The 1,142,254-nt window shown below is 33.2% G+C and overlaps 4 protein-coding genes and 3 pseudogenes across 6 annotated transcripts; 3 read left to right on the forward strand and 4 right to left on the reverse strand.

The window, feature by feature from the left end:
• Positions 1–20,917: 20,917 nt before the first annotated feature.
• Positions 20,918–558,382, reverse strand: KCNT2 (potassium sodium-activated channel subfamily T member 2). Of its 2 annotated transcripts, XM_074222274.1 has the most exons (28): positions 557,893–558,382; positions 415,898–415,977; positions 410,335–410,434; positions 380,000–380,048; positions 379,282–379,341; positions 349,212–349,286; positions 347,836–347,919; positions 344,954–345,048; positions 239,572–239,752; positions 237,366–237,530; positions 234,653–234,789; positions 231,692–231,755; positions 220,346–220,454; positions 195,057–195,165; positions 169,055–169,204; positions 167,457–167,686; positions 165,780–165,993; positions 163,874–163,979; positions 152,754–152,926; positions 133,980–134,114; positions 102,738–102,849; positions 88,671–88,772; positions 86,490–86,573; positions 85,162–85,290; positions 77,404–77,424; positions 58,768–59,065; positions 28,365–28,449; positions 20,918–21,936 (listed from the first exon to the last, which is right to left on the reverse strand). In XM_074222274.1, the coding sequence occupies exons 1-28, from the start codon at positions 557,985–557,987 to the stop codon at positions 21,825–21,827; spliced, it is 3,354 nt and encodes a 1,117-aa protein (XP_074078375.1). In that variant the 5' UTR covers positions 557,988–558,382; the 3' UTR covers positions 20,918–21,824. The 2 variants fall into 2 exon arrangements, with proteins under 2 accessions (XP_074078375.1, XP_074078376.1); XM_074222275.1 differs by lacking the exon at positions 77,404–77,424.
• Positions 498,523–499,654, reverse strand: LOC141510838 (COMM domain-containing protein 7 pseudogene; annotated as a pseudogene).
• Positions 558,383–648,929: 90,547 nt separating the features above from the next.
• On the forward strand, positions 648,930–739,340 carry CFH (complement factor H). Its single transcript, XM_074222276.1, has 17 exons — positions 648,930–649,227; positions 680,993–681,178; positions 681,525–681,630; positions 686,306–686,382; positions 687,438–687,629; positions 688,449–688,619; positions 689,968–690,141; positions 698,201–698,419; positions 709,342–709,518; positions 716,258–716,437; positions 718,932–719,108; positions 721,690–721,866; positions 723,332–723,514; positions 723,641–723,820; positions 733,912–734,082; positions 738,188–738,364; positions 739,096–739,340. The coding sequence occupies exons 1-17, from the start codon at positions 649,170–649,172 to the stop codon at positions 739,320–739,322; spliced, it is 2,832 nt and encodes a 943-aa protein (XP_074078377.1). The 5' UTR covers positions 648,930–649,169; the 3' UTR covers positions 739,323–739,340.
• A 29,081-nt stretch (positions 739,341–768,421) lies between these two features.
• Positions 768,422–769,624, reverse strand: LOC141512917 (UBX domain-containing protein 2B-like; annotated as a pseudogene).
• A 51,187-nt stretch (positions 769,625–820,811) lies between these two features.
• LOC141511916 (complement factor H-related protein 2-like) lies at positions 820,812–909,691 on the forward strand. The gene is made up of 9 exons (XM_074220892.1): positions 820,812–820,882; positions 831,424–831,475; positions 836,291–836,480; positions 839,275–839,490; positions 876,410–876,590; positions 883,662–883,870; positions 894,483–894,665; positions 909,095–909,310; positions 909,539–909,691. Exons 3-8 carry the CDS (start codon positions 836,444–836,446, stop codon positions 909,289–909,291), a joined length of 1,023 nt encoding a protein of 340 aa, XP_074076993.1. The 5' UTR covers positions 820,812–820,882; positions 831,424–831,475; positions 836,291–836,443; the 3' UTR covers positions 909,292–909,310; positions 909,539–909,691.
• Positions 860,498–861,228, reverse strand: LOC141512918 (pseudouridine-5'-phosphatase pseudogene; annotated as a pseudogene).
• Positions 909,692–980,454: 70,763 nt separating the features above from the next.
• Positions 980,455–1,114,061, forward strand: LOC141512916 (complement factor H-related protein 3-like). 2 transcript variants are annotated; one of them, XM_074222278.1, is made up of 10 exons: positions 980,455–980,569; positions 980,835–981,011; positions 985,966–986,154; positions 988,889–989,107; positions 1,004,194–1,004,370; positions 1,017,542–1,017,721; positions 1,022,647–1,022,829; positions 1,108,154–1,108,348; positions 1,109,812–1,109,991; positions 1,112,327–1,114,061. In XM_074222278.1, exons 1-10 carry the CDS (start codon positions 980,509–980,511, stop codon positions 1,112,563–1,112,565), a joined length of 1,800 nt encoding a protein of 599 aa, XP_074078379.1. In that variant the 5' UTR covers positions 980,455–980,508; the 3' UTR covers positions 1,112,566–1,114,061. The 2 variants fall into 2 exon arrangements, with proteins under 2 accessions (XP_074078379.1, XP_074078378.1); XM_074222277.1 differs by lacking the exons at positions 1,108,154–1,108,348; positions 1,109,812–1,109,991; positions 1,112,327–1,114,061 and adding exons at positions 1,030,630–1,030,803; positions 1,044,424–1,048,850 and having other exon boundaries at positions 980,461–980,569.
• The last annotated feature ends 28,193 nt before the right edge of the window (positions 1,114,062–1,142,254 follow it).

Here is a 1,142,254-nt window from a genome sequence, read left to right on the forward strand (position 1 = left end):
AAAAAGAATAGGCAATTTTATAACAAATTTAACTTTTGTGTAGTGAGATTTACTTTACTGTGGGATGCATCTATCAGTATTTCAAAGGGAAAAGGAAAACAGCATTTTCAAAACAAGTACTCAGGATTTAATTTCTAATGAATTTTCAAATAAAGGGACACAAGTTTATTGGTTTTCATGTATTCCTAGCAATTATCAGAATTAGTTTCATTTTTATCATAACAATGGATCTATAATCTTATCAATATAGATATTTTTCTTTCAATATTTAGATATTCTACATTTTACATAAGAAATGCATATATAATATGATGCATTGTAATGTATAGGTCAATCATTATTTATTAACCTTTCTTTGAATATGGCATTTTTTTCTATTTCCACATTTATTTGATTGCATTCTTTATACCATATATCTGAATAATTTATTCTTAGATTAGAATAAATGGTTCTAAAATTACATCATGCTTAGTCTAATCCATAAAAAGTAAGTGTTTTATTTATTCTTAATGTTTCAAAGATCATTGATTTGACACACTGCTGGAAGAACTATGTCATACATATGCACAAACATAAACATACATGTATATACACATATAAATAACAAGTTATATAAATATATGGTTTAAATCTTTATATGTAGAGTAATTATATAAATATAGTTAAGAGTAATAATACATTCATGTATATTCATACTATTCATGACATTCATGTGTTTTACATAAGAAATATTCCATATATGGGGCACCTCAGTGGTATACTGTATAGAGCACCACCTCTGGACACAGGAACACTATCCTGAGTTCAAACCCAGCCTCAGGCATTTACTAATTGTGTGAACCTGAGTAAATCACTCTTACCATTTGCCTCAATGAACTGGAGAAGGAAATAACAAAGCACTCCAGTAATTTTTCCAAGAAAATTCCAAGTACAGTCACAAATAGGCAAATATTACTGAAATGAGTAAAAAAAAAATAATAATTTCATATATACTTCTTACTCCAGTTCCTGAAATCTATCTAGGTAGTAGGAAATTTTAAATGCTTTAACAAAATAATAATATAAGAAAATTATAACATTTTAAACTTTTCAAAGCATTTTATATGTGTAAACTTATTTGATCATTTGATTCAAAAAACCTACTTAACATTATGACAATTGTTCATTTCTGAATATATTGTATAGCACATTCAGTGAGTTCCTTATATTTCTCTAATATAAGGAACTATATTTTAACCTGTTATTCTGCCTCAAGCTTGGTCATAATTATACAAAATTCTATCTCATTTTATTGGGCTTACATTTGTATTCTTGCAGTCTTTGTATTTATTGTTCTCTTATTTCTAGTTACTAACTCACATTTGTCCCATGTTTCATGTATTTTTGAATTCCATATTTGTTGTTTTTCATCATAGAATAATACTGCATTATATTCTTTTTATTTGACCATTCCGTAATATATAGTGAAACACTTTTGTTTCTAATTCTTTATTCCCACAAAAATCATAGGTATAAATATTTCAGAATATATATTTTTGCTTCTACTTTTGCCTCCATTTAGCATATAACTAACAGTAGCATCTGTAAGCAAATAGTATGAACAATTTAATCATTCTTTTTCTACAAACAATAAAATTTATTGGTCTATACTTTAGGACCAATTCAGAAATTTATCAGTGGTGTACTCATATGCATATCTTCACTTACCCTTTCCAACACTGAACATTTTGAACTTTAGTCATTTTTTTGTACATTTGATTTATGTGAGAAAAAAATTTAGAGATATAATTTATATTTCTCTTTTGGTGTTAGTGATATGGAGCAATCACACTTGTGGTTGTTAATAGCTTGTAATTTAAAAACATTGCCTGTATATTTGAATACTTATCCATTGGATAATGGCGTTTGATTTTATTTATGTGTGTTACTTCTTTAAACATCTTAGATATCAGAAAAGTATAAGATGGCTTTAAAACAAAAGTTGTTTTTCCTCTCGGATGACAGTTTCCCTACTTGTATTAATTTCATTGATTTTGTTCACACAAAACATTTTCAATTTATTAAAGAAAATTTATCTTTTTTGATCACTTCTATTCTAGATTGATTAAGAATTTTCCTGTTAGCCATAGTTGTGAAATTTTTTTATTTTCCTCAGTTCTTTAAAAGATATTATCTTTCATATGAAAGACACATTCATTTGAAGAAAGTTAGATTAGTATTGTGGATAGATATCCTGGCTTAGACCAGAATGGCTGTGTTCAGATTCACTTTTTGATACATACTGTGTAGGATTCTGCACTTAGCAACCTTGGAAAACTATCTATAGGTAAAGTTGAAGCTCATGTGCCATCCTGGTTTTGTAGAGGGAGATTCCTCACTAAGATCTAACAATGTGAATGCACAATAATTTCTTGCAATAAATATTGTTGTTCTTAAACTAAGTCTCATTAAACCAGATTTCAGTAATTTCACTAATAGAAACTCCCATTGAAGCAAGTGAATGTGTCAGAGTTTTTCTAGTAGCATGGCAACTCAGTGTTATTTGAAACATTGCTAAAAATAAGCAATGAATCTTACTTTTTATGAATAATCTAAGATATATGTGATACTTAGTACTTTGTTCTTTTTTTCAATCCAACATCATAAATATTGAAGGGTAAAGATCTGAAATTTCACAGAAGATATATGGTGAAAAGAATGATCCAGCAGTTTTCAAAGGAAGAACTATAAGCTATAACAAATGTAAAATCAATGCTCCAAATCACTAATAATTAAACATAAATTAAAACAACTATGATATTTTATCCCACAACCATTAAATCAGCAAAGATGACAAATGAATAAAATGAAAATTGTTGGTGGACAGACAGACTAAAACAAACAAACTAAATGGTTGATCATGCTATGAATTCGTCTGGAAAGCAATTTGGAATTATACCACAAAACTCTCTAAGTTTTACAAACCTATATCCCCTGAAAATGAAAGAAAGAGGAAAGAATACATGCATACCAACCTTTATATCAGTTTTTGGAGTGATGAAGTACTGAAAATTAAAGGAAGTGACAATGACTTTTGGATTGACTCACAAAATTATGCTCTTTATATAATGAAATATTATTACATAATAAGAAACTAGGAAGTCTTGTAGGAATTGAAATATCTAAAGCAAGCAATACTAAGAGAACAATTTATACAATACTATCATAAAGAAAATCAAAGAAAACCAACTTTGAAAATGGAACTAATGGAATTTAATGGAATTTTCACAATTCCAATGAACTGATGATGAAACCACCTAAAAATTGATGGATGTGTGCATTTGCTTTGCTTAGATAGGGATATTTGTTACAAGTTTTGCTTTCCTTCTTTTATAAATTTTAAAGGGAAGAAGTGTGAAAAAAAGAGGGCTCCTCTACAAATTTGTCAAAAAGAAATGCACATACAAGAATAGAAGGGAGAGAGAGATGAAAAGTGAATTTGAATGAAAAAAGTGAATTTGAAAGTGCCATGATGAATTAATCATATATTTAAATGGTTTTCATTACCCCTCTCTTTCAGTACCCCTCTCTTTTCTTAAAGATCTTTGAGTTTAACCAAGAGAACAACACATATATTAACAACAACATTGTGAGACAATCAACTCTAATGGAGGCAGCTCCTCTCAGCAGTTCAGAGAGCTAGGACAACCCTATTACACTGACCGTGGACAATGCTATCCCCATCCAGAGGAAGAAAAACAAAACAAGCAAACCAAAAAAAAAAAAAAAAATCCCAAACCCTTCAGAATCTGATGAACACTACATTCACTTTTAAAAAAATTCTCTTATGCATTTCTTTCCCTTAATCCAAATTACTCATACTGAAAATGACTAATCTGTATCCATGTTTAATACAAATATGTATGTACAATATTAACTTGACTATTCACAGCTGAGGGGAAGAAGGTAGGAAGGGAGGGTGGAAGGAAATTTTGTAACTTAAAAATATACATATGCCTATGGATGAATGTTGAAAAGCTTACATAACATGTATTTGGGAAAGTAAAATATTAATTTAAAAATTAAAAAAAATGAAAAGACCTTTGGTCTTTTTAAAAAGAAAAATCTACCTCTTTGTAACCAAAAACAATTGAATATTCGCTTATCATTTCCTTTGTATATTATTTATATGAAACTGTTCATTTTATTTGTCCTTTAAGTTCATAACCAAAAATAAATATTTTGTAAAAGCAAAACATTATACTGCCCTCCATTTGTGTGGGCTTACCTACTTGCAAATTCTTGACTCTGAACCATCCTTGCCATCTTCTTCTCATCTTTATCTGTTATATAACAGGTCATTGTTGGACAAAGATGACTATTCTCACTATGTCCCCTAAAAATTAACATTAGAGAAATGTGTTAGTTTATTATAAAGAAAAATTCCTCAATTAAAGCAAATCACAAGTAGAACAGACTAGTTCTACAGGTTTTAGAATATTTCTCACTAAAGATCAAGAGAAGATCATTTTATCATATTTTGGTACAATTGTAGCAGAATTCTTATTCAATAAACTTTGATATGTAATTCTATTACTCTCTATCAAGTCTTCTTTTCATGCTCCTCTATCATCATCCCATGAACCTTATGTAGTACTCTTATTTCTTTCGTACTCATATTTTCTACAATATAGACTAAAATATGATATATATTTAAAATATAGATATAAATAATAAGGAACTACTTTATAATGAACCTCAGCTATAACATCTCCTATAAGATCATCATTTAATTTGCCCTTGATTGATACATAATAACATGCCTCTCAGAAGTTCCAAATCTTTTTCTTTGCCTTCAAATCTACTGCATCAGCTTTCCTTCTTCTTACTTTCCTCAGTAGATATTTATGGTTTCTCTATTAATCAGTAATGAGATACTACAACTTTTGTACTCTACCTCTCAAAACTCCCCTTCTGCACTTATTCTATTCTTCTTAGCTTAAGAGAAAATGACTACTCTTCTTTGCCAAGACCAACTCAGCACTTCTAACCCCAATCTCAACCTATCCCAGGTCATACAGTTTCTCAGATATTAACTTATTTCCATTTTCTCTCTCTTATTAATCATTTCTCCCTAAATATTGATTTCCTGAATGCTGACAATTAATGTTTAAAATTTTTTCCATTCTTTATGAAAAGCAAACCAAAAAAAAACGTTCTGTTAACCTTGGCATTCCCCCATGGTATTATCATTTACCTCACCTCTGTTTTCTGCAAGAACTACAATTAAAATTGTCTTATGAATCATAGTTGAAGTTTTCTTTGTAGGTCACTTATTTGCATCCCTCCTTTGTCATAAAGATCTCCAGTGAGATAACATTAAAGAATTTGTGAATATTCAAGTTCTAGAGGATGCTTTGTCCTGAATCTACACTTCATGCTAGCTGAAAGGATGAGGAAGTTGTTCCTGAGAAGATGAGTACAATTATGTCTGAGACATCTTTGACTTATTAAAGCAGTAATATTTTATTACATTTATAAACCCCTATTTCTTTAATTATTTCTCAATAATTGGACATTTACTATGTAATCTAATCCTTTCCCACTAATAAAAAAGTACTGAATTTGAAACCTTTTTGACTTCCTTGTAATAAGAATTTTTTTTTTCTGCATAGTAAGATTTCTGGGTAAAAGGACATGGACATATAACATTTTTTTAAAGCACAATTACAAATTAATTTTTACAATGACTGCTGTGCTGCACAACTCTAATCACAGAATATTGCTCTGCTTGTATTTGCAAAACCTCTTAAATGTTTAATATTCCTATTTTTGGTGAACTTTGTCCATCTACTGGTTAAGAGGTGAAGTTTGAAAAACATTTTTAAATATTTATTTTTCTTACATGTACTTTAAAGCAATTTTGATTAATTTATGGTTGTAAATAGCTTGCAATATTTTTCAGAACTATATATTCATGTGATTTGAACTCTCCATTAGGTGGTCACTATGAGACTCACACATTTGTTTAAGTTACATATCTATCTTGTGTATCATCCTTATTAGACATATGTGATTCACTTTGTCTCTGAAAATAGCTTTCTTTTTATACCGTTAAAAAATTAATACTAAATGTTTGAAATTTCATAAATTGAAATTATTTTAGTTTTTGATCATATATTTCTCTTGCCTGATAAATAGCCACCACCACAACCTATTGCTTCGAAGTTATCTGATCTTCTTTTTTGCCCTTATAGTGTGACCTTGTATGTCAATTTTAAGATTGTTTTGTTATATAGTAATATGTTGTAAACTCAATTCCTATCAATCTTCTTTTCAGTTTTCCCTGGAAATTTTTTAGATAGAGTGTTCTTTCCACAGAAATATTATGCCTTTTTTTCAGCCAAGAGAATATTGAGTATAATCTCCCTTCTCTAATCTGTTCCAGTAATCTACTATTGTAGATTCAATAGGCACCTAATATTTTGGTGATTATGCCTTTTTATTAGAATATGAGTTATAGAAATGCTCTTCTTCCTTAATTCTTACATTGTTTAATATATTATTTGAATTTCTAGACCTTTAATTCTTCCCAGCAAATTCTTCACTCTGTAATCTCTTAAAAGTTTTATTAGTTCATACTTAAATATGCAAATAAACTTAGGTTGTTTTATTGTTTTTATTGTAGACCCAGTCATAAGAACTGACTTCTCCAGTTGCATTTCATTGTTTCTTTAAGGAATATTTTGCAGTTATATCTCTAGATATCTTAAGCATGTCTTGACAGTTTAATTTGCAGATTTTTTTTGCCTTTGGTAGCTATTTTGTAGTAGATTGCTATTTGTGTTATTTTCTCCTGATTTCATTGTTATTATATAGAAATGCTTTTCAAGTATTTGGTGGGTTTGTTTCATATACTGATAGACTAAGTTATATCAATTAGTTCCTTTCCCAATTGTCAGGAATTTTCTAAATATTCCATAATTCCACCAGCAAATGGGAATATTATTGTTTCTTCTTTGCAAATTTTTTTCTCTTAATATCTTTATTTTAGTCTGATTTTATAATTCTCATTCTCAGTTTTCAATTTCTCCATATTTACTGGTTGCTTAGCAGGTGCCTACAAATAGGTTCATTACTCATCCTTAAAAAATGCCTCAACTGTCATTTGTCCATCTACTATTGTCTTAAATATTTCCACTATTTTTGTGACTAAACTCTTGAGAAGGAAGGCTAGCTAAAATTGATTCCTCTATTTCTTTTTCTCTCACTCTCTTCTTAGCTCCAAATTTTGGTTTCCAAACTCATTATGTAACTAAAACAATCTTGGGTAGTTACCAGGGATTTCTTAAGTAACAATTGTGATGGCTTTTTTTTTCAGTCCTCACCCCTTTGTTCTTTCTGCAACCTTTGACATTATTTTTCTCTCTCTTCTCTTTGATCCTCTTTTTGATGTAGACTTTGTTGGTATTGTTCTCATTCATTTTGTCCTGCCTGATTGATCACTCCTTTTTTATATCTTTTGCTGGATTTTCATCCAAGTTTTTTCCTGCTAAGCTTGTTATGTCCTTCAAGAAAGGTAAACCCTCTTTACTTCTTTATTCTCTTTTCTTCATTTTGTTCTTTTACTTGATTATTACACCAGTTCCATTGGATTCAGTCATTTCAATCTATGCTGACACTTCTCAAATTTATTTTTCTAGCCTTAACTCTATTCTAACCTCGTCTCATGTCTCCTATTAACTATAGATGTCTCAAATTTGATATTCCAAAAACATGTCCAAGCTTGAAATTATTATGATTGCCTTTTCTCACAAGTTCTGCCAGGTCTTAACCTCCCAAATAATATTACCACCACTTTGCATCAAGACTTGTCTCACCTCAGCTTCATCTTCCACTTAATTTTATAACTGAAATTCTTAGAAAATTGGCCTGACCGCATCACTTCCTGATTTCCTTCAAATCCCAGCTAAAATTCCTTTATCTGCAAGGAACCTCTCCTGACCCCTGATACTAGTGCCTTCCATCTATTTATTATCTTTGAATATTTCTGTAAATATTTTTATTTATACATAACTGTTTTAATTTTGTCTTGGCCATTAAACTTGAGAGCAGAAACTATGTCTGACTTTCTTCTTATATTCTGGATTTTGTCAATGACTAGGCACATAATTGTTATTAATAAAATTTTATTGAATGCTTGATCAGTGGGTGCCTATAATTCCAGGATAAAATAAACATCATGTACTTTTTTAGCCCCATCCAACCTTTTGTAATATTTTTATTTGTCCATTATATTCCAGTCTCTATTTGTCATACAGAATGCTCCATCTCCCATCTCTGTGTACTTTCATTGGTTGTTCCCCATGCCTAAAATTCCATTGTCTTTCTTCTATGCCTCCTGGCTTCTAGTACTTCAAGTCAATTAAATCCCACTTTCTCTCTTTCTCTTAGTTTCTTTGGAAGGCAATGGGGTTAAGTGGCTTGCCCAAGGCCACACAGCTAGGTAATTATTAAGTATCTGAGGCTGGATTTGAACTCAGGTACTCCTGACTCCAGGGCCAGTGCTCTATCCACTGCACCACCTAACTGCCCCTACTTCTCATTTTTTAATTTTAGTGCATTTTCTCTATTGACCATCTTCAATTTTATTGTATCTCATTTATTTGTACATCATTGATTGGAAATATTTGCCCCTCCTTGGGATTATGGGCTCCCTGAGGGCATGGATTATTTTTCACTTGCTTTGTATTTTTAGCATTTTCCTTACTTTGCACATAATAGTGAATTAATAAAGATATGTAGACTTGATTTGACTTGTTTTCTCTCCTTTAATTGCTATTCATACTATTTCAAGGCCAATGTCATATGTTATCCAAGAAAGGGGGAACCATTTAACAGGGAAAAAAAAGTTTCTCTTATTTTCCAATTTAATATAATGCAATTTTTATGATTTTAGATATTAACTTTTCATGATATTTTAATTTTCCTTCTATGATATTCTCTGTATAAAAGCTTTATCCTGCATTATGTGAGTTCTATTTTGTATAAAGATTTTCCATTACCTATAGATATAGTTATAATGTTTTATTATTATATGATTATTTTTGTATGTAATTATTGTATGAATCCTCCTGGTATCTCTAATATACTTCTGCTTGTACTGAATATACTAGATGATAGGGGAATTGCTTTAATTATTTTACTGATATTTTTCTGAAAAATATTTGATTAAATGTTTCTGTTCAAACAGTTCAGTCATGTCTGACTCTTCATTACCCCATTAGAATTTTTTGGTCAAAGATACTGGATTGGCTTGTCATTTTTTTCTCCAGCTTATTTTATAGATGAGGAAATGAGTCAGAATTAAGTGACTTGTCCAGTAGTTAGTAAGTTCAAATATTACTGAGGAGGGATTACCTACTATTCACCCCTTTTTTGTTTCTATGTATTTCTCTATTTTTGTTCTTTTTATATATTTATTTTATTTTATTAATGTATTATTTACTTATGTATTTACATATATGTATGTATGGGGGGGTGGGGTTGCAAGGCAAAGGAGTTAAGTAACTTGCCCAAAGTCATACAGCTAGGCAATTATTAAATGTCAGAGAATAGATTTGAACTCAGGTTCTCCTGTCTCCAGGACAATGCTCTATCCAGTGTGCCACCCCCATATTTATTAATTTTAAACCTAAATGCCAAATACAGAGAAAATATTGTCATATTTGTAAGAAAACATAAGGGAATATTCATAATATAAAGCAAAAGCTTTACAATTCAAGAAAGCTGATATATTAAATGCTATACATTGTTTTCAAAAGTATTCTTCTTTACTTCCTTGCAAGTTTTCTTCTTTTCTCTGCTGTGCACTGCTTACTAGGTTTTTCCCTCCACTGCTTCCCCCCAGGACAGTAACCACTAAGCATGGAGATATATTTATTTAGATATATAGAGATACACACACACACACACACACACACACACACACACACACACACACACACATACATATATACTTATCCATATGGAAATACTCACAGACCCATAGAGATTTATTTATGTGTGTGTGTGTGTATTCATTATTGTTGATTCTCTTTGTCTCTCTCTCTCTCTCTCTCTCTCTCAATTCCAGTCACTGTTTCTTTTTGTTTTATCTTCTCTTATAATTATCTGGTCTATAATCTCAGAAAAGAAACTTTTAAAACAATTATACAGAAATACATATGTTGTACTCTCTAAGCAGATCATTGTAACATTTCTCACAATCTACTCTTAGTTGTTGAGAGCTGTTGCTTTATAGGGATGTGACCTTGTCCAAGTCACTTTATCTCTCCAAAATTCAGTTTTATCACCTGTAACATAACAAATTTAGGCTGGATTGACTATAACTACCCTCACATTCAAAATACTATGATATAAAAGAATCTCAGGACTTCCAGCCAAGATGGCTGAGAGAAGCCAGACACTGTGCTAAGGTCTCCTGACTTTCCCTCAGAACTAATATGAATCAAGCCTCTTCACAGAATTCTGATTGACAAAATCCAGGAAAAAGAAGAAACTCTTCCAACAAGGACTGTCTCAAGGGAACCTGGGTGAGCTTGGGGCTCCAAGAGCAGAGAGATAGTGGAGGGACAGCAGGGAGGGACAGCAGAGAGAGGCCCAGGTACTAAACTAAAATTAGCCATGGAGGCTTTGTCTGTGTGAGCAGCAGACCAGGGAACTCCAGTAGAGCTGGAGGGAGAGTTCCTGCAAAGAGAGTTGCAGAGTGAGACTGTATATCAATCTGCTCAGTTTGGCTGATCTGGAAGACCAGGGCTGTGGGCCCAATACTTTCATCAGAGTCCTCAGAGTCCTCATCCCAAAACAAGCACAGCAACAGTCTCCTCACCCCCAGGCTTAAGTGTGGACAACAGATCTCTCTCAGTAGAATAAGAAGATTAACTATCTAGCTTGAGGGCACAGCCCACACTGTTCAAAGATAACCAATATCCAGGTGCATCTCCATCACTCCGCCCCCAAGGCCTAAGGAGTGGGCCACAAAACAGTCCAGAAAAAGCCTCTAGCACCCTCTACTGGCTGGTCCACTTGGAGTTACTAAACCCAGTGAGCAGAGTCCCTAGGTAGTTCAACACCAAAAGGCTGTGTACCAGCCCCTCCTCTAACATTAGAGTCTAGTAAAATGAAAAAAGCCAGAAGAAAGAGGGGTCCATAGAAAAAATACCTTGAAGAGAAAGGTCCTAACTCAGAGAGAACTAGAAATTCTGAGGAGAATATGAATTGGTCTCCAGAACAGAATGAATTCTTAGATGAAATCAGGAAGAAACGAACCACACTAAGGATTACACAGGACCTAGTTACATCAACATTAAGGGATTGAAGGGCCTGGAATGTGACATTCCAAAGACCAAGGGAGGTTGGAATGCAATCAAGAATTCACTATCAAGAAAAACTGAGCCTTCTCTTCCAGGGGAAAAGATGAGGCTTTAACAAAATAGGAGATTTCTAACTTTTCCTGATAAAAAGATGAGAGCTAAATAGAAAAGTCTGATTTCAAACAGGAGACTCAAGAGACACATAAAAAGGGGAAAAAGGGGGCAAAGAAAAAAACTGTTATCCAACAAGATGAAACTGACTTTATTCACACCTGGGAGCAAGATTCTCATAGCTCTCAAGAATTGTACATCTATTAGAGAGTTACTTAGCCAGAAGTGATGGACACTCAGGACTAGTCTGTGACTGATAGAATAATTTCCAAAAAAATGTCTTTTTAAAAAGGGGAAATGGTAAAGGCAAGGGAGGATGGAGGAGATTGAATGGGGTAAATCACATTACATAAAGAGGTGCAAAGGATCTGTGGCAATAGAGGGGAAGAAGGGAGGAGGGGAGAACTGGCTGAATCTTATTCTAATCAGATTTGGCTCAAAGTTAACATACACACCCTCAGTTGAGTTAAAAAACTTATTTTACCTTTCAAGAATAAAAAGGGGAAAGGGGGAGGGGGAAGGGGAGTAAAAGAGGAAATAAAAAAAGGAAGGGAAGGAAGAAGGGGTAAAGGGAAAAAGGGCAAATAAAGGGGAGGGTGGTTGGATCTAAGGGACAAGCACACTGAAGGAGATGGTATTCAAAAGCAAATTACTGGGGAATATAAAGTGAAAAAAGGGAGGAAAAAAGGAACAGAAGGAAGATAGCATGAAGGGCAATAAAGAGTTAGTAATTATAACTTTGAATCTGAATGGAAACTCTCCCATAAAATGTAAGTGAATAGTAGAGTGAATTAAAAACTAGAATCCTCCAATATGCTGCTTACAAGAAACTTATTTGAAGCTGAGAGATACATATAGATTGAAGGTAAAAGATTGCAGCAGAATATACTATGCTTTAGCTGAAGTGAAAAAAGGAGGGGTAGCAATCCTTATCTCAGACAAAGCAGCTGTAAAAATAGATTAAAAGAGATAAATAAGGAAACGACATCCTCCTAAAAGGTACCATAGATGATAAAGCAATTTCAATACTAAATATTTATGCACAAAATGATATAGCATCCAAACTCTTAGAGGAAAAGCTAAAGGAGTTACAGGAAGACATAGACTGCAAAATTCTACTGGAGGGAGACCTCAACCTCCCATTCTCAGATTTAGATAAAATGAACAAGAAGGAAAATAAAGAGGTAAATAGAATATTAGGCATGATAGAACTTTGGAGAAAATTGAATGGAGAAAGAAAGGAATACACTTTTTTTTTTTCCTGCAGTACATGGAATTTACACAAAAATTGACCATGTACTAAGCCATAAAAACCTTAGAAGCAAATGCAGAAAGGTGGAAATAGTGAATACTTCCTTCTCAGATCATAATATAATAAAAATCACATGCAATAATAGGCCATGGAAAGATAGATCTAAAACCAATTGGAAACTAAATAACCTCTTTTTAAAGAATGAGTGGATCAACAAATTATAGAAAGAATTAATGATTTTGTCATAGATAATGGCAATAACAAGGCAAATTAACACTTATGGGATACAGCCAAGGCAGTTGTCAGGAGCCATATTATATCTTTAAATGCTTATGTGAATAAATTAGAGAAAGAGGAAATCAATGAACTATACATGCAACTAAATAAATTAGTGAAAGAACAAATTAAAAGCCTCCAATTAAAGACCAAATTAGAAATTCTAAAAATAAAAGGAGGAAATTAATAAACTTGAAAGCAAGAAAACTATTGAACTAATGAATAAAACCAAGAGTTGGTTTTCTGAAAAAAATTTGATAAACTTGTGGTTAATTTGATTAAAAAAGAGAAAGAAGAAAATCAAATTGCTAGTATCATAAATAAAACGGTGAACTCACCACCAACAAGAAAGAATTAAAGTAATAATTCAAAATTATTTTGCCCAACTGTATGCCAATAAACTTGATAATCTAAGTGAAATGGATGAATATTTACAACAATATAAGTTGCTAAGGTTAAATGAAGAGAAATTAAATAACCCTTTCTGAGAAAAAGAAATTCAACAAGCCATTATTGAATTACCTAAGAAAAAATCTCCAGGGCTAGATGGATTCACAAGTGAATTCTATCAAACATTTAAGGAACAGTTGGTTCCAATTCTATTTAAACTCTTTGGAAAAATAGGTGAAGATGGAACTCTGTCTAACTCTTTCTATGACACCCAATACAGTACTGATACCTAAACAAGGAAGAGTCAAACAGAGAAAGAAAATTATAGACCTATCACCTTAATGAATATAGTTGCAAAAATCTTAAATAAATTCTTAGCAAAGCAATTAGCAAGTTATCAGTAGGATAATGCACTATGGCCAAGCAGGATTTATCCCAGGAATGCATGGTTGATTCAATATTAGGAAAATTGTTAATATAATTAACTAATTTGCTATATCAATAACAAACCTAAAAGAAATTATATGATTATCTCAATAGATGCTGAAATAGTATTTGACAAAATACAGTACCCATTCCTACTAAAAACACTAGAGAATGTAGGAATAAATGGATTGTTCCTTGGAATGATTAGCAGTGTCTATCTGAAACAGTCAGGGAGAATTATATGCATTGAGAATAAGCTAGAGGCATGGAAGATCAAAGGTGAAAGAAGGATGCCCATTATCACCAGTACTATTCAATATTGTGTTAGAAATGTTAGCTTCAGTAATAAGAGAATTGAAGGAATTACAATTAGGAAAGAAGAAACAAAACTCTCACTCTGCAGATGACATATGGTATACTTAAAGAATCCTAAAAATTTATCTAAAAACTAGTAGAAATAATTAGCAACTTTAGCAAGGTCGCAGGATATAAACGCTCATAAATCTTCAGCATTTCTATATATTGCTAGCAAGATACAGCAGCAAGAGCTAGAAAGAAAAATCACATTTAAAGTAACCAGACAATATAAAACACTTGGGAGTCTACATGCTAAGGCAGATTCAGAAACTTTATGAAACAACTATAAAAACTTCTCATATGATAAAATCATGTTTAAAATAACTGGGCAAATATCAACTGCTAATCAATGAGCTGAACTAATATAATAAAAATAATAATTCTACCTAAATTACACTACTTATTTACTGCCTTACCAAACTTCCAAAAATTATTTTAATGAGCAAGAAAAAAATTATAAGTAAATTCATGTAGAGAAACAAAAAGTCAAGAATATTCAGAGATTAGGGGCAGCTAGGTGGTGCAGTTGATAAAGCACTGTCCCTGGAGTCAGGAGTACCTGGGTTCAAGTCTGGCCTCAGACACTTAATAATAACCTAGCTGTGTGGCCTTGGGCAAGCTACTTAACCCCATTTGTATTGCAAAAATTAAAAAAGAATATCCAGGGATTTAATGAAAAAAGTACAAAAGAAGGTGTGTTAGCCTTACCAGATCTAAAATTATATTATAAAGCATCAGGCATCAAAACTGTCTGTTTTTGTTTTGGGGGGGGATAAGAAATAGTATGGTATATCAGTGGAATAGACTAGGTGCAAACGATATAGGAGGAAATGATTTTAATAATCTTGTTTGATAAACACAAAGAGTTCAACTTCTGGGATAAAAACTTTCTCTTTGACAAAAACTGTTAGGAAAATTGGAAGTTAGTATGGCAGAAATTTGGATTACACCACCATCTCACACCCTATACCATGATAAGATCAAAATAAGTATAAGATTTAGACATAAAAGACAATATTATAAGCAAAAGGAGATCAAAGAATAGTTTACCTGTCAGATCTATAAGGAAGATAATGAGAACATCATTAAAAACAATCTAGATAGTTTTAATTACATCAAATAAAAAAACTTTAGCACAAACAAAACCACTTTAACCAAGATCAAAAGAAATGTAGTAAATTGGGAAACTATTTTTACGACTAGTATTTTTTACAAAGAACTCATTTCTAAAATATACAGAAAAATGAGTCAAATTTACAAAACAAAAATAAAAACAAGCTTTTCCCCAAATGACAAATGATCAAAGGATATGCAGAGGCAATTTACAGATGAGGAAATCAAAGTGATCCATAGTCATATGAAAAAACACTCTAAATCATTATTGATTAGAGAAATGAAAATAAAACATATCTGAGGTATCACCTCACACCTCTCAGATTGGTCAATATGATCAAAAAAAACAATGGTCAATGTTGGAAGGGATGTGAGAAATCTGGGACACCAATGCATTGTAGGTGGAACTGTGAACTGATCAGTTATGAATTATACCCAAAGGGCACTAAAATGTGCATACTCTTTGATCCAGCAATACCACTACTGGGTTTATATCCTGAAGGGATCATGAAAAAGGACAAAAACATCACTTGTACAAAAATATTCATAGCGGTTCTATTTGTGGTAGCAAAGAATTGGAAATTAAGTGAATAGCTATCAATCAGGGAATGGCTGAACAAATTGTGTTACATTATGTATATTATGGAACACTATTGTTCTATTAGACACCAGAGGGATAGGATTTCAGAGAAGCTTGTAAAGATTTGCATGAATTGATGCTGAATGAAATGAACCAGAACACTGTACAGCAACATGGGGTTGATGATCAACCTTAATGGACTTGCTCATTTTATCAGTGCTATAATCAGGGACAATTTTAGCATATCTGCATTGGAGAATACCATCTGTATCCAAAGAAAGAGTTGTAGAGTTTAATAAAAGACCAAATGCTATTACCTTTAATTTTTTTAAAAGGTATCTTATGTATTGTGTAATTTTGCTATCTCTTATATTTTATTTTTTCCTTAAAGATATAATTTTTCTCTCAACACATTCAATTTTGATCAATGTATAGCATGGAAACAATGTAAAGACTATCACTGCCTTCTGTGGGGGATGGGGGAGGGAAGCAATTTTGGGGGAAACTGTAAAACTCAAATTCATAAAAAAGTAAAAAACATAAATGAAAAATTTGTCAGATGGTATATATCACTGATAAGTGTGAACATGTTAATACTTCTTTAGCTTTGAGGCTTCCAAAGATCCCATTTCAAAAATGTATGTGAACACAATTATTGAAGCTTTGAACAAACTATTATTTAACTAGAAATTTTGGCACAATCATGTTACTGAAAAAACATATGGTCGTAAAATCTTGCAGTAAATGAAAGACAGATTAAAAGAGTATTCCTATCCATGGTGCTGATTTATATACATAATGTGATTCTTTGTAGTAGTAACTCTGATCCTTATTAGTTCCATTTCATTCTCTATGAGCTAAAGTATTCCTCTAACAGTTTCAAAACTATGGATCTCTAAAAAAGCAAAAAACTTTGTGCATATGAAATATGAACTTAATTTATTTTTGACTTTCTGTCACAGTCACATTCTGCCTGTGGGTATCAGAGTTTAAAGTTTCTGTGGTGCTGAAATGAAATCAATATGGCTCAGCACCTCCAGCAACTGTCCAAGCATTCCATGGATCAGTGTTCTAGCATTAACATCTGGTCCTAACTACAAAAGCCAAAAGTACCTGAAGATACATTAGTCTAATTTATTTCAAATTTGGTGATGTGGGTGAGAGCTTCCTTCTCCAAACCTGAAGCTATTAATTTTAATTATAAACAATTTACAATGTTTTTCTCTAAAAATGTGCTTCTGATTTGAAAAAAAAATGAATAATGAAACTTTTAAAATGACCTATGGTCATTCATACTCATCTTTCAGACACTATCTTTATTAGCTTGAAATTTCTTTGAATCTTGCTTTTCTTTGCATTTTCCCCCAAAAAACATATTACCCATTTTTCAAGCTACCAGGAAATTGAATTCTTAAATAAAAGACTGCTAAACTATTTACAACTCTAATAAATGTTCAACATTCCATTCAAAAAGAGCTTAAAGGCTATGTTGTATGTTTCCTGAAGTGATACAATATTCATGATAAGCACGTTTGGTTTGCCCATTTTCTTTTCTTACTCTTATCATTCTCTCTATATTCTCAATTATTTAACCAATTAACTACCAATTAATTTAATCCTTGTCACTTACAAAATGATTTCAGACTGATTCTTTTAAGTGGGGAAATGAATGAAAGAAATTTTAAATCTTTATGTTTTTGTTGTACTTCTGTAAGATAATAAAAATGATGGAGAAAGGGGGGTATAGCATTCCTCTGAAGACTACTCCTTTCTACCATAGAAATCTATTCCTTTAGGAAATTCCCTCTAAATCTGTTCTTCTCACAGAGAAAATACTTCAGTCTCTTTATCTTGTTCTTTGATTGATTGGTCTCTCTCTCTCTCTCTCTCTCTCTCTCTCTCTCTCTCTCTCCAAGGCAATGGGGTTAAGGGGCTTGCTCAAGGCCACACAGCTAGGTAATTATTAAGTGTCTGAGGCTAAATTTGAACTCAGGTCCTCCTGGCTCCAGGGCTGGTGCTCTATCCACTGCACCACCTATTCGCTCATTCTTTCTCTCTTTAATCTTCATTTTAAGGAGAAAACAATCACAATGCCTTCATTCTTATCCAGGTTGGCTCTTGGCTACCTGAATCTTCTCTACCATGATCCTTCTGAAGAAATTCCATTCCTCCTTGTTCTCTCTGTTCTCTTCCTGTTTCCTTTAAGGCATAGTCTTCTCATATTAGAATGTAAACTCCCTCTAGAAAGAAAGACTTTCTTTTGGCTTATATTTAAATAACATAGATACCTTATTAGATGCTTATACATATTTGATCTTTTGACTCCAATTTCACTAATATTAACAAAATTTTTCATTAGATGGATTATCAGAAGAAATCAGATACTTTATGCTAAGAACCTTAACCACAAGAATTTTTACCAGGCATTGAACAATGTATCTTAACGTTTCATAACTCAAGGCTCTAAAATTCAGAGCTTTGTATCTATACATTATTAAAAAATATAATTAAGCTTAAATTTTGTGATGAACTAAATGTTCTTTTTTAGCATTCTCAATAAATGGACGAGTTTACCTGAATGAGAAATAAAATGTATTAGCTCGTGATCAGTCCTTAACTAGAAAAATGTGTTTTTTGCAATGTCTAGACAAGAGGAAAAAATGAAGACTGTGCAAGGCAATGGAGTTGGGGTGGCTTGCCCAGGGTCACACAGCTGGGTGATTGTTGAGTGTCTGGGTCCAGGTGCTCCTGGCTCCAGGGTCAGTGCTCCATCCACTGTGCTACATGGCTGTCCCTATTATTATTATTAATTTTAATTTTTTCTCTTTGCTTTACTTTATTGCTCACATGGGTCTATATTTTTGGGGGTTGGGGTATTATGTTTACTCTTAAACAAGAATATTATAGTAATTTATAAAAAACACCATTTGTACAAAAATAAGAATAAATAAATAAAAATCCAAAGGCAAAAAAAAAAATGAAGACTGTATATCCTATTCATTACCTGGGAAGATATAAGGCAGTGGAGGATTTAAAAATAAAAATAATCAAATGATAGGAACACAGCAAAAGTGGGTACATGATGCAAACACTGAAAATATTTTGTTTTAAAATTCAAAAATAATTAATGTATTGATTTTGTAAATGCTTCTGCCTGACACCACAAGAACCCTACAAAAGTGGGTGATGTTTTATCACCATTTTATTCTCTCTCTCTCTCTCTCTCTCTCTCTCTCTCTCTCTCTCTATATATATATATATATATATATATATATATATATGCATAAATTCAGAGATCAAAATATACAATGAAACCTTAAAAATTATATCACAAACTACATTATGATGAAGGTGTGTTGTAACCTGATGCATTTCTTATTCAATACATAGTATTTTTATTTAATAGTATCAGTTCCCCTCATCATCATAATTCATATGCCCTCTTCAGAAAAGTAATTGTTACTTATTTGGGAATATTGCTTGAAAAAACTTGGAACATTTAGCCTAGAGAAGAGTGTACTTAATAAGGATATTCCAGATATTTGTAAAGTGACTGTTTATGACTAAAAGGCTAAAATTTTTTTTTACTATACCTGGAGTGTACAATAAGAAATATTGTTTAAGAGTTGCAAAAATATAGATTTAATATGAAAAAAGAAAAAAGAATTCTCTAATAATTCAAGCTATTGAACCAAGATTTAGAAGTTTCTTCTTTGTTAAATATCTTTAGGTAAAAACATAGGCTGTTATTACAGTACATCTATGGCAATTAACTTATTTCACAAATTGACAAACTAAAGCCCAAAGTTGTTAAGCAACTTATCTCAAGGTTACAAAAATAGTTAGTATCAGAGAGCTATTGAAATTCAATTCTTCTAACTCTAGAGCCAGTACTCCTTTCATTATACAACCCTGTCCTTTGCTGTGGAGAGGTTTCTGTGAAAGTAAAGCAGCAGAAAACATCGAACATTCTTTTCAATGATTCTAGTCATTGATGAGAGTCAGTGGCTACCCTTCAATTACCCATCCTCACCTTCGTGTGGTAACCAATACTGTCACACACTTGAGGGAAAGTCAAGCTCATCTTGCTCCCTGAGGCCAGGAGGAATCTATCTCTAAGTTGTGAGATCTCTGTTTGTGACAATATTTATCTTCCTAGTCTACAGGTAAATGATCTGTGTGGATTTATACAATTAATGTCTTGACTCATCTTCTACTTACTTGGCATCACTGCCTTTTTTTCTTCTATGCTGTATTTTATTAGACACAAATAATATTTGGTATGTCAAAAGAAATCAGCCATAGAAACATGACTTACCTGTATATATGGTTTCACTCCTTACTTTTAAAGGTAAAAGAATAAAAGTAAATATATAAATATAATCTCAGGAAATACACTTCTATATGTTCTCCCAGATTCAGATACCCTTTTACAAGATTAAAGTGATACTCAGAGCCAGGATTTTCTGAGAAGACAATAAAGACAATTAATACTCTCTTCCTTCCATTTTTTTCTCTTCAGGCTTCTTGACCTCCCTAAAAGATACCTTTTTTACCTTAAACATACTTCTGACCTGCAGCTCTCTCTTCTGATTAGTGAGTTCTTGGTTAAAACCACACTTTTATGAAGTACCAAGACTATGTTCACTCCCACTCCATTCTTCCCTCTTCAGACTTTTAGAAATTGTCATTAGTACTTTTCCCCAAATGTACATCTCCCTCCCTTTTCCCTGTCCAATTACAGTTCCTTCCTCTTTAGGTATAATCCCTTCCTCCTGTTAGAATGCAAACTCCATGAGGGTAGGTACTTTCTTCTTTGCTTGTCTTTTTATCCTCCCATAATTAACACAGTGCTTGACGAATTGTAAATACTTAATAGATGCTCTGTCCATCTATCTCTCATTTAAATTAAATAAACCAAAGTTCTCCACACATATTTTTATTATTATAATTATTATTATTATTATGTATATTCCAATACCAAAGACATAAAGGAGTTTTTTCAGTAATTTGAAACATACTCCAAATTTCATTTTTTTAAAAAAATGCACAGTGAAATAATTCTGCATTTGCTCTTTAAATTGCAATCTATTTCTTTCTAATGAATTATGATATGTAGATAGATAAAGAATTCTGAAGCACAAAAGCCAAATGAAGATAAGTTTTGTCTACTAGACTAACATTTCCATTCTAAAGTTCTGTATATGGCCATTCAGCATTGTATTTTTTTCTGTTCAATCTTTTTTTTCTTGACATATATAGATATGTATTAACACAATTATAAAAACAAAAGTCATGTACTTTATGTTTGCTTTCCTTTTCTTTGTCCCCTGGCTTCTTTATGTGAGCAATAAGGCATGCTGCAAAGTTTTAGTGCAATTCCAAAATAAATATATTGTCATGGGAAAATACAGACAAAAAAGCTATGAAGATAAGTATTCTAACTGAAGCTATGATTCTGATAACAGTCACACACAATTATAGTTTGCTTCTGGATTTGTAGGCAATAGACATTGCTGGGGAATTTTCCTTTTTGTGAGACAGCAGATTTAAAGTACATATCTTGGTACATTTAATGCCTTTGAAGCAGCAATAATTTTCTATGTATAATAAGTTAGATGTTTTGACTTTTTGCTTGCTTCCATTAAACATTGATTTTTTTTAATTGCTTGTATTAGTTAGGATCAATATTGAAGCCTTGATTAATTTCTTGTATCTTAATTTTGCTCTTCAGAGTCACTCCAGTAATTCCTCTCAAATTGCTATTGGAAAAAAAATAGAATTGGTAACTGGAACATAGCTTTCAAAATAATCGAAGATTCAAGGTGGATTTTGTTAATAGAATAGAATAAATTATATTCTATCATATTTATTTTATGCCAGCAGCATTTTTTCTGTAGAAGTAGTATTGATGGAATCAAGGTACTCTGTAGAAAAATAGTTTTTTTTAAATTATTAAGTTGTATCAAAGCTGTGTTTCTTCTCGAGTGTCAGGTCCAGTGGTATTACAGATGCTACTTTTTCGGCTGGGTGCACTATTCGGAAGGTATGCCAAGGGATCTGGTCGAATTAAATACCTAGGAAAAGAAAAGAATACATATCACTATCTTCAGTAGCATCAAAATTGATTTACATAGTCTCTGGCTCAGTTAAATGTGTTAATATCAAAATTGATCTACACAAATTTGGTCTATAACTCTCCTGAGTTACATTGCAGACATGATATTACTTTAAGTTCTAAGTTGTACAAAGGATCTATATCTATTATGTAGAAGTAATTGTAAATGAAAGATGGTTCAGTGAATGATTGGGATAATGGTATCATTTCTCTACAACTGACAAGATTTTTCCCATAAGATGTGAGAAATCAAGCAAGGGCATCTTTCATTCACGTCAGATTTTATCACTTTTATCTTGACTATTGACATAAATTCAAGAACTTGAGATATTTACAGCTTTTAACAAAAGTGCCTGGGATCTAGGTCTTACATAACCACTAATTAACTCTGGGACCCTGGTGAATCATTTTTTGTAATTTCATTTTCTTAAGCTATAAAATAAGTGCCTCAGAATAGGGTGGTCACAAACCTCAAAATTTGATAGTTCTATGAAGCAATGTACACAATTGCAACATTCAGTCTAATTAATACTTCACCTGATCATATTCAGGTCATTGTCACTGTCCAGAAATCCAACAGAATTGTGTCTTTTGAAGGTAAAAATTGATAAAAAGCTCACATTTATACAGGGTATATTAATATGTCACAAAGTGATTATGAAACATTTTATCATTTCACCTTCACATTATGTCTGTTCTCTAACTGTTGTTTTATCCAAATCATTTATAAATGGGGAAATTCACATTCAGAGGTGGCCAGTAACTTGTTCATTAAGTATCTGAAATAGGATTAGGAACCCTGGACTTACTTCAAAAATAATGAGCTCTCCATTATACTGCAGTGTCTCTCACAAAATTCATTCTAACAAGATAAGTAGGGAAATTTATATCTTCCAATACTTATTCACAAATGCCAAAATTGGCATTAAATAAATATTCATTTTATACTCTTTCTTACCTATCAGTAATCATTAACAGACTTTTAATTTTGTAAATTCCCACAGGGGATATCCACAGGGGATAGAGATAAGTACCAACTATAAAAAAGGAGCAAATAAAAAACAGAAACAAACAAGTTCATTTCTGATGGAGTTACAAACTTCAAGAACATTTTTGAAGAATAATCTGCTAATATATAATAAAATTCATTTTTATTAAAAAAAATTGCACATTGGTCTCAATCTTTGAATACTGAAAATAAAACCTAAAAAGGATTGGTTATCAATTATTTTAAGAGCTGGCTAATATTTTTTTTTGAGCAACAACATACATATTTTTAATTAAAAACAATTTTAATATACAGTAACAGAGTGATAAAAGGAAATTATAATATACTCCAGTAATGGAATACCATAAAAACATTTTTAAAAATTTGAGGAAGCCTGGAAATAGCTCTGTGAAAGAACACAAAATAACAAAAGCAGAATTAAAAGAATGGTGTATGCATAATCCTGTCAGTGACTGATATAGGATAAAAGCTGAATGAAAAGAAATGAACAACTCCCATCTTTTTTAGAATAAGTGACTGAAATAAATTATTACTAAACAAACTTAGTTGGTTTTATAGATGTCCAAGGATTAGCTTGAAAGGAAACACAAAGTGTTTGGTTATTTCTATTTTGTTGTTGTTGTTTTAAATGACAGAAAACAGTCTCTCTGTTCCAGGAGAAAGGAGCAAAAAGATGCAGAATGAACCAAATTGTAGTTAGTGACAGTACTCACAAACAAAATGCTACATTTATTTTTAATGTAAACAAAGTCAATAAACATCCCTTCATAGATAAGTTCAAACTTAAACTCAATAAAAAATTTTAATGTAAACAAACTCAATAAAAATACCTTCATAGATAAGTTCAGATTTTATCACAAGATGAGTTCAAAGTCCAAGGGTTGGAGTGATCCCTGGTCAATAAACAATATGGAACTGTAGAAAAACCTCTGAATTAGGGTTAGAGTCAAGAACCTCAGTCTATCAGGTGGTTCAATAGATAAAGTGTTGGATATGGAGTCAGAAAGACACATTTTCATGAGTGTCCTCTGACTTTTATTAGTTTTATGACCCTGAGAGCATTACTTAATTCTGTTAAATGAACTGGAGAAGGAAATCCCATACCATTCCAGTGTCTTTGTTAAGAAAATCCCAAATGTGGTAACAAAGACTGAAACACAACTGAAAGGGATTCAATAATACCTCAATCTGCAAGTATCTATGATCTCATGAAATGTTTCCTCATCAATTAAAAGACAAGAATATCTTAAAGGATGTTATCTCTAGGATTCCTTCTAGCTTTATATTTTAAAGATACAAGAGATGTAGATAATCATTCACATAGCTCCTAATGATGTTCTGGGCAGTAAAATATGTGATATTTTTGACAAATATCTCATTTGATTTTCAAAATAAGAAACTTGGGTGGCTAGGTGGCGCAGTGGATAGAGCACCAGCCATGGAGTCAGGAATACCTGAGTTTAAATCCTCTGACCTCAGACACTTAATAATTACCTAGCTGTGTGGCCTTGGGCAAGCCACTTAACCCCATTTGCCTTGTAAAAAAACAAAAACAAAAACAAAAGAAAGTTAAGAAACTGAGACTGAGAAAGAATAAGGAACTTTCTCATGTTTACACAGTATCAGGCTATTTTTTACTTCAGACCCAGCACTCTTTCCACTATTCCATTAACTAGGATATCAATCAGTTAGTCAACAAGTATCTATTAAGCTCTCACTATGTACCAGGCAATTACAATGGGTAGTTTAAGGAAAACCTCAGTGACAAAAATCAGAAACAAATGTTTGAAGAAAATGAAAAAAAAATGAGCTTGAGTAGAAGTATCATGTAGAGTTGAGGAAGAAAATTATAAATTTTCTTGAAAAGACCAGACAAGAGTAGGGAGCATGGAGTGAATACAAACCAATATTTTAGGGGAATTATAGTAGAGATATAAATCTTTTGCTCTACTCTTGATCTTAAATAAATTTGGCATTCTATTGTTTCATTTTAATTTTAGTAGTTTTGAAAATGACCAGAGAAATCATTTAAAAACATGAAACCTTTATGTTTTTATAAAGATAGTGAACTTAGAAAAACGAAATTTATTTATAGTATTTTCCTTTATATGAAAAATCAAAAGAAATTATTCTAACCACCATAGTGTTATAGGATTTTATTAATTTTATAAGTTTATATTTCAGATCTCATTATTGAATTTTATAAACTATGTATGATGCTTTATGATTTTAATAATTTTGTCAATGAGAAAAATGAAGCTTAAAATGTATTCCCAATTTATTTTGAAACCTAGAGCTTTATTGAAAATATGCTATGAAAATGAATTTCAGAAAAAAAACAAAAAGCTTGATCAATTATCCACAAAAATATACAAGTTAAAGTTTTTAGTAGCTAGATTGTTTAGTGGATTGAGTACAATTTTCCCTTCCACATTGTGGGGATTGAGGGAACAGCTCTCATGATCTAGAAAATCCACACAAAGTTTTTTTGGCCTCCTGTAGTACCACAAAAGAAGTCTGAATTATTTTTTTCTATTATGGGGTATTTAAAGTACCTTATTGTAAAATTGGGGATCAGATTATTCAATAATATGAATATGCTTTATGTATTTCTGAGTTTCTAAATTTTTTCTATGTCATCTGCTAGTCTTTGTACGTCATCTGTAGCTTTTGTAAAACTCCTCCAGGGGGCAGTTAGATGGTGCAGTGGATAGAGCACCCACCCTGGAGTCAGGAGGAACTGAGTTCAAATAGGGACTCAGACACTTAATAATTACCTAGCTGTGTCACTTTGGGCAAGTCACTTAACCCCATTGCCTTGCAAAACAAACAAACAAAAAAGCAAAACTTCAAAGTTTCAATTTCATTGCTTAAGCTGAACCCCACTAAAGCCACAATTGAGAATTCATATTACAGAAGAGATAACTAACTGTACCAGAAATATTAGTTTAGTCATAAAAATTTCCTTTTACCAATAAAAGCAAGGTGATTCTTCTAGAAAGAAGATGAGATAACAAGGATAAATAGAGCAAAACATTAAGCAACTGGGAAACCTTGAAAGAAATAGGCTAACCCTTAAAGGGATGAGAGAGAAGGAAAGAAATGATGAAGTTTATCATGAATAGTTGAGTTCTAAATAACATTTAAATAGAAATTTGGGCCCTGTACAAAAATCTAGAAAGGACAAGTTTGGAGAGATATTTGTGTACATAAGAAGGCTTTCAATATTTGAATATTTCATATATACAGAGTCTGTGCATTTCTGGGCTATTAAATTGGCATACTTGTGCCTTCAGTGACAAACTTTGATTAAAAACAAAATGGAATGTTAAGAACAATTTTACTTAAATAAATAGCAATCAATAGCAATAATAGATATTACTTAATAACAATAATATTTTTTATTTATCTCTTTGATCCTCATTTCAAAATCTCTAAACAATTCTAATCATCCTTTTGTCTTTGTTCTAGGTCAAAAGGATAAGAAATACTTTTTCTGATTTGCATAAACCAATGCTGAGTGACAGAAGTACAACCAGAATATTATACTCATTAATAGAAACATCGTGAGATGTTCCACTATGATGATCACCTCGTCTTATAAGTTCAGTGATCAAAGACAATCTGGAGAGAACTGTTATAGAAAATGCTATACACATCCAGGAAAAAAAAAATGATGGAGTATGAATGCAGGGTAAAGGATACTATGTTCACGTTTTAAAATTTCTTTTATGTTTTTTTCTTTCTTTCTCATGAATTTTTCCCCCTAGAGTTACTTCCTCTTTCACAACATGACTAATATGAAATATGGTAAACATGATTGTATATGTACAATTATATCAGATTGCTTCCTCATGTAGGGAAGGGGAAGAGAAGGAAGGGTCATAAAAAATGTGGAACTCATAAAACTCGCAGAAGGATGAATGTTGAAGACTACCTTTGCATTTGTTTGGGAAAAAATTTAAAAAGAAAGAAAACCATGGAGAAATAAGTATTAGACAAAAAAGAGAATAATAGAAATGGAAAGACCCAGACAATAAATAGAATTTTATTCTTTAAGAAGAGGACTGGAAGGATATTAAATCAAAATTCCTGGGTACATGAAAAGCATTTAAAGAAAACATTTAAATCATTTCTCCATTTTCTTTTTTGCCAAGGTCACCTCTCCACTGGAATCTCATCCTCACCCCTCCTCTCTCTACCAGGTGCCTGGCCAAAATCATCTTTCCACTTCTTCTTTAACCTTTCATAATGTTTTTTTTAGATTTTTTTTTTTTACAAGGCAAATGGGGTTAAGTGGCTTGCCCAAGGCCACACAGCTAGGTAATTATTAAGTGTCTGAGACCGGATTTGAACTCAGGTACTCCTGACTCCAAGGCCAGTGCTTTATCCACTACGCCACCTAGCCACCCTACCTTTCATAATGTTTAATGGCTACTTTACCACCACCTATAGACTTGTTAATTTCTCTCTTAATCTTAAAAATAAAACTTCTCTTCAACTAATTTGCTACATGTTCCTTGTTTTAGGTTCTAAACACCTAGCAAGAGTAACCTAAATCAACTACTTAAATTTCCCCACTAACAATTCATCTTTCATTACATTATTGGATTTCACTCATTAAACCTTGTCATTTCTCTATCAATAAAATTCAATATTTTCATTTTAATTTTAAGGTCAAATATTAATTCCTATATTTAAAATCTCCACATCTTTATAATCTGCTTCTAAACAACCTTTAAACTCTATACATTATTTCCCTTCACACATTTCTTCTTCTGCTAAATTGTCCTTATTGCTTTTCACATCTGACAATTCTCTTTTTGTATTAATACAAGTGATTAAACATGGATGGAATGTACTCTAGGTTCCCATCTACATCTTAGAATCTCCATTTTGTTCTTTTAAATCATAGCTCAAACACCATCTCATTGACCCAACAGCAGCTGTTCCAAAGGTTTTAGTTTGCTGGGGCTAAATCTGTTAGAAAGACTTGAATTCAAATTTGTGCTTAAGACATTTCCTAGCTTTGTTACCCTGGTCAAGTCACTTAACTGCCATGTGCTTTAGTTTTTTTTAACCTCAAAAACAGGATATTGATAGCATCTCTCTTAGCTTTTTTGTGAGGATTAGATTAGACAATATTTTAAGTGCTTAACACAGACACAGGTCTTCTGAGTCCACAATAAATTTAATCTCAAATACATTCTGGATCCAGAGCAGACACACAGCAATCTTTTCTGAAATGAAAATTAAAAAAAAAACCCACTTTTCAAAACATTAAGAAAAAGCTGTAAGATCCTTTAGAAGAGAAAGAAGTAAATACTTTTATTAAAGTCTGAAACTCTACCTCTCACAGATATATGCAAGCAACTTACACAACATCATTAACTTCCAGTCTTGTATCAGGAGAAGGATTGATCAGGATATATGAAAGGGTTCCTTGACGATCATTCATTTCATCTGTAGGATAGATAAATAAATACCACATTATTATATTACTTACAGGTTGTGGGAATTATTTTTGATAAGTCAACCATAGAAATTTTTACCTCGTCCTTATAACTGTCAAAGGAATTGACAGCAACTTAACAACAATTTCAGGAGGAAATTTATTTCCAAATTATCTTCATTAAAAGTGTTTTTCATGAATAAATAAAGATAATTGCCAGCTCCTTTAGGAAAAAAAAAAGAACACCATTCCCATACTCATACCCAATGTAAAATGCTGTTAATATGTACAATTATATGTTGTACTATTATCTAGTTGTAAAAGTATTTGTTTGCCATCAGAATTTAGAAAGTGCATAAGGAAAATGATGTAAGAACTGGCAGTTTCTGTTTGTCTTTTATTTTTCTGATGTATGATATATGAGAAACATAATTTTTTTGCTTTCACAAAGGCTCTTGATTAAATGTATTTGATAAGAAAATTTCAAGGACAAGAAATGCTGACTCATTTGGAATTTTTTTTTATCTGTGATATCACATTTTAATTTTAATGTCAAGACCTTACTCTGGAAAGTCCATGTCCCAAATTACCAATAGTTCCACCTTGTATGTGATGGCATCTTTGAAGGAAAAAAATTTCTAAACTGTAGGACTTTTATGAAGTCTAATTTTGATTTATAATATTATTTGGTATAATGAATCAGATAATCATTTCAGCACTATAGGTTTTCGGAAGATAAAACAATATTGATCATGAACCTTAGAAAAAAAGAGTTATCTCTCAGACTGGCCAGTATGACCAGAAAGGACAATGATCAATGTTGGAAGGGATGCAGGAAATCTGGGACACTAATATATTATTGGTATTGCTCTGGAGAGCAAATTGGAATTATACCGAAAGGAAACAAAAATGTGCATACCCTTTGACCCAGCAATACCACTACTGGGTCTATACCCTGAAGAGATGATAAAAAGGGTAAAAACATCACTTGTACAAAAATGTTTATAGCAGTCCTGTTTGTGGTGGCAAAAAATTGGAAATTAAGTGAATGTCCTTCAGTTGGGAAATAGCTTAACAAACTGTGGTATATGTATGCCATGGAACACTATTGTTCTATTAGAAACCAGGAGGGATGGGAATTCAGGGAAGCCTGATGCTGAGCAAGATGAGCAGAACCAGAAAAACATTGTATAGCCTAACAACAACATGGGAGTGATGATCAACCTGATGGACTTGCTCATCCCTTCAGTGCAACAACCAGGAGCAATTTTGAGCTATCTGCAATGGAGAATACCACCTATAGCCAGAGAAAGAATTGTGGACTTTGAACAAAGACCAAAGACTATTATCATCAAATTAGGAAAAAAAACCATTATATTATTATGTAATTTTACTATCTCATATTTTATTTTTCTTCCTGAAGGATATGATTTCTCTGTCATCACATCCAACTGAGATCAATGTATAACATGGAACAAATGTAAACACTAACAGAATTCCTTCTATGGGAGGTGGTGAGGGAAGCAAGAATGGGGGAAAATTGTAAAACTCAAAATAAACTCTTTTTTTAAAAAAAAAGAAAATGGAGTTATGATATCATATTCATTAGAGACACTATCAAGACACAATTTAAATATTTTAAAGGGAAATAATAAATATATTGATGTAACCAAACCTGACTTATATTTTGTCTCATTTAATTTTTCTTTAGTGAGTAAAGAAATGACAATTTTATTTTATAAATAGATTGGAGAATTCAAGTTTTCATTTTAGTAGTGTTTTTTTTTATATTTTATTTTCCAAATACATGGTATGAAAGTTTTTCAACATTCATCCATATATATATATATATATATATATATACATATATATGTATATATATACGTATATATGTATATATATATATATATATATATATATATATATATATATATATATATATATATATATGTTATTTCCTTCCACCCTCCCTTCCTACCTGCCTTCCTTCAGTGGAGAATTTGAGTTAAACATAGTGTGAAGAATTAGAATAAAGAAAAAGAAATACATAAGCAATACTTTTTTTAAAGTAAATGTAGTGTTCATCAGATTCTGAAGGGTTTTTTTTTTGTTTTATTCTTTTTTGTTTTGTTTTGTTTTATTTTTCTTCCTCTGGATGGGGATAGCATTGTCCATAGCTGGTCTAATAGGAGTGTCCTAGCTCTCTGAACTGCTAAGAGGAGCTACATTCATTAAGGTTGATGATCTCACAATGTTGTAGTTAATGTATATATTAACTTGGTTCTACTCCCAGCATTATATCCTGTAATTCATTCCATGCTTCTTGAGAGTACAATCATTTATGTTTTCTTATAGAACAATAGTATTCCACAATATCCATATACCATAACTTGAGTTTTTTTTAGGTTTTTGCAAAGCAAATGGGGTTAAATGGCTTGCCCAAGGCCACACAGCTAGATAATTATTAAGTGTCTGAGACTGGATTTGAACCCAGGTACTCCTGACTCCAGGGCCAGTGCTTTATCCACTGCACTACCTAGCCGCCCCTACCATAACTTGTTTAGCCATCCTCCATTGATGGACATCCCCTCAGTGTCCAATTCTTTGCCACTACAAAAAAGAGTGCTATGGATATTTTGAAACATATGGGGCCTTTTAAATAATTTCTTCTAGGTACAGGTCTAGTTTTGGAATTGTTGGGCAAAGGGTATGATCAGTTGTATTGCTCTTAGGTCATAGTTCCATATTACTCTCTAGAAAGGTTGACTCAGTTCTCAACTCCACCAGCAAGATATTAATGCCCCAATCCTCCCACAACCTCTCCAACATTGATCATTTTCCCTTTTTGTTATCTCAATCAATTTCATAGATATGAGGCGATAGCTCAAAGTTATTTTCATTTTCATTTCTCTAATCAATAATGATTTGAAGCATTTTTCCAAGTGATTACATATAATTTTAACTGTCTGTTCATATCCTTTGACCATTTATCAGTTTGGGAATGATTGTGAGAACTCCTTGTTGTGAAGATTATATCCCTGCTTTCTTTTTTCCCGTCTAATTTTGGCAGCATTGATTTTATTAATGCAAGAGCTTTTTAATGTGTGGCCAAAATCATTCATTTTGCAGTTTATAATGTATTCTATTTCTTGTTTGGTCATATATTTGGCCTGTTTCCTTGGATCTCATAGAGAATTTCTTGGTCTAATAATTAATCTATGATGTCACCCTTTATATCTAAATCCCCTACCCATTTCAACCTTATTTTGGTATAGGGTGTGAAATGTGACTATATGCCTAGTTTTTGCCATACTATTTTTCAGTTTTCCCAACAATTTTTTTCAAATAGTAACTTCTTATTACAGAAACTAATGTTTTTTGAGTTTAACTGTAGAATACTGTTACTTTTGAACCTATCCTAATCCACTGATCCCTTAATCTGTTTCTTAACCAGTACCAGGCAGTTTTGATGATTGCCACTTTATAGTATAGTTTTACATTTAGTAGAGCTAAGCCACCTTCCTTTTCATTTTTTTTCATGAATTTCCTTCCTATTCTTGACCTTTTGTTGCTCCAGATGAATTTTGTTACTATTTTTCTAGCTCAGAAAATTGTCTCATTTAATTTTTAAGAATAAACCATATAATAAAATCCTATTAATATTTATTTAACAGAGGATAATGTTTGAACCCCCCAAAATTTCTTTTATTAAGCAACTCAAAATCATGGAAGAAACTGAACAGAAAAAACTTAAAGTTCTTGACTTATATTTTAAAAGGGGAATAAAATAGACTCCTGAGAGGAATGTTTCTCTCTCTGAATTCTGAACTCCATGATTCCAGTCAATTCTCAAACCTTTATTACCCTCAAAAAGAAACATGGGACTATGTCCTATTTTAAACACTTAATACATTAAAATACTTATGAAACAAATACAAATCAATCGAAAGAACACACCAGAGTTTCCTATAAAACTTTGAATTTATCAGCAAGGTAATATTTGATTTATGCAAAACTGTATAGCTAAAACTCCTATTGAGTAAAGCAAGAATCACAAAGTATTGTTGGCTGCTCTAGCTTGGTTAAGGTATTAAAAAGAATCTGAAATCACAGTTTCAAGTTATGTCATGACTTGAGAGTCATATTCATTTTAAGGGAGAAGGGAGGTGCAATCCAAATTCCACAAATAGCCATCTTTGATCCCATGAAGGGAGACGCTGACCTTGTGAAGAATGTCAGAACAGACTGTCACTATTAAGTTCCAGATCATGAATTTAAGGTAAGACTGTGAAGGGAACCAATACTTATGGATGTCATTCTACGGTAGAGAGAAATTTTGGGTTCTGGGTTACCTACTGAGATAGGAACAAATTTAGAAGTAAATAATAACTCTATTGCTTTAACCTCAGGGAGGCAGTGGGACTTCAATTATAGCCTTCAGCCTAGTCTGAAACCAGCATAGGAAAAATACAGGTAGGAATCTCAGACCAAACAAAAACCTGAAATTGTTGTTCTCAACCTGAAGTGCTTTTCAACTGGCTTCCAGAACCTAAGTCTAGCAATTATTGACTACAACTTGGCAAAAGAGGAAAGCTCATGGAATTGTACAGATCCAAGCCCAGATCAAAACTTGAAAAGTTCAGACTTGGAATTGCAGTGATCATATTTTATGCTTGGACCAGAAAATTATGAAAACCTTCACAATTTAGCTGCCAAAAACTGGAATTGTATTGAGATACTAAAATTATATAACATTAAATACATCAAGAAAAACTCAAGAGGACAAATACCAATTCAAACATTTCCCCAGATGTTCAGAGAATTTGACTCTAACATCAAGTGAAAAGTAAGGAGGAAAGTTGGGAGAAAAAGATAATCTAAGATGAATTCCATCATAGAAAGGTATTGTGATAACAGTAATGCTCAAGAAACAAATATATAAGAGAATGATTTCAAAACATCAAGGATTGATGACAAAAAAAAAAAAACATTTTAGGCATACCACCAAAGGATTACTTTAAAGAGTTAAGAATAAAAACAAAAACAAAAACAAAATTAATTTGGAAAGGAAAAAAGGATCAAGAATCTCAAAAGAATTCATGAAAGAGTGACTAGGTGGTGCAGAGTATCAGTCCTGGAGTTAGGAGTACCTTAGTTCAAATTCAGCCTCAGACACTCAATAATTGCCTAGCTGTATGACCTTGGAAAAGTCAATTAACCCCATTGCCTTAAATTTAAAAAAAAAGGTTGCCTAAAAAAATAATTCATGAAAAAAGGAGGGAAAATTGAACTTAGTACTAGATTTCATACAGCACACCCAAAAACAGAAATCATTAAAATAATTTGGCTAGTTAATAAATAGAGAGAGTGATCACTGGACTATATTAGGTATACAACCTACAGAAACAAATGGGCATTGAAGATTTTGATACACTCAAGGATCCTAAATATTAGGACAAGGACTCAATATTGGTCATTTTCATTTGGGAAAACTAAAAGCAGAATTATAAAAAATAGTTTTGATTGGTATCACACATCATTTACCAAGATAAACACTAAATGATTTCATGGTTTTCACAATAAATGGTAGCATTATAGATTAGAGAAGGAAGAAAGTAATGTCAGATATATGAATAGAAAAAGAATTCATGACCACTCAAAAAGACAGAGAGGAATAGTGAATATAAAATAGACCACGTTATCATATAAATTTTTAAATTAAAAAAATTATGCAAAGAAAAATTAAAATCAATTTTAAATAATTACACAAATAGAAATTCAGCTAAAATTTAAAAATAAGCATATTGTGGCAGCATCTTTGCAACAGGTTTTTCCTGAAATGTCATTTCTGATTTATACAGTGAACAACCTCAAAGTTATAAGAATAGGACCCATTTCTCACTTGATAAATAGTCAAAAGATAAGAATAAACAGTTTTCAGAGGAGAAAAATCCAAGATTTGAATAGTAATATTTTAAATATTATATAAATTATAAATAAATAAATGCAAATGAAGACAACCCTAAAGTTCCATATTACACCCATCTAATTTTCACAACCAATAAAAAAGTTAAAGAGTGAATGTTGGGAAATCATGAGTGGTCAGACTTGGAGAAGCATGGACAAAATTAAATATACTGATGCTTAATGAAATAAGCAGAAACAAAAGAGCCTTGTTCACATTAACAACAATACCATGAGATGATCAATTATGATGAATGCAGCTCTTCTCAGTAATTCAGAGATCAAGGACAACCCTGAGAGCCCTGCTGTGGATGATGCCATCCTTATTCAGAGAAAAAAATGCCATATGAATGTATACATTTTTTAGGTCTTTTTTTTTTTTGCAAGGCAATGGGGTTAAGTAGCTTGCCCAAGGTCACACAGCTAGGTAATTATTAAGTGTCTGAGGCCAGATTTGAACTCAGGTACTCCTGACTCCAGGGCCGGTTCTCTATCCACTGCACCACCTAGCCACCCCTTATGAATGTATACTTGTAAAAAACTCCATTTATGTTCTTTCTCATATTTTTTCTTTCCCTTTGATTTTAATTCCTCTTTTATAATATGTCTAACATGTAATTATGTTAAAAATGAATGTTCATGTACAACTTTTACCCAACTGTTTGCTGCCATGGGGAGGAAAGAGGAAAAAGAGGGTGGTAGAAAAATATGGAACTCATAAATTTGCAAATGGATGAATGTTGAAAAACTACCATTGCATGTAATTGGAAAACTAAAATAAAAAACAAATTTGAAAAAACAGAATGAATTCTGGAAGAGTTGTGAGGAAACAAGATTAACGTACTTTTTTTTTTAGGTTTTTGCAAGGCAAATGGGGTTAAGTAGCTTCCCCAAGGCCACACAGCTAGGTAATTAAGTGTCTGAGACTAGATTTGAACCCAGGTACTCCTGACTCCAGGGCCGGTGCTTTATCCACTGTACCACCAAACCACCCCCAAGATTAACATACTCTTGATCAATCTTTAAACCAGTTCAACTGCTGTGGAAAATAATTTGGAACTATGGTCATAAAGTTATTAAACTATGCATACTCAGTAACTCAGAAATATTATAATTAGGGTTACACAACAAAGATATCAAAGAAAGAACAAAAATATTCCTACGTACACAATATTTATAGCAGTTTTTTTATGGTGACAAAGGACTGGAAACTAAGTGGTTCCATATCAGTTTGGGAATGAATGAATAATTTATTGTAAATGAATGTGATAGAAAACTATTGTGATATAAGAAATGAAGGAGATGATTTCAATAACATTATTTTAAACACAAATTTGAAAGACTTGGGATAACTGATCAACACAGTGTTCAGCAACAATATCAAAGGTCTCATGATGAGACGTGCTATCTAATACCTGAGAAGGAGGTGATAGAATGAGAGTATAGACTGGGACCATTTTTTTAAAGTTTAGCCAATGGTAGAGTTTGTTCTACTTGACTATACATATTAGTAACAAGTGTTTTGAATGTCTTTATTTCTAAATTTGTGAAAGAGTGGCATAAGAATTTTTATCCTCATCAAAAATATATCATTTTTTCAGAGGAATCAAATCAATTAGAAATAACTAATATAATGGGTGGCAGCATCAGAATTTAAAAAGTTTTCAACATACTTGAATGGTAGGCCAATACAATAAGGATAAAGTTCATAGTTATATATGTAAAATATTACTCCTTGGTTCAAAAATCAAATTTAAAGAAAATAAGTAAGGGAGATATAACTAGACACCAGTTCTTTTGAAAATAATCTGGGGGTTTTTAGTGGAGTGAAAACTTAAAATGAATCAGTAATATAATATGGTATTGGGAGGGTGAGGAAACTAATATGACTTTAGATTATGTTGTGAGAGCTATAATCTATTTAGAAAGGTGACAACACCTCTGCACTTTGCTCATCCAAATAAAATTAAAGAGAATTGTGTTGGACCTTGAAATAATACCAAAATGTGAGTCAAGTAAGGAATCAGAAATCTTTAGAAAAAGATTTGTGAGGGAAAGTAGTTTATGTTGGCTTGACTATATGATAATGAATATGCAGAAACGGAATTATATTTGAACTGCTTGGTTTCAGATGACAGTCAAGGGGATTTGATTAACTGTTCAAAGAACAGAATTAGGTTGGATATAAGCAAAATCCCAAGTACTATCATACAGTGGGATGGATTATCAGAAATAGTTGATTTCCCCTTACAAAATGATTTTCAAACAAATACTAAATGAATATTTTTTAAGATGTGCTATAGAGTTGGGGCAGTTCAGCATTTAGCATACTGTCTAGTATATATTTAGTGTCTGTAAAAGAATTAAAAATGTTATGGTGAATTGGGGCAATTTTTGTTTAAGCATAGTTTTCATTAGCTGGTTTTTGAGATTGCATAAAATATGAGAAATCTGTGATTTTGATACATGATTTCCTAATTGAAGTAAAATTGATTTTCAAAAGACAACTACAAAAGTCAAAATTTCATTTCTTGTTGAAGGATCGGATTTTTGTTTTTTTCAGTGGGGCAGGAGGCAAGTAGGATGTTGTTAAGATATAAGTATGGAAAACTTTATCAAAGACTTTTCTTATGCATTTAGCATTATCTCAATCGACCTATTTTTTTAAATAAATTAATTTATAAAGTGGAGTTCATTCTGGAAGAGAAATAATTTCCAACTATATTCTTATTAGTAACATAATCATTTTTGTCTTCTTCAAATTTCCTCAAATAAAAACTATATTGATATATCGATTTCTTTTTTTTAATTAAAGGATATTTCATTTAAGTATATGAAAGGAATGTGAAAGTGAAGGAATGTGAAGGGAGATAAGTATACAGCGTTATCTATATTCTTAATAATTGTGCAAAGTGATTTTCACAAATATCAAGAATTTACAAATGATGTTTTAAAATATTTACAAATTATCTTATTTGATCCTTACAACTATCCTCAGAGGTAGATGTTATTATTATCACCATTTTAGAGATAAGGAAACAGAGGTAAAGGGGTAAATGACAAAGGACAGTTAGGTGCTACAGTGTATAGAGTATAAGACCTGGAGTCAGTAAGCCTTAGTTCAAATCTGGCCTCAGACCCTTTTGACCCTGAGCAATTCACTTAACATTGTTTACCTCAGTTTCCTTATCTGTAAAATGAAGAAGAAAATAACAAAAAATTCCAGTATCTCAATGAAAGGTCATGAAGAGTTGGACATGGCTGAAAAACAACAGGAATAGGTTGTAAAACTGGTAAATGTTTGAGGCCAGGTTGGAATTCAGAACTTCCAGACTTTAGGCACAGTGCTCTACCCTACTGCCTCCCCCTCAAATGGTTTAATATAAAGTTAACTCTTCAAATATCAGATTGTTTCCTTAATTAAAGTCATTCCATATAAATATGGAAGGCTGAAAGCAAGGTGAAATGCATATAATTTATTACAATAATTTGACTCCATTAATGAGCTTAATACAAATGAGTCTGGGGAATATGAGATTAAGGAAAATTAAATCAATTAAAAGATAATTTGAACTCTTGGGAGTATATATTCTTATCATTATTAAAGCTACTTATCAGGTATTAATTATGTACCTCAAAAAGCTTACTGCATTTATATGAACATCTCAGAAAGATACAGCATGACATTGGGGATAAAATGCTAAATATTGAATTTAAAAAGTGAGATAAAACTCTACCTGTGACATACACTATGTACCATGGATGAACCTTGATCTTTACTTTTTTCCATTTTTTCTTCTTCCCTGTCCTTTATTTTCCTTTCCTTCTTGTGTTTTTCTGTGCTTTTTCTTTCCTAATATTTTCATTTTCTCCATTCTCTCCCCTCTTTTTTCACCTCCTCTACTCCTTCCTTCCTTCCCACCCTCCTTTATTATCCTTCTCTTTTCCTTTCTTTTACTTTTCCCCAACTTGTTAAATTTGTCAAAGGCTGAGGAAGTTAGGTGGTGTAGTGGATAGAGCACCAGTCCTGGAGTCAGGAGGACCTGAGCTCAAATCCAAACTCAGACACTTAATTATGGCCTAACTGTGTGACCTTGGGCAAGCCACTTAACCCCACTGCCTTAAATAAGACAAACAAACAAATAAATAAATAAATAAATAAATTTGTAAAAGTCAATAATAATTTTTGATTATCTGGGAATTTGATTATCCAATTACTAATGGAGCCAGTTTGTTCTTCTTTGAACAATTGCATGTCCCCACTCTTCACACCATAATATTGATGAATTCAGATAACCAATGAGCATAGCCCAGTCTTGAAGAACTTTCTAAGTTTTGTCTATTAAATTGTTCAAAAATTGAAATTTTGTGTCCTGGATAGGGTCATAATCCTTGAAATATTACAGGTATTTCATATAATTCATGGGCAAGTTTCTACAATGCAAATTTTATTTTAAAAGGAATACTAAAATTTGTATAATAAATATTAATATGCCTTAAAATCAAGCTGATACTGAGTGAAATGAGCAAAATCAGGAGAACAACATAATTATTTTCATTGTGAAATGATTCAACTATGGTGGATGCAGCTCCTTTGAACAGTTCAGTGATCAAATACAATCTTGAGAGACCTGTTATGGAAAATGACATCCACATCCAGAAAGAAATAAGTAAACACCAAAAAATTTATGAAGTCTGAATGCAGAGCTAAGTTTATTATGTTTACTTTTTAAAATTTCTTATATGCTTTTTCCTCCCTTCCTTTCTCATGTTTTTACCCCCTCAATTCCAATCACTCTTTTAAAACATGGGAGATATGGAAAGGTTAAACACAATTGAAAATATTTGTTTAGAGCCAGATTGTTCACTGCCATGGATGGGCAGGGGAAGGGGAGTGGAGAAACATTTGGAAATCAAAAACTAGCAAATGGATGCATTCTGGAAACCACTTTTACATATAATTGAAAAAAATAGAATAAAATAAAGGGTAAAAAAACAAAAAAGGAAACTACTAGATAAATACTAGATCTGAAAACAACCTTAGAGATTTGTGTGTGGTCACTGAGTGGGTAAATTATTTTCCATGATTCATATGAACCTATGGTTTCCTGACTCTATCACTTTCTGATAACCGCCTCTCTAGTATAACAAATTGTTCTTCTACATTCTGGAAATGCACGTTTAGTATATAGAATTCCCTTCATTGACTTTTGTATTACTGGTGTAATTCCTTCATGTCATTTCGATATTCCCATGTTTTGTCTATTCACATAGGTATTTTGTGAATTTTAATCTTTAAGCATGCTAGGCTTGAAGATTTTGTTAATTTCTTCAAACCACTAATAATCCTATTTAACAAATCCTTACTTAAGACTAAATTTATTTAATAGTCTTCACTTGTAATACTGTGTATCCCAAATAACTCTAATTTCACCAGGACTGGTACTTTCAATAACAATATAGATTACTATCAGTACTCTCTCATTTGGAACAACTTTTGTCCATGTTTTCTACAATGCTCAAGAATTCTGACATGACCATTATTTTACTAATCTTACCAGAAAACTTAACAGACTAGATCTTTTTTACATTCGTGAAAATATCGTACCTTTCATGATTAGTTAATGATTAATAGATGCATTAAAATTAAACTGCTCATTAGTATTACAGATTTTCCTTAATTTTTTTCCTCCCTTATTAGCAAGGCAAAATAGTTCACTAAGAGATCAACTGATGATTAGTATATTGAGATGCAGGCTGGGATGTATCAGGATGTTAAATTCTGTCACCACAAATCAAATGCTTGCGCTTGGTGTACCAAGGTGCCATGTAGATAGATATAAGAGAAAGCAAAATCAATTCAAGTTCAAGAGACTCCAAAATCAGTTAGATTATCACCAATAGTTTCCAATAAATCAGGCCATGGGGTGGAATGATTTTACTAAAGGCAAGTAAGACGGATGCTTTGGACAGAATCCTTCTTACTATAATAAGCATAATTATGCAACTCAGACAACCAATCAGTTGGTTGATTGGTATGATCCTCTTCAATACCAAAATACTATTACTAGTATTAGAATTATGGAACAGAAGATTTTTTTTATATTTACATTGCTTAAGTCATGTTTGTATTGTCTAGACAATACATTTAGTTAATCTGATTTTTTTAAAAGAAAGAATAATAAATTATCAGTAACAAAAATGAAAATGATTAACACCATTAATGAGAAGGAAATTAAAGTGATAATTTGGAGCCATTTTGCCCAACTGTATGCCAATAAATTTGACAATCTTCATGGAATGGATGAATATTTACAAAAATAAAAACATCTTAGATTAACAGAAGGGGAAATAAAATACTTAACCCCATTTCAGAAATAGAAATTGAAGAAACCATCAATAAATTCCCTAAGAAAACATCTCCAGGTCCTGTTGAAATTACAAGTGAATTCTACCAGACATTTAATAAACAATTTCAATCCTCTACAAATTAAAATAATAGGAGGAGTTCTGCCAAATACTTTTTATGTCAACAGTAAGGCATCAATACTTAAACCAGGAAGAATAAAACAAGACAAAGAAAATTATAGACCAATATCCCTAATGATCATTTTTTTCAAGTCAACAAATATTTATTAGGCATCTATAATGTGTGCCAAATACCATAAAACAATTATTATCTTTCTTTATCTGTACAACAACCCCAGGATGTAAGCACTATTATTATCCTCATTTTATAATCCCCAATGATCATTGACGCAAAAACTTAAATAAAGTTTTATTTTTAGAGATTATAGTAAGTTACCACTAAGATAATACACCACTATCAGGTAGGATTTATGCCAGGTGGGCAGGGATGGTTCAATATTGGGAAAACAATAAACATAATTGAACTTATCAATAACAAAACCAACAGAAATCATATGATTATCTCAACGGCACTGAAAAGTCTTTGACAAAATACAATATCCATTTCTATTGAACACATCAGAGGGTACTGAAATAAATGAAGTTTTCCTAAAAATAATAGCAGTATCTATCTAAAACTATGAACAAATATTATATGTAATGAATATAAACTAAGAACATTTCCAATAAAATTGGGGTGAAATAAGGATAGTCATTATCACTATTACTATTCAATAAAATATTAGTGTTCTCTTTAGCAATAGTAGAAAAGAAGATGAAGGAAGAAGACAAAGAAGAAGAAGAGGGAAGAAGGAGGAGGAGGAAGAAGAAGAAGAAGAAGAAGAAGAAGAAGAAAGAAGAAGAAGAAAGAAGGAGGAGGAGGAGGAGGAGGAGGAGGAGGAGGAGGAGGTGTAGAAGAAGAAAATTGTAGGAATTAGAACTGGCAATGAGGAAGCAAAACTTTCACTCTTTCCCGATGATATGATGGTATACTTAGAGAACCCTGGAATGTTATCTTAAAAAAAACTATTTGAAACAATTAATAACTTCAGCAAAGTAGCAGGATATAAAATAAACCCACATAAATCACTAGAATTTCCATATATATGAACAACAAAATCCCGGGGCAAGACAGAAAGGGAAATTCCATTTAAAGTAATTATAGACAATATAAAATATTTGAGAATCTATCCCTAAGACAAACCCAGAAACTGTATGAACACAAATACTTTTTACACAAAGTCTGATCTAAACAATTGGGAAAAAGTTAATTGTTTATGGTCAAGTGGATCTATAATATAATAAAAATGACAATTCTATGTAAAACTGAATTTCTTATTCAGTGCCATACCTATCAAGCTACCAACAACCCATTTTTTCAGAGTGAGGGAAAAAACAGTAATAAAATTCATCTGAGCACCAAAACATCAAGAATATCAAGGGAATTGATTTTAAAAAAGGAATGGAAAGTGACCTAGCTATACCAGATCTAAAACTGAACTATAGAGTGAGTATCAAAACTACCTGCTACTGGTTAAGATATAGAATATTGGAGGTAGGGGGATGAGGTGGAGGGGGAAAAAATGAGGCAGGAGGTGCTGTGCCCAAGCAGGAGCTTGCAGTGGGAGAGTAGATGACCAAGTAGGGTGAGGGTGACTTACACTGGATTGTGGAGGAGCTGGAAGACACTACTACCATCAACACGGCATTGGACTGAGAGAGATGCCTCAAAACGGTCCATAGACAAGCTAAAATCTTTTTTTTCTCCTGGCAAAGCAAGTGAAGAGGGCAATTGTGAAGTGACAGAAGTAAACAAGCTTGATGGAAAGAGATAAATTATCAACAAAAAAAGGCAAACTCATCTCGTTCTATGATTGGAATTGAATCTAATTTATAAAGTTACAATTAATTCCCCAATTTAAAAATGTTGAAAGATTTGAACAGGCAGTTTTCAAATGAAGAGATAAAAACTATATATAATCACATAAAAATGCTCCAAATCATTATTGATTAGAGAAATACAAATTACAACTATGTGATACCACCTCATATCTATCAGATGACTAAAAGGGAAAATGATCAATACTGGAGAAGGTATAGAAAGATTGGGGCATTAATACATTGTTGGTGGAATTGGGAACTGATCAAATCATTCTGAAGAGCAATATGGAATTATGTACAAAGAGCAATAAAGTTGATACCCTTTTTGTTACTAGGCCTATATCCAAATTCAAAAATATTTATAAATTTTTTTCATAGTGGCAAAGAATTGGAAATTGAGGGGATGCCCATCAATTGAGGAATGACTGAAATTGTTATGATATATCAGTGCTATGGAATACTATTGTTCTACAAGAAACCATGAATGGTTGGACTTTAGAGAAGCATGGAATGATTTACAAGAACTGATGCTGAGTGAAGGGAGCAGTGTGTTGACTGACTATGATGAATGCAGCTCCTCTCAGCAGCTCAGACAAACACACAAACAAAAATACACCAAATCTGAATGGATACTATGTTTAATTAAAAAAACTGATATTTTTTCCTTTCTATCCTATGATATTCTTATTTCCATTAACCCTAATTCCTCATCCTGAAAAAGGACTAAGATGTAAACATGTTAAACACAAATGTATACATACCTTTTTACTAGACTGTTTTTTACTAGACTGTATTACTAGATTTCTGATGAAGGGAAGGGGATGGAAATGAAGGGAGGCATAAAATGTGTATTTTAAAAATGTGTAAGTGGATGAATGCTGAAAAACTCATAATGTAATTGAAAAAATAAAAATAATTAAATTTTTAAAAATACTGAAGGACTAATTATTATTGTATTATTTTTATTTTATTATTATTATTATTATTATTATTATTATTATGATCATTAATGGTAGTAGTAGTAATAGTAGTAGTAGTAGTAGCAGCAGAATCCTGGAATTGAAGATATTTTATATTTACATTGCTTAAGCCATCTTTATAATGTAGACATTATTTGTTGGTTGGCCAGCTGCTACCACCTGGTTGTTATCACATGTCATCATAACATTTGTGGCCTTGTACCTAAATAATAAAAAAAATTTGCAAAATATAGTATTCACTCTATTTTTAAAAGCAATTGAAAAGAATTTTCATCCATTTTTCTCTTTGGCTATACCTAAATAGATGTAATTTTTCTCCGTTATTTCTCCAGAAAAAGGTGAAGAAGGGGGTATAATTCTTTAATATATGTATATATATGTATAAATATATATATATATATATATCTTTGAGTATTCATATATGAGAAACATAAATGCATGAAAGAAAATGTCTAAATCTTTTTTAGGATTGATGTCAATGGTTCTCTTCAAAAAAAAAGGATAGCAACAACAACAGCAATTTTTTTAAATTACATACTTCTTTTAGTTTCCATTCAATAATTTTCAGTGATCTATATGATATAATTTTTCCAAAATTCTATTCAAATCCTGAACTTTTTTTACACATTACTAAAATATATTTACTATAAGAGTAAGCATAATAACATAATCCCTCCTCCCCTAACAAAAATAAAAAAATAAACCTCATGAGAAATAAAAGAAAAAGACAAAAAAAAATGTGCTTTAGTCTGTGTTCTGATACCATCAGCTCTATCTCTGGTGTAGATTGCATTTTTATCATAAGTCCATCAGAGAAGCTACTTCCATATTTTTCCACAGTCACTGTTTGTAATTACCTGCATCCATTTGCCCCACTACTATCTATTATATTTTCTCTCTCCTTTTACTCTGTCCCTCTTCAAAAATGTTCTATGGAGTAGTTAAGTGATGTAGCAGATTAGAGCACTGGCCCTGGGGCCAAGAGACCCCAGGCCTACATTGCACCCCAGAGACCCAGCAACCACCTGGCCCCATGATCCCAGACAGGCCACTCATTCTTACCACCTTACAAAAAAGTAAAAAAAAGGAAATATGTTATATATCTGACTTTTGTCTCCCATGATCTAAAGTCTCCTCTGTCACCTACTCTCTCTTGCCCCATCCCCTTTCTCTCCTTATTCTTCTACATTTCTATACCCTCTTAAGTATACATGTTGCTTCCTCTCTGAGTCATTTCCAATGAGAATGAAAATTCCCTCATTCCCCCTCACCTTCCCCCCTTACTGATTGCAAAAGCTATTTCTTGACTATTTTACATGAAATATCTTAATCTATTCCTACCTCTTCTTTACTTTCTCCCAGTACATAGCCTGAGACCAACTCCTATTTTTCTTGGAGACTTTGGATACAGAAACTTGGACTTTCTTATCTTCTGACTGTGTGTTTTGATCCTTCATGGGGACCAAAGTAATTGTCTATGGTCCAGTTCTTTTTTTCTGTTTATTCATTTCTTCAGCCTGTGCCCTGGTTTGGTGGTGCTTTCTGAGCTTTTGAGTATTATTGGGACACCCCAGCAAGGGTGCCTTATGAGAGGCTCTGATTGATCTCTTGTCTGTACTCTAGTATGTGGATGACCACAAGCAAACCCCTCTGCCCTGGGGTTCTGAGGAGGGTCCCAGTTCTATGACAGTATGGGGGCTCAGACTGTGACTATGGTCTGAATATGATCAAAACTCCAGAGTCCTGTCCCAGGGACAGAGGACAGACCTCAACAGTCTCCCCGTCCCCACCCTTAACTTCCACTGCTTGAGTGCTCTAGGAGTAGCTGTCAGCAGCTCCTTACTAGGTGGTTCTATGCACCTGCTTCATTACCTGGGATCTGGGGTGCACTGAGGGCTGTAGCTGTGCTGAGGGTGACAGTGGCCTGGACTTCATGTTCACTCTGGAAGAGGTTTCCCCACTAATCTTCCAAGTTTTGCTTAGTGTTCCCTGAGGTGGCAGGTCAGGAAACTGCTTCTGCTGCCAGGAGCTGGGGCTCCCACAGACCCAGGCACCCTGCTAGCTGTTCCCAGAAGGCTAGAGCACCTTTGCTCCAGCACATTGCCTCCCCCGCCAACTCCATGGAACAGAGCCTTCCCATGATCTTCGAGGTTACCTTGGGCTAGAGAATTGCCTCACTGTATCTTTCTGTGGGTTCTGTCTCTTGAAAATTTAGAGTCATAATTTTAAGAATTTTGAACTATTTTGGAGAGATCTCCTAGGAAAGGCTGTCCTCCTGCTGCCATCTTGGCTCTGTGCCCCCCTCTTCCACCCCTGAAAATTTCTAAATCTTGATTGAATTAAATGTTGGTAAATTGAGTGCCCAAATATTTTCATTGACTCTAAATCATTGTCATCTCTTCATTATCCTTTTTATTATTTTTTTTGCTGTCCTTTTTTTTTGTAAAAAAAACCCCTTCATTTTATGTGACATGCTACTTATATTTTTTTTCCTGTAAATGTACAGAATAAATTTAAAATAACCTGCAGTTATGGGATCTGATGCTGAGTGAAGGGAGTAGAACCAAGAAAACATAAGTAATTCCATGCTTCTCTAGAGTTTGACCATTCATTGTTTTTTATAGAACAATAATATTGCATAGTATTCATGTACCATAATTTGTTTAGCCATTCTCCAATAGTTGGGAATCCCCTCATTTTCCAAAATTTCTACATTTTATTTGAATTTTTTATGAATAATCAGTTTCTTCTTCATAGGTGACAGTAAACATAGAAGAAGAATAAACTCAAACATTGCCTTCTTTTTGAAGTGTGACTTGATTCCCAGCATTTAGAAATACTTTTGCATTCCTTTAACATTTCATTTCTCTTATGGTCTTCTGAGCAGCTAGATAGTACAGATGACAGAACACTGAGCCTAAAATCAGGAGGAGTCATCTTCATGAGTTCAAATCTGGCCTCAGACATGCAATAGTTGTGTGACTTTGAATAAGTCACTAAAACCTGTTTGACTTAATTTCCTTTTGTGTAAAATGAACTGCAGAAGAAAATGGCAAATTTCTCTAGTATTTTTGCCAAGAAAACATCAAATGTGATCACAATGGGCTAGGCATAACTAAACAATGAATTGCCTATAGTCTTTTCTATTCTAAAGTTACCGTCCATTTTTATAGCATTTTACTTATGCCATGTACACTGAATAAGTTATTGCAAGCTCCATGGAGACAGTAATTGGAAATGTTATTTAAACATGGTAAGGGATTGATAATTTCTTAGAAAATAAATGAGTGAGTGAGTGTTTGATTCAGTGCATGTGCATCAGTTCTAGATATTTTCTGCTCCTATAGGTGATTTGCTTATTTTGCATAAAAGAAAGTAAAACATGATCTGAGGATATTCCTTGATATTTGGGTAAGTATTTTTGGTTGATAATGTAGGAAGTCTTCTTCTCAGAGTTGTGATGGAAACAAATGTAAAATTTTGTTATAGCATTATTTCTACATTAGTAATATACCATATTAGAATCACCTAATTAACATGTTCCTTATAAAACAATATTTTCTAAAGATAAATTCTTCAGTTATTCAAAATTTGATTATTTGAATCAGGAAATAAAAAACTTCTTTAAGATAGTATGACAAAAATTTTTTTCTCCTCTGTTTTTTTTCTTTATTTCTTTCATTTGGATTTGATTCTTTGCTCACAATTTATCAATATGGGTTAAGCATGGTTTTAAATGTAGAGCCTTTATCAGATTGCTTTCAGTCGGGGGGAGAAAAGGGAGAGAGGGAGAAAATGTAAAACTCAAAACTTTGCAAAAAAGATGGTTGTTAAAAACTACCATAGGTAGGCAAAGCCAAGATGGCAGGACGAAGGCAGAAATTACCAGGTCTCTTCTAAAACACTCCAAAAACCTTTATTTTTATGATTCAAACCAAATTATAGAGTGGCAGAACCCACAGAAAGATCCCAGTGAATCAATTCCCCACTCCAAAGTAATTTGGAATTCTATGAGAAGGCTTTGTTTCACTGGGGTTGGAATGGATGGCAGCACAGCTAAGGTCACACTGCCAGAGAGAAAATGAACTCCAGTCTTCCAAGAACAACCCACAGTGCTCTGGGGTTCCTGGGGGCCCCTGGTCTTAGTACAGTGGCAGTTTCCAGAGCTCCCAACTCAGGCATCACCAAGCACTATTTGGAAAATCAGTGGGAAACCTCTGCCTGAGTGATCAGTGAGCCCAGGCCAGAATGGCCCTCAGTGCAGCCTCTGTCCTGAAATGGAAGCAGCCCAGTGGACCCACCCAGCAGAGAGCCAACAGGGGAGCAAAGTGCTCAGAACATAGAAGGTAAGGGGATAGGGGAGACTGTCAAGGTCTCTCCTTTGTCCTCTGGACAGGACTCTTGTGCTCTATCCAGACCCTGGTTGCAGTCTAGACCCCCATACTACCATAGGGGAGCAGGGACCCCCCTCCCAGCTCCAGGGCAGAGGGAGTGTGCTTGTGGTCATCCACAGACCAGAGCACAGGCAGGAGAGCAGTCAGAACCTCTCATAAGACATTGAAGAAATTGGGGTCCCATGGGGGGTGTCCCAAAAACAATCAAAAGTTTGGGAAGCACCTCAAAGTCAGTCAGAAACTGGGAAAATGAGAAAACAGAAAAAAAGGACCTGACCAGAGAAAATTACTTTGGTCCCACAGAGGAACAAAATAAAAATTCAGAAGATGAGAAAGTCCAAGCTTCTGTGTCCAAAGCCTCCAAGAAAAATAGGAATGGGTCTCTGGCTATGAATGAACTCAAAAAAAGATTTTGAAAATCAAGTAAGAAAGATAGAGGAAAAATTGTGAAGATAAATGAGAGCAATGCAGGAAAATCATGAAATCCAAACCAGCACCTTGGTCGAGGAGATCCAAAAAAATACCCAAGAAAATAACATGTTAAAAACCAATTTGTGTCAATTGGAAAAAGCAGTCCAAAAGGTAAATGAGGCGAAGAATACCTCAAAAAGCCCAATGCAAAAAGAGATAAGGAAAGCTCTTTGAAGAAAATAAGTCCTTCAAATCTAGAATGAACTTAAAGGAACCTGATGACTTTGCAAGGAATCAAGAAACAATAAAATAAAATCAAAAGAATAAAAAACTAGAAGAAAATATGAAATATCTCTTTGGAACAATAATTGACCTAGAAAACAGATCTAGAAAAGACAATTTAAAAATTATTGGGGTACCTGAAAGTCATGACCAGGAATAGAATCTAGATTTATTTTTAAAGAATATCTACAGGACAATTGCCCTGATATCCTAGAAGGAGAGGGCAAATTAGAAATTGAAAGAATCCATCAATCATTTCCTGAAAGAGATCCCCAACAACTAACTCTCAGAAATATTGTAGCCAAATTCCAGAACTCCCATGTCAAAGAGAAAATATTACAAGCATCCACAAGAAAACAATTCAACTATTATGGCTCTGGAGTCATAATTATTCAGGACTCAGTAGTGTCTTCCTTAAGGCCTTGTAGGACTTGGAGCAAAAGGACATAGACCAAAAGAGTGGAGTATAACCAAGAATCAACTACACAGCAAAACTGAACATCCTCTTCCAGGGGGAAAAGATGGACATTCAATGAAATAGGGCAATTTTAAAATTTCCAAACAGCCAGAGCTGAACAGAAAGCTTGATTTCCAAGTACAGGATTCAGGAGAAGTAGAAAGAGGGTGGTTGGGAAGGGCAAATTATGAAGTATTTTATGATGCTGAATTGCTTATTTTCCTGTATGGGAAGATTTAATAGAGCAGTAAGAAGGAGCATATTTACACAAGACACAGGAGGGAGCTGAATATGAAGGTATGATATATTAAAAAGATGGAGTCAATGAATGAAAAAGGAATGCACTGGGAGAAAGGGAAAGGAGAGGTAGATTGGGCTAAGATATTTTTAAGTAAGAGTCAAGAAAAAAATTTTTCCAATGGAGTAGAAGGTATAAGGTGAGAGGGAATGAGTGAGCCTTCATTCTCACCAGAACTGGCTCAGAGAGGAAATAACATACACACTTAATAGGGTACTGAAATCTATCTATCTTGCCCCAGAGGGAAAGGAGAGGAAGGGGATGGGAGAAAGGGGTAAGGGGACGGGAAGGGAGGGTGTAGGTGAGAGAGAAGAGGGAAGATAATGGGAGAGGGTAGTGAGATACAACACACTTTTTTAATAGGGTGGTGGAGTTGAATGGTCTCTCTGGGTGGATGGTTGTTGGGTGTCTGGGGTGAGATTTGGGCTTGGGTACTCCTGGCTCCAGAATGGGTTCTTTACCACTTGGCTCCCCCAGAATGCACTTTTTTTTGTAAGGCAAATGAGGTTAAGTGGCTTGCCCAAGGCCACACAGCTAGGTAATTATTAAGTGTCTGAGACCAGATTTGAACCCAGGTACTCCTGACTCCAAAGCTGGTACTTTATCCACTATGCCACCTAGCTGCCCCCACAACACACTTTTAAGGAAGGATGAAGTGAAAAGAGATTGAAAATAGAATAAATGGTAGATGGTAAAAATAGATGGAGGGTAATACAATTAGCAATAGCAACTGTGGGGAAAAATATTGAAGTAACTTCTCTGATACACTTATGATAAAGAATGTGATCCATCCTAGAGACAGAGCTGACAGTATCTGAACACAGACTGAAGTATACTTTTCTTTTTCTTTTTCTCTCACTTTATTTTTCATGAGTTTTTTTTCTGTTCTGGGAGGGTGAGGAGATAGATTATGTTTACTCTTACAAGACTATTTTAGTAATTGTAAATAAATAAATAAAGATTTTAAAGACTACCATTGAATGTAGTTGAAAAAACAAATAAATAAAAAATATTTTTTAAAAAGTTAGTATTACTAACACCTATGCTAGATGTAGCCAATTTCACTTATTCTCTAATCACTGAAAAGATTGTTTTTGATTCTGTGCTTTGACATTTCATCTCAAGCCAACAGTTTTTCCTAAACGGTGTTTGATATCTCGTGAAGCAGAAATTGACATTCTGATGACAAAATTGAATATCTATATTGTTAAAAATGCTAATCATTTTATCATCAAAGCATTTGGCTTTCTGTCATTAGGATAAGTAAGTTTGAGATTCATTCTGAATATATCCTTAGTAAAAATTATCAACCAAAAGAGTCAATAATTGCCAAATACCATGACCAAAATACTTTTTATTTCCATAGGCCAATGTTAAGTAGACTTTCTCTACATGTTTATAATATGCTATCATTTCACCAAGAAAAATACTTTGAACAATGATCCTGGACCATGTAAAATATGTGTGAGAAACAGAGGAGGGGCATGAAGGTTGAGAGAGATGGTGGGAAATGAACATTGTAAAGCAAAACTGGGAGAAATTATGAAATAAATAAGGGCTTTTAGATTTTTCTAATTTGTCTGTCAAGCTATATGAGAGACAACACAGTAGAATGAAAAACCAGCAAAATTGAATTGAAAGATGTTCATTTGAGTCCTAAATATGTTTGTACTATATAGGCCTTCTGCAACAATTTAATTTGATTACTTTAATTTAAAAAATAAAATGCTGCTCAACTCCCAAGGTATGAATATATGTAATTATTTTTTGTCATAAAATCTTACACAAATGCTAAGAACTATTCACCAACATTTTAACTATTATTTTAGTTAAGAATCATGAATTTTCCTTTACCTTTAAAAGGAATGAGAGTTTATATATTTCTTCTCTAATTAAAACAATATACAGAGGCATATGATGTTAGGCCCAAAAGTATTTGCAAAAAGGAAAATGTTTTATCATAATTTTTTGTACCTCCATATAAGTACAAGAATAAAGTTGACAAATTGATATAATTGGTGAAAACACTACCAAGATAATGATATTCTTTCATTCCTTTCTGTTTTCCTTAATCTAGATATTTGCATAACTATATACAACTTGATACATTTTTCAACAATTTAAGTTCTGTTTACATAAATATTAATTTACAATGCAACAATTTCCTAGTGCCTCATACTATTTGGAATGTTTTCCATTTCATTTGGAACTAAAGGAATAAATTGTTATTAAAATGAACTATAAATGGAATATTGCCCTCACTAGATATAATCAAAGGCTTCATATTACTTCTATACAACTCCAAACAATGTTTTCATTATCCAGTACAGGATAATCATAAAACATAACTATATTCCCAATCCTAGATTTGATCAAATTAGAAATGAATTGAGGAATTATATAAATTTTCAAAGGAATAATTCAAAATTCTTCAGAATAGATAAAATTTTAATGCTGATTCTAAAATTACAACATAAACTAATTCAAAAAATAATAGGATGATCAGCATAGATGAACAGATGGTTATATATAATCATTTTAATTGAATTCAAATTACAAATAATTCTAGAATAAGATACTATATATTTAATATTCCATTTGTTTTTTTTCCTACTGAAAAGATGATAATTCTTTTGGTTGAATAAAAAAATGACCAAAAACTAGACTCATTCCCTGTTTGCTCACAAAAAGAATCCTTAGTAAACCACTAGTGGATTGCACAATAGGAATGATGTTCCTCCATGTTTTTCCATGATTTTGATATCCTTTTTGTAGGTCTCTCCATGTTGAAAGCCATTTTTCCCCTTGCATTTTGGATATAAAGTTTATTTGTAATGTGAGTATCTATTTTTAAAATTTTGTAGATTTTATTAATCCAAGATATTAAAAGATTTATAATACGGGATCTTTCATTTGTCCAATAATATACATCTTCACATGTGATCAGTAAATAATATATTTTTACAGCATGAAACAAAGACTTGCTTAAATTTCTCACATAATCTACACTAATTCTGAAAAGCTAACTAAATTCCTAAGTGATAGCACTCCTATAATTTCTAGTATGAGACCTAGTCCTTAATGGCCACCATAAACATCTCCATTTCCAGACAAATATGTACTATGTGACCATTTGTTCAATACTTCTGGAGCACATGTGGACATTGTTCATTGAGAATTTTTAATTCTATTATTTAATCTTATGGAGTTCATAAGATTACATTCACTAAACCCAAATGGGACTAGATATTATTAGCCTTTACTATTGTTTTATGAATTGAATTTTGTATACTCTAAAAATACTTATATTTTCTTTATTATATGGTCTAAAAATGTCTCTACTTTTCTTCCAAGTTCTTAATGATGAATTGAAGATCTTTCTGAATCTATGTTTGAAGTAATTAAAGGAGCTGTAGGTTTATGGATCTGAAAGAGAATATTAAGATACATATGACATAAGTAAATTGCTTTAAATATGCTTTCATTTAGTTTTTAATTTTCAAATGCCAGTAAGTCTCAATATATGGAGAGTTCTTGATATTTTTATGCTTGATGTGCTTAGCACAGGGAGTACCAATAAAATATATTTATAATTATCATCTCTATCAACTAGTTCAATGGGAACTCTAGATTCAAACTTGAAGCATGCAATCTCTGGTTTTGCTTGACATATATTAAGAATTTTATATTCCAAATTATATCTATGATATCATTAGAGAAATCTTCTGTGAAATGAAGATGATTAATGAACATTCATGGAGTCAAATATCTTGCTACCATCCATGAACACCAATGAATTATTAATATGATTTGGTGATAATAAACATATTAGCACTTTGAATTGTTTGTTCAACAATTTCTAAATTAATAATAAATTATCATGCATCTAGGGATTTTTGGCATATCATTTTAGTCCTCAGGTGACTTTATTTTCTTCTAAACATATGCAAGCATATATACTTATATACATATATATATACACACACACATATATATAAACACACACATATATATATATATATATATATATATATATATATATATACAGTGAATGTTTTTCATAAAGTTCACAATTATATAATTGGCCTGTATTTGAAGGGGATCACTGTTATTTTCATCTTTTAGTATGGCTTGTTTTGCCTTTTTGAATGAAAAATGAAATCAGACTCAAATATGAGGAGAAAATGTAATTTTTTCTCATAAAATAGTATCAAGAAATTAAAATAATCATGCATCTTTTTTGCCTGTCACTTTCTATCATGGGAGAGAAGGTAGATATTCAGTCATCTCTTTAAGCATACCTATTATAGTTTCACTTCTTATATAAGCTATGTGCAAGCTTTCTTTTTTATATTTGAACAAAATTATTTTTATTGTGGTAGATGGCATATAAAATATAGGTGATTATAAATTTTACAAACTCTCCTCCTAGTTTCCGCCCCCCCATCTCATTGTATTTATTTTTCTCCAAGTTTATAATTGGTGGTGAATAATTATTTGTTCATTGGGTTGCTTTGACTCCTTAAATTTTTATTTTCAATTACTAAAACAATTGAGTTTCTGAAATCTTTGTGTAAGTTTGTATTTCTTTCCTTTTATTGTATAAAACATTTGTTTGTGTACCATCTAGATATTGATTTATTTTCCCTATGTCTTTTCACACTTTCAATAACTCTCTTAAATCACTTCTGCCATAGTAGTTTTTGACATCTGTTCTTAAAGACATTTTTTAGGTGTTAAGACATATTCTTGATAGCACCTATTTTTTTATTTGTTATTTTTACTGTGAAAATGGCTACTGCATCTATTATTAAGAGTTGGTCCTAGGGCGGCTAGGTAGCACAGTTGATAGAGCACTGGCCCTGGAGTCAGGAGTACCTGAATTCAAATCTGACCTCAGACACTTAATAATTATTTAGCTGTGTGGCTTTGAGCAAGCCACTTAACCCCATTGCCTTGCAAAAACTTAAAAAAAAAAAGGAGTTGGTCCAGAAATCGTTTTATGCTCTTTGTCAAATACTGTTAAAATGTATTTATTCTTGATGCTTCATATGTGTGTGTCCTTTTTAGATTAGTGTTTTTGCTATAATTTATCTGCTAATTAGTTTTATTTTAGCAAACTCAAAAAGGGCTTTATAGAATTCCATTTCAAGTAGATTCACGATTTTTAAAATCATTTAAGATATTTTCTCATCTATTTTGCTATTAAATGTATTTTAGAATTTGCATTAAAATTTTATCTAATCTGTATAATTTTGATTTATTCCTCTGAAAATTTATGTAATTCCTAAATTTCATTTCTATTTGGATCAATTTAGAATTGCGGATGCAGTTATTTTCTATGATTGCGCTGCTCTGATCAGTATTTCCAAAATATTATTGTTTTGGAGTTGAGCAAAGACAGTATGAAGCCCTGGACTATATCTAATGAGATAGGGTTCTAATATGCTCCTTCTAGCTGCTCTATTAATTAAGATGGTTCATATGAACTATCAGTATCATCTTCCCATGCAGGAACACAAGCAGTTCAAACATCATTAATTCCCTCATAATTTGACCTTCCCATTTACCCTCTCTATGCTTCTCCTGAGTCCTGTATTAGAGACCAAACTTTCTGTTCAGCTCTGGCTCTTTGAGCTTTAATTATATTTAATTTTTAAATCTGGATATGAAATATCATCATGTGTGTACTTCAGTCTTTGTTCAGATACCATCAGTTCTGTTTCTAGGATGAATCACATTCTTTATCATAAGGGCATCAGAGAAGATGCTTTAATATTTTTTCCCCACAGTTGCTATTGTTAATTGTATGTCCCTCCATCCATTCCCTCCTTAAAAGTGTGTTGTGGGGCAACCAAGTAGTGAAGCACCTGTCCTGGAGTCAGGAGTACCCAAGTCCAAACCTTTTCCCAGACACCCAACAACCACCCACCTGGGTAGACCACCCAACCCCACCACCCAGTAAAAAAAAAAGTGTGTAGTATCTACCTTCTCTCATGATCTTCCCTCTTCTCTATCACCTTCACCCTGCCTTCCCTTACCCTTACCCCTTTCTTCCATCCCTTTCTTCTCCTTTTCCCTCTGGGGTAAGATAGATTTCTGTACCCTATTAAGTGTGTACGTTGTTTCCTCTCTGACCAATTCTGGTGAGAATGAAGGCTCACTCATATCCTTTCACCTTCTCCCCTTCCATTCCATTGAAAAAACTTTTTCTTGACTCTTACTTAAAAATATCTTAACCCAATCTACCTCTCCTTTCCCTTTCACCTAGTGCATTCCTTGTTAATCCATTGACTCCATCTTTATAATATTATTATGATATAGAACTGGTAGGGCTAGGAAAGGTCTCTTTCAGAATATTTGACTTGGATTAGTCATGAAAGAAAAAAAAATAATGCTAAGTAGTGAAGACAAGGAGGAAAAATATTCAAAGCAGTGATATTTGTTATTTTTCATGGGGTCACATAGGCTAGCATCAAGAATAGAATTTGAACATCTGAACTCCAAGATAGGCAAATATTCTATTTTTCCCTCTGTATTATGGAAGCAAGAAAATGATGAAAGGTTTAGGTGAAAAGCAAGAAAATGAGAAGGTAACTAAAAAACTCAATCTTATATTTTTACCTAGGTCCATTCCTATCTCTAATGCCTCTATTAAGTGTTTTTAAACTAGCACCATTTCTTTCTACTTTCCATTGTAACTGGAAAAAGTTCATAAGTATTGGTTGTTCCTCCATGTAGGAAGGTAAAATTGACTTGTTACACTACAAATTAGTCATAATAATTACATATAACATCCTACCAACTTTTCTGTAGAAGCAAGAAACATAACAAGAGAATAGAATTTCAGAATATATTATTAATATATTTATTTGTATTTTTCTATTTAAGGATTTTGGGGATAGGTCAAAGTTTATTGTTATTCTTTCAAAAACTTTGCTGAACCTGAGTTATATACAAAGACCACAGATCCATTGATTTCAATTATGGTGTCTCTTGCTTACAAGTAACAGTCTGTCAAGTTCCAGATAATAGCAGAGCAATTTTGTCTCTATTTTAACAGGAAGAAGAAAAGTGAGTCACTGATTTAGGATCATTTCAGCATTAATTGCCTATAGGAATTGAGAGCATCAATTAGAATCAGGATCAAAAACTGATGCTAAATTAGGAGGAAAAAACAGGAAGTATTATGTACATTAAGAACAGCTAAAATTAATCCATTGAATTGTTAGTATAATTGTGTGATGATCACCAATGATAGACTTAATTTCTCTCAGTAGTTCAATAAACAAAAACAATTCTAAAAAATCTTTGATGGAAAAGTCCATCTGCATTTAGAGAAAAATCTATAGAGTTTGAATGTAGAAAGCATCCTATTTTCATTTTTTAAAATTTGTTTCACATTTTTTCCACTGACATGTTTTTCCCTTTTATTCTGATTCTTTTTTTCACAACATGACTAATATGGAAATATGCTCAACATGATTGTGCATTTATAATATATGTCAGATAATTCACTGTCATGGGAAGGGTAGAGGAAAGGGAGGAAAGCAGGAAAATGTGGAACTCAAGATCTTCCAGAAATGAATTTGGAAACTATCTTTGCAAGCAAGTAAAAAATAAATAAATAAACTTTTAAAAAGAAATTTCTAGGGTCCGCTAAGTGGCACAGTACCAGTCCTGGCATCAGTAGGACCTGAGTTCATCTAGCTCAGACACCTGACTGTGTAACCATGGGCAAGTCACTTTAGCCCCACTACCTTGTAAAAATTAAAAAAGAAAAAGAAATTGCTAGTTTAGTTTTAAAATAGCTGTTTCAAATCATCAACTCTTAAAAATGGGAAGATTGACTAGGCTTGAACAAAAGACATTCAGAATATCAGAATAAATGTATACTAAAAGGCAATATAATGTTGTGCTCTTTAATCCTAAACCAAAATTTCAAAAAAACATCAAGTTTTGTTAGTAGTTTTATATTAAATGACTATTAATAATACCTAGCATTTTATAAAACCTTAATAGTTGTAGTATTTTACATTTTTTATTTCATTTCTTCCTTCCAATAATCATTGAAGATTCCCATTTTACAGATAAATAATTTAGATTAAGAGAGGTGACTTGTCCATAGACATACAACTAGTAAGATTTCTAACTCCATTCAATGCACTACCTATCTGTTTACCATTAAACAGGATAATTACAGAAGGATTAATGTTTCAAGAGACTCAAAAGTCCATTGAGAGACACAGGCTGGAGAACATGATCAATGTTTAAAAAGAAATATCTTCTAAGATATCATCATGAAGATATAGGGTTAGAGGAAAGGTAGGAAGATAAATAAATTGGAAAGAATGAGAGATATTAGAAAGTTTGCCTAATTTCAGGGGTAAGCATGAAATTAAAGGAGAGAGTGAGAAACAGTGCTCCAGCATGTTGGTTTCTTCTATGAAGAATTTATGGAAAGATATGAAGAACTGGCTAACATGAAAAGATAGGGATAAGTTAAAATTTATATTGATGGAAGGCTTACCCCACTTATGACATCATAAATTCATCAGTTTCTGAATGATGCATTCATACACATACATGTCCATATAAAGAAAATGTTTCATTGTCATGATTTCTTTAATATGTCCTTTACTGATCTTCAAGTGTGAAATAATTATATGTCAATTAAATAGTTTTCATTTGAATTATTCTCAATTGCCACCTTAATATTTTTTTTCTTGGGAGAGGGGGAGGCCATAGTAACGTCATCTTTGAATTATCTCAGGAAAATTGTTACAAGGGTGAGCTAAAATTGAGAGCACAATATTTGGTCATCCAGATTTGTCATTTTCATTATATCACTCCAGGTCCAAAACTCTTGCTGTTAGGTCTCAAATACACAGAAGCACATTTAGAAGAATTCTGACAAATTAGCCTAAGCAAATTTCAAATTGCCATCCTAATTAATTTAGAGTTTACAGAAACATTTTGTTGCCCAATACTTCAGATACAATGGTTTTGATTATTATAGTGAATGTTTATACACATGAAGGAAAAGAACTATATTTAAGAGGATAAAACCTTTCCAAAATCCATGCCTCTTGAACTATAAGACAAAAATAAAACCAAATTTAAAAAGATAATTAAATTTTTCTATTTGAAACCCTCTTAAATTACTTGATTTATTTACAGCTCTCTGAAAAGATTCAAAAAAGGGCAAAAAAAATTAAGTCCACAAAATATATATGTATTTTTAAAGATCATACCATATCCTACTGTAGTGAGACCCAGGTGTTTCATTCTGTTTTTCACCAGTTCAGCAAGTTCCTGCCTTTCCGATCTCCTATACAGGTTCAGTCGCTGTTGACTTATTTTTTCAGCAGTTTTACCAGAGTGTTTTGGAACTTTTCTACTGAGTCGACGCGCCCACTGCATGCTCTTTCTCCTCAGGAGCGGGTGGTCTGATTGGTCACTAGATGTGGAATTGCGATGGTTGTTCCGGTGACTTTGTTCTTTGGTATCTTTGGTGTCTTCCCAGTCTTCCACACTGATTGATATTTGTGACTGTAAAATGAAATTAATGTTAACACTTAGTTCTTTTGAAATAAAGATTTTTATAAAATATTATCATGGGACAGCTAGGTGGTGCAGTGGTTAAAGCACCAGCTCGTTCTCTCCCTCTCTCTCTCTCTCTCTCTCTCTCTCTCTCTCTCTCTCTCTCTCTCTCCCCACATATATATATATATATATATATAATCATAGTCTTTATTTAAGAGAATATTGAGCACTTGCATGTTGGCAAAATTGCACAGCTAATAATGAGAATATCTACTCAAAGAGGAAAAAAACAATTAACACTTCTTACACTTCTGCTACTAAAAATGTTTTTGGAAACAGAGCTTTTGAATTTTGGACAAGTAAAATATCTTTACTCATTGAAAGAGAAGACTTGGTCTTCTTTACAGGTTCAAATGGCTAAATTATAGTGTTGTCTCATAATGAGAAAATCACTTGGCAACATTGCTGAATGGACATTTGAAACAAAGAAACCTGAGATATTTCATTTCTGAATTAAAAATTTTCTACTATCATATTTAATTAAGCATACTATTATCATTAATTTTTTTAAATGACTAAAGCAAATGAAATATTAGTGGCAGGCAAATTTTAGTTAGGACAGATATTCATTTTTGTATATTTAAAACACAGAATACATATTTTAATATCTAGAATATATATTTTCACAAATTGCTTTCCCAATTGTTAGCTTTTAGCACACATATTCATTATTTATCATGCACTCTGGTTTTTGTGTATTTGTTGTTATAATGGCTTCCCTCATATATATATATATATATATATATATATGAGGGAATAGACTTTAAAAAACAATTTCCAATGTTTTATGGCAATATATGATGATATTTCATATTCAGCCTTTAAAATTAAATATAATTAAAGTTCAAAGGGAAAATAATTGGAAAATCTATTAATTTGGCTGGTATAAATTTTTATTACTAAATTTCATTATTTCTTTAAGAGCCTATCACTGATTTATAAGTTATTAGATAAAATCTGCTTTCTTTCACAAATCCTACATTTCTTATCAGGAAAATAAAATCAATAAAAGTTTTAATGAATTAATTTTCTGACTAAAGAAAGCATTGTGAGTAGATCATGGTTGAGGGGATGTCCAGAAGGAACATAAACAATGAAAATAGTTTTGGACAGATTATATCCATAAGCATGCAAATATATGATTCTCTAGTCCCACAAGAATAGAAGGTCTTGGATGGATGATGGGATGAGCACCCTGAAATGAGCACACTGATCAAGAACCCAGATGCAATAGCCATCTACCCTTATATCTGATTATCTTTTTGTAAGGAGTAAGTGGAAGAAGAATATTAGGTGCAGTTAATCTACTATTGGTCTGGACTAGGATTTTTTTCCCACCGTCTACAATTGAAGAAGAAAGGGTACTAACCTTGCACATATAGATTAATTAAATTTTGGTAAATTGAGAGTTGTTACATTGATTCCTAACATTTAATCAAACTGACTGAGTTCATTATGATGTACATAATACCCTATGCTAACTGCTCAGTACCTAGGTAGGTCATTTAGAAATCAAACATGAAATCACATCTGTCAACTCTGATTGAGCAAGAGGTGAGCGTATGTGCGTGCACACACACACACACAAAATTAACTTTCAGATAGATTAAAGCTTCAAATTACAGTTAATTACAGCTTGCACTTTCATAGATATTAATCGGACACAATTGTGTAGTATTTACATATGACATATATATATATGTATACACACACACACATTATTTTCTACCTATTTAACTGTGACTAGGAAATTTGTTTGTTGTGGTCTAAAGCTGTGATTCCATCAATGGTAGCTATCACCAAAACTAATCTATAATTCCTTTCCTATTTTTCAAAAAACACTTTGACATAATCCTTTATTTTTTCTTCTTTACTAGTTTCTTGGGAAAAGGTGTCTATTCTTCCCCAAGTTCAAAACCTCAGTTCCTTCCTTCATAGCATCTCCAGTATATTGTCTCCATAAGTGATCCCCATCCACTTCTTAATGTTTAGTCTTTTCCTATCTACTGTTTCCTCCTCCTTACCTAGAAGTATGCCAATCTGATCCCTTTTCTGAAATACAAAACAAAGTACAAGTGAACCCAAACTAAACACTAACATCCTAACAATCTTTTATTCTGTGTCAGTTCCCTTTCATAGTCATTTGCCTCCATGTCCTCTGCTCTCACTTACTTCTCAAAATGCTGTTATTGTGGCACTGACTTTAATACTCAACTAGAATTATTCTCCAAAGTTACCAAGGATCTCTTACCAAATCATTTCTCAGTCATTATACTTCTTAACTCTAACCTCTCTGCAACATCTGTTACTGTTAACATTTGTCTTCTCACTCCATAAGTTTATGCCACACCTGTAGTCCCTACCTCTGATTGCCTGATTTCTCTAAATACCTTCATCTTAAGGAAAGAACCCAGGTCAGTGTCTTCATGATTCCTCTCCAGTCTCTATTCTAGACTTCCTCCAAACTCCCACAGGGGTGTTCCCACCTCAACTTTTCCTTTAACTCTTTCCTCTCTGGGTTTTCATGACATTGCTCTCACTTGTTTCTCATCCTATATGTCTGTCTGCTATTCCCCTTTAAGTCTCTTTTGCTGATTTATTTTCAATATTATGACCACTTACTGTAGATATATTTCATGACTCTAATGTCCTATTCTATTTTCTCTACAATTTCTCTCTCAATGACTTGATAAATTCCCACTGAGGGTAGAGTTCTTGCAAGGAAAAAAAGCAGGATGAATATGAGATAAATTGTTAGGATAAAGGAAAAAGACAAGATTTTTGATATATCTTTCTATATTTATCTTTATATATAGAACAATCCATAGGTTTATCTACAAAAACTGCTTATATCAAAACCATGTACATCTTTAGACCTTTTATAGTATATGAAACTATTTATATTTTTAACCTGGATCTTTTGAATCTTGTCTGCTTCAGCCATGCTCTGAACAAAAGCTATCTAGATACTGACGTGATAGTTCATAGAGAAATTACCAGTTTATCTGTGGTTCAGTTTGTGAATTAATAAATAAAGTCAACTCAATAGTAAAAAAAAAAACTATTCCTGATCACCTTAATGATAGTAATACATGTAATTGATATTCCTGATATTCCTGCTTAGTTTTCTATTTTCCATTGTATTTTCTACAAAGCTACCAAAGTGAATTTCCTAAAGTACAGTATTAGCTATGTTTACTACCTTAAGAGATACACTCCATGCCTCCCTATTGCTTCTAGGCTGAAATTGTAAATTCACTCTCTGTTTATCTTTTAAAGACTTCTTCAACCTAGCCCCAACCTATCTTTAAACTTCATTAAATACTACTTCCCTCCAGGACTTCTTAGTTTTAAGACTAGTTGGGGATGAGGGAGAACAGAGTCAAGGTGGCCAAATGAATCTCACATGCTGCTGGAGTCTTCTATACACAAAGCTAAATGAAATCTCTGCACAGACATTAAAGCTACATATCCCACCAAAAAAAAAAAAAGATAAGATCCAAAGTTTTCAATGGTAGACATGGTGGAGTATCTTCAGAGAAAGTCTCTTTGTCTCTTTGAGAGGAAACAGGAAGTAAAGCCCATAAAGGCAGAAGTGCAGGGAAAGCCAGTGGAAAGATTTTAGCCATACTACAATCCATGTCTTGACAGCTTGACAACAGCAGAGGTCCCAGCAGCTATATAGCAAGTTATCAGGGAGGATCCCAAACCCAAACAAAGTCTGAATCCTGGGAACCCTGGGCAAAAGATAGGACTGGATTGGTAACAAACCACTTCATAGGCAGAATCTGGACAATAAGGGAGAAAACAAACCTCTGCAAATACATGTCTGGACTACATAGGCAACATCTTGGCTAACAGCAAGCCAGGAATCAAAGCCCAGCCATAGCAGAAAAATTTTGAGTATATGTACTTCCAACACCCCAGCATTAGAGCTCAGAAATTTCAAGGTGAGCAGAAAAGTTAAATGGGCACTCACTATGGAAAGCTACTATTCAGATAAAGATGACAACGATGTTACCTCAAAAAAAGAAAATAGTGAAAAATTACCTATATTATGAAGTCTTAAAAAAGTCTATAAATTGGACTCAAATTCAAAAGCTCATAGAAGAACTTTAAAAAGAATCTAAAAACCAAAGAAGAGAAGAATAAGAAGAATGGAAAAAAGAAATGAGAGTTATACAACAAAATTATTAATCAAGTCCTTTAAAAGTAAACATAATTACCTGTAAAAAGAATGTAACTCTTCAAAAATGAAAATTGACCAACTGGAAAAGGAATGGAATTCAGCAAAAAAGTAAAATCAACCAAATGGAGAAGGAAATACAAACATTAACTAAAGAAAATTAAATATTAAAAATTAAAATTGAATAAATAGAAACCCAATGTATCTACAAGACTGCAAGATTTCATCAAACATACTAAAAAGGCTGAAAAATTGAAGAAAACACTAAGTACCTTTTAGGAAAAACAAATGACATGGAAAATAGATCCAGTACAGATAATTTATGAATTATTGGACTACCAGAAAGCCTAGATTAAAAAAAAAGAACCTGGAAAACTTCTTGCAAGCAATTATCAGAGAAAATTGTCCAAATCTGCTAGAGTAATATGACAGAACATCCAATGAAAAAAATACACAGAACTCCTCCAGAAAAAGACCCCAGGATAAAAATTTCAATGGTTATCGGCAAATTCCAGAATTATCAAATAAAGGAGAAAATACTTCAAGCTGCAAAAAAGAAGCAATTTAAATACAAAGGAAACACAATTACATATACATAGGACTTATCAGCTTCAACAATGAAGGATTGGAGAACCTGGAATTACATCTATTGAGGGGAAAAGGGCCTTGGATTAACAATCAAGAATTTACTACCCCACAAAATTCAGCATATTCTGTCAGGGGAAAAGATGAATGTTCAGTGAAATAGAGGACTTCCAAAATTTCTGGATAAAAAAGGTAAGAATTTGACAGAGAATTTAATTTCCAAATAAAAGAATCAAGAGATGCATGAAAATGAAAAGTAAAAGGGAAGAAAACAAAACAAAACAAATCTCAGTCAAGAAAATCACATTTTATACAACTCTATAAGGGAAGATAAAGCACTTTAATTCTTGAGAATTACATATTCCTTAGAATAGTTAAAGGATTAAATATAATTGAAGAGATTGAATTTAGAGGTTATGGGTATGGTTGGTTCTTATGTTTCAACTGAAGAGGTCCAACATGACATCACTATATTTGAGACAAAAAGCCCAGATGAAAAGCAGGGGTGTTTGCTCTGAACTTATGTTTCTCAGTTTCCATTGGCCTATTTTAATTCTGCTTTGCTTTTAAGGCTTAACACTTTCTCTGATGAGGGCATCCAATGCTAAGTGGAATGGAGCCGGTGTCTCCCATAACTTACAATCAATTGTAAAGTTCTTAAGAGAGAGATCTTCAGAAGTGGAGCCAAGATGGTGGCATTAAAGCAGGAATTTCCAGAATATCTCTTTCAAAATATTACAAAAACCTTAAAATTATATCTGAAACAAAATTTTAGAAAAAACAGGTCCTACAGAAAGATACAATAAAACAATTCTCCAGTCCAAGATAATCTGGAAGATCTGTGGGAAGGCTCTGTTCCAACAGGGTCAGAAGGAGCAGTGGTAGCATAGCCAAGGTCATCCAGCTTGGGAACAAAAGAGGTCCAGCCTTCCAACAACAGCCTATGGGGCACCTGGGTCCCTGGGGATGCCTTGAGTTCATGTTGGAGGAAGCAATTTCCAGACAACCAAACACAGGGATCACCAAGCACAACTTGGAAGATCAGTGGGAAAATTCTGCCCGAGTGAGCATGGAGCCAAGTAAGTGCAGCCCCAATTCTGTAAATGGAAGCAGTCCTGAGGAATCACCCAGCAGGGAGCTACCAGGCAGCTGCTCCCAGAATGCTCAACCTATGGAAGGTAAGGGGGGTGGGGAGAGACTGTTGTGATTTCCCCACTATCTCTGGAACAGGTCTCTGATGCTTTGTCCAGATCCAGATCATAGTCTAGGATCCCTATTGCCACAGCAGAACAGGGACCCTTCTCATGGTTACAGGGAAGAAGAGAGAAACACCAGAGCACAGGCAAGAGAGCAGTCAGAGTCTCTCATAAGACACTGAAGGAATTGAGGCCCCTGGGGGGTGGGAGTTATGTCCCAATAACACTCAAAAGCTTGGGGAACACCTCAAAACCAGGGCTAGGGCACAGGCTGGGGAACTGAGTAAACAGAAAAAAAGAACCTAACCATAGTTAATTATTTTGGTCCCATGAAGGATCAAAACTCTCACTCAGAAGATAACAAAGTCAAAGTTTCTGTATCTAAAGTGTCCAAGAAAAATAGGAAATGGTCTCAGGTTCTGCAAGAGATCAAAAAAGAGTTTTGAAAAACAAGTAAAGAAGGTAGAGGAAAAATTGGGAAAAGAAATAAGATCAATGCAGGAAAATCATGAAAATCAAATCAGCAACTTGGTGAAGAATATACCAAGAAATGCAGGAGAAAATGACATGTTACACATCAGTTTTGGTCAAAAGTAAAAAGCAGTGCAAAAGGTTAATGAGGAGAACTCTTTTAAATATAAAATTAGACAGGTGGAAAAGAAGATAAGAAAACTCTCAGAAGAAAACAACTCCTCCAAATGTAGAATGGAGCTAAGGGGAAAGTGATGACTTTGTGAGGAATCAAGAAACAATAAAACAAAACCCAAAGAATGAAAACCTAGAAGAAAACGTGAACTATCTCATTGGGAAAAACAATTGAACTAGAAAACAGATCTAGAAGAGACAATTTAAAAATTATTGAAAATCTGACCAGGAAAAGAGCCTTGACTTCATTTTTAAAGTATTTCTACAGTTAAATTGCCCTAATATCCTAGAAACACCTTCACCTTCTGAAAGAGATCCACCCTCAAAATAAATAACTCCCAGAAATGTTATGACCAAATTCCAGACCTCCCAAGTCATAGAAAAATATTACAAACAACTAGAAAGAAACAATTCAAATATGACATACAGTCAGGATTACACAGGATTTAGCAGTGTCTACATTAAGGGCTCATAGGGATTGGAATTTGATATTCTAGAGAACAAAAGAGCTTGGTTTACAACCAAGAATCAACTACTCAGCAAAACTAAACATGCTCTTCCAGGGGATAAAATAGACATCCAATAGGGCAATTTTAAATTTTCCTGTTGAAATGACCAGAGCTGAATAGAAAATTTGATCTGCAAATTGAGGACTCAGGTGAAGCATAGAGACAGTGAACAGAATAGGCAATTTATGAGTGATTTAATAATGTTGAACTGCTTGTATTTCTGTATGGGAATATGACACTGATAATTTAACTGAACAATGTCAATTGTCAGAGCAGTTAGAAGGAATATATGAAAGACAAAGCACAGGAGATAGCTGAATATTAAGGTATGATATATTAGAAAGATGGAGTCAATGGATGAAAAAGGAAAGTTCTGGGAGAAAGGGAAATGAGAGGCAGAATGGGCTAAGATTTTTTACATGAAAGAGTCAAGAAAAAGCTTTTGCAGTGGAGTGGAAAGGGGGAAGGTTAGGGGAATGAGTAAGCCTTCATTCTTATTGAAAAAAGTTCAAAGAGAAAACAACATTCACACTCAATAGGATATAGAAATTTATCTTACCACAGAGAAATAGCAAGAGGAAGGGGATATGAGAAAGGGGGTGATGGGGGTAGGGAGTGGGGGATAGGTGATAGAGAAGAGGGAAGATCTTGGGAGAGGGTAATCATATACAACACACTTTTTTTTGAAAGGCAGTGGGGCTGGGTGCCTCACCCAAAGTCACACAGATTTGAGCTCGGATTCTCCGGCTTCAGGACCAGTGCTCTTTCTGCTGTGGCACTTGTCTGGCCCACAATACACTTTTGAGGAGGGACAAGGTGAAAGGAGAGAGAGAGAATAGAATAAATGGAAGTAGGAAGGAAAGGGGGGGAACTACAGTTAGCAATAGTAGCTATGGAGGGGGGATATTGAAATAATTTCTCTACTTAACTTATGATAAAGATTGCAATTCATCCCAAATACAGAATGAGGTTATCTGAAAACAGACTAAAGTACAATTTTTTTTCTTTTTCTCTCACTTTTTTTTTGGGGGGTGAGGTTTCTCTATCATTCTGCAGGGAGAGTGGATTATATTTACTTTTAAAATAAGACTATTTTAGCAATGTAAGTAAATGAATGAATAAATAAAGTACAGGCAACATTAAAAACTCCTAAAGCAAATCCAGAAACTGCATGAACACAATTACAATGAATAATATGGAATAATATTTTTCTATAAGAAACCATGAATGGAATGAGTTACAGGAACTGATGCTGAACAAAGGGAGCAGAACCAAGAGAACATTGTACACATTAACAACAACATTGTGAGTTGAACAGCTTTAATGATAAAGTTCAGAAAGCTAGGACTGCCCTGGGAGACTGGCTATGGCCAATGGTATCCTCACCCAAAGGAAGAAAAACCAAACAAAACAAAAAATGAAAAATCCTTCAGAATCTGAATGTACATCACATTTTTTCAAAATCTCTCATGCATTTCTTTACTATTTCATGGCTTTATTTCTTTTCCCTTAATCCTAATTTCTCATAATGAAAATGACTAATCTATAAACATTAAACACAAATGTGTTTGTATAATATTCATCTGATTGTTTGCTGCTGAGGGGAGGTGGGTGGGAAGGGACGATGGAAGGAAAATATGTAACCTAAAAATATACATATGCTTGTGGATGAATGTTGAAAAATTTTCATAACATGTAATTGGAAAATAAAATAAAATATCAATTAAAATAGTAATTCCTTTCTTATATTATGTTGCTTAATTATACTGTCCTATTTGATTCTTACACATGATTTATAATATATTCAATATCTGTATCATTGTACTGATTGTCCAGCCTGTTCAGAATCCATTTCTAACTCATCTTTTCCTCTTAGAATCCTTCATTTTCTAAATAATTGTTTTTAAGTGATGCTTCTTAAATGAAGTCTTTAATGGTACCCACAATTCACAGATTCTTTCTCAAAAATTTTGCCTTGCATTTAGTATGTGACACATATTTGCATTATGTCTACTTTATATGGTTGCATTTATTTGTCTATGTACACATTGCCTTCTCCAATGTTTTTCAGTAAAAGAACTCTTCAATTTTATAGTTTTATCTTGTACTGTGACTTACACAGAATATATACTTAATAAATTGTTGTTGATTAATTGATGAACAAATGAATTCCCCACTCTCATACCAGGGAAATAGATTTACCATATCACTCTTACTCTCTAATTAGTATCATTTTGAATAAGTCCTGCTAAGAGGGAAATAGAATAAAGTACTCTAAAACCAGAATTTATTACCTAGGTTATATTAATCATTAAGCAACTCCCTAAATCAATATATAGTACAAGTCAAGATTTAAATAACCATGTAAAATTGACATGTTTCAAAATGTTTTATTATTTTATATAACATAATTTTATTTTCAAATTGATTTCCTCAATAGAAAGTATTGGCTAAAACAACTTGCCTTCAAAACAATCTTTAACCCCATTATGAGAACTTTTGAAAGGAAAATATTAGGTACAAAATAAGAAGTAATACTAATTCTCATCCTTACTTGTTATGCAAGTCATAAGCAAAATGGTTGACCTGGACCAACAGGGTAATTTAATTCTATTTTTTGCAGAATATATATATAGAAATAATATGTGTGGATGTATCTCTGAGCTCCTGCACAACAGGATCAGCTTTGTATCCTTGGAGCATATTGAGTTCACAAAAAAATATTTAGTACTACATCAATATTTCCAGAATCTAAGATTTCATCAACATGGTTATTCTCTCCACTAATGCCATTACTATGCATTCAACTTGGCAATAAACTTTTCCAAATTTAGTAAGTCTCATCCTTTAAATAGCAAAATGTAAGGCAGTGAATAGAACTGGGCTAGAGACAGAGATTCATCTTCTTGAGTTCAAATCTGGTCTTAGACACTTATTTGCTGTGTGATCCTAGCCAAGTCACTTTGCTTGCCTCACTTTCTTAATTGTTAAAATTAGGATAATAATAGGACCCGTCTACCCAGATTCTTATGAGAATAAAATAGAAAAATATTGTAAATTGCTTTGAAAATGCTACATTATTTTTCAGGCCTCAAAGATACAAATGAACTGAGACAATCATTTGCCCTACACTCTACTATATGGGGAGAGGGGAAATAAAATTCATAGTTGAAAGTCATAGGAGCTTTGGTTTAGAAATCACAGGGATTGAGAATGGAAACACAGGGAGATGGATTATCATACTCTTTGTAATAACAATGATGAGACTAATTTGATTCTTATTTCCTGAAACAATAGTCAAGTAGGAAATTGGGGGGGGGAGTCTACTATGTGCAGTTGATATGACAGGAGGGAAAATCCCTATGTGGGTTAGGCTCTGATCTTTTGGTGGATATCTCTAAGGCATGAAGCAAGATTTAACATTCTGGGACTCAGTAAGGTCAATGTGGATGAATTCCAATGCTAAGCATATTTTCTCTACAAAGTTGGGGAAAGGCAAAATTTAGGAAGTCTAGGTCTTTAGGATCATTAATCCTAATATGAAAAGCATGGGATGATAAGGAAAATGGCAAGATGCTCACACTGATTAGACTCTGCTATCTTGCTCAAAATTCTTTAGACATGCACTGCATTTCATATAATTCTGGTATTTTTGTATTTCTTTTTCACTAATAAAGATTATTTTAATAGAAATTATGGGGTTTTTTTCACTATTGGTGGTTCCCAGTGAGTTCCCTTCTTTCAATGCAGATAGGCACTTGCTCTGCAATTTATAGTCTTAGTGAATTGCCTAGGAATCTAAGAGGTAAAGTTACATGCTAAAGCACACACAGAAAGTGTACATCAAAGGGTTTGTACCTATATTTGTATCCTGTTGACATCAAGGTCAAGTTTCTATTCACTATGCAAAAATCTACTTCATAGTAAAGGAGGATCAAATTGTACTATAATTCCACTCTTCCCACAGTGCTTTTCCTCTGTCTCCATTACCTTAATTCCTTATTACTTTACCATAAAGTCTAGTAAATCTACAAACCATTACAAAGTCACTTTGAGAAGTCAAATCAATTTAAATTCATATATCACCATCTCTGAACCAGTCTATACATATAATAATAGCTATTTGCTTTTCAAAGATGGACATAAAGACTGTCCCATAACTCTCTTCAAAAGATTTCAGGACAGCCTCAGAAATGAGAGCAACCATTTTTATTCCTAAAGAAGCTCTAAAAATTTATTTATTTCATGTATTGCTTCCTTGATGATCTATGGTCATGAATGTCAGTTTGTAAAATATGTCAGATGACATATTCCATAACTTGAATAAATTTGGTCATTTTCCTAGAAAAAAAGACAAGAGAATGACTCGCCTCAATTTTAATCTCAATTTTTTATCAAGGAATTATTCATGTTGTATTTTTGAGGCAAATTGGGAAACATTGCAGAATTTTTCAAAAAGTCATTTAAATCAGTCATTTAGTAGTCTGCTTTTGTAAAATGGATTTATGAGTCTCTTAAGAATGGGTTTATGAACTCTTTTACAAATTTAGAAGGGGCTATCTTATTTCTTATTTAATATATTCAGAAATGTCACTGACAAGGGAATAAAAGAGATAGATGAATTTCAAGATGAGATAGTTTCAAAGAGTGAAGAAAGAAGAGCTTACTAGTTATCCTCTAATCATACGTTAAAGTGTCCTCAAATGTTTTGGAAAATGTAGTCTATGATTGAATAAACTATTGCCAAGTTACTTTGAGAAGTCAAATAAGTTTAAATTCATATATCCATCTCTAAACTGCTTCACTCAGATTAAAAAAAAAACTATTTGCTTTTCAAAGATAGACATAAAGAACATCCCACAACTTTACGCCATCATTTATTTAAGTATAAAGTATGGATGTTTGATGAGCATTGCTTAGAAATACTATTCACGTACTTTTTAGAATCATAAAGATAGTAGGAGATTTGTAGATCATCAGGCCTAATTTTATGATGTATCATTGAATTACCCAGAAAAGGTTTCTTCCTTAAAGATTTCCAAGGATGACAATAACTCTCTCTCTCTCTCTCTCTCTCTCTCTCTCTCTCTCTCTCTCTCTCTCTCTCACACACACACACACACACACACACACACACACACACAAACAGCTCATTCTAATATTTGAATCTTTTTATACCATTAGATTGAAGCTTTTAGATTAGGAAGATTTAATTTTTAAGTCTGAATTTTACTCATTTGCTTTGATAAAGTAATTTCATTTACTAGGTGTCAGAGATAGGGCAAAAAGACCATTACTGAAGGGTAGCCAGGTGGTGCAGTGGATAGAGCACCAATCCTGGAATTAAGAGGTTCTAAATTCAAATCTGGCCTCAGACATTTAACTATTCATTAGCTGTGTGACCATGGGCAAGTCTTTTAATTCCATTGCCTTGCAAAAACAAACAAAAAAGATGAATATTAAGAGGAGAGAGGAGTGCTATGGATAGACTTGAACTGACTCAGAGTTTAAATCCTGCTTCTGACATATCCATTTCCCTAAGAATTCATTTTAGATTCATATGGTCTTAATTCACCACTTTATTTAAGACAGTAGATTGTAGAGGAAGTGAAAATCTATATTGTCCATAGAATATTCTCATTTGGATTTTCTCAACCAAAAAAAATATCACAAATCTTTTGGGGATAAAATATGCTGCTACTTACCTTTCTTTAAATATATGGGGCAAATTTGATCCCCTTCTATTTTTTAATATTCTCTGAGTTTTTATGATACTGCTCTCTCCTGGATCTCCTCTTATCTCTCCAATCACTTCTTAGCCTCTTTCACTGGTTCTTCATCTATGTCACAAAAATGAACCATGGATTTTTCATAAACCTTTCTCTTGGGCCCTATCTTTCTACTCATTATAACCTCAGCAATTCCCTTGGGTTTCATTATTATGTTGATGAAGAATATTCCCATATCTATATATCTACAAATCTAATATGAATATTTCTCTTGGCTACAATTATATATCCACAATTCCTTTTTTCATATCTTAAATAGGTGTCTCCAAAAGTTTCAAAACTCAATATATCCTAAACATAACAATATTGATTTTTTAACCAATTTATCTTTATGAAATACCCTTTTATCATTAAAAGTATTGTCATCCTCATCATTACTCCATACTTACAAGTTTAGCATTATCCTTGATATACTTTCACTCATCCCACATAACCAATACCTCAGTGAAATCTTGGGATTTCTACCTTTAAAATATCTATGATATATTCCCTTCTCTTCAGTTCTTAATCACTAAACTTGTTGAGATTTTTTTTATCAACTTTTATATAGAATATTGAAAGTTTCTAGATCCTTCTGGGCTAAGTCTATTCTACACTTTAATATCCACCATGTATCTTCTCTGTTTGGCATTCAAACTCCTTCACTATCTGGCACCATCTTAATTCCTGTTTAAAGATAGGAAATTATACTATTATTATACAAATTATACTATTTTCTTCATATCTCTCAATTGTCAATTCTCAATCTTTTTCCTTCTTGCCCTATCTGCAGAATTTGTGATACAGTTGATGACCCTCTCCTGTTAGAGATCTTGACCCTGATCTTCCTTGATTCTTCTCTTTTCTGACCACTTCTTACTATCCTATTCATTGACTGTATTTTTAGACCAAGACTCTACGCTAGGTCTTTTTATAGCTCTAAACTCTCTTATTTGGCACCCATATCAACCACCATAAGTTCAGTTATTGTCTATATATAAAAAGATTCTAAAATAATAACTTATTTTCTGAGCTCCAGAACTAAATCTCCTATTGAATATTTCAAACTGAATTATTATTGACATCTCAAATTTATATATACATGTATATATACATACATTATATATATATATATTTATAAACTTACTGTCTTTCCTACAAAACACACCTCTCTTCTCAACTTCACTATTATTGTGGAGAGTAAGCCTTATTTGAAACCATATTTATTTGAAACAAATTGTTATCGATATTAAGGAAGCCATAAAAAAGATTTACTCAGAAAAGTAATTAATTTGACTATTTTAATCTGAATTATGAAATATATAATTTTTCAAATACTGACATTTTCTTATTGAATAACCAAGAAAGAGTATCTATTACATGATAAAATAATTCTAATTCAAGTATTTATAAAACACCTATAAGCTAAACTACTGTGCTATATGGTAGTTTTAAAAAGAGAAAATACATAAAAACATTTGCCTTCAAGAAGATTATAATTGACATGAAGAATCAAATGTAAACAAATAAATATTTAAACAACAATTTGAGGGGGAAAGAGGAAGTACTAACAATTAAGGGATTTGGAAAAGTCCTCTGGTAAAGGATAACCCATGAGTCAAGCCTTAAATGAAATCAAAGTTTCTAAGAGAGTTAAAGAAGGAATATATTCTAAGGGTGGAGGATCAACTGGACAAAAAGGAAAGAATCATAGAATGATGAGAATTGGCCAACAACACATGGATCAATTTCAGTGAAATATAGAAGAAAGCTGTGTGAAATAAACATAGCAAGTATACTAAATTCAGACAGTGAAGTTGAAAAGTTTTCATTGCATCCTAGAGGAAAATAGGAGCCATTAAATTATCTTGAGCAGTGGAGCAACATGATCAGGCCTATAGTTTAGAATAATTACTTGGAAACTATTTGATTAGTGTATGAGAGAGGAGAATGAAAGTCCAGTTTAGAGTATATTTGAATAAGGTTCAAGTGATGAAGACCTGACCTATAACAGTGATCATCTGTTTCAAAATAGAAGGTTGATGTAAAAATATGTTTTGAAGTTAGAATTAAGAAAACAAAATATAGGAACCTAAGGGAAAGGAAAGAATTGAAGTTGACTCCAAAGTTATAGAATATTATGGCTAAAAGGATGGTATAACCTTAACAATGAATAGAAAACTTTGGAAGTTACATATATTTAGCTGTTTTCTTATTTGTTTGATTGGGTTTGTTATTTTTTTGGACATGTTGAGTCCAAGGTGTATATCTCACTGGAGTAATCTGATAGTTATTGAGGAGGGACTGAATGGAACTTAGGGAAGAGACAAGGACTGAAAATATATATACAGATAGATAGATAGATAGATAGATAGATAGATAGATAGATAGATAGAGAGATAGATAGATAGATAGATAATAGATACAGATACAGATATAGATACAATAGATATATAGATATATAAATCCTGGAGTCATCAAATTCAAGATAACTGAACCACTAAGAACTGATGAAATCCCAGAGAGAGAAATAAATAGTAAGAAAAATGCTGTAAAAATGCCTCCAAGTATAATCATGCACAGGGACATGAATGCAGCAAATGGAAATGGATGCAGAAAATTAGACTGAGATGATGCAGAGAGATGGGAGAGTTACAAAAGAGTGTATAGGAGGAAGAGATGATCAACAGATTCAAATGCTATTGAGAAGTCAGGAAGAGTGAGAACTCAGAAAAAAATTATTTAAATTTAGCAATTAAGACATCGAATTGCATGTCAGAAGCCAGGGTTCAAGGATTTGAGAAGTGGGAGAAGAGGAAATAAAGGCAATAAATGTATCATGCTAATAAGATAAAGACACCATGATATACACCAAAACAAAACAGTGTTTTCCCAAGTCTTTTAAATTCAATAAAAGAAAAAAATAAATCTCATTGATTTTAAAGGTAATGGTCTGAATTCAATTATTCTAATTCTGTATTTTAAGTAGTGAGATATATGTGTGTATGTGCATATACTTATACATGCATATGTTTCTATTTCATCAATTATATTAAATTCCCAGAACTTATGTTCATTTTAGAAATAAGAAATATAATTAATATGATTACCTAAAAGAGGACATTTTTAATCTTTTTTTTAATTTTATTTAAGGCAATGGAGTTAAGTGACTTGCCCAAGGCCACACATCTAGGTAATTACTAAGTGTCTGAGATCAAATCTGAACTCAGGTATTCTTGACTCCAGGGCTGGTTCTCTGTCCACTGTGCCACCTAGCTGCCCTAAAAGAGGACATTTTAAAGAAGAAAATCAATAAAAATGATCATTAAAAAAGAATATATGTTGTACTTAGAAAATAAAAGTACCATGAAAGTAAATATTTAATAATTAAAATAGCAATAAGAATATTTTATGCTTATTTTTCAATTCTCATTCTAAATAAATAAATTTGCAATAATTCTTCTATTTTACATCTGAAGCTGAACAGGCTGAAACATTACTCAATGAATGATATGCAATATAATCAAACAGAATAAAATAAACTTATCATAAAGACACATCTACATATGAGAACAAACACACACACACACACACACACACACACACACATACACACAAACCTTAGGTATAGATATTCCATGGCAATTGTATAAAACAAAACTACCTTCTTGCTATTCTTATTTCTCTTTTTTTTACAATAAACGAATCTACTTTTATTCAAAATATATGAACTTGTGCTTCCTGTGGTAAATCAACTAGCTAAATTGATCAGAAAATTAATGATTTTCTATGTCAGGCATTTCAATTAGTTTTGTTTTGTTTTTTCAGGAAACTTGATATAATCATATATCATATGTCCATCTATTTATATGTATGTAATTCATGCATTTGTATTTTGGTGTTGATGTTAAATAAGAATATTCATAAATTAATAATATCATTAAAGTGCAATTGGAATGTTGATACAAATATTATACAAATGATTTGATATAGTTTTAAATTAACCTTAGAAATACTAAGATGATATTTGTATAAACAGCTATTTGTCTTGGATATTTCCCAGCTTGCATAATTTGATACATAATAAACTAAATTTTAGTGTCTGATTCAATTATTTATACTATTGAGTTTGTCAAATGTCCTAAAGCACCCTGATATAGATGACAATTAGAAATAAATTATAAAAATTCCTACTCAAAAAATCATTATATTCCAGAATCTTTAGATTAAAACTTCTTCTGAATGCTTATAAATAATCGTTCACTTATCAAGCTCCATGTCAAATATAGGGCAGATAATTTCCATTAAAGTACATAGCATCTCAATTTAAAAGGAATTATGCTACTGTTAGATAATAAAGGTTATTCCCTAGATCCACAGTAACTATTTAACATGGCAGTTCTTGATGTTTAAAATTAGAGTGCACAAGTGCTGTTTTTATGGCCCTTTTATGCTGCCTACAACAGCTGCAGAATTTACTTAGTCTTAATGATCTGCTGTGATTAAAAAAAAAAGGAAGAAAGGAAAAACCTATTTTTCTACTCACTTCAAAAATCATAATGAGACTTTGGAGGATCCTTCAGTATTTAGGACAAATTAGACAATTCCACTATTAAATAACTAGAAAATGAAACCAAACCCAGGATTAATAGATTCAGGTTTGCAAGGCAAACTGTAATAGGAATATGACATTATTCATTTCCTTTTTGGACACATCTTCCAGAAACTATGATAGCAATCTACTTTTTAAATGATATTAAGTTTAACACAGGGAAAAAGTCACATATGGCCTTGAAATCTTGACAAATTTAAAATTAACATGCCATTGTGACATTAGAAATATTTTAGTTCACACAAATGAAGGTCCCATGAAAATTATTTTTGTTGTTTTTGCCAAATAGTTTTGGTTGTGTCCAACTGTTCAAAACTCTATTTGAGGTTTTCTTGACAAAGATACTAAAATGGTTCTTGATTTCCTTCTCTAGAAAATTTTGCATATGATAAACTAAGATAAACAGGGTTAAGTGACTTGCCAAGGGTCATAGGGCTGGTAAGTTCTGTGTGTGTGTGTGTGTGTGTGTGTGTGTGTGTGTGTGTGTGTGTGTGTGAGCATACACACATACCCATATACATAGATGGACATACAGATAGATAGATAGATTACCATTTTAATTAATTTTCAGTTTTTCTATTTTTTTTGTAAAATTCCTAGAGGAAATTGTAACCCTTTAGGTAATTTTAACCCTCAATTGAGAAATCAAGCTGTAAGTATCTCACTTTGACTCAATAATCCTACTCTACAAATGCAGAGATATTTATTTTAATCTTTGATATCCTATTTCTTTCCTTATACAAGGGGTGTAAAAAAAAAAAGAGACAATTAACATATACTTACTTGTGATGCAGTTTCTCGAGACTGACCCAAAGGGGGAAAAAAGAAAGAAAACAAAATACATTTTAAAGAATGACTGAACAGATATACACATGGACCAGTCAGAGACAAACAGAAATGATTTTACCTATTTATCAAATAACAATTTACCAAAGTAAGATACCTTATCATATGAAAAGATTATAAAACAGGTTTTTATATTAAATTGACCCCCCCCCAATTGTCAATGACAGATTTGGAAAAGGGGGAATGAGAAAAGTAATTGAAAGAAATGACCCTATCTGTTGAGGATCAAATTATTGAACAGTATTTTAGGATTATTTGTAAGTCCATGTCATAAATTCATGACTTTTATTTCCTTTTAAATGCAAATTAAGAGAAACTTTAAAGCTCTGTATATGGATGTGTGGATATTTATACATATATGTATATCATATACATGCAAACTATATAGTGTGAAATTGAAAATTAATATCTACTCTATTTTGTATTATTTAATAAGTATTTTATATGTGATCACTGTTTATCAAAACTTATTGGAGGGTGGCTAGGTGGCGCAGTGTATAGAGCACCAGCCCTTGAGTCAGGAGTACCTGAGTTCAAATCCAGCCTCAGACACTTAATAATTACCTAGCTGTGTGGCCTTGGGCAAGCTGCTTAACCCCATTTGCCTTGCAAAACCCTAAAAAAAAAACCCCACAATTTATTGGACTTGATTATATAAGCTTCACTGGCACAATCCATGAGCTGTAAACTTTAATTGATCATGGAACGATGTCAGTTAACCTGGTCATAAGATATGTAAGATCTTCCAGAGGATACTGATTCTGTATTTTCCCTATTGTCAGGGAAATAGGCATAAATAAGCAAAGTTTAAGGTCCCACTTCACCTTTCTTATAAATCATTCACAATCTTAGAATAGTTTGTGTCATATAAAGATTAACAGACTGCCTTCTGTGGGGGGTAGGGGGAGGGAAGCAAGATTAGGGGAAAAAATAGTAGAATTCAAAAATTAATTAATTAATAATTTAAAAATAGTTTGTATCACAAACCATTTTAGTATCTTTGTGAAGAAAAAATGGGATTCATTGATGACTTTTTATTGGCAATAGCTAGTCTTGTTAATAAATTGATCATGTTCAGATGTTTGTGTCTTAGTTTATCACAGATGTTTATTTTGTATATACAAAATGATATACAAATTCTGCATTTGGACTGAATTTAATGGGTAAAGAGTAACTATGAACATGTTTCTTATGCTTATAATGGAATTAATTTGATCATCTTACTTCTGTGCTACTTAAAATGCTCATACTTTAAAATGAATCTCCAGCATAATTTTTTATGGGAGAAGTTTCCTAAAAATATATTTTAAAATTTTTAATAGAGAATAAAAATCTAATATTTTAATGTATATTCAATAGACTTCAGTCTTTCCTGAGACTTAAGTTCCCAAGTCAGCACAAAAGGAAAAATATCTTAGAGAAAAATTAAAAGCCTCTGGCTTGATGGAACAATGCAAATAAATATATACTTCAATATTTATCATTGTTGTTGCTTGTCCATTGTCAAAGATGACATGACATGCAAGTGAATTGGATTTACAGGAGGGTGTGCTTTACAAAGTTATCATCTTTACTTTCTTCTCTAGAATCATCTGGGTCCAGTGGTCAAATATGGATCAGGACAACTGGAGATGGTCCTAGATGCATTTGGAAAACATGGCTTTTTAAAACTAGGTCTTTCCAGGACACAGTGTGACTGAGGCAATGCTCATTCAGTCATTAAGGTTAGGTGAGAGAGATGAGACAGAGACCAAAAATAAGCATTAAAAAAAAAAAGAAGTAAAACAATTGTAAGATTCTCAGGGTATCTCAGTGATTACAGCAGGTAAGAAGAAAAAAGAAAAAAGTTTCCTTTAAATTATGCCATAAATATGAATACAGTTGAGGACTACAGATCCTTTGGTATACAAATGCCCTAAGTTTAAATCTAAAATTAACAATGACAAGTGTTTGACCACTTGCAATTGTTAAAAACTATTGAGTTTGAGGGACTAAAATTTTCAAGGTTGGAAAAGTACCCTTTTCTCATGAAATAGCAATTCCTTATAATATTGATTTATTCTAAATTTTTAAAAAACGTTGCTTCATTGAGCAACCCCCGAATGTGTTTGTATATAATAAAAATAATTTATGCATTTATCCACAATCACACAACACACCTAAGCATAAATAATGCATACTTAAATGTTTATCTATGTATATACACACATATGTGTATAGATATGTACATGTCTGTATGTGTATAGATACATTCATGTGAGTATCCATGCAAGCAGAAACACTGGAATGCTGATAAAAATGGACAGTGAATTGGTCTGAGAATAGGAAGCAGAAAGAAGGGTGGGTTGCATTTAGAAAACTGCAAGGTCTCCAACGATTCTCTTTTTACTTCCTGGCACAAACCATACACTTTTTTTTTAGCATCAATATTATTTTAATTATGTAAAATGGCTAGACCGTGATCCAGCAAACATAAAAAAATCTCCAAAGTCCAATTTGTAGGTAACCCAAAGACCAATGAAAAATGTGTATGTTCATGAGGAGAATTACAAAATATATAATTTGGAAAACATCTAAACAGAAATTGTTCATGAAGATAGAGTAAAGAATAACAGATAACAGTCTCATATTGATCCTATCCACAGAATGTATAAAATGGTCTTGTACTGATGTTCTAAATCTAACATATGAGGGAATAGCCTAGTTAAACTCTTATATTCTATATATTTGTTTTATAAATGTTTTATGAAAGGACATGAGTGACAGTCACATAGAATGAGAAACTATAGATAAATTGCAATCTGTCTTGTTGCTACACATTGATAAGATCATAAATCCTTTGAAGTGTTCAAATAGATGGATGTCTTCTCTGAAATGCAATAATGTCATAGTACATTCTCATTGGCCCTTAGGGTTCTGGGCAAGATTTTTATATGTGACAAATGAAGACATAGAAGTCATGAGTATCAAATTACAAGTGTTATATTTTCCTTGAGAGAGTCAGAGTCTTAAAATATATTAACAATCTAGAAGGATGGGGTGAGTTTAAAAAGGTAAAACACTGAATATATATCCCTTAGGACAGATATAAGAGTTTTAAAAATTCAAAACAAAACTAAAAATAAATGATGAAAAAAATTTTAATTGCATAAGTATAGTATGGGGTAGGGAAGTTCATTATGAATCACATAAAAAGAGGGTAAATGACAGGTATACTGATTATATATCATCTAGGTAATAATAGTGATCAAAAAACCAAACAAACAAACAATTTCTTTGTAAATCAAAATCTCTTGACTTCACCTACACAGGAAACTCCTGTTGAGGAAAGTACTACCAAAGTAGGATTCTTCTAAAATTTAATCTTTTTATATTTTTGAAAGACAATGGGGTTAAGTGGCTTGCCCAAGGCCACACAGCTAGGTAATTTAATTATTAAGTGTCCCAGGTCAAATTTGAACTCAGATGCTCCAGACTCCAGAGCAGTGCTCTATCCACTGCATCACCTAGCCACCCCTACAATTTAATCTTAAAAGATTATCTGAATTACATTAAAATTCCGGAACAAGTTGTCAATGTTGTCTTACTTCTAACACTTATGTTTAGGAATTTTAAAATTTAACTTCTAAATGACCATCTTTTTGAAAAGAATATACTTTCATAATCACTAAAGTTTCCAGATGATGTAAAACAGTTACAAAAGTGAAAGTTTGGCAACAAATATGTCAAAATGAACCATTAATTTCTATAGAACACCTAGTTTTGTTCATTATACTTAAAAGTACAAAATTTACTTTTAAAAATCATTTTTTCAATATTATATATTCCTGAATCTTTAAAAAAGTCCATAGTCAACTCATGTTTTTTAATAACTCTTTTCAGAAATTCATTATTCAAATACAAAGCAAATAGTAAGGTAAAAAATATATACATATATACATACATACATACATACACACACATATATATGTACTTCTAGGCTATACTAACCTAATCATTATCACTTTCCCTTCTGGTTAGAAATGTGGGCATCTAAATCAACAACTTTTGTTTAGATAGAAATGAAACAAGAGATCAGATTTAAGGTTGCCTTCACAAATTCCTGAGAAGCTATTTTAGTGTATTTGGAGGGCAAGTGACAAGAAGTATAGCCTTATGTGCCTCTCAAGAGGTGATATCTGAAAGTGATGCAAAATCCAGTACCTGAAGAGTAATTGTTAATTTACGGTGTGTTTGTATGTGTGTTTGTGTGTGTTTGTGTGTGTGTGTGTGTGTGTGTGTGTGTGTGTGTGTGTATGTGTATTCACATAGGGGTATATGTTGCCTTTTATCACAATATTAACTCCTATTCCATTGCTGCCTCTTACATGCAGAGTTTGTAGAATTTATGTTTTTGACTTTTAAAATATTTGTTACTAAAACTCTGAATTTTGTGAAAATAAAATAATTTTATCATTAAAATTGTTGGCTTAAATCTTCTATGTAACAGAAATGTTTTCGCCCTCACTGACATTTGTACCAAAGTCCTACTTTTATTTTTCTGCTAGGATAGGTTAATATGCATTTATTAAAATACTTAATAATTACATTTGAAATATTTTTCTACAAAATGTATGACAATATTCATTTTTGTTAATAGCATATGTATAATACAGATAAAATTTCATATGTGTAATACAGATGAAATACATAATATAATAATTTACATACAGATTTTCCAAAATTAATATTTATAATTTGCAAGACCTAAAACTGAAACAAAGTAAATAAATATCTCAGTAAAAACTTATAGAAGAAAAATACTTTGAATCTAGTATAGATGAATTGGATGCTCAATTACTGTGATAGAATTCAATGTTTTTTGACTCTCATTCCTTTCCTCTTTTCAGGCTATACAATATTCTATACATTATTCATGTATTCTGTTATTTTTAAGTTTGGTCGCCTTTCTTTGTGGCATGAGGAGTTGATGTTAGTTGAAGCATAATTGTTTATACCTCTAATGCTAACAGCATATAATATTGTTCTTTCATTATAAGGAATTACTATTACATTTATAAACTTATCTAAATAGTATCATTCATTGGTTAGAACTCACTATGACCTGATTGACTAAGCAGAAATTCTATGAGCCATCTGTTAGGACATAGAAATGGCTTTGTTATAGGAAACACTTCTGTATAATGGGGCTTTAATCTATATTATAAAGTATGTATTTGACAGATCATAATTAACAGTACTGAAGTAAAATGCTTCCTCACATATGAAAATTATTTTCTCCTTTAAATTTTAATGCTAGATAATGTACAGATTGTTTTGCAATTATGAGTTTTACATTTTAATAGGCATGAGAAATAAACTTGTTTTATTGATATTGGGAATTCTGAGATGAGAAAACTTTCTCTAATGAACTTGTCATCTTAAGTGTTTTCTAGAGGACTGGGGTTAACTGATTTCCCAGAGTCACATTATTATTTGTTCTTTGTTCTCAAAAAAGATCAATGACATCACAAGGGTGATGTCTTAATGAATCTGAATAAGTCAGACCTGAATCAAGTTGTTAGCCTCACTCTTTCCTCCAAAACTAACAAAGGCCATTGGTAAGACAAAAATCAACATATCTGAATGGCACAGGATACACTGGATGACCTTGGCCTTACTAAATTAAGGACTCTCTCAGGTCTCAGTTTGTCTGAAGTAATGCCTATTCAATGACTAAGGACCAGGCAAGAATTTGGCAAGAGATGGCTTATTTACACTCATCCAAAGTCAAAACTTAAACAATGAATGACAGAGTATTGGTCTGGGACTGTTATTAGTCAATCAATGACCAATCAGTTTATTTAAAGGCATCAAGTACACATGAGCTTTTAAAAAAATCTGTTGTTTTCAGAGCTATATATCAAGAAGACATAAATGAAAACTGCAAAGGACAAAAATGAAACTGTACATATAAATAATAAAGCTATACACACAAATACACACTCACATATAGTTTCAAACCCTAAAATACACACACACACAGAGAGAGAGAGAGAGAGAAAGAGAGAGAGAGAGAGAGAGAGAGAGAGAGAGAGAGAGAGAGAGAGAAGAGAGAATGAACAACATTTTCTAACTTCTGCTTAAAATGGCAGTTGGGTCCCCAGAGAGCAGTTACTTTTTCCCTCAGTTGCATGAAAAAGACAGTTAAAACAAATATGTTCTTCTAAAAAACCTAATTCACTCTTTCACACAAATACACACAACATCCATGGGAAGAATAAGCTTAAACTTAGACCATAAAAGTAATGAAAAGCATGTCTAAGAAATATGTATGAAAAAAGATTAGTTGCCAAACCTGCTCTTAAAGCCTTCTTTGTATAGAGATCATATGCAGAATCATTTGTTGTTGTTTTTTCATTCATTTTTCATTCTTGAAAAGGATCAATGACATCCCAAGAGTAATATCATCCCCAAAGTCATATAGTCAATATGTGTTAGAGACAGGAATTGAATCTTCATCATCTTGGTTTCAAAATCATTTATGTCTCTATTTATTTTATCTCACTACTTCACATTAATAATTAATTAGTCCTTTTTAAATGGTGTACCTATAATTTACCCTTCATTTTTCAAATGAAGCTAAAAATGTTATATGCGAATAGATAATCAGAAAAGCAAAAATAAATAATTTGAAATGTTCTGATAGGTAGAGTTAATTACTCTAGCATATTAAATACAACCTTTGTTCAAACAGAAGAGATGCCAATGATAAAGGCTATAACTAACAAAAACATCAGTGTTTTCTGATTTTTTATCAGTAATTGATGCTTCTTAAAGAGAGCCAAAAAGCTATTTAGCTTCTCCCAGGGGACATTTAAATAATGTGGCAAATAGAATCATTTGATGAAGCCATAACCAAAATGTTCAAAACATTAAAACAGTCCAATGAATAGCAAGTATCCTATACCACATGGACAAACTTTAGGGATTTAGAATTTTTGTAATGATTTTTAGATGGCCCAGATCCATTGAACCTACCAAAGTAAAGAACTGTATTGGAGATTTTCTTTGGACTCCATTCCAGAATAAGCCCCAGAAAAGTGGACTTAGTTCTAAAGATGAAGTCCCTATTAGGGTTAATTATAAGAATACTCATCTAGGAGCCAAGGAACTTTATTTTTCTATATGATTCCAGTTCTGCTACTATATTGGTGTCTTTCCTTAGTCAAAACACTGAACCTTTCTGAGACACCATTCTTCTCATCTATAAAAAAGAGGGATGAAATGAATAATGTCTGAGTTCTATTTCTTCACTAACTTTCTGTAGTCTTTCTGCTTCCTGACTTAAATCTTCTTCAATTCATGGAGGCAAGGTGGTCTCTTAATGTCCCTTCTAATATTCACATTTTATAGAATCCATATCTAGGAGTTTGTGAGCACCTAGAATTCAGATATTTCCTATTCTAGAGCTGCAGGAAACTTTTAAAGTTAGAATATAACTAGGTAGTTAAATGAGTTTTGAAATGATTATCTCCAAAATATTCAATGCTACAGACTCCTGAGAAAGCCTGTAGATTACAACTTTCCATTCGTTTTTGAGTTTTCCCAATTATTACAATAGCTTTTTTGAATACTACAAAAACACAGATTTTCAAATGTTTGTTAATAGCTTAAATCACAAAAAAATTAAGAAATATATCAAATTCTTCAAACCTCAGAAGTTCTAAGTTTTTGGGATTCAGTCCTGTAGATTCCAATGGGGATATCACCTGTAGAAGAACATAGCTTCTGGTAAAGTCTGGCATAAGTTCTGATCCATAGATCATCCTCTGTGATTTTCATCTAAAATATAGACAGTCATTTATTCATAATTATTAAGATAATAAAGAAAGAATAGCATAGCTTTATCACATCTACTAAAATCAGATCTCACTTAATTGTACAGAAAGTAGATTTTTCTAAGCTTAACTTAACTTTTAACCTGTCAGGTTGCTAACCCCAAATACATCTAAAATCAAGTATACAAATCTGATCTTGAGAAACAGTATTTTTGGAGACAATTAAAGAAAGCAAAAATAGTATAATACAGGGGGATAGTGAAGCGTGGTCATTGTAGATGATTAGCTGAGTAAGCTTATGGAACTCAGTACATTTTTCATGGCTTAAATGTTCTTCTTTGTAAAATCTGTAGAGTAGCTCACTCTCTACATGAGTAGAAAATATGAATCATGGGATGATCACAAAATCATCTGTGTTTAGATTCATAATGAACTGCTGTAATTACATTCAATAATGGATATTGTTATGGGAACTAACATTTCAAATAATACAATGAAACCCATCTATGAAGACTCAAAAAAGAAGAATTTGAAAAATACTGTTTACTATCCCATTCTTCTCTGTTCCACTTATATTAACTCAGGTCCTTGGGATTACTGGGCCAGTGTTCTATCCATTGTGCAACCTACCTCCTCCCATTTTTGTTTTTGTTTTTTGTTCATATCTAATCTGAACAATTCTTTTTGGTTTAAGAAAGAATTGAGAAGAAATTAAAATACATTGAAAGGAATTAAGAAAAAAAGATAAAATTCCTTAGCTTCTATTATAATCCCCTTATTGAAAACTAAAAAACAAAAAAAATAAAAAACAAATGATATTTTAAAAATAAGAAAAAAGTAAAATGTGAGTCCATGAGAATTAACTTTGTTGTGTTGGAAAATTGTTTTACTTTACTCATTAAAACTTTTAACTTCCATTTGACAAGTAGAAAGACAAATTAGAGAAAAATATACTTTATCTAGAGCATTTTCTGTAGGCAGTATCATAAATGAGACCTATTACCAAATGCAAGACATTGTGTTATCCACTAAGATATTATTGTTTCTGTAACAATTTTTTTTTCCGACAATGCTCAAAAGAATATAAAATCAGATAGTAACTAGAAAAGACAAAAAACATACAACAGATATCCAAGCTCTTTGCAGTTACTAGAATGAATGTTTTATCTCTGGAATTTACTAATCATGATATTCTTAACTTACAGAACAAAGAAATCCTGATCCAGGTGTGGTATCCAATCCCAAAAGAAGTCTGGTGATAGAAATCATATAATCCTTCACAAATGACTAAAAGAAATAGATGTTAAAAAAAAGATTTACTGCACAAGTCTATTTTTTGTTAGCATAAAAATATGACAATGTAAATTATTTTTCATTTACTTTTAAAACTTTTATTTGCTCATAATATGATACAAACTTGCTAATAAAGAAAATCCCTTGGTAGTATCTCTTCAAATACATGCTAAATTTGTGTTTGGTGATTTTTTTCTATTTTTTAATTAGAAAAGTAATCCCCTACAAAATCTCAATATTCTTGAATATTATGAATGAAAATCAGGTAGGATGGTATTATTCATTGTAAACAATATAACAGAGACACATAATTCTTTTGATTTACTCTCACTAAATCTTCAAGGATATAATTGAAGAGAATTTGTAATGTAGTACAAGTGGATTGTGTATTACAATATGGTATCAAGAGAAAAGACTATCACATATAAAGGACAACTTCATCAGCTTCATTTCCCAAAGAAATGACAAAATTCATAGAGATGGTTATAAATTCAGATTTGGGAGACTGTGAGATACACTGGGAAAAGTACTGAATTTCAAGTCAGATGAACTGGGTTCAAATCCCAAATATGTTCTTTACTACCTTGGGGAAATCACTTGTACTTTCTACTCTTTGGGTTACTAATAAAAAAAAAAGAGAGAATTTTGGATTAGATAAACTCTAATGTTCAATTCAGTTTTATGCCTGTAATTCTATCATTTTGACTGTAATAATATTTTATCAGAGAAGCTAACTGCTAAAAGAACCAGACTATCCAGTTCAAGCCTCCTGCTCAATATAGATCCTCACCACAGAAAACTTAACTTTTCTCAGCTTTAACCATTTCAATTGTATGATGGAAATAAACACCTACCTCATAGGGTTATTGTGATCAAATGAAATAATGAATGATAATTCAAGTTAATTTCTCTTAGATAAATTTAAAGAATTAACATCAGAGGAATTCGTTCCTAATCATTCTAATTGGACATGGGAAAGGATAGGTCATTTTTCCCCCATCTCTATTCTAATCTTCTCCTATATGTTATTGTAATGCCAATAGACATGTCTATAGCAAAAAACCTAATATGAAATTATTTATCTTTGATCACTGTTCTCAATCTTATGTATAATAATGACATTAATAATAGAATTTATAGTGCTTTAAGGTTTACAAAGCACTATAAATATTATCTCATTTGATTCTTATAATCATCCTGAGGGGTAAGTAATATTTTTTATCCACATTTTACAGATTAAGTAAGTTGAGTGTGAGTGAAGTCAGTGACTTGCACAGGATCATACAGATAGTGAGTATTTGAGGCCAGCTCTAAATTAAGATCTGAACTCAGATCCTGATTCTAAAGTCCTATGCACCATTCACTAGGTCAAATCACTAATTCCTATAGTAGATATATTAACATAAAATCAAACAGTTTCAATAAAAATGAAAGTTTATGGCTGGTAACCTCAAAAAAGACATCAGCAGAAATTCCTATAGATGCTGTTGTGTATCTTATTGTTTTAAAAATTATTCTTGATACTTCTATCAAAATATATTTAATATTAAAGTCTAAGTGATTACCTAAAGAAATTAATAGGAAATATTATGGATTAAAATATGTGACTGTTTTATAAAAATCTTAATTTAATAATGCTATTATTGATAAATGAATAATATGTTGCTGCTTAATTAACTTCTAAACAAAAATTCACTATTTTTCTTAAATTGCTTTAGCAATTAAAGAGTGATTAAAACACTGTTGATTTATTCTATTATTTTCTTAATTTTGAAGTTAAAATAATTTCATTGGAAAGAAAATAATGTATTTGTCTTATCACATAAATGAACAGCTCTAATGAAATTCATAAAATTTGTTTTAAAAATCACAATAAAGGGAAAATATTCAGAACATCCATTAGCCACAAAAGTTCAATAAATATCTTCCCCAAAATGCTGTTTTTCAAGCACTAAATTATACCATTAATGTCCTGATTTCTAGACCTCCACAGCTGATACTAATTTATGTTAAAGGAGCAAATGATACAAATTTCTCCTTCCAAAAATATACCAGTATCAGAGAATATGCATGTGTGTAAATAAAACCTACCTGATACAAAAGTGTGTCCAACATACTGATGCTAAAAACTCTCCCAGCAGCAAAAGGCAGTCGAAACATAAATGCCAAATTAGACCCTCTCTCCCGTTCTTTCTGTGTACAAATTTGAAATGAAAAGCATTTGTTGGTTCCATTTATTTCTAATACTTGTAAGTATTTAAGTTGCACACAAGGCAGATAAGACACAGTTGTAAAACAAGCACTAAATCGGACTTCCCATCAAAAGAGATGTACATCACTTATACTTGAAGAATTACCTAATAAAAGCTTCTAAATATAAATACACTATTAAGAATAAAGAAGTCTTTCAAAATTGTGCTAAATTTACAGGAAGATTTCAGTACAGAAATGAGTTAGTGCAGAGTAGCAATTTAGGAGCTCTCAATTAGAAATCTCATTTTTCTTGTTTGGTAGTTGAATCTTGACTGAACATGCATAGAAATGTAGGCAAGATGCCCTTATTGTTGAAAGGAATTCTGAGAATAGTAGTCTATGTGTTATGTCTATTTGAACATGGTCAATAACTAAAAATATTTTATTAGAGAAAATATTTCATAAAATAGCTATATGCAATTTGGAATTATATTTATATATCCCAACTCTTTGCTGTTGGCTACTAATCATCTTAAAGCAAAATCATCTGTGCAATATTCACAAGATAAATCGAAGTTTTTCTGTTAAACTCTTGCTGTTACCAATGTGAGATTATAGTCAACAATTATTATCTAGAATATTTGGACCTTCTGAACTGAACTCACCTGAAATTCTGAAACTTGCTATTTAAGATTTTATGGCACTGTTAACTGATATTATTATGAATCTCTCTATAGGTATGATCGTCAAGGAATGCTGTGTAGTCAGTGACTCATGATGCAACAACTGTTTGGGGTTTTTATAAGCATACATGGAGGGTCCTCATGGGAAGTGTTGGGTAAATGATAATCTGCATGAATTGAGCTAGGATTCTCCCAATTCATTTTCCTGAGCAAAGCATTTATGATATCCCACCTGCTGACTTTAAGATGGTTATATAAAATTGACCATCTATATCGTTGCCTGGAACTGACATCAAAATAAAGGAACACTTTACCTTATGTCCCTATTCTTCGATGGCAAATTCTTATAATCATGAGAATCATGATCAGTATGAAATCAATTTTAAATCCTTATATAGTTTGAATTACACCTGAACCATTGCAGTTAGATACAAGTATAGTATTTGAACCATTTGACCTAGAATTTGCTATATTCTAAACAACTAGTTAATAAGTGTTTAGCTTTGACATTTGCTAAGTAGTTACATATTTTCATGTTAGTTAAGATACTATAATCTCACAATACCTTGGGAATAATCAGGCAAATGGTATAGAGATTTGTGAAGCCAGAATATGATTCTGTTCTTTAGCCAATATCATAACTGTCTGAGTTCCATTTAAGGAAAGGAATAAAAGAAAAATTAGTTATCTCAGAAGAAAAATAGTTTATATTCTATTCTAAAAATACCTTAAAGAAAGATTCCCTGGGGGGCGGCTAGGTGGCTAGTGGATAAAGCACCAGCCCTGGAGTCAGGAGTACCTGGGTTCAAATCTGGTCTCAAACACTTAATAATTACCTAGCTGTGTGGCCTTAGGCAAGCCACTTAACCCCATTTGCCTTGCCAAAAAAAACCAAAAAACCCTAAAAAAAAAAAAGAAAGAAAGATTCCCTTTTACTAGGAGTTATTAATTTGAACAGGGTTAGAAGTTGAGAATGTTTTATTATAAGCAACTTATTTAGATAAGTTCTCTTGAAATTGATTGTGCAGTGTGTTTATATAAACAATCCCTTAATCTTTTGTATATCTAAAGTTAATCTGCCAATTTTTAAATGGATTTATTTGGTATTAGAGGTCATATTCTTATAAATGTCTTTTATTACTAATTTCTTAGTAGAATTTCATTCTCCTAATGGGGAGAATGAATAATGCTAAGTATAAAAAAATTAAATTCTAATTTTCTGTTGTATCTGAGTTTTCTATGTAGATCAGTAAGACAATTGAGTAAGCTAAAAATTTAAAATCTCTGATCTAAAAAGTTCCAAATTTCATTTTGTAATGAGACAAAAGGTTGTATCTGCTTTTTATCCAAGTAAATTTATGTTAAGACCAATTCTGTGAGTTTTTTTCTTAAGCAGAGAAGAAAATCTCTACAAGTGACATGAGAAAGAGAATACCTGCTCTGAATCCACACCCAAATGATAAGATCTTATTGGATGTTTCCAGAGGAAAGGGCTTGAATTTTGCTTTACTATTTCCCATTTTGTGCCTTTTATTTATACAGTCTACTTATCAAAGTGAACTGCCTCCTCTGATTATGTCAAAGCACCATCCATCTTTCTCTTTCTCTTCTCACATTGTCTTTCCCTTCTAAACCCTATGCTGCCTGCCCATATCTCTTGGCAGCCTTAGTTTTGGTTATATTTTGCTTCCAACTATGCTACTCTTTTCCATTATGCCCCTCACATCCCCATATTGGTCTGTAGATGATGTCATGGTCTTACTTTGACCAAAAAGAAGGAAATGTTGATGTCAACAAAAACTTGATGTTTTTGTTGTTAATTTGTTCTAGAATGCTTGATGAGTGATAAAACTGAGTACAGAATGAATTTTTCAGAGCAGCTAGGTGGTGTGGTAGATTAGAGCACTATCCCTGGAGTCAGGAGGACCTGAGTTCAAATTTGACCTCAGACACTTAATGATTACCTAGTTGTGTGACCTTGGGCAAGTCACTTAACCTCATTGATTTATAATCCCCCCAAAAAAGAATGAATTTTCCCATAAGAAATAATGTAATTAGAAATAACTTGTGAAAGATTCCAAGAGCTTTCACATTTTATCAGGCTAGTATTAATAAATGAGGTTCTTTTATAATATAGAACTGGTTAAGACTAAATAAACAATGGATAAAAAAGCAATTAATAATACAGAAATAAAATAAAATAAAATTTAACTTCATTTTACCTGTACTGAGAAGAGTTCCTGGCAAAATGGTTATTGTTTGTCTTTCACTCTCAAAGAGGGAGATGATTCCATAAAATGCAATTGAATCAGATTTAAATGAGGAGGTGCTGTGCAAAGTCACCAGACTCACTTTCTCCTCTGGAGGCATCTGGGTCCAGTGTTCAGATACAGATCAAGACAACTAGAGATGGCTTAGGATGCACTGGGAGACCTTGGATTTTTAAAGTCAAGGTCTTTTTCGGGTCACAGTTTGACTGAGGCAAAGTCCATTTAGTGATTAATGCTACATAAGAGAGAAAGACAAGGCAAAAAGGCCCAGAGTGGCCTCTTTTGCTTAAACTGGGAGGACAAGACCCTCAGATCTTCTTAGTTATTAATGCAAATAAGTAAGAAATGAAGGGGGAAAGTCTGTTTTTTTATAGTTAAAAAAACTCAATCTGAAAATTGAGGCCCTTAGGGTTTTGGATAAAATAGAAACAATTATTATTTTTGTTCACTCTGTATCAATCAAGATGTAAATAATGAACAAGCAAGCTTAATTTAGGGTTAAATATTGTTCAATGAGACATCAGTTGGTCGACTTTTGTTTCACTGAAATTAGGACACAGAGTGGCAGGCAAGTGACAAGTGACAAAGATCTCTTCTGGGAGGGGGTGTTATGACTCAAGTTCTAGTAAGTGTGACAAGTCTCAACTATCAAAATGTGATGAGTAAGAGAATCAAAGAGTTTTGAAGCCAATAAGTATCAAGGTATCATTGTACAAATTTTGTCTTCTTTTCTCTCTTTTATAACAAATATGAATCTAGCCATTCTATCAGTGGTTACTGAGTGGTGCTGACATCCTAGAGGGGGAAGATTCCCATATTTTGTGAAAGTCTATAGTATAGCTGATAAGATACAAAGGTCCTAAGTAGGAAGGAAGGGCATTATGTCTGATGGAATTTCTGATAGCAACATTACCACCACTCCCTGGATGGACAAGCAGAAGCAGCTTTTCAGATCCTGCCTTCTGATAGAGGAATAGTAAAATAATTCCTTTCTAAAACTCCATTTTGGGGTCTAGTTTTTTTTTAGCTGTCCCCTTCCTTGTTCATGTGCATAATCAGCAAGGATAAAAAATTTTTATAAAAATATACATTAAATTAATTCTGGTTGCTCTTTCCTGAGAACAAATTTTGGAGACTAACAATTGTCCCTTAGGAAAAACTCTGGAGGTTGACATGATGTTTATTGCTTTATGAGGACCAAACTCAAGGAGGTTGGCAGTAAATATATACGCTCACATTTATATACACATTCAATTATAATTACAACTTGGCATTGCTAAAAATGCCCCATTAATCAATTTACATTGAATTCCACCAATAAAAATAATCTACCAATAAGTGATTACATTTGGAAATGTAAGAGTATTGACATGACTTTAAACCATAATGACTAGCATTTATATAGTACTCTAAGTGCAAATTTCTTTACAAATATTAGCTTATTGTATCCTCAGAACAAATTCAGAGATAGGTGATATTTTTATCTTGATCATACAGATGAAGAAACTGAGGCAACCAAAAAGTAACTGCCATGCCTAGGGTGACACAATGAGTAACTGTGGTTGCTTTTGCAATTGGGTTTTCTCTTGACTCCAGATCAATGGACTCTCTAGTTGCCTCTATTCATCTTTAGAGTAGAAAAAAAATAATAATACTTTCTTCCTATATGTAACACTTGACAGAGGACATTGAACATAAAGGGCTTCACTGAGTCTGTTCAGTTTAACTGAACTTTCAAAATTTATGCTAATTATCACTTTGCTAGAATTAAAACTTCAAAATTGACTCTGATGTTTCTGACTATGCCCTTGTTTTTGTATCTGAAGTTTCACTGGTTATTTGTAAATAATGCCCCTTCACATTCATCTTGGTTTTGATGACTTTTTAAATCATACTGTCAATTAGAGAAAAATCCTCTCTAAATTTATATTATAAAAGAAAGGTAATATAAATTAACCAAATCAAATGTGTCCCTTTCACTTTCCAACTTCTTTATTCTCTAACTTAAAAAATACTTATTCTGTTTGATCCTTGATTTATACAATCATTGAAGCCTTTACTAGGGGCAACTGGAAGACTCAATGGATTTCTATCTGTGGTAGATATCAAATTAGGAAGCCTCAGATTTTCATTGAACAAGTCAGATAACCTCTGCCTTAATCAACTGGTAAAGGAAACAGCAAACCAGTTCAGTATCATTGCCAAGAAATTCCAATGGACAGTATAGTCCTTAGGATTGCAAAGAGCTGAGGCATAACAATACTTTCTATGCACGTTTGTGTGTGTGTGTGTGTGTGTGTGTGTGTGTATGTGGGTCAAGCTCAGCTTACTGAATCTAACTTTTCTCCCATTCACAGACTCAAGAATTGCCAGAAAATGACCAGACACATGAGCCACTCTTAGCCTTTGATCATTCTATAATAAAAATAAATTGTCCTTTGATCTCAAAGATGATTAAGAGAAATTAATGATGTCATGACATGCACATGATTGGGATTAAAGTGAAGGGCTGTTGTGCAAAGACACTTCTTTTCTTATTGTCTCCTCCAGAACCATCTGAACCCGGTAGCATGCTATAGTAGAAAAAGGTTGACTGGTGTTGGCTTGGATACAATCAGAAACTTTGGTCTTTTAAGTGAAGATCTTTCTAAGATCACCAAGGCACCTCAGAATTGGAGCATCATCAGGCTTTGGGGATTTTGACAGTGACATTCAAGTCAAGTTCCTTAACTAGTAAGCTTCATTCCTTTGTTTGCTCCTCCAGGGAGATACATCTAATGTGTGGAACCATGGTTCCACTCATACCAGGTAGCAATTCTTCAACAGTAGGATACATCAAATATGAAATATCCTACCTCCCCTCTTCACAGATACCCAAGCTTTCTCTATGGATAACTGCTTTTTATTCAAAACAACCTACCTGTGAAACTGAGAATTCCTTAACCCTCCCATTTGTAGATTGGCCATTCCTTCCACTTAACTTCTCCCACCATTAGCTTGGTCATTCCTTCAGACCTAGTATCCTAAATAAACCCTGTTCCCAGCCCCCTTCTAGGAGTTTGACACTTGCTGTGTCACCCTGAGCACAACTCCTTGACCCTATTAAGCACATCAATTTTGCTATATTAGTTGTTTTTCTTGAATACACACACACACACACACTCACACAGGGATGTAGAATTATAGATCTACACAAGAAATCCTTTATTCAGAGACTCCTCTTTGATTTTAGGAGACATTCTCTAATCTTGTTTTTTGTGCTCAAGTCTTGAATTGTGAACTGCTTATAAAAGGGTCATGACTCTGATGCCTAGAATTCTTCATTCCTCTTGTTTCCTGCATCCCCCATCCTCTTGGAAATGGGACTTCCTGATTAGGATCTGCCCAAATTTCAAACTTTTTTCCTTCTTTTGTTTAAAAAATTTAAAAGCCTCACTCTTTCCAACTCCTCTTTGAACAAGTCAGAACAGTGATGCTCTAGCTTTCAAATTTCTTCTCAAGTAATAAAGGCATTGATAATGTGTAAACTGTGATAGGACTCAGGTTCATTCCTGGTCCCACTTTTTGGACCTAAAGCTTCTTCCATATTAATAGTTCACAAGATTTTTTTCTGATAGTTCTTTTTCATACACATGTTGTATCCTTTAAGAGAATATTAACTCTTTAAAGGTATAGACTATTTCATTTCTTTTCTTGCATCCCTAATGCTTAGATCAATGTTTATGAATTCAAGATATATAATGCTACAGGACTCACAATTACTCAGAATAATTCAATCTAAAATTTTATATAGAATAAAATGGATGAAGAAGGTATTGAGAAGATTAAAGTGATTCCATATTTTATTGATTCTGTATACAGCTAAATGATATTATTCTATAACTGCTCAAATCATGGTTCTTTGTGAACTTAGTTCAGAAATTCAGCTGAAGTATGATGAATTAAATTTAGAAATTCATTTGTTGTTGCTTTTCTAATCATTGTTCTATTCTTGACTCAGGGAAATATAATACCCTTGAAAGATGCTCTGATCATGCATCTTTATGCCACTAAGCTATCTTTAAAGGATGTCTGACTTGCTATCCAATGTAGGCTAGTACACTATCTTTTAAGCTTACAGGTAGACTTAAGCAATGAACTCTTCTTAATCACATTTCATGTGATTTTGTCAATTACAATCACAACACACACACACACAAGAAAACAAAACAAAGCTTTGTAAGTTCTTTTGTAAAGAAAACATTTGCTTTTCTTGACATGTAAAGTTTTGAGATACTGTAGCTAGGAGCAAAACCAATTGATAATAAAAATAAGCACTCAAACAAATTATCAGAGGGTGGGAGAAGATTGTGAGAAATATTTACTACTAAACCAGTGAGAAATTGGAGCAGAAAAGTAAATTTAAAAATATTAAAGAAAAGCAAGTAATAGAGCCAGATTTTCAAGAGAACATGTAAGGATAAAACTGAAAAGATAACAGACTAAAAGACTGAAAGAATCATGAAGATTTCTGCAACAAACTTTTTCTATCTTGATAAGTATAGTGTCACTAAATTTGCAATACATCTAATCACAATTCCTATTAATATTAAATACTAGAAAAAACAGTAAAGAAAATAAAAGGAAAAGAAATTAAGCTAGTTTATTATAAAGTGAAGTCTGTTCTGAAGACAATACAATTTTAGGGATCTTAAGAGTCTACTTTATAATGATGTAGTGAATTATGAATATAGAAATTTGTAATTATAAACAAATTTTGTAATTCTTTATAAGACTTTTTTAAAAAATGTAAAATGTTATCTGCTCCTGAGATATAAATTAACTTATATTGTTCCATTATTAAATGTAAAAATTTTACCATCTCCTCATTCCTAACCACCAGCTTCCAACCTTTTACTTGATTTCAGTAACATAAGGGGGAAGGATTTCCTCTTTGCCCCCAGTACCCAGAGAATGGGAAAGAATATAAAAACTTGGCCTAAACTGACTGTCCCCATGGCTGTCACTCTCCCTGACCCAGCTACTCTCTCTCTCTCTCTCTCTCTCTCTCTCTCTCTCTCTCTCTCTCATCTATCTTTCTATCTATCTATCTATCTATCTATCTATCTATCTATCTATCTATCTGCCTATCTCCCAAAACAAACCTTGCCTAGTCTTTTGTTATTCAATTATGTCCTCAAAATGCCAGCTACAGTTCTAAGAGGAGAAAAGTTCTTAATCTATACACTTTATAGCCTTCTACAATAAATCTTGAGCCGTTATAAAATCTCAGGGACATATATATGAATTCATTCACTTTTCAAGGCCTCTCACTCTTCATTGGCAACCCCCATTCCCTCCTACATTAATAAGTCATCTCAAAGAGGGGGGGAAACTAAATATTTAAAATAATCACTTTAAAAAAATAAGTGAAAGAGATGGTATCTTCAACTATTGGACCATATGCCTAATTTTTAATCTCTATAAAAACTTAATGACATGAATGGGCACATATATTAAAGATATCTTTTCAGGAAGAAAACTCTGTATTCTCTCTGATATTGCTATTTTTTTCTTTGTGTATTATTAAGTATCCACTCTATCGAATTATCTTCTCATATACAGACTCTGCATCTTTTTGACTAAAGTTATGCATTTGCTTTTTTATTATTATACTATCATTCATTTTCTGGCTTCCCTTTTTCTATTGGTAAGCAGACTCTCCCTCCCTCCCCCCAAAAAAAAGAGTTAAAAAAAATTTGGGCCGAAAAAAGTGTTTTGGTAGGATTCACCAATATGGCTGTAAATTGTGAGTAAACTCTGGAGGAAAAATCCTGCAAGCCGCTAAATTTTAGTCCCTTTAGTCCCTATTCAAAATAGCTCCCACCATTGACCATTGACATACCCCCCGATTCCCTCCTTTGAGGAAATAGCCAATATTTTGCTTCTTATAAGGTGGAAAAGAACTCAAGGATAGAATTCTTTTATGAATATTTTCTAATACCTAATAAGTGCTGGGCACTATCGTACTAAATGCTTAGCAAATATTGTCTCTTATTTCTCACAACAACTCTATGAGGTAAGTGCTCTTAATATTCTCCCTTTTCACAACTAAGGCAAGATGAGGGGAAAGCTTGGCCCAGAGTCATGTAGGTAGGAATTTTCTGAGATCATATTTGAACTTCAATATTCCTGACTCTAGCTCCAGTTCTCTATTCAATGACTCAACTAACCACCTCAAGCTCCCAAATTGTAATATTGAGTAATGCATGTTGGAAGAAGAGAACTTAACTAAAGAAGCTCATTAACATAATCATGAAAATCAAAAAAGTATATTAGAAGTTTTTTCAAAGTTTCTTAAATCAACCAGAGGAAAGGTGTGCACACACAGACACACAGACACAAACACAAAACACACAAACACACACACACATGCACATGCCATCTAAAGTTACTGCTAATAAGAAATCATCATTTTTAAAAATAATTTCATGATGTTTAACATTTTTTCTTTTATACTGCAACTTATTTGATTTGATTTGATTTGATTTTTCTTTTAGTGTGATCATCGAAATCACAAAGGGTCTGAGGAAAGAGTTCCAGGAAAAAGAAGATAATAAATTCATAAAGTCTTGTCCTTTTGTATAAGGAAAAGCATTTTTATTATCTAGGTTCCTCTTAAGCTAAGGTTTTTCCTTTTATAATGTCAATTTCCATCTTGTAATACAGAAGAAATGAGAAAATTCAACTTTAATACCAGATGGGGTTCTCTAGTAATTCATGAATTTCTTTTTTCTGGAATTCCCTGAACACTAAAACAAGTTTGGTAATTGTTACACACATGTTCACAATGTGCCTCTTTTTTTAGATTTTTTTTTCAAGGCAATGGGGTTAAGTGGCTTGCCCAAGGCCACATGGCTAGGTAATTATTAAGTGTCTGAGGCTGGATTTGAACTCAGGTACTCCTGACTCTAAGGCCAGTGCTCTATCCACTGTGCCACCTAGCCACCCCTACACTGTGCCTTTTATCTAATAGCATGTATATAATTTTGAGATTCTCAAAGAGTGATTAGAGATAATTCACAGTGCAATGGTTGTCTTTTTGGCTAAATTCAAAATAAAATTATTAATTCCAGTTAATCTGATAAATCTGTTCTCATTGAATAGAATTAGAAGAATTTTACGATCTATTATCTTATATACAATGATTTGTTAGTCAACTAATTGGCACAAAGGGTCATATTACTGTGTTTTCTTAATGTGCATAACTTTACATGTTCAAAGTACCCATCATCAGTGATCCAAATTAGATCAAAGCGGAAAAGTAACTATATACAGAAATATTTAGGCTAATTCTTTTCATTGTAGCTAAAACTTGGAAATTAAAGGGTTGTGCTCCTCTTGAGGAGTGAATGAAAATTCTGTTATTTGAATATGATGGAATATTCTTGTCCTTAAGAAATGACAAAATAAATATTTTCAAAGGAAATTGATAAGAACTCCATGAATTAGGGGTGGTTAGGGGGGCACAGTGGATAGAGCACTGGCCCTGGAGTCAGGAGCACCTGAGTTCAAATCTGCCCTCAGACACTTAATAATTACCTAGCCGTGTGACCTTGAGCAAGCCACTTAACTGCTTTTGCCTTGCAAAAACCTTAAAAAAAAAAAGAACTCCATGAATTAGTATAGTGTGAAATGGGAAAAGTTCACAGGGCAATTTATACAAAGACAAGACAACAACATTGTAGAGAAAAATATTTCAAAATACTTTAGAACTCTGATCAATGTAATGTAATGATCAATGTAATGATAAACTATGAATCCAGAGGACCAAAGACAAACACATCTAATTCCTGCCAGAGAGGTAATAGATTTAGAATGTAGAAGGAGACATATTTTTGAACATGGACAACATGGGATTGCTTTTCCTGGCTATGAATATTTTTTACAAGCGTTTGCTTTTTCTTTTTTAAATTAATTGTTCATTATAGGTAGGTCGCATAATAACAGAGAAAAATAAATGCTTACTAAAGACGATGAAATAAAATTAAGAAGAGGAAATATGTCTGTTGATTGCAATTATTTGCCTAGTCTGTTAATTAAATCAATAAAATTTCATAAGTGCCCAGGATTACACAGGGAATTCAGTGTTTGAAGTGGATTTCAAAACCAAATTCTGTCACTTCAGTTCAATAGCAGATTTAGATTTGATTCTCATTCTGTTGATCAAATTATTGTACTATGTGTTTAAAATTTTTAAATATGACTGGCAAGATTCAAATGAATTAACAAAGCATCACTGGAAAGTATCTCCACGGTCAAAAAAATTATTGAAACTGAAACTGAAAAAATAAGCAAAACTAAAATAGTAATACATGTAACAACAACATTTCAAAAAACAAACATTTGAGAATCATAAAAATTATGATCAATGCAATGACCAAATATTATGCTAGAGAATCAATTATAAAATTTACCCAACTAATAAATCTCCATTCAAAGGTAAATATTTTTGTTATTCCACTAGTGTTTGAAATAAAGAAAATATTACACAAGAAAATGTTTTATAATTAGTCTATTTCCTCTGTTCTGATAAAGTAGCTTGCATTAAAGTCTCCCCACATCCCATTGTCCAATGTGATGGGGTCAAAGAAAGTACCTTATCCCTCCCAGGTAAGGATTTTCATAAATTCTCCCCAAGCATAAAACAAGTTTCCAGCAACAAAAAGAATTCCTGCCTTAGCAGGAAAGGATAGCCTTTGACCTATCACTTCATCTACATATTCCTAATTACCTCATCTCTCTAAGTTACTGCCCCCTTCAACATTTACCTAAATTACCTCATCTTCCTGACCCTTTAAAAGCTCACTCCCTCCTCAATAGTGTTGTTCTGCTTCCTTTGGAAGGCAGCTCACTCTGGCCCAGTATGATTCCCCCAAAGAACTCTTCCACCACTTATCCCAGATTGCTTATCTTCTTTTGGGAAGCTAGTTCATTCTTGGGGAGCATCATCCCCCCCCCAAATAACCTCACACTCCTGTGCCCTTAAATTCTCATGTCCCTATGCCTTTCCTTACCACTTATCCCCTGACTACTTTTCTTCCTTTAGAAAGAAACCTGCTTTGGCAGGATATTATCCCCCAGGGTAACCTTTCTTTACAATTCATTCTCATCTTTGCTTGGGTTGCTTAGGGTCAGTGGTTTTCTGTATTTAGTCTTTCTTTCCCTTAGCTTCTGTTATGCTACATATAATATAGCAATACTTAAACTTTTTTATCCCTAAAATTTCTTCTAGGTAAGAATTAGTCTTTTATATGAATTTTTCATATTGTGCCCCAAAATTTAGCCGCCTATATTTTCTCCCAGAGTATGACTGCAATGTGAGGTAAAGTTAATCTTCTAGTAAATCCCATTACTCTGCCCATGACCACTAAACCATTGTGCTATGTATCTAGAAGACATAATTATGGAATTGTAAAATGTTTAAAACATTTTAAAGAAGGAAACCTTGAAACAATACAGACTTTAATATTAGGGAAACTGAGAAAAAAATCACATCTTATTGACATGAAAGGGAGAAACAAAAAATTTCTTGTTGTCTCCTAGCTCCTCTCCATTCTTCCTGCCCCCTTTTCCTCTTCATTCCCTTTTCTCTCTTCAACCTGCTCAAAAAATATGGAATATACAAAAATCTTCAGGATACAAATGAGCAAGAAGGCTCAAATCACTGACAAAGGCTGAGAATTTAGAAGCAGTTAAACCAGTAGCAGCTATTTGTGGTTCTCAGGCTTGAATATGTTTTGTAAAACTGAAAATTGATTTTAATTCTATTTTAAAACTTAATCAAGATAGCATGGATTTTCTAAATCGTCATCAAGTTCTATAAATCCAAACCCCTTACCTTTATAACTGCAACTTTCATCTACAATCCAAAAAAATTTGCCTGAAGACCCATCTTTTGTTTGGTAATTACCTCCACTCAGGACTCAATTCTATGGTGAATTGAATATTCACAGTTGACTAACTTTGCAACTTCCAAGACCACCCATTTGATTCAAATTCAAGTATATTTAATTAAAGCCCCTACCAGATTACACCTGCCTCTGAAGACTAATCCTGTCACTTGACTATCACTACCATTTCCCAATGAAGAAGTAATGGTGAGGGGCTGAGGTGATTTTTAACCCATTTCCTTATTAAAATGCTATAAATAAGAATTGTAATGATGTAATGTCTAACCTATCAGAAGAAGACACACTAATATTGCTCCAGATTTTGCTTTGTCTTTTAATAATACTTAATTTTCTTTCTTTCTTTTGGTCCTTTGGCTTAATTAAGGCAGTGTTTTGATTTATTTTGTTAATACATTAGCTTGCTCTGTTAAAAAAAATGAAGTTTGGAAATCTGAAACAGTCTACTACCTTAATTAATTCACTTCCTGTCATTTTATAAATGACAGATTCCTACTCACTGCTTTGTCACTTGCAGCTCACCACAGGATTCTTAGATAAGTAAAAATGGTAAAATGGTATGATTGATGTATTTTGATTTGTGTATAAATTGCATTTATATGATGCAGAGTAGCATAAAGTTGTCCTCTCTCTTCCAGAATCATCATAGTACAGTGGCAATGATGTAGGTAACCAAGGTGATAGGGAGTGTTGAGATCACTTGAAGATAAATTTTGTAAATATTTTGCTTGTATTGTTAAAGGAATCTTCCTTCTTCCTTTATCTTACCAGAAAATGTGTTGTGTTTTATGAACAAAACAGAATTCAGGTAATCATATACCAAACCTTACATTGGTGTAAAAATAAAGACAATACTATTAATTAGAAGCTATATCAAAAAAATTCAAACAATGTTTATGTTCAAGAGAAATACAAATTCTTTATAACTATGTACCATTCCATTTTAATAGTATATTACTTAGTTTCGAAAAGAAGGAGGAAAGTGAAAAATGTGTAGTCCTTCAATTTTACTGCAAAGCAAATTGGCTAACCAAAACTTTCAAATAATATACATAATCTTACCTTTTCCAGTTTGGAAAGAGCAAGAGAATAACAGTCTTTGGCACGGAATTGCATAAATCTCATGTTGGCTGGGTGAGTGAGTTCTGTAATAATACTTAGACTTGAGAACAACCTAAATTATAAAGAAACACCATAGTTATACTTAGACGATCATAATCTAGTATTAGCATATTTTGAATATGCATTAAAAAAACAACCTCCACAGTTATAATCACAAGCAATTCTCTAAGAAATTTTTCATAGATATTGTGAGAACTAATTCTTCATTTATCTAAAGAAGAGATAATCCAATATTTTAGTACAATAAGGAAACTATGTTTAGTAATTGGACTTTTATTAAACTTCTTTCTTTAAATCTATAGTTTAGTAAAGTAAGAGAAATTTGGGAGGCTGATTTAAGAAGTTTTAAGGTGATTAGATAATATTTCTTATGTTGAAAAGTATTAAAAGGAAATTTAAAGGATGAATATATACTGATTGACATAATTTTCATAAAATGGGCTTCATAGCTAAGATTTTTGATGTCCTATAACTCTCCCAGGTAGCTTGTAATTTTATATGTAATATCTTGTCATAATACACTCAAGTAGCAACAGAGATTTCTAAACCTTTTCTATCTCTAAATCTATAATCTTTTATATCTCAATCTCCAAGTCTTTTCTTCATATGCACTGTTGCTTCAATCAACCATCTTATATAAAATAGTTGCCATTTATTAATGTTTTGTATTACTAATTGCAATACCATTTAAAAAATAGCACATTTCTTGAAAAAAATCAATGTAATATTTATCTAAGTTCAGAAATGTTTGTTACCTAGAAATATACTCCATATTTTAAAAAAAAGTTCCTAGAAGGGGGGGGATGTTTAAATTCTATTCATTTGCATTAATCTATCATGCTTCCTATTCCAGTTTTTTTCACTCAATGGAAGAATGAGATTAAAAGACATTTAGAATATTGTGTTCCCTACTAAAGCTCTGAGCAAAAGAAGGTCTCTAATTTATTTGTTTAACTCATATATAAACTTGTGAGTTGGCAAGGACCAGACCTGAAAAATTATCCATTTCTAATTCAGCAATCACCAAGAAAAGTGTCATGCAGAAGAAGGACATCAAATTTAATTGGAAGGTGCATAATAGAGATTCTCAACTATTGTTATTTAAGTCTATTATAGTTGAAAATGGAGTGACAGTATCAAACAGAATCCTCTTCCAAAGCTTTGTGCCAGTATCTATAGAACATGTGATTTTGTCCACTAAAAATGTCTTTCAGACGTGTAGAAGAAACCTCATAGATACTGTCTTAGCAATTCGGCTCCTATAGTTGCCATATATGAAAGTTGTTGGTTTTTTTCCCTGTCTCAGTGAATTTTCTTAACTTGAGAATATCTTTGATACTTAGACACCAGTACTAACTTTATGGAATACATATAATCTGGACTGGGTGAACTTTAAGTCTAGTCACACAGAATAATCTTTTGTCTAGAAATTGCATTTAACTGACAACCCTAACAAAGGGAAAGTCACTTCACTTTACCAGGAATCTTGATTTGTGAATCCTGTGAACTTCAGACTCCCCCACCTCCCAACAAAAGACCTCACATCCTTATGATTCAAGACTATTGGTATCAATAGAAGAACAACAGAGTACCCCATGCTTCATAAAGCCATTATAAACTTGCAAACTTCTTTCAGGATATCCATCAATAACAAATACACAAAGAAAAGAATTGTGAACCTATGTGATTGAATTCTTTGGATTCAGTAGATTATGCAACTATGATGTGCAACTCATAATGAAAGCATGTTTTAAGTAAAAAACACTTTATTCATAATAGTTTATAACTGAGGTATATAATGTAAGTCATTAGTATACCTATTTAAGAGATGAGAGAAGCATAGTTCAGATAGTTAGTTCAGTGTAGTACTCTTTCTATCATACCATGCTACTGTTTCTATACTATATCATAATTACCTAAAGCTAGTTTATATTTCCATTCCATTGTTACAGTAGGGAAGGTTTTATGCTTTTTTGTTGTTTTTCATGATCTTTGATTTCATTTATTAACATGAAAGGGGATGATGAAGATAGAAAAAAATAGTTTGAAAGGATTGTATTAATAAAAGTAATTACCTCTGCTATGAAAGGAATGATTTATTGAGTTCCTTTTTTATTACAGTCAACATTAATTAGTTTATTGTGAATGTCATTATTAGTGATATACTTATCTGTTAATACATTTAGTCAATCTTGTTAACTAATTAGTGAAGGTGATGTTTTTCCTTCATTCTCAAAGACCAGGACATCAGGGAGGTTATGTCAGTTCAAGTACATGAACTGGATTTGAGTGACAGGGTGATGTGCTAACTCATCAGTCTCATTTTCTTCACCAAAGCCATCTAGGTCCAGTGGCCAGATATGAATCAGGATGACTGGAGATGGTCCCGGATGCCAGGCAAGTGACTTGCCCAAGGTCACACAGCTAGTAAATGTCTGAGGCCAAATTCAAATTCTAGTCCTCCTGACTTCAGGGCTGGCACTCTACCCACTGTGCTATCTAGCTGCCCTAAACAATTAGTATAGGAATTACAAATAATAATGCATATTTTATATATATTACATTTAGGGATAATTACATGAGATTATTTCTTATAATAAGTCACAAACTTTAAGTTATAAGAAATACATCCACTAGTTTTTTTAAGCTATAAATTCACAGTTCACCATCCTATTAAAGTTCACTTGCCTAACCACATGAATGCTGGCTAGATGATCTCCAAATTTTTGAATGATGACTATGTAACCAAATTCAGTGTGGGTGAAATATCTTGACATTATATATGAAATGAAAAGCTTCTCAACTTATTTATGTGACTCCAGACCACTGTCTTTCCTCATCATGAGGAAGGGCCTATTTTAATGCTGAATTAGAGAAGATGATACCTCTCTTGCAAATCCTGTGACCAGCTATGCGAATGAATCATTTCTGGCCCTCCTGGAGAGTCAAAATCAATGTCTGTCATGCTATAAGACTACATTATACTTTGCCCCTTCATGTGTCTGGGTAACAAGTATTACAAAACTAAGACCCTAGAGAAGGAGAGCATCTCAGATCATAAGGAAGCTATGAAGTCCACTTAATTAGAGGGGATCATAGGCATTTTAATGAAATACTATAGACTTGGAGCTCTGCCTCAGTTTCTTCTATTGTAGAATTGGACAGTTTTAGTCTCCACAACTATCAGAACCTGATAGTTTTATTTGGGGAAACAACGAGTCAAATAGATAAAACTTTCTTTAACAAAAGAGAATAAGATAAATATCAGTATATATATATATATTCATAAATTATAAATATAGACATACATAAAATTATAGATATGCTATAGAGAGATGAAGAGTCAGATGATAGACAGAATGATAGAAAGGTGGGTAGATAGTTGTTTTGGTAAATTACATGACAGAATAAGTCAATGCAGTCTGAACTGATCATAGAGAAATATGAGAGTGCACACAGGACAGTAATTTTACCAGAAGTAGAATAGAAGAGAAGTATAAAAAATATGGTCTGAGTAGTATTATCAGAATACTTGTAGACTTGCTACTCAGAAGATATATAATGTAACTCTGAGCTTAGAAAAGTCATTTAAAGTTTAGAGAATAGGAAAATGAGGGACTTTTTATTATTTTTGCACAATCTGATTAACAAATCTTTGTATAAAAAAGTATACATTACTTGTAATGTAAATTTGCATGCAATTTTAACAATCATGAAGTCAGTGCCATAAGATGTCAGGAACCCAAATAAACCAGAATTTACAAAGCATTACTGAAAAAACAAATTGCTCTTTTACCATTAACTACAATAGACTCTAAATGAATATATAATCTGAACATTAATAATCATACCTGTAAAAACATTCAAAGAAAGGTGGATTACATATCTTCCAAAATTATAATAATTACAGGGTAAATTCTCAGGCAAACAAGGGATAGAGAAAATTACAAAATATAGAATAGATAATTTCAATTATAAGACTATGAAAGCCTTTCCATGATCAAAAAGTAATGTAGTTATATTAAGGAAGGAAACATCAGTCTGAGATGAATATCTGTATTAAATATTTCTGGCATTAATACAATGTACAAGATATAAATGTACATATATCAAACTATAAATATATGAGACAAAAAAGAATTCTGAGAGATAAATATGAACAACTAATTACACCAAAACTGATTGCTAATTAATAACAAGCATAGGAAGGAACACTCCAAAACATTAACAAGGAAAAAAAAATTAAAATAAAATTTAGGTCTTACCTCATACCAAACAATTATGAAAAATATCTAAAGATGAGTACAGTTAATGTAGAAGGGATTGTGCAAAGACAAGCATCTTAAATTTCTATTAGCAAAGTCAGAAATTGCTCTAACCATCCTACAAAGAAACTTGAAATTATTTAAAGACATTGGCTAAAATGTCTTTACCCTTTGACCAGAGATTCCACTGCTAGGTAACATGCCCAAGAAATGACTTGTACACACCTAAATAAGTATAGTAGTGCAGAAAATGAACTGAAAAAAGGAGATGCACATTGATTAGGAAATTGCTAAATAAATTCTTGTTTATGAAGAAATAAAACATTAATATGTTGTAAGAAACAATGAATATAATTAATGAAGAGGAATGGACCCATAACAATAATATAGCAAAGGAAATAGAAATAGTAACCACAGATCAACTTATTTTGAACCATCTCGGCCCCAAAAGAATACATATGTCTCTGGCTCATTGAATAGGTTATATTCCATTGAAGTAGACTATTGAATAATGTCAGACATTTGAATAGTTTGGTTGGCTTTGTTAACTTCCACAACCCATCCACCCACCTCATTTTCTTTTCTTTTGCTATTTCTGGTAGACTCTAGTAAAGGAAGAAAAAGGAGGCATGTTTGGAGAGAGGCTAGAATTTGAAGGTAAATAAATCACCAGAATTGTAATTTTTCCTTTCACTGAATGAAATAATCAAAACATATTTAAGCTAATTCTTTGTGTCAGTCATAAACATTATTTGTCTGAATAATTGTCAGGAATGAAGAAGGTAGTGGATAGAATATCTGACCTGAGGTCAGGAAGAATCTTCTTGAGTTCAAATCTGGCTTCAGAAACTTACTGAATTAAGTGACCAAGGACAAGTCAATTAGCCTCATTTTGTTCAGTTACTTTACCTTTAAAATGAGTTACAGAGGGAAATGTCAAGCCATTCCATTATCGTCCCCAAGAAATCCCTGAAAAGGATCATGTAGAGCCAGATATAAATGAAAATGACCTAACAACATTATCAGTAATGGATTTCCAGAGGTAGTTTTTTGTTCCATTTTCTACTTCCTCCTTCAGCTATCAAGTATGCTGGTTTTGTTTTTTGAAAAAGCATTTGCTGGTGCATCCAGTCAAGATGATGAAGAAGACCCAAGCACTCTTTTAAGCTTTCCTGGCTTTCCCTCAGAACTAACATGAACCAAACCCCTTAAGAGATTTTGGAACCACCGAATCCAGAGAAGAACCTCTACTAATAGTCCGTTTCAGTAGAACATGGCTGAGCTAGGGACAGAGAGCAGAGAGCCAGAATAGGGCAGAGAGGTAAGGCTGGGGGACTGATCTGAAAACAACAACAGAAGGATTTTGCTGTGTGAGTGGTGGGCGAGAGAACAACACTTTCTGCTGAACAAACAGTCTCCCCCCTGGTGTTTACATCATGGTGAGGCTCAGGGATGGGCAGATTTCCTCCAGTGCTGATTGCTGATTAAGTAGATTAACTATCTTGCCCAAGGGCTCAGCCCACAATGTTCAAGGACAGCTGAGATCCTGCCACCATCAACCCCACTCTCTTAGGCCTAGGGAGTGGGCCCCTAATAAACATCAAAGACAATCCAAAGAAAGCATCTGGCCAACCCATTGAGTAACACCTGAAGTGGGCAAAACCCCTAAGGATCGTTGCACAGAAGGTCTGTAAACCACCACCAGAACAAGTCCAAAGGGAAAGAACCCAAAATGAAGAAAGGCTAGTGTAATGGGGAATCCATTGAATGTTACCTTAAAGGAAAGGATCCTAACTCAAAGAGGACTAAAGCATCAGAGGAGAATATCAATTATTCTCCAGCCCAGAAAGACTTCTTAGAAGAGATCATAACATTTAATCAAATAGAAAAATTGGGAAAAGCAATGCAAGAGAAAATTAACATCTTGCAACAAGAAAACAATTTCCTTGAAAATACTATTGGATTAATGCAAAAAAAAATAATTCTCCTCAAAACACAATTGGCCAACTAGAAAATTCCTTCAAAAATAGAACTGATCAATTGGAAAAGAAGATACAAAAAGTAAATGAAGAAAACTTCTCTAAAAAAAGTTTGGAATCTGTAGAAACCAATCACTTTATGAGACACCAAGAATCTGTTCAACAAAATCATAAAAATAAGAAAAGAAAATGTAAAATACCATGTCTGTAAAACAACAGAGATGGAAAATAGATCCAGGAGAGATAATTTAAAAATCATGGGAAGAGAAAAAAAGCCTGGGCACCATACTTCAGGACGAAGGAGAACTGCCCTAATATCCTGGAACCAGAAGGTAAAAATGGTCATTGAAAGAATATATATATATATCCCCTCCTGAAAGGGATCCCAAAAATGAAAACACCAAGAAATATTGTGACCAAACTCCAGAATTATCAGATAAAGGAGAAAATCCTGCAAGCTGCCAGAAAGAAACAATTCTAATACCAAGGAGCCACAGTCAGGATTACAAAGAACTAAACATTAAGTAAACAAAGGGCCTGGGATATGATATTCTGGAGAAGAAGGGAGCTTGGAATAAAGCCAAGAATTCACTATACAGCAAAAGTGAACCTTTTCTTCCAGGGGAAAATGAACATTTAGCAAAATAAGAAACTTTCAACTTTTCCTGATGGAAAGACCAGAGGTAAACAGAAAATTTGGTCTTCAAACAGGAGACTCAAGAGATGCAGAAAAAGGTAAAAAGGGGAAAAGAAAAAAAACTCTTGTTCAATAAGTTGAAGCTGGCTATATCCCCACCTGGGAGAAAGATTCTCATGACTCTCAAGAATTGTAACTCAATTAGAGGAAATATACTTAGCCAGAAGTAATGGACACTCATGACTTGTCAGTGACTCTAATGGAATGAGTTAAAAATAATATCTCCTTAAAAAGGGTGTGGAGGTGGCTCGGTGGTGCAGTGGATAGAGCACTGACCTTGGAGTCAGGAGTACCTGAGTTCAAAGCCAGCTTCAGAGACTTAATAATTACCTAACTGTGTGGCCTTGGGCAGGCCACGTAACCCCATTGCCTTGAAAAATTTTAAAAAAAGGGGGGGAAAGTAAAGAGATAGGAAGGAGGAAGGAAGAGATTGAATGGGGAAAATTAAATCTCATGAAGAGGTGCGAAAGAGCTATTGCTATAGAAGGGAAAAAGGAAGAGGTGGGAACCGACTGCATCTCACTTTCATCAGATTTGATTCAAAGAGGGGAAAGGGGGAGGAGGAGGAGGGAAGGGGGTACTGAGAGAAGGAAGGCAAAGAAGCTGCAAGGGGAAAGAGGAAAGTAAAGGGAGGGAGTTGAATAGAAGGGGGCAAACACATTGAAGGAGTTGATTCAGAAGCAAAATCCTGGGGAATAGGGATAAGGTGGAAAAAAGGGGGAAAATACAAAATGGAAGAAAGATAGCATGGCAATAAAGAGTAATTTTAACTTTGAATGCTAATGGACTGAACTCTTCCATAAAACAAAAGCAGATAGCAGAGTGGATTATAAAACAGAATCCTACAATAAGCTGCTTACAAGAAATGCATTTAAAGCAGATACACACAGGGTAAAGGTAAAAGTATAGAGCAGAATATATTATGTTTCAGCAGAAGTAAAAAAGGCAATGGTAGCAATCCTTATCTCTGACAAAGTAGCTGCAAAAATAGATCATATTTATATATCCTCCTAAAAGATACCATAAACGAAGCAATTTCAATACTAAATATGTATACACCAAGTGTTATAATATCCAAATTCTTAGAGGAGAAATTAAAATGAGTTACAAGAAGACATAGCAAAATTCTCCTGGTGGGCAACCTCAACAACCTCAATCTCTCTCTCTCTCTCTCTCTCTCTCTCTCTCTCTCTCAGAATTAGATAAATTTAACCACAAAATAAACAAGAAGGAAGTTAAGGGAGTAAATAGAATGTTAGAAAAAAAGATAGTTCATTGCAGAAAATTCAATGGGGATAGAAAGGAATATGCCATTATTTTTTTTTCTGCAGTACAAGGCACCTACATAAAACTTGACCATGCACTAGGTCATAAAAACAGCATAATCAAATGCAGAAAGGCAGAAATATTGAACGCAACCATTTCTTATCATGATGCAATAAAAATCACTGGCAATGATGGGCCATGGAGAGATAAACCTAAAGCCAATTGGCAACTAAACAATCTACTTTTAAAGAATGAATGGATTAAGCAACAAATTATGGAAAGAATTAAGGGTTTCATCCAAGACAATGGCATTAATAAGACAACATATCAAAATTTCTGAGATACAGCCAAAGCAGTCATCAGGGGACATATTATATCTCTAAATGAATGCTATTCTCTAAATGCTTTTGAAGACAATAGAGAAAAAGGAAATCAATGAACTGAGCATGCAACTAAAAATTTTAGAGAAAAAACAAACTGAAACTCTCGATTAAATACCAAATTAGAAATTCTTAAAAAACAGAGAAATTGATAAAATTGAAAGCAAGAAAACTATTGAACTAATAAACAAAATGAATAGTTTATAAAGTGGAAAATTCAAAATCTTGCAAAAAATGATTGGTAGAAACTACTATTGTATTTATATTATATGATATCATATTATATCATATATTATATTATATCATGTTATATTATATAATATATATATATATTTATATTAAAGCAAGAGAATTTGTTGAAAAAATCTAGGAGTAATTGTGGTAACAACCTCAAGAGGAAAGTATTTCCATTGACTTGGAAGCTCCCTATTTTCCAAAGGACTTAGGATTCCAGGCCACCAAACAACAACATGGAGAGGATGTCAGAAAGTTTATTAAAAAAAGATTACAAAAATTCTGTGTGTGTGTGTGTGTGTGTGTGTGTGTGTGTGTGTGTGTGTGTGTGTGTATGTGACAGAGAGAGAGAGAGAGAGAGAGAGAGAGAGAGAATAAGAACATGTACATAACTTATATATAGAGTAGCTTGTAGGAAATCTTAGTGAGAAAGTCAACCAGTAATTAAGACATGAGGGGACTGGGAAAAGCTTCCTGTATAAGGTGGGATTTTAGAAAAGACTTGAAGATAATCAAGGGAACTAAGAGATGGAGGGAAATAGGGAGAGCATTCCAGGTACAGGGAAGAACCAGTATGAAGACAAAAAGGGAAGAGACTGCTTGTCATGTGACAGGGACCCTAAGGATAATAAAGCCGGCTCATAAAGTTTGTTTAAGGGGATAATGTACAAAATACAGAAAGAAAAGGAGGGACAGGTAATGAAGAACTTTATTTTTTGAATTTTATTTCTAACATTCATTTAAGAAATGTGTTCCAAATTTTCCCCCCCTTCCCATCACTCCCATAGTCACTGAGAAAGCAAACAGTTTGATATAAATCATATAAATGAAGTAATCAAAAACTTTCATAGTAGCCAATTTGCATAAGACAAACAGGAAAAAATGATTCAATCACCAATTCTCTCTCTTTGAAGCTGGATAATATTTTTCATCATGGGTCATTTGGCATTGTCATAGATTACTGTATTATAGCTAAGTCTTTCACAATTGATATGCAAAATATTAAATATAATTGAGGTGGAAAAGTATATAGAGCACTGGATCTGATATCAAGAAGACCTTAATTCCAATGACCTCAAAAACTTATCAGCTGTGTTACCTTGAGCAAGTGATACATCAAGAAGGACAGTGTGAAATGAGACTATAGCTTAGTAGAAAGACTATGGATGGAAATATAGATCTTGACTTCATCAGCATTGAAATGATAATTTTATCTACTTCAGTCTAAAAGCCTACCTAATAAGATAATAGAGACTCAAATACTATCAGTGTGAGTGTAGGTATTTCAATTTTACCTCTCAGTACTTAAGGTCAATAATATCAAACACAAATTGAAACTTTTTTACAGGTTTCATATATTGACTTCAGAAAACACAAATCAACATTAGCTATGTAATATAATATTTTATTATTTTGTCCAATTATTTTTTAGTATGGTTCTAGTTGCTTAACTTAAACTTAAAAACATAAGAAGTTTTACCAACCACTTATAATCAGTGGGATAGGAATTCAACACTTCTACTTTTGGAAACTCTTAAGACTGTACGTTATAGAGCAGGTTCCAAACTATGGTGAAAGAGTTCCTCACTGAAAATGCCAATAGAATTACAAGACTGGTCCAAAAAATGCATAAAACATTTTGCTAAGATCTATGGCAACCATGGAGGCAATTTGGATGGCAAGTTTGCCTAGAGTCAGGAAGGGAGTTCAATCCAGCCCCCAAGGAAAATCATTTAATCACTTTTGTGTCATTCCACTGAAGAAGGAAATGGCAAACCACTCTAAATTAATTTTTGCTAAAAAAATCTATGGGCAACATTGTGGCACTGTGTGTTCCTGGGTCATGAAGAATTGGATGCAACTGAACAACAACCACAACAAAATGGTAAACACAGACCCAGTAATGCCTCCAAAAATAATAATCAAGTTCTTCCTTGCTATAAATCTGCTAATAGCACCAATATTAAATTTTAGTCTTTGTTTTAGGAATGGTCTGATATTTCTCCATATCTTCCCCATATCCTTGATTTCATTCCCTTCTTAGACATGCGTCAACTAGTCAATATTCATCTGAAATTACACTAGACATGGAATCTGGGAATCTCTGCTTCAATTTCAACTCTTCTATTCATTAGTTCTATAGCCTCAGACTATTAATCTATAAAGTGAGAGAGTTGAACTAAATTGTTTCTAAAAGCCATTCTAGTTCTATTAGTCTGTGGATTATAAATAGGCAATAGCTTATACTTTTGTGGAAAAGTGACATAAGAGGGAATGCTTTCCTGCTGAAAGTATTGCAGGATTGGATGCTAATTTTGTTTTTAACTAAAATAATCAGTGGTATCATTAGGAGATGCTTATGGTATCCCCCCAAGACACCATATTGTTTAGGGTTGATAAAGCAACACAATGTGATTTTTTTTCTGCTAGTCTTATTATATCACTCACTCAAGAATTCTACAAAAAAAATGGTGATGGGTACTGAAGTAGTATACCAGGCAAAAAATATAGCCACATGGAATTAATTTGCTGAAGAGTTCCATCACAGCAGGAGAGGAAAAGACCTAAGGGGGAAAAAAAAATTATCAGTTGAAGCTTGGCCCAGAATGTCTCCATCTAGCAAATCTATGTACCAAATGCCAGACCTCAAGCCATCTGGCAGTTTCCAAAGCATTTATCTGGAAATTCTCTTGAGAAATTACAGAGTAAATACATTTACTCTATTGCAAATTGTCACAGTCAATTCTCAATTATCCATAAAAACCCCAAATGAAAAGATTCACTCAGTTCACTTCAATTCAATAGACATTTATTATGTTTTTAGTATATAAAAGGCACTAAACAAAGTGCTACAAATATCACAAACCTCTCCTTCAGAAACTAAGACTATAACTGGGAAAATAGGATTTACAGCAATAAATATAACAAGTGAAAAGGAGAAGAGATGGAAGAAATAGGTCTTAAATGGGAAAGTCAGGGAGGAGTTATTGTAGGAAGTGGCCCTAGAAATGACCTTTGAAAGAAGATTCCAACCAATGAGAGGTGAAGGAAACAAAACTTTCAAGCATGACAGGAAATCTGGGGAAATATAATAGTCAGTCAATGTTAGGATGAGATTGCATGAGAGCTATAATAGAAAGGAGTTTATAATGGAATGTCAATAGAGTATATGAAGGAGAATATCACAAAATAAAACTATAGACAGGAGGCTCAAGAGACACATGAAAAGGTAAAAAACAAGGGTAAAAGAAAAAAAAACTGCTATCCAATAAGATGAAACTGGCTATATACCCACCTGGGAGAAAGATTCTCATAACTCTTGAGAATTGTAACTCTATTAAGAGAGAATATATGTAGCCAGAAGTGATGGACACTTGTGACTTTTCTGTGACTCAGATAAAATGATTTAAAAACAATACCTCCTTACAAAAAAGGAACAGTAAGGAGACTGGAGGATGGAGGAGATTGAATGAGGAAATTTTATCACATTAAGAGGCACAAAAGATCTATTGTAATAGAGGGGAAGAAGGGAAGAGGTGAGAAGTACTTGAATCTTCCTCTCATCAGACTTGGCTTAAAATTAACTTACACACATGCTCAGTTAAGAAACTTATCATACCTTTCAAGTATTAAAAGGGGAAAAGGCAGGGATGGGAAGGGGTAAAAAAGGGGAACTAACAGAAGGAAGGGACGAAAGAAGGAGAAGAGGGAAAGGGGGTAAGAAAGGGGAGGGGGTTGATATAGGTGGGCAAACACACTGAAGGGAGAGGTATTCAGAAATAAAATACTGGAGAATATGGATAAAGTGAAAAAAGGGGAAAATATGAACAGAAGGAAGTGTGCATGGAGGGTAATAAAGTGTTAGTAATTATAACTTTGAATGTGAATGGGATGAACTCTCCCTTAAAACATGAGAAGCAGAGTCGTCTAAAAACCAGAATCCTACAATATCCTGCTTACAAGAAACTCATTTGAAGCAGAGAGATACATTTAAAATAAAGGTAAAAGGTCAGAACAAAATATATTTTGCTTCAGCGGAAGTGAAAAGAAGCAGGAGTAGCAATCCTTATCTCAGAAAAAGTAGATGCAAAAATAGATAGTGTAAAAAGAGATAAGGAAGGAAACTATATCCTCCTTAAAGATACCCTAGACAATAAAGTAATTTCAATACTAAATATGTGTGCACCAGATGGCATAGCATCAAAATTCTTAGAGGAGAAGTTGAAAGAGCCACAGGAAGAAATAGACAGCAAAACTCTACTAGTGGGAGAGCTCAACCTCCCACTCTCAGGTTTAAATAAATCTAATCATAAAATAAACAAGAAGGAAATTAAGGAGGTGAACAGATTGTTAGAAAACCTAGATATGATAGACTTACAGAGGAAATTGAATGGGTATAGAAAGGAATATACTTTTTTTTTTCCTGCAGTACATGGCACTTACACAAAAATTGACCATGTACTAGGGCACAAAAACCTAATGATCAATTGCCGAAAGGCAGAAATAGTGAAAACATCTTTCTCAGTTCATAATGCGATAAAAATCATTGCAATATTCGACCAGGGAGATATAGATCCAAAACTATTGGCAACTAAATTACCTCATTTTAAAAAATTATAGAAATAATTAATTATTTCATCCTAGAGAATGACTAGAGTATGACAATAATGAAAAAACATACCAAAACCTATGGGATTCACTCAAGGCAGCTATCAGAGAATATATTATATCTTTAAATGCTTACATGAATAAATTAGAGAAAGAAGAAATCAGTGAACTAAATATGCATCTAAGAAAATAGAGAAAAAACAAATTAGCCCCCCAATTATATATCAAAATAGAAATTCTAAAAATTAAAGGACAAATTAATAAAATCAAAAGCAAGAAAACTATTGAACTAATAAACAAAAGCTAGAGGTTGTCTTATAAAAAACAATAAAATTAATAAACCTCTGGTCAATTTGATTAAAAAAAGAAGAAAACAAAATTGCTAGTATCATAAATGAAAAAGGTGAACTCACCATTAATGAGGAGGAATTAAAGTAATAATTGGAATTGTTTTGCCCAACTCTGTGCCAATAAATTTGACAATCTAAATGAAATGGATGAATATTTACAAAAATATAAGTTGTCCAGGTTAAATGAAGAGGAAATTAAATACCTAAGCTACTCTAGCTCAGAAAAAGAAATTCCACAAGCCATTATTGAACTCCCTAAGAAAAAAAAATTCCAGGGCCAGATGGATTCACAAGTGAATTCTATCAAAAATTTAAGGGATAATTTATTCCAATTCTATATAAACTCTTTGGAAAAATATGTGAATATGGAACTCTTCCTAACACTTTCTATGACACCAATATGGAGCTGATACCTAAACCAGGAAGAGTTAAAACAGAAAAAGAAAATTATAGGCCTATCTCCCTTATGAATATAGATGCAAAAATCTTAAATAGAATCTTAGCAAAACGATTACCACAAGTTATCACTAGGATAATACACTATGACCAAGCAGGATTTATTCCCAGGAATGCAGGGTTGCTTCAATATTAGGAAAACTGTCAGTATAATTAATTCCATCAATAACAAACCTATTAGAAATCATAAGATTATATTAATATATGTACTCATTCCTAACTAAAAACACCAGAGATTGAAGGAATAAATGGGCTTTTCCTTAGAATAATAAGCAGTATCTATCTGAAACCATCAACAAGCATTATATGCAAGGGAGATAGGCTAGAGGCATTCCCAATAAGATCAGGGCTGAAACAAGGATGCCCATTATCACCACTACTATTCAATATTGTATTAGAAATGTTAGCTTCAGCAATAAGAGAAGAAAAAGAAAACTGAAAGATTTAGAATTGGGAAGGAAGAGACAAAACTCTCACTCTTTGCAGATGACATGATGGTATAGATGGTATACTTAGAGAATCCCCATAAATCATCTAAAAAAACTGCTTGAAATAATTAACAACTTTAGTAATGTCACAGGATATAAAATTAATGCTCATAAATCCTTAACATTTCTATATAAGACTAGCAAGATACAGCAGAAAGAGCTAGAAAGAGAAATCCCATTCAAAATAAACTCAGACAATACAGAATGCCTGGTAGTCTACCTGCCAAGGCGGACTCAAAAATTTTTTTAAAACAGTTACAAACCACTTCTCAAATAAAATCATATTTAAATAACTGGGAAAACATCAACTGTTCATGGATAGGTGGAGCTAATATAATAAAAATGACAATTCTATCCAAACTAAACTACCTGCATAATGCCCTACCAATCAAAATTCCAAAAGATTACTTTAATGAGTTAGAAAAAGTTGTAAATTCATATGGAGAAATAAGAAGTTAAGAATTTCCAGTGATTCAATGAAAAAAAGTTCAAAAGAAGGTGACTTAGCCTTACCAGATCTAAAATTAGATTATAAAGCATCAGTCATCAAAGTTGTCTGGTATTGGTGAATCAGTGAAATAGACTAAGTGAAATAACAGGAAATGATTAAACTGCTGTTTGATAAACCCAAAGAGTCCAGCTATTGGGATACAAACTCTCTCTTTGATAAAAACTGTTGGGAAAATTGGAAGTTAGTATGGAAGAAACTTAGATTAGACCAACACCTCATACCCCGTACCAAGATAAGATCCAAATGGATACAGGATCTAGACATTAAAAAACAATATTATAAGCAAACTAGAAGGTCAAGGAGTAGTTTACCTGTCAGATCTATGGAAAGGGAAGCAGTTTATGACCAAGGAAGAGATAGAGAACATCACTAAAAACAAACTAGATTGATTTGGTTTGATTACATTAAATTAAAAAGCTTTTGCACAGGGAAAAAAAAACCACTGTAACCAAGATCAAAAGAAATATCATAAATTGGGAAACAATTTTTACAACTAGTTTTTCTGTCAAAGGAATAATTTCTAAAATATACAGAGAACTGAGTCAAATTTTAAAAAAAGTCATTCCTCAACTGACAAATGATTAAAGGGTATGCAGAAGCAATTTACAGATGAGGAAATCAAAGCTATCCATAGTCATATGGAAAATTGGTCTAAATCATTACTTATTAGAGAAATGTAAATTAAAGAATCTCTGAGGTACCACCTCATACCTCTCAGAATGGTCAACATAACCAGAAAGGACAATAGTCAATACTGGAAGGGATGTGGGAAATCTGGGACACTAATACATTGCTGGTGGAGCTGTGAACTCTTACAACCTTTCTGGAGAGCAGTTTGTAATTGTGCACAAAAAGCAAAAAAATGAACATAACCTTTGAACCAGCAATACCACTACTGGGTCTATACCCCGAAGAGATTATGAAAAAGTGTAAAAACATCGCCTGTACAAAAGTATTCATAACAGTCCTGTTTGTGGTGGCAAAGAATTGGAAATTAATAAGTAAATGTCCTTCAATTGTGGAATGGCTTAAACTGTGGTATATCTATGTCATGAAACACTTTTGCTCTGTTAGAAAGCAGGAGGGATGGGAATTCAGGGAAGCCTGGGAGGATTTACATGAATTGATGCTGAGTGAGATGAATAAAACCAGAAAAAACATTGTACATTCTAACAGCGACATGAGGGTGATGATCAACATTGATGAATTTGCCTATTCCATCAGTGCAACAATCCGGGACAATTTTGGGCTATTCACGATGAAGAATACCATCTGTATCCAGAGAAAGAATAGTGTAGTTTAAACAAAGAACAAAAACTATTACCTTTAACTTAGGGGAAAAAAACCATCTTTTTATATAATTTTGCTATCTCATACTTTATTTTTTCTTCCTTAAGGATATGATTTCTATATTATCACATTAAACTTAGATCAATGTATCCCATGGAAACAATGTAAAGACTAACAAACTGCCTTTTGTGGGGGTGGGGGGAGGAAGCAAGATTAGGGGGAAATTGAAAAACTCAAAATAAAATCTTTCTTGAGTGACAAAAAAAGGATTTAATAAACTGAGGTAGAATGACTTAGCAAAGAAAATTACAGACTAATATACTGAATTTGCAAAAAATTATCTATTTAAAGAATTCACAGTGGCTTAACTGAAAGTGGGAGATTTATATGTTGCAAAGATAATTAAAGGCTTGGAATCCTTGCCAAAGTAAAACAAATTAAATCTTTGAGTTTAATTAAAAATTAGTATATTATATAAACACACATATACCCATCTTCCTCTGTTATGATTGCTATGTTAGAATTGTAAAAAAAAAACAAACCTTTAATCTTATTCCATGAGCTAGTTTTTAACAAGGTAAGGTTAATAATAAAAGGAGAAAGACTACAGTCAGGCTAATAATATATAAAGCCTATTCCTGAGTCTCACACAATAAAAAACAATAACAATAATAAAAGAAAAGAAAATTATTTCATAATAGTAAAAAATTTCCCATGTTAGCATAATGTCCAAGTGTGTGTTGATACTCTGGTTCCAGGATTTGCTATTTATTTGTTTGTTTGTTGGTTGGTTGGTTTATTAATTATTCATTCATTCATTCATTTATTCATTTATATATTCATTTATTCATTCACTCATTTATTTATTTTAATTTTGTTTTGTTTAGTTAATTTATTTATTTATTTTTATTCCCAAAGATGTTTTACAATTTTATTTGTAGTATAGGTGTAAGCAAGCTTTTAACCAGATCTAACACTTGTAAGAACCTGGCAGGCAGGAATTATCATTTGCCTCTTTTTGTAAACTCAGAGTTTTACATTAAGCTTGGAGCTTAATATGTCAAATAATTGGTTGATTTTTAAATGTTGTGGTATATGAGATGGGAGAAGAGAATTCTAAATAATTATTACATAGTGAAGAGAATATTGACACTTCATTGGCAACATTCAGAGAGGCAGAATTTGTGTTAGATTTGCTTCTGTGGAAAATTTAAATGGTTCCAGACCCTCTTCAGGGAAAAAGTTAAGAGAACTAAGATTTGGGAAACCAAAAATGTATTAAATGTGGTTTCTCCACAGTGTCGAAAGCTTCTGAAATCTTTTCTCTTTAAGGGTTTACCCCAAAGAATGTCTATATCAATATATGTCTCTACCAGAATTGACCCTATCAATAAATCTAATCCTCATTTCATTCCATATGAAGTGTAAGCATTCTTTCCACCAAGTAAGCATTACTTTGTTTTATTGTTATGCTTCCAATGCATGTTTAAGCATTAAAAGTTAAATTACATTCTTTTTTAAAAAATCTTCTTTCTTTATTTTTCCAATTACATGTCAAAATAATTTTCAACATTCATTTTTATCAAATTTTGAGTTCCATAATTTTCTCCCTCCCTACCCTCTCCCTCTGACAGTGAGTAATCTGATATGGGTTATACATATACAGCTATGTTAAACATATTTCCATTTTAGTCATATGGGTAAAAGAAGAATCAGAAGAAAAGGGGAAAAAACTTGTGAGAGAGGAAAAAATAAAACATAAAGCAAATTTTCTGAAATAAAATTTTATGTTTTGAACAGCATTCAGATTCCATAGTTCTTTCTCTGATTGTAGATGGTATTTTCCCGCACAAGTCTTCTAGAACTCTTATCACTGTACATTTGAGAAGAGTTAAGCCTATCATAGTTGATTATCACACAGTGCTAAGTGCAATGTTCTGTTCTGATCACTTCATTCAGCATCAGATTATTCAAGTCTTTCCAAGATTTCCCATTTGTTCATTTATTTTTGAATTCTATAATTTCCCCCCCTAATCTAACTTCCCTCTCTCTCACCCCTACAGAAGGCAGTCTGTTAGTCTTTACATTGTTTCCATGCTATACATTGATCTAAGTTGAATTGTTGAGAGAGAAATCACATCCTTAAGGAAAAAAAATAAAGTATGAGATCACTTTTACAGAACATCACACTCATATACCATAAACTGTTTAGTCATTCCCCAATTGGTGCACATCCCATCAATTTCCAGTTTTTGTCACTACAAAAAGAGCTGTTTAAAATATTTTTGTAGATGTGGGGTTTTTTAACCCTTTGTGTGATCTTTATGGGATATAAACTTCTTAGTGATATTTCTGGATCCAAAAGTCTGCATAGTTTTATTGCCCTTTGAATGCAGTTTCAAATTGTCTTTCAGAATGGTTGAATCAGTTCCTAATACCACCATCAGTGTATTAGTGTCCCAGTTTTCCCATAGCCCCTCCAACATTGATCGTTTTCTTTTTTTTGTTATTTTGGTCGAGCTGTTAGGTGTCAAGTAGTGCCTCCGTGTTGTTTTAATTTAAATTTCCCTAATCAATAATGATTAGAGCATTTTTGTATGATGATAGAAAGTTTTAATTTCTTTACCTGAAAATTGCCTGTTCCTATCTTTTGGCTATTTAACAATTGAATTCTTTATAAAAAAATAAAATTCATAATTTGACTCAGTTCTCTTTATACTTTAGAAATATAACAGAAATGCTAGTTGTAAAAGTTATTTCCCAGTTTTTTGCTTTTCTTCTAATCTTGTTTCAATTATAATATCTTGACAATTTATTTTGAAGAGGTATATAGATAGTGAAGTATAATTGTGGCCATATGATTCTGCTCTTCAAAGTATTGGCAAATGTTAAATGTTTACAAATTTCAATGATAAATTGCAGTTTTAATTGTATCTTTGCAAAATTTCCACCAATAAAACCATTTGGACACTTTGAGGATCAACTCTACATTTTGTGGTCACAGAAACCTGTTCTTGCATCATCATACAGTAAATTGCTGTTTGCCTTTTTAGTTTCCTTAATGACTTGCACATGATGAGTAATATTTTATTGATTGATTCTATAATGAAATCGATAAGATTTCTTTGACATGTATCTGCCAATGTATTGTCATTTGAGCTTATTTGTATGTTATTCATTGGAATACTGTATAAGCAAGGGCATAATCAATAAGCAAGGGGGTAATCAATGGATAACCTATGTGCTCTACTGGTTTTCACAAAATGTCAAGCTGTCTAGAGGAAAATTCCCATTATGCTGGCTATACAGGGCTAAAAGGATTCAGGAAAGAAAAAAAATTATACCTTTAAGTGGAAGATTGACTGATGAAATTCACAGAATGAAAAGGCAAGGATAGGTTGTACTCTGAACCATTCAAAGCAAGGTCTATGTGGATAAAACCACTGATACTCAGAGTAAATGGCTTATCATAGGTATTGATACAATGTATAAGATAGTTTAAAAAGTTGACATTTGATTGTTTAAACCACTCAAATATTTTCACTGAGTCATGGAAAGGGTTTAATTGTGATAGTTTCCACATAAATGAAAAGATTTTTCTGCTATATTGTAATGAACTGTTTTAAAAAGATGATCAGTCTCAAGAAATTTAAATTTTAGCTAAGGCTGCCATCTAGTGAAAAATATAGATGCAAAAAAATGTCAAACATTATTTAGCCATGAAGGCCAATTATTATATCATTTTTCATTATATCACTTTATTATTTAATATTTACTGGCTTGGATGACTATAATTATATGCTTTAAAAATGCTTTAAATTAAATTGATTTAATTCAAAGTTTTAAAAACTTATAAATCTTAAAACAGCAAATACCTAAATACTTTGTTATTAAACTATTTACCAAAGCTATAGTGGCTATTTTACTTTGAACTAGCTAATTATTCTCTCAAAACTAAGGTTTCCCTACCAATGGAAGAAATTTACTGTTTCATAGATTTAGTCTTCAAATGACCATGCCTATTATTTAGAGTCAATGTATTAAACCACCAACAAGCATTCCTTAAGAAAGTTCCTTGTTCATAAAACTTTATGAGTTTCAGAATATAAATGAAATAAATTAAACAATCCCTATTCATGAGTTGATCTCTGAATAGGAAAAACCACAAGTTTTTATATTTTATATTTATATTTATATTTATATATTTATATATTTATATTTATATATTATATTTATATATTTTTTATATTTATATTTATACAAATACAGAGAATAAAATTTTAAGAGATAAATACAAATAAGCACAATACAAGGAAGTTTGAAAGCAGAATGAAGAACAGAAAAGAGCTTACTTGGGATGGAGCAACTAGTTTAGTAGGGTAAATGACATTTAAAATAAAGTCATATTGTAAAGGTCTTTAAAAAGCCACACAGAAGAGTTCATCTCAGAGGCACTACAGAGCCTAACTAGTTTGAGTAGGGAAGTTAGATGAACAAGTATAGGTTATAAGAAATCACTTTACTGTGTGGGATGAACTATAGTGGTGAGAGGCTTGAATCAATGACACAAATCAGAGGTTTTCAGTAATCTAGATGACTGACTGGTGATTGGGCCTGAGTTAAATTAGTTCACTGTTCTCATTTTACAGATGAATAAACTGAGACATTTTTAATTAATAAAATCTATTTTTCCTCTTCTCCCACTCTAATCAATAAAAACAGAAAAAGAAAACAAAATTTAATGTCATACTCTCGCCTTTCAAATTCAGGATTTTCTCGCTCATGACAAACTGTCATTGGAAAAGAAAACATAAAGGAATAATGCAGTGTTAGATACAATAAGGTGAATATTGACTCACTCTAGGAAGTAAGGAAAGGGAAGAGTCAAAGATGAGAATATTAATAAATATTTTAAAACTTGAATTTGTGCTAACCATTTAAAATATTTCCACAGGTTCTCATCGTACCTTACTTCTTTGAAGATTTTGACATTGTTAAATGAATTTAAGAGATAGGAATTGTACTCAGGTTTTCCAGACTCAGAGACCAGTTATCTCTACACCGTGCACACTTGCTGTATGTATATGTATGTAGGACATGTACTATTGTAGCCATGATTGACAAAATCACTACTAATAGAAAGATGAAGCAATTTAGCTTAGTTAACTGTAACAAAAATTCTAAATATAGAAATTTATATGTTGAAACATTAATGAAGAATTGGTTCATACAAGGTTAAAATTCAATCTACCAAGATATTCTTATTTCTATTTGAAAAATGTAAATTCCTTCAAATGACTTTGTAGATGAGAGAATTCAACTATAACCAAATCAAGCAGAATATAGAAATCTGGAAGAAACTCAGGATAATAAAAAGAAAAAAAAAAATAAATGAATTGTTCATTCTATCCCATATCATTTCCTATGCTTTACCTGAATTCATGCGGAGTAACTTGAAAATATTTATTTTTCCATTTTTATAAAAAAGGACCATTTAATTGCTGCCTGAGAACTCCCCAACTATTAAAATTATCCTGTTTTTAATTGTGCCTCAAAATCCATTAATTTTTGGCAATTATTATAAATAAGTATTTTGCATTCAATTTTTGAGTCTAGTACTTTGGTTCCCTGATGATATATCCTTGTGCCAGCCACTATAACTGCCAAATGATTTTGCAAAAACACATACTGCATTTAAATATTTGAAACAATCTATTTCAGGGCACTGGATACATTTCTTCTAAAACACAATAAATGACTTCAGAAATTCTGGGCTTGGGATCAAATGCAACCTACCAAAAATAGCTATTCTTTTTTCAGACACTGAAACTGGCTCTTTAATAGAATCTTTGAAAGGGACTATTAGGAAACATTTTAGTCCAATTCAGAAAATATTAGCTCTCATTTCATGTGACAGATTCTTTTTTTTTGTAAGTACAGTATAAGAAAACACTAAACAACATGAAAAATAGTGTGATGCCACTATCTCCTCTTAAAAATGCATAAGTGAACAAAATAAAGGCTGAAGGTTGTTTTATTATTATTAAAATTTCAGTCTTTCTGAGGGGCAGCATGGTCTATTGCACAAAGTACTGGTTGCCATTTGAGGTCCTAGTTCTGAATTCTCACTTTGTTATTAATTATCTAAGTGATCTTTGGCAAATCATTTATATTCATAGGATTTAATTTTCTCACATAAGACTGAAAATTATATTCCAATTCACATACAGATATATATTCACACACACACACACACACACACACACACACACACACACACATATATATATATATATACACATGTGTGATTTCATATGCATATGTATCCACACAGATATATATATATATATACACATATATATGTATGTGCATATAGAGGTGTTTGCATAATTTTACCATTAAACAAGTTTATCTACTGTAAGAGAAGAATCAAGAAGACTTAAGGGGTGTACATAAAGAGTTAATGACTGCCAAGGGATAGAGAATAAAGAAAAGAACAATGTGACTGCCACAGGAGAGAGAAAAGAGAAAAGAGGGTCAAAGCTAGACTTCTGAGGAATGGTAATATTTTGAGGAGGAACAAAGAAGGATACAGGTTGAAAAGAATAAAAAAATAAGAATGTAATATCAGGGAAATGAGGAAATACTAGAATGACAAGAAAGGAAATGATCAATACATTCAAATGTTAAATAGATTTCAAAGAAAATAATAACAAAAAATTTTTGTTAAAAGGATAAGAGGATAAATGATGGAAAGTCTTATGCTATTGAATAAGATGATGAAACTCTTGAGTCATGACTAATTTTTCAATAAGGTAAAATGTGATTATCAACTTAGTGAAAGGGGGATTGTTTGGCAATGAACAAGCACAGTTCAGTAGAAATGTTCTAGTAATATGATAAGAGTGTTAATTGGGGAAGGGGGGGGAGAGAGAGAGAGAGAGAGACAGAGAGAGAGAGAGACAGAGAGAGAGAGAGACAGAGACAGAGAGACAGAGAGACAGAGAGACAGAGACAGAGACAGAGAAGGGAAGCTATTAAGAGTGACATATAATTAGGCTGGGGCAAAGGATTCACATATGAGAAAAATCTACTGTTGAATTGTATTAGAATGGAGTTACAAAAGGAGGAAATTCAAAATGGAAATGGAATAGTGGGATAAAAGAACAGGAAGGGACAGAGGAAGTAAAGGTATTGATGAGAATGAATAGTGTTTGGAGGATTGAAGATGTTAAGAAAAAAGGCTTGGAAATAATCAGGTGTAGGTGATGATGGTAGCAGTGTTTTGGAGTTATAATACTAAGATCTACTTTATCATTTGCCATTGTGTCTACTTGAAGAGAAAAAATATAAATCATGGGAGGTATATAACATATATTCCAAAGTTTTTGAATATTAGTGTAAGGAATGGGGCACAGAGGAAAATTGTATCTGTTACTCCTCAAAAAAAACAGAAGGGAAAGTGAACTGATCAAGTGAAAAAGAAAAATTGAGATGAGATGGTATAATTAAAAGTATTATGGACTTGTATTTAGTGGAGATATGAATTTAAATTATTTTACCTTTGACTTATAAGCTATGTGATGATAAACAACTTATTTATCTTCTCTGAATTATGGTGAAAATTACACACAAAAACTAATGAATATGAAGAACCTTGTCTTGATTTATAAACTTCTGCTATTATGTATTATTATTACTATTATTTTAACTGTATAGAACTTAAATGAGAGGTTAAATATTTCTAATATAAAGGTTCAGTCTTGAGTTTACTTCAGAGAGTAAGAAACATGCATGCCCCTCCAAATTACTAGTTTGGAGAAGTGAAAGAGGTAATAAATAGAAATGAAGATGATAAAGAAAAATAAAATTTCTTCTATAAAAAGGTAAATTTCAGAAAAAATCAACAATATGGAAAGAGTATAAGAAAAAGATATCTATGAAAGATATGTGTTTTTAAATTTAAATTTTCAATTGAAATATTTTTTAAAATAGTTTTCATAGGATACAGAGGAGAAAGGAGGTTAAAGGAAAAATGTTGTTCCTTAAACTCAATATTCTACCTCCTACCTCTATGATTACACATATATATTTTATATATGTGTGTATGAATAAATATGAATAAAATATATATTCTGTTTTCAATACTTCCTGTCAGGATGTATAGCTTCCTTCATAATTAATGTTCCACTCCTCCAGAAATCTTCTACAAATTCCTTCCATTTGTTGACATTCTTTCTCTCACTCTCAAATTATGTAGTTTTATTTTCTGTGAATTGAAATTGACTACTATATTTCTTTTAGAAGTTGTCTATATATTATCTTCACTACCTTACTAACCATCTCTCTTTAAACACTTATCATTCCGTTATTTAATGACCCAACTGGAATTGCTCTCTTAAAAGTCAACAATGACCAACTGCTTGTCAAGAGCAATGAATATTTTTTTCATCATTATTGATCTCTTGTAGAAGGACAATGCTGATTGTCTCACTTTCTTGATGCTTTTTTCTTTGCTTTTTAAAACAGCAAATGGAGAACTATTGCCCTACTGATTACTTTCTTTTTTTGCTACTCATCATTTTCACCATCTCTTTAAAGAGGTGCCTTGCAAAAAATAGGTCTTCAGTAATGTTTAATCTTCTTTCAATATACTCTTTCTCTTGACAATTGCATTCATTTAGACAGCTTCAACTATCACTTTGGGAAGATTACTTCTAAATCAATAACTTTATTATTGAACTCCTTCCTGAATTACTGAATGAAATGCATTCCTGCATTGTAATTTACAGAGCATCTCTAACTGGAAGGTCTTCCACTACCTCAAATACAACATATTTAAATCAAACTTCTTATTTCCTATTCCCCCATTCCTCTTTCCATGTTCTTTTTAATAGTCATTCTATATCCAACTATTAATCTTCCATTCTTCCTTTTTTGTTCCCCTTCAGGCAGCCATGTTCATTTTGTATCTGAAATATTGTTGTACCCATTCCCTCTTCTCTCAAATCACATTGAAATTATCTTGGTTAAAATGCACATTGCCACTTATAAGGATTGTTGCAATGTGCTAACAAAAATTTCATAATGCATCTATGTTCAAATTTTCATACTGCTGGTTTTTGAAAAGGGCTACTACTGAATAATATGGCATTAACCCCTCCTCCCTCAAAAAAAGTCTTATCTATACTTTATACCTCAACAAACAGGTAACACTGCTCTGTCCATATGAGGTAAGCAAAACTTTGATGAATTGAATCTGTAAAAGGAACAGATGAAATTAGATGATTTCTAAGATCCTTTCTAATTCCAACTTTTAAAAATCTTTAATAAGAATTATTTGACTTATTTTGACAGAAAAAAATTCTAGATATTTAGAGAGGTTGAATTTCAACTGAATTATCAAGTTTCCCATTTACATTAACAATACTGAGTAACAATGCCAATATATTAGAATTCTGTCAGTGTAGACAATAATCTGAAAAATGTGGGTAGTTACTCAATTTCCTTAGTTACTGAAGTAATTAACACACACACACACACACACAAACACACATACAACATCACTTTCGTGAATACTGCTAAGTTGTTACCACTTTCCCTAGTTTCCTAAAATTGAATATGGAACTATGTAAAAGGAACCAAGCAAAGTGTTGGGAATACAAATGCTGTTCTTCTGCTATAAGAGTTCACATTTTCCTATAAAGTCCCTAAGAATTTCTCAGAAAAAAATGGATAATCAAAAGAAAAGCCTAACGATTGACATTTCATTTACAATCATATCCAACTTCTCATTATAACCTTCACTGTGTTAAAAAAATAAAAATTCCAAATTAATCAGCAATAACTGTACCTTTGATGTTGAAACTATAATTTATTTATATGGAACACTGAACCAAAAAGTCAATTTTACTTCCTACATTGGACAGAAATCATATTACTCCAAATTAATTCCACTTATTTTTATTTTTCTAGAAAAAAGTTTCTATATATCTGATTTAGTTTTAATTGTTCTTTATCTTTGAATATAATCAAAAGCTAGTGTGATAGAGTAGAAAGAGCATCTCATTAGAGATCAAGAGATGTTTTAATCCCATTTTTGCCATTCACTAAACTCTGTGATGCTGTCATTTCACTGGTGTGTATCTTGGAATTGCTCTCTTTATCATCTACAAAATGACAAAGTTGATCAACATAATTTCTAAAATCTAATTTAGTGAAAAAGTGTCTGTAATTTAATGACAGGTTAATTGTATTCCAAATGACCTTCTTCCAATAGAATTAAATACTGTAAAGAATCCCAAAATCAAGTAAAAATAAAGGATTTTCTCCACAATCATATTTCACCCTCAATTCATATTAGATATGAATAAAATTACAGTTAAGTAAAAATACCTAGGAAAAGTATAAAAGACTCTGATTTTTCATATAAGGGAGATATATTTTCTGTTTCAAGAGGTTTATGTGTGGTTACATGGAAAAAAGGAACAAAATTCTATATTGAAAGAGAGAGAATAAAAAAATGCCCTTATAGTATAAGATAAATGTAAATTCCCTTAGACAATAAAGATTTCATTTAAGAAATAGTTATTATTCAATTTCCATGAGGATTAGTTCATACAAAGAGAGATTTTTCTACAGTCATTGTCCACTTTAACTCAGAAAGCTATATTGCTTGAAGGATGGACAAGATGATGTGAAAATTTCCTTTTAATTCAAGTATCATTTTATATAATTGTTAGAAAGATACCTCGAAGCATATTTCTTACTGATGGTAGGTCACTAGAATCATTTTCATATACCCAAATTCTCCTTGTAGAAACTGGAATTCTATTGATCTGAAATAACATAACCCTCTGCACTACTAATTTGCTAGTTGAATTTGCTACAAATTAATGGTTTGTAGTTGACTAAGGGGAAAATCCTCATATTTAATAATGATAGAAAGGTTGCTTGGTAAGGCAGTAAGTTTCCTGACAAGAATAATTAGACAGATACTAGATATCGATATGTTAAATATATTATGGAGAAGATTTTCCCATCCATTAGGAGGTTCAATTAGATGATTTTTCAATGCAATTTTCAACTATGAGATTCTCTAAAGAGAGTGAGGTCAATAAAGTTCTTAAGAACTGTTTTGCCACTGTGAAACCCACATGGGAAAGAGATAATATATTTTTTCAAACAATTAAAAAGCAATACTCAGAAAAGTTAATATAATGTTAAAATTTAGCTATATGTAATTGGATGCCCACACATATATAAATGAGATGCTACAATTTTAAGAAAAGGAATTTAAGTTAACTTAAAATTATGTTCTATATCTGTTCATGATTACTTAGTCCATCTTTCTAAGAGAAAAATAAATGAAAGCCTATGTTTAATTGAACTCTTATTATATGGAGCACAGCAATTAGCAAAGAGACGTTTGCACCAACATTCTCTGTCTGGGTCAGATAACTTTATAAAGTCAAACTGCATTCACTGATCATAAATCGTATCAAAAATAACACTTTTACTGAAGGCAAACTTGTAAAAGTGGTTCAACTAAACCCATCATCACCAATGTATTTGTTTTCACAATCCTTGAGCCTTTTAAATTTAATTATATTTACTATTTAAGCAATTTTACTTTCAATTATTACTTAATCGTTAATTTAATTACACCAGAAATGAGTTTAGGTCAGAGGATTTTTATGTACTTCTTGTTCTTCAACCCGAAGCCCAAAACTTTGTGATCTTTGTGACTGATTGATAGAGTTTTTCAATATAATGGAATCTGATAATATATTCAAGATAAAATGGGAAAAAATAAAGTGATGTAATAATTATCTTTCAAACTAGCAAAGAAAATGTGCATCATTACCCATCAATGAAAGACAAAGTTCAGTGGAAGAAAATTCAAATTTCTAAAATTATTAATATGAAACTTCCCTAACTTCAATTCTGTCCTGAAAGCATTTGGTACTGTATTTAATACATAACTACAAATCCATATAGTAGCATATGTAGACACATAATATATGTATATATTCATGTGCATATTTAAACATGTATATATGCTGATGTGCATTTGTATATGTCATATTAAGACTTTTCAGATGCTCTGCATTTGTTTTTTTAAATCAATTAATTTTTATTTTTGTACAAATGATTTTTTATACATTACTAAAATAATGTTGTTTAAGAGTGAACATAATACACCTTCCTCCCCAAAAATATAAACCCTCATGAGAAATAAAGTAAAGGAAAAAGGAAAAAAATGTTCTTCAATCTGTGTTCCAACACCACCAGCTTTGTCCCAGGTAAGTCCATGATAAGTCCATCACAAGAGCTACTTCCATATTTTTCCAACTTTTCTGTTGCTGATCTCAACTTTCTCCATTCATTGCCTCCCCACTACCAAATACTATATTTTCTCTCTTCTTTCACTCTGTCCCTTTTCTAAAATGTGTTGTAGGGTACCTGAGTGGCTTAGTGGACTGATCACTGGTCTGTTCAGCTCTTTTTGTTTCAACAGGAACAATTGAAATTACCCTGGTTTATTGAAAGTCCATCTTTTCTCCTGGGAGAGGATGTTCAATTTTGCTGGGTAGTTGATTCTCAGTTGCATTCCAAGCTCTTTTGCTTTCTGGAATATTATATTCCAAGCCCCATGAGCCCTTAATGTAGCTGCTGCTAAGTCCTGTCTGATCCTGACTGCAGTTCCACAATATTTGAATTGTGCTTCTGGCTGCTTGTAATATTTTCTCTTTGACTTGGGAGATCTGGGACTTGGCTATAATATTCTTGGGGGTTGTTTTCTTTTGGATCGTTTTCCGAGAGCTATTGGTAGATTCTCTCAATTTCTATGTTGCCCTCTACTTCTAGGATATCATGGCAATTTTCCTGTAGGAATTCTTTAAAAATGAGGTCAAAGCTCTTTTCCTGATCAAGACTTTCAGGTATCCCAATAATTTTTAAATTATCTTTCCTGAATTTTTTGTCCAGATCAGTTGTTTTTTCAGTGAGATGTTTCACATTTTCTTCTAATTTTTCATTCTTTTGGTATTGAAGAATTGACTTCTCATAAAGTCATCAGTGTCCTTTAGCTCCATTCTATATCTGAAGGATTTGTTTTCCTCAGAGAGCTTTCTTATCTCCTTTTCCATCTGGCCAATTCTGCTTTTTAAAGCATTCTTCTCAATAACTTTGTGAACTGTTTTATCCATTTGACCTATGCTATTTTTTTTTATTTTTAGTTTTAGTTTTTGCAAGTCAATGGGGTTAAGTGACTTGCCAAAGGCCATACAACTAGGTAATTGTTAAGTGTCTGAGGTCGAATTTGAACTCAGGTAGCTGCCCCTACCTATGCTGTTTTTTAACGTGTTATTGTCTTCACAATTTTTTGGATCTCCTTGATTAAGCTGCTGACTTCTTTTTCGTGTTTTTCCTGCATCTCTCTCATTTCTTTTCCCAATTTTTCTTCTATCTCCCTTACTTGATTTTCAAAAAATTTTTTGAGCTCTTTCATAGCTTGAGCCCAATTTCCGTTTTTCTTGGAGTCTTTAGATCAGGAGCTTGTACTTTCTAATCTTCAGATTGAGTATTTTGATCCTTCTTAGGAGGATAGCCAATGTATTTCTTTTTACTCTGTTTACTCAGTTCTCTAGCCTGTGCCTGGTTTTGGGGGTGCTTCCTGAGCTTTTGAGTATCATTGGGACACCCCCCCAAGGATTTCAGTGTGTGAAGCTCTGACTTCCCTCCTGCTCTGTGAATGATACAACCACTCCCCTCTGCCACAGGGCTGAGGTGAAGGGGGGCCCTGTTCTATGGGGGGGGGGACCTAGACTGTGATCAGGATCTGAATGTGGTCAGAGCCCCAGAGTCCTGTTCCAGGTACAGAAGACAGACCTCTCCACTTCCCTACCTTGGGTAGGCTGAGCACTCAAGGCTCAGTTGTCTGGGGGCTCCTGCTTACAGGGCTCCACTCCTGCATATTGGCTCCAAGCCTGCTTCCATTTCTTGGATTTGGGCTGCGATGTGACTGCCTCTACCGAGCTGACCATGCTGACTGAGGCAATTGCCATGAGGACCTGAGCTTCCTGAGTTCGCTCTGGCAGAGGTTCCCTCTGCTGATCCTCTGATGCTCCCAGGGTGTAGGTCAGGAAACTGCCCCTGTTGTCGTGAACCATGGCTCCCAGACACCCTGGGGCTGCCTCTGGGAGGCTGAAGTTTCTTCACTCTGGTGGGCCACCCCTCTAACCCAATGGAACAGAGCCTTTCCACTATTTTCCAGGTTACCTTGGTCTGGAGAATTGTCTCACTAGATCTTTCTGTGAGTTCTGTCTCTCAAAAATTTAGTTAGAGTCTTAATTTTAAGATTTTTGAAATATTATGGTGAGCACACCTAGGAGAGGCTCTTCTTATGTCATCATCTTGGCTCCCTGCATTTGTTTTTAATGGCAAAAGAATCATAATATTGATGAAAATTAAACACAACAATTTAGCAAGGACTAGATGAAAATTTCATTTTCTGTGTAGTCCCCTTAGCTAGATATAAGCAAAGCAAAATAGAAAGTTAACTTCTCATCTCCACTATTCATATACACACTTATCCATAAAAACTGATATTTTCTACTTCCCAGGAAGTAAAAGGAAAAGATAGTGTCTTCTTACCTGAAGAGAGTTTGTACATTTACAATAGTTTTGGCATCTGCCATATAGTCTTCCTCAGCACTCATAGTACTCTCTTTATCCACAACCACCATGTTGGCAGCAAAGGTCACTCCACACCTAAGCAAGTCATCTAAGCTTTTATAAAAAATGAACAGATAGAAATGGGCTTTTAAAACCAATATAATTAGAATCAATTTGTATTTTTTTTTAAAAAAGCAAACAAAAAGCAAAAAACCCCAAACTTGTTTATACTGACAGCTTTAATTGCTTCTTTTGACTCCTATAATAGTTGTCCTTATAAGTATAGGAGTGAATGGTTTCAAAGAAGGTATACTAACAGAAATAAATGAGAATCCTGCTATTATGTAGGGTGTCCCAAAAGAATCAGTGCAGTTCTAAAATAGGATTAAAATTGATTAATTTAATTAAATTAAGAAAAAAACCTTTTCGTACACCCTATAATTGTTACCAATGTCATAGGAATTAAAATGCTGATGAAAGTAACATTAAATCTGAATTTCATTTTGCTAGTTTTCAGTTGTTCAAAAATATGTGTTTTTGGAAAAAATGAAATAAAAATATCAAGCATTTCACAACAAAATAGCAATAAAATTGGAAATTTTCAGAGCTGGACTAGGCAAAAATATAATTTTAAAGATGCAACATTAAAACATTTTATTTTTGAAGATTTTTGAAAACTAAAAACAAATTATTGATACAAGACAGTGTGATCAAGTGAAAAATATAAAATTTTCATTTTGTAAAACATTATTTCCTTCTTGCATGTCAATTTGCACAGGTGATATATACATATATACATATATGTATATACATATATATATATATACACATAATAGATTTATAGTAGGCTTACTATAAAATGTGTGGTAATATGTCTCATGAATATATTCTGATTATCAGTAGAGTCAATTTGAAGATTATGAGCAAAAACCCCAAAATATTTTATCTAAACAATCTGAACCTTGATGTATGGAGACTGTAGGACAAACCTTTATTTGCTATGGACTACATACTGAAATGAATATTTCTCTCACTTTCAAATTTGTCCTTTACCTTAGTATTTTGTTAATATCAAATTCTTTTGTGATTATGAAAACCCCAAAGGGGTAAGTAATTCTTCCATTGCCTCTGTACCACATAAATCAGGCAGAGGGAGCAAAATATAGGAGTAAATGACCAGTTTGGAAAACAACAACATTGTTTTGTAAGAGTCTTGCTGAAGGTATAAGAAGAGAGATTGGTTTGAGGGTTGTCTCTTATAATTCAAAACAATATATAAAAGTGAAAACAATTTTTGAGTTATCAGTTGATATGGCAGCTCCTTAAGGAACTTTTACAAGTATATGATTAGTTGGGTTAATCATGTGCTATTATTGAGCATCATTTTTATATCATGAAGATGCAGGGAGACAGAATTTCTTAGGGTATCAACAAAGATTTGGGTCCAAGGCTCCCAGGAGTGTTACAGAAAAAAAATATATCTTGAATCAGGTTCAAGGGTTTTGTAGCAGGAATTTTTTTTGGTTAAACTGTTGAAATAGAATCTTATTCCAAATTAATATTTAATGTAGAGAGGGGTCAGGACGACAATATAAAGAACTGAACTTCCTAGGTATATTCATTTTTTCCATAACCTAGGAAATTTAGACTTTTCCATTAATCTATCAAAATAAACAAATAGAAAAAATAGATGGAAAATGATAATGATAATTATTTGTTCATGATGAAAAAGATATCTAAGCTGCTTATAGGAGTTTAATCCTTGTTGAATTGCCAAGTTATTTCACCATCCTTCAACGTTGTTCTCGAACAGAGTATTCATAGATACTTTCAAAAAGGAAGAAAAAATTAAATATGAAACAAGATCATAATCTGACTGAGGACTAACACATTAACAAGAATCAATATAACAAAAAAAGACTATTTTCAAAAAAGAACAAATTTATCCATGAATGGAAAAATTAATGAATGAATAGTACATTCATTCTTTTAAACATACATTGATAAATATGATATGTAGTGATAATGTTTGCTATTTGAATATCTATTAACATATTACTCCATAATGACAAGAGATCAAAATTTTCATCAAATTTATAAACATCACTATTTTAGTGAAAATTTTTGTAGGCCTGAAAGTTAAGAAATGAATAAAAATTCCCAAATGTATGAGGTAATTCTCAATTTGAATGATACATATGAGTTTGTCAGAATTAGGAAGGGGGATTTTAATAATTTTTATTAGATAACATTTGAAATGTTGAATCAATAGAAGCAAATAATCATCACCTAGCACAATGAGTTTTATATGATACTCAATACACATATGTTTAAGGAATTATTAAATGTTTAGCTATCAAGCAGGGTATTTCTGTTTGTTGCTCTGTTCAAACCTCTAAATAACTAGTTTCTAAATTTTTTTATGACTTTTTTTCTTATTTTCTACTCTTTGACTATATATATATATATATATATATATATATATATATATATTTGCCTATATATAGATATATTGGCTCAGCCTAATTTTGTCAGAAACTGAATATAGAAAAGAATCCTTTTAAAAGGCAGTAGTAATAAAAACTAGTACTTTATCTCAGAAATTTTGCAATAGGGAAAAATGCTGCTGTTCTCCATATGCTTTTCCTGGGTACTTTGGATAGCTTTCACTACATAACCAGTAAGATCCTTTCTAAGTAAAGAATTTTGGACATTAAATGCCACAATTCTTAGTTGTTTGAAAGAGAAAAAAAAAGTCTCAATCACAGACACTAAGGTTAGCCTTTTTTTATAACCCGATGCTATGTTTTCCCTAACATCTTTCTTTGATGTAACCCAGTTCCCTTTGCAAGGAAGAGGGAGATAGTATAATCTTGTGTGCATATGTATAAATATAGGCAAAGAAAGATTTTATCTCTTATCAGATTTTTTTTAGTTTTTTTTTGGTAAGGCAAATGGGGTCAAGTGGCTTGCCCAAGGCCACACAGCTAGGTAATTATTAAGTATCTAAGACCAGATTTGAACCCAGGTACTCCTGACTCCAAGGCCAGTGCTTTATTTGCTATACCACCTAGCCACCCCTCTTATCAGATTTTTTTCAAAAAAATAAAAACCTTCTGATCTGCATCCCTGATCCTATGGAATGAAAAAAATGCTACTGTACTACTCCATTAATATAACAATAAATACAAAAGATTTATCAGTGATTCAATCTCCTCTTTAGTTTCTATGCTTATTGTAAAATTACAAAGGAAATAACCAAAGCACTTTTTGAAACATTAGATTTTTCTTTTTAGGATGAGATTTGGAGTAGATATTCTAATATAAATAATGTATATGTTTAAGTTTTAATACTATTGTAATTTTTGAAAAAATTCTTAATATGGTAATATATTACAATGTAAATGGTATGAACAAATGAGAAAAAATGTACTTTTGGTGTATGCATGACGTAAATTCATCCAGGAGCCAATGCACACCTTCAAATTTCCAGAAAAAGGTCAATAGTAATTGATAAAATATTGAATTAATAAATTCAAGATTTTTAAAACTGAAAGACGAATTTTCACCAAATTTAAAAGACTTAAGAATTAAAGCCACGAAAACATCAAAAGTAAAATGCAAAAAAGTTTTGTTTTGTTTTATGATTTCATATTTAATGACAACCTGATCTTTTAAATTTTTAAAAGTCAATCCATAAATAATTGCATTTTAACCCTGGTTTATCACAAGACTTATAATCTTTGGAAATTTCAGTCTCTGTGATGTAGGAATTAAAAGAGTACAATAAACTGTTTTCTTATTATTCCAACTAGAAAAAAAAGCATATTTCTAAAATTTAAAAAAAATTTCTTTTAGTAGGTTGTTAGAGAAAAGTATTTGGGGAATCTGAAATTTAGAAACATTCTATCAAATGCATTGCTGAAATCCCAAGAATTTTCAATTTTCCCATCCCTTTATAAGATACAATATTGACTTATTATCAGTACTATAAAAATTCCCAGGATTTAGTTCAGCCATAGATACAACACTGAAGCAAGCTTTTGAAATTGAGCAAAATTGGACATGCAACCAATTATCTTATTTTTATCATTGATGGCAGGATTCTAGGCAGGAATTTTAAATCCCCAAACTAAAATACAAGAACATTAGCCTTCCATGCAATGTGTACCACCTTTGAAATACTGGCATTGCACCATACACTAATCATGCAGATACAAAACACAGCATACAACAAAACCACAGAACACTACAATGTTTAGTGTGCCAAGGATTACGTCACCTACTTGTCAATAGAGCCCACCATGTAGTAAACCATTGGAAACCAACAGATGGCATCCAGAAAATGCATATCTGGCCTACGTAACAGATGGGTTACAAAATGAAACACAACATCACAACAGTTGCAGCATTTTGATGGAAACCTAATTAAACTGGCTTATTTTACATTAACAAAAGTGATCACTGATGACCAAAATTATTTTAAAGAGAATAAAGAAGTTTTTGTTTTTATCTTAAAAGAGAAACTGTATCTGGTACTTGTCATAAAGAATGAGCAAAATTAAAATGCACTTGAAAATATAAAAAAGTTTTTGAACCTTCTAAAACAGAAGCAAGATGGCACAATACTATTAAAATATTTTGAAGATAAAATCTTTCTGATTATTAATAAAGAGACATGAGTGGGAAATAATTATTATTGAATAGGGACCTGAAAAAATATATTGAACTCATGATTTTCCTCTCATAAAATCATTAAAATTTAGGTTATATTTGCATAGTAAGTGTATAATATATATATATATATATATATATATATATATATATATATATATATATATATATATATATATAATTGTATTTAATCTAAAGATAAATTTCCCAAAATGAAAGCATGGCTATTTTGTATCAATGTAAATCTTTTGAAATATGTTTTTTGTTTGTATGTATGTATGTAGGTTTATGTCTATATGTGAATGAAAGTTCATAGTTTCCTATGATGAATCCTTATATTCTCAAGTAAATTTAATATATGTTATAACTTCAATAACAACATTATGAATCAAAGTAGTTAATCACACTAAATTCAATTATACCTTTATACAGGTTGTACAGCTGAACTTGGTGAAATGGTAACAATAATCTCATAAAAGTGATTTGCTACCTGTTAATATTAATATCAATATTGTTTGTTGAGGAAGTAATATATTAACCTTTAAAATTAATCATTAGATGGAAAGCAATTACATTAAAAATATAAACATTATATTTATCATATTAAAATAGTGATATACAAAGATATATGTATCTATATATGAATATATATATTAATGTGAATAGAAAATCATGTGTATAGAGAGTATATATTAAAACATGTCAATGCATGTGTGTGAAAATACATACACATACTACTCGGATTAAAACAGCAGAGGGCACTCTTGTTTATGTTATTAAATTCCACATTTAGATTCATGATTCTAAAATACTAAACTTTTAAAACCCAAGAGAAACAAAGAAAGATGCGTTCTCATAGATTTCTTTTTAAATGATTATTCAGTCTAATAAAAAGGATTACCACAATAATTCTAACTGACTCACATAATACCAAAAGTATTTATTTGCATTTGATAATACACTGAAGTCTTTGATTGCTGATTAAGATAATGTTAGAATTAAGTTGCATCTGAATCACAGTATCCCAATCAGCATACAATGAAATACAGATAATGGAAATGAGAAAAATAAATTCTTATACATTCACTTGTTTAAATAGATAGATATATACACGTACATACATGCATACATATATTCAAATCTTGGCTATGCTACTTTCTATCTGTGATTCTTTGAGCAGTCTCCTAAACCCTTATGGGAATCAGTTTCCTCAACTGTAAAATAAAAGGATTGAAACAGAAGACATCTAAGATTCTTTTCAACTCCAACTCTATGAATCTTTTCCATAAGTTTAACAATAATTGGGGAAGCAAATGCAATCAAATAAACTGTTTATTCTATATATGTATAGCAATATATAGATTCATGTTTAAATTATATGTATAACCTAATGCAAACATATAGATATTATATACATATCTTAATAAATTAGAATTGTACATAAGCAGTTATCCTTCAGTATTCTATTTCCAGTGAAATTTGATGTGAACTAACACAAACCTGTCTTTATTTTCTTGATACACAAATATTAAATGTCCATAAATCAACAACACCATGCATCAAAAGACATAGAATCACTGAAATATAAAATTATTTCCTCGAGATTGATCTTAATAAACTTATAATTTTTTTATCTGAGCTGACACTTATTTTTACAATATCTGTGAAGAAGTAATTTTATTTAAACAATGGAAATTTAATGTTTATAGTTATTATTTTACCCTATTCAAGAGTAATTGGGTTTTTTTTAAAGAAATGGCATACTGAAAACAAAATAAAGATCATACAGTATAGGTTTCCTATTTTCTATTTGTAGTTCTGATACAATTTTGTTTTATAACCATGCTTAGTCTCCTCTCTGTCATGAAAATAAATAAAATTTACCATTCTTCAATTATTTTGCATTATTATTTTTAATCTATGAAGTAATCTTATACTTAAAAGTATTTCTAGGCATTGTACCTTGGCCAAGAATTGGTCATTTCAAAAGTAATTTGTATATAAAGTCAATAAATGATGACAATATTTTTGAGGAAAGTACTATATTATGATGTGATGTGATAGAAGACATAACAAAATATAACAAAATGTTATAGTACAAGAAAGATAGGAATTTTGTCAGAGTGCAGAATCCCTCATTTTTGGAGTCAGCCCACCAAGGACTTTGAAATAACATTAAGACAGATGCTAATTCATTAGGTTTAAATCAAAGCAGTATCTTTTATATTGTCATTTTATTATTAAAATCTAGAAATAGCTACTATTTGATGTGCAAAATATTAAACAGTGAAAATGTCAGCCTAAACAAGATGATCAATGTTGCTTGACATTTAAGGTGCTAAACTCTGCCGGGAGATTTTGCTGGAAAAATAACAGTGATAGTTGGACAAGCCCAGGTTGTGGGTTTCAACATCAGTGGCAAACATGTATGTAATGTCATTGATGACATAAATCTTGGTGATGTGTAATACCAAATAGTAGAGAGCCACAGAAGAAAGTTAGCAGACTATTTTTAATAAATGCATATTTGGCCAAAAAAAGGAAAGAAAGGGGCAGCTATCTGGCACAGTGGATAAAGCATTGGCCCTGAAGTCAGGAGTACCTGGGTTCAAATCTGGTCTCAGACAATTAATAATTACCTAGCTGTGTGGCCTTGGGCAAGCCACTTAACCCCATTTGCCTTGCCAAAAAAAAAAACCTAAAAAAAGGAAAGAAAAAAGAAAAGTAGAAATTAAGTGAGTTGTTTGTGAGAATATAATAATAGTAGAATTGAGATTTGAATTGGTTTCTTCCTAATTTCAGTTTCTGAGTTTTATCTATGAGAACACATAACCTTTACCAGGCAGAGTAATTTATTTGAATTATATCCAAGATTATATATTTAGAAATTGAAGGTAATTTATAAGTTATCTCTTCACTACTCCAAACAATGACAGTTTTAAAATCACCTGTTCTCTCCTGCCAGGGGAAACAAAATCTTTAAACCATCAACCCTTCAATATTAAAATTTTGCTAAAAGGCAGCAGAAAAATGCTTAATGGACATAATTACAATGCCAAGATAATGATAACTTGTTTGAGAGGATGTTGGAAAAATCCAGTATTGAAGACTTTGTCTGGAAAATGAATCAGTCTCTAATTTAGTGAAAATGATTAGAATGATAAGCAAAAGAAAATGTGAAATGCAAGTGTCTAATTAGGATTTAGAGATTAAAAGAAAAAACTACAAGTATTGTATTATTTATCTGTAGAAGATTTATTAAAAGACATGATTAAGTATTATTCAGGATAGTAAGAAATAAGAGTTTGCAATTTGTACCAAGAAAGACAACATCAATATCAAAATTGCAAAATCTAAAAGAATTTTTCTAATAAATCTAAAAGGTCATGGATTAAAATTCTTTTAAACGCTGCTATGTGGAAATATGGCAATAAAATGTAGTAGAAAGACTTCTGTAATCTCGGATTTAGAATATTTTATCTATTCCAATGATATGACATTTTAGCTTATTTTTTCTTTGAAGAAAAAAAATTATTTTCTCTCCTTCCCACATCTCTCCATTGGAGTAGAAGGTTGAAAAAGTACTACCTATATTAGTCAAAAAATCTGTGTACATATTGTATATGTTTATGCATGTATATATATAAATGTATATACATTTATGTATGTATGTGTTTGTGTGTGCGTATTTCAAAATGAATCCTGAGTTCATTCCTCTGTCATGGGATAGGTAGCATGTTTCATCTTAAGAATAGTGTTACATGATTGTTCATTATAGTAATTAAACTTCTTAAGTCCTTACAGGCTTTTTATCTTTATAAATTGTTGATCTTGATAAATAAATTTCTGTGATTTTGATGTATTTACTCTGGATCATTTCATGCAAATAATGCTAGGCTCCTCAGAAACCATTCCCTTCAACATTTCTTATAACAGCATTATTTATGAACACTGATATATCATATTTTGTCACCCCCCCCGCAAATGTTGAGGACTGTGCTATAAATACTTGAACATATAAGTGTTTTTCTTCCTTCTTTGGTATATAGATAAAGACCTCCTGTCATATGACTGAGTTCAAAGTTAAACATACTTTAGTTTTTCAAAATTCTTTTTTTGTCTCTAATGCAGTGGGAGGGGAACTGGCAAATGCTATAATTCAAAATATAAAAACAAAATAAATTTTCAAAACAACTAACAGAAAAACAATGAGGTATGAAACCAGAGACAATTGAAATAGACCACTTTCTTAAAATTTTTTGAGAGCTAAAATTAAGGATAATTAATGAAAATTTCTTTGCCTTGAGGGAGGAAGACCTTGACTGGAGAAGAGATGACAAGGTTTAGAACCAAGATGTGGAGAGTGTGATTAAGTTGTTAATCAAAGTTAATTAAAAATGATCATTAGTTTGAAGCAATGAAGACCAAGCAAAATGAGAAAATGAAAAATTGTAGTAGATTGAGTCAATACAATTATATACTCTCCTCCAGAATTCAGCAATCATCAAAATAGGAGTCAGAGCAGAAAAAGAACATGGGAGAAATAATCCAAAATTGGAATTTAGAAAGGTGAGCATACTACTAGGACAAAGAAATAAGAGATTTAAGATTAGAGAAAGACACAAAGATAAAATAATTATTGGATAAGAATTTTGAAGGAAGTGAAGTTGAGTCTAGGGCAGAGAGGATGGACTACTAAAGAAGGAAAAAGAGAAAACACTCTCTTGTGAGGTTGGAGACATGATGTATAGGAATATTTTGGAAGGGTAGGTGTTGATGGCTTATATAAAGAATTTCAGAGCTATGGTTTGAAAAGGCAGAATAATCAGAGGTGTTGATTAGATCAAGATGTGTTCATTGCAATATACAACTGAGGTAAAGTGAAATAAAAGAACATTGGCAATGAAAAAAGTGATATAAGAGGGAAACAAACATTTGAGGGAATGTCTGACTGTAAAGTGAAATCTGTAAGTATAAAGGTCAGTATTACAGTAGATAAAATATGTTCAGGCTGGGCATTGTTTTGAGTTTTGGAGTTCTAAATTTCAGTTGAACTAAAGATGATTGAATATCTGATTTAAGTATGGTCCTAAAATGAGTCCATAAGAGTAGAATTACCTTGATGCTTAAGAAGAGACAAAACAACCTATATTAAAGATTCTATGACAATTATTGTTAGGATCAGAATTGTGAGTGTCCATTGAATTTTTGACCCTTCTATCTTTTCGTATCCTCTCCTTTTCAGGTACTCTGTGATGTAACAAGACTTTACTTTTCTCTTCTATTTTCCCTTTATTGAGAATGGGGATTGATTTTATTTATATCATTTTTTGGTAATGACTGGTCAGAGTGGAAGAGGCCAAAAGTGAACAACAGTCAGGGATTCCCAGGTGTTCCCTGTACCACTCCAAATACCATTAAATAATGATTCTAATCAAATTCTAGAGTTTTGGACCCCCCCCCAAAAAAAAACTGAGTGAAACAATATTCCAGCCCAAGACGAATTGGAAAATCTGCAGGAAGGGTCCATTCCACTAGGTTTGGAAAAAGCCACAGCACAGCCCAGGTAGCTTGAACAAACCAAGCTCCAGTCATCCAGGAACAGCCTGAAGGGCACCTGAATCCCTTGCAATGGTGGCAGTTTCTAGACTGCTCAGTTCAGGAATTTCCCAGTTCAATTGGGAAGCTCAGCAGGAAAAAAAAAAAAACCTCTTCCACCCCAGAGTAAGAGTGGAGCCCAGTCCATTATAGATTTCAGTGAAACCCCAGGAATGAGGAGCAGGCCTGGGGAACCACCAGTAGCTGCTTCCAGAACACTCAGCTCATGGATGGTAAGGGAGATTGCAGTGGTCTTGTTGCTATCTCTGAGGTAGGCCTCTGTGACTTTGCCCATACTCAGATCCAGGTTGTAGTTTTGGACCCCAGTCTCAGGATAAAGAGGTTTATTGCCATAGTAAAACAGAGACTCTTCATGGTCCCAGTCAGAGAGTAGTGCTTGTGTTCATCCACAGGGCAGGAGAGCAGACAGAGCCTCTCAAGAACTTGAAGGACTTGAGATCCCTGGGTAGTGTCCCAGAAAACAACTGCAATAACCCTCAAAAGCTTGGGATAGTGGGGTCATTTGTTTTGGAAACAGAGCTCCACTTTAAGGAGTTAAAATCAAGTCATAGTCTTGGAAAGTGAGAAAACAACAGAAGAAAAAAAATCTGCTCATAGACAATTACTTTAGCCCTATGGACAATTAAATTATACCTCATAAGAAAACAAAACAAACCTCAAAGGTTCTGTATTCAAAGTCTCTAAGAAAAGTATGAATTGGGCTATGGAATTTTATGGAATTAAAATTTCTTTCTCACTGCCTTTTTTTTAAGGCAATGGTGTCTGAGGCCGAATTTGAACTCAGGTACTCCTGACTCCAGGGCCGGTGCTCTATCCACAGCACCACCTAGCCACCCCCTTCACTACCTTTTTCACTGACTCCCATGCTTTTGATAAACTCCTTCTTCATTTTCACCTCTTGGAATCTTAGATTTGCTTCAAGTGCTACTATAGAAGAGCCCCAAAAATTTTGAAAATCAAGCAAGGAAGGTAGAGGAAAAATTGGGAAGAGAAATGAGAGCAATGCAGGAAAATCATGAAAACCAAGTCAGCAACTTGATGGAGATACAAAAATTACTGAAGAAAATATCAACTTAAAAATGTATGGGACAAATGGAAAAAGTAGTTCAAAAGATCAATGAAGAGAAGAATGCCTTAAAAACAGAAATGGTCAGTTGGAAAAGGAAATGCAAAAGTTCTCTGAAGAAAATAATTCCTTAAAATGTAGAATGAAGCTAAAGGAAGTGGACAACTTTGTAAGAAATAAAGAAACAATAAAACAAGACTAAAAGAATAAAAAACTAGAAAAAAATGTGAAATATCTCATTGGAAAATCAAGTGACCTAGAAAACAGATTCAGGAGAGTTAATTTAAAAATTGTAAAAACATGACAAAAAAAAAATCCTAGAATTCATTTTTCAAGAAATTCTCCATGAAAATAGTAGAAGGTAAAATAGACATTGAAGGAATCCACCAATCACCTCCTGAAAGAGATGCTAAATGAAAATTGCCAGGAATATCATAGCCAAATTTCAAAATCTCAAGTTGAGGAGAAAATGTTACAAGCAGTCAGAAAGAAACAATTCAAATATCATGGAGCTACAGTCAGGATAAAGTAGCTTTTACATTAAAGACTCATAGGGCTTGAAATAGGATATTCTGGAAGGCAAAAAAAGATCTTGGATTACAAGTATCAATTACCCAACAAAACTGATTCTTTTTTAGGGGACATGATGGACATTCAATGAAATAGGGGACTTTCAAACTTTCCTGATGAAGTGACTGGAGCTGAACAGGAAGTTTGATCTTGAATTACAGGACTCAAGTAAAACATAGAGAGGAAAGGCACATTATGTCAGTTTCAATGATGTTGAACTTCATGTATTCCTGCATGGGAAGATGATAATGATAACTCACATGAACTTTTTCATTTATTAGGGCAATTAGAAGGAGCATATATAGATAAGACACAGGAGGCAACTGAATATGAAGGTATAATATATTGTAAAAAATGGAGTTAATGAGTCAGAAAAGAATATCCTGGGAGATAGGGAAAGGAAAGGTAGAATGGAATAAGCTCTTTCACATAAAAGTGACAAGGAAAACCTTTTGCAATGGAGTGGAATGAGGGGAAGAAGGTGAGGGGGAATAAGTGAGCCTTCACTCTCATCAGAAGTAGCTCAGAGAGGAAATAACATACGTACTTAATAGGGTATAGAAATCTCTCTTATCCTAGAGGAAAATAGGAAAGGAAGGGGATGGGAGAAAGGGGACAGGGGATGGAAAGTGTTGTTGAAGAGAGGGAAGATCATGGGAGGGGGTAGTCAGATACAACACATGTTTTTTTGTTTTTTGCAAGGCAAATGGGGTTAAGTGGCTTGCCCATGGCCACACAGCTAGGTAATTATTAAATGTTTGAGACCGGATTTGAACCCAGGTACTCCTGACCCCAAGGCCAGTGCTTTATCCACTATGCCACCTAGCCGCCCCTACAACACACTTTTGAAGAAGGACAAGGTGAAAGAAGAGAGAGAAGGGGAGATAGGAGGGAATAGTATGGTGGGTAATACAGCTAACCATAGCTGTGGGGAAAATATTGAAGCAATATCTCTGATGGACTTATGATAAAGAATGCAATCCATTCCAAAAAGAGCTGATGATGCCTGAAAGAAGAATGAACAAATGTTGCTTGGATAGAAAGTATCAGGAAGTGATTAATTGGTGCCTAGACAACTAATTTTAAGTCATGCCCTATTACAGTGCAGGGAGACCGGCAAAAAAAGCAATTCAACTACAAATCATTCAATCAACATACATTTATTAAGGGACTACTATATGCTAGGTACTATACGGAGTACCAGAAATAAAATAGCAAAAGTTAAAAAGTCCCCAGTTTCAGGGAGCAGAGTGCATTCTCAAAAAAAAAAAACTATTTAGAATACATGTAAGGTAATCAGACCTGAGAGTATCAGGTAGATCTATGAAGAAGGAAGCACTTGAAGTAAACCTAAGATTCCAAGAGGTGAAAATGAGGAAGGTTTATGAAAAACATGGGAAAGAGTCAGTGAAAAGGCAATGAGAAAGAAAATTTAATGTCGTGTAATAGCAAGGAGACTGAGTATTATAGTAATATATATTTTAAAAAAGCCAGAAGAAAGAGAATAGAATGCAAAGAACCTTAAATTTCAAACAGAATAGCTTATATTTGATTCTATAGATAATAAGGTAGCAATAGAATTTATTAAGGGATGGGGAAGTAAATGGGGTAAAAGGGTCAGACCAGACTTTAAGAAGACCATTTTGCTAAATCAGTGGAAGATGGGTCTTCAATGGCTATAATTTGCTAGGATACTTTCCAAAGACCAAAAAGAGATGGAAGAATAAGTCAAGATCATTAAAGGAAGCATAATTCCAGAAGACAGAGTATCAAGATGAAGCAAATGGGACGGCAAGAAAGGATAGTGTCTCAGGCACTCTCTCACAAAACTCATAAGCTAAGGACTCTAACTAAATTTTTGAGAGACAGAACCCACAGAGGGACCTGGTGAGGCAGTTCTCCTACTCAAGGTAACCTAGAAAAGAGCAGAAAGGCTCTGCTCTCTGGGGTTGGAGGGGAGGCCCGCCAGAGTGGTGGCCCTCCAGAGTGAAATAACTTCAGCCTTCTGGAGGCAGTCCCAGGGCGATGGGAGCCACGGTTCACAGTAGGGGGGAGTCTCCTGAGCTATGCCCCAGGGAGTAACAGGCACAAATTGGGGGAACAGCAGGGTACCTCTGCCAGAGCAAGCATATGAAGCCCAGCCCTCAGAGCACACAGCGAGCAGCACGGCCACCACAGTCCAGATCCAGGAACAGAAGCCAGTGGAGCTGGTAAGAAGGAGCCCCCAGGGAATGAGCCCATTGAGGTGAGGGAGGGGAGTGAAGAAAGAGACTGCAGGGTTCTATCCTCTGTCCCTGGAACAGGACTCTGGGGTTCCGACCACACTGAGATCCTGTTCCCAGTCTAGGCTCCCCCCCCATGGAACAGCAGGGGCCCCCTCCACCTCAGCTCCATAGCAGGAGGTGGGGCACATATGGTCATTCACAGACCAGGAGAGAGGACGGAGCCTCACATACTGAGACCCTTGTGGGAGTGTCCCAAAAGCTCAGGAAGTACCCCCAAAACAGGCTTAGGCTGGGAAAATGAGCAAGCAGAGAAAAAAGAGCAACACCATTGAGAAATATTTTGCATATGACCCCAAGAAGGATCAAAATACTCAGTCTGAAGATGAGGAAACACAAGCTCCTGCATTTAAAGACTCCAAGAAAAACAGAAATTGGGCTCAGGCTATGACAGAGCTCAAAAAAGACTTTGAAAATCAAATGAGGGAGTTAGAAGAAAAACTGGGAAAAGAAATGAGAGAGATGCAGGAAAAACATGAAGTCAGCAGCCTAGTCAAGGAAATCCAAAAAAATGCTGAGGAAAATAGCATGCTAAAAACCAGCTTAGGTCAGATGGATAAAACAATTCAAAAAGTTATCGAGGAGAAGAATGCTTTAAAAAGCAAAATTGGCCAGATGGAAAAAGAAATAAGAAAACTCTCTGAGGAGAACAAATCCTTCAGACAAAGAATAGAATTCAGGGAGATTGATGAATTTACCAGAAATCAGGAATCAATACTTTAAAACGAAAAAAAGCTGAAAAATTAGAAGAAAATGTGAAATATCTCATTGAAAAAACAACTGATATGGAAAACAGACTTAGGAAAGATAATTTAAAAATTATTGGAATACCTGAAAGTCACGATCAGGAAAAGAGCCTTGACATCATTTTCAAAGAATTACTACAGGAAAATTGCCCTGATATTCTAGAAGCAGAGGGCAAAATACAAATGGAGAGAATCCACCGATCCCCCCAAGGAAGAGATCCCAAAAATCCAACCCCTAGGACTATTATAGCCAAGTTCTAGAACTCCCAAGTCAAAGAGAAAATATTACAAGCAGCCAGAAGGCACAGTTCAAATATCATGGAGCTGCAGTCAGGATCACACAGGACTTAGCAGCAACTACATTGGAAGCTCGTAGGGCTTGGAATACAATATACCAGAAGGCAAAAGAGCTTAGAATGCAGCCAAGAATGAACTACCCAGCAAGGCTGAATGTCCTCTTCCAGGGAAAAAGATGGACTTTCAATGAACCCGGTGAATTTCAAATGTTCCTGTTGGAATGGCCAGATCTGAACAGAAGGTTTGATCTTTAGATACAGGATTCGGGTGAAGCATAGAGATAGGAGGAGAAGGGGAAAATATGAGGGACTTGATGATGATGAATTGCATGTATTCTTGCATAGAAAAATGACACTGATGATACTCATATGAACCTTCTCAGTTAATGGGGCAGGTAGAGGGAGCTTTTATAGTTGAAGCACAGGAGAAAGCTGAATTTGAAGATAAAATATGGTGTAAAAATGGAGTCAATAGACAAAAGGGAAATGTAATGGGAGAAAGAAAAGGGAGAGGGGGAATAGGACAAGATATTTCATATATAATAAGATTTTTCTTTATTACAATGAGCTATTGAAATGATATGGAAGGGGGAAGGCAAGGGGCAATGAGTAACTTTTGTGATGGACTTATCATAAAGAATGTGATCTACCTGTGACAGAGTTGTTGATGTTGGGACAAAGACTCAAGCACATTTTTTATTATTATTATTTTTGGGGGGGTGCAGGACAAATGGGGCCGGGTGGCCTACCTGGGGCCACATAGCAGGGTGATCCTGGGGTGTCTGAGGCCAGATTTGGACCCAGGTGCTACTGGCTCAAGGGCCAGTGTTCTGTCCGCCACCCAGCCACCCCTACTATAATTACTATTTTATTTTATTTGGGGTCTTTTTTTTCTTTTTTTTTTTTTGGTTTTTGCAGGGCAGTGGGGTTCCGGTGGCTGGGTGATTGTTGGGTGTACGTGGCCAGATGTGGGCTCGCGGGTGCTCATGGCTCCAGGACTGGTGTTCCGTCCATTGCGCCACCTGGACATACCTACAATTATTACTATTATTTTTTTATTTTAATTTTTTTCTTTCCCCTTTACTTTATCGCTCAAGCAAGTCTATATTTATGGGGGAGGGGTATTTTGTTTACTCTTAAACAAGAATATTTTATTAATGTAAAAAAATTATTTGTACAAAATGAGAATATTAAATAAAAAAAAGATGAAACAAATGGAGACAAAAGGCTTGAAGTCCAAGGGGAAACTGATTGTTGGAGGGCCAGATTAGAAAAGAAACTGACAGAAAATCTAGCTGTCCATACATGGATTTGAGAATTTAGAAAAAACAAATCCAGAAAGATAAACCCCTAAACTACTTTGTTAAGGAACTCTACCAGCAGAAATCTAGACCTGGGCTCCACAGTGCTTTGGGACATCATGTCTTCAGTCTTCACTTCAATTAAGTGAACAAGCATTTATACATTTTCTCCTATGTGTAGGAATTATGCTCAACACATCTTTATTGCACAAACCTTAATTCAGACTTCAACAGCTGATTATAACCCTTGGTCTATCCCTTTGAAACCTCATCCCAAAATCCAGGTCGCCTGTTTTTTGTTGTTGTTGTTGTTGTTGTTGTTTGTTTTGTTTATATTTTTGGTGAGGCAATAGTTAAGTGACTTACCCAAGATCAAGAGTCTGAAACCAGATTTGAATTCGGTTCCTCCAGACTCCAGTTTTGTGCCCTATCCACTGTACCACCTAGCTGCCCCTCCAGGTCACCTTAAGTTCGAATAGAATTCTTTTTAGGGAGAGTGTACACACTCAGGAGGGATCTGACAGGTGACTAAGGGGTAAAGATGTTTTTCTTTGTTGCACAGAATAAAGTAGCTTTTAATTCTAGAGAATCAGCTATATCAACATGTAAAAGGCTTGTGTCCTACAGTTAGATAAATAGGCACAAAACATCCTGTCAACCTTGAGAAGACAGAAGGGCAGAAGGACCTGTGGGAGGATTCCTGATCCTCTTCTCTTCCTATAAACTTCCTGTCAGGATACTTTGATCATAGGACCAATAGGTTGAGAGACTGAAAATTAGTCCTATCTTGCCCCCAATTTTACAAATGAGGACTACTAAGGTTAAGTGAATGCACGTGCTTTGATCTTTGCTAGCAAAGTCACAGTATTTTCAGAACTCAAGGGAGGTAGAAAAGTCATGACATGCTGACAGACAAAAGTATTGTAGTTCACACATAAGATCTTGTCAGCTGATAGACCTAGTCCTTCAAAACTCATTACTCTAGTAATCTACAGCAAATATGAACATTTTAAAGAACAAAAAGCAAGGAGGAGGTTTTTATGAGAAATTGATCTTGTTATATAGTTTTTGGAAAAGAAATAGGTTATATTCAATAAGATAATACTATGATTGAATAATTTGTGTTCTCTACTTATTTTTGATTCTTCTCTTCCATTTCAAAAATATTTTAATGATGTTATTTTGTTTCTTTCTTTGTCTTGACTCAATCTATTTCTTATTTGGAGCTTGCCTTAAAGATCAAATCCAAACATATTCCTTTTGATTTATTATCATCTCCTGCTTCCAGATACTTCCATGTTGTGTTGTACCTCAAACAACTTTAAGTTAAAAATAAAACAACTCACTAATTTGAGAATTGTGGAAATGTGATGCCTTCTGCTGGCCACAAAAAAGTCATACAAGCTACTCAGACTCCAAACCTCTCATCAGGATACTTTCTATGAAAGAGAGCAACTCTTCCTATACTTAAGGCAACTCTGGCCTCATGTATCAGTGATTCTCTTCACCTGGTTGGTGTATACCATTAAAAAGGAGTAGCTTTCAAAATTCCTTGGTCAAAGGTATCACTACTGCAGAGGCAAAAACACTCAGCCATAAAATTCTCCAAATAATTGAATAGATTGGAATTTGGACATGAATCTAAATTGGAACATCATGTAATTTCAAGTAACTATCTAACATTTCTCAACAAATAAATATAATATAATTAAGGAACTCACATTATGCAATTTCCATTTCTTGTTTTGTTAACAGTGGCTTAGTAGAAACTATTTACTTAAGATGATGCTTCAGAGTCTATGGTCTAAAAGAAGAATGAAATGTTATTATGTGTCTTCTCTAATAAATAATTCTCTAGAAAGAGGACAAAATTTCCAGTTTCTGTGCTGATTTTTTGGACTAGTTGATTAATTTAATGAAAATTACTGTAATCATTTTTTCAACCATGTGTTTCCTGTTGTTTGTGTGTGATGGAGGTCATTTGCAAATCTGCCCATTAATAAATGTTCTAAGTAATTCATTGATGTTCTATGCAATGTTCTTTCATGTGTAAAGTAGCACAGTATGTGCTGTCCAATTATGTGCCATAATGTTTCTGATTTAAAATAGTTCATGCAAATGATAATAAAATACTAGTAATACACATAACACAATTTAATAAAATATTTCTGCTGTTAACATATTTTGAAGCATACTTACGGATTATCCAATAGCAAGACTATGGGATTAAGTTCTTTCTTTGGTCTATAATATGCCCTGAGAGGAACAATAAAATTATACAATCCATTTCCAGCAGTTTCTGCTGCAACAATAATTAGTTTATTTTTGAATCCATAAGCTTTTGCATCCTCATAATAGTTATGTTGGCAACTCTGGAGGAAAAAAAACAGATAAAATATAATTTTGAAGTAATACAGGAATTTGGTACAAAAATATTATGTGAAATAAAACAGAGGCTTTGTGTACACAATCATGTGAAAACATTTTTAAACTCCCATATTCATGTAAAATAGCATATTATTTACTAACAATTAAGATGTGCTTTAGTATATTCATGTACAAATAATCATGTTATTGAAACGATTCAAACAAAATTCAGTCTCTGATAAAAATTTTATTTCTCAAGTATATAGTGAGTTAAGCCAAATTTATAAAAAAATGAGTGTCATTCTTCAATTGATAAATGATTTCAATATATGAATTTTGAGTTTACAAAGGAAAATTATCAATATTCATATTCAAAATATCTTAATGATAGAGAAATACAAATTAAAGTAACTCTAAGGTACTGTTTCATACCTATCACATTGCCAAACATGACATAAAAGGAAAAAATAAATATTTGAAGGAGTGAGGGAAAAGAGAAGCATTAATATGGTATTAGTGGAGTTGTGAACTGATTCGACCATTCTGGAAAACATTTTAAGCTATAATAAAAGCACTTTAAAGCCAGGAAATGCCTTTTGATCCAGATAAACCACTACCAGGTCTGGATCCTAAAGAGATCCAAGAAAAGAAAAAAAAGAAGTCTTTTCATGGGAGAAAGGGAAAGAAAAGCCTAAGAGGCAGGAGAGTGGGAAAGACACTTTTTTTTTAGCCACAGTGCAGTCCAGATCCTGACAGCTTGACAACAGCAAGGTCCCTGTAACTAGATTGCAGATAATTGGGAGGTTCCCAGGCCCCTAAAACTCAGAATCCTGGGAACACTAGGGCAAAAGACAAGACTGGGTTGGGAACAAACCACTGCATAGATAGAAATTGGACATAAATGAGTAAATAAACCTCTTCAAAGGTAAGCCTGGACTGCTAATCCACCTCTTGACCAATGACAAGCCAGGAATCAGATCCCAGTTTCAGCATAAAATGGTTGTATCTATATTCCCTATACCCCAAGAGTAGACCAATAACCCAAAGATAAGCAAAATTACTAAAAGAACTCTCACTATAGAAAACTACTTTGCATATTAAGATGAAACTAATGTCATGTCAGGAGAAGAAATCAGTGAAAAATCACTCTCAAAAGAATCTATGAGTTGAACTCAAATCCAAAAATCAAAAAAGGAGTTTATAAAATAATTTAAAAACTAAAGAAAAGATGAAAAATAAAAATGGAAAAAATGAGTCATGTAGGAAAATTATGAAAAATTGACCAGAGAATTCAACACTTTAAAAAGGAAGCAAAAAAAGGTAATTGAAGAAAATAAAAACCTTAAAATTTAGAACTGAATAAATGGAAACCAATAAATCTATGAAATTTCAATATTTCATCAAACAAAATTAAAAGATTGAAAAAACAGAAGAAAATATGAAGTATCTTTTAGGAAAAACAAATGACCTGTCCAAAAAAAAAATCTAGAAAAAAAGAATTCAGTAGAGAGATAATCTATGAATCATCAGACTACTAGAAAGCCTATATCAGAAAAATAATATAGAAAAAAATCATGCAGGAAATTATCAAAGAAAACTTTTCAAATCTGCTAGAAAAAGAAGAAAATATAACCACTAAAAGAATACACAGAAACCCCCAGAAAGAGAAACCAGGATAAAAAACTCAAAGAACTCTCATGGTCAAGTTCTGGAACTTGGAAAAAAGCAAGCAACCGAAAGGAAACAATTTAAATACAAAGGAAACATAATCAAACTCATACAGGACCTATCAGCTTTAATAGTGAAGGAACAGAAGACCGGGAACAACATATAGCTCAGGGCAAAGGACCTGGGATTACAACCAAGAATTTACTACATTGCAAAATTCAGCATATACTGTCAAGGGAAAAGATAGATTTTTCAACAAATAGAAGACTTCCACAATTTCCTGAAATAAAGACTAGAACTGAACAGAGAATTAAATTGTCAAATTTATGACTCAAGATATGTATAAAAATGAGAAAAGAGAAAGAAAAAAGCAAAGCAAAACAAGTGTTTGTCAAGACCCTAAATGGGTCTCTTGAGAATTTTGCTTCTCATAGGATAATTAAAAGGTCAAATATCATTGAAGAGATTAGATTTAAGAAAATATGGGTATAGCTGGGTTTTGTCTCTCCATTGAAGAGGACAAGATGACATCACTATGTTTGAGACAAAAAGCCACAATGAAAAGCATGGTAGTTAACCCTAAACTTAAGTGTTTCAGTATCATTTGATCCATTTTAATTCTGCTGTGCTGACAAAGTGTAGCACACCCTCTTAGGAGGGCATCATAAACTGGGAGATGCTAAGTTGGTGTCTCCCATAACTTCCAATCTTTTGTAAAGATCTCAAGTGAGACCTTCAGAGCATCTCACTACTTAGAGCTCTTTGAGATTCTTATAGTGAATTAAATCAGGATTGGCCTTAATCTGTATTTTATTTAACAATGTTGGGGGAGGGTAAAGTGTGGGAGAAAATAGGCTTGGATGGAAGGGTTGAAGTAAAGCATTAAATGACTTGGATTTGGATGATATTCTGGCTCATGAGGATTGTGTGTTCTTGGTGGGTACTTTAAAGATAAGAAATTATTTGAATTTGATGTAATTCAAGACTCATGAAAAGTGTACTTCTAATGTGACAGAAGAGGGGATGTCAAACAGTCAAGTAATCAATCTGTGATGGTACTTTGAAAGCACCTTGAGTTTATCAAGCAATCAATTAATCAAGCTGTGATTGACAGTAACTGATAAATAGTATTTGAGTGATAAATAACACCAGGTGAAGAAGCACAAAGATTATAATTTTAGAGGGAAGGAAGGGAGGGTGTGAACACTGATCTATTCAATAGACTTGACTCAGAGAGTTGATAAGATACATTCCCACTTGGGTTTAAAAATCTATCCTACTCTCTTGGGATGGGGTGGATGAGGGGAGGAAAAAATAAGGGAGGAAGGGACTGATAAAAGGGAAGGTGAAGTTATAAATGAAAATAAACTGAAAGTTAAATTTTAAAAGAAAAGTTAAAGGGTAAAGGGAGAAAACTTTGGTAAGCAGGAATAAGAAGAAATAAAAGAGAAAAATATAAATGGAGAAAGATAGCATGGAGGAAAATACAGAAATAGTAATCTTAAATGTAAATATGAATGGGATGAACTGTCCCATAAAATGGAAGCAGAAAATCAAAAATCCTACAATATATTATTTACATGAAATATGTTTAAAGCAGAGAGATACTCATAGGGTAAAGGTAAAAGGATAGTGCAAACTATATTATGCTTCAACTATAGTTAAAAAAATTAGGGGTAGTAATCCTGATCTCAGATAAAGTAAAAGCAAAAATTGGTCTCATTAAAAGTGATAATAAGGAAAATTACATCTTTTTAAAAGGAACCCATTGGCAATGAAGTTATATCTTTACTAAACATGTATGCACTTAATGGAATAGCATCCAAGTTCCTAGAGGAAAAGCTGAGTGCATTACAAGGAGACATACACAGTGAAACTTTAAAAATGGGGGACCTCAAACTGCCTCTCTCAGAACTAGATAAATCTAACCACAAAACAAACAAGAAGGTGGTTAAGAAGGTGAATGAAATCTTAGAAAACTTAGAATGATAGAACTCTGAAGAAAACTTAATGGGCAATAAAAGAACATACCCTTTTCTCAGCATATATGACATCTATACCAAAATTGACCATTTACTCGGGCATTAAAAACCTTACACTCAAATGCAGAAAGGCAGAAACAATAAATGCACACTTCTCAGAGCATGGCACAATAAAAATTACATGTAATAAAGGGTCATGGAAAGATAATCCAAAAACTAATTAGAAACTAAATGATTAATGATTAATTTTTAAATAATGGGTGGATAAAATAATAAATAATAGAAATAATCAATACTTATATCCAAGACAATGATACTAATGAGACATCATACTAAAAATTTATGGGATGGACTCAAGGCAGTTTTGAGGATAAATTTTATATCTCTAAATGCTTGAGTGAATAAAATAGAGAAAGATCAATGAATTGACTATGCAAATAAAAAAGCTAGAAAAAGAATAAATTAAAGATCCCAATTTAAAAAAAATTTAGAAATTCTGAAATTCAAGGGAGAGATTTATAAAACTGAAAGCAAGAAACTATTGATCTAATAAATAAAACTAAGAGTTGGTTTTATGAAAAAGCCAATAAAATAGACAAACCTTTGGCTGAGCAGATTTTTAAAAAGAAGATAATTAAATAACTAGTAGCAAAAACAAAATAGGTGAGCTAGTCCCCAATGAGGAGGAAATTAAGAGACTGGGATGATTCAATATTAGTAAAACACTCAATATAATTGAACATATCAATAGTAATCCAACAGAAATCATATGATTTCTCAAATATGCTGAAAAAGCCTTTGATATAATACAATATTCATTCCTATCAAAAACCAACTGAAATGTTAGGAATAGAGTTTTCCTTAAAATAATAAGTAATTTCTAACTAAAACCATCAACAACTATTATATGTAATGAAGATAAATTTGGAGCATTTCCAATAAAATCAGGGGTGGAAAAAAGAATGCTCATTAACACCATTACCATTCAATATAGTATTATAAATGCCAACTTTAGCAATGAGAAGAAAAAGAAATTGAAGGAATCACAATTGGCAAAGAGGAAGAAAAGCCTTCATTCTTTGTAGATGGAAAACCCAAGAAAATTATCTAAAATAATTCCTTGAAACAAGTAACAAATTCGGCAAAGTAGTAGGATATAAAAGAAACACACAAAAATCATCAGCATTTCTGTATATATATATATATATATATATATATATATATATATATATATATATAAACAAAGCCCAAGAACAAGAGATAGAAATAGAAATTCCATTTAAATAACTATAGACTGTATTAAATACTTGGGAATCTACCTACCAAGACAAATCCAGAAACTGTATGAATACAATTCTAAAGCACTTCTCACCCAAATAAAGTCAGATCTAAATAATTGGAAAAATATCAATTGCTCATCATTAGGTTGAGCTATTATAATAAAAATTGGTTATTCAACCAAAATTAAATTAGGTATTCAGTGCCATAACAGTCAAAGTACCCAATAACTATTTTATCAAGATAGGGGAAAAAAGTAACAAAATTTATTTTTTACAACAAAAGGTTAAGAATAGCAAGGGAACTGAAGAAAAAAATATTGTAAAGGGAGGTTGCCTACTTCTACAAGATCTGAAACTATACCATAAAGTAGCAATCATCAAAACTGAGCGATACTGGTTAAGAAATAGAGTAATGGATCAGTGGATTAGGATAGTTCAAAAGAAACAATAGTAAATGAGTACAGTAATTTATTGTTTGACAAAGCCAAAGACATTAACTTCTGTGATAAGCACTCATTATTTGACAAAAATTGTTGGGAAAATTGGAAAATAGCATGACAAAAACTAGGCATACACCCACATCTAACACCCTATGCCAAAATAAGATCAAAATGGGAACAGGATTTAAACATGAAGAGTGACACCAGAGATAAATTAATAGAACAAGACATACCTCTATCAGATCTATTAAAAGGGGACAACTTTATGACATAACTTATAAACAAGAAATAGAGTACATTATAAACTGCAAAATAAATGATTTTGACTATATTAAATTAAAAAGGGTTTGCACTAAAAATCAATGGTGCCAAAATCAGGAGGAAAGCAGAAATCTGGGAAACAGTCTTCACTACTAGGAGTTCTGATAAAGGTCTTATTTCTAAAATGTATAGAGAATTGAATCAAATTTATAAAGTTACAAGTCATTCCCCAATTGCTAAATGGTCAAAGGATATGAATAGACAGTTTTCGAATGAAGGAACTCAAGTTATAAACAATCATATGAATAAATGCTCCAAATCATTATTAGGGAAATTCAGATTAAATCAACTATGAGGTATGACTTCACAACTATCAGATTGACTAAGATGAGAAAAAAGGGAAAATGATTAATGTTGGAGAGGTTGTGGGAAGATTTGAACATTAAGGCATTGCTGGTGGAATTGTGAAATGATCCAACCATTCTGGATTCCATTCTATGGAAGTATGCACAAAGAGTCATAAAAATATTCATTCCCTTTAAAGCAGCAATTATAATTCTAGGCCTATATCCAGAAGAAATCATAAAAAAAATGGGAAAAGTCCCATTTGTTCCAAAATATTCATAGCAGCACTTTCTGTAGTGGCAAAGAATTGGAAACTGAGGGGATGCCCATCATTTGGGGAAGGGGCTAAACAAGTTATGGTACATGTATACCATGTATTATTACTGTTCTATAAGAAACCATAAATGGTTGGACTCTAGAGAAGCATGAAATGTGTTACAGAATCTGATGTTGAATGAAATGAGCCAAAGCAAGAGAATAATACACATTAACAGCAACATTGTGCAATGATCAACCTTGATGGAAACAGCTCCCCTCAGCAGTTCACAGAACCTGGACAATGGTATTAGACCAGATCTGGGCAATGCTATCCCCATCCAGAGAAAGAAAAACCAAACCAAACAATAACAAATAAAAAAAAAACATTGAAATAAACAAGTCTTCAGAATATGATGAACACTTAATAAAAATATCTTATGTATTTCTTTCCCTTGATCTTAATTCCTTATACCAAAAATAACTAATCTGTAAACATATTTATCACAAACATACATGTACAATGTTAACCTGACTGTTTGCCGCTGAGGGCAGAGTGGTGGGAAGGGAGGGTGGAAGGAAATTTTGTAACTTATAAATATACATATGTATATGCATGAATGCTAAAAACTCATAATATTTGAAAAAATAAAATGTCAGTTAAAAAAGAAAAACTGAGACAGAAAAATTAAATCATCAACTAAGTTTGTATTGTCACTCTTTATCATCCCATTTTAATTATATGGAGGAAGAATTTCCAGGGGTTTATGCAAAGGAGAAATGGAAATTTCTTGTTTATAGTGACAAGTTCTTAAAGAGCTGTGATTATATGAAGTACTTCAAACATAATACTGTGGATATTATTATGAATAATATTCATAAAAATAACAATATTCACAATAATAGTGAATAGTGGAGAAAGTTGAGACATTTTTAGTAATTTAATAGTTTTCAGGTTTGTATTTCAGTTCCATTAATGGAGGAGAGATAAAAACAATCTCATCTTCTTTGCATGAATCAGTGAAAGTGAATTTTACTGTCTCTTTAAAAATGGATGGTTTACAATACAAACTAATACAACCAATGTAAAAGCATCCAAATCAATGAAATCATAGACCTAGGAATTACTAAAAAGCATTATTAATATGCAATGATTTATACTATTTCCATTAAGCCCAAATGAAAAAAAATTTAGTGATACTAGCTTATTTGACCAAATGTTTAAAGCCCCCCCCCCCATTCAGGGAAGAAAATTCAATAAAATTATATTTAAAAAATATTATAAACTTTTTTATACCATGGGAAAATATATTATTATCCTTCAATTATATAAACCAACAACCTCAAACTAATGAAACATATGTTTTTTTAGTTTTATTTTTAACAATTATTCTATTAAAACCTTGTATCCTATTTTATTCAGTATACTCAAATGGATGTATTACTTCATCATTGTTGGCATTCCTCTTCAACCATACAGATCATAACCCATCCATCCTATTACTATCATTCTATACAATTCTCATCCATGTCCTCCAAAATTGGAGAGGGCCCTATTCCCCTCACTTATCTTGTAATGGGTAGGATACTACTAAACACTCAAGCTGTTTATTGTTCTTTCTTATTCTTCTCAAATATTGAGGTTCTTTGCTCATTTGTATTTTTTTTTCTTTGCTTCCTCTGTATGTCTTTGCCTTCTCTTGTATGGCATGAGTTCTTTCTTATTCATAGTCTCTGTATATTTCTCCCTTGCCATTGTCAATTTTCCCAAGAATACCAAGTTCTTAAACTTGGTCATAGAACATATTCTAGAATAAATAGTGAATATGGAACTTTGTTAATTGTGTTAATATAATTATGCCCAATTTATATATCTATAGTGCAATTACACTAACAGTCAGTTTCTACTACATGCTCATCACTGTTAGGCACTGCATCTGTGTTTTGACATAAATCAATCTCAACTAGCACTTAAATACATTTACAAAGGCATATTAGTATAGTTTACTAAGATTTAAAATATTCAAAACTTGTGAAAAGCAAGATAATGAAAGAGATTGCTTTTGACAGGGTGGAATTCTTTAAGAAAATAGTTCCAATATAATCTTTACAACACTGACTTCTTTAAAATTAATATTTTAATGAAAGATATTCCTTAGGTAAAATTTGTATGCAGTAATAATTGCCTATTCTCCATTAGTCATTATTTAACCATGGTTCCACATTTTCATTGCATTGAGCAATAAATTTTTGTTTAAAGCTATATATCTTTATTTGATTCCTGAACTATTTGATCAAATAACATTTTAGTCTTGAAATAAGCAGAATTTCACATTTTAAGAATGACTTTGAGGCAGTAATCTACCTACTGTGGACACACTCAGCACAAAGACAATACATTTAAATGTAATTTTTATTTTTCAATAGCTTCTTTCTTCTTATTTCCCTAATATCCAACAGTTATTTCCTAAACTGCTTTATATCCAGATGAGGAAGGAAACTGAGAAAATTAATCCAGACAAATTAGAAAAGTCTGGTTCTACTATTTTCCTCTACTCTCTTCTATACCCATGTCTTGGCTACTCACACCATTTCCTATAATGAAAAAGTATTTCTTCTTCCTTCTGTCATTAATTTAGTCCCATATTGTCATGTCAATCTGCATCTCTTTCTTCAGGGCCTAACTCAAATATAGTATCTCTATAACTTATATTAGGTGATACTGCTAAATTTACCAGCAAGAATTAGTAATAAAGAGTAAATTCTCAAATAAAACTAAATCTGTGGGAATGTGAATTGAGGGGTAGGGACTTTGAACTAATTTCCTTGGGTTGAAAGGAACACGATTTCCATTTCTATAGAAAGATAACTTGTCTGTGAAAAGACAGGGGGCTGGAAGGCTTTTGATAGGAAAATTCCCCCACTTGGTGTTTAAAAAAGGAGTTCTAAGAATTTGGAAGTTTTGTAGCAAATTTGAGAATTTATATTTGTTATTAAGAAGAAAAATATATCATTGGGATTAATTGTTTATGAAGCATCTTGGGAAACTATCTATGATATTGAATAATATATTACTGATTTCTTTTGGGGAATTTGTACTAAATTCTGTAATTTCATTTGTTTTAATGTTAATTAACATTGCTAATACATTGTCAGCAATCTCAGATTATGAAAAAAATGTATCAATTTGAAATCTTGTTTGATGTAAATGTAACAGTGTCTAATATCATGGCATAAATAAGAATTAATTGGGGTTTTAAAATTATCATATGTATAAGATTGAATCCTTGGGAAATTCTCATTTTCTTTTTTTAAAAAATCCTGTAATCTTTATTACAGTTAAATCTTGTTAAAGGGTGGAAGGCTCTTTACTTGAGATATAAATTGACTCCTATTGCTTCATTGTCTAATGTAAAATTTGTATCCTGTCTCCTAATTCCCAACCCACACCTTTCAACCTTTCACCTGGTTTCGATCACTTAAGGGAGGAGGGATTTCCCCCTTAGCCCTCAGTACCCAGGTAATCAGCAAGGCTATAAAATCTGAACTAGACCTTCATTCAGGGCTAGTCTGCTCTCTGTCTTTATCTGTCTCTCTCTATCTCCCTATATTTCTGTCTGTCTCCCAAGCAACCTTGCCTAGCTTTTTTTTTTTTTTTTGTTAGCTCTTTCCTAAAGTACTTGTTGACTCTCTGGGAGGATGAAATGTCTTAAACTGTTTACTTTGCAATATTTTATAATAAAACCTGAACAGTTTTAAAATACCAGGAAGCATGCAAATTCCTTCCTCTTTCAGTAACCCTCAATTTCTATCTTTAATTGGCTACCTCAAATCCCATTGACAACACAAGGAGCAAAGGAAGGCAGTTGTTGGATATATTTATCTATTAGAGGAAACCTAAATCTAGCTGCAGCCAAGCACAAATTTTATTCATTTGAGAAAATAGTAGGAATTCAGAAAGACTTTGGTTTCAGTTCTAGCTCTGATATTTATTATATGATGATCTTGGACAAATATCTCTAAGCACCAGACTTCTTATTTGCAAAATGAAGATGATGATAATATTTGAAATCTCTATCCCAAAATATTTTTTGATTAAAACATTTTAGCAACTCCAGAGTTTATAAAACAAATTCATATATACATGTGAGTTAGAGCTGAGAAACTGGTGACTGGTATCAGCAAAAGAAAAAAAAATTAATTGAAAGCTTTCTATTTGGTGGAGTTGCAACAGCCTTCCATATAGCATCAAGAAGAAATATAAAATCATTGGACAGAAAATTAACCTAGAAAAATAAAATGAAATCAGGAGTTTAGATTCTCTTTGAATGAAACCCAAATTTTTTTTTCAATGCCATGCTATTTCTATTGCAAATAAAATGAACTGATTTTTAAAATTCAATTTTACTTTATATTCATGAAATTGATTCTTTTTTTTTGTTTTGTTTTTGCAAGGCAAATGGGGTTAAGTGGCTTACCCAAGACCACACAGCTAGGTAATTACTAAATGTCTGAGGCCAGATTTGAACTCAGGTACTCCTGACTTCAGGGCCAGTGCTCTAATCCACTGTGCCACCTAGCCGCCCCAAGATTGATTCTTTTTATATGTCATTCTAATAAAGACGTTTTTCAAAGTGGGTACATACCTAAAATATTCGGAATATAATTCTGCATATTATGAGATTGAATTAATCAGGTATCCATAATGAAAAAACATTTACCTTGTCTAATCTTAGACAGCAAACTGGAATTTTTTCATGAAGAAGATGGCAGAAAGTGGGAGAACTTCCTATATATGGAGAATAAGGGGGGTAACCTTTAGCATACCTGAAAAATAATATGAAATATTCTCATGAATAAATCATGCCATATTATGACAGTGAATTAAACCATTACGATTTTTTTATCTTGTTATAGTCTTTAAAGAAATATCCATTTTTATTTCTCAATAATGTATTGCTATGAAAAATATTTTCAGTTACTGGAGTATTTTAATAATAATATATATATCATTATTGGTATTAGGAGCTTTGCTAAACATTTTAAAATTATCTTTAGTTTTAATCCTGATATGATTTCATTAATGCCAGAAACCCAAAGTGTAGAAACAACCTCCACTAAAGCACTTTGGTCTCTAGTCTGTGTCTTAGGGAGATGCCTGGGTCACTAAGAGGTCAATAGAATAGACTACAGACATATAGTTAGCATTTACAAGAGAGAGAACTTCTACCCATTTCTCCCTGACTCTAAGACTAGCCAACTTGATTCTGAAATAATCATTTCTCATTCACATTCTACAATAGATAAGATTCGTCAACTATTCATATCAGAATTCCAATATGTTATATTCATAATGAAAATAAGATGAGATTAGAATTAAATTTCCTAGATAAATGTACAGACTTCTGGTTAAAACAGGCTTAAAAATTACCTAAAACTGATGGTCTTAAATTGGTCCATGAGCTTTTAAAATATTTTTGATAAGCTGTTTTATTCTCATTTGCAATGATATTGGAATCCAATAAATTTTGTTTTATATATCTGATGTTACTCTGATATTCAAATTTTTAAGGGATCATGACACAAAATTGATATACGGCAAGCTGTATGATTTCTCTCTAGAACTAGCTTCCCTGATGCTTAACAAGATGGTCATAAAATTCACAATAAGAAAATCCTAAATGATAACATTGAGAAGATTATTTATAAGGCTGTACTGGAAATGGCTAGAGAAGTGATCTCATGAAAGTATCAATAGCGTACTTAAACTACAGTAATGAAAGTAATAAAACTTCCACTTTTTCACAAATTGAGTCCACATTAACCATAAACAGATATGACTGAAAATTCATTTGCCAAGATAAATCTCACAGTTTTACAAGTCTACAACAAAATTTCTCAGGACTAAAATGGTAGTTTAAGTTTTGTATGTGTGTGTGTGTTTCTTGTCATTGTGTACAGTAGTTAATTTAATCTGCATAGACGTTTTTTAGTTTTTTATCTACTATATCATAAAATGATACTATATTTTTTATGAGTATGGTGATTCAATTGAGAATAGTAGGTAAGATTTCAAACAGAGATATTCTAATCTTAGTTCAATTAAGTAAAGCACATTGTTAAGAATTGGGTAGGTAAGGATACTGCTTCCTGTGTTTTGGTCAGAATATATTTGGAGTACTGCATGTCTCAGAGTTCCATTTTAGAAACAAAGAATCATCCAGCTAAAGAGCAGCCAAAAGTGAATGAACAGATGGAAAAGGACTTTGAGATCATGTTTTAAGAAGATAAGTTTAAAGGATTATCTTTTGTATTTATCAAAATATGTTCAGAAGCAAATATCAGACTATAGTCCCTATAAAGTCACTATCTCTGCCCCTTCCTGGAAAGATTCACACTATGTAAATTCATTTTTTTCTCCATCATGAAATTCTGAAGCAGAATGAATGACTGAAGTTTATTTGACAAATCAACAAAGGAAAAAAAGGCACTTTTGTAAGCAATGGAGGCATTACATATACCTATAATGAATGAAAAAAAATTCAAGTAAAGAATGAGTAATCTCCAAAGGGATATTTTCTCATACAAAACCATTAAACCTATAATCCTTTGAAGAATTATACTTACTCTAAATTGGTAGAAATATCTTCATCTGGTGTGGTTTCATCTTCTGACTGATCACTTAGAAGATCACATGTTTGAATTGATGAAGTATCTGCAACTTCCAAAACAGGAGCTATACTAGGTCTCCTAGTTTCTTTGCTACCCTCAGGAGGAAGAGCCAAATTAGGGCCACTTGCTGATCTACAGCTTGTATCTTGTAAATCAATAGCTACAGTGCCTGAATCATGAAACATCAAAATCCACAACTCAATGGACAATCAAATATCGAAGTTAAAGTTAATATTCAATTTTGGGTAAAAAATAACTACGAGTACTATGCAAATCATTACTTTAATAAATAGTCTTAAAAACTTGCTTAGTTTAAATTTTTTTCTTTTTTGCCAATGTATACAGTACTTAAGTAATTTAATCTGCAAATACTTAAATTTTTTTGCTTACTATATTTTGAAATAATATTTATTCTATTTTTGAGTGAGATGATTCAGTTGTGAAAAGTAGGTACAATATAAATTCAAACTAATAGCAAATAGACTGACTATGCAATTAAAAAAACATGATCTTTTTTTGAAAATATCAATTTTTTAATTTTTTTTTGCAAGGCAAATGGGCTTAAGTGGCTTGCCCAAGGCCACACAGTTAGGTAATTATTAAGTGTCAGAGACTGGAGAAAATATCAAATTTTTAAAAAAAGTGAATTTGGGATTTTTCTAAGCAAATTTTGAAAAAAGACAATTAAAAATTCATGGATTCAAAAATGAAAAGAAAGTTCATCCTCCTCAATTTATAAATAATAAAACTGGTTTCAAAAAAAATCTAAGTAAAGGGAGTCAGCAATGCTACAGGTTTTAGAGAAACTGATACATTCTACAATATATATTCTAAACTCTGCAAGATATATTCCATGGGGGTAGCTAGGTGGCACAGCAGATAGAGCACTGGCCCTGGAGTCAGGAGTACCTGAGTTCAAATCTAGCCTCAGACAATTAATAATTAATAACCTAACAGTGTGACCTTGGGCAAGCCACTTCACTCCATTTGCCTTTGAACCCTTAGTCTTTCAAACCAAATTGAGGAAGGAAAGGGAATACCCATTCACATAGAATCTACCACATGATAGGCAGTGTGCTATGCACTTTTTATAATTATCTCATTTATGCTCATAACAGCACAGTGAGATAGAGGTAAATTATTATTATTATTGTTATTCCCATTTTATAGTCAAGAAAACCAAGGCAAACAGAAGGTAAGTAATTTGCTTGGGGTCATATAGCTATTAAGTATCTGAGGTCAAATTTGAACTCAGTTCTCCTTGACTTCACATCCAGTATCATTTCCACTAAATCACAAGCAATCCCTTTTTGATTATCAAGTCAAAGTAAATTGAATTATGATGTTCAACATATGATACACTCTGTACCAAACTGTTAATTTTTTTAAAAAGTCATAAATTTTGTGATTTATATTTTTAAAGTTTTGCAATTTTGGTTTGACAAAAAACACTGTCATATTTCAAAAATACATTTTCTGTGTAATCAATAAAAATTTTCAGAAAAAAATTTCAGATTAATCCTGTTTGACTATATACCAAATATTTAAGTCATTTACTACTAAACATTTTCTTTTGTAAATAGTAAAGACTCATTGAATGTATATTTTATAAAATATTTCTTAAATTCTTACCCATACTGGCAATTATACTATGTACTGGTAATCTAGAAGGTCCATGATAAAATGACCTTGATGCATTGTTTCGTCTTAGCTGATCTTGATTCTTAAATGCTGAATTTTCTTCTTTGGTAATATTAATGTAAAAGCATGTGTCTGTAGCATTCAAAATGTAACGTGGACCTGGATTTAGCAAAATGTTTTTATTATCTTCCCTCCTGACACCAATCAAACAGACGCCAAACCTTAAAAAAAATAAGGAATATATAATAAAATAACAATTATAATTTAACAGGAGACAAAAGTAGAAGAAATCCACATTTAAATCTAAAAGCAAAGAATGGGGTGGATCATTTTACAAATAAACAAAGTGATACTTAAGGAATAGGAACATACCAGGTCACACTGGGAGTAGTCAATGGCAGAAATGGGGCTAAAATCCAGTTCTTCTAATTGTTTGACCAAAGGACTTTTTGCTTTACAGTACTCATGATTATTATTAAATAATAATTCCCTAAAGCATTCTTCTATAATAGTTTTATTTAGGAAATAATGAATAATAAGCTTTAACCATAAAGAAGTACATGAGTTTTGCATTATTTATTCATGTATATACATATATAATCATGTATATCATGTGTGTACTCTAATTTGTTGCACAAATACAGTTTTGAGCCCTTTACAAATGAAAATGAAGTTAATTTTTTCCAAATGAAATAATTGCTAAAAAAATAACTTGTTAAAAAATCCTGAGAAAAATACTTATACTTTAAGACCTTTGAAAAATTCAATAATGAATGAATTCTTGTAGAGTCCTATAGAGTCCCATGTATGTCTATATTCAATACTAAGGTTATATTAGAATAAATAGAAGCCCTACATTATTAAATATATTAAGAAATAGATTCATAACTACCTTTACTTTTAGTCAGTTGTGATGATTTTAAAACAACTAAAAAGAATTTCCCTCCATAGGAGGTAATTCCCTGATTTTCTGACTAAAAGGAAGGAAAAAATCCTTATTTGGGAGAGGAGGGAAAAATATTCAAATTATAAATGTAATCTTTCAACACTCAAAATGATTTATTATTCTTATTTGCATAATTCTTTGATATATTAGATGCAAAAGGATCATTTTCTCTTGATTTATCAGTTTTTAATTGCTGAAATAGGAAAGTACATTTGGTAGTTTTTATTTATTTTTTTCAAGGAGAAAGAAAATTTTTCCTGAAAATCTTATTCTTAACAACCATGCAAAAAACCCAAATAATTTACAGGAAATGCATGATAATTTTTCTTTTTTTTCTATTTTTAAAAAATTATTGAAATTTTTAAATTTAGTTTTTCAAATTGCATGAAAAGATGATTTTTCAATATTCATCCATTTGAAAGTTATTGAATTTCACATTTTTCTACCATTCTGCCTCCCTGTCCCCCTCCCCATGGTGGCAAACAACCTGGTAAAATGAGTATATGTGCAGTTGTGTATTAGTTTAATTTTTTTAAGGAAACCCAGAGAACACAATCATGAATTGCAATGTGCCTTGATTCACCTCTATATAAAAAGTGAGATTAATTTATAGTTTTAAACAACTTTGGCAACAGCAACATACTTTTTGTGTGCATGGAAAGATGCATATGTGAAACTCTTTCCCTCATATTCAGCAAAAAATGTACTTTCTTCCATGATGATGTGGTACACTTCATTACCAGAACATCTTCCATACATCTTCTGCCACTGTTCAGGTGACTGTTGGCCCTCTCTGAAATATAGAAAAAATGTGTTTAGTTTAATCCAGTGCTCAAATTCCTTATGGAAATTAAATATATGTTGATCTTATAAGAACTTTTAATTACTAAATCCAAGATACAGGAAAGAAATGAATGTTTGACTAGATGATCTCAAAGGAACATTTACAATTCTAAATCTATGTTCCTATTATCCTAAATATCTAGCCTAAAACCTCTAAATAGATCAAATTGAAGAAAATACTTCACTTTTTAAGAAATAAATTAAGCCAATTAGTTAATGTTATAACTAAAAAGAATAAGGCCTGTATACTGATATTTGAATAATATAAATAAAGTGGTATTTACCTTTCTAGTCAATTCTCTTTATAATTGACACATCTAATGCTCTAATCAAAGTAGGATATTTGATCTTCAACATGGCCTGAAGCTTTTCACTCTCACTGCCTTTCCTCAATTATTTCCTCTGCCTAAAAACTTCAGCTTGCCAATATTACCGATACTCAAGTTTTATCCAATTTCAATAGCCCTATCTAGTCTTCTTTATATCTTCCTTCACTTACTGAACTTCAGGAATCATTAATTCTTAGATTTAGAAAGGTACTCAGATGCTACTTACTCCAACTTATAAAGGAAACTCAACCATTAAAATTCTTAGTTATCTACTCCATGTTTGAAGAACTCTAAAGACAAGAAATGTACTGCTTTTTGAGGCACACAATTCCTCTTTATGATGCTTATAATTTTATCTTGCTGTAATTTCAGACACCATCCAGTATTAGAGTTCTTTGTGTAACTGTCTCATGAACCCTATCATATTATAAACTCAGAGAATGAAGAGACTTTGTGTACTGTATTCTTTAAACCCTCCACTACTCAAGATACTGTCTTGAACACAGTAGGAACACATTACATTATTCCATAACTAGATAATTGCTAAGCACATTCACTTTGACAATGAAATTAAACATGAATTATTTGCAATACAATTCTTGTAACAATTTTTAAATAGTAGGACATTTGTATAAAATAAATATATTCAAGGACAGTCAATAAACCTGCTTAGCTTTTATTTTTCTAGGTTTAGTTTCCTTGTTTCATTTACACAAATACACTTAGAAAAATGAACCAGCCAGGGTTTCTTTTTATAAGAGAAAACACTATAAAATTTTCCAATACATCAAAGATCTGTAATTTTGTCTATGTAGGAATAGGAAACCAACATATAAAAAAAATACAAATAACTTAGCCTTTGGGAACACTACTCTCTCCCCATTCTCCTCTTATCAATCAGAGAATTTTTTTAAAAAATCTCCTGAATTGTATTCTCATTCATAACCATAGGTATTCCACAGACTTTGTTCATAGGTCCTTTTCTTTTCTTCTTTTATGCTCATGTATTAAATTACCACCTCTATATTAATGATTTCAAATTTTCCAATCCTGACCTAAACACACAAAATGTCCTTCAGGCTCACATCCCCACTTCTAGACATTTCAAAATGGATGTCCAGTAGATATCTTAAACTCAACATATCCAAAACCAAACTCATCTTTTCCCCCTAACAAATCTCCCCAGAGAAAAACTATCTTCCCATCTCAGTTTCACAAATCATTTTCTTCCTCACTACTTCTCACCACTCTGTGAACTAAATCCATTTTATTGACAAGGCCTGTCAGTGTTACTTTTGCAACCTCTTCCAAACATGAACTCTTCTTCTCTGATTCTGACACCATTCTGGCATAGGTCTTAATAACATTATTCTTGGACTATTGAAATAGTTTTTTGAGGACCTGTTTTACATCAATTCTCCCACATTCATCTCTTTTCCACTTTCCATTCTGCAACCAGAGTAATTTTCCTAAAGCATCATGTCTCACCTGTAATCAATAAATAGCAGTGACTCACTATCATGTTCTAAATCAGTTTTTCTTTGGCATTCAAAGCCCTTTATTACACACACACACACACACACACACACACACACACACACACACATACACACTTTTCCAGTCTTTTTTCACTTTATTCCCCACCAAATGCACTTCAATCCAAGGAAGCTGACCTCTACTTTTTCCTTGAATAAGACACTCCTTTCTTGACTCCAGAAATTTATCTGTCTTGCAGGACTAAAATTCTTTCCTTCCTCTACTTCTGTTTTGCATTCCTTCAAGTTCCAATTAAAGTCCCGTCTTCCACAGAAAGTCTTTCTCAGTTCCTCTTAATTATAATAACCATCCCTCTTTTAATTATGCCTGATTAATACTTTATATAGCTTGCTTGTACATATTTGTTTACTTGTTTTCTCTCCTTGAGGACTACCATTTGCATCTTTTTGTATCTTCAGCCCAGTTTCTGTTAAACAGAAGATGCTTAATAAATGTTTATTGACTGATTGACTAGTTGGAAATCTCAGAATGATGCATGATGCTTAGAGAAGTCATCCATCAATGAAGCAGGGTTGAAATCTTACTCCAAGTCAAACTATCTATTATAATATACTTTCACTTCTAGATTTTGTGTCTTAAATTAGAATCTTTTACCATGAAAAAAATGCTTATATAACAAATTTGGACAGTTAGGTTGCTCGCAGAATAGAGTACCAGTCCTGGAGTTAGGAAGACCTGAGTTCAAATTCATTCTCAGATATTTAGTAGTTGTAATCCTAGATAAATCACTTAACCCTGTTTGCCTCAGTTTCATCAACTGCAACATAAACTGAGGAAGAAAATGTCAAATCATTCTAGTATTTTTGTCAAGAAAACCCCAAATGGAGACTTCTGACCAAGATGGCGGAGAGAAGACAGGCAGAGTTCTAAAGTCTTTCCTCATTTATGATATGAAACAAACCTCTTAATAGAAATCCAATCCATAAAACCTAGAAAGAAAAGTCAGGAGGAAGAACATCTGCCTCAGGATTTGTTTTCTGTGGTCCTGGGCTAAGGGAGAAGGCTTCAATCAAGGTCACAGATACTCCAGAGAAAGCAACCAGGACCTCCTACTGGCCAGCTGGAAAAATTGCACTTAGTGAGTAAAGCCTTCAGGGATCCCAAAATCAAACCTCTGTGAATCAGCCCCTCCCCAACTCAAGGTCATAGCAAAATGAAGAAGGGACAACAGAAAGGTGGATCTATAGAAAAATTCTTGGAAGGAAAAGATCCTAACTCAGAGAGACCTAGGAGAATATCATCTGGACTCCATCACAGAAAGACTTTCTTGAAGAAATAAGGAAAGAGTTTAAAAATCAAATGGAAAATTTGAGAGTCACTTAACACCTTGCAAAAAGAAAACAAATCATTGGAAAATACAATTGGACAAATACAAAATGAGAATAATTCTCTCAAATCCTCAATCGGGCAAAAGGCAAAAAGAAAATAATTCTCTTAAAACCTCAATTGGTCAAATGGAAAGCTCTTTCAAAAGTAGAATTGACCAATTGGAAAAGGAGATGCTAAAGGTAAATGAAGAAAACTCCTCTCTAAAAAAAAAGAATGGAGTCTGTGGAAACTAATGACTTCATGAGACAGCAAGAGCTTGTTAAACAAAATCAAAAAATAGAAGAAAATGTAAAATTCCTCTCAGCAAAACCACTGACCTTGAGAATATATCAAGGAGGGGCAACCTGAGAATTATTGGACTTCCTGGAAAAAAAAATTGAAGAGAATAAGAGCCTGGACTTAATATTACAGGACCTAGTGATGGAAAATTGCCTTGATATCATGGAACCAGAGGGCAAAGTAGTTATTGAAAGAATACAGCAAGGGGCGGCTAGGTGGTGTAGTGGATAAAGTGTAAAAAGAGATAAAGAAGGAAATTATATCCTCCTAAAAGATTCCTTAGACAATAAAGTAATTTCAATGCTAAATATGTATGCACCCAATGGTATAGCATCCATATTCTTAGAGGAGAAGTTCAAAGAGCTACAGAAAGACATAGACAGCAAAAACTCTACTAGTGGGAGATCAACCTCCCATTCTCAGATTCAGATAAATTTAACTATTAAAAAACAAGAAAGAAGTTAAGAAAGTAAATAAATTGCTAAAAAACCAAGAAATGATAGACTTATAGAGGAAATTGTATGGAGAAAGAAAGGAATATACTTTTTTTTTGAGTAGTACATGTCACTTGCATAAAAACTGACCATGCACTAGGGCATAAAAACCTGATGACCAATTGCAGAAAGGCAGAAATAGTGAATACATCTTTCTCAGATCTTAATGCAATAAAAATCATATGCAAAATTGGACCAGGGAGATATAGACCCAGAACTAATTGGAAACTGAATAACCTCATTATAAGGAATGAGTGGATCAAAAAACAAATTATAGAAAGAATTAAATATTTTATCCTAGATAATGACAATAAAGAAACAACATACCAAAACCTATGGGATACACTCAAGGCGACTGTCAGGTGATATATTATATCTTCAAATACTTATATGAATAAATTAGATAAACAGGAAATAAATGAACTAAATATGCAGCTAAAAAAATAGAGAAAGAAGAAATTAAAACCACAATTAAATACCAAATTAGAAATTCTAAAGATTAAAGGAGAAATTAATAACATTTAAAGCAAGAAAACTATTGAACTAATAAACAAAACCAATAAAATTGATAAACCTCTGGTCAAGTTGATTAAAAAAAGAAAGAAGAAAGCCAAATTGCTAGTATCATAAATGAAAAAGGTGAACTCACCACCAGGAGTAGGAAATTAACGTAATAATTTAGAATTATTTTGCCCAACTCTATGCCAATAAATTTGACAATTTAAGGGAAATGGACAAATATTTACAAAAATAAAAGTTGCCTTGATTAAATGAAAAGGAAATTAAAAACCTAAGTAACTCTATCTCAGAAAAAGAAATTCAATAAGCCATTATTGAACTCTCTACGAAAAAATCTCCAGGGTCAGATGAATTCTATCAAACATTTAAGAAACAATTGGTTGCAATTCTATATGAGCTCTTTGGAAAAATAGGTGACTTAGCTTTACCAGATTTAAAATTATATTACAAAGTATCAGTCATCAAAACGTTCTGGTATTGGCTAAGAAATAGAGTGGTGGATCAGTGGTATAAACTAGGTGCAATAGCAGGAAATGATTATAGCAATCTGCTGTTTGATAAACCCAAAGAGTCCAGCTATTGGGATAAAAGTTCTCTTTGATACAAACTGTTGGGGAAATTGGAAGTTAGTATGGAAGAAACTTAAATGAGACCAACACCTCACACCTTATACCAAGATAAGATCTAAATGGATACAGGATTTGAACAGGGAAAAAAACCAATATTATGAGTAAACTAGAAGACCAAGGAGTAGTTTACCTGTCAGATCTATAGAAAGGAAAGTAGTTTATGATCAAGGAAGAGATGGAGAACATCTTTAAAAACAATCTAGATAATTTGGATTACATCAAATTAAAAATCTTTTGCACAGGCAAAACCACTGTAACCAAGATCAAAATAAATGTAATGAACTGGGAAACAATTTTTACAACTAGTATTTCTGACAAAGGACTCATTTCTAAAATATAGAGAACTGAGTCAAATTTTCAAAAAGAAACAAATCATTCTCCAATTGACAAATTGTCAAAGAGCATGCAAAGGCAATTTACAGATGAGGAAATCAAAACAATCCATGGTCATATGGAAAATTGCGCTAAATCATTACTTATTAGAGAAATGCAAATTAAAGCATCTCTGAGGTACCAACTCACACCTCTCAGACTGGCCAAAATCACCAGAAAGGATCAATGTTTGAAGGGATGGGGAAATCTGGGACACTGATACATTGTTGGTGGAGCTGTGAACTCATCCAACCTTTGTGGAGAGCAATTTGGAATTATACCTAAAGGACAACAAAAGTGTACATATCCTTTGATTCAGCTACTTGATCTATACCTGAAGAGATTATGAACAAGGGTAAAAAAAAATTTACTTGTAAAAAATATTCATAGCTGATCTGTTTGTGGTGGCAAAGAATTGAAAATTAAGTGAATGTCCTTTAATTGGGATTGGTTTAAAAAACTGTGGTAAATGTATGGCTTTGAACTCTATTGTTTTATTAGAAACCAGGAGGGATGGGAATTCAGGGAAGCCTTAAAGAATTTGCATGAACTGATGCTGAATGGGATAAGCAGAACCAAAAAAACCATTGTACACCCTAACAGTAACATGGGGGTGATGATCAACCTTGATGAATTTGCTCATACCATCAGTACAACAATCAGGAACAATTTTGGGCTATCTGTGATGGAGAATATCATCTGTATCCAGAGAAAGAATTGTGATGTTTGAACAAAGACTAAAGACTATTATCCTCAATTTAGAAAAAAAAATATCTTATTACGTAATGTTTCTATCTCTTATACTTGATTTTCTTATTTAAGGATATGATTTCTCACTCATCACATTCAACTTAGATCAATGTATACCACAGAAACAATGTAAAGATTAACAAACTGTCTTATGTGTGGGGGGTGGGGGGAGGGAAGCAAGATTAGGGGAAACATTGTAAAACTCAAAATAATTAAAAAATTAAAAGAAAAAGAGTAGGAGCCACTAGGTGGTGCAGTGAATTCAAATCTGAACTCAGAAACTTAATAATTACCTAGTTATGTGGTCATGGGCAAGCCATTTAACCCCATTGCCTTGCAAAAACCTAAAAAAAAGAGTTTAAATGGAAAATAATCTCAGAGAAAAAGGTAATGGCAGTTATAGGGAATGGGGGAATGGGGAAATGGGAATGACTGGGAAAGGCCTCTGGAAAAAATGTGAGCTTTGAACATAATTCTTGAAAGCATTCAGGAAAGTCATGTGGCAGAGGTGATAAGGACGTGCATTCCATACATTGACAATAGCCAGCAAAAATGAGAAGAAGTCTAGAAATGGAGAGAGAGAGAGAAAATAGGGAACTTTAGCTAGACTGTAGAGTATCTTGAAGGAAATAAAGTGTAAGAAAAAAACTGGAAATATCAGAAGGGATCAGGTTGTGAAGAACTTTAAATGTCAAACAGCATATTAATATTTTCTTTTTGAGACAATACAGAGACATCAAAGTTTAATGAGTGGGAAGGTGACAGCATCAGATCTATATTTTGAGAAAATCACTTTGACAGTTAAGTAGATTAGACAGACTTATGTCAGGAAAACCAGACAGAATGCCATGTCAATATGGTAGAAATGAGATAATAGTAGCATGGATCAGAGTGATGGATACATGATTAGAGACAAATAGCTAGAACTTCCCTGGGCTTCAGTTTCCTTATCTATAAAGGTAAACACTTAGATAAGATGATTTCTAAAGTTTCTTCCAGCTGTTGAATCTATGATTCCATGAGTACTAAGTGATCCCATGATAATATGTTCATGATCTCTTGCTATATTGTAAATATTTGGAGATAAGAGATTATCAGTATCCCTTTCAGTTTCTAAAACAATATGCTACAAATAGGTGGACACATAGTTAATGTTTCATTTTTTAAACAAATATTAATGACACAATGTTTTAGAATGCAAGCTTTTTTATCATAAGGACTGGTATATTTTTGTCTTGGTTTATTCACTCACAATCACAGTGAATTACATGTAGTAGATTGTACAGTACATTGAGTGATGGACTTGAGATCAGGATCCCTCAGTTCAAATGCAGCAAGTCATTTAACTTCTATTTGCATCAGTTTTCTTACCTGTAAAATGGCAATAATAATGATACCTACCTCCAAGAGTTGTAAGGATGGCATTTGCTTAATATTCATAAAATACTTCAAAGCTTCAAAAGAAGATAAAGCTTTACTCTGACCCTTCAGTTTAATAAATATAAAGTACTTTGCAAATCTTTCACACTATATAGATATTTTTACTTTTACTGAGATTAAAGCATTAGAAAAATTAAAATTTTGAGTACTAAAGATTATTCAAGATGGAATAAATTGAAGATCAAGCAAATTTTGGAGAAAAAAATAGAAGAAACTGACATAACTATACCCTTAATTTTCCATAAGTAAGAAGTATATTTGATTCATATTAACTCAGTACAAAAGGGGAAGTCATGGTTTGAGAACTAGAAGGGACCTCAGACCAATCAGCTCAGCCCCCATTATAGATGAAGATCTTGAGGGACAGAATTGTTGATTGGCTTTCCGGGTCTCACAAATGTGAGAAGCACCAGAGAGACAGGATTTTAACTTAAAACTTGATGAAATTAATATTCACAAATTAAAAATAGAGGATTCACAAGTATCTCACAGTGATACACAGAGCTGGACTCAAAGTCAAGAAGAATTGAGGTCAAGTTCATTCTTGAACAAATATTTTTGTGTGTGACTATGAGCCAGAATCTCAGGCAAAATCTCTAAGATTATGATTTGAAGGACAATTACTTATCTGTATCAGTAGATTAAGTTTTTATATCAGGGATTTCCTTTACCTATGAAATAATAGTCCTTAAAAATAAATATTAAATTATTTTGATCATTTGATTTTTTATATTGTCTTAACTATAATATTAGAAAGAATGTCATCAAAGAGCACATGAATGAACAACTGACAAATATCATAGAGAAGATTTGTGTATCAATTAAGAGGTTGGACTAGATGTCTTTTGAAGTCTCTTCAAAATCTAAGATTCTATGATTTTATATTTTTAAAACTACATCAGGAACTTACTATACTATGGGGGATAAAAGCCCAAGAGTATTCAAGTCCAACTTCTAATTATAAGCTATTATCTCTCCCACCACTTCCCTAACATATGTATAACTCCTCTTCATTCTCTTACACACACACACACACACACACACACACACACACACACACACACACACACATTTGTTTTTTTCCCACTTGCTGTGTTCTTCAATGATAAACTTTAAATAATTGAATGTAGTTTTTGTCCAGATACAAACTAATAAAATAACCAGTAACCAGTCTGGGTTATAGATTCTTATCTCTTAAATATAAATTTATTTACTATATTATTTCAATTCAATATTACCAAATTAGTTTACTTTAATATCAGTATTTCAGAGGCAACGAACTGCTTGTTCAATTACTTGTTTATCATCTAATCCATCAGTCACCACCTCCACAAGTGTCGTTATCAGGTTCTGAACATGGCACTGCTTTCATGAGGACTGTGCCAGAGGGAAACAAGATCCAGCAATTCCTAAAAATGTTTGGGTATTGACTCATTGGTGACCACAATCTTGAGAATCATCCTAGTGAAATTCAGAAATTCTTTACCAGGTCAGTCAAACGATGCTGAGACTGTTACTTTAATATTTCTTCAAGATACCTAAAAGGTATTAGAGAGGTTGTAACCTGTGTCGGTAGCAGGAGTATACAAAAAAACAGAATTCAGTGATCCTTGTACTATTTCAAATATCACTCCTTAAATCAATTGTTTTGAAGGTTAGAACTCGTAAACATAATCATATGTCAATAATAACCTTAGGAAAAATTAATTTGCATTGGCAATTCTGTAAACAGGTAAAAGGTATAAAATGATAATAGAGATCAAAGAAAGTTTTTAATTCCCACATTTATGTATATTAATTATTCTAATAGACCCCATATGCCACTAGCACCTTGCCAATTTCTAATCTTCCCCCAAAGCCTAGGTCAAATGTTCTTTTATATGCAGTTGTTTATTCTTTTTCCTACTTCATAAAACAGCATCCCCTAATTTCACTCTGATAAAACATTTCAGAAATATGACCAAACCTCATGTGAATGAAGCACTTTCTGAATCAAAGAGTTTTCATGTTATTCTCTATTAATGGTTATTTTTTTCAGTTTTCAAATCTCTTCTACTAAACCATTAAATCTTGCGAAAAGAATCTGTTTTTTTTTCTTTTTATTCCCCACAATATCTAGAACATTATCTTATATACAGTTGCTCTGAATATATATTGGATGAATGGATGGATGAATGTATTGATTTTATATGGGCATTGGGTGAAAAGAAAAAAGCAGTGTTAACTAAGTGATTACAAGGATATGGATGCAATCAAATGTAAAAGCTGGCCGATTTTAATCTTTGCCCTGTGTTAAAGCATTTCACCTGTTTAAAGTCTGCTTGGTTCCAATTAGTTGTTTAAAAGGTTCCCAGGGTGTTGTTCTGCAAAGATCATATGAAGCAAATCAATTCAAAGACACAAAGAAACTCTCATTTTATCATAGCATAAACATGCACATATCAGTATAATATTGTATTCAACATCACTTTAAGTATTATGAATTTACAAGGCATAATATATAGAGAACTGGATGAAGTATCAGGAAGATGAGTTGAAATGCAGTTTTTAACCTCTGTCTGCCTCAGTTTCTTCTTTTATTAAATGGGAATAACAGTAGTACCTATCTCCTAAGGCTATTTTGAAGATCAAAGAAGATATTTGTAAAGTGCTTTGCAAACCTAAAAATTCTATTTAATAGTAATATTCAAGAGGCTATTATTATTATTATTATTATTATTAAGGAAGAATTTTGTAAAATTGAAAATTGATCAGTGAAAATACATAACTGAGGGGTGGTTAGGTAGCACAGTGGATAGAGCACCGGCCCTGGAGTCAGAAGTACCTGAGTTCAAATCCAGCCTCAGACACTTAATAATTACATAGCTGTGTGGCCTTGGGCAAGCCACTTAACCCCATTGCCTTGCAAAAAAAAAAAAAAAAAGAAACTAAAAAAATGCATGACTGAAAATTTACCTGCAATAATTTCTTTCAGGGTATGAAATACAACAGAAGGCTCATATTTATAGAAACTTTAAAAACTTTATCTCATGTGAGCCTCACAATAACCCTAAAGAGAAAATACTTAATATTATACCTACTTTGCAAATGAGTAAAATAAAGGTTAAATGCCATATCTACAAGCTATAAAACCATTAAAGAAATGATAAAATATTCAAACTTGTCTCTCCTGATTACATTTTTCCCACTTTCTCCATACTTCTTAATAAAGCAGCAATTTAATTTCCTATAGACATGAATGGACTTTTACTCTCCCTTTGCAAGCTTTCTTCCTGGACATAAGGGGAGGAAAGTAAGAAAAATAAGTCATAGAAATGATGATGTACTACCTAATTAGGCACAGTTTCCCGAAACTTCATAGAATGGGCATTTTCTATGAAAGAATACTTTCCAAGTTCTTATTTTCAAAAACCTTAAATACCTTTTTTGTTTCTCATAAATCACTAAGACAGCAATTCTGAACTACAAAGACATCTTCAATATTCTGCCACTAGATGGAGGTATGAAACTGCTTTCTAAGTCCTCTAAGACCAAAAATTCATCAATGAAGATGAGTAAATGGAAGTTTATTTTTTTCCCCAATCAGGATTTTAAACAGGAAACATTTCCTGAGAAATTCAATGCCAATGTAAGCAGGAAAATTTAGAAATAAAAGTGAACACTTTTGTGCACACTTTAGGAAAAAAATACTGCAATCATGTTTTTTTTTCTTCTGTAATCTACATGTCTCTCTCTTGAAGGTCCACCAAGTTTAACCAATAGAACATAAGGCATGTAGCTAAAGGGCAAGAAATATTTCATATCCTTAAATCATATATTATTTCAAAAATCCACATGCCTATAGTCCAACATACAACCATCCACAATGAAATGTCTCTCCTGCATTATTTATGGAAACACAAGTATTAGTTTGTTACCCCTTTTTTCTTCTTTGCATTTGTGTATATGTACACTCAATTTTTGAATTTTGAGCAAATTGTACTAAATAAATAAGGTAAGTTAAAACTAAAAGATTTAACAAAAAAGTCTATAGGTTGGTCAATGGGAAGGACATGCCCTACTTAGCTGACTATTGTTATTAATGTTCTATAATCAAAGACTCAAATAGTGAAAAGAATTAGTTAGAAGATCTGAGGCTCAAATCTAGTATTAATCATGTAAACTTTGACAAAGTAACATGCTTCCCAAAATCTCATTTTCTTTATCCAATTTTATTAATATGTATCTAAATAAAATTTCAAAATCACTATATTAAATTTCTTGAAATTGCTTAACCTGTCTAATTAAGGTTTACCTTTTCTGTGCAAAAGATGTTCTTATTTTCCTTAGCCTTATTTATAAGGCTTTTTTTTTTTGGTAAGGCAACAGGGTTAAATGACTTGACCAAGGTCACAAAGGTAGGTAATTAAATGTCTGAGGCCAAATTTGAGCTCAAGTGCTACTGACTCCAGGGTCAGTGCTCTGTATACGGTACCACCTACTGCCCATCTATTTAAAGATTTTTGCAACATTGTCATAATTTTCTATATTCCAAGTAGCAAAAAATTTGAGCTAAAATGTAATTAAGTTTATTATCTCTCACTCATTCCATGCATGTCTTTGCCCTGTCAGTCACATAAAATTTCACAAATCTTAACTTGCAACCCTTTTGCCACTTCAGATAATCATTGATTTCTAAATTTAAGGAAAATTAATTTCTAGTTCTAAGCTCAAGACCATTATAGCCATCTTCTTGCCTTGCCTTATAGTCTCAATTTCAGAAAAATAATTATCTTCTACATCTCCTAGTTTCTGTCCTGGTATTCCTCTCCCAGAAGACAACTACTCTAAAAATAATAATACTTAGAGAAATTAGATGTGACAAATTTGTATCATAGCTAAGTAATTCAAATTCTCCTTATGTCTGTTTAAATTATACATTTTGTACATTTTCAAAAAAAAATTTTCAGAAATTAACTTGTCAAGTGGGAAACTTCTGGGCATCTTTCCTATGTTTTGAGTTTGTCTATTTTCAGGTCATGTAAATTAATATTATGTTGAATTAAGTGAACTTTATCTAACTCAAAGGGGTAGGGTGAAAGTGTTGTAATATAGTATAAACCCTTAAATATGGGAGTTTTAATTATAATTATTTGCCTTTTTCATTACTATACATTATTGAAAGTTAATTTTGTATGCTTTCTACTTTTTTGTTCAGGGGTAATTGTTTATTCATCCTTACATTTTCCTGAGAACACAACACAGTGCTGCCTACTCAGGAACATTTGTAATAATATAAATATATGTAATATATAATAACATGAAAACAAATGCTTTGTTATTATATGTACACATTATGTATTATTTCTACATATAATGTTTTATGGCATAATACAGTATAACTGACATGTATAACAAATTATTATTACAAATAAAGGCAAAATACAAATACTGAATTCCTGGAGCAATCAATCAATCAATATTTTTGAACTTCCTACTATATGTCAGTCACTGTGCTAAATGCTCTATGTGTATCATACGTAAACTTTTCTTATATGCCACCATCAAAACATCTTGATATCCAATACAGCAATTTTATAATACTTGCCCACAATCAAGATCCACCCATTTTCTACTTTAATTCATGGTATTTTTGTGTGTACAATCTTTTAGACTAAATATCCTGAAACGTGATGCACATAGAGTATTTTTAACAAGTCTCTATATTTTTGGCAAAGAATCATATTTTCAAAATGTTTTACCTATCAATGAGATTCTTTAAATCCATAGAGATGAAATACATGAGGCAGAGTGCATTAAAGACGCCTGTGATTTCAGATTGCTGGACAGCCCCTTATATTATTCTGTAAGAGTTGCCAAAACACTAGGAATTTAAGTTATATAACACCACGATCCCAAAGATGTCCAAGGTAACATTTGACTTTGTCTTTCTGATTCCATGGCTATTTCCCTATCTCATAACTCTCACACAATAGAAAAATTTTGTACAGAACACAGTAAAATATAAAAGTAGTTATATTTAATATTCATGAAGTCTTCAGAATTTTAAAAGTGCCAAATTAAGGAACGTTCTTATCTCATTTAATTGTGTGTACTACCTTTGAAGCATGCCATACATATGAAACTAAAATTAAATCTTCATATAATTGATACTAACTAAAAGACAGTCTGGTAGAGGCAATCATTTAAATGATCTACACTATTTTTCTGAAATTGCTAGAATTTTGTTATGTCACATCTTGTCAAAATCTAGAAAGTTGTCTATTATATATCTATTCCTTAAAAGATAATTGGCATTGCTAATTATTATTCCTGGAAGTCTTTTCTACATTCTTTATAGTGTTTGATGATTTTAAAAAAAAATTTTTTTTGGCAAGGCAATGGGTTAAGTTACTTGCCCAAGGTCACACAGCTAGGTAATTATTAAGTGTCTGAGACCAGATTTGAATTCAGGTCCTCCTAATTCCAGAGCCTGTGCTTTATCTACTGCACCACCTTGCTGCCCCTAAAAATTAGTTTTAATAAATTAAGGTTGCTCACATGTGATTAAAATATTAATTAGCAATCAACATCCATGTGTATATTTTTTTAATTTTTTTCATGTGTATCTTTTCATCAAAAGTTATACAACTTTCCTTTACCTTCATAACAGTGCTTCTTAATTTTAATCTCATTATGTTTGCATATTTTCTAAATGACATTAAAAAACCATGAAACCAAGTATACCATATCAAACCATTAATATCATTGCAAGTTCTGTAGCCTAAGGATATTAAAAAAATTTTAAAGTACCAATATATACAAAAATATTTTTAGCAGTTCTTTTTGTGATGGCAAAGAATGGGAAATTGAGGGGATCTCCATCCATTGGGAAAAGTCTGAACATGTGTTATATGTTTGTGATGGAAGACTATTCTACTAAAAGAAATAATGAGACAGTATAGTCTCAGAACCACCTCAAAAGATTTATATGATCTGATGCAAAGTGAAATGAGCAGAAGAACCACATGAATACTGTACACAGCAATATTGTACAATAATCAAGTGTGATGACTAAATCATTCTCAGGATACAATGATCCAAAAAAAAATACTAAGCTACTTTAAAGAAAGAACTGATTAAGTTTGAATGAAGATTGAAGCATACTTTTTTTGCTTTCTTTTTTCTTTTCTTAATTTGTTTTGGAGGGGAAGGAGGTTTGTGTGTATAGAAATATACATTGCATGACTGCACATGTATAACCTATATCATAATACTTGCCTTCTCAATAGGAGAAGAGGAAGTGGGGGAGGGAATTTAGAACTCAAAAGTTTAAAAATGAATGTCAAATCTATTTTTAAATATAATTGAGGGGGAAAAAATTAAATAAAATAAATAAATAAAATACCATGAACCCAGGACTACAGAACATTAGGTTAACTTATTCTGATCATTGCCAATCAAATGACAATTTAAAAGGAAAGACATCTGAATTTAGAATGATAGGATCTGTGTTCTGATTCCCAGTTCAATTTTTACTTACCATCCTGTTGAGTAAGTCTTGGAATCATCACATCTAACAAGAGAAATATTGATAAAATATCTTCCATTGCTAAAATTGCATCCTCTTGCTCACCCTCTCCTAAATATAGCCAATACTAAGATCCTAAGTGGATGTTTACAAAAAGCATAGTCTTATCTTGGCCCTCTTTTCTCTATGAATATAACTTGGTTCTCTTGCTTCTACTCACACTTGTCTCCTTCCTCATTTTCCTCCTGTTTTATTCTTCTTATTTCTTCTTTTTCTTCCCTTCTGTTTTCCTCGTCTCCTCCTATTCTCATTTTTCTTCAACCTTCTATGTTTAATTGTTGACTATGTTTTATACTCCTTTTCTAAAATAACTATTAATGAAAGGTCTAAGACTAGAAATTATATACAGGTTGTGATCTGCATTGGTAAACGTTGTTTCTACACTTAAGAAATCAAATGTTTTTAATTTCTCTCTCACTCTCTCTCTCTCTCTCTCTTTCTCTCTCTCTCTCTCTCTCTCTATATATATATATATACCATAGTTCTTATTGATATCTATTCTAAACTATAACTTTATTGAAACTAAGCATTTTAAATCTGCTCAAAATATTTGCCAAGTTTTTAGTCTTTGTGAACTATCTTTTCTTTGAAACTTTCCCCTTGTAACACTTTTTGATAACTATAAATTCAGCTATGTAATTTTATATTCTTATTTTAAAATATGAATTGCATTCTGACCTTTCACCTAATACTCAATTAAATTGACAAAGATTTTATTTTATCAAATGAAAATGATGAATGTTAGAGAAGTTATAGAAGGAAGAACACACTAATATACTGGTGACATATCTCTAACTATCCTGGAAAGCAATTTGTACATGCCTGCAGTCATTCAAGCACCTATTAAGCGCTGTGGTAAGTGCTGGTATGCAAGGAAAAGCAAAAACCAATTCCATCTAATGAGAAGCTCATGAGCCACTATGAGCAACTAAGATAAGATATTTTATATACATATGTGTGTGCATAAATATGTACATATATATGTATATACATATATAGTAAATTGAAGATAATAAAGTGAAGGAAAGTAATAGTATATAGATAGATAGATAGATAGATAGATAGATAGATAGATAGATAGATAGATAGATAGATAGTAAATTGGAGATAATGAAGTGAGGAAAAGCACTAGCAATTATTAAAGCTCTTTAAGGGGCTGGATGAGGGAGAAAGTTTCAGTGGGGGACAAGGAAAAACTTTAAGAATTTGAGTTTGAGAAGAATTAGTTCGAGCAGCAGCAAGAAAGCCAATATTACTGGATCACAGAGTCTGTGGCAGGGGAGATGAGTGTGTGTGATGGGGGAGCAGTGGGGGAGAATATAACTAACAGGTTTTGGAGAGTTTACAAAATTAAATATAGGATTTTATATTTGATCCTGGAGGCAATATATATATATATGTATATATATATATATATATATATATATGAATATTATTGAACATTCATTTAAAAAACTACTAGAAATTTTTTTAAATGAGAATTTAATTTTTAAGAATTACTTATAGGCATATTATCAAGACTTTCTCTGGGAAAAGTTAATTTCATTGTAAAAATATTATATCTTCTCCTCCCTACCCCATTTTATTGAATTTTTGTAAGTGAAATATTGTTAAGTAAATGAACATGAAATGGCAGATCCTGCACATTCCCTTCCCTATATTTTATTTGGACATAAATTATATTGAACGTTACAACCTCATCTTAATATTTTTTATAATCTCATTTTACTTTCAAATGGCCCTAGAGATATACCAGGATCTTCCCTTTCCAGATCACATTGATTAAAATAACAAAGTGGTCCAGTAAGTTAATAAACTGTTCTTCATCAAATAACCACTCCTAAAGAACAACAGTTTACAACAGACTTTAAAGATGTATTTAACAGAATTGAAAGTCAGCTTTAATTTGATTCTGCTAAAATTGCACAGCACCCTTTGGAAATGTTCTGCATCTCCCTTACATTGTGAATTTATTTATAGACTGCAGCATAGAGATTTCTCACTTCTCTCCCTTTTCATCTATTCAGAATACTTTAAAAAATCATCTCCTGCTGCATTCCTAATTTCAAAACTATCTCCAGTCATTTTATCATCTGGATAAATCTCAGGTTCTTTTTCCTTGTTACCATTATGTCTCTGTATGAAAAATTTAAACCATAGCTCTCCTTTAATCATTAATTCTGCATATTTTGTTCCATTTATTTATTTATTTATTCATTCATTTATTCATTTATTTATTTATTTGTTTGTTTGTTTATTTATTTTGCTCACCAAACTATCCTTTTCTCTGAAGCCTCTGTCTTTCATCTCCCTGTCTTCTGTCATATTCTTAGAGAATCTTCTCATTCTATGATTGACCTTTAACTATCCTCTCATCATTAAAATTCTCAAGTCTTTCACAAACACTTCTAGTTATAGTTTATTAATGCTAAATTTATTTAAGCATCAAAATAACTGTATAACTCCTATAAACCCAGTCTAGTGTTTATATGTCTCTGTTCTATATTTAAATAATATTCCTCATTATTTTGGATTGTCAAAGCTTGGCATTCTATTTTCTGGAAATATAACTTTACATTGTTCTTTAATCCCATTATACAGGATACTTACGGTATAGTAATCGATCGGAGAACAAACTGAGTTTGTCAGTATGGATAATGCTTTTATATGCTTTTACTAAAAAAATTGTGATTCTCTCTCATGAAGCAATCGTAAAACTTTAAGACATCTCTGATGTGAAAAATCTGAGACATCTGCATGAGGGGGAAATTTGTTAATGGAGAACCTGTCTTTGAAATTTATGCCACATCTGGTTTCAGATTTGTTTGCTTATAGAAAATTGGAGGCCGGGGTGGTTAGGTGGTGTAGTGGATAAAGCACTGGCCCTAGAGTCAGGAGTACCTGGGTTCAAATCCAGTCTCAGACATTTAATAATTACCTAGCTGTGTGGCCTTGGGCAAGCCATTTAACCCCATTTGCCTTGCAAAAACCTTAAAAAAAATTGGAAGCCAGTCTTTCCTCAGACTACTTCCATTATTGAGGGACTGGCATTATGTGATGGAGTCAAAGGAACTGATTGGTTATTGAGACATACACTGTAGGAATATAGAAGGGGTACCCTTAACCCTTAAGACTATTTGTTTTCCTCTGTACCTAAGAGAATGCATATAATTTGAGTGGCTTCCTTAGAGGAGAGTTAAGGGAGGGGCATTCCTGTATGTTATCTTAGTCACTGGCAACTTGAAATCATGAATACCTCCCTCTCCTTAGTGTTTACTGTCCTCATTAAGGAATTAGCAACCTAGAGAATGACTATATACAGGTAGTGACCAGTAAATATTCCAAGATCTAAAGAGAACTACACAACCCACAGATGATAACTGATATCTTCCTTCCTCCTGACACCAGGGTAAAAAATGTATGAGAATGCCTGCAGCCATGGAGAAGCAGCCCAGATCATCAATAGATTATTCTCTCCAGTTGAGGTGTCTAGGCCTATGAGGAGTCAACTGAGACATGTAACTTGTCTTTCACTGATGCTAACAGTCTATAGCAAGCTTCATGAGAACCCAAGACTAGAAATGGGGAGTATCTCTTTTCCATATATATTTGCTACATGTGAGCTTCACTATCATTATCCTTTAAGTTAGTGTCCATTCTCCCCTATACATTTTTTTTTGTCAATTTATGGGAAAATCCAAATCAAATCAGGAATTCTTATTTACTATACAGTCTTAATGAATCTCTTTTTAAAATACTAGTTGATGTCTCCTGGAAAATTTTTTTTCAATAATATTCTATTTTATTTTTCCAGTTATATTTTATGAGAGTTTTCAGCATTCATCAGCATTCATATCCTGGCAAACCTTAGAGGAGAACACGAAGTTGGGGTTTAAGATCAATCATACTAGAAATCAAATCTTTCAAAGATGTTGACAGAACTCTCTTGGCAAAAGTAAACATCTTATCTTTTTTATGTATATTTTGATGTTTGTGTATATCAATATATAATCAAAATGACATAATTAAATGATATAATCAAATATTTATTTGAAAAAACAGAAATATATAAAAATAATTTTAATAATAAAGTCCAAAAAAGAAATCATATTTCTCAATATGTCATGATACTAGCAGCATCACAACATATTAATAACTCATACTGATATTGCTATTCAGTAAAAACTCCAAACCTCCCCCTGTTAAACTGCTACCATTATAGTTTTGCCTCCCCCATGTGACAATTTTTTGAAGCTACTATAACTATTAAAATTCATTTTATTAGGTTTAGCTCAATATCTAGATTATCGATTTATTTTTGATCCTGATTTGTCATCTTGGGTGTTAGGCATGCCTCCTGGTTTTTATGGACAATTATGACAAACATGCTATCTGCTTTTATCCAAACTGCTGATAAAATATTAAAATCACAAGGACAAGCACAGATCTTTAGAAAATTCTACTGGAGACTCACTGTCAAGTTGGCATTGAACCATTAGAAATTATTCTTTGAGTCTAATTTGAATCACAGAATTTGAGAATAAGAAGGTATTTTACTCTACTCCATCTTGTCCAACCCATATACAAAAGAAACCATCACAAAAACATGATAGGCAAGTAATAATCTAGCTCTTGTTTAAAAGTTTCTACTGAGGGGGAAATAAATAGATCTCAAAGTAGTCCATTCCACTTGGATTGTTGGAACTCTGATTCTTGGAAAGTTTTTCTCAACAGTAAATCCAAGTTTGCCACTTTCCAACCTCTGGTCTTGGTTGAATAAGTTTAAGGCCTCTTTCATGTGACTCTTCTTCAAATAAAAACAATAACAACAGTGTTTGAGTTTCAAATGAGATAAATGGAAGTAAAGTACATTGGAAATTTTAAAATACAAGATATATCATAATTTTTATTATTATTTTTAGTGTATGCTTACCATGTCTCTGGAATGGTACTGATTATTCTCTGGGTCTTTCACTGCATTCTTATTGAGCTCAAACAATATTGGTTTATACAGCAAAACAGGGGTTTGTTGGGAAATATCTAATAACTAGATTCTTTTCCATCCCCACATAAAAAGGATGTGCTCACATTTAAATTTTGCAGGTCCTTTTCTACCTACCTCTCCCATTTGTCATAAGCTTAAATATCAATGGTAGTAGTTTGACTATTATATTTACCATTACTTTCAAATGCCAATGTGTTTTGTTCATTCACCTCAATCTCTTTAATTAACTTCTGGTCCCTCACCACCCCATTTAAATTATTTGCATTATTGACTTCAAAATTTAAATCTTAAGCTTCCTGTCCCTTCTGAACTAATTTTCTTTTTAAAATTGGAGTCTATGGATTTATTCTTACCTTTTCTTTGAGTGCTTTGAAATCTGTTCCCCTAGAATATATATCAGACCATAATTACATTTTCTCTCCCATTCTAAAAACACATACTTTATCTATATACATATATCAGTATTTAAATATATAGAATCAGTGAATTCTTCATAAAAATATTATTCCTGATTTTACTTTTAAAGCTTCACATATATATATATATATAAATTAATATATATTGTATATTTGTGTATGTATACATACACACACATATAAATATATATATATGAAGACTGAAGGAACACTGATAAAATAGAAAATTATGCAAAGTTCTTTAAACAAAGTGATAATTGTGCTTTCATATACATATTGCACATTTTCCATAATTTTCAAAGAAAATAGAATATATATTTAAGTATAATAGGAATATGCCTATCATATGGTTTTGGAGATAATTTCACTGAAAAACAAAATTGTTAAGAAATAAAAATATTGGGGGCAACTAAGTGGTATGGTGAATAGAACACTGGCCCTGGAGTCAATAGGTTCTGAGTTCAAATTTGACCTAAGACACTTAATAATTGCTTACATGTATGATCTTAGGAAAGTCACTTAATCTCATTGTTTAAAATAAATAAAAAATAAGTAAAAATATCATAACTCCAGCACATTTTAACACTGAGCAAAACAATAACTAAGGCTTAAGTCAAGACATTGCAAATTTATTTATTTATTTATTTATTTATTTATTTACTAGCTTATTTGTTTTATTTACTTATTATTTACTTTTTTATTCTTATCCATATGCACATGTATATTTTTATGTTACAAAATTTCCTTCCTCCCTCCCTTCTCTTCCCCCCCAATCTATTTGGCTGTGTGTGTGTGTGTGTGTGTGTGTGTGTGTGTGTGTGTGTGTGTGTGTGTGTGTGGTGTGGTGAAATCACTGAATATTATCTTTAATTTTATATTCAATTAATTTCATGGACCAAATAATTTCCCTTTTGTATTAAATTAGCACATTAATGCTGACCTAATTATGTGAATCTCTAAAGAAAAAAAATAAAATTATATGCATATGAGTTTTATTAAAAAATATTTTTTTAATAAGAAACTTCAGAGGGCACAAAACTAGTGAGCCTATTTTTCATAAAACAAAATACAAAGAATCACTGGAAACTCTAAATGATAAATGATAGTAATTTACTTGCTAACATTAATCAAATATATCAAAATTTATGCTCGCATGCATACATATATAATGCAATGGTTTATACATGTACACATCCACACATGTGCTTTCAGGGATCTTTACGGGTGTGTGTATAAACTTATGCATAATTGGGAGAATCAAATTCAAAATATTTAATTCCTAATAGAAGGTATATTATGTTTGTCATTTGTCATTCAACAAAAGTATTTTTTTCAAAAAATATGACTTCTATTGCTTCATCTAAAGTATCTTTTTGAAATATGTTAATAATAGTTATAAATATATACCTTAATAATTTTAGCCTTAGAAATCAACATAATTTGGGATGCATAAATGTGTTAGTTTAATAAGAAAGGGAGGTAAAAGTATGTGTACTTACACAGATCTACAAAATACACAGGAGAATCAAGTAAATATATTTATTGTGTTTAGAATTGTGCATGTATATAAAACTAATATTTAATGATGTATGTATATAAAAGCAAGATTGCTGAGATTTAAGAAATAAATTTATTATTAACCAAAAGATTTTTTTAATTCATTTGCATTTAAACTAGTCTGATCTTAGTTCACCAACACTAAGCCTTGAAATACGCTATTAAGATTATTTTCCCCATTCTAAATTATTTTTCAACATAAAAGCAAAATCATGATGCAAGATTCTTTCCAGCAATCACAGAATTCCTCCTTATATTGAGATAGGAAATATCATATTATTTTGTATATATATATATATATATATATATACACACACACACACATAAATTTATATCTATATATAAAGTAGCTTGTGAGATACAATCCTATCAAGTTCATGAACTTACTTATTTGAATTGTCTGGTTCTACAATGTTTACTTATACTAGATACACAAAATTCATTTTGCAATTATACAGAGCAAAAGTCTTAAATTTTAAAAGAAATGATCTTACTAATATTCATTAATTTAAACATTCAACATCATTACTACAGTGTCATTACTAAGGTTAAATAATGTAAGTTTTGGCAAATCAACATTTTTGAAAAATAATGTATGAGCCTTTTTTGGTGAGAAACTGCTAAATAGATCATATTTTTTATTTGCATTTATTCATCCAATTTTTTACTAAATGCCTAATTTGTTCACAGGACTGTACCATCTTTTGGTAGATTCAAAAACAAAAAAAAAAAGTTTCTCTTCTCATGGAACTCATAATTCACGGGATGGGTGGATGGCTAGTATAACCTTTAAATAGTTAATAACAATTTGTGATAGGAGGGAATAGCAATAAGCAAGAGGAATCACAAAGGGTTTTGTCTGAGAAGTGCCACCCTAGTTGAGCTTTGAGCTGAATATTTAAAAAAAAAAGTATTTTGCTTGAATTATCTGGAAAAATACTGATGGACTTGCTCTGCTTCTGTATTTTTAAATATACAAATATTCAAAGAGTGGATCATTCTGCTTTACTTTTTGCAAAGCATATATTTATTTAAGAATCAAGTTCCTCTCCAAAGAACTAAAGTATATGTCATTATCTATGTGTTATATTTATAGGCATCACTCATCATATGAAACAGATGCAATTCTAAAAAATTCCCCATAAAGTAAGATGATTCAAATCAAACTGTATTTCCTTATTGATTTATAATACAAAAACAGAACTTATCTTCTCCTTATTGAAGAGAATCTTATTTTAATCCATTAGTATTGTTTCATATCTAATATCTGTAGTCATGGAAACATTAAACAAAAATTGAAGGAAAGTTGTTTTTCTGGGTGCCTCAAAAATGTTTTATTAAGAAAAAATAGAAAAATATCATTAAAATTCATTATGAATAATTCACTTCTAGTGTCTGTACCTTTAGGTGAATAGCAACTGAAATTCTATGTCAGTCCCTCTAAACTTGCCCAGGTCACATTCTTGGATTCTACTTAAAGAACCATAATTCAAAGAAAGAAGAGTAAAATAGAAGTGGTGGGAATAAGGGGAGGGGGAGTAAACGAAATCTTGACTCTACCATTATCTAGCTATGTGACATTTTGTATGTCAATTAGCCTGTCTGAGAGTCATTTTCTTGAATTAGAAAATCAAAGATGATATCAAAGATCCCATCCAATTCTAAAACTATGATTATGCAGCATAAACACTAAAATTAGACATTTAGAGTAGGAAGAGACCTGTGAGGTGATCCTATAGTTCAGCTTCCTCATTTTTCAGATATGCAAAATCCACAGATATGTTGCTAACTGCTCAAAGTCTCAAAAGTAATAAATATTAAAGGAAGGGCAGTCTGACCAGGAGTCTGATTTCAAATTCAGCTTTTTATGCATTTTTGCTGTACTCCATGTAATCAACAATGTAAAGTCATTTATCATATTTAAAATCCATGTCTTTGGTTGACAATTTAACATTAAATATGCACTTAAATATCAAAGTGTTGAAATTGAGATCAACAAATTCAAATCCCTTATTTTACAGATAGAAACTAGGACCCAACTGCTAAAGTAATGCATCGAAAGTTACAGTCCACAAAAAGGAATGTAGCCAAGGATCATGGCCAGATTTTTTAAATTCCCAGTACCATGTTGTAGGGAGAGCTAATTAGTGCTGTGAATAGAGTATTGAAGCTATTAGAAAGGACTGAGTTCATATTCGAGCTCACTCTCTTGGCAAGTCCCTTAGCCTTTGTCTGCCTTGGTTTTCTCATCTTTAAAATATGGATGATAACAACACCTATACCATAGGGTAGTTAGATGGGCCAAATGACATATTTGTAAAGTTTAGTGAAACGTTTGACACATAGCAGACCTTTAAGTGTATTTATTTCGCTTCCCTCTTTTTATTTCAGCAAGACTGAATCTGATTCCAAGAGACCCAAGATCTTACCTGGATAGAGCCTTGTCAAGTTAAATCAATGAGTATTTAAGCATTTATTAATTGCCTATGTTATGTGTATCTTGTGTTAAGTATTTGGAGATATAGATAAAAGCATTTTTCATCCCAGGGGAAAAATAGCTTTAGTTCTCAAGGAGTTAACAGAGATAATTTGCAAACAACTATTATTTATAAAAGAATAAATTGGAGATAATCAACAGAGAAAATTCACTAGAATTAAAAGGAATTAGTAAAGGCTTCTTTCAGATAGTGTGATTTTAGCTGGGATTGGAAGTCAGGGAAGGCAGGAGACAGAGATGCCCAGGGAGAAAATTCCAGAGGCATTTAAGTCATAGCCAAATTATTAAATTTGTTTAACTGAAGAGACCATAAATATGTGAAATGAAAAACTGACACAAACTTTTCCAATAAATGTATTTGGCTCAGCAAGTTAAAATTTTTGCCTAAGGTATTAAATAAGTAGTGTGAATTTCCAGAAAATAGCACCTCTCTCTTTTTGCAAAATATTTCATAAAATGAAAGCCAGAAACAAGTTCTGAATTTCATGCAGTTCCAAAGGGGCTTACCATGTGCAAATGAATTTACCTTTCTTCTCTGAAAATAATGATTTCTCTTTTTTTTTGATCAAATAATTTCCCAAAACAGACATCATGTTGATTTATAATCACTTTACAATAGGCAGTCACTCACCTATTTATAGCTCCAGTCTCAGGAACTAGGTTGGGAGTTGGTCAAAGATTTGGCCATATATAAGATACTGATAAAACCAATAATCTTAAATATGGAAAGATAATTTAGATTTGCAAATGAGTAAGTGTGATTAAATTGGTTTTTATCCCAGGATTTCCATAATATTATTTTTTAAATTTATTTATTTATTTTGAATTTTACAATTTTTCCCCTAATATCACTTCCCTCAACCCATCCCCACAGAATGCAGTCTGTTAGTCTTTTCAGTAATATTATTTTACTAAATATCAATATAAATTCCAGTTGAAAAATTTTTGCTTCATGACATGACCAAGTCTTACAGTCATATTCACATTTATTCTAAAATTAGATCATATTAAAAATTTAATATGATATTGAAAAAATTAAGTATATATTTATATACTTACTGTCCTCTAGAGGTATGGACCAATAGCGTGATAAGGGTAGAAGTTGCTGGGCATATGCAGTTTAAAGCTAACATAGCATACTTAAACTCCTCTTCACAGACAACATGATCTGTTCAAAATAGTGCAAGTGAATTAGTTCACACCTATCATTAACAAATGTTAAACATAATTTAAAATAAGCTTGGTTTTTTCATATATTTCTAACATTTTTTTGTTTTTAACAAATTATGCAATATCTTCAATTTCCTTCATAAAAATAAAATTAACATACTGAACCTGGCTTCACAAAATCATGACATTATGGCATAAACATTTTGAAACATCTTAAAGGATCTTTGAAATTTCATTATATATACAGACTTGCTTTGACCTATATGTGATATTTTCCCATCATATTTTAGTTTTCAAAATAGGATCGCTTTATTTGATTGTCATACAATCTCTGGAAGGGAGCTACCACAATATTATTCCCATTTTATGGAATAGGAATTTGAGGCTCAAAGATTTTAAGTGACTAGCTTAAAGTTAAGGAACTAGTAAAAGAAATACAAAATTTACATGTAGTAAAATGCTAGTACTTTTTTCATTAAATCATGACTGACTTTTTTCAAAACAACATTTTTTTCAGATAGTATACACCTATTTGATAAAATTGCAATTGTATGTTTCATATCAAAGAAACACGGGAAATTTTCCTATGCTCTTAGCCTTCTCCCTGCTTCCTAAGAAGATATCCCCTTCTCCCTCTATCTCTGGGAAAAGCACTAGAATAAGACTGAACCCTTCAGGAAACTAATAGATACAGAGAGCCTAGAATGATTTGGTGGTAAGGAGGGAGGGGAAGGGCATAGTTATTTATGCAGTTGTTAAGGAAATTGCATGGAACTTCCCTCTATCAAGATAGATAGATAGATAGATAGATAGATAGATAGATAGATAGATAGATAGATAGATAGATATAGATATATATAGATGAACAACTCAAGTTAGTTATAGTTTTGGAGAATTACCAGAGGATCAATTACTTGTTCAGGGTCACACTATATATCAGAGGTGGGATATGAAACCAAGTTTTCATGATGTAACCAAGCCCTCTACATACCATCTTCCCTTAAAAATATTTTCAGAGATATTTCATTATTTTTCCATATTCTTTATATTCTAAAAGAAGTCATATGAATTTTAAGTGTTGGAAAATGTGAGTTAGAAACCATATATAAACAGAAATATAGATAACAACATTGACAAAGGAATAGATTATAGAGATAAAGATGGAAATAGAGATAAAAGTGATAAAGAGATGGTAGAGATAAATACATGTCACTTCCTTAATCCCAAAAATAGAAGAATAAAAATAGATAGGTAGATAGATAGATGATAGAGATAGAGATATGATGCAACCAAGCCCAAAGAGTTTGAAAAAATTATTTCTTATCTATAAATTTAATATTCTTTATATCATGTTGCATGCATTAAAGATCCAGTTACAAAGTATTAAGCTTGATTCCACAATGAGGCTTTTTAATCAGGTCCTTATAGACATTCTATACGTATATACAGTCATTCCTTCCATATTGCATTTATCTGCACTAAAAATGAAAATTTTGGTCTTCCCTTTGTACCAGAGAAGAAGTCTGAATTTTTCTTCTTTTATGGGGCATTTACAGCACCTTATTGAAAATTTGGGTTGATATTATACAACATTTTGCCTATGTTTCAAGCACTTCTGAGTTTCTGAATTTTTTTCTGTGTTTTCTTCTGACCTTTCATGCAAGACTCTCCCCAAATTCCAATTTAATTTCTTATGCCATCCCATGATATATCAAAGATATAATGTGGAAAATTATGATGTGGAAGGGATAACTGTAATTACAAAAGATCTCTCTCTCTCTAGTTCCTAATAAAAAATAAAAACAATAACAAAAACATTAACAAAACCTATTCAAGCCAACCATGCCTTCCCAAGCAGTAGAACAGATAGAAATATGGAACAATCTTAATCACAGAATTTCTGAGACTGAAGAGATCCTAGAGGCTATCAAGTCCAACTTAGATATGAATGAAAATCTGCAACATAATAGGTAACTTAGTCACTTTTTGTTTGAAGAACTCAAATTCTGCATATGCATGTCTAAATGGTGGGAGTAAGGAAGAGACATACTACCTACTGAATAGCCAAGTCCACTTTTGCATAGTTTTAATTCTTAAGGTTATTCTTGCATCAAATCTGAGAAATCTACTTCACAACTGTCACCCATTGCTTCTAATTCTACCCTCTAGAACCAAGCTGATTCAAGTACTTTTTTTTCAAAAAATGATAAAATATTCACTGTATGCATGTGTTGGAGTGTGTATAAAAGTCTGATTAAATTTATATTTCTTATACAAGATATCTCCAGTGTCTTTACACCATTTTAAGGTGTTTAGAGTCTAAAACTACAATTTAGATTTTTTGGGGACATTTTCATTACAATCTAGCAATGATTCTGAGGAGGTTAGTATTGAAGATCCCCAAAGTCAAAAAGGAACCCACCCCCACCTCTTGCAAACCTGTCTGTCAAAGAAAGTTGTAATGAGATGGTTCAGTATAACTAAAACAATAACCAAGAAGTCAGAAAACCTAAATCCAAAACCTGACTAAGACACTTACTAGTTGTAATTCCCTGGGCAAATAACTTAATCCACTTTTCTCAGTTTTCTCATAAGTAGGAGAATAATATGGGGGTGTTAATATACCCTACCTCTCTGGGGTTATTGTGTAAATAAAGTAAGATGAAATTTCCAAAGTTATTTGAAAATCTAATGTGCTCTAAATGTTATCATTATTATCCCATCAACATTATCATCATCATTATTAAAAGTGCTCTAATTTTTGAGTGGCTATTTTTTACAAAACTACATGAATTTTTCTGTATTTATATTTTATCCCTTATTTATCATTTTGAAGAAACAGATCAATCATAAGATACAGTATTTCTTAATTTTCCTTTTTAACTTTTTTTTACTTACAACCTTTTTGACCTTGATCAAAGTTATTTACCTTACCTAATACTCAGTTGTTTCATCAATAAAATAAAAGAGATTGAACTAGATATCTTCCAATACCCCCTTTTTCTCTGTGATTAATGGTCCTTTGACTAGATTGGCATAATCAGAGAAATCTGCTTTGTCTCAATAGTAGGAGACAAAGGACATGCAGGCATCAAAATTGATCATTATGAAAGAAAATCATTTTGTATAAAATCTCAATTTATATTAACTAAAACACACACATAAAACTTCTGAGATTCACAAAGAGAAAAAAGTTAAAAGATCTTGTGAGGTCAGAAATGTTAACCACACCTCTTGGCTTAGAGTCCTTTTTAGATAAGAAAGAAATGTAATCATTTTAATACTGCAGGTTCCCAACCTCCACACCTTATCAAACCAGTTGTGCAGGATATAGTCCAGCAATAAAAGAAGCCCAAATCTTTCTCTTGGATAATATTTGTAAAACCTTCCAAACCAAATAATAGGTTTTTTAAAAATGAATCAGGATTTTTTTGCTACCAGGACATATTAGGTTTTGAAAATACTATGCTTACATAGTATACGATTGTCATGCAAGTTCAAGAACAATAGGTTTGGGAAAATCTGAACAAATACTGATTTAACAATATAGTCAGTTAACTATTTAAAATGAAAAGAATATTTACAGCTACATTCCTTCAAATTTATTCATGTGTAGTGAATAAGAATTGGTTCCAATATATTCAAAATCTATCCACATAGAATCCAGCCCTATTTGAGGACTTAAATTGTATGAAAAGCCTGTGATTTAGAGCACTAGAAGCTTCTTCAATGCAGTTGCTAAGCAACTGCTCTTTGGAAGGTTGTAAACAAAAGCATTCATGCATAGAATGATGTAGTTCTGTATTGCTTCACTAAATTCAAATATTCCTTTTTTATTTTTATGAGAACATATAACAAAAATATTTTAAATATATTTGCTATTTTTGAAATATGAAAAATCATATCAAAAAGAAGATACTTTGACCAAATCCCTTAATTGATGTGATGACTCAGAGGAATGGTGGTTATGAAAATTGATTCTCTTTATTAGACCACAGTAGTCATTTCCTAACACACAACTTATTTTTGATTGGTCAATTTCTTCCAGTCACATAATAATAAAAATAATTATTTTGTAAGTAACTATTACCAATACAACCATTTTCCAATTTAATCACTCTCATGTATATGACTACAAACCTTCCAGCTTCATGCAAAATAAACATACTAGTAACTAGTACCTTATATATTTATCTTATTTTAAATTTATGAGCATTGTTTCAGAAATTCTTGGTAGTACTACCTGCTCATTTTTTAACGTGGAAAAATCTATTTCTAATGATTTTCAAAAAGGCATGGAACAAACAGAAGAATCTGTAAATAGTCAAGTAGGATCTTGAATTCTGGAAATATTCTAGAAAAATAATTAAAGGAAGGGGTATTATATATATATATATATTATATACATATATACATATATACATATACATATATCTTATTTATTTTTCCAATCACAGGAAAAATTATTTTCAACAATAATTTTTGTAAGGTTGTGAGTTTCACATTTTTCTTTCTCCTTCCCTTCCTTCTCCCTTTGAGAGAAAGCTATCTAATATATTTTATATATGTATAATTATGTTAAACATGTATCCATATTATTCATGTTGTAAAATATGAATCAACTCAAAAAAGAGATGAAAATGATATATAAAACAAATTTTAAAATGGAATGCATATGCTTTGGTCTGCATTCAGACTCCATAACCCACTTTCTGGGTGTAGATACTATTTTCCATCACAAGTCCTTTACAATTGTCTTTTATTATTGTATTACTGAGATAAGAAAATCCATCATAGTTGATCATTTAGTGTGTGCAATGTTCTGGTTCTGTTCACTTCCCTCAGCATCACTTCATGTAAGCCTTTAACCTTCATGATTTATTCAAGAAATAGTACCCTATCCCATTCATATTTTGCAATTTATTTAGCCACAACCCAATTTATGAGCATAATTTTAATTTCCGGTTCTTTGTCACTATGAAAAAAGCTGCTCTAAATAGTTTTATACATGTTAGTTTTATGCTCTTTGGTGATCTATTTGAGCTACAGATCCAATGGTGGTATTGCTGGATCAAAAGATATGCACAGTTTTATTGCCTTTTGGGCATAGTTCTGAATTTCTCTCTAGAAAGATTGGCTCAATTCACAACTCTTCCAACAATGTATTAGTGTCTTAATTTTCCCACATCCTATTTAACATAGGTAACTTTCCTATTTTTCCATGTTGGTCATTCTGATATGTGAGAGATTTTACCTCAGAGTTGTTTCAATTTGCCTTTCTCTGATCAATAATTATTTAGAACATTTTTATATGACTATAGATACCTTTAATTTCTTCATCTGAAAATTGCCTTTTCATATCCTCTGACCACTTTTCAATTGAAGGGGCACTTGTATTCTTATGAATTTGACTCAGTTCTTTATATATTTTAGAAATGATTACTTTATCAGAAACACCTAAAAATATTGTTTCCCAACATTGCATTCCTTTTAATCTGGGCTACAACATTTGTTCACAAACTTTTTAATTAAATGTAATCAAAATTATTCAGTATGCATTTTATAAAATTCTCTATCTCTTCTTTGGTCCCCTTTCCATGGATCTGACAAATAAACTATATCTTATTCTCCTAATTGGCATATGGTATCATCTTTTATATATAAACCCTGTACTCATTTCGACCTCATCTTGGCATAGGATGTGAGATGTTGGTCTATACCTAGTTTCTGCCATACTCTCTTCCAGTTTTCCCAGCAGTTTTTTTTTTTTTTTTTTTTTGTCAAATAGTGAGCTCTTATCCTAGAAGTTGGAGTCTTTGGTTTATCAAACAATAGATAACTATAGTAATTAGTGATGTTTCTTTTGTACCTAATCTATCCCACTGATTCATCAATTCTATTTCTTAGCCAGTATCATACAGTTTTAATAACTTTAATATAATTTTAGATCTGATATGGATAGAGCACCTTCCTTTGCAATTTTTATCATTAATTCTTTTGATATTCTTGACCACTTGTTACATATGAATTTAACTACTAGTTTTTCTTTCTCAATAAAGGAATTTTTGGTAGTTTGTGATACAGCACTGAATAAATAATTTAAGTAGAATTGTAATTTTTATTATATTGGTTCAGTTCTATCATGAGTACCTGGCATTTGTTCAATTATTTAGTTCTGATTTTATTTGTATGAAAAATGTTTTATAATTCTTTTCATATAGTTTCTGAATTTGTCTTGGCAGGTAGACTCCTAAATATTTTTATGCTGTCCTGAGTTACTTTAAATGGAATTTATCTTTCTATCTCTTGCTGCTGGGTATTGTTGGTAATATATAGAACTGCTGATGGTTTATGTGATTTTATTTTTATATCCTGCAACTTTGTGAAGTTGTTAACTGTTTCAAGAAGTTTTTAAATTTGATTTTCTAGGATTCTCTAAGTATGTCATCATATCATCTGCAAAGAGTGAGAGTTTTGTTTCATCATTACCCATTCTAATTTCTTAAATTTCTTTTTCTTTTCTTGTTACTAAAGCTAGTATTTCTGATATGATATTGGATAATATTGGTGCTGATGGGAATTGTTGTTTTACCCAGATCTTATTGGAAATGTTTCTAGTTCATCTCATTACATATAATGTTGTTGATGGTTTTAGATAGATATTGCTTACTGCTTTAATAAAAAAACTAAATAATTGGATTTTTACAATTAGCAAGTGAAACAGTGATCAGTAATTAGTATAATGAGCTTTTTAAGAATAAGTCATGCCTCATTTCTTTATTAAGAAAATTAATTAATTAAGAGGATGAGGGCAATGCCATGGGAATCTCTCTAATGATATTTTTGGCAAAGTTTCTCATGTTTTCTTCATGATGAAGGAAATATTTGTTTCAAATAATAAATTAATTAGGACATCTTAAACAATCAGACTCAAGAACTAGAGGGACCAATGTTATTTTAGAAGGAGTTCCATTAAAGTAACTCAAGGTTCACATTTTTAGAATTTTTGTACCTTCACATGTCATCCTCCTTCTGAGAAATACAAAAGAACTGACAGAACATTTGGGAGAATTTATATTAATGTATACATATTTAATTAAAAATGATATGTAGAATTTATATTGTGCTTTAAATTTAGCAAAAGGATGTTACTATATTAATCTTATATACATTCCAAAATAATAAATGTATGTGGTTTTTTTTCTGTTTTTCCTTTCATTTTTCACATACTGTCTGATAACCCAAATACCCATTTGGTGAGCTTCTGCCATTAAATTCAGGGATTGAAATGGCTGAGAGCAAGAATCCAAGATTCTGTGTCTTAGCTATGCCTCTAATAAATTTCTTTCAGATCACTACATTTAATGATACTAATTTAGTAGGGTCCAGAAGTAGGGTTGCATGATTGGAACTTCTTTACCTTGACAATCAACAAAATAATAAAGCACCCAATGATATGTAGGATTTGCTGATTTTTGAAATATAAATCATCATATTGAAAATTTAACAAATAACTACTATGAGTTCATATATGCTATCTCTAGTGTACTCCTGAATATAATTGAAAAGAACACTAAAAGGAAGTCAATCTCTGAACAATTTTAAAAGTCATTATTGGTTCTGCATATTAGACAATATCTCCCTCTCCTCAGAAGAAAAGTGAAAGTGTATTGTGTATGCATGTGTATGAATCATTCATATAGACTGTCAAAATTATGATTTTATTATTATTAATATGAGATTTATAATGAACTTAATGATAACTTAGTGCCTAAAGCTCCCTTTTCTCAAGCAGGTATTGGAACTGGGAAGAGTTTACAGAAGTCATCTGTCAATCACATCAGATCCTGTTCTGAACTGTGCTTGCTTGTGTTAAGTGAAGCATATCAGTATAACTTGAATTGTATTTGTAAACTAAAAATCATACAATCAAATGAGTTGTTCCCACAGGACTCTTACTCAAATGGACAAAAGGGAAGTAATTGTTACATCATCCTGCATGGTGGGCTTGCCTTGGAAAGATCACTCAAGTCCCAAATCTGATTGTTTTATGTTCTATCTGCCCATTTATGATCAAGTGTATAAAATATCTGATCCCACAACAACAGGGTGGAACTCCATAGAATGGATTAATCCTGTGATTTTCAAATTGGTTTATTTCAAAGAAAGTAATCAATAAAGCATGATTTGATTTACTTGTACTTTCTCTCTGACTTGCTTTGTAATGACCATGTTAGAGATGACTCAGTAAAAACTTGGCCAACAATACATATATTTATGAAAAGAGAGGTAGAGATAGATAGACAGATAGATAGAAAGATGACAGATAGATGAATGGCTGGGTAGATAGATATAGAAATAGAGTTTGAGATAGAAATTGTGTATTATATATGTATATGTATGTATGTGTATTGAATGTATATGAAAACATATGTATACATGTATATATAAACAAATGTGTATATATTATATATATAAAGAGAGGGGGGGATACAGATAGATATGTGGATAGGCAAGAGATAGAGAAAGATACATGTATAGATATTATATATATGTATAAAGAATGAAAGTATTTTAAGGAAAAATAATAAAGAAATCTTTAAAATATTTTATGGTAGGGGTGGCTAGGTGGCGCAGTAGATAGAATGCTGGCCCTGGAGTCAGTAGTACATGAGTTCAAATTTGGTCTCAGACACTTAATAAATACCTAGCTATGTGGCCTTGGGCAAACCACTCAACCCCATTGCCTAACAAAAAAATAAAAAAGTAAAAAAGTAAAATTAAAAAATTATATGGTAAACAAAATGTTGTCTTAAATATTCTCTCCCCCTAAATTTTTTACCTAAATATATTGATTGACAAAATTCTCTTAGAAGAACCCCCAAAAGGCCAATTTTTTCAGTGAAGCTCTGATTACTGATTCAAAAAAAAAGAAGCATTAGACAGGGAGACATATGTATCATTTTCATACAGAATTCCAATGCAGAGTTTCAAAGGAAAGGGGATTCTCTATATAAAAGATGCGATCTTTAGATGATTTCCCCTTTCGAATGGCATTGCCTTAATTTCAAAGATTACTAGGTAGTATAGTGAGTAAAACATTGTACCTTTAATCAAGAAAAATCTTTGTTAGATCCAGCCTCAAGAACTTACTAACCATGTAAGCTTAGGCAAGTAATTTAACCTCTCTTTTTCTCAGTTTACTCTTCTGAAAATGAGCATCATAATACTCTTACACTCTAGGGTTGTTGTGAAGATCAAAAAAATAAAATTTTGTAGAGCTAGCACAGTGCCTGGCAAATAGTAGAGCTTAATAAATATCTATTCTCTTCCATTTCTGGATATTGCTATGAATACCATAGTCTCTGAAAAATCAAAATTGTTTATCACCCAAAGGGCATTAGAGAACTGAGTGATGGACATAAATAGGCTACAACAACTTGCCAATAGTGAATTATGTGCCAGAGGTAGAATAAAATAAATCAAGGAGATGAATAACTTTTACAGAATTACCTGAGAGTTGGAAAGGACTTTAGTGACCATTGAGTCCTATTCCCATCTGAGAATCTCCACTATAATATTCTTGATAATTGATCAGAAGCCCCTTCTAGAAGATATTCAGTAAGGAAAACACATCAATTTTCAAAGAAACTCAATTTTAAAATATTTTGCCTTGTAGAATGTGATATGCCAAATTGGTAGCTACCTAATGTTGAAAACTATAGGAAGACCATTGGAATTTTGGGCACATTGAAAAAGATTGCAAAAGGAGGGGAAACTATGAGTAGTAATCAGGCAAAGCACTTCAATAACCCAACTCTAAATGTGGTCATAAAAAGTTGAACATGACTTAAAAAAAAAAGAGTGAACACTGTGTAACTACTTATTTATATGCTGGTTCCTCCATGCTTCTGAAAGGACAGGAGCAATTTTATTATTAATTTTTCCTTCTTTGCATCACAAGTTTTTAAGTAAAGTGTCTGGCACATTGCAAGCATATATAATAAAGATATATTGACAAACTTTACCTAATTGTTTGGTTCCTGTTTCCTTTATAGCTCTTCATGACTTTACAATGTCAATGCATTAATGTGTATTTTCCCAGAGTGGATCCTGACTCTTCCTTTATCTCTTTATTCCACTCCCCTTGAAAATCTCACTTAGCCCCACAGCTTCATCTATCATGTTTATGCATAAGAATCTGACATAGGTATCTCTAGCCCTTATCTCTTTTCTCAGATGAGACCCACATCTTAAATGTTCATGACGGTATAAAAAAAGTTACCTAGCATTTTAGCCTACAGACAAAAGGTTTTTGTGGAAAAAAATGTAAGGATAGCAAAGAAGTGGATGATACCTGAATTCATCAAAAGCAAGATGGGATTAGAAAGAACTATTTGTCTGTGGATTGGGGAAATGATAAAGGAAAGAGATGTGGATTAGAAAAAGAGAGAGAGATTTGCCTACTTTGCAGCTTTGCAGATGGCTTGAAAATTACCAATGTAGATTCCTCATGTTTACTCATTTAGATATCCTGCCTATATTGAAATATATATATATATATATATATATATATATATATATGTAATTTTTTAGTTTGATTCAATGCCTTTCATTTCAATCTCCTTTGATGAGAGCAGGGAAAAAAGTTCAAGGAAAAAGCTCAGGGGGCGTAACTGTAGTTCTAGACTACCCTTTTTCCAGTTGTTCTTTATACTTTCTATTTTTCCTACCATCACAAGACTTTCGGGGATTAGGAAGAAATTTTTATGCATTGAATATCTATATCATTTATATTTTAGGAGGACTTACTCTTAGGTCTCTTGATACTGGGACTCACCAAATAAAGTGGAGGAAAATTCCTCCCCTAAAGATTTTTAAGAATTATATTTATCTATGTCTAAAATGACTTTTTCCACCTTATTGCCAAATAATAGAAAGATTAGAGTTAAATTCAGTATTTAGTTGAGTTAATAGACTCTTTTCAATTCACTAGAACACTTCATTCCCCATTTATTTAGTAGTTGCTCTATTTTTCCTATAAATTTTTCCATTTTCTGTGCTTTGAATCACATCAAACTTTTTTTGGAAAGAAAGTGGAAATAATTCATAACATTACTAAGATTATTGTAGCTCTATCATCATTGCTGTTATGTTTTATTTTTTGTTTGTTTGATTTTGTTGGATGGGAGGAGGGGAGAGGAATTGTGCTATATAGAAAAAACAATTGCAGAGTTACAGAGGGTAATACATCTACTTGCGAAAAACTTAACATTTAGATAGTATCATATCTTTTGTTTCTGAGTAAACAGGAATCAGGACAAGCAGCTGGAGAGCTCAAAATTAATTAATGTAAATTTTGGGCACTTAATTGCTATATTTGCATAATCCTCAAATTCATTTATAAAAAGGAGAATCACAGTTGAGTTTTGCTACAATTATTAATAAGTCTCCAGCCAGACTTCATTAAGTATATGAGTGAAATTAGATCTGAAGGGAGAAAAAAAATGTTATTTACATATTTTTGTTTGCTTGGCCTAGTGAAAAGATCACTGAACATGGAATCCAGAGACTTGTGTTCAAATATTCTGATTCTGAAACTTTACTACAGGGGCAGATTTTCCTCTAAATTACTTTGACTCTATGAGTTTCATTTTCCTCTAAAACAGAGCTAGTACAGATGAGGAACTGAGGCAACTAATAAGTGTCTGAGATTAAATTGAACTCAGGTCTTTCTAACTCCAGGACAAGTGTTCTATATCTTCCACCCCCTAGCAGATCATATACTTGCACTATTTAGGAGCAAATATTTAGAGTTGGCAGGAATTCTGATGTCCATTGAATCCAAATCTCTTTTCATAATCAAATGAGATAAAATATGCTCTTCACAAAGTTTGATCTGTTTTAGAAAAACTTGGTGGCTCTTTTTACAGATACATAATAGGCATTTAATAAAACTTGCTGGTAGATTGATGTATTTCTATTTTTGTTGTTAAAATTCATCTTCAGAGAGATTAAGTGACTCAGCCAATATCAGAAGATAGCAGGTTCTAAAGTTAAGTTTTTCATCTTATGAAAAGAGGAGTTGTTTTCAACCTTTTTTTCCCCTGAGGGATGGAGAGGTAACATATTTTGAAACAAGGAATTCCTATACTGCTTAACCCACCATTCCCATATAGTACATACCTGGACATTCAATTTCCCTTACCAAGTCTGCCAAAGAATAATTTACTATATTAGCAGTAAAGGCACACACCATCCATGATTCCACAATAACATACAGTGCCATACAAAACAAGTTAGAACTTGGGTTAAGAGGATGGTTCAGAGGGGCGGTTAGGTGGTGCAGTGGATTGAGCACTGGTCCTGGAGTCAGGAGTACCTGAGTTCAAATCTGATCTCAGACATTTAATAATTACCTAGCTGTGTGGCCTTGGGCAAGCCACTTAACCCAATTGCCTTGCAAAAAAGCTAAAAAAAAAGAGGATGGTTCAGCACAGTGACCCATAAATATTAAATTAGAAAAATGTAAATAAAGATCAACAATATTCAGGCTTCTTTTCCATTTTTTTTTAATGGAAGACCTGTTTGCTTTTTTTTCATGGTGCTGACCTGAACAGAATCTAAGTTCCCAAACTACCCACATAGCACACACACACACACACACACACACACACACACACACACACAGAGATTTACATATGGAAACATATATACATGGTTAGTTGGTTGAATGCTTGTTGTACTTTATTCTTGAAGTGGACCAAAAATGACATTTCCATGTTTGAGTCAAGTCACAGTGTATCTGATTGTGTTTGGTCTGACCAATAAAAATTCAGAATGATCTACCACAAATTGGACACAAATAGGCTATGTTGAACATTTAGGGTGAATTCCCTAATTTGCACATCTCATTTTTCTTTGGAACTTCTACTTTACTTGTAGAGCAAACGCCTTCTCTGATTAGGGCATGCCATGCTAGGCAGTCTTGAGCCAGTTTCTCCTAGGTAGCACAATCAATTGCAAAATTCTTGAGAGAACTTGAATGTCCTTGTATCACTTTTTAAGACCACCATATGGACATTTGGCATTCAAACAATGTGGTCAGTCCATCAGAATGTTTTCTCTGTAGCAGAGTTTGAATTCATGAAAGTTTAGTTCAAACCTCAGCATCTGATATCTCATCCTGACAAGTGATCCTCAGACAATTTAAATGAAAGTGATTCAGTTTCCTGGTAAGGTGTTGGTATATACTGTCCAGCTTTCACAGGCCTACAACACTGGGGTCAGTAGAACAGTTTTGTAGAGCTTTTGCCTGGTAGGCAGTTAACTTTTTTCCCCCACACTTTTTCTTTGGAGCCACCTAAATACCAAACTAACTATGGCAATCATGAGTCAACAACATTATCAATGTGTATGTACACTGCTAGAAAGTGTACTGCCAAGATAAGTGAAGTCATCCACAGTATTCAAAGCTTTTCCATTTTCTGTAATTGATAGTTCTCTCAATCGACAGTGGGATAAAGCTGATAAAGTACCTGATGTTGACTACTAGGTGAAAATTAAAACAAGGAACAGAGAATCAAACTATATTTTGTTGCATTTCAGATTCAGAAGTTGCCTTCAGTACACAATCATCTGAAGACAAGATATCATATACCCATACTCCCTCCACTTGGACTGTAGTCTTTCAAGTAGAAATTTTGTCATAGGATGGTGGCTGACCTTTATGCTATATTCTTCCTCATTTGAAGGTGTTTGATAACATGACTGTAAACAACATGCTAAAAAGCATGGAAGCAGGGCAGGTAGGTGGCACAATAGATATAGCACTGGCCTTGCAGTCAGGAGGACCTGAGTTCAAATTTGACCTCAGACACTTAAAGATTACCTAGCTGTGTGGCCTTGGGCAAGCCATTTATCCCCATTGGCTTGCAAAAAAAACCCTAAAACAAACAAAAAACTAATGAAAAGCATGAAAGCAAAGACATAGCCTTGTTTTACCCACTGATGGCTTGGAAAGAGCACGAGTACCATATATTATCCAGAACCAGGGCAAGCATGTCATCATGAAATTTACACAATACAGAATAAGTCTGGGCAACCAAATTTTGACAAAATTTTCCATAAGTCCTTGGTGACTAATAGTATCAAAGGCCTCTGTTCTACTCCTTGTATTTGAATCTGAGGTAAATGGTTAACAGCTTTCAACAAGATGTCAGCCTGTTGACAGCACCATAAAATCATTCAGTCTATCTCTCTAGGACAGGGTGGGGAACCTTTTTTTTTCTTCCAAGGGCCATTTGGATAGTTGTATTCATCTGCTATAGTTGGCTAAACATTTAATTAATTCATTCATAAAAAGCTCCTAGATTTATTAAATTTTGAGTTCCCACCCATGGTTGCCATGTCTGTACCAGATTCAAGGCTGTGCATTCCCTACCCTGTACTAGGATCCTTTAACTATCATTAATTAATGTGCCTTTATGGGCACTGAGTGGTTGCAGTGCATCATAGGTCTTTGACTTATGAGCCTTTGAGCTTTCAGAACATCAAAAAACATTTTGGATCATTACTATCAGCATAAAACTAAATTTATCTGCCTTCTTACTGAGCTAAAAATCCCTCAAAACTTCATTTGTACTTTACTTTTGATGGAATTCAATTCTGCCTTTGTGAGATAGATGAACTATCCTGTTGGTAAACCCTATTGACTTCTCATTTTTCATTTAATAGATCCTACATTCCTCGGTCTTGATGTCTGTGAGTATTCCAAACCAGGGGAGCAAATGCCATGTGGTATACCAAATATCTGAACATTACCCACTCCTTTTCTGTTCCACTGTTGCCAAATGTGTGTTGACTCAACTTCTTTTTTTGTATTTTTATCTTCAGTGCCTACTGCAGTGACTGTTCCATAGGAGGTACTTAATAAAAGTACTTAATAAAGGTACTTAATAAAAGTCTTCTGATTGATTACTAACTGGACTTTGCTCAGTTTCTCTTGAATTGATGTATGGAATTGAAAAGCAAGGAGTTCTCCATGCAAGAGAATCCAATAACATTCTATCTAATCTAATCTATCTATCATCTATCAATATGTGTGCATGTGTGTGTATGTGAGTGTATATAAATTAACACTGTTTAAGGCAAACGAACAAAGGGTTTTTAGTTGATTTTTCTGTTGTGTTCTAATGTGTGGTTTAAATGAGGTTATGCTATTATGCTACTAAAACCCTGCCCCCTAATAAGAATGATCAATATTCAAAAATACAAAATGACCCTTTGACACCAAATGTAATGTTAAGATCATAAAAACTTACAAAACACGAACATGACATTTCTACCAGAATTCAAGGGAAACTACGGTTTTCATATACTCTAGAAATTATTTTCAAATATTTCTAATGCGTTTGTTAATCATTCCCAGTTTATAGGCATCAGTCCAAGTTATTTTCTAAGCCTTCACACACACACACAAACAACTGCCTTTGTGTCCACAGCATTCTCAGAGTAGGTGCTAAATGCATACTTGTTTGTGCCTTTTGATTTTTTTAAAGACAAAATAAGGAAACTAGGCAGATGCCTGGGGAGGAATTCCAGGAAAAACCTCCTTTCTTCAAAACTCCCTCTCCCATCAGTCATAATTACTGAGATTCCTTCATTAAATATTCATTTCACTGGATGTTGCTGTTTCTAAGCAGACCTTTACAAATTCTCAAATTGTGTGTGAGTGTAAATGTTAGTGTGGAGGTGGGAGGTAGGGAATAGATTCAGCATATTGGAAACTCTCAAATGGAAAGAATCTTCAAGCTTTCTTGGCTTCAAAACCAGTCCTTCATCCACTAAATCCTGGACAAAATAATAATGAAATTATAATACATTACTGTTTATGGAATCAATTAGATTAGCTTTAAACACTGAACAAGACCCTGAGAAAATGTGGCATAGAACATAAGCGATTATGTGGGGAGGAAGGGACTTGAGAAGATCAAATCTGAGACATAGAGCTTTATCTACTAAGGGCATATTAAAGTATAGTGAAGGTCTCCAGGTCTGTGTATTTGGGAATAGGAGGAATGGGGAATATGATAGAAAATAAGGAAAGTTATCCTCTACAAGAAATGAGCAGGAAGTTGAATTGAGAGGTTAGATGAGAATATGAAGTCTGTGACAAGTCTTTTCTGGAAACAGAGAAGACCTTGGCATTGTTCCCTGATAGATATTCTCCCTTGTTCATTTTTGCTCTGGTGTTTGGACTTGGCTGCTTGGAGACAAAATGTATGCTTTTCAACAATCTTGTTGATATAAAAGTATTAAGAAATACCCACTATAAAGAAGATAGTGTTTGTACAATACTGTCAACAAGATCATTTAAAATGCATTTATTTTACCTGGATTTATTTAATAAAAAAAAAACATTTCTTCTGACAATGGGAAACATATCTTTAAACTCCCAGGAGATCTAACTCCTACTGACCTTGCACAATGATTCACTCTCCTAGTCACTTTTCAGTTTCAAAGAAAAAAAATTGTTTCATTCAGTCAAAGTTTTTCCTTTTGAATTCTGCTTCTTCCTTTTATTCATGAACTATAACTTTCTCCTAGTTATGGGGGGGGGTACTGTGGAGTTAAAGCATAGATAAATCAACAATACAAAACCTCACTTGATTCAATGGCTTTTTCCATCCTTTACAAAAGTTGTTACCTGAGGATGAAAATAAATTTATTTCCATTAAAAGAATGAGTGAAATGGCCAAAAGGATTCCAGAATGAAAATAAGTAAATGGAAGAAATAACTGACTTTGAGAATCTATGGCCTGTTTCTGATTTTTTTAAGAGTTAACTTAAATTTAATTATTAATTGTTTTCCTTAACAGGAAACAGACTCTTAAAAATTTTCCTAAATCACTTCATCTGCCAAGCAGACTTGGAAAAATTACCTCAGATGCAGGTGATTAATCTAAATACCATTTATTCTATTCTATAACTTCATTCAAGCTATGAAGTTCTACTTTATAAAATATAATTGAAACTTTAATCTAAAGGTTTATCTTTAAAATGGAACAGAACAAATAGAATACAATAAAATTAGGACTTAAAATATGAAAGCCTCAAGTCCCAGTTCCAATTGCATTTAATTTTTATAATTTTAAATTACTCTTTTCTAAAATATTTTCAACCTGTCTTCTTTTCCAATGATTCTAAATGTCTGTACCTAAAGGAAAGAATGTTAATTTGAAAAAGGGAGATAAATTTCAAAGGCAGTAATGATCTTCAATCAAGGGGACTTCAGCAGAAAGGTCTGACCTGAGAAATAAATGGTCAGTTGAATTGAGAGGTTAGATTAAAATACAAAGTCTGTCACTAGTCTCTATTTTCCTCATGTCATACCTTACACATATATACCCAATTACCCAAATGTCCTTGTGCAAGGCTCACAATACAGAGTTATATAAACATTTGACTTTTGATCTACAGAAGACAAAAATTACCAGGAAACTGTTAAATGTGGCTAAGAGAGACTTCAGAGATATGAAAGAGATGAAGTCTAACCAGGAAATGTGCCTGCATAGGAAATATTATAATTTTATATTAAGTATTTTGGAAGAGTTATAAATATGCTATGGTCATCTTCATCTGCAGTAGTAATGTTAGTAGTATTGTAGTATTAGTAATAGTAATATTTCCCATGTAGTAGTGATATTAAGAACAATGATATAAAAAAATTGCTGGGAAAATAGGAAGTTAATATGGAAGAAACTTAGATTAGACCAATACCTCACACTCTTTACCAAGATAAGATCCAAACAGATACAGGATTTAAACATAATAAACAATACTATAAGCAAATTAGAAGATCAAGACCTGTCAGATCTATGGAAAGGGGAGCAGTTTATGACTAAGGAAGAGATGGAGAACATCACCAAAAACAAACTAGATGATTTCTATTGCATTAAATTAAAAAAACTATTGCACAGATAAAACCACTGTAACCAAGATCAAAAGAAATGTAGCAAATTAGGAAACAATCTTTACAACTAATGATTCTGACAAAGGACTCATTTCTAAAATATACAAAGAACTGAGTCATATTTTTTTTAAAAAAATAAAAGCCATTCCCCAGTTGACAAATGGTCAAAGGATATACAAAGGCAATTTACAGATGAGGAGATCAAAGCAATCCATAGCCATATGAAAAATTACTCTAATTCATTAATTATCAGAGAAATGTAAATTAAAGCTTCTCTGAGGTACCACCTCACACCTCTCAGACTGGCCAATATACTCAGAAAGGATAATGACCATTGTTGGAAGGGTTGTGGGAAATCTGGGACACTATTACACTGTTGGTGGGGCTATGAACTCATCCAACCTTTCTGGAGAGAAATTTGGAACTATGCCCAAAGGGCAACAAAAATGAGCATACCCTTTGAGCCAGCAATACTGCTGGGTCTATACCCTGAAGAGATGATGAAAAAGGGTAAAAACATCACTTATACAAAAATATTCATAGCAGCCCTGTTTGTGGTGGCAAAGAATTGGAAATCAAGTAAATTTCCTTCAATCAGGGAATGGCTTAGCAAACTATGGTATATGTATGTCATGGAACACTATTATTCTATTAGAAACCAGGAGGGAGGGGAATTCAGGGAAGCCTGGAGGGATTTGCATGAACTGATGCTGAGTGAGATGAGCAGAATCAGAAAAACACTGTGTACACCCTAACAGCAACATGGGGATGATGATCAACCTTGATGGACTTGCTCATTCCATCAGAGCAACAATCAGGGACAACATGGGGCTCTCTGCAATGGAGAATACCATCTGTATCCAGAGAAAGAACCGTGGAGTTTGAGCAAAGACAAAGCCATGGACTATTTTAATTTAGAAAAAAAAACTGTTATCTTATTGTCTGATCTTGTTATCTCTTATACTTTTTGTTTCTTCCTTAAGGATATGATTTCTCTCTTATCACACTCAATTTGGATCAATGTACAACATGGAAACAAAGTAAAGACTGACAAATTGCTTTCTGTGGGTGGGGTGGGGAGAGGGAAGTAAGATTGGGGGGAAAATTTGTAAAACTCAAATAAAATCTTTAATAAAAAAATAACAGTGATATGACTATAAGTATAAAAATAGAGGTTCAAGAAATTACAGCAGAATTTTTCTAAGGATTCATTTTTTTCTTTCTGTTCTTCAAATTGGAGGAAATAAAATTTATCACCCTGGACTTAAAATAGCTCAAGTCCCAGTTCCATAAATTATGTTCTTGTTCAAGTTACTTATCATCTTTGAGTCTTAGTTTCCTCATCCAGATAGCAATAGATAGACAAATAGATGTGGAAACTGACGGTATATGTGAATGGACATATATGTGAACCCTTGCATTATATAACTCACATGATTTTTGTGAAAATACTTTATAAATCTGAGTTCTTATTTTTGTTATAGTCATTAGCACATAATCACTTAAAATCCTTCTCTAATAAAGAATAATGATAAGTAGATACTGAAAAAGGAAAAAAAATAGTTAACATAGAACTGACAATTCAAGATAAATTATGAGATGGTGAGAAAAATATAGCTACCCTTAACAAGGTCAAGTGAACAGGTCTCAGAACTACTTTGTTGGATAATGCATATGTGGCCAGTTTTAATTAAGTAAAATATGAAAGAAAATTTGTGAAATTTCTTTTTTGTTGCATTTTGCAAGGCAATGGAGGGTTAAAGTGACTTGCCCAAAGTCCCAAAACTTAGGTAATTATTAGTAGTTTGAGGCCAGATTTGAACTCTATTTCTTGTGACTCCAGGGCTGGTGCTCTATTCACTGTACCACCTAGTTGCCTAGAATTGCTGAAATTTTACAAGCTTAGACATTATTAAATATTTTCCCTTCCTTCTCTTCTTCCTTCCTTCCTCCTCTTTTTCTTTCTTTTTCCTTTTTTCCTTTCTTTTTTCCTTTCTTCCTTTTTCTTTCTTTCTTACTCATTCTCTCTCTCTCTCTCTCTCTCTCTCTCTCTCTCTCTCTCTCTCTCTCTCTCTCTCTCCCCCTCTCTCGTCAAGAACTTCACCTGTCAATGCAAATAAGCTTTCTTTGTCACTTAGAATAGTTATTCTTAACTCTGACAAAGGGATCAGTGAATGTTTTAAAAAATTATATTAATTTTCTCTCTAAAAGATGTTTCATTTCTTGCACATATAAATATTCTGTTTGTATTCAGTATTTACTTTTAGTCAGAGATTGAGCTAAATTAAAGCAAAAGGCAAAAAAGAGTAGTCCATATTAAAAAAAACTGCATGGATAAAATGTCTTTTAGAATGTCTCAAGAGTTTATTCAGAAATTGTGATTTTTCTCAGTCACATAGTCAGTAGATTTCAAAGACAAAACAACTCATGACTTTACTGACTAAAACCCACTGCCACTTCTAGAACTAGTCTTCTCACACTGACAACACAACACCTCTATTCTAAAGGCTTCTTCCTCTAATGGATGAATTCCTTCTAGAACATCTATTTGAGGAAGAACCTAAGCCAACCATGACTCTTCAAACTCAGACCAGTTCATGACTCTCAAGTCTAGTTCTCTTCCATCTCATTCTTTCTCTATTCAACCCTTTTATTTTACATATTGTTGTCCAATATCTTATCCCACTGGTTTGTAAATTACTATTTAATAGGAGAAATTATTTAATAAATATTCCCAGCACTCAACACACTGTCTGGCATCTAGTAAATAATAAATAAATTATTTATTTACCTATTTATCTATCATGAACCCAGGTCTGCCTGCTTTGGAGGTCAGTTCTCTATTATTCTGTTATTTCTCCCAAATCATATAATGAATATCAGAAATGGGACCCACAAAGATCTTGGAGCTGAAGTCATCAGATAAATCAGTGAAATAAATTTAATGGAACTTAATTTAAAATATTATACATGAACTCAAAAAAAAAAAGAATTCTCTGTTTGGCATTCAAAGCACTTCTTAACCTAGCCCTCTACTGTCTTTTCAAACTTAAACTTTATTTCCCAATATATACTTATCAATCAAGTTACATTGACCTCTGTCTTTTGGTTCTGGGAATTTTCTCTGACTGTCTTCCATACCTATGACTCTCTTCCTTTTTTTTCTCCAAATTACCTCCCTGGCTTCCGTGAATCCTGAAGCCCTACCTTCCCAACACTTCTTAGCTCCAGCACTTTCCCTCTCCTGATAATTTGTTTATCCTGTATATAGCTTGATTTGTAGATATTTATTTGCATTTATTTGTCTTCCCCTTTACATTGTAAGTTCTTCCATGGTTATAGATGTAGAGACCATATTACAATTCTTTCTGTCAAGGGGAGGCAGAAGGGAGGGGAGGAAGGGGAAAATGTAAAAAAATAATGATTGTTGAAAACTATCATTACATGTAGTTGTAAAAATAAGTAAATAAAAATTGCGAGCTCCTCAAGGACAAAGACTTTCTTTTGCCTCATTTTGTAACTCTAGCATTTAGCAGGGTCTAACACATAGTAGGAATTTAGGAAAGTTGACTGATGATAGTCAGTCTTACCTGAAATAGATTTGGAGGTTTAGTGAACTGCAGGCTCAATGCATAAACAGTATGACATAGCCAAGTAAAAGAAAATATTATTGATTAAATTAAGAGAAATATATTTATAATCCTATTTTATTATAATAGTAATTAGATTCATAAATTTCTTTATGAATATTAGCTCACTGGATCCTCACAACAACCTGGGAAGGAAGATCTTATTATTATTTAAACTCAGAGCAGTTTTTCCTGTTTTATGTCCAACAATTCAGGTATTCCTTTTCCAGCTCCAACATTCTGTCTACTGACTCACTAGCACTAGGATAATGAGGATGATTTCTCCTAGTCTCCTTCTACTGCTAGAGTTCTATATTTAGAATGTTCTTTAGTCTGTATATTTTAAAGCCTTTTTAACTTCTGCATCAGTCCCCACCTTGTTTATATTATATAGTTTTGTTTAGTCTTAATTTTGATTAAGATGCTTTCTAATTTATTATATTTGTAGTATAATATTATTATCACTATTGTTTTTAATGATTGACCCCAGGAGGGAAGAATGAGGACAAATGAATGGAAGCTATAGAGAAGTAGAATCTGGCTTGCCTGAAGCTTGATATGCAAAGGGCTATCTTAAGATTTTGGAGGTTTTTAAAAAGAACATGAATGAGCATTTGTTGGAAATGCTGTAAAAGGGAATCCTTCTGTGACTCCTTCCCATATGTTCTGCTCTTTCTAAACTAACTTTAGAGCTATAAAGGGAGTTTTAAAAGGCTCATATAATTTTTCCCATCTTCCCTTTCTTTTTTTAAGTTCATTCCTTCCTTCAGTCTTTGAAAAATTTGCAGCTTCAGATATAGGTTTTCAAGCTTATGAACTTTAAAAAAATTGCACAAATTTACTTAACCATCTATAGATGACAGAATTAATTAGTGTCATCTCTGTTAACAGAGGCAATGCTTGAACATTGCATATATGTGGGAGAAATTTATATCTACCTGAAATTGTACACGTTTTCATAGAAGTAATATCAGCATTACAATAGAATTAACAACAGCAATGAAGATTTATATGTTGCTAGAGGGTTTTCAAAGTGTTATAAATGCTTTACCTCATTTATCTTCACAACAATCTTTTGAGGTAGTATGACTTTCTATTCTCTCCCTTTAATAAGATAAGTAAACTGAGGATAAATTAGGTAAAGTGACTTGTTGAAGGTCATACAACTAGAACATGAAAGAGTTAGGATTTGAATTCAAATCTTTCTGACTTCATGCCTAAAATGCAATTTACAGTTAAAAATTACATAGTTGGGGAAAACTATATTATTGGATAAGGCATATATGGTTTAGATATTTATTAAATGCTAAAATAATTAAAATGTGCTAGAAAATATAAAGCACACAGTTTTGTTTTGTGAGTAAGGGAGGCATTTGACAAAATTTGATAAAGGATAAGGAAAGGAAAAGAAAGTAATAAGAGACATAAACTCCTTTATCCTCACTATCTTCCATCATTACAGCAGTTTGTACACTGGCTCATCTGAACATAAAACAAAATGTAACAACTCTGCTAACCCCACATATGCAGTCCTCCTAAAAATATATATATTTACTTGTATATAGGTTCTATATCTAGAAAGAACTAATTGTTGATTTGATACATTTGGGGCTCCCTAATACTTCTCCTTTTTTATTTTATTAGATCATTGAAATATATTTTGATAACATAGCTTTATAACATGAACTTCCTAATGATTTTAAAGACTCCTGTATATATATATATATATCTATATATATAGATATAGATATAGATATATTTTCATAAACCTTAACTAATATTTGAACAATTCAAGATAAAAGTTTTTAAATAAATGGAATAAGATAAATCTTTATTCCCCATGAAGATGATTAGAATTACTGCTGCATGTGATTCATGAATATGCAAGATAATGATTCTTAATGAATGCTACCAAATGGATGTGATTTAGAAATAAAAGCTGATGATATTTAATTTACTGCACATTAAATGACACTATAAATGCATTGCCTTTCTTAGTAAAAATCACATACATTTTTTACCATATGCTTAAATACAGAACCCACTTTAATGTTTTGAGAACTCTATACATCACTCTCATGTCTTTATCCTGGCATTTTAATGAGGGTAGGGTGCTTCTATAGCTGCATACCATGAATGCAACCCTATTGAGAAGTTGGAATTTCAGACATAAAAAATACACAGATACTGTGAGTCTACGAAATGGAATTTCAGGAAATGATATAACATGAAGTACTGAAAGGACTTCTAGCAATAAAATAATTTTTAAAAAAGACTCACTTAAGGCAATGTTATTAGCCAAAGCAGAGCAAAATAAAAATTTAAGTACAATGCAATTGGGCTGAGAGTGTTTAACTTATGAAATTAAAATGTTAATTCACTTAATCTAAATGGGGGAGCACAGTAATGAACAAGATGCTAAGGATAACATGGAGAATGGATATATGAGGTATGATTTAACAATAAAATGGCAATTCATTTTGCTAAACTACCTATAGATCATCAATATGAAGTCCAAGTACAATAGGTATAATCCCTGTTCCATCAAGGGCCCTTCAAATGACTTAAGTCAGTCCTCCTGCTCTACCTCTTGTCCCATTCCCAGTTCTTTGCATAATCTTAGTATAGCCTAATCATAGCATAATCTTTTTTTTTTTTTGCAAGGCAAACAGGGTTAAGTGGCTTGCCGAAGGCCACACAGCTAGGTAATTATTAAGTGTCTGAGACTGGATTTGAACCCAAGTACTCCTGACTCCAAGGCCAGTGCTTTATCCACTACGCCACCTAGCTGCCCCTATCATAGCATAATCTTAATCAACCTGAATAATTTTCCCTTTCTATTTTCCTCCCAGATATTATTGTCAGACAGCCAATAAACATTTTTAAGTACCTACTATATTCTAAGCTCTGAAGCAACAAAGAAAGGTAAAAAACATGGAGTATCACATTTTTGATGCTGTTTTCAAAAATCATCTTCAACAACACATACAGATAAATAGTGTAAGACATTCCTTACACAAGACTCACTACAGGTAGTTGAAGCTATTTATCAAAACTTTAACATGATCCCATTCTGGGATCAATTCTGGTTGGTGGTTATGTCCATTTAATTCACTTTTTTTAATGTTCATTTGTTTGTCCTATACTTCTGATTTTTATCAGGGAGAGAAATCCTAGTTTTTAAACTCTATCTTGGGAAGCAGGTTCTCACTAGTAAGATCTCTTTGAGGCATTTAGAGTTTATATGTGTAGAAGCAAAATTAGTATGTATCAGAGGCAGAACTTGAATCCAGTTCTTCCTGAATCTTTCACTTTTCTATTCAATATGCTGTATTACCTCTCTCAGCTGATGAACCGATTATTCATTATTGATTGCATACACACAATGAACAAAGAAACCAAAAAACATCTGACTCTATAGAAGTATATAACTGTTAAAAATGAAGACTATGTATACAAGATGGAGTAAACATATAACATTGGCTAAGTTATCAGCAATTTGCTATGTTTCTTCTAATTAAAATACATTTCAACTAGTTTTAAAAGAAAAATATATCTGTTAATGCTAAACTTACCAGCAAATTTGATGTGGAATTTATTTTCTGGCTTCAATATCTGGACATACAAAGGACAATTTGGAGCAAAATCTTTAACTGCCCATGCTCTCAGAATGGTTTGGTGATCCTAAAAAAACCAAAATAAATAATGATGATGATGATGTTGGCTAAAAAAAGGTGATCTGAGGAAACAGAAAAATCAGTACCATCATTAAGAGGCTGACAGGTTTTGGTTGGAATGTGGGACAGAGAAGGAAGAGATGGACACAAAAAAGAAAAAGAAAGAGAAGAAAATGTGCATAATAATGCAAAAGGCATGGGATCATTTCCATTGTTGTTTTAATCAGGACTGTTAAAGAAATGAAAATCCAATTTAATTTAGAAGATAAAATGAAGTTTCATTCCCACTAGCAGGTATAAAGAATTGAATTACTGAATTCAGGAAGAAATATTTGCTGCTGCTTGATGATTCCTTTATGAAGTGAAGAGGAACAGCAGTATATAGATGCAGAATAGACATCTCCCTGAATTATGTATAAGAAATATGACAGAGAATCTGAGAGGTTTTATCAAACCTACTGATTATTTCCCATTCCTGATAATTCAAGTAGGAATGAATTATTATGGAAGAAATTTAGATTATGTCTAAGGACTTAAATCTTGAAGAAACTTAAGGATTTAGCAGAAAGGGTATATGTAGGTTTATTTTTTAATTTTTTTGTTTTAATATTTAAATTTTTTTCCAATTACATGCAAAAGAATCTTCCTCTAAAATCAAATAATAGCATGACCTCCTGGCAAGTTTACAGTTTCATCTGCTCTTGCTATGTATATTCTGAGCCTATTCTCTTGTCACTGTATAAGTTTTCTGATATCCCTCAGCTTTGGGAAATCCTTTCCAAGATGGTCTCCATAACCTAATGGTAGGTGAGTAAAACCCCAGAGAAATAAACTCTGAGACTAATTCATTTTTCTTTATTGTTGTCATGTCATTTTAACTTCTATTTTAAGGTTCCAATATCAGGTTAACAGGGTTAAGTGACTTGCCCAAAGTCACACAACTAAGTATTAAGTATCTAAGGCTGGACTGGAACCCAAGTCCTGCTATTTCCAGGGATAGTGCTCTGTCCGCTGTGCCACTTAGCTTATTTGTTTTTGTTTTTAATAGGAATGGTTAAAGTATTTTGTCAAAAAAATTTTCTGCATTGATTAAAATAATCATATGATTGCTGTCAGTTTTGTTATCCCTGAGATCAATTAAACTAATAGTTTTCCTAATTGTGAGTCAGCATTTTTAGTATCAGTTCCACCTGGTTGTAGTATGTAATACTGATAACTAATTCTGTTGTAATATACATTCACAGACCCTCTTACAAAAACAGACATACATCCATACACATATATACACAAATAGATGTTATAAATAATTCATCAGTATTTAGTCCAAAATGATTAAAATAGTTTTTTTAATTAAGACATCTTAATAAATGGTACACCTCTCTCAAGGGAAGAGGGGCTTTCCAATCATATGTAAAAACAATGTTAACATTTATTTTTTAATAATTTGTGAGTTCCAAATTCTCTCCTCTCCCTTGCCATCGCCCATTGAGAAGGAAAACAATTTGCTATAGGTATTAAATGTGCAGTCATGTAAAACATTTTAATGTTAGTCATGTTGTGAAATAAAACACAGACAAAAATGAAAGAAGTAAAGAAAAATATGTTTTTATCTAAATTCATATTCTTTCAGTTTTTTTAATCTGGAAGAGGATTATTTTGATGAAAAATACTTCGGAATTGTGTTCAATCACTGTCCTGTTGAAAACAGTCAAGGCAATCACAGTTTATCATCATATAATATTGCTATTAATTGTATGTGATATTCTGCTTCTGCTCATTTTGCTTTGCATCAATTCATGTAAAGCTTTTCAAGGTTTTTCTGAGAGCATCTAGCTCATCATTTCTTGTAGTAAAATAGTATTCCATCACATTCATATTCAATAACATGCTCAATTATTCCCCAATTGGTGATAACTCCCTGTATTTGCTGTAATTTGCTACCACTAAAGAGTTGCCTTTACTTATTCCCTTCCACTCCAACTGTGCTATAGATTTCTGTATCTAACTTGAATGTGTATGCTATTCCTTCTTTGAGTCAATTCCAATGAGATTAAAGTAAATTTCCCCCTACACTTTCATTGTAAAAGCTTTTTCTTGCCTCTTTTATAAATTATTCTATTCTACTTCTCACTTTCCCTTTCTCCCAGTGCATTCCTCTTTCTTATCGCTTAATATTATTTATTTTTCATTTTTTTAGATTTTTCAAGGCAATGGGGTTAAGTGGCTTGCCCAAGGCCACACAGCTAGGTAATTATTAAGTGTCTGATGTTGGATTTGAGCCCAGGTATTCCTGACTCCAAGGCCAGTGCTCTATCCACTGTGCCACCTAACCACCCCCCTTAATATTATTTTTAAATAATCATGCCATCATATTCAACTCACATCATATTCAACTCAAACATATTGTCTATGCTTACACCTTCTAAATGTCCTAATAATGAGAAAGAAAGTCTTAAGATTTACACATATCATTTTCACAGGTAGAAATATAAACAGTTTAACCAATTGAATACCATTATTTCCCAAGTCTTGTATTTATAAATCAGAATTTCTACTCAAATCTGGTCATTTCATCAAGAATGCTTGTAAGTCCTTTATTTCATTGAATATCTATTTTCCCCTAAGGATTATACTCAGTTTTTCTTGGCAGGTGATTTGTGGTTGTAATTCTAGATCCTTGGCCCTCCAGAATATCAAATTCTAAAACCTCTGATCCTTAAGGTAGAAGTGTTAAATCTTGTGTAAACCTACATAAGATTCCACTGTATTTGAAATGTTACACTTTTACTATTTGCAATGTTTTCTCTTTAACATGGGAGCTCTAGAATTTAGCTCTTAGATATCTATGTGGGAGTTGTCATTTGGGGATCTCTTTTAGGAGGTGATCAGTAGATTCCTTCCATTTCTATTTTACTATGTAGTTCCTGAATTTCAGGGCAGCTTTCCTTGATAATGTCTTTAAATATGAAGTCTAGGCTCCTTTTAAAATCTTGTCTTTCAAGTAATCTAATATTTCTTAAATTATGTCTCCTGGATCTATTTTCCAGGTGAATTTTTCTTCCAATGATACATTTCATGTTATTTTCTAGTTTTTTTTTCATTCTTTTGGTTTTCTTTTATTAATTCTTGAAGTTTCATAAAATGATTAGTTTCAACTTGCTCAATTGTAATTTTTAAGGAATTATTTTCTTCAGTGAACTTTGGCACCTGTTTTCTCATTTGTTAGTGAATTTTTGGACATATTTTTTCCATTGGCCAATTCTATTTTTCAAAGCATTATTCTCTTCATTGTATTTCTGTACCTCTTTTACTATTTGGTCTAATCTATTTTTTTTTTAGTTTTTTTACAAGGCAAATGGGTAAATGGCTTGCCCAAGGCCACACAGCTAGGTAATTATTAAATGTCTGAGACAGGATTTGAACCCAGGTACTCCTGACTCCAGGGCCAGTGCTTTATCCACTGAGCCACCTAGCTGCCACTGGTCTAATCTATTTTTATGATATTAATTTATTCAGCATTTTTGTGCCTCTTTCACCAAAGTAATTGACTCTTTTTTTGCATGAATCATCCTCATTTTTCTTTCCATTTTTTCTCTACTTTTGCTACTTGATTTTTCAAATCCTTTTTGAGTTCTTCTATGCTCTGAGATCAATTCATATTTTTATTTGAAGCTTTGAATTTAGCAGTTTTGACTTCGTTGTTTTATGAATTTGTCTTGATCTTCCCTGTCAACATAGTAACTTTGTATACTGAGGATCTTTTTTGACTGTTTATTCTTTTTTCAGCCTATTTCATGATTTTTAACTCTATGCTAAAGTGTCATTCTGCTTGTGGAGTAAAGAGAATGCTATCCTCAGATTCAGGAGGGACTTTTGCATTTGTTTTCAAAAAACATTCTGGAGACTTGTAAATTTTTGGTTCTTTCAAATTGGTATGATCTAGGGAGAAGTATGTTTATTACTCTCCTGGTTTCTGTGCTGATCAGTAAGCAAACACAAACACTCTTTTCTGTCTTGGAACTGTGACCAGAGTCCTAGCTTCCCACTAGCTAAAATCTCTAGTATGCTAGTGCTTCCTTGCTCTGGAAATGGGACCCCAAACTTTGACATAGGTCAAAATGATATTTTTTCCTTTGTTCTCAAAGAAGACCATGACATCAGGAAGGTGATGCCATGACTTGCAAATGTGAGGCCATGACATAAAAATGAATTGGATTTGAGTGAGGGAGAGCTGTGCAGTCACCAACTTCATTTTCTCCTCCAGAGTTATTTGGGTCTGATGACCAGATATGGATTGAGATGACTGGAGATGGCTCTGAATGAGATGCAATCAGAGTTAAATGACTTTTCCAGGGTCATACAACTAATGCATCTCAAGTGTCTGAGATGAGATTTGAACTCCAAGGTTAGTACTGTAGCCACTGCACAACCTAGTTGCCTCAAACATGAGATAATATATAATTCAATCACTGCTGTTCTATCTATAGTATCACCAAGTTGCCAAATATGATACAAGTATGGGCAATGCCACAGAATTCTGCCCCTGTACCAACAAAGGGGCTGTAATCTTTTTATCAGCTGTCTGATCTCCTTACTTTTCTGAACTAAGAGGTTTGGAAATTACCACTACTGTTACTGATTCAGTGAACAGCAAGGCTTACTGCTAGTTAACTGGGACTTGTTCTGTGCTGACCTGTGTTCCTGTCACTGAGGTATAACAGACCTTTTCTGTGGACCTTCTAAGCTGTCTTGAGTTGGAAAATTCTTTCAACTCATCCTTTAATGGGGTCTTCAACTGCAGAATTTGTTTTAGGGCATTATATAAAGGTTTTGGTGGAAGGTTTAGGGTAGAATTTCTCTGCTGTCTTTATTTCATTTCCTGTATTTTAATTTCTTCTATTTTCATTCTACCTAATTTATTTCATACTACTTCACTCCACTTGTTTTATAATAAAACTAAAATTGATATCTTGTCATACTCTATAGCTATCCTTAGGTTTCTTGTTCCTCTACTCAAAACAACACAAAAAAGGTCCATTCCGCCTTATTTCTAACTGTGGCAAGTCTTCCTGTCTTCAAGACCCAGGTCAAATGTCATGACTCTTTCAGTAAATATTTCCAGATAGATGCCCACAGAAAGACCTTATTCATTCCCTATCACTCTAAGAAGGTGGTTTTATAGAATTATCAAGTCATATTCTATATTATGGTAGCTTAAGTAGGCACTATATCCTATCACTATAAACTCTTTCAAAGCAAAATCTATATCTGTGACAAATATCTATATTTTCCACAATATACTGTACTGTTGTATGTTCATAGTAGATATTTAATATGCATTTTTAATTGAAGTTGAAGTTGAATTTAATCTTATCTATGAAGTTCAGGTCCCTGGAAGAGATGGGATAAAAGCAAAGCAAGTAATTATACATGGGACAGTTTCAAAGAGCAGGATATACTGGTTTTTTTTGTTGGGGATTTTTGTTTTGTTTTTCTGATCCAGGCTAAAAGACAAGGAAAATAAATTCCTTTTTACAAAAGCATGAGAAAGAGACTTATTAATCTGATCAATATGGCTGCAAATTAAGTTTTAGAGAGTGAAAAATGATCCAAGAGGATGCATAAAAACATTATAAGGGGGACAGATAGATGGCATAATGGATAGATCATTGGCCCTGGAGTCGGGAGGACCTGAGTTCAAATCCAGCCTCAGACACTTAATAATTACCTGGCTGTGTGACTTTGGGCAAGTCACTTAGCCCCAACAGCCCTAAATAAATAAAAGTTAAATAAAAGAATCTCAAGGGAAATGATGAAAAACAAAATATAAAGGAATGTGACTTAGCTCTACTAAATTTAAAACTATACCATAAAGTGGTAATCATCAAAACTTCCTGGTACTGATTAAGAAAGGAAGTAATTTATCAGTAGATTAGGATAGGCTCAAAAGGAACAGTAATAAATACTTCATTAATCTGTTGTTTGACAAATCCAAAGACATTAGCTTCTGGGATAAGCACTCACTATCTGCTAAAAATTGTTGGGAAAACTGGAAACTAGTATGGCAAAAACTAGACATATACCTACATCTCACACCCTATATCAAATAAGGTCAAAATGGCTACAGGATTTAGACATAGAGGGCAACACCAAAGATAAATTAATATACCAAGAAATGAACTATCAGACCTATGAAAAGGGGACAAATTATGACTAAACCAGAAATAGAGTATTTTATGAGCTACAAAATGAATGATTTTGACTATATTAAATTAAGACATTTTTGCACTAACTCAATACTGCCAAAATTAGAAAGAAAATAGAAAGTTGGGAAACAATCTTCACAACTAGGAGTTCTGATCAATGTCTCATTTCCAAAATAAATAGAGCACTGCATCAAATTTGTAAGGTTGCAGGTCATTCCCCAACTGATTAATGGTCAAAGGACATGAATAGATAGTTTTCAAATGAAGAAATTAAATCAATTTATAATCCTATGAAAAATGCTCCAAATCATTATTGATAAGAAAAATGCAAATTTAAACAACTATGAGGTATTACCTCATACCTATGAGAGTGGTTAATATGACAGAAAGGGAAAATGATCAGTATTGGAAAGGTTGTGGGATGATAGGGATATTAATGCAATGCTGGTATAGTTGTGACGTGATCCAATCATTCTGGAGAGCAATATGGAACTATGCCCAAAGAAAATAAAATTGTTCATCCCCTTTGAGCCAGCAATTCCAATTCTAGGCCTATATACAGAAGAAAATCATAAAAAATGGGAAAAGTCCCACATGTTCCAAACATTCATAGCAGCTCTTTTTGCAGTGGCAAAGGACTGGAAATTAATGGATGTCTATCAACTAGGGAATAGTTGAGCAAGTTATAGTACATGAATGCTATGGAATACAATTGTTCTCCAAGAAACCATAAATGGTCGAATTCTAGAAAAGCATGGAATGACTTACAGGATCTGATGGAGCAAAGGGAGCAGAACCAAGAAAACAATGTACACATTAACAACAACATTGTGAGATGATCAACCCTGATGGATGCAGCTGCTCTAGTGCTTTAGAGAGCTAGGACAACTGTATTAGACCGATGATGAACAATGTTATCCCCATCTAGAGGAATAAAAGCAAAACAAAACAAAACAAAAATCCTTCAGAATGTGATGAATAGTATATTCATTTTTTGAAAAAATTTCTCTTTCCTTTAATCTTAATTCCTCATATGGAAAATAAGTACTCTGTAGACATGTTTAACATAAATGTGTATGTACAATATTAATCCAACTGTTTGCCCCTCAGGGGAGGGGGGGTGCAAAGGGAAGAGTAGAAGAAATTTTGTAACTTAAAAATATTCATAGCATATGGATGAATGTTGAAAAACTTTCATAACATATATTTAGAAAAATAAAATATCAGTTTAGAAACACAACAATGAAAGAGTTTCCTAGAAATTTTAAGGAGAAAATAACAAGAAAAATGATTAGAGATAATAATTGTAGATTTACAAATTAATTTAATAGAAGAAAATAAACATTTTCTCATAGATATGGCCAAGTTAAAGAAATATCTAGTTCAAAAAAAAATCTTTGGGGGAGGCTAGGTGGTACAGTAGATAGAGCACCGGCCCTGGAGTCAGGAGAACATGAGTTCAAATCCAGCCTCAGACACTTAATAATTACTTAGCTGTGTGGCCTTGGGCAAGCCACTTAATCCCATTGCCTGGCAAAAAAAATAAAAAAATAAAAAAAATAATCTTTGCCCAAAAGAACAAGTGATTGTGGCTTTATCAAAGATGGAACCTAGAGTAAATTCACTTTTTTTTCTTTTTTGACATGGTAATACATAGATGTATTTTTATGTAAGTTTAGCAAAAACTTTGACAAAAGATTTATATGTTATCCTTATGGCTATGATGAACATATGAAAGCTAGATAACAATATTATTGTGTAAGTTTGAAAAAGACTGAATAACCAGTTCTAATAAGTCAATGTCAATATGAAAGTATTCTTTTATTGAGTGCACCCAGAGATTTATGCATGGCATCATGTCACTTAAACATCTCAGAGAACATATTTAAAGAAAACATTAAATGATGTATAGTCCCAACTCCCTCATTTTACAGATGAAGAAATTGAGACCTAGTGAAGTGACTTGCCAAAAAATGACATGAAAAATAAGTGATAGATTTGAAATTTGAACTTGGGTCCCATTATTTCAAATCCAGCACACCAAATATTGAGTGATTTCTACTTTTCCAAGCTTGTCTCATCAATATTTTTGTTAATTTCTCTCGCAATGGAAAAAATGGTTATGCATATCATGTTATTTCTAATCCAAAGTTAGGGACAAAAGTTAACATGTTAGATGATAAAATCAGAATCCAAAATTATTTCAGGAAGCATAAAAATGAAATCCAAATATTACAATTTAATAAAAATACACATGAAATATTGAATTAGAGTTAAAAATAATTTATACCACTATAAATATAGAAGACAAAGTAATAATTCATTTGAAAAAATATGATGCTTAGAAGATTGTAAACACATTGTGAATCAGAAACTAACGATAGCCAAAAATGGAATATAGTCTTATAATCATTAAAATTTACACGATTATCATTTTATTACTTTTCTTCCTTAAAGAAAAACAAAATGGAGCTTTAAAAATATCAATTCCACAGCATGCTTGAATATGCTTTCTTCATGTCAACGTGACCTCAGGGATTATTCTGTTAAACTTATCATCATCTCATTTATCCTCAGGCTTAAATATCAGTATTTTCTGTTAAAATAAATGTTTATAAGGAAGACTAAGTATATATGCAAATTTGTTTCCTTTTCCTTAGTCTTCTACAGTTAAAATTCTCCCAGGAATAAGCCAACCTTCTAAATACATCATCAGAAAATGTTTTAACCTTAATAATGCTTTTCAACCATAGAATATTAATTTTTGATTAGATTCCAATCCTTTATCAAGCAGAACAATCAAACCACCAAAACAGCTGCTGTGCCTCTTTCATACCCATGATTTAACAGTGAATTTCTAAAAGTAAGCATTCTAATAAAGACATCTTGTGAGATTGTTTAACATATGAATGCATTCATTTTCATGAAATATTATTAATTCCAGAGCATGAGTCTTTAAGTTACCTATTCATTTTTTTAAGTTTGATTTATTTGAGAACTAAGCAAAGCAAAAAAAGAGCAATATGCAGAAACTAATTCTAGAATTGGGAGCATTTCTCCTGGTTCTAGGAACTCTGCTCTTAGAAAAGCAAAAAGGAATAATTCTCTAAATTTTGCAATGTCAGCGATCAAATAATGGCCAGATTTTTTTAAAATAAAGTATCCTATTGGGGTGGCTAGGTGGCATAGTGGATAAAGCACCGGCCTTGGAGACAGGAGTACCTGGGTTCAACTCCAGCCTCAGACACTTAATAATTACCTAGCTGTGTGGCCTTGGGCAAGCAACTTAACCCCATTTGCCTTGCAAAAACCTAAAAAAATAAAATAAAGTATCTATTGTCAAAAAGAATTTTCAATCAATATTTTCCAAGGCTATATTCTGCTCTAGGTAAACATGAGACCTTTTAAGTAAAAGATACATGAGTAAAGGATTATTATATACTCAATGACTTTCTACATGTATCAGTGCATTTTTCTATATACATATTTGAGAAAGAAAAGACCTTTCCATTTTACTAGATGATTCATCAATTAAACTATGAAGACATCATTTAAACAAAATTCTGGAATGTATCAAACATCCATAAGGGATAACGGTTAATAACATTTGACTAAAGTACAGAATGGACAAAAGGGAATATTGTAAAATAAGCTGGAAAGAATAGAATTCATCATAATCATATTTATTTTAGCTTTTTAAAACAAGCATAACCTGTTAGTAAAATCTTAATCAGCATTCTGGTAATTGGTGTGAAGGCAGTTATTTTTATTGGAATGTTTTTTATTTCAAATTTTCATCTTTTTGCTTTCACTGAAATAATATGGTATAAAGTTACTTAAGAAATATAAATTATTTCATTTTACTTATTATTACATGAGAGGCAACATGATGTAGTATACTAGCCTTAGAGTCAGTTAATCTTACATTGTAGTCAGGGCACCCTCCAGTGCTTTATTTTGCAGGGAAGTTATAATTTGAACTATTAGAGGAAGTTTCATCTCTGAAAATTCTTATAGGGATGAAATCACACACTTGAATTGTATGGATGCAGGGAGCACCTCATTCAGAGAAGACTTGATTCCTACCTATGACACATGCTAGCTATTTGACCCTGGGCAAGTTACTTATTCTCTCTTATCCCTAGAGAATTCTTTAAGAAAATTAATTCCAAAGAAGATATTGCTGTGTTGTTAGAGGAAATACCTCACGTAAACTTTGATATATATTTTCATACACATACACATACATACATATATATAATATATATATATATATATAAAGCTGAATGTTTAAGTATGTGTAAAATCTAAAAGAGATATACATCTAAAGAAGATATCAGTATATATATATATATATTTATATATATATATATATATATATATATTTAGTACTTATATGTATATACCACATAAAGAAGATACAGGAATATATGAGAATGAATGCCATGTACAAGACTGGGATTGTATGCTAGATCTTGGTCATTTGACTTACCTTGAAAATCATTCAAATCATTTTCCCAATTTAATTAGAACTGCATTGTGCAATATTGCACTAATATACTGGGAAGTTGCCTAATTACCTATATTCACTACCATTAATTTGTAAATTTAACAGGATCATAGAATGTTAGAGAAGAAAGGAATGTTTGAAACTATTTTATCCAGTCCTCCCCTTTTACAAATAAAAAACATGGAAACCATTGCACAAGTTTGCTCAACATTCACTGTATTGAAAATTCAATGAATTCAATAAAATTGTAACACTAAAATATGCATATCTTTTACCTCACTTTGTGTACCAAAAGTCACTGAACCAGCAGGGAGAGGCTAGAAGAAATTCAAAAAACCCTGAACCTGACTTGGTCAAATGGCAACTTTTATTTTTCAGAGAAGATATTTTAAAACCACATTATCAGACAAATAAACATTTATTATAAGAGAGAGAAAAGATAAAAACAGCAAATGCTTAAAAAGGCAGCAAGGCACAGAGGCATAACTAGTAGAAAGTGTGGGTTCTCAAGGAGAATTTTATACTTACAGATGATGTCCGGTCTACTTCACACCGACTACTTAAGATGAAACAAGCCTCGGCATCATCCATCCTAAAAACAAATGATAAAGGGGACCATATATTGAAATCTATATTTAATTAAGGCTAAAATCCAGAATGATAATGCATACAGAAATTGTCAGTATACAAAAATAAAAAAATAGAAGCTGAATATCTAACAGATCATGACAGCATTTTTATCACATAAGCTTTTTCTAAACATTATTAAACACCATTATATTTGCCAGAATTTTTTCAACATTTCCTACAGCGTAAAAGTCAAAAGGATGTCATTTTTCCTTATTAATAGAAATAATTATATATTTTCATATCACTATTTTAGTTAAATCAGGAAGTTGACATTCTTTTAAGATAAATTTTTACATGGAAATTCCACTTGAACAATAGCATTTCCCATTCTACAGAGCAATCAAATTGATCAACAGTCATTTATTCAGTGACCAGGACTATTTTCCAAGAACTCTCCCAAATTTCCAGAATATAAAGAAAAAAGTAATGCAGTCATTGTCTTAGAGATGTTTCTATTCTTAGAGGGAAGATATGGACAACATAAAAAAGAGAATTATACAAAATGAAAACAAAGGAGCTTATCCTAGAGGAAGGATACTAGGAGTCAGGGGAGCTAAGAAAAATTTAATGTAGAAGGTGCAACTTAAGCTATCTAAGCTATCTAAGCAAAACTGAGCTCCCAAGAAGTAAAAAATGATGAGAATGCCCTTTTGAATCCAGGGGGACAGTCAAAACAAAAGTATGGAGAAGAATGATGAAGCTTAGGGTATGTGTATAGTAAGCAAACAAGTATGGTTGGACCAAAAACTGTGTAATGTGAAAGAGGGGAAAAGGAAAGGAAAGGGAAGGTTTTATATGGCACATAAGGTACATTTCACAAATATTATCACATTTGATGCTCAGAACACCATTGGGAGATGGGTGCTGTTATCTCATTTTGAAGTTAAGAAAGCTGAGAAAGTCAAAGATTAAGTGACTTGCCTAGGTTCATACAGCTAGTTCTTGTCTGAGACCAGATTTGAACTCAGGTCTTCCTGACATACTCTACCACTATACCAACAGCAAACCATAAGAAGACTGGAAAGGTATGAGGGACAAATTTGTGAGGAGTTTTAAGTGTCCATTTTACTTCATCCTGATTTCTGTTGCTTTTTTATTCTGAGGTTAATATGAAGCCACTACAGTTTAATGAATAGGGGGCTTTCATGGTCAAGATTAAACTTTAGGAAGAGTAACTTTGAAATTTATGGGGAGGATCTATTGTGGGGAAAGGTTAGAGGTCATGAGATCAAATAAGGAGATGCAGTGAAGAAGTGTTTAATTTAGAAGGGACTTGACCCAAAATAACTTGCTATCAACTCTCAGAGCAACTATTGATATGGACTTTATTGATTTCTGTTATAAAAGCCACCTACACAATGACTCCAGTCACTGGTGGTAGATCATGTATATATAATATTTAGAACTAACGATTTGGGTTTTTTAGGGGTTTCTTTTAAGGCAATGGGGTTAAGTGGCTTGCCCAAGGCCTCACGCCTAGATATTATTAAGTGTCTGAGGTTGGATTTGAACCCAGGTACTCCTGACTCCAAGGCTGGTGCTTTATCCACTACACCACCTAGGCGCCCCAGAACTAAAGATTCTTAAAGATGATTCAGTGTGATCCTCCCATGTAGATGAGTAAACTTAGGCTCTGAGATGCTTAATGAATTATCCAGAGAAACATAGCTAATAAGGAACAAAACTATAAACAATTTTATATAGAATTAACTGGGGCTTCCTTTACTGCTGGAAATATGAATTTATTTTCACTCAATAAGTTATTTTTGCTGTCATGCTGTGGTCTTATTGTCCTCGTGCTCTCATGATTTGAACCCAAACCCACTATTGACTGCATCTGGGCAAAAATTGTACAAAGTAAATAATATTCCAATTTACTTAATTTTGAATTCCACAAAATGTTTAGTACAATGCAAAATACTCGGTGCTCATTAGAACTTGTTGAACTAAAATTCTTAGCGCTTCAAAGATATTTTAACTAATTATCTGAAAAACTCAGTATTTGTCTGATTATATAAGGTAATTATGCAATGCTAGGATTCCTCTGGAAAGAGGAGAATTGTCCATCTTCATTGGAAAAGAACTATTCTAAAATTATTTTAAAATTTCCACAATGATTATCACTATGACAATAAATGTTTTAGTCTCTATAATACTTAAGAAAAAATTCAGTACTGAAATAGAAAAGGGCAAGAAGAAAAAATGGTGAACTTCACAGTCTGTAGATACTCAAATTTTCAGATAACTATTTCTTTTTGTTTAGCAAATGAATTATCAATCAGAAAAAAGAAAGGAGGTGAGGGGACCATAGGATCTAAAACTCTTGAACTGGAATATGTTTATTGACTAAAGGCATACCAAAGTATGTCAGAAACTATAAATTCATTATTTGTGCAAGAGTTGCTTAAATGCATTTTAAATTTTTATTGTTTATTAATTGATTTTGAGGCAATGTGGTATAATGGACTTAAAGCTGATCTCAGAAACAGGAAGATCAGATCCCACCTCTAATATTAACTGGTTGTATCAATGGATCGTTAAGACTATGAGATATAAATCTGAAGTAGTAGGACTTTCCTCCCTTTGGAATTTCCAGCCTCAATGAAACCATAGCTCCAGTTCATTTCCCTCTTCTATCATTATACCTATGAGATTAAAAACAATACTTATGTATACTGTTAGGCATATCAGTCTGTTTGCTTCTGTAGGAGATGCCATTTATCATAGTCCTGTGCTTGGGGTTCAATAAATTTTTTTTAAAAAATCTCCAGTGAAAAGGATAAAGCCAGCAGGACCATTTCATAGTGATTAAATTTAGATTGGATAAAAAAAATTGTCAAAAAATTTTTAAATACCTACTTTGCTCTCAAAAGATCCTGATCTTTTAGGGCTGAGCCTTGTAGATAGATGACCCTTTGGGACCACATAGGAATCTGAAGTACTCTTCGAACCTGAGCATCTATTTCAGTTGGGCATAAAATCACCACATAATAATCCTGTAAAAAAAATAGAGCAAGTTTATGAAGGAAAATCCAAACACATTTTGATGTCTGCTATATAAGTGGGTTAGTTTTCTAAACAATGACAGCTAGTAAAATTGGAAACCCTGAAAACAGGCATTTTTATAATGAAGACTCACATTTATAATGTCATAAAATGCAAATTAAATACATTCTGTCCATATGAATATGATTTATATATGAATATAATATATATAACTTGTCCCCCTTTTATTAGCAATTGAGCAAGAGAAAGTAAAAGAGAAGCTATCTTTTTATCTATATTATAGAGAAATGTCTCTCACTATACTCTACATTATTGTTAGCTTTCTCTGTAGGAAATTACATGTGAACCTCCTTGTTTTATATGTGTGTGTATATATATATATGCATATATATATCCAAAAGTAATTAATAACACAAGCCATATTTACATGTATCTTGCATTCTTATGTAATATTGGCTCATTTTAATATTAGACAACATTATTAAATTGTTCTTTTGACCTAAAATCTGCATAAGTGCTGAGATTTGTTTCCTTATCATATGCTATGAAAAGGCAAATATGGTATTTCCAAAATTGAACAATAATAAAATTAAATATTTAAATAATCACCTAAGAATAAAAGAAGAGTTCTAAGACAAGAATGTCTTTAAAGTAAGGATTTGTAACTTTCTGTGTGAACCCCTTTGGAAGTTATGAACTCTAGGAATATATTCTTAGAATTTGTTTTTAATAAAAAAGGAAATACTCAGTTTCAGTCAGATGTAAAGAAATAGTAAAAATAGAGTAGTAAATGAGTAAAAATAGAGATCTCATTTGTGAAATCCTTTAACATTCATGGAGTTTTTGAAATCTATCCATATACCCAATGGGGGTACATGAATTGTAACTGTTAAAAAAAAGTTCTGAATGAGGAAGAAAAAAAGCCAGAAATATGAATTTGGAGATAGGGATTCAAATTAATACTCCAAGCTAACTAGAGGTGTGATCATGGGCCTAACCTCCCTTTAATTTCCTATTATAAAATATACTGCCTCACTTACCTGTTATGAGACAAGTATTTAAAAAATCTTGAAGTTCCCTAAGGATGCAGGTTATTTCATTGTTTCATGTGAAAGATTTAAGATTTCATTACAGAAAGGAATATAATAATACTTTCCATAGCTAAAGATGTATGTTGCTTATGTTATGCATGTTACCAACTCCTTGCTAATTGGAACATGTAGGACACTGAGATCACGCTACACATGAGAATTCCTGTTTATTAAATATTATTAAATAATTAAAGAGTGCTATAAATCAATATTTCTTATAATGACATATATTCATTACTGTGGTATTAGTATCATTCACTCATTCCAAGAGCCAGCAAGACTGACCTCATGAATAGCAATCTCCAAGATAAATGATCATCTACTTTTCATGGGCTGCATCTACCAAAGTTCACTTAAGAGAATCTGCCTTTGTGGATACTTTGTGGATAGAATTCAAAACAGAAAATTTATTTGATTTTCTCAAGAGGTTAAGCTTTTATTAACTCCCAATATTAACTCCCAATTTCTCTCTCTCTTGTTTTATTTTATTTTTCTCTCCCAAATTGATTTTATTTACAGTATATCATGGGCACACTTGGCACATAGCCCAGGCTGAATATGACAAAGGAACATAATTCAGAAAATAAATGTGAATTTGTTTAAAAAGTATATAATTATTCAAGTGGTATCCCAAATAATTACATAATTTTACTTAAAAATTATAAACAAAACTATTAAGAATAGAAAATGTTTCACAAAGCTTGAACTAATAGATCTTCTTCTTTGAATTGTATTCAACATATTATCTCTTGGTATTAGCCAGTTATGCCACTCAGATTCATCAATGTTCATTGATGTGAAACATCAACATAATATTTTAATTCAAATTTTAAGCATCCCTTAGCAGAAAAGGAAAATTGCTGTGTCATGGCTATAGTGACGAGGAGGTCTAAATTCTATTTCCATGGACAAAGATATATAATCATGAAAATTTGTGGTTCTAAGACTGGTTTTGTTCATGTCCTAAGTAAGTGCCAAACTTCCACTTAGCACTCTATCACAAAGATATGTTTTGCATTCTTATAACTAATACATATTGTCTGACATTTCTATCTTAGCAAAACTTGTTAAAATTTCATAGAATTCAAATAAGCAGATGATAATAAAAAGACCAAATTTCAATGTTTATATCATTATATATTAAAACACAATGTTTCATGAAAATATTACTTATGCCTGATCTAGAGAGAAAGGGACAACTTTTAATTCACAGAAAGTTCTTTCTTTGTAGTAATAACATAATTCCATCTGTCTTGTCTTTTTAGCTACAGAAGGCAACATAAAGTATAATGAATGAATGTATTATTTTACGTTTGCTACTGATTAAATTGCAGCATCTTCATTTACTTCTTCCTAAATTCAGTCATATAAATGACAACTTTCCAGAAGGAAAACTGCATCAATTCTAATTTAAATTTTTAATTTTTTTTAACTTTGTTTAATTTAGTAGAATAAGTATTCTATATCAAAGATACCTGTAGTCTTGGATGAGCATAGAATTCATTTAGAAAATCCATAAGTAAATCAATCTTCAGGGAGCTAACACAAAGAACCACATGCTTCTCCGTCTGAGCTCTGTGACGACTATAGTTTCCACCAGATTTCTGTCTTTCCATCCACAAAAAGGCCAACTGTTCAAACTAAAATGAATTTTTATATATCAATAAGAAATATCAAGCTTGAAAATAGATCAATGTAATGCACTTAGTATTTCATTATGCTTATTCTCTTTTAAGAAATTTCTTAAATTTCAGTTCTTTGTTGCAACAATGTTACATTCACATGAAAACTGATGAGTAAATAAAATCTTTACTCAAATACTCTTCTAGAATATTTAGGTTTTAAAAAAACACCACATTATTATTATATTTTGGTTGGATTTTTTTCAAGAGAGTGGGTTTTTTTTTTTGTTTTCTATCTAGACTTATAATTTCATCACTAGAATATGTTTTGCAAGGAAAGTCACTCTATGTTGTAAATGAGCAGCTTGTCTATAACTTATTCTCTGAAAGAGTTGTCTGGAGGCATTGAGTAGTTAAAGGACCTGTTTTTGGTAATGCAGCTACTTAATTGACAGAAGCAGCATTTAAACTCTAGTCCTCTAATTTTAACCCTATTCACTATGATAGGTTGTATACTGATATGATTTTTCATATTGAATAACTTATCAGTCATATATAATTCTTTGTGATCCATTTGATGCTTTCTTGGTGAAGATAGTAGAAAGATTTGCCATTTTCTTCTTCAGCTCATTTTAGAGATAAAGAAATTAAGGTAGACAGGGTTAAATGGTTGCCCAGAGTTTTACAGCTGGTAAATGTTTCAGGACAATTTTGAACATAGCAAGGTAAATCTTCATGACTCCAGGCCTGACACATTATATACTATGCCACCTACCTTCCCAATGAATGACGTTATGCAATGCCAAAATATAATAGAAACAAACTTGCCAATATACAACCTGGAGAAGCAAATAAAGTGATTGCAAATATTTTAAAATTTGACTTGACTTTCCATTTGACTATTTTCACTGAATCTATAATTTTTGGCACTCAAAAGGAAAATCTCTGGATCTTCCCATATTTTCTAGATATTTATAATTCATATCTACCTACAAAAAATATTCAACATTATATGTAGCCCTATTCTAGCCATTCAATAGTTAGAAGATTCTCTTTTCTCCCTTGTCTACTTTTCAAGGACTGAAGGGAGAGATGAGGTTAGGAAGAACATTCTTATATAAACTTGTTGGTAAGCTATACCAATCTATTGGGGTTGTAAGAATATGTAAATGCCAGTTAATTGTTTCAGTTGAGAGTCTAAGCCCTGTGATACAGGTATAAGGTAATGACAGTTTCACTACATTAAAAAAAGAGATATATTCTTCCTTATTTGTTGTTCTGGAATGCCTTCACTTATTTTCCCAGTAAATATTCCTTTTCCTACTCTATCCTCTTCTGCTCAAAGTCAGAAGTTAATTGTTACTGTTTTTGGAAGTTTGGTTTTGGACAATACTTCTAATTTCATTGGAGTAGGGGCATTTCCAATGAGGAAATCTTGTGTACCAATATTTATTCCATAACATTGATTTTTAGAGAGTTTAGTATATACTTAAAGTATAGATAACTTGCCCACAAGTGACTTCCCTGGAATCACATAGTCAATATATATCAGGGGCAAATATCTTCCTGATACTAAAGTCTTTGATGAAATAACATATGAACACCTTCTTCAATATTACATTTCATTCACCTGAACAAGGAAAAAATCAAAATGCTTACTGAACATGAAACTGGTAGCAAAAATGTCCCTGCACTGTACTGTTTTCATTTTTAGGAAGCAAGGGTAATATTACTTTCCAAAGTTGATAATTCATTCCAAATACCTATTAAATTAATGTGTTTTTGTAAAACATGAAAGAAAAAGATTTTTTAAACATTATTATCAGAAACAGGAAGTTTCTTGTTCCTAAAAAGTAAATATAGATTTTACTGACATTAATAAATGATAAAATACATTGTTACCTACCATTGCTTTTTTCAATTATTAGTAATGACAATGTTTTTGTTTATTTTGAAGATAAAGCAAATTCCAATGTTTCTTAATGAAATAGTAGAATAAAATGGTAGCAGTTATAACAATTTATATTGATCTATTAAACATAAAAGAGTTGGGTTTTACCTGTATGGGTAAGACCACAAGAGCAACACAGATCATTATAACAACGAAAAGCTTGGAGAGTGCTGTCTCAGGTGTGACATCCCCAAAACCCACAGTAGAAAACGTCACAATGCAGAAATAAAGGGAGTCAAAGAGAGTCAGCTTCTTTCCTGCTCGCTCAAGATGCTGAATTCCACAAATGCTATTGCAAATAAAGACAAAAACATTGAAATGAATACCTTCTATCTATGCATTAGTTATTACTGTTAAAAGATGAAGAAATTTGTACATAATAGTTCAATATTCATACAGATGGTATTGTACTTTTAAAATATTTTACACCATAGCTTTTTTTCTAAAATATTTTGGAGTTTTTGTTTTCTAGTTATAGTAACACAGTATGTTTTGATTAATAGTTGGTCAGAAAAGAGCTATCAGGAATAAAATTAACTTGTTTGTTATCCTGATGACAACACAGATAGGGTATAAAAAATTATAGCTATAAAGCAATGAAAAGAATATCTATGTATGTGGTATGTGGAATAAATAGTATTTTATTGTTTCATTCCATTTCTAAAGTCAATAGGACATGGTAAGTAGGGGGATGACCTTGGAAACTGCAGGACAAGAGTTAAAGTTTTGTCTTTTGTCAGAGAATAGCTGTAGGATCATAACTAATTATTCTCATCTTTTCATTGCTGCTGATGACTTTATGAAATTTTATGTAATCTTACAGTTACAGATGAGCAAGGATAGTTCTGTATTGGGAGTTCATCCCAAAGGTTAAATCATATATCTAAAAACTCTCATTAAAAAAATATTAAGATAGGAATCAGAGACAGGTAAAAATGGAATGTAGAAGATGGTTCCATGATGAAATAGCTGAAAGATGAAACTGTTTTTGGACATAGGATATAAAAGGAAATGGGATGTTGTGCTGACACTACATATATCTTTTAAGATTAGTTAATGCTGGGTGGCTACAAAATTCCACCTATTCTGGACACTTAAGAGACACTTCAAAAGAATCAACTATGTAATGAAATCTACTGGTGACTTGGATAGATAGATAGCCATAAAGGCCAAAGATGTGCAAGCTAGAATTGGTTGGGTAACAATAGTCAGTAGTTAAAGAAGTTGCTTCAGAAACAAAGTAGAATTTGAAAAGTTCTAAGGATTTAGTCTTTATTGTTTAAAAAAACAAATTGTTATAATTCTTTGCATTTTGTAAATCATTTTCCTGGCAACAATTATTGTTACAAGTATTTACTCTCCCCAGTTTGCCAATGAAGAAACTAAGTCTCTGAGAAGCTATTATCCATAATCAAATTTGATTTAGATAGGATTCAAATACATACTAATTGACCAAATATTTTCTTATTCTCTCTTCTATGAAGCATTATCTTTGCATCCTGAAGAAGATAAAGGCCATACTCTAATCTGCTACTTCCCAATAGAAGACTAAACAAAACAGCAGTCATAAGGGCAAATTTCTCATTTTTTTCCTCCTAGAAAAAATAAACCACAGATATTCTTATTTATTGTATGCCTTCTATATGCTCTCATTATTCTATGCCTCATAATCTCATGACAGAAATATTTACCCATGGTCTCATCCTGGAGACTACAGTTCCTTTTGCACTTTGGGTCAGCAAAAAGCTAACTGTCAATAAGTCAGTCAAAAATTTTATTGAGGGCTCTTATATTCCAAGTACTGTGGTAAGCACTGATGATACAAAAAAAGGGCAAAACACTGTCTCTGTATTCAAGAATCTCACATCATTATGCAGAAGAAAAATGTCCTTTTTATTCACACCTCCCTAAGTACATGTGCATGTGTTTGTGTGTGATTGAGTGTGGGTGTGCATACAGAGCAGAGAGATGATGAACTCAAAGGAGAAGGCACTGTAGTGGAGAAATCTCAAGGAATCCAGGAAAACCAAGATTTAGAAGTAAGAAGGGAGAGTATTTCAGGTATGGGGCAATGCCAGAAGGAAGGCATGGAAATTATAGCTGAAATATAATGTTAAAGAAAAGAAGTTTGAGAGGAAATAATAAGTTCTGTCTTGGACATTTTGAGTATGAAACATAAGTAGAGCTGACCATTTGACACATCCAACAGGCAGTTAATGATGCAGAAATGTAGCACAGGACAGATACTAAAATGGATATAAGGGTTTGGGAATCATCAGCAGAGAAATGAAAACTAAACCCAATGAGACATGATAAGATCACTTAGTGAGATAGTATAAAGAGGAAGAGAAAAGAGGGTCCTGGAAAATATTAACCTTTACTTTTTTAAAAAAAAAAATTATTTACTTATTTTCATCCATATGTACATGTATATTTCCAAGTTACAAAATTTCTCTCCACGCTCCCTTTCCAACACCTCCCCTCATCAGAGGAACAGTCAGGTTAGCATTTTACATACATGTTTTGCTAAATAAGTTTACCAATTAGTAATTTTTTGGCATGATGAATTAGGATTAAGGGAAAGAGAGATATAAGATAATTTTTATAAAGTGTTCATCAGATTCGGAAGGGTTGTTTTTTTCTGTGTGTTTTGATTTGTTTTGTTTTTCTTCCTCTGGTAGGGGATACTATAATCCATAACCAGTCAGATACAGTTTTCTAGCTCTCTGGACTGTGGCGAGGAAACGCTTCCATCAAGGTTGTTCATCTCATGATGTTGTTGATGTGTACATTGTTCTCTTGGTTCTAGTCCCTTCACTCAGCATTAAATCCTGTAAGTCATTTCTTGCTCCTCTAGAATCTGACCATTTATGGTTTATTTTAGAATAATAGTATTGCATAGTATTCACATATCATAACTTCTTTAGCCATCCCCCAATTGATGGGCATCCCTTCAATTTCCAATTCTTTGCCACTACAAAAAGAGCTGCTATGAATATTTTGGAACATGTAGGACTTTTCCCATTTTTTAAATAATTTCTTTGGATATAGACCTAGAATTGGAATTGCTGGATCAAAGGGTAGGAACAGTTTTATTGCTCTTTGGGCATAGTTCCATATTACTCTCCAGAAAGGATGGATCCATTCACAACTCCATCAGCAATGCATCAATGTTCCAATCCTCCCTTGACCTCTCCAACATTAATCATCTTTCCTTTTGCTCATCTTGGCTAGATTTAATAGGTGTGAAATTATAACTCATTTTAATTTGTATTTCTCTAATCAATAGTGATTGGGAGCATTTTTTTCACATGATATATAGCTTTAATTTCTCCATTTGAAAACTCTCTGTTCATATCCTTTAACCATTTATCAACTGGGGAATGACTTGTGATATTATAAATTTGATGCAGTTCTCTATATATTTTAAAAATGAGATATTTATCAGAACTCTTGGTTGTGAAGATTGTTTCTCAGCTCTCTGCTTTCCTTTTAATTTTGGCAGCATTGACTTTATTAGGACAAAAACTTTTTAATCTAAAATAATCAAAATCATTCATTTTGCATTTTATAATGAGCTCTAATTCTTGTTTGGTCATAAATTTACCTGATTTCCACAGTTCAGGTAGAAAGAGTATTTTTGGTCTATGTCTTTGCCACACTATTTTCCCGTTTTCCCAATAGTATTTGTCAGATAATGAGTTCTTATCCCAGAGGCTAATGTCTTTGGCTTTGTCAAGTTGTAGATTGCTGAAGTCATTTACAGCCATTTCTTTTGAACCAATCCTAATCCACTGATCCAAGATCCTATTTCTTAACCAGTACCAGGCAATTTTGATGACTGCTTCTTCGTAATATAGTTTTAGATCTGGTAGAACTAGGCCACATTCCTTTATAGTTTTTTTTCATCAGTTTGCTTGCAAGCTTTACTCTCAATTACTAAGCATGAGCTAAATGAAGATTCAGAAAAAGATATTGAGGAAAAGCAATCAGACAGAAATCGCATAGGAAGATGAAATCATATAGAAGAGAGCAATGTCATGAATACTTAGAAAGGAGAGAACATTTAGAAGGAGAAAGCGAATTGCAAAATCAAACACTGTTTTGAAGTCAGGAGGGATTAAGATAAGGTCATGAGATATGTCAATTAAGAGTTATTGAAACATTGGAGAGGTTAGTTTCAGCTGAATGATCAAGTAGGAAGTTGAGAGCAAAAAGGGTAAAGCTGGAAAGTGAGAAGAGAAGAAGCAGATGTAGTTGCTGATAATTTTGTCAGAGTTTAGGCAAAAAAGAAAAAGGTTATATAGAATTATCATTAGGAAGGATAATCAGATCAATTAAGCAAATTGAACTTTGTAGTCTCAGTCTTAGAAATCCTGATGAGTTTTCTAAGTACCTGTGATATAATGAGTATTATTGAACCCATAATTTTTATTTATGTATCCTGATTATCAATGAAAACTTAGGTCAATTTGGATAGTTATGGTAGTCTTCCTCATTAAACAACCCTCCTAGAATCCTTAGTCCCTTCAAGGCTCAGATTAAGTGACATCTTCTTCTAGATGAGATCTTTCTTGATCCCCTCAGGTATTAGTATTTTCCCACCTATCATGACAATACTTTCCTTATATTTTTGTATTTATGTAATCATTTCCACTGAAAAGAATGCATACTATAAGGGACTGATTTTTCAATTTCCTAAATGATAATGACACTTAACTCTTTCCTGGCTCATGTTAAAAATCCTGTCTCTTAAAAACAATTGTTATATTGAATAGGAATATCTGGCAATTAACATTAACTTTTATGAAGTCATTTTTATAATCGGAAGTAAAAAATTATAAACTATGTTTTATGCTTTATTCTAAAAGAAAGTGAAAGAGTAAGGAAGAAATAGTATTTGTTAAAATACAGTTAATAGTTATTATTTCAATTAAAGGTATGTTTAGTTTAATGTGTTAGAAAAATATTTTTTTCAAGTTTATCATTATACTTAGGAGTTTCTTCTGTTTATTTCTTCATTCAGTTCTCCCCTCCCAAGCATTTATTATGAATAATTGAGAGGGATTATTCAATTGTTCATCCTTTTGGCAGTCAATTCTATATACTGTAAATGAAAATCTCAAACCTGGTGACACAGAAGGTACTTGAAAATCAATTTAAAATGGCATAAGCAAGCACAGCTAAATAATTATGAGATAATTAAATTTAACCTATGACCAATAAGGGGGTTTCAAGAAATTCTTAATGAATGAAATAATCAAAATTGATTACCAATGAGCATTATTCCATTCTTGATATTTAAAGTCCAACCTGCACAAAGGTGGGGTTATTTTCTCCAGTTCATCAAATATGTCAACATTCTTTATGATTTGAATATTTAGTTTTGCACAACTATAACAACAGCACCCTTAATCTTTAAGTTATTTCTATGTTGGACTACTTTCAATATTATTAAGCTAAAAATACCATCATTGTTCTCCAGTAAAGACTGTAGGATTACCACATGAAAAAATGGAAATTAATGAAAAAAGCCCCAGTAGAAAGTAGAACCCAATAAAATACTTTTTAAATTGTTCCCTGCTTCTGTTTATATCCACTAACAAATTTCTTCTGAGAGCTACCACACACACTGTTATATATTTTTCTGACAATTACATTTTTCGTGAACAATCAAAGAAGTAAAACTTCTCTATCTCTCAAGAATCCTGAATAACTATGTGGAGGTTAACTATACAACATAATCTCTAAACTAGATAGATAGCTATTCCCTGGAGGCATAAGTCCTCTTGAGAAAAGAGGCTAAAGAGATCTAATTTAATGAAAATAACAGTTCCTGTTGCATGTTGGAGATGCTATACTTTGTGTTTTAGAATCACATTTTTATCAAGATAATGCAGTTAAAATGATAGTAAACTCTCAATTACATGTGATAAATAGATGAGGACTTTTGAGCAAGATGGCAGAGAGAAGCCAGGCATTCTTTTAAGCTCTCCTGGCTTTCCCCCAGAACTAACATGAACCAAGACTCTTAATATATTTTGGAACCACAGAACTCAGAGAAGAACCAAGAAGAAGAACATCTACCAACAAGTCTGTCTCATGGGAGTGTGGGTGGGCTGGGGCAGAGAGCAGAGATTCAGGGCAGGGGCAGTGGGGTGAAGATAGGGTACTAACCTGAGAACAGCAGTGGAAGCACTGTGTGCATAGCAGGTTGGAGAGCTCCAATGAGGCAGCCATACATCTAACCGATCAGTTTGACTGGTCAGGAAGACGCTGAGCCCCTGTTTTCCAGCTGAGTCCTCCCCCCCAATTCTTGTGGGAGAACATTGTGACTTTCTCAGCAAGAAATAGCTCTTCCCTGGTATTTGGACCTTGCCCCAAGGTTCTAATTAATTAAATTAACCCAATTAGACTAGCCCAAGGACACACTCCATAATGCTCAAGGACAGCCTAAATCCAGAGCCCCAGGACTTCTCCCCCAGGACTAGGGAGTGGGCCACTAATTAACATCACAGACAATCCAGAGAAATCTTCCTTCCAGAATTCCTACAGGTTGATCCACTGAGTAACCCCCTGAAGTGGGCAAGGCTTCTAGGGTTCTTAGTATTGAAGGTCTATGAACCAACCTTTCCCCTGATACAAGATTCTAGAGAAAGGGCCCAAAATAAAAAAGGCCAGTGAAAAAGGGAGGGGCTGGGTAACATTGTATGTTACCTTGAAGTCAAAGATCCTAACTCAGAGAGGACTAGAGCTTTAGAGGAGAATATGAATTAGTCTCCAGCCCCCAAAAAGACTTCTTAGAAGAGATCACAAAGGAGGTTAAATATCAAATGGAAAAATTAAGAGAAGATATGCAAAAAAAATAAACTTCATTCAAGAAAAAAATTAACATCTTACAACAAAAAAACAAATCCTTTGAAAATATAATTGGAAAAGTGAAAAACACAATTGGAAAAATGCAAAAAGACAACTCCTTCAAAAATAGAATTGGTGAATTGGAAAAAAAGATGCAAGAGATAAATGAAAAAGCACATCTATAGAAAAAGATTGGAATCTGTGGGAACTAGTGACTTCACAAGACACCAAGAATATGCTAAACAATATCAAAAAAATTGAAAAACTAGAATAAAAGGTAAAATACCTCATTGGCAAAACAATGGACATGAAAAATAGAACCAGGAGAGACATTTTAAGAATCACAGGACTTGTTGAAAACATTGAGAATAAAAAAGCTTGGACTCAATATTAGAGGATTTAGTGATGAAAAACTGCTCTGTTATCATGGAACCAGAGGACAAAATAGTTATTGAAAGAATACATTGATCCCCTCCTGAAAGAGATCCCAAAATGAAAACACTAAGGAATATTGTGGCCAAATTCCAGAACTATCAGATAAAAGAGAAAAATCATGCAAGTAGCCAGAAAGAAACAGTTTAGATTCTAAGGAGCCACAGTAAGGATTACACAGGACCTGGATGCAGTAACATTAAGGGATTGAATGGTCTGGAATACAGTATTCTATAGTGCAAGGGAGCTTGGAACACAGCCAAGAATTCACTCTCCAGCAAAACTGAGTCTTCTCTTTCAGGGGAAAATATGGACATTGAATAAAAAAGGAGACTTTCAACTTTGTCCTGATGAAAAGACAGAGCTAAACAGAAAATTTGGTCTTCAAACAGGAGACTCAAGATATACATGAAAAGTTAATAGGGGAAATGGAAAAAATACCATTATACAATAAGGTGAAACTGGCCATATCCTCACCTGGGAGAAAGATTCTTATACCTTTTGAGAATTTCAAGAAATAATGGACACTGAGGACTTGTGCATGACTATGATGGAATGATTTAGAAATAATATCTCTATAAAAAAGGGGGGACAGTAAAGAGACTGGAGGGAGGAGATTGAATGGAGTAAATTATTATCACATGAAGAGGTACAAAGAACCTATTGCAAAAGAGGGGAAAAAAGGGAGGAAATGATAACTACCTGAATCTCACTCTCATCAGATTTGGCTCAAAGAGGAATAAACACACACACACACACACACACACACACACACACACACACACACACACACAAAATCACAAATTTGGTTGAATTTAAAAATGTATCTTATCTTTCAAGTATTACAGGGGAAAGGGGGAGAGAGGCAGGAAAAGAGGACCTGACAGAAAGAAGGGAAGGAAGAAGGGGAAAAGGCAAAGGGGAAAGAAAGAAGAGGGGGTCTTGGATAGAAGGGATTAAACACATTGAAGAAGGTAGTGCTGAAAAGCAAAATCCTGGGGAATAGATATAAAGTGAAAAAGGGGGAATATGTAAATGCAGGAAAGATAGCATAGATGGCAATAATGAGATAGTAGTTATAACTCTGAATGTGAATGGGATGAACTCTCCCATTAAATGTAAGTGGATAGCAGAGTAGATTACAAAACAAGAATCCTACAAAATGCTACTTACAAGAAATGTATTTGAAGCATAGAGATACATACAAAGTAAAGGTAAAAGGATGGATCAGAATATATTATGCTTCAGCTGAAATGAAAAAGGCAAGGGAGCAATCCTTATCTCAGGCACAGCAGCTGCAAAAATAGATCTCATAAAAAGAGATAAGGAAGGAAACTATATCCTCCTCAAAGGTACCATAGACAATGAAGCAATTTCAATACTAAATATGTATGCACGAAGCAGTATAGCATCTGAATTCTTAAAGGAGAAGCTGAATGAGAGTAAAACTCTCCTGGTGGGAGACCTCAACCTCCCTCTCTCAGAATTGGATAAATCTAACCATAAAATAAATAAGAAGGAAGTTAAGGACTTTCTGTTAGAGTGTTAGAAAACTTAGACATGATAAATTTCTATAGAAACTGAATCGGGATTAAAAGGAATATACCTTTTTTTCCTGCAATACATGGAACCTACAAAACAAATTGACCAGGTACTAGGGCATTAAAACTTCATAATATATTGCAGAAAGATAGAAATATTGAATGCATCCTTTTCTGACCATGATGCAATAAATATCATTTGCAATAATGAAATGTAGGGATAAATCTAAAATTAATTGGAAACTAAAAAACCCCATTTTAAAGAATGAGTGGATCAAACTACAAATTATAAAAAGAATTAGTGGGAAACAATTTTCACAGCTAGTGTTCCCATAAGAAAAAAGGAGCAATCAGACTTTGGAAAAACTTGGAAAGACTTGCATAATCTTATGCTGAGTAAAATGAGTAGAACCAGGAGAACATTGAACACATTTTGAACTGTGATGGACCCAGTTCCCCTCAGTAGTTCAGTGATCAAAGACCATTCTGAAAGGGACTTATTATGGAAAATGCCATCAACATCCAGAGAAAAAATATGGAGTCTGAATGCAGAACAAAGCATAATATATTACTATCACTCAAGGAAATAGGAGCGAATAGCAGAAAGAAATATGTTCATTTCTTTTTAGATTTTTTTTTTTTGCAAGGCAATGGGGTTAAGTATCTTGCTCAAGGACACACAGCTAGGTAATTATTAAGTGTCTGAGGCCGGATTTGAACTCAGGAACTCCTGACTCCAGGGCCAGTGCTCTATCCACTGCACCACCTAGCTGCCCCAATATGTTTATTTTTAAAAACTTCTTTTTCATTGATTTTTTTTCTTTCATGATATTTTCCCCCATTAGTTCTAATTCTTCTTTTACAATATGCCTAATGTGGAAATGTGTTAAACATGATTGTACATTTACAACTTATATCAGAATATTCATTGCCATGGGCAGAGGAAAGGGAAGAAAGGATGCTAGAAGAATTTGGAATTCAAAAGCATACAGAATGATGAATATTGAAAACTATCTTTGCATTTAATTTGAAAAAATAAACAATGTTTATATGAAAAAAAAAGAAAAAAGAGAAAGAAAGAATTAGTGATTTCATTCAAGACAATGACAATAATGAGACAACATGCTTATGGGATATCGCCAAAGCAGTCATTAGTTAGGGGATATATCTCTAAATGTTATATGAATAAAATAGAGAAAGAGGAAATCAAAGAACTGAGCATGCAATAAAAATGTTAGAGAAAGAAGTAATTTAAAACCCCCACTTAAATACCAAATTAGAAAAGATATAAATTAAAGGAGAAATTAATAAAATTGAAAGTAAGTAAACTATTGAACTAATAAATAAAACTGAGACAGTTTTATGGGGAAAAAATAAAATAAATATACCTTTGGTTAATTTGATTCAAAAAAAAGAAAAAAATCCAATTACTAGTATCAAAAAATGAAAAAAGTGAACTCACTACCAATGAGAAGAAAATTAAAGTAATAAATCAATACTATTTTGTCCAACTGTATGCCAATAAATTTGACAATCTAAGTGAAATGGTTGAATATTTACAAAAATATAAATTGCCTACATTAAATGAAAAGGAAATTAAATATCTATCTCAGAATAACCCTATTTCAGAAAAAGAAATTTAAAGGTACTACCTAAAAAAAATCTCCAGGGCCAGATGGATTCACAAGTTAATTCTGTTAACCATTCAAAGAACAATTGATTCCAATTCTACATGAGATATTTGGGAAAAAAATAGGTGAAGACGGAACTCTGCCTAATTCCCTCTATGACACCAATATAGTGCTAAACCATGTAGAGTCAAAAAAGAAAAAGAAGACTATATAACAATTTTCCTTATGAATATGGATGCAAAAATACTACATAAAACATTAGCAAAATGATTGCACTATGAACAAGCAGGATTAACTCCAGAAATTCAGAGTTGGATCAATATTAGGAAAACTTTTAGCATAACTGACTGTGACAATAAGAAATAACAAATCATATGATCATCTCAATAGAAGCTGAAAAATCATGTGATAAAATATAGCACCTATTCCTACTAAAAACACTCTAGAGAGAATAGGAATAAATGGATTGTTCCTTAAAATGATAAGCAGTATCTATCTGAAACCATCAACAAGCATTATATGCAATGAAGATAAGCTAGAAGCATACCCAGTAAGATCAGTTATCTCCATTACTATTCAAAATTGTAATAGAAATATTAGCTTCAGCAATAAGAAAAGAGAAAGAAATGAAAGGAATTAGAATTAGGAAGAAAGAAACAAAACTTACTCTTTGCAGATGACATGATGGTATGCCCAGAGAATCCTAATTTAAATAAATGCTAGAAACAATTAGCAACTTCAGCAAAGTCACAGGTTATAAGCACACATAAATTCTGAGCATTTCTATATATTACCAACAAAATACAGCAGCAAGGGTTAGAAAGAGAAATTCCATTTAAAATAAATCAGACAACATAGAATACTTGCGAATCTACCTGCCAAGGCAGACTCACAAACTCTATGAAAGCAACTATAAAACACTTTTCACACAATTAAAATTTTATCTAAATAACTATGATTATGTATAGGTTGAGCTAATATAATAAAAAATATAAATTAAACTACTTATTTGGTCTCATACAAATCAAACTTTCAAAATCTACTATAGTGAGCTAGAAAAAAATTATAATTAAATTCAAATGGAAAACCAAAAAGTCAAGAATATCAAGGGATTTAATGAAAAAAATACAAAAGAAAGTGGCTTTACCAGACCTAAAATTATATTATAAAACATCAGTCATCAAAATTGACTGCTTTGTCTTAGAAACAGAATGGTGGATCAGTGGAATAAATTAACTGCAAAAGAGGCAGCAGTAAATGATTACAATAATCTGTTTGATAAAACAAAAGAGTTCAGCTTCTGGGATAAGAACTCGCTCTTTGATTAAAAAAACTGCTGGGAAAACTGGAAGATAGTATGGCACAAACTAGGATTAGATCAACATCTCATACCCTTTTACCAAGATAAGATCAAAATAGGTTTAAGATTTAGATATAAAAGCCAAGATTTGGGGTGGTTAGGTGGCGCAGTGAATAGAGCACCAGCCTTGGAGTCAGGAGTACCTGGGTTCAAAGCAAGCCACTTAACCCCATTGCCTTGAAAAATCTAAAAAAAAAAAAAGCCAATATTTTAAGCAAATTAGGAGAACAAAGAATAGTGTACCTATCTGATCAATGGAAAGGAAAACAGAATATGACCAAGGAAGATATAGAGAACATTATAAAAAACAATCCAGATAATTTTGATTACATTAAATTACAAAGCTTTGCACAAATATAACCGTTCAAACCAAGATCAAAAGAAATGTAGCAAATTGGGATACAATTTTTACAACTAGTGTTTCTGACAAAGGACTCATTTCTAAAACATATAGAGAATTGAGTCAAATTTACAAAAAAAAAAGCCATTCCCCACTTAACAAATGATCAAAGGATATGCAAAGGCAATGTTCAGATGAGTAAATCAAAGCTATAGTCATGTGAAAAATAGTTCTAAGTCATAACTGATTGGAAAATGCAAATTAAAACATCTCTGTAAGATCATCTCACATCTCTCAGATTGGCCAATATGACTAGAAAGGATAATGATCAATGGTGGAGGGGATGTGGGAAATCTGGGACACTAATGCATTATTGGTTGAGGTATGAACTGCTTCAATCTTTCTGGAGAGCAATGTGGAATTATGTCCAAAGGGCAACAAAATGTGCTTCCCCTTTGATCCAGCAATAGCACTATTGGGTCTATATCCTGAAGAGATCATGAAAATGAGTAAAAACCCCACATGTACAAAAATGTTTACAACAGCTCTGTAGTAGCAAAGAATTGGATATCAAGAGAATGTCCATCAATTGGGGAATAGTTTAACAAATTGTGGTATATGTATGTGTTGGAACACTATTGTTCTATTAGAAATCAGGAGGGTTGGGATTTCAGAGAAGCCTGGAAAAACTTGCATGAACTGATGCTCAGTAAGATGAGCAGAACCAGAAGACATTGTACACCTCAACAACAACATAGGATGATGTTCAACCTTGATGAACTTGTTCACTCCATCAGTGCAATAATCAGGGGCAATTTTTAGGCTTCATTCTCATTCTGGCAGAGGTCTCCCTGCTGATCTTCCAAGTTGCGCTTGATTCTCCCTGGGGTGCTAGGTGGCACAGTGGATAGAGCACTGGGACCAGTTCTCATTCTGTTCTTGCTCTTCTTTTTTCATCATCTTTCATGTCTGAAAAATGCTGCCTTCCTCCATTTCATATCTTTATTAATATTAATAACAATGTTGATCCATTAGATTGGGACTATAAATCTATAGTTAATAGAATGTTTTTCACTACTATAGATAATGAAACTAATTTTGTGATTTTCTCTCAGAGTTACTTGAGACCCCAAAAATAAGAGCAGAGAAATCATTTGTTGTAGAATAATAGAAGGTCAAGATAAAAGGGATTTTAAAGCATTATATAAATGAAGAAATGAAGATGTATGTCAGAGATCAAGAAAGAATATGGAAACCAAGTATAGGCAGAATGAAGATGGTAAACTTCAAAATGGGGAGACAGAGGACATGGAGATTATGATGAAAAGGATGTAATTGAATAAAAGCATCAAACATTTGGAAAATACCAAGTATGATGGCTGGAGAGTGGAATTTGAAAGTTCAGAAACTTAGAAGAAATGGAGTTCCATCCAATGAGAAAGTCTTTCTGACTGATTCACAATATATAAGAATGAAGATCACTATTTGAAGAGATTAAGTAATTATATATTCAAGTTCTTAGAAAAGATTTAATATGAATACTAAATTTTCTTATGATGGCAGTAAAGGTTGGGTTTAAGGAGATCATGAGACATGTTTAAAATCACCAACAAATAAAATTGTTAATATTAATACTATACTTTAATATTTATATGCACTACCTAATTTTGCTCTCATAGAAACCCTCTACAAAAAGTGGTGAAAATATTATTCCTTTTTTTGACAAATGAAAATATTTATGCACAAGGATATTGTAACCAGTCCAAAGTTTCACAATTAGAGAATGGAAGATGCATTCTTACAGATATACCATAGGTACAGACACAAGAATTGTAATTTTCTTTGGCATAGTGAAGGCTTGCTGTCTAGCATATAACCTTCAATATACAATCCTTTCTTAGTCCCACTCCTGGCCTGGTTTCAAGTGCTTTCTTCCATTAAAATTAACTTCTCTTCAGTTTGTATAAATCTTGTATATATTTAGTTACTTAGATACCATTGCTTTCATTAAAATATGACCTTCATAGAATACTGGACTAGGTATCAGGAAGACCTGAGATAAAATCCTGCCACGGTCTTACTTGGCTATGTAGACCATGAGCAAGTTATTTAACTTCTAATAGTCTCACTTTCTTTATCTGTTCTCTATTTGTAAATGGGAGCAATAATAGCATCTACCCCACATGGCTGTTGTAAGAGTAAAATGAGATTAGTCTAAAGTGTTCGAGCACTTTATATAGCATCTAAAGCACCATATAAATGATATTGCTAGTTAATATTATTACTTTTCTATCTTTGATATTTAACACACCTAATAAATACTGGTTAACTACTGTTTTTTCTACTGTTAAAATCCATGCAAAACTGCACAACAATTTCAGAGACATAATCAAATGAGGTAGTTGAAGAAGAAAATCTTTGTTAACCATCCAGCTATAAAATATTATAAATCTAGAACTCTTCAGCTGTTTTTGATGGAAGTAGCTGATATGGTAAGAGATTTAAAACCATAATTCTAGATTTAGAATAATGAGATGAGTTCAAGTGCTGACTCTGATAGCCCCAATTACTTTCCTAAAGAAAATTATCAGATTTCATGGAGAAAGTTATAGAATAAAATGTCCAGAGGTATTATTTACAATAATATTTTATAATTCAATTCAATGCAATAATCAAGTTTGTCCTCTATCCAATCTGTGTTTTTTGCTGTTCAAATGAAATGGCTCCATTATTAAAAAATAGCCAAGAGTCAACATTGACTAGGACTTCCATAACTATCTCCAATTTCCAAGTCCCAGGACGTAACCTATTAAATCCTTTTCAGAGCACACACAGAGTGTCACTGTTTCCATGGTTTCCCAGAGTAACACCATGTAGGGACTTTGAGATTATAAACAACACCTTGAATTACATTTAGAAACAATTATAAAGCCCACCTGCACTCAGAAGACTCCTATGGACATAAAAGAAGATGCATGCAGAGTGGTAAATATGTGTCAGGAGAACTGGGCCCTGAGAGCTATTATGTAATATGTTTAACATGACAATACTAAGCAAGAGTGCTAGTTTGAAAAGAAAAATCCAAAGTGGGACTTAACCCACTTTGGTTCTTGTTCCACTGAAATAGTTTGGGTAAGTCAATTCTCCTGCTCCTCTGTTTTTAATGTATAAAATTAAGTGGTTAGATGAGATGATCTCAAATTCCTTTTTTTCTAGAAAATTACTTATTTAGGGGATTTTAAATCATATTCAAGTAAAACATGGGAGGTATTTTTGTTCCAATAGAATTTATAACAGATGCAACATCAGAATACAAGTGCAGGTTGACAGTTAGTGGTGTGAATATGATGCAAATAGTGTGGCTTCTCTGAACTTCTGGGTTTTTTTTAATCTGTTAAATGGAGCAGTTAATTTTTATGCAACTTAATTCCCTAAGCTGAGAGATTCAAATGAAATAAAATCTATAAAATATGTGGACTGAGGATGTATTTGCATGTGCATGTAAGTTTATATTACTTATGTATACATATATATATATGTACAAAAACTTCCTCAAAAATTATTTCATTCACCAATGGGACATGAAATGTGCCCTCAATTATACCTAAATATATGTACATGCATAATCAAAGGTCTAACATACATGCATATATGGAAATAGTGATAGAGGAAAGGGAGAGATTTGATTTGGAGCAATAATTACATGAGTGTAGGGAATCCTCTGATGTATATCTGAAACTTGTTTAAAACTATCTTACCTGTCCATAGTCACACAGCTAGTGAATGTCAAATGTAAGACTTGCAGTTTTCCTAATTCCAAAAATGACCTGTCTATCAATATACCATGCTGCCTCTTACAATATACCACATCAGCCAATTAAAGGTTGTATCTTCCTTTTATCTCTCTATGTAGAATAGAAGTCAAAAGGCAGTCCTTCCAGAAAACTAACCTAAACTTAAATAGACATGTGGTTGTAGCTAAATACCCTATATATCTATATCTATAATTATAATGCAAGCTCCTTGAAGCCATGCAATTTTGCTTTATCTTTTTATAATCAGTCCTTAGACTTAGAATAGGCTGTAGGACATGGTAGATGCTTTATGAATACTTGTTGACATTTATTGATCATCAGAGTTAAAAACCCAAGTTCAGTTCATTACTAGATAAATACTTGAATAAGTCACTTAACCTCTCAGGGTCTCAGTTTCCTTATTTGAATATGGGGATTTAAAGGAAAAAAGACTTCTATGATTACTTCCATTTTTCCAGTCTATATCTAAATGTTAGATATTATTATTATGATGATGATTTAGATTTTACTGGTTAATCTTTCACAATTGCATGCAAAACCAATTTTTAACATTAATTTTTAACCTTTGAATTCCAAATTCTCTCCCTTCCTTCATTCCCAGTCACTTTATTGAGAAGTTAGCAACTTGATATAGGTTATACATGTGAAGTCATAGAAGATATATTTCCATATTAGTCATGTTTTAAAAGTGGAGACAAAAACCAGTGAAAAATAAAGTTGAAAAGTATACCTCAATTTGTATTCATCCATTCTTTCCCTAGGGATGAAAAGCATTTTCATAAGTCATTCAAAGTACTCTTGGATCATTATATTGCTAGGAACAACTCTGTCATTGTCACTTTGTTTACAGTACATTTACTTTGCATCAGCTCATATAAATCTTTTCAGGCTTTCCTAAGACCACCCTGCTAATTTCTTATAGCATAAGAGTATTCTATTATAATCACATAACACAATTTGATCAACCAGTCTTCAATATATGGATATTTCCTCAATTACTGATTCTTTATCACTAGAAAGAAGTTATTATATTTTTGTACAAATAGATCCTGTGCCATTTTTAATGTCTTTTTGAATGCATACAATAGAAGTACTGATAGGTCAAAGGGTATTCATTATTTTATAGCATTTTGACATGGTTCCTATTTGCTCTAAAGAATGGTTAAATCAAAAGTGCATTAATATCTTTTTTTCCTACATGCTTCAACATTTGTCATTTTTCTTTTCTGTCCTATAATAGGTATGAAGTAGTACCTCAGAATTGTTTTAATTTGCATTTCTCCAATCAAAAGTGATTTAGAACTTTTTTTCATATAGTCATAAATAGTTTTGATTAGTTCATCTAAAAACAGTTCATATCTTTTAATTATCTACTGGGGAATGAATTATTTTTATAAACTGGTTATAATTCTCTTCATATTTAAGAAATGAGGCAGTCATCATAGAAACTTGCTTCAAATGGTTTTTTCACAGCTATGTTTGCTATCTTTCACTCTGTCCCTCCTCAAAAGGGCTTTGCTTCTGATTACTGCCTTCTACAATAGGATGACCCTTCTATTATCCCCTTTCTCTTATCATAACTTATGGTAAAACTTTCTATATCCAATTGAGCATATATGTTATTCTGTCTTTGAGTCAATTCTGATGACAGTAAGGTTTACTATCCCCCCTCTCCTCCATCTTCCCCTACACTGTAAAAGGTTTTTTTGCCTCTTTTTTGTGAGATAACTTACTCCATCTACCTTTATCTTTATCTCAGTTCATTTCTTTTTCTTAATTGTATTTTTTTTAGAGATATCATCCCTTCATATTCAACTCATACTGCACTCTCTGTCAAGATATATTACTTCTAGTTGCCCTATTGAAAGGAATGCCCCATGTAGGAAAGTAAACAGTTTTACCTTATTAAGTCCCTTGTGTGATTTCCCTTTTCTGTGTGTCTTTTTATGCGTCTCTTGTTTCTTATTTAGAAGTCAAATTTTCTATTCAGCTCTGGGTTTTTCATCAAGAATGTTGGAAAGGCATATACATCTTTGAATAACTATGCTTTTTCCCTTGAAGGATTATGCTTAGGTATTCTGGAGATGTAATGCTTGATTGTAATCCATATATCTTTGGCCTCTGGAATATCATATTACTTTAATGTACAAGTTGCTTAATCTTGTGTTATCCTGACTGCAGCTCCCTAATATTTGAATTGCTTATCAGTGTTTCCAATATTTTCTCTTTGGCACAGGAGCTCTGAAAATTGACTCTAATATTGTTTGGTGATTTCATTTTGGAATCTCTTTCAGGAGATGATCAATGTATACTTTCAATTTTTATTTTGCTCTCTGGTTCTAGAATTTCATGGCAGGTTTCCTTGTTAGTTTCATGAAAGATAGTCTTTAGGTGCTTTTTCTTTGATTATGTCTTTCAGATAATCCAAACATTTTAAAATTATCTCCCCTGTATCTATTTCCCAGGTGAACTGCTTTTTCAATGAAATATTTAACAGTCTTCCATTTTTTCCATTATTTTAGTTTTATTTTATTGTTTCTTGATTTCTCATAATGCCATTAACTTCCATTTATAAGGAATTCTTTTCTTTAGTGAACTTTTGTCCCTCCTATTCAATTTGGTCACTTCGATATTATAAGGAGTTATTTTTTCCATCAGGAAATTTTTGTGCCTCTTTTTCCATTTGGACAATTCTGTTTTTTCAAGGTATTCTTCTTCTCAATGAGGTCTTGAATTTTTTTTTTACCATTTGACATACTCCCTTTTTTAAGGTTTTCTTTTCTTTTTGTTTATTTATTTTATATGATTATAATAATCTTGTTATAAGAGTAAGCATACCCCCCCAAGAAGATGAGAAACCTCAAGAATAGTGAGAAAGAAGAAAAATATACTTCAGTCTATGTTCAGATTCCAATGAGTCTGTCTCTGGGGTGAGTTGCCTTCTTTATGATAAGTCCACCAGAGAAGTTGCTTTAATATTTTCCCCACAGATGCTATTACTAACTGTATTTCCTTCCACTCCATTCCTCTCCACTCTCATTTATTCTGTTTTCTCTCTCTTTCTCCTTTCACCCTATCCCTCCTCAGAAGTGTGTTGTATCTGAGTACCTTCTCCCACCATCTTCCCTTTCTTTTATCACCTACTCTCCCCACTCCTCCCCCCCCATTCCCCCTTATCCCATCTCTTTCCTCTCATTTTTCTCTAGGGTAAGATAGATTTCTATACCCTATTAACTGTGTATGTTATATCCTCTCTGAGCCATTTTATTTTTAGGTTTTTTGCAAGGCAATGGGGTTAAGTGGCTTGCCCAAGGCCACACAGCTAGGTAATTGTTAAGTGTCTGAGGCTGGATTTGAACTCAGGTACTCCTGACTCCAAGGCTGGTGCTCTATCCACTGTACTACCTAGCTGCCCCTCTGAGCCATTTCTGATGAGAATGAAAGCTCACTTATTCTCCCTCACCTTCCCCAGTTCTACTCCATTGCAAAGCTTTTTTCTTGACTTTTCTATATGAAACATCTTAGCCCCTTCTTCCTCTCCTTTCCCTTTCTCCCAGTACTCTCCTTTATCACCCATTGACCCCATCTTTATACCATATTATATCATCATATTATTATATTCATATATATCATTTTTATTCAACTCCCTCCTGTGCCTTGTCTATCTGTATATGCTCCTTCTAACTGTTCTTATAAATAAGAAGTTTATATGAGTTATCAATAAACAGTTCAACAATCATTAAGTTCCTCATAATTCATCTTTCTTGTTCACTCTCTCTATGCTTCACCTGAGTCCTGTCGTTGGAGATCAAACTTTCAGTTCAGCTCTGGTCACTTCAATAGGAAAGTTTGAAAGTCCCCTGTTTCACTGAAAGTTCATTTTTTGGGGGTGGCTAGGTGGCCCATTGGATAGAGCACTGGCCCTGGAGTCAGGAATACCTGAGTTCAAATCTGACCTCAGATACCTAATAATTACCTAGCTGTTTGGCCATTGCCTTGCAAAAACTAAAAAAAGAAAAACAAATAAAAAGGATTTTCAGTTTTGCTGATTAGTTGATTCTTAGTTGTAATCCAAGCTCTTTTGCCTTCCAGAATATCATATTCTAAGTCCATGAGACATTAATATAGATCCTGAAAAATCCTGTGTAATCCTGACTATAGATGCCGTGGTAGCTGAATTGCTTGTTTCTGGCTACTTTTAGTATTTTTTTCTCTTTGTCTTGGGAATTTGGAAATGTAGCTATAATATTCCTGGGAGTTTTTGCTTTGGAATCCCTTTCAAAAGGTGATTGGTTAATTCCCTCAATTTCTAATTACCCTCTTCTTCTAGTATCTCAAGGCAATTTTGCTGTATTATTTTTTGAAAAATGAAGTCTATGCTCTTTTCTTGGTCATGACTTTCAGGTAGCCCAATATTTTTTAAATTATTTCTTCTGGATCTGTTTTCAAGATCAGTTGTTTATCCAATAAGATATTTCACATTTTCTTCCAATTTTTGACTTTTTTGGAAGACTTTTATTTCTTCTTGATTTCTCACAAAGTCATTAGCTTCCTTTAGTTCCATTCTGCATTTGAAGGAGTTATTTTTTTTTTCAGAGAGCTTTTCTATCTCCTTTTCCAGCTGGCCAATTCTGCTTTTTAAGGCATTCTTCTCCTCATTTTCCTTTTGTTTTGCTTTTTTCATTTGGCCTAAACTGGTTTTTAACATATTATTTTCTTCAGAATTTTTTTGGTATTTCTTTCACCAAACTGCTGATTTGGTTTTCATGATTTATCTGCATCACTCTCATTTCTCCTCCCAATTTTTCCTCCACCTCCTTTAATTACTTTTCAAAGTAGTTTTTGAGTCTATCTATAGCCTGAGGCCACTTTCTATTTCTCTTAGAGGCTTTGGATAAAGAAGCTTCTAACTTGTCATCTTCTGAATCCTCCATGGGACTAAAGTAATTTTCTATGATCAGATTCTTCTTTTTCTCTTGTTTGCTCATTTTTTTCCCAGCCTAAGACTAATTTGCTGCACTTCCAAGGCATTGGGGTTTTTTGGGACACTGTACTGGTACCTTTATTTCTCCAAGATCTTATGCTCTCTTGCCTGTGCTTTGAAATGTAGATGACCACAGGAGCTCCCCTCTGCCCTGGAGCTGTGAGGAGTATTCCTGCTCAGCTATCATAGTATGGTGGCCCAAACTGCAACCTGTATCTGATTGTGGACAATCAGCAGAGTCCTACCCCAGAGAAAGTAGAGAGATTTCTACAGTCCCCCCTGACACCCTTACTGTTTATGAGCTATGTTCTGGAGGTACAGACTGGGACCCCATTTCTGCTGTAATTCTCACTGCAGGGCAGCTCTGAGTCTGGGGTTCCTCACTCTGCACTCTAAGTTTTATTTTCTAAAGTATTTTGTGTGTGTGTGTGTCTCCTATACCCAGCTACTGACTCACTCTTCATGATTTTCTTGCATCTTACCAGTTTTTTCTACTTCTCTAAATTGATTTTCAAAATCCTTTTTACATTCTTTCAAAGCCTGAGATCAATTCATATTTTCTTGAAGCCTTTGCATATAGAAACTTTGATCTATAATCTTCTGACTGTGTTTTGTGAATAAAAAAAACACACAGTCAGAAGAAGATAAATAGTGCCTTTTATGGACAGAATTTTTTTTTCTGTTCTTTACTCATTTTCCCAGTCTATTACTTGACTTTAAATTTTATTAAAGTGCTAGGGTGGAAGATGCCCAATTCCAAGTTTTATGAGTTTTGTGCTTCAGAGTTACCTCTAGGCACCTGGAAATTTTCAGTTCTTCTTAGATGGTATGATCTAAGGAAGATGCCTTTACTACACTCTTGACCTGTGTTCTGGTCTATGACCACAAGGACTCTTTACTGTTGTAGAACTCTGATAAGAGTCCTTGATCCACTGTAGCTAGTGTAGCTTTGGTGTGTTAGTGCTCCTCTTTGCTCCAGAACCATTCATGTGTGTGACTCAGATCTGGATGTGGGCAATGGAACAGGATCTTGCCCCCAGTGCTAGCTAAGAGACCCCATAACCTCCTTCTGAGCAGTTGTTCAACCCCCACACTATTTATAAAGACATCTTCTTTGCATTTTTTTCATGAATTTTCTTGGTATTTAATGAGCCAAGATGTGTTTATATTATACTGCCCAAATACATTTATTTTACATAGTAATATATAGAAAAACATAGAGCAAACATTGAGAGGAGATACATTAGCAACTGAATAAATAAAATAGTTCTCATGTATAAGATGACATGTTGAATCTTTAAGGAAACTAAAAGTTCTAATAGGTGAAGGTGAGGCAAAAATGCATTTAAGGTACAATGGACAATCAACATAAAGGCAGAGAGAAGCACAGCAATTGTTTTATGAAAACAATATAGCAAAATTTTATAGTGAGACTATATAATGGTGATGGGAAAGTGCTCTGTAATCAGTCTGAAAAGTTGAGATCACGTTATGAAGAGCTTTGAAAAAGAGGGGAGTTTTTATTTGGAAGCTCTGAAGATACTGAAATTATTTTGTTTTTTTAAGATACTGAAAATTTTAAATAATGGAGGAGAAAGAAGGGTGACATGATCATAGCTGCAATTTTAGAAAAATCACTTTAGTAATCATGTTGAGGATGGAATGAAATGGGAAGAGACCTGAGGCAAGGCCAAATTAGGGAACCATTTTAAAAGTACAAATTATAGATGATGAAGGTCTGAGCTAATATAATGAGTACATAAATATAGAGAAAGGGAAATGTGCAAGATACATTGAGGTAGAAACTACCAAATTTGGCAACTGACTGTATATGAGAGACAAGAGAGAAAGGGAAGTGATAATGAGAACTGAATGCTGGAAGGATGATGCTAACCTCATCAGTAAGAGGAAAGTTCAGAAGATAGGTGGGATGGGAGTAAAGATAATGAGTTCTATTTTAGCTATGTTGAGATTGAGATGGCTTTTGAATAGCCAGTTATGAAAGCATATGAAAGGTGATATGGGAAAGGAGTTAAGGAGAGATGTAAGGGAAAAAAGATAATTGAACCTATAGTTACTGATTTAGTCATCAAATGAGAGATCATTGAGAGAAAAGAGGAGCAACTTCAGAACATAGTCTTAAAGTACACACCCAGGTAATGGGACAGGATGTGCATATGACCCAATAAATGATAATGAATAATAGAATATTAGGAGAGAAAGTGTATCAATATAAATCTAGAGAAGTGAGAGTATCTAAAACAACACTGTCAAAATTAAATACTGCAGCAGTATGTGGAATGTTGAGGACTGATAAATTGTCTTCAGATTTGGAAACTGAGATCACTGGTTTCATTTCATTGAAAGACAGAAAAAATACTGCAAAAGGTTGAGAAAAAGTGATTGAAGAAAGGAAGTGGAAGCAAAAGGTACCTTATATGGATTTAGCTGAGAAAGAGAAGAGAGAATGGGATTATAGCTTGAAGAGATTGGATGTTCTAATAAGCATTTTTAAGGATGAACTTGTTCAAGGAAGCATGGAAGAAATCAATAAAATGGGAAATCTGTAAATAAAAATGTGGATCAGAGCTGAGTCATTTTGCTCAACATGGGAGGGAAGGACAACAGGGTTCTTGTAGGAGGATTGTCCTTGGCAAGGAGAAGGGGTACCTTTTTATTTTAAACTAGAATTAATAATTTGAAAATGTGGGATGATGTCAAAGAGATGGTAAAACTCAAGGGAAATAGTCTTCATTTTCTAAGAAATAGGAAGTAAACCTATAAGAGGGCTAGAGCTTAGTACAGCATTTGACCCATAATAGGTACTTAATAAATATCTATAGACTATTTATTGACTGAAAGGGTAGAAGAGGTAGTTTGTTTAGGGGACAAGGAAAAAAAGGTTGAAATAGTTGTTTTTGGGAGAGAGAATAATAAATCCAGTCAGCATGGTTTCATGACTACACACCTTTGTTCAGTTATACCTGAGTAGAATTTAAGGAGGCAGATGGAAGAAAAAATCCAGGGTTATGGGATAAGGAAGCAAAGGATCTGAGAGAAGATAATAAAGAAACAAGGTTGAGGCCTGGAAGGGAGGAAAGTACAGCCAAAGCAATAAGGATGACTTCAGAAACTACTTGAGTAGAGAGACTGGAGATAGCTATGAAGAAGATACTAAAGTTTAGGAGGGGTAAAGAATAATCAGAGAGGAATGAGGAGGCTATTATCAGGTAGATAAGGGAACTTCAGACATGCTTTGATTTCAAATTCAGGGAACTTTCCACTTTACTATGCTTTCTATTTTTAGTTATTTGAAATTAAAGCACTATATATATGCATTGTTGCAATTGAGTCCTATAATGGTCCTGTGAAGTAGATATTGCAGTAATTTTGCACTTGAGGCTGATTCTTTAATGACATCATTGTAGCTTTCTTGGGAAAGATATTGGAGTTGTTTGCCATTTCCTTTTCTAGTCTATTCTCCAAATGAGAAAACTGAGACTAAATCAGCTGTCCAGAGTCACATAGCTAGTAAGTTTGTGAGACCAGATTTAAACTCAGGAAGATGAGTCTTCCTGACTCCAGCTCTGGCACTCTATCCATTGCACCACTAGCTGCTCAAAGGTAAGGATTACAAGATAGGTAGAAGATAGACAGACTATAATAATACCAACTATCTGCCATTTCCATAGTACTTTAAAGTTTGCAGATGATCTTTTAGATCTCATTTGAACCTTAAAATTGCCTTGATATGATACTAAAGTTATTGTTTTTCTGATTTTACAGATAAGGAAAATGAGACTCAAAAATTTAATGATTTGTTCATGATTAATCATAGCTTTTGAGTATTAAGTTTAGAATTTGAACTCCAAATGTTCCTAACTCTAGATACAACATTCTAGCTGCAATACCAAACTGCAGACTCATAAATGGAGTCTGTAAAAATTATCCTGAAGTGTTTGAACTTGAAATAGTAGACACTGGAATTCAATAATCATTTTGGGAAGATGTTTCATAATGAAAATACTGGTTTTGTACGATTATTCTGACAGCATAGGAAGAACATATGGAAGAGGAAAGGACAATTAGGAATTTGTAACAGATTGAAAGGCAATGAAATAGCATTGAAAGTATAAATAAGGGAAAAGAAGTATTATTGGATTATGATGAAGGAAGAAACAACAAAACTTAGTGAAACATGACTGTAGGGAACAAAAGTTAGAGAAGACATAGGACATGGACTCATATAGTTGGAAAAGGACCTTAGAGGTCATTAGGTTCAATAAATTTATTTTATAGAGGAGGAATTGTACCCCAGAGAGATTAAGTTATTTGTCAAATAATCAAACAGGTAGTAAGAGAAAATAATTTAACTTAAATGAAGGACTTGTTTGAGTTTATAGTCTGATAAGATAGAATAAGACCAGAAGTGAAGAGATATTAAAATGAAGAACACAAGTGTGGGAGTTAAGGAAGCAAATAAAATCGTTGATTTGTAAAATACTAAATTTAAGGTGCTAAGAGGGTATTTATGAAAATATTCTTGAGAAATTAAAATTTGGGGATGAATATCAGGGCTAGAAAGGAATATTTGAATATTATCAATATAAATGCTATAGAATAATCAAATTTCATAATTTGAAAGGACCTCAAAGGTCATTTAGTATAGCCTAAGCAGGAATCAACTTTCTGAACAAGTGGTCATTCAATACTCTTTTAAAAAAGGAAATTACTGAAGAAAGAAAAGAAAAAAAGAGAAAAAAGAAGAAAAGAATAAGAAAAAGAGAAAAAAAAGGAAATTACTATCAAACAAACACAATGCATCCCAATTTTGAACACCTCATAGTAATAGAAATTAGAATTTCCTTTAATTGAATCAAATATCCAACTCTCCTCTACAACTTCCAGTCCTTGTCCCTGGTTCTGTTCAAAAAAACTAGCCAGGTAAAGTTAATAATTCACAATCCTTCAAATACTTGAAGAAAATCATCAAATTCATTCTGTTTTCCTTTTTTATGCCAAACATACACAGTTATTTCCTTGAATTTATTCTCTTGCTGTATGGTATTTGATCTTATTTGACCTTTTTAGCTTGCCAATTTCTTTCCCAAAAATGTGGGATCTAAAACTGATCAAAATATATTTGATGTTGTCTATCTAGGATAGAGTAAAGTAGAACACTTGCTCTTGACACCTTATTTCTGTTAATAAATCCTACTTAGAGATAGTATACTTTTAAAGGTGTAATGTCACTCTGGAAATTCATAGTGATTTAATAGCATAGTAAAAACTCTTTCTTTTTATATGAATTATTATGTACCCAGTTGTTAATATTAGAATCCATGATTTTTATAATTAACTCTAAACATACATTTAATTCTACTTCTTTTAAAGTCCTATTCTGATTCTCAAATCTGGCAGCCATGAGGTTATGTCAACAATAGATTCTTTGGTCAATCCTCACAAGTTTTGGAAAGACTCCAAGAATCGGACCCAATGATATACAAATGTAAGCCTCTATGTCTGTTTTATGAGAAACATTCTGATTCCATAGGTTTTTCTTCACACAGAATCCCATAGGACCACAGAAATTCTGAAATTTTTGATCCAGCAGATATTTAAAGAATCATTCATCAAAAAGCATTTGATAAACTTTGTTCCAGGAACTATCTATGGTATTTGGGGATCTAAAGAAAAGTAAAAACCAATCCTTGCTCTTGAGGAGCTCACAATTTAAAGAAGACAAAAATGTAATAGGAAACTATGTATATAATTGTAGAAAATAATTAATAGAAAGAAGGATCTAGAATTAAAAGAACTGGGGAAACTTTCTGCTAAAAGGTTAGATTTTAGCTGGTATTTGAAAGAAGCCAAAGAAATTCAATTTAATCTTCATAAAATCTTTTGGATATGTCATAGTCTATTGCAAAAAGTTCAAGTGTGAAGTGATAAGGGTAGCATAATCAGAGAAAAGAAGAGAGCATAATCTATTTTATGAAGATTAAATTGATAAAACTTGTCAACAGCTTGAATGTAGGGGTGAAACATAGTGAAAAAGTGGAGGTAACACCTAGGTTGTGAATCTGAAAGACTGGGAAGATGTTGCTGCCCACAACAAGGGTAAATAATGATATGAGGTAAAAAAAAGGGGAAAAGAAGAAACTTTCAGTAAAGTACAAGGCTTGGTTTCTCTTGCTCTCTACAAAGTAGTTGAGAGGGTGAGAAGAGGGAGCCATCAGTCATTTGAGAATAAATGAAAAGAAGTCCCCAAGGAGACTAGAATAGTGAATCAATTAAGAAGGATTAGAAGTACTGACTAGCAGCAGTAAGGACCCAATTAATGTTGTATAACACACATTTCTAAGGATCCCAGTCAGAACATTTTCTTCATCTTTGTTGAATAATACATATTGAGAGAAGTTCACATAGCAACTAGTATAAGTAACCTGAAACAAAGTCTTGGCAGGAATGATTAGGAAAATGATAAGATAGGGTTATCATTCACCCTTCATCTTGGATACTAATCTGTGTACTGTGCATGAAAGTGTCTCCCAAGATTCAAGTCTGGTCTTTTTTTCTCTCCCAGTAATCTATTTTTAGTGATCAGATTTGGGATTAAATGATAATTGTCTATACATTTTATTCCAGAATCATAATATCTATCCCTAATCTCCCTTGAACTCTAATCCAATGCCACAAATTCTCTGATGGACATGCTCAACTTTTCTTCTTCCCTAAGTCACCTCCAACCAAGCATGACTATTTTCAGAGCATGGTCATCTTTCACTTCCCCCAGGTAAATAATCTTAGAGTCATCTTTGACTTTTTCACTCTTGTTCAATCCTTTGGTTTTTATCTTCTACCTCCAGAACATCTACATAGCATCCATAATGTAAACCTATTCCTTTCTCTATATTCACACAGTCTCTTGTTTAGATTCTTGTCACCACCTGCCTGATTTTTTCCAATATCATCCTAATTCTAGCTAGTCTTTTCTCCTCTTATTCATCCTCCACATAGTTGTCAAAAGAATTTTCCTAATTATAGGCATAATAATGACATTCTCCTGTTCTATAAAAACTGGGAGATTCCAAGAATAACCCTTGGATAAAATACTAACTTCTCAAATGGACATTTAGAGACCTCCATTGTAGGGCTCTCACCTCCATTTACAATGGCATTTCTTATTAGTTCCTTTCACAGACATTATTCTTGATAATGTGAACAGTTGGTTTTTTTCATGTCTCATTTCTATACCTTTGCACTCTCAGGTATTTAGAAACCTTAGTTTTCCTAAAGGAACACTCATATGCTACCTTCCTTAGGAAATCTTTACAAATGTTCCTGGTTTGTTGGTACTCTTTTCTTTATGAAATCATAATGCATTGCTTGAATATACTTCGCATATACACTCAAATTTATACATGCTGGATCCCCCTATAAATTATAAGCTTCTTGAGATCAAAAACAATTTTGTTTTTGTCTTTTTATCACCAGAACCCATTGTAGTGGTGTGTACTCAATGTTATTTTTTTAATAAATACTTGTTTATAATTCATAAAATTCCTACTCTGATGCCTCATCATGGCATCAAAATGATCCTGTGTTCTTCCAGTCTATGCTGGTATAAGGCTCAGTTATGTTGGAAAGACATTTATTGGGATCAGATCAAATCTATTTTCTCAGAAACAATCTAGTTAGTCTCCAAGTAACATATTACTAATAACCTGGAAACTTGATGGAAAAAAATTGATCACTGCAATCTATATAGTAGGGTAAAATTTTAAAATAGACCCTAGTTCTGTCAATCCTGTGTTGCCCAGTTCCACATCAGTAGATACAGTTTAGGGACAGGGAAGGGTAGAGGGTGCTAAGAATCAGAGTTTAAAGATCTTCAAAAAACTTTAATATGACTCTCAGAATTCTGAATTGACATTTTTCCAGTTATCATGAATCAACATATTGTTAGAGAAGTTGAATCATTTATTTTTATTTTAATGTTATAAATAAACTTTAAAGATATAAATAAGTTGCATTCAGATAGCATAATGGTTCTCAATACTTCTTTATGAAAGCAAAGAAAGAAAATAACAAAATTTTTTTAACTTATGAATCAAAGTTATAAGAAATGATTTCCATGAGAAATATGATCATATACTTTAGGATTAATGATAACTATCTGCAAAAAAATAAATCTATCAATGAAAATAATGGTTTTGTTACTAATATCAATTAATGAAAAGAAAGTGATAGAGAAATTTTACAAAGATTTTGATAAGATCCTCGAAGTAAAATCAACAAATACTTTGATATTAGATCACTTCAATACAAAAATGGGAAAAGATGGGAATGGGGAGAGGCCTTTACACTCCCTCACACACTTAAAAAACAAACAAATCTAAACTTATTTAAACAATTAATTAAAAACAAAAAAAAATGAGAAATTGACAATAGACCTAGCTTGAATACTGGTTAATGATTTCACCCAGAACTTAAACCAATATATATGCATTGTTATAACAATTCAGAAATAACTATTTGAAATATTTCAATTATATTCCAAATTGAGTTGTTCATGCAAAAGCCTACTTTATTCTGTTTAATTATAAGAAGTTTTATGAATAAGGGTAAAGCCAGGTTAAAGAAACTTGAATGAGGACTAAAAATAAAAGAAGTAATAGCACAATTCTTCAGAAGGAATGAAAGTTCAGAAATCTCAAAGGATATAAAAATTTCAAAAATTGAAAGGAAAAATGACTAGCAATAGACTATCTCAAACTTCAAAATGGTAGCCTTCTAAAACATTTTATTTTGTAAAATAAATAATAAAAATCAATCCACAAAATATACAGCAATATAAAATATATAGTAGTAAGTCTGATAACCTCAAAAGTCTTGGCTACTAGGAGGACATCTCATTATCAGACAACAATTGTATATCATTTTTGCAAATCTGAATTTCAACATATCTCCCACCATACAACAATATAAGCTCAAAATGTATATATTATATAAATAAAAATATAACATCATAAAGAAATTAGAGGATTAGAAAATTACCTTTTTGATTCTTGCATATAGCTAGAATACATGACCAAATAAGGGGGAAAGACATCACAAAAGACAAAACAGATAGTCATAAATACATTAGAAATAGAATTGTGAAATAATACATCCACTCTTGAAAACAATTTAACTAGGCCCACAATATTAAAAACTTTTGCATGCCCTTATACTAGGGCTTATATTCCTGGAGCTAGACTTATACTCCTAGAGATAAAAAGAAATTAGTTTTTGGTTTTGCTTTTTTTTTTTTTTGGAGTGACAGAGAACTGGAAAAGGGTGCCAAACAACTGGCTAATGGCTTGACAAATAATTCTGTATGAATGTAGTAGTAGTAGGCTATTATGGTACGGGAAACTGAAAAAAAAAATAGTCTCAGAACAACCTTTGATGATCTGTAGGTGGAGAAAAGTAATCAGAACCAAGAAGACAATGTATATAATATAACATCAAAACTATAACAAATGAATAATCATGAAAGATTGAAGAACAGTAATCAATGCAATCAACAATCCCGATTCCAGAAGACAGATAAAAAGGAATGCTACCTGATGGTCTAATATGCAGGTTGAGACAAGTTTTGGGGGAATTTGTTTAACATAAAAATTTGTTTTGGTTAAATACTCTTTTTATTACAATGATTTCTTTCATTTTTTTAGGGAGTATAGAAAGGGAGAAAAATGAATTTTTGATAATTAAAAGAAAATAGATTTATAAGGATTATCCATACATGAATTCCATCATCAAGAAAAGAATTAAAAGGGAACAAGCATGTTTTTATCCAAATTATTAGAAGAATCACATCTTTACTATTTCCATACAAAAAGAAAGAGGTAGAGAATATAAAATCTCCTTTTGGTGGTTTTTTTTTTAATTATGGAAAGCTTCTCCTGGTTTAAAGGATTTATTAAATTATTTCTATGTGCTAGGACCTGTATTAAAACAAATACAAATAAAAGATAATCTCTGTCTTTTATGGAACTTACATTCCAGTGGGAGAAGACTATACAAAAACAGACAATAAATGACTGAAGAAGGTATTGTTATGAAAGTAAGAGTGGAGAAAAAAATATGGAAAACTGGAGTCCAGAGAACAATCAAGAAGTGAACATGCCTGGGATGATCACTTTCATTAAAATGAAGGTATTTCTGAAGAATTGATAAATAAGAGAAAGGGGTCCTAGGGTGGGATTAAACTTCTTGGGTATGAAGGTTTCAGGGTCAAGGTAGAAAAAGAGATCCAGAGGATAAAATGTCATTTTTAATGTTTTATTTCACAAGTATCTAACATTCATATATTAGATTATTTAGAATTCCTTAGAAGATGTAACAGCAGAAAGAACTCAGTTCAATGACTCTCAACAGAAAACATGAGAGGTATAGAACAGAGGGATTAATGCATGTTAAAAGGATTCACCAGTATGAAGAAGATTGGGTACAGAATCCAAGTCAATGATGGAACCCTGTTAATGACAATGTTCTCCAGATGGATAAGACTGTGTTGCTTTAATTAAATTCCAATGCATTTCAGAAAATCTAGAAACAGATCAGTATAGACTCAGAGCAATTGGTACTATTTTCAAAAGGAAGACCAAAGAAATGAAGAAAGTCTTTTATCTGGTTTTTCACATGCATCACAATGGATACCCTCTGGAGTTTTTCTAACAGATTGAATAATAGGATTTAATCTTAAAGGTTGTCAAGTGGGCTGGACCTACAGTTGAAAAAGGAAAAAAGAGCTGGTTTGTTTTGGGGAAACTCTAAGTACTATTAAAAAGTAGTACTTCCCCTAACAGCAAAGACCCCCCCCCCTTTTTAATACAAATATTTTATCAATGTTGCTACCAAGGAAAAGAGACCTAGGCTATCATTGTCTCTGAGTACCTAAGGATACACATCATTGAGAGAGCAGAAGCACCCACTTAGGTGAGCAGATTTCCAGAAATAAATAAGGAGCATCTCTGAAGAATAGGAAAAAAGAATGTCATCACAGAATAGTATGAAAGAGAACATGAACTGTTAGCTCTTGCCCTGTGTGAGTTCTCTATAAAATAGTTTTTTGACAAGAGTATGGCCTGGCATTCTAACAATATGACCAGCCCATCGTAATTTCACTCTCTGTAGTAATGTTGGGATGCTAGGCAGTTTAGCTTAAGAAAGGACCTCAGTGTCTGGTATCTTCTCTTGCCAGGGCATCTTCAGAATCTTCCCAAGAATTTAAATGGGAGGAAATCAGTTTCCTGACACAGCATTGGTAGACTGCCTGGGTTTCACAAGCATAGACTAACGAAGTCAGCACAATACCTGTTCTCTCCTACACTTTCTTTTGGAGCCTCCCAAATACCAAGCTAGCTTTGGCAATGTGGCAACCTAATTGTCAATGTGTACCTCCTTGGAAAGGACATTGTCAAGGTCAGTGAACTTGTCCACAGTCCTCAAACCTTCTCCATTTGCTGTAATCAATGGTTCCACATACAGATTGGTATTGTTAGACCAAAATCAGCACAAGCAGTAGAGAATCGATTCATACTTTGTAGCATCTTAGCTTCAGAGGCTTCACTGAGTGTACAATCAACTATAAACAGAAAATCATGCATTAACACTCCCTCCACTTTGGTCTTGGCTTATTGCCTTTTCAAAATAAAGAATTTGCCATCAGTGTGGTAGCTGATCTTGAGGCCATGTTCATCCTCAATGAAGGTGCTTGACAACATGGCTGAAAACATCATGCTAAAAAGTATGGAGAAAGGATTCACCCTTGTTTCTCTCCAATGATGAGAGTGAGATCTCAAGAGCACCATCCACTATCCAGAACTTGGGCATGCATGACATCAAGAAATTGACTTAGGGGGCAGAGCCAAGATGGTGACAGGAGAAGATCCTCTCTTAGGTGCTCTCTCTCTCTCTCTCTGATATTTCCAAACATAAAAGAAGGACTCTAACTAAATTTTCAAGAGACAGAAGTCACAGAGGGATCCAGTGAGGCAGTTCTCCAGCCCAAGGTAACCTGGAAAAGAGTGAAAAGGCTCCACTCCATAGGGTTAGAGGGGCGGCCAACAGAATGAAGGAACTTCAGCCTCTCAGAGGCAGCCCCAGGGCACTGGCAGTTGCAGCTTATGGCAGTGGGGGCAGTTTCCTGATCTACACCCCAGGGAGCATCAGGCACAACTTGGAAAATCAGCTTGGGGACCTCTTCCAGAGTGAGTGAAGCTCAGCCCTCAGGGCACTCAGCAAGCAGTTTGACCACAGCAGCCCAGATCCAGGAACCAGAAAAAAGGTGGAGCTGGTAAGCAGGAGCTGTAGTATGAGTGCTGAGCCTAGGGAGGGGAGTGGAGAGAGATTATCGAGGTCTGTCCTCTGTCCCTGGAACAGGACTTTGGGTCTCTGACCACATTCAGATCCTGATCCCATAGAACAGTAGGGCCCCCCCCCCACCTCAGCTCTGTGTCAGAGGGGTGCACTTGTGGTCATTCACAGAACAGGAGAGAAGATAGAGCCTCATACACTGAGATCCTTGTGTGTGGGGGTGTGTGCCAATCATACTCAAAAGCTCAGGAAGCACCCCCAAACCAGGCAAAGGCTTGGGAAATGAGCAAACAGAGAAAAAAGAGGAACACCATTGAGAAATACTTTGTCTATGATGCCAAGAAGGATCAAAATACTCAATCTAACGATGAGAAAGTACAAGCTACTGCATCTAAAGACTCCAAGAAAAGTGGAAATTGGGCTCAGGCTATGACAGAGCTCAAAAAGAAAAATAATGAAGTGAAGGAGATAGAAAAAAAATTGGGAAAAGAAATGAGAGAGATGCAGGGAAAACATGAAAAAGAAATCAGTAGCTTAGTCAAGGAGATCCAAAAAAATGCTGAAGAAAATAGCATGTTAAAAACCAGCATAGGTCAAATAGATAAAACATTTCAAAAAGTTATTAAGGAGAAGAAAGCTTTAAAAAGCAGAATTGGTCAGATAGAAAAGAAATAAGAAAAGCTCTCTGAGGAAAACAAATCCTTCAGATATAGAATGGAACTGAGGGAGGCTGCTGACTTTATGAGAAATCAAGAAACAATAGTTCAACACCAAAGAATGAAAAATTAGAAGAAAATGTGAAACATGTCATTGAAAAAACAACTGATCTGGAAAACAGATTCAGAAAAGACAATTTAAAAATTATTGGGATACCTGAAAGTCATGATCAGGAAAAGAGCATTGACATCATTTTTAAAGAATTCCTACAGGAAAATTTCCCAGATATCCTAGAAGCAGAGGGAAAAATAGAAATTGAGAGAGTCTACCAATCTCCCCCAGAAAAAGATACCCCCAAAACAACCCCCAGGAATATTATAGCCAAATTCAAGAACTCCCAAATCAAAGAGAAAATATAACAAGCAGCCAGAAAGACACAATTCAAATACCGTGGAGCTGCAGTCAAGATCACACAGGACTTAGCAGCAACTAACTACATTAAAGGCTTGTAGGGCTTAGAATATAATACTCTGGAAGGCAAAAGAGCTCAGAATGCAACCAAGAATCAACTACCCAGCAAAATTGAATGTCCCTTCCAGGGAAAAAGATGGACTCTCAATGAACCAGGGGAATTTCAAATGTTCCTGTTGAAATGGCCAGAGCTGAAAGGAAGGTTTGATCTTAAATACAGGACTCAGGTGAAGCATAGAGAGTGGAGAAGAAGAGTAAAATATGAAGGACTTAATGATGATGAACTGCATAGAAAAATGATACTCATAGTACTCATGAGAAACTTCTAATTTAATAGAGCAGATAGAAGGAGCTTTTATAGATGAAACACAGGAAAGAGCTGAATTTGAAGATATAATATATTGTAAAACTGGAGTCAATGGCTAAAAGGGAAATGTAATGGGAGTAAGAAAAAAGGAGAGGTAGAATAGGCTAAGATATTTCATATAATGAGACTGTCTTTTTATTACAATTAACAATTGCAATGATACGGAAGGGGGGAAGGTGAGGGAGAATGAGGGAACCTTCATTCTCATCAGAAGTGGCTAGGAGAGGAAACAGCATGTATACTTAATGGGGTATAGACATCTAGAGTAAGAAGGAGAGAAGGGGGATAGGGGAAGAGGGTGATATGAGTCATGGAAAAGATGGTGGACCATGGGGGAGAGTGGTCAGATATAACACATTTTCTTTTTACTTATTGCAAGAGGCTGGGATTGGATGGCCTGTCCAAGACCACAGGGCTGGATAGTTGCTGGGCCTAAAGTGTAGTATGTGGACTTGGGACCTCTTGGCCCCAGGGCTTGGGATCTATCTGACTCAGGTACCCTAAGGCACATTTAAGAAGAGGGACAGAGTGAAATGAGAGAGAAAATATAGTATATGGTAATGGGGAAGTCCAAATGGAGGGAGTTGCAATTAGCAGTAGCAACAGTAGAAAAATGTGGAAGTAGCTTTTGTGATAGACATCACAAAGAATGTGATCTACCCATGACAGAGCTGGAGGTGCTGGAACACAGACAGAATCATATTTATTATTATTATTAATAATATTAATATTATTATTATCATTATTATTTGGGGGAGGTGGAGGGCAAATAGGGTTAGGTGGCTTTCCTGGGGCCACACAGGTGGGTGATTGTTGGGTGTCTGGGTCCAGGTTTGGACCCGGGTACTCCTGACACCAGGGCCAGTGCTCTGTCTGCTGTACCACCTGGTCGACCCTACTACTACTACTACTACTACTACTACTACTACTACTACTACTGCTGCTGCTCTTGCTGCTACTACTACCATTATTATTATTGTTGTTTTTGTTGTTGTTGTTGTTGTTATTTTATTTTATTTTGGGTTTTTTTGTTTTTATGGGGAAATGGGGTTGGGGTGGCTTGGCCAGGGTCACACAGCTAGGTGATTGTTGGGTGTCTGGGACTGGATTTGGGCTCGGGTGCTCCTGGCTCCAGGGCTGGCATTCTGTCTACTGTGCACTGGGCTGTCCCTATTATCATATTTTTTAATTTTAATTTTAATTTTTTCTCTTTCCTTTATTGCTCATGAGGGTCTAAATTTTGGGGGAGAGTATTATATATTCTTAAACAAGAATATTTTAGTATGTATAAAAAGTCATTTGTACAAAAAAAACAAAAATAAATTTTTTTAAAAATTCAGAAGAAAAAAAGAAATTGACATACAATGCTGATGAAATTTTCTGGGTAACCAAATTTTGACATAATTTTCCATAAACTCTTACAACAGATGGTATCAAAGGCCTTGGTCAGATATACAAATCTATACATACCTCTGTTCTGTTTCTGTCATTTTTCCTGGAATTATCAGGCAGTAAACATTATATCAACTATTTCTCTACCTTTTCTGAAGCCACACTGGCTCTCAGGGAGGTGACCATCTTCCATGTAAAGGATCAATCTATTGAGAGTTAGAGGTAAAGTAGAAATGCTGGAAATATAGATCAACAAACTGTGTAAATGGATAGTAGCAGAAAATGAATTCAGAGTTCTGGGAACAGCAAGTAGACTATTTGTCTGAAACATAGATCATATGATGGGAAGTGATATGAGCTATCTCTGGAAATACAAGCAAGTGGCAAGATTATGAAAGGCTTTAAATGCTAAGAGATTGTATTTTATCCTATAAGCATTAGTATGCTTGTGGAGTTTTTGCTTTGTTTTGTTTTTAATTGAGGAATGATGAGGTCATATCTGTGGTTAAGAAAAAAGTAAGTTGTGTGCAGGATAGATTAAAAAGATATATATATATATATATATATATATATATATATATATATGTATATTGGAATATATATATTGGAAGTTGGGAGGAAAAATGAGAAGGCTGTTTCAAGAACCTAGGTAAGAAGTGAAAAGACAGACCAGAAGGGAGATAATTTGGATAAAGAAAAGGAGTTAGCTGCTTGAAATCCTTAGTCTGTCTGGAAATTTCCCTGTTAAACTGTCATTGACATTTATATCCATCAGATGTAAAGTGACAGATACAGAACATGAGAGCCCCAAATGATTTCTGCTTCTTTTTCTAAGGTATCATAAGTCATGGTTGTAACAGAAGCATAATAAAACTCAACTTCACTAACTATATGTTAAATTATCCTTCTTCTTCCCATTTTTTAAAGGCCTCAGATTCTATAGCACCTTCTCTCCCTCCCCCCCTAAAGATCACAGAGATAATTCAATTTTCCCAGGCTTTTACATTCAAAATTTTGAGGTTATATTTGACTCTTACCCATCCCTTACCTCATCTCACTCTTTCTCTTAACCTCCCATTCCCCATCCATGCTCTTTGCTTCCAATTTCACCATTTTATTATAGGTCTAAATCACTATCTATCAGAACAATAGTGACAGTTTTTTTAGGGAGAGGAGAATGAAAGAAAATTAAATTTTTGATAATTGAAAGAAAAAAAGAGCTTTATGAGGATCATCCAAACGGGAATTTCAACCTTTATAAAAGAATTAAAAGGTAACAAGAAAACTTTTGCACATTATATTAGAAGAGTTATATTTATCGTCTCCACACTGAAAAACAGAGATAGAGAATATAAGATCTTATTTTGATGATTGTTTTTGATGATGAAAAAACATTCTTCTGTTTTAAGTTGTCAACAAGGGTTTATTAAATTATTTCTATGTGCTAAAAATTGTGCTCAACACTGAAAATACAAAGATTTTGTCTTCCTACTCACTTTCCTTGAAGCAAAGGTACATAGCACTGCCAGACTAACCTTCTCTACCTTATCATATCTCTGACCAATAATATCTAGCGGCTATATGCACATACACACACATACACACACACACACACACACACACACACACACACACAAACACTGCCTATTGAGAAATATTATTTTGCCTTGTATTGAAGGCCCTCTACAATAAGACACCCTTCTTCCTTTCCAACCCTTTTGCTTTCACTCTAAACAAACCAAAAAATACTATAAGCCAAATAGCTTTGTGTTTTCAATTCTCTATGAGGTTGTTCATAGTATTCCCCTTGTCAATAATATGCTGCTTCTTTCATTTTGCCTAGCAAATTCTTGTTGACTTTTAAAGTCCCATCTTTGTTGAATACCTCCCTTGAAATAAATAACTTACTGATTGCATTTCATATAGCAATTTGTTTGAAATTCTCTAACTCAAATATCACCCCCAGTCACTGTCATTTATATAGAAATTTAAAGGTAACAAACATTTTTGCATAGAATGCCATTTTATCCTTTCCACAGTTTTGAGAGGTAGTATTTATTGGATTACTTGGGAGGATGGAAAAAAGTATTTATTAACTACTGAGCTCTGCACTTATTAAATGTTATCTTATTTAATACAACAATCCTGGAAGGTAGGTGCTATTATGAATTGAAGAAACTGAGACAGACAAAGGTTACATGATTTGCTCACTGTCACACAACTAGTTAAGTGTCTGTGACCAGATTTAAATTTGACTTCTTGACTAAAGATCCAGATCTCTGTCCAATATATCACTTAACTGCCTCTAAGTTTAGACCCCCATTAGATTAAAAATTACATTCTATTTAAATGGTATATCTCTGCAAGTACACTGATCCAAAAAAATTATAAACATTTTCTTTGTTAATGGTGCAAAGTTAACCATACTGGATTACAGATTCTATATCATATGATTTTGCTTATTTTTAGCTTTGTTTCTGCTTTTAAGTATAGTATTACACAGAGGATTCATTTGTTGGTAAGGTTGTTATGTCAAAATAAAATTTTAAATGGTTATATTAATGGAATGTAGTTCATTCAAATATGGTGGATAACATGAATTGTTTTGTGGTCTAAATATATGAAGAAGGATATCATTTATTTGAGGAAATTTGAAGAAATTTCTCCATGGAAGGGAGAACAATTTAAATAAGACTTGAGTGAGTAATTAATTCAGTCTTTTTTTTTCTTTTTCATTATTGTTCTCCCCCAATTTGAGAATTTGTATTTATCTCTTAAAATTTTCCTTTATCTTAATATCACTGAGATAGTTATTTTTGTTTTTAATAAATTTGTAAAAAACCATAATTGGTTCTTGACTTTATTTTTCCATGCCATTAATGTTTTAATATCATGTTACCTTTTTTAATTCTCCTCAGTCCTTGATTTTATAATCTGAATATAATGATTTTTCATTCCATAATGGTTTTTCCATTCATTCTGCATCTTCTTTTCTTCTTAAACAGTGTCCCTTTTTCTTTCTACTCAGAACTTTCTGTCATGACAATCTTGTTCTTGAAAGTCTTCCATACATCTTCAGCTTTCATGCCTTTTAGAATTTTAAACTGTGAGATATTACACATAATTTGAACTCTTTTTCAATTGCTCCATTTTTAACAGAAAGGCATTTGCAATAGATATTTAAATAGATGGCATTCCTCAACATTACTATATACTATGAAGGAGGTCACAAATGCTATATTGTAGGTTTAATTTCATTGATAACACATGATAGGCATAAAGTTATACTTGTCAATGATCACCTCTTCCCTCCCAAGTTAAATCATGTTCTTCCTAGCTCCTTGGTCCCCTTGAAATGTTCATTTAAGAAAGAGGTTCAGTAAATTCTCCTAATTTCCTACTAGCTATACTGCTTCAGGACTTCTTTGGATGTGTTTGCCATCTATTCCTTTACTAGGAATCCAGTCATTGAGAAATTTCATTATCTTGATAGATTGAATTTACTTGGAATTCAAATCTGATTAGTAACCATTGACACTGGACCTTCCAGAGACCAGGGCCTCAGTTTTTGAAAGGATTCAGTTCAGTCTTCTCCCTATATCCACTGACATCTTTGGACTTCTCAATCATGTCCCTGTACTGAGTACCTTCCCCCTTCCAATTCCTAAGCCTCAATTTCCTACTTCCTTTTGTGTGCTGTTTTTCCCTTTTGATTGTAAGGTCCTTGAAAACAAGGATTAAATTTTCAAAATTAGTATTTGTGTCCCTAGAACCTAGCACAAAACCTGGTACTTTCTAGGCAACTAATAAATGTTTATGTACTTATTGATTGACCTTGAATGACTTGTGCAAGATCATCTAAGAGGATATCACAAAGATATTGCTAATACTTTTTCTATCCAGTACTACTTTGAGTTACATGTTTCAACATATAAGTGTTCAGTTTTTTAGTGATGAAGCCTGTCATGTCACCAGGGTATGAAAATTTGAGTACTGGAGTTTATGAGACTATTAATTCAGGGCCTTAAGTGACTGTATTTAGTAGCATATGGAGTTTATAAATGATACCCTGTTAATGTTAATTTGTCAAATAAATCTTTATTCACTTCATATCTCTAAAGTCTCTTAAATACATATTCCTTGTACCTCATAGTTCAAATCTAATCTCTGATTAACTTATTGATCAGGCTAATACACAAATATTACGTTCACATTATTATCTGCTTATAGTAATCACTATCTGTTTCTTCCTTCTATGTTGGAGGTCATTAGTATATTTCTACCTCAATATCACTCCCTGATGATTTATATATTACCTAGTGGTTCTTAGAAATACTTTATAGATTTTATCACTGTATACTTTATAGACATATGATATAATTCTTTTTCTGCTATTTTCAAATTAGTTCCTCTTGAATATAGCTCTGCCCTTCTATTTCAGTTTTCTAATAACTGTGTCCTATGCATTAATGATGCTAAAAAGAGGAAGTAAAATCATGTAATTTTAGAAATGGAAATGTCTTTCATGGTCACATAATATAAATTTCTTCCCAATATCTTCTATCACATTCTACTCAACGGTTATTTGCTCTCCATTTAAATATTCCTAATGATTAAGAAGTCAGTACTTTAAGAGGTAGCATAAAAAAAGTTCTGTTAGAAATTTCTTCCCCACCAATACAATTACCTAAAACATTCATTTCTGTTCTCTGGAGCAACTCAGAAAAAATCTACTCCCTTTTCTACCTCACAGTCCCCTGTTCTCTCATAGTCTTTCTATCTATTCTATCATCTGTTTCATATGTAATAAACTTTTAAGAACTTTTAACCTTCCTTGTTTGCCATTCCCTAGAGGAATTGGTAGTTTCTAATTTACCATATTAAAGTGTGGGCTGAAGAAAAAATATAAGTATCCTAATGTAATTTGGAAAAAAACTTGATGGAAAATAATAGATATGTATATTATTACCAGTTTTGCTGGTAACTGAGACCATTGTGTGAGTTTCTGTTTTCTTGTTTATAAACAAGATGACAGAGGTAAATAACCTTCTCTATAATTCTATATCTGCTCTGACCAATTCATAATATGGTAGTATAACTTCCTTATCTTATTTAAATGCCATATTTTTGTTAATACAGCTTCAAATGCCATATCTTAGCATTTTCTTTTTATTGGCAAATGAGTTCCAGATTGAATTTGACTAAAACATTCACATTTTTTTCATACACACTACTTTTAAGCCAACTCTCTCTTATTTTGTACTTGTACATTTTTAATGTTTTATATAAGTATCTAAATGTAGGACTTTTCATTATCCTGGCTCTCTTTCATTGTATTGTTGGTTTGGACCCTAGCTCTGAATTACTAAGATCATGCAAAATAGCTCAATGCACCAATTATTCTTTCACAATCTTAGGCCATCCACATATTTGATAAATGTATCCATTATATATAGAGAGTCTATGATAGATGGTTATCTAGCTATCCATCTATCTCTTTAAAAGGGGGTTCTCTAAGGAGATAATTACGTAATAACAACATAAGTGTACTTTTAGATTTAGAGGTTTAGTAATATGAAAAAATTGGAAATGCCATTTCTCAGCATATGGACCAGATTTCCTGCACATAGTCAAAGCTGTTTTCACACATCTTTAAATTCTCATTTAAACTAAAGCCCAAGCTGTTCTGAAGCATATCTTGTGTACATGATTTGCTTAATTAATAAAGGCAGCAGTATGTTGGATTTTTTCTTATCAAATTGTCATAAAATTAGATACCCTAGTTTCTTCTGGGTAAATAAAGTTAAGTCACAGGTAGAATCCCTTCTATTTCTTTCTTCTTTAGGAATACTGAGGTCTCAAATTGGTTGCAAAATAAATCTGAATGACGACACTCTTCTAATAAAAGAACTGCAAGGCATGGAACAGATAGTCTTTTTTCCCCTATGATTACTTAGTGCATAGGAAAGTCACTCAGACTAATAATATTTAACACATGATCTGCTTTCTATTCCATAGGTACCTGTAATTTTAAGGTTATACAAATGACCATTTTAGCCCTTCTCATACTAGATGTAGGAAAAGGAAAGATATACTAAAAAGGTTTTGTAAACTTAGATAAAAGTCACACCAGGGATGGACTGCTGCGTGACAGAAGAGGATGGGGTGGAAGAACATGGAGAAGGAAGGGAAAGTGTCAACTATTAAACCCATGTTTTATTTAGATGACTAAGTTAGTCATCTAGTTTAACAAGAACTAGTTTAACAAACTAGTCAGCTAGTTTAACAAAGAGAAATAAGTTGAGGCAGTATGTCAAAGAAAGAACACTGCTCATGGAATGAAAAATCTGGAGGTAAATCTAGACTCTTATTACTAGCCAGGTGAGATGGAAAATTAATTTTACCTTCAAAATCCTCAGTTCCTTCATTTAAAAAACTATGTGATTGAACTATATATTTTCTCAGGTCTGGAGTAGCTAGGTGGTACAATGTATAGAGCTGTGACCTTGGAGTCAGGAGAATGAGAGTTCAATTCCAGCCTCAGACACATGCCACTCACTAGCTGTGTGACCTTGGGCAAGTCACAACCCGGATTGCCTCACATCCAGGGTCATCTCCTGTTGTCTTGATTCATATCTGACCACTGGATCCAGATGGCTCTGGAGGAGAAAGTGAGACTGATGACTTAGCATAGTACCCCCTCATCCAAAGTCAATTCATGTGCTTGTTATGGCATCACCGCCTGATGTCATTGTCTTCTTCAAGAATGAAGGATAAACATCATTGTCATCTCAGATCTGAGTCCTTTCTTGAAAGGTGATTGAGAACAAAGAGATTATAACCTTATTATATAGCAACAGAAACATGCCTTGTTCCACTTCTTAAATATTAACTTTGGTATAATATAGTAAAGTTAACAATAGAAGTAGTAACTAAGATGCATGTGGCACTACAAAGTTTGAAAAATACTTTACATATCTTATGTCATTTGATCCTCACAATAGCTTTGAGGTAGGTCCTGTTTTAGTGCTCTTTTATAGATTAAAAACCCTGAGGTTGGATGACCTGACAATTTCTCAGATAAAACTCAAACTCTGGTGTTCCTCAATAGCAAGTACAGAATTCTTTTCACTATCATCCTTATCTACCTAAATCTTTGTGAATCACTTACTTCAGAATATTATGATTTTAGCTCATATGTTTTGGAATATTACCACATAAAGAAGGGAAGAAATGTCCTTTAAACTATCCTTTTCCATATTTTAAAATTCTATTTCATTCCCTTTATTACCCCATAACTTAACCAGAAAATATTTTATAGAACCCAACTGTTTCACCTATCATTTGAAAAGAATAGAAGACAGTTATTCCCAAGGAGAGATGGATAGGTATGATTTTCATCATTCTGACAAAAAATAGCCTTGGGGCCTATCAGAATGAATTCAATAAATATGTAGTGCCTATATTTAAGACATTATACTTGATGCTATGAAAAGTAAAGTACAGAAATACAAATTCTGTGCTTTCAAGGAGGTTATGACAAAGCATATGGAAATAATAAAATGACTCTCAGACAAGTCAGAATATATGCTCCATAATAAAACACAAACAAAACTTCAAGTCAGCTGCATGGTACAAATAATCCTAATAGATCATTGAGATAAGGGAAGGTTTCATAAAGCAGGTAGTATTTGAACTAGTCCTTGGAGAAAGGGTATAATATGCAAAGTCAGAAGCAGTGGAGAAAATTCTTATTGATATAAAGGAAAGATAAGTTAATGTTCTTATGTAGGAAAAGTGAGTATGTGTGGGAAATGACTAGAGGTATAGCCGGATTATAGGATACATATAGAAGAATGACTAGAAATGAAAATTGAAAAGGTTTTTTTGAAGTCAGAGGAGAGATGCCTTTATATTGAAGGCTGAGGATATTAGCATAAATGATAAATGAGGAAAACAGGAAGCAACATATTTATTAGTATATATATATATATATATACACATACATGGATATATATATTATGTATATGTATATATGGATATTTATAGTAGTTCTTTATAGTAGTTCTTTTCTGGTGTCAAAGAACTGAAAATTGAGAGGATGCCCACCAGTTGGGGAATGGATGAATGTGATTATGATGGAATACTATTCTGCTATAAAAAAATGATGAACAGGATTCTCATAGTAAAACCTAGAAGATTTAATAATTAGATGCACTGACAAATGTTTAAATACAAAGGATGATCAGCTGTGAATGATTTACCTTTTCTCAGCAATGCTGTGATCCAAGACAGCTCTGAAGAACTTATGATAAAGATTACTATCAATCCCCAAAGGAAGATTCAAGAGCATCTGAATAAAAATTGAAGCACATCTTTTTAATTTCATTTTTCTTAAGGTTTCTCTCTTTTATTTTGGAGGAGGGCTATGTTTACTTTCACAACAGAACTATTATGTTAATGTTTTGAATGATCACAAATTTTTAACTTATATCAACTAACTGATTTTCTCAGTGAGGGGGAGTGGGGTGGGAGGAAGGGAGAAAATTCAGAACTCAAAGTTTTAAAAATGAATGTTAAAAACTTGTTTTAACATGTACCTGGAGAAAAATGAAATAAAATGAAGTAAATCACAAAGTATAATAATAATAACAATAATAATAATAATAATAATAATAATAATAATAATAATAAAGGAGGGCAGTAATAGGAGATCATTAAAGGTTTCTGATACAGAAAAGGACATATGGCCAGTGTCTGTCTGTTTCTCTTTCTGTCTCTTTCTCTGTCTCTCTAACTCTGTCTCTTTTTCTCTATTTCTCCGCCTTTGTCTTGTCTGTAAGTCTGTTTGCCTGTCTATGTTTCTGTCTGTTCTCTGTTTCTCTGTCTCTGTCTCTCTCTGACTGTCTGTCTGTCTCTGTCTTTTTCTTATTTTTGGTAGGGTGGAGATGGGCATGAAACATAGTCTCCTTACTGGAATCCCAGGACTTTATATACAATTTATTTATAAAGTTGCAACTTGGATGTTAAAAGAATGATGGTGGCAAGAACAGTTCTAATTTTTTCACTATAAGGCAATGAAGGCTTTAGTAAGGGCAATAGTAATGGAAATGAAAAATAATAATGAGAGACACTACCTATACAGAAGTTATAAGAATTGAAATATATTTATCATAAGATAAAAAAAGACAAATTATTGATGACAAAGAGTTTTTTAGCCAAAGTTGATAAAAGAATATGTTGATCAAAAATATAGATAAGCATAGAATAATAGATATGGATATAGTTAGGAACATAAAGAAATATAAATTAGCTAAAGCTGTTGATGGCATAGATTTATAGATCAAGTGTCTCTCTCCACAAAGATCTTATTCATTCCCATGCATTTAACTATCACCTCAATTTACATCATTTCAAAAAAAATGTTATCAATTCCTCCAAGATCTGTTTCTGTCTTTCCGTCTCTTTCTATTTCCAGTATTCATATTATTCGGTTTTTATGAAATCAAAAGAAACTAGTTTGGGACAAATTGGGACTCAGATTAAAATGATGATGTGATGCTCATTTGGAGATGTCTACCAGGAATAAGAAATAGGGAACCAATACTTAGATGAAAACTTCAAAGAAGACAAAAAATAAATATTGTAGAATTATCTAAATTGAGGTTATTGCAAATGGCATCAGAATAAGTAAGATCATTATGCAGAGAGATTATGGAACTAGAAGACAAAAATATCATGTTAGAATTTGGATGAATACCTCTATTTCTGATGGGAATAAGAAGCATTAGTGAGGGAGAACAGGAAGGAATTATAAGAGAGGTAGGAGGGTGTGGCTTTTAATGAAAGTCAAGAAAGACAGTTTGAAGGAGAGAGTGGTCAATCATGTTGAAAACTACAGATAATGTCAAGGAGGATGAGAACTGAAATTTATAGATTAGATAATCAATGTTTACTCACAAATTCAGGAATAGAGGCAGAAAAAAGATGGCAACAAAAAAAGTCAGTAGTAAAGAAGGAGTTGACTTCACAATGGAGAGATATGGCTGACAAATTTTTAAACCACATGGACCATATTGGGTGGCATGCCAGATTTAGACCTACTGAAAAGGATAAATGGCACCAGTAAGCTATAATCCTCTCAAATGGAAAGAAGACTGATTTGGAAGTCAAGAAGAACATGACTCAATTCCTTCTTTATATACACACACACACACACATTTACATATATATATATATACACACACACACACATACATACATACATACATGTGTGTATATTCTGACTGTATAATCATAGGCAAGCCACTTAATTTCTTAATTAGAAGGAACAATACTAGAATACTAAAAGTTATAATGGAAGGAGGTCCACACTGGAAATTTCCCACATAGATTATATATCATGGGTCCATTCCTATTCACCTTTACTCATCCTCTCAACAAATAAAAACATGCAACATAAAATGGAATAAAATAAGGGAACGCTTTCTATTCCACCTTAGGAGACCTGGTTAATAATATCGACCTGTCTCTACCGCTGACCTTAGATAAGTCATTTCATTTCACTAGGTACAAAGCTTCATCAGAAAAATGTGGAGTCTAAGTTAGATGTACACTCCTTTCCAGCTTTAACATCTCTTTATTCTAAGACTATGAATAGTCAACTAGAATAACATATGTTTTAATGTAGATTTCAATCTTGTTCCATACACAAAGGCTGTGAATGAATATCTGTGTCTCAGTTTTATGTATTTATGCATTTAAATTAATAGTTTTTTTTCCTATTTGTACCCTGAGGTGATGGTATATATCAGTCAGAGATGTTCGATATATTGAAAACAAATCTGTATATATATATATATATATATATATATATATATATATATATATATGTATATACATATATATATATTTAGAAGTATTTTCAATTTCTAATATAAGTGCTAAATATATTTATCCAAATTATGCCTAAAAAGGAAAATTGTAGAAAAGCTGAATAAGCTAGCATCTGGAAATTATCATAGCCATGGGAGAATATTAGACTTTATTTTCTTCTAAAAACTGCTTGAGACCACTAAATTTGATTTGCTTTAGAGATTTAATAAAAATAATGGCTTTCTTTAACATTCTCAAAAATCTAAGTTTTTAGTAAGGATTTAGTTAAGGAAAAAAAGAAGCTATTTATTATCTTGCATCTCTTGTCCTAAATATTATCCATTAAATATCTGAGTTCATTTGAAAAATGATAAAACATGAATCACAAAATAGTCACATCATTTTTTATCTTTTTAATTAATTTTGTTTGAAAGTGACTTAATATGGTTGTTGGTATTTGTCTTTGAAGAAAACTCCAAATGCCCATCATATCTCTACAATTACCCTACTACAGTCTCAGCATTTTCTAACAAGTATCTACAAACTTTGAATTCTATTCTATGCCATAGAATTCTATTCTGTGCAATAACTTCAATGCATACTATAAGTATTTTATCATTATGTGTTCAGTTTATATCTTGAAAAATACAGATATAAAAAATTCAGACATTAAATAAACATTTACATAACAAAAATGACAATAACAAGTCAATGAGAATGTATTATTACATTTACAATTTACATGTTTAGGAAGCAAACTCCTGTACAGAAAGCACAGTTTCTGACATTATATATTTCCATCATAAGGAATGAGGTAACAAATAAGCTAGTTTATCTAAAGTAAAGGTGGGAATCCTCTGGCCCAAGGGTCATACACCTGAAAATCATTTGATCTGGTACTGCTAATATCATTGCAGGTGAGACTTGAAATTTAATGAAGGGTGAATTAATTAAATGCTTGATCAAATATAGCAAGCTGGTTTTTAAATTTTGGCCCTTGGCAGAAACAAGTTCCAATCCTGGTACAGAGGAAAATATGTATTTGTATATTTGTAGTTGTAGGTGCTGTCAAAGTGTAATGATAATGATGATAATAATAATATTAATAACAATAAATTTTTATAACTATATGCTTTGATTTTCTTAGCTATTGTGAGGAATGGAATGTGTCCTTTAGTCTTTGAAAGAATGACTTGTCCTGCCCTCCTTAATCCAGGAAAGAACTGAATCCTCCTTTAGAATTAGAAAGGAATACATTCCCTGACCTTCTGGTACTTAAATTCATAACAAAAGTTACCTCCCTCAGGCAAAATAGCATTGTATAAGGATGGTTCTCTATGTTATCAAATAATAAAATGGTCTCCTGGGAAGGAAAGTTTTGCTTACTCTGGTTATAAATATTCTCCTTTCCTGCCCAATATAAGTTTTCTGAATTCCTCAGCTAGGTGTAGTCATTACTAGAAAAGCTTCTACCTATGGGTCTGATGGTAAATCTCAGAGAACAAAGCTTAATGCTTAATCTATATTTTCTGTTGTTTGTTTTAACCTTATTTTCTTAAGATTTTTATAGTTTTGGGTTCACATAATTGGTACCATCGATACGATCTAGAAACATTATTTTGAAGGAAATAGACTTTTTCTACAGACAATACCACAAGAAGTGATCCCTAGAAAACAATAATATATTTTGAGCCTGGCACAGTAATTTTGGCTGAAGGTGAGTTTTCTACTTTTCAACTCCATAGCTCTAGTTTTTGAAAGGTCAAAAGGTGGGGTCAGGAAACTTGTGAGTTAAGGAGGATATCCATGGAGGTGAATGGAATGTAAAGTTGTTTATTGAAGGAAGGAATGGCAGGATGGGTTGGAACAGACTCCAGTAGTGGTTAGTGAGGATAGCACTTTTTTTATAGCGTATGGGCTATAAGAAGCAGGGTAGTATAGTTTCCATAGGGATTGAGAGTTTGGGATCTCCATGGAGGATTTGACTTGTTGGGGGTCTCCCTAGAGATTGAGAATTGTTTGAAGTTTCTATAGAGATTAAGATTGGTTAGCTGAGGAAATGATACTCAACTGGACTCAACTGGACAAGAATGAAACCCAAGTCTGAATTTAAAAGTTTTGAACTATTATTTTTTTTGAAGTTGAAGTTTCTCTGGGAGATTATCTCTGGTTTTGGGAATTCTCATGGGTTGGAGAGAATTGTCTGGTTTCAAACAGCCAAGTGGGTGCTGAGGACCTGTCCCTAGACCTGAGCATGGCATTTCCTTTGGTGAAGAAGTCTAACGGTTAGATCTGTGTGGCACATTTTTGGTGAAGTGTAAGGGATTTTTGTGACTGACAATCCTGTCATATGCCCATTGTCTATGCTACTTTTTTGTTTAATGTCTTGTTATGTCCTTTGGTGCATGCTTTTGCATATAGTTATGGTTGTTTATTTGGCTGTTTTATGTGATCATGGGACAATCTAAATCTAGGATTAGAGATATAGTAGAAAAGACACCTGCTTTCTAAATGACAAAACATTATTACTTTAATGACCATGCATTTTGTTAGCATTGGTGCAAACTAACAAGTAATGATCCTAAATTACATTGGTCAAGATGGGGATCTTTCAAAAGATCTAAATTGTACTATGTTAAAAAATTAATTTTAAAATTTAATAAAATTTCAAATAAAGAAAAGGAATGTTTCCATCCCTGCTTTATTGAAATGCCACAGAGAACACAAAGCTGAAGTTTCTTCTTTTCAAGTTTATAAAAAGGGTTTTAGCCCACATGTTTTTTCTTCCTCAACAGTCCCTCCCCCTGGGAAGTTAGCCACTTCACAAAACCTCTCACCTGCTTCTGTTTATCTTACTCCTCCAGACTCAGCTTCAGTCCCTCCTCCTAAAAAACCATCTCAATTTTGACTTTTCTCCCCTCTCCGCAAGTTCAGTTGTTTTCCTTGTTTAATTTTTGCCATCCTCATTATCCACTGCCCTCTTTACATTCTCGTCCTTCTAAAAACTATAGTTTTGGAAGATCTATTTCATCTGTAAACCTGAGTCACAATCTAAATCCTAGGAAACCCCATTGCTATCTGCTCCCCTCTATCCAACTCTCCCTAGTCCTAAGGAAATCTCTGCCTCTCTTTCTCCTATTCCTGCTGAAAGTCATCCTCACCCATCATTCACTCTTCCTTCTCCTTTTCCTTCTTTTCCTCACTCCCATTCTTTTGTGCCTCCTCCTTGTTCTAATCCCCCTTTTCTCCTTCTATTTCCCCCATCTTTATCACAGTAGAATTTCCTCTTCTCTTTGCTCCCCAATTCCTTCTTCCTTTTCTGATTCATCTCCTTATCTCCCCAATATTTATCCTTCTCTTTCCTTCTCTTTAGTCTCCAATTTCTTCTCCTTCCTCTTCTGTTTCATCTCCTTCTTATCTTCCCAGTATAAATCCCTCCATAACCTCTTCTCTTTGTCTCCCCCTCAATTTCCTCTTCTTCCTCTAGATTTCATCTACTCATTTTAATTTCTTTTCCTTGTGTTCCTAGCTCATCTCTGCTTTTTCTTCCAGTCTTACCCCAACATCCCTTCTTATCCTATTTTGTCTCATCCATTCCTTTACATCTTCTCTTCCTAACCTTTTTATCTCATTTTCCCTTCTTCCTATAATTACATGCCATCTCCTCTTGCTCCAAGAGATCCTGATTCTAATGAGATTACCCTATATCTACATAAGAGCCCTAAACCAGACCCTCTTGGAATATTTCCTTGAAATGTGGGACACTAATACATTGTTGGTGGAGCTGTGAACTCATCCAACCTTTCTGGAGAGCAATATCACTACTGGGTCTATTCCCTGAAGAGATTATGAAAAGAGGTAAAAACATCACTTGAACAAAAATATGCATAGCATTTCTGTTTGTGGTGGCAAAGATTGGAAATAAATGTCCTTTAGTTGGGGAATGGCTTAACAAACTGTGGTATATGCATGTCATGGAACACTATTGTTCTATTAGAAATCAGGAGGGATGGGAATTCAGGGAAGCCTGGAGGTATTTGCATGAACTGATGCTGAGTGAGATGAGCAGAACCAGAAAAGCATTGTACACCCTCACAGCGACAAGGGAGTGATGATCAACATTAATGGACTTGCTCATACCAACAGGGCAACAATCAGGCACAATTTTGGGGTATCTGCAATGGAGAATGTCATCTGTAGCCTGAGAAAGAATTGTGGAGTTTGAAAAAAGACTAAAGAATATTATCTTTAATTTTCCAAAAATGTTATCTTATTAGATAATTCTGCTATATCTCATACTTTATTTTTCTTCCTCAGGGATATGATTTCTCTCTCATCACATTCAACTTAGATCAGTGCATACCATGGAAACAATGTAAAGACTAACAGACTACCTTCTATGGGGGGTAGGGGGAGGGAAGCAAGATTGGAGGAAAAAAGTGTAAAATTCAAAATAAATAAAATCTTTCAAAAAATAAATAAAAGCATTAATAGACCATGCCATCAGACCATTTCAACTACAGATGGAGAAGGACAAGTTACATTAGATATTAAAATTTATGCTGTCCAAACTGTATAAATTCAAGACTTGGGACAGAGGCAAACTATAGGCTCAAAAAAAAAGGTTTCCTTGACCACCAATAAGATCCAATAAGCTTTAGTGATTAATTTAAGGTTACTCATCAGTACTATCATCCTAAATTCCCAGACATTTGCCAGTTAACCACAACTTAAGTTGGAAAATGGGAAACTAAAAATGGGTTTAGAAAGGTTAAAGTGAAAGTCATTTTGAAGAAATTTCAGAAGACATATTGAGTAGCTTATACAGATCAGCTAAGGTGCTATATGGATGCAAGAGATCTAGGGGATTCTTTAATCAAGGCTATCCCACTTTCTTTTCCCTAACAAATGTATTTTTCAAAAATTAAAAAAATGTTATTCAAAGACAAGATGAAATAGTATTTGACTTTTTTGATCATTTAGCAAAGGCTTTTGATGCAAATTCTAGTTTAAAGTATGATCAAGAAGGAGGGCAGACTTACTTGTTAACAATTTTCAACTTTCACTGTAACAGAATATAAAATTTATTCAGCCAACTAAGCAACCCCAGGATATAGTTGAGCTACCTGCCTAGTGAGCACAAACCTTTGCAGAGAAGTTAGAGAAGACTATTCAAGAGAAAAGGGAGTTGAGAACTAAGAAAGACAAGGTATATACTATACAGCTCAAGCAGTTAACAGCACCTACCCAAAATCCATCTGTCACTAGCAGCCAGTATGAGAATCAAGTAAAAGGGGATTGTCATAATTGCAAGAAATCAGGCTATTTGAAGAAAACTGCAAATTTTTCAGAGCAAAAAAAAATCAGGAATTAAACAACTCTTCCACACAACCATAAGGGTGCTCCAAGGTAGATTCTACATCTGTCCATTTCCCAAGAGGTACTCATGGTTACAAAATGTTACTTCATCTGTGTTTGGGAGATGCAGGGGCTACCCTATCAGTTTTGGATCCTGGTAAAATTTCCTTCCCACTTCCTTGGAGTTCAGAAAACATATTGGTAGTAAGGATGTTTAACAAGACTTTCTGAGGTTTAAAATTTCTCTTTCTGTTACTCAGGGAAAAGGACCACTTTCAGCACACTTTCCTTCTAGTTCCTTTTTTTTTAGGTTTTTGCAAGGCAAATGGGGTTAAGTGGCTTGCCCAAGGCCACACAGCTAGGTAATTATTAAGTGTTTGAGACCAGATTTGAACCCAGGTACTCCTGACTCCAGGGCCAGTGCTTTATCCACTGTGCCACCTAGCCGCCCCTCCTTCTAGTTTCTAAAGTGCATGTCACTTTTTTGATTCTGCTTTTTCCTGAAATGAGAGTATTTATTTTCTCCTATGAATTTTTTTCAGTTGTAAAATGGGGGAAAGTTAGATTTCTCCTTTAGACTAAGAAAAGATAATCTTGTTTAGATAAAACTGACCTGATCAATTCTTAAACTTTGTTTTGACAACCTGACTGAATAGCTCTCCCTCTGTAGCTCTTTCTCTCTGATTCTATCTCTCTGTCTCTCTCTGTCTTGATCTCTGTGTGTGTGTCTGTCTCTGTCTCTGTCTGTCTGTCTGTCTGTCTGTCTCTCTCTCTGTTATTCACAACATGAATTTTTTCTGCATCCTTCACTATCTCTCAGAAAACCTAAAAAATATGATAGAAAGATATTTAGGTTTTGATTGTGTAAAGGTTGCAAATTAAAAGATTATGTTATACAAAATGTCTGTTGAAATGAGTACATTGTGGACATTTAAAATTTGGATGTAAATTATATGAAACACTGTCCCTCCCCATTCACCTCCCCTCAGCAGGGAGCAGTCAGATTAGCATTTTTCATACATATTTTGTTAAACATGTTTACAAATTAGTAATTTGGGGCATGAGGAATTAGGATTAAGGGAAAGAGATGCATAAGAGATAATTTTTATAAAGTGTTCATCAGATTCAGAAGAGGTAATTATTTTTTCTCTGTGTTTTGTTTTGTTTTTCTTCCTCTGGTTGTGTATAAAATTGTCCTTAACCAGTCAAATACAGTTGTCCTAGCTCTCTGGATTGCCAAGAGGAGATGCTTCCATCAAGATTATTCATCTCATTGTGTTGTTGATGTGTACATTGTTCTCTTGGTTCCACTCCCTTTGGCTCAGCATAAGATCATTTAACTCAATCCATGCTTCTCTAGAGGCCAACCAGGTATAGTTTCTAAAACAACAATAGTATTCCATAGTATTCATGCACCATAACTTGTTTAGCCACTGCCCAATTGATGGGTATCCCCTTAATTTCCAATTCTTTGCCACTACAAAGAGAGCTGCTATGAATATTTTGGAACATGTAGGACTTTTCCCATTTTTTATAATTTCTTCTGGATATAAACCTACAATTGGAATTGCTGGGTCCAAAGGTATGAACAGTTTTATTGCTCTTTGGGCATAGTTCCATATTGCTCTCCAGAAAGGTTGAATCTGTTCACAACTCCACCAACAATACATTTAAGGTCCCAATCCTCCCACAAACACATTGATAATGATCCCTTTTCCTCATCTTGGCTAATCTAATAGGTGGGAGATGATACCTCAGTGTTGTTTTAATTTGCATTTCTATAATCAAAAGTGATTTGGAGCATTTTTATATGATATATATATATAGCATTAATTTCTCCATTTGAAAACCATCAGTTTATATTCTTTGACCATTTATTTATTTATTTATTTTAGGTTTTTGCAAGGCACATGGGGTTAAGTGGCTTGCCTGAGGCCATACACCTAGGTAATTATTAAGTGTCTGAGACCGGATTTGAACCCAGGTACTCCTGACTCCAGGGCTAGTGCCACCTAGCCACCCCTTTGACCATTTATTAACTGGGGAATGACTTGTGATCTTGTAAATTTGATACAATTCTCTATAAATTTTAGATGAGTCCTTTATCAGAACTCCTGACTGTGAAGATTGTTTCCCAGTTTTCTACTTTTCTCCTAATTTTGGAAGCATTGATTTTATTAGGATAAAACTTTCTAAATTTAATAGAGTCAAAATCATCAATTTTATAATTTATAATTTGTTCTAATTCTTGTTTGGTCATAAATTTATTCCATTTCCAAATATCAGGTAGAGTATTTTTTCATCTATTAATTTATCTATGATATTACTCTATGTCTAAATCCTGTACCCATTTTGACCTTATTTTGGTTTAGGGTGTGAGATGTGGATCTATGCCTAGTTTTTGCCATACTATTTTCCAGTTTTTCTAACAATTTTTGTGAAACAAATATATGTTTAAAATATGTATTTTGAATTTTAAAAGAAATATCTCATCCCTCTACATAAACTGAAAAAGATTTAAAGTATGTCTTAAGGTATTTGGCTATCCACATGACCTCTGTCTGGAAATAGACATCCAAACAAATAAAGGAATTTCTAATCTTTATGATATATTGCTAAAATCAAGTCAGGTGATCTATATTAAAATCAAGTATAGAAATTTAAGTCATTTGACCTACATGTATGCCATGTTCTAATAACCAGTTAAGGGGTATATATACATATATATATATATATATATATATATATATGTATATATGTGTGTATATATATATGTATGTATATATATATATATATATATATAGCTAAGGATTTTTTGATTCATTTTAAATATTAGCAAAAGGTTAAAACTATTTTTATATGTAAAATCAGTGGAAGGTGATTATCAAATGTATATGTTTCAAGCTCAAAATTAATTTAGTAGATCTTTAAAAAGAATTCACTTTTACAGTGGAATTCTCATTCTTATGGAGGTTTAATTAGTTAAGGGAAATATAATCTTCCAAAGGGAGTAAAAATGATTAAAAAGGAATAAGATGATGTGAAAACCAAAACTAGGTTGATTTCTATTTGTAAGTAAAGTCTATATGTGGCAATTGACAAAATCAAAGAAGTTTCAAAATTAGGGGTTATGATTTGTTTAAAATTTGTGTTGAGACACTTCTTTTACCAGAAAGGAAGATATCTACAAGTAACTTGAATGTATTTGGAAAAACCTGGTCATTAACAGATTCCATAGATACAAAAGGACATTATATATCTTCAGAAGAAAGAAGAAATGGACTAGAAGTTTATTGTTTATTTCCTCCCTTTTTTTTGCATTTATTTAAACAGGTTATTCAATGAAAGAGGAATGCTCTTTCTTGATCTTTGGAACTTGCACTTGATTCTGTAAATGCACTGCCCATCCTTATGCTCCACCCCATAGACAGACCTAATGTTTGATCCCTGCCCATTCTTATAGAAATCCTAGGTGTCCTTAGAGAAGATATTTTTCTGTTCATATTTTTTTATTAGCTGATGGCTGATGTAATGACATCATCTTCGATCAAAATAGGGGAAATATCAAAGTATAATTGCAATAATAATAATTACTATAAGTTTTTACATCTATATTCCTGGTCAAAGTTGGATTTTCTTAGCTATTTGGGGGAAAACTGTGTCCTCCTTTAGACTTTGAAAGGAAGACTTTAAAAACCAAGAGAACAATGTATCAACAAGATTATGAGATGAACAACCTTGAAGGAAGTAGCTCCTCTCAGCAGTCCAAAGAGATAAGGCAACCATATTTGATGGCCATAGACTACATTATCCCCATCCAAAGGAAGAAAAATAAAACAAAAGAGAAACAAATCCCTTCTGAATCTGATGAACACTTTATAAAAATTATCTTTTATGCATCTCTTTCCCTTAATCCTAATTCCTCATGCAGAAAATTACTAATTTTTAAACATGTTTGTCAACATATGTATGTACAATGCTGACCTAACTGTTAGTGCTGAGGGAAGTGGGATGGGAAGGGAGGGTTGAGGGAAATATTGTAACTTGGAAATATGCATGTACATATGGGATGAAAATAAATAAATAAATAAGTGAAATTTTAAAAAAAAGAAAGGAAGACTTGTCCTAACCTTAATCCAAGAAAGAATTGTATCCTCCTTTAGACATGGAAAGGAGTTTTTGCCCTGCCTCCAGATACTTTAACACATAAACAAATGCTACTTCCCTCAGGCAATATAGCTTTGTAGAAGCTATTTGATAATAGAATGGTCTCCAGGAAAGTTTAAGTTTTTGTCTATTCTTGGTATGTATATTCTACCCTAGTCCCTTTGCTACTCTTTAAGTTTTCTGATCTCCCTCAGTTTGGTGTGATAATTATTAGAATGGCCTCCACCTGTAGATCTGAAGGTAAATCTCAGAGAACAAAACTTCATGCTTAATCTTTATTTTCTGTTCTTTGTTTAAACCCTGTTTCCTTAAGATTCCCATAGTTTTAGGGTTCACAGTATATGTGTATGTGTGCACACATATAGACAAACATAAAAATATAACTATTTTACAAATTTCACTCCTATGTATAAAACTATAAATACACATACATATATAAATTTTAGTCCCAAAATTGGATATTACTATTTGGATCCTGCTCATTCCTATAAAACAAGCCTAGAAAAATGTGCTGGAGCTTGGTTATAATGATCTCTACATAATAGAGTTTGTATTTTTTCCCAGAAGTAATGAGGAACTGATGAAGCTTCTTGAGTTGGGAAGTAACATGAACTCTATGATTTTGAAATCTCCATTAAACAACCATGTGGAGGAGAAATTAGAGAGGAGAGAGGAATTAAACCAGGAAAGGCAGTGTTATGATACCGAAACAGGATTCTGGGATGATAAAAATCTTCTAGTTTTCCTTTTCATTTTGCAAATGAAGAAATTTGAGGTATAGAGTTAAAGTTGTTTGCTTCAGTTCATATAACTAGAAAATATCAAAGCCAGGACTAAGATTCAGTATTTTTTTCAATGCTACTGCCATGTCATCTTCAATAATTTGTAAGAACTTGAAAAAGGCCTGACCCAGAATGGTTTAGGTGTGAGTAAGATGTGAGTACAGCTATGAAAGATGTTGAGATGATATAATCAATGAGACATGGCAACTGGCTGAATATAGAGGAGAGGGAAGAAAATAATTAAAGTGTCAATAATGACCCCAACTGTGAACTCAAGAGATTAAAATTATGACTGTACTCTGGACAGAAATAGAAATGATAGAAGGTGGGGTAGATTTGGGGAGGAAAATAGTGAATTATATTTTGGAAATGCTCACCTTGAGAAGTTTTAAATATATTTTACTAAGAAGAAATGCCAGTAAATGGAGAATTACATTCAAAATAATGAAAAATAAATACATGAGATTGGAAGAGGGACATTACTTACCAGGGATATCAGAACAGGTCTTAAAGGAAGTGACATTTGAGATGAGCCTTGAATGGAATTAAGATTCTCTAAGATGAATAGGTATACACAAATACAAATACATGCATATATAATGTATGTATATATTCACAAAATATGTATAATGTAATATAAAACACTGTATATTACATCTTCTATATGTTCCAGATTTTTTTTCAGAAGTAAATATATCTATTTGTTTTTTCCATCTTGTACTTATGAAATTTGTTTTTAAATCCTTAGGTATAGATTTTTTTTAAAATTTATCCTTATTGCTTTTATACTTACTGGACTTATACAGCTGAGTTGATGATTTTGTCACCAATGAATAAATTATTCTTCTCAGCTTTGTGACATCTGCAAATTTGAAAAGCCTTTCAGCTAGGTCTTTATCTAAATCATTGATAAAAATATCAAATTGCACAAAACAAAGAACAGATTTCTAGTCTGTTCAACTATAGTCCCCCCCAATCCAAATAGCCCCTGAAATGGAGATGCAAGAAAGGGCATTGTCTCATAGGAGACAGGAGAGAGAACTTTTGTCATCTGTATACATATATATTCAGATTTATGAATTACATAACTATCATTTATTTAGCCTTTTAAGATTTTTTTCTTTTTTTTCTTTGGCAAGGTAATGGGGTTAAGTGGCTTGCCCAAGGCCACACAGCTAGGCAATTATTAAGTGTCTGAAGCCAAATTTGAACTCAGCTACTCCTGACTCCAAGGCTGGTGCTCTATCCACAGAACAACCTAGCTGCCCTGCCTTTTAAGGTTTGTAAAGCACCTTGCAATTATATTCTCATTTTATTTTTACAGCACCCCTGGGAAGTAGGTGCTATTATTATTCCCACTTTACAGAGGAGGAAATTTATGCAGAGGGCAGTTAAGTGGCACACCCAGACTCACACAGGACAAGCCAGAGGCCAAATTTGAATTCAGGTCTTTTTGATTCCAAATCCAATATTCTATCCACTGTGCTGCCTAATTGTAAATCTTTTACAAATTTCTCATTGGTTGATAAAAGCCTCTCAATTTGATGAAATTCTACTTATTACCTTATTTAGCATTAATGCCAGCTATTTTCATCCAAAAATAACAAGGATAAATTTAAAAATTCTAAACATAAAAATTTTAAAAAATTCCATAAGTACAAAATGGGAAAAGACAGATAGATAGCTGTGCTTTCATCATTTTCAGCAATAGATTTCCAGGTCAAACTCTTCTGGTGTAAACTCTCACATGTGTGAGCACTTAAGAAGAGATATGATCAGAAGAGCAAGCTGCATCAGTTTCTAACCTGCTTTTTCTTTTATTCTTTCTTTCTTTGCTTATAATGGAAGTACATATGGCTTCTGTCTGCCTTGTATCTGCTTCCTCAGTCCCTGTGTACCTACCTGCATAGCTGAGTGTTGCCAGACCCACTGATCACTTATCTGTATTGTCCTGCCAATGTGGTATTTTGCCTTTGTAGATCATGCTTTATGAGTCCTAACTACTTTTTTTATTCCCTCAGATTTAGGGAATGTTCCCTATGATTCAGCTTGGTACCCTATGTGGTTTTCTGATCTTAATGAAGAGAACATATAACTTGACAATGAGTTGTATCACCTTTCATCTATTGCTACAAGGGAAAGATATGGAAGATGAGAATAGTGAACCTATTTCTAGAATATATTTATAGAGCTTATGTATGCAAATATGGCAGATTAGGGTAGGTGGATCTGGTGTTTAATAATTCATCTTCTAAATTTATCTGAAAATATTTTCTTTCCTTAACAGACCCATGTTTTCCAGACAAGCATTTAGAGAATAATCATTTACAGTGGAAAAAAAAAAAGTCAGACACAACTGGTGAACCACATTACAGATTAAAATGTTACTGGAAAATATTTAACAAAATAAATACAAATATAATAAAATAGATAACATTACATCTTAAAACTAAGTTAAGGGGTGGCTAGGTGGCACAGTGAATAGAGCACCGGCCCTGGAGTCAGAAGTACCTGGGTTCAAATCCAGACTCAGACACTTAATAATTACCTAGCTGTGTGGCATTGGGCAAGCCACTTAACCCCATTGCCTTGCCAAAACCAAAAAAAAATTAAAAAAACCCTAAGTTAATATGTTGCCAGGAGGGATCTTCATATGCTAATTAGGGATCTCTGTTTCATTTTGAGTTTGACACCACAGATTTATTCTATCTTTAGAAATCAATGGATCACATCTAAGGTAATACTATAATTATCTTGAGAATCAAATAAAATTCTCACTTTAAAAGACCATAAATAATCAAATCTTAATAAAAGAACAATCAAGACCAAGTGCTTAAAAGATTATTACTAAATGTTGCATTTTATTTCTTATAAAAAATGCTCTGCAACAGATACTGTCTGGGGTAATCTGCAATATAAATCTGCAAACTTCAAATATTTGCAAAGAGTAATGATGTCGTTACTAGCTGGACTTTGGAGAGCTTAATCTTGATCATTAACAGGAACTTGTCTCTGGTTCCTGCTAAAAATGATAATAAAAGGGAAAAAAAAAGACTAGCTATTGATTCCATGCAGCAAAAGATCAATATCCTGTTTAGAAATTAATTTTCAAAAGACTGTTTTATCATTGAGTCTAATTGAAAGCAAGAAGTTTAGCTGAAAGAAAATAGTTTACTGCTTTTGTTTTAATTAATCTAATGTTTTTGCTTTTTAAAAAAGTGCTTATAGCCAGAAAGGACCACCAAAAAAAGAGTAAAGAAAAGAAGAAAAATAAACAACACCAAAATTATGGTTTGAGTTACCAAAATTCAATTATGTTTAAAGGGCATATCATGGAAGCATTAAAAGCTGTAGCTGGGATATAAATTTATGAGATTTTATATATATTTATATAGATATAGATCATATATATATATATATACACATATATATCTGTGTGTATAGACATTTATAGATAGAATACCTATACACAAAATAATTTATGTGATCCCATGGCAAAATTCTCTTCCTTGTCAATTTAAAGGGAATGTTTGTTTGCACAGTTTTCTAGTTTTACTTGGCTCTGACTGTCATAAGTAATTTCAGTTGCTATGGTACAATAGCTCAAGCTAAAATGAAAAGTTTCAGGTCTTTCAAAATAATCAATGAGAAGGAAAAAAAGGACAAATAAAGATCACTGAGATTGTTCATTTACAAAAGTTCAAAAAATTATCAGTAGTTAAATAAATATTAACTCTTATTTGGTTCTATGTTCTATGTCCTATTAAATATCTCCTTTTTTATCAGAAGCTTAATAACTTTTGAAGCAATAGCACATACAAATTAACATTTTACTAAATTATGGAATATTTAAGACATAACCCAAATAAAAATCATGGTAGTAGTAGTAGTAGTAGTAGTAGTAGTAGTAGTAGTAGTAGTAGTAGTAGTAGTAGTAGTAATTGATAATAATAAAAATATTGGTTCCCAATATGTTCCAGGTACTTTTACTCTATGCTTTACAATTTTTTATATCATTTGATCCATCCAAAAATCCTGGGAGTTCTAGTTGGGAGGTAGAATTATTACTATTTCTATTTTATAGATGAGGGCACAAAGGAAAATGGGGGTAAATGATATGCCTATGGTTAAAGTTAATATAAGTATTTCAGCTTTGGATTCTAACTCCAGTCTTCTTGAGCTCAGACCAGTGCTCTCTATTGTGCAACCTTTGTATAGACACATATAACTGGATAAATGCAATGCATCAATCAATGTTCCTTAAAGAGGACACTCTATCTCCTGACTGCCTTTTCAGCAGCTGTACTGAACATATGGAATTCTTTTCCTCATTTCTAATTTTGACCTCCCTGGTTTCTTTCAAGTTAAACTTAATATTCCATCTTTTATCAGTTTTTCCTGACCTCCTTTAAAACTATTGCCTTCTCTTTATCATCGTTCTCTATAACCTTAATGTTTAATGCAGTGCCTCACATATAGCAGGATTTTAGTAGCTGCTTCTTAATTGTCTATTAATCCATGATAGCCACAACCAAATGCCCATATGTAGTTCAAAAGTTGATTCCTTAAAATATAGTGTATTTCCTTTTTTTTTAAAGGAAAATGTTGACACGAGAAGAAAAGATATAGGATGATATATGCTGATAAGGTTGATGACTAAAAATCAGAGGGTTTGCTCAGGTTGTTGTCATGGTTATTTTATTATATTCCTTAATTTGCATATTTGGGTTATATATTTGCACATTTTGGGTTACCACTCCTTCTATGCAGATAAACACTTATTGTGGTTTAGAAAATTGCCTAGGACCACTGAAAGGTAGTGGGAGCATAGTGGACAAAGAGCCACCTTTGGAGTCAGAAAAGCCAAGTTTATTTTGAAATATTGCCTCTGACTAGCTTGTGTGACTATAGACTAGTTAAATAGAATTTTTGCTATTCAGCTATTCCTCTTTACTTTTTATAAGTTGTAGCTAGGTTAAAATTAATAAGGAAATTATATATGTGCATATATATATATATATATACATACATATATATCCCCTTTCCAGTAATCTTTACTTGTCATCTCTTTTCAAATGAAAACTTTACTCAAAGAAATTTTATTTCAATTAGTTTGAAAATTGGGAAATTCTGTAACCTCAGACAAATTAAAGAATTAATTTTTAAAATTATCTTTAAAATTACTTAGTATCATGTACTGTGCTTGAAACTAAAGCTACAAATACAAGCGGGCAAAAGCAAAGCAAAACAAAACAGAATAAAAGACAACAACAACAGAGAGATTGCTCTCAAGGAGTATGAAATGACAATACATATTGGAGAGTAGTGGTCAAGCAGGAGTGCATTGGTTTGAGAGGTCACAGAACTGGTGACTTGAGTCATAGGACAATTGATAAACATATCCATTCCAGAAATGGTAGTACTGATTTGATTTGATTTTCAGAAGAGATAGAAACTCTATGCTTGTATGGATTAGTGTGGGAGAGGACTCAGAATTTAGAGCAGGGAACAGAATGAGATTCTGTTTTTGGTTTTGGGTTTGGGCTTTTTTTTAGGTTTTTGCAAGGCAATGGGGTTAAGTGACTTGCCCAAGGTCACACAGTTAGGCAATTATTTAGTGTCTGAGGTGACATTTGAACTCAGGTTCTCCTGACTCCAAGGTCAGTGTTCTATCCACTGTACCACCTAGCTGCCCCTGAGATTCTCGATATAATATGAATTAAGAAATAGCACAGGTGAAAAAGACACCCAAGATTGCTGTCAACAACCCCTATAACAATGAGCACAGAAGAAATGAAATGAACAAGTTCATCTCTTGCTTAATTCATTGATCTCTGCGTTCTGGAAAATTTACTGATAGTTGGAATTTATTTGTCATCATTTTCTAATAATAATAATAATAATTGTTAAATACATTCCAACTCTTATGTAGAATGGGAAGCGAAATGAATGATCTCTTACATTGTTCTTCCCTCTGGGAACAAGATCAAGTCATACAACTAGCAAGTGTCTAAATTGGAACTTAAACTTAGGTCTTTTTGACTCCAGATAGAGAACACTGGGGAATATTTAGATTTGCTTTTCATTAGCTATCTGGAAAATAACTATTTCAAAGATAAAAGAATTTAAATATTCCTAGTGGTTCAGTTGATCAGAAAAGGAATGGTTCTGGAAGAACCATCATGATAGCTGCCTAAGAAGAACTTCAAGTGCAATTGGTATTGGAACCAGAAAAGACAAATTTAAAAAATCCCTTGAGTGGTGAATTCAAGAAGTGCTTATGTTCCATATTAAGGGAGATACTATTAAATTCAACATATGGGATACAGCTGGCCAAGAGAAATTTGGGAATCTAAGAGATGTTTGCTTTCTATCCAAGCTCAATCTGTCATTATAATGGCTGTTGTAGCACCAAAAATTACTTAAAAGTATGTACCTAACTGGAATAGGCATCTGTTACGAGGGAGTGAAAAAATATCTCTATAACATTGTGTGGCAACAAAGAAGATATTAGGAACAGAAAAGTCAAGGTACAAAAGAAGTATCTGCAGCACTATGACTATTCAGACAAAAATAACTATAATTTTCCTTGGGCTTGCTAGATATTGGAGACTCCAGTTTGGAGTTTGTTGCTATGCCTGCTCTTGCAACTCCAGAAATTGTCACAGATCCAACATTAGCAGCATAGAATAAATAAGACTTGCAGCCTGTTCAGACAGCTGTGCTCCCAGTGAATATGATGGCCCATAAGGGAATGAAGCTAGAGTCTAGTGTCAGAGCTCTAGTTTTATAAACAACTATCCTGTTATGTCAGTGATGGAGCATGTTTGCCATTTAGTCACATAGCTAAACAGACAGGTACTTAATCTTTGAGATTCCAAAGGAGTTTGACAATATAAAAAATATAAAATAAGTAATATTTAAATAAATAAATTTATTTAACAAATATGATTTATTTTAATGAAGAAAATCATTTAAATTTTAGACTTGAGCATTCAATTGTTTTGGATCACAATTATGTACTCCTTGATTTTCAGTCCTATCACAATATTCGGTGGTGAATCTTTTTTGTTATTGTCACTCTCATTTTATTATTAAATAATAATAATATACATAAAACATATATACACACACACACACACACATACACATCTGTGTGTGTATTTAAATTTCTCTTAGCAGGGCCAAAGATGGAAAGAACTACAAAGAAGGAAATGCTTCAACTTCAGTTGCTTCTTCTTCCACATTTATCTATTACATCTTGGTTGCTTTTTACCTTCTACCATGTAGTCCCTTCTTCTCAAAAGGGTTTTTAACAAGAGGTCTGTAAACTTGTGATTTTTTTTCAATATTCCCATAATAATTTTAATATGCATGTTTACCCTTATAATTCTATGTATTTTATTTTATGAATTTAAAAATATTATTCTGAGGAGACCTAGACATCACTAGATTATCAAAAGAATCCAGATCAAAAACACATAAGGTTAAGGACCTATGATCCTGGTTCCCAGGATAATTCATTTAGAATGTATCTCCTAATTTACACTAGACTAGAATGTTTTCCTTCTTTGAAAACCCTTTCTTTTTCTAATAAAAATTCAGGCTTATTAGTCTGGTGTACTATTCCCTTTGGGAATCTATTTACATTTGTATCTTATTTGTGGTCTTAAATACTATAATAAGAAAGAGAGAGAAATTTCAGAAATTTAGGCATCCTGTCAAAACCAGTTTGAGGGTGACATTTTTTTTTCTATCAGGAACCCTCTTCTTCCAGAAATCATGAAATCATACCATATGGGACACTGCCTACTCCACCTATGCATAAGGCAGGCCTTGTCTCCTAAACCACTTGTGTTTTGTTTTATTTTTAACATAGGAATTGCTCTGAGAAAAATATTCTTCCTTCAGAAGCATTGTTTCCCTGCTAACAAAAAAAAAAGAAACTTCTACCAAGGGAAATTCTTCCATGTTTTAGGTAACCTTATAATGTGGACTATCTGCTTAGCCAATGTTTCTATATAGCTAATTAGGCATGGACATATAATTTTGCATGCAAATTTATAATATGAATATCTGGCACATAAACATATAGATCTACTCATATCATGTATATAAGGATACATATATATGTATATGTATATGTACAAATATACATACATTCTGAGAGAGAATATGAACAATCAAGTAAAAATTTGCATTGAAATTCTTTGGATTAGAACCTCTGCTATTTACTGTCAGTACAGATATAAATACTGATAGGGAACCAAATCAAAAGTATGTAACCAAAGAAAGATAAGCAAATCCAAATAGAAAAAAGGACCAGATATAATAATCCTGTCCCTCCTGTTTTTTAATCATATTTAATATCCCTTAAATAAACACAGAAAATTTGCTTATTGTCTCTATTCTACTTGTATTGTTTTTACCCCTGTATCATCACTTATAAAGTCTTAAAACAAATATATTTAATCACAAACTAACATAAAAGAATTTCTAAGCCCAAAAAGCTTCTTTGTAAGGGTTAGGGATATGGCATCCCTGCAATCTGGAAAAATCTAAGTAAAATTTTTGATCCTCCCTTTGCACCAGAGAAGAGGTCTGATTTTTTTTTATTTCTTTTATTGAGTATTTATAATATCTTCTTATAAAATGTAGGTTGATATTTGTCAATACAATGAAGATATTTTATTCACGTCTGATTTTCTAAACTTTTGCATTGCTTCTTCATCTTCATATATCATCTGATTCTTCCTCAAAACTTCCCCAAAATTCCCATTTAATTTCTCATGATAAATTCTCTTCAATATATTAAAACCACAGTAGAGAAAGTCAAGATGTGGAAGGAATGACTGTAATGCATTTCCTGAGGCATTTGAAAATTGAAAATTGATGATTATAATTTATGATAAATATTTTTCATAATTCTCAACATCTTATAATGGTGCATCACTTGTGACCTTTTACTTCTAAAAACAATGATTCCATGAAATATTATGATTAAAGCTTCTTGTGATTCTTTTTGCTCACTTGTGTGGATGGATCATCCTTACAATACAAAGTCATTATTAGAATTTCAGTGATAATTCTTATAGTCAGTTTTACCCATCTATAATTTGCTATCAGATGAGCATCCATTAGTAGAAATCTAAACTCAAAAATTTAGACTTGGAAGGGACTTTGGAACTCATTGATTTTTCAGATGAAGGAAACAAGACTTCCTAACTTGCCTATGGTTATAATGGCAGAGGTAAGTTATTAAACCACATGTACTGAATCTAAATCTATCATGAGGCTCATAGAATTCTTTACAAAATTCACAAGCAGAAATCATAAGAACTTACAATGTTTTACTATTTAGATAGTACTTTCCTTGCAAAAGTCCTGTAAGGGAGGCAATGCAGCTGTTACTGTATCAGGGCTTAAATATATTGTTTCAACAACAAAGGGGTCTCCCTGTAAGGAAACTTCATCAACACCTGTTGTACATTTATCAAGTCTTAGAGGTTTTGGGGGTACTGACAGTTCCAACAACTTGTCCTAGGTCATAAAGCCAGTGTATATCAATGTGTAGGTGAAGGACTTTGAACCCACATCTAGTTGAATTCCGTACAAGTTCTCTATATCTTATGCCATACTACTCTCCATTTTACATATGAGGAAATTAAGTAAAGGGAAGTGAGGTGCATCCTCTGACAAAGCTTTCCTGTTGCTCAGACTGTTTGCTTCCCTGTTGCCTACCTAGAAATAAGTTCAAGTTCCGCTCATCTTTTCATAATCTGCCTTGATCTGACCATGCTTAATTATTGTGATATATTCTTTAATGGTTAAACTGTTAAGAGAGTCATCTACAGTGTATGTTCACTTCCTACCTTCTAACTTTCTTATTACTCTTTGCAGTCTAGCTTTGGATATCATCATTCAATTAAAATTGTTCAGTTACCAATGATTGCTTAATAGCCACCTCAAATTTTTCTTAATTCTAAAGACTTTTTATTTTTCTCTGAAATCTTTGAAATTTATCACTTTCTTCTTCATATTCATTCCTCTCTAGGATTTTGCTCTCTCCTGATTTTCCTTTTCTAACACATCTCAGTCTCCTTTGCTGGATCACTCTACTTGTTCTAATTCAGTTGTAAATATGAACAGCTCCAAGGACAATTATCATCTATGCAAATGATTTTCAGATCAATTTATCTAGTCCTAACCACTCTTGACTTCTAGCCTTGCATCTCCAACTGGTTACTAAACATCTTAAAGTGGATGTCCTGTAGATGTGTGAATTTCAATATGTCCAAAGCAAAACAAATTAGCATTCTCCTTCCTCTAAAATTTCCTATTACTGGATAGAATGTCTCCATTTTCCCAATCACAACCTAAGTGTCATAATCAACTCTTCTCTCTTTCTATCATAACATATATGCAATCTGTTGCCAAGTTCTTTCAATTCTATCACTACACCATCTCATATTCTCCCATTCTCTTCTCATTCCACCCTTGTCCCAATCTGCATTACCTCAAGACTAGACAATTACAAAAGTCTTCTGCTTTATCTCCCATCTTCAAATCTCTCTCCATTTTATTTCATCCTCTACTCAGTTGCCAAACTGACTTTCCTTAAGTGCAGATTGGAACACTTCACCCTCCAGCTCCTCTTTAAAAACTCTGTGTTAACTCTAGAATTAAAATAAAAATCTTTCATTTGGCTTCCAAAGTCCTTCATAACATGACCTTTCTATTCTTCTTACACATTATGATCCAATAACACTGGTCTCTTAACTGTTCCTTGAACAGAGCACAGCATCTCACAGTTATGTGCCTTTTCACTTGGCTCTTCCCTATGCCTAGAAGTTTCTCCCTCTCTTTCTGTCTCCTATAATCCTTGGCTTCCTCCAAATCTATTCTCAAATCTCAGCTTCTATAAGAAGTCTTTCCTAGCTCCTCAAACCTCAATGCTAGTGCCTTCCCTCCAAGATTATCTCTATCCAGTTCACCTGTATTTATTCTATTTGTCTGTATTTGTTTCCATGTTGCAGTCCTCATGAGAATGTGAGGTCCTTGAACTCACCCTAGGGGACTGTTTTTGCTTTTCTTTTTATCTGAGACAATTAAAGGTTAAAAATTCTTGATTTGCTTAATGAGAATGGCAAGATTGCATAAGCTAATGAAATTACAAGTTGAAACCCTCAAAATTTGCAAGACAAAATCCTAAATAAAGGAGATGCAAAAGTCATGAATAAATAAAACCCCAACCAAAAAAATAAATGAGCAAATAAGCCAACAAATGTAATGAACAAACAAAAATGGAGGATATGTGAATAAATAAAAATATATGTAAATGAATGAATGGATGAATTTTCTTAGGAGGTTATAATCTAATTAGAGAGATTTTTACACAATCACTAGAGGTGAGAATATCATTCAGCCCCTAGAAGTCAAAGTACTTCGAGAATTTTAAGGAAAGAGATCATTCTGTCAGTAGGAAAGATCATAGATTCATAGAGTCCTAGTATTTAAAGACATCGCAAAAACCTTCTAATCCATCCTCAGCCTAAATAGTATGACTTTTTCAAAAGGGGACAGTTAGGTGATACAGTGGGAGAGCACCCACCCTGGAGTCAGGAGGACATGAGTTCAAATCTAATTTCAGACATCTAATTATTGCCTAGCTGTGTGACCTTAGGCAAGTCACTTAACCCCATTCCCTAAATATTTTTTAAAGCCCCTATTTAAGTTTAACAGCTTCAATTAAAAAATAAAATGGCAGGGAAGTTTTTCCCCTTGAAGTTAAGATCTTAAGATCAGTACTTGTAAACCTGGAGGAGCAATCCCTTCTACTTTCAGTTAGCTCTTATTGCTGGAAAGTCTTTCCTTATATGGAGCCAAAAATTGTCTCTAAATAAATTCCAACTATTACTCTCTGAGAGATAGAATACAGTTATGCCTGAAGTTCTAACCAGTATAGACCAAAATAAAGTTAATTATAACCTTTCTTCTTTTAGAAGATTTGCTTTTATTAATGGAGTTTAAATTTGTAATAGGTTCTTTTGGCTGATGAGTCATATTGTTTACTGAACTTGCAGTACAACAAAATCCCCAGGTCTTTTTTGGATATAGAAATGAGTTTCTTCCATCCCATATTTGAGCAGATTTTTTTTAAACTTAAGTATAAAACTTAGTAGATCACAGCTGAAAGACTTCTGGATCTGTAATCAAAGGTCCTGGTTTTCAATTCTGATTCTCCCTCATATGTGTTTCCTTTTTCTTTGTTTCATCCCTTCCATCTATCTGAATTTCTAGTTTCCATTAAGACATGTCAAGTAAAGCCCACTACATATAATTTATATATTTTATACTTTTATTGCCTTTTTGATATTTGTATTGTTGTTGTCTAGAACTAACAAGCTCATAGAACTTGTTCAAATCTCATAGAACCCCATCACCATATATATGGGAGGAGGGAACCGAGGCTAATATTGATTACTCATCTATTGTATTGCATTGTATTCATTTATTGTAATTTGTGCCACAATATCTACCTAGCTGTGTCAGATCAAGGTTGCTATAGAATTACCAAGCTAAGAAGTTATCATTCCAGTTTACTGGCTGCTATACACCAGGTCAAGTTCTAATAAATTAGCATTCCTGCTTATAACCTTCCAGTCCCAATGCAAGTCCACTACCAAAATGATAGAGTAGCAATAATACAAACAAAAATGAAAACAAAAGGAATTTGTAAATAGCAACAGAGGCAACAAGGAAGATGTTCTCAAGAGACTTATAGCAGAGGGGATAAAGATAAGAACAAAAATTAAATAATAAATTTAGGAACAAAGAAAAAAAGAAAACTACTAATAGAGCAAAGAAGATAAAATTCCAGATGATTCGTTCAATTGATATTTATAACTTGCTGTCACTTTGTCAAATATTACCCCTGATTTTTATCAAAGAATGTGTTCCAAATAAAATTATAATTCCACATGATGCTTAAAAGCATTTTAGTAAATGAAAATGCATCACTAATTAGCATATATGAGAAATATATTAATATTTATATTTTAAAAGAAAATCTAATCAAACTAAATTAGAGATCGAGAAAATAAAAAATAATTTTAGGGAAATTAATATTTTCATACAAAAAGAAACCTAACAGATAGATGTTTAACAAATAAGTGGAGGAAAAATTTTGGAGTAAATGATAGAAGCAATAAAATAATGCTAATGTATGAAGAATTCATAAAAAATAAAAGAAAAATATTAAACATATCAAAATTTCAATTTAATAAAAGGCAAATATGAATAGTAAGAGCTTGAAGCAATTTCCCAGATTTAAATGGAAATGAAATAATATGATCCTAGTGAATAAGTATGTCACAGAAAAAATAAAGAATAAAAATTTTACAAAGCAAATAAGAAGATCGCAGACCAAAACTTTTGGAATCTGGTCAAAAAAGGCAATAGGAGAAAAATTATTTCTAGACACCTTCACCAAGAAAAGGAAAAAAACAGAGTGAAACAAAAGAGTAGGAAATCAATAAACTATGAAAATCATCAAAAAATATTAACAAAATTGTAGACTACTATCTAGTTCTTTTTTGAATAAAAAATAGGAGCTTGGTGCAATTTCTCCTTAAATATTCAAATTACCTAAAGAAAAAAATAGAATCTTCAACAAATTATGAGCAAATAATGACAATTGCTAAAAAAAATTATATCCAAACATATGCTAAACATAATTGAAAGTAGAAATAAACTTGAAAAATTTTACAAATTATAAATCATTCTAAATTAGAGAATTCAAATCCTTCTAATTCAAAAATATAAATTGAAAAGATCATAAATTAACTATTTCAGAAAACAAATGGTTTTAAAAAACCACATAAATTGACCTATAGGTGAATTTTATTCATAGAAAATTTAATACTATATTACATAAGTTGTTTACAAAAATAGCAGCAAAAGGACTATTATCAAACTTCTGTTATGGGTCAAATGTGAACATTATAAAGAGAAGAATAAAAATATATTTCAAGAGTATTCATGGACATGGGTACAAAAACATCAAACAGAATATTAGCAAAGATATTAAGTAAGTATTTCCAAAAAAATAATATTAACTAGGTTAGATTTATTTCATGAATGCAGAGGTTGATCAATTATTAAAACTATAAACACAACAGATTATCTTAGCCAAACCATCACAGAATCACATAAATGTATGAAAAAAATGCAGAAAAATGCAAAAGAAATCGAAACTCCAAACAACATTGGAATAAGTTTACCTTTCCTTAATATGATAAATACCATTTCTTTCCCTAAAATTAAGATCTAGCTAGCATTATTTGTAATGGAGGAGGTGTACATGACAGTAAGCACTTAATGAATGCCTATCAATTAACTACTGAATCAGTGATAAAATAATCATTTCTATGGTCCTTACAATAAACTGACAGTTGTAAAGATGCTAACTTAGCAATAAGATTTTTTGAAAGCTTAAAAAAGCCCAGCAAAATTGTCTCTATATACAAAAGATATAGTGACATACTTAATATTGCCAAAAAAAAAATCAAAACAAGTAGTACAAGTAAAACAGCAAGATATAAAACACAGAACCTTTCTTTTTGAAAACATTCAAAATTAGTAAAATTAAATGAAATATCTGGGAAGAAATCTACTAAAACTTATTCAGGATTTAAATTAATATGACTGTCGAATATACTTGTAGAAGAATTTAAGTAATCTGAGAGTTATTTATGTTCATGTTTGGTTTAAGTTTGGTAAGCAACATTAAGATAACTAAGTTGAGGCTGCTAGGTGGTGCACTGGATAGAGCACTGACCCTGGAGTCAGGAGTACCTGAGTTCCAATCTGACCTCAGATTAATAATTATCTAGCTATATGGCCTTGGGCAAGACACTTAATCCTATTTGCCTTGCAAAAGCCTTAAAAAAAAAAGATAACTGAGTTAAAGATTTAGTGTCATGCTTATTTAACCAACAATAGGCTTTCTGATAGAATTAGAGAAAAATAATGACAATTTTTCTGGAAAACTTAAAGTTCAAGAAGTTTAAGGGAAATAATTAAGGGGAAATAAAGTTAAAAAGAAAGAGAATATGGGAAGCTGGGTAGAGCCATGCAAATCTGGGCTCAAACACTTGATAATTACTTAGCTGTGTGACCTTGGGCAAGTCACTTAACTCCATTGCCTTGCAAAAAATCAAAAAGGAAAAAAGTAGTAATAGGAAAGTTAGGAAGGAAAAAAGAATATAGAAGGAAAATGAGATCAACTTTAGACAAGATAACTATGGGTCATCAAATTGGAGATACCTTTTAGAATATTGAAGATGCAAGATGTGGCTTAGGGCCACATAAGTAGATTTGTGAATAATGAGTATAGAGGTGATAATGAATACATCTGAGCTGGACAAAAACAAAATATAGTTAAGGAAAGAGAAGATACCCCCCCAAAAAGTCAAGAGGCACTCAGGGTAATAGTTGTGACCTACATGAAGATCCAGCAAAGACAGCAGAGCCTATTTGTGTCTAGTAGTAGTCATCTCTAGACTGGGGAAGGGGGAAAAAGAAATTTCTGTGACAATTTAGTTGAATATTAGAGAAGAATAGCAAGTTGTACTTAATAGATTTGTAGTTTCATGTACAATAATATTATAGAATTTTTTTGGTTCCATAGATTTAAAAAAATAAGTAAAATTAAATAAAAAAACAAAAAAATGAAGACTAAGGAGTGTTCAATCAGGTAGAAAGAGAATCAGTAGAGAGTAGAATCCCAAAGCAATATGTGATGAGAGTATAGTTGTTTCTGAGGCTGCAGAAAAGTCAAGGATGGTAAATGAGAAAAGGTGATTAGATTTGGCAATTCAGAAATAATTGGTAACTGAAGAGTACAGAATCAACTGAATGAAGTCAGGAAGACAGACTAAAGACAGATAAAAGAGGAAAAAGAAGCACATAGGGAAGCGCATGGGAAGTACATAGCCTTAAAAAAGAGTCAAGTCATAAAATGAAGGATGATAGTGGAGATAAATTGATCAAATGAGGTTTTTTTTGGAGGAAGCAGAGATAGGGGCATGCTTTTAGGCAAAAGAAACTGTCAGGAGACAAGGAGAGATAAAAGGTAAGTGAAAGAACAGGAAAGATAGAGTGCTGAGGTCAGTGATTTTGGACAAAGAAATTTCCAAGGACAAGACTAGAACTGGCAGGGCTAATATGTCAGTTGTTGATTTTAAAAAGTGTATGCTACAGGTGTAGAATAATGTTTCTAGAATATTTTTCCCATGAAAGGGAGATGGAAATTGGGCAAAAGCTTGAGTGGTTTACTGAGTAAAGAGGCAATTATTATTTTCAGTTTTGTTGTAGTTCTTTAGGATAAGAAACCTTGAAGTGTTTACAATTAAATTGAAGGAACTGGCATAAAGGAACAGATTAAAGATACATAAGAGAGAGGGGGGGGGTATGATTGATGAAACAATTTCATAGAGGGGATAAAAGGACTGAATTAAAAGGTTAGCCTGGTTAGGATGGCAACCTTTTCTGAGATGAGGTTAAAAGGAGTTAGGAGATATAGTTAGAAATGAGATAATAATTTTCTCATTATCTACCCATCAAAATGATTAGAAAGGAGATAATTTCTCATCATTTAACATCAATCTTTACAGTAAAAGAGGAACAGAAGCCATCAGTCAGGGAATATGGAATGTCACAACCAGGGTTAGAATCAAAATGTCATAGTTTCTAGCCAAATGTTTTTCCATTATACCATTTCCCTTTTCTTTATGTTCACTTCATAGCAAAATGGCATCCTGTTATTTTTATAGCATTCATATTCATATTCAATTTTTATTCAACCAAATTATTTCATTGGCAAAGGATGGCATCGATCTTTAACCCCTCCAAAAAAAATCACAAATACAAACAGAATAAAAGTATCTTATCAATAACATAACATAGTTTTCAGACTACCATCTGCATACCCAATCTCAAATTCAAACCCCAAATTCTTAATGAATGCCCTGGAATGGCTTCGCTTTCCTTCCATGGTCCCTAGAAATGACAAGTCTATTGTTCAGTTCTTTTCCTTTCTACTTCTCCCCACTCATCTGGATCTAAAGTAGTTTGCAAGCAAGAAAAATCCATGATCATTTGTCTATAGGGATAATGCTTAGTGCTAAGCCAGGATAGAGTTAGCTTCTACATTCTGACCACAAAAAATGTGAGAGAATTGGTATGACTTTTGGAGACATTGAAATTATTTTAAACTTCAGTCACAAAGTAACCTTTGTCCATAAACCAAACTAGATATCATTAAATAAAAATAAAGCTGTCTCACCATGCTTACCTTTTATAAATATCTTGTAAAACCACGAGGCAAAATCAGAAATATGATAATTGAAAAAGATGATGAGGAATATTCAATGAGTTAGACCTAGATCTAGGAAGTACAGAAATTATAAGACAGACAACTCTTGATTATCTTTGGAAATGAGAAAAGTAGATAGCATGAATAAATTAAATACCAAAGTTGCATCTTAACTAACATCTTCCCTTTAAAGATGCTTAATTACTCAATTTGAATTCTGCCTCCTTTTCCTGAATCATCCATATGTGAATACTTCACTATGAGTCTGAAACAGACTAGGCAAGGCCATACTAAAAGTAAAACAGACAAATGAGTATTATTTCCACTTTACAAATTTTCCTCCAAGAAAATCCATAAACTCCTTTGGCAACACTGTATTATACACATTTTAAAATGTAATAAAATGTACTTTTCATGCTACCTAAATCCTTCAGATTTCTATTTGGTCCGATTTACTCTTTTGTGTCCTCAATAAAATTAAAAACAGCTGGTCATCAGCTTCTTCTGTAAGAGCTTTTCACTTACATAAAACTCATTACTGTATTTTCCCCAGACTTCAGTTCTCCAGGCTGAATAATTTCAGTTCATTTAACCTGTGCTTGTCCATCTTCCTCTTTAATCATCTTTATGACTCTGTGTCTCACATCCTAGTACACCCCAAGCTGCTGAATAGTGCTAACTTGCTGGCTGGGAAAAAGCTGTAAAGGACTCCTGTAGTATTCTATGGTATATATTCTATTGAGTTTCCTTGTCTATAATTTTACTATATAGGTTGACCTCACTTTTTACAGTAGAATCACTCTTTTAAAATCTAGAATCATGAGATTTAGAGATCCTGTAAGTCAACTCTTTCATTTTGGAGAATAAAGAATGTGAGGCTGAAAAGGAGCAGGAAAATTTATTCCTGCAAAGTTGGATGTTGATCAAACATTTGAAGGTAATCAGTGCAGTGTAAAAAGTGTTGAATTTAAAACAAGATAACTAGGTTAAAATACTAATTTTTACTACCTCTAAAATTCTAGGCAAATCTGTTAAATGCTTTGAGTCTCAATTCCCTCAAGTCAAAAGAAGGGGTGGACTAGATTTCAAAGGCTTTTTCAACTTTAAACTAAGATAGTGAATGCAATGTATATTTAATCACATTTTCCCCAGTGAATTAGATTCCAGAGGAAAATTTTAAATTGTTAGTAAAAATATACTAAATATTTTGCATAAGAATGCCCATCTTCCCTTTTTAGAGCAGTTTGCCTTTGTTTTCTGCAGGCATGTATCATAGCTCTAAGAGGAGAGGATAAAACAAATGCTTTCTGACTGTTTTCAGAAAATCTTTACCTGCACTGCTTTATATTTAATAGTAGAGAATTCTCCTGTTCTTTTAAAGGAAGCTGCCCCAACAATTTATCAATGAATGTTTATTAGAATGTTTTATTACATCAGAGTTCTAACTACTCAGTCAATAAAAAAGAAAAAGTTTGAATAGGTCATCCTTAAGATAAACTTAAAAGTATCACATAATCAAAATGAATGTTTGATAGTATATCCTAAAGAAAAGATCAGGAGGTTGAGTCAGAAATCTCCTAAAAATAAAAACTCAAATGCAATTATTGCTCACTAAACTCCAAGTCAATGTTAGAATACTAAACTTGAAATGATTTTTAATGTCATCTAATCCAATTTACTTCATTTTACATAAGGCAAATCTAAGACCTGACAAACTATGCAAATTAGTTTTTTCTCCTAGAAAAGACACCACTTTTTTTCAGATAATCATTTACTTTAACTCAATTAAAATATGGATTCATTTTCTTACATTAGATAAACTTTGGACTAAAGAACCATCTTAACTTCGAAAATAGTACATCCCCAATTAAATTTATTAGTAGTTTCCTCATGCTTTCTGTCTAACACATAGTTAAACTAGTTAAATGCCCTTGGTAAAATGTTCCTGGAGGACCATGCAGGATTAAATAAAACTATGTAATACATGACAAGTCTGTTAGGTTAAGGTGAACATTCAATTGACTAACAATTCTGTTGGGTGTTTACTGTATTGATTTTAATCTGTTTCCAAGTACATTGATATCTACATTAGTTGAGCAATCTAAGTAAATACTTCTTCTTACTTTACTGGAATTCTTTCATTACTTTCTTTACTGGAACAGTTGATTTCCTTGTTGAAAATATCTGTTCAAAGGACAATTTTAAGAGGTCACCAACATTTCAGACTGGAGAAATTAACTGGCATACATGATTGAAATTAATGTTTATCTAATCTAGTTTCTACTTCTGAGCAATGTGATTTTTCAGTTTCTTGAAGTTTACAAGATATTTTCCATCAGCCTATTTAGGAAGAAAATAAGGGACTTCATTTCAATGGTATTGAGCACTCCAAGTGAAGAAACTCTCTAAATGCTAACTGAAACTGACTATCCAATTTGAGTCTTAGAAAGTTGCCTGGGGCCACTGAAAATTAAATCTAATTGCCCAGGGTCAGTCTGACAGTATTGATCAAAAGAAAAACATGCCTTTTCTGCATCAAAAGCCAATTGTCTATGTATTATCACTCAATGTCTGTGTCTTGGATTTGTAAAATATACTGATCATCCAGTTAGAAAAGAATTAAAAATAAAGCCACTATGCAGAAAATCTATTTTCTGAAAAAATTCCTGCTTGAAAGCACTTTATTCCAATGACATCCAACCTTTTTTTTATAAAATGAGGGTGTAGTGAGCTTGAAGGTTCTCTTATCCTGAATACTGATTTCCTTCCAAGGCACCACACTGACTCATTCTTAAATTAATATTTCTGGGAAAAGGGTTCATCTGAATAAAGGTTTTAAAACAATGGGTGTGGAAGGAATGCAAAAGGAGAAGCAATTGGAACTGTTGTTGAATTGGATAGAAATAGGATCAAAGCTTCTAATTTTCCAGGAATCTAAACTTGTATAGTCTCAGAAAAACAAACCAACATCTATGCTGAAGATGCTAAAATATCCCAGAAAGGGGAAGAAGCAAAGACGTGAATGAATTAAATTAACATTTAAAAAAATAAATTAACAATATAAAATATGAGACTGGTATCAAATATGAATGACTGAAACATAGCGAGAGGATTGGAATAGGTAGGGAGGATTCTATACCATATTCTTATCTCAGTTAAGAAAGGGAGCAAGAGAGAGAGAGAGTGAGACAAAGACAGAAATAAATTCAAGGAATTTGACAAGCCTCAGTAGACTACCAAGAAGAAGCAACTAGGTAATTTCAGTGAATTAGAGTGTCAGACCTGAAGTGAAGAAAACCAGAGTTGTATGACCCTGGGCAAGTCATTTAACTCTATCTGTTTCCTCATCTGTAAAGCAAACTGCTCCAGAATTTTGCCAAGAAAATCCCAAATGAGATCACCAAGAGTTGGATATGACTAAAATAACTGAACAACTAAACAGCAAGTTATGTAATGAAAGTTTCTAGAAGATAACTAGAATGTGATAAACATAAACAAACTCAGGAACCTAGTGCTATTTTAAAACAAATTTTGTGTATTTATATATATATATATATATACATATATATATAAATATATACATATATATGTGTGTGACTATACATGTCACTAGCCAAACTTATATATATATAAATATTATATATATATATGTGTGTGTGTGTATGTGTCTGTGCATATTAAGTACATATGTAGATCCATAAATACATATATGTCCAATTTAATGGAGGAAAATATAAGTATCACAACTATGAATTCCCACGTAATTAGATGAACCTTGCAAATAAAGTAGAAAGTAATGACAGAATGTATAAAAAAACAAAATTCAACAACTCACAATGTGTATGAAAGCATTTGAAAGATAGAGATTCATACAGAGTAAAAAAATAAGAGGCTAAAACAAAAGTATTTGAATATCAAACACGACTAAAAAGTAGAAGTTGCAACCACAATTTTGTATATGGGAAGTATAAAAAAATTGATGCATTCAGGAGGGATAAACAGGAAAACAATACCCTGTATACAGAATCCCAGACAAGGGCATCTGATCATTATTCACGAAAAATTGTATTTAAGTTTGAAGAGGAAAATAAAAACTTAATGAAAAGCAATACTGATAATAAGTGAATAGTAATAGTTACTGCTGGTAAATAAACCTAATACAAATAAAGTACATCAGTAGTTCTGAACAGTGAATGGTACATGTATTGGGAAGGTTGAAGAGTAATATAGAGATCATATATACATGTGTGTATTATGTGCATATATGTATTTTACATAAATATATGTGCATATATGTATGGGGCATATTCAAGAAATACTGTGAAGATGAAATCAGCAGATCTTGACATGAACTTGGATTTTTGTGGAGAAGAGTAAGTGATATTGAAGAATCATATATTTATATACAGGAATATATGTGTAAATGTATGTTTATATATATGCATATATATAGGTCCATATTTATCCATGTATATACATACACACACACACATATATACACAAACATATCCTGTATATTCCCCCTCTTTACAATGTGAACTTCTTGAGATCTTTCCTTCTGACTTTCTTTTCCTAAATGACATTTGAATTGAACTGTCAAATGAACTATAAATTCCAAAAATGAGATATGAGGCAGGAGAGTCTTCTATACATGAAGTAAGGACTGTGCAAAAGTAGAAATGGAATATGCACATTATGTGAATGGGAAACAACAAATAGTCCATTTGTACAAGCTGCCTAGAAAAATAGATTAAAGTCAAACTGAAAGATTTTAAGTTAAAAAAAAAAGGAGTTTGAATTCTATCCTAAAGTCAATATGGAAATCACTGAAGCTTCATGGACAAAGAAGTCCCTTTGCATTTTCAATTATTTTCTTCAGCATTTCCAATTATATTTTAATCTGATTTGAATCATATTTGTCAGTTGCAAAATTCTTTATATGGAGGAGAGGAGAGCAAGAATAGTAAGTAGGCTACCACAATATCCAGGTGAGGACCAATGAAAAAAGACGTTGAACAAGAAATGAAGGTAGAAGTAGCAATATTTGGCAATTCACTGGATGCATGGGATAAGGGAGATCGAGAAACCGAGAATCAAACTGAGAATTGACCCTTAAATGATTGGAAGAGTGGAAGAGCCTCTCTCTACCTCACATAGGAAAATATTGGATGAGAGATGGTTTTTGGAAGGAAATTGACATTATGAATTATGACTATGGTAGAGCTATTATGCCTTAGTCTGTTTCTCATTTGTAAAATGTGCAAAATAACACAAACTACACTTATTTTGCAATTTTGTGAAGAAACAGCTCTATAAACCATAAAGTGCTAGATCCAGTCTCTGATGAAGAGTTGGCCTTTCTTGCCAATAACCACCACACTCTTGACATGTGTCTTTTATTCCACTCCACTTCCCATATTCTCCAGTATATGTCATCCTCAATCTACTACTCTAGAAACTTCATGTTCTCGTATCTACCAGTTCCTCCTCTACTTCAAAAATGGTGAAATCTTCCCCATTCTTAAAAAAGAAAATGGCTTCATTACACCCATTACCTCAAGCTATCATCTTATATCTCTCATCCTTTTCTTAAACTCCTTTTTAAAAAATCGCATTTTGCATCACTTTTTGAAACTCTTTTTTCCAAAATTAGTAAAACTGAAAGTCTTTTCTCCATTTTTGGAAATAAACAGCTTTTGGTGCTCTAGACCACCTTCTCTAGCTATAATACTCTCTTCTTTCAGATTGTGGTGATATTTTTTTTTCTGGTTCTCTTACCTGTCTGTTTTCTCATTCAACATCTCCCAGATGAGTTTTAATCCCAGATCATCAACAATCCTTTTAGACATTTAAAACTAAATCTCCCAGAGATGTAAAATTCATTGTATTTAAAACAGTAACTATATTTCCTCCTAAAATTCCCCTATTCCAAACTTCCCTATTTCTTTTAAAGTTATCACCATCCTTCTAGTATTTCAACATTTAATAATTTCAGCGTTATACTTGTCCTTTTACTCTTACTCCATGCAGACAACCAATCTTGTCATTTGTATCTTCATAACAGTTCTTTCATCTAATTCTTCTCCACTCCCCACAGCTACCATATTACTTCAGGCCCTCAACACTTCTGTCCTAGATTATTAAAACAACCTACTAATTAGTTTGCCTGTCCCAAGTATCTCATCACTGTAGTGCATCCTACGCACTTTTTGGCAGTGTAATTTTCTCTAAGCATAAATTTGTCCGTTCGAGGCAGTTCTTGTTTTCACAATGGACAGATAGAGATGTAAAACAATAATCTGAAATTTTCTTGATACCTGCGTGACTAAATTCAATAATGTGTCAAAAGGCTAAGAACCTAAAAATGAAAGAAAACACCAGGAAATATTCAAAGTATATGTAAGTATAAAAAAGAAATTGATGGATTTAAGGACAACTGCACTTAAAAAATTCTGAAATATCAGGGAATAGCAAAATTAAGACTAATAAGATTTGTCCTATATTTTTTCCCCCATAGCTTGTTAGGAACTGAAAAAACATCTGTTTTGCTTGGCTTAGTTACTGTAATGGTTGCAATAGAAAATTAACTAAGTTATGTTCTGAGCTCACTTTCTGCATTAATTCCATATTTAAAATTAATTATTTCATGCAGTTTTAATTAATTCCACTCAGCCCTATTCCAGCATGTATTCATATCTAAAAATAGCCATAAAGACAGCAGCCTTACAGTGTTTAAGCTCTCTTTCCATTTTTTAGTCCTAAAATATCTTAAACAGACCTTTGAACATTTTATTTCAAATTGTGTAAATGAGCTTTACAACTTTGAATTATATGAAAAGTGACATGTGTCATTATAAATATAATTATGAGTATAAGATTTTTAAAATAAAATTTCTTCTATGAATAGGATCTATAATTTCCTTTCTTATAGGTTTTCTATCTTTTTAAATTAAAATGTCTTCCTAAGTGGAGAACAGTTATCTTTTTCTATTAATGTTCCTCTCCTTCTTGATCAAGAAATTATATGATCATATTACTTCATTCAATAGCAGGATATGAATTATAGCATGAGCAAACTATGATTCTAGGATTTATCATTCAAAGACCACTTACAATTTTATTTTTTTATTATCAGCCCCAATACAATAAATTGCCTAGCAGACAATTGTTGAGATGAACTGATTTGTAGTATAGTCTTATCAAAATAGCAGTGTCAAAACAGGGACTTGGGATGAAATCATTTATATCACAGTATAAAATCAAAATTATGACTAGGCTGTAGAATCCTACAAATTCATTTACAGTATTCTTGACTGATAGAAATGAATCATCTTTTATATAAATATGACTATGTTTATCCAAGGTACAGCTAGAAGAAAAATCATTTCAGTAAGGTCCAGAGAGGAAAGTTTCAGGGAGCAACTTCCACAAGGAAGAAAAACCAGCAGGAAGACAAGATGATCTGAGTCATTTGATTAGAGTCACCTTGGAGAGGAATATACTAACATTAGAAAGAGTGAATTCCATCTCTCTGATTCACAAATTAACTTCTAGTATTTTCACATGCTATCAGTAAGCTTCACTGACAAAATATCATTGATGAAAGAAATCAATATGGATGGAGATGATCAGAACCAGATTTTTGAAGAAATTAAAATGTCAACTGAACCTAAAGAATGAATAGAATTTGGTTAAGTTGAAAAAATAAAGGTAGGCATTAGAGGTAGGCATTCCTGATGGAGAGTAATGAACAACAAAAGGGTCACCGGTTCTTAGTAATGTGGAAAAGGAAAAGGAAAAGATATAAGGAGAATGACAGGATTAAAAGAGTAAAATATTGAAGAATTATGAAATTATAATTACTGAAACTGAATTTGACTTCATGACTTTTGAAATAGAATTAAAGATGTTCTAAAAATACATAGATAGAATACAAGGAAACATAAGCTCAAGGAAATGGAAAGGGCTAAACAGTAAAACCTCATTATGATGGGATCCTTGAGTTCTAAAATGGGATTTTTGTTATAAGATGATTAGTATAAACATGTTATCCCCAATAGCAAACCCTCTTAATCAGAGCTAAAGATGATACTCCCCTGCCTTTAGTCTTGAGCTTTATTTTTAATATTGCAGGCATATAAATAGTGCCAAGATTCATTTTAAAACAAGCAAATCATTAAGTATCATAACACCTCAGAAATTAAAAGATGGAAATCTTCAGTAGGTAAAGACACCAAGCTGATGAGCAGTCACTCCAAAAAATTAGATTAGAAAAATAATTTAATCCCTAGAAATTATGTTACCATGAATATTACTGTATCTATTAGAATAGCTTTGGATTGTGTAGAAAATCTCTTTCGATACTTAAATATTCAGATTGAATGAATGTACATTTTTCATTCATTTAACCAATAATTCTCAATGTTGTAATATTTTTTTCTTTTTCAGATTTGTCCAAAGGCAAGAATATTTCCCTGAACTTTTGCCCAATGAAAGGAAACTAACCAGAAAATCAAGATTCACCATGCTGGCAAAAGACCTGCATCTAACCTAAATTTGCAATAAAATTTTCATTATAGGATTTGATTTGTGTTATATGAAGCCTCAGAATTAGCAACTCAGAAAATGATTTGATAAGTAATTGTTTGCTGCAGCGTTTATATTCTGAAAAGTTTGTATGTGATAAAGAGTCCTTTAAAAATTGAAAAAAGTAAATTTGTTTTAGTCATTGATTTCAGATATTTCTTTGATTATTTACTTAATTTCTAAAAGCTACATTTTCAAATCTTTCTCTAAAGGACTGCAAAATCCATAAACCTTTTTTGAGACATATGCATCTCTTAAATCATGTGTTGTAATTTTATCTAACTTGATTTGTAATCTACATAGTACCACTTACAGTTTTTATGAAAATGTGAACTATCTTAGCATTGCTGTTATCAGAGTCATTTTTAATAGTTGGAATAACTCTACATTAATGCAGTTATTGCATTAAAAGATTGTGAAAGAGAAACAAACAAGAAGAAAAGGCCATTCTACTTATTTGAGTAAGGTAATCTAAATTTGAATTTCATATCTCTTGGTATTTTGGTGAAAATTCTTTTTCTTCTTTATGTGCTATCCTCCATAGAATAGGATATTTGGGGCTGGATCAAATATAAAGTTTTACTCTTTGCCTCTCTCTCTCTCTCTCTCTCTCTCTCTCTCTCTCTCTCTCTCCTCTTCTCTCCCTCTCTTTCCTCCTCCTCCCTGTTCCTCTCCCCCCTCCCCTTCTTTCCCTCTCCCCCTCTCTTCCCCTCTGCCAGTCTCCCTCTCTTCCCCTCTCTCCCTCTCTCCCCTCCCACTGCCCCTCATTTGCCCTTGGTCATATATCAGCTGGTCTTAACTAAACTTTCTGAATCATACCCTATTATTTACTGCAGCAAACGACTGCAAAAATCAAATGATACTTCTGCTTGTGATGAATTAGGCCTGCAATCTCTGCTTCCAAGGATGCTGAGTATGATAGATTACCTGAGTTTTAGAATTCTGAGCTTCAGTAAAGTCAAGTCCATCAGCCTGCACTAAATCAAACTCCAACTCCCTGGATTAGGAAGATGGGGGAATGGTGAGAAGTGTAACACCAGGCTGCCTAAGGAGCAGCAGAATAACCCGCGTTGGTGATAAAAATACAACAAAGTTCTTGTGCTTTGATCATGTTGGATGAGGATAAAATAAGCAACTATATTTCTAGCCTGGGTGGAAAAGATCAAATCTCAAAAGCCAGATATTTTGATAATGAAAAATTGTCTCTAGAGAAAAATTTTTATCTATTCAATAGATAAAACATTTGCTTATTGAACTTCCTTCTTAGTCACCAATTTGTTCCCCTTATAACAAAAAAATTGAGTCTCAAGATAGTTTCTATCATTTTTAGTTCAGTTTAGTTCTTAAATGAGTATACAATTAGCTCAAATTCTTGACTTGAGTTGCTAGCTATTCATGCATCTATTTCTTTCCCCTCCCCCAATTAGTTCACAAGCTCCTGATATTGCCTATTGTATTTCTATGGACTCAATTGACATTGTTAAATGAAGAAAGAAATGAAGTCATTTAACCTTCATAATATTTTTGCTAAATAGTATCCTTGAAAAAAAAAAAGGTAGAGCAGAGGAGAAATTTGGACACTAAATACAAAAATTCAACTAATTATGAGCAATATTCTGTGTTATACCTTGTACTAGTTATGAAGAGAGGACATTGTATCTTCCGTCAAAGAGTTTACAATTTTTTAGGGATGATATAACATGTATACAAGTTGAAGGTAAACTAGTAAGTTGCACAGGACAGGTAGAAACAAAGGAGTATGGAATTAATCCAATAATGAGCTTATACTCAAAGTATACAAAACAATATTTGCTCTTACTGTTCTGCTGAAAGAATTCAGGTAAAATAAAAATAATCCCTGGTTTCAGTCTTCTCATGCATGTTTCCTCATTCCTTCCTGCTGGGCATTTGTTTAGAAAAATAAGAAACAATTCCCTGGAGAAAAATATCTGTGTCAGCATAAGCATTGTTAGCATATGAATTTATCTTAAAGATGCTTCAAATTAGCCACGTACAGTGGTTACATTTGGAGATAAAACATGCTGTGAGTTGTCTTATTTAGATTCCATTGTTCATCTATAGACAGTTATTTCACACAAGGTTATATTTAAAATAAAACCATAAAAAGAATGCCAGTAATGTGATATTTAAAATCCATTTGCTAGGGAAATTCTGAGCATAATTTGAGATTCAATTCATCATTTTATCTATATTTAATGATACACTTTTAAATTACATGATTATGCTTAATTTTCTTATTTAAACACTCCTTTGACATTACAGAAGTTAGGCTCTGTTTTTCAGTTTTTCACAAAAAAAATTAACAATATAATTCATTTTCAACACAAGCCACTCATTCAATGATAAATGTTTTCCCAAGCTTAGCATGGTTTCCTAGGATAAAATTAAATTTGAATGACAAGAAAATATTATTGAACTAGTAAACTTTTTTTATTGCATTTCTCCAAAAAAAATCCACATAAAACAACAGACTGCTAGTGAGGAAGTCATATGGTAAGAATTAATAACCTTAAAATACTCATGCACTCTATATGAATCTCTATCCTTTTGGAAACATCTGAATGATCAGTTTGATTTGCACAATTATAGCAGAAATTTAATTAGCTGTGGCATTCTGTGCTGAAAACAGCTAGCACTTTGATTTCATGCCTGTTGTTAAGTCTTCAGCATTTAAATCAGCTCAGGACTTGCAATTCTTTAGTGTTTACTAAATGAATACCAATTAGATTTTATTCAATTGTTACAAAAGTTATTGTCACATTGGGTTTATATTGAAAACCTAATAACCAAAAATAATGTGAAAAAGTTAGGATTATTAGTTTTGTATTTATTCTTTGTATATCTCTCCCTCTGTCTCTAAATATTTTTTTAAGTGGAATGCCTCCCAAAAGATAAGTCCTTAATAAATGTTTGCTGAATTAACCAGAAGAATGTAAGTAAGGTCTTTGAGGATAAGGGACTATTTCCCCTTTTCAGTGTTCATATCAGTAGAGTGTGCATTACTATTTTAAGCCTTCAATCACCAAGTATCCTAATATGGACCAGAAACTATACTAAGCTATATGTTCTCATATATGGTTGAATGCATGTCTGTTCTTATTCATGAAAATTATTTGTATTCAAGAAAAATATTTCCAGAGGAGTAGAATATTAAAGGGATATTTAAGTTTTCTTTGTTTTTGAAAGATCTTTCATGGGTTGCAGGGTAAATTTTTTTGTGTCTACACAGAAAAGGGGAGAATTAAGTCATATAACAAGAGATTTAGTCAACAAAGACAAATTTAGTATTTTTTGACTCACAAACCTTCTTTCCTTACTACACAACCCCAGATAGGAATTTTAGGAGGGAAATAAAGGTTAAAATGTAGTTCTTGGGGAGGTAAATTCATTAGCAGAAGACAAGTGGCTGAAAGGATAGGATTGGGGGAGACACTGAGGAGAGGAATCGAAAAGTATGCTTTTTTAAAAGGCTGATGTTTCAAAGTCATAGATGTCTAGTATTTCAGAATCTCTTAATAAGCTCATATTTTTTAATTAGGTTTTTTTGCAAGGCAAACAGGGTTAAGTGGCTTGCCCAAGGCCACACAGCTAGGTAATTATTAATTGTCTGAGGCTGGATTTGAACTCAGGTACTCCTGACTCCAGGGCCGATTATCCACTGCGCTACCTAGTCACCCCATTAATAAGCTCATCTTAAAAAAAGTACACTCATTGAAGCTGTCTCTTTATCAAAATCAAAGTAAGTACTTAGAAAATTATGAACCACATGAGGGTTCTAGAGAACCTATTAACTTAAATTCTAGAGAACCTATTAAAATGGGACCAGAAAACCCAATTCTAATCAGTTTAAAAGCATTCTGATTGAAAAAGTACATATATATATTTTCAATAATTTCAAGTCAAAATTAGAATTGTTCATTTGCTTTATTCTATGATTTATATACAATTTGCTTGATTCTTTATAAAAATATAACATCTACTTTCCAGTGTTAATGAAAATTATATTTTTAAATTTATCAGTATTTGATGCCTAGTTTTTTTCTAATCAGCTTATCAAACTGTTTAACAAATTGTTGAGTAAGTAAAACAAAGTCTTCTGCTGATACTATGTTTTGCTAATTTTAATTTAAGGATGGAAGCAAAAGGTAATAGCAATTGATGGTGATTGGAGAGAAGAACTTGGATTCCGATGAATTGTCAACTTGCTCATTAGTCATAACCTATTAAACTTTCCACAGTCTCAGAACCTGAAAAGACATCGCATTTATAGAAAGTACCTGGCAATACCCTTTTCTTAAAACATTGGTCTTCTTCATTTATAATAATCATGAATCTGAGGACTGGAATTTAGTTTACATGGAGATTAAATGTTCCTTTTCATATAGAGACCAATTGTCTATCAAACTGTTAATTGAGAAATTTAATTGATTATACAGATAACTAAAGTAAACAATTACAAAATACTTTTGTGCATAGTTTTACCTTCCAGGATTATTCTGAGGATCAAATGAAATAATAATTCTAAAGTACTTAAGCATAGTGCCTTGCATAAAGTTGCAGTAGTGATGTAGTAGTAGTAGTAGTAGTAGTAGTAATAGTAATAGTAATAGTAGTAGTAGTAGTAGTAGTAGTAGCAGTAGCAGTAAGTAGTAGCAGTAGTAGTAGTAATAATAGTAGTAGCAGTAGTAACAGTAGTAACAGTAGCAGTAGAAGTAGTAGTGGTAGCAGAAGCAATAGCATAAAAGAAGGAGGAGGAGGAAGAAAAAGAAGAAGAAAAAGAAGAAGGAGAGAAAGAAGAATGAAGAAGAGAGAGAAAGAAGAATTAAGAAGAGGGAAAAGAAGAATGAAGAAGAAGAAGGAGAAGGAGAAGAAGAAGAAGGGGAAGGGAAAGGGGAAGAAGAATAGAGAGGAAGAGGAATGAAGAAGAAAGAAGAATAGAGAAGAGGAAGAATGAAGAAGAAAGAGAAGAAAGAAGAATGAACATAGAAGAAAAAAGAAGAAAAGAAGAAAGAAGCAGAAAGAAGAAGAAAAGAATAAAGAAGAAAAGAAGGTAGTAGAAAGAAGAAGAAGAAGAAAGAAGAAAAAGAATTACAGAGTGATTTTTTTCTCCAATGAATCCAAACTTGTTCTGGGTCAGATCTGACTCAAACTCTCCAATGGTTCAGGGTCAGAATTGAAATGAAATGAGACAATATTAGACCATCTAGCAGTAAACAAAAATGAAATTCACTTCAATATAGGATATTCTACAAGATTGAAAAATTGATTGAGGAAGACTGTGAAGTGAAAAAGTTTTACTGATTCCCATATCAGGGAGGCATCTATCTTGGTTCTCCATGGAGTCTGACAACTCCTAATTCCTTGTGGGCTTGGAATTTGATGACTTAAGTGACAAGGAAGTCGTATCAACAGCTCTAGGCCTACTCTCCTCTACCAAGCAATCTCAGGCACAGTTTGACTTAAGGAAAACTAACACACTTTACTTGGCAGGGACCTTAGTAGATCTTGCTCTAACCACAGGAACCTATAATGTATCTTAAAAATAATTCATCTGACATTATTCAGCTCTTAAAAGTATTTGAAAGCTAGGAAGTGATGAAGAATAAAGGATTGAATTACTCAATAACTTGCTCAATTCTAAATTTCAAAGTCAAAGTAAATAAGCATATAGTAAGTACCTACTTTATTCTAGACTAAGCACTGGAATACAAAAATAGAAGGTAAAAGCAGATTCCAGTTCTCAAGAAACTCATAGTCTGATGGGGGAGACAACTTACAAATGATTATGTATAAAGAAAATAAATATAATATAAATCAGAAGGAAGAAACCTGGGGAAAGGCTTCTTAGAGAAGGTGAGATTTTAGTTGGTACTCAAAGAAAGCCAGGTTAAATAATTTTAAACCTCCTCATTTTGATCATTTTTCAACTCAGAAACATTTAGATGGATATTAGATGCCAAAGTATTCATAAGTAGTTTTTTGGGTTTTTTTGTTATTTTTTTTTTTGCTTTTAATTTATTGGGGTTTATCTATATCTCCTGCCCTTCCCCCAGTGGATAGTTTGGTTTACTATTTCTTTGTATTTTATCTTCTCAATTAAACTTGAGGTTTGTAATCAATATATCACATAGACAACTACATTCCTTTAACTCACTCACTTAATTGATTTTCTTTTTCCTCCTGCCATTCCCTGAAGATTATTTCATCTTAGACTTATGTTCCTTACTTTTGTTAATTCATGGACATTTCTTTTCCTTCTGTAAATAATCAGTTAGTATCCTTGCTTTAATGGAAATTATGACTCAATATTATACTACATTTTAGATTTCCTCTTCTTGATCCATTTATTCATCATATCCTTGTTTTCTTAGTTATGTTTCTATAAGTAAGGATTGTGATATTAGAGTCCAAGTAAGGTAAGGTAAGCCCTTTACAACTAAGAGATAAGAGAATTTAATCTAGAAATTTATATATAATTTATCCATTTTTCTTCTGTTCATTGTTATCTTTTCAGTTTCTCCCTTAAATACTTTTTTTTAAAATTTGATTTAGCTGAGTCTATGCCAGATTTTAATTTTTACCTCCACTATCACTTACTATTTTAAAATGTGATAGTGTTTATATTCATCCAGCAGCCGCTTCTCTAAATTTTCAAATAAGTTTTTATTCTGAACCAGCATTGCCCTTATTATTTGACAAAGAAATTCAGGTTTTTATTGGATTTTGCAGCACTAATGGTTTGCTCCTAGAAGAACAATGGAATGTGTTGGAAAAACTTCCTTTGGAAAGCAAGACAGGCTATATCAATGATTTTTAAAACACATTTCCTTTTTTGTCTTTAATATGTAACAGTATTGAAATAGCTCAAAATAAAGTTGCCTTCCTTTGGCATAATATTTTCTTTTCTTCTTGGTACAGAACTATGATTTCATTGATGTAGGAAACTGCTAGTTAGGAAACTCCCTCTGCCAATGCAGAATAGCAGCTCTTCTCTTTGATCTCAAATGCTCAAGCAAGTCAGAAATCCAGGAGTTAATTTGGAAATGACTCCCACATTGGTAACAAGTTGTTATTTTTCTATCAAAATATCATTTTCATTTTCCAATGATATCATTCAATGCAAGAAGAAATTCTTCCTTTTGTATATGGAGAATCTACAAGTATGACTTCATGTCTTTCTTCTAAACTATATTTTCTAATATATTTTGCTATCTCTTCCTTGCTCATCATTTGACTGAAATATTAAAGTATCTGTAATTTAATATTGATATTTATATGTAGCTCTTTAAAAAAGAATTTATCTGCATCTTCATCCTCTGCAACAGATAATGGTACATAAGATGCAATTATTTTCTTATACAAATTTCTTTAATAGGTTCATTTTTAAAAGAGGAATTGCATTTTAAGAGAGAGAGAGAGAGAGAAGAATGGATATGAAATTGACAAAAATGAATCCAAGAGGTTTCTCACTGTAAAAATCTGGTATATAGAATACTTGTAAACAAAAACTTGATAAATGCTTAAATATTAAAGTATTTCCAAAAAGCAAGATTGAAGATTTCAGTCAATATTTAATATGAAGGCTTCATTCTTACAGTTCTATATAGGATGGACCACTTGGCAAAGTAGTGTAATCCATGATTTACTTAAATAAAAGAACAGCATTTTAATGCAAATGGAAGTGCTTAGTCTCAAGTGGCATGTAACTGCAAAAGTTTATTCCTGTGATTCTTTGCCAGGAAAGGCTGAATTTCTTGTTAAGCTACTTAATATGAATTGCTGATGTGTCCATTTCTATATTTTGCTTCTCTATCCTGAGAAGGAAATTCACAGAATTCAACTACAACTCCTTCAACATAAGGAAAAAGAAGAGATGAAGTTAGTTGCTTCAGTGGTGCTGGTGGAAGCAAGGATTCAGGTACTCTGGCAGGGCAAGTGATCTCACCATACAATTCTTCACACATCTCTATAAAGATAGAACTTTTTATTTATTTTTTTTACAAATGTAAGTCATGAATTCTACATTATAAAATGATTAAATAACCCACAATTTTATGCTTCTTCTTCTTTTAGTGTGCAAAATTAAATCATCTTTGCCAAATTATTTAGTTGATTCTCCAAGGATAATCAATAAGCCATACTTTCATTTATCTACACCCTCATTTTGTCATCTGGTGTTAGAGTAAGAATGACATGATAGTGTATCATTCAGTTGCTCCAAGGGTATGCTTCCTCGAGGATTCATGAATGAATGGATGTATCACTTACTTAGCATTACTAGAATATAAAGAAAGGGAAATAATATTACTTGCTACCAAGAAACTCAAAATCTAAAGAAAACAACATTATAAACAGCTACGTATAACTAAGATACATAAGCTTGGAAGGCACTAAGATTAAAAAGGACTAAAAAAGGCTTTTTGGAGAATAAAACATGTTAACTGAGACTTGAAGGAAGCCAGGGAAACAAGAAGGCAGAGATGGAAAGGGAGAACATTCTAAGCATGGGGAACAGCCAGTAAAAACACTTGGGAATCAAGAGATTCAATCATTTGTGAGAAAAAACAAGGAAAGTCAAAAAACTGTGATTCTTGGCACACTTTGCCCCCTTTCACTCTATTCTGTAATCATCATTGCAAAGTCAGAAGGGGGAAATTAAAAAAAATTTTGAAGTTTTTGTTTTGTTCCGAAGGTTAACCTTGCCCCCAACTTCTTAACCAAATGGGCAGTTTCATTATTGTTGGCAAGCATGAACTTTACAAATAAGAGACAATTATTTTCCAGGAACATACTCAACACTTTAGAAAATAGTAGAACTTGCCCAAACTTGCACTTTACTGGCATAACTCGCTCTATTTCACAAAGAAGCTTATGAAGATAAAATATCTGTAATTATCCATAAGATAAATGGAAAGATCAGGTACCTCAAGTTGGCTTTCTTTTCTCTACACTGAATATATGATACAATGATAAATGATATTCTAAAAATATCACTAGGGAGATTTTCAAATTATAGACTTGCAGAATGTGTGCAATCTATGATCACTTATCAACCTAATCTTTTTTTTCCTATATATTCTGTAGTTACAAAAGTATACCATGAGAAATGATCTTTAAAATCACAATTTGCTAATTTTGATTATATTAAATTAAAAAAGTTTTTATACAAACAAAACCACTTGTAATCAAAATCAAAAGAAATGTAATAAATTGGGTAAAAATTTTTACAACTAGTATTTCCTACAAAGGACTCATTTCTAAAATATATAGAGAACTAACTCAAATTTATAATAAAAGAAGTCATTCTCCAATTGACAGAGGGTCAGAGGATATGCAGAGACAATTTACAGATGAGGAAATCAAAGCAATCCATAAGCTTATAAAAAAATTGCCCTAAATCATTACTGATTAGAGAAATGCAAATTAAAGCATCTCTGAGGTACCACCTCACACCTCCCAGAATGATAAATGTTGGAAGGGATGCAGGAAATCTGTGACACTAATACATTGTTGGTGGAGCTGTGAACTCAACCAATGTTTCCTGAGAGCAATTTGGAATTATGCTCAAAGGGCAATAAAAATGTGCATACCCTTAGGAGATCATGAAAAGGGGTAAAAACATCACATGTACAATATTCATAGCAGCTCTGTGGTGGCAAAAAATTGGAAACTGAGTGAATGTCCATCAATTGGGGAATGGCTGAACAAATTGTGGTTTGTGTACATTATGGAACACTATTGTTCTATTAGAAAACCGTAGGGATGGGAATTCAGAGAAGCCTGGAAGGATTTGCATGAACTGATGCTGAGGGAGATGAGCAGAACCAGAAGAACATTGTATACCCTAAACTTTATGGACTTGCTCATTCCATCAGTGCCACAAGCAGGCACAGTACTGGGGTATCTGTGATGGAGACTACGACCTGTATGCAGAAAAAGAATCATGGAGCTTGAACAAACAGCAAAGACTATTACCTTTAATTAAAAATAAAAACCTCAATATCTTATTACATAATTTTGCTCTCTCTTATATTTTATTTTTTCCTTAAGACTATGATTACCGTCTCAACACATTCAATTTTGATCCAATGTATATACCATGGAAACAATGTAAAGATTAATCAGGCTGCCTTCTGTGGGGATAGGGGGTAGAACAGAAAAATTGGGGGAAAAGCTTTAAAATTCAAAAAACAATAAAAAAATCACAATCTGCAGGTATGTAAAAATCTAAAAGTATTTACAAAACTGTTTATATGATTATATTATTATCTAAAAACCAATAATTTATGCAAAGATTACATCTAATATCTTCCTTTTAAACCAAATATCTAATTAACTAGAATAAAATTTTTTGCAAACCTTTTTAATTTGTTTAATCACTTTAATGCTATTTATTCAAAAGAAGATGCAGGCTTGTCCTTCTTTGAAATTTTTATTACGGAAACACTACACCAGTCAAAGGTATAAGTAGCAACAAAGATGACCATTTTAGCTCATATTTTTTATCTTTAAAAAGTAGGTGAAGTTTAGTAGTGTTATGTTAGTCATATAGTCTAATCCATAATGAAAACAGAATCCTTAGTACCACATACTCAACAGAGGGTCATCTAGTAGCTATTCAAAGACTCATTGAAGGGAAACACTACTTTCCAAAGCAGCCCATGTCAATTATCAATAGCTCCCATTGTTAAAAAGCTTCTTGACAACAGGTCTCAATTTGCTTCTTTCCATCTTCCATACATTTATTTTAGTTCTGAATAGTTGGGGGCATATGGAATAGCCCTCACTCTTCTTTTATACCCTTCAAATATCCCTAAGCCCTTTTTTATCCAAGTTTTAGTATACCACAATCTCACTGGTGACAAAAAAATCAGTAGCTTTTTAAAAACATGGGTGTATATGAAATAAATGAAACATAGTAATTTGAGTGACATGGTCAAGGAAAGATATTATGAACTACAACCTTATGATGTTTTTGTTAATAATGTCCATTTCCCTGAGAGAATTTCTTTTAAAATTCCTCCATATTCAAGGGTTTGTATAAAGTCAAATCCTCAGGAGCAAGTTGACCTTGATGCTGCCCAGTATATTGCCTTATACTTTTGTCTAGTGCCTTTTTTGTGATAGGGGGATGAACTCCCTTCAATAATTTCTGAAAAGGTCTCTTGAACTGAACAAAGAAGAAGCAAGTGGTTGGGGAACAAAGGTGATTGAAGTTAATTATCAGAGACTTTGCTTCTGCTGCGGGTGAGTTATTAATCCAGGGGGATTTGAGGTAAGCACTATAATCTCTAGAGAAGTCTTGGGAAGAAAAAAAGATTAGCTAAGAAATTACCTAATTTACTAGGAAGTACTCTCAAGAGGCATATTATTAAGGAGAGTTTTATTTTCTGATTTGTTTATCTTCACAGCTAATTAGAAATAAAAAAATCAGAAATAAATAGATTCAGAAGATTTAACAAAATAATGTTGATTCACTTTCTAAAATTTTAAACAAATTATTTTATTTCATTGAACTGAAATATGACTAACTTAATGTACTATTTTATAACAGACATATTTCTTAAGTTCAACCAATAAATAGAAAATATTAATTTTCCAGAGATTTTGGTAGGTATAATACTCCCAAGCAAGAAATGTCCCTCCAGAGAATTTGGGAACTAAATAAGAAAATTTAACAATTACTTTCAGTAGGTTGCTGCTGTTGTTGTTTTTAAATTGGTAAAGTGGTAAGGTACATTTAGACTTCTTGGACAGGAGAACACTGAGTGGGAATATATGTGGATTTTGTTCAAATAATATCAAGGGGAAGGGTAACTGAATAGAAGGGAATTGTGTTCCCTGATTATTTCTGTTTATGAGTGGGTTCAGTAGAAGGCGGGGAGAAAAACTAAAAAAAAAACTTTCTAGAAATTCATGTATTAGATATATTCTCCGATGAGAGAATGCCAATGGATCAAGATCTATTGTAGTGTATAGAAAAGGCACTCAGGAAGATAATAGGAAAAAGGGAAACAAGGTTTGTTATCTTGACCGCAATAGTCTATAAATAGACTTTTGCCAGGCAAAGCAACCTGACAATCCCACAGCATTCATTCTAGGATTGTCATTTGGTCTGGGAGTATGCATATGTGTGTGTGTGTCTGTGTCTGTGTCTGTGTCTATGTCTATGTGTGTGTCTGTATTTGTGTCTGTGTCTATATGTGTGTCTATATCTGTGTGTGTGCATGTGTGTGTGCATGTGTGTGTGCATGTATTTGCATGCATATGCATGAGGCAATTGGGGTTAAGAGCCTTTCCCAGGGTCACACATTTCCAAGAGTATATTCAAAGCAGTTTAATCCAAATATAGAAAGCATAAACTCATGAAAGGAAGAGACTTTCACATTACCTTACAATTATTACAGGATGTCCTTACTTCCCACATTAGCCTTTGGAGAACTAACCATTCATGTAAGAAATCATAGGATTATAGAAAGTCAGACTATATTTTCAGTATACAGATAGAGATTGGTTAAAATCTGTTATTTGAGAGGATATAAAGTGCTGAGCTAGATAACCTGTTAATTATGCCTTTTGTTAAAAGGGAAAGCAAAAAGGACTAAAACATAACTTAATTTCCCTCACTGATTTATAAAGTTTATCTAATTTAAAGAACTGAAAATCACTATTTTCAGCTACTAGTTATATCACCATCGCAACTGTAAATCCCTAAATGTCAGTTATTATTATTATTATTATTATTAGTGTTTTTACAATTATTACCATGAAACTGAAACAGAAATCAGACTCCTGCCAATGTTAATGCTACCTAATTTGTTCCAGAGCCTGTCCTTGATGAGTGTGTCAGATAACTGTTGCTTGATATATAAGAATTGGGTAAAGTTGTTTAATGGAGATCTATAAACTCTATAATAATAAGGAAAGGAAAGGTACATGGTGCAAATTGTCTCCATCTAAATACACACTGTTCAGGAAGGGTGTATCTATTGAATTCTTCTTCATTTTTTATTTTGCTCTGTAAGGATTTGCAATATAATTTGGAAAATATCAAGAGATTTGTGGCATAATATCTACCTGTCATATTTATAACTCTTTTAAAATGTTGCAAAGATAAAATTCTGCTTCTACCATGCAGGAAAAGTTCACGAACTGATAATCTGTGTAAACAATTTAGTTGTGATTAGAAGCAGCAATGCGATAGACATATCACTGACTGTGAATCAGGAGAAATAAGTCTAGAATCCAAAGCCACTACTGTGTGATTTTAATGTAGTCACAAAAGTCTTTCTCCCTTTATTTTCTTTAGCTATAAAACAAGGCAATGAATTAGATGGCAACTAAAAGGTACATTTCATTTGAGTAATGATATTCTCACTAGAGAAAAATTTATCAATTTTCAGTACAATTTTGGTGGTAGTGAGGATAATTTATATGCTTTATTCATTTTTTTTCCAATTTAGGAATCCCTGACAGTTCGACTTTTACAGAATTACAAAGGCTAGCCTATCCCCCTTTACCTGTACTTTCCCCAGAATACCTGTAATGCCCTCTCACATTTTTTTCTGTTCAATTTCATTTAGCAAGACAACTGCACACCAAACAGAGATGACAATGACAATATACTTCCTGTACCCTGTGACCATGTCTGTTCTTGGCCATTCCCATGGTGGTTCAACTACTTTGCTTTCTCTATTATGCCAATGTCTTTGCCAACTGGGGTCCCTAATTTTTGTGCCATTAGTGTTTTAGTAAATTTTTCTTACTTCAATGTATTTTATCACAGTGATCAGTGAGGAAGTAAGTGTAAGGTGTTAGCTAATACAACTGTAACATGGATATGATAGTGAAAATAGCATTTCCTTTGAGAATCTTTGAGCATTTTAATTAAAGAAGGGTTAAGGAAAAGAAAAAAGGCAGTGATGAGAGTCTGAATTGAGAAATAATTTGGAGCAGTGTATATATATAGAGAGAGAGTTGAGGCACTTCCTTTCATGTTCCTAGCCAAACTTTGATAGAGATTCTCACAGACTATGGGCCTAGTTATTGCATAGTTTATCATAAATATACAAAGAGCTTCAGGACAAAAACAAAAACAACAAAAAACATTGCTTCCCAATTTTGTTCATTGAGGTGATCCCAGTTTCCAAGGGCAATAACAATGGAGTAAACCCAACCAAACTTGGAACCATTTTCATCCTGGGTTATTGACAACTTTCAAATTTCAAGTCACTCAACTGTTCTTTCCTCAGTTTTTTGTCTGCAAAATGGGAATAATACTACTTATTTCTAAATGGTTTTGTAAAGATAAAATCATATAATAGTCTTAATGAACCTATAAATGCTATTATAATTGTTATTTATTATAATATAAATGTTAACTTATTTGAGAGCATCTCATCACCAGATTGGTTTCAAAAAGAAAATGTTTTAAGCAATAATAATTCTCGAAGATTCACTACCAAGTCTTGCTGTTGTTGGGTCATTTTAATTGTGTCCAACTCTCTGAATCCCATGTGGGGTTCTCTTGGCAAAGATGTTAGAGTGGTTTGACATTTCCTTCTCCAGCTCATTTTGCTATCATAAAGCAATTGCTAACTGAGTCTGTGATAGAAATATCTACCTTGGCAAAAATCTCAGATCCAAGAAGAATTGAAGTAGACCCACTTCAATTAAGCCAATATATGACAAGAAATAATCTAAGGCACAAGTTCCTGTGGGTTTCTAATTCACAGATCACAAAATGAAGATAGTTTGCAAACTACACTTTTCCAAGTTTAGATTAAAGAATTCTGTCTGAAATAGCTCTGCTATCATTCATAACATATATGGGTTTTTCTTAAAGAAATGAAACACTATAGCATGATTAATTCAACGGTTCCCTGAAGTAGGGAGTATGTAATGATTTAAGTAAGTTTCTGGCACATCTAATTTCTTATTAGGAAACTGCCAGGATAATAAATGCATCTAAAGAATGTAGAAAGAATCACTCCCTAGTGTGCGAAAGACACACCAAAGATAAATCTGAGAATTAATGGCAACTCAGCTCTAGAAGTTTGGTCAAAAAGAACACTGAAGATGAGCAGAAATAACTTTAGGCTAGATCTATATAGTTATTTTCAAATTAAATCATATATCAGAAAACTAATTTTGATTGGAATATTGTTTAAGGACAAAACATATTATCCAGCTAATTCATTGTCCATATTTCTACTTTAGTAAACATTATATGTTTAGTCTTATATGATTAGTCAGCAGTGTATAGCAACTATTTCAAGTTTCTTTGTGACTGTCATTCACTACTTTTATAAAATTAAATTATAAGAAAATGAGAGCCAAACATCAAAGGATTGATGATAAATGCTATTATGATATATTAATCTGCCTGCTACAATCAATAGTACTTATCTTTTCACTGTATCTGTTCTCAAGGGGCTACTTGCCTAACAGCTGAAGCAAGTTCTTTGCATACTAATGACAGTCCTTCAATGAACCACTTCGAGTGCTCACTAATAAGTGAACACCTACCAAGAAAGTCTCAAATAAACTTGGACAAGGAGCATTAATCACTTCTAAGTAGCCTAAACTTTTAGAAAATAGATGGATGAATTTAGTTTCTGCCCCAGCAGGACATTGGTGAATTTATTCAGGTACTAAATTTGGACTAAAATAAATAAATAAATACATACATACATACATACATATATACATATATATGTGTGTATATATATATAATATATATATTTGAAATGATTTATGAAAGAAATCACAAATTCATAAATAATAATTATACTGAAAAACTAAATTCATTCAAATAGTCATGAAAATATAGAAAACAAGGAAACAAAAGCAACAGCAATTATCAGATCACTGAATAATTGGATTTGTAGCCATTTTTTAACTGATGTATTAACTATAAGAATCTGTTACCAGAGAGCAGTTGGTTAGAATGTATCATTAAATCTTTTCAACTTTATTCTTTTCTATTCACTGAACATTGTATAATAAGCCAAAGTCATGTGTTTGATCCCATTTGCACCAGTGTACTTGGCTTTGTTTCACAGTCAAACACTGAATCTAAAATCTAAGCCAGCTGTCTCCTAAATGTGGATCACTGGTTCAAAAGGGGACCTAGCTAAAGTAAAGATGGATTGGCAAAACTCTATTTATTATGATCGGGAAATTAATTTAGAGTACTCTTCTCATGAACAATAGGCAAATATAACATATGTACATTTTATATATACATATATATTACATTATCCTATCAACAATAGGTCAATATCAAATATATATAATCATCTGTTCATACTCTCTCTCTATATATATATTATACAAATGTATGCATATATGTGTGAATTATAATATAGTATATTACTCTACCAAAAGTAGGCCAATATCATAAAAATATATTAACATATAAGCAGTTTATTATCTATTTTATCCTATTAATCAAATGTTCTATCTTTACATGAATTAAACAGTCTTTTAAAATATATTTACTCTATAATGAGATCTGTTATTGCAAGTCTTCCTTTTCTTTTTCTTCATGATACATCTTTATTATTATTGGCTATTTGTTCCATCACATAAGTATCAACAATTTATCCAATTCTACAACTGCTTAGGACATTCTGATTGGAATTGTTTTCAATATATAAAATAATTTTGGTAGTACTATTGTCTTTACATCCTGGGTACAACCTACTCACATATCCCAGAATTTCAGAGCTGACAGAAATGTTAATAGCTATCTAGCCCTATGTTGAATTGAAAAAAAGATTCCCCCTGTGTTTTACTAAGAAGTGGTCACCTGACCTCTGCCTGAATCAAAGCTCCAGTGAAAGATAACTCATCTGAAGTAGTTTGATTAGGGAATAACTAAATAATGTTATATTAACTTATTAATTATTAATGTTATAGAATATTAATGTATAATAAGAAATGACAGATGTAAATATACCAAATATACAGAGTAAAATTATAACCAGGAAAATCTTATTCCCAGTGATCAAATAATTTAATTTTTTTAAAAAGCTGCAGTAATAAGCTAAATGCTTTTTCTTGTCCCCAAAGAGATGAGAAAATTTACTTCTCTCTCTCCTTTGACATAATAGGGGACAACAAATGAAGAATAAAATATATATTGTCACAATCTGTTAATATTTTGATATATTTTGTTGCATGTTTTTTAATATTTTTGTCACAAGGAAAGTTAATTATATAAAGATAATATAATCAGAGATTTAGTAATCATAAAAATAAATATAAGAACAAGTTGAAAAAGAAGAGAACCCATTATCTTCTTTGAGAACCCATTTTATTTTCAACAATTCTGATTATACTAAAAACTCAATATGAGTCAGTGTGATATTCAATTCAATAAATATTTTTATATGCCAACTACATACAAGTTATAAGAATTCAAGTAAAATATGAAAGGGAGCCAAATATTGATGAGAGCATTTACTGATATTGCAGCAAAAAAGCTAACATTATCCTAATCTTTATTAAGAAAAAAATATCATATTCAGGAATTAAGAAGCTTAAGATAGCCCGATTGAACTTTTCCCTAGTGGGACTCCATAACAGAGTATTGTTTTCAATTCTGAGTCTCACAGTTTTACAAAGATCATTGATAATATGGAGAGCATCTAGAGGAGGATAACTAAGATGTTGAAAAGTTTCCATTAGAAGGAATTAGGTGATGATGATGATGGATGAGGATGATAATTATGATGATGATAGTATTTTGTTCTTCATTCTTGAAGAAGATCATGACATCAGGGAGGTGATGTCATGAGAAGCACATGAACTGCATGAGTGAGGGAGTGCTATGCTAAGTCGCCAACCTCACTTTCTCCTCCAGAGCCATCTTAGTCCAGTGGACAGATATGGACCAGGAAGTCTAGAGATGGCCCTGGATGCAGGATTTAAATGACTTGCTCAAGATCACCCAGCTAGTAAGTGTCAGTTGCATTCTGTCCTCCTGATCCCAAGAGCAGTGCTCTATCCACTGAATCACCTAGCTTTGTTTAGATTGGAGATTTCAAGGGAAACTTGTTATTGTTTCAAGGATTCTAAACACTTTTTGAGTTTTTTTGTTTTAAGTTTGAACTTTGTTTTACCTTGTTGATTTTTTAATATTAATAATCAATGAAGATAGTGGAAATGCAAATTCTATGGAAATTTACTTCTATTCTGTGACCATAACTATTTCCACAATATGGAAAAAGAACTATGACATGCCTCTTTTTTAATCACAGAAAGAATATCTTTTTACTATATCCATTTACAAAGGGCTATTTGCTTGGCAGCTGAATCAGAAAAACCTAGAATTCATGAACAATAGAGTATTTTGCATGCTAATAACCATCCTTCAGTAACTTCTACAATCAGTAGCTAAGGGCAAATACTTAAAAATAAAGAACAAAATGTTATGCTTACAAATGGTATGCTAATTTTACAGCTGGTGGAATGAGACCCAGAAATATCAATTTTACTAGTTTCTAAATGTAGAATCACAGAATCTTAGAGTGAAAAGGATTTCAAAGGCCATTGAGTTCAACCAATATTTGAATAGGAATCCCTTTTAAATTTTTCAGAGAAGTGGTCATGCAGCCTTTGAATGTAGATCTCTAATGAAAGGGCAACTGTTTCCTCTTGAGAAAGATCATTTCCCTTTGAGATAATTTAATTATAAATGAATTTTTGCTTATATCAAGTATAAATCTACCTCTCTAATTCCAGCTATTTACTTTGGTTTGGCCCCTTAGGACCAACAGAGAAAGCTGATTATCTCCTGCACTTTCAGATATTTGAAGATAGTTATTAAGCCTAGACTTTTTATGTCCCCTATACCTTCTCTCCACCATATACCCAATGAGGGCCTTTTCAGTTCAAAAATCACTGGAGACTCCTGAAACAGTACCACATCTATTGATTCAATTAGAGTAAAATTAAGTAAATATTCTCTAGGAATGTTTCTGTTCTAGAATCCTTTATTTTTAAGTCATTGTATCAGTTGCTTTTTACAATTAATGATATATAGTTATACAATACTTACTTTTAATAAGAAAATTCACATTTTAATAGTTATGTATTTCCTATTTTACATTTTAAACAATAAGAATTTATTAGGTACCTCTCTGTAGTTGTCTATACACACCCCCCTTCCCCAATTAGATTATGAAATCTTTGCTAGCAGACACTGTTTTTCCTTCCTTTGAATCCCCAGTGCTATGCATACTATCTAGCAATGATTCATAAATGTTTTCTGCCAGACTGAGGATACAAAGACAAAATAGGAAAACAAAGACAAAATTCCTGTACTCAAGTAGTTCACAATCTAATGGGAGTAGGGGAATACCTGCAAGCAACTAATACATAAAGTATATACAAGATAACTTGGGGGTTAGAAGAGGGCTGAGAAGGTAAGTGAAGACACTGGGAAAGACATCTTGCAGAAGGTACCATGAAGTTGAATCTTTAAGGAAACTAGGGAAGCTAGGAGGAAAAGACAAGGGAGAAGAGTCCAGAAAAGGGATAGAGGGATTGAAAAGTAGATGGAACTGGAAGATGAAGGGACATTCTTGAGGAAGAGAGTAAGGCAGCCAGGGACACTAGATTAGATGTACATTAAATGGAAGATAGGTAAGAAAGGGTCAGTTGTCCAAAAAAGTCAAAAAAGAGAATTCTTTATAATCCTGGAGGTAATAGGGAACCAATGGTGTTTACAGTGAGGGAGGACATTGTAATATGATCAGACTTGCACTTTAGGAAAATAATTTTGGAATTTAACTAAAGTATAAACTTCAGAGGATTTTGAGGCAAGTTGCTCAACAACAAATGACCTGCTACAATAGACTTGAAGTGAAGTGATGGCCTCTACCAGAGTGGTGGCTGAATCAGCAGGGAGAAGGAGAAATATAAGGAAAATGTTGTAAAGGAAATAATGATGGACTCGGCCACAGATGAAATATATGGCAGTGAGTGAGTATGAGGAATGGAGAATGACACTAAGACTGGAAGTGTAGATAAATAAAACAATGATACAATCAATGGTGACAGAGAATTTAGGAAGAGGGGATAATTTGGGAGAAAAGATAATGAGATGTTTTGAATATAGTAATTTAAGATTTCTATCAGATATCCTGTCTGAGATAGACAATTGGCAACTAGAGACATGAGACTGGAAGTCAGTTATTTCACTGGAGAAACCTAAAGATGCAGAATTCAAGTTTTCTGAGGAGATATTTGGACCTAAAAATGTATCTATATCTTTTAAGAATTATCTAAGTATTCATTAATTATCAATATTTTAAATTAATTCTGAGTTTTATTAAGACCTATTCATACAAAAAAATCTATCCCATATATTGCAATTATGTTTTTACTTTTTTCGTCTAATTTTTTCCTAGTAAACTCAATTTCAGGTCAGAACACAGAGATAAATAATGAGTTTGCCTGTATCTGGGATTGCTTTAAAACAGACACAATTATCAGTGGCCATCTCACTTTCTGGAATTTTTTCTTTTGTTTTGTTTTCAGTAGTCAGAGTAGCAGATGCCTACAAATGCAATATGCAATTTCATATAGGAACATCAACCTATGATTCCTTGAACTGTTGGTAGATATAGCTTTTCATTCTAAAATAAAACAAAGTTCTAGATTAATCTTGGCCCTGATGAGTTAGTGTTTGGTTTTATTCCATGCTTAGGACTGCATGGAAGCATCATCATAGATCAAGTGGCATTAGTGACAAAAACCTGAAATGACAGTTTTCTTTTTGGATATTTTTATGCTTTAAAAACTAAGAAAAAAAGGTGCAGGATCCTTCTTCTTTAAATGTTCAAAGAATGTCCACCTGCTGCGTCAAAAATGGCTTGTAATATTTATATCACGTAGTTTTCAATAAAATAGTGAAAAAGAGTTTTTGAATATATTTCATTTTTCATTAGCTTTAAAGGAAAACACAACACTCAAAACCAAGGAGCAGAATAAGCATTTTCAAAATTCAGAAAGAAGACATAGTTTTTGGTTTATGGATACCTTCTAAAGATATTCTTTTATCTCAGATATCTTGAGTTAGGTTCAAATAGAACACAGAGAAGATTGGGCAGTAAGAAAAATAATTGCTTAATTAATTTGACAGATGCTAATAGTCACAAGGAGGATAACAAACCAAAACATTGTTTCTACCAGTTAACATTGATAAACTAAATAATTTCCAGATTCCATTTTATTTTGTAAAGATCAGATAAGATATCCCTAAAGAGCTTCTTAGCATAGTGTTGGCACATGATTGACTCTAAAGAAAAGTTGTTTCCTTCTCCTTTCCCCCTTCCCCTACTATGGAGTTATTTGCTACATTTAAAAAGCACAAGCAGTAAAATAGTAATCTTCATGCTCACACTGGTCAATTTTGTTGCACATAATCATTTTTAAGAAAAAAACACAAAATTAGTGAGAGATTGACATTCTTTGCTTTCCTAAATAAATTAATAGGTTTTTTTTTATTTGGGATGAATTTGGTTATATGCATATTTCATTTCATTTCTTTAGGGAGATTTCCATGTGTAAATACTATAGATTAGCAATTTTTAGACAATTTATACTCTTAGACAGTTGCATGGGTCACTTCACTGAGAAGTTAAGTGACTTATTCATGGCCACAAAGCAAGAATAGCAAAAGGCAAGACTGGAATTCAGAGCTTTCAGATGTCAAACCAAGCCTCTGTTCTTTTCCCACTCCATCTTTACTAAAGTAGACTATTCTTTCTGACAAAAAAGATAAATAATGCACACATCTGGCAAAATGTCTGAGATATAATTTATATTCTATATGAGACAGTTGTTTCTTTGTCCTCTTTGAAAGTTAAAAACAAGCAAAACCTGCAAAATAGTTTTATTTCTATATAGCATTTGCTTCCTTTCATAATATTCATTCCAGAACAAATATCAATTACTAATGCTCTTTTAAGCCAACTATTAATTAAACATTGATTTCAAAAACTTCATTATCTTCCAGAAAAAAAATCAACATGTATATTATAAATGACTCATCATCAAGTTGAAAAAAGCAAATAAAAACTGTTTTTATCTTACCAGGTGAAGATAAGACAAAGTAATGTGGATATTAAAATCAAAACTTGGTTAAACATTGCTGATTGTGTCCGCTGAATGGCTCTATGAAGATCATTCTAAAGTAAAAGCAAAGACAAATAATTTACTACACACACACACACACACACACACACACACACGAACACATTATTTAAAAACTTGTTTAATATCTCTGTATCTCTACTTTTTTTTTCTCTCTATTATTATAATCATAATTTGACCTAGACCTTGGATTTTCACTATAGGGAACTATCTCTCTACAACTGTTCTGCAGATTGCAGTCTGAAGGGGTCCCCTGACAGGCTAATTGATTTGCTTAGGGTTACACATTCAGGAAGCATCAGAGGCCATTTTTTTTAAATATAAGTTTCTTAATTGGCTATGCTCTGTGGCTTCTCACATTTCATATTTAGATTAATTATCATTCCAGGAAAGGGTGCAGTAGCTGACCAAAGGTCATTCCAGTTGAATGAAGAATTCATTGATGCAATCATCAAAATCTTGTTTGAAGGTTTATAATTCTGATCTTCCTAAGTCCTTCAACACTTCTTTGCTTAACCTTGGGGAATCATAGCTTCTTCTTGGACAAATGTTGATGGTAAGTCTTTCTTCAAAAAAAACAGACCAGGGACAACTAGGTGGCACAGTGGATAAAGTACCTACCCTGAAGTCAGGAGGACCTGAGTTTAAATGTCGCCTCAGACACTTAAAAATTGCCTAGCCGTTTGACCTTGGCAAGCCACTTAACCCCATTGCCTTAAATAAATAAAATTTTAAAAAATTAGAGACCAAGAATCCAAAGGAAGGGAGAGATAACAGCATGAAAATATACAATCAAGTTTAATTTTGTATTATGTTAATAACCTGTCAAATAGAAATTCATTAATCATTTTAATACATCATTTTAAGTATAAATTTAATCTTTTTCTCCATCAGACCTCCATTTTAAAGAAAACCCTTAGCTACATTTTTTTAGCCTTACTCTGCTTTCCTTCTGGGGGAGAGGCTAATGAACAGAAAAAGGGACTAAGATCATTCTGAGGAGGGAGAAGCTAAGGGCAAAAATATTTCCGAAATGGATTATTCAGGCGTAAATGAACATTGCCTGTATTACATCAACTCTTTCTCCATTTTAATTTGAATCAGTGGGTTATTTTCTCATTTATTTAACTTTCCCAAGTAACTATTTGTAATATGAGTTGTCAGAAGGTTATTTTGTTTCAAATGTAATTTATATAATCTGTATTTAGTGAAACAAATATTTCCCTTTTGACAAGTAAAAAGACAGCCAAATGGCCCTGCAAAATATTCCAGTCAGTAACTCCCCGATTAGATTACTTAATCATTGGCTAAGAGCTTACTTGAGACTCGACTGCAGGATAGAATTTTTTTAAAAACATTTGCTCACTTATAAAAACCCAAATGTACTCCAAAATGTTTTGACAGCCAAAACTTGTGTCAGAACACACTTGTTAGGCTATGTCAGAAACATGTTTATCTTCCCCCACAAGATTTTATTTTGCAATGTAGCCTTGTCCATGATTTTCTTATTTGTTTCTCACATAAAAATTCATGGTGGATATCACCTATTAATGACCTGCATGACACCTAGAAATTTCATTTGCTTTTTCAAGCTACCAAAGATTAACTGCTTAAAATTTTTAAAATAAAAAAAATTAAAAATGTACTTATCTAATTATTTTTATATATTTCTTGGATATTATCCTACACCCTCTATTTAGGTACAATTTATGCAAAAAAGGCTACTGTAAAATTAATCTTCACCATATTCTAATTCACCATTTCTTATTGTTTCACATTTCCCTCTTTTCCCTCTGATTATTCCTTCTATGACTCAAAGTTCCAATAGCTGTAATAATATTCACATCTATTTGGGGTCATACATTGTCTGTCCTAAATAGAATGGGTAACAAATCAGAGCCTTTGAAAGAAGTTTGACTTTCTCCATAGGATCATTTACTCCTTTACAAAATTCAAGAAATATATTACTACCTATGAACAGAGGTACCACATACCTCCTACAAATACCAATCTAGTAGCTTGTTTTCTGGGTCTTGGATATAAAAGCCTGGAGCAACTGAGAAGGCTCTTCAATTTAATATCTGTATAACTGCATAAGTCACTGCATTGCTCCCAGACTCAAATTCCTCATCTTTGAAATGGGTGTATTGTGAGAAAAAAATATATTATAACCCTCAAAAGTCCTATATAAATGTAATGTTCTTCATCATCATTTCCCTACTAGTTTATCAGAACATGTTTTTGAGTGTGTTAGTAATTTTATATGAGCCAAAAGGACAATTGATCATTGGGTCAGTAGCTTATAAGATCATTTGAACTTTTTTGTATTTTTCCAGATTGTAATTTTATTGTGTTTGCTAACAATAGGAGTTGGGTTAGAGTGAATGCAGTTGCAAACAGCAGAAACTTAATGGTTTGAAATTATAGAAACAGTTTAGCCCTAGATGGCCAGAATGGAGAAAAAAAATTTCAAAGTTACTGGACAAGGACATTTTAATATCAAACACTCTTTCTTTTCAAATTATTCTTTTTTTTAAATATTCAAAATACTAATTTTCTTTTATTTTGTAAAATAATTTGTACATAATGGAAGACATAAAAAGCTGTCTCACTATGATATAAAATCATTGATTATTATTTTTAATTGAAAGAATATGACATCCATTAATTATTTATGGTTGTATGGGAAAAACAAAAAGAACAACTAATAAAACAGTTAAAAAGGTGCTAATATTATAATCTACTTGTGTTAATCAGAATAGTAGCAAATCTGAAAAAATGCATATTTTTAAATCACAAATTCAGTTTAACTTTGTACTTACAATCATATTTTCCAAAGCATGTTTGGCAAGCCAACAATTTAGAAAGACAGGGATGAATAGATTTCTTAAGGAAGGCCAGAATATCTGGAAAATAAATTAAAACTAAAACCTTTTTTGACAGAAAAAAATGAGACATCAATTAGAATGAAACTCTATTTCAATGACTATAAAACTAAGATTAAAAAAGTTGTATTAATGGAAGATCTGCAAGAATTTGAAATCAACATCAAATATTCTCTACTGTAGGGGAAAAATGAAGGATTTTTATTTGAGAGTAATAATGAAGAGATAAAAGACTAGTACAATTGGTTTTTGAAGACATTAACATCTCTTAGGGAAATATAAAGTAGAAGAGAATAGAAGTACATTCCAATAAATAATGAAGCTTAATTAAGCATTGTTCTTTCAAGTTTTCTTAGTAGAAAGCTAGATAAACAGTGGATATTTTTTTTAAAAAGTAGTATTAGGAAATGGGACAGGACAAAGCCCCCAGTGAGTTTATCCTTCAGATATTTTGAAAGATCATGTATTATACAATTTTACATCTAGGTCATTTATTTTATTTAATAAAACTCCAACTGTTTTGCTTATATTAGTTATTCAAAATGAAAAATATCAGATTTGAGCAACAGTTGGAAAAGTTGCTTAGGAGTTTTATATCCATAAATAGTCATGTAGCTTAGTTCAGTTTAGGTCATGATTGAAAGAAGAAGAAGAAAAAAACATAATACCTCATATTAACTACTATAAACCCTGAATTCACAAGTCATTTTTATAAAGAGGCAACAGTTCATTTAAGCTGAAATTCCCTTTTGCACATTGGAAAGTACTAGCTGTAAATTCATGGATAAACCTAAATGTAGCGAAGAATGTCTGGCAATTTCCTGGCAGCCTCTGTTCTGGAGAGAGAATTAGGTTCAGTAAGTTATGTTGAACAACCAAAAATGCATAAATCAAGATGATTTTAATGCATAAATTATATAAGAAAAATTATCTTATACTCATATAATCATCCTTTCATTTCTACACAATATTCTTAAATAAATACAATTTCTGTTCTGTCATTGGAGAATTAGATATTTAAGAAGCAGTTTTTGTGAATATATAAACTTTAAAGGGGGATGAATATGGGCCAACCATATGAAGGGCTCTCTTTTTATAGTACTTTATTCTGCAACTGTAGACAGGATCTCTATTAGTTTTTATTTAATCACAGAATCTATCCAGTTGATGTATTTCATTCTATTTTTCTCTATTGATGCAAGCATGGTATCCAGTCATCCAAAATATTAGACTTATTTATTACCAACTGTTATCCTTAAAGCCTCAATTAAACTCAAATGGCATGCAGTTTTTCTTTCTTTTGGTGGACTTACTGAAATGATGAAGGGGACAGCATTAATGATTTCCAGGATGAAGGGTATGCGTAAAATCTGCTCCCATATATTTCCCTTTTAAGAAATAAAATAGAAATAGAAAAAATATAAATTGCATCCTGTCAAGAAGAGAAAAATTATTATGTATAGGACTTTCTCTGGCTATAAAAGTATATATGTTAATATGATGCAGCAATTTTTAGAACTTAGAGTATTGAGCAAATAAATTTGGAGTCCCCTGATATATGCAATTCAACTTCCATAATTTCCTGCAAAACTAGGAAACAATTTCCTTTCCATGGAATTGTCTGAATAAATTATAGCATTTTCATCCTACAACTTTTTGGGCACAAAAATATAGATTAAAATTTGTCTTACTGGTGATGATTCCAAAATATTATTTAATAAAAACTCTATTGGAAGAAACATAAAATAACCTCTTTTTTTATCACAAGCATGAAAATATTCAAAGATAGTTATCATTTTTCTACTAAATATCTTTTCTAAACTGTTCCTTATATTATTGATTTATTCCATTTCCAGGTTCTTCAGCTTGCTGGCAGTTTTCCTCTAGATGTCTGATTTTATGATTCTCAGACTTGAACGCAGTATTTTGGATATGATGAAATAACATGACAAAATATGTAAAAATTGATTTACAAATCTTAGAGTGCTATGTAACTATCAACTATCATTTTTGTTTAGCTTCCTATATTTCAGTTGGAACCTGTATTTTCTTCATTAATACAGAACTCCAGGAATTCTACTTTTGTAGCCCAGCAACTCCTCTATAATTTACAGTCCCAAATTTTGGCTAGATCATTAAGATTAAGAGATTTACTCATAGGCACAATGCTAATATGTGTCATATTATTAAACATCTGAGTATTAAATTCTTGACCATAGTTCTGTCTGACTCCAAGTTTAGCATTCAATTCACTATAAGCTTCTATATTTGTTTTCATTATTATCATACTTAATTTTTATTGTCACAATTATTTATTTATCAGACATTTAAATTATTTCTTATTTGCTGATTTATTGGGCAATCTGCTTTATTGATTTTTGAGTAATCTAAAATGTAACCTGGTATTATATAAACTCATGCTTTTATCTTGAATTATTAAATTCTTGAAACTAAAAGCAGTCTTTTACATTTATCTATCTGAACTATAAGAAGATCAATTACCTCTTGACATTAAGGTGAAAAAAAATATTAAACCAGAATTAGTTAATTGTTATTAGAATTGTTTGGTGAGCAAAAATTGTTTGAGATGCAGCATATTGTTTTTATTAATTCTTCATGATTTCACAAGTAACAATTATTTATCAGTCATCAGCATGGTGCCCAGTGCTCAGATTATGTCACCCAGTAGGTATTCAATCTTGATTGCTAAATATAGTGGGAAAGGTATTGGCTTTGGAATCAGAGAAACTGGCTTCAAATTTCACCTCTGACACTAAGTCTGTTGCCCTAGTCAAAATTACTATACTTCTCTAAAGCAATTTTCTCAACTCTAAAATGCAAAGTCAGGTGGATTAGAAAGTCCTAAGAACTCTTAGATCTGTCTACTTTAATCCTAGGTCTAAAACATATTTAATAATTCCAAAAAGTTCTACTTATTTGATAGGACTCCTCAAAAGAAGAATAATCTGAACAGCTGAAAACTATTATTTAATGATTACTTTATAAGAAAAGTGTCTAGATAGACTAGATATACATACCCTTCTAGATAGACTTTCCCAAATATTTACATCTAATTCTACTCCTGGGACTAAAGTCTAGTTTGTATTAACTTCTGAAGCATTATGTGTAATTACAATGTTAACCTGACTGTTTGTCACTGAGGGGAGGGGGGTGGAAAGGGAGGGTGGAGGGAAATTTTGTAACTCAGAAATATACATAGGCATATGGATGAATATTAAAAAAAAACTTTCATAACATGTGTTTGTAAGGTAAAACATCAATAAAAATAAAATAAAAATAAAAAAACTTCTGAAGCATTCTCATCATTACTCTACATGAATCACAAAAGAGTAGTTTAGAGGACACAGTAAGTAAAGGGTACAATTACATCATTCTCTTCTTGGAAATCTACAGGATTTAGTCTCAGTCTTTTGCTGAGAAGATGACAAAGGGTCAAAGAACATCACCATGGAAAGAAGAATTGATGATTGTGCCGAGTTTAAGAAGCATAAATGTCTGTTTTATCTGGTATCTATTTTGCCTATTTGCACAAAAAAATGAATATATCTGTAAGACCTTACAAGATGGCAGAATAAAAAGTTGCATTTGGTTCTGGATCATGCGTCTCCACATAGAAATAAAAAATGGGCCAAATAAAGTAGTGATTCCAGTTATTAGAGAGGAACTCAAAATTTTCTATTAATATTTTATCTTTCCATCATTTTCTCTGTCATACCTCTCCAAAACCACCTATCCTATTCTTCATCCTCACTAAGGTTTTCAATCTCTTCTCCTCTCTGTATTCATCCAGGCCACCAGAATGTAACCATTCTGGCTACAGTCTTCTCTTCCTAAAATCCAATCACTGAAAATTATCACCAAATCCCAATCTTGGTTTATCTACAATATTTAATGCTTTCCCTCCTACACACATGTTGCTACAAATAACTATAGAAATCTTGAAATTGGACTAACTGGGTCTGCTACATTTTTAACAATCCAATCCAAACTGATTTCTCATGGTAACAATCAATCCTGCTACTCCTCCCAAATTGACTATCTCAATGACTGAAACTTCTGTTCTAAACTTTCTTTTCTCTCTTCACTCCTGTCATATTCATCCTTCTATTCCTCAGCTATGGAAATTGCCTGATATTTTACTTTAAAAAGGAGGTCATTTAAAGAGAGCTACTTCTACTCCTTTTCTCTTCATCTTTAGCCTTTCCTATTGTTTCCTCCTTTATGTTCAAGATGTGGTCCATATTCTTGCAAGGCCAACCCTTCCTCATGAACATGCAACTGATCACATTGTCTCCTCTATTTTCTGGCACAATTCTCTCTCTCTCTCTCTCTCTCTCTCTCTCTCTCTCTCATTTCTTCCTGCTGATACACTGTCCTCTTAATTTATTCCCTCTGGGTTCTCCTGTTATCTGTCTAAATGACCCTTTTCAATCCCTTAAACATTGCTGTTTCTTCATCCATGTCACATCCACTTTGGATATATTTAAAGTCTTGTTCTTACCCTTCTCTCCTTTTCTCTCTACATACTCTTCTACTAAGAAATCTTATCAGTTTCTCTGTTTTCAATGATCAGTCATATAAAACTGATTCCTGAATATCTAGCACATTCTATTCAGATTGAGATCTAGTTCTTCACCACTATCTACTTTTTTTTAACATTTAGAATTAAATATCCCCATGGCATCCCATACTCAACATGTGAAAAAATTGAATGGTTTATCCCTTCTCCCAAACCTTTTCTTCTTCACTCATGGGAAGCATGAAACTTCCAATCATACAGTTTTTAAACCTTGATGCCAACATTGATTCCTCATTTTAACTCACTTCATTCACTACAGTATCTCGTGGATATGTTCCTATTTTGTCACTCATGCAGTCAGAACTCTAGTTTCCCTCAGAAGTCATTTCACCTGGACTTTGCATTAGCCTTTCACCTGGAGTTCCTTTCTCACTCCCTACTCCAATCCTTCCTCCACACAGCTGCCAAAATAGTTTTCTTAAAATATAGTCTAACCATGTCAACCATTAAATACTCAATTGAACCAGTGTCTTCTTATCACTATTAGCATCAAATATGAACTGCTCTGACATTTGTAGTACAACCCGACTCCTTCCTTTATTTCCAATATTTTTACATCATACTTCCCTTCCACACTTTATGGTAGAACTGTACTTTTAAACTTATTCTGATGTACATATAATACTTTTTTTTCTCCACTTCTCTAAATTCACAGTCATTCCCACCTTCCATTCTCAGAGGGAAAAAAAAGGTCTTCTATTATTATCTACTCTATAATGTATCCATTATATATGGATATAACTAACTGGAAGCAATAGATTTCTACCAAAAGAAAAAAAAAAGCTCTATTTAAGTCTGCAGGGGACAATTTAATGTAGGCTAAGGTTTGCTTGGTTTCTTTCTCTTTGACTTAGGGACCTAATATTAAATGAAAATTTCTCAAATTAGTCACCACTACTCCAATCCTGCATTTGGGGAAAATTCCTAATATCTGAGTTATACCTATCATTCTCTGCTTAACCTTATGTTTTATACTTATCTATCTCTAATTCTTTCCTGGACCCTTCATTATTAAGTAAAATTCAGTTTCCAGTAAAGGAAAATGTGGATGAAAATAGGAAAGAAGCTTTAGCAATAAGAGAAGGAAAAGAAATTTAAGGAATCTGAATTGGCAATGAGGAAGCAAAGTTTTCATTCTTTGCAGATAATAAAATGGTATACTTGGAGTACCTGAGAAAATCATCTAAAAAACTCCTTGAGACAATTAACAAATTCAGCAAAGTAGCGGGGTATAAAATAAACCTTCATAAATTATCATTATTTCTCTATATGAACAACAAAACCCAAGAGCAAGAAATAGAAAAAGAAATTTCATTTAAATTAACTATGGGGCAGCTGGGTTGCACAGTGGATAGAGCACTGGCCCTGGAGTCAGGAGAATCTAAGTTCCAATCTGGCCTCAGACACTTAACAGATATCTAGCTGTGTGACCTTGGGCAAGTCATTTAGCCTCACTGCCTTGAAAAACAAAAGTACCTATAGACAACATTAAATAATTGGGAATTTACCTCCTGGGACAAATCCAGAAACTGTATGAACACAATTATAAAGCACTTCTCATTCCAACAAAATCCAATCTAAATAATTGGAAAAATGTCAATTGCTCATGGTTAGGTCAAGCTAATATTATAAAAATGACAATTCTTTCCAAATTAAATTACTTGTTCAGTGCCATATCAATCAAACTCTCAAATAACTACTTTACCAAACTAGAAAAAATAGTAACAAAATTCACCTGGAACAACAAAAGGTCAAGAATAGCAAGGGAACTAATGAAAAAAAAGATGTACAGTTAGGTGGTCTGGTTCTACCAGATCTAAAATTATACTATAAAGTGGCAGTCATCAAAACTCCCTGATACTGGTTAAGAAAAATAGAATAATGGATCAGTGGATTAGGATAGGTATGAAAGAAACCACAGTAAATGCAGCAATCTAATGTTTGACAAACCCAAAGATACCTGTTTCTGTGATGAGAACCCACTATTTGACAAAAATTGTTGGGAAATTTGGAAAATAGTATGGCAAAAAATAGACATAGACCCACATCTCACACTCTATATCAAAATGTCAAAATGGGTGCAGAATTTAGACATAAAGGGTGATGTCATATATAAATTAATAGACCAAGAAAAACTCTATCAGATCTATAGAAAGGGATCAGAATTAGAGTACATTTTAAATTGCAAAATGAATGATTTTGATTATATTAAATTAAAAAGGTTGCACTAATAAAATCAATGCTTCAAAAATTAGAAGGAAAGCAGAAAGCTGGGAAACAATCTTCACAACTAGGAATTCTGATAAAGGTCTCATGGCTAAAATATAGAGAGAGCTATATCAAATTTATATGGTTACAAGTCATTCCGCAACTGACAAATGGTCAAAGGATAAGAATAGATGCTTTTCAAATGAAGAAATTAAAGCTATAGCTTTAATTCGCAGTCATATGAAAAAATGCTCCAAATATTTATTGATTAGAGAAATGCAAATTAAAAACAACTATGAGGTATCACCTCACTCCTATCAGATTGACTAAAAGGACAAACAGGGAAAATGATCAATACTGGAGAAGTTTTGGCAGGATTGGATCATTGATGCACTGGAATTTTAAATGGATCCAACCATTCTGGAGAGCAATATGGAACTATTCCGAAAGAGCAATAAAGCTGTTCATACCCTATGACCCAGAAATTCCAATTTATTACTTCCAGAAGAAGTCATAAAAATGGGAAAAGTCAAAAATATTTCAAAATATTCACAGAAGCTCTTTTTATAGTGGTAAAGAAATGGAAACTGAGGGGATGCCCATCAATTGGGGAATGGCTGAAGAAATTATGGTACATGAATATTATGGAATGTTGTTCTATAAGAAACCATTAATGCCCATACTCTAGAGAAGCATGAAATGAATTACAAGAACTAATATTGAGTAAAGGGAACAGAATCAAGAAATATACACATTAACAACAACATTGTGAGATGATCAACCTTGATAGAAGTAACTTCTCTCAGCAGTTCAGAGAACGAGGACAACCATATTAGACTGGCTATGGACAATGTTCTTCCCATCCAGAGGAAGAAAAACAAAACAAAATGCTCAAAAAGGCCCCTTCAGAATTTGATGAACATTTTATAAAAACTATCTCTTATGTATCTCTTGTCTTTAATCCTAATTCCTCATACCGAAAATAAACATGTTTATCAAAAATATGTATGTACAATGTTAACCTAACTGTTCACTGCTGAGGGGAAGGGGATGTGAAGGGAGAGTGGAAAGAAATTTTGTAACTTAAAAACATGCAAATGCATATGGATGAATGTTGAAAAAACCCTTCATGCCATGTATTTGGAAAAAATAAAATATCAATTTAAAAAAAGGGAAAAAGAAACAGGAAAGATATTTCTATTTTAGTATCTCATTTAGACAAACATCAGGAGAGCAAATTGAAGAAAGAGTCAAACTTTTCTCAGGATCTCTTCCCCAGTTCTGTGAAACAAAGGATTGCCCTCAATATCTCCTTTCTCGGTTATAATTCAGTCTTCCCTTTATCCCTTGCTTGATACATCATTTAATATCTGAATGTGCCTTTTATAGAAAATGTCTTAAACTCAATGACTTTAATTGTTTCAGTTATATTTAAAGGTACTGTCCAAACTTAGGTCTAATTTATTTTTTAAAAAATTATTCCTTCTTAAGATTTTAAGGACAAATGGAATGTTATGGACTGCATTTTTTTAATTTTTAAGCAACAAAAACAGTTGATTATTACACATTACTGAAAGGCAGTGAAAACAGTTGAAATAGAAAACATCAAAATTTCTATGAAATACATATACTAACCTGAAGTCATTATATGAAGAAATATTCAAAATAGACAAATCTACACCCAAAATACCAATGATTTCTTAGTTGACAAATCTAATTTTTCCCAGTTATTATCTTTCTTAATCTCTCTTTTGCCTTTGACATAGTCAGTCATCCTCTTCTTCCTCATTCTATTTTCTCCCTAAGTTTTTCATAACACTGCTCTATACCTAGTTCTCTCTACTTTGGTTCTTTTCCTGCCTATTCCTGCTCTATTCTCCTCTGAGGTTATCTTCATCCATTCCAAACTTGTTAAGTTGTGTTTCCTTCAGTTCCCTATTCAGGGTTCCCTTCTAATTTCCCTCTAAGCATTTTTTCTTCTTTGTGTTCTCATTAGGTCCCATGGATTCAATTGTTATCTCTATGCAAATAATTTTCAAACCTAGTTATCCAATTGTAGCATCTTTCTTCTTTCATATCTCCAATTGTTTATTAGAAATCTCTCATTAGATGACATGTCGACAATTTAAATTCATGTCCAAAGGCTGAACCCCCTACCTTTCTACCCAAACCATTCTTTATCCTTAACTTTCCTATTATCAAGGATACTACTGTCTTCTCAATAAAGTCATTTTCATTACCATCCCTTATCCAGTACATTGACAAATAATGCCAAATTTTTCTTCACAGCATCACTACAGGACCTCCTATGATAATGCTAACACTTTGTTCTTATATTATACTTTAAGATAGCCATTATCACTCTTATCACAATAGCCTAATAGTTGATTCGTCACCCCCCAGTCCAATCTATCCTCTCTTTAGATAGCAAATCACTGTGTCAAAGTACAAGTCTAACCAGGTCCCTTCCTTATTTAACAAGCTCAATAGTTTCCTATATAAAGTCCCCTATTTGACATTCAAAGACATTCATAATCTGGTTCCCTCTAACGTTTCACATATTCTTTCATCCTACTCACCACAATGTATTTTATCAAATGATGACACTGACTTCCTTTTATTCCTTGAACAAGACATTAAATATTTTCATTAGCCATCCTCAAAACCTAAAATTCTTTCTGTCTCTCTGATTTCCTTAGCTTCATTAAAGTCCTGGATAAAACCCCAACTTCTATAAGAAGTCTTTCCTCATCCTTCTTAATTCTTGTTCCTTCTCTATGATGACTGTCTCCAATTTATTTTGTGTTTGTGTGTGTGTGTGTGTGTGTGTGTATTTCCTCATTAGAATATAAACTCCTTGATAGCAAAGGCTCTTTTTATTTATTTTGTTTTTAAGAGGGCTTTTTTGCCTTTATATCCTCAGCATTTATAACAGGCACCTAATAAATGTTTATTAACTAAATTGTTAAATATCTGGAAACAGAATGAGGGGTCATTGATTTGAGAATACCTGAACAAACTGTAGTATATGCATATAATGATGCTTAAAATTATGAATATGAGGAATTCAGAGAAACATAGAATTATCATGAATAGCTAGCTGTTGAGCAAATGAAACATAGCCAGACTATCAATCATTACTTATGATGAAAACAATAATGGAAATGAAAATAACAGGAATATGCAGCTGAATTCAGATTATGCATTGTAACAAGTAGATAGATGATAGATAATAACTATCTCTCCCCTTTTTGGGAGAGGTTGAGAAAGATGGGGGTTAATAGAAAGGAGAGATCTTGTCCTGCAATAGGATGTTTTTTCTTAATTGGTTTGCTTTATTACAATTATTACAGAAGGAATGTAAAAAAAATCAAAGATTTAGAGCTTGGAGTATTCTTAGAAGCCATCTAATCTAAACCCCTTTTTTGTGCCAGTGAAGAAATGAAGTCCTACAGATTTTAAGTATTATAAGTTGTAAGTGAAAGAGACAACATTTGACCTGTTCATGCTTCCAGCTGTATTTGTAATAACTTGGGAAATGATTATAGCATTTTAAAAAGCATCAATAAATCTAAAAAATGAAAAACTAAAGAAAAAATCAGGCAGAGACCCAAAGAAAATAATATATGCTTTATAATCCTCTTCAAAACATTTCAAATAATGCTCAACCAAAATAAAATCAGCATATGCCAAATTATATCTGATATTATTTAAAGCACCATTGAATGCTGAATATTAAGTAATTCCAAATTATAAATTTTTTTAAAATTATCTTTCTCTTTAAGTCAATTTAGTATCCATACAAATTTAAAACAGTTCAATAATCCCACAAAATGCACCAACACCTTAGTATCCTTTGATATTTAGCTAATAAAAATACAAAGAAAAATTTAATGTATCAACTTTTACTCATTTGCTACACATAGAAATGGAAGATTTCTATGAACATTTTTGGTCATAAAAACAGGAAAGCTTTCATTTACTGCTTGAAAGGTAGAGATAATAAAGAGATACGGGATGTCTGAATTATTTAGACAAAAAATCTACAGTTTTAATTTTTTGTCTCTGGAAAGTAGCTGAAAAGGAAGGTATAATGTGGAAATTCTAGCAGTAAAAAAGAAACTAGGATGAAGTTCTTGGGGAATAGAGCCTTGGGGGAAAATATAAGAAATTATATCTTAAATCCCTTTCTATGTAAACAGAAAGTTTTAGGACAAAAACAAATAATATATAAAGGAATATAAATCTCACAATTTAAAATAATTCATTTTATGTTGAAATTTACTAAATTAAAACTTTTTATTTCATTTATATAAAAATGAACTAATTTTCTTGAAAATATTTTTTTCACAGAAAAACACATTGCATATAATAAGATGCAATATGCTACAGTTAAAATGCGAATCAGGAGACCTGAGTTGAACTTATGGCTCTCTCATACTGAGTTAATCATTTCTATTCCTTGGACCTCAGTTTTGTCATATGTCAACTGTGGGAGCAGAAATAGGAAAAAACAATGTCTTCTAAAATGCCTTCCAGTTCTAATCTAAGATTCTTGGAAATATAGAGATGGAGAAATCCACCAAATTGAATACCAAACCAGCTATATATTTTATTCCAAGAGAGTTATGCCTAAGGTTCATATAATCTATGGTAATGCAATAGTAATGTTCAGAGATAAAGTGTGAATTCACATTTTATTACTTCTAGCCCAGTACTCCAATTACAAAGCAATACTGTCTGATTTTCTCCCTCTGCTAAGTATTGTTAACTAATGTAAAGGGATCTAAAAACCCTATACTGAATTCCTTCTTACGTGCAAAAATAAAAGATTAAAGGTAAGAATTAAAGAGGCTTTTTTTTCTATTAGGAATATCTAATTAAAGAAAATTAAGGGCAAGGATTCTGGGACCTATGAGCCACAAAATGGAGGAGGACATTTTCTGTGATCCCCATAATTCATGCATCTCTCCAAAACAGAAACTCTGCAGAAAGATAAAGCAATTTCAGCTGTCCCCAAGTTCTAGGCCATTCAGAATTCAAAAGGAGATTCTTAAAAAATCATTAACTGATATCCATTGATTCTGAACACATTCGGCACACTTCCGATACTTCTTAGTGAGGCTATACCAGTAGAATCAAGGACACAAAGACCTTCAACAAAAGCCACCCATATCCTAATTTCCCCTTATTGCTTCCAATGTCTTAGAGATCCTGGGACCAGTCACATCCCCTCAGAAGCAAACCCCAGAGTGAGATTAGAGTAGTCTGGTGTAAGTGAATGTACAGGTAGAGAGTAATATTAATGCAGTAAATCTCTGAACTGCCAATGTCAGTATATAATTGTATAGTACCAGTAACACAATTCTCTGAATTTCCTGGAGTGGTCAAAGAACTAAGGAATAAAGGGAGCATGACAGGCCACCAAGACAAAACACAATGCTGTACAGCACTTTACTAAACCTGAGGAGAAATAAAACATTCAGTTGGTGCCAGTTCTGACCATCAAAAGACTGTTAGGCAGATACCTAAGTTAGTAAACTACAAACTGCTCAGTATGGGAGGAGACTGAGACATTTTGAGATTCTACCCATAAAGAAAACACCATCAGAGGGAAAGAGTCAAAAAAGTAAATAAGGGAAAATTCAGTGGGATGGGATGAGAGAGGGTGGCAGACAGGAAAACATACTAAAGACCTCAAGAAAAATAAAACCTATAGACATTGTGAACATAGACAGAAAAATGAAGAGTGAAATAGTTAACAAAAGAAAATATGACCAATCAATCAATTTGTGATGGCACTTTGATAGTACTTTGAACTTACCAAGCAATCACTTAATGAAGCTGTGATTGATGACACCTAATTAGTAGTACTTGAGTAATAAATGACACCAGGTAAAGAGGCACAAAGATTTATAATTTTAAAGGGAAAGAAGGGAGGGTGTGAACACTAAGCAAATATTGCTTAGTAGATTTGACCCAGAGAGGAAATAAGATATATTCCCACTTAGTTTTAAAAATCTATCCTATAAAAAGTCTCTCTGATAAAAACTGCTGGGAAAATTGGAAGTTAGTATGGAAGAAAATTAGATTAGACCAACACTTCACACCCTTTACCAAGATAAGACCCAAATGGATACAGGATTTATATATAAAAAAATATTATAAGCAAATTAGAAGATCAAGAACTAGTTTACCTGTCAGATCTATGGAAAGGCGATAAGTTTATGACTAAGGAAGAGATGGAGAACATCACAAAAATGAGCTAGATGATTTCGATTTTATTAAATTTAAAAGCTTTTGCACAGATAAAACCACTGCAACCAAGATCAAAAGAAATGTAGTAAATTGGGAAACAATCTTTACAACTAATGATTCTGACAAAGGACTCATTTCTAAAATATACAGAGAACTGAGTCATATTCTTTAAAAATAAGCCATTCCGAAATTGACAAATGGTCAAAGGATATGCAAAGGCAATTTACAGAAGAGGAGATCAAAGCAATCCATAGCCATATGAAAAATTGCTCTAAATCATTAATTATTAGAGAAATGCAAATTAAAGTTTCTCTGAGTTACCACTTCGCACCTCTCAGACTGGCCAATATGATCAGAAAGGATAATGATCATTGTTGGAAGAGTTGTGGCAAATCTGGGACACTATTACACTGTTGGTGGAGCTGTGAACTCATCCAACCTTTCTGGAGAGAAATTTGGAACTACACACAAAGGGCAACAAAAATGAGCATACCCTTTGATCCATCAATACCACTACTGGGTCTATACCCTGAAGAGATGATGAAAAAAGGTACAAACATCACTTGTACAAAAATATTCATAGCAGCCCTGTTTGTGGTGGCAAAGAATTGGAAATCAAGTAAATATCCTTCAATTGGGGAACGGCTTAGCAAACTGTGGTATATGTATGTCATGGAACACTATTGTTCTATTAGAAACCAGGAGGGATGGGAATTCAGGGAAGCCTGGAGGGTTTGCATGAACTGATGCTGAGTGAGATGAGCAGAATCAGAAAAACACTGTACATCCTAACAGCAACATGGGGGTGATGATCAACCTTGATCGACTTGCTCATTCCATCCGTGCAATAATCAGGGACAATTTTGGGCTGTATGCAATGGAGAATACCATCTGTATCCAGATAAAGAACCATGGAGTTTGACCAAAGTTCAAGGACTATTCCCTTTAATTTAGGAAAAAAACAGATATCTTATTGTCTGATTTTGTTATCTCATACTTTTTGTTTCTTCCTTAAGGATATAATTTTTCTCTCATCACACTCAATTTGGATCAATGTACAACATGGAAACAAAGTAAAGACTGACAAATTACTTTCTGTTGGGGGTGGGGGAGGAAAGTAAGATGGGGGAAATTGTAAAACTCAAATAAAATCTTTAATAAAAAAATCTAACCTACTCTACAGGGAAAGGGGGGAAGGGAAAGGGAAAGATAAGGGAAGAAGGAACTGATTAAAGGGAATTGAATGTATAACTGAAAATAAATTAAAAATTAAATTTTAAAAGAAAGTTAAAGGAAAAAGGGAGTAAAACTCTGGTGAGGAAGAATAAGAGGAAAGGAAAGGAAAGAGAAAACTATAAGTGGGGAAAGATAGCAGGGAGGTAAATATAGAATTAAGAATCTTAACTCTAAATATGAATGAGAAGAATTGTCCCATAAAATGGAAGCAAGTAGAAGAATGGATTACAGACCAGAATCCTACAATATATTGCTAACAACAAACACATTTGAAGAAGATAGATACATACAGGGTAAAAGTAAAAGAATATAGAAAAATGTATTATGCTACAGCTGATATAAAAAAATCAAAAGTAGCATTCCTGATCTTAGATAAAGTAAAAGCAAAAATCAATCTCATTAAAAGGGATAATGAAAGAAGCTACATCTTCTTAAAAGGCACATTGGTAATGAAGCTATATCATTACTAAACATGTAAGCCCTTAGAGGCATAGCACCCAAATTCCTAGTGGAAAAGATGAGTGAATTACAAGGAGATATAGACAGGAAAACTTTAATAATGGGGGACCTCAACCTCCCTCTCTCAGAACTAGATAAATCTCACCAGAAAATAAACAAGAAGGAAGTTAAGAAAATGAATGAAATCTTAGAAAACTTAGACATGACAGACCTCTGGAGAAAACTTAATGGGGACACAAAAGAATATAACTTTTTCTTGGCAATACATGGCAACTGTACCAAAATTCTTTTTAAATGTAGTTAGGAAGATAAGGGTAAAGGTAAAAGTGCTTTGAAGATAACACTAAAGAAGTGAGTCTAGGTTAACAGAACCTTAGCAACACCCTGTCTACAAATGAATCAATGATATTTGTTTCTTAGAACTACAGTTTAATATGGGAATGAGCAGAATACTGAGATAGAGAAGAGTCAGTGACATGTAAGATAAAATTTAGGGTTAGAAATAAGGGGAAAGTGTTTCCCATGATCTTAGGAAGAAAACACTTTCAGAGACTAGATGAGAAGAGTGGGAGAATTGAAAAAGAGGAGGAAAAAAAGAAAACTTTTTTTGGTGATGGAAAGGTGATTCCACTGATGAATAAAGGGAAGGGAAGGGAAGAGAATTGTACTATAAATGGAGATGGAAACCTTGTCAGGTGGATATGGTGCTTGAAAAAAATAACTTGCTTCTAATATATTCTGAAAGACAAAAGTTGGAATCTTTTGGGGCAACTGGTACCTATGGGATGATATAAAGAAGGATATTTGAGATAAATGTGGGGAAATAATCAGAGAGGGTATAATTCCGTGGTGAGTTCCATAATCAAGGGTATGAGGGGAGGGGCCCTACCATCAGGCAATGTCCTCTTTGACACCTGAATTATTTGATACTGTCCTGAAAGTAAGATACAATAGAAAAATAGGAATTTATGGAGTAAGGTCTACAAGAAAATGACAGAAACTTATAGAATAGATAACATGGAAGCCTTGGTTATATGAGGAAAAACAAGAGAAATGAGAGAGATGAGATAACTATTAGGAACATGAATCAGAAAATGAAGATTTAGAGTAGATGGAAATGATAGGTAATAGAATAAAAGTAAACCTTTTCAAAAAGGGGTGCATAAATCAAATTTAAAAATTAAGGAATAGGACTAATTGAAAGGAAAGAGAGAGAGAAAGGAGAGAAAAAAAGAGAAAAGAGGGGAAAAAAGGAAAAATTATTAAATCAGATAAGAGTAGTAAAGAAAACTGAAATAACAAACAAAATCCCAAAGAATGAGTACTAACAAATATTAGGAAGGGATTGGGGTGAAGGAAGAGTGTCAATGGGCAAAGGATCATCTTTTTAAAAAAGGCAAAATAACTGAAGGAGTATAATACAATAGTACATAGTATAATACCTAAAGAAAAGTGTGGAAAACATAACTTTCAAAGCTCAGATATAAACTAATGAATTATTTTATAAAACTTTAAATATGAATGGATTAAATAGTCCAACTTTAAAAAGTGAAAAAACTGGATGAGGAAATAGAATTCTATAATCTATTGCTAACAAGAAACACATTCAAAAAACATTCATAAACACAATAAAACTGAGAGGATGGAAGGAATACCATGCATCAACTTAATTGAAAAAAAAAGGAAGAGTTGCACTCGTGTAAAGACAAAGTAAACACCTAAAAATAAAAAAGTGATAAACAAGGAAACTATAAATTCAATATATATTTTCAAAAAGTGGAAAGTCAATAAATAAATAAATAAACTAAGCACAAAAATGAGATATTAAAAATTAATTGGGAAACAGATAAATTGTAAAAAAAAGAACACATAGAAATTATAAATAAGACTAAAAGCTTCTTTGAAAAAATGAAATGGATTAACTCTCAGCTAATGTGATTAGAGAGAGCAGAAAATCAAATAAAAAATTAAAATAATTTCAAAAAAATTGCAAAGTATTCAAAACCATATGCAAATCAAAACAACCTTGAGAATATATCTCACACTTTGCAAATTAGAAAAAAAATGACAAAAATGGCAATAATCCATGTTGGAGGAAGTTTGGAATGATAGGCAGAATAACATATAATTAATAGAATGTTGAAATGGTTCAGTCATTTTGGTAATTAATTTGGAATTAAGCAAATAAAGTGACTAAAAATGTCATTTCCCTTTCAACCAGAGTCCCCATTGCTGGGTTTATACCACAAGTCAGTACTGATAAGAAGAAATTCCCCATATCCTCCAAATTATTTGTGTAATAGCACTTTTTTGTGATATCTAAGGATTAGAATGTTGATGTATATTACATAGGGAATGACTAAAAAATTTGTGGTACGCTAAATTCAATGGAATATTACTGTGCTGTAAGAAATAATAGAAGGACTATAACCTCTGTACCTCAATGTACTAATCTAAAACTTTTAATATCTACTTCAGCTCCAAAACCTACACTATAAAAGGAAAAAAAGAAATCTAGGCAATGGGATTTGACTAACTATAGTAATTGAAGTAAAATACATCAATACTACTGCTACCTTTTAAGAGAAGACCTGAGATTTATTGGATCTGGACCCATTTGTGAATTCAGCTGTCTACAACTTACTTGGACTGTTGAAAAAAAAACTTCTTAGTTAATATTTTTGTCTCATTTCTCTCCCCACTTTAATATAGCCTTCAAAGGGTAGCAAAGGAATTTTGCTTAAGCTGAAGTCTAACCATGTTACTTCCATACAAAAAAAAAATTCACAGTGGTTCACTATTGCCTCAATGATCAAATAGAATTTATTTTGCTTGGTATTTAAAGAACTTTATATCCTGGATCACAAATGTTTTTCCAATCTAATTAGATAATATATCCCTTCATGTATTCTTTGGTCTAATTGATGAACTTTCTGATAGTCCTCATAATCACTTCATCTCCTATATCCTTATTTTATATTGACCATTCCCCATGCCTGGAATGTACTCTCTCTCTTTCTTGTTTTTCCTCTCAGCTTTTCTCCAACTGCTTTCACAGCTCAGTTCACTTAGCATCTTCTAATAAAAATCTTGACTGATGACACCTATGCTAATATCTTCCCCCAAATAATTACCTTATATTGATTATGTATATGAGTATATATATATATATATATATATGTATATATATATATATATATATATTGCTTCCATCATAGAGAATATAAATTCCATGAGGGCAGGGACTCTTTTATCCACAGAACTCAGCATGTTTGACACATAATAGGTGTCAAACATATTTTTTGATTCATTGTTCATACCAAGAAAAGTTAGGGTTCATTCATTTTTGTATACAGGAATTTTTTTTTTATTGGGGAAGGTTATAGGAATTTATAGGACTGTCCCAAATGTATATGTTCATCCTGTTTGTTTTGTTTCTTCAACTTCAATTTTTTTTCCAAGCATATTACTCCCTCTTCCCTGTCTTGACTTTACTTCTTAATAACTAAAGACAAACAAATCTGAGTTAGTAGTGGCCACAGCTGAACTTATAAATGATGATATTTGTCCTTCATTCTCAAAGAAGACCATGACATCAGGGAGGCAAGGTCATGACAAGCACATATGTGAGTGAGGGGGGTGCTCTACTAAATCACCTCACCTTCTCCTTCAGAGTCATCTGGGTCCAGTGGCCAGATATGAACCAGGATGACTGGAGATGCCCCTGGATGTGAGGCAATCAGGGTTAAGTGACTTGCCCAAAGTCACACAATTATTAAGTGTCAAGTGAGTGAAGCTGGTTTCAAACTTCAGACCAGTGATTTATTCACTGTATCACCTAGCTGCCCCTGAACTTATACAAGTAACTCAGTGGAATATGGAAGGTGCTGACATTGAGTAGATGGAGATTTATAGAGTGATAAATAATTTTGCTTAAAACTAGACCTCAAAAAACTCTCTCTAATAAGCCTAAATATTGATGTTAACAATACTTAATCAATTTGAGAATGCTTCATCAGATCCTATCCCTGAAAACACTAGTCTTTAGTCTCTCTCACTTCCACATCAAATTCATATTTTCCTTTCTATTTCTTAAACTAGAACATTTTTCTATGCAAACTCACACAAAGTTTCTATATAAGCCATAGCCTTGACATTTTCATGTACATAATTGCAAGAAGAACCAAAATGGAAAAGAAAATATGAAGTCTTGTATCATAGGAGCAATGCCAGTTAAGCCCCACTCAACTATGCTTTCATTTTGTAAATGACAGGAGCTAATTAATTATAAATGCCATCAACTAATGGCTCTGCAATGGAAAATTAATTTGAATACTGTTTTTTAAATTGACATTTTAGAGTAGGGCTGTGAATTCTGTAAAATGTGCCAAAGTTAATTTCATGTTGCCTTTGAGCCAGTAAGGTAGAGAAAACACTTTCATAAATTTAGATTCATGTTTGGGCAAGACTCCCTGTATGCAGGCAATTCATGGTGTTTATACTAATGGAAGAATTATAAATAATTTAGAAACAAATAATCACAAAATCTTTCTTTTACTGACTTTGGATTAAAATTCATTCCCAATTTAGGTTATTCTTGAGCCTGAAAATGATTTGTCAGAGTTTTACATTTTTGTTTTGTTATATATTTCTTCATTCATTGAAATGAAGTCCTTGCTTCCTTCTTCCCTTGGAAGTTATATTCTACATTTTAAAAAGATACCATAAGAGAGAGCTAGAAGATAGAGGTATATCATCCTCCTTTGGGCTTAAATTTACTAAAGAAATGAAATGCCCCCAATTGATCAATGGTCAAAGGATATGTAGAGGCAATTTACAGATGAGGAAATCAAAGTAATCCGTAGTCATATAAAAAATTGCTCTAAATCATTACTTATTAAGGAAATGCAATTTGAAGCATCTCTGAGATACTATTCACACCTCTCAGACTGGCCAATATGACTAGAAAGGACAATGATCAATGTTGGAAGGGATGTGGAAAATCAGGGACATTAATACATTGTTGGTGGATCTATGAATTCATCCAACATTTTTTGGAGAGCAATTTGGAATTACACCCAAAAGGCAATAAAAAGGTACATACCCTTTGATCCAGCAATACCACTACTGGGTCTATCCCCTGAAGAGATCATGAAAAAGGGTAAAAATATCACTTGTACAAAAATATTCATAGCAGTTCTGTTTGTGGTGGCAAAGAATTGGAAGTTGAATGAATGTCCATCAATTAGGGAATGGCTGAACGAATTGTGGTATGTGTATGTTATGGAACACTATTGTTCTATTAGAAAACAGAAAGGATGGGAATTCAGAGAAGCCTGGAAGGATTTGCATCTACTGATGCTAAGCAAGATGAGCAGAACCAGTAGAACATTGTACACCCTAACAGCAACATGGGAGATGATGATCAATCTTAATGGACTTGCTCATTCCATCAGTGCAACAATCTGGGGTATTTGTGATGAAGAATACCATCTGTATCCAGAGAAAGAATCATGAAGACTATTACCTTTAATTTTAAAAAAAGCATTATCTTATGTAATTTTGTTATCTCTTATATTTTATATTTTTCCCTTAAGGATATGATTTCTCTCTCTCAACACATTCAACTTAGATCAATGCTATATCATGGAAACTATGTAAAGACTAACAGACCAACAGACTAACAGACTGCATTCTGTGGGGGGTGGGGGGGAAGGAAGTGAGATTTGGGGGGAAATTTTTAAATTCAAAAATAAATTAATTAAAAATAAATTTTAAAAAATAAAGTGTGAAATTCAAAAATAGCAAAAAAAGTGAAATGAAGTCAGGAGTTTTCTGTATCTCTCTTCAAATCCTCATTCAACTGTATTCTACTTTTTACTAAAGTCACATTTATGTTGGATATTCATTGCTCAATTTCATACCATAATAACAAACCATCATTTCATGGTGCCAAATTGGGTTGATACAAAGTTAATAATAATCATTCATATTTATATAGCATTAATGTAAGGAAAATTCAAAGCCTATAAGACAATATAAGGTAGCGAATAGCTCCTGGTTTTAAATGGAAAAAAAAACCCTAAGATTGAATTTATCTTACATAATTGTTAGACATATGACCCAGAGTAAGTAGATGAACTCTGTGTCTAAGATTCATCATTTTAAAAACTGGAGGCAAGTAACAGTTTCTAAAAACCATTTCAACTCTAAATCTATAATCTACAATCCAAAAGTTTTGGCTACAGAGAAGGAAAGAGAAAAAATTGCCCAGGCTTAGTTTGATTTCAATACTTTACCTATGCCCTCACCACAAACATCCACCATCAATACCACTACCACTACCACTACCATGCTGCCAATCCCCACCTACTGATCTATATCAGGGATTAGAAAGGGTTTTGGTACTCTTAAAACTAGGGATGTTGGGTCCCAAAAGCTCTAGCAAAATTCCTTATATTCTAGCCATAAGATTAAAACAGGAAAGTATAAACAATGCCCACTCTAAACTAGAATGAAGTGTCTAACAAAAGGGCAAGACTAAGCAAATAGAAAATTCAGAAAACATAGACTTGATCCTGAGGACCTTGATACAACTCCCAGAGCATCACAGCACAGACTACAAAGAAGTTAAAAAGAAAGAAGAAAAATTCAAAGTTGATCTAAAATATTTCAAAATCCAGTGTTCTCACTAACAAGACTCTTTTCTTTTTTAGGATTTTTTTGTAAGGCAAATGGGGTTAAGTGGCTTGCCCAAGGCCACACAGCTAGGTAATTATTAAGTGTTTGAGACCGGATTTGAACCCAGGTACTCCTGACTCCAGGGCCGGTGCTTTATCCACTGCACCACCTAGCCACCCCTAACAAGACTCATTTCACAGGTGTGACCAAAGTTTTCACTATCTCTCTCTCATTGCAAGAAAAAGACTTTGGGTAAGAAAGTCTTCCCAGACTGGCATAAAAACGTGAACATTGGTGCATTCAGGTGTATCTCTGAAACATTCTTTGGTGATATAGGGAATTTCTATTTTCATTTTGGGCTTAAAAAAATAGGAAATGAAACCAATTATCTCAGAACACAAAGAACACAGATCTGTTCATTCTAATTTTGAATATGGGCATAATTAGATTTCTCTCTTCATCATCTTTTCTTATACTTACGACAATTTTGTTTCCTCAACCAAGTCCATCTGTGTTTATGAGTAGGAGTGGAGGAAAAAAAGGAGCCAACACCAAAGATAGGAGTAGGGTAAAGGGAAAGGAGGAAAAGGGGGAGGAGGGAAATGTATTTTTTTTTTTACTTTTTAAATTTCTTTTTGAAGGTAGAAAAAAAACAAAAAAAATATAATTTATCTATTTGCCTAAGGATGATTCGACTCCATATTCTGAAGACACTGGCAACAGAATTTTAAAAAGAATTAAAATCTGTCCTAGATAAGAGAGATCCTCCAATCCTTGGGGGGGGGGGGGGGGGGGATCAAGAAGGTCTTTTTTTTTTCTTGCTAGGTTTCTAATATAATAGCTAAAAGTATGTAGGGTTATTGTTTTTTGAAAGTAGGATGAAAACCATATCAGATACCATGCAACTCATGAGAAAGAGTAATCATTCTAGCCAAGAACTACATATTCATCTTGAAACAGAGAGAGAGGTTAAATACCTATGTACACAGTAGAGCTGTGATTGGTAGTATCCAACAGCATACTACAGACTATGGAATCAGCAGAGGCAATGTGCAAGGTGGAGGAATAGTGAGGGGATTGGAGGGAGCAGATTTAAACAAGGTAACATGAAAACAAAAGAAAGCAATGGCATACTTGTAGGACTGAAAACACAAGTTGCTCTTGCATGCTATTATCTACACATGTGTCTTTTCACATGTGTTCCTTAAATGTGACCATTTTCCCCACTAAATATGTATTTATTTCTAGGATAATATGAACAGGTTTATGGAAGAAAGGTTTTATTAGTGCTTTTTTATCTCCTCAACTTTACTTGATTTGAACCAAATGTGGTTTCTGGTTGATTAATAAAAGTAATTACACCAATGGGGGTCCATAAGCCAAGGTTTTGAGTAGATATTATTCTGTTGAGTATCCTGAACCTTTACAATTGCTTTGTTTAGGGAAACAACTTTGCAAATTGGGAGATATCCCCCAAGTGTCATAATTACATGAATTGTCTCATTCTATTCTTAAAATAGCTCCGAATAGCATAAAATGATAGGAATATATCCCAATTCCTCAGAAAAATAAACACACAGGCAAGCTGTAATTTAACCAACATTACACAGTATGGGGACTCAGTGAGTACTTGTAATCCAAATTTTTTTTATTCAAATTCCAGTTTTCTTGTTAACTGACACATAGAGGTATAAGTACATATATTTAGGATAATTTTCAATAATTTTATAGAATTTTTAAGTGCTTCACTCAACATTTGAGATAGTAGAAAAAAGTAATGCATTTAGATTCATAGAACCACCATGTGAATTCCAGTTCTACTATTTACTAATTGCACAAAATTAGGCAAATCACTTAAGCTTCCCATGAAGACCTAGTTTCTTCATCTGTAAAATGAGGAGATGGGACTAAATGTTGCTTAGAGTTACTTCAAACTATACACTATTATTCTGTAAAAAGCAATCCTGTAATGAGTATAGTAAAGACTTTTTTATGATACTTTTTTTTCCAAAACAGCTTGATCAGTTCTTCTCATTAAGTATTAGTAAGGGGTTAAGAATTGGTATGTAAAAAATAACATGTGTAGACAGCTTTTAATATGAAGAATATAGACTAAGTACACATAGTCTCAGAGGTAAATTGCATCCAACTGTCTTATTTCTTAAACTTAAAAAGTGACCAAATTATTTTAAAGCTCTATATTAATTGGCTATATGTCCTAATACAGAATCATTTAAATAGACTCCAAGATATTTTGTACATACTTTTGTTGTGGCAAAATTTCCTTGAACTAGATATTCAAATTTTCCCTAATTCTTCTTGGCAGATTATTTTCTATACAATAAATAGCAATCTATGCTTTGTATTTCATTTTCCTTCATTTATTTAGACCCTGGGCTCTGATAGGTTAATTTCACAAAATCTTACCCCAAACCAGGTCACTAAAACATCTTCCAAGCATTTCTAAATCATATACAATATCTTAACCATTTCCTTTATGGCCTAAGTCCCTTTTATGGTTTCCCTATTAAAATGAAGCTTCTTAAGACAGTGATCAAAGACAATTCTGGAAGACTTTTGTTGGAAAATGTCATCCACATCAGTAAAGAAAACTATGGAATCTCAATGAAGCTGGAAGGAAACTATTTTCACCTATTTTTTTTCTTTCTTATGGTTTTCTCCCTTTTGTTCCAATTCTTTTTTCACATCATAGCTAACATGGATACATATTTGAAATGACTATGCATGAATAGTCTATATTGGATTGCTTTCTGTCTTGGGGAGGAGGGAAGAAGAAAAACTTGGAACTCAAAATCTTATAAAAACATTGAAAATGATCTTTATATGTAATTTGAAAATTGCTATTAAGGGAAAAAATAAATGGAAATGAAATTCCTTGAGGACAGGGACTATGTTGCTTTTTTAAAATTGTATCCTGACCCCTTAGCACAATGTCAAACACCTAGACAGTATCTAATAAATGCAATGTCATTCATTAAAGAAATTCATGAAGCAGCAAGTTAGTACAGTATAGATAGAAGAACTAGCCCTGGAGTCAGGAGGACCTGAGTTCAAATAAGTTCTCACATACTTAATAATTCCCTAGCTATATGCAAAAACAAAAACAAACAAGAAATTCATTCTCTGTTTTCTTCTATCTTATACATTTCAAGAAATATCCTTGCCAAAATGAGCCCATCTCCTGTGCTATTGATTCCTCTTCCTAGGACTGAATTCTTTCGAGTAATATCTAGAAAATTCAGAAACAGGCAAAGAATTTCAGACATTAGATCTCAAAAGTCATCTAACTCATATCAGTGATATCTAAAAGATAATACATAGCAAAGTAAGCACTGAAAGCTATCAATTGTCTTTCTTGAAAGAGCACTAATGATGGGAATCCCATCCCACCTTTAGGCAGCCCTTCTACCCATTGCTCCTTTTTTGTTTTGTTTTGTTTTGGGTTTTTTTTTTCCCAGCTCTTTGGCCAAACAGAATAAAACTTCTCCTCATAAGAATACTTTAGATATCTAAAGAAAGTTATTGTTTCTTCTCAAATTTTCTCTTCTCTAGGCTTAAACTTGCCCGTTCCCTTCAAACAATTTTTATATGACACATACTCAAGACCCTTCACCACATAAATTGTCCTTTTCTGGACACTCTCTAGCTTACAAATATCTTTACATAGTGTCCAGTAATGAAAACAATATTGGAGAAGTTTTCTGATCAGGTCAGGGTGGCAAAATAATGACCCCTGTTTATTCCTGGAAAAAAATACCACTCTTAATTGATGCAGAGAACCATGGTCTAATTGGGGAGTAAAGAGATCACTTGTAAATCTTTTGTTTACATTGTTAAGGTAATCATCCTTCTGCCTTTATCAGTTAATTTAGGCCATGGCCTGAGGGCTTGACCTTCAATCTGATCTGGATTGCAATCTCCTTTAGTTCTGGTAGGCAGCCTTGGCATTCAGGGGCTAGAAGATGCATGTAAGACCACCCATAAAAGAACACACCCTTAAAGACAAAATCTCCAATGTAGGACTAGGATCACTTTCAGTTCACCACCCCTCCCTTGGACCCTGAGGGAGAATTTAGGGAGATCTGAAGAAGGCACTCTGGCTCTTTGACTTTTCAGATTCCTGTTGAACCTTGGCAGCAGGTCTGCCAAATTCTAGCTACTTGGCCTTTTTCCTTGATCTCTACTTAACTTTCCTATCACTTTCTTTCATTTTATAAATTCTTTTAACAACTCAATTTTCTTTCCACACCTATATTCCTGTTTCTCTGAATTGTGATGACAGATAATGGAACTGGAACACCAAGCAGCATAATGAAGCCCAAGATTGCCTAGATTCTCATCTCTCTCTCTCTCTCTCTCTCTCTCTCTCTCTCTCTCTCTCTCTCTCTGTCTCTCTCTCTCTCTGTCTCTCTCTGTCTCTCTCTCTCCTCTCTCTCTCTGTCTGTGTCTCTCTCTCTGTGTCTCTGTCTCTCTTCTCTTTTTTTTCCATCTTTTCTCATCCTCCAATATTTTAAAAAATGCATTGTTTCAACCATGCAGTTCTCCCCTCCTTTAGTACAAAACACAACTCCTTTATGCTTTTGTCAATGGTCTTTAAAAATGGTTATGAGAGGGAAGCAAAAAAAAAGTAAACAATAATTTTGTTGCATATCAAGCTCAATCATCTTTTTTTATTTACTATGTATAGAAAATGCTTGTTTTATTCCATAAATAAAAACTCAAAGTTAAAACGTCATGACCTAGTGACCAATCTTCTAATTATATGTCTTTTCAGACAAAACTACGTTTGTTCTTCATCAAGACAGTAAAGGTGTTGCCAGGAGAATATAGCAGTCATCCTATCATGCTAAAAGCTTACATGCCATGGCATAGCTTTGGTGAATCAAGCAAGCAACAAATAATAAGCAATTACTATGTACCCGAGCTAGACATTGAACAAATAAATTTTAAAAACTGAAATCATTCCTACTCTCTCAAAAAGCTGATATTTTATCAAGGGGCTGAGGGGCAGGTAATAGAAGGGGAAAAAACATTGCAGGAGTGGGGTAATCATATGCAAAACACTTTTGAGGAGGGGCAAGATAAAAGGAGAGAGAATAGAATAAATGGGATTGGGGAGAATAGGATGGAGGAAAACAGCAATAGTAACTGTGGGAAAAAATATTGAAACCAATTTCTTTGATAAAGACCTCATTTCTCAAACATAGAGAACTGAGTCATTTATTAAAAAACAGAGCCATTCCCCAACTGATAAATGATCAAAAGATATGAACAGTTTTCAAATGAGGTTATAAGTACTATAAGCATATTGAAAACTGTCCTAACTCACTATTGATTGTTGAAATTTAAATTAGATAATGTCTGAATTACTACCTTAAATCTATTGGATTGGCTAATAATATGAAGAGAAAATAATAAATGTTGGAGGGAATTCACTATTGGAGGAGTGTGTGAAATGATTCAAAATTCCTAGAGAGATTTGGAACTATTACCTAAGGAGTATAAAACCATGCCTAGCCTTTGATCTAGCAATGCCACGACTAAATCTATATTCCAGGAGAGATGTAAAACAGAAAGGAAAAGTACTTATATGTATAAAGATATTTTTAACAGCTCTTTTCTGGAGACAAGGAACTGGAAATAGAGGGAATGACCATCAGTTGGGGAATAGCTAAAAAAATTGTCATATGTGATTATGATTGAATGCTATGCTGCTATAAGAAATGATGAACAAGATACTCCCAGTAAAATCTTCAAAAGCTTACATGATCAGATACAATGGAAAATGTGCTATATACAAGGTAATAGCAATATTGCAGGATGATCATATGCCTTGTTTCTTATTATCACTGTGACCCAAAACAATTATTTAAAAGATTTTTTGATAAAGAATATTATCTATCCCCAAAGACAGAGCTAATTGTGTCTGAATATAGATTGAAGCATACTTTTAGTTTTGGGGTTTTTTTTTTTGTCAAGGCAATGGGGTTAAGTGACTTGCCCAAGGCCACACAGCTAGGTAATTATTAAGTGCCTGAGGCCAAATTTGAACTCAGATACCCCTGATTCTAGGGTGTAGGTGGCTATATTTATTTTTAGAATATGACTATTATGGTAAAAAAAATTTAAAAATACTAAAATAAAATTCTCAGACTGTACTAAATGGAAAATGAACCCATGTCCAGTTTTCCATTAAAGATAAATCATGTACCTTCTTGTGAAAGATTCACTCCAAATTACAGTCCAAACTATATGGAGCTTTAAGTGCCAAAGGGGTGTCAGTTTGAAAAAGCATCTCATTTCTAAAGTTTCATTTCCATTCAAAGCAAACAAAATCCTCCTTGAACACCTAAACATTATCGGCTACGAGGTGAGCCTACCTAATGCATGTAAGTCACTCTTTATATACTTTGTAGGCTAATAGTCTAGGTCCAAGGTAGAGGAGACAGTGGAGATTGGATATTGCATCTTTGTCTCTTTCTTATATAGTTTGATTAAAGTGCATTCCATATCTTATTTCAGATGATCCTCACAACTGTTCCCTGTGTTTTTATTGACTGTGTTTTCATTAATTTCTGAATGGGGGTTAGAAAGCATATTAATAGATTACATTCATATGTGCATGCATTTGATTTAAAGAATCTTTTGCTAGACTCTTTAAGGTTCAAATGGTTCTGAGATGGGTAACTAAAAAGGATGGGTCTGGCTGAGTAATTTCATGTATTGAGTACCACTCTCTAGCAGAATGGATAGCAGGCAGGCCAGTCTTGCCAAGGGGCACAGTTGGTCAGAACATTCAGTTCTCTGGAGAATATAGTTTAACCAGGTGCAAGACTTCATGGGGTGCAAAGCCTGTGATGGAGCAGTTTTGGTAATTCCTCATACATTTATACAGTTATACACACATTGGTAACAAATTCAGTGCCATTCACCAGGTATTTGGGCTATAGGGGGCATATGGACTTCAGTTTTGGAAAATAGAGAGGGATTAGAGTTGTAATTCAAGTTGACAAAGAATGGAAGGGTGGGCAGGAGAATCAGGGATCTGATGGCTTCTTGATTCGCCAAGAAGTAGCACCAATCTAGAACTGCAACAAGAAAACACCCACAGAAAAGCTTGGCTGCCTATTGCTTCCCACTAGTTTAGCTAGTGTCTTTCCAAAACTTGGATAACCTCTGCTGAGAGGTGATGAACTGAGAAATCATCTCTGATGATGTGATGTTTATTCTTCGATCTCAAAGAATACCATGACATCATATGATGTCATGAGTAGCACATGGATTGGATTTTAGTGAGGGGGTGCTGTGCTAAGTCACAAGTCTCACTTTCTCCTCTAGTGTCATCTCGATTCAGTGGCCAGATATGAATCAGGATGCCTGGAGATGGCCCTGGATTGGAGGCAATCAGGGCTAAGTGACTTGCCCAAGGTCACACAGCTATTAAGTGTCAAGTATCTGAGACTGGTTTTGAACTTCTGCCCTCCTGACTCCAAGGCCAATGCTCTATCCACTGTACCACCTAGCTGCCCTTGAGAAGTCTACTCAGTCAAACTACAGTTAGACAAAGCAAGATGCTGAATCTTCCCCAGGATGTATAACTATTATATGAGAAAGTAGTTTTCTCAGTTTGTTAAAACCCCTTCCAACAGGAAGAGGGAGGATGAATGGAATATTTATTCTTTGAGGATGAGCATCAACTTCTCCAACTTCACTTTCAAATGGAAAAGGAGGACTAGGAATAAGAGGGATTTCCAAAGTTGCTCCTTGGGAGGCCAGTACTGGTCAACCTCTGGACCCCACCCAGGATCTCCCATCACAATCCCCTTTAGTCATAAAAGTTTTATTTCTACTGTAGGAAAAGATCCAGAACCGTGAAGATTTCATCAAGAACCCTGGCCATGTGCTGAAGAGTGGGCCTCAAGGTGACCATTAGACTATCTTGTTCTACCCAACTCAAAGATGGAGGGCCAGTCATCTATGTCAGAAGCTCTATAATGTGATCCTTACACTTGGCCATATTACCCTCTCTGCGCCAGACTCTGATGGGCACCAGATGTTATAAGGTGAAGATGTACAAGAAGGTCATAAAAGAGCCCAATTCTGAACCTCAGGAAGTGAGGTAAGGGTCATGCCCCAGGGTGGGGAAAGAGGAGCCAGAAAGGGGGCTGCTCAGTTGGAGGGTGACAGGAGTCAAGCTGCTGCTGCTACTGGGTCCAGATCTGAAAGCTCCATCCAGGAGCTCAGTGCTCTGAGAGAGGGCCCTGGAGTTGAAAACCTTCCATCAACATATAATTTCTTAAAAAAAAATACATAGGGGCAGCTAGGTGGTGCATTTGGATAGAGCACTGGTCCTGGAGTCAGGAGTACCTGAGTTCAAATCCAGCCTCAGACACCTAATAATTACCTAGCTGTGTGGCCCTGGGCAAGCCACTTAACCCCATTGCCTTGCAAAAATCTAAAAACATAAAATATATAGTCTATATTTACTATTTTCACCTCCTCACTAAAGACATATCAGTCAAACACCTTAAATTTGGCTTCCATTGTGCTCTTCAATGGCAATTGTTCTTTCAAAGGGTATTAAGGACATTAATTCCCAAATTATGTGTCCTTTTCTTATTCCTCATTCTTCTTCTTCATAACTTATTTCTGGAAACTTTCTCCCTTCCCACTTCTTTTTTTTAACATTAAACTATGTAGGTTTTCTTAATTTTTCTAACCACTTTTTCCTCTCCCTTTTACTTTTCCTCTTTCCCTTTCAGTTCCCTTAATATAGGCATCCTCCAAAGTCTTTTCCCAAACTTCATTATACTCTTTTACCTATTGATTTAATCTATAGCTTCAGTTCCCAGTTCTAGGCAAATATTTCCATTTTATATTTCTCAGATCCTCTATTGTACATCAATCTCTCATTTTCATACCCCCATGAATATTTTAAAATAAATGGACTCCAGGTACCTCAAAGTCAATATTGTTCAACCCATTTTTTATACTCTAATAGTAAATCTTTCTCTTGATTTTCTCTTTTGTCTCCCATTCCCCATTGTGAAAGAAGAGTTTTCCTTCTCATAGGAACCTGAAGACAGAGAAATCTGACACCATTGCTCTGAGTCTTATTAAATTGCATTTGATTCTAAGGCAACCCTTATCTCTTTCATGTATGGATATGACAACCCTTAAAATATAAAACTTTTTTTAATATGACATGGTTTATACCATGACAAACTTTTGATTTCACTAATGTGAGCATTTGATTGAATAAATGGTTTACTTCAGAAAAAAAACACCACTGCATAAAATATGGAGATAAAAATAAAAAGAATTTCTGATTAAAAAGCATTCTTGCTCTCAAGGAATTCACATTCCAATGGGGGGAAATAGCATACTAAAGGTTTCAGCTGAAAGTCACTGCTCCAATAATAAAGCATTTCTCTCTTCTTTGACTCAGTAGACGTATTTAAGAATTTCTACCTAAAATTTCTACCTAAATCTTTATTCTTGTGATCCCCAAGTTTAGCTAGGCTTGTCCTCAGTTAATAGATGTATGGTCTGTCACATTAGACTGTTCTATACTGTCAGGAGAACCATGCCCAGAAGAACATACTACATTTAGCATATTAGTACATGATAATAATAAAACATAATCTTGAATGATGGGTACATCCTCACTTTTTGTTAAGAAAAGGTTGTATTTTTTTTTAAAAAATCTTTTAATAGTCAAATATTGAAGTATTTTTTCTATATATTAGCTATGTAAAACATAGGCAAGTCATAACTTCTCTGAGTGTCTCAGTTTCCTCATTAGTAAAATGAGGGCTTGTACTCAATGAGCCCTAAAGACTCCTCTAGTTTTTGATCAGTTGAGTCTGTAATTCAGGAAATACTTTATCAGAGAAAAATGACTAAATAAAAGAACTTACCTTATAACTCAGATAACCAAGTAATACTGTTTCAAACAGACTTATCAATGCCACAGAAACCTAAAATAGAAAATGGAAAAAATGGAAACTATAATTTATAAATTTATTTATGGGTAGATAATAACATAGAAAACAGTGATGGATGTATTATTTGTTACTTTATCACTTGGAATTTCTAATATTCCTCAGTACAGATTGCCCATCTAATGTACCAAATGCAACAATTGAACTAGAGTTGTCTCATTAGACAAAATCACATAAAGTAAGAAGTAAGCTATTATTTACTGATTTTTTTCTCCATTATTTTTAAAACTATCAATAGTAATGGTCAAAATAAGTTGTTATTTATTGCTTTTTCCTTTCATAATTTTTTAAATCATCAATAGTAATGGTCAAATAAGACCAGAACCTTCACTGGAATTCACATAATAAAAACTATCAGGATAAGAACATAGAAAAAGAAAAGAAAGATAGTACTAGAAAAAAGTTCTTAATAAGGAATTGGATGAAGTATTAACAAAAAAATATATATGTGTAACAGTGGGAAATTAAGTACAAGTCTTAGTTGAGCTTAATATTTAAATACAAGTTCAATTTTTAAAAAGACAATTGTTTTTCAATTATATTGAATGTTCAATCAACTACATTATAGTCTGAGAAATATAGAATATAGGAAAAAAACAAAAACATTTGGGGTTTAAGAAAATTAGAATATAACCTGTAAGCCCCATAATGGTAGACATCTTGTCACCCAAAAGATATGATACCTGTGAAGAAGAATGATAAATTGATAATATAAATTCACATGATTTCATACTTGAACAAATTTTAATGAACTTCATGATAGTCAAATGATCTTAAAGTAGATTAATGAACTATATGAACACAATTGAAATTAGACAAATTCTTATTTGATTTCTATTGGATAGCATTTTCCTTCAATATTATCTTATAAAGAATCAATAGTTATGTTTTATATAAACTTAAATCATTACCTGGTATTATATGTGAAGTAATTGAAGGACATTAAACAATATTGAATAGTGGAAAATACATATAACAAATTTAATTTTATTAAAACTCATGCTATATGAAGATCCATAGAAAAATGAATTATGAGCTAGAAGGAATTGTTAAAAATTGTCTAGTCAAAACCCTTTATAGAACAACAAGAAGAAGTGATCAGCCATGGCCTGAGATATATCATTAAAAAAAATTTGCTACCTGGACCTGGTCTTGTCCTTCTGAAAAATGAAGACGGCATTTGATTTAACTTTACTGTTATGATATTTTCCCCTCATTTTGAGGCAAACATTTGCTTCCCTTTAAATTCCAGACATTATACCTAGTTCTACCCTTTAGGGTCAAGATGAACAAAGATGATCTCTTCTTCTATGTGCAAGATTATTCAGAGCTTGCTCTTTCTGCCCCTTCACCTCCATATTTTCTTCTCCAATCTAAACAGCTTTATTTCCTTCTGATGACACTCATAATATGGTCATCTTCCTTTCTTTATCAGAGATGGGAAACTTATTTTTGGCCAAAGGCCATTTGGATATTTTATAAACAAAAACTCCTAGATTTATTGGATTTCCAGTCCTTCCTGCAGTTCTTCACAAGGCCAGACCAATATGGCCCATGGGCCAGTTTCTTCACCCCTGCTTTATATGCACTAGTTGTTCAATGTTTTTTCAAATATATGACACTCAGAACCTAACACAAATACTACAGATGGAACTTATCTTAAAGTCATAACTATATTTATAAAATAGGAATTAAAAAAGTAATCTTCACTATAAGAAAAAATCTTTAAGGTATTTAAGATTAACTGAAAATTATTTTATAAAACAGCAATATACTGGTATGGCATAAACTGTTTTAGAGATATCTATACCAATTAACATCCAGTGAGGCTCAAAAGGAAATCAAATAAATCAGAAAATCAAAAAAGATAGTTGCTACATTATCAAAAGTAGAACAGGAAAAACATGGCAATAAGTAAGACTCAGGGTACTCCTAAATGTTTTAGAAATTAAGAAAGGAACATTTCTCCAAAATATTAAATTGGACCATATGCTTTGATTCCAAAGATGAGTTAGATGCATAGGATAAATCAGAAATAGAGGCTTGAGGGCCATTTGAACCAGATATTAAATATCAAGCCAAGCTCAAGTGTGACAGGTAAAAAAACATTATACTTTATTCAATTTTGGACCAAAAATATTTGAATGAGCTCACAATGAAGACTGAAAATACTGACAATGAATTCGAACTGATAATGAATCAAAGCTAGTTTTGTCTTTTTTTCCTCAATATCTAGGGCATTCATGTAGAAAAAGTTTGAAAGTTTTTTGAAAAAGTGAATTAATGATTCGCTTTTCAAGGTTTACTATATCTCTTTTTAAAACATTATTATGAATCCTGAATATGTAGGACATTTCCATTTTGAAAATATATTATTTTCAAATTTTCTCGTATATTTAGTTTTATACTAACTTCATAGAATTATTTCCAACAAAAAACTAGAGAAAAGTAACTAGGGACGTCACCTAAGATGGGACAGACAGGAATATCCAATGAATGACACTTTCAAATATTACTTTTTATAAATACAATGTGGTAAAGGGATGGAGAACTACTTTGTGAATGAATCCATTCAAGTCCCTCTTCTGACAAATACCAGTTGCATGACTCTGAGCTAGCCATTTAATCGCATGCTCTAGACAGTGGCATCAAATTAATATAGAAAAGGAGTCAAATATACTGGATCTCTGCAGCTGAAAGTTAATGTAATTTTTAAACATAATATCTATGTTTTGTTGTCTTTTTTTATTTTGTTAATTGTTTCTTGATTTAATTTTAATCTGATTCCAACTGCACAATGTTGTAGACCTGTGGACACCATGCTGCAAATTGACTATGGGTTTGATCCTTCTGTTCTAGACAGTTCTCTACAATTATAAATTGCAGAGAAGGTTCAATCTCCACTGGGTAGAGTTCTTCACTGGGAGTTAATTACTCTGGCAAAATCATGAGAAGGAAGGAAAGGAGAGAGGGAAATGGAAAGAAAAGAAAGAAGAAAGGGGGAGAGAAAAAGAAAGAAAAGAGAAAGAAAAAAAGAAGCAAAGAAGAAAAAAGCTATTGGCTGATGTCAGAAAATTCCAAATTTGTGAAAATAACATATATTGCAACAAAATCTCAAATATCCAGTGAATTAAAATTCATAAAAGGTATAATATTCTATCCTTATTTAGGGTACCTATGCCTTTTTCTACCTGACATAAATATGCTAATTTTTTTATATTTGCCATTGAGAATAAAAAAAGTGTTGCTGTTTCCTTTCACAGGATAGAAAGAGCTACACTCTTCAGGTTAATACATCTATCTCTGTCTCTGTCTCTGTCTCTGTCTCTGTCTCTCTCTCTATACACACACACACACACACACACACACACACACACACACTCTCACAAAATCTATTTAATTTTAATTTGAAGCCCTGTTATTCAGACTGACAGGTAAAACTATATAGGAAGGTATGAGTATTACTTTTCTCACATCAAAAAACTTTAAAATCATTACAATAGTATACCTCAATTTGAACTTACTATGCAAAAATGCACTGTGAGATCTTGTACCAAATGTCTACATACATACATATATATATATATACATATACATGTATATATACATATATATATATTATTTTAAAAGTATATTTTTTGTTGTCTCAAACCTGTGATTTCATTTGTGTGAACTTCAGATATGAAAATGCCATCTATCCATAAAGATAAGCATGCAATTTTTAATCTTAGAGAATTCCATGGGGTTCTAAGATGCTAATTTACTCTACCCTGATTACATAACTACTACTCAACAGAATCAGAATATGATCACAAGTCTTACTGACTGCAAAGTTATTCATTCATTCTCTAGTCATGTCCCACTGTTGTGACCTTGGCAAAGAATCAGGAGTGGCTTGCCATTTTCTTCTCCAGCTCATATTACTCATGTTACCAGCTGCTATTTAATGTCCCTGACTGGATATGAACTCAGGAAGATGAGCCTTCCTGACTTCAGACTTGGCATTCTATCTGTTTCATCATACTAGCTGCCCTAACTGCAAGGGTAGTCTTCTAACTATACACCATAGTGTGGGCAATTTGGTGGCACAGAGTATGGACACTGACCTTGGATTCAGGAGGGCAGGAGTTCAGATCCAGTCTCAGACACTTGCCACTTACTAGAAGTGTGATCTTGGGTAAGTTATTTAACCCTGTTTGCCTGACATCCAGGGCCATCTCCCGTCATTCTGATTTAGATCTGGTCAATGGACCCAGATGGCTCTAGAGTAGGAAGTGAGGCTGCTGACTTAGCCCAGTTCCTTCTCACTCAAATATAAATCATGTGTTTGTCATGGCATCACCTTCCTGATGTCATGATCTTCTTGGATAATGAAGGACAAATAGCATCATCACCATGCCATAATGTGCTCTCCCATAGATATAAATATGGATAGATTTGTGGGAAGTATTTAAAAAGAATTCAGTTTGAGACTCAATTTTTATATAAATGGTGGCAATAATAATGAACTTTAATCATTCATATAATAGATCTTCCAAAGATGAAAGAAAGCAATTTGGGTTAGTCAATATAAATTCAAATTAGAAACTTCCTTGAACTACACATACATAGATGTATAATCATTCTTTAAGCTAATATATTTAATATCATAGACATCTTTTTGAAAAGGAATTAGAGAGGTCATGTAGTCTATACACTTGCTTTCAAGCAGTACTCCATCTAAGATTTTCTAGACATGGAGTTGTTCTGTTTTGGGAGGGTATTTTTTACAGACTTTTAAAAATTGATCCTAATCTTTAGAGGGTGGCGTGTTTTACTGACATATTAATTATAACCAAGATGACTTCCCTAGAATTTCATTCAAATCCCTCCACTACTCTTTTTAGTTGAAACAGATGTTGCTACTTGGTAGGATAAGTGGATAAACTTTATGACTCTTGTGAAGCCTCCCCTTTGGTCTTCACCTTCCCTTACTGGTATTTGGTCCCTTAATAAATGTTTACTGAATGAACTGAAATTCTCTGAATAGATTTGAGTCTTTTAACCTTTCTTCATGTGTCTATTTCCTGATTTTCTAGCACATTCTTCATGTAGTTTAAATTGCAGTGACCAAACTAAATGAAAACAACCTATTAACCAATGTTTGATTGGTTTCATAGAGTAGAAGTGTGCTTGAAGTTGCCAAGAATTTGTTTGAGGAGCTGTCATATATAAAGTTTGGTCTCAGGATGGTTATGGTCTACTTGCAGAAGGGAAATGTCAGCTCACAAAACAGTGAATCTTGAATTATACTTTGAATGGGAGGTGGGGAAGAAAATGAAGGTAGTTCAAGTGAGAAGGGAAGAACAAAGTCCAGAGTCAGAAGTTATCAAGCAATAAAGCTTTATGTTTGTGTTATATAGCCTAATGCAAGCTTCTTAGAGTGAGATTTTTTTTTTATTTTTATCTTTTCATCCCTAGTCTCTAATGGTGACCTGAACATGGAAGGTACTTAATAAGTACTCTGTAAATTTATTTGTTTGTTTAAATGAATTAAGTATATGTATATATATATATATATATATATATATATATATATATACATATATATATATATGCTTAGGTGATGGAATTAGAAAAAGCAAAATGACAACTCAGATTATTACATATGCTTCTACATGTTAGATTGCTGTTTTATGAAATCTACCATCTGCTTTACATTTCTAAAACCACACTACTGAAAAATCTTACCTAACTAGAGCAGGTTTTATAAAGTCAGTCTCTTCTCTAACACAAATGCGGGAGGGGGTAGAACACTGAGCAAACCACCTAACTTCTAAATTCTCTAAACATCTTTCCATTGCTATATTGCAAAAAATGTTCACCACTATTTGTTTTCCCTTTCTCTGCCCATTACAATAGCAAAGGGAGTTTCCATAGGTAAGAATTCTCACATATCTAAGGCCTATTCCTATTGTTATCAGTCAATTGCTTTGTTATGGGGAACAGTCTGCATTACTAGTCCTGGAAAGTCATGTTATCCCTGTGTAGCCAAAAAGCATGTGAGTTGTATAACCTATATCAAATTGTTTACTGTCTCTGGGAGAGGCAGGGGAGGGATAGAATTTGGAACTCAAAACTTTTTAAGAAATAAATATTAAAAATTGTTTTATATGTAATTGGGGGAAATATTGTTAAAAACAAAAATGTATGGGAGAATATGGATAGGTAAAATTAATTTCTGTTACTATTAAAGTAACCATCTTAATAATGGTTTAAAGCAGTATAGCTGGGCATTAGTATTATTGAAAAATAATGGAGTATAATGTAAAGAGTAATAGAAGGAATCAAAACAATGATCTGCCCTAGCTCTATTCACTTTCATATATTCAAAATTCTTATATAAAATGTGTATTATACTCCACAGATTTGTTGATTTGTAATTTTGTAAATAAATGTAAATGTAAATTGTTACATAAATGCAATCTACCACTATTGTGTCACTACACATTATGTCATTAAATATTATTTGCACCCACACAATTAAAAAATACCAACTTCATCCTTTAAAGTTAATTGGAATTTGAAGAAACATCCCTGAGATCTGAACTTGTTTCTCTGCCCTTCCACTAATTGTTTGTTGGAATGATAGAGAAAACCCTGTAGTTCCTCTGATGATAGAAATGTTAAAAGTATCTGCTCACTTTTCAATTAACTTAGTACTTTAGTGTCCACTGCTGATAGTTATTCAGGTCATTATCATACTACAGGAAGATTAATCTCCCTCAAGCATTGCTTTGATCTTACCACACCTATGCTCAAAAAACTTCAGAGACTCATTAGAAGCAGAAATTGAAAGTGGGAGTGAGAATAGACCTCAGTGGCCATTTAGTTCCTACAGAACATAGAGAGAGAAAAAGGTTTGAATTATAAGGACTCCTCCTTGCTTTCTGGCATACTGGGACTTGCACAGGATTTGGAATCAAAATATCTACAGTTGGTACCAGGGTCAGGAGGGTTACAGTCTATCTGCAGAAGCATAATATCAACTCAAAAAAATGATAGTTGAATTACACTTTGAATGAGAGGTGGGAAGGAAAATGAAGGTAGTCCAAGTGAGAAGAGAAGTACAAAGTCCAGAGTCAGGAACTATCAAGTTTTATCCTTATGTTGTATATCCTAATGTAAGCTTCTTATACTGAGATGCTTTTTTTTATTCTTATCTTTACATCTCCAGGCTCTTATGGTGCCTAGCTAGTTATTAAACAATTTATAACTCCTAACTCGTTGTTGAACTAACTAGTTATTGAACAATTGATAAGCCCTTTAACCTCCATGAACATTTTTCTCAGCTGTAATATGAGGATACTATTTATACTACCCTTCAAAATCCAGTCAAGCTTTATTTCCTATTTTTCCCTTATAAAAAGTCTAAATTCTAGTCTGATAGATGATCTAACATCGGTTCCCTCGAATTATTTTGGAATGTTTTATCCCCACATTATTTTCAATTTTGTTCTCTCCATTTCAAATGACTTTCTTTATTTCTGCTTATCAAAATTCTGTTAACTCACTAAGGTTCAGTTCAAATGTCTTCTCACTACTGAAGCCTTCTCCAATCAGCCCATGTCATCAACAACAGAAATTCTTAGCTCTACCTGGGCAAGGAACCTTGAAAAGACAGATGGCTTCAGGCAAACATCGGCCTTGCTTTAGCAGTTCCCCAGATACTTCTCTGACTGGTGAGAAGATCTGAGAAATTGCCACCTGACACTGAGGTATGACACTAACTTTTATTCTAAGAGCAAAACTCATAATATTAAGGAAAAGTTTTATTGAAAATTAAGGGAACAATGCAAAACTTTTGGAAAAAAACAAATGGAATGATAAAATTTAAAGCTTTCAAGGACCTTAGGACTTCTCAAGAATGATTTTGTCACACCTCATTATTTAACTGAACCAGTACAGTGAGCTGACATCAGAAGTCACATATGTATGAAGTACCACTTCCAGGATTTTAAATGATGTTATTTAACTATACAAATTGATATAAATGAATGAATTAAAAAAAAAACACGTTGCTAAGTATACGAAGATAAATACAAAGTTCCTTCAACAGCATCAATAGGCAACATATAGAACGGAATAGTAGAGAAATTGCATCACTTTCATGAAGTAACATGTCAATTGATAAAGTCTATCTAAAAATAATGTTAGGTCTTATTTGCTTACTGTTCCCAGAATAAGAGGTGGAAATAAAAATTGAGTGGGTACACAGAAAAATGAAAATTGTGAGGATTATCAAGGTAAACTTGCTGGCAGTTTCCTGGTTTAAAAGGGATTCTCATTCATGAAGCCATGCTTTTCTCTCATTCTGACTCAAATGTAGCCTACAACAGCCCAGCTGGAATTGATAGGAGTCCTCTGATCTCCTTTCACACTATGTTTCTACCATGTTTCTTACAACTTATATTGATTGTGTTGTAGGTATTTGTGCCACCTTGTTATCTACTTTATCAAATTATAAGCTCACTGAGGGTGGGGACTCATTAAATATCATTCCATCACCAAAAAAAGAACCCCAAAACTAGTTCGTTTCATGTAAAAATATTTGAAAATATCTATTGAATAGTTTAAGAAATTTGATCTTCTTATATAACTTATTGTTCCACACATTGAGACTATACAAAACAGCAGGATTTTGTTCTATTTTCTGTTTGTTTGATGATTAAAAGTTTTGTCCATAAATTCCTCAAACTAAGAAGATTTATCATATGGTTTTTCAACACTGTTCACTTTCAGCATTGACACAGATAGTACTTAGAATTGGGTAGTCATTAATATAGCTAGTAATTTAAGATGTATTATAATATATTTTAAGTGAATTAGATAATTTAGCATAAATAGTATGCTCAAAATAAAATTTTGGCCATGATGAAATGTTCTTTTTTTAATTTTATTTTATGTTTTTTGTTTTGGCAAGGGAAATGGGGTTAAGTGGCTTACCCAAGGCCACACAACTAGGTAATTATTAAGTGTCTGAGGCCAGATTTAAACTCAGGTACTCCTGACTCCAGGGCCAGTGCTCTATCCACTGCGCCACCTAGCCACCCCCATGATAAAATGTTCTATCAAAAAGAAGGAAGTATATTTGTGAAATAATATCATACCTGCTTATTTTGGAAGAAATAAAATTTTATTTATAATTGGATAAACCACACAGTTCAAGTAATTTCTATACTCAATCTGACCACACAGTTCAAGTAATTTCTGTACTCAAGCTGACCACATAGTTCAAATAATTTCTGTACTCAATCTGGGAAGTGTGCTTTGGTCAGATCCAAAAATTAGATATTTGATATTTGAAATTTCTATACTATAAGTAGGAAATGCACATTTTTTTGGCAAAAAAAAATTCTTTGAATAGGAAGTCAGATGTTCTCCTAAATTACATTATTTACTCTTTTATATTAAATTATCTATAGAATTTGAAAGGAATCCAATATGCATGGTTCTTTATACATAATCATAATCAAAGATTTTTAAATACTAAATGTCATTAAAAAGTTAAGAAGTAATTTGATTCAATCTCCCACCCAATATGGGTATTCTTTCTTTGACATTCCTCCCATAGTCATCTAGCATCTTTTGAAATACTTGCAGTAAAGGAGAATCGATAACCCAGCTCATTTTTGGATCACCCCAAATGGTAGATAAATCTTAAAAAGGTCTTCATTTCTCATATTGTATCAAATTAGATTAAATATATCTGTTATTTTTTCAATTTATTCATATGTTCTAGTTCTGTCTTTGGAGATAAAAAAGAAGAAAAATCTATCTTTTCTTCAACATGTTTATCTTAGAAATTTGAAAATAGCTATTATATCCTATAGAAAGTAAGTCTTTTAATCCCAAGCAAAATAATTCTAGTCTTTCTCTGATGATGTTTTACAGAACCTGTCACCACTCTTGGAATCCTTTTTTTAATGTTATATATTTAATTATGTTTTTTTTATAAAACATGGTTTGCAAACTGAACATAGTTTTTCAGGTTCCATATTTTTTTAACTAGCACAAAATATGAAAACATTCTTACATTCTACTTATCTTTATGGAAGATTTTTATGGAAATGGGTGGGAAGTTGTTTGATTTTTTTAAGATAAAGCACTATTGGATGATAAAATTCTTATCTCAGCTAAAACACAATTCTTAAATATAAAGATTATCAGTTGTGAAATCCCTCACCACACTGATTTACAAAAGATGAATCAGTTGAACTTTCTCAATAGGTAGTTCTCCCTCCTTCCTTCCTCACATCTCCATGTACATCTATCCAAAAGTTGTGTGCTTTGTCAAAGAAAAGAAACTTTATTGGTAACGTAGACCATCTTTTTCATAAGAACATTTATGAAGTCAAATTTTCTTATTAATATTTGTACAAGTGAGATTTCTGACTATATAACAAATAATATAAAACAAAAGTTAACATTTCTGCATTATGATTAAAAGAAAAAATTGAAGTCTACATCTAAAGTTCTTTCTAATGTAGGAAATGTAATTCAACTTAACAAACACTTCTATACAAAGCACTGTGCTAGACTTTGAATTTTATTTATGGGAGGGCGTCTAGTCCTATCATTTCACTAGTGTGTAAAAGTTCCAGTAGGAAAACTCCATGCACTAATGCAAATAAGCAGTTTATCTATAACATAGCTTTAGAAATTTCATTGTAGACTGAATGGTTAAACAATTGTCACACAGTTAATCGGTATCAGAGATAGGAGGTGAACCCAGGATTTTCATAGCTCAAAAGAACTCCTTTCCACAATATGAGATTGCCTTCAAAGTGTTTATTTTTTTTTACTGAAAATGACAAAAGTTGTAATCTTTATATTTGTTCATCTGAGTAATAACTGATAGATAATCTCAAAAGTTATTCCCACAAATATGTAATGATTATTTGAAATATCAAAAGAAAAATTGGTTTTTCAATTTCAAAATCATGTTTAATCCTAAGGGAGCATTAAGAGTTTAAAATATATTTTCAGCTCAACCCTAAAGAAAAAAATGAGAAAATGAACTCCCTCCATTCTCTGATAAATTGGGAGTGGGGAGTGGGATTATGGGCAAAATACAGTACAAAGATTGTCAGTCTTGGTTGATAATAGTTTTTTCAATTTTATTGAACTGATCTTTTTTTTAAGTAAATGGTTAGACAATGCATAAGGAGAAAAAGAGTGATATCTTTGAAAATGAAGGTGATTGGGGTAGACAAGATAGCAGAGTGGAGGAAGGAACAACCATAAGCGCTCCCTCAAACCACACCAAATTCTGAGGGAAACAATTTTCTAGACCAAAACAACTTGGAAGATATGTGGGAAGGATGTTACACCAGGTTTATAGAGGACTCACAGGGCAACTTGGCATTGCCAAAGCAAACTGACTCCAGTCATTCAGAAATAGCTCCTACAGGGCACCAGAGTTGCCTGGGTCCATGGCAGTGGTCATGGTTCAGCCTGGGGATTGGTCAAAGACAATCAGGAAGCTCAACGAGAAAGCTTTGTCACAACAGAGTGAGAGGGGACCCTAATCTAGAGCAGGTCTCAGCTCAGACCTGGCCCTAGGTGACCAAGAGCAGGCTTGGGGAGTCACCTGGCAGCTAAAGAGGTCTTTTTGCTATTCCTGAAGTAAAATTCTGTTTCTTTGCCCATACTCAGATTCAGGTTGCAATATGGGCCCCAGTCTCAGGAAAACGAGTTTTAATGCCATAGAAGAGCAGGGAAACTCCTCATGACTCTAGGGCAGAGGGGAGAGCTTGTGTTCAACCACAGACTGGGGTAGAAGTTAGAAGAATCTCTCAAAAGACCTTGAAGGAATGGAGGCTCCCTAGGGGCCCTCAGCTGAAAACAGCTGAAAAAACCCTGAAAAGCTTTGGACAGTGTGTCCTCCACCCTGAAAGCAGAGCCCCACTTTAAAAAAAGAGATAAAATCAATTCACAGGCTGGGGAAATGAGCAAACAACAGAAGAAAAACAAACCAATCCTAGATAATTGCTTTGATCCTATAGAGGATCAGAATACACACTCAGAAGACAACAAAGTCAAAGCTTCTGCATTCAAAAGCTTCCAAGAAGAATATGAATTGCTCTCAGAGGATGGAAGAACTCAAAAAAGATTTTGAAAGTCAAGTAAGGGAGGTGGAGAAAAAATTGGGAGAAATGAGAGTGATGCAAAAAAATCACGAAAACCAAGTCAGCAGCTTGGTGAAGGAGATATCCCCCCCAACCCCCCCCCCCCAATTGAATAAAATAACATCTTAAAAACCAGTTTGGGTCAAATGGAAAAAAGCAGTCCAAAAAAAGGCAAATGAGGAGAAGAATGACTTAAAAAGCAGAATTGACCAGATGGAAAAGAAACAAAAAATTATCTGAAGAAAATGATTCCTTAAAATGTAGAATGTAACTAACAAAAGCTGATGACTTTATGAGAAATCAAGAAACAATAACACAAAACCAAAAGAATATAGAAGAAAAATGTGAAATAACTCATTGGAGAAACAACTGACATGGTAAACAAATCCAGGAGAGATAATTTTAAAATTATTGGACTCCCTGAAAATCATGACCAAAATAAATAAATAAATAAATAAATAAATAAAAAACCTCCAAAAAACTAGGTTTCATTTTTCAAGAAACTATCCAAGTGGGAGCTAGGTGGCACAGTGGATAGGACACTAACCCTGAAGTCAGGAGGATCTGAGTTCAAATCAGACTTCAAATATTTAATGCTTGCTTAGTTGTATGGCCTTGGACAAATCACATAACCCCATTGCCTTGAAAAAGAAAAGAAAAGTAATAATCCAGGAAAATTGTCCTGCTATCCTCCTGAAAGAGATGTCAAAATAAAAGCAATCAGGAATATTACAGCCGAATTTCAGAACTTCCACATCAAGGAGAAATATGACAAGCAACCAGAAAGAAACAATTCAAATATCATGAAACTACAGTCAGGATAACACAAGATTTAGCAGTTTCTACATTGAGGGCTCATAGGATTTGAAATATGATATTCTGGGAGGCAAAACAGCTTGCATTTCAACCAAGAATCAATTACCAAGCAAAACTGAGTATCCTCTTTCAGGGGAAATTATAGACAATCACTGAAATAGGGACTGTCAAAATGACCTGAGGCGGACAGAAAATTTGATCTTCAAGTAAAGGACTCACATGAAGCATAGAGATGGTGGACTGGAAAGGCTAATTTTGAGGGACTTGATGTTGAACTACTTGTATTTCTGCATGGGAAGATGATACCGATAACTCATATAAGTTCTCATTTATAAGGGTAGTTAGAAGGAGCATATATAGAAAAGGCACAGGAGGGAATTGAATTTGAAGACATAATATATTAAAAAGATGGCGTTAATAGGGGAGAAAGGAATGTCCTGGTAGAGAGGGAAAGGAGAGCTAGAATGGGGCAAGTTATTTCACATAAACAAGGCAATAATAAGCTTTTTGCAATGGATTAAATTACATCATTGGGTACAGTAATCTATCTTACCCTAGAGGAAAATAGGATACAAAAGGAATGGGAGAAAGAGGGAAGTGTAGGTGATAGAAAAGAGGGATTATCATGGGAGAAGGTAGTCAGATACAACATACTTTTGAGAAGGGACAGGGAGAGAGAGAAAATAGAAGAAAATGGGGATGGGGAAGTAGGATGGAGGTGAAATACAACTAGCAATAGTAAGCATGGGAAAATAATATTGTATCAATTTCTCTGATGGACTTAAGATAAAGAATGCTATCCATTCCAAAGAAAGAGCTGGTGGTGTCTGAATGTAGATGGAAGCACACTCTTCTTTTTACTCCCATCTTATTTTTCTCAAGGTTTTCCTTTCTTTGTTGGCGGGGGAAGGGTTATGTTTACTTTTACAACATGACTATTGTAGTAATGTGTTTTATGGCTGCACATTTTTAACCTATACCAAGAAACTGGATTGCTCAATGTGGGGAGTAGGGTGGGAGGAAAGGAGAGAATTTGGATCATCAGATTTTGGAAGTAAATATTGAGACTCTCTTTTGCACATAGCTGTGGTTTAAAAAAAAGCAAAAATAAAAAAGAATTTTTAAAAAAGAATTAATTGCAAAATGCTTTTTATTGCCTCATTGAAAAACAAAAGATATACCTTTTAAATATATACTTTCAGAATCTTTTTTCTTCTAAAGGTATATTTATAGTACATTAGTCAAAAATACAACAAAACAAACTTCCTAATGGACACTGTTTATTTTAAATATAAGAAAATAAATATCTTTTGAAAAATATGTACATTCTTGTTAAAATCATCAAAAAATATAGTGACTAATATTTATAAAGCAATTTAAATAGTACTTCAACACTGGCCATCATATTTACATTTGGGTTTTCTTTTTCTTTCAAGTAAAAAGAAAAAAATGTCTTATCTAAGACATTTTATCAACTGTGTAATCTCGTACAAATAAGTCACTTAAAACTCTCAGTGGTGAAGTAAATTTTTTTAATACTAAAAGTGGCAGAGAATGTGCCAAACTGCATTGGCAGAGGGACTTGTCTCCCCTCCCCTAGGAGTTCCCTTTACTAATCAATCATAAGTCCAATATATTTCAGTATCTCTATTTATGATTTTTTATATTCCTGAGACTTCAAGAAGTTAGTTTATTCAATTCTGTTTTTGTCACAATTTCATGCATTTGAAAGTAAATGTTCATTTGTATCCCTAAATTGCCTGTGTTTGCAAGAATTTCATTTCAGCTCACAAGTCCTTAAGGAGAGGATATAATACAGCAAAGCCTCACTAAACAACTACAGCTTTACTGGATCAGAAGCTATAATTAAATAAATCCCTTTGCTGAGTTAGTCTCATTAATTTTAAATGGACCCATCCAGCCCACTTCTGTTTTTCATTAACCAACATGGGTACCAATAGAACATTTTATTCAAAGTAGAATCCAAAATAATTTTGTTATAGTTTTCTTTGTAGTTGCAGTCATATCATTTTCCAATGTATATCCATTGTGTTTATATGGACTTGTTAAATTAAACCATAGTTTCAGGTTGATTGTATGAATTTTTGCTAATTTTCAAGGATTCAATGAGTGCAATTTTACCAGCTCTTATGTTTTACTTGCTCCCAAAATATAAGTATGATTTTCATTCAGTTCAAACCTAAAATTTTGGATTTGACTGACAACTTCACAGTTTTTACAAATCAGCCAATTTTTAAGATCAGTTTTGTTGACCATAAGACAGGAATTTTTTTTTCTCGACTCTATAGTTTAATGTCGCTGAGAAAGGCACAGTTTCATATGTGAAATATTAATTGCCTTTAGAAATGGATCTTTACTCTCCATGGAAGTGCCTATACAATGTAAGAAAACTACAAGAAACAGAAATACTACAACACCTGGATCATTTGTCTAATACAAAACTAAAAATCTGTATGTGGTTTCATGAAGCAAAGCATTTGGACAACTGCTTAAAGTTTTATGTGCTCGGAGATGCAGGAAATCTTCTAACAGTAAAAATTAGGATTTCCTAAAACATTTGAGGTAAGAAATTGAGAGATACATTCCATCCAGTTCCATAGTATGAAGTTATGCTAGGCACTTAAAATTCAAATGCTCAGTATTCTTTTGACAATCCCTTCCAGGACTAAATTTTTTTGTTGGTAATGGCACTATAAGCAATCTCTCATCAAGAGAGCCTTTTGACTGTCTTTGCTGTTTACCATGGTTGTTCTTTCTTACCACAATTTTTCTTTCACATCCCTCAAAATTCTACCCCATTCCTGTCCATTCTCACTCTGAACATTCTCAAAAGATTGTGGGTCCTTCTTCATGAGAAGATAAAGGCTATCTGAAGTAAGACCTTTAATTTCACTGTATGTTTTATAATAAGGCTACTAAAGGCCGCTGAATTGTGAAAATTAAAGAACCTCTTTCCTCAATCCTCAGGATCTTTCTTATGGAATTAAATATGTGCAAAAATGGAGGGGAATTCTGAAGTAAATTTTTGAATCCTACATTAGTACTGCTTGAATCTTTTCTTAGCTTCACTTTCATCAAATGTTTAATTTATCTGAGGTAATTTCTGTCTCTAGATCTATGATCCCATCATATCATCATCCTGAAACTTTATTTTCCTTAGGCTTCTATTACATGCATCAATTGGTACTGTCCTCTAAATGACTGTATGGCCTTTGGTCTTCTGTTCTTTATACATTATCTCTCTTGGTAGTCTCAATCACTTTCATGATTTCAATGTATTATTTATTAGAAGATATTTTTGTACATACCAGCTAAAATTGTTAGGATAGTTAGTATTTTCCTTAAAATATTAACAGGATCTGAGATTACTTCCAATTTACTATACATATGTATGCATGTATGTAATTGTTTATATATATACATATATATGTTTATATATGTATCTTAAATATAACAGTTATTTGGATATTGTATGTTGTCTCTTACAGTAGACTGTCAGCTACTGGAAGAAAGGGAAAATTTTTTACCTTTATTTTAAAGGATTTTGTACAGTGTTTCAATCTTGGTAAATGTTGCATAAATGCTTGCTGACTAACTGACAACAGAGATAAAAGAGTTGGATGACTTCTCATTCTCTGGTATATCAGGGAGAACTTGGAAAAAGTAAAATCATTGATTTATTGAATGTCAGTGTGAAAAAATCTCAGATATCACTTCCAGCCAAGATGGCAGAGAGAAGACAGGTACAGTTCTAAAATCTCCTGATCTTTCCCCATATATGATATGAAACAAACATCTTAATAGAAATTTGACATTAAGAGGTACAAAAGACCTATGGTAATAGAGGGGAAGAAGGGAGGAGTTGAGAAACACCTGAATCTTCCTCTCATCAGACTTGGCTTAAAGTTCACTTATACACATAGTCTGTTAACTTAAAAAACATCTTACCTTTTAAGTATTAAAAGGGGAAAAGGGGAAAAGGGGAAAAGGGGAGGGGGAGACAGAGAAAAGGGGAGGGGGTGATAAAGGGGAACTAATAGAAGGAAGGGAGGAAGGGGAAAAGGGAAAGGGGGAAAGAAAGGGGAGGGGTGGATCTAGGTGGGCAAACACACTGAAGGGTGTGGTATTGAGAAACAAAATACTGGGGCATACAGATGGGGGAAGGGGAAAAATACAAATGGAGGGAAGAAAACATGGAGGGCAATAAAGAGGTAATAATTATAACTTTGAATGTGAATGGGATGAATGCTCCCTTAAAATGTAAGCAAATAGCAGAGTAGATTGAAAAACAGAATCCTACAATTTGTTGCTTACAAGAAACTCATTTGAAGCAGAGAGATACACATAGAGTAAAGGTAAAAGGTTGGAACCAAATCTATTTTGCTTCAGCTGAAGTGAAAAAAGCAGGGGTAGCAATCCTTATCTAAGACAAAGTAGCTGCAAAAATAGATAGCCTTAAAAGAGATAAGGAAGGAAACTATATCCTCCTAAAAGGTACCATAGACAATAAAGTGATTTCAAAACTGAATATGTATGCACCCAATGGTATAGCATCCAAATTCTTAGAGGAGAACCTGAAAGAATTACAAGAAGACATAGACAGCAAAACTCTACTAGTGGGAGAACTCAACCTCTCACTCTCAGATTTAGACAAATTGAATCATAAAATCAACAAGAAAGAAGTTAAGGAGTTAAATAGATTGTTAGAAAAACTAGATATGATAGACTTATGGAGGAAATTGAATGGGGATAGAAAGAAATATATCTTTTTCTATGCAGTACATAGCACTTACACAAAAATTGACCATGTATTAGGGCATAAAAACTAATGATCAACTGCAGAAAGGCAGAAATAGTGGATATATCTTTCACAGATCACAATGCAATAAAAATCATATGCAATATTGGGCCAGGGAGATATAGACCCAGAACTAATTGGAAACTAAATAACTTCATTTTAAAGAATGAGTGGATCAAACAACAAATTATAGAAAGAATTAATTATTTTATGCTAGATAATGACAATAATGAAACAACATACCCAAATCTCTGGAATTCAAAGTGCCTGTCAGGGGATATATTATATCTTTAAATGCTTACATGAATAAATTAGAGAAAGAGGAAATCAATGAAGTAAATACGCAACTAAAAACATTGGAGAAAGAACAAATTAAAAACCCCCAATTAAATACCAAATTAGAAATTATAAAAATTAAAGGAGAAATTAATAAAATCACAAGCAAAATAAACTATTGAATTAATAAATAAAACTAGGAGTTGGTTTTATGAAAAAACTAATAAAATTGATAAACCTCTGATCAATTTGATTAAAAAAAGAAAGAAGGGAATCAAATTGCTAGTATCATAAATGAAAAAAGTGAACTCACCACCAATGAGGAGGAAATTAAAGTAATAATTCAGAATTATTTTGCCCAACTCTATGCCAATAAATTTGACAATCTAAGTGAAATGGACAAATATTTACAAAAATATAAGCTGCCCAGGTTAAATGAAGAGGAGATTAAATACCTAAACAACCCTATCTCAGGAAAAAGAAATTCAAAAAACCATCAATGAACTCCCTAAGTAAAAATCTCTAGGACCTGATGGATTCACAAGTGAATTCCACCAAATATTTAAGAAACAATTGATTCCAATTCTATATAAATTCTTTTGAAAAATAGGGGAAGATGGAACTCTACCTAACTCTTTCTATGACACCAATATGGTATTGATAGCTAAACCAGGAAGAATTAAAAAAGAGAAAGAAAATTATAGACCTTGCTCATTGATAAATATAGATGCAAAAATATTAAATAAAATCCTAGCAAAACGATTGCAACAAGTTATCGCTAGGATAATACATTTTGACCAAGTAGGATTCATCCCAGGAATGCACGATTGGTTCAATATTAGGAAAACTGTTAGTATAATTAATTTTATCAACAACAGGCCTGTCAGAAATTATATGATTATATCAATATATGCTGAACAAGCTTTTGACAAAATACAGCACCCATTCCTACTAAAAATATTATAGAATGTAGGAATAAATTCACTGTTCCTTTGAATAATAAGCAGTATCTATCTGAAACCATCAACAAGCATTATATTCAAAAGGGAGAGCCTAGAGGCATTTCCAATAATATCAGGGTTGAAAGAAGGATGCCCACTATCACCACTGCTATTCAATATCGTATTAGAAATGTTAGCTTCAGCAATTAGAGATAAAAAAGAAATTGAAGGAATTAGAACTGGGAAGGAAGAGACAAAACTCTCACTCTTTGCAGATGACATGAGGGTATACCTAGAGAATCCCAACAAATCATCCAAAAAACTACTGGAAGCAATTAGCAATTTTAGCAAAGTTGCAGGATATAAAATAAACCCTCATAAACCCTCAACGTTTCTATATATAACAAGCAAAATACAGCATGAAGAGCTACAAAGAGAATCCCATTCAAAGTAACCTCAGACAATATAAAATACCTGGGAGTCTATTTGCCAAGGCAGACACAGTAACTTTTGAAAACAATTACAAAACACTCCACCCACAAATTAAGTCATATTTAAATAACTGGGCAAACATCAACTGCTCATGGATAGGTCAAGCTAACATAATAAAAATGACAATTCTACCAAAACCAAATTACCTGTTTAGTGCCCTACAAATCAAAATTCCAAGAAATTACTTTAATGAGTTAGAAAATATTGTAAGGAAATTCATATGGAGAAATAAAAAGTCAAGAATTTCCAGGGATTTAATGGAAAAAGTACAAAAGAGGGTGGCTTAGCCCTACCAATCTAAAATTATATTATAATACATCAGTCATCAAAACTGTCTGGTATTGGCTAAGAAATAGAGTTGTGGACCATGGAATAGACTAGGTGCAATAGCAGGAAACGTTTATAGTAATCTGCTGTTTGGTAAACCGAAAGAGTCCAGTTATTGGGATAAAAACTCTCTCTTCTATAAAAACTGCTGGGAAAATTCTAAGTTAGTATGGAAGAAACCTACATTAGAGCAATACCTCACAATTTATATCAAGATAAGATTCAAATGGATACAGGATTTAAACATAAAAAACAAAACTATTAGCAAACTAGAAGATCAGAGACTAGTTGACCTGTCAGATCTATGGAAAGGGAAGCAGTTTATGAGTAAAGAAGAGATGGAGAGCATCACTAACATCACTGTAACCAAGATCAAAAGAAATATAGTGAACTGGGAAACAATCTTTACATCTAATGTTTCTGACAAAGGACTCATTTCTAAAATATACAGAGAACTGAGTCACATTTTTTAAATAAAAATGTCATTCCCCAATTGACAAATGGTCAAAAGATATGCAAAGGCAATTTACAGATGAGGAGATCAAAGCAATCCATAGCCATATGAAAAATTGCTCTAAATCATTACTTATTACAGAAATGCAAATTAAAGCTTCTCTGAGGTACCACCTCACCCCTCACAGACTGACCAATATGACCAGAAAAGGATAATGATCATTGTTGGAAGGGTTGTGGCAAAACTGGGAGACTAATACCTTGCTGGTGGAGCTGTGAACTCATCCAACCTTTCTGAAGAGCAATTTGGAACTATGCCCAAAGGGCAACAAAAACATGCATATCCTTTGATCCAACAATACCACTACTGGGTCTATACCCTGAAGAGATGATGAAAAAGGGTAAAAACATCACTTGTACAAAAATATTTATAGCAGCCCTGTTTGTGGTGGCAAAGAAGTGGAAAGCAAATAAATGTCCTTCGATTGGGGAATGGCTTAGCAAACTGTGGTATATGTATATCATGGAACACTATTTTTCTATTAGAAATCAGGAAGGATGGGAATTCAGGGAAGCCTGGAGGGATTTGCATTAACTGATGCTGAGTGAGATGAGCAGAACCAGAAAAACACTGTATAGCCTAATAGCAACATGGGGGCAATGATCAAACTTGATGGACTCACTCATTCCATCAGTGCAATAATCAGGGACAATTTGGGACTGTCTGCAGTGGAAATACCATCTGTATCCAGAGAAAGAACTATGGAATTTGAACAAAGACCAAAGACTATTAACTTTAATTTAGGGAAGAAAAATTGCTATTTTATTGTCTGATCTTGCTATGTCTTACACTTGATGTTTCTTCCTTAAGGATATGATTTCTCTATCATCACATTCAATTTGGATCAATGTATACCATGGAAACAATGTAAAGACTGGCAAATTGCCTTCTGTGGGGGGTGGGGGGGAGGGAATTAAGATTAGGGGGAAAATTGTAAAACTCAAAATAAATAAAATCTTTAAAAAAAGAAAGAAAATATCCCAGATATTATCTAAGCCAACCCATACCTGAACAATATTCTTTGAATGATGCATGAGGATTTAACTGGTCTTTTCTTGATAGAAAAACAATGATCACCACAGTCAACCCTCAATATTTTGGTAACTCTATAAGATTTGATATAAAGTGTTTATCTATCCTTAAGATTCTATAAAAATGCTAATTATTATTATCATTATTTATTATTATTATTACTATTATTGAAAAGAATATTCAAAAATCCTAACCAAACATGTCTCCTTGTCACTGCTACATAATGCCCAAAATTCTTTTGTCTCAGGACAAGTAAAGCAAGTCTAATTGCTTTTCTGCCTGACAGTCCTGCTTATTCCAGAAGATAAGTATCTTGACATTTCTTGAAGACATCGTGATTCAAGGGAAAAACAAAAAGAAAGAAAAACCTGACAAGCCAATAAAGAATCCAATTGTGTCTGAAAATTGTGGGATATGAAACATAAAAAGGAAAAGGAAAAGGACAAATGAATAAACCATTTCTACAGTTTGTTATATTGAAGGCTTCTCCCATTTAGGGACTTCAAACTAAAAACGGAAGGTGAGAGAACCGATCACGTGTAATTGCTTAGATGGACAAGTCAGAGGATGACAAGCTCAACATAGGAAGAGAATATTGGTGGAAAGTATCCAATAATTCTCAAAAGGCAAAAGGAAACAAAAAAGGGGTAATAATACTCATGGCTTTATAAGCCTATAATCCACTGTGTTGAGTATGGGTAATAAACAAGGTGAAGTATCTATCTTAATGAAAGAAAGGCCTATATTATAGGCATCACTAATACTTGAGTAATACTTGAGTAAATCTGATTTGAATACTACAATGTCAAAAGAATGCCTCAGTCCAATGGTTGGATTCAGCCAGTTTGCACTGGTTCAGCAGAACTGATACCTAATTATATGTTGAGTTCATTGAATTGATTGTTAATTTATTTGAATCCCATCACTGTCTCAGTCCAATGGTAAAGAAAATGAAAAGCATAATCATGTATCAAAAAGATATTTTATATGAGAAACAATCAATATTAGATATCCAGTAAGTGTCAGATATTGCAGATACTGTGCTAAGAGTTACATATGAAAAGGAGCAAGAGAATGCCATTGTGTGAAGATTAATGAAGCAAGTGATACAAGTTATGTCCTTGTGAGAATACATTGTAATATCAGAGCAATTAAGTAGGATAGAGTTGGATAGAGTACTAGGTATGGCATGAGAACGACTTAATTTCATGAGTTCAAATCCAGTCTCATGCACTTACTAACAGTGAGGCACTGGAAAAGTCAATTATTCATTTTGACCTCAGGTTCTCATCTGTAAAATTGAGTGGGAGAAGGAAATTGCAAACTACTCCAGTACCTTTACCAAAAAATCCCCCAAAGGGGATCAAAGTTGGTCATGATTGAAATAAACAATAATTTTAACATCAAGCCAAAAAGGAGAAATGGGTGATGAGTTCTAGAAGCTGACCATAAAGTTGGCATAGAATCAAGTTAAAGTATCAATGGGGGACTTCAAATGTCTATCTATTGAAGATATAAGAGTTAGCTAAAAGCAAAGAAACTAATGAAGGAAATTATTATTATAATAGATATGATCTGACCAGAAAGATTTAGTTATAGAAGTAGAAATAAGAGTTTTAAGAAGATGAAATGAATTCATCTTTGATTTCATGATCAATAATAATGGAAACATCTAGCGTCATCTGAAACATGCCCTACTTTTAGAGAAAGGAAATTTCAGCTTTGAGAGACTGAGTTATTTTATTTAGACTAGGTGTCTACAGAGTTCTCAAAAGGAAAATTCTCATGACACAACACAGTGTTTCAAAGAAATTATTGTGGAAGTACATAAAATTGGTTGATAAACCCTCATTTTAAAAAGTAGATAAATGAAGAATTACAGAAGTGGCAAAATGTCAGTAGAATGTGAGATCCTTGAGGATAGGGACTGTTACATATTTTTGTCTCTTTATTCACCATTCCATAATATAATTCCCTTGTACTTGTAATAAATTCTAGTTGACTAGCTCAAAGACACTTAATAAATGTTTGTAGAATTATAGTCCTAACATAATGTTAAGAAGATAAACTCCAAACTGGAAGAATCTTAGAATCAAAATTAAGAAAATCAAATTTTTCACTGCTTCTTTTTTTCTCATAAAGGAGAAAGATCTTCAGGATGGAAATAGAGATTGGAAATAGCTAATTGAAAATTGAAACCAACAATAAAAGGAGATAAGAAAGCACCTAATAGCAAAACTGACTAGCATCAAATGAGTTGCATTTTCTGAAGAATGACACCCTTAGAGATGTGATTACTAAACTGATGTTTAGAATATTTGAAAAACATTTGTCTTAACTTGGATGATGGAGATAAGTTTTATTTAGTAAAAGACTAGAATGTCTTATCAAAGAATATAGTTTGCTTACCATATTCAGTGAGGGAATTCTGACTCTAGTGTAACTACCTTTGTGATCTTTGGGAAACTGGAAAGTCAAAAAAATCTAGGCTTAAATTCTACCTTATGTGGTTACTACATTTATGACCATGAACAGGTCACCTACCTTTTTAGAGTCTTTGGAGTGATATGTATAAAATTAGAGATTTTACTTTACTGCTAAAGCTCTTTTAAGCTTTATATTTATGAGTCAATGATCCTAAATAGTAACTACTAGTCAGAATAAGTGATTTGAAATAAATTATTCCAGAAATGTCAATTCATCTTGTTGATAAGATTCCTAAAGGAAGCAGATCCAAAGAATGCTAACTATAAAGTATTCCTACACCACAAAAGCAAGATAATTGACAGGTTCTAACTTACCACAATATCCAGTAATGGGAGGTGGTTAGATAAGGGCTATATGACAGCAGACTTAAATGACCACAGAACTGCTTAACTGCTCTGATTTTACAATGTATTCTCACAAGGACATAACTTTTATCACTTGCTCTATTAATCTTCACCCAATGGCATTCTCTTGCTCCTTTTCATATGTAACTCTTAGCATAATATCTGACACTTACTGGGTGTCTAATAGTGATTGATTTCTCATATAAATATATCTTTTTGATACATGATTATGCATTTCATTTCTTTTCCATTTGACTGAGGAAGTGATGGGATAGTCTAATCCAAAAAATAGCCATCAATGTGAACCATGTGAACCATGAAAGAGATTCCTAAAGAACTACCACGAGGTTCTATCTTTGATCTTTTGGTATATAAGAGATTTATCAATGATTTGGTTGAATATATGAAGGGCATGCTTCTCAAATCTAGGAATGAAACACAACTGAGATTTAGATGACATATTAGATAACTAAATTGGGACACATTTTTTTTTCACTCATTCCATGTATACCATTCAATCAAAATTTGGGTAGCTATGTTGTCCATTGGCATATTCTTCAATAAGTTCAGAAAGATTGAATAACAGTCTTTTTCTTCTCTTTCAATTCCTGCTCTTTCAAGTATACACACACACATAACACATATATACATACACATATACATATATGTTAATATTTCCTCAAAGATTCTAACTTTTCAACTAACTCAATTCCTGTGACTTATTCAGTTTTGATCACCTCATTTATACTGAGAAAGTCATATCTATAATTTTGCTGTCATTCATACATAAACCATTTTCATGTTCATGAACTAGGAATTGTTGCTCTGTTATCAAAATTTCTCCTCATTCCACCTCTCTCTCTGCCTTTCAACTCCAAAGTATCTTCTTTGTTTTCACCAAGATCTCTAATCCTTGTTCCCTTAGATCTTTCCCAGTCCATCACTGCTGTATGTTCTACACTCTTCTCACTTTCTCATTTGACCCTTCAGTGATTAAATTCAATTCTACACTACCCTTGTTCTGGTTAATTGCCTACTACTTATGTCATTCATTTTACCATGCGAAGTACCAGTTGTAAATTACTCCCACGCATTTGCTCTCTTTTTTCTTATTCATATGTTACTGATTGAAAATGGAGAAAAATCACCAAACATGATGACTGGGTTCAATAAAGATTTGTTACATAATCTCATCTGGGCCCTCATCACAGAAAGGCAATTCTTTTATAAACTCAGATTCAATATCCTATTCACTAGCAGCTTTTCAAAACTGTTTCATGTTTCCTACAGTTTCCCATAGTTTCCTCTCCTGATACATTTTCCTGTAAGAACCTTAAAAACTGAGGTCATCCATTAAGAGCTTCTCCCCACCTCTTCTTTATTTCTTATGATGCAGGTGCCTTTGGCATTTTTTTTTGAATGAAGAGCTCATCCTTCTCCTTACCAAGGAAAACATATGTACATTTTTCTCTATTTATTCCATCCTTTCCAGAGAATTGTTTCTTTTTCATTTTTCTTCACTCTCCTTGTCTACTGAATATTCCCCTACAGCCTACATACATGCTCATATCTCCTCCATATTAAAAAAAAAACTTTCACTTGATATGCTCACTAGCATTCAAAAATATCACCTCCCCCTTTATGGCTAAATGTCTTCAGAATTCTATATAAAATCCAGTTGTATAATTCATTTGCTCTCCTAACCCTCTATATTCTAGCTTTTCACCTTATTATTCATCTGAAATTAATTTCTCCAGAGTTACCAAATGATCTTTTAATGAACAAATCTAAGGTTTTTTCTCAATCATGCTTCTTGATCCTTCTGTAGTATTTGACACTCTCAGTCACTCTCTTCTCTTTGAGAATCTTTCTCTAGGTTTTTAGGATACTACTCTTTCCTGGTTCTTTTCCTCATCCAGGTCCCACCCAGCATAGGTGTCCCCCAGGCCTGTCTAGTCTTCCTCTCTACTTTTTTCTTTGGTGATCTCATTATCTCCCGTGATTCAATTATCATCTAATGACTCTAATCTTAGCCTGCTCTAAAGTCTCACATCTCTTGTCACCTATTGGTCATCACAAACTAGATATCACATAGATATGTTAAACTCAACAGGTCCAAAACTGTCTTGGTTATTTCCCTCATCCCTCTAATCCTGTCCTCTTGCTAACTTCTCTATATATCATCACAATTAACCTCCCAGTCACCCAGGGTAAATACCTACATATCATTCTCACTCCATATTCTTTATGACACATGCTATATCCAACATGTTGGCATTTCCTCTTGATTTGTACCCTCAGAGCACTGATTGTACATACCACTTTCCTCTAATAATTCTATAATCCCAGTGTATACCCTCATCACATCACAACTGAATTAATGCAATAACCTGCTTCTTGGTCTCCCTTACACAAGTCTCAACACTATAGTTCAACTACCAAAATGATCTTATTTTAAGCACAGGTCTGACCATATTACCTCTGCACAATAAACTCTAATGATTCTCTGTCAACTATAGGATGAAATTTAAAATCCTATGTTTGATATTCAAAAAATTGCTACCTGGATCATTCCTAATCTTTCTGTTTTCTTCCATCATATTCATTTCCATGTACTCTAATATTCTATGACACTGAACTCCTTGTGCCTCATGCAATGACAAGACAAATCTATCTGTCAACTCTGGGAGATTTCATTGTCTGTCCTCCATGCCTACCTTTCTCTCCCTTCTTTTTCTCTTGATTTCCTTCATTTCCCAGTTTAAAATCTTACCTTCCTATATGGAACATTTCTTGATCCAACTTAATGTTAGTGAATTTCTTCTGTTGATTATCTCTCATTATTTCTCTATATGACTTTTTTCATATTTATTTTTATTTTTATTTATGAGTTGCTTGAGAGCAGAGATTCTCTTTTCCATTTTTTATGTCTGTTGCTAACTGTGCTAACTGCATAAATCAACAAAACTAATAATAAGAAAATTTAGGATTAAATATAAGATCTTACATCAGGGTTTAAAGTTCAACTTCATAAGAAGATGATGGAGGAGATGTCCCTAGACTTAAGTTGAAATGAAAAAGACATTAGAATTTTAATGTGATGAAAATTAAATGTGAGTCAATAATGTGACTTGGTGAAAAAAAGTTAATATGATCTTTGACTGTGTTAATGGAAATAGTGTGCAAAATGAGCAAAGTTATTATACTATTCATATGTAAATGAAGCATTTCAAAGAAGGGGATAACTAGGAAAGGTTTTCAACATCCATATCTGCCTAATTTTGGCTTGTTGTCTTTAGCCATAGAGCTAAGTATATATATATATATATATATATATATATATATATATAGAGAGAGAGAGAGAGAGAGAGAGAGAGAGAGAGAGAGAGAATTTAAATTTGCTGTACAGAAACACACAATTTTTCCCATTCCATGTAATCTCTCCATTAAAATCAAATATAGATAATTGGTATAATATGTAGCTAGAAAACTTCAGATTATAACATGTACATGTGACTGAGAATTGTCATTATTCAAAAGACTCCCTATACAAATATGTTCCTGCACCCTGGAGTCTTTATTTGATTGGAGCTATATAAAGACATAAATAGCTCTAATACAGAGCTCATAAGAATGCCTGGTTCCCACAGGAAGTCCCAGATTTAGAGTCAGGGGGTTAAAAAATGTTCTTAACACAAACAGATGTTTCCTGCAGGCGGTGGTAGCTGACATCTACATACTGTCAATTTTGACAGCTTCTCCTATTAACAACTTGAAAAAGGACCTAGACAGATCCCTAAATAATTTATGTGATACACTGTTAGACTGACTAGCCAAAAAAATGGTATAATTATTTCACTAAAATTTGTCATTTAAAACAGCTATCTTATGGAGGAATGTTATACAATGGATTTATAATAAAATATTTAATCTGAAATCAATCATCAAGAATTTTTTACTAGGTACAGTTAGATGATACAGTAGATAGAGGAACAGGTCCTGCCTGGAGTCAGGAGGACCTGATTTCAAATCCAAACTCAGATACGTAATACTTATTAGTTGTGTGACCTTGGGCAAGTCACTTTAACCCCATTTTCCCCACAAAAAAATTATTCCATTTTTTCAATTTGACAAGCATGCAAGATTTGGTAATTTAACACTATTGTATCAAATACAATTGTATTAGGGCCTATGGTAGCAAAGACAAAAATAATTTAGCCCTTGTTCTCAAGCACTTTATATTCCACTTGAGAAAACATCCAAGTTATTCTAGGGGAAGGAAGACAACTAATTAAAACTGATTTCACAAAGGAGCTAGTATTAAAACTAAGCCCTGAAGAGAAGTAGAGATTTCAGTCTAAACAGGTAAGGAGGAATTATATTCCAGGATTGGAATATAGGCTTTGTAAAATGTAAAGCCTTGGGAGCAGTTCATGAAATGTAACTTATATAAATGGAGCAACAAGTAAGCTAGTTTCTTTGGAGCATAGACTATGTGAAAGGAAATAACATAAAATTGGTCTAAAAAGAGAGGTTGGAACCATATTGTGAAGGACTTTAAAAGATCACATTAAGAATTCATTTTTAACCTAAAGAAAGGTACTAGGAAGTCACTGAACTAACTATTCAAGGCAGTAATATGGCCAAATCTATGCTTTGGAAACAGTAATTTAGCATCTATATGGAGGACAAGACTGAATGCATTGAAATCAGTTATAAATAGTCTAACCAAAATGTGACAAGGGAGAAAAGGGGATGGATGCAAGAGATACCATGGAATTAGAATCAATGAGTTCTATCAATGACTGGATATGGCAGAGTAAGTGAGAGCAGAGTTGTGTGGGAGGTTATGAATCGATGTGAGTGAATGGGTTGTAATATTCTTGGTTGGAACAAGAAAGTTATAAGTACAAGGAAATAAAATTAGTTCTTATAATGGTATTAAAATCATAAGAATCTGACTGTAAACAAATGTAGTCCCAACACCTCATTTTACAGATAAAAATAAAATACAGAGTTACTTGCTCCTTTATTATAGAGTTAATGCATAACAGAATTTAACCAACATTCTACTGACTAAAAATCTAGACTTCTTTTGCTGGCATTATTTATTAGAAATCCTGATAAAACTACCCAATAGTCAATTGGGAATGTGCACCTACAACTTATGAAAACTGAAGACTGGATATGCATATTTGAAAATCATCTGCATGGAGATGATAGATAAATAAAAGGAAGATCACTAAAGACAGAGGGGAGAGAGAGAAGTGGAGAGAGAGAATGAGACTGACAGGTAGACAGAGACAGAGACAGAAAGAGAGAATACATCAGGCATATAGAATCCAAGCATATAATCGTACTCAAGAGAACATGGACAATAATCTAATAAAGACTGAGAAAGAATGGTCAAACAAATATCAGGAGAATAAAAAAAACCATTAATCTGCACTGCATAAACCAACAGTTTTCTAATTTATGAAGAGATAAGAACTACCCGTCACTTAATAATTGAAAAGATTTAAACTATATCCAAAGACATAGGTGAAGTGATACAATTCAATTCACCAAGCAGTTACTAAATACCCATTATTATGGAAATATTTTGCTTGAAGGGGAATATAATGATTAAAAATATAGAAATTACAGTCCCTACACTCAAGAAAGTTATGCTATATTAGGCTCAGTTTATCTTAGATCCTATTAAGAAATCCTATTTAATATATATATATATATATATATATATATATATATATATTAGGTTTCCTAGTTTGAAATTCATTTTAAGACCTGCATGATAGAAAAATGAGGGACCTAAATTTAAGACCAAGCTCTATGATGGAGGAGATCAGCTCCAACAATACATCTAATTATATCTGTAATCCTGATACTCAAATTGAGTGAGATTAAGATTTTTATGTTTCTTCTCTCTGCCAACCTTAAAAATTGAGGAGTCAGAAATAGTATTGTGAGTTTACTGGAGAAACAACTAGAATTGAACTGTAGGACAGTGGGCATGCAAATTTAAATAAAACTAATAAAGATTGAGCCTGAATTTTTGAAAGGACAGGAATCAATCTTGTGGAGAGCAGCTGCAACAATAAGAACAGTAGGGAAGAAGAGCCCTTGGAAGTGTTCACAGATTAATCTCATATTGGCTCAAGGACCCTAAGGTCTTTTGCTCTTACAAGTTAACAAGGATTTAGGACTTCTGTAAAGCTGTAAAAACCTGTGCATGAAGAGCTAGAGGTCAGTTTCTCTGAACCTTGGAAGACAGAGCATAGAAAGTCAGCTTCCACTTTTTCAAACCTCTTGTACTTTATATTTAATGAGTCAAAGAAAGTACAAGAAAACAAAGATAGAGGTAGAGTCAAGGAGACCTAGGTCCATGCCTTTCCTTAAACTAGCACTATCTGTGTAACTATGGGTCAATCATTTTAATAAATTTCAAAGTGCTCCAGGAACTGTTTTATTTTTTGCAAACCCAGAGTTCCTAGAAGGGGTAAAATCAAATGTCAGATAGATACACATGTCCCACAAATAATGAAAAGCATCTAAGAAAAACCACAGCAATTATTATTATGCTATGCCTACTAGATCAAATTAATTTATTTTAAAAATATTTTCTTAATTTTTTAACTTAATCTCTTAACTTAAATTCTAAATAGCATAAAGTGATAATAATAATATTGTGTTTCTGAAGAATTCTAAGAAACAATTTAGAAGGGTAAATTAAAAAAGAGAAAAGGGTTACCATTTATTTCCTTGTGGTGGAGGATCCAGAAGTACTCGAATTATATATAATAAACAGCTTAATACCTTGAGGGAAAAATTGAACAAGCGAATTCTTAGACCTTTAACAAAAAAAGAAAGAGAAATAAGTTTTATTCGAATTCAAATTCTGGCAAAAAAAATCCTACAAGAAATATGTCAAAATATCACATTTAAATAGAGTGCTTACATTGATTGATATTTAGAACCTAAAAGTACCCAAATACTCAGAAACCTTGGTGGAATACCTCTATGGAGATGAATTTCAATTACCCAAAGGTTTAGAAATGTTAGTCTAACAGAACAAATGAACTACAAATAAAAGATGAAGTTACCTGCTGGGATCAAACCCAGACTCTGAATTTTGACAGCATAAAATCCATGTTCATCTCAGATGATTTAATGTTTTCCTGAATGATTTAAGGGAAGCTATGCACATGACCTTTTAAGACTTTTAAGGCTGAACTACCCTTTGGAAATTCAATAGACTACATTGAATATAATTATCATCCCTATCATTCTTATGGCCCATATTTATATAATACTTTAAAATTTATAAAGCAACATACATATACACAACCATGTATTCTCATATAATCTTCCCATAAACACTTTAAAAGAAAGTTACTATTATCTTCTTCATAAATAAATAAAATGAAGCTGAAGAATTGTCCAGTCACCCAAAGAGTGGAAGTCTGAAGCAGTGTAGGGACACAGGATTTGAAGTCTTAAGTCTAACATCAAAATATTACTTAATTTTTGATACTGGGAAAATTAGATGTAAAACAACTGCAATGTTCTATCTTTATTAATTTGTTTTCTTACCAGAATTCACTATTTTTTTTTCAAAAATAGAGGGCTTTGTAGAGATCTCTTCTAGTACATGGTATATGTGAATAAAGTCTTTGATTTGCTACTGATAACAAAGATGCATATAGTTTTAATATTTAGGAAAAAACGCCTGAATGTTTCATGAACTAAAATGACTCTTCCTGTATCTGATGATATCTGAGTCATCCAATGGGAATAATATTTGGTGAAAGACTTCCCCAAGTTGGCAATGACTGTTAAAATTAGGCAACAAAATGAAAAAATACCACTTCTTAAGTTTTGTAGGTGTGAAAAACTGTGAAATAACTTTTTTAAGTTGTAAAACTGAATGTTCATTTATTTGTTTAAATTTATTTAATTACTTAAAATTAATTCATTTAAAAGGGGTTCTATATTAAAAGTTTGAGAATATTCTCTAATATACATTTTTCTTTAGTTTTTTCCTCTTTCCTCCTCTCTAATTATAAGAGCTACTTCACAGGGTATGGAAGAATCTGGTCTTTGAAATGACTTTTAAAGAAAGAACTAGCTGACTACCAATGAAAACTCCATGATAAAGTAAAGATATCTAAATAAATATAGAAAGAGATATATTTAGGTATATATTCTTGCACATACATACATGTATGCATATATACATACATATTTGTAAATGTATTTACATATAGAAAGATGAATGAATGATTAGATGGATAGATAGATGGGTATATGGATATGTATAGCAATATCACTTATTTTTAATAATGTTAACTAAAATCAGATTAAAATAAGTGACCAAATATTAATCAATATATAATGAAGAACTTAATTAATTTCATCACTATTGATCTTTTAAATATACTCCCTGGTCAGAGAGGAATTAGCATTCAGTATTTCAGGGATTAAGTCCCTTGCTCCATACTGGTCGGAGAATATGGTGTCACCAGCCATTTATCTTAAGAGCAACTGCAAAGGTAGCTTCTAGATTGGAACCAATTATTCATTGGCATAAAGCATCACTATCTTGAAGCAATATCAAATGAAAAAAATATATACAATGAGTTATTAGCAATAGTCAATAAGCAAACTATGTATTGCAATACATAGAACTTTCAAATTAGGAAAACCTGATTTGAAATCTTACTTAAAATATTTAATAGTTGTATGATCCTAAGCAAGCCCTTTAACCTCTTGGTCTCACTTTCCTGTAAAATGGAGATAGTGACAGCAACTATCTTACAGGTTTCTTAGGAGGAAAAAAATCAAATAACATAGTAAAGTGATTTTTAAACTAGTGTATAAACTCTGAACATTAGCTAACTAGCTAATAATAATTTGTTAATAAACAGGTCTATGTCAGACATCGAGATTTTGAATGGTATAAAAATGAAGACAACTAGTCAGTGTCAGGAAGATATAGGTTGAAGTCTTGATTGGCAAACCTTAGTTCTGTGACCTTTAAGCAAGTTATCTAACCCCCAGGGACTCAGGCAACATTTAAGGCTCTAAATTTTGGAAGATTTGCTGAACTACATTGTAGAGGGAATTTTCTCATGGTGATCTCCTGATACCATTAATATCATAGATCTAGATGAATCTATAAATGAATGCATGAGCACACATATAATATTAGAACTCACACTAGGAGCTTTAATTACTGAAATATTGGATGAACTTTGTAATAGTTTCATTTAATGCATAAAGCATTCCCAAAGCTTCTACCTTGTGCATATCATGAAAATAAAAATCTGTTTTCTTCGCATTTATTGTCAACAAAGTATTTAATTGTCTCATTCGCTATCATCTTTGTAACATTCCTTAGATGACTGTGATACTGGCTTTTGAACACTATATTCTGAATATCATTAAAAATAAGACATTTAGCAATATGATACAAGAAAAGAAAACTGACTTTGGAATATAAGTTCACAGCATGACTCACACTTTTCCCTTAGAATCTTTGGAACTCAGTTTCCTCATCTATAAAATGAAAATATTGGACTAGGTAAGCTTGAATATCCCTGCCATCTCAAAATATATGTTAACTATAATCCTATGATATTACAAAGATCTCAAATACCGTTTCAGAACGGGTAGCTTCAAACTTAGGCTCCCTTTTAAAGTATAGTACTTTAATGAATCTAAAATTTCATTATTGAAAATAAACGGAATCTTAATAATAATAAATGAATCACTTGATGCCAGGACTCAGAAAAAAGCAAATTTCCTTTTCTTCTCTCTACTCTTATCTTCTTTCTTGTCAATAAGACAAAAGCTTATGATATCTCACCCAATACAAACATATTAAAAAAACCCCTACTAAAATTATTACTCAGATAGGCAGATAATTTCTCTTTTTTCTCCCTCTTGATTAAAAAATAGTCACATTTTTGTACCTAAAATCAAAGATATTATTATGAATCTAGGCATAACTAAAATATTCCTACTGTCTGAGTTCTACTCTAATAAGAAACAAAACTCCAAGTCATTTTATACATATTTATTAAGATATAGTCTGACATTAACAAGAGACAGATATTAATACAATAGTCAAAGAACTAAGAAACATTTTAATTTTAATTATCTAATGAACAGATAAGAAATTTACTATTTGGACCAGTGATGGATTTTTTAAATAACATTTTCATAACAAGGATGGATGACCACATAAGGCTAATCTATATTTTGTAGGGATAGAAGCTAGTCTTGTATTTTATTGATCCATGAAACTCACAAAAAAAGAAAGTCCTATCTTTACAACTTATCATCTTAGAGAACTGCTTGACCACTGAGAAGTTAAATGACTTGACCTTTTAAGGGTTACATAGTCATTATGCATTAGTATCCCATAGCAGAAATAAACTTTATACTATTAGCTGTATACTACTAGTATACACTCCTCCAACAAATGCAAAATGACTATATGACCTCAATATAAATGTTAAAATATGATAAAATATGAATGTAATTGGATCAAGTACCTTTTATATGTACCACTAGATGGTAACAGGTAACTAGGTAACAGGATAGACAAATTCAAATATATATCAATATATAACTGAAAAGGTTTCATATGAACAAAATTAATACAACTAGAATTAGAGTAATCTTTGACCAGGTAAAAAATTTGTATAAAATATCTCAGATAAGAGTGTAATATAACATAAGTAAATAATTACACAATGCATAATGTACTAGACCCAGACCCTAGAAGACCTGAATTAAAATTTAGCCTTAGACACTTGCAAGCTATATGACCTCAGCATCATTTAAGTTGTCTCAACTAAAAAATAGGAAGTATAAGCAGCTACTTCACAGAATTGTGAGGGTTGAATCATTGTAAGGTACTTAACCCAATTTTGAATAGGTGCTTAATTAATCCTTAATCCCTTCTTTGCTTCCTATCCAAGTTATATAGATCTCTCTCTCTCTCTCTCTTTCTCTCTCTCTCTCCCTCTCTCCCATATCTCTCCTATGTCTGTCTGTCTGTCTCTCTCTCCCATATCTTTCTCCTATTTCTGTCTGTCTCTCTCTCCCATGTCTCTCTTAACAAACCATTGAAAAACTACAAAAGAATGACCTAAATCACTAATATGAAGAAAAATGCAAATCAAAACAACTCTGAAATTTACCTTCCACTATGCAAATTTTCAAAAAAAATTATGAAATTAAAAAATTATTAGTTAAAAATTGGAATGACTGTTGTTGAAACTTGTCAATTAGTCTGGTCATTCTGGAAAGTAATTTGGAACTATGTGAATGAAGTGATTAAAATAAATATCCTTAGTTGTTAATATAGAAATTCTACTGCTAGACACATACCCTGAGAATTTCAACGATGGAAAATAAAAAGAACGAAAAGCACTAAAACATATATAGTGGTATTTTTTTGTAGTAGAAAAGAACTGGAAATAAAGTAGGTAATTATTGATGGGGAATGGTTAAATAACTTGTAATTCATGAATTCTATAGGAAAAGGAAGTAGAGTTATGATTTCATTAGTACAGGGAACTCCAGGTGAAGAAAATTCCCCTACCAATACAGATTAGCACTTTCCTTCAACTTCAAGTTAGAGAACTGATAAATTAAATGACTTGCCCATGGTTACATAACCAGTATGAGTGAGACTTCGGATTTGAACCCAGGTCATCTTAACAAATTATATTGATGATGTTTATGATGAAATGATAATTCCTTGAGGTCAGAAATTATCTTGTGTTTTTCTAATACCTCTATAATACAATTCTAAGCACATATTTAGTGCTTAATTCCTTCTTATAAATTGAACTAAATTGGATGGAATCCAATTTTAACATTTATGTATTTTAGATCATCTGTGCAGAATCATCCTTTGCTTTATTTCTATCACAAAGAGCACAGGAGGCAGGAAATGCTTAATTTTCACAGTCCATGAGTACAGTCCATCTCCTTGGTCAGTTAGTAACATCAGTATCCATTGATTTCAGGCCTATTGATTCTCCTCACTAAAAGAAAAAAGTTGACTACATGATTAAAATTGTTTATCCCTTACTTTATTTCCTTAAAATCTCTTTGAGAATTTACCACTTCTGGGAGAAATCAGGAGAATGAAGAAAATTCAGAGACCTGATCAAATATTTCTGACTCCTTCCCTTCTCTACTCCCTCAAAATATAAACAAAATCTGATGTTCTTTAAAGTAATATTACTAGAAAGAAATTAAGTTTTTATTTTAGGGAAACTAAGTGAACTACTTACTTGATCGCTGATTTTTGATGAAAAATAATTTTAACCTCTCTTTAAAAGTATTTTCATTCATGTAGAATTCAACTTGTACCCTGAAAAAGAAAAATGGTATATTCATAACATTATTCTTATAAAAGACAATTTAAATATTAGCTTTTTTTGGCAAATTTATTGACACCAGTCTTAGTAATATGATAGCCAACATTTATAAGAAAACAAAAATGAATCATTAATGGAAATGAATAAATTATTATGGTAGTACAAATTCACTGTTATTGGAAGTGAGGAATCAGTAAATTATTCAGATATTCTGCAAATAATCTAAGCAACATACACATAATTATATTACCTGCACTATTTAATACACTGAGAAACACCACCAAAATCCATTGCAAAAGTATGAAATATGTTATTGTATATCTAGAACAATGTCTTCCAAAAAGAAATATTCTATAAGTCTCTAAGGAAGGGAGAAGAAGAAAGACAGGAAAGATAGGAAGGAAGGAAGGAAGGAAGGAAGGAAGGAAGGAAGGAAGGAAGGAAGGAAGGAAGGAGGAGGGAAGGAAGGGAGAAGGGCATATATAGGGACAGAAGGGCATGAACTGATAACTGGCATTTAGCATAGTGACTGGAACTTAGTAGGAACTTAATAAATGATTATTGATATTGATTGATTTTTGCTTTCATTTTAAAAGTTTCTAACAATCTTTTAATTTTTTTTATTCAATAGATTTCAACTGCAGAAACATTTATAAAGCACCCACTACATTGAAAGAACTATTACTAGAGTTTGGGAATAGAAAGGCAAAAATGAAATAAATGACATCTGTTCTCAAGGCAGAACCAATAGGAAAGTATAATTGGTTCATATTTCAATATCAAGGTATATTATATAGCCTCCAAAAAAGGAAGAAAAACATCATAACTATTGAAAATATACCTCATTTCAATAATTCTAAAAATTTCACAACTTTTGAACTGAAATTTAAATTTAAAATGCCACACATGAATCTTCAGCAATGTAGAAGGAAGGAGGAAAAATGGTAATATTCAGAAACTCTATTCCAACTTTTACCTGAGTTACCCTTAAGAAAAAAATTTTCTATCGGCATAAAACCCTTCTTGACTTGCCATTTCCTATTGTTATTTTTCTTTTATAAATGATATAAGGAATTTTGAAATCAAACATAAATGTCATACAATCAAGCTGACATCTCTAGAAAAGAGTAGTTAATTATTATGAGAATTAAAAGTAATATAATGTTTTTATAAATAAAATATTTGTAATATAAATGAGATTTTATAAGATAATTGAAAAAAATCATATATTCTGTCTTTGTATGTAATTTGGGAGAGAGTAGGTGTAGTACTTGTGATTACATTAGTCACAAACTTATGGTGAGAAAATAAAATAATCTGTCACTAATAAAAATCATTAAACATCTTGGCAACTATCAACCAGTTACTTGTGTCAAAGCTGAGACTTGAATCCAGGTCATCCTACCACTGATGTCAGGTCTCCCAAGAGATGTCCATCATATTCAAATATAAATAAATGAAATTTGCCTCGATGATGATTAACATATATGTGTGTGTATAGTAGGTATATCCATATGTATGTGAATGCATATTTCCATATAGACACATATATATTTTTTGTTTTCTTACAGCCTGTTATGTCACAGTTTGCTATCTTATTCTTTCTTGTCTTCTGCCTAGTAATGTTTTCTAGTTTCAATATTCAAAAGTATGTCCTCAAATAATATGGTGAGAACAAAGTTATTTTAGTTAGAGGACATTCTGGAAAATATGGAATCACTTGAAATATGTAGATTAAATATCTTCATTTACTAAATTCATCATACAACAAAACAGGCCAAATTACTTCAATGCAAAGCTCAGCTGGGGACCAATATAGTCTGAAAGTGACATCAAGGGAATGTGGTAGGAAGGTATAAGACTAGACTCAAAAATGTAAAGACCATTCTTCCAGAAAACATTTCCACCTTTTATTAATATATAATATTCCTTTTTCTCTCCAATAGTTTTCCATAATCTTGCTGGAAGCCATTTTCAACTCACAACTGCACTATCACAGTAATCTGCTAGTGGGCATCCTTGCCTCAATTCTTTCTACACCCTAATACATTTTCCAATTACCTAACAAACTGATCTTGTTAAGCCAAGGTTTGACTCCCTTTTCTAAAAATTCCAATTATTTACCATTACCTCCAGAAACAAATACAAAATCCTATTTGACTTTCAAAGCTATTCAAAGCCGCTGAAAGCTTCAAAGCTAACTCCTTCCCATCTATCTGGTCTTTTTACACCTTACTCTCCCCTTCACATAATCTGTGAGTCAATGACATCAACCTTTTTGTTCTTCAAATATGACACTCCATCATTTATATCATAAGAATTTTCATTGACTGACCCTCATGCTTGGAACACTCTCCATACCAGTCTTCCAGTTCCCCTGTTTTTTTTTCAAAGTCCCATCTAAAGTCTCAACTTCTTCAAGAAGACAGTCTCCCCTTAGTCTAAATGACTTCCATCTAAGATAAAACCCAATTTATCCTGTATACACTTTATACATAGTAATTTGTTTGTTGTCATCCCCCTAAAGTGAGCTCCTTGAAATCAAGAATAATTTTTTATTTGTATGTTTGAGTGTGAGTGTGTATGTATGTGTCCTTAGAAGATAGCACAATATCTGGCATACAAATTTTGTCCCTACTCACATAGCTTCTCCTGATATTCTATAGTTACTTCATTCTCTTAGTAGTTAATTTCCTAGGAAATATTTTATTTTTTTTTGACAAACAAGCTGTCCTCTAAAATGGAAATATATTTCCTCCTTAACTCTGCCTCTTAGAAGATTGCAGGTCTTCTTTGAATTCAATTCAATAAACATTTGTTTATTAACAACTATATTAAAGACATAGAACTAACAATTATTTTCAAGGCACAATATGAGTTATTTAGAAATAGAATAAAAAACAACAAACAATTCCCTGAATGGGGAATGGAACTCAGGTAATCGTCTATTCACAGTCTTCCCACATCCCAATTATTCTGTTACAGAAATTATTCTCTATTTACTTTTATATCTGCAAATTACATTCCTTCAAGAGAATATAAGTTCCTTGAAGAAAAGAGCTATTTGGGTTTTTATCTTGTTTGACCCTATTACAGAGCCTAGCACATAAAAGGTAATTAACAAATGTTACTTGCATCCACAATGTACTTCTTCCAGATCTTGTAAACAATATTAAATAAAAGCCATCTAGGTTCACTTCTAGCTTTAATCAGTGAGTCAAACCAAACAGAAATCTCCATGGGGTTCTAGAGAAAGATTTGTTTATCATGTCCTTTGTTTCTTGTCTCTAAGCCAGCTCTCTTTCCATGAACATCCTCCCCAACACTGGAGTCTCTCAATTAAAAATACACAGTTGCCTTTAACAAAAGAATTCAATCAAAGGCTTTGACATTTTTTCAACTCATTTTAAGCCATGTTTTTGTTTTTTTTTTTCAGTAAGATTCTCAAGTGGCCTTACTGAATCTTAAGTTGGCTGCCTGCCTTTGCTATACACGATGAATCTTTTTTTTAAAGATTCCTAACCTAGAGGGCCTACAAGGTAATTCTGAAATCATTTTCATGCTGATAATTTCTAAATTTGCTGTATAATTATTCAAGCCATTCTTTAAGCATTGAATTCTCTGTCTTATAATTTCTATATTTTAATTCTGATAACACTATAACAGATTTTCTGTAAATACACATACACAGTCACACGCAGACATATATCAGATTTGTAGAGGGAAAAGGAAGGTGATGCCTAGAGTAATTTCATGATAATAAGGAAAGGAAATGTATGCTCTAATCATTCTTCAATTATCTTTTATTAAAGATAATGTTGATAACTAGAAACAGTTTTCATTCCTCTCTCCTTTCCTTATCAATCATATTCCCAGGTATATAGGAATATACAATGTAGTGGTTTCCATGGTAAAATGGACTACAAGTAGTACTAATAGCATTTTGATATTCAAGTCTCTCTTTCAGTCAAAAACTCATGACCTCATGTAAATTTCACTTTCACTCTAGTACTTTCCCAATCTATTTTGAATAATTATATTTAAGCAATTCTGATTTAACTGGAATCCAGTGCACTTTAGAAACTGTGGAGTGGGGGAAGTGTTGGAAAATCTAATTATCTTCTATATTTTACAAAGAACAAACTATCTCTCAATATTTTTATGCCATTGTTTAAAATGGGCAATAGGGAATACACATATATGTATAACAATTAGGCCTGAACAACTACTTTTACACAAATGTCATCATGGTGGATTTAATATCTAACTGAAGTTTTAATCAGATTAAGTCATGGCAACATATGACACTATGTTAACCCAAGAACAAGAAAGCAAGACCAAAATATTGGATATGCAGTTAAAGGAGAAAACAAGATGAAAATGGCTGAAAATGTGTGGAAAGTTATAATTATAATCATAATAATAAAATAAACTGGTAATTGAAGTTTGTAAAGGACGTTGAAAATATAATCATATTTCAACCTCAAAACAACCTTGGAGAGCAAGCACAATTATAGCCTCAAAAGACAGGCACAAAGAAGTTAAGTGAATTGTTCAGGGTCATACAGCTAATAAGTATTTGAGGGTTGATTGAGATATAGATCTTCCGGATTCAAGGCCCAACATTCCAGTAATTGGGGGAACCTGGGTGTCTCATTCTTTTAAAATTCAGAAGAAAAACAGTAAATAGGGAAATAAAAAGTGAATACCATGTAATAGTTGACTATGAATATTTATATTGAGTATTAAAAAATTAAAGATATCCAATTTAGCAAATTTGGAATAATGCAATAATGTTTGTTAATTATTTGGTGAACTAGGAAAAATTATTTTAACATAAAGTGTTATAAAGTATTTTGAATAGAAAAGGAAATTTAATGAAAATAAGGAAGACATTGTTGGTAGAAGTTCAATATTCAAGAACAGCCTTGAGACTGTGATTACAGGCAAACGACATGATTTTTGAGACTGTTTCTTCATCTCCAAACTGGGTATAAATAAAATGCACTATCCATTCCTTTAAGATTTCATCAGGAAAGTACTTCAAAAAATTTAAAGGCATGATATAAAAATTTGCTTATCATAAATGTGTGAAGTGGAAATCGTTGTGGCAAAAGAACACTAAAAGTATGCCAGTTTAAGCAACTTGCAGAAATTGGGAGTTTCGTCTTATAAAGTCAACCCATGTATTCAAAGTCATATTTGATCTCCCTACTACATGAGAAATTAAAGGGATTATATTATTTTTAGAATTATTATTAGGAATTATTTTCTTTATTTATATATCATCTTGATAAATTTATATGTTAATTTTAAGTTGAAAATTCCCTGATAGTACATGATACTTTAGTTCTCATTAAATCCACCCCTCCTTCCTTCTTTCTCAAGCAAAACCAAGTATATATCCTGTGAGATTCAGTTAGCATATATCATATTGTCCATTGCCAAAAAGATTCCTAATGGACAGACCAATCAGTTTTATAAGATCTTATTAAGAGTTTGTTGTTGAGTGATTTTTAGTTGACTCCAACTCTTCATGACCACATTCATGGTATTCTTGGCAAAGATAGTTAGCCATCTCCTTCTCCAACCCATTTTATAAAGGAGGAAACTAAGACAAATAGGGTTGTGAGTTAACCAAGGTCACACTGGTAGTGAATGGAACTGAATTTGAAAGAGAGTTAGTGGTCAAAGCCAAGTAATGACTTTTTGATATATCATCATTGTTTCAGTGCTGCTTTATGCACTCTGGACTTAGATAAAACTTAAGTATATTAAAGTTATGAATCATATTAGAAATTTTCCAGTTTGCTTTTGTATTAGTTAGATTCTCATACCAATGTTTTTGTTATTGCTGTTCAGTCATTTATCAATCATATCTGACTGTGATTCCATTTGGGATTTTCTTGGAAAGATATTGGAATGGTTTTCCTTTTCCTTCTTCCCCTTCCTTTTCTCCATGGAAGAGTCTTCTCTTTTCATTTAAAGAAAACTAGTTAAAACAAATTAACTATAAGAAACAATATCCAATCATATATTAAACATGCAAAATCCATATTTTCTCACTGCCTTAAAAAAAGGAAAGAATATTTCCCCAACACCTTTCCCAAGACAAGTAGATCACTACAAAATTATTTTGAGTTTACTTTTGTTGAAATGTTTTTATTTTTACATATTATAGTTATTGTAGGCATCTTTCTGTAGTTTCTGTATATATCAGCCAAGATCAATTTGTACAAGTCTTCAATTTTTTTCTGTATTCTTTATACATTTCTTATATATAGTATTCTGTTATATTTGCATACCTATTTTTTTTCAGTCATTCTTCATTCAAAGAATCATATTTCTAGATCTGGAAAGAACCTCAAAGACTACCACGTTTAACCCTCTACTTAGTATCTAGAATTTTTTTTCTTGAACAAAAAAAAATGATGGGATGGATATTTTCTTATTTGTGTGAAAATATCCCTACCTCCTATATGTATGTGTGTGTATTTTTATTTCTTTATATCCTACAAAGATATCACTGAGACAAAAGGGAACATTTTAGTAATTTTCTGGCATAATTTCAAATTGTTTTACAAAATAGTTGATCAATTCATAGCTCTACCTCCAAACTACTTACTTAAAGCATTTTAAATGTGCATTTATAAAAATAATGAATAATCAATACAAGGCAGAATGGGATCAAAAAATAAGTTATGCCAAAATAAAGTCATTTATTTTCTGGATAGTTAAGTATGAAAATATCAATCATAATTTTATGAAAGAAATTAATAAAAAAAAGTTTCTCACAATATTACTATAGGTTGAAACATAGTATTTTCTAATGAATGGAGAATTTATTAAAAATCACACTTACAGAGTAATGTTTCATGGATTGATGTCAAAAATGAAATTAAAGGACTAAGGGTCTGCATTTGACCCTTTTCTATTCAACATTTGAGGATTAGATTAAATGAAGGGATAGAGAGGTGATAATTAAATTGTAGATAACTTGAATGTGAGAATAAAAGCAAATATATTATATGAAAGTATTGGAAGCAGAAATATCTTAGAAAGTTATAACAGACAAAATCTAATATGATACAATTTAATAGAAATCAATGTAAAGGCTGCATAAGTTCAACAAGTCAAATAATCAAGTATAAGATGAGAGCAATCTGTCTAGACCATAGTTTCTGTAAAGAAAAAAAAGCATAAAGCTGGACTTTCAAAATAGAATGATAGAATTTCAGAGTTGGCAAAGACTTTGGTAGCTCTTTGCTCTAACTTATAACCAAAAATGAATTTCCCCTATAATAAGTCAGATAATGCATTGTTTGGTTTTTACTTAAAGATCTCCATAAAGAATCCACTATTCAATGAGGCAGACCTTTCAACTCTTTAAAGGCTCTGATTGACACATTGTTTTATTTTTAGATATCAATCTTAAATTGTCATCTTTTCAATTTTTTTGTTTTTACATTCCTTCTTGTTCTGTCTTATGAATCCAAACAGAATAAACATGATAATCTTTCAAATATTTTAAGACAATTCTCATTTTTATTATCTTCCCTTAATCTTCTCTTGTACAGGCTAAAAAGATGCCTACTTCCTTCAATTATTCTTTATATGACACTAAATTATTTTATTTTGCTATTCTGTCAGTACCTCCTCAGAATACCAACCCACTTATAATATACTTCTTAAAGTGATTCTCTGAATAAACACATACTTCTGATATGGAATTATCAGGAAGGAATAAAATGGAACAGTAACTCCACCTTCCTTTCAATAACCACTGGTCATTAGAAAGCACTGCCATGAAACACTAGATGACCTAGAAAGAGACATATCAGGATCTCTGCTGTCATGGGCATTCCTGAGGGGATAAAGTTTGAGTATATTACTTTTGTAGTCTCTTACTATGTTGAAATTTTGAAATATACTAAAGAAAAAAACAGATATTAATACGGATTTGGAACTGTCAAAAGTAGAATCTTCAAAATTACCCACACTAAATATCCTGAATAATGCTCATCTAAAGATGAACATTATTCACTTCTGTGAAGCAAAATATTCTACATAATATGAGGAAATGCACAATGAATTATTATGGAAAGTTTCTGGGAGAATATGTGCAATATGAATGTGTCATTCAACCCTATCCCACATGGAAATTTTTCACATTTATTATTAAAACATAGATGGGCTATCTCCTGTCAAAACTAGCTGTAAAGTTCTTAGTGGCACCACTAGTGGGCAGTTATATACTTATGATTTAGGTGTACAGTGTAACCTGAAAGGGCCCTTTGTTGTCCTTCCCATTTAAGAAAGCTAAGATGAAGTCCATTAACATTTAATCAAAAACACCAATTAATAACCAGAAATATTTATTAAACAGAAAGCAAAGCAAGGATAATAATAACATAACAACCCACCGCAAGGTGTGGACACATTGTGCCATAAAAATATATGGTGTCTATTGAAAGAGAGTGGGTACAAACTTACAGAAATATATTAGGTAAGCACATGAAATAACATATAGGATGGGGCACTTAATAACTCTGGACTATTGACCTTGATGCCCTTTGTTTTGTTTTGCTTATCAGAAATAATACATTTTTAATGGACAAGGTTGCTTTTCCATTGAATGTTCTATGACAACCACAACTTTTCTGGGCCACTGAGATACTGTAACATTTTTTTAATAAAAGAAGAAAATTTTAGCCTGTGACCTGCAGAGCTCTTTAAGATTTACTCCCTAATCTGAAGTCATGAAAATAAAAATACCACTGTTTCTTCTGAGATCTGATCTATATCAAAAATTTCTTTCTGAGATCATCTTTCGGTTGTAAGCTCTTCTTTAGGACTTAAAACTCAGTGATGCTATTAGTTCAAAGGAAGTTCAATTTAATGAGAAAATTCATCTTTATCACATGATGATAAAATATTCACATTTCTGTTATCCACACCATAACCAAGTATTTGTCTCATAGTCCTCAGGGAATTCTAGGAATGAAATTATTCCCTAGTTATTTAAATTCATGTTGTTCACATGAAAATTAAATGCTGTGAATCTCTGAGGGTCCAAGTTTGTTCAGCGTTACTCTTAAAACTGTCCTTGTTTCTACTTCTTTCCATTAGTAAAACCTTGCACATCTAAAAGAGGTGCATTCACATATGTATGACAAGTGGGGAAAAAAACTTTTTTCTTTCTTTTGGTTGTGAACTATTTAAATCTAGATCCAATATTTTGTAGATCCAGGGACTACTGCTTATAAAAGCACTTAAGCATACAACTAGGGTATAAATGATGATAATTCATGGTCTCTGATGGTGTTTGAGGAAAAAAATAAAGTTGGAACTTGAAAAAATATCTATTATTACTACTGTGACTATAGAGGTTCTATGGGACCAATGAAGCAAAGCAATGAGCCCCAGGAAAGGAAAAGTCTAGTATAGAAGCTTACTATATTAAAACAATAAAGCAGATTAGTGTTTTAGGAAGATTACAAATTATTCTCCACAGTTTGTATGTATAAGGTTATTTTGCCCATATATCTTTGCATAAAATGTGCAAAAATAGCAAGGGGTTCCAGAATATTAAATTATCTACTAGGGACACCTTATACCTAATTAAGAGAGACTTAAAATGAGTTCTAAATTTCTTTGGTCCTCCCTTATTACATTTTTTAAGTAAAAATCATGAAAAGATTCTGAGAACATTAAGGGAAGAAAACTATTTTTAAGTTTTTACTACCATTGAGTGCATATTATATTAAACTACAAAATCTATACATGTTCCACAACTATAGAAATATTTCTTGGAATCTAATATATCTAAACATATTGCATGGAAAAAATACCCAGTAGATTTCCTTTGTTTTAGGTGGAGGAGCAAATAGAAAGGATTTTTGGTGTTTTGCTTTAGGTATAATTTCTCTTATTTGAAATCCCTAATAAAGATCTAAAGAAATTTTCCAGATAACAAGCCTTGTCAGGGAGAAAAGGTTAGGAAAATGGAAGATGTGGGAAAAAAGAATTGGGGAAAAAGAATTGGGTGGTATTTGGTGACTATGTGCATTGAGATATTTCATACTTAATCACTTCTTACAATGAGTGGTGCTGACATAATAGACAAGCCATCCTGTCTATTCTAAGATCTCTGCAAGGAAAAGGCAGATTCTCCCCTCCTGAGGAACTTACTGTAGGAAACAAAGTTCAATAAATGCATTTTTAGATGATTCATCCATCTTCTAACTTGACACAAAGAATACAGGATGCTAAATATGCAGAATAGTAAGTTTGTAGAAAGTCAGTACATAGCATGATAAAAATATTAGCTGCCATTTTAAGAAATCAAAACGGGGCACTTCGGAATTTCCTCTAGTGTAGAAATCCACTTATGTACCTTACAAAGAACACTACTCCCCTACCAGGGAAGTTTCTCCTCTTTTAATCAAGGTAAAATTTTGAGAGAGCTACATGTGGCAGAGTAACAAAAGGAGACATGATCCTAGCCATCTATGGATCATATCATCCCTAGTTATCAATTAAGTGACAGATTTCTTTCATTGAGCTTCCAATTCATTAACATCAGAATTTTTAAAAAAGAAAAATGACAGAAAGCATAAAGAGAAATAGATATGGGTATTCTTAAAATTATGCACTTTAATGATAGCATGTGTCTAAAGAAGTGTAAATTTTCCATGATTAGATGTAAAAGAATGTAACAAAGTAAAAGAGAAGTAAAGGGCAGAATCTGCACTTAAGTGTAGTGACAACTTCAAGAGAGATCAACCAGATCAGGTAGAAAACGAAAGAAGTTTTATAGAAGATGGTTCCCTATGCTGAATCTCAATTCATATCATATCATCATAGGAATGTGAATAAAGAGCCAGAAGGGACACCAGAAGTCATTTAATCAAATACCTGCCAAGGCGAGGAGGCAAATTTGACTTGGAAGAAGTATACCTGAAATTTATTAGGATGAAACATAACTAAAAATAATTATTCTAAAGAAAATATTAGGTAAAATGGTATTGGGGGGAAAGGACTTCAGATATAGTTAAGAATGTATACTCAAGTAAAGAAATCCAGAAATCAGAGGTGGGAATCATGGCAGAGAACATATAAAGAACAAGAGACTTTGAAGTGGACTACTCCAAAGAACTTCTAAACAAAAACAAGAAATCAATGAGGTGTTTGAAAAATGGGTTAACAAGCCGAGAAGATCGTGGCATGCTATATTAGTGATAGTGAACTTCAGGCATGTTCTTCAGTGCATTATCTGCCAAAAAGTAAAGTTGCTAAAATTCCTTATCTTGCTGGTAAGACTCATTCTTCTTAACACAAATGAACCAACAAGTGGAAATTCTGTTCTCTTTTCAGTTCTTGCAAAGAAGAAACTGGTTGCAGAGACTAAAATGATGTGAACCTCATATGTGATTGGGGTGGGAAAGGAAGTAACCACACAATTCTGGAATTTGCAAAGAAAAGAAAAGCCAGAAATGTTAGAATAGGTGGTCTAGATTTAGGAAAAAAATATTTCAGTGGACTCAGGGAAATCACTGACTACCCCTTGGAGAAAAATTCTACAGGGAAAGTTAGGTCAGGATATGAAATAGAGGCAAAAGTTTTCATGAAATGAAATTATGAAGGCATGAAAGGAAATATTTCCAAAGAGAATTGTTTGAAGAGACCAGAATAATTACAGAGGAAGAATCAAAGAATAGATAGGATTGTTGCTTTAATATATATATGGGACAAAGATAACTGATAAGAAAAAGTTGAAATTGCTTGATTTGCAATTTGCTTCATTTTACCCTGCCAAAGAGAATAATTGTTTCACTGGCAAGAACAGAATATAAATTAATATTACACATTTGATAACTTAGATAAATAAGTAGATAGTAAAAGACCTTAGATGTCCTTGATGAATTTGTCACCTGGCCTAGATGAAGTACCTCCTCTATTAATGAAAGGGTTAGTTGATATGATTGCTGAAATACTGATTGTTTTAATGGAGATGGAGAGCTACAATAGAAAAGGAAAAGGAAAAAAGTTTCCATTTTAAAAGGAAGCGAATGAAGTGCAAATAGTCTAGTGTGCTTGACTTCAATTCTTTGACATATTCTGGAATTATTTTCTGAAAATTTGGAAAGGAAGTTTTCTAAAAAGAAATAGCATGACTATTTTCTAAAAAGAAATAACATGACTACAACCAGAAGTTATGCAATTAAAAAAATGACAGGGTAACTGCATCAGAATATTGTCAATAGAATTCAGCAAGGCTTTGTTAAAACCTCTGATAAAGTATTTCAAACTTTTTATTGTGAAATATCATTATTGTTGAAAAACTTGACAGATATGTGCTGCATGCAGTTAGAAGGTTGTAAAAGTTGTTAATGTCTACACTTAAAGTGTAGTCAATCATGAATCAATGTCACTTTGGTTGAAGATATCCAGTGGATTCCCCCAGGGATCTGTGTTTGGTGATGTATGTTCCATTTAACATTTTTATCAATTAATTTTATCAATGTTGTGCATGCTTGCGTGCATTTAGCAATTTTTCATATTTCTCAAAGCTTAGAGAGATACTAACATAAGGGATTACTGTTGTGATTGAAAAAAAATATCTTGGCATGCCAGAACAGTAGTGTCAAACTTAAATACACACAGTCGACTGTAGGAAAGAATTCCTCCTGGCAGCATATTAACTTGTAAAAGCATATGTTGACATTATCTATGTTTTTATGTATTTGTATTAATTCTTTTGAATTATATTTGAATCAGGTTTGAGCTATATGCAACTAATGAATTGGGTGGGATGATATAAGATAAATGAGAGAAAAATGTAAATATTTATTTCTTTTCAAAATATCAAGTTCACAACTATAAGTTGAAGGAGGCACAGTTAGAAAAAAACTTGATTTGGGGGGAAAGTATTGTGGTTTTTATTAGGTTGCAATTTGTTCTGTAATTATAAATGAGGGGAGATATTTGAGACTGAATTAAGAGAAGTATAATTTCTATGACTAATGAGGTAAGACTCCCATTTGATCACAACTGCAATATTGCACAGTATTCAGTTCAATGCATTGCAGATTAGAAAAGAATAAACAGAGAAAGTCATTCAGGGAGATAAGAAACCACATCCTATAAGGATTAATTGAAAGGAATGTGAATATTTAGACTTGAAGAGAGATGAATCACAGGGTACATGATAGCTGTCTTTAAGTATTTAAAGGTCAAGAGTTATCAGTAGGGAAAGGAATAAGACTATTTGGACTCAGAGGGAAAACCAGTAATAATGGGTAGAAATTTCAGAGTCAGATTATTGCATGTAGATAGAAAAACGAAAATTAATATCTTCCTAACACTTTTAACTATGAAAATACAAATAATGTGTTCATTGGGAGGTTGTGGATTCCCTCTCATGGAAAGTTTTCAAAAAGATGCTATATAACTATTTATCATGCATGTTACTGGAGACATTTCTTTTTAGGAATAAGTTATAACAGATGACTAACAAAACTCCTTACAAGTTTTGACTTCGATTCTGCAGTGAGTGATGAAGTACAAAATATTTAGTAATGAATGGATATCCAAAAGTGGATATCTACAATTGTTTAGGTTCTTCCTCATTTGAGATTGGGGGGGGGGGGCAGTTAGATGGTGCAATGAATAGAACACTGGCCCTGGATTCAGGAGAAGATATTATTCAAGAAAAAAAAAAGAATGTCATAGGTATATAGTAGGATCCTTTTTCAGATATGGATTGGTATAATCTAAATGACCTTTGAGATACCTTCTCATATTAAAATTGTGACATGGTAATAGAGAGAAGGAACAACTGAGACCAGTTGGAGAGCAAAAAGAAATCCTTTAATGAGAATAATTAAGAAATTGACAAGTCCAATTAACAATGGGAGTAGAGAAACAACATCTTGTTTCTTGGAGTTGAAACCAGGCAGGGCAGCAGATACAAAGTGGAAATGAGCTGAGTCCAGTTTCTAGCCTCTGTAAAGGAGGGCATTAGGAAGAGTTTGGTATTCTAAAATTCAGTCCTCCAATCAGAGAGAAGAGGAGACTGAGGGAGGTGGTTTCAGTTAAGGCTTGAATTAAGAACATGGTACTAAGTATGAAAGTGATGAGCATATCCTGGAAAGGTCATCTTCTTCTAAGGAAATGAAATTAAGTACATCAGAAGATGCACCTCTCATCTCCTTGCCTTGAAAAATCTCTTCATTTCTGCTTTATAGAGTCCTACTATTCCTTCATGATGTAGTTAATCTTCCCTAACTATTTTAAATAGCTAGTATTTATTTTCATTATATTAAACCTGTATTTTCTTTATATTTATTTATTGTTTCTTCTATCTGTTTTTTTGAATTTGTGTTATTCATTTCTCTCCAAATTCATCTTATGACTCTGGACTTTCTCTTTAATGTTGCCTCTTGGATGAACACCATGTCCCCTTTTTTGGCTTTCTCCTTTTTTGGCAAGCTCCTCAAAGGTAAAGATTGTCTTTCTGATTGTATTTGTATTCTCAGATTTTAGCATAGTTCCTAGAAGATAGTAAGTGCTTAATAATTGTGGGTGGCCTTGATTTCATTATTTATATCTCCATTGCTTACTACAATGACAAGCACATAATAGAGGCTTAAAAAATGCCTTTTGATTGGTAGATGTTATTAAAATTGTAATGTCAAATAATAATGCATTCTAATGAAATTTTTAGGAAATAATTATAATTAAAAAATTGGTTGATGTATGCTTTCATAAATGAAAGAAATGATAATTTTAATCCTTCTCTACCATTTACAATTATAAATTGGACCATTTGCAAAGTATTTATTATTTTGAAGTATATATTATTTTTTTAAATCAAGTATCACATTATTCTATTCTATTCAATTTTAAAACTTTCTTAACTAAATAAGCACTTACTAAGAATATATAAATATTCTGTTTCTTATAATAATATTAATATAATTCTTTATGTTGGGAAAATGTATATTTTAGCAAATATTAATCTTGTATTAATAATCCTCCAGTATAAGTCAGGGTGTGTTTTCTTGTATTAACAATACACCCACTAGAAAACCCCAGTGAGATTTTGGCTTATTTCATAAATACTAATAAGTCTACACAGAGATATATATTTTACCTGGAAGGAACTTTACCACAAGATAAATATGTCTCATAATATAATATTTCAAATAATATAGTCATTTTTCATTTGATGAAACAGTGAACAAGGTTATGAAAAATATTTTCAATGCCATAGCAACTATAAAATTTTTGTTCTTTAACCTGGATGTTTGAGAAGAAAACAAATCAAATGTTATACCACAAAGCAGTTAATCAGAAATAAAATATATCCAAATATTTACTCTTGTATTTTTGAAGTAAGGCTCAACTGTCAATGATATGCCAAGACCAATTGTTATGAAGTAAATTCAATAAAAATAAAGTCAAGGTAGGAAAGAGGTAATTTTCTTGGGACAATTTTATTGCATTTCTGAGTGAAAAAAGAAAGCAATAGATAATATGAAATGTGCAATGAATGTAATTTTTGAAGTCTATCATTTTAATAACTTCAAAAAAGTAGTAAAGGTTTTCAAGATTGTTATTTATTGAAAGAATTCTTTGTAATAGATGATACACAGCACACATGACAAATGATTTACCAGTCTGGTAGTTAACTAAATTCATAATGAATGAGATTGTGATTAATCCACGTTTGGAAATTGTTTCAGCACCATATGGAAAATGTGGGAATCTATGGAGTAAGGGTGTTAAAATGAGAAAGCAGTAGTGTGTTTTAATTATTCTGTTGAATCAGTACCAAAGAATTAATTACATATACATTCTCTTAAAACTATGGGGAAATGGTGGCAGCTAGGTGGTACAGTGAAAAGAGCACTCGTCCTGGAATCTGAAGGCCCTGAGTTCAAATTTGTCCTCAGATATTTAATGTTTACTTAGCTGTGTGACCTTGAGCAAGTCACTTAACCCATTGCCTTGCAAAAAAAAAGAAAAAATATGGAGAAATATACGTTAATGTCAAATTCATAGAGATGTTAAGATACATAATGAATAACAGATTGGTTGTAATTTATACTGGTGCTGGGAAAAGTCCACCATGGCACTTACCCATTCTGATATAATCATATATTTTCTATATATTTCTATTTCAGGGTAAGTTATTCCCACCATATAAAATGCACATTTATCAAAATCTAAGGCTAGGCTGTTGTTATTTATCTGTTCCAGACCTGTGATTTCAGGAGTAAATTCTAGTGTGAAAACTCCCTCCACTAGTATAGAACCACCGTTTACGTGTAATTTTATTCCTAGAGAGTTGAAAGAGGCATTTTGACTTTTCCTGCTTTCCATATTACTCCACAAGGAGTTTTGCCAGAAATGAGATTTTAATCAGATTCTTCCTGATGACAAATCCAGCACATTGTTATCAACAGTGTTTTCATGTATAATCTTATGTGTATTTTATTAACCACTAATACATTATAATCATTTTATGTGCATATAATATTTGTATTTTTAAAAAAGTTATTTGCTTGTTATCCCCTAATGGATCAGTAACTGTACTAATGCCAGAAGTAACAATGCAAGTATACCTCTTTAAAGTAGCAATTCCAGGCAGCAGTTAGAATAATATTCAATTAAGCTTCAGACCACCTGTCAAATTCTCTAGTATTATTTATGAAATGTTCTAGGCATAGTGTGAGCTCCCACAAACCATCAGATCAGGAATAGAATGAAAAGGAAAGACTTACTAAGACAGAAGTAAGGGTTCTAGGATCTAACATTTAGACAAACCTATACATCACTGCAGGAGATTCTTGTTGAAAAAAATAGAAGAGACTTTCAATTATACCTTCAGTTTTATGCTTTATTAAACTATATGATTTCCTCCAATCTTTAAATTCTAGAGAATAACTCCAACAAATCCCTGGAAACAGTGAACAGAATATTATTTTAAAGACATGTTACTTCTAACACCTCTTCATATTCAGTCAATACTGAATGATCTCACAACACTAATGATCTCACAACACAATGTGAACATTAGAGCAGTAGGCAGTTGCATCCAATCTATATAATAAAGAAATATCTATACTTCCTCCTTAAAATCATAACATTATTCTTATCATCTTAGTTGTATAGTAACTGATTCTAGGAACAGTCTAGTATACATTGGACAGCTTATCACAGATGATTTATTTATCAGATTGTCCCTTCATTCTTCTACTAATATGCCTCTTAAGACTCTCACAGTCATCTTTTGATTCATGTCATTCTGTACACCTGGAATATCCTCTCTACAAACTTCATTCAAACACTATCTATTCTTCCAGGTTTAGCTCAAATCAATACTCTTTTATGAAATCTTTGCCCAAGCAAAACTCTTTTGCTCTTATGGACTTTAGCTGCCCTTCCTATCCTTTCACTTTTAGGGGTGTTTTACATTTCATATGACATCTCTAATATGATTAGAAAGTTTAATAATGGCTGGAATCCTAATAAAGTTCTAAAACTATAACCCTATGTTCATCATATCACTTCTATAATTTAGAATATGATTGTAGAAAGTTGTTAAAGCTGAAAATAACTCAGTAACCATCGGTCTATAAGTTGTTGAATCACTATAAATGTTATGTTGGACTGGATATGAAATATGCAATTCATTGCCAGTTAATATTCAACATTTACAGCATTTAAGGCCTGTCACAAATTGCATCCTTTTGAATGACCTCCAAGAATACAGTAATAAAGACTACATAATATAATAATATCATTTTAACAGTATGCAAAATGGCATAGCATCTGAAAACCTATTTCCAGAAGTCATAATGAATAACACAATAATTGCAGGAAGTTGTAATTTTCCTTATATAATTATAGGGGCATTCATTGGTCATGGTTTGACCATGCCACTATACTACAAAAAATGCTGCCTAAATTAATTTGCAAATATAACATCATAACAATTCAACTATCAAAGCATTACTTCATAATGCTATGCAAAATAAGCATAGAATGAATTAGGAATTAACAAAAAATCTCTAATCATTGTTCTGAAATTTTCCCTCAGAGTAAAGTACCATTTGCCATGAAGAATTATATAGCACACTATATTTTTAAGCTGGCAAAATTCATGCCACTTGTGTGGTATAGCACACAAGAGAAATAATAGGGGAAAGGTAGGAATACAAGGAAAATAGCACTCCCAAAAATCAAATTGAATCATAAAACAATAAGCATTAAAATTATTTAGTACTAGTTTTAATAAAAAGAAAAAAGTAGATTAGATATGACTTGAAAAATTGAAACATTTATATCAATAAACTCAAATGCATGCAGATCTTTCTGGGTATAATTTTCCTGGAACTGCTCATAGCACTCTAAATACTTTATTTGCTTTTACTCTTCACTTCTTAGAGTGAAATATTTCATTTTATTTGTATACCATCATTTTTGGCCATTCTCCAATCAATCATTATCTTCTTTAATTTCAGTATTTTGCTCAAACAAATAGTGCAGCTATAAATAAATTTGTATATATACTTACACACACACATATATAAGTATATAAGTGTATATATATACATATATATATATATATATATATATATATATATCAATATAGGATCTTTCTCTCTCTCATTGAAATTTTTAGGGTATATGCTCAGGAAAAGTGTCACTGGAGCAAAAGAAATAGAAATTTTCATTATTTTTATCCTGTAAGACTAAACTGTTCTTCAGAATGTTTGGAATAATTCACATAGGTACTAAAATATATAAATATTCATATTAAATACACCAACATTAATGTTTCTATATTTTTTGCTAGTTTGAAGAAGTTTGAAGTTTTGAAGAATTTGCATTTTTTCTATTAATAGCAATTTATAGTAACTCATACCAGCAATAATACACATTTATTAATTGTTTACTTTGTGCCAGGCAGGATAGTAAGTTCCAGGAATGCAAATGTAGGTAAAAGCATGGTTCTTATCCTCAAGGAGCTCATATTCTAATGACAAACATGACATGAAAAAAATAATGTACCTGCAAATGTTCCATGTGAAAGACATATAATCTCTAAAAGGGAGCACCCTCCATATGAGAAAAGTGAAAAGTGAAAGGAACCACTAAATAACTTTTTCAAAGGTAGGACTTGACAAAAGCCTCAGAGGAAGTCTAGAAGTTGAGAGGCAGAAATATAAGAGAGGAATAGTCATATAAGTGAGCAATAGTCATTGGAGGGGTTCCTCCATATAAGGGAGGAATAGTCATTGGAAGGGTTAGGAGATAGTCTCCTTCAAGGAACAATCAGTGAACCAGTATCAATGAATTCTACAGTTCCTAGGGTCAGGAGGTGGAGTAAAGACTGAAAGGTAAGAAGTCTCATGTTCTGAAGGATTTAAAAATCAAACCAAGGATTGAATATTTGATCATCAAGGTAATATGGAGTCAGTGAAGTAAGCAAGGGGTCATGTTGACATTGTCAAAGGTGTACTTTAGGAAAATCCCTTTGATAACAAAATGGAGGTTAGAATCAAGTGAGAAAGAACTTGAGACAAGAACATTAAACAGAAGACGGTTGAAATAGTTCAAGAGTGAAACATTGAATGCCTGCATTAGGAAGGTGGCTATGTCAGTGAAGAAAACTGGACATATATGAGATGTAGTGAAGATAGGGCTTGGCAAAAGAACAGATATGTGGAGTGAGAAAATGTGACAAGTCAAGGATAGCACTTAGGTTGAGAGGAAGGTGCCACCCTCTAACAGTTATCTTGAAAAAGAGAACAGTTTTGAGGGGAAAGAATGAGTTTCCTTTAGCCTTTGTTGAGGGAGTATTTAAGATGTTTAATAGGCAATTGTTAATGTAAGACTATAGGTTAAAAGAGATTTATGGGATGGATATCTAGATCTGAAAATGATCTGTAAAGAAATGATACTTGAATCATAATATTTGATGGGATCAATAAGTGAGTTAGAATGAAGGAAAAAAGAGTTTACCCAGGACAAACCCTGGAAGAAAATGCACAATTAAAGAACATGATCTAGAAGATTCAGCAAAGAAAATTGGAGAGGAATGATTCAGAAGACAGGAAATGAAATGAAAACCTCAAAAAAAGTTTCCAAAAGAGGTGATAAGTAGAATCAAAGATTGTAGAGAGGACAAGAAAGATGATAAATGATTAAACATCATCAGATTTGGTAAATAAGAGATCATTGGTAACTTTGGAAAAATGCAAATTTGGTTGAATGGAGAGAATAAAAACTAGATTGCAGTAAGATTTAAACGATGGGAGAAGAAGTAGAAGTGATAGGGGCAGCTAGGTGGCACAGTGGATAGAGCACTGGCCCTGGAGTCAGGAGTACCTGAGTTCAAATCCGGCCTCAGACACTTAATAATTACCTAGCTGTGTGGCCTTGGGCAAGCTACTAACCCCATTGCCTTGCAAAAACTAAAAAAAAAAAAAAAAAAAGAGTAGAAATGATTTTCAAAGAGTTTAGCTATGAAAAGGAAGATTAATATAGTATATAAGTAGCAAAAATGGTCATATGATTTTAGAAGTTCATAATTCTTTTGAGGATTATTTCTTCATATAATTTGAGCACTTATTAATTTTAGATATCAGACATTTTCAGAAATATATGATAAAAATATATTTTCCAATTGGCATCATCCCTTCTTGTCCCAGATGCATTGATTTTGTTTCCGTAAAAGTCATTTAATTTCAAATAACCAACATTATATAATGATCTCATGATCTCTTTTATGATCTCTTCTATCCCTTGATTGTTAAGAATTTTTTTCAATTATGTTTTGCTTTACTTCATATGTATAATTGATATATTGCTTTGCTTCACAAAGGGTGGGGGAGCAATTGGAGGATGGAAGAGATTTTAGAACTCAAAATTTTTAAAAAATTTGATATTAAAAATAATCAATTTATGGAGAAAAAGAATGCTCTTTCCTTCTATCATGCTAGAATTGAGAAAGGCATCTTCAATTTTCCTCATTTTTTATGATCTGGATTTTATATTTAGGTTACATATACATTTTCAAACTTATTCTAGCATATGACCCAAGATATTGATTTAAATTTCTTGTCTGCCAAACTACTTTCTGGTTTGCCTATTTGTTTTTGTTACATAGGAAGTTATTTCCCAAGAAACGTTCCTGGGATTATTGAAGAATCTCTGATTTATTCTTACTTAGTCAATTCCACTATTCTACTTTTCCATTCCTTTCAGTAAAACAGCATATAGATTGAGATTTTGTTTGTTGATATAGTTTGAGTAGTGTTACTCTTTTTTCATTACTGCTTTTTCCCTCCATTCTTTTCCTCAAAGAGTGAGCTGTATTATAGCTCATCCATGACAAGAGTTTTCTTAGCCATGGAACTTTGGGTGTTATTTTTTAATGGGAAAAAATTTGGAAATGATTATATTTAATACAAATATTGCCAAGAATATCTAGTGAGCTAAATATGTATTTAATGACCTCAAAATACATCAGACTTTAAACTCACAATGAATTCAACTCAGTGGGTTTTTTTATTGAATGGAAAATTCATGCATGTCTTCCAACTTTCTCATAGTATTGCCAAGTTAATTACTTAATATCCTAGAACTTCCCATGACAAAGAATGTAGTGCTCTAAGCAAAACAATAAATGTTTGAGAAACACTATTTCAAAATTTCTTTTCCTCCCAGTTTATTCTGTAAAATTTTTTTCTAACAGTATAAAGTAATTCCTTGAAAATTTAATTGCTGTAACATCAAATTAATAAATTGATTTAGATATAAGTATCTTTATTTTTTATTTATATTGGAATAATCTAACATGACTAGAATGATATTCTAATTATATAAGGAACATCAAAACCTCCTTTAATTTTTGTTCTTGTTATATGTGTCATTTGCAATAAACTGTTTTTTCCCTCAAGAATTAAGATATTATCAATCCTTTCAAGGAGGTGAGAGGAGTAGAAGTTCTGGACAATACGTTTTTTAAATGTTTTGATATTGGAGTTTTTTGTTGTTATTGTTCTCTTAGTTCTCTTTTTTGTTTGTCTACAAAAACACTCCTTATTATAAGGAATAGATAATCTGGGAGGCTACCAAATAGCCAACTTGGTTTTTGTTACTGTTACTGTTTCATCAATTTTCAGTCACGTTCAGCTTTTCTAACCTCAGTTTGGTATTTTCTTGACAAAATTACTGGAGTAATTTGCCTTCCCCTCTGCACTTCATTTTACAGATGAAGTCAAGCAAACAGTTAAGGGTCTTGCCCAGGGTCACATAGCTAGTAGATGTCTGAATCCAAATTTGAACTCAGAAAGATCAGTCTTTCTGTCTCAGCCCAGAATTCTATACTATCTAGCTGTATGTACATTTAGTGTGTATATATATATATATATATATGTATATATTTTATATATATTATAATTAATGGTGATATATTTTCATTATATATAGTAGCATTAAGAACAACATACTTATGACTATGTCTCTTGATATTTGTATTTTTCCCCATTGGTTTACAGCATGAAATGTATGTTTATGTGATTGTATCTAGAATCAATTGATAGTAAATTTTGCCCCATAGCCTCATCCTTGTTTTGTATGTCTCTACTTTTTTCCATGTGTTTCTTTCCACTATATATTCACACATTCATTTTATTGGTTAGTTTAATTCATTCACATGGAAGATTATGATTATTAGTTTTCTGTTTTATCCTCTCTCTTTTAAGTTAGTGTTTTTCTCACAATTTTCTCAAGGTCTCCATTCTTCTAAACCCACACCATCCTAAGCTTTTTAATTTACTTATCAATCTATATTTTTTCAATAATATAAATTTATTTCTGCTTAAATTTCCCCATTACTGTAGGTCCTTCCCCCTGCTCATTCAGAGTATAGATCAAAAGTATCACTCCTGCTCTCTACCTGCTCTTAATTTAAGCAATATTCTTCTGTATAACACTTTTTGTGAAAGTGTCCTTTAATTTGGTTGTCTTCCTTAGTTTAATCTCCTCCTAGACTATTCTGAATTCTCTTATATTATTGCTGGGCTTTGGACTCACACTCTTACTTTATTTCCAGGGTAGAATCAGCTCCAATCAGTACATGAGAGTTAATTGTGATATTTTAGGACTTGATATTTTTTTTAACATTAAAGAAAGTAATGGGAAAATATTAGTAATACAGGTTATACTTAAAAATGCATTTTTAGTTATTGTGATTTATGAAAGTAAACTCCTCCTCCTGTCCTGCTGTTGATTCTCAGGCTTCTACTATACTATAGGAGCCATTAACACACTAACCACCTAAGGTAATAGGATCCAAGATAGCAAGAATATCCTTCTCAACTATTTTCAGGTATTCACCTCTAGTTTGTTGTCTCTTCCAGGAAAAGAGTGGACTCTGAGTTAAGCCAAAGCAAGTTAACAAGTAGTTAAGTATTTACTTACTTTATGACAGATACTATACAATATAAGTAGTATTATATTTATAATTATATAACTGACCTCATGGAATGAACATTCTAAAGGAGAAAATATATTTTTAAAGGTGGAAAAGAGGAAATATTGTGGAGAAAATCAAAAGTGAAGCATAGAGAGGAATGAAAGAATAAATTGAACCACAATCATTACACAGTTCTGTATGTAGGAATTTTTTTTTCAATTGAGGAAAAAAGTTTTCTGAGGAGAAAACCAGATATTAATTAAATAGTTTCAGTCCAACACACAGAGATAGCTCCCTCAAGGTGTTCATCTCATTCTGGGGAAATCTGAACTTTAGGAGTGATAGGTCTTTAGATTTATAAATTTTAGCCTGGGATATCAGAAGTATGGTCAAATAGAGAGATAGAAGTAATGCTGTTTACTTCATACTCTTCCCTCAACCCCATTGTTTCAGGTCTTAACACTAAGTCTAGTTTGGTACCATACTTCATTGAAATTGAGCAGAAACATGAAAAATTTGCAACAATGCCTTTCTATTTTTCTAATGAGAGAGGGAGAGAGAGAGAGAGAGAGAGAGAGAGAGAGAGAGAGAGAGAGAGAGAGAGGAATCTATTATATATAACTATTCCTTTTAAGTACAAAATAAAGCTATAGTGTGAATTTCTTTTTTTTGCTTTGTTTTTTCCCTACTCTTTTTTTATTACACTCTCATAGAAATGCTTGTTTTATTAAAAAAGAAAAAATAAAATAAAGAAAAAAATTTTGGAGAAAGAGAACACTTTAATATAAACTTACAACTAAATCTGGAGGCCATCTTGATATCTTCCTACCTCTAAATATCTGCCCCTTCACTTCTGGACATTTGCCTTATACTATGAGCCTTCATAACTAGGTCTTCCAGAATCTATATACACTGTTTCTGAGGAAGCTAATCAGTTGTCACTAGAGCTTTCACCCTTGAATCTATCTCAATTGATTATTGAGTGTGGGCAAATGTCCATATCCTACTGTGTATTATGGCTAATTCTAGACATTACACTGTGTTGTAGCACTCTACCAATATTGACCAACTCATCATGTGCCAACCATCATGAATCTGCAATTCTCATCCACCTCCATGGAATAAAACTTCTTTTCTTGGTCACCATTTTTCTATGTGTTGTCTTCTCTTAAAAGAATGCAAGTTACTTAAAGGTGAGACTTTTATCCTTAAAAAATATTGTATTCCCAGTATTTAGCAAAGGTGGAACACTGGCATTAATTCTTCATTCATATATTCAAACATATATCCAAATGTTCACTCAAATGACTAGTCAAAAATAACAAGACAAAGAGATAGGTAGGTGGTATAGTAGATAAAGCACATGTTCTGGAGTTGGGAAAATCAGAGTGCAAATCTGGATTCAGACACTACCTATATAACCCTGGGAAAATTATTGAACCTTTTTCCTGATTAAATCTTCACAACTTCAAAATGGGGAAAATAGAGATTTTAGAATTTTTATTGGACTGACCTCAATATCATGGTTGCTAAAATATAATTCACATCTCTGCCTCTTTTTGTCCTTTTCTATCCATTCTTTAACAGAGTATAAAGAACTCCATTTGTAATAGCTCTACTAAATGGCTTGAATGGCAGTTGTGCTAACATTAGATTCACACCAAACTCCAACAAAATCACAGTGGAGCTGGGAATGGAATTACCAACTTGTCATCAATACTCTATAGTACACAGGTCTTAAAACCTTATGAATGCTGATCTAGTGGTATGCATGCCAATTGATGCTTCAATACTAGTTCCAAATAGTTCACCCAGTTTGAGAAAACACTTCCCATTTGCTACATTATAAATTTTCTCATAACAATGTGTAACTTATTCAATATTCCATTTTTTTGACCTCTGCTTTTAAACTGAATAACTCTCTTTTCCCAGAAATGTTGTGAATTAGATATTAGAAAAAAATCAACAATTGAAAGAATATAGAAGACAGAAATGAAGCTATTTTTTTCTGTATTTTTATTTAGATTTTTCACTTCTCAAAATGTACTTTAACAACATTAGATATTTTAACTTCATAGATAGAAGTTCTTGATGAAATCAATAAACTATCAGACCTTGCATTACAAATAAATCAATCAAAAGTCAGAGGTGTTTTCCACAGAAAAAAAATGTCATTACAAGAATATATTTAATTAAAGAATGCTGTCTTTACTATATTTAGCAAATAATATTTATCTTAAGTAAAATTTCTAAAAATGACAATGAAAAATTAGACCAGACATTTGATTTGAAGTTCTTAAAGTGATGTTACATATTGTATAACATTAGAATTTCTAACTGTTGAGCAGTGAGGCAACTTAGTGGAAAGAATGCCAGCTTTGGAATCAGGGAGAACTCATCTTCATAAATTCAAATCTGGTCTCAGAAACTTATTTGGTATGTGACCCTGGGCAAGACACACAAACATGTTTGCCTCAGTTCATCTCTGAAATGAGCTGGAGAAGGAAATAGCCAACTCCAGTATCTTTGCCAAGAAAACCCGGCGTCACAAAGGATGTGAAATAATGAACATTTTTTTGTTTTTTAGGTTTTTGCAAGGCAAATGGGGTTAAGTGGCTTGCCCAAGGCCACACAGCTAGGTAATTATTAAGTGTCTGAGACCAGATTTGAACCCAGGTACTCCTGACTCCAAGGCCAGTGCTTTATCCACTACGCCACCTAGCCGCCCCAAAAATGAACTTCTAACAAAGAGCACAATTGTTTCTACATGAAAAAAGTAAAAATTACACAGATTCATGATGAATTGTGTCTACATACCCAACATATTATTTGTGAATTTGATAAAAGGCAGTAATGTTTAAATATAGCATATTATCCTAGCTACAAAGTGCTTCTCATCCCATCCTGCCCAGGTGAAAGTGAAAAACTTTTGTGGAACTAAGAAGGAATTACTTCAAAGATTGAGGAATAGCCTAAAGATTCAGCCAAAGGAGAATGATCAAGAGAATAATAACATTGAACTATCAAAGAAAATTAGGAGAAAGTAAATTACACTAAAGGGAAGTTTATATGTATCAAGTTTACTTTGATTATCTTTCCCAGAATCAGGCAAACTACATCAGCATTCTGAGGAAAAGTGTTTGTGTCTTTCTCTTTTCTCCTATAGGTTTAAACCACTACCAGTTGTGTTTCCGCATAAATGTTAAAGGCCACAGTTCCATGTAAGCATTTAAAATTAACTGGCTTTTGCAAAGAGCAATTTACTTCAAAAGAGGGAAGCAAGGAGGGAGGAAAACAAAGAGGGAAGAGATGGTATGAGGTTGTTTCCTGGTGGAGAAAAATTCATAGAATGAACTGACATGAGATTTGAGCATGTTTAGAGATCCTCCTAAAATATCATTCAAGGCTAAATAGTGAAGAATTCAAAAGAATGGGACATCAGGACAAAAGTGACTACAGGGTGGGAAATACTAATGGTGAATAGGTAGAGAATATAAAATATCCTGTAAACTTTAATATGAATTTATGTGCTTTATTATTGCTCCCATGCCTAAAGTTTTAGATAAAAGAAAATGATACATCTTAAAATGCTTATTAGGTCTTGGTGTCTACTAAACTTTTGTGACTTCAAACAAATCATTTCATTACTCTGGATTTGGCATTCAGATTCTTCTCTATAAAAATGATATAATTAGATGTATAAATTCTCTTCCACTTTCTATTCCAAAGGTCTATAATTCCAAATACTTAGCATCATTTACTAGATCAGGTAGCAACATGAGACTGATTTTTTTTCTTCTTTAATCACATCTTTCAAAGTATGCTATATAGTCCGTTCCTTTTGACTAGAGGTATACTTTTGAAAAGCAAAAGGCAGAGTCTTTACTGCTAGTTATCCTGGATGAACCAAGTATACCTTCAGCTCCTTATCTTCATTGTTTTTTATTTTGTCTCACCCTCAACATACCTAAGACAGAACTCTAGATCTCCCTTTTACAAACTAGTAAGCAAGAGCAAGACTGTTCCTTGAGGGGATTAATAGCTTCTGCTCTGGCCCCAGTGTGAACCTCTGGCTCTTTTCTCTTTGGCTAATAAGAACAGACACTCTTAATTTTAAGTTAATGAGCCTGCTAGCTATTTTGGTTATAATTTTATTGATGCTTTAAAATGTATTTCCTATTAAATTCTGGGACTCTTCTGTTTATATTCTCTCTCCCACAATTATTTTATATGATAGATTTTAAATTAGGTTGAAAACAGTTAACAAAATAATCTTTGTTAAAACAATATGAACAAAAATAAAAAGGGGAAATAGTTTGGGGGAGGAAAAAAAGATGATACCAGTTATTTCTTAGAGATTTGTCTTTTAAAAATGCTTTAGATTTACCTTATTCCATATTTCAAACTTAGACTGATGATAAAATGATACTCCCATTATTTTTTCTTTCCTTTGAGTCAACAATTCCATTTATAGTTCCCTAAACTTTTATAACCAATGGTACATTCTTGACATTCTTCTTTGCCATTCCCCCAAGGAAGCATAATGATAATAAGACCTTAATTTTTGAATTAGAAAATACAATAAGATCTAATTCCCTCATTTTGTCCACGAAACTTTGAACCAAAAATGTTATGCAATAAGTGACATGATCAGGCTTGCAACTCATACCATACCCATACCCATACCATCATACCATACCAATGACTGATAGGCAGACAATTCTTCATATATATATATATATATATATATATATATATATATATATATATATATGTATATATATATGTGTATATATATACATACACACACACACACACATATATATATGTATGTATGTATATATATATATATATATATATATATATATATATATATATATTTGGTTTTGTGTGGGGTTTTTTTGCAAGGTGACAGGGTTAGGTGGCTTGCCCAAGGCCACACAGCTAGGTAATTATTAAGTGTCTGAGGTCGAATTTGAACTCAGGTACTCCCGACTTCAGGGCCAGTGCTCTATCCACTGGGCCACCTACCTGCCCCAAGGCAGACAATTCTTGCCCTCCTTTTCCCATCACTCTTCTGTCCTTTTCTTCCTTAATTTAACAGTCATCTTTATCTACAGTAGGCAATTAAAAACCAGCAAGAATTTTTCTAATTCATGCATACTCAGGATCATTCATTGCCTATTCAATGCTTATAGGAAAGGATAATTTCTCATATATTTAGTAATGGTACATTTTTTTTTCCATTTAAGAAAGGGGATAAATGTGGAAACAGTTCTCTCCCTCACAAAGACTTCCAAACCAATTATTATCCTTCATAGAATTAACTTCTAAGAAATTTGTCTGGTAATTTGCTTTTTAAAGGTTTTTAAAGTTTTTTTTTTAATTTCAAACCCCTTCAAAGGAAAATATGAAGAGATTTATTTATCTTTTCTTTTATTCCCTTGATAAATAACTTTAAAATTTATTCACTTTACCTATGCTCCTGTGTTAGTAATTATAAAAACATGAACTCATTCGTAAAAATTAAATAATTTCCAGTCCAAAATAAGATACATCTGGGATGTTAGTTTTGGAATCCCAATCATTAAATCTCATATTTTGGAAACAAGTTAAATACTCTAAAGGGAATTAAGCATAGCAGGCCAAAAAATAAGCCTTTTTCCTCTGTTTTGAATGCATAATAGGCAGATGCTGTAGATAATCTAAAACAACATGTTTATTCAAAGTCTAGTACAGTTAAACATGTACTTTCCTTTCTTAACTTTCAAACCATTAAGAGATTTTCAATACACTATGGAGCAGAATTTTCATACACCGAATTGTAGTCGCATGGAATAGACCAAAATTATGAAACATATTATCTATTTTTCCCTTAAGTTTAAAATTAGTTTATTGTCTGTAAATGCAGTGGCTGAGTAGTAGCATATGTAAGCTTCATGAAAGTATGTTAAATGTTGCAAAGAAGCCTATTTATTATTTAAAATACTAAAACAGATCAAAATTAATTAATTCAGGAGTCTAAATGAATTACTAGTTTATTTTAAGATATGTGCTGCACAAAAGAAAAGACTAAGTGGAGTCATTAGCAATTACTGATAAAAAAATACTTATTGGGTTGTTGTTTGAAAAGCTCTTTGTGACCCTTAAACCACTATAGAAATATAAGTTGTTAATGAAATTGTTATGTATCAGGAAAAAAACATTTGGTTTCAGAAAAATCAGACAATCAAATTAGAAAACTGTGCCAATGGTGATGTACAGTTTTTTCAATCTAAACGAAAAATGATAATGCTATATTATTGTTCATATATAACTGGAGAAACTGATATAATATTCATCCTTTTGATGCTACCATTCTCCTACTACTACTAAAATTGTGACTGACATATGTTTGATTATTCATATGGACAAGTTACATCTAGTGATTGTGGTAATGTTTATAAATGTGCATATGTGAATGTACATATGTGACTAAATATATACATATTTGCTTAATATGCATGTGTATATATAATTGTGTCCATAAATGTACATATAGTCTATGTATACATCTATTTTAAAGTCTTAGTGTAGTTTTTACTGTAATAGCTTTGTATTTTATATGTGGACAATATAATCTCTATATCACATCCATACTCTCTCTCTTACATACACACACACATGTTTACATATCAGTGTATTTCTTTGTGATTCCATTGCTAAAGATAACTCCTAATGAAGAAATACTTCCTACCAATGCTGATGGATATCTGATTGATAATTTTAAGCTTTAGAGCAGGATTTCTTAACCAGGGGGTCTGTAAACTTATTTTCATATTTTTCATTATTATTATTATTTCAATATAATTGGTTTTCTTGTAATTTTGTGCACTTAACAAAATAACCCTGAACAGGGGTCCCTAAGATACACCAGACTTATAAATGGCCCCCCCAACAAAAAGATGAATAATATCTATTTAAAGCGATATCTTGAAAAGTGAGAGCTCAATTTACCTGTCTAGAATCCAAGAGCCAGGATGTGCTCAAAGACAATCTTCTTGATTCCAATGCTGCTTTTCTAGCTACAAGTTGATCCTCTATCTGCTTCCGCTACTACTGTTTTCACTACTATGATGATGTCAACAAGATTATGATTTCAAATGACATTAGTGATGTAGCTGTTGTTGATACTACCGCTACTATTATTAACTACTGTTACTACCATAACCATCACTACTATCACCACATACTATATCCTTGCTCACTTCAGTGTTTACGGTGGTTTAATTGAAATAGCTACAAATGTTTTCAACATAGATATATATACTTTTGAATAATACTAGATCCCTAATGAAGCAATATATCCTGAGCTAATAGATTTTTAGTATTATTATTTGACATTATTAATGATAACAATAACTATTGCTTTTATAAACTTTTAAGGTAAACACTTCACTTAGGAAAATACTTTTGGCACAGATTAAGGTAATATTATGTATTATAATAATAATCAGAAATAATTATTAGTAAAATAATTTAATTAATTTAAATTAGATTTAAAATAATTAATTTAAATAATTTTTAAAAACTAGTGAATAATATTAGTAATAATAATAATAAAAGTAATATTGTATCAATCTTATAGATGAGAAAAATATAACTCTGAGAGGTCAATATTATTTGCCCATGATCAGTACATAATAACTATCTGAAAAGAGATTTGGATTCAAAATTAAATTCAATTGAATTTTTATACTTGAATAGTGTCTTTCTGACTGTTCAATGTGCCAGTCATATATTTGTTACACATTAAACCACAATCTTAATTTTTATAAGAGCATCATGAATTAATTTATGACATATGGCAGTTGAATCCATAGTAGAACCAGGTCCTTAAAGTAGAATTATTGCATTTATATATCAGTTGGATGAATCCTTCATGTGTATTCTTTCCTTAAAATTCTATACTTTCTCTGTAAAGAAACTGAACAAACAGGAATGTTTTGATTTGCAATTAAATGAGACAAAGAATGAAGAGCGGCTAAAGTAACTCTCTCATCTAACATAGAAACAGAGAGAATGGGAAATAGAAACCAATGAAAATGTAGAGAAATATTTGGGAAATATAGGAAAAGGGATTGGTGGGATCACGTTTGTGTTTTGAGATAGAACTTATCTATAATAATTAGAATTGTTCTAATTCTAGTAATCATACACATTGATTTTTTAAAATATAACAAAGCACAAAAATGTAAGAAAGACTACTAGTCAATGAAAACTTTGAATGTAAAGCAATTTCATTCCCCTATTGAATGGATAAAAGACAAGTTCAAGAGTTTGTTTCATGTTGATATTGTTGTTGCTGCTGCTGCTCTTTGCCCATTGTTTTTGAAGAAAACCGTGACATGACATGTACATGAATTGGATCTGAGGGAGGGCTGCTGTGCACAGGCAATATATTTCTCAGCAGCCCTCTGTAGTTACAAAAACACTAGTCTAAACTGAGTGCCCTTCATTAGGTAAATGGATCAGAATATTATAGTAACTAAATATAATGGAATACTGTGTGTGTGTGCGTGTGGCAGAAGTGCACAAATACAGACATATGCACACACACTGATTATATACCTATGTAGTTAAAGAAAACAATAATAATAGCAAATATAGTCTATGTTGATTATACAGAAAAAAAGTTTGGAAATGGCCCCAGAATCAAGCTAGATGATTTGGACTACTACTGGGATCAAATCAAAGAATAATTAAAAGAAAAAGTAGAAGGCATCTTAGAGGCCTTCTTTTCCATTCCGTCATTAGATTGATGAGGATAGAAAGACTCAGTAATATCACTGTCCAAGGTCACACAGAGAGTAATAATCTTTTCTGTGAAATTTGAACTCAGTTTCTTTGATATTCAGCTCTTTCTATTATATGGTATTGTAGTCCAATTAATATGTTTATTTATGTATATAAGTATGATTTTTATTTCAGTGTCAATACTTGATGAGAAAAACATACACATATCAATTTATGTCTCTTTCTCCATATACATAAATATGTGTATGTGTTTCTTAATGTGAATATACAAGAATTTTAAGTCATTTTTCTTGTTTCTTATTTGCATTTTGTGAATTTTCTCATATTTTTATTTATATATATATATTTGAATATTTGTGCTAGTCAATGGAAGTGCATTGCATTTGCAATTAAACATTTTAAACTAAATTTTAGTTTAAATTTTAATCATTCGATTATAATGTCAGGTGTTATCTGGTTGAAACTTTGATGGTCTTCCATTTTGAAAATAATTAAATATGGTAATGTGAGAGTAGAATTTGCAGTGTCTTGCTAAGAATATTTTTTAAATTGATGGTTTTTTGAAGTGCAAATTAAGATTATCTTTTCTATCAAATCAAATGCAAGGATGTTTTTGTTAAGATTCATCTTCATATATTTATCTTTTCAGAAAAAAAAAAGTTTCGCCTGTTTTATTTTGAAGCCATTTCCTTTTGTTGACAATTAAGTTTATAATTAAAATTTTTTAAAAAGTAAAATGCAACATATTTCACCTCTAAAACTTCATAGTCTCATAAAAACAATATTCTATCCTTTTTTGTTGTTGCCATGAAACAATTGGGGTTAAGTGACTTGCCTAAGGTCACATAGCTGATACATGTCAAGAGCAGATTTGAACTCATCTTCCTAACTTTAGAACTGGTGCACTCTCCACTGCATCATTTAGCTACTCTTCAATATTCTTTTCTTTAGAAAAATGTTATTCCAAGTCATGGAAAGGCATCTTGATTTTTTTCAAAACATAACTGTAGTAGGTAAACTAGAAATAAATAAAAGGAATGAACACAAAGGTGAAACAATTAAAAAAAAGGAAATATAAGAAATCATACAGCAAGAATGGGAAAATTGTAATAAAAATGAGAATTTTGACCACATAACCCTGTCAAATATGTTACTGAATTGGAACAAGAGTAGTTAGTTTAATTTTGTGTTTTGGGTTTGTTTGTTTGTTGTTTAGTTAAAAGGTTAAAAGAAAAAATATTCTGCAATCTTGGAAATTATTTCAATAAAATATTGATAATAATTTGAGGATTTTACTTGTATTCATTAATGAATTCTATCTGCAAGCTACTTTTAAATTTTCTATGTCCCTGGCCCAAATGAGTTTGCTTTATCTATATATAAAAACATATATGGAATCATTTTGGGAGGAAAGAGAAGAGATAAATCAGAATCATAGTCCTGATTTTGATGTGTAAAACTGAGTTAAGTATTCACTTGTCCTTAAAAGCTTTGCATGTTAGTAATGCATTTTCTTTAGTTTGTTGCCTTAATGTAGAATTGAATTTCCAGATCATATCTTTCAACTATCCAGCATTTGTTAAGTTCTTAAAATCAGCATTTGACTAAACAGCAGGGAAGATCCAAGGTATAGATGAGACATCAGTCCTTACTCATGAAGTTTACAGTTTAGTAATGGAACACACACACACACACACACACACACACACACACAAACATATATGTATATGTAGATAAATAGATATATTGAAAAAACAAGAATATTGTTTATTTTCTCACCAGAAGACAAACAAATTATTTGCTGTATTCATCTGAAATAAGAATGATTTGGGAAAAGCAAGAAGCTATTTTTGATTTTTCTTCTAGGGATTTTAAATATTTTATACTTTTTTGTTATTGTGAGGCATTGAGGAAAAAAAACTTTTCTTCCCTCTTTCTCTATTCTAAATTCTCTTCATTCTTTAGATCCCAGTTCAAAGTTAACCATAACTTCTTCACAGAAAGTCTAGGATATATTGATTTCAACCTTCTTCTTGCTCCTAAAGCACATATTATCAGTAATATTTCTTTGGGTTCTCAGTTTTAAATCGCCCCATATCAATTAATTAAATTATTTGTGAATGATTTATTTTCCTAAGTAAACTGGAAGATGGTGGCAGGTTGGGATTATGTCTCATTTACGCATTTTATTCATTGTCAATTACTTGTACATTGTGCTGGGTGTAAAATAAAATATATACATACTCAATGAATGCTGTCTTCATAAACAAAAAAATCTTATTTTTCATGCAAATGAGGAAACACTAACTCATGACCGTACTTAGCTTGAACAATTTATCTTTTAAAATTTCAAAATAAGTTTATTACAAGCAATAGCTAAAAGAACAGCTTAAAAATGCATTACAGAATAACCAAGTTAGATCAAATTCCAACAATGCTTTCAGGATCACTAATATGTAAATAATAGCACTCAAATGCAGTAACAAGGAGATATGATATGAATGATATCAATTATTAAATATTTCAGAAAATGACGCCATTATCTTTACTATCTCAAGTACTTAAAAAGCTGCTTGAATTTCTTTCATGGGGAGTAATGTTAACAGGAAATCATTATTGTTCTCATGGACCAGCATGTATTCATTGTAATTAACTTATATTTTTGCTTTCATCACCAAAATATGAAGATTGCATGCAAAATTATTAAAACTACATTTTACTAAAAAAGTTATAGTGCTGAATGCTAAAATTATTTTTAATTTCAAGCCATATTTAGAAACTCTAAGATTGTGATTTAATTTTTTCTACTTTCATTTATAATCTCTCTACTTTTTGGTGGTCCAGAAAATCATTCTACTTAATCATTAATTAAACTGATTTATTCACTACTGAAAGACTATATTAAGAAGATCACCCTGTCCAATTTTGGCTGTTTTTTTATGCCCATTGAAACTTTATACACCACTTATTTCAGAATCACATTATTTCTGATATGAACAATAGGATCACAGATTTAGAGCATAGTAATATTTTACAGATCATTTAATCAAACCACTCCCTAATTTGACAAAGAAAAGGTTCTTAGAATTTTAGTAAATACCCCAAGGTCAGAGACATGATGGATTAAACATTTCAACCCATATTTAATCATTCTAATTATTAAAGAAGTTTTGCCTTCTATCAAAGCTAAATTTGCCTTTATAACATTCATCTTTTTCTGAGCCATAGGGCCAGAGAAATGTATTTAACTCTTCTGCCTCTTAACAATCTCTATGTATTTGAACACAACTGTTATGTGCCACCAAAATCACTTCCACCAATCTAAGTTCTTTTCATCTAGATATACATTTTCACCTTCAATCAACCTATGAACTCATAGACTTGTACTTTTTAATCTCTTCAAGATGTTCTATAGCTTGTAAACGTCCTTCCTAAACTGCAACCCAGGAACAGAGCACAATATTCCAAATGTAATTTGACCAAGGAAGAAAATAGTAGGTTTATTAATTTCTTACTTTTGGATAGTAAGCCCCCTTTAAAACAGCCTAAAATTACATTGAGAGGAAGTTTAGTACAATGGATAAAGAACTGGATTTGGATTCAGCAGTACCTGGAAGAAAGTTCTTCCTCTTTCACATCCTTCCCTGAGACTCAACAAATACCGTATCAGCTCTCATTGACAGGGAAGAATAGGGAAATAAACAATACTGTCAGATATAATAATGTGTCAACATTATTTCTTTTGAAACCCAAAAGAACCCAGAGAGGAAGGTGCTCTATCTATTGCACCACCAGTTAGTTGCCTCACAATCCAGGTAATTTTAGAATGTCAGTATTTGAAAAGGCAGAGATCTGAAATAATAGAAGAAATTCTAGGTTCATTTAAAAAGAAAGAAAAAATAAAGGAATGTAAAAGTCATTCTTGACTCTTCATTTGCACCCCTACACATACCTAATGTGGTGAAAGTTTAGCCAGTTTCTGCTTTCATCACATCTCTTCTATGTCACCATCTTAGTTGGTGAACTGCAATGGTTCCTATTACCAACAAGATCAAATATAAAATTGTGTGGTTGATATTTCTAATCTTATACTTTTTGTTGCTGTTCGGTTGTATCAATCATGTATGATTTTCTGTGCTCTCATTTTGGTTTTTCTTGGCAAAAATACTGGAATAGTTTGCCATTTCCCTCTCCTACTTATTTTATAAATAGAGAATTGGGCCAAGCAATGTTAGTGACTTGCTTAAGTTCACACAGCTAGTGAATGTCTGAGGCCATATTAGAACTCAAAAAGATGAGTCTTCCTGACTCCAGATGCCCTACACAAACATCTAATACTTCTTTTACTCTCTACCCATCCTATAAGGGTTTTGATATTTTATCCTTTTCTCAAAATTTCTTCCTCTAAAGGTCCTCAAAATTCCCTTTGTCAGATTCAAAGTCTAATTTTCAAAACAATCTAACCATTTAATTCACTTGTTGCACAGTATTTTTTTGTCTTTTCTGGTTCACTCAAAAATTCTAGTGTTAAAAATCAAAATCTATTTTATAATGATTCATCTCCCTTGGTACTAATTTTAAAGACATTTAATTTCTTTCATTCCTATCAATTCCTTTACCTATTCCTTTTGTTTAGGCAATTAAACTTTAATTCTATATCTATACAACTGACTATTTAATAGATAACCAAGTATCTAACATTGATTTCATTGAATCTAACTGGCTATAGAGTCTAGTGTTTACTTAGAAACAAGAAAATAATTCTGTTTGACTTTCTAATACTCCATATTGGTCCTCTAAGTTTGCTCTTAGAGATAACTGAAATCATGTTATATTAGATGTTTTAAAAAAGTTTGCCTTCATAACCAGCTAAGGATCAGAATGGGCCTCTAGGCAGAAGAAATTCTACCAGGTCTGGATTCAAAAAAGACTCAGCTTTCAGCTTTTAAATCTGGCTTCAATACTTACTAGCCATATGACACTGAGCAAGTCACTTAGCCATTTGCCTCAATTTCCTCATCTGTAAAATGAGTTAGAGAAAAATAATAGCAAAACACCCCAGTATCTTTGCTTAAGGAAATGCTACCCAAATGAGGAGGCAAAGTTGGACATAACTGAAATGCCAGAACAACAAATGGATAAGAATAATTAACTATTGTATATATTGCTTTATATGTGTTTCTGTTTTGAACTTCTGGCAGCACTATGTGGTTTACTTCTCATCCTCAGACCTACATTTATCACACACTCAGCTCTTATTTCCTCATTCAATTTTCCATTGATGTGATTACTCATCTGCAGAGTCTCTCTAGGTAATCAGCTAAAAAGTAGGTGATTCATCCTTAACCACTGATGATATTGCTCTACCCTATTACTAGAAATTGTCACTTTGAGACGAGAGAAGTCAGGAACATCCGGTATATACTCATCATGCCAAACCCCTGCCACCCAAGGTTTTATGTAAACATATATACATATATATATATATATATTAGCTAAAACATATACATATTTTAAAAGTTGAATTGATATAGATAGTCATTAAATCACAGTCATGGTGGGAGGAGGGGGAGAGTGTCTCACAGATTGAACCCTCTCTTTGTGATAGTAACAATTATATATGAAAGTAACAGTGATGTTATTTGTCGTTCCTTTTTTAACAAGTCATGATATATGATAAAAAGTTGCTATGAAAACTCTATCCTCAAAAATGGTGAACATCCTTAAAATCCATAGAACATACTGCAAGAAATGTGGAAAACATGAGCTCCTACAAGAAAGACAAGGACTCAAGACACGCTTAGGAGAAAGAGCACCTTACCAAGAAGCAGAAAGGCTGTTATGATTACCCATAGCAAAATTCTTCAGAAGGAAACAAAATTTATGATTTGATGAAAATTGAAATGGGACTTGAAAGTATCAAGCTTAAATCTAAAAAATTGCTGACCCAACATAAGAGATTTATTTTGAAATGAGACAAAAATTTAAAAAAGCCTAAATGATTCAGTCCAAAGCTTCATCTATTTTGCTCATTTTCATAATTAAGCCAAATAAAATATTGAAGAACTAAAAATAATAATGACAATAATATATACCATGAGGGAAGTTATAAACTTTCTTATTTTTTAAATCTGAATATAATCTCACCTTATACACTGAAGTTTTCCTGATTCAATAGGTGTGTCATGAAGATGCCCTTCATCACAATTTAAAATTCCTAATCTATAATAAAAATTAAAATGAAAATGAGTAATCTACTTGTTCCAAATGCTTTCCAATTTAATCTTCTAGTGACTGAAATTGTTTATAAGATATTTTATATAGCCTGGAAATTTATTACATTAGAATCAATCAGACTGAAAACATTCTACAGCAAGTCAATTTCTGCCTATCAACAACCTTATTACCACTTAGAACTTCGAGGCTAGTTTGACTGTGATGTATAAAAAATGAGAGACACTGCATGAGATTTCTACATATGGACTATCTATTCTCAAATCATTTTCATTCCAATAATCCTAATGGATTCCTTCAGTGCTTGACTTAAAAGAGCATTAGGGACTGCATTTACCTCTCCCACAATCATTATCATCACATATTGAGCTCTCCTGGGATACAAGGCTTTGTAATGGGTATTATAAGTAACTTCAACTTTACTTACATGAAGTCTTTGGTATTGAAGTGCATCTAAAGAAAATTAAAAACAGGAATAACTTTCATTCAAGGAAACACCACTGCTTGCAATAACCAAGCCACTTAGAAAATTGAGTCTAAGAAAAATAGAAATAAAAGGGTATAATGCTCATCTAGAAGTTAAGAGGATCTGTGTTCAAATGTCATTTCTGAAACATCATGCGACCTAAGGTAAATGACCTAAGATTTGTGCCCATTAAGGAGGTCTCTGGATTTGGTCTACTAAGTCATCATTTTTGGTGAAAGATTTCCTCAGAGTTTGTTTCCTAGAAATATAGGATTGATAAAGCTTATTCTTCCTCATTAAATACTATCATTTAATCAATCATTCAGACAACAGCCATTTATTAAGGGTTAATTACATACCACCCATTGTGATAATTGCTAAAGTTATTAGTATTAAAAAATGAAGTAATCCCTTATTACAAAGAGATTACATTCCAAAGGTTGGGAGAGAGGACACACATGCAAACATATTTTATATTTACATTCTAACTATAAGATTAATAAATAAATATATACACATAAACATATATATGTATATTGTGTATAGCGGTTGAATTCAAGACAACTTGTAAGGTAAGGAAATAATATTTGAGGGGATCAGGAAAAGATTCATGTAGATGTTAACTGAAATGAATTTTAAAGGAAAAGAGGGAAATTATGAGGCAGAGATAAGGAGGATTTCCATTAGTATATGAACAATGGCAAAGTAAAGGTAAAGAGATGGGAAATAAAATTGAGTTTGTGAGAAACAAAGAGAAAGAGAGTTTGTTGGATTACAGTTTGTGGGAGAAGGAGTAAGATACAATGACTTTGGAATGGTAGGTTAAAACAAGTTGTAAGAACTTTAAAAGCAAAACAGAAGGTTTCTACTGTATTCTGAAAAGAAGAGAAAATCGTTGGGTGGTGGAGTCACATGTCCATATCCTTGAGACTTGAGACAAGGGAATTCATTAGGAAGCCATAATGATGGCTTGATTAAATGGTCAAAAGGGTCTGAACTAAAATGCTAATAACATTAAGGGGTAGGATGTGGATAATTCTATGAAAGTTAGAAACAAGTTTAGTAGACATTTGTTTTAGATATATGAGGTATGAGATAGTGAGGAATCCATGATAATACTATGATTATGAACCCCATACACTGGGAAGGATAGTATATCATCAAGAGAAAAATGGCAGTTTGGAAAAGGAGGGGTTTAAGGCAAGATATGATGACTTCAGATTTAGACAGATTAACTTTACCATATCTCCAGGACTTTCAGTTTGAAATGACCAACTAACAACTGGTGATGTAAGACTGGAGCTCAGAGAAGAGATTAGAACTGAATACAGATCTCAGTCTTCCCAATTTTCTACCCTATAGATCTGAAAATGAACTGTTATAAACATATGGAAGGAAAACTTTTGTTTTTCCGTAGACATCATTCTCTAAAATGTAAAAAAACAAAAGTAATTTTCTTCTACAGAGAAATTTCATATGTGGTTATCCTCATCTTACATTCCAAAGATCACAAAGGACACTCAGCATTCCCTTATGTATTTTCCAGAATGGAAAAACAATCTTTAGTAATTCATTGAGTTATGCTTCTCTATATTGGGGGAAACCACCAAAGAATCATATACTGTTTATCCAGTAGCAACAACTTTGTCCCTGATTCATTTCTGGGGTCTTCTTTCCACTGAACAAGGGGAAAACCCTGATAGAAATGTGGGTGGATTAACCAAGATTAAGAGTATATAATTGCATATCTTTGAAAAAAATCATGAATGTTATAATTCAAATTTTACTGATTACACACAAACCAAATCAAGATTCTATTGAATGCACATCCAATGAACTTCAGTCATTTATGGTCAATATCTGTATACTTACTTTTCAATAATCCACTTTTTTTAAAGGAGTTTTTATATTTTAAATGTTCATCACCAAGAAAGTATTAATAGAGTGAAGATTTCATCTTTGATGGCTTTTTTCCTATAGCTCAGGCTTCTTGCTAAGCTCATTTTTACTAATAGAAATTGGTTAGCACGTCCTTTTGCTCATTAGGTAAAATTATTCCCCTGACTAGTGACATCAACATATTTGTTACAATCTCATCCACAATGCTGGAAGATGAAATGAAAAGAAACTGAAATTGTAGGGAATTATCTTCTTTATTCAACAGTAGAGGGAAACTCAGGTTTGAAATATTTATGCAGCACAAAACCATAACACTTTCATTTAAAGAATATAAAATTAATATGTAAATCATGAATCTATTTTTCAAAATAAGGCAGTTACTCTTTAGCACAAAGTTTGTAGCCATAACAACTTTAAATCAGCTATGAAAAAGACAATTTTAAGAAATGCAGTTTCTCCTCCATTTTTTAATGGAGAGCATTTTAGGCTGATAATTTTAAACAGGCACACACATACTCATGCTAACAATACATCACTGCTCTAAAAAAAAATCAGAAACATGATGCTTTAATGAGACAGTTTTCTAAAATATGTACCTATCATAGTGAAAGTTAAAACATTTATATTTTTACAACCTAATTTTAAGATAGTTACAGCTTTTTTTTATTTGAAACTTGTAGCTGTTGAGGAGGAAAGAGAAGAAATACTCAAAGAATCACAGCTGTTAGCATACCAGTAAAAAGGTTCAAAATTTTCTAATAATTTCAAGACCTTTATGATATATATGACTCTACAATACCTTTTTCCTGAATCAGATATTGATGGCTGAAGTCGTGGAAAAGGCACAAATGTAGCTCCATAAGGAACTAGCTTGGGAAACATAATGTTCTTCTCATGAATCTGATGATGAGAATCCAAATTGTTTATAACCAAACATACTCCTTTAATCCACTTGTCTGCTCACAGAGAAAGCTTCTTTTAGTTGCTTTCATTGTTGTTATGAGTATTTTTGAAACATATAAACCTTTCAGCAGTTGGTTCTACTTTCTTTTACTGATATCTTTGAATCAGCTTTGCTTGACAGACTATTAGGGAAATTTAGATGAGGCAGGAAGACCAGTGTTCTGGTTAACATGATTATTTTACAGAGCACTGTACATTCATTAGTAGCAAATGAGTTGTCATAATACTCTTCTCTACCTCTATTTTTCTATTCCTCATTTCTTATTCACATTTCATGTTGTCTGACTTCTTAAATACAAATCTTATTCATTATTTTTAAAGTAACCTGCAAATGATCCCTAGCTAAACAGAATCAGGGGAAAAAATTCTAGTGAATAAATCACTGTATTCAGGTACAGAGGCTGTATCAGTGAGGGGGAGAGGTCAAAACCCTCTTCATTTTTTAAAAAATAGTAAAAATATATCAAGGCAACCAATATTAAACTTTTCTGAAAGAAGTATTTGACTTTACCTTTCTTTTTTAAAAAATTGTTAAAATTGTTTATATTTTATATATATCTATGTCTATATATATACATATGGGCATGACAGAGAAAATGATTGTAACTACAATAAATATAAACACAAATTTGACTCTTTAAAATAATCATAATTTCTTCATTGATGTTTATTCAATGCAAAATGACAAACTAAATTTTCATAGCTTTTTCTTTAAGGTACCAGGTTCTTTTAAATTAATCAATGGTTAATAGTTCAAGGACTTCCACTAAAGGCTAAGAACATTAAAGACATCATTTAATAAATTATCTGACCTTTACACAGTTCTCTAAAACTTCCAAAGCTCTTTACTTGTTAGTTCAGTTGCACCTCCTGATAATCCTACAAAATAGCCTGAGTTCTTCATTTTATGGTTCAGTTTATTATGACTCCAATAATTTAACCTACTTCTCTATAGTCATGCAGCTAGTTGTGTCAGAAATAGAACTTAAACCCAGATTTCAGTTCAGGAATCAACCATTATGGCAAGATGACTCCAAGAGCAAGACTAAATCTGCTCTACTGTCAATAGGCCTTTGAAGGGATTTCTCTACCATACCAATGATTTCCTTTTGCATTCAGGAATCTCTACTATCTCTGAAATAGATGATTTTCACACAGAAAAATACATGATCATACCATAGCAGGAAAAAATAACTCAATCTACAACATTCTTATAAGGTAATACAATAGACAAGTATAAGAAAGTATCCTATTGAACAAGATGTAAATGTTGTAGAGAAACTGAGTATGTAAGATTATCTGTGAGAAAGTGAGAAGCAATCTCAAATATCATCTGGTCCAACATCCTAAATTCATGAATGAGGAAATGGATATAAAAGCAGAAGAAATGATCTATTTGATGTCATACAAGTAAGAGCATCAAAGAAGGGATTTGAAGTCAGTTGCTATGACTCCAGAGCCAATGTACTCATCACTCTACCACTAATTCCAATGTTGCCTCTGTTATTTCATTCTTGTGTGACTGTGGGCAAATTAGTTAATCTGGCTAGGTCTTAGTTTATATATATTCAGGGGATTAGACCAGATTACATAGAATTTCAGCCCTATGAGATCCCTTCCCACTCAAAATCTAAGATTCTAATATCTTAAGACATTAAGAGAGTATTTATTGAAATAAACATTAAAAATCTAAATGTTATCTATTTATATTATCTTATTTTTATCATAGCTAATATTTGCCAATTAACAATAAATTAATCACTTATAAGGTGTGAAGTGAAGGTACACTATCTTTTTTTGAATAAAAAATAAAAACAATTAGATGTTCAAAGAAAAACAGTTCCTATTGCAGATTACTTATTTGTCTCTGCAATAATCAAGAATCCAGTCTTATAAACAAGGTTATATAATCATAAGAGTAAAGAAGAATAGTTTGTTTTCAGTTAGAATAAGATTTTGTGTAAGTGTCCCCAGCTCTGACTAATGAAAGAATGCCCACTAGTCACTAAGAGACATTGATCAGTTTAGTCAGGTTGACTTATCTCATATTGTACTTTCTGGGCTTGTATTCAAGGAAGTCAATAAACATTCCTTAAATTTGTAGTTTCATTCCCTAATATCAAATAATAGATTATAAAGGGAAATCAACAACTTTATGGTCTTCTCTTACCAACAATCCATATCATAAAATAGCAGCTAGATGAGGCAGTTAGAATCCCAGTGGGGAGAATGCCAGTCCTAAAGTCAGGAAGATCTGAATTCAAATCTGATCTCAGATACTTACTAGCTATGTGATCTTGGGCAACTCACTTAACCCTGCTTATCCCACATCCAGGGCTATCACCAATCATACTGATTCATATCTAGATGACCCCAGAAGAGAAAATGAGGCTGTTGACTTAGCACAGCACCCCTCCACTCAAATCCAATTCACATGAATATCATGGCATTACCTCTCTAAGGTCATGATCTTCAAAAACAAAGGACAACTCTCAGGTATTATGACATGTGTGTTTATATGACAGCAAACAAGGGAGTGGAAAACTAGTCTTGCCATCAGTGATAAATGTTAAGTGAAAGTACCCTGATTTCAAACTCCCATAAAGCTGAGTGAAAAGTCTTTAAATAGTACCTAATTGAATGAAACATCTATCCTGATCATAAGAGAAGCATCTATCAAATCAGTGTGATATACCAAAGCATGCTCACTACATGTAATAGTTTATTGTAACTATTATTATTATTATTATTATTATTATATTGTAATTATTTAAAGTGCCAGCTGTGTTTAAGAAAGAACAGATACAAAATAAACACTTTTATACTTTCAGTTGCTTTGTGGAGGGGAAATTATGAGAATTCCTGTGTATAATAAGTTGAATTCATTTAACATCACCAAATATAAAACCAGGAAAATATTGTGTGAATATCGAGGAAGAAGAAAGAAACAACATAATTGAAGACTAAGACAATGTCCTGTAAGATGGTTTTGTACATCAGTTGCTTTCATAGGGCTAACAATACATAAAGCAAAACTACAATAAATATTTGTTAAGTAAAAAGGATTAGAGAAGAAAAAGCAAACACCATTTCAAGCATCAGAGAACTAGTAAACCAATTCCTTGACAGCATATAATCAATGTTTGATATCAATAGTAATATAGTAAAAGTCATTTTGAATTATTTTCTATGACTTGATCAAAAATATTTTTCTACCCTATGTTTCCAAGTGTTCATAGTAGAGGCCAAGTTATACGCTAAAGGGAATATGAGCTAAAATTAGCTACAATTAAACTACAGAACTTTTATAGTAGCCACAAAGTATCATACAATGAAGGATAAAGGGTCTACTGAAATTAGGACAGAAAAGAATTCATCACTACTTTTTCTATGTAATGATAGACAATTTAATCTTTATATAAAAATGAAGATGAAATTAACTTTCCTCATGAAAAACTGTGGCAGTCCAACAGCAAAGACTATTCCAAAAATTACTCAATAAATGTTTGTTAAATTAAAATGAGGTTCATATTAACTATTGGCAACCACCAAATAACATATCACTGAGCAAAATATTACTATATACTCTTAATCAGGTTAAAATGAGAATCTTCATGTGTACCTGAATGGCATATATTAAGTGTTTAGTATATACAATATGTATCTCTGACTGTAATAAGCACTAGGAATACACATTGAAAAAATAGACAATTACTGCTTTCAAGGAGTTTGTACCCTAATTGCCGAAAACAAAATTTTTAAAAATTTAGCTGCAGATAAAAAAAAGACCCTAAAGGTTCAGCAATGGGTTGGATGGTAAGGGTCAAGGGTTATTGGGTTACACCAGCAGGTCAAAGAACAGGACTTAGGCAACTTGTAAGCTTAGTGGCAAAGCAGATATTAAGGCACAGAGGACTTAGTATGTAGAGGCAGGCACTTCAAAAAGATCATCCTTCCAATATTAAAATTGGTGACCCCCACTTCACCTAAATGGTGAATGCATAGCTCTTCTAGTCAAGAGGGCCCAGGTTTAAGGAGGGCTAAAAGAAAGGAAAAAGGGCATTTTAACTATTGGTTCTACCATATTGGTCCAGATTAGGTCTGGACAGTCAATATCAGAGGACATAGAGACCACCTAACATAAACACAATGACATAGTTATGAGGGGCTATCTCCAATTGACTTGATCTATATCTGACCACTGAGCCCAGATGCTCTGGAGAAGAAAATGAGCACAGCACCATCTCACTTAAATTAAAATTACTTACATGTCATGACATCACCTTCCTGATGTCATAATCCTCTTCAGGAAGGAAAAATAACATAAATATATAGACCAAATCACTTCTGAGCAAGAATTACTTCTATATCTCCTCAATATCTCCCATTCTTCTTTTGCTTGAAAATCATCAATAATTGGGCATCCACTACTTAATTAGCCTAATTTTATTTTGGAAGCTTCTGTCATTGCTTTTTTTTTGAATGAAGTTAAAATATGTCTCTCATCTATTATTTCTCAATATTCCCTCTATTGCTAGGCAAAACAAGTTTGGTCTTTTCCCTGACATACCAGTCTTTCAAATATTCAAAGACAATTATTTTATCCCATCTATATCTCTTTGACAACCTGGACAAATCAAGTTGCTTCAAATGCGTTTTCCTTTGATATATTTTCCAGTCACCTCACCATCCTAACTGCTCTGCTTTGAATTCTTGTCAGTCTATTGTAATTAGGAACTGCTTTAAATACAGTCTGTCTAGGACAAGGCACATTAGCAATATGTCTGCTATTGCATACTACCAGTGTGGCCTGGATTCTATACATGTTAAAAAAAATAACCTTAGTCTGACATGAATTGTTCACTTCTTAAATTTTCTCATATATTAAAATAAGAAGTTTGAACTATATATGCTCTAATTCTTTTTAATTCTGAAATTCTAGAATTCTATTTATTAGGCTAAGGTTAAAGAGAGGTAAGGGTAGATGACATTAGAAAAGGTCATCCAAAATGAAATGGACTTGTATGAGAAGTCAAAGCCAGTATTGTGGTAATCTGAAATACAGTAAGCTGTATACAGAGTAGCAAAGAGAATTTGGGGATGATTTATAGTGTGGAAATTTGTAGGAAAAAATGATCTAAAAGAAGATGGCAGAGACACTGAACAAGAGAAGGGAGAAAAAATAAAGGATCATTTACATAAGAATTCATAGCAGCTTTTCATCTAAGTTCCATATCTCATTGGGATGAATAACAACTATCTCAGTGTGATAAGTAGCCCTAAGTCCTATTTTCTCTTTTGTAGATCAAAGAATGTCCAAATGAACTATCTGGTCAAGGAGAAGTTGGGGCTCAGAGCAGATCTTTCACTGTTAAACTTAAAAAAGAAAACCATACCCTATGTTATGAAATGAATTTTCATAAAGAAAAGTTCTTATGGCATTCCTTACTTTAATATAGATACTTTAATACAGATAAATATTGGTAGATAACTATTTTAAAAGATTTTGTCCTTAAGAGAAAAAAAATTCTTAAAAGAAATTCTTTATGCATTTGCAATTATACAAGTAAGTAGGTACATTAAAGTTTCTTATTTTACACTGATGCATCAGGTAAAGACCATGTACAAGATACAGAGTTATTATTAGTACAGTATTTGTTAGACTAGGGAGAATAATTATCTGATTTGTTATGAAAATGCTGATGTTCCTGAATTGTTCTCAAAAGAATAAGAAGGAAATAGAGAAACCAGAAAAATTGCAGTCAGTTAAAATAGTTTTAAGTAGAACAAGCAAATATAAAGAGGATAGCATTTTAGTCCTAGGAACCTGGAGTTGGGAAAGGAGGAAGGAAACACAAAATAGGGCAAAGTCTTTGATCTCAAAGACTTTTGATTAAAAGGCCAAGAACTGGCTCAAAGTAGAGCAAATTCAAAATCTATACAAATTGAATTTGTTCAATTCTATGAATTCATAGTAAATAGCTTTGAAAATACAAAGAAAGAAAAAACAAATTGGTTAATGAAGTTCATTCTACTTTGATGGTTTCTGCATTTTGAATCCTCTCCAGGGGGAAAAAAAAACAAAAGGAAATAAGCTAGGAGGCATCATAATTCTTATTCATCAAACTACATCTCAACCTCTTAAATTATTATCATTATTATCCCTTCCAGAGGATATTTAAATTATGCACAATATCATGTACCTCTGTAGTGCCTAACATAAGCTTTCCCAAACTACTTCTGCAAAATGAAATTCTAACTCCTTCAGCCTTTTCTTATTCTCCCGAAAATCACTCTTACATGATCTTCAAGTCAAAACAACAAACCTTTAAAAATGATTTCAAAAAGACATATAGGGCCTGCTAGGTGGCACATTGGATAGAGCACTAGCCCTGGAGTCAGGAATACCTGAGTTCAAATCCAGCCTCAGACACTTCATAATTACCTAGCTGGCTTTGGGCAAGGCACTTTCCCATTGCCTTGCAAAAAAAAAAAAAATCTAAAAAAAAGACATAAAATTAAATAAGTAATAATATAAAATTTAAGAGTTATAAGTTCATTCCAGTATATATTTATCAAGGCTTTTTACACTGAGTAGCCTATATATCATTTTGGAATGAAATTGTCTAGTAGAAAAGAGATAATTTATGAATATAGTCTAAACAATGCTTAGAGCATGAAGGATGGTCGGGACAAGTCAAGTCTGAGCAAAAAAAAAATCATTCTACATCAAATTCCCTTAAAAGTGTTTGCCATTTTCAAATTATTTTTTGAGGGTTTCTCTACTAGGATTCTACTGAAAATAAGGTGTATAGCTGTTCCCAACAAGAAGAATTTCAAGTGATCTAATATCCGCTGATTTGGTAAATAGGGAACCTTAAGCATTGACTTGGCCATTTTGAAGTACAAGATGATACTGACATTTAAAATAAGCAGTAATGACATTCTACCACTCCATACTATATACATCTTTTTTTTCACTACTCTCATTTTCACTTGCCTATCTACTCCTTTTTCATATATAATATTCATAAATTCTTTTTTTTCTTCTTTTGGCACCAAGTTTAGAAAGACCATGACATGCTATGTATGGATATTCTACACATATAAATTTAATTACTGCATTTACTAGTATATTTCAACATCACTTGGCCATCTAATCATAATTTTTAATATTTTTGTCCATCACTTTCAAAGAAGACCACAATATCAGGGAGGTGATGCCATGACAAGAAAATGAATTGTATTAGAGTGAGGGGGTGCTGTGCTAAGTCACCAGCCTCACTTTCTCCTCCAGAGCCAAATGAATCCAGTGGCCAGACATTAATCAGGACAACTGGAGGTGATCCTAGATGCAAGGCAATCAGGGTTAAGTGACTTGCCTAAGGTCACTCTGCTAATCAAAATGTCGAGATAAGTAACCATTTTTTAACTTGCCTAGATCTTAACTAAAATATCTAAATTTCTTTTGTAAAATATGGCCTTATTTTTAACCAAAAATAGTATATTTTAGTCTGACATTTTTTCTTTGCCATGTTATATCCTCTACAAGGGAGCTATATTATAACAGGATCTTTGCAGTACATACAAAGGTTGACTTTATTGATGATAGTTTTTCAAGAAGCAAATTGGTTTTATACTATTTCATTAGCTTAACTTCATTGAAGAGTTTACAGAAATCTGTAACATTAAATTCTTTTCAATTTAAAGGTATATTTTATGATGTTAATAAAAACTGAAAGCAATTTGTACATATTTGGTTTCATTGAAAGTAAAAAAACTCCCAGAAAAAAATCAAATTCAATTTTATATGTATATTATATATGTATATATGTGTGTGTATGTATTTATATGCATGTACATATAAAGTGTATTCCTAAGAAATATTTCTTTGAGGGGTGTAATAAGTAAGTTATAAGGAAATTATGCAGCTGCACATAGTAGGAAATCAAATAATGAATCATCAAATTAAAATGATCAATTGAAAATAGCTCTAGCAAATAGAATGTTTAAAAAAGAGTTATTGAACCTTTGATATGATCTTCTAAAAAAACTTGTAGTGGAGTTTGTCAGATATATAATGAATGATATACATTAAACAATGAACAGTCTAAATTCAATATCCAATTTATAGGCTATTTTTGAAGTTTATGGGATAATAATCTGATATTGAATATATACATTTGTATACTAACTGCTAGAATTTAATTTTTATGTATTTTGAGACTAAAATCTAAGACTTTAATTTCTCAGGTAATGTTCTAAAACTGAATTTTAAAATAGGTGCTCATCTCCCCACTATACACTTCTTTTTTCCTGCACTGGAAGCTTCATTCACTAATGGAATCATAGATTTGTCTGAAAACCCCTCACCAAAGAAATAAACATATAATAACAAGTTCACAAACCATCTGTCCTTTAAAAATTAATTCATTGGAAAGATGTATTTCTTTCTTTTTCATATAATAGCACAACCTAGTAGATGAATAGTTTACCAAAATTTCTCTTAAACTAATAGTCTGAGAAGGAAATTATGGAATTTTATGAAATTTACATCTATTTGAAATGACTCCAAAATGCTTTACCATCCTTTTTATGTTATTACATTATCACTGGAATACTCCGTTCAATTCAATACAAATTTATTAAATAGCTACAATGCAGAAAGCACTTTCCTAGGGACTTAGAATACAAAGATAAAAAACAAGCTTGGCTCTTTACAATTATTAATTCAATAGAAAGGATAAGACAAGTTAAGCAAATGAGATAAAAGTTTAAATATCAAAAAGGAAAAAGGAAGTTTATATAGAATGTATCATTTGTTACTGAAAAATGAATTTTTAATTTTTTAACTTTTCAAGTTTTCCAATTTGTTTTATATTGTTCATGAAACTTATGGACTTGGGGATTTGAATGTATTTAAAAAATTATAGGAGTATAAATTGGTTCCAAAAGTTGTTTTCTTGGGAAAAAGCAAGAAATAAGAAAGTTGTTATAATAACTAAGGGTGGCATATTCTGTTAATGGTTCCAAATATTTTTATAAAGTATATAGCAATGAAATCTCAAGAAATTTTTGGGACATATATCTTTATTATTAAAAGGCCTTATAGTTGAACTAAAATATTTTCTGTTTAGAGTAATAGGCTAACATTTAATGAATAGTATGTGAATGCTTTGTTTATAATAGAAGTTTTATTATGATAAAGTGACCTTGGACATATCACTTTTTCTTTCTGGGTCAGAATTTCTTCATATGTTTTTATAGATCAGAAGTAGCAAACCAGTTCTGACAGACTGCACAAGTCCTCTTGAGTCAGATTAAAATGTATATGGGAAATATTTAGCAAAAAGATCACAAAACCCAAATAATATTTCATTTTAAAACTATCAATTTGTGACCTAGCAGTATCCTTATGTACAAATTACTGATCCCTGTTACTTTTTGAGCTTGACATCACTGGACTAGATGACCTCTAATGATCCTTCCAGCACTTAAATTATGATAGCATAATTTCATATTTTGAAAAAGAAAGAAAAAAATTTATACTCTCATTTCTTAAAAAATCAAAAAAGTTCCCATATATGAAAATCCAAAATTTTCTACCAGATTTTTCTTTTGATATCAATATCATATCTAGAATTAATCAACTAAAATACATTTGTTACAAAATCAACCTCAGTCTCAGAAAGAAATATCAGATCATTCAACAACAGATCCAAAAAAGTTTTTTTTAAAACTTTTTCTTAAAGACCTGCAATGAGAGAAAAGTCACTTCCCCCACAAGCAGCTCATTCCCACTTTTAAACAATTCAAATTTTTAGTAAGGTGTTTTTTTTTTCCTTTATACCTTTTTTGAAAATTCCAGCAATTCGTCTTAGTACTGCCTATTGGGTCTAAGTAGGAAAAAATTGGGGCAGGTAATTGGTGCAGAGGATATTGTGTGGAGGCTCATTTTCCTGAGTTCAAATCTGGCCTCAAAAACTAACCAGTTATGTGACCTTGGGCAAGTCACTCTTTGCCTCAGTTTCCTCATCTATCAAATGAGTTGGAGAAGGAAATGAAAAATACTCTAATATCTTTGCCAAGAAAACTCCAATGGGATCACAAAGTCAGACACAACTAAACAACAAAGAGTTGAATCCTGCTTCTTTGTAGCTGTCTTTCAGGTACTTCCAGGCAGATATAATAGGCCATTGATTTTTCTTGTCTATAGGCTAAACACCCCCATTTCCTTTCCGAACTTTCTGGAAAGTCTTCGTCTTATATAATATTATGCTTGAGGAGGAAGAAATATAAGGCGTGTCCCTGTCTTTGAGGTACAAGAATCAGTGAACAGTATAAGGAAGTATGTTATCACATGTTAAATCATGTTTGCTTTATTCTATAAGGTTTGAAGGAAATCATTTATATAAAAGATCATTGTGGAATGAAACAGATTTCTCATGGAAAAGTTAGGAATCAAACTGAATTTTTTTAAAAATTGGTTCAATTCAAATAACCATGTAGGTGTAAATTTTCATGGAACTTGACTAGCACATAAACTGACTAGAATAGAATGTATGTATTGAATACTAGGAAAAACACATTTGGATAGGTAAAATGAGTGCATCTAAGTGAAGAATATGAAATTCATGAAGGAAAATTTGAACATTTAAAACTGGAGGGGGTGGGGATATATTGATTAGGAATAAGAACTCTGCTCTTCCAAATCTAAAATTAACTATCCAAGTGACTTTAGAAAAGTCACCTACATCTTTCACTCCTTATCAATACATTAGATATAATAATAGTGCCTCACATATATAATTTCCCACACAGATTCACTACTTTGGATTCCCTATCATGTCCCTAGGAACCTTGTCATTCTGTGAGAGCACATCAGGCCTAGTACTCATATTTTTAAGTACAGTTTACCCCTGAAAGCCTTTGATTAGAGACTTCCTCTCCAAAACTCTATTCATTGAGTTTCCAGACCAATCATCTCTTCATTTCCCATCTGGCAGAACTGCTCTGGACTTCTCAATCATATCCTCTCACCAGGCATCATTCACCCCTTTTAAGCCTCTCTATGTGCATTTTCTTCTCCTATTAAATTGTAAGCACATTGAGGGTTAAAAACTCTTCTGTTTTGTATTTGAATCCTCACCACTTAGCTCAGTGAATGGAATATTATAGGTTTTTAATAAATGTTTGTTAAAGGACTGATTACTTCAAAAGAGTAGCTAAAATGACTACTACTATTAATTACTACTGTTGCTGCTGTTACTAGTATAAAAATGACTCTGTTGACCTTTGATTAAGTAAGCAATAATACCTATTCTCTGTCATATATTAAACTTTAGGTCCTATACATAATATCCCAATTTTTCAGATATGTTAAGTCCCAAAAAAATAAGTTGCCACCCTTGAGATGCAGTTAATAGCCTTCAGAGTTGATCCTTAGGAATTCAACCAAGGTATACAGATTCCAAGTCTAGTAAACTACTGCATTTCAATATGTGGATAAAAATAAAATCGTAAACTGGGAAGCACAATGGAGGAAGGGGGTAGGAGAATGGTTCTATAAACATTAGTTATTATCATTATTATTATACATTATTTCTCAGTAAATTCATTATATTCTTTCTGTAGATATCTGATTAAATTTGATTTCCACATTCATAATATTTTTTCTCTTTCAAAACTGTTCATATGGATGAGAAATCAGACCAGGTAAAGACTCACAAAGATGTCAATTATAGCAAAATGACTATTTCAAAGTCAGGTCAGCACTATATTACCTTCTTGCTAGCTATTTTCAGTTTAAGAACAAAAAGCTTTCAAACTTCATTCCATTTAAATGAAGGCAATCTAAAGAAGCAAATTTTCCTTACTCAGATTGGTAGCCTGACAGATTATTAATGAAACTATCTTGATGGTGGAAAAAGCACTAGTGTATTCTTTATCAGCAGTAACTTTAAATTTAAGAGAGAGAGATAGGTAAATCAACTTCAGTGTTCTGATAACACAGACTCATTCATTCATTCATCATTACTCCTAACATTTGGTTTCATTTTTAAAAGACCTTCAAATATTATTTATTTTATTATAAAAACACTTTTCCCCTAATCTAGAAAGATACAATTTTGATTCAAGAATAGTTTTATTTTCAACTTTAAATGTCGTTTGCCCTTTGGGCTCAAAGAGAACCAAAATTACATCATTATGTCAGCGGGTCACCATTCACTGTTTCTGGCTATGGCTGATCATGTTGAAATGAACTTGGAAGACTCAGTTACAGGTGGAAATAGAAATAGTCCTTATGACTAGTTTCGAGGGAGATGCCACTAAATTTGAGCATCTCACACTTTTTTGTGCTAAAGCAATTCTACTTTACTCACAGAGCAAAGCACCTACTTTGATTTCATGATAGGCATGATAACTAAGTTGGCATGGCCTTCCATATCTCATAATTGAGAGTCCCCAGGGAGTCCCTGAATGTGATCTTGCATTGCTGCTTCTGACCACTTCTGACCACCATGTGAGCATCTTTCTTGAATGAGTTTTCCATAAAACAATTTTTAAAGCAAAAATACATTTAACATTCAAACATGACCAGCCCATCAGAATTATGCTCTGTGGAATAGAGTTTGAATGATTGGCAGTTCAGCTCAGGATAGGACCTTAGTGTTTGATACCTGTCTTACCAGGTAATCTTCAGAATCTTCCTATGACAATTCAAATGAAAGTGGTTCAATTTCCTGGCATGGTGCTGGAAGACTTTTCAAAGGCTGCCTGCCTTTAAAATACAACAAGTTCAGAACAATGGCTATAGATCTTTGATTTGGTGGACAGTGTAATACCTACTTCCTATCAACTTTATGTGCACATGCACACACACACACACACACACACACACACACACACACACACACACACACTTAACATTGAGATAGGATAGATCAATCTAGTACCATAATAGCCCAGCTTACACTTCAGAGGTCAGAAACTACATTGCAATGATGATGATAACTTTTATCTAGCACTTTAAAATTTGCATACTATCTCATTTGATCCTCACAATATTACTGGAAAGTAAGTGCTATTGTTATCATCATTTTACAGAAGAGGAAACTGAAGCAGACAAAAGTTAAATGACTTTTCCATGGTCACCCAGGTAGTGTTTACAGCCAATTTGAATGGAGGCACCCTGACCCCAATCCTACTTACTGTGCCACCAAGCTGCCTCTACTCTCTGTGATGGTTGATGTCAAGGGAACTTACAGGTTAATGGATGATGCAAAAGAAGAGCAGAGGGCAGGAAACAATTTAAATTCATCTTTTGAAAACAATCTCCACAAATGAAATAATGATAATAGGAGATACACTGACATGCTAATAGTTTTTATTGTCACCATTACTGATAAGATCTGTTTAAGTACTTTCATCACTAATTACAATGTTCATACTCTGGTAGAGTACTTAAGCAAGAACATAATTCACAAAATCTGAAAGATAGATATGTGAATTCATGAAAAATCCATGAAGAGTATATTTGTTTCAACTTTTTAGAATTATTATTAACAAAAATAAACATAGGACTGCAAAGTGTTTCATTAATATTATCTCATTTGATTCTCACAACAGTACTAGGAAGTAGTTTGGTGTTTTTTTAAAAATAAATGAGGAAATTGGTAATTAAGTGATTTGCAGGCAAACCTATCTAGTAAATGTCTAAGTTCAAATTTGAACACAGGACTTTCTGGGTTCAAATCTAATACTCTATATCCATTGTGCCAGCTTAACTTCCTTTATTACAAAATAAATTTGAAGATTATGGTAGAGATCAAATCAACTTGATAGATACTTTCTATTCCAATTTCTACTTCTAAGTACATTCAAATTATAATCATGTATATCAGTACACATCATCATCATCGGGTGATAATCAACTATGATGGACTTGTTCACTTCAGCAGTACAAAAATCAAAGACAATTCTAAAAGATATGATAAAAAAAAAGATTTGTGATAGAAAACATCCATGTCTAGAGAAGGATCTATCTTCAATTTTTAAAGATATATTACATTTTCCCCCTATTTTTTCCTTCATTTTGATTTCCATCTTCTCTCAATATAACTATCATGAATCTATGTTTAGCAAGATTATAAATGTAGGGCTATGTTGGATTGTTTTCTGTCAGCGGAGAGTGGGGGGGAAGGGAGGGAGGAAAATGTAAACCTCAAGTCCTTATAGAAAATTGATTGTTGAAAGCTACCATTTCACGTGATTGGAAAAATAAATTTTAAAAAAATGTTCATTTATTTTTTTAACATTTTCAAGATGAGGGTGGTTGACTTTTAAATATTTTACAAATGGCACAGATGAACATTTCATGCTTGTTCCAACTAGTGACAAAAACAATTTTTTAAGGACTGATGTGTAATGTTATAAATATTACTATTGTGAAAATATAAAGATCCAAATAAATGACCTTAAATTTCAATAATATAAAGTTGAACATGGTTCTCTAAATTAGAATCAACACTGAAAAGAGTACATTTTGTATTTTAACCATTTGATCTTTTATCTATTGACTGCTTGCAAAAGGGAAACTTAAAAAAGAGAAAATAAAACCATGGGTTAGAAAGGTCTTTTCTGCATTAAAAATAAAAGTGTATCCATTGCTTTTGCCTCAAATTACAGAACTGAATATTAATCAACAAACAATTTTTTGAGTTCATATCATTGGCAAAATGATATGCTAAAAACCTGGAGTGGAGATAAGTGTATACAAAAAAGAAAAAAAAGAATTATTATTATTTTCCAAAAATATGTTATAGTGAAAAGAACACATGATATAAGTTATTAGGCAGGCTTTTTCCTGAGCTCACTGTTAGTTCCTAAACAAGTCATAACACCTTTCTGGGCCTTGGTTTACTCATCTATAAAATTAAATGATTGAATTATATGATTATATGTCCCTTATAAAGCTAAATTTTTTTGATTCTAAGCACCTTGAGACTTAATGATCATGATCTAGTAAAGCCAAGTTCATGGGTTACCCACAAGTATACCTTGGTGGTGTTCACTTTCTTCTTGGTCACAATTCTAAACTATATATCTAAAATTGTAGATATGAATATGTGTATGATTAAATGTCATTTCCAATTTTTATCCAGTTTTTTGATGAAATATTTACCCTACAGAATGTCTATAAAAATACAGAAAATGTAAAAGTGTGGAAAAATTTAAAGACCTTATAGAGAAAGTTACAATCAAAACTATGCTATAATAAACCAACTGGATTTGGAGTCAGAGAACCCAGATTACAATCCAGTCCCTGCTTCTCATATCATCAATACTCTTATCTGGAAGATGAGAATTTTGGAATGGGTGACTTCTATAGTCTCTTCTCATTCTAAATCTTTTAATCTGTGATTCCTTAATCAATAGGTTTTAGCTAGAAAATCTTGTCTTAAAAAATTAAACATTTCTTTTTGAGAAAAAGATAAATATTTAAAGGACTAAAATTATTCCAAGTCTAAATTAATATTCCAATTCCAATGTAACTTCTTTCCAATATGCCCTCTCTTGTAGAAATGAAATACAAAGCTATTAATTAATATAAAGCAATTAATAAAAAAATCCATCCTCATATCCCCTACTGTCCAGTTAACTTTAATATGTTACTGTCAGAGATGCAAAGAATCATAAAAATTTAGAATAGAATTTCACAGATAGTTAAGTCAGCTGGGACCTGAACTCAGCTTTCATGTTCATTGAATTTTTTATCTCTGCTGCCAAATATATTATTCCTCCCTACATCTTTGCTAATTTTTCTGAATCATGTAATTGAATTCCCACAGTCATGTTTTGACTCATGAATTTATTCCTTAGTTTTAATGTCATCAAATCCTGACAATTTTCTTCAATATTTCCTGTATCCAAACTCTCTTCCCTTTTCCTACTTCCACCTCTCTTCCAGAATCTCATTATGACTCTTTGATTGTAGGACTTTTTGACAACAAGACATGAAAGTGGACATATGTTCTTTAGACACCAATCTTTTCTTGTTAACAGTCCTGCTCAAAATTCACAATAGTAATGCTGCTCTCCTATCATGACTAGAATCTTCTGACTTGATTTCTTTCCTTTCTTGAAATCTAAAGTCACCTTTGTAATCCAACCTTATTTTCACAAAAACCCTGAATAGTCATTGCCTAGGTTAGAACAGTCACAACTTCACAAACTAAATTATATTTCCTTCACAGGATCTTTCCTCTCTAATAATTTCTGCAGTACTCTGTTTTCCCATAGCATACAGAAAGAAGGGGAAAAGCTATCCTTCCATAACTAACTCCATTCTTTTCACTAGTTACCGCCATGCCTATCTATCCAAATCCTATCCATGCATCATAGTCCTCTCCTTTGAACTCTTTTAGCACTAATCATGAGTATAGCTCAAAATAGCAACACATACTACTTCACAAGATTGTTACATTTTTTAAAAATAGCATGTGACTATTTTGCCTTTATCCACCATTTTGTGAAGCTTCAATTCCATATGTCACTTGATTTTCATAATTTAACCAAATTACTCCCCTTCCTTCTATTTCTTGACTCCAAGAATACCCCTCTTCCTCTCACCTGAGTGACTCTCAACCCCGCCACTAATTAGTATCTGAAATAAAGCACGATAGTAAATAAATTCATAAAAATCGATCAAATCATGAAACACTACTATTTTGCTATAAGAAATGTGCAAATAGATGATTTCAGAATGAAATAAAAATTTTATACAAAGTATAAAGTTAAAGTATAAAGCGAAGTAAACAGAACCTATAAAAGAATATTATTATAAAAATAAATAATATCAGTGTAATAAAAATGATAATAATAATAATGAATTTTTCACAACTTTATTCCTGGTAAAAAGGTTGATTTCTTTTTTAAAAAAAAGTATGCATCCTTCACTTTTTAATAGCTTGTCAAGGCCATGTTAATTACAAACTAAGGAAGACAATAATCAGGATATTGGAAGACTTGTCTTGCCCTTATGAAGCTTACAGTACAGGAAGAGATAACAATCAAATATTATTGCACAAGGATGGTAGTCTTAGGAGGAGCAATTGTGAGGTTTAAAATTAAGGGGAAATGATTTCTCTTATTTATTCTTTGTTTATGGATAAATATGCTTGACTCCCTTCTTTCTGGTTGATCATCTTGGACATCTCATCTCCTCCAATATGTTTATAGTAATTATCAGAGAATAAAACTTAAAGTCTAATCTATATTTTCTATCATTTTTATCTGAACTCTATATTTTTAAGGTTTATAGTTTGGGTTTCCCAGACTATAACAAAGAATAAGTCTAAGGAATTTTATAAACTAATGAAAAATGAGTAAAATTGAGGGAATGGTTTATAAAAGAATTTTATATGAACAAAATCTTTGAAAGGTATCAGAACTATCTACATGAACATTCATGATTATAGAGAAATGATGATTAAACATACTATTCATTACAAATATGTGTTAATTACTTTCCTATTAAATTATCTTGTCATTCCTGCTGTAACTTTAACAAACATAGGATCAACACAATGAGCATTCATAATTCTGGAGAATTGATGATCAAAAACACTTTTCATTATATAGACAACAAAATTAGGGAGCAGAGATGTGTGTATAAATATATTTGTATATGTTCATATATATGTAAAATTTATAAAAACAAAAATATATTTGTATATACAGCTATTAAGGAAATTTTTTCTTTGTGCATATTTTTAAAAGGAAATTTGTTTCTCTTTTGGCTTTAATGTAATGTTAAGTTGGAGGGAGAGAAAATAGACTTCCGGTCAGTTGGAGGGAAAAAAAAAAAAAGAAGTAGAGGGATATTATGGACAAGAAGTGTTGCATGCATTTTCAGGTAAGATTATTGTATTTTACTTAACTGCTTCACTTTGTTATGAAAAATCTCTTTAAAAGTAGGGATAATCTAGAAATAATAGTCATGGAAAACAATGTACAGAAATAAAACTTTAGATTAAAAACTTAGGACAAATTTCATTAAAAAAACTACAAAATATATTGGAGTAAATCTATGAAGACAAATTCAAGACATAAAAGTAACATTTCAAATGCTCTACACAGAAATAAAGAAAAAAAATAAATAATTGAGAGGATATGTGTGGATGCGTGCATTTGTAAAATCATTGGGCTGTATTAATTTAGCTATTAGAGCTATACAAATTTAGAAAATTTATTTATGTAACTAGAAATAGTAATAGCAAAATTCATTTTTAAAAATAACAGCTAGCAAGCATTTGTAAGTCTGTAAAGTACTTTACAAATATTTTGCCATTTCTCACAACAATTCTTTGAAGTAAGTTCTATCATGTCCCCATTTTTTAGATAAGGAAATTGAGCCAGATAAAATTAAATGAGTAAACACATACAGCTAGTAACTTTCCGAGGCTGGTTTTGATCCTAAAAGCCAGAGTTAAATAAACTGAAGAACATAAATTACTTTTCAAAGGCTATCTATGTGATAATAATAGCTGAGAAAATGTGAAAGCAGTCTAGCAAAAAATGAGTTTATAGCAGAACCTTAACTATACATACAAAATTATAAAATGGATATATAATTGAAATGCATATAAATGTCATTTTCTTAAACAGAAGAAAGTACTTTTCATAACTATGAGAATTTTAGCCTTAAAACTACTTTTATTGATTTAGATTGTTTTTATATAACTAGTTTTTTCTTCTTTGTTTATTCCCCCACTTACCCAGAAAGCAGTCCCTTGTAATTCAGAGGTAAAAAAATAAGAAAGGAAAAAATAAGCTCCACAACACTAACATAGTAAAAGTCTGACATTATATGCATTATTCCATACTCGTTTTTCTGTATCTCATCAAAGAAGAATAGAAAGGTGTCTTATCCTATTTTTCTTTGGTTCTAAGATTGATAATTATAATTTTGAAACATGATTTTTTATTATTTAATTGTATTTCCATTTATATTAATATAGATGACAAACATTGTATTCTCCTGGTTCTGATTATTTCACTTTAATTTATTTATCTTTCCATACTCCTCTGTATGATGCATTCACTATTTCTTATAGCACAATAATATTTCATTACATACCTATACCCTAATTTGTTTGTTCATTTCTCACCTGGTTGGCCACATACACAAGCTAACAGAAAGCAATGCTATGATTTTTTTCCTGTATATGGAACTTTTAATTTTTATCATTGTCTTCTATGGGACTATAAGCTAATATTGAAAGCTCTGGTTCAAGAAGCATGAACATTTTGTTTTCTTTGCATTATTTCAAATTGCTTTGCAGGATGACTGAACCAGGTCAAAGTCCCACCAACAATTAAATCATGTGCTTATCCTTCCATAACTTCCTTGTCATTGCCTATTCCCTTCTTTTATCATGTTTGCCAGTTTAATGGATGTGAAGAAAAATCTCATTGGTATTATGAATAATTTGGAGCACTCTTTCATATGCTTGTTAAAAGGTAACAATACTTCTTTCAAAAGCTATTCAAATACCTTGAACTTATCTACTGGAGAATATCTTTTGATCTTACATATGTTTCTGAAAGTTATCTATATATATCTTGGATGTCACATCTTTAAATCTGGAGCTGTTTCTTCTTCCCGAGTCAATCACTTCCATTATTATTGTACCTAGGTTATTTTTATCAATGCAAAAGTTTGCTTATTTTATATATCCCAAAAATATAATTTTAATAATTATATCAAGCATTTGAATGAATTCACTCTATACTCATAAGTGTGCAAGATATGTGACATACTTATCTTTTAATTCTATAATATATATATATGTACACTGCATAATCATCTCTTAATTTTATAAGATTATTTATATTTATGGCACATATTCATTTTGAATTTAACATGGAATATGGTATAATATAAGAAGTCTAAACTATATTTCTGCCTGACATTTTCATTTTTGTTAGCCATATATTTTACAAAGGAACTTCTTTTCTTGGAAACTTAGATTAATGAAAGACCGGGTTATTGAGTTCAATTTGTTAAGGAGTTCACTGAACTTGTCTGCTTAAGTTGCTTTATTTTACAAGGATACTGGACCAGGAGTATGCTGAAGGTCCTGAACATGCCAAGGCTGAAGCACTCTCTCCTTGAGTTGACATAATTTGTTGTTTACACCCCAACCTAGACACCCTGTGGGTGCTTGGGAGTCAAAATAGGCACCAGTCAGTCTACCAGTGTGAGAAACTGTTTATGGGGATCCTTGTAGATAAGCAGTCACCTTATCTTCCTAGTCTAGGTGTTCCTAAGAGGAGAAAGAATGCTGTTTTGCATCTTATTCGTGATTTCTCCTCCTCTTTAGGACAGAATTAGTCCTACTGATCTTTTCTCCTTTTCCCTTTATTATAATTTCATAAATTTGCAAGGTTATGTTTGGATTGTGAACTCCTTGTGCCTGGAGTTCCACTAGCATGTTAATTTTTCTTGCAATAAATACAGTTTTCACGCATATCTCAAGTACTTGTGCTTTTTTTTGGCTAAGTTATTCCTGATTCTTCCTTCTCTACTCTCTTCAATTGATCTATTTTTCTATTTTTTTAGTCTTAAGCAAAAAAATTTTGATGATCATTGCTTTATAGCATAATTTTTTTAGGGTAGGAATGTGCAGTTACTAAGTGGAGAACTCTTAACCAAAGAAGGAATAAAATTCATCATAAAATAGAAAATAGGAAATTCAGGCTATATAAGATGATCAAAGCTTTTTCAGGGACAAATTCAATTATTGCATTTTGGATTGATCAGGATACTATTGATAAGGAAAACTTCTTTCCAAATAACATCTCTAGTAAATATATAAAACATCATACATATATGAATCCAAGAGTCATGTACACAAGTGGTCAAAAGAAATGAACAGCTTTCAAAGGATCATATTTTAATATGCTACAAGTATTTAAACATGAGAATCACAAATTAAAACAACTTTGATATTTCACTTTTCTTAGGCAATACTCAATTCTATTTTGGTGGAATTCAATAATCTACACAAGCATATAGCCTGAGGAGGTTAAAGATAGAAAGGATATATAAATATATACATATTTATATTTATATTTATATGTGAGTGTTTGTGTGTATGTAAATTGAACATTATTTTATTATAAGAAATAATACATGAGAAGAATTCAGAGATATATGGGAAATTTTGAATGAATTTGTAAAGCATTAACTAAGTAGAATGAGGAAAATAATATATACACAATGATGACTGCTGTATATATGAAAATAACATAATAAATGTTATTGGATAAGAGATGAGGAAAAGTTAAAAAAAAAATCACTTCTGAAGAGGTGTCCAGTGTTGCACATGTGAAAGTCCCTCTTTTTGCATGTTATCCACATTCCTAAAATTTGGTTGTTAAATAAATAATATTTTCCATTGTGTTCTAGACTATTCTCTTAAGGAACTTTTTCAGTTTTTTTATGTTTTGGTTTTTGTAAAAAAAATGTAAAAACTGTACCTAAATCCTCATTATTCATATTTTTCTATTTATAAAAATATAAAGAAAGGAAAGGTAGAATGAAAGCTTGCTGTCTACTTCCCACCCCAAATATATGGATTATTGGAATTTCTTAGTAAATAAAAATGTATTAAGCACATAATATGGCAAGGTTCTTTGCTAAACATACAAAGAAAGGTAAAAGGCAAATCCTGCTTTCAAAAAGATCATAGTATAAGGGAGAGGCAACATACAAACAGCTATATATAAAACAGTTATGCATACATGGAATAAATTGGAACTAATCAACAAAGGGAAAATATGTGATTCCAGAGGGATCAGGACAAAGGCTCTATGAAGAGGATAGGAATTTCAAAAACAGTTAGAGAAATGAAGAGGTGTAGCTATCAAGGAAGAATCTTGGGGAACAGTCAGTGAAGATATCTGGCATTGGGAAATGGAGGTTCTTATTCAAGAAACAGTAAAAAAGCATCGCTTAATCTCAAATTATATGATAGGCTGAACCCTACAAGCAGATTGGAAAGGGGAAGGGGAGGTAATGAAGAACTGTGAATCCCAAAGAGAGTATTTTATATTTTATTTCATTTTATTATTTGGTTTTGTTTGAATGGTTATATATTTATTATATTTTTTTTTATTCCTGGATGTCATAGAGAGCCACTGGAATTTATTGAGTAGAAAAATGACATGTCACATCTATACTTTAGGAAAATAACTTTGAAAACTGCATAGAAGATAGAGAGAGGGTGAGACTCACATCTGAGAGACCAACCAGGATGTTGCAATAGTTTGGGTGTGAGGTGAGATTCTGCAATGGAATGGTAACTGTATCAAAGGAGAGAAGGATATATAAAAGAAGTGATGAATGTTCATCTCACATTCCTGAAGACAAATTTAACTTAATTTAATCTAAAACTTGAATTATTGTTGTAATATATACCCAAATCAGGGGTAAACAATAGGTTGAAAATTATAAGTTATACTACTACTTCAAGTCATTACTTTGTGACACTATTAGTTACTAAACCCTATTCCTTCATTCCCATTTATTAATATTATATTACTTAAAATCTAGCTAGTTAAAAAAGGATTTATTCAAATCTCAATTTCTAAAAAAGATCTGTGCATTTATGACAATATTTAGAAACTTTAATTCTTGGAGTTTTGATTCATCAATAACTGTTTCTCCACCTTTTCAATTCTCAACTATCCTTTTAATACTTTGCAATTTTGCTTCCAATTTCATTAGTCAAATGAAACAACTCTATGCAAAGTTCTCAGCAATCACTTATTTATCCTATTTTTTATTCATTTTACAACTCATATTCTTCTCTGTCATATTTCTCTTTGGTTTTGTGACACTACTCTCTCCTGATTCTACTATCTGACCACTCCTGTATCCTTATCTAACTCATCAGCCTTATGATTCCACCTACCTCTGAGTGTATTTAGGATTCTACCTTGGATATACTCTTATCTCTAAAGTCTATTACTTCCTGCTGTGATGATCCTCTTCAAGATTAAAGGACAAATAGCAAAAGGAAAGAGTAAAAAAACATAGTCCCTTCTTTTTAGCTTTGTTATAAGGATTAAATGAGATAATATTTTAAAGCCCTTAGTACAGTATCTGCCACATAGTAGATATTTTATAAATGTTTATTCCCTTTCCTAAGACTACAAATTTCAGTAGTCACAATCTACATCAGTAAGGCAGTTTCTTTACCAGAAATTTCCCTAAGTCAATGAAATAAAAGTACTGGTTCTCTCTAAAAAATATCAAATTCTATAGCTAAGACAGAGATTTTTCAAACACATACATGAATGAGTGTTGACATATATTACAATTTATATGCTCCTTTTTCCATGATAAACATTTAAAATTATTTAAAACTGTATTTATTAGAGTTGACAATAAGTAATCATATAATATCATTAAATATAATCAAAATGGCTAAATGAATCTTATATATTAGAGCTGTCCAATGAAATATGATAAAAGATACTTTAATCTCAAGTTCAATTATTTTTATAAATCTGAAGATCAAAAAAGTCTTTTTTCCCCAAAAGTAGAAAAATGCTTGTAATAAAACTGACAAGCTTTCAGAATCATGCAATAAGATCAAATGAAGTTTTTATTTTGACAAAAATGAAATAGATAACTATACTCAAATTTCTGTCTACAATTCTGTTTATAATGAAAAAAGTGAAAATTATATATTTTTCTTAAATAATACTATATGTACATACTTATTCTAATTAAATTTAATAATCAGAAAGAAAAGGAAATCATATCAGAAATATAGTACCTTTTCTAAATTTAATATATTATAAATAAATCATATTTTAAAATAGAGATGAATAAAAATTAATGATAGATTGATTAGAATTTGGACTTTATTTGTAAAAAAAAAATTCTGTAATTTGGATTGCAGTTCCCAAAAATTGAATTAGATTATGTAGGTAATTTCTTTACCTGCCAAGCAGCAATATCTCACAAAATTAATATTCACAGTAATGCTGTAATTACAAGAAGTCTAAAAATCAGAATATTCAAAATTAATCCAAGTGAAATGTTTCATACATATCTCATGAAGTACTATTAATATTAATAGACAGAACTCTTCCCAAATAGTCATTGAACCAAGATTTCACCTGGATTAGAAATAAATCTTACTTCAGATATCTTAAAATTATCAATTAAATTTATTAAGGCAATTGTCTCATACAAGAAAATCAATAAATTCATCCTATGTGACAGGAAAATATCAAGGGGGTTAGAACATGAAAGAACACACACACGTATGTAAACATATTTTGTGAAGAATGAATCATTCCAAATCAAGTTGAAGAAATGTTATCTTTTCATATTCTTTTTTACATTTTGAATCAGTTTCCCCTGCCTCCTCCCCACACACCCCCAACAAAAAGTAGCCTTTTGTGCTAGGTGGAAGTGAAGGAAAAAAATAAGTCAAAAGGTTCGTAAATGAGTGAACAGTGTCTTTCAATGGCTCCCTTCCAAAAAGCAATAGGAAACTTTGAGATGTGAACCTGCAAGTAATATGAACTAAAAAATAAAAAAAAAACAGTCTGCAGTCCTAGTCCGATAAAGTACAATAAAAGTACAAAAAAATGGGGAATATGCCCAAAATAGTAGATGAATCAGTCGACATATTCTGTAGGACTGTGGGTTGTTTGGATTTTTTAAGTTTTTTTGCAAGGCAATGGGGTTAAGTGGCTTGCCCAAGGCCCCACAGCTAGGTAATTATTAAGTGTCTGAGGCTGCATTTGAATTCAGGTACCTCTGACTCCAGGGCCAGTGCTCTATCCACTGCACCACCTAGCTATCCCTTGGAGTATGGTTTTAATAGGTTCTTTCCTTGCTCAGATTTCATTCACATGAGTGTCAGGTGGAAATGATATTATGAATCTCATTGTATTTTTTATAATGTAATAATTATCATAATTATCAATCTCATCATTCTATGTTTTCATCAAGCAACCTTCTGATCCTATGATCTTAATTTTATTTCACCAGTAGACTTCTCTTCTGGGAAAAGAATGACCTGATGATTCAAAGGACTATAGATCCACTTGACAGTTTAATCTGTTTCAATAAATTACTATATTGGTTTTCTGCTGAAATGAGATATTTGTGAATTTGTTTGGCATAAGTTTCTTTTTTTTAAAGTCAAGATAAGATAATAAAAGCTATCTACCTCTACACTGAAAAGAAATCATGGTGCAAAAATAGGCATTGACCTCTGGAGGTTTGTCCCACCCATCAACATTTTCTTCATTATTATAATAACTTGATCTAATCTAAATATTCTCTCCATATTTATACTTGCCAAAACTCCTTTATGGAAAACTCCTTAATGGAAAACCACAGATATCATCTCTTTTAATCTCAAATAAAAATATTCACTTCTTCCCTAAATTTTATAACTCTCCATTCACCCCTTCCTCTTCACTCAATTAATTTTAATTTATATGATCATTATTTGAATTTATGTCTCATCATATTTGACTGTAATGCACTTGAGAGGTAGGACTTTGCCATTTTTTCCAATCAGGAACAAGAAGAGAGCTTTGAACACTCTGGACACTTAATAAATCTTGTTAAATTGAACTAAAGAGGAGGAAGCATCATGAAGGCAACAAATTCACCTGAGAATCAGGAATTTTGTATTGCAGCCTCAGATTTAACATTGGCTTAATAAATGACCCTAAGACTTTTTGTCTCTCAACTCCATTTTTCTTTTCTTTAAAATGTTAATATTTTACTACCTATCTCACAGGGTCATAATAAATTAAATAATTGATAGAAAGCACCATATAAATGCAATTTAAACATTATTGTCATCTATGATGGGACAAGATGATCTCTAAAAGTCACTACTATAATTTTGAAGATATACAATATTAATACTGTAAGTTGTAATTTCAATTTTCTTTGAAATCCTTATGGGACAGCATCTGGTTTCTTCCTGGGTAAATCTAATTCTCTTTTAGATTCAAGCAATATGAAATTTTAGAAGTTAGTTACTGAAATTAGTACATTTAAATGTTCAAAGGAAATCTGTGCTAATCTCTGTATTAAAAGTCAAATTAAAGTTAGTTTCAGGATAATTTTAAGAACTTAATAGAATTAGTCATTTCTTAGGCAAAGTATTTAGTGGCCATTAAAATGAGGTAACAAAAGGATACAGAAGGTAACAAAAGTCCCTGATGCTCATGGTAAAACCAGTGATACTACAGACTCTCATTTAACTGACACTTTTTATGTTATGAGAGTTAATATGTTCTGAATATCCATTATTCTTTATTCTTAATGATATTTCCCTTTAAGATTTCAGGCTCCCAAAAGAAAATGGTAAGGGAGAAAAATTTAGCATTTTCAGGAATTCTATGGATACACTATTTCTCAAGATCATATTTACATAAATTTCCACTATACTAATTTCTGAACTATAAGTAAATATGGTAGAAATATTATTCCCTTTATTTTTCTCAGCTATGTGAATAAATTTTATACATACAGATTCTAAAGATTATTAAAGAAAATCTTCTAGGAGGTTTAGGAGAGCGGTGGCAGTTTTGGAATCATAAAATCAAAAATCTGCACAGTACCTCAGCGGTCAACTAAAAAATATAGTCATCCCTTTTATAGATGAAATAACTGAAACTGAGTGATTTGTTCTGTATCCTATAGGCAGCAAGCATCAAAGACAGGATTTCACCCCAATCCCCCTGACTTCAGAATCAGTCCTATACACAAACTCAATAAGATGGATATTGAATAGATGGAGAAAGAAAAAAAACACTGCAGATGGAGCCAGACTAAAAAAACACAAAAAATAGTTGGTCTCCTAGAGGCATAAGTTGAACTTCATTACTGAAATATAATTTACTTTTGTGCCTGTGATTCCTAAAATTATGCCAGTATACATCCATTTCTTTATGCAAATGCATTCTATCAATCTTTCGTTTAATGACATGATCATCCCTTCTCATAATTATATGTCATCTCAATTCCTATAACTCCCAGATCAGTATAGTCAGGTGTGATCACTCTCCTGAACTTTAATTTCACATTATCAATTGCTTATTGGTCATTTCATACTATTTGTGCAAAAGATTTCTATAGTTCAACCAACCTAGCTAAAAGTGAATTCATTATTTTTCTTCCCTAAACCTTCTTCCCTATTTCTTCCATCTTCCAGATTAATGTTTGGTATTGCTCTTAATTCTGACACACCTCACACACCTATAGCTTTGCATTCAATATGTTTCATACCTGCTAGATGACAAAGTAGTAGAGCATTGGGCCTCAAGTCAGGAAGACTTGAGTTCAAATCCATCCTCAGTCATATACTAGAGGAGTGATCCCACGCAAGTCAATTAGCCCTGTTTGTCTCAGTTTCTTCATCCATAAAGTGAGCTGAATAAGGAAATGGTGAACAACTCCAGTATCTTTGCCAAGAAAACCCAATAAGATCATGAAGAATCAGAACCAACTGAAATGACTAATCAAATCACCCCCAACTGTCTCTAGACTAAAATGAAAGCTCCTCTGTTTTACTGTTAAAGTTTTAAACTTTTCCCAACTATACTTTACTGTCTCAATATACCTTACCACTCCTACCATACTTTTTAATATGTTCCAACTGACTTTCTCTCAGTTCTTCATACGCAATATTCAATCTCCTATCTCCATGTCTTTGCACTGCCATTTTCCAAGTCTGGAATCTACTCCCTCTATCTTTGCCTTAAAGTTCCTCTTTTCCTGATCTTTTCAAGGCTTTTAGGTGGTTCCATTTTGAGAAGGTTGTTGAAGCTGACCAACCTTCATTTCACTCCAACTTGTGCTTCTGACTTTCTGGACTTCTACACCATGCCTCATTTGCTATGTCTCTGTGTAACTTTCCTCAGCACTTGGGGCTTCTTCACCCTGGAAAATCAATTCATTCCTGTGCTTTTTTCTCCTCAGGAAAATTCTTGCTTTCCAACAGATGAGATCCTTCTAGTGATCACATTGAGTGACCCAGTTTGGTCAATCTTTATTCTTCTCTTGGCTGTGCTTTTGATTTTTTACATTCATCACTGTGCCTCAAAGAGACTACTGTTTTTTGACTTCATCTTGTGTGCTATCTTCTCCCATGAGAATATAAGCTCCATGAGAGTGGAGATGCTTTCTTTTTGTTTGTTTTATACACCCAGATATAAAACTTGGGCCATAAATCCACTTAAAGTTCACTGCTTCTCAAAGAACTTTGTGACCATTTTGCTGCTCACCATATTCAACTTTCAGGAAAAACTGCCTAGTTATAAAGGGGTTGAGTTCTATATCAAAGTAATAAATCCTGGAAGTATAGAGGCAATATTGAAATGTTGAGAAAGGAATAGTAGCAGAAGTTCATGTTTCTGCCAACATCTTACAATATTAAACCTCTTTGGCATTTTGTGTAAATAAGTTAGGATATTCTATCTTTACAGCCATTAAGGGTCTTACACAAAGATGTACCTTTTGCATTTTAAATGTGTTCAGGATGATGCTACAATTCTTCTATTGGCATATTTATACACTAAATGTATTAGAGTAACATGTTGGTCCTATACATTCATTATCAAAAAATGTCAAACCAAAATTTTGACAATGATAGATTTTCAAAGGTAAGAACTTCTGCCATTACTCATACTGCACCATTCCTAGAATCACCTCTATTGAATATGTCAAAGACCAATACCATCAGTATCTATGATTTTGACACAAATAATAATCCCCTCACAATTTTGTAGTTTTTCTTGAAAGATGGATGAATAGTCAATCATTCAAGACATTCCAGGACCAAAGAATTGCTTTACTCTGCAGCTAGCATAATGATAAACTTCTCTCAATTTAAGTAAGTTACTTCTTGGATCACTGACATATGGCCATCACTGAATCTATATACAGAACTTTTCCAGTTTGGCAGGAAATTCCATAGAGTTCACTCTGAGAGTACAGAGTCTTTTACCACCTCTCTCATCACAAGGCACTAAAGAAAAACTGTCATCAGTCTTATTCAGAGGCCTGAAGAAACTAACTTATAAGCTTCAATCTGATTTCACAATTTTAAACATTTCCAAAATGAGCACTCTCTAGGTCCTTCACTGTATAAAATAACTCTAGGACTAAGAACTTTTTTTGAGATTTTAATTTTTTAATTATTAAACATTTATTTTCTTTCTCATCCTGACTATGAAGGAGAAAGGGGAAAAGTGAGACTGAAAAAAACCCTTTTAATTAACAAGCACATTTATTTAATAAATTTACATAAAATAAAATTTCATACTGACCAAGTCCAAAATGCATGTGCCAGTCTGTTCTTGAGTCCACCAAAGACTTATTTATTGGATCTTTGGTATCATTGTAAAGATCAAGGTTCTTATGAATTTTTAAGTTTTTGATTTGATAATGTGTTGTTATTGTACAAATTGTTCCCTGAGTCTATCCATTTCATTCTTGATCAGTCTATACAAGTCTTCTTAGTGTGCCTGAAACTATCTATTTCTACATTTCTCATGGCAAAAAAGTTATTTGATAATTTCATATATCTAGTTTATTCTGCTATTCCCTAATTTATGGGTGCCTTTTTTCTTTCAATTTTTTTACCACCAAAGATAGAATTGTTGCAATAATGTCTCTTCATTTGTTTTCTTTAAAGTAGAAGATCCAGTAGTGGTACATCCATTCATATACTGCATTCAGTAATTTTTATAATATAAATTGCTTTTAAGAATGACTGAATCAATCTACCATTGCACCAAATGCATCAATTTATCTTTTTTGGTTTTCCATGTAGCTACACCAGCATTTGTCCTTTTTTTGGGGGGGGGGGTTATCTTTGCCAGCATAATGGGAATGACATAGAATATCAGAATTGTTCTAATTTCATTTCTCTAATTATCAGTCACATGGACAATTTTTGTATGGTTATTGGTACCTTATATAATTATTTCCTACTCCAACTACACTTTCCTCCACTATAAGTTCAAGTATTACAAATGCAGAGAGTTTAAACACGTGAATTTATATGAACCCTAACAACTGCCACACCAGCTTTAAACATTCAAGTTTTCAAATTGTTCTGACAAAAAAAAAGATACCTTAAAAATAAAAATTAAAAGAATCAACAGCTTGCTACAGATACAATCCCACTCCCATATGCTATTACTAGTTCAAAGGGGAAAAGCTTTTCTCAATTTATCTCAACTATCAAAATATATGAAATTCTCATCAGCAGTAAATAGGGAAAACAAAATGATATGCTCAAAAGTCCTGGAAAAAAATTGTTCATGTAATCAAGCTCTGGGGATACTTTTAACTGTTTTGTTCTAAATACCATGTCTGAGAAAACATATTGGAGTGAAAATAATGTATCTCAAACGTAGAACATTTTCTGGTTGTCCTGTCACTAAAATAAAAAGCCTTTCACACATGTAAGACTCCACTGGGATGTACAAGTTCAATTTGGCAGTGCTACAGCCTTAAAAAATGCAGTTTTATCTGTTTTCTATGGGATCTTATTTTTTTGTTATTGTTGCTAATATATCTAATACAATTTAGGTTCCAGGGCATGGATCAAAAAACTAAAACAAGAGATAAGCCTGGATTTACTTGCAAAGAATCTAAAATCTATAAGGCAGCAGATTCCAAAGAAACAACATATTCTTTTAATTTCCATTTCCATTTTGTTTTCTTTCCATGGGAATTTCTGTAAGAGAATACTGAGTATATGTTATTTGCTACAAACAGATGTCTGTGTTCTCTTTACCAAGTGATCTGGGGGCTGAAAAAAGAATGTTGGAAATAATCAGAGTAGGGTGGGGTTGATAGCAGTAAATGTAGGTTGAGGTGATACATATTTTGGACATTAAAAAGAATAAATTTAATCCTAGTGATTTTTTTAAAAACAAAATAAAGAATATGAGGTTAGCAAAGAAAATATAATTCAATCTAGAGTAGGTAAGGAGTATTTAAAAATATCAAAATGTCAACTCTTAATTCATCAATTAAATATTCAAATTCAGTAATTAAATATTCTTTTGCTAAAAATGTAAATGTGCTACCTCTATCAAAGTTACACCTAACAGACATCATTAACTTTCTGTTAATTACTTCAGTCAGATAGCCAGAAAAATGATGTCGAATAGGAAGGATCTTGGAGTATGGGGGCACATCCAGAGAAGGCAGGCCTGAGTACAATAGGGGGAAGTCAGAGAAAAACATAAGGAAACTAGCTATCACTGAGACAGAGAAGTTCAGAAAATAACTTGAGAAGCAGTGAAGCTGAGTTTTATCAGCTTGGATGTTTTATCTGTGTTTCTGGTGGCAATCATTGATAAAATATTTATGCAAGTAATCTTTTAATTCATCTCATCCTGTCCAGTGGAGGAAATCCTTACAAAATATTCTTTCATTACTCAGGGTCTGTAGAATGCTTAGAGGGAAAGAAAGCTAATAATTAAGAATATCACTGTTTCCCTATGGGAAAATAAATTTTGGACAGTTTGTCCTTGATTTCATTTCCTTTTAATTTGCATTTACTGACTTTGTTTTGTTCACTAACAAGACCTAAAAACAAATCTTCTCCTTGTCTACATGATAGCTTTTTGAATACTTGAAAAGTGCTGTAATGACTCTTATTATTTCAGGTATGCTCATATAAGGCATGTTTGCCAGGGTAGTTACTTTTCTGGAAAATCTCCAGGATATCCATGTTATTCCTAAAAAATTAATATACAAAACTGAATACTATACTTCAGATGTGAACTGATGAGGGCAAAATCAGGATGATCAATGCCTTGTTCCTGAACCTATGCTTCTCCTATTGTACCCCAAAAGGTTTTTATTTGAATGATAGCCATGATACATTATTGATCCATAAAAAATGTATAGTCAACTAAAATTATTTATTTGATCCAGTTTAACTTTGGAATTTAATAGAAATTTAATCTTCAAATTTTCCTCATCCATCTACTGCAGTGAGAGGTCAAGAGAAAAGAGATAGAGAAAGCAAGGGAAAATATAGGTTAGATAGATAGATAGATAGATAGATAAGATAGATAGATAGAGATGAAGATATGCAGATGTAGATGGACAGATGAAGAGATGGATCTCTGTCTTTCTATCTCTTTATCTATCTATCTAATATCAAAGGATAGATAATTCAACTTCTGAACTTTAATGACTATTTCTCTTTCCTGTTATTCCCCCCTCCTATTTTTCTTTTCATTTTTTTGTATATTTTATATCCTACTTAATCTTTAAAACTATTTAGTGCCAATATATTTCAAATGAATAAGGCTTCTTGTATTTCAGATTCTAAAATTAACTATGTAATAACCAAAATATTCAAAACAAAAATCTTTTAAGATAAATCTTTCACAATAACCACTGGGATTTTGCTCTTTTATACTCATTCATAAGTGAGAATTAATTAAAAACATTCCAAATGATGCCCTATGCCATTTTCTGCAGACTTAATGGTCTCAGTGAACCTTATCGCTGAATTCTATCATTCATAGTTGGATATCTTGCTGTTAATTAGTAGGCAAAATGTTATTTCTTGTTGAATCCTGTGGATTTGCTCCTTACATGAAGTTTATGTCTCAATGGGATCTCTGTGTGTGGAAAGGAAAATGGTATGATATAGAGAAAAATGCCAAGTTGGCCCAGCATGTTCAGAGTATTTATTAATTAGCAACAGACCAATTCTGCTTTGCCTGCCACAGTTTCCTAGTCACATCAAAGCCATCACAATTGTTCAAAGAAAGAGAAAAAAGCTAAATTGCCCCAAAGTAAAGACTCTGGTTGTGAAGCTTTATATCTGAATGAGTATCACCAAGATAAAGCAACTTGTTTGACCAAAGGACTAAAACATAAAACAAAAAACTCTCTCAGTATATTTAAATGAATTATTAACTTCAAGTGAAACTATATATTTAGCGTTTTAATATACACATTAGTCCCCAAAGAGAACCAATGTCTTTGTAAGAGTCTCTTTCAGGATGCATAAAGAACACACGTTGAGTTCTGAACTAATTATCTTCAATTTGTGGAATGTTAAGGGTTGTACATCCTTCCAAGGCATTACTCTCTAGCATTTTATCTCACTGTTGTCACCAAAATGTTACAAATTAACATTCTGGCATGATGCAGGATATCTAATACTTCTCCATAAAAGCACTCTTTGGAAACAAACAGATATAATGGTGTGGTAATTATTTTTTTTCTCTTTTATCAGACAATGACAGCATAGTCACCATAACAGGAACTGTGATCATTTTTATTGAAATTGCATGATAAATTTTTGTAAAGATTTATAAAAATTTCATTATTAATGGTTACACATTTAAATAGAAATTTGTTCAGGTCTATGTGTTATCTTTATAACTTGTATAATAAAAAAAATCTACTGCAATTTTAAATTTATCATAAATGAAAGCAAAACAATTAAAGTAAACGTCACATACAATTTATACAACACTTTCAAAAATTCAGATTAACTTCATTTAGGGATACTAAATACTTGATTATGGTCATGCTGAGAAGCCTTGCTCATTATTACCCTGAATTGTGTTCTTCCAGTTTTAAAGTTTTTATTTGTTGAAAATGCACCAGGTATAAGAATTAGTCAGGAAAGGAAAATAGTCCTAGTATTATAGTATTATAAAAGAGAATATTACTGAAACCAATGTCACAAACAATTGTTTAGTTTACCTGTACTGAAGTGAAGGGCTGAGTTTAAATTCAACTATGGTACCCTGAGCGAGTCATTTAACTTCTGTTTGGCTGGAGATAATCCATCTCTCAGTGCTCTTCTGAGGTATATAAAATGTGTGAATATAATATATATATAAAAACCCTTAGTAGATACTTGTCTGACACACAGTAAGCATTTTTTTTTAGGTTTTTGCAAGGCAAATGGAGTTAAGTGGCTTTCCCAAGGCCACCCAGCTAGGTAATTATTAGTAAGCATTTAATAGAAGCGTATTTCCTTTCCTTTCTTATGAATCAATATTGTCATGGACTTATGAGGAGAAAAAGAAAATAATAAGCAAAATGCTGTCATAGTAAAATCAAAGGTTAATATATTTTGCAATTCATCTCTAGTTTTTTTGTTATTTTCTGAATTTTTGTTAACTGAAATCTTCAGGGTTGTTTCTCCTAATTTTCCATATTTTAAAGGCAAAATAAAAAAGTGATAGGCCTCTCCCAGCTTTGAACTTATGATCATGTGACTACATGAGGTTAAAGTTGATGTTCTGCATGATTCTTAGAAAATTCAGTTTTTACAAAATTTATTTTTATTGTCTTGTTTGTTGATTGTGTCTATGTTGGTATGATATATATATATATGAATTAAAAATTAAACATTTTAAATAGAAAAAGCAGTATGTAGAAATCAAGAATTGCAAAATATGAAAATCAACAAAAGATGATGTATAAAAATGATTGATTAAAGAACTTCTTTAAACAAAAATTCCTAGAGTAAATGTAAACAGTTTGAAAGTAACTTGGCAGTAAAGGAAGCGCATAAAATATTAAGTGAGAGTATCATGAGTACCTTTAATTTGAAAGTCAATTAGAATATCAGCCAACATGGTGAATGAGAAAGAATACTGGATTTGCAGCTAGAAAACTGAGAAAGCAATCTTGATTTTTGCAACCTGTGTTCTTATAAAACACTTAACTTTCATGTGACTCATTTGATAGAACTATAAAATGTAAGGATTTTTTTTAACTTAGGGGTCTCTAAGGTCCTTTCTTCTGTTGATAGTAGCACTATCCACCCAGGCACCAACGTTCAAAACTTAGCTGTTACCATGTTCAAATCTTCATACTCTTACACATATCCATTATTCTGCAAGAGATAGTTGAATGGTCCTGCATAAGATCTCTCACATTCATCATCTTCTCTCCTCTGGCACTGCCACCACTGTAATGCAGGTCAATGTCACTACATTCCTAGACTCAAAATAATGTGTAAATTGGTCTCTTTCCTTAAGTATCTTCCCATTCTAGCCCACTCTTCACACAGTATCAAAGTGATCTTGTTAATATGCAAGTCTAACAGTATTCACCAGAAGACCTGTTTCCAATCAAATCAGACTATGAGCTAAAACAGTACTGGTAAAATCGGTGAAAAGATATCTTTGTCCAACATTACTCTTATTATAATAAATATAATGTTCAAGTCATGCCATCATTCATTGAATATCTTGGTCTTCTTTGACTATGAAGGATATCTTCATCATCATCATCATCATCATCATCATCACAATGGTTTATCAACAAATTCTAATTACCCCCATCACTTCAAGGATCAAATATAAAATCTGGTTGATCCTTTATAACCTGTTCTTCACTCTCCATATCCAGGCTTCTTACACTTTATACCCCACAAAGTCTGCAATTCCATGTCACTGACTTCCTTATAGTTCTTTAAACAAGATGCTCTTTCTCTCATGTCCCAGCATTTTAACTCACTGTCCTCATGTCTAATAAGTCCTCCATCTTCATCTCTACCTCCTGGCTTTCCTGGATTCCTTAAGTCTCAGCCAAAATCCAACTCCTATAGAAACCTTTCCTGTTCCTTTCTAAGACTAGTAACATCCCTATTATTTTCAACTTATCCTGAATATGTTTTGATTGTAAAATTGGTTGCATGTTGTCTTCCCCCATTAGATAGTAAACTCTTCGACATCAGAGGCTGTCCTTTGTTTCCCCAGCACTTAACACAATTCTGTCACATTGTAGGTATTTAATATGTTCTATTGGAACAAAATATCTAGAAGAAAGCATATATATATATATATATATATATATATATATATATATATATATATATATATACAGGCAAATGTTAACTAATTCCTCCCTAAAACAGTGCTAGATTTACTGAATTGAGTCTTGTCTGTAGTTGCCTTGACAATGCCACAAAGTAAAATCTTACAGAGCATCAAGTCAGAAGATATTGGAAGCACTTTAAAAATGAAATAACTTAATAGGAAGCTAAAACCCAAAATAAATGAGGATATATGTCATAGGTTTGAACTGTCTTCAATGAATTAAAGTTATCAAGATCTTATGAATCATCCAATGATGATGAAAATGCTAATAATGTGATTGGTGAAGCACAATCATTCATCTTTTAAACGATCAAAAACTGAGAAGACTTTTTTAAGGAAGAGAGTTATGTTAAAAGCCATAATCCATAAAGTTTCATTTTTATTCCTGATAAAATTTTAAAATGTATTGATAAAGACACATAAAGGGAACATCTAGAAATAGAAGCCATGGTCACAAATAGAAAGCAGTTAACAATATATATTGCCAGGCAAATTTCATTTTCTTCTTTTGACAATGGTCTAAATGATTGATAGCTTATGGCAACATTTTATTTTTAAAGTTTACCTGAATTTGAGAAAAGCATATGTTAAATTATGTTTACTTTTAGATAATACATTGAAAGAGAGAGAGGTTAATAAATTGTAAATCATCTAAAAGACTACAATCTAAATAGTGAAAGGTCTTCATAGCAAGACATATAGACTTGACATAATGTGGGCCTTTTAGTTTAGAGAAACCTTAGGAACATAAGGATTAATGTCTTTTAAATTTCTTCATTAAATTATTGCCCAGGGGCGGCTAGGTGGCACAGTGGATAAAGCACCAGCCCTGGAGTCAGGAGTACATGGGTTCAAATCCGGTCTCAGACACTAAAATAATTACCTAGCTGTGTGGCCTTGAGCAAGCCACTTAACCCCATTTGCCTTGCAAAATCCTAAAAAAAAAAAGTATTGCCCATTTGAAAGGTGCTTCCTTTTGTTTCCAGTTCTTTGTTATTAAAACAAGAATTGCTATTAATATTTTGATTTTTACAGATCTTTTTCTTTTTATCTCTTTGGTATTACTGGGCCATGGAGTATGCACAATATAGTGACTATGGTTCCATAGTGACATAGTTCCAAATTGCTTCCAAGAATAGCTGGACCAATTCACAGTTCTAACAAAAGTGCAGTGGTATGTCCATCTTCCCACAGAGTATCTAATAATTATAATTTTCAATTTTGGTCATTTTTGAAAACTTAATTGTTCAAAGGAACCTCAAAAATGTTTTAATTTATATTTATGTAATTAAATAGTGATTTGGAGCATTTTTTCCACAAGAACATTCACCATTTCATTTTTGTCCTTTGAGAAATTCATGTTTATAAGTATTAACTCAATGCAAAATGATTCTCATTTTTAAATATCTGAATCAATTTCTTATGTCCAATGAATATGACACTTTTATTAGAGAATTTTAAAGCATTTTCTGTATCCTTTTCAATGCATTGATTTTGCTGTGAATTTTATTTGATTTTATGTAACGAAAATTGTGCATTTTTTCTTCTATGGTCCTTTCCACAATTATGAAAGGCATTTTCTTAATTATTCTTCTAATGTATTTTTATGAGATGTATCTAATTCTCATTTCCTTTATGGGGTTTATTGAAATAAATAATGCCGTTTTTGGTCTCAACTGTCGACTACAATCATCAGAGGGGTTAACTGATTCTGACCCCATGGCTGAAGCAGGTTTGAACCAGTAAATGTCAGTCTTCTATGATCTTTCTGGGAGCCCTTCATTGCTGCATCTGGAATCCACTGTTTTGACCAGATGTCACCACTCCCCAAGATTGCCCAGCTTATTCTATGGATTTGTGGCTATTCTGTAAAACAAGTCATGTAGCAGATTCTCAAGGCTGTGCCTTCCATGAGACTCTCTCTCTCTCTGTTAAAGTGTATTTAAACCTTTCCCCTTCTGTTCTCCCCAGGTACTTTAGTACTTTGTTGTTATATTAATGTCCCACATGAAATTCCCTTTCCTCAGCCCTTTTTACTACAGCCTTTGTAGTCTTTTATTTTCAATTGATAGAACTCAAACTCTAAGAGATTCCTTTTAAGTTCTCCCAGAAGTGTTTGATGAATAATTAGCTTTTACTCCAATACATTGTATTTGTTTTCTTGAACATTATGGTATTTTGTATGTGCTTATATGTAGTAAATCCTATTGATCAACTTTTCTTTGTTTTAATCAATACCAAATAGTTTAAAGTTTAGTCATTCAGCTATTTAGCAAACAATAGCTAACCACATACAACATTTGAGGTACTATCCTAAACATTGAGAATGAAAAGAAAGGCAAAACAATCCTTCCCAGCAAGGAGCTCACATAGACCTAATGAATAAATGATCATTTGTTTGTAGTAATTTCAAAGCTTTCACTGCCCCCAAGTCACCCCACTCACTTCTTTTTTTCATCATTTCTCACAAGAATATTGATTGTATTTCTTCCTCAAAATGTTAAAAACTTTTTGCATAAGGTCATCCTTCAATTGTTTGGTCTGTCACTGCACAAGTAAATTAACTTAGGTAGGCTCAATTATTTTCCACAAATTTTGGTCAGTCTTGATTTTTCTAAATAATATTTTGTAGCTGTAGTCAAATAGTATGTATCTAGGTAAGTGAATTCTTAAATTTTTTTTATTTGTTATCAAAGATGAATTTTTTTTTCTTTTCCTGGGAATTGATAAAATAGGAAAAGGATTACTTGTGTGGATTCATTTTATATCCTGCTATTTTACTTAAGTTGTTGCCTAAATTTTAAGTTGTCTCTCTGTGACTCTATGTATGGACCACCACCTCTGCAAAAATTGTATTGTCTCTTTGTCTATGATTATTTGTTCAATATAATAATTGTCTTATTACTATGACTAGCATTTCTACAACTATGATAAATAATAGTGGTAAAAATGAATTCCAGTTTTTATTCAAAATTTTAATAAATTATTTATATTATCATATATAAAACTCTTGATTTAACAGATATCATTTTCCATAATATTGATTTACTCCAATAATCTGGTTTTTTAAAATGGAAATTTTTTTTATTTATTGAAATAAATGTGATATCCATTATGCTTGAATTTATATGGTCTATTGTGCTTGTAGCTTTACTAAGATTTAAACCCTGAATATATATATATATATATATATATGTATATATATATAGTAAAAATCCTACCTAGTGATTGTGTAGTTTTTTAATATGATGTCATGCTTACACTAATAGTTAAATTTCTGGTATTTCTTCAGTGATTCTTGTGATTTCTCCCTTTGCTATACCATTTTCTAATTTTACTAATCAAATAATATTAAGATTTATATATTTTATGGATTTTCATATTTCATTTCTCAATTTGATGCTTTGTTTTAAATATAATCTCTGAAATTACAATGTTTTATTTTGGTGTTTTGTGTATTTTTAGAATTTTTTCATAATGCATGCCCAAATAATATATTTCTCTTTTTCTATATTGTTCACAAAAGTGTTTAGAAACATAAAATTTTCCCCTTAGGATTTGACTGCATTTCCCCCCAAAAATTTGGTATGTTGGATTCCTTTTGTTTTATGAAATTTTGTTTTTCATAATTTGATCTTTGACCCATCACTTTTTTAATGCTATATTCTTTGAGCCATGACTGTATGTTTGTTGTAGTTGTCCACTTTAAAATGGATGCATTTGTACTTTTCTTCATTTTTAGGGGTGTGTTTTTTAGTTTCCTAATACCAGTTTTTTATTCTTTCTATACAGAGAGAGAGAGAGAGAGAGAGAGAGAGAGAGAGAAACACAACCCTCCTTTAAGATTCCATTAAATAATTGTCAGAGTACAATTATATTTATCTTTTTAAAAATTCTATTTAGGTCCTTAACATCTTTCTCGTTTGTTCATAGCCTAGATTTGTCTTGGTCTGATAGGGATACAATGAGATTCCTAGCTCTTCTACTTTGATGTACTTGAATTTTTTTTTATTTTTTTTCCATAAAAGCAACTAGTTAATCCCTTAGATACTAAAATACTTTACCACAGGGCACATGTATATTTACATAGACATGTAAATATACATGTGGATTCATAGTAATTAATATATATGTTTTTATTATCTATGATTTTTTGAAGCATATAGCTTCCCTTTTATCTCTTTTAATCACCCATTTTTTATTATTCTCTCAGAGAATGATTGCTAACCTAGATTATTTGCCTTCATCTAAAATAGTTCAGATTTGGTTCAGCTGCCTTTTTCAACTCCCTGTGAATATTTCTTTTTCAACATTTTCCTTGCAAACAATATATTGCTGAATTTGGATCTCTGTTGCTTTCTGCTATCCTCCTCTTATCTAATGGATGAATTCACCCATTTCACATTCATAATTATGCTCATTAATTGTGCATTCCCCTCCATCCTAACTTCTTATAACATTATTATGCTCCTGACTCTTTTTTTCAATACATCTTCTTCAAACCCTTTTTTAGACACTTAGATAAGGTTTAACTCTCTTCAGTGACTACTCTTTCAAGGAAGAAGACTTGTAAGGAAGCTCAGAAGATGATGAACTTCACAGGGCAGATGTAGGAGAAACTGAGTCAACGACTAAAGAATAGAAATATTTGAAATAGGAGTTCTTGATTTTACATACATATTGTAATAGGGCATGAGAAAATCCCTTTTATACATGTTAAATGCATATTTTTCTGTTTCTTTCAGACTCTTCAGGTTCTGACAGCTAGATCTTCCCCTGCCTAATTTCAGGTTAACTCCATTCTGTAGTAGGACTGTTGTTCTTGGAAGTTTGAGAAATGGGAATTCTAGAAGGCAGAAAAGGAGAAGCATCACTAACTGACTCAATTTCTCCCCTTCTCAATGGTTTAAATGCTTGAGACATGACCTGTGGGAGGAGTGGTTATTTCATGAATCATGAGTTTTTGTGGTAATTTTATTGGGTTCCCCAGTATCCTTTTGGGGGACACTCCAATCCTCAAGTTGTTATAGAGCAAGCTACAAGGATAAACACATTATCTCCTTCATTCTTCTTCCTTGACCTTCAGCAGAAACACTCCTTGCTGTCTTGGATACCTTCCATCTCACTCAGGAAGTTACAGAACTGAGGCAGAGCAAATTCTATATACACATTTTCAGTCTGGGATTCCTTTTTTAACCACCAACATCAATTCTAAAAAAAAATTCTCCACTTTCTGCAGTTCACTGATTCCTGAAATCACTCCAAATATTCATTCCACATCCATTAGCTAGTTGATCATCAACAGCTGTCCTATTGCCCATCTTGCAAGTACAGGAGATTTCTGTTTTGACTTCTCAGGAAAAATAAGTGGTTTTCTCTTCAATAAGCCCCAGAGTAATATAGTCTATTCTGATATTCTCAGCAGTTATATTCTTCAAGGCACCATTAGGCATTAGGAAAAGGCTTTTCACAATATTATTTAAGGGCTCAGGAATGATCTTATTGGTAGCAGCAAAATCAGACAGTTTAGCCAGGAATGTTTAAATCTCCTTGGATTGAACCAAACACTAGGTAATCACTTTGGTCAGCATTGCAAACTGCTCCACACTGAACTGGTTCAAATGCAGCATGTCACTCCCTGAAGACTCAGGAATGTGGGGTCCCATGTGAAGTGGGACACTTCAAGGCCACATGAATACCTATGTGCACTCCACCATTCAACCCTGGGTAGGTGCACCACCACAGCAGCTTCAGTTTCACTCCTGAACCTTCTATAAAAAGAGCTTTGAGAGAAAAGTTGATTCAACACAAATATCAATATGATACAGTCTGCTGCTATTCCATTTCTGCTCTTCTCTTCCCTTTCTTCCATGCCCTGATCACAGGGTTTTACCACATCTTTTCTTTCAATTATTCCTTCATAACCAGTCCTCCAAAATTAGTTTTGATCCCTGATTAAACCTACCTTGACACTTAATCTTCACCCCCCTCCTATTTACCACTTCATGTTCTTTTTTTAAAAAAGACTCAGAAAAGTCTTTTTTTTTTTTTAGGTTTTTGCAAGGTAGTGGGGTTAAGCGGCTTGCCCAAGGCCACACAGCTAGGTAATTATTAAGTGTCTGAGTCCAGATTTAAACTCAGATACTCCTGACCTCAGGGCCAGTGCTCTATCCACTGTGCCACCTAGCCACCCCTACCACTTGATCTTCTAGTAAATTTTATGTATTTCTGTTAGATTTTATGTATGTGATTATGTCTGTATATCCAATTGTCTTTGGTCTGGATTCAAATATGTCTATAGATCTAAATGAATAAATCTTCCAGTTTGTAAAGTCTTTTTGAACTCCCAAATTCTTTGATCTAGTGCTCATTATTCTTGCAGATGATGCTATGAGTTGTCCAGCTTCCATTCATTCAACCATCTTAAAGAGAATTCTCTGTCTTCTAAAATTTTATAGGTTGTCAGTCAGAAAAAAAGGACTTGTGTTCCTCATGAATCTAGAAAGCAAAACATGGAACAAGGAAGGGGTAGGAATTTGCATAGAGCCAATTAAGGGGAAAGTTTCCAAATAATTAGAACTATCCACATGTATATCAGGTATACCTTAGAAAGGATATGGATTCCCCTTGATCAGAAGTCTTAGAATAAAAGTTAGATAACTGCTTTACAAAGATGCTTTTAGAGTGATTATTTTTCAAGTTTGAGTTTCATTAGAGAGGTTCTGAAATCATTAGTATTTCTATAACCTCTCCATGATTCTAATTTTATGGATGATGAATAGAGTTGTTCTGACCAAAAAATTGGCTTGGTGTTGCCAACTAGGTATTGACCTTTCAAAACTTGTTATCTTCTCACAGCTGGCATATAATCTTCCAAAAAGGCATTCTGAAAACTTTTCCAGTATGGCAGGTCTTGTCAAAGCTGGTTGCTTGGTCTTCAAGAAAACTTTCATGCAATGATGAGGCATCAGAGAAGGATTTTGCATAAATATCGATAGTTTTTTTTAATGTAATTAAAAATTTGGCGATCAACATTTTAGATTTCTTCCTGGGCCAAAACCACTAGTTCCTACCTCTTCTGCTCTTTTCCCACTAAAAATAGAAGAAATTCAGTCATCTTAAAACATAAAGCTGTTTTTCTCTCCCATGAGTTTAACTCCCTTACTTGAAACCAGATTGGCTCACAAATAAGTACTTAATGACTGGCATAAACTAGTACATATAGTAATGTAAGTACAAACTCCATTAAGACAGCCCTTCACATATGGAATTTATGGCTCTATTTACTAGAGGAAACTGATACTGCTCCATTGGGTTCCACTTTAAGTCCAAGAAGTAATCAATCATTTCAACTATTTATACTTGAACCCCAGTTTTTTTATTTTTAAAATCACAGGTAAATTTTGCCTACCCAAAATTTTTTCAATTCATACTTATGGATATGACTTTAATATCTGTGTATCAGTAAACTCAAAAGTACAAATATAATTGTATAGATAAGAACACTATAAAAAGCAACTGGTATATACCCACACAATGAGCAAGCAGGTCATAATGCCATGTCTTCTAATACCAAATCCAGGACTGTTAAGAAGATAAAAGGAGATAAAAGAAGGGAAGATACCTTGGAATGCATGCAGTTAGAAGAATAAGTTTTATGTTCCAGGAGACATATAGTGAAAATCAAATAAAAACTTTTGTAAAAATGTTTCCAAGAAAAAAAATTATTCCTCTAGTTTAGTCTACCACCTCAAATATTTTTGGAAGTAGATAAAACATAAATCACAAAACACATACACACAGATCTACATACACATACAGAGACATGTAAATCTAATAAGATTATGAAAGATGAACTAAGCAATCTAAAATAATTACTTTAAAATGAGAAGCAAACAATATATCAAGTCCATGAAGACAAAAATGACGGTTGAAATGTGAATTTAATATGAAATTTCTGTAAAATAAAAATATACAAATATATACAAATACATACACATATGAATGTGTACATATGTAAACATCAGGTTTTTTATTTTTAATACCACAGGCAGATAATACCAACCCAAAATGCTTTTCAATCTCAATCTAAATGTTTTTAATATATGTGTGTGTGTGTGTGTGTGTGTGTGTGTGTGTGTATGTTTTCATCTTCTATTCCTTTTTATTTTCATATAGATAGCAATATGGAGAGAGATAGAAACCAACAAAGAAATGTAGACAGAGTAGCTATGAACTGGAACACTCTGTTCCATTTTGAAATAATTGGAAAAGATAGATGAAGCTATTTCTGTGACTTGATCATTTACTTTAAAATGCTGAAAGCACATAGTTGAAACATTTCAATTCCACAAACATTAAGCATCTCATAGGCATAAAGTACAGTGGTAGGTACTGGGGGGAGAATTTTTTTAATCAGTTAAATCTTTCATTTTATTCTCTATTAGTAGAGCATTATAAAAATGAAAATGAATAGAATATAAAATGAAACAAAATAATTCAAAGCATAAATAAAATGCTACAAGAGGATTAAAGATAATTATCGAAAAAATTTCTGGAAAGGCTTTATGAAGGAAGGGAACATTTGGATTGAGACTTAAAGAATGGACAGATTTTCAACTGGTGAAAATATTTCTAAGATATTAAGAAATGTGGAGAAAAGCACAAGGTAAATCATATTAAAGGTATACTTATGTATAAGCTAAGTGATATTGTTGATGGAGTCAGGAAATCATGAATTTGAATCTTGCCTAAGATAACTAGAAGTAGGACTCTGGGCAGGTCACTATATTACTCAAGCTGTTTCCTCAACTGCAAAATATGGGGAATTATAGCACCTTCTTCATAAATTTCAAGGGCAGCAAGATGGCAGAGTGCTGGGCCTAGAGTCAGGAAGACTGAATTCAAATCTGGTCTCAGAAACTTACTAGTTGTGTAATACTGGGCAAGTATTACTGAACTTTCTTTCCTTCAGTTCTTCATCAAGAAACTAAATGGTCTATATTAATTTCAAATGTTCTAAAATGGATGTGACATACTAGTCCAGGAACTTTGCCAAAACCAGCCCAAATGGCATCACCAAGAGTCAGACATAACTGAAACAAATGAAGAAAACCATCTCAAAAGATTGAGAAGCAAATGAGATAAAATAATAGATGTAAAATGCTTTAAATTTGTTTTATTATTTTTGCTAATATTTTAATTGCTGAAATCATATATGTGTGAATATGTAGCATCTCTTCTGGTAGAAATTCATCAATTCACACTTAAATTGACAGACTAGATCTCTAGAAAACAGTTGATTTCTCCTTTCAAGTTTCTAGTGATAACGCTGAATGTCTTTATATTTATTCTTTGCGTGCATATATGTATGTCTGTGTGTCTGTACATGTGTGCATACAGAAACACATACATGTAGAGAGAAAGAAAGAAAAAGTGAGAGATAGCTATGTTTGTAATTGTTTCTCATTGGATCATAAACTGATTGTGAGGAGGGATTGTTTCACTGTTTGTACTTGAAAGCCCCAATATTTAGCAGTGTCAGGCAGATAATAGATGTTTAATAAATAATTGTTGGTTGATTGGTAATGGTGTTGTTCATAAGCCCCCACTGCTGTGCTCCCTAATGATTGAGAATTTATGTTTATGCTTAGAATTTTTGTTTAGAAAGTGCATTTATTAAGCAGTTACAATAAGAGCTGTTAATACAAAAAAAAAAAATTCCCCCAAGCAGGGGATGTACTCCCGTCGCATACACAAGATTTTTGGGGAGAATGGGTTCAAAATTTAATGTGTATAGGTAGTAAGATAAAAGTGAAGGGATTTCAAGTATTGCCCTCAAGCCAACTTAAACTATCTTCTTGAGCTGCCATATTTTGCATACACATGAGAAACCCTGAACATGTCAAGGAGGAAGCCGCATCCCATTCCCATTTGAGTGGAAATAATTTCTTGTTTACACCCCTAGCTGGACTCCCTGTGTGAAGTCAAACAAACTACAAGATAGACACTAGCCTGAGAAATTCTGCAGCTGCAGCCCTTAAAAATAAGCAGAGCATGTAGAGAATATAATACTTTCTTTAAACTGTGTCTAGTATGTAGGTTCTTAGTGGGTCTATTGGGGTTCTCAGTATAGATTCTGTCATCCATTATAGCAGTGCTTATTCTGGGATTATTTCTGCTAGCTCCAGTGAATCCTGATACAAAAGAATATTCAGGTCTTCTGACCTTTCAAAGTTAACCTAGTAAATTTCATCACTAGATTCTAGTGATTCTCAGCACCTTTAACATGTGTCTTTTATATCTCCTTGTTTTATGTGTGTCTTCTACAACTTTCATTTCCTGATAACAAGAACAGTATGGAGGCATTCTTTATTAACCCTAAAAGACAATCTTTCTCAGGATCCTGAAACACTCAGTTCCTAAATTTCAAGTCCTATCCCAATGTACTTCCTGTCTCTAAACTAGCTTGCTGTTTTTCTGTGTAGTCCAGGACATGCAAGTAATCTTACCCCACCCCCAACCCTCCAAGTTTCCATGATCTGTTTTAACTGATTATGGATCTATTCATACCTATTTTATTTTGAATGATTTTATGTATATACATATATATATATATATATATATATATATATATATATATGGATCTTGAAATTCCTAAAGAAACTCAGTATGAGTAAAATTTATGTGTTCTTTGAACTGCTGAAAACTTTATGATTTTACAGTTCAAAAACAAGGAAGCAATATTGTCTTTCTTGTCTACTTGCCCATTCTTCTCTTTTCTTTTCTTCCCCATCTGGTACTCAGATACCACCAAAATATTTTGGAAATTAAAAACTTTTGATTGTGTAGATATAATAATAAAGTTATTAGGCAGAAAATGTCAATCACTCAAAAAACATTTATTAACCATCTATGTACAAAGCCCTGGAGATGTAGATGCAAAAAAATCAAATATTGATTTTTTGAGTTTTTCATTTTATTGAATTTTATCAAAGAAGACATGCAAATTTTCATTTGATAATTGCAATAGTTATGTAAAAACAGGATTAATATTATCCCCATTTTACAAATAAATGAAAATCACACAATTTTTGGCAAAAAAATTAAGCCCTTAATATTTACTGACTGACAGACTCAGAGATATAAAGGATTTGTCCAAGATCTCAAGGTTACTAATCAGAAATGGAAATGCAATTCTCCTGGCATCATAGAAAGGTAAAAACAGGATTTGAATTTCAACTCAGAAGACCTGAGTTGAATACTCTCTCTTCTATTCAATATATTTGTTTTAAGCACTTACTATATACCAAGTACTGTGCTAAGAGACAGGGATGCAAAAAGTGGAAAAAGAAAGTCCCTGCCCTCAAGGAGTTCACAATCTAATGGGGGGAGAAAACATGCAAGCCAACATTTGTAGGAGAAATTGGAAATAATTTTGAAAAAGAGTGCTGAAATTAAGAATGGTCATCAGAGCAGTGTGGGGAGGGAGGGAACAAAAAAAGTTCAGAACTTAAAATGGAACACCATCCCAAAAACTGAATTAATTTAAAATTTACCAAAAAAAGCGTGATTGGGGAAGGATTCCTGTAGAAGGTGAGATTTTACAGCTATTATTTTTGTGACCCAAGAAAAATCACTTTGTCTACTTTCCATTCAAATATCTAATTCTTTTTTCTGCTTTACTATGAAAATCCCTTTTATTTTAACAAAATAACGTAATGTTATTTATGCCCAGATCGTAACAAATGTAAAGAAATATTCAATACACTGAATTGACTTGTATTCCCTTAAAAGTGATTTTTATTGTGCCTCAATTTCCAGTATGTGCAAAAGGAAAATTAGTTGTTAGAGCTCACCTTAAAATAAAGGTTATTCATTATGGGGTAAACAATCAATTATGGGGTCCTTCTTCCCTCCCTCCTGAAGATGTACACTGGTAGAAAAAGTCAGATTAAATTATAACAACAATAACAAAATAATATAATTTTATAAAATGTTAAAACTTGAAAAGTGATTTAAATATATCACTTTGGTTGATTGTCATAATCTTGGGAGATAGGTGCTATTATTCCCATTTTACAGATAAGAAAACTTGAGCCAGAGAGGTTAAATGATTTGTCCAAAGTTACAAAGGTAATAAGAGACAACTCTTCCTTACACTAGCTGACCAAGCAACCTGCTGATGAACACAAATTCATAGATGAACCTCAATTTCAACGGTTTTTCTAATCCAGCAATCTACTTTTACCTTCCTCACAACTGATATATTCAAAGCATTTTGCTCACATGTAATGATGATAAAACTTAAAAGTGGCATAACCCTACAGATTAAGCTTTCTGCTTACCAAGTCCATAAAAACGACAGCCACAGCATCAAAGCACTAAAAGACATGTAAATCAAAATAATCTCACACTCAGAAATTTTGCAAAACATGATAAATATAATAAGAATAAACACAGTTGGAGGGGTTGTGGGAGAATAGGCACACAAATGCTTGTTGATAGAACTATGAAAAAAGCACAGCTTTTTTGGAAAACAATTTAGAATTAAAAGACAAAATAAAGTGACTAAATTATCCAAACCCCTTGACCCAGAGTTTTTACTACTGAGTATATACACCAAGGAGAACACTAAAAAAAAGGAAGATCCCACATGCACCAAAATATTGATAGAAGTGCTTTTTGTGTCACAGGGAATGCTAAATAGATCCATATACACAGGCAACTGGATAAACAAACAATGGTACATAAATATAATGTTACTGGGATATAAGAAATAATGAATGTAACAAACAAAAGAAGAATTAAAAGATGTTACTGTAGGCTGCATATTGATTTAGAAAACCATAAATTAATATTATTTATATTCTATTTTTATATATTTTATTAAACACTTTCCATTATATTTTAAAGTTATTTGACTGCACTTAGGAGTTTTGTTGGAAGACAAGTATTTGATGCCACTGATGTACAAGACCTGAGGAAAAATGAAATTAGTAGAGTCAGGAAATTAATATGAACAATCGCTACAATAATATAAATAAAAGAACAACCTTAAGACAATCAAAATATTGCAAAATTACAAAGAACAAGCAAAACTGCAAGAAAGAAATATGAGATACCTCCATCTATTCCTTTGCACAGGTGGGATGTCCATAAGTATGAAACATTTAACATAATTTGAATATTTTAGTCAACTTTATTGATGCTTTTTCTCTCCCTCAGATTTTTGCCTAATCTCTGTTTTTTTCACTCCCCCACACTATTCTCTTGATATTCATCTTTTTATCATTGTTTTTGTTGTTGTTGTTCTTGCTCTATAAAGTAATCCTTTGGTCGTTTGATTGATATGGAATGGAAAAAAATTGTGTTGCACTGTCATTTTTATCATACTGGTTCAACCTATCACTGAAAAAGTAATATCTCTCCAATTATTCAAGTCTACCTTTATGTTTAAAAATAAATTGCAGTTATATTTATAGAGTTCTTTGCGTGAAAAGGCAGATAGACTTACAACTTTTTCATAAATCATGAAGTTTTAAATGAACTTTCTATTCTGTCTGTGATAAATTCATAATGTATAGAAAATGTGAATGAGTTAAATGCTTTTCTTTTAAAATTTACAACTCTGATGAAATTAAGCTATTTAAATTACTTTTTAGTTTACTGGTGAGTGTTCTTTAAGTAAACTATTATATCCTTAATGAAAAGTAGTAATCTTCTTTCTTCTTTACTAATGTTGGTTCCCTTAGGTTATTTTTCTCATATTATTGTTATGGTCAGTATTTACAGCACTATATTAAAGAGCAATCTCAAAAAAACATTCATACTTTATTCCTGATACTATCGGAAATGTTTCTACTTTATATCCATAATAAATAAGCTTGCTATTTGATTTAGATAACTTTCATAATAAGGGAATATTCATCTTTCCTGTATTCTTGTGTTTTTTTCCTAAAGAAAAATAGGCATTATACCTTGTCAAAAACTTTTTCTGCATCAATTGATATAGTCAAAATTTTTGCCATTCTTTTTTATTAAGTGACTTATATTAGTTTTCCTCATATTGGATCAATGTTAGATTTTTTATTATAAACCCAACATAACTAAATGAATTGTTTATGTTAAGTAATGCAATGATGTTTGCATCAATATTAATCAGGAATACATCTAATCTTCCTGCTTTAATTCTTCTAATTATAAGCATAAAGACTATATATGAATGAGAAAAAGAATTTGGTGTCTTTGCTTTCCCTTTTTTTTTTTAACAAGTTATGTAGGGGGCAGTAGGTGGTGAAATGGATAGAGAATCAGTCCTGAAGTCAGGAGGACCTGAGTTCAAATTTAGCCTCAGACACTTAATAATTGCCTTTGTGACCTTGGACAAGTCACTTTTAACCACATTTCCATAAATAAAATTACAAATAATAAAAAAAGTTATACAATATTAGAATTAAATGTTTTGAATGTTTAATAGAATTAAAGTATAAATTCATTTCCTATCAGGGTTTTATTCTTTAGGACATCATTTATCACATGTTCAAATAAATTATGTTTTGCCTTTTATTCTCAGTTTTGTTATTTTCCACTTTTTAAAGTATCAAATCATTCATTAATCTTTTCAGTTTAATTGTCAAAGATTAATAGAAAGTTACTAATAATTTCCATTTTTCCTTCTTCATATATTGTGGATTTGCTTTTACTTTGATATGGATTATTTTTCTTTTTAAAAGTGAATTAGCTAATGGTTTTTTATTAAAATAGGTCTAATTTTATGATTTGTTTTAGTATTTAGCATTTTTTAAATAAAATTTGTTGGTTTTCTAATTATTGACTTTTTAAATGATTTATTTTCTACATGAAAGTGCTTAGAAATATACATTTCCCCCTAAAAGTTGGTTTTGCTGTATTCAGGAACTAAACATTTTGCTTTGGATTTTTGTGATGTTATATTATTTATTTGTAAGAAGGTTACATTGAGGTCTTTAATATTATCCTTTTATTATTTTTCTACTCTTTGAAATTCATTTAACTTTTCTTTAAAGTATTATCATTAGAAACTGATCCAACAGTTTTGGAGAGTAATTAGGAACTATGACCAAAAGACTATAATGCTTTGCACACCTTTTGGTCAACAATATATTACTAAGTATATTCCAAAGAGATCATATGAAAGAGAGATGGACCCACATGTACAAAAATATTTATAGTAGCTCCTTTTATGGTGGCAAAGAATTGAAAATTGAGGGGAAGCCCATCAGTTGGGGAATGAATGAATATAAACTCTGGTATATGAGTGTAATGGAATTTCTTTGTTCTATAATAAATGATGAGCAAGCATATTTCAGAAAAAGATGATGGACATACATGAACTGATGCTGAGTGAAGTGAGCAGAACCAGAAGTACACAATGTACAACATGTACACAAAGCAACATTGTGGAATGATCAACTTTGATAGACTTAGCACTTCTTAGCAATATAATGATCAAACATTATTTTTCTAAGCACTTTCATGTAGAAAATAAATCATTCCACAGAGTCTACATGGAGTCAGAATGCAGAACAAAGCATACAATTTTCACTTTTTTATTGTTTTTGTTTCTACTTTCCTGTGGTTTTTCTTTTTGTTCTCCCTTTTCGAAATATGACTAAGATGGAAATAGGTTTAACTTGATTGTTCAAGTATACCTTATATCAGATTACTTGGTATCTTGGGAAGGGGGGAGGAATGGAGAGAGAGTGAAAATTTTGAAATTGAAGCTTTACAAAATTTATCTTTACATATCAATGAAAAAATGAAATATTATTAAGAAGAAAATGTATTGGGGGTAAGCTAGATGGCACAGTAGCTAGAACTCTGGCCCTGGAGTCAAAAGAATTTGAGTTCAAATGTGACCACAGCCACTACTGTGTGATCTTAGGCAATTCACTTAATTCCACGGACTTGAAAAAACAAAAATAAACGAACAAAAGAAGAAGAAAAAAGTATTATCATTAGATTGTGAGATCCTTAAGGTCAAGGATAATCTTTGCCTTTCTTTCTAATCTGTTGCTTAGTCTTGTACTTGGCCCTTAAGAAATATTTTCTGACTAACTGCCTTTACTTTTGCTATTGTTGCAGTTGGCATTATTGTTGTTATGTTATACTGGGTCTCCCTCAAATTTGAAATGGAACAAATAATCAATAGTTCAATCTTAATAATTATTAGCAAAGAACCTTTAATATTCTTCATTTTTTCTGAGTTGACAGCTTACCTCTTCTTAGACATTTGGGTCACTCATTACTCTATGGTTCATATGCTATAGGGGTCAAGACACGCAACGGATTTTTGTTCTGCTGCAAAATTTATTTCACAGAGCTTTAGTACCTCCAACTTCAACCTCAGCCCCAGCAGCATGGATTATACTATGTGACATCATACCTTGTTCCCTTAAGTATTTATAATGCTATGCCATTTGGTATATATATGCATGGCATTGATATCATTTCATTGATATCTTTGAACATAAAGTAGTTCATATATATATATATATATGTATATATATATATGTATATTATATATCTATATATCTTTAAATCAAGTCTATTTTAGTGTAACAGATTTTTTATTCTAGCCCCTTATTTTACCTCTGGGTGAATCTTCATGTTTCAAGAGTGCTTCTTATACAAGAAGTAGCATGGTTTTGATTCTGTTTTTCAATCCATCCTGCCATCACCTACCATTTTGCGAATGAATTTATACCCCTTATATTCATTGTTGTGATGCGATTTTGAATTTATTCTATCCCATGCTATTACATAAGCACAACTGTTCTAGGTTTAATATAATCAACTAATTAATTTGTGTTCTTCTGCTTCTCTGCTCCTCTCCTCTTTCTCTCCCAAAGAGATGAATCACAGGTTTTTTATACTTCCTTTCATTTTGAATTTCTCTTCTCATTTCACTCTCTATGTTGTTTTATTTAGGAACATCCCTCAATAAATGTCCCCACTACCATCTCTCCTTTTCCCATCTTTTCTGTTGAGTCAAATGTATTTCTCCAACTAGTTTTGTGTGCTTAAATTTCTTTCCTACTTTGAGCAGTTTAAATGAAAGTGAACTTCAAGTGTTGCTCATTCAATCAACCCCTTACTTTTTTATTTGTCTTAACTTGCACATTCTAATCATGTAAAATAATTTCCCTCACTTTCCTCTCCTTTTTTCCTCCAGAGCACGTGTATCCAATCTGTGGTCCACATGCAGTCCCTTAAAGCCCATCTGGGTAATCTGGATTACATTGTAGCCTTAAAAAAATATAAAATTCTATATGCAGTCCTTAAGCTTTTGTTGGGTGATGGACCCAGAAGAGCTAAAAGGATCATCAAAACATAACAAAAAAACATACCTAGATCCTCTATTTTGTTTGATTCTCTTTATGATCCCTGACATTAGATTTCTGGTCAGACACTTGTATCTTCTCTCACTTGTAAAATTTAAATGCTATCATTATCTAGTTCCTAGTGGTTCCTTGCAACATATTTATATTTTTATGTTTCTCTTGACTCCTATGTTCATATTTTGAAGTTTCTACATACATCTCATCTTTTCATCAGGAATGCTTTTGCACATCCTTAATCTCACTTAAAATCCATTTTTCTTCCCATATAACTTTATTCAGTGTTACTGAGTAATTCTTAGCAATAATTCGATATCATTTATCATTGGAAATGCCTTATTCCAAGCTCTCTGTTTCTTTATTTTTTTTAGGCTTTTTTTTGCAAGGCAAATGGGGTTAAGTGGCTTGCCCAAGGCCACACAGCTGGGTAATTATTAAGTGTCTGAGACCGGATTTGAACCCAGGTACTCCTGACTCCAAGGCCGGTGCTTTATCCGCTATGCCACCTAGCCACCCCCTATGCCACCTAGCCATCCCTCTCTGTTTCTTTAAAGGTAAATGTTGTGTGGAACTAACTATAGTTCCATAGTATTTGAACAAACTTTCGTGGTGTTTGTAGTATCTTTTTCGTTCACCTAGAAGCCAAGAATTTGGGCCCTGAGATTTCAGGGAACTTTTATTTTGAATTTGTGTACTATTTCTATTTTCACTTTGTCTTCTTGTTTGAGGAGATCTAAAGTTTTCTTTCATGATTTCTTAAAATATCATATATATATATATATATATACACATATATAATTTATTTCTTTTTTGGTCATATTATACTGGTAGTCCAATGATTTAAAAAACAAATCTCTCATTGAACTTTTTTTCTTCCAGATCAAATTTTTAAGAGATATTTTACATTGATTTCTATTTTTCTATCCTTTAACTCTCAATATTTCTTGTTGTCCCATAGTCACTATGAGCTGCTTTTTTTGGTACGTTCTAATTTTCAAAGTATTCTTGATTTTAGAGTATAGTTCTAAATGTTAAATAATTGAATAGCAGGGTACCTTGCACAATGTTACAAAATTCTTGGACAGAAAGAAAATGGATAAGAACTTACTATTTGGCAAAAATTGTTGGGAAAACTGCAAAATACTATGGCAAAAAATTGACAGAGACCCACATCTCACAACCTACACCAAAATAAATCAAAATGGGTATAAGATTTAGACATAAAAGGCAACACCATAGATAAATTAATAGACCAAGAAATACTCTATCAGATCTATGGAAAGGGGATAAATTTATGACCAAACGAGAATTAGAGTACATTATAAACTGCAAAATGAATGATTTTGACCATATTAAATTTAAAAAGTTTTGCTCCCATAAAATCAATGCTGCCAAAATTAGAAGGCCAGCAGAATGTTGGGACACAATCTTCACAACTAGGAGTTCTGACAAAGGTCTCATTTCTAAAATATATAGAGAGTTACATCAAATTTATAAGGTTACCAGTCATCGTTCCCCAAATGAAAAATGGTCAAAGGATATAAATAGACAGTTTTCAGTTTTCAAATAAAGAAATTAGTTATATATATATATATATATATATATATATATATATATATATATATATACATATATAATCACTTGAAAAAATGTTCCAAAGCATTATTTATTAGATAAATGCAAATTAAAACAACAATGAGGTATCACTTCACACCTATCAGATGGGCTAAGATGAGAAAAATGGAAAACGATCAATGTTGGAGAGGTTGTGGGAAGATTGGGACATTGATACATTGCTGGTGGAGTTGTAAATGGATCAAACCATTCTGGAGTGCAATATGGAACTATACCCAAAAGACAATAAAACTGTTCATACCCTTTGACCCAGCAATTCCCATTCTAGGTCTCTATCCAGAAGAAATCATAAAAAATGGAAAAGTCCTACATGTTCCAAAATATTCATAGCAGCTCTTTTTGTAGTAGCAAAGAATTGGAAATTGAGGGGATGTCCATCAATTGGGGAAAGGCTAAACAAGTTATGGTACATGAATACTATGGAATATTATTTTTCTATAAGAAACCAAAATAGTTCAGTCTCTAGAAAAGCATGGAATGACTTACAGGATCTGATGCTGAAGGGAGCAGAACCAAGAGAACAATGTACACATTAACAACAATATTGTGAGATGTCCAACCTTAATAGAAGCAGCTCCTCTCAGCAATTCAGAGAGCTAGGATAACCACATTAGACTGGCTATTGACAATGTTTTCTCCATCCAGAGGAAGAAAAATAAAACAAAATAAAACAAAACAAAAAGAAAGTAATAAAAACCAACCCTTCAAAATCCAATGAATACTTCAAAAAGATCATCTCTTCTGTATCTCTTTCCCTTAATCCTAATCCCTCATACCAAAAATCACTAATATGTAAATGTTTATCCAAAATATGTATGTACAATGCTAACCTGAATGTTCACCACTGGAGGGAGGGAGGTGGGAAGGGAGGGTGGAAGAAAATTTTGTAAATTAAAAATAGTCAAGTGCATATGGATAAAAATTGATTAATTAAATTTTAAATTAAATTGATTAAATTAAATAAATTTTAAAAATTAATTAATCAAGAAATTTTCAAATTATTTGGTCAGATTCTTTTGAACAATTTTTTAATGTTTATTTTTGCATTTCATGAATCCTTTGTCAATCTGGTAAAGCCTATGGATATATTTTCAGAATAACACTTTTAAAATAACAAAATAAATTATATCTGATTACAAAAGAAACCAATTATTTTGAAAATATAATTATCAAAATATTTTTTAAAAAACTAGTTCCCCCAGTTCAAGTTAAAATATGAAAATGTGTTTCATGCTACTCCTCTGATTTTGTGTGGTTCTTATATTTTCAACAGGATAAATACATTAAATTATGCTTAGGGCTATTTATACTGCACAGTAGATTAAAACTCTTTTTTATAAATTGTGGGAATTACTAGAGCAGTTGAATTTTTAAATAGTGGGCAGTTCATGAATTCCCACTATATTCTAATAAGTAACATTTATTAATTCATACATGCTTAATCTTTTTCAAGTGACAATTTTAGCAAAATTAATTAAACCCTTTTTTTGCCTAATTCAAATGTTTCTCTTGGAAGAATGATTCTTCATCTATGCAAAATTTGGATTTGAGGCAATACCTTTTTCAGGATCTTGGCCAAAATTTTTTTAAAATAAAGTATAGGGGCGGCTAGGTGGCATAGTGGATAAAGCACTGGCCTTGGAGTCAGGAGTACCTGGGTTCAAATTCGGTCTCAGACACTTAATAATTACCTAGCTGTGTGGCCTTGGGCAAGCCACTTAACCCCGTTTGCCTTGCAAAAATCCAAAAATAAAATAAAACAAAGTAAAGTACAACACAGTTGAATCATTTGCCTAAGAAACATAATTTCTTCCATCAATCTTTTATCTCCTAATTTAAGTACCATATTAGTTCTGGAGTTTCTTTTGTCTCACTCAATTGTAAAGATCTCTGTTTTCATATGGATAAATAAAAACCAGGCAAATTAATGTATACAGCTGTGGCATTTATGCTGTATTAGAGTATATCCAAGAAAGATTCATGAGGAATGGCAAGCTTAAGAGATGACAGTTATTATCCTTTTGTTGATATAAATGATGTCTCAAATCTGAATTTCAGTCATACTCTGAGTTCATTATTTTTTAAGAACCATAAGACACTTGTACAACAGTGACAATGTTTAGTCTACAGAGAAGGTCAGGTGATTAATGGTGATTCACTATTTAACATTAAACATGTTCTCTACAATATGTTGCTTAGAAATATTTGTCATGCCCCATTACTTACTTTTCCTGTTGAAAATAAAACTATCCAAAATATAAAAGATACTAGTATAAAATGCAAAAAAGATAAAAACAGAAAAGCAATAAAATTAAAAGTTAGACACAGTTAAACATCCAGAAGTCTAAGAGTATGATTGGGAATCTGTCCAAATTTGAATTGCATTGGGCAAAGGTCTTTCTGGTTATTGTAAAACAAGTGTGACTATTGATAAAACAGCAGATGTCTCATGTGAGCAACAATAAACATTCAACCATAATCTCAAAGTGTTCAAATCATAAGAAATCTTAAAAATTATCTAGTCTTAATTAGTAAATTAAGCCTCATGAAGGGACTGTGGAGGAGTTGAACCTAGACTTTGGAACCCAAGACCCATATCTTTCACTTCTAGATCATACACATGTGCCCTCAAAGAGCCCATTTGCTGCCATATATGGAAGGGGGGAATGGTGAGATTCACTACATGCTCTATGCAGGAAAGACCTAATTTGAATGTCCAGTATCACTACTCCTGCCCACAATAGACTAACCATATACCTATGTCTTAAACTATGCTTTATAATATAATAAGATTACAAAAAGGGAATATACAATTTAACTGTTGATTTTCCAGTTCAGTACCATTTGTTACCTGATTCTGAACAAATCATTTCTAGACACTTCCTCACATGCTCTCCTTAGCAAATAGTTTACTTTATCTCCATTCATTGAAGATCAGTGATTTCCCTGCTCTTTATTCCTTAGACTGTAAATTTCTGACCTGTGGAAGAGAGCTATAAGTCAGAATCTCTAAGCTTTAGAAGCAGATAATTAGAAAATATGAGCAGTAGCAAGATGTGATAGCACAACACAACATTGGGTATCAAAATTGGGTTCTATCAATCATCAAGCATTTATTAAGTGCCTAAAATGTGATATTAGACTTGATAGTATGGATTCAAAGATTTAAAAAAATAAGTAAGTCCTAGTCTCAAGGAGATTACATTCTATTGGAGGAGATAACATCTTCCAGAATTCAAATTTTATCTCAGACATTTACTAGTTGTGTGACCTTGGGCAGGTCACTTAAAGCTGTTTGCTTCAATTCTTCATCTGAAAATAAGATACCAGTATCTTTGCCAAGAAAAACCCAAATGGGGGTTACAAAGAGTTGGACTTGACTCAAAAACAAATGAAATGACAATAATGATGTATTTTGCATAATCATAAATTTGAATAGTTGACTTCAAATCCATGTTACCACTTCAGGGGACCACTTAAAATTCACATTAATGGAAACCAAGTTATGTATAGTTATAGTGCATATAAGTAGCAATAGTAGTATATAACTATAGTAGCATATGCTAATAGGATATAAATATAGGCTCATATAATAATATAAATTAGGCTCATAGATTCACATGTACTTTAGAGTTTGCATAGTCCAAATCACAGTTTGTATATTAGAACTAAGACCTGGGAGCAGTTAAGTGATATTGTGGACAGAGCACTGACCCTGGAGTCAGAAGGAACAGAGTTCCAATTCACCCTCAAGACAATATTTATATAGCTATGTGATCTTGGGCAACTCCATTGCCTTGCCAAAAACAAATAAAAAGGAACTAAGACGTATAAAAGTGAAATTAGGTCCCTGAATTAAACAACTATAAAAAACCAAACTCTCAGAATTTCAACTCTTCTTATAAATTCCCAAACCAGAATTTGAATATAAAACCTATGGCTTTAGATCCAGTGCTCTTTCTACTGTGGCATGCTTATGACTATAGGATCTCAACATCTATCCCAGCTCTGACATTGGATGATACTAATGAATTATAATCTAAGTTCAAATCATGTCACCTTGGTTATATATGTATAGTTTATATTAGATTGCTTTCTCTCAGAAGGGAGAGTGGAGAGAAGGAGAGGAAAGGGAATATGTAAAATTAAAAAACCTTATTTAAAAAAAGATTGTTGAAAGCTACCATTTAATGCATTGGGAAAAATAAAAAAAATAAAATATTTAAGAATCAAATCATGCCACACATGCTTATTAGTTTTCTGGGGTTTTCTGCTTGGTGGTGGAGGAGTAGGGGGAGTTCAACATCTTGTACCATTTCTTAAATCTTTCTATGCAGGATGAGTTCTACTGTTATTTTTAACTTTCTACTAGTTCCACTGAATATAAAATTAAGGTGTCAGTAGATGGACAGTTCTAGTCACAGTTGGAATTCAGTAAAAGAAAACCTGACACAGTTGCAATATACATCAAAATCTATATTTTCTTAAGATAAGTATTAACAATTCTATCAGCCAGGGGCAGTTTTGTTTCACCTCATCTATTGCTTAGGAATATGATTATTTTAATGACTACATTTTCCATACCAGTTATGAGTGTGACACAGCTCACCAATCTGCTTGGGAATCTATTCTAAATCAATTTTTCTATTCATTTTATAAATTTTAAAGGAAATTCTTTATGATCACAAAATAGCATGTTTCTGCAATGTGATGAGAACATTTCCAGAACTCATTGAATAAAAATAGATACATAGATACATAGAGTACTCAATAGAGTACTCTATGGTCCTACTCATTTTGTTGTGTTTTCTCTGTACAGCATGTAATGTCATATTCTATTTTCATGGTTGTTTCGGGTAACTAACCAAATAGGAAATGATTTTCAAATACTAGTGATTTAATTTGTGACATAGCTATGTCCTTTGCTTTAGCTGTTTCCTTTTACACCCTACCCAATCAATTTTATTACTTACATTTAAAACAGTGTGAAATTTTAAGATAAAGCTGATAAAATTAAAACTACTTAACCTTGTTATCATTAGTAAAAGTGTAATGATAATAATAGCTGACATTGCTTTACTGCTTACCATGTGACAGATACTGTGCCAAGCACTTTACATTTATTGTTTCATTTGATCCTCACAACAACTCTGGGTGGGAGGTACTTTGATTATAACCCATTTTACAGATGAGAAAACTGAGGCAAACAGATTTTTTTAAGTGACTTGCTCAGGGTCACAGAGCCGGTAACTTCTGGACTCAACTTCTTAACTCCAAATTCAGGGTTCTATCCACTATGGCACATAATTCTTGAATGTCCATGCTAAAAGAACATTAGAAATCAAGATCAACCCCTTCCTTTTGCATATGAAGAAATGAGAACCAACTGAATTTGTTGCTTTCCATCAGAGGAAAAAGTGTAACCAGTGCGATCTGGACACATAAGGCAGTACCAGGAGCCAGATTGAAAATGCTAAGAGGCAAAATTGGGCTTGGTTTCAGGAAATACTTCCTAACAATTAAAGTATTCCAAAAGTGAACAATAGGTAGTAGGTTTCTCCTTCAAAGGAAGTCTTCCAACAAAGACTGGATGACTACTTATCAAGTATGCTATAGGGCACATTCCTTTAAGGGAAGATTTGAATCATTGAGTTTTCTTTGCTAACTCACAATTTGTGATTTTTGAATTTTGGTCTAATGCTACTGCTATTGCACCCTGACTTTGAGGGTGTGAATTGTAGAGGATGGGGAGGCACTTAAAAAATGAAACTTTTTCCTCAGATAAGCATATAAGCACATGCCTTACTCCTAGCAATCAGGAAACTGAGGCTGGAGCATCTCTTGTTTCTGGAGTTCTGAGCTGCAGCAGGTTATGCAGATCAGGTAAACATACAAACTTCAGCATCGATATGATGTCCACCAAGGCATGGGGAGGCCACAAGATTATTTAAGGAGGGTGAAGCAGTGCAATTCAGAAACAGAATAAGTCTAAAGAAATTTTCTGATAAGTAGTGAGATCAGGTCTATTAGTAGAATCTTTACTTCCAGCCTGAGCCAGATGGAAAGACCTAATCTTTCATTCATAGATAGATGAGAGAAAGGGAGAGACAGACAGACAGACAGACAGACAGACAGACAAAGACACAGGCATGCACACAGAGAGTCACAAAGACACAGAGACAGACAAGAGATACAGAGACAGAGAAAAATAAGCTGACCTCATACTGGGACCTGGGAACAGACAAGGTACTGTGGCTTTTCTCTTTTCAGAAGGTCCTGTCAGGCTTGGAATTTCTGGGGCACCGGTACAGCAATGCAGTTCAATGGGTTAAATGGTTTCTCGTGTTACATCCTCCCTGTTTGTTCAAGCTAGACTCCTTGGTGTCTGTTAGGAAATAGGCATGAGGATGAGAACATCATGCTCTATTCTGTCAGCATGTAGCAGGTTGCCATCACTGAATGTCTTTAAAGCAGTGTCGGTTTCATTCAATGATCAGGGATACCACAGAGGTGCTTTCTATTCAGCAGTTGGAACTGCTGGCTTTTGAGTCTTTCCCAAATCCAAAATACTGTGTTTCTGTAGCCTCTAGGGGAAGGCACACTAGGGTAGTTTGTAAGTCAAAGGAAGGGAAGGGACCTAAACCATCTATCTATAGCTTAGAACAAAGGTTCTAAGGAGGGAGGTAAGGAAGGTGAAGCGAGAGAAATATTATCTAAAATGAAGAATGTAGCAGTAAACTACCTCTAAGCAGAACAGCTGGACTGCCTTGCATGGGGAAAAAAACATTTATAGCCTTAGTAAAGCCATGTTTAGCCAGTTTGACTTTGGAGAGGACATCAGTCATCCCTGGAGAAGCTGCTAGGCATCATGTTCCCTGGGGATCAAGACTGATAATAAAAGTAATTGTCTCTGTCCCCTGCTGTCTGGACTGATGGTGTGTGCCAATGGTTTAACAAATGCATGTGTCAACTGAAGTTACTGCCTTCTCCTAGTACCACAAGGGGTACAACCACAAAGAAGCTGATGGCCATCCCTGCTCATTTGTATCTATAGCCATGACAGAGGCAAAGGTCACTGGGGTCTTTCCAGGACTGGGTTCAGGCTTCCACCAGGGGGTTTGGTGAAAGAGATTTACTCATTGGGAGGGAGAAGTGTTTTGCTCTGACTTGGGGGGGTCCCTAGCTACACATGCAGTGATCATGCTCCCAGTTTCTAGACTGATAAAAGGAGACACATTACTAGCCAATGTTGCAACCACATTGCTAGATTCAGGAACTCTCAGTGGTCTCATCTTAATCCTTTATAGCCAGAAACACATCTTCAGTGGTCTGGCACTTAGTATCTGCAATGGGCTCAATGTGGGTTCTCTCCCATGCAATCTCAAAGGACTTCTGCTCAGCTTCCACCATAACCTCCTGCACTTCCAGCCTGGTCTACCATTTCATTTCATTTTCCCTTTCTTTCACTTCTCTTAGTGACATAGCTTTTTCCTAATCTACTGCTAAATTCACATACAGATTCATTGCTGAGTGAATGTGAGCTTCCAGGTTATATCGTTTGGAGATCTCACTCCCTGTTTTCCTGGTATCTGTATACATGCTGCAGCATCTCTTCTAAAAGTTGAATTCTTCCCTTTTTGTTTCCTGGCAACAATGCAGCAAAGCAATGGAATGTCAAGTTACTGAGATGTTTCTACTCATCATAGCATTCTCTCACTAACAAACAGGAGTCCATTAGTTTTCCTAGTATACTTCATGTAAGCCAAATCTTTGATGTTGCTCATGTATTTCTTGATGTTCCAACATCTTAGTGGGATGTGAAGTGTCAGCATTTTCCAAGGGATAATGCTATAGAAATGACAGGATAGAATGGGCCTATTCATCAGAATTCATGAGAGGCAGAGAGAGAGCAGAGTTGTGCCAGGGAACAAGACTAATGGTAAACATTCTCTTGGAAGAAGACTAAGGAAAGACTGGCACTCTCAAAATTGTTGTCTTCTCTCCTATTGGGACCGTGTCCCTTTCCATTTCCATGTATTTCTATCAGTAGCTCCAAAGAGTCAATTGAGGAAGTTGTATTTGGATTGAGCAGAAGGTATTCATAATGAGTAAGGTCCTGGAAAAGGGTCTGCTTATTTGCAGGATCAGTGCAACAGTTGTGTCTGCAATGGGGAAAGGTTAGTCTTCAAGAACGGAATTATAAAGTGACAAAAAGAAAAGTTGGTGGCCTCTTGCCACTCACAATGGTATTCCTTAATGGAAACCATAATTTACAAAGGCCAGGAAGTCTTCAGTTTGGGGTAGAGTGCCACTACCAAATTGCTGAAAGGTCATTAGAAACCACTTCAGTTACTGATCTGCCAGACCATCCATATAGCAGAAAGCTGTTGATTGGTGAGTGATGAAAAAAGAGGATGATGAGAATGCAGCACTATTCATGGTGGACAGTGAATAATTAATTCCATTGAACAGGGTTGCTGGGGTAGAGCCTGAACTGGGGGCAAGAAGGGTGATGGGTGGCACCTGAAGTATGGTGGGAAGTGAAGATCTTGACTGTATCTTCACCATAGAGGATTCAAGCATCATGGGTACTCTCTTCTCACTAGTAAGATGATTGTTTGCCCTAGTCAAAGAGAGTTCCAGGGTAGAGATCAAGTGGTAGAGCAATTCCATAGAAATGGTAAGGTCCTTTAAATCATCTTGGTAATGAATGACATTATGTTCACTACATCAAATTATTCAACTCATCCATGTTGGAAAAAAGAAATGACAGAAGAATGTCTTTTGTCCAGAGTCTCTTAGATTGTTTCGGTTGGAAAAAATCAATAGAAATTGCCCTTTAGTACATCTATCTTACACAGACACTGCAGATGGACAGTGAACCAAAACCAGGATCAAACAGGAAGAAAACATGTTCAATTGCTTTTGGGATATAAAAGAATTATTTGAATGACCTCAAGTTTCTCCTTGGCCCATTCTTTTTACACCAACATACTTCCAGTGATATCATTGGGAAACAACTATTCCCAGGATGCCCACCATCACTATGGTACAATCATAACTCTAGAAGTTTCAAGCTAGGGATGACAGTGGAGGCCAAACCAATCCCTGACAACTTTTTTTTAAACTGAGGAGAAGGGAATTTGCTTATTTGCCCTGGATGAGGTAATTTCTTCCTGAGAATTCATTACAGCAATGAAATCACAGGGCAAGTCCAAGTCAAGTCAATTAATATTTTTTATTAAGCATTTATTACCTTCTATATACCAAGAACTAGGATAAGTTCTGAGGAGATTAAGAAAGGTGGAAATTAAGGTGCTTTCAAAAAGCTAATAATCTAATGGAAGCAATAACATTCAAAAACTATGTACAAACAACGTAAAATGGAGATAATTTCATTAAAATTACAAAGGACTATGAGAGACTTGTTATGATTGGTGAGACTTGAGGGAAACCAGGAATCCTGAGAAATGAAGACACAAAAGTGATAAATGAAGAGGCAGAAATGAGAAAAGAGAGAATTTCTAGAATGGGAAACATTGGAAAATGTCCAGAGATCAGAGATGGACTATCTTAAGTAAAGTCAGTGTAGTTGAATCAATAATTTGTGGCAAAGATTAATGTGCAAAAATGACTGGGAAGATACAAGTAAGGCAGGTTATAAAGGGCTTTAAAATTCAAACAGAATATTTATATTTAATTTGGGATATAATAGGGATCCACTAGAAGACATTGAAAGAGGAGTGATCTGTCCTTTAGGAAGATCAAAAATAGACATATAATGAGGTAAAAATTGAAGATTGAAGCAATGTCTTATCTTCCCAAATCAACATCCCCAATTGAGTCCAGTACTGCCCAGACTCCTGAGTTCAAATCCAGCCTCAGTCATATAATAATTACCTAGTTGTATAGCCTTGGGCAAGTCACTTAATCCCATTGCCTTGCAAAAAAGAAAAAGAAAAAAAAAGAATTTCATTTCTATTTTAAAGCTCTAAATTCTAGTATTTGATTCTCAACTGTTCAGTCTTATATAGCCTAGAAGAGAGAAAAGTTCCACAATCTTCATTTCCCCTCTTTAACAAAATTTATGCTGGAATAGGAATTCTTTAATCTAACAAATTTTTACTAAAAGTCAAATTTAACAAATGGAAATATTTCATTTCCTTCTATCTTTCATGCTTTGATAACTGATTATTTTACCTTGCCTTTATCTCCTCTTATTGCTTTTAGATGCATGCATAAAAATACAGAAGACAGATGATTAACAGGAGGCACAAATCTCTAAATCTTCACACATTGAGATGAGAATAATCAATCCTCACTCAAATAAATTGCTGTAGGAGAACAAATAAGGCTGCAAGTCATTCAGGGGTTAGTCTGCAGGAAAATTTTCAAGAAAATTTTTCTTGTTAACATTTCACAAGGAACTATGATGAAAAAATACTCAAATAGATAATATGGATATGCAAAGTATTTTGCTGGTAGTAGTTGAAGATAGAAAAAGGACAGGATTTCTGTCCTCAGAAAGTTTACTAATTGTAGAAATAAAATATACTTTATGAGTAAAGCCACCAAATCTTACAATTGAAGATATCCTCAAAACTATTCAATTCAACCCACACCTGGATGAGAATCATCCTCAACAACATACCTTATAATTTTTCATCCAGTCTGTTTTAATAACCCCTTCTGAAGGGAATCTACTATATACCAAGGCAGCACATTCTATTTTGTATCATTCTAAGTATTAAGATTTCTTCATATCAAATACCTAGCTCAAGTATTATCTTATATATGAGACTTTTCCTGATTCCTCTGACTATTATGCCTTTCTCCAAAAAATTAATTGTGTGTTTATTTTATAGGTATATGTGTATATAATGTGGCAGCTAAGTAGCATAGTGGATAGAGTGCTAGACCTAGAGTCAGGAGCACTCAGTTTCCTGAATTCAAATCCAGTCTCAGATTCTTAATAAATACGTGATCTTGGGCAAGTCACTCAACCCCATTTGTCTCATTTTCATCATCTGTAAAATAAACTGGAAAAGGAAATGACAAACCATTACAGTATCTGATATCCACATGTAGCAAAGACTTGGACAAAATTGAGAAGAATGAAGATGTATGTAAATGTTGTGGCCCCATAAATTTTGAATTCCTTGAGGACAAAAATGGTTTTACTTTTTTTCTTTATACCTAGCACCTATCATGATATCTGGTATAGATTAATATTGATTGATTGAATGGATCAATTTGATGAAACAGAGATCTGACTCTCTGCAACTTCCATCCATAACATCTCTTTTATTCTTGGAGATCAAGCATAAATTGAATCTATCTACTAAACAACAATCCTTCGAATCCTTGAACACAGTTACCATAATGATGCCTTTAAAACTTTTCTTCTACAGGCTAAATATCTAAGCTCTTCTCCCTAAACTTCATAATGGCATGATCTCTAATTCTTTCCCTATTCCTTTAGATTCCCAATTTATCCATGTCTTTTCTCATGCATAAGATTCAGCTGTGGTCTGATCAGGGCACAATATAGCAACATACCTCCTTTCTCTTCTCTTTCTTAATGTATCAGAATTTTAACATTACAGTTTTCTTCTTTTCTCTATTTGTGGGGGTGGAATGCTAGATTTTTTTTCACAATTTTTACCAATAGTGAGGATTTAAGAAATATCAAGGATTGTATAGTTAATATTAAATGTTTGTTATAGATGAAACATTAGCTTTCAAAAAACAGAGAGATTGAGGGCGGCTAGGTGGCATAGTGGATAAAGCACCAGCCTTGGAGTCAGGAGTGCCTGGGTTCAAATCTGGTCTCAGACACGTAATAATTACCTAGCTGTGTGGCCTTGGGCAAGCCACTTAACCCCATTTGCCTTGCAAAAAAAAAACCTTAAAAAAAAAGAACAGAGAGATTGGAGGGGACCAGGAGTCAGGGAAAAGACACCACACAGGAAATAAGGTTTGATTTGAGGGATGCTGTAGACACATATTTAGAAAATAATGTGTTTAAGTATATAACTAGCTTGATCTTTTGTTTGAAATAACCATAAGGTTTATATAAATAATTTCTCTATTATTTTATTTCATTGAGTTTACTGTTTAATTAACCTGACTGGAATTTGAGTTAAAAACAGTTAAATTATCTGAGTTAAATTACCTAAGTCTAGGGGGGAAATGAATTTTCTTCACTGATTATTCTAAGGATAACAAAAATTAATTTAAGAATGTCTAAATCATAAATACTATCAAGGAATTGGTAATTCATTAATTGAGGTTATATTATGGAAGATGATTACTTGCTTATTATAGAAAAACAAGCCATCTACCCACCCACAAGTTCATCAATCCAAACTTCACTCAGTTTCTTAATTGAGCAGTAAAACTAAAATATTTTGATTAATTTCATGACCCCAGTATGTCAGTGTTCTTTTTCCTTCAGCAAAGCTTCATCCATTTATCCATTAAGGCATTCATTAAATTAAATTCATTCATTCATTTGTTAAGGCATTGATCAATTTCCTACTTTGTATAAGGTATTATAATTGATAGGTGAAATAGAAATAGAAAATACTCACATTTATCATTTTCAAACAGTGAGCATTTTTCTGCATGAAGAATGAACAAAAATAAATCTATTTTTAGGTTTTTAATTATGTTTTAATTCTACAGGGTTAGCAATATTCTGAAATAATTTGTTTGACTTGTTCCTACATTTCTAAATGAATACATTCAACTCCTCAAGGACTTGATAACATTTCTTCATACCAGTGAAACATCCTGCAAGATCAATTAGCCTTGCTACTCAAACATCATCAGGTCTTTGAGTCCTGAAACTCCTTTGAATGGAGGGGAAAGAATTCTCATTTAAAGAGTGTCAAAACCTCTTCATTTCCTATAAAGAACTTTGGGTTTCTTACTCTCCCAGGGATACCTTCCCTCCACAAATTCCATTTAAGTATCATTTTTTTACATTGTCTTCTGTCAGATTATTACATTGTGAGCAACTTGAAAGGAGAAACCCTCTATCCTTTTTTATAACTAGATCTCCAGCATTACATAATGTCTAAATATTTTATCTTTATTGATTGACTGAGTGTGGATTAAACGTGGCCTCTTCCCATCCTCAGCCTTGAATTGTGTCTCTGCTTTGTAGTAAATAGATGGTACAGTGCTACCATCTCTAGCTTCCCCTGAAGTCAGAAGGAACCAAGTTCAAATCTGGCTTGAGACACTTAATAGCTATGTGACCCTGGGCAATTCATTAACTCTGTTTGCCTCAATTCTTCATTTGTAAAATGAGATTGAGAAGAAAATGGCAAACCACTACAGTATCTTTTGCCAAGAAACACCCAAAATGGAGTCATAAAGAATTGGACATAACTCAAATAAGTTAATTGCAACCCTACTTATGAATATCACTAGGGTGAGAAGTGTTTTAAAAAAGGTTGAAAGCCAAATCCTCTGTTTAAGAAGGTATTAGAAGCACTTGTAGAAAAAAAAATTATTTGCCGCAAAAGAGCTGTGCTAGCTATTATAATTATTATTATTATTATTTTACTATTATTGAAAAGTAGTGTGTGGTGGTACCCTTCCACCCCACTGAGCTCAAGCCCAACCACAGACATATAGGATCTGTGTGCCATAGGGCAAGTCACAACTCATTACTCTTAATCAACTCTAAGAATACAAATTCCAGATCTACAATAACAAAGGTTTCCATAGCAGAAGTTCCCTTTAACAATGAAAGCATGGACACAGATTCCATCCCCATCTATGTTTAGAAACATAGATATGTTCTATTGCCTCCCTACAGAGAATGACATTTCTGAGACTAGTCTGTTTGGTTGGGGGGGGGGGGCAGGGTTATCATATTGTGGCAGTTTCAAGTGTATTCTGAGCCATCCCCTTACCCAACAGTCAGCAGAAACTATTATGAGTCAACTTTCACCTGCTTTTTCTCTTCTCTGTCATGAGTTAGGCAGAGAAATGGACAGCCAAGGGCAAAGAGATTAGATGGATTTCAAAATCGAGTTCTCAGGCAAAAAAAAGAACAAGGACTCAAGATTGCACTATTCCTTGCCCTCTGAAATTGTAATCACACAGACTACTGAAATGACCTAACTGGTCTCCCTAATTCCAGTCTCTCCTCTCTTTTCACAGTCACCAAAATAACCTTAAGACTTGGGTCTGATCATATCACTTTCTGGCTTCAAAACCTTCAGTGGTTCTCTATTGCTTTTTAAGATCAAATGCAGACTTGATTTTGACATTCAAAGAATGTTATAGTCTGGCTTTAAACTTTTATTTCAAACCTTTTTTTCACAGTCCTCCCCTTCACATGCTCAATGTTTCAGCCAAACTGACTAATAGTTGTTCTTTCAATCAAAATTCTGTCTTTTGCCTCTAAATTTTTTCCAGAGTTTATAATAACTTGTGCTTGGCTTATCCTCATTTCTCATCTGTGTCTTTTAGGATTTTTCTTCTTCTTCTTCTTGTTCAGTTGTTTCAATCATATCTGAATTTGGAGTTTTCTTGGCAGAGATACTGGAGTGGGTTGCCATTTCCTTCTCCAGCTCATTTTACAGTCAAGGAAACTGAGGCAAATATGATTAGGTCACTTGCCTACGGTCACATAACTATTAAGTGTCTGAGACTGGATTTCAACGCAGGTCTATCCTGAGTTTCACTCTATCCACTACAGCCTTAACTATCCTTTTAGAATCCTTATCTTGCTTCTTTAAGAAACTGTCCCCTGTAATAGAAATTATTCCTTCTCAAATTTTTCTAGAGCATCCTCACTATTTTTTTTCTTTACCCTCATCACACAGTCTTGTAAAATATTTATTGTTTTAGATATTTTAACACTCCCTCTCCCCATTTACCAGTAGAATCCTAAACTCCTTAAGGGAATGAACTGATTTTTTTCTGTTTTTTTTTTTAAATCTTTACCTGTTTTAGTGATTCTCATAGTATTTTAGATTTTAACTGATACTTTTTTTAGGTTTTTGCAAGGAAAATGGGGTTAAGTGGATTGCCCAAGGCCACACAGCTAGGTAATTATTGAGTGTCTGAGACCGGATTTGAACCCAGGTACTCCTGACTCCAGGGCTGGTGCTTTATCCACTGCGCCACCTAGCCGCCCCTAGCTGATACTTTTCTAAAAGTTTTTTAAATTTGAATTATATCTCATGAACTTCATTATCTTTGAGCTATTTACAACTTTTGACACTATCTTCATACTCTAATTTCTCCTGGATACTTTCATCTAACTATATTTTCATGACATTGTACTCTCCTGGTTTTCCTTATCCATCATCTCCATACAGGTTTCTCAGATCAATTTATCTAGTGCAAGTAATTCTCCTAATTTCCATTTCTACATTATCAATTTCCTCCTGGATATCTGGGTGTCCTAAAGGCATCTCAAACTCAATATGTACCAAACAGAATATTTTCTCTTTTTCCCAGTCACTGCCTTGTTTTCAACTTTCCTATTACTGTAGAGGGCATTGCCATCCTCCCAGTCACTTATATTCACATCCTCATTATCAACTTCAAATTCTCACTCTTATTCACTTCAAACCCTATCATTTTTACCTACACAACATCTTTTATATAGATTCCTAATTCTTCATTCACATAGTAACTACTCTGGTATAGGCTCTTACCATCTCCTTTCTGTAATATTGCAATCTTCTGGTTGGTCTCCTTGCCTCATCTTTCCCTATTACAATTCATTCTTTACTTAGCAGACAAAATGATCTTCTTTAAAGTTCAGGTCTGATTATGTCCGTCCTTAAGGTGTCAGAATTCCTTCTTGAAACTTTCAAAGTCAAATATTAAGTTGTCTAGTTATTAAAGCCCTTCACAACCTGGCCCTTTTACTCATATTCATGTACTTCACAATTCAGTAACACTGGCCTTCTTTTTCCTGGCAAATGACACTCTACATCCTGACACTATGTCCTTTTTTGTACATTCAATTTTATTTTATTTTCAGTCTGAATTATATTCCCTTTCTTCTAATCTATGAGAATTCAAGAAAAATATTGCACATACTTACTGTCATAGAAAACAAATTCTTACATTAGCTATGGCAGAGAGAAGGGGAAGAGAAGGGGAGAGAGGGAAAGGGGAGGAGGGAGAGAGAGGAAGAAGAAGAAGAAGAAGAAGAAGAAGAAGAAGAAGAAGAAGAAGAAGAAGAAGAAGAAAGAGAGAGGAAGGAAGGGAAGGAAGGAAGGAAGGAAGGAAGGAAGGAAGGAAGGAAGGAAGGAAGGAAGGAAGGAAGGAAGGAAGGAAGGAAGGAAGGAAGGAAGGATAAAATGTGATTTATTCTGTACTCTAAGTTATAAGCTCTCCATCTGAAGATGAAGCATTTTTTTCATTTTAAGATTTTTTTGAGGTGTTGGTGGTTGGTCATATATGTTGACCAGTTATTAATTCTTTTCAAGGTGGATTATAGTTCAAAGTTGATTGTATTGCTATTATTTTATAAATTGATTTTCTGGTTCTTTGAAAATTTCATTAGTTCAAACAAGTTTCTCTAGGTTTTTCAGAAACTATTCTTTTCATCATTTCTCAAACCATTATAGTCCTTCATCACATTCAAATTACATAATGTGTTCAGCTCCAATTCATGAGCATCTCTTCAATATCCAATTCTTTTTTTGCTACCAAAAAATGTTAAAGAAGTGTACCTAAAATGAGAAGAAAAACGGGACACTCAGAAAAGCACTTCTGGAAAATTTCTCCAAAAAGGATTTCATTGTATATGGCATATAGGGAACTGAAACAAATTTACAAGAATAAGAACTATTCCCCAATTGATAGATGGTCAAAGAATAAAAATAATCGGTTTAAAGAGGAAGAAATCAAATTTACCAATAGTCATTTTAAAAATTCTCCCAATCAAATATAGATAAATAAATAAAGTGCTCTAAATCACTAATAATTATAATAATGACAGTTAAAGAAACCCTTGGAAATCATGCCATGTGTGTCAGAGTTTGTAAGATGATAAAATTAAAAGGGAAATGGTAAATGCTGGAGGGGTCCAGGGAAAACAGGAATATTAATATCCTATTGTAATAGCTGTGAGTTGGTCTCATCATTCTTGAAGCAATTTGAAGTCATGCTCTAAATGCTTTTTCACCTACCTTTTGACCTAGTTACAACTTTGGTAAGTGTATACAACAAAGTTATCAAACGAAAAGGAAAAGGACAATATGTTTTGTCACTTGTTACATCTAACACATCTCCAAACCTGGAATTTACTCCCTCCTTACTTCAAACTTCTGACTTCCCAACTTCCTTCAAGACTATGTTCTTCTACAAGAAGCATTTGTCAACTTCCCCCCACACACACACACACACACCTCCTTCCCTTACAGATTATCTTTTATCTCAATCTTGGATGCACAGCTTTTGGTAAGTTTATTCCCTGACTAGAAAATTAGCTCCTTGAGGGCACAAGGTTTTTTCCCATTTTTTAAAATTCCAAATTTTAGCACAAAAATGAGTGCTTTTGGACATCAATAGTGTTGACACACAAATCAGGAAGAATCAAAATAGACAAAGAAAATTATAGACCAATCTCCCTATTGAACATTAATGCAAAAATTTTCAATACAATTTTAGCAAAGAGATTATAACTAGTTATCACTATGATCAGGTAGGATTTATAACAGGTAGGCAGGGATGGTTCAATATTGGGAAAACACTCAACATAATTCAACATATCAATAATAAAACCAACAAAAATCATATGACTATCTCAGTTGATGGTGAAAAAGTCTTTGGTAAAGTAAATATCCATTCCTATTTTAAAAAACTAGAAAATATAGGAATGAAGTTTTCCCTTAAAATAATAAGCAGTATCTATCTAAAAACCATCAATAAACTAGGAGCATTTCCAATAAGATCAAGAGTGAAACAAGGATGCCTATTTTCACCATAACTATTCAATATAGTATTAGAAATGTTAGCTTTAGCAATGAGAAAAGAAAAAGAAATTGAAGGAATGAGAATTTACAACAAAGCTTTGACTATTTGCAGATGATATGATGGCATACTTACAGAATCCAAGAAAATCATCTTAAAAACTATTGAAATGATTAACAAATTCAGCAAAGTAACAAGATATAAAATAAATCCATATAAATCATCAGAATTTTTATATATCAACAATAAAGCCCAAGACCAAGGGATAGAAAGAGAAATTCCATTTCAGTAGCAGCAGGAAACATTAAATACTTAGAATCTACCTACCAAGGCAAACCCAGAAACAATATGAAGACAATTACAAAGCACTTCTCACACAATTAAAAGCAGATCTAAATAATTGGAAAAATGTCATTTGTTCATGGTTAGGTCAAGCTAATATAATAACAATGACAATTCTACTGAAATTGAATTACTTATTCAGTTCCATACCAATCAAACTACCAAATAACTACTTTACCAAGATAGAAAAAAACTGTTACAAAATTCATCTGTAGCAAGAAACAATCAAGAATACCCAAAAAAGGAAACATGAAAAAAAATGTTAAGGAAGGTAACCTAGCTCTATTAGATCTAAAACTATACTATAAAATGGCTGTCATCAAAACTAGCTGGTACTTGTTAAGAAATAGGGTACTAGATCAATGGATTAGGATAGGTTCAAAAGAAAGAGCAGTAATTGAACATAGCAATCTCATCTTTGACAAACTCAAAGACATTTGCTTCTGGGATAAGAACTCACTATTTGACAAAAATTGTTGGTAAAACTGGAAAATAGCATGTCCAAAATTAGGCATATACCCACATCTTACACCTTAAACCAAATTAAGGTGAAAATAGATACAGGATTTAAACATAAAGTGCAACACCATAGACAAATTAACAGGCCAAGAAATACTCTATTTGTCAGATTTATGGAAAGGAAATAAATTTATGACCAAATAAGAAACAGAATATATTATTAACTGCAAAATTGATAGCTTTAACTATATTAAATTAAAAAGTACTTGCACTAATAAAACCAATGCTGCAAAAATTAGAAGGAAAATAGAAAGCTGGGAAACAATTTTCACAGCTAGGGGGTTCTGATAAAGGCTTCATTTCTAAAATATATATAGAATTGCATCAAATTTATGTTACAAGTCATTCCCCAATTGAAAAATGGTCAAAGGATACGGACTTTTTTTCACATGAAGAAATTAGTGTTCTCTCTCTCTCTCTCTCTCTCTCTCTCTCTCTCTCTCTCTCTCATATATATGTATATATATATATGTGTGTGTGTGTGTGTGTGTGTGTGTGTGTGTGTGTGTATGTATATAAATCATATGAAAAAATGCTCTAAATCATTACTGATTAGAGAAATGCAAATTAAATAACTCTAAGGTTCCTCCTCACATCTATCAGATTGGTTAAGATGACAAAAAAAAAGGAAAATGATCAATATTGGAGTAGTTGTAGAGGATTAGTACATTGCTGGTGGACTTGTGAATTGATCCAACCATTCTGGAGAGCAATATGGAATTATGCCCAAAGGACAATAAAACTATTCTTATCTTGTAACCCAGCAATTCCAATACTAGGCCTATAACCAGAACAAATCATAAAAAATGAGGAAGGTCCCACATATTCCAAAATATTCACAGTAGCTCTTTTTGTAGTGGCAAAGAATTGGAAATTGAGGTGATGTCCATCAATTGAGGAATGCCTGAACAAGTTATGGTATAAGAATATTATAGAATACTATTGTTTTATAAGAAACCATGAGTGGTCAGAATCCAGAGAATCATGGAATGAATTACAGGAACTGATATTGAGCAAAGGGAGTAGAACCAAGTGAACATTGTACACTAACAATATTGTGAGGTGATCAGCCAATGAATGTAGTTCCTCTCAGCAGTTCAGAGATCTAAGACAATCCAGGAAGATTTGTGATGAACAATGCTATCTCCATCCAGAGGAAGAAAAATAAAACAAAAACCAAAAAACCCTACAGAATCTCAATGAACACTATATTAACTTTTTAAAAAATGTATCTTATGTATTTCTTTCCCATCTCATGGATGTCTTTCTTTTCCCTTATTCTTAATTCCTCATACCAAAACTGACTAATCTCTAAACATGTTAAACATAAATGTGCATGTACAATATTCACCTGACTGTTCACCACTGAGGGGAGGGTGATGAGAAGGGATGGTGGAAGAAAAATCATGCAACTTAAAAATATTAATATGCATGTGGATGAATGTTGAAAAACTTTCATATCATGTAATTGGAAAAATAAAATAAAATGTCAATTGGAAAAAATAAAATAAAAAATGCATGCTTTCAAAAATGCTTTTTAGATTGTCAGGAGACACCTTTCTTCCTTTATTCCAGCAAGTGAAAAGGTCTAAAATGAAGAGCATCTATAATATTTGATAAGGTTTTATGTAAGTATACAAGTCACATTGTTAATAAGACATGTCATCTTGGTCATACGGTAATTTTTTTCTACTGCTAAATCACCTAAATATGACTGAAGACCTAAAAGTCCCTAAAATGGTGGATGCTTGATTTGATGGTTCTACTTTTAAAAGAGCACTAAACAATGAAATTCTCAGAAGGAAGTGAATGACATGATGAAAAAAAGGAAATGAAAGTGGCATTTTTAAACTTTTAAAAATTGAAGTTAAAACAACTTTGCTGTTGATTAAGAAGTGAACTAAACATGTTATCCTAAGAATAAGTAAATATTGATGAACTTTCTGACATGTTAATTATAAAGTATTGTGCAGGATAAGTGTATATGCATAAGTATATTTGTTTTAATCTTCAGTGATAAAATGTGCCACTACTTACAAACAGCTATTAACAAACATCTACAACCTTAGTTTCATTGATAAATATCATATCTGAGATTCAGTGGACCTAACTTAAAGAAATCTTGACAGCTTCAAACTCTAACATTAAGAAGCAGCATGAAATAATTTCATTTTGAACAATTATTATTGTCATTAAATAATTTTACAATACACTCTCAATCACTCATTTTAATGAAGCAATGTGGAATGCACATTCCAAATAATGAATAACCCCAAATCATTCCTATTTGTCTCTTTATCTATTTAAAGAAAAACACTTCAAAGAAACAATGAATCGCTAAAATTCTAGTTTTGTCATTCTGCCCTACTCTCTACTCCTCTTTGTGACAGGCAATAAAAAGAGATTGTAATTTAGAACTCCCAATACTATTTTTTGTTTCAATATGCCTAATTGTGATTGTGAAAAAGTTTTAAAGTCTCTGGTCTTCATTTTTCTTATCTGCATTTCAGTACACCTCTTTACTCACACTTATGGGGTAGATTTCCTAAAGGATTTTCATCTTCAGAACAAGAGTTTCTATACATCTGCATTTTGCAAAATTATAAATCATGATATGCCCCCCCAATATATTTAATTTTCAATAGTCAGCAAGACAGCACAATTAGCTCCAAGTAAAGGCATAGGATAGAAAGATTTTAATAAAATATTCCACATGTCTATGAATTCATCACACACTGTCTTACCACTCTGCACAGCATTTAAGGGACTAATATGGTACTAGGAGGCAGAGTGGAGAACATGGAGTAAGGATGATCTGAATTCACATCTGATCTTAAAAAAGACTATCTGTGACTTTGGGGAAGTCAAACCCAGTATGCTTCAATTTACTTAACTACAATATAATAGCACCTATCTCTCAGGGTTATGATGAGAATCATCTGAGATAATAATTGAAAAATGTTTTGCTTAGTGCCTGATACATACCAAGTACTATTTAAGTTTTAGCTAATTTTTAACTATTGCTTAGCTATGGTATGAAAGAGTAGTCGGTATGAAGATCTTCACATTGTAAGGGACATAACTTTAAAATGCAACACTCCAGATGTTCTCTTATGATTTCAGCGTAATACTACAAACTTGGACTGATATATTTCTTAGTTGGGCTCACTGATTTCCTTTCCATAATAGAGAGGTTACAGACTCAAAACATAGAAAGGAGAATATTTTGTTTTTCTGGACATGGCCAATGCAGGAATTTGTTTTGTTTGATTATGGTTTTGCATTTTTACTCCAAGGTAGAGGAGAAGATGAAGACAGAAAAAAAAAGAGTGTTCATTGAAAAATGATCATTCCAAGCTCTTTCAAAAGAGTTTACCTTAGAACCCCTAGGAACAGCCTCAATTCTGCAGTTTGATGAGTTGTTGTTCTCTCACTTTGAACTCTTTTCTCTACAGAAAAGATTGAAGTTCAAGAATCAGTGTCTTTGAACTCCCCTCTCCAGATGTATGCACATTTTTTCCTCCTACAAACTGGCAGACAGTGGAAGAGATAGAAATATCCTTTCCTATTTGTTACATTCTTTGAGAGGTACAAATATACAAGGGCTCAATCTTTCTCATCCATGATTGACTTCTCAAGATTAACTGTCCTGTGGATTGATTCCATCAAAGTTTATTTTCCTATTTTTAAATTCTTGTTGTTTAATCATTTTGAATCATGTCCAACTCTTCATGACCCTATTTGGGGTTTTCTTGGCAATGACACTGGAGTGGTTGTTCAACTCATTATACATACAAGGAAATTGAGACAAAAGGTTTAAGTGACATATTCAGGGTTGCCCATTTACTTATTAAGTAAATAAGGCCAAATTTGACTCTAGGACAAGAAATCCTGGTCAATTCACTATTCTTCCTAGCTGCCTCTTTTAGACTCTGGAGTTTCAGCATAATAGATATGCTGTTAAATTGTTAAATAGATATGTTGTTGAATTGAACTAACTGTTGTCCTTTCCATAGCACAAAGATCATAAACTCAAGATATAGAATGGGGAATATTTTTTTCTGGACATAGTCAATGCAGGAATTTGTTTTGTTTAATTATGTATATTTATTATTCTTGTAATAACTATATTATCAACACATGAAATTATGCTCAATAATCTTTCAGTAAAATAAATATATATCTCTGAAAACCAAATCCTTCCCCCTCTGTTTCTAGAAGTTCTGCCTTTCAATACAGTTCAAAGTAATTGGCTTTCCACCTGCCCTAGAATGCTCTTGGTTCCTATTGAGCTTTCATTCCAACAAACTGCCAAATCTTTTGCTTTCCAGACAAACTGCTTCTTAACCATATTTTGTTTAGTTGTTTTCAGCTTATAGATAGTAGTTTTTTTAATACCTTGGCCAAAGACTTGGATTAGATGTCATCTTATCAGACTTCGCCCAGTGTTCTGGATTTTGGTTAAATCACAGATTTATAGTTAGAACAAGCCTCAGCATTCATCTGATATAATCCTCTTATTTTTACAGATAAGAAAACTAAGGCCCAGATAGGTAAAGAAAAATATGACATGCTTAAAGTAATATAAGTAATAACTGGCAGAATTTATTCTTGGACCTTGGTGTTCTGACATCATATTTCAACCTACCTTCTACCCCATTTCCTACTAACTTTCCATGTGTAGATATTACACAGGTGGAGGGATTGGCATCTTTGTAGTGTAGCAGTCTCCTCTTCCTTCTGAGGAAAGGAACTTACTGTTACTATTAGCTTCAGCCACCATGGTGTCCAGGTTCATCTCCTCCTCAACCCAGGAACACTTAAAATGGTAGAGTAGATTGGGATGGGCTAGGCAGGGTTGGTGGGCTGCAGGTTCTGGGGTTAACTTAGGATAGTCCCATTGCTTTGGACCCTGAGGAAGAGCTCAGGAATGTTGTCCTTCTTTGCCCTACCTCAACCAAGACTGCCACTCTTTAGGTGGCAAAGCTACATTCAGCCATAAATGTACCTTGACTGCTCTCATGGGTATTCTAAGGGAGAAGGAGTATGTTTAGAGTATAGATCAGAGTGGAGTAGGAGAATGGCAAGGGTAGGTTTCTTGAAAGACAAGGGCAACATAATGCCAGTGCTTGGTTGAGTTCACTTAACTAATTGTCAGTGTGTTAGTTATTCTTCTCAGCTTTGAGTCATCTGCATATTTCCTAATAATGTTTTAATTCAGGTCATTTAAAATAAATATATAAACAGATCAAGATCAACCACAGATTCCTGGAAGATTCAATTACTTTGGTATTCAACCTTCCAAATTAACAACTATTTTTATCTAATATTCAAAGTTTTAGATATATATCTAATTGTTCTGTTGTCTAGTCTATATCCCATTTTATATTATAGGAACATGAGAAGTTTATAAAATGCCTCCATGATTGTATGCAATTATGAAATGATGACTACAATGGATCAAGGGCCAAAAAAAAAGAACATATATTGACTTCAGTCAGTCTTTTCAATATGAACCTATATAGATATGTACCCTATTGAACAATAAGCTAGAAAATTATGGAAAAATAGAAGTTTATGTAGTTTTTCAAAAGAAATTTTCTAGTTTTTGGTTAATTGGAAATTATTTCAAATACCTAGGTGATTTATTTTTAGAAGGACACAAACATCTACTTTGTAATATCTTTGAAATTATTGAAATTTTGAATTAATGCAGTAAGTTTTTTCTTTTAATTAAATATAATATCAATGGTCTGAATCAAGTATTTTTATTATATCTGATAGTGTTTATTAATAGTCTGCTATTTGTTGAGCACTGTATTAAGTGCTAGAAATTTTTTTGAAGGCAAAATAAGTTTTTGTTCTCAAGGAGTTCACAGTCTTACACAGGGGCAACATGTAAATTGCATTAGAACAAAATAAATAAGGGTAAAGTCCAAATGGAAAGACACCAAGACTAAACAAAGATTGTAAAAGACTTCTTGCAAAATGTGAATTTTTCTTTAGTTAGGGATTAAAAGAAGTCAGAAAAACAAGGAGACTGAGGAGGAAAAGATTTCTATATATGAAGGACGTTAGGAAAAGCATTTGGAGATACAGTGGTGTGGGAGGGATAGAAAAGAGGTCAGTGTCATTGAAAACAAGAGCATATACAAATGAGCAGGATGTATGAAAACCAGAAAGGGAAAAAGATGCCAAATTATTAAAGTTTTAATACCAAACATAAAATAACATATTGGATCTTGCAGGAAATAGGAAGTCACTGCTATTTATAGAAGGTATGTATTGGGGGGCGTGATATGATCAGTTCTATATTTTTTAAGATCAATTTGACAGCTGACTGAAGGAAGAGGAAAAGTTTTGAAGAAAGGTGAATCAGCATGCCATTGCAATAGCTCAGGTGTTCATTGATTAAAAATTTGTCTAGGAATGAATGAATAACAATTGCATGACCTACCATTTACAATGATTACATTAATCTAGAGGGAAATATTTTCAACAAATATGATGATTAAAGTCTCTTTCAAAATTATAAAAATAAAAATTTCATGTTAAATATTTCATTTTTCTCTAAAAGAAATACAAAAAAATATTTGAATGAAACTGGGGCGTGTCTAATATCTAACTTTTTAGAAAACGATATTAAAAATGGATGAAGGGTTCTTAAAAATTCAACTACAGGGGGCATCTAGGTGGCACAGTGGATAAAGCACTGGTCCTGGAGTCAGGAGTACCTGAGTTCAAATCCGGCCTCAGAAACTTAATAATTACCTAGCTATGTAGCCTTGGGTAAGCCACTTAACCCTGTTTCCTTGCAAAAACTAAAAAAAAAAAAAAAATTCAACTGTATCTGAGCATGAAAATGCCTAGCATTTCTATGCATTAAACAGATAGAAAATAGTGATATATTTTGAAGGTAGAAGTAATTAACTATTTTTCATTTAAACTACTTGACAATTTATTGTAGCTACAGGTCTATATTACATTTCTACAAATCTTTTATTCTATATATACACTGGTAATTGCTGACCAATTTTTTTGAATAGGTATATCAATAACTCCATACAGGAGAAAACCTTTTGTCATATTGTCATATTCAGAAAGTTCCATAAAAATTATAGTGAAACTGTGAGTAGCAAAGCATGCTTTAACTTCCTACAATGATGGGACAAATTAAATTATACATATAAATTAAGCAAGATCAATAAAAATTTAGCATGTCATTTTAATGCCACAGCAAATAATAAACAACACATATGTATTGTTGCACAAAGAATAATGATAAACCATATATTTGAGTATACCACATCTTCCATTTGTATATTCTGAAAGCATTTAGAAAATCACCCATATATACATTTTATATATTGATTTTGCTTTGCAAGGAAAAACACAAACAAGTATTCATTAGTTATACAAGTCCTACAAAGCTAGGGGGAGAAAATAGCTAAAATAGGCACTGTTGCCCTGACAAAGATACTTAAGGAATTAAAGACAAATAAGGTTTCAGTTCTACCTTGCTTCCCATTGACATAATTATCACTACCATCCCATACATGAGAGGGAGAAATTCAGATCATCTAAAATACCTCCACTTATCACTTGGACAATTGTACCATTGCTGTCACTGTGATTGATAGCTTTCACAGAACAACTCCTTTATGTAAATTTAAGTGTTCACCATGAACAGCTCTTTGATTGGTTGCAGTATGAATTATGGAATGAAACATTTTGTTTTGCTATTTCAAAAGGAGAGCACCTAACAAATATTAAACTAGAAATAGAAAAGATATTTTCATATCAAATGACTTAAATTTGTAGTACCTGGGTTTGGAATAAGATTAAATATATCTTTTTTGTGATTTCATAAAAATAAAAAAATCATGCCAACTCACTGCTTCTTGTCAGAAAAGTACATATTTACATACATATATACACACATACAAACACACACACACAAACACACCATATGAGTAATTTCATTAACATAGGAAATTTACTATGAGGGGATTTATCCTCTGCCATTGCTGGTCCTCAGTTTCTTCATGACTTATAGTCTTAACACTGCCTGGGACATTGACAAATTAAGTGACATAACCAGAATGTCAGTTAAGACTTTAACCAAAACCTCTGGCTCTAAGGCCACCTTTCTATCCATGATAAAAGTATAGATATACCCACATATATACACATGTTCTTATAAATATGTGAATACTATGCAAAATTATTTAGGCTATTTTTGTAGAGAAAACACATGCATTTTGAAATGGTATCAGAACCATTACAAAGAAAGAGAACAAGCAAGAAAAAAAGAGATGCTAATAATTATACAAATGCTGGAGAGATGCATTAAAAGATGATTCAGAGATGAAATATAAAAGAAAAATAATTCCTGTAGTCTCTCAGGACAAACAGGATCAACAGCAAAATGGATGAGGTGGCCAAAGAAGTAATTAAAATATGGGAAAAAGAAGGAAGAAATTCTCATTCAGTGAAAGAGGGTCCCACTAAAGAACAATTTCCATGGAAGAGGAAATTTTATAATGGGAAATGGGATCTTATAGTTAGTATTGGATTGGTAGAAAGATGACTAAGGAGAGGACCCACATCTCCAAGAACAGTACCTGCTTCAGGAGAAGGGGATTCAGAATTCCTCAGGACAACTGATATCCAGAAGGGAGAGGGCATGGACAGAAAAAGATTTCATGACAAATGAGGAAAAAAAAGATTATGGGGAAGGCAGAGTATAGAAATGAACCATCAGAGACAAAGAAACATTTCTGCTGGAGGGAAATACTTCTATTTTCTCCTCCTTCTGCAGTCCATCTCTCACAGGAATTGATGCTTCTAACAGTGAAACACAAGAGAAAAAATAGGGAAGGAGTAAGAGCTACAAGACAATAAGATAGAAACCATTCAGAAGACAAAATTAGGTATCTGAAGTTTTAATTACATGAAGAATAGGGAGTGAAGCAGAAATAACTATGTATAACCATACAAATCAAAGATAAAAGTTGAGAATTAGGTGAAAAGGAAAGAGGAAGTTTACATTCTGGTTTGCCTTTATACTTAAGGTAAAGCACTAAGCTTTAGCTGTTTAACAAAAGTTTGGCTTAGAATTTCATAACTGCCAATTATATTAATAATAAAAACTAAAGGGTAGAAGGAATAGGAAGTAAAAGAAGGAAAGATGAGAGTCTTCTGTGTGGGCAGATGAAACGAGTAAAATCATTGAGACAAAAATGAGCAAGTCAAGTATTTGGGAAAGCATATTTATTTGATTGGATTAAAGTAACTGAACTGGTAGTTATAAGAGATAAACCTGGGGATATATAAAGGTTAATTAAGTTCACAGAAGACAATGAAGATCAGGTTAAGTAATGTTGATTTCCTTTGCTAATGGAAATGGTTGTATTTGGAAGAATTATATAGGTTCTTTGTCCAAGAAATGATGAGAGGAAATCAGAAATTTTGGTGGGTGATTAGAAGGCAATATGAAGAATCACTTCAGGTGAAGAAATGGGGGCAGGAGAATAGCTAGAATACATTTAAAATAATGTAGACATGATGCATTAAGGGTCTGGGATTGCAAGAAAAGCTATAAAGACATAAAAGAAAAAGAAACCTAAGGTGGAAGAATCAGTTGAACCTGACAATGGTCTCAGTGTGAGGAACAAAGATGAAAGGAAAGTAAAACAATCAGATCAAGTCTGTAAATAGAGAAAAATAGAGGTAAGATAACAATGTATCTGATAATGAGAAAATTGGGAAGGAATATAAGTTTAGGACTACTAATTTTAATAGAAACAAAAGGCAACAAAGTAATATAATTCATATTCACTTCATGTGTTACTTAGTATAAATTCTTATCATCAAATAAGTATTTTATATGATATTTATTTGGATGACTAATATTAACACAATTACCCTGTCATAAAACATCTTAATAGACAGAAGGTTCATACTGTTTATTGCTTTTTAACTATAAAAATACATTTGATTCAGCGAAGTTAAAGAAAGCACTAAAAGAATAGCAAAATATCTCTCAAACATATTGAAATTTTACAAGACTCCTTGAAATATGTAATGAAATAATTTTTAACTTTGACCCTGTAATTGTTACTGACAAATGAGGCATAAAACAGGCAGACTTGTCAAGAGAATTTCCTACAGTCATAAAGAATATCAAGTTCAAAGTTTAAATGGAGCAAGTGATTCCTAATAATAATGAGGTCTTATAGATGTTACTGTTTGCAGATGATATCATTGCATTGATTTTATAAAGGCCAGGAACATTGCAAAGATTCATAAATAAATTCCAAAAGTGCTCAATAGATTCAATCCAAGTATACAGAAAGGATAGGACAAGTAGATGAAGAATTTCTATTGTTCAGACTATATTATTCCATTGAACGAAGACATGAAGACATATTTCTTGAACAAAGATTATGCAAAGACAATGACCTTTGATCAGAATTTAATGGAGTAAATTGCCTTTGGGAAAGTGTGCCTTACTTGTAATGAGCTCACATTTCTCCCAGAATCTAAGCCCCACCTTTTTAACACCAATACTTTCTCAATAGTTCCATTTTCCAAAAGTTAAAATGGAAGGTCACCTAAAGGATTACAGATAGGTTCCTGATAGGTGTGAGGAGCATAATTTATCAGCAACAAATAAATTCTTTTGCATTAGAGAATCTTTGTAAAAGATGTCATTAGAGAAATATGTGACTAGAAAAGGAGTTAAGCCAATAATGTAGTAAAAGTGGGAGATCATCCAGTGTTTCATTGCTATGAATGCACTGGCCCTCTGAATACACTGGGTAGATCACCATGGTGAATATATATGATAAGACAAGTTTTAGATACGATTGTAGGGTCCAGGTGGATCCTTATCTGTAGAGCAGGAAAGAGAACCCATATTAGAAACATCACAGATTCACTAAATTAAAGAAAACATTTACTTGAAGACTCTGGGATTTCCTTTTTGTTCCATGATAGAACTTTAAAATAAAAACAGCAGATATAATAAAGGATGCTGCAAAGCAGAAAAAAAAGTAAAAGCCAAGTCTATTAATAATGAAGAAACTATATAATACAGACTTTATTATATCTAAATTGATTGAATTTTGTAGTGATAGATCATCACCCAGAAAAATCCATCAAGAAAACCAAAATGTTTCTTAATGGTATACTACATTTTCAAGCAATTATGACCAAGCAAGAAACCAGCAGAAAAAAGGTCATAGTTAAATAACTTAATGGTTTCAATATATGTACTTATTACAGATATCCTAATAGAACTTAGCCATTTCATTAAATAGTTTAAATATATGATAAGCAGTAATAATACAAAGATGCAGAAATTTAGTCAATCTAGGACCTGTTTATTGAACCTATCTGAAGAAAATGCAAGACAAGATGACACAATAAGGAATCCCATGTAGAAAATAGAGATCAGATGCTTCCAACCTAAACTAATAAAAATAGATAGTTCACACATTTTATAATCTCATTATGACCAACTAATCCATCTCAGATTTTTGACAATTATTGTATTTTATCCTACTCTCTCCAGAATTCCTATTTCCAACAGAATAAACAGGGAAACCATTTTTAATATCACTACCAAATATACTGCCAACTTTCAAGAGCAAGAACTTTTCATTTTAACTGTGTGCTGTTGTGATAATGCCCTATAGAGCAACAAATGTTTGTATTTGAAAAACTCTTTTTTTCCTGTGTAATTTTAATGGGCTTGATGTGATTATATTTTGCCTAATTCAAGCATATTTATTTAGCTTTATAAATCAAGGTAAAATATCTAAATGCTATCATCTGATTTTCCTATACAATATATCTCTTTTTATCATTTGTGATAATACACAGAGGACAGAAAAAAAGTAAATTTCTTTTGAGTTTCAGTGACTCAGTTTAGGAATGGAATACCAAAAACCTTTTATATCTTTTTGCTGCCAATTTAATCATACCCTAGAGCAACAGTGACCAAAGTCATCACTATCAGTAGCTTACTGATATTTGTGAAATTAACTGTCTACCTCCATCTGGTTCCTAAGGGATTGAATGGCACTTTAATTTTTGGCAAATCAGAGATAGCAGGTTGCCCATTACCAAGCTATGCATATGGTCTTCAGTGAAGATCCTTGTCATTCTCTGAATGTGGACAATTCAAAGTTTTCCCCATGGAGAGTCAAATGAGGAGAAAATGTGTTAATCTAGTTTTATTCCTATTCACATTATGATTTGCAAAAGCCAGGTTAGTTAACATTTTGAAATGAAATTAATCATTATGATTCTAAACAAAGCCAAGTTCATGAAAAGTTCAGTTTTGTTTGCTTACATTATTTTATAAATGCAGGGTGATCCTTCAGTAATCATGAAGACATTTTGGTAAAATTTAAATTCTCTCCAAATTTTCAGTGACACAATTTTGAGAAAAAAAAATTAAAGTTATAAGACATTAGTTCTCATTTTCCTGAGCAATAGCAACAGAGTCAGAATAGTGTTAGTGATTCAATTCCACAAACATTTGTAATGTGCCTCTTACATACAAGAAAAATCTCTAGATGACACAGTGGAGAGAGCCCCAGCCCTGGAGTCAGAAAGACCTGAGTTCCAGTTTGACCTCAGACACTTGACACTGCAAACTTTGTGTCCTTAGGCAAACCACTTAACACTGGTTGCCTCACATCTAGAACCATCCCCAGTCATCATGATTCATATCTGGTTACTGGACCCAGATGGTTCATCATCATCATCATCATCATCATCATCATCCTTATGTACAAGACAGTATGCAAGGTAGTGACTATACAAAGTAATGACTATACAAAAATAGTGACTATAAAAAATAAAGAATGATTCTTGCCTTCAAACAGGCTCTGAATGCTGACATTCTACTGAAGAGGTATATTTATTCAGATTAAGTATAATTTGAGTTATGGTGAGACAGGAGAAGGATCCATATAAAATATTCAAGGAACATTGGAAAAAGGAGAGAATATCATTTCTTCTCAGAGGGAGATTGGGGTAGATGGGCATGAGAGTAGGAATGACAGGGATTCAGAGAAGATAGATATAGGAGGATAGATATAGATAAGTGATTTAAGAGAGCTTTTCAACCCAGACAGGGCTAAGCACTAGGAAATAGCTACTTCTCTGCCAAGGTCACCTTGGACACTTTCTATTTTTCTTTTTGAAAGATAAACAGGGCTGGCAGTAGGCAAAATTGTGAAGACAAATTTCACCCATTTCAGTTCCCTTTATACTTCTTTCCCATGATCAGTAGTATTCCCCTGAGAGATGGAGCATAATATACTAGAAAAAAGAACCAAGACTCTCAGTCAGAAGACCTGGGGACATGTCCTGATAATTCATGTCTTCCTGAGACAGCAAAGTAATGCTTAGTATAGCAGTGACTAGAAAGGGTCTTGAGAACTTAAATGGACTGATATAGAAACCTATATAATGAAATGCCATCATCACAGATTCATAGAATGTTAGAGCTTAGGGGGAGAAAAACTCAGTAGATATCTAGTTCCCTCACTTTATAGATGAGGAAACTGTAGATAATAAAAGTTGAGCTCCTTTCCCAGGTTTTAATTCACATACTTTCTACTATAGTCAAAAGGTCTATTTTCTGTTCCCTGTGCATGAATTTCCATCTCATCATCTCTGTAGTTTTATATAAGCTTGTTCCCAATACTTAAAATGTTCTTCTTCCTTACTTCTACCCTGTAATCCCTATCTCCTTTAAGACAGTTTAGTTGCCACCTTCAATGAGAAGGGATCTTTTCTGATCCCCTTCTGATATGTTTTTCAATTCTTGCACCCCTGTGCCTCTGCCCCTCTCCCCAAATAACTGAGATAGCATTGTCCATTGTAGAAAAAGTCCGTCTAGGGGTAAGGAAGCTCTGAATTCAAGTCTTGTCTCTGATACATATTAGTTGTGTCACCTTAAAATTTTTATTTTATTTATTCTCACTTAATTTCTATTTGATAATCATGGGAATCAATTAAAATATTTTTAAATTGCTCAGCAAAATATTTGGTCCATATTTGATACTTATTTCCTTGCCTAATTTCCTCTTGTGCTTAAGCTTCATTGCCCAGTGAAATTTAAACTCCTGGAAGGAAGGGCATGTTTAATTTTTAAATTTGTAACACCACCAACATATGGAACAGTAACTTTACACATATTGAGGACCTGTTAAATGCTTGTAAAATGTGTATATACAGTGTGTATACTCATACACATTGTATCCACATACATATAATATATCTGAATTATAAAAGTATGAAGTCTACCAAATATAACTAATCTACCAAGCAAAAAAATAATGGCCTACATGTACTGAAAAATTATTCTTTAATTGTCCTAAATAAGGATGGAGGAATTTCCAAATAATTCTTTTTAAAATTGAGAATATTGTTCAAATATTTTTTTAAATTACCCTAAATCGTTTTTAATGTTATCCATCTACCACAAAATAGGTAAGGGTTACAAGATACACAATAAAAAATATACTTTTACCAAACCAAACAAAGATATGGCATTATTATTTGGGTGGTGGGCAAACCTTTTTTGATACAAAAAGGTTTTGGTTTATTTTTTGTTTTACTTTGTTTTTATTCAGGTAAAGGACTTGAAGATCAGAGGTGGGCATGTGATTATGATGAGGCATTTAAAAACATTAAACAGAGAACAGAGGGAGATTCAGAGGGATACATGAATAAGCAGGGCAGCTTTGAAATTAACATACTGAATGTATTATATGCTTTAAAAAAGAGACAAGCTGTTCATAATGCTGTTTATAGTAAAGATTCACAGTTTCATATGCAATCCTCTTTTTCTGTTCTTTGTACAGAAATGTTCATTCTAGTGTTTGTTAAATACAGAATAACAAAAAAAATAATTACTTAAAAGTAATTTAAATAAAGTTTTGATATGAGTTGTTGACAGAGGCAATCCTCTATCCACTATGCCATACTGTTTCATCTGACTTTTAGTGAAAACAAATATTTTCAGCTTTTAAAATTTAAAATATGCAAATGGAAGATTATAGTAGATTATTCAATCCTTTGATTCATCTATGTGGCTTAGAGGATAGAATACTAGACTTGGAAGAGTTGAACTTAAATTTAAATTAAGTTGAATTTAAATCCCACACTAATGACTGTTGGACCTGAGGCAAATCACTTAACCACTCTGAATCCAAGTTCCCTAATCTATAAAAGGAAGGTAATTATAGTACCTATGTTATGATGGTGTTGTGAGGCTCAAATGAAATAACATTAAAAGTACTTAAAGTGCTTTGCAAGTCTTTCAAAGTGGTATATAGCATGTTCCAAAATTCTTAGTGTCATTTTATGATAAGATGAATGCATGGAATAATTTATAACTTTAGCTATTAAAGCTTAAAACCACACTTGGACATTCAGGACACACTTAAATAAGTTAGTGATGATGATGATGATGATGATAAAAAATGTATGATCTTATTAATAAAGGTATTTACTCCAGGGATGCAGCTTTCAAGTCTTCATGCCATCTCATTTGCTTGTCACCTCACCCTATAAATCCTCCTAAGGGAGATCATGTCAAGGTAGATCAAGGCTATAACTGGAGCACACAGACTGCCCTTACATTATCCTTTGCTCTTACCATATGAATGGCTCTCCTTCTTGCTCAGTCTGTCTTTCTAATGATATCCTTTTCAATCATTTGTGCCATTCTTACTTGGTAATGTGCTACATAACCCATTCATATCCACCATGTACCTCTCAATTGCCCTCTCAGTGGCCATCATTCTTTTTTCAACCTCACAAGATGAAAAGTTAGATTTTTGTTTCAGTGGAAAGCTTTTATTTCATGGCATCTTTTAAAACAATATTCAATTTTCCTAGGCTATCCAGTCCAGCTCATTGTTCAGAAGGAATTTTTAATTTAATAAAAAAAATTTAAACTTGTCCTTAATCCAAAAAAGCATTGCTAAAAATGTAAATTGTTAATTACAAAACAAATCAAATATCGCTGTGCTCCAGTAGCTGTTTTTACCATATATATATATATATATATATATATATATATATATATATATATATATATAATTAAAAGATGACCCAGATCAAGTCCTTTCAAATTTTATTTGTATACATTAAAAAAATTCTATGCAATTTTTATCTTAGATTTTACATTTAGGAAAAGCTACTCCAACTTCCCCACATCAAGTATTTTTTAAATTATTAATTAGCTTAACTAAATTTATTCTATACCCATATAGATTTTTTTCATAACTTAGCTTAAGATAAGCCTGGAAGATTTGGTTCCATTATTTTTAAAATATTATTCATCAGAGGTGAAGTATATCTTTGGAAAAAACAATGGAAGTATTAGTCTTGATCTCTAAAAATCAAAAATAAGGATGGAATTCAATAAATAACCTATCTTCTGAGAATATAAGAGACAGTGTCCATTAACTAATGGAACTTGTGACAATTTTTTCAGGACAAGTATATTACTGACTCAAAGAATCTTTAAAATCATAGTCTTTATAAATGGGGACTATGGCATTCTAAACCAACTAAAAACATTGAAAATTGAAGTAAAACCAAAATATAATCTTTTATTATTTCTGATTGTTATATGTAAATAATCAAATCCAAAGATATTTATTGATTTGTAAATTATATCATGCAGCAAATGGGAAAAATCAATTACAATGGCTCTAGCATGACTACAATGTGATCATCTCTTTATAGCTTAGGTATTTTCTTAATACTATAGGAAATATGCTCTGAAGTTTCATATGAATATGAAATCAATTTGTGATTTAGCATTTCAGTCATATACTATTTCCTAATATCAGATTCAGCATATAAGTCCTAGTTTGATGTTACAAGTGTGTTACAAGTGTTAAAGTCAAATGGAAAGCGACTTTATATACCATTGCATCCAACATCCTTATAAGTACAGATGGTATGGAAACAATTTAAAGACTAACACACTGCCTCTGGGGGTGGGGAAGAGAAGTGAGATTGGGGGAAAATTGTAAAATTCAAAATAAATAAATAAATTTAAAAATAAGTACAAATAAGAAGATTGAAACCTAGTGAAACTGAGTGACTTCAGTCAATCAACAAACATTTATAAAGTCCTAAGTACTGGGGGTACAAAAAGTGACAAAAAACATTCCCACTCCAAATGAGACAACCAACAAACTAGCATGTAAAACCAAGTTATATACAGGAAAACAGAAAATAATTACAAGAGAGAAGTCACTAGAATTAAGAGGAGTTAGGAAACACCTTCCTGTAGAACTGGAAGGGGAATGTCTGGTCTTAAGGTCTGCAAAATCATTCAGTCTGGCCTGCCACAGAAACCACAGGCAAGATTCAAAATTCAAAAAACCTAGGAGATTTTTAGGGGTGAATTAATTAAGTGTTGGACTAAACATAGCAGGTAAATGATATTATAAATACCCAAATTGCCCTTGGCAGAAAGTTTCCCCACCCCTTCTATAGAAGATTTAATTGAAACATTAAGGAAGCCAAGGAATACAGGAGGGAGATGAGGAGGGAGAACAATCTAGGCATAGGACACAGATAGAGAAAATGCAAGGTAATAATAATGTGTACCCTTCATTCTCCAAGCAGAGCACATCATCAGGAAGGTAATTCCATGAAAGCACATGAATTAGATTTGAGTGATGGGGTACTGTGTTAAGTCACCAGCCTCACTTCTTCCTCCAGAGCTAACTGGATCTAGTGGTCTGATATGAATCAGGATGACTGGAGATGGCCCTGGATGAGAATCAAGCAGGGTAAAGTGATTTGTCCAAGGTCACACAGCTAGTAAATGTTTGAGACTGGATTCTAACTCCTGTCCTCCTGATTCCAAGACCAGTGCTCTATCCACAGCCATCTAGCTGTGCTGCCAGGTACACAGGGTAGTCAAAGAGAGAGTTGAAATTCAAACCAAAGACTACAGATCCAAAGCTCTTTAGAGAGCAAAGAGGATAGAGTACTGAACTTAAGAACTGAGTTCAAATATAGTTTCCTACATTTACTACTCATAGGACCCTGGTCAAATATTTTATCCTGTCAACCTCAGCTTCTTCATCTGTAAAGAAGAAATAATAATAGCACCTCCCAATGAGATTTGTTATGAGGATAAAATGAGATATTTCTAAAGCATTCACAAGCTATGCTAACTTCACAAAATGATAGTTACTCTTATTATCATTGTCATTCTTATTATTAGCTATCCACAATATTTTTATTAGTTTGAAATAGAAAAAATGTTTCCATTTATATATTTCTAAAATGCATACTTAACACCATGCCTATAAGACATGTAGACTCTTGTTGATGAAACTTTTATAATTGAATGTTCTATTTGATCAAAGATTTCCTTTTAATTTGTGGTTATTTTCCCAGTCAGAAACAATCTTAATTCCTCTGAAATTCTGTAACCTTTAGCCAAAAACCTTTCTTTCAGAGCACCTATAATATTTTATCATGTATTATAAAAGTCTTATTATATTACAGATTTTTAAAAACATTTAAAAACAATTTTTTAAAAATTGCTCAGTAAAAGATTATGATTATTCTGGGAGATTCTTTTGAGTATGGGCAGATCATTCTCTAAAATAAAATGGTTTGTAATTTTGTCATTAATAAATGCATTTATTTTTCTACCAAAAATGATAATGATGATAACAAATATTTTAAGCCTGATACTACTTTTATTTAATAATTGTGGGCATAATTATTCTGGAAAAAAATCTCTGAAATTATATACAAAAAGTTACTAAATAATATGTGCTCTTTGACCTAGCTAAATCATCAAAGTCCATTTCAGAATAGAAATCAATGAAATAAAAAAAATTTAATGCAAAATATACTTGTACTCAAGGTAAAAAATATATTTGTCCTTAATGTAAAACATATATGTTTGTATGTATAAATATTAATTTTGTGATAGCAAAATCTGGAAACTAATGGGAGGACCATAAATTGAGGAATGGTGAAAGAAGTTGTAATATTTGAATATGATGGAGCACTATTATGCTGTAAGAAACAATGATTTAAAAAAGTCTGAGATTTCCATGAATAAATGCAACATGGAGAAAGAAGAATCTGAAGAACAATATATAGTATAACAATTAATAGTATAATAGTGTAATATAAATTTGTAGTATCATAGTATAATAAATTGAACCAGGGAAATAGTATAATAAACTGAACCAGGGGAAAAAAATTTTAAAGCAACACTAAAAAAACAAAAACCTTTGAAAAATCTAAGAACTATGATCAATATAACAATCATTAATGATTTCAAAGGACCACAGATGGAACATGGTAACTCTTACTGAGAGGTAATGGGTTTAAGGTGCAGCATAAGATATAAGCAGACTCTTGATAAGGGTATACATGAACATAAACACATTCACAGTCATTGGGAGAACTTGTTTTACTTATCTCTGAAAATTTCTTTTTTAGAGTTTTGTTTATCATTTCTTTTTACGAATAAAGTAAGGGCTGGGATGGAGAGAAAATGAATATTCATTCAGTTTAAAAAACAGGTTGGGTGTTATATATGTGAAATGTTACATGCACTTTTATTTTTAGTTTTACTCAACTGTTTTTAACAATAAGAAAATTTTTATATTGCATTATAATAGTGCAGTACTTATACTGCAAATGCAATAAAAATGCTGACACCAAGGAAACTTTTAAAAATTTAACGGAGATGCAAATATGTACACACACACACACACACACACACACACACACACACACATAGAAAACATGGAAGAGCTCTGACCTATAGCAAATATTCATAATAATGGTACACGAGTCATAATTGGCATGATTTGAGAGAAGATTTGAGAGAACTAACCGTAACAAAAATTATAAAACTGAAGGAAAATCTTTAGTACCTACTTACCTTCTCTCTCAGTTCCTTTTTTACTTTTTGGTACACTTTCATCTCATTCTACACCTAGTTTCACATTACTTTATTCAGTTTTCTGCTGGTTTCTATCAACATTGCAACTAAAATTAAGAGACTGATAATCAAGTAAAAAGCTCAATTTTAGAGGAGGACCCAAATTGGAGAAAGAAAAGAAGATTCAGTTGCCCCTGGAGGAACTTTTCTCATTGGAAGTCCCTAAAATGCCTCTGTAGACCTCCCAAAATGCTATCTATACCTCTATCCTTGCTTTACGGGAAATAAATGATCCTCCAAAATTATGCCAATCTCTTCAAGAATGATACCAATTTGGGTACAGTGGATAGAGTACCAGCCCTGGAGTCAGGAGGACCCGAGTTCAAATCCAGCCTCAAACCCTTAATAATTGCCTAGCTTTGTGTCCTTGGGCAAGTCACTTAACCCCATTGCCTTAAATAAATAAAGTTTTAAAAAAAAGAATGATACCATTCTCCCCAAAATTGAAAAAAAATGTTCAATGCCCAGTGGATTTGTACTCTTGAGGAATTTTACAAATGAATACCTTAATTAACCAAGATACCAGATTAAACACAGAAGTCTATAAACTTCAATGAACTTGAACTAAAGCTAATTTTGAAATAAACAATAATAAAAACAAAACAAGTTATATGAATTTGTTGAAAAATTAATGTAGTTCTAAACTTTTCCCTCTTTTCATTAACTTACCCTCAGTGAAAAAAATTAAGGCTCTATATCAGAAACTTCTAATACAACCCAATTCCATTTTTTAAATTACCTTAACATCAACACCCATTCTTTCCTGTTTTATTCAGTCCTAAAGCATGAGAACACCTTTATCCTTGCCAACAACTATCTCTCTTCTCAAGACATGATCCCAACCTCTCCTATTGCCTTAGCCCTTTGATTTTTATTACTTTATCCACTTATCCGCCAACATTCCCTGTTGCTTAAAAAAAGTACAGATTTCCCTCTATCCTTAAAAATGTTCATTTGTGGGGCATCTAGGTGCCAGAGTGGATAGAGCACTAACCCTGGAGTTAGGAGGACCTGAGTTCAAATCCAGCCTCAGATATATAATATTTATTTAGCTGCGTGACCTTGGGCAAATTACAACCTTGTTGGCTTGAAAAAAAAAAAAAATATATATATATATATATATATATATATATGTATATATATATATATTCACTTGTCCTATATCTCTATGATCCCTTTGATAGCCACATTACTTGAGAATATTTTTATTTTCTAATTTTAAACTCATTTCTCAACTCCTAGAAATATGGCTTATGTACTGTTATCTTCATCATCATCAATAAAGTTTATTCCTAAAACACTGGACTTAGTAATTATTGACCTCTTCTTAATCCTCATAATTTTTTACCTTTCTGCAGTATTTAACATTACTGACTATCTCATCCTGGATTTTCTCTTTTCTAAGCTTTGGTGGCATTGCTCTGCTATAGTTATCTTGCTAATAGTCTGACTGTTCTTTCTTATTTTCCTTTGATTGACCATCATCCTTATCTCACATGTCAATGTCTTCTCAGACTTTGCCTTTGGCTCTATTCAGTTCTCTTTAGACTGTTAATGATCAGCTTCCAAAAGTATAAATATCTTTACACAGATGACTCCAAGACTGGCATATTTAGATTTCATTTCTTTTCTGAATGCTAGTCTTGAATTAGCAAAACATCACCAGACATCTCTTCCTGTGTATCCATCCCATAGGAATCTCAGATGTGAAAAAAAATTCATGGACTTGCATCTTAAATTTATCCCACTTTCTATCTTTCCCTATTTCTCTTTATGTTACTGCTATTTTCCTTTTTATCCAGGTTCATGATGGAGGACTTATCCTTGATTCCTCTATTGTGACATCTTATTAATTCTATATCCATACCATATTTCATACCCATCCCTTTTTTCCATTCACATGACCACCACTTTAAGCTCTCTTCTTATGTATCTCATATAATTCCTAGTTAATCTCTTCTGTTCCTTTAAGTTTCACCCCATCTTTCCTGCACACAACCTTCAATTTGAAGACTGGTCATGTCACTCACCTGCTCAAGAAGCTTCACAGTCTCTGTACTGCTTCCAGGAAATCTTAGTTCAATATTTAAAGCTCATACAAAAAAGCATATGTACAAGAAAAAGCCAAAACAATGACTAGGAATAGGTTAATGAGGTATTCATCCTATGACAAGGAAATTCTTAAGGACTGGAAATTTGTCTCAATATAGGCATTAAAAATGGGCTTGCTATTTCAGAGGTTTGAGTAGTTTCAGGATATTTTGACATCTCTAGCTTCTCACATAGGGTGATACCTCTAATTAAAGGGTGCCTTTCATGTCATTTACCTTGGAAAATAATAGTTTCTTTAGGCATAAAAGACATAAGTATAACTCAGCTTTCCACTCATTCCTCTTCTTCTTTTACATATTGAATCAGTTGCCAATGTAGTTTCCACCTGATGTTTCTTTCATATCCATCGCTCTAGTGATATAGCCACATCTCTCTAGTCATCTGCCAACTTTTTAATACAGTTCATCATCATACTTCTCTAGGACTTCTAAGCAACGTCTTAGCTTCTAGTTTTTCCATATCCCTGATGCAACTTCTACATAGCAGCAAAAGTAAACTTTCTAAAGTACATTTGATCATACCACTTCCCTACTCAACAACATACATGGACTTCCTAAATTAAAGCTACCAACTTCTAAGTTTGATATTAAAATTCTTCACAATCTGATTCCAATTTATATTTGAGGTCTTATTTAATATCATCTTCCTTAGGCAATCTATTTTCTTACTAAACTGGAATACTTAATGTTCCCTGACTTTGGCACTTTATCTCCTGCCTCTGTTTTACATAAACTGTTCCCTATGTCAGTAACCATTCTTTTATCACCTCTACTTCTAAGCATCCTAAGTTTCCTCCAAAGTTTAATTTTACTTGTCCCTTTCTTTGGGAAACATTTCCTGAATCTCCAATTGAAATTGTTAGTATTCTCTTCTCAAATTATCATATATGCATGCATTATATAGGGAGTTGTGATTGTTAAGTAATTTCAGGTTAGTCTGACTCTTCATGATCCCATTTGACTTTTGTTTGGCAAAGATACTGGAATGGTTTGTCATTTCCATTCCAACTAGTTTAACAGATGAGGAAACTGAGGCAAATAGGGTTAAGGGTCATATGATTATTAAGTGTATGAACCCAGATTTGAACTCAGGAAGATGAGTCTTCCTGCTCTCAGATCTGGTACTCTATTCACTGTGTTGCCTAATTGACCTTTTATAGACACATATTCGCATACACACACACACACACACACACATATGTGTGTGTATATTATATATATATGTGTGTGTGTGTGTGTGTGTGTGTGTGTGTGTGTGTGTGTGTGTGTGTCCTTCTGGTGAAGTTGTGAATTGATCCTGCAATTACTTTGGACCAATTGTTCAATTTGAAATTATTATTTTAAAAGATCAGGTAGGTGGTGAAGTGGATGAAGCAGATTTATTTACAATAATATAACTGTCTACTTGGGGGCAACCAGGTAGTGCAGTACTGGCCTTTGAGTCAGGAAGTCTCCTCTTCCTCAGTTAGTATCTACTCTCAGACACTTACTAGCTAACTGGGTGACTCTGGGCAAGTCACTTAACCCCATTTAACCTTAATTTCTTCAATTGGAAAATGAACTGGAGAAGGAAATAGAAAACCACTTCCTGAGTCTTTGACAAGAAAACTCTGAATGAGATTGCAAAGACTCAGACAGGACTAAAACACCTAATGAACAAAAATTATATTAAAAAGTTATTAAACTATATATATATATATACTCTTTGACCCAACAAAACTAACACTAGATCTATCCTACAAAGAAATTAAAGAATGAGAGAAAAGTATTTTTATGCTTAACAATATTTCTAGCAGGTCTTTTTGTAGTGGAAATAAATAGAAACTAAGGGTGTGCTTAGCAATTAGAGAAAGACTGAACAAATAATGGCATATGAATGTAATTGAATTTTATTGTGTTATAAAAAATGATATGAGGTGATTTCAGAGAAATCTTGGGCAGACTTTATATATTAATGCAACATAAATCAAACTGAATTAAGAGAACAATTTTTACAATAACAATATTTTAAAGTCCAATAACTTTGAAAACCATAAAAATTCTGATCTATGCAATGACCAAACATGATTCTAAAGAGCTACAAGTAACATGTGCACTTTCTGACAAAATAATGATATATTCAGGGTGCAGAATGAAGTTTACATTTTTGGACATGGTCAAAGTGAGAATTTGTTTGACTGTGTTTGTTACCAGACTTTTGTTTTTATTTTTTTCTCACCAAGGAGGTGGAAAGGAATGGAAAATAAGTATTTATTAATAAAGAAGTAAAGGAGGGAAGGGGAGGATAGGAGAGGGGTGGATGGAGAAGGGGAAAGGAGGAGAGGGAAGATGGAAGGGAAGGGAAAGCAAAAAAGGGGAGAGAAGTAGAAAGAAAGAAAGGGTAAAGGAAAGGAGAAGAAAAGAGAGGTGAAGCAAGGATTTATAATCTCAAGAAATCCCACTATCCCCAATGCAGCCTCTGATTGAGAATAAATACTCTGACCTACTCCAAGATTTTCTAAAAAAATTTTAAAGAAAAAAATCAATTATGATTTTATTAATTTACTAACCCAGAAAAATTGACGAACACATTTTCCAAAGCTTTTCTATAATAAGATAACTGGTTTAAACAAAAAAAATTATGCTAAAATCTCAGTATATCAGAAAAGCCTATTAATCAGAACACCACATTCCTCAATCATCAGGGTCAATCTAAGATTGGTTATAATTCAAACTTCAATATTAGCTGTGCTTAGTCAAAAGAACCTGATTGTGTGTGTGTGTGTGTGTGTGTGTGTGTGTATGAGTATAATAGAGTGTGCTATTGTAGAAAAGTATCACATTGAGATCAGAAAATGAGTACAATATTGGGCAAGTCACTTAAACTCCCTAAGCTTCAGGTTCCAAAACTGTAAAAATGGGAAGGTTGCTTATTGTACCTTCCAGCTCCAAACCGCTGCAATTTCATAGCAACATCCATATTCCCTCAGATTATTGATGAGAATGAGAAGTAAAGAATGGAAGAAAAACTGAGGTAATTTTACACATGTACCAGAGAAGCAGGCTAGCAATTACAGGAACATGAACTGGGAGAGAAGATAAAAGATAGGAAGAAGAGATTTCAGAGGAGAAAATAAGGCCCAGGCTACCACCCATAGCTGTTGGTCAAAATTGGGCCAACAGATTTTCTAAAATTTTGAAAAAAACATCAAAATAGAACTGAGTTTCAATCAAAGATTTCACTTTATTTCATTCCTTGACTTATGTATACATTGCAACAGAGCAAGGAAATTTTGTCTTCTGAAACTTCCAGAAAATCCCAAAACCAGTCAAGCATGACAAAGATAGGCTTGGACTCTGAATAAGAGGGTCAAGATAGTCTAAAGGATTTCCCTAGGTCTTGAAATAATTGAGCAATGCTTTACTAATGGTTAAGTGGTTTGGTTCTGAAAGTTTATGCTTCAAACTTTTTCAAATACACCCACCAGTAATATGAGAAATACACAGATTTTGATAATGTTACATAAATACTATTATTAGCACTCTAAATATCCAATTACCCACCAAAGGATTTTCTATTGAAAATAACCTTTTTAAAAAAAAAAAGCTACTACATACATATTGTCACAAACTAATATTCCTAACCCTGTAAAATGTTTTATATAGCATCAATTTATCAGAAGGAAACTAGCAATCCTGACACAGGCATTAAAATAGGTGCATGATAGCTGGAAGTTTCTAAGAAGGGATTTTCAATCTATATTGTCAGACTGGATCCTATGTTGAATTTAAATACAGATATTTAAAGGAAAAATTTAAAAAAAACATTTGGTATTAGTTGCAGCATGTCATTCCCATGTGGAGAAAATGCTACACAGTATTATAATATAAATATATGAACACAAAAATAAAATCCAGAATAAGCACTTTTTTCTTCACTTTGCTTTACAAATTATATTAAAATTGCATTAGATTCAGGAAAACTAAAAAAAAGCCATCAATATTAAATTCTCTATCCAGTCAAAATGGAGAACCTACTCATGGATTTTTGCCCCCTCCCCCAGTTTCCTTGTTCTCCCTTTTTGCTCTCCCACAGACAAGCCAATTCTTCTCCAGCTGTGTTTGCAGAACATAGGTGCACCGGGCCACTCACCTGTCGTCGTTCTGCCACCCTTGATCCCCTAGCAGCAAATCCCGAAACCTGTATCTTGGAGGAAGAGGGGGAACCTCGCTCTCCAAATCAACCATCCTTTGCCAGTCAATGAGAAAAAAAAAAAAATAAAGAAAAAACAAAAACAGAAAGGAGAGGGGAGGGGTGGGAATAAGAGGAAGACGTCTATCAAGAGAAGATGAAAGATAGAGGGGGAAATAAATAATCACCAGCCGGAAGCCTGGACTGAGAGGGAGCCCGACAGGTTCCTTGAAAACGAGGGTATGATGGGGGTGATGCAAACCAAGCCCAGGAGCAAAGTGGGACTCTGGCTAGAAGCAGCAGTCCTCCTAGCAACCCCCGGGCTCCGGCTCGGCGCAGCTTCGAGTAAAAAGAACGGGTGGAAGTAGGGGGGTTTAGGGGGAGCGAGGCGAGAGTATAAAAGTTACTTCTGGGGGGAAAGCAAGCAAAACAAGGGAAAGAGGGAAAAGGTCTGGGGGGGAAAGTAGGGGCGGGGTGAAGGGGGGAAGCACTTGTGGGAGCAGCAGGTGAGCTGCCCCTCCGCCCCTCTCCCGGGGCTCCCAGCTGCAGCTCCTCGGGCTGACCCAGGCTGAGCTCTGCTCGCCGCAGCTGAGAGGGGAGTCGGACTGGGGAGGGGGAGCTATGTTGTTTTGTTTTTTTTTAGTCGGGGATACGCTGCCAAGCCCTAGCTCCCCGCAAATGTCATTTGGAGCTGCCGCTGGAGCCCGCACCAATGAAATTATTTCTCATTAGCATAAATCAGTGACGACACTGGAGACTTCTCTGGGACAGCCAATGAAAAGAAGCTCATTAGCAGATTCCTGGGCAGGAGCCCCTAGGGAGGGATGGGAGCAGCCCGCCCACCCAAGTGATTGCTGGGCCTGGGGTCTTTTTATTATGTATCTGGGTACCTCCCTATATTTCTATCCCACCTTAGGTAGGCAGAAGGAAAACGCTTCGCCGGATTAAGGGAATCCCCTTTTAGCCCAAAGGGATTCCCCGTTTTTTTCTCCCTAAATTCTAACGGATGAGAGGAATTTCCCTCACCCCTGGGAATAGAATACGCACCTTTTGTTCCTTACATCCAGAGCCGAGGGGAAGATTAAAGGACCTAATAAACACACAAAAAAAATGCTTAACAAAATATTGAAGTCTATATGTCCATTATGCTGTTATAAAGTTGGGTTATTTTAATGACTGTGATGATTTCTAAAGAGGTTTAAAAAAAATGATTGTCTTTATCTTTATTTGAATCTCACAATTACAGGGATATCTTGTAATTTATAAACAAGAAAAGCGAGGCTCAGAGATATTAAATGATTTTTTGCCATGATCAAACTAGGTTTCTTGACTACGAGTCCAGACTTTTGTTCAGTACATAATCCTCTCAGGTTGTATTGATTTCTCTTCATGTGTGATCGAGGAATTCGTCTCTATTTATGTAAAGAAACTGGTATAACATGGAAGTTAATGCAACAGAGTACCCACTATGGTCAAGGTACTGTCCTGGGTGCTGAAAACGCAAGCATTATCATTTTTAGTATCACAGATTTATATAAAGGACTTTAGAGGCTATCTAGTGCAACTTTCCCATTTAACGTTGAAGAAACTGAGTCCAGGGAAATTAAATATGTCTAATGCCACACAAGTATTTAGTAAGTAAAAGAGACAAGTTTTGAACCTGTGTCATCTCAGGATATACTACTTTCTCCACTAGGGTGCAGATTAATGCCAGCTTACATTCACTGAAATAATAATAGCTAACAGTAGAATGGATTTGACATGAGATGATACATGTTATATTTGCCTTTCAGATTGTTCCCTCCAAGTGCTAGGTTTGGGATCACTTGAAACGTGAAGAAGGATAGGAATTGGTCTTACAATTTCATTGATACAGGGAAATCTCAATTGAGGAATTACTTCTATCAGTGAAGTTTGGCGGTTTTTCAGCAAAGTATAATCTTAGAAAGTTGCCTGGAGAACTGAAAAGCAAAACGACTTTTCTAGTTTCACAATGGCCGTGTGTGTCAGAAATGGATCTTGAATCCAGGTCTTCCTAGTTTCAAAGCCAGTTCTCCATCTATTAGACCTTGTTGCCTCTCTTGAAGCCTGGAGTAAGAATAGCAATCACCTACTTCATTATTCTTCACCAACAGAGCCAGAGAAAGATAGCTAAACTCTCAACTCATTTGTTCATAACAATGGTTTGCACACTGAGGGTATGCAGTGATATTTTTAAAATGTTCTTCAAACAAAAATTAGTCTGGTTGCTGGGTAAAAGGAGGTGTTATACTATTAGTGGTATAGTGACAGCATTGTGTTATCACTGGTAGATTAGACAGTTATGGTTTGTTTCTTTGTAAGTATGATGGCCCACCCAAGTTGATCATTTGTATCAGGTTTTTAATTCAAAGCTAAAGCTAGCAGGGAGCTGAATCCTTGACCCCAGCTAAGAAGGTCTATCTATGGAGAATTTTTTAAAGGCCTGATTTGTAACAAAACCACTTACAGTCTAAGCATTCCCAGCAGCATGAATAGAATCAGTTGTATTTTAGCAACAGGGAAAAGAGAAAGCAATAGAGAACAAGGAGAAAGGCAGAACATCAGCTTCAACACAAGGTTTCAATCTCCAACAGGCAGGTAAAGAACAAAGAGAAAAAGGTGCATTGGAGATTTGTGAAGGTGTTCCTACAATTGATCTCATTTCACCAAGATCCCTGATGGTTTTGTTGGAAATAAAGCATGCCTGCTGCATGCACAGTTCTACATGAATATAATACACAAAGAAATCTATCTATCTAAAAATGTAGCCTAAGGTATAGTAATAGTAATTAAATAGTAATAATAAGTGTCCTCACTTTTTTCCCTTGATTTCCTTCAAATAATTCTCCTCAACTCACATATCACTTTGGCTTCATTTTCAGTGCTAACTCTGATGTTCTGTCCATTCCTCTGCTGCTCCTTCTTCTCCATTGTCCCTGGAGAAATTTAATGACCTGTTAATAGGAGTTAGAATTTAAGAAAGAATCATTTAGGATCTGTGACATAGTGAATGGTCAATTTTGATCCTGTTTTCCCTCTACAACTTCAGAAACACTGGTCAGCACTTAAAATTAGTTGAATCAGAAAATTATTCTCACAGTCCTAATGATCTCCCTCCTTAATCTAAAGTCTTTGGTTGCCACAAATGCTCCAAATTCTATCTTTGAGCTTCTAGAGATCTTCCTTCCTGTCTTAATAATCATATGACTACCTGTATCCCCAAACCAAACTCTAAACTCTTTAAGATCACCAACATTTTGTACAACTTTTAGTCCTATATAGCATAACACTGATCACCTAAAACATTGCCTTTCCCAAATAAAATGCTCAAAAATACATGTTGATGGAAGTAAACTTCTCATTCTGAAGTTAAACTTCTTCTGGCTTCCTCTTGGTATTTATAATATAAGAAAATCCTAGTATAAAATTGATTCAGAATTAGAATTGTAAATGTGCTTTCAACAACTAAAAGATAAATCGTCTGTGTGTGTGTGTGTGTGTGTGTGTGTGTGTGTGTGTGTGTAAATAGCTCATCTGAGGTACAAAATTAAATCAAATTGTAAACATCTTATGTTCTTTCATAAATAGTACCTCTAGTTCTTAATATTTTCCTGACCACATAGTAGTGTCTGCCACATAGTAGGTGCTTGATAAATATTTCTTGATTTGTCTTGAATTAACAAATATTAATTGCCAAAATGGAAAAGTCTGTGTTTTGAGTGTGAGTGTGGTATAAGAAGGGGAGGAGAAGTCAGGGAGACATGATTTAAAAAGCATTTAGTTGGAGATGGTCATGAATTTAAACTAAGTAACAAAAAAACACCTAATACAGCATTATAAACAATCTCACTTAATCTTCACAACATCCCTATGAGGGTAGGTATTATTTTATCCTCATTTTACAAGTGAGAAAACTGAGGCACAGAAAGGTTTTGTGACTTAGTGCGTATCATACAGTTAATAAGGATCTGAGCTGGAACTTAAATAACAGTATTTTTAACACCATAGCCAAGGTCCTCATCACTATACTCCACTACTTCTCCCATACTTTATATGGTTTAACAGATATTTCAAGTCCAAAAAAACTTCAGATAAAAAGCTATCAGATCATTTATTTAATATAATGTCAGGTCAAAACTAAAAAATAATTAATTCATAAAAATTGATTGAAAGAATTTGTCTGATTATACTTGGAAGACAGTGAAAGATAAAGGGTTAATGTGGTATACAAGCTACAAAGGGCAAATGAGTCTAGACTGAACTAGATCTCTCCTGTCAGTTATTAACACAAGCCAACTGGAAGAGCCAAAGGGACAGCAAGAACTGAATTTAACCATGAGAAAGAAAATTTATTAACTCTTGTCAGAGCCAGATCTGGCTTATGAAGGTTAAAGGAAACAGAGTACAACATGTAGGGGGACAAGATTGAATATAATCAAATATGAGAGTATAAGTCCAATCAGTTGTGGATAGAGACCAAACAGAAATGGATAAACCCAGTGGGACATATAGTAATTATAGCTCATTTTTATATAGTGTTCTACATTTTCAGTTTATTAATTGTTGGGAATGCATACTTCAAGTTGAAAGGGATCTTAGAGTCCATATAATACAATCTCTTCATTTTATATTTATAGTGACTTGAAACTTAGAGAGGTTATACTATACTTAAAGTCACATAAGTAATAAATAAATAAAGTAAATTTGAACACAGGCTCTCCAACTATCAATTGAGCAGCTTTCTTCAGATTTTCCATACCTCAGATCCCTGAGATGTATAATACAAATGTCAACACCCCTAGTCTCTATGTAGATCAAAATCAGAAAAGGGAGGCCACTGTTCCATACATAAGGATATCTGTGGGTTGCTTATTGACTTAGTTTTTTTAACATAATTTTATTTGTTTTATTTTATTTATTTTGTTAAATATTTGCTAATTTTAATTTTTTTTTGGGGGGTAGCCCTTCAAAGTGTCAAATGTAGCTTGTTTGACTGACACCTCTGTTCTAGATGATCAAGAAGAGATTTCAGAACAGTGAAGAGACCTATCTTTACCTTTAATTCCATAGCCTATAAGTATCTCAACCAGCACTGAAGACCTGTCCTTCCATCTTCAAATCCAGTGATATTTCTCCTTCATCACTGCATGTCTGCATGTAACAAAAAAATCTGAAATTGAAGGTATCCTGTGTCTAAATTCCAGTAAAACTAGATAAAACTGAGAGTTAGTCTTATATTGAAAAGTATTATCTGATGAAAAGGTTCAATTTTTTTTTAAAAAAAAAGGGGAGGATTGATTAAAAAACTGCTATCTTATTGTCTGATCTTATTATCTCTTATACTTTATATTTCTTCTTTAAGGATATGATTTCTCTCTCATCACACTCAATTTGGATCAATGTGTAACATGGAAACAATGTAAAAACTGACAAATAGCTTTCCGTGGGAGGGAGAGGGAAGTGAGATTGGGGAAAAATTATAAAACTCAAAATAAATAAAATCTTTTAAAAAATAAAAAAATTAAAATTAAAAAGGATTCATTTTGATACATTTTCAGGTTCCTTAAGAGATCATCCCCTAGGATACATAGGTGGTACACTGGATAGAGCAACAACCCTGGAGTCAGAAGGACCTGAGTTCAAATTTGACCTCAGACATGTAATAATTGCCTAGCTGTGTGACCTTGGGCAAGTCACTTAACCCCATTGTCTTAAATAAAAATTTTTAGAAAGAGTTCATCCCTTAGCTGTTATTCTTCAAACATAGGAATGTTCCAATATTCTAAGACATATAGTATCACTTTTAGAATCGTATAAGTAGATAGCTTAAGAGAGTAGGATAGTCAGAAGTAATAATGCTGAAGTACCTTTTCAAAAAAGAGTCTATAATTGGAGAAATGCAAAGTAAAACAACTCTGCAGCATCACCTCACACATATCAGATGGGCTAAGATGACAAAAAGGGAAAATGATCTATATTGTAAGGGTTGTGGGTGGATTGAAACATTAATGCATTGCTGGTGAGGTTGTGATTGGATCCAATCATTCTGGAGAGTAATATAGAACTATGTCCAAAGAGGAATAAAACTGTTCATACCCTACAACTCAGCAATTTCAATTTTAGGCCTATATCCAGAACAAAGCATAAAAAATGGGGAAAGTCCCACATGTTCCAAAATATTCATAGTAGTTCTTTTTGTAGTGGCAAAGAATTGGAAATTGAAGGGATACCCATCAATTGAGGAATGGCTAAACAAGTTATGGTACATGAATATTATGGAATACTATTGTTCTATAAGAAATCATAAATGACTGGACTCTGGAGAATCATGGAATGAATTCTGAGATGTTGAGTGAAGGGAGTAGAACCAAGAGAACAACATATATCTTAACAACAACATTATGAGATGATCAAGCCTGATTGATGCATTTGCTCTCAACAGTTCAGAGAGCTAGGACAACTGTATTAGACCAGCTACGGACAAGGCTATCTTCATCCAGAATAAGTAAAATAAAACAAAACAAAACAAAAAATCCTTCAGAATCTGACGAACACTACATTCACTTTTTAAAAAAAATATCTATGTATTATTTCCCCTTAATGTTAATTCCTCATACCAAAAATGACTAATCTGTAAACATGTTTAATACAAATGTGTTTGTACAATATTAACCTGACTATTCATCAATGAGGGAAGGGGGATGGGAAGGAAGGGTAGAAGGAAATTTTGTAATTTAAAAATGTACATAGGCATATGGATAAATGTTGGAAAAAAGTCATAACATGTATTTAGAAAAATAAAATATCAATAAAAAAGTGTTTATATAACCATGTATACATAAATATAGACATAAATGTATGCAAATATACTTTATATATGTATATACATGTATATATATATATATATATGTATTTATATACATAAAGTGCAAGTCACTATTATGTTACAACTGTGTTCTTGTGTATACCTGTACATATTATATCTGTATATGCTGGGTTAATTACATTTGTATGTACACATACATTCATAGACATGATTCCTTTCTGTGTCTTCCTATATGGTTTCTATTATCCAAATCATGTAGATAATACTCACGTATTAAAGAACTTTCTTGAATTTTTTTATACTTTGTGGATATAGAGTATATCTTGTACAATTGTTTCTCAATTGTGCCTCATCTTCTGTGACCTCATTTGGGAATTTCATGGTGAAGATACTGGAAAAGTTTACCATTTTCCTCTCCATCTCATTTTACAGATGAGGAACTGAGATAAACAGGGTTAAATGACTTGCCTAAAACAGATAACAATTGTTTGAGATTAGATTTGAACTTAAGAAGATGAGTCTTCTTGACTTCAGACCTGGCACTCTATGCACTAGGTCACAAAAGTTGTCCATTTTGTTGGTATCACTGCAATATTCAAGTTGCCTTTTACCTCTAAGACTTTTACTTCCTTTTCTGATTATACATGTCATATTGGTGCTTTTTACACCACTTCTTGCACAGATGTCATTGTTGGTAATAAGCTGCAGCCTATTTACATTTATCTTTCCACTGACCAGAGTTTACCTAGTTACTCTTCTTCAAAGATTGGAGTGTTCATTATTCTAAAACATATCTCATCATTATTAAAATAGTATAAAAAGGGTTTTGCTTTAGTGAAGTTTTATAGATTAGGACATTTTCTATCTAGATGCATTTTTAGGATGATATTGTGTTTATTCCACCCAATTCCAGGGAACCTCCAGTTCCAGTCCAACAAGCATTAATAAAGTACTTTCTCTGATGAAGATAAGGAAATAAACTTACTGTAGACAAAACAAATAAATAAATAAAACAGTCCATGCTCTCAAAGAGCTTATGTTCAACTAGGGGAAATGCATACACAGCATGCATATGGGTATACAGAAAATCACGTAAAATAGATATAAAGTAAACTTATGGGTAACACATTTTTAAGTTGATACTAACAGAATCTCCCCCACTTCAGATTAATAATTAGAGAGGTCTCCTCAATATTAGGAATATTTTGTGCTAGAACTATTACACACAGAAAAATGGTCTTACTCTGAAGTTCACACTCTACTTAAGTAATTATCTAACAATTGAGATCTGTGATCACTTGAAACAGTTTCACCAAACAATCTCCCTAGGAAAAATAAAGGAGATGACAAATTTAATTCTTTGCTTAAATTAATTAATAGTGCGGACTGGGCCTACCTGAGAAGTCATGACCTGACCCCAACAGACCTACATCTTCACTTCAAAGGTTATTCATGTGATCAATTAATATAAAAACTGAAAATGGGTAATATTCTATTCTCACCTTGATATGCAATTATGGAGTTTGTCTACAAAACAATCATACCCCTCATTTCTCAACTCTCACCAATCTCTTGTCTGCTTTCTTTTTTACAACTTCTCAATATCGTCAATTTTGCTCTAGAAATCAGTCTCTGGAACAACAGAAATAATTATATTTTAACATCTCATGATTATCAGTATTAAGTAAGGCATAAAATAGGGAAATTTACATGCCCACCATTGTTTGCCCCTCTAGTTGGGAGTACAGGGACTGTAATTGTATCCTTAGACTTTGTATTTGTATTTGTGACCTTAGACTTTAGCAAAATGAAATATTTTATTGAAATGAAAAATATTTTATTGGAAGAGAGAAAACTATTTAAATTAGATGATATAAGCCTTCTCTATGTATTTCATTTCCTCTTAACTATTTCTTCCAAATGATTCTAGATTCCATCGTTTTTGTCTTCGTTGTGAAAGAATCCTTGCTTATCCATTTCTCTCATTGATGATGAAATGCATTTGAAGTCCTAAGACTTCTTTAAAAATGATCCAAAATGTTAACAGACTAAATTTTCATCTTCTAAAATCCAGGTTTGTCCTTTAAGGATGACACAAATAGTGAGAAAGAATAATGAGAATATAAAAAAAAAATGATTGTTGTTGAGTTGTTTTTCAATCATGTCTGAGTCTTAGTGACCCATTTAGGGTTTTCTTGGCAAAGATACTGAAGTAGTTAGCCAATTTCTTTTCCAGTTCATTATTACTGATGAGGAAACTGAGGAAAATAGGTGAATTGTCCAGGGTCATACAGCTAGGAAGTATCTGATGTCAGATTTTAATTCATAAATATGAGTCTTTCCAACTCCAGGAGTGGCATTCTATTCACTGAACCACCTAGCCTCCCATGAAAGTGATTAAATGACTAAAGAGAGTAAGGAAGATAGAGTAAAACCTATTTTAACAGGGGAAACAATGTGATTTAAAGAAAAGAGAGACATTAACATAAGAATGTTTGAGAAAACAAATAGTGAAAATGAAATAAAGTTAGATAATGAAAAGTTGACTATGAAGAAAATGTAGAGAAGTAAGCAAGAACAAAGAACCATTTATGAATTTGTCTCCAAATATCATTATATTTATTAGTTAATAATAGTAGCTAAGAAAGATGTTTACTTTTAAAATTGCATTAATCTTTTAAAATAATTAAGCAAAAGTTTTTAAATGGAGTAACCTATAAGCTTCAATTCATCATATGCAGTCAAACTGATGTGTACAGTGCAAAATTTAGAAAAACAAAAAACTCAAAATATGAATTTACTTCCTACTAATATTTGGTACTACATCTAAAACAAGAGATTTTTAAAGCACTTACTCACTAATATATAAATTCTTACGAAATATTAGGCAATATATCCTAGGTTAATATATCTCCCACTCAATTCATAATTTCCATTAAGTATCATTTTGAAACATAACAGAATGTTATTAAGTCAAAATTGGTTCATTTGTTTTGTTAATAGTAATAATTTCATGATATAGAAACAAAAATATCTTTATGAGAATCATATATGTTTAACTTAGGTAAGATTTCTTTTTTAAGTTTTTTTTTTTTTTGCAAGGCAATAAGGTTAAGTGGCTTGCCCAAGGCCACACAGTTAGGTAATTAATTATTAAGTGTCTGAGGACGACTTGAACTCAGGTACTCCTGACTCCAAGACCAGTACTCTATCCACTGCGCCATCTAGCCGCCCCCAACTTAGGTAAGATTTTTTAAGACAAACTACTGTCCATTTAATATATGACTAATACATAAGTTTTGGCTTAATTGGGTTTTATTGTGACAGTAAGCACTGTATACCATAAAGGAAAAAAAATCAACAAGTCAATATAGAGGAAAGAAGCACTTGTCTGAAATCAAAGAGTTTTAGTCAAACATTAACTGCCTATGTGACTAAATTTAGATAAGTCACTTAATATTGTTGGGCTTCATTTTCTAAATGCTAAGGTTCATGTGTAACCCTTAACTCAAAACCCCTGATTTAATGGGTTCATTGCATGGGACCATCCTCATTGATAGATATGATTTCCTTGGTGTTCCCTGATAAAGGTTGGAGTTGGTGAGAATAAGAGAGAGAGAGAGAAAAGAATCCTAGTCTTCTCACTTCCCTCTTTGATAGAAAAGACACAAAATTCAACCTGAAAGAAAAGACTCTCTTTAGAACTACATTTCTTCTCTTCAGCCATGTTTACATTTGTCAAATGAGAAACTTGTTCTAGATTCCTCTGAGTAACTTTCAACTCACAATCGAAGATACAACAGCTAAGTTATTTCTTGTACCATTTTTTAGCTATGACTTCTCATAAATCCTATCCAATATATTTAATGTATATATGTGTATAGAGATGATAGATAGAGATAGAGATAGAGATAGAGATAGAGAAAGAGATAGAGATAGAGATAGAGATAGAGATAGAGATTGTAGATGTAGATGTAGATGTAGATGTAGATGTAGATGTAGATGTAGATGTAGATGTAGATAGATATAGATATAAATTCAGCACATAGGAGACCTTTCTGTAGTAAATTTATAATTTTAATATTATCTTAATATAAAACACCTTAGGTTTAGAGCTAGAGGATACCATAAAGATGATCTTTTCCAATTTACATATTTGTCAGATGGGTCCACTTTAGTCCCAAAGAATTTAAGTGAATTGTTTAAATTCACTTTAAAATTGTTTAACAAGTTTTTAAGGGACAAAGAATTAAAATACAGATCATCTTAATCAAAATATAATACTTTTTCCATATACAGAATTTTGCCATATACCAAGGCTATTTTTGGTTTTATATATATATATATATATATATATATATATATATATATATATGTATTTATATGTATGTATATATGTATATATATACGTATATATTCTCATATATATAATAGCCCTTGCTCTTTCTATATGACTAATCATATATATGCTTCATGATATCTTTTTCATAACTTCTATATGCAAGTAAATATTAACTATTTAATTCCACCATATATTTAAAGTATACAGAGGTACTTGAGATATGAAGATGGAAGCAAATGTGTCTAAGCTCTGATTGCTTAACATACAACAGAAGAGAGGTAGCATGTTATGCAAACAACATAACATGTTATGGTTAAAGAAAACTATATTTACTTGCATATGTACATATTATGCATGTATAGGTATGAACATATTGTGTAAATAAATATTGGTTATTATTCTTTGAGAGACTAGATGACCAACTGTAGCATATATTGTAGAAGTACCTTCCAACTCCACATTCTGGGAGAAGTCTAGATGAAATGTTATTGTTCTCCTTATATTTTGTGAAGGCAACATAACATGGTATCCAGAATAGTGTGTGTGTTTGTGTACGTGTCTGAGGTCAGACCCACTAAGCATCTCTGATATAATTTCCAAGAGTTTATAGTCAACCAAAAGGAGGAATGGGAAGATGGATTACATTTTTCCTTATGATGATAGCCAAATCTAGGTGCCTGTGACATGACATATTGCTCATATTTTTTCCCTCATTCAATTCTTATTTTTTCCCTCATTCAATTCTTCTCTTTTTCCCAGAAAATCCCTCTGCATCCAAAAAATAGAATTATTCTGTTTATTGGTTATTACTCTTCACTTTTGACTAAATATTTTCTGACCATATTGTTAAACTGGTTCACCATGTCCTGAATAGTCAGGAATTAGATTTCATATGATATAAGACTGGGTTTCTAATTTACATCAAGCTTGATTGAAATTGTAAGTGAAAGAGACTGTTGAAGCTCATTTCATTCTATAAGTATAAACTGTGAATGAAACCCAGATAATGATCATTTTGTCTATTATTCTGAAATAGTAGTAACCTCAGAAGTATCATTCAGATATGTAGGAGGAACACCATAATATAATAATATAGATAAAGATTTAGTGGTTAACAATGCCAAATATGATTGAAATGTCAAGGAAAATGAAGAATGAAAAAAAAGGATTTTGTATGTAATTGTAAAGGTACTGGTGACCATGTAAAAAGCAAAGAATCATACAGATTCTCAGCAAAAGAAAGGAAGTTATTGATCATCTAGCACAATCCATATCTGACCAAATATTGCCTCTGCAATATCCTATCAAAAGTGGTCATGTAACTTTTGCTTGAAGATTCCCAATGAGGGAAGAATTGCTACTGATATCTTGATGGAGTAAAAAAACTTGTGACAATTAGAATTATCCCAAAATGGAACACTCTTACTAGGCAAATATCATAATCCTCTTCACAGGAAGTATTCAAGCAAGAGAATATCTTTCCAAATATGGGTTGAATTAAATCGCCAATGAGCACTTTTCCAGTTCTGAAGTTTTGTGATTCTATAAATTTAACCTGACTTTCTGGAACTTAAGTTATTACATCAATGCTTATCTTATAAGCAAAACAAATATATCAAACCATGATAATGCTTCAAATCCCTGATAAAGAATAAGTTTCTAGGATTCTTTTTTTCTAAGCTAAAACATTCCTACTCCCTTCAATCATAAGACATGATCTATTATAGTTAGTTCTCTCTCTCTCTCTCTCTCTCCTCTAGATGTCCTCTGATTATTCTTCTTAAAATGTGATGTTTCAAATTGTTTATGATTTTTCAGATGTGTTCTTCCAGGAGTGAATATAATGAAATTGTTGCTTCTCTTGGGAAAAGCTCTTATTAATGCACTCTATGATCATAATAGCTTACTTTGATGTCCAAGTTCTTTTGCTGGTTTAAGTTGAGATTACTATACTATAGTCTCAAATATTTTTTTCAATAGAGGTGGGGGAATTGCAAGCCAAGACATGTAAAGTTGAGGAGAAAGTGTATTCTTTTTAAAAAATTTGGCTGAGGAAGATCAGGCAAGAGGAACATATCAACTAATAAAATAAGCACAGTTAGAAGATTCTTGATATGATCATGGATTTTAGCAACAGACATAGTTTTATGAGGTTTTCATATTATCAGTTGATTCTCAAATAGAGGTTTATAGGAAATATAAATTCAATAGAAGTGAAAATTCAGGTAACTCAAGATCTTCCTGGAAAAATTTTTCAAGATAACTAAGTTTTCCATGTAGCCAAGGTTTAGACACTTTTAAGCACTTAAATATTTTATCAACCATTTTGGATGATAATATTGCTAAAATGCATTACATGCTTCTCTATTTTTAAAAGGGTACACTGAACATAATTTCATTTTTTCTTCCTGACCTAATGTCATCATTAAGAACAACAACTATTATTCTTTTTTGGCTAATAGGAATGCCCTCAAGGACTATTAAATTTCAGTACAAACATTTTCTCTTACATTAAATGTCCCCAGTCTCCTGTGATTTTCAGTTATGGAAGGTGTATATCTCTTATTTTTGTCATTTTTGTGCATGTTTTTTTCGAGAATCTTAACTGTTAATTAATTTAATTGACAGTATGCCTGTCTGGGCTTGGAAACTATAATTAATCTTGTTTGAAATGCATGTAAAGTAATAGTAAAAATGGTTTGATTTGTCATTAGAAAAGCTATCTAATGAATGAAGAACACACACACATACAATATTTGAAAGAAATTCATGTCAGCAAGTCATTACTAGTTTTAAAACTAATAAAGCAGTAGAATGCATTGTTATGCATATGTTTCTCACATAAAATTAGGGATACTAAAGCAGAAAAGCAGATTATAGTAGCTGTGGGTCCTTAGGACCTATAAATCCCTTCCTATTTTTGAATTACCCTTTAAACACCAGATAAAAACCAGAAGAATCAGGACTTTAGAGCTAGTATTTGAGTTTTTGTTTTTGTTGCTACATTCTTTTTAATGTTATTTTTCTTATCAATTTTGCATAAAAACAGTTTTTTAACATGTTTTAAATAGTTGATTCCATTGATCCAACAATTCCAAAGAGCAATTTTGAACCAAACCCAATGGTTCTATGTAATACCACCACTAAGTCTATATTCCAAAGAGACCATATGAAAGGAGAAAGGACCCACATACACAAAATTATTTCTAACTGTTCTTTTTGTGAAATGAATTGAAAATTGAGAGAATGTCCATCAAATGGGGAATAACTGAACAAGATGTAGGAAATGAATGTAATAGAATACTATTGTTCCATAAGAAATGATAAGCAGGAGAATTTTAGAAAAACATGGAAAGATGTGAATTAATGTTGAGTGAAATGAGCAGAAACAGGAGGATATTGTACACCATCATAGCAGCATTGTGTTGATCAGCTATGTTATGGTACTTCTTCTCACCAATATAATGATCAAAGATAATCCTAAAAGATGTGTTATCCACATTCAGAGAAAGAAATATGCAATCTCAATGCATATTGAAGCATGTTGTTTTCCCTTCTTTTAAGTCTCTCCTTTCTTATGGTTTTTCCCTTTTATCCTGATTCTTCTTTCACAATATGACTAATATAGACATATGTTTGACATGAATATATATGAATAACCTATATCAGATTGTTTACTGTCTTGGGGAAACAGAAGGGAAGGAAGAGAGGAAGAAAATTTGAAACTCAAAATCTCACAAAAATGAATGTTGAAAACTGTTTTTACATGCAATTGAAAAATACTGTTAAAATTATGAAACAAATCATGTGCAGAGAACAGAAAGTAAAATTTATATAAGATTTAAATGAAGTTTAGACAAGGTAAGCTTCCTACACACAAAGAGCTTAAAGAGGGAGGAAACAGCACATAATAGATAAGAATTATAAACACTTTTGCAAGGAAAAAATAAATAAATAAAAATTGTGAGTTCCAGGTTTTCTCCCTTCTCCTTCCCTTCCTCCATGCTCAGGAAATATAGCAATTTGCTATGAAGCATGCATGTATAGATCATGGTCTGATGTTTAAGGAAGAAGTGAAAGATAGCCAAGCCAGCACAAATGTGTAGAAAGCATTTATTAGCACACATTCAAGGAGCTTTCTTATTGAATGTTATTTTGAAGGAAAGGAAAAGAGTCAATGAAATATGTATAAATCATGTAAAATAAAGTAAACAATATGTATTTCCATATTAGCCAAGTTGGACAAAAAAACAAGAAAAAGCAATAAAAATAAAAATAATAAAAATATGTTTTGATCTATGTTCAGCCTCCATCATATTTTTAACATCATCAGTCTTTTGGAGCTGTCTTGGATCATTGTATTGTTGAGAATATTTATCATTCACAACAATGTTATTAGAAATATTTGCAATGTTCTCCTGGTTCTCCTCTTTGTTTCACTTCATATAGGTCTTCCCGGGTTTTTATGAAACCCTTCTGTTTGTGAATCAAAGTGTTTGGCACAGTTTTATAGCCCTTTGGGTAATTTCAAATTGAAGTTAATCTTTATTAGACTGACCCAGTCAACGGCTATAGATAATGTTGTTGGTTTAGGAAGGAATCAAAGATAACCAACCCAGTACAGATGTGCAGAAGGCATTTATTAGCACACATTCAAGGAACTTTCATTATTGACTGTTACTTTGAAGAAAAGGAAAAGAGTCAATGAAAATACTTTCTATGGTGCTGGCTTAGGCTTTTATATAATAAGTCAGATAACAAGTATTATTAAGGGCTAAATATATGCCATGAACCATACCAAGTAAAATAAAGACAAAAAAACACCCTCCCCCAAATTAATCCCCTGTTCTCAAGGAACTCACAGTTTAATGGGAAAGATAGCATGTACACAGCTATATACAGAGTATACATATATATATATATATATATGTGTGTGTGTGTGTGTGTGTGTGTGTGTGTATGTTTATGTGTATGTGTATCTATCTATACATGTATGCATTTATGTATGCATAGAATATATATAATATACATATATAGATATTAGTAGAAAATAATTTCAGAGGGAAGACATTAAGATTAAAGAGGATTTAAGGGTTTTTTTTTATAAAATGCAAGACTTTACCTGCTAAGACTTGAAGGAAGTCAAGAAAGCTAGGAGGGAGAGATGAAAAGGAAGAGAATTCCAGAGAGACAGCCAGTGAAAATGTCCAGGCAGGAGATGGAGGCTTTTGGAGGACTGTGTCACTAAATTATAGTTCATGGTGGAGCTAAGAGAAATAGAAAAAATAGTAAGGTACCAGCTTATGGAAGTCTTTGAAAGCCAAATGAAGATTTTTATACTTCATCCTGGAATCAGTAGCATGGGAGTTTACTGAATTGGAGTGAATGTACTCAGATTTATACTTTAGGAGGATAAATTTGACAGTTGATTAGACAGTTGATACATACATATACATAGACATCAAGTGGATTACCTCTGGAGGATCCAGGGAGGATTATAGAAATACTAAAGAACTGATAAATCTGACAAAAATCTTATTTCAATTAAATAGTCTTTAAACATATATATTAGTTTAAATGATGAATCCCTGACAGGTGTTATATATGGAAAACTATATGGGCATATGCATAGTAGACAAACTCTCTATATAGAGAGAGATATAGAAAAATATATAGTCAGATATCTCCATATATCTGTCTATATCTATCAAAGAGATGCTGTAAAGGTAGACACAATCAGATTTTGCAACTGCTTGAATATGGGAAGGGAGATCAGTAAGAGTGAATGAAAAGTGGAGAATGAATCCTAGTTTTGAGTCTAGGTGATTGGAAGTATGATGCTACTCTTTACAATATGAGCACAATTAGAAAGAAGGGTTAAATGAAATCTCATTTTATTCAAACAATATGACTTGGAGGGAGTTCTGGTGTCTGTGTTTTCCTTATTTCATTATATTCTCTTTTCTTCCATTTGTACCTAGGGACATCTTGATTTGTCAGGTCATCCTGAAATCCACAAGAGATCTTGGACACAGAGAACAATATGGGTCTTGGAAATGATGACTTCATGTCACAAGGTCAGTGACAGCTGCTTCTTTTACAATATTCTGTGAATCTCTCTTTTCTCTCTGATGTGTCTATGCCAGATTTCACAGAATCATGATACCTGATAAAAATAGTACAGAAATTGGTAAATAAAAATAAATATACAAGTACAAAAGTATATGTCTCTGACACAGCATCTTAAGCATTTGTGGGAAGTCAGGAGCTTCTATATAAAATCAATGCTTATTTTGATAGTCAAAATAATTTTATTTTTATGTGAAACAAAGGTATGCATTTTTTGGAACTCCTATGACACTGATTTATCTGTCTTATTTTTGTGAGAACTTGAATCCTATTTTATCAATAAAATCAATAAAAATGTATTGGGTGACTACTATACATATGTTCACATGGTATTCCATATATAGCATCTGGTAGGAATTCACTAATTAAAATAATATATGTGCTGACTGATTTCAACTGCAATAAACTTTTGGTCAGATTAATCAGTTATTCTATATTTCTGTGTTCTTCCACAAATCCTCCAGAGATGATTCACTTGATGTATGCTAAAACTTTTATCAATATTAGTTTACACTTTTAGGGTACTATTTATTTATTACATTCATCACACCATACTTGGATCATGTAACTTGTCCATTTCTTTAATTATTCATCTCCTTAATTATATCCCTTGTATCACTTCTTGAGTATGTCATTTAAAATAATAATAATACAATTAGACTTTGATGCATACATGGTTATCCAATTCAGAGGCACTCATGTGGGAAATACTAGGTACCTTCTTCTGGGAGAGGACAATCTATGTTCCTCTACCACATGAGTAGAGCCTGACATTTCTATTGATTTCATAGTTAGAACAGACTACATTTTTAAAACTAATAGACTGGAACAGTCTCTCTCTCTAAATCTCTTAATCAGTCTCTCTTTTCTCTATAAATCTCAGTATCTCCATCTCTGTCTTTCTTTCTCTGTCTCTGTCTCTCTCCCTTGTTCTCTCCCTCCAGCTGTATCTAAAGTGGGTAAAGATCCTATTCATGCACAGGATAGGTGTCATGAACTAAACTGGGTTTTGGAATTGGAACTTGGTGGAACCATGATACATAAAAACTGAATTATGCTCTTAACCTAATGTCCTTCCCTTGCCCAGAGACTGAAGTGATGTATAGAGGAATTGTAACACCATATATTTCGGGGGGAGAGAAAGTATTTGCACATTTGTTATTATTATGCCTTTGAAGTAAATAGTCCTACATAAAAACTACTTAGATAGTTAAGTTATTAAGGATAATTGGAGTATAAGAGAGCTGGTGAAAGAAAGACCAGACACCTCACAAAACAGGTAAGGGAGATCCCTGAGTGAGGGGCAAATTATAACATATCTGGTTTTTAGTTAGTGGCTACCAGGATCATCATTTAAACAGTAAGTCAGACATTTATAAGAATCTTTAAAGAATAAGAGCAGAAAGTTTGAAGTGTCATACTCCTTTCAAATGAAATAAATGGTATTTGTAAAGTTGCTGATATATGTATATAATTCAATTCTTTTTCTTATGCTAGAATTTAGGCATTCTTTTTTTAAGAAATTTATTTTCTTACTACTAACTCATCTATGGCTATTTGTGAAACAGCAATGAATTAAGAAACACTTTTGAAATGTCACCCAGTTATTTATACATTACTTACTTTTTAAAAGAATATAAAACAAATTGTAGAGACACAAAGCAAAGGAAAACATTATACATTTATGGAATGACAAAAAAAAAGCTGCCCATCCAATAGTTCTTAAATCTCATAGAAATTCGCAACAAAAAAATGATATTTAAAGGGAGCATCTTAGATATTCTTTAATTGGAATCCAGATCATGTCAGAATTTAAAATTAAAGCAAGCATCTTGACTTATATTCAAAAGCAAATTTTAAAAATCTTTTTGGCATATTGAGCTCACTTGCAGCATACTGAACATGTGTTGTATAGTTAAATGAGTAATGCACATTTCCCACTACATTCCAAGTACTCTTTATGTCTGTAGCAAATAAGGATGTGGCAATCACCCAATCTGGAAAGCATTAAAAAAGAAGTGAATAAGATGGCCAAATCAATATTAAAAAAGAAAAGCTCACCACCTCCTGCTCAAATATCAATTGAAGGAAGTATTTAACTCCAGATGGATGCACATGGAAAGGCACAAATATAATACATAAGATTTAAGAATTTTAATTTTTTACCAAAAGTGATACATATATTTTTAAATTGAAGTAACAAATTGAACTTTGTTTTCCCCATTTGTTTCTCCTTCATTTCCTTTCCCCATCAACCTAATATTGCTCAACCATGGGAAAAATCATCAAGTTTTACTCTGTGGTGTAGTCATAGCGAATTTCATTATGATATTAAAAACACCATATCAAAATGTTTTCTTTTCAACAGATCTCATGACTTAAGATTGCACTGGTTTTCCAAGAATTGACTAACAAATCTCTGAAGTCACAATTAGCTGCTTAATTTGGGATAACTATTAAATAATATTATGTGAACCCCTTAGCTTAGTTGGCAAGAACATGGTGCTAATGAGACCAAGGTCATAACTTTAATCCCCACATAGACCAATTAACTTTGTTTCATTTCATAGATGTATACTATATAACCTGGTCTCAATCAAATCTGTGTTTTTATACCTTTAAAGAATTAGGTCAGAGAGTAAAGCTGAAAACACAAAACTACAATTATCATTAAAAAGATTACTCATGAAATTCAACAAATGACTGAATATATAACTTCTAGATGCCTCCCATATGTTAAATGGATAGGAGAAAAGGTAAATTGGGAAGATAACTAAAGAAATATACCTGGTAGTCCTTGCCATCATAGAATTTATAAGCTAACTGATAGTGGCCTACCTTTTTATTTACAAAAGAAATGAGTATCAATGAATTAATCAACTATTGTAAATTAAATAACTATTTTGTGCCATCTTTTACTTTAGAGATACAAATATTATAACAAAAAGTATTTCTGTGCTCAAGAAGCTTATTTTCCATTGTTAGAACTATTACAATCAGTCCTTTGAGCCTTTCAATGTTACCATCCAAATATTATTTTCTTCACTCCTAAGCTTATTAATAACCTCCAGTGTACTAAAAGTTTGGAGAATAAAGCATGAAGGATAATGGTGGGGATGTCTTCTAAATCAAAATAGTGAAACTAGTAGATATGTATCTTTGTATCAGTGTCCACCCAAGTTTTTTTGGAGAACTATACATGATTGCATTTAGCCTCTAGAATTCCCAGAGAAGGAACTTTCCATATCAATACAAACTGGAAGCTGATCTTGTTCAATGCATGAATGAGTTTGAGGATCATGTTCCTATCTTTCTGCCTAGTTAGGGGAACTGTTTCCACTTCAGTAATAGTTCTGGAGAGTAATCTGGAAGGTAGAGAGACTTTGAGACTTGCTCAGGGTAACATAGTCGATATTTGTCACAGAAAGGAATTGAAATCAGGTCTGCTTGACTCTGTGGTCAGCTCTGTATTCACTATAGCATGCTCTTATCCAGGAAATTAAGACCAAAAACTAGAACAACACTACATTTCATGGATTCATTCAATCTATTTAAAAGTAATTTAGGTAAATATTTCAGTATAAATGTTTTTTATCTTAGAAATCCTATAATCCTTTCTCTGAATTCCAATCTATAATATTCACTTCCATCTTCTGTTACTTAAAAAAAAATAAAGTTCTGTTAAAGCATGTACTTAGTAATTCCTCTCTGAGAAAGTTCTTTAATTGTTTTGCCCCAGCTACCTACAGGGCTACCACCTGTTTTCTCTGATTTTTTAAAACAAATCTTTATAAAATAGTTTGAGATTTGTGAATAACTTTACCATGTATTATTTCATTTGTTCTTCACAATAGCCTTGAACTATTTGTTGGTTTAACTACATTTTAAAGATGAGGAAACTGAAACATAGGATAGTTAAAGTGATTTGTTTGCCCAGGGGTTACACAGTTAATTATGTCTGAATTGATGCAGAATTTGAACTAAGATCTTCTTGATTACAAATCTGGCCCTAAAGCCATTATGTCACTTAGTTGCCCCTGATTTCAGTCCTTCTCTTTCTAAACTATCTACCACATGTACTATAGAATTAACAGAATTGAAACAGAATCTCAATTCATATATGGGGGGAAAATCCCTATTACAGCATACCTAATAGGTGGTTATCCAACTTTTGTTTGAAGACTTCTTAAGTGAGGTTAAATTCATGACATCCAAAGATAGCCCATTCCACTTTTCGATACTTTTCATTGTTAGGAAGCTTTTCATGACATCAAAACTAAAATCCTAAAACATGTTGTTCCCATGCTTAAAAGCCTTTTATGGTCCTCTATACTTATTAGGATAAAGTCCAAAGGACTCAGCCTTAAAGTCAAGGTGAGACATAATTTGTCCCGAAGCTACATTTGCAGGCATATCTCCAACTACACCTGAACTTTCTGCTATGAAAAAATCTTTTTATTTAATGTATTCAGAACATGATTTAAGTATCTCAATTTCCAACCTGTACTCACACAGCTGTATCTAAGAAGTCCTCTGTGTCTCTTCTCCTTTTACTACTAATTCTTTAAGAGTCAACTCAAAGTAAACTTCTGGGTCACACTATAGTGGTATCTCTTTTCCTATGAATTTCTATAAGAATTGTTATTTATGTGAATTATTTTACAATTCAATGTGTTGAGGTAATATTCCTTCTATTATTTTGGAATGCTTTTATTGAGTATTATTATTATCATTATCATTATCATCATCATCATCATTATTATTATTATTATTATTAAGTTTATCACAAGGTATACTTTACCTCTCCCTTTTTAAAATCTTTGAGAGCAGAGATCACGGATGATATTTCTTCTTATCTCCCACTTTGACTAGAATAACTCTTTGCCCTTAAAAAATACTCGAAAAATATTTAAGATTAATATTTAAATGATCAGGATGTTGCTTTAGTTCTTACCTTCCCTAATTTAAAAAGGGTTAAAACAAGCATTTAATATAAGCAGAATTCCTAGTTGTCAAAATTTCAGGTGACCCCAACACATCCTCATTATTTGTCTTTGAAATGTTTCCTTAGTTTACTTACTAGGTCCAACATTGATTCCATTTGCCTCTGTCTTAATGAGCTATACTTATGGATGTTCCTTAAAGATAGGTCTCTTTTTAAAAGCAGGATCTTCTCTATGCATGATGACTTTCTACTTTCTAGTTACTTTCTCCCACTTGTTCTTTTGTTCATTAAAAACTGGCAGTAGTTGAGTGGCCACACTTCTTGAGAACAGCTTTTCTCTCCAAATACCTGTAATTTGTTCAGTCTCATTCAAAATCTTATATTTGTATTTATTCTCTCATCTTTTCTCCTAGTTACATAGCTTTCAAGACATTGTTTCTTTTAAACATTCTTCTTACCGTTTTGAATTGGATATGGTGTTGCCATATGTGGAGCATTTTTTTTCACTTCTGTAACACCTTGTCATACACCCCCACAACTTAACTATTCCAGAGCATAAAACACTGTGAATTCCAACATCTTTTATTATGTGACTTTTCTTTCCTTCTGACTGTTCATTCATCTCTGTTAACTTTCTTCCATTTCTGGATAGAAGCTCTATGCTGTTGACTTCTTTGGGACTTTTTTCCCTCAACTACATTTGTCAAATACTATACTAAATCTACAGGAGAGTTGTCTCTGAATATTCAAAGGAATGTCACAAGGAAGAATTAGATTAGTTTTATTTAACTCCAGATTTCAGAACTTAAAACAATAGATAAGAGTTGTAAAGAGGTTTTATATAAAGAGAATTTTCCTTAATTAGAGCTATTCAAAATGATAAAGATCTAAAGAAAAGAAACTATGTTTCCCCATGGTGAACATCCACCCTCAGAACTACATTAATCAATTGTCAAATATAGAGTGGAATGATTTTTGTTCAGCGATGAGTTGAACTAGAAATTCTTTGCTATCACTTTTAACTCCGAGGTTCTGTGATTATATGGATGTATGTATGTTCATTCTTAGAATTTTTTTAATCATTAAAATAATTTTTATACTTGATGGACTTTAAAAAAAAGTGTGGCATTGTATCATTTTGTACCATCAGTTCCTTATTGGTTTTATCCTATAACACATAGTATTCAAATTGCTTTAGATTTAAGCTTTACCAGTCTTTTGACTTTAGAGAAGGTGTTGGAAGCCTTTTCCAGTACAAAAAGAAAGTTTTGTTGTTCCCTCTAATACCCAACTCTATTCCACATTTTAAAATAATTTGTACCAGTCTAAGCAAGCTGTTTAAAAAAAAGATTTGTTTCATATCAAAACAAAGTGAAAGGATTTGATCAAAATATCATCTCCAGAATTAAAGCTACTTTACTGTTAACCTCCACCTTACAATTCTACAATGTTATTAATATTATAAAATAATTGATATTATATATACATATAATTGTACCTATTATGTTATTTTTTAGAGTAAAGGGAAAAACACAAATTTCAGTCATCTTGATTTCCTACAGACATTCCTCCTATGACCTAAAATATCACTTTTTTTCATATTTCAGGGTGTTTTTAAATTCCAAATTTTCTACATACTGTTCTCTGTTGGAAGACACAATCTACATAAGTTTTTATTTTATTCCATTTAATGTTATACAGTTAGTTCCCAAGTTTCTGTTAGAGGAAAGAGAGATAACAGATTAAGGAAAACTGTAAAGAAACTAAAATCAAAAATAATAATTTCACAATTAGAAGGGAATTCAAGTACCATCTTGGCCAACAAGTATTTGAAAAATATTTCCTTCTATAGTACTCTGGCCTGAACAAGTCTTTGCTTTATAAAATCCAATACCTGAGACTCACTGTTTTCTGAGGCATCCCATTCTTCTTTTGGAGAATTCAAATGTTATATTTTTCAAGGGGGATGGAGTGATAATATCAACTAAAAAGATCAGGGAAGACCATCTGAAGAAATTGGCACTTGAGAAAAGTATTGGAGGAAACTAAAATTTGTCATAAGGAGAAATGAGAAAAAAATAATTTCAGCAGGCAGAATGGGAAGAGGAACCAAAGCAAAGGCATAAAGATAAGATCTGAAGTGTAATGTATGAAGAGCAAGACCAATTGTCCTAAGATGACAAAGTATATGAAAATTGTCAAAACAAGAAGGAGACGGACTTTAGAGCATTAGAGGACAAGCAGAATACTTTCTATTTTATCATTAAAATTTTGTGAGCCACTGCATCTTATTGTCTAGGGGATTTATAAAGAAAGACTTTATTGGAGGAAAATCATTTGGAAGCTACATGAAGTGAGTAAGAGAGATAAAAGCAAGGAAACAAATTCTCATGACAAAGACTCTGGACCTTTCATTATATTTTCTGCCCTCTTTTAGGAGGTTAAAGTTTATAAATGATCTCCCTATAATGAAGTCTGCCCAAATTAAACATTTTATTCAAAATGTGTATCTGTAGAACTTAGTATAGTGCTTGACTCATAGCAAATAATTAATGAATGTTTTTCCCCTTCTTTCCTTCCTTCCTTATTTCCTTTGTTCCCCCCCCCCCCACCTTCCTCTAACAGATTTCTGGGTTTAGTTTTCTTATCTTCTTGGGCTACTATCTTTTTTGTTCTTTTTGAATTGTTTAATCCACTCATATCTAAACTAATGGGTACTAAACTCCATTATTTTTAAATGGATTTTTAATTCTTTTGTTCCTATGATTAGTTTTGCTTACACTACTTTGATACTAGTTTATTTTCATCTACTTTCCCCACTCTCATTTGCAAACTTATTCCATTGCAAGTTCTTTGAATGTACTTAAATTGGTCTATTTAGCTGGATAAGTAGCTATTACTATATTGCTTTTAATTCTTCTCTTCCATATTTTATTTTAAAACTTAATTTAAAATCTTCCCTCCTTGATAAACTTTGACAAGAAGTTTTCCTTTGCTTTGTCATTATTTCTTTTCTTCTGTTCTATTCTGAATTATATTTTCTGATTCAAGGGTAATATCCTTCATAACTTTTCCCTTATTCTCTCTTGACCAAAATGAGAGCTGAAGTGGACTCATGAAATGCCAGATTCGCAATCATTTTTTTATCCAGTTTCCATATTGTTGTATCTAAACTTTGTCTTGCTATTATAAACATCAATTCATAAGGGAAGCAATTGTTGATGAATGTAGTAGTATGGTATGTAGTAAAAGTTTAATTCTAATAGCCTGAAATTTATTTCTTTGAGACTTGAAAAACAGTCCACTGATATTATGATCATTAGATCTTTATAACAACTCTCTGAGATAGACATTATGAATCCCAATCTTACAGAAGGGAATTTTATTATCAGTCAGAGCTAGAAGAAACATTATAGGATTTCTTTTCTTTTCTTGGTGAGGCAATTAGAGTTAAGTGACTTGTCCAGGGTCTCACAGCTACTGAATGTCAAAGTCTGAGGGCAGATCTGAACTCCGATTTTCCTGAGTTCAGCACAGTTGGTGTTCTGTTAACTGCATCACTTAGCCGCCCCAACATTAGAGGTTTTCAAGACAAGACCCTTCATCTTAGGTATGATGAGACTGAGAGAGGTTAAAAGACTCTCCATGAGTCACACAGCTAGTATCTTGTGCAGGATTTCCTGACTTCAAGTCTCTCTATTATGCTACTTAAATGAGTCTATATCCCAAGTAATAATAGTCATAATCACTACCTTTATTGTGAGCAGGTTGCAAAGCTATGTTGTCCTTTCTTTAATTTTTTATTTCTCTATATTGCTCTATACTATCTTCTCTTAGGAGTTCATATATGCTTTCTCTTTGTGCGAGATGTCCAAAAAAACTGCCATGTTTTCTTGGAGAAGGTGGCCTTTGAAATGTATAGTATTTTACTAAGCAAAAACTATTATAAAATTCCTGCAGACATATGCAATGGAAATATTGTTTATTTGGACCCTTTCTAATCTCCTTCTTAGGCAAGAACTTTCTTCTACTCCTTCTGTCTTAGTTCTAGACCTCCAATACTTTTATTTTATTCTTACAGACAAATCCAACTTTTTAAGAGATTGTAAGAATTTCACCACTAGTCATCTATGAATTAGAAAAAATACATTATTGGTTCCTCTCTGTCCTTTGCCTCCTTTCATTTCATTTATTCAATTCAACATTCTGTTCCCTCCATAAAAGGTGTTGATTCATTAATAGTTCATCAAGAGATTAAGCAACACAATAATGATCTAGATCTATCACCTTTTTGCACTTTTATGTCTTAGTTCTCCTTAAAGTTTCATTCCTTTTCATGCCCTTTTTAATCCTTTGATGGTCCATCTGTTCTTTTAATCATTAGATTAAATTTTCTCTTAAAAACAAGAAAAGAAACCATAACAAATTAGAGGGCAAGTAAGTGACACAAGCCCAGATAAGTGGCACAATAGAGAGAATACCTTGAGTCAAGAAGTCTCATATTTCTGAGTTCAAATCTGGACTCAGGCTACATGCCCCTGAGCAAGACACTTAACTATATTTGTCTCAGTTTCCTTATCTGTAAAATGTCTTACAGAATAAAATGACAAATCACTCCAGTATCTTTGCAAAGATAATCTAAAATGGGGTCAGAAAAAATTGGATAGGGGTGGCTAGGTGACATAGTGGATAAAGCACTGGCCCTGGAGTCAGGAGTACCTGGGTTCAAATCCAGTCTCAGACACTTAATAATTACCTAGCTGTGTGGCCTTGGGCAAGCCACTTAACCCCTTTTGCCTTGCAAAAACCTAAAAAAAAAAAAAAAGAATTGAATATAAGTCAAATGATTGAGCACCAAAGAAGCATTAGAGAATCTGTTCACTGATAATCATTTCTTTACATTTGTACATATTTACCTTCCTTGAACCTGGGAGAAAATGAAGGGACAAATAAAAGATGATAGAGTGAAAATAACTAAGGCCAAAGAGAATGCAGAGTTACTCCATATTTTTTTTCATTTTCTCTACAAATTTTTACTAAAAATAATCTAGCAAAATTAAGGAATTGATAGATATAATAATGAAAGACATAATCTCCCTTAATGACTTCAAGTTACCAATACCAGAAGAACTACATGATGAGATACTTAAAGAATTGGAAGTTATGATAAATAAATCACTGTCACTGATATATGAAAGTTCATGGAGGAAAAAAAGAAATTAGAAGGGCATAAATTGCCCAGTCATTCAAAAAAATGTAAAAAGAATAGAATTTAAATGAGTTTGACTTGAATTCCTCAGAAAATTCCAGAACAGATCAATAAAAAGATCACTGGAAACATTATAGAACAGTTATTATAAGTTTAATCAATAACATTAGTTTAATATTAACAGTTAATTAATAATTAGTTTAATATTAGTTTAATATTAAGATTAATATTAATCAAGTTTAATCAATCATATTAGTTTAATCAAGAACAAATCATGCTATACTAAGATCATTCTTTTTTGACAGAATTGTTAAATTGATAGATAAGAATATCATTAATACAAAGTTTATTTAGATTTTAATAAAGATTTTTCACAAAACTTCTTGCTTTTATGCTTGAGAAAAATAGGAGATTTGGGAAAATGATGACACAATCATATTCAGTATCTAAATGATGGACTTTTTCAAAGTGGATCAATGAATACTGTCAAAATTGGAAGGAAAGAAGAAAACTGGGAAACCATCTTCACAACTAGGAGCTCTGATAAAGGTCTCATTTCTAAAATATATAGAGAATTTCATCAAATTTATAAGGTTGTAAGTCAATCCCCAACTGATAAATGGTCAAAGGATATAGTTTTCAAATGAAGAAATTAAAGCTATGTAAAATTATATGAAAAAAATGTTTCAAATCATTATTAATTGGAGTGATGCAAATTAAAACAACTCTGAAGTAAACCTCACATCTATCAGATTGGCTAAGATGAGAAAAACGGAAAATGTTCAGTGCTGGAGGTTGTGGGAGGATTGGGACATTAATGCTTGGTGGAGTTTGAACTTATCCAACCATTCTGGAGAACAATATGGAACTATGCTAAAAGAACAGTAAAAATGTTCATACCTTATGACCCAGCAAGTCCAATTCTAGGCTTATATCCAGAAGAGATCTTAAAAAATGAAAGTCGGGGTTCCTAGATGGTGCAGTGGATAGAGCATGGCCCTGGAGTCAGGAGTACCTGAGTTCAAATCCAACCTCAGACACTTAATTACCTAGCTATGTGGCCTTGGGCAACTTAACCTTATTGCCTTGCAAAAACCTAAAAAAAAAAAAATGGGAAAAGTCCCACATGTTCCAAAATATCATAGCAGCTCTTTTTGTAGTTGCAGAGAATTGGAAATTGAGGGGATGCCCATCAATTGGAGAATGGTTAAACAAGTTATGGGACATAAATATTATGGAATATTTTTGTTTCATAAGAACTGATGCTGAGTGAAGGGAGCAGAACCAAAAGAACAATGTACACATAAACAACATTGTGAAATGATCAGCCTTGATGGATGCAGCTCCTCTCAGCAATTCAGAGAGCTAGGCTAACCCTATTAGACAAGCTATGGACAATGCTATCCCCATTCAGAGGAAGAAGGACAAAACAAAACAAGATCCTTTAGAATCTGATGAACACTATATTCACTTAAAAAAATCTCATATGTATTTCTTTCCCTTAATCCTAATTCCTCATACCAAAAATGACTAATTTGTAAATATGTTTAACCCAAATGTCTATGTAAAATATTCACCTGAGTGTTTACCACTGAGGGGAAAGGAGTGCAAAGGGAGGGTGGAAGGAAATTTTGTAACTTAAAAATATGCATAGGCATATGGATGAATGTTGAAAAACTTTCATAACATATATTTGGAAAAATAAAATATCAATAAAAAAGTAGACCAATGAACTCATGGGATGGTATCCTGATTTGTGTGATAATGGGATTTAAGTGAGGTAGATTTGAACAGTCTCTAGTCTTACTCTTTCATCTAGAAACATTTTAGTCCATTGGCAAGAGAAAAGTCAAGACGACTGTCAATGCCCCAGAATATAGTTGATGATCTTAGCATCTTAAATGTCTAACCAAGTTCTAAGTGATGCACCACTGCCTGCTTCAGTTGCCTTCTTGGCCATTAAAATGAATTATTCTTATCTACACATTCCATCATTCTTGAGGTAGACATTCCTTTAATCACCAACAGGTTTAAAATCTGTCAATTATCCTCAACCTGATTTAGTCTATCTACCAAGACAATTTTATTAAGGTATGGTCACTGTGCATTTTACAACTTTTTGGAGCCACAAGTTAGAGTTCAGTGTCAGAAGAATAACAAGATGAGTGGGATAGTCCCTTTAAAGAGTTAATATTCCTAGTGAAGTCCTCTCAGGATTAAAAATCATTAAAAAAAAGACAGACTATTACTCTTAGACTATTCTTAGAAGAAAGAGGGAGAGAGACCTTGCATTCCAAGCCAGGCACCCTCCAGATTCTTCTGGGGGTAGGGAAATAATGACCTATTTCCAGAGAGACCTTGCATTTTTAGTTAGTAACCTATTTGATGATAAAATTATCTTAATTGGGAGAACAGTAGACTTGTTCCCATGAGAAAAACCTTGCAGTCCAATGAAGCTCATAAGACTCCTCTTTTTTGATGATAAGCAGACTATACTTCAATGAGATAGCTATAATCCTGAAGGTTATTTTCACCATCTGGATGGTAAGGCAATATTTTATGAAAACCTTTTGTTCTTTTCTTTGTTGCTGGAGTAGATTTTCACAAGTAGAATATAACACTGAAGACTAACCAATGAGTCAACAGAGAAGAACAATAGGAAGGAGGAAGGGATCACATTAGGCCATATAATCTTGCTTGACTGTCAATTTGGGTCAGCTTCTTGATCTTCACTACCTTTGTGAGACTTGGAGTGTACCCTTTTCTTGAGAAAAGTCAAAATAAACTTTCTTTTTTCTTCAGAGGAGTCTCTATATTTTTTAAGTGGATTTTTATCCCACACAAAAGGTATCAACAAATCAGAAAAGGGCTCAGCAAATCCTCCTTGAACACCACATATTCCCCAATGAAAGAGTTCTTACTAGAAATATGACAAGAGAGTTTTACGAACAAGTACCCCAAAGAGATAGTTTATCATTTTTAATTAATTTTTTAATCTGAATTTCAGTGAAAAAATAGAACATTTCTGTGCAAACAGTGGATCACACAAAGAACATTTCTCTGTGATTTTGTGAATTTCTCTTTCATTCCATTTGCTTTTTTAACTGAAAACTATTGATTCTACTTCCAATTCTTTCCTCTATAATTTTATGTAATTTTAAAAATTCTTGGTTTTTTCTAGAAATTCAAGTTGTCCTACTAGAAAGCTTCCTCTCCATTTTTTGTGTGTTTTGATAGAGTTGTTACAATTTTATAATTATTCACTACTTCTGGAGTATCTCTAGGTTATGGTTTTTTAAAGTAGCCATTTTTTTGGCATCTGGCCAAGATGGCGGAGAGAAGACAGACACAGTTCTAAAGTCTCCTGATCTTTCCCCATCAACCATATGAAATAAACCTCTTAACAGAAATCCGACCCACAAAACCCAGAAAGAAAAGCCAGGAGAAAGAACATCTACCTCAGGATTGGTCTCCTGCAGCAGCATTGGATAAATTTGGGTGGGTGAGTCTGGGCTCAGAGGGCGAATCAGCCCCAATCATCCAGATTAGTAACTGAATTGAAGCCAGGAGTCTGAGGGCCCGAAAGCTGCTGGATCAGCTGTGGGTCTAGATGGGAGGGGACTGAGTAAACTAGGGAGCAGAGGAACTAGTGTTGGTGCTGTCCCTCTGGAGCTTACCTACAGGGCTGGGGGGAAAGTTCCAGTGCAGGAATGCTGTTGACACCATCCTTGGGCTCCTCTGGTCTGAGGAACTCAGAGTCCACACCTCCAATGCAGTTCAGGCCTCTTCCAGGGACAAACAATTGCAGACTACTTCTGCCTCAGGCACAGGTGTGTGAGCAGAAGAACCAGCCAGCTGACAATAGAGAGAAATGACCTCAGGCCAGGGTAAAGAGCACCACTGATTGAAGGCAAAAGAATTCAATAGCTCCAACTCCTCCCTTCAAGCAAAGGGAGAAGGCCTCAATCAAGGTCACAGACACTCCAGAGAAAGCAACCAGCACCTCCTACTGGCCAGCCAGAGAAATTGCATTCAGGGAGTAAAGCCTTTAGTGATCCCAAGCCCCTATGAACAAGACCCTCGCCAACTCAAGGTCTTAGCAAAATGAAGAAGGGTCAGCGGAAAGGTGGATCCATAAAAAAATTATTGGAAGGGAAAGACCATGACTCAAAGAGACCTAGAACCTCTCAGGAGAGTACGATCTGGTCTTCAACACAGAAAGACTTCCTTGAAGAAATAAGGAAGGAGCTTAAAAATCAGCTAGAAAATTTGGGAGAGACAAAACCTTGCAATAAGAAAACAAATCCTTAGAAAATACAATTGGACAAATACAAAAGGAGAATAAATCTCTCAGATCCTCAATTGGACAAATACAAAATGAGAATAAATCTCTCACATCATCAATTAGACAAATACAAAATGAGAATAATTCTCTCAGATCCTCAATTGGGCAAATGCAAAAAGAGAATAATGCTCTCAAAACCTCAACTGGTCAAATGGAAAGTTCTTTCAAAAATAGAATGGACCAATTGGAAAAGGAGCTGCAAAAGGTTAATGAAGAAAACTACTCCCTACAAAAAAAATGGAGTCCACAGAAACTAATGACTCCATGTGACAGCAAGAGCCAGTTAAACAAAATAAAAAAATTGAAAAAAATGGAAGAAAATGTAAAATACCTCATCAACAAAACCACTGACCTTGAGAATAGATCGAGGAGGGGCAATCTGAGAATTATTGGACTTCCTGAAAACATTGAAGAGAGGAAAAAAAACCTGGACTTAATATTACAGGATCTAGTGATGGAAAACTACCCTGATATCATGGAACAAGAGGCAAAGTAGTTATTGAATGAACAGTTCTAAAGTCTCCTTCAGAAAGATCCCCTTCAGAAAAAATCCTAAAATGAAAACACCAAGGAATGTTGTGGCCAACCTGCAGAACTATCAGAGAAAAGAGAAAATCCTGCAAGCAAGCAGAAAGAAACAATTTAAATATCAAGGAGCCACAGCAAGGAACATGCAGGACCTGGCTGCATCAACATTAAGGGATGGAAGGGCCTAGAACGAGATATTTCGAAGAGCAGGGGAGCTTGGAATGCAGCCAAGCATCCACTACCCCGCAAAGCTAAGCCTTCTCTTCCAGGGAAAAAGAGGGACTTTTAATGAAATGGAAGAATTCCAAAAGTTCCTGTTGAAAAGACCAGAGCTAAATAGAAAATTTGGACATCAAACAGGAGGCTCAAGACACACATGAAAAGGTTAAAAAAAAAAGAGGAGTGGTACAAAGAAAAAACTGCTATCCAATAGGTTGAAAGTGGCTATATCCTAGCATGGGGGAAAAAGATTCTCATAAATCTTGAGAATTTTAACTCTAACAGAGAGAATATACCTAGCCAGAAATGATGGACAGTCATGACCTATCCATGACACTGCTGTCCAATGGTATGTAACTGGCTGTAACCCCACTTGGGAGAAAGACTCTAATAACTCTCAAGAATTTTAACTCCATTAGATAGAATGTACTTAGCTAGAAGTGACAGATACTCAGAATTTTCTATGACTCAGGTAGAATGATCTAAAAAACACTACCTTCTTTAAAAGGGGGACAGGAAAGAGATGGGAGGAGGGAGGGGATTGAATAGGGTAAATCTCATTACACTAAGAGATACAAAATGCCTATGGTAATAGAGGGGAAGAAGGGAGCAGATAAGAAACAACTGAATCTTCTTCTCACCAGACTTCACTTAACATCAACCTACACTCAGTTAACTTATAAAACATTTAAACTTTCAAGTATTAAAAGGGGAAAAGGGGAGGGGGGATGGAGACAGGGAAGGGGAGTGGGGAAAAAGGGGGAACTAACAAAAGAAAGGGAAGGGAAAAGAGAAAAAGGGAAAGGGGAAAGAAAGCAGAGGGGGTGATATAGGAGGGCAAACACACACTGAAGGGGGTGGAGGGGGTGATATAGGAGGGCAAACAAACACTGAAGGGGGTGGAGGGGGTGATATAGGAGGGCAAACACACTGAAAGGGGTGCTATTCAGAAACAAAATACTAGGGAATATGGATAAAAGGGGAAAGGGGGGAAATACAAACAGAGGGAAGATAGCATGGAGGGCAATAAAGAATTAATAATCATAACTTTGAATGTGAATGGGATGAACTCTCCCTTAAAATGTAAGCAAATAGCAGAGTGGATTAAAAACCAAAATCCTACAATATGCTGCTTAAAAGAAATTCATTGAAAGCAGAGAGATACATATAGAGAAAAGGTAAAAGGTTGGAGCAAAATATATTTTGCTTCAGCTGAAGAAAAAAAAAGCAAGGGTATCAACCCTTATCTCAGACAAAGCAGCAGCAAAAGTAGATAGCGTTGAAAGACATAAGGAAGGAAACTTTATCCTCCTACAAGGTACCATCGACTATAAAGTCATTTCAATACTGAATATATATGCACCCAGTGGGACAGCACCAAAATACTTAGAGGAGAAGCTGAAGGAACTACAGGAAGACATAGACAGCAAAACTCTACTAGTGGGAGACTTCAAACTCCCACTCTCAGATCTAGATAAATCAAATCATAAAATAAACTAGAAAGAAGTTAAGGAGGTAAATAGATTGTTAGAAAAATTAGATATGGTAGAATTATGGAGGAAACTGAATGGGCATAGAACAGAATATACCTTTTTTTCTGTAGTACATGGAACTTATACAAAAATTGACCATGTTCTAGGACATAAAAACCTAATGATCAACTGTAGAAAGGCAGAAATAGTGAATACATCTTTCTTAGATCACAATGCAAGTAAAGTCAAATGCAACACTGGGCCAAGGAGATATAGACCCAGAACAAATTGGAAACTGAATAACCTCATTTTAAAAAATGAGTGGACCAAAAAACAAATTATAGAAAGAATTAACTATTTTATCCTAGATAATGATAATAATGAAACAACATACCAAAACCTATGGGATTCGTTCAAAGCAACTCTCAGGGGATATATTATACCTCTAAATGCTTACATGAATAAATTGGAGAAAGAGGAAATCAATTAACTAAACATGCATCTAAAAAAATTAGAGAAAGAACAAATCAAAATCCCCATTTATATACCAAATTGGAAATACTAAAAATTAAAAGGGAAATTAAAAAAATAGAAAGCAAAAAACTATTGAAGTAATAAATAAAACCAAAAGTTGGTGTTATGAAAAAAACAATAGAATTGATAAACCTCTGGTCAATTTGATTTAAAAAAAAGAAAGAAAGAAGAAAACCAAATTGCTAGTATCATAAATGGAAAGGGTGAACTCACCACCAATGAGGAGGAAATTAAAGTAATAATTCAAAATTATTTTTCCCAATTCTGTGCCAATAAATTTGATAATCTAAGTGAAATGGATGAATATTTTCAAAAATATAAGTTGCCCAGGTTAAATGAAGAAGAGATTAAATAACTAAACAACCCTATCTCAGAAAAGTAAATACAACAAGCCATCATTGAACTTCCTAAAAGAAATCTCCAGGGCCTGATGGATTCCCAAGTGAATTCTACCAAACATTTAAGGAACAATTGGTTCCAATTCTATATAAACTCTTTGGAAAAATAGGGAAAGATGGAACTCTGCCTAACTCTTTCTATGAAACCAATATGGTGCTGTTACATAAACCAGGATGAGTTAAAACAGAGAAAGAAAATTATAGACCTATTTCCCTGATGAATAGAGATGCAAAAATCTTAAATAAAATCTTAGTAAAATGATTAGAACAAGTTATCACCAGGATAATACATTATGATCAAGTAGGATTTATTCCAGGCATGCAGGGTTGGTTCTATATTAGGATAACTGATAGTATACTCAATTATATCAAGAACAAACCTATCAGAAATCATATGATCATATCAATAGATGCTGAAAAAGCTTTTGACAAAATACAGCATCCATTCCTATTAAAAACACTAGAGAGTGTAGGAATAAATGGACTGTTCCTTAAAATAATTAGCAGTATCTATCTGAAACCATCAACAAGCATTATATTCAATGGGGAGAGGCTAGAGGCATTCCCAAATAGATCAGGGGTGAAACAAGGGTGCCCATTATCACCACTACTATTCAATATTGTATTAGAAATGTTAGCATCAGCAATTAGAGAAGAAAAATAAATTGAAGGAATTAGAATTGGGAAGGAAGAGACAAAACTCTCACTCTTTGCAGATGACATGATGGTCTACCTAGAGAATCCCAAGAAATCATCCAAAAAACTACTGGAAACAATTAGCAATTTTAGCAAAGTTGCAGGTTATAAAATAAAGCCTCATAAATCCTCAACTTTTCTATATAAGTCTAGCAAGATACAGCAGGAAGAGCTAGAAAGACAAATCCCATTCAAAGTAACCTCAGACAATATAAAATACTTGGGAGCCTACTTGCCAAGACAGACTCAGAATCTTTTCGAAAGCAATTATAAAACACTTCTCACACAAATTAAATCAGATTTAAATAACTGGGCAAATATCAACTGCTCATGGATAGGTAGAGCTAATATAATAAAAATGACAATTCTACCAAAACAAAACTATCTGTTTAGTACCCTACCAATCAAAATTCCAAAAAATTACTTTAATGAGTTAGAAAAAATTGTAAGTAAATTCATATGGAGAAATAAAAAGTCAAGAATTGTCAGGAGCTTAATGAAAAAAAGGTGCAAAAGGAGGTGGCTTAGCCCTACCTGATCTAGAATTATGTTATAAAGCATCAGTCATCAAAACTGTTTGTTTGGTGTTGGCAAAGAAATAGAGTGGTGGACCAATGGAATAGACTAGGTGTAAAAGCAGGAGATGATTATAGTAATCTGCTGTTTCATAAACCCAGAGTCCAGGTTCTAGGATAAAAACTCCCTCTTTAATAAAAACTGCTGGAATAATTGGAAGTTAGTATGGAAGAAAGTTAGATTAGACCAACACCTCACACCCTTTACCAAGATAAGATCCAAATGGTTACAGGACTTAGACATAAAAAAAATACTATAAGCAAATTAGAAGATCAGGGACCAGTATATCTGTCAGATCTATGGAAAGCAGAGCAGTTTATGACTAAAGAAGAGCTGGAGAACATCACCAAAAACCAATTAGATGATTTCAATTACATTAAATTAAAAAGCTTTTGCACAGATAAAACCACTGTAACCAAAATCAAAAGAAATGTAGTAAATTGGGAAAAAATCTTTACAACTAATGATTCTGACAAAGGACTCATTTCTAAAATATACAGAGAACTGAGTCATATTTTTAATGCAAAAATCCATTCCCCAATTGACAAATGGTCAAAGGATATGCAAAGGCAATTTACAGATGAGAGGATCAAAGCAATCCATAGTTATATGAAAAATTGCTCTAAATCATTAATTATTAGAGAAATGCAAATTAAAGCTTCTCTGAGGTACCACCTCACACCTCTCAGATTGGCCAATATGACCAGAAAGGGTAATGATTTATTTATACAAAACTTATTTAATTTAATTGAAGTTATTTAATACTTCAGGTTGCTCTCCATCTCTTGCTTATTCATAAAGTGTTTGCTTCCCCATAAATATGGCAAGTAATATGATCCATGTTCTTCAATATTTTTGGTAATATCATTATATCTAGTACATACATCAATTTTAAAATTAAATTAGTAGAGGTGGCTAGGTGGCGTAATGGATAAAGCACCGGCCCTGGAGTCAGGAGTACCTGGGTTCAAATCCGGTCTCAGACACTTAATAATTACCTAGCTGTGTGGCTTTGGCCAAGCCACTTAACCCCATTTGCCTTGCAAAAAAAAACAAAAAAAATTATCTTAGTAAATGATGTAAGATATTGTGGTTTGCCAATTTGCTGTCATATTGCTTTCTAGTTTTCCCAACAATTTTTATCAAAAAAAGATGTCTTAAGTTAAAAATTTTAAATCAGTAAACTTGAGAAGTACAAGGTTGCTATTTTTTTGCTGCTATAAATTGTAGATCTACTTTGTCTCTAAATACTCTCATCAAATTAATGAATTTGGTATACAACTAAAACATTTTTAAAAATTTCCAAAAATAATATATCAAAATCCTGAAAACTTGAGAAGGTTTGTTTTATGCAAGCTAATGGGGTACTTGCCCAAGATCACGCAGCTAGGTAATTATTAAGTCTCTGAGACCACATTTGAACTCAGGTCCTCCTGACTCCAGGGCCAGTGCTCTATCCATGGTGAAACTAGTTGCCCCTAAAATCCTAAAAATTAAAGGAAAAAATGTCTTTTAAGCTTTCTTAAAATTAATAAAACAATTAGCCTTTCTGATTTTATACCAAATTGTTTCTTTCAAAAGTTAAAGAAGAGGGGCTGGCTAGGTGGTGTAGTGGATAAAGCACCGGCCCTGGAGTCAGGAGTACCTGCGTTCAAATCTCGTCTCTGACACTTAATAATTACCTAGCTGTGTGGCCTTGGGCAAGCCACTTAACCTGTTTGCCTTGCAAAACTTAAAAAAAAAGTTAAAGAAGAGAACTCAAAACAATTAAAGAGCAACTAATATAAATTATTACAGATCACTTTGCCAGTTTATATACTAACAATACTGATAACAGAGGAAAAGGGGAATGAGATACCTAAATGAAAAAAGAGAAATAATTCAATTTAGAAAATAAGAAATAAACTAAATAACCAATCAAAAAATTAAATTGAATAAGTCATGAATGAATTTCCCCAAGAAAAATCTCTAGGATTAGATAGAAATACTTAAAAGAGAATTTTGTCAAGCTTTATTTTTAGGTTTTTTGCAAGGTAAATGGGGTAAGTGGCTTGCCCAAGGCCACACATATCTAGGTAATTATTAAGTGTCTGAGACTGGATTTGTACTCCTGACTCCAGGGCGGGTGCTTTATCCACTGTGCCACCTAGCCTCCCCAATTTGTCAAGCTTTTAAAGAGCAATTGATTCTAGTATAACATAGGCTAAAATTCTAAAATGAATATTTTTCCAATTTTTTCTGTAACATAAACATGACATATATAAAAAATGAAAAAAGAAAGGAGATAATAACTAACAATATCTCTAATGAATAACAAAACAAATGTTTTAAATTACTTACTATTAGAGGATATAAAAATATTATACCTTTAATAATGTTGGTTTATATCAATAATGTAAGGTTTATTCAAGATTAAGATATAAATATAACAAACCATGTTATTATTGTAAATATAACTGTATGCATATATATTTTATCATATATTATATGAATGGATGCTTTTTTAAAGTATGATTTTGTTTCCATTCTATCCTCATCACTCTCATTTATTCTATTCCCTATCTCCTTTCATCCTGACCCTGTCCAAAAGTGTGTTGTATCTGAGTACTCTCTCCCACAATCTTCTCTCTCTTCTATCACCTATTCCCTCCCCCCCATCCCCCTTATCCCATCCCTTTCTTCTCATTTTTCTCTAGGGTAGGATAGATTTCTATACCCTATTAAGTGTGTATGTTACTTCCTCTCTGAGCCATTTCTGATGAGAATGAAGGCTCACTCATTCCCCCTTGCCTTCTCCCATTCCACTCCATTGAAAAAGCTTTTTCTTGACTCTTTTATGAAATTTCTTAGCTCTTTCTTCCTCTCCTGTCTCTTCCTCCCAGTACTTCCCTTTATCACCCATTGACTCCAACTTTTTACTATATTATACCATTATATTCTGCTCCTTCCTGTGTCCTGTCTATATATGCTCCTTCTTACAGCTCTTATAAATGAGAAAGGTCATATGAGTTATCAATATCGTCTTCCCATGCAACATTACAAACAGTTGAATATAATTAAGTTCCTCATAGTTAGTCCTTCTTGTCCAGCCCTTCTATGGTTCACCAGAGTCCTGTACTTGAAAATCAAATTTTATGTTCAGCTTTGGTTGCTTCAGTAGGAACATTTGAAAGTCCCCTGTTTAACTGAAAGTTCATCTTTTCCCCTGAAAGAGGATCTTCAGTTTTGCTGGGTAATTGATTCTCGGTTGTAAATCAAGATTTTTCCCTTCTGGAATAGCATATTCCAATCCCTATGAGCCCTTAATGTAGATGCTGCCAGATCCTATGTAATCCTGACTATGGAGCCTCAATAGCTGAATTGTTTGTTCCTGGCAGCTTTTAGAATTTTCTCTTTGATTTGGGAGTTTGGGAATTTGGGTATAATATTCCTGGGAGTTTTTCTTTTAGGACTCTCTTTTAAGAGGTGACCAATAAGTTCCTTAATTTCTATTTTACCCTAAGCTCCTAGGATCTCAGGGCAATTTTGCTGTATTATTTCTTGAAAAAATGAAGTCTAGGCTCTTTCCCTGGTTATTACTTTCAGGTAGCCCAATAATTTTTAAATTATTTATTCTGTATCTGTTTTTGAAGTCAGTTGTTTTTCCAATGAGATATTTTACATTTTCTTCTAATTTTTGGCATTTTGGGAAGAGTTTTATTTCTTCCTGATTTCTTACAAAGTCATCAGGTTCCTTTAGTTTCATTCTGCATTTGAAGGAGTTATTTTCTTCAGAGAGCTTTTACAGCTGGTCAGTTTTGCTTTTTTAAGATATTCTTCTCTTCATTTACCTTTTGTTTTGTTTTTTTTTCCATCTGATCTAAACTGGTTTTCAACAAATTATTTTCTTCAGTATTTTTTTGTATTTCTTTCACCAAGCCGCTAATTTGGTTTTCATGATTTTTCTGAATCATTCTCATCTCTTCCCCCAATTTTTCTTCCTCATCCCTTAATTGCTTTTCAAAGCCTTTTTTGAGCTCATCCATAGTCTGATCCCATTTTCTATTTCTCTTGGATGTTTTATATATGGAAGCTTCAATTTTGTCATCATCTGAATATGTGTTTTGATCTTCCATGTGACTAAAGTAATTTTCTATGGTCATATTCTTCTTTTTCTGTTATTTACTCATTTCCTCAGCCTGAGACTGATTTACAGCACTTCCAAGGCTTTGGGGTTTTATAGGGACACCCCACTGGGACCTTTATTCTTCCAAGGTTTTATGCTTTCTTGCCTGTGCTTTGATATGTAGATGACCATAGGCACTCTGCTCTGTCCTGGAGCTGTGAGGAGAATCCCTTATATCTTAGTACCTAAGGCCAAACGGCAATCTGGATCTGAGTGTGAGTAAACAGTAGAGTCCTGCCCCAGGGAGAGCAGTGAGCTTTCTGCCATCTCCCCTAACCCCCTTACCATTTGTGGTCTGTGTTCTGGAGGTGCAGGCTGCTTTCTCCTGATTCTTACAGCAGGTTCTGTGGCCAGTGCTCCTACTTCCACACTCATTCTGGTGTAGCAGAGTTCTCTCAAGGCCCCTTCAAACTGTTCCTGGTGATTCCTGGGCTGGGCTGAGCTGGGCTGAGGCCATAGCTTTTTTCCAACACCCTGTGTCCTGATGAAACATACCTTTCTGATGGAGCTTCTAAGTTATCTTGGACTGGGAAAATGTATCACTCAGTCTTTCTGTGGGTTCCACTCCTCTAAATTTTGGCTAGTGTCATAATTTGATGGCTTTTGGAGTTTTGGGGGGAAGAAGTTCCCGGGAATTGCTGCTTTAATGCTGCCATCTTGGCTCTGCCCCCTGCTTGAATAGATGCTTTTTAAAAAGTTATAAATTCCAAGATCAAATTCTGTTTTTTTTTCAAATTCCATGAACTCAGAAGTTGAAAAAATTTCTTATTATAGTAGAAAATATTTATCTAAATTCAATATCAAAAATAAAATGCAATAAAGAAAAGATGAGGTCTTTCAAATAAGATCAAGAGTTAGGCAAGTGCTCCTTATCAGCATTATTTTTTAAAATAGCATTAGAAATACTAACTAATCCAATAAGGTTTAAAAAAAAGAAATTATCAGAATAAGCACTGACAAAGGAGAAACAAAACTCTTTTTGTAGAATAAAAGATGGTATACTTAGAGAATCCTGTGAAATCAATTAAAATTAATTGAAATAATGTCTTCAGCAAAGTTCTAGGTCATAAAATAAGTTCACATAGATCATCAGTATTTCTATTTATAACTAAAAATTAAAAAAAAGAAAGGAGAGCTACAGAAATTCTACTCAAAATAATTAGAGAAAACAAAAGATTTTGAGAAGTAAATCTCCCAGATACTAAGACATTGTTAATGGAGCTGTGAACTCATCCATCCTTTCTTGAGAGCACTCTAGAACCATGCCCAAAGGGCAACAAAAGTGCGCATACCCTTTGATCCAGCAATATCACTACTGGGCCTATATATACCCTGAAGAGATGATGAAAAAGGGTTAAAACATCACTTGTTCAAAAATATTCATAGCAGCCCTGTTTGTGGTGGCAAAGAATTGGAAATCAAGTATATGTCCTTCAATTGGGGAATGGCTTAGCAAACTGTGATATATGTATGTCATGGAACACTATTGTTCTATTAGAAACCAGGAGGGATGGGATTTCAGGGAAGTCTGGACAGATTTCCATGAACTGATGCTGAGCAAGATGAGCAGAACCAGAAAAACATTGTACATCCTAACAGCAACATGGAGGTGATGATCAACCTTGATGGACTTGCTCATTCCATCAGTGCAACAATCAGGGATAATTGTGGGCTGTCTGCAATGGAGAATACCATTCATATCCAGAGAAAGAACTGAGAAGTTTGAACAAAGACCAAGGACTATTACCTTCAATTTAGGGGAAAAAACTGATATCTATTTGTCTAATTTGCTATTTCTTTTACTTAATGTTACTTCTTTAAGGATATGATTTTTTTCTCATCACCTTCAATTTGGATCAATGTATACCATGGAAACAATTCAGAGACTGGCAAATTACCTTCTATGAAGAGTGGGGGGGAAGGGAAATAAGATTAGGGGGAAAAATTTTAAAACACAAAATAAATAAAATCTTTAAAAAGAAAAAATAAAGATGACAAGTAAATGTAAAGTTCTGGGGGGGGGGGGGGAAGAACTATATCTCCCAGGATTCATATAGGAATTCTGACTCACTCTAACTAAAAGCGTATAAGCAGAAATAGACAGAGCTAAATAATACAGAGAAAAACAAGATGACATTTCCTAAAATAATTTATTCACCCACTGTGCCCTATCACTTGAAATATTACAGAAGCATTTTATAGATTTGAAAACAATAATATTTAAATTCACATAAAGAGCTAGAAATTCAGAAAATTGTAAAATTCAAAACCTTACAAAAATGATAGGTAGAACTTATGATTGTACATAATTAGAAAGCAATTATAATATTTATATAATAAAAAAGTTCAACAATTTTCAGAGCATTAACAGGAAAAAAAATAATAAAGGAAGTTTATTTGTCCTTGACTGTCCTAAAAAGTAATAATGATTAAAATGTTTTCTCACTTAAAAATGAAAAATAAAATCAGTGGAACAAATTATGGACCATCTGATAGAATTTTAATTTAAACTAACACCTTACATCATATTGCAAAATAATCTACAAATAAAATACATACTATGATATGAGATTTTATTATAAGAAAATTGGAGGAATAAGACAAAAAATCACAGGAAGAGTTCTTGGCATGATGAGACAGATTATCACAGAAGATAAAATAAAAAATTATGAATGCACACATACATATATATACATATATAAAATGTACAAATTCACTATAACTAAGGTTAAGACAGAATACTTTTAAAATATAAAAAATGTTAAAAAAAAACTTTACAAATTTTTTTCTGAAACAGTTCATTTCCAAAACATATAAGGAATTGTAATACATTATAAGAATAAGAATGATTCCTCAGTTGGCAAAGGACCAAAAGACACAAACAGGCAACTCTTAAAGGAAGAAATATGAGCTCTCTATAGTTACGTAAATTCTAATTCAGACATTTATTAACAGTGTGATTCTGGGCAAATGACAAATTACTCTGTGTGTTAGTTCACTTAAAATGAGGAGAAGAGCACCTACCTCACAGGGGTTTGTAAGGGTAAAAGGAAGTGACATATATAAAGTATTTTTTGAAAACCTTCAAGCATAAAACAAAGGTAGTTTTTTTAAATAAAAAGATAGAGAAATCACCAATACACTTAGAGATCTGATATACATTAGTATAAATCTGACGCTCCACCTCACCTCTACCCAAATGGAAGATATAGAAAAATGACAGATATAGAGATCGTAGGAACACAGTTACATTCCCAAAGAAATCTGATTTGATGCAGTCATTCCAGAAATAAAAGAGAAAAAGGACCAATATGTAGAAAAACATAACACTCTTATTGTGGCAACAAAAATTGAAACATAAGGGCATGTTCTCTTGTTGGATAATAACTACACAAATTGAGGTTTTAAAATGTATGGCTTAATATTTTGTGGTAAGAAATTGTAAAAATGGACAGTTTCAGAGAAACTTAGGAAAATTTTAATGAACAGATGCAAGATGAACTGAATTAGGAAAATAGTTTATATTTTGATAAGAATTAAACAAATAATTTTGAAAGACTTTATTAGAACTCCTTATTAGAACTCTGAGCAATGAAATAATAAACCACATGTCCAAAAGAGTACATCTGAAACATTTTACTCACCTCATCAGAGAAAATGATTTTACAGTTAGAAAGGAGAATTCCTTTCTAAGGATTTTTTTCACCAGTATATCTAGGTATTAAGGGTTTTCTTTTTTCTTTTCTTGTTCTCTTTTTTTAAAACCTTGCTTTATTGGAGTAATCTAGGGTGGGGGAGTAGTGAGAAGGACATTTAAAAATCAAAGAAAATACAAAAATTTATTTGATATAATATGTATATTTTGATATAATTTATTTCTAGATAGTTATGTTGTTTGGATATTACTTGTGTACCCAGGCTGCCAAAGAGTAATATACATTGCACTGATTGGTAGAGCCAAGATGACAGCATGAAAGTAGGAATTTTCAGAAGCTCTCTTCTAAAATACCCCAAACACTGTAATATTATGACCCAACAAAATTTTAGAGAGGCAGAACCCAGAAAAAGACCCAGTCCAAGGTAACTTGGAAGATCTGTGGGATCCCCACTAGGGTTGGAAGAGACAACAGCATGGATAAGGTCACTCTGGGCTGGAGCTAATGAGCACAAGTCTTCCTGGAAAAACCCACAAGGCACCTGTGTCCCTGGAGGTGCCTATGCTCATGGCATTGGAAGCAGTTTCTAGACCTCCAAATCCAGGGATAATCAAACACAACTTGGGAAGAATAGCATGAAAACTCTGTCAGAGTGAGCTTGGAGCCTAAACCAGTATAGCCCTGGTTCTAGGAAACAGAAACAAGTCTGTGGAGTCACCCAACAGGGAGCTGCCCAGCAACTGCTTTCAAACTATTCATCCCACGGAAGGTAAGGGGGTGGGGAGAGACTGTCAAGGTCTTTCTGTTATCCCTGGGACAGAACTCTAGTCATCTATCTAGAACTGGTTGACATCTGGGGCCCCCTATTGCCACAGCAGATTAGGGATCCTCCTCACAGCTCCTCGGCAGAGGGAAGTGCTAAGTGGTCCTCCATAGACCAGTAAACAAACCAGCACATTAGTCAGAACCTTTCCTTGAAGACAAAGGTCCTTACAGTGTATTCCAATAATATTCAAAAGCTTGGGAAGTACCTCAAATCCAGGGCATGGACTGGGGAAATGAGTAAATAGGAAAAAAAGAACTTGACCATAGATAATTACTTTGATCCTATGGAGGATCAAAACAAGAATTCAGAAGAAGGCAAAGTCAAAGCTTCTGAATCCAAAACCTCCAAAAAATAGGAATCAATTTCAGGCTATGGAAGAGCTCAAAAAAGATTTTGAAAATCAAGTAAGGGTAGGAGAGGAAAATTTGGAAAGAGAAATGAGAGTAATGGAGGAAAATCATGAAATCCAAGTCAGCAGCTTGGTCAAGGAGAAACAAAAAAATACCCAAGAAAATAACATATTAAAAACCATCTCAAATTAAATAGAAAAAGCAGCACAAAAGGTTAATGAGGAGATGAATGCCTTAAAAACAGAATTGACCAGATGGAAAAGGAGATAGGAAAGAAACACTCCTTCAAATGTAGAATGGAGCTAAAGAAACCTGATGAGTTTGAGAGAAATCAAGAAACAATAAGACAAAAACCAAAAGAATAAAAAGCTAGAAGAAAATGTGAAATATCTCATTGGAAAAACAACTTACCTGGAAACAGAGAGAAACAATTTAAAAATTATTGGACTACTTGTAAGTCATGACTAGGAAAAAAGTCTAGACTTCATTTTTAAAGAATTTCTAAAGTAAAATTGCCTTGATATTCAAGTAGCAGAGGTTAAAATAGAAATTGAGGGAATCTACCAATCTCTTCCTGAAAGATCTCCCCCAAAAAATAAGTCCCAGAAATATCATAGTCATATTCCAAAATTCCCAAGTCAAAGAGAAAATATTACAGTCAGAAGGAAACAATTCAAATATCATGATACTACAGCCAGGAGTACAGAAGATTTAATAGAGTCTACATTAAGGGTTCATAGCCCTTGGAATATGATATTCTGGAAGGCAAAGGAGTTGGGAATGCAATCAAGAATCAACTACCCTGTAAAACTGAGCATCCTCTTCAGGGGAAAAAAATGGACATTCATTGAAATGGGGAAATTTCACTTTCCTGTTAAAATGACCAAAGCTGAACAGAAAGTTTGATCTCTACGTACAGGACTCAGGTGTAGCATAAAGAGGGTGGATGGGAAAGGCAAATTATGAGGGATTTAATGATGTTGAATTGCTTGTATTCCTGCATGGGAAGATGATACAGATAATGCAAATGAATCATCTCAATTAATAGAGTAGTTAGGAACATATATAGACAAGGCATAGGAGAGAGTTGAATATAAAGGTATAATATATTATAAAGATGGAGTCAATGGGTGAAAAACGAATGTACTGGGAGAAAGGGAAATGAGAGTTAGAGTGTAAGGGGGAGGGAAGGTGAGGGAAAATGAGTGAGCCTTCATTCTCATCAGAATTGGCTCAAAGAGGAAGCAACATACACATTTTATAGGGTATAGAAATCTATTGTACCCTAGAGGAAAAAAGAGAGGAAGGGGATGGGAGAAGGGAGGGGAGGAGAGGGGGGATGCAAGTGATAAAAGAGTGGGAAGATCGTGGGAGAGGGTAATCAGATACAATACCCTTTTTTATATTTTGAAGTATAGTGGGGTCAGGTGGCCTGCCCAGGTCCACATGGCTGAGTGGTTGTTGGATGTCTGAGGTGAGGTTTGGGTTTGGGTTCTCCTGGCTCCAGGACCAGTGCTATGTCCTCTGTGCCACTTGGCTGCCCCACAACACACTTTTTTTAAGGAGGTATAAAGTAAAAAGAGAAAGATAATATAATAAAGGGGAGTGAGGAAGAATGGATGAAGGAACATATAATTAGCAAGAGCAATTGTGGGAAAAAATATTGAAGTAAATTATCTGATGGATTTATGATAAGGAAAGCAATCCATTCCAGAAACAGAACTGATGGTATCAGAACATAGACTGAAGTACACTTTTTTCTTTTTTATCTCACTTTATTTTTCAAGAGATTTTCTATTGGGGTGGGGAGAGGGAATTAGGTTTACTGTGACAATAAGACTATTTTAGCATTGTGTAAATAAATAAAAAAATGAAAAAATATAAACTGCATCTTTATGATATCTTATTTATATTTAATTTTATTTTATTTTTCCTGGTTTCATACAAAAGCAAGTTTCAACATTCAGTTTAGTATCCTGAGTTCTGAATTCTCTCCCTTCCTCTCACCCTTATCCCATTCACTGAGAAAGCAAGTTACTTGATATAGGTTAGAAATGTATAGTCATGGAAAACATTACCACAATAATCATGTTGTAAGAGTAAACATATTCCCCCCCTCCCCAAGAAAAGAGAAGTCTCAAGAAAAATACAGCTTAAAAAATGTATGTATCAATCTATATTCAGCTCTGTCTTTGGAATGAAGAGTCTTCTTTACTATAAGTCCTTCAGAGTTGTTTTGAGTCACAACTTTGCTGAGAAAAAATAAGTCATTCACAGCTGATCATCCTGCAATATTAATGTTACTTAGTATATAGTACATTTCCCATTGCATCTGTTCATGTAAGTTCTTTACTGAGAGTATCCTCTTCATCAGTTCTTAAATGCAGAATAGCATTCTATCATTATAACATACCATAATTTATTTAACCATTCCCCCACCTATGGGCATCCTCCCAAAGAGTTGCTCTGAATATTCTTTTACATATAGATCCTTTTCCTTCCTATTTTTCATCTCTTCTATTGTATAGACCTAGTAGTGGCCCTGATATTACTAGGTCAATGGGTAGGCATGGTTTTGTGACCCTATGGGCATAGTTCCAAATCACTCTACAGAATTATTGTATCATTTCACAACTCCTCACAACAATGCATTAATATCATTTTCCATCATCATCTCCCACATTTTTCACCTCTTTCTGTCCAATTACTGAATTCAATAAGTATAAGGTCATACCTCAGAATTTCCAACCCACATTTCTCCTATCAATAATGAGTTAGGACATTTTTTAAAAAAAAAGATTTAAATAGCTTTGTAATAGCTGAAAATTGTTCTTACCTTTTGATCATTTATCAGTTGGGTAATGGCTCTAATTTTTTATGAATTTGAGGTCTCTATGTCTGAAAAATAAGGTCTTTATCAGAGAAACTTGTTTTAATATCCCACACACACACACACAAAGTTGATTTGCTAACTGTATTTCCCTCGATCCTGTTCTTCCCACCACCCATTTATTCTTTTCTGTTCTCACCCTGTCCCTTCTCAAAAGTCTTTTGCATCATACCTCTTCCCATAATCTTCCTCCCTTTTATCACCTCTTTTCCCCATTCCTACCCCTCCTAAATTCCTCTACAGTAAGACAAATTTCTATACCAAATTAAATGTGGAAAGATAAATATTTATACCCAATTGAGTATGTATATTATTCCTTTTCTGAGCCAATTCCAATGAAAGCAAGGATCATTCACTCCCCTCAAATCCCCCTATTCACACTCCACTGCAAAAACTTTTTCTTGCCTTTTATATGAAATGATTTACACCATTCTACCTCCCCCTTTCCCTCTCTCCTGTATATTCCAATCTCTCACTAACTCCATCTTTTTAATAAATTATCCTTCAAATTCAACTCCCAGCATGTCATATATATATATATATATATATATATATATATATATACTCTTTAGAACTGCCCTAATAAATGAGGAAGTTCAGATGAATTATCACTATCATCTTCCCATTCAGGAATATAAGCAGTTCAGTATCATTCAGTCCCTTTTGATTTGTCTTTCCTGTGTATCTTTATAGTCTTCACTTGTGTCTTATATGTGAAGATCAAATTTTCTATTCAAATCTGATTGTTTCATCAAGAAAATTTGAAAGTCCTCTATTTCATTGAATATCCATCTTTCTTATGTTCAATTTTGCTGGATAGCTGATTCTTAGCTATAATACAAACTCTTTTGCCTTCCGGAATATCATATTCCAAGTCCTATACTCCCTCAAGGTAGAAGCTGCTAAATCTTGTGTTATCCTGAATATGGTCACACAATATTTGAATTGTTCTTTTTGATTGCTTACAATATTTTTTCTTGACCTGAGAGATCTGAAATGTAGCTATAACATTCCTGGCAGTTTTCATTTGGGGATGTCTTTCAGGAGGTGATTGGTAGATTCTTTCAGTTTCAGCTTCTAAAATATTTAGGCTCATTTTAGATCAAGGCTTTCAGGTAGTCTAATAATTTTTTAATTATATCTTCTTGATCTTCCAGTTGTTTTTCCAAGGAGATATTTCACATTTCCTCCCAGTTTTTTCATTCTTTTGGTTCTTTACTATTTCTTGATTTTCTCACAAAGGCATCAGCTTCCCTTTACTCCATTCTGTATTTTAGAGAATTATTTTCTTCAGTGAGTTTTTGTATGTCCTTTTCCATTTGGTGATTTCTGCTTTTTTAAAGCATTCTTCTCCTCATTGGTTTTTTTTGGATCGCTTTCCCCATTTGACCCAAACTTTTTTTTTAAGATGTTATTTTCTTTTTCTTTTTTTTATGCTTTTTTCAATGCAAATGAGGTTAAGTGGCTTGCCCAAGGCCACACAGCTAGGTAATTATTAAGTGTCTGAGACCAGACTTGAACCCAGGTACTCCTGACTCCAAGGCTGGTACTTTATCCACTGTGCCACCTAGCCACCCCCAAGATGTTATTTTCTTCAGTATTTTTTGTATCTACTTCATCAAGCTGCTGACTGGATTTTCACGGTTCTTCCACATCCTTCTCATTTCTCTTCCCACTTTTTCCTCTACCCCCTTTTTTGATTTTCAAAATCATTTTTGAGCTCTTACATGACCTGAGATCAATTCATATTTTTTCTTGGAAGCTTTGGATAGAGAAGCTGACTTTGTTATCTTTCTTTTGAGTGTGTAATTTGATCTTCCTCATGACCATAGAAACTGTCTATGGTCAGATCTTTTTCTTCTTTGTTTACTCATTTCCCCAGGCTATCATTTGATTTTAACTCTTTGTTAAAGGGGGGCTCTATTTCCAAGAGTATGTACTGTTCACATTTGGGGGGATTTTGCAACTATTTTCAGAGATACTTCTAAAGACCTGCAAGTTTTCAATTCCTTCAATGTCTTATAATAGACTCTGTTGACTCCTCTGGCCTGTGCTCTGGTTTGTGGATGATGACAAGCTCTTCCCTCTGCCCTGGAGCTGTAAGGAGGATCCCTGCTCTGCTACAGTTTTACACTCTGTCATGCTTCTGCTCTTCTTCCTGGGACTGGGGTCCCAGACTGCAACCCAGAGTTTTGCCTCAGTGATAGCAAAGAGACCCCCCCCTCTAATTTCCTTCTGACTCCCTCACCATCTATGGTCTGAGAGCTCTGGGAGCATCTGCTTCTGTTGATTCAGTGACTCCAAAGATCTGCTCCTGGTTTGCTGGAGTCTGGTCCATACTGCTGAGACCTACACTGAACTGGACTCTACTGTCACCTTGAAACTACGGACTTTTCCTGTTGACCTTTCAAGTTGTCTTTGGCAATCTCTGGACTAGGAAGTCTGCCACTGCCATAGACCCAGGTACCTCACTGCCTATTCCTGGATTCCTTAGGCTGGTTCACTCCAGCATGGCCTCATGATTCTGTGTTCCTCTCTCACCTTGGGGCAGCATACACTTCCCATCAGATCTTCCAAATGTTTTGAACTGGAAAATTGTTTCACTCAGTCTTTTTGTGGATTCTGACACTATAATTTGGTTAGAGCTTTATTTATAGTTATTTGGTGTGGTTTGGCAGAAAGCTCTGGAAAGTTCCTGCCTTTACTCTGTCATCTTCCTCTTGATATTTCTTTTTTTTTTTAAAAGTGCATTTCATGGAACTTTCTTGATCAGGTAGCATGGATACAATTAATATTTACTTTTTGTGATAATAATGGGGGACATTTATTGAAAAAATGTATTAAGTGCACAGTCAAAAGTTTTTTCATTTTATTTTTATTTCAATTTTAAAATTCTTGGGTTGTCAAGATATATACTTTGTATTATATATACATTATATATATATATATATATATAAAATTAATGATAAAATTTTAAAATATATGCCATTTAATACATCACACTGGTTCTAGATATCTACTCCTAAACTGTCTTAGTCCTGTAATGAAAGATCAAGTTTATTATTTTTCTTGCTCTATTTGTTATTTTTATGTTGGCTATGGAAAAATACAGTGACAAGTTATATTTTATGTTTGTTTTATTTTCCATTTGTTAAATTATACAGATTGTGAATTTTGGACTAGAACTATTGTGTTGTAAAGATTGTTTATATATGTAAGCATTAGTCACAAAATCCAACCTAGTATCATAATCACAGGAATAGCATGAGATTTTGCTACCCTTTGCTAAAATCTAACATATCTCTCAATACTAGAAAATCCCTGTACTGTCAATAGTTCTTCTGACATAATTTGTTATGGATGAAATTGCTAATTCTTTCAGATCTCTATCTCCTTCCTTTTCTCCATGTTTACACAGTTCTTTTAATAATATACTGTCAATTATTTTTAGTTTCATTGACAGACTTCATCTGAGGGAATGTAGTTTCTTTTCTTCAGTCCTAGAGCACACTTCCAATTTTTTGCTGTCTTTCAAATATGACCCACTGACCTTTCAATCACATCTGTCAGGGGTTTTTTTTTGTTTGGTTTTTTGTATTTTTCATGGAATGGCATTAAGTGACTTGCCCAAGGTGAGACAGTTAGTCAATTGTTAAATGTCTGAGACCAAATTTGAACTAAGTTCCTCCTGACTCCAGGGCCAGTGCTCTATCCACTGCACCATCTGGCCGCCCCATCATCTGCCTGTTTCTTAATATCCTTGTGTGTTTTTTCCAACATTTGGACAAGCTTGTGGCTAGACTGTTGAACCCAGAGTCAAGAAATACAGACTTGGATATTTTCCAGCAGTGTGACTCTAGACAGATCATTTTCGTTAGTCTCAGGAAATGGGGATAATAATAGATCCTAACTCTTATGCATGGTTGTTGTGAATACATGGCTGTTGTAAAGATCAAATATTTGTAAAGAGCTTATCATAGTGCCTAACAAATAGTAGATGCTGTATAAATGCTTATTTCCTTCCTCCTAACTACCACAAAAGATAAAATCAACATTCTTTGTGTAATGACTGAACTGTGATTAGAGTTGGAAAAAGAACCATATAATAATATTCTAATCTATTAGATGGTCTTTTTCTTTTTTTAATACTCTGATTTTCAGTTCTCAAAAGATATGGCAGAGAAATGTAAACTCTGGCAGGTTCAATCAAGTCAGAAAATCTTTCAGTACAGGCAAGCTAAAAAATATCTCAGGACCAGCCTATCGTAATTTGAAAAGATTTATCAACAAGTAGTTAGCCAGGAGATGATAAATTTCATTGACCTTAGCAAATCAAAAAGACCTACTAGGATATAGAGGGGTTGTGACCATATCATTGGAGAGAAAATGCACAAGGGTCAAATCACAGTTCATTGAAATGTTTAGTTGAAATAAGGGCTTTTTTTTGGCAACAACTATGTAGTGGAGACAAGTGCTAGAAAAAAATATTGTCTAAGGGTCACAATGGATAGCATATAAACTACTGTGAGAAGAGGTTTTCAGGAAATACTCAAAATAAGCCTAAAAGTCTGACAGTATGGGAGACAGTTCATTTTTCTCCATAATTCATGGCATGATGTCATTTCAAAAGTTTCAGGATGCCTCTTTAGTTCTCCAAATTGCATCCCTTCAAGTTTATTAATGCCTGAATCTTTATCACTAGTATCTTATCACTTTGGATTTCAAATTTTCTCTCCCCTCTTGCTCTCAGTGTCAGCCACCACTATGAATTGCACTGAGACCATCAGACTCATGAAGTTCATGCCAGAGTTCTTTTATGTAAGCAAATGGTCTGTCATTTATTCTGGTCAGACCACAGTGTTCAAGTCTAAGATTTGAGAAAAAAAAAAAAAACAAGATGTACAAGATTACTTCAGAAGTCGTTTTTGTCTTTGAATTCAGAATCTATTTGCTGGTGGCAAAACTATAGACCTTGGTTTGATATATAATTCCTTTGACTATGCAAAGAATAATGACAGACAAGACTTGAAAGGGATGGCATGAATCAAGGAAAATAAACATCAAGAAAGCACAGAAAAGAACACAAGAACAGAATGAAGAGAGTCAGGAGTATTCTGTACAAAATCAGCCACTAGGACAGAGTTGGTTTGAGTGACCCCTATATTTTAACCTTGCTCAACCTTTGGGTATAAAATTCAGCAGGCCTGCAAGAGACCAATAGGTCCCCTTAGGACTAATCCCATCTCCTGTAGACTATTCCCATCACCTGAGGGCTTTTCTCTTCTATTAAAAGCTAATCCTTATCTCCCAGTGATGCTGAAATTGAGAAGAACTAAGGAGATACTAATTCACCTCATTGGAAGTTCTACTAGTCAGGATTGTTTTACCCTTATATGTGAATTGTTTTGTTGTTATTCAGTCAATTTCAATTATATCTAATTTAATTCCAGTCCCATTTGGGATTTTTTTCTCAAAGATGCTAGAGTGGTTAGCCAGTTCCTTCTCCACTCATGTTACAGAGGCAAGGTTTAAGTGACTTGCCCAGGGTCACACGACTACCAAATGTTTGAGGCCAGATTTAAATTCAGGAAGATGAGTCTTCTGTGAACCCTAAAACTGTAAGAAACTTAAAAACAGCAGAAAAATACAGATTAGACATGAAGTTTAATTCTCTGGAATTTACTGAATAAACCTATAGGTGGAGAACAACTAAAATGGTCACCCAGAACTAGGAAATTAGACTTTATACCATTTGAGAAATAGAGAAAATAATTAACCTTCTAGAAGTTGTACAATATCAATAGCAAGACAACTTCACCAAGATTATCATCTTTGTTGAAATTTTTGAATTTTTCTCTTGTCTCTTCTTGGGAGGATGGTCTCCTTACATCCTGACCATTGTCCTCTTAGGCTTGTAATTAAACCAGAGAAAGCATTTTGGACTCAATTTCTAACTAGCCAGGCAAGGTAATCTGATATGAAATCTGAGTCTTCTTAATCTTTTTCACAATATAGTTTTAAAGAAATTATTATTTCACACTTCCTGATTTCAAGTCTATGAATCTCTCTACTTGGAAACTACTTATGTTTAATAAAAGCATCCTCAGATGCCATAGAATGAACTGGAGAAACAAATGGCAAGCTAGTCTAGTATCTTTGCCAAGAAAATTCCAAATGGGCAATAAAGAGTTGGACATGACTATAAATAATGAACAACAATAAAGCAATTCAAATTTGGTAGCTGACCCTGCTCCATCTGATTGATGCATTGGGGCCAATAAAGTCCTTTTGTCTTATTTCCTCAGTTTTCCTTTAATTGACTAGGGTCAAACAAAAATTTTCTTTGAACATTTTAAAGGCAAATATCTATGCTAGTAAAAAGAAGGGAAAAAAGGCACTATGGATAATGTTTATCCATGAAAATAATTAGAATTTTTCATCAGAGCATAAATATACTATGTTTTGTTTGTGTTTTTTTTTGTTTTTGCAAGGCAATGGGATTAAGTGACTTGCCCAAGGTCACACAGCTAAGTAATTATTAAGTGTCTGAGGCTAGATTTGAACTCAGGTCCTCCTGACTCCAGGGCTGGTGCTCTATCCACTGAACCACTTGGCTGACCCCTAAATATACTATGTAAACATGTTTTTTAAAAATTTAAATAACTTCTCTAGGTAGAATAAAACATAGAAAACTAAATAGAAAATATGTACAAATAAATTGTAGAAAGCACTAACCATTGGAGATCAAAAAAGTGTTAAGTGAAAATGTAAATATCCCCAAAAGGGATATTCTTGATATGTCTTTGGAGTAACACAATTGACTAAGAACCCATTGAATCTGATCTGGAATCAGTTCCAAGACCAGTGAATTTCCTGGGGCTAACCAGACAATATCACTCTGGTCTCTAATTATTTTTTAAATCTCCCAAATTTTTTCCTCTTCAGATTCCTAAACTTTCTTTATTGACCTCTGCCAGATAAATTATTTGAGGAAACTATAAGATTTCAAACACCTCCCTTCCATAATCAATTTATATTTATCTTGGTATTCAATAAAAGCCCTTTTCCTAATCTCCCCCCCACCCCCCTTTCCTTGGGTACTCCAACATTTGTTATGTTTGAAAGCTGCAGTTCATCTTCCCCTGATTAAAATCCTCCATTGTTGTGGTACTGATTGTTTTTATTAAAAAAAATTCAGGTTGAAATTTTATGTCTTAATGCATATTACCTGAAGAAGATCATGACAACAGGGAAAGTGATGCCATGACAAGCAAGTGAATTGGAGTTGAATGAGGAGTGCTGTGCTAAGTTACCAGCTTCACTTCCTTTTTTTATATAAATATTTTATTTGTTTTACAATTATATACAATAGTTTCTACCAATCACTTTTTTGCAAGGGTTTGAATTTTGCAATTTCCCCCCCTCTTTCCTTTCCTTCCCCTCCCCCAAAAAGAAGGCAATCTGATAGTCCTTACATTGTTTCCATGATATGCATAGATCAATATTGAATGTGTTGAGAGAAAAACATATCCTTAAGGAAGAAAGAACACATTGGGGATAGCAAAATTACATAATACTTAAGATAACTTTTTTAAAAATTGAAGATAATCTTTGGTCTTCCTTCAAACTACACAGTTTTTTCTCTGGACACTGATAGTATTCTCCAGCACAGACCCCCCAAAATTGTCCCTGATTATTGCACTGATGGAGTGCAATCCATCAAGGTTGATCATCATCACATGTTATTGTTAAGGTATACAACATTCTTCTGATTCTGGTCATCTCACTCAATATCAACTCATGCAAGTCTTTCCAAGCTTGTTTGACCTCCCATCCCTCCTGATTCCTAACAGAACAATATTGTTTCATCATGTACATGTACCACAATTTGTTCAGTCATTGCCCAATTGATGGACATTACCTCAGTTTTCCAGTACTTTGCCACTACAAACAGAGCTGCTTTGCATATTTTCGTGTATGTGAGATTTTACGGGTTTTTTTTCATGATCTCTAGGGTATAGACCAAGTGGAAGCATTATTGGTTCAAAGGGTATGCAAATTTTTATTGCCCTTTGGCCATAATTCAAAATTGCTCTCCAGAAAGTTTGGATGAGTTCAAAGCTCCACCAACAATGCATTAGTTTCCCAGTTTTCCCACACCCCTTCCAACATTGATCATTACTCTTCTGGTCATTTTCGCCAATCTGACAGGTGTGAGGTGGCACCACAGAGATTTTTAATTTTTATTTCTTTAATTGGTAATGATTTAGAGCAATTTTCCATATGACTATAGATAGCTTTGATTTCCTCCTCTGAAAATTGTCTTTGCATATACTTTGACCATTTGTCAATTGGGGAATGGCTTGGTTTCTTTTTTAATAAATTTGGTTCAATTCTTTAAATATTTTAGAAATGAGTCCTTTGTCAGAAACATTAATTGCAAAAACTGTTTTCTAATTTACATTTTTTTTGTTCTTGGTTAGACTGATTTTGTTTGTGCAAAAGCTTTCTAATTTAGTGTAATCAAAATTATCCAGTTTGCTTTTTATAATATTCTTTATCTCTTCCTTGGTCATAAACTGCTCCCCTTTCCAAAGGTCTAACAATAAACTAATTCCTTGGTCTCCTAATTTGCTTATAATATTGTCTTTTATATCTAAATCCTGCACTGATTTTGATGTTATCTTGGTATATAGTCTGAGATGTTATTCTAATGCTAGTTTCTGCCATACTATCTTGCAGTTTTCCCAGAAATTTTTTATCAAAAAGTGAGTTCTAATCCCAAAAGTTGGACTCTTTGTGTTTATCAAACAACAGATTGCTATAATCATTTCCTGGTGTCTCTTTTGCACCTAGTGTATTCCACTGATCCATCACTATTTCTTAACCAGTACTAGACAGTTTTGATGGCTGATGCTTTATAATATAATTTTAGATCTAGTAAGGCTGTCTTCTTTTGTATTGCTTCCATTAAATCCCTAGATAGTCTTGACTTTTTGATTCTCCAAATGAATTTAGGTACAAATTTTTTTCTAGTTCACTAAAGAAATTTTTTGGAAGCTTGGCACTAAATAAGTAGTTTAATTGAGGTAGAATTGTCATTTTTATCATATTGGCTCAGCTTATCCATGAAAATTTGATATTTGCCCAGTTATTTAGATCAGATTTTATTTGTGTGAAGAGTGTTTTATAGTTGTTTTCATAGAGTTTCACAGTCTGCCTTTACTCCAAAGTATTTTATGATGTCTGATGCTATTTTAAATGAGATTTCTCTTTCTTGCTCTTGCTACTGTATTTTGTTAATACTATATAGAAATGCTAAACATTTTTGTGGGTTTATTTTATATCCTGTAAATTTTTTAAAGTTGCTAATTGTTTCCAGTAGTTTTTTAGATGACTTTTTGGGGTTTTCTAGGTATGTCATCATGTCATCTGCAAAGAGTGAAAGCTTTGCTTCCTCATTGTCAATTTTGATTCTTTCAATTTCCTTTTTCTTCTCTTATTGTTGAAGCTAACATTTCTAATACAGTGTTAAACAGTAGAGGTGATAATGGGCATCCTTGTTTCACCCCTGATCTTATTGAGAATGCTTCTAGCTTATCCCTATGGCACATAATGCTTGTTGATGGTTTCAGATAGATACTGTTTATCTTCAGGAACAATCCAATTATTCCTACACTCTTTAGTGTTTTTTTAGTAGGAATGTGTACTAAATTTTGTCAAAGGCTTTTGCAGCATCTATTGAGATAATGATATGATTTCTGTTAGGTTTGCTATTAATATACTCAATTATGCTGACAATTTTCCTAATTACATATCAACCCTGCATGCCTGGAATAAATCATAGTGTATTATCCTAGTGAAAACTTGCTGTAATCACTTTGCTAAGAATTTATTTAAGATTTCTGCATCCATATTAATTAGAAAAATCGTTCTTAATTTTCTTTCTATGTTTTGACTTTTTCTGGGTTTAGGTTTCTGCACCATATTGGTGTCATAGAAGGAATAAGACAAAGCTCCATCTTCACCTATTTTTCCAAAAAGTTTATATAGAATTGGAACCAATTAATCCTTGAATGTTTGATAGAATTCACTTGTGAATCTATCTGGCCATGGAGATTTTTTCTTAGGGAATTCATGGATTTCTTAAGGAATTCATTAGGTTTGTTGAATTTCTTTTTCTGAGATAGGATTATTTAGGTATTTAATTTCCTCTTCATTTAACCTGAGCAATTTATATTTTTGTTAATTCCACTTAGACTATCAAATTTAATGGCATACAGTTGGGTAAAATATTTCTAAATTATTACTTTAATTTCCTCCTCATTGACAGTGAATTCACTTTTTCATTTTTGATACTAGTAATTTAGTTTTCTTCTTTCTTTTTTTAACCACAGTAACCAATTTATCTATTTTATTGTTTTAAAAAAAAAACAACTCTTGGTTGTATTTGTTAGTTCAATAGTTTTCTTGCTTTTGATTTTATTAATTTCTCCTTTAAATTTTAGAATTTCTAATATGGCATTTAATTGGGGGGCTTTTAATTTGTTCTTTGACTTTTTTAGTTGAATACTTAATTCATTGATTTCTTCTTTCTCTATTTTATTTTACTTTATTTTTTTGTTATTCAAACCACACAGTCATTTCTTTTTTAAATTTTTTTCTGTTTATTCTTATTTTTGTACAAATGTTTTTATGCATTACTAAAATATTCTTGTTTAAGAGTTAAAAAAAGAAAAAAGAAAAATACCCCCTCTTCCCCAAAAATATATAGACTCACATGAGCACTAAAGGAAAGAGAAAAAAGAAAAAGTAAAATTAAAAATAATAATAAGTCATACCAAACCATTGCCCTGTCAAAACCAAAAAAAAGACTCAAAATGAAATAAAATGATAATAATAATAATAATAGTAGGGGTGGCCAGGTGGTGCAGCAGACAGAGCACTAGCCCTGGAGCCAGGAGCACCCGGGTCCAAATCCAGCCTCAGACACCCAACAGTCACCAAGTTGTGCAGCCCCAGGCAAGCAACCCAACCCCATTTGCCCTGCAAACCCCCCAAAATAATAATAGTAACAATAAAAAATGTGCTACAGTCTGTGTTCCAACACCTCCAGCTCTGTCATGGGTGAATCACATTCTTTATGATAAGTCCATCACAAATGTTACTTTCATATTTTTCCACTATTGCCATTGCTGATCACAACTCCCGCTATTCATACTTCCCTACTATCATATACTATATTCTCTCGCCTTTCACTCTGTCCCTCTTCTTAAATGTGCTGTAGGGTAGCTTAGTGCTACAGCAGAGTTCCCTGGCCCTGGGTCCAAGAGGCCCCAAGCCCACATAACAAACCTTAGGCCCAGCATCCACCCAGCCCTATGGTCCCAGACAGGCCATCCAATCCCTGCCCCTTGCAAGAAGTAAAAAAAAGAAAATGTGTTATATCCGACCACTCTCCCCTCCACAGTCCATCCTCTCCTCCATCACTCACATCCCCCCCTTACCCCTATCCCCCTTCTCTCCTTCTTACTCTACATGTCTATACCCCATTGAGTAGATATGCTGTTTCCTCTCCTAGCCACCCCTGATGGGAGCAAAGATTCCCTCATTCCCCCTTGCCTTTCCCCATTCCATATCATTGCAATAGCTCACTGTAATTAAAAAAATTTTATTATATGAAATATCTTAGCCTATTCCACCTCCCCTTTTTCTTTCTCCCATTACATTTCCTTTTTTAGCCATTGACTCCATTTTTACACTATAATATATCTTCAAATTCAGCTCTCTCCTGTGCTTCATCTATAAAAGTTTCTTCTACCTGCTCTGTTAAATGAGAAAGTTCATATGAGTATTATCAGCATCATTTTTCTATACAGGAATACATGTAGTTCATCATCATTAAGTCCCTCATATTTTCCCCCTCTCCTCCACTCTCTATGCTTCACCTGAGTCCTGTATTTTAAGGTCAAACCTTCTGTTCAGTTTTGACCATTCCAGAAGGAACATTTGAAATTCCCCTGGTTCATTAAAAGTCAATCTTTTTCCCCTGAAAGAGGCTGTTCAGTTCTGCTGGGTAGTTTATTCTCGGTTGCATTCCAAGCTCTTTTGCCATCCAGAATATTATATTCCAAGTCCTATGAGATTTTAATGTAGTTGCTGCTAAGTCCTGTGTGATCCTGGCTGCAGCTCCACAATATTTGAATTGTGTCCTTCTGGCTGCTTGTAATATTTTCTGGAACTTGACTATAATATTTCTGGGGGTTGGGGTTTTTTTTTGGCTCTCTTTCTTGGGGAGATTGGTGGATTCTCTCAATTTCTATTTTGCCCTCTCCTGGGATATCAGGGCAATTTTCCTGTAGTAATTCTTTGAAGATGATGTCAAGGCTCTTTTCCTGATCATGGCTTTCAGGTATTCCAATAATTTTTAAATTATCTTTACTGAATCTGTTTTACATATCGTTTTTTTCAGTGAGATGTTTCACATTTACTTCTAATTTTTCATTCTTTTGGTTTTGAAGTATTGTGTCCTGATTTCTCATAAAACCAGCAGCCTCCCTCAGTTCCATTCTACATCTGAAGGATTTGTTTTCCTCAAAGAGCTTTCTTATCTCTTTTTCCATCTGGCCAATTCTGTTTTTTAAAGCATTCTTCTCCTCAATAACTTTTTGAACTGTTTTATCCATTTGACCTATGCTGGTTTTTAACAATTTATTTTCTTCAACCTTTTTTTTGGATCTCCTTGACTAAGTTGCTGACTTCTTTTTCATGTTTTCCCTGCATCACATTTCTTTTTCCAATTTTTCTTCTATCTCCTTCATTTGATTTTCAAAGTCTTTTTTGAGCTCTGTCATAGCCTGAGCCCAATTTCTGTTTTTCTTGAAGTCTTTAGATGTATGAACTTGGACTTCCTCATCTTCAGATTGAGTATTTTAATCCTTCTTGGGATGAAAGGCAAAGTGTTTCTCAATGGTGTTCCTTTTTTTTCTCCTTTTACTCATTTCCCCAACCTGTGCCTGGTTTGGGGGTGCTTCCTGACTTTTTGAGTATTATTTGGGCACCCCCCCAACAAGGATCTCCATGTGTGAGGCTCTGTCTTCCCTCTTGGTCTGTGAATGACCACAAGCACACCCCTCTGCCACAGGCTGAGGTGGGGGGGGGGGGGGGGTCCTGCTGTTCAATGGGGGGCCTAGACTGCAATCAGGACCTGAATGTGTTCAGAACCCCAGGATCCTGTTCCAGGGACAGAGGACAGAGCTCAGCAGTCTCTCTCCACTCCCCTCCCTAGGCTCAGCATTCGCACCTGGGGGCTCCTGCTTACTGGCTCTGCCTTCTTCTGGTTCCTGGATCTGGGTTGCGAGGCCCCGCAATTCTCTGAGTGCCCTGAGGGCTGGGCTTCATGGCTGGCTCTGGCAGAGGTCCCCCCACAGATCCCCCAAGTTTTGCCTGGTGCTCCCTGAGGTGTAGATCAGGAAACTGCCCCTGCTGCCATGAGCCTCAGCTCCCAGCACCCTAGGGCTGCCTCCAGGAGGCTGAAGTTCCTTTGCTCTGCCCCTCTAACCCCATGGAGTGGAGCTTTTCCACTCTTTTCCAGCTTACCTTGGGCTGGAGAACTGCCTCACTGGATCCCTCTGTGGATTCTGTCTCTCGAAAATTTAGTTAGAGTCCTTAGTTTATAAATTTGGAGAGAGAGAGCACCTAAGAGACAATCTCTCCTATCGCCATCTTGGCTCCACACACCCTTTCTCTATTTTAATAATGTAAGCATTTAGAGATAAAATATATACCCTAATAATTGCTTTGGCTGCATCCCTTAAGTTTTGGTGTGTTGTCTTGTTTTTGTCAAAGTCTTGGATGTAATTATTAATTCTTTCTATGATTTGTTGTTTGATCCACTCATTCTTTAAAATAAGGTTATTAGTTTCCAGTTAGTTTTAGGTTTATCTCTCCATGGCCCATCATTGCATGTGATTTTTATTGCATTGTGGTCTGAGAAGTAAGTATTTAATATTTCTGCCTTTCGCATTTGATTATGAGGTTTTTAATGTCCTAATACATGGTCAATTTTTGTGTAGGTGCTATGTACTGAAAAAAATAGGCATACTTCTTTCTATCCCCATTCACTTTTCTCTAAAGAAATGTCAGCTTTCTAACATTCTATTTTCCTCCTTAACTTCCTTCTGGTTTATTTTATGGTTAGATTTATCTAAATCTGAGAGCGGGAGGTTGAGGTCTCCCATGAGTAGAGTTTTGCTGTCTCTGTCTTCCTGTAACTCATTCAGCTTCTCCTCTTAGAATTTGAATGCTATACCACTTGGTGCATATATATTTAATATTGAAATTGTTTCATTGTCTATGGTACCTTTTAGGAGGATATAATTTCCTTCCTTATCTCTTTTAATAAGATCTATTTTTGCTACTACTTTGTCTGAGATAAAGATTGTTATATCTGTCTTTTTCACTTCAGCTGAAGCATAATAAATTCTGCTTCAACTTTTTACCTTTACTCTGTATGTATCTCTCTACTTCAAATATGTTTCTTGTAAGCAGCATATTATAGGATTTTGGTTTTAATCTCTGATGAGAATAAGATGTAGGGGTTCTCGCTTCCTCTTTATTGCAACAGGTCCTTTGCAACTCTTCATGTGATATAATTTACTCCATTCAGCCTCTTTCTTTCACCCATCTCTTTACTGTCCCTCCTTTTAACGGAGATATTATTTTTAAATTATTTCTTCAGATTCATGGACAAGTCATGAGTGTCCATTACTTCTGGCTAAGTATATTCCTTCTTATAGATTTACCATTCTTAAGAGTTATGAGAATCTTTCTTTCAGGTGGGGGATATAACCAGCTTCAACTTATTGGATAACAGTTTTTTTCTTTCTCCTTTTTACCTTTTCATGTATCTCTTGAGTCTCCTGTTTGTAGACCAAATATTCTATTTATCTCTGATCTTTTCATCTGGAAAAGTTGAAAGACTCCTATTTTTCCCTGGAAGAGAAGGTTTAGTTTTCCTGGATAGAGAATTCTTGGCTGCATTCCAAGTTCACTTGCTCTTCAGAATATCATATTCAAGGCCCTAAATCTTGATGCAATCAGGTCTTGTGTAATCCTTACTGTGATCCTTTCGTATTTAAATTGTTCCTTTCTGGCCACTTGCAGGATTTTCTCCTTGATTTGATAGTTCTGGAATTTAGCCACAATATTCCTTGGTATTTTCATTTTTGGATCCCTTTCAGGAGGGGAACAATGTATTCTTTCAATGACTACTTTGTCCTCTGATTCCAATAGATCAGCAACTTTCCTTCACTATGTCCTGATTTCTAGACTTTTTTTTACAAGGTTTTCAGGAAGTCCTGATTTTAAATTATCTCTCCTGGATCTATTTTCCAGGTCTGTTATTTTTGCCAATGAGGTATTTTACATTTTATTCTATTTTTTCAGGGGTTTTTTTGGTTTTGTTTAACAGATTTTTGGTGTCTCATGAAGTTATTAGTTTCCACAGATTCCAAATCTTTTTTTTAGAGAAAAGTTTTCATTCACCTTTTGCATCTCCTTTTCCAAATGGTCGGTTCATTCTATTTTTGAAGGAGTTGGTTTTTTTTATTTGCTCAATTATGTTGTTGAGGGAATTATTTTCTTTTTGCACTTGTCCAATTGTATTTTAAAATGATTTGTTTTCTTGTTGCAAGATGTGAATTTTCTCTTGAGTTTTCTTTTCCAAATTTTCCCATTTGATTTTTAAATTCCTTCCTGTTCTCTTTTTTTTTAGGTTTCTACAAGGCAAATGGGGTTAAGTAGCTTGGCCAAGGCCACACAGCTAATTATTAAATGTCTGAGACCGGATCTGAACTCAGGTACTCCTGACTCCAGGGCTGGTGCTTTATCCACTGCACCAACTAGCTGCCCCTTCCTATTCTCTTCTAAGGAGTCCTCTTGGATTGTAGACCAATTCATATTCTCCTCAGAGATGGTTTTCTTATTTTCAAGGTAACATTCAATGGACCCCATTTTTCACTGACCTTTCTTCATTTTGGGTTCCTTTCTTAGGGGAGTGTGTGGGAGAAGGACTGGTTCACAAACCTTCAGTGTTGAGATTCCTAGAAGTCAAGCTTCCTGGACTTGGGAACTCCAAGTGGGCTGGTCAGTAGGGGGTGCCAGAAGTTTTCTCTGGATTGTCTGTGATATTAATTGGTGGCCCACTAGTTAGGCCTGAGGGCCAAGAGGTGAGGGTTGGCAGGGCAGCAAGATCTGCTGGGCCCTTGAGCCCAGCTTATCACATCAATCACAAATCAGCTGGGGAGAGATCTCCTGGCAGTATAGTGTCTTGGAGTAAAGTGTAAACATCTGGGGGGTTATTTCTGTATTTGTCCTGGAGAGTCACACCCTCCTGTAGGAATTGGGAATAGGTGAAGGACTCAACTGAAAACAGAGACTTGACTGAAAAGAGTTGAAAACAAGGGGCTTGTAGCCCAGGTCTTCTAGACCAGTGGAGCTTACTGGATGGATGTCTGGGCCATTCACACAGCAACCCCCCCCCTACTGTTCTCAGATCAGTCCCCTACCTCACCTGCTAATTCAGCACTGGGTCTCTGTTCTCTGCCCTTGGCTCACCCATTCTCCCTGTAACAAACCTTGTTAGCAGATGTTCTTCTTGGTTTTTCCCTGGGTTCTGTGGATCCAAAATCTGTTAAAAGGCTTGGTTCATGTAGTTCTGAGGGAAGTACAGGAGACCTTAAAATAGTGTCTGGCTTCTCTCTGCCATCTTGGCTGAAAGTGCCAACAGCTTCACTTTCTCCTCTTCCTGAACTTTCTGGGATCAGATGATTGGAGATGATTATAGATGTAAGACAATCAGGGTTAAATGATTTGCCCAAGGTCATGCAGCTAGTAAGTGAAAAATTGTAAATATGAGGTCAGATTTCTATTCAGGTCTGGTGTTCTAGTCACTGCACCACCTGATTGTCACAAAAAAAAAACTGAGGGGAAAAATCCATCTTACTTTGCATGTTTCTTACTTTATTGAGGACTGGTTTTCATAAATGACAAGTAAAGATAGAAAGGAGCCTAACAAATTAGAAAGTGAGAAAAAGAGGTCCTGAAAGGGAAGAAATCATACAACCCCCAATAAGGAATCCCCTAGTATAGGATTATCTTTGTCTCTCCTCTGAGATTGAGTTCACTGACTGAATGAATGAATGAAAGGAAAACATTTATTGAGAGCTTACTATTTGTACAAGTTAGCAAGGTATAACAAATACAGTGATCACACTTGACTATTGGTTTTTGTGCTTCATTCTGGAGGACCATAATTACACCACTATCTAAGAGTCAAGTCACAGTGTGTTCACTGTGGCTATTCAGACCAATAAAAGCTTGGAATGCTCCACAAATAGTCCATGTAAATGTTTGGGGTGAATTCTCTAAATCTGTGCATCTCACCTTTCTGTTTTGCTTCAGTTGGCTTCAATTCTGTTTTGCTCATAGAACAAAGCAACTTTGATGAAGGCATGCCATATTAGATAGCTCTGGGCTAGAATCTCTCATGTCATACAATCAATTCCAAAATTCTTCCAAGAGACTTTGAAAGTGAATATTAAAATACAAAGACATAAACAATCTCTGCATTTCAGGGCTTATATTCTGATTAAGGAAGACAATACATAAAGAAGGGCAGCTATGACCAACAGTGGATAGAACACCAGCCCTGAAAATAGGAAGACCCCTGTTCAAATTCAGTCTCTGATATTTATGAGCTGTGTAATCTTAGACTTTGCCTTATACGTAAGATATTTCCTCATATGTAAGATGATCTAGAAAAGGAAATGGCCAACTATTTCTGTTTCTTTGCCAAGAAAACCCCCAAGGTCATATGAAAAAGTCAGATAATACTAAAAACAACAGAATAATAATAAAACACCTAAATGAGTGGTGATTTGGGATTTAGCTTAATATATTCAACCAGAAACAACAGTAAGGATGATTCAAAAAAAAAGCTGCAGAGCAGAAGGAAGAATGATTAGATTGGTTCACCTGGGGTATCTGAAGAGAATCAAATTATTGTTAGGTCCTGCAGGAAATAGAAAACCTGGTGAGACAGTCACCAATGGGGACTGCACAGCCCCAAGGAACAAGTTCTTTTGGATGCAGCTCTTTTTTTTTTCCTTTTTATTTATTTATTTAGTTAGTTAGTTATTTTCATCCATGTGTTCATCTATATTTTTAAGTTATAAAATATCCTTCCACCCTCCTTTCCCTCCCCACCCCCAGCAAAGAACAGTCAGATAAGCATTGTACATACATATTTTCGATAAACATGTTTACAGATTAGTCATTTTCATATGAGGAATTAGGATTAGGGGATACATTTAGGATACATAAGAGATAATTTTTATTAAAAAGTTCATCAGATTCTGAAGGGTTGTTGTTTTGTTTCTCTTCCTCTGGATTGAGATAACATTGTCCATAACTAGTCTAAAAGGGTTGTCTTAGCTCTCTGAATTGCTGAGAGGAGCTGCTTCCATCAAGGTAGATCATCTAAAAATGTTGTTGTAAATATGTACATTGTTCTCTTAATTCTGCTCCCTTCACTCAATATCAGAACCTATAAGTCATTCCATGATTCTCTAGAGTCTGAACATTTATGGTTTCTTATAGAACAATAATATTCCATACTATTCATGTACCATAACTTGTTTAGCATCCCCTCAATTTCCAGTTCTTTGCCACTACAAAAGGAGCTGCTATGAATATTTTGGGACATGTGGGACTTTTTACCATTTTTATGATTTCTTCTGGATATAGGTCTAGAATTGGAATTGATGGGTCAAAGAGAATGAACATTTTTATTGGTTTTGGGCATAGCTCCATATTGTTCTCCAGAATAGTTGGATATGTTCATAACTCTACCAGCAATACATCAATGCCTCAATCTTCCCACAGCCTAACATTGATCATTTTCCTTTTTTTCTCATCATGGCCAGTCTGATAGGTGTGATGTGATACCTCATTGTCATTTTAATTTTCATTTCTCTAATCAATAATGATTTGGAGCATTTTTTCATATGATTATATATAACTTTAATTTCTCTATTTGAAAACTGTCTATTCATATCCTTTGACCATTTCTCAATTGGGGAATGACTTGTAACCTTATAAATTTGATGCAATGCTCTATATATTTTAGAAATGAGATCTTTATCAGAACTCCTAGCTGTGAATATTGTTTCCCAGCTTTCTGCTTTCCTTCTAATTTTGGCAACATTGATTTTATTTGGATGTAATTCTTGTCTGGTCAAGTTTCTTGCACTTGCAAGAATTCATTTTATGGCTTCAAAAGGCTGAGATGAATGGATTTAATAGTCAGAGCAAGGCTGCAGTTTTGCAAGCAAGCACATCTCATTGTAACCTGATTTTGAGCTCCATTATCCTTGCCCTGATAGCACTGGAACTCTATGTGCAGAACTCTGATAAGCTCTTGACTTTACATCTGTTCCACTTAAGCCCTCTAATCCTTTTGGATTTCCTTTTCTATCAGATAATGCTTCTTGTTGACTCTCTAACTGTTTATCATTTGAATATCTATTTATAAGACCTCTGGTTGTTCCCACCTGGGACATCCAGGTTTTGCACATCTCATGGGTAAATTATCTGAGCTGGGTAGATTTCCTTAGAGCAAGACCATATCTGGGCAAAATGAATTGAATTGAGAACTTATTTGCTCTTTCTCACAAATCCCTCTTCCACATCATTGCTTTTGGGATGAAATAGAGGCATCTATTCAACATCTGGGTACCAATCAGTAACTTTAATAACAACTGGCATAGAGGTTATATATAATTTTACATGTACATGCCATCTTTCTACTAGGATGTGAACTTCTTGAGAAACATTTTTTTTCATTTCCTGTGTTCATGTAAGAATGATGTCTGCATGTTTAGAGTCTCAAATTAGTTCTATTATTGTTGAGTCATTTTAGTCTTATCCTACATTTTGTGACTCACTTGGTATTTTCTTGGCAAAAATATAGAGTCATTTGTCATTTCCATCTCCATCTAGAAAATGTCTGAGGCTGGATTTGCATTTAGGTCTTTCTGACTTCCCAATAAGGATTCAAATGATTGGTGAACTTCCCCTGAGTAAAGATTTGCTGACTCTAATGTGGATGAGAATTGGAATCTCCCATAGAGATTGAGGGTTAGTGAAAAGTAAATGAATTCACATACCCCCTGGGAGGTAAAATTGCTCAGGATTTATTATAGATTGCTGCAAAGTACCCAGATTAACGCCTTTATCTCCTCTTAGAGAAGAGACATACACTTTGAGGACAGAAGTGAATAACGAAAGGCTAGACAAAGTTGCTTTGGAGCTTGAGAAAGATAGATAAGGAGAGAAACAGAGAAAGATAGCAGAAGCTGACTGGGCCAGAGAGAATGCACAGCCAGGGCAGTCTAGGTCAGATTTTTATAGCCTTGCCCATTATCTGGGTTCTGAGGGCAAAGGGGAAATCTCTCCCTCATTACGTGACTGAAACTAGGTAGGTTGGAGGCTGGAGGTGAAGGGTACAAATTTGACACTTAACAATGGAACAATAGAAGTCAATTTGTATCTCAGGAGCAGTTTGCATTCTACACTTTAACAAAATTCAACAACATAAAAGATTACAAAATTTGTTTCTCATTACAAATTTCCTATATTCATAATCCTCTGTATCAACAAGACCTTCCTACTACAAATATGTATGTTTCTCACAAGCCTTATTTCCCTCTATTTCTAGTGATGGTTTAAATCTAGCAATTGAGACTTCATGAACCCAATGTAGTTTAAACTCTGGGAAGGTAGTTTACATGACCAAAGCATATATTTGTGAATAAAACTGCTACTTAAATACATGGGTAACCAGTAGTCACCCTTCCCCATTAGAAAAGACTGATCATTAGCTAACTAACCAGAACAAGTCAGTAAGCTTTTAAGTAACTACTATATGTGCTAAGCCAAAACCAGTTGCTAAAACAAAAAAAAACCTTTATGGACTGCTAAAACAGAAGAATCTCCAAATCCTAAAGGGTGACCTGGAATGAACCAGAATCTGATCACAGTTTACAAAGATTATGATGGAATTTATTGTCTAAAAAGAAGCTTGCAAGTTGGAGTAGTGAAACAATGTTCTTATCTGCTCAGAAGAGAGTTCAAAAGGTTGAGATATCTATACACATTTGAAGCTTTTAAAATATTTTGAGGTATTTATGGCAAATTAGAAAGTCAAGAAAATGGGGGGGTCTAGGGAGAAGAAATCAATAAATAGAATAAATGAGCAAGCAAGAGAATTGCTGCTCTTTAGATGTCAGAAAATAAGATGCTTGATTTTTCTCTTTGAGTTAATCAGAACTGGTTTCAGCAGTTATAGATGTGAAACCTAAAAACTATTAAAAACCTTAAAAATATAGGGTTAAGTGGGGTGGCTAGGTGACACAGTGGATAAAGCCCTGCCTGACCCTGGAGTCAGGAGTACCTGGATTCAAATCTGGTCTCAGACACTTAATAATTACCTAGTTGTGTGGCCTTGGGCAAGGCACTTAATCCCATTTGCCTTGCAAAAACCTAAATACATACATACATATATATATATATATATATATATATATATATATATATATATATATATATATATATATATTTAAAATAAAATGACAGAAAAATATAGTTAGACATGCTTGTTTTAGCCTATAAAATCTTACTCTACCCTATAGGAGACAATCATAAAGAAAATTACCACACTTGAACTAGGAAAGAATTTGAGTTTAACATAAAAAACAGAGAATAGGGAAAATTATTAACTTCCTTTGTGTCCTGACCATGAAAGTTGTGCAATATTTAGTTGCCCAAACAGCTCCTCAAAGACTTTCATCCTTGTACAATACTATGTGATCTTTTATTTTCTCTTCTTGTCAGGTCAAGTCTTCCAGCATCCTGAACATTATCCTCCTGAGTTTGTAATTATCATAGGAGTGTTAATTTCTTATTAAGTTGGCAAGGTGACTGATATGGAGGCTGAGTACCTTCTAAAGAAATTAAATATTTTACCAGGAATATAGTTTTGAGAATCTTGTTATGCTTAAAATTATTCCCCATTTTTATATCATTATGTCTGTTATAGAAAAACTAAAGATTTATAGAAAAAGGAAATTTCAGGGACATGTTGAAGATAGAGATAATTCTCTTGGAAACCCAGAATCACTTGAAGAATGGACAGGTGACAAACATGAGATCTGCCTATAGAAGGGGAGGGGCATAAGAATGGATAATGCATTTGTAGAATCAGGGGAAAGTTATAGAGATCATAAAGGGATAGTCCCCTTTGATCAAATAACCTGTACAAATATATGCAAGAGGAAGAATGAAACAATAACAAAATTCTGGAGCATTTCTTCTTTCATTTGGGGACATCTGATATCCTTCTGTATCTATGGAGTTAGTCAATGACTAGGCTTTTCCAAATACATTCAGGTTACCTGTAGATATCTTTCTTTCTGGTAAAAGAAATATCTCAAATAAAAATTTTAAACAGCTAAAAACTCATATTTAAACAGGTCAAAACTCTTTGATTTGCCAATTGTCATTCATAGAATCTTACTTAAACATAGAGAACTTTAAGAAATAAACTGGTTCTGTTTTTGACATTATCTTATTAATTTATTTATTCATTCCCCCATTTGAAGGATTCTATTATAGTGAACAAAATAAATTTCCATTAATAATGAGGATTCAATTACAAAAGTGAATTTTTTAAAGTTATCCTAAATTAATTGTGAGTTTATACATATACATTTGATAATCACTTTTGAATAGAATATCTGACAAGTTATTTTACAAATAAAAGTTTTAAATTTTTGCTAATTTAAAAAATTCTTTACTGAAAAATGTATTTTTCCTTACAATATTTTAAAAATAGATTATATCTACATGTGACTGAAAACAGAAGTATAAATTACTAGTCTAACTATTAGAACATGGAATAAATTTTTATATTTAATTTCACTATTAATTAACTGACATGATTACAGAAATTTACCATAAAAATCAGGGACATAAGAAAAGGAAAAATTTCTTCATTTATTTTGGTGTCAGTTTCCAGGCAGAGGTTCATGTGGGTTGGCAAATGCCTTAACTCAACCTTTAAGTTTGCCAGGGGAGACATTTCCATAATGACATATTTGGGAAATAAAAATTCCAACTTCAGAAAATTCTGGGTAGCTGTTCTATAAATTTTGCCTCATTGAGTTTCTCACCTGCAGTGTCTTATCCAACACCCCATAGTGTTACTGGCATCAATAGAGCATTGGACCACTAGCATTTGCTTTGTTGATCATACCTCAAGACATAATAAAGTCTATTCAACAGTCCCATGACTTCTTAAATAGCAAATTTCAAATAATCAGAATTTCAGGTATTCTCACACTGACAGGACAAGAAAGTATCAGAAATTATTATATCCACATTCAAATAAACATTAGTAATAAACCATTGCTTCTACAACAATTAGCATGTCTTTAGGTAACTTTCAAGTTATTTGCATAAAATTCTACAGTTGTTTTAAATTTCAAATGTAACAACAACATCAAATACATTAGATTTCTTAGAACAAAGCAACAAAGTGGTTTTGTTAACTTTAAACTTATCTTAGTGGATTTTACTTTTTGTTTCATAAGTTTATTCATTTTGACCCAAATTCATTCATATCAATCTAAAAAAAGTATAATGAGATTCTTTGGGAACTTAATCTTATACATATTATAATTTCAAAATACCTATCTAATTTTTACTTATGTCATGAAATGGACCAAAGTTAGATCAAAACAGCAAGATCCTTTCTACTTGAAATTCTTTTAATATTAACCCAATGACTAATTAATTTAGTATTAAAAGGACAACTTCAGTTTTCTATGTAAACAATAAACAAGATCTTCACATTATTACAATAGTGTACATATTTGAAATTTAGTAAACCCTTTACAAATCATATTTTTTTTTAGGTTTTTGCAAGGCAAATGGGGTTAAGTGGCTTGCCCAAGGCCACACAGCTAGGTAATTATTAAGTGTCTGAGACCAGATTTGAACCCAGGTACTCCCAACTCCAAGGCCGGTGCTTTATCCACTGCGCCACCCAACCACCCCTCCAGATCATATTTTACAAAGCAATATTTTTCTGAGTGTTTCTCTTTTAAAAAACAGCACATAAATGTCCTAATGTCAAAAGTACAAATACAAAATCTTTATGAAATGCAATATAAATACATTTATGAAATGCATACTTGTAAAATAATAGCTATCTCTATCTTATTCAATCTTAAAATAAAAATAAATCTTTCAAGTTGGAATTTCTCAAACCTAAGTAGGGATTAAACTTATCTTTAAGTATCATAAATAAATCCCAAATAGTTCATCACCTACATTAAATCTCTAATTATCACAAAGTTTTCTAAATACCAATTTCCTTGAGCCAAAGTTATTTACAAAATGAAGGGTCTGCTTGCTTAAGATAGAGAGAAGATACCCATTGACAAAGTTCACCAAGGTTTTAAGATTACTTAATACAATTATTTTTCTTTACCTTTATCACTAGAAATAATCCCACATTAAATCTTTAAATTAACTTATATATTTCTAATAAACAAAAATAATACATAATAGATTGAATTTTTCTTCATTCATTCTTTTTGTTGTTAATGGCACAATTTTAAACTCTCAAATGTTTAGTTTATAAAAGAATCTGTCCCTACTAATAATTCTAGCTATTTCATTTACCAATATTTCCTTAGAACACTCAAAAAATACAATTACAAATATGCATTTCAAAAACTTAAAAATGTTTTAATTTAAGTTAATATAAATCATTTTTAGTAATGCACAGAACAGTCCATATGCATGATTATCTAATTAAAAGTGATAATATAGCTTAAACTTTAAAGTACTTAAATTTTCTTTTTGCCTCCATGACTACATTTTTGGATTAAATCAAACCAAATCTAGATTTATCGATCCTTAACTCCTGATACATTTATCCCTCTCTTTTTTCACAGACTAACCTCTAAAAAAAAAAAAACAGAACACTTTTCTCTCTGAAATTTCTAATTGAAATGTTAATATCAGAACAGGATTTTCAGATCCATCCTTTATTCTGCTAAGAAACACTTCATTATTTCATGAAAACTCACCAAAACCTCCTTGTGCTTATTTTCATGATGCTAGGATTCAATCTAACTCAAACATGAGCACATCCTAAAAATCATTTCAAACTGGGGTCCCATACTTCCAGAGAAAATCAAAAATAACTTAACTTTTGATCTATAGTTTTAATACATACAACATATATACTCATACACATACCATTTTTAAAAGTTACTCATACCTTCTTTACATGCATAAAACTATCTTTCCTATTAAATATGCTCTCATGTTTCAGAAAAATCAACCTGCCAAAACTTCCATTTTCCTTTTAACCTTTCCTATTCTCTTCTCAAGTTTTTCAAAATCCATTTTGTTTCCTTTTTTAATTTTAATATTCTATCTGTTTAACCATATTTCAGACTATTTATTCTTTCTAAATAACATTCCTTTTTTATTAATATGGTTAATGGTTCTTACTCTTAAAATCAAACAGTAATAACATACTTAAATATCTATCAAGTTAATTTTTCTTTGTTATAACTTAGACATACCTTAAAAGAAAAAATACAACAAAATTCTCAAATTATGTTTTAACCCTTTAAATTATTCATAGCCCAGCAAAAAGCATTTTCAAATTTCTTTCCATCTTATATGAAGAATAAGACAGTTTTTAAAAAATTTAAATTGCAGATTTAAAAAATGTATTTGTATCACTTGTAATTTGCATCCAAATTCTAAATGTTCACAATATACCTTTCAAATCAACAGAACATTTTACATAACATAATCCTTAATTTGCAAACTTTAAAATAACTAATCAAATCTAAATATCTCTCTATTATTTTGAGTTCTATTTCCTTGAAGCAGCTAACCTGTGCTATCTTTTAAATTGAGAGAGAGAGAGAGAGAGAGAATGAGGGATCCAGGAGAAAAGCCTCCAGTGTGAAATGGAATAAGATAGAGAGAGAGAGAGAGAGAGAGAGAGAGCTAGAGAAGGAGAGCTGCACACTCAAGGTATCAGAGCAGAGTTTAAGAAATGAATGCATCATTTTTACCCAAACTAGTATTAGGAAAAACAAGATTCTATTTCCTCTTATTCTAAGAGGGAAATTCTAATTCTCCCCACATTTTATAACAAAAAAACTCATAGCTCATTTTAGAGAGAGAGATTCAGAAAGGCCACAGTCATTCAAATCCAAACAACAGACATGATAATAACCATTCATCTGGGAAACACTTCTAGCTAGAAAAGGAAAGGGGACTTCAGACACACATGCATACATAGAAAATGTCACAAACAACCAATCCAAGCAACAGCTTTTGCCTTTTGCTTACTATTTGCAGTGACTAGGAAAGGGCTAAAGGGGGAATGAGAGAGAGACAGATTCCTTCTGGCAAATAAGAACTACAGGAATAAAAATGGGCAGCCAATCAAGAGAAAGAGAATGAGAGAGAGGGAGGGATAAGATTTCCCATGCTAGTTGCAGTACTGTTAGACCAGAATTTAGAAAAAAAAAAGTTCAGATGAGAAAACCAGAAATCTTTTCCCTTTTTTTTGTTTGTTTTTACAAGGCAATGGGGCAAGGTCACATAGCTAGGTAATTATTAAGTGTCTTAGGTCAAATTCAAATGTTTGGAATCCCATATCCAGCATTGTTAAAAGGCAGTCGAACCCATTTCCAAGTCAAAATTGTCTAAATCCACATTTGTCAAACAAAACATTGGTTCAGAATAGAATGAGATTTGAAAAGTTACAGACCTCTGTCCTCCCAAAGAGCATATCTGGGCATAGACTGAAGATCTGTACCTTCTCAAAATTTCCATCCATCCAAGCCACAGACTAAAAACTTTGAAATATAAAACTATAAAAACCTTAAAAATATAGGGTTAAAATAAAATGATAGAAAATATAGGTTAGACAATTTTAAGCTTTATTCTCTAAAATCTCACCTCTAACCTATAGGTAGGTGAAGGCCATTAAGAAAATGACCACAGGGGCAGCTAGGTGGCATAGTGGATAAAGCACCGGCCTTGGAGTCAGGAGTACCTGGGCTCAAATCCGGTCTCAGACACTTAATAATTACCTAGCTGTGTGGCCTTGGGCAAGCCACTTAACCCCATTTGCCTTGCAAAAACCTAAAAAAGAAGAAGAAGAAGAAAATGACCACAGTTGAACTGGGAAAGAATTTGAATTTTATAGACAGAGAATAGGGAAAGTTATTAGCCTCTTTTGTGGCCTGACCATAAAAGTTGCACAAAGTTAAATTACACAAAATGTTTCTCAAGGACTATCATTCTTGTTCAATGCTTTCTGATCAGTTCCTCCTGAGTTCTTAATTAACATAGGTGAGATACCTAGGGATATTAATTTCTTTCTAAATTGACAAGGTGACTAATATCAGGGTTGAGTAGACTCTAAAGAAATATAGTTTGTCAGAAATACAGTTTGAGAATCGTATTATGCTTCACACAGACATCCCCAAGTTAAGTTAAAGTTCATTTTGCAAAGAATCACAGATATTTCAAGCTGGGCAGCAGAAGTCCTCCCAATTGCTTAATTTTTGTGCTACTCCATTGTCTGGTTCTCCTATGTAAAAAACAAGTTCTAGCATGTTTAATCATAGAGCTTATGCCCATGTTGTTTCATGAAAGATCTATAAGAGAATATTTTTTTTTGCATACCCACAAGCCCCCAAAGCATTGATTAGAGGTTTAAAAAATAAACAACAACAACAAAAAACATGTATTTGAGATCTCTGTGTGTGGTGAGGAAGGGGAGTTAGGTTCATGGATTAAGAAAAGTTTACCTGGTGTTCAACGACAGGAAGAAGGAAGGTCAACCATCTGGTAGTTTCTTAATTTAATTTTCTTTCATGAGGAGCATAGTATCGTAGATAGTTGACCTTAGAACAAAGAAAACCTGATTTTAAGTTTAACTCTCATTTTTGTTTTGGTTATAGAACTATTAGTTATGGAACAGATACCAACCTGTATTGGTAAAGGGAGTTTCAGCTGGGAATTCTCTACAGCTATGAAATCACAGGGTCCATTCTCCTATCCATTCTATCTTTCTAATGAAGTAATAAACTCAGTTATTTCAAATGCCATCAGGACAACCTAAATTTCTACACCCTATGTGCAGTAAGGTCCTAATTACTGTCCTTCCTTTCATTAAATATCTTATTTTTTTTTATATCTTTTGCTTTTGAGAGTTTGAGATCTTTTCTCTTCACATTGAGTTTTTTATTTTATTATTGATTTGATTCCCATATTTCAGATATATACTTATGTTCTTTAAATGATTCCAAGAGACTCAGGCCTTGGGAATATTCCTCTGTCTTTAAGTTCTGCTAGGAGTTCATTTGGCCTCTTCACTCTCCCACTGAGTATTTGGTTGTCCACAAAAAAAGAGAAACTCAATTTGTATAGCAAATATCAGATACAAATTGAGTTTCTCTTTCTTCACTCTGTTGGACTCATACCGCTGGTTTTAATCCTTTGGCTGAGACCATTGAGGAAAGTGACAGTGTTCATGATGATGAATCTGACTAGTTTATATAACATTTCAATTCCTTTGAATATATGCTTAATATATGCTTCCTTTATCATCTATCTATCTGTCTGTCTATCTATCTTAGATGTATAGATATTGAAATAATATATAGTAAAACAAAATTACTCAACAAAGTTTCTTTGAACTAGATAGGCAATGGAATGAAAGTAAAATAAATTTGGTGACAAGGAAAGGGAGAGACACGATGTTCTTAATGAGACAGTGATTTCCTTGATTAGTCATGTTAAAATCATTTCTTTAGTCTGAGTTAGTATTAGACTGTCTCTGAGAAAATTATCCCTTAACTTCTGTGGCAAGAGAATTTATTATGAAAAGGGTTTTGTGTATTTGTTCAATCATTTCATTCAAGTCTGACTCTTCACAATTCCATTTAGGATTTTTGTTTTGGGGAGGTTTGCTTGTTTGTATTTGTAAAAATACTGTAGTGATTTGCCCTTTCCTTCTTCAGCTTATTTTAAAATGAAGGATTGAGATTAAAAGAAAAAAAAAGTTAAATGACTTGCCTAAAGTCAAGTAACTATTTAAGTGTCTGAGGCAGGATTTGAACTGAGGAAGATATCTTCCTGCCCCCAGGCCTGGCACTCTATTTGTTATGCTGCCTTGCTTCTTAGTTTATTTGCTCATACATGAAATATCCTTAAAAAAGGAATGGAAATTAGCATCATAGTGATGCAGGGAATGATGAAGAGAATTGTGAATGTAACAAAGAAAATTAGGTGGAGATGCAAATTGACTAAAACCTAACTGAGATGTAAATTGACTAAAAGTAGAGAATTATGATTGTAACAGAAACAATTAAAGGCTGCTCAAAATGGGTGGAGATCTCCATTCTTGATGTACCATTGATTCACGGTTTAATGTAAAATTTGTATCCTGCTCTCCTTAGGTTTTACCCTCTACCTAACTCCTGGTCCACTAAGAGAAAGGGAGTTCACCTTTTGCCCTCTGGATGAGAGGCAAAACATAAAAACCTGGGTTGGACCCTGACTCAGAGCCACAGTCTTCTCTACCAACCTGTGGCTGTTTCTCTCTCTCTCTCTCTCTCTCTCTCTCTCTCTCTCTCTCTCTCTCTCTCTCTCTCTCTCTCTCTCTCTCTCTCCCCCCCTCTCCCTCTCCCTCTCCCTCTCCCTCTCCCTCTCCCTCTCCCTCTCCCTCTCCCTCTCCCTCTCCCTCTCTGCCTCTGTTTTATTTCTACCCTTGCTTTCCTAAGTCTGAATAACGCTTCTGCATATGCAGAACTGAACTGAACTCAAGTAGCCTTTGGCTTCAGTAGTAACTAGAATTTCTGGTGTCCTTAGGTCTATTATCATCATAATAGCATGTTTGAAGTATGAACTCTGTTCTTACACTATGGACCCGGCTGAGAAAAATCAAGATTTTTTTTCAAATTATTCTCATCCTTTCATAACCCTAGGAAACTGTGTGGGTGAATTTTGCCACTAGCTTGCCTCTCTCCCAAGGAGAGGATTATGAAATGATGGTAGATAACCTCACTAAAATGACAGCTTCCTCCATTTCTATATCTGACAATTTATAATGGGTTTTCAGATATAAACTGCAAAAAGAGATATAAGCCAAGTAGACTAAAGGTCATTCAGAATAATAATGAATAAAGTGACTAATTAATTAATAAGTGGCTAAAGAGTATATGATAATCCATATTGAGTAAGTATTAGAATCAGGATTCATTATGAACATGATATATATGTGTAGTAGCTGGCTACTTGTGCTTGGCTCTGCCAATGAAGAATCATTCAGACTTAGGAAAGCATGAGTGGAAATAAAACAAAAATTTATTTAAAAAAGTTACAATACATCTCCCTTTCTCTTACTAGACCAGGAATTAGGTAGAGGGTAAAGTCTAAGGAGATCAGTATACAAATTTTACATTAAACAATGAATCAATAAATAGTACATCAAGAATGGGGGGGGGGGTCTCTCCACCCAAGTAGCCTTTGAGATTCCAATTGTTTCTGTTACAATCATAAATCCAAGGAGGATCAGGATACAAATTTTACATTAAGCAATGAATCAATGGTACATCAAGAATGGGGGTGTAGGGGGTGTAGGGGGTTGCGGCTAGGTGGCACAGTACATAAAGCACCAGCCCTGGAATCAGGAGTACCTGAGTTCAAATCTGCCCTCAGACAATTAATAATTACCTAACTGTATGACCTTGGGCAAGCCACTTAACCCCATTACCTTTGCAAAAACTTAAAAAAAAATAGGGGTTCTCCACCCAATCAACCTTTGAGATTAAAATTGTTTCTATTACAATCATAATTCTCTACTTAAAGTCAATTTACATCTCAATAGTAGGTGATAGTCAACCCCACCCAATTTTTACATTCACAATTCTCTTTATCTTTCCCCTGCATGGAGTTCCAATGTATGGAGTTCCAATGGCAGTGAAGAAGGTAACAACCAACCCACAATTAGACTATTAAATGGACTTTGCTTAGGGTTCCAAATTCAATCTGAATTTTATGTATATCTGTTCATGATTTTGTATAAATTATGTGGCCACCATTCTTCCTACCCATTAGGCATAGCTAAGCCCCAGGGATGAGGTTTCTTGGAGTAAATTAATGAAACACATATTTTGCCATATCTAGAATGCTCTCTTTATCCTTTTTTTCCTGCATACTCTGTATATTCCTTTTCATTTGTCTAAGTCATAACATTCTCAGGCAGCTAGGTAGTACAATGAATAGAGTACCAGTCCCAAAGTCAGGAAAACTTGAGTTCAAATTCAGCCTCAGACACTTGACAACTAGTTGTGTGAACTTGGGCCAGTCACTTAACCCTGATTGCCTCACCAAAAAACAAACATTCTTTAAAGTCATGATTCAAGATTTACAGTTTTAGCTTGAAGTCTTTAAATCTCCATCACACCAGAGTACAATTTATAAGCACAATTTCATGAAAACTGCATCAAATGGTTGTGGTTTCTCTTTGATTAAGTCTGATAAGCAATGTGGTACAAAGAAATTTCAATTCAAATATCACCTGTGATGAGAGCTTCATGACAGTGAGTAAATCAAAACTTTTCTGATGCTCAGAAAACTCTAAGATAAGTATAGATCTCAGATTTTTAAAAATTTATGTTTATTTATTTATTCATTCATTCGTTTGTTTGTTCATTTATTTATTTATTTATTCATTTTGTTTATTTATTTGTTTGTTTGTTTGTTTGATGAAGGCTGAAAGTATACACTACTATAGAGTCCACTGTTAATTATCCTGAGAGATTTTTCTTGCTTCATTTGTGATCTAGACCAGTTCACCTCTCCTTAGGAGAGGTTCTCCCATGGAGAACAATATTCTTGCTGACCGTAATACTGACATCTCATTGGCATAGTCCACTAAAGGTCAGAACATCTAAACTCAAGATCTCTGCAAGGAACTATAAGATTAATGCCTGAAATAAAAGACCATTTTTTTTTGCCAAAATTTGATCTTATTGATATAGATTTTGATTTACTTATGGCTGTGGTAAATCTATGAGAATTTAAAAGTGTTTTTAAACTGGAATTGGAAGTTAAAAGAAACTCATTTTACTTTAACATCAGGTTATTATACTAAATAGGAGACAGGGAAAGCCTAGACCAATTGAGTCTTCCAAACCAGTTGATAAAATTATAGGGGATCAGATCTAGAATAAGCATATTTGCAATTACTAAGGATATGAGGCAAAAAGCCTTTCAGATTTTGAGTGTTTCATTTACATTTGAAAGGGTCAGGAAATGAGATTGATGATTGGCAGACAATGGACTTGCCTTTGAGTAAGAACTGCCACCCCCTCATTTATATAGGCAAATGGGAGAGTCACAGAGTTTTAAAGCGAGTTGGGAAGGAGGGACTATATGTTTGAGAGAATAGAGAAAAGAGTTTGGGGAAAAGATTTCTGCTTTTAAGGAAGTTCTAGAGGACTTACATGCAGCATATCTCAATTCTTTCCATTCCCCTTCTTTACTTTCCCACTCAACTTTGGAATAATTCAAGAGAAGTGAGTGACTGGAGGAAAAGTTCTACATGCACACACACACTGAGAGCTGTTTTTAGAGACATGGTTTTCTCAGCTCCAAGGCTGTATCTTGAAGGATTATAATGGGAGAAAGAGCTTGTGCTTATGAAGCAGAGTTATAAAAGATGTTGTAATTGGAAACAAATTTTGTAATCTTTTACACTGTTAAATTCTGTTAGAGTGGAAAATATAAAGAAGGAGAAATATAGAAGAAATGCCTGGCCAGTAAGAAGATGTCATCTGTGCCTGTGCTGTAAATTGATTCCTTTTGTTCCATTATTAAATGTAAATTCACCACCTCTCCTAATTTCCTCTTCCCCTCTAGTTTACAGTCTATCTGATTTCAGTCATGCAGAAAGAGAGGGATTCTCCCCTTTGTCCATAGTTTCCTATGGCTTCTATGTCTAGAGCACAGATTCTCTTGCATCTCATCCCAGTCAGTTCTTCTGAAGGTCTTTCTCTCTCTCTCTGACTGATCTTCTCTTTCTCAAAACTTGTCTAGTCTTTTGTTATTCACCCCAGCTTCAAGGTACTTGCTGTTCCTCCAGGAGGAGAAAAGGTTTTAATCCATAAACTTTACAGGCTGGTGAAAATAAATCCTAAACTTCCAACTCCAGGTCTAGGTCTGTATGTGAATTCTTTCTCTTGTGAGAACCATTAAATCTTAATTGCTGACACCAATCTTCTGGCAACACTTGAGTTGTGATCCTGCAGCTTTTGAGATTTGTAAGTATAATGGTTAATACTCATAGGGAAGAGAACTAAAGAACCTTTTTACTAGTCCTTTCCTAAAGGTGCTGGTTCTTTATGAAATATCCTAGAATTTAACTAGCCAAGATTTTTAAATTTAATTCACAAACTGAGGACTCCATGCTTTCACTGTGCTCTGTAAATTTCAGAAAAATAACATATCCAGTCAAGATGTCTTGTCCATCTAGCAACAGTGTTGAGATTATTAAGAGAATACATTAGAGAGTATAAGGGGTCCTGAGAAATCAGAATGATATACTGGTTATAAAGTTAGTTAGCATTAAGAAGGTGTGAATTTAACCAGTTTCTCACACTTACTAGCTGTGTGACTTTTAGGAAAGTTACTTAATCCCTCTAGCACTAAGGCAATTCTTTAGGACTATGTAATACAGATATATTAATTTACATCAGTGGGAGGAGTTTCTACACTGAAATTTCCATCCTTCAATACCAATCACAATACCAAATCCAGTACCCATTCTCCTTCCCCAATTTTTTATTCAAATTCAGAACATGGTAGGTAAGCACATCCATACTAGATAAAAAGTAATTATGTTAAAGTGATTGGCTCACTCATTTTCATTGCAACCTGTTATTCTATTTAATATTGGGACTACATCATTATTTTTTTAAAAAACATTCATATACAACTTTCCACATTTCACATTGTAAAACATAGTTAAGGTTTCATTTCTACAGGGGTATAAGAGAAATAGATTGAGACCAGAAGCTTACTAAAAGATGATTAGGAGAAGACAGAGAAAGATTTGGATTAGGATGTAGGAAAGGAAGTCAGTAATCTACAGTGGACTGAAAGGAATTTGATTTTACATTTGATTGGTAAGAATCTGAACTGAAAGGATGAGGGACACCCAGATTCTCATCTGGATGTGCACAACAGGAAACATATCTTTATACATTAAATGTTATGTAAACCAACAAGTTTAGAGGGATCCAAATTGCTTAATAAAGATATTAAATCAAAGTTGTTTTTACTATAATCATATAAGATATTTCAGGGACATGAAATTAATTAAAAATAAGATTGTGTAGGACTGAGAGAAATATGCTAGGCTGATCATATAGAGTTGTAACCTCTGGACTACCCAGCCAGTGGGGAAGCAGAGGAAGGACTAAGCATTCAAAATAGGATAAAAGACTGAACAGCCCACAAGTTTCAAATTGTTTCTTTCCATGGTTAGATACCCCCTCTTGCAGGGCTATATCAATAAAATTTTCTTCCTGATTTCACCAGTGAACATGTGGTCATTTTAGTAAGAAATAACCTCTTTTTCTTGATTATTTCCGACCACATGAATGTTATTCATATAAAGAGATGTGCCATAGCTAAAATTAGATTGGGAATATAATTCGGTCATTCATGCAGTCCAACTCAGTTTTATAGCTAACTCCATTTGCAGAAGACTGGTGGTTGGATCTTAAAATGACAGACTTGAACAAATACATCTATCCTGGAAGCCTGTTCTGTCCTAGCTATTAGTAAGATACTATTAGGTCAAATCTTCTGTCAATAATCTTCAGCAGTCATTAGGTTCTCAAGAGCAGATTGCACTTGATTTTGGACATTGTTTCTTAAAAGCAGGGAAATTTCTACTTATGTATACTATGACTTAATTTCTACTTATGTATGCTATGACTTAATTTTTTATTGCCTACTATTTCTTCAGTTCCAGTGTCCAGAAATACTTTTTCAGTTTTGGAGAAAGCAAGTAAGTATTCTATGATGTTTGCATTGGAGTATTTTTTTTTTTGCATCTTTGTAATCCATATAATACATCATTAAAATATGTCCCCCTTTGGACAGATCTTTAAGACAGATCTAGAAGCACCAAATGGAGCAAAATGTAATTGGCTTTTTTAAATTATTCAGGTTAATTATGTACAAGACATATTATCCTAGCCTAGACTGTATACTTCTGTAAAAGACACTTTTTTTCTTGGGAAGAGTTCAAAATGCCATTATTTAATGTGAAAAGAATTAGAGACCATCATTACATCAATGACCAAATCACTGTCTAAAGGAGAAAATTGTGGATTATATTCTCAGGAAATGAGTGGAGTGCTCCCCCTATTGGTGAAATGAAATGCTAGATCTTGCACTGAGTTTGAACACATAGAGCTTTCTGTTACCTGCAAGACTGGTGAAGAGGATGGGACTTTGTGCAAAACTGTCATTTGCTAAAGGTCATTTCAAATGACATTTTGTGATCTTTGGAAATCTGATAAAATTTCAAAGGTTCTTTTTTTCTTGTTACATTTTACCTGCTGAGAACTTCTCTTTTTTTTTTCTTATAAGAACAGGATTCAATAAGATATCTAAACAATAGATCGAACTAAAAATTGGAGCCTCCTCTTTGATATGATGTCCTTTGGAATCATACAATGGAATCATATCAAGATGAAAGGTCTGTATTTTATACATTAAAGCCTGAACCTGGATTCTTTCAACATGCTAACTTAAACATTTCCCTTCAACCCATGAAGGTTTGTGGTGCTATAGCTCTATATAAGCTCATCTCTAAGGTTGTTTTAAATCCATTGAAAATGTCAACAAGATTTGATATTTCATATTTTAAGCTAATACTGTCTATATACTTGGGCATAGGCAATCTAGAGACTAATAACAGCTCAAACAGGGAAGGGAAAAATTCAGACAGGATTAAGTAATGTAAATATAGAAGACAGCTAAGACTTTGAATATGTCAGGGATAAGTTTACAAAGTCATGAAAACTAAGGTAGGCCTAAAACCTAAAAAGTAAATTGAAAGAATTTGTTGGATGCAAATATCATTAACAAAACTTCCAAACAAAATCTACCAATTGTTTCTGTTTGAACAGTTGTACAAGTAATTTCCAAGTGGTAGAAATCCAGTATGTAAGTGGAATCATATACATACCATATGTCATCATAGAAGAACTGTTCTTAATGTCCTCTCACAACCATTAGATCGGGCCATTTTTCAATATCTATACACTGTTCTTCCTTTTACCTTTTGAATGTATCTTCACTATCTTCAAGCTAAATCTATTTCCTAAATCATAAAGGGATAATAAACTATATAATTCACAAACCTTTAGGGAACCCAAATTATAGACCCTTCAAATGTTGAAATACTATCTTGCCCAATATCATGAATTGGTTCTAAGAAAACATAGTATTAGAAGAAATAATATTACAGGGGTCAGTTAGTCCATTAGCTTTACCACAATTGTCTGGGTTTTTTTCTTTTTCCTTTTTTTTTGTTTTTTGCAAGACAATGGGATGAAGAGACTTGCCCAAGGGCACACAGTTACTGAGTATCAAGTGTCTGAGTCTGGATTTGAATTCAGAGCCTCCTTACTCTAAGACTGATACTCTAGACACTCGTGTCACCTAGCTGCCCCCACAATTATCTGGTTTTTGATAAAAATATATTGACATTACTGCAAAAACAAAATTGGTTAGGGCAACATTATGAAAAATATTGGTCATAGTAAATTGTAAGCTCATGAAAAGTAGAGTTTACCTTTTTTCTTTGTATTCCCAGTACTTAACAGTGTCAGGTATATATGAATGCTCAATAAATTCTTACTGAACTAAATTGAAATGTTCATTCAATGTCAGTCAAAAGTCAACATTTTTTACTTGTCAAATATTCCTCTTACAAAATTCCTCACCTTTTTCTAATTCTAATTCTACTTTCCTTAAAATCTGCTGCCATTCAGGTATTTCTGAACAACCCTAGCTTTTCCTACTCCCCATTTCCTCTGATTACCTGAAATAATTTTTGTCCCTCTCACTCATTTAAGCTTGAACATTTCACATTTCAGGTGGTAGGATAGGTAGAGGGCTATGTCTAGAGTCAGGAAGAACAAAGTTCAAATTCAGCCTCAGACATTTCCTAGCTGTTGTGCTTCACTGGACAGAACTTTGGTTTTGGAATCAGGAGAATGGGGTCTGAATCCAACCCAGACATTTGCTTGTTATGTGAACTTGGATAAATCACTTAACCCTGATTGCCTCATATTCAGGATCATTTCCAGTCACATCCTGATTCATATCTGGCCACTGGAACCAGATGACTCTGGAAGAAGTGAGACTGGTGACCTTAGCACAATGCCCCCTCACTCATCCAATTCACATACTTGTCATGGCATCCCCCACCCCCCGATATCATGGTCTTATTTAAGGATGAAGGACAAATTATTATTATTATTATATCACAACTTTTTTTGGCCCAATTTCCTCCTCTGTCAAATGAGATTAATAATAGCATCTACCTCCCATAGTTGTGAGGATAAAATGAGTTAATAATTGCAGAGTGCTTGGCCCATAAGAAGTGTTACATGAATGTTAGCTGTTATTATTATTTGCCATATATATGTATATAAATACACACACGTGTGTGTGTGTGTGTGTGTGTGTGTGTATGCATATGTGTCCTATCTCCCCACCTGGACTATAAATCTTTCAGAGGATCCTCTTCTTATACACATTAGCAGTTCCAGAATATAATAAGCAAAAAGAAAATCAATACCACTGCTGATATTTTACTCATTTTCCATTCTTTATCCATTTATTCCCATTTTTTTATCCATTTTTCACATATATTCAATGCTTTAAAAATTGAATTTCAGTGAACTAAGCTTTGATTTATGCTTCCAAATCTTTTAGCTAGTATTATCACATTAACATGGATAATGTGGGGCATCTAGGTGGCACAGTGGATAGAGTATTGGCCCTGGACTCAGGAGGTCATGAGTTCAAATCTGACCTCAGACACTTAATAATTTCCTAGCTGTGTGGCCTTGGGCAAGTCACTTAACCCCACTGCCTTGCAAAAAACAACAGAACAAAAATATAGATAATGCATTGATGTTTTTGCTAAAAGAAATCCAAAATGCAACTGCAGTGCTTGGAGCAGATTCTTGTCTCATAGTTTTGTGGTTTTCTCTCATAGATACCCTATATGGTCTGAAACTAAATGACAATTTTTTCATATTGAAGAAACACATATTCAACATATGCAACATATTCAAGAAACACATATGAAATATCTACTGTTTTCAGGTACTACTCTTGGCCCTAGAGATACAAAGACAAAAATAAATAGCCCCCTGGCCTCAGGGAGGTCCTGAGTCATCTGTTCTAATAATGTTTCTTCATTTATTAGAGCAACATTTGGCAACACTGAATAGACATAACCTTCACCTCTCTAGCTTCCCAGTAGGAGGAATGGGTTTGAGAAGGGAAATTAGCTGAGAGAAATGCTACCACCCCTTCCACTTGGTGTGTGCTTCTTCTCCCACTCAGTTTGAGTTTCTGAAAGTTTCCCTCATAGCTAAAAATGTGTCAGGAATATATAGAGTTCTGAGGTCCTTAGTATCTGGGGCCCACTTGCAAGGTAATCAGTCCCAGTCTTTCCTGAACTGTTAGAGAATCTACCTTTTCATTTTCCAGATAAGGAAATAGAAGCTCAGAATGACTAAGTGACTTGCCCAGGTTCATATAACTGATGATAAAGATGATGTTTTGTCCTTTGTTTTAAAAGAAGGCCATGATATCAGGGGAGATGGTGCCATGAGAAGCACATGAATTGGATTTGAGTGAGGAGGGAATAAATCACCAGCCTCATTTTCTCCTTCTTGTATATCTGGCTCCAGTGGCCAGATGTGGATCAGGACGAATGGAGATGAGCCTAGATGAGAGGCAGTCAGGATTAAGTGACTTGACCAAGGTCACAGAGCTAGTGTCTGAGGCAGGATTTGAACTCCAGTCTCCTGACTCCAAGGTCACTGCTCTAGCCATTGTGTCCTTAGCTGCCTTGTACATATATTAGTGTTCAAGATGATTTTTGAATTCAGATCTTCTTGACTTCATGTATAATATTATAGCACCTTGCCTCCCCTTGGCCTGCTTTAGCTATTCTGGATTCTATAAGCACTGCCTTGACCAGAAGTGTGAAGTGCCTGATAATTTGAAAAGGAATATACATACATATATACATAATATATACATAATACAAATGCACATCTCACATACATACATACATATGAATATATATATATATATGGCACCAAAAGCCTCTTGACTGCAGTCTCCAATTTGCTTGTTCTCTGTTAATGCAAGCTATGTTAATTATCTGAAATAAAATTTGAGTTAATATAGTGAACTTGGAGAATATGAGAATTCTGTATGGTGACATCAATTAAAAACCATTTTATTAATTTTTTTGGTATATTAGGGCAATAGTTCACAATAGCTTTCAGACAATACTCTCACCACTATCACCATCTTCACTACCCCACCATCATCATCATTACCATCCTTACTTTTATCTCATTCTTTCCATCTTTTCTGATAAGAGTCACAAGTTGAAAATCCACTACTATTATTTTACTATTTATTTGCTATTAATAAATATTTGTAAATAAACATTAAGCTAATAGGAGTAGAGTTAGGCTCAAAGTACTGGAAGCAATAGAGTAAACTTGAAAAAATGAGAAGGGCATTATTATAGTCATCCTAGTAACAACATCTTTTATTGAATAACTTTTACATCTTGATTTTTAGTTCTCTAGAGAAGACAATTATTAGGTAATTCATTATTGTTAATTGGCATCATTAAATTCTAGATTTTCTTAAGAAAGGAAAATTTAAAATTATTAAGTATTAGTTTTTAATTTGAGTATTTATTTTTACCTAATTCTACTCTATTTTTCTTAAAATGTAGCTTCCTAATTTTCAAACACAAGAGGTAAAAGAAATAGACAAGTAAGTAACCCATAGGTGACTCTTTATTGGACCCTTAGTATAGGACCATTATTTTGTAAACCCAGATAGGACTCTCCAAGTTGAAGCTATAATCTCCTCTTGGTATGCTGTTTGGCTAGAACTTTGAGTCTGAGGTTCATTTCATGAAGTGCTTTGTTGCACTAGCTAGTAACCTCGTGGGCTGTCTCTAGTATTTCCATTGTTACTGGTCCAAGTTGGAGCTGTGGCAACCAAGACCTATGATACCGGTCTACACCAGCAGTCCTGTCTTAGTCACTTGACTGTAAGCAAAAATTTCTATCTTCTGAGGGAAAGATGACCCACTATAATTTCTCCTTCCATTTCTTGATTACTTATTCCTGGCTTTCTTCTTAGACCATTGTTGGAGTAGTTTTGATCTATTCTACTATCCTGTAGGCATAAAGATAAAAAGATATTATTGTTTATAAACATTTCAAATACTGCCTTTTATATAAATAAAAATCAGTTTTCCTATTTGATCTTTCTCTAGGAGTATCATTCAGTAGCAAGTCTGTAGGTGTGAGGTTTAAATTCCAAATGAGACCTGGGAACCTGGAAAGACCATGAGGACAAGAATCATAATGTCCTCTTGGTCAGTCCATCTGAGGTCTCTAAAAGTTTGCAGCCCCTTACTTCAGGTAGGCCTGATAGAGGCAAGCAGAGCCTGGTCCTTACACAAAATCCCAAGCCATGAAATAAGGCTAGAAGGATGAAGTTTTTTGAGGGTTTTTTTTTTAACCTTCCAGGTTAGACAGAGCTGGGAGCTGCAAAAGGAATGGCAGAGAGGATTAGTCACTGGCAACAAAATTTATATTCAAGAAGGTGCAAAACCAAGAGAATAATTTATGCTATCATAACATTATAAAAACAAACTTTTTTTAAAAGTCATGAACTTCCATAAGCATAATGATATCACAATGATAAACATGATAATATCATATGACTCCAGAGGGCTTATAACTTACCTCCAGAGAAGTAACAAACTAAGCTACAGAATGAGAGATATTTTTGGAATTGGCCAATATGGAAATTTGTTATGCTTGACTGTATTTACTTTCACAACACTTTTGTTTATCTTTTCTTTTTTTCAATGAGCAAGGAGATAGAAGGCAGAAAAAAGTTTGAAAAAATTTTGAAAATAGATTTGAATAAAAATATAGGATAAATATAATGTTTGACAGAACCATTATAAAAGAAAAAGTAGCAAATAATTGCATTGTAGTAAAGGATCAAACTTATTAGCTCTAATTTTAACATTATCTCGCACCCTGAAACCTCTCCAATATATACAGATATATTAATTTCATCAGGATAACACTCTAATGACTTGTGGATGTTTAAGCTAAAAACTGGGTCATTAAAAAAAATCACAACTGAGAACTCTTTGATCTTCCTCTTATTTACCCAAATTAAAGTTATAACCAATGCTTGTAGATTTAGAGCAAATTCCTGTTTTTAGTAAATTTTCTATTCTGTCACTGTATCATTGTAAATGTTTCTGGGATATATGAGTGATAGACTCAGCCATAAAAGTAGCCCTGATGTTAGCTTAGGGGGAATTGCAAGACTAAGATGGCACTTTTTGGAAAGGTAAATAGAAGCTCAGAATGAATAATCATGTAAAAACAGGCATCATTGAAGAATATTATTCAAAAATTTTAAATGTGGTTAGGGTTTCAAATTTGACTTACTTTCCATAAAATATATTTTTTCCTGAATTTTTTCTTCTAGAAATATAGTCAATCCAGTACTTTTGCCTAATTAAAAAAAGAAAGCCAAAAAATATAACACATTGTCTTGGGGAATAAAACATAGATAAAAATATACTGAATAGAGAAAAAAAAAGAAAGAAGAACCCATCTTGTCAGATTTTTGCAGTTTGGGAACTTTAGCAGCTCTGGTTTTTCTATTTTATTTTTTAGGTTTTTTTTTCCAAGGCAAATGGGGTTAAATGGCTTGCCCAAGGCCACACAGCTAGGTAATTATTAAGTGTCTGAGGCTGGATTTGAACTCTGGTACTTCTGACTCCAGGGCCAGTGCTCTAGGCCACCTAGCCGCCCCTTGGTTTTTCTATTTTTAGCACTTTAGATTATTATGTTGGGTTTCAGTAGTAGTAATAAGTTGTTGTTTTTACAAATAAAAATAAAATTTCTGGGGTGAGGAATAAAATTAATGGGTTATTAAAGAACCTGGAAACAGAGTAGGTCAGATCAGCATTCTTTGCAAAGTTTACACAAGTTATCTGAGTTGATTGTGAAAGCATTGACCAGTCTGAAGTACTCTAAATGAAAGATTTAAAAAAAAATTAGTATTTACTTCCTTTCTCTTCCTTTTACTGTCCCCTTTTTTGAATAGGTTTAATTAAGCAGTCATTCAGTTTCAGTAAATGGGAGGAGGGGTAGATACAGAAAGTATTCTTTAACTGGTTCTTTGCACAATCTGGGAACTTGAAAATAATCCAGTTGAGAACATGCCTATATTTCCAATGACAAATCAGAATGGAGGTCATAACTCTAACACTGAGTGGGAGGACACAGAATTCTGTTCAAACACTGGAAAGGAATGAGAGATTTGCTGAGATTTTTAGTTTGATATTTTTTTAGGTGTGGCTTTTTTTTTTTGAGATTTGCTCAAATTTCTAGTAGGTGGGACCTTTAGTTAGTGGACTTTATTCAGGCAGTATTTTTTCAACTTTTGTCTGAAACAAGATCTCACTTGGAGCAGTCGGGAGAGAACATTACACCGAATCAGTAATATCTAACTCCTAAATGTATCTTGCTTTCAGGTCCAAAAAATGAGATTTTTAGCAAAGATTGTTTTATTTCTATTATGGACTATCTGTGATTCACAAGGTAAGGAGAGGGGATTTTGGTCACCTCTAAGGAAACTAAAAAAATTTATTATTATGCTTTGTAGAGAAGTACTAAAATGGGGTGGGGTGGGGAAAGATTAAATTATTGATTGCAATCACATTCCTGTTCTATTTCTATAGTTCATGCATGTTTTGATATGTAAAAAATGTTAACTATTTCAATGGCATATTTAAATGATTCTTTTTATAATTTTACTTCCTGGTAAATATTACAACATTGTTTTTTGAAGTAGTCCTTTTTGAGGCACTAAGTTTCTTAAAGAGTACCTATTCTTGATTCATATTGCTGACAAAAAATTTTTGCTGAAGTATTATTTTACTCTTCTGAGGATTTTTACATGAAATGCTATAGACACTAAAAATATATATACTATTATTCTGGATTTATGGCTAACCTAGACCATGTCTATGTCTAGAGATCAACATATTTCTTTTCAATTTTCAATATCTTTGGAGGGTTTGGGAGAAAATAATGCTGATATACCATGAATATAAATTCCTTATTGGACCTCTATAAACATCTTCATCAATTCAAGTTAGTGGAAAATTCAATCTATAAATTGATAGCTTTATTCCATAATTAGGTTCCTTTCAAGAATTACTTTTGCTATGAATTGAAGAAAAAATGCTCTATTAAATGCAATATTCTGGTAGGGAAATAAAATGAGATAGACTTTTCTCAGTATAGTGAAAAAAATGATGAATTAACTTTTGTTATCACATATTTTTAAAAAATCTACTGTTACACAGCAAATTGAGTACTTTGAATTTGCATGTAAGATAAGATGATTGTTAACTAGGAATAATATTTGATGTATCTGCTTTATCAAACTGTATTAAGCATCTTTGATTTGAGGAAGTCATGATGTAGGATAAAGTTTTGAATTTGAAGTTAATAGGGAGCTGAGTTCAAATCTTACCATTGACACTGACTAAATGTGTGACAGTGAACAATTCACATGATTCTGGATTTGTTTCCTTATCTGCAAAATGGGGATAATCATACCTTTAGTATCTACCTTACAAGGTTGTTCTGATGATCTAATAAGATATTGTCTGTGAAATGTTTTACAAACCTTAAAGAACTATATAGATCTCAACTATTATTTTTCTTATGATTAACAGAAATATGGTATGTAACATTTTTATATGTTTAAATTTTAAGTTCACAGATCCCATGTTAAGAATTCTTGATTTAAAGGTTAAGTTGAAACATTTAAAGGATTCAACAAATCAGCGTGTATGTGTATAGAGTTAAATTAGGCAGTGGTGGAAATTTTAGGCAAAGGAAATGGGGGGGAATAAATTAAGACAGGGAAGCATTAACCATGTTAAGGATTGGATGGAAGAGGCAAAAAGTGGAACAGGGAAGGTGGTAACTCAGTTTAAACTGGAAGATAATATGGAAAACAAGTAATAAGAACAAAATTTAGACAGATAGCAAGGTGCCAGATTTTGGAGAATTTTAAATGCAAGATCTAAGGCATTTCAACATTATCCATATTTGTATTTATTTCTCACTTAAAAATGTTGAATTTGCTGTTCATATATTTATTTATGACTTAGGTGGTAATGAGAACCTATACATATTAGATAATAAGGAGAGGGAATACAGAAAAAAGGTAGAATAAATTATACATGTTAATTCATTATAAATGAGGCATGAAGAAGTTCTAGCATAATTAAAGATAGCCATAAGCTTTCAAAAATAGGGGGGTTGTTGAACAACAACCATGAAAACAAAGCTAAAAATTATAATTATAATGTCCCATCTTGACTCTAGAGAAAAGTAGCAAATGCTAATCTCCCTCCCTTCTTTGCCAAAGACAAAGGATACCAAATGTGAAATATTGTATATTTTCTGTCAGTTAGAGATATGTTAATTTTGCTAAACTCTATTTTTCCATTTGCTAAAAATCTTTGTTGCAAGGAATGGTGCATATGTGGGAGGGATGAGGATTATGCATATTTTGAGAGAGAGAAAGTGTTATAAAAGGTATCATCCCTGTCCTATTGTGCTTTCATGCATTTGCACAGATGAGATTCATGCTTAAAATGTATTATATTCATTTAAGGTCTTGGTCTAGGACCGATAATTCCCCTGTCATGAAATCTCTCTTGGTCTCTACAGCTTCTCTTAAAGTCCACTATTCCATGAAAATTATTAGAGTTTACTTTTTCCTTAATGCATTGATTTACCTTTCATAACTTCTGGTAGAATGTAATCTTCTTGAGAATAAGGACTACATCTATTATTATTGTCTTCCTTCCTTCCTTCCTTCCTTCCTTCCTTCCTTCCTTCCTTCCTTCCTTCCTTCCTTCCTTCCTTCCTTCCTTCCTTCCTTCTCTCTCTCTCTCTCTCTCTCTCTCTCTCTCTCTCTCTCTCTCTCTCTCTCTCTCTCTCTCTCACTTTTATTTTTTCTTTCTTAATTGAACTACATGGCATGGGACTCCTCCAAGTTACTGATGATAAAATGTAAAAAAAAAAGCTGGATAATGTAAAGAGCAGAGTCCCTTGATGCACTGTTAGAAATTTCTTTGGACATATCTAGCCCAAACTTTTGTAAATTTGTCTGATGGGGCTATTATGTATTCCATGTTTCTATACTTTTTTTTTTAACAAGGGTATCATTTGGATCTTTGATAAATGAAAATACATTACAGTATTTCTGTGGAACCTTAAATTCTTAGACTATTCAGGACAAAGAACAAACATATATGTGAAAATTTCTTGAAGAGTATGGAACATTACTCTCTACTGCTTCTTGATACAAACTGTCATGCTCTTTACCATGGTTCTTATCCATGGCCATTGCCCTTTTTATGTGGAGTTGTTCTGATACTTACAGTCACATTTCTTCATCCCTAGGACTTCTCCACTTAGGAACTTTCATCCTGCCAGCCCCATTCTGCCTTTGATCTCTGACCTGTATTCCCATTTCATCTTTGGTTACAGACAAAAATATCTGGTTGACTCAGATGACTAGATCTCTAGAGTCAGATAGGTGAGGGTACTCTGTAATCTGTAATGTTGAAAAACACATTTTTTTGAAGACTGGTTTCAAATACAGGAAAAGTATAAAGTTCTGAACATTCTGTTTTCCATGGTGAAATAGTTTTGCTCTAATCTTCACATCCATGACTGTCTTTGACTATCCTGAAAAAATCTTGCACTTTATTCAGTATCACCAGGTTAGGTACTCTTCTTTTCCCTTAAATTTATTCCCAATAAGTTCATTGATGACCGTTGTAGCAAGTTATAAAATGGATAAAAATTGTTTTCCCATCTTGCTTTCAATACATTTTTGCTTTCTCAATATTCCATGTTTATCCAGAATCCCTGAACTGATGCTCACAGAAGCAATGTGGTATACTGGAAACAACAGAAAATGAGGAGGGGATCAGAAAGATATAATGGAATGAGTATTGAACTTGGAACTTGAGATTCTGAGTTGGAATAATGCCTCTTTTACTTCCTATCTATATGATTTTGAATAAATTTCTTCATTTTTTATCTTTAACAATTTCATTTTGTTTATTGCATTTTAGAGGTTATTTCATGTTCGCTGTTAGGAAAAGTGCATTTATCATAATTAGTGATTTGTTATACAGAATTATATTCAGAAAAGTGTATTTTCAGCAATCTCTAATGAAAGGTTGCTGGTTTTGGTGGTTATGAGGACTTTACCTATTATTTCCTATAGATTCAATATATCAATATTTGTCTTTCTGATTTTCATGGAGTTTTCTAGGAATATTATCCTCACAACTGAAATTTGAGGATTAACTATAATTTCAGAAGAAAGAATGCACTTCCACTTAGTGGTTTAGGAAAACCTCATAAAAAGTGTTACCTGAACTAGGTTTTCAAATAAATTTAATCAAAAGTAGAAGCAATCCTTTTGCTTCTCCTTAATTAAATCTCTCCAACTCACCTGAGTAACTTTTCCAACCCTTTTAATTCCTCCCCAATCTTCCTATGGGGCCATTTACCCTTACCTTCTCACCCAAAAGCCTTGTCTCATATTTCAACAAGGGCTATTTGTCTACCATTTTTCATCTCATAGCACCCAGATGCCTTCTGGCCTTTCTCCTGTTTCATCCCTGTCTCAAGTAATAAAGTGTCAAGGCAATATCCTCTCCATCTTCTTCAACAGATTGCTTCCTTCTTCATCCCCATCATGTTCCCTAATCTTCAATCTTTCCCTGTCTACTGGCAAATATGTCATTGTCTCCCACTTCCTAAAAAAACCCTTATTTTAATCCATCTACTTCTGACAGGTAATGTTCCATATATATATATATATATATATATATATATATATATATATATATATATATATATTCTCCCTTTTGTGAGATAATATTTGTAAAGTGTTTAGCACAACTTCTATTTTGCTCCCCAAAATAGTTTTTTTAAAGGTTAAATTTGTTTTAAATTTTTTTTGTTTTCTGTTAGCGAAAGAAAATAAATAAAAAGCAAAAACATTTAAATTGTCAGCTTTAAAAATAAACAGTAACAACAACAAAAAAACCCTGAGTTCAAATCTAGCTTCTGACCCTTACAAAGTGTGTGTCCCTGGGCAAGTCACAACCCTTGTTTTTCTCAGTTTTCTCATCTCTAAAATGAACTGGAAAAGTAAATGACAAGCCACTTTAGTAACTTTACCAAGAAAACACTAAATTAAATCATAACAATTGGACATGGCTGAAACATGACTGAACAACAATAATATAAAATAATTTGCTATATTTTTAATTTTTTAAAAATATTCTTTATTAGTAGTTGTTAGCTTTTTATGGGAAAAGGTTAAAAATAATAAATGACTGAATTTTCTAAATTATTTTTAATTTTAGTTAAATAAGATTTTATATATATGAAAATGGCCCAAACTTCATTTATGACCATTCAATAAACATTTATTAAATGCCAACTATAGCTTTTAATTTGGGGGATGAAAATTTTTAGTTTAGGAAATATTCTTTTCTATATATTACAATTATAAGATGGGAACTTACATTCTGCATCTTTTGATAGGAAAAGAGAAACTGCTAAACTATTATCAAATGCATTGCATTTGAATGTATATTAAATATATTTATCAAAAAGTTCAATTTCTATTTTTAAAATATATTATGGATACTGTTGAAAAACAGATTAAAATCCAAAACAAAGGATCAAAAGTCTGAACTTGAATAATCAATTACGAATTAGAAAAACTCATTCTGTTCACATAATTCTAATTAGAATTCATAGTAAGATTAAAAACTATTCATATATGTGTCACATTTTAAAAAGTCTGTTTTCAGAGGATCAGTTGGTTTTGAGGTTGAATTCTTTGTTGAATTCTAATTTGAGTCCTGTTTTCATTCATTCCTAGTTTATTTCCTCATTATATAGAATTTAACTAGTTTTAATATTAAGGGTGATTATGTTGCTAAAAATGTAACTCATGATTATCTTAATTTCTTAAAAATCTGAATATTTTAATAATATCAATGGCAAAACAATTGCCTCACATATTGTTGAAAATAAGAGCATAAAGAACTGAAGATGCTGTAAATCCTTATTAACTGAAAATAAATTATCTAAAGAAAGAAAAAATTTTAAAAGATTGAATTTAGTTTAATTTTTTTATTTGTGTTGGCAAAGAATAGGAAACTGTGGGAATGCCTATTAGCTGAGGAATAGTTGAACAAATTATGGTATATGAATGTGATGTAGTACTATTATGTTATAAGAAATAATGAAGGGAATGGTTTCAAACAACAAAAACAAACTGGGAAAGCATATAAACTGATGCAAAGTAAAGTGAATAGAACCAGGAAAACAGTTTACACAATAATCACAATATTGTTACTAATCAATTTTGAATGACTTAATAACTCTGATCAATAAAATGACTCACTCTCAACTCAAGGGACCCATGATGAAAACTGTTATTCACCTCCATAAAGAAGTGATAAACTCAAGAATGCATATTTCAGCATTTTTTTCTTTTTCTTTTTTAAGAACATGACTAAATTTGTTTTTCATTGGTTCACATTGTAAAGGGTTTTGCATTTCTTATCCTCTCAATGGATGTAGAAGGGAAAATATTTAGGACTGAAAATAAAATTTACCGAATAAAAATATTCCTGTATATTTGTTGACATTTTAAGTGTGACAATTTAATTCAATACTATGCTAAGTGAAAGATACAGAGATGAAAAAAATGACAGATTCTAAACAAAAGTAGCTTAAAATTTCTGGTGAGGAATATGACAGGCGTAAAAACAATGCAATGTATGGTTGACTCTGAGAAAGGCAAAGGATTGATCGAAGGAATTTGTTAGGAGGGAAAAAATATTTCCAGATGAGGAGGATAATGAAGAAGGTGTCATTTGAGCTAAGCTTTTAAGGAAGAACTCTAAAAGGTGGAATTGAGGTTAAAAATATAGTAACAAGAAATGGCATATATATACCCATATCTCTCTAACCCATGTTTGTATATACATCTATATATGTCTTATCTTTTTTATATAAGGAATAGAGGAATCTTCTATTTCATTCCTACAATCCTAGAAAATCTATTTGTAATGCCTATATTTCTTTTTTCTATTTTTTTTTCTTGAGACTTGCCATCTGGCTTCAAACCCATCATTTTACTGAAACTGCTCTTTCAGTATTTGACAATGATCTTTATCCTTAAGATGCCAAGTCTATAATAATAATATTTGTCCTTCATTCTCTTCCAAACTTTCCAATTCATTTTTAAACTCCTTCCTTATTTCTTCAAGGAAATCTTTCTATGCTGAAGAGCAGGTTATATTCTCCTCAGAGGTTCTAGGTCTCTCTGAGTTAGTCTTTTCCTTCCAAGAATTTTTCTATAGAGTCTCCTTTTACTGGCCTTTCTTCATTATCTTAAAACCTTGTGTTGGGGGGGGTTTGGTGTCGGGATCCTTAGATGCTTTACTCACTAAGTGTAATATCTCCAGTTGGCCAGTAGGGGGTGCTGGTTGCTTCCTCTGGAGTGTCTGTGACCTTGATTGAAGCCCTCTCCCTTGGCCTAGAGGGAGTGGTTGAAGATGCTAAATACTTTTGTCTTTGATCAGTGGTGGACCATACCCTGAGGTGAGGTGATCACTCTCCCTATTGTCAGCTGAGGTGGTTCTGCTGCTTGGCCTTAGCCTGGGGCAGAGGTAGTCTGTAATTGTGTATTTTCCTGGGAAAAAAGGCTTCAACTGAAATAGAGGTGTCACTCTGAGTTCCTCCTGACCAGAGGGGCTCAGGGATTGATGTCTGCAACTCTCAGGAACTCTCCCTCCATCCCTGCCGACAAACTCCAGAGGGTCAGAGCCACCACCAATGCATCTGCTCCCTGGTTGGCTCCTGCCCTCATGGTCAACCAGGCTCTAGCCCCACTGCTGATCAAGTCTGTTGGTTCTTGGGCCCTCAGGCTCCCGGGCTCCAGCCCCTCTGCTAATCGGGCTAATCTGTGGCTGATCCAGGCTTCCAAGCTCTCACCAGTCCTGTGCTACTGGCAGAGTCCACTCTCTGCACGTGGACTCAGTCAGGATCTTGAAAGACAAATCCTGAGATGTATGTTCTTCCCCTGGCTTTTCTTTCTGGGTTTTGTAGATCAGATTTGTGTTAAGAGGTTTGTTTCATATTATTTATAAGGGAAGATAAGGAGACTTTAGAACTGTGCCTGTCTTCTCTCTACCATCTTGGCTGGAAGTCTGTTCTTCATTCTCAAAGAAGACCATAATATCAGGGAGATTATGCCCTGACAAGCACATGAATTGGATTTGACTGAAGGAGGCTGTGCTAAATCACCAGCCTCACTTTCTCCTCCAGAGGCATCTGGATTCAGTGGTCATTTATGAATCAGGATGACTGGAAATTGCAAGGCAATTAGGGTTAAGTGGTTTGTCCAGGTTCACACAACTAGTTAGTGTCAAGTGTCTGAGGCTGGATTCGAACTCCTCTCCCCCTGCTTTATCGACAGTGACAGCCATTTGCCCAACTGTCAAGTCTATATATTTCCTCTTAAAGGATAAATTCACTAGCTTTTCTGGATCTTCACCAACTTGATTTTTATTTATTGTTTGATAATGCTGGACACTCACTCCTTCAACAATCCCCCCCCCCACTTGGCTTCCAAGATAATGCTCTCTCTTTTTTGGGTGTAGTTCTCCCATTCCTTCCCTTTGTACCCAGGCTCTTTTCCCCAGGATCTCATGTTTACTTTTCTCCTGGATATCTCTTCTTGGCTGAGCACTAGCACATTACCCTGAATAATCCAAAACCGAACTCATCACTTTCCAAGCTAAAACCTTTTTTATTCTTTCCCAACTCCCCTATTTTTGTTGCTATGCAACCATTATCTTGGCTATCTGTTTTTGAAAGCCCAGAGACATCTATGACTTTCATTTCATTCATCTTTCACATCCTCTCAATTGCTAGGTTTTGTCTCTTTTATCTTTACAATATTTCTTTCATCTTTTTTTATCAGTGCAGTCAAACTGTCACCTTAGTTATGTCCCCCATCACTTCTTCCATAGACCACTTTAATAACCTCTTACCTATCTCCTTTATCTAGTCTTTCCCCTTTTTTATCTACCCTTCTTACAATTAGAAAAATAGTTTTCCAAATACATAAGGCACTCCCTTGATCAGAAATTTTCAGTGACTTTCTGTTGCCTCTTAGATAAGTATGGTTTCAGTTCAATTTAATTCAATAAACTGTATTTTAACCACTGTGCTAAGCTCTGAAGATACAAATAAGAAAAAGACAGTCCCTGATGCCCTCAAGGACAATCTGGGGGTGGGGTAGATAATATACAAAAGAAACCTCAAAAGTGGTTGGGAGGAGGTGGATGTTCTGTGAAATAAAAACCAAGGAAAACAGCCGCTGCAAAATGGAGCATTCAAAGATCTTCACAACTTAGCCCTTTTCTATTTTAATGTACTTCTCCAGTCTTATACTTTGCTACCTCCTATTTATTCTTCGGTTCAGTGACATGGATCTCATTCCTGTTCCACAAAGAAGACACTACACCTCCCTACTAAGGGTATTTTCTCTGGCTGTCCTCCATGCTTTGAATATTCTGCATTCTAATCTTTGCCTACTGACTTCTGAAGCTTCTGTTTAGTTCCAACTAAAATCTTGTCTCTTACAAGAAGCCTTTCTCAACCCCTCTTAATTCTAATGCCTTTCCATTTTCAATTACTTTGTATTTTATCCTGTGTATAATGTGTTTGTGCATATTTGTTTCCTTTGTTGTCACTCCCATTCAACCAGGAGTACCTCTTTTTGTATCCCCAACTCTTCACACAGTGCCTGATGGCTATAACCCATTGTTATTATAATGCTAAACTGATTGATCCTTTCACCTTGCTGCTGATACAACTCTTCTCAGGGTGGCTTGGAGGATCAGGGGGTAGAATTGTTGCAAAGGTGGTTGTTTTCTGACAATAAGAGAACTGAAAGCTTCTATCCAACTTTTACAGGAAAAGGGAAAAGATCTTCAGAGGTCCTATATGTGACAAAGATTTTGTATTATCCCATTTCTCTGTCACAATATGCTTCCAGTTAGGGGGTGGTCCTGATTGATAGGTCAGGGAGCAGTAATGGACAGAATAATGATTCCTGAGCAGTGGGGACATTTGGAGACTATGTAAGAAGTTTCATTATCTTTTCTATAACCCTGATGTTTGGAGACCCACTATGAACATCTCTTATCAAATCAACTTTCTTATTTAGATCTGGGGATTTGGCCCTTCCTAGGATTTACTGAGATTTGAACTAAACGTTTAAATGTTTGGGAACTAAAATGTTTGGGAAATCATCTAATTATTTTTTTCCAAAGAAAACAGACTATTATGAGGTGGCTGGGAATGGCAAGTAGAACAATATATATTTCAAAATAGTGTATGTCTAACAGGTTTCCAGTTTTAAAAAAAACCCTTAAATTTTTCTGCTAGAAGTAAAAAAAAAAAGAATCAGAAACAAATAGATAATCAACTTTATTGGCTTTACTTTGAATCATAATGTGATTTTTTTTCTGATAGAACTTGACCACCCTCTAGTGGACTTCTCAAGTTTTGCCTAAATCTAAAATAGTGAATTAATTTCCTGGTAATGCTCATGGTAGGGTCATGGAGTCCACATCATTTCACCACTTTGTCACATACCATTTTCAAAAACAGAAGAAACCACAAAATGATTGTACTTCTTTTTTTTCTTTTCTTTTTTTTTAGGTTTTTGCAAGGCAAACGGGGTTAAGTAGCTTGCCCAAGGCCACACAGCTAGGTAATTATTAAGTGTCTGAGACCGGATTTGAACCCAGGTACTCCTGACTCCAGGGCCAGTGCTTTATCCACTGTGCCACCTAGCCACCCTGATTGTACATCTTAAAGCTAAGAAATGTCTTCATTATAGCAAAAAGTAGATTTTCTTTAGAAAACTTATTGTTACTCATTGGAAATTTTCTGTTGATTCTTGATAACTTTCCAAAATTGGCTTTAATTTAAAAATTTCTTTTTGGGTTTTTGCAAGGCAAATGGGATTAAGTGGCTTGCCCAAGGCCACACAGCTAGATAATTATTGTTTGAGGCTGGATTTGAACCCAGGTACTCCTGACTCCAGGGCCAGTGCTTTATCTACTGTGCCACCTAGACACCCTTAATTTAAAGTTTAAAAGTATATTTTTCTTTAGAGAGTTCAAAACAAAATTGTACCTTCTCATATTCCCACCATAATGTCAAAATGTATTAAAGCCATCAGTGTGGCTTACTTGTTCTTTCCCTGTTCAGGGAATTACATTTCAGAATGTTTTCCCAAAGGCTCTTCTCCATTCTGGGAACAATTGTTTTTCTTCTCTTAGAATCCCTACCTCCATTAAACCCTCAGAGTCATGTCACTTCCTAGACAGGATCTTTCCTGAACTTAAGGTGGCTAGTACTATCCCATCACCTTTACTTGAAGTGATTTTATATTTATTTTGCATTTACTTGTTTGTGTAGCCTGCAAACTTCCTGAGAATAGGGCTTGTATTATTTCATTAGTTTCATCTCCTGAACCTAGCATGGTATCTGACATAGAGGGAATTAATTAATTCTTGCATAAGTGAATTGAATTCATGAATAATAAATTCAGCATTTAAGGAAATGAGAGACAGCAAGGCAGTGTAGTAAGGAGTTTTTAAATTTAAGATGTCTCAGATTGGGGCGGCTAGGTGGTGCAGCAGATAGAGCAGCAGTCCTGGAGTCAGGAGTACCTGAGTTCAAATCCAGCTTCACACACTTAACTTGGGCAAGCCACTTAACCCCACTGCCTTGCAACCCCCCCCTCAAAAAAAAAGGTCTCAGATATAGATAGTAGCCTATGACCATGGGCAAGTCACTTAACCTCTTAGTATGGAATCTGGATCAATGATGGTGTCCCAGTTGTATTCAGGCCTGTGACACCACTCTGACCCATCTCAGAGTAGAAGAACTTAAACCTAATAATGTCAGTATTGAGGGTAATATTTGACACTGCCATAAGTGAAAGAACTATTCGGAATTATGAAGATTTGGCATTAGCTGTCACATTCAATTGATTCTTTAGACCTGGGACTCTATCATGATTGAGACCTTCCCAGATTCAATCAATCCTTCAGATACCTGTTTCATTCAAAGTTAGCGATTCATTCTTTTATGTTTGTTTGACTCAAGGGAGTAACTCAAACCACCCTTGTCAGCTTTTTATAATCTAAGTACAAAGCAGCTATAGAGAGCTTCAGAGGTGCTCTAATATTTGACTGGTAAATTTTAATGGGCAACTTCAGGCAACAGAGCTTTGATGAGTTGAAACAAGTTGAGATTTTCTCAAAGACCAACCATGTTGAAAATCCTTCTCCTGCAATGACTAAGAAATTATCTTTTTATTAACTGTTGAATGATCTAAGAATTTTCATTTTATTCCAATATTGAATTTACCTACTAAGCAATTGACTATATTAAGTTCTGTTCTAGGATAGCCACTTACATTTCTCTAATACATATAATAATTACCTTTTTATTTAGAAAAATATTATGTGCAATATTAAGAAAGACTTTATTCCTATCATTTCTAAGGTCTTAATGGAAATTTGCTAAAAGCATTTATTGGTATAGTTAGATGATCTTTATTTTTATATTCTTAATAAGACCTAATTATTTATATACATATATGTATATGAATATATATTAATGTGTGTATATATAAATATACATACATACATACTATATATACATCTTGCATGGCATATTTGGTATAAAATCAATAAGTTATCAGTGTATTTTTATTTTAAATTGTCATAGTACTAGCTAATATTTTTTTTAATAATTTGGTGTCGATATTACTGGCAAAAATAATATATAGTTTGCTTTCTCTATTTTGTCATTTCGGCCATATTTTAAATGTGGAAAAAGATTAGAAAAGTGAGTTCTTCTGTTTTTATTGCACAATTTATGTAATTTTGAAATTATTTATTCTTTAAATTTTTAAATAGAATTCATTTACAAATACAAATCTAGATGGATCTAGATTTCCCTTTGAAGCTCATTTATGATTTGTTCATTTTTTTAGAATTCTGTTATTGTTGTTGCTGTTAATCTAAGCATTTCATGTTTTTGTAAATATCCGTTTCCTCTAAATTTTTAGTTTTGCTATTACTAGGCAAAATAGTTTCTGATGATTTCATTTATTTCCTCTTCAATATTATAAGTATTCTCTTTTCATTTTTATTTGAATTATTTGATTTTCCCCACTGTTTAAAAATCATATTAGTTGTTTATCTGTTTTTATGAATTTTCTTACATTTTTATTATCAATTTAATTACTTTTTGCTTCAGTTTTGTTAATCTCTTAAAACTTTCATAATTTTTGTTTTATTATTTTCTTGAGACTTTTCTGTTTTTTTAACTGTATACCTAAGTCACTGTTCTCTCTCTCTCTCTCTCTCTCTCTCTCTCTCTCTCTCTCTCTCTCTCTCGGTGTTGAAAGCATTTAGAGATATGTAATTTCTTTTCTTTTCTTTTCTTTTCTCTTTTTTTGCAGGGCAAATGGGGTAAAGTGGCTTGCCCAAGGCTACACAGCTAGGTAATTATTAAGTGTCTGAGATCGGATTTGAACCCAGGTACTCCTGACTCCAGGGCCAGTGCTTTATCCACTGTGCCACCTAGCGGCCCCGAGATATGTAATTTCTTCCAAAGAATTGTTTTATCTTCATCCCTGTTCTAAGGGGCTAAACGAGGACAGATTGGCTACATTCTAACATGGGAAGATGATACATTAATGCTCTCAGAACCTTATCACCATTAATAGTCAGAGAAGGAGACTAATTAGTACTTCCTTTGGTATCTTCTCTTTCATATTTCTTAATTTAATATTTTACTTCCTCTACTTACAGGTAAAATTATTTTAAAAGTTATTATTATTTATCAATTAAAATTTTTTGAGATATGAATGATGATTCATTGTTTGGTTCTTTTTTTTGAGGCAATTACGGTTAAGTGACTTGATTAGTTTCATATAGCTAGCAAGTGTCTGGGACAATATTTGAACTCCTCCTGACTTAAGAAATGGTGCTTTATCTATTACACTACTTAGCTGCCCCCCAAAATGATTCTTAACATTTTTTTAAATTTGCATTCTGAATTCTCTTGTTGAAAAGGCAAGCAATTTGATATAGGTTATAATATAATATAATATAATATAATATAATATAATATAATATAATATAATATAATATAATATAATATAATATAATATAATATAATATATATACACATATGTAGTTGCACAAAATAAATTTCCAAGTAGTCATGTGAAAGAAAACACCAATTAAAAAAGAAATGTGAAGTAAAGAAGAAGTATGAAGTATTTGATATGCATTCATACTCCATCAGTTACTTCTTTTGTGATGGATAGCATTTTTTTTACTATGTTTTTCAAACTTATCTTGGATCTTTATATGCAGAGAATAGTTAATTATTCACAGTTGGTTATCATAATATATTACTGTTATTGTATACAATGTCCTCCTGGATTTGTTCATTTTAATTTAAATCAGCTCATGCAAATCTTTCCAGATTTTCTGAGAACATCCTACTCCACATTTTTTAAAACACAATAGTCTTCATTCCTTCATTTTCCAATTTTTGCCATCACATAAATACTTGCCATAAAGTTTTTTGTGCATATAGTTTCTTTTATTATCTTTTTAATCTCTGGGGTGCAGATGTAGTAGTGATATTATTTGGTCAAATGATATGTATCATTTTACTTTAGTCATTTATTTATTTATTTTTAGTTTTGCAAGGTAATTACTAGGTAATTATTAAGTGCCTGAGGTCAGACTTGAACTCAGGTACTCCTGACTCCAGGGCCAGTGCTCTATCCACTGTGCCACCTAGCTCACCCCTAAGACATTTTTTCTTTTTTACTTTAGTCATTTATTTATTTATTTTTAGTTTTTGCAAGGTAATTACTAGGTAATTATTAAGGATATGTATCATTTTATAGCCCTTTGGGCATAGTTCCAAATCACTCTACAAAATGGTTGAATCAGTATACAGCATCACCAAAAGTCCATCAATGTCTCCATTTTCCCATATGCCCTCCAAATTTTGTCTTTTCCTTTTTTCTGTCATATTAACCCATTTTATAGGTATGGGGTGGTAACTCAGAGTTGCTTTCATTTGAATTTCTCTCATCAATAGTGATTTTGAGCATTTTTCATATTATTTTATCTGAAAACTTCCTGTTCATATATTTTGACTATCAATTGAGCAGTGGCTGTTTTTTCTCTAATTTGACTCAGTTCTTTATATATTTGAGAAGTGAGGTCATTTATCAAAGAAATTTGACGTAAATTTTTTTTTCACAGTTATACTTTGCCATGTGTTTTCCTTTATCCTGTGATCCCCTATTTATCTTACTCTCTCCTTTCACCCTGTCTATTCTCAAAAGTAATCTTTGTCTGACTTTTACCTCCCCCCCCAATCTTCCTTCCCTACTATCAATATGCCTTCTCTTTTCCTCTTCTCTTCCAATTTTTATGTGGAATTAGATAGCTATTCAACTGAATGTGTATGTTATTCTCTCTTTGAAACAATACCAATGGAATAAGGTTCACACATTTTCCCCAAGTTATCCCATCTTCCCTTCTGTTGCAAATCTCTTTTGTACCTCTGTCATATACTTTACTCAACCCTACCTCACCCTTTCCCTTTCTCCTAGTATAATCCTTCCTCACCCTTTAATTCTATTTCCTTAGAGAATAATATTATAATATTCAATTCATATCTATTCCCTTTTATATGTATAATCCTTTTAACTACTCTAATAATGAGAGAGATTTTTTAAAGCTATAGACATTTTTTTCCCATACAGGAATATAAATTTAATCCTATGAAACTGCCAATATTTCTTTTTTTTTCCTCTGTACCTTTTTATGCTTCCAAATTTTCTGATCAGCTCTAATCTTGAAAGCCCTCTGAATGTTCCCACTGACCATCCATTTTTTCCCCCTAGTTTTGCCAGAAAGGTAAGTCTTGGTTGTAATCCTAGCTCTTTTGCCCTCCATGATATCATAGTCCAAACCCTCTGATTCATTAATGTCCAAATTTTATATTATTCCATTAATTTTATGTTATTGCATGAATTTTATATTATTCCTATGAATTGTTTCTTTTTTCCATTTTCAATATTTCTTCCTTGACTGGGGAGTTCTAGAATTTTACTAAAATATTCCTGGAAGTTATCATTTTGGTCTCTTTCAGAAGATGTTCAGTGTATTCTTTCAATTTCTATTTTGCACTCAGGTTTGAGAACTTTAGGATGGTTTTCCATGATAGTTTTATGAAAGATGATGTATAGGATTTCTTTTAATCATGGTTTTAGGTAGTTCAATAATCACTCATCTATTTTCGAGGATGTTGTTTTTCTAATTACATATTTTGCATTGTCTTCTATTTTTCTGTTATTATGATTTTTGTGTCATAATTTCTTGAAGTTTCATAGTCATAAGTTTCTACTTCCCCATTCTATTTTTTTTCAGTGAGCATGTCTGCATCCTTTTTCATTTGGTCAGTTCTGCTTTTTAAGAAGTTCTTTTCAGTGAATTTTTGTGTCACTTTTATCATTTACCAATTCTATTTTATATACTATTTTCTTCAGTATTTTTTGTCTCCTTTACTAGAACTGGACACAGATTTAAATGTGAGCCATGCAATAGAATTTTTACTCCATTGCCAGTAAATCTCCTTCTGACCAGTTGTCTGGTCCCCTTACCATCTGTGGGTTGAGATCTCTAGAAGCAGCCTTATGCTTATTCATTCATGAATAGCCTGCAATGAATTGAGCTCTACTTTCAACCCAGTGCAACAGATCTTTCCTGCCAACCTTCTAAATTGTCTTGGACCAGAAATTTATTTTACTCTACTGTTTAGTGAATTCTTCTGGTCCAAAATTTGTTCTGAGGTTCAAAGGTGATTGCAGATAGTGATGGTAGCCGTGAAATTAAAAAAAAAAATCCAACATTTGCTCCTTGGAAGAAAAATTATAGAAAATCTGCACAGCATGCTAAAGAACAGAGGCATCACCTTGTTGACAAAAGTCCACATAGTCATGGCTATGTTTTTTTCCAGTAGCAACATATGGCTATGAAAGTTGAACTTTAAGGAAAGCTGAACACTACAGAATTGATGCCTTTTTACATTTGCACAAGGTGGCTGATATTAGGCTCTACCCTCAGCTTCAATTCTTGGCTATTTCTTAGTAGTCTATTTGGAACTCAAAATCTTACAAAAATGAAGTTGAAAACTGTCTTAAATATAATTGAAAAATTATATTTTAAGTAGAAAAAATTTCAGACTTTCTTTTTTTTAACTGAAATTTTATTTGTCCAAATATATGCTTGAAAGTTTTTCAACATTTTATCCATATGTATATTTATATTTTTAAGTTAGATAATTTCCTTCCATCCTCCCTTCCCACCCCACCCTCCCTCTTCTCAGGACAAAAAAAATCAGGTGAATATTACATATACACATTTGTGTTAAACATGTTTGCAGATTAATCATTTTCAGAATGAGGAATTAATATTAAGGGAAAGAAATATGTAAAAGAAATTTTTCAAAAAGTCATTGTAGTGTTCATCAGATGCTAAAGGGTTTTTTGTTTAGTTTCATTTCATTTCTTTTGTGTTTTGTTTTGTTTTTCTTCCTCTAGATGGGGATAGCATTGTCCATGGCAAGTCTAATAAGGTTGTCCTAGCTCTCTGAACTGCCTAGAGGAGCCATATACATCAAAGTTGATAACTTACAATGTTGTTGTTGTTAATATATAGAATCTTCTCTTGGTTCTGCTTCCTTCACTCAGAATCAAAGCCTGTAATTAATTCCATGTTTCTCTAGAGTTCATTCATTTATGGTTTCTTATAAAACAATAATATTCCACAGCATTCATATTTCATAACTTGTTCAACCATTCCCCAATTGATGAACATCCCCTCAATTTCTAATTCTTTGCCACTACAAAAAATAATTGTTATGAGTATTTTGGAACATGTGCACTTTTCCCAATTTTTGTGATTTCTTCTGGGCATCGGCCTAGTATTGGAATTGCTAGGTTAAAGGTATGATCAGTTTTATTGCTCTTTAGGCTTAGTTCTATATTGCTCTCTAATTTGGTTGGATCAGTTCACAACTCTACTAGCAATGCATTAATGTCCCAATATTCCCACACCCTCTTCAACATTGATCATTTCCCCCTTTTTGACACTGTAGTAAATCTGATACATGTGAGGTGATACCTCATAGTTGTTTTAATTTGAATTTCTCTAAACAATAATGATTTGGAGTATTCTTATATGATCATATGTAACTTTAATTTCTTAATTTGAAAACTGTCTATTCATCCCTTTGACCATTTACCAGTTGGGGAATGACTTGGAATTATAAATTTGGTGCCAATTCTCTATGTAGTTTAGAAATGAGACCTTTATTAGAATCCTGATCTGTGAAGATTGTTTCTCAATTTTCTGTTTCCTTTCTAATTTTGGCAGCATTTATTTTATTAGTGCAAAAACTTCATAATTTAATATAGTCAAAATCATTCATTTTCCAATTGATAATGTACTCTATTTCTTGCTTGGTCATAATTTTCTCCCTTTACCATAGATCTGATAGTTTCTTCATCTATTTATTTGTCTATGGTCTTTTCCTTTATGTCTAAATCTTGTACCCATTTTGACCTTATTTTGGTAGAGTGTGTAAGGTGCAGGTCTATGCCTAGTTTTTGCCATATGATTTTACAGTTTTTCCAACAATTTTTAATTTTTTTAATTTAATTTTTTTTGCAAGGCAGTACAGTTAAGTGACCTGCCCAAGATCACACAGCTAAGTAATCATTAAGTATCTGAGGTCAAATTTGAATGCAGCTCCTCCTGACTCAAGGGCTGGTGCTCTAGTCACTGCCGCACCTAGCTGCCTCCTTTCCCAACAATTTTTGTTAAATAGTGAGTTCTTATCCCAGAAGTTAGTCTTTGGGTATGATAAACAGTAGATTACTATAGCCATTTACTACTGTTTCTTTTGGACCTGTCCTAATCAACTGATCCATTACTCTATTTCTTTACCAGTACCAGGCAGTTTTGATCACTGTCACTTTACAGTATAATTTTGGACCTTTTAGAGCTAGGCCATCTTACTTTATTTTTTTTTCATCAGTTCCCTTGCTATTCTTGAGAGATATGCCTTTTGTTGCTCCAGATGAATTTTGCTACTATTTTTTATAACTTAGTAAAATCATTACTTGATAGTTTGATTGGTGTGGCACTGAATAATTTAATTGGGGTAGAATTGTCATTTTTATTATATTAGCTCATCCTAATCATGAGCAAGTGACATTTTTCCAGTTGTTTATATCTGACTTTATTTGGATGAGATGTACTCTGTAATTGTGTTCATACAGTTTTGGGGTTTGCCTTGGGAGATAGATTCCCAAGTATTTAATATTATCTACAGTTATTTTAAAAGGAATTTCTCCTTCTATTTCTTGCTCTTGTGTTTTATGGTTCATATATAGAAGTGTTGATGATTTATGTGGGTTTATTTTATATTCTGCTGAATTTGTAAATTTTTTCAAGTAATTTTTTTTCTTTTTTAAATTTATTTTTTATTCTCATTTTGTACAAATTTTTTTTACATTAATAAAATATTCTTGTTTACAAGTAAACAAAATACCCCTCCCCCCATGAATATAGATAGACTTGCTTGGCCAAAAGAAGTAAAGGGGAGAGAAAAAAAATTAAAATTAAAAAAAATAATAGTAATAATTGTAGGTATGGCCAGGTGGCACAATGGACGAAGCACCAGCCCTGGAGCCACGAGCACCCAAGCCCACATCCAGTCCCGAAGACCCAACAATCACTCAGCCATGTGACATGCAAGCCACCCGATCCCCACTGCCCTGCAAAAACCAAAAAGAAGGGGAAAAAAAAGACCCAAAATAAAATAAAATAGTAATAATAGTAGGGGTGGCTGGGTGGCAGACAGAGCATTGGCCCTTGAGCCAGGAGCACCTGGGTCCAAATCAAGCCCCAGACACCCAAAGATCACCCTGCTATGTGGCCCCAGGCAGGCCACTCAGCCCCACTTGACCTGAACCCTCCCCCAAATAATAATAACAAAAAATGTGCTTCAGTCTTTGTTCCAACACCAACAACTCTGTCACGGGCAGATCACATTCTTTATGATAAGTCCATCACAAAAGTTACTTCCATATTTTTCCAACATTGCCAATGCTGATCGCAACTCCCTCCTTTCTTATTTCTCCAAGACCATGTACTATATTTTCTCTCTCCTTTCACTCTGACTCTGCTGTAGGGTCGCTGAGTGGCACAACAGACAGATCCCTGGTCCTGGGGCCAAGAAGCCCTGAGCCCCCATACCACCCCTTAGGCCCAGAATCCACCTGGCCCTATGGTCCTGGGCAGGCCTTCCAATCCCAGCCCCTTGCAAAAAGTAAAAAAAGAAAATGTGTTATATCTGACCACTCTCCCCCCATGGTCCATCCTCTCCTCCTTTATTCACATCCCCACCCCTTCCCCCTGCTCCCCCCTCCTTCTTACTCCAGATGTCTATACCCCATTGAATATATTTGCTGTTTCCTCTCCTAGCCATCTCTGATGAGAGCAAAGGTTCCCTCATTCCCCCTTGCCTTCCCCCCTTCCATATCATTACAAAAGCTCATTGTAATAAAAAAAATCTTATTATGTGAAATATCTTAGACTATTTCCCCTCTCCTTTTTCTTTCTCCCATTCCATTTCCCTTTTTTTCTGACTCCATTTTTACACCATATTTTCTCTTCGAATTCAGCTTTCTCCTGTGCTTCAACTATAAAAGCTCCCTCTACCTGCTCTATTAACTGAGAAGGTTCATGTGAATATTATCAGTATCATTTTTCTATACATGTAGTTCATCCTCATTAAGTCCCTCATATTTCCCCCCTCTCCTCCAATCTCCATGCTTCACCTGAGTCCTGTATCTGAAGATCAAACCTTCTGTTCAGCTCTGGCCATACCAACAGGAACATTTGAAATTCCCCTGGTTCATTGAAAGTCCATCTTTTTCCCTGGAAGAGGACATTCAGCCTTGCTGGCTAGTTCATTCTTGGCTGCATTCTAAGCTCTTTTGCCTTCCAGTATATTGTATTCCAAGCCCTAGGAGCTTCCAATGTAGTTGCTGCTAAGTCCTGAGTGATCCTGACTGCAGCTCCATGATATTTGAACTGTGTCCTTTTGGCTGCTTGTAATATTTTCTCTTTGACTTGGGAGTTCTGGAACTGGGCTATAATAGTCCTAGGGGTTGGTTTTTTGGGATCTCTTTCTTGGGGGGATTGGTGGATTCTCTCCATTTCTATTTTGCCCTCTGCTTCTAGAATATCAGGGCAATTTTCCTGTAGTAATTCTTTGAAAATGATGTCAAGGCTTTTTTCCTGATCATGACTTTCAGGTATTCCAATAATTTTTAAATTATCTTTCCTAAGTCTGTTTTCCATATCAGTTGTTTTTTCAATGAGATATTTCACATTTTCTTCTAATTTTTCATTTTTTTGGTTTTAAAGTATTGATTCCTGATTTCTGGTAAATTCATCAATCTCCCTGAATTCTATTCTTTGTCTGAAGGATTTGTTCTCCTCAGAGAGTTTTCTTATCTCTTTTTCCATCTGGCCAATTTTGCTTTTTAAAGCATTCTTCTCCTCAATAACTTTTTGAACTGTTTTATCCATTTGACCTAAGCTGGTTTTTAGCATGCTATTTTCTTCAGCATTTTTTTGGATTTCCTTGACTAAGCTGCTGACTTCATTTTCATGTTTTTCCTGTATCTCTCCTTTCTTTTCCCAGTTTTTCTTCAAACTCCCTCATTTGATTTTCAAAGTCTTTTTTGAACTCTGTTATAGTCTGAGCCCAATTTCTGTTTTTCTTGGAGTCTTTAGATGCAGGAGCTTGTGCTTCCTCATCTTCAGACTGAGTATTTTGATCCTTTTTGGGCTCATTTGCAAAATATTTCTCAATAGTCTTTCTTTTGTATCTCTGCTTGCTCATTTTCCCAGCCTGGGCCTGGTTTTGGGGTGCTTCCTGAGCTTTTGGGGCACTCCCACAAGGGTCTCAGCATGTGAGGCTCTGTCCTCCTGGTCTGTGAATGACCATAAGCACCCCCCTCTGCCACGGGACTGAGGTGGGGGGGCTGCTGCTGTTCTATGGGGGGGCCTAGACTGGGATCAGGATCTGAATGTGGTCAGAGCCCCAGAGTCCTGTGCCAGAGGCAGAGGACAGAGCTCTGCAGTCTCTCTCTTCATTCCCCTCCCTCAGCTCAATGGGCTCATGCCCTGGGGGCTCCTGCTTACTGGTTAGGCCTGCTTCTGTTTCCTGGATCAGGGCTGGGGAAAGACCAAGCTGCTGGCTGTGTGCCCTGAGGGCTGGGCTCCACGTACTCGCTCTGGCAGAGGTCCCCTGCTCTTCCCCCACTTTGTGCCAGGTGCTCCCCGGGGTGCAGCTCAGGAGACTCCCCCACTACTGTGAGCCGCAGCTCCCAGCGCTCTGGGGCTGCCTCCGGGAGGAGGAAGTTCTTTCATTCTGGTGGGCCACCCCTCTGGCGGGCCGCCCCTCCAACCCCAGGGGAACAGAGCCTTTCTGCTCTTTTCCAGGTTACCTTGAGTAGGAGAACTGCCTCACTGGGTCCCTTTGTGGGTTCTGTCTCTGGAAAGTTTAGTTAGAGTCCTTAGCTTATGAGTTTTATCAGAGATCTCCTAAGACTGGATCCTTTCATGTCACCATCTTGGCTCCACCCTCTCAAGTAATTTTTAAATGAGTTTCTCAGGTTCTCTAGGATACCATCATATCATCTGTAAAGTGTGCATGATTTGCATCCTTATTGCCAATTCTAATTCCTTCAATTTCTTTTTCTTCTCTTCTTGCTAAAGCTATCATTTCTAATACTATATTGAATAATAATGATAATAATGGGCATCCTTGTTTCACTCCTGTTCTTATTGGATATGCTCCTAGTTTATCCCCATTACATATAATATTTATTGATGGTTTTTAGATAGATACTACTTATTATTTTAAGGAAAACTATTTATTCCTATACTTTCTAGTGTTTTTTAAATGGAATGGATGTTGTATTTTATCAAAGGCTTCTTCAGCATCTATTGAGACAATTATATGATTTCTGTGGATTTAACTATTGATATAGTCAATTATGTTGAGTGTTTTCCTAATATTCAACCATTCCTGCCTCCCTGGTATAAATCCTACCTGATCGTGGTGTATTATCCTAGTAATAACTTGATGTAATCTCTTTACTAAAATTTTATTTAAGACTTTTGCATTAAGGTTCCTTATGGATATTAGTCTATAATTTTCTTTGTTTTGGTTCTTTCTGGCTTAGATATGAGCACCACATTGGTGTCATAAAAGGAATTTGGCAGAACACCTTCTTCTCCTATTCTTTAAAATGGTTTGTGTAGAATAGGAATTAATTATTCCTTAAATATCTCCTTCCTTTTTTTTAACCAGATTAACCAAAATTTTATCTATTTTTATTGTTTCTTTTTCATAAAACCAACTCTGAGTTTTATTTATTATATCAATGGTTTCCTTGCTTCAGTTTTATTAATCTTTCCCTTGGTTTTCAGATTTCTAATTTGGTATTTAATTGGGGATCTTCAATTTGTTATTTTTCTGCCTTTTTTAGTTATATACCCAATCCATTGATCTTTTTTTTCTACATTTAGAGATATAAAATTTCCCCTCAAAACTACCTTGATTACATCCCATAAATTTTGGTGTGATATCTCATTGTTATCATTTTCTTGGATATAATTATTGATTATTTCTATGATGTTCTGTTAGAACTACTCATTATTTAAAATTGTTATCTAGTTTCTAATTAATTTTTCCTTTATCTTTCCATGATCATTTATGACATGTAATTTTTATTACATCATGATCTGAGAAGTATGCATTTATTATTTCTGCCTTTCTGCATTTTATTATAAGGTTTTCATGCCATACTGCATATTCAATTTTGGAATAGGTGCCATGAGAGAAAAAGGTATATTTTATCCCTCTATGGCACTATTCAGATCTCATGTTCCTTAATGGTTCATTGTTTTTAGTTAGAACATATTCAAAAATGTGTGGTGGCACTCCCAGTTTTCCACAACTTTTTATTTTACTAATTCACCCAAAGAGTCAAATTACTTCCTTTTATATTTTTAAATTGTCCCTACCAGTTCAATTTATGAGGACAGAATCAAAGTATACACTTCACCTTATCCAAAAGTCTTTTTGGTTGTAACCCTCGCATGAAAAACTACCTTTTAATCTTCTCCAAAGGTCTTTAGCATAACTATTTAAACCAGGCCAAAGATATAATATCTTCTCTAAGAATCAGCTATTTAATATTCATGATAATTTTGTTATATATATATTTGAAAGAATAAGAAAATTATTCACAGTAGATTTGCAATTTCATGTGTAATCATCTCTTTTTATTGTACTATTATGAAAATACTATTTTATTCCACAAATTAAAAGCTAAATTAAAAAATAACCCTTCTAAGTCTTAAGAAATTTGTTTTGTAATCTTTATTGATTCAGAAAGGTATACATGCAACATTTTTAAAGAGCTATTTTTCTAAAAATTCCTCAAATCCTTTTAATTTCACTTTTACTTTTTCTACTTGTATAATTCCTCTGTATTTATATCCTGATCATATCCAAGACTGTCTACAGAATTAATCTTTTTTCTAGATAATTTTCCTTTAAACTTTAAGGCAGATTTTTATTACACAAAACTAATTAATCTCAGTTATTTATACTTTTGGGTTCTTAAAGGCATATAAATACAATTCATTCCAATTTCTTTGAGAGTTTTTGGGAAATTAGAGATTTTGTAAATAAGTCAATTAAACTCAAATATACCTTACTGAGTAGAACTGCAAATTTTAAAGTTCTTCCTCTCGTTGTAGAGTGATAAAGATTTCAGTAAACAGGATTACCTTAGAGATGAAGTAATCTCTACTCTTCTCAAATTATCTACCTTTATGCTAGAAAAGCATTCATCATGAAGGAGTTCACTTGGTCTTAATCACGCGGATCTGCTGAAGTCCAATTATGGTTTCTCAATATATAGTCTATTGTTTAAAAGCAACTTTTATTTTGAAACTAGTACTTTAAATTTGTAAAGAAGCTTGTAAACAGTTTTTTTTTTCATTGTGGATGATCTTTGTCCTAATTTTCTTCTTCTTTTAAAAAGTTGGTGATATTTCCCATACTGTAGTTTATGAAGTTATTTATTCAATTGAGTAGTTGAGTTTTAAGTGTGTTTTTCCAACAAAAGGAGTCAATTTTGCAATGACTTTAAACAAACAGAAATTCTTATGATAGAAATTTACTTGTAGATTTAACAAAATCAAAGATGGAAGCATAATCATTAATGTAAAAATTTAAAACCTCAATTTTCATAAGGGCCATTTCAAATTTCAGGGCCCGGTGTTATTATTTTGTTTAAGCCTTAAACTTTAAATTAAAAACCATACCGCAGATTAAAAGGTGATAGTGAAATTACAACTGCTGCAGTACAATTTTAAAATTTGAATCATATTGGTTCTAGTTAAAACAATTAAATATAATGAAGTGAATATAATATCATAATATAAAAATAAAATTTGCCACATTGTGAAGTGCTCAACAATAACTTACATTACAAGATCCTTTGATTTGGATCATGATAATTTCTTGATTGAAAGTATCTGCTTTTGGGATGGCTAGGTGGCACAGTGGATAGAACGCCGGCCCTGGAGTCAGGAGTACCTGAGTTCTGAGACACTTTCTAATTACCTAGCTGTGTGACTTTGGGCAAGCCACTTAACCCCATTGCCTTGCAAAAACCTAAAAAAAAAGTCTCTGCATTCATTAAAACTTCATATATTGATTATAGATAACAGGAGTTACACTAAGATGATATCTGATGGGGACTGTAATTTTCTGAATGATTCAAGGTATGACTTTTTCTCATTTTCCTTTCAAATGTCTCAAAAGCTACTAAATTTATTTCTACTATTTTCTTAACATAACATTTACAGGAAAAACATTAAATTTTATTCACTTTTTGGTAGCTTCCTGGTTTTAAAACAAAACATGTTTTTTTTTCTCTTTGAGAGCACTGGAATTTATCTTCAATTTGGGAATCCCAACAGTTTTCTTACCCATTAAAACTGAAAGGTTGATTGTCTAGAAGTAAGCAACAGAAGGGTAAATAAAACAAATCTCAATTTTCTTTAACTTTATTCCTTTGGAAGCTAAAGGTGGTCTAAAAAATTTACTGTTCTATCTTTTAAAAAATAAAATTTCCATCCTATAGTAAACTCGTTATTGTTATTTCCTTACTTCCTTAAGTTGTTAAATACATCTTTTAAAGAATGTGTAATCTACCCTAAAAATCAAAACCAATTCTACAAAATGACACTCAAAAACTTCGACCTAAAAGAATAATAAACCAAATCTACCTTGGAAGATTTTTTTTTTTTAGGTTTTTGAAAGTCAAAGGGGTTAAGTGGCTTACCCAAGGCCACACAGCTAAATAATTATTAAGTGTCTGAGACCAGATTTGAACTCAGGTACTCCTGACTCCAGGGCCGGCGCTCTATCCACTGTGCCACCTAGCCGTCCCTGGAAGATTTCTACTGAACAAAAAGTGGAAGTGATAGTATTAACCAGGGTTGATATTGCCAATTTAAAGATTGAGAGGCCTTTTTTAATGGTTAAAAAAAACTCAAACACAATTCATAATTTTAATTATGCTCAGGATTTATTATACAGAATTGTAAAGTATACAGATAGAGACAGACATAAGGGCTGGCTTAGCCTGGCCATGGTATAGGGTGCTCCAGGGGGCCTAGGCCAGGAGCATGTGGCCTAACTTTAGAAAGAAAAAGAGCCACCCTTACAAGGTTAATGTACTTGAAAAAAAGAGAAAAAGGGTGGTGTTTCTCTTCTGGATGACTTAAATGGACTTCTCTAGTGGGTTAGACAAGGGTGGTGGTCTGGCTCCAGCATTCTCCAATAAGCAAACTATATACTAGTCCTTCTTGTCCCATGGTACATGACTCTCAATTCCAACACATCATTTCCTGTTATGCCAGTACAAGCTAAACCCATCAATGGTCAAGGTCAAGTAGACTGGAGAACCTGAAGCTGATGGAAGGGGAACAAGCTAAGGCTGCTCCCATTTTGATTAATTCACATTTAACAATGTTTTTGAACAACAGAGTTTGAACAACAAATGATATTTTTCCTTCCACAAAATTTGTCTCTAATCATAACATCTCCTATGTCCATAACTCCCTGCAACAATAGTTCTTGCTGAATGTAGAGAATTGAGCAATTAGTGATCTCCATCTTGATTTCTCTAACAATACTCTTAAATAGCAAGCATTTCATTTTAAGTTCTGAGTTGTGGAATTATTTAAATGAACAAGAGTTTTACTCTTAACTTCTCTATTCATAACTTCTTTTTATCTTAACACTTCTTTGAATTTTATTCAATAGTTTTTGAACAGATTTCATGATTAATAAAACAGTTCTTAAAATTCAAATTTCAATATTAAAAGTGATGAAGAGAAACCAATTGAAGAAATTTTAAAATGAGGTTTGAAAATAGTTTTGGAAAATGTTTTAGGCTGGTCTAGTTTCAGATTCTATTGTGAAGTTCAGTTCTGAGCCACTTGTATTTAGCAGAAGCTAAAGGAAAGAAAGATTAGCAGCAGCAAACAGAAACAGCAACAATATCATCTCCTTGAAATTATAAATACTAAGGAAAGGTAAAGAAGCATGAGGGTTTATTTGTGGAAGAACACACCCCAAGAGGGGATAATGAGCAACTCAGCTGAGTAGAAGGTGAGCTTTTAAATCGGCAAGAAGAGAAGGTAATTAGGTATGCATTGAGTGGGGCAGTAACCCTGGGAGCAGAGATGAGGAAATGAGGGATATTTAGATGGGTGGTGTGGTAGCTTAAAGATAATGCTTTCAGACTAGGGCAGGGATCCATTGTTTTGTTGATGGAGACCTATCTTGTACCTCAGGATTTACCAAGTCCTTGAGAGAGAGGGACATTTTACTAAAGGATTCATTGATCTCATCTCTACTTTAAAGTTCATTGACTTCATCTGGATGGCTTGTACATTGGAATGGGGTTCACTACTAATGTAAGACCATCTCAGAGGTTAGCTATTTGACATAGTCAGTACAGAGAGAACAGATTAGTTATAGAACATATTTCTCTACTCAATATTTTCTAGCAATCTAAAGTCATACTCTTATGGTTCTTAATTGATCTGAGTTTTTGATTTCATCAAAATTTACAAAGTTTATTGATACACCAAAAACTCATCAAAATACCTTTAAAGCATTCAAATTATTAATTGTAAATTTTCAGTAAAGAATAACAAATTTAATCTCTGATTAGTTTTAGTATGTCTCTTCTCCAGCCATCTCCAACATGGCCAGTGTTTGAAATATATAGAAAAAAGAGAGACTTGTCTTTTCTAAAATCTTTTGAAAGTTTTACTTTTTTTGCAATCTTTTCCTCTTCACTGATCAGACCAAAGGAAAATTAGAGAATATATAATATATAGAGAGAGTTATATATATGTAGTTATAAAAGACTCATAAATACGTATTCAAGTGTGATTAAATTGGCTTTTATTAAGACAGTCTTAGTTAAAAGGCCACCTCATCTCTCTCTAAAAGAGAGAGAGGGACACTGAATGTAGGAAATGCTAGGTTTTATATGCACTTTGAAAGGCTAGTTCCTCCCCCTTCATGCCAATCATTGACTGGGGTCACTATCTAATTGATACATTCTCTCCCATATCTTTTCCCTGCCCAGCTCATTATATTAATGAGCAAGGGGAGGAAACAGTTATCTCCTTGTGCATGCAAAAAGGAAGACAAAGACCCTAGGTTAACTCAGAATTAGGTGGAGCAGACCTGATTTAATCTCAGGTTTTGATCAGGTAGAGGCTAAATCTTTTGCCTTATTCTCACATACCTGCCCACAGGCACCAATATAGGTAAACCCCATTCTTTATAATGTAAACTAACAATCTCCCTTTACATTCTTGTGGGACCCAAACACCCCCATATTCCTCAAATATATGCCAGTTACATTTTCCTCTGGCAGCATTAGTTCATTTGTTTGAGTGGAATTGTTCAGCTCCTAGTCTTAATTTCTCTCATGAGAAAAGAAAGAAGAAAATGCAACCAATGAACTGTTCTGCTCTTTAGCCAGTTACTCTGAAAAGGTGGTACAAATTTTTCTTCAATTTTCACCCTCTTCTTAATGATTTTTTTCTTCTTCAAATATTTGCAGAAAAAATAACTATTGCACACAATCAATTTTATACCCACCCAGAAACAGGTAAACTTTAGTAAAAATCTTTCTCCCTACTTTCCATTAAAGAAATGAAATACAAGTTGCTGCTAGGTAAAAGAGTTTGATTAAAACTCTGTTCCTCCAAACATTTTGCTAAAGTATCTGCACAGGAAAGATATGACTAAAACTGAAACTTAGGGTGGCTTTGCATGGAAAAAGCCTTCCCTTACCACCTTAAAGCCCTACCATTATGAGAAAAAAAGAAAATTAAAACAATCCCAGAAAATTGGATGCTACCCTAAATCATTCCCCAAAATTTATCTAAATCATCCTCAACAAGACAGAGATGTACCTTTGTTAAGAGAAAATTTCACTTGAGGCTTGATGTTCAGTCTTGTGCTTCAGAACAGTGCTCTGAAAGGAGCTCTTCTGATAGGAAGTCTTGCAGTCTGGAGACTAGGCCCCATCTGGGCATCACCAATTGTGATTAAAAAAATCTATGATGAAGAGAAATTGAGACATAAAAGTTCTGAGCGTAATATATTAGCAAGCATAGCAATTACCCATTGTAAAGATCTGGCCCCTTGGTGACTAGAGAAGTACTAGAACAGGTAGAGCAATATTTTATACAGTTCATAAAGGTGTGAGGTAGACTGACTATTTAACCTGATTTCTAGGAGGAGATTTCTAGGCCTATGACAAGGAAAACACAGAATTAATCATTATTCTCCTGAAAGTCTGGTGTTAAGCAACCTATAACTGATGACTGAGATTTATCCTCTTACTCTTCTTTTTGGAATAATAGTCTTAACAGCAGCTAAGAAAAAAGGGAAATTATACTTTTATTAAGTAGTGAGACCTTCAAACTATTCTTTGAATTATCCCAATTCATAAATAATGATTCCAGTGATTGGAAACACTTCTCAAACAATAATAATTAAATAATACTGGTTTTCCTACTAAGCACTGGATTATCTTACTCATCAACTTTGGCTTGCTTGTGTACATTTTCATGCATTTTCAGATTGAATGGAGAAGTTTTTTTTGTTTTTGTCTTTTTTTTCAGGTTTCTTTATTTTTGGTGTTTCAGGGTTCTTTTTGGATATATTCAGGGATTTATGTAGAATTCCTCTTCTCTGCAATCTTTCATAACACTTGTTTAGCCATAACTGCAAAACTATATTATAACTTGAATTATCCTCAACCATGTCTCTTGGATTTATGACATAAACCATTATTCCATTTTTTGTAATATTGTACAAATTGGACTTACATTTCAAATAAGCATTCTATTTGGATGCAATTTCTTTGCCACTTGAGGCAAGGAATTTACTGCCAAGATTTCTTTCTGGGCTCTTTTAGTGGCCATGTTTAATAGTTTAACTTTTTATATAATTTTAATCAATTTAATGCAATTTCTATTGTCTATTCCCATTTTTCCATTTTCAATTACTTTTTAAATATTTCAGGTTTGTTGTTTCAATGAGCATCATATTTTCTCTCACTATTACTTGTTTTATCAATTTTGCATTAATTTGAATCTTTTCTCTCACAGATAAGTAATCTGACTAAAGAGAATTGATTTCTGGATAACTACCATATTGATATAAAGTTTTTTATTGTCTATTAAAATATAATGTTTCATTTTTGTTTGTTAATTAGTGTTTACTGCATTATTTTCAGATAAAGTATTCTTAGCATAAAGACAAGAAGTAGCTATGCTTTCTACAAGTCATTGACTCTCTAATTCTTTCTTCCTGAGCTGTTTTCTCAAATAAATATCATCTTTATATTTTTCCAGTCTTTTTTCTTAGAGTCCCAATATGTCAAGATGTATGTTGATTTAATTTGGAGAATCTTATTAAATTTTTAGAAATTCTTTATCTCTTTATCCTCTGTAATCAATACTGTTGCTTAAACTGTAATTACTGCCATGGTTGTCCATCAGTTATCTTAATGTAGACATCTTAGAGGCAGCAAGGTGGTACAATGGAAATAGTGCTAGATCTAGACTCCGAAAGAGTTGAGTGCAAAACTGGCCTCAACACTACATGTTTTGACCCTGGGCAAATCAGTTACTCTCAATTTATCTCACTTTTCTTTTCTGTAAAAGGAGGATAATTATTAGCAATTTGCTTACCTTATCATTTGAATTAATTTGACAGGCATGATGGTACACAATCTAATTACATATCAACTATAGTATGTATTCAAATAATATTTTTACATAATCATTTATGTAAGACTTCAAATACTGTGGAGCATTCTGCATATGTGTATAAAAGTTTTACTGTTATTTAATTGTATAATTGTTCTTATAAAAAGAAGAATATAAGTGTTTAGCATTCTAGACTTTAAATAAAGGATATCTAAGCTCAAACTCTTTCAGATACTTACTTTGTGACCATGAGCAAGTTACTTAACCTCCATGTATCCTCAGTTTCCTCATTTATAAAATGAAAATAATATAGCATTTTCCTATTGTGAAGATCAATTGAGTTGCAAATGTTAAAAATATTTACATATTTTAGCTCTCATCCTCACTATCATGTTGGAAGAAGCTCTAACTAATGACTGTGTGAGTTAATGTAAGGATCACCTGGGTCCTTATTTGGCTACTGTTGTTTGAACCTGGACAATTCACTATATCTTTATGTGTCTCAATTTTCTTATATTTAAATACATTGGAGGAAGCTCTTTGATCTCTTCCAGTTTAAAAATACTAATTTCTTTGATTTTTGGTTAACAAATTTGACATTTCTCTCTCCTTCCCTGCCACAGACTGTAATGAATCTCCTCCAAGAAAACCTACTGAAATTCTGCAAGGGAAATGGTCTGAGTCAGTATATCCAGAAGGTACTCGTGCTAGTTACAAATGTCGACCTGGATATAGAACACTTGGCAGTATAGTCATGGAATGTAAGAATGGAAAATGGGAGTCTCTTTACCCAACTAGAATATGCATGAGTAAGTACCTTTTGCTTTTGTGCAATTTTTTTAACTAATATGCATAGTGCAAATTCTATGCAACAGTTGAAAAATATGAACACTAAATTTTTAAGTTGCTATCCTAAAAAAGAACAATTTCAATAAATTGTTGCAAAAAAAAGCTTAGAATAATTACCATAAGACACTTTGTATCTGACAATAGAGAAATTCAAAGGATATTTTCTCTCTGTAAAGACTGATTTCTAGTAAATCTACCATAAAACAGAAGTCTGTATAATTGTCCATCTCACTGAATAATAGTATTAAACAAGATATTTTCATTTTTACCACGTCATCATTTGATATTTTACCTTTTTTATTTTAGGAAAGCCCTGTGGTCATCCTGGAGATATTCAGTTTGGAACTTTTGAACTTTTGGAAGACACTGAGTTTCTATTTGGATCACGGGTTGTATATAAATGTAATGAAGGGTAAGTGTACAGAATTTTAAAATACTGGTACCAATGTTATGAGAGTGAATAGAGAATCATTGTTTATTTCTAACATGAGATTGTTTATATAAGGCTTTTAAAAAATATTTGTAGAAGAAAATTAGCAAAAAAAATTATGCTGAAATGTAAATGATTATAGGTAAAACACCTGATGTTCTAGCTATGCTAGAATTTATTACCTGAGTGCCTTCAATTAGGAAGTTGAGTCTAATTTTGGTGTGAACCCATGATCTCTTTGGTTTAGATGTAACTGTATTTTCAAGGGTAGACAAAGTCCTGGAGAGGGCAGATAGATCTTCATTCTGTATCATATAATCTTAGAGAGTTACTTGTGGCACTCAGGATTTTAAGAACTTTCTTGGAGAGACAAAAATATTCTATGTTGAAATCAAGGACTTGAACTCAGATCTTCCTGACTCTTAAGATGACCCTCTACCCTATCATAATGCTTCCCTACAAAATGGAGTGGGATAGCAAAAGTAGTTCTAATCTGAAACTATTCAATAATTAATTGACCACTTATTAAATTAGATCCCACTCAAATATCCTTGCTTCATACTAATATCTATCCTCTTCCCATCTCTCTGTGAGTCAAGCAAGCTATCTTAGGAATTTGACAAGAAATTATACCAAAAATCAGGGCAGCTAGGTGGCACAGTGAATAGAGCACCGGCCTGGAGTCAGGAGTACCTGGGTTCAAATTTGACCTCAGACACTTGATAATTACCTAGCCGTGTGGCTTTGGACAAGCCACTTAACCCCATTGCCTTGAAAAATCTAAAAAAAAATTATACCAAAAATCAATATTCATAAATCTTTGATTATTAGAATTAACTAAATTTTAAAATGTGGATTTAACAGTTACTTTAATTATTATTAATTTCTTTTTTAAGATTAAGTTGCAAAGAAACATTTAGTTTTTTCCCTAAGATACCATCCTCATTTTTAGTAGATTCACTTTAATTGGCAATTTTTGATACTAATTATCTTTTTATAAAGATCTAATTAATTCATTTTTTCTAGTTTTGTCTTAATAAATCAATTTTTTGCTGTATATTTTTTGATCACCGAATTTTTCTCCAGTAATTTCTCTTTTCTTCCCACAGTTACTCCATGGAACAAATAACATTTCTAAAATTAAAAAATAAAAATAAAAATTTGATCAATATACATTTGAAAATGAAAGTATATACAATATTTCTTGACTTCCCTCCTATCACTGCAAAGGCTAGAATTGGGTTTTTTTTGTCCCTTTGTTGTCATATTTGTCCCTTGTAATCTTTGAATATTCATATTTTGGGGTTTTTTTTGTGTGGTTCTTTATATTTACATTGTTGTACTCATAGTAAATAGTTTTTTATGGAACCTGCATCATCTCATATAGATTGTGTCATGTTTCTTTACATCGATCATTTCTTTCAGCAAAATATTCCATTATTTTCATATTTTCATTATATTCAAATTTTGTTTAGGTGTTCCTTAAATGGTATTGTTTTAAATTCTTTCCTATTGCAAAAAGTTCTGCTATGAATATTTTGATGATTTTCATCGCATCAATAGCCTCCTTGTAATACAAGCATAATTGTGGAAGATTTGGGTTCAATATATATATTTCACTTTATTTTCTTAATTCCATATTACTTTTCAAAATATTTGAAATTGTTCACAGCTGTAGCAACAATGTACTCATAACTAGTATATTTATCTCTCCAATAACTTTCAACATTGGCTATTCCTAATTTCTGTCACGTTTGTCATTTTGCAGATTGCAAGTCTAAAGTTCAGATTTCTTTTAATCTGAAATTCATTTAGTATTAGTGGATTGCATCATTTTTCATAATTTTGTAAAAGGATTGCATTTTTTTCTTATATTCATATCCCTTGGCAACATCTTTTATGAAAATGTTTTTGGGTTTTTTTTGTTTGTTTGCTTTATGTGAGAGTGGGGTGGGAGGTGTTTGTATTCTTTACTTCTTAAGTTCATAGTGTTTGTGCAAAAACTTTTCTGTCCCTTGTAATCAAAGTTTAATCTTCTGTAATTGCCCCATCCCTTGTTTGGCTAGGAATATATCACCTACATTTAGCTTTGAAAACTATATGATCTATTTTTTCTTTTTTTTTTCTGTTATGAACTTCAATATTAAAGTTATATACCTATTTATAATTTATTGCTTGTCATGGTTTTTGCTAGTTTGCTTTTGAGTTTTCTTAGCAATTTTTATGAAATAAGTAGTTCTTTGTTCAATAATTTTTTCAGTTTATTAAATATTGCATTATTGAGTTCCATTGTGTTTTGACTCTACTATGTCTAGTATGTTCCATTGATTTTCCTTTCAATTTTCCTAAACTAATACTAATGTGGTTTTGTTGATTGATGATAAATAACAGAGTTGAGACATAGAAGTGCTATTCTAAAAAAAAAACCTTCTTCATTTTATTTGTCAAAATGAATTCAATTACTATTTCATTAAGTTCTCTAAAGTGTTCCTTTGATAATTTGATTGACATAGCATTGAAACTATAAATTAACTTTGGCAGTACTGTCATTTTATTATCTTGACCTGGGCTAGCCATGAACTGAATATTCCTTCAGCTATTTAAAAAGTAACTTTATTTTTCTTTAAGGAACACTTTGTGGTTGAATCTATATTACCATTTTGTGTGTTCTGTGGACTGAACCTTTAATGTTTTACGCATTTTTAACAATTTTAATAGAATTTTCCCTTCTATTATTGCCTCTTAGATCTTGCTATCATCATATAGAAATGCTATTGACCTGAAACTATGGTGAAGCTATTAATCAGTATTTTTTGCTGATTTTTAGAATTGTCCAAGTAAATCATAATGTCATCAGCAATTAAAAAATATTTTTATCTCCTCATTTCTCATCTTTATGTTTTTATTTCTCTCCTTTACTTTATTGCTAATATTTGCAGAATTATGTAAAATAACAGTGAGGGTAATGAAAATTTTTGCTTTCCTGCTCTATTTATTGGCAAAGCTTCTAATATTTCTCTATTATATTTAATACTTGTTTTTGCATTTCTATAAATAGCTTTTTGTGAATTAGAAAAGATTTCTCTATGTTTATACTTTTGTAAGTTTTTTTATTTAACTTAAATTTGTACCTTGCCACAGACTTTTTCTGTGTTTGTTAAAGAACAGCATGAACTTTAATTTGCTTTTTGGGTGATTTTGGTTTTTTAATATGATTAATATAGTAATCACTTTCTTCTTGTTGAACAATGCTTACAAGTCTAGTATAATTCCAACTTAATAATAATGTATTACTTTGATGACTTACAGCAATCTGTTTGGCAAGAATGTATTTAAATTTGTTGAGTCTATATTCACTAATAATATTGGTCTGGTTCTATTTTATCCTTTCTTATTTATATATTAGAGCTATATTTCATTAAAGGAGTGGGGTAAGGTACATTTTTAGTTTTTGAGAATTTTTTTGTGTGTTCTTCGAAGATTTGATAGAATTATCCATGAATCTATCAGGATCAACATTTCCATTACAGCTAGTTTAATTTCTTTTTCTAAAATTGAATTATGTAAGATCTCTATTTTCCTGTTAGAGTAGCCATTTATATTTTGAAGGTATTCCTGTATTTCTTTTATACTATGAGTTTTCATAGCATATAATTTTGCATAGGAGTTTCTGATAATTTTTTTCTTAAATACCTACTGGGAAATTAAGACAGAAGTTAAATGATTTTGTCCTTAAGAAGTTTACAGGATCTGAAGAAAGTACAAAGAAATGGGCCCAAACTTTATTAGGAGAACAGGTTGAATTTCCTTTGGAAATTTTTCAGTTCTTCCATGACTTCCAGAAAGATCAACCTTTCTTTTTTGAAATCAATGTTTGTCTAGTACTGCTCTGTGATAGAATTAAAATTGTAATTCATCCAAAGGAAAATGAAGAGGAGCATAATGGAATGCTATTATCAACAAATAGGGTGATTGGCATAAAGAATTTCACAGAAAGTTGTATGAATAGAATAGGAGGTAGCCCAATTATTCAGCAAGAATGAACTAACAACTGATTAACAGCCTGCATACTTCACATGCATCACAATGTCAAGGGATCTGGCCTGAAAGGCCCCAAGCACACTGATTCTGATTCTACCCTAATTCTTCCACCCCACTCATTTTGCCTGGACACTATATGGATATTTATCAAGAACACAGACAATTGCTTAGAATGGTGTGGTATGAATTGAATTGTTTGCAAGATGTGCTGTTGAAGAAGTGCTCTAAGTTACATGGTACAGTATAAGTCCGGAGTCAGGAAGACCTGAGTTCAAATTTAATTTCAGGTATTTGCAAGCGAGGTGACCCTGTGCAAATCACTCAAGCTTATTCTACTTTAGAGCCCTAATCTGCAAAATAGAAATAATAATAATAACACTGACCTTCCAGACTTGTTGTGAGGATAAAGATATTTTTAAAGTACTTTGCAAACTTTTAAATATTATATAAATATATTATTATTATTATATCACTGAGCTGTGGAATTTTATCTTCACTAAAAAGGAGTTTGACAATAATGTAGATAATATTTAATTGTTATTTTTAAAAAGATGCTTCAGTAGTACCCTAACTACACATACACATGATCTTGCTTTCAATTGCTTTATATTTTCAGATATCAACTGGTAAGCCCAATTAATTTTCGTGTATGTGAAGCAGATGGATGGAGCAATGATGTTCCTTTCTGTGAAGGTACATTTGTATAAGCACATCTTTGGGTTTGTTTGTTTTTTGGCAAGGCAATGGGGTTAAGTGGCTTGCCCAAGGCTACACAGCTAGGTAATTATAAAGTGTCTGAGGCCGGATTTGAACTCAGGTACTCCTGACTCCAGGGTTGGTGCTCCAACCACTGCGCCACCTAGCCCCCCTATGGAAAAGCATATTTTAAATTGAATTCAATGAGTATTTTTAATAAATAGTTTTCTTGTGCTTAAAACTCCTATAAATAAATAAACTTTTTGCTATATATTTCATTAAAATAAAATTCACTATTACTTGAGCTTATAGCCAATAATAAATAAGTGATTAATCCTTAGATAACTAGTATTTCAGTCACTTTAAATCACTTAAAAGAACTGGCAACCAGAGTAAAACCATTATCCTTGGTCATTTAGGAACACTGAAAATTAGCATATATCACAGTTTTAAACCTGAAAGACACCTTAGAGGACACTTAGACCCACCACTTCATTTTGCAGATGAAGAAACTGTGGTCCATAAACATTAAGTAGCCTCCAAAGGTCACACAGAAAGAAATGAGAGGTAACATTTGATCTAAGTTCTTTTTGCTCAAAATCTTTCCATCAGCATCCAAGTTTAAAAATAGCAAGAAAATAATTTTATATTTTTAAATGAGGCTAAAGAATATGCTAAATAGCTATTTACTAAAAGATACTGTATTATTATAGATAACTGTGATATTTTCTCTAAATTATAATTATATTATTAAGAGTAAACAATCAGTAACCATTTACTAAGAGACTGCAAGTAACATCATTTTTTCCCCTTTATGTCTTTCACCAATTCTTCAAGGCTATATTTGTTTTATAAAGATTACAAAAATAACATGTATCCTTATTTTTTTTCTAATCATCATTGATTGCTTTCATTCCAATCATAAAATCTTTAGTTGAAATGTTCAAATAATTATTTTAATAAACCAATTTTTGGTAGAATTAAATTTTCTTTTTATAATAGATATTACAAATTATGTAAGTACATCTATAAGTGTATGTTTATGTTTTTAGTGGTTAAGTGTTCACCAGTGACAGAACCAGAAAATGGAAGAATTGTCGTAAGTTCACTTGATCCAGACCAGGAATTTACTTTTGGCCAAGTGGTACAGTTTGAATGTAACCCAGGCTTTAAGTTGAAGGGCTCCAGGGAAATACACTGCTCAACAGGTGGTGATTGGAATGAACAAGAACCTCAATGTGTGGGTAAGAAAGGTTTACTTATTTGACTTCTTTTGCATCTTTTCCTTATCATGTAATTTAGGATTTCCTTGAATTAAGTGTATAAGATACAGAGAACACTAAAAATATGTATTTGTCAAGACAGTAAGACTTTGGTCCTAGATATCAATAATTTTTCTACCATTCATTAACAGCTACAATAGGAAACAATTTATCAGAAGATCACTCTTACTTTTGAATGACAATCCGGACATTCTTTTTCTGCCCAATGATATTGTAATCAATTTAATGTCAGCTTTTTTTTTGGCATTTCAAATTTTCTTTATCCCTCTGGGAATTTTTCAATGTCTGTCTGTCTGTCTGTCTGTCTCTCTCTCTCTCTCTCTCTTTTTCCCTCTTCATCAATCTCTTTAATTTCTCTGTCTCCCTCTTTCATTTCCTCCCTATTCCTTTTCCTCTTTCCTTTAAAAAGATTTTGCTACAAGCAAAAAATGTTTCACTACTTTTAAATTTTATATTGCTTTTAGTGGTAATACCGGCAATACATGTTTTAATCTAATTTATTTAAAAATGCAGACAATATGCACATTTAAATATTATTGTCTACTATTTGTTTCAAGATGACAAACTGGTTTAAGGTGAACATTTATCCTTAATAATCATTGTCAACTTGTTTTAATTCAATTTGTTCAGCTAAAATACTATTTTTTCTTTCCAATATGTATCATTGTATCATGTTTCATGTATAATGTATAATATCATGTATCATATGTATCATGTTTCATTTAACAATATTTTTGTATTCATTTGAAAATATTTTGATAATTTATCCATTTTATTTAGAAATTTCCTGTGAAGCACCAAAAATTGAAAATGGGAAACTGGTAGCTGCAAAGTCAATTTACAAGGAAAATGAACGGCTACAATATACATGTAACCCAGGTTTTGCATACAGCCAGAGAGGAGATGCTGTTTGCACTAAATATGGTTGGAATCCAGATATGTCATGCAAAGGTCATATTTTGCTGTTGTTTTATTATATGAAATCACATTTATTTAATCAAATAATTTCATGTTTAGTTGTTTTTTTAGAGAATTCTTTCCTCCTCCTATCAGAATGGTATCTTGATATGTTTGAAACTAGTAAGATGGTCTCTATCAGTAATAAATCACTGAAATGGAAAGGACTTTAGAGATAATCTATTCTTATTTTTTCATTAAGGAAACTTGGAGCTAGAGAGGTTAAAGAACTTTGCTAAAGTCACCCAGTTCTTTAATGACAGAAATAGAACTCAAGACTCTTGGTTCTTTTATTTTCCCTCACTCTGTGACATCTAATAAAATTCTATATCAAGGTCTAAGAAAAAATACAAGTATAAGATGGATAAGATTTTGAGGGAAGCATGTTATCTGAAAAAAAAGACAGGCACGTTTAATTAACCACAAGCTAAATTTAAACCTACTAAGTAATGTGGTTTCAGAAAAATGATTATAATATGACAAATATTGTACTACTCAGGTCAAGGTATTTATAGGGGTCTTCACTGGAAAGACTGAATTACCAATATTTTGATTATCTTTGATTTGTACATTTTAAAAGACCTAGTGATAAATGGACCATCCAAAGAAGGACAGAATGTTGAAGTCAAATTATGTCATAAAAGGTACAGAAGAAAGATCTGAATATCTTAAGCTTGTAGAAGAGAGGACCAAAATATGATATGACAGCTGTCCCCTAATATTTGAATGATTCTCACATAAAAGAAAGAAAAGATTTATTCTATGTTACTCTAGCAGAAAAAAAATTGACTAGTAGGTAAGAGATAAAGAAGATAAACAGCTAAGCATTCATAGCATACATGGAGAACAATGGAAGGGAGCACCATAAAAGTACAGCCAGTATAAGTTTGGAATATGGGGTCATCTTATACCATGTGAGAATACTTCTAAATTCTCCAGCACTCTCATGTCTAAACAGAATATAACATGATCAGATGAGATATTGAAAGAGATGCAAATAGAGAAATTCTATCATTAATATAACTTAAATTAAATTTCCATTCTTCTGAAATTTAAAAAAAATCACCACCAGTAAGCTAAAAACATCCATTTTTCTTGTTTTGAAAAAATTGATATTCTTTATTCTGATTCTGAAGTCCTGAAATATCAATTAATTTTCTCTATTCAAATGATATGGAAATTAGTAATCTATGTTTAATATTCTGATTTTTAGAACTCATTTGACTTTTTAGAATATAGCATGATTTAATCATTGTTTATTTTAGTGTTGAGTAGATTTCATAATTTTAATGAAATAGTAGCTCCTGTACCTTGATTGAGCTAATCACATATTTTCTTTTAGAAGTCACATGTGATCCCCCATATCTGGCTAATGGGAAGATACACCCTCAGATAAATAAATATAGAGGAGATGATGAAATCTCATTCAACTGCAAAGCAGGTTATTACCCACCAATTACTGGAAACAAGGCAAGATGTACTTCTGAAGGCTGGTCACCTCCTCCAAGATGTAACTGTAAGTTAAATTCATAAATTCCCCTGCTTTGATGACTATGAAATACTTTTATTTCATCTAAAAATTCTAGAAGTCAGCTTACCAGATTTTATTAATTTTGTAATATGAATCCTATATAATAGGTATCACTCCATTAGAATATTCTAGCTCTATCAAAATAGAATAAAAGGGAAATTTCTCTGAAAATTAAATGTTTCTAATTATTCCCATCTAAAAGTCCAAAATATTTTCCCTGGAAAAATAAATACCTAATCCACTGAAAAAACTTTTGAAGGATGCTAGACTAGTTTGCATGTTGGTTATTTTGATCTGATTTTCTATAGCGTTTTTTTGGAACATTCATAAGTCCACATTCTCACAAACCATAGAGATGGTATGATATAGTCAAGAATATCCTGATTCCCAAATAACAGATACTTAGTTTAGCTCCATTTTTTATTCTTTTGCTTATATTTTAAATGCCTAAGAACATCCCTCCAATATTTACCATTTATCAGGAGGTAGTCTAGTCTGAAAATTGTTGATGTTTGAGGCATAAGGATTCTACAAAATAATTTTTTGATCTCTCTATATGTATTTTGCTGTTTATTGTGTGGAAGATATCATGTACTAGTTAATACAAAAATATAGGTGATAGGGATACAAAGTCAAAAAATGAAAAAAAAATCTTTCCTCAAGGAGGTTTTAACCTATTAGGGGAAATCTACAAATAGAGGTAAATGCAAAAGGTCAAAGGTAATTTTGTATAGGGAAAGTGCTGGCAGATGGAATGATTAGTTATGGTTTAATGAAAGTGGCACTTCAATTTAATCATGAATAAAACATGGAGGGAACATCAAAAACTGCTTCTACTACCAGGAGCCAGTGCTCCCAGGGACCCAGGTGCCCTGTGAACTGTTCCCAGAAGTCTGGAGCTCTTTCTCACAGTGATCTTGACTGCTCTGCCACCCCGTCCAACTCTGTGGAACAGAGCCTTCCCATGGTCTTTCAATTTACCTTGAGCTAGAGGATTATCTCAGTGGATCTTTCTGTCTCTCAAAAATTTAGAGTCTTAATTTTAATATTTTGGAAATATTTTGGAGAGAGCTCCTGAGAAAGTCAGTTCTGTTGCCACCCCAGTGATTCTATATTTAATAAAAGAAGAAACCAAGAAACCAAGACCTGAAACTTTACTTGTTCTTTTGTTCATATTGCACTCAAGAATCTATAAATCCCTTGATATAGAAAATTTGCTTTAATTCAGATCACAACTGAATGACAAATCAGAAGCTACATGTTACATGTTAAGCCATTGTCTTATTCCAAAAGATGTGGAAATGCCTTCAACAATAAAGGTCTAATTAAAAACATTTGTGAATTGTTTTTTCTGACACAGCTATAATCATACAGGAGCATGGTGTAGATAGTTAACCATCATGGAAGGCTGACTAGGGCTTAAATTTTGCCTCTGAATTATACTGGCTAAGTGAACCTCAGCAAGTCATTTAATTTTTTTTTAGGTTTTTGCAAGGCAGTGAGGTTAAGTGGATTGCCCAAGGCCACACATCTAGATAATTATTAATTATCTGAGGCTGGATTTGAACTCAGGTACTCCTGACTCCAGGGCTGGTGCTCTATCCACTGTGCCACCTAGCCACCCCTAAACTCTACTTCTCAGAGGAAAACCCTTAAAACTATAAACTATTGAAAATATATTTAGTCAGCATTGAATTTCTTCTTTTCTTTAAATTTATATATTTTTTTGCAAGGCAAATGAGGTCAAGTGGCTTGCCCAAGGCCACACAGCTAGGTAATTATTAAGTGTCTGAGACCGGATTTGAACCCAGGTACTCCTGACTCGAGGGCCAGTGCTTTATCCACTGCACCACCTAGCCGCCCTAAATTTATATTTTTAATGTATTTACACATTACTAAAATAGTCTTGTTGTAAAAGTAAACATATTGCCCCTCCCCCTTACAAAAATAAAAACCCTCACGAGAAATAAAATGGAAGAATGAGAAAAAAAATGTGTTTCAGTCTATGTTCAATACCATCAGTTCTGTCTCTGGGGTGGATAGCATTCTTTATCATAAGCCCATCAGAGAAGTTACTTCCATATTTTTTCCCACAGTTGCTATTGCCAATTATAATTCCCTCCATCCATTTTTCCCCATTCCCATTTACTCTATTCTCTCTCTCTTTTCACTTCATAACTCCTTAAAAGTGTGTTGTGGGGCATCGGAGAGAGCACTGGCCTGGTGCCAGGAGAACCCAAGTCCAGATCTCACCTCAAACAACCAACAACCACTCAGTCATGTAGACCTGGGCAGGTTGCCCAACCCACCACCTTGCAAAAAACAACAAAAAAAAAGTATTGTATCTGATTAACCTTTTCCACCATCTGGCTTCTCCTCTATCACCTACACCCCACCTCCCCTCCCCCCGTTCCCTTTCTCCCATCCTCTTTCTCTCCTTTGTCCTCTAGAATAAAAGCTTTCTATACCCTCTTAAGTGGCCATTTTGTTTCCTCTCTGAGCCATTTTCAGTGAGAATAAAGGCTCACTCATTTCCCCTTACCTTCCCCCTCTTCCACTCTAATTTTTCTTGACTATTTTACATCAAATCTTAGCCCATTCTACTTGTCTTTTTCTTTTCTCCAGTACATTCCCTTTTTGCCCATTGACTCCATCATTGCATTTCTTAATAGGAATGCCTACACCAGTTTTATCACAAGTCTAAGAAAATCATACTTGTTGATGCCTCCAAACATGCTGCCCATGTGATAGTTAACTTCTTTTCATACCAAGCTGTACTTTAAGATTTGAAATTGAAACACAATTGTTGATCATTTGTTAAAATGTAGTTCATTCACTGGAAGCAATACCATGAAATTACAGGTCCCCTCCATACTGTTTTTCACTCCCCCCCCCAAAAAAACTTATAAATTAAGTATGAAGGCATTTATGATATAAAACTTCCAAAAATATTTTGGACAAGGGCAATACCATTGAATTCTTAAAAAATTCTATAAATAGATATTATTTATATATTTAAGGTTTGGTAAATTTAAAAGAAACAAATATTATTTTATAATTATTTTTCATATATATATATGTATGTTATTCAGTTAAGAGAGTTTGTGGGGGGGTTGGAGCCAAGTTGGCAGTAGGAGAAAAGCCTCTCCTAGGTGCTTTCTCCAAAATATTTCAAAAATATGACTCTAAAAAATTTTTGAGAGTCAGAACCCACAGAAAGATCCAGTGAGGCAGTTCTCCAGCCCAAGGTAACCTGTAAAAGAGTGAGAAAACTCCATTCCATGGGGTTAGAGGGGCAGCCCACCAGAGTAAAGAAACTTCAATCTCCTAGGAATAGCTCCAGAGAGCCTGGGAGCCTTGGCTCTCGACAGCAAAAGCAGTTTCCTGACTTGCACCCTGGGTAGCACCAGGCACAACTTGGAGGATCAGCTGGGAGACCTCTGCCAGAGTGATTCTGAAGCCCAGGCCATCAGGGCAGTTGCAGCAGTCAGTGTGTCCAGATTCAGGAAACAGAAGCAGGAGCCAGCAAGCAGGAGCCTCCAGGCAACTATGCCCTAAGTGCTAGGTCCATTGAAGGTAGGGGAGGGAGATTTCCTAGGTCTGTCCTCTGTCCCTGACACAGCACTCTGGGGCTCTGACCACATTTAGATCCTGGTCGCAGTCTAGGTCCCCCACATAGAATAAAGGGCCACCCCCCCCCCCCCCAGCCCCATGGTGGAGAGGTGCACTTGTGGTCATTCACAGACCAGGAGAGCAGTCAGAGCCTCACACACTGAGGTCCCTGTTGGGGGTGTCCCAATAATATTCAAAAGCTCAGGAAACACCCCCAAACCAGGCACAGGCTGGGGAAATGAGTAATCAGAGAAAAGAGGAACTGAACCATTGGCAAATACTTTGTCCATGATCCCAAGGAGGCTCAAAATACTGAATCTGAAGATGAAGAAGTACAAGCTTCTCTATCTAAAGACTGCAAGAAAAAATGGAAGTTGGGTTCAGGCTCTGACAGAGCTCAAAACAGATTTTTAAAATCAGGTAAGGGAGATAGAAGAAAAATTGGGAAAAGAAATGAGAGAGATGCAGGAAAAACATGAAAATGAATTCAGCAGCTTGGTCAAGGAGATCCAAAAAAATGCTGAAGAAAATAACATGTTAAAAAACCAGCATAGGTCAAATGGATAAAACAGTTCAAAAATTCATTGAGGAGAAGAATGCTTTAAAAAGAAGAAATGGTTATATGGAAAAAGGAATAAGAAAACCCTGAGGAAAACAAATCCTTCAGATGTAGAATGGAGCTAAAAGAAGCTGATGACTTTACGAGAAATCAAGACAGAATATTTCATTATATTAAAAGAATAAGTAAAAGAATGAAAAATTAGAAGAAAATGTAAAACATCTCATTTCAAAAAACCAACTGATCTGGAAAACAGATTCAGGAAAGATAATTTAAAAATTATTGGGATACCTGAAAGTCATGAACAGGAAGAGAGCCTTGACCTCATTTTTAAATGATTCCTCCAGGAAAATTTCCCTGATATCCTAGAAGCAGAGGGCAAGATAGAAATTGAGAGAATTCACTGATCTTTCCTAGAAAGAGATCCAAAAAATAACCCTAGGAATATTATAGCCAAGTTCCCGAACTCCCAAGTCAAAGAGGAAATATTACAAGCAGCCAGAAGGACACAATTCAAATATCGTGGAGCTGCAGTCAGGATCACACAGGATTTAGCAGCAACTACATTAAGGGTTTGTAGGGCTTGGAATATAATATTCCAGAAGGTAAAAGAGTTGGAATGCAACCAAGAATCAACTACCCAGCAAAACTGAACATCCTCTTCCAGGGGGAAAAAGATAAACTTTTTCAATGAAACAGGGAAATTTCAAATGTTCCTATTGAAACGAACAGAGCTAAACATAAAATTTGACCTTCAAATACAGGACTCAGGTGGAGCATAAAGAGGGAGGAGAAGGGCAAATTATGAGGGACTTAATGATGAAGAACTGCATGTATTCTTGCATAGAAAAATGATGCTGATAATGCTCATATGAGCCTCCTCATTTGATAGAGCAGGTAGAAGGAGCTTTTATAGATGAAGCACAGGAGAGAGCTGAATTTGAAGATTATAATATATTGTAAAGATGGAGTCAATGCTTAAAGGGAAATGCACCTGAAGTAAGAGAAAGGAGAGGTGGAAAAGGCTAAGACATTTTATATAAAAGATTTTTTTGCAATGATCTGGAAGGGGGGAAGGTGAGGAGGAATGAGGGAACCTTATAAGAAATGGCTCAAAGAGCAAACAGCATACACACTCAGTAGGGTATAGACATCTGGAGTAAGGAGGAGAGAAGAGAGATGGGGGAAGAGGGGGGATGTGGGTGATGAAGGAGAGGGTAGATCATGGAAGAGAACAGACAGATATAATGCATTATTTTTTTTACTTTTTTGCAAGGTGCTGGGATTGGGTGGCCTTCCTGGGACCATGGGGCTGGGTGCTTGCTGGGTCTCTGAGGTTGTATGTGGGCTTGGGGCCCTCTTGGTCCCAGGACTGGTGCTTTGTCCACTGTACCACTCAGTTGCCCTATAGCACATTTTGGAAGAGGGATGGGTTGAAGGGAGAGAGAGAGACTATAGGATATGGTAGTGGGGAGGAATGGATGGAGGGAGTTACAGTCAGTGGCAGCAACTGTGGAAAAGTATGGAGATGGCTTCTGTGATGGACTTATGATGAAAAATGTGATCCACCCAAGACAGAGCTGATGGTATCAGAACACAGACTGAAACATATTTTTTTCTCTTTTGCTAACTTTATTTCACATGAAGTTGTATATTTTTGTGGGGGACAGGTATTAAGTTTGCTCTTAAACAAGAATATTTTAGCAATGTATAAAGAATTGTGGAGTTTGAACAGAGACAAAAGACTATTACCTTTAGGATATGATTTCTCTCTCATCACATTCAACTTGGATCAATGTATACTGAGGAAGCAATGCAAAGACTAGGACTGCCTTCTGTGGAGTGGAGGGGGGAAAGGTTGTGGAATTCAAAATTAATTAATTAATTAAAAAATAAATGAGAGTTTATGGACACAAAAATATTACAATGAAATCTGCTCAAAACTTGTAAAATCATAACTGTGTTCTATCTAAATGTATTTTTAAAAAGTTTTCCTCTTGTTGACTTTTGTTAAACCAGCAATTTCATCATTGTAGGGAAAGATTATATAATTTCCCTATTGCACAAAAAATCTGAAAATAATATGCTATGAAAAAATCATTATATGCTCAGATGTGTAAATCCAAGATGATACGGGAGAAAGCACTAACAAGTTGGAGGTTGCATGTAAGAGGTAGCAACTGACCTGAGTTTTGAAGGGATCTTCTTGGGGATTTTAAGAGATAAAGGTGAAGAAAAAGTGTATTTTAATTATGAGAGAGACAACCTGTTCCCAGTCCTGGAGATGAATGTTGGATTTGGAGCACCTACTTGTCCAGTTTGCTGGAATGTATGTTGTAGGACAGTGATCAATATGAAATATTTTGAAATGTTGGTAGGAATCAGATAATGAAGCCTTTTTATTTAAAGGCTAAGAATTTAATTTTTTATCACTAGAACTGGGGAACTACTGAGTTTTTTGAGTGGACAAATTACATTCTCAGATCTGCTGGAATAACAATTTGATTGTTTCTGGGGAGGATGAGTTGAAGACAAAGTGAAACTAAAAGTATCCAGGACAATTAAAAGACTATTGTAGTAGTAGATTCAAGGAGTTATGAGGGCATTAACTAGAGTCTCGGGATAAAGGGGTAAATTAACAGGAAAGACATGGAAATGTCATCAACAAACATTGTAAGTGAATGGTAGAAGAAAGTGAAACAAGAAGCATCATTCAACGGTAGTGAACTTTTCTAATTAGAAGAATAGCATCCTCAACCAAAGAAGAAAAATGTGAGGGTTGGATGCATTTTTAAGAAATAGAGTAAATTCATTTCTTGAAGTATTGTGAATAAGATACTGCTGTGAAATTTGTGTTCAAATGTGAAGCAGGCAATTAGTGAGATGGGACTAGATTTCAGGAGAGAGGTGAAGGTTGGCTATGTAGATTTGAGAATAATCCTTATAGAGGTAATTCTGAAAAGATCTTGAAAAAGAGTACAGAAGCCTTCTCTGGATGGGTTTTGGTAGAATAGTATGCTTAATGAGAAAATAGATGGAGTTTTAGCAGAAGACTAAGAAGGAATGATCAGATAGATATGAGGAGAACAAAGACAGAACAAGACAATGGTGTCATATAGGTCAAAGAATTAGAGTATAATGGAAGAGTAGGCATTCTACAGTATCAAAACATGTCTTTATCATAGTTGATGATCAACTCAGGAAGGGATCCAGTCTAACCATCATCCCTTAAAGTCTTTGTAATTTGTAATATAATGATATTGTAATTTCTTGGCCTACTTTGAATAAGTACTTTTTCTTGAAGAAAGCATTTAGATTCTTATTTATTCATCCATAAGGGAAAGTGATCCTGAGTGGATAAGATATTGTAATATTTTATGGAGAGCTAAATATCTCTGAGCTGCTGAATGTGGGGCAAACAACTGTGAAATTAAAAACTCTTTTTTGGTGTCCTATAGACTATATTTGACCCTGGGATGGCTTACTGAGAAATCCGTAGAATCTGACCAGGGAAATATTTAAAAGTAGGCAAGTTACCAATCATCTCATACAATTTAGATATTATTATCTTCAGAGAATTTAGTGGAATATGAGTACTTAAAGACAAATGTTACATTTCTCTTTGCATCTTAATTAAATAGTATAGTGTCCTGTCTGTAATAGGCATTTCAAAATAGTTTCCGAATAGAACCAACTTTTCAAATTATTTCTAACTTTCTGATTCCAAACCAGCAAATATTCTGAGATTAAGAATAAAAAGAATGCATTTATGCTATGTTGTATAGTGCTTTTTTCAAAATACAAAGTTAAAATTATTAAAAGTTGAATTATTAAAAAGGAAAATGCTTTATTTTTGCTTCACTTTCACCCAAGTGAGACCTTGTGATTATCCAGAAATTGAAAATGGAAAACTTTATAGATCATATTTTCAAACTAAAGAATATCAACTAAGGATGTTTCCAGCTTCTATTGGAACAAATATGTACTACCATTGTCTTGAAAATTATATTCCTGCTACTGGACATTCCCAATCTTATTGGACATCATTTTCATGTACTGCAGAAGGATGGTCTCCAGTGCCAAAATGTCTTAGTGAGTATGATTCTTTCAGCTATTTATAAGAGACACATGTTATAGCAAGTCTCAGACTATATTAGAAAAAGATTTAACATTTTATATCAGTGAGATCTTTATGATTTCTCTATTTAAAATGGAATTTAGTATTCCTTCTTGATACATTAGACATGATCAATTATAGCAAAATTACTTTGCAAAAATAAAAACAATGAACCTTATAAATTTTTCAATTTTCTTTAAAGTAGGGTCCACAAATCTTATCATTTTCTGCTTCCTTAACTGAGCTATCTTTTTTCAGATAATACTTCCTATTGTCTGATAATGCTGACAATTCTATGAGATTACAGCTGGCATCTTTAGTAGTACTGTCTACCATAGCCTGCTCTCTGCTAGTGTGGTCTATTCTTCATATTACTTCCTGCTCTCTTGATAGGATTATCTGTTCTGCTTATTCTCTGACAGTATAATTGCCACACTGTCTTATGATCTGTTCTTAATTTTTTTATTGAAATGTTATCTCATTTTTCTAATTACATAAAATGATAATTTTCAACATTTATCCATTTGCAAATTTATGAGTTCTATATGTTTTCCCCTCTCCCTATTTGTCTATTCATGTATCTCCTGAATTTTGTATTTGAAGATCAAATTTATTGTTCCATTCTGGGTTTTTTTGTTGTTTTTTTGTTTTTTGTTTTTTAGATTTTTGCAAGGCAAATGGGGTAAACTGGCTTGCCCAAGGCCACACAGCTCACTAATTATTAAGTGTCTGAGACCAGATTTGAACCCAGGTACTCCTGACTCCAAGGCCGGTGTTTTATCCACTACGCTACCTAGCCACCCTGCATTCTGTTTTTTTAATCAGATTTCCTCTATTTCATTGAAAAGTCACCTCTTCCCCTAAAAGAGTATGCTGAGTTATATAGGGTAGTTAATTCCTGTTTGTAATCTAAGTTCCTTTATTCTCAGAATATCATATTTTGGCCCTTTGATCCTCTAATGTTGAAGCTCATAAGTCCTAGATAATACTGAATGTGGTTTTTGGGCTTTTTTTGGTATTTTAATTGATTCTTTGAGCTGCCTGCAGTATTTTCTCCTTTAATTGAGAATTCTGGATTGATTATGATATTCTTTGAAGTTGTTATTCTGATATCTCTATCTGGAGGTGATTTGTAGATTTCAATTTTGACTTCTTATTTGAGGATATCAGGGTAGCTTTCCATGATAATTTCCTGAAATATATTTTACAGTTTCTTTTTTTTCATCAAGGCTTTTAGATAGACCAATAAGTCATAAATTATCTCTCCTGGGTCTATTTTCCAGGTCATCCTCCCCTCAACAAGCATTTTACATTTTCTTTTTTTTTCAGTCTTTTGGTTTTGTTTAAAGGAATCATGATATCTCATAAAACCATTCATTTCCATTTTTCTAATTCTAATTTTTAGGGTTTTATTTTCTTCAATTGATTTTGTGCCTCCTTTTCCATTTGGTTAATTTTACTTTTTGATGAGTTCATTCTTTTTTTACTTGGTCATTTTTATTTTTAAAGAAGTCAAATTCTTTGATCAATTTTTGATAATTCTTCATGATGGTTCTCATCTCTTTTTTCCACTTTTTTTCTTCCTTTCTTCTTTACTTTTTAAATTTTTTCTTTAGAAAGATTTTATTAATTTTGAGTTTTACAATTTTTTCCCTCATTCCCCCCCCCACACACACACAGAAGGCAGTCTATTAGTCTTTATATTGTTTACATGGTATACATTGACCTCAACTGAATGTGATAAGAGAGAAATCATATCCTTAAGGAAGAAAAATAAAGTATAAAAGATTGCAAAATTACATAATGAGATAATGGTGTTTTTTTTTCTAATTTGAAGATAATAGTCTTTGGTCTTTGTTCAAACTCCACAATTCTTTCTCTGGATACAGATAATATTCTCCATTGCAGATAGCCCAAAATTGTCCCTGGTTATTGCACTGAAGGAATGAGAAAGTCCATCAAAGTTGATCATCACTCCCATGTTGCTGTTAGGGTATACAATGATTTCCTGGTTCTGCTCATCTCACTCAGCATCAGTTCATGCAAATCCTTCCAGGCTTCCCTGAATTTCCATCCCTCCTGGTTTCTAATAGAATAATCATGTTCCATGACATACATATATCACAGTTTATTAAGCTATTCCCCAATTGAAGGACATTTAATTAGTTTCCAATTCTTTGCCACTACAAACAGGGCTGCTATGAATATTTTTGTACAAGTGATGTTTTTACCCTTTTTCATAATCTCTTCAGGGTATAGACCCAGTAGTAGCATTGCTGGATCAGAGGGTATGCACATTTTTGTTGCCCTTTGGGTATAATTCCAGCTTGTTCTCCAGAAAGGTTGGATGAATTCACAGCTCCACCAACAATGCATTAGTGTCCCATATTTCCCACATCCCTTCCAACATTGATCATTGTCCTTTCTGGTCATATTGGCCAGTCTGAGAGGTGTGAGTTGATATCTCAGAGATGCTTCTTCTTTGCTTTTAAAAACTATTGTTGAGGGGGGTAGGTGGCGCAGTGGATAGAGCACCTGCCCTGGAGTCAGGAGTACCTCAGTTCAAATTCAGCCTAGGACACTGAATAATTACCTAGCTGTGTGCCCTTGGGCAAGTCACTTAACCCTGTTGCCTTGCAAAAAAAAACTAAAAAATAACCCGATTGTTGAACTCTTCCAAGAGGTTTTGGATATGAGGCCAATTCATAAACTCCTTGGAGGCTTCACTTGTAAGTAATTTATCACTGCTTTCCTCTTCTGAGATGAAGTTTTTATTTTTCTCTCTGAATAGTAGCTATCTATGGGTAGCTTTTGTAGGCTTTTTTTGCTCATTTTGATAGTTGAGTTCTGTTTCGGGGTAAATGGAGGATAATCCCAAGCTGTTGGGGCTGGAACTGGAAACAAGGCCCTGCCTTAGTGCTTGCCGAGGTGTTACCAATGAAACCCAGGTATTGCCTAAGCAGAAGTTTATTTCCTCCTTTATGCCAAGACTTTGACTATTGCAGTGGTTTGTTCCCAAACCATTTCTATTTGTTGCCCTGGTTTTGCTAGGGTTAGAACTGCCTACCTGTGGAATGTTGACTTACTGAGTCAGATCCTGTATTGTGCTGTGCCTAATAGTCTACCACTGACTTTCCTGCTTTCCTGTCTATACTGAGTTCTATTTCACCTTTACCTCCAAAGAGAAAGACCTTCCCTTTAGATCTTCCCTTATATCTCAAGGTGAGAATTTGTTTTGCTCTTTTTTTTTTGGTGGAATTTGTAGCTTTAAAGTCTGTGAAGAGGCTTCACTTTAAGTTGTGTTGCAAAAAATGCCTGGAATTTCCAAGCTTCACACTGCTATCTTGGCTTGCACTTAACTTTTGAAGACTTTTAATTCATTTGATCTTTAATTTCTTAATATTCTCTTGTTCACTTCCCCCTTGATAACAAGTAACTACAAAGATATAGACAGAGAAGAAAAAGTTAGAATAACAATGAATACAGCAAAAAAAAAAAATCTAACTATATATATATATATATAAAATCTTTCATATAAAAGGACCCCAAATTTCTACAAAGAATTCAGAAGTATCTTTTCATTTCTCTTCCTTTGGGTCAGGCTTTTTTTTTTTGTGAATTGCCAACACTCATAGCCCCAAATTTTTCTTTTGATATTCTTGATTTTGAGTTCTCCTAAATGAATTTGATTATTATATTTTTATTAGTAAAATATTTTTGGTAATTTAATTTGGATAATGTGAATTTATTTCTATGAAAATGTTTTTTATAATTTTTTTATTTTATTCCTGAGTTTCTTATCCCAAATATTTTATAATCTCTAAAATGATTTTAAATTATGTGTCTTATCAGCTCTTCTTGTAGAGTATGTTATTGATATATAAAGGATAGTTGATGATTTGTTTGTTTACTTTATATCTTGCTAAAAAAGGATAATAATCCTAAAATTAATGTTTCAATAAAATTTTAGTTGCATATTTGAGATTTTCCAAGTTTATCATTATATACTCTGAATAATAATTCACTATTCTGTTTCCTTCTATTTCTTTTTCTTCTCTTTTTTGCTATTGATAGGATTCTCAATACAATATTGAATTATACTGGTGACACTGAGTATCTTTGTTTCACATGTGATATTACTGGGAAGACTCATATGTTATCCCCATTACAAAAAATACTTCCTGATACTTTTAGATAATGCTTTTTTATAAATTTAATGAAAAATCTACTTGTACCTATCCTATACTATCAAGTATATATATATATATTTTTTTAACAGAAATGGGTGTTACATTTTATCAAAAGCTTTTTGTAAATCTACAGATATAATCCTATGAATTTTTTATATTTACTATTATAAAAATCAATCATATTAAAATTTTTCATTATGTAAAATCATCTCAGAATTCCTGTACAATTTCCTCTTGATTTTCACAATATATTATTATAATCTTTGAGCTAGAATTTTATTTAAATTTTCATCTGTGTTCAATAAGAAATTGTCTTTAATTTTCTCTCTTTGATTTTACTCTTCTTTACTTAGGAATCAATTTCATATTTGTTTCATAAAAGAAGTTTGGAGGGATCCCTTCTTTATGTATTATTCCCAATAATTTCCTTAATATTGAAATTCTTTTATTTTTTAATGTAAATCTATCTGGTCCTCATGCCTTTTTGTTAAGTGAATTTATAGCCTATTCAATTTCCTTTTCAAAAATAGATCTATTTAGAAAATCAATTTCTTCTTTTGAAAATCTAGACAATTTTTATTTTTATAAAGATTCTTCCATTTCACTTGAATTTTAAAATTATTTTTAATATAATTGGCCAAATAATTCCTTGCAATTGCTTTAATTTCCTTTTTGTTAGGGATATATCCACTTTTCCCCCATTTCCTGTGCTAGAGATTTGTTTGCTTCTTTTTTTGTAATCAAATTAACCAATTTTTTTCCATAAAACCAAACTCATATTTATTATTACAATGGTTTTTATACTCAATTTTATTTATCTTTCCTTTAATTTTGTAGATTTCCAATTTAGTATTTAAGTGGAATTTTTAGTTTTTTCTTTTTCTCCTTTCTTTGCACAGCAGATTCATTCATCTGTTCTTTCCCTTTTTTACTAATGTAAGCATTTAGAGATAAATTTTCCTCTAATCACTGTTTTTGCTGTAGCCCAAATGCTTGATACATTGTCTTATTGTCATTCCTTTAGTGAAATTATTAGTTATTTCTTTTTGGGAGAGTAAATTGAAAACTATTTTAAACTTAAATACAAACAACAAAAAGAGGGGAGGAAATAATTGCCATCTACACAGAAGAATACTAGAGTATTTAATAAAAAATAGTAAATTTCTACTTCAAGAAACCCTATATAATAAATACTGCACATTGTTTTTAAAACTACCCAGTTTTTGTTTGCTGAAGGTTTGGTATTGTTATCTGCTGTGTACTTTTTATTTTATTCCTCCCATCCTAAAGAAGGCTATAGTTGAGGTGGATAGTCAGTAAGACAGAGTGAGGAAGACAGATAGATATAGATATATGTAAGAACATACTGTGCTTCTTTCCACTTTTGTTCTGTGTATCTGAAAATAGATAGCATTAGGGAAGATCTTTCCCTCAAGTTTTTTTCATGTTTTTCTAAATCAACCAACTCATCATTTCCCACACCACAACAATATTTCTGATCCAATCACATCCTGAGTGATTGTCAGTGAAAGTTTTTCTCCCAATTTTCTCTATTCCTTCTATTCTTGTTTAGCTGTTTTATTTATACGATAAAATCTCAATTTTTAAATTATCAAAATTATTCTTTCTATTCCTTAACACTTTTTAAACTTCTATTTTATACTCTGATTTTGCTAAATTTCCTTTAGAATTTTCCCCCTGATTTCTTTGTCCTGTCCTTTTGTTCTTTCAAATGAACTTTGTAATTATTTTTCTTTTCTTTTTATTTGTTTAGTTTTTTAGGGTTTTTTGCAAGGCAAATGGGGTTAAGTGGCTTGCCCAAGGCCACACAGCTAGGTAATTATTAAGTGTCTGAGACCAGATTTGAACCCAGGTATTCCTGACTCCAAGGCTGGTGCTTTATCCACTACACCACCTAGCCACCCCATAATTATTTTTCTAACATAATAAAATAGCTTTTACTAATTTAATTTGAATGACATTGAATAGATTATTTGGGTAAAAATATCATTTTTTGCAATATTAGTTTTTAAAACCCATGAAAAATATTATTTCAGTTATCTAGATCTAAATTTATTTGTATAAAAACTCTTTATGTTTATGTTCTTATACTTCCTATATCTGTTTCAGCAGCTATATGAGAATGTTTTGCTTATTGAATAATATTGCTGACACATAGTTTTCCCATTTTTCTCTTCTGATTAAATCAATTTTAACTTTAACTTTCTCTGAGATAATGATTACCATCACTGCTTTTTTTAAAAAAATATATTTAAATTTTACTCCTGTCTTTAATTTATCTTTATGAATATTTCTCATTTATGATGTTTCCTAAAAGCAACATATTGCTGATTTCAAATTTTTAATCTGCTATCCATTTTTATTTCAAGGATACATTTATTCTATTCATATTCCAAACTATAATTACTTGAATATTTTTCTCCTTTCCATTTTTCCTCATGATTCTTCTCACCCAATTTTTCCTACTTCTCATTCCCTTTCTTTATTTCTATCTGCTACCTTGCCCCCATTCCTTAACCAAACCCACCCTTCCAAGAATTCCCCCATCCTCTCCCCACATACCCTATTCCCTTGTCCTTTCATTTCTTTCTAAATGTGGATGATTTCTATGCCGATCTAGATTTATCTGTTTCTCCATCTCTAAACTATTCCTGATGAGAGTAACTTTCCTACACTATCCATTCTTTTCCCAACTATCATATTCTCTAAAAAATTTTCCTTTAATGCCCCATTTTTATGAGATAATTATTCCTTTTTATCTCTCCTACAATTTTATTTTTTTAAATCACCCCATCACACTCAGCTCAACCAAAGCTTTCCTTTCAAACTACCTAAATAATGATGACAGTCATAAAAATATGAATAATATTTACATATAGAAATGAAAAATTTCTCCTGACTAATCCTGTTTTAATTAGTCTTTATTGGTCTCCAAATGTTTACATCAAAATTTCCCCTTAATTTCTGTTGTTTATGTCACAAAAAGTTAAAGTCTTCTTGTTTGCTAAATGTCCATAGTTTTTTCATTCAGGATTGTATTTAATTTTGTGGTGAAAGCTACCCTAGGTCATAACCTTAGCCCTTTAGCTTTATGGAATATATTATTACAAGATTTATACACTTTCAGAAGAGTAGTTGCTAGGTCTTATGTTAATCTTGTTGCAGCTTAATGATATTCAGTTTTTATTGTTCTTGTTTATGTTTCCAATATTTTCTCCTTAACTTGGGAGCTTTAAAACTTGACTATAATATTCCCATCTTTTCCTCACAGGATCTCTAACAGATGATGATCAATATATTATTTCTATTTCTGTCTTGTTGTAAAACTTCTGGGCATTTTCCTTCAGTAACTTCTTGTAATATTGTATCAAGATTCTTTTCCTACATAATAGTTTTCAGTGAGTGTTGACCATTTTTATGTTATTTCTACTTGGTCTGTTTTCAAGATCATTTGTGAAATGAGATATTTCAGTTTTCCTTTCTAATTTGTTCATACTTTTTGTTTTATTGGGTTTGTTTTATTGGGTCTTAGAATTTCATATAAGTTTTTATATGTATTCTTCAATTCATTCATTTTTTCAATGGTTAGGTTGCTTAATCGCCAATAAATTTTCAATCTATGTTTTTATTATTAAATATAATTTTATTGTATTGTGATCTGACAAGGATACTTTTAATATTTTTACATTTAACTAAAAAAATTTCTTGTTCTTTTATGTGCTCAGTCTTTGTAAAATCACCATGAAGCACTGAGAAAAAGATGCATTTCTTTCTGTTTCCATTGGAATTCTCTCTAGGTAGCTATCATATCTAAAATTACCTAAAATTCTGATAATTGTCTTGACTTCTTATTTATTTTTGTTAGATTTATCTACTTAGGAGAGTGAAAGATAAAAGTTCTATTATAGAACTACTAATTATATTTACCTGTAATTAATTTAACCATTCTTTTAAACTTTAGATGCTATAGTATTTGGTTAATATTAAATCAATATACACATTGCTTCATTGTCTTTGATACCTTTTATAGAAATGCAGTTACCTAGTTTATCTCACTTAATTAAATTTCCTTTAGCTTTAACTTTGTCAGAGATCCTAATTGCAACAACCACTTTTTTTACATCAGCTAAAGCATAATAAATTCTATTCCAACCCTCCATTTTAACTGTTTCATGACTGAGTTCATCCAATTCACATTCAAAGTTGTAATAATTATTTTTCAATTCTATTTTTTGCTTCTATTAATCATTAATGTCCTTCTTGTATTCTCTTTTTACCCTATTCTTTGTCCAATCCACTTACCTTCCTTTTTCTTATTCTACTTATCCCTCTAAGAGTCTCTCCCTCATCCACTCCCACAGATCCTCTTAAATCCTCCTATAAAGGCCTTTTTTAAAAGTCCCCTCCTTATCCTGTCTCCTAGTGCTCTTGTACTGATAACATTTTCATATGCAAAAATAAGTTTGACCTTAATGAGTCCCTTGTAATTAGTATTTAATGCTTTCCTTATATTTTTTCTGATCTTTATGTTGAATTTTCCATTGAACTTTGGCTTCCTTGTAACAAATGCCTTAAAAGTTTTCAGTTCACTAAATGTTCTTTCTCTTTCATTTTGTCATTCAGGATTATAATCAACTTTGTTTGGTGTCATTCTTAGCCACAGTGCCAGTTAGTATGCTCTTTGATATTTCATGGTTCTAGACCTCCCACATTTTAGTGTAGAAACTTCCAGGTCTTATGAAATTCTGATTTTTTTTCTCTGTATTAGTTAAATTGATTGTTTCTTGTTTTTTCCTCCTTAATTTTTGTCTTTTGAAACTTGGCTGTGAATGATATTTCTCTAAATTATCCTCCTGGGATCACATCAGATAATGAATTTTAGTTTTCTTTTTTCTATTTTTACTTTATCCTCCTGTTCTTGATGACTTGATGTTTGTACTTCAATTTCAAAGAAGACCATGATATCAGGGAAGTGATGCCATGACAGGCATATGAATTGAATTTGAGTGAGGGAGGAGCTGTGTAAGTCACCAGTCTCACTTTCTCCTCTGGAGCCATCTGGATTTAGGGATCAGATATGAATCAGGATGACTGAAGATGGCACTGGATATGAGGCAAGTCAGGGTTAAGTGACTTGCCCAGAATCCCACAGCTAGTAAGTGGCAATTGTGTGAGGCTGGATTTGAACTTCCATCCTCCTGACTCCAAGGCCAGTGTTCTATTCAGTGTACCACCTAGCTGCCTTCCTCTTGCTCTAAAACTTCAGAGAAATTTTCCTTAATAATTTCATGTAATATTGCATTAATAATCTTTTTTGATCAAAGTTTTCATGGAGAGCATCAGTTCCTTTATTATATCTTTTTTGATCTTTCTCCAGATGATATGCTTTTCTATTAAGATGTTTCAGATTCTAGTCTACTTTTCTTTATTCTGGTTTTATTATTTCATGCTGTCTTATGATATCATTCTATCCCTCTTGTCCATTTTTAGTTTTCCAGGAGTTATTTTCTTCCTCAAAATTCAAGACTTTTCTTACTTTTTTTAGATTTTTTTTCAAGGCAATGGGGTTAAATGGCTTGCCCAAGACCACATGGCTAGGTAATTATTAAGTGTCTGAGGCTGGATTTGAACTCAGGTACTTCTGACTCCAAGGCCAGTGCTCTATCCACTACAGCACCTAGCTGCCCCAAGACTTTTCTTTCAATTGACTAACTTTCTTTTCATAATTTTCTTTTTTGTAAGTTTTCCTCTATCTCTCATTTGATTTTTGAATTCCTTTTAAAGTTCTTTCAAAAATTTTGGAATTTGTTACCATTTGATGTTACTCTTTGGAGTAGGAGAAGATTTTTTTTAACCTCATTATTTTCCTATCAATATGACCACAGTAGCTATCTATGGTCAGGTTCTTTTCCCTCTGCTTATTTGGTTTTATCTAACATTTAGCAGTTTATTATTGTAAATCAGGTTTATATCCTGAGTTGTGAATAATGATGTCCTTGACTTCAGATCCTCCTTACTTTTATTTTCTTAATTCTTTCTTGAGGTGCAATCTTAGGCATTCAACTATGCTGTGCCCTAAATGTTCTTGCTCCTTTCTATGCCAGACTTACCAGGTATGTGTTCCTAACTCCTCACCCACAGCCACAACTTTGGATCCCTTCAGGTCATAACTTTTAGATTTTGCATCCAGCAATGACAGTCTCTTTGTTCCTCATTCATTTCATCTCCTATCTCATGCAATTGCACTGGCTATACTCATGTACTAAAAATACTATTTTCATGACCTTTACCTCACAGAATTCTTTTTAAAACATAATTTATAGCCTACCTGCTACATGAAATATTTCCACTTCTCCAAAATTTGGTCCTTCTTTCTCACTCTAACTTGTATTTAAATGCGCAAAGTTCATTTCATTTAGTTTTTATATTTTTATGTACATATTATATATGCTCTTATTGTATTTTTCACTTGAATTGAATGCTTATCACAGCTAAACATAATAGAAACTTATGAATGTTTGTTAATAGATTGATAATTATTCTTCTCTGATCTTATATTGAGTGAATGTTTAATGAATTTCATTTTATTAAATTTGTAATATTTTTTCTTATGAATATGGATACGGTCTTTCTTTTAACAATATCTTATGTTCTAATTGTTTTTTTTTTACTTTTCTCATCTACAGGAGAGTGCCACCTTTACAACCTAAACCATGGTCATTTTTGGCCAATAAGTGGTCCTTTTAAGCAAGGTGATGAAATAAAAGTTGAATGTGATGATGGATACAGTCTTCCAAATTATCAAGAAAAAATTATCTGTACCGCACAAGGCTGGTCTACTGAACCAATATGTAAAAGGAGCAGTAAGTAGCTCTACTGCATTGATAGTCTTCCATGTGTATCAGGTTTGTTTTTTTAAAGCAAATAAAAGACAGCCACCTTTTGCCATAGACCTCCAAATGAATCATTCAAATCTTAATATTATGATTTTTGTCAACCTTCCAAAACTGGTCCAATACTGTGTATCATCTTCCATTCTCTCTGAACATTTCAGTCATATTCAAGCACCATTGGAATGCAGCACTACTTTTGACAAATTAGTTTCATCTGTTAGAAATCCAATATGTGGTCAACCTTCAGCGTTTTTTAACAGTGTGAACATTTGCTTTCCACCGTCCTATTATCACTGTCAGAAATGCAGCATACTCAAGTTATTGCTTGAGAAAATGAAAATGAAATCTGTGAAAACCATCTTCTTTAGGGTTTTTTTCCAACTACACTGTGGTCTTTGACTGTGGAAAAAAGATTACTAATAAGAAGAATTAGTGGGAAAAGAAACCTAAGGGAATAGATATCCAGCATAAAACACAAAGTAACTGCTCCATAAAATGACAGTAAAATTTCTGGAAGAGGCAGAACTGTTAAATTGGTGACTAGTTCCGATATACCACACCAATAGCCTCAAAGTGAAAGCCCATCATAGGACATTTGGCCTAGAACTATTGGGACCCTCTCTATATCTCCATACAAAGATGGAAAAGGCAAAAGTTTTACATATAATATATATATATATATATATATATATATATATACACACAAACACACAAAAGATACAAAATAACAAAATATATTTATTAGCCATTAACTATTTATTCATCATGTACTTTGTGAGAGAAAAAACTCTTAAAAATAGTCTGTGTTACATACATATGGCAGTTTCACTTATGGCAGTTCATTATATTTATACATACATTATTTTTATAATGTATATATATTCTTTTCTCAAGCAATCATTTATCAAGATTCTACTTTGTATCAGGGAGAAAGAGAATGAACAGGCTCTAAATTCATAGGGCAAAAATTCTTATATGGGGAAGCAACACATCTCCAGAAAAATTAAATACAGAATGTATATATGGATAAACTTCCTATAAAGTTAGTCCTTTAAATTGGATTCCAAAAGAATATGAGAATTATATAAGAGAGTGAAGGAAGAAGAGTGCACCATAATTAGGGCACAGTCTAGGTAGAGTGCACCATAATTAGGGCACAGTCTCCGTAAAAACGCACAGAGCGGAGCAAGGATATTGGGCACAGAAAACACAGTAGAGAAGTCTAGTGTGATTGTGATGAGACTATACAAAATGATGTGTAATTATGTAACAAGCTTGGAAGGGTTTAAAAGTCCATGTGGTCACCTTCACTTATTTTTTTCAAGACAAGGAAGCTAAGTTTTCTTTGTAAATGTGACTGTCCATTTGTAATAGGAGGTAGAGAAGACACTTTCATTAAACACCTGTATTTTAATATCTTTTTATTAAAGAACAATAGGACATCTGATGAACTTGGGGAACATTTTGGTGCTCCATCTATGGCAAAAATTTGAGAACAAATTCCTTTGCAAATTGGGAGGAAATCTTCTGAATTGCTTCCTGCTAAGATGGAGTATAGAGTTGTTCCCTGTCTAGCAGATCCCATTTGAGGGAGAATTGAGTTGCATTCAGGACTTGATTGAGGGGCTGTCCAGAGAGTGTTGACTTCTACAGTTGCAGATAGGATGATATTCAGTTCCAGATATTAGTTGAAGATGTATGACTTGTAGTCTGAAGGAGATTAATGTTAAAAGAAGATTAAACAGACAAGGACCAAAAAGGACCAAGAGAAGAATGATTAGGAGTAGGTTGAGTATAGAGTCTAGTGTGGAGCCCTACCCAGAGGAGGATTTTGAGGAAATGAAATTCTCATTACTACCTATCCCCCTGCTGGCTACTGCTAGCTCTCTTTACTTCCATTCTCACTGATCCCCTAAAATCAGCCCAAGTGCAACACTCTTGCAATTGTCCTTACTTTCTTTCCCTATTGCTTATCCCCTGTTGACTGCTGCTGACTGTAACTTCTACTGTTTCCATCAGGTGATGAGCTACTTTCAACTGCTTTTAATGATTTTACATTCTTTCTCTGTCTCTCTCTCTCTCTCTCTCTCAGCTTCTGCTAAATAATATTTTTGTTTATTTCTAAATACCTCTGGTTATTTAACTTATTTGTTTAAACCTCTAAAGCCATTTTAGCCAGTCTTTCAATCAAGCTACATTTTTGAGCTATACTCCTCACTTGTATGCTCCTTTTCTTTATCATTTCAATAGATATGCTTGCTAACCTTGCTAACTAACTTGAAAAATATATTTACTTTGCAGTTAAATTAAGTAAAACAGTTATTTCCTTGTGATAATTCATATTTTCCTAGACTAGGACTCTAGACGACAATTATAAAGTCATGAGAGAATAGGTACTCTGGTTCTGGTTGTTTTAGTGGACTTCAGTATCAATGGGTCAATACTGTGGCATGGCAACAAAAGTTCTTAATTTTAGGTTATTTTAACAGAAACAGTAGAGTTGAAGGAAGGGAAAGGACAGTGACGAGAAGGCTGATAGTTTTGTTTTTCTTAATCCTGCTAAACCCTCATCTGCTATTTTAAAGTTCATTTCTAGGTGACATGTTTTAGAAAGGATACTAAAACTCATAGAATAATGAAAGTGGTGATGAGGGGATTGGAAACTGTCAGAAGAAGATCACTTAGTAATCATTATGTATCTCCCCTTAGTGTCTTCTTAACTCTCTGCAGCTTGGTTTTTACTTATCTTAAATTATTCTCTCCAAAGTAACCAATGACTTCTCATTTGACAAATCTATGACATTTTTTCAATCCTAATTATTTTGACCTCATTAGCAACATTTAAATTTGTCAATAAACTTCCCTTTCTGAATAATCTTTCTTGTATGTTTTCATAACATCACTCTCTTCTTGTTTTTCTCCTCTCTCCTCTTACTACTTATCTCTCATTTCACAATTATAAATCAATTATGGGAGTTCACTGAGGCTCTGTCCTCTTTAATTTTTTTCTTTTATAACATACCACTTGGTGATCTCAATGGCTTTTATGAGTTCAATTATCATCTTTATGCAGATGAATCTCACCTCTTATGTATCTAGCCCTAGTGTCTTTCAGAAGCTCAAGTTCCAAATTACCAACTATCCTTTAAATTTTTTTTTATTTCTTTAAGGCAATGGTGTTAAATCACTTGGCCAAGATCACATAGCTAGGTAATTATTAAGGACTAAAGTCAGATTTGAACTAAGGTCCTCCTGACTCCAGGGATGGTGCTCTATCCACTGTGCCACCTAGGTGCCCCCTCATCAACTATATTTTGAATATCTTAAATAAGATTTTTCATAGCACCCTCAAACTCATTATGTCCATCACAGAACCAATCATCTTCCTTCTCTCAAAATGCTTCTCTTTCCTTTTTTTAAAAAAGTTTTTGCAAGGCAATGGGGTTAAGTGGCTTGGCCAAGGCCACACAGCTAGGTAATTACTAAGTGTCTGAGTCCGGATTTGAACTCAGGTCCTCCTGATTCCACTATCCACTGCGCCACCTAGCTGCCCCCAAATATTTCCCTTTTCCAAACTTCCTTAAATAGTCAAGGGCTTACATCTCAATTATTATCAGCAACTCATTCACATTAGTCCCATATTATTCAATCACTTGCTAAATTTTGTCATTATAAATTTCAAAACATTGCATATAGAATGGCATCTTTTCAGCCTAATCAATAACTCAGAACCCATTTTTCATACACATCCCCTCTTCTCATCTCACAGTCTGTGCCATAATGAAGGGTTTTATTATCACTTGTCTGGGATTTTGCTATAACTTTCTGCCTAGTGACCATGCCTCAAATCTTTCACTACTCCACTCTCTTTTCTTTTTTCTTTTTTTTTCTTTTTTTTCTCCACTATCTTTTCTAATCAACAGAGAAAGTGGTTTTTTTTTTAAACCAAGTCACTTACCTTTGCAATAAACTCCAGTGGCTCCTTATTTTGTCAAGCATTAAAGATAAAATCCTATGACATCTAAATATTTTCAAAATCCAAACTTTTCCTACTTTTCTAGTATTTTCCCACTTTATTCCCTTCTACATACTTAGCAATAGAGTTAAATAGCCTTTACTTGTTATATATATGCCTTTGTACTTGCTTTTCCCCTCGTTCAATTGAAAAATTATAGGGTGTTTGGTTTCCCCAGGATGTAAGAGGAGACTGTTCAAAAAAACATCACAGATATCCACCAGACCAAAGACTAGAGTTCTGAGTTATTGATTAGGCTGAAAAGATGCCATTCTATATGCAAGAATATGAAGGTGAAACAAAGGCAAAGGTGATTAAAGAGATGACACTGACCAATAACTGAACTGGAAGAGGTCCTTTAATGTGACATAAAGGCATGTTAACCAGGAGAAAGCCCCAAAACCCAACTCCAGCTAGTTCTGGGTTGACTCTTTGACCTTAAGTGTGCTTGCTTAATGAGGTCCATACATATTATTGTATACTTCCTCTGCAACTATTGAGGCTTATCAGCATAACTTGTGTAGTATGATGAAGGAAGGGAAAATATAATAAAAGGGTGTCATGAAGTGGGCATATTTTCTAGATTGTACCCCCCCCCCATGATAAGAATCTATTAGGACTCAGAGGGGAGGGGAACAAAAACTTTTGTATAGGAAGTTGAACATCATCACAATTCAGGACTTTTTCCCACTAGGGGAAATTGCCCATTCCTGTATGAATGTTAATTAATTAGTAACAGCTATTCAATCATTCCAGGCTACATTTTTATTATTATGGTCCATTTATATCATTCAGGAAATGCTATTCTCTTTGCCTCCATCTCTTAGGTTCTCTTTTTTCCCCCCTTCAACATTCTAATCAAATTCTATTGTATTCCCCACATGTACAAGGTGTTCCCTTTTCCAAAAAAATTGGGGTCTAAAAACTAAAAGATTTTGATATAATGGTTGTAGATCATTTAACTTGCATTTCCTGTTTTTCTCACTTGTTTTTGTACTATTTCACATTTATTACCGGCATGTTAGGCTACATTTTGCCACATTCTGCCCAGAAATGGCTCAGAAAAGATTTTCCTATAATGCTGAATTCAAGTTCAAAGTGATCTGGTTTACAAAAGTGAATGGAAATGGTACTACTGAACATCAGTTTGATCCTCCTCCAACTGAGAAAACAATCTAAGACTGGCAACAGAAGAAGAAACCCTTCTGAAAACACCAGGGCGGAAGAAGGCCATGAGAGGCAAGGCAGTCAAATGGCCTGAGTTAGAGAGGGAATTGGAAAAATGGATTGAAAAGCAAAGGGCAATTGGAATTCCTGTGTCCACAAATATGACTCAGCATGAGGCAAGAAGAATTGCTGATGAAAAAGAAGTGACTGATTTCAACGGAGGACATAATTTGTGCTTCCGATTCATGAAACAGAATGGACTATGCAGGTGTCCACACACTAGACTTGTCCAGGGTGTGCTTGTGGTCAACCACAGACCATAGTGCAGGCAGGCGTCTCTCCTAAGACAGTGATTCATCATCAAACACAGATGAACACAAGCTCATGGATGGAAGTTTTTACAGTTATGAAGTGTTGTATGAATTTTATGATGATTGAAACTTGAGTTCAATAACTTTATGTAATACATTTTTTTTTCAAATTTGGGTTCCCAAAATTAAGGTTTGTCTTAAAAATAAGAGTGTCTTCATGTTGCCATTTCAAGTCACCTCACTTCCAATTACCTTCTTTTTGAGATTACTTTTTACCTTACATTGTATGTTCTTATTTATGGGTTATTCTTTTTGTAGAATGTGACTTCCTTAACAATAGGGCCACCTTTTTGGTTTTTCTTTGGATTCTCATGGTTAAGTAGAGGACTTGGCTTGGCAAATAGGATGTATTTGTTTGCTAAATGACTGAGTATGAGGTAGAAAAGTGTGTGGAAGAGCATTTAGAATTGTTTTATTGGCTGTAGAAGACAAGGCTAAGAAAAAGTAGTAGAGGAAAACAATGCCCCAGCATAAGGAAAACTTCCTAACAGTTATTGCTATCAAAAAACTGCCCTGCTACATGGTGAATTCATAACCAAAGGAAGTCTTCAATCAGAGGCTTGATGGTCATTTGTGGAGAATTATTTAGAGAGGCTGACTCATTTAAGCTGCACTAGATTCCTCTTTATTATTTCCAGCCTCAGTGAATTTTCATTGCAGGGAAGGAGAGAAATCCAATTCTGACCTAAATTAACTCTGCTTAAAGATTTTCAAGTTGACAGATTGATTTTACTATTCCTGGGAAATTCAAAATTGCCTAAGGAAATATCAGAGATATCTAGGTCCCAGGATTCCCCTGAACTACTTATGAAAACAAATCCTGTGTCCAAATTTCAAGAGAAGGTCAGAGCACAACTCAAAGGATCATTCCCTGACCAATGAGCTAGCAATCAGAATCTGTATGTTCTTCAGGGATTTATGCTACAAGGACATATATATATATAGTTATTTGACCTATAATTTGAAAGTACTCCAACAGTCTGAGGGGTGACCAACTGTTAACAGTGTTACCTTATCAAGGTCATTTCAATGAATAAAGCAGATTGGTTTTTATAAAACTAACACTTTTTTTGATGTCACTGTTTTATTTATTGCTTTCCTTCAAAGACATCAATGAACTTATGTCAGGTATTTGCTTATGATTCTTCTCTTTCAGAAATGTGCTATCTCAAAAATCATGTTGATAATGGATTTTTTTCTGAAGCAAAAGCAAATTACCGTATCAATTCAGAAGCAAGGTATCAATGCAAACAAGGATATGCAACAACCGAAGGAAAAAGAGAAGGATCTATCAAATGTGGGCAAAATGGGTGGGTGAATCAACCAAAGTGTATCAGTGAGTAATTTAACATTTTATTCACTCTCTTCCTGAATTTTGTTTGAGAAACATCTTCTACTGTACCATACTTATAAGCAAAGAAAGGTTTCATTAGATATAATAAAAGGCATTTATTATTTGGATGGTTTAATTTTCAGTGTTTGTAATTTGAAAGGCAGTATAGAATAGTGGTAAAAAATGGTAATGGTGAATTGCTCTGTTCCTGAATATCTGCTTCTAATCTCTTTTTTTTCACTACTAATTAGTTGTGCTACTGCAAGCAAGTTATTCAGCCTCTCTAGATCTCTGTTTTCCAAGCTATAAAATGGTGGTGGGGGGGTGGACCAAAAGATTTCCTTCAGCTCTGTCTTGACATGTATTTGTGAGTATAGTTCTTTTGTAGTAGGCAAAATTCTCTGTGTTCTATCCAATTTCTCTCTATGCATAAATGTACCTGCCTTTACCAGGGTTTAATAAAGTTAGTAAAAATCAATGAGACAGGGGTGGCTAGGTGGCCTAGTGGATTAAGCACTGGCCTTGGAGTCAGGAGTACCTGGGTTCAAACCCGGTCTCAGACACTTAATAATTACCTAGCTGTGTGGCCTTGGGCAAGCCACTTAACCTCATCTGCCTTGCAAAAACCTAAAAAACAAAAAACAAAACAAAAAATCAATGAAACAGAAGATTCCTAGCAGTGTAGAGAGGTCATTGGATTTTTTTTTGGTTCCTCTTTCATTCTCCTCTTTTACTACTTCCCTATCCCTGGTTCTCTACAATTGTAAAACTGATCACATGCTCTCTAATAAAAAGAAAAGAAAAAAAGATGATTCTATGTCATGTGATAATGATTGAAGGTTAAAAGAGGGGAATGAGGTTTTGTAACTTTCAAGTCCTCAATGGAACCAGACAAATCCATGCCTTTGTTTGATTCTACTAAGGAAGATCCTGGAGATACTGGCACTTTTTATCTTTGCTGTGGTGTCAGAAAGACCTATATATGGAGATTTTCTGAAGATCTAAACATAACACTCCATACTCAAAAGTTCTTTAGTCAAAGAATGTGCTAGCAATTTTTAGACACAGAAAGAATTTGGCATAACAACCCTTCACTTGGGTCTCCTTTGTCCATACATTTTGACTGGCTTTTCAGGATGTCTGAATTGCACTCTTCATTACTGTCTCTTAGAATAACTAATCTCCTTTGAAACTCATCTCAAGTACCAAATAAATCTTTTTTTTAGTATCCTCACACACACACACACACACACACACACACACACACACACATGCATAGTTTGTCTTCTCAATTGAATAAAATATGAATCCCCTTGAAACAGGCATTAGTTCCTTTCAATCTTTATATTCCCAACTCCTATCATAAAATTTGTCTCATAGTAGATGTTTAATAAACATGCTACAAGTAAAAGCTTAATTTACATAAATTTATTAATCATTCCAGAAGTTCTAATCTTAAATAATCTCTGCTTTTGTCACATTTCTTGAAAATAATAAATAAATAACATTTATTTACAATGAACTCTATTTCTTGAAGTTCAAAGAATAAATTTAGGTTCAGATTTCACAGTATAACTTTAAGTTCTTGGTTTGATATTTGAATTGTACTTTTGATTCTCCCTATATTTGTTTCATGAGTAAAACTTTCACATATTAATATGTAGATTTTATATAGCCATACAAAGCTGGAAGAACTCCAGCAATCATCTAGATAATTCCTCCTCATGTTATTCAAGCAGATTAGTAACCTGAGGCCCAAGAATTTTAAGTGATTTTATTCAAGATTTCAACATTTTTAGGTACTAAAATTGAAATCTGAATTCAAGTCTTGTCCTAAAAATCTTGTGTTTTCTTTATTATGACAACATAATTCTCCTTGATGATCAAGTTACATCTGATAGTAAGTTAGGGACTCAATTATTTTAATTCTCAGAAACAGTAATTAATTATAGCACATTGATTCAGTGTATTAATTTTCAAGTACACCAAATGACACCTTAGTGTCCTGAAAGAGGACCTTTATTATACCTTAAGCTTTTTACTGGGGTATAACAACCACAAGAGTAATTGACACATGTCTATAGAGTTGTAAACAAAATGAATTTTCTGTTATTTGTGATTTATGTGCCAACTCCATGGGGGATTATGTAATATAAATATTAGATATGCACTCCTTTTCTACTTTAGATTCTTCATAGAGAAACTGGTAGTCCATATAAATTATTTTCAAAACTTTATATTTAATTCAGACACTTCATTATTAAATAATGTCAAAATGGTTATCCTCTGGGACAGCACTTGGAGTAATCATTAAATGAATTCCTAGAAATACAGATTTCCAGAAAAAAATGTAGAATACTTATTTATTGTTTAAGGTATAGAACTGTATTCAATCTTGATTTTAAAAAGTCAGTAAGGAAGAAATGACTTTCTGTGAGGTCTGATTTGTTGAGGTTATCTCAGAGATAAAATTCCAGCTTTATTTTTTTGGATTTAGAAATCTGTGATATTCCACAATTTGAAAATGCAAGATACAAAGGAAATAAGGAATTTCTGAAGCCTCACGAAAAATTAGAATATGAATGCATGGATGGATATGAAATCACAGCTGGGCAAACCAAAGGTTTCAAAATATGTGATGTTGACGAGTGGCCTATTTTAATTGAATGCTATGGTAAGTTACTTTTCCTGAGCTTAATAACATTTTGTTAGGATTTATGGATAGGTGGATTCCAATTCCAATGTTTTCAATGAATAATACATATGTTAAGCACTTAATATGTTTTAAGCACTTTGCTCAGGATTGGAGAGATAAAATTAAAGTAACACATAGTTCCCCCACTCAAACATGTCATATTCTAAAAAGGGGGTACTACCTAAATATGAGGGTTCAAAATGCAGAATAGGTGGAAAGGGCTAGTGGTTCTACAGTTCATAGTTAAGGCAAATGGGGTAATATATTGATTGTGATTTCCACTGATAAAACTATGTTTCAAAAGAATTATTTGCTAGTATCAATATATTTTTTAAGATTTTCTTTATTTTTAGTTTTACAATTTCCCCCCCAATCTCCCCCCCCCCCCCCAGAAGGCAGTTTGTTAGTCTTTACATTGTTTCCATGGTATACATTGATCTAAGTTGGAAGTGATGAGAGACAAATCATATCCTTAAGGAAGAAAAATGTGTAAGAGAGATAGCAGAATTATATAATAAAATAATAGGTCCCCCCCCCCCAAATTAAAGATAATAGTCCTTGGTCTTTGTTCGAGCTCCACAATTCTTTGTCAGGATACAGATGGCATTCTCCAATCCAGATATCCCCAAATTGTGCCTGATTGTTGCACTGATGGAATGAGCAAGTCCATTAAGTTTGATCACCATTCTCATGTTGCTGTTAGGGTGTACAATGTTCTTCTGGTTCTGCTCTTCTCAATCAGCATCAGGTCATGCAAATCCTTCCAGGCTTCCATGAATTCCCATCCCTCCTGGTTTCTAATAGAACAATAGTGTTCCATGACGTACTTATACCACAGTTTGTTAAGTCATTCCTCAATTGAAGGACATTCACTTAATTTCCCATTTTTTTTTTGCCACCACAAACAGGGCTGCTGTGAATATTTTTGTACAAGTGATTTTTCTACCCTTTTTCATAATCTCTTCAGGGTATAGACCAAGTAGTGGTATTGCTGGATCAGAGGGTATGCACATTTTTATTGCCCTTGGGGCATCCTAATATTAATATTTTGATAAAAAGAATTTTTTTTCCAAGTCATTAGTGATTGCTCCAAAGGTAATGGAAAATGCCAAATCAATTTCAAGTGAAGTTTTACATCTAGACAATTAGTAATTCCAGGATTAATGTCCCTAATTTAAGCTATTTGTTCAGAATTATGATGGGTAGGAATGAATAAATGTTTTAGAGTTCACCCTTAAAACTCAGGAAATAAGGATCTTATTTGGGGAGCACAGAAGGAATTCAGATTATTTGAATATTAAAGCCATTGTCCAAATGTTTCCTAGCTTACTCCTTAAAATGAATTCATATGTTTATGCTTATTATGAAAATGTGTTTTTTGTTCTCCCTCCTTTATATGATAAGCATTGGGAACTTCTATAGCTTCCTTGTCATAGTTCTTCCTGAAATTTCTTTCCCAGGAGACTATTGTAGATTTGTCTTTCATTGTAGTTATTTACTACTGTAGGTTCCACTTATAATTAATCCATTTTCATTAATTTAGCTGTCATTATTTTTTCTTTAAGCTTTTAAACTAATGTATTTGATATTAGAAATTGATAGTATTCATATTTTTTGATTCAAGTTTAATTGTTTTTCACAATTGAACTGTGTTTTAAATATGTAACAAAGTGCATGTTTTGCTAATCAATATGTTTTGTCATATCTTGGTAATGGCAAAAAATTATTTTCAATGGGAAAACCTCTCTAATTTTCTAATTAATATATAATATATAAAATTTAAGATATGGTTCATATCAAGTTTGAATACATTGAAAACCATGAGATATCATAAAACAAATAACTTTCCAGAATCATGAATTTGAGTATTATATGTTTATAGTATAAATCAGTTAAAATAATGTATTTATCTGTGTGCATATATATACATATATATATATATATATATATATATATATATATAAGCATTTTGTTTGTATATGTATTGTGTTTTTTCTTCAATAACTATATAGGAGTATATATTGTAAAAGGATGGATTCTGCTTTTGGAGTTTGAAGTAATGACTATATGATGCTGTAATTTGTTCACTAATCGGCTTCAACTTTATGATCTCTAGAAAAATATTTTTCTATTGAACAAACCTATAATATTATATTTTAATAATAATCCAAGTGATATATTTTCTACATTCCTTTCTCTGGTTAATTTTGACAATCCTGAAATTGAAGTTTCAACAAGCCATTGAATTTTAATCCATTCATAAATGTTTTCCTTTATGTAATTTTTTCTATGCATCCTCTCTCTTTCCTTCCCTCTGCCATTAGATTATTCATTCTAATTTATTTGAGGAAAAGAGACTTTTATTTTCATGTTGTTTACCAGAAGGACCTTATATATAATTTTATGATATTTAACTACATTGTTAGTATTTTGAAGGAAGAGAACTAAACTTTCTGATAGCCACTGCTTAAAAATGTTTTAGATCATAGCAAATATTTGATGAACAAATAATGAACTTCAAAAAGTTGAAGCATTTATTTTATTTTTACTTTATTTTTAGAAAAAGCATGTGAACTCCCTCTTCTACAATCAAGTTTAATTCCTAATCCCAGAGAAGAGAAATATAAAGTTGGAGATGTGCTAACATTTCGATGCTCTAATGGATTAAAACTAGTTGGAGCACACTCAGTGCAGTGCTACCATTTTGGATGGTCCCCTCATATTCCTACATGTAAACGTAAACATTTCTTCTTAAAATTGGTGATAACAACAATGCAATAACTCCTCTAATCTTGGTATATGTATCTTTGCTGTAGTTTTCACATAGTGTATTTTAGGTTATCATGTAATAATTTATATTTGCCTTAGTTTGTCAAGATAGAAATTAAAGTGATGAAGGATATTAAGAGAATATTTTTCCTTCAACGTTTGCTTTTTTTGCTATCTGCAAAGAATAATGACACTCTAAACAGGCTGATGGGGATCATGAGGCATTTTCCTATCTACACTGAATATGCAAGTTAAACTTCTTATTTTCTATGTTCTTTATGGACAAGAGGAAATAAGAGGAAATATTTCATAGTTTGTCCACAACAGCAGGGTTAAATGATTTCCTCCAACTTGGTGTGTTAGTATATGGGTAGGAAAAGAGGAAGTTTGTGGTGGGAGTATTCTAGGTTTGGAGTCTGATGATATAGGAATATAAATTGGACAGTAAACCAACAGTAAACCATAATTACACCGATTTATTAAGCATTAAAGTGATTCTGTGAAAACTAAAGATACTAATTCTTTTGGATTAAGTATTCTTTCAGTACATCTGGGATTAACAGCAATGAGAAAGAATTAAGTCTAAGATTTTAGAATTAATGTTAGCCTATCATAGCATAGTTTAATGCAGCAATTTTTCAACTAGTAGGAAGACCACACTAATAATCAGAAATTTACTCATTGCATTGTCAGTATCTGGATAAATTTGTTGGCAATTTGATTCAAAAAGACAACTAGACCAAATCTCCTAGGCCTAAGGATATCCTATAAGCATGATGACATTTGCTCTTCTATTTGTAAATTGTTTTTTGGCTTCCTATTTGTTGCATAACAAGTTAATTGGAAAGTTTATAAATTTCCCAGGACATAACTGACTATAAAGATCATAGGGTAAAGAGTAACTGCAAGGAACTATTAGAAAAAGGAATCACTAAAATAAATGATAATGGAAGGATTTGAGAAAGTCTTATGGCTAGATGATAGTAGAAGCAGATGTCTTTAGAGTTGGCTAAATGGTTGAATGGAAAAAGAATATTGTACTTTGATGTCATCCTGGAAGGAGGATTCCAGCAGACTGCCCCAGGCTGCTTCACGCTGATGTCTAATGTTTTTATTATGACTTGGCTAAAGGTCTGGATGAAATTTGCAGAAAATACAAAACTGAATGTGTTGGTAGTTAACATTCTGGGTGACAGAATCAAGTACGATTCAATGAAAAGAGCACTAGAAAGAGTCAGAAGACCCAAGTGCAAATCTCAGCTTTGCTATTTACCACTTGTGTAACATTAGGTAAATCATCTAAGCTCTCTGGTCTTCAAATGTAAAATGAGGGGTTTGGATTCAATGACCTCTGAGATCCCTTCCAATTCTAAATCAATGATCCAGCAATCTATATGATTTTTAAATTTGCTTACATTACTTTTCTGTTGTAGAGGAAGTAAAATGTTGTGAGCCACCACCTGAACTTCTGAATGGAAGACCTAAGGATTCAACCAATGAGGAATATTGCCATAATGATATAGTAGAGTATAATTGTGATCTTGGGTTTGTAAGGAAAGGACCTAGAGAAATAAAATGCAATGATGGAGAATGGACAACCTTGCCCACTTGTATTGGTAATGTATTTTTAAACTATATTTTGAATAACTTTATGTTGTCCTTCTTTGTACATATATGAAGAAGAGAGATTTATTTTTATTTTTTCTAAAAATATAATTTAATCATATTTATGCTTAATTTAGAGGAAAAAAGAATATGTGCAGATGTGCCTGAACTTGTCCATGGTCGTGTTCAGACTACTGAACTGTCATTTTTGCATGGGGCTTCAGTGGAATATGGCTGTGACAATGGTTTTACAATGGTTGGAAGTAAGACAGTTACATGTAAACTTGGAAACTGGACACAAATCCCTACATGCATTGGTAAATAAGTTGTTTTTTCAATTAGCAATTTGATAATCAAAAATGTTATTGTCAACAAATGTTTACATTTCTTTATGATATTTAAAAATTATATTTGCAAAATTATTCAAAGGTCTCAATAATTAATAACCTTGCCGGTTATGATTAATTAATGAGACATTAATTAATTCATAATTCAAAATTGATGTGGCTTAATAAACATATATATGCTTCCAAATTTAACAAGCATATACTCCAATGTTTCCTATTTGAAGCAATGTAAAAAGAAATCTTAAATTCCTAAGCTTTTACCTCACTTCTTTTTCCAGCAAGAGCCCTTCCTCTATGTTGTACTCAATCTTCATAAGTTCAAATAACCAGTTGAAGTCCACTATATATGTCAGAATTCACTATATATTCCTTCCTTATTTTTAAATTTTGAATTCCAGATCCTCTCCCTTTTCCCCACACTTTCTCCAGCCCCTGAGAAGGCAAATGATATTATATAATTTAAGCATGTGAAATAATGCAAAACATTTCCATATTTCCCATATCACAAAAAAAACCTCTTCAAAAGTGAGAAAATTATAGTCAGTTTAAAATATGGTTCATCAGTTCTTTCTCTGGAAAAAAGTTAACATTTTTTCATCTTAAGTGCTTTGGTATTATCTTGAATTATTGTACTGATCAGTCTATCACAGTTGATTATCATTTCATCATTGCTATTGCTGTACACTGTAATATCCCATTTTTACTTCACTTTGCCTTAGTTCATTATTTAGTTATTATTTCTTAGTTCATTATTAGTTATTATTTCTTCTAGAACAGTAGAACTATATGACATTCATTCACTACAATTTGGTTAGCTACTCTCCAAATGATGAGCATTTCCTCAATTTCCAATTCTTTGAAAACACAAAAAGAGCTACTATATATATTTTTAGATATCTAGGTCTTTTTCCTTTTTTTTTTGTTTTGATCTCTTTTGGATAAAGACCTCATAGTGGTATGGCTAGATCAAAAGGGGAGTACCATTTTTATAAAACTTTGGGCATAGTTCAAAATTGTTCTCTAAAGTAATTAGACCAGCTCACTACTCTATCAACAATTTATTAATGTTTTCTCTCATCCCATCCAGCATTTATCATTTCTCATAGGTGTAAGGGTAAAGCTCAGAGTTTTTTAAAATTTGTCTTTCTCCAAGCTATGGTGATATAGAACATTTTTTTCTTAAGACCCTTCTCCCAGATCTTCCAAGTTGTTTTGGGTTGGAAAATTGTTTCACTCGGGGTTTTTTTGTGGGTTCTGCTTATAGACAAAAGAGTTGTCAAGCGGTAACAGTTTCATCCAATGCCAGCAAAGGGTCCCCTATAATTTCTTTCTGTCTAGTTGCCTGAGCCCCTTTTCAGCTTCTGACTCTCTCCCAAAGCTGGTGATGCCATCATAGTCCCCTTCAAGTCCCAGGACTGCTTGTCTGTTCTAAGAAGAACCACTGCTCTCTTGCAGTCAGAAATAGCAGTATTCCCCTTGGCCTTGGAACTTTTTCCAAGATTAATACCACTCTGTGACCAGCCATAACTGTCCCCTGCCATCCTGGAATTGTGGCTCAGAACTGGTTATAGACAATAGAGTTATGAATCAGTACTAGCAAAGTGGCCCCTATAATCTCTTTCTGACCAGTTGAATGGCCCCTCACTGTTTCTGGATTAAGAACTCCTGAAGCTGCTACTGCTTTTATAGACCTCTTCCTCCTCTAACAAAAATAGCTAGTGCCCACCCATGTGTTATAGACCACTCTTAGTGTCCTCCTAATTTGTCTTAGTTTGAACAAATGTCTCTCTTTAGTCTTTTGTTGACTCTGCCATTCCAAAATTTTATTTGTGAAATTATTTCAAATTTGTTTGGAAAGGAATGTTGAGATAGTTCAGGTGGGTCCTCACCTGTGTACTCTTTCATCATAACTATGCCACCTGCCAGAGTGGCCATTTCTTCCTTAACTTGACACATATTTCCTATCATGAATCTGGAGTTATACCGGAAACCAGTGGTCTTCTAGATAAACTTTTTCATTTTATATCAGCAGGAGCAAGAGAGATGACGATTAGGGCAACCCTGATCAGTTGATATTTCCCTGGATTAGTCAATATATGAGATTAAGGGTAGAGTATCAAGGAAGACAGGGTAATTAGCAATATCAAAGGCTCAATAGATCTTTAGAAGAATGAGAAAATGTCAATGAATTTGTGAGCCAAGAGACTAAAGAGCTATTTTAGTGGCATGACTAATTTAGGAGCTATGTTAGGAGGGATTAAGAAGGAAGTGAGAGGACTGTGAAGGTACCTATTACAAACAATTTTTTTCAAGGAGTTTAAGGTACTAAAGTCAGAAGAGATATAAGACAGTACTTTTGGAGGTTAGAAGGATGAAGTGAAGATTTTTTTGAGTATTGGGGAAATATGGAAATTTTGGTAAGAAATATGAAAGAAACCAGGAGAACATGAGGAATTGAAAATTAGCCATAATGAAGGGATGTCAGAAAAGGAAAATATATTTGATGAATGGGATGGAATGATATTACTGTACAAGTGGAGTTAGATTTGGCAAAGAATGGGACCACCTCTCTAAGTGAAATGGGGTGAAGGAGAAGATACTAGAAAGAAACATGTGAGCAAAATAAAATGAGGAAAAGGGGAGAAGGAGAAACTCATGGCAAATAGTCCCAATGTATCCTGTAAAATATGAGGCAAATTATCAGCCATCTTAAGAAAACTTAAACTCATCTAATCATTACCTTTAGCTTTTATCCTACATTTCTTTCCTTATGCTTTCTTAAACTACTTCAGAATACCATTCATAGAAGGTGTCTCCACTTCCATTCCTCCCAACTCTGATCCATTAATCCCTCTGTGACCTGGCTTCTCCCCTCATCATTCAAATGAAACCACACGTTCCAAGGTTATTAATGATCTCTTGTTTTTAAATTTTATTTATTTAAGGCCATGGAGTTAAGAGTGACTTGCCCAAGGTCACACAGCTAGGCAATTAGTAAGTGTCTGAGGTTGGATTTGAAGTCAGTGTCCTCCTGACTCCAAGGCTAGGGCTCTATCCACTGCACCACCCAGGTGCCCCCAGTGATTATCTCTTATTGACAATATATAATGACTTTTGTTCAGTCCTCATGCTTCCTGACTTCCTCAGAATGTGACACTATGTGAATACTTTGTCCTTTCTGGTTTTTCATGAAATCATTCTCTCCTGTTTTTCTTATTTGATGACTTCTCAGTCTATTCAAACTTTGTATGTGGAACACCACTAATCATGACTTCCTCCCTAAGATTCTCTTCTGATACTGAATCTCTCTTGATCACTTATTGGTCTCAACATTTATACCATTAATTCAATCTTTGTCTATGCAAATAGTTTCCAGATTTGTATAACCAACTAGACACTATCTACTAAAGCTGGGGAAGAGCTCTGGCATGAGGCATAGCTATGATGAAAGAGTACACAGATCAGGACCCAACTGAACTACCTCAACATTCCTTTCCAAACAGATTTGAAATAATTTCACAGTGAGGCAAGGTGGATAAAGCAGTCTGTGAGGTCATATATAGAGTATATAGAAGAATGAAATGGTGAAATGGGTAACCTGTGAATTTCCTTAAAATGGAGATTCTCAGAAGGACTGTTCATTCAGAAAAAGTGACTACAGGGACAAAGAAATCTTCCAGGGAGAGAAGGCTTCTAGGCTATTATGGAGAAAACAGACTAGAGACTTAGTAGTAAACCCAGAAAGGATTGGTTTATTGGAAGCAATTGATTTATTATCTCTGATACTTTTCAAGCTCAAGATGAGCTCCCTTCTTATCTCTTTTTTATATAATATCTGTTTTTATTGTCCTATCTGAAGTCACAATTGCTATCTTTACTTCTCTAGAATTTCAGAATTCTAGAGTTATCTCAGTATCAGAATTACTTGAAGCATGAGATTTTGGTCTACAATCTTTCTACTCACTATTAATAATTCAATTTCAAGTATGTTTTATATAAGTAACATATTGTTGAATTCTGCTTTCTTATCTTTTCTACTATCCTCTTCTATTTTATATGCAAGCTTATCCCTTTTATATTTCTCAATTATTTCAAATTGTGTATCTCTCCCTTTTTATTAGTAGTCTTGTATCATTTTCCTTCTTTGTCCATCCCCTCCTTTTTTTTTCCTAAAGAAGAAAGTGAAAGAGAAGGAATTTGCTCAATAGGAATTTTCCCTGCTCCCAATTACATTTTCACTTTCTTTCCTCTTAACTTCCCTTCCTGTATCTCCCCTCCCAAGTTGGATTTGCTGTGCTTATACTTAAGCTCTTCATCTATTTTATACCTGTGTCTTATTTTAGTACTTCACATGTGCTCATTATTCATCTATAAGATAAAAATTTAATATTGTGTTCATACTGATTATCTGACATGATTTAAAAAATTGTCATTAAAAAATAGGGACATAAGGGAATGTGTTTCTTTATTTTGACATCAGATTAAGGCAAAGGATATATAGATGGTCAGCTGCATTGATCCAGGCTGAAAGTCAGCCAGGTAGGATATTGGAAATGTCATAGTAGAAAAATTAAGTCAAGAGAATTCTACCTCATCTCAAGCTGATTGTTGTTCTCCCAACCTTTCCTATAAGAGCCCCATCTGCCTTGTATGCATATAAAGCTCCATGGGGGTGCAGGCATCATGAATCATTGACTAAATAGCATTCCTTGATAATCATACCTGGATTCAGACTCAGAAAAATATCAGTTAACAATCCCTCTAGGTCTTAAACAGCAATTTCTAATAATAGATGGATCTAATAATATAAATAATAAAATAAGAGCTTCAGTTGAGTTCAGCTTTCAAGGATCAAACATCTTAGATAATAAGTATTGACTCTATTTCAATATTGGTAACAGCAAGAGATTCATCACAGAAAAATCACAATTTATCTTGTCAATATTGCACAAATGATTTTGCTTTAAGGTACTTAAAAATGACAAAAAATGGGATATATAAATACAATAATCTCAAATTTCGTATAGGGAACAGATTTTATGAAATATTGTCTATAGTAAATATGTTTAGTTATTAACCATGTTCAAGTAGACATATAGACTATTGCTCTCAGAATTCCTTTAAACAATGAAAACAACTTTAGTTGATTTTTATGTATGCATTTTCCAGTTTTCTATACTTGCTCTAATTTCCAGATTAAACCACCAGATATAAGAATTTCTAATTAGTGCAACACAAGATAGGTCACAAATTACTATTCATCATTAATTTAACATTTCAATATGAAAATCAAAAACAAAAGAGGTTTTTAATTTTAGTTTTGTAAATTGCGTATATCATTCTGAAAGAATGAGAGACTGCAGAAATTGCATCTTGTCTTAGACCCTAGGATGAAAGCAAATTCAGATCAAGCAGCAACATGACTAGCTTTAGATCTCAGACACTGAGATACAAAATTGTGGTCTCTGTTTCTGTGAAAGCAGTCGTTTAAAGACAGTGCAAGGGCACAGCAAACTGAAGAATAAAACTCCCAAAAAAGTATTCAGGGTCCCACAGTCTCATTAATCACAATAGGTTGGACATAATTGTAACCAATATCAAATTATTCTTGTAATAAATTAACAAATGAAATTAACAAATGAAAATTTAGTAGACCTTCTTCAAAATATAAGTGACTTTTGCAAAAGTTTTTTTAAGTTAAAAATTTCTTCCTAAAAGTAAATCCTTTCTTAAAAATTCTTTCTTAAAAACAACTTAAATTTTATCTTGGTGAAGTAAATTAATTGGTGAATTCTAAACTGGTGAATTCTAAAACAACAGATAACTCCTTATTTAATCTTAAAACAAAAATATTTTTTTTGAAAATTGGAATTTATTGAAACTAAATTGGTATAAATTATCTTTAAGTTTCAAAAATAAATCCCAAATGTCTTAAAAACAAAATAGGTGCCTAATTAAAGCAAAGTTTATAAGATCTACTTTTCTTCAGCCAAAAGTTTTTACATTGGGGCAGAGTCTCAGTTTTTCTAAGTCATAGGGAACATATCTTATCACAACAGAAAAATTTATCAGGCCTTTAAAATTTATTCAAAATATTTCTTTTGTTCTTTAGATATATCACTACAAATAATGTCATATAGTGATTGTATGATAGTCTCCTTAAAATCCTAGTATAACAACACTTACTATTGCTGAAAACCTCTAAATTAACATGCATAAATATTTGTCTAGATAAAGCAGACTTGAAAATTACTCCCCCTTTTGTGTAGAGATTTCCATTTAATCAGAAGGAACTTCATAACTCAGAGAACTCCTATAAAGCATTTATAAGAATTTATGAGTAGACAGTTCTAAAAATACCTTTTAGGATTATAGGCTTTTCCTTTTCTTTATACAATTACCATGTTTATTTTTAAACAACCTGTATAGATACTTGTTCAAAATATTAACTTCAAATAATTCAATTAACCATTTCATAATTTTTTGAAGTAATAGTCAGTGTTGCCTTTTAATAAAAGCAAAAATTTGGATGTTTTTAATTTTTAAAATTATAATAATAATATAGAATATATAACAGTACATGGTTAATAATATTAAAATTATGATTTTATATTGATAAATATGATATTCATAATCATTATGAATCAATATCAATAATTTCATTTCTAAAGATCCTTTTTACCGGCCTGCTCTCATCTGGGAAACAAAAAAAACAAAAGTAGCCTGGAGTATTTAACTAATCCTGACAAATTTGTATTCATTCCCTGAATTATACTTGCTTGTGTTAACTGTCCTATATGCAAACAAAATAATAAAGTACCTCCAAGACTAAATAATCATTTTAACTATTCCCACAGGATTCAAGCATTATATTTTCTTACTTGTATGGTCATGACTTCCAAACCTTTTTATAATTGTTGTATTGTTCTACATTAGTGTGCTTATGCTGATAAAACCACAAGTCCCCTCCCCCCAACTATTTTATTATTTTTTTGTGATTGACCTTCCCACTCCTTTAATTGCTCAACAGTACAATTTTAAATTAACATCTAGATTATAAGATAAATTGCCCTTTTTAACAACTATAGCTTAGAAAATTGTTTACCAAATTTCATAAAATAAGAAAAATTTAGGAGTATAATACCAAAAACAATATTATATATTTAAAATTTGAAAGAAAGTTCATATATTACTAATCAAATGACCTTAATTTAATTAAATGTTCTTCCAGATTACCACATAAAACCTGTCATTTCAGGAACTTGTGTAAACTTATGAAGATAGATAATAAAAACAGCATTCATATAGCAGTTACCCTTTGCCAAGTATTTTATAATCATGTGATCTTCACAACAACCCTGGAAAATGGGTTCTATTATTATTCAAATGGGATTAAGTGACTTGCCCAAGGACACATAGCTAGGTAATTAGTAAGTATCTTAGTGCAGATTTGAACTCAGGTCCTTCTGACTCCAGGGCCTATGCTCTATCCCCTATGCCACCTAACTGCCCCACCAATATGTTTTTTAATGCCAAATAACAAATATCATGTGACCTTGTTTTATTTCCTTCAGGACAGAATTTTGACTAATATCAAACCAAATTTGTATTTATAAAAAACTAATTGTAACATTTTAATTTATAATACATTTTGTCTCTCTTCTTTTAAAAGGACAATTGGAAATGATTTCCAACTCCAAATAACCCTTTCCTCCCCTGTCTCTTCCCTTGAGACTTAACAAATAAAGAACAATTTAATCGTTCTAGCTCCCATTCTCATTCAGCCAGAGATTTCAAACTGTAAATACTAGGAAATACAATTAAAGTTTTACAGTAAATACTAGGAAATATAATTAAAGTTTTATAGTCTAAAATCACTCCTCTTATCATCAAGTTAGTGTAAAATATGATGGACTTAAAATATGGCAAGATTCTAAGTTGACCTACTGTTTTTTGGTCCAGGAGAAGAGATATAAGAAATTTGATTTAGTACTCATAGGACATGACCAGTTTTCTAGGTAGAAACCTCCAAGAGCTTTCACAGGTTGCTTAAAGATTTGAATTAAAATAATAATTAAATAATTGAATAGTACAAAGAAAAAACTATAAGATTTTACATAAAAATTGAAAGACTTCTTTTGTAGACATCCTGAAAGTGGGTTGGACATAATTAACAAGATAATATTAACATTCACTTCTAGATTAAATCTGAATGTATATATTCATTCTCATGGAATATTGTTTCCAGTTGAACCATATAAGTCTAATTTTTTCTAGGCCTATATAACTGCTAAAGCCATTGTTCTTATAACAAGGAAATATTTCAAAATTATATTTCCAAAATTCTATTTTATTAATAAATTGCAGCCTTGATGGTCTACATAATACAGTTTCATTAAAAAAAAAAGTTTGACTGTCAACTTCGCAAGTTAACAATTATATTCACTTTTCCTTTTTCTCCCAAGTTGGGATAGGTGGGGTTCGGTTTCAAGGGGTTTAGTCCCTAGGAATAGGTAGTCACTCTCCTAGGACTATTGCCCTTCCAGGAAAGGGGAAGGGATTTGGGATGGGAACAAAGAGAAAAAGTGAAACACTGCAAAGCCCATAGGGAAATCTCTTTCAATAGATTGAAATCAGTTTCTTTCCCATGGTTTAAATCCTAAGATTGTAAACCTTACCCAAAATTTAGGTTTTGAGATTAATAATTTAGATTTGAAATCAACCAATTTAGACTGGTCAAAAAAGCCCCATTAAATGGCCAACATAATTTAGGGCCATCTTTAGTGACACAAACCCTGACAAGTACTGAGCTTAAATTTTGACTGACCCAGGCTTCTAAGGACCTGTCTACATGGGTATGTGGCCTTTGCCCCCAGAACAAGCTTAGAAGAGCACAAACTCAAACAGTCATTAGTCTGAAGTCATTAGAGCAAGGATGATTCCAAATAAATACTTATGTGTGCCCCTTCACAGTGTAATAAGGGGAAGAGTCTGCTAGTCCACCCAAGGGTGAGGTCCTCAACTCAGTTTGTGCTTCAAATCACTTTCCTTAGGGACAATGTTCACTATCAAATATTCCATTAGATTAGGCAGAGTTGCCCCTTCCAGCTCATGGCCTTCCTACCTTATCAATCAGACTAGACTTCTACAAAGTAAGAGAATTTTCCTTCCTAGGATGTCAGTGACATCCAGTGACTGTTAATTCAATGGGGAGATTCATATTTATTATTAGAGAGAGAAAAGCAGATAAGACAGATTTGATTTTAGAAGACACCATCATTTTTTAGGTTAATATTGATATCAAATATTTTGAAGTCAATGAGAAACCAATACTTTGACTATAAAGGGAACAGATTCATGTGTCTATTATTTTCTGAATGACTTCCACAAATAAAATATTACTATTTTGTTTTGCACAAAGAAAGGCACTAAGAATTTATGAGAGGAATCAGGTCATTGCTCTTATCTCTCTCTCAAAGATACAAAATTAAGGAAAATCCCAATAGATTGATATGTATTTTAATCTCATGTTTGGGTTGTACTATAATAAAATCAAAATGAGTGATATTTACTCAGTGTAAACTTCCATTTAGTGACAAACTTTTCAAGTCAAGAAGTTGACTTGTATGTCAGCTACTAACTTTGTTTATACATTTCTCTCTACACAACATGGGTGGAATAACATCTTTAATACTACACTTGCTTGTTAATAGCTTTTTCATTCCTTGAAACTGAAATTATTTTAAGTTTGTTAGTGAAACAGTGAATAGCTAGAATTAGATACTTGATACATATGTGTCATGAATGAATTAACACCAAAAAAGTGGTGTCAAACAAATAGAAACAAAATGTATAAAGGTGGGTATGGTGTTAATCTAAACAAGAATTCCTGCTTGATATATATTGAATTAGTTATAAAATGTTATGTTATCTATAGTTTATTATATTTTAATTTATTTTCCTAAATATATTAACAATTATTGTCGAGTCTGTGGACTGCATGTTTAAAACTCTCTGATTTAAATGACACCTTAGTCATTACATTTTTTTCTTCTTTTTAGAAAGAAATCAACTTGGGAAATGTACATCAAAATTTTTTGAAGATAGGCAAGTCATCCTAAAACAAAATAATTTTAATGATGTTGTTGTCAATTATAGATGTAACTGGTATTCAGAAATCATAAGTACAAAATGTTCAAAAGTTAAATGGATTCCTGAACCGATATGTCCAGGTAAGAGTGTTATTTTAATTCCCTGAAATAAATGCTCCTCATCATAAATTTCCTATTCTCATCTCTGGAAATAGAAATGTGAAAACAACCATAACAGTGCAAGAGATATCTATAGCACTTTAGATTTACAATTTTTTTAAAAAAAAGCTAAAGTGAGGCAAGTAGTACAAGCATTATTACCCACAGTTTAGAAATAAGAAAACTAAAGTTTTAGAAAGTTTTAGTTTACCTGACTTCACACAAGGTCAACAAATTTTATAAGGGATCTTATCAACAATTTTTGTCTTAAATATAAATGTGGCAGTTGCCAATATGAATGTTTTCCATTTACTCTATTGGTTTACTCAGTATTGGTTTCAACAAACTCCTAATGCTAAATTGTTCTTTAGTTACTGATGTTTGGCCTGACCTCATCAAATGTATAACTGATAAAGAGGGAAATAATTGAAGAAATTTAAAAATGAGGTTTAAAAATGTTTTTGTGTGGTCTAGTTTTGGATTGTGTATGTGATGAATTCACAAAAGTAAGCACTGACTCATTTGTTTTTAGTGACAGAAAGGTTTATTTAAATATTGCTGTGGTTAGCAAATCTAAGGGAGAAAGAGCATAGGGGACTAGCAGCAACAGTAGCTTTGGACAATATAAGAGGAACAAGTAGTAAGGAAAGGTATACTCATTTAGATGAGTCAGTCTCAGAGACTGTCCTTTCACTAGATCAGGAATGGTTTGCTGATAAGGACTTTTATCTTATGCCTAGGGGCAGAGATTTACCAAGTTCTTGCCAGAATGGGGCAAGGTACTTAACCAAAAAGGTTCTTTCATCTCATCCCTACTTTAAAGTTCATTGACTTCATTTAGATAGCTTGGAAAATGAGGTGGGATCCAGTGTTAATGAAAGGCCAATTAGGTGGTTAACTATTTGACATAGCCAGTACAGAGGAAACAGTTTAGGTATAGAACATATTTCTCTATTCAGTATTTCCTCTACTACTCTACTATTCACAAATAGCAGATGCTAATTTTGTTAGGTCAGTTCTAGCCATAGAAGCATAGGTAATGGTGTCTCAGATAAATCTCAATAATCCTTGATTTAAGATTTCACCTCAACAAGAATTAGTTACATACTACATATATAAAGTGCTAGTAATTGACAAATATAAAAAGACAAAAATTAAACACCATCACAAAATTTTACTTTCTACTATAAAAAAAGGTTAACATGTACACAGGAAAATAAAAAAAAAAATTTGAGAATGGAGAAAACACCAATCATTTAGGTGATAGGGAGAAGCTAAATCTTGGTTTCCTGTGAAATAGAAAGGAATCTTGTCTTTCAAATCTTTTTAGTGACCCTTTAAGAACCTCAACTGGACAGACTATATAGATTTCCTCCCTTTATCAGCCAAATTCCTAGGAAAAACTCCTAATATTTATTATTCACTTCCTCTTCTGTGACTTTAATCCTCAACCCTTTGAAATCCAGTTTCTAACCTGACCACTCATCTGAAATTGTTCTCTGCAATAGTACCAGTGATCTTTTAATTGCCAGTCTCTTCTTTGTTCTCAAACTATTAAACCTGTCTGCTTAATTTAATTCTTTTGAGTAACTCACCCTGCATCCTCTCCTCTCTGGATATTACTATTCTGGTTCTCCTCTTTCTTATCTGATCAGTGTCTTTTTTTTTTTAGCTCATCTCATCTCCTTTACTGATTCATCATTCATTCCAATCCCCTTAATTGTCAATATTCCCTGAGGCTCTCTATTTCTAAACTCATTTTTCTGTTCAATAATTGTTTAAGCAATACTATGTGTCAAACATTGTATTAGACTGAAAACTAAACAGCTCCCACTGATTTATCACTTCTATTAGAAATAATTCATAAATATGCAGCCCATTCTCTCCTCTGAACTTAGTTTACTTATCACTAATTATCTGACATTTCAAACTAGATGCCATGAAACTATCTGAAGTTCACATATTCATAGCTAAACTCATTTTACACACACACACACACACACACACACACACACACACACACACACACACCAGTGTTTTCATTTCCCAGACTTCTATTGAAGGAGTTATCATTCTTCTAGCAGCCTACATCTGAAACCTTGACATATCCCTCAACTCCTCCAGCTCCTTCATCCCACATAGTCAGTCAGTTGCCAAATCTTACCTTTTGAGTTCCGATATTTCTTTTTGCTGACTTCTCTCCATTTACACAGTTGTTCCATCATCACTTCTCACCTGTACTGCTATAATTGCCTTATTCTTGGCTTTGCTGATTCAAATATTTCCCCACTTTAGTCCATTTTTCACATGATTTTCCTTAAAACCAGATCTAACTATTCATCAAAATCAATTGACTCTCTGTTACCCCTAGGATATTAGTAAAGTAAAGCAAAGTGTTATCATTATCCCTATTTTACAGATGAGGAAACTGAAGCTTACAGCAGTTAAGTAACTTGTTCAGGATCTTACATTTAGGAAATTTCTAGAGTTGGATTTGGTCTTCCTGTAGCCTGTAGAATGGCTGGAGGTGGGAACTCTTAAGGACCACTGGAGTTCACATATTGCTGAAGAAATCTCACAACTATATGACTCTGCTATTAAAAAATTATTTAAAATTAATGGCTTCATTCCTGATGTCTGATCTAGTACCCTATCAACTGGAACACCTAGTTGTATCTACATTATGGGAAATATGAGTAAGTGGAATCTGTACTGAATTGGAGGAATAGTTAGTGTAGTTTTCCTGGAATTTAGACAGTGAGGAAATTAATGTGAAATGGAAAAGGTCGGTAATGCCATTCTAAAAAGTTTATAATCCTGTTTTAATGGAAAGGGAGTATTTATGAATGATTTTGACCGGAAAAGAAACATGGTCAGACCTGTTTGTGACTTTGGAAGATTTTTCAACAATTTCCTATATGAAGGATTGCCTGAAACGGGCAGGGAAAAAGGGAAGACTAGATGTAGGAAAACTAGTGATTTATGTATAACTATTGTTTAATTGAGAGAATGGGTTATATTAGATTAATTGAGAGTCATAATGCCCCTGAAAATGGAAAGAAGGAAAAGGAAGCCAAAAACATTAGGAAGATAAAATCATCAAGCCCAGTCATGGGGAAACATAAAGAAAAGAGTCAAGAATGCTTCCAGTATGAACAAGTTTTCAATGAAATCCCCTTTTTGATTGTCTTCAATGCATGTTAAAATCTTCTTTACCAATTCTTTTATTTGTTTTTCCAAAGAAAACTTTTAAACATTTAATATATTTGGTTTCAATTTCATTTGCTCTTCTGGCTCTATTAATATAAAGAACATCAAGATTTAGAAAGGTCAGCTTGGATGTTAACTTTTTCTCGTTTTGCATACCAGTACCAAAATTGACATTTGCATATGGTCTAGAATCAATATGATTCTTAGGTCTTCTTTATCCCTGACCTTACAGTTTTCCTTCAAAGCAAAGGGCAGGGGACTGCTAGGTGGTGCAATAGATAGAGCACTGGCCCTGGAGTCAGGAGGATCTGAGTTCAAATACAGCCTCAGATACTTAATAATTACCTAGCTGTGTGGCCTTTGGCAAGCCACTTAACCCCATTGTCTTACAAAAAACAAAACAAAACCTAAAAACAACCACAAAGCAAAGGGCAGTAGTTTTCCCTTGACTTCATGCCTTAGCATTACCTGAGAATTCATCACCAACTGCTCAGTCTCCCCATATCCATTTCCTCTTCTCCTTGGGAATCACATAGTTCTTAGCCAGATCATTACTTGAAATATCTCCAGAGGAGAATTTCCTCTAGTCATCTTGTCAACATAATGAGCCACAGAAAAAGTGTTGAATGGAGACTGCAAAACTATTTGTCAATTAGAGATTCATAGAAGTAATGAAAGAAAAGAGCTAATGCCAAGGATAAAGAGCAATAGATATTTCTTATAATTTCTTACAATTTCTTAGAACAATGATTTTCTATAATATTTTGTGTTTGTACTCATCTAATTTGAACTTGGCATTTCTGTGCATGACTCCTACATACACACTAAGTATAATTATTGATAACAAAATTTAACACATCATATTATTGCCTTTCAGAAATGAAAACATGTGCACCTCCACCTCAAATACCAAATGCTCAGGCTATGAATCTAACAGTGAATTACCAGAATGGTGAAAAAATAGTTGTTTTTTGTAATGAAAATTACATTCTTCAAGGAAAAGAAGAGATAATATGTAAAAATGGACAGTGGCATTCATTACCACATTGTATTGGTTAGTATTTTCTATCTTGCCAGAAAATTTTTTTCAAAGTGAAATTCATTCCACTTTATACAAGTCTCTAGAAATTAGAATGGTATATATGACAATTTAAAAAAAAGGACTTCCCTGGAACTAAAGTACTGTGTATATGGGGAAATTTGATTCCTAGAAAATCCCTTAAATCATACCTCGTGCTTCTATACTCCACCAACAGTGAGAGAGAGAGAGAGAGAGAGAGAGAGAGAGAGTCAGTAGAGAGAAATCACAGAACTGGAAGGAATTCTAGAAAAAACACAATAACATTCTTTTAACTATATCCCTGCATTTATGAAATATGCATCCATAATGCAGTTTTTTAATTTAAATTTTTATTTATTATTCCAACTATATAAAAAAGATAGTTTTCAAAATCAATTTTTGGTAAGATTTTGAGTTCCACATTTTTCTCCCTCCCTCCCTCCTTACCCTATGCCTCCCCTTGATTGCTAATAATCTAATCTAAATTATACATGTATAGCTATATTAAATATATTTCTATAACAGTCATATTGTGAAAGATGAATCAGAACAAATGGGAACAAAAAATCATGAAAGGGGTAAAAAAGCATAAACAATTTTTTAAATGGAAAATAGTATGTTTTTATCAAAATTAAGTTATTTCTTAAATTCAAAAGGATTATTTTATTTTCTCCAATGTTATATTTGGTGCTATGTTTTACAATCATGTTCTCATCTCTATACAGAAAAACAACCATGTTCTGAACCTCCTGCTATACAATATGGATCCATTAACCAAGTGAGAAGTTCAGAAGTAGATGATGACAATTTGAAATCCAGTACCTATGCACATAATTCTATATTAAACTACACATGTCATGAAGGTTTCATAATGTCAGGAAAAGAGACAATAACATGCAACATGGGAAAATGGAGTTCACCTCCTCAGTGCACTGGTAATGATACTTTATGAGGGGTATTTTTTTTTTTAGGTTTTTGCAAGGCAAATGGGGTTAAGTGGCTTGCCCAAGGCCATACAGCTAGGTAATTATTAAGTGTTTGAGACCAGATTTGAACCCAGGTACTCCTGACTCCTGGGCCGGTGCTTTATCCACTGCACCACCTAGCTGCCCGTTTGAAGGGTATTTTTAACAAGTTTGAAGTTCTAAACACTCAAAATAGAATTAGTCAACAGGAATATATTCAGTGCTTACAATATGCCAGGACACAATATGCTGTGAACATACAAATAAAAAAAATAAGATAATCGCTAGTCTTAAAGAGTTGATATTTAACTAGAGAATATATATGGACAAGTAGTTGGAAAAGTCTTGCATTTTGTTGATTATAAGACTTAAAAATTCAGTCTTCTTGATCTAGAAGAAGGACACTTATTCCTATTTCCCCCTCTATAGCCTTGCCTTATGTGGTAAAATAATGTCAATTATAGAAAGAAAATAATAGTTAAGGGTAATACAAATGGATTTTCTAGTCATATGCAACATATGCATTATCTATCTCAAGTCTTCTATAAGGGAATCACATTGTATAATTTAAGAATCTTCTGTAAATATGAGAGATAACTTTTGGAATTTTTTTCAAATCCCCTCATTTCATAGATGAGTAAACTGAGATCCAAAGATGTAGTTTTCTACCTTTCATTTGACTGCTCATTGTACTATATATTGCTTTCCTATTACCTTCAGATTGTATTCCAAGGCTCTATTCAATATGCATGATGCCTTTTCAACATGTATATTTTTTCCCCATCAATGTTAACACCTCTGAATTTTAGAATATACATTTTCTCTGTCTTTCTGAGGGTCTGGGATGCTGTACTTCTTCTTCTCTGACTCTTAGTTCCCCAGCTTCTTTTAAGCTCCTTTTACCTTCTATAGGAAGCTGTTTATAATTTCCCATTGCCTTCTTTCTATCGATTATTTCAATATTTAGCTTTCTTGTACATAGCTGTTTGCATGTTGCCTACCCATTAGACAGAGCTTGTGAGAGTTGGTATTCTTTTTTACTATTTAACCCAGAACTTAGCACAATGATTAATTTTGTTGATAGTGTAATTTTCAATGTGGGAAAAGACCTTGATAAAAAGTCGGTGATAGATTTCTTACAGATAGGAATTAGTCATAGAAATACTTGAAAAATACTTTGAAATATTATGCTTGTTTGTTATTTTGTTATTGAATCTTCTATGATGTTAGCCAGTATTCATATAGGTTTTTTTCCTTACAACAATCCTTGGTGGTAGGTACTATTATTATCATCTCTATTAGCAGATGAAGAAATTAAGGCAAACAGGGATTGTGAACAGCCCATAGTCATGAAGTTATGCAGTATCTGGGATTAGATTTGAACACAAACTCAAAGTCCAGTACCCTATCCACTGTGCCACCATCATTATAAAACTTCTATAGGGTCTACATGTTGATTTTATCTTAAATATGCTCATAAATGCTAAGATGACATTTTTCTAGAACAATTGGAACTGAAAACAAATGATTATCTCAAAAGATAATTAAAAAGCCTCTGACAAAATATTATGGGTATTCCTATTAAAAATATCAGAGAACATTGAAATAATTACATTTCGGCTTAAAATGACAAGTAATATTTATTTAAAATCATTGGGAAGTATTATATGTAATCAGGATAAACTAGAAGTCATTTCCCTTAGGTCAGAGGTGAAACATAAATGTCACTTATCAACAGCATTATTCAATATTGTACTAGAAATATTAGCTATAGTAATAAAAGACGGAGAGAAGAAACTGAAGGTATTAAGATAAACAATGAGGAAACAAAATTATCAACTTTTGCAGTTGAAATGTATATTTAGAAATAAATATATTTATATTTATACTTAGATTATATTTAGAGCAGTTTTAGAGACATCTAGGGAATCAACAACAAAATAAAACCCTTACTTGAAATAATGAAATATGTTAGAAAAATCACAGGATATAAAATAAATCAACTCAAATTGTCAGTATTTCTATATTTTACCTGCAAAGTCCAGTGGTAATAGAGGGGGAAAATTCCTTTTTAAAAAGCCGTAGACAATATAAAATATTGGACTCTATCTGCCAGGACAAACCCAGGCACTCTATATGAACACAATTACAAAACACTTTTCACATAAATAAAGTAAGATCTAAACAGTCCAAAATCTTTCAATTGCTCATGGGTAGAAAGAGTTAATGTAACAAGGATGAAAATTTGATCTATTATATGTAATCAGGATCAACTAAATTAACTATTCAGTGCTATAACAATCAAACTTCAAAAAATTGTTTTGTGTGATTAGAAAAAATGAAAACAAAAGTCATCTGGAAGAACAAAAGATCAAGAATAGCAATATAATTAATGAAAAAATGCAAACAAAATTGATGTAGTCATCCCAGTTCTTAAACTCAACTATAAAGCTGCAATCAACCAAACTAACTAATACTGACTAAAAAAATAGAATGGTGAATCAGTGGAATATATTAAATACATGAGACACTGTAATAACTATTATAATCTAATATTTGATAAAACCAAAGACCCCAGGTTCTGTGATAAGAACACAGTTTTTGAAAAAAAAACCTGCCAGAAAACAGGAAAACATATGGTGGAAACTATGTATAGACCAATATCTAACACCATATTAGACATAAAGGGTGATACCATAGACTAATTAGAAAAAGTAAGACAACTTTTACCTATTGTATCCACATAAAAGCAAAGATTGATTGACCAAAAAGAAATAGAAAACATTATGGGAAGCAAAATGGATAATTTTGATTATATTAAATAGATTTTCCACAAACAAAACCAACACAGTCAAGATTAGAAAAACAGAAAGTTGTAAAACAATTTTTATAGTAAATATCTCTAATAAAGGTCTCATTTTTAAAATATATAAATAAATCAAATTTCTAAAAATACATGTCATTCCAAATTGATAAATGGTTACAAGAAATAAACATAAATTTTCAGTCATTAAAAAAATAAAAGCTATTTATAATCATAAAAAAAATGTTCTAAATCAGTGGTGTTGGAGAGAATGTGAGAAAGCCTTAATGCACTGTTGGTGGAACTTTGAATGCTCATTCAAGCCTTCTGTAGAGTAATGTGGAACTAGATCAGTATCTCAAAGAGATCATGAAAAGGGGGAGTGGACCCAAATTTACAAAGTTTTCAAAGCAGCTTTTTTTTCTGGTGTCAAAGAATTAGAGATTGAGAGAATATCCATCAATTGAGGAACAGGTGAACGAGTTGTGATAAATGATTGTAATGGAATACTATTGTGTTATGAGGAATGATGAGCACTAATTAGGGAATGACTGAAGAAATTGTGGTAAGTGATTATGATAGTGTTATTTGCTTTAAATAATGAGGAGTTGGAAGCTAGGTGGCAAAGTGAATAGAGTACTGACCCTGAAGTCAAGAGGACCTGAGTTCGAATCTGAATTCAAACAGTTAATAATTGTCTACCTGTGTGACCTTGGGCAATTCACTTATTCCCATTGCCTAAAATAAATAAAAATTTAAAAAAGAAATGAGGATTAAGATGTTCTCTGAAAAACCTGGAAAGACTTGCATTAGTTGATACAAATTGAAAGATGCAATGTTCAAATTAACAGTAATTTTCTAGGATGATCAACTAAGCCTGACAGCTTTTCTTTTTTGTTTTTTTTTAAGAAAGATTTTATTTGTTTTGAATTTTACAATTTTTCCCCATTCTTGTTTCCCTCCCCCCACCCCCCACAGAAGGCATTCTGTTAGTGTTTACATTGGTTCCATTGTTATACATTGATCTCAATTGAATGTAATGAAGGAGAAATCATATTCTTAAGAAGGAAAATTAAGTATGAGATAGTAACATTACATAATATTATAATGCTTTTTTTCTAATTTGGTGGTAATGGTCTTTGTTCAAAGTTCATAATCCTTTCTCTGGATACAGATGGTATTCTTCATCGCAGATAGCCCAAAACTGTTCCTGGTTGTTGCACTGAAGGGATGAGCAAGTCCATCAGGGCTGATCATCACCCCCATGTTGCTGTTAGGATTACAAAGTTTTTTCTGGTTCTGTTCATCTCCCTCAGAAAGAGTTCATGCAAATCTTTCCAGGCTTCCCTGCAATAGTGTTCCATGACATACATATAACATAGTTTGTTAAGCTATTCCCCAAGTGAAGGACTTTCACTTAATTTCCAATTTTTTGCCACCACAAATAGGGTTGCTATAAATATTTTTGTATAGGTGATATGTTTACCCTTTTTTATCATCTCTTCAGGGTATAGACCCGGTAGTGGTATTTCGGGATTAAAGGGTATGTACATTTTTGTTGCCCTTTGGGAATAATCCCACATTGCTCTCCAGAAAGGTTGGATAAGTGCACAGCTCCACCAACAATGTATTAGTGTCCCAGATTTCCTGTATCCCTTCCAACATTGATCATTATCCTTTCTGGTCATATTGGCCAGCCTGAGAGGTGTGAGGTGGTATCTCAGAGATGCTTTAATTTGCATTTCTCTAATAAGTAATGATTTGGAGCAATTTTTCATATGACTATAGATTGCTTTGATTTCCTCAGCTGTAAATTGCCTTTGCATATCTGTTGACCATTTGTCGATTGGGGAATGGCTTGTTTTTTTTGAAAATTTGACACTGTTCTCTGTATATTTTAGAAATGAGTCATTTGTCAGAAATACTAGTTGCAAAAATTGTTTCCCAATTTACTGCATTCCTTTTGATCTTGGTTACAGTGGTTTTGTCTGTGCAAAAGCTTTTTAATTTAACATAATCAAAATTATCTAGTTTGTTCTGAATGATGTTCTCTATCTCTTCCTTGGTCATAAACTGTTTCCCTTTCCATAGATCTGACAGGTAAACTACTCCTTGATTTTCTAGTTTGCTCATAATATTCTTTTTTATGTCTAAATCCTGTATCCATTTGGATTTTATCTTGGTATAGGGTGCGATGTGTTGATCTAATCTAAGTTTCTTCCATACTAGCTTCAAATTTTCCCAACAGTTTTTATTGAAGAGAGAGTTTTTATCAAAATAGCTGGACTCTTTGGGTTTATCAAATAGCAGATTATTATAATAATTTCCTGCTTTTGCACCTAGTCTTTTCCATTGATCCATGACTCTGTTTCTTAGACAATACCAGACAGTTTTGATTACTGATGCTTTATAATATAATTTTAGATCTGGTAAGTCTAGGCCACCTTCTTTTGCACTTTTCTTTCTTTTTTTTTTTTTTTTGCAAAGCAAATGGGGTTAAGTGGCTTGCCCAAGGCCATACAGCTAGGTGATTATTAAATGTCTGAGGCTAGATTTGAACTCAGGTACTCATGACTCCAAATGCTCTATCCACTGTGCAACCTAGCCGCCCCTGCACTTTTCTTCATTGAAATTCGTGGAAATTAGTGACTTTTTATTTCTCCATATAAATTTATTTAAAACTTTTTCTAACTCATTAAAGTAATTTTTTGGAATTTTGATTGGTAGGGTGCTAAACAAGTAGTTTAATTTTGGTAGAATTGTCATTTTTATTATATTAGTTCAATCTATCCATGAACAATTGATGTTTGCCCAGGTGTTTAAATCTGATTTTATTTGTGTGAGAAGAGTTTTGTAATGGTTTTCAAAAAAGTTTTTGAGTCTGCATTGGCAGGTAGACTGAGGTATTTTATTTTGTCTGAGGTTACTTTGAATGGGATTTCTCTTTCTACTTCTTTCTGCTGTATCTTGCTAGTCATATGTAGAAATGTTGAGGATTTATGAGGGTGTATTTTATATCCTACTAATTATTTCTAGTAGTTTTTTGATGAATTTTTGGGATTCTCTAGCTTTTCATTTAATCTGGACAATTTATATTTTTGTAAATATTCATCAATTTCACTTAGATTGTCAAATTCATTGGCATAGAGTTGGGCAAAATAATTCCAAATTATTGCTTTAATTTGCTCCTCATTGTTGGTAAGTTCACCTTTTTCATTTATGATACTAGCAATTTGGTTTTCTTTTTTTTTAATCAAATTGACCAGAGGTTTATCAATTTTATTGTTTTTTTTTTCATAAAACCAGCTTTCGGTTTTCTTTATTAGTTCAATAGTTTACTTGCTTTTGATTTTATTAATTTCTCCTTTAATTTTTAGAATTTCTAATTTGGTATTTAATTAAGGTTATTTAATTTGTTCTTTCTCTATTTTTAGTTGCATATTTACTTCATTGACTTCTTTCTCTAATTTATTCATGTAAGCATTTAAAGATATAATATATCCCCTGACAGCTGCCTTGAGTGTATCCCATAGGTTTGATATGTTGTTTCATTATTGTCATTATCTAGGATTAAATGATTAATTTTTTCTATAATTTGTTGCTTGATCCACTCATTCTTTAAAATGAGGTTATTTAGCTTATAATTAGTTTTAGGTTCATTGCCACCTGGACCATTATTTCATGTGATTTTTATTGCATTATGTTCTCAGAGGGAGGCATTCACTATTTCTGTCTTTCTGCAGTTGATCATTAGATTTTTATATCCTAGTACGTGGTTAATTTTTGTGTAAGTGCCATATACTGTGGGGGGGGGGGGGTATATTCCTTTCCATCCCCATTCAATTTCTTCCATAGGTCTATCCTATCTAAGTTTTCTAACAATCTATTTACCTCCTTAACTTTCATCTTGTATATTTTTTGTTCAATTTATCTAAATCTGAGAGTGGGAGGTTGAGGTCTCCCACTAGTAGAGTTTTGCTGTCTATATCTTCCTGTAGCTCTTTCAACTTCTCCTCTAAGCATCTGAATGCCATCCCATTGGGTGCATACATATTTAGTATTGAAATTACTTTATTGTCTATGGTGCCTTTTAGGAAGATATAGCTTCTTTCCTTATCTCTTTTAACACTATTTTTGCAGCTGCTTTGTCTGAGATAAATGAGTTTCTTGTAAGCAGCATATTGTAGGATTCTGGTTTTTAATCCACTCTGCTATTCACTTATGTTTTAAGGGAGAGTTCATCCCATTCACATTCACATGCCCTCCATACAATCTTCCTTGTTTGTATTTTTTCCCTTTTTTTCCCTTTATCCATGTTCCCCAGTGTTTTTTTCCTGAATATTGCCACCTTCAATGTGTTTACCCTCATATATCAACCCACGCTCCTCTTTCTTTCCCCTTTCCTTTTCCCCTTCTTCCCTTCTTTCTGTTCCCCTTTTTCTCCCCCTCCCCGTCCCCCCTCCCCTGTTCCTCTTTTAATGCTTGAAAGGTAAGATAAGTTTCTTAACTTAACTAAGTGTGTCTAAACTAACTTTAAACCAACTCTGATGAGATGAAGATTCAGGTGGTTCTCACCCCCTCCCTTCTTCCCTTCAATTCCAAAAGGTGTTCTGTACCTCTTGATGTAATATTTTACCCCATTCAATCTCCTCCATCCTCCCATTTCCTTACTGGCCCCCCTTTTAAGGGGGTATTATTTTTAAATCATTCTGAGTCACAGAAACATCATGTGTCCAACACTTCAGACTATGCATATTCTCTCTAATAGAGTTACAATTCTCAAGAGTTATGAGACTCTTTCTCCCATGTAGGTATATAGCCAGTTTCATCTTATTGGATAGAAGCTTTGTTTTTGTTTTGTTTTGTTTTGTTTTTACCTTTTCATGTGTCTCTTGAGTCTCCTGTTTGGTGTCCAAATTTTCTATTTAACTCTGGCCTTTTCATCATGAAATCTTGGAAGTCTCCCATTTCATTAAATGTCCATCTTTTCCCCTGAAGGAGAAGGTTCAGCTTTGCTGGGTAATGGATCCTTGGTTGCATTCCAAGCTTCCTTGCTCTTCAGAATATCTTGTTCGAGGCCCTTCAAATCCCTTAATGTTGCTGGGACAAGGTCCTGCATAATCCTTTCTGTGGTTCTTTGGTATTTAATTTTTTTCTTTCTGGCTGCTTGCAGGATTTTGTTTCTTTTATCTAAACATTCTAGAATTTGGCCACAACATTCCTTAGTGTTTTCATTTTAGGATCTCTTTCCATTGGGGATCAATGTATTCTTTCAATAACTATTTTGCCTTCTGATTCCATGATATCAAGGCAATTTTCCATTACTAAATCCTGTAATATTATGTCCAGGCTTTTTTTCTCTTCAATGTTTTCAGGAAGGCCTATAATTCTTAGGTTCTCCTGTCTTGATCTGTTTTTGAGGTCAGTGGTTTTACTGATGAGGTATTTTGCATTTTCTTGTATTTTTTCTATCTTGTTGTCTCATGAAGTCATTAGTCTCTGCCAATTGCATTCTATTTTTTAGAGAAGATTTTTCTTCATTTTTCTTTTGCAACTCCTTTTCCAGTTGATCAGTTCTATTTTTGAAGTTTTCCATTTGTCCAAGTATAGGTTTGAGAGAATCATTTTCTTTTTGCATTTGCTCAATTGAAGATCTGAGTTATTCTCATTTTGTATTTGTCCAATTGTATATATTCCAAGGATTTGTTTTCTTTTTTGTGAGATGTTAATTTTCTCTTGCAAAATGTTAATTTTCTCTTGAGTTTCTTTTCCCAATTTTTCCAATTCATTTTTAAACTCCTTCCTAATTTCTTCAAGGAATTCTTCCTGGACTGTAGAACAATTCATATTCTCCTCAGTAGTACCTAAACACAATAAAACTTTGTGGATGCACCCATGCAGCAAACAATTAGCATTTAATTGTAAGGAAAAGAAAGACAAGCTGTGAGAATGAAAAGACAGAGCATGGCCCGGTATGCTAGACTGATCATAGACTTATCCTCTGTAGCCTAATTTTCAGAATCAGTAAAAGTTGTGAGCCCAAGGCAAGCTGATTACCAGAAAAAAATGTAAACAGAGTGCAGCTGAGAATAATGAAGCCATGACTTATACTCTATTTAAGGAGCTCTCCTTAATAGGATTTTCTGGGAATCTTCATCTACTCAGAAGGAGAGAATTTAAGGGAAGAATCTGCTTTCAGTGTGAATCAGAATTGTAATGAATTCCTAAAAAAAGAAGCTTCTGTAGCACGAAAGAAAAAAATCCAGAGTGCATGAAGGAAAGAAATGCTTAGAAAACTGTGAGATAAGGTCGCAGGCTCTTTGCAGTATCAACAATATCCTATTTAGTGATCAGACAACTTTTATAGAATATTGCTTCAGGGATATTGTGAGGGATATTTAGAGATAGATTGCCATATTTTTCCATCTAATCAGGCTCTTGAAAGCAAATACATTTTCCCTATGTGATACTAGTATTTGAATTTTCAACCAATCTGTTTTATTTCTAAAACCCAATCACTCATCATGCAACAAATTGACAATATGTGTGTGGTTTTTATAAAAATAGTCATTCCTAACGGTACTTTGAAATCTTAGTTATTATTGTTTACAGAAAAATAGGCAAAGATGGAATATTATAGATAATACATTAAATATTATTAAATATATTAGAAGAAAACTATAGAATATTATTAATCTAAGCCCTCTCCCATTATTTCACTAATGTACTCAAAAGCTATGGTAAAGAGAGGGAGTCCAAACATATAAGAACTTTAAGAGAAATATATGAAAGAGGAAAATTTATGAGCTTAATGAAATTCCTGACCATAACCTCAACTAGCTCATTTTTTCAGTACATATCAGAATATCTACAACAAATTAAATTGCTTCTCTGGGCATTGATTGATTGCTTCATCCTTATCACTGTTTATGCTGAGTAAATGTCTTTCTCTTCCTTACTCAAATCTATTGTTTATAATTTATTTTAATTAACTGCCACCCTTAAAGAGGTGTCTAAAAGTGTTAGGTTTTTATACAGCCAGCCATTTGCATTGTCATGGAGTTGCTAAGCTAATCAAACAAGCTATCCCTGTACTTTACAAATCATCCCAGATAGTTACTCACTCACTCAAATGATGAAATTTCCAATCACACTTATTAAATTAAATTTCTTTTTTTAATTGTTAGCTAAACCCTGAGTAAATTTCAACATTGACCATATACAAATATAAATATCTTAGTCTGCCTTCTCTATCTTTCACTATTCTATTAGGAAGTACCTAGAATTATTATCTTTATCAGTGGCTAATTTTTTTATTATATAAACTTTTCTACTCATATTCACTTTTCCTTGATTATAAAGATCTTCCCAGATTTCTCTGAAATCATCCCTTTATTATTTTTTTTTTAGGTTTTTGCAAGGCAAATGGGGTTAAGTGGCTTGTTCCAGGCTACACAGCTAGGTAATTATTACATGTCTGAGGCTGGATTTGAACTCAGATACTCCTGACTCCAGGGCTGGTGCTCTATCCACTGCGCACCTAGCTACCTGCCCCACCTTTATCTTTTCTTACAGCACAACAGTATTCCACCACATTTATATGCTATAACAATTTCAATGAATTCCTACTTGATGAGAACCTTCTCAGTTTCCAAATTTTTGCCATCATAAAAAAGAGGAATTTATATTTTGTATATCTTACTAAAGAGTATGTTTTTGCTTAGGACCAAGTCCTCCCTTGGGGCAGCAAGATATGCAGTGGCTAGAACAGCAGACCTGGATTTGCAAAGATTTGAGTTCAAATGAAGCCCCAGACACTTGTATCTTTTCTGACCCTGGGCAGTTTCAGTTCCTCATCTGTAAAAATATCGCAATAATTACCTTGCCAAGAATACCGCATAGATTAGTCTGGGGAGTCATCAAGATTCTGACAAGACTAAACACCTGAAAAACAATAAAAATAACAACAAAATCCTCTCTTCATTGTAGTCCCTCTTCTTCTATATCCCTGTTCCATCTTGTTTCCATATTGAGAAAATTGCACTTCTTTAATTCTTTGTAAACTCTTAGCCCTTTGACCACTTCAGATCAGAGTGAAGTTCAAATATCAGCTACCCCCGACCCTACATCCTTGTTTGTGTAGAAATCTATTTGTGCACTTTAAGATAATTTTCTTTAAATTTCCTTTTCGCCTGCTCTCACAGAGTATTTTTCTTCCTCCCTTTTAACATTTTTTAAGATCACCAAGATCAAATAAAGATCCTCTATCTTTGACTCTCTATATCTTCCAATTATAATAGAGTTCAGAGGAAATGTTTCTCAGCATTTTAATAGTTTATCCTCCTTTTCTCTTTTATGATTATTCATTTATGCTAACTTTTGCTTATTAATTTTGTCTACTGTATTTGTATTTGTACTTCAACATTTCTATGCCATTTCTTTAGTGTTTTCAACAGAAAAGCTTGCAGATCTTCTAATTCCTTGAAAATTTATTTACAGGTTTAGGTATCCTTTGGTATAAACCTATTTTTGCCTTCTTATAATATGATATTCTAAGTCCTTTGCTTCTTGATAGCTGCTAATTCAAGTGTGATCCTGACTATGGATTTTTGGCACTTGAATTATTTCTTTTTCATTTCTTAAATTACATTTTCTTTGATATAGAATTTTTGGATTTGATATATAATGTTACTTAGAATTTTCACTTTGGTACATCTTTGAAGAAGCAACTGATGAATTCTTTTGAGTTCTATATTGTCCTAGAATCCTGAGAGTTCTCAGCATGGCCATTTATGATTTCGTTTTTTTATGATTTCTTGAAATGTACTTTCCAGGATGTTTTTTCCTATTTACTCTGGACTTTCATCTTGTCCAAAGACTCTAAAATTAGCTGTGCTTGGTCTATTTATTAGTTCAGTTGCTTTTACTAAAATAACACTATCTGTTTTTTAGGTTTTTGCTTTTGTTACAAAAACTATTGTCATTGCAATATTAATATATAATGGAGTCATGACCTTTTATTCACTCTATTGTAAGAGGGAGATTGCTGTTTGCATAAGATTTTTGTTCTTCATTTTGTTCTTCATTTCTTCATTTTTTCCTTCCATATTTTTGTTACTTTTCAAGTTTATTCCACTTGCACCTTCATTTCATTTCTAAAAATTATAAATTCATTTAAAAAATCTTTGCTTCATCTCTTTCAGTAATTAGAGTTGGACTTATGCTCAAAAAACTGTGTTTTTGTTTTTGTTGTTGTTGTTTGTATTATAAATACTTCATAGGTGTTCTGTGTTTCTAAGTTACCATCATCATCATTCCTATGACATAATAGCTGTTTTTCTGGGTTTTTTTAAAGCATAGAATTTACGGGTTTTTTGCTTGCTCATCCAGCCTACTCTCTAACATAAGACATTTTAGTTAGGATCAGGGTCTGAGCACTTCTGGTAGAAAGGTATGAACCAGGCTACTACTGTTTTTGGAGAAAACTACTAGAATTAAAGCAGAATACAGAAAATTATGCACCAAGAAAAATAACTGAAAAGATAATAAAGGGATAAAATTAATACAAAAAGAATAAATCACAAACCACTAGCCTACCACTAATAGCTTTTAAGATTCTTGAGCAATTATTCATCTAAAATGAAAAGGAAGAATATATATAAGAAAGCTAAGCTTTTATATACACTAAGACAACATAGAATGATAAAAAACTTTGTAGAATTATATTTAATAATATTTTTGTCAATCAATCATAAATATATCAAGTTCCTCATAAAAAATCAATTCTCTCAAATATCTTGTTTTCCCTTCAATTTTTTCATTGCATTAACTATGAAAATCTTTTATCTAATAAGGTTCTTCAATTCCATTACAAATTCGGGTAAAAGCATTAGAAATTCTATATTGATAGAATATTAACTGCAGAATTTTTATTTTATTATTACTATGTGTAATGATAACCATCACCATTTGTTTAGAGACTAATATTTTAGGTGTGGGTAAATCCTGATTTAACCACATATTAACTGTAATGTTAGGAACATCACTTAACATTTAGGACTTTGCATTTCTTTTCTTTAGAATACAGTATTATATATTATATAATTTCTTTGATATATAAATATAATATATATTTCTTATATATAAATAATATATATATATATAATTATGTTGAATATTATCTAAGATTTTTTCTAACTTCCTCATTCTGGGTTTTTGTTGAAAATTCTTTAGACAATTGGCTTCCATTTATTCAGATGAAAGTTTGGGGAAAAATAAGCAAAAGTGTTTCTGTACATTATTTCTACAATATTGATCAAATTGAGATTTTCCAAGTAAATACAACACATTGGTGTTGTTGTCTTTATTTCTTTTTTGTAAGGACCATGTATTATCACAAGGCAACAGCTAGAAGAAACAGAACTGTTTTTTGTCTAACAGCAAACTTCATTCAGTGATAATCTTAAGTGATCAAAGCCTGGGATTTTCTTGTGCTGATAGTTACAGCCTCACAAGACCAGGTTTGAGAAGATGTGTGGCTGGGCACATGGATTTCCCATCCTGTATCACAGGTAAATGCTCAATTTTGTAGGTATGTGTTAGAAATTATTTCTAAATGAGAATCTTCAAAAGAAAGGAAAAAACAAAAAGTAAATAAAAGCAAAACTAGGTAGATAATATAAGAAAAATGTATCTCTTTTCTGGAAATCTTTTCATCTTTCTTTCAGTCAGATGTTTAAAGATCTCAGGAGTATTAGCAATAGGAAGTAGGATTAGAGATGACATGAACTGTAAGGACTGAATTCAATAGATAATATAATTGAGGTTAAGGGATCAAATGACTTGACCAGGTTCACACAGTTAGTAGGAAGTTTAATCAGGACTTGAACCTAGGTCATTATAACTGTAAGTCCAGTTCAGGGCAGTCAGGTGGCACAGTGGATAGAACAATTGTCTTGGAGTCAGGAAGACAGGACTTTGAATTCAACCTTAGACCTAAGGTAAAAGCACCACAACATTTTCTTCTATTATATATGAACGATTGATATTCATAATTTTGATTCAGAGGTAATGAAAGATTATGAACACCTTACCAACAAACAAAAGATTAAGCTCAATATATGTTTATATTCTAGTTATATGAAAATTAGTAATCTATCTTAGTATATGTTCTGATTTCCAGAATGGTCATTTGAGTTATTAGAACTAAGCATGACTTAGCCATTATTAATGAAGAATAATTTAAACCCCCCTCTTAAGTGAGAATAAAATTTAGAAATTTAAATTAGATTAAAATATAGAGGAGATAAATTTCATTTCACTGCGAAGAAGGTTATTACCCATCACTTACTAGAAGCAAGTTCCCCCAAATTCTTGTTACCTCATCCAAGATGTAACAGTGAATTTCGTTCAAACCTTGTCCTAATTTGAAGCCTATGAAATAATTATTTATTTCATCTAAAAATGTTGCATATCAACATATTTGATTTTCTTACATAGGATTGATATCACTCACTTAATAATTTGGAATGTTCTAGCTCTGTCAGAACAGAATAAAATGAAAATTTCTCTCAAGTATTTATGTTTTTTTTAATTTTTATTAAAGATATTATTTGAGTTTTACAGTTTTCCCCCAATCTTGCTTCCCTCCCCCCACCCCCACCCCACAGATAGCACTCCGTCAGTCTTTGCTTTGTTTCCATGTTGTACCTTGATCCAAATTGGGTGTGATGAGAGAGAAATCATATCCTTAAAGAGAACAGAATTCTCAGAGGTAACAGGAACAAACCATAAGACATCTGGGTTTTTTTTTCTGAATTAAAGGGAATAGTCCTTGTACTTTGTTCAAACTCCACAGCTCCTTATCTGGATAGAGATGGTACTCTCCTTTGCAGACAGCCAAAAATTGTTCCCAATTGTTGCGCTGATGGAATGAGCAAGACCTTCAAGGTTGAACATCACTCCCATGTTGCTGTTAGGGTGTACAGTGTTTTTCTGGATCTGCTCATCTCACTCAGCATCAGTTCATGCAAATCCCTCCAGGTTTCCCTGAAATCCCACCCTCCTGGTTTCTAATAGAACAATAGTGTTCCATGACATACATATACCACAGTTTGCTAAACCCTTCCCCAATTGAAGGACATTTACTGGATTTCCAATTCTTTGCCACCACAAGCAGGACTGCTATAAATATTTTTGTACAAGTAATGTTTTTACCCTTTTATCCTCATCTCTTCAAGGTATAGACCCAGTAGTGGTATTGCTGGGTCAAAGGGTATGCACATTTTTGTTGCCCTTTGGGCATAGTTCCAAATAGCTCTCCAGAAGGGTTGGATGAGTTCACAGCTCCACCAACAGTGTAATAGTGTCCCAGATTTCCCACATCCCTTCCAACAATGATCATCATCCTTCCTAGTCATACTGGCCAATCTGAAAGGTGTGAGGTGGTACCTCAGGGAAGCTTTAATTTGCATTTCTCTAATAATTAATGATTTAGAGCATTTTTTCATAAGGCTATGGATTGCTTTGATCTCCTCATCTGTGAATTGCCTTTGCATATCCTTTGACCATTTGTCTATTGGGGAATGGCTTTTTGTTTTAAAAATATGACTCAGTTCTCTGTATATTTTAGAAATGAGTCCTTTGTCAGAATCATTAGTTGTAAAGATTGTTTCCCAATTTACTACTTTTCCTTTGATCTTGATTACATTGCTTTTATCTGTGCAAAAATGTTTTAATTGAATGTAATCAAAATCATCTAATGGGTTTTTAGTGATGTTCTCCAACTCTTCCTTAGTCATAAACTGTTCCCCTTTCCATAGATCTGCCAGGTAGACTAGTCCTTGATCTTCTAATTTGCTTATAGTATTGTTTTTTATGTCTATGCCCTGTAAACATTTGGATCTCATCTTGGTAAAGGGTGTGAGGTGTTGGTCTAATCTAAGTTTCTTCCATACTAACTTCCAATTATCCCAGCAGTTTTTATCAAAGAGGGAATTTTTATCCCAATGGCCAGACTCTTTGGGTTTATCAAACAGCAGATTACTATAATCATCTCCTGCTTTTACACCTAGTCTATTCCACTGGTCCACCACTCTATTTCTTAGCCAATACCAAACAGTTTTGATGACTGATGCTTTATAATATAAATTTTAGATTGGGTAGTGTTAAGCCACCTTCATTTGAATTTTTTTTCATTAAGCTCCTGGCAATTCTTGACTTTTTATTTCTCCATATGAATTTACTTACATTTTTTTCTAGCTCATTAAAGTAATTTTTTGGAATTTTGATTGGTAGGGCACTAAACAGATAGTTTAGTTTTGGTAGAATTGTCATTTTTATTATATTAGCTCTGCCTATCCATGAGCAGTTGATATTTACCCAGTTATTTAAATCTGATTTAATTTGTGTGAGAAGTGTTTTATAATTGTTTTCAAAAAGATTCTGAGTCTGTCTTGGCAAATATACTCCCAAGTATTTTATACTGTCTCAGGTTACTTTGAATGGAATTTCTCTTTCTAGCTCTTCCTGCTGTTTCTTGCTAGTCATATACAGGAAAGTTGAGGATTTATGGGGGTTTATTTTATAACCTGCAACTTTGCTAAAATTGCTTATTGTTTCCAGTAGTTTTTTAGATGATTCCTTGGGATTCTCTAGGTAGGCCATCATGTCATCTGCGAATAGTGAGAGTTTTGTCTCTTCCCTCCCAATTCTAATTCCTTTAATTTCTTTTTCTTCTCTAATTGCTGATGCTAACATTTATAATACAATATTGAATAGTAGTGGTGATAATGGACACCCTTGTTTAACCCCTGATCTTATTGGGAATGCCTCTAGTCTCTCCCCATTGAGTATATGCTTGTTGATGGTTTCAGATAGATACTGCTAATTATTTTGAGGAACAGTCCATTTATTCCTACACTCTCTAGTGTTTTTAATAGGAATGAATGCTGTATTTTGTCAAAAGCTTTTTCAGCATCTATTGATATGATCATATTTTTTCTGATACGTTTGTTATTGATATAATTGAGTATACTAACAGTTTTCCTAATATTGAACCAACCCTGCATTCCTGGAATAAATCCTACTTGATCATAATGTATTATACTAGTGATGACTTGTAATCATTTTGCTAAGATTTTATTTAGGATTTTTGCATCTATATTCATCAGGGAAATAGGTCTATAATTTTATTTCTCTGTTTTAACTCTTCCTGGTTTAGGTAGCAGTACCATATTGGTTTCATAGAAAGAGTTAGGCAGAGTTCCATCTTTCCCTATTTTTCCAAAGAGTTTATATAGGATTGGAACCAATTGTTCCTTAAATGTTTGGTAGAATTCACTTGTGAATCCATCAGGCCCTGGAGATTTTTTTTTAGGGAGTTCACTAATGGCTTGTTGAATTTCTTTTTCTGAGATAGGGTTGTTCAGGTATTTAATCTCTTCTTCATTTAACCTGGGCAACTTATATTTTTTGTAAATATTCATCCATTTCACTTAGATTATCAAATTTATTGGCATAAATTTGGGCAAAGTAATTTCAAATTATTACTTTAATTTCCTCCTCATTGGTGGTGGGTTCACCTTTTTCATTTATAATACTAGCAATTTGGTTTTCTTCTTTCTTTTTTTTAATCAAATTGACCAGAGGTTTATCAATTTTATTGGTTTTTTTGTAATACCAACTTTTGGTTTTATTTATTAATTCAATAGGTTTTTTGTTTTCAATTTTATTAATTTCTCCGTTGATTTTTAAAATTTCTAATTTGGTATTTAGGGATTTTTGATTTGTCCTTTCTCTAATTTTTTAGTTGCATGTTTAGTTCATTGATTTCCTCTTCCTCCAATTTATTCATATAAGCATTTAGAGCTATAATATATCCCCTGAGATTTGCTTTGAATGAATCCCATAGGTTTTGGTATGTTGTTTCATTATTATCATTATCTAGGATAAAATGGTTAATTCTTTCCATAATTTGTTTTTTGGTCCACTCATTTTTTAAGATGAGGTTATTCAGTTTCCAATTTGCTCTGGGTCTATATCTCCTTGGCCCAGTATTGCATATGACTTTTAGTGCATTGTGATCTGAGAAAGATGTATTCACTATTTCTGCCTTTCTGCAGTTGATCATTAGGTTTTTATGTCCTAGTACATGGTCAATTTTTGTATACCAAGTACTGCAGAGAAAAAAGTATATTCTTTCCTATCCCCATTCAGTTTCCTCCATAAGTCTACCATATCTAATTTTTTTCTAACAATCTATTTACCTCCCTAATTTCTTTCTTGTTTGTTTTATGATTTGATTTATCTAGATCTGATAGCAGGAGGTTGAGGTCTCCTACTAGTAGAGTTTTGCTGTCTATGTCTTCCTGTAATTCTTTCAGCTTCTCCTCTAAGAATTTGGGTGCTGTCCCACTGGGTGCATATATATTCAATTTTGAAATGACTTTATTGTCTACAGTACCTTTTAGGAGGATAAAGTTTCCTTCCTTATCTCTTTTAATGCTATCTATTTTTTCTGCTGCTTTGTCTGAGATAAGGATTGCTACCCCTGCTTTTTTTACTTCAGCTGAAGCAAAATATATTTTGCTCCAACCTTTTACCTTTACTCTATATGTATCTCTCTGCTTCAAATGAGTTTCTTGTAAGCAGCATATTGTAGGATTCTGGTTTTTAATCCACTCTGCTATTTGCTTCCATTTTAAGGGAGACTTCATCCCATTCAAATTCAAGGTTATGATTACTAATTCTTTATTGCCCTCTGTGCTATCTTCCCTCTGTTTGTATTTTTCCCCCTTTCCCCCCCTTTTATCCATATTCCCCAGTATTTTGTTTTTGAATACCACCCCCTTCAGTGTGTTTGCCCTCCTATATCACACCCTCCCCTTTCTTTCCCCTTTCCCTGTTCCCTTCCCTTCCTTATGTTATTTCCCCTTATTTCTTACACTCTCCTTCCCTTTCTCTGTCCCCCCTCCCCTTTTCCCCTTTTACTTCTTGAAAGGTTAAATGTTTTATAAGTTAACTGAGTATGTGTAAGTTGACTTTAAGCCAAGTCTGATGAGAAGAAGATTCAGGTGTTTCTCCTCTACTCCCTTCTTCCCCTGTATTACCATAGGTTTTTTGTACCTCTTAGTATAATGAGATTTGTCCCATTCAATCCCCTCCCTCCTCCTGTCTCTTTCCTGTCCCCCTTTTTAGGGAGGTAGTGTATTTTTTTTAGATCATTCTATCTAAGTCATAGAAAATTCTGAGTGTCTGTCCCTTCTAGTTCAGTATATTCTGTTGAATAGAGCCCAAATTCCTGAGAGTTATTAGAGTCTTTCTCCCCAGTGGAGTTAAAGCCAGTTACATCCCATTAGATATCAGGCTCATGGATAGGTCATGTATGTCCATCATTTCTGGCTAGGTATATTCTCTCTGTTAGAGTTACATTTCTCAGGATTTATGAGAGTCTCTACCCCACCCCCCCATGCTGGGAGATAGCCAGTTTCAACTTGCTGGATTGCATTTTTTTTCCTTTTACTGCCCCCCCCTTTTTTTTACCTTTTCATGTGTCTCTTGAACCTCCTGTTTGATATCCAAATTTTCTGTTTAGCTCTGGTCTTTTCATCAGAAATTTTTGGAATTCTTCCATTTCGTTAAATGTCCATCTTTTTCCCTGGAAGAGAAGGCTCAGCTTTGCAGGAAAGTAGATTCTTGGCTGTATTCCAAGCTCCTGTGCTCTTCGAAATATCTCGTTCCAGGCCCTTCGATCCCTTAAAGTTGATGCAGCCAGGTCCTGCGTGATCCTTACTGTGGCTCCTTGATATTTAAATTGTTTCTTTCTGGCTGCTTGCAGGATTTTCTCTTTTCTCTGATAGTTCTGCAGGTTGGCCACAACATTCATTGGTGTTTTCATTTTAGGATCTTTTTCTGGTGGGGATCGATGTACTCTTTCAATAACTACTTTGCCCTCCGATTCCATGATGTCAGGGCAGTTTTCCATCACTAGATACTGTAATATCAAGTCCAGGCTTTTTTTCTCTTCAATGTTTTCAGGAAGTCGTATAATTTTCAGGTTGCCTCTCCTCGATCTATTCTCGAGGTCAGTGGTTTTGTTGATGAGGTATTTCACATTTGCTTCTATTTTTTCTAGTTATTGATTTTGTTTAACTGACTCTTGCTGTCTCTTGGAGTCATTAGTTTCCGTAGACTCCATTATTTTTTGGAGGGAGGAGTTTTCCTCATTAACCTTTTCCAATTGGTAAATTCTACTTTTGAAAGAGCTTTCCATTTGACCAATTGAGGTTTTGAGAGAATTAATTTCTTTTTGCATTTGCTCATTTGAGTATCTGAGAGAATCATTCTCATTTTGTAATTGTCCAATTGATGATCTAAGAGATTTATTCTCCTTTTGTGTTTGTCCAATTGTACTTTCTAAGGTTTTGTTTTCTTGTTGCAAGGTATTAATTGTCCCCCCCAAATTTTCCAGTTGATTTTTAAACTCCTTCCTTATTTCTTCAAGGAAGTCTTTTTGTACTGGAGACCAGATTATATTCTCCTCAAATGTTCCAGGTCTCTCTGGGTTGGGGTCTTTCCCTTCCAGGAATTTTTCTATAGATCCACCTTTCTGCTGACCCTTCTTCATTATGCTAAGACCTTGAGTTGGGTGGGGCTGGTTCACCTGGGCTTGGGATCTCTAAAGGCTTTACTGGGTGCAGTTTCTCTGGCTGGCCAGTAGGAGGTGCTGGTTGCCCTCTCTGGGGTGTCTGTGACCTTGGTTGCAGGCCTTCTCCCTTTGCTTGAGGGAGGGAATTGAAGCTATTGAATTCTTTTGCCTTCAATCAGTGGTGGGCTTTACCCTGGCCTGAGGTGATTTCTCAGCTGGGCTGGTTCTTTTGCTCACACACCTGGGCCTGAGGCAGAAATAATTTGCATTTGTTTGGGAGGAGGCCTCAGTGCAATGGAGGCATGGGCTCAGAGTTTCTCAGACCTGAGGAGCCCAGGGATGGTGTCTATAGCTGTCCTGCACCAGACCTCTCCCCACAGCCCCTTCCCCAAGCTCCAGGGGGACAGAACCAACACCAGTGCCTCTGCTTCCCCGTGGACCCAAGCCCCCTTCTTCCAACCCCACCGCTGATCCAGCAGGTCCGGCTCTCGAGCCCTCAGACTCCCAGTTCTGATTCAGCTGTTTGTCTGGCTGATCTTCCCTGGGAGCTCAGACTCACCTGCCGGTACTCAGCCAAGGCTGCTGTGGGAGACAAATCCTGAGGTAGATTTTCCTCTCCTGGCTTTTCTTTCTGGGTTTCCTGGTTCGGATTTCTTTTAAGAGGTTTGTTTCTTGTGATAGATGGGGAAGAGATCAGGAGACTTTAGAACTGTGCCTGTCTTCTCTCCGCCATCTTGGCCGGAAGTCTATTTATGTTTATTGTTTCCATCTTAAAGTCCAAAATATTTTCTCTGGAAGAATAAAACCCTAATCCACCAAATTGGAAATTGTTGTAATGTTACCAGACCATTTTGCATATTGGTTATTTTGATCTGATTTTCTATAGCACTTTCTGAAACATTTATAAATTCAATTCATCTCAAATCACAGAAATGCTGTGGTGCATTTTGTTCCCCTCTTTATTCTTTTGTTATTAATGCCTAATAGATCTAGATTGTAACTTCATTCTACTGATGTATGCCACTACTTACCATGTTGCTATCTGTCTGAAAATTCTTGAAGCTTAAGGCATCAAGACTAAAAACAGATTCTTGATTACTAAATATGAATTTACTGTTTATTACATTGCAGATACCATATGCTAGTTGATACAAAAACATAAGAACTAAGGATACAAAGTCAAAAGTGAAACATTACCTTCCCTCAAGGAGGTTATAACCTATTAGAGTAGACATGCGTTAGGAAGAGGCAAATGTAAATTATCAGTCCCCTCCATAAATGTAAAAAGACAATTTTGCTCAGGAAAAGTGCTGTCAGATAGTATTATTGGATATGCCTTATTGAAAATGGCACTTGAACTTAATCCTGAAGAAATTATGGAATTCTTATGAAACAGAGATCATGATGGATTATCAAGTCATAAAGGACTACAAGTGCTAAGGAATGGAGATATATATAAAATGAGCTATTGTACTTAAGGGGAAGTAAAAGAGACTAGTTTGGAGGACCACAAAGTACATGAAGGGGAACAATAATGTAATCTTGCTGGAAAAGTAAATTAGCTTTCTACTGTGAAAAGTTTTGAAAGCCAGATAGATGAGTTTATATTTAATCTCCTAAATGATAGAGAGCCACAAGATTTCATTGATTATGGCCTAGCCAGGCTAATATTTTACAAAAGTTACCTTTTAAGTTATGGGATGAGTAAATTGGAATGGTGAAATATAGGAGGCAGAGAGACTAATTTGGGATTTATTGTAATTAGAAACAAAATGATGAAAATCTGAACTAGATCAGAGGCTTATAAATGTTTGCTAATTCTACAAGGTAAGAATTTGGGGAAATGTTTGTGTATTTGGTAAAATAATAAAGACCTTAAATTGCATTTATTTGCTTTTTCATTGCACCAAAGAATCTATGATTTCCTTTTTAGGAAAACTTTACATCAGTTTAGATCACTACTGAGCTATAAAATCAGCAGGTACATCTTAAGGCATTGTCTCATTCTATATGAATTAGAAATGACCTCAATATCAATGGTCTAACTAAAAATATTAATGAGTTTTTTCTGACATGTTCTAAAACCACAAAATATCACGACTTACTATAGCGATAGTCAACCATTTGGAAGACTGACTAGTGTTTAACTTCTGGCTCTGAATTAAATTGATTACACGAGTCTCAGCAAGTCATTCAACCTCTCCTATCAGGAAAACCTATATGATTATAGAAAGCAGAGCATATGTACAATCAGCATTAAATGCTTAATTGGAATCCCTAAATTACAAGTCTCACCCAAGGGAATCACACTCCTTGTTGTCTCCTAACATACTGTCTATGTGACTGGATAAAAATCACCCTACCCCAAGCTACACTCAAAGATTTGAAAGTGAAGCACAGTTGCTGATCTGCATTGTTAAGATGTCATTGATTCACTGAAAACTATACCATGACAGTACAGGTCGACTGCATCTGCTTTTTCCCCTCCCCTCCAAATGACTTGTAAATTGACTATGAAACATATCCAATATAGAACTTCCAAAATCATTCTGAAGAGGGGCCATACCATTAAATGGTTTGATATATCTTTCTCCAGTTCAGATTAGAGATGAAGTTATTGAGTCAAATAGGGTTAAATGACTTGCCTATGGTAACCCAGTTAGTGTTTGAGACCAGATTTGGACTCAGGTCTTCCTGATTCAAGGACTGTGCTACCTAACTGTTTTTTTAGTCCTAATTATTAAGTAGAATTCTCATATTGGATTCTTTCCTCTTCCTGACTGTCTTCTTTATTCCATACTAGCACTGTACCTTGCATATCAGTGCCTTGTATATCAGATGTGTTTAACTAATAATACTTATTGGTTAACTGATTCACTCACTACATAAGCCTTTAACAAAGCTGAGGGTGAGATAGTGTAGTGGACTGAGGTGATTGGACATGTGAAAGTAGAGGAGGGAATCATTTACACAAATCATTATCATGCAAGTTAGGCTTTGAATAAATGCATCTCGGGGTTCTTACCTTGAGAAACTAAGGGAGAGGGGGCAGGTCTCAAATTTTTACTTCTTATATTATTTCAATCTCCTACCTTTTTTATTGTTTTATTTACCCAATTAATTTTTCCTCCTATCCTCAGAAGAACTTAGAAAATGTGGACCACTTCCAGTTATTAGTAATGGAGACATCACCTCCTTCCTGTTAACTGAATATGCTCCAGAATCAACAGTAGAATACAAATGTCAACGATTTTTATGTGCTAGCAGATTCTCTGTTTGTGACATGAAAAAATGGAGAATGGACAAGGGAACCAACATGCTTAGGTATGTGCAAAATAGGCTTAATGCATGACAAAATTATTACATAAAGGATACAATCACTTGGTATCTGTAATTAAAAAGTTAAGAGTTAATATTATAGGTGAGTAAATCTCAGGATGTTCATTTTAAAGATTTATTTTGTTGTTCTGAAAAGACAGACTTTGGAACAGTTACTTCCTAAGGAAGTAAATGACTACTTCTCAAAGCTATTATATTGAAAATTATTGCATAAAATATTTTGACTGAGAATAGATATTCTCTGAATTTCAATACATGTGAGAATCTACTACCTCCAAAATCCCCAGTTCCTTTGATATTTTGGATACAGGATAGACATCATTTTTAGAGGGTTTTTTCAATAATCAGAAGGGTCTAAGAGTGTCATCATTATTTCTTTATTTTTGATATTTTATTTTTCCATTTACATGTTATGAAAGGTTTTCAACATTCATCCATATGCATATGTATATTTTTAAGTTACATGATTTCCTTCTACCATCCCTTGTCACCTCCCTTTACTCAGCAATGCCCAGTCAGGTAAATATTGTACATACACATTTATGTTTAACATGTTTACAGAATAGTCATTTTTGTTATGGATTTGTTATGATTAAAGGAAAAGAAAGAGATCCATAAGATAGGAAAGAAATCCATAAGATAAATTTTTAATAAATGAATGTACTGTTCATTCTGATATTGTGGGATTGGTTTTTGTTTTCTTTTCTTTTTTCTTCCTCTGGATGGGTATAAAAAATCTCCTGGGTTGTCCTAGATCTCTGAACTGTTGAAAGGAGCTGAAACCATCAAGTTTGATCAAATAACTATATTGTTGTTAATGTGTACAATGTTCTCTTGGTTCTACTCCCCTCTCTCAGCAACAGATCCTGGATTTTATTCCATGCTTCTTTAAAGTCTGAGCATTCATGGTTTCTTATAGAACAATAATATTCCATAACATTCAAATACCATATCTTTTTCAGCCTTTCCCCAATTGATGGAAATCCAATCAATTTCCAATTCTTTGCCTTTACAAAAAAGAGCTGCTATGAATATTTTGGAATATGTGGGACTTTTCCCATTTTTATGATTTCTTCTGTACATAGACAATATTGGGATTGCTGGGTGAAAGAATATGAACAGTTTTATTACTCTTTGGCATATTGCTCTCCAGAATGGTTGGATCAATTCGCAACTCTACCAAAAATGAAGTAATGTCCCATTGTTCTCACAACCTCTCCAACACTGATCATTTTCCTTTTTTTGTCTGTTTAGTAAATCTGATAGATGTGAGCTTGAATCTCTTTGTTGTTTTAATTTACATTTCTAATCAGTAATAACTTGGAGCATTTTTTCATATGATTTCATATACAGCTTTAATTTCTTCATTTGAAAAGTATCTGTTCATATCCTTTGACTATTTATTAATTGAGGAATAACTTTTAAACTTATAAATTTGATTCAATTCTGTATATATTTTAGAAATGAAACCTTTATCTGAACCCTAGCTGTGAAAATTGATTCCCAGTTTCCTGTTTTCCTTCTAATTTTTGCAGCATTGGTTTTTATTAATGCATAAAGTTTCAAATATAGTCAAAATCATCCATTTCACAATTTATAATGTACTCTATTTCTTGTTTGGTCATAAATTTATCCCCTTTCCATAGATCTGACAGAGTATTTCTTGGCCTATAAATTGGCCGATGGTGTTGCACTTTATGCCTAATCTTGTACCCATTTTGATCTTATTTTTGTGTAGTGTGTGAGATATGAATCTTTGTTTAATTTTTGCCATTCTATTTTCCAGATTTTCCCATAATTTTGTTGAATAGTGAGTTCTTATCCCAGAAAATGTCTTTGGGTTTGTCAAACAGTAGATTACTGTAGTCATTTCGTACTGTTTCTTTTGAATTTACCCTAATCCACAGATCCATAACTCTATTTCTTAACCAGAACCAGGGTGTTTTGATGACTGACACTTTATAGTATAGATCTGGTAGAGCTAGGCCACCTTCCTTTATATGTTTTCATCAGCCTTGATATTCTTGAACTTTTGTCGCTCAAGGTGAATTTTATTATCATTTTTTTCTATCTTGGTAAAATAGTTATTTGGCAGTTTGATTGTCATGTCACAAGATGGACATCGTTAAGAATGAAATGTTGATGCATTCATTATAAAAGGAACTAAATCAAATTATAGGGGATGGAAGAAGTCTATTCAAGATACTCATCACAGACATTTTGTCACAGGATATAGAATATGATTTGTGTTTCCCATAGAAATTTTCATCAAGACCTTATATAACTTTTTAAAAAAAACATGAAATTGCCATGCATCTTTAATTTTAGATGAGCTATTCTGTTCCGTGTGACATTTTTCTATTTTTATCCAATACTAAATTACTTGAGGAAATAATTTATTTACTGTATAATGATATCTGATAATACTATTCTTTTATTTTTTTCATGATCACAATTGATATATTTCTTCACTTGTTCTTATAAAGAATATTTTTGTCATTTTGTCTAATCATTTGAAATATTCCCTTCATGTTTTTATTGATATTTTATTAATTTTGATATCAATATCTGGCAATTTTTCTATCCTTAATTTACTTTTGATAATTATTTACATGCATTATTAGGATATATTTCTTATTGAAAATTATGAAAATATATTTTATGTGTCTCTTGGAAATTTGGTGCAAAGTACATAAAACATTTTGATGAATGAATCAATATTATTTCTCTTTTACCCACTTTTTTCTTTTTTCATTAGTGATCTATAAATTGCTATTTATTTGGTAATCCTTTTCTTTTTTTCTGGTTATTATTGAACAGCAATTTTTCTTTTCAGTCATTTCAGTTTTCTAAATATATTCTCCTATCTTCTGCAACCTTTTTCTTCTTTGCTCTTACTGATTCCTTAATTTTTTCTTTGAGTTATTACCAAAGGTGGTATTTCCCCCATGAGATTAAGACTCTAATATTTGAACTAAGAGGACAGCATTCTCACAACCTAATCACCATTGGTATCCACCAGATTTGGTGTATAGCATTGCATTTACTCACCTGGATCAGAATATTCACAAATGTCAAGACTCTTTTATGAGAATGATGGAGAAAATCCAGAAGCTGCTAAATGTAATACAAGAACTCCACAGGGGGGGTTACCAACAGCATAGTTTATTTACTTCTAAGAAGTAAAGGCAGCATTTAATTTCATCAAATATAAATTAAACTTAGATGCATTCCATAATCCTTGGATCAATAACACAACAGTTGAAATTCAATTTTATGCAGATAGTAACAATCTAAAGTATTTTCGTGACTCCTTGAAGGCTATAAATGGGCCAGGGCATTTGGTGCACCTTGACTACTCAATGCTGATTGAGCTGCATTGATTAGTGATAGAGACAGGATCCTAGATGGATGCGCTTAGCTAAGAACACTTCCATAGTGTTCTTTTTTTTTATCAAGTACAAACTTCTTTATTTATTAGCATAATTGAAAAAGAACATTGTTTATATAATCATGCAAAACAAATACAATCTACTTTTTGAGGTAAAAATTTAAAATAAATTATATTACCTTAGTAAGTAAAAGGTCTTTCAGGGAAACAGCATTCAAAAAATTAAAATACTATGAAATGCATGTTAAAGTAATATCTTTTTTGAGGCTTTACTTTTCTCTTTTTATGAGTCCAAACATTTGGGAAAACATAAGCACAAACATGACAGCCAATTTTATACATGTAATTATGGCCACTCTCATCAAATGCAGAAGGAAACCCACAAAACTGAAATTTCAAATAACATAATAGGTTTGGGTTAAATTTCTTCACAAATTTTCATTTTCTTATCACCAAATGGTTGTTTCAAACTGCTGGCAAGAGGCTCTGCCTCTTCTTGTCTGAGTATAATATTCTCTCAAATGGAAAGGTTAGCAGTCTCATTATTAAAATTGCTAGCAGAGCTAGGTTCAGTCTATGTTCAAGGGGAGAGAAACAATGAACTGTTTTTATATTAGCTTTGTAAAGCTCAGTTGTTGCAGGTACTATAAATTCAGTAAAATGGCAGTGACAAAGCACAAACAGACATTCTTAAGTGCCTTTGTAATTGAAAGTGCTGGGGAACAGTTAAATAAGCAAAAACGATGACTTGGAAAAAAACAAAAAAAAATTATCCTAACACTTTCAATGTTGTGTCTTTCATGCTGTCACTTGTCCCTCCTGTATCATGGTTCTAGTAACTATTTCAAATATCTATGTGGACAATTTTTTCAGGCTAGACATGCCTGCAGAGGACCACCATAACAGTACATTTTAAAGAGGCTCTAGAGTTACCTCTTTCTCTGGCTACCCTGCTGGGGGTGGGGTGAGATGGGCCAGGAAATAGTGTATCCTTGATCTGAACATGAATCTAGGGAACAGCATAGTGTTCTACTAGTTGATAGCATTTGTGTACATCACTACCTCTAATACTGTTGACATTTATGCATTTTTGGTGTTTGGGATAATAGTAGAATTAGAATGGAGAAAAATTATACATATATATATATATGCTTGAAGGTCAAACTAGATTATTTGAAACCACCAATATACCCAATGCAATTGATGGAAATGACTATGTAAAAATTTAATGCATTGAAAAATGACTTTTTGTATCAACCTGCTTCTAAATCGAATATAATCCTATTTTAAAATAAATTATAATAAATTTTTAGATAATCTGATCAAGAAATTTAAATGCCTTATTTATCAACATAGCATCAGAATACTTTAGTGTAAATACTTTAGTGTAAATCTTACCAAATATAAGGTATATATATATTCAAAAACATGGTTTTATTTTGCAAGGTTATGCACATTTAAAAAAAAACTGTCATGTCACTGTGGAAGTAACTCATTTTTATCCAGGAATATGGAACTTAAAAATATAAGGAGCTCAATTATAAAAATGTTTAAAAATCCGAATGAACAATTACTGTATTGGACCAAATATTGGCTACTCCTGGATACTAGCTGTATCCCTCCATTTTTTTCCTTTCAAAGAGATCTATAGTTGAATATGGGGGGGGGGATGTTTACCAGCTATATTCAGATTTTATACAAGCCATATTTGGAGGAAAAGTCTGGCCTACATTTGGACCAACACAGAATAGAAAAAGTCCATTCATAAAATGGACTGGAACTGGAAGACAGAATAATAAAACCAAGATTGATCTGGGAAAACAATAGTTGTGGTGATTCCTATTTTTTTCTGCTGAAATATTTTTTTTTTAAATATGGCACATTATTTATCCTGCATGCTACTGTAGAGACAGGAGCAGGATTACTTAAGTTGTTGAAGAATCACAGTGTTAAGTATATCTGCTTCCTGAAGTGTCAGGCTTTCATCAGTTAGCTCTTTGTTTGGAAATCAAGAACAAAGCTAAGAGTTGCAAATTCAGGGCGGGACTGTAAGATAAATTCTCAGACATCCATGATCCTATGTGTGTGGTTGAATTTTTGTATCAAGCGGTTTCCATCTGCTAGCCTGATATGATTTTTGTTGTTGGCACTGAATCATCAACAAGAACAACTGCATTTATTATTGACTTTTCCTCCTCTTCAGGGGAAGAAGGTGTACTCACTATTTCAGGTGTAAGGCTTCCAAGTTTTTGCCCTTCTCCACTAAAAGCCTTGAATCGCAATCTAGGTTTTATGTATTCTTGTTCCTGGTGATCTTCCATATCCAAATTCACCTGTCCACCATGAACCATTCGCTGAAGCTCCAGAGGTATCTCACCTCTTTTAACAGATTCCAGAAACTGGGCATTTGTTGGATCAGTATAAGATCTTAATTCTCCATCATCTAAACTGAAGCCATTGCTCCAAAGTTTGAGCAAAATTTGAACATCTTGTAGCTGATTTTCTCCATAGATATATTCTGATCTCTTTCGAGAGGAGTCACCCAATCGATATCCACCACCCAAAAATGATTTAGATTTGTTGCCATCACCTGAAGCTCTTGAGGTTTCATTCAGAGGAACTGCTCCATGTTCCTTTGCCTCTTTGAAAAGTTCACTCACAATTTTTCCAGTTGTTTTCGAAGGTCCTGATATATGTAGCCCACTGTACTCACGTTCACTTGAGTGTAACCTTTGAGGTGGTGTTCTTGGGCTTTTAAAAACTAGATTTTGGTTTATCAGATTGAAATGATGATCTGCACTTAACTTCATCTTCATATAGTTCTGCAAAGGCCAACTCAGTCCCAGGGCTGGGAGGAAGGGGACGGTGAGGCGGGGACTGGAGGAGGAGGGGGGCGCAGGCCCGGCCCTCATTTCTAACCCTAACCCTAACTCTAACCCTAACCCTACCTGCAGGTCACGGGCGGTGGGGGGCCTGGGCCCAGTCCGCGACCCCAAGGGCCTCTTCTCCTGGCGATGCCCCCCGGGGTTGGCAGGGCCGAGGCTGGGCCGGCCGTGGCCTCCTCCTCCTCCTGCTTCTCGCCCCGGCGTGCCGCCCCGCCCTCCACCATCTTCGGCTGAGCCGGCTGTGGCTGCCGCGGCCCGCCACGTCCTCCTCCAGGCTCGGGGACTTCTGGGGAGCCCATAGTGTTCTTAACAGAACATTATCAATCAGTGCTGACCATTTACTTTAAGTTGAAGTCAAATTGGTTTCTAGCTGAAGTTCTAACTGAAGGAGAGGTTTTGAATGCATTAGGATCCTTTCATGTGGCAAATCATCTGGTGGAGATTCTATTTCAGCTGAGATTTAAATGGTGGGGAATGGGGGGTCCATTGCTCATACAAAAACTGACTGATATTTTCCAAGTCATATGGAATGAAGAGATTATCCTCCAGTAATTGAAGGATGCCTCCATTGTCCATCTCTAAGCGTAAAGGGAATAGATTGCCCTGTTACAATCATAGGAGTGTTTGTCTTTTAGTGGTTGCCAAGTAAAATTCTTGGAAGAATCTTCCTTAGTAGGCTGATCCTTCACCTGGAAGATAGTTACCTACCTGAGAATCAGTGTGGCTTCAGAAAGACTAGAAGAACAGTCAATATGGTATTTTCTGTCTGAAAATCCCAGGAAAAATGCCAAGAATAGAATGCCAAGAGGTCTATACAGCATTTGTAGATTTGACCAAGGACTTTGATGTCTATCATGTATGGAAAATTATGTCAAAATATGGTTATCTGAAGAATTTCATCAGTTTGGCATACTTGCCCAGGTTCTGGATAGTGGACAATGCCCTCATGATTTCCCCATCATCAAAAATGCTGTGTCCTTACTCTCATGCTTTTTAGCATGATGTTTTCTGTCATGTTATCAAGCTTCTGTCAAGTTATTAAGAATACAGCATTGAGATTACCACATTTCCAGTAAATTCTTCAACTTGAAAAGGCTATAAACCAAGAACAAAATGAAGAGAGTGTTGGAGCATGATTTTTGTTTGATTTTACACTCAATTTAGCCTCTGAAGTTGTGATGAAACAAAGTACAGGTCAATTCTCTGCTGCTTGTGCTAATTTTGACTTAACAATTAACACCAAGAAAACACAGGTGCTCTTCCAGCCAACATCACCATCCATATATAGAACTATTGCAAATGGAGAAGTTTTGGATATTGTGGATAAGGTCACTAATCTTGGTAGTATATTTTAAAAGGAGGTACATACTGATGATATTAATACATATTCAGTTTTGAGAGGCTCCAAAAGACAAAGTGGGAGAGAAAAGATATTAGACTGTAAAAAGTCACAGACTAGTATAAGAAATGAGTAAATCTCAGTGAGCAAATGGGCTTCCGAGTTAAACCTCAAAGTGCTTCACTGATAACCGTGGCCAATATTTTTGTTATTACCTGACTAAATGTACATCTTGGTCTTTTCAATATAATTTGATCAAGCCCTGGTTTTGGCAATAGTGATATTAGATGTCACCGATGACAACAGGAGAAGAGCCTCTCTTATGTGCTCTCTATCTATAATACTTCAAAAATAATAACATAATGGCTCTAACTAAATTTTCGAGAGACAGAACCCAAAGAGGGATACAGTGAGGCAGTTCTCCAGACCAAGGTAACCTGAAAAATAGAGGAAAGGCTCTGCTTCATGAGGTTAGAGGGGTGACCCACCATAGTGAAGGAACTTAAGACTCTGGGAGGCAGCCCCAGGGCACCTGGGAGCCTCAGCTCATGGCAGCAGGGGCAGTTTCCTGACCTATACCCCGAGGAGCACCGAGTACAGCTTGGAAGATTAGCGGGGGACCTCTGCCAGAGCGAGCATGTGAAACCCAGCCCCCAGGGCACTCAGTGAGCAGTGTGGCCATAGCAGCCCAAATCCAGGAAACAGAAGCAGGGGGAGCCAGTAAGCAGGAGCACCCAGGCAACTGAGCTTTGAGTGCTCAGCTTACCAAAAGGAGGGGGATGCAGAAAGAGTTCCGAGGTCTGTCCTCTGTACCTGAAACAGGACTCTGGGGCTCTGACCACATTCAGATCCTGATCACAGTCTAGGCCCCCCATAGAATAGCAGCCCCCCTCATCTCTGCTCCATGGTAGAGGGATGCACTTGTGGTCATTCACAGGCCAGGAGGGAAGAGAGAGCTTCACACACTGAGATCTTTGAGGTAGTGGGGAGGTGTCCCAATCATACTCAGAAGTTCAGGAAACACCCTAAAATCAGATACAGTCTGGGGAAATGAGTAAACAGAAAAAAAGAGGAACACCATTGAGAAATACATTGTCTATGATGCCAAGAAGGATCAAAATACTCAATCTGAAGATGAAGAAGTACAAGCTCCTGCATCTAAGGACTTCAAGAAAAACTGAAACTGGGCTCAGGTTATGACAAAGATCAAAAAAGATTTTGAAAATCCATTAAGGGAGATAGAAGAACAACTGGGAAAAGAAATGAGAGAGATGTAGGAAAAAGAAGTCAGCAGGTTAGTTAAGAAGATCCAAAAAAATGCTGAAGAAAATGACATGTTAAAAAACCAGCATAGGTCAAATGGATAAAACAGTTCAAAAAATTATTGGGGAGAAGAATGCTTTAGAAAGCAGAATTGGCCAGATGGAAAAAGAGATAAGAAAGCTTTCTGAGGAAAACAAATCCTTCAGGTGTAGAATGGAGCTAAAGGAAGCTGCTGACTTTATGAGAAGTCAAGACACAATACTTCAAAACCAAAAGAATAAAAAATTAGAAGAAAATGTGAAACATCTCATTTAAAAAACAACTGACCTAGAAAACAGATTCAGGAAATATAATTTTAAAATTATTGGGATACCTGAAAGTCATGATCAGGAAAAGAGCCTTGACATCATTTTTAAAGAATTCCTATAGGAAAACTGACCAGATATCCTAGAAGCAGAGGGCAAAATAAAAATTGAGAAAAATCCACTGATCCCCCCTAGGAAGAAATCAAAAAAACAAAAACCCCAGGAATATTATAGCCAGAACTCCCAAGTCAAAGAGAAAAATATTACAAGTAGCCAAAAGGACACAATTCCAATATCATGGAACTGCAGTCAGGATCACACAAGACTTAGCAGCAACTACATTAAGGGCTTGTAGGACTTGGAATATAATATTCTGGAATGCAAAAGAGCTCAAAATGCAACTGAGAATCAACAGTCCATCAAAACTGAATGTCCTTTTCCAGGGAAAAAGATGAACTTTCTTTTTTTCAAGGCAATGTGGTTAAGTGGCTTGCCCAAGGCCACACAGCAAGGTAATTATTAAGTGTCTGAGGCCAGATTTGAACCCAGGTATTCCTGACTCCAGGGCTGGTACTCTATCCACTGTGCAACCTAGCCACCCCTGAAAAAGATGAACTTTCATTGAACCAGGGGAACTTTCATTGAACCAGGGGAACTTTAAATGTTCCTGTTAAAATGTCCAGAGATGAGCAAAAAGTTTGATCTTCAAATATAGGACTCAGGTGAAACAGAGAGTGGAGGAGAAGGGTAAAATATGAGGGAATTAATGATGATGAACTACAAGTATTGCTGCACAGAAAAATGATACTGGTAATACTCATAAGAAGCTTCTCATTTACTAGAGCAGGTAGAAGAAGCTTTTATAAATGAAACAAAGGAGAGAGATGAATTTGAAGATATAATATATTGCAAAAATGGAGTCAATGGCTAAAAGGGAAATGTAATGGGAGTAAGAGAAAGGAGAGGTGGAATAGGCTAAGATATTTCATATAATAAGATTTTTTTTTTATTACAATGAGCTATTGCAATGATATGGAAAGGGGGAAGACAAGAAGGTGAGGGGGAATGAGGGAAATGAGGGAAACTTTGCTTATATCAGAGGTGCTCAGAGAGGAAACAGCATATACATATATATATATATATATATATATATATATATGTATATATATATACTCAATGGGGTATAGACATCCAGAGTAAGAGGGAGAGAAGAGGGATGGGGGAAGGGAGGATGTTAGTGATGGAGGAGAGGGTGGACTGTGGGGGAGAGTAGTCAGATATAACACATTTTCTTGTTTACTTCTTGCAAGGGGCTTCTCTGGGGCCACAGGGTTGGGTGGTTGCTGGGCCTTTGGGGTGATATGTGGGCTCAGGGCCTTTTGGCCCCAGGGCCAGTGATCAGTCTGCTGTGCCATTCAGTTACCCTACAGCACATTTAAGAAGAGGGACAGAGTGAAAGGAGAGAGAAAATTAGTGTATGATAGTGGGGAAGTATGAATGGAGGGAGTTGCGATCAGCAATGAACAGTGGAAAGTAGATTTTGTGATGGACTTATCATAAAGAACATGATCTACCAGCAACAGAACTGGTTGTGTTGGAACACAGACTGAAGCACATTTTTACTATTATTATTATTATTATTATTATTATTATTATTATTATTTTGGTTTTTGCAGGACAATAGGGTTGGTGTGACTTGCCCAGGGTCACACAGCTGGGTGATTGTTGGGTGTCTGGGGCCAGATTTGAGCTCAGGTGCTCCTGACTCCAGGGCCTGTGCTCTGTCCACTGCACCACCTAGCTGCCTCTATTATTATTTTTTTAATTTTAAGTTTAATTTTTTTCTCTTTTCTTTATTGCTCATGAGAGTTTATATTTTTGGGGGGGAGGGGGTATTATGTTTACTTTTAAAAGAACATTTTAGTAATGTATAAAAAACATCATTTGTACAAAAATAAAAATAAATATAATAAAAAAATACAAATTTACATGTAAAAAAGTCAAGTCAGAATTTTTCTTTGTGGGAAAAGCATATAATGAGATCACTTCATGAACTATCTAATTGATATTATATAGAAATGATGTTTGAAGATTTATTTTCTATCCTGCAATTTTCCTGCTATTATTTCAATTAATTTCTTTAATTGATTAAATGCACCATCATATCATTTGCAAAAGATGATGATTTTGTTTCTTCTTTTTATATGTTTATTCCTTGGATTGCTTTTTCTTGTCTTGCTATATGAAACATTTCAAGTAAATTGTCAAATAGAAGTGGTGATAATAAAGATTTTTGTTTCATTGGTGATTTAATTAGAAAGGATTCTATTTTGCTTTTATTACAGGTTGAAGTAAATCTTGATTTTTGGACATATACTATTCATGATTTTAAAGAAAAGTTCCTATGTTTCTATGTTTTCTAGTGTAGGATTTTTTTTTCTTAAATAGAAGTGATGGCTTTATGTTGTCAAAAAACTTATTCTCTACAGATATAATCATGTGACTCATATTTTTTGTTATGAATATGATTACAGTTATGGTTTTCCTAATATAACATCAACTATGCATTTTTGGTATAAGTCTAAACTGGTCAGAGTGTATAATTTTTGTAATACATTGCTTTAATCACTTTGATAATATTTTATTAATATTTTTTCTTTTATGCTACTTAAGGAGACTGGTGTATAATTTTCTGTTTTGACTCACTCTCTCTTTATATGTCAAGATCATATTTGTGTCGAAGTCCCATCTTTTGACATTTTCCCAGTCAGTTTCTACAATGTTGGAATTAATTATTCTTTGAATACTTGATACAATTCAATTGGTCTTGGGAGTGTTTTCTTTGGAAGTTCATTTATTTTTCATTAAACTTTTTCCTTTGGGGAAAAAATAGTGATATTAGAGAAAAGGAAATCCCAGGTAGATCTCTTCCTTATTTTCATATTAGAAAATAGACAACAAATTAACTGCCCCTTACACAGTTTAAATTTTAAATTTTAAATTTAACATAGGTCAATATGTACCATACTTTGTAAAATTTTAACTCATTTTTGCTAAGTACTTTGGGATCTACTAATTGATGGTTTCCTATTTCTTTTTTTTTCTTTTTTCTTTTTTTTTTTTTAGTTTTTGCTAGGCAATGGGGTTAAGCAGCTTGCCCAAGGCCACACAGCTAGGTCATTATTAAGTGTCTGAGGCTAGATTTGAACTCAGATACTCCTGATCCCAGGGCTGGTGCTCTATCTACTTTGCCACTTAGCCACCCCCTTGTATTTCATTTTCATGACTGATTTTCTTGCCCAAAAGACAGACTTTGGAGCAGTCACTTCCAGCGCAACCCAAATATTCACTTCTTAAAGCTGCTATGAAGAAAATTATTGCACATATTTGACTGAGACTAGATATTCTCTGAGGTTCATTTCAGCTAAGATAGTATTACTCAGAATTTCCTCTTTTCACTGATTTTTTGGGAATCAGTATGGCCATCAAAAATGGTAAAATGTTAAAATAAAAATAAAAATAAAAATAAAAAAAATTATGTAAGGCCATAAAAGGACTTTAATGGGGGGCAGCTAGGTGATACAGTGGATAGAGCACTAGCCCTGAAGTCTGGAGGACCTGAGTTCAAATCTGACCCCAGACATTTAATAATTGCCTAGCTGTGTGACCTTGGGAAAGTCACTCTCAATTCCATTGCCTTAATAAAAACTTTTAAAAATGCAAATAAAAAGGACTTAAGACCAAATAAAAGAGATGGAAAGACTTAAAAACAAGACATCAAAGCAGGAAATATTTATACAGGGTGTAGAATATATTGTGTTAGAGAAATAATTTTTCATCATGATATTATATAACTTTTCAAAAGAGCAATGAATATATAATATAGCTTATAACAGTGCATGAACTATTCTTTTCCAGTTTAAAGTTTTAAACCAACATTGTTTCTGAAATCCACTTGCTCAAGATTTCTCACAGAACAATAATAATACATCATATTCATATACCAAAATTTGTATAGCCATTCTCTGGTTGATAGGCATCTAAGCATAATATCATATTATCATTTTCAGAGTGAATTTTCTTCCCCCCCACTTATTCTTTTTTTAAGGTTTTTGTAAGGCAATGGGGTTAAGTAGATTGCCCAAGGCCACACAGCTAGGTAATTATTAAGTGTCTGAGACCAGATTTGAACTCAGGTACTCCTGACTCCAGGGTCGGTGCTCTATCCACTGCACCACCTAGCCACCCCCTCCCCTACTTATTCTAATTACTTCTATTTCTTTTTCTTCTCTTAATGTTAAAGCTAACATTTTAAGTACAATATTGAATAATAGTGATGTACTTAATGCAACTTTCCTAAAACTATTCACTTCCTTAACTTCTTTATTGTTTATTTTGTGTTTAGATTTACCTTATTCTGAAATAGGGAAGTTGAGACCCCCACTAGTATATGTGTATGCCTTTCTGTAATTCACCATCTCCAAAAAATGATTATTACATCATTTGGAGTTTATATTTTCAGTACTCATATTACTTCACTGCCTTTGTTACCTTTTAGCAACATAGTGTTTCCTCCCTTATCTTTTTAATTAGATCTATTTAAAAAAGATAGAAGAAAAGTCAAGAAAATAAATGTAATCTGTAGAAGAGAGAATCAACTTATTTGGAAAGTTGGAAAACTAGCTCACAAAGTTAGAAAACAAAGTAAAAAAATTAAATGAAGGAAAAAATTCATTAAAAATGCAATAGAGGTGGCTAGGTGGTGCAGTGGATAGAGCTTTTTTTGCTTTTGTTTTTTCTGAAATCAGGATTGTGACTGCTGGTTTTTTATTTCAACTGAAGCATGGTAAATTATGCTCAAACTTTTTACCTTTTACTCTGTGTGTATTTCTGTTTCAAATGTATTTCTTGTAAACAGCATACTAAAGGATTCTGAGTTTTTAACCCACTTGATTATTTGCTTCTGTTTGTTGGGAGAGTTTATTCCATTCATAGTTATAGCTTTGTTTACTAAATCCGTATTTCCCTCCATCCCATTTTTCATCCTCATTGTGTTTTTCTCTTTCCTTTCACTCTATCCTTTCTCACCAGTATTTTGCTTCTGATCACCACTTCCCTCAATCTGCCCTTCCTTCTTTCAGTCTCATTCCCCTTTCATTCTTCTTTTCTCTTTGATGTACCTCTAAAGTAAGATACATTACTAAATCCAATTTGGAGTGTATGTTGTTCTTGAGCCAAATTCAATGAACTTAAGATTCATGCAATTATCAGCTCCTCTCTTCTTTCCTTCTACTGTAATGGGTTCTTTGCATCATTTCATGTGATATAATTTATTCTATTCTGCCTCCCCCTTTCCTCTTCCCCAATACAACATTTTTATGCCTTATTTTTTATACAGTCACATCAAAATCAGCTTATGCCTTAATCCTCTAAGTATATCTTTCTAACAGAGATAGAATTCTCAAGTGTTATATTTATTGTCTTCCCTTGTAAGCATGTAAATGGTTTATTCTTATTGAATAATATTTTTATACCTTACTGTTTACCTTTTCATGAATGTCTTGAGTCTGGTAGTTGAAGACTGAATTTTCTGTTCAGCTATTGTGCTGAATGTTCATCTTTTTCCCTGAGCTGAATATGCCCTATTTTTCTGGATAGTTTATTCTTGCTTGAAATTCAAGCTCCTTTTCCTTTCAGAACATTATATTTCAGGTCCCCCTAATTCTTTAGTGTTGAAGCTACTCAGTATTGTTTAATTCTGATTTTGGTTCTTTGATATTTGAAATGTTTCTTTTTTGGCTGCCTACAGTATTTTCTCCTTGACCTTATAATTCTAACATTTTGTTTTACTATTCCTTGGAGTTGCACTTTGGAATCTTTTTCAGGAAGTTGTTGGTGAATTCTTTCAATATTTTACCTTCTGGTTCTAAGATATCAGGGCCATGTTCCTTGATGATTTCTTGAAAGATGTTGCCAAAGTTCCTTTTTTTTAAAACATGGCTCTCAAATAATCTTTTGATTCTCATGTTTTGTCTCCTGGAACTATTTTCGAGGTCAATTGTTTTTCCAATAAGATAACATTTTCTTTTATTGTCTATCATTTTTTAAAAGTATTTCACTAATTGTTGATATCTTATATAGTCATTAATTTCTAAAAATTTTCTTCAGCTAAGTATTGTATCTCCTTTTCCATTTGGACAATTCTATTTTTTAATGGGTTATTTCCTTCTTCTTTTGAATTTATTTTTTTGGGATTTTACAAGGTAATGGGGTTAAGTGACTTGCCCAAGGCCACACAGCTAGGTACTTATTAAGTGTCTGAGGCCAGATATGAACTCAGGTACTCCTGACTCCAGGGCCGGTGCTCTATCCACTGCACCACCTAGCCAGCCCTGTATTGCATTTTTAATTGATTTTTTTTCTTCATTTAATTTTTTACTTTGTTTTCCAACTTTCCAAATAAGTTGACTCTCTTTTCTACAGATCACATTTATTTTCCTGACTTTTCTTCTATCTTTTTAAATTGATTTTTAAAATAATTTTTGAGCTCTTCCATGATGACATCTTGGGCTGAATTTCAATTCATATTTCCTTCCAGAGCTTCACCCATTGATTTTTCTACTGTCCTCTTCTGAAAATGCGTTTTGATCTTTGTCTCCACAGAAGTTTTCTATAGTCAGGGTTTTTTTATTTGTTTGTTTCTCACTCATTTTTTTGCCTATTTCTTGCCTTTTAAAGTTGAGTTCTCTCCTGGTGCAGAGGGCCACTGTTCCATACTTCTTGTTCTGCAGGTCAAGGGCCAGTTCACTGATATTCTATGCAGGAGCCTCAGATACTAGCAGTTGGCCCATAGCTCTGGGGTGACTCTGTCTAGTCATGCCCTCTGGGTTAATTTTCTGGGTTTTCTTCTGTGCTGGACTGGAGGCCTCAAAACTCATCTGTTGTATTGCTGGCCTTCTGAGCTAGTACTAAAGTGCCTCCGTCATTGATATATGCTATCGTTAAGAACCTCCTGTAGTCTTCTCTGCACTGCTCCCTCTCCTTCTCCCTCCTCCCCTTCATTGGACTGTACTTTCTCTCCTCACAAATGGAGATAAAATTGCTCCATTCTCTCTTTTTGTGGATTCTGTCATTCTGGAGTACTTTTAGTGGTTTCTGAGGGAAACTGTAGAGCTCTGGGAACTTCCTAGTTCTCTCTGCCATCTTCTGCTGTAATTCCTAAAAATAATTGTGTAAAGGGGCAGCTAGGTGTTGCAGTGGAAAGAGGACTGGTTCTGGAATCAGGAGGACATGAGTTCAAATTCAGCCTCAGACATTTAATACTTACTTAGATGTATGACTTTGGGCAGGTCACTTAACCCTACTGCCTTGCAAAAAAGAAAAAGAAAAAACAATAATAATTGCTCATATGGGTTTTATGTGTCCCTTGAAAATTCTCAATTATTCTGGAAATGTAATGCAGAATACATGAAACATTTTGAAGTTTCAATCAAAATTATTTCTCTTTTCTCAAAGATAGTCTGAAACATAAAGAGAGAATGGGCTTTTGACTAATCTGCCTTCTCAAACTTCTTTTCAATCCATCAATCAATAAACATTTATTATATACCTTCCCTAAGACATGGGCAATTAGGTGATGGAGGGATAGAACTTGGGTCTGGAGTCAGTAAAACCTAAGTTCAAATCCACTCTCAGATATTTGCTAACTCTACAACCATGGGCAAATCCCTTAATACTGATTGTGTCAGTTACCTCATCCATATCATGAGGTAGAGAGAGTTTTCCAAGAAAACCCAAAGTGGGGACACAAAGAGTTCAACATGACTTAAAACCCACTAAAGAATAACATTAACTACCTATTCTTTGCTCTCTTATCCTCTCTCAGGCTCTGTCTTTTTTTTCTCCAATCATAATTTATGGATTGAGTGAAAAATTGTAGGCGTGGTAATCACTCTGGGATTGCTCTGGGAAGGAAGCTTATCTTCTTCTAGGTGTTAGAGCCACATACATTGGTTAGAGTTCTGATCATGTGTTATTATTCAGAATAGAATACTTTATTATTCAGCACTATGGATAGAATACAAGGAGAAAATGAATTACATTTTCACTGTAGAAATATCTATCATATTCCCAATTATTTTGGAAATGTAATGCTGTAAATACTTATCAATTGTAAATTGCATTCTTTTCACCTTTCAGAGACATGTACAATATCAGAAGAAATAATGGGAAAGAATAACATAGAACTTAAATGGAGACAAACTCAAAAGCTTTATTGCTAAAACAGGTGAGGAGATTGAATTTAGATGTATTTAGAGATTTCCCCTGGTTGCAAGATCACCTCCATTTAGAGCACAGTGTGAAGAGGGGCAAATCAGCTATCCCAAATGTATATAAAATAGACCTTTCTCACTGTGGTGAATTGTATACTAATCCTGAGTTGTTTTGATGTGAGTTCTATTTCTTTTTGTGATATTCTTATATCTGCAATATTTTAATGTCATCATCAGCATGTATTGATGAGAAACCCACTCAATTCACTTCTAAGAATACTATAGTAAAATCATCTGAAAGCAATCCTTGTTTGATCAGATGTTCAAAATTTCTAGGACAAGAGATAGTCAATATTCTTTATCTTCTACCACCAAAAAATTTAGCTGTAAAAAAATTCTCATCAGAAGACATGAAATGTGTTTTATAGAGTACTTTTGTCCTTTACATATTTTATTTTTTTAGCAATTGGTAAAATATATTTTTGCCATTTCAAAAAGAGATAAACTTATTTCTCTAAGACATTATGACTTCTTCACCCTCTGTTACCTGAGGATACCATTTTTAACCAGGGCATTTGAAAAAAAGAAATATAGGGGTCATTATCTAATGGAATAAAAATAGTTTAAAAATCTTTCATGAAGAGATGTACAACCACTGCATACATATTTTCAAATATGTTCATTAAACTCTCAAAACCATAAATAATTTTGAGTAAAATGGTTCATGGGAAGATAGGAAGAAAAAAGGAGAGAATATTTGATAGAAAAGAATAAAGAAACTGACAATATTTTTCTGAATTGTTTTCAGATATTCCTTGCTTTCTATCAGATATTCCTTGCTTTCTATATCAATGTGTCATGCCCCAATTTGACAAATAATGGTATAGACTCAACTTAAAAATAAAGAAATAAAAATAAATCTGTTTTATGTCAAACTTTATAGTACCATTTGAAACCCTGCTTTTATAGACATTCTTTAATTGTTTAGGATTTGTCCTTGAACTAAATAGATGTCTTTAAAAAAAATTATCTTCTGTCCCTCCAGAAACCTCTGCATATTTTTAAATACCACATTGAAGGATTTTCATAGAACAGTAGTACTATACAAAAATTTTGATTGTTCATGTTTAATATTTCCATTCACTTACCAATTTTTGCTTTTGGTTATATTATTTTCCCTAGGCATTCAGAGACAAAGATAATAAAGGATACTATTGGTTACATATTATCACTGTTTGAAAATGAGTACTATGACAAACAGTCTCAATCAATGCTATGACTACTTTCTACTTTGTGATAAATATTTTAATTTAGTAGTATTGATACAGTTTTTGTCTGTCATTCATTCAATTTGCTTTTGACTAGAAACACTGTTATTTTTAAATCGCAAAAGCTAAAGCATGAAACATTTCAGAAAAAGTTAATATATATTGATAAAACCTTAATTATAAGAAAATTCTGAGTTATTTAACTACCTGAGGTCATCACTTTTCCATATAAAAAAGTCAATGGTAGGGTATCTATTTGGCTCTAAATTGGAAAGATTGAGTCTTCTGGGGATGAGCATGATTTCTAGAGATGGGTTGTCTGCAATCCCTTTGATTGCATTTAAAATTCAAGTACTCATTGTATCTAAAAGGCCATTGCTTTGTTTAATTGATATGTTTGAGAATTACACTTTATCTTCAGAAGATCAAAGGGAATAACAAAGGTGGTACAGAACATAAACATATTATCACAATTTTTAAAAACAAAAGTAGTGAGGAGTCTACAAGTCTACTAGGAAAATGTTCTTTCATTCCCAACAAAACATTTTAATTTACCATAAGTGGGATATCATAAAATACCTAGAAATAGAAGCAATGATCACAAAAAGTGAATGTCTACCTTAAAAATAGGTTATGTGAGATTAAAATAATTTCAATTTAGGGCAGCTAGGTAGTACAGTGGGTAGGGCACCAAATCTGGAGTCAGGAGGACCTGAGTTCCAATCCTGGCTCAGATGCTTAATAATTACTTAACTATGTGACTTAAGGCAAACCACTTAACCCCATAACCTTACCAAAAAAAAGAGGCTAGAAAGAATAAAAATAATTGCATTTTGTAACAGATTTGCTAGATTGTAAATCAAAGGAATTCTGAATGCAAAGTATACTTAGCATGACAAAACACTTGACAAAGTCCCTGCTACTATAATTGTGGATAAGATAGAGAATTATAGACTACTTGATTGTCCAGTTGGTTGAACTTGCATCTGTTGAATGCCCAGAATAAAGACTAATTATGAACGTCAGACTATTAGCTAAAAGACAAGTCTTTAGTTGAATGATTCAGGTATTGGTCCTCTGCTTAGCATCATTTTTATTGTTGACTTGATTAAAGAAATATATTCCATGTTTATTATATCTGCAATTAACAAGTTAAAAGAAAAAATTAGAATATTGGAAACATGAGTTAATTAGCAATCAGATTAAATTCATTCAGACTATAAGAATAAATTAAAATCTACCGAACTTAAAAAAAAGTCAAATTTACAATGGCAATTAAGACACAATTAGAATGTACTTCACATGAAAATAGTTCAGATTTTTAATTGCAAGTTCAATATTTTTTCTATTCAATTCAATAAGGATTGGAAAAAGCCTAGTATAAGCAAGGAGAAAAAATAATAATGAACATCTCAGCCCTTAAATAATGTTGTAGAAGGAGAAACAGGAATGAATACAACATGTACACAAGTAATACAAGATAAATGGGAAAGGTAGAGATAACTGATGAGATTTACAAAGCTATGTGAAAAAGGTTGAATCTTCTTTGAGTAAACAGAAATCCAAGGATTGTTTTAAGTAGAGGATAAGGTAGTGTAGAGCAACTTGGCAGTCACCAAAACCCATAGGGCTGCCTTCATTTCACCATTTGCGGCTTACTGGTCAGGGCCCAGTGATTGGGTAGACTTTATACTGAGTAGAAAAACAGCCTAAATGATACAGTGATATATTTACAGAATCCTTTAGTTCAAAGCTGTAGAACAACATTTGCATTATTTTTATTTTTAAAATTAATTTAGGTGAAGCTAGTTGTCATGGTGAATAGATTATCAGCCCAGGTGTCAGGAGGACCTTAGTTCAAATCCAGACTCAGACATTTAATAATTACCTAGTTGTGTGAGGCCGGGCAAGTCACAACTCCATTGCCTTGAAAAAAACAAACAAAAATATTTCATTTAAAATTCTTTTTGAATTCTGAACTCTCTTCCTCTTTTCTACCCCTGCCCCAGTCAATTTTTAACTTTTAACTTTATGTTAAATTTGGACTTTTTTCTCTGAATGGAAAGGATTCTGTCCCAAGCTTCAGCTTTTTTTGTGTGCTGCTGCTTTTGGAGTTAGTTACATGCTTCCAAGGTTACAAACCAAGGTGAGGTCTGGTCATTGCTCTTCTTCAATATGCTCTGATCTATTACAAGAAAGGGACCTTTCCTTCTGCAGTTACAAGTACTTCACTTGGCCATTGAAAAGTGACCTGTGGTCCAAAGTACTGCACTTTTTTTTGCTGTAGAAACAAAACCAGATTCCTTGAGTGACCCTAGGATTCTTCCTCATCTTGGAACAGTGACTAGATCTCTTGCTCTCCTGCAGTGGCAAGAGAAAGAGAAAAAAGAAAAACAGAAAGTAAAAAAATGCTTCACTTGTAAATCACATACCTTAGACAGGCACTTTTTTCTCTTCCTTATTATTAGAGATAGAAGTGAGAACAAAAAAAAAAGAAAAATTAGAAGATGACAACATGGAAGAAAAAATAACAATTGAAAAATTATGGCCATGAATATGAACAGCATCAATTCAAACACAAAATGTAAGATGGTATAAAAGTAGATGAAGAAATGGAATCCACCTTCAATTTGTTTATGAGAAATAATCAAAGCTAATTTTTGCACATGAAATATTAAAAAAATTCTTACAAAATTAAAGTGTCTAGCACAATTCATTATATTTCAGGTAATTTTTTTAAAAGACAAGGATAATATTAATAATGAATTCAGCTAGAGCTACAATTAATAAAAATGTGATAAAAAGAGACAATGAAGAATATTAATGATATTAGTCACCATAGGTGATGAATCAATATATATTATATATATACATATACATATATATTAAGTATATATATACTTAATATATATGTACCAAGGAACAGAGTTCTTAATTTTAAAAGTCAATAAAATTGGAAGAACAAATAAAATTAAAATGGTAATTTTGAGAGACTGACACTTTCTGATCCAATCTAATTCAATCTATAAAAGATTTATTAAGTACCTATAATAAGTACTTATAATATGTTAAACTCTGGTGAGATAAGTAATAAAAAAGAGTTCTTTCCCTCACACAACTCAATCTTATGTGGTTGACAACACAAAAAAGAGGCAGAAAAGTGTGAAAAGGAGTGGAGTGGAGGAGGAAACTGGGGATACCCAGCATGGGAATATCTTTCTTTCAACAGAGTTGAAAGCAGGCAGAAGAGAAGGTGTAGATTTGAATGAGAAAAGCATAGGCTGTCCTTTTTGTAAAGATTAGTTTATCATTCTATTTTCCAGCCCTTCAATAAGAAGTGAAAGGAAGATTCTGTTAGCCTTTGCTTGAATTAGCAGAAGGATGCTGAAATTAGCAGCACTAAACTTAACCTGAAAGGTTCATCCTGTTAGATGAAGCTGAACTCTGGCAGAAATGTAGATACAAGACAGAAATTTGGAGAGTTATGACCTTATAGGAACAGAAAATAATTTATACATCTATCTGTGAGTAACAACAATGCAAAAATTAATTATGAAATGTAATTTACATTTGAAAATTCATTACAAAGAAATAATAAGATAAAGAATAAGTAATAGAAATTATCTAATATTTTATTTCAAAATGACAATGGAGACACAACAAAGAAAACTTTTTAAATGTAACCAGTATAGTACTAGGAGAAATTTTGTATTTCTAAATGTTTTACTTCAATAAAAGAGGAGAAATAAATCAAGTCATTAGATATGCACTTAAAAAAGTTTGAACTATTAAAACCCCCCTCTTAAACAATGATGTAAAAATTCTGAAATTCAAAAAGAGAGTAAAGTTGATGAAAAATTTAAAATCTCTCTAATTTGATGTTTTAAAGAAAATATATAATTTTCTTCATATCTCTCTCAAAAATTAAAAATAAAAACTCACACCTGAAGAAAAATAAAAGTGATTATCAGACACCATTTCCCCAATCATAAAGTAAAAATAACTTTTAACTTGAGGAAAACAATTGCATCTTTCCAAAAAATAAAATACACACATCAACAAAAGAAATAGATTATTTAAAAATAAAATATTGCAAAATTTTTGTGGCAGGTATAAATGAAATTAAAAAGATGAATAAACATGAAGAGAAGGACTTAGTATTCAAAGTAAAAGTAAACAAATAAATATCCAATGAATAATTCATTCCCATACTATATAAAATGTTGCATCACTAATAAATAAAGGTATATTCCAAAATAAGGAATTGATATCTAAATCAAGGAAAGATAGATACAAAATGAGAATTATAGACAAATACCTTTAACAAACATTGATGTCAAACTTGTAAGTAAAATATTAGCAAATACATTAGCCAACATATTAGAATGATTATACATCATGATCAATGTTAAAATTCAAAATTTTACAAAAAAGATAGGTATAAACTACTATTGCATTTAATTGGAAAACAAATCAAATATTGATATAGAAAATCTATCTTACACTGTGTGGAAGGCAGGGGGGCAAGGAAAGGGAAATAAAAGGGAAGGAATGAGTGATAAAAGGAAAGGCAAATGTATAAGTGAAAATAAGCTGAAAGTTAAATTTTATTGTTTTTATTTTTTGTTTTTGTTGGGGGGGGGCGGGTTACATGGCAATAACACTAAGTGAATTGCCCAAAGACACACAGGCAATTATTAAGTGTCAGAGGTCAGATTTGAACTCAGGTCTTCTTGACTCCAGGGCCAGTGCTCTATCCACTGTGTCACCTAGGTGTCCCAGAAAGTTAAATTATCAAAGAAAAGTTAGAGGGGAAAGGAAATAAAACTTTGATGAAGAAGAATAAGAGAAGGAAAAGAGAAAAAAGTAAATGTCAATGGGAAAAGACAGTGTAGAGGGAAATACAGAATTAGTAATCAACTATAAATGTGAGTGGGATGAACTATCCTATAAAAGGGAAGTGGATAGAAGAATGGATTAAAATCCAGAATTCTATGATAGGTTTTTTACAAGATACACATTTGAACAGAGAGATACACACAGGATAAAGGTAAAAGGATGGAGCAAAATGTATTATGCTTCAGTGGAAGTAAAAAATCAGGGGTAGCGATCCTGATCTCAGATAAAGCAAAAGCAAAAAGAGATGTTATTGTAAGGAATATGGATAGAAACTACCTCTTCTTAAAAGACATCAAAGGTAGTGAAGTTATATCATTATTAAACTTGTATGCACCCAGTAGAACAGTATCCAGATTTCTAGAGGAAAAACTTTCTTCTCTCAGAACTAGGTAAATCTAATCACAAAATAAAACAGAAGGTAAATGAAACCTTAGAGAACTTAGATGTAACAGAACTTGGAGAAAACTTAATAGGGATAGAAAGGAAATTATTTTCTGTGGTATATGACATCTATACCAAAATTGACCATGTACTAGGGCATAAAAACTTGTAATTAAATACAGAAAGGCAGAAACAATAAATGCATACTTCCCAGATCATGATGCTATAAAAATTCCATGTAATAAAGGGTTACAGAAAGATAAACCAAAAACTAATCGGAAACTAAATAACAATCTTGAATCAACAATCAATAATTATATCCAAGCAAATGTTCATAATGAGACACCATACCAAAATTTATGGGATGCAACTAAGGCAGTTTTGAAGGGGGGAACTTTATATCTCTAAATGCCTATATGAATAAAATAGAGAAAGAGATCAATGAATTGAGTATGTAAGTAAAAAAGCTAGAAAAAGAACAAATTAAAGATACCCAATTAAATACCAAATTCGAAATTCTGAAGATCAAGGGAGAGATTAATAAAATTGAAAGCAAGAAAGCAATTGATCTAATAAATAAAATTCAGAGTTGGTTTTATGAAAAAGCCAATAAAATAGATAAACCTTTGGTCAATCTGATTTTTTAAAAAGGAAAAAGCCAAATTACCAGTATCAAAAATTAAAAGGGTGAACTCATCACCAATGAGAAGAAAATTAAAGAGATAATTCAGAACTATTTTGCTGAACTAAATGCCAATAAATTTAATAACCTGAGTGCAGTGGATGAATATGTACAAAAATACAAATAGCCCAGATTAACAGAAGTGGAAATAAAATATTTAAATCACCCCATTTCAGAAAATGTAATTGCAGAACCATCAATAAACTCCCTAAGAAAAAGTCTCAAATTCTAATTGGATTTGCAAGTGAATTCTACCAAGTATTTAAGTAATAATTCGTTCCTATTCTACATAAACTGTTTAAAAAATAGAAAAAGGAGTTCAGTCCAATTCTTTTTGTTACACCAATATGGTGCTGATATCTAAGCCAGGAAGAACCAAAACAGACAAAAAATTATAGGTCAATCTCCCGAAGGAACATTAATGCAAAAATCTTAATAGCACATGTTTCATTTTTCTTCTGAGCCATGTCACTCTCCCTGCAGGCCAGGGGGACCTGATATTCTGGTGCATGAACAGGGACAAGGACAGGAACAGGGATTTGAAGCCATCCAAAGGTTGAGAGAATCTTTCAGAAGAAAACCCCTGATGAGGCCGTGTGGAGTACTAGGACAAGACAAGGTAAGGGGAAGGTGTGATGATAACCCAATCTACAGTGTGGCTTTTAGTTTCATTTTCCAAGCAAGTGCAATGATGGATGTGATGGGGAAGGAACTATCTAAAGAATTAAAAAAGCCAGGACAGGATATAAAAATTTTAAATAAATGGCTAAAAAGAAGGAATAGCTGAGAGAGAGAGAGAGAGAGAGAGAGAGAGAGAGAGAGAGAGAGAGAGAATATTTTCATGAAGACTTGGTAAAACAAGTGTTAAAATGGAATTTATTTGGAGTTAAAAGAATCAAGAAAGAGATATTGTCAACTATGTTAAGTAAAGAAATCATAGAAAGAAATGCTCTTTTAATTTGAGAAAGTTTGGGGGGTATTACATTCCAGAAAGACAAGAGAATCAGGTGCATTCTAAAGTATATAATTTGGTTACAAAGAAATGTCAGAAAAAGGGAAAAGAATGAATCCAAGTTTACTGTACAGTAACATTATATCTTCACAGGAATATTAATATAGATTCTGATAATGTTATTTATTACAGAAAATAATGAATCAAGTGAGGATTTAAGGACAGAAGATTCCACCCCACCCTCGAAAAGATTTAAGACTGTCTCCCTATGAAAAAAGTTATTTTGTTTACTCTATTTGAAGGGGGACAGGGGATATTCTAATTAGGCTGTGGAATTTTTGAGTGGCCATTGCCTTCTTGAAAATTAAGCCAGGTAAAATCAAAAAGTGATAAATATTAAAAACTTTTGAATGGAAAAGTGTATTGTGAAAAGTAGAATTATGTAAAAAAAATTTCTAAAATCAAAAGATCTAATGGAAAAGAATGATGGAACAGTATATTAAAGGAAAATGTAGGTAGTTCAGTCTGAGTAATGGGTTCTGAAAGAATTTGGAAGAGTATAAAGGTTGAAAAGAAAAATTAAAAGGCATATAAAGACAATTGGGTTTTCTTCAACTATTTGTGAAGTATGAAAGTTGACTTAAGTATGTAGAAAGAAGTATGAGCAAGTATAATTTTGTATAAGTCTAAGATGGATTTTGGGAAGTTCAAAAAGTGATTTACAAATAAATGTAAGAGAAAAAGTATAGTTATAAGTCTAAATGGAGATATTTGTTTACATGAGGTTGGGGTATTTGAAAATTGCATTAGACTGCCACTTTTGCAATAACTGACAGTGTAGGGGCAGCTAGGTGGTGCAGTGGATAGAGCATGGCCCTGGAGTCGGGAGTACCTGAGTTCAAATCCAGCCTCAGACACTTAATAATTACCCAGCTGTGTGACCTTGGGCAAGTCACTTAACCCTATTGCTTAGTAAAAAAAAAAAGCCCAAAATAAATAAAAAAAAAATAACTGACGGTGAATTGATTGGAAAGTAAGCCCCAGAATATGGAAAGTTTGATATGAAAATAATTGCTAGGTAAATGTTTTTTTATTATCTTATTATTGTTTCTTCAAATTAGATAATTCTGTAATGGACTAATCTTCTATACAAAGTAATTTGAAAATACATATAACTTTATTAAGGGGTTTGTAAAAATGTACAGTTTGTTCCTAAATTTTAAGAAATGTTGATCAGTTAGGATAAAAGCTCTTTTAAGTTAGAACATTGAGAAGTTAGAATTGCACTGAGAAAGATAAGAGGAATTTGCAAATTTTTAGGTTTTGAAAATGAAATAATTGAACGTTATTTGGCATATGAATTTTGGAATTAATAAGATTATCAAGAGAAATATAAAGAAAATTTCATAATCATAAAAAGAGAATTTTAGAAATATCTGGTCTTAAGAATTTTTTCTATTTATCAAATTTCTAGGGAGTAAAGGGAATATACATGAAATTGAAATATGTATAATTAGCAAACTTTGTATAAGAAAAAATTCAAGCTAAACTTTTTGTGATTTAAAAATTGTATTGTAATAACAAATAAAGAATGGATTATAATTTCTCTTATCAAATTGGAATATTACAAGCCAAGTTGACTCCTACTGCATTAATAATTCAACAAGGAAGGTCCGTAGAATGGATATATTTAGCTAACCAAATCCAAAGGAGTTTTACAACCTACTCTGAATTTGTTGCAAAAGTTGTGAGAAAAGCTTGGAAAAGGGCTATTCACTTAACAAGTTATAATCCTAAAGAAATACAGATCCCTGGGGCACCTAGGTGGCGCAGTGATTAAAGCACCTGCCCTGGAGTCGGGAGCACCTGGGTTCAAATCTGGTCTCAGACACTTAATAATTACCTAGCTGTGTGGCCTTGGGCAAACCACTTAACCTCATTTGCCTTGCTAAAAAACCTAAAAAAAAATACAGATTCCTTATGGTTATGAAGAAGTTGAGGATCTGATTCAAGGAAATCAAGAATGGCAGATACAAATAATAACAGTTACTGTTCCTTTGATAAGGAAGGTACCCCAAGGGATTATGAGGTTTATATAATTACATTTATTATAAATTAAATATTAAAGAACTCACCTATACTGGAAAATAGATCCTTGAAGCTGATTTTAGAAAAACAACAGAAGGGGGAACTAGGGGAATGTACGGGATGAAGGTTGAGCAAAGCCTTATATTCTTTAAATTATTTGACTTTGGATGAAGCAAATAAAACCCCAGCATAAAAAAAATGTTTGGCCATTAAAACACTATACTATAGTATAGTTACTATGTTAACATGAATAGTAAAAAAATGTTATATGGAAAGACACTAAGGATGGACAATGGAAAGTACTACATGCAATACTAACCAGGGAACAAGGGTATGTTTGTGTCATTACAGATGAAAGGGACTGCATCTGGCTCCCAGAAAAGAACATTAGAGAACTTGATGTGGCAACTAAAGATATTAGGCACCTCCAGCAGAGTAACCCAGATGGCCCAGAAAAAGAAGAGACACTGGAGAAAAAAAGAAGATCATTGCCAGAGCATCATCCATTATGATCCTGATGATGGCCCAACTGACAACTGCCAGTAAGTCTATGTGAGCTTTTTGGGACTTTCCATTTTGGCTCAGAATAGTAACATGGGGTGGGGAAGCTTTACCTGAATTATCTAGATTAGGAAATGAACCTTAATGTTATTATCGCTGACATAGATAAAGCAACTTTGAATAGAGAAGAGAAGATGGATTTGAGCAAGAAATTGTATGATTCATTATCTTCTCCACCTGTAATTGGTACATGGTATTATTTCTGTTTTCAGCTTTGTTGTAATTATGGTATTGATCATTTGTTGTTTGCCTCTCATTTTAAAAAGTATCATTACCCTGAGTAAGAGGGTGGTTTTCATATTCAAGATGTTAAAATCCAAAATGGCACAAATTAAGGATGACTATAATATCCAAAGATGTACAAGCAGCTTCCAAGAATGATTTGAAGCTAAGTAAGATGGCTGATATACTTACTGACCAGTAAAATCTTTTTATAATATGTTAAAGTTATAATATTTTGATGAAACAAGTTAAGAATTGGATGGCATGGGTTAAAGGGTTGAAGGCTCATGCAATTGTGGGTTATTGTGTTGAAACAGAAAAGGGGGGAATGGTTGAGGGCTGCATGAGGAGTCTGTATGAAAGATCAGGATGACATGTTCTGGGCTTATGTGATCCTCTTGCAGAAAGCTTTCCACAGAACTCTGCTATGATAACACAGTTGTATCAACATATGACTTCATTTGTGTGATAAGCCTTGTACCCAAACTTCCTGGAAAAGGTTACATCTGTGAAAGTCTGAGAAACTTCCTGGACTTGTCCTTCTTGTGTGCTAATGTTGTAGTTGTCTGCTCTAAAGAACTGTCTGATACTTTGAATAAATGGCACTGCTAGTTGTTCTGCTAGCAACCCCACCCACGTATACACATGTTTCATTTCTCTCCTGAGATGTGTCACTCTCCCTGCAGGCCAAGGGGAGCCAACAAAAAAAAGCCTTTGATAAAATATAACATTCAGTCCTATTAAAAACCAATAGAAAGTTTGGGAATAAATGGAGTTTTACTTAAAAATAATAGGTAGTATCTGCTTAAAACCATCAACAAATAAATGTAATGGGGATAAAGTTGGAGCATTTCTAATAAGATTAGAAGTGAAACAAGGACGCCTATTACCAACATTACTGTTCAATATAGTATTAGAAAGAATAGCTTTAGCAATAATAGAAGAAAAAGAAATTTAGGAATCAGAACTGACAATGAGGAAGCAAAGCTTTCATTCTTTGCAGGTGATATGATGGTATATTTAGAGAACCCGAGAAAATCATTTTTAAAACTACTTGAAACAATTAACAAATTCAGCAAAGTAGCAGGATATAAATTAAATCCAGAAAAATTATCAGAATTTCTATATATGAACAACAAAACCCAAGAGCAAGAGATAGATTGAGAAAGTCCGATTAAAGTAACTATAGACAACATTAAATAATTGGGAATCTACCTACTAATATAAACCTTGAAACTGTATGAACACAATTATAAAGCACTTCTCACACAAATAAAATCACATCTAAATAAATGAGAAAATGTTGATTGCTTATGGTTAGGTTGAGCTTATATAATAATAATGATAATTCTACTCAAACTAAATTTCTTATTAAGTATCATACCAATCAAACTATCAAATAATTATTTTACTAAGCTAGAAAAAGTAGTAACAAAATTCATCTAGAGAAACAAGTGGTCAAGAATAGCAAGGGAAATGATGAAAAAAATGTAAAGAAACGTGGTTTAGCTCTACCAGATCTAAAGCTATACTATAAAGCAGCAGTCATCAGAATTGCCTGGCACTGGTTAAAATAGAGTAATGAATAGTGGATTAGTATAGGTTCAAAAGAAACAGTAATAAATGGCTATAGTAATCTTCTGTTTGGCAAACCCCAAAACATTAGCTTCTGGGATAAGAACTCACTATCGGACAAAAATTGAGGGGGAAACTGGAAAATAGAATGGCAAAAATGAGGTTTAGACCCACATCTCATACACCAAAATAAGGACAAAATGGTTATAAGACTTAGACAACATAACTAAATTAATAAACCAAGAAATACTCTTGTCTATCAGCTCTACAGAAAGAGAAGAATTTTGTGACCAGATAATAAATAGAGTACATTATAAACTGCAAAAATAAATGGTTTTCCTATATAAAATTAAAAAAATTTTGAACTAATAAAATCAATGCTGCCAAAATTAGAAGGAAAGCAGAAAGCTGGAAAACAATCTTTACAACTAGGAATTCTAAAAAGTCTTATTTCTATTTTCCCCCCTTCCCCCCCCTTTTATCCATATTCCCCAGTATTTTGTTTCTGAATACCACCCGTTTCAGTGTGTTTGCCCTCCTATATCATACCTTCCCCATTCTTTCCCTTTTTCCCTTTTCCCTTCCCTTCCCTTCCTTTTGTTATTTCCCCTTATTTCCCCCACTCCCCTTCCCTTTCTGTCCCCTCCTCCCCTTTTCCCCTTTTAATACTTGAAAGGTAAGATGTTTTATAAGTTAACTGAGTATGTGTAGGTTGACTTTAAGCCAAGTCTGATGAGAAGAATATTCAGGTGTTTCACCTCTGCTCCCTTCTTCCCCTCTATTACCATAGGTTTTTTGTACCTCTTAGTATAATGAGATTTACCCCATTCAATCCCCTCCCTCCTCCCATCTCTTTCCTGTCCCCCTTTTTAGGGAGGTAGTGTGTTTTTTTAGATCATTCTATCTAAGTCATAGAAAATTCTGAGTGTCTGCCCCTTCTAGTTCAGTATATTCTATAGAATAGAGTCAAAATTCCTGAGAGTTATTAGAGTCTTTCTCCCAAGTGGGGTTAAAGCCAGTTACATCTCATTAGATAGCAGTCTCATGGATAGGTCATGAATGTCCATCATTTCTGGCTAGGTGTATTCTCTCTGTTAGAATTACATTTCTCAAGATTTATGAGAATCATTTTTCCCCCCATGCTGGGATATAGCCAGTTTCAACTTACTGGATTGCAATTTTCTTTCCTTTTACTGCCCCCCCACTTTTTTTTACATTTTCATGTGTCTCTTGAACCTCCTGTTTGATGTCCAAATTTTCTGTTTAGCTCTGGTCTTTTTATCAGAAATTTTTGGAATTCTTCCATTTTGTTAAATGTCCATCTTTTTCCCTGGAAGAGAAGGCTCTGCTTTGCAGGAAAGTAGATTCTTGGCTGCATTCCAAGCTCCCATGCTCTTCGAAATATCTTGTTCCAGGCCCTTCGATCCTTTAAAGTTGATGCAGCCAAGTCCTGTGTGATACTTACTGTGGCTCCTTGATATTTAAATTGTTTCTTTCTGACTGCTTGCAGGATTTTCTCTTTTATCTGATAGTTCTGGAGTTTGACCACAACATTCCTTGGTGTTTTCATTTTAGAATCTTTTTCTGGTGGGGATCGATGTACTCTTTCAATACTACTTTGCCCTCCGATTCCATGATATCAGGGAAGTTTTCCATCACTAGATCTTGTAATATTAAGTCCAGGCTTTTTTTCTCTTCGATGTTTTCAGGAAGTCCTATAATTTTCAGGTTGCCCCTCCTCGATCTATTCTCGAGGTCAGTGGTTTTGTTGATGAGGTATTTTACATTTGCTTCTATTTCCTATTTTTTGATTTTGTTTAACTGACTCTTTCTGTCTCATGGAGTCATTAGTTTCGGTAGACTCCATTCTTTTTTTGGGAGAGGAGATTTCTTCATTAACCTTTTTGCAAATCCTTTTCCAATTGGTCAATTCTACTTTTGAAAGAGCTTTCCATTTGACCAATTGAGGTTTTGAGAGAATTAATTTCTTTTTGCATTTGCTCATTTGAGTATCTGTGAAAATTATTCTCATTTTGTAATTGTCCAATTGATGATCTGAGAGATTTAGTCTCCTTTTGTTTGTCCAATTGTACTTTCTAAGGTTTTGTTTTCTTGTTGCAAGGTATTAATTGTCTCTCCCAAATTTTTAAGCTCCTTCCTTATTTCTTCAAGGAAGTCTTTCTGTGCTGGAGACCAGATTGTATTCTCCTCAGAGGTTCCAGGTCTCTCTGAGTTGGGGTCTTTCCCTTCCAGGAATTTTTCTATGGATCCACCTCTCCGTTTACCCTTCTTCATTATGCTAAGACCTTGAGTTGGGGGTGGGGCTGGTTCACCTGGGCTTGGGATTGCTAAAGGCTTTACTGAGTGCAGTTTCTCTGGCTGGCCAGTAGGAGGTGCTGGTTGCCCTCTCTGGGGTGTCTGTGACCTTGGTTGAGAGGCCTTCTCCCTTTGCTTGAGGGGAGGAGTTGGAGCTATTGAATTCTTTTGCCTTCAATCAATGGTGGTCTTTACCCTGGCCTGAGGTCATTCCTCAGCTGGCCTGGTTCTTCTGCTCACACACCTGGGCCTGAGGCAGAAGTAGTTTGCATTTGTTTGTTTGGGAGGAGGCCTCAGTGCAATGGAGGTGTGGACTCAGGGTTTCTCAGACTCAAGGAGCCCAGCGATGGCGTCCTCAGCTCTCCTGCACCAGACCTCTCCCCCGCAGCCCCTTCCCCAAGCTCCAGGGGGACAGCACCAACACCAGCGCCTCTGCTTCCCTGCGGATCCAAGCCCCTTTCATCCAGCCACACCACTGATCCAGTAGGTCCAGCTCTCAGGCCCTCAGACTCCCAGTTCCAATTCAGCTATTAATCTGGCTGATCAGGGCTGATCCTCCCTCTGAGACCAGACTCACCAGCCCGTACTTGGCCAAAGCTGCTGCGGGAGACAAATCCTGAGGTAGATGTTCTTTTTACTGGTTTTGTGGGTCGGATTTCTTTTAAGAGGTTTGTTTCATGTGATAGATGGGGAAGAGATCAGGAGACTTTAGAACTGTGCCTGTCTTCTCTCCGCTATCTTGGCTGGAAGTCCTAAAAATTCTTATTTCTAAAATATATAGGGAACTGTATCAAATTTATAAGGGTACAAATTATTACCCAACTGATAAATGGTCAAATGTTAGGAATAGACAGTTTTCAAATGAAATTACAGCTATTTATAATCATATGAAAAATGTTCCAAATCATTATTGATTAGAGAAATGTAAATTAAAATAACTATGAGCCATCACTTCACACTTATCAGATTGGTTTAGATGATAAAAAGGAAAAATTATCAAAGTTGAAGAGTTTATAGGAGATTTGGGACATTAATGCATAGCTGGTGGAGTTGTGCAATGATCAACCATCCTGGAAAGCAATATTGAAATACGACAAAAGAGCAATAAAACTGTCCATCTCTTTCACCTAGCAACTCCAGTTCTAGGTCTATCTACATTCAGAAGAAATCATAAAAAAATGGGGAAAGTCCTACATGTTTCAAAATATTCATAGCAGCTCTTTTTGAAGTGGCAAAGAACTGGCAATTGAGGGGATGTCCATCAATTGGGAATGGTTAAACAAGTTATGTAAATGAATATTATGGAATACTATTGTTCTACAAAAACCACAAATATTTGGACTCTAGAGAATCTTGGAATGAACTACAGGATCTGATGCTGAATGAAGAGAGCAGAACCAAGAGAACACATTAATGCACACATTAACAACAATATAGTGAGATGATCAACCTTAATGGATGCATCTCCTCTGAGCAGTTCAGAGAGTCAGGACAACCCTATAGATCAGCTAAAGACAATACTTGCTATTTCCCTCCACAGGAAGAAAAACAAAACAAAACCCTTCAGAATCTGATGAACATTACATGAATTAAAAAAAAATTAAAAAAAAATCACAAGTATTTCTTTCCCTTAACCCTAATTCCTCATACTAAAAATGACTAACTTGTAAACTTCTTTAACACAACTATCTATCTATCTATCTATCTATCTATCTATCTATCTATCTATCTATCTATCTCTATCTATCTTTATATATACAATATTATCCTGACTTTTTTGCTGCTGAAGAGAAGGGGGTGGGAAAGGAGGGTGGAAGGAAATTTTGTAACTTAAAATGTACATATGCATATGAATGAATGTTGAAAAATTTTCATAATGTGTATTTGGAAAAATAAAATATCAATAAAAAAAGTAAAAAAGGAAAATTGATGTCAAAGGAAGGAAGGAGGTATGGGCTTAATCTGTGGTGTGAAAAAATGCTAGCAGATATTGGTTCTATCACACAGTGAATAATAGATTTTCAAAGCAGAGAACTACATGTCAGAATTTCTTGGGATTTTATTTTCTCTTTCACCTCAAAAAAATTATAATGCAAATTCTCTTTCTTTCTTTCTTTCTTTCTTTCTTTCTTTCTTTCTTTCTTTCTTTCTTTCTTTCTTTCTTTCTTTCTTTTGCTTTTACAAGGTAATGAGGTTAAGTTGCTTGCCCAAGGCCACACAGCTAGGTAATTATTAAATGTCTGAAGCCAGATTTGAACTCGGGTACTCCTGATTCCAGGGCTGTGCTCTATCCACTGCACCACCTAGCCGCCCCTATAATGCAAATTCTAAAGCAAAAATTTGGCATTTAGTGGTATTCCAATCAAGCACATAGAGTAAAAATGAAATAAAAATTGAGATGCAGGAAAATTGCATGGACTACAGATCCTATGTCAGAAATGCAATGTTTTCTGTATATAAAGTTTAATTTGATAAATCATTTTGTCACTGCCATCCTATAATATTAAGGTATATAAGGTTTCCTTCTTTCTAGGCACATAGTCAATATCCTGGTGCAAGTCATCATCACATGTCACTAACTTATTCATCTTGCCTAATTCCTGTCCTACTCAACTAACTACAGTTCACATCTGACCATTTTACTAATTTACTCAATAAACCATGTGTAGGAGAAAAAATACAATCTTTGGGGTTTTTTAGGCTTCTAGTTTTTATTAATTTTATTAATCTTCTGTTTTACAGTGTGTATACACATCCACACATATGCACACATTTTAATACTAGCCATTAAAACATATAAAAATTGCATAAAAGAATTATGTAAGCATTGTAAAAGCAACTTACTTTCTCCTACTAATTCATTATATCAAAGTCTATATTTAAGAAAAAGCTGGTAAATATTTTCCTTTTGTGATATAGAAATCAGTAGCTGCTTCAGTGCTGAAAGCTCAGTTAAAATAAATAAAAACCAAAAGAATGTTAATAATAATATTAGTGTTAATAATAATAATACTCTTTTCCATATATTGGTGGAAGGAGGATGAAGATGATAGGAAAACCAGTTTTGTTTTTAAATTCTTTCATACTCTTTGTCAATGGTTGTTTCTTAAACCTAGAATGATGTTTTATCCATTAAGTTTTCTTATAAAATCTCTTAATTTATAAAGACTCAGTTTATGTATTATCTTCTGCAGAAGGTATTTCTCTGTGTTTTTTCTATCTTTTACTCACTCAAAACATTTCTAAGATTGCCTTTCATTACTTTTGAAGTCAAGATAGTAGAGTATGGAGGGAATCACCTGAACTCTCCAAAATTCACTTTCAGACTACTAAAAAATAATGTACCCCAAAATTTCTGCAAAAGCAAAACTCATGAAATGATAGAAATAAAGCATTTTTTTAAACCTCAAGACAACTTGGAAAGTAATTAGTAAAGTTTTTCTCACTCAGCTAAAAGGAGAGTCCAATCCACAGAAAGCTAGTTTTCACAAACTATCAGCAAGCCCTGCTTCAACAAGTCAGCAGAAAACCCTGAATTCTAGTGTAGTCAATAAGCAAGGTCCCAGCACCTTTTTAGAAGCTGTCTGGCTTCTAGCCCATGCCCACATATCCCTGTCTCACCCCCTATTCTGCTTGAGGCACCACAAGGCACCAGCCATTGTCCACCCTGATGTGAAAACCCACCTCTTTCTAACACCAGTTGAGTCCCAGAATAAGATGAGGGTCCTCATGTGCCTCAATGTAGTTCCAGGAGAATGAGATACCAGCATCAGTGCCTCAGCATAGCATCAGGCAAGCTCCAGATGCTAATACCAGACCAACCCTCACCACAGCATCAACCATACTCCTACCAACACTATGCAGCACCAGCCTCATGCTCACACCTACAATCTCCCTTCAAGAATAAAAGGATCAAAGAACAAATCATAGAAACAATAATTTCCTTATAGAAAATCAGATCAAAGAGACAACATATCAAAATTTATGGAAGATAGTCAAAGCAGGAGTTAAGGGAAATTTTATTTCATTACATTCTTATATTAATTATAAAAGAAAAAAAGCAGATAAATGAATTAACCAGGCAACTAAAACAATTCTAGAAAAAGAATAAATTTAAAATGTCCAATAAAACATCAAATTAGAAATCCTGAAAATCATAGGTGAAATTAATAAAATTGAGAGTAGGAAAACTATTGAGCTAATAAATAAAACTAGAACTTGGTTTTATGGTAGGAAAAATTCCAATCAGATTGATATAGCACTGGATAAGCAGATTTTAACAAAAAGAAAGGAAAAAAACATTTTCAATATCAAAAGATGATTTCACCACATCAAAAGATGAATTCATCACCAATGAAAGGGAAATTAAAGTAACATAAATCTGAAAATCAAAGCAAAATTGATGAATATTTACTAAAATTATTCAGATAACTAGAAGAGGTGACAGGATGGTTAAATAACTCCACTAAGAAAAGAAATTAAATAAGTCATCAATGAGTTACTTAAGGAAAAATTCACAGTGCCAGATGTGTTCAAAAGTGAATTTTACAAAATATTTAAAATGAATTGATTCCAGTATTGTATGCACTATTTGGAAAAATAGGAGGAATTCAATAAATTCTTCTTATTACACAAATATGGTCCTGTACCTATAACAGGAAGAGTTAAAGCAGAAAAAGAAAACTGTAGACCAATTTTTTAATGGTTCATGATGCAAAAGTTTTAAATAAAAAAAAAAACTAGTAAAAAGATTATAGCATTATATCACAGTGATCATATACTGTGACCAGGTGAGATTCCTACCAGGATTTCAGAACTGGTTCAATATATTAGGAAAACTTTCAGTATAATTGACAGTGTCAGTTACAAAACCAACAGAAAACAAATGGTTATCTTATAGATGCAGAAAATGCATTTGACAAAATACTATGGTCATTACTATTAAAAATACTAGCAAGCATAGAAATAAATAGAGTTTTGCTTAAAATGATACTATTTCTTTTAAAACCATTGGCAAGCATTATATGTAACTGAGGTAAATTAGAAGCCATTTCCCTAAGGTCAGAGATGAATTAAAGATGCCTATTATCAGCTGTATTATTCAATAATATACTAGATATGTTAGCTACAGTAATAATAGATGAAAAAGTTATTAAGATAGATAGTGAAGAAACAAAATAATCACCTTTTGCAGTTGATATGATAGTATATTTAGAGATGCTTAGAGAATTAAAAATAAAATAAAAATCTTTTTTGAAATAATGAAATAATAAAATATATCCACACAAGTCATTAGTCTTTCTATATTTTATCTGCAAAGCCCAGTAGCAAGAGAGAATATTGAACTCTATCTGCCAAGTCAAACCCAGAAACAATATATGAACACAATTGCAAAACATATTTCATACAAATAAAGTAAAATATAAACAATCAGAAAACTATCAATTGATTGCTCATGGGTAGGAAGAGCTAGTGTAATAAATTTGAAAATTTGATCTAATTCAGCTATTCAGTGCCATATTAATCAAACTATCAAAAATTGTTTTGTTGTATTAGAGGAAATAATAATAAAAGTCATTTGGAAAAACAAAATATCAAGAAGAACACCATAGTTAATGAAAAAAATGCAAAGTTAATGTAACCATTCTGGTTCTCAAACTATCTCATAAAGTTGGAATCAACAAAAACTAACTAGTACTGGCTAAGAAATGCAGTGGTGAATCAGTGTAACAGATTAAGTTCATGAGACACTGTAGTAAATATCATAATCTAGCTTTTGATAAAACCAAAGACACCAGGTCCTGCGATAAGAACACAGTATTTGAAAAAAAAGCTACTGGCAGAAATTAAGAATAAATCCGTATCCTATACCATATTAGACATAAAGGGTGATACCATAAACTAATTAGGAAAAGTAAGAAATTATTTACCTATGTAAACAATGGAAGATGGATCAAAAAAGAAATATACAACATTATGGGAAAGAAAATAGGATAATTTTGATTATATTAACTAGGTTTTATACAAACAAAAAAAAACACAAAAATAAACACAACCAAGATTAGAAGGAAAACGGAAATCTGTGAAACAATTTTTATTGTAAATATATAGACAACTGAGTCAAATTGCTAAATACTGGTCATTCCCAGTTCATGAGTGGTTAAAGGATATAAACATAAGTTTTCAGCCAAGAAAAACCCAAATCAAAATGATATATAATTATATAAAAGTCTTCTAAATCAGTATTGTTGGAAAGGATATAAACGTCCAAGCATTCTGTAGGACAATTTGGAGCTATGACCAAAGGATAACAATGCTTTCCATACCCTGTGATATAGTAATACCACTTCTAGATCAGTATCGCAAAGAGATCATAAAAAGGGGGAATAGATACAAATATAGAAAATATTTATAGTAGTTTTTTTCTAATGACAAAGAATTAGAAATTGAACAGTTATCCATCGATTGAGGAATAGTTGCACAAGTGTGATTTGATTGTAATAGAATACAATTGTTCTTTAAGAAATGATGAACAGCAATTTTGCAATTTTGGGTATAGCTAAACAAATTGTGGTAGTGATTTGTTGGAATGTTATTTTGCTTTAATAAATGATGAACAGGATGCTCTCTGAAAAGCCTGGAAAGACTTACATTAGTAGATTTAAAGTGAAATGTACTACATACAAAGGAATAGTAATTTTGTAGGGCGATCAACTAAGCCCAGCAGGTTCTTTCTGCAATACTGTGACCTAAGATAAATTCTGAAGTATGTATCATATCCCCCAGAGAAAGAATGGATATTAGTCTGAATTCAGATTGAAGGATATTTTTAAACTTATTTTTCTTGTGGTATTTATATCACAGTTGATAACTTCATTGTTACAGATGTGTGAACAAAGGCAACTAATTGCAAATGAGCAAGATGCATTTAGGGAATAAACTGTAATACAGGTTGGTGAGAAAAGGGAAAGGAAATGAGGATTTATATATTAAATATCTAATCTTTCTGAAGCATTTTACAAATATAATTTCATTTGTTCCTCATTATAACCCATATGAAGTAGGTGTTATTATTTTCTTCATTTTATAATAAGTTGAGGAAACAGACAATAGAGATTAAATGAGCTGCCCAAGGATCACACAGCTAGAGTCTGACTGAGGGTGCATTTTAACTCAGGTGCACAGTACTCCCTAGTAGCCTTTACACAGAAGAGAGTAGCTGGAGATAGAAGAGAGAAGACTGTCATGTAATCTGAATACTAGACACAATTTGAAAAATTACTTGGAAGGATAACTGGAAACTTATGATCTTTGAATAGAAAACTTACAGGACTGAACCTAGGTAGTAGAATGAATATTCTGACAGAAGTCAATGGAAACTAGATTAGAAACCATCCAACTGGCAAAAATTTATTGAAAAAGTGATAAAACTCAATGCTGGCAAGATTTGAAGAAATCTTTCAAATCTCTTTCAAATCTAGTGAAACTGCAGAAAATATTTGTGGAACTTCAGACCTAAATAAACTTTATGGAAGGTAATCTGGCAGCACATAGTAAAAGTCTAAATAAACCAAAGCTTTTGACTCAAATAGTTCTTTGATGGTCATATCAATGTTGTGTCATAAAACATGCAACAATTATTTTCATAGAATCTTACATGTAATTGTGAAGGGCCTAGCAAGTTGAAACAGTTTAAAAACTTATATAGTACATTAATGTAATGTAAAACAAAAATTCAGTTAATACCACAAGAAAGATAATAGTGAACATTAAAAAATTGCCATAGTCTTAAATTATATTATTTTATGTTTTGAAATTATATAAATGAAAAGGTTATTAAATAAACTTAGTTGTCAGGAGCAATTAGATTCCATTGTGTGGTCAGAGTTTCAAATTACTGAATTCAACATTTATCTATTGATCTTCCCAATCACACCATCACACAGACTTGGATAAATAAGCTCCTGAAATTTAACCAGGAGTTTTGGGTCTCCCCAGCTCAATTCTGGGAAAGAACTCTGGCGAGGATGACAGAAAACACTTTACCCTTTGCCTCACTTTCTTGAACATTGGCTGCGACTTTAAAATGTTAGCTTAAAAGAAGATAACTGATTATCAGTCAGTTGATGTATTAATAGACACAAATGTTTTTCCTTCATTTTTCAAGGAAGACCATGACATCAGGGAGGAGATGCCATGGTAAGCATGTGACTTGGATGTGAATGAGGTGTGTTGTGCTAAGTTGCCAGGCTCACTTTTTCCTCCAGAGTCATCTGGGTCCAGTGGTCAGATATGAATCAGGATGCTTACAGATGGCCCTGGATGAGAAGCAATCAGGGTTAAGTGACTTGCTCAAGGTCACACAGCTAGTACAAGTCAAGTATCTGAGGCTGGATCCCAACTCCTGTCTTCCTGACTCCAAGGCCATGGCTCTATCCACTGCACCACCTGGCTGGCCCAATCAGGCAAATAAATAAATTTGCATCATAATCTTGGAATGGAAGAGCAAGAGTCATTTTATCCCCTTCAAAATTTAAGATAATACTATGAAGTTCCTACCCTACTTAGTAGTTTTGTGCCACTCTAATATTTTTAAGATTGGAATGTGTTGTCCCTTTGATGTGGAGTTGTGGTTGCCCAAGACTCAGGTAAATCCTAAATATGAGTATTAGGGGACCAAAATGCATCTTTTTGAGGCACAGTTACTTGAAAAGATAGGGGATTCTGCCAAATTTATAACAGGTTGCAAGAGAGCAGCATCCAGGTTAATATTATGTGAAGGAATCTTCAATAAATCTGAAGGGACACCCTCTTTTTGCTGTGAGGTTTTGAGAGAAAAGTCCACTAAAAGAGGGACATACTTTATCAGGTAGAGAAATTTCCTATCTGGGTCATGGTTGTGGCCAATCAAAACAAGTGTTTTGGAGAAGTGGATATTTATAAACTCTTAGAACCAAATTGGATATTTATAACTTTTTGCCAGTTATTGTGTGTAGAATCAAATGGAAAAATTGAAGAGTTACTTGAATTATTCTAGGTTATGTAAAACAGGTGCCAATTCTGTCATACTGAATAGTTTCAAAAGAATTTTGGAGATGGAGTCATAATTCAATGGTTGAAAATAAAGTAGGTATTAAGGAAGTAGAGAATTTTCTGGGGGAAATATTTTCAAGAGGTATATATGCTCTCCATTTGTGACATGCAGAAATGGATTATGGACAAAGGAACCAACATGCCTAAGTATGTGCTAAATGAACTCAGTACATAAGGAACATGTCATTAATGATGTGTTATGATAAATTGATTTTTATAGTTAAAACAGGATAGTAGTAAAGGGGAATAAACAAACAAAATGGGTTTCAGTTGTAAGGAAATTCCTCATTGATAACCATGTTTGTAGCCATGGTCAGTGTTACTAACATGCTAAACTATGCCCTGCTCCCATATAAGAATTGTTTTTGTTATTAGCTAACTATATGAATATTTAAGGTTTTTTGATGCTATTTGGCCATGCCCTGGTTGCTAGAGTAATGATATAATTGAAAAAAAGAAATTATGTTTTTAATTCCCTTTATACTCAAGGAGGACTCTTCCTAATGTTCCATATTAGAAAAGAGAGGGAAAAAAAATTAACCTCTCCTTACACAATTTTCTATTTTGATTTTTACTTACCACAATGTATACTAGAATTAGTGCAATTTGAACATACTTTGCTAAGTACTTTGGGAAATGTAAAGTTGACTGATATATATTTCATTGAGAAGACTGATTTTCTTGTCCCCAAAAGACAGACTTCGGAACAGGTATTTCCTGAGGAAACAGATGAACACTTCCCAAAACTGTTATATAGAGCTTAATTGATTCAAATCCTGGAGTTTTATTTGCTTTTATGACATTCAATTGATCCTGAATTTTGCCCTTTTCTTTTTGAATATTAAAATCCAATGAATATTTTGAAAAAAAAAACAGAACTTCTGAGTGCAATTGTACTGTGATGTTCTCATTCTTCACAAAATGAAATGGAAAGTTATGCATTCTTTGGTATTAACTCAGGATTCTATAACATTTCTCAATGTTTACATAGACAGAAGATAACAAAAATAAGAGAAGGTGAGATTTTTACTACTAATAGTTTCCTCAGGTTTCTTCCCCTTTTTATTCCTCATTTGTTGGTCATTTTTCATTGTGTTCAACTATACATGACTCCTTTTGAATTTTTTTTTGGGGGGGCAAAGATACTGGAATGATTTGTCATTTCCATTTCAAACGCCTTTTATAGATGTTGAAACTGAGACAAACCAGGCTAAATGACTTATCAATGGTCAACCAGCTAGTTGGTATCTGAGGTCATATTTAAAGTCAGGTCTTCTCGACTCTCTTTACATTGTACCATTTGCCTGTCCCGTTATTCCTCATTACCAAACAAAATTCTCATTCTTTTTAGTTCTTTCATCTGACCGACAGCCCCATTTATTCTTTTACCTAGAATTGCACATAGCAGTGCATTGTGTATATTAGGTATTAAATTAATTTTTATGATTAATTGACACCATAAGCCTTTGAAAAAAGAGGAGGATGAGGAGTACAGTGGATTGGAGGTGGTGGACCATATGGACATGGAGGGTTAGCCATGTACATAAATCATTACGATGCAAGCTAAAATTAGAGTAAAAATATAGCAAGATTCAGTAACATGAGGAACTGATAGAAAGGACACAGTAATCAAATTCATACATTCTGTTTTGATTCAATCTCCTCTTTGTATTAAATTTTTCACCCAACAGAATTTTTCCTCCCATTCTCAGAAGAACACAGAAAATGTGGACCACCTCAAGCTATCAGTGAAGGAGACATCACCTCCTTCCTGTTAACTGAATATGTTCCAAAATCAACAGTGGCATGCACATGTCAAAGTTTTTATGTGCTAGTGTGTTCTTCTTTTTTGATTTGCAGAAATGGAGTATGGATAAAAGAACCAACCTGCTTAGGTATGTGCAAAGCAGACACAGTACATAAAAAAAATGTCATTAGTGAATGATATCATCAGTTGACTTTTATAGTTAACATGTCTCAGAATAATATTTCAGATCAGTTAATCTCCCTAAATAAAATAGGCTTCAATTGTTAACCTCAAAGAAGAGCTTCACTGATACCCATGTTTGTTGCCATGGTCAATGTTTCTAACATACTAATCCATGGCCTGCCCCCATCTAAGAATTGTTTTTATTATTACATAACTAAATATATCTTGGGATTTTATTTACATTTTAGTCATACTTTGGTTGTTAGAAGTATTGGTTTTAGGGAAAAAATTTCATGCATTTCCTTCCCCTTATATTCAAGGAGATCTCTTTCACATTTTCCAGAATATTTTACCAGAAATTTTCCTGAAATTTTTTCAGTAACTTGAGAAACTGAATAGAACAATTTGAGAAACTGAGAAAACAAACTTCCCCTTATGTAATTTTCTATCCATTTTAGCTTTTACACAAAGTGTACTATACTTGGTTCAATGTTAATGCACTTTACTAGATATTTTTGGAAATGTAAAGTTCACTGATTTGCAGTTTCTTTTCCTGACTGATATTTTTGTCCCCCCCCCCAAAACAGACATTGGAGCAGTCACTTTCTGAGTAAGTATATGACCACCTCTCAAAGCTATTTGAAAGAAAATTATTGTACATATTCATATGAAAAACATATTTTCTGAACTTCAATGCATCTAAGATTCTTTTACCTGTGAAGATCCTTTTCTGTTAATTTGTTAGTTAATTCTGTTAATTACTAATTTAGACATCATTAAGAGTAAATGTTGATTCAGTTACCTGAGGCTATAAAAGGAGTTGACCCCCAAGTAAAAGGTATTAAAAGAAATTATTCAAGGTGCTCAACACAAAGGATAGACATCTGCTCACAGGGTATTTTCATCAGACTTATTTAACTTTTTCAAAAAACATGACATTGTTATAAATCTCTAATTTTTAATGAACTATTAAGTTTCATGAAATAATCTTTTCTTTTTATCCAGTTCTAAATGATTTTTAGGAATTTATTGATTTACTGGACAATTTTATCTGGAAATATAATTTAAAATTTTTTTTCATAATACCAATTAATATTTTTCTTCACTTGTTCTTACAGAGAATTTTTTTGTCATTTTTGGTAATCATTTGAAGGATTTTCTTAATATGAGTAATATTATACTAAATCTTAACATCAACTGGCAATTTTTCTATCTTTAATTTATTTTTGATAATTATTTACATGCATAATGATGATATCATTTTAATGATAATTGTACATATTGGTTTTATGTGTCTCTTGGAAATTTAATGTTAAGTATATGCAACATTTTGATGGTGCAATAAATGTTATTTCTCTTTACCTCAATTTTTCTTCTTTCACTGACTAGAAAATGCCTATGATTTTATAGGTTATTTTCCACATTTCTGGTTATTATTGAATAATCATTTTTCTTGATTAATTTTTGAGTCTCTTCAGGTCAATTAAATATATATGTAGCTTTTCTTCCTCTTTGCTTTTTACTGATTTCCTACATTTTCCCCCTTATTACTAAGACAACATTTCTTCCATCTGACTGAGGCATGAACACTTGAAATAACAAGCAGACAATTCTATGAGAAGGCATTATATTACATTTTCACAGTATAACTACTGCTGGTGTCCTCCAGGCAGTTGCTTATACAGAGAATTTTCCTACAGAAAGTGGTCCCAGAGTTAAGAAGATCCCATCCTGATCCTCAGAAAAAGTTTCTGTTCATTCCAGTAAACCATCAAGATACAAACAGTCCTATATTCCTGAAAATAATAAGCCTAGGATAATCCCACTCTGTAATCCTGTCAGTATCCAGTTACTCAAAAGTAGCAAAATTTATATAGGTATGCAAAGTTACCTGGTTCAAATGAAAGTCAGATAGCCAAGTTCTAAGAATAATAGACTGAAACATGAAGAGGGAGTGGCATCTTGCCTTTTCTGCCTTCCCACACATCTGAATCCATCAACAATGAACATTTATTAAGTATTTTACCTAAAACAAGGACAGCTAGAGAGTATAATGAATAGAGCTCTGGACCAGGAGTCAGAAAGAAGAATTCAAATTAGGTCTAAAGCAGTTGTTATCCTTATGATCCAGGGCAAGACAGTTTAAATCACTGTTTTACTTTGCCCATATGTATAGTGCTGATAACAGCATCTGTTTCACAGAGTAATTGTGAACATCAACAAAATATATGTAAAGTACTTTATAAATCCACCCAAAAACTATATAAATGTTAGCTACAATATACATGGCCAGTAAAAAGACATATTATATGGCCATGAATTTACTTACATCAGTAATCTAATTTTGAGCTTATATTTGAAATATTCTTTTCTATATGGTCATAATTCTAATTTCTTTCCATGTGCCCAAGATTTTTATTGCCTTAGAATAAAGCTATGAATATCCAGATAATTCAAGTCATTTACCAGGAAGGCCTATTTTCCCTGCCTTGAAACTAGATTGCTATTGCTCATTTCTTTCTGATCAATATCTTATGAGCAAGTTATTAAGATCTTAATTGACTCAAATCCTGGAATTTTTTCTGCTTTCAAGCCATTCAACTGATCTTAGATTTGTCCTTAATTTTTTTGAACACTTAAATCCTGCATATATTTTTGAAAAAATAGAATTTCTGAACACAATTACTGGGATACACTCATTCTCCACAGAAAAAAGGATGAAAGTAATTTATTCTTTGCTATTGGTTTAAGATTAGCACTCTGGAACACTTCTAAATGTTTACATAGAGGATAGCAACAGAAATGAGGGAAAATAAGATTTTCATCACCACTAGTTCCCTCAGGTTTTCTGCTCTTTCTTCTTCATTTTGTTTACTCATTTTTCTTACTGTGCTCAACTATTCATGACTCATTTTATTGTGGTAAAGATGCTGGAATGGTTTGATATTTTCTTCTCCAGCTCCTTTTTACCAATGAGGAAACAGAATCAAATAGGGTTAAATGCTTGCCCAAGGTCACTCAGCTAAGTTGTATCCTGGGTCACCTTAGGACTCAGGTCTTTCTGACTTTAGGTTTGGCACTCTACATTGTGCCACTTTCCTGTCACATTTTTTTCTCATTACCAAACAAATTCTAATCCTTTTAAATTTTTTCTCTGGCACTATATATTCTTTTACCCAGCACTGTACATAGCTCAATGCATATTCATCTAGGCTGCTTAATTATTACTTATTGACTTATTGGTTGACTGATGCCACAAGCCTTTTACAAATCATGAGAATGAAGTAGGCTAGTGGAATTGAGGGTTGGGAGGTGGGGGGTGAGCATGAGCACTAATCACTATGATTCTACTGAGAATTTCAATAAATGCATAACAGAGCTCAGTAACTTCAGAAAATGAAAGAGAGGGTACACTTCTAAAATTTGTAATTCTTGTTTTAATTCAATCTCCAACTATAGCAAAAGGGCAGGAAGGAATAATTGATAAAATAAGCATGGGACTTCTGGCCAAGATGGCAGAGAGAAGACAGGCACAGTTCTAAAGTCTCCTGATCTTTCCCCATCTATCATATGAAACAAACCTCTTAACAGAAATCCGACCCACAAAACCCAGAAAGAAATGCCAGATGAAAGAACATCGACCTCAGGATTTGACTCCCTCAGTAGCATTGGACTAATTTGGGCAGGTGAGTCTGGGCACAGAGGGCAGATCAGCCCCAGATCAACCAGATTAGCAGCTGAATTGGAGCCAGGGAGTCTGAGGGGCAGAGAGCCGGACCTGCTACATCAGCCATGGGGCAAGATGGTGGGGGCTTGAGTCAATTAGGGAGCAGAGGCATGCTGACCCTCTGGAGCTTGCTAAAAGGGCTGGGGGGAGAGTTCTGGTGCAGGAGAGCTGCAGAAACACCATCCCTGGGCTCCTCAGGTCTGAGGAGCTCTGAGTCCACGCCTCCATTGAAGCTGAGGCCTCTTCCAAGAACAAACAATTGCAGACTGCTTCTGCCTCAGGCACAGGTGTGTGAGCAGAAGAACCATCCCAGCTGACAATAGAGAGAGGAATGACCTCAGGCTAGAGTAAAGCCTGCCATTGATTGAAGGCTAAAGGATTCATTAGCTCCAACTCATCCCATCAAGCTAAGGGAGAAGGCCTCAATCAAGGTCACAGACACTTCAGAGAAAGCAACCAGCACCTCCTACTGACCAACCAGAGAAATTGCACTCAGTGAGTAAAGCCTCTAGTTATCCCAAGCCCCTGTGAACCAGCCCCTCCTCAACTCAAGGTCTTGGCAAAATGAAGAAGGGTCAGCAGAAAGGAAGATCCATAGAAAAATTCTTGGAAGGGAAGGACCTTAACTCAGAGAGACCTAGAACCGCTGAGGAGAATATGACCTGGTCTTCAGTACAGAAAGACTTCCTTGAAGAAAGAAGGGAGAAGCTTAAAAATCAAGTGGAAAATTTGGGAGACACAATTAATACCTTGCAACAAGAAAACAAATCCTTAAAAAATACAATTAGACAAATACAAAAATAGAATAAATATCTCAGATCATCAATTGGACAAATACAAAATGAGAACAATTGGGCAAATGCAAAAAGAAAACAATTCTCTCAAAACCTCAGTTGATCAAAAGGAAAACTCTTTCAAAAGTAAAACGGACCAATTGGAAAAGGAGTTGCAAAAGGTTAATGAAGAAAACTCTCTAAAAAAAGAATGGAGTCTGCAGAAACTAATGACTCCATGAGACAGCAAGAGTCAGTTAAACAAAACCAAAAATTAGAAAAAATAGAAGAAAATGTAAAATACCTCATCAGCAATACCACTGACCTCGAGAAAAGGTCAAGGAGGGGCAACCCGATTATTAGACTTCCTGAAAACATCACAGAGAAAAAAAAGCCAAGACTTAATATTACAGCATCTAGTGATGGAAAACTGCCCTGATATCATGGAACCAGAGGGAAAAGTAGTTATTGAAAGAATAAATCGATCCCCTCCAGAAAAAGATCCTAAAATGAAAACACCAAGGAATGTGGCCAAATTCCAGAACTATCAGATAAAAGAGAAAATCCTGCAAGCAGCCAGAAAAAAACAATTTAAATTTCAAGGAGCCACAGTAAGGATTATGCAGGACCTTGCTACATCAACATGAAGGGATTGAAGGGCCTGGAACTAGACATTTTGAAGAGCAAGGGAGCTTTGAATGCAACCAGGAATCCACTATCCCACAAAGCTGAACCTTGTCTTCCAAGGAAAAAGAGGGACATTTAACAAAATGGAAGAATACCAAAAATTCCTGATGAAAAGACCAGAGCTAAATAGAAAATTTGGACATCGAACAGGAGGTTCAAGAGACACATGAAAAAGTTAAAAAAAAAAACAAGGGGGTGGTAAAAGAGAAAAAAAACTGCTATCCAATAAATTGAAACTGGTTATGTTCCAGCATAGGGAAAAGATTCTCATAAATTTTAAGAATTGTAACTCAAGCAGAGAGAATATACCTAGAAAGAAGTGATGGATATTCATGACCTATCCATGAAACTGCTATTCAATGGGATGTAACTGATTTTAACCCCATTTGGGAGAAAGACTCTAATAACTCTCAAGAATTTTAACTATATTATACAGAATGTACTTAGCTAGAAGTGACAAATATTCAGAATTTTCTATGACTCAGATAGAATGATCTAAAAAACACTACCTCCTTAAAAAGGAGGACAGGAAGAGGACAGGAAGGAGACGGGAGGAGGGAGGGGGTTGAATGGGTTAAACCTCACTACACTAAGAGGTACAAAATACCTATGGCAATAGAGGGGAAGAAGGGAGGAGATGAGAAACACCTGAATTTTCTTCTCATAAGACTTGGCTTAAAGTCAACTTACACATACTTAGTTAACTTAAAAAACATCTAACTTTTCAAGGATTAAAAGGGGAAAAGTGGAGAGGGGATGGAGAAAGGCAAGGGGGAGTGGGGAAAAAGGGGAACTAACAAAAGAAAGGGAAGGGAAAAGGGGAAAAAGGGAAAGGGCAAAGAAAGGGAAGGGGTGATATAGGAGGACAAACACACTGAAGGGGGTGGTATTGAGAAACAAAATACTGGAGAATACAGATGGGGGGAAGGGGGAAAATACAGAGGGAAGAAAGTATGGAAGGCAATAAAGAATTAGTAATCATAACCTTGAATGTGAATAGGATGTCCCTTAAAACACAAGCGAATAGCAGAGTGGATTAAAAACCAGAATTCGACAATATGCTGCTTACAAGAAACTGATTTGAAGCAGAGAGATACACATAGAGAAAAGGGAAAAGGTTAGAGCAAAATATATTTTGCTTCAGCTGAAGTAAAAAAAGCAGAGGTAGCAATCCTTATCTCAGACAAAGCAGCAGCAAAAATAGATGGGATTAAAAGAGATAAGGAAGGTGGGGCGGCTAGGTGGCCTAATGGATAAAGCACCAGCCTTGGAGTCAAGAGTACCTGGGTTCAAATCCGAAGGAAACTTTATTCTCCTAAAAGGTACCATAGACAATAAAGCTATTTCAATACCGAATATATATGCACCCAATGGGACAGCATCCAAATTCGTAGAGTGAGAAGCTGAAAGAACTACAGGAAGACATAGACAAAATCTCTACTAGTGGGAGACCTCAACCTCCTGCTCTGAGATCTAGATAAATCCAATCATAAAATAAATAAGAAAGAAGTCAAAGAGGTAAATAGATTGTTAGAAAAACTAGATATGGTAGACTTATGGAGGAAATTGAATGGGGATAGAAAGGAATATACCTTTTTCTCTGCAGTACATGAAACTTATACAAAAATTGGCCATGACCTAGGACATAAAAACCTAATGATCAACTGCAGAAAGGCAGAAATAGTGAATACATCTTTCTCAAATCACAATGCAATTAAAGTCATATGCAATAGTGGGTCAAGGATATATAGAACCAGGACCAATTGGAAACTGAATAACTTCATTTTAAAGAATGAGTGGACCAAAAAACAAATTATAGAAAGAATTAACCATTTTATCCTAGAAAATGATAATAATGAAACAACATAGCAAAACCTATGGGATTCACTCAAAGCGGCTCTCAGGGTATATACTATAGCTTTAAATGCTTACATGAATAAATTGGAGAAAGAGGAAATTAATGAACTAAACATAGATGGTTGAAGTCCTTTAAGGATCTTCCCCTACTACTTTGGGTGCCAAGTGAAATGAAATGATATACCAACTACCTTGAGTTCTTTGACCAGCAAAGAACTTCTCAGCTACAGTGAAGGGATGAAAGACAGTTGTCTCTTTTCCTATGAACAAAAGACCACTTTATTTAGTATCCTTAACCTTTATATGTCTTACCAATGCCCTTGGACAGCACAAACATATCGCATGAGATAATCAGTGGGAGGCAACCATATAAACAGATCATAAAATTATTTCCCCAAATTCTTGTCATACTTCCTTATCTTTACAGTTTTGTTATAATCCTGTTATCTCAGGATGAGCAGCTTCCTGGGCAAACACAAAAGTAGGAGAATGAAGGTGTCCTGAGATACTGAGCCAGCAGTATTGCAAAACAACAGAGGGGAAAGAGGGTCTTGGAGACCTTTGTCCTTGTTATCTCACAGCTGTGGTCCTCAAGGATCACTAACAAAATGGTAATAAAATTCATCTGGAGCAACAAATGGTAAAGAATATCAAGGTAACTAATTAAAAAAAAGTAAAGTAAGGTGGCCTCACTCTACCAGATCCAAAACTGTACCATGAAACATCAAAACTGTCTGGCACTTGTTAAGAAATGGAGTAATGGACCAGTAGATTAGGAAACATACAAAAGAACAGTAATAAATGACAATAGAAATCTATTGTTTGATAAACCCAAAGATATTAGCTTCTGGGATACGAACTCAATATTTGATAAAAAAAAAAATTGTTGGGAAAACTAAATAGTATGGCAAAAACCAGGTATAGACTCATATTTCACACCTTATAATAAAATGGTTATAGAATTAAGATATAGAGGGCAAAACCATGGACCAATTAATACATCAAGAAATACTCTTATCTATCAAATATATGGAAAGGGGAGGAAGAGTACATTATAAATTGAAAAAATTAATGGTTTCATCAAGTTTTGCACTAATAAAGCCAATACTGCCAAAATAAGAAGGAAAATAGAAAGTTGGAAAATTTTCACAGTTGGGGTTCTGATAAAAGTCTCATTTCTAAAATATAAAGAGAATTTAATCAAATTTATAAGGTGACAAGTCTTTCCCCAATTGACAGTTGAAGAAAATGAACAGAGTTTTCAAATGAAGAAATTAAAGATATATATATATATATAATTATAATTATTTGAAAAAAGTTCCAAATCATTACTGAAAATTTAAACAACAGTGTGGTATGATGTCACACCTATCAGATTGGCTAAGATGACAGAAATGGAAAATGATAAATGTTGGAGAGGTTGTGGAAGAATTGGGATATTAATGCACTGTTGGTGGAGTTATGAACTAATCATACCCTTAAGGGAGCAATATGAATCTATGTCCAAAGAGCAATAGATCTGATCATACCATTTGACCCAGCAGTACCAATTCTAGGGTTATATCCAGAAGAAATCATTAAAAATGGGAAAATACCACAGGTTCTAAAATACTTGAAGCAGTTCTTTTTGTAGTGGCAAACTGTTAAAAATTTAGGGCATGTCCATCATTTGGGGAATGGCTGAACAAGTTATGATATGTGAATGCAATAGTAATATTCTAGAGAAATATGGAAAGAATTACAGGAACTAATAATGAGTGAAAGGGGCAGAAGAGACTATTGTACATATTGACAATATTTTGAGTTCATCATCTTTGATGGATACAGTTCCTCTCAGCAGTTCAGAGGACTAGGACAAACCTGGGAGAACTGTTATGGACAATGCCATGTATATTCAGGTGAAAAAAAAAAACAGAAAGAACACTGCTCACTTTTAAAAATTTCTAAGATTCTTTTTCTATCCCTTGGTTTCCTTTCTTTTCCCTAGGTCGTAATTCCTCATACATAAAATGACTAATATGTTAAATGCAAATATTCATGTACAATATTCACTGGACTGTTTGCTACTGAGGGAAGCATCTTCAAAAACTTCCATATCATGTAATAGGAAAAATAAAATAGCAATCAAAAACTAACACCCCCCCCCAAAAAAACACAAAAGGTAGAAAAAGAAAATATTGTAGGCTGCAAGAAAGAAACAATCCAAATATCAAGAAGTCAAAATATTAGGAAAACACAGGATTTTGCAGCTTCATCATCATCATCATCAGAAGGCATATAGTGTGATATTCTGGAAGGATAAGGACCTGGGAGTACAAGAAAGTATTACTAACCCAGTAAAACTGAGCATAATCCTTCAAGAGAAAAATGGTAGCGAAATGAAATAGAAGACTTTTTGCCTTTTTTTGAAGAAAAGAATGGATTCGAAAAAAATTGTTTTCCAATTTCAAGACTCAAGAGAAGCATGAAAAGGTAAAAAGGAAAGAGAAACATAAGGAAATCAATAATGCAAAACTCTTTGTATTGCTACACAAGATGATGCTTGTAATTCTTAAGAACTTTATCACCATTAGCACATTTAGAAGTATACAAAGGCAGATGGAAGGATATAAAAAATAAAGAGATGAAAAAGAATTATACTGGGGAAGGAAGGGAAGGTATAATGGAATAAAATATCTCAAATGAATCATGACAGTGGAGGGGATGATGAAATCAAGGGTAGTAGGCAACACTTGAATCTTCCTCTCAAAGGTATTTACTAAAAGAAGAAAAATATAAACAATAAGATGGGTATAGAAATTTATCTTATGCTACATGAAAGTATAAGGCATGGGTTTGAGTAAAAGGAGAGGGGAGCTGACAGAATGGAAGGTCTATTGGGGAGGTGATGGTCAGAGGAAAACTACTAGTGAAGAGAAAAGAGGGAAGGAAGAGAGAGAGAGAGAGAGAGAGAGAGAGAGAGAGAGAGAGAGAGAGAGAGAGAGAGAGAGAGAGAAACAGAAGAAAGAAGTGTGGAGATATACCCAGTTAGCAATCATAACTGAAAATGTGAATGAAATTAACTCTCTCCTAAAATAGGAGTAGATAGAAGAGTAGATTTAAAACCCAAACCCTGATAAATGTTGCTTACATGAAAAACATTTGAAAAAGAGAGAAACTCACGGAGTAAAAATAAGATAATGTATTAAAATCTATTATGTCTTAGCTAAGGAAGGAAACTACACCATGAAAAAAGATACCATTAACAATGAAGTAATACCAAACTAAACATCAAAGTTATAGCATCCATTTGTTTTTAATTTTTTGCTAGGCAGTGGGGTTAAGTGGCTTGCCCAAGGCACTACACAGCTAGGTACTTATTAAGTGTCTGAGGCCGGATTTGAACTCAGGTTCTCCTGACTCCAGGGCCGGTGCTCTATCCATCATGCTACCTAGCCGCCCCACAAAACCTTACATCCAAATGCCGGAAAGCATAAAAATTAAAATATGTTCTTTCCAAATAATAATGTCATAAATTACATTCAACAAAGGGTTGTATAAATGTAAATTAAAAAAGAATTGAAAGCTAACAAATCTAATCCTCAACAATAAGTGTCAATGAACAATTCATAGAAACAATAATTAAACAGAATGACATCAATCTGACAAACACCAAAATTTGTGGAATGTAGCCACAGCAGTGTTTAGAGGTGGATGCATTTCTCTGAATTCTCATGTCAATTATATTTTTACAAAAAGAAAGATCAGATCAATGAATTGATCATACAATGAAAAAAAACCCTAGAAAATAATAAATTAAAAATCCCCAATTAAGCAGAAAATTGGTAATCCTGAAAACCAAAGGTGAGAATAATAAAACTCAGAGTAAGAAAACTATTGAGCTAATAAGTAAAACTGGGAGTTGGTTTATTGGGAAAAAACTAAACAGATAAAACATGACTAAATTGATTAAAAAAAAAAGTCAAATTTCTAGCATTAAAAATGAAAAAGATTAATTCAATACCAGTTAATAGGAATTTATAGCAAACATTAGGGAACATTCTGATTAATTATATGCCAATAAATATGACAATCAAAACAAAATTGATGAATATTAAAATTGCCCCAAATAGTAGAGGAGGAAATAGGATACCTAAATTGCCCCAACTTAGAGAAAGAAATTGAACAAGTAATCAATGAATTCCTTTAGAAAAAAAAATCTCAGGGTAGTTTCAAAAGCAAAGTTCCCCAAACATATGAAGAATAATTAGTTCCAATACTATATGAACTATTTAGAAAAATATGTAAAGTCCAACCAAAATTTTTTATGACAATATTGTGCTGATACTAACACCAGGAAGAGCTAAAACATGTATTAGGTTATAAAACTATTTACCAATTATGCTAATGAATATTGATGCAAAACTTTTAAATTAAATACTGGCAAAAAATTAAAGCAATATATTACAAGGATCATATACTAGGGGATTCATATCAGGAATGCAGAACTGGTTCAGTATTAGGGAAATCATGAGTATAATTGACTGTATCAATAACCAAACCAATAAAAATCATATGATTATCTCAATTGATACATTAAAATCTTTTGACAAATTAATGCAACCATTCCTATTAAAAAATAGTAGATAGCCTAGGAACAAAGGGAACCTAGCCACCCCTCCTTTTTAAAAGGAGGTAAAGAACTCATTTATGAAAAAAATATTTATAGCAGCTCTTTTTATGGTGACAATGAATTGGAATTTGAAGGGATAGCCATCAAATAGGATGTCCATCAAATAGCTGTGATACTGAGTTGTATTGGAAACTATTTCATTGTAATAAATGACAGGGGGCAGCTAGGTGACACAGTGGATAGAGCACCGGCCCTGGAGTCAGGAGTACCTGGGTTCAAATCCGTCCTCAGACACTTAATAATTACCTAGCTGTGTGGCCTTGGGCAAGCCACTTAACCCCATTTGCCTTGCAAAAAACCTAAAAACAAAAACAAAACAAAAAGAAATGACAGGTAAATTTCAGAAAATATCTAGAAAGATTTACATGAATTAAATAAAAGTGAAAGGAGCAGAACCAGGAGAGTATTATACATGGTAACAGAAGCATTGTACAGTTTTCAAATGAATAATTTAGCTCTTTTCCACATTAAAATAATCTGAGAAATTTCCAAAACACTAACGATGGAAAAACTTAATATCCCTGTAAGAAGTGAACATGTTCATAGAACTCTGATAAAGTGCCGAGAGACATAAGATTTAACCCTTATGTTTACATAGTTTCTGCCATCATTGAAATGATGGTATAAGAAAGGAGGAGGCATATTTGTAGAAAATCATAATGAACAGATAGTATAAATATATTGAGGAGACCTAAGACAAAGTGTAATGTGAGGTCTCAGGAAATTATAATTCATAACACAGATCACATACTTCATATGTACACAGTATGTATATAGAGCAAAGTGCTAGATTGAAAGAGAAAAGATATAGATTTAAATTCCCTTTCCATCAATTTTTGGCTGTATGACATTAGGCAAGTAACAGCTTTTCAGGGACTTTGTTTCCTTGTTGAAGGAATCTCCAAATTATTTTCAAAGTCTCTTCTCTATCTCAAATTTGTGGTTTCTGTGAGGAAATAACTTTGGAATTGTATCAATCCCTTAATATAATATTTACTGGCTCACTGTGTTTTCTAATTCTTTATGGTTCAATTGATATATTGGTTTTAAAAGGAACAAGAATTCAGTAGATTAAGATATGGAAGAATGACATTTCAGTTCAACTTGTTATACATGAATAAAGGGAACTAATTTTTATAATGTAGGATACATTTAGGGAAGACATTATAATGCAGTATGGCACAGGCAGGGGAAAGAGAATAAGGATTTATTTATTAAGCACCTATTTTGTGTGAAACATTTTCCAAATACAATTTCATTTGTTCCTCCCAACAACCAGTAAAGCATATATTATTATTTTTCTCATTTTACAGTTGAGTAAACTGAGGCTACAGAAGACAAATGAGTTGCCCATGACAATGATAAATGAGCTTGTGCCTGAGGCTATATTTGAAATCAGATCTATAGTACCACCTAGCTATCTCTACAGAAAAGAATAATTTGAGAGAATAAAGAGAAGACTCCATTACACTTGTAAGTTAAATACAATTTGAGTATTACTGGGAAGGGTATCTACAGATATTTTAATGGTCAATAGACAGCACTGGAAGTAGGTAGAAGAAACAATAAACTGACAGCAGTCAATGAAAACTAGATTAGAAACCATCAAGTTACATATGTGTCCCTTGGCAAGTCAATTTGCTTCTTTCCATTTTAATATTCTCATTTACAAAATTAGGGAAATAATAATAATAGCTACTTCAAAGTCTTTCTGAGAAGATCAGTAGAGATAATATATATCAAGTGCTTTGCAAATGGGAAAGTAATATGCAATTCTTTGTGATCAGAATTACAAAGGTGCATGCCACTGGGCATCAGCTTAATATACAAAAATTTTCTGAACTATTTTAACCTTCTGTTCTTTAGATGATTTCCACAAATCAAATACCTTGTAATGAATCCAGTAGATTACAGGAAAAGACTTGATAAGGTTTTGTTTACTGATTTTTGCACAAGTCTCTGTGAACTTTGATGTTTGCTAAAAGAAGATGCTGAACTTTTCTGATATGAGACAAAAACACAGCACTTACTAGACTGGTGTTAAAAAGCTAATGGAAATAGGATTCAAAGCAAAAATTACCAAAAATATTGTGGGTCATTTGCATTTGGAAGTACTATGATGATGAACCATCTCATGATCATTTTTATCCTGTGGCCTTCCTACACTGTAGGACAAGGTAGGCTGAAAATAGAACATAATCATCATCTCTTAGAATCATTTGAGAACCTAGGCATCTGGGAAAATTAAGAAATATATACTATTTCATGGGTTCATTTTATGTTTTACATCTTACTGTGTTTCTGTCTCTATTCTTTGAAGAACCAAAGAATGAAAGACATTTGAGCATGATATAACACATAAGTTAAACTGAAAAATAAGAAAAATATTATTGATCTCATATCTCCATAGGAATAAAGGGATATTTTGCATCTTTTCTTTAGTTCCAAAATGTGAAGAGCCACCTGATATAGATTTTGGAGAGAAAGTGAATGATAGGAAAGGAGAATATCATGAAGGTGACAGAGTACAGTATCAGTGCTCTCCTGGCACTACACTAATGGGTTCTGAATGGATAGAATGTCATGAAAAAAACTGGACACCTTTGCCAACATGTTCTGGTAATGAGACTTCTATTTTTACTGATTTGATTCTTTGAAGATTGTTAAGTTAATGAAGGTTCACCCACTCATATTTTGAGAAAACATTTATAAACATTCAGGGAAAACTGCAGTAGATCACTGAGTGAATAAAGATTTATTGTACATAAACATAAAACTAATTGTGCATCCATTTTTTACTTTGCAAAAATAATTTCCATTGCAACAAAATTTCATGGATGCAAATTGAAATCTACATATTTTCTATTGAAAGCTTAGCACTTTGGGATAAATGAAACCACTGTAATTCAGTAATATCTGTTTGATATACAAGAATATTCTTAAACAGTTACTTTATATGATTCTATATGTTTATCTTCCATTTACAAATCTTGCAGTTTAGATTGAGTTTTGCTTTTTTTACTCAGTTCCACAAAGTGTGTTACATTTTATATATATATATATATATATATATATATATATATATATATATATATATAATCTACAAAATTATTTAATGCAATCTATTTTTTCTTTTTCATTCAATTAATGGTTAATTTTGACTAAACTATAATTGTTTGAATGGTTAATTGTGAAAATATTACATGCAATATGGATTTGTAACAAATTGAAAAAGGGAAGAAAAGCTACCATTTTTCTTTTTCTTTTTGGGGGGAGATAATTATTTTATATTATTACAATAATCTTGTGAGAGTAAACATAACCCCCCCCCAAAAAGATAGAGAAACCTCAAGAATAGTGAGAAAAAAAGAAAAGTGTACTTCAGTCAGTTTAGAAAGGAATGTATTTTGTCATAGCAGGATTACATTCTAGGACCTAAAGTTTGAACTTAACTGCCAAGGGGATCTGTCTCTGGGAACTTAGATTTGTTAACCTAAAAATATCTTGGAGGGTCAAATGAAACCTTGTGAGGAGATTTTTATTTTTCTGTGCATGTTTAATCAATGACAAGGGACATTTATTAAGATGTTACTATGTGATTGTAAAGAAAGGTAGACCATGAACTTAAGAAATTTACTCTAATGCAGAAAGATAATACATGAACAGAAGCTGAAGGGTTGTGGAATATAGTAACAGTAGCCAGAAATTAGACAAAGTAATGGAAATAAGAGTTCAAAAGTCAGAGCTGGACACCCCTTCTTCTTTAGAGACCACAGTGAAGGGGGGAGTACTGTGAAACTGGCATTGAGTTTTTAAAAATTTTATTTATTATTTTCATCCATTTGTACCTCTATATTTCCAAGTTACAAAGATTCTCTCCACCCTCCCTTCCCACCCTCCTGCCCTTAGTTGGGAACAGTCAGGTAAGCATTTAACATATATATATATATATATATATATATATATATATATATATATATATATATATATATATATATATATAAAACATACTTACCAATTAGCAACTCTTTTGGCATGAGAAATTAGGATTAAGGGAAAGGGATACATAAAAGATTTTTATAAAGTGCTCATGGTAGGAGTGTTGTATTTTTTCCATGTGTTTTGTTTTGTTTTGTTTTTCTTCCCTTAGTTAGGGATAATATAGTCCATAATGTGTCAAGTACAGTTGTCCTAGCTCTCTGGACTGCCCAGAGGGGTTGTTTCCATCAAGATTGCTCATCTCTTAATGTTGATGTGTAAATTATTTTCTTGGCTCTACTCCCATCACTTAGCATCAGATCATAAGTCATTCCATGCTTCTCTAGAGTCTGACCAATTATTATTTCTTATAGAACAATAATATTCCATTTTAATCATGTACCATAACTTGTTTAGTCATTCCCCGACTGATGGACATCCTATCAGTTTCCAATTCTTTGCCACTACAGTAAGGACTGCTGTGAATATTTTGGAACATGTTGGCATTTTTCCATTTTTTACAATTTATTCTGGATATAGTCCTAGAATGGAATTGCTGGGTCAAAGGGTATGAAAAGTTGCATTGCTCTTTGGCATAGTTCCATATTGCTCTCCAGAAAGGTTGGCTCTGTTCACAACTCCACCAGCAATGCATCAATGTCCCAATCTTCCCACAATCTCTCCAACAGTGAACATCTTCCCTTTTTCTCATCTGGGCTAATCTAATAGGTGTTAGATGGTACCTCATAGTTGTTTTAATTTGCATTTCTTTAATCAATAGTGATTTGGAGCATTTTTTCATGTGCTTATATATAGCTTTAATTTCTTTATTTGAACTGTCTGTTCATATCCTTTGACCATTCATCAATTGGGAAATGACTTGTTACCTCAGTTCTCTATATATTTTAGAAACGATCTTTATCAGAACTTCTGGTTGTGAACATTGTTTCCCAGTTTTATACTTTTCTTCTAATTTTTGATTTTATTAGTGCTGTATTTTAATAGTGACTATATTAATTTAATATTGTCAAAATCATTCATTTTTCAGTTTATAATGTGCTCTAATTCTTGTTTGTCATAAATTTATCGCTTTTTCATAAATCAGATAGATAAAATGTTTTTGGTCTATCAATTTATCTATGATATCGCTTTTTATGTCTAAATTCTATATCCATTTTGACCTTATTTTGGTATAGGGTGTGAGATATGGATCTATGCAGTTTTTGCCCTACTGTTTTCCAGTTTTCCCAACAATTTTTGTCAAATAGTGAGTTCTTATCCCAGAGGCTGATGTCTTTGGGTTAGTCAAATAGTAGATTGCTCTAGTTGTTTACTATGTTTTCTTTTGAACCTCTCCTAATCCACTGAACCATTACTCCATTTCTTAACCAGTACCAGGCAGTTTTGATGACTGCTGCTTTATAGTATGGTTTTAGATCTGGCAGAGCTATGCTACCTTTCTATACATGTCTTTTTCATCAGTTCTCTTGCTATTCTTGCCCTTTTGTTACTCCAGATGAATCTTGTTACTATTTTTTCTAGCTTGGTAAAGTATTTACTTGGTAGTTTGATTAGTATGGCACTGAATAAATAATTTGGGTAGAATTGTCATTATTATTAACATATTGGCTTGACCAAACCATGAGCATTGGACATTTTTCGAATTATTTAGAACTGATTATTTGGGTAAGAGGAGCTTTATAATTGTGTTCATATAAATTCTGGGTTTGTCTTGGGAGGTAGATTCCCAAATATTTAATGTTATCTACAGTTATTTTAAATGGAATTTCTCTTTCTATCTCTTGTTTTTGGGCTTTGTTGTTCATATGTAGAAATGATGATGATTTATGTGGGTTTATTTTATTTTATTTCCTGCTACTTTGCTGAATTTAATTGTTTCAAGAATTTTTTTAGATGATTTTCTTGGGTTCTCTAAGTATACCATCATATCACCTGCAAAGAGGGAAAGTTTTGCTTCCTCATTGCCTATTCTGATTACTCCAATTTCTTTTTCTTTTCTTATTGCTACTGCTAGCATTTATAATACTGTATTGAATAGTAGTGGTGATGATGGACATTCTTGTTTCACCCCTGAATTTATTGGAAATGTGCTGAGTTTATTACCATTAAATATTATATTTGTTGATGGTTTTAGATAGCATTTATTATTGTAAGTAAAACTCAATTTATTCCTATACTTTCTAGAGTTTTTAATAGGAATGGATGTTGTATTTTATCAAAGGCTATTTTTTAGCATCTATTGAGATAATCATATGATTTCTATTGGTTTCATTGTTGATATGTTTAATTAAGTTGAGTGTTTTCCTAATGTTGAGCCATCCCTGCCAGCCTGCTATAAATCCAACCTGATCATGGTGTATTATCCTGATAAAGACTTGTAGTCTCATTGTTAAAATTTCACTTGTAAATCCATCTGGACCTGGAGACTTTTTCTGAGAGAGTTTGTTGATGGTTTCTTCAATTTTTTTTTCTGAAATGGGGTTATTTAAGTAATTTATTTGCACTTCTATTAATCTGTACAGTTTGTATTTTTGTAAATATTCAACTATTTCACTCAAGTTGTCCAATTTATTGGCATATAATTCAGCAAAGTAGCCCTGAATCATCTCTTTAATTTCCTTCTCATTGGTGGTTAATTCAACCTTTTCATTTTTAATACTGGTTATTTGGTTATTTTTTCCTTTTTTAATAAGATTAACCAGAGGTTTATGTATTTTGTTGGCATTTTCATAAAATCAACTCTTAGATTTATTTATGATATCAATGGTTTTTTCACTTTCTATTTTATTAACCTCTCCCTTGCTTTTCATAATTTCTTGTTTGGTATTTAATTGGAGATGTTTAATTTGTTTTTTCCTAGCTTGTTTAGTTGCATACCAATTCACTGATCCCCTCTTTCATTCAAATAAACATTTAGAGACATACAATTTCCCCTCAAAACCTGCGTTGGCTGAAATCCTATAAATTTTGGTATGATGTCTCATTATTATCATTTTCTTGGATATAATTATTGATTATTTCTATTATTTGCTGTTTGATCCACTCATTATTTAAGATAGTAATTTAATTTTCAATTAGTTCTTGGTTTATCTTTTCCTGACCATTTATTACATATAATTTTATTGCATCTTGATCTGAGAAGTGTGTATTTATTATTTATTCCTTTCTGCATTTGATTTTAAGGTTTTTGTGCCTTAGTACATGGTCAATTTTGGTGAAGATGCCATGTACTGCTAAGAAAAACGTGTATTCTTTTCTTTCCCCATTAAGTTTTCTCCAGAGGTCTAGCATACTTAAGTTTTCTAAGATTTCATTCACCTTTTTAACTTCTTTCTTGTTTATTTTGTTGTTATATTTCTCTAGTTCTGAGAGAGGGATGTTGAGGTCTCCCATTATTAAAGTTTTGCTGTCCATGTCTCCTTGTAATTCACTCAATTTTTCCTCTAGGAATCTGGAAGCTATCTCACTAGGTGTATATATGTTTAATAGTGTAATAGCTTCATTTCCAATGGTACTTTTAAGAAGATGTATTTTCCTTCCTTATCCCTTTTAATGAGATTGTTTTTGCTTTTACTTTGAGGTTTGAATCATTACCTCAGATTTTTTTACTTCAGCTGAGGCATAATATATTTTTCTCCAGTCCCTTACCTTTACACTGTGTGTATCTTTCTGCTTTAAATATGTTTCTTGCAAACAACATATTGAATGATTTTGATTTTTAATCCATTCTGCTATCCATTTCAGTTTTATAGGACAGTTCATCACATTCACATTTACAGTTAAGATTACTAATTCTGCATTGCCTCTATGCTATCTTTCTCCATTTATATTTCTCTCTTTCCTTTTCTCTTATTCCTCCTCACCAAAATTTTACTACCTTTCCCCTTTGATAAACTTTTTAAAAATTTAACTTTCATTTATTTTCTCTTATACCTTCCCTTCCTTTTAATCAGTCCCTTCTTCCCTTATCTTCCCCTTTCCCAGTCCCCCCCCTTTCCCTGCAGATTAAGTTAGATTTTTAAATCCAAGTGAAAATGTATCATATTCTCTCACTGAGCTAAATCCATTGAATAGAATTTATACAGCATTTAGATTTTCCCTTTGTTTCCTCTAAAATTATAAATCTTTGTGCCTCTTTCCTTGGTGCTCTAATATTATTAGTCAGGTATCATCAGAGTTCCTGATTGCTTGATAAGCTCCTATTGTTATCAAGATTTCATCACAGATTGCTTACTTGTTTGTTTGCTAAGCAGCATTGACTCAAATTGTATCAAATTATAGTTATAATCATTTTTTCCTTACCCCCTTTTCAAGTATCTTTCAAGTATATACAATCCTACAAAGCCATATTATTTCTTGATCTGATTTCTTGATGTACCCCTCTTCTTCTGGCCTATTTTCTTTCCCACTCTACCTCCCCCACTCCCACCCTGGGTTAAGTGAACCAAGGCCCTTTGTCCCTCCCACTTTACCTCTCCCCACCCAGGGTGCTTAACCCCTTGTTAAGGGTAGCATCCTGATCTAATTAACTGAAAGTATCTTGAAGATCTCAAAGTATTGGGAGGCTCTGGAAGTCTCACTGAGAACTTTACAATTGATTGTAAAATAACAGACAGTCTCAGGTCCTTGCAGTTTATGTTGCCCTCATTAGATAAGGTGCTTAGCACCTTGTGATTAAAGCCAGTCAGTGTTATGAGATACATAAATTCAAGTTGACAAGCCTGCTTTTGTTTCCAGGGCTTTTTTCCTCAATCATAGTGATGTGATCTTGGACCACTTCAATTGAGGGGCAAGCCTCAAATAAATCTATATCCCTCAGGTTCATTCTCTTCAATTATATTCTACCCTCTAATTATCCTTAGAGAAGTAAAGTTCTAATGAGTTAAAATTTTTATATCTTCCCTTTTAGGGATGAACATTTGTTTAAAAGTTTTGTTTTTTCAGTCCCCTTTTTCATTTACCTTTTTTATTTAACTCTTCAGTCGTGTATTTGGCAATTGAACTTTCTTCATTTCTGGTCTTTGTGTCAGGAAATTCTGGAAGTTCTGTATTTCACTGAACATTCATCTTTTTTCCCTGGCACTATATGCTGAATTTTGCAGGGTAGTACATTCTGGGTTGTAATCCCAGGTCCTTAAGTCTCCGAAATATGTTATTACAGTTCTTCTAATCCTTCAGTGTTGAGGCTGATAGGTCCTGTGTGGTTCTGATTGTGTTCCCTTTGTATTTCTTTTTTCCCTTTTTTGCTATTTGTAATATGCTCTCTTGGGGGTTCTAGAATTTGGCTGTTACAGCCCTTAGAGTTTTTATCATGGGGTCTCTTTCTGGAGGCCTTCTATGGATTCTTTCAATTGTTATATTGTTATCTAATTCTAGTAGAGGCTGTTTTCCCTTATTCTGCATGATGTCTTTAAGGTTCTTTTGTTGGTCCAGGCTCTCTAGTAGTCCAATGATTCGTAGATTGTCTCTCCTGGATTTGTTTTCCAGGTCATTCATTTTCCCTAGAAGGTACTTTGTATTTTCTTCAATTTTTTTCCAACCTTTTTTTTTGTTTGATGGAATCTTGTAGTCTTATAGATTCATTGTTTTCTAACTGTTCAATTCTAGTTTTTTAGGATTTTATTTTCTTCAATAACCTTTTATGTTTCCTTTTTAAAGGGGTTAAATTCTCCAGTCAAGTTTTCACAATTTTCCTGCATGACTTTCATTTCTTTTTTCCATTTTTCTTCTTCCTTTGTTCTATGGTTTTTAAATCCTTTTTTAAGCTCTTTGATTAGCTTTTGTATTTGAGTCCAATTTATAGACTGCTTTGATACTTTATTTGTGAAGTATTTTTGAATAGTGTCACTCTTTTAGAATTTTTTGCTCATCTTTGTTGTTTTAGTTCTGCTCCTGGGGTATAAGAGGTATAGACCCAAGCTTTTATTTTGCTGGGGGATAGGGTCTGATCCCTGGCTTGTCATTGGCTAAGATGTTGCCTATGCAGTCCAAGCCTTGCCTTTGTGGAGGTATTTCTTTTATTTTTTTCCCCCTCCTTTATGTCCAGGTTCTGACTTAATAGAGTTTTGTTCCCTACCCAGTCCTGTCTTTTACCCTGGTATTTTCAGAATTCAGACTTTGTTTGGGGTTGGGATCCTCCCTGCTGGCTCACTATCCAGCTGCCAGGACCTCTGTTATTATTAAGCTGTTAGGACCTGTATTGCACTGTGGCTACAAGCTTCTTGCTGACTTTTCCTGCTCTCCCACCTCCTGGACTTTTCTTCCCCCTTTCCCCCAAAGAGACATACTTTCAATTAAGATCCTCCATGATGTCTGCAATTGAAAACTTCTTTGAATCTGCTCTTTTTCTTGGTAGAATCTGTCATGTGAATGTCAGAGTACAGACTTCATGTATCTTTGGTAGTGAAAGGTGCCGGGAGTTTGTTAGCTTCATGTTACCATCATGGCTCTGCCTCAGGAGTTAAAATTGGCATAGATTTTTGCAAACAAAACTAATCCAATTGACCAGTTTGTATCCCTACCAAAAGACTGGTGATAATACAGGAAAATGCCACAGCACCATCAGCAGTTCCATTGACAAATCTGATCAGGTCAAAGACAATTTTATGAACACCTGGAGAACCTCATCCTTAATGTTCCAAAAGCGGACATGTTTAATAATTCTGGGTGTCTTTAATGCTAGAGTAGGCACAAATTGACAGTCCTTGAAGAAAGTCCTTGGGAAGACTAGAGTTGGACACAGAAACAGCAATAGTTATTTTCTACCAAGGATTTGTACATCTCATGACCTTCTCATATCAATGTTGTATTCCACTTAGCAAAATGATAAAATTTCATGCACGTACATCACTGAAAACATACACACAAACTTGCAGTAATGTACTTATAAGGAGAAAATTATTGTCATGATGATCAGTCTCTAAGGACTTAGACATTAATATAAGTAAATCTTGGTGGGTCAATCCAACCTTTGTGAGTTTTTTCTTTACATGTTTAATAGAAAACAAGAGACATTTTTAAGAACTTACTATGTGTTTCATAAATTGCTGAACACAGGAAATATAAACATGAGCACAAAAATAGTCCCTGAACTCAAAGAATTTACAATCTAATGCAGAAAGAGAATGCATAAATAGAAGTTGAAGGGTTGTGAATTATTGGAAAGGTACTCAGCTAGTGGGCAAAGTGTAAAAAGTTTGGGCTGCTAACAAAGGCTTTTGAGTAAGGTTCACATTTTTTTCTGGACAATTTATAGTATGAAGCAGGCATAGATTGTGCAATAAAAGCTAATATAATCAGAAAACTTGTATGTCTACCAAAAGGAGTGAACAACAGGCTCATTCCAGTAAGATTGTTAATTGCAGGAAAAAAGCTATCATCATCAGTGCTTGTACTTCTACCATGATAAACCTTGATGAGTTCTAAAATAAATTTTCTGAAAACATAGAAACCCTCATCATCAGTGTTCCAAAAGAGGACAAGTTTATAATTCTGGGTAACACAGACTACCATACTCTGAGAAAACATGTAGAAATGAAGCTGCATTGGAACATTTAGTGGAATGAAAAGATTCATTGTATATAAACATAAATGTGATTGTGTACCCATTTGTTACCTTATACAAACTATCAGACTTGATAGGGAGTCTTGTTAAGAAGGAAGTTGAAAACAGCAATAGGAATAACCACTTATTGCTAAGGACCTTTGCATCACATACTTCCTTGTCTTCTATGGACTTAAACACAATAAAATTTTAAGGATGCACCCTTGTAGCAAGTATTAACATTTAATTATGCATCTAATTTTAAGGAGAAGAAAGACAGGATGTGAGAGGTGTTGAGTTCCCCTGTCCACCAGGGGATGGATTTAGCTCAGGAGAGAAAAGGAAACACGTATATACTCAGGTAGGGAATGTAAGCAGGACATCTGAAAGAGCTAGTTTATTGAAAACATCAAATAGTTATTATAGAAAAAAACAACAAAATTAGCATACATGATGAAAACATTGATGTAACTTTATTATGGGCAAAAATTAATCCAGCAGAATGTGACCCAGCTCAAGAAGTTCGGAAATAGGGCTTATCGAATAGTGAGGTCATGAATGACACAGTTGTATTATCAAATCAGAGTTCCTTGGAAGCTTTTCAGTTCAAGGATCATCAGAGCTCAGATTGTTTTGACCATAACTGGCCTCTTGACCCTGAACTCTCTTGAGTAGCCTCTAACAGAGAAGGTCAAAGGCAAAGTGCGTACCCGAGTGCTGGATCGATCATAGACTTATCCTCTAAGTTTATTGACATTCAGTAAAAGTGGTGACCCCAAGGTAAGATGATTAACAGAAGACAACTCTCCTTAACTGAAGTTTCTGAGGGGATTCATCTAATGAGAGAGAGAGAGAGAGAAACTTTAAGGGCAGAAGTTACTTTCAATATGTGACTCCCAAAATTGTAATGAGTTCCTAAAGAAAAAGAAGTTTCTGAGGCAGAGAGAAGAGAGTCCTGAATGCATGCAGAAAAGAAATGCCTAAGTGAAAGGTATGATGTGAGGACTCAGGTTCTTTGAAGTTAAATAATATCCTATTTTGTTATCTGTAATGCACTGCTGCAATGATCTTGTGGGAAGTTTAGAGATGGGCAACCATATGATTCCATTTAAATTCTCTAAAAGTTCCAGGTGTCACTGTCTTAAGGACAAATTTATTTTCCCTATGTAACACTAGTTCTTATGTTTTCAACCAATGTGTTTTCTTTCTACAAGCCAATCTCTCATAAAGCAAGAGAGTGACAATATATGTGGCATGTATAGAACAGCTATTCATAATAATGACACTTTAGGATCTTAATCATAATATAGTTTAATCATAGTATAATATTAATCAAGATCAGAATACATTCTCCCAGTAATGTACACAAAAGTTGTGTTCAAAAGAGGGAAGGCATTTCAGGAATCTGGTAGGGGAAATACATGAAAATGGAAAACTAATGAGTTTAATATAACACAACCATAAACTTAGTTTCCTTATTTTTCAGTAAATTTCAGAACATCTGCAAAATATGACATTGTTTCTTAACACATTATTTGTGTTGGGTAAATTTCTTTCTCTTCTCAAACCCAGTTTTTGTGTATATTTTCAATTAACCATTACTCTTTTTTTTTTTTAGGTTTTTGCAAGGCAAATGGGGTTAAGTGACTTGCCCAAGGCCACACAGCTAGGTAATTATTAAGTGTCTGAGATGGGATTTGAACCCAGGTACTCCTGACTCCAAGGCCGGTGCTTTATCCACTACGCCACCTAGCTGCCCCAATTAACCATTGATCTTAAAGGGGAGTCTAGAAATATTAGCTTTTTTCATGTGAACAGTCACTGTCTTCAAGTCAGAAATTTTCAAAACCCACAAATCTAGCTATTTTTGAACTCTACAGACAATCTCCAACACTCACTCAACTCATTTGGATGCTGCAATGTTCAAACAGAATGGGGCCTGAGAGTTCAGGTTGACTTTTGCCTTATTCAATTTCTTTTTTTAATCCACTAATACTTGCTTTCTTTTCATATCTACTATATATAGCAAAATAAATTTCTACATAGATCATATAAAAATATGTATTTCAATCTATCTTCTCATTCTCAATATTTTATTGCAAGTTGTCTAGAATCATTATTTAAATCATAATTCCTATATATTTCTTACTTATATAAACTTTTCTAATGTTCTATTCATTTTGCTTTGCTTTATAAAGGCCTCCTGGGTTTCTCTGGAAGCACTGCCTTCATCACTTCTTACAGCACAATAGTATCTCATCACATTTAATTATTTAAACTAATTCAACTAATTCCCTACTAATGAGCATCCACTCAGTTTCCAAATATTTGCCAAAATATAAAAAGAATAAATATATTTGTTTATCCTTCATAAGGATGTTTTTGCTTAGGACTAAGTCCTCCCTGGGGACCTATAGACTGTGCAATTGCTAAAGCATCAGTCCTGGAATTAGGAAGATCCAGCCTCAGATATCATCTATCTGTATAACTCTTTGAAAAAGTCACTTGATCCCTCTTTGCCTCAGTTCCCCACGTGTAAAAATGTGGACCCACTGGAGAAGAAAATGATGAAATTCTCTAGGTTCTTTTCCAGGAACACTCCAAAGATAAGCCCCTGGATTCACAAAGTTTCAAGAAAAACCCTTCCTAAATCAACCCTTTCCTAATGTTTCTCTTCTCCCATCTTGTTTCCATATTGAAAAAATTCATTACTTTATCCAGTTGTTTGTATGTGTCACTATTTTTAACCCTTTAACCCATTCAAATGAAAGTGGCCAGCTACTCCCCTCCCATACATCTTTGTTTATGTAGAGGTTTATTTGTGCTCTTTTATTATGTTAGATATTTTTTTCTAACTTTGCTTTCCTTCTATCCCATAATGTATTCCTCTTTCCCTCTCTTTACATTTTTTGAAGATCATAAACACTTAACTAAAGCAATTATAGGTCTTTGATCTTATTAGTTTCTTTTTAAATCTCGATGATGTCAAACCAGAGGAAACATATATTTCATCTTAGTTTAATAGAATATTTTATCCTCCTTTAGTCCCTAATAATGATTATTCCTTCATGTTTGCTCATCTTGACTCCAATGCTTGTAATTCAAAGTTCCTGTGCCACTTATCTGGTACTTTCATCAGACAAGATTAAATATCTTTTAATTTCTTGAAAATGAAAAAAGTTGATTTTCTAAGTAAACTACTCTGGTAGAGCCTCTATTTCTTATCTTTGGTAATATTGTATTCTAAGTCCTCTGTATTTTATAAGGTTGATTTTTGTCTTTCACTCTTGAAGAAGACCACAACATCAGGAAACTGATGCCATTATGAATTGGATTTGAGTGAGGTGGGGCTGTGTGAAGTCATCAACCTCACTTTCTCAGTGGCCAGATATAAATCCATAGGACTGGAGATAGCCATGGACATGGGGCAATCAGAGTCAATGACTTCTCCAAGGTCATACAGTGTCAAGTGTCTGAGACTGGATTCAAATTTCTGTCCTCTCAACTCCAAGTCCAGTACTTTATCCACTATGCTGCCTAGAGCACCACCTTGGACTCAGGAGAACAGGAGTTGGAATCCTGCCTGAGACAACGACACTTACTTACTGTGTGACCTTGGGCAAATCATTTAACCCTGATTGCCTTACATCCAGAGCCATATCCAGTCCTCCTGATCTATATCTGATCACTGGATCCAAATGGCTCTGGAGGAGAAAGTAAAGTTGGTGACTTAGCACAACACCCCCTCACTCAAATCCAATTTATAATGATAGTAGTTGACTCAAGTATAGTACAGACTATGGATTTTTGACACTTGAATTATTTCTTTTTAATTTCTTAAATTACCTTTTCTTTGATATAGAATCTTTGAATTTGCAATATAATACTACTACTTGGAATTTTTACTTTGGTGTTTCTTGGAAAAAGTGACCAATAGATTCTTTCCAATTATGTATTGTCCAAGGACCCTAAGAATTCTGAATAATTTTCCTTTATTATTTGTTGAAAGATACTTTGAAAGGTTCTATTTTTGGGGACAGAACTTCATTGTGAAATTACATCTCCTTAATCTATTTTTCCAATCACTTATTTTTGCTAAAACATAATTTTCTTTCATTTTTTCAAATTTTTGATTTTCTTGAAACATTTATCCTTACAATATTAATGTCTCACAGGGTCATTTGTTTCTGTTCAATCTATTCCTATGGCCAGTGAGTTTGTTGTGGTGCAAGTATTTAGATAATAGGTTATTAATTTCCTTTTGAGTTTTTTTCCATAATTCTTATATTTTTTCAAATTTATTCCTTTTGTATCCTCATTAGATTTATTGGAAAAAATCTTGAAAATTCCTTCCCTTGATTCATCTCTTTCCAGAATTTTCTTTGGATTAATGTTCAAGAAATTATGCTTTTTTAAAGGTTTTTTTTTGTTGTTGTTAGGGAATAGGGTTAAATGGCTTGCCCAAGGCCACACAACTAGGTAATTATTAAGTGTCTGAGACCAGATTTGAATTCAGGTACTCCTGACTCCAGGGCCTGTGCTCTATTCACTGTGCCGCCTAGCTGCCCCTTGCACCACCTAGCTGCCCCTTGTGCCACCTAGCCACCCCAAAATTATTCTTTTCTTTGAGATTTTGAATGTGACTGTTTATAAAGCATTCTCCACATCCAAGTTTCTGCTATGATCATTCCAATGACAGAATAGATTTTTTAAATGTTAAATTTATTTTTATTTGCTTCCTCTTCCAGCCTGCTGCCTGATACCAGAAATTATTGTTAGAACCTGGCTTTGTACACTTCTGGTGGAAATGTATAACCCTAACTGCTGATGCTTTGGGGAGAAAGGACTAGCATCATAATAGCATTAGCTAAACTAAACCCCACAAAAAACAACTGTTATGATAATAAAGAGATAAAAAGCAATACAAACAAGTAAATTTCAAAAAATATAATTCAAACAAAAAATTTTGAAATGATTTATTTTTAATCTTATAAAATAAAAATGAGTAAAAGATGAGAAGACCAAACTATTATAAACACATCAAAGAAAAATAAAGAATGAAAAAAATCTATAGAAAATGATTTCTGCTTAATGACACTTGTTTGTCAAACACACATATATGTTATATTTTACAAAAAAAATCAATTCTCTCAAGAAACTGAAATTTTTCAGTGATAATTTCATCACAATATTTTTGAAAATCTAATGCAGCCATTAAATAATCACTTAGACTCAAGAATATTTATAACAAGTCCAATATTGACAGACTATTAATTGTGGAGTTTTAAACTTGATTAGTACTATGAGAATAATAATCACAGTCTCTTGTCCAGAGGCTTATCTTTTATGTGTGAGTAATCTGGATTTTACCACTTATTTTGACTATAATATTAGGAAAGTTATTTAACATATAGAATCTTAATCTTTTCTTTGAAAATGGGGAATCTAAGATTCAGTCCAGCATTCATATTCTGTGCTTTTGTTGAAATTTCTTTAGACAAGTTGCTCCCATGAATTCAGATGAAACATGAGGCATGGGTAGAGAAATAAGCAAAACTCTTTTTGCTCATTACATTTGTAATATTGATCATTTTTAATATTCTGAAGGAAATGTAACTTTTTATGTTTTATTTAGTTATTAATTTACTGTTCAGATGCCTTGAAATGATAGAAACTTTAACAATAGTTCTGAGTTCCAAATTTGTCCCCCTCCTTTTCTTTTCTCCCCTTTCCCCAAGGCAGTAAGAAATCTGATAAAGGCTACATATGTACAATCATGGGATCCAAATATTCATCTTATTCATATTGTGAAAGAAGAATCAGAACAAAAAGGGAAAAACCATAAGAAAGAAAAAGGCATAAAGAAAATTTTATAAAGTAAAAATAGTAAACTTTGTTCTGCATTCAGACTCCATAGTCCTATGTCTGGATGTGGATGATATTTTCCATCATGAGCTTTTTGGAATTCACTTTGATCACTGTGTTGCTGAGAAAAACTAAACCTATCACAGTTTATCACCATACAATGTAGCCCAATGTTCTCTTGGTTCTACTCACTTCACTCAGCATCAGTTCAAATAAGTTTTCCAGGTTTTCCTGAAATCCACTGTTCATTTGATTTCCATCAGATTAATTAATTCAGAATTAATTAAATCAGAATTAATTAATTAATTCACAGATCAATTGATTTCCATCATATTAATATTGTATAACTTGGTCAGCCATTCCTCAATTGATGGGTATCCTCTCAATTTTAATTCACTAACAACTACAAAAAAAGAGTTGCTATAAATATTTTAGGTCCTTTCCCTTTTTTTATATTATCTTTGGGATACAGACATAGTAGTGGTATTGCTAGATCAAAAGGTTTACACAGTTTTTTATTCCTTTGGACATAGTTCTAAATTGTTCAGCAGAATGTTTTTATGTGTTCACAACTCCACCTAAAATAATGCAATATATTTAAATTTTTTTTTGTCTCTTAGTGCCATGTATTGTCACAAAACAACAGCTAGAAGAAAAAAAAACTGGTTTTGTCCAATGGCCAACATAGATCAGTCATAATTCTAAGTAATCAAAGCCTGGAATTTTCTTGTGCTGATGGTTACACTCTCACAAAGCCAAGTTTGAGAACATGCATGGATGGACACATGGATTTCCCAACCTGCATCTTAAGTAAATGTTTAATTTTGTAAATCTGTGTTAGAAATGACTGTTAAATAAGACTTTTCAACAGAGAGAAAATTTAAAAATAATGTAAGAGATAATAAAATACATATGAAATATAAAAAAAAGATGATTGTGTTTTCCGGAAGGTTTTTAATCTTTCTTCCAATAGATCACAGGAACATTTGGTAAAGAAAGTAGGATTTAGAGATGGAAAGAATGGTATAGAATGCAACTGATACTTGCAAATGAGAAAACTGAAGTCACAAAAGTTCAAATGACTTGTCCAGGACTATATAGCTAGTATGTGCTTGAAACATGACTTGAATGTCTTTCTGACTTAAGTCCAGTTCACTGCATACTGTACTGGATTCAGATCACAGGAAATGACATCCAACTTAAATTTTATGACAGAAACTTAAACCATATCAGATGTGTTAAATGATTGTAAATTATAAGTTAATGTAATATTATATTATAAGATAAAAAATATCACAGTAGGAAAATAAGAAATAATCAGATCAGGGTAATTACAAGGGCCTTCTCCAGGAAAATTAATTGTGATAAGAACATTTTAAAAGTTTTAGTGACAAATGAGTGTGGAACTAAAGTAGGATGAGAAGGATGCTAAAGAGTATTCAAATTAAGTTATAATGGGAGAAGTTGAAGGATCTGAATGTCTTTACCTTGTAGAATGTGGTAACTGTCTTCTAATATTTGAGTGATTATCATGGGGGAAGATAGGGAAGATTTATTCTGTGTGATTCTAGCTCACAAATTATAGGTGGAAGATAAACATTGGATAAACAGCAAAGCACTCACAGAATACATGGTGAAGAATGGAAAGTAATGTCAAAGAGATACAGACTGGGAAGAGATGATTAAATTTGGTATGCAGGTCAAGATTTCTATATGCTCCTAAAGTAAAAAACAGCAAGTACACAACCCAGAATCCATGGTTTAGATGAGGTATTGACTATGATGCAAATAGAGCTTTGAAGGGAGTTGGCTGGGCATTTCAAGAGACAAAGGTGAGGAGGAAGTATATTTCAGGCATGAGAGAGAGACAACCTGTTCAAAGTCTTATAGATGGGACACGGAATGTTGCATATGGAGCATTTACTTGTCCAGTTTGGCTGGAATGTAGATTACATAACAGCAACTGATATAAAATATTTTGAAGGGTATGAGGGAATTACATGATGAAAACTTTATATTTGTAGGCTAAGCACTTAGACATTTTTTTTAGGTTTGTGCAAGGCAAATGGGGTTAAGTGGCTTTCCCAAGGCCACACATCTAGGTAATTATTAAGTGTCTGAGACCGGATTTGAACCCAGGTACTCCTGACTCCAAGGCCAGTGCTTTATCCACTACGCCACCTAGCCGCCCCCACTTAGATATTTTTATATTAGAAATGGAGAGCTACTAGAATTACATTCTCAGACCTGTGTATTAGAAAAAAACAATTTGGCTCTTGTATAGAGGATGGGTTGGCAATGAATTGAGAATAAAAGTATCCAGGACAATTAAGAAGCCATTGCAATAGTACAGTCTAGGAGTTACAAAGCCATAAACTAGGATAGTGACCATGTAAGTCTCAGAATAAAGGAATAATAGGAGAAATCTCATGGAAATATCATCAACCAGGAACAGACATTGAATGGATATGTGACATAGCAGAAAGTGAAATAAGGATGACTCAAAGGTTGGGAACCTGTCTAATTAGAAGGATGGCATCCTCAATTGAAGAAAAAAAATGGGGGAAGGCAGGATGAGTTGTCACAAAATAGAGTAATTTAACTTCTTGATGAAATTGAGTTTAAGATATTGCTGTGAAATTTGTGTTGAAATGTGGAGCATGCAGTTGATTAGATAGGACTAAAGTAAAGGAGAGAGATGAAGGTTGGAAATGCAGGTTTCAGAATAGAGCTAATTGAACTCATTTCTGAAGAGATTAACAGGAATTTTGAGAAAAAGTAAAGAAGTTCTTAGACAGAGTTTTGGAAGATATTTGAAAGTCTAAGAAGGTGAGATCAGCTAGATATGAGAAGAACAAAGACAGAACATGATAGTGGTGTCATATAGACCAAAGAAAAAGAATATAGTGGAACAGTATAGGTATTCTAAAATATCAAAACATTACAATATCATGGCCAATGGCCAACGCAGCCTTTCATGTCTCTAGCTATTGTAATTTCCTGGCCTACTTTGGATAAGTACTGTTCTTTGAAGAAAGCATTTAGATTTCTATTCATTCATTCATAGTGGAAAGAGAAAGAGTTGAGATAAAATTTTAACATCTCATAGAGAACTGTTTCTCTGAGGTGCTCAATGTAGAGGTGAACAATCGGGGGGAAAAACTCATTCTTGAAGTCCTATAGACTATATTTGAACCTGGGGTAGAATACTAAGAAATTTGTAGAATCTCTTCAGGGAAATACAAAAATTTACCAATCTTTTCATACAATTTAGATGCTATTTTCTTCAGAGCATTTAGCAGAATATAAGTACTTAAATAGAAATAAGGTTGTGTTTCTCTTTGCATCCTAATTGAATAGTTAGTATTCTGTCTATAATAGACATTTCAAATAATTTTTGGAATTGAACAAATCAAAAATTTTGAAATTTTATCAAATTATTTCTAGTTTTATGATTCTAAACCAGTAAATCTTCTGATATCAAGAACAAAAAGTATGTACTTATAAAATTTTATATTGAGTTTATTCAAAATAGGAAGCTAAAATTATCCAGTTGAATTATTAATCAGTGAAATGCTTTATTTTTGCTTCACTTTCTCCCAAGTCAGACCTTGTGGTTATCCAGAAATAGAAAATGGAAGAATTTATAAGTCTTTTTATAGTGAAGAATATCATCAAAGTTTGTTTCCAATCTCTATTGGAACAAAGATGTACTTCCATTGCAATGACAATTATATACCTACTAGTGGACCTTCCTCAGCCTATTGGACACCATTTTCATGTACTGCAGAAGGATGGTCTCCAGAACCGAAATGTCTTAGTGAGTATGATACTTTCAACTGTTTGTAGGAGATGCATGTTACAATAAGTTCCAGTTTACATTTGGAAAGTATAGTATATAACTTTTCATATCAGTGGAACTTTTATGATATTTCCATTGAAAATTACAGAATGAACTCTAACCTTCCTGATACATGCTGGATATGATCTATAAGAGCAAAGCTAATTTTGCAAAAAAAAATGGACACTGTAAAGTGGTTTTTTTGGCAAAGCAATGGGGTTAAGTGATTTGCCCAAGGTCGCACAGCTTAAGATTGGATTTGAATTCAGGTCCTCCTGACACCAGTATTCTATCCACTGCACCTCCTAGTTGGCTCAACCATTATAAAGTCTTAATTCTCTTTATATTATGGTGCACACTAAGCAAATCATTATCGTGGGGTGCAATTTCATTTCAGTTTCATTGAACTCTTTTTTTTTTTAGTTTTTTGCTAGGCAATGGGGTTAAGTGGCTTGCCCAAGGCCACGCAGCTAGGTAATTATTAAGTGTCTGAGACCGGATTTGAACCCAGGTACTCCTGACTCCAGGGTCGGTGCTTTATCCACTGCACCACCTAGCCACCCCCTCATTGAACTCTTATATGGCTTTTTGCTTCCCTAACTGTGCTATATCTTTTTGTATGGTGCTTCCTGTTCTCTGGTAATGCTGACAATTCTGTGAGATTAAAACTAGCTTCTTTAGCAGCTTTTTTCATTCTAAGTTACCACAACATGCTCTCTGCTAGTGTAGTCTATTCCTCTATATTAATTTCATCTCCTTTAATAGTATTATCTGTTCTCTTGTAGCACAACTTATTCTCAGACAGTATGACTGCTACATTGTATTATGGTTTTCCCTTAACTTTTTTTAATTGAAATTTTAATTTTATTTTTCCAATTATACATAATAGTAGTTTTTCATGAATCATCCATATACAGATTTATGAGTTCCACTTGTTTTTACCACCCTCCCTTCCCTTTTCCATCCATGGCAGAGAACAGTCCAGTAAAGTTTTACATGTACATTCATGTTTAACATATTTTTATATTGGTAATGTTGTAAAAGAAGAATTAGAACTTAATGAAACTCCATGAGAAAGAAAGGAAAAATAATAGAAAGAAGTTTTGAAAATGTCAATATAGTATGCTTTCAGACTCAGTAGTTTTTCCCTCTGGATGTTGATGGCATTGCCTATAGCAGGTCTCTCATGATTATCCTTAATCTCTGAACTTTGAAAGGAGCTGTGTTCATTATAGCTGCATCCAAATATGACCTTCTCACAGTGTTGTTATTAATGTCTAAAATGCTCTATTGGTTCTGGGGTGGAGCCAAGATGGTTGTGTGAACCTTGCATGCTCTGACTTTTTTCTCTACACATTAAATGAAGCTTCTTGACAAATATCAAAGCTACAGATTCCACCAAAAAAAGGGCAAAACACAATCTAAACAGTAGACTCCATAAAGGATCTTCATTGAAGGTGTGTTTTTTTGGGGGGAGGGAAAGGAGAAATAGAGCCCAGCTAGGTAGGAGAGTAGGAAAGCAGCTAGACAGCAACTCAAGTCCAGCAACTAGACAGCAGCCCAGGTTCCAGAAGTTAGATATCAAGTCAGCAGAGAAATTCCCAACCCTATACAAAGTCTGAGGTCTGAGAACACTGGGACAACAGCAGGATTGGGTTGGGAACAAGCCACTAAATAGGTAAAGCCTGAGCAAAAAAAGGAGGAAACAATGCCTGAGCTGCACAGTCAATGCCTTGGCAAGCAATAAGCCAGGGATCAAACCACAATCCCAACAGAAAAAGTTTGGGACTATATTCCCTATACCCTAGGAGCAGAGTACAACTATCAAAATAACCAAAAGCAAAGCAAAACAAAACAAAAAGCATGCTAAACATAGAAAGCTCCTATTCAGATAGAGATGATAAAGATGCCATCTCAGAAAAAAGAAAACAGTGAAAGTACCAACATGGAAAGTCTCAAAAGAGTTTATTAATTGAACTCAAATCCAAAATCTCATGGAAGAGCTTAACAAGATTTTAAAAAACCACAGAAGAGAGGAAAAAATTTAAAAAATGAAATGAGATCCAATGTGGAAGAATTATGAAAAATTGACCAAAGTAATTAATTCCTTTAGAAATAGAAATGTCCAACTGAAAAGTGAATATAACTCATCAAAAAATAAAATTAACCAACTAGAAAGAGGAAACAACTCATTTAAAAATAAAATTAACCAACTGGAAAAGGAAGTCCAAAAGCTAACTGAAGAAAATAAAACCCTAAAAATTAGAATTGATCAAATAAAGACTAATGACTCTATAAGAAACCAATATTCTATCAAGCAAAAATCAAAAGGTTAAAAAAATTGAGGGAAATGAAAAGTGTCTTATATCCAAGAGAGAGAAGTTAGGAATTATTGGTCTTCCTGAAAACCTAGAACAAGAAAAGAGTCTGGAAAATATCTTTCCGTGATAATATTTTGGGGAAAATGGAAAACAGAGATCAGCTAGGTGGGAGAACATGAAAGCAGCTTTACATCAGCACAGGTCCCAGCACCTAAAGAGAAAGCTAGGAATTTATCATGAAAAATTATCCAAATATACTAGGCCAATTAGTGACCCTTGAAAGAATCCATCAATCACCTCCAGAAAGAGAAACCAGAATAGAAAGATCAAGGGATATCATAGTCAAATTCTAGAATTCTCAACTAAGAGAAAATACTGCATGCAGCTAAAAGAAGCAATTTAAATACAACAGAAGCACAATCTTCTGATACCCAGATTTATCCTCAACATTAAAGGGTAGGAGTATGATTATTTCAGAGGGCAAAGGACTTTGAATTGCAACCAAGAATTTACTATGTTGAAAAAATTCAGCATATATTTTCAGGAGGGAAAAGATGGATTTTCAATAAAATAGAGGATTTCCCAAATAGTCTGATATAAAGATCAGAACTGAACAGAAAATCTGATCTTCAAATTAGATTTTTTCAAGTTAAGATTCAAGAAATGCAGATTCAAGCTTTCAAATTAACATTCAAGCAATGCATAGAAAGGTAAATGGAAATGGGGGAAAAATCATTCTACTACAAGGGGAAGATAACACTTGAAATTCTTGATAGTTGTATTTCTCTTAGGGTTGAATATACATAAAGGGATTGGACTTAGAGGATGTGAGTATAAATGAGACATGAATGTGATATTTCCTATAGAGACAGAGGGAGAGAGAGAGAGAACATAGAGGCTTCATACAAAATTAAATCACAAAATGACCTTACATTACTAAATTAGTTAAAGAGGGTTGAAGTACAATTGAGTCAGAGGAGGAGTGCACTTAGCAGGGTTGGAACAAAAATAGATTAGGAAGTGATCTTGTCTTAATCCATACTTTAATAAACAATAATTATATTGCTATGGCTAGAGAGCTAAAGAGACAGAGGGAGAGTGTGTACTTAGAGGGACTAGATGACAAGACTATGAAGAATTTTTGTTTTCTTGATACTTTGGCTAAAATTAAAGGTAGTATGCTTGACAGGGGCAGTTCACGAAAAGATTTGACTTTGTGTTTTGTCTAATAAGGATTATATGTCCATGGAAATTTCTTGAAAAAGAGGATAATATAAATTATAATTTGATGTGATTTATGATTTTTGAGAAGTGTATTTCTAATGGAAAATGAAAGGGGAGTTACTTTGTGACTTTGAAGCAATGCTTCATATTAATCAATCAATTAATCAATCAATCTTTGAAAATGATTATTCTATAAGGATAAATGGAGTATATTTTGACAAAGAGATCATAGGAACAAGACAGGACTAAAACAATTAATACATAAAATGACTATACTAAGAGAAGACTCATTGGATAAATAACACTAGATGAAGAGGCAGAAAAATCTATTATGGTAGAGGGAAAGAAAGGAGCTTATTAACACTAAGTAAATTCTACTCTCAATAAATTTGATCCAAAGAGGAAATGGCATAAATTCCCGGTTGGTTTAAAAGCCTATCCTACCTTACAGAGAAGTAGAAGAGGAAAGGGAAAGAAGTGGGAAGGCAAGACTTTAAAAGGGAAGGGAAAGGTAAAAGTAAAAAAGTAAAAATTTTTTAAAAAGTTAAAAAGGAGAGGGAGAAAAATACTAGTGAGGAGGAATAAAAGGAAAGGAAAGAGAAAAGCATAAAAAAGGAAAGATAGTATTGTAAGAAATACAGAATTAGATATTTGAACTGAAAATGTAACTGGGATGAATTTTCCTACAAAATGGAAAAGGATAGCAGAATGTATTAAAAATCAGAATCCTACAATATATTGTTTACAAGAAACACATTAGAAGCAGAGATATACACAGAGGGTAAAGCAAAAGACTGAAACAAAATATATAAAAGAAAATCAGGAGTGGCTATCCTGATATCAGACAAATTGAAAGGAAAAATGGATGTCATTAAGTGGAACAAGCAAGGAAACTACATCTTCTTTAAAGGCACTATAGGCATTATTATTAATATACTATTATTTTTAAACATATATGCATCAAGTGCTATAGATCCAAATTCTTCAAGGAGAAACTGAATGAATTGCAAGGTTGTGGGGGACCATGACCTTCCTCTCTCACAATTAGATAAATCAAAACATAAAATAAACTAGAAGGAAGTTAAGTAGGTGAAAAAAAAAACTTTAAAAAGCTAAATATATTTGACTTCTGGAGAAAATTGAATGGAGATAGAAAATAATATACTTTTTTCTAAGCAGTAAATGACACCTACACCAAAACTGACCGTGCACTAGGTCATAAAAGCCTTACAATTAAATGCAGAAATGTAGAAATGGCAGATGCCTGCTTTTCAGATCATGATGCAGTAAAAGTAACATGCAATAAAGAGCCATAAAAAAGATAGACCAAAAATTAATGGGAACTAAATAGCCTTATTATAAAGAATGACTAGATCAAACAATAAATCATATAAATAATCAATCACTTCACCCAAGAAAATGACAACAATGAGATATCATACCAAAATTTGTGGGATGGGGACAGCTAAGTGGCACAGTGGATAGAGCACCGGCCCTGGAGTCAGGAGGACCTAAGTTCAAATTTGGCCTAAGACACTTAATAATTACCTAGCTGTGTGACCTTGGGAAAGTCACCTAACCCCATTCATTGCCTTGCAAAAAATATTTTGGGGCAGCTAGGTGGCGCAGTGGATAAAGCACCAGCCTTGGAGTCAGGAGTACCTGGGTTCAAATCTGGTCTCAGACACTTAATAATTATCTAGCTGTGTGGCCTTGGGCAAGCCACTTAACCCCATTTGCCTTGCAAAAACCTAAAAAAATATATTTTGGGGATACAGTCAAAGCAGTTTTTAGAGGAAATTTTATACCTCTAAACGCTTACATGAATAAAACAATGAAAGAGGAAATCAATGAATTGGGGATACAACCAAAAAAGGTAGAAAAAGAACAAATTAAAAATTACCAATTAAATGCAAAATTGAAATTCTAAAAATCAAAGGAGAAATTAACAAAATTGAATGCATGAAAACCATTGATCTACTAAATATAATTAATACTTGGTTTTGTGAAAAAAAATTAAATAAATCTTTGGTTAATTTGATTTAAAAAATAAAGAAAAATACCAAATTAAAAGTATTAAAAAAGGAAAAGGGTGACCACACCATCAATGAGGAAGGAATTAAAATGATAACTCAGAGCTATTTTGCCCAAATGTATGCCAATAAATTTAACAATCTGAGTGAAATGGATGAATTTTTACAAAAATAAAAACTATGCAGCTTAAGGGAAGAGGAAATAAAACACTTAAACAACCCCATCAATAAAACCTTAAGAAATAGTCTCCAAGTCCAGATAGATTTACAAGTGAATTCTACCAAACATTTAAGGAACAATTAATTCCATTTCTACAAAAACTATGTTAAAAAGGAGAAGAAGGACTTCTGCTAAAATGCTTTTATACCAAAATGGTGCTAATTCCTATAGCAGGAAGAGTCAAAACAGACACCAATCTCTCAAATGAACATTGATGCCAAAAATTCCTTAATAAATTTTAGCAAAGAGATTAAAAGCAATCACGAGGATAATACACCATGATCAGGAGAGATTTATACCAGGTAGGCAGAGATTTTCAATATTAAGAAAGCACTCAACAAAATTGAAAATATCAATAACAAAATCAACAGAAATCGTAGATAGATGCTAAAAAATATTTAACAAAATACAATATCTATTCTATTAAAATGCTAGAATAAATTGATATTTCCTTACAATAATAAATGTGTCTGCTTTGAAACCATCAACAAATATCATATATATTGAGGATAAATTAAAAACATTTCCCATAAGCTCTGGAGTGAAACAAGGATGCCAATTAACATCATTACTATACAATATAGCATTAAAAATATTAACTTTAGAATTAAGAAAAGAAAAAGAATTTGAAGGAATTAAAATTGTCAGTGAGGAATCAGATGATGTTATGATATACTGATAGAACATAGAAAAGCATCTAAAATTTTTTGAAACAATTAAAAACATCAGCACAATAGTAGGATATAAAATAAATCCACATAAATCATCAGCATTTCTATATATATGAACAACAAAACCCAAGCAAGTGATAGAATGAGAAATTTCATTTACTGGTTACAACACAAAATACTTGAGACTCTACCTCCCAAGAAAAATCTAAGACAGAATGTTTATGGACACAAATAAAATAAGATCTAAACAACTGGTGAAAAATCAATTGCTCATGATTAGGGCAAACTAATATGATAAAAATACTAATTCTACTCAAATTAAATTACTTATTTGATGTCCTACCAGCCAAACTTCCAAATAACAATTTTGATGAGATAGAAAAATAGCAACAAAATACATATGGACAAGAATATCAAGGATACTTATGAAAAAAATACAAAGGAAGGTTACCTAGCTGTAAAAGATCTAAAACTCTACAATAAAATGACAGTCAACAAAAATGTCTGGCACTGGTTAAGGAATAGAGTAATGGATCAATGGATTAGCATGGGAACAAAAGAAGCAGAAATAAATGACTATAGTAATTTGTGTTGGATGATCCCATAGACATTAGCTTCTGGAATAAGAATTTATTATTCAACAAAAACTATTGGGAAAATTGGAAAACAGTATGGCAAAATCTTAGCATAGACCCACCTCTCACACTATATACCAAAATAAGGCCAAAAGAGGTAGAGGATTTTGACATGAAAGGTGATACCATAGAACGAATAACAGATCACGAAATACACTATCTTAGGAAAGAGGAGAAATTTATGACTAAGCAAGAAATACAGTACATTATAAATTACAAAATAGAAAATTTTGACTTTATTAAATTAAGAAGTTTTTGCACCAATAAAACCAATAGATCCAAGATTAGAAGGAAAACAGAAAGCTGGAAAGTGATTTTCATAGCTAGGATTCTGATAAAGATTTCATTTCTAAAATATAAAGAGAATTGAATGAAATGTATAAAGATTCAAGTCATTCCCCAATCGACAAATGGTCAAAGGACATAGACAGTTTTTAAATGAAGAAATCAAAGTTATAATTAATCATATGAAAAAACAAGGCAAATCTTTATTGATTAAAGAAATGCAAATTAAAATAACTATGAGTACCATCTCACCCCTCTCAGATTGGCTAAGATGGAAACAGGGGGGAAATGATCATAATTGAAAAGTTTGTGGGAACAGTGAGACATTAATGCACTGTTGGTGGAGTTGTGAACTGATCCCACCATTTTGGAAAGAAATATGAAACAATGCCAAAAGAGCAATAAAACTGACCCAGCAATAACTTTGATCCAAACAATAACAATACTAGATCTATATCCAGAAGAAATCATAAGAAATGACAAAAGTCCTATATGTTAAAATTATTTATAGCATCTCTTTTTGTAGTGGCAAAGAAATGGAAATTGAGGGGATGCTTAACAGTTGGGAAATAATTGAATAAATTATAGTCTATGCATGGTATGTAATACTTTTGTTCTATTTTAAAAAATGAATGGTTGAACTCTAGAGAAGCATGGAAAGAATTACTTGAATTGATGCTGAGCAAAGGGAGCAGAACCAAGATAATATGGTATATACATTAGCAGTGACATTTGGGTGGTGGAGCCAAGATGACCACAGGAATTTCCAGAGGCACATTCCCCCAAAACTGCAAAAGCCCTCAAATTATGATGCTAGGCAAAATTTAGAGGGGCAAAATCCACAGAAAGTCCAAGGCCACCTAAATGTTCCACAGGAAAGTTATGTTTCCCCAGGACCAGGGCTGGGAAAAAGCTGCAACACAGCCACAGTGCAGTGTTGACAGCCAGAGCAAACCAACTCCAGTTTTCCAGCAACAGCCCATGGGGCACCTGGGTCCACAGCAGGAGGTGGGAATGGGGGTTTCCAGAGCTGTTAGCACAGGGATCACTGGGGACAGCATGAAGGGGTGGTGGGGAACTCTGCTGCAACAAGGTGAGCACATTGCATCAGCCTCAGAGCATCCCTGTGGTGAGAACCTGCAATAGAAATTTGTGGAGTCACCCAGCACTTCCAGAGCTCCCAACCCACAAATGGTAGGGAGTAGGGAAGACTGCAGAGGTCTCTCTGCTCTCCCTAGGACAGGACTCTGCCATATACCCACACCCAGATCCAGGTTGTAGTTTGGGTCCCAATACCACCATAGCCAAGAAGGAACCCTCCTCACAGACCTGTAGTCATCCACATACCAGAACACAAGCAAGAGAGCAGTCTCATAAGACATTGTTGGAATTAAGGTCCCTGTGGGGTGTCCCAGCCCTACCATCAAACCCCTCCAAAACCTTGGAAGTTAGGGAAATCAGTCATAGGCTGAGGAAAATTAGCAAACAACAGAACAAGAAGAATCTGACCATAGAAAATTACTTTGGTCCCATGGAGGATCAAAATATATACTCAGAAGATGACAAAGTTGAAGTTTTTGAATCCAAAGCCCCCAAAAGAAATAGAAAATGGCCCCAGGCAATAGAAGAGCTCAAAAAGACTTTGAAAAACAAGTAGGAGAGGTAGAAGGAAAAATTGAGAGGAGAAATGAGAGTGGATGTAGGGAGAAATGAGAGCAATGTAGATAAATCATAAAACCAAGCCAGCAGCTTGGTGAGAGAATTACAAAAAATACTGAAGAAAATAACACGTTAAAAACCAGTTTAGGCCAAATGGAAAAAGCAGTCCACAAGGTAAATGAGGAAAACAATGCCTTAAAAAGCAGAATTGGCTAGCTGGAAAAGGAGATAAAAAAGCTCTCTGAAGAAAAAAAACTTCTTCAAATGTAGAATTGAACTTAATGAAGCTGCAGACTTTGTGAGAAATCAAGAAACAATAAAACAATACCGAAAGAACCAAAAATTAGAAGAAAATGTGAAATATCTCAATGGAAAACCAACTGACTTTGAAAACGGATCCAGAAGGGATAATTTTAAATTTATTGAACTACATGAAAGTCACAACCAGGAAAAGAGCCTAGACTTCATTTTTCAAGAAATAATACAGCAAAAGTGCCCTGAGATCCTAGAAGCAGAGGGTAAATAGAAATAGATGGAATTAACTGATCATGTTCTGAAGGGGATTCCAAAAGAAAAATTCCCAGGCATATTATAGCCAAATTACAAAACTCCTAAGACAAAGAGAAAATACTAAAAGCTGCCAGAAACAAGCAATTCAACTACCATAGCTCTATAGTCAGGATTACACAGGATTTGGCAACATCTACATTAAGTGCTCATATGGAATATGATATTCTAGAAGGCAAAAGTGCTTGGATTACAACCAAGAATCAAGTACTCAGCAAAACTGAGCATCCTCTTTTGGGGGAAAAATGGACTTTCAGTGAAACAGGGGACTTTCAAATTTTCCTATTGAAATGACCAGAGCTGAACAGAAAGTTTGATCTCCAAGTACAGGACTCAGGTGAAGCATAGAGGGGGTGAACAAGAAGTATTAATCATGAGTAACTTAATTATATTGAACTGTTTGTATTCCTGTATGGGAAGAAGATACTGATAACTCATATGAAGTCATTTATAAGAGCAGTTAGAAGGAATAGATAGATATAGATATAGAGATAGAGATAGAGATAGAGATAGAGATAGAGATAGAGATAGAGAGAGATAGAGATAGAGATGTAGATGTAGATGTAGATATAGATATAGATATAGATATAGAATGTATATATATATATAGTTAGACAAGGCACAGGAGGGAGTTTAATATAAAGATATATATGAATATAATAATATAATGATATAATATGGTATAAAGATGGAGTCAATGGGTGATAAAGGAAAGTACTGGGAGGAAGGGAAAGGAGGGGAAGAAGGGACTAAGATATTTCACATAGAAGAGTCAAGAAAAACTTTTGCAATGAAGTGGAACTAAGGAAGGCAAGGAAGAATGAGTGAGAGCCTTCATTATCATTAGAAATGGCTCAGAGAGGAAATAACATATGCTTTAATAGGGTATAGAAATCTATCTTATCCTAGAGAAAAATGAGAGGAAATAGATGGGATAATGGGGAATGGGGGCGGAAGTGGGGAGATTAGGTGATAAAATAAAGGGAATATTGTGGTAGAGGGTACTTAGATACAACACACTTCTGAGCAGGGACAGGGTGAAAGGAGAGAGATAATAGAACAAATAAGAGTGGGGAGGAATAGGATGGAGGGAAATAAAGCTAGTAATAGCAAGTGTGGGAAAAATATTGAAACAACTTCTCTGGTGGACTTATGATAAAGAAAGCAACTCATCCCAGAGACAGAGTCATTGGAATCTAAACACACACTGCACTTTTTTCCTCTCTCACTATTCTTGAGGTTTCTCTATCTTTTGGGGAGGTAGAGGGGTTTATGTTTACTCTCACAACATGATTAGTATAATAATATAAAATAAATAAATCACAAAAAAGAAAGTACTCAAAGCAACTCTGAAAAGTCTGACATTCAAAAATCTAAAGAAAATTAATAAAAATATGTAAAAGTAAGAGTTTTAAAGCTGAGTTAAAGATAGGAGTAACTTTCAGAAAAGAAATGCCATTATCAACAATAATTTGGTATACTATTTAAAATCACTGATAATTACAGAAATAAATAATAAGATAACCTACACAATTGTTAAAGCTGGTAAACATAGTAAAATGTAATGTGAAGAGAAAGCTACGGTATTTGTTTGAAAAATGATTTGGAATTATGCAAGACAATTTACTAAATGGTTTATAACTTTTGATCCAAAGGTCCCGCTCCTGGGTTTTATAATATAAGGAGGTTAAATGTGGAAAGGAAAGACCTATACATAAAGTATATCCATGAGAGAATTATTTGTAATAATAAAAAATTAAAAACAAAATATGTGAGCAGTGATTGGGGATTGCCTAAACAAATTGTGATATATGCATATAATGGAAAATTATTGAATAACAATGATTGGTATCTATGAAGAATTAAAAAAAACAACAACAATAATATTGTGAGTTGATCGACTATGATGGATTGACTCTCAGAAGTACAGACATTTAGTACAACCATGGTACACCAATCATGGGCAACAACAACATCCACATACGGGCGGTGGGGAGAACAGCGACAACAAACACAGAATCAGAATGAATACTAAGTTCATTTTTAAAAATTTTTTTCTTTTGCCTTTCGTTTCTATACCATGGTTTTCTACTGATGTGGGAGGGGAATGTTGAAAAACATTCATAACATGTAACTGGAAAATCTGAAAAAAAATTGATGCAACATGATCTGAAAATCATGCATTATTTCTGCCTTTCTACCTTTAATTATAGGATTTTAATGATATATGTTTATTTGGTATAGTTGCATGTATTGCATAGAAAAAATTATTTGGCTTTTTTTTAAATTTGATTTTCTCCAATTCTAGCATATCTAGATTTTCTAAAACTATATTCCCATTCTTAATTTCTTTGTCATTTATTTTGTGATTAGATTTATCTAATTCTGAGAGAGAGTGAGGTTTAGGTCCCCTCACTATTATAGTTTTTCTTTCTATGTTTCCTTGAAATTCATTTAACTTCTCCTCTAAGAATTTGGATTTTATACCACTTAGTGCAAATATATATATATATATATATATACACATATATATTTAATAATGATATTGCTTGATTGGCCTTGGTGCCTCTAAGATGTAGTTTCCTTCCTTATCCCTTTTAATGAGATCTATATTTTTTTGCTTTTGTTTTGTTGGAGATCAGAATTGCTACCCCTGATTTTTTACTTCAATTGTATTTAAATATATTTGCTCCAGCCTTTAACCTGTGTATATCTCTTTCTATCAGATGTGCTTGTTGTAACAGCATATTATAAGATCCTATTTTTTTAATTCATTCTGCTCTCTACTTCATTTTATGGGAGAGTTCACACCATTCACATTTACAGTTTAAATTAGAAACTCTGTATTTCCATACATACTATCTTTCCACATTTATACTTTTCTATTTCCTTTCCCCTTATTCTTCCTCACCAATGTTTTGTTTACTTTCCTCTTGGACTTTTCTCTTTAATTTTAACTTTTATTGTTTTATTTTTACTTTAATATTCCATTGACTCAGTTCCTTCTTTCCTTTTCTTTCCTTCTTCCCCCACTTCCCTGAAGGGGAGAATAGATTTTTTTTTTTGCTTTTAGTTAGCAGTTTTATTTTTTTAACATTTTTAAAATGACTTCAAACATTTGTCCCCCAAATTACATGCAAAGATAGATATAACATTTATTCTTTTGAATTCCACAATTTTCTACCACCCTGTCTTCCAACTCCCATGGCAGCAATCTGATAGTTGTCCATGTACAATGTTTCACATATTTCCATATTAGTCATGTTATGAAAGAATTAGAAACAAAGGGGAAAAACATGAGAAAGAAAATAACAACATAAAAGAAGTTTAAATACTTATTATCGAGAAGGCATTACATATTAGCAAGGGATTCAGAGGCAAAATGGAAAAAATAAGTTTCCATCATTAAGGAGCCTATATTTAATTGAAAGAAGAGTTAAATATGTAATTTATGGTAAATATGTAATTAAAAAAAGATCTGTAGGTCTAGGTATTATTTTGTGTGTACTAATGGAAAGTTTTTTGCATTAAAATGGTGAAATGGAAAGAGATCTAAATTTGGAGTCAAAATGTGGTTTTTGAATAGTATCTCATGCATTAACTGGTCAAAAAAACTCAGCTTCTTTGGGACTCAGCTTTCCATCAATAAGATGGAATTGACTTTATTTACAGACACTAAAGAAAGGAATACAATCTTATGTGTAGTAATCAGTGGCACACAACTCTAAGTGACTAATTTTCTTTCTTATTTTAATGCTAAAACAGTGACTGTGGCAAAATCAATAAAAATAGCTAGCAAACTGCATCCTTGCTCATGAAGGCCATCTCTAAGTAGGGAAAATGTTCACTAGTCACAAGAGCAACCAGAGGTTGTACAACTGCTTCTCTGAGGAAGTTGGAGTGGATAACTCCTCGGAATAACTTTACTCACTAAATCTATGATCCTAAAACTTGTGACTAACAGCTTTTACATTAAAGTAAGTTGTGAAAAAACTTTTGTGTCTAGGTCTAACCATCATGGATAAAGTTATCAAAGCAATGAACTACTTCATTGGCAGATTTTAATTTGGTGTTGGAGGATATTACTTGAAAATTTAAAGGTGTAACTACAACCTGTAATATCTGAATACCTGGCTTCTATCCTATAAAAACTTTACAACCTATGTGATAGAGAATTATTTTAAAAATTACCTTCATTGCCCAAAATTTGCTAATTCTGTCCTCAAACTGTAAGTCAAAGAAAGCTATGCAACTTTGTTGTTCCTTTGACTACTACTGAAAAGCAGAAAGCATTGCAAAACACTACCAATTCTGTGCTTTCAAGTGTAAAACAGGTGCCTTTGGGTATCATTTTTCTTTCATAATTACTGATCTCCAGTTGAGGACTTATTAGGTGGAACATACTAATAAGTTGTAATTAGTAATTTCTTCAAAGTGTTGTGTATATTTCATTTAGGTGGGATTAAGAAAAGACATACAAGACACATCTCATTTATAGTGCTGTTCCATGGGGACTATTATCAGTAGGCTAAATCCATTTTAGGGATGTGGAATGTCATATCAACAGATGCTAATTATAAGAAACAAAAAGTATAATTATTTTTAAACACCTCAATTCCCTTGAAGAGAGATAGATAATCTAATAAATGGTACAAACTGCCACAAAAATATAAAATAAGCATCCTCTTAGTTTCTTAAGTTTCTTAAAGAAGCTCTTAGTTTCTTTGATGGGTTAATATTACCAGGATAGAGATAGTATGGTGCAGTATAGTGGTGCTAGACAAGGAAATGGCAAACCACACTAGTATCTTTGCCAAGAAAACTTCAAGTCGGGTCACAAGGGGCAGTACTGTCAAATTAAATTTAAAATGTATTTTTGTGGTCGCATATTGACTTAGACTATAAATTAACATTATCTCTGTTTTATTGTACTTTAATTTTACTTTTGTTAACATTTTCCAATTGCATTTCAATCTGGTTGTGGTACACTTTGGGAATTTTGCCTCAGCATGTCTCTAGGGATGTAGCAGAACAAGTGGAACTGGTTTTGAATCTCACCTCTATCATTGACACTGGGCAAGTAATTTTTTTTAATTTATTTTTTATTTTCATTTTGTACAAATGTTTTTCTTTACATTAATAAAATATACTTGTTTACAAGTAAACAAAATACCCCTCCCCCCCATGAATATAGATAGACTTGCTTGGGCAAAAAAATAAAGGGGGAGAAAAAAAATTAAAAATAAAAAAATAATAGTAATAATTATAGGTATGGCAAGGTGGTGCGATGGACGAAGCACCAGCCCTGGAGCCATGAGCACCTGAGTCCATATCCAGCCTTGTAAACCCAATAATCACCCAGCCATGTGACATGCAAGCCACCTGATCCCCACTGCCCTGCAAAAACCAAAAAGAAGAAAAGAGAAAAAAAAAGAAAGACCCAAAATAAAATAAAATAGTAATAATAGTAGGGGTGGCTGGGTGGCAGACAGAGCATTGGCCCTTGAGCCAGGAGCACCTGGGTCCGAATCCAGCCCCAGACACCCAATGATCACCCTGCTATGTGGCCCCAGGCAGGCCACCCAGCCCCACTTGCCCTGCACCCTCCCCCAAATAATAATAACAAAAAATGTGTTTCAGTCTTTGATCCAACACCATCAACTCTGTTGTGAGTGGATCACATTATTTATGATAAGTCCATCATAAAAGTTACTTCCATATTTTTCCAACGTTGCCATTGCTGCTCGCAACTCTCTCCTTTCTTATTTCTCCACTACCATGTACTATATTTTCTCTCTCCTTTCACTCTGACTCTGCTGTAGGGTTGCTGAGTGGCACAGCAGACAGATCCCTGGTCCTGGGGCCAAGAAGCCCTGAGCCCCCATACCACCCCTTAGGCCCAGAATCCACCTGGCCCTATGGTCCTGGGTAGGCCTTCCAATCCCAGCCCCTTGCAAGAAGTAAAAAAAAGAAAATGTGTTATATCTGACCACTCTCCCCTCATGGTCCATCCTCTCCTCCTTTATTTACATCCCCACCCCTTCCCCCTGCTCCCCCCTCCTTCTTACTCCAGTTGTCTATACCCCATTGAGTATATTTGCTGTTTCCTCTCCTAGCCATCTCTGATGAGAGCAAAGGTTCCCTCATTCCCCATTGCCTCCCCCCTTTCATATCATTGCAATAGCTCATTGTAATAAAAAAAATCTTATTATGTGAAATAGCTTGGACTATTCCTCCTCTCCTTTTTCTTTCTCCCATTTCATTTCCCTTTTTTTCTTATTGACTCCATTTTTAAACCATATTTTCTCTTCGAATTCAGCTTTCTCCTGTGCTTCAACTATAAAAGCTCCCTCTACCTGCTCTATTAACTGAGATGGTTCATATGAATATTATCAGTATCATTTTTCTATATGTAGTTCATCCTCATTAAGTCCCTCATATTTCCCCCCTCTCCTCCAATCTCCATGCTTCACCTGAGTCCTGTATCTGAAGATCAAACCTTCTGTTCAGCTCTGGCCATTCCAAAAGGAAGCTTTGAATTTCCCCTGGTTCATTGAAAGTCCATCTTTTTCCCTGGAAGAGGACATTCAGCCTTGCTGGGTAGTTCATTCTTGGCTGCATTCTAAGCTCTTTTGCCTTCTGGTATATTGTATTCCAAGCCCTACGAGCTTCCAATGTAGCTGCTGCTAAGTCCTGTGTGATCCTGACTGCAGCTCCATGATATTTGAACTGTGTCCTTCTGGCTGCTTGTAATATTTTCTCTTTGACTTGGGAGTTCTGGAACTTGGCTATAATATTCCTAGGGGTTGGTTTTTTGGGATCTCTTTCTTGGGGGGATCGGTGGATTCTCTCTCCTTTTCTATTTTTCCCTCTGCTTCTAGAATATCAGGGCAATTTTCCTGTAGTAATTCTTTGAAAATGATGTCAAGGCTCTTTTCCTGATCGTGACTTTCAGGTATTCCAATAATTTTTAAATTATCTTTCCTAAGTCTGTTTTCCATATCAGTTGTTTTTTCAATGAGATATTTCACATTTTCTTCTAATTTTTCATTTTTTTGGTTTTGAAGTATTGATTCCTGTTTTCTGGTAAATTCATCAATCTCCCTGAATTCTATTCTATGTCTGAAGGATTTGTTCTCCTCAGAGAGTTTTCTTATGTCTTTTTCCATATGGCCAATTTTGCTTTTTAAAGCATTCTTCTCCTCAATAACTTTTTGAACTGTTTTATCCATTTGACCTAAGCTGGTTTTTAGCATGCTATTTTCTTCAGCATTTTTTTTGGATTTCCTTGACTAAGCAGCTGACTTCATTTTCATGTTTTTCCTGCATCTCTCTCCTTTCTTTTCCCAGTTTTTCTTCTAACTCCCTCATTTGATTTTCAAAGTCTTTTTTGAGCTCTATCATAGCCTGAGCCCAATTTCTGTTTTTCTTGGAGTCTTTAGATGCAGGAGCTTGTGCTTCCTCATCTTCAGACTGAATATTTTGATCCTTCTTGGGCTCATTTGCAAAATATTTCTCAATGGTCTTCCTCTTGTTTCTTTGTTTGTTCATTTTCCCAGCCTAAGCCTGTTTTTGGGGGTGCTTCCTGAGCTTTTGGACACTCCCACAAGGGTCTCAGTGTGTGAGGTTCTGTCCTCCCTCCTGGTCTGTGAATGACCATAAGCCCCCCCCCCTGCCACAGGGCTGAGGTGGGGGGAGCCCTGCTGTTCTATGGGGGGGCCTAGACTGGGATCAGGATCTGAATGTGGTTAGAGCTCCAGAGTCCTGTTCCAGGGGCAGAGCTAGGCAGTCTCTCTTCACTCCCCTCCCTCAGCTCAATGGGCTCATGCCCTGGGGCTCCTGCTTAGCAGCTCCACCTGCTTCTGTTTCCGAGTCTAGGCTGCTGAAAGACCAGGCTGCTTGCTGTGTGTCCTGAGTGCTGGGCTCCATGTGCTCGCTCTGGCAGAGGTCCCCTGCTGTTCCCCCAATTTGTGCCGGTGCTCCCCGGGGTGCAGCTCAGGAGACTCACCCGGTGCTGTGAGCCACGGCTCCCATCGCCCTGGGGCTGCCTCCAGGAGGCTGAAGTTCTTTGGCTTTGGTGGGCCACCCCTCTGGCGGGCTGCCCCTCCGCCCCGGGAGCAGAGCCTTTCTGCTCTTTTCCAGGTTACCTTGAGTAGGAGAACTGCCTCACTGGGTCCCTTTGTGGGTTCTGTCTCTCGAAAGTTTAGTTAGAGTCCTTAGTTTATGAGTTTTTATCAGAGATCTCCTAAGACTAGATCCCTTCATGTCGCCATCTTGGCTCCGCCCCCTGTAACTTTTTTTTTTAGCAAGACATAAAGTATTTATTTTTTTCAAGTTCATTTTCAAGAGTTTCTTACTCTTAGCAGTTCTTCATAAAAAACTATCAGATACATAGATAAGTCACACTAAGAGTGCAAAGGAATAATGTCAATAGCTTGCAAATGGGAATTATTTGTAAAAACTGAAATCTCAGTCAGCAGAGTCAGTCCACCCCTTCATCTCCACCGATGATCCCTAGGGTTTGTCACTTGGTTTCCATTTCCAGATTTATTAAATGGCCTGGAACTTAGGACCCTCTTTTGCAACAACTTCCAGCAGGTTGGGACTACAGTGCTGCCCCTCTAGTGTCATAAGGCTAGGACTTGGTTTGAGCTTGACTCTCACTGACTAGGCAAGTAACTTAACCTCTCTGAGACTCAGTTTCTTCACCCAAAGAGTGGGACTATTAACACCACTCTTTAAGTTCTTAGGATCAACTGAAGTGATATATGTAAAACTCTTTGCAAAACACTATATAAAGTATGAGTTATTTAAAAGCACACACAAAACTTGTTCATTCTATTTGGTTCAGAGCAGGGGGCTCTTAAAAAATTTTTTGGCAGTTCGTTTATTGAAGGGTCAACAGACTTCACTAGACTGCAAAACGAATCCATGGTTCAGAGAAATAGAGTCTGCTTTACTTCTTTGTATTTGGTACTTATTCTAATAAGAACTTTATGTTCTATGTAGATAGCACTTGAGTAGATGAGACCACCAAGCCTAGAGTGAGGAAGTTATTTATTAGTAGCTTTTCAGTTGTACACTTTGTGATACCATTTGAAGTTTTCTTGGCAAAAGATACTTGATTGGTTTGCTATTCCCTTTCAAGCTCATTTTACAAATAAGGAAAGTAAGGCAAATAGGATTAAGTGACTTGATAGGGATACGAAGTTAGTAAATTTCTGAGGTCAGATTTGAACTGAGGTTTTCCTGACTCTAAGCTGGGCACTGGCAAACCACTCTAGTATCTTTGCCAAAAAAACTTCAAATGGGATTACAAAGAACTAGATTCAATTGATACAGCTGAGCAAAAATAAAGCACTAAGAATTTAGGAGCACCTTTTGCTAAAACACCCAATAGATTCCATTTAAGGTAGAGAAATATCTGCCTTTTTAATTAGAATGGCTTAATTCATTTTGCCAGCATCTACATGCACAACTCAATTATTTGGATTTGTCTCAAATTATTTTAAAATCAAATAATGTGCTATTTCAAAAATGGGATTGGTCATTATATAATGACATTTCTACTGATTTCACATATGGAATGGAGTTGAATGGGAGTACATATCCTTGGAGAATATTCATGGGAATGAGTTTATAGATGGTAGACCAGGGAATTTCCCTGACAACCTTTGAGGAGTCCAGGGATACCTGTGACTCAACTCTGAAGGACATGCTTTTTAAGATGAAGAGGAAATCCCCTTACTGATCAGAAAGAGCTCATAACTCAATGAATTTTTAAAAGAGTAAATATCTTCTCATAATGAAGAGTATGGGGAGGAGAAATCTTGTTTTTAGTAGCTCTGAGGCCCTGAAAGCAATGAATCAAAGAGTGACAGGAAAAAAATAAAGTTCAACTGATCCTTCTTTTAGGTGGTTAGACCTTCTCAGGACAGAATTGTCTGGATTATATATACGAGGGTTCAGAAAAGACAGAATTGAAAGTGAAAGGGTACAGTGCCCTAGGCCCTTGTGTCCAACTGTGGTTATTTATTGCTAGACATAATATTTTTATTTCCTGGTATCTCATGGAAGTACTGTCCTTTTAAGATGTGAATGTATATTATTAATTTATTAGCAAACATGACACGTTTTTTAAAAAACAAGACCATCTTACCTATCCATGTGATTGGTATCCCTGTCAAAATACTTACCTCAAGAAGAAACACATTTTAATGAGTCATCTATTACTCAGAACATTTAAAAAGGGAGCAATACTAATTGAGAAACATAGATTATCTTCTCTTCTAAAATCTGTGAAATTATAATCATCCTTTGTGTTACATCATAAGATCTGTGTCAGAGTAACCTAAGAAAAATATATCTATAAAAATGAAGCATATAAAGATCATTAAGTTGGTCAGAAAGATGACCATGGTTTTACACAATGAAAATAATTATGCAAATATTGTAAGTATGATCCATGGGCTGGAGTCAGTTCCAACAACCTGTGAGCCAATATTTTTAGTGAGAGCATTTTCTTCAGAAATTGGCAAATGCTAAAAAATGAATATTATTGTTTTGTTTACTGGTTAGACTCAAGAAAGTAAAGGATAAAATGTTAATAATGCAGATTAAACTTAAAAGTGTGTCATACAGTGTCAGAGAGTCAGTTGTTGAATATTTAGCAGCACCTTTCTGGCAATGAACTATGATTTCATGAGCATGGTACATACTCTCCCATTAAGTTTCTGACTTAGTAAATAAGTCCAAGTGAGCTGCCTAAGACTTAGCTTAAATGACTTACCCACGGTTATAGAACTATGCAGGAGAAGTCAGGTGTTTTTGACTCAACATTATCAAAACATTTTCATTCTATCAAGATAGAAAACATTGAGGTAGAAAATAGTAAAGTGGGCAGTATTATGACAATGCTATGCTAGAAGTTATTGATAATAAAACTATCAAGACACAAATAGTATCTTTAAAAGTTTGTTTATTCAAAATAGCAATTTGGTATTTATTGAAATTAATCATCTTCATTAATTTGATTGACTATGTTCTGAATATAGACATAATCACTCTTTGGTATCATAGATGGTTGTATATTTTTCACGTTAGCATAATCAACTACTAATTATTCAGATGTTAATTATGATTTGCCTTTTGATTTCATCTTGGTCATTTTTACTGTTTATTTCTTCACAAAGAGAAAGTTAGGGAAGAATGTATTTTTTGAATAAACTGGAAATAACAGTATACAAAAGAATGGGAAGAATGTCTAAATTACTGTTGAATGAAATTTTTTTTATTATATGTTGATTTTCTTTACAACTTTTCATTAAAATGAATAAAAAATTCCAAGATAACAAATAGGAAAGGGAATGAAACAAAAGTGACTAACAACATTAGAATATCTGTTAATCATATGGTGGTAAACCATACAATTCTGGCTTAAAGTCCCCTAGTGTTTTCAGCACCATGGTTGCCTTTTTTGTAAGTTCTGGGTCTAATTGTTCATCTGGAACCATAACCACCTGCATCCAAGCTGCAATCGCTCCTTCAACTCCATTCGGAGCATCTTCAAATACAAGGCACTTTTCTGCTGGAGGAGAAGGGAAAATTCTCTTTGCACAAGTTAGAAACAAATCAGGATGTGGTTTGCCATTCTCCACCTCAGGATCATCACCCAGAACAATATGATGAAACAAACTCAAGAATTCTTTGTGTCTCATTGTTTTCAATTCAAAAGAAGATCCAGAAGAGCTAGTAGCGATTGCAAAAGGTATGTTGTGTCTATGTAGATGGTTGATGAGCTTCTCAACAACTGGCATAAGTGCAGCTGAAGGAAATATTTCTTCTTGCTTCCTTCTGCTCTTTTCTATTAGTTCCTCTTTGGTTATTGGAAGATCTAAGACTTCTACAATAACCTTTGCTGCATCCAATGCTTTTTTACCTAACCGTGGCTTTCACATCCCATGTATATTTCTTTCCAAAGCAGTCACAGATTTCCTGAAATATCACCATATAGAGTCAATCAGTATCCAGGAGGAGGCCGTCCATGTCAAAGAGCAGATGGGTGACCGGTCTCGGCGGAGCTGCAGGAGCCGGTTAAGCCATGGTGCCCACGGCCTGGGGCCCGAGCGAGGCCGGGGGAGCATAGATTTTTAAATTCAAGTGGGAATATGTATTATTCCCCTCTTAGATCCAAATCTGTTGAGGATAGAAGGTATTATGTGTTCATGACCTCCCTTCTTTTCCTCAGCTGTAAAAGATCTTTGCAACACTTCACGTGGTATCCTCTAATGCCTAGTCTACACCTCGTATAATCCTTCTTTCATGTCTTTATTGTTTTAACCCTGACTTGTAACTAAAACACCTAGCCTCCTCTTAGTATAATCCTTCATTCTTGTCAAAATGTACTACTTTTATCTGTCCTAATAGAAGTAACTTGCAAAATAGTTGATTGATTGATAGGTTGATTAAAAAGTAACACTGCTTCATATTCCCTGTCCAAGTATACTCCCTTCTTCTGTCTCATTAGAAATACATTTCTCAAGGGTCAAAAGTAACATCAAATTTTAATCAATTTATACCCCACCCTCTTTTCAAATGCCCTCAACAGACTACAATCCTCATAAACTGAAGTATCATATGAAGCAAAATTACTTGGAGTCATTTATATCTTTATTTGCAGCATATTCCCTCTAATTGTGGCTAAAGTATCAAGTAAAGCAAAATCACTTCATGATTTAATTATGCACTGCCTAAGTACTCTCCCTCCATCAGTCCCAAAAGAAATACAACCTTGGTACTCAACATTGCTTAAGGACACATTATACCCATATCCTCTAAGTACAATCTTCCCAAATATATTCACTCCTCATTAGCTAAAGGGTCAACACTTTCATGGTTATCTTATATCCACATCCTCTCTCTAAGTAGTTTTCTTTTGACTATCCTAAGAAAAAATCAAATATTAGCTTCCCTTGAAGGGATGTATACTGTATAATGTTATTGACTAACATTTTTTCACCTTTCTATTTATCTTTTTACATACCTTCTTAGTACTGAATTTGAAGACTGTATTTATTGTTCTAAATCTCATCTTTTTATCAGAAAATTGGGAAATTCCTCTATTTCATTGAAAATTCATTTCTTCCCTGAAAGAATAAGCTGAATTTTGCATAATGGTTTTTCTTGTTTGTAATCCAAGGTCTTTTGCCCTCAGAATATCATATGCCTATCCCTCCAATCCTTTAATTTTTGGAGCAGATAAGTCCTATGTAACTCTGATTGTGATTTCTTGGTAGTTAAATTGCTTCTTTTTTGGTTCTGTGCAGTATTTTCTCCTTTAGCTGAGAATTCTGAAATTTGGCTACAATAGTTTTTCAAGTTATTTTTCTAGTTTCTCTTTGTGGAGGTGATTGGTGGATTTTTTTCAAGGCCTATTTGCGGATATCAAGGCAGTTTTATGTGATGATTTACTGAAAGATATTTTACAGCTTTGTTTTTTGAACAATGTTTCAGGTAGACCAATAATTCATAAATTATCTCTTCTGGATCCATTTCAAGTCATTTGCTTTTCCTAAAAGGCATTTTACACTTTCTTTCCTTTCAGACTTTTGATTTTGTAGAGTAGAATATTGATGTCTCATAAAATCATTACTTTCCATGTGTCCAAGTTGGATTTTTAGACTTTTATTTTCTTTAGTTGAAGTTGCATTTCCTTTTCTAATTGCTTAATTTTATTTTTAAAATTGACTTTATGTTTGCCTTTTTCCAGTTAGTTAATTTTACTTTTGGATGAATTATATTCTTTTTCCAATCTGTCATTTTTTACTTTAAAAGGAGTTGATTTCTTTGGTCAATTTTTCATAATTCTCCTGCATGAATTTTATTTCTCTTTTACTACTTTTCTTCTTCCTCTCTTCTTTCGTAAGTTTTTGGATTTGAGGCCAAATCATAAACTTCTTTGAAGTTTCACATATAGACAATTTGTCATTCTTTTAAGATGACATTTTTATGATCCCTCTCTGAGTAGTAGATTTCTATGGTTAGAATTCTTTAGGTTCCTTTTGATAGTTGAAATCTGCTCCTGAAATACAGGGAGTATAGTCCCAGGCTTTTTGTGCTGGAGCTAGGAACGGATCCTTGACTTATTGCTGCTAAGGTGTTACCTATGCAGCCCAGATTTTGCCTTTGCAGTGGTTTGTTCCCAATGCAGTTCTCTCTGTTGCCCAAGAGTTCCCCAGACTTTATCTTGGGTTAGAATCCTATGCTTGTCTAGTGCAATGTTGACTTGCTAAGTCAGATTCTGGACTATGCTGTGACTTAGAGCTTCCCACTAGTTTTCTCGCTTTCCCATCTATGCTGGGATATACTTCCACTTTACCTCCAAAGAGACAGACCTTTTCTGAAGATCCTCCATTATATCTTACGCTGAGATCTTGTTTTACTATATTTTGCTGGTATCTATAGGTTTGTTATACAGACTTTATTTTAAGTTGTGTTGGGAAAAGTTCTGAGAACTTCCTAGTTTTGCATTGCCATCTTGGTTTGCCCTAAACTTTTGAGGAATTTTGATTCAAATATTTGATCTTGAATTACCTAATATCTTTTTTTTTTCAAGATTCAATGGCTGACCATGGCTTTTTTTATTTTATTTTATTTTTTATCATTCTTAAGCACATTTATTTGCATATACATGTTTTCACAATAAAAAATACATACACACATGCATTTCTACTTATGCATACATGAATAGATACAATGTAATTTTGATTTTTTAATTTAATTTTTTATTCTCATTTTGTACAAATTTTTTTACATTAATAAAATATTCTTGTTTAAGAGTAAACAAAATACCCCCTCCCCCCATGAATATAGACTTGCTTGAGCAATAAAGTAAAGGGGAGAGAGAGAAAAATTAAAATAAAATAATAGTAATAATTGTAGGTATGGCCAGGTGGCGCAATGGATGAAGCACCAGCCCTGGAGCCATGAGCACCCAAGCCCACATCCAGCCCCATAGACCCAACAATCACCCAGCCGTGTGACATGCAAACCACCCTATCCCCACTGCCCTGCAAAAACCAAAAAGAATAAAAAAAGACCCAAAATAAGGTAAAATAAAATAGTAATAATAGTAGGGGTGGCTGGGTGGCAAACAGAGCATTGGCCCTTGAGCCAGGAGCACCTGGGTCCAAATCCGGCCTCAGACACCCAAAGATCACCCTGCTATGTGGCCCCAGGCAGGCCACCCAGCCCCATTTGCCCTGCACCCTCCCCCAAATAATAATAATAATAAATGTGCTTCAGTCTGTTCCAACACCAACAACTCTGTCGGAGTGGATCACATTCTTTATGGTAAGTCCATCGCAAAAGTTACTTCCATATTTTTCCAACATTGCCATTGCTGATCACAACTCCCTCCTTTCATATTTCTCCACTACCATGTACTATATTTTCTCTCTCCTTTCACTCTGACTCTGCTGTAGGGTCGCTGAGTGGTGCAGCAGACAGATCCCTGGTCCTGGGGCCAAGAGGCCCTGAGCCCCATACCAACCCTTAGGCCCAGAATGCACCTGGCCCTATGGTCCTGGACAGGCCTTCCAATCCCAGCCCCTTGCAAGAAGTAAAAAAAAAACTGTTATATCTGACCACTCTCCCCCCATGGTCCATCCTCTCCTCCTTTATTCACATCCCCACCCCTTCCCCCTGCTCACCCCTCCTTCTTACTCCAGATGTCTATACCCTCATTGAGTATATATGCTGTTTCCTCTCCTAGCCACCTCTGATGAGAGCAAAGGTTCCCTCATTCCGCCTTGCCTCTCCCTTTCCATATCATTGCAATAGCTCATTGTAATAAAGAAAAATCTTATTATATGAAATATCTTGGCCTATTCCCCCCTCTCCTTTTTCTTTCTCCTATTACATTTCCCTTTTTTTCTATTAACTCCATTTTTACACCATATTTTATCTTCAAATTCAGCTTTCTCCTGTGCTTCAACTATAAAAGCTCCCTTTACCTGCTCTATTAGCTGAGAAGGTTCATATGAGTATTATCAGTGTCATTTTTCTATGCAGGAATACATGAAGTTCATCATCATTAAGTCCCTCATATTTTCCCCCTCTCCTCCAATCTCCATGCTTCACCTGAGTCCTGCATCTGAAGATTTTAATATCATCTTGTTTGCTCCCCACCTCCTTTGTAACAGGAAACTACAAAAGAAATAGATAAAGAAGAAAAATTAGGATAACAATGAATACATCAAAAAAATGTGACTATTATAATCTTTCATATACAAGCATCTTAAACTTCTTCAAAGAACTAGAGAGAAGTGTCTTTTCATTTCTCTTCTTTTAGTTCTGGTTTATTTTTTGTGAATTACCAACATTCATATTTTTTCATTACTTTTTTTTGTTTAAACTATTTTCTTTTCCATTATATAAAAGTTATTTTTTCTAATAAATTTTACTTCCAAAGTCTATCTTTCCCTCTATTTCCTCACCTCTTATCAAAAAAGGACTATTATAAATATTGTTGTACAAATCAATTCTTCCTACTCTTTTTAAAAATTTCTTGAAGATACTTATACAAAAGTATTTCTGGATTTCAGGATACACACTGCTTTATACCATTTGGGCATAGTTCCAAATTGTTCTTTTGATATTCTTGACTTTATGATCTTCTAAATGAATCTGATTATTATTTTTCCTGGTTCAGAAGAATAGATATTGGTAATTTTATTTGGATGACATTTAATATATAAATTATTATAGATAAAATTTTCTTTTTTTCATACTATTGATCCTACCTACCCATAAACAATTAAATTTCTTTCAATTTAAATGTGGATTTATCTCTGTAATTTTTTAAAAAAATTTTGTACATATATATTTCATTAGTTTATTATTTCAAATATTTCATGCTCTCTAAAGAGATTTTAAAAACTCTTCAAGTAGAATAGGAGAGCTGATGATTTATGCTTGTTTACTTTATATCCTACTACTTTACTGTTTAATTCATTTAAACATTAATTAAATTTAAATGAAAATTTTTAAGTTACTATTCATTATGTAAAATTACTTTTTCAACAGAGTTTTAGCTGCATATTTGGAATTTTCTAAATATATCATCATATAATCTGTGAAAAGTGAATAATTCCCTACTCTGATTCTTTCCTAATTCTTTTTCTTCTCTTTTTTTCTATTGCTAGGATTCTCAGTTCAATATTGAAATTATACTGGTGATATTGAACATCCTTGTTCACATGTGATCTTACTGGATAACTCCTATCTTATCCCCATTACAAGTAATGCTTGCAGATACTTTTAAATAAATGCTTTTTAAATATTTAAGAAAAAAATTCAATTGTACCTAAATTATCAAGTGTATTTTTCAACATGAGTTAAAGGAATGTTTTATTTTATCAGAAGTTGATCCTAAATTTGTTGACATTATATGCTTTTTTACCTTTTTTATTTTCATAATCAGTTATACCAAAATTTTTCATTAAGCACAGTCATTCCAGAATTATTGGTATGAATCCTTCTTAGACAAAATACACAATCTTTATAATAAATTGTTATACTCTTTTAGCTAGTATTTTATTTATAAGTTTTTCGTCTGTGTTCATTAATTAAATTTGTCTTTAAATATCTTTCTTTGTTTTTACTTTTCCTTATTTCGAAATCAATTTCACGTTTGTTTCCCAAAGAAGTTTAGTAGGATCTCTTCTTTACCTATTTTTCCCTATAATTTCTTTAATATCGGAATTCTTTTATTGTTTTAATGTTAGATAGTATTTACTTGTAAATCTATCTGGTCCTCATGTCTTTTTGTAAAGAAGTTAATTTAAGGTCTATGCAATTTCCTTTTCTAAAGTAGGTGTATTTTGGGGGCGGCTAGGTGTCGTAGTGGATAAAGCACCGGCCTTGGAGTTAGGAGTACCTGGGTTCAAATCCGGTCTCAGACACTTAATAATTACCTAGCTGTGTGGCCTTGGGCAAGCCACTTAACCCCATTTGCCTTGCAGACACCTAAAAAAATAGGTGTATTTAGAAAGTCTATTTCCTCTTCTGTAAATCTATGCAATTTTTCATTTTATAAATCTTCCATTTCACTTAAAATGTTAAATTTTTAGAATATAATCAGGTAAAATAATTCCTTGTAACTGCTTTAATTTTTTATTTTTCTCATTTCTATAGATATTATTTTTCTTTTTTTAAATCAAATTAATTTTAATTTTTTTCACAAACCAACTCCTAGTTATATTTATTAATTCAATGGCTTTTTGTACTCAATTTTATTTATCTTACTTTTAATTTTAAATGTTTCCAAGTTAATATTTAAGTGGGGATTTTTAGGCTTTTTTCTTTTTTCTACTCTTTTTAATTGCAACCAAATTCATTCATCTATTCTTTCTTTATTTTACTAATATGAACATTTAGAGATATATGCATTTCCCTCTGATCATTGTTTTTTTCTGTATCCCAATGTTTGGAGATGGTGTCTTATTATAGTCATTCTTTTTAGTGAAATTATTGGCTGTTTCTTTTTTTGTAAATTAAAAAATTTAAACAAATAAAAACAAGAAAATAGGGAGGAAGATATATTGCCATGTGCACAGTAGCATATGAGAGTATTTAATAAAAAAAACACATTTCCATTTCAAGAAAATCCATATAATAAATACTGCATATTCTTTTCAAAATTACCCAGTTTTTTCTTTACTTCTTTTTAGTTCTTCTATTGTTCTCTACTATATACTTTTTAACTTTATTCCTCCCATTCTAAAGAAGGCTACAATTGAGTGTGGATAGATCAATAGACAGATGACAAAAAGACAGACAGACAGACAGACAGACAGAATGACAGACAGACAGACACACAGACAGATAGATAGATAGATAATTAGATGATAGATAGAGAGACAGATAGATATAGATGCATGTAAGAGCATACAATGCTCATTTTCACGTCTTCAATGTCTCTGAAAGGAGATGGCATCTTCCCACTTAAGTTGTAGTCTTTCCATATTCATCATTTCCCACAACACAACAATATTCTTATCCAATCACATCCTAGCTGAGTGATTGTCAATGAAAATTTTCCCTCATAATTTTCTATATTCCTGTTATTCTAGGCTACTTAGATTTTATTTATATAATACAATTTCTATTTTAAATCATCAAAATTATACATCTTATACGTTAACACTTTTTATCTTCTAATATAGTTTGTGTTCTTCTCCTGTTGAATGTACTTCCTGTAAATATTTTTTCCCTGGTTTCTCTGAAGTTGTTGACCTTTTGTTCTTTGAAATGAACTTGGTTATTTTTTCTAACTCAGTAAGATAGGTTTATTTAATTTAATTTGGATGACATTGAATAAATTATTTTTTTAGGGTTTTTTTTTAACAAGGCAAATGGGGTTAAGTGGCTTGCCCAAGGCCACACAGCTAGGTAATTATTCAGTGTCTGAGACCGGATTTGAACCAAGGTACTCCTGACTCCAGGGCTGCTGCTTTATCCACTGCACCATCTAGCCGCCCTTCACATCACATTTTTAAGGAGATATCTCCTTTTTACCCATTCCTATCTAATTTTGTTTTAGAATCACATCACACACAACTCTATCCCAACTTTTCTATCAAAATATCCTAGTAATGAAGAAAGTCTTAAGAATAAGGGGCAATTAGGTGGTGCAGTGGATAGAGCACAGGCCCTGGAGTCAGGGTGACCTGAATTCAAATTTGATCTCAGAGACTTAATAATTGCCTAGCTGTGTGACCTTGGGCAAGTCACTCTTAATCCCATTGCCTTAAATGAATAAAAATTTTAAAAAAGAAAGTCTTAAGAATACTGATAACATTTTACTATACAAAAAAGAATTGGCCTTAATGAGTCCCTTAAAATTAATATTTAATGTTTTCTTAAACTTCTTTTGATTTTTTAATTTTCCATTTTTGGACCCCAAATATTCCAATTTTGATCTTTTTTTATTGCTTGAAATATTATCTCCTTAACTTTGGTGTTTTGAAACTTTTGGTGTTATTCTCCTTGGATCACATCAAGTGATAATTTTAGCTTCCTTTTACCTATTTCTACTTTATCCCCCTGTTCTTGATGGCTTGATGTTTGTCCTTCATTTTTAAAGAAGATCATGACATAATTGAGGTGATGCCATGGCAAGCACATGAATTGGATTTGAGTGAGGGAGGGATTCTGCTAAGTCACCAGGCTCGCTTTCTCCTCTGAAGTCATCTGGGACCAGGGTACAAATATGAATCAGGATGATGGGAAATGACCCTGCATGTGAGGTAATCAGGGTTAAATGACTTGCCCAAGGTCACACAACTAGAAAATGGCAAGTGTCTGAGGCCGAATTTGAACTGAGGTACTCCTGACTCCACACAGCCACCCCTTAGAAAGAATTTTTTAAGAAAAAATTTATTTATTTTGAGTTTTATAATTTTTCCCCCATTCTTGCTCCCCCCCCCATTTCCCACAGAAGGCACTCTGTTAGTCTTTACATTGTTTCCATGGTATTGATCTCAGTTGAATGTTATGACTGAGAAATCATATCCTTGAGGAAGAAAAATAAAGTATGAGATAGTAAAATTACATAATAAGATAATTTTTTTTTCTAATTTGAAGGTAATAGTCTTTGTTCTATGTTCAAAGTCCATAATTCTTTCTCTGGATACAGATGGTATTCTCCATTGCAGATAGCCCAATATTGTCCCTGGTTGTGGCACTGATGGAATGAGCAAGTCCATCAAGTTTGCTCATCACCCTCATGTTGCTGTTAGAGTATACAATATTTTTCTGGTTCTGGTCATCTCACTCAGCAACAGTTCATGCAGATCCTTCCAACCTTCCCTGCATTCCCATACCTTCAGGCTTCTATAGAACAATAGTGTTCCATATATTACAGTTTCTTGAGCAATTTCCCAATTGAAGGGCATTCACTTAATTTCCAATTCTTTGCCACCACAAACAGGGCTGCTATAAATATTTTTGTACAAGTTGTGTTTTTACCCTTTTTCACAATCTCTTCAGGGTATAGACCCAGTAGTGGTATTGCTGGATGAAAGGGTATGCACATGTTTATTTCCCTTTGGTCATAATTCCAAATTGCTCTCTGGAAAGGTTGGTTGACTTCATAGCTCCACCAACAATGTATTAATGTCCCATATTTCCCACATTGCTTCCACATTAATCATTGGCTTTTCTGGTCATATTGGCCAGTCTAAGAGGTGTGAGATGGTATCTCAGAGATGCTTTAATTTGCATTCCTCTAATAAGTAAGGATTTGGAGCAATTTTTCCCATGACTATGGATCGCTTTGATTTCCACAGCTGTAAATTGTCTTTGCATATCCTTTGACCATTTGTCAATTGGGGAATAGCTTTTTTTTTAAAAAAAATTTAATTCTGCTCTCTATATACTTTAGAAATGAGTCCTTTGTCAGAAACACTAGTTGCAAAAATTATTTTGGAATTTACTACATTTCTTTTGAACTTGATTACAAGTGGTTTTGTCTGAGCAAAAACTTTTTTTTAATTTAATTCAATCAAAATCATCTAGTTTGTTTTTAATTATGTTCTCCATCTCTTCCTTGGTCATAAACTGCTTCCCTTTCCATAGATCTGACAGGTAGACTACTCCTTGATCTTCTAGTTTGTTTATAATATTGTTTTTTATGTCTAAATCCTGTAACCATTTGGATCTTACCTTAACATAGGGTGTGAGGTGTTGGTCTAATCTAAGTTTCTTCCACACTAACATACATTTTCCTAACAGTTTTATTGAAGAGAGAGCTTTTATCCCAATACCTGAACTCTTTGGGTTTATCAATCAGCAGATTAACTATATTGCACCTAGTCTATTCCACTGATCCATGACTCTATTTCTTAGCCAATACCATTTGGTTTTGATGCCTGATGCTTTATAATATAATTTTAGATCTGGTAAGGTTAAGCCACCCCCCCTTTGCACTTTTTTCCATTGAATCCCAGGAAATTCTTGACTTTTTTATTTCTCCATATAAATTTTATTACAACTTTTTCTAACTCATTAAAGTAATTTTTTGTAATTTTTATTGGTAGGCCACTAAACAAGTAGTTTAGTTTTGGTAGAATTGTAATTTTTATTAAATTAGCTCAACCTATCCATGAGCAATTGATGTTTGCCCAGGTGTTTAAATCTGATTTTATCTTTATGAAAATTGCTTTGTAATTGTTTTCAAAAAGGTTTTTGAGTCTGCCTTGGTATTTTATTTTGTCTGAGGTTACTTTGAATGGGATTTCTCTTTCTAATTCTTTCATATACATATATATATATGTACATATATATTGAAATGTTGAGAATTTATGAAGGTTTATTTTGTATCCTCCTAATTTGCTAAAGTTACTAATTATTTCTAGTAGTTTTTTAGATGACTTTTTGGGACTCTCTAGGTATACCATCATGTCATCTGCAAAGAGTGAGAGTTTTGTCTCCTCCTTCCCTATTCTAATTCCTTAAATTTCTTTTTCTTCTCCTATTACTGAGGCTAACATTTCTAATACAATATTGAATAGTAGTGGTGATAATGGGCATCCTTGTTTCACCCCTGATATTATTGGGAATGCATCAAACCTATCCCCTTTACACATAATGCTTGTTGAAGGTTTCAGATAGATAGATACTGCTTGTTATTCTAAGGAACAAACCATTTATTCCTATGCTCTCTAGTGTTTTCATTAGGAATGGGTGCTGTATTTTGTTAAAAGCTTTTCCAACATGTATTGATATGATCATATGATTTATGATAGGTATATTATTGATATAATAATTAAACTAACAGTTTTCCTAATATTGAACCAACCCTGCATTCCTGGGATAAATCCTACTTGATCATAATGTATTATCCTAGTGATAACTTTTTGTAATCGTTTTGCTAAGATTTTTATTTAAGATTTTTGCATCTATATTCATTGGGGAGATAGGTCTATAATCTTCTTTCTCTGTTTTAACTCTTCCTGGTTTAGGTAGCAGCAACATATTGGTGTCATAGAAGGAGTTAGACAGATTTCTCTCTTCACCTATTTTTCCAAGAGTTTATGTAGAATTGGAACTAATTGTTCCCTAAATGTCTGATAGAATTCACTTGTGAATCCATCTGGTCTCAGAAATTTTTTCTCAGGGACTTCAATAATGGATTATTCAATTTTTTTTCTGAGATAGGGCTATTTATGTTTTTAATTTCCTCTTCATTTAATCTAGGCAACTTAAATTTTTGCAAATATTTATTGATTTCACTTAGATTGTCAAATTTATTGGCATAGAGCTGAGCAAAGTAATTCCCGGTTTATTGCTTTAATTTCCTCCTCCTTGGTGGTGAGTTGACCTTTTGCATTGATGATCCTAGCAATTTGGTTTTCTTTCTTTATTTTAATCAAATTGACCAGAAGTTTATCAATTTTATTGGGTTTTTTCATAAAACCAGTTCTTGGCTTTATTTATTAGTTTAATAGTTTTCTTCCTTTCAATTTTATTAATTTCTCCTTTAATTTTTAGAATTTCTAATTTGGGATTTGGAAAGAATTAAAGATAAATAGAGATAAAAGTGGATAAAGGGAAAGAAAAGGGATGGAACTTAAAAATGAAGAGGAAGAGGAAAAGAAGTGAAAAAGGTCAAGGAATTGGCAATTGACATATGGATGGAAGATATGGAAACTTTTTCGAGTTGGAAATTTTTATTTCTAAACGAGTTAATTTCTTTGGTCAAGGTTTCAAAATTCTTCTGTATGACTTATTTTTTTTTCATTTTTCTTCCTTCTTTAGTTTTTAAAATCACATTAAGCTCTTCCATGAGTTTTCCTATTTGAGTCCGTTTAATAAAACTCCTTTGAGACTTTCCATTTGGGTAATTCTGAGATGGCATTTTTATCATCTCTATCTGAAGAGTTGCATTCTATGGTTAATGTGCTCTCTCTCTCTCTCATACACACACACACACACACACACACACATACACACATGCACAAACACACACATACAGACACACACAGAGACATACACACAAACACATACACTCATTTTGAGAGTTGAGCTCTTCTTCTAAGATATAGGAAGTATACTTTCAAGTTTTTTGTGCTGGGGCTGGGGAGCTTGCCAAGGTATTGACAGTGTAGCCTAAGCATTTTCAAATTCTAGACTCAAGAGATGCATAAAAAGCTAAATGGAAAATGAGAAAAAAATCTACTCAGGAACATTATACTGTAAACATCCCTACAAGGGAAGAAAAAACTTGTAACTCTTGATAATTGCATTTCTCTTAAGAGAGTTAAAGGGTTGAATATAAATAACGGTTGTACTTAAAGTACATGCATACCAATGAGACACTATTGTGATGTTGACTATAAGGGTGGTATTTCCTATAGAGACAGAGGGAAGGAGAGAACTTAGAGCTTCTATACATAACTAAAATCATAAAATGACCTTACTTTACTAGAGATTTGTTGTACAATTGGGACAGAGGGAGTATGTACTTAGAAGGGTTGGGCATAAATAGATTAGGAAGTGATCTTGCCTTAATACATACTTTAGTAAACAAATGTTATAGTACCCTGGTTGGAGAGCTAAAGAGAGAGGGCGAGAGTATACTTAGAGGGACTGGATATCATAAGATTATGAAGTGGTTTTTGATTTGTTTATAGCATTGACTACAATTAAAGGGAGTATGCTTGGAGGAAATAGTTCATGATGTATATGATGCTTTGGCTCATAAGGTTTATGTGCCTATGGAGAGTATTTGAAAAGAAAGGACAGTATAAGTACAATTATACTTAACAATTTTAATATGATGTGATTTATGGCTCCTGAGAAGTGTATTTCAAATGGGAAAGAAAAGGGAAGTGTACTTTGTGACTATAAGACAATACTGCTTATCAATCAATCAAGCAATCACTCAATCAAACTTTGAGAATGCTAACTCTATCATGACAGATAAAAGGAGTATATTTTAACAAATGGTTGTAGGTACAAGACAGGGTTAAAACAATAAATCCATTAAAAGAACTAGGTATTCTAGGAGAAGGCTAGGTATTAGTGGATAAATAATATCAAGTGTAGAGGTATAAAGATCTATTATAGTAGAAGGAAAACAGAGAAACTGAACATATGTGAGAGTAAATACTACTTTCAATAGATTTGTCCAAGAGAGGAAATAACGTACATTCCCAAGTGGGTTTTAAAATTTATCCTACCCTACAAGGAAGTAGTAGGGGAAAGGGAAAGAAAGGGGAAGAAAGGACTGATAAAATGTAAGACTAAGGTAAAAGAAGTTAACATTTTAAAAAAACAGTTAATGGATAAAGAGAGCAAAACATGGTGAGGAGGCATGAAAGGAAAGAGAAAAGTATAAATGGGGACAGATACTATGGTGAAAATGCATAATTAGAAATTGGAACTGAAAATGTTAATGGGATTAATTCTCCTATAAAATGGAAAAGGAAATCAGATTGAGTAAAAACTAGAATCCTGCAATATGGTGTTTAAAAGAAATACATTATAAGCAGAGAAATATACAGAGGGTAAATGTGAAAGGCTAGAATAAAATATATATCATGCTTCAGCAGAAGTAAAGAAAAATAAGAAGTAATGAGTCTAATCTCAGATAATGTGAAAGAAAAAATGGAAGTCATTAAATGGGACAAGGAGGGAATTGCATTCTCTTAAAAGGCACTATAGGCATTAATGTTAATATTAAACAAATTTTTATTATTAAACATATATGCAACAATTAGTATAGCATCTAAATACTTAGAGGAGAAACTGAACAAATTGTAAGGAAACATAGCCAGTAAAATTATAATAGCAGGGTACCTCACATGCCCTCTCTCAGAAATAGATGAATCTAACCACAAAATAAACTAGAGGAAAAGTTAAATAGGTAAAAAAAAAACTTAGAAAAAGCTAGATATAATAGACCTCTAGAAAAAAGTGGATGGAGATAGCAAAGAATACGTCTTTTTCTCTACAGGACATGGCATCTATACCAAAATTGACAATGCCCTAGTTCTTAAAAGACTTATAGTTAAATGCAGAAAAGAAGAAATGTCCAATGCATATTTTTCAGATCATGATGCAACAAAAATTGCATGCAATAAAGGGTCTTGAAAAGATAAAGCAAAAACTGATGAAACTTAAATAGTCTAACTTTAAAGAATGAGTACTTCAAACACTAAAACATAGAAATAATCTATCATTTAATCCAAGAAAATGTCAACAATGAGAAATCATACCAAAATTTAAGCAAAGCAACAAAAGCAGTTTTTAGCTGAAATTTTATATCTCTATAGAATCCCTTTTTCATTTGTGACTGTTCGATGTTACCCTTTGGAGTAGGAATAACTTTTTTTAACCTTACAATCTTCCTCTAAATATGAATCCAGCACTTCCTTTACACCACAGTAGCTATCTATGGTTGGGTTCTTTTTCCTTTGCTTATTTGGTCTTATCTTACTTTTAGCAGTTTATTATTGCAATCAGGTTTATATGCAGAATTGTGTATAATGATATCCTTAGTTCCTCATTACTTTTCTTTTCGTAATTCTTTCTTGGGACCCAAATTCAGGCACTCTTCTCTTCCCCTGAATCACAGTTATGACACCCAACTATGCTGTACCCAAAATGTTCTTGCTCTTTACTGTGCCAAACTTACAAGGCATGTGCTCCTTACTCCTTACCCACAGCCACAACTTGGGATTCCTTCGGGTAAGCACTGCTAGATCTTGCACCCAGAAATGATGGCCCCTTTGCTCCTCATTCATTTCCTCTCCTATCTCATGCATTTGCGATGGCCATGCCCATGCACTAAAAAAATTTGCATGACCTCTACCTCACATATTCTCTCTCTTTACAAAGCAATTTGTGTCCTACCGTCTACATGAAATATTTCCTCTTATCCAAAATTTTGTGCCTTCCTTCTCATTCCTCCTTGTATTTAAATACTCAATGCACTTTATTTATTCTCTTATTAATTTTATGTACATTTATATAGGTTCTTGTTGTCATTGACACTTGAATCAAATGCTTATCGCAATGATAAAACATAAGAAGAATTTAATGAATGCTTGTTAATAGAATAATAATTACTCTTCTCTGAACTTATATTGCATGAATGTTTAATGACTTCCACTTTCCATTAAAATTTGTAATCTTTTTTTTATGAATACAGATACAAGTCTTTCTTTTAACATGCTATTTGATATTCTAATTGTTTTTTTACTTTTCTCATCTACAGGAGAGTACCACCTTCCTAAAATAGCACATGGATATTTTCGGCCAACAAAAGATTATTATAGGCAAGGTGATGAAATAACAGTCGAATGTGATTATGGATACAGTCTTCCAAATAATCAAGAAAACATTATCTGTACCAAACAAGGCTGGTCTACTAAACCAATGTGTAAAAGTAGTTGTAAGTAGCATTACTGAATTGATAGTATATTTTAATTTAAATTTATTTTTATTAATGACATTATTTGAGTTTTACATTTTCCCCCAATCTTGCTTCCCTCCCCCCTCTCCCCCACAGAATGCACTCTGTCAGTCTTTACTTTGTTTCCATGTTGTACCTTGATCCAAATTGGGTGTGATGAGAGAGAAATCATATCCTTTAAAGAGAATTCTAAGAGGTAACAAGATCAGACAATAAACTATCTGGTTTTTTTTTAAATTAAAGGGAATAGTCCTTGCACTTTGTTCAAACTCCACAGCTTCTTATCTGGATACAGATGGCACTCTCCTTTGAAGACAGCCCAAAACTGTTCCCGATTGTTGCACTGATGGAATGAGCAAGTCCTTCAAGCTTGAACATCACTCCCATATTGCTGTTAGGGTGTACAGTGTTTTTCTGGTTCTGCTCATCTCACTCAGCATCAGTTCATGCAAATCCCTCCAGCTTTCCCTGAAATCCCGTCCCTCCTGGTTTCTAATAGAACAATAGTGTTCCATGACATACATATACCACAGTTTGTTAAGCCATTCCCCAACTGAAGGACATTTACTGGATTTCCAGTTCTTTGCCACCACAAACAGGGATGTTATAAATATTTTTGTACAAGTGATGTTTTTGCTCTTTTTCCTCATCTCTTCAGGGTATAGACCCAGTAGTGGTATTGCTGGGTCAAAGGGTATGCACATTTTTGTTGCCCTTTGGGCATAGTACCAAATAGCTCTCCAGAAGGGTTGGATGAGTTCACAGCTCCACCAACAGTGTAATAGTGTCCCAGATTTCCTACATCCCTTCCAACAATGATCATTATCCTTCCTGGTCATACTGGCCAATCTGAGAGGTGTGAGGTGGTACCTCAGGGAAGCTTTAATTTGCATTTCTATAACAATTAATGATTTAGAGAATTTTTTCATATGTCTATGGATTACTTTGATCTCCTCATCTGTAAATTGCCTGTGCATATCATTTGACCATTTGTCAATTGGGGAATGGACTTTTGTTTCAAAAATATGACTCACTTCTCTGTATATTTTAGAAATGAGTCCTTTGTCAGAATCATTAGTTGTAAAGATCATTTCCCAATTTACTACATTTCTTTTGATCTTAGTTACATTGGTTTTATCTGTGCAAAAGCTTTTTAATTTAATGTAATTAATCTAATTGGTTTTTGGTGATGTTCTCCAACTCTTCCTAAGTCATAAACTGTTCCCCTTTGCATAGATCTGACAGCTAGACTAGTCCTTGATCTTCTAATTTGTTTATAGTATTGTTTTTAATGTCTATGTCCTGTAATCATTTGGATCTTATCTTGGTAAAGTGTGTGAGGTATTGGTCTAATTTAAGTTTCTTCCATACTAACTTCCAATTTTCCCAGCAATTTTTATCAAAGAGGGAGTTTTTATCCCAATGGCCAGACTCTTTGGGTTTATCAAACAGCAGATTACTATAATCATCTCCTGCTTTTACACCTAGTCTGTTCCACTGGTCCACCACTCTATTTCTTAGCCAATACCAAACAGTTTTGATGACTGATGCTTTATAATATAATTTTAGATATGGTAGGGCTAAGCCACCTTCTTTTGCACTTTTTTTTCATTAAGTTCCTGGCAATTCTTTACTTTTTATTTCTCCATATGAATTTACTTATAATTTTTTCTAACTTGTTAAAGTAGTTTTTTGGAATTTCGATTGGTAGGGCAATAAACAGATAGTTTAGTTTTGGTAGAATTGTCATTTTTATTATATTAGTTCTACCTATCCATGAGCAGTTGATATTTGCCCAGTTTTTTAAATCTAATTTAATTTGTGTGAGAAGTGTTTTATAATTGTTTTCAAAAAGATTCTGAGTCTGTCTTGGCAAATAGACCCTCAAATATTTTATATTGTCTGAGGTTACTTTGAATGGGATTTCTCTTTCTAGCTCTTCCTGCTGTTTCTTGCTAGACATATATAGAAAAGTTGAGGATTTATGAGGCTTTATTTAATAACCTGAAACTTTGCTAAAATTGCTAAATGTTTCCAGTAGTTTTTTAGATGATTTCTTGGGATTCTCTAGGTAGACCATCATGTCATCATCAAAGAGTGAGAGTTTGTCAACTCCTTCCCAATTCTAATTCCTTTAATTTCTTTTTCTTCTCTAATTCCTGATACTAAAATTTCTAATACAATATTGAAGAGTAGTGGCAATAATGGGCACCCTTGTTTCACCCCTGATCTTATTGGGAATGCCTCTAGCCTCTCCCCATTGAATATAATGTTTGTTGATGGTTTCAGGTAGATACTGCTAATTATTTTAAGGAACAGTCCATTTATTCCTACACTCCCTCGTGTTTTTAATAGGAATGGATGCTGTATTTGGTCAAGTCTTTTCAGAATCTATTGATATGATCATTTGATTTCTGATAGGTTTGTTGTTGATATAATTGAGCATACTAACAGTTTTCCTAATATTGAACCAACCCTGCATTATTTTATTTATTTTTTTAGGTTTTTGCAAGGCAAATGGGGTTAAGTGGCTTGCCCAAGGCCACACAACTAGGTAATTATTAAGTGTCTGAGGCCAGATTTGAACTCAGGGACTCCTGACTCCAGGGCCAGTGCTCTATCTATTGCACCACCTAGCTGCCCCATAACAACATGTTTTAAACATTACATATTTTGACCAAGAGACATTTATACAATTCTGAGATGGCTTTACATAGTGAGAAATATTAACATAACTAATAATAACAATGATAAAAGTAAAATCATATTTTTATGTCAACAGGTGTAGAAAAAAGCTTTTGATAAAATACAACATGCATTTAACTCATGTAAAAAATACTTGATAGTATAGGTACAAGTAGATTTTTCCTTAAATTTATAAAAACTATTTTTCTAAAAGTATCAGCAAGAATCATTTGTAATGAGATTAAAATAGTCTTCCCAATAAAATCATAGGTGAAACAAGTATGCTCAGTTCATCAGTATAATTCAGCATTTTATTGAGAATCCTAGCAATAGCAAAAAAAGAAGAAAAAGAATAAAAAGGAATCAGAATAGGGTATCATTCCTTCTTCACAGATTACATGATGATATATTTGGAAAATCCCAAATTTGTAACTAAAGATTTGTTGAAACAATAATTTAATAAAACAGCAGGATATAAAGTAAATAAGAGTGAATCATCAACTACACTAAATATCATTAACTAAACTCTGCAAGAAGAGCTAATAAGACATAAATCATTTAATATCTCTTTTGAAGGTATAAAATATTTGGGATAAAAACATTTTATAGAACTAATTCACATTTACAATTAAAAATTTTAATAGTTTATAGTTAGGCAGGGTCAATATAATAAAAATGACAGTTTTATATAAATAATTTATATATTCAATATCATTCCAATAAAAATACCAAAAACTATTCTACTGAATAGTAAAAAGTAATAATCAAATTCATTTAGAGGAACACTAAATCAAGAGTATCAAAAGAAAAATTTGGTACTGTGTCCAAAGTGTATATAACTGTTTGTATCCTGAAATCCAGAAATACCTTTGTATAGATATCTTCAGGAAATTTTGTATAGGTATCTTCAAGAAAATTTTAAATTTAGAGGAGGAATCTATTTGTACAAAAATATTTGTAGTAGCTCTTATTGTGATAAAAAGTGAGGAGGAGGGAAACAAAGAACTTGGAAGTAAAATCCTTTAGAAAAAAAGTAGCTTAAAATAGTTTTTACATGTAATAGAAAAAATGAAATATTATTACTCAATAAAAAAGAAATGAAAAAAAAGTGAATGTTGGCAGTTGATCCAAAAGAAAAGAAATGAAAAATACCACTCCCTACTTCTTTGTAGAAGTTTGAGATCCTTGTATAATAAAGATTATAAATAGATTGTTTTGATGCATTCATTGTTATCCTAATTTTTCTTCTTTTTCTATTTCTCTATAGTTTTTTGTTATAATGGAGGAAGCAAAAAAAAAGAGTAATTAGTTAATTATATATCAAAAATTTGAATTAAATGTCCTAAAAAGTTAAAGGCAAACTAAGATGGAAATACAAAGCTAGGAAGTTTCCAGAGTTTTTCCCAACATGACTTAAAATAAAATCTCTACACACATCTTAAATCTATAGGTCACACAAAAACAAAAAAGGAAACAATATCTAAACTCAAAATACAATGCAGTATCTTAAGGGAAAGTAAAGCCCAGTATAGGCGGGGGAGAGAAAGTCAATGGGAGGCTTTTAACCACAGCACAGTCCGGGATCTGGCTCAGCAAGCCAACATTTCAGCAGGTAGGTAGTATGGATTACAATCCCAGACAAAGTTTGAGTCCTTGGAACATTCAGGCAACATACAGGACTAGGGTGGGATCATGCCACTACATAGATAAAGCCTTGTCATAAAGGAGGAAGAAAACCTCTGCACAGGTGAAACCTGAGCTATAGATTTATCACCTTGGCAAGTGAAAAGCCAGAGACTAGTTCCCAACTCAGGCAAAATATGCTTGGGACTATACTCCCTGCACACCAGGAGCAGAACTTACCTATCAAAAGGAACAAAACAATGAAAAAGAATGCTAAATATAGAAAGAAGGACTATAAAAATTCCATCTCAGAAGAAGACTGCAGCAACAAATTGCTGACATAACACGAAGGAGTTTTTGATTTGGTCTCAAATCCAAACCTCTTGAAAGAATTCAAAAAGGATTTTAAAAACCAAAGAAGAGGGGCAGCTAGGTGGCACAGTGATAATAATTTAGCCAGTATTTCATTTTAAAAATTTTCATCTGCATTTATTAAAGAAATTGGACAATTGGACTTTAATATTCTTTATTTTGACTTTTTCATTTGTTTTATAAAAGAAGTTTGGTAGGATTCCTTCAATTATCTATTATTTCTAGTAATTTATATTTTTTAAGTCTTATAAAATTCACTTTAAAGTCTATCTGGGTCGTATGCTTTGTAGTTAAGTTATGGTCTGTTCAATTTCCTTTTCAAATTTAGATCTATTTAAAAAGTCTATTTCCTCTTCTGCAAATCTAGGCAATTTCCATTTTTATAGATATTCTTCTATTTCACTTAAGTTGTTAAATTTCTGGAATATAATTGGGCAAAATAACCCTTGTAACTGTTTTCATTTCATTTTGTTAGTGGTATTATCACTTTTTCCCCATTTTTTATGCTAAAAATTTATTTTCTTCTCTTTTTTAATCAATCTAACCCATTTTATTTTTTCTTAATACTAGATCCTAGTCATATTTATTATTTCTATGTTTTTATACTTAATTTTATTTATCTTACCTTTAATTTTGTAGACTTTCAAGTTAGTATTTAAATGGGGGTTTTTAGTTTTTTCTTTTTCTACTCTTTTTTAATTGCACAACCAATTCATTCATTTATTCTTTCTTTATTTTACTAATATAGACATTTTGAAATAGAATCACTGTTTTGCTGTATCCCAAATATGTTGTCTTGTTATTGTCATTTTTTTAGTGAGATTATGAATTGTTTCTTTCTTTGTAAATTTAATAAATTATTTTAAATTTAATACAAACAAGAAAGAGGAGATATTGCCATGTCACAGCAGAGTATTTACTATAAAACACTAAATTCCCATTTCAAGAAAAACCTTCATAATAAATACTGTACATTGTTTTCAAAACTCCCCAGCTTTTCTTTGCTTCCTTGTAGCTTTTCTATGGTTCACAGCTGTGTACTTTTATTTTACTCCTCCTATCCTAAAGAAGGCTACAATTGAATATGGATACACAGAGAGACAGACAGATAACAGACTGACAGATAGATAGATATAGATGTGTACAAGAGCATACTATGCTTATTTTTACATGTCTTCTATGTCTCTGAAAGTAGTAGCATGTTCCCTCTTAAGTTCAAGTCTTTCCATGTTTTTCTAAATCAGCCAGCCCACTATTCACACTACAACAACATTCTAATTCAATCACATCCTCTCTGAGTGATTGTCAAAAGAGAAAATTAATGATGGGAGTAATCCAGGGTTGGACTATGGTGATGACTGAATACTTAATTGAACAGGAAATCAAGGAGTCTATAATTATGCCAATTTATTAAGCATTAAAATGGCTATGAAAGCTAAATACATGAATTCTTTTGGATTAAGTATTCTTTCTGTCCATTTGAGATTAACAGCAGAAGGAAAGAATTCAAAGAATTTTAGAATTAATGTTAGTCCAAAACAGCATAAAATGGTTTAATTCAGGATAGATGTGTAGCAATTTCTCAACTAGAAGGAGGTAAGGCACACTAATAATCAGGAATTTAATTTTTTCAACCTCAGTGTCTAAATAGATTTGTTGGTAATCGGTTTCAAAGGTGCAACTAGACCAGATCTCCCAGACCTAAGGAATCCATATAAGCACTATGTCAATTGCTCTCTATTTGTATATTTGTTGCATCACAAGTTAATTGAAAGTCATTAAATTTCCAGGACAACTATCCAAAAAGATTACAGTGTAAAGAGTGACTGCAAGGAACTGTTAGTAAAAGGAATCACTAAAATAAATGACAATGGAAGGATCTGAGAGTCATATGGCTAGATGATAGTAGAAGTACATGTATTTAGATTTGGCTAAACATTTGTATTCAAAAAGCATATTGAATATATGATATCATATTGAAGGAGGGCTCCAGCAGACTGCCCCAGACTGCTTGACTCTTTGCTGTCTAATGTTTTTATCAGTGACTTGGATAAAGGCCTGGATACCATGCTCATGAAATTTGCTGAGAATATAAAACTGAGGGGTGCTGGTAGTTAACACTCTAGATGACAGAATCCAATATGTTTCAAATATGAAATCAAAATATGAAGAGTACTAGAAAGATTCAGAAGACCCAAGGGCAAATCCCAGCTCTGCTATTTGCTAGCAAAAAGTACTTACTACTTTTGTAAAATTAGGCAAATCATCTAAACTCTCTGATTTTCAAATGTAAACTGAGAGGTTTAGACTCAATGATCTCAGAGATTCTTTCCAATTCTAAATCAATGATCCAGCAATCTATATGACTTTAAATTTGCTTCCATTGCCTGTTTGTTGTAGAGGAAGGAAAATGTTGTGAGCTACCTCCTGAACTTCTGAATGGGAGACCTGAGGACTCAAGCAAAGAGAAATATTGCCATGAAGATGTAGTAGAGTATAATTGTCATCTCGGATTTGTAAGGAGAGGACCTAAGGCAATACAATGCAATGATGGAGAATGGACAACCTTACCTACTTGTATTGGTAATGTGTTGTAAACTATATTTTGAATGATTTTATTTCATCCATATTTTCACATATATGCATATGAAGAAGAAAAATAGGTTTATTTTTCATTTTTTAAATATAATTTTATATATTTATGATTAATTAAGAGGAAAAAAGAAGATGTGCAAAAGTGCCTGAACTTGTCCATGGTCATGTTCAGACTACTAACTGTCATATTTACATGGGGCTTCAATGGAATATTGCTATGACAAGGGTTTTACAATGGTTGGAAGTAAGACAGTTACTTGTAATCATGGAAACTGGACACAAATCCCTACATTCATTGGTAAATGAGAAATTTTTTCTATTAGCAATTTGATAGCAAAAATGTTATTGTCAATAAATATTTAAATTTCTTTATGATTTTTAAAAATTTTATTTTCAAAATTATGCAAAGGTCTCAATAATTAATAAACTTGTCAGTTATTAATTATTAATCAATTAATTCAAAATTGGTGTGGTTAAATAAACATATATATATGCTTCCAAATTTGATAAGCATATACTCCAATGTTTCCTATTTGAAGCAATGTATAAAGGAATCCTGAATTCCTAAGCTTTTCCCCCACTGCTTTTCCCAGCAAGAGCTCTTCTATCCTGTGCTCAATCTACATTAGAACAATACACCAACTGAAGTCCAACAACTCAACTTTAAAACCATGTAAGAATATTTCAAAATTCATCATTTTTCCTTCCTTATTTTTAAATTCTGAGTTTCAGATTCTCTCCTTTCCCACCCTTTCATCATTGACTGAAAAGGCAAATAGTATTGTATAATTTAAACATATGAAAACATGCAAAATATTTCCATGACCATATCACAAAACAAATGCCCCCAAAAGTGAAAAAAAATATGTCAATTTAAATATAGAGTTCATCAATTCTTTCACTAGAAATGTTTAACATTTTTTTTCATAAAAAGGACTTTGGTATTATCGTGAATTATTGTACTTATCAGAGTACCCAAATCTTTCACAGTTGATTATCATTTCATCATAGTCGCTACTGTACAAAATGATAACCCAAGAGTTACTACACTTTGTATTAGTTCATAGAGTACTTGCTATTTTTTCTAGCACACAACAATACTTCATCATAATCATTCCTTATAATTTGTTTAGCCACTCTCCAAATAATGAGCATTTCCTCAATTTCCAATTCTTTGACAACACAAAAAGTTACTATAAATATTTTTGTATGTCAAAATCTTTTTCCTTTCTCTTTAATCTCTTTAGAATACAGACCCCATAAAGATATAGCTAGATCAAAATGTATTCACTACTTTACAAAACTTTGGGCATAGTTCAAAATTGTTTTCTAACTATTTTGTTAGACCTGCTCTTTACTCTATCAGCAATCGATTAATGTTTTAACTCATTCCCTCCAGCATTTGTCTTTTCTGATAGGTGTGAGGAGCTACCTTAAAGTTGTTCTAATTTGAAGTCCCTTATGATTACTTTTTTAAGTTTACCTTTTACTGCTTCTTTCAAGTATTCTTTAAATTTTCTATTTAGCTCTGATCTTTTCATCAGGAATGCTTGGAAGTCCACTATTTCATTAAAACTATATTTTTCCCTAAAGGATTTACTGTTTTATTGGGGAGATGAATTTGGTGACAATCCTAACTCTTTTACCTTCCAATATATCGTATTCCAAGATCTCTACTCCTTTAAGGTAGAAGCTCCTAAAGCTTGTGTGTGAGCCTGACTATGGTTCCAAGGTATTTGCAATATTTATTTCTGATTGTTTACGATATTTTCTGCTTGACTTGGAAGTTCTGGAATTTGGATAAATTATTCCTTAGAGTTTATATCTTGGGATCTTTTCAGGTAGTAATTGATATATATTTTCAATATCTATTTTATCATCTGCTTTAGGATATCAGGGAGGTTTTCATTTATAATATTTTGAAATATTATTCCTGGTGTGTTTTTTCATTATAACTTTCAGATAGCCTAATACATCTTAAGTTATCTCTCCTCAATCTTTACTAGGTTAGTTGTTTTTTAAATGAGATTGTGCTTTTATTTTTGACATTGTTTTATTTTTCTATTTTTCTTGATGATATTTTGAGTCATTAGCTTTAATATGACCAATTCTAATTCTTAAGGAATTATTTTCTTTCATCAACTGTTGTATCTTTTTTTTTATTTGGTCTCTTTTTTGCATTGATATTTTCTTTTCTTAATTGAACCTTTGTGTCTCTTTTATCATTTAAGTTACTATTTTTTAAGTTGTTATTTTATTCAGTATTTTTGGTCCATCTTTTTCAAAGCTAATTTCTCTTTCAAAATTTTATTCTATCACTCTCATTTATTTTTTCAATTTTTCTTCTCTCACTTATTTCTTTCTTTAACTCCTTAAGGAATTAATTCTGCCTAATTAGCATTATTTTCTAAGGCTTTGTTTGTAAATGTTTTCATATGGTTGTCTTCTTCTAAATTTATGTCTTGATCTTCCCTGCCACCACAGTAATTTTTATTTTTAAGTTTTTTGGTTGTGGTTTTCTCATTTTCCCAGACTATTTTTTCACTTTGAATTTTATGTTAAAGTTGAACTCTACTCATCTAAGAGTAGGAAACCACTGGTTTTTTTGACAACTGTTAGTATTTTTCTTTTAATTCTATTTTAATTTCCCTAGTTATATTTTAAAAAGTTTTAATATTTATTTTTAAAACTTTAAGTTCTGAATTTTCTCCCTTCTTCCATTCCACTTGCCCTCATTAAGAAAATGCTATTTGATATAGTTTAAAAATGTGCAGGCATACAAAACATTTCCATAATAAACATATTGTGAAAGTAAACATAAAACCCCTTGCCCCCCAAAAAAAAGAAACCTTAAGAAAAAAAAACTTTAAAAGATATATTTTCATCTGTATTCAGACACCATCAGCTTTGTCTATGGGGATGGATAGCATTCTTTTTCAAAAGTTCTCCAAAGTTGTCTTGGGTCCTAAAATTACTGAAAAAAAAAACTAGAAGAAACTGTGAAATATCTCATTGGAAAAACAATTGACCAGGAAAATAGATCCAATAATTTAAAAATTATTGGACTACCTAAAAGCCATTATCAAAAAAGAGCCTAGATATCATGTTTTAAGAAATTATCAAGGAAAATTGCCCTGATATTCTATAAGCAGAGGGTAAAATAGAATTCAAAGAATATTATAATTACCTCCTGAATGAAATCCTAAAACAAAAACTTCCAGGAATATTGAAATCAAATTTCAGAGCTCCCAGATAAATGAGAAAATTTTGCAAACAGCCAGAAAGAAACAATTTAACTATCATGGAGTAATAATCAGGATAATACAAAATTTAGCAACTTCTACATTAAGAAATCATGCGGCTTGGAATATGATATTCTAGAAGGCAAAAGAGTTTGGAACCAACTAGCCATCAAAATTGAATGTACTTTGTCATGAGAAAACATGGACATTCAATGAAAGAAGAGACTTTCAAATTTTTCCTGAGGAAAAGACCAGAGCAGAATTGAAATATTAAAAAGGTACACAGAAAAGGCAACTAATAAGGAACTTAATGATGTTGAACTGCTTATATTCCTTTATGGGAAGATAATAGTGATAACTCATATGAACATTCTCATTTATTAAGGTAAATAGAAGGGGCATATTTAGACAAGGTAGGTGAGAGTTGAATATGAAGGGATAATATATTTAAAAATATGGAATTAAGAGGTAAGAGAGGAATGCACTGGGAGAAAGGGGGGAAAGAAAGATAGGCAGAATGGGATAAGTTTTTCACATAAGGCAAGAAAAAACTTTTACTGTGTGGTGGAAAAGGAGGGAAATGAGAGGGAGTGAGTGAATCTTACTCTCATAGAAATTGACTCAGAGAATAACATATACAATCAGTATAATATAGAAATATATATATATATATGTATATATACATATATATATTTCCCTTTGTGTAAAATAGAATGAGAAGGGAATGGAAGGGGATAGAAGGAGAGAAGATTGTGGGAGGGGGTAGTTCTGTGAAGGGAGAGGGTGAAAGGAGAAAAAGAATAATAAATGTAGGTAGAGGGAATAGAAAATTATTAAAACACGTTTCTCCAATAAAGACCTTATGTCTCAAACATAGAGACCTGAGTCAAATTTATAAAAAATAAAAGCTATTCCTAATTGATAAGTGGTCAAAATATCTATTTTTCAATATGGTCATAGATAGGACTGATATATTTGATAAATAGCACATATATTTTTTAATATGGCCATATCAGTGCTTTCTATGGCCATATTAAAAAATATCTTAACTCACTGTTGATTGGAGGAAGTCAAATTAGAACAATTCTTTGACCTGTTGGATTGAGTAATAGAACAAAAAAGAGAAAATGACAAATATTGGAGAGGATATATAGAAAATGAGACATTAATGCACTATTGGAGGAGTTATGAAGTGATTCAATGATTTTTAGAGCAATTTGGAACTATGTCCAAAGGTCTATAAAAGCCATTCCTAACCTTTGACCTACCAAGCTCTACAAAGTTTATATTCCAGGAGAAATAAAAAATAGGAGGAAAAAGGACTTATATTTTTATAGCAGCTGTTTTCTGGTGGCAAAGAACTGGAAATTGAAGAAATGTCCATCAGTTGGGGAATGGCTATGTATATTGTGGTATGTCATTCTTGCCATAAGAAATGTTGAGTAGCATGCTCTCAGCAAAACCTATAAAGACTTACATGAGAAGATGTAATGGAAAAGTGTATTATATACAAAGTAGCAGCAATATTATGAGATGATTAGCTATGAACAGTGAGTTAAGATATTTTTTAATATGGCCATAGAAAGCACTGATATGGCCATATTAAAAATATATGTGCTATTTATCAAATATATCAGTCCTATCTATGACCATATTGAAAAATAGATATTTTGACCACTTATCAATTAGGAATAGCTTTTATTTTTTATAAATTTGACTCAAGTCTCTATGTTTGAGACATAAGGTCTTTATTGGAGAAACTTGTTTTAATAATTTTCTATTCCCTCTACCTACATTTATTATTCTTTTTCTCCTTTCACCCTCTCCCTTCACAGAACTACCCCCCCCCACAATCTTCTCTCCTTCTATCCCCTTCCATTCCCTTCTCATTCTATTTTACACAAAGGGAAATATATATATATATATATATATATATATATGTATATATATATACATATATATATATTTCTATATTATACTGATTGTATATGTTATTCTCTGAGTCAATTTCTATGAGAGTAAGATTCACTCACTCCCTCTCATTTCCCTCCTTTTCCACCACACAGTAAAAGTTTTTTCTTGCCTTATGTGAAAAACTTATCCCATTCTGCCTATCTTTCTTTCCCCCCTTTCTCCCAGTGCATTCCTCTCTTACCTCTTAATTCCATATTTTTAAATATATTATCCCTTCATATTCAACTCTCACCTACCTTGTCTAAATATGCCCCTTCTATTTACCTTAATAAATGAGAATGTTCATATGAGTTATCACTATTATCTTCCCATAAAGGAATATAAGCAGTTCAACATCATTAAGTTCCTTATTAGTTGCCTTTTCTGTGTACCTTTTTAATATTTCAATTCTGCTCTGGTCTTTTCCTCAGGAAAAATTTGAAAGTCTCTTCTTTCATTGAATGTCCATGTTTTCTCATGACAAAGTACATTCAGTTTTGATGGCTAGTTGGTTCCAAACTCTTTTGCCTTCTAGAATATCATATTCCAAGCCGCATGATTTCTTAATGTAGAAGTTGCTAAATTTTGTATTATCCTGATTATTACTCCATGATAGTAAAATTGTTTCTTTCTGGCTGTTTGCAAAATTTTCTCATTTATCTGGGAGCTCTGAAATTTGATTTCAATATTCCTGGAAGTTTTTGTTTTAGGATTTCATTCAGGAGGTAATTATAATATTCTTTCGATTTCTATTTTACCCTCTGCTTATAGAATATCAGGGCAATTTTCCTTGATAATTTCTTAAAACATGATATCTAGGCTCTTTTTTGATAATGGCTTTCAGGTAATCCAATAATTTTTAAATTATTGCATCTATTTTCCTGGTCAATTGTTTTTCCAATGAGATATTTCACATTTTCTTCTAGTTTTTTTTTCTTTTTGACCCAGTTACCTTGCTTTCTGTTCCTGCATTTTTGGAATCCATTTGCTCCAAGATGACCTCCCCTTCCCTCACTGTTTTGTACTGCTCTCTTACCCTGGTGCAAAAGATGCTTTTCCCAGATCTTCCAAGTTGTCTTGGACTGGAAAATTGTTTCACTCAGGTTTTTTGTGGGTTTTGCTTATAGGCAAAAGAATTGTCAATCAATACCAGCCAGCAAAGGGGCCCCTGTAATCTCTCTATCTAGTTGTATGAAGTCCATTTCAGTCTCTGGGCTGAGAGCTCCCAAAGTTGCTGATCCCATCATAGTCACCTTCAGGTCCCAGGACTGGTAGTCTCTGTTCTGATCATTACCAAAGAAGGAACACTGCTTTCTTACTATCACAAATTACAGCATTCCCTTTTTATCAAGGCCAATACTGCTCTGTGACCAACCAGAACTGTTCCCTGCCATCCTGGAATTGTGATTCAGAACTAATTTTAGAAAATAGACAATTCAGAAGTAATTATAGGAGAAATTAATTATAGGAGAAACTAATTATGGGAGAAAGGAAGAAAGGTAGGTAGAATGGGAGAAGTTTTTCACATAAGGCAAGAAAAAGCTTTTGCTGTGTAGTGGAAAATGAGGGAGGTGAGAGGGAGTGAGTGAGCCTTACTCTCATCAAAATTGACTCAGAGAATAACATACACAATCAGTACCAGCAAAGTGGCCCATATAATCTCTGACTAATTGCCTGGTCCCCTCATTGTCTCTGAAGTGAAAGCTCCTGAAGCTGCTACTGTTTTTTTTAGATTTTTCAAGGAAATGGCTTAAGTGGCTTGCCCAAGGCCACACAGATAGGTAATTATTAAGTGTCTGGGGTCATATTTGAACTCAGGTACTCCTGACTCCAAGGCTGGTGCTCTATTCACTGTGCCACCTAGCCACCTCCTGCTACTGTTTTTAAAGACCTCCTCCTCCTCCAAACAAAAATAGCCAGTGCCCACTCACTCCCACTGTCCTCCTAATTTGTCTTAGTATGGATGAATGTCTCTCTCTAGTCTTTTGTTGACTCCACTCCAATTTTTTTTTGTAAAATTATTTCAAATTTATTTGGAAGGGAATGTTAAGACAGTTCGGTTGGGTCCTTATCTGTATACTTTCATCATAGCTATGCCTCCTGCCAGGGAAACAATTTCTTCCTTAACTTGACATGTATCCCCTATCATGAATCTGGAGCTATACTGGAACCAGGTAGCCTTATAATTCAACTTTCTCATTTTATATGTAGTAGGAGGAAGAGAGATGATAATTAGGAAAACCCTATTCAGTGGATTTTGCCCTGGTTTAGTCAATATAAACACATGTAATTAAGGGCAGAGTATCAAAGAAAAGAGGGTAACCAGTACTATCAAAGGCTAAAAATTTGTTTAGAATATTGAGGAAACTGTCAACTAAGAGACTGAAGAGTAATTTTAATGGAATGATAAATTCAGAACCTATATTATTAGGGATTAAGAAGAAAATAAAAGAATGTTGAAGGTACCTATTGAAAACCATTTTTTCAAGGACTTTATCTTCTAAGGGCAAAAGAGATATGAGACAATGATTTTGGGGTGAAGAAGGATCAAGTAAAGGTTTTTTGAGATTGAGGAAATATAAATATTTTGGTAAGAAATAAAAAAGAAACCAAGTGAACATGAAAAATTGAAAATAAGCAATGTTGAAGGAATGTGAGAAAGTAAAATCTATTTGATGAATGGAATGGAATGGAATGAAATCACTTGTACAAGTGGAGGTAGAACTGGAAAAGAATAGGCTCACCTCTCCATGTGAAATAGGGTGAAAGAGAAGATACTAGGAAAACCATATGAGTAAAACAAAATGATAAAGAAGGGGGAAGGAGAAACTTATGTCAAATATTCCCAATATGTCCTGTAAAATATGAGGCATGTTATCAAACACTTTAAGAAAACAAACTAATCCAAGCATCACACCTAGCTATTTTCATATATTTCTCTTCCTTATGCTTCCTTAAACACCTTCAAAAGACGACTGATAAAAGGTTTCTCCACTTTGGTTCCTCTCAATTCTGAATTTCCATTAATCTCTCTGTGATGTGGTTTCTCCCCTCATCATTAAACTGAAATCATTTTCTCCAAGGTTACAGATGATCTATAAATCCTCATGCTTCCCAACTTCTTCAGAATGTGACACTATTGACCATTTTTTCCTGAATACTTTATCTTTTCTGGCTTTTCATGAAATCATTCTCTCCAGTTTCCCTTGCTATATATTTAATGACTTCTCAGTCTATTCAAACTTTGTATTTGTTTGTATATGTGTGACTTTGGGCAATTCTCTTTTATAGGTCAGATTTTCCTGTGGATAGAGCATCTCTGTGTATTGAAATCAGTTGTAATATATCCAAGATGTTGAACACTGAGAAAATGGAAAAGTTTTGCAATGATTAATCTATAAAAAGAATTCAGCAAACACTTCTGTTTTCTTCCACATTTTCTAGGACATTCCTCTATTCACAGTAGCAAGACACTGGCATTCAGTGGTCATAGGACCCTGGTATAAAAAGAAGCCCTGCAAATATTCCTTCCTCTCCTCTTAGATTTTTCTTTCTAGAATATAATGGGAATTATATTGGTATTGAGTAAAGAACTGACAGAGTTTCTGTTTGTGCTTACTTGTTTTTAGATACAAAACTAATTTGTATTTGTCACATTAACTCTATCACACCGCTACCACTTGGACTTCATCTACCTATGTCAATTATTCTTTTATTCAGTAAGTGAGGGGAAGCAATAGCAGACACTGATTTTTGCAAAAACAAAAGAAAATATATGAGTAAGAATTTAGATGAAGTCTTCAAATACCATTTAATATTGATCCCAAGAATGACTCCTGGGAAGGATTAGTGGTCCCACCTAGGATGACAGTGATGGAAGTACCTATGAAAGTACCTTTTTATTCTTTATTTGGGTCAACTGACTCTGTTTCAAATTCCTGAATGTATTAGTTGAGCCAACCATCTATCACAAGAGAAAGAGTATTAGTCCTCGAATCAGGAAGGCCTGAATTCAAATCTTACACAGCAGTTTTCTTTGTGAGACTGGGCAAGACATTTTATCTCACTATTTCAGTTTCCTCATCTGTAAAATGGTGATAAAATTAGCACCTACATCACAGGGTAATTGTAAGGGTCAAATAAGAAAGACATTTCTGTCTTATTTAAAGCCAAAAGTTTTAAAAATTCTAACTATAATACATGTGGCCAATAATGTGCCATATTATTTGACTTTAAATATTCATACATAATTAATTTATTTTTAAATGTTTTATATTAAAAAATATTCCAATTTCCACAAAAACTTTTTTGTGATTATTTTCTTATAATTAATTTATTATTTTCTGTATGACTTAGGTTATTATCTAGAAAGGCTTATTCTCTTGTCTTGAAGCTAGACTTGCTGACACTCATGTTTTTCTGATAAATAGTCTTTGAGTAAGCAAGTAAAATCTTAATTGATTCAAATCCTGTAAGTTTACCTGCTTTCATGATGTTCAGATTATCCTGGATCTGCCTTTAGTATTTTTGAACATTAAAAAGTATAATTGGAAAAAAACAGAGCTTCTAAGCACAATTACATTGTGATATTCTGATTCTCCACAAAAAAAAAGAAGTGAAAGTCATACATTCTTTGTTATTGGCTTAAGCTCAGGACTCAAAAAAACCTCTCAAGATATATTCAGATAGAAGTCTAAAATTAGAAAAAAGCCTCAAATTCTTAGCACCAATAGTTCCAGGGTATTTTCTACTCATTTTTAGTCCTCATTTTGGTTACTCTTCATTTAGTATTCCTATTATTGGAGTCTTTTGGCAAAGATACTACCATAGTTTGTCGTTTCCTCTTTCAGTTCAGTTTACCAATGAAGTAACTGAGGCAAACAGGGATGAATGATTTGCCTTTGTTAAGATTTGAACTTAAGCCTTCCTGACTGGAGACCTGGTACTCTATCCACTGTGTCACTTACCTGCCCTATTAGCCCTCATTATTAAGCAGAATTTTCATCTTGGATTCTTTCCTCTGCCTGATGGCTGTATTTATTCTTTTACCCAACATTATACTTAGCAGTGCTTTACATATAGTGTTTAACTTATAATACTTATTGATTGACTGATTCACTGACTCCATAAGTCATACTTACTCCATAAGTATAAGCTTTTTAAAAGATGTGCACAGTGGAGTTGTCTAATGGAACTGAGGTGGTTGAACATGCAGAGATGGAGGGGGAGCCATATATACTAATCATTATCATGCAAGTTAAGATTTGAATAAATGCATCTCAGGGTTCAGTATCTTGAGAAACTAAAGGAGAGGGGACAAAAAGCTCAAATTCATACTTCTTATTTTAATTCAGTCTACCTCTGTTTTATCATTTTATCCAATTATTTTTTCCTCTTATTCTCAGAGGTACTTGGAAAGTGTGGACCACCTCCAGCTATTAATAATGGAGACATCACCTCCTTCCTGCTAACTCAATATGCTCCAGAATCAACAGTCGAATACAGATGTCAACGTTTTTATGTACTAGAGGGTTCACCAACTGTGACATGCAGAAATGGAAACTGGACAAAGGAACCAAAATGCTTAGGTATGTGTAAAATAGACTCAGTACATGATGAAAATATTATTAATGAGGGATATAATCAGGCTAGTATTATAGGCAAGTAAATCTCAATGAACAAAATAGACTTCAGAGATAAACCTCAAAGAAGTGCTTAACTGATTTACTTGCTTGCTATCAATGGCCAATGTCTCCAATGTCCTAAGCCTTGCCTTGCCTCCATCTCAGAATTTTTTATATTACTTGGCTAACTGTATATCTCAGACTTTTCACTCTAATTTGATCATGTCCTGGTTGTTGGGAGTGATGATTTCAGAGAAAAAGAAATCCTGAGTTTTCTTCCCCTTATACCCACCTAGAACTCTTCCTTATTTTCCATATTAGAAAATGCATGATAAATTAACTTCCCCTTACAAAGATTTCTATCCATTATAAATTTTACATACAATAAAGTATACTATGCTTTGTAAAATTTTAACTCATTTTGCTAAGTACTCTGGAAACTGTTAATTGATGGATTTGTAGATTTGTATTTCATTTTCTTTTTTTTTTTGTTTATTTCACAAGGCAATAGGATTAAGTGACTTGCCCAAGGTCAAACAATTAAGTAATTATTATGTGTCTGAGTCTGTCTTTGAACTCTGGTGCTCCTGACTCCAGGACTGGTGTTCTGTCCACTTTACTACCTAGTTGCCACCTAGTATTTCATTTTCATGATTGATTTTCTTGTCCCAAAAAAGACAAACTTTGGAACAGACATTTCCAGAAAAAGCCAAATGACCACTTTCTCAAAACTGTTACAAAGAAAGTTTTTGCAGTATTTGATTGGGAATAGATATTCTTTAAGGTTCATTACAGCCAAGATAGTATTACCTTTGAATTTCCTTTTTATACTGATTATTTGGGAATCAGAATGGCCATCATAAATAGTGAAATGTTAAAAGTTATGTGAGGTTATAAAAGGACCTAAGGAAAGACTTTTATCAAGACATCAAAAACAGGTGATATTTACATAGGGTATGTAACAGGGTTTGTGTTTGTGATAAAATTTTTCTCATGATATATATAACTTTTCAAAAAAACTAATGAAATAGTAATATGTCTCTAATAGATAAACTATTCTTTTCCACTTAAAAGTTTTACTTTTATTCAACATTAAATGATTTTAGAAATTACTTATTTACTGTATAATGATACTAGACAATATAATTCTTTTATTTTTCATAATCCAAATCTTCTTTAATTGTTCTTATAAAAATTATTTTATCATAACCTCCAATCATTTGAATAATTCTCTTAATATTTTGATTGATATTGCATTTGATTATTATTATTATTTATTATTATTATTATTACTTTCTCATAATTCTGCTCTTTAATTTATTTTTATAATATTTACATATATAATTATGTTGAATTTCATTTTGGGATTTTATTTTTTCCAATCTTATATAAAGATAGTTTTCAACATTCATATTTGAAAGATTTTGAGTTCCAATTTTTTTCCCTTTCCTTTCCTTCACTTTCTCCTCCCCCAATAGCAAGTAATCTAATAAAGTGATAAAGGTCATACATGCACAATCATGTTAAACATATTTCCATATTAATTATTTCATGAAAGAACAACTCAAACAAAAAGGGAAAAAACAAGAAACAAAAAAAAATATGATCCATAGCCCTTTCTCTGACCTTGGAATGCATTTTCCGTTATAAGTCTTTTGGAGTTCACTTCATTCACTCTATTCCTGAGAAGTAAAGTCTGTCATAGTTGATCATCACAGAATGTTGCTGTTGCTGTGTGCAATATTCTCCTCACTATGTTCACTTAACTCAGAATCATTTCATGTAAGTTTTTCTAGGTTTTTCTTAAATCCCCCTGCTCATAATTTCTAACAGAAGCCTAAATCTATCCCATTCATGTACCTGAACTTGTTCAGCCATTCTCCAATTGATGGACATTCCCTCAATTTCCAATTCTTTGTCACCACACAAAGAACTGCTAAACATATTTTTATACATGTTGGTCCTTTCCCCTTATTTTATGATCTTTTTGGGATATAGACCTACTAGTGATATTGCTGGAGTCCTTTGGGCATAGTTCCAAACTGCTCTCCAGAAAGATTGAAAAACTTCACAAATCCATGAATAGTGCATTAGTGTCCCAGTTTTCCCACATCTCCTCTAACATTTATAATTTTCCTTTTCTATCATATTAAACAATTTGATATGGTACCTCAGAATTGTTTTTATTTGAATTTCTTTAATCAATGATATTTTAGATTATCTTTTCATATGACTATAGATAGCTTTAATTTTTTTCACCTGAAAACCATCAGTTCATATCCTTTGACCATTCATTAGGTGGTTAATGACATGTATTCTGATAAATTTGACACCGTCTTCTATGTAAGATAACAATGAAATAGTTTTTCAGAAACACTGGCTATAAAAATTGTTTCCTAACTTTCTACTTTCCTTCTGGATTTGCTTGTATTACTTTAGTTTTGCAAACTTTTTTTTTCAATTTAATCTAAAAAGTTATCCATTTTACAATTCTTAATATTCCCCATCTCTTCTTTGGTCATAAATTCTCATTTCCATAGATTTGACAGATAAACTATTCTTTTTCTCACAATTGACCTATAGTATGATCCTTTATGTATTAAGCATGTACCCAGTTTGGCCTTATCTTGGTATAGAATGTGAGATACTGGGTTCTGTCATCCTATTTTCTAGTTGTCCCAACAGTTTCTGTCAATGAGTTCTTATCCCAGAAGCTGGAGACTTTGTATTTATCAAAGTAAATTACTGCTATCATTTGTTACTATTTACTAAACTCTTTCTCTGAGCCACCACTCTATTTTTAATCAGTACCAAATAGTTTTGAAGACTGCCATTTAATAATATAGTTTTAGATATGGTAAGGATATGTTGATTATCTTTAACTTTTTTTTCATTACTTCCCTTGATTGTCTTGACCTTGTTTCTGTTTTGTAAATATTTTTTGATTGCTTGATTTGGATGGCACTGAATGAGTAATCTAATTTAGGGAGAATTGAAATTTTTATTATATTAACTTGACCTACCTATGAATAATTGAAATTTGTCCAATTGTTTATATATGATTTTTTGTGTAAAAAATTGGATTTATAAAATTCCTGGATGTGTCTTGGCTTGTAGATCCCCAAATGTTTTATATTATCTATATCTTTATATATCTTCTACTGGGTGTTGTTGTTAATAGATAGAAATGCTGCTAATTGGTGCGGGTTTATTTTATATTCTTCAATTTTACTTAAGTTGTTAATTGCTTCAAATAGTTTTTTTAACTGATTTTCTAGGATTCTCTAACTTTAGCATCATATCATTTGCAGAAATTAAGTTTTACCTCTTCATAGCTTATTCTAATTCCTTCAATTTATTTTTATTCCCTTATTACTAAAGCTAATATTTCTAGTATAATATTGAATAATAGTGGTGTGATAGGCATCCTTGTTTCACCCCTGCTTTTACTGGGAACGCCTCTAGCTTACTTCCATTGCATATAATGCTTGCTGATGGTTTAAGTTATAGACAGCTTATCATTTTAAGGAAAATTACATTTATTCCTATGATCCCTAATGTTTTAAATAGAAATGTATGCTATAGTTTTTCCTAATGATTTTTCAGCATTTATTGAGATAATAAGATTTCTGTGAGTTTTCTTATTGATTTGATCAATTATATTTATAGATTCACTAATATTGAACCAGCCTTGTAATCATGGCATAAATTCCACCTGATCATAGTGTATGAACTTGGGGATAAATTGTTGTGATCTCTTTGCTAGTATTTTAACTTTTTTTGCATCAATATTCACTAGGGAAATTGATCTATAATTTCTCTCTCTTTTTTGGCTCTTTTTTGGCTTAAGTATTATACCATATTTGCTTCATTAAAGAAATTCGGCAAGACTCCTTTTTCACCAAAAATATTTGTATAGAATTTCAATAAATTGTTCTTTAAATGTTTAGGAGAATTCATTTATAAATCTATTTGTTCTTGGAGATTTTTTCTAAGGGACTTAATGGAATGTTAATTTCTGTTTCTAAGATGGTGTTGTTTTAGTATTCCATTTCATCTTCTGCTAATCTGGGGAATCATAATTTTATAAATCTTCATCCATTAGACTTAGATTATCAGATTTATTGGCATACAGTTGGGCAAGATAGCTCCAATTTATGAATTTAATTTCTTCAACATTGATGATGAATACATCCTTTTCATTTTTCAGACTGATGATTTAGTTTTCCTCTTTTTAAAATTAAATTCAATAAAGAGTTTCCTATTTTGTTGTTTTATTTCTTAAAACTTAATTTTATTTATTATTTCAAAATTATTCATACTTTCAATTTTATTAATGTCTTTCCTTTGATTTTCAAATTTTCTGATTTGGTATTTAATTGGGAATTTTTAAATTTGTTTTCTTCTAACAGTTTTAGTTGAATGTTCAATTTATTCATCTCTCTTTTCTACTTTATTCTCCTAAATATTTAGAAATAAAAAAAAATTCCCCTAATACCTGCTTTGGCTGAATTGCAAGGTTTAGTTTTATTGTATCATTATTGTATTTTTTCTACAATGAAATTACAGTTAGCTTCTATGATTTGTTATTTGACCCTCTTATTCTTTAGGAATTGGTTATTTAATTTCCTATTAATGTCCAGTCTGTCTACCCATGGTCCTATATTTCACTTGTATCATCATCTGAAAATAATACATTTATTATCACTGCCTTTCTGCACTTGATTGTGAGATATTTATGCCTTAATACATGGTCAATTTTGGTTTAGGTGCCATATAGCACCAAGAAAAAGTGTATATTTCTTTTAATTACCATTCAGTTTTCTCTAGAGATCTATCATACCAAACTTTTCTAAAGTTCTATTCACTTCCTAAGCTTCTTTATTGTTTATTTCGTGGTTAGATTTATCTTATTCTGAAGTAGGGAGGATGAGGTCCCTTTCTAGGATAGCCTTCCTGTAACTCAGCTTCTCCTTCAAGAACTTGGTGCTTATGTGTTTAGTATTCATAGTACTTCATTATCTATGTTATCCTTTAACAAGAAAGTGCTTCCTTCCTTATCTTTTTTAATTAGATCTATCTTTGCTTTTCCTTTCTCTGATCAGTATTGCTACTTCTGCTTTTTTTTACTTCAACTGAAGCATGATATATTCTGCTCTAACTTTTTACCTTTATTCTGTGTGTATCTCTTCTTCCAATGTGTTTCTTTTAAACAACATACTATAGGATTCTGATTTATAATCTATGCTGGTATTTGTTCTGTTTGTTGGAAGAATTCATCCTCTTCACAATCACAGTTATGATTACTAACTCTGTATTTCTCTCCATCCTATTTTTCCTGCTTTCTTACCAGTGTTTTGCTTCTGACCACTATCTCCCTCAGTCTACACTCACTTCTTTCAATCCCACTTCTCTTTCCTTTCCTCTTTCACCTCCTACTTCTCTCTAAAGTAAGATAAATTCCTAAATTCAATTTGGAGTGTATGTTATTCCTTCTCTGAGGCAAATCCAATAACAGTAAGATTCAAACAATTCTCAGGCCCTCCACACTAGTTGAGAGAAAATTGCTCTACTCTTTTTGTGGGTTTTTTTTCATTCCAGAATCCTTTTAGCTACTTGATTAATGTTGTTTTCTGAGGGAAACGAGAGCTCTAAGAACTTCCCAGATTCTCTCTGTCATATTATGTTACTTAGAGGGAAAACTAAACCAGCACACAGTAGGCAACTGTGTAACAGAAAAAGTAGGAAGCTTTTAGATATCTAGTGTACAGCACTGCATTTGCTGATCTGGAACAGAATATTCACAAACATCAAGACTGGTTTCACAAAAATTATGGAAATGGGGATAGCTAGTTGGCACAGTGGATAGAACACCAGCCCTGGAGTCAGGAGGACCTGAGTTCAAATTTAGCCTCAGACACTTAATAGTTGCCTAGCTGTGTAAACTTGTGGAAGTCACTTAATCCCCTTGCCTTAAAAAATAAAAGAAAAAAAGAAAATGATTGGGAAATAAAGAAGCTGCTAAATGAAAAACAAGAACTCCACAGGATTTACCAGCAGAATAGTTCATCCATTTCTAAGAAGGCAGCATTAATTCCATCCAAAGTAAAGTACAAGCAAAGCTTAAAGAGATGTAGGCCTCTTGGCTCAGTAAGAAGGCAGGTGAAAATCAGTTTTATGCAGACAGTAATATACCAAAATGCTTTTATGAAGGCTATTTATAGGTCAAAAGAGCTATGGTGCATCTCAAATATTCAGTGCTGATAGATCCACATTGATTAATGATAAGGACATGATTCTAGAGAGATGGGCTGTACATTCCTAGAGTGTTCTTAATAGACCATCATCAATCAATGCAGGAGCCATTGACCATTTAGCTCAAGATGAGGACAATCAGTCCCTAGCTGAAGTTCCAACTGAAGAAGAAGAGGTTTTTGAATTCCATTAGTCTCCTTTCAAGTGTAAAGCACCTCCTATTTCTGATTCTATTTATGTTGAGATCTACAAAGTGGGTGGATGCATTGCTCACTCAAAAACTGACTGAAATTTTCCAGGTTATATGACATGTGGAAGCTTATCATCCAAGAACTCAAAGATACCTCCACCATCCCTCTCTATAAAGCTAAAAGGAATGGATTTTCCTGTGACGATCATAGGGGTAGTTCTCTTTTAATCATTGCTGGTAAGATTCTTGCCAGAGTTCTCAATAAGTTAATCCTTCATCTGGAAGATGGTCACGTCCCTGAGAGGCAGTGGGGCTTCAGAAAGGGTTGAGGAACAGTTGATATGGTGTTTACTGCCCAACATCTCCAAGAGAAATATTAAGAATCGAAAGGAGATCTAAATTCAACATTTGTAAATACCTTCAGTAATGAGCATTTATGGGAAATTATGTAAAATTTGGTTGCCTGGAAAAGTTCATCAGTAGTGTATCTCAGGTCCATGATGCCACACATGCATGGGTTCTGGAAGGTGAATGATACTCTTGAGATTTCCCAGTGACCAATGTAATGAAACAAGGATAAGTCCTTGTTTCAATGCTTTGTAGTATGATGCTTTCAGTCATGTTATCAAAGCCTTCACTGAGAATGAACATCAAGATCAGCCTCTGCACTGAAAGTAAAATATTCAACTTGTAAAAGGCTACAAGCCAAGACCAAAGTGGAGGGATTGTTGGTTCATGATCTTCTGTTTGTTGGTGATTGTGCACTCAATGCAGCCTCTGATGCTGAGATGAAACAAAGTATGGATTGATTCTCTAATTTTGTGCTAATTTTTGTGCTAACAATTATACCAAGAAAACATAGGTGCCCCATCAACCAGCACCACACCATTCATATGTGCAACCGTCATTTGGCAAATGAAGTTCTGAATACTGTGGACAAGTTCACTCACCTTAGCAATGTCCTTTTCAGAGAGGTACACATTGACAATGACGGTAACACACACATATTGCCAGATTTAGTTCAGTATTTGAGAGACTCCAAAAGTGTGAGAAATAAGAGGTATTTGATTAATTATGAAATTGAAGGCCTACAGAGTCAATGTGTTGACCTCGTTGCTATGTATCTGTGAAATCTGGAGAGTTTACCAGCACCATGTCAGGAAACTGAATTGCTTCCACTTAAATTATCTTAGAAAGATTCTGAAGCTCATCTAGCAGGAGAAGATACAAGACACTGAGTTCTGGTCTCCAGCTAAGCTGCCTAACATTCCAACATAGCTACAGAGAGTGTGCAAGTGCAATGGACTGGTCATGTTGTTAGAATAAAAGTAGGATTCTTGTCAGAAAGACTATTCTATGGAGAACTCACACAGGGAAAGTACTAACAAGGAGGGGAGAAGAAGTGATACTAGGACACCCTGAAAGTCTCTTTTAAGAACTTTGGAATTGATTGTGCTGCATGGGAAATACTGCCACAGGATCTCCCAGCATGGCATGCACTCATTAGTGAGGATGTTGTGCTTATGAGATGGGCTGAATTGAAGAATCTCAAAGGAAACATGACCTAAGTTTAGGGTGCCCATCCAAGGTGTTAGAACTATTTGTATCTGACCTGTGGTAGAACATTTTGAACTCATCTTGGACTGATCTGCCATAGTCGGATGCACTGTAATTTGTCTCAAAAATAGCGATGTCATTTTGGTCTTCCTTGATAATGAAAGACAAGAACCAACCAACTGTTATGTACCTTTCCTAAAACATAGAGAACAAGGTGATATAGTGGATAGAACTCTGAGTCTGGAGTCAGAAAGACCTGAGGTCAAATTCAGCCTCAGATAAATACTAACTGTACAACCATGCGCAAGTCACTTAAATGCTGTTTATGTCAGTTTCCTCAACCAAAACATGAGGAAAATTTGATTTTCTAAGAAAATCCAAAATAGGGTCACAAAGAATTGGAAATAAGTTAAAATCACTAAAGAGCAACATAATTACCTACACTTTGCTCTATTATTCCCTCTCAGGATCTGCATTTTTTGTCCAATCATAAGATGAGTCCAAGGAGGCAAGAATTCCCAGAAGCTTTTCCCCAGAAGACTCCAAATGCTGTAAAATTATGAATGACTCTAACCAAATTCTAGAGTGGCAGGACTCACAAAAACACTGAGTGAAACAATTTTCCAGTCCAGGACAACTTGGAAGATCCACAGGAAGAAGCTATTTCATTGGTACCGGAGTTAGAAAGGGCCACCAAGCAGCCCAGGCCACAGTCACAATCACATCATGCCAGAGCAAATCAGCTCCAGCCTTCTAGGAACAGTCCATAGGGTATCTGGGGACCTCTGGGTCCCTGACAATAGGAGCAATATCCAGACCTCCCAGCCCAAGGATTTCCAAGGACAACTTGGAAGGTCAGTGGGAAAACTCTACCCCACTGAGGTGAGCACAGATCCCAGGCCAGCTCAAGCCTCAGTTCCCATCCCAGGAACCTGCAGCTTCCCAAAAGCTGCTTCCAGAACATTCAATTCACAGACAGTAAGGGGCTAGGGAGAAACTGCAGAGATCTCTCTGCTATCCCTGGAGCAAGATATGCTTAAGGCCTATACTCAGATCCAGGTCTCAGTCTGAGGTTCCATACTACCATAGAGGAACAGGGACCCTCTTCACAGTTTGAGAGTAGAGGGGATGGCCTGTGGTCATACATAGACCAAATCACAGGCAAGAAAACCTCTCATAAAGTTTTAAAAATAAGTTAAAATCAGATCATAGACAGGAGAAATTAGCAAATAACAGAAAAAAAGAAGAATCTCACCTTAGAAAATGACCTTGTCTCCATGAAGGAACAAAATAGAAGGTGACAAAATAAAAGCTTCTGTATCCCAAGCCCCAAGAAAAATAAGAATTGGTCTCAGGCTATAGAAGAGGTCAAAAAGATTTTGAAAAACAATTGGGGGAGGGGGAAGGGCCAAGATGGTGACAAGAAGGGATCCTGTCTTATACGATCTCTCATAAAACTCATAAGTTAAGGACTCTAACTAAACTTTCAAGAGACAGAACCCACAGAGGGACCCAATGAGGCAGTTCTCCTACTCAAGTAACCTGGAAAAGAGCAGAAAGTCTCTGCTCCCTGGGGTTGGATGGGTGGCCCACCAGAGGGGTGGCCCACCAGAACCAAAGAACTGCAGCCTCCCAGAGGCAGCCCCAGGGTGCTGGGAACCCTGGCTCACAGCAGCGGGGGAGTCTCCTGAGCTACATGCCGGGGGAGTACTGAGCACAAAGTGGGGGAACAGCGGGGGACCTCTGCCAGAGGGAGCACACAGAATCCAGCCCTCAGGGTACACAGTGAGCAATGTGGTCTTTCAGTAGCCCAGATCCAGGAACCGAAGCAGGCAGAGCCAGTAAGCAGGAGCCCCCAGGGCATGAGCCCATTGAACCTAGGGAGGGGAGTGAAGAGAGAGAGACTGCAGAGTTCTGTCCTCTGCCCCTGGAACAGGACTCTGGGGTTCTGACCACATTCAGATCCTCATTGCAGTCTAGGCCCTCCCATGGAACAGCAGGGGCCCCCTCCACCTCAGGCCCCAGGCAGAGGGGGGCACATATGGTCATTCACAGACCAGGAGAGAGGACAGAGCCTTTTGGGTGTGTCCCAAAAGCTCAGGAAGCACCCCAAAACCAGTCTCAGGCTGGGAAAATGAGAAAGCAGAGAAATAAGAGGAATACCATTGAGAAATATTTTGCAAATGAGCCCAAGAAGGATCAAAATACTCAATATAAAGATGAGGAAGCACGAGCTCCTACATCTAAAGACTCCAAGAAAAACAGAAATTGGGGTCAGCCTATGACAGAGATCAAAAAATACTTTGAAAATCAAATGAGGGAATTAGAAGAAAAACTGGGAAAAGAAATGAGAGAGATGCAGGAAAAACATGAAAATGAAGTCAGCAGCCTAGTCAAGGAAATCCAAAAAAAAGCTGAAGAAAATAGCATGCTAAAAACCAGCTTAGGTCAAATGGATAAAACAGTTCAAAAAGTTATTGAGGAGAAGAATGCCTTAAAAAGCAAAATTGGCCAGATGGAAAAAGAGATAGGAAAACTCTCTGAGGAAAACAAATCCTTCAGACAAAGAATAGAACTCAGGGAGATTGATGAATTTACAAGAAACCAGGATTCATTACTTCAAAACCAAAAAAAAATGAAAAATGAGAAAATGTGAAACATCTCATTGAAAAAACAACTGATATGGAAAACAGACTTAGGAAAGGTGATTTAAAAATTATTGGAATACCTAAAAGTCATGATCAGGAAAAGAGCCTTGACATCATTTTCAAAGAATTACTACAGGAAAATTGCCCTGATATTCTAGAAGCAGGGGACAAAATAGAAATGGAGAGAATCCACCAATCCCCCTGAGAAAGAGATGCCAAAAAACCAACCCCTAGGAATATTATAGGCAAATTCCAGAACTCCCAAGTCAAAGAGAAAATATTACAAGCAGCAAGAAGGACACAGTTCAAATATCATGGAGCTACAGTCAGGATCACACAGGACTTAGCAGCAACTACATTGGAAGCTCGTAGGACTTGGAAAATACCAGAAGGCAAAAGAGCTTAGAATGCAATCAAGAATCAACTACCCAGCAAGGCTGAATGTCCTCTTGCAGGGAAAAATATGGACTTTCAATGAACCAGGGGAATTTCAAATGTTCCTGTTGGAATGGCCAGAGCTGAATAGAAGGTTTGATCTTCAGATACAGGACTCAGGTTGAAGCATGGAGATTGAAGGAGAGGGGGTAAAATATGAGGGACTTGATGATGATGAACTGCATGTATTACTGCATAGAAAAATGACACTGATAATACTCATATGAACCTTCTCAGTTAATAGAACAAGTAAAGGGAGCTTTTATAGTTGAAGCACAGGAGAAAGCTGAATTCTAAGCTAAAATATGGTATAAAAATGGAGTCAATAGAAAAAAGGGAAATGTAATGGGAGAAAGAAAAAGGAGAGGGGAAATAAGCCAAGATATCTCATATAATAAATTTTTTCTTTATTACAATGAGCTATTGTAATGATATGGAAGGGGGAAGGCAAGGGGGAATGAGAGAATCTTTGCTCTCATCAGAGATGGCTAGGAGAGGAAATAGCATATATACTCAATGAGGTATAGGCATCTGGAGTAAGAAGAAAAGGGTGAGGACAGGGGGAAGGGGGTGATGTGAATGATGGAGGAGAGGATGGACCATGGCGGAAGAGTGGTCAGATATAACACATTTTCCTTTTTTACTTCTTGCAAGGGGCTGGGATTGGATTGCCTGTCCAGGACCACAGGGTCAGATGGATGCTGGGCCTAAGTGGTAGTAGGGGGACTTGGGGCCTCTTGGCCCAAGGACTAGGGATCTGTCTGTTATGCCACTCAGATACCCTACAGCTGAGTCAGAGTGAAAGGAGAGAGAAAATATAGTACATGGTAGTGGAGAAATAAAAAAGGAAGGAGTTGCGATCAGCAATGGCAATGGTGGAAAATTATGGAAGTAACTTTTGCGATGAACTTACCATAAAGAATGTGATCCACCTGCGACAGAGTTGTTGGTGTTGGAACAAAGACTGAAGCACATTTATTATTTGTTGTTATTATTATTATTATTATTATTATTATTATTATTATTATTTAGGGAGGTGCAGGGCAAATGGGACTTGGTCGCCTGCCTGGAGATGCATAGCAGGGTAATTGTTTGGTGTCTGAGGCCAGATTTGGACCCAGGTGCTCCTGGCTCAAGGGCCAGTGCTGTGTCTACCACCCAGCCACCCCTACTATTATTACTATTTTATTTTATTTTATGTCTTTTTTTTCTTTTTTTGTTTTTTTTTCAGGGCAGCGGGGTTGGGTTGGCCTGCATGTCACACGACTGGGTGATTGTTGGGTGTATGGGGCTGGATATGGGCTCAGGTGCTCCTGGCTCCAGGGCTGGGGTTTCATCCATTGTGCCACCTGGCCATACCTACAATTATTATTATTATTTTTTTTAATTTTGATTTTTTCTCTCCCCTTTACTTTATTGCTCAAGCGAGCCCATATTTTGTGGGGGGGGGTTCTGTTTACTCTTAAGCAAGAATATTTTATTAATGTATAAAAAAACCTTATTTGTACAAAAAAGAGAATAAATAAATATTAAAATAAAAAAAAGAAAAACAATTGAGGGAGGCAAAAGAAAAATTGGAAAGAAAAATGAGAGTATTGCAGGAAAATCATGAAGACCAAGTCAGCAGCTCGGTGAAGGAAATACCAAAAGATACCAAAAAAATAAAATAAAATAAAATCTTAAAAACTATTTTGGGTCAAAAGGAAAAAGCAACCCAAAAGATTAGGGAGAAGAGTGCCTTAAAAAGAAGAATTGGTCAGATGGAAAAAGAGAGAGGAAAGTTCTCTGAAGAAAATAATTCCTTCAAGTGTAGAATGAAGTTAAGAGAAATTGATGACTGGGAGAAATCAAAAAAATAAAACAAAACAAAAGAATGAAAAAACTAGAAGAAAATGTACAATATCACACTGGAAAAACAATTGACTTGGAAAAACAGATCCAGAAGAGATCATTTAAAAATTATTGGGCTACCTGAAAGTCATGATCAGAAAAAGAGCCTAGATTTCATTTTTCAAGAATATATGCAGCAAAATTGCCCTGCTATCCTAGAAGCATAGGACAAAATAGAAATTGAGGGAATCCACTGATCACCTCCTGAAAGAGATCCCAAAATGAAAATTCCCAGGAATATTATAGAAAAATTCCAGAACTCCCAAGTCAATGAGAAGATATTATAAGCAGCCAGAAAGAAACAATTTAATTACAATGGCACTATAATCAAGATTACACAGGATTTAGCAGTATTCACAATACGGGCTCATAGGGCTTGGAATATAATATTCTGGAAGGCAAAAGAGCCTTCAATGACTTAGCAAAACTGAAAATTTTCTTTCAGGGGAAAAGATGATCATTCAGTCAAACTTACCTGCTGAAATGACCAGAGCTGAACAGTAAGTTTTTTTTTTTCTCTAAGTACAGGTCTCAGGCGAAGCATATAGAGGATGAATGGGAAGGGCAAATTATGAGGGATTTAATGATGCTGAACTGCATGCAGTCCTGCATGGGAAGATGATACTGATAACTTATATAAACTTTCTCATTTATTAGAGAGTTAGAAGGAACATAAATAGGCAAAGCACAGGACAGAGCTGAATATGGTCTACTATATTATAAAGTGGGAGTCCAAGGGTAAAAAAGGGAATGTACTGTGAGAAAGGGAAAGAAAAGGTAGGATGGGCTAAGATATTTTACATAAAAGTGTCAAGAAGTGTATGGAAGGGAGGAAGGTAAGGCAGGAACGAGTGAGCCTTCATTCTCACTGGAAGTGGCTCAGAGAGGAAATAACTTTCCCACTCAATAGGGTATAGAAATCTCTTACCCTGGAGGAAAAAGAATAAGAAAGAGATGAGGATAAAGGGGATGGGGAGGGAGGGGGGGTCTGTAGGTGATAGAAGAGTAGGAAGATTGTAGGAGAGGGTAGTCAGATACAATACACTTCTGAGGAGGGACAGATGGAAGAGAGAGAGAATAGAATAAATGAGAGTGGAGAGGAATAGAATGGAGGGAAATAAAATTAATCATGGCAGTGATAGAAAACATATTGAAGCAACATCTCTGATGAACTTGAAATAAAGAATGCAACCCATCCCAGAAACAGAACCAATGGTATCTGAACACAGATTGAAGTACATTTTTTATCTCTCACTTTATTTTTTGTGAGGTTTCTTTATCATTTTCGGAGGGGGGGTTATATTTACTTTCATAACCAGACTATTATAGTAATGTTAAAATAAATCAATCATGAAAAAAAGAAAATGTGATGTTGTGCATACTTATCTCCTGTAAATTGCATTCTTTTCCTCTTTCAGAGGCATGTACAATATCAGAAGAAATTATGAAAAAGAATAACATAGAACTTAAATGGAGAAACACTGAAAAGATTTATACAAAAACAGGAGAGGAGACTGAATTTACTTGTTCAGAGAGATTTCATCCAGCTCCAAGTTCACCTCCATTTAGAGCAAAGTGTGTAGAGGGTCAAATCAGCTATCCCAAATGCATATAAAATGGAATTTTTCACTGTGGTGAGTTTTATATTCTAATCTGGAGTTTGGGGTTTTTTTTTTTGATGAACTGGATACATCTCCCTCAAAAAAGAAAATTAAGTCTTCTGTCCCTCCAAAACCTCTGCCTACTTTTAATACATTAAAGGATTTTCATAGCACCATTATACTATACAAAACTTTTTATTGTTCATGCTGAATATTTTCCTTCACTTACTAACTTTTGCTTTTGTTTATATTTTTCCTTAGGAATTCAGCTACAAAGATAATGATGGCTATGATCATACACTATTTATTACCACCCTTTGGAAATGAGGACTGTGACAAATGTACAGTCTCAATCAATTCTTTGACTTCTTTTCTACTTTGTAATAAATGTTTTAATTTAGTTGTATTTACAGAGTTTGGTCCATCATTCATTCAATTTACTATTGACTTGAATATGTTCACTTTTTAAACTGAAAAAGTAAAAGTATGAAACATTTCAGAAAAATTTAATATGTATTAATAAAACAGTCACTATAAGAAAATCCTGAGTTATTTAACTACCTGGGGTCATCACTTCTCCATAGGAACAGAAAATAAATGCTAGGTGTTCATTTGTCTCTAATTTGGAAGGATTTACAGTCTTCTGGGGATGAATATTAAGTGTGTCAGTGTGTGTGTGTGTGTGTGTGTGTGTGTGGTGCAGGAAAGAGGGATCTGCAGTCCTTTTGGTTGCATTTAAAACTCATGTGCTCATTGTATCTAAAAACATCATTACTTCCTTTATTTGATGTTTGAAGATGGTTCTTGGTCTTCAGAAAATCATAGAGAATAATAAAGGTGCTGCAAAAAAAACAAATATTATCCCAATTTTTAAAAGTAGAAGTAGTGAGGAGCCTACAAGTCATAAGCTATAAAAATGCTCTTTCATTCCCAGAAAAATAGTTTAATTTATATAAGAGGTAAATCATAGAAAAAAAACCAATGATCACAAAAACAGGATGTCTACCTGAAAAACAGTTCATATGAGACTAATTTAATTTATTCTGTAGCAGAGTTATTACATTGCAATCGAAGGAATTATGAAAGTAGATTATATTTGACATGGCAAAACACTGGACAAAGTCCCTGCTACTGCACTTGGGAATAAGACAGAGAATTGTAGATGATATGATTGTTCAGTTGGTTGAGTTTGAAATTGTTTGAATGAGCAGAATAAAGACTAATAATGAATGTGGGACTATTATCTTAAAGAGAAGTCTCTTGTTGAGTGCTTCAGGGATCTGTTCTGGTTCTCTGTTTAGCACTATTTTTATTGGTGACTTGTTAAGGAAACAAATGTCATGTTTCTTATATTTTCAATTAACAAGTCAAAAGAGAACTGAAATATTGAAAATTCTTGAGTTAATTAGCAATCAGATTAAATTCACTTGTACTAATAGAAACAAATTTAGTTTTATGAACTTGGGTTCAAAAAATCAAATTTAAAATGACAATTAAGACATAACTAGATTGTGCATTATATAAAAATAGTTCAGTTTTTTATTTTATTGTAATTTCAGTATTTATCAGTATTCATCAAGGATTACATAAAGCCCTGTATAAGCAATGGAAAAAAACACTAATGAACATCTTAGCCCTTAAAAAATGTTGCAGGAGGAGAAAGGGAGATGAATGCCACATGTATAGAAATGATAATACAAGATAACTGATAAAGGTAGAGTTAACTGAGGATATTTACTATTTGGAAGAGGTTGAACTTTATTTGACTTTGAAAGAAAACCAAAGATTGTGTTAAGGAGAGGATGAGGAAATGCAGAACAACTTGGCAACCACCAAACTTCATTAGGATGCTTTCTTCACACCATATTTGGGATTTTCTGTTTACTAGTCCTAGAACAATGAAAGGGTGGGCTTTATCCTGATTAGAAAAAACAGCCTGAAATATATAGGAATGAATGTATAGAATTCTTTATCTCAAAGTTGAAGACAATTTTTGCTTCACTTTTTATTTTTAAAAATCATTTTAAATTGTTTTTAGATTCTGAATTCTCTCCCTCTTTCCCCACTCAATTTATAACTTTTAATTTTATGTTGAAGTTGAACTCTTCTCTTGAATGGCAAAAGTCCTGTCATAAGCTGCAGATTTTTTCTGCTGCTGTTTTCAAAGTTAGTTTCATACTTCCAAGTTGATCTGGTCCAAGATGAAGTATGGTCATCGCTCTTCTTCAAAGTGTCCTGTTCTATACCCAGCAAGGGGTATAGGGACCTTTCTTTCTGCAGCCACAAATCCTAGAAGTCCTCCTGAGACTTTGAAATATGACCCATGGTCCCAAGTGCTATGCATTCTTTTTGGCTTTAAAAGTGAGACTGAGGGGCGGCTAGGTGGTACAGTGAATAAAGCACCAGCCTTGGAGTCAGGAGTACCTGGGTTCAAATCCGACCTCAGACACTTAATAATTACCTAAGCTATGTGGCCTTGGGCAAGCCAATTAACCCAATCACTGCCTTGAAAATCTAAAAAAAAATGAGAATGGGTGCCTGGCTCCCTTATGAGTGACTACTTCATCCTGGAATTGTGCATAGGGCCCTTGTTCTCCTGAAATGGAAAGAGAAAGAGAGAATGGACAACAGCAAGGAAAGAAGCTGCTTCAATTGTTGATCACAGACAATGGACAGGCACTTTCTTTTTTTATCCTTTTTAATGAAGATAGTAATAAGAAGAAAAAAATAAAGAAAAATTAGAAGATGACAACATGAAGGAAAAAATAGTAATTAAAAAACATAGCCATGAATATAAGAGCATCAATTCAACCATAAAATGTAAGAAAGTATCAAAGCAAATGAAGAAATGGAATACAATACCATCTTGCTTACAAAAAAAGAATAAAAGATAGTTTTTGCACATGAAATAAAAAATTCATACAAAATTAGTGTCAGTAGCACAATTCATTATGTTCTAGGGAAATTTTTTTTGACTAGGCAATGGAGTTGTGACTCACTCAAGGTCACACAGCTAGGTAATCAAGTGTCTGAGTTCAGATTTGAACTCAGGTCCTCCTGACTTCAGGGCCAGTGCTCTATCCACTGTGCCACCTAACTACTCCCATAAATTTTTTAAAAAGCAAGGATAGGAATCATGATTTTAGCTAGAACTACAGTTAATATAGATGTGATAAAAAGAGACAATGAAAATATTCATTACATTATAGTCTCCATAGGTGATGAATCAATATTCATAACTAATATGTATGCACTGAGGAATCTAGCTTCTAAATGATAAAGGAAAAGTTAATAAAATTGGAACAAAATATAAAATTAAAATTGGAATTTCAAAAGACTGACACTTTCATATCTAATCAATTCAATAAACAATCATTAAGTAAATATAATGTGCCAGACACTGTGTTAAACCCTGGGAATTCAAATAATAATCAGTTATTTCCATCACACAATTCACAGTCTAATGGGGAAGACAACAGACAAAGAGTCAGGAAAGTAGGAAATTAAATGGAGTGGAGTTGGAAACCAGAGAATACTCAGCACAGGTACACATGCAAAGAGAGCAGAAAGCAGGTAGAAGAGTACCTGCAGATTTGATTGAGTAAAAGTACAGTTTCTGCCCTCTGTAAAAGAGTTTATTATTCAATCATTTAGTCCTCCAGTCAGAAGGGAAAGGAATATGAGAAATATTCTTTCAGCCAATGCTTGAATTATCAGAAGGATGATGAAATTAGCAGTGATTGATCTTAACCTGAAAGAATCAAGCTGTTAGAGGAAGGTGAAAACATGTAGAAATGTAGACACAAAATAGAAATTTGGAGAGTAATGACTTTATGAGAAAAGAAAGTAATTTACATGCTTCTTATCTGTGAATGACATAAAAATTTACTATTTAAATTACTATGCAATTTATAATAGGAAATTACAAAGGAATGATAAGTTAAAGAATCAGTAATAGAAATGTTATATATTTTTTAATTTTAATAGAGTTAAAACAAAGGAAACTTCTGAGATGTAGCAAATATGACAATAGAAGAAATTTTGTATTTCTAAAAGCTTTGCTACAAAAATATGATCAAATTGTGTCATTAGGCATGCATTTCAAGAAAAATTAGAAATACAGCAAATAAGAAAGTCACACTTAATCAATGAAGTAGAAATTCTAAAAAATCAAAAAGAGAATAAATTTGATGAAAAATTTAAAAACACATTAAATTGATAAATAAAAAATGGAATACTTTTTCAAACTAATCTGAGGGGTTTTTTTTGAAATACAGAAAGAACTATTTGTTTATACCAAACATTATAAAGAAAAACAGAACTGAAAGAAGCATTTTCATAATTATAAAGTAAAATTAACTCTAACTTGGGAAAAATAACAAAATATATCTGAGAAAAAATGCATATAATAACCAAAAAAAGATGAGTTAAATAATATAATACGAGAAAATTATTGTTACATATATGAGTGAACTTAAAAGAATGGAAGTATTACTTGTATTACTAAAAATGAAGGCATATTTCCATTTTATTTCAATGATAATAATAATTAACTGATACCTAAATCAAAGAAAGACAAATAAAAATAATTATGGACATACCACTAACATTGATGCAAAACTTTTAAGCAAAACATTAGCATATACAAAATGTCAACCTATTCGAATGATCATTTTGTATTCATAACAGAATTTCAGTCTAATATTAGAAGATTGTTAACATAAAAATACACATTCATATTAAAAGATTCTGAAAAGATATTTGACAGAATGAAAAAGGAAATCATCAAGAAGAGTAATAAAGGAACCATTACTTACTCTAATCAATGATAATTGAAACAGTGAATAGAAGATATGTAGAATACAAAACAAATCCAAAAAAAAAATCACTGTTAATGCTGTACAATACTAACAAAACCTAGCAAGAAGAGAAAGAAAGAAAAATTCAATGTAAATAAAAAGAGAGACAGAGTTCCAGCCAAGATGGTGGAGAGAAGACAATCACTGTGCTAAGGTCTCCTGGTCTTCCCTCATATATAATTAAATAAACCTCTTAACATAAATTTGATCAAAAAAATCCAGAAAAAGAAGCTAGGAGAACATCTACCTCAAGATCTGTCTTCTGGGACTGTGGGTGGACCAGGCATAGAGAGCAGAGAGCCAATGGGGATGGGGTGAGAGCCAGACTAACCTAAGATCAGCCATGGAGATGTTGACTGTGGGAGTCACAGTCTAAGAGCCAACTGGAACAAGGGGGCTTTGGCTGTAGGAATGATGGTCTGGGATGCTCTGGCAGGACTGGAGGGTGAATTCCAGTGCAGAGAGTAGCAGACATTGATCTGCTGGGCTCCTCTGCTCTGGAGGACCTCAGACTGAATATTTTCACTTCAGTGGAGTCCTCTTCCCAGAAAAACACAGTAACAACCCATACCACCACTAGCATCACCCCCTCAGCCTCAGGCATGGACAGCAGAACTCCCTCAGCTGAATAGGGAGAGTAATTACCTTGCCCCAGGGCATAGCCTACATTTTACAAGGATAAAAGTATTCAGAACAACAGCACCCTGCCCCACCCACTGCCTCCAGGCCAAGGGAAAAGGCCTTAAATCAAGATAATAGATACCAGAGAAAACCATCAGAACCACCTATTGGCCCACTTGGAGTAATTAAACTCAGTCAATGTCACCTCTAGGGATCTCAACACCAAACTTCTGTGAAACAGCCCCTTCCCCAACACAAGATCTCAAGAAAATGAAGAAAGGCCAATGTAAAGGGGGGCATAGAAAATTACCTAGATGGTAAAGACCCTAAATCAGAGAGATCTAGAACCTCAGAGTAGAATATGATTTTGTCTCCAGCCCAGAAAGAATTCCTTGAAGATATCAGGAAGGAATTTAAAAATCAAATGGAAAATTTGGGAAAGAAAATTAACACCTTTCAATAAGAAAACAAATCCTTGGAAAATACAATTGGACAAATGCAAAAAGAAAATAATTCTCTCAAAATCTGAATTGTTCAAATGGAAAACACTTTCAAAAATAGAATTGATCAACTGGAAAAAGAGTTGCAAAAATTAAATGAAGAAAATTCTTCTCTAAGAAAAAGAATGGAGTCTGTGGAAATTAATCACTTCATAAGACCACAAGAATCTGTTAAACAAAAACCAAAAAATCAAAAAAAAAGAAGAAAATGTAAAATTCCAAATTAGAAAAAACCACTGACCTCAAAAAATAGATAGAGGAGAGATAAACTAAGAATCATTGGGTTTCCTGAAAATATTGAAGAGAAAAAAAAAACCTGGACATAATATTAAGATTTAGTGATGGAACATTGTCCTGACATCATGAAACCATAGGGAAAAATAGTAATTGAAAGAATCTCTGAAAAGGGATTCCAAAATGAAAATGTGAAGGAATATTGTGGCCAAATTCCAGAACTATCAGATAAAAAAGAAAATCCTGTAAGCAGTTAGAAAGAAACAATTTAGATAACAATCAGCCACAGTAAAGATTACACAGGACATGGCTGCATCAACATTAAGGGATCAAAGGGTCTGGAATGTGATATTTTGAAAAGCAAGGGAGCTTGGAATACAACCAAGAATTCACTATCTGATGAAATTGAGCCTTCTTTTCTAGGGGAAAAGAAGGACATTTAAGAAAGTAGGATACTCCTAACTTTTCCTGATGAAAAGACCAGAGCTTAATGTAAAATTTGGACTTCAAACAGGAGACCAAAGAGGAACATGAAAAGGTTAAAAAAAGGTAAAGAAAAAAACTGCTATCCAATAAGATGAAACTGCTACATCCCTCTAATAACTTTAATAACTGTCGAGAATTGTAACTCTATTAGAGAGAATATACATAGCCACAAGTGCTGTACACTGAGGAAATTCTGTGACTCAGATGGAATGATTTAAAAACAAAACCTCCTTAAAAAGAGAGACAGTAAAGATCGGAGGATAGAGGAGATTGAATGGAGTAAAGGTCATTACATTAAGAGGTACAAAGTACCTATTGCAATAGAGGGGAAGAAAGGAAGAGGTGAGAACCACCTGAATCTTACTCTCATCAGATTTGGCTTAAAATTATCATGCATACACTCAGTTAAGTTAAGAAACTTACCTTTCCATTCAAGTATTAAAGGGGAAGAGGGGAAAGAAAAAGGGAACTATTAGGTGAAAGGGAAGGAAGAAGGGGTAAAGGGAAAGGAGAAAGAAAAGGATGGGGGTTCGATGTGGGAGGGCAAACACACTGAAGGTGGTGGTATTCAGAAACAAAATACGGGGGAATATGGATAAAGTGAAAAAGGGGGAAAATACAGAGGGAAGATAGCATAAAGGACAATAAAGAGTTAGTAATTACAACTTTGAATGTGAATGGGATGAACTCTCCCTTAAAACATAAGCAAATAACAAAATGGATTAAAAACCAGAATCCTACAATATGCTGCTTACAAGAAATTCATTTGAAAGTAAAGATAAAAGGTTGGTACAAACTATGGTTTGCTTATGCTGATGTAAAAAAAGCAGGGATAACAATCCTTACCTCAGACAAAGCAGTGCAAAAATAGACATCATAAAAAGAGATAAAGAAGGAAACTATATGCTCCTAAAAGTAACATAGGCAATAAAGTAAATTCAATACTAAATATAAATGCATCCAATGGGATAGCATCCAAATTCTTAGAGGAGAAGCTGAAGGATTTACAGGAAGACATAGACAGCAAAGTTCTACTGGTGAGAGACTTCAAACTCTGACTCTCAAATTTAGATAAATCTAAACATAAAATAAACAAGAAGGAAGTTAAGGAGGTAAATAGATTGTTAGAAAACGTAGGCACAATCAACATTTGGAGAAAAATTGAATGGAGGATAGAAAGGAATATACTTTTTTTCTGCATTACATGATACATAAAAATTGACCATGTACTAGGGAATAAAAACCTAATAAGCAATTGCAGAAAAGCAGAAATAGTGAATACATCTCTCTCTGATCATAATTTAAGAAAAACAAGATGCAATATCAAGCCAGGGAGATATAGTCCCAAAGCGAATTGGGAACAAAATAACCTCATTTTAAAGAATGTGTGAATCAAGCAACAAATTATTGAAAGAATTAATTATTTCATCCTAGATAATGACAATAACGAAACATACAAAAAGTTATTGAGATACAACCAAGGCAGCCATCAAGGGATACATTATATCTTTAAATGCTTACATGAATAAATTATAAAAAGAGGAAATAAATGAACTAATATGCAACTAATAAAATTAGAGAAAGAACAAATTAATCCCCCCAAGTAAATACTAAATTAGAACTTCTAAAAATTAAAAGAGAAAGTAATAAAATGGAAAGCAAGAAAACAATTGAACTAATAAATAAAACCAAGAATTAGTTTTATGAAAAAAACAATAAAATTGATAAACCTCTGGTTAATTTGATTTAAAAAAAAAAGAAAGAAGAAAACCAAATTTCTAGTATCATAAATGAAGGTGAACTCACTACCAATGAGGAAGAAAATAAAGTAATAATTCAGAATTATTTTGCTCAAATCGATGCTAAAAAATTTGATAATCTCAATGAAATGAATATTTAAAAAATATAAGGTGTACAGGTGAAATGAAGAGGAAATTCAATACCTAAACAACCCTAGCTCAGAAAAAGAAATTCAAAAAGCCATTATTGAACTCCCTAAGAAAAAATCTCCCAGGCCAGATGAATTCACAAGTGAATTCTGTCAAATATGTAAGGAACAATTGGTTCCAATGCTATATAAACTCTATGTAATATAGGTGAAGATGGCACTCTGCCTAAATCTTTCTATGACACCAATATGGCACTAATAGCTAAACCAGGAAGAGGTAAATCAGAAAGAAAATTATAGACCTATCTCCTTGATGAATATAGATACAAAATATTAAATAAAATCCTAGCAAAATAATTACAAATTATCAATAGGATAATACATTATGACCAAGCAAGATTTATCCCAGGAATGCAGGGTTGGTTCAATATTAGGAAAATTATTAGGATAATTATTTGTATCAATAACAAACCTATCAGAATCATATGATTATAACAATAGGCTCTGGAAAAGCTTTTGACAAAATACAATACCCATTCCTACTAGAGAGTGTAGGAATAAAAATATTGTTCATTAGAATAATAAGAACTATCAATCTGAAAATTTCAACAAGTATTATATGCAATGGGGATAGGCTAGAGGCATTCCCAGTAAGAAAAGGAGTGAAACAAGAATGCCCATTATTACCACTACAATTCAATATTGTATTAGAAATATTACCTTCAGCAATAAGACAAGAAAATGAAATTGAATGAATTAGAATTGGGAAGGAAGAGAGACAAAATTCTCACTCTTTGCAGATGACATGATGGTATACTTAGAGAATCCCAATAAATTATGTAAAAAAACTACTAGAAATAATTAGCAATTTAAGCAAAGTTTCAGGATATAAAATTGACCTGCACAAATCCTCAGGATTTCTATATATGACTAGCAAGATGCAGCAGAAAGATCTAAAAAGAGAAATAACATTCAAAGTAACCAAACAATATAAAATACTTGGGAGTCTACCTGCCAAAGCAGACTCAGAAAATTTGTGAAAACAATTACAAAACACTTCTCAAACAAATAAATTCAGATTTAAATAACTGGACAAATATCTGCTATTTATGGATAGGCTGAGCTAATATAATAAAAATGATAATTCTATCTAAATTAAAATACTTTAGTGCCCTGCAAATCAAAATTCCAAATAATTACTTTAATGTGTTAGAAAAAAGTTGTAAGTAAATTCATATGAAGAAATAAAAACTCAAGAATTTCTAGGGATTTAATGAAAAAACTGCAAAAGAAGGTGGGTTAGCCCTACCAGATCTAAAATTATATTATAAAGCATCAGTCATCAAAGCCATCTGGTATTGGATAAGAAATAGAGTGGTGGATCAGAGGAATAGACTGTGTTAAATAGTGGGAAATTATTATAGTAATCAGTTGTTTGATAAACCCAAATAGTCAAGCTATTGGGATAAAAACTCTTTTTGATTAAAAACTGTTGGGAAAATTGGAAGTTAGTATCACAGAAACTTGGATTAGACCAACACCTCCACACCTTATTCCAAGATAAGATCAAAATGAATACAGGATTTAGATATAAAAAACCATATTATAAGCAAACTAGGAGATCAAGGAATAGATTACCTGTCCAATCTATGGAAAAGGAAGCAGTTTATGACCTAGGAAGAGATGGAGAACATCATTAAAAACAATCTAGATAATTTTGATTACCTTAAATTAAAAAGCTTTTTGCATAGACAAAACCACTGTAACCAAGATCAAAAGAAATGTAGTAAATTGGGAAACAATTTTATCCACCTCTGAGGTACCACCTCATACCTCTCAGCCTGACCAATATGACCATAAAGGACCATGATCCATGTTGGAAGGGATGTGGGAAATCTGGGACACTAATAAATTTTTGATGGAGCTGTAAACTCATCCAACCTTTCTGGAGAGCAATTTGGAATTATCCCCAAAGGACAACAAAAAATATGCATACTCTTTGATTCAGCAATACCACTACTGGGTGGTATTATGTATTTTATATCCTGGGTGAAGAGATTATGAAAAAGGGTAAAAAACATAACTTGTACAAAATATTCATAGAAGCCCTGTCTTTGGTGGAAAAGAACTGGAAATTGAGTGAATGTCCATTGACTGGGGAATGGCTTAATAAACTCTGGTATATGTATGTGATGGAAAATAATTGTTCTATTAGAAACCAGGAGGGATGGGAGTTCAGGGAAGCCTTTAAAGGATCTGTATGAACTGGTGCTGAGTGAGATGAGCAGAACCAGAACAACATTGTATATCCTAACAGCAATTTGGGGGTGAGGTTCAACCGTAATGGATTTGCTCATTCCACCTGTGCAACAACCAGGCACAATACTGGGATATCAGTGATGAAGAATACCATCTGTATCCAGAGAAAGAATTGTGGAGTTTGAAGAAAGACCAAATACTATTAATTTAAGACTTTAAATTTAAAAAACCATTACCTTATTATGTAATTTTGCTAAACTGAGAATTATAAGCCCTCCTAAAAACACTGAAGGAAAAAAAAAAGCCTGAACTTAATATTACAGGATTTAATTATGGAAAACTGCCCTGATATCATGGAACCAGAGGACAAAATAGTTACAGAAAGATACATCATTCCCCTCCAGAAATGGATCCTAAAATGAAAACACCAAGGAATGTTGTGGCCAAATTCCATACCTATCAAACAAAAGAGAAAATCCTTGGGGCAGCTAGGTGGCATAGTGGATAAAGCACTGGCCTTGGAGTCAGGAGTACCTGGGTTCAAATCTGGTCTCAGACACTTAATAATTGCCTAGCAGTGTGGCCTTGGGCAAGCCACTTAACCCCATTTGCCTTGCAAAAAAAAGCCTAAATTTAAAAAAAAAGAGAGAGAAAATCCTACAAGCAGTCAGAAGGAAAAAATTTAAATATCAAGGAGTCACAGTAAGGATTATGCAAGACCTGACCACATCAGCATTAAGGGATCTAGGAACCTAGAATGAAATATTCCAAAGAGCAAGGAAACTTGGAATGCCACCAAGAATCCTCTATGCAGCAAAGCTGAGCCTTCTCTTCCAGGTGCAAATATGGACATTTAACAAAATGATAGACTTCCAAATTTCCTGATTAAAAGACCAAGCTAAATAGAAAATTTATACATCAAAAAGGAGTATCAAGAGACACATGAAAAGGTAAAGAAAAAATAAAGGGTAAAGAAAAAAAACCCTGCTATCCAATAAGCTGAAACTGGCTATATACCCACTCGGGAGAAAGATTCTCATAACTCTTGAGAATTGTAACTCTATTAGAGAAAATATACTTATCCAGAAGTGATGGACACTCAACTTTTCTGTGACTCAGATCGAATGATTTAAAAATTATACCTCCTTAAAAAGGGAAACAGTAAGGAGTTGGGAGGATGAAAGAGATTGAATGGGGGTAAATCTCATTACATCAAGAGGTAGAAAAGACTTATTGTTAGAGGGAAGAAGCGAGGAGGTGAGAACCACATGAATTTTCATCTCATCAGACTTGGCTTAAACTTAACTTACACACACTCAATTAAGAAACTTATCTTACCTTTCAAGTATTAAAAGTGGGAAAAGGGAAGGGGGTACAGGAAGTGGGAGGAAAAAAAGGGGAACTAACAGAAAGAAGGGAAGAAGAGGAAAAGGGAAAAGGGAAAGAAAGAGGAGGGGGATGATATAGGAGAGCAAACACATTGAAGGTGGTAGAATTCAGAAACAGAACACTGGGCAATATGGATAACGAAAAAAAGAGCAAAAATACAAGCAGAAGGAATATAGCATGGAGGGCAATAAAGAGTTAGCAATTATAATGTTGAATGTGAACAGGATGAACTCTCCATTTAAATGTAAGTGAAAAGCAGAGTGGATTAAAAAACAGAATCCTACAATATGATACTTACAAGAAACTCATCTGAAGCAGAGATATAGATAATAGAATGAAGGTAAAAGGTTGGAGCAAAGTATATTTTTCTTCAGCTGAAGTGAAAAAAGCAGGGGTAGCAATCCTGATCTCAGACAAAGCAGCTGCAAAAATGGATAACATTAAAAGAGATAAGGAAGAAAACTAGATCCTCCTAAAAGGTACCATAGACAATAAAGTAATTTCAATAGTAAAGATGTATGTACTCAATGGTATAGCATCAAAATTCTTAGAGAAGAAGTTGAAAGAGCTACAGGAAGACATAGACAGCAAAACTCTACTAGTGGGAGACCTCAACCTCCTACTCTCACATTTAGATCAATCTAATCATAAAATAAACAAGAAGGAAGTTAAAGAGGTAAATAGATTGTTAGAAAACCTAGATATGATAGACCTATGGAGGAAACTGAATGGGGATAGAAAGGAATATACCTTTTTCTCTGCAGTACAGGGCACTTACACAAAAATTGACCATGTACTAGGGCATAAAAACCTAATGATCAATTGTAGAAAGGCAGAAATAGTGAGTACATCTTTCTCAGATCTTAATGCAATAAACATCATAAGCAACATTGAGCCAGGGAGAAAGAGCCAAAGCTAATTGGGAACTAAATAACCTCATTTAAAAAAAAAACGAGCAGATCAAGTAACAAATTATAGAAACAATTATTTCATGCTAGATAATGACAATAGTGAAACAATTTTTTTTTTAGTTTTTGCAAGACAATGGGGTTAAGTGGCTTGCCCAAGGCTGCATGGCTAGGTAATTACTAAGTGTCTGAGGCTGGATTTGAACTCAGGTACTCCTGACTCCAAGGCCAGTGCTCTATCCACTGTGCCACCTAGCTGCCCTGAATAATGGAACAATTTACCAAAAACTATGGGATTCACTCAAGGAGGCTATCAGGGTATATATATTATATCTTTAAATGCTTACATGAATAAATTAGTGTAAGAGGATATCAATGAACTAAATATGCAACTAAAAGAATTAGAGAAAGAACAAATTAAAACTCCCCAATTAAATACCAAATTAGAACTTCTAAAAATTGAAGTAGAAATTAATAAAATCAAAAGCAAGGAAATTATTGAACTAATAAATAAAACCAAGAGTTGAATTATGAAAAAAACCAATAAAATTGATAAACCTCTGGTCAATTTGATTTTAAAAAGAAAGAAGAAACCCAAATTGTTAGTATCATAAATGAAAAATGTAAACTCACCAGAATTATTTTGCCCAGCTCTATATCAATAAATTTGACATTTTAAATGAAATGCATGAATATTTACAAAAATATAAATTGCCCAGATTAAATGAAGAGGAAATTAAAAACCTAAATAATCCTATCTCAGAAAAAGAAATTCAACAAGCCTAACCCTAACTCTAGAGAAAGAGTTGATGTTAGTCTGAATACATATTAAAGGTTATTTTTTTTACTTTTTTTCCTTGAAGAATTTTCATCATAGTTGACTACTTCATGGGTATAAGATGTGGTATAGTGAGCAAAGTTCTAGACTCAAAGACAGAAGAAGTGAATTTAAACCTCATCATTTAAATGATTTAAATCCATCATTTAAATCCATCATTTCTTGGTTGTTTGATTTTAGAAGTTACATCAAGACATTGGACTTAACTATTTTTAAAATCCTGTCTTTCAAATTTTGAGCTTATGTAAAGAAATAAAATTGCAATTGAAGCTAGCCTTTAGCACACCACTTGCCTAGCTCATTGTAAATGTTATGTAAATGCATATGGTTCAATTGGTTTATTGATTTATAAAATGTACAAGTATTCAACAAATCAAGATAGGTCTAAAGCTCTCCATGAGCAAAAGCAACTAACTACAAAAGAGTAAGATGCATTTAGTGAAGAGACTATAATACACTTTGGCACAGAAAGGGGAAAGGGAATAAGGATTTATTTATTAAGTAACTAATCACTGTAAGGCATTTTCCAAATATAATTTCATTTTTTCCCTCACTATAACTATATGAAGAAGCTATAATTGTTTTCTTCATTTTATGGTTGAGGAAACTGAGACAACAGAGATTAATGAGTAAGATAGTGTTTGAGGCTATCTTTTAACTCAGGTCTACAACACTCCCTAGAAGCCTCTATACAAAAGAGAATAATTGGAGATAGAACAGAGAGGACTGCCATGTGACTTGAACATTAGATAAAATTTGAGAATTATTTGGAAAGATATCTGAAAACTCTTATGATTTTTGAGAGGAAAACTTACAGAACTGGACCTAAGTAGTAGAAAGAATACACTGACAATATTCAATGGAATCTAGGTTAAAACCCATCAAACTGGCAAAAATTACTGAAAAAGCAATAAAACTCAATGCTGGAAGGCTTTGAAGAAGTAGGTATGCTCATTCAATTCTTGTGGAATTGAATATAATTTTTGTGGATCTTCATACTCATTGGAATTTTAAGTAAAGTAATCTGGAAATGCATAGTAAAAGTCTAAATGAACCATAAATTTTGACTCAATTATTCCTTTGTTGATCATATCCATTATAAGTATTATTAAACATGCAAAAATTATTTTCATGGAATCTTATATGCAAGTGCGAAAGGCCAAGCAAATGAAAACAGCTTAGCAACTTATAGTATATTAAACTAAAATTCAGTTTATAGCAACAAGAAATATAATAGTGAGCATTAAAAAATTTTCCATAGATTTAAAAATTAGACAATTGTATTCTTTGAAATTATTTAAATGAAAAAGTTACTAAACAATCTTAGGTTTATTACCGTTTAAAATCAAAAGTTTATATTTAATCAATTAATAAAAATAGAAAATTAGATTTTGGGTGCAACAAGATGACCTGTGAGGACTGGAGAAAGCTGGATAAACTCATGAAATGATTTCTAAACTGTAATTTACCCAGTTTGGTGGTCTTGATGTAACCTTTTCCCCCTCATCCCCTATGACCAGCCTGTGTCAGGAGAAATTAGAGCCCATTTTTGTGGTCAGAGCTGCAAATTTCTAATTTGAACATGCACATATTGGTCATCCCAGTCACACCATTACATAGACCTAGATAAATAATATTCTGAAATTTAACATGGAATTTTGGATCTCCCCAGTGCAATTCTGGGAAAATGATTGTTCACTTGAACAAGGACTCTGGAGATGATGACAGGAAGCTCTCTACCCTTTGTGTTATTGCCACACTTTCTTAAACTTTGGCTGTTACTTTAAAATATGATACTTAAAAGAAGATAACTGATCATCAACCTATTGAGGTTTTACTAAAATTGTATTAGAATATCTGGGAATGAAATCATAAGAGTTCTTTTGATTCCTTTGAAATTTCAGATAATGTTGGAAAGTTCCTTCCCTACTTAGTAGTTCTGTGCCACTCGAATATTTTTAAGATTCTTAGAATATATTGTCCCTTTTTATATGGGGTTCTCTGTTGCCCAAGACTCAGATAGTCCTAAATTTAAAGCTATATATAATGGTTCCAGAATGTTTCTGTTTGAGTATATTAACTTGGAAAAAGGGGATTCTGCCAAATGTATAACATGCTGCCAGAGAATAGCATCCAGGTTAATATGAAGCAATCTTCAATAAATCTAAAGTGACACCCTCTTTTTGAAGTGAGGTTTTGAGAAAAAGAGCACTAAAACAGGGCCATACTTTATTAGGTACAAGGGAGAATTACTCCTGTTTGAATCACAGTTGTAGCTAATCAAAACAAAAGTTTGGGGGAAGTGGCTATTTAAATGCCTTTAGAACCAAATTGATTATTTATGGCAAATTTTTGCTAGTTATTATATGTAGAATCAAATGCAAAAAACATAGAATTGCTTTGTCACTTATGTCATACTGAATATATAAAAATAGTTACAATGACATTTTGGAGATGGTGTCATAAGGTAATGGTTGAAAGTAAAATAGGTAGTAAGGAAATAGAGGCATCTCCCATTGATAACATTTTCAAGAAGTATGGTAGGGAAATGGGAGAAGATATGGAATAGTATTAGGAATAGATGATTATTTGAGTAAGGTTTTTCAGAAAGTATGAGGAAATAGTGAGAAAAGTGCTGAACTTGAGTCCAAATCACACATTAGACATGAGCTATGTGTCCCTATGCAAATCAACTAACTTCTATCAAACTTAATTTCATTATCTGCAAAATGAGGGTAATATTAATAAAAATAATAATACATCAAAGTGTTTCTGGGAATATTGAGATGAGCTCTTAGAAAAAGTGAAAGTGACATGCAAATTTTGCATGGTAAGAATTGTAGAAGTGCATGGTAGTGGACATCAGTGCTATATTTAAACTTTTTCTGAAATACTATAACCTTCTGTTCATTAGATGACTCACACAAAACAAATAAGTTGTAATGAATCCAGTAGATCACAGGAAAAGACTTGATATGGTTGCTTATTGATTTTGCACGTCTCTCTGAACGTTGATGTTTACAAAAAGATGATGAACTTATCTTTTTTTTATTTTATCTATTTAAGGCAATGGGCTTAAGTGACTTGCCCAAAGTCACACAGCTAGGTAATTATTAAGAGTCTGAGGCTGAATTTGAACTCAGGTCATTCTTACTCCTGGCTTGTGCTCTACCCACTGCACCACCTAGCTGCCCCAATGAACTTTTCTGATGATATGAGACAGAAACACAGCACTAAACTGGGAAAAAAGTTAATGGAAAATAGATTCAAAACAAAATCCCCACAAATATCTTAGTCAATTGCACTTTGGAACACTATGATGATGTACCATCTCATGATCATTTTCATCTTATGTTCTTCCTACGTGGTAGGAAAATGTAACAGAATGTTTATTCCTGAGAAACAGTGGAGACTCTGGGCTTGGGGGGGGGAATTAAGGAAATCTACTATTTTATGAATTCACTTTCTGATTTACACCTTATCATGTTTTGCTCTATTATCTTGGAAAAAAAGAAGAAAAGTTATTTGTACATGTAACAAAAATGAATTTGAATCATTTAAAATTGTTCTTTACCTTATAACCCCATTGGAATAAATGTATATTTTGAATCTTTAGTTCTAAAATGTGAAAAGGAAGTGGCTAGGTGGTGCAGTGGCTAGAGTCTGGAGTCATGAATACCTGAGTTCAAATCCAGTCTCAGACACTTAATAATTACCTAGCTATGTAGCCTTGGGCAAATCACTTAACCCCATTTGTCTTGCAAAAAAAAGAACCCCTAAAATGTGAAGAACCAGACTTCAGAGAGAATGTGAATGATGGAAAAGCAGAATATTATGAAGATGAATGGATAGAATGTCATGAGAAGAACTGGACAACTTTGTCAAAATGCTCTTGTAGTGAGATTTATTTTTTTTTTACTAATTTGTCTGTTTGAGGTTTGTAAATTAATGAAAGATGACACAAGCCCATATTTTGGGAAAACATAGATAAACATGCAGAAATGAAACTGATTTGGAATGTTTAGTAGAGTGAATAAAGATTCATTGTATATAAAATAAAAGTGATTGCATATTTAATTTTTACTTTGCAACAATAATATCCATTGTAACAAAATGTCACATAATAATTTCCATTGTAACAAAACTGTAAATTGAAATATTCCATAACACTCCTGAAAGTGTAGCATCTTGAGCCAGCTAACACAGGAAAACTTTATGCAACTTGTATCTGACATGATATAGAGCATATCTGTTTTATAAATGAGGAAATTTCTTTTTTTACATTTTATACCTTTATTTCCAGAAATATCATGTGAAAAATATTACTCTACAATCAATCAGAAAATGAATATTGAGTACCTACTTTGTTCCAAGTACTGTGTGAGGTCCTAGATCATACAAAGACAAAAATGAAAATCCCTGCTTTTCAGGGCAGCTAGGTGGTACAGTGGATTGAGCACCAGCCCTGGAGTCAGGAAAACCCGAGTTCAAATTCGACCTTGACAATACTTAATTAGCACTGTGACCTTGGGCAAGGCACTGAACCCCATTGCCTTAAATAAAATTAAAAAAAAGAAAATCCCTGCTTTACAAGGAATACCTTCAAATGGGGGAGAAAAGATGTGTGTGGATAAGTATTATTCAGTATTGTCTAATTCCTCCAGACTCTTATTTGGGACATACTTGGCAAAGATCCTAGAGGGGTTTGTCATTTCCTTTTCTGGATCATTTTACAGATAAGGAAACAGACACACTATATTAAATGATTTGCCCAGGGTCATTCAGCTAATAAGTGGTTGATTTGAATTCCAGAGGACCATCTTTCTGACTCTAGGTCTATCCCTATTCCAGCTATGTTACCTAGCTACCCTAGAAATATAAGATTGTTTTTAAATGAGAACAGAAATAACTGGGGAAATCAGGAAATGATTTCCCCAGCAGAGGTTTGAAGGAAATGATAGGTTCTAAGGTAGAGATGAAGCAACAAGGCTTTTCTCAATTTTGGTGCAAAGATCAGAGATGGGATAATTTATATGGGGAACAGCAAGGTCAGGTAGACTGAATTGTACAGTAAGGGGTTGGAAATATTAAAGTTGGAAAGGGAGGTTAGAACCAGTTTGTGAAAAGCGTGCTTTGGTCAGAAACAACAGGAAACAAATAGGAGGACATAGTCAGACTTCACTTTAAAAAACTTTGCAAAAGGGGCAGCTAGGTGGCATAGTGGATAAAGCACCAGCCCTGGAGTCAGAGGAGTACCTGGGTTCAAATACAGTCTCAGACACTTAATAATTACCTAGCTGTGTGGCCTTGGGCAAGCCACTTAACCCCATTTGCCTTACAAAAAAAACCTAAAAAAAAAACTTTACAAAAGACAATTAGAGGAGTTATATTAGAAGTACTTAATACATCAAAAGTCTATACCACTTTAAAAGCAAAAAAATCGCAGAGATTTTATTTTGCAAAAGAGGAGACTGAAGCACAGATTAAGGGAATTTGTACTGGATCACCCAGATAATATCTGAGGCAGAGTTTAACCTTACCTCATTCAGACTCCATGATGCCTCTAGACCATTCTTAGTTGCCTTTGATTAAGTTTTATTCCCTTTGTTGAGTGCATAAAAGGGAGAAGTATTAGATGACTGTATCATGGGTTACTTCCTTAATCTTAAGGGATATTCTGACAGAATAGGGTCCTAAAGTTCTGATATAAATGCTGACATTCTTTGTACTTTATAGAATATCAGAGTTGTAAAGATGGGGAGGGGGAAGCATTTATGTGTGTGCCAGATACTAGGCAAAATATTTATTTAATCTTTAACAACCTTGCAAGGTAAATAATACTAATCACATTTTATAGCTAAGGAAATTGAGACAAGAAGTTGTGACCTTCTCTGGGATGCCTGAGGCTGGTTTTTAACTCTGATTCTGACTCCAGAGCCAGCATTCTATCCCTTAAGAAGGGACCTAAAAACATCTATTCCAAATCATTCCTGCCCCCTCTATAACATACAATTTTCGAAGATTAAGGGCACCATATTTTCCCACTGTAGCCACCTATACTTTTGGGGTGTCCAGAGTGTTGAGAAATATTTTCCTTACCTCAAAATTAAATGTACCTTTCTAAGTTCCATCATTCAAGCATATTTTTTGCCTTTTAACATTTTATTTGTTTTCCAGTTATATACAATAGTAATATGTACCTATCATTTTTTGTAAGGTTTGAATTTTTCAATTTTTTTCCCCACCCTCCCTTCCCTCCCTCCCCCACAGAAGGCTGTCTGATAGTCTCTACATTGCTATACATTGATGTAAATTGAATGTGTTATAAGAGCAAACTTAAGAGTAAACATAGGGGCAGCTAGCTGGTGCAGTGGATAAAGCACCGGCCTTGGAGTCAGGAATACCTGGGTTCAAATCCGGTCTCAGATACTTAATAATTACCTAGCTGTGTAGCCTTGGGCAAGCCACTTAACCCCATTTGCCTTGCAAAAACCTAAAAAAAAAGAGTAAACATAAACCCCCTCCCCCACCAAGAAGATGAGAAACCTCAATAATAGTGAGAGAAAGTAAAAAAAAAAATGTACTTCAGTCTGTGTTCAGATTTCAATGGCTCTGTCTCTGGGGTGAGTTGCTTTCTTTATCATAAGTCCACGCAAGAAGTTGCTTCAATATTTTTCCCACAGCTGCTATTACTAGCTGTACCTCCATTCTATTTCTCCCCACTCTCATTTATTCTACTCTCTCTCTCTCCTTTCATCCTGGTCCTGTCCAAAAGTGTGTTGAAACTGAATACCCTCTCCCTCGGTCTTCCCTCTCTTCTATTGCCTATTCCTCCCTTCCCTCCCCCCATTCCCCCTTATCCTGTTCCTTTCTTCTTATTTTTCTCTACGGTAAGATAGATTTCCTCACCCTATTAAGTGTATATGTTATTTCCTCTTTGAGCCATTTCTGATGAGAATGAAGGCTCACTCATTCCCCCCTTGCCTTCCCCCTTTCCATTCCATTGAAAAAACTTTTTCTTTACTCTTATGTGAAATTTCTTAGCTTCTTCTTCATCTCCTTTTCCTTCCTCCAGTACTTTCCTTTATCATCCATTGACTCCTTCCTTTTACTATATTATACCATTATATTTCACTCCTTCCTATGTCCTGTCTATATATGCTCCTTCTAACAGCTTTTATAAATGAAAAAGTTCATATGAGTTATCAATATCTTCTTCCCATGCAGAAATACAAACAGTTCAATATCATTAAGTTCCTCATAGTTAGTCTTTCTCTTCCACTCCCTCTATGGTTCACCAGAGTCCTGTACTTGGAGATCAAACTTTCTGTTCAGCTGTGGTTGTTTCAATAGGAAAGTTTGAAGTCCCCTGCTTCATTGAAAGTCCATCTTTTCCCTTGAAAGAGAAAATTCAGTTTTGCTGGGTAGTTGATTCTCAGTTGTAAACCAAGATCTTTTTCCTTCTAGAATATCTTATTGCAATCCCTATGAGCCTTTAATGTAGATGCTGCCAGATCCTGTGTAATCCTGACTATGGAGCCTCAGTAGTTAAATTGCTTGTTTCTTGCAGCTTTTAGAATTTTCTCTTTCATTTGGGAGTTTTGAAATTTGGCTATAATGTTTCTGGAAGTTTTTCTTTTGGGTTCTCTTTCCAGAGGTGACTGATGAATTCTCTCAATTTCTATTTTACCCTCTGCTTCTAGGATCTCAGGAAAATTTTGCTGTATTATTTCTTGAAAAATGAAGTCTAAGTTCTTCTCCTGATTGTGGCTTTCAGATAGCCCAATAATTTTAAAATTATTTCTTCTGGATCTGTTTTCGAGGCCGGTTGCTTTTCCAATGAGATATTTCACATTTTCTCCTAAGTTTTGACTTTTTTTGGAAGAGTTTTATTTCTTCCTGATTTCTCACAAAGTCATCAGCTTCCTTTAGTTCCATTCTGCATTTGAAGGAGTTATTTTCTTCAGAGAGTTTTTTTTCTCCTTTTCCAGCTAGCCAATTCTGCTTTTTAAGTAATTCTTCTCATTTACTTTTTGTTTTGCTTTTGCCATTAGGCCTAAACTGGTTTTTAACATATTAGTTTTCAGTAATTTTATAGCTTTCACCAAGCTATTGATTTGGTTTTCATGATTTTTCTGCATTGCTTTCATTTCTCCTCCATCTCCCTTAATTGCTTTTCTAAGTTTTTCTGAACTCATCCATAGTCTGAGTCCACTATCTATTTCAGAAGTTTTGGATACAGAAGCTTCAATTTTGTCATCATCTGAGTATGTGTTTTGATCTTCCATGGGACTAAAGTAATTCTCTATGGTCAGATTCTTCTTTTTCTGTTTTTTTCCTCATTTCCTCAGCCCAAGACATCACTTTCAAGGCTTTTTTTTTTACTTTACATGTTTAATCATCAACAAGAGACATTTACTGTATATTCCCATGTATAAGACAAACATTTTTTTTTAAAAAAAATGTGGGGTCTAAAAACTGGGAGCTAATACAGTGGTTTTAGATTTTTTTACTTGAATTTCCTGCTTTTTTGTGCTTGTTGTCTTTGTACTCATTGTTTTGCATTTATTACCACTATATTAGGTTATATTTTGCAATGATCTGCCCAGAAATGTCTCTCAAAAGATTTTTGTTCAGTACTGAATTCAAATTCAAAGTCATCTAGTTTGCAAAAGTAAATGGAAATCATGCTGCTGAACATCATTCTGGTTCTACTCTGTAGAAGGTCAACTTCTGTGGAGTTGAAATGCAGATGCCTTGGGAACAAAAGATACCAAAGATGAAACGCGTATTCTTGCTCATTAGAAGGAATGCTTGGCTCACCAATAAACCTTGACTTAAATATCTACTGAGCTCCAAGTGCAGTGGGGAAAATTCTGATAAGGAAGTCAAATAGACTTCAAAACATAAATATCATAAATTCAATCAGGGAAACCATGCAGCTGGATTTGGTCTGACTTGTCATGTCTGAGATACGTTTTGTTAAAAGAGTCTGGATATTCAACAATAAAGTTAAGAGAGAGAGTTATTCATGACATTAGGTTGTTTGTGTCTCTTTCTTAAACCCAGCTCTCAACAATACCCACACACGCCAGTCACTGGCTGTACTCCTCCAACTGAGAAAACAATCAGAGACTGGCTAAGGGAAGAAACCCTACTGAAAATGTCAGGGCAGAAGAAGGCCATGAGAGGCAAGTTAGCCAAATGGTCTGAGTTAGAGAGGGAATTGAAGATATGAATTGAAGAGCAAAGTGCCATTCAAAGTTTTGTGTCCACAAAGATGGTTTAGCAGGGGACAAGAAGAATTGCTGATGGAAAAGAAGTGACTGATTTCAAAGGAGGACACAATTAGTGATCCAGATTCATGAAACAGAATGGACTAAGTATGTATACAAGCACTAGATTTCCTCAAAAGATGCCTGAAAAATATGAGCAGAAGGTCCTTGAATTATATGATGAATAAAACTTGAGCGCAATAACTAGGTAATACATTATTTTCAAATTTTGAGCCCCAAAATTAAGGTGCATCTTATACATGGGGAAATCTGTTATTAAGAACTTAACTATGTGCATGATTAATTACTAAATACAGAAAATATAAACAAAAGTGTAAAGAAAACTAGTCCCTGAACTCAAAGAATTACAATCTAATGCAGAAAGATAATGTATAAATAGAAGCTAAAAGGTTGGTAGGTTTTTTGTAGAGATAACCACTCAGTGAGCAAAATAGAAAAAAGTTCAGAGTGCAAGCATAGGCTTTTGAGTGAGATACACATTTTTCTGGAGAAGTCAAAGAATGAAGCAAGTAAAGATCTTACAATTAAAAACTAATCTAGTCAACAAACTTCTATATCTACCAAAGGAGTGAATAACAGGCTCATGCTAGTAAGATTGCCAATAGCAGGAAAATGCCAAGCCATCATCATCATCATCATCATCATCATCAGTACCTAAGCTCCTACCATGATGAAATCTAAGAAAAATTCTCCAAAGACATAGAGTGTCTTCAGTGTTCCATCATCATCATCATTGTTCCAAAACAGAAAAAAAATTATAATTCTGAATTATAATAAATCTAAAAATATAAAAAATAAACAAACTACCTAATATATGAACATACAGAAAAGAAACTGGAACATTTAGTAGCATGTACAGATAGATTGTAATAAACATAAATGTGGTTGTGTACCAATTTTTGGTCTTGTACAAATTATCAGAATTGATAGGGAGTCCTTGATAGGAATGGAGTTGGAAAAAGCAAAAATCAGTTATTGCTGGGGACTTTTGCAACTCATGAAGTACATGTCATATATCATTTTCTTCTATTTACCTAAACACAATAAAACTTTTTTGATGTACCCTTGCAACAAACATTAGCATTTAGTAGAGCATCTAATTGTAAGGAGAAGACAGAATGTGAGAATTAGAAAGGTAAAGTGTCCCAGAGTGCTGGAATGATCATAGGTTTATCCCCTCTAGGCTAAATATTCACATCAGTAAAAGTGGTGACCACAAGACAGGATACTTTCCAGAAGATAATGCTAACATAGTACAGCTTAAAGTAATGAAGATGTGACTGGTACTCTTCTTAAGGAATTCTTAATTGGAGTTTCTGGAAGGATTCATCTAATCAGAAAGAGAGGCTTTAGGTAGAAGCTATTTTCAATGTGTGAATTCCAAAATTTCAATGAATACTTAAAGGGAAAAGTTTCTGAGGCAGGGAAAATAAAGTCCAAAGTGTATGCAGGAATTGAAAGATGAGAGGATCCACATCCTTTGCAGTGTTAACAATATGCTACCTAGTGGTCAGACAACTACTATAGCACATTGCTGCAATGATATTGTGGAAATGTGAGAGATAGACCACCATATTCTTCCATTTTAAACTATCTCTAAGTGCTAGGATTCAATCTTTAAAAGACAAGTTCATTTTTCCTATGTGGCACTTGAGTTTTCAGCCATGTGTTTCCTTTCACAAATCAATCACTCATAAAACAAAACATTAACAATGAGTGTGTTGGGGTGGCTAGGTGGCGCAGTGGATAAAGCACCGGCCCTGGAGTCAGGAGTACCTGGGTTCAAATCGAGTCTCAGACACTTAATAATTACCTAGCTGCATGGCCTTGGGCAAGCCACTTAACCACATTGCCTAGCAAAAACCTAAAAAAAAAAAACAAAAAACAATGTATGTGGTTTTTATAGAGCTGGTCGTTCATAATAATAGCACTTTAAAGAACAAATAGGCAAAGATATAATTTTATGGATAATGCATTAGAGATTATTAAACATATTAGAAACAAAATAGAGTATAATATAAATCTAAGCCTTCCCCTATTCTCCCACTAATGCACTCAAAAGTAAATAGAGGGAAGCACAAATTGGAAGATCATTAAGGAGACTTCTGCCAGAGCTAGCACAAGGCCCAGGCCCTTAGTGTGGTCACAGCACTCAGCACAGTACCAGCAGCCCAGATCCAAGAATCAGAAGCAGGCCTGTGGAGTCATCCAGCAGGAGCTTCCAGGCAGCTGTGCCCTGAGTGCTCAGTCCACAGAAGGTAAGGGAGTGGAGAGAGACTGATGAGGTCTGTCCTGTATCCCTGGAACAGTACTCTGGGGTTGTGACCACATTCAGACCCTGATCACAGTTTAGGTCCCCCCATAGAACAGGGACCCCCCAACCCTCATAGCCCTACAGAGGGGTGAGATTGTGGTCATTCTTAGACCAGGAGAGCAGTCAAAGTCTCACACACTGAGGTCCTTGTTGGGGTGTCCTAATAATACTCAAAAGCTCAGGAAGCACCACAAACCCAGGCACAGGCTGGGGAAATGAGTAAACAGAAAAAAGGGACCTGACCATAGACAATTACTTTGGTCCCATGGAGGACCAATATTCTCAATCTGAGGATGAGAAAGTCCAAGCTTCTGCATCTAAAGACTCCAAGAAATATAGAAGTCAGGCTCAGGTGATGACAGAGCTCAAAAAAGATTTTGAAAAGTCAAGTAAGGGAGATAGAAGAAAAATTGGGAACTAGATGCAGGAAAAACATGAAAATGAAGTCATCAGTTTAGTCAAGGAGATTCAAAAAATGCTGAAGAAAATAACATCTTAAAAACCAGCTTATGTCAAATGAAGAAAACAGTTCAAAAAGTTATCGAGGAGAAGAATGCTTTAAAAGGCAGAATTGGTCACATAGAAAAGGAGATAAGAAAGCTCTCTGAGGAAAACCAATCCTTCAGAGGTAGAATGGAGCTAAAGGAAGCTGATTACTTTGCCAGAAATCAAGATAAAATAGTTCAACACCAAAAGAATGAAAAATTAGAAGAAAATGTGAAATATCTCATTAAAAAAAACAACTGATCTGGAAAACAGATTCTGGAAAGATAATTTAAAAATTATTAAGATACCTGAAAGTCATGATCAGGAAAAAAGTCTTGACCACATTTTTAAAGAATTCCTACAGGAAAATTGCCCTGATATCCTAGAAGTAGGGAAAAATAGAAATTGAGAGAATCTATTGATCTCCCAGAAAGAGATCCAAAAAAATAACAGCCCCCAAGAATATTATAGCCAAGTTCCTGGGGCAGCTAGGTGGCACAGTGGATAGAGCACTGGCCCTGGAATCAGGAGGACCTAAGTTCAAATCCAGCCTCAGACACTTAATAATTACCTAGCTGTGTGGCCTTGGGCAAGCCACTTAACCCCATTGCCTTGCAAAAACTTTAAAAAATAACGAATTCCAAGTTCCAGAACTAGCAAATCAAAGAGAAAATATTACAAGCAGCTAGAAGGACATACTTCAAATATCATGCAGCTACAGTCAGGACCATAAAGGACTTAGCAGTAAGTACATTAAGGGCTCATAGGGCTTGGAATATAGTATTTCAGAAGTCAAAAGAGCTTGGAATGCAACTGAGAATCAACCACCCAGCAAAACAGAACATATTCCAGGAAAAAAGATTGTCTTTCAATGAAACAGAGAAATTTCAAATGTTCCTATTGAAATGGCCAGAGCTGAACAAAAGTTTGACCTTCAAATAAAGGACTCATGTGAAGCATAGAGTGGATGAAAATGGTAAATTATGAAGGACTTAATGATGATGAACTGCATGTATTCCTGCATGGAAAGATAATACTGATAATACTCATATGAACCTTCACATTTAATAGTGCAGGTAGAAGGAGCTTTTATAGACAAAGCACAGGAGAGTGTTGAATTTGAAGATATATTGTAAAAATGAAGTCAATGGGTGAAAGGGAAATGTACTGGGCGTAAGAGAAAGGAGAGGTGGAATAGGCTAAGACATTTCATATAAAAGTTATTTCATGTATCCTTTGCAATGATATGGAAGTGGGGGAAGGGAAGGGGGAATGAGGGAATCTTCATTTTCATCAGAATTGGCTCAGAGAGGAAACAGCATACACACTCAATATAGTATAGACATCTAAAGGAAAAAGGCGAGAAGGGGGACAGGGGAGGGAGGGATATGGGTGATTGAGAAGAGGGTAGATCATAGGAGATGGTAGTCAAATATAACACATATTCTTTTTTACTTTTTGCATGGTGCTGGGATTGGGTGACCTGTCTGGGATCATGAGGCCGGGTGGTTACTGGGTCTCTGGGGTGGGATTTGGGCTTAGGACCTCCTGGCTCCAGGGCTGGTGCTCTGTCTGTTTTGCCACTCAGCTGCCCCACAGTACATTTCTGAAGAGGGACAGAATGAAAGGAGAGAGAAAATATGATAGATGGTAGTGGGGAGGAATGGAGGGAGGGAATGACAATCAGCAACAGCAACTGTGGAAAAACCTGGAAGTAACTCCTACAATGAACTTATGATAAAGAATGTGATCTACCCGAGACAGAGCTGATGGTATCAGAACACAGACTGAAACATATCTTTTTTCCTCTTTTGTTAACTTTACTTCTCATGAGGTTTTATGGAGGAGGGGATATTATGTTTACTCTTAAATGGGAATATTTTGGTAATGTTTAAATAAAAAAATAGATTTAAAATAAATGTTAATAATAATAATAATAATATCAACCACAAAAAGTAAATAAAGAGAGCACACACCTATAGAAACCTAAATAGAAACTCATGAAAAAGGAAAACTTAATGAGCTTAATGGAACTCATGACCATGGGCTTGACTTACACATTTAGCAGTAACATATCAGAATATCTAGAATAAAAGAAATTGATTCTCTGTACCTTGATTAACTGTTTCATCCTTACCACTGTTTGTGCTGGGTAAATTTCCTTCTCTTCTCTACTCAAATCTTTATAAGTTCTTTCATTTGATTGCTACCCTTAAAGGGGCATCTAGAAGTGTTAGGTTTTCATATGAATAGCCATTCACAAAAGTCAGAAAGTTGCTAGACTCATCAAACTAGTTATCATTGTGCTTTACAGATAATCCCAGACAGTCTCTCACTCAGCCAAATGATGCAGTATCCAATCACCTTGGGATAATGTAATCCAGGCTTATTTTTGTTTCTTATTAAATTAAATTTCTTTTTATTTAGTCAACTGAAACCTGAATAAATTTCTCCATTATTATTCTCTCTTCTTTGTCTTTCACCATTTTATTAAGAAGTGGCTAGAATCTTATCTTGATCAGAGTATCCAAAATTTTCACTATCTCCTGATTTTATTCATTTTGCCTTGGTTCTCTGTAATCATTCCCTTCATTTATTTTTATAGCACAACAGTATTCCATCACATTTAAATACCATGACAAGTTCAACAAATTTCTACTTGATGGGAATCCCCTGTGTTTCCAAATCTTTGCCAAAATAAAAGAGGAATTAATAAATTTTATATTTTTTGTAAAGAGTATGTTTTAGCTTAGGACCAAACCCTCCCTTGGGACAGCAAGATGTGCAGTGACTAGAATATCAGACCTGAAGTTGGGAAGACCTGAGTTCAGATACAGACCTAGACAGTTGCAAACTTTGTGACCCTAGGCAAAGCCATTTAACCTTTCTTTGCATCAGTTCTCTATGTGTAAAAATGATGACACAACAAAGAAGAAAATGGCAAAATACTCCAGCAGTTATTTTGTCAAGAACTCTAGTCTATGGAGTCACCAAGATTCAGACAAAAGTGAACAACTGAACACCAATAAAAAATCCTCCCTTTATTGTAGTCCTACTCCCAGATCCTTGCACCATGTTTTTCTTCCCATATTGTTCCATCTTCATTATCTATTTGCACATGTGTATGGTCACTTTGGATAAGAGTAAGGTTCAAGTATCAGCTACTCCCAAATCCAATATACTTGTTTGTGTAGAGGACTGATTGTTCACTTTGATTAAATGAGATAATTTTCTATAGCTTTCCTTTTCTCCTGATCTCACAAGGTATTCCTCTTCCCCTCCTTAATTTTTTTAAGATCATCAAGACCAATTAAAGATATTTATCTTAATATACTCTTTCTATAACTCCCAATGGTGATAGATTTCAGAGGAAATACAGATTTCCCTATATTAGAATTGTTATTCTTCTTTAGTCCCTTATGATTTTTCATTTATGTTAACTTTAGTTTGCTAATTCTGTTACATGTGTTTGTATTTCAAAGTTCCTTTGCCATTTCATGGCACATTCATCAGAATGGTACATTCATCAGAAAAACTTGAAGGTCTTTTAATTTCTGGGTCAGTGATTCTTTGGTGTAAACATATATCTTCTTTTCAGTAATATGATATAAGTTCTCTGCATCTTGATAGTAATAGCTGCTAGCACAAGTATAATCCTGATTATTGATCTTTGACACTTGAATTATTTTCCATTTTTAAATTATACTTTTATTAATATAGAATCTTTGAGTCCAGGTTATATTACTTGGAATTTTCATTTGGTCTTTGAAGAACTGAACAATGAATTCTTTTGACTTCCATATTGTCCTATAAACTAAAGAGCTATGAACAATTTTCTTTTATGATTTCTTGAAATAAATTTTACAGGACTGTTTCCTATTTGGTCTGGACTTTTATTTTGTACAAAGACTTACATTATCTCTTCAGTTACTTTTTCCATTCTTTTTTTCATTCTATTTTAAAATTTTGCCCCCAGCTACATGTAAAAGAGTTTAAACATTTACTTCCAACCCCTTGAACTTCAAATTATCTCTCTCTCTCTCTCTTCTTCCTACTCCATTGCCCTCCTTTTAAAATAATCAAGTTATTTGATATTGGTTAAAAATGTGTAACTATGAAAATCTTTACTACAATAGTCATGCTGCAAGAGTAAAAATAACTCCACCACCCATAAAGAAAGAGAAAACTCAAGAAAAATATAGTGAGAAAAAAGAAAGTATACTTCAGTCTCTATTCAGACACCATCAACTCTGCTTTGGGATGGATAACTTTCTTAATACGTCCATCACAAAAATTACTTCAGTATTTTTCCCACAGTTGCTATTGCTAGTTGTATTTCCCTCCATCCTATTCCACCTACCCCTATTTATTCTATTCTTTCTCTTTTTTCACCTTATCCTTCCTCAAAAGTGTGTTGCATTTGACTATCATCTCCCACTCTTCTGTCTCCTACACTCCTCTCTTCGCCCATCCCCTTTCTCCCATCATTTCCTCTTTTATTTTTCTTTAGGGTAAGCTAGATTTCTATACCCAGCTGAATGTGTATGTTACTCCCTTTCAGAACCATTTCTGATGAGAGTAAGATTCATTCACTCCATCACAGACTCCCCTTCTTCCACTCCACTGCAAAAGTTCTTTCTTGCCTCTTTCATGTGATTAAATGATACCCTTCTAATTCTCTGTTCCCTTTCTCCCAGTACATACCTTTCTCCTCCCCCATTAACTCCATCTTTTAAATGTATTATACATTCAAATTCAACTCCCTTCTGTACCTTGTGCTCCTACTAACAGCTCTAATAAATGAGAAGGTTCATATGAGTTATCAGAATCATTTTCCCATGCAGGAATATAAGCAATTCAACATTATTATGTCTCTCATAATTTACCTTTTATGTTTCACTTGAGTCCTATACTTGAAGATAAAACTTTCTGTTCAGCTCTGGTCATTTTTATCAGGCAAGTTTGAAAGTCCCCTATTTTATTGAATGTCCATCTTTTCCCCTAAAAGAGGATGTTCACTTTTGCTGGATAGTTGATTCTTGGATATGATCCAAGCTTTTTGTCTTCTGGAATATCATATCTCAAGCCCTGTGAGTTATTAACATAGAAATTGATATCCTCACTGTGACTCCACAATATTTGAATTGTTTCTTTCTGACTGCTTATCATGTTTCTTCTTTGAATGTAGTAGTTCTGAAATTTGGTTGTAATGTTGCTGGCAATTTGCTTTTTGGGATGTCTTTCAGTGGATTCTTTAAAATTGTATTTTGCCCTCTTTTTCTAGGATATCATGGAGGTTTTTCTGGAGAATTAGTAGAAATACGATTCTAGGGTGTTTTTTTAATCATGACTTTAAAGTAGTCCAATAATTTTTTTAATTATCTCTTCTGTATCTGTTTTACAGGTCAGTTGTTTTTCCAAGGGGATATTTCACATTTTCTTTTAGTTTTTCATTTCTTTGTTTTTGTTTTACTGTTCCTTGAGTTCTCACAAAGTCCTCAGTTTTCTTTAGTTCCATTAAACATTTTAAGGAAATATTTTCTTCAGGGAACTTTTGTATCTCCTTTTCCATCTGGTCAATTCTGCTTTTAAAGCATTCTTCCCCTCATTGGCCTTTTGGACTGCTTTTTTTTCATTTGACCAAAATGGTTTTTAAGATATTATTTTTTCAATATTTTTGTATCTCTTTCACAAAGTTACTGACTTAGTTTTCATGATTTTTGCACATAGCTGTCATGTCTCTTCCTATTGTTTCCTCTAACTCCCTTACTTGATTTTTTGAAAATCATTTTTGAGATCTTTCATACCCTGAGGCCAATCCATATGTTTTGTGGAGGATTTGAATGTAGGAGCTTTGACTTTGGTATCTTCTGAGAATGTATTTTGATCCTCCATAATAATTGTGTATGGTCAGATTTTTTTATTCAGTTGCTCATTTCCAAGGTGGAAGATGCATTGTCCCAAACTCTTGAGAGCTTTTGCAACTATTTTCAGTGACACTCTGCAGGTACCTTCAAGTTCTCAATTCCACTAAGATCTTATGAGAGATTCCAACTGCTCTCATGGCCTGTGCTCTTGTCTGTGAATAGTAAGGAGGTCTCTACTCTGATGCAGGCAGTGTGCTGTAGTATGCCTCTACTCCTTCTACTCAGACTATGACCTGGATCTGACTATGGGTGATAGAGTGGATAGAAGACTGATTTTGGAGTTAAGAGGACAGGAGTGCAAACTTAGCTTCAGACATTTGATACCTACCAGTTATGTGACCTTGGGCAAAGTCACTTAGCCTTGATTGCTTCACATCTAGGACCATCTCCTTATTTATATCTGGTCAGTAGATCCAGGTGAATCTGGAGGAGAGAGTGAGGCTGGTGACTTTACAAAGCACCACCTCACTCAAATCCAATCCATTGGCTTGACGTGGCATCACCTCCCTGATGTCATTTTCTTCTTTGAGAATGAAGAACAAGCATCAAATCTAGGTCACTAATTGCTATAGAAGATTCAGATCATAGAAACTGACTCTAACCCATAATCTTATCACAGAAATTTAAGCAAAATCAGTTTCAATCATCACAATATGAGAACAAGTGTAGCAGTACCAAGATCAGAGTAATTACAAGGGACTTTTCTAGGAAAACAATTTCCTATATTGTGATTAGTTCTAATATTTGAAAAGGATTAGTGACAAATGACTGTGGAGTCAAAGAAGGGTGAGTAGAAAACTGAAGAATGTTCAAATTATACTTATAAAATAAAGAAGCAATGTAGGATGAGTCAGCTGTCCTCTAATATTTTAAGGATTCTCAAGTGGGGAAAAGAGAGATTTGTTCTCTTTTATTCTAGCAAATAAAGAGTTTGTAGATGATGCAAAGAAAGCAAAACATTCAGAGAATCATGGGGAAAAATGGAAAGAAGTGTCAAAGAGATTGAGCCAGGGAAGAGATAATTTAAGTTTGGTACATGAGATATCCTATACTATTTGACAAGACTCCAGCATTACCATTTCAAAACAGCAAAGTAGCACAACCCAGATTCCATGTTCAAATGAGTTATTGATTGAGATGTAAATTTAAACTATCAATCATGAATGTATCTCAATTAAAGCAAATTTCTATTCTTCCAGAATTTTTAAATGTCCCTGTATTAAGAAAGTAAAAAATATTTTATTGTATATGAAAGATTGATTTTCAAAATTTTTATTCAAGGGTAATGAAAGACTATGAAATACCATTTTACCATCAATCAAAAGATTAAGCTCAATGTATTGCTGTGTTCTAATGATAGGAAAATAGTAATCTTAATTTATATTCTGATTTCCAGGAAGACCATTTGAGGCTTTAGAGCTTAGAATGATTTATCCATTATTAATGAAAAATAATTTAACTCCACCTTTTAAGAGAGAATAAAATTTAGAAATTTAAGTAAGGATAAAATATGGAGGAGGTGATAAAATTTCATATCACTGAAAAGGAGAATATTACCCACCACTTACTAGAAACTTAAGTTTCCATGAAGGCTAGGTACCACTCCCAAGATATAACTGTGAGTTTCATTCAGACTTTATCCAATTTTGAAGACTATGAAATAATTATTTAATTCATCTAAAAATATCATAAGTCAACATATTTATTTTTCTTGATTTTGTAATACAAATCTCATACAGGTATTACTTAATAATTTGGAATGTTCTAGTTCTATCAGAATAGAATAAAAGGAATATTTCTCTTGAGTAGATATGTTTATAATTATTTCCATCTCAAAGTCCAAAATATTTTCTCTGGAAAAATACAACACTAATTCACTGAATTGAAAACCTTTGGCAAGTTACCAGACCAGTTTTCATGTTCGTTGTTTGGATCTGATTATCAATACCACTTTTTGGAACATTCATAGGTTCAATCTCTCTCAAATCATAGAAATATTGTGGTTTGGTCAAGGTTATCCTGAATGCCAATTCATAGATCCTCAGTCTTGTTCTCTTCTTTATTCTTTTGTTTCTAATTTCTAATAGATCTAGATTGCAAGGTCATTTCACTGATATTTGTTAATACTTACCGTGATGCAGTTTGTCTGAAAATTCTTGAAGTTTTAAGCATCAGGGTTCAAAATATATCTTTGATCATTATATATATATATATATGTGTGTGTGTGTATGCATTTACTGTCTATTATATGGCAAGTATCAACTGCTAGTTGATACAAGGATACAATGTCAGAAGTGAAAGTATATCCTTTCTCGATGATGTTATACTCTATTAAAGGAGACATGCATCAGGTAAATACAAATTATCAATCATCTCAAAAATGTGAAATATAATTTTGCATAGGAAAAGTGTTGACATATGGGATGATCAGATATGCCTAACTGAAAGTAGCACTTGAACTTAATCTTAAAGAAATCATGGAATTTTTATTAGACAGAGATCAGGAGGGAACGCCAAGTCATAAAGGACCATAAGTGCTAAGGAATGGAGACATAAAATGAGCTGTTATATATAAGGAGTCATGAAAAACACTAGTTTGAGTGGACCACAAAGTGGATGAAGGGGAACAATGATTTAGTCTTGCTGGAAAAGTAAGTTAAGTTTCTACTTTAAAAAAGATTTGAAATCGAACAAAGTAGTTTATATTCAATTTTAAAAGTGAAAGGGAGCCACAGGATTTTATTGATTAGAACATGGCCAGACTACTACTTTAGGAAAACTACATTGACAGTTGTGTGGCGAGTGAATTGGAATGGTGAAATATTTGTGGAAGAGAGGTTAATTTTGGACTAATAAGGCATAAACTGATGATAATTTGAACAAGGTCAGAGGCTGACAAAAGTTTGCTAATTCTAAAAGTCCAGAATTTGAGGAAATGATCATATATTTAGAAAAATAAGAAACACAGATTTAAACTGCATTTATTCTCTTTTCATTGCACAAAAAAAATCTATGATTTCCTTCTTATGATTTCCTTTCTTATGATTTCCTTCTTATGGGCATTATCCTAAATGAATGAAATAAGACATCAATATCAAATATCTAACTAAAAATATTAATGGGTTTTTCTAATGTGGCCTAAAATCCATGAAGCAGCGTAGCTTATTATAGAGATAATCAACCATCATGGGAGATTGACTAGAGTTTAATTCCTGAATTATACTGGCTACATGAGCCTCAATAAGTCATTCATCATCTCTTTCTTTCAGAAAACCTCTATCATTATAAATTACAGAACATATATTCAAGGAGCATAAAATTACTTAATTGGAATCCCTAAATCAGCAAGGAAATCAAACATCTCGTTGCCTCCTAACATACTGTCTATGTGACTGATTAAAGTACTTAGTTTCGCTGTACCCTAAGCCACACTCAAAGATTTGAAATCAAAGCACAGTTGCTGATTTACATTGTTAAGATGTAAATCATTCACTGGAAACTATACCATGAAAGTACAGCTTGCTTGCACCTGCTCCCCCAAAAAAGGACTTGCAAATTGAGAATGAGACATATCCAGTATAGAATTACCAAAGTTATTCTGAGTAGCAGCAATAACATTAAATTATTAAGAACTTCTATAGATATATGTCCATTAGATATTTAAGGTTTGGTAGGCTTTAAAGAAAAAAATAATATTACTACTTTGAAATTGTATCTCATATGCTATCCAGAAACAAGAATCTATGAACACTAAAAAATACAATGAAAACAATTTAAACCTCATTAAAAACATCAGGTTCTGTCTAAATATAATTTTTAATTGTTTCTCATATTGGCTTTTGTTCAACCTTCAATTACATTCTTGTAGGAAAAGATGATATAGTTTCCCTTCCTCACCAAAAATAAATCTGAAGATAGTATACTATAAATATATATATATATAAATTCAATAAGATATGGGAAAAAGCACTAAGAAGCTGGGGGGTTGGAAGTAAAAGGTAGCAAATGACCTGAGAATTGAAGGGAGTTGGTTGAGCGTTTTAAGAGACAAAGGTGAGGAAGATATATATTTCAAGCCTGAGGGACAATATGTTCAAAGTCCTAGAGATGTGTAATGGAAGATCGCATTTGGAGCACCTACTTGTCCAGTTTGAATAGAATGTATGTTGTATGACAGCAATTAATATGAAATACTTTGAAAGGTAGGTGGGAATCTGATGAGGAAATCTTTACATTTACAGGCTAAGAATTTATTTTTTTTAGATTAGATTTGGTGAACTATTGAATTTTTTGAATGGACAAATTATGTTCTTAGGCCTGGATATTGGGAATAATAACTTGCTTTCTGTGTTGGGAATGGGCTGGAGACAAAGTGTGACTAAATATATTCAAGACAATTAATTCATTATTTTTCACAAGATGATTACATGTATTATTTGTTGAAATAAAATAAATTCTCAAGTGAAACTATAATTACGCAGTAGAATAAATTTTTCTGTATACTTCTCTTTCCCAGAGTTAAAAATTTCTTAGCTATTATAGCATCTTCTGAAACAGCTTAGGAAAAGCAAATGGAAGGTCCTATCTTTCAAAGTAAATGAAAGATCAAAGAGATAAGAATTGTATAAAAAAAGACAGAGATGAGGATAAAGGTCAAAAAGTGACTTGGATAACATTTTAGTGATTTTGTATACAAACTCCAATTTGTATATGTTGCTTTCTTCAGTTCAGAAGGAGAAGCAGCTTTGGAAATAATTAAAGATAAATAGGAAAAGAAAAACTTGAAGCAAGAGAAAGAAAAGGGGATGCAACTGAAAGAGGACAAGGAAGAGGAAAAGAAAGTGAAAAAGCTCATGAAATAGGGAGAAAATGTAGGCACACAATTGGAAGCTATGGAAATAGAGATATGAAGGTAAAGAAAAGAGAAGGGAAAAGAAAAAAGTGATATAGCAAAATAAATATGAAATAGAGAAAGGAGAGGAATAACAGACAATCAGAAAGGAAATAAAGGAAGTGTTTAGATGCTTTGAATTGTTCACATCCATTCTAATCTTTATTTACTAAATTTTCATAAACCAAACTACACAAGGTGATAGAGAAACAAAATTCAAAAAAATATAATACATTTATGCAATTCATGTTTGGGAGGTACTAGAACATGCAATTTTTGTGTCTGTACATAATATGTATGTTTATGTCTGTACCTGATAGTTTGAAGAAAAATTTCAAAGTGAACAATTAAAAGGATCAGAAAACACTTACCTTAGGAGGCAGCAGTTGAGCTAAGATTTGAAAGATATAAAATTATTTTAGGATTGCTGCAAAAATCAAGAAAGCTGACATTTCCATGCTCCTATTCAGGGAAGTTTTTTTTTAAAGCATTGCTAAGAAATAAAGGGGCAACCTCTCAGGATCTTTCCCTAAATAAACAAATATCTTTTTGGATATTGCAGAAATAAGACTTCCAACTTATCCTCTATGATTTTAAATCATTTAATTAGTTATCTAATTTTAGTGATTTAGTACTGTAGATAGGGTTTAAGAGGAGAGATTTGGGCAAAAAAAGATATGTGTCTAATATTGAAATGACTTCAAATGACCCACTGAAACCCTTAGAAGATGAGACATCCATAAAAGATGATCCTTCTTACTGACATGCTCAACTACCCTAAATCTGAGCCTTAGAAAATGTGTTTTCCAGGGCACAATTATATATAGGGAACAGGTTATTTCCAGTAGTATTCTATATTTCCTTGAGCTTGGATTCTAATTTAGATGACAATTCTAAAGTCAAATAAAATTAACAAAGACTTCAATTACCAGGTACATGAGAGAGATACATGAGAAAATAGATAATATAAAAAAGTTGTGGTGGGTTTAGTGGATTACAGCATCAATGGGTCAATATTGTGGCATGGCAGTCAAAACATCTAATTCAATCTTAGGTTGCCTTAACAGAAACAATTTAACTGGGAGAAAGAGTAGGGGAAGGATGAGAAGACTGATAGTCCTGTTTATTAAGTCCTGCTGACCCTTCATGTGGTGTATTAAGTTCAATTCTAGGCATCATATTTTAGGAAGGGCATTGGAACTTAGAGGACAATGAAAGGGGTATTGAGGTAATTGGAAGCAATGTCAGAGAAAAATAAGTTAGCAATCAACATGAGTACCTCAGCTGTGTCTCCTCACAAACTCTTCTTAGTTCTCTATAGTCTGTTTGTTTTTACTTATCTGAAATTGTTTTCTCCAATATTACCAATTACTTCTCATTTCACATGTTAATGATCTTTTACTATTATTCATTTTTGACCTTTCTGTCAACATAAAAAATTGTTAATAACTGTCTTCATGAATAATCTTTGCTATAGATTTTTATAGAATTCCTCTCTATTTTTTCTCTTCCTACTTCACTGACTACTCCTTATTCATATAGCAACCATTAATCACGGGAACTAATCAAGGCTCTGTTCTTTTCCTTACTTTATTTTTTTCCTGTATTATAGATAACTTGATGATCTCATTGGCTTTCATGAGTTCAATGGTCATTTCTATGAAGATGGGTCAAAATTATTTACTTTTGGCACTCATATCTTCCCTAAACTCAAGTTCCAAATCACTATCTTTGGGATAGCTTAAATTTGATATTTCATTAACAATTTCAAAGTCATTATATTTAACACAAAACTAGATATTTTACTTCTCCCCAAATATTTCCCTCTTCCAAACTTCCCTGTTATAGTCAAGGGCATTATCATTCCCACAGTCACACATGTTAACAACTCAGGTGTTTTTAACAGCTCACTCTCCCTAAGCCCATGTATTTAAACTCTTGTTAGATATTGTCATGTCAATGTACATAGCATCTCTCATATACATTTTCCCTCCTTACTATCCATTCTACAATTAGGCTGTAATTACCATTTTTCTAAGTTTTTACTTTAACCCTCTGGTTGGTCACCGTACCTCAAATCTTATACCTCTCTAATCCTCTAGTTAGAGAGGAAAAGATTTTTTTAATCCAAATCATCCCCACCTCAATAAACTCCAATGACTCTCTATTATGTTCAAAGTTAAAGATAAAGGTCATTGGCATTTAAAGTTCTCAATTCAGTCTTTACTATTTTTTTAAAACTGCCAACCATTATTTTTAATAGGAATGTTAGACACTTCCTAATAAGATCAGAGATAAAGCAAGGATGCCCATTATGACTGTGATTTTCCTTCCCCCCCTCTCTTTCCTTCCTCTTCATCTCCTCTTTCTCTCAACTAACATAGGACAAGCATAGCTATTGGTACAAACAACTCAAAATTTTCTATGTCTATGCAATCTCTAACCTAAGCTTCAGCCATACCTGCCTAATAGAAATTTCATGTTTGATGTCCCAGAAGCATATCGAACTCAACATCTGAAAAACTGAACTTATCTTTCCTTCTAAAACTTCTAAACTTGCCCTATTTCAGTTGGAAGCAGCACTATCTTTTCAGTGCCTCAGGTTCATCATAATTGTATTACCTTCAACCCCTCATTTTGCCGAATCTCAAAGATAAAGCAATCAGTGTTAAATCTTAATTCTTTTTCTTCATCATATTTATTGGGTATTTTCTTTTTTCTCCAATTTCAACTACTCTACAGATAATTTTCAGTTTGTTTTTTTTTTGCTTAATATTTTGTAAGTTTTAGTTGCAGATCCAGATTGTCTGTTTGCCTTCAAAACTCTTCATCTATTTCGATAATATCCGGAACTTCATGTCTGATAACCAATTTCAAAATCAGTAATAGATTTCTTTGATTCATTTTAGATAACTCTTGAGAACAAGCACCTCAAACTGAAAATTCTGAAAGCATGAGTAAATACGAAGGCACACTATCTGTTTAGTGACATAATGAGTTACAAATGTGTTCAGTCTCTTTAAATGTATGGAAAATCATATACAATTTGTATAAATAAGACCTGGTCAGAACTTCCTCAATGAAAAGGTATATAATACATTTTAATAAAAAATGAATAAAAGTATCAAGGACATAATGAATCAAATGATTCATAATGATAATTTCAAAGAGAATGGAGTTTAAAATCCTAACTATTACAGGACCAAACAATAGACTTTTAAGATTATTGACTCACCATTATGACATATATAGCTAAATAACTATGAAATAATAATTACTAAGTGATTATTTGGTGTGAAAACAAAAAATAATAAGTTTATTGTCTCTATTTTATGGAGCTTAGTAATTTTAAAAAAAGCATTGACAAGGCAAGAGGAATGGTTACAGTGTGCTCAAAAACTGGCAAAGCAATGAGGATACAGATTGAAATAAAGAGAAAAACAATTCATGTGTTTTTTCCCTCTCCCTGTTCTTTCATTTCTTTTTCTATTAAAGATTTTATTTGAGTTTTACAATTTTCCCCCAAAATCCTACTTCCTCCCCCCCCACAGAAAGCAATTTCTCAGTCTTTACTTTGCTTCCATGTTGTACATTGATCCAAATTGAGTGTGATGAGAGAGAAATCATATCCTTCAGGAAGAAACAAAAAGTATGAGATAACAAAATCAGACAATAAGATATCAGTTTTTTTTTTCTAAATAGACTTTGAACTTCATTCAAACTCCACAGTTCTTTGTCTGGATACAGATGATATTCTCCATTACAGACAGCCCCAAATTGACCCTGATTGAGCAAGTCCATCAAGGTTGATCATCACCCCCATGTTGCTGTTAGGGTATATAGTGTATTTCTAGTTCTGCTCATCTCACTCAGCACCAGTTCATGCAAATCCCTCCAGGCTTCCCAGAATTCCCATCCTTCCTGGTTTCTAATAGAACAATAGTGTTCCATGACATACATATACCACAGTTTGCCAAGCCATGCCCCAATTGAAGGACATTTACTTGATTTCTCATTCTTTGCCACCACAAACAGGGCTGCTATGAATATTTTTGTACAAGTGATGTTTTTACCCTTTTTCTTCATCTCTTCAGGGTATAGACCCAGTAGTGATATTGCTGTATCAAAAGGTATGCTCATTTTTGTTGCCCTTTGGGCATAGTTCCAAATTTCTCTCCAGAAAGGTTAGGTGAGTTCACAGCTCCATCAACAGTATAATAGTGTCCCAGATTTACCACAACCTGTCCAACAATGATCATTATACTTTCTGGTCATATTGGCCAGTCTGAGAGGTGTGAGGTGGTATCTCAGAGATGCTTTAATTTGACTTTCTCTAATAACCAATGATTTAGAGCAATTTTTCATATGGCTATGGATTGCTTTGATCTCATCACCTGTAAATTGCCTTTGCATATACTTTGACCATTTGTCAATTGGGGAATGGACTTTTGTTTTAAAAATATGACTCAGTTCTCTGTATATTTTAGAAATGAGCCCTTTGTCAGAATCATTAGTTGTAAAGATTGTTTCCCAATTTACTACATTTCTTTTGATCTTGCTTACAGTGGTTTTATCTGTGCAAAAGCCTTTTAATTTAATGTAATCAAAATCATCTAGTTTGTTTTCGGTGATGTTCTCCATCTCTTCCTTAGTCATAAACTGCTCCCCTTTCCATAGATCTGACAGGTAAACTAGTCCCTGATCTTCTAAAATGCTTAAAGTATTGTTTTTTATGTCTAAATCCCATATCCATTTGGATCTTATCATGGTAAAGGGTATGAGGTGTTTGTCTAATCTAAGTTTCTTCCACACTAACTTGCATTTTCCCAACAGTTTTATTGAAGAGAGAGCTTTTATCCCAATAGCTGAACTCTTGGGTTTATCAATCAGCAGATTACAATATTGCACCTAGTCTATTCCACTGATCCACAATTCTTATTTCTTAGCCAATACCATTCAGTTTTGATGCCTGGTGCTTTATAATATAATTTTAGATTTGGTAAGGTTAAGCCACCCTCTTTTTCACTTTTTTACATAGTGGATAAAGCACGAGCCCTGGAGTCAGGAATCCCAGGAAACTCTTGATTTTTTTATTTCTCCATATAAATTTACTTACAACTTTTTCTAACTCATTAAAGTAATTTTTTGGAATTTTGATTGGTAGGGCACTAAACAGGTAGTTTAGCTTTGGTAGAATTGTCATTTTTATCATGTTAGCTTGACCTATCCATGAGCAGTTGATATTTTCCCAGTTATTTAAATCTGATTTAATTTGTGTGAGAAGTGTTTTATAATTGTTTTCAAAAAGTTTCTGAGTCTGTCTTGGAAAATAGATTCCCAGGTATTTTATACTGTCTGAGGTTACTTTGAATGGGATTTCTCTTGCTAGACATATATTTAGAAAACTTGAGGATTTATGAGGGTTTACTTTATATCCTGCAACTTTGCTAAAATTGCTAACTGATTCCAGTAGTTTTTTGGATGATTTCTTGGGATTCTCTAGAAAGACAATCATGTCATCTGTAAAGAGTGAGAGTTTTGTCTCTTCCTTCCCAATTCTAATTCCTTCAGTTTCTTTTTCTTCTCTAATTGCTGAAGCTAACATTTCTAATACAATGTTGAATAGTAGTGGTGATAATGCGCATAATTGTTTCAATCCTGATCTTACTGGGAATGCCTCTAGCCTCTCCCCATTGAATATAATGCTTGTTGATGGTTTCAGATAGATACTGCTAATTTTCCTAAGGAAAAGTCCATTTATTCCTACACTCTCTAGTGTTTTTAATAGGAATGGGTCCTGTATTTTGTCAAAAGCTTTTTCAGCATCTGTTGATATTATCATATAATTTCTGATAGGTTTGTTGTTGACATAATTGATTATACTAACAGTTTTCCTAATATTGGAACAACCCTGAATTCCTGGGATAAATCCTACTTGATCAAAATGTATTATCCCAGTGATAACTTGCCGTAATCATTTTGCTAAGATTTTATTTAAGATTTTTGCACCTATATTTATCAGGGAGGTAGTTCTATAATTTTCTTTCTCTGTTTTAACTCTTCCTGGTTTAGGTATCAGCACCATATTTGTTTCACAGAAAGAGTTAGGCAACGTTCCATCTTTCCACATTTTTCCAAAGTGTTTATATAGAATTGGAACCAATTGTTCCTTAAATGTGTGGTAGAATTCACTTGTGAATCCATCAGGCCCTAGGGGTTTTTTCTTAGGGAGTTCAATGATGGCTTCTTGAATTTCTTTTTTCTGCAATAGGTATGTTTAGGTATTTTAATCTCTTCATTTAACCTGAGCAACTTATATTTTTGTAAATATTCATCCATTTCACTTAGATTACAAATTTATTGGCATAGAGTTGGGCAAAATAATTTCAAATTATTACTTTAATTTCCTCCTCAGTGGTGGTGAGTTCACCTTTTTCCTTTATGATAATAGCAATTTGGTTTTCTTCTTTCTCATTTAAACCAAGTTGAACAGAGGTTTATCAATTTTATTGTTTTTTTTTCATAAAACTAACTTTGGTTTGATTTATTAACTCTATCATTTTTTGCTTTCGATTTTATTAATTTCTCCTTTAATTTTTAGAATTTCTAATTTGGTATTTAATTGGGGTTTTATAATTTGCTCTTTCTCTAGTTTCTTTAGTTGCATATTTACTTCATGGATTTCTTCTTTCTCTAATTTATTTATGCAAGCATTTAAAGATATTATATATCCCCTGAAAGCCGCTTCGAGTGAATCCCATAGGTTTTGGTATATTGTTTCATTACTGTCATTATCTAGGATAAAATGATTAATTCTTTCTACAATTTGTTTTTTGGTCCACTCATTCTTTAAAATGAGGTTATTCTGTTTCCAATTGGTTCTAGGTATATATACTGGTTCTTCCCAATATTGCATATGACCTTTATTGCATTGTGATCTGAGAAAGATGTATTCACTATTTCTGCCTTTCTGCAGTTGATCATTAGGTTTTTATGTCCTAGTACATGGTCAATTTTTGTATAAGTGCCATGTACTACAGAGAAAAACATATATTCCTTTCTATACCCATTCAATTTCCTCCATAAGTCTACCATATCAAGTTTTTCTAACAATCTATTTACCTCCTTAACTTCTTTATTGTTTATTTTATGATTTGATTTATCTAGATCTGAGAGCAGGAGGTTGAGGTCTACCACTAGCAAAGTTTTGCCGTCTATGTCTTCCTGTGGTTCTTTCAGTTTCTCCTGTAAGAATTTGGATGCTATCCCATTGGGTGCCTATATATTCAGTATTGAAATAGCTTTATTGTATATGGTACCTTTTAGGAGGATAAAGGTTCCTTCCTTATCTCTTTTAATAATATCTATTTTTGCAGCTGCTTTACCTGAGATAAGGATTGCTGCCCCTGCTTTTTTCACTTCAGTTGAAGCAAAATATATTTTGCTCAAATATTTCTCTGCTTCAAATGAGCTTCTTGTAAGCAGCATATTGTAGGATTCTGTTTTTTAACCCAGTCTGCTATTTGCGTACGTTTTAAGGGAAAGTTCATCCTATTCACATTCAAAGTTATGATTACTAATTATTTATTATCCTCCATGCTATCATGCTATCTTCCCTCTATTTTTATTTCCACCCTTCCCCCTTTATCCGTATTCCCCAGCATTTTGTTTCTGAATACCACCTTCTTCAGTGTGTTTGCCCTCCTATATCTATTCACTCCCCTTTCTTTCCCCTTCCCCTTTTTCCCTTTTCCCTTCACTTTTCTTAGTTCCCCCCTTTTCCCCCTCCCCTCCCTTTCTCCATTCCCCCTCTCCTTTTCCCCTTTTAGTACTTGAAAGGTTAGATTTTTTTTAGGTTAAATGAGTATATGTGTAAGTTGACTTTAAGCCAAGTCTGATGAGAAGAAGATTCAGGTGTTTCCTCATCTCCTCCCTTCTTCCCCTCTATTACCATAGGTATTTTGTACTTCTTAGTGTAATGTGATTTACCCCATTCAATCCCCTCCCTCCTCCCATCTCCTTCCTGTCCCCCCTTTTTAAGGAGGTAGTGTTTTTAAAATCATTCTGAGTCATAGAAAATTCTGAGTATCTGTCACTTCTAGTTAAGTACATTCTGTCTAATAGAGTTAAAATTCTTGAAAGTTATTAGAGTCTTTCTCCCAAGTGGGGTTATAGCCAGTTTCATCCCATTGGATAGCAGTCTTGTGGATAGGTCATGAATGTCCATCACTTCTGACTAGGCATATTCTCTCTGTTAGAGTTACAGTTCTCAAGAGTTATGAGAATCTTTTCCCCCATGCTGGGATGTAGCCAGTTTCAACTTATTGGATAGCAGTTTTTTCTTTACTCCCCCCCCACTTTTTTAACCTTTTCACATGTCTCTTGAACCTCCTGTTTGATGTCCAAATTTTCTATTTAGCTCTGGTCTTTTCATCAGGAATTTTTGGAATTCTTCTGTTTCATTAAATGTCCATGTTTTCCCCTGAAAAAGAAGACTCAGCTTTGTGGGATAGTTGATCCTTGGCTGCATTCCAAGTTCCCTTGCTCTTTGGAATATCTCCTTCCAGGTACTTTGATCTCTTAATGTTGATGCATCCAGTTCATGCATAATCCTTACTGTGGCTCCTTCATATTTAAATTGTTTCCTTCTGGCTGCTTGCAGGATTTTCTCTTTTATCTGATAGCTCCAGAATTTGGCCACAACATTACTTGGTATTTTCATTTTAGTATATCTTTCTATAGTTAGTGATATATTCCTTTAATAACTACTTTACCCTCTGGTTCCATGATATCAGGGCAATTTTGTATCACTAAATTCTGTAATATTAAGTCCAGGTTTTTTTTCTCTATTCAATGTTTTCAGGAACTCCAATAATTCTCAGGTTGCCCCAACTCGACCTATTCCCAAGGTCAGTGTTTTTGCTTATGAGGTATTTTACATTTTCTTCTATTTCTTCTATTTTTTTTTATTTTGTTTACCAGGCTCTTGTTGTCTCATGAAGTCATTAGTTTCTTCAGACTCTATCTTTCTTTTAGGGAAGAGTTTTCTTCATTTATCTTTTGCAACTCCTTTTCCATTTGATCAATTCTACTTTTGAAAGAACTTTCCATTTAACCAATTGATGTAGTGAGAGAATTATTTTCTTTTTGCATTTGCCCAGTTGAAGATCTGAGAGAATTATTCTCATTTTGTATTTGTCCAATTGAGGATTTGAGAGATTTATTCTCATTTTGTATTTGTCCAAATTGAAGATCTGAGAGATTTAATCTCAGTATGTATTTGTCCAGTTGTATTTTCTAATGATCTGTTTTCTTGTTGCAAAAGTGTTAATTTACTCTTGGGTTTCTTTTTCCAAATTTTCCAGTTGATTTTTAAACTCCTTCCTAATTTTTTCAAGGAAGTCTTTCTGTGCTGGAGACCAGATCATATTCTCCTCAGAAGTTCTAGGTCTCTCTAAATTAGGGTCTTTTCCTTCCAAGAATTTTTCTATGGATCCACCTTTTGGCTGACCTTTCTTCATTTTGCTAAGACCTTGAGTTGGAGAGGGTCTGGTTCACAGATGTTTGGTGTTGGGATCCCTAGAGGCTTTACTTACTGAGTGAAATTTCTCTGACTGGCCAGTAGGAGGTGCTGGTTGCTTTCTCTGGAGTGTCAGTGACCTTGATTGAGACCTACCCACTTAGCCTGAATTTTTTCAGGCAATTAAAGCTGTTAAATCCTTTTGCCTTCAATCAGTGGTGGGCTTTACCCAGGGGTGAGGTCCACCCTCTCCCTATTGTCAGCTGAGATGGTTCTTCTGCTCACACACCTGTGCTTGGGGCAGAAGTGGTCTGTTATTGTTCTGGGAAGAAGCCTCAGCAGGAATAGAGGCATGGACTCAGAGTTTCTCAGACCCAAGGAGCCCAGGGATGGTGCCTGCAGCTCTCCTGCACTGGAACTCTCCCCCCCAGTCCTGTTGGCAAGCTCCAGAGGGTCAGCACCAACAGCAATGCCTCTGCTCCCTAGCAGACCCAAGCCCCCATGGTCTAGCCCTGCTTTTGATCTAGCAGTTCAGACACTCAGGCCCTCAGGCACCCAGGTCTCCAATCCAACCCCTAATCAGGCTGATCCATGGCTGACCCACCCTCTGCACCCAGACTCAGGGCTGGGAAAGACAAATCCTGAGGTAGATGTCCTTTCTCCTGGCTTTTCTTTTTGGGTTTTGTGAGTTGGATTTCTGTTAAGAGGTTTGTTTCGTGTCATAAATGGGGAAAGATCAGGAGACTTTAGAACTGTGCCTGTCTTCTCTCCTCCACCTTGGCCAGAAGTCCTATACAATTCTTGTCTTAAAGGAGATTTCATTCTACTAAGCTCATGATAGGAAGTGAAAAGTGGAGAATGAAATAAAAGGGCCAAGGGACCAAGGAGCATGGCAGAAAAAAAGGCTAGAGAATGAGAAATTGAACTCCAAGAAGAATGAAGGATTAAATATGATTGGTCTGGGTCTGGGTCCTTGTCTTAAGAGAAACTAACCAACTACAGAAAATGAGTATAGAATTTTCTTCAAAATAGGTAATTGTGAAAGTCCAGGTTGAGAAGGCTACTGAGGTATGAAGGACTTTTGTTTGTATCTACAATGAACTTTGTTTCCATGGGACCGTTTCTTAATCTTATGTAACCTTGTTGAAGCTATGAGCTTACCTCTGAAGTTTTTTTTTCAGTTCAAATAATTTAGACATTTCTAATTATAACACATGGTAATGTATGAAAGAATAATGGCAGAGATAAAGCTGTTTCTCAAGAACAGGAAGAAATTACTTCTAGAGAAGGAAAGACTATAGAAAAGGTGACATTTATTATTAACCTTGAAGGATAAGGACAAAGGGGTTGGACTGGCAGATTTGAGTGAAGGGGCCAAAGGTTTAAGGTGATATCAATTCAGTAAGAAAGAACATCAACAAATTTGTGCAATAAAAACTTAGTAATATTTAAGGAATAGAAATAAAAACATCTTGACAAAGATTTTTCCTTGAGAGAGTCCTAAAGTGATCCTATCTGAGATAAATATGAACAAAAAAGATTTATATGGAGAATATAAATTTCCTGTTTGCAATATGCCTCATAAATTTGGTAGGAAAGAGCTGTGTTTGAAATCATTGGGAGCAAGAATTCTTTTAACATAGTGACCATGGAAATCTTCAGCACCTATTATTTCCTACTGAGCAGGAAGTGCCAGTTATAAGCCTAGAAAAATGCTGACCTAAAAGTCACTAATATACTTCTCTATAAATTAGAGTAATATTTTTTAAAAAGACTTCTTCCAGTTGGTTTAAACAGAAAAGGCATGAATTCATGAAACTCTTATTCTCATCTCTGATTTTGCTAAAAAATAAATCATGACTATGGAGAAATAAGACTGAACAACAATTTTGGAAATTATTCATTTATCATTTTGAAAATCATCTTTACCACCTGGGCAATATCTTATCTTTTCACACTTTTAATGCTCTATCTCATAATACAGTAGTTTTTACTTTTTATTATGACTCCTTTTACTTTGGACATATTGCATTCCCTTCCCCATCTCAGTCTGGTAATAATATCTATTTACATGGTTTTTGCTATCTTTCACAATATGCTGAGTTATATTCTCATATTTAATCCCCATAATACCTGTGGAAAGAGAAAAACCCATTTTCCCAATTCACTGCTAACAAGATAGCAGAGAAAGACTACAAATGTTATTGACAAATACAATAGTTGAATATGGAATCCACTTCTGCATCTTTGAACTTTAACTCCTATCTGCCTTTTTACCTCCTTATAGAATTTGTTATATTTTTTACTTCATTTATCTTATTTTAGGTTAGTTTCCCAATTATCTAAAAGACTTTAAAACCCAAACATTATCATAGTGAAAAAGACAATAGTCAAAGGTCAGTCAGTCTATCAACATTTATAAGTGCCTATAATGTGCCAACATTATTCTAAAAGAGAGTTGCTGCTATTAAGAAGCTCACAACCTAATAGATGAGACAGCATATAAACAAAAAAATAAGATATGTACAGGATAAATTGACAATAACAAAGGGAAGCAAAGGCTGTTTATTGAAAGTGAGAATTTAAAGAAGTACTAGTGAAGGTGAAAGGGAAGTTATTTATATCTAAAACTATTAACAAACATTAGCTGTAATGAGCATAAGCTAGAAGTTTCCCGATGAGATAAATGAAACTGGAATACCCATCATTTCTATTATAATTCAGTATTGCTCCAGATATGCTAGCTAAAGAAATAAGGGGGGGGGAAGAAATGCAAAAAATTAAAATAGGCATTGAGGAAATAAAACTAACACTCTTTGCAGACCATGGGATGACATCCTTAAGGAATCCTAGGGAATAAATAAAATAATGAATTGGAAAAAATTCAGCAAAGTTGCTGTACATTATAAAAATCATCAACAATTTTATATATTACAAAAAGATCTAGCAGGATGAGATAGAAAGAGAAATTTCATTTAAAATAAATACAGGAAAGGGAAGCAAAGAATTTGGAACTCAAAATTTTTTAAATGTTAAAAATATTTTACATAGAACTAAGAATTATTTGGAGAAATAACAATATACTGAAAAAGGTATTTCAAGGAAATTCCTGGATCACTGAGAATATGAGTTAAAGAATAAATAATGTAAAGGTGTTTAGGAGAGATAAAATGATTTAGCATTAAAAAACAAAAATTTTAAGAAAGATCCTATTGGAAAATGCATTAGAGCAGCTCAGTGATGAAGTGATAAACCTGAATATTATCAGCTTTTCCTACAACTACTGATGGAGAATAGATTTTAAAAAAGACAGAGTGAATCAGAATTTCTGGGCTGAAATTTTTATTGACTGTCTTATTATAATACTGATCACAGAGGCAAATGTCTTGGAAGGAAAGAGAAAAAAATTATGAAGCAAGCCATCCTTTTCCCCCCCTTTAATGAAACATTGTGACATTGAGCAATAATCTTTTTAGATTGGATTTTTCAGTGTATAGGACATTTTTGTGCATTGAAACAGGATATAATCTCCCTAAAATGATGAACACTGAGAAGATAGAAGGGTTTGGCAGTCATTCATCTATAAGACAAATTCAGCTACAGCTTCTGATTTCTTCCACATTGTCTAGGATGATACTTTATATTCAGTAGCAAGACCTGGAATAAGGTGGTCATAGGACCTGGTAGAAAAAGAAGTCCTGCAAATGTTATTTGCTCTCCTCTTCCACTTTCTAGAATATGATAAAAGTTATATTTGTATTGACAGTTGCTGAGTGTGCTTACTTGTTTTTACCTCCAGAACCAATCTGTATTTGACACAACATTGCCTTTATCACTCTCCCACTACTTGGACTTCAGCTAAGTCAATTATTATTTCACTCAAATTTAAGCAAAAGCACTGATTTTTATAAAAACAAAAGAAAACATGAGCTATTATTTAGGAATCATATGAATCAATCTATTACCATCTAATATTGCTCCTGAGAACGACTCCTACAAAAAGTTAATGGTGTTAAAACCTTAACTGATTCAAGTCCTGGAATTTTACCTGCTTGCATGACATTCAGCTTATCCTGGATCTTCCTTTTATACTTTTTAAAATGAGTATAATTTGAAAAAAAAACAAAAAAGCCCAAAACTTCTGAGCACAATTCTCCACAGAAAGAAATGAAAGTCATACATTCTTTGCTACTGGCTTAAACTCAGGACTTTGTAAGACTTGTCAAGGTATGCTCAGACAGTGGAATAATATAGAAATAAGAAAGACTAAAATTCTTAGTACTAATAGTTCCCTTGGATTTTCTGTTCATTTTAGTCCCCATTTTGATTACTCTTTTTTCCTCTTCTCCAACTATTCATGAAGCTTTTTGGGGTTTTTTTATGGTTTGCCATTTCCTTCTCCTACTCAGATTAAAGATGAAATAAATTGAGGCAAAAAAGCTTAAATGACGTGCTCTGGTCACCCTACTGGAGTTTAAGACCAGATTTGGATTCAAGTCTTCCTCACTCAAGACCTGGCAGTCATTCTATTGTGCCCCCTTACTGCCTTATTTATCCTCATTATTAAGCAGAATTCTAAACTTGGATTCTTTCTTCTGCCAGATGGCATTGTTTATTCTATAGCAGCATTATAGATAGCAAAGTGCCTTGCATAACCTGTATCTAATTAATAATACTTATTAATTGATTGATTCACTGATTCCATTAGCCCTTTACAAAGATGAGATTGAGATAGTATAATGACTTAAAGGGTTGGATTTGTGAGGTGGCAAGGAATCCATAAATACAAATCACTATGATGGAAGCTAGAATTTGAATAAATGCATAGCAGAATTCAGTAAATTGAGAAACTGAAAGACAGGGGATATTTCTCAAATTCATAATTCATTTTAATTCTCTCTTATCTAACTTATGTTTTATACCCAATATAATTCTTCCTTTGATCCTCAGAGGAACTTGGAAAATATGGATCACCTCTAGTTATTAGTAATGAAGACATCACCTTCCCATTACCTGAATATGCTCCAGAATCAACAGTAATACAGATGTCAATGTTTTTATGTGCTGGTGGGTTCCCCATTTGTGACTTGAAGAAATGCTTAGGTCTGTGACACTTACCTGACTTGTTAGTCCACATTATTAAGCAAAATTTTCATTCTTTTCAGTATTTTCCTCTGACTGATGGTCCCATTTATTCTTTTTTTGTAGGTTTTTGCAAGGCAAACGGAGTTAAGTGGCTTGCCCAAGGCCATACAGCTAGGTAATTGTTAAGTGTCTGAGACCAGATTTGAACCCAGGTACTCCTGACTCCAAGGTGGGTGCTTTATCCACTATGCCACCTAGCCACCCCTCCATTTATTCTTTTACCCAGCATTATACATAGCACAATACCTTGCATATCATGTAAAATTAATAGTAATTATTGATTGACTCACTGACTCTATAAACTTTTACAAAGATGAGGGTGAGGTAAGTAAAGTGGAATTGAGGTATTTGGGAATGTGGAGGTAATTCATCCTCCTAGGCTCAGAGGAACATGGAAAATATGGATTACTCCAGGTATTAGCAATGGAGAAATAATATCCTTCCTGTTAATTGAATATGGTCCAGAATCAACAGTAAAATACAGATGTCAATGCTTTTACTTGCTAGAGGTTTCTCCATTTGTGACATGCAGAAATGGAAAATTGACAAAGAAGCCAACATGTTTATGTATGTGCTAAATAGGCTCAGTACATGAGGAAAACATTATTAATGAAGGCTATGATTAGTTGGTATTTGTAGGTAAAAAGTCATAGGCTAGTAAAATAAATGAGCAAATCTCATCTATTTCATTTTAAATATTGATTTTGTTATCCCAGAAAGATAGACCTAGGAACAGTTACTTCCTGAGGAAGCAGATGACCACTTCTAAGAGCTATTATATAGAAAAGTATTGAACATATTTTGAATGAGAAAGGATATTCTCTGAGCTTCAAGCCACCTAAGATTTCTCTGAAATTTCCTTTTCCAATAATTTTTGGAAATCAGGATGGAAATCATTAAGAATAAAATGTCACAACAGTCATCCAAATTTACAAAAGAATCTAATTTCAAGTAAAGGTGTTGGAAATGAAAAGAAAGAAGAACTGATATAATGGAAGGTGAAGGTATAAGTTAAAATAAGCTGAAAGTTAAAATTTAAATGAAAAGTTAAAGGGGAAAAGGAGCAAATTATTGGTGAGGAAAGACAAAATGAAGAAAAAAGAGAAAAGTATAAATGGGGAAAGATGACATGGAGGGAAATAACAGAATTAGAAGTATTAACTGTAAATGTGAATGGGATGAACTCTCCATAAAATAGAAGTGCATAGGAGAATGAAATAAAAATCAGAATCCTACAAAATGCGGTTTACAGAAAACATATTTGAATCAGAGAGCTACACACAGGGTAAAGGAAAAAAACTAAAGCAAAATATATTTGCAGAAGCAAAAAATCAGGGATAGCAATCCTGATCTCAGGCAAAGCAAAAGCAAAAAAAAAATCTCATTAAATGGGATAATGTTGGAACCTACATCTTCTTAAAAGGCACCATAGGCAATAAAGCCATATCGTTTTTAAACATATATGCATCTAGTGGTATAGCATTCAAATTTTTAGAGGAGAAGTTGAAGGAATTACAATGAGTCACAGACAACAAAACTTTAATAATGGGGGAACTCAAACTCCTTCTCTCAGGACTACATAAATCTAACTACACAGTAAAACAAGAAGGAAGTCAAGAAGATGAATAAAATTTTAGAAAATTTAGATATGATAGACCTCTGGAGAAAAGTGAATGGGTATAGAAAAGAATATACATTTTTCTCTGCATATGAGACACCTATACCAAATTGACCATGAATTAGGGCAAAAAAAACCCCTTACAATCCAATGCAGAAAGGCAGAAATAATAAATGCACACTTTTCAGACCATGGTGCAATAAAAATTGCATGTAATAAAAGGCCATGGAGAGATAAATGAAAAAATTAATTAGAAGTCAAACAACTTAATTTTAAAGAGAATAATGGATCAAACAACAAATCATGGAAATATTCAATCATTTCATGGAAGAAAAAGATAACAAGGAGACATCATACCAAAATTATGGGATGCAGTCAAAGCAGTTTTTAGGGGAAATTATATATCTCTAAAGTCTTATTTGAATAAAATAGAGAAAGAATAGATCAATGAATTGGGTATGCAACTAAAAAAGCTAGGAAAAGAAAAAAATAAAGATCATCATACCAAATTAGAAATTATTAAAATCAAAGGAGAGATTAATAAAATTAAAAGCAAGAAAACCAATGATTTAATAAATAAAATTGAATCTATTTTAGGAAAAATAACAATAAAATAGATAAATCTTTGTTTGATCTGGCTTAAAAAAAAGAAAGAAAAATCAAATTATTAGCATCAAAAATGAAAAGGGTGAACTCACCACCAATAAGGAGGGGAAAAAAAAGGAGATAATTCTGAGCCATTTGCCCAAACTGTATGCCAATAAAATTTGAAAACTTGGGTGAAATAGATAGATATAAACTACATAAATAACCCTATTACATAAAAAGAAACTGAAAAAACCATTAATAAAATTCCTAAGAAAAAGTCTCCAGGTCCAGATAGATTTACAAGTGAATGCTACTAAACATTTAGGGAATAATTAATTCCAGTTCTACATAAACAATTGTTAAAAAATAGGAGTTCTGCCAAATTTTTTTTATGATAACAATATGGTGCTAATACCTAAACTTGGAAGAATCAAAATAGACAAAAAATTAGAGACTAATGTCCCTAATGAACATTGATTCAACAATCTTGAATAAAATTTGGGCAAAGAAATTACAGCAATCTATTCTAGAATAATACATTATGATTAGGTAGGATTTATACAAGGTAGGCAGAGATGGTTTTATTATGAAGATTCTCATCATAATTAAACATATCAATAACAAAGTCAATAGAAATAATTTGATTAACTGAATAAATGCTAAAAAGCCTTTGACAAAATACAACATCCTATTAAAATACACTAGAGTATAGGAATAAATGGAATTTTCCTTAAAATACCAAGTAATATCTATCTAAAACCATCAACAAATATTTTTATGTAATGGGGATAAACTGGAAGGCTTTCCAAAAAAATCAAAAATGAAACAAGGATGCACATTATCACCATTACTATTCAATATATTAGAAGTGTTAGCTGTAGCAATAAGAGAAGAAAAAGAAATTGAAGGAATCAAAATTGGCAATGAGGAAGCAAAACTTTCACTCTTTGCAAATGATATGATGGCATACTTAGAGGACCCAAGAAAATCATCTGAAAAACTACTTGGAAACAATTAGCAAATTCAGCAAAGAAACAAAATATAAAATAAACCAACATAAACCATCAGCATATCTATACCAACAAAGCCCAAGAGAAGAGATAAAAAGAGAAATTCCATTTAAAGTAATTGCAGATAACATGAAATACTGAACATGATTCAAAAGCACTTTTCACACAAATAAAGTCAAATCTAAAAAATTGGAAAAAATGTGAATAGTCCAAGGTTAGGCCAAGCTAATATAATAAAAATGACAATTCTACCCAAATTAAATGACTTATTCAGTGACATTCCAATCAAACTACAAAATTACTATTTTACTGAGTTAGAAAAAAAAAGCAACAAAATTCATATGGGGTAACAAAAGATCAAAAATATCAAGGTGATTGATGAGATAAAATGTAAAAGAATGTAGCCTAGCTCTACCAGATCTAAAACTACACTATCAAGCATAAGTCATGGAAACATTCTAGTATTATATTAAAGGAAAAATGTTTTGCACTAATAAAATCTATGCTTCTAAGTCTGGAAGGAAAACAGAAAGCTGCAATTTTCTCATCTAGGGATTTTGATAAAGGTCTCATTTCTAAAATATATAGAAAATTGCATCAAATCTATAAGATTACAAGTCATTCCCCATTTGATAAACAGTCAAAGGCTATGAAAAGGCAGTTTTCAAATGAAGAAATAAAAGCTATATATAATTGTATGGAAAATATTTCCTTATTAGAGAGAGATGCAAATTAAAATAACTATGAGATGCCAAATCACACCTATCAAAATGGCTAAGATGACCAAAAGGGAAAACAATCAATGTTGGAGAGGTTGTGGGAGGATTGGGACTTTAATGCATTTTTAGTGGAGTTGTTTTCCAACCAATCTGAAGACAATATAGAACTATGCCCAAAAAGCTAGGAAAAGTCCCACAAGTTCCAAAATATTCATAGTGGCTCTTTTTTGAAGTGGCAAAGAATTGGAAATTAGGGAAATGTCCACTTATTATAGAATGGCTAAACAACTTATGGTATACAAATATTATGGAGTACTATTGTTCTATAAGAAAACATGAATGGTCAGACTCTAGAGAAGCCTAGAAAGAGTTACTGGAACTGATGCTGAGAGAAGGGAGCATTAACAAGAATATTGTGAATTGTTAATTGTGAACATGTGTGACTTGACCAACTTCATTGGAAGCAGCTCCTCTCAGCAGTTCAGAAAGATAGAACAACCCTAGGAGACCTTCTATGGACAATGGTATCTACATCCAGAGGAAGAAAACAAAACAAAAGCAACCTACAAAAATAAGAATGAACACTATGCTCACTTTCTTTCTGCTTTTGCAAGACAATGGGGTTAAGTGACTTGCCCAAGGTCACACAGCTAGGTAATTATTAAGTGTCTGAGGCCAAATTTTACCTCAGGTCCTCCTGACTCCAGCCCACCTAAATGCCCTCATGTATTCACTTTTTAAAATTTTATCTTATTCTTTTCTTTCCTATCTTATGGTTTTTTTTCTTTTCCCTTCATTCTAATTTTCCTAGAGTGAATGACTAATCTGTAAACATGTTAAGCACAAATGTGTTTATACAGTATTCTCAAGATTGGTTGCCACTAAGGGGAAGGGAGTGAGAAGGGAGAGTTAAAGGAAATTATGTAACTTTAAAATATGCATATGCATGTGGATGCATATTGAAAAACTTTCATAAGATGTAATTGGAAAAATAAAATAAAATATCAATTGAAAAAATACAAATTGGAAAAAAAATTCCTAAAAATTTAGAAGTGAATGAGTGGAAGTTAGCAGCTACATGAGCTATCGGGAATGAATCAAACAAAATCAAATAAATGAAAGAAATGGAAGAAACTAAAATTTTTCACTGAATTAAAAACTGGTCTGGAAAATAGCTATAGGAAAGATAATTTTTCATTAACTTTCAATTATTTTAAACTCAATTACAAAATAAAAACATGAGAGATTGTATAATATAAAGCAAAAAAATTTCCATTTCAAGAAAGAATAATAAATATTACACATTTCATTCAAAATTGACCATCTTTACAGCTATGTAGGGTTTCTTCTTTTCTCTATTATGCATTGCTTACTTTATTTATACTTCTCCCCCAAGATGTCTACAATTACACAAGGATATATATTTATATATATACATATATATATATGTATGTATATACATACATATATTTACAAACCAATATGGAAAGATGGTCATATATTTATACACATATCTCCATATGCATGCACATAAATATATAGATATACTTACATACTCATATCATATATATATGTATATATATTTTATTTGCATGTATCTTTCATTTTTACAACATTCCCTGAAAGCACCAACCCTGCCTCATTCCACGATTTTACTTCTGCCCTCTACCTTGCTGTCCTATTCCTTAATCTATCAACTTTCCAAGCATTGCTTCTTTACATGCCATTCCATACTTCCCTTCCCATTGATCTACATAACCTTCTATACTTTCCATTACTCTACACAGCCTTCTAGATACTCTTATCCAATTTTCTTATGCTCAAACTCAGTAACCTCCTTATCTTCACTTTTTATTTCATTCTGAGTTTAGAAGTCTTTTATACATAAATATATACATACATACATACATATACACATCTATACATACATACATATTTACACAATGCACATATACATATATATATGCTTGCTTTTTATTGTTTTCTCTCTATGCCTTTCCTGATAAGAGTACTTTCCCAAAACTACCAGATCTATCGCCTTCCTCATCTAATTCTCTGTATCAATTCATCTCACACATCATTTGTGTAAATCTGATATCTGTTTTTCTTTTCCTATTCCATTTTATTTTTAAGAATCCCATCCTACTCAGCTCTCTTCCAGCATTTCCTTCTAACTACCCAGATACTCTTAACATCTTAGATATATGGTTTTCATTTTCATTTAAGTTTGTCTTTATTGATTACCTTGAAATTAGTCTTTGATGTTTGCCATATATTTCTCTTGGTTCTTGTAGGTCAAATTTTCTATTAACTTCAGGTCTTTTTGAAAGAGTGGGGGTAATGATTGACATTGATGGACTTGCTCATCCCTTCAGTGCAACAACCATGAACAATTTTGGGCTACCTGTAATGGAGAATACCATCTGTATCCAGAGAAAGAATTATGCACTTTGAACAAAGACCAAAGACTATTACCATAAATTAGGGGAAGAATTATATTATTATATAATTTTACTATCTCATACTTTATTTTTCTTCCTTAAGGATATGATTGCTCAATTAAACATCCCCAACTAAATACCAAATGAGAAATTCTAAAACTCAAGGGTCTGATAAAATTGAAAGCAAGAAAATCATGGATCTAATGAATAAAAGTAAGAGTTGGTTTTAAAGAAAAGATGAATGGAATAGATAATTCTTTGGCTAATCTGATTTAAAAAATAAAGAAAGAAGAATATAAAATTACCAGTATCAAAAAATGAAAAGGGTGGACTCAACATCAAAGAGGAAAAAATTAAAGAAATAATTCAGTGGGGCGGCTAGGTGGTGCAGTGAATAGAGTGCCAGCCTTGGAGTCAGGAGTACCTGGGTTCAAATCCGACCTCAGATACTTGATAATTACCTAGCCATGTGGCCTTGGGCAAGCCATTTAACCCCATTGCCTTGAAAAAAAAAGAAATAATTCAGAGCTATTTTGTCCAATTGAATGTCAATGAATTTGACAACCTGAGCTAAATGAATATGTGCAAAAACACAAACTACCAAATTAAAAGAAGAGGAAATAACATACTGAATTGATAATTACTAATCCCTAATTAATAATTACCAAATTATTAGTGTAAGGCCTCTTCAATATGTATGAAGGCCATAATTGAGGCAATGACCAGTATATGAACTCACCATTTGGAGTATGCCTTATGTGATTTGGCTGTATTTCTGTCATCCCAGGAACTAGCCATCCCTGGGAAAGACAAAACAGGATTGGGAGGAACTGGCTATTCTCCCAATACTGATATTTAATAAAAATAAACCTTATAGCCCCATAATGGTATTTCCTTAAAAAATAACATATTGATTCAATCTATACCTGAAGCCAAAAGGGAATTGGATCCCTTTCAACTTAGATGGCTCTGAGCCTTCTTTGTCCTCAAAGGTATAAAAGTTGTAAGCCCCCTCTCCTCTTTAGGATCTCATCCATGGAGGGAGACATCCTGCCTGGAATACTCTCCCATTCGGAACTTATAAGGCCGACACCCCAGGGATCCCCTGGCCCCGAGAAAATGAGTTGGTGCTCCTCCAAATTGGTGATATTTTCTTTATCTTTCTCTTCTATTTTGATTATAGTATTAATAATCCTTTGTCTCTTATGTATTATCTGCTGTATTGGATGCTACTGTAAGCAATCTATTCCTTGTATTGTATAATTAAAATACTTTCATTTTTAACTGAGTGAGAGCATCATTTGCAGGAATGAATCCGAATCTCATTAAAATCACAAAACACATACTTATCACCAATTCAGAAAAGGAAATGGAAAATGGAAAAACTCATCAATAAATTCCCTAAGAAAAGGTTTCCGAGTCCAAATGGATTTTAAAGGCAATTCTACCAAACATTTAAGGGACAATTAATTCCAATTATTTTTTTTTATTTTTTATTAATTCCAAATTGTTGTTAATTATTTTTTTATTAATTCCAAATTATTTTTAAAATAGGCAAAGGAATTCTGCCAAATTCCATTAATGCCACCAATACAGAGCTGATCCCTAAACCATGAAGAGTCAAAACAGATAAAAAAAAATTATAGAACAATCTTCCTAACAAACATTGATGCAAAAAGTTTAAATAAACTTTTAACAAAGAGATGACAAAATGTTATTGCTAGGATAATATACCATGATCAGGTGAAATGTGTACTTTGTAATCAGGGATGGTTCAATATTAGGATGATCTTAATGGTAAATATTCCTTCAAAATAATTGAACATACCAATAAAGAAACTAACAGAAATCACCTGATTATCTCAATAGATGCTGAAAAAACTTAGACAAAATATAACATCTATTCCTATTAAAAATACTAGAAAGTATATAAATAAATGGAGTGTTCCTTAAAATAAGTAATATCACTCTAAAATCAATATTATATGTAATGGAGATAAATTGGGAGCATTTCAAATAAGATCAGGGTATATAATGCTCATTATCTTCATTACCATTCAATTGAATATTAGAAATTCTAGCTTAGAATTATCAATGAGGGGCCAAAATTTTCACTCTACAGATTATATAGTGTTTACCTAGAGAAACATAGAAAATCATCTTTAAAAACTACATGAAACAAAAACTTCAGCAAAGCAGGACATAAAATAAATTCAAGTAAATCATCAGCATTTCTGCATATGAAAAACAAAACCCAAGGGAAAGAGATAGAAAGAGGAATTCCAATTAAAATAACTACGGACAACAAAAAAACCTTGGAGATCTACTTCCCCAAACAAACTCAGAAACCCTGTGAATACAATTTCTAATACAACAATAGCATTCGATAACATTCATAAACCACAATTTGTTAAACCCTTCCCCAGTTGAAGGAAATTCACTTAATTTCCAGTTTTTTGCCAACACAAATAGGGCTGCTATAAATATTTTTGTACAAGTGATATTTTTACCCTTTTTTCATAATCTCTTCAGGGTAGTGGTATTGCTGGAACAAAGGGTAGGCACATTTTTGTTGCCCTTTGGGCAAAATCCCAAATTGCTTTCCAGAAAGGTTGGATGAGTTCACAACTCCACAACAATGTATTAGTGTCCCAGATTTCCTGCATCCCTTCCAACATTAATCATTGTCCTATATGGTCATATTGGCTAGTCTAAGAGGTGTGAGGTGGTATCTCAGAGATACTTTAATTGACATTTCTCTAATAAGTAATGATTTGGAGCAATTTTTCATAGGACTATGGATTGTTTTGATTTCCACAGCTGTAAATTGCCTTTGCATATCCTTTGACCATTTGTCAAATGAGGAATGGCTTGATTTTTTGAAAATTTGACTCAGTTCTCTCATATTTTTAGAAATGAGTCTTTTGTCAGAAATACTAGCTGCAAAAATTGTTTCCCAATTTACTACATTTCTTTCGATCTTGGTTACAGTGGTTTTGTCTGTGCAAAAGCATTTTAATTTAATGTAATTGAAATCATCTAGTTTGTTTTGAATGATTTTCTCTATCTCTTCCTTGGTCATAAACTGTTTCCCTTTCCATAGATCTAACAGGTAAACTATTCCTTGATCTTCTGGTTTGCTTATATTTTTTTATGTCTAAATCCTGTATCCATTTAGATCTTATGTTGGAATAGGGTGTGAGGTGTTGGTCTAATCTAAGTTTTTTCCATACTAACTTCCAATTTTCCCCAACAGTTTTTATCAAAGAGTTTTTATCCCAATAACTGGACTCTCTGGGTTTATCAAACAGCAGATTACTATAATCATTTCCTACTTTAGTACCTAGTCTTTTCCATTGATTCATGACTCTGTTTCTTAGCCAATACCAGACAGTTTTGATGACTGATGTTTTATAATATAATTTTAGAACTGTTAAGTCTAGGCCACCTTCTTTTGCACTTTTCTTCATTGAATCCCTGGAAATTTTTTACTTTATTTCCCCATGTAAATTTACTTATAATTTTCTTTTTCTAACCCATTAAAGTAATTTTTTGAAATTTTGATTGGTAGGGTACTAAACAAGTAATTTAGTTTTGGTAGAATTGCCATTTTTATTATATTAGCTCAACCTATCCATGATTGGCTGATGTTTGCCCGTGTATTTAAATCTGATTTTATTTGCATGAGAAGAGTTTTGGAATTGCTTTCAGAAAGTTTTTGAGTCTGCCTTGGCAGATAGACTCCCAGGTATTGTATTTTGTCTGAGGTTAATTTGAATGGGATTTATCTTTCTAGCTCTTTCTCCTGTATCTTGCTAATCATATATAAAAATGTTGAGGATTTATGAGTGTTTATTTTATATCCTGCTAGTTTGCTAAAGTTGCTAATTATTTCTAGTAGTTTTTAGATAACTTTTTGGTATTTTCTAGGTATATCATCTTGTCATCTACATGGGAGGACCTAAATTCAAATGTGACCTCAGACTACTTATCTGTATGACCTTGGGCAAGTCATGTAACCCTATTGCCTTGCAAAAATGAAAACAATATGTCAAAGGCACATGGATAGGTTGAGCTAAAATATTAAAAATGGCATTCCTACCCAAATTAAATTGCTTATTCAGTGACATTCCAATCAAACTACTAAATAACTATTTTAGGGGGGTGGGGCCAAGATGGTAACAGGAAAACAGCCTTTCTTAGGAACTCTCTACAAAATATTTCAAAAACCTTAATTTATGACTAAATTTTCAAGCCACAGAAAGATCCAATGAGGTAATTCTCCAGCCCAAGGTAATGTAGAAAATAGTGGAAAGGCTCTGTTCCACAGAGTTTGAGGGGGCAGCAGCACACTAGAGTGAAGTAGCTTCAGCCTTCCAGGAACATTCCCAGGGTGCCTGGGTTCCTAGGAGCCCTGGCTCCTGGCAGCAGAAGCAGTTTCCTGACCTGTCACCTCAGGGAACACCAAGCACAACATGAAAGATCAGCAGAGAGACCTCTGCCAGAGCAAGCATGAAGCCCAGGCCAGTGTGGCCCTCCTCACTGTGACCATGGCCCTCAGCACAGCCCAGATGTCAGGAAACACATCCACCTGGCAACTTCTTCCAGAGTGCTCAGCCTACAGAAGCTAAAGGAGTGGAGGGAGACTGTAAAAGTCTGTCCTCTGTCTCTGGGACAGTTCTCTGGGACTTTGACCATATTCATACCCTGGTCACAGTCTGGGGCCCCCATAAAGCAAGGACCCTCCTCACAGCTTCGGGGAAGAGGGATGAGTTTGTGATCATTCAGAGACCAGAGCACAGGCAGGAGATAAGTCAGAACCTCTCATAAAACCTTGAAGGTACTGAGATCCTTGCAGGGGTATTCCAATAATACTCAGAAGCTCAGGAAGTGTGCCCAAACCCAGCACAGGCTGGAAAAATGAGTAAAGAGGAAAAAAATGACCATAGACAATTATTTTGATCCCATGGAGGATCAAAATACACACTCGGAAGATGAAAAACTCCAAACTTCTGCATCTAAAGATTCCAAGAAATATAGAAGTTGGGCTCAGGCTATGACAGAACTCAAAAAGGATCTTGAAAATGAAGTAAAGAGGTAGAAAAAAATTGGGAAGACAAATGAGAGAGATGCAGGAAAAACACGAAAACCAAGTCAGAAGCTTAGTCAAATCCAAAAAAAAAAATGCTGATGAAAATTATATATTAAAAACCAGTTTAGGTCAAATGGATTAAACAGTTCAAAAACTTATTGAGGAGAAAAATGTTTTAAAAGGCAGAACTGGCCAGATAGAAACTGAAATGAGAAAGCTCTCTGAAGAAAACAAATCCTTCAAATTTGGAATGGAGCTAAAGGAAGCTGATGACTTTGTAAGAAATCAAGACACAGTAATTCAACACCAAAAGATTGAAAAACTAGAAGAAAATGTGAAATATCTCACTGAAAAAAAACAACTGATCTGGAAAAAACAGATACAGTAGATATAATTTAAAATTACTGGGCTACCTGAAAGTCATGATCAGGAAAATCTACAGGATATCCTAGAAGCAGAAGACAAAATAGAAATTGAGACAATCCACCAATCTCCTACTGAAAAAGATCCAAAAAAAATATTAAATAACCTCCTGGAATATTATAGCCAAGTTCCAGAACTCCCAAATCAAAGAAAAAATATTACAAGCAGCCAGAAGGACACAATTCAAATATCATGGAGCTGCAATCAGGATCACACAGGATTTAGCAGCAATTACATTAAGGGCTTGTAGGGCTTAGAATATAGCATTCCAGAAAGCAAAGGAGCTTGGAATGAAACCAAGAATCAACTACATAGCAAAACTGTACATCCTCTTCCAGGAAAAATGATGGGCTTTCAATGAAACTGGGGAATTTCAAATGTTCCTGTTGATACGACCAGAGTTGGACAGAAAAATTTGATCTTCAAGTACAGGACTCAGGTAAAGCATAGAGCGGATGGATGAGAAGGATAAATTATGAGGAACTTAATGATGATGAACTGTGTGTATTCCTGCATGGAAAGATGATACTGATAATATTCATAAGAACCTTCTCGTTTAATAAAGCAGATAGAAGTAGATTTTATAACGAGTCACAGGAGAGAGCCAAATTTGAAGGCATAATATATTGTAAAAATGGAGTCAATGGGTGAAAGGGAAATGTACTGGAAGTAAGAGAAAGGAGAGGTAGAATGAACTAAGATATTTCATGGAAAAGAGTCAAGAAACAGCTTTTGCAATGGTAACGAAAGGGTGAACGTGAGGAGGAATGGGGGAGCCTTCATTCTCATCAGAAATGGCTCACAGAAAAAAACAACATATACACTCAATAGGATATAGAAATTTAGAAGAAAAAGGAGAGAACAGGGACCAGGAGTGAAGGGGAGGATGTAGGTGACAGAGGAGAGGGTAAATCATGGGAGAGGACAGTCAGATAACACTTTTATTTTTTACTTTTTGCAAGGTAGTGGGATTGGGTGGCCTGTCTGGGACCACAGGGCTGGGTGGTTGCTGTGTCTCTGGGGTGAGATGAAGGCATTGGGGTCTCTTGGCCCCAGGGCCAGTACATTGTGCTCTGCACCACTTGGATACCCCCTAGCACATTTTTTAAAAGGGACAGAGTGAAAGGAGAGGGAAAATATAATAGATGGAGTAAATTGCAATCAGCAACAGCAACTGTGAAAAATATGGAAGTAACTTCTATGATGGACTTGATAAAGAATGTGATCCATCCAAGACAGAGATGATGGTATCAGAACATAGACTGAAGCATATTTTTTCTCTTTCCTTCATTTTATTTCGCATGAGGTTTCATATTTTTGTGGGGGGAGGGGGTATTATGTTTATTCTTACAACAAGAATATTTCACATATTTCATAAATAAATTGAAGAAAAAATAATTTAAAAAGAAAAAAAAGAAAAGGGAGAGAATTTGGAATTCAGAGTTTAAAAATGAATATTAAAAATTTGTTTTACATGTAAAAAAGATAGTACATGGTAATATATGCTAATCTAAACGTATTTTCTACAAAATTCTCACTAGTCCCTCCTACTATGTGTTCTTACATTTGCTATACTGGACTACTACATTGAGTTCATTTGCTTCTAGGTCCCACTTGTATAGTCTGTTCTACCTGCAGAAATTCTGGGTCCTCATGAAAAAAAAAATCAGAAAAAATAAGAACAGCAATTAAGTTTTAAGAACAACTAAGTCATTATGACTATTATAAATACTCAAATTAACAACAAAGGACCTATAAAGGAAGATACTATCTATACTTAAAGAAAGAATAATAAACAAAACTATATATATAATGATTTTACATGTCCATATATATTATATAATGTATATATAATGTATATATATATATGTACATATGCATATTTGTGTCTAATGGAAACCATCTTTAGGGCACTTGGAGAAAGGGGAGACAGAAAAGAGAAAGCTACATGATAACTTTACATTTAAAAGGAATAGCAAGATGTACATAACAGATTTGCAGTTTCATGTGCAATCTTTCTCTTTTTCTACTATATTATATAAATGTTTGTTTTATTTCATAAATTTAAAATAAAATAAAAATATAATAAACCAATAAATAAATAAGTAAATGAATGAATGGATGAATGAATAGATAATGACTTTTACCAAGCTAGAAAAAATAGTAACAAAATTCATCTGGAGCAACAAATGGTAAAGAATATCAAGGCAACTAATGAAAAAAGATGCAAAGGAAGGTGGCTTAGTTCTACTAGATCCAAAACTGTACTATAAAGTGACAGTCATCAGAAACTGTCTGAAACTGGTTAAGAAATAAAGTAATGGTGCAGGTGGGTTAGGATTCATACAAAAGAAATAGTAATAAATGATTATAGTAATCTACTGTTTGAGAAACCAAAAGACATTAGTTTCTGGGACAAGAACTCATTATTTGATTTAAAAAAATAGTTGGGAAAACTGGAAAATAATATGGCTAAAACTAGATATAGACTGATATCTCACATCCTATACCAAAATGGGTATAGGATTAAGACACAGAGAGCAATACCATAGACCAATTGACATATCAAGAAATACTAATGTATCAAATGTATGGAAAGGGGAGGAATTTATGACCAAACAAGAAATAGAGTACATTGTAAATTTCAAAATGATGCTTTTGACTATACTAAATTTAAAATTTTTTGCACTAAAAAAGCCAATACTGCCAAAATTAGAAGGAAAACAGAAAGTTGGGAAACAATTTTCATAGTTGGGGTTATGATAAAAATCTCATTTCTAAAATATTTAGAGAACTTAATCAAATTTATAAGGTTACAAGTCTTTCCCCAATTGACAGCCAAAGTTTTCAAAGGAAGAAATTAAAGCTATATATATATATATATATATATATATATATATATATATATATATATATATATATATATATATATATATTATATATTATATAATATATTATATATTATATATTATATATTATATATATAATATACATGTATATGTGTATAAATTATTTGAAAAAAGTTCCAAATCATTACTGATTAGATAAGTGCAAATTAAAACAACAATGTGATACCACATCATACCTATCAGATTGGCTAAAATGACAAAAATGGATAATTATCAATGTTGGAGAAAATTATCAATTTTGATAATGTAATATCAAATTACATTCAACAAAGGGCAGTGTAAATATAAATTTAAAAGTATTTGAAAACTAAAAAATTTAATCTTCAACAATAAGTGAGTCAATGAGAAATTCATAAACATAATAATTAAGCAGAATGACATCAACATGACAACACACCAAAATTTGTGGAAAGCAGCCACAGCCATATTTAGGGGAGAATTTAGTTCTCTGAATTTTTATATCAATTAAAAAAAAAGAAAGACCAGATCAATGACTTGATCACACAGTGAAAAACCTAGAAAATAACAATTAAAATTCCCTAATTAAGTAGAAAATTGTAATCTTGAAAACCAAAGGTGAGAATAATAAAATTGAGAACAAGAAAGCTATTAAGATGATAAGTAAAACTGGTAGTTGTTTTATGGAGAAAAAAGTAACAAAATAGATAAATCATTGCCTTATCTGACTTAAGAAAAAAAGAAAGAAGAAAGTCAAATTTCTAGCATTATAAATGAAAAAAGTTAATTAAATACGAATTAAGAGGAATTTATAGAAATTATTAGGAACTATTTTGCTTAATTAAATGCAAATAAATCTGACAATCAAAGCATGATAAATTTTACTAAAATTGTCCAAATAGCAGAGGAGGGAACAGGATACCTAAACAACCCCATCTTAGGAAAAAGAAATTGTACAAGCAATCAATGAATTCCTTTAGAAAAAATCACAGGGAGAGGTAGATTCAAAAGCAAAGTTCCCCAAGCATATGAAGAATAAGTATGTTCAATATTATATGAACTTTTTGGAAAAATATGCAAAGTCCTACCAAATTTTTTATGACATAAATATTGTGCTGCTACTTACACCAGGAAGAGCTAAAAAAACATGTATTAGAGCATTAAACTATTGATCAACTACCCTAATGACTACTGATGCAAAATTTTTAAATCAAAAAGAAAAAAATTTTAAATAAAATAGAAAAACAATTAGAGCAATTTTTAAAAGGATCATACACTATGGGATTCACACTGAGAATGAAGTTGGCTCAATATTAGGAAAATTATTAATATAATTGACTATATTAATAACAAAACTAATTAAAATCATATATTCATCTCAATTGATACATAAAAAATTTTTGACAAAATAATACACCCATTCTTTTTTTAAAATATCGCAGAGGCTAAGAACAAATGGAACTTTCCTTAAAATGATAGGTAATATTTATCTATAATTATCATTATCTGTAATCAGGGTAAGGTGGAATTCTCCCCAATAAGGTTAGAAGTGAAGCAAGAATGGCAATTATCACCAGTTTTATTCAAATTGTTATAGAAATGTTAACTATAGCAAAAAGAAAAGCAAAAGAAATTGATGGAATGAAAAACAAAACTATCACTCTTTGCAGAGGATATGTTGATTTACTTAGAGAATCATAAAGAATAAATCAAAAGGTATTTGAAATAGTTAACTAATTTAGCAAAATTGCAGAATATAAAATAAATTCACATAATCATCAGTAATTCTATATTTTAACAGCAAAAACCAGTAGCAAGAAATAGGGAAATAGTACTTAAAGTCATCGCTAATAATATAAAATACTTTGAGTCATCTGTCCAAAAAAACTTAGAAACTATATGAACAGAATTACAAAAAACACTTTTCACATAAATTAAATCAGATCTATCAATTGGAAAACTATCAATTGCTTTTGAGAAGACTGAGTCAATGTAATATAATTGACAAATTTAGCTAAATTAATTTACTTCTTTAATGCCATACAAATCAAACTATCAAGAAATTGTTTTGTAGAGCTAGAGGAAATAATAACATAATCATTTGGAAAAATAGTCAAGAAAGGAAATTAATGGGAAATGTAAATTAAGATCTCAAACTATATTATAAAAGTGCAATCATTAAAATTAATTAGTGCTGTCTAAGAAAGAGAGTGTTGCATGAGTGGAATGGATTATGTACATGAACCATGGTAGTAAATGGCAATCATGATTTAATATTTAATAAACCCAATGACTCCAGATTCTGGTTTAAGAACTGAATGTTTGATAAAAATTCCTAGGAATAACTGGAAAACAGTATGGTATCTACAAGTTATTGATCAAAAAACACCATATAAGAAGATGAGGTCAAAATAGGTACATGAATTAGACATAAAGGGTAATACAATAGGCAAATTAGAAAAGTAAGGAATGTTTAACTGTCAGATCTATGAAGAAGGGGGGAAATTGACAAAAATAAATCAATAGTATTTTGGGAGGTTAAAGGACAATTTCATTTATATTAAAATTTTTTCACAAAAAAATACCCAATACAACCAAAATAAGAAGGAAAGCAGAAAACTAAAAAAAAAACCTTCTACAGAAAGTATCTCCAATAAAGTTCTAATTTTTAAATATATATATATATAAGCAACTGACTCAAATTTATGAAAAAAATTCATTGTCAGTTGATAAATATTCAAAGGATATTAACAGTTTTTCAGCCAAAGAAATAAAAGCTATCTATAGTCAAATAAAAAAAGTTCTAAATCACTGATGGCTATAGAAATTCAAATTAAGACAACTCTGAGGTATTACCTAATAACCATCAAATTTAGTAACATAAAAGTAAGGAAAAGATAAATGTTGGAGAGGACATAAAAAATTGAGGCATTAATTCATTTGTGGTGGAATTGTAAACTCATTCAACCATTCTGGAGAACAATGTAGAATTAAACCCAAAGACTATAAAAATATGCATACCCTGTGATCCAATAATACTACTATTAGGTTAGTATCCCAAAGAGATTTTTTTAAAGCAGAAAAGAATCCATTTGTACAAAAAATATTCATAGCATCTCTTTTTGTTGTGGCAATGAATTGGAAATTGAAGGGATGTCCATAAAATAGGGAGTAGTTTAACAGGTTGTGAAATTGAATTGTATTGGAATATTACTGTATTATAAGAAATGACAAATAGGCAAATTTCAAAAAAAATCTGGAAAGATATGAGCTAAAGAAAAGTGAAATGAGCAGAAACAGGAGAGTGTTATACATAGTAACAGAAGCTTTGCACAGTGTTCAACTATTAATAATTTAGCTCTTATCAGCAGTAAAATAATCTGAAAAAATTCCAAATCATTCATGATGGGAAAAGTTAATATCTATAAGAACTGAGCATGTTTATAAAACTCTGATAAAGTGCCCAGAGAGACACAAGATTTAGCCCTTATATTTACACAGTTTCTGCCATCAATGAAATGGTGGGATAAGAAAGGAGAAGGCATATATGTAGATAATCAAAATAAACAAATAGGAAAAATATATTGAAAAGACCAACAACAAAGTATAATGTGAAGTCTCAGGAAATTATAATTTATAACACACATCACCTACCTCATATGTACCTAGTGTGCCATATTCGGTAAAAGGTGTGAATTGAAATTCCCTTTCCACCAGTTTTTAGGTATATAACTTATAACATAATATAACATAACTTTCTGGGGACTTAGTTTCCCTGTTGAAGGAAACCGTGTCAAAAGATTGAACCAAATTATTTGCAAAATCTCTTCTCTATCTCAAACTTGGGGTGTCTGTGGGGAAATAATTATGGAATTGTATACTTTAATATGATATTTACCTGGTTTACTTTTTTTTTAAATGTTTATGGTTTCATTGTTATGTTAACTTTATAAGAAAGGTCAAGAATTCAGTAAGTTAAGATAGGGAAGAATGGCATTTCAGGTCAACTTGCTATATATGAATAAAGGGAATTAATTTTTATGATGCAAGATACATTTAGGGAAGACACTATAATGCAAGCACTATAATAATGGAAAGGGGCAAGAGAGTAAGGATTTATTTATTAAGTACCTATTTTGTGTGAAACTTTTTCCAAATATAATTTCATTAGTTCCTCCCTGCAACCCTGTAAAGCAAATGTTACTATTATTCTCTTTTTACAGTTGGGTAAACTGAGCCTACAAAAGATGAGTTGCCCATAAAATGATGAGTTTGTGTCTGAGGCTGTATTTGAACTCAGGTCTATAGCACCACCTAGCTACCTCTACAGAAGAGAGAAATGTTATAGAATAAAGAAAAGACAACCATGCCACTTGAATGTTAAACACAATTTGAGCATTAATTACTAGGAAGAATATCTGCAGACTCATGATGTTTTAATGGAGAACAGACTGCCTGGAAGTAGGCAGAAGAATCAATAAACTGACAGTAGCCAATGAAAACAAGATTAGAAACCATCAAGCTACTTATGTGCCCTGGCCAAGTCAATTAACTTCTATCAATTTTAATATACTTATTGACAAAATAAGGGAATATATGTCAAGTTCTTTGAAAATGTGAAAGTAATATGCAATTTTTGGTGTTCAGAATTATAAAGGTGTATGGCAGTAGGCAGCAGTTCTATATACAAACATTTTCTGAACCATTGTAACCTTCTGTTGATTAGATGATTTCCACAAATACCTTGCAATGAATTCAGTAGATTACAGGAAGACTTGATAAGGTTTTGTTTACTGATTTTGCACAAGTCTCTGAACTTTGATCTTTGCAAAAAGAAGATGAGAAGCTAATGGAAATAGGATTTAAAGCAAAATTACCAAAAATATCGTGGTCATTTGCATTTGGAAGTACCATGATGATGCACCATCTCATGATCATTTTTATCCTTTGGTCTTCCTACACTGTAGGTCAAGGTAGGCTGAAAATGTAACAAAATTCTCATTTCTTAGAATCATTTGAGAATCTGGACTTGTGGGGAAAATTAAGAAATATATACTATCTCATGGGTTCATTTTATGTTTTACATCCTACTGTATTTCTGTCTCTATTCTTGGAAGAACCAAAGAATGAAAGACATTTGGGCATGAAATAACCAAAGTAAAATCGAAAAATATGAAAAAAAATTCCTTATCTCATAGCTCCATTGGAATAAAGGGATATTTTCCACCTTTTCTTTAGATCCAAAATGTGAAGAGCCACCTGATATAGACTTTGGAGAGAAAGTGAATGATGGAAAAGGAGAATATTATGAAGGTGACAGAGTAAAGTATCAGTGCTCTCCTGGCACTACCCTAATGGGTTCTGAATGGATAGAATGTCATGAAAAGAACTGGACACCTTTGCCAAAATGTTCTGGTAATGAGATTTTTTTTTACTGATTTGACTCTTTGAAGATTGTTAAGTTAATGAAGGATCACCCTTACACTCATATTTTGAGAAAACATATATAAACATGAAGGAAAAAAACTGTAGTAGAACATTTAGTAGAGTGAATAAAGATTTTCTGTATATAAACATAAAACTGATTGTGCATCCTTTTATAATATGCAAAAATAATTTCCATTGCAACAAAATTTCATGGGTTTGCAAATAGAGATCTACATATTTTCTATTGAAATTTTAGCATTTTGGCAAAAATGATACTCTAATTTGAAAACAATGTAATTTGGTAATATCTGTTTTATACACAAGGAAATCCTTAAACAGTAACATTACATAACTCTATATGTTTATCTTCCTTTTACAAATCTTGTAGTTTAGATTGACCTCCATTTTTGTTTTGTACTCAGTTCCATTGAGTGTGTAACATTTTAATGCACATATTTAATGTGTATATATTATCTACAATATTATTTAATGCAATCTATCTTTTTCTTTTTCATTCAATTCATGTCATTTCTTTGAATGGTAAATTGTGAAAATATTACATACACTATGGATCCATAACACATTGAATAGGGGCTGAAAAGTTGAAAAGGTCTTGGAAAGGAATATATTTTGTCATAGCAGGATTACATCCTAGGACCTAAAGTTTGAATTTAACTGCCATGGGAACCTGCCTCTGAGAATTTAGACATTTTAATATAAAAATATTTTGGTGGGTCAAACAAAATCTTTTGAGGAATTGATTTTTTTCTTTGTATGTTTAATCAACAAGAGACATTTAATAAGTTGCTATGTGCTTAATAAATTTCTAAACACAGGACCTATAAATATGAGTGTAAAGAAAGATAGATCATGAACTTAAGAAATTTACATTCTAATGCAGAAAGATAATACATAAACAGAAGCTGAAGGGTTGTGGAATAGGATAACAGTACCTAGTAATTAGATAAAATAGAAAAAGGTTCATCTAGTAAATGAAAGTCAGATTCCCAGAGTCAGAGCTGTATACCTATTCTTCTTCAGAGACTTCAGTGAAGGGAAGTACTGTGAAAGTGTCATAGATTTTGCAATTAAAACTAATCTAGTAGCAGCTAGATGGTGCAGTGGATGGAGCATCAGCCCTGCAGACAGGAGGATATGAATTCAAATCAGGCCTCAGACACTTAATAATTGCCTAGCTAGTGACCTTGGGCAGATCACTTAACTCTATTGTTTTAAATAAATAATTTTTTAAAAATTGTTTTTTAAAAAGAACTAATCCAGGGGGCAGCTAGGTGGCATAGTGGATAAAGCACCCACCCTGGAGTCAGGAGTACCTGGGTTCAAATCCGGTCTCAGACGCTTAATAATTACCTAGCTGTGTGACCTTGGGCAAGCCACTTAACCCGGATTGCCTTGCAAAAACCTAAAACAAAAAGAGCTAATCCAGTCAATCAGTTTGTATGCCTACCAAAATACTGGTGACAATACAGGAAAATGCCACAGCACTATCAGGACTTCATATGACAAATCTGAGCAAATCAAAGACAATTTTATGAACACCTGGAGAGCCTCATCCTTACTGTTTCAAAAGAGGACATGTTTAATAATTCTGGGTGTCTTTAATGCTAGAGTAGGCACAAACTGCCAGTCTTTTAAGGAAGTCTTTGGGAAGACTGGAGTTGGAAACAGCAATAGTCACTTTCTGCTAAGGACTTGTACATCTCATGACTTTCTCATATCAATGTTGTATTCCACTTATCTAAACACAATAAAACTTCAGCCTCATATATCACTTCAAACACACACAAACCTACAATACACAGTGATGCCAAGATTCAGAGGAAATATTTATTTCATCTCCCTTTAATAGAATATATTATCCTCTTTCAGTCCTTAATAATGATTATTCATTCATGTTTACTTTTGTTTGCTCATCTTGACTCCAATGTTTGTACTTCAAAGTTTCTATGCCCTTTATCTGGTACTTTCATCAGAAAAACTTAAATTCTTTTAATTACGTAAAAATTAAAACAGTTGATTTTCTAAGTAAGTTATTCTTTGGTTAAACCTCTATTATCTTCTATAATATTGTATTCTAAATCCTCTGTTTTTTCTGGTGATGATGCTTGTCCTTCATTCTTGAAGAAAATCATGACATCAGCAAAGTGGTGCCGTTATGAACTGAATTCCAGTGAGGTGGGATTGTGTGAAGTCACCAGCCTCACTTTCTTCTCCAGAGCCATTGGGGTTCAGTGGCCAGATATGAATCAAGATGACTGGAGATATCCCTATATGTGAGGGAATCAGAGTTAAGTGACTTGCCCATCATCCCACAGTTCGAGTCAAGTGTCTGGTGTCCAAATACAGCCTCAGGCACCGACACTTAGTAGTTGTATGACCTTAGGCAAATCATTTAACCCTGATTGCCTTGCACTGAGGGTCATATTCGGTTTTCCTGATCCATGTCTGGCCACTGGATCCCGATGACTCTGGAGGAGAAAGTGAGGTTGGTGACTTAGCACAACACCCTCTCACTCAAATCCAATTTATAATGATAGCAGTTGACTAAAGTATAATACTGACTATGGATCTTGAATTATTTCTTTTTCATTTCTTAAATTACCTTTTATTTGATGTAGAATCTTTGAATTTGGGATATAATACTACTTGTAATTTTTACTTTGGTGTTTCTTGGAAAAAGTGACCAATGAATTCTTTCCAATTCTGTATTGTCTAATGATCCTAAGAATTCTGGACAATTTTCCTTTATGATTTCTTGAAATATACTTTCTATTTTTTTGGTCTGAACTTCATATTCAATCCTATTTTCCATTCAGTTATTTTTGCTAGAACATGCAATACATTTTCTTCCCTTTTTTCAAGTCTTGTGACTTTATTTCAACACTTGTCATTACAATGTTAATGTCTCATGGAGTCATTTGTTTCTGTTCAATCAATTCTTATGGCCAGTGAGTTTGCTGTTGTGTATTTACATCTTAATAATAGGTTATTAATTTCCTTTTGAATTTTTTCCATAATCCTTATATCTTTTCAAATTTATTCCTTTTGCATCCTCATTACAGTTATTGAAAAAAAATCTTACTTCATCTCTTCCCCAAATTATCATTGGATTAATGTTCAAGAAATTGTGCTTTTCTTTGAGGTTTTGACTTATAAAGTGTTTTTAAAGTATTCTCCACTTCTAAGTCTCTGTTATGATCATTCCAATTACAGAATAGTTTTGTATGTTAAATTTATTTTTATTTGCTTCCTCTTCCAGTCTACTGTCTGATACCAGAAATTATTATTAGAACCTGGCTTTGTACATGTCTCGTGGAAATGTATAAACTAGACTGATGCTTCTTTGGGTGGAAAGGACTAGCATCAAAGTAGCATAAGCTAAACTAACCCCCAAGAAAAATCACTGCTATGATTATAAAGAGGTAAAAAATCAATACAAATGAATTTCAGAAGCATAAGTCAAACAAAAATAATTTTAAATGATTTTTTAGTTAATCTTATAAAATAAAAATGAGTAATAGATAAGAAAATCAAACTATTATAACACATCAACGTAAAATACATAATGAAAAAATCTATAGAAGACTATTTCTATTAAATGACACTTGTTTGTCAGACACAGACATATGTTATATTTTTTCAAAAAATCAATTCTCTCAAGAAACTGAACTTTTTTCAGTGATGATTTCATCATAACATTTTTGAAAATATAATGAAATTGATAAATATTCACTTGGACCCAAAAATACTTATAACAAATTCAATATTGACAGATTATTAATTGTGGAGTTTTGAACTTGATTAATACTATGAGAATGATTATCACAACCTCTTGTCCAGAGGCTTATCTTTTATGTGTGAGTAATCTGTATTTTGCCACTTATTTTGACTATATATTAGGAATGTCATTTAAAATATAGAATCTTAATCTTTTCTTTGAAAATGGGGAATCTAAGATTCATTCTAGCATTCATATTCTGTGCTTTTGTTGAAATTTCTTTAGACAAGTTGATCCCATGAATTCAGATGAAACATGAAACATGGGTAGAGAAATAAGCAAAACTCTTTCTGCTCATTACATTTGTAATGACCATTTTTAGTATTCTGAAGGAAATGTAACTTTTTATGTTTTATTTAGTTATTAATTTACTGTTCAGATGCCTTAAAATGATAGAAACTTTAACAATAGTTCTGAGTTCCGAATTTTTCCCCTCCCTTTCTTTACTCCCCCTTTCCCCAAGGCAGTAATAAATCTGATATAGGCTACATATACACAATCATGGGATCCAAATATTCATATTAGTCATGTTGTGAAAGAAGAATCAGAACAAAAGGGGAAAAACCATAAGAAAGAAAAAAGCATAAAGCAAATTAAAGAAAGTAAAAATAGTAAGCTTTGCTCTGCATTCAGACTCCATAGTCCTATATCTGGATGTGGATGATATTTTCCATCATGAGCTTTTTGGAATTCTCTTTGATCACTGTGTTGCTGAGAAAAGCTAAATCTATCGTTGCTTATTACCAATGTTGCCCAATGTTCTCTTGGTCCTACTCACTTTACTCAGCATCTGTTCAAGTAAGTTTTTCAGGTTTTCTTGAAATCCTCTGTTCATGCTTTCTTATAGATCAGTTGTATTCCATCATATTAATATTGTACAACTTGGTCAGCCATTCCCCAATTGATGGGTATCCTCTCGATTTTAATTCACTAACAACTACAAAAAGAGTTGGTGTAAATATGTTTGTATATGTAGGTCCTTTGGGATACAGACATGGTAGTGGTATTGTTGGATCAAAGGGTATACACAGTTTTATATTCCTTTGGACATAGTTCTAAATTGCTCAGCAGAATGTTTGTATCTATTCACAAATCCATATAAAATAATGCAATATATTTTAAATTTTTTGTCTCTTCTTTTAGCACCATGTACTGTCACAAAACAAGAGTTAGAAGAAAAAAAACTAGCTTTGTCCAATGGCCAACGTAGATCAGTCATAATTCTAAATAATCAAAGCCTGGAATTTTCTTGTGCTGATGGTTACACCCTCACAAAGCCAAGTTTGAGAACATGTATGGATGGACACATGGATTTCCCAACCTGCATCTTAGGTAAATGTTTAATTTTGTAAATTTTTGTTAGAAATGATTGTTAAGGGGCGGCTAGGTGGCGTAGTGGATAAAGCACCGGCCCTGAAGTCAGGAGTACCTGGGTTCAAATCCGGTCTCAGACACTTAATAATTACCTAGCTGTGTGGCCTTGGGCAAGCCACTTAACCCTGTTTGCCTTACAAAAAAAACCCCTAAAAAACAAAGGAAGAAATGACTGTTAAATAAACTCTTCAACAGAGAGAAAATTTAAAAATAATGTAAGACATCCAAAAATACATATGAAATATAAGGAAGATGATTGTGTTTTCTGGAAGGTTTTTAATCTTTCAGTAGATCACAGGAGCATTGTGGGGGCGGGAGAAGTAGGATTTAGAGATGGAAAGAATGGTATAGAATGAGTACAATATTTACAACTGAGAAAACTGAAGCCACAAAAGTTCAAGTAACTTGTCCAGGACCATATAGCTAGTATGTGCTTGAAAAAGTACTTGAACATCTTTATGATTTAAGTCCAATTCACTGCCTACTAAACTGGATTCAAATCACAGTAACTGACATACAACCTAAATTTTATGACAGAAACTTAAGCCACATCAGTTTAAACAGATGAATTAAATGTAACCTATATTTTAACCTAATGTAATACTATATTATAAGATAAAAAATATTCCAGTATGAAAATAAGTAATAATCAGATCAGGGTGATTAAAGGTTTGAGTATAGAACTAAAGTAGGATGAGAAGGATGCTAAAGAGTATTCAAATTAAGTTATAATGGGAGAAGTTGAAGGATCTGAATGTCTTTACCTTGGAGGATGTGGTAACTGTCTTCTAATATTTGAGTGATTATCATGGGGGAAGAGAGGGAAGATTTATTCTGTGTGATTCTAGCTTACAAATTATAGGTGGAAGATAAACATTGGATAAACAGCAAAGCACTCACAGAATACATGGTGAAGAATGGAAAGTAATGTCAAAGAGATACAGACAGGGAAGTGATAATTAAATTTGGTATGCAGGTCAAGACTACTACATCCTCCTGTATTATCAAGTAAAAACAGCAAGTAGAACAACCCAGAATCCATGGTTTAGATGAGGTATTGACTGAGATGCAAATAGCGCTTTGAGGGGAGTTGGCTGGGCATTTCAAGAGACAAAGGTGAGGAGGAAGTATATTTCAGTCAAGAGAGAGAGACAACCTGTTCAAAGTCTTGTAGATGTGACACAGAATGTTGCATATGGAGCATTTACTTCTCCAGTTTGGCTGGAATGTATGTTACATGACAGCAACTGATATGAAATATTTTGAAATGTATGAGAGAATTATATGATGAAAACTTTATATTTGTAAGCTAAGCACTTATATATTTTTATATTAGAAATGGGGAGCTACTAGAATTACATTCTCAGACCCGTGTATTAGAAAAAACAATTTGGCTGTTGTGTAGAGGATGGGTTGGAGATGAATTGAGAATAAAAATATCCAGGACAATTAAGAAGCTATTGCAATAGTACAGTCTAGGAGTTACAAAGGTGTAAACTAGGATAGTGACCATGTAAGTCTCAGAATAAAGGAATGATAGGAGAAATCTCATGGAAATATCATAAACCAGGAACAGACATTGAATGGATATGTGATGTAGCAGAAAGTGAAATGAGGATGACTCAAAGGTTGGGAACCTGTCTAATTAGAGGGATGGCATCCTCAATTGAAGAAAAGAGTGGGGGAAGGCAGGATGAGTTGTCATGAAATAGAGTATGTTCATTTCTTGATGAATCGAGTCTAAGATATTTCTGTGAAATTTGTCTGGAAATGTGCAGCATACAGTTGATGAGATGGGACTAGAGTAAAGGAGAGAGAGATGAAGGTTAGAAATGTAAATTTGAGAATAGAACTAATTGTACTCAATTATGAAGAGATCAACAGGAATGTTGAGAAAGAGCACAGAAGTTCCTGGACAGTGTTTTGGAAGATGAGATCAGCTAGATACGAGAAGAAAAAAGATAGAGCAAGATAGCAGTGTCATATAGATGAAAATATAAGAGTATGGTGGAAGAGTATAGATATTCTAAAGTATAACATCTCAATATCATATTTGATGACTGATGCAGCCTAACCTTCCTAACTCAATGTCTCTAGTTATTGTAATTTCCTGGCCTACTTTGGATAAGCAACTGTTCTTTAAAGAAAGTTTAGATTGCTATTCATTCATTCATAATGCAAAGAGCTTGGAAGAGTCGAGATAAAATTTTAATATTTCATAGAGAACTGTATCTCTGAGGTGCTCAATGTAGAGGTGAACAATGGGAAAAAACTCATTCTTGAAGTCCTATAGACTTTGTTTGAACCTGGGGTAGATATTTGTAGATTCTCTCTAGGGAAATATTGAAAAGTATTTAATTTACCAATCATCTCATGCATTTAATGGAATCTAAGTACTTAAAGACAAAATAAGGTTGTGTTTATCTTTGCATCATAACTGAATAGTTATTATCCTGTCTGTAATAAACATTTCAAATTATTTTTGGTATTTAAGCAAATTGAAAAATTTTGAAATTTTCTCAAATTATTTCTAGCTTTATGACTCTAAACCAGTAAATATTCTGAGATCAAAAAAATGAAAAGAATGTTTTTATACAATTTTGTATAGTGTTTATTCAAAATAGGAAGCTGAAAATATCCAATTGAATTATTAATAAGGAAAATGCTTTATTTTACTTCACTTTCTCCCAAGTGAGACCTTGTGATTATCCAGAAATTGAAAATGGAAGAATTTATAAGCCATTTTGGCAAAGTGAAGAATATCAGCGAAATTTATTTCCAGCCTCTATTGGAAAAGAGATGCATTTCCATTGCAATGAAAATTATGTACCTACTACTGGACGTTCCTCAACCTTTTGGACATCATTTTCATGTACTGCAGAAGGATGGTCTCCAACACCAAAATGTCTTAGTGAGTATGATTCTTTCAACTATTTGTAGGAGACGCATGTTATAGTAAGTCCCATTTTATATTTGGAAAGTATATAACTTTTCATATCAGTGAGACTTTTTTAATATTTCCATTAAACATTACAGAAGAAATTCTAATCTTCCTGATATATGTTGGATATGATCTATCAGAGCAAAGTTGATTTAAAAAAACAAAATAAATGAACATTACAAAGTCTTAACTCTCTTTATACTAGGGTGTACACTTTCTAAATCATTACCATGGGATGGAATTTGCTGTGTTTAGTTTCATTGAGCTCTTGTATGACTTTCTGCTTCTCTAACTGAGCTTTCTCTTTTTGGATAGTACTTCCTGTTTTCTGGTAATGCTGACCATTCTATGAAACTGCAGCTGGCTTCTTTAGTAGCATTGTCAATTCTAAGCTACCATAGTCTGTTCTCTGTCAGTGTAATCAATTCCTCTATACTTTCTGCTCCTTTAATAGGATTATTTTTTTTCTCATAGCACCACTTATTCTTGGCCAGTATGACTGCCACATTGTATTATATTCTGTCCTTAATTTTTTTTCATTGAAATTTTATTTTGTTTTTACAGTTATATGCTATGGTAGTTTTTCATGATTTAAAAATTTATGAGTTCCACATGTTTTCACCACCCTCCCTTCCTTTTTCAATCCATGGCAGAGATCAGTCTGGTAAAGTTTTACATGTACATTCATGCTAAACATATTTACATATTAGTAATGACGCTAAAGAGGAATTAGAACTAAGGGTAAAGAGAAATCCACAAGAAAGGAAGGAAAAACATAAAAGAAGTTTTGAAAAAGTGAACATAGTATGCATTCAGACTCTGAAGTATTTTCCTCTGGTTATTGATGGCATTGCTCAACGCAGGTCTCTCAGGATTGTCCTTAATCTCTGAATTGCTGACAGGAGCTGCATCCATTATAATTCATCTTCTCACAAAGTTGTTGTTAATGTCTACAATGTTCTATTGGTTCTTCTGGGATAGACCCAAGATGGTGGTGTGAAGATAACATGCTCCCAGAGTTTTTCCTACACCTCAAATGAAGCCTCTACACAAACATTAAAGCAACAGATTACACCAAAAAAAAAAAGTGAAACAAGAGCTCAACTCTAAATTCAATGGACAAACTTCAATGAAGATCTGGGGTTGTTTTTTTTGGGGGGAAGGGGGAGGGGGGAGAAGGAGAAATAGACCCATTAGGCAGGAGTGCAGGAAAGCAACAAAACAGCAGCCCAGGTTCTAGCAGTTAGATAGCAAGTTGACGAAGAAATTCCTATCCCTAGACAAAGTCTGAGGCCTGGGAACACTGGGACAAGACAGAACTGGTTGGGAAGAAACCACTGAATAAGCAAAGCCTGGGCAAAAAGGAGGAAACAAACTTTTGTGTAGGCAACACCTGGGTTACATAGTCAACACTTTGGCATGTGATAAACCAGGAAGCAGACCCCAGGCCCTGTATAATAAGTTTGGAACTATACTCCCTATACCCTAGGAGCAGAGTTCAATGATCAAAATTATCAAAAAGAAATGAGGCGGGGGGGGGGGGGGGGGGGGGGGGGGGGGGGGCACGGAGCCAAGATGGCAACATGAAGGGATCGAGTCTTAGGAGCTCTCTGATAAAACCTCATAAGCTAAGGACTCTAACTAAACTTTTGAGAGACAGAACCCACAGAGGGACCCAGTGAGGCAGTTCTCCTACTCAAGGTAACCTGGAAAAGAGCAGGAAGGCTCTGCTCCCCGGGATTGGAGAGGTGGCCGGCCAGAGGGGTGGCCCGCCAGAGCAAAAGAACTTCAGCCTCCCGGAGGAAGACCCAGTGCGCTGGGAGCTGCGGCTCACAGCAGCGGGGGAGTCTCCTGAGCTGCACCCCGGGGAGCACCAGCACAAAGTGGGGGAACAGCGGGGGACCTCTGCCAGAGCGAGCACATGGAGCCCAGCCCTCAGGGCACACAGCCAGCAGCTTGGTATTTCAGCAGCCCAAATCCAGGAACAGAAGCAGGTGGAGCTGGTAAGCAGGAGCCCCCAGGGCATGAGTCAATTGAGCTGAGGGAGGGGAGTGAAGAGAGAGAGAGAGACTGCTGAGCTCTGTCCTCTGCCCCTGGAACAGGACTCTGGGGCTCTGACCACATTCAGATCCTGATCCCAGTCTAGGCCCCCCCATAGAACAGCAGCCCCCCCCCACCTCAGCCCCGTGGCGGGGGGGGGCACTTCTGGTCATTCACAGACCAGGAGGGAGGACAGAACCTCACACACTGAGACCCTTGTGGGAGTGTCCCAAAAGCTCAGGAAGCACCCAAAACAAAACAGGCTTAGGCTGGGAAAATGAACAAGCAAAGAAATAAGAGGAAGACCATTGAGAAATATTTTGCAAATGAGCCCAAGAAGGATCAAAATACTCAGTCTGAAGATAAGGAAGCACAAGCTCCTGCATCTAAAGACTCCAAGAAAAACAGAAATTGGGCTCTGGCTATGATAGAGCTCAAAAAAGACTTTGAAAATCAAATGAGGGAGTTGGAAGGAAAACTGGGAAAAGAAAGGAGAGAGATGCAGGAAAAACATGAAAATGAAGTCAGCAGCTTAGTCAAGGAAATCCAAAAAAATGCTGAAGAAAATAGCATGCTAAAAAACAGCTTAAGTCAAATGGATAAAACAGTTCAAAAAGTTATTGAGGAGAAGAATGCTTTAAAAAGAAAAATTGGCCAGATGGAAAAAAGACATAAGAAAGCTCTCTGAGGAGAATAAATCCTTCAGACAAAGAATAGAATTCAGGGAGATAGATGAATTTACTAGAAATCAGGAATCAATACTTCAAAACCAAAAAAAGAAAAATTAGAAGAAAATGTGAAATATCTCATTGAAAAAACAACTGATAGGGAAAACAGACTTAGGAAAGATAATTTGAAAATTATTGGAATACCTGAAAGTCATGATCAGGAAAAGAGCCTTGACATCATTTTCAAAGAATTACTACAGGAAAATTGCCCTGATATTCTAGAAACAGAGGGCAAAATAGAAATGGAGAGAATCCACTGATCCCCCCAAGAAACAGATGCCAAAAAACCAACCCCTAGAAATATTATAGCCAAGTTCCAGAACTCCCAAGTCAAAGAGAAAATATTACAAGCAGCCAGAAGGACACAGTTCAAATATCGTGGAGCTGCAGTCAGGATCACTCAGGACTTAGCAGCATCTACATTGGAAGCTTGTAGGGCTTGGAATACAATATACCAGAAGGCAAAAGAGCTTAGAATGCAGCCAAGAATGAACTACCCAGAAAGGCTGAATGTCCTCTTCCAGGGAAAAAGATGGACTTTCAATGAACCAGGGGAATTTCAAATGTTCCTTTTGGAATGGACAGAGCTGAACAGAATGTTTGATCTTCAGATACAGGACTCAGGTGAAGCATGGAGATTAGAGGAGAGGGGGGAAATATGAGGGACTTAATGAGGATGAACTGCATGTGTAGAAAAATGATACTGATAATATTCATATGAACCATCTCAGTTAATAGAGCAGGTAGAGGGAACTTTTATAGTTGAAGCACAGGAGAAAGCTGAATTTGAAGATAAAATATGGTGTAAAAATGGAGTCAAAAGGAAAAAAAGGGAAATGGAAAGGGAGAAAGAAAAAGGAGAAGGGGAATAGTCCAAGATATTTCACGTAAGATTTTTTTTTTATTACAATGAGCTATTGCAATGATATAGAAGGGGGGAGGCAAGGGTGAATGAGGGAAGCTTTGCTCTCATCAGAGATGGCTAGGAGAGGAAACAGCAAATATACTCAATGGGGTATAGACATCTGGAGTAAGAAGGAGAGAGGGGGGAGCAGGGGGAAGGGGTGGGGATGTGAATAAAGGAGGAGAGGATGGACCATGGGGGGACAGTGTTCAGATATAATACATTTTCTTTTTTACTTCTTGCAAGGGGCTGGGATTGGATGGCATGCCCAGGAACATAGGGCCAGGTGGATTCTGGGCCTAAGGGGTGGTATGGGGGCTCAGGGCTTCTTGGCCCCAGGACCAGGGATCTGTCTGCTGCCCCACTCAGTGACCCTACAGCAGAGTCAGAGTGAAAGGAGAGAGAAAATATAGTACACGGTAGTGGAGAAATAAGAAAGGAGGGAGTTGCGATCAGCAATGGCAACATTGGAAAAATATGGAAGTAACTTTTGTGATGCTTATCATAAAGAATGTGATCAACTCATGACAGAGTTGATGGTGTTGGAACAAAGACTGAAGCACATTTTTTATTATTATTTGGGGAAGGGTGCAGGGCAAGTGGGGCTGGGTGGCCTGTCTGGAGCCACATCTCAGAATGATCTTTGGGTGTCTGAGGTCGGATTCGGACCCAGGTGCTCCTGGCTCAAGGGCCAATGCTCTGTTTGCCACCCAGCCACCCCTACTATTATTACTACTTTATTTTATTTTATTTTAGGGTGTATTTTTTTCTTCTTTTCGGTTTTTGCAGGGCAGTGGGGATCAGGTGGTTTGCATGTCACATGGCTGGGTGATTATTGAGTTTACGAGGTTGGATATGGACTCGGGTGCTCATGGCTCCAGGCCTGGTGCTTTGTCCATTGTGCCATCTGGCCATACCTACAATTATTACTATTATTTTTTTTAATTTTAATTTTTTTTCTCTCCCCTTTACTTTTTCACCCAAGCAAGTCTATCTATATTCATGGGGGGGAGGGGTATTTTGTTTACTTGTAAACAAGTATATTTTATTAATGTAAAAAAAAACCATTTGTACAAAATGAGAATAAAAAGAATTAGAAAAAAAAAGGGAATGGGTGGGCGGCTAGGTGGCATAGTGGATGGAGCACTGACCCTGGGGTCAGGAGTACCTGAGTTTAAATCCGGCCTCAGATACTTAATGATGACCTAGCTGTGTGTCCTTGGGCAAGTCACCTAACCCCATTGCCTTGCAAAAACTTTAAAAAAGGGGGGGGGGGGATAGGCTAGGGGCAGCTAGGGGGCACAATGGACCAAGCATTGACCCTGGAGTCAGGAGTCCCTGAGTTCAAATCTGGCCTCAGACACTTAATGGTTGCCTAGCTGTGTGACCTTGGGCAAGTCACTTAACCCCATTGCCTTAAATAAATAATTTTTTTAATTTTTAATAAAAAAATGATTGAAGCTTAGGAAATAAAATGTAGACATAATCCAAACAAAATTAAAAATAATTAATTATATGATGGTGCTTAGGAAGAATTGAAATAGGAAAGAAACTAGACTTACTACAACTAGAAAGGTATGATTATTCAGGCATGAGACTATCATAGTGGGTCTGTCAAGTAAAGGAAAAAGTGGAAATTTGTTTTGCTTCAATATACATGTCTTTGTTTTTCTTTCTTTCTCATTTAGGGAGTTAGAGGAGGTATATTTTCACTGAATAAAGACAAAAATTAAGGACAACTAGGTGGTGCAGTGGATAGATCCCTGGCCCTGGAATCAGGAGGACTTCAGTTCAGTCACTTGATACTTACTGGCTGTGTGACCCTGGGCAAGTCACTTAACCCTGTTCACCTTGCCAAAAAAAAGAATTAAATATAACTTTTAAAAAACAAAGAAAAGAATCAAGAAATTATAAGTGCAGAATCATTAGTCCTTGATGATAAAAGTTAGGAGTCAAAGATTAAGCAAACATTTGTATAAACACTGATTGTCTACAAAGCACTAAGTTAGGTACTTAGGGAAAAATAAAATATAGGGCCCTTGCCAAGGCTAGTAGAAATAATTGACAATTACACAAGTAATCAAAAAAAAAAATAAAACTTGATAAGTACCTAAAAAAAAATGAGAACTAACCACAGAAAACTACTAATCAGATTGAGATGATAAAAATGCCATCTCAGAAGAAGAAAATAGTTAAAAATTGTCTACATGGGAAGTCTCAAAGGAATTTATTAATTGAACTCAAATCCAAAATCTCATGGAAGACCTTAATAATATTTTTAAAACCAAAGAAGAGAAGAAGAAAAGTGGAAAAAATAAATGTGAGCCATTATGGAAGAATTATGAAAAATTGACCAAATAAATTAACTCCTTTAGAAATAGAAAAATCAATTTGAATAAAGAATATAACTCATCAAAAAATAAAATTAACCAAATGGAAAAAGAAAAAAAAAAACTCATTTCAAAATAAAATTAACCAACTATAAAAGGAAACCCAAAAGCTAACTGAAGAAAATAAAACCTTAAAAATAGAATTGGACAAATAAAGACCGAATCAAATCAAATGGCTGCAAAAAAAAGAAGAAAATGTAAAAAGCCTTATATCCAGGAGAAATAATTTATGAATTGTTGGTCTACCTGAAAACTTAGATAAAAAAGAGCCTGGAAAATATCTTTACATGAAAATTTTTGGGGAAAAGAAGAAATAGAGACCAGCTGGTGGAAGAGCAATAAAGCAGCTATACATCAGCACAGGTCCCAAAAGCACAGGACCCAACCCAGCACAGGTTGGACGGAAACCCAGGAATTTATCATAGAAAATTGTCCTAATATACTAGATCAAGAAGACAAAATAGTCCCAGGAAAGAATCCATCAATCTCCTCCAAAAAGAGAAACCAGAATAGAAACATCAAGGAATATCATAATCAAATTCCAGAATTCTTAACTAAAGGAGAAAATACTGCAAGTAGCTAAAAAAGAATCAATTTAAATACAAAGAAAGCATAATCAGAAATACACAAGACTTATCAACCTTAACAGTTAAGAATAGGAGAGTCTGGAATATTTTCTGCAGCAAAGAACTTTGGATTAAAACCAAAAATTTTTTACCCTGAAAAAATTCAGCATATTTTTTCAGTGGGAAAGATGGATTTTCAATGAAACAGAAGACTTCCAAAATTCTCTGATAAAATGAACAGAACTGAAGAGAAAATTTTATCTTCAAATTAAGACTTGGGAGATACATAAAAAAAGGTAAATGGAAAGGGGGAAAAATCATTCTTGTCAAGAACATTAAACTCTGGAGTGGCTAGGTGGCACAGTGGATGAAGCACTGGCCCTGGAGTCAGGAGTACCTGAGTTCAAATCCAGCCTCAGACACTTAATCATTACCTAGCTTTGTGGCCTTGGGCAAGCCACTTAACTCCATTTGCCTTGCAAAAAATATTAAACTGCATACATTCCTATAAGGAAAGAAAACACTTGTAACTCTTAAGTACTATATTTCTCTCAGGATAGTTAAAGCGTTGGAAATACATAAAGGAATTGTACTGAGAGGAAATGAGTGTGATATTGAATGTGATATGAGACATGAGTGTGATATTTCCTACATAGACAGAGGGAGAAAGAGAATTTAGAGACTCTATACAGAATTTTAGAGACTCCATGCATAATTAAATTGCAAAATGACCTTACTTTCCTAGATACTTTAGTTAAGGATGTTTGTAGTAAAATTGGGTCAGAGGGAGACTAAACTTAGAAGGGTTGGACATAAATAGATTAGGAAGTGACATTTCCTAAATACAAACTTTAGTAAAGCAGGATTACAGTGCTATGGTTGGAGAACTAAAGGGACAAAGGGAGAGACTGTACTTAGAGGGTCTGGACAAGACAAGATCCAGAAGAATTTTTGTTTTCTTGATGTTTTAGCTACAATTAGAGGGAGGGTATTTGAAGGAGGCAGATCATGAAAAGATTTGACTTTGTATGGTGCTTTGGCTCATAACGATTATGTGTCCATGTGATTTATGACTCTTGAGAAGTGTATTTCTAATGAGAAAGAAGCAGGGAGTATACTTTGTGACTATGAGGCAATGCTGCTTATCAATCAATCAAAGTCTGAGAACAGATAAATGGAGTATATCTTGACAAAGGAGTTGTAAGTACAAGATAATGCTAAAGTAATAAAGATATAAAATGAAGGGCTATACTAGGAAAAGACTGGTATTAGTGGGAAAATAGCACCAGGTGAAAGGCAGGAAAAACCTTTTATAGTAGACAAAAAAAAGGGGAGCTTGTAAATACTGAGTAAATTCTACTTTCAATAGATTTGTCCCAGAGAAGATATAACATACATTCACAATTGGGTATAAAAATTTATCCTACTGTACAGGGAAGTAGAGGGGAAAGGAAAAGACAGGGGAAGGAGGGACTGATAAACGGGAAGGCAAAGGTAAAAAAGTAAAGAAGTTAAAATTTTTAAAAAACCATTAAAGGGGAGAGGGAATAAAACACTGGTGGGGAAAAATAAGTTTAAAGGAAAGAGAAAGGTATAAATTAGGAAAGATAGCACAGTGAGAATATAAAATTGGGAATTTTAATTGAAAATATAAATGAGATTAATTTTCCTATAAAATGGAAGAGCTTAGAAGAATATATTAAAAACCAGAATCCTACAATATATTATTTACAAGAAGCAAATTGGAAGCAGAGTTGCACAGAGAGGGTAAAGGTAAAAGGCTGGAATAAAACATGTTATGCTTCAGCAGAAGTAAAAACAAATCAAGCTATTCTGATCTCAGACAAAGTGAAAGGAAAAATGAGTATCACTAAATGGAACAAGGAAGGAAACTACATTTTCTTAAAAGGCACTATAGGCATTATTAATATGAAATATATTATTATTGATTTAATTAAACATATATGCACCAAATAGAATAGATCCAACTTCTTAGAGGAGAAATAGAACAAAATCCCACTTTCGCAATTAGATAAATATAACCACAAAATAAACTAGAAGGAAAGTAAGTAGGTGAAAAAAATCTTAGAAAAACTAGATATAATAAACTTCTGGAGAAAACTGAATGGAAATAGAAAAGAATATACCTTTTTCTCTGCAGTATATGGCACCTATAGCAAAAATGACAATATACTCAGTCATAAAAGCCTTACAATTAGATGCAGAATGGCAGAAATTTCAGATGCATGCTATTCAGATCATGGTGCAATAAAAATAGTTTGCAATAAAGGACCACAAAAACATAAAAATCAATGGAAAGTAAATAACCTAATTGTAAAGAATAAATGGATCAAACAACAAATCATAAAAAGTATCATTTCATCCAAGAAAGTGGCAACAATGAAATACCATACCAAAATTAATGGGATGCAGCCAAAGCAGTTTTAGGAGAAATTTTATATCCCTAAATGCTTATATGAATAAAATAGAGAAAGAAAAAGTCAATGAGTTGGGGATATAACTAAAATAGCTAGAAAAAGAACAAATTAAAAATTCCCAATTAAATACAACATTAGAAATTCTGAAAATTAAAGGATAGATTAATAAAACTGAAAACATGAAAGCCATTGACCTACTAAATATAACTAAAGGTTAGTTTTATGAAAAAATAGATAAGGTAAACCTTTGATTAATCTAATAATAAAAAGGAGAAATAGCAAATTGCCAGTATCAGAAATGAAAAGGGTGAACTCACCACCAAAGAAGAAGAAATTAAAAATTATAATTTAGAGCTACTTTGTCCTACTGTATGCCAATAAATTTGACAACCTGAGTGAAATGGATGAATATTTACAAAAATACAAACTACTCAGATTAACAGAAGAGGAAAAAAATACTTAACTCCATTTCAGAAAAAGAAATTGAAGAAACCATCAATAAACTCTTTAAGAAATAGTCTCCAAGTCCAGATGAATTTGAAAGTGAATTCTATCAAACATTTAAGGATCAATTAAGTCCAATTCTACATAAATTAATTTAAAAAGTAGAAGAAGTTCTGTTAAATTCTTTTTATGGTACCAATACAGCATTGATACATGTACTAAGAAGACTCAAAACAGACACAAATCTCCTTAATGCACATTGATGCAAAAACTCTAAAAAATTTTAGCCAAGAGATTGCAAGTTATACCATGATCAGGTGAGATTTATACCAAGTAGGCAGGGATATTCAGAATTAGGATAACACTCAATATAATTGAACATATTAATAAAAACCAACAGAAATCATTACCTCAATAGATGCTGAAAAACCTTTGATAAAATACAATTTTCATTCCTATTAAAAATACTAGAATAAATGGAGATTTACATAAAATAATAAACAATATGTATAAAGTCATAAACAAATATTTTTATGAATTGGGGATAAATTAGAAGCATTTCCACTAATATCTAGGGAGAAACAAGTATGCCCATTATCACCATTACTATTTAATAAATTAGAAATACGAGCTTTAGCAATGGGAGAAAAAAAAGAAATTGAAGGAATTAAAATTGTCAATGAGAAAGAAAAACTTGCAGTCTTTTCAGAGTATATGATAATATACTTACAGGACCATAGAAAAGGAACAAAAACTACTTGAAACAATTAACAACATCAGCAAAGTAGCGGGATATAAAATAAATCCACGTAAATCATCAGAATTTCTATATATATATGAACAACAAAACTCAAAAGGCAAGAGATAGAAAGAGAAATTTTGTTTCAAATTAACTGTAGAGGGCCAGTTAGGTGGCACAATGGATAGAGCACTGTCCATGGAGTCAGGAAGAGCAGAGTTCAACTGTGCCCTCAAACATTTAATAATTGCCTAGCTGTATGACCTTGAACAAGTCATTTAATACCATTGCCTTAAATAATTAAAATTTAAAAAAATAAAGTTAATTGTAGACAACATAAAATACTTGGAACTCTACATCCCAAGACAAACCAAAGACAAATTGTGTAAGGAGACAAATAAAGTCAGATCTGAACAATTAGTGAAGCATCAATTATTCATGGTTAGGTCAAACTAATATAATGAAAATGATAATTCTACCCAAATTAAATTACTTATTCATTGTCATACCAATCAGACTGCCAAATAACTATTTTATAGAGATAGAATAAATAGTATCAAAATACATATGGAGCAAAAAATGTCAAGAATATCAAAGGAACTTATGAAAAAATGCAAAGAAAGGTGGCCTAGTTTTACCCGATGTAAAACTCTACTACAGTGGCAGTCATCAAAACTGCCTGGTACTAATTAGAAATATAGTAAAGGACCAGTGGATTAGAATAGGAACAAAAGAAGCAGTAGATATGACTATAGTAATCTATTGTTGTATAAACCCAAAGACATTAGCTTATGGAACAAGAACTCACTATTCCACAAAAACTATTAGGAAAACTAGAAAACAGTATGGCAAAAACTCAGCATAGGCCAACATCACGCACCATATAACCAAATAAGGTTAGAATAGGTACAGGATTAGACTTCAGCAGTCCATTGATCTAGAACTGTATTAGACTAGATATGGACTATATTATGACCATCCAGAGGAAGAAAAATAAAACAAAACAAAACACACAAAAAAGCTCCAACACTTCAGAATATAATGAACACTTTATAAAAATTTTCTCTTATGTATCTCTTTCCTTTAATCCTAACTCCTCATACAGAAAATTACTAATCTGTAAACATGTTTACGAAAATATGTATGTACATTGCTAACCTGACTGTCACTTAAGGGAGGGGGGTGGGAAAGAAGGATGGAAGGAAATTTTGTAACTTAATAATATACATGTGCAAATCGATTAAAATAAATAATTTAAAAATTTTTTTTAAATAGGCACAGGATTTTGACATAAAGGGTGATACTATAGACCAAATAACAGATCAAGAAGTACTCTGTCGGATAGATAGATATAGATATCAATATTGATATCGATATCGATATCGATACAGATACAGATACAACCCTCCTAAATCTTACTCTAGAGATACTTTTTAAAAGTTTCTCCCTTATTCTGTCCTTTAATGGTCTTATTTCTTTATAAGTTTATAAAACTTTTATTCCATTTATGTCATTTTTCCCTCTTTAATGCAGATCTCATGAAAGGAAGGTTTCAACACCACCAGCCCTCCACTCCTATCTTATTCTAGGAAGACTATATCAATCTTCCTTTCACAAAGCATTTTTAATGAGATATATCTCCCTTTTACCCTTTCCTACCCAATTTTGCTTTAGAATCACCACATCACACATAATTCAGTCCCAATTTTTCTTTCAAAATATCCTAGTAATGATGAATGTCTTAAGAATACTGTTAACTTTTTATATCCAAAAAATAAAGTTGACTTTAATGAGTCCCTTATAATTAGTATTTAATGTTTTTCTTATAGTTCTTCTGATCTTTATATTTAATGTTACATTGACTTCTGATCTTGTTACAACCTAAAATATTTTAGTTAATTAAATGTCCTTCCTTTTGCTTTTTTATTTTTCAGGATAACAATTAAATTTACTTGTTCACAATGTCAGCTCATTTACAATTTGATAGTTAATGATCCTAGACCTCCCATCTTTTAGTGTGGAAGCTGCTAGGTCTTATGAAATCCTGATTGTTTCTCTACATTATTTAAATTATTTGTTTTATTCCTTGCAATATTTTCTCCTTAACTTTAGTGTTTTGGAATTTGGCTATGTATGACATTTCTATAAATTATTCTCTGTTTTATTTTATTTTTATTGATGCTTTACTTTTCCAAATACATACATAAAAAGTTTTTTTTAACATTTTTAACATTCATCCATATGCTTATGTATATTTTAAGTTACAAAATTTCCTTCCACCCTCCTTTCCCACCCCCTTTCTGTCCATGGCAAATAGTCAGGTTAATTTTATATTTACATATGTGTGTTAAGCATGTTTACAGGTTAGTCATTTTCAGCACGAAAAATTAGGATTAAGGGAAAGAAATACATGAGATTGTTTTTTGAAAAGTGAATGGTCCTCAGATTCTGAAGGATTTTGTTTTGTTTTGTTTTTGTTTTTCTTCCTCTTGATGGGGATAGCATTGCCCATAGCCAAACTAATAGAGTGTCTTAGTTCTCTCAACTGCTGAGAGGAGCTGCATCCATCAGGGTTGATCATCGCACAATGTTGTTGTTAATGTGTACAATATTCTCTTGGTTCTGCTCCCTTCACTGAGCATTGTATCCTGTAATTCTTTCCAAGCTTCTCTAGATCTGACCATTTATTATTTCTTATATAGAACAATAACATTCCATAGTTCATGTACTATAATTTGTTTAGCCTTCCCCAATTGATGGACATCCCCTCAATTTCCAATTCTTTACCACTACAAAAAGAGCTGCTATGAATATTTTGGAACATAAGGGACTTTTCCCATTTGTTTTATTTCTTCTAGATATAAACCTAGAATTGGAATTTCTGGGTCAAAGGGTATAAATAGCTTTTTTTTGCTCTTTGGGCATAATTCCATAATGTTCTCCAGAATGGTTGAATCACTTCACAAACCCACCAGCATTGTATGAATGTCTCAACCTCCCCCCATCTATTCAACATTGATAATAATTTTCTCATTTTTCATCATCTTAGCCAATATGTGAGGTGATACCTATAAATATAGCTTTAATTTCTTCATTTGAAAAACTGTCCATTTATATACTTTTATCTGTAAGTTATTCTCCTGATATCACATCAAGTGATGAATTTTAGCTTTCTTTTTTCTATTTTTGCTTTATCATCTTGTTCTTGATAGCTTGATGATTTAATATTTTTCCTTTATTTTTGAAGATCATGGCATCAGGGAGATGATGTGATGACCATCAGATGAATTGGGCTTGAGTAAGGGAGGGGTTGTGCTAATTTACCAGTATCACTTTCTCCTCTGGAGTCATCTAGGACAAATACCCAATAAGAATCAGGATGACTGGAAATAGCCCTGGATATAAAACAAGCAGGGTTAAGTGACTTGCCCAAGGTCACAGAGCTAGTGCGTGGCAAGTGTCTGAGGTATGATTTGAATTTCCATCCTACTCCAAGGAGACAGTGCTCTATCCACTGTACCACCTACCTGCTCACCTCTTCTTTTAGAACTTATTCCTTAATAATTTCTTGTAATATTGCACTAATATTCTTTTTTGACTATGACTTTTATGTAGCGTGATAGTTCTTACATTGTATCTTCTTACATTGTATCTGTTCTCCAGATGAGTTGTTTTTCTAATAAGATGTTTCAGATTCTAGTCTACTTTTCTTTTTTCTGGTTTTATTATTTCTTGCTGTCTTATCATTCTATTCCTCTTGTCCATTCTTAGTTGTCCAGGAGTTATTTCCTTCCTTCCTTCTTATCATAATTTTATTGAATAGTTTTTATTTTTTGCAATTTTTCATCAATCTCTCTTATTTGATTTTTAAATTCCTTTTTTTAAACTCTTTCAAGGACTCCGTAGTTTGTGGTCAATTAATGTTAGTCTTTGGAGCAGGAGTAGTTTTTAACCTCACTATCATCCTCTCAACATGAATCCAGACCTTCCTTTTCACTACAGTAGCTGTCTAGGATCAAGTTTGTTTCCCTTTGCTTATTTGGTTTTATCTTACTTTTAACAGTTAATGTAATACGGTTTATATTCTGAATTGAGGGTAATAATATCCTAGACCTCAGGTCCTCTTATTTTTATTTTCTTATTTCTTTCTTTGGACCCAACTTCAGGCAACCTTCTCTTCCCCTAAATCAAAGTTAGGGCATCCAACCATGCTGTGTCCAAAATATTCTTGCTCCTTACTGTAGCAGACCTACTAGGCATGTGCTCCTTACTCCTCACCCACAACCACAACTTAGGAACCCTTCAGGTAAGCACTGCTAGATCTTGCATACAGAAATGGCATTCATTTCTTCTGCCATCTCAAGCATTACACTGACCATACCCATGCACTAAAAATTTTTATCATGACCTCTGCTTCACAGAATCCCTCTCTTAAAAACTCAATTTATGCCCTACCTTATACATGAAACATTTCCTCTTCTACAAAATTTTGTAACTTCCTTCTCACTCCTCCTTGTATTTAAATACTCAATGTTAATTTTATTCATTATCTTTATATTTATATGTGTTTTATATGTGTTCTTATTGTCTTTGACTCTCACAACACCTAAACATAATAAGAAATTAATGAATGCTTGCTCATAGAGTAATAATTATTCTTCTCTGACCTTATATTGAGTGAATTTTTAATGAATTTCATTTACATTAAAATCTGCAATCTTTTCTTATGAATATGGATATAAGTTTTTCTTTTACCATGCTATTGATATTCTAATTGGTTTTTTTTTTTTACTTTTCTCATCTACAGGAGAGTGTCTCTTTTCTGGATTAGCACATGGTCATTTTTGGCCAAGAAAAGTTTTTCATAAGCAAGGTGATGAAATAAAAGTCCAATGTGATTATGGATACAGTCTTCCAAATAATCAAGAAAAAATCATCTGTACCAAACAAGGCTGGTCTACTGAACCAATGTGTAAAAGGAGTGGTAAGTACTGCATTGCCCTACTGCATTGATAGCCTTCCATGTATATCATGTTTGTTTTCTAAAAGAAAATAAAAGATAGCAGTGGCCACTTTTGTGCCATAGGCTGCCACATGAATCATTCAAGCCTTAATATTTTAGTTTTATGAACCTTCCAAAACTGTTCCAATACTCTGTGTCATTTTCTATTCTGTCTAAATATTTGTCAGATTCAAGCACCATTTAAATGCAGCACTACTTCTGTCAAACTAGTTCCATCTGTTAGAAGTCTGATATGTGGTCCACACTCAGCAATCCTTAAGAGTGTGAATCATTTGCTTCCCATTTTCCTACTATCACTGTCAGATGCTTAGCATACTGTAGCTTAGGAAAATGAAACTGGACTCTGTGTAAACCATCTTCTTTGGTAATGGGAAAAGAAGTCTGGATGAAAAGATACCAGAGAGAACAGTTAATCTGTACAAAACACATAGCAAACCACTCACCAAAATGACAGAGTAGTTCTGGAAGAGGCAGAATTCTTAAATTAATGACTGCTTCCAGAATTACCATACCAGTGGCCTAAAAGTGAGGGTCCATCATAGAATATTTGGCACAGGACTTTTAAGACTCTCTCACTATGTAATGGTCATTACATTTCCATACGGTGATGATTACAATAAATAGTTTCAATGACAATGATAATTTTTTTAAATGTATTACACTTGAAAATGAAAATTACATTAGAAAAATGAGCCATCTGTTTGGAATACAAGGGGATTTTTTGTTTTGTACAAGAAAAAAAATCTTTAAAAGAATATAGTCTATGTTAAATATATATGGCAAATTCACTTTTTAGTTCTTTTATTATATACATTCCTACATACATACATAATATACTTTTCTCAAGCAATCATTTATTAAGGCTTTATCTTGAGTCAAGGAGAGAGGGTTCAAAGAGGATAAACACCCAACTTCATAGGGCAAAAATTCTTGTGAAGGGAAATGCTGCACATCTCCAGAAAAAATAAATACAAAATATATATTGACAAGTTTCTTTTAAATATAGTCCATTGAACTGGGCTCTGAAGGAAGATAATTTTTAAGAGAGTAAATAATTAGGGCACAGTCTCAGTAAAGATACAGAGAGAAAGGACACAGGGCACCGAGAATACAGAAAGAAATCTAGTTTGGTCATCATATAGAGAATATGTAAAATGATGTGGAATTATGTAATGGGCTTAGAAAAGCAAAACTTAAAAGATATGTGTTCTCCTTTAATTTTTTCAAGACAAAGAAACTAAGTTTTCTTTGTAAACATGACTTTGTCCATTCAAAGTAGAAAGTAAAAGAGACTTTCATTAAACAGGATGGATTTTAATATCTTTTCATTAAAGAACAATAGGACATTTGATGAGCTGAGGAAATATTTTGATATTCCATCTATGGTACAAAAATTTTGAATGAGCACTACTGACTATGACCCTCACTCTAGCCTATAGAAAAGATTATCTTTCAATTCTCATCTTGCTTTGTCCTTTGGTTCTCTCTACAACCCCTCTGGTTGAAGGATCTTTCTTCTATGCTTGGCTTTCTATGGTTGTCATCGATGGGACCTAGGATACGTTGAAGGAGGAGGGTTACTCCTTTCCTTTCCCTGTTTTTCTTTCCACATAGAAAAACAATAATTACTAGAGGAATTAACTTTTTTGCAATGTTGGAACATAAGGCATTTCAGTCTTAATGTTCTCCATATATAAAATGTCAAAAATCAGGGAACTATTAAGAATGCTTATTTAGGGTCATCTAGGTGGCACAGTGGATAGACCCTTGGCCCTGGAGTCAGGAGGACCTGAATTCAAATCCAACCTCAGACACTTAATAGTTACCTAACTGTGTGACCTTGGGCAAGTCACTTAACCTCATTCCTTACCCAAAAAAAAGAATGCTTGTTTGGACTTCTGGCCAAGATGGATTTCCAGCCAAGAAGACAGGCACTGAGCTAAGGTCTTCTGGTTTCCCCTAAGAAATAACATGGAAGAAACCTCTTAACAGAAATCTTATCTATAAAACCAAGAAAGAGAAGCTAGGAGAACATCTACCTCAAGGTCTGTCTCCTGGGATTGTGGGTGAAATGGGGGCAAAGGAGCCAGCAGGAGAGCTTGACTAACCTAAGATCAGCCGGGGAGGTTTTGGGAGGATGGACCCAGGGTCCAAGACCATGGAGGCTTTGGTTATGGGAGCAGAGGTCTGGGAAGCCCCAGCATAGAGAGTTGAAGAGTGCTGCTGGACATCGATCCCCTCAGCTCAGGCTTCGAGCTCGATACTTTCAGTGGAGCCCCCTCCCAGAGGAAATATAGTAACAGCCCCCCTTTCCCACCCCCAGGCTCATGTATAGGCAGCAGAACTCCTTCAGCTGAAAGAGAGATTAACAACCTCCCCAAAAGCCCAGCCCACATTGTTCAAGGATAATTCAGACCCTGCTGCCCCAACTCACTCCCTCCAGGACTAGGGAGAAGGCCTCAAACATTCAGAGAAAGCAATTAGCACTCCCTACTGGCCGGCCCACTTGGACTTACTTAGCCAAGTGAATAAAGTCACTAGAGTTTTCAAAATCAAACCTCTGTGAGCCAGTTCCTCACCCAACACAAAATACTAGAAAATGAAGAAAAGTCAGTGGAAAGGGGGTTGATAGAAAACTACCTAGAAGATAAAGACCCTGACTCAGAGAGATCTAGAACCTCAGAGAAGAATATGAATTGGTCTCCAGTCCAGAAAGACTTCCTAGAAGAAATTAGGAAGAAGTTTAAAAAGCAATTGGAAAGGGGCGGCTAGGTGGCTCAGTGAATAGAGCACCAGCCTTGGAGTCAGGATTACCTGGGTTCAAATCTGACCTCAGACACTTAATAATTACCTAGCCATGTGGCCTTGGGCAAGCCACTTAACCCCATTACCTTGAAAAAAAAGGAAAAAATCAATTGGAAAAAGAAACTCAAGAGAAAGTTAAGATCTCACAAGAAAACAAATCCTTGGAAAATACATTTGGACAAATAATAAAAAAGTAATTCTCTCAAAACCTCAATTGGGTAAATACAAAAATAAAATAATTCTCTCAAAACTACACTTGGACAAATGGAAAACTCCTTCAAAGATAGAATTGACCAATTGGAAAAAGATTTGCAAAAGGTAAATGAAGAAAATTCTTCTCTAAAAAAAAAAGAATACAATCTGTGGAAACTAATGACTTCATGAGACAACAAAAATCTGTTAAATAAAACCAAAAAAATCAAAAAAATAAAAGAAAATGTAAAATACCTCACTAATAAAACCACTAACCTCGAGAACAGAATGATGAGAGACAACCTAAGAATCATTGGGCTTCCTGAAAATATTGAAGAGAAAAAAAAAGCCAGGAGCTAATATTTCAAGATTTAGTGATGTGAACTGCCATGATATCATGGAACCAGAGGACAAAATAGTTATTGAAAGAATACATCAATCCCCTCTGGAAAGGGATACAAAAATGAAAACACCAAAGAATATTGTGGCCAAAGTCCAGAACTATCAGATAAAAGAGAAAATCCTGCAAACAGCCAGAAAGAAACAATTTAGATACCAAGGAGCCACAGTAAGGATTACACAGGACCTGATTGCATCAACATTAAGGGATCAGAGGTGCTGGAATTCAATATTCTGAAAAGCAAGGGATATTGGAATGTAGCCAAGAATACACATCCAGAAAAACTGAGCCTTCTCTTCCAGGGGAAAAGATGGACATTTAAAAAATAGGAGACTTCCATTTTTTCCTGATGAAAAGACCAGAGCTAAATAGAAAATTTGGACATCAAACAGGGGACACAAGAAACACATAAAAAGGTTAAAAGGGGTGAGTTAAAGAAAATAAAACTGCTATCCAATAAGATGAAACTGGCTATATCCCCACCTGAGAGAAATATTCTCATAATTCTCAACAATCATAACTCTATTAGAAAGAATATATACTTAGCCAGAAGTGATGAACATGCATGACTTATCCATGACTCTGACAGAATGATTTAAAAACAATATCTCCTTAGGAAGGGGGGGCAGTAAAGAGACAGGAGAATGGAAGAATGGGGTAAATCACATTGGACTTATTGCAATAGGGGGAAGAAGGGAGGAGATGAGAACTGCCTGAATCTTATTCTCATCAGATTAGGCCTAAAATTAACATACACACACACACACACACACACACACACACACACACACACACACAGAATTAAGTTGAGAAACTTATCTTATCTTTCAAATATATAAATTGGAAAGGGGAAGGGGGAGGAAAAGGGGAACTAACAAAAGAAAGAAGGGGCAAAGGGAAAGGGGAAAGAAAGGAAAGGATGTTAGATACAAGGATGAAAATATGCTGAAGGTGGTGGTATTCAGAAACAAAATATGGGGAAATATGGATAAAGTGAAAAAAGAAAAAATATAAGCAGAGAGAAGATAGTAAGGAGGGCAATGAAGAGTTAGTAATTATAACTTTGAATATGAATGGGATGAAAACTCCCTTAAAACATAAGCAAATAGCAGACTGGATTAAAAACAAGAATCCTACAATATGCTGCTTACAAGAAAAAATTTTTGAAACAAAAGACATACATACAGAGTAAAGGTAAAAGATTGGAGTAAAATATATTTTGCTTCAGCTGAAGTGAAAAAAGCAGGGGTAGCAATCCTTATCTCAGACAAAGCAGCTGCAAAAATAGATCTCATTAAAACAGATAAGGAAGGAAACTATATCCTACTAAAAGGTACTATAGATAATGAAGCAATTTCAATACTAAATATGTATACACCAAGTGGTATAGCATCCACATTTTTAGAGGAGAAGTTGAATGAGTTACAGGAAGACATAGACAGCAAAACTCTGCTAGGGAGAGACTTCAACCTTCCGCTTTCAGATTTAGATAAATCTAAATATAATAAACAAGAAGGAAATTAAGGAGGTAAATAGAGTGTTAGAAAAATTAGACATGATAGACCTTTAGAGAAAGTTGAATGGAGATAGAAAGGAATATACCTTTTTCCCCCATAGTATGTGGCACTTACACAAAAATTGACCATGTACTAAGGCATAAAAACCTAATAATCAAATTCAGAAAGGCAGAAATAGTGAATACATCCTTCTCAGATCATAATGCAATAAAAATCACATGCCTTAATGGGCCAGGGAGAAATAGACCTAAAACTAATTGGAAACTAAATAACCTCATTTTAAAGAATGAGTAGATCAAACAACAAATTATAGAAAGAATTAATGATTTCATCCTAGATAATGACAATAATGAGACAACATACCAAAACTTATGGGAAACAGCCAAGGCAGTTGTCAGGGAATATATTATATCTTTAAATGCTTACAGGAATAAATTGGAGAAAGAGGAAATCAATGACTCAAACATGCAGCTAAAAAAAAGTAGAGAAAGAACAAATTAAAAACCCTCACATACCCATTGGAAATTCTAAAAATTAAAGGAGAAATTAATAAAATCAATATCAAGAAAACAATAGAATTAATAAATAAAATGAAGAGTTAGTTTTATGAAAAAAAACAATACAATTGATATACCTCTGATTAATTTCATAAGAAAGTAGAAAACCAAATTACCAGTATCATAAATGGAAAAGGTGAACTCACCACCAATGAGAAAGAAAATAAAGTAACAATGCGGAATTATTTTGCCCGTTTGCTAATAAATTTGATAATCTAAGTGAAATGGATTAATATTTACACAAATATGAGTTGCCCAGATTAAATGAAGAGGAAATTAAATCTTTAAATAACCCAATCTCAGAAAAAGAAATTCAGTTAGTCATTATTGAACTCCCTAAGAAAAAATCTCCAGGGACAGATGGATTAACAAATGAATTCTAGCAAACAATTAAGGAACAATTGGTTCCAATTCTATATAAACTCTTTAGCAAAATAGGTGAGGAAGGAACTCTGCTGAAGTTTTTCTATGACACCAATATTGTGCTGATACCTAAATCAAGAAGAGTCAAAACAGAGAAAGAAAATTATAGACCTATCTTCTTAATGAATATAGTTGCAAAAATCTTAAATAAAATCTTAGGAAAGCAATTACAGAAAGTTATCACTAGGATAATATTCTATTCCCAATTAGAATTCATCCCAGGAATGCAAGCTTAGTTCAATATTAGGAAAAACTATTAGTTTAATTAACTATATCAATAACAAACCTATCAGAAATCATATAATTATATCAATAGATGCTGAAAAAGCCTATGACAAAATCTAACACCCATTTCTACTAAAAACACTAGAGAGCATAGGAATAAATGAATCGTTCCTTAGAATGATGAGCGGAATCTATCAGAAACCCCAAGCAGTATTATATGTAATGCAGATAAGCTAGAAGTATTCCCAATAAGATCAGGAGTGAAGCAAGGATGCCATTATGGAGAAATAAAAAGTCAAGAATTTCCAGGGATTTAATGAAAAAAAATGTGCAAAAGAAGGTTGTCTAGACTTATCAGATCTAAAATTATATTATAAAGCATAAGTCATCAAAACTGTTTGGTATTGGCTAAGAAATAGAGTTGTGAATCAGTGGAATAGACTAGGTGCAATAGCAGGAAATGATTATAGCAATCTGTTGTTTGATAAACTCAAAGAATTCAGCTATTGGAATAAAAATTCTCTCCTATAAAAACTGTTGGGAAAATTGGAAGTTAGTATGGCAGAAACTCAGATTAGAACAACAAACACCTCACACCTTTTATCAAGATAAGATCAAAATGGAAACTGAATTTACAAATAAAAGACAATATTGTAAGTAAACTAGGAGGTCAAAGAATAGTTTACCTATCAGATCTATGGAAAGGGAAGCAGCTGATAACCAAGGAAAAGATGGAGAACATCACTAAAAAACAAACTAGATGATTTTGATTACATTAAATTAAAAAGCTTTTGCACAGTCAAAACCACTGTAACCAAGATCAAAAGAAATGCAGTAAATTGGGAAACAATTTTGACAACTAGCATTTCTGACAAAGGACTCATTTCTAAAATATATAGAGAACTGAGTCAAATTTATTTTTAAAAAAGCCATTTCCACAATTGATAAATCATCAAAGGATATATGGAAGCAATTTACAGATGAGGAAATCAAAGTGATCCATAGTCATATGAAAAATTGCTCTAAATCACTACTTATTAGAGAAATGCAAATTAAAACATCACTAAGACCACCTCATACCTCTCAGACTGGCCATATGACCAGAAAGGACAATGATCAATATTGGAAGGCATGTGGGAAATCTGGGACACTAATATAATTTTGGTGGAGTTGGTGAACTCATCCAGCCTTTCTGGAGAGCAATTTGGAATTATGCCCAAAGGGCAATAAAGATGTGCATCCCCTTTGATCCAACAATATCTCTACTGGGTCTATAACTTGAAGAGATCATGAAACAGACTAAAAACATTATTGTACAAAAATATTCATAGCAGCTCTATTTGTGGTAGCAAAGAATTGTAAATCGAGTGAATGTCCAACAACTGAGGAATGGGTGAACAAATTGTGGTATATGTATGTTATGGAATACTATTGTTCTATTAGAAACCAGGTGGGATTGGAATTCAGAGAAGCCTGGAGGAATTTGCATGAACTGATGTTGAGCAAGATGAGCAGAACCAGAAGAACACTGTACACCATAACAGCAACACAGAGTTGATGATCAGTCTTAATGGACTTGCTCATTTCATTAGTGAAATATTCAGGGACAATTTTAGTATGGAGAATACTATCTGGGGGGTCAGGGGAGGGATGTAAGATTAGGGGGAAAATTGTAAAATTCAAAATAAAATCTTTAATGGAGAATACTATCTGTTTCCAAAAAAAGAATTATGTAAACAAAGACTAAAGACTATTACTTTTAATTATAAAATAAAGTTATCTTATGCAATCTTGCTATCTCTTATATTTTTTTTCTTAAGGATCTGATTTCTCTCTCATTGCATTCAATTTAGATCAATGCAAAGCATGGAAACAATGTAAAGACTTAAAGACTGCGGGGGGGGGCAGGGGAGGGATGTGAGAATTGGGGAAAAATTGAAAAATCCAAAAATAAATAAATAAATCAAAGATTAAAAAAAGAATTCTTATTTGAGTTTTTGTTCCACTGTCAAAATTAAATTGTACTGCAAGTAAATGACTCTGCAATATTAAATCCCTTAAGTCAGTTTATCATTTGTGTCCATTACTCAGTTCCTTGACATTAAAAAAACTTGTCATAAGGTTCTTTTCCCAAATTAACAAAATATATTTTTAAGATATTGTAGAAAGTTTACTTCCAACTTCTCCTTTATTATAGATGATTTTAAAATGAGCTCTGAGAAAAAAAATTCTGAATTTTGCTGTAATATTGGCTCTTTCTAGATTAAATTAAAGAAAATTGGTAAGGATCATGAAGGTGAAGTTAATGTGGGTCAAGATATATGTCTTCAAAAAATGATTTGTCTCCATTTTTTTCTTTCCCACCAGCTCTCTCTCTCTCTCTCTCCATATATGTATGTATATATATATATATATACACATATTTGTACTTATATATGTATGTATTTATACATTTATATAGATATAGATATAGATATAGATATAGATATAGATATAGATATAGATATAGATATAGATATAGATATAGATATAGATATAGATATAGATATAGATATCATCTGTTAAAACAAAACAATTTCTTAAGTACAGCCATTATAAGTAAAATAAAGTTCTTTGTATACTTTTTGCTCCTCTCTAGGGTTAAAGATTATTCAGGTATGACAAGTCTTCTGAAACATTCTAGAGAAAATAAGTGAAGAAACAATTTAATTACACAATTAAATCAGAAAGATAGAGATATGGATAAGGGTCGAAAGATGACTTGGATAACAATACAGTTTTTTTCCCATACAAACTTCTCTTTCTTCATGCCAACCCTTAGTATGAAGACTCCAGCCCTTAGTATGAAGTATGAAGATACATGTTGATACCAACAAATATATTCCTATCTTTGATTTAGAAGGGAAATAATATTTAGAAAGAATTAAAAATCAATGGGAAGAGAGAAAATTGAAGAAAGAGAAAGAAAGGGGGCATAGAAGTGAAGAGGAAAAGAAAACGAAAGTGAAAAAGAACTTGGAATAGGAGGAATATGTTGGCACCTAAATGTAAAATATGGAAGGGAGAAGTGGAGGAAAAATAAAAAAGATAAAGCCATTGAATCTTAGTAAAGTAAGGAAGAAATAGAGAATGGCAAAAGAGAACAGTAGGGGAGAAAAGAGATAGAGGAAATGTTGAAATTCTTTGAATTATTACGCATTTATTCTAATAATCATTTTATGAAACTTTTATCCACCAAATATGTAAGGTGATAGGGATATAAAACTTAAAGGAAAAAAATTTCTTACTTTTAGGTAATTCATATTCTGTTGGAGGACTACAAAATGTAACTAGCCATGCCCATATAAGATTATTTGAAAAGAAAGTTCATAGTGAATAATTCAAAGCATCAGAAAAGGCTTACCTGAGGCAACTACTTGTTACATCAGATAGAGACCTGAGCTTGGGATCATTAAAATTCATTTGTATGAGTTCAAATTTGGTCTCAGACACTTACTAGTTATGAAACCCCAGGCAAGTCACTTCACCCTATCTACCTCAGTATCCTATTTATAAAATGAGCTAGCGAACTAAATTGTAATCCACTCTACTATTTTTGCCAAAAAGAAAAAGAAAAGAAACCAAAATGGAGTCAAAAAATGACTCAACAGCAACAATATACAAAATTGTCTTCAGGATAAAATATTAAAAAAGAAAATGTTTCCCCTAAGAAAATGACTGTTGAATTGAACCTTGAAAGGTGTTATGCCAGTTTAGAATTAGTGCAAAACCCAAGAAATGACATTTTTATGCTCCCATTTGGGGAAGGGATAAAACAAGCATTGCTAAGAAATATTGGGGTAACTTCTCAGGCTCTTTTCCCAAACTAACAAAACGTATTTTTAAGATATTGTAGAAAGGCTACTTCCAACTTCTCCTTTATGATTTTAGGTCATTTAATTGATGATGTGATTTTAGTAATCTGACGTTGCAAAGCCAGGACTTAAGAGGTGGAGCTTTTTTCCTCAATTACACGTAAAAAAATTTCAACATTCATTTTTTGTAAATGTTTCAGTTTCACATTTTTCTACCTCTGCCCTGTCCCTCCCCCCAACCAAAGATATCAAGTGAACTGACGTTATACAGGTACAGTCATTTGTAACATATTTCCATATTGATCATATTATGCATGGGAAAGATAAAACAAAAAATAAATTTTAAAAAGTGAATATACTTTGATCTGCATTCAGACTCCAAAGTCCTTTTAAAGGTGCAATTAAAAAAAAAATAGATAGGTGACCGGCAATGAAATTCCTTCAAATAACCCATTAAAACAATTGCAAGATAGTTCTTACTCACATGTTCCATTTGCTATATCATTTCCAAAACTGAACTTTGAGAAATGAATTTATTTTCCAGAGCTAATTAGGGATAAAGAACAGGTAATTTCCCCATGACAATCCATATTTACTTAGGCTTGGACTCTATTTTAGATGATAATTATAAAGTCATGAGATACTAGATTATGTGGAAGAGTTATGTTTTTTTTTTATTGGGCTTCAGGGGCAATGGGTCAATAGCATAGCAGGCAAAAAATCTAATTCATTCTTAGGTTGCAGTAACAGAAACAGGAGATCTTGAGGAAGGGGGAGGGGAGGAATGAGAAGGTTGATATTCCTGTTGTACAGTCCTGCTGAACCCACATCTAATATATTAAGTTCATGTCTAGGTGTCATATTTTAGTAAAAAATATTGAAACTCATAGGAGAATGAAAGGGGTAATAAAGGGATTGGAAGTTATATAAGAGAAAGATCAGTTAGCAATCATCATGGGTAACATGCTGTGTCTCCTCTCAGTCTCTTCTTAACTCTCTGCAATCTCATTTTATTTCCTTATTATTTTTTGCAAAGTTACCAATGCTTACTCAAATCTAATGAACTTTAAACAATCCTAATTATTTTGACCTCTCTGGCAGCAGATGAATTTGTTGATCATTTCTCCTGTCGAGATAGCTTTTTCTCTCTTCTTATTTTCCTCCTACCTCTCTAATCATCCTACAACCAATATTAATTCAATTATGAGAGTGCACTGAGCCTCTCTCCTTCCTCTTTTATCTTTTTTCTTTATAATTTACCACCTGGTGAATTCATTGGCTTCCATGAGTTCAATTATCATCTTTATGTAGATCAGTCAAAGTTCTATATATCCAGCCCTAGTATCTTTCTTAAGCTCAAGTCCCAAATTACCTACTATTTTTGGATATTTTAAATTAAATATGTCATAACAATCTCAAACTCATTAAGTCAAACAAAAAATTAATAATCTTTCCTCTCCCTAATCACTCTCTTCTTTCAAACTTCACTAAGGTTGCAACACAAATTTATCAGCAGTTCATTCTCACTAAGACCATAGATACAATCTCATGCTAGATCTTGTCATTTCAACCATTACAATATCTCATATTATACAACCGCTACTCCCTTTCTTATAGTCCCATCATAAATAAGGCTCTACTTTCCACTTGTCTGGAATATTGCTTTAGTCTTCTGCTTAGTAATCATGCCTCAAATCTTGTGCCACTCTAATCTGTTTTTTAATCTGTAGAGACAATGATTTTCTTTTAACCAAGTCATACCCTTTCTCAATAAACTCCTTGTTTTGTCCAAGATTAAAGATAAAATCCCTTGGCATTTAAGGCTCTTTGCAACCAGGTGTTTTCTTACTTTTTCTGATCTTTTTCCATTTTATTTCTTTTTACACTGTAGTAATTGATTCATACTAACCTTACTTGCTACCCTATGCCTTTGTCCTTGCTGTTTCCCTTGTTCAGTGAATGCTATTCTCTTTGCCTCTATCTCTTAGTTTCTCTGTGTTCATTCAAGATCCAACTTAAATTCCACTTTATGCAAGAAGCTATTTCTAGTCATTCTAGCTTCTAATTACTTCCTCTCTGAGATTACTTTTCACATCAAATTGTATGGTCTTAATTATTTATGGTTTATTCTTCCTTATTAAAAATGTGAACCCCTTAAGAATTAGTATACCTATTTTGTATTTCTTTGTCTTAAGCAGTGTTTGGCAGATAGGATATGTTTATTTACTAAATGACTGAGTGTAGGAATGTTATGTGGAAGAGGGATTAGATTTATTTTTATTGGCTGCAGAGGACAAGGCTAACTGCAAGTAGGAGAGCTGGAGAAAAACAAAGGCTCAATGTAAGGAAAACTTCCTAATAGTTATTACTATCAAAAAGTAAAATAGGCAACCCTGCTGGTAGGAAAGATTCCATAGAAAAAGTAGCATTTTTCATTGACTTTGTCAGATAAGGACAAGGGAGTTGGAGAGCCAGATTTGAATGAAAGGGTCAATGATAAAACTGATATCTATTTAGTAACCTATGTAGGTAGGTTCCCAATCAATGAAAGTCTTCAGTTAGAGGTTTGATGATCAATTGTGGAGAATAATTTAGAGAGGATAATTCATATGAGCCAGACTAGATTCCTCTTAAAGTCTTTTATAGCACTGCATTATTTTTGTCCTGTGATTTCCAGCCCCCAATCCAATAGTCAGTTGCCTCAGTGACTTGAAATCACATTTCTGGAAAGAAATACTATTCTAAACTAAACTAATTCTCACACTGACAAACTGGTTTGAAAACTCCTAAGAAATTCAAAAATGCCTGAGAAAATATCAGAGGTACCCAGATATGGCCTGCTAAACTACTAATGAAAACATACCCTTCCTCCAAATTCCTGGGTATGTCAGAACTCCCACCCAGAGGATCGCCTCTAGCCACAGAATCTATACATCCTCAAGGATTTAGACTACATGGACCTATAATTGAAAGTTCTCCAACAATCTTAGGAGTGAACAAATGTTAACAGTGTTACCGTTTTAAGGTCGTTTCAATTAATGAAGTAGCTTGGTTTTTATAAAACTAATTCCTTTTGATGCCAATGTTTTATTTATTGCTTTTCTATAAAGACAATAATGAACTTATAACAATAATTTCCTTGTGATTCTTCCCTTTCAGAAGTGTGCATACTCAACAATACTGTTGATAATGGATATTTTTCTGAAGCAAAGCAAGTTTACCTTGTTTATACAATAGCAAGGTATCAGTGCAAAGAAGGATACACAACAACAGATGGAAAAAGAGAAGGATCAATCACATGTGGGCAACAAGGATGGTTGGATCAACCAAAGTGTATCAGTGAGTATGCAATGTTTGATTCACTCTCTTTCTGAATGTAGTTAGGAATATATCTTCTACTCTACCTCATCTATAGGTAAAGAATGGTTTTATTCAATTCAATCAAAGACAGATGATCCTATTTTAAGCACTTGCAAATTTGAAACATATCCTGGAATAGTGGGGGGAAATAATAACATTGAATTGGTTCCTAAATTCTAATCTTTTTTTCATTCCTAACTAAAATGACTATAGTTGTCCAACAACAGACAAGTTATTCAACCTCTCCAGGCCTCTGTATTCCAGTCCAGGAATTACAACTGTGATATGATAGACTTTGATTTGGATCTACAATGAGCTTTGATTCTATAAGAACTTATTTAAACTTTTTGTTCTCAATTCCTTGGTTTTGTTTTTGTTATAGTTCTTGCTGTTGTTGTTTTAATAATGAGGTTGTTAGTCTAGATTATCTCTAAAGTCTTTTTCACTTCATCATTTAGATACTAATATACATAGCAAAATATGAAAGAATAGTGACAGAGATAAAACTCTGTGTTTCCCAAGAACAAAAAGAAATTACTTGCAGAGGAGAGATTAGGAAAGATTCTATAGGAAAAAAATAGCATTTTTCATTGGCTTTGGAGAATAAAGACAAAGAATCTGAGTGAAGGGGTCAAAGATTAAGCTGATCTCTATTTAGTAAGAAGGAGCAATAACAATTACATAAAATAGAAGCAGTAACATCTGAGGAATAGAAATTAAAGTGTCTTGAAAGATCCTTATGGGAATGAAGTAAAGACTAGCAAATTGCCTTCTGTGGGGATGGGGGGAGGAAAGTGAGATTGGGGGAAAAATTGTAAAACTAAAAATAAATAAAACCTTTCTAAAATTAAAAAAGAGGGACCTGAGTGACCCTATGTGAGATAAATGTTTTAAAAAAAGATTTAGTTGAAGAATATAACTTTCTGTTTGCAATATGTCCTCTTATAAATATGGTAGGACAAAATTATGTTTTGGCACTTTGGGAGTAAGAAATATTATTTTATGACAGTGAGTAGGAAAATCCAGAGCAACTTTATTCACTATTGAGCAGGAAATGCCAAGCATTTGCCAAACATTGTTTGTAAACAAACATCAGCCTAGAAGTATAGTGTGCTGTCCCAAAATAAACTAATATGCTATCTTACCAAGTATAAATATATATTTATAAAAAGTTTTTCTATTACAATTTATACAGAAAAATCATGAGTCTCTCATTCTCATCTTAACGATTTTATCAGTAAGTCATAACTATGGAAAAATGAAACTGATTAATAATTGTATAAAGTAATCATTTATCATATTTGAAAATCATTTTACTATCTGGACTATACCTTATCTTCTCACACTTTTAATCTTCTATCGCTTTTTACAGAAACCATTTGTTTCTACTTTTTAGTATGACTCTTTTTACTCTGTATATATTATCTTCCCTCCTCCTTCCAGTTCAGTAATAACATCTATTTGCATAGTTTTTGTCCTCTATCATAATATGTTGAGCTATATTCTCTCATTCAACCCCCATGATACCTGTGGAGTAAGCAGAACCCTCATTCCAAATTCACAGATAACAAAAAAGCAGAGAAATTCTCAAAAGTCATTGAAAAAATATGGTAGATAATAAAGAATAACCCACCTGCTAATGGAATCTGACATATTTTTGCATCATTTATCATATTTTAGGTTACTTTTATAATTTTCTAAAAGACTTCTTTTTGCTGTTTTTTGGGGGGGGCAAGACAATGAGGTTAAGTGACTTGCCCAAGGTCACACAGCTAGGTAATTATTAAGTGTCTGAGACCAGATTTGAACTCAGGTTCTCCTGACTTTTCAGGGCTGGTGTGCTATCCCATGCACCACCTAGCTGCTCCCTAAAAGACTTTGAAACTTAAATAATGTCACAGTAAGAAAAGCAACAGCTGTTGAGTAGTCAATCAATATTTTTAAGTACCTATAATGTGCTAGCACTATTCTAAGCTCTACAAAGAAAGGCAAAAAATAGTCCCTGCTATCAAGGAGCTAAGGAAGGAAGCGCTGCTTATTGTAGGGGAGAGTTTAAAAAGCTGAAGTGAAGGAGACAGTGAAATAATTTCTAAAACCATCAAGCAAGAATTATCTACAATGAGACATGGATGCCCATTACCACCACAATTATTTAATTTTGTTTCAGAAATACTAGCTAAAACAATAAGGAAAGATAAAGAATTGGAAGGAATTACAATATGCAATTATGAAATAAAACTTTTACCTTTTTCAGTGAGTAGGATGGCATCCTTAAGGAATCCTAGGGAATCAATGAATAAAGAATTGAAACAGTTTCAGCAAAGTTGAAGCACATAAAATAAACCTATACAAATCATCAACAGTTCTATGTGTTACCAAAAAAAAAAAGAGAAATTCCATTTAAAATAACTGCAGGGACAATGGACCAAAGAATTTGGAATTCAATTTTTTGAATAAATGCTAAAAATACTTTATATAAAACAGAAATATTTGGTGAAATCAAAATATAATGAAAAAGAACAACAAATAAATTACTGTATCATAGTGTATAATAATTAAGTATGAATACTATTGGAGTGTTTGGGGGGAGAGAATGTTATGGATGACTTGAATATCACAAAGATATATTAGATTCTGTGGAGAAAGCTTGAGAGCAGCTCAAAAGTGATCAACCTTAATATTATCTTTTTTCTGGAAATTACTGACAGAAAATAGAGTTAAAAATAAAATGAATCAGAATTCCTGGTCTGAAATATTTATTGATTGTTTTATTATAATGCTGATCACAGAAACTATGTCTTGAAAGGCAGGAGAAAGAATTTGTGACTGAAGAAACTTTTTCCCCCTCTCTTGATGGGCCAATTTTGAATTTGAGCAACTGTCTTTTAGGAGGTTGGGTTTTCCTGTGTTTTAGAATACTTCTGTGTGTTGGGAAAAAATGTAAACTACCTAATATGTTGAAAATAGAGAAGATGGGAAAGTTTGGCAATGATTAATCTATAAACAAATTCAGCAACTGCTTCTGATTTTTTTCCACATTCTCTAGGACATTATATATAGTAGCAAGACACAGGCAGTCACTGGTGATGGGTGGGGAAAAAAAGCTCAGCAAATACTCCTCTCTCTATTCTTCAATTTTCCTTTTAGAATATAAAGAAAATTATATTGGTATTGAGCAAATTGTTGAGAGTTGCTGAGTGTGTTTATTTGTTTTTAGATACAAAACCAAGCCGCACTTGTCACAACATTAACTCTCACTTTATCTGGACTTCTGTTTCCTAAGAAAGTATTATTTTAATCATCAAGTTTGAGGGGAAGCAAGATCAGGTACTGATGTGTACAAAACAAAACAAAACATATCAGCTAGTGATTGGGAATCAGAGGTATCCTTTTACTACCATCTAATATTGTTTCTGAGAACAATTCCTGAGAAGAGCTAATGATGTTGCAACCTAAATTTCTTTGTAGAGCAGCTCCAGTTTCTTATTTTTCATCTCAATCTGTTTTGAATTTCTGAATTTATTAGTTGAGGCAACGGCCTGTCAGTGGAATGAGTGCTCGTCCTGCAGACAGGAAAACTTGAATTCAAATCCTGCCTCATGCAGTTGTTATGTGTCCCTGGATAAGACACTTTATCTCACTGTTTCAGTTTCCTCATCTGTAAAATGGTGATGGTAACAATAGTAACCATTTCAAAGGGTAATTTTGAGCATCCAATAGCATATGAAAAGTGCTTTTTAAATTACTCATATATAAATTTTAATTATATAGTAATAAGCCATGACATTTGGTTTTTAGTCAACCTACAACATTAATATATTTTAAATCTTGTATTTTAAAGATCTTTATTTGAATTTCTTTTCACATACTCTAGTTTTTGTTATTTCTCTCTTATAATTTATGATTATATGTGTGACTTAAATTATTAACTAGGGAGGCTAATTCTCTTGCCTTGAAACTAGACTTACTGTCATTCAGGCCTTTTTTTCGATAAATAATCTTTAAACAAGTAATTATAATCTTAATGGATTCAAATCATGGTATTTTTCCTGCTGTCAACACATTCAGCTTATCCTGAATCTGGCCTTGGGCTCTTTTTCAACATTAAAAAGTGTATTTTGAAAAAAAAAAAAAGAACTTCGAGCACTATTACATTGAAATGTCTTTATTCTCCACAACAAAATGAAAGTCATGCATTCTTTTCTACTGGCTTAAGCTCACAACTCTGCAAGACTTCTCAAAGACAGAAGATTTACATTAATTCTCATTTTGTTTAATCATTTTCCCATTAACTATCCATGGCTCCTTTTGGATATTTTTTGATGGTAAAGATATTGGAATGGCTTGTCATTTCCTTCTCTAGCTCATTTTACAGATGAGGAAACTGAGGAATTGTCCAGAATTTGTATCTGGAACCATATTTGAACTCATCTTCCTGACTCCGATCCTGGCATTCTATCCACTGTGCCACATAGCTACCCAATTAATCCTCATTAACAAACAAAATACTCACCTTTTTGATTTTTTCCTCTGCCTGATGGCCCTATTTATTCTTTTAACCAGCATTGTATATAGTGCAGTGACTGACATACAGTAAGTGTTTAATTGATGCTTATTGATTAACTGATTGCCAGACTTCATAAGCCATTTACAAAAGTTGGGGTGAGGCAATATAATCAAATCAAGGTGGTGGGATAAGTGGACAAGGAGGGTACAAAATCTGTGGATGGGTGAGTCACATATGCAATCTCGATGATGCAAGTTAGAATTCAAATAAATGGACAGCACTGTTCAGTACACTGAGAAACTAAGGGAGAGGGGACAGTTCTCAAATTCATATTTCTTGTTTTAATTCAACTCTATGTTATGTTTTTCATCCAATACAATTCTTCTTCTATCCTCAGAGGACCTCAAAAAATGTGCACCACCTCCAACTATTAACAATGGAGATATTACCTCCTTCCCATTAACTGAATATGCTCCAGCATCAACAGTGGAATACAGATGTCAACGATTTTATATGCTAAAAGGTTCCCCAGTTGTGACATGCAGAAATGGACTTTGGACAGAAGAACCAACATGCCTAAGTATGTGATAAATTAACTTAGTACATAAAGAAAATGTCATTTCTGATGGATATGATCAGTTGATGCTTATAGTTTAAAAGTCATAGGATAGTATTATAGATGAGTAATTCTTAATGACCAAATAGACTTCAATTAGAAACTTCAAATAAGTGCTTCACTAGTACCCTTGCTTGTTGCCATGGGAAATGTCTCCAATATACTAAGCCCTTCCCTGTCCTCTTCTAAGAATTGTTTTTATTACATGACCAAATAGATTATTTCAGGCTTTTTGCTCTAATTTGATTATGCCCTTGGTTGTTGGATGTAAAGAACTCTTCCTTGTTTTCCATATTAGAAAATAGAGAACAAATCAACTCCTCCTTACTCCATTTTTATATAGCACAATGTGCACTATATTTGGTACAATTTTAACAAAGATTGTTGGGTACTTTGGGAAATGCATAGTTAACTAATTCAGTGAATTCAAGATTGATTTTTGTCCCCAAAAGACAAATTTTGGAATAGTCACTTCAAATTTTGGAATAGTCACTTATTGAGGAAGCAGAAGACTACTTCTCAAAGCCACTATAAGAAAAATTATTGCACATATTTGACTGAGAATAAATATTCTCTGAGATTCATTCCAGCTAAGATACTATTATCTCTGAATTTCCTTTTTCCCTATTGATTATTTAGAAATCATTATGGACACCAGAAATACTGAAATGCTAATTCAAATAATGAGGTTATAATAGAAATAACTCTCAGGGAAAAGGGATGGAAAGAGATTATTCATGTTATTCAACACAGGTCATAGTTATATACCTGCTCATAGGATATAGAATATGATTTGTGTTTCTAATATAACTTTTCATCATGACATTAATATAACTTTTTTAAAAAATATGAAATTGTCATATAACTAATTTTAGATGAACTATTCTGTTCCTCTTATCACTATCTTTTATTCAGTAATAATATTTTTAGTAAATTACTTATTTACACTATAATGACATTTCACATTACAATTCTTTTATAATTTTTCTTTTCATTATTTTCATAATCCCAATTGATATTTTTCTTCACTTGTTTTTATAATTTTTTGTCACTATATATATAATCATTTGAAGTAATCCCTTAATATTTTGATTTATTCTATATTAAATATTGATATTATGTTTTGATAATTTTAACATCTCTAATTTATTCATGATAACTATTTACATATATAATTATGATGTAAGGTTTATTGATAATTGTGAATATAGATATGATGTGTTTCTTGGAAATTTAAAGGTGATCAAAGTAAATATTTTTGAAGACAATTGGAGTTAACTGACTTGCCAAGGATCATATCACTAGTGTCAGGCAAGATTTGAATTCAGGTACTCCTGACTCCAGGGCTATGGATATCTAGGTGCCCAACAATTAACTTTTTTTGGAGGGGGCAGAATCAAGATTGAAGAATAAAGGCAGGAACTTCTATGAACTCTTCCCCAGACCACTCCAAATGCCTTTAAATAATGACTTTAACCAAAGTATAGAGTGGCAGAGTGCACAAAAAGACTGAGTGAAACAATTTTCTGCCCCAAGACAACTTGGAAGATCCACAGGAAAGATCTATTACACCAGGGTTAGAAAAGGCTGCAGCACAACCTGTGCCACAATGGAACAAACCCACTCCAGCATTCCATAAATAGCCTACAGGGTGTTTGGGTCTCTGGGGGCACCTGCATCCATGATAGCATGAGTGGTTTTCAGATCTCTTAGCTCAGGAATTGCCAAGGACAATTGGGAAGAGCATTGGGAAAATTCTGTTTCATCAGAGTGAGCACCAAGCCCAGTCTAGTACAGGCCTCAGTACGAACTGCCATGGGGACTAGAGCATGTCTGGGGAGCCACCCACAGACAGTAAGGGCATTGGAGAAGACTGCAAAGGTCTCTTTGCTCTCCCTAGGGCAGGATTTTGTTGCTTTGCCCATACTCTGATGTAAATCACAGTCTGGGAATCCAGTCTCAGGGAAAGAGAGCTTTGCTGTCATAGAGGAGCAGGACCCTCCTCCCAGCTCCATAGCAGAGGGATGTGCTTGTGATCATTCACATACCAGAGCACAGGCCAGGAGAGCAGTTAGAGCCTCTCAAAAGACCTGAAGAAAATGAAGTCCCTGGGAGGTATCCCTGAAAAAAGCTGCAAAAAATCCTCAAAAACTTGGGACAGTGCATCTTTCACCCTGGAAGCAGAGTCATACCTTAACCAAGAGTTAAAAATTAAGTCATGGGCTAGGGAAATGAGCGAACAACAGAAGAAAAAAAATCCAATCACTGACAATTGCTTTGGTCCCATGGAGGATCAAAATACACACTCAGAAGATGATAAAGTCAAAACTTCTGTATCCAAATCCCCAAGAAAAACATGAAGTTGTCTCAGGCAATGAAAGAGCTCAAAAAAAGATTTTTAAAATCAAAACAGGGAAATAGAGGAAAAATTGAGAAGAAAAATAAGAGTAATGTGGGAAAAATCAAGGAAACTAAATCAGTAACTTGGTGAAGGAATTAAAAAAAATACTGAATAAAATAATATCTTTGCTATTACTTAATTTTTTTTTTTGTTTCCCAATTACATACTGGTAGTTTCCACCAATCAAGAAAATAACATCTTAATAACCAGGTTGGATAAAAGGGGGGAAAACAGTCCAAAAGGCCCATGGAGAGAAGATGCCTTAAAAATCAAATCAGGGCGGCTAGGTGGCGTAGTGGATGAAGCACCGGCCATGGAGTCAGGAGTACCTGGGTTCAAATCCGGTCTCAGACACTTAATAATTACCTAGCTGTGTGGCCTTGGGCAAGCCATTTAACCCCATTTGCCTTGCAAAAACCTAAAAAAAAATAAAATAAAATCAACAAGAATGCCTTAAAAACAGAATCAACAACTCTCTGAAGAAAATAATTTCTTCAAATGTGGAATGGAACTAAAGGAAGCTGAGAACTTTGTGAATAATCAAGGAACAATAAAACAAAACCAAAAGATTGAAAAACTAGTAAAAATGTGAAATATCTCATTGGAAAAACAATTGACCTAGAATAAATATCCAGAGGAGATAACTTTAAAATTATTGAACAATCTGAAAGTCATGACCAAGAAAATACCCTAGATGTCATTTTTTCAAGAAATTCTCCAGTAAAATTGCCTTGATATTCTAGAAGTAGAGAGTAAAATAGAAATTGAGAGAATCCACCAATCACTTCCTGAAAGAGATTTCAAAATAAAAACTCCTAGGAATATTATAGCCAGACTCCAGAACTCCCAAGTCAAAAAGAAAATACAAGCAAGCAAGAAGAAACAATTTAAATATCATGGAGCTACAGTCAGGGATAACACAAGATTTAACAGTTTCTACATTAAGGGCACATAGGACTTGGAATATAATATTTCAAAAAGTTAAAGAGATTACAACTGAGGATCAACTACCCAGCAAAACTGAGCATTCTCTTTCTGGAGAAAATATGGACATTCAATGAAAGAGGAGGCTTTCAAAACTTCCTGATGAAATGACCAGAGCTGAACAGAAAGTTTGATCTTCAAGTTCAGGACTCAGGTGAAGCATAGATAGGTTGGATGAGAAGGGCAAATTATGAGGGATTTAATGATGTTGAACTGCTTGTATTCCTGCATGACAATATGATATTGATGACTTATGAATCTTTTTCATTTATTTAGAGAAGTTAGAAGGAATATAAATAGACAAGGAACAAGAGGGAGTTGAATATAAAGATTAATATTTCAAAAAGTTGGTATTAATGGGTGAGAAAGGAATGAACTTGAAGAAAGGGAAGGAGAGCTAGAATGGGGCAAGTAATTTCACATAAAAGAGGCAAGTAAAAGCTTTTGCAATGGAAGGGAAGAACAGAAAGGTGAAGGGGAGTGAATGAGACTTTACTATCATCATAAGTGGCTCAGAGAGGAAATAACACAAATAACATTTGGGGAATAGAAATCTATCTTGCCCTAGAGGAAAATAGGAGAGGAAAGGGATGGAAGAAAGGGGAGGGAAGGAGGGCATCTGTGATAAAAGACATGGAAAATTATGGGAGAAGGTAATCAGATACAATACAGTTTTGAGGAGGGACAGAGTGAAAGGAAATAATAGAATAAATGGGGGGTTTAGGATGGAGGGGAAAACTGCTAGCAAAAGCAGCAATGAGAAAATACTTTCTTTTATGTACGTATGATAAAGAATGTGATTCATCCCAAAGAAAGAGTTGATGAATATAGCTGAATACAAACTGAAGCACACTTTTTTGTTCCTCACTTTATTTTTCTTGAGATTTCTGTTTTCTGGGGGGGGGGGGAGGGATTATGTTTACTTTGATAACATGACTATTATAGTAATGTGTTTCACGGCTACACATTTTTGATGTACACCAAGTAACTTGCTTTCTCAATGGGGAGAGTGGGGTGGGAGGAAGGGAGAGAATTTGAAACTCAAGGATTTGGAAGTAAATGTTTTGCACATAGCTGAAATAAAGATTTTACAATTAAATTAAATTTTTTTAAAAGTAGCTTTTTGAAGTGTTAATCTTCTCTTTTCCTCAATTTTTCCTTCTTTCATTAGTGATTTAGAAACTGCTGCTGATTTTATGGGTTTTTCCCTTTTCTGGCTATTATTAAATAACCATTTTTCTTATTTTTTTAAGTTGTTTCACTTTTCTAAAGATATTCTCTTATCATTTGTAGCTTTTCTTCTTCTTTGCTTTTGCTGATTCCTTTCATTTTTACTTGCCTTATTGCCAAAGTTAGCACTTCCTCCCATGAGAATGAAGCATGAATATTTGAAATAACAAAAATCTCTAAGAAGGAATTATACTACATGTTCACAGCATAGATTCCACCAATATTCACTAGGCAATATGCATTTGCTTATTGAAGTGGTCCCAGAATTAACAAGATCTGATCCTGATCCTCAGAAAAAGATTATGCCCATTGCAGTCAACCATCAAGATACAAAGTCCCATATTCTTGTAATTAATTAGTCTGGGAATCTTGTCTTTTTTCAGTTACTCAAAAATAGCACAATGCATTTAGGAATAAAGATGCCAGAGAGGTATCATAATATATTCAGATATATAAAATTACCTGTATCAAGATTATTTAACCAAATGTGATAGGTGAGGTCTGAGGCATATATGTGAGAATAGATAAAATTTGGTCAGAGAAAATGATCTTCAAGTAGATGCTGTATAAAAATAATGAAGAATTCTAGCACATGGGGTACATACAGTTCCTTGAGACCTGGGGTAGGAATGAAATATGCATAGCTAAATTCTGAGGACAGTCTGAATCATGAAGAGAGAATGCAGCCTTTTCTGCCTTCTCAAACTTCTCAAACCAATAATCAATAAGTTCATTAAGTACCTTATCTAAAACATGGATAGTTAGTGTAGTGGATAGAGTTCTGACCAGAGGTAATTTCAAAGTATGCTTCACAAAGTTATCTGTATGACCCAGATTAAGACACTTTATTCTTTTTGAACACTAAAAAGTATGTTTTGAAAAAGAAACAAAACTCCAAAGTTTAATTACACTATGATGTCATCATTCTTCACAAAAAGGAATGAAAGTTATACATTCTTTGTTATTGGTTTAAGCTCAGGACTCTATTAGACTTTTCAATGTGTACTTAAACAGAAGAAATAAGGGAGAGTAAGATTCTCATCACTTTTAGTTCCCTCAGATTTTCTACTTTTAGTTTTAGTCCTCATTTTGTTTAGTCATTTTTCAATAACCCTGTTTGGTTTTTTGGTGGCAAACATACTGAAAGGGTTTACCATGTCCTCCACCTCATTTTACAGATGACAAAATTGAGGGAAAAAAGAATAAAATAGCTTGTGCTGGGTCATTCAGCTAGGAAGTATTAAAGGCTAGATTTGAACTCAGGTCTTCCTGACTCCAGACCTGGGACTCTATCCACTGTACCAGCTACCTATCCCATTTGTATTCTTTATCCAACTCATTATCAAATTCATTATCATCACAGAATTCTCATCTTTTTTTTATTCTTTATTCTGGCTGATGGTCCAGCTTATTCTTTTACCCAGCACTATACATAGCACAATCCTTTCGATATAATAAGTATTTAATTATTGATCAATTTATTACCTTACTCCATAAACCCTATGTTAACTATGCTTTTCCCATTTTATCATGTTTTTATTTTTTTATTTGTTCATCCATATGCAGATGTATATTTTTAATTTACAAAATTTTCTTCTACCCTCCCTTCCCACCCCTCTCCCCTCAATGGCAAACAGTCAAGCTAATTTTACATTTACACATTTGAGCTAAGCATGTTTACAAGTTAGCCATTTTCAGTATGAGGAATTAAGAACAAGGGAGATACATAAGAGATAATTTTTATAAAATGTTCATCAGATTCTGAAGTGTTACTTTCTTTTTTTGGTTTTGGGTTTTTTTTTTTTACTTTTGTTTTGTTTTGTTTTTCTTCCTCTGGAGGGGGATAACATTGTCCATAGTCAGTTAATATTGCTGTCCTAACTCTCTGAACTATTGAGGGGAGCTGCTTTCAACAAAGTTGATAATCTCACAATGCTGTTAATGTTAATTCTTCTCTTGGTTCTGCTCCCTTCGCAGATTCTATAATTCATTCCATTATTCTCTAGAGTCCAACCATTTATGGTTTCTTATAACACAATAGTATTCTATAGAATTCATGTACTATAACTTGTTTAGCCATTCCCCAATTAATGGGCTTCCCTTCAATTTCCAATTCTTTGGCACTTCAGAAAGAGCTATGAATATTTTGGAACATGGGGGACTTTTTCTATTTTCTATGATTTCTTCTGGATATTTGCCTAGAATTGGAATTGCTGTGTCAAAGGAAATGAACATCTTTATTGCTCTTTGGACATAGGTCCATATTGCTTTCCAGAATGGCTGAACCTATGCTAACTGTTGATATCTATGAGTTTTAGTCTATGCATTTTCATTATCTTTTTCCCTTGTCTGGAATGCTCTCCCTCTTCATCTCTGCTCCTGTTTCTTTAGCTTCCCTTAAGTTTCTCTTATGTTCCACAGGAAGATTTTCATGGTATCTAGTGCTTTCCTTCGATTAATTTATTTCAAATTGATCATATATTTAACCTGTTTGTACATAGCTCTTTGCATATATTTTCCCATTAGACTGTGAGCTTGTGAAAACAGGTATTCTCTTTTTTTTGGTATCCATAGAAATTAGAACAAAGGTTGATTTGTTGAGAGAGAAATTTTCAAAGAGATCTTAATAAAAAAGTCAGGGAAATATTTAAATTAGTCAGATAGAAATGCTTGAAAATATAGTTTGAAAATATTGCTACATAACTATGCCTCTTTGTTATTTTGCTGTTGAATCTTTCAATAATGATAGCTAGTATTTATATAGCACTTTAAGTGAATGAAACTCTTTGAAAATTTTATTTCCTTTTTTCCCCTTAGAACAATTCTTGTAGCTACAAAGTATCTGACACTGGATTTGAAATCAGCCTCAAAGAGCAGCATTCTATACACTGTGCCATAATTGCTCTATCTTTTATACAGTCTACATGTTGAATTCTATCTCAATTGACATGTTGACAATTCTGAACAGTTTTTGTTACTTCAATTTCACCAGAAAAAAATAAGCAGATGTTATTATTTTATAGCTTCTGATCAAAGCTTAATATTTCCAGAATTGATCATTCAAATCAAAATAAATTAATAATTTAATTAATTATTGTTATTAAAATTAATAATAATTAAAGACATTTATTTCTCACTCTTTTTTTCAGGAATTCCATGTGGAAAACCACCCTCAATACAATATGGTATTATTCCAAATGAATTAGACACTTATGAGTTTGGAGAAGAAGTAACATACAGATGTCTTGAAGGTTTCAGCATTGATGGGCCAGCAACTATAAAATGTATTGGAGGAAACTGGCCTAATCCACCACAGTGTAAAGGTAGAAATATTTTCTTTTCTTTTCTAGGATAATTTTAGTTTTTAAGATTTAAATCTAATTCAAAATGTAATTTTGATACAGTAGCCATAGTATGACCAAAATAATTTAAAAGACAAATTACAAAATTTATATATGGAATTCCAAAGGCATCATTTAAATTAGAATTTTCCAGATGTTAATGAGATCCTTGAAAATTCATTTTAAAATAGAAAATAATTTTAAAATAACAACTTAATAGTCACCAGGAATAAAATCAATTTTTTATTTTTAAATATTGAAATATGTGTATAAATAAGAAAAGTGCATTTGGTGAGACTGTTACTGATACATCCATGTTACTGTAGTTATGTGATCATATCCTTATGTTCAGTAACTTTACATTTTACATCTTCAACCTTGACTTGGTTCCTTCTTTCTAGTTTCACATTTCTTCTTATATTGAAGGACACTGGCACATTCATTTTCATTGAATTGTCATAGAAGAATTCATCCTGGATTAGAGGAGCCTTCCTTCCATTCTGCTAATATTGTGAAAGTATCATTAGAGCATATAATATTTGCATTACTTATTCCTTATTCATACTATATAATCAATTCAAGTTATCCTTGATAAGATATTTTTGGTAACAATTTTTGCTTCTTTCCTGACTGATTCCTCCTTAAAAATGTTTTCTCTGTCCAATGCACATTTCTTTTTGGGGGGGGGGGAGGATTGCAAGGCAATAGGGTTAAGTGACTTGCCCAAAGTCACACAGCTAGGTAATTATTAAGTGTGTGAGGTTGGATTTGAACTAAGGCCCTCCTGACTCCAGGGCCAGTGCTCTATCCACTGTGCCATCTAGCAGCACCCCCAACCCCCTTCCCCAGTGCACATTTCTTTCTCACTCTTCAGGTAATCTTCAAATTCATTTAGATATTTGCATTCTATGACTCAGCATATAAAAACAGTTTTTGAAAGGAACTTTATTTACAGAAAAATTTGGAGTTATTAAAAGAATTTTCTAATTTTTCAGAGGCATAATAAATCATTCTTCTCTTCCTGTTCAATTTTGTCTCAACCCATTGACCATTTAAAAACATTATTCAATGTGGGAAATCTAGGACACTAATACATTGTTAGTGGAGCTGTGAACTCCATCCAACCTTTCTGGAGAGCAATTTGTAATTACACCCAAAGGGCAAAATAATGTGCATACCCTTTGATCCAGCAATACCACTACTTGGTCTATGCCCAGAAGAGATTATGAAAAAGGGTAAAATATCACTTGTACAAATATTCATAGCATCCCTGTTTGTGGTAGCAAAGAATTGGAAATTGAGTAAATTTCCATCAATTAGGGAATGGCTTAATAAACTGTGGTATATGTATGTGATGGAACACTATCATTCTATTAAAAACCAGAAGGGATGGTAATTCAGGGAAGCCTGTAAGGATTTGCATGAACTAATTCTGAACCAGATGAGCTGAACCAGAAAAACATTATACACCCTAACAGCAATATGGGGGTGATGATCAACCTTAATAGGCTTTCTCACTCCATCAGGGCAACAATCAGGTACAATGTTGGGATATCTGCAATGGAGAATACCATCTGTATCCAGAGAAAGAATTGTGGAGCTTAAACAAAGACCAAAGACTACTACCTTTCATTAAAAAAAACCTATTATCTTATTATATAAGTTTGCTGTCTATTATACTTTATTTTTTTCCTCTCTCATCACATTCAACTTAGATCAAAGTATACCATGGAAACAATGTAAAAACTAACAGACTGCCTTCTGTGGGGGGTGGAGTGAGGGAAGCGAGATTAGGGAAAAAATTGTAAAATTCAAAAATAAATAAATAAATAACCAAATTGCCAGTATCAAAAATGAAAAAAACAAATTATAATTGATAAAGAAGAAAGAAAATAAATTGCCAGGAACTATTCCACCTAACTTTTATACGCCAACAAAAAGACTAAATGAAATTGAGGTTTACAAAAATATAAAATGACCTTATTGGCAGATTGAGAAAGAGCACTTAACTCTTAGTAAAAAGAAAGTGAGTCATAGATATATTCAAAAAGAAAAAAAAAATCAAAGTCAGTTGAATTTACAAGTGAATCCTAATAAAAATTTAAAGAAAATAAATTTCAAGACTATATAAGCTACTTCAAAAATAATAGAATAATTATATCAAATTCCTTCTATGACACAAATATGGTCATGAGAGATAAATTTATACACTTTGATCATGCTGAATTTCTACCAGAAATTTAGTAGCAGTTTAATATTAGAAATATTATAAAAATAATTGACCATATTAATAATGAAACAAAAAATTGTATGACTATATCAACAGACACAGAAAAGATATTGACAAGATGATACAACACCTTTTGTTAATAAAATATTGGAAAATATTTCTCTTAAAATGATAGTCTCTTCCTAAAACCAAGAACCAGCATTATCTGTAACAATGATAATGTTGAAGTCTTTCCAGTAAGATTAGTTATAAAGCAAAGATATCCATTATCACCCTTACCATTCAGTGCAATGCCAGAAATGCTAGCTAGAGCAACAATATAAGAAAAAGTAGTTAAAATAGTAAGAATAAACAAAGAGGAAATAAAGTCATCATTTTTGCAGATGATATGATGGTTTACTTAGAGAATTGCATCAACTAAAGTACATAAATGAAATGATTAAAAATTTCAGGAAAATTTCAGGATATAAAATAAACTTACACAATCAGTATTTCTATGTATTAATAATAAAGGCAACAAGAAGAGATGGAAAGAGAAATCTCATTTAAAATAACTACAGAAAGTAGAAAGCAATTGGGAGTCCAGTTACTAAGACACAAAATTACGAAACTCAATACATAATTAAAGTTCAATTGCTTAAAATTGAAAAATTCATTGCTCTATATATTAAGTAAATATAAGAAAATTATAATATAATCTAAAATAATTTATTCAATGCAATGCCATTGGCATTATCAAATGATCACTCAATAAAACTAAAAAAAAAACAAAAAACAAAATTCACCTTTAAGAAACAAAAAGTTTAGAATATAAAGGAAAAAAGAGTGAAGGAAAAGAATTCTGGCCTACCAATACTAGATCTCAAGCTATACTGTAAAATTGTAATCATCTATATAATTTGATATTGAAAAAAAGTAACATTAAGGCTGATCAGTGGAATTGATTAGATATATAATAAAAAAAAAACATGTTAGCTAAGTGCTTGATAAATTTAAAAATCATAGTGATTGGAACAAAAATTCAACATTTGACAAAAATATTTAAGAAAACTGGAAAAGAGTCTGCTAGAAACCAGATATAGATAAATATCTGACATGTTAAGATAACATTCTGATGTTTACATGACTTAGACATAAATGAATGCATCATCATAAGTAAATTAGAGGAGTGTGGAAGAAATAACCTGTCAGATGAGAAGTTTTTAACTAAATAAGAAATAAAGAGGCTCCCAGGAAGAAAAATAAATGATTTTGATTACATAAAATTTCACTTTCTTTTACAAACAAAACCAATGCAGCTAAAATGAGGAAAAGAAAAAACAGGAAACTAGGGAGATGATCCAGGGAAACAAGTCAGATTTATTTTTAATAATTTATTTTTATTTTTTCCCAATTGCAAGTGAAAACATTCTTTTAAAATTTTTTTTGTCATCTAAATTCTTTCCCTCTCTTCCCCCTCACTGAAATGGTAAACAGTTTGATATTGATTATTCATAAAACTCAAGTAAAACATATTTCCATATTAGTCATGTTGTGAGAGAAAACAGAACAAAAGGGAAAATATGAGAAAAAGAAAGTAAAAATTAACATACCACTTTGATCTGAATTCAGACTTCATCAGTTCTTTCTCTGGAGAAGAATTGCATATTTCACCAGGAGTGCCTTACTTGGATCATTATATTGTTGAGATTAGCAAAGTCACTCACAGTTGATCATTGTGCAATATTACAATTACTGTATATAGTGTTCTTCTAGTCCTGCCCACTTCACATTGAATCAGTTTGTAGAAGTCTTTCCAAGTTTTCTGAAATTATCCTGTTTGCCATTTCTTTTGGCGTAATAGTATTTCATTGTAATTATATATCTTAACTTGTTCAGTCACTCCTCAAGTGAGGGACATGCCCTAAATTATCAGCTCTTTAACACCACAAAAAAGATGCCACACATACATACATACATACATATATATATATATATATATATATATATATATATATGTTCTTATATAAATGGGTCCTTTCCCCTTTTTCAAATCTCTATACAATATAGACCTAAGAGTGATATTGTTGGCTCATAGTGCAGGCACACTTGTTCTAATTATTTTTCATAATTTTAGATCAGTTTAAAACTACACCAACAAAGTTATAATGTCCCAATTTTCCCACATATCCTTCAACAATTATCATTTTTCTTTTCTGTGATAAGATATAATTATATAAATTCTGAAGATTCAACTCATGCCTGTGAAATTAGTAAATTTATATATATATATATATATATATATATATATATATATATATATATATGATTTGGAGATACTACAGGGGTCAAACTACACTAAAAAATTTTGTGTGATATTGTGAATTGATGCAAATACTTTGAAAAACAATTTGAAATTGTATATGGATAGTGAATTAAATTTAATTTGCAAAAAGTAACCATAGCACCATTTTTTATAGCAGCAAAAAAAAAATTAAAATCTGTATAGAAAAATTATCTCAGGGGCAGCTAGGCGGCATAGTGGATAAAGCACTGGCCTTGGAGTCAGGAGTACCTGGGTTCAAATCTGGTCTCAGACACTTAATAATTACCTAGCTGTGTGGCCTTGGGCAAGCCACTTAACCCCATTTGCCTTGCAAAAACCTTAAAAAAAATTCAAAAAAAAAAGAAAAGAAAATTTAGCTCAAATCAATAGCTTTTTCTCCCTTTCTTGACCAAACTGTTGGAAAAAGCTAAGTACGTTTTGATCTTTTTCTCCTCTCATTCATGGCTCAATAAATTTTCTGTTTGCAATTTGTCATCTTAAAAATTTGGTAGAACAGAGCTGTGTTCAAGTTCTTGGGGAATAAAAAAATATTCTTTTATGACAGAGACCAGAGAAACTGTCAGTAAGTTTATTTTCAACTGAGCAGGAAGTATCAAAGTAAATAATCACCAGTCTAGAATTCCAGTGTACTATCCTAATATGCACTAATATGCTATCCTATCAAGTAAAAATATATATTTTTAAAAAGTCACTTTCAGTTGTATTTTATACAGGAAAGTCATGAGTCTATCTGTCTCTCATTCTCATATCTATGATTTTGCTAACAAGTCATGACTGGAAAAATTATACTGATCAATAATTTTAGAAATTAATTATTTATCATTTTTGAAAATCATTTTTACTGCCTGGACTATACATTGCCTCTCACATTTAAATTTTCTATGTCATGTTACAGAAGTCAATAGTTTCTGCTTTTTATTATGAGTACTTATACTTTTTACATGTTACCTTGCCTCCCCCCCCCCCCAGTTTGGTAGTAATATCAATTTTCATACCTTTTGTTCTCTTTCATAATATGTTGTTATATTCTCTCATTCGACTCTCATAATACTTATGGAGCAGATAGATACCTCATTCCCAATTCACAGATAACAAGAAAACAGAGAAAAGCTACAAATGTTATTGACAAATACAATAGATAAATAAAGAATAATCCATTTCTGCATCTTTGAATTGTGACTCCTATCTTTTTTATCTTTACCTATTTATGGAATCTGTTATACTTTTTTAACAATCATTTATCATAGTTTAAGTTAATTTCCCAATTTTTCTACCAGACTTTAAAACCTGAATAACATCATAGTAAGAAAGGCAACAGCTAATGAGTGGTCATACAATCAATCAGGATTTATTAAGTGTCTATGATGTATAGGTACTATACAAAGCACTCTAAATAAAGGCAAAAGAAAATCCCTGCTATCAAGGAGCTCACAGCCTAATGGAGAAGAGAACAAATAAACAAGAAATAACATATGTGTAAAATAAATTGATAACAGCAAAAAGAGGAAAGGTTGCTTTTTGAAGAGGAGAGTTTAAGAAGTTCAAGTGAAGGAGGAAGCAGAGTAACTTCTATCTAAAACCATAAACAAGCATTATGTGTATCTCAATAAGATAAGAGATGAAACAAGGATGCTCATTATCACCACTATTATTCAATATAGCTCAGAAATGCTAGTTAAAGCAATAAGGGAAGAAAAGAAATGGAAGTAATTGCAATAGACAATGAGGGGATAAAACTATCACACTTTGCAGACAATAGGATGGAATCTTTAAGGAATTATAGCAACCTGAAACAACAAATTTGCAAGGCATAAAATAAACTCATGAAAATCATCAATATTTCTATGGCTTACCAAATAAAGTCTAGTAGGAAGAGAAAGAAAAGGAAATTCCAATTAAAATAACAGCAGGGAGGGGAGACAAAGAACTCAGAACTCAAAATTTTTAAATATGAATGTTAAAAACATTTTATATATGACTGATAACTGTTTGGTGAAAAAAATACATTAAAAATAGAACAAAAAGAAAATCATTGGCTCATAGGGTACAAATAACTATAAAGTTATTTGAAGGAGAATGTCATGGATTGCTCAAAAATAAAAAAAAGTTTTTTATAATAGATCCTGTGGAGAAAGCATGAGAGCAATTCAAAAGTGATAAACTTAAATATTATCAGTTTTTCTTGCAATTGCTGACATAGAATAGACAAAGTGAATCAGAATTTCTGATTTGAAATTTTCATTGGCTGTCTTATTATAATGCTGGTCATAGAGGCAAATATCTTCAAAAGAAGGAGAAAAAAAATTGCGAGCAGGTGCACCTTCCCCTCCTACCCCCCCCCCATAAGCCAGTGTAATTTTGGGCAGCTGTCTTTTGGGAATGGATTTTTCTGTGTATCGTGCAACTGTATATTGAAATGGGATGTAAATTGCCTAAGATTTTAAACATTGAGAAGATGGAAGAGTTTGGCAATGATTAATCTATGAGAGAAATTCAGCAACAGTCTCTGATTTCTTCAATATTCGCTAGGACATTCCTTTATTCACAGTAAAGATAATGACAGTCAAGGTCTTATTCTTTCCTCTCCTCTTAAAGGAGAGGAAAAAATGAAATTTATCCAGGATCAGACAAAGGGAAAATTGGGTTAGTGGTAGCTTTGGTGATTTCCAGACCTCTCAATCTAGAGACTGCAAAGGACAAATTGGAAGGTCTACAGGAAAAGTCTGCCACCAGGGTGAAGGTGGAACAGAGTCCAGCTCAGACTTTAGAATCAGCACACTGACCCCAGGAGACCAGGAACAGGTCTTTGGAAGTCACAAAACAGTGGCTGCTGCTTCCAGAGCTCTCAGCCCAGAAACAGTAAGGCGGGGGAGGGCAGAAGTAGATTAAAAGGGTCTCTTCACTACCACTGAGATGGGATACTGTTGCTTTGTCCATACTCTCATCCAGGTAACAGTCTTGGATCCCAATCTTGGGTCTAGTCCCAAGAAAAGGAGCAGACGCATAATAGAACTTATTGCTGCAGTGGAGCAGAGATCCTCCTCACAGCTTCAGGGTGGAAAGAAATGCTTGTGGTCACCCACAGACAAGAGCACAGGCCAGGAGAGTAGACAAATCTTGGATCATAAGTCCTGGAAAGGATTGAAAGCTTGCAGATCACTAGAAGTATCTCTGCAATAACTTCAATAAACCCCAAAAGTTGGGATAGTACACTCTCTACCCTGGAAGCAGAACCCTACTTTAACAAAGAGTTAAAATCAAGTCATAGGCAGTGTAAATGAGCAAACAACAGAAGAAAAAGATCAGAGTTTCTACATTCTACATTCAAAGCCTCCATGAAAAATATAGATTGCTCTCAAGTCATGAGAGAGAGAGCTCAAAAAGGATTTTTAAAAATTAAGTGAGAGAGGTAGAGAAAAAAATGAGAAGAGAAATGAGGATGATGTGGAAAAATCATGAAAACTGAATAAGCAGTTAATAAGGCAGAGATCAAAAATCTTAAAGAAAATATTATCTTAAAAACCAGACTGGGCAAAATGGACAAAGAAGTCCAAAAAAAAAAAAAAAACCCAGTGAGGTGAAGAATACTTTAAAAAACAAAATTGATCAAATATAAAAAGAAATACAAAATCTCACTGAAGAAAATAATTTCTTAAAATATAGAAATAGTCAAAAGGAAACTTGACTTTGAGAAATCAAAAAATGATAAAAACAAAATCATGAGAATATCTCATTGGAAAAACAACTAACCAAGAAAACAGATTCAGGAGAGATAATTTTAAAAATTATTGAACTGTTTGAAATCTATGATCAAAAAAAGAGCCTAGATATCATCTTTTAAAAAGTTATCAAGAAAAACTGCTCTGATATTCTAGAAGCAAAGAGGAAAATAGAAATTGAAAGAATCTACCAATAACCCCCTGAAAAAGATCCTAAAATGAAAACAGCCAGGAATATTATAGTCAAATTTCAGAGTTCCCAGGTCAAGGAGAAAATGTTGCAAGCAGCCAGAAAGAAATAACACAATTATTGTAGAGTCACAAAACTTAGCATTTCTACATTAAGAATTCATTGAATTTTGAATATGATATTCCAGAAAGCAAAAGAGCTTGGATTAAACCAAGGATCAGCTACCCAGAAAAACTGAACATACTTTTTCAATGATAAAGATAGACCTTTAATGAAATAAAGAACTTTTAAAATTTCCTGATGAAAAGAACAGAAATAAATAAAAAATTTGATCTTCAAATATGAAACTCTAGTAAAGCATAAAAAAGGTAAAGAGGAAGGGCAAATTATAATGGGCTTATTGCTCTTGAATTGTTTATATTTCTGTATGGGAAGATGATGCTGTTAACTCATATGAACTTTCTCATTTATTAGAGCAGTATGGAGAATATATATATATATATATATATATACATACATGGTACAGGTAAGAGTTTAATATAAAGGAATAATATATTTTTAAAATAAAGTCAAGGGATGAGAGACAATGTACTGAGAGAAAAGAAGAGGGTGTGGAAGAATGGGTTATTTCACATAAAAGAGGTAAGAAAAAGTTTTTGCAGTGGGAGAGAATGGAGTTGAAAGTGAATGAACCTTACTCTCATTGAAACTGGCTCAGAGACTTCCAGGGTGAAGTCAAGATGGTGGTGAAGCTAACAAGTTCCCTGAGCCCTTTCCTACCAAAGATATGTGAAGCCTCTACTCTGACCTTCACATGACAGATTCCACCAAGAAAATGAGAAGATTCAAAGAAGTTTTCTACTGCAGACATTGTGGATCTTCAGTGAAGAGATGTCTCTTTGGGGTAAAAAGGAAAGAAAAGTCCAGGAGGTGGGAAAGTTAGCAAGAGGCTTTTAGACATAACTTAATAATAATAGAAGTCCCAGTAGCTGGATAGCAAGCCAGCAGAGAGGAACCCAACCCCAAACAAAGTCTGAACCTAGAAATTCCAGGGTAAAAGATAGGACTGAGTTGGGAACAATCCTCTGTTAAGTCAGAACCTAGACATAAAGGAGGGGGGGAAAAAACAAAACAAAAATAAACCTCTGCAAAGGCAAGGCCTGGACTGCATAGGCAATATCTTGACCAACAACAAGGCAGGGATCATACTCTAGCCCCAGCAAAATAAAAGTTTCGATCTATATTCCATATTCCCCAGGAGCAGACTGTAAGATGAGCAAAAAAGTTTAAAGAGCATTCAGTACAGAAGAATACTTCACAGTTGAAGATGACAGCACTACCATGTCTGAAGAAGAAAGCTGTGAAACATCACTCAAAGAGAAGTATCAAAAGAGTCTATAAATTAGATTCAAATATAAAAGCTCATCAAAGAGCTCAAAAAAGAACCTAAAAAAAACAAAGAAAAGAGGAAGAAGAAAAATGGAAAAAAGAAATGAAAACCATGCATGCAGGAAAATTGTGAAAACTTGACCAGAGAATTCAACACCTTTAAAAAAGGAAACACAAAAGGAAATTGAAGAAAATAAAATTCTAAAAACTAGAACTGAACATTTAGAAAACAATGAATCTACAAGACTACAAGATTCCATCAAACAAAATAAAAACACTGAAAAAAATGAAGAAAATGTAAAGTACTTTCTAGAGGAAATGAATGACCTGGAAAACAGATCCATATGAATCATGGAAAGCCTGGATCAACTAGAAAGCCTGGATCAGAAGAAGAACCCGGAAAACATCATGCAGGAAATTATAAGGGGAAACTGCCTCAATCTACTAGAACAAGATAACAATTGAAATAATCCACAGAACCCCTCCAGAAAAAGACCCCAGGTAAAAACTCCAAGGGCTGTAATAGCCAAATTCCAGAACCCTCAAATAAAAGGGAGAATACTGCAAACAACAAAAGGAAAACAATTCAAATACAAAGGGAACACAATCAGACTAACATAGGACCTATCAGCCTCAACATTAAAGGATCAGAAGAAATGGAATAACATATTTCAGACAGCTAAAAACCTGGGATTACAACCCAGAATGTACTACCCTGCAAAATTCAGCATATATTGTCAGGGGAAAAGAAAGATGTTTAGTGAAATACAGAACTTCCAGAATTTCCTGACACAAACATCAGTACTGAACAGAGAATTCGATTGCTAAATGCACAATGGAAGTGAAATTTTAAAAAAGTAAATGAAAAAGGGAACTGAAAAAACAAAACTGTTTCAAACAAATGTTGGTCACTAAAAGGGAAGATATAACAATTTTAACTCATCAGAACTTTACTTCTCTAAAAATAATTTGAGGGTAGAATATAATTGAAAAGAATAGGTTTAATTGGTCTTGTGCCTCAATTGAAGAGGTCCAAGATAATGTCACTATGGTTGAAATTAAAAACCCCTGAAAAAAGCAGAAGTGTCAACTTGAACTTAAGTATCTCATTACACTCTGACTGGCTTTAATCACAAGGTGCTCAGCACCTTATGTAATGAGAACATCATAAGCTTCAAGGACCTGAGACAGTGTCTCTATTACTTTGCAATCCCAGAGCCTCCCAGTACTTAGAGATCTTCAAGACACTTTCAGTTAATTAGATCAGGCTGCTTCACTTAACAAGGAGTTAAGAGTAAAGTGGGAAAGAAAATGGGGCAGGGGCAAGGGTCACAAATAGTTCAAGAAATGATATGGCTTTAGAGGATATTATGGCTTCTGAAAAGGATTATGTGTACTTGAAAGATACTTGAAAAGGGGGTAAGGTTAAAAAATGATTATAAATATAATTTGTTGCAATTTGAGTCAATGCTGCTTATCAAACAATCAAGTAAACAATCTGTGATGATATCTTGATAACAATTGGAACTTATCAAGCATATTAGAGCACTAAGGGAAGAGGCACAAAGATTTATAATTTAGGGGGAAAGAAGGGAGAATCTGAATGCTGTGTAAATTCTATTCAATAGATTTAGCCCAGTGAGAAAATAAGATACATTCCCACTTGGGTTTAAAAATCTAACAATCTATGGATAAAGTGGGGGGACTGGGAAAGGGGAAGATAAGGGGAAAAGGGAGCGATAAAAAGGAATAACCAGTATCAAAAATGAAAAGGTTGAACTAACCACCAATAAGGAGGAAATTAAAGAGATAATTAAGAGCTACTTTGCCAAACTGTATGCCAAAGAATTGGACAATTTGAGTGAAATGGATGAATATTTACAAAAATACAAACTGCCCAGATTAACAGAAGAGGAAATAGATTACTTAAATAACCCCATTTCAGAAAAAGAAATTGAAGAAACCATCAATAAACTCCCTAAGAAAAAGTCTCCAGGTCCAGATGGATTTACAAGTGAATTCTACCAAACATTTAAGTAACAATTAATTTCTATTCTACATAAAACACCTTTCTCTCCAATTTTTAAAAATAGTTTATCAAACTCCTTTTATGACACCAACATAATGGGGAAGTGACAGAAGGAAAGGAAGATTGTGGGAGCTAATAGTTAGATGTCAAATACTTCTGAGGAGGGACAGGATGAAAGAAGAGAGAGAATAGAATAAATGGAGGTGGGGGAATAGGTTGGCGGGAAATAGAGTTAGCAATAGTAACCATGGGAAAAAATTTTGGAGAGAATAAGGAAAAAATGAGACATTAAGGCACTGCTGAAATTTGTGTAATGATTCAACAATTCTGTATCAATTTGGAGCTTTGCCCAAAAGTTCTATAAATTCATTCTTACTCTAAAAAGCAGGAAGGAAAAGGATCTATATGTATAAGGATAGTTATGGCAGCTCTTTCCTAGTGGCAAAGAACTGGAAATTGAGGGAATACCCATCAGTTGGGGGACAGTTGAATTAACTATCGTATGTGATTATGATGGAATACTCTTTATTATAAAAAATAATGGGGGTGGCTAGGTGGTACAGTGGATAGAGCACCGGCCCTGGAGTCAGGAGTACCTGGGTTCAAATCCAGCCTCAGACACTTAATAATTACCTAGCTGTGTGGCCTTGGGCAAACCACTTAAACCCATTTGCCTTGCAAAAACCTTTAAAAAAAGAAAGAATGAATGAACAGGATGTTCTCAGGAAAACCTGGAAAGACTTACATGAGCAGATGCAATGGGAAACATATTATATGCAAAGTAACTGTGCATATTATATGCAAAGTAATCAGTTGTGAATGACTTGCCTTTTCTCAGCAATTCTTGACCCAAGCTAACTTTGAAGGACTTATGATAAAGAATACTATTCAGACAAAACTGATGGTTTCTGATTACAAATTGAAGCAAACTTTTTTCTTTTTTTTTAATTGAGATTTCTCTTTTGGGGGGTGGTGAAGTAGAGGTTATATTTACTTTCACAACATGACTATTATGGTAACATTTTGCATGGTTACACATTTTTAACCTATATCAAATAACTTGTTTTATCAATGAGGACTTGTAGGGTAGGAAGAAGGCAGAGAACATGGAACTCAAAGTTTAATGATTATGCTGGTATTCTTGTGCATTTTTTTATTAACCCCCTTGATATTCTTGATCTTTTCTTCCTACAGATGAATTTTGTTGCTGTTTTTTTCAGCTATGTAACATGATTTTTTTGTATGGGAAGGCACTGAATAAATAATTTATTTAGGTAGAATTGCCATTTATATTATATTACCTTGGCCTCCTCATGGATAACTGCCATTTTTCAAATTGTTTAGATATGACTTTTTGCCTGAAAAGGGTTTTGTAATTGTGTTCATATAATTCCTGGGTGTGTCTTGGCAAGTAGACCCCCAATGCTTTATATTGTCTACAGTCATTTTAAATGAAATTTCTCTTTCTATCTCTCACTACTGGGCTTTATTGTTAATATATAGAAATGTTGATGATTTGTGTGGTTTTATTTTATGCCATAATAATTTTATTTCATCACATCAAAATAAACCTATGCCACACTCATCAAATATACTCCTTCAATAAAGATACAGTTCTCAAGAGTTATAAGAATTGTGTTTATTTATAGGGATGTAAACAACTAAATCGTATTAAATAATATTTTTATTCTTTCTTGTTTATCTTTTTTGCATCTCTAGAGTCTCATATTTGAAGAATGAGTTTTCTGTTCAACTCTGGACTTCTCATCAAGAAACTTTGAAAATATCCTATTGCATTGAATATCCATCTTTCTCCCTGAAAAAAAAATGCTCAGTTTTGCTGAATAGTGGATTCTTGGCTGATATTCAAGCTCCTTTTCCCTCCAGAGTATCATATTCCAGGTCCCACAACACTTTGTTGTTGAAGTTGCTAAATGCTATATAATCTTGCCTGTAGCTATTTGGTATTTAAATTGTTTCTTTCTATTTGGTTACAGTATTTTCTTCTTGATCTGATAATTATAATATTTTGCTTCAATATCCCTTGAAATATCATTTTGGAATCTCAGGGGTGAATGGTGGATTCTTTAAATGAAAACCTTACCTTCTTTTTCTTAGATTTCAAGGCAATTTTCCTTGATAATTTCTTTCAAGTTGATGTAGAAGTTCTTTTTTTTAATCAAAATTCTAAGATAGCCCAATAATTGCTAAATCTGTTTTAATCATTTAAAAATATTTGACTGGGGGCAGCTAGGTGGCTCAGTGGATAAAGCACCGGCCCTGGAGTCAGGAGTACCTGGGTTCAAATCAGGTCTCAGACACTTAATAATTACCTAGCTGTGTGGCCTTGGGCAAGCCACTTAACCCCATTTGCCTTGCAAAAACCTAAAAAAAAAATTGACTGATTCTTGATGTCTCATAAAATCATTTTTAAGAATTTTTTCAGTTATCTTTTGTATCTCTTTTTCCATTTGATTAATTCTATATTTAAAGAGTTACTTTCAGGATGGGGGTGGATATAGGAGGGCAAACACACTGAAGGGGGTGGTATTCAGAAAGAAAATACTGGGGAATATGGATAAGGGGGGAAAGGGAAAATACAAAGAGAGGGAAGATAGCATGGAGGCCAATAAAGAGTAAGTAATTATAATTTTGAATGTGAATAGGATGAACTTCTTACTTAAAACATAAGCGGATAGCAGAGTGAATTAAAAATCAGAATCCTACAATATGCTGCTTATAAGAAACTCATTATAAGCAGAGAAATACATATAGAGTAAAGATAAAAAGGTTGGAGCAAATTATATTTTACTTCAGCTGAAGTGAAAAAAGCAGGGGTAGCAATCCTTATCTCTGACAAAGTAGCTGCAAAGCGAGATATCATTAAAAGAGATAAGGAAAGAAACTATATCCTCCTAAAAAGTATCATAGATAATTAAGTGATTTCAACACTGAATATATATGCATCCAATGGGACAGCATCCAAATTCTTAGAGGAGAAGCTGAAAGAACCACAGGAAGACATAGACAGCAAAATTCTACTAGTGGGAGACCTCAACCACCTGCTCTCAGATCTAGATAAAATGAATCATAAAAAAAAAACAAGAAAGAAGTTAAGGAGGTAAATAAATTGTTAGAAAAACTAGATATGATACACGTATGGAGGAAATTGAATGGGGATAGAAAAGAATATATACCTTTTTCTCTGCAGTACTTAGCACTTTTACAAAAATTGACCATGTACTAAGGCATAAAAAAACCCTAATGATCAACAGTAGAAAGGCAGAAATAGTGAATACATCTTTCGCAGATCACAATGCAATAAAAACCATATGTAATATTGGACCATGGAGATATAGACCTAGAACTAATTGGAAACTGAATAACCTCATTTTAAAGAATGAGTGAATAACAAATTATAGAAACAATTAATTCATCCTAGATAATGACAATAATGAAACAACATACCAAAACCTATAGGATTCACTCAAAGTGGCTATCAGGGGTATATTATGTCTTTAAATGCTTACATAAATAAATTAGAGAAAGAGGAAATCAATGAACTAAATATGCAACTAAAAAATTAGAGAAAAACAAATTAAAAACCCCCAATAAAATACCAAATTAGAAATTCTAAAAATTAAAGGAGAAATTAATAAAAAGCAAAAACAAAAACTATTGAATTAATAAAACCAAGAGTTGGTTTTATGAAAAAAATGAATAAAACTGATAAACTTCTGCTCTATTTGATTAAAAAAAAGAAGAAAACCAAATTGCTAATCTCATAAATGAAAAAAGTGAACTCAACACCAATGAGGAGGAAATTAAAGTGATAATTCAGAATTATTTTGCCCAACTCTATGACAATAAATTTGAAAATCTAATTGAAATGAATATTTACAAAAATATAAGTTGCCCAGGTTAAATGAAGAGGAGATTAAATACTTAAACAACCCTATCTCAGAAAAAGAAATTCAACAAGCCATCATTAACTTCCCTAAGAAAAAAATCTCCAGGGCCTGATAGATTCACAAGTGAATTCTACCAAACATTTAAGCAACAATTGATTCCAATTTTATATAAATATTTTGGAAAAATAGGGGAAGACGGAACTCTGCATAATTCTTTCTGTGAAACCAATATGGTGCTGATACCTAAACCAGGAAGATTTAAAACAGAGAAAGAAAATTATGAACCTATCTCCCTGATGAATATAAATGCAAAAATCTTAAATAAAATCTTAGCAAAACCATTACAAGTTATCACTGTGATAATACATTTTGACCAATTAGGATTCATCCCAGGAATGCAGGGTTGGTTCAATATTAGGAAAACTGTTAGTATAATCAATTATATCAAGCACAAAACTATCAGAAATTATATGATCATATCAATAGATGCTGAAAAAACTTTTGACAAAATAGAGCACCCATTCCTACTAAAAACACTAGAGAGTGCAGGAAAAAATAGACTGTTCCTTAGAATAATAAGCAGCATCTATCTGAAACCATCAACAAGCATTATGTTCAACGGGGAGAGGCCAGAGGCATTCCCAGTAAGATCAGGGGTGAAACAACAATGCCCATTATCACCACTACTACAATATCGTATTAGAGATGTTAGCTTCAGCAATTAGAGAAGAAAAAAAATTGAAGGAATTAGAATTGGGAAGGAAAAGACAAAACTCTCACTCTTTGCAGATGACATGATGATATACCTAGAGAATCCCAAGAAATTATCCAAAAAACTCCCAGAAACAATTATCAATTTCAGAAAAGTTGCAGGATATAAAACAAACCCTCATAATCCTCAACTTCTCTATGTATGACTAGCAAGATATAGCAGGAAGTGCTAGAAAGAGAAATACCATTTGAAATCCCATTCAAAGTAACCTCAGACATTAAAAAATACCTGGGAGTTTATTGCCAAGACAGACTCAGAAACTTTTTGAAAACAATTACACAACACTTCTCACACAAATAAAATCAGATTTAAACAACTGGAAAAACATCAACTGCTCATGGATAAGTCGAGCTAATATAATAAAAATGACAATTCTACCAAAACTGAACTACCTGTTTAGTGACCTACCAGTCAAAATTCCAAAAAATTACTTTAATGAGTTAGAAAAAGTTGTAAGTAAATTCATATAGAGAAATAAAAAGTCAAGAATTTCCAGGGATTTAATGAAAAAAAGTTCAAAAGAAAGTGGCTTAGCCCTATTTGATCTAAAATTATGTTATAAAGCATCAGTCATCAAAACTGTCTGGTAATGGCTAAGAAATAGAATGGTGGACCAGTGGAATAGACTAGGTGCAATAGCAGGAAAGGATTAGAGCAATCTGCTGTTTGATAAATGTAAAGAGTCCAGCTATTTGGATAAAAACTCTCTTTGATTAAAAAAAAACTGCTAGAAACATGGGAAGCTAGTATAGAAGAAACTTAGATTAGACGCACACCTCACACCTTATACCAAAATAAAATCCAAATGGTCATGGAACTTAGACATAAAAAACAATACTATAAGCAAACTAGAAGATCAAGGACTAGTTTACCTCTCAGATCTATGCAAAGGGAAGCTGTCTATGACTAAGGAAAAGATGGAGAACATCACTAAAAACAAACTAGATGATTTTGATTACATTAAATTAAAAGGCTTTTGCACAGACAAAACCATATGCAATATTGGGCCACGGAGATATAGACCTAAAACCAATTATGTAGATCAGACTGGCCAATATGACCAGAAAGGATAATGATCATTGTTGGAAGGGTTATGGAAAATCTGGGACACTATTACATTGTTGGTGGAGCTGTGAACTCATCCAGCCTTTCTGGAAAGAAACTTGGAACTACGCCCAAAGGGCAACAAAAACTTGCATACCCTTTGATCCAGCAATACTGCTACTGAGGGAGGGCAGCTAGATGATACAGTGGATAGAGTAACAGCCCTGGAGTCAGGAGTACCTGAGTTCAAATCTGGCCTCAGACACTTAATAACTATCCATCTGTGTGGCCTTGGGCAAGCCACTTAACCCCAATACCTTGCAAAAAACTAAAAAAAATAAAAATAAAAATACCACTACTGTGCCTATACACTGAAGAGATGATGATGAAAAAGGGTAAAAACATCACTTGTACAAAAATATTCATAGCAGCCCTGTTTGTGGTGGCAAAGTATTGGAAATCAAGTAAATGTCCTTCAATTGGGGAATGGCTTAGCAAACTGTGGTATATATGTATGTCATGGAACACTATTGTTCTATCAGAAAACAGGAGGGATGAGAATTCAGGGAAGCCTGGAGGGATTTGCATGAATTGATGCTGAGTGAGATGAGCAGAACCAGAAAAACACTGTACACCCTAACAGCAACATGGGGGTGATAATCAACTTGATAGAAATGCTTATTCCATCAGTGCAACAATCAGGGACAATTCGGGGCTCTCTGCAATGGATAATAACATCTGTATCCAGAGAAAGAACTGTGGAGTTTGAACAAAGACCAAGGACCTTTAATTTAGAAAAAAAAGTGATATCTTATTGTCTGATCTTGCTATCTCTTATACTTTATGTTTCTTCCTTAAGGATATGATTTCTCTCTCATCACATTCAATTTGGATCAATGTATACCATGGAAGCAATGTAAAGACTGACAAAATGCCTTCTGTGCGGGGTGGGGGGAGGGAAGTAAGATTAGGGGGAAATTGTAAAACTCAAAATAAATAAAATCTTTTTTTAAAAGAGTTTCTTTTTCCTTTTGCCTAATTGTATTCTTTAAGGATTTGTTTTCTTCACTTAATTTTTTGTTTCCTTTTCTAAGTTTTCAAATTTGCTTGTTTTTCTAACTTTTCTAGAGTTGACTCTCTCTTGGGTAACACTCATTTTTCCCTCAATTTTTCTTCTACTTATCTTTCTTGATTTTTAAAAATCATTACTATTTTTTCTAGCTTGGTAAAATGGTTATGTAATAATTTGATTGGCATGGCAATGAATAAGTAATTTAATTTGGGTAGAATTGTCATATTTATTATATTAACTTGACCTAACAATGAGCAATTGACATTTTTCCAATTACTTAGATTTGACTTTATTTGTGTGAGAAGTGTTTTTTAATTGTATTCATACAGTTTCTGGATTTGTCTTGGTGGTAGATTTCCAAGTATTTAATGTTGTCTACAACCTGCCTAATTGGTATAAATCCTACATAATCATGATGTCTTACCCTAGCAATAATTTGCTGTAATCTCTTTGCTAAAATTATGTTTAAGATTTTTCCATCAATGTTCATTAGGTAGTTTGGTCTAGAATTTTCTTTGTCTCTTTTGGTTGCTCCTGGTTGAGGTATCAGCACCATACTGGTGTCATAAAAATGAATTTGACAGAACCCTTTCTTCTATTTTTTTAAATAGTTTATTTAGAATTGCAATTAATTTTTTCTTCAAATGTTTCATGAAATTGACTTGTAAATCCATCTGAACCTGGAGACATTTTCTTAGGGAGTTTATTGATGGTTTCTTCAATTTCTGTTTTCTGAAATGGGTTTATTTAAAATTTTATTTCATCTTTGGTTAATCTGGGAAGTTTGTAGTTTTGTAAATATTAAACCATTTTATTCAGGTTATCAAATTTATTGGCATACAGTAGGGCAAAATAGCTATGAATTATCTCTTTAATTTCCTCTTCATTGGTGGTGAGTTCACCCTTTGCAATTTTGATACTGGTAATTTGGTTTTCTTCTTTTTTTAATCAGATTAATAAAAGATTTATCTATTTTATTGATTTTTCATAAAACCAAATCTAAATTTATTTATTAGGATAATGGTTTTCTTGTTTTTAATTTTATTAAGCTCTTCCTTAATTTTCAGAATTTCTAATTTAGTATTTAATTGGAGATTTTTAATTTGTTCTTTTTTAAGCAATGCATACCTAGTTCACTGATCTCTTCTTTCTCTATTTCATTCATATAGTCATTAAGAGATATAAAATTTCCCCTAAAAACTGCTTTGACTGAATCCTATAAATTTTGGTATGATATGTCATTGTTATTGTTTTCTTGGATGAAATGATTATTTCTATGATTTGTTGTTTGTTCTTTAAAATTGTTATTTACTTTCCAATTCAATTTTTGATTTATCCTTTCACAACATTTCATTACATGTGATTTTGATTGCATCATGATCTGAAGAGCACTCTCCCTTTCTGCATTTGCTTGTAAGATTTTTATGCCCTAGTAAATGGTCAGTTTGGTATTGGTGCCATGCACTACAGAGAAAAAGATATTTTCTTTTCTATCCTCATTTAGTTTTTCCAGAGGTCTATCACATCCAAGTTTTCTAAGATTTCGTTCAATTTCTTAATTTCCTTTTTTTTTTATTTTGTGGTTATATTTATCTAGTTCTGAGAGAGGGAGGTTGAGTGCCCCCCCCATTTCCATAGACTTGCTGTCTAAGTCTCTTTGTAATTCATTCAGCTTCTCCTGTAAGAATTTGGACACTATATCATTAGGTGCATATATGTTTAGCAATGTTATAATTTCATTGCTTATGATGCCTTTTAAGAAGATGTTGTTTCCTTCCCTATCCCTTTTAATGAGATCTATTTTTACATTTGCTTTGACTGAGATTAAGATTGATACCCCTGATTTTTTTAACTTTGACGGAAGAATATATTTTGCTCCAGTCTTTTACCTTTACCCATGTGTATCTCTCTGCTTCAAATATCTTTCTTGTAAAAAAAAAAAAAAAAGCAAAAAGATTTTGCAGGATTCTGGGTTTTAATCCATTCTGCTATTCACTTCCATTTCATGCAAGAGTTCATCCCATTCACATTTATGGTTAAGATAACTAATTATTTCCCTCCATGTTATCTTTTTTGTTTGTTTTTTTGCAAGGCAAATGGGGTTAAGTGGCTTGCCCAAGGCCACACAGCTAGGTAATTAGTAAGTGTCTGAGCCCAGATTTGAACCCAGGTACTCCTGACTCCAGGGCCGGTGCTTTATCCACTGTGCTACCTAGCTGCCCCCCTCCATGTTATCTTTCCCCATTTATAATTTTCTCTTTCCTTTCCTCTAATTCCTCCTCACCAATGTCTTGCTCCCTATCCCCTTCAACTTTTCTTTTGAATTTTAACTTTCAATTAGCTTTCATTTATACCTTCATGTTCCTTTTATCAGTCCCTTCTTCCCCTTTTCCCCTCTCCCCCGCCTACTTCCTAGTAGTGTAGGATAGATTTTTTTAAACCCAATTGGAAACGTATCTTACTCTCTCTCTCTCTCTCTCTCTCTCTCTCTCTCTCTCTCTCTCTCTCTCTCTCTCTCTCTCTCTCTCTCTGGGTCAAATCTATTGAATAGTATTTACTTAGTATAAATACCTTCCCTTCTTTTCTTCCACTATAATAGGTCTTTGTGCCTCTTCACCTGATGTTATTTATTCACTAATGCCTAGCCTTCTTTTTAAGTTTTCAATGTTTCTAAAATACTATCAAAGTACAATCAATCAAAATTTAATTGATTGCTTATTTGATTGATAAGCAGCAATGCTTCCCCTCTTATATCTCATTAGAAATACACTTCTCAAGAATCATGAATTACATCCAATTATAAACACATACTCTCCCCCACACCCCCACCACCACATTAGCTCACCAATCAAAGTACTTAAATCCTCATTAACTATAGTGTGGTTTATGATAAGATCACTTCCAGGAACAGTTAGGTTATACAGTAGATAGAGCACCAACCCTGGAGTTAAGAGGACCTGAGTTCAAATCTAGTCTCAGACACTTAAATTATCTAGTTGTGTGACCTTGAGCAAGTCACTAAACCCCATTACCTTGCAGAAACAAACAAAAAGATAAGATCACTTCCTAATATCTTTAGGTTCAACTCTTCAAAGTAGGTTCCCATACTCCGCCTCTGTACCTCTACAAACCTCTAAGGGTCTAGTAAGTCAGTTCTAATTTAATTAACTGTAGAACCTCTAAGTACTCTAAGTCTGGGATACTCTGAAGGTCTCTTTTAAGATCTTTACAATTGATTGTTAGGTATGGGAGACATTGGCACAGGATTTCCCAGCATAGGATGCCCCCATCAGAGAAAGTGCTGAACTCTTCAAGCAAGACAGAATTGAAGTAGGTCAAAGGAAACATGAAACACGTAAGTTTAGAGTAAACACCCCAGGTTTACTTGGACTATTTGTGCAAGACCTGTGGTAGAGCATTCTGAGCTTGTATTGGTCTGATCAGCCACAGCGGTATGCCCTGCAATTTGTTTCAAACATCATAATGTCATTTTGATCTTTGTCAATAAAAGGACAAGAACCAACCATACCTATATCCTCTAAATTTAATCTCTTCAACTATATTCAGTCCTTTAGCTATTATAAGAGAAATATAATTCTTAAGAGTTGCATATGGGGGCGGCTAGGTGACGCAGTGGATAAAGCACCGGCCCTGGAGTCAGGAGTACCTGGGTTCAAATCCGGTCTCAGTTACTTAATAATTACCTAGCTGTGTGGCCTTGGGCAAGCCACTTAACCCCATTTGCCCTGCCAAAAAAAAAAAAAAAGAGTTGCATATGTTATCTTACCTTGTAGAGTTGTATACAATTTAATATTCATGACTAACATTTGGGTATGTTTTGTCTTTCCATTTACCTTTTCGTGCATCTTTTGAATCTTGTATTTGAAGATTGAATTTTCTATTCTGTTTTGGTCCTTTTATCAGGAAATTTTGCAAGTGCTCTATTTTGTTGAGCAACCATCTTTTCCTCTGACAGAATACACTAAATTTTGTAGGGTAGTAAATTCTTGGTTGTAATCTAAGGTCCTTTGCCCTCCAATGAATAAGTATTTTGATCTTTTTTTAGTATATTTCTTGGGTTTTAAAGTTGAGCTCTACTCCTAGTGTAGTGACGGCACTGTTCCATACTTTTTGTGCTGGAAGCCAGGGGCCAGTTCACTGACAGCCCCTGCTGAGGTTTCAGGTACTAGTGGCTTCCCCACAGTGGTTCTGCATAGTAATGCCTTCTGGGTTGAGGTTTAGGGGCTCACAATTTCCCTTCTGTGCTGGGACTAAAGGCCTCACAGCTGGCCTGTTGATCCAGGACCAAGTGGCCTTGACTGTTGATCTGTGGGGTGACTAAGAAACTCTCATGAGCTTCTCTGCACCTTGCCTGCACTGGGCTGCACTCTTTCCACCCAAGTGAAAGACCCATTTCCTAATACCCTTTCAAGATATCTTCAACTAGAATATTGATTTACTCTGTTTTGGGGGTGTTTTGGTTTTGTTTTTGTGAGTTCTGTCATTCTAGAATCCTTTCAGGGACTTGATTAACGTTGTTTCTCAGGAAAACTGTGATGAGCTCTGGGAACTTCCTGACTTCTTTCTGACATCTTCTATTGTAATTCTTAGTAATAATTGTTTATCTAGATTTTATGTGTCTCTTGGAAATATAATGCAGAGTACATGAAATGTACTGACATTTTAATCAAAATTATTTCTCTTCTCTAAGACAGACAGTCTGAAACATGAAGATAGAGTGGGCTTTTGCCTTTTCTGCCTTCTCAAACTTCTAAATTTATCATTCAATAAACATTTAGTAGTTACCTTACCTAAAACAAATGAAGCTAGATGATCTAGAAAAACCTGAGTTCAAATCCAGCCTCAGATATTTACTAAGCATGTAACCATGAGAAAGTCACATCATTGTTTGCCTTAGTATCCTCACCTATAATGTGAGCTAGAGAGGGAAATGGCAAACAACTTCTCTATCTTTGCCAAAAAAACTTCAAATGAGGTCATGAAAAATTGGACATAACTTAAAAACCACTAAAGAACAAAAAGAATTACCTACACTCTACTTACTTACCCTCTATCAGGATCTGTCATTTTTTCTCAACAACAATTTGTATATTCCCAGAAAAACACAGGGATGGTTATAACTGGACTGCTATGAGAAGGAAGTATATCTTCTTCTACAGGTTGAGTTCAGAGAAGAAGCTTCTATCCACACTGGTTAGACTTCTGATCATGTGTTATTAATCAAAATTTTATATCTTGTTTTTGAGAAATGTGAATAGCAGACAAGGAGAAATTGAATTACATTTTCACTGCAGAAATTTCTTTTATAATCCTAATTATTTTGGAAAATGTAAAGTTGTACACATTTATCAATTGTAATTTGCATTCTTTTCATCGTTCAGAGGCATGTACAGTATCAAAAGAAATGATGGGAAAAAATAAAATACAACTTAGAAGCCCTGAAAAAAGATTATTTTGAAACAGAAGATGAGTTTGAATTTTCTTGTATTTCAAGATTTCATCCAATTCCAAAATTACCTCCATTTAGAACAAAATGTATAAGAGGGAAAATCAAATATCCTAAATGAATATAGAAGCTTTTTACTGTGGTGAGTTTCATCCTAAACGAGAGATTTTTTTAATGTAAGTATTCCTATTTTGTGATAGCTTTAATACTGTAACATTTTTATGTCATCATCAGGATATAAAGATGAGAAATTCACTCAATTCCCTTCTAAGAATACCACATTAGAACTATTCAAAAGAGATTACTGCTTGACTAGCTGCTTAAAATCTCTAGAACAGGAAATGGACAACCTTCTTTATCTCCTGCCACCAAAAAAATAGCTGTAACAAATCTTCACCATTAAAAGACATGACTTGATTTTATACTTTTATACCTTACATATTTCATTTTTATTAGCTATTGATTAAAAATCTTTTTTGTTTTGTCAAAAATAATTATATTTGGTTCCCTAAGACATTGTGGCTCCTTCATTCTGTTTCCTAAGGACATCATTTCAAACTAGGTTTCTAAGGACATTTTTATTTGGAAAAAAAAATATGTTTAGTCTTTGAGGTTCTTAATGGGATTGCTATATAATACAAATTAAAATAGGGAGAGGTGTACCACCACTGAATAAAGAATTTTCAATTATGCTTATTAAATTCTCAAAATCCCTGTAGGGGGAAAGGGTTGTTGCTTTGGGGAGGGGAAGAAAAGGAAAGCAAATTAAGAGAAAGGAAGGAAATTGACAATTTTCTCTGGATTGCTTTCTAATATTCCTTGGCTCTGTATGAATATGCTAAGACCCAGCTACACAAACGATGGTATAGACTAGTCATAAGGACAAGGAAACAAAAGGAAATCTATTTTTGGCCAAACTTTATAGATTCCTTTGAGACTCTATTCTTAGAGAAACTTCCCCTATAGTTTAGGATTTGTCGCTGAGCTAAGCTGATCTGTCCCTGGCAAAAACTTCTGTCATCTGTCCCTTCAAAACCTCTGCATTGTCTTCTTTTTTATGTGATATTAAAGGATTTTCACAGCACCATTGTACTAGACAAAATCTTTGATTGTTCTTGCTGAATATTTTCATTCACTTACTAATTTTTGCTTTTGATTATATTATTTCCTTAGTCTTCCTCATATCTTCCTCTCATTTGGAAATGACTATGACAAATTGTCAGCCTCAATCAGTACTATTTGATGACTTTCTACTTTGTGATAAATGTTTGAATTTAATTGTATTCACACAGCTTTATTCATCATTCATCCAATCTATTTTTGACATAAAAATGTTCACTTCTTAAACTGAAAAAGCTTAAACATGAAACAGTTCAGAAAAAGTTAATATAAATAAATAAAATCTTCACTGTAATAAAACACTGAGTTATTTAATTACCTGGGGGTCATTTCTTCTCCATATGCTAAGGGAGTAAATGCCAAGATCTATTCTGGACTAAATGAGAAGGATTTTTAGTCTTCTAGGTAAGGCAATAATGTCTGGGGATCTGCAATCCCTTTGGTTATACTGAAAATTCATGTGCTCATTTTATCTTAAAAGATCAGTACTTTCTTTTACTGCTAAATTTGATGATTGTTCTTGATCTTCAGAAGTTCAGAGAGACCAAGAAAGGTGTTTCAGAAAAAAAAGCAAAATCCCAATTTTTAAAAATGGAAATAGTGACTTTGGTTCTGGCCAAGATGACAGAAAGAAGCCAAGCACTGTCTGAAGCCCTCCTGGCTTTCCTTCAGAATTAAACCTCTTAAACAGAATTTGGATCCACAAAACCCAGAGAACTGAGGAGAAGAACATCTACCAACAAGGTCTGTCCCAGAGGAGCATGGGTGAGTCAGCGGCAGAGAGTAAAGAGCCAGTGCAAGAGTGGTGGGGTGAGACCCAGGGACTAACCTGAGAACAGCAGTAGAGGCCTTTGCTGTGTGTGCCTTTGCTGTGTGTGCAGCAGCAGAGAGAGATCCAGTGCAAAAGAGTTTACTGTATGGGGCGAGAGTGCCAGCAGAGCAGCTAGACATCAATCCAGTCAGCTCCACTGGTCTGGAAGACCAAGGCCACATGCCCCCTGTTTTCAGCAAAGTCCCCAGTTGAGTCTGTCCCCCCCATTCCAGTGGGAGAAATTGATTCTTCCCAGAACAAGCATAGTAACAGCCTTCCTACCTGCCCATGCTCAGATATGGGTAACAGGTATCATCCCACAGGCTGATTGAGGATTAAGTAGATTAACTATATAGACCAAGGGCCCAGTTGACTTTGTTCAAGGATAACCCAAATCCTGCAGCTTCCCCCATCCCATCCTCTCCCCAGGTTTAGGCAGTGAATCACTAATCAAGGTAACACTCCAGAGAAAGTCTCTAGCACCCCCTCCTGTTTGGCCCACTTGGAGTTACTATGCCCAGTGAGCAAGGCCTCTAGGAATTTCAACACCAACAGTCTGTCAACCAGTCCCTACCCAAACACAGGATCCTAGGAAAAGGGCCCAAAATGAAGAAAGACCAGAGGAAAGTGGGGTCCATTGAATGTTACCTTGAAACAAGGATCCTAACTCAGAGAAGAATAGAGCTTCAAAGGATAATATGAATTGGTCTCCAGAACAGAAAGACATCTTAGAAGAGATCAGGAAAGAGTTTAAAAATCAAATGGAAAAATTAAGAAAAGAAATGCAAGAGAAAATTTACACATGCTAGAGAAAATTAACATCTTGCAACCAGAAAACATATCCTTCAAAAATACAATTGGATAAGTGTAAAAAGAAGATAATTCTCTCAAAAACACAACTGGGCAGATGGAAAACTCCTTCAAAAATAGAATTGCTCAATTGCAAAAGGAGTTGCAACAGGTAAATGAAGAAAATTCTTCTCTAAAAAAAGACTCTAGAATCTGTGGAAACTAATAATTTCATGAGAGATCAAGAATCTGTTAAATAAAATCAAAAAAAGAAGAAGAAAATGTAAAATACTCCATTGGCAAAACAACTGAATTGAAGAATAGATCCAGAAGAGATAATTTAAGAATCAATGGGTTTTCCAAAAACTTTGAGGAAAAAAAAAAGCTTGTAGTAATACTTCAGAATATAGTAAAGGAGAATTTCCTTGATATCCCGAAACCAGAGGGCAAAATAGTTATTGAAAGAATACATCAATCCCCTCCTGAAAGGGATCCCAAAATGAAGACACCAAGGAATATTGTGGTCAAACTCCAGAACTATCATATAAAGGAGAAAACCCTGCAAGCAGCCAAAAAAAAAACAATTCAAATATCAAGGAGCTACAGTGAGGTTTTCACAGGACTTGACTACATCAACATTAAGGGATCGAAGGACATGGAATATGATACTTAGAAAAGCAAGGGACCTTGGAATAGAGCCAAGAATTCACTATTCAGCAAAATTGAGCCTTCTCTTCCAGGGAAAAACATGAACATTTAACAAAATGGGAGATTTTCAAGTTTTCCTGATGAAAAGACAAGAACTAAATAGAAAATTTGTATTTCAAATAGGAGACTCAAGAGATACATGAAAAGGTAAAAAGGGGGGAAACAGTTATCCAATAAGATGAAATTGGCTATATGCACCTGGGAGAAAGATTCTCATAAATCTTAAGAATTATAACTCTATTAAATAGAATTTACTTAGCCAGAAGTAATAGCTACACATTACTTGTCCTTGACTCTGATAGAATGATCTACAAATAATCTCCTTAAAAAGGGGTACAGTAAAGAGATGGGAGGATGGAGATTGAATGGAGTAATTTACACCACATGAACAGTTACAAAGGACCTATTGCAATAGAGGGGAAGAAGGGAGCAGGTGAGAACCACCTGAATCTTATTCTAATCAGATTTGACTCAAAGAAGGATTAACACACACAAAACACACAGTTGAGTTTAGAAACTTAACTTACCTTTCAAATATTATGAGAGGAAAAGGAGAGGGAAAAGAAAAGAGGAAATGAGAGAAGGAAGGGAAAGAAGAAGGGGGAAAGAAAGGGGGAGGAGGATTAAATATAAGGGGGAAAACACGCTAAAGGAGGTATATTCAAAAGTAAAATACTGGGAAATAGTATTAAGTTGGAAAAAGGGAAAAAGTACAGATGGAGGGAAGATAACAAGGAGGGCAATAAAGAGTTAGTAATTATAACTTTGAATATGAAAAGGGTGAACTCTCCCATAAAACATAAGTGGATAGTAGAGTGGATTAAAAACTAGAATCCTACACTATGCTGCTTACAGGAAACTCATTTGAAGCAGAAAGATACATAAAGATAAAAAGTTGGAGCAGAATAAATTATGCTTCAACTGAAGTGAAAAAGGCAGTGGTAACAATCCTTATCTCAGACAAAGCAGCTGCAAAAATAGATCTCATTAAAAAGAGATAAGAAAGGAAACTTGAATGGTGATAGAAAGGAATATACCTTTTTTTCTGCAGTACATGGCACCCAAACAAAAATTGATCATGCACTAGGGCATAGAAACCTCATAAGTAAATGCAAAAAGTTAGAAATAGTGAATACTTCCTTTTCAGATCATAATGCAATAGAAATCATGTGCAATAATGAATCAAGGAGATATAGACCTAAAACCAATTGGAAACTAAATAACCTCATTTTAAAGAATGAGTGACTCAAACAATGAATTACAGAAAGAAATGAATGATTTTATCCTAGACAATGCCAATAACAAGACAACATACCAAAACTTATGGGATACAGCCAAAGTAGTAATTAGGAGATATATCTCCAAATGCTTACATGAATAAAAGAAAGAGGAAATCAATGAATTAAGTATGCAATTAAAAAATTAGAGAAAGGACAAATTAGAAATTCTCAATTAAATGCCAAATTAGAAATTCTAAAAATTAAAGGAGAAATTAATAAAAATGAAAAGCAAGAAAACTATTGAACTAATAAAATCAAGAGTTGGTTTTATGAAAAAAATCAATAAAACTAGATAACTCTATGGTTAATTTGATTTTTAAAAAGAAAGAAGAAAACCAAATTACTAATATAAAAAATGAAACCACCAATGAGGAGGAAATTAAAGTATTAATTGAGAACTATTTTGCCCAACTGTATGCCAATAAATATGATGATCTAAATGAAATGAATAAATATTTACAAAAACATAAGTTGCCCAGGTTAAATGAAGAGGAAATTAAATACTTAAATAACCCTATCTCAGAAAAAAGAAATTCAACAAACCGTTATTGAACTCCCTAATAAAAACCTCCAGGGCCAGATGGATTCACAAACATTTAATTGGTTCCAATTCTATATAAACTCTTTGGCAAAATAGGTGAGGATGGAACTCTGTCTAAATCTTTCTAGATACCAATATGGTGCTGATACCTAAACTAGGAAGAGTCAAAACAGAGAAATAAAATTATAGACCTATCTCCCTAATGAATATAGATGCAAAAATCATAAATAAAATGAAAGTGATTACAGCAAGTTATCACTAGGATAATACACTATAATCAAGCAGGATTTATCCCAGTAATGCATAGTTGATTCAATATTAGGAAAACTGTTAGTTTAATTGACTATATTAATAACAAACCCAACAGAAATCATGATTATCTCAATATATGCTGAAAAAGCCTTTGACAAAATACAACCCCCATTCCTAGTAGAAACACTAGAGAATGTAGGAATAAATGGATTGTTCCTTAGAATGATAAGTAGTATCTGTCTGAAACCATTAACCCGCATTATATGCAATGGGGATAAACTAGAGGCATCCCCAATAAGGTCAGTGGTGAAACAAGGATAGCCATTACCACCACTACTATTCAATATTATATTAGAAATGATAGCCTTAGTGATAAGAGAAGAAAAAGAAATTGAAGGAATTAGAATTGGGAAAGAAGAAAGAAAACTCTCACTCTTTGCACATGACATGATGTTCTACCTAAAGAACCCTAAAAGATCATTTTAAAAAACGACTGGAAACAATTAGCAACTTTAGGATACAAAATAAACACATATAAATCCTCAGTATTGCTCTATTACTAGCAAGATACAGCAGCAAGGGATAAAAAAAAGAAATCCCATTTAATATAATGCCAGACAGCATAAAATACTTGGGAGTCTAAGACAAACTCCAAACTCCAAAATTCCATGAAAACAACTATAAAGTACTATTTACACAAATAAAGTCGTATCTAAATAACTAGACAAATGTCAACTGCTCATGGATAGGGCAAGCTAATATAATAAAAATGACAATTACACCTAAATTAAACTACTTATTTAGGCCATACCAATCAAACTTCCAAACAATTACTTTAGTGAGCTAGAAAAAATTGTAAATTCATATGGAGAAACAAAAAATTAAGAATATCAAGGGATTTAATGGAAAAATGCAAAAGAAGGTGGCTTAGTCCTACCAGATTCAAAATTACATTATAAAGCATCAGTCATCAAAACTGTCTGACTAAGAAACAGAGTGGTGGATCAGTGGAATAGACTAGATGCAAAAGAGACAGCAGGAATTGGTTAGAGCAATCTGCTGGTTGACAAACCCCAAAATCCCAGTTTCTGAAATCAAAACTCACTCTTCAATTAAAAACTACTGAGAAAACTGGAAGATTGAATGGCAGAAACTTAGATTAGACCAACATCTCCAAGATAAAATCAAAATGGGTGCAAGATTTAGACATAAAAGACAATACTATAAGCAAAGTAGGAGAACAAAGAATAGTTTACCTGTCAGATCTATGGAAAGGGGGGCAGCTTATGACCAAGGAAGAAATAGAGAACATCATAAAAGTCAAACTGGATAATTTTGATTACATTAAATTACAAGGCATTTGCCCAAACAAAGCCACTATAATCAAGATCAAAGGAAATATAGAAAATTGGGAAACAATTTTTACAACTTGTGATCTGACAAAGGACTCATTTCTAAACTATATAGATAAATGAGTCAAATTTGCAAAAAAAAAAAGTCATTCCTCAGCTGACAAATGGTCAAAGTATATGCAAAGAAATTTGTAGATTAGGAAATAAAAGCTAGCTATAATCATATGAAAAATTGCTCTAAATAAAGACTGATTAGAGAAATGCAAATTAAAACATCTCTAAGATACCACCTCACACCTCTCAGATTGGCCAATATGATCAGAAAGGACAATAATCAATGTTGGAAGGGATATAGGAAATCTAGGACACTAATGCATTGTGTTGGTGAAGCTGTGAACTGATACAACCTTTCTGGAGAGCAATTTTTAATTATGCCCAAAGGATAATAAAAATGTACATATCCTTTGATCCAGCAATGCTACTACTGGGTCTATACCCTGAAGAGATCATGAAAAAGGGTAAAAACATCTTGTACAAAAATATTCATAGCAGTTCTGTTTATAGTGGCAAAAGAGTTGGAAATCAAGGGATGTCTATCAAATGGGGAATGGTTGAACAAATTGCAGTATATGTATGTGATGGAACATTAGTGTTCTATTAGAAATCAGGAGGGATGGGATTTCAGAGAAGATTGGAAAGATTTGCAAGAATTGATGGTAAGATAAGCAAAACAAGAAGACCACTGTGCACCCTAATAGTAACATGGAGGTGATGATCAACCTTAATGGACTTGCTCATTCCATCAATGCAATAATCAGGGAAAATTTTAGGATATCTGTGATGGAAATACCATCTGTATCCAGAGGAAAAACTGTAGAGTTTAAACAAAGATCAAAGATTATTATCTTCAATTTTTTTTAAAAAAATTGTCTTGTGTGCTATAAAATTTTGCTACCTCTAATATTTTATTTATTCCTTAATGATATGTTTTTTTCTTTCAACACATTCAGTTTTGATCAATGTATATAATGGAAATAAAGTAAAGACTAACAGATTTCCTTCTATTGGGGGGAAAGGGAAGTGAGTGAGGGGAGTAAAATTGTAAAATTCAAAACCTGACAAAAAATGATTGGTAGAAACTACAATTATAATTAAGTGGAAAACAAATAATATATTTATATAATAAAAAGAATAAACAATAGAAATAATATAATATTTAATTTTAAAATGACAGTAGTGTCACCACAAAGGAAACTTAAAGGATATAGCTAACACTGTACTAGGGGAATTTTTTTTTTATTTCTAAATGTTTTACTTCCAAAAAAAAGGAGGAAAATTACAAATCATGACAAAACTCTAAAAAAGGCTAAAATTGCACCAAAGTTAAAAACCCAATTAATTGACAGTATAGAAATTCTGAAAATAAAGAGATAATCAAAAGTTGGTGAACATTTTAAAAATACATTAACTTGATAAGTAAAATGAGGAAAGCTTTCTCAAATTAATTTGTGGTTGTTTTTTAAAGAGAGGAAAGCCAATATGTTTATATCAAAAAAATTTTTAAAACTCACGAATGAAGAAAAATAAAGGAAATTATTAGAAAATGTTTTCCAAACTATAAAGTAAAATTATCTTTTGAATTTGATAAAGTGGTTAAATAAATCAGAAAAAAATAAAATACCCAGGTTAACAAAAGAAATAGATTATGTAATTAATCTACTATCAGAAAATAATTGATGCATATGTGAGTAAACTTAAAAAGTTGAAGGAACATGAAGAGGACTAGATATCTGAATAAAAAAATAATCAAATATCCAATAAATATTTCACTCTTATTTTACACAAATGCTTGTATAACTAATAAGTGAAGCATAGGTCCCTTTTATTTCAATGACAGTATAGAAGTTATACTTAAATCAAGGAAAGATAAAGACAATTATCAAACAATATGTCTGATAACATTAGTGTAAAACTTTTAAATAAAATATTACCAAATATACTATGCCAAAAACTAGAATGAATATATACTATAATCATTTTAAATTTTCATCATAATTCCAGTTTAAATCTAATATGAGGAAGATCAACATAATAAAATATACATTCATATCAATAGATCCCAAAAAGAAATTTGACAAAATTTTTAAAAAATCAGAAAACAGAGAAATAAATGGACCATTATTAGTACAATAATTGACATGTATCTAAAACCAAAACAAACATTATATATAAAAGAGAAAATTTAGAGGATGTTCCAGGAAGCTCAGGTGTGTGCCTGATCACCTCATGTCAATTTCATACCTTCTATATTAGATAATGCTAGAAATCCTAGCTATAACAAAAGATCAGGAAAGTAAAATTGAAGGAATAAAGATGGATTAAGAGATAATAGAATTGTCAATTTTGTAGATGTTATGATATTTCACTTATAAACCTCCAAGGAATCAAATAAATAATTCATTGAAACAGTAAACTCAACAGTATTGCAGGATTCAAAATAAATCCACAAAAATCATTTACATTCCTGTTTACTACCCACAAAATTCATCAGGAAAAGAAAGACAAGTTGGATGAAAATAACTATAGAATGGATAATATTTTTGTGATTCTTTCCAAGAAGAAAAATGGGGGAAACATATATATCAAACTCCCAAATATTATTTGAAGAAATAAATATAAATAACCAAAGAAATATTATTATTATTATTATTGAATAAGTTCATACCACATATTAAAAGTGATAATACTACCTAAATTACCCCACTTTTTCAGTACTTTATGATTGAATTTGCCAAAGTAAAATTAAAATAAACTGGAAAGGAATCTAGCAATATCAGATTTCAAATTATGCTACAAAAATTATGATTAAAATTATTAGATACTAGTTAAAAATATAAAGGTCAATAATTGGAACATACAAAAACAAATGAATATATTAGAATAATGTTTGATGAATCAAAGACACTACTTCTTGGGATAAAGATTCATTATTTGTAAAAACTAGAAAGCATTCTGGCAGAAATTATATATAGACAAACTTATCACAATGCATATTGAAATATATTACAAATAGATATATACCTAGGATGTAAAAAGTGAAATCAAAAGTAAATTAAAGAGGGGCAGCTAGGTAGCTCAGTGGATAGAGTACTGTTCCTAGATTCAGAAGTACGAGTTCAAATCCAGATTTGACTCAGACACTTAATAATTACATAGTTGTGTGAACTTGGACAAGTTACTTAACCCCACTGCCTTGCAAAAATAAAATTAAAATTAAAAAAAATAAAGGAGCATGAAAGAAATGACTTTTCAGACTTACAGTTGAGGAAGAACTTATGACCAAACAAGGGATAAAAAGCAACACATAGAAAATACTATGAATATTTTTATTATTCAAAATTTTTTAATTTTAACTTTTTAAAAAATAGTCAAAAATTAGAAAAGAAACAAGTATCTAGGGGAAAACTTTATAGTAAGTCTCTCAAATAAAACTTTCCTTTCCAAGATTATGTATTCACTTCCAAAGTGAACATATCATCATATTACTCATCTACTCAATAAACTACCACCAGGAAGAAAAATTAAATTTTTTTTGCCTTTTTTCTAGTGTTTGAACTTTTTATTGATTTATAATGTAAAGTTTCACTGTGTGTGTGTCTGTGTGTATATATACATATATATGTATGCATATATACATATAAATATTTATATATATACAAATATTTATACTCATACATATGCAAATGTATAACATAAATATTTATATATATATGTATACACACATATAATTTTTGTACTGAACATTAAAACTCCATATTCCAAAGATTATATCACAAAACTTGGATAAGAGTTATATGAGCAGTGTTAAAGCATTGTTTTTACCCCATTAATTCACTACATCAATGTCTGCTTTTTTTTTAAGATTTTTCAAGGCAATGGGGTTAAGTGGCTTGCCCAAGGCCACACAGATGGGTAATTATTAAGTGCCTGAGGTCAGATTTGAACCCAGGTACTCCTGACTCCAAGGCCGGTGCTCTATCCACTGCGCCACCTAGCTGCCCATCAATGTCTGCTTTTAAGAAAATGCTGATTAATATTTTTCTTTTATAATAGAGAAATCAGTAGGACTGCATCAGTGCCTGGCAATCAATTAAAAGAAATAAAAGCTATGAGTAAAGGTAGGAGTTCCCACAAGCTCTCCCTCAAACCACTCCAAATACCTTTAAATTATAACTCTAACCAAATTCTAGAGTGGCAAAACCCACAGAAAGACAACTTGGAAGACCTAAAGGAAGGGTCTGCTACACTGGGGTTAGAAAGGACCACAGAGCAATCTGAGACATGATGGAGCAAACCATTCTCAGCCAACCAGGAACAGACTACAGGGCACCTGGGTCTGTGGCAGTGGTGGTAGTTTCCATATTTCTCAGCCCAGGGATTATCAAGGACAATTGGGAAGCTCAGCAGGAAAACTCTGTCACGCCAGAATGAGAATAGATCCCAGTACAGCTCAAGAATCAGTGCAGACCTAGCCCCCCAGGGACTAGGAGTAGGCATCAAGGGTCACCTGGCAGCAACTTCCAGAGCACTCAGTCCTTGATGGGGGGGGGGGGGGAGATTGCAGAGGTCTCTTTGCTATTCCTGAGGAAGGACTCTGTGGTTTTGCCCATACTCAAATTAAGGTCACAACTCCAGTCTCAGGAAAAAGGAGAAGACACAAAACAGAACTTAAAAAACTGTCTGCAGTAGAGCAGGGACCCTTCTTATGATTCCAGGACAGAGGAAGATTGCTTGTAGTTGTCCACAGACTGGAGCACAGGCCAGAGAGCAGCCATAGCCTCTCATAAGATCTTGGAGGAAATAAGAACTTTGAAGTCTGTAGGGGTTTCCCTGAAAACAGTTATAAAACCTTTAGAAGCTTGGGACAGTGCATCCTCCACCCTAGAAGCAGAGCCTCTCCTTAACAAATAGTTAAAATCAAGACCTAGGCTGGGGAAATGAGCAAACAACAAAAGAAAAAATATGCAACCATGTACAATTACTTTGCTCCAATGGAGGATCAAAATATACACTCAGAAGAAGATAACAAAGCCAAAACTTCTGCATCCAAAACTTCAAAGAAAAATATGAATTGGTCTCAGGCTACGGAAGAACTCAAAAAAGATTCTGAAAATCAAGTAAATGAAGTAGAGGAAAAATTGGGAAGAGAAATGAGAGGGATGAGAGAAAATCATGAAAACTAAGTCAGCAGCTTGAAGAAGATGATAAAAAAACTCTGAAGAAAATGATATTTTCTATATGGTACTGAACAGAAAATTTCATCTTCAAATACAAGACTCAAAGTAAAGCATGAAAAGGAAAATGGAAAGGCAAATCATAAGGGATTTAATGATGTTCAACTTCTTATATGGGAAGATGATATTGATAACTCATATGAATTTTCTCATTTATTAGGGCAATTAGATGGAGCATATATAGAGATGACACAGGTGGAGGCTGAATTTAAAGTTGTAATATATTAAAAAAAAGGTGGGAGAAAGGGACAGAAAGAGAAAGGAGAGGTGGAATGGTGTAAGTCATTTCACATAAAAGAGGTAAGAAAAAGTTTTAGCTGTGGAATGGAAGAAGGGGAAGGTGAGAAGGGAGCAGGAGTGAGTGAACCTTACTCTCATCAGAATTGGCTCAGAGAGGGAATCACATACACACTCAAATGCATATAGAAATTTATTTTACCCTAGAGGAAAATAAAAGAGGAGAGGAATAGGAGAAAAGGAAGGGGTGGGGAGGAAGTGTTATAAGAGATAGAAGGGAGGAAATATCATGGGAGGGAGCAGTCAGATACAATATACTTTTGAAGAGAAATAGGACGAAAAGAGAGAAAGAATAGAATAAATGGGAGTGGGGTTAGGATGGAGGGAAATATAGCTAGTAACAGCAACCACGGGAATAAAATATAGAAATAAGATTTTCTGATAAAGACTTCATTTCTCAAACATAGAGAACTGATTCAAAATTATAAAAAGTTTGAGCCATTCCCCAAATGATAAATGATCAAAAGATATAGACAGCTTTCAGATGAAGTTATCAATGCAATCTAATTATTTTTTAAATGTCCTATCTCACTATTGATAGGGAAAATGTGTATTGGAACAATTCTGAGGTACTACTTTATTGGTCGGGAGAAAATGACAAATGTTGGATTGAAATATAGAGAAATTGAGACATTGATGAATGTCTGAAATGATTGAAGAATTCTGTAAAGCAATTTGGAGCTGTTTTCTGGTGGCAAAGAACTGGAAATTGAGGGTACACCCATCAGTTGGGGAATAGCTGAACAAATTGTGGTATGAAAACAAATTGTGGTAGATTGAGATGAAATGCTGTTATTTTTATGGGAAATGATGAACAGGATGCTCTCAGGAAAATCTTACAAGAGCAGATTCAATGGGAAATGAACCTTATACAAAATTATAGCAAAATTGTAGGATGATCATTTATGAATGGCCTACCTTTTCTCAGCAATGCTGTGACCCAAGAGAACTCTGAAAGACTTAGGACAAAGAATGTTATCTATACATGCCAAAGACAGAACTGATGATGTCCGAATACAGTTTGAAGCACCTATTATAAATAGCTTTTTCAAAGGTCAGAAGATAAATAGGGTGATAATTTTTCAGATGAAGCATCAAGTGAGGGTTTTTTCAGCATTGGAGAAATATGGTCATGTTGGAAAAGAAGTTAGAACCTTAAAAGTTGAAAATAAATGATAGTGTAGAGATGAAAAGGGGGGGAATCTATTTGAGGGATAGACTGTAATGAAATTACTTGTACAAGGGTGTGTATTGACAAAGAAAGAGGGTACCTCTTCAAGTGAAGTAGAAAGGAATGGGAAGTAGCAGCAGAGGAAGTGAAACATGATGAGAAAGAAAGAAGAAAAGGGAGCTCATGGAAAACAGGCTCAATTTATTCTGAAAAATATGAGGCAGGTTATCAATAACCTTAAAAATTTTCAATGATGGGCAGTGCACAAAGGTGAAATAAAGGCAGGAATCCTGAATTCTCCCTGAGTCCACTTTAAATATGATTAAATAAGGATTCTAATTAAATTCTAAAGAGGCAGAACTCACAAAACAGACAATTTTCCAACCCAAGACAACTTGGAATATCTATAGAAAGGATCTGTTACACCAAGGTTAGAAAAGCACAACTTGGGCCACACCAGAGCAAACTGACTCCAGTCATCCAGGAACAGACAATGGGGGTGATTGGTTCCCTGAGGGTGCCTATGCCCTTGGAAGCCATGGCAGTTTACAGACCTCCCAGTCCAGGGATTAACAAGGGCAATTGAGGTCAGTGGGGAAAACTCTGCCACACCAGAATGAGAGTGGAACTCAGGCCAGTGCAGGCCTCAGTGCAAACCTGACCCAAGTCCCCAAGATCAGACCTGGGGAGCCACCCAGCAGCTGCTTCCAGAGTGCTCAGCCCACAGATGATGAGGAGTTTGAGGGTAGAGAAGATCACAGAGATGCTATCTCTGAGGAAGGACTCTGTTGCTTCATCCTTACTCAGATCCAGTTCATAGTCTGGACCCCAGTCTGAAGAAAAGGAATAGAAGATCAAAAGAAGAGTTCTTACAGCAGAACAGGGAGCCTCCTCACATTTCCAGGACAGAAAGGAGTGTTTGTGATCACCCACAGACCAGAAGACAGAACAGGAGAGCATGCAGAGACTCTCACATAAGACCTTGGAGGAATTGAGAATTTGTAGGTACTGGGGAGGGTTAATACCTGGAAACAACTGCAAAAACCCTGAAAGGTTCAGGAGCAAGCTTCCACCCTAGAAGCAGAGCCCCACCTTAACAGTTAAAATCAAGTCATAGGCTTGGGAAATGAGCAAACAACAGAAGAAAAAAAAATCCAGTCATAGACAATTTGGTCCCATGGAGGGTCACAATACACACTCAGAAGATAACAAAGTCAGAGTTTCTGAATCCAAAGTCTCTTAAAAATATATAAATTTGTCTGAGGCTATAGAAGTACTCAAAAAGGATTTTGAAAATCAAGTAAGGGAGATAAAAGAAGAATTGGGAAAAGAAATGAGAGTGATGCAGAAAAATCATGAAAATCAAGCAAAAGCTTGATGAAGGAGTTACCAAAAAATACTGAAGAAAATAACTTCTTAAAAACAAGTTTGGGTCAAATTTTAAAAAGCAACCCATTAGGCCAATGAGGAGAAGAATGCCTTAAAAAGCAAAATTGATCAGATGGAAAAGGAAATATAAAAGTTCTCTGAATATAATAATTCCTTCAAATATAGAATGGAGCTAAGGGAAACTGATGACTTTGTGAGAAACCAAGGAACAATAAAACAAAACCAAAGGAATGAAAAACTAGAAGAAAATATGAAATATCTCAGTGGAAAAACAATTGATCTAGAAAGCAGATCCATAGAAGAAGATTTAAAATTTTTTGGACTTCCTGAAAGTCATGACCAAAAAAAAAAGATCTTAGACCATTTTTCAAAAAATTATCCAGGAAAATTTCCCTGAGATTCTAGAAGCAGATGGTAAAATAAAAATTAAGGGAATTACCAACCATTTCCTGAAAGAGATCCCAAAATGAAAACAGTCAGAAATAATGTTTCAGAATTTCTAGGTTAAGACACATTTCAGAATTCCTAGATTAAGAAGAAAATATAGCAAACAACCAGAAAGAAACAATTTAATATTATGGAGTTACAGTCAGGATAATATAGGATATAGCAGCATCTACATTAAGGACTCAAAGGATTTGGAATATGATATTCTAGAAGGCAAAAGAACTTGAACTACAACTAAGAATCAACTACCCAGCAAAACTGAACATCGTCTTTCAGGGGAAAGGATGGACATTCAATGAAGTAGAGGACTTTCAAACTTTCCTGTTGAAAGGACCAGAGCTGAACAGAAAGTTTGATCTCCAAGTACAGAACCCAGGTGAAGCATAGAGGGGGTGGATGGGAAGGGCAAATTATGAGGGATTTAATGATGTTGAACTGTGTCTATTCCTGAATGGGAAGAAGATACAAATAACTTATATGAACCTTCTCATTAGTTAGAAGGAGCATACATAGATAAGGTATAGGAGGGAGCTGAATATGAAGGCATAATGTATTAAAAAGATGGAGTTAATGGTGAGAAAGGAATGTACTGGGAGAAAGGGAAAGGAGAGGTAGAATGGTACAAATTATTTCACATAAAAGAGGCAAGGAAAAAAGCTTTTTCCAGTGGAATGGAAGAGGGGAAAGAAGAGGGAGAGTGAATAAGCCTTATCAGAAATGGCACAGAGATGAAATAACACACACACACACACACACACACACACACACTCAACTGAGTATAGAAATCTATCTTTCCCCTAGAGGAAAATAAGAGAAGAAAGGGATGAGAGAAAGGGAACAGGGAGAGGAGAGGGGGGAATGTAGGTGATACAAGAAAGAGAAGATCATGGGAAAGGGTAGTCAGATACAGCACACTTTTGAGGAGGGACAGGGAGAAAGGAGAGAGAGAAAGAGAACAGAATAAAGGGGGTGGGAGGGAATATCTGAATACAGACTGAAGCATACTATTTTTTCTCACTATTTTTCTTGAGGTTCTTCATTTTTTGTGAGGATTGGGGGAGTTATGTTTTCTTTTACAATATGACTATAGTAATAATGTTTTACATGATTATACATTTTTAACCTACAGCAAGCAATCTGCTTTCTCAATGGGGGCAGTGGCATGAGAAGAAGGGAGAGAATTTGAGACTCATGGCTTTAGAAATAAATGTTGAAACTTGCTTTTACATGAAGTTGGGGGAAAAATTTTAAATAAAATTAATTAATTTATATATACATATGTGTGTATGTATGTATATATATATATATATATATATATATATATATATATACAGGCAAAAAAAAATTTCTACTAATCCCTCCATCACCTAATTTTCTCTTCCTCCTGCTCCCTTAAAAGTCCCTCAAAAGATTATACACAAACAAGGTTTCTCCATTTCCTTTCCTCCCATCTCTGAAACTACATTAAATCCTCGATGATTTGGCTTCCACTTCCACTTTCATGATTCAATTGAAACAGTCCTTTCTAAAGTTATTGATGTTCTTTTTTTTGAAAGATTTTTATTTTGAATTTTACATTTTTTCCCCTAATCTTGATTCCTTCTCCTCACCCCCACAGAAGGCATTCTGGTTAGTCTTTACATTGTTTCCATGGTATACATTGATCTAAGTTGAATTTGATGAGAGACAAATCATATCCTTAAGGAAGAAAAATAAAGGATAAGACATAGCAAAGTTACACAATAAGATAACTTTTTTTTAACATTAAAGGTAATACTCTTTGGTCTTTGTTCAAACTCCACAGTTCTTTCTCTGGAGACAGATGGTATTTTCCATCACAGATACCTGAAAATTATGCCTGTTGATTGTGCTGATGGAATGAGAAAGTCTATTAAGGTTGATTATCACCCCCATGTTGCTGTTAGGGTGTACAATGTTCTTGTGGTTCTGCTCAGCTCACTCAGCATCAGTTCATGCAAATTCTTCCAGGCTTCCCTGAATTCCCATCCCTCCTGGTTTCTGATAGAACAATAGTATTCCTTGATGATCTCTTAGTGAAAAGACCTTTTTTCAGTCTTCATCCTTCCTGACCTATTTAGAATGTGATATTGTTTATCAGGCAGCTAGGTGGCATAGTGGATAAAGCACCGGCCCTGGAGTCAGGAGTACCTGGGTTCATATCCGGTCTCAGACACTTAATAATTACCTAGCCATGTGGCCTTGGGTAAGCCACTTAACCCCATTTGCCTTGCAAAAACCTAAAAACATTGTTTATCAGCTTCTCATTATTTTCTCTTTTTCTGACTTTTCATGAAATCTCTCTCTCCAGTTTCCCTTGCTACATACCTACTTGAACTTTGTATTTTATACACACTAATCATAATTTCCCCTCAGTTTCTTTCCTTATCCTTAGGCATCTAGCCAGATTCATCATTTACCATGGCTCAAGTTTTATCCATGCAAATAATTCCTAAATTTGAATATTCAGCCTTAGACTGTCTCTTAAGTTCCAATCCTACTGTTGCTGAGGAAAATGTTCCACTAAATATTCAGGCAGAACACAAAATAATTCATGTAAGAGACCAACTCTGACCCAGAAGGAATTTTAGGAACAAAATAGTTTATATATTACTGTGGTTAGCAAAATCTAAGGGGGGAAAAAAGGACTAAAGGCAGTTGAAAACCAGCAGCAGTAGCTTCATGAAAGACATAAGTTGCAATGAAAACATGAGTTAATAAAGTTAACCTAGGGAATCACTCTCCCCTAGAGCAGGCTACCATCTCAAAGGAAGAGGGACCATCAGGGTATAAGCATTAGGGAAGGGTTTGGAGGTGTGAGAGGTTACTTGGGAGATGACATTTCCCAAGAATTAGTTTCACAAAGACAAAAATCAATTCAACTATAGAGTGAGTTTTTAAAGGGGTAGAAAGGTGAGGTATTTAGGTATATATTGGTGGAGACAATAATTGGGGATAGGTAGATCAAAGACTTAAACCTTTCAGGCTATGGCAGGGATCCACTGTTTTGTTGGTAGAGGCTTGCTTTGTACCTGGGGACCTTGCCAAGGAAGGGCAACTCCTTTACTAAAATTTCATTGACCTCATCTTGGACAAAGGGATAGGAATTAGTGTTAATATAAGGTATATGGTCAGTGCAGAGGGAACAGAGTAATTACAGAACATATTTCTCTTAATATTTTCCTTACCTCGTGAGTGTGTTCAACCTCCCTTTGATTCAGACAAAAATAAGTTTCATAGGTTGATTCTTCCCTCTACCCTCTTACTTATTGATCTAATGTACCCTTCTTATGTGAGATAATTTTCTGACCCTACTTTTTAACTTACTTTCCCAAAATAATATCCTTTCTATCTCATTTCCTTCTTCCAAAAGCATTAGCACAAAACAAGTTCCCCAAGGAAGAGGCTAGAGGCATTCCCAATAAGATCAGGGGTGAAACAAGGGTGCCCATTATCACCACTACTATTCAATATTGTGTTAGAAATGTTAGCATCAACAATTAGAGAAAAAAAAGAAATTAAAGGAATTAGAATTGGGAAGGAAGAGACAAAACTCTCACTCTTTGCAGATGACATGATGGTCTATAGAGTATCCCAAGAAATCATCTAAAAAACTACTAGAAACAATTAGCAATTTTAGCAAAGTTGCAGGTTATAAAATAAACCCCCATAAATCCTCAACTTTTCTATATATGTCTAGCAAGAAACAGCAGGAAGAGCTAGAAAGAGAAATCCCATTCAAAGTAACCTCAGACAATATAAAATATTTGGGAGTCTATTTGCCAAGACAGACTCAGAATCTTTTTGAAAACAATTATAAAACACTTCTCACACAAATTAAATTAGATTTAAATAACTGGGCAAATATCAACTGCTCGTGGATAGGTAGAGCTAATATAATAAAAATGACAATTCTACCAAAACTAAACTATCTGTTTAAGTGCCCTACCAATCAAAATTCCAAAAAATTACTTCAATGAGTTAGAAAAAATTATAAGTAAATTCATATGGAGAAATAAAAAGTCAAGAATTGCCAGGATCTTAATGATAAAAGGTGCAAAAGAAGGTGGCTTAGCCCTACCAGATCTAAAATTGTATTATAAAGCATCAGTCATCAAAACTGTTTGGTATTGGCTAAGAAATAGAGTGGTGGACCAGTGGAATAGACTAGGTGTAAAAGCAGGAGATGATTATAGTAATCTGCTGTTTGATGAACCCAAAGAGTCTGGCCATTGGGATAAAAATTCCCTCTTTGATAAAAATTGCTGGGAAAATTGGAAGTTAGTATGGAAGAAACTGAGATTAGACCAACACCTCACACCCTTTACCAAGATAAGATCCAAATGGTTATAGGACATAGACATAAAAAACAATACTATAAGCAAATTAGAAGATCAAGGACTAGTCTACCTGGCAGATCTATGGAAAGGGGAACAGTTTGTGACTAAGGAAGAGTTGGAGAACATCACCCAAAACCAATTAGATGATTTCAACTACATTAAATTAAAAAGCTTTTGCACAGATAAAACCAATGTAACCAAGATCAAAAGAAATGTAGTAAATTTGGAAACGTTCTTTATAACTAATGATTCTGACAAAGGACTCATTTCTAAAATATACAGAGAACTGAGTCATATTTTTAAAACAAAAAGCCATTCCCCAATTGACAAATGGTCAAAAGATATGCAAAGGCAATTTACAGATGAGGAGATCAAAACAATCCATAGCCATATGAAAAAAAAATGCACTAAATCATTAATTATTACAGAAATTAATTATTAGAGAAATGCAAATTAGAGCTTTCCTGAGGTACCACCTCACACCTCTCAGATTGGCCAGTATGACCAGGAAGAATAATGATCATTGTTGGAAGGGATGTGGGAAATCTGGGACACTATTACACTGTTGGTGGAGCTGTGAACTCATCCAACCCTTCTGGAGAGCTATTTGGAACTATGCCCAAAGGGCAACAAAAATGTACATACCCTTTGACCCAGCAATACCACTACTGGGTCTATACCCTGAAGAGATGAGGGAAAAGGGTAAAAACATTACTTGTGCAAAAAATATTTATAGCAGCCCTGTTTGTGGTGGCAAAGAATTGGAAATCCAGTAAATGTCCTTCAATTGGGGAATGGCTTAGCAAACTGTGGTATATGTATGTCATGGAACACTATTGTTCTATTAGAAACCAGGAGGGATGGGATTTCAGGGAAACCTGGAGGGATTTACATGAACTGATGCTGAGTGAGATGAGCAGAACCAGAAAAACACTGTACACCCTAACAGCAACATGGGAGTGATGTTCAAGCTTGAAGGACTTGCTCATTCCATCAGTGCAACAATCAGGAACAATTTTGGGCTGTCTGCAAAGGAGAGTACCATCTGTTTCCAGATAAGGAGCTGTGGAGTTTGAACAAAGTACAAGGACTATTCCCTTTAATTTAGAAAAAAACAGATAGCTTATTTTCTGATCTTGTTACTTCTTAGACTTCTCTTAAAGGATATGATTTCCCTCTCATCACCCCCAATTTGGATCGAGGTACAACATGGAAACAAAGTAAAGACTGACAGAGTACATTCAGTAGGGGGGGAGGGGGGAGGGAAGCAAGATTGGGGGAAAAATGTAAAACTCAAATAATATCTTTAATAAAAATAAATTTAAATTAAAAAATAAAAAAGACAAGTTCCCCAAGGATCCCTATAGTAATTTTATATGATATTGTCTCTTTTTTCCTATTTGATTCCTAACTAATAAGGTTGTATAAGAGCACTTGTTTCTTTACCCCTTTTAAAATATAACCAATTCATCTTCATAAAGACATTTCTAATCAATCATTAGAATTTACTTTCCTATGGTTTTCTAGACTTCTGCATTTGAATTTTAATATATCTGCTTAATTTGGTCACACCTTAATTAATACATTTTAGTTAGTTAACTTAGTTAATACATTTGTTTTCTTTTTAGAAATTTATCAACCTGGAATATGTGCATGAAAATTTTTTGAAGATTTTCAAGCCAACCTACACCAAAATGAATTTGGTATTATAACTGGAATTCAGAATTAAAAAGCACAAAATGTACAAGTCCAACATAATATCCTGAAACACAATGTTCAAGAGTGGTATTTTAATACTGAAACAAATGTTTCTCATCATAAAATTCTTTTCACCTGTAAAAAGTAAAATAGAAAACTTAGAAAATAGCTATAACAATGCAAGAGATTTTATATCACTTTAGGATTTAGAAATATTTTTTTTCCATTTTTATACTGTGAGATACATAGTGCAAATAGTACTATCTAAATTTTACAAATAAGAAAACCAGAGCTTCTGAAAACTTTGACTTACCTGACTTCATATAAGGCAAACAAATGTTAAAGAGCTCATATTAACTATTTCTTTCTTAAGTATAAATGTGGCAAATACTTATGCGAATTTGTTTTCCATTGTCTCTAATGGCTGCTCTATATAGATTTCAGCAAATCCTTAATGATAATTTGTTCTTTACTTACTGATATTTTGCTTATCCTCAACCAATTTGTTACTAGACCAAAATAGCAGTTGTAGATATTGCTAGGTCAGTTCTAGCCAGTCATCCAGAGACTCAGTTTAGATAATTGAGAGTCAGATAAATCTCAATAATCCTTTACTTAAAATTTCATTCCAGAATTAGTTACATACTACAGACATAGCACTTTTAGTTGTCAAGTGTGCAAAAACAAAAATTAATCAATCACTCAGTCAAGGAATTTACTTTCTACTAGAAAAATCTTTAACATGTGCATTGGAAAATAAATACAAGGTAATTTGAAGAGAGAAAAAACACTTCATTCAGGTGACAGAGTTTCAAGATTGGACATAAATTCAATCTTGGTTTCTAAGATGTTAAAAGGGGTCACCCTCATACTTCAAATAGTTCACCAGCTCTTCAATAACCTCAAATGATCAGTCTTTAGTTTTCCTCTGTTTCTCAACCAAACTCCTAGGAAAAGTTCTTAATATTTATTGTTTACACTTCCTCTCCTCTCACTCATTCCTCAGCACTTGGCAATCTAGATTCTAACCTGATCACTCAACTGAAATTGTTCTCTCCAAAGTTAACAGTGAACTTTTAATTGGTAGTCTCTTCTTGGTTTTTCATATTTTTCAATCTATTAATTTAATACTATTGATTAACTGATCCTATATCCTTTACTGCTGTATTTTATTATCCTGGCTCACCTCTTTCTCATCTAATCATTGTCTTCTTTATTAAATTAATTCAGTCTCCTTTACTAACTCATCATTCATTTCAATCCCTTAATTGTGGATGCTCCTTGAGGCTCTATCCTAGACCCACTGCTCTTTCTAAATTCATTCTCTTTCATTCAATAAACATTTATTAAGCATTGTACTAAGCCTAGTAGCATATCAACTGCAACTGATACACCATCTTTATGCAGATGACCCATAAATATACAGCTCATTTTCTCCTCTGAACTTTGTTTACACATCACTAATATAAACATACACACACACACACACACACACACACACACACACACCCCAATATTCTCATTTCCCAAATGTCCTTGTTTCTATTGAAGGATCATCCATTCTTCTAGTCTCCTACATCTGAATACTTGGCACAGCCTCAATTCCCTCATTCCACATAGCCAATCAGTTTCTAAATCTTGTCTTTTCAGCTCCTACATTTCTTATATCTGACCCTACTCTCCATCTACACCCTAGTTCTACCATCACTTCTCACCTTTACAATTGTTGGAGTTTAGTTCAGAATTCAGGCACTATGGAATTCATGAGAGGATGACCTATATTTATGAGAGTCAGATAAATTTATTTACACTTGTCCAAGTGGTCTGAGTTCCAAGAACTAGAAACTTGTAGGAGAATAAGCAGAAATTTTTAAAGGGAAAAGTAAACAAAGGAAGTGAATTGAGGAAGTTTAGGGAAGAATGCCTTCAGTTCAAGTGTGGTTTAAAGAGTCATGTCAGAAACATTCAGGGATAGCTTGCTCCTTATTTGGATAACATTCTCTTATCTTAACTTCATTTGTATCTACCTTCAGCATCCCCTCTTGGGACCAGATGGTTCTGGTCCATGTGTAGATCATGACAGATTTGACATGATAGTGTAAAGTTGGACGCACAAGGTATAAGGACAGCAATAAAATGCAATGGCGAGGAGTTTGTAGTTGGTGGACTTAGTCTAGAACAGATTCCAGCACTAGGTAATTGGAGAGCATGTATTTTATAGAGTGAGTGCTATAGGTAAGCAGGATGCTTTGGTTTCCATGGGGACTGAGTCATTTGTTTTTTCCATGGGGGTTAAGATTTATTTTCTCAATCAAGTTTCATTTCTCTGGAAACAATACTCAAAGGAGCTCAACTGGGCAAGAGTGAAACCTAGATCTGAACCCAATATTCTAACCTGTTTTAATTTTTAGGGAGTAGGATCAGTAAGAGATCAGGATCAGAAGTTGGCTCTTCTCAAGCTGCTTCCAAATGAGTGAGGGAAGGGGGAAGGGTCACAGCAATATTGTCAAATGGGGGTTGAAGTACAAGGAGGAGTTATTGGTATCTTTGGTCCTGGAGCAGCATTATAGATTTGGTCATATGGATGTGGCTATATATTCATTCTCTTATGCAGGCATCCAGAAGACAGGAAGATCTGTGAGGCATGACAAAAAAAGCATGATTCATGGGGTTACTATGGGTAGGAGCCATGGGAGTATAGGGGAGGTCTGAAACCTAGAGACAATGAAGCTTCCAATCTTTCTCTGATACGTAAAGCACTGTCAGCTAATTGTTTCAGAGCATCCATGACTAAGTCCAATTGGATCACAAAGCAATTTTCTTCATCAAACAATAAACCAAGCCTTTTCAAATGAGAGTACATCTCACTAGTTCTTCAATATAACAGCAACCAGTTGATGTTTCTGGAGAAGGCTCTTAGAAGTTATGAGATTCAAGTTCTCCTAGAGGTCTTGTGATAGCAGATGAAAGTAAGATAGAGAAGTTGAGAACTCCCCACTCCTCACCTCAGATACCACTCCAGAGAGGAATCCTAAGACAATGAGGAAGATCAAAAGAGGGGCCCTTGTCTGATTGTTGGGGGCACCTTGATATGGGGTGTGAGGTAGTCAGGAAGGTGTAGGTAGTCTTGTAAGGTCTTCAACTTGTGATCTTTTCTATAATATACCCAGTCCAGAACCCAAGCTATTGAAAGTTGATAATATACATACAGCAATAGCAATAGTATGTCATGACTTTTTCAATTGATAGTTGAATAAAAGTATCTAGGGTATATCATGTGATAGTTTCTCAATTCGAGCACCATTGGTCTTACTAGTTTGTAGAACACTATGTGGGTATATTGTGAATGTGCTCATGTATTTCTTTGGCTAATTGCTCTGATTGTAGAAATCCGCTAAAAAGGGAAAAAGTTGGAAATAAAATAAAATAAAAAGTTGGGAACAAAATAAAAATCAGTCCTTGATAACTCAACACATATTCAACAGGATCAAATATACTTAGCTCTGCTTGGCTTTAGGTAAGTGTCCCAGTTAGCAGTCAGCAGGCTCAGGAACAACCAAGTAGGAAACACTTTTCAAAGGAGCATAATAGAGAAATTGAGCCAGAAGGGAATAAGACCAAAGATTGTCCTTTCAGCTAGTTTCTAGCCACTTCCACCTGTGATAGTTTAGGTTCACATTTCCTCTGAATAGTTTGTGACTTTACCCTGCAGAAGTTCTTCCAAATGGTAGATTGCTGACTTAGTGATCCATCAGATAATAACACCTAAAGTCAAACCTTAAAATAAAATTCATCATAGTCCCAAGTATTTTATCTCAAATAGCAAACTTCATCAGTTACAGCTGAAGGATAGAATCAGTTTTCTCTTGTGGGTTGCTATAAGCAATAAAAGGTTACCAGTTCAAGCACACATAAAAAATTTCACTTAGAATTCATCATTTGGGGCAGCAAGGTAGTACAGTGAATAGAGCACCAGCTCTGGAGTCAGGAGTACCTGAGTTCAAATCCAGCCTCAGACACTTAACAGTTGCCTAGCTGTGTGACCATGGGCAAAGTCACTTTACCCCCATTGCCTAGAAAAAAAAATCATCATTTGCTTTTATTTTCTTCTCCTCAAGTTTAAATTTGTCCTGATGTAAAGACAAAATCATTAGAAATCATTTCTGTACTAGACAGGAACTTTCAAGCTTGCAACAAGTAAGGTTCATTGTTTAAAAATTGCACAACTCAAGGTGGCTTATTTCCCAGGGCTAGTTGACTTGGGCTACTTTTTGATCTTTGTGTTTCAACATTATAATATAAATTCAAACAATTTACTTTTCATAGATATAACTTCCTCTTTCAAAAATAGAAAAAATCTAGACAGTTACAAAACATAATCTGATAAATAGCATAGCTAATTTTAAAACATTTTCCCACTGATCTTTCTTTCTTTGTTTTAGTGTCTCTAAACAGTAACAGCTAACAAATTAACAAATTTCAAATCCATTGACTTTACTTTTATCACTAAAAATAATGTCAAATTAGGTCTCCAAACTGAAAAATTTTGATTAAGAACAATGACTAGATGTTTCTAAAAATCCATTTTTCCTTTCAAGATTTTTTTTGTAACTCAGTTAACAGTCATGAATACAACTTCCTTCCAAGATGGCAAAGAAAAGTCAGGCTAAAGTCTCCTGATCTTCCTCATATATAATATGAAACAAACCTCTTAACAGAAATTCGATCTGCAAAGCCTAGAAAGAGAAACTAGGAGAAGATCTACCTCAAGGTTTGCTCTCAGGGATGGGGAGGCGGAGGGGGGTGAGCCGGGCACAGAGGGAGGACTCTTCTGGGAGTACAGGACAGGGTCAGAGTCTGAGAGCTTAACTAGCCTGATGAGCGGGATGGACTAGAGCCTGAAAACCTAAAAGCAGGACAAGACTGATCGGCCAAGGGGGCATGAGCCAACTAAGGAGCAGAAGCATTGGTTGTGGTCTGGAGCTTGCTGGTAGAGCTGGAGGGAGAGTTCCAGTGTGGGAGAGCTGAGTCATACCTTCTTTTCAGCAGAAACCTCTTCCCAAAACAAACAAAATTACAAACCACCTCTGCCCCAGGCTCAGGTATGAGCAGCAGACCACCCTCAGCTGTGAATAGGGAGAGCAATTACCTTGTCCTAGGGCAAAACCTACCATTGGTCAAAGAAAAAAAATACTCCATAGCTTCATCTACCCTCTAGGCTAAGGGAGAGGGCTTCAAATAAAGGTCACAGACACTCCAGAGAAAGCAACCAATACAGCCTACTGGACAGCCCACTGGAAGTTACTAAACCCAGTGAGTAAAGCCTCTAGGGATCTCAACACCAAACCTCTGTGATCCAGCCCCTTTCCAACATAAGATCTCAGCAAAAAAGGAGGGTCCATAGAAAAATACCCAGAAGGAAAGGACCCCAACTCAGAGACCTAGAACCTTTGAGGAGAGCATGATCTGGTGTGCAGCACAGAAAAACTTCCTTGAAGAAATCAGAAAAGTCAATTGAAAAATTTAGGAGAGACCAATAACACCTTGCAACAAGAAAAAATTTTTGGAAAATACAATTGGACAAATGCAAAAAGAAAATAATTCTCTCAAAATCTCAATTGGTCAAGTGGAAAACTCTTTCAAAAAAAGAATTGACCAATTGGAAAAGGATTTGCAAAAGGTAAATGAACAATCATGAATAACAAAAATCAAAACCAAAATACCCTTGAAAAGTTTTCCTTTCAAAACTTAGAAGTTTACAAGTCTTTATATTTCTTAACTCAAGTATTCTTGTTATCAACAATGAAAGTCAATTTCCCACTTCTCTGATTTATGAAAGAATTTGTCCTTATTTATAATCAAAATTATTAAAAACTTTAAACCTTACATTTCTAGCTGTATTGTATAATTATGTTTATTGAGAGATTTCTATTGATATAATTCCCAGAATGAGGTGGGTCTTAGATTATACAGGAGATGAGCTAGCTGCATTTGATAGAATTCATTTATCCCATCCTTCCAGTTTGACATCATCATTGCAGAAGTATTGGGCAAAATCAGGAGTTTTGTTTTTTAAATTGCATTCATGACTTGACAAGGACTGAAGTTTTAGACTATAAAAATAACCTGTGTTGAAGGAAAAATGCTAATAAATATTAGTTTTATCACAAAATAAATGACAAATTTTCAAGACAGGAATTGAAATATCAGAGTTTGTTGTTCTTTTAATTTTTTCTTTCATCCCCTTTTCCACAGTGCATAATCCAAAGTGCAATTTTGGCATTGGAGGTAATAGATAATTGATATTATCCCTAATAAATAAATTTCAATAAAGTCACAATATGAAAATATATATAAAAATATTGAAAATGGGGAAGTTAGATGAGATACATCATTATGTAAGAGATGAGATGTCTCTATATAAAGTAAAATCTGGAAAGGCATTTTGTTGCAACTTTTTTGTTAATTATTGTGTGTGGAATCAAATGGAAAAAAATCATAAAATTGTTTGCTTTACCCCAGGCTGTATATAATAGGTATTTCTTCCATACTTAATATACAAAATTATTTTCAGGGGCCAGCTGGGAGGTGCAGTGGATAGAGTACCAGCCTTAGAGTCAGGAGGAACTGAGTTCAAATTTAGCCTCAGACACTTAATAATTACCTGCCTGTGTGACCTTCAGCAAGTCACTTAACCCCATTCCCTTGCAAAAAACTAAAAAAAAATTGTTTCAGTAGAGTTTTGGAGTTGGAATAGTATTGCAGCAATTGAAAAGATGGTATGGAGGTGGAGGCATGTCATAAAGATAACTTTTTCAAGAATTGTGGCAGTGAGAGGGAAGGCAGATAAAATGTTTCTAGGTGAGTTCAAAGGCTCAAATGGTTTGTGGAATAAGTATACTAGATATGTTTATAGGCAGATATGAAGAATGAAGTGAAAAGGGAAGGTTCAGAGATTCAGGAGGGAGAACTGAAGATCAGTGAAGAAATGTTTTTCAGGACACAGGAGCAAATAAGTTCAAAGTTTTAGTGGAAAGAATGTTGAACTTGACATAAGGAAGATGAATTCAAATCCCATCTTAGATACAAGTGACCAAGTCAATTAACTTCTTTCAACCTTAATTTCCTCATATGCAAAATTGATGTAACAATAATAATAATAAAAAAACTTTAAAAGGTTCCTGGAAAGATCAATAGAGATAATATATGTCATTCTCTTTGAAAAACTGAAAGTAATACACAAAATTTGAGTGACCAAGAATATCACAATTGTATGTCAGTGGATATGATACAAATTTTTTGAACCACTCTAGCCTTCTGTTCATTAAATGATTTCCCCAAATCAAAACATCTCCTAACAAATTTAGTATATTACAGGAAAAGATTTGATAAAGTTGATTTACTGATTTTGTGCAATTCTCTGTGAACTTTGATATTTGCAAAGAGAATGTTGAACTTTCCTGATAATATGAGACAGAAACAGAACTAGACTGGAAAAAAGCTAATGGAAACTTAGGAAGCACTACGATAATGTGCCATCTCATGATCATTTTTATCCTATGTTCTTCCTACACTACAGGTAGCCTTACTTTTTTGCATGTAGTTACATCCTTGTAATTAAGAAATGTGTGGCTAAGCACATGAATTTCTCAACCTGTATCTCAGGTACATGTTCAGTGAGAAATCACAATGAAATGGAAATCTTCAACAAATGAAAAATACAAAAGGAAAATGATACACAAACAAGCAAGTAATATAAGAAAGATGAATGGATTCTCTGTAAGTGCTAATTCTTTAATCAGTCATTTAAATATTACAAGAGTATTTAGAGATAAAAAGTAGAATTTGGAGATAAAGGACTATATTGACTTAGTTCAATATCATTTTTTAACAGACAAGTAAATTAAGTCATTGAGAGATCAGGAGATTTGTCCAGGTGTTGCACAGCTAGTAGCTGTTTGAGGCATGGTTTGAATCTAGGTCTTTCTATCCTTAAATCTGGTTCATTATACACAAGTCTGGATTCATATCACAGGAATCCAAACTACAATCTTGTCACAGAAACTTAAGCAATACCAATTTAAACAGACTTACTAAATTTTAGTAAACTATATTTAGTCCCTAATGTAATGCTATATTGCACGGAAAAGTTGTGTAGCCTTGGTTCCCCAAAGGCCAAGTTGACAGAATTTAAGTTCTGTAAGGTTCTACTAGAGATTAGATTTCTATTCCCAGTAAAAAAATTATCTACTCAGCACAAGAATCGTAGCCACTAAGTGATGAATTCTGTGCCCAAAGTGTCATAAAAAAAGATAAATTTAAAAATGACATCCAACCTAATAATCCTTCTCTACTTCCTCAATAGTGTGGGCAGAATAATGGAAAAATGAAACGAGTGCTAAGACTCTCAGCTAACCATAGATATTTCTCTGATGACTGGGATAGTAAACCATAGGAGGAGCCTAATGACATCCATACTTACCATCTGGCTATAAATTTTAAATTTGTAGGAATTAGAAAATATGGTGAATTAGAAGGCAAATGTAAAGAAAGTATCTGGATTATAGAAAAAGGTACTTGAAAGAGTTGACAGTATTGGTTTCACTAGGCAAGCAAGTATCACAATATCATATATGGTAAAACATAGCCATCTTACTCACCAGAACTCATGATGAGAATTAACATAAGGATTACTATAAATTACAAGCAGTAAAGCAACATCTGTAATTGAGACTTAAAGAAATAAAAATTTTCTATGAAGAATCAGGTTAAGAATCTCCCCTAAATTCTCAACATACAGATTTTGTTTTATTGCAAAGTTGAAAAAGGGAAGGATAGTGAAAACTGAGTCATTGACAGTTTTCTTGTCTTACCACTGCACTACAATGAATCTGGAGGAGAGAGTAAGACTGATGATTTTGCACAATTTGCAAGTCAAGATATCAGCCTCCTGATTTGTTCAGTTTTCTTCAAGAAAAAAGGACAAACGTCAAAAGCAATTCATTTCTTTATTACTTCAATGCAAAATTAGTCAAAGAATAGGATAATAAAGTAGATCCAAATCATTGAAGCATGTGTATTTTCTTCAAGAGAGTTAGAAAAATAAAAATAGATACTGTTTATATAGTGTTTTAAGGTTTGCAAAGCACTTAACAAATATTATCAAGGTTAATTCCTTCAGCAACTTGGTGAGATAATTGCTGTTATTAATTCCATTTTATAGATTGAGAAAACTGATTCTGAAAGGGGTTGTGACTTGCCCAGAGTCACATAGGTAGTCAGGGTATGAGATGGCAGCTGAACTCAAGTCTTCCTTACTCCAACTCCAACACCCATATTAGTTCCAACACCCATATTTGGTTTTTGCAAGGCAATAGGGTTAAGTGACTTGCCCAAGGCCACACAGCTAGGTAATTATTAAGTGTTTTGATTTGAACTCAGATACTCCTGACTCCAGGACCAATGCTGGTGCTCTATCCACTCACTACATAGCCTCCCCCAACTATATGTATTTAAGTGAGAATTTATCTTTAAAAAAAGAGGCAATAGATAAAAAATGACCTTATTTAATGTTTTTAGAGTGGCTTAAATGATGACTAAAGTGTCACCACAATGAGGCCAATAAAACCTAGGAAAAATCTCAGTCAGAAAGATATGATCTCCTTGCCAAACAAATGCTAGACACAGGAAACAAAGGCCAAATTAGTATGTACTCTGAAGAGGGAGCAATATTATTTATGGAACAAGTTAAGAACCTAATTTCAAGACAGACATATATCTAAACCCCATTTATGACAGTTGCTAGTTGTATAATTCTGACCAAATAATTTTACATTTTTGAGCATCAATTTCCTTATCCACGGAATGAAAAGTAATTTATGAATCTGAAAGCACTTTAGAAAAAGAAGTTCACATTATTAAGGAAGCTGTTGCATATTACCAAATGACAATTAGCATTTGAGAAATGGACTATAAAACATCATCAAGGAGGTATATTACTAATAAGAGATAATTTATAGAGACCTACAGCTTTAATGTTCATCAAATGTTAACTCATTTGATCTCATTATAAAAAAGAAAGCTATATATTACATATGTGTAACATTATATCTGTTAATTTATTTAATCTCATCACTAGGAAAGGAAATTGTCTAGTCCTATTGCTAGAATAAGCTATAAATATAGCCTGAATACTACCCTGGTTTCCCTAAAATATTAAAATAAGAAGACAAAGGTCTCCTTTGATTAGGCACTTCTTATTTTTAAGACTGCCTGATTTTTTTCTACCAGTTTTTCTTAATCCCTCCATAGGAAACACTTTGAAAATCTTGAAGCTCTATATGAATAATTGCTATGATTATTATTCTCTATCAGGAACTGTTAGTGAAACTATAAGAACTAGAATCTCTGACTTGATAAAATGAAAAATTATTAATTAGAGCAATTCCAAAGTGGAAAGGGTAGTATAGTGTGTCTCTGAAAGTAATGATTTCCAAATCACTAGAGGTCTTTGAGGGATTTTTGGATAGTCATTTGTCATCTAAGAGAGATGTGAGAGAAAGACAGAAAGTACACACACACACACACACACACACACACACACACACACACACACACACACACAAAGAGAGACAGAAACAGAAACAAAGAGAGAAACAGAAAGAGGGAGTAACCTAATGAGAACTATCAAGCACATATAACTTAAGGAAAGATCCTACTTCAATGAAGAACATGCAGTTACAGAATTAATGAAGAACACAACTTTTTTTACATTTTTTTCATTTATTTTGCCAATTATATGTAGGGATAGTTTTCAACATTTATAAAGTTTTTCTGCCTCCCATCCTTCTTTCCCTTGCCCTAAGACAGCAAATTGGTTGATGCTCTCAAAGAAGACCAGGATATCAAGATGAAGTCGTGACAAGCAAGTAAATTCGATTTTATGAGAAGGTGCTATGCAGTCACTAGATTAATTTTCTTCTCCAGAACCAATTGGTTCCAGTGGTCAGATATGAGATGGCCCTGAATGCCATGGGAGACCTTGAGCCTTTAAATTTAGGTTCCTCCCACATCAAAGTTTGCCTGATGCAATGTCCATTCAGTGATTATGCTTAGGTAAGAGTGAGATGAGATAAAGAAGTCAAGAAATACCACTTCCCCAAAAAATTAAGCTGGGAGTGTAAGACCCTCAGGCTTTCTCAGTGATTAAGTCAGATAAGAAATAAAAGAAGCTAGAATAACCTCTTTTGCAAAGTCAAAAGAACTTTCAATCTGGAAGGGAAAGACCCTTAGGCTTTCTGACCAAAAATTCACTTACAGATCATGGTATCAACTCTCTGATGCCCAAGTCATTCTGACTCTCCTTGACTGGCCAACGAGTCTCAGTCTAAGTTCATTCAGTCATTATTTAGGCCTTATTGATTCAAAGTGAATGTAAATAGTAAAAATAGCAAGTAATCTACTATAGATTATACATGCAAAACCATTTACACATATTTCCATATTAGTTATGCTGTGAAAAAAGAATCAAAAAAAAGGAAAAACATGAGTAAGAAAAGCAAAAGAATATTTTTTTAAAAAGGGATAATAGTATGCTTTGATCTATATTCAAATTCCATACTTCTTTCTCTGGATCAGGATGGTATTTTCAATCAAAAGTCTTTTAGAATTATCTTTGATCACTGTTTTGCTGAGAAGAGCTAAATCTATCATAACTGATCAAAATACAAAGTTATTGTTACTATGTCCAATGAAGAACACAATTCTTAGTAGCAACCTTGAACATAGGAGACCAAAAAGTATTCCTGAAAACAAGAAATTGATACTCTTATCAATAGAAAAGAGTAGATGGCACAAGATGAAGTCTATTAAAGTGTCCATGAAAAGGAAAGAGAATAAAATATGGAGAGTAAGGCTTAATAAAGAGACAATGTAAGGAAGAAGAAGAAACTTCAGGAAACATGTGCCTTTAAGTTCACTCTGTCATTTCTGATCAGTCAGGTTTTATGCCAAAACCATAACTTTTCAGTTTTTCCCAAAGAAAATGGAAGGCAACATCCTATTGTAATCTGCAGACTCTAGAACCTGCCCTTATCCACGACCATTGCATTTTTGTTATAATGTTTGAGATCAGAGTTATATTCTAACCCCATCACCACTACCACTCATGCAAGTTGTTAGTTTTTCTTTAAAAAGTATTGAGACACTGTTGACTGAAGACTGTTGAAGTTGCTTTCTCATTTCAAGAGTACAAAATAGTAAAGAAAATTAGAGGGACTTTGGGAAGTGAGGCTAGTGGATAGAGCACCAGCCCTGGAGCCAGGAGCACCTGAGTTCAATTCCAGTCTCAGACACTTAATAATTACCTAGCTGTGTGGCCCTGGGCAAGCCACTTAGCCACTTAACCCCATTGCTTTGTGAAAACTAAAAAAACTAAAAAAAAAATGTCCTTCAGATTCGGTAGAGTTCAGATATCTATGAATAAATACTGTAAAACAAAGAAAAGCAAATCAACATCTGATAAAGTAGAAAATATTTCTTCCAAAAGATCATGAACTGCAGCAGGATGTTCCTGGATGGTTCTAAAAATTAATAAGAATTTTTAAAACAGAATTTATAGCCTCCATAGTTAGTAAACATTAATCAAGCACTTAATATGTTCAGCCACTGTACTCAATACTAGCATGTAAAGAAAGACAAAAGATAGTCTTGGTCCTCAAGGAATTAACAATCTAAGAGAAACAGAAAATATATAAAAAGAAGCAGAATAGTGGGGCACGGAAGGAGAGAAGGAGCCACCCTCCATTTTCAGAAATAATTAGCAGAATAGAAACACTTTGGTAAGTCAAGTCAAAGAAAGCAATGAAAGACAATCTGAAGGACAGAAACAAAAAGCAATAACATTAAACAAATCATACAGAGTCAATCGGAAAAAACCCCCATAATTTGCCTTCAGAAAAATCCCAAAACTGCAAACTCCATGACATATAATGATTAGATTTAACAATGTTGAAAAATTTTATGTGAGCAGGTGCAAAACCTTGAGATACAATGAAAAGGAAATTTAAATAAACTAAGACTCTTTTGCACTCAACAGAATCAACAGAAGGGAATAGAATAATGTATACCAGAGAGCAAAGAAGCTCAAGTGGTGTTTTGCCTTACAAATCTGAATCTAAGCATTAATGAAAAAGATGGATGATCAATAAAAGTGTTTGAAACATTCTTAGAATGCCAAACCTTTACTTCTCAGACACCTGAGAAAAGGAAGGCAAACAAATACAGGAAACATCTTCATCCAGGAGCTCCCTATATCAATGAAATCACAGGTTCATTCTCTATTCCTATTTCATGACTATTACATATATTCCAGGCACTTGATTCCAATTTGATACTGAACTGACTGTGAAGATCAGTAAACCACAGGGACAGAGAAATAATGTATCTATCTCTTTTCCTTAGTTCACAAGGAGAATGCTCACCTAGCTTCTTTAATAGAAAATGCAAATTTATTTGTTTGCATTATACCATTTTCTAACTATTTGAACATTTATCATTCATTATCTAGTTCCTATAGGGATTGCTAAAATAAATAATCCAGTCTCTCAAAGAGTTTATAAACTTTCTTAGTTATTTTTAATCTCCTTTACTTAGGGGATAAAATGTGGTGAACACTTTCCTTGTAATCATATATGACTACACTTAACCTAGATAATTACATATACTATTAGCAAAGAAATAGCAAATTCATAATTGTCAAAATTATCAAAAATGAGCAAGACCATGGAGAAGAGTTGTAAGAATAAGAAGACATTGGATAGACTGAGATCTATATCAAAGAAAGTATTGACATCCATGTGATCATAGATTTACTGGGGTATTGGAGTAGCATGGGTACTTTTTGCCACTAAGGGTAACACAAGATAGCAACCATGGCTATTGCAAAAGACAAAAAAACAAAAACAAAAAGCAAAACACTTCACATATGTTCTGGCTTTTTACTTATATCATATATCATCTTCATGCTTGTAGGATGAATTTAAATCTTGAATCTTTCTCATGAAGTAATTAATTACAGGATATTTCTGGTTTTGGTTGATAATAATGTAATTCCAAAAGTTTTACTAAAAATCTGGGCAGCTAGATGGTGCCGTGAATTTCTATTCTACTGGTCTTAAAGTCAGGAAGATGGGAGTCCAAATCTGTCCTCATTCACTTGACTTACTACCTGTGTAATTTTGAACAAATCACTTAACCTTCCCATTCAGGACTATCTCCAGTTGTACTGATTCATATCTGCTCACTGAACCTAGATGACTCTGGAGGAAAAAGGGAGACTGGTGACTTAGCACAGCCCCTCCCTCACTAAAATCCAATTCATGTGCTTGTCATGGCATCACCTTCCTGATGTCATGGTCTAGAATAAAGAACAGAACATCTTTAAAAACCGAGTGGGATGTGTTTAGAGTTGGGGGGGGGAAGAGAGGAGATTCCTGGAAAGATGATACAGTATGTGTAATTTAATAAATAGTTCCCCCACCACAACTGGAGATGAATGAGAATAATTATGTTGCAAGGTGAGCTGAAAAAAGTCACAACAAAGAAATTCTTACCAAAAAAAAAAAACTCAGAAAAGTTCAATAGCCCTTGATTCACTCCACTTGCATCTATGTCACAGACTCTGGGCACCATGGTAGTCCAATGAAGCACAAAAGGACAATTACACCTTTAGGCAATGCCTTTAGGACTTAATCCCTTATGTGTATGTCATCCTCCCTTGCCAAGGAAGAAATCCTCCATTGCTAAAATGGTATAAAACCCTAAATCTGATAAGCTCTGAGACAGAGGAAAGTGAGAAGGGGGAGGACAGTACATAAATAAAGCAGCCTAGAACTTGAAAATAGAAGATTGTAGACAATGAAAAGATTCAGAAGTAGGGAATTTGTAATAATGAAAGAAAGGTGAATGGAAGAAGTAGCTGCAAAGACTTTTCAGAGTTTCTGCTCTACCCTCTCTATCTATAAACTTTTTTTTGCCTTAACTTCTGAGGTAATATACTCTTCTAGCAATCTCTTATTTTTCTATCCCATTTTCTGACTTCATTTTCTTATCTGTCCTCCTAAATATGGCTCAGCCCTTGAGTTTCTATTCTTTTCATTCTACTCCATTTTTGGAAATTATAGCCACTCAGAGCTTGAACTAGCCTATTTAAATGCACAGAAGTAGAGGGCAAAATAAAATCAAAGACTATCTAACAGTTAAGTGAGATTGGATCATGGAATATAAAAAAGGGAGGAAAAGAATAACTGAGTTTGGGAAAGGATTTAAGAAGCAGATTGTGGAGAGCTTTGGGTCTTTCTGTAACCAGCAGGTATTATTATAGACGACAAATTAGCTAAGGAATGCTTACCCTCTTCCCTTCTGAAAATTAAAAGGACTAGTTCTTCTTAGTTTCTTGTCAGTAGACTTGGCTTTGGGCATTATCTTACCTCTAATAACACCCTTACTTCCTTTCTTCCTTCTCCATTCACTCCCTTATGAAGCTATATAATCTTGCCTCATCTATCAGTATTTAAATCTACCTAGCTACAGGCAAAAACTCCACTTAACAGTTTTCAGTTGGAATACTTTGGTCCAAATCTAATTGCTTCCTTTGATCTTTTGAGAGGCTTTTTAAAACATTAGCACATCTCTGCTTATTAAAACAACATCTTATAGCTCTTGAGATAGTGCTCAGAGGAAAAAAAAATCCATAACAATTTTGCCAGAAATGAAGATCCCTGGCCTGTTTAAATTTTAGGAATTGGGGAGCTACTGTTTCTCCCTCCACATTTCCATTTTTTGCAGAAAAACATATCCACTCAAAATAAAAAAAAAATGAGATCAGGTCTTAATTTTATTCTACAGAAATAAAATTTTAAAATTCTATCAAAATAGTGAACAAGAAATTTAAAAGAACAAGAAAATATACCTAGGAATAAAAAATGTCTGTTATTTAGCAGACAATGGTAAAGTACAGAGAGAATCAGAGTTCCTTTTAATTCTAAAGTCCTTTGTTAAAAAGTACTTCCATCACTTCCCAGATAAATTCTTTCAAAAAACAGTAGTGAAAAGAAGCTTTCATTCAAAATCTCTTTGCAACTTCTTTTCATTAAAAGTGTTCTCCAATGCTGCTGTTTGTGCTTTTCCCACCCCACTGACCCTACATCATTCTCATATTTATCCAATGCAGCATAGTTCGCTGATCCCTGATTTAAAAGTTTCTACTGAGTTGAAAACTATCATTCTCTCTCTCTCTCTCTCTCTCTCTCTCTCTCTCTCTCTCTCTCTCTCTCTCTCTCTCTCTCTCTCTCTCTCTCTCTCCCCCCCTCTCCATTCTGGAATTGAATCAGAGCTGGTGGTCTCTGGACTGCTTTGGAAAGTAAATATTTCTTTCTGCAGGTATTGAGGTCAGAAAAATGCCCCTATTCTGATTGGTTCTAGTTATTTTCATGTGTTATTATTTAAAATTTAGTACCTCATTCTTCTGAATTATGAATACAAGAGGAGAAAATAGATTTACATTTTTTACTGCAGAAGTGTTTTTCATATTTACAATTACTTTGAAAAATGTAAAGTTGTATACATTTATTATCAGTTGTAACATGTATTCTTTGCATCTTTCAGAGGCAGAAAAAATAAATGAGGAAAAATAACATATACCTTAGTTGGATAGCCACTGGAAAGTTGATTCAAGAACAGGACAGATGCCTGTATAAGAAGGGAAACTCAATTATCCCAGATGTTTGATATAACTTTTTCATGTGTATTTTAAATTAGCCCTATATTTTTCTGATGTTCTGCCCCTATTTTATGCTATTCTTCCAAGACCCATTCTGTCACATTCAAAATTTTTGAGCCTTTGTAATACTTTATATCATCACAAAGTAAAAAGATTAGATAGCCCCATCCATTTCTAGAAACAGCACACTAAACAGTTCAGACTCATTTATCATATATCTTTGTAATATTTATTCACTAAATAGTAGATAATTCTCAAAAGATGTAACTTCATTTTCTTTCTCTACCTTCTTTAATATCATAGATCCTAATATAGTCAAATTAAAACATATATGCAAATACACACACTCATACACTCACTCTCGGATATTTCATAGGGAGAAATTGATGACATTTACAACTCAACAATGACATTTACAAATTCAATGACATTTATTCCTTTCAATAAAATTCTGATTGTCTCTTAAGTCATATAATAATCATAACTATAGTATTTGTGGGAGAGTCAAGAAATATATTTCCTGGACTAATAGGAATACAGGATAACTAGTAGATAAGCCTAATACTTTTCCAGAACCCATGCAATACAAGGAGATCAAGAGAAATATCAATGATATCCCAATAAGTATAATGGATCCTCTTTGAGAATCTCATGAACAAAAATCCTGGAGGATGAGAAAGTTGGACAGATTGCAAACAATCCCTGGTGATAAGACCATTAATCCATTGAAACACTGAATTAAACAAATTAAATAGCAAATTAAACAGATTTCACTTTATAACTTCTCTCTGTATTAAGGGTTGTTAGGGTGGTATTCATGTTTACAAATAAAATAGGAAGCATGTGGTTTACTCACTTTTACTAACCAATTTGCTCTCCACTGACTTTAACATTTTCCTCATACAAATAAAAGTTAAATAAAAGTAATTAAAACTCAAAAGGTTAAAAAATTGATTTTAAAAAGTTAGTATAAATTTGTTGGTCTATATCATTATAATAGAATGTTTGCTATAAATTTAAGATAGTTCTCTGAAGTAAATAATATGTGTGTATGCAATATTATATCAGCATGCTGAATACCTCCAGGTACTTGGATGACCCATTCAAATGGGCACTCCCAGTTACTTAAAAACAAAACTTAGAGAAGAAAACATGTGGGTGTTTTTCATAAGAACATTTTTTATCTCTAAACTTAAAATTTAATTCATTAATCTCAAGATTATTTTTGGAGAAACCAAGCCTGATAATCCAGGAATGCAAAGATGTTGAACATAACAGGATACTCCCCAATTTCTTGTACCAGACAGAGATAGAAAATTCATCTTCGAATATTTTTACTTAGTTAACCTATTTCTAGGACCATCACTAGGAGTCCATGACCTGGGGTCAATCATATTATGCACCAACCACCACAATCACGTGGGGCATTTTTTTAGCCAGAAAGTTATATTAAAATAATTAACTTGCAAAGAAAGGAGACTCAATCTATACAAGAATTTATTAGACATCTCTTATTGTCTAGGTATTAGAAGAGTTTCTGGGAATCTGAGTACATGTATGAAAGAGCCCCTTCACTCAAGGAGCTTGCACTAATGACAATCTACCAACTAAGCGGGATACATGGAAAGGGAAGAGGCCTTTCTATTGCCTTGCCTTAATGACTAAGGGCTTTTCAGTCTAATTAAATATATTGGAACCTCTATTATTTTCCTACCACAAGTCACTAAGAGCCACATACTCTTCTTTCCTTTAAACTCTATGTCCCTAACTGAAGAAGGGAAGGGACCTGCAGAGATGTTCCTAGTTTGCCAGACCCTAAAGATGGTTTTGTCTGTACCACTGATTTAAAATCCTATCTGTTATTAGTAGAGAGATTTGGAAATAAGATTGGATCATATAATTCTAATTAGATAAACAGAATACATAGACTCCATTTTACTTTCATTTAAAACTTATAAGAAACGACCTTTCCCATTATCCTGTTTACATGTTTCTTTAACTTCCCATAATCCTCTGCACCTGCTCAATATATACCTTCATTGCTTATTGATTTTCTTTGTTCCATTCCAATGATTACAGAAGCAAATTTGACTTGATGTGCATAACTCAACATGCCCAAATGGCAAGGGAAAAAGGCCACAGTAAAAAAAGCCAAGGCTTCATGATTAACTCATTATGTATGTCATGAGAGGGCAGATTTGGATTAAGCAAAAATGACATAAAATAGCTCATACTGGGTGATTGAAAAATTACAATTTGGTTAAGATTTGATTTTCTCACCCTTAACCTTCATCAAATTTATGGTTCCATGGCATGATGGTTGAGGGGATAAAGTTCTGAATTTGGAATCAGGGAATGCCTAGGCTCAAACCTAGCCTCAGATTCTTAATAGTTGTATAACTCTAAGGAAGTAATTTAACTTCTGTTTGCTCAAGTTTTCTCATCTGTAAAAACTGAAATGATAGTAATCACTTCCCTTGAAGATTTTTTTTTAGGGAGTAAATGAGAAAATAATTGTAAAGTACTTAGCAGAATGACTGGAATACAATGAAAGTTATGTAAAAATTAGCTAATATAATTATTTATCGATGTAAAGGAGCAACTGTTCTCCAGTTTATTTTGAAAAATTAACTTGGCCTCTAAGAAGTTAAGAGTTTTGCCCCGGGAAGTATGTAGAAGAGGCAGATCTTAAACCCAGTTCTTACTGACTCCCAGGCCAGCTCTCTATCCACTGCACGACACTGCTTCTTCTTCTTCACCCAAACCTAATTTAAGCAGTAGTTTAAATTACAACTTTTTAATATGCTTGGTCCAAACTATGCTCTTTCAAAGACCCATAGATCATGTGGTAATTGGAGAAAATTACTGAAGCTTAGGAAGATAAAAAAAGGAAAAAATACTAAATCATTTTCTTTCTCAAGGTGCATTTTTACAGGGAGGAGATAAGAATCACACACTTCTGTCCTCTTCCCTCCCTTTTCTTACATCATCAATATGCTTTCTGCCTGCCCTTTCACCTGAAAAAAGCAAGTTTGGATAAGAATAAATTAGAACAGAGTCAAAATTACAACACATTCAAGAAAATTAAAGGATCTCAGAAGCCCTAAAATGGTTTGGCTGAGTGTCTTTTTTTTCCCAGTCCTCTGCATTATCAATATGGCTCAAGGTAAGCTACTGAACTGGATTAACTTGAACAGCACAAAGTATTTATTGTATAAAATAATCTTGTAAAAAATAATTAGAGTTCAATTCTGAGTCAAATCAGATAAGACAAAAGAAGGGGGCTGGGGATGGGGAGAAGGAAGGGAAGGCAGTTCATCTTGAAGAAAGATCTATTTATCTCTATTCTTTTAGGATTACATACCTGAGAAGCAACAGTATTAGACATTTCAGAGATATTTCTTCTTTTGGACAATTTAGGGATTAATTAATATTCTGAAAGTAGTCAATATAAGAAATGAGGAAAGAGAAATGCATGCACCAAAAATTCTTCCTCAATATCTATTTTCTGGGCTTTTTTTAGTGATGATGATGATGATACCTTAGGATTTAAATAGCACTCTAAGGTTTGCCAAGTTCTTTGGAAATTATTTCATTTGATCATCACAATAACCTGAAGGGGAAGGTGCTATTATTAGTCTTATTCTGCAGAAGAGAAAACTGAGAAATAAAAGTTAAGTGACTTACCTAGGAACACAGTAAATGTGTTAGATCAGATTAGAACTTGAGTTTTCCTGATTGCAGATATAGTTCTTGTATTGTTCCATATTGTTTTCTTTTATTTTTATTTACTGAATTTTATTGATGACAAACAAAACTATCTGATTTTTGAAAATTTAGTTTTTCTAAATTGTCTTAAAACCATCAGCCAACACTAACATTTCCACATGCAGACAAAGAAATAGAAAGAGTTGTCTCTGAAACTTTGATGACATAATAGCTTAACAAGATCCATAACTCAGAAGACTACCAAAATATCTGAGTGAAACTGAAAAATTCAGGCAGATTACTGAATGACATTTCCTGGCAGGTATGAAAAGAAGTGTGAATGTGTTAAGTTTCCAATTCTGTACATTTTGATTGGCCCATTGCTTTAGTGTTGTAAAGAATCACTGACATTCCAAAATAATCCTTCCTATTCTCTTGCTCCCAATCTGATCTCATCATCCAATCCTTGGATATTATATTACTAGATATATGAAACTACTAAAGAGAAATTCCAGGATTTCTGGGCTTTGTGAACATATAAATAGCCCGACACACGCTACAGTGATGATTTTATTCCCAGCTTTACAATAGATCTATGTATAGACATGACCTGTGTTTTTTCACAGATATCCCACCAACACTTCAAAATCAACATGCCCCCAAAAGAGCACATTATATTTATCCCTAAGTCTGTTCCTAGTGCTGTTTTCCCCTAGTACCACCACTCACTCAAATTTTCTGTCTTTGAAATTATGTGTTATTCTTTCACTCTTCCTTTTCCATATAAATATATATATATGCATATATATATATATTGATTACTTGTTTTTTAATCAATTTTAGCTGTGTTCAATTCTTCATGACCCCTTTGGGGGTTTTCTTGACAAAGATATTGTAGCTTGCCTTTTTTCTTCTTCATATCATTTTACAGATGAGAAAATCAAGGTAAACAGGGTTAAATGACTTGCCAAGAGTCACACAACTAATAAGTGTCTGAGGCCAGATTTCAGCTCAGATCTTCCTGACTCCAGGTCCAGTATTGTATAAACTGTATCACCTAATTGCCCCTTGTATTGATTATCACATTTTGCCAATTCTACCCAGTTCTGTGTTGGTAGATATATACTTGGCTATCTTTACCAAAGAAAAAAAGCAAGCATAATGGAATTTTAAATTTAATCTGCAATACTAGTATTTTCTTATCTAGTTAATCAAAAAAGTATTAAACACAGTCCTGATTTGTTACTTAACAATTTCTAAGGTGCAAATGCTCATGCTGAAAATTTAATAAATCACCTCTTAGGAGCAGATATAAGCTGCCTCTAGTACATCTCCAGATTTCTACCACTCTATTACCTCCTAAACTATCTATTGCTCTCCATTATTACCCACTGTCATTTTTGGTGACAGAAGTTTTTAACGTGTGTGTGTGTGTGTGTGTGTGTGTGTGTGTGTGTGTGTGTGTGTGTGAGAGAGAGAGAGAGAGAGAGAGAGAGAGAGAGAGAGAGGGAGAGAGGGAGGGAGAGAGAGAGAAAGAGAGAAAGAGAAGTAAACTTTCTTGCCAGTCTCTGGATAAAGGTTTGTTACCTACATTCATCATCAAAGGAAATGCTAAAATTTCACTTAGAAGTTAGTGAAAATTAATATATATGTGTATATTTCCCATCAGTGTTCACAGATATCTGAAAATTATCAATCTATGAATTCTGTACTCCAGGTTATGATCAACTGACCCCTGTGCTTGTTCACACCCACTTGAATTATTTAGACCTATAAGGATAGTGTGTGAAATTTCAGCATTGTCACAATATCCACATTTTCTGTTACTGAAGTCCCTCCTTTGCTTGAGGACTATGGAACAGCTTCCTAAAGATTGCCTTTAAAATGCATATGATGTTCTAGTGTTCTCCTGTTAACCATTAGCAAAACTTTCTATTTGGTCCTTCCATCTCCATTCTCTCCCTCACTCCAATCCATCCTTTACACCGTTACCCAAAAAATCTTATTAATGAATTAATCTGATCATGCTTTTACTAGATTGAAAATAATTGTGAAGTTCTCTCAGTTGTTCAGCATCACACTCTGTAACAGCTCTTCCAGGTTTTCTCTCCTTAGCCATTGTTCCTGGCTCCCAACATTTCCTCACCCTCCCTTCTTTACTTCCAGAATATATATATGGCTTTCAACAATGTACTACAAGACACAATCTTCACAACTTTCTATAGTTCTTTCTGTGGAGTAGTTCTTTTTTTTTAGATTGTTGCAAGGCAAATAGGGTTAAGTGGCTTGCCCAAGGCCACACAGCTAGGTAATTATTAAGTGTCTGGGGCTGGATTTGAACCCAGGTACTCCTGACTCCGAGGCCGGTGCTTTATCCACTATGCCACCTAGCCGCCCCTGTGGAGTAGTTCTAATGGAACTTCAGGTGTTGTTTCAGATTGGTGGAGATCTTTCAATCAAATAGGTCCTTATGACAGTCTTGAAATCACACACACACACACACACACACATGATAGATAGATAGATAGATAGATAGATAGATAGATAAGAGATATATGGATATGTAACTTGTATTCTTGTAGTCCCAAATAGAAGACAGACCCCTCCCACCTCCCACCCTCCACCCCCACTTTCCAGGGTTTCATAACCTTGAGGATACAAAATATAGAACTGAAACAATGAGTCCAAGATAAAGAAGTACAGATAGGAAACCCATAGTAACACACAACTAAGAGATGAAGCTCCTTGCCCAAATGAACCAGCAGGCCGGGCTGAACTTCTACCCACTGTAGAACTGTCCTGTGTAATATCATCCATAATAACCTCTTATTTTTTTATAGAAGAGAGCAAAAATTGTGGACCTCCGCTCACCATTAAGAATGGAGATACAATAACTCTTTCTAAAAAAGAATACCCACCAGGGTCTTTTGTAGAGTACAAGTGCCAAATGTTCTACCTTCTGGAAGGACACAAGAAATCTTTTTGTGAAAATGGAACATGGACAGATGCACCCAGGTGTCTAGGTAAGTAGAATAAGCTTTAATTAAACATAAGAAGGAAATATTTTGAAGAGTATGTTTCTACATTAGTCATGTTGTGAAAAAAAGCAACAAAAATAAAGGAGAAATAAGCTTTAAAAAAGAAAGGAAAAGAAGCTATTGATCACAGATTTTAAGAAATAAATCATTTACTCTGATAGTTGTCTTATTCTCTGAACTTTCCATTTATCTAATCGAATGGATGAATAATGCAATAGAACTATTTTTATTTTTGATCCACCCAACTCCTATATAGAACTCCTTTGATGGAAATTCTCTTTTCTAATGCATATGAGCAACTTTTCTAAATCTTACAGTCAGTAGGTTACTACACATTTGAGAATTACCAGTGGTACTGACAAATTAAGTGACCGTTCCCAAGATCATTGAGCCTGTACTTGTCAGAGGCAATACTTGAATTTTCTGAATCCAAGACCAGTCCTGTCTTCACTATGCTCTGATGTCTCTTTGTAACTAAAATAAATCTCTTTACTTAAGGCACCAATTATTTAAAATTTTCCATTTATCATGTAAGATTCCTCTTGATTAGAAAGTTAAACATTAGTGAGATATCTTGGTATATATTTATTTGACACACCTACTCATTTTATTTACTATTGCTTGTTTTTTTTCCTTAACCTCATTTAACGTTTATTAACCCTATTAGTAGTTGCAATTTACAAGTAACATCAATACTTTAGCACTTCTTTAGTTATATGCAGCATTCCCTCTGGGCTAACTCCCTTAATTAATATAGGTACATGAGGGTGCTCAAAGACTGATACTACCACAGTGGTCTAGGGAAAAGCATTTGAGTAACTAGTCTTACTACTATAGCTATTGAATCTCTGCTATCATTTATAATCAATCAGTAGATAACTAGCTTTCAACAAAGGCATTTATTGGGGCAGCTAGGTGGCACAGTGGATAAAGCACCAGCCCTGGAGTCAGGAGTACCTGGGTTCAAATCCGGTCTCAGACACTTAGTAATTACCTAGCTGTGTGGCCTTGGGCAAGCCACTTAACCCCGTTTGCCTTGCAAAAAAAAACCTAAAGAAAAGTCATTTATTAATATAGTATAATATAAACAGTAGTTTAAAAATATGCCCCAAACCCTGGAGCACACCATCATACATATATATATATGCACAATATTTATAGGTAGATTAGGTTCAGACTTAAAAGTACAAAGTTATCAAGGAACATTTATAAACAGAGGAATACCTCAAAATTCATGTTCTTAGAAATAATTCTCTCTTTTTGTAGCATATTTACAATTTCCTTCAGGTATAGTTTTCTTCTAGGTGAGCAACTCAGTTGAAATCCAAGGAACTCTCTATTCATTGAACCCATCTCATATATTCCATGAGAGTATCATAATCCTGAAAGCTGTTTTGTTCTTAAATAGCTATCTTTCTGCATTCATCGATTCTTCTTGTGTTTCTCCACTTCTGTTAAAGATTATTTTCTTTGTGAGAAAGTGTGGTATAGTAGCAAAATATCTAGATTTGAGTCAGGAAATCTGAGTTCAGATTCTGATTCTTTCACCTAAGGGACCTTGAGCAAGTCATTTAAGCTTCCTAGACCTGTTTCTTCATCTGTAAAATGGGGTATTTGGACTACTTTGTCCCTAAGGTCACTTCCACAGATTTAGGACCTTTAAGAGTGACTACTACACTAGCACATCCTACTTTTGCTACTGCTACAAGTCTACAGACCTTTTGACACTCACAAGATTGACTAGATATTTCAAACTCAGAATGCTTATTCACTTGAGATCAAGAAAGAAAATCCACCAAACAGACAGCTATGACCATCAAAGATAGGTGAATGAAACTGACTGACCTTCCTCCATGTGGCTCTCAGGACCTATTTCAAAGAAATCCAAAAATCAATCAAAAAGAAGAAAAAGAGGAAAGGTGATGTTTTTGTATACCCACTGAATTCCAGTTAGAAAACTCTTCGTGATCACCCTTGCAAGCTCCTTGAGATAGAAATGATTCCCAACTTTACACAAGATGGAATAGTTCCAGGCAGGGAATTTCTGTACATATTCTGCATATCCCACCAGGAAGAACTAATCTTATACATATGTAAGACTAGGATACAAATAGTCACTAATGAGAAAACAAAACCTATAAAGTTAGTTTTTCTATAATTCAGACCTTTGTACTAATAGGGTTACAACTCTTCTCATTCCACAAAAGTCAAGTTCAAGATTTTGTGGAACATAAATTTTGATTTATACATAGTTGATCTGAATATAAGTGTTATTAAATGATTTACAAACCTCAGGAATGTATTCATTTATATGTTAGATGTTAGAGCCTATATACATTTATACACATGTGTATATACATACATGTATATTTGTATATATTATGTGAGTATAAACATATGTATATGTGCACATATCTTTTATAGAAGGATCTTGACAGACTTTATTTATTTATTTTTCATTCATATGCACATGTATATTTAAAATTTCCTTCTACCCTCCCTTCCCACACCACTCCTCTCAGCAGCAGTCAGGTTAGTTTTGCATATACACACTTTTTTATAAACATGCTAATAGATTAGTCATTTTAGGTAAGAGGGATTAGGATTGAAGAAAAGAGATACATAAGAGATACTTTTTTATAAAAGGTTCATCAGATTATGAAGGATTGTTTTTTAATTTTGTTTTATTTTTTCTTCCTCTAGATGGGCACACATATCTTTAGTACACCTTCCTTCTACTGGGTCCTGGGTCCTTGTCCACCTCTGACCCTGGGAAAAGGAAACTTCATTTATAATTGTCCCCAAAGATCAAATCTATCCTGACAATAATAGCCCAATTGCTGGTTGACTTGTAGATGTTTAAGGAGTGTCTAATTTATGAGGAAAAAGAAAATAAACTCTGGAGTCTTTTACAAATGCACCAACTTTTGATATATCAAAGTTAAATACAAATATTGGTGCAATTCCTTTGACAATAGGAACTACATCCTTGTATCAATCACTCTAGACTTTTCTAAGTGTTTTTCTCTCATCTTTTCTGAAAGAAATCTTTACTAATTCCCTTTTAATGCTAGTGCCATCCCTCTAAAATTACCTCTATTTTATCATGTATAGAGTTAGTACCTAATTAGATTGCATATTTTCTCCCTTAAGTAGATTCCCTTGTTAGACTCCCTTATTAGCAGGGACAGTTTTTGCCTTTTTTTGTAACCCCAGAATTTTGCATAGTGCCTGACACCAGAGAAGATTCCCAATAAATTTTTGACTTTTGATTAATTCAAGGATTAATATTCCCATTTTTATATGGAGAAATTGAAACACAGGGAAGCAAAATGGTCAGCTACACAACTAGTGTCAGAGACTGAATTTGAACCAAGGTATTCTAACTCCAATTTCAAAATTTGTTTCATAGCATTATGCTTTCTCTAAAGATTGGATCAAACAGGAAAAAACCAAATGAGCATTAGGAACAAATAGACATGTAGGAAATAAAGGGAAGGCATGCCCTTTTGAACTATTAGGAGAGTTTGCCTTATCAGAAACATTTTGAACTAGAAATGTATTTGACATGGTGGTAGCCTGTATTTGTAGACTTGAAAACTCTAATTATATCACACTTAAATTCTGAACTAAATCTATCTTTTCAGATCCATGTTATGTTACATTTGAGGAAATGGCAGAACAGAGATTCATTCCAAAAGGAAGGTCTAATAAAAGCATGTACCTGGAAGTAGGAGATTCCATTGAAATTCAGTGTTTATCAGGATACATACTTCAGTCAAAATTGGATTTCAAAGTGGAGTGCAAGAGAAATCAAACTGTGTATCCCAAATGTATAGGTGGGTGAAAATAAACTTTATCTTTCATGCCTAGACATCACTAGCAATCATTCCCTTCCATCATAGACAATGAAAAAACAGAGTAGTATTGTAGGAATTGCTATTCATTCCCTTGACTATGATAAACATAAGCATGCTTAGTTAGTTCAAATCATTTGGGAAGAATGTTTTTCAATAGTTGCATATCGTTTTCAATAAGATTGTTGAAAAGGTGCTATAGCTCATAAGACATCTTTCTATTTTCCTTTTTGTTTTGTTTTGAGAGACAGTCCAGCTACAAGATTGTAAATTGTCGCCAACAACTTCAGAATGTGTTTTGTCTACTTAGTAAAGAGCAGAGAAGTTAGAGATGGTACAGCTATTTGTTATCAGTATAAGATCAATTTTGAGCCTAAAATCACCAATGAAATAATTTGCAATCATGGAAAATATCAGCTGGAGCCAAATCTGTGAGTAGGGAGTTTAAGAAGCAACACACTCCTTATTTTCAAAGAATGAAGCTTTTTTTAAACTCTCCAAGTTTATTACTATTATTTAAATGATACAAATTTAAAATTAGAGAAATTTCTTGCACCTTTATATGAGTCTTGTTAGTGAATATGTTTCAGAAAACTATTAAAGGGAGCAATGAACTAGAATTTAAATTCCAGTTCCTGTTTTGCCTCTATCTTTGTGACTTCATAAAAATCACTTGACCTCTCTAGATCTCAAGTTACTTATCTGTAAAATGAGATGATTAAACCAGAATATACATTTACATTATAAATATTAGGAAAGTTTTGAAGATTCCCTTCTAAAAATAAAATTTTTGATTCATAATTTTACAAATTTTACAAAACATTAAATTTCAGTTAGAGGATTTTTTTTTCCAGGCAAGTTAACAAAATCATTGATGGGCTATGTAGGAGGCTCTGGACTCCACATTAAGAACCCTTGATTTAGATGATTTCTGAGGCTCCTTTCTGTGCTGAAACTCTAAGATTCCATGAAATAGGATTTTTGTAAATTGAATTTGTAAATTGAATATTTTCCTTCTCTTTGGAAGAAATACAGTTATCCCCCCCCAAAGACTTCTACATACTTTTCATGTAGATCTCTTCTCTGCTTGTGAATCTATTCAATCAGATTTATTTGAATGACCATATTTTTCACTTATCTCCCCATATCAAATTTCAATAAATTTCAAACAAAAGTATTTATTGTGAAGTTATTTCTAAAAAGTTTTAAAACTTACCTCTTGCTTGTATTCATTCTGATTTGTTTTTCATTAGTAAGCTAATAAAGCCAATTTTATTTAGACTTTATGGATTCAGACTTATCACTAAAGTGGAATGGATTAATTGCTCAACCATCTCAATGAACTCAGCTATCATAAGAGATATAGAGCTGAAAGAGCTTTTAGAGGCTATCTAGATAAAAATTCTTCATATTACAGAGAAAAAACTGCGATTCAAGAAAGACTACCATCATTCCAGTTTGACTTTGCACATTGTTGTGGCAAAAGACATTTGGACTGTCTAAGTTTTTTTCTTCTTTTACTTTTTATTAATATCATATTTTTAACATTATTAATAATAGTTAATGGTAGATAACATTTATTTAGTGTTTTAATGTGCGCAAAATGTTATCCCATGTTGTTTTATTTGACCATTTATTCCCAAACATATCCTTTCATTTTCTCTTCTCTACCAAGTCATCCAAAGGCACAAGTCTTAGAACTAAAAGGAAAAACAAAAGCAATCCAACAAAACTAATTCATAAATCAGATTTAATCATAATGTGAACCTCCTCATCTGTAGACCTTCATTTCCACAGTGAAGGGGTACAGAAATTTTTTTTCAACTTAGTCATTATAGTCATAAAACATTTTTGGTCTGAAGTTTACTCATTTGCCTTGTTGGAAATCATACTTATCATTTTCTTATTGATTCTTACTTCAATCCAGACTGACTTTGAATGTTATCTGGTTGTGTGGCATAAAAGCTACTTGTTAGGATTCAGGATACATTGATTATATCCCTATTACTTTTGTTGACTGTATGATTTTCAACAAGGGACTTACAATCCCAATACTTCATGTTTCAAAAGAGGGGGTGTAAATACTTAAACATGTATTAAATATCTACCATGCAGATATTTTAAAAGTAACATGCTGGGAGATGGAAATATAAAAACAAGACTGAAATAAAATTGACCTCCAAAGGATATGCAAAGGCAATTTACAGGTGAGGAGATCAAAGCAATCCATAGCCATATGAAAAATTGCTCTAAATCGTTAATTATTAGAGAAATGCAATTAAAGCTTCTCTGTGGTACCACCTCACACCTCTCAGACTGGCCAATATGACCAGAAAGGATAATGATCATTGTTGGAAGGGTTTGTGGGAAATCCGGGACACTATTACACTGTTGGTGGAGCTGTGAACTCATCCAACCTTTCTGGAGAGAAATTTGGAACTACGCCCAAAGGGAAACAAAAATGAGCATACCCTTTGACCCAGCAATACCACTACTGGGTATATACCCTGAAGAGATGATGAAAAAGGGTAAAAACATCACTTGTACAAAAATATTCATAGCAGCCCTGTTTGTGGTGGCAAAGAATTAGAAATCAAGTAAATGTCCTTCAATTGGGGAATGGCTTAGCAAACTGTGGTATATGTATGTCATGGAACATTATTGTTCTATTAGAAACCAGGAGGGATGGGAATTCAGGGAAGCCTGGAAGGATTTGCAAGGACTGTTGTTGAATGAGATGAGCAGAACCAGAAAAACACTATACACCCTAACAGCAACATGGGGGTGATGATCAACCTTGATGGACTTGCTCATTCCATCTGTGCAACAATCAGGGACAATTTGGGGCTGTCTGCAATGGAGAATCCCATCTGTATCCAGGTAAAGAACCATGGAGTTTGAACAAAATTCAAGGACTATTTCCTTTAATTTAGAAAAAAAACAGATATCTTATTGTCTGATCTTGTTATCTCTTATACTTTTTATTTCTTCCTTAAAGATATGATTTCTCTCTCAACACACTCAATTTGGATCAATGTATACCATGGAAACAAAGTAAAGACTGACAAATTGCTTTCAGGGGGGGGTAAGATTGGTGGGGAAAATTGTAAAACTCAAATAAAATCTTTAATAGAAAAAACTATATAATGGACCTCAAGGTTCTTATATACACATATTTACATATTTATATGCACAAATACATAAATATGTACATATTTGTATATGTGTATTTATGTATGCATGTATTTAGATGTGAGTATTTATACACATGTGATTGTATCAGTCGAGTGAACTCCAAATGAAAGGAAGCCTTCTACCAAAGCACAGAGGTACCTTCTCTGCAACTTATTCTCTTGGAGGGATTATATAAAGATATCCCATTTATGGTCTACTTCAATAGAATGCAAGCTCTCTCAGGGTATGAACTCTTTTAACTTTAAGCTGTGTCTCAGACATCAAAGACTATTAATACATGTTTGTTGACTGATTACTAATCTATTACTTTATCTTAGAAATTACTATCTAGTAAGCAATTTAATCTTTGACTATTAAGAAACCCACTGTGCCTGGGGTTAATTCTTCTGAAAATCATGTTTACAATTAATCCTTTCCAAGACAATGCATATTCTTTGTACTTTCACAAATCACAGAATTCAATGATGCTTTATCCTGGAATGCTTCAATCTTTTCATAACTATCACATATACTTCTATCTTTTTCAAAGTAAAAACATTCTTTTTTTTTTCCTTAGCAACAACAGGAGCAAAATGTAGAAAACCTCCAATTATTTCCCATGGAAATGTCATCAACTTCTTAGTAGAGGAATATTCTTCAGGATCAACAGTGCAATACAACTGTCAATCCTTTTATAAAATGGAGGGCTCCAGTCGAGTGACATGTCAAGATGGGAACTGGTCAGTCCCTCCATCATGTCTAGGTATGTTTGAAATAAAATTTTGGTGCATAGAGTCTCATTGATGTCAAACTCACATAGAAATAAGTAGCACTAAACCTTATAGGAATCCCTGCTGGTACATATTAATTTAGAAAACTACATTATCATTATTTGTGTTCTAGTTTATTCCTATCTATTTTGTTAAATATTTCCCAATTAAATTTCAACGTGGTTCTGACTGACCCTGGAGTAAAAAGAACATGTGATGAATCAGTAATCATGGAAGTCATCCCCATGATTTACTTTTTTGCTTATTTAATTTTTTTGCAAAATATATTAAATTCTTCAAAATACTCAATCCATATGTTACAGATTCCACCTTTCTTCTTTGTTTCATAGAACCATGCATAGTAACCTTAAAAGACTTAGATGAAAACAACATAAAAATGAAACAGACAGAGTCTGAAAAACAATATATTAAAACTGGAAGTACTATTGAATTTACTTGCAAGGATGGCTATCAGAAAGATTCACAAACATCACAATTTCAAGTACAATGTTCAAAAGGAAAGTTGCAGTACCCTAGATGTGTCTGTAAGTATTATTCATTTTCCCATCAAAATTTCCCCAATCATTGGATTTTGTAGGAAGAGATCTTAAACATAGGATACCTGAAACCTAAGAAATTCACCAGGAATATTAAATCGATCTCTCTTCTTTTATTTTCTTAAGTTTAAAATAGGTTGAGGGCAAACTATTAGAAATAATTTTCTGAGTATAAAGAATTTATTTTCTTATAATGCTAAGGTTATCATAGATGACAAAGTTGGTTGTTGTCCTTCATTCTCGAAGAAGACCAAAATGACATCACTTTATTAGAGTCAAGTTACAGTGTGTACAACTATGTTTGATCAGACCAACCTGAACTCAGAATGCTGTACTACAAGTCCCACATAAATAAGCCATGTAAACATAATGAATGGATTCTATAAATTTGTACATCTCACATTTCTTTTAAGTTACTTCAATTCTGCTTTGCTCATAGAACACAGCACCTTATTGGTTGCTGGGTGGTCCCTGCAAATTTCTTACTTGTCATACAATCAATTCCAAAGTTCTTCAGAGAGACCTTGAGAGTGTCTTTGTATAGTTTCTTCTGATCCCATGTGATCACTTACTTTATGTGAGTTTTCTGTAAAATAGTTTTTAGGCACATAAACATTTGGCATTTGAATAACATAGCAGACCCATCAGATTAGTGATCTCTGCAGTAGAGACTGAATGCTTGGCACTTTGGTTTAAGAAAACACCTCAGTCTCTGGTACTTAATAACATTGCTGAAGATATATTTAAAAAGCATGGGAGCAAAGTGCACAGTCTTATTTTATTCCATTGGTGACTGAGAAAGCATAAATGTATGGAAGAATGAAACCAGTCATGAAATTAATAAACAATTCTGATCAACTTCTCTGACCAACCAAATTTTGGTGGTACAGTAGATAATAGAGGGGTGGATTTGACATTAAGAAAGATCAAGAAATATTTCCTATAGGAAATGAAATTTTAGCTGGGACTTGAAAGAAGACAGGAGACAAAGAAGAGGTAAAGGATTCCGTTAATAGAGAACAACCAAGGAAAATAGCCAGAGACAAAAGAGAGAGTATCTTGTGAGAGGAACAACAAATAAGTCAGTGTCACTGGATTTAAGAGTAGTACATGGGGAACTGAAGTACAAGACTAGAAAGGTAGGAGGGCTTTAAATGATAAAAGACATTCTGTCCTCAAGTAGCTCTCCATCCTAGGAAGGAAATACCATGTAAACAACTGTGTACAAACAAGTTATATAAAGGACAAATGGGAAATAATCATCAAAGGGAAAAACAAACTTGAGAGTGATTAGGAAAAGTTTTCTGTGAGCATGTAGCAGGATTACAGTGGTATAATAAATCATTCACTTTAATATCAATGGTAATATTTTAAGTGATGATAGAAACCACATCAAAAAGGTGGTGACATTTTTGGCAATCTATTTTCCTGAGTTAACCATTTTATTATAGTAGATAGAGGATGCGGAACCCCACCATCTGTTGAAAATGGGGACATTATCACACCAGAGATGTCAGAATATACAACAGGATTTCTGGTGAAATACAGATGCCAAGACCATCACATCCTAAAAGGATCTAGCACAATTACATGCCAGTATGGAATGTGGACAGAACCCCCAACATGTAGAGGTATGCTCTAATCCATCCTTTGCAGGAAAAAAAATGAAAAGATTGATTTCTATTCACAGGTTTCTCACACATTCTAGGTGTGTGACCCTCAGAAAATTCATAAACCTCTCAATGTCCACTCAGTTCAACTCTTTGAAAACTAGAGGCTACAGATGAGTTAGTGATCTGCATCAATCAACCAGGCAAAAATCACAAACGCAAGCCTGGAACAAATCACTCATAGAAAATGATGTCAGAGCAATTTCCTCACATCAGTCATTTGATTAGGAGAGGGCAAACAACATTATATCCAATGAATAAATGATGAATCTGAAACACAGAGACTCTGGGAGAAGAACCAGGAAAATAATCCCTCTCTCCTAACTCAAATTTGAGCAGTTTGCACACTAGTCACTGTGGGACTAAAAAAAAAAGTTCTTTTCAAAATGATGAGTTTAAAGTCAAATGGAAATGCATTAGGAAGAAAAGTAATCAATTTTTTCCATCTATACTGCTTCTAGTAGTATATCAGATTTCTATGGAAAGTGGTCTTCCCTAGAATACACAGTTCACTGAATTAATTTCCATGAAATGGAAATGAAGGTGCTTTCCAAACTCTCCTCTGTTATGGTAGCATTCAACTTTGGCCTACAGTTTTGACTGACAACACTTGAGATGTGTCCAACACTTCCTTAAAAGTATCTTCTCTAGAGTTAATCTCTTTCCAAATTTTAATGAGCAAACTTTCATTACTTTCTTCATATCACTTTGTAAAGTCTTTGGCTGGAAACCATAGTGACAGCATCTAATGGTAGTCTAAATTATACTCCTTCAAAGAAAAACAGGGAATAATAGTATGGTATGATAGCTGGGATTTAGCATGGTCTATAAGGGCTTAGGGAAGGACTGGAAAAGGCACATGTCAAAATGGGGATTTGAAAGAATCTAGGAAGCATATGGACAGACTGAAAGGGAACAGATGCAATTGCCAAAAAAAACCCTTATATTGCATGTGTGCCTAAACTTCATAAATCTTTTAACTTTTTATTTATCTTTATTGATAGGAAGCCCAAAGAGCCTTTTCAGTGTTCACAATTGTAGGACAATTGTTTTGTTTTTACATTTGGGATTCTGCTTTCTGCCTCCATTAATGCTCACTTTGAATGTTTCATTCTGACATAGAGATAAGTCCTAGCACAGAAGGATAGAAAAATTCAAATGTTCATAGATATCAATAATATGATTTTTAGTTTTTGAGAATAAGCAACAAACAGTACATTATCAATATATACATATATATATGTAGCATTGTCATCAATGACAGTTTCATTTTATGGGTAACATTTACTATTTATTTTCCTAAATGCACTATTAATTTGGCAGAGAAAGATTACTGGTCCCTACCTTGTTCTACATCTATTGAATATAATGTCATTAAAATGCAAAAAAAAGTTAGAATATATACCAGGACTCCAGGACAGAGCAGGATTTGAGCCTACTTCCTTTCATATCTCCATTTTCCCTTTTTTACAGAGATTTCCCCATTTTTTTGGAGTTATATTTGTTATATTTTATTTTTATGAGGAATGGCACTTTGTGTAACAATGTCCTACTCTAACAACTCATTATAGCAGAAAGGTGATGTTAGTTATGGTGAAGGTGAGCCAGAAGTGCCATCAAATATCACCATCATAATTTTAGATTTTAAAAAATTGTATAATAAAAATGGTTTTGGAGAAAGAACAAGTAATGATACTCGGATTCTATGGTTCATTCTTTGGAAACTTTTTGGCTATTGCTATCCTGACTCAGGGAATATCATCATCAAAGATACTGTCATGTTAAAGGATGATGGAAGCTACATATAACTGACTGGTTGTCAAAATATTGATCACTTATTTCCCTGAATGTAGCACTTACTTTCAAGTATAGAATGTAGCATCCCACCATCTGTTGAAAATGGTGACATTAGATGAGCATTAGAGACTTTCCCAAAGCCACAATAGTAAATGACAAAGCTGGAACTGGAATTCAAATGCTATAACTCCAAGTCAAATGGGTTTCCCTTCCCCCACTATGCCATAGTTAATCCATTTTCATTTTCCTCATTTAACATTTTTCATAAATCTAGTTTGTTGAAGGGCATTTTGTTTAGGCTTTTTTGGATTTATTGAGAAATATTATAAATAATTTACTTTATAAGTGAAATATTTTTATGAACACATTAAGTATAGGATTTTTATATAGGTAATTTTTGGCTTTGGGGAAAATTTTTAATTAATTTACTCTAAATGATATAATTCAATGAAATACCTCACTAAATGTAGCTATCTTATATAACTTTTCCCCTTTTCAGATGTAGGATGTGGCGTGCCTCCAGAGTTTGAAAATGCTGATATTATTGGTTCTAAAAAACAGAGTTATCTGTCTGGAGAAGTAGTACACTATCAATGTCATGAAGGCTTTCAAAAGATGGGCTCAAACATCATAACATGCTCTGGAGGGAAATGGACTGGATCACCAAATTGTTACAGTGATTATGGATCTGGATATTTTAATTATTCAGATAATGCAGTGTATTATTATTATTATTAAGCAATTGATTAATGTCCCAAGAGCCACAAAACAAACCATTAATTATGTTTTCATAAAGCTGATCTCTTTAAACAGAAAAAAATACACAAAAAGTGTCTGAGCTGCATATATGCTACTAAAAAAGATCATTGACAAATCTAGGGATAGGTATCAGGCCTGTGATTTTATCAGTGGAGTAAACTCCAGATGAGAGGACTCCTATCAATGCAGGGAGACACTTTCTATGCAACTACACTCTTACAGAGCTGCCTAAAAGACTAAATTATTTGTCCAGGATTACATAGTCACTATTTGTCAGATGTAGGTCTTGAACCAAGGTCATTATGGTTTCAAAGATGGTGCCCTTCTTTTTTTATCATTAAATTTTATTTTTAAATTATTGAATAAAATAAGCATATCCATAACATAATACAATAAAAAGATAATTGAACATGAAAGTTCAAATCTGCTATGCAAAACTTTCTATTTCTATGCAACAATTTTTTTTCTTCCCTCCCCTCCAAGATGCCTCTTTAAAAAAAAAAATCATTTAAAAATGTATTTCCAGGGTAGCTAGGTGGCATAGTGGATAGAACATTGACCTTGGAATCAGGAAGACCTGAGTTCAAATTTAACCTCAGACGATACTTATTAGCTGTGAAACCTTGGGCAAATCACTTAACTCCATTGTCTTACCAAAAAAAAAATTATTTCCCTCTTGATTCTTTGTCTCTTTAGGTTAGGGGAAAGAGAGTAGTGCAAAGAAAAAGAATGTCTTTGAAAGGAACTTTTCCTCCAGTCTAAATTTACCTTATTTCAAGTTTTACACATTGTTCCTCCTCTTACTCTCTGGGGACAAACAGACTGGATCTAGTTCTATCAGGTGTCATCCTTTCAAATATTTGAAAACAGGTCTCATTTCTAAGCAAAACATCTTCAGCTTCTTCAACCAGTCCTTACGAGGCATGAACCCATGGTTATTTGTCATCATGAGTGACTTCCTCTCTATACTCTTCTTTCATAGCTGTCCCTCCTAAAATTAGATACCCAGACTAAACACAATATCACACATTGATCTCAAAAATCAGAATATGGTAAGTTTATTACTCTCCTATTCTTAGAAGACATGATCCTCTCAATATAGTTAAAGATTTTATTATCTTTTTTTGGCTACTATTTCAATAGAATGCATGCTCCTTGAGAACAGAAACTAGTTTGATTTTTATACCAGTTTGTTTTTTAACCTTAGTGGCTGGCATGTACCTGTCATATAGAGGAGTTGCTTAATAAATTCTTGCTAACTGATTAATTGGTTGATGTATTTTTTCAGGAATAAATGTAATGGGGTGTCTAGGTAGTGCAGTGGATAGAGCACCGAACCTGGAGTCAGGAGGACCTAAGTTCAAATCCAACCTCAGACACTTAAGAATTGCCTGGCTGTGTGACCTTGGACAAGTCACTTAACCCTATTGTCTTGTAAAGCCCCCCCCAAAAAAAGAAAGAAAGAAAGAAAGAAAGAAAGAAAGAAAGAAAGAAAGAAAGAAATGTAATGGAGGGAAAATAAATAGAAAACTAGAGTGGTGGGACAAAATGAAAGAGAGAAAAGAAGAGAGAGTTTTAATTACAATGGTATTTTTAAAAATAAATTAACAATTCAAAAGATTGTTTTAGTCAAATGTCACATGAAGTCTCAATAAAACAATGGTTACGGAAATGGAATTCTTTATCTCTCTGTCACTTTTAATGTTCCCTTTAGTTTGCCTTAGTATATGATGTATGATGTTGGGATATGGGTATCATCTTGGGAAAATGTAGAAATAATGATTTTAAGTCTTAAATAATGATTTTAAGTCTTAAATACATATCTCTAGAGTGGTTGAGAAAAAACAAAAAATACACAAAGTAGAATCAAGAAACTGAAAATCAATAATCAGTATAATTATCTAATCCATATTTGACTTTCATTTCCATAAAATAATATGGTATACTTTGTTAAATACTTTGCTGAAGAGCAAGGAAACTAGGAACATTGCATTACCCTGGGCTATAGGTCTTATAAATCTGTTCTAAAAGAAAATGAGCAAGCCTACCTTTACCTTATTCTTGATAAGGTCATTATATGCCTTTTCAAAATTTAATGAAAAATTTCAAAAATATAAAGAAAATTCAAAAATGATTTCAACAAATGAAGGATACAATCTCTAACAGTGACCAGAAACCAACAAGTATTTCTGTAAATAAGGGGAAATTAAATTTTAATTATAGCTTATATGATACTATATTTTCTGGGAAAGAGTTAAAAAACTGTGGTCTCTGGATAAGTAAGTTAAAAAGTAGAATTGTAAAGATGATATAAAAACTTTGGACTTAAGAAAAAAATCATGAATTGAATTTAAGGAGGAGAAATTTGAGAAAACTTGGGTAAAAGAAAACCCAAGCTGAAGAAAAAGGGTTTCAATGAAATGATTCCATCTGAAAAAGGAAAGGAATGAAAGAAAGGGGTTGTGAACAGGCTTCAAAAAGAAGAGATAAGAGAAGTTATGGCAATACAAGTAAGAAAAACATAGATCAGCAAAAATAAATTAACAAAATGAATGTTAAATGAGAAAAGGAAAAGGAAGATGGCTATGGCTATCAGGTTGTGAAGAACTGACAAAAACTATGAAGGACTTTAGAAGATTAAGTGGCAGCACTCACAGTTTGAAAAAACAAAACAAGATGCTCTGGAGAGCAGAAAAAGGTACTTTGTGTGGGAATTGTGTAACTTTTTAAAATTTCTGCCACAGTCAAGTGGTTTCCCTCCTTCAAGAGAAGGTGAGGAACTTGTGAACTACTTCTCTACACTCTCCATTACCATGTACATTGAAATGTATCTAAACAATAACAAGAGGACAGCTAGGTGGCACAGTGGATAAAGCACCGTCCTTGGAGTCAGAAGTACCTGAGTTCAAATTCAGCCTTAGACACTATTTAATAATTGCCTAGCTGTGTGACCCTGGGCAAGTCAGCTAATACCATTGCCTGAAATACATTTAAAAAATGACAAGAAAAGTGTGGATTCAGTAGTCTAAAAAAGAAAATAGCAAAAAATCTTTTTTAAAAATATTAATATCTACAATGGAAGAAAGAAAAATTGGCATTTGTTAGAAGCTTAGAGAATGGAAGAATGGAAGAGGAAGAAAGGAAGGGAAAGAGGGAAAAAAATCTTACAGGATTTTAGACATCCCAAAAGTAAGCTTTGTATATCTTTTAAAGTTCAAATATCTTTCAAACTTAGACAGTTATGGACAAACTTGTCTTGAAGTTTATAAACAAAAAACAAATCTCTGAAGAGGAGGAAAAAATTCCTGGCGGAGCTGTTCAAAAGTGGAATGAGCTTCCTTGGAAAGTGGTGGTGGGTTTCCTTTCCTGGGAGGCAATCAAGTAGAAGCTGGAGGATTATCATAAAGTCAAGTAACTGTTAAGTACCTGCTGTGTGCCAGGAACAATGATAAGTACTGAGGATACAAAAAAAAATGTGAAAAAACCCTCCTAAACCTGTTTCTGCTAATCAAGATGTTTATATTTTAAAGGAAGGAGACATCATGGAAACAGTTATCTAGAAATAAGGCACAAAAATCTTAGAGGAAAAAGTATAATCATTAAAGGGGATCAGCAAAGACTTGTTGCAGAAGGCAAGCTAAAAGAACTCAAGGAAGCCAGGAGATGTAAAAGATGGCTCATAGTGTACATGGAGGAGAATAAGTTATAGATACAATAAAGATAGAAGTTCAAAAGCCAAAAGGGGGACTTTTTATTTGATTCTGAAATTTGTTAAATGGGGGGTATAGAAGAGGATCTTTGCTTTAGGAAGATCAATTTTATATATCAAGGATTCTTATTCAGTTGAGATTGATTCTAGATGGCTACTGAGGTCCCTTCCAATCTATTCCATTATTCTGTTCTTTGAAATTTTCTTTCCAAGGCCTAGTTGGATCTCTGTTGACAAAGGGCCATGTGGATTTCCCAGGTCCTAACAGAAGAGAGAAAAGGACCTGGGAAGGTGACAGATATGGGGAGAAAATAGATAGGTGGCCAGGCAAGAAGGAGGAAGAGTAATGTAGAGAGGGCAGGAGGCAGGAAGAAGAAATCAAGATATGAAGAGTTCTAAGTCTTTAAACCTTGTCTATCCTTTGCCTTTGATATATTCAAATAACATACAATACTTTTTTGTTCTTCCTCCTCATTTCTCCTGAGAACTAGAAACAACTTTATATCTTTTTCTTTCAAACTAGAAGATCCATGAGAAAGTAGTGGTGCTGTCCTTTTTTTTAGAAACCAGTCTTTTAAATCAAGAAAATTTAATCCTATTAATATAAAGCTGCTTCTTCTTTTTTTTATATTTTTTTGCAAGGCAATGGGGTTAAGTGGCTTGCCCAAGGCCACACAGCTAGGTAATTATTATTAAGTGTCTGTGGCTGGATTTGAACTCAGGTACTCCTGACTCCAGGGCTGTTGCTCTATCCACTGTGCCACCTAACTGCCCCAAAAGCTGCTTCTTCAGTCCTGTAATATGACTCGTTTGGGTTCAACTTCCTAAAAAACTATTGTTCTGATTGTTTAGGGCTCAGATGGTAACTGTATGACTTTGAGCAAGTCATATAACCTCGATCTAGTCTTTCTTTGATTGTAATATGGGGAGCATAAAAACATCTATCTCCCAGGTTTATTGGGAGGGTCAAATGAGATCATTGTAAATTGTAAATAAACATTATATTAATATTAGTTATTATTCTTATATTATTACTTCACATATTGTTATATTATTACAATGTTAACAGTAAAATATTATATATTATATTGTATTATTTTATAAGAGAATAAATATAATAGCCAGAGAATTATTATTAATAACTAGAGCTAACATTATATTATTTTAAAGTTTGAAAAATTCTTTATTAAATATTATCTCATTTGATCCTTACAGTACTCCTATGAGTTGGTAAAAAAAAATTTTTACAAATGAGGAAATGGACTGAGAAAAATTGTGACTTGTCTTGTCCAAGGTTACACAATTATCAAATATCTAAGGTTAGGTCCAAACTTCAGGCTTACCTATTTTTAGTCCAATAGTCTATTCACTGAGAGAGGATGGGAGGGGAAGAAGTTGCAAAGAAGTAGATTTCTACACAAGGTAAGAAAAAAATCTTCCTAATAATTTGAGTTGTCCAAATTTGGGTTGTCCAATTTGAGTTGTTCAATTTGAGTTGTCCGAAAGTCAATGGGCTGCCCTGGGAGGTATTAGTTTCCTCCTCATGAGAGATTTCCAGTGAAGACTGGATTACTATTTGTTGGAATGTTGTCAATGACAGCCTCAGTCAAGGGCAAATTGGAGAAAATGAGCTCTGAGGTTTCTCAAAGTTGGGAGCTTTCTAGGAGTCAGTTTTGGTATATTGGGGGTAGATATCAACCAAATATTTACCTAGGTTTATTAAACAGTATCTATAAATTGAGAGAATGAAAACAATTCTCCAACATATACTTATATGGGCCCCAAAAATATCTAATCTGCAAGAAGAGAAACTTAGCCAGTGTTTGAGTCAATAAGCACTTACTAAAGGGACCTGGATCCCTTTAATGAATAAGAGCTCAAATGTTCCTCATGATCTGAGATGTCCCTGTTTCCTAGGGCCTTAGTTTCATCATTCTTAATACCCAAACAATACAGATAAAGAAATTGAAAAATAGTCTTATTGACAGATGAACCTTGCCCTTGACTATCTAGGAGTGTCTATATACAGAATCTCATTGGCTGAAAAATGGTCTGATGAGCAGATCTTAACAGACCTATCTTGTCCTTTCAGAAAGTCCTTCCAAAATTGATGAGCATATTCAAAGACTGTGGTGATGAACAGATGTCAAAATATCTATATGAGCTGTTGGACAGTACAAAGAGAGGTCATGGGGTGGCAACCAGGATTGCTCATTGGTAAAATGCTCATAGCCATCTCCCCACATTGGGTAAAAAGGAGATAACAAAGGGTAGAGCTACAATGCAAGGGCTGGGGGACATTCCATATTGTTGAGTCATCTCTATCACACTGGACACCTTCACCTGTTCAGCCGAAAGAAAGTGTAAAGGTCCTTAAGTTAGTTTCCCATAATTAAGCAAGTGACCCTGATTATATAATATATATTTGGGGGCTCTTCATAAAAGGTGTGAGGTTTTTTTGAAAAAAAAATTTATAAGAAACTATCTATATTATTTAATTATTCCTGAAAAGTGTATGTATTAGCTGATTGGCTAAATATATATTGATAAACAGGGATAGAGTAAATAATTACTACCAATTGCCACCCCTGATGAAATCATTAGCAGATTAGTACTGATTGGGGTAAAATAGGCATCCAATCATCTATTTCACCTAGGCCCTCATTGCCATGAGATAAGAGTTATATTTTCATTTGCTTTACATCCTGGACCATAGGCTTGTCAATAATATGTGACCCTGATGTAAAGAGGGAAATTCTACATTATGGGGCATGTCAGTGGGAGGATTGAGATAGCAAAGGAAAATGAACCCTACCATAATAGGTGTAATATAAAATATGGCCTATTTTAACAAATCCATCAGATTATATCTTTTCAGGGACAGCTAGGTGATGCAGTGGATAGAGCACTAGCCCTGAAGTCAGGAGGATCTGAGTTCAAATCCAGCCCCAGACATTTAATAATTGCCTAGATATATGACCTTGGGTAAGTCACTTAACCCCATTGCCTTAAGTAAAATTTTAAAAATTTAAAAAAAATTTTTTTAAGGAATTATGTGTTCCCATCAAACACATTTTAGGAAAAATTAGCATGAGGATAATTCTGAATTCTAGTATCATTCTGGGCCTTTTGACATCCTGTTCTTGGGGAGAAGGTAAGTGGATGAACCAAATCAAAATATTACATGACAATGTCAACTTTATTCTCAAATACCATGGTTGTTTCCATTTATCTTGTTTTGATTTTTTACACATTGTACCTCAATGCTCACTTATTTTTTTCTATACATGCATGAATAGTGACAGATCTAATCTAAATCTATAAGCTGTTTTGGTGAGTTCACTTCCTGAACATTAATTCCTATATGTCTAAGATGAAATATGCTTTGGCACTGTCTACAAATGGTGATAGAGTGTACAACCATTGGATTAATCCAATCAGATTACTACATAGTATCATTTTATAACTAGTGGGGTATTTTACACCATACTCTCAAAATTGTGGTTTTGTGGCTCCTAGAAATCTCAAAATGCCATTTAAATGGGCATTAGCTTGCAGAATTCACTTTTATCATATGAAGATCCTATAATATTATTTTTGGAATAAATTAATAATTATTTGTGATATACTTTATTGGGAAGTTGCCTCTTAAAGGCAAAATTGTGTGCAGCTATAGTCTAAGTTTTTAATAAATAATATAAAAATTAATTAGGATATAAGTCCAGAAAAAGAGTCTGGCAGCAAAATCAGTACCCAACAAAGAATATAGATGAAATTTTAAATTAGTAAATAAATGATCATAGATGTAGAGCTGAGAGGGACCTAAGCAATCACCTAATTCAACCTTTTTATATAATCAGTGAAGAAAATGAATAATAAATGATTTCCCCACTATCACACCATCTTAAGCAAAGTAACTATTAGTCCCTTTCAAATTAAATACCAGTTTTTATTTCTTGTAAATGCTTCTTTTCACCAAAAGGTAAGGGCTTGAAGGATGTTCAGCTCAAAATATTTCTAAGCTGATTTAAAAATTCAGAAAAGTATTTTTCAATATTGGGGGAAAATGTTTCTCCTGGTTCTCTTTTGGTAAAAATCCTCAGGTTATTGATTTTGTCAACATTGTCCTTGATGAGAAATATGAATATCAGAAGAATACAAAATGAACAATCTACAACATGCATATAATTCTGAGGAGCTGAATAAGTTGCAATAGAGGGAACTGGATATCCATGTCTAAGTGAGTGAAGAACAAACTTTTTTTCATTTTGTATATTTTGGAGGGAATTTTTCTTAAATCACTATCACGGCTGCTTGTTTTATATCCAGGGAACACTAGTAATTCACTTTCCCAGGAATAAGCAGGAAAAAATTTTACCTCTATCCCTAAATACCCCTTTCTCTCCTACCATCACTACAACTGCCTACCATTTTTAAAATAGTAAAACAACACAGTGGAATATTAAATAGAAATAAGTTTGGAGTCTTGCTGCTTATACATAGAGATCAACTTCAAGGGCTGATCCTAAGTAATATTATAAAATAGCTAAAATTTTTCATAATTAACCTTTTTTTTGCCTTAGAGGTAGTACAAGTTCTGGGCCTGGAGTCAGTTAAACCTGAATTCAAATATCAACTAAACTAGCTGCTTGAGCAACTAGATGTGTGACCCTAGGTAAGTCACTTAAATCTATGCAAGTCTTAGTTTTCTTAACTATGAAATGCAGAACATAGCAGTATCTATCTCACAGGACTGATGGTAAGGATAAATGAAATAGTATTTGTAAAATGTTATAGTATAGTATCTGGCACATAGTAGGCACTTAAATATATTCTCATTTCCCTCTCCTTTTGCATTAATTTGTCTTACCCTCTGGATGCCAAAGGAGGGTATTAACATTTTAGGTTCAAATCCTGCATCAGATACTCACTAGTGGTGTGACCCTGGACAAGTCACTTGACCTCTCTCAGCTTCAGTTTCCTTGACTGTAAATGAGAATCATGTAAAGTATATCTCACAGGGTGCTTGTAAATCCCAATCAAATCTTCAAGTTTAGAGCAATTGTCAGAAGACATTTTATCCCAAATGCATTATAGGTAAAGGATCTGCTTTTCTGAAACAGAGAGGTTGACATAAAATCCACAGTATTTCCAGACTAATTTCTAGATTGAACTTAAAACAAATTAAAACAAAAATGTGCTGTTTTGGAATTTTACTATTAAGAGATCATATTCCCTGGCACTAACAAAGATTTAGTAATGATATGGTGGGAGAAAGGGAGAGAGAAGAAAATGGAACAATCTATAACTCCAGGGTTCTAGATTGGTTTTTAGGTTTATTTTAAAAGAAATGTTAGCTGATGCTTATTCTTAACTGTAGTCCTCATACCCAAGATGATTCATGACATGCTAGGCACTTGATCAAAATTTTTTGATGGTGGAGATTATGATGTAGTATAGAGAATTTATATAATTTAAAGAAACAATGATATATCTGAAGACAATGAATAGAAAGAGGAGGAAATGGAATGGATTGTGAAATTGTTAAATCATTTAAGGACAACAAAAGATATATTGAGTTGTAATCAAGGTGAAGCATATCAAGAGTGAAAAATAGGAGAATAAAGAGGCTACTCAGAGACCTGCAAATCTCCATCAATATGAAACTAACAATCATGCCATAAATATTCACAAGCAAATAATTTCCATTTTTCAGCCTTAGAAGATTTTATCACATTGCCAAGTAAACTAGATTCTCCAGATGATTGAATAAAACTCAATTTTAGGTACTTGTCCAAAATTATCATCTAAAGATGTCCAAACTAATGAGACAAATTTTCCTGCCTTTAGGGGCAGAAGAGGGAAAATGGGCTCTTGAAAGCTATTCTGCAGCTTTCTTCAGGATAGAGACATAATCCATTATTCCTACCTCTCTGGATGCAGTGTTAAAATATCCCTCAAAGTTTCAATAATGCCCTCCTAGAACTCCAATAATATGCTTGACTGATTTTTTTTCCTGAATAAAAAGAAAAATAGAGGAAAGAAGAGGCCATTGATAAAAGAAACAAATTTAGATGGGGGCAAAAGTCAAAGAAAAGAGCAGACAAAAAATGCCAAAAGTTTATATATATATATATATTAAATTAGAAATTAGAGTAAAAGTACATACATGAAAAATAAAGAGAAGAAATTTCATATAAATCTAATCAATCAACAAATTTTTTATTTGATACTCCTTGAAGAGAGCACTATATCTGGACTGAAATCTCAGTCCCCATAGGACTTAATAAGGTTAAATTCTTTAATTCCTACATGGAATTGCAACTCATAAGAAATTTCACGTTTTTAGGGCAGTTAGAAGGAGGATATATATAGGACACAGGTGTGAATTGAATATGAAGGGATGAAAACGAAAAGAAAAATTAAATGAGAGAGGAATTCATTGAGAGAAAAAAGAAAGGGAATGGTAGCATTGGGCAAATTATCTCACATTAAAAGAGACAGAGAAAAACTTATTATAGAGGTAAAGATGGTAGGACAGAGAATGAGTGAACCTTTCTCTCAACAGAATTGGCTCAAAGAGGGAATAACATACAATCAGGTATAGAAAACTATTTTACCCTTCCAGGAAACTGAAAGAGGAAGAGAATAAGAGAAAGGGTTGATAAAAGAAAAGACAGATTTTTGAGGTGTCAATCAGAAGCAAAATATTTTGAAGAGGAAAAGACTGAAAGAGACAGAGAACAGGGAAAAATGGGTCATGGGAAATAGGTTGGAGAGAAATATAATTAGGAATCATAAATGCTAAAAAAAATTGAAGCAAGTTTCTCTGATAAAGACCTCATTTCTCAAACATATAGAGAACTAATTCAAATTTTAAAAATTAAGAGCCATTCCCCAATTTATAAATGATCAAAAAATGTCAACAGGTTTCATGTGAAATAATCAACACTATCTACAGCCATATGAAAATTTACTCTAACTCACTTTTGATTGGAGAAAGCAAAATAAAATGACAAATATTGGAGATATGGGGGAAATGAGACATTGATTCACTTTTGGTTGAGTTGTGAAGTGATATAGCTATTCTATAGAGCAACTTATACCCAAACAGTTATAAAAACCATGCAAAACCTTTAACTTAGCAATATCACTGCTAAGCCTATAGCTAAAAGGGGATAAAAAAACAAAAAGGAAAGGGACTCAAATGTACAAGAATATTTACAGCAGTTCTTTTATGGTGTTGGAAATTGGAAGTGGAATTGGAAATTGAAGGGATGCCCATCAATTGAGGAACAGATATGTAGAATATTATTGCTGCTATAGGGAATTATGAGCAGACCATTGTGAGAAAAATCTGATGTAAAGTGACATGTCTTGTGTACAAAGTAACAAAAATACTGTAAGTTGATGAACTGTGAATGACATAGCTTTTCTCAGCAATACAATGATCTGAAGCATTTATGATAAAAAATGCTATTCATCTCCTAAGAAAGAACTGAGAGTGCCTACATACAGTTTGACGCTTTATTTTTTCAAGTTTTTTTGTCTATTTTCTATCACAACATGACTAAGATGGAAATATGTTTTGCATGACTAAACATGTATAACATGTTGAATTGCTTATCTTCTCAATTAGGGATATTGGGAGGGAAGAAAGGAGAGAATTGGGACTCAACATTTTAAAATATTAAACAATTTTTATGTAACTTTGTAAAATTTTTTTGCATTTTTTGTAATAGTTGATGTAACTTTATGCAAATAAAATACTAAACAAAAAAGAAGAAAGAAAATATGACCTCAAATGGGGTCACAAACGAGTTGAACATGACAGAAACAGCTGAAACAAAAATAAAAAAATTAATTGGGAAATATTTAATAAATTTAGTAAAAATATATAGTAGAAAAAAGATATTAATATGTGGTTTTCTAGGTTAATATGTGACCTGCAGGAATGCTTACATATGGCTAAGTGGTCACATTTCTATTTGAGTCTGACTCCATAAATCTAGGCAACTCTATAAGATTTTAGGATGCAGAAAAAGTGTCAACTTGAAGTGGTAGAGAAAGTGTTCCCACTTAAGAGTTCCTTATATCAATGATATCAATAGACTAGATCATCTCAAATCCCATATTTTTATACCACTATTTGTTCAACTCTTTCTTAATTTGTGAGCATCTATTTTACTTCTAGTTTTCTGCATATACAAAATAATGTTGCCATTAACATATTATAATACTTCTAGTATTAAATTCCAAATTGTCAGTAATAGTCTAAATGCTCAATTCTTTATCCTATCTCTGTATTTTCCCCCTATGCTTTTTTTAATTTTACATTTATTTTTACTTAGATTACATTTAAAAACTTTTACTTTTACTCCAGGTCATTGTCCAGTATTTTGTTTCATTTAAATTTAGGAGAGATGTTCTCTCTCCACTAATGACTTACTCTGATCCCTTATCATTTCATGAGAGGATTCTAGATTCCTCAAAGTATATACAAGTAAATGACAAATGTTGCCAGATTTTCTATGAAGATCCAGTCAGTATTAAAGTGGTATAATAAATCATTCACATTAACATAAATGGCATCATCATTTTAAGGGATGGTAGGAGATCTATTAAAGAAGATGGTACCTATAGAAAATTTGTTTCCTTGACTGCACCTTTCTACTGGCAAAAAAACAGAATGAAAGACTTCAGTATCTGGTGAAAATGGTGATATTACCATAACAGAGATGACAGAATAAGATAAAGGATCAGTGATGCAATAGGTTTAGGGGATGGGTTAGAAAGGGAACAAGCCAATATGAGAATTGGAAGAATGTTGGGAACCAGATGAACATAACAAAGAGGAATAGATGAAGTTATCAAGAAATTTCTCATTGCATGTGCCTAACTCTTCATTCTTTCTCTAATTTTTTTTAATTTTTCTGTGTATCTTTATAGCAAGCTCACAGACCTGGAGGAATCTAGCACAATTTCATGTGAATGCAGAATGGGCAGAGAACTTCCAACATCTTGAAGTATAGTCTAATCAGCCCTATGATATACAAAAAAAATACAATGCTGATCATCATGACCATGTTTGTCACACATACTAGATGTGTGATCATGGGCAAATCCTTTGAAGGAATATAGTTCAGGATGCCTACTCAATACAATTCTTTAAAAACTAAAGGTTGCAAATGAGTTGGTCAACTGCATTGCTAAATAAATTTCTACCACCAGGGAAAATCACAAACACAAACCCTGAAAAAAATTATATAGCTAATAATAATCACCCATGGGTGATGATATCAGAACATTTTCCTCATGTCAGTCATTTGATGAGGATAGATAGATGCTTCAGCTTCATCATTATTTTCATTTAATTAATGATGAAGCTGAAGCATAGAAGACGGTGGGAAGAAGAAAAGCATGGAATCTCATGGTCAAAAGCAAATTCAATTAGGATACCAGGAAAGGAATTCTCTCTAGTGACTCCAACTTGAGCAGTATAACCACTGCACAAGATAACAGAAAAACTTTGGACTAAGACATGGGATTTGAGTGTCTAGCATTTCCTTGAAAATACCTTATTAACTCAAAAATCTTCACTAGAACAAAGTTCTTTCAAAATTTTAATGAGCAAACTATTGTTTTCTTCTTTTTAAATCCCCTTGTGCAGTCTTTAACTGGAAATCATAGTGACAGCATCTGACAGTAACCTGAAATATATTCCTCCAAAGAAAAGCAGGGGAAAAGGTGTGGAAAGGAAGCACAGAAGAAAATGATGTCTGAGATTTAGCCTGCTAAAGATCTAGGGGATAGATTAGAAAGGGCACAAGCCAATATGAGAATTGGAATAATACTGGAACCAGATAAACATATCAAAGAAGAACAGAGGAAGTTATCAAGACATTTCTCATTTTGTGTGCCTAAATTCATTGTTTCTTTCTCTAATTTTATATTTTTTCCTATTTATCTTTATAGCAAGATCAAAGAGCTCTTTCAACTTACATTAACATAATGCTTATGCTTTGTTTCTAAGTTTGGGATTCTGCTTTTTGCTTCCACTGATGTCCTCCTGGAATGTCTCACTCTGCCATGGAGATGAGTTCCTAAGTTCAATTGATGGCAGAAATCATGAATATGATTTTATAGGATAAGTATCATGTAGTACATTATCATGAGATGAGAAACATCATCATTATTGACACTATCATTTTAAGAAATGACAGTTTCATCATTGGTAAATGGCAACATATTGATCATTCATTTTCCTGAATGCACTATTAAATTGGAAGAGAAAGATTACTCACCTCTCCCTTTGATGCTATTTATTTAAAATAGTGACATCATAAAGCAACAAGATGTCAGAATATATACCAGGACCCAAGACCAAATCAGAATTTGAACCCAGTTCATTTGATCTTTCCATTTATCTTTATCTATAAAGTCATGAAGGAATAGCATTTCTTGTAGCTTTTGGGGTTGCAAAGATTAGTTTATTTTGATTGGCAATGAAGTTTTCCATCAGTGTCATTCTCTGAAGTCTCATTGTAGCATAAAGGTAATTTTGGTTTTGGAGTGAGAGTCTGCAGATTACAAGTGCTATCAGACATCACCATTATGATTTTCATATTAAGGATTGAATAATAAGAATGACTTTGAACAGAGAATGTGTGATAATATATAATTAGAATTCAGGGTTATTATCATCAAAGACATTGCCATGTAAAGGCATTAATGGGAAGCACATATAACTAACTGATTGGCAAAATATTGATCATTTATTTCCCTGTGTATATCATAAAATGGTGACATTATCATACCAGAGATGTCACAATTTAAACAAGGATCAATGGTGGAATACAGATGTTAAAATCATCACAAACTGGAGGGATCTAGCACAATTACATGCCATGGAGGAAAGTGGTCAGAACCCCAACATGCAGAGTTATTTTCTAAGTTACTCTTGTACATGAGAAAATTTGCATCAAGAAGTTACCCATTTCTGTATGATTAAAAGGGCTTCATGAAATTTGAAATCATGTGAGTTTTGGGAGAACATCAATGCTAAAACCCACACAAGATGGTTGGGGCTTTGAACCAGAGAAGAAAATTTTGAAGACAATAAGAAAATCTATAATATGGCAAGGCAGAATCTCATGAGGGAATAGGGAGAGCATGAACCAAACACTCACAGTAGATAAAAATAGACTGATCTTCCAAGAGAAAGGACTAAAAATTGAATAGATAAGTGAATTTTTAATCAGCCATTCCCCAAATTCACTCTATTTGTCCATTCATAGGCTGTCCATTCATAGGACCATGCTTCTCCCACTTAACCATGATCATCCTAGGAAACTGATACTCTGTCTTCCCTGGGGGGTTGATTTATCTTAGGGTTATAGTTGATCCAGAAAGGATCTATCAGTCCTCTACCATCCTATTCACACTGAACTGCCTAGCCTTGAATCATGAAGCATTGATATGGAATTCTAGCAAGGATAATGTTCAAGTGAACCTTGGCTACTTCTCAAAAAAACAAGAGCACTGGTTTGGAAGTTAGGTTGAGTTCTAGTGTGGGCTCATGTTACCTTCAGACGTCCATTTGCTCCTCTGTAACATTTGAGAGTAGAACACATTCTCTAAGGTCTTTCTTGCTTTTATAGTCTCTGTCTCTGAAATTAGAGGTGTAAGGTGATGAGATATATAGAGAATTGGATCTGGAGCCCAGGATATTTGAAAAAAACAAAATATTAAAACTGGAAGTACTGTTGAAGTTATTTGCAAGGTTGGATATCAGAAAGATTTACAAACAGCATGATTTGGAGCATAATATTTAGAGGGAAAGTGGGAACACCCTAAATGAGTCACTAAATATCATACAGCTTTCCATTAAATTAACTTTTCCCCAATTTATTTGATTTTATAGTGAATGATCATAAATGAATCCTAACTGAAATTGAACTAGTCTAACATTCACCAGGAGCATCAAATTAGACTTTCTTCTGACATATCCATAATTCTATACAATTTGCTACTTTCTAATTGAATATTTATACTTTAAATACATACATACATACATACAAACATAGATGGGTATATGGATACATAGAGCATTTAGAAAGTTCTTCTTATGTTGTTACATGCCAGTACTTCCTAAGCCTCATCATAAAAATTAAAGCAAACAAAACAGTCTCTACCTTCAATTAAACACAACACAAAAAAGAGGAGTTATAAATAAAGATTCAGATGAAGGGAGGATCTGCACACCAGAGTAAGAGAACTGATAAGAGAGAAGAGGAGTCTGGATTGTTAAGTGAAGAATAACTTGAAGTATGACTGAGACCACTCCTGAAATTATAGTCCAAATATGAAGTTAAAAAAGAAAAGATTGGAGATTTCTTCAAGGAGTTCATAGTTTAATGATATGGAATCAACTAATTAACATAATACAGAATCAACTATTTCCAAGTAAGCTACTATATAGAGGACAAATTTGAAATAATTAAGAGAGAAAAAAATAGAATTGGGGGGAAATGAGAAAGCTTCTTGGAGAAGTTACCACTTTGGCTTGGACTTCAAGGAAGCAAAAGAAGCCAGGAGATGAATATCAGGAGCCTTTCATGTATGGCCTGGAGTCAGTTAAAACTCCCTATCTGGAGATGGAGTATCTTTATTTTAGGAACAGATGAGGAAGGAGAAGTGTAAAGACTTAAGTTGGGAATGAATCAAGATTCATTGATTTTTTTCCAATAAATAAAGTTAATCAAAGTTTTCAGAACAGCCCAAATCTAAATATCCATTGACTAAAAACAATGTTTTAATTTCTTAGAAAATTTTTTTTACTTATTCAACAAATATTGATTTCACATCTACTCTAAATTGCATGAGGGTATGCACTGAAGAAACCACAATGAACTACAACTTTGTGTCTCCACCTCTCAAAGAAGCTTACAATATATTCCAAAATAAAGACAAATTCAATAAGTACTTTTGTGCTGAATGAATAGTACAATCAATACATGCTAGAGAAGTTCAAAATGTGAATAAAAAATGGAAATTATTGTAGGTTATTAATGTTGTGTAAAGTTTTGTTTTTTGCGAGGCAATGGGGTTAAGTGACTTACCCAAGGTCACACAGCTAGGTAATTATTAAGTGTGTGAGGCCGGATTCGAACTCAGGTCCTCCTGATTCCAGGGCCAGTGTTCTATCCATTGCAACACCTAACTGTCCCCAAGATTGTGTAAAGTTTCATGAAAGAAGTTTGAGCTTTGCCTTAAAATAAACATTAGTAGGGGAAGCTAGGTGATGTAGTGGATAAAAGCACCGGCCCTGGAGTCAGGAATACCTGGGTTCAAATCCGGTCTCAGACACTTAATAATTACCTAGCTGTGTGGCCTTGGGCAAGCCACTTAACCCTGTTTGCCCTACAAAAAAACCCCTAAAAAAATAAAATAAAATAAGCATTAGTAAGTGGTGAAACAAAATAATATCCTAGACTATTTTTCCTGCTTCCCTCATTTCTTTTTCTATTCAGTATCTTACGTATTTTCAAGGTTTAATTTTTGAAACTCTGACCTTTCCCTATACTCAGAAAATCTGTTTTCATGTCTTCAGCTTTAATTTCTTGGACAGTGCCCAAATCTTAAACTTTAGTCTCATTCCTTTTCTGAACTGCAACTGTTAATTGACATTACTGCTTGAGTGACACATGGTTGTTTCAATTAATACACTCTAAAATCAAATTAATCATCTTCTTCCCTAAATCTATTACCTTCCCATCTTACTTCCCAATATTAGGGAGTAAAAGACTATATACAAACATACCATATATTAAGAAGGTATACTCATATGGGAAAAAGAGAAACCTCATGTAAGAATCAGCTGATGAAGATCTACTGAGACAGAAATAAAAGCAATTATAATATAAATATACTGCAAATCACCTAAACCAAAATAATTTCAGTCAATCAAATGAACAAAGTAGTAATGTAGCAAAATAGCTAACAATATAATTTTTAAAAGTTTGAAGAGAGCTTTACATATATTATTTAATTAACAATGAAACTTCAATCTCCTTGAGGTCAGGGACTGTCTGTTGTTGGGTTTTTTTTTTTAACCATGACCAGAATAACAACTTCCCTCACCAGTTCTTCTACCTTTTAGAGAAAAAAATATCAATAAGATGGCACATCTTTAAGCAAACTGAGTTTGAGGTGACTGTGAATCATGAAAGTAAGAGCATGTATAGAGGAGAAAGGTGCGAAGTAGTCAAAGAGAGAATAAGAAATATAATGGTAGTGACAAAAATTTTTTGAAAGATTTTGCTTGAAAAAAAAAGAAGCCCGCTGTTTAATGATGAATGAAAAAAACAGCATTTTGGATAGCATAGTTTTATATCTTTTTAAAGAATCTTCTTTGCCAATGCAAGTATTTAAGTTGATACACAAAATATACTTTAGAGATGAAGTATAATTTAATATTCTTTAACTGCTCTTTTTATAATAATTTTTATTTTAGTTGAAGGATTGTTTCATACAGTTATCTCTTACACTCATTTTGCTTTTGACATATCACCAGTTGACATAAGAGACTAAATGAGAAATTTGGAAGAGAATTGTGAAAGTTTTTTTAATACTATAAACATCCCATAAATGAAAAAGAAAAAATTCAAACTCCCTCTGTTAGAAAGGGGAAGTCAAAAAATTTTATGCCAATTTTCCAGATCATGGGGCATTCCATGCCCCTATATTTCACAATGTGGAAAAGAAAGTTGTTCATAATCCTTAGAATAGTCTAATATGAATGTTCAATTCAACATTAGTTAATATGAATCAACAGTATGCCTCTGCTAGGAGCAGATGATGACATATCTTCTATAGTGTCATTTCCATTGATGAAAAACCCTATTCATTTCTGAAGTTGAATCATTTGAGAATATCTAGGATTTTGCTACAAGAACTTTCTTAATTTCTGAGGATTCTGGGGCTGCAGCACCTGAAGAGGAAAGCACTAGGTCATTTCACCACAAGGTGTTGCTTCCCTTGGATAAAAATCACAGGGACTGGTCTAAGAGCAAGGCTTTTATCCCAGGATCAGAGAGGTGAATATGGAAAAGCATTACTATTTCCGGAGCTCTTGGGATCACCATCATCTGGCTATAGTTGGTCAGTGACTGGGGGTGGTCATGGTAAGGGTAGTGGGAATGACAGGCCCCTTCTTCCCAGAGATTGCTAACTTAGATGATAGCTCTAGGTCATATGGTACTTACTGTTAAAGCATCATGTGGGTTTTAAAGAAGCAAAGATCATTCTTGTCTAATGAGGGTGTGAAAGGAGGTGGCATTTAAGATGGGTCTTAAAAGATGGGATAAAAGAATGAGCAAAGACAAGAAATCAGAAAACAGAGATTAGAAGGAGAGTAAGTCATCAGGTGTGATTACAATAGAGTAGATGAAAAAAATAGATTAGATAAATTGAGCAGTTACCAAAATCTGTAGCTGGAATTTATAGGACTTATACAATAATTAGATAATTAGTTAATGTTGAAATCAGTGGGTACTTTTATTTGGTGCATTTAAATGAAAACCCAAATGGGAAGTTAATGGGACTTAACTAGAGACAGATAAAGGAGCAGAAGTCTACAAGGACATCACACTGAATTTCTCTTTACCCTGAGATTGGAAGTGAGTTCAAATCCTAACTCAGGCATTTCCTAGCTATGTGACCCCTTGCAAGTCATCTAACTACTTTTAGAATGTTTCCCTACCAGTAAAATGAGAGGTGCAAATTCAGCAGTCTCTAAGATTCCTTTCAACTCTAAATCCACAGTTCTACAATACAGTGATCCAATGAGATAATAGACTAAAACTTGAAACAAGTGTAGCCAATTGAACTTCATCACACTAGTGCCAGAACTAACATCTTCAGAGCAGATGAGAACAGAGAAGATTCACACACACACACACACACACACACACACACACACACACACACACACACACACAAATGGAGAAGCAGAAAATTGAGGGCACGATTACTCATTGAACCTAGATTCTTGGGACCATTTTTCAGAGAAACTCAGAATTCATGACCCCTCTGGTGAAGGAGAAATATTAGGGGAATATTCCTCTAACATTAATATTGGAGTCATTTGTCATTTCTTTCTCATTTTACAGATGAGAAAATTGAAGTTAATAGAGTTAAGTGACTTGCCCAGGGTGAATGTAGTGAAGAAAGAAGTGCCTTACCAAGTACTCAGAACCACCATTAGTGACACAAAGAATATCCCTTATTGTATCGTTCTTAAGAACCAGGGACCCTAAAGTGAGCATACCTTGGAGCACACAGGGTCAGCTTTTTATTCCCTATCTCAAAATGCAAATCCTTCCCCTTGTTCCCATTGACCAGGCACCACAGAGGTCACAACATTATCAAAAGCACCTAGTCCCTTCCCATGTGAGTTTCCACTCCTGATCAAACCTCTCCTTCCTCATAATTCTGTGACCCAGGTCTTAGGCTTTTCTGCCCTTATTTGGATGAATAACACAGACATGTGGATCTGATAGCTATACTGGCACCAGTTTATTCATTAATTGATCCAACATTCCTATTCAAATTTTATGTTTTCTCTTTATAATTCAGCCATCCCCTTTTCTGTAACAACAGCTTTCTCTCTTACTGTTTCCAGTGTTCCCTGTGGAATTCAAATCTTACATGACTCATCTTATTGTTTCTATTTCTATCTTCAGAGCTTAGCACAGTATTTTACAAATAGTAAATGCTTTATAAAATTCATTCATTCATAGTCAAAAGACCTGGGTTTGAATTTAGTCTCTCTTCTCATTATTCCTTTTTGAAAAATTCACTGCACTCCTTTGGATCCTCCATTTCTTTCTCTGCAAAATGAGGGAGTTCAGGTAAGAGCTCTTTCTAACCTGAAATCATATGATTCTATGACCCTTGGTAGGAATCAACATGGATCCAACATGGAGAAGAGGATGGGTAGCTCACATCCTTTGCAGGGAAGTGCAAGGAGTGACTCACCTGGACTTGACTTGGAGAGTTAGTGCCAGACAGGTGGAGGAGGGCTGATGTTTCTTCCTATTATCTAAGTGAATTTACATTTCAGAAGAGGGTTAGCTTGAACAATAGGGAGGACCACAGAAAATTTAAGACCAGCATAGATTTGATTAAGCTAGTTCTTCAGAACATTTTAAGCCTTGGCATCTTTTAAGCTACTTCTTTGAATTGTAATTCAACATAATATATACTTCAAAGCCCACAAAGTTTTAGATACAATTAGATCAAAAACCTTCAAAGCCTAGTAACCCCACTGCCTTTGTGATATAACTGCAAATATTCAAGATATGGATATTAGAAATTTTCTCTGAGTTAACCTCAGGATCACAGAATTGGAAAGAACTTCAAAAAAATTTGGTCTTGTTTGAGAGGAGAATTTTCTCTGCAATATCACTAAGTGGTCAGATAGTCTTTAGCTGAACACTGCTAGTGAAAGAGAATTCAATACTAAAGTCTTCTAAAATCTACTTGAGTCTACTAAAGAAAGAGACTCCCTTTTGGATACCTTTACTTGAAAGTTTTAGAACACCTCAAATCAATCTCCCTGAAAATTTTCTATATTGCTCTTATTTGTTTGGCTTTTCTCTCCTCTATCACAAATTTTGTAATGGAATAGTGACCTCTTACTAAGGTTTACTACTTAACAATCAGTTATTTGGTCATGTTCACATTCCTTTCACTGATTTCCCTCATCATTTTGAAAGTCAAAGATAGCATTCTCCATCCCAACCAACTCATGTAAGTAGATTTTACAAAGAGATATTTTCTTACATTTGCAAAACTGATAACTCAGATTTATACACAGTTTACTTCACTACTACATTTATTATAAAAACTGATTTTTTAAGGCAAAAAACAAGGAGAGATACTTTTTCTACTTATAGGACAAAGAAGGCTCTCAATCTGCTTATATTTTCATAAAGTTTGTAAAAACCAGACATAAATTTTCACCACTTTCTCATTTTCCCCCATGGAGTAAATATGCTAGATGAAAGTATAACAAATTCCAATTTTACTCTTACAGAACTTCTGGAGAAAATGAAGGCTGGAAAATATTTATGAGTTTGTAAATATTTCACATTTATTTACAAGATTAAGCCATTTAGGGCAGAATACAAAATACTACTTTGGCTGCAGCTCTGTTTATAATACTTTATTTAGCTCCTACCTTTGGCTTAGTCAGAATTCATATAATGTTGCCCTTCTAGGTATATATAAAATAGATTACTTTGGAAACTGAATTCCATATAATAAAAATATAGCATATCAAATATGTAAAAAAGAGCTGTGATTCTTCAACAAACCTGAAGAACACTATTACTTCAACTTGTAAAACACATATTTGAAGGGTAGAAATTAGGAATATCTAAAAACTAGAAACTAATACAAAAGTCATCTCCAACTTTGAGTGTCTGATTCTTCTATTCTATCCCACAATTATATATATATTATAAATAATCAAATTATGCCCTTGGATTTTCTCAAGAATCTTTGATTATCAAACAGAAAAATATACTCCAAATACATAGCACTAAATTCAACATACTTAATACTTCTATGAGAACTCAATCATAAAATGATTAAAAGTACAAAGTGGTTACTAATTGTGTAAGTCTTTAGTAGGAATCCAAAGAAGGGAAATCTGCTTTCTGAATCATTAAAAGCCATTTTAAAAAAAATTATGTTTAACTTTTATTTGAATTTTCCCTTAGTTTAGATTGAACTGGGGAATAGTATTAGCTACTGCAGACAACTTTTAGATAATTAGAATGTCACAACATTCACTAGATTTAAGATCACCTTTCAAATGATTTGGAAGATGCTAGTGTCAAGAACATTAAGTATCACTGTACAGTAATGAAAATGAAAATCAGATTTCAATCTGTACTCACCCTATGGAATATTACTGTTAAAAACTACATCCTGGTTATAAAATTGTTTGCTTATCCATTTACTTTTCATACAAAAGCAGAGTTCAAAATAGGTTCCTTCTGTACATTACATATGTTCTTTTAGTTTTCTGATTGAATTCTGAATATAGGGTTTACCATATATTCTTATCTCTCAAATATAATGTAGGAGACTTACAGAATCATGACATAATTCAAGTACAAGATTGTTACTAATTCTTTGATGTTGGAGGGTCAAAGTACGTCTCCTTAATATATTATGTAGGCTTGGCATACATAGCATTTTTTTTCACTTTTAGTGGTAATTCTGTATCAGTAACAAAGAAGCAAAACTAATAAATTGTCAAATTTAACTAAAACATGACTGATTGACTTTTGAAATTCATCAAAAACCTAAAATACACTTAGTGGAATTATCACCCAGAAGATTTCATATAGCGGTGTGAAAATCATAATTACCTTCATCATAGTGGAGCACCTGAATGAAAATTTAAGATCTAAGAGATGGAATAAAAATAAATGTTTTTCACCAATATTACTAACAGTTCAATTTAACATGATAGTTCAAATCAGACATGTTCAAGCCACTTTATGGTGGCTTTGAATGTAAAACACTATAAGTATTAGCTTACTAGAACCAGAAAGAAGGAAAACAATTCTTTTGCCTGAAATGAGATCTGGGAAGAAACATGCTAACTAGCTTCATTTCTTTAAAGCCAGGACTAGTTGGTGGATATGAAGGATATAGACTTGAGTGTAATAGTTGGAACACTTTCTGAAAATGGAATGAACAGAGGTAGTATGTTCCCTACCCAGGGTAGTCTGTTAACTTGAGGCTGCATAATTCTGAGAATTGTCTGAATGATTCCTCCCAAGTGCCTTTGACATCAAGATTGGCAGTTATGAGACCAGTTATTAAAGAAGGGGAAAAAATCTACCCTTTCTAATTCTAACTTTCCTTTTGTCCCTACACATATTCTATTGCCTTTAAATTAAAACTCTTAATGTAGGCATACTCTCTACTCCCCCTGCCCCCAAAAAAGTGAAGAGATCCATCCAGAAGAAGGAAACTTTAACTTGGAAAATTTCCAATTATAGGCAAGTTACATTTTTTTCTGCTGAAATTTGAGGTGGTACTGTATCCTTCTACCTATTGATTGTATTCATCTTGAGGCAAATCCTGCATTTGTGATGAATTGTTTGGTAACAACTTTCTTAAGTATTCTTGAATGTAAGAGATACAAAGGAATCTTCTTGGGAAGAAGGCCTTAACTTTTTTTTATACTTTAAGGTTCATGGTTTAGTTGTTACCTTTTGAGAAAAAGTCTACTAGCTTTTATCATTTATAAGATTAGATTAAAAGATTATTTTGAAGAAAATGTTAATCATTGAAAAGACAAGCTCCTTTAAAAATGATTTAATTCTAAAGACTTTTATCTAAAAAAAAGCCTAAAAGTTCTTATGTTTCCATGCTTTTGTTTACTTTTTCCTTGTGTCTAGATCAAAATCACAGGGTTTCAAAGCTAAAAAAAGAGGATCTTAGAGATCATCTAATCTAATTCATTTATTTGACAAAGAAACTAAAACCCAAAGGCTTTAAGTGACCTACCTGAAGTTACCTAGCTTGTTTGTGGAAGAACTTGATGTGGAGTCCAGGTTTCTACTCTCCACGAAATTCCATTGCTTTTACAAAAGTAAATTAGAAGTACCTCCAGCCAACTGATATGAAGCTTTAAACTATTTTGGGGTTTTTCAGTTTATTTCCTTTCAATGCATTTTTTGCAAAGTAAAAGATTCCTTTCCTTTTTATAAGTTATAGCTAATAAAGAGAAGAGATTTCAATTTTTAAAAGTTTTATTTGCCTAGAATGTAAGCATTACAATATAGTCATATCTGAAAATAATTACTGGTAATTTGGCAATATTTTTGTCCATACTGAGTCCTGCTTAGCACCAGTACTGTTAAGACACTGGGAATATAAGTACAAAGACTAAAACAGTCCCTGGCCTAAAGGAAATTAATTATAATGCAATATATTATCACATGTATTCCACAGAAATATTACTCATCATGATTTGGTTATTTGTATTGTTATTCTTAATGATAATGTACAAAGGTCAGTAGACTGGAAATCTGAAGACTGAATAATGCCTCTAACTTAACAGATCAAGGAAAAGGACCTGCTTCCATTTTTTTATTTGGAGCATAGTGTTTATTAAATTCTTGATTGGATGAAAAAAAACTGATTTTTTTTGCCAGTAGGTATCCTGACAATCAATTTTTTTGATATGTCAAAGTTTAATGTCATTAATCCTATATTTGTGATCAAAAATGATTTTACCAGTCTCTAATTGAGGTTTATAAATCTGAATGTTAGCCTCTGCCCTCCACAGGGTCTGAGCAATAGTTATAAATCTGAAGGCATTTCAAATTTTCCCCTCCAATTGCTTCTGCAAGTTTGAGCTTTCATAGTTCTGTAAGCAGAGTAAATACCACCCTGAGAAGGCAAAAAACTGCTTGTTATCTAGATAAGAGCCTGAATAAATTCTTATACTTATTTCATTTTGGAAAGGAAGAAATACCAATGTTCTATATATCTGTATCATATCTAATAAAAAACTTAAAATATCAAGTCAGAAGAGGAGACAGTAGTCCTGATGCTAATTGAATGTTTGTCATTTCTGACATGGAACAGACCTTATAGATGGATTAGAGAATCATGAAGTAATCAAGAAACCTTTATGCACAAATGAGTAACCTGATTGGTTGGCCACCAAAATTTTATGATCCTTTGCAAAATTTCTATAAATATTGTTCATTCTTTAAGCACCGGGTTGATCTTTTCAGAGATCATCTGTCCATGGTTCTTGGTAAGATCCTAAAGGATAAAATTTCATTTTTAAAACTAATTTATTTCATTTTAGCCTAAAAAATCATAGTTAACAGATATAAATATGGTCTTGATGCATAAATTAGGAAGAAACCTATAGAACAAATACCCTTAATGAACATTAATAAAATTTTTAAAATATTAACAACTAGATTACAATAATATATTAGAAATATTTATGCATTTGGCCAGGTTAAGTTTATATACTAAGAATGCAGGGTTAGTTCAACACCTAAAGAAGCATATATATAATATATATATATATATATATATATATATATATATATATATATATAATTTACAAAGTATATATACTTTGTAAATAATATAAATAATAAAAGTCTGGAATTTTATCAATAAATATTAGCCTTTTTACAAATCTAATGTTTAGTTCTATTCTTTGAATAGACAGAATATTTCATAGATCTAAAAATGATAATAAAATTCATTTGAAGGAAAAAAGATGAAGAATTTCAAGGATAATAATGAAAAAAGTAGGAAGTCTAACAGAATCAGATCTCAAATTGCTCTACAAAAGAATAATAATAATAATAATGAAAATGATTTGGCATTGGTTTTAAAAAAGAGAGGTCAATTATGGAATTGATTAAGTATACAATATACAGAAGCAAATATAGTAGCATAGTGTTTTATCAGCACAAAGATCCCAATTACAAGGAGGAAGAACTCATTATTTGCTGAAAACTGCTGAGAAAACTGAACAGCAATCTGAGGTTTAGACCAGCATTTTATACAATCTCAAGATAAACCCCCAAATAGAAACATATCCTGGATATAAAAGATCATATCATAAACAAATTAGAGAACTTGGAAATTACCTTTTGAATCAAGAATTAAGGGACAAATTCATATCTAACCAAGTGACATAGAGAATAATGCAAAATAAAATGAACAATTTTTGTTGCATAAATTGAAGTTTTTCATAAATAATAGTAAAAATTAGAAGAGAAAAACTAAGGGGGGGATATTTTCAAGGGGTTTTTTGATATAAGTTTAATCCCCAAGATAAATAAGGAACTTATTCAAATTTATAAGACTAAGAGTCCTTCCCCAATCAAGAAATGGAGGGAAAATACCTGGAAGCTAGTAAATAACTGTCATTAAGATCTGACAAGGGTGATACGTCCATATTTAGTAGATTTAGTAGTCGCTTATCAAATCAGATGATACAAAGCAGATATTATCAATGATAACATACTAGATGATTGATCCAGGTACAAAAAAAAATCTTGATACTATAAAACATTGGATTAATTCTAATAAGAGCATATATAATGTAATCATATCTAATAGAGAGAAATGTGAGATTTTACATGGTTTCAACAAAACTGACTATCTTATAAGGTGAAGAAATCACAGGAGTTCAAGATGAGGATCACTCATCAACATGATCTGTCAGCAAAATACATAATTTGATTTTGAGTTACATAAAAAAGAAGGCATAACTCCCAGATTCAAGGAAATGATGCTTGGTGTACTTTTCTGGCTAGATTACACAAGGATTATTGTGTCCATTCTAGACACCACAGACTAGTAAGAATATTATTGTTGTTTATCCTTCCTTCTCAAAGAAGATCAATGATATGAGGAAGATGATATCTTGACTTATAACTTAATTGAATTTAAGAGAGCCAGCACTGTGCAAAGTCATCAATCTCACTCACTCCTCCAGGTTCATCTGAGTCCAGTGATATGTCATATGTCAGGATGACTGGAGATGACCTCAGTTGCAGTGGGAAACCTTGGTCTTTTTAAATTAAGATCTTTCTCAGGTCTCAGTTTGTATGATGAGGCAATACTCATTCAACAATTTAAGCTTAGTTTAAAAATGAAGAAAAAGGTGGTCTAGTTTGCCTGCTCAAGAAAAAATTAAACTGAGAGGGAAAGACCCTCAGAGTTTCTGGCCAGAACAGAAAACAATGACCAGTGAGGCTTAGGCTAGGACCAATATTGGTCAGTCAGAGTAATTTGAGTTCAAGGTATGGTCAAGAAGCCATTTGGGGGCAGCTAGGAAAGAGCACTGGCCCTAGAGTCAGAAGTACCTTAGTTCAAATCTGTCCTCAGACACTTAATAATTGCCTAGCTGTGTGGCCTTGGGCAAGCCACTTAACCCCCCCCCCAAAAAAAAACAAGCAGCATTTGGATCTCACTGGGCTTTATCAAAGTCTGGTTTTTCCAGAACTCTATTTCAAGAAATCATAAATGAAACTACATGGGACATGTCCCAGTTTTTTTTTTAAATAATAGAATAAATAAGTAGGGAGGAGGAAAAAAAATCTATCATACTCAAATGTTGGTAGTCTTCAAGCAAAGGAAAGAATCTTTAAGGTGCATTTCACTTGGGAGTCAATTTTTGGATGTAGTTTAGATTTAGATGGCCATTGAGGTTTCTTATAGTATTAAAATTCTATGATTCTTTGATATATGTTTTTATTCCTTTCTACTTATAAAATCATCCCTTATCAGTATTTTGTTGAAGTTTTTATGTTGGATCAGTTGAATTTAGTGTTCCTTATTATTGGCATCCTGTGCATTCTAACAGTTTGCAACCTATCCTATATTCACATTATGGTTGAAAATTTTTCTTGTACAATTTTCTGAAATAGATGAGTCAGATTCTTTACTTCTTCAAAGTTTTCAAGCAGTTCAATACTTTTTAATTTTCTCTCTCTTCAGCATCTTCCAAATTCAATCATTTAATTTGTATGAAATCCAAACATTTTTCCAGAGAAAAAATTTTCTCTAATATTTTTCCTATCCCTTTTCCTCTCATTCTTTCTTCTTTATAGTCTAAACCTATTGTTTAAGGTATCTATTGTTTTGGTAATATTTTTCTTTAGATATTCTAACCAGTTGAGTTTTATCATAAAATATTAGGATTGAAAGTTTCAACAATCATTTCCCCAGCACCTTCATTGTTAAATGAGAAGAAAACTGAGGTTCAGAGAGATTAAGGCACATACCCAAGTTTTCTAAAGCACTAAGTAGAAGAAACGGAGTTTGATGATAGTTAATTTGAATTATATATTCACATGCTTTCTTGCAATTCAGTAATAAAATCATATGTATGTATGCTTGTGTGTGTGTGTGTGTGATACCAGTAAGTTCCCACCATATCCAACCCCTTCAAACTCTATATTCATAACAAAAACATTTTTTAGGGTTTTTTTTGCAAGGCAAATGGGGTTAGGTGGCTTGCCCAAGGCTACACAGCTAGGTAATTATTAAGTGTTTAAGACCAAATTTGAACCCAGGTACTCCTGACTCCAGGGCCAGTGCTTTATCCACTGTGCCACCTAGCTGCCCCACAAAAACATTTTTATAGTCAAGTATTGCCAATGTTTTGGTTGATTTTGCTGAAAAAGTCATTATTTTCTTCACTATGAAATACTGATTTTTATTAACAACGTTCAGTTCCTTTATTTCATTTCATTTCTTTAATTCCTTCAGTGTATTGATATATATTTTATCTACCATCATGATCCACCAGCTAAACTTCAGAGAGCTCTGGACACCTTTCCCTAAGGGCTTACTACTCAGTCAAGGAGGAAACAACATCAGCACTCTGAGTTATTAAACTCTTGCACCAGCCAAGTCTTGAGAAAGATCTCAAAATCATTTAAGGAATAATGAGCCAAATATGCATAAAAGGAGAAGTTAAGATATTGTTCCTACCACAAATGAGACCTGTTTCTAGAGCCACATTTGCCCTTATAATAGTCTTTCAATTGACACTGTAAGTGAAGGAGTCCAACGAAAGACAGGCAACTGAGAGAGACTAAGACAGGAAATCAGACCAAGGCTGACTCAAGGCTTTTGAATGCTTCAACAGTTCCAATTATATTTTACTCAAAAAAAAGTCTCTTCCAACTATAAGATTAGCTACCAAAACCAGTTGCAAAATATCAATCCATGTTTCACAATCTCTTCAGGGAACAGCCAATGCTCAGCATCAACTCCCTGAGAGTGGGATACCCAGGATCTTCATGTGGAAAGACACCTTCAGAAGTACTCTGGGCATGTACCAGACCTCATTACAATTTAGATCTTTTCTATTCTAGA

Source organism: Macrotis lagotis, chromosome 2, assembly GCF_037893015.1.
Source record: "Macrotis lagotis isolate mMagLag1 chromosome 2, bilby.v1.9.chrom.fasta, whole genome shotgun sequence".
NCBI lineage: Eukaryota > Metazoa > Chordata > Mammalia > Peramelemorphia > Peramelidae > Macrotis > Macrotis lagotis.

What these genes read in the sequence shown, in the direction of transcription:
- KCNT2 (XM_074222274.1), bottom strand. Translation starts at nt 557,987, where the DNA reads ATGGTTGATTTGGAGAGCGAGGTTCCCCCTCTTCCTCCAAGATACAGG. An exon ending in TACCATTATGGGGCTTACAG is followed by an intron (nt 379,342 to 379,999) that starts GTTATATTCTAA and finishes TTTCTATTTTAG; the next exon opens with GTTTCTGTGGCATTGATAAG. An exon ending in GATATTTCTACCAATTTAGA is followed by an intron (nt 163,980 to 165,779) that starts GTAAGTATAATT and finishes ATTATTTTTCAG; the next exon opens with GTATGCTAAAGGTTACCCCC.
- CFH (XM_074222276.1), top strand. Translation starts at nt 649,170, where the DNA reads ATGAGATTTTTAGCAAAGATTGTTTTATTTCTATTATGGACTATCTGT. An exon ending in GACTATCTGTGATTCACAAG is followed by an intron (nt 649,228 to 680,992) that starts GTAAGGAGAGGG and finishes TCCCTGCCACAG; the next exon opens with ACTGTAATGAATCTCCTCCA. An exon ending in TCCAGATATGTCATGCAAAG is followed by an intron (nt 688,620 to 689,967) that starts GTCATATTTTGC and finishes ATTTTCTTTTAG; the next exon opens with AAGTCACATGTGATCCCCCA.
- LOC141511916 (XM_074220892.1), top strand. Translation starts at nt 836,444, where the DNA reads ATGGATGGACACATGGATTTCCCAACCTGCATCTTAA. An exon ending in TCCAGAACCGAAATGTCTTA is followed by an intron (nt 839,491 to 876,409) that starts GTGAGTATGATA and finishes TCTCATCTACAG; the next exon opens with GAGAGTACCACCTTCCTAAA. An exon ending in AACCTTACCTACTTGTATTG is followed by an intron (nt 883,871 to 894,482) that starts GTAATGTGTTGT and finishes TCTTATTCTCAG; the next exon opens with AGGTACTTGGAAAGTGTGGA.
- LOC141512916 (XM_074222278.1), top strand. Translation starts at nt 980,509, where the DNA reads ATGATGATGCACCATCTCATGATCATTTTTATCCTTTGGTCTTCCTAC. An exon ending in ACCTTTGCCAAAATGTTCTG is followed by an intron (nt 981,012 to 985,965) that starts GTAATGAGATTT and finishes CTCTTCTTTTAG; the next exon opens with CACCATGTACTGTCACAAAA. An exon ending in GGATCAACCAAAGTGTATCA is followed by an intron (nt 1,017,722 to 1,022,646) that starts GTGAGTATGCAA and finishes TTCTATCCTCAG; the next exon opens with AGGACCTCAAAAAATGTGCA.